The 947162-nt window shown below is 39.0% G+C and overlaps 5 protein-coding genes and 1 non-coding gene across 7 annotated transcripts; 2 read left to right on the top strand and 4 right to left on the bottom strand.

The window, feature by feature from the left end:
* Positions 1 to 5144: 5144 nt before the first annotated feature.
* Positions 5145 to 5216, top strand: TRNAE-CUC (transfer RNA glutamic acid (anticodon CUC)). The gene has a single exon. It is a non-coding gene; the product is annotated as a tRNA-Glu (tRNA).
* Positions 5217 to 15776: 10560 nt separating this feature from the next.
* Positions 15777 to 27472, bottom strand: HEY2 (hes related family bHLH transcription factor with YRPW motif 2). The gene is made up of 5 exons (XM_059842174.1): positions 27233 to 27472; positions 25980 to 26058; positions 25793 to 25876; positions 23154 to 23235; positions 15777 to 18359 (listed from the first exon to the last, which is right to left on the bottom strand). Exons 1-5 carry the CDS (start codon positions 27313 to 27315, stop codon positions 17677 to 17679), a joined length of 1011 nt encoding a protein of 336 aa, XP_059698157.1. The 5' UTR covers positions 27316 to 27472; the 3' UTR covers positions 15777 to 17676.
* Positions 27473 to 209690: 182218 nt separating this feature from the next.
* On the top strand, positions 209691 to 219124 carry HDDC2 (HD domain containing 2). Its single transcript, XM_059842175.1, has 6 exons — positions 209691 to 210021; positions 210612 to 210733; positions 211623 to 211725; positions 213940 to 214008; positions 217660 to 217798; positions 218986 to 219124. Exons 1-6 carry the CDS (start codon positions 209812 to 209814, stop codon positions 219078 to 219080), a joined length of 738 nt encoding a protein of 245 aa, XP_059698158.1. The 5' UTR covers positions 209691 to 209811; the 3' UTR covers positions 219081 to 219124.
* Positions 219125 to 221852: 2728 nt separating this feature from the next.
* Positions 221853 to 271274, bottom strand: TPD52L1 (TPD52 like 1). Of its 2 annotated transcripts, XM_059842176.1 has the most exons (8): positions 271162 to 271274; positions 252008 to 252123; positions 246822 to 246970; positions 235925 to 236026; positions 229460 to 229474; positions 226887 to 226925; positions 225181 to 225241; positions 221853 to 222759 (listed from the first exon to the last, which is right to left on the bottom strand). In XM_059842176.1, exons 1-8 carry the CDS (start codon positions 271178 to 271180, stop codon positions 222628 to 222630), a joined length of 633 nt encoding a protein of 210 aa, XP_059698159.1. In that variant the 5' UTR covers positions 271181 to 271274; the 3' UTR covers positions 221853 to 222627. The 2 variants fall into 2 exon arrangements, with proteins under 2 accessions (XP_059698159.1, XP_059698160.1); XM_059842177.1 differs by lacking the exon at positions 229460 to 229474.
* A 22216-nt stretch (positions 271275 to 293490) lies between these two features.
* On the bottom strand, positions 293491 to 357556 carry RNF217 (ring finger protein 217). The gene is made up of 6 exons (XM_059842178.1): positions 356659 to 357556; positions 325698 to 325931; positions 318922 to 319086; positions 311508 to 311709; positions 305119 to 305190; positions 293491 to 303004 (listed from the first exon to the last, which is right to left on the bottom strand). The coding sequence occupies exons 1-6, from the start codon at positions 357292 to 357294 to the stop codon at positions 302931 to 302933; spliced, it is 1383 nt and encodes a 460-aa protein (XP_059698161.1). The 5' UTR covers positions 357295 to 357556; the 3' UTR covers positions 293491 to 302930.
* Positions 357557 to 406690: 49134 nt separating this feature from the next.
* NKAIN2 (sodium/potassium transporting ATPase interacting 2) lies at positions 406691 to 923512 on the bottom strand. The gene is made up of 7 exons (XM_059842179.1): positions 923388 to 923512; positions 688162 to 688299; positions 648209 to 648289; positions 480969 to 481169; positions 431992 to 432052; positions 416510 to 416591; positions 406691 to 411463 (listed from the first exon to the last, which is right to left on the bottom strand). The coding sequence occupies exons 1-7, from the start codon at positions 923439 to 923441 to the stop codon at positions 411454 to 411456; spliced, it is 627 nt and encodes a 208-aa protein (XP_059698162.1). The 5' UTR covers positions 923442 to 923512; the 3' UTR covers positions 406691 to 411453.
* Positions 923513 to 947162: the final 23650 nt, after the last annotated feature.

The raw sequence follows: 947162 nt of genomic DNA on the forward strand, positions 1-947162 counted from the left end.
TGTAGTTATGGCACCGTGGGTTATTGCTTGTGGCTCAACCCACAGACTTCATGTCATTGGAAGAAGTCATTGTGTGAGTGGCACGTCACACACCCTTTTGATTTACTGAGTACTTCATACTCAGTAACGCCTGCCTCTCTGTTGCAATGATGAACATGAGATAGGCAGATAACAGGTAGATTAGACACACACACATCACCTTTGAAATAAAATTTAGTCTCACTGCAGTATAGAGGATAGCAGACAGTCTGATTAGTTTGCTCTTTCCCATGCAATACGTTCCTTGCCAATTCGTTTGAATACAAATGCTCTAACATCATTTAATTCACTGTCTTCGTGGTATCAATGCTTAGAATATCTTTACCAGAGAAAATCTTAAATTCATGTTGCTCATTGTTTTCAGTATTGGGCAAATTTGTTTTATCACCGTTTGCATTATTTTGATGGAGACAAAATGTAAATTTGCTATTTTCATCACTTCCAAATTGTGATTTTCTTATCCTAGAAAAATATTTCTCACACAAACACACATGTATAACCACACATGAAAGACAGAACAGACTTGGGATACTGAAATACTACATTTGTATGGGTTTTGATCTTCTGCTTCAGTGTACATTAACAGAGTTACATACATTCAAGAGAAAAAATTCCTAGAGGTACTGTAAACATACTGTATGTGGCCTACACTCAGATCAGCTTACACTAATAGCAATAGTATTGCTCATGTAGTTCATGTAGTTTTTGTTTCTTTTTTTACATCTGTAATTGTTAGCTTACAGCTCATTTAAGAAAGACCTGCCATAAAAAATTACACTGACAACCTTGACTGTTACAAGTCCAGTTTTGAAAAGATATAAAAATAAAGGTGACACCAATCTTTTTTTTCCATTATCAGCCCTTCTGTTTTTGTCTATTACTCCTACCATTATTCACCATGAAGTAGTCACAAAATAGGTTTCATACAGACAGACTTTTATGCATACATAATTGTGGCTCTGCTTGATCCTTCTGCACTGAGGGCTATTCTTAGCCTGGCTTCTTTGGTTTATGTAATGATGAATTTTCAGAGTGTCCCCAACTCACCCTTTAACTTTGAATTGATTGTCTAGATATAACTCAATGTGACTGAGGTATTGAAATTTTCCACAAGTTTTACAAAAAATGAGAAAGAGACCACAGCTTGAAACTTTTATAAGTTCCCCCCTAACAGCTGATTCTGTGCACCTATTTCTCTGTCTTGAAGAGCAAACCAGAACTGTCCTCCAAAACGTTCAACTGAAGAAAGACTATAAAAAGAATTTTCTGCAATACAAGAGGAGATGACAAAAAAGTCCTATTTGTTTCAACTAAGGTAGCTCAGTGGACACTGCATGAAGCACCTCACCGCCACGCTTTATCCCAAACCTCAGAATCACGTGCATTTTAAAATGGGCTAAAAGGGAAAACAAGCTGGCCCAGGCTTTACTATACCAAATGTAGCGCCAGTGGAAGAATGGAAGCTGAAGAAAAATACAAGACCGTGTGAAAATACTTCTGTAAAGTAAGTACTGTAAAATATTGCTGGCTGCTCCCCGTCTCGTTCTTCAGGATCATTAAAATATCCCCCAGGAGTGGGACTGCCGCGCCCGGCCGGCCCCGAGCCGTGGCTCTGCCCATCCCCGCGTCGCGTCCCCTGGCGCGGCGAGCGCCACACTGCAGGCACAGGGAGCCAGTCACCGCACGCCTGGAATCTGCTCTTGGAGCTGGGAGTACCACAGCAGCTGCGACGACTGGGCAACGCCTCTTCAGGTTTTCCTCACTTTATTTCCATCAAAACACTACTGCGGCTAAAACAGATATAATAAGTACAAAGTACAATAGCATTTTTACCCAGAAAATTGTTCTAATCCAACAGTTAGGTCACCAGTCTGACCATACGTGGAAATTAAACATAAAATAGCAAAAGACTGTGCCTCATCTCTTCCTTCCTTCTCCTTTCCATTTCCTTGAAACTGGCATGATGTACAATTACAAGTCAGGCGAACTTACAGAAGAAAATCTGATACCAAGAATTTCCACATGAAACACACAGTTGAGGAAAGAGAGGACTGATAAATGCAGTTTCTGTGCAGATCAAGGGTTTTCACTAGAGCTGAAGCATGTACCCCAGGTACTAAAGAAAATTTGTACTTACCATTATATAGTACATACATACTCAAATTATATACTCTCCATAACTTAGCATATTACTTTGATGTTATTCTTACTCATTTTTACATCGTAAGCCTACTGTCGCACATCAATCAGAGTGTCAAATTAAAGTAATAATAATATGTAATGTATTCATATGGAACAGACAAGTTAATTGCATGCTGCTGTACAGCTTGCATTTAAAGGAATCACTCTGATTTTTCCAAAATTCAGCCTTACATACCAAACTGTGACAGCCATGCTCCAGTACCTCTAACACTGAATGCTGCTCACTCGGTTTCACAGGCACACCAGCGTTAAGTGAACAGAAACATCGGCCTCTGACATTCCTTTCCTGGTGCCTTTGGGAAGATCATTCTTCTCCAGCTACCATCTCAGGGATGGAGGCACAGGCACTGGCTGCTTCTGTGCTGGCAGGAGGCTGAATCACTGACAGTTTCACTGATGCACTTCTCTATTGGATACAGGAAGCCAGAGGAGAGGCACAATCTTTTGTCAGTGCACATGACTTGCACAGCAAAAAAAGCCATTTCTAAAAATAACTAGGCAGCATATGACTCTCAATGCTATTTTCCTGTTGGTCTAGTGGTCAGCCCTCACCTCTGAGGTTAACATCAAGGAAAAGATTTGCTATTTCAGTAAATTTCTCTTCTACATGTCTTAGTTTTCATTTTCACTGCTCCTGTGGCTGTAATTAACAACCCTTCCACTGCTCAAGAGAAATTTAGTAAGATATATTACTCATTTGGAAAATGATTTGCTAGCTGTGAAGCACAACAGAGCAGGATTGCTTTGCTTCTACATCTAACAGCCACCTAGGGCATGGAAAAAACACATTTGCCCACCCTGCCATCAGCATAAGGTCACATTTTTCATAGGCTCAGCTACTTTTCTGAAATTGTCAGGGGGAGTATTTTATCTCCATCACTGAGGCAGCTTAAGAACCAAGGGGCTCACCCCTGCCTTCCTCTGTGGTGTCACATAACAGAGGGTGGCAATGACCATTCTATAACATGTATCTTCAATCCTACCAATGCAGCTGCTGTGGGCCTAGAAGTGTTCTAACCTAGTTGTCTGCAGTGCTGCTAACATCACAGCCACAGAAGTAAGTAAGCTCCAAAACTCATCTGAGACACACCCAGAGTGGAGAAGCCTATGCTTTTAAACACAACGCTGTAGACCTACTGGAGTATACAAACTCTTAAGGCTGGATGAGTTTCTGCAGTATAAACACCTCAATATCTGGCTGGTGTTCCTTGCAGGTTCCACTCAGTAGGAAACTAGGTCTCACTTTGTCTTTCTCTTCAGCAATGGGCACAGATTACCTGCTGGGACCAGCTGACCTGTCACCTAAGCAGACCCACCTCTCTGAAGTGGCCTCAGACCACAGTGATACCTCAGTCTCCAGCCCTACACAGCTTCGGCTCCTCAAGTCCTGAAATGCCTTCGTCTTGCCAAAGGGGATGCTGTCAATCCTACACATGCGAAAAGCTGTTTCTGCACATATAAGACATTAGATCATATCTAAGAGGGCCTGATTTTTACCTCATACTTTGTAATCTTTCTCACTGCATAGTAAAATTGCTGAATTTAGACCGAAGAAAGCTTCATCACAATCAAAACACACATTTTGTTCTAGACTGCTACAGTAAATGTTTTGTGATTAAATGAACCATCGGCTTAATAGGGATGCTGATGAGATGGAAACCAAACACCTTCAACCTGCTTCGCTCCTCCCAGAAGAAAATTATCCCCTAAGTTTGTTTTCAGACTCTAAAGCTTTTGAAGATCAGCTAATGCATATTTGCACAGTCCACAAGCACACAGTCTGAAGCTTATTTATCTTAACACAGAAAGGTTTTTGCATTTTAGAGGCAAATGGCTTGAGAACTAGCAAAATTTGTTCGGGCGGAGCCAACCCTCCTGTATCGTTGGACACTGCCTGAATACGGAATATTATTTTTGCTAGTAGAGCTCCCAGATCTTCTATGCTCATGAAAACAACATGCCAGAGGAAAGAGCTTTTACACAGAGGTCATCCGCAGCACTGGCCGCTTTCATTCCACTCACACACAAACCTTAAAAAAAAAAAACAAACAAGGTCACAAATTAATAACTAACGTGTGAGGAGGCCGCGGCAGAGCAAGGCCAGCAAACACCGACCTCGATCCCCTCTGTGGAGCCACTGGCTCCCACCTGAGAGAGGCCTTTGGAGCCGCTTTCCCCTGCAGGCCTAGCACCGGAACCCGGACAAGCTGAGGTGTTTCCACAGCCTGCCCATGCAGCGAGCAGGCCGGCGCGGAGAGAAGAGCCACGTCCCTCCCCTCCCGGCTGCCGCCGCCGGGATGTGCGGTGCGGAGCGCTCGGCTGACGGGGCGCCGCCTGCAGCCGTGAGAGCGACAGCCCGTACCGAGACGATGGTGTCACGACCGGCTTGTCAAGGCAACACGAAATGAGGGAAAACAACCGCGCGAAGCCCGCGCCTGTTGGGGGCGGCGGGAAGAGCGCTAGCGGAAGACGAGAGGGAGACGCTGAGCGGCTGCCGGCGCCCTCCTGCGAGCCCCCCGCCCCAGCCGTGGCCGCGCAGCTCTTGCCTGTGGCGCTGTGGGAGCAACCCGCGCTCCCGCTGCGGCGCCGCCGGGCTGCCCGCTCATTCCCGCCGGAGGATCCGTCCTGCCCGCTCCCCCTCCACCATCCCGCCTCCCTCCCAAGGCGAGGGCCCTCCACTAGCCTCGCCTGGGCGGCCCCTCTCCTCCCCAGCCTGCCGCCGCTATTCTCTTCCGTGGGATGGAATACAATGTCCTTCTCCAGACGTAGCTGCTTCCAGGACTTGGTAATGCCTGGAAAGTGGGAGCACAAGGAGAGAACAGCCGCACAGCGTGGTTGAAGGAAGGATGGCGAGTGCCTTGTGATTGCTTCTTTATAAAAAAGTGAAAAAGATACACCAAGGATCCCTGGTGGTCTAGTGGTTAGGATTCGGCGCTCTCACCGCCGCGGCCCGGGTTCGATTCCCGGTCAGGGAAGACTTTTTTTTTTTTTTTTACCTTTACCGCCTTCATTTCTGTTTTGGTTTAGGATTCTCTCCGGCCCCCTCCTTTTGCTCTGACAATTCTGGGACCAACGGCCGGCTGCTGTGCGAGCCCGACACGAGGGGACTGTAAGGACACACCTGACAGCTTGGAGAAATCGGGCACGAAGGCAAAAAGTGCAAAAAGTGTCAGCGCCCTGTGCTGGTGGGGAGGGGAAGGTGTAGCATTAGCAGGTGCCTGGAAATCTTTCAGTCACAGCACTGCCTTTAGACATCCCATGCCCACCTACAGGGATTCTAGAAGTCTGCAGAGGCCTGCCTAGAGGGCTACATGCAGTTAGAAATAACATAACTTCTTTCCTTTTTTTTTCTTTTTTTTTTTTTTTTGGCCTCTCTAATAGCTTAGGGTGCTCCCACACCTTCCCCCCCACAGGTGAATGGTCACTTAGTGCTATCATGAATCTTTGAACCGCGCAGCAGTGACCCTAGGGGCTGAAGCATCTCTCTTATAAGGAAAGGATGAGGAAACTGGGGTTGTTCAGCCTTGACTGAGACAGCTGAGCCAGGACCTCATCAGTGTCTACAAGTACCTGAAGTGAGTTGCCAAGGGGATAGAGCCACGCCCTCCTTGGTGGTGCCTGATGCAAAAGCACCACTGGAAGTAATGGCTTTGGCTGCCTTTCCCAGGGTGTGCTGGAGCTTAGGCTGCCCTCCACTGCAGACAGGAGTGTCTTTTGGGAAGGGCCACCACTATATTTTTTATGAAAAAGAAGCTTCAAGGACGTTCAAAGGGAAGGGATCACCTTTGCTCCAAGGCAGAAAGCAAACAGACAAAAGGGCTGTTGTCACCCTTTAGATATAAAGAAAATGTGCCACCAAATTATACTTAAACACCTGGTCCACAGGTTGCCACCCAAGGAATTACTGCATTCCTATGGCTGGAGGTTCTTAAGAGTGGGCTGGACAAGTTATCAAGTCTCTCAGAGTGGGCAAGGGGAATGGCTCAGTGGATGTCCTAAGATCCTGAAAGTCACAATTATATGATTTCATCCTGCACTTTCCCCTATAATTAACACTTTACCTGTTAATTAGAACTGTGTAGGGCTCTGAGATTCTTCTCTTCCTCTTTGATCTCAGTGAACTGCCTTACCAAGTTGGTGGAAGAAGTTGCTGCTTTCTATGTCAGAAAATAATGGGCAATTTTAGAAGCAGCTACAATGAATTTCAGGTGTTGACTACCTTCCCAGAAAAGGCATATATATGGTTTTACAGAATAGGAACAAAATAAGCATTTCCTTTTGCTTTAACTCATTTTGTAGTAGGACATTTGCACACTCTTAGCAGTGTAAGTCTGGCTGTAGTCACCTGAGAAAAATAATCACATGTAAAATTTTAGAAACATGTAAAAAATGCTAGAATAGCTCTTGCACACAAAGAAAGAGTAGATTCAAATATTTTGTTAGGATTGCTGCATAATCCCTGAAGAAGCTATCAAATGGCCTACCAAATGCCTTTTCAGTCCAATGCCAGACTTGAAACTTGCCCTTGTATAGACAGCAGATATTCACCCAGCAAGGAGTAGGCACCAATCCTCTTGGCTTGGTGTCCTTACACTTCAGGTCCCACTGTGAGTAAAGGTGTCCTGGTCTGGGATGTAAAGAGCCCAGATCAATGTTCACCTTGATCATGTGTTGAACACTGTTACAGCAGCTTCTGACTCCTTGCTCCTGGATCTTAGTGATGGAGGGAAGGAACTGGGTACTTGTTTTTCTCTGGTAGAAGAACCATCCTTCCTAGAGCTTTTGTTGATATTTTTGATTTACATAAAAGGTAACTCATGATGCTGGCATGCTGAAGCCCCAGAAAAGGTGGGCTGTTTTACCCAGGACTGGCAGTGCAATCAAAAGCACATGACAAAAGTGATCTGGCAAGAGCAGAGGTATTTCAAACAAATATAAGATTATTAATAACACATTTTCAAAGTGTAGCTTAATTTGCTTCTCACTGTGGTAGATTTTGAGATACTGGCTCACAAATATTTTCACTTTCTTTTCTGTTTTTCGTCAAAAGGGTGACCAAGTGCTTTCCATGTCACAGCAAAGGTGTATGAAAATGAAATGCAGAAGAAATAAGAATTATAAGGATTATAATTACAATACCTTAACTGTAGATCAACTTAAACCAGCAGCTGAGTCAACTTTTCTTTCTTGCTACCTCTTTTAAGTTACAGCCCTACATTAGTTCCACTTTGCAAGTTTTTTTCCAATCTTACATGAAGTATCTTGGCTGTGAGTGAACATTAAATTTTGCATGAGTTTTATACCTAGCAATTCTTTAGAAAATTAAAGTTTCCACTCTTTTTTTATAGGCGTATTTTCTACTTGCCATCATATTTAACTTCTGCTTGGAGGGCATAGAGTCATGCAATCGTTAGATTTATTCTGTTCTCAGGACATTCTCTTGGCCCCTTATCGCCTTTTTGTCTGTTTTATTGTGGATATAAACGAGTGCAACTCCGTGGTATCCTCCCCAAAGCAACGAGCCTTTGCCTAGTGATATAAATATTGTGAGAACACGCCACGAGGTGGCATCCCGGTCCTGTGTCTGCCGCCACCCACCCGCGGTTCCCAGAGCAGCCCCTCCTCTGGAGGTTTCAGACTCAGTTCCCTCCCTAAGCTAACGTTGTGCCCGCTTCATTCCAATGAGGTATATAGAGCAATGAAGGACTTGTATTTGCTGATAAAGCAAATTTCAGGTACAAATGAAGCTTTTATTAAGGCAAATCACTGCATAGTTTCTGACTTGAAATCTGTATATGGAAACTTTACAAGATGTCTTTAAACAGTCTTAATATAACATTAAAAAAAAAAAAAGTCACAAAGTATAATCAGGAGTGTGACTCGGACTCTATCACCTCATCCTGCCTGTGGTATTAATACTATGAGGACACATACCATTAGTGACAAAGAACCTTGTGCCCCTGACACCCCCACAGCCACTCTGTTGGGGTCAGCAACACCTCTGCTTTACACCTGCAGGTTTTGAACTGAAGGTCATGCACAAAGTTTGTGCCAAGGTGAAGAAGGGAACCACAATTTCTGCATCCCAGGTCAGGTTACTGGAGCATCAGCTGCTCAAGGACACAAGATAAGGTCTGGTTTCATTCCCTTCCCTTCTGCACGGATTCACAAGGTTGGTGAGCCATGGGAGCAGTCTGTGCTATAAAATTAGTGCTGTCACCATGGCAGTCAAAGGACACAAACAAGGCAAAGTGTTTATTAAACTGGTGGGGTGGAAGGAAAAACAAACCCAGAAGATGCTTTCAGACACACAATCCTTTTTCCAGGCCTTTTTTTTCCCCCCATCCTATTATCTATTCCAATATTCTTTCTATATAATATTGATGTCATAAAACATAACTGTAAATTTCTTCCCAAGCTACAGATGTAGTTTGTCACAGAAGGTGTTTCACTATGAAACACCTTCTGGACAATAAAAAAAAATATGACAACCTCACTGCACATCCTGCCAAGACTGTTCCTTGGGAACTACAGTTGGAAAATTTACTCTGAATTGTGTTTAGAGAGAAACTATTTTATGCAAGCCAAGGCAGTTTATTTAAGGTAATGTTATTGAAAGGCCAATACAGATTTAATTACCACTCCCAGCTCTTGATAATACTGTCTAACGACCATTTTCCAGCAAGTCCTTTTGTAGGAGCAGTTGCCATGTCTTATTAAGAAGTACTCTGATCATGAAATTATGAAAGCTCTGATCCTTTTAAAAGTCTGAGTTTTTCTCTTGCATGCTGCAAATCTGCTTTCTAGATCCTTGTTATACTGTCTTGTGGCTACAGTCAATCATTACCTTCTGCCTTTCCATGCTTTGTTTCCCATGTGCTCTTTTGAATAATCACACTTCAGTAAACTATATTGACAATGTTATTATGCTGTGCCTAATTTTTGTCTTGCTAGCAGGAAAACAGAGCTGGGAGATTCCAGTTTTCCCCCCAAAGCAGGAAAATAATAACAGACTATAAATTGGTATTACAACACAGGCTCTGGCTGGTGGTGCTGTCTGCTGCATGGAGCTGGGAATAGCAACAACCCAGACAAAGACAAGGCAGCTGGGCTGATGGAGGGTGCCTTTGTGGCTGTCCACCCAAACTGCCCCTGCACCCTTTGCAAGCGATTTTTTACAGAAATTACAACTTTGCATTCCATAACTGGGATAATTTGTATTCTGTAAGCTGCAGTTCTGCACAAGAGATCCAGCAAAATAAATGAAAAAACAGGAATGATCTCCCTGTCTGCTCAGATAAGAAGCCACCTGCCTAATTCTATCAGGATGACGTTTTGCAGTTTGTTCTTTCTCTACTCCAAACCAGGTAGTAACTCTCAGTTTCAGATTTGTTGGGACTGTGGCCCTGGTTCAATCAAAATGGAGCTCCTTGCTGTAGCCTGCAAGGGCTTTCATCCCTCCTACCATACTGCACTCATCTTCCCTTAAGTAACCAGGCTGAAGCGGAGTGTGAAGCACATGAGAAGACAAATATGAGCTCCTCAGCTTCTGTCACCATGACTCCCCTGGCTGCTGCAAGGCTCACAGGGAGCCTCTGTGCACATGGCCCACCCAGTTCTGAAGCGGTCTCTCTTGGGTTTACCATCATGATCCCCCTAAGTGTGTCTTTGGTGAGAAAGGAGTGGCTGGTGGTTCTGCTGTGGATGAAGGCAAAATCCAGGTATCTTAAAGATAAACCAGATATCTTAAAATCTCTTGTACCTACTGTTTATTACAGTTTGCTGATCCTCAAAAAAAAAAAAAAAAAAGCCAAATGTTTAAATGCAATTTAATGATGTCTACTTCTCTTCTGGAAGAGAAGAGATACATTCAAAGGGGCTTTCCTTCCATGTCATCCATTATGCCGTCAGAAATTTAACTCCCTCAGTAGCACCTGGGCTCCAGGAGAGCTACTATCTTCTATTAACCAAAGGCTTATGGTAAAGGATAGAAACTTGAGTTAAAAGCGCTCCCAAGATGATGACTTAGGAACTAGTTTTTCCCCTGGGGTCTGTGGCCTAATTAGACAAGAACAAGGACAAGTATTAATTAACACTATTCCCACTTTACAGGTGAGTTGCCAAGAAGTGATTAACAAATACGTTGTATTTCTCGTGTATTTAAACACTCAAAAAGTAGCTTGACACCCAAAACTTTTAAAAATCAGACAAAAATGCATCCTCTAAAGTTTTGGTCCTGTAGGGGACTTAAAATTGTAAAGAATTTTGTTTATACAAATAATCACACTGAAGAGGAATAGTTCCTCTGTTTACCTCAGAAGTACATCCTTAGTTCCTTTGCAGGACAAGTGCTAAGTCATATTGGTGATGAACTGTAATACTGATTTTGAAAAGCAACAGGGACTGAAAAAGTCACGCATGTCAACAATAGCTAAAAAACTATCTCTAACATGCCTAGTTCTTCTTCACTTTAAAGGAGGAAAAGAGCTTTACAGGAGAAAAAGAGCTTTATTTCCCCTTTTTTTTTCCTCCAGTTTGAACCCCAGGCACAGAAACACTCCACTGCAAAAGCTGGGCATATGGGCAAGCAGGTCTTACATATTTATATTGAATTATTACTTCTCTTTTGTTTTGTTGGTGGCTACTGCTATTGGGCATCCTTGGGTTTTGACGGTCACATCAAAGGAGTGGCTCCGGCGTGAGAACCGGTCAAAGTGAGCCAGATAATTAATGGATTTATTACTGAGGTCGGTTCCCATGATTGTCGGTGGGCAGCAACCACTGCTGTGTCGTAATCCTCATTCTCTTGGTAAGGCACACACTGCCTTAAAAAGGTTTAATGATCCAATAGTGATTTACTAATGGGAATCTTTCTTGTCGGTTTAGCAGGCCTTGAAGGAAGACAGGGTGGCACATGAAGGTCAGTTTTCTGCAGTATCAAGAAATGGCTTTATTTGTTTTGTTTTGAGATTCCTGTTTGGAGCATTTTAATTCACTAAATGCAATAATAAATTGAAGGGTCAAAGTCATTGTAGCAGGGCAGGTATCGGATTCTTGATTACATGAGGAGGGAAGCAGACAGACATTGGCAACAGTAGATTGAGGCTGAAGGTCTGACATAATTATCAGAAAACATTCACTTCAGTTTCTGTGATCAAAAAAATGAAAAAGTGTGGTAAGAGGGACTGAAACAGCCTCATGAAACCTCAGGCTGGCAGCTGATGCTCGCCACCAGCCTCTGCTGGGGTGGCTGCCTGGTTTGCAAAGGTTGCATCCCCTTTCTGCTGGGAAAGGAGGGAGGGGGACAACCAGTGGGACAGCTGCCCAAAAAGAGGGCAGGGGAAGGGAGAGGCAGCAGCTTCGCCTACGCAGAGGGAAGGAGATGCTGTTGGTGCCCAAGGAACCAGAGTCCCCACCACTGCTCCCCCTTGCCACCCCGGTGCCTCTTCAGAAAAACAAACCCCAGAAAAGCCAAGAAAAATAAACTTTCTTCTCCTCCACCAAAATACATTTAGAAAGCAACAGAGAGAGAGAGGGTGGGGAGAAAAACAATGTTATTTTATTTTAGGGCTTGTATAATAAAACCAAGGGCTGTGCTGGCAAGTGACATTAAGAGCTATGTGAACAATCCACACACAACAGACACAACCTTGTCCTGTTAGTCAAGTTGTGAAAGTGTACCTTAAATGTTTAGCTTTTGTTTTAAACTCGTTGAGGGAGGAAGTCCTTTTTCTCAAGAAAATTAAAGTTACTTTTCTCTCTGAGATATGAAAAAAACACAGCACTCTGAGTAAAATGTAAGGGGGAAAAGTGGATGTAGGCCTTTACATAACTACTGTTTTATCTCCTTGGGTTTATATATTGCCTTGTATTCATTTGTTAGATTTTCACTTACCACATAGTAATATCTGTGGGTATTCTTTACAGGTAAAACAGTTTCCTTTACATCTTCCATTGGGACACTGTTTCCTGGAGTGGGTGCAGAGGTCTTGCAGTTCACATAGGCAGTGTTAGAAATTTCCTTGCAACCACAATTTCAGTGTTGCATCAAGGTATTTTTCATCCTGAAAACTTTCTTTGTAGAAGAGAAAAATCCTGAAAATGAACTGAGTGGGAAGCAAAATTCAGGCACTAACTCAGAAGACTTTCCTGTAGAATAAGTAATAGCACTGTTAAAACATTGTCTAAAACAATTAGCTTTTCTTGAATTCAATATTGGCAGTTGTACATCTGTAGAAAAGGAATCTGCCTCTTCAGACCTTGAAAGTAATTCAACCAGACATATTTCATTTTATTTCCCATAATCACTTCCTTTTGCTTCTGGTATTTGAGTATCTAGGGTACAACACTAATTCATGTGTCCCAGATTTACATTGCTACTATGAATGCAGAAAAATATGCCTTTAAAAACAGATTATATTGATGTTATCTTATAATCACCACCACTGCTGAAGTCAGAGCATTAGGAGAACTTCTAAAATTAATGCTAATTGAGGTGTTGACTGGTCTTACTTCTATGGGAGTGATAGATGATAATGCACTATCACCAAATGATTTTGATGCTGTTCTATTGTTTCTTCTGGTGAGACGTCTGATTCTTTGAAAAAATTAGATCAAATGAGAAAATATTATTAAGCTTCAAGTCCTGTATGTACAAAGATGATGCAAGATGGAGAGAAATTCAGTTGCCTGGCCTGACATATACCATGCCTCTTAAGCAACTTGGATTTCCCAGGCATCTGCACAGGACTGGCAGTGGTGACACAGGACACAAGGGAGACCTAACCCCTCCAAAGTGATAGCTGGAGCCAAACTTAGGACACGGCAATCATTTAGACAACTGAATGATGACTAAGTGATTGTGTTTGCACATTCATAGCATTTTACAACTTCCAGTAAAAGCAATTACCAGGATAAAAAAAAAATCAAAACCAAACACACCTTTTCCCAAAAAAGAAAATCATGTGTATTTTACGGAAATTATCTGTCAATTATCTGTGAAAATGTTATTTCATTTATAAATCAGGAAAGGTTTGGTTTACCCTTGAGCGGAGATCTCAACATTTCTAGCACCTGCCTAGTGCTCCTCTGCTTATAATTTCTAGTTATGATCAGATGTGTTGCTGCACTCATTCCTTTGAGATTTGTACACACTAGAGTCTAAGTATTTGCTGTGTAAAATGATGAAGCAGAGAAATAGAGCACAAGTAGAAAGTTCATGGTTGAGTAAAATTAACTTGGGTTCATGCAGTGGCCTCACAGAAATGAAGCTTGGACACATGAAGTTTGCAAACAAAGCTATATCAATTCCTTCATTTTTTCTCGAAGTTGAGCAAAACTACCAGTTCAATCCCTCAGGTCCTCAGTTGTGTGATCTCAGGCTATCTGTGCCCACAGAAGCAGATGAAAAATGAGGCTGGTGACTACAGAGATGGAAAAATCCACCTCACATATCAGTGTTTTCTTATGTTGTATCTTTTGACTTAAAGGGGCTTGTGACCTTTTCCTGTTGTAAAGAAGAGATTCCTCGTTTACAATAGCTCTAAGAATTTGCCAAAATCCATGTTCCAGGTTTATCTCATGGCATCCTGATTGAAGTACCATCTTTCAAAACAGCTGCAAACATTTTGAAGGTTCACAGTAAGGAGGCAGCAGCATAAACTGGCACCTCCTGGCAGTTATTCAGGCCGAGGTAGTCACAGATGATTATTTTACTTTAAATATATGCATTCAGCCCTTGGCCACAATAGCCGGCTTTTCTTCTAGGCAATACCTAATGCCAGATTTCCTCCACCTGCAATCACAGCAAAGGGAGGACAGGCAGCACTGCCTCTCAGTTGCCTGTCTCCTCTCTAGGGTAATAATCTTCTCTCAGCAGCCTAAGTGCTTTTTATTTGCATTGCTGAGGGCTAAGGTTTCAAGCCTGCTAATGCTGAGTGACAGAATTGGTTTTTAGTTTTTTCCTTTTAAGAAAAACATTCTAGGAAATTGCATAACCTACTTTGATCCTCCTGATAATTGGAATTTAAAGTTGTAAACCCACCCATTGAAAAGTTAGTCAAAGCCAACTGCTAACTGTTGAACAAGCAGGCTGACTTGTGTTCTTGTAGTATGTGCCATGATCTACTCTTAAATTATATAAATTACTATTACTATTCTTCATCCATTCCTCATTGAATGCACAATAAAGATAGAAAGGGCTGAAGTAAGGTTGCACGTGCACAGCCTAACTTTTGCAGCTTGGTGATGCCAAGGAAACAGCTTTCCCTTACTCTTTTAAAAACTGCATAGATGCCTTCAGCTCTGACCTGTTAGCACAGCTACAGCCAAAGCCACCAGAAGCTATTACCCTCTCATGCCTTTCCAACAGCACATGTGAAATACGTGTCTTTGTCGTTAAAATCTCACTTGGAAAATCTTCATCCACTCTCAGAGAGGTAACATTCCCAACAGCCTAGGAATAAGCAGGCATGAAGGATGAGCTCCTCATGTCCTCTAGGTGATTTGATTCAAACCAAACCAAATCAGAAGACAACACAACAAGAAATAGTGGAGAACAAAAGCCAACACAACAAGCAATAGAGGACGCATCAGTCACTCATGGATTTGGCCTGTTTTTTGAAAGTGAAAATGGGATAGGCACAAACAAGCTGCACAAATCTATCAGTGTTGTGTACCTAATCAGTGTCTTTTCAAACTGCCTTTTTTTAGAACAAGGCAGAATATTGCATTTTGGGAAAAAAAATGATGTTTTGAGGTACATCAATTAGATTGAAGTGGTGGATTAGGTGGGACCAAGTCAGTGGGTGCCTATTTTTAAGGTGATACATGCCTCAGAGACCTCCTACTAGGCTCTTTGGGGGCAAGTTAATGGTTAATAGCTTACTGTGAAGTAGGGCTGCAACCTGCTCTTTCATGCAAATAAACCCCACTTTTTATCTACCAGCCATTAATGCCCTCTTTTTTCTTGAAAATACACATTTAGAAAGTGAATGATCCCTCATCCGTACGCTGCTAAATATGCCGGAACAGCAGCACAGTATTTCTGTCCTTAACAAAAAAACAAGTCGTATTCTCCCCAAACAACACTATTTCAAAGAATATCAAGGTTGATTAACAGTGTAGGGGTTACAAGACTTCTTCCCGCCCTTTTGCCCATTTTTTCAGGTGAATGACAACCCCTCCTCGCTAAAGTGCCAGAGACCAGCTAATTGAGGCAAGGATGAGTTCCAGGTTTAATATTTGGGAGAAAGGATGATACGGGAGTGAGCCACTGAGGCTGCTAAGGCTTTTGATGACAGGTGAAGTGTCTGTCTGGCTGTGGTGTCATCCCCTTTTTCTGTGCCTCAGTCTTGCCGGCTGTTATTTCAGCATTCAGATATGGAAGACTGTGTCCTCATCCTTATAAAGAGAGCTTTCCATACTTTCCACAGAGGGGCTTCGCAGGTCTGATGGAACAATAGCAAACTCTTACCTCAGTGAGAACTGTCAAATTAGAAGACCAGAACTTGTAAAAACGACCTCCTCTCATTCCATATATTTATGGATTTTTTTATTATGTCATTGGGTTAACACTTTCACCTTCTAAACCCTATGGAAAGCTGAACCTAAAAACCTCAATGATTTTTGGGGCTCTCCAGGACGAACAGATATGCTTGCATCATTAAGCATACCATCAATGCAGAGCCAGTGAAAACCAATGCTGCTTTGCTGTTTTTCCCTGCCTATTCCAGAGCACGCTGGAGAAGGTGGGTTTCCTGGCTGAGCAAGGGGAGCAGAAGAGTACAGAGCAGCCAACAGGCTTGTTATCAGGGGCAGAAAACAACTCTGAGTCCACAAGTATTCTTCAAAAGCAAACAAATACTGCAACAGATCATCCATAAAACGCAGTCAAAAAGGACTTCATTTAATTAGTGATATGTAAAGACTTTTGCATAGAAAAAAGGTTAACAAAGTAATGCATAAAAGACCGACTAGGTACAGTATTTTTAAAACAAATATTTTAAAGTATATTTTGCATAATGTTTAACATTTTCAATGCTTATTGCTTTCTCCACACAGCAGAGAAATCAAGTGCATAATAATACATGCTGTGTTTTATTTTTATTTTCTTTTTTTTTTTACATAAAATCTCTAGTTCTTGACCGGTTGTATTAAAATACTTAGGTTATTTTAAGTCACTGTAATAAAAAATGAAAGCAAACCATTTTATGCAGCACTAGTTATCTGGGTATTGACAAAATAATTTACTCACATCCCATTAATACATTCATTTTGGTTTGGAATCAAACCCACATTACAATGTTGGCATGTTAATAGCCAATTTAAAAGTCGTCCCTACCATAACTTCATTCATACCCAGAGTGATCATTCTCCCAGAAGTTGATAGTGAAAAGAAGAGGGATTTTGCACTGAATTGGCTTTGGACAGTGAATGTCCAAATACAGCTAAATAAGTTAAGTTGAACTCTTACAACACTGAATCTCTTGTATTGGTATGAATCAACTCCATCCAAGTGTGCACACTTTCAATATGTGGCTACTTCTGGGTGCATGACAAATTCACTGTTTGTGCAGATAGAAGCTAGCACCAAGTTTAAGCCATAAAAATGGGTGCCTCAGGGCTCACAGGCAATGCTGAAACATTCATTAATCCCAGCACTGATAAGATAATTGCTTTTGCCAATGCTATGCTAGACGTCACAATCTGGCAAGTCTGTACAAAGAAAGTGAACTAAGCGAGAACTAGGCCTGTCAAACTAAACATTCTTCCTCGGCAATCTTTTGGCTAAAAAAACCTCTCTCCTTCAAGAGCATGATCTGCCCCGGAAAAGTATCCTAGTTCTGGAGCTGAACGCAGAATTTCACCTCTCTCCCATACCATATCCATACCTGTGCAATGTTATTTGTTTTAGCAGAACACACACACACATATATATATTTATTTATTATTTTTTCAATGTCAGGCACTTATGGAACTGGAACTCCTTTTCTAGCCTGGGGAGACTTGGTAGATGCAATCCCTCACCCCTCTGCCAAACAAGGATGCATAGCTGGAGAACTATTAGTTCTAATGTCTACGTATTTCTACGTATGTTGCAGGGAACCTCTACATGCCGATATGGTCACACTGATATGAAAGCCATTGCTGTTCCCTCAGGGTGCCTCCAGCAAGACAAAACGGAGAAGAACAAGGTGCCTCCCCATGTCGGACACCGGCAGTGAGGATGGATAATAGCGCCGTTCCTCGCTGGGCTGGCCGGCACCGCTCAGGCCCTTCGGGTGAGGGCGGAGCAGGGAGGTCACGGCGAGTGCCGAGGCTGGGGCTGGGTGCGGGGATGGCGGGCTCGTGGGTGTGAGCACATGCACGTGTGCTGACAGGGAGAGGAGGGAGCTGCAGTGGGAAGAGGTGTGTGTGGCCAGGGCAGGGGGGGACTTAAAAGGCTCCAACTTCAGTCCCCCAGGGTCGGTAGGGTTTCGTGCCGCCGCCGGTGCCAGCCTGCTGAGGGCTGGCAGTGGCTGACACGGCCAGCGGAGGGGTGATGGCGGTGGCCGCGGCCACGGCGGCGGCGGCCGCGCTGGGGGGGAGCATGGGGAAGGTGCCGGTGAAGGAGAGGGGGAAGCTCTGGGCTGCAGCTGTGGCCGCTGCTGCCGCGGCGTGAACAGTGGCCGACAGGGACAAGAGGGAGGTAGAGAGAGGAGGGACACAGGGAGCGATGCTGCCAGCCGAGGGGACTCTGAGGGCGGCATCGGCGTGGGCGAAGGTGGCCGTGAGCAGGGCGGAGCCGTGAGGGGGCACGTCCGAGGAGAGTCTGCAAGGGGCGGCGTCGGAGGCGTGGAGTCCATTCGGCTGCAGCAGAGCGGCCGGCAGGTGGTGGAAGGCGGCTGCCCAGTGGTGAGGGTGCAAGGGGTGGTGGTGGTGGTGGACCATGGAGGAGGTCATGGCAGCAGCTTCCCTCTGAGAGGCGCAGGTGCTCAGGTGGGACACGAGTCTAACGCGCAGCGGGTCGGATGTGTCGAGACCTTCCACCGAAGTCAGGTACCTCGCGACTTCTGTCAAGCACTCCCGGAAGCCGATGCTCATGAAATCCATGGCCAGGGAATGGGCGTCAAAATAACCTGCAAGGGGAGGGCAAAATACGTGTTGAATGTGGAACTGGCCAACCCAGTCCTGGCTCAGCCACCGCATTTCCCGTTTGCCATTTGTGGGTTAAGATGTGCAACAGAAGTTTGTTCTCTGGTCTGTAAATGATCTCTGTGACCATCCCTGTAATGTAATAGGCTGCAGTTGTTTATGCAGACAATATACGAATGAAAAGAAGTATGTCCATAAGACACTTAAAACATGATGCCTCTCCTGAAATTCCTCAGCAAGCTGCTGCAGTGCAGTGTTGATCCCGTACGTGTGAATGAGATGGCTATCCACACAAAGAAACAGGCTGGAGATCAGAGAGCTTGCATGTACTACCCTGCCTTTTCTTCCCTACACTGGCATTCATCCTAATGCTTTCAAACTATTTCTTGACATTGTGAGATAGTTGTCGTAGCTGCTGCCGGGGTCCCATCTACTTCACAGAGTCATTAAGACAATATGACATACGGTGTTGCTTAACTACAAACAAAAAACATCTTGTGATGACTCTGCACACACACAATAAAAAGCTTTACTGAGAAAACGTTTTATGTAATGCCATCGCTAATTTGGAGATGGAAGACTGACAGTCATATGGCCCATGAGGTATTTCAACAAACAGCAACTGGAGCTACATAGGCTTGGGACAAAAAAGCATTTGAAAAAAAAAGTTTTATTAAATGCACATGAAAAGATACTCCCTTTCTAAAAGGGTTGAGCATAAAATCTTGCGTTTAACTTGCAGCTCTTCAACCACAAAAACCCATTCCACTTTTTGGAATTTTCCTATTTTAGTTTAAATGTTGTCTCCTTGGGGGAATAATATCCTATCCACACCCAAGTTGGCACAGTGTTTTTCCTCTCACTTTCAATGAAAATTTTTAGGTATGCACGACTGTGATGTGTGTCAGTATATAAAGATCAAGTGCCCCTCTTATGGTGGAACGTGACATCAATGCCTTGTACTCTGTCATGAAATAATCTTGGCCTTTCTGAAAAATGCTGGCACTTCAGATGGCTTTTTTCATTTTAATCAGTTTTCAGGCTAGAAAGAAGTGCTTCCAACACTGCATGCCCACATTATAGAATTAACTCAGGCACATTTATCCATGTTGCTCCAAATCCCCTGCCCACTATACACTCCATCTTGCCAAATCACGACGATGCTTTTGCTGCAAGTCTACTTGCTCATCTGAACCTGAGTGAAACTCTGGCTCAGCCAGCAGATCAACGAGCATGAGGAGTTGCGGACTCCTGTCCACAAGTGCTGACTCCTCACAGCTCTCTTCCTGCCGGGTTCACTGCAAACCAAAGGTTTGAGTGAACTCCTGAGAAACAAAGGCCAGGCATGCCAGCAGCAGTGAGATAGCAGGGCACCTTCTCGGGTGCCAGTCAGCCTGGCATGGGGACTGCTTCTGTGCCGGAGGCTCCAGGACCTCCAGCAGCTTCAGAGGGGCTGACGCACAGCCAGAACCACTTCCCAGCCCTGGCCACGAGTCAGCCAGCTTGGGAGTCCTGAGAGCACTCAGCTCAAGCCAGGGCTTCCCAGCCTCCCTCTCTCCAAACTGGAAGAGATGTGGGGGATGTGGTTGTCACCAGCTTCCCCTGAGTCTGAGCTGCTGGCTCTGTGACAAGCCATCCCAAAGCCCTGGTGATCCTGGCTCCCTTTCAGTCTCCTATGGTGGCCGAGGCATGAAAACAGAGGCTAGATGAGATCTGGGACTCCCAGGCTCCATTATATTTTGATGGTTATCTTTTCCCGGTTTCTCCTTCTCCAGCTTCCCCCTTCTGAGAGAGACTTTAAAATGTTGTTTCTCATTTCTTTCCCAACCCACAAATATCCTCCACCATGTGCACAGGCCAGTGTTTTGTAGTGAACAGGAACTCTTGGTTTTACCTCATCTGTCCTGGTAACCCACCTGTGCTGCACACAGGTCACTTAAACTACATGAACCCATGCACTGACCCAGGTGTCACTCAAGATAAATTTGAAGTGAAGCTTCAATAATACACACTGAGTTCTCTGCAAGCAACTCACTGTTGACTTGCACCATCAGCAAAAAAGCTCTGGCCTTAGGCCAAAATAATAGCTCAATGTGAACAGGAGACTGTCCACAGAACTGTCCACACCTGCATCAGGGTGGCGGAAACACAGAGTCTGCACAGGACCTGAGAGGCATCTGCCTGCCTGCCCAGGCAGCTCTGAAAAGCAGAGAAGGGGCAGAAGCAGTGCTGGGTTTCTTTCCTGCAGTGCCCATCTCAGGATCAGTGTGCTGAGCAGTGGCCAAGCCCATCCTGACTTGCCAAGTCCCACCTATTCCCCATCATGGATGTCCTCCTTTCTGTGTGAGGAAGAGGACAGTCCTCAATGCAGGGCAGCATATGGGTATCAGGACCCATTTCTCCTTTCTGTAGTAATAAGCGTTTGCCCCTGGTAAAAATTATAAACTCATTTTTTTTCTGGTACAGAAAAACTCCTCTGGCTTACAAGATGAATTACAAAGAGCGAAATAAATGCAAATAAAACAAATATCTACTTTAAAAATTCTCTAAGAAATTATATTTAAAACTGTTAGTTAGATTGCAAAGTAAAGCATTAAGCAAGCAGGAAATGCAGGCTTAAACTTTGCCCAGTACTCATTCTCAAACCTCTTTTTCTTTCAGTTTCTTAATCTGTGCAGTGAGATTACTCTTATCTCTAGGACAGAAGGAGCAGATAAAGTTGTAGTATTTGTGAAGCAATCAGGTATTATTGTGATGGGCCACCCATTATGGATCATGGTGTGAAAGGCAGTTGCAGAAATAAGCCTGCATTGCCTCTCCCCGCACAACACTTCATCCTTTCCCGCACTGCCACAGCTATGCTGGTGTCAGCTGGGGCAGGAGAGACATGGAGCAGAGACCAACCAAGTAAGAGAAAGACTGCAAGACCTGGGACTGCTAGCAACATCCAGTTTGTCCAGTTGGAGCCAGAGGCTGGGCTCCACCAATATGTCTCTCTGCCCCACAGCTCCCATCCCAGGCATTTCATCCCCTGCCCCACTTGGCCACCTGACCTGACCCATTTATAAAAAAATCCCCTGCATACTTTTTTGGGGCGGGTAAGCCAGGGAAGGAAGCGTCCTGATAAATGAGGTCTCCATTTGTGTTCACCTCCTGTTGGTGCAAACATTGGAGGGGTGGGAGCTGCTGCAGCTCTTCAGAGGAACAATATGCAGTGTGACGTGGGGGTCAGGCTGAAATAGCTGAGCCACATGTCGTGTGGGGAGGATGAAGCGAAACAGCCACCACTCCCCTCCGCAGCCAAGCACTGTGTGCTCCATGCACCGAGGGAGAAAGAGCTTGTGGAACACCAGCACACAGCCACACACTCAGAGAAGGCACCATCACTCGGACACGCAGAGGATCCAAATCACCTGAATACAGACTGCACGACCGTGATCAATTCTGGAGTTCCATAACTTTCAAGAGAGTATCTTTAGCAACTACAGTGCTTTCTCAAAGAATTTTTACATATATATATGTTAAACTTCTTTTAACATTTTGTACATTTTCTGAGGAATCAAGAGACATGTCTGTTACCTGATGGGCAATAAAACTCCTTTCATCTCTTTATCAAAGAAGTTACCCAGAAATTTCAAGCTTAAATGGACTACTAGAAAAAACTCCTTAATGCCTAGAAAAAAGGTGTGTCAGCTTGGTGTTAATTTTCACAAACAACAGAACACCAGCCTTTAACGTGCTTTTCTATAGCCATCTGCTGTTAGGCATGCACTTATTCTGAGCTGAGTTTTTAATTGCTGCAAGGTACGGAGAGGAGCATAATTCAGTCATGCACTAAAAACTTTGGTCAAAAAAAATGTAAGAGAGAGAAGGCAGCAGTTTCTTTTCTAGCCTTTACCTATATGGCACAGTGGGTGAGTGAAGAATCAGCTGGTTTCCATTACAACAATTCAAAGCATGATCACGGTTGATGGCACAGGACGTGGGACCATGCTTATGGAATGCCAGCAAGTTTTTCACTCCAAATAAGTTCCAAAATCATGACTACACAGAACACCTCGTGGGTGGCTGAAACCATTTGGCCTCCAGCCTTGGGACTGTCAGCTTGCACAAGCGAGGTACGCTTGACTCCCAGCGCTCAGCTGATCTAATGGGTCAGCGAGTGCAGCCACTGCGTCATGCCAGCACCCATTAACAGGGAGCTATGCCAGCCTCTGACACACAAATATAGCATAGAAATGTGAGTGCAGAGAGCATTGCCTGCCTACCCACTTTATCAGATACCTGGAGCTGCACAGAGCAAGACTGGGTTTTGTTCTGGTGAATGAGATGGTCTAACCTGGAACTCAAAAGTCTTTCCAGAACAAAGAAAATATTTAAACATAAAGTTCTTCTCTGTTCGCTTCCTTCGGTATAGCAGCTCAATAATGAGGTTTAGCATCAGGTTTTATGCTCCACAATTGTTGCCACAAACCTCCTGTTTATGTTTGGTGTTTGTGTATTTGTTTTGTCTCCCTGCACAGATTTCAGTGCTCTTTGGAAACCCCAAACAAATCTCTGACTGGGCTGCCTGTGAATGAAGCCTTTACTCCCACAGTGTTATGAAAGCAAACACAAGCCCAGGGTCAAGTGCTTCTTTTGTCCCAGTAGCTCTTTCCCACGAGTTCAGCCCTGCCATTAGCATTGATTTCCACTCCTTTAATCTGGAAACGCCTATCACAGCTCCTCAAAGCACTTTTTTGATGAGATTTTCCTCAAAAAAATTGTTGGCTCCTTACCTTTCCCTCCTGTTGCCTGCAGCATCTTCAGATGATCCACTGTCATTTGCAGTATTTCCGCTTTTTCTAATTTGGCAGATCCCTTTGAGATAAGAGACACATATAAATAAAGGCTTACGAGTACTAGAAACTTCAATTTGATATACTTTCCACTGAGCTCAGCTTTATGGTTTCAATTTCCCCTATCATTAGGACATTCTCTGCTTAATTCTTTCATAAGCATCTGCTTCCCAGACTTGGTCCAAGGACTAATACCATCTCCCTAATTTCCCTTTATTAGTGCTATACCTCAGCACAGCTCTGGCCTTAAAGGTAGTGTAGAGATGACATCTTCAAGAAATGAGAGAAATACGTAACTTTCTGGACTTCCTTTTGATCAATAAATGCAAGTGGAGAGCTGGCAGGAGGGGTGTGTGGCCACAGATGAGGACCTTGCTGCAATGTTACTTTTTGTGCTATTACCGGTAGGTGTCCCTGCGGACACACACCCAGCACTGTCCCTCTCTTCGTGGCCTGTTAATTTGCAATGTGTCATTTGGTTGTTGAATATTCCATTCTCATTTTTTGACTGAAAAAACTGCTACACAGCCCACAGAATTTTAAGTTAGTGAGAGGCCTACTTTGCAAAGACTAAATACTGTGAAAGAGTGTAGCTCCTCTGTCAGTAAAAACCTTTTCTGACACTAAGAGTATCTCACAAGAGATACTGGAAAAGTACAAAATAGAACTCAAAAGGTAGTATTGATATATCAATGTATAAACAAAACTATTTTGCATGGTAGCATTCTCTTGGATATCTGGAACACACCCAGACAACACAAATGTTATTCCAGTTCAAGAGATCATCCCTTGGCATCAGTTAAAATCAGGGCCATGCAAGCTGCAGCCACCAGCAGATCACATCCTGCCAGCCAATTTTTTTCTCTTATTTATCATCTGGGCCACCTCACTGTCTCGGCCAGCTTCACCCAGGTTGCACATTTTTGAGTTGGGCAAAGCTTACCCGGCGCTATGCAGCCGTGCTTCAGAGCACTCATCTCTGCCACACTCGGGAGTAGCACAGTGACTTGGGAGGGAGGGAGGCGGAAGCGAAACTAAACCTCCAGCTTGGAAACTCCAGTGAGCTGAATGTCAAGGAGCTGGGCAAGGACTGATGACTTTGTCCTTGGCATATTGCGGGGAAATGGTGGGACTTTCTGATTCAAATACAGCACATGCTCATTTTTATGGCAGTGCCTTTTTTTCAATCGGCTTATTGCTTTCAAAGTAGCAAGGCTGATGTGCGTGTGAATTTTTGGTCAGAATTCCCCGTTTTACATGCAGCTACATCCTGTAGCTTTCTCAGACTTCATCTTTTCCACAGACACAGTACAAGCCGTCTCAGTGAGAGTGACTAATAGCTAAAAACTGCATGGTGCTGGGTAATTTCCAAAGGCTCTGTAGGACTTGTTTTATAATGTTTGTGGTTTTCAAGAAATAAACAATAAAATGGGACAAACAACTGTTGTCTCTTGCCCCTGTTTATCTAGCTGAAAATATCCCTGTCACTGTTTTGCCAGAACCAACGGAAGGGCACAGTGACAACTACCAGTTACTAAAAATCATATTGCAGGTGACACAAGTGATGCTCTCAACCAATACTTCAAATTTATTTTTTCCAGTCAGCTTTTGCTCAGGCCAGGGATGAAATAGGCCTAACAGAGTGCGGTGTTTGCCACGTAGTTACCACTTACATTCAACACCTCCTAATCTTGCGCTCAGATTTTACTTTCTTTACTTTATTACAAAGAAGTCAGGTTATTTATTTTCAGATGTTTCATTTTTATTGAAACATAGTGTCAGTTGCACACATCCATCAGTCTTCAGACACTTCTAGCAGTCCAAAAAATAAAATTCAAGATATGGAAAAAAATTATTTGAATGGAAAACCAAAATGCATTTTTTTTCTTTTTAATGAAACATTGTATTCTAATCTCTTGGTCTGTAATTTCATGACCAAGGAGCTGAGCCAAAGTTAACTGGATTCTTTCAGACTTCCTACTAAATACTTTCTCACCAAAAGTCTGACTATATCACTGACTTCACTAGCTGAAAAACACGGGCCTATTCCAACTCCTAATGCACTGGTTCTAAAGAGTAATCTTAAAACATGAATAATCCAGACTGTCTGCTCCCTTTTCAGGAAACTGGACTGATTTCGCTTGCAACAGAAAGTATAGATTTGAAAAAAAAAAGGTCTGTTAAAATAGCAGCAAAGTAAATTATATATAAAGATTTAGACAGAAAGCTAATTTACATACAGGTTTGGGGAGTTGTGTTGGATTTGTGTATTTTTATTTTTTTTTTTAATCTGGAGTAAAGCACATTTTTAACAAAACCACTACTGGAATTCATCGAAAGAACAGAGGCAACATGAACACAGTTACCCTTAAGGGAAAAACAAGCCAAAGAATGGAAATGTTTTTCAGCCTTATAATGAATTATGTTTCTAATAGTTTTGCCACAACAAAGCATTTTATTGAAATGCCTGCTTTGTGCCAGATCAGGACACATACAGTATTATTTTAATGAGATTTACAAGAGAACTAACATTGCCAGATGAGATACCGAATTTATATTAAAAAAAAAAAAAAGCTTACTTGTTTTTCAAAAGCAGTTGGCACAAGCCGCCTCAGCTCTGATAAACTGTTATTTATACGATCACGGCGCCTTTTCTCTATAATCTATTCTCAAAAAAACAAAACACATTAAGTTTATAAAAATGAAGGGCAAAATCACAGCATATATGCAAATTGTCAAATGCAAAAATAATTAAATGAAACATACCCCTCTTCTTTTCTTTCTGGCCATGATCTGAGATGTTGTTGTTGGGGAATTTGATCGAATGACAGAACTATTACTTTGCCTGTTAAACAATAAAAGTACATCAGGTATTGCACAACTTGACACGGCTCTTTGAAGACACGTTAGGTCACTATATTATGTATGCATAGTCCCTCTAATGCCATTTTCAATGCTTTTGCGATGTGCCTTGCATTGCACAGTGTTTTTGAAGACAGCAATGCATTTCAGTTTTGACTGCCCCAGCATACATTTTGAATTGATATTTTGAATTTTCCAGCACTCTGTAGGAAATAAAGTCCTTTTCTGTAGACAGTTCACTATCCAGCGCAGATTTCATTTTCTTTGCATATAAAGTCCTGCCTACCAAGCAGAGGCTGAAAAACCAGGCCCAAATCCACATGAACCATCTCTATATGGCAACAGCAGTGGTGAGTGGACATAGCCAATGACACAACCTCTGTCAGGCCTGCCGGGTTTTGACGTTGCTGCCCATTGCTACACAGTCAGTAGATAGTCAAGTACGATGCCAGGTGCCCAGCCTGGCTCTGTTGCATTGTCCAGAAGCAGAATATAAAATCTGCTTTTAAAACTATACTACCCACGAGTACAAAGTTGCTCTTATTTCATCATGAGCATGCGGGGGGGAAAAAAAACCCAAACAAACAGTATCCTTTAATACTCATTTAGCCACGGATGAGGACGAGATAGATCTCTGGTGCATGAACTTCTAAACTGGCAGGAGGAGCCCTGAAGCCCCTCAGCGTCCCCGCAGCGCGCCCAGCCCGACCCTCCCTGGGCAAACACCACTTGCTCGCCCTCGGCTCGCACGGCGGGTTTGCTGAAGTTCAGCTGCTGAAGATCCCTGCTTACTTTCCACGGCTCATTTCCCACTGGCGCCGGTTCCCTTAGGTTGTTCGGCATGATCAGGAGCGATTTTGGAAAAGGTCTGATTGCAAATGGCAAATTAAGCGGAGCTAATGAACCGTAGCCCTGTGGCTCACACAGCTACTGGAGTGCTGCGAGTAATTTCGAGGCTCGCGCAGTCCAAGCGCGGGGCTAATTTTTGGTGGGCTATGTGCGAGCTGCCAGCTGACCTGGAGGGGGACATAACACCTCTGACCTCGGGAGGCCGCCGCCCCCCCACCCCCATCCCAAGGGGGTGTCCGGGTCTCCCCCTCGCCCTGCACCATCTCGGGGCGCACCCCGGCCCGCGCCCCCGACGGTGCCCCACTTACCCCGAGTAATTGTTCTCGCTACCCACGTCTATAGTCTCATCCATATCGCTGTCTGAGGTAGTTTCCTCGCAAGGTCGCTTCATCGTGTGCACGGCGCAAAGATAAATAAATCCGGGGTAGGGGGTGGGGGTGCTCCGGGCACGGTACAGCTCGGAACACCACGACTCGGCGCCGCCAGCAGAGCAAACCCTCTCTGAGGCGCTTTCCCACGCCGCGGCACAGCCTCAAGCCCGACGGCCCGCCCCCGGCAAGGCCCGCCCTGCCGAGGGTGACGGGCGGGGGCCGCCCACCGCCGGGGCGCGGAGGCGTGCGGAGGAGCGGGCGGTCCCCCGCCTGCCTCCGCTCTCGGCTCACGGCAGGCGGGGAGCGGAGCCGGCACGGGGCCGGGGAGGGAGGGGTACGGGGTTCCGAGCATCCTCAGAGCTCGCCCGGCGGGGAGAAGGAGCAGTACTGGATTCCCAGCCCTCCGATGCTGCCGGAAAAAGAAGGGTGGCCGGTGTCGCCCCGCTGTCCATCTCTCACCGGGCATTTGGGACGATCTTGCTCCCCTCCACCAGTAGCACACGAGCCGGATCAGCCCCCTGCCCAGTGCTCGAGAGTCCCGGGCGGTGGCAGCAGCCCCAGTCGCCTTTCTTGCGGTGCCGCGAGTTGTGTTATCGGGCACACGAGAGTGCGTTGGAGAGTTGTGTATGTCCCGGGAAATGTACTAATTTCTCGGCCGGGCGCGCGTCCCTGGCCGCCCCGTCCCGCTGGGCTCCACGGGCGCGCCGAGGGCTAAGCGGGCGCTTGCAGGGCCGGGAGCCAAGCACTGCGATAATCCCTGCTGGGAACGACTTGGGAGGAAGTTTAGCGTCTCGCTTACCGGAGGATCTGCAGCAGGCGGGTTTTATTTTGCTTTTGTTTGGGATTTCCCCACCCCGTTTGTTTGTGTTTTCAAATTCCGGATTCCTGACAAAATACATTCGGAGTGGTATGTTCTCCGCAGAAATTTAATCTTTTAACTGCGGTGACTGCCCCTGTCTGCCTGTTCCCCCCTCCATCCCCTTTGCCACCTTCCTAGGAACGTTTTTCTCCCGCCCCTGCTGTCGGATGCTGGCCGAGAGAGGCCGGGACGGGGAGGGGAGGGTTCGACACCAGCTTGCACACCTCTGCCGTATCCTGGCTCTCGGCGGCACACGGACCCGCGGTCGCTCAGCAGCCCGGAGGACTTGAAGGCTACTGGGGAGGGGGCTGCCCTTGCTACGACTCGGTGCCTTGTCGGGACAGGCGGGGCAGCCCCCTCGCCGCCCCGCCTGGCCGCCCGGGGCTGCGGCTGCCCGACCGGGGCTCCGGCAAGCAGCACCTGCCGGAGAGTGAGGCGGGAAGGAGCTGCCGGCGTCGCCGCAAAATGACAGAGCGGCGAAGAGTCTCCCGTTCAGCCCGGCGTGGCCCTGCGACCCTCACCGTGGCCGCACTGCTCTCGCCTTTCCGGGTTTCCAGGCGGCGACAGCATGATGCTGCTCCGGACAGAGGGAGGGAGGGAAGAAGGGCCAGAGGGGCCGATGACTCCGGCTTTCCTTTCGGGGCAGGCTGCGAGCTCTCTGGGCCGGACGGAGCGGGCACCTTCCCAGCACGGCTCCGCGCGGCAGCGCCGGTGCCGCTTCTGCCTGCGGGCGGAGTTTGCCCCGGCTGCTTTATATTTAGCAGCCGACGGTACCAATGACTCAGTTTTCCACTTGGTTAAATCCCGTGGAAGGTACAGGTGGTTTGGTTCGTTCGCGGGTGTGCGTGCGGCAAAGTGCCGTTGCGAATGAGAAACCGGCGCCAGCTCTTTTGTACGCCGACATCCGCCATCTCTGCAATTATATTTGGTGGCACGTCGGGTGTTTGTCCTTTCATGTGGATGTTGCTACTATGTAAAGGAACAGCGGGATTTCATGCCTCATTGCTCTACCGGGACATCCTTTTCATGCCCGTATTTGCAGAGTCACTAAAAGCTCCGCTGCTGCTCACTCACAACAGAAGCGAGCGTCCGCGGGAATGGCGAAGACAGCTCCAGGGAACTTGGGACGCATTCCCCACAATGGCCCCTTTGATGGGATCTGAACAAAAAAACAAACCAAAGCAAACCAAAATACAAACCCCCCCTCAAAGAAAAAAAAAAAAAGGAAAATAAAGACCAAACCAAAACCCACGAAATAAATCCCCAAGAACAAACAACCCTAAAAAGTATCGGGATCTCTCGGGAGAAGTGGACTAGCAGGAGCAGCCTGTGGCGCCCGACTGCAGTTTGAAGCACAAACGCTTTAGGAATCTAGGATTAGGCTCAGCAGTTTCAGTGCTCGACGGGGGCGGGGGGGTTTCTAGAATATTTAAAAAATCCCAATAAACAAAAAAAAATACCACCCGAAATTATTTTTCGTTGTCTGTGCTGTAACGACACGGGGAGACCTGAGATAGCCGGGCCTGCTCCCGTCCGGGAACCCTCGTGCTGGGGGACCCGGGAGCGGCCGGGAAACGCTGCCCTGCCTCAGACATCGCCTTTCAGTGCGAGGCGAGGTTTGGTAGGTCTGAGTTTGAGCCCGGTTACGCGGGCAGGGCTGCAGCTGCTCGAGAGACGCCTGCACACACGGGGAGGGGGGGACACAGGCTCGAGCGTGGGTGTCCGAATCCCCGCTAAAGCACGCGAATCACCCGGGGATGTTGGTGCGTTTCCGAGCTGTCTCGGGGTTTTGCACAGAAATCTTTCATGTCACGCGTCGGTGCCGCTGGATTTTTAATTTCTGCTCACTCTGGAAATAGCTCCTGTTGCTTTATGGTATTTTTTTTCCCCCTGGGGCACAACTGCCGCATGCTGTTTTCCTACAGAAACCTGAGCTATCCTATGGTTACCTCCCCGAGTAGAGCTTATGTCAGCGTCGTTTGTCGTCGATCCGGCTACTAAATCCTCCTGGCAGCCTCGCTAAAGGCCCTCCTCCGGGAAACTTCTGTTTTCATCTTGCCCAGATTACAGTGGGGTTTTTTTTTTGTTTTGTTTTTAAATATTTTTGAGACATCTACCTGCTCCTTGGGTGAGAAATTACGGTCTTATCCGGGTCGCACTGAGGAAGGCACGCCCTTGCACCTCTGCCAGGTCTCAGGCTCTCCCCTGCGGCAGGTGCGCTGCGACAGGCAGGGGCTCCGTGGCGCGGCACCAGCACCGCGACCCACGGGCCAAGCCTCTTGTTGTGATTTCGTCCTGGCTGTACGGCACACGTGTCTCTTTCTCCAGTGGCCCCATAAAGCGTGGATGCGGGGAATCCTTGCTGCGGCGGGATTGCTCGCTGAGCTGGCAGCACGCAGCGCTGACAGCCGCGCAGTCGAAGCCCCGAGAAACGCATCTTTCGCCGCTCCCCGTTGCTTTTCCCTCCGAAGGGAAAAAGCCGGGCGGACTCGCCCCTTTCCGCCAGCCTGGAGGTCCCAGGACAGCCCCCGCCCTCACCCACCACCCACGCCAGGCAGCTCTCCGTGCAGGCCGCCCTCGCCCTCCGGAGTCCCCCGAGCAGCGTTTTCCCTGGAGACGAGGCCCCGGCCGGCGGCTCCGCGGTGGAGGCTCCGCGGCCCGCAGGCTTCCTGTCCAGGCCGGGGGGCGTCCGGGGGAGGCCAGGCAGCTCCCTCTCCCTCCCTCCCTCCCTGCTTTCTTGTGGGTTTGTTGTTTGGGGGTTTTGTTTGTTTGTTTTTGCTCTCGTGGTGCTCGCGGTGACTGCGGGGCCTGGTGGGTCACACGAGGCCAGCCCGGCGCTCCGGCCCCGACAGGCGCTGAGCCGTGGGGGCGCTTCCAGAACCGGCTTGCCAAATAAGCAAAGCAGTACATTTCGTGCTACGTCCAGAGAGCTGGCTCCCGTAGAGAAGTGACTCTCTTCTGCTCCGTTCCCGAAAAGGAAATTTTCTATCCCCCCGAGATTTCAGGATTTTACACGTCGCTGCGAGCCGTTTAGGATTAAATAGTTAGGGACTTTAAAGGCTGTTTTTAAAATGTTCACGGCCTTCTGAAGGAGCTGAAGTTTTGCTCAGCAGCTCTCTTCAAGGGGACTCAAGATTGTCCCGAGTTTCTTTACTGAACACGGTAGGTACTCAGACACTTAGGTCATCGAGCAGTATTTTTTTTTTTTTTTACTTTCCTCTCTCCTTCTTAAAAAGCCATAAGCATCCCATATCCTTCTCTCAGTAAGCAGACTCTTGGGTATAGCTGTTCTACTACTTTCAAGTTACTTTCTCTATTAGGAAACTCTTAAGAACAGGAGAGAAATGCAATTCCTATTCATGGACTGTGGACCATGACGCTGGTTTTGTTTCCCTTCTTGATTTCTTTTTTTCCCCTGATGTGATTGTAAATAGGTGGTTAAAATGATTTCTGGCTGCATTCATACCAAGGTGGGATGGACAGACTGAAGAAAGAGCAGAGAGCTGAGGAAGCCACGTGTGACAGGTGAAGGAAATAATGCTGACAAAAAAAAAAAAAGTCCTTAAAACGTGGCTTTGCCTAGACAGTGGCTACACACGGGTGGAAGTGGGTGCATGCCATTCCATGCAGGTCTGTATTGTGGAGGAGTATTTGAATATTAGCTGGGGTGTAGGATTTTTGCCAATGGATCACAGCAGGGCCTGATCCACAGTGGTTCCTGTGGTAGTACAATAACCCCACAGATACTGATAAAATTGCAATTCTCTGAGATGGATGCAATCACTCCAGTAGATCACTTAAGTTTTGGGAAGGATAAAAAGTGCACAAAGACTTGCTACAAAAAATTTCAAGCTAAAGATTATGGAGGAAAAAAAAGTGGGAAGGAAGATGCAGTGAATATTTATAGATCTTTCTAAGTAACAACTTTTAATGTTTATCACTGAGCTACACCTCCACAAATCTGATCTTGGTCAAGTAGTGAAACTGACTATTGGGATTTTAGACTGATGACAGAAAATGTAACTCTGCATCTCCTGCAGTGTGTCACACTGCTTCTCTGTTTTCGGTGCCTACAGGGGTCAATGAATGCACCCTTCTGGGTCGAGTGCTTCCTCCTGGCCCCTAGTCAGTAGGTGCTGTATGTTTGTCCAGACCATGAAATGCTCTCCCTGAGAGCTGTCACTACATTGTAGGTGACACAGAAAGACAGGAACATCTCCTCTGGCTCCCACTGTCTGGTGATAGCGAGTGTGATTGAACAGCACCCCAAGGAAGGGCAGCTGGAAAGGACAAACCCTGCAGCCGAGAGCCTCATCCTTAACTCTTTGCACCTTGGCACACTTCCTATGTGAGCTCAGGCACTCAGGACAATTAATTAAATTAACAAAAGGTGTAAATTAAAAGTGTCTGGGAACTGTATTGAAACTCTGTTTGCATGCTCTTATTCACAAGAGAACTGGCTGCAATTTGATTTAAATTAACTCACTTTCAGAATAAAACAACATTGACTAGAATAAAAGCAGCTTTAATTTTGAATGGATGTCTACATAGAATTGTTTGTGGTTTAACTAATCCACTCTAAATATTAAGTCTGTTGATTTTCCCCGGCACTTCCATCTAGGCTAGTTTGTTGTGTGCCTCTATTTTAGGCTCCTGTCGCTAAAATGGAAATAGTAATTGCCTGCTAAAGTTTAAAGTCATTGTGTGAAGGATCTTGGTAATGACAGCATTTTGCCTGATACTCAGTATACACATTCTGCAAAAGCCAAGTCTTGATTTTCTATACATGTGCAAAGTTTTTGCCAGGTAATATTTTACAACGACTGTACCCAGCTGTACATGACCAGGGGAGACATGCAGCAGTGGAGAATTAGGGCATCACTGTGGATTTTAGATTTTCACTTATCATCTCCTGGGATTTGGCTCTCTGTTTTCTTCGAAGACTATGGGCCAAGATTTAAGAACTCTCTAACTTCAGTCATCCTAATGAACAGCCTCAATAGTGTTAAAGGGAACTAGGGCACTTCCTTTTCTAGTGGAAATCAGGCCACTTAATTACCTCACAATAATATACAGAACCTAATCTCACAGTTTTTTGCACAACATGAATTATGAACTTTAATCTATTTTAGCAGTACTGCTATTAAAATCCATAGATCTGTATCAAGAATAAAACTATCCTATTATAATGGAAATGGAGTACTTGTAAAAATGAGCACATAATCACTTTCTCATTGAAACTCATTTCTATTGAAATAAATTTTTACAGTGGTGAGGCATGCTTTAATTCACTAGTGACTGTGGCAAGTCTAGATAAACACATCCTGTGTCAGAAATGGGGACCTTCTTGAATTTTTGTAATAAAAACTTGGTGGGTTTTGAACTAAAGCAATTCCATCTTCTTTTTTTTTTTTTCTTTTTCAGTTCCTTCTTCCTTGTCAGCTTTTTACAGCATGTTCCTTTATTTCTTTTATGTTTTTCACGCTGAATGGACCTTTTTTTTTTTTGTTTTTGTTTTTTGGATGACAGAAACTGGAGAATTGTCATTATTTGAGGTTTTTTTGTTGGTTGCTCTAAGATAAAAAACCACATGCTCCCCAGAGAGTTAAGAAGGAACAATTTTCAGGGAGTGCTAAGGTTTTATCCAATATTCATTTATGAAAGAAAATAGTGTATCATCTCCAGGCTTCAAATCTAGCTGTTAGAGCATTTCACCTAATGCTCTAAAAATACTCCTTTATATAAACTATGCATGTGATACAAATAAAAAACCTCAGATATTCTGGATAGATCCATGGTATTTTTGCAAACTTTCTCAGTAACAGTAGTCCTATTGGCACTCAGAATGGACTTTGAAACTACAGATCCTGCACAGCTAGGTAAGTAAAACCACACACTGAGCATCTACTTGTCAGTAGAAAAAGTTATGATCTCTGGAAATAAAAAATTATTAATGGAAACTTCTTCCAAGTCTCTGAAATAAAGCATGTGGGTCAACATGAATACTCAGCTGGTAAAATTTGTACACAAATTAAACAGGCATACATTCAATCAAGAGCCAGGGTCTTACACCACAGAAGTTTGGATCAGGATTTTCAGCCAAAGAGACAGTTTTTCCCCAGACTGGAAGTTTCATGCTTCCATGAATATATGTCCATGTAGAGAACAGTTCATCTAAACTACAGGAAGTTCCCTTTTGTCACCCGCTGTCCAAGGGAGAGAAGTTGTCTCTGTTCCATGCTCATGAGTCTTGTGTCTTACGACTGCCTGTGCCTAAACAAGTATTTTCAGTATTCTTTAGTTACTATCAGGTTTGATCCTGCTGAGCCTAATCAGGAAAACCTGTGTTGACTGGGTATGACTTTTGCTTCAAGAAGGAAATTGAAAAGCTCTCTCTGCAGGAACTGGGCCTAATTCCAATTTTCTTCTTACTTCTAAAAGAAAACAATTTTGTGAAGGTATTTTTGATTTGTAGTGATAAACATTTTTCTCTCCTTCAAAACATTATATTACTTTGGTAGTATTTTATTTTAACATCTTTCTAATTAATTTTATTCAGTGTATCTTTTTTGTTACACATAGTTGAAAATAAATATGTCTTATTATAGCAAAGGTAGATCAGACTTTTAGAGGAAAGCTCTGCAGCTCTGAGGTTGCATCAGACTTTAAAAAGTTTTCATTGTCAGTGACTTAAAAAGTGTTCACTGTTCTTTCTGGTAAAAAAGATAAAAAATTCTGTGCAGACTAAAGGCTTTCCAAAATGCTAAATGCTTTCCTTTGCTTGGTAGGTTGTTTTCTTGTGTTTCATTTTATATGGCAGATGTTAACCAAAGTACACAAAATTACTATGAGAGCAGTTTGCTTTTAGTGCTTGCTGGTTCTGTGTGAGTGCTGGTGCTCACCTTTGCAAGGGGCAGAGGTACCATTTTTGATCCTATGCTCTTCCTTTTCTGGGCTCCTTCACAGGGCCTGAGGTGGCTGGCAGCACTTCCTCAGGCCTTCAGCCTGGGAGTCTCCTTCCCTGGATATATTCAAAAGCTGACACAATCCTAAGTAATGTGCCCTAGGGGACCCTGCCTGTGCCAGGGGGTTGGAATAGATGCCATGCAGTGGTCCCACCTGACCTGATCCTTTCTGTGGTTTTGTAACCCTTCCGGAATTACAGAAAATGGACATTCCCCCCACCAAAACACCATGAGATGTCCAGGTGTTTTTATCCTGGTGTAAAGGTTAAAATCAGATGCTGCTGTTTCATGTTTCCTCCCTTCAGCCCCCAGCTTAGCCACTGTTGTATTGGTTTTGACCATGGAACACTTCTTTAACTGAAGACTTTAGCTTTATTTTCTGAGCCAAATCTCAGGTCTTTGAAACTTTCTCTTCTTTGAGGCCATTGCTCCTACTTGGAAAGCTGCCCTGGCCTTCTGCAAACCTTTCTCCTTAGCTTTGTTTCTGACTGGTGCTTTATTTTCTACTGCTCTTTATGAGGCATCCTCCCTTTTTTCTAGCTCCTTTTCTGGGAACAACCTGATGATGTCTTCTGGATTGTAGCTCACAGAACTTTCTAGCAATGACTTCCCAGTCCCAGAATGTCTTTTATGTGAGGTCTCTTTTGATAGACTCCCCCTCTTCATATGTCCTTTTCCCATCTTTCTCCTTTGCACAGTCAATATTGATCTTCTATCTTAAAGCTCGTTTTCTCTGCTTTCTTGAACAAGGCTGAGGACATCAGTTCTCTCAGTCTTGGAGAGAAAGGCTTATAATGCTGGTGTCTTCTCTGCTTTCTTGTTTGCTTAGATGTGAAAGTTGTCTCCAAGTGCAGCTATCAGATCTTTCTACAAAAGCAGAGAATAATGTGACTTTTCTGCTAGGTAGGCTAAACTTCGTTCAGGCTCCTGCCTGGCTTCCCAAGCACATCTCTTCTCTGTGTTTCTGGGCTTTTAGAAAGCAATTCAGTTCATCCTTCTGGTAATAGCTCTGGCCATATTGATCCTGTCACTGCCTCTGGACCACTTATTCCTACTCTGCCTGAGACACCCTGCCTTTAGCATCTTGGCCCTTCTCCAGCCCTCCCTCACCCCTGCCTTTTGTCTTACCATACTCTCTACTCCCTTCTTCTGGTAGTCTGCTCAATCCAGACTTACCTGCCTTCCCCATTTTGTGTGTGCAGTCTCTGAAACTTTTTGATGGATTTTCCAAACACTCAGAGGATTAGCAGTGGCTGTGCAGGGCTCCCACCATGAGGGCTGTGGTGATTGTTTGTGACATCTGCTCAGATTCACCATACTGATTTTCCAGGCTCAGCAGATGCACCCCAGTGCAGACTAGGTCCATTTTTTTCCAAGTTATATTACAATAGCACTGCTTGTTTATCTCCTGCATTACCTTTAAATTGTCTCTGGGCCTAAACATAGGTGCTGTAAACCCCGAGTGCACCCAGGATTACTAGGTATGGCCATGTCCCTAAGATGTCAAAATGTTCCCCTCAGCCTTGGAGCTCATTCTGTCTGGAAACTGCACACTAAGGTACTTCAGCATGCATGAAGTTTTTTTTGGTGAGGTGACATGTCAGAGCAGTGGCACTTAAACTCCATCACCCATCCATCTCTGTGAGAGGTTTGGGTTCCTGCAATCAGAGGGGATTTTTCTTCCCTGATAGGGGAATTCCAAGCTGGCACAGCAGCGCACTGGCTCTGTCAGGGAAGAGAGAGGTGAGAGGGATGAGCTACAGAAACCTCCCTGTTGCTCTCTTCCTGCCAGAGGGGACAAACCTTCCTGCTGTGAGAGGGAGTCTGACAGTAAGGAAAACAAGGAGAAATATTCTTGCTGGCTTTGAGTAAGGAGAAGGAATTGTCATGCAGAGCAATTGTCCTGCCGGAGGCAGTTACCGAGCACCTGCCTGTTTGAATTTGGTTAGTACCCACACAGTGGGTGTGTGTCACTTGTGTCACTTATATGCTCTGCTTCCAAAACCAGGTACCCTGCAGAGCTTAGGGGCTCAGGGCACAGTTTCACATAGAGTGAGATTTTTGCTGTGGTTACAGAAAGGCCAGAGTCCTTGTGTTCTCTAAGTCTATGGCATCATCTAAAGTCCATCACGTGTTATTAACTAAACAGCCTCTCGTTTGTTTCATACAGTAAAACATACCACAAGTAACGCATATTTAGATTTCCAGGACTACTCTGTCATGCAGAGTTTTTCCAGGAATTTTAACTTTCTTCTAATTAAAATAATCTCAGATAAAAGCTCTGCAGTAAAGAGAGAAAGACAGCTAACAGACCAGCTATAAAGAGGAGGTGCCAGCAGTGCATTATGGTCTGGAGAGGAGTGTCTGAGGTAGTTGTTGTGTAGTCCATTGATTTCTTCTATATTGATCTTAAATGGGAAGTAAGGAGACTACAGGACTGGTGCTAAGTAGAGCATATAAATTTATTTAAAATGTAGAAGATCTGGCAACAGCAGATAGGGCATGAGAATGAGAAAAAGCAACCTGAGGAGCTCAGGAAACACAGCCCGAGCAAGGTGAATCGTGAGAAAGAGGGGTACATTTCAGTGAACGGGAGGGCACAGAGTGTTTTTAGCATAGCAAGTCTATAAAGTGGCCGCTGTAGCTCAGCTGGTGAAATGGCTGTGCACTTGTGGAGCAGGTCTGCATAGGGGAATAAATCCTCCTGTGCCAGCCAGATGCTGTCATGTCAGAGACAGGCCATTTAGCCCAGTCAGAAGGCTCAGGAAGAAGTAGCTTGGCGCTGGTTGCCCTCCTTTGTGTGCCCTTCATGCTGTCCTTGCCTTCTTGTTCAAGTCACAGTTTTTCAATTCAGAACATTGCTTTGTGCAGGTATCAGTCAATACAGGAAATATTTAGAGGGATGATAATTCTGTGTAGAAAGACAACAGAATTTCATTGCTAGGGTCCGGGGTAGTCCAAAGTACACATGTCCACAACACACCTTAGTCCACACAGCTGTTTCTCACCTTCCCTTCCCTGTGGGCATAGAGAGCATTTTCTTTCCTATCACACCCATCTCCTTTTTCATGTGTGCCTGCAAAGGTTAAGACTCTTGAGTTGGGAAAAATTCAAGCCCTTCAAAAGCAATGGGAGAACCTGTTGAGTTAATTTTCAGTGTAGCCAGTTTTTCAATCTTGGGTTGGCTAGACTTGTGATATTTTGCTGGTGTTTCGTGGTTGTTGGCAAAATGACTAGGCAAGTATTTCACAGAGTCATCTGAGGAAGAAAACATCCTAACAGAACACATTCCAGCCGATGACGAACTTTTAAAAACACATTTTGGTACTTGCTCATACAACCCTACATCACATACAAAATTGTAATGGATGAGAAAATGCACCAACATCTCTTTTCCTACATCAATAAACATGTTCTTCAGTCAAGACATGTTCAAATACCTCTTGTGAGAAATATTATGAGCCTTAGAGCACAGGGTATGGTAAACTCTTGTTCTAAAGTAACGGTGTAACCAATCTGCTGGTATTATATACTTCAGTAGGTTTGAGAAGACACATTATGCCTTATACAAAAACTTCTGGTATTTTGGTAATAGGAACATTTTAATTGATTTCTATATTAGCATATTACATGGTCTGGTTATAAATCACTTCATCAGTCATTAATTAACTGAATAACTGGTGCTTTAAAATCTGCATCTTCTCAATATACAGTAAGTCAGTTTTAAAGTATGGTGGCAATTAATGTTGAACTTTCCCTTGTACTTTTAAACAGATTGAGTGCTCTTCCTAGACTCAAAATATCCAGACTTAATGGCTCCCACATAATAAATAAAATTGTTCAAATGGCAATGCTGCTAAACTCCAGTTCAAAGGGTGACAATTTTGCAAAATGTTGCAATAATAATAAATGTAAATTTTGCTGTGACCACTTGGTGTCATCTAGTTAGAGCTAGTTAGTTTCTTGTTCTAGACTTAGCTTTAGTGTTAAAAAAAACCCCACATTTAATTTTGTTTAATCTGAGACCCAGAGGCCTGATACCAGCTCTTATTCTCTCCAGGTGAGTTCCTCAGAGACAGTATTGCAGTATCACCAGAAGACTACCAGTCCTAAGAACAGTATTCCTTCCTGGAAAGGCTACTTTGGAGGGAGACTGAGGCACATGACTGAGGCTTTTTGCCCTGATTACAAAGATGTTTTGCTGCTATTGCTGCTGGAGGGCAGACAGGTGAGTACGTCCTGCTTACTATAGCTGAGATGATACACAAGGTCCGGTGTCCAGCAGACAGCACTATTAGGTGGCACAGGTGCAGCCTTCAGGAGTTCTCATGAAATTCTGGTGTCAGCTCAGGACAGCTCTTCATTCACCCTGCATCTTGAGCCCTCTACTTTTTTTGCCAGTCTACTAGCAACAGGAAGATACTCAGCCCTCAAATGAGACAAACAACCCCCAATCTCTGGGGAGAAGCACATTTTTCAAGAATTCTGTGTGAGGTGGAACACTTGGAATAATTTTTTTTTCTTCGTAAATAGCCTTCTCTGTTCTGCTCTCCAGTTGGGTGATCCTGCATTGAGTTACACCCAGCCAATGTGTAATTGCTTGAAACTGGATCCAAGGCTTGGAAAATCTTTTTGTGTTTAAATCTGTACCTAATAAAATATCTACTCACTCTGTGAGGAACAAGAATGTAGAGCAGAGAGGGGGAATATTTCCCATTGGTAGAAATGAAAAGCAATGTTTTTGTTTGGTTGCTTTGCAGCCACTTAAATTCAGTTTACCCGGAGACTAGGTTAGAGAGAGGATGCTTCTGAAAGGGTTTTAATTGTTTCATATATCACAGTTTGATGAGTTTTAAATATTTATGTCAATTGCCTTTGCTGCTGACAGACTAAAGAATCCAATTTTGTCTTGTGCTGCTTACCACAACCTTGTAATATGGAGAGTATAATGAAACTGGGAAAAAACAGAGGTGGAATTAAGTGCAATTAGTAACATGCAACAAATGAGCAGTTGATTAGTTATAAAAAAGAACCTTGTCAGCACTGCGACAATCCAGTGATTCAAAGATCAGAATGTTGCAGATTGCTGTTGACAAACAGGAGGGAGTTCACATAAAATAACTCAACCCACTGTTGGACTTAAAAGACTGGTTTATGGGAAAGATTAGGACAGCTAGATAAAACCTGTCTAAATACTTTCATAACAGTAATGAATGTGTTATACAGCAGTGTATGTTGAAGGGCTTAGTGGAAGTTGAGGGATCCAGTAACCCCTTACAAAGTTGTAGCCTGTAAGCATGAAGAAAGGATAGAAGTGGGTAAGGATTGCTGAAGGAGCACAAGTGCTTAGATGAAAAGGAGAATAGCTCATGCCAAGCACTAGGAAATATTACCTCCTGTGAGAACTGTTAGGCTGTGGTCAGAAGTTGTACAAAACCCCTTAGCTGAGTCATTTAAACTGAATTGTAAAACACACTAGAAAATATGCTGTATTGGCAGAGAGCACGCCTAGATCAGGAACAACCAGCCTACTCCCTGGTTTCCTTTTTCCCAAGGGCCCTTTACTGCTGGTGTGGTAGATATCAATTAACTTAGCAGGAGGCAGAACAGGGATGGCTGGAGGCAAAGAGGGAAAATTCAGTCCATGAGTTTTGTGCAGGGCAGGGCTCAGCATTGCTGCTCTTACGTACATGCAGCATCCCCGTGGACGTGGGATGTCACAGCACCGACCGGCAGGAACCAGTGTGCCTCATCCCACAATCAGCTCAGATCTAATCTTCCCTGTAGTGCTGATCAAAGGGGTCTGCATCAACAAGAACCACCAGGAGATATAACGGAGTGAGCTGGGGAATCTGCAACAGCTGCTGCTATTGCATCCATGTTGATGGATGGTTGTGCCCATGGAAGGGGGTGAGGAGTGAGAGGCAGGAGGCTTGCAAAGACACATCACTGTGCCATTCTGATGTGTTTTCACCTCTTTCTACTACTCCACCACAGACTTCACACATTTTTAGTTAAGAAGAAAAAGGGTTGAACGTGTCAGTCTGTACATTTCGTTTCCTTCCTTTTTTTTGTATTGATAAAGCCAGAGTTGCAGGATTTTGGGGCAGTTGCAAGCAGCCTGGAAAAAAGAATTGCTCTCTTGGGAGCCTCAGAAGAAAGCTACAGACTGAAAAATATTGTTCTCTGCTTCATGGAAAATGCTGGATGAACTTACTCATCCTGCTGAGGTCACCATGAAAGCTTGGTGGTGCCCAGCTGCACCCATCATGCACATTTAGTTATTTGCTTCTCCAGGAGATTTCTTTCCATGGCTTTACTCCTTTGTGACCAGCACTATGTTCACCTGGCTAAAATTAATTTTAAACACAGTTTTAGCACCAACACTGTCTTTATCGTGAGAGATTATTTGTTATTTCAGTGATTGAGAGTTTGTGAAGTCTCAATTCTCAGTCTATTTGTTGGAGAATTTGTTTTTAATTTCATTTATGAAGGCCGCCTGAGAGTGACCACACTTCACCACACTGTGAAGGTGATCAGCTGGGAGTATCATTTCTGTATAGCACCTATGACTCCATCATAGCAAAATGACCCTAAAGACACAAAGAGTTAAGCACATTAAGTATTTTAATGTGTTTTCTATTTACTGTATGCCTCCAAGATGCAGAAATGTTTTCTGTGGTGAAAAATGTTATTTGTATTACACAGCTGGGCATGTGTTGGCCTAAGGAATAGATTTACAATGGGACACTGGAGTTTTGACTCTCAGCATTGGCTGGCAAAGCCCATGCCTTTGAGTTGGGCTCCCAAGGATATGCAGGCATGTTATGGGGAGAGCACAGCACCTCTGAACAGCAGTCCCACTCTGGCATGTGCAGTGCCACATGTTGTGGATGTAAATGATGTGTATGTGTTGCTTAGCACGCTAGTAGGACACACCATGGGGATGTCCAAGCTCCAGGCCTTTCTGGATCTCTGTTGCTGATGCTGGGCTGCCATGGGACATATACTGAAACTCTTCCCTCAAGGCAGAGCCCAAAGCATCCCTTGCTCGAAGTTTTCAACAGCACAGCCAACCTGGTCTGAGGGGAGTGATGGAGAGACTGGGCTTGCCCTGGAGAGAGATGAGGGAGGAGGAAAGTGCAAATAGGAGGCAGAGAACTGTGGGAGAGTCCAGCCTGCTCTTCTTGCTCAGGGGTGGATACCTGGTGTATGGGCAAGGACTCCAGCAGCAGGTGCTGGTCATGCAAGGCAAAGGAGCAAACCCAGTTTCTCAGGCCCATGCCACCAGCAGAGCAGAACAAGGTGCTGCCATCCTATGCAGGCCATGGCCCTTCTCAGCTGCTTCTGGCCAGTCCCAACCTTGTGCAACAGCCAGTCCTTTGGAAAACAGCAAAGCTTATCTCTTTCTCTACAAATCTACTTGGAGATGAAGTGCTTGTTCCTTCCATGCTTCAGAATTGATGGATGTGGGAGAGAATGTTCACTTTCACTTCCACTGAAGTCATGGCCTTTTGGAATGACCATAAAAAAAAAAAAAAAAAAAAAAAGAGCAGACCTCTTCTTGCATGGACAGCACTCTGAATGAGACCTGCTGCCAGCCTGCCATGGAGGAGGAAAGTTTCATGACTTAATGTCATGTGACCTTGAGCCCAACCAGCGCAATTCTTCCTCTACAGGTATTTAGAAAGTAATACTAATAACTTTTAATTAGAATACTTAATACTTCTCAAGTGTTTACATTTTAGGGAATTTTGACCTAGGGATCTCTTTTCTTTTGATATATTACAGCAGGGAAGAGCAGACACAGACAGAGACTTTTTGTACATCTGAATATGGGAGTTGCAAGATGGTGGGATGTTCTGCAGAAGATGTCCTCTGGCAGAGCCTTTGGCTGAGTGTGTTAAATTCTCACTGAATTGTAAAGGACCCTTTCCTCTCTGTCAGGCTTACAGGATGGGTAGCAAAAAGCCGACCTGGAAAGTTTTAAAGTTCAACAGGGTCTGTGGGCTGTTCATTTGATGATGTATTTTTTGCAGAATATGATCGATATCCTGTTCTGGGAGAAAAATTCAGTGAATAAATACAAGTTTTTGCTTTCAACACTCTCCTCCTGGACTCCTGCTGTCAAGTGGCTGCAGAATTCAAAGAGATTATTTTGGTGGTTCCAAAAATCTGTCATACAGATCTGAGTTTTTTCCCTTGTATTTGTCAATGTGTGACTAAGCACAAGTATTACAGGAAACATGGAAATGTTTCGGCTTTAAAGAATGGCTGTGGAAAAAGACCTCCTACTGATTAACAACTGTTGTTTAATAAAATAATTTTCGGATGTCCAAATTGCTGATTGTTCCAGTGAGGGTTACATTCTGACCAGAAGGGATCCCACCAGTCCCATGTCATCAGCCTGTGTGCTCTGAGAAGAGGCTTTTCTGTGGCCATTTCCTGCTTCAAAACAATGGAGCATGAGAGATGCCCATCTTTGCTCCCCAAACTGCTTAGCCCAGTCCCTAGGGTGGCATTAAAACCATGGGAGAATGAACTAGGAGAGGAGCTGGAGTATGAAGATGTGTCTTTGTTTCAGAGATGCAACCCACGGGATGAAAGTCCAGCTAGGATGGGAACAGAGAAGATCCCTCATGTTTGGGGCATTGAGGGTCAGTGTGGGTGTATCAGGTGCTGGCTGGAAGGAGAGCAGAGGGCCAGGGACCCACAAGAAGTTCACCAGAAGCTTTTCTGTTCTGAATTCCTCCCTCCATAGCAGGGACCAAGCCCAGGTGCTCTTAACGCTGTCCTCTGTAGGGCTGGTACTGAGGGCCTGCTGCCCACATCCCAAAGTCATGGGTGGCACTGGGGGTAATTGTGCTCATTCAAGGGCTCACACAGACACACACAGAGAAACTTTTATTTCTGTTACATTTTGTGGCTGTTCTGCTGTGCTGTGAAGCTTTCATCTAGTTTGTCTGTCTTGTGAAGTAGCTGCTGCGTGGCCTTTCACAGGTGATGTGGGCAGTGAAATTTCCACCTTGAACCAGGGCCTCCTTGAGAGTGTCATTCAGGTCTGACATTTTCCTAGCAATACATGTTCCCCCTGCCAGTTTCTTTATGGAGACAATACTTCAGTTCCATGCAGCTGGGTATTCTTAGTCTAAACGTGGCTGAAGGCAACAAATTAATGTCACTGCCCATTTTTAATGTTGGTTTGTTTGTTTTGGGTATTTTAATAGGCAGCCAGCAGATGTGCTCAAGGGTTGCTTATTGGCATTAATCATTACCCTGTTGATAGCCCTGGGCAGGCAGCTTTAATTGACCAGAACTGAATCCAGTAATCATATAATGGAAAATATACATCACATTTATTTCAGTAGCACATCTGAATTACAGTAATATGAGTTCATGGCAAAATTCTCAGTGACTGCATTAGAAGTGGGAGCAGAGCCATTGCCTGATAGCACAGATGTAACTGAGCTGTGCCACACAATCTGCTGTGCTTGGGCAGGACAGTGAAGCCATGTCCAAAAAGTCGTAAAATTACCCTCCAGGATCTTGCAGACCAAGCCCTATTCAGACAAATAAAGAGAAGTCCGTACATGGTGGTTGTAGAATTGTGTCTTTCATTGTTTTCTTTGAGTACAGCCCTTCAATAGAAGGGATGGTCACAGCCTCTTCAAACAGCAGAAATGCTCCAGTAAGAATACATAAAAGAGACCATCCAAACAAAAAAAATACAAAACCAAAACAATTACAGACGTCTTTCCTTTAACCCAATTACCTACAGAAAATTATAGTTTAAAAAATCTCTGAGAAAGTAAAGCAATGGAAAAACCCTGCTGAGATTTAGTTTGATCATTTTATAACTGGGGTAAAATCCCAAGAAGTTAATCAACAAACAATATTGATTTATTGACTAATGTGTTAATGCATTCAATTTTTGTTAAATATATCAACATGTTAGATATTACATAGAAAAGAAACAAGGATGAATAGATAGCCAACACAGTCAATTGAGCCTGTTTTTTCCATGGTGAATACAAAGTCTGTGACCTTTGTTCAACAGAATGGTTGAGAGATGAGGTTTGGGACTGTGTTAAGTTACCACGAATGGCAGAATCCAGGCAGAGCAGATGTGATTAGTTGCCTAAACTTGACTATGGATATATTCCTGTAAACCTTTTCTCATCCTGTTCCATGCAGCAACATTCTAATAGCTAAATATTTACTATATTTATATATAAAATGTAGATGAAGGTGCTGATTTGTAAAAACAGGTATCTCGAGGATGAGCAGAGCCCTTGGGTTCAATGAGTATGAATATGTTATATATGCTTCACTTTGTGCATTAACTACATGTATTTGTAGTTGTTAAGGTGGTTTGCTGAAATTAAAGCTCCAAATAGCCAAAATATCTCTTTTGAAATGGTAGAATTATAAACCAGTAGGATTGTGTACAGTATGCAAATTAAATTACACTTTAGTGTAACTCTTGTTCAAGGATTTTGTATAAAACTAAGACCTTATTTACATGGGAAAAATAAAATCACCGAAGGCCAGTGAGAGTTGTACAGTTGTTCTGGACATTAAAGTAGTTTATTAATATAGGTTTTTAAAGCAATGCTGATGTAATTTCAAATGTAATTTTAGGTAACACCCACCCCCTTAAACTTTGCTGTCTCTGAGAAAGGAGGTAGACTGCACTGAAAATCAGAGGGCACGCATGCAGTAAGATGAACAATGTACATGTGTGCATGTGCTCAAAGGGTAGGTAGTCTTTAGTAAGATCATTGCCTCCTCTTTTGCAGAAAAAGTGTTTAAATATCAGGAGACATCTGCAAGGGTGTCAAATGGGAAATTGGTGAGGATATTGGTTAGATGGATTGGAATATTTTGCTAGTACTAGTCCAGGGAGGTTTGAAGGGGAGAGGTAGAATTGAGATAGAGTTACAGGTTTATTTATTTATTTATTCTTTAATTTATTTTTTTTACTTATTCTGAGACTAGAATTAGTTTACTTTTCTTCATATTGAAGTGATTTTGTACAAAATACTTTAATTATAGACTACTTAGTAGGAAGAACAGCCTCTTCATAGCAGCGAGTAAACTTCTGGAGACAAATTGATGTTTGTAATCTTAATTCAGGAGGAGGTGCATTTTTGAGATTCTTCAAAATTCACATTTTCATTGATGTTTTTATTTTTCTTTTAGGCCATTATGATAATGCATAAAAATTAGACAATACTGAGATTTTAACTTTCTTATTTCAGTCCCCTAATAATAGAAATATTGCAGCATGTAAGACAAAACAATTCTCAGAAGATACAAATTCAATTGACTGCTACCCCTTATTAAGCTGTGTACTAATTCAGATTTTGGAATTCATGCAGATTTTAATGGGGAATTTCAGTTTTCAAACCTTTTTTTAAGTAGCCAGAGAGGAATGGTAATAATGATTTAAATTATTATCTAACTTGATCTATGGGGGATCTCCTTAGAAAAACTCACTGTGTGTAGTTTAGACACATTCTTGAGTGATTTGTTGTCCCAGGGCCTCTCAGCCCATGCTGAATGTTCTAGTGGATCATGGGATTTCCTTGTTGCAAACCTTGAATAATGAAATAAGGAACACAGTAAAGTTGGAACCATCTTTCCATGGCTTTGTCCTCAACTCTCTTTTCTGAATAAACTTATTCTTTAAAGTACTGGTGAGAAAATTTGTGGTTCTGTTGACTTCCTTGCATTCTAGAAATGACTGTCAGGTTGGTAAGTTATACATCCAGGGGAAATATTAAAATAATTAAGCTATCAAGACTGAATTTAACTTTCTCGTACTTCCAGAAAGGATTGAATTACATTAGTGATGGTTTCATGTTTGACTTTGCAAAGTTGTAGGGAAGAGTTTGTAGAGTTGTAGGGCAACATGTGAAGGACTTTATGTCAGTGAAATGCTCACCTAACTGTCTCTGTTTCCAGCCTTTCCTCCCTTAGTCCTCATTAAATGCACAGACTGGTTAAAATCCACCTCCTTCTGTTTAGATATTTGGCCCCATGTTGACTGTTTTTCTACCTGTAAGAACTTTTACAAGGAAACAAGGAAGACCCTGAAGAATGTGATGCCACTTTATGGAGGACAAATCTTCTATTTCTACCCTGACATGAAACTCTTAAAGGTGAACAAAGAAGGAGACATGTCTAGAAATGCACAAAGAAGCTGAGCTAATTAAGAGAGCTCCCACTGCCTCCCTTCATGAAAGCTGCTATGCTTTTGAAACCCTGGAGATGGTTTGACTGTGGATTTGTGAGGTTAGGAATACAGCTGGGATGCTGAGACTGTGGGCTGGGTGGTATGTATAGAATGTGTTTGATCAGTTTCCCTGGTTGTATTAGAAAGAGATGGCATAAAACAAATGGGGTGGAAATAGGCAGAAAGGATGAGGAGCTCCCTCTGGGATAGGTCTGAATTGATTTAGATTGTGGGAATTTTGTGTGTGTACTAAATGTATTTTTCCTGGAGATTTCAGTGACAATTTTTTTTCTTCTGATCTTTATCAATGTTACAGAAAATGGATCTGAGCCTTCAGCAACATGAGGTTCAAACCTTGCAGTTCATTCCGGCAGATGTTTGCATGGCATGCTACAGCCCTGCTTTCTGTATGCTGACATGCAAATAGCATGTCAGTCTCATCCTGCACCATTTGTGATTTGGTTCCTGTCACTTCCAGGTATTCAACACTGTAAAAATACATTTCTTGGCTGAAGCATCATCATAGACAGTGTGCTTGAATAATGCTATCTCTGAGATAAATATATGTGATTGTGGCATTTTGGATAAACAGAAGCTGGCTGATGCAGGGCACGCTGCCTCTTCTCACAAGCCATTGAGGATCAATAATGAATATTCAGTGCACCACATTAAATCTGCCAATGTTTAGGCTACCCAGGAGATCACAACATACTGGTGGGGAGATTCATACAGCAATCAGTCCTTTTGGTCATATTCACAGGCAACAGCTTCTTCACTCTTATACTTTGATAAGAAGAATATCAACAAGACCTTTACACAGTCTTGAAATGCATCAAAAATCCTTGTGTCTCCTCTTCCCTGGTGAGCCTAACTCTGATCATCTGATTCCTATATCAGCAGAAGGATTTCCTCACTTGACAGAAGCATGGATAAACTTGGCAGAAAGTAAAGAGCATTAATAATAACAGATGTTGTAATGTTTTTCTGTGTTTACAATACGCCTGTATGCTCCATGTATCATTTGAAATTATATTGAAATTATTGATTTTTATTTAATTACTACAAGATAAAACATTTTCAGAACAGCTCTAGGGTTTTGGAAAATTAAATAAAAATTCAGAGTCTGTCTAAGAAATTCTGTGCTTGGACCTGATTCCACCCATTAAAAACAGGTACTCAGTTAAATGGAAAAGTATAATTTTGCTTTAGTTTTGTTTCTTTTCTATTGTAAAGATGAGAGCTGCACTGAAATTGTATGGAAAAAGCAGTACCAATAAAACATCAGAATTAAGAGGGAAAAAATTTTAAAGTTTGCTTGAAAATTTTATGCAATCATATATGTCTGCCTAATCTTTCAATCTGTCTTCCTTTTGGCTTTTATTCAGCAAGCTGTGTAAGCCTGTGTCTCACCTTAAGCAGGCAGCAGGTTAAAACCCTTGTAGAACTGGAGTAGGCACAGTTACATGTTAGTTCAGCTCAGAATGATAAATATTTGCTCATATTAGTGCTATGCAAAACCTGATTTTTAGCCTCATGGGAACTCTGTGACATGAGCAAATTACTTGGGGACTTGCACAAGCCTCTTGAGGAGAAATCCCCCACGCACACAATGCACGAAGGGCACCTTTATTCAGAAGCAGCCATGGATCTGTAGATCTGTGATGATTCATTGAGCAATTTCTAGTGATCCTGGAAACCTGAGTTTCCTGGGACAGCAGAAGGACTACTAACATATTTGACAAAGGAAATGGACAAACTTTGCTTTTTCTGCCAACCAGGGGACACCACAATCTCCCTTAGGGGGTCAGCAGAGGGTCTAGCAATCAGCCTTTGAGTCTAAGTTCCTTCCTGCTTTCCCACATGATGCTTGGCAGGACATGAGTGAGGGGGCACTAGGGCAAGGCATATCCACTACAAGCAAATATTGATTGAGTTTGCAGTTTTCATGAAGTGCATCAACTAATTTCATTTGAGCTGTAAAACTTTGGTTGTAAAAGACAGAAAACCCTCCCCAGCCCAAAGCCAAAATTCTGACCAGAATGCCGTGATCAGGAGCACTCCATGGCGTTGCTGGTTTTGCAGATTTGGCCCTGGTGAGCCATTTCCCCCAAGAGGAAGAGCCTCCCATTGCCTACCCTGTGAGAAGCTGGAGTCACAGAGCCTCCTGAGAAGTGTCACCCCTGAGAAGCCTGGGCAGTGGCAGCACTGGCCCTGCATTGGGATGATGTTTGCCACAGCTACTGGGATGCCACTTTTAGCAAAAGACCCTTTTGAAATTCAGCATAGTGAGGGATTAAAACCTGTGCTCTGCAGTCCCACTTAGGCAAATACTCTCTTCAAGCTGGAGAACAATCTGTGTACCCCTTTTTTACTCCTTTTTAAGTGCACCCTTCCAAGAGGCAGAAATATTCTCTTTCCTTTTTAGCAACTGGAAGATTTTTAAAAATGCTTTCCTGACATCAGGCTCTGAGCAGACTCAAAGTAGTTGAACCATACTTCTCACAGGGCAATAAAAGTTTGCTCTGATTCAACTGTTCTGCTGTTCAGCTTATATCAAAGCCCCTTTTATTTGTTTTTTTTTTTTTGTCCTCCCTGTCCTGGACACATTCTACCACCATTTCCAAAACTGGTTCCTGCCTATGCTGCTGAGAAGCCTTGATCTGGCTTTACATTTAAAAAAATACTGAAGTCAGATGAGTACTTGGGAATGTGGAGGCTGTGGAAAATTTGAATCATAAGCAACAATATTGTTTGAATGAGACTCTGACTTTGAAAGAAATACTCTGACATTTTAGGTATGGGATAATTTAATTTTTTTTTTCCACTGTTCTCTCCCAAGGTTGCAATTTTATAGCTTAGTCTTTGTATGTGCCCAAATCCATATGCCAGTTTGTCACCCATAGCTCACTGTTGCCTCCTTTGCAAGTGGCTGGGTGCTCCGTGTATGGATGGTGCCTCAGTCTTGAGGTGCCTTAATCCAAATCTCAGCTACAGCAACAACACTGAGGTGAAGCTGTGTTGACAGATTTGGGATCTGTTGTGTTGCTACTCTGAGCTTTGTGGGGATTCAAGACACATTGTGGTATTTTGGAGCAAACATTTCAAAGAGAAGGGACAATTTTTGGTAAACTGTAGGGAGTGTGGGAGAACAGTTTTGCTGTTAGAATAGGAAACTGGAAATAAAAGTTTTTGTTTATTCCTTCATGGAGAGGTCGCTCAGCGTCTGAACTCCCAGTTACCTCCTATAAAAAATATTACAGCTGTTAATGTGAGCCATTGTAGTGCCCAAGCACAAACCAGACAAACTGAATGGCAGAGCTGGGCTTTGGGGTTTTTTTCTGTTTGTTTGGAGGGTGGATTTTTTTGGGGCTTTTTTGTTGTTGTTGATTTGTTTTGTTTGGGGTTTTGTTTGGTTTAGTTTTGATTTTGGGGGTTGTTTGTTGGGGGTTTTGTTGTTTTTCATTGGTTTTCTTTTTGTTTGGGTTTTTTTTTTTTTTTTTTTTTTTGGTTCATCTGTATGGAAGAAAGAAAGAGGAATAAAATAGGTGCAAATTGTAATGCCTTTTCTCTCAGTTTTAAATTGGTGTAATAAAAAAGGCCAATATATAACAGCCACGTGGAGAAAAACACAGAGGGAGAAAGGAATTGTAAAGTTTAGAAGCAGAGCTCATTAGGCTGGGTGCATTATGGCATTAATCATAGGATGATAGAATCATTTAGGCTGGAAAAGAAAGACCTCTAAGATCTTTGAGTCAAGCCATTTACCCAGCACTGCCAAATCCATCACTAAACCACGTCCGCAAGTGCCATATCTACATGTCTTTTAAGTACCTCTGGGGATGCTGACTCAAACCCTTCCCTGGGCAGCCTGTTCCAGTGCCTGACAACCCTTTCCATGAAGAAATTTTTCCTAATATCCAGTCTGAACCTCCCCTGCAGGATTAAATGTCCCTCCCTGCAGTAGCTCATTTGTAAGTGATTTGAGGATCTCTGCAGGCTGTTAGCAGTCCTGTGCCTTGGGATACCTGTTTCCTGGGTCTGTACCCTGCTCCTGGGAAGTGCTCAGCTGTGAGCAGCTCCTTTCCCATCACAGTTCTGCAGCTAGGGGCAGAACTAGCTCAGGCAACTTGGCACTGCCCCACAGATCCCTTGGCTGGGAAGATGATGGCCAAGGAAATGTATGCACTCCTGGAACAGTTCTGGCCATCTGTTCCTGATTAGCCTCTGTTTTCAAGGGACTGCTGGCTTCAGGCATGGGTCTGTCTATTCCCCAACTCAGGTGACAAACCCAGCTGTGGGGTTAGAGGGAAGAGAAGGAGGCAGCAGGGTGAAACTGCTTCTCCTGGACAGCCCAGCTGGGTTATATATGCTCCTAACTGCCTCCTGAAAAGGCGGGAAATAGAGGATATAACTTGTTTCCTGCACACCCAATGACTCTGCACAAGCACCTTGGTCAGTCATTATATTTTCTCTGGAGTCCTCTATTTTTCTGGCAGAGAGTTTGGCATTGTCACGGCATTTGCTGACAGCCAGCTGTCCTACTTGGAAAGCAGCACTTTGCTTCTGCTTCCTGGTTTGCCAGTCTGCCCCAGCCACAGAGAAATCCTGTGGAAAAAAGTTGAATATCAAGTTTTTATCAGAATAAATGTATATGAGGATCTCAAATTAACATTGTGTGGGGAATCATAGTTTTATGCTTCTTAAATTTTAAGTGCCTGACTTTGCACCTTATCAATATTCATAGCATTTTTCTTCTTTTACATTTTGTTGTCATGGGGAGCTCTTGGCTGGTGATTAAGTACTATGAGCAGTCCTGAAGAAACCCGCAGATTATTGGGAAATATATTAATTTGTTCCAGATCTCACTTTACTTATCATCATTTGTTTTGGAAGCCAATAACTTTAAAGCAGACTTGCAAATCATTTCAACATGTTAAAACCTACAGTGATATGTATGTTCATGTGTGCATGCCATGTCTTAAACACAGATGTACGTTTTATGTCAAACACTCAAATGACCACTTAAGAAAATGGGAATTTATTTAAATTTTGGCTGCCTATTAAGTGTTTGACTACATTTTCACTATATAATAATGACATCAAGACCTTTGTTAAATTAACCACAAGACCAATATATATTTCCTGTGGCTTTCTCAGGGGACATCCAGTACCCGAATCCTTCCTAAAGGCAACATGCTAAAATATTGCAGAGACTGAGTACATGCAGAGCAAGACTGCAGCTGAAAAGAGACTGTCAGGTGCTAAAGTCCAGTGTAGATCTACATAATTTTGGATTATTGCTGCTGTTCTGGAATGTAAAATAAATCTATCACCAGTTTGATGTCAGCCCTTTGGGGTGAATTGATCACTAGAATGTGTGGCTGAGGATGCTCTGCTCACACTGGGAACTTCATGGCACATCTGTTTTCCTGTCTCTTGTGTCCTGTCTCATTGGGTTTCAGTACTGAAAACTGCTGCCCCAGGCCATGCACACAGGCAAACATTGGCTGCTGTTTTTTGTATGTGTGAGTAAGTCTGTCTTTTCTCAAAGATTCACTTAGAAATGACTGCTTCACTTCCACTGCCTGTTGATGAATGCTTTCAGTTTCTGGTTGTAGAAATAATATCCTATGACTTAGGTAGAAAAGAAATAGCATATTCCTCAGTTAATTGTTGCAGTGAATTTCTTGCAAGTGAAAAAAAAAATAGAAACAATGCAGAGTTGAAACACAAATAATGAATAGGAAAAATGGCTGGAATTGTTATGTTGTTGGCTACAAACAGTTTGCTTAACTCTGGTGCTGAATCAGGCAGGTAGTTTCTGTAGTGTCCAAATTCTGTTTGGCTCCAGGATCTTTAGCAGCTTTGCTAAACATAATGGAGGACTGGGTAGACCACAGCATTTCCTGTGGTCTGATCCTCTCCTGTCTAATCTCTTCCCTTTGTGTGCAGCTTCATAGCAGTGATCTCCGGGAAGCACAATAACTAAATGTCACTAGAAAAATGCTGTTTACAGTTTTTTATTCCTAACAGCCAGGAATACTGCAGACATACAATGACAGTGATTACACCTGGAAACACCCATAGCATGTGTGCAGAATGTGGGAAGGACAGGTTTTTGTATTGTACCTGCATCATTTATTGGTAATAATGGTAGGGGTTCATTATTGGTAATAGTGACTAGGGTTCAATTAAGTTTTGTGGCAATACCTAAAAAATATATATGAAATGACTACACCTCCAACAAGTCATTCCTTCAGGGTCCCTAGACATATGTATCAGTGGTACAGCATCAAGCTTTTTGGTGAGTTCCTAGCAAACAAAATGGAATAGTCATGCCTTGCCCTAAAGTATCAGCATTTTAAAAGATGACTTATCATAGAATCAGAGAGTCAGCTGGGTTGTAAAAGACCTTTGAGACTGAGCCCAGCCTATGACTTAATATCACCTTATCAACTAGACTGTGGCACACCACTCTTTTCTTAAACACCTCCAGGGGTGGTGGCTCCACCACCTTCCTGTGCAGCCCATTTCAATGCCCAATCCTCCTTTCCGTGAAAAAAATTCTTCCTTAAGTCTCACACTTCAAAAGGCAGATGTGGTTGGATTGCCATTACCTAGCTGACTCAGCTAATTGGGCTTGCAAAAGTGGTAATTGTCTATGTAGCCTCCTTGGTGAAGGCAAACATTTACAGCCAGGAGAATAAGCAGCTGCTGATGTTCCCCTTGTCAGAGTCATCAATACATCAGTCAGGCAGTGTAGCACAGGCTGGGAATCTCTGCTGTAGGTTAAGGCCTCGACACACGAAAAGCTGCCTCCACACTCACTTGTCAGGGATCCAAGTGAGTCAGTGGTGTGTGCCCTGTAGAAAGCATTCTGGTTATGTGTTCATTAGCATGGTCAGCCTATGGTAATTAGTAAAGTAATCATTTTTTTTAGGTATTGGAAATGCTAGAGAGTAAATCTGTATGCCCAAGTGACTATCACATTCTGTGGTAGCAAGGTGTGCTCGTTCCTAAGGTCTTAGCAGAGTGGTCAGGACAACTGCACTGTAATACAAGCTCATAATAAAGTAATTTTGGAACACTTGCTTTGTATTTCCTGTTTAACCATGAAACACCAAATACCAGTCCACTCAGTGAACAGTTGCAAGCAAGGGAAGACCACATTTGTACTGACAGGGGACTGTTTCTGGTATTTGTCCACTAGATGGCTGCAATTGTTGAAGGTAAGTACCTTACATGCTTGAAAGGGGCCTCAGATGCCAAAATCTGCATTCCATTCTCTCCTCAGCTGTTGTCCTTACTTTTATTGCTTAGAGAACACAAAGAACTGAGGGGCAGCAGAGGGCCGGAATTTCTCAATTCAGAGGTGTAATATTTATATCTATGTGTAAAACATATACAGTCTACCTGAAAGATGTAAAACCTATTTCATCTTTTCCAAGGGGCACCTTGCAGAAAGGGTCCCACTTGTGGCCTAATGATTAGTTGTGTCAAACAAGAACTTATGAATGAAACTTGAGGGCTAAAATAAATGGAAAAAAGAATGATAATGAAATAAACCTTTTACTGAGCTTGGAAAATGTAGGAACAAAGTGAGAATTTCCAGAAATCAAGCTCTTAAGAAAAGAAATTACGAAAAATGACAGGAGGTAAAGCAAGAAATGTAAAGCAAAAAAAAAAAAGAAAGAGAATGTTTATCTAATGCACCCTGAGGACATTACAAGGTTTACAATAATCTGTATATCCTGTAAAAGCTAAACAAATACTTTGTCTCAGCTTTCAATAGTGATGATATTGACCATGAGGTAAAAAGTGGGGAAGTGAATGGGAGCAGTTATCATAGAATGAGTGTGATGGAAATAAGACCGAGTCAGGAAATAAGGAAATGAGGAAGTGTCAGGAAATAAGACAGTCAAATAAGATATAGTAGATTACATAAATATATGAGTCAATTTACTGGTTTTGTTTGACAATCCATCTCCCCATGCTTCCCAACACAATATTAGTTTCTGAGCCTCCTGCAGTTTGTGGCCCAGGGACTCAGGTACCCAGTGCAAACGTGGGGAGGGTCATAGGTGTTGTCCTTCAGTCGTTTCCTCTTTCATTAACTCGTTCATGTACCCCCTCCCCTGTTTTTATCTTTAACCATTCACAGCATCTCATGACAAGGAATTCCTGAGGTTACCTGCAGCTTGATTGATACAACCTTCTTGTGTTTGCTTCAAATGTGTCTCCTGCTCCTCAGATTGGAAGAGACAGTGAGGAACATGTGGTCTCCAAAGCCTCTCCGTGTACATGTCCAGTTAAGGCACTAGACAATCTTCACCCGTGAGACCAGCTGGAGAAATGTTAGTACTATTAGCAAGGATTTGTAGCCCAGCTTACTGCTGACATACAGAATAATTAATCAAATGGAGATAAATAGAAAGCATGATTAAAAATTACCTTGGTTGAATAAAGCATCACAAAATGTCTCTTTGAGATAAAGGAGTGATTTTCTAACTGAAGAAAATGTAGTGAAATCATGGAATCATTTTGGTTGGAGAAGATCTTTAAATCATTGAGTTCAATGTTAACCCTGTGCTGCCAAGTCCATCACTAAATCATGTCCCCACATGTTTTAAATACCTCCAGGGTTAGTGACTCCCAGCACTTTCCTGCGCAGACAGTTTGAATATTCCTGGTCTCTCCTGAAATATTTTATATTGAACCAGCTGAGAAGCTGTCACATTGGAAACAATGGAGGTTAATATGAGAAACCTGAGTTGCACATAAAAGGGATGGGATGACATGCTGTGCTGAAAAGAAAGCTGTCAGGCTGCAAGGAGGTGTCTTGAGACCCTGTCTTGGCACTGGTGTCATTCAATATGTTTGTTTCATGAGTTTGGAATAAAATACAGGAATAAGTTGAAGAAAATTTCCAGTGATAAATAAAAAGAAGAGCATGTCTATACAGATGAAAATCAGACCTTTGCATGAAGATTACTCTGAAGACTACTTTGTTGATGACTTGAGCAGAAATGAGAGAGAATTTAATAGTACAAACAGACAATCATTGCATTTAGGATGTCATTGAAACCTCTGTTATAAGCTGGATCTCTGTAAGAGGTAATAGAAATGAGAAACACGAGTGTGATTTGGAAGGGAAAAAGGCTTCTGCTCAGAGGTTTTATCAGGTCTGGCAGCTCCAGTGGAGGTAGAGAGGTATTATTTTGCAAGGTGCTTGTGAGCTAGTATTTGAAGTTTCATTCTCCTCTGTTTACCCTACTTCAAGAGAAACTAGATTAGACCAGAGTAGAGTCAGAAGTGTAAAAGGAGAATGATCACAAAATAAAAGATCTTGCATACAATAAGAAAATAGCAGAGGCTGGTGTATTAGCTTAGTGGGGGGGGGGGGGATATGGTTACTCTCTGTAAACACTGGAGAGGAGAAGATAAACTAAGTAAAGCTAATTTAGAAAGAAACTAAATACCAATGTAAGCATAAGAACAAATGGCTATAAACTTACTGTAAGTAGGTAGCAAAAAAAGACAAACTTTTTTTTCTGGAGTTAGATAAATACATAAAAATATGCTTCTGTCAATTCCTCTGGTGATAAGGGAGAGTTCAGGAAAGTCTTTGTTTTATCATTTTTCTGTCACTGGCTGATGAGCCATTTGCCTCTGATCTCTGAGAAGTTTGAACTGGCAAAACATGCCCCAGAGAAGGGCACTGACTACTTGGTGATACCTTTCCTGGTATGGATTATGAGCCAGCCTTGAGCAAAATGCCAACAAAATGTACAAGAGCCTTGGCACATTTGTTTGTGGTTGGTCACACTAGTTTCCAGAACACAGTGTCCTTCCCACTCTCTTTCGGAGAGTCCTGTCTCATGCTGCCTATTTTTAGATCCCTTTTTGCCCATTGTCTGTGGTGAGGGGTTTGCCTTCAACCTCTTAAAATGCTCTTCGTGTTCTCCTTCCATTTCCTTAATTTTTTTTTTTTTCCCCGCAATCCTCCTTTTCCCTCACTAATTGTGAAGCCTGCACAAAGGTGTCTTTGAGATATTTCAAAAGGACACAACCCTCCCTAAACAGAAGGTTTTCAAATGCCTTCCTCCTTTCTCTCCAGGGCCATATGATCAGGTGCATCTACATTTTGTCAGATCAGCTTGATTGCTTGCTGGTCCTTCTTTCAAGATTCTGAGAATTTTTTTTTTTTTAATGGGATTATAGGGCTGTTTTTGTGGTTTCTTTTAAATGACCATTGAAGAGAGGGATGCCTGTGTACAGAGTAATCTCTCTTCCCTTTCTGTCCTGGTCTGCTAGTTCATTAAACATGGGATCTGTTGGAAAATGCTGGAGCTGTCTTCAGCAAATGCATGTGCCTTTCCTTACCTTGGGACTTGGGGCATGAGGGAGGAAGGGAAGCTCCACTTCTCAGTCTTGTTTTGGCTGTCCCCACAGTCAGAGTGAGGATTGTGGGCATGCCTCAGGTGTGGAGGTGGTACTGGGAACTGGTCAAATAGCACAGCCTGGGGCTATGTAGGCTCTCACCTGTGATTAGTGTCAGTTCCTCTTGTGGTCGTTTAGGTTTGTTCAGTTCATTTTAAGGGAGGAGCATCAGAAGCACAGAGAAAACAGCTGTTTTGCCCAAAGCTGTAGCAGGTCTGGTGAAAGACTTAAGGAAACTTTAACCCCAGATCTAGAATTAAAGTCAGATAAGCAATGAACTCATCAACGTCACATTTGATTTGAAATTTTTTTCCCCATATTTTTCCCTTTGTATGACCAAGCATGCAATCTCCCCACTCTTAATTTTTGTACATTGCATACCACATGATGAAAACCCACACATGGATTTCAGAAAAAGAAAGGCTTACCATGATGAGGGAGGAATACTAAAAGATGCCCTTGATTGTTGTGCTGTTTCTTATTGTATCACATAGATTGGCTAATGTGATGTTTTAGCAGGGCTAGCGAGGAAGAATACCTACGTAAAGTAATAGGTGACAAGCTGGCCCATAGTCAATGTTATGTCACTCTTCTGTGACTTGCTTTGCACATCACACTTTCAATGACAAATGGTGACTCTGTACCAAATGATTCCATTTTCCATGCAAGAGATACAAATATAAATCAAAGAGGTCTATTGGAAGCTGGGTCTTATTTTCCGCATTTCTTGCAACAAAGGACCTGTCTCAAATGTCTGTGGGACATCTATTCCAACACAAATACACCACGGTTAATGCTTGATTTGAAATCCATTATAGACATCTGAGACTAGAAAACATTCATCGTTTCTTTCTTAGTTTTTGTGCCAGTTTGCTAAAAGCCCTCCCAACATTTTCTATAATCCTCTTCTTTTCTATCTCTGTGGAAGAGAGCATTCTGAGAAAAAGATTTTTTTCCCAAGCTCCCAAGTGTGTCAGTGCTGCAGGCTGCAGGATGTAGGGAGATACTTTGGAGTGTTTCTGTTTAACTGATTTTTGTTAGGTAATTTTAGTGGAAATGGAGAAACTATGCTGATGTTACAAATAACAGCAACATCTGTGAGCTGGGAAAGATGTGGAAGGAACTGACTTAAACTACCAACTTGGTATCTCCAAAATGCACAGAGATTAGGGAAATATTTGTTGAACTATTTAAAGGAATGTATGGACATTTTGAACATATGCCACCAATCACTAGTGAGCAGATGACCCTGGGTCACAATGACCATCAGAGGGACACCAGAGAGATACTGTTAAGGAGGACTGTTCTGCTTTGGCATAGCTGATACTTTTTCAACATAATGAGAATATTACTTTGAACAACCTTCCTGAAACTCTGTGTTGATACTTGATATTTTCCGAAATAGGGCAATGGCTGTTCTGAGATTCATTTCTTGGATTTAACTTCCTGCATGACTTCTCCCAACAAAGCTCCCCCCAGTGACTCAGAGTGCTGGCTAGCTCAATACTGGGCTCATGGCAAGGAAAATACCACTCCCTTTTTGTGACTGAGTCCTTGCAGGCTCCCCTTAGTGCATCTCCTGGCAATGATTAGGAACATCTACTTATTTTTTTAAAGGCTACTCCCCCTCCCATAGACTTCAGTCCTGTGAAGTCCTTAGGAAACATACCAGATCTGAAAAGCTATTGTTTGGTATTTCAAATCCTGGTCCCTTTATGTCCAGCTGGTGGGAAAAGAGGAGAGAGAGACAGAAAGAAAATAGGAAGGCAGCAGCGGGGAATGCGGGGGAGAGTTAGAAGTGTAACACAAAATGGGAAGAACTAGGGATAAATGGATCCAAGGGACAGAGAAAAGTGGGACAAAAGTAGAGGGAAGTATGCTTAGTCCTGGTCCCTCTGGATGTTCCAGTAGAGACTTTATGCAGCCAGGGGGAGGTTTTCTCTTATGAAATAACCTGTAGGAAGAGGTAATTAAAAATACAAGCACCTCAATAAACGACATGAAGATTAAAAAAAAGAAAATCAAACAGAATACTAGCAAGAAAAAGAAAGCAAAAATATCTAAGAAGTATCTGGATTATAAAGGCAGGAGTAAAAAAATGAACAAAAAGCAAGTATTCTGTAGGTGGCTTCCTGCCAAGGACAGATGATTTTATCTCTCTGTGCCGCGGTTCTTCCCACTGCAGAATGGAGCTATGAATGCTCTTCCAATTTTTCAGAAATATTTGAAGTTGTTTGGATTGCTACTAACACCGGATAATGTAGAGTGGGAGAGGCTTGCTACAGAGATGGAGTCATTTTGGGACTATCAAGACAAAGGAAACACCAGTATGTAATAAAGCTACTGAGCTTTAGGAAAGAAAATTAGGACAATTTTAATGAAGATGAAGAAAGCATTAACAACATATATTAATAAGAATCATATTTGTATGCAAAGGCTTGATTTGACATGTAACTTAATTTAGCATTTTCCCCTCCCATATGTAGAGATTTTTGTTTTTAACACTTTGAAGTTTAATACGTACTTTTTTTTTTTGCTTTGACTTTTCCCTCCCATTCGCAACTCCAAGCTGGAGGTCATCAGCTTTGTTTACCATCTATGACAGAAAAATCTTCAGAATAAAATATTGTCTTTGGCTGTCTGAGCCAAACACACACAGTACATTTAGGGAGTCTGCTATTCTGTGGCAAAGGCAATCACCATCTGTCTGGTAATCTTGCATTGTGCTTCTGGTAGACACGTATAGAGATGTACAGACTACATGGGAAGCTTTGTATGGAATCATTTGGCACATGTTTGTGTCCTTTCCTGGGCTGAAATAAGTTTGTGAAATGGCTTCCACTACTAACAGCTGAAAATCATAATAATTTCTTTCATCTCTGACACCACTGGAAACCACATGACTATTCTCCATTGCAAAACTCTGATGGTCTCTGTCAGTTTCTCGAAACTTTGGCTATGGTTGTAACTTTCTTACCCATCCCTGCACTATCTAATTTCATATTTACCTCATGTATTCATATTTACCTCAAACTCTTGGATGATGCCTTATTTTTTGTTCAGCACCAGTTTGTCTGAAACTTCACTTGAGTCATGGCAAAGTTTGGGACATGCTTGGAAAAACAATGTCAAAAGAAGTTTGGATGCGCTTCAGATCTCTCATATTTCAAACAGTATTTGGCTGCAATAAAGACAACAAATTGTGACCAAAGGATTTTATTTTCAATGCTTAGGAAACTAAAAAAGATACAACAGATTAGAAGAAGTATAAAAATATAAGGTTATAGTTGCATTTGTACATGAGCAGCAAAGCACTGAAATACCCATATTTTTGGAGGAATGCAGATCCGTTTCTTTGTTTCACAGATAAGTATGTGCAGAACTGTAATTAAGGATGGAATTTCTTCTGAACTCCACTCTTCTGGCGGCATGGGGAGACCTGCTGGTGGTTTTGTTTAATGAGAATAGTCCCACAGAGTTTCTGTCTTCAAAACTCTGGGATTAAAAAATAAAGAATGCAAAAGCTATGAATACTGAGGAGGCTAATGTTTTTCTTATTCCACTGATTTACTAACCAAGTGTGACTACTTGTTGTCTGGAGCTGGCCTATGGAGCTGTCTTGCCAGAATGAGGTTTTGAATTAAGTGTGTGACAGTGTTTCCTGATGGCCTGCATGGCTGCCTGGCTTCGGGATCTACTCATTGGTCTGACATTGATTTTTATGCATCAGTCATGGTGAGAAACACCTGGGTGTCTTCTAGAGATGCTTAAGTGTGTCTGTACAGCGGCAGCATGGGGCTTATTGCATTCTTTAACAGAGCTCCATCTTAGTATGACTGAATTCAGGATGCTGCATAATTCTAATCTATGAAGATAAAGACAGTTTTCCTTTCCTCTGGAAGTATAAAGAGTTGATGGAAATGAACGTAGTACTCCTTTCTACAGGATGACAAGATAGCTACTAAGTGCTTTTAAATACTCTTGCTCCATAATGAAGAAATTAGGTCGTGCTTCTTGAGCTATGCTGTGAAGGACTGAGCAAAAATGATGGCTTTTATGAACATTGGATTCCCTCCACAAGTTTTACCTCTGGCTTTGTGATCCTTGTGATCATTGTACTGGTACGGCTTATGGTTAAGCCAGGAATAAAAGGATTGCCAAGATGCACAGCATAGATTATTTCAGGTTTTATTGACATATCAGAATTTATCTTTATATTGTGGTGTCAGTGATTGCTATAGTGTTACTTTCAGTAAATGAACTACGACCCCATGGCCAGAGATTTTAGGGTGGAAAAAGATGTCTATTCCTCTATTTATGAAAAGTGCAAAGTGCTATTATGCACAGCTTCAGTGGCAGGACAGAAATCTGAGAGGTAACTGCTCATAGTTGTACAAGTGCTTGGAATTTAACAGAAGTGTATTCTTGTAGCAAAGATTTCATTTCCATGCTCCAAGACATTCTGCTCAAGGTTGCTGCAGAGATTCCATTTCTGGGGTCCCTGTTACAAGGGACTGAACTGTGGGTGGGTGATGGTAAGAACCACCTTGCAGTGGGATGTAGCACACAGGCCAGTGGTACCTTCCTCACCTCTCCCACCACTCAGGGAAGCTAGAGCACCAAGTAAAGAAGTAATAATCACAAAGTAGTCTAAGCGAGATGGTCTTGCAAGGACTAGAGACAGACCTGCCCAGAGAAACCTGGGCTGCTGCCCTGCCTTGACATGATCTGTGAGAGGTGGTGAACCTGGTAGGGCTGTGGGACAATATTCAACTCAAGGGAAATGAGAGTCAGAGAAGTCTTTACTAAGGGCATTAGAAAGGTAAGAAAAGTATGAGAGTGATATGTTTTTTAACCTTACTTGCTGTATTTCAGTAGGGTGTCTGTTTTTTTACTTGGCCTGAGTTCATGATTATATTCCCCATTATCTTCTTAGGACTTTGTTTCTAAGTCTTTGTGTACTGGAATGTGAGAATTGATGTGGGGAGGGGTCCTAGGGGAGGAACACTGAATTTCCCCATATTTATGAATTAGTCCAAGCCTACAATCTATCAGGAGAAACCCCCATGGGTGCCAACATCTAAAGGGCTCATGGGAGCCCAAGGGTGGCCAGCTGCAGACTGGTAGCAGGGCAGCTGGGGGACAGCTCTTTCCCTTCCCAGGCTGCTCAGTGTGGCACGGTCTCCAGACAGCTTCCCAGGGCTTATCTCAGGGACTGGCGACACCAGGCTTAGTGCAGCCCTTCTAAATCATTGTCTTCTTTTGGGGTGAAACTTCACAAACTAACTAAAGGCCAGACGTGGAAAGGGAGAGCACTTCAGGAAATATTCTGATTCTGTTTTTTCCTCTCCTGGCATTCCTACCAGCAGCTCAGATGGGACCTGATGACTCCTTTCTGCTGCCTCCATGGAGGGAGGGTGCTCTCTGTGCCACAGCAAATTTTGTCTCTGTTAAATCAACCTTAGAGGCTTAAAATACCCTTCTAAAGGATCTTTTGTCTCACTGGTGCAATGTCCTGTATCCCTGGTGCCAATCACATTATGTTGGTTTTGCTTGCCACTTTTGGGCTAGCTTTACAGCATTTTATTTCTGAAGTCCTTTGCCAACAATCCAATCACACTGTTACCTCCCTGTTGGAACTGTGAAAAAAATATTTAAAAAGTGTTATTATTCTCTCTTTAAACCCAGGATGTTCTGCAGTACTTTCAAGAATGGGAGAAACTAGTGAACTGATAAGATCTAGTTGTTTTAGATGAGAAGCTTTCTCCTAAAGTTCAAGTGGGCAGGTAACTCAGCTTGTGGGATATAAACAAGCATATCTCCATAAGTTCTGGCTTTCTCCATCAAAGTACAAGAGAGAATGTTGGGAGGGATTTAGTTGGAATACATGAGTACAGAGTACCTTTCCAATGATGGCAAGGTACTAAAGTAGAACTTCACACATAAAGTATATATAATGTATATGTATATATTATATTGATTTTTAATATAAAATTATTCACACATCTGTATTTGCTCTTCTATTTATTTTTTTAACTTGACCACTTTCTGGGAAAGAAAAGGAAAAGCTCAGTTTCTAGCAGAAGAAAACCCACAGCTAATAGAAAAAGTTATCTATCCCATTCTTCAGTACAATGAGATATAACTATGCTTCTCTACCACCTATAAGTGTACAAAAACTTCCTTTGGGTCATGTGGGGGAAACACTGATGGCTCTGTACATAAAAACTGGAAAAGTGAATGCTGAATTTCAGTGCCCTCTACCCTGTACATTCTTTTAACTCTTGTAATGATCTTATCTTTGAAGTTCAAGTTGTTGCATATTCAAAATGAATGCTGGAGGTATATATATATGTATAGGTCAGCATGTGCCTTTCATAGATTTAAATATAATCTATGCCCTGTTTTCTCCGGGGAATATTTGACCTGACACTGCACAAAATTTAAGAGATTGAAATCCCTTCATAAAGGCAAGTGCTGAAAATTTATTACATCTGTTTCACCTTGTGGGAAAATTATGTGGTTTACAGAAAATCTAAAAAATTAAATTAAAACACACAACATGCTGGAAGCAGGTTGCTTCTGAAGTACTTGGAGTGTTTTCTTCTGCAACTGCACAGCAGCATGCCTGGCCAAAATATGACTGAAAATAAAAGAATCTGGAAAGCACCAGCAAAAGGAACAGAAAAGTGATTTAAGTTCCAAAGTTAGTGCTGGAAAAAAGAGTCAAACAAAGTCAGCCACTAATTTTATCACTGTCAGAGCAATTTTAACACAGCTATGACAGTATTAGGTGGCTTGCATAGCTATCATATCAAAACATAGGATGAAGTGAACAATCAGGGACATTTAATGTAGCTGCTGCTCTAGAAATGTCTGAATAAGAGACACTATAGTTGCTGTATAGAAATTTTTTCCTGTGACACCACTCATACTCTTCCCTGGCAGAAGCATCACTCCTTTTACTCCCCCTGTTTCAGCTCTCAGGGTCTTTGCCCCATCCACTGCTGTGCCTGAGCTCTTTCTCATGCAGCCAAAGAGCAAGATCAGTTTCTGTAGCCAAAAGCCAGGGAGGGGTGAAATAGAGCTGGTTGCCTGACAGGAGGTGTTACAGCAGCACCACCAGCACTGTCCTCCCTCCAGCTGGTCGCTGCTCCTTCTTCCCTTCACCTCTGATGTCTGGCACTGGGGACAGAGGAGACTGCTCTAGCAGGAACCAGGGAGTCCCTGGGTACCAAAAGGGCTCTCTGCACATCCAGCTGCCACTGCTACCCATTCACCAATTGCTCTTAGTTAGAGCATGTGGAAAATAATAATTCTTAGCCTGTTACTACAGATGGAAAGTGAAATACCAGGATGGGCTCAGAAAACCTGTCCCACAGCAGCCTGTACCCAGCAGCCACGGTGCTCTCCACAAAGGTTTGAAATCCAAATTGACTGTGTGTCTTTCCTCACAACCCAGCAGTGACTCACAAATCATTTATTTGGTTCTTCATTCTAGTGGTTTTGCTACAATGAAGATAATGTGATTTCCCTACTATCCTATAACTTCTCAATTTCCTGAAGGTATAAAGACAATTCAGGTTACATGGTGTGAGACACTGGAGCACTGGACGCTATCCAATTTAAAAATGTCCAGTTTAAAATAGTTGTCAAGGATTCCTCTGTAATTGTGGGAGAGACGGGTGCCTCAATTGACTCATTTTAGGAACCATTTTAAGATGAGGAAATTGCATTCTGGAGAAGATGCTTGTCTCCAATGACTGTGCAATGTAGGTTGTTAATGATGTGTGACTTTTGGATGATCCTCACTGGGTGGCATGAATGTCCATTCTGTGTTTGCCCATCTGAGTCCTGTGAATGCTCAAGGTTAGTTTCAGCTAATTCTTTAAATATCAGAGGGTAAAATAATTAGGAGGCTGATTTGGAAAACAACAAAACTAAACAGCTAGCTTTTCTAAATATTCTCTACCCAGTTTCAGGCTGTGCTCTTAGTCTCAGAGTTGGGTTCTGATGTGGGATTTGTTATTTGCCTGATTGCACCCAATATTTGAATTGAAGGCTGATGCAAAGGTTCAGTATTTTGCCTTTGTGTGGTCAAGTGGTGTAGTTCCTTCCACACAACATGGTGGTCCAGCTCTTTTCCTGTCTTCTTACTACTAATGTAACTGGAGTATGTATTTTTGTTGTCTTTTATGTCCGTTGGTGTGTGTGTATGCTGTAGAATTGTAATTTCAGCCATGTAAAAATCTTTTGTATGATCATTGCATCGCTGCCTCGTAAATTCTGACATGACGAATGTTTTAAGAACAACAGAGTGGGATTAATTCACATCATAGACTAATCTGCTGCCAATGTCCTTTTAAAAAGTCTTTTATATCACTCATCAAAGAAAGCATCAAGCAATAGAAGAAGAAAAACAACAGAGACAAAACTGAGAAGAAATGGGGTTCTTCTTAACATTAAATGGTGTCAACAGATTTTTTCCCATATTTCTAGACTGACACTGCTTGGCATATATGCTCCAGAACAAATTTGTGTTGTTATCATGCAAGCAGGTTGTTTTGAGCCAAAGATCTCAGACAAGAATTTTTTGACTGCAATATGGTGACAGTTAACAAAGTGAATTAAAGAAATAACATGAATGGTCCGATTGAGGATCTACTGCACATATATCTAAGGAGTATAAAGGCAACTGACATCATTATATCCTAGCCTTGTAGGAGAGAGTTCTACTGCCAAAAATACTTCTCTTGCTAATGGAGTTGTACCTGGAGGTTTTACCATACCACAACAGCTTAAGTACTGGAGCTTGTGTGTGCATGAAGGCAGCGTGTGTCCTTCCTTCTGTCAGTGCCCCTTGCATTTCCAGGAGCCTCTCTTGTGCATCAGGCTGTGTGTCTGTGCAGCTGCTGCATGTGCTGCTGAAAGCAAATGACACAGATGCTGTGTGTGAGGCTAAGCACATAGCTGTGAAACATATCGTGCTATCAATTTTAAAGCACTCTGGAAGAAGTGATGGTGCAGAATGGCTTTTAAAAATAAGTGCAAAGGATTAAGTGTCCTAAGTGGAGGGCAACAACAGGAGTAAATAACAGTGCCAAAACTTTCTATGACATTTTCTAACTGCTAGGCAGCCTTTTCCCTGTGTCCAAGATAGCCAAGCTGTGTCATTCTTGCAAGCTAAGCATGGCTTTTGGCATGGGACACCTTGCAGGAAGACTAAGTGCTGTACAAGGAATAATGCTCTCCTGGTAGTTAATTAGGGAAGAGGTCCTTCTTCCCTAGAAGTGAGGAATGCCAGTGTCCCAGCATGAAGCTCAGGGTTCCAGATTTCCATGCTCATTGACAGAGCTTCAGTGCAGCTTTTTGTAACGCTTAGTTTCTCCTCCAAATTTCAAACTGAGAAATTATGCTCTGGTTGTCTGGTTGTCTGTTTTGCTGCACTGGTTTTATTTGGGCACGATATAATCATTGTCTGTAGCTGTTACAGCATTGCTGTTTGTTCTCATAGCACACAAAATGTTCCACCTCAGAAGCAGCTGCTTTTCAGGGTAAATATTGCCAGCATATGCAGCACATAAAGTCCTTTAAAATTCCACACAATGAAATGTCCTGTATTTTGAAATGCTGTGTTCTTGTTCTTTTAGGCTCAAACAGGAAATATTTAAGCACATTTTTAATTAAGTTGCAATGAAGTTAGTGTAATTGATGTCCATGTTTTTAGCATGTGTTTCTAATTAAATGCATCCATAGATGCTGTCCTGATCTGAGGTCTTTAAGCCTGCAAAGCGTGAAAGCTGAAGCATTCATGTTTGGCTGCTCTGGGTGTTGGAGTACACACATTTGAAAGCAATCATCATATTCCCTCCTTCCTTAGCACTAGGTCTTAGTTCCCTGAACTGGGAACTACAGTTGTACCTACAGAATTCCAGTCTCAAGGCCATGGGGTTGCTCAAAGCAGTACTGGAAGATATGGTTCTTGTATGTTACACAGACAATAGTCAAGCACACACATAAAAAAACAACTGAAGAAGCACTGGAGTGGAAGGTTTCACAAATTAATTTAATGTTCCTGATATGCTGGATTGAAAGGACACACCACACTCTACAGGACAGAGAGCTGGTTTAAGCCATCACTAGTTTGCTCTGGCTTTCACAATAAAAAAAAAAAACAAACCAAAAAAAACCCAAAAACCTTTCACAATAAAGCACTGATTTGGGCTGAGCAATGGTAAAATGTTTTTGCAGCATAAAGCAGAGGTACTTTAGACAAGTCATTCAACACTACACCAGGAGGAAAGAGAGCAGGGTGCTCACACATTAGGCACTGGTTTCAGTTGCCTGTTCATTACAATGTTGGGTCTCTATGGTAGTCATTCCGCATGAAGGAGATTGTTGAACTTTTACAGCTTGAGATCACTAAAAGAAAAGTTGAATCAAGGACTAGATCCATCTAGATATATATTCTGAGGTACCTGGCTGGTTGGATAAACATGTTTGTAAGTGCAAGCTGCATGTTTGAATTGAATTTTATTATTTAGTTTTTTATGTCAAGTAAGGAATATGACACTTTTTCTAACCTTTTTCACAGGCTTGCTGAGGAACAGATTTTCTTCATCATCTATAGCTAATGATAGAAGAAATTATTTTTCAAAAAAGAAAGGCAGGATCTGGTTGTGTTTTTGTGAAAATAACCTGACACTCATTTCCTGGCTTCTTTTACTGTGCTATTCATCTCAAGTTTTGAAGAGCTCATCAACTTGTAAAAAAATTCCCCAAGAACAGAAGGAGATTTCAGCATCTTTCTCCTTCTCTGTTTTTTAGATTTTTTTAAGTTTTTTTTTTTTAATTTTCTCTTGTGTTTTTAATTCTGAGCTCTGAATAGCTGGAGGATTAAGCGTTCACCATATTTCTACATTTTCTTCTCAAAAGGTGTGAAGGTTGATGTTTGAGCCATTCTGCAGTTGCTGACAATCATGTCCTGCAGCTGAAGTCTGGATGTTGCAGAGTGCTGCCAAACAGGCACAAGGCTTGAACTTGAGGATCTTGACAACTCCACTGTCCCCAGGAAAGAAGGTGCCATAAGAAGCTGCTGCCCTCTAGCTTGGCCCACAGGTGGCCTTGGTAGGTCTTACAGAGGGTTTTGACACAGAGGACAAAACAGAGGGGCTGTTGAAGGATGTGCCTGTAAAATGTCAAAGAACAGACAGTAAAATATGACAATAGCACTGCTGAGGACATTCAGGCAAATGTTTGTACAATGATTAAGCAAACCAAACACTAACTCGCTGATTTTGTCTTAACAAAGTAGAATGTGATGTTTGTCACTTTACTGGAGAATGAGCACACTGCAGGAATCCAAAATGTTTTGGCTTCTGACCATACAAAGAGCACCATGTTTGTTACCCTTGTGAAAAATCTTGCTCTGGTTTCTCAGGGCAGTGGCAGCCTTATGCACCTACTGTAGTTCCAAGCACACTGCTACTGGAGCTCCAACTTGTCCCTCTGCATAATTTTCGTAACAGGGCTGAGTTATCAATACTCCTTCACTGACACTTGACACTTCCTCGTGACATCCTTTGCCACCTTTTGCCTTCCATCCTCAATTCTTTTGAGACCAGTTCTGTGATATTTTCCTTTCATTTTCTTTGCTATCAGCTGTAAACTTCAGCTTTTCTTCCTTTTCTTCATGGCTCCAAATAGCCAAGCTAAAGCATCATATAGGCAGTTAACCATAAACACAGTCTTGGGAATACTCCAGGGTTTGTGATCTTGCTTGCAGCAGGAGGAACATATTTGCAATGCCTCCATTTCTGAAAAGATGAACAAGCTTCCATCAATTATTACACGACCCTAAACCTTATAGGAGTTATTTAATATTGTAATTATTTTGCTAACACATGCCACAATGCTGTAGTTCTTATTTAAAAAAAAATTCTGCTAAAAAACTTCATTGTTTATGAATTAATTTGATAATACTTGTATAAACAGAGTCGTGGCTTTGCTTGTCAATTATTTGGTCTTTTTCTTGGGAGATCTTAATGTTAAAGGCTCCTACCCACCACATAAATCAATTTCAGTAGTTCCTCACCAGGGAAGATGCCCCCAGGGAATATCAGCTTGTTGTATAAGGTCATATCAAGTATTTGTACTTTTTGAACATGTGAACTGGCAAATTCTTTGCAAGCAAGGATATCATTATTGTTAATTTTTGCCCTCTATCTCCTCCACTCAAAGCTTCTGACATTAATCTCAAGTCTGTAAATCCCAGATTATCTACTGAGTGGTTGTATATATGTGCTCCATAAAATTTTACACTTCCAAGAGGTGATATTACATATCTACCTTTAATTGGCTAAATATTCCACATTAGACATGGAAGGATGCCATGGCTGGCTCTGTAGAAGTCTTCTTTGACAGAATATGTGGAGCTCTTTCTCCTGGCTTGAGATGGTCAGGTTTCCTTATCTCCTGTATAAAAACATGTACTGTAATTTTATCATCTCGATGGTCTTGATGAGACTCCTGTACACCTCAGTGTCTTGAGTTACATCTCTTAGACATGTTTTATAGTGCCTAAGTAATGTGAGTCTTTCAATAACTTTCAGAGCTCCACTGTGTGCCCTTTTGTTTGCTGGCTAACATCAGTGTGCAGAGCTGGCTCCTGAAGGTGGATGAGCTGAGGGGTGAAGGGGACCCCAGCGAGGGTCATGTCCTCACCAGTGGGTGCTGTCCCAGTGTCTGGTCACTGTGGACAGGTCTGGAGGCTGTGACAGCACCCATCAACAGACCCTGACATGGCAAGTGACAAAACAGGGCCAGGGACCATCCAGGTGCTTCTGTCAGAAGCAAGAGGAGATGGAACTGGCCTAATGCATGGCTCCAAAATCCACCCAGAGCCAGAGGCAGGACTGAAGACAAGCTGCCATGCCCATCCAGGAGACAGGCTATTTATGGCATAGGTCTGGTGCTTTCAGGAGATGGGGCTGGAAGCCAGCATTGCTGTGCCACCACTGGGGCAGGGACTGACCACCCCAGGCTGAACTGAAATGGGGTCCTGGCCCGTGTGCAGGGTAGGGGCAGTCCTAAGAGAGGCTGGTTGGGACAGTAAGTCCTGTGGGTGACCTTAGCACCATGACAGGTATGGGGGCAGCTGTCACTACTGCCAACAACATTACTTGTGATTTTGCTTTATTTACTAGCTGGGTTTTCTAGGAAATAAGGCTCCCACCATACCACTCAATGTGGCATGCATGTGTTTGTTCATATTCACACCCCCTGATAATTTTCAAACCAGCTGGCAACTGGCCAGCTAAAGGTGGTAGGAATCACAAGGTGTTAATGACATTCCTGCGAGCTTCATGAAATCACACAAGCCTGTTGCATAACGCCAGCTGAGAGAAACACTGCTGGGGGAGCACAGCTCTAGTAGACACTTGAGAATCCGCTGGAGACAGCGTTTTCCAAAGAAGAAACTTTACTCCTCTCAGGACACTGGCTTTGAAATAGAATTCTGTGGGAAACCATGCGCCCTTTGAGCTGGCACCTGGAGTGACGCACTTGGTGGGCACTTTGGTTTTCTCCCCTTGCCCCTGCTTTGGCAGCCGCTGGCTGGGAGCAGCCGACTGGTCTGGTCAGCCCACATTGTTCTTGCTTTTCCCTCCAACATAAAGGTGCATTCATTACTCATTAGTGCTTGCAGCTCGTACTTTTTGTACATTTCTTGTTAGGAAAGGAGTAAGTGGCAGCAACAGGTTTTATTGAGAAATCAGGAAGAGGAAGCAATCTGTGGGAGTAATGCTGGATGCCAAAGGAGCAGCTACAAACCTTCACATTCAAACTCGTGCTTGACAAGGAAAGCAGCTCTTACACAGCACAGTTCCTCTTCTGAAGGGGGGCAAAAATTCTCTGTCCTCTCACCACAGGAGGGTAAGCAGCATTATTGAAAGTTTAAAAAAAAAAATCCATAAGGCATCAGGACAATACATGCAGAAAGACACACAAGAAGTAGCAGTGCCCCAGTGTACAGGAGGAATGAAAAAGAAATGCTGCCCTCTTTTTTTTGTGGGCTCCCATGAGGCTGGGCTTGTATCATGGAGAAGAACAATCCATCCGGTGTCCAGCTGGAATCTCAAATAACCATCTCATTTTTCTTTTCCAGTAACAGGGCCAGATTTGTGGCAAAAAAGTAGACACAGAGGTCCAGAGAGAGAAGAATTGTTAAACCCATGTGTAAGTGCAATTGCATTTGGCTGAAAGAAATTAGAATTAATTTTCTTGAAGTAGGAGAATACTTGAATATATTAAGTTGAAGGCTGAAGATGTTTCCAGGGACAACTCCTGTACCTCATTCCCACTGGTACCTTTATATTTTTATGAATATGTCTCATAGTGGACAAACATAATATTTGCAGAGTGCAGAAAAATATTTTGCAAGTGTGCCTAAAAGGTTTTTGACCGATGCGGTACAATTTGGTTTGTCCTCAAAATGAGATTTTATGCACTCTGCCATCAGCTTAAATTTGAGATGATTTGCACCTCTGAGGACATCTTCTCTATGGTTTTTAATACCCAATAATAAGCCAAAAAATCATAACTAGCCCTGGTACAGTGGCCTTCTCTGTTCCTTGTCACTCAACCGCTGAGCTTTGGGAAGCCTGCCAAGTCCCTGACAGCAGCTTCTTCTTGTGGGAGCAGAACTGCACAATTTGATGAAGGAGAAGAGACAGAGTTTTCATATTTTACTCTGATGTCAGCAGCAGAAACCTTCAAAGTGGAGGGCTACTCCCCAGCTGTGGGCTGAGCTGCTCAGGAGGTACCACTCCTGTTGCATTGTCAAGTTGATCAGGGTAGGACAGGGCTCTTTTCTTAGGCTGGGTGCGCTGAAGAGGCGCCAGGGCCTCCCACCCACAGCCCTCATTAAAGAAAAATAACAACAGCACAAAGCCCAAGGATTGTTTACTTATTTGTAGTATCTCAGCAACGGCTACTCTCTATCATCTGTTTTTGCTTTGGTGATTTCTTTTTTTATTAAAAAGAAATGCCACATGTTGCCACACAAGTAGCTAACCTCCTGCAGCCGGTCAGAGGCTGCCCGCCGTGCCCAGAGCAGGGGCTCTGCTCCCCAGCTGCTCGACCTGCCTCAGAAGGAACTGCCACAGAGCAGGACTTTGCAATTGTCCTCTTTGCCCCAATAAATCCAGCATTGCCCAAAAGTTCAGCCTTGTGACACTGGGTCAAGTGGGACAGCTACTTTTAGCCAAGCAAAAAGTAACAAAGTTAGTTCTGGAAATGCCCAACTGGTTCTTTTCCACATTTTCAGAAGGAAACATTGAATTGTGGAAGGCTCCATCCTTGGGGCAACTTAGCAACTTTCACAATGCAGAGAAGAGGGAGAAGGTTGCACATCCCTCCCGTGCAACTATATTCTGGTGTTTACAGCACTCGTCTGAGTGGGTAATTAATTACTTTCTATAATTTGGTATGAAGCTCCAGTTAGGAATACTGGGTGAGCTGCACTCCAGTTCACCTCTTCTGAGTGTTGAGACAAGTTCCTAAGAGGTAAACTGCCCAAATTCAATGTTGCTCTCTGCAGTAGAGTCACAAGGAGGAGTGTTGAAATTTTTTTCTCCTTGGTAAATACTGCAACAAGCAAGCTTTGCTGATTAGGGATATAGGCTCAGGGAACATGTTCTCAAGATTTTTAAAGTAGTTTGGTAAATCCAGCCTTAAATTTCCTATTTTTTTTTTTTTCTGTTAAAGTCCTTAAAAATCAAATAATGCTTCTGGGGAAAACAAAAAGTCAAAATAGCTCTGAGTCAAACATTGAATTTAAAATAATTTCCAAGAAAGCTGAGCAGAGGCAAGGGTTAGCACTGTATGAAGGATGAGCTAGCAGGTTCTTTTGAGATGAAAATCATGTTATTGCATTTCTGTCTGCAACAGATGGCACCTCACTGGAGTAGAGCTCTGCGTGAGTTCTGGGCAACTCTTTTGCAGTAAAACAGTTGTAAAACCTTAATGAGTTGTGGAGGATGTTTCTGGCCTATGGAAAAAGCTGTGCTTCTGCTTGTGATGGTGAGTCTGCCAAACTCCTGTGGAGGAAACCAAAGGAAACCAAACCAAACAACAAGAAGCAGGAGAGCTCTGGCTCACAGCTAGCAATTGTCCAGAGAGGACGGCAGCACAGTGTGATAATGCTAAGCTCGGTAGCAGTCGTTGTTAAAAGACAAAAAATGTAAGCTGTATGTGGGCATCTCTCTGGCTGTTGTTTTCCACTCCCATGCAGCCCTCAGAGACGTTGCTGTCCCTGTGGAAGGCACTGCATAAACATAGGGAAAGAGGCACTCCTGGCCTGGAGACCCACAGCTATGACCCACAATAGCACAGATACTGCGTGGTTTCATTCCTCTTGTGTCACCGACGTGTATTATGAAAAATCCTTTCCTTAGGATTTTTTTCCTCCTGAGTTGCTGAGTAGCCTCAGGAACAAAATGTAAACAATTCTTATCTGCTGCTGTGGAATGCAACAGGTGGATCTGTGACTGCTCTCATTTGGCTGTTTCTAATTAATGGCCAATCACAGTCCAGCTGTACAGACTGTCTCGGTCAGAGACAAGCCTTTGTTATTCATTCCTTTTCTATTCTTAGCTAGCTTTCTGCAGAATTCCTTTCTTCTCTTCTTTTAATATAGTTTTTAATATAATATATATCATAAAATAAAAAATCAAGTCTTCTCAAACATGGAGTCAACTTTCTCGTCTCTTCCCTCATCCTGGGACCCCTGCGAACATTGTCACACTCTTGTGTTAGATTTCTTGTCTCACCAGCATTTCACTTGGCCTCTAGCTGAGGCAGAGACTGAGTTAAAAGCACCTGGGCATCAGTGCCGTGACCTGCAGCCGAGTGTCAGAGGAAGACCACAGCAGCAAGAATGACTGAATGAAAAGTCTCTCCACAGGCAATTTCTGTTCCAACCACCAGGGCACAGGGGATTATTCCTTTCCCTCCCACACTCCACCACACAGCTTGCTCACAGGCTCCTTTGTACTTGCTCCCTTTGGTTAAGGGACTGCCCTGATCAGGCTGGTGGGACAAGCTCTGCATGTACTGGTGTAATTGAAAAGGGTAAGGAGCACAGCATGAATCGTTCCTGAGTACTGGAAACAATACTTACAAAATCACTTCACAGTAGTTGTAGCTCCACTTGCTGGAACTCAAACAGCTTTGAAGACCAATGGCTACTTAAAAACCACTCTGAACAAAGAAGTGCTCGTGCTCTGCTACATTCAAGTCTACCTGTATTTCTGATCTGCAGCAAAGATAGTTTTAAGAGAAAAGGAAGATGTCAGTGCTTTCCCTACGAAGATACATGAGTGCCTCTCCCAAAGGAGATGGTGTGAATATATGTTTTGATTTTGCAAAGGCTGAGGAAAAGGAGGGCTCAATTTTCTATTATCAGCCTACTTTAAGGAGCATCATGGAGGAAAATTATTTAGTAACACATTTAACCCTCTGGCGACTGATTTTCTCATGCAATATAGATATTCAAGCTAAGTGTACAATCTCAGGTGGCCTCCAGGGCTGAAAATCCTCAGGATATTCACACCATCCCTTTACACTAGCAGTCTGGAAATGATGCTGAACGCTTTTCTGTATTTTCCAAGCAAACTTGGGGGAAAAATAACTAAACAACAACTGAAAACCAAAACAAAAACGTTTGGTGCCCTTGCAGCCCCAAGTGCTGAACTTGTCTTTTTGAAATGCTGTGTCAACAGCTCTTCACTCACAAGGCCATTATTTTTATTGGCCACGGCTCTTAGGCTGGTGTTGACAGGTTAATTTACAGTAACAGTGAGAGTCACCTTTACTCACTACACCCAAAAGCACAGCCCACACCGTACTTGAGTGCCACACTCTCGAGAGCAGGAATGTTGGGGGAAGAGAGAGAGAAAGAGCCTTGAAGCCTCGTGCAGGCACTTGGGGAGTTGTACAAAAGAATGCTCTTTTGGTGAAATAATTTTTGCCAGCATACGCAACTTGAGCAGGAATGGTTGCAATTATTTCTTACCGTGCTTGTTAGAGAGGACATATGGGAAGATTAGCCTCAAGAATGTCACTCTTGGACATGGTCTTCTCGTGGGGATTACACCACATGGGGGTTTTTTTCTATTCCTTTTCCTCTTTTCTTTTTTGCCCTCTTTTCAATACATCAAAGTTCACTGAGAGAAATTTCCCTCAGTAACTTGTACAGATAAGCAGATAAGCAGATAAGAAGATATGTTTCATGGGGTATACTTTAAGGACTTGTTTCCCTTTTGCTCTTCTATCTTATCTCCCCTCCTCACACGTCTTCTCTTCTTTTTTTTCCCTTTTATTTTCTTGTCTTCCTAAATGAGCCTTAAAAGAACAATCCTAGCAATAGTAAGGAAGTTTTAGGCTGGGAGAAAGGCCTTTTCTCTAGTTTGTAAGGTTGTGGTGCTGCTGATGTGGTACAGAGGGTGAAGACTCCATGACAAAGCCAATGGAGAACACATACATTGAAGAAGTAGGAGGAATTCAGAGCAGCTAAGTGAGAGGGGTAAGTGCTGCCAAGAGGCAAATTATGCCAGGTTGCAAGCTGACAGACCTTTCATCACAGGGGAACAGGAAAAAAAAAATAACAGCGTCTTTCTAAGTGGTTTGTTTTTTCATAGTACTGTTTCTTTTTGTTAGTTTGTTTTTTTTTTTAAATAAGACTGCCATGTAAAACCTTGTGAATTAATAGTTTTTTGACTGTAGAACTACCAGATACCAAAACTCTTGCAGTATTTTTCAGTCTAACCCTAAAAACTCACCATGTTCTGGGACTACTTACCCAGCACAAGGCACCACCAAGGCTGGACCAGAGACAGTCTTTCTCTACTCTCAGCACTGGTGGACAGAGTGCTGCTGCATCTACAGCCCTCAGGCTCATGTTCTGTTTTGGCTACATGACCATTATAGAATCAAGAAGACACGCCTCTGAGGTTGTGACCATAATGGAATTGAGGGTGTTTACACTCTGCTGAAGTGGTCCTGTGAGTTTGGAATACACTCTTTCCAGACTAGCCATCAGCCTGGCTTTTACGGTCTCCTGACACACTGAGTACAAGTGTAAAAGCAATTAATGTATTTAGTCTGCAAATCACAGAATCACAGAATGGGTCAGGTTGAAAGGACCACAGTGGGTCAGCTGGTCCAGCCTCCTTGCTCAAGCACACTTGTGCTAGAGCTCATGGCACAGGATTGCACCCGGACAAGTATCTCCGGTGAGGGAGACTCCACAACCTCTCTGGGCAGTCTGTTCCAGGGCTGAGTAGAGGGGCAGGATCACATCCCTCAACCTGCTGGGAATGCGCTTTTAGTGCATGCCAGGATATCTCCAGCCTTCTTGGCCTCAAGGGCATAGTGCTGACTCAGAGATGCTTGTTGTCTCCCGGGACCCACAGGTCCTTCTCTGCAGAGCTGTTTTGCAGCAGATCATCCCCCAGCCTCTACAGGTGCCCAGGATTATTCATCCTAAGGGGCAGGACCCCACATTTACCTTTGTTGAATTTCAGGCAGCTCCTCTCTGCTCATCTCTCTGACCAGTTGTGGTCCTTCTGAAGGGCTGCATAGCCCCTGGGATTGGCCACCCCTTACAATTTAGTGTCATCAGCAAACTTGCTGAGGAAGCATCTGCCCCTTCATCCAAGCCATTGATGAATAAATTAAATAATACTGGGCCCAGTATTGAACCTTAAGGAACACCACTAGTGACAGGCCTCAGTAAAACCTCCTCCTTGGAAATCAGGCTGCTTTAATATATTTCGACATAGACACCAGCAAACTGAGGGCCACTTGAAGCCATGCCACAGATAGAAGTGATATGTGAGAAACCAGATTAGGAAGAAAAGACAAAATTTTTGTCTCCTGGGGTAGTGTCATGAAGGCAAGAAGGCCAGGACTAATGGCATGGCATGCCATGTATAACAGCTGCTGCAGAGCCTGTCTGGGCTTGTAAAGGCAGAAGGCTCCTTTGCTGATCTGTATCACTTCTGTAGCTCTGGTTGGAGAGGCCTCTCTGTTTCCATGGCCAGGGGATGGAGATGTTCTCACAGCCTCCTTTGCACTGCTGTAACTCAATCTCTGTGTGATGACAGACAAAGGCAGACACAGAGACACTGAATCAGAAAACCCCTTCTCCTTTGAGCCCCAGTCTCTGCTACACCATCTCTCTTGCTCTCAGCAAGAATGCCAGGGAGACAGAGTTAAACGCACGCCAGCACATCAGCACAGGAGGATTCTCCCCTGCTGTTGAGACTGTCCAAACTAAAGGCAAAGGCAGCAACAGAGCTCTCTTATGCAAGGCAATAGCCCTTATAGTTTTGGGATGAAAATTTCCACTCCACATGGCCATGACCTACTATGGCAAAAGGGTGTAATAAAAGTAGACAAGCTTTGTCTGCTCTCAGACTGACAGTGAGCCAAGCAGGATCTGTCACTGTCCCTGCTGTCATTGCTGCTTCCATGTAAGAATGTGGGGAGGGACAGATTACATACTTCAAGCAGAAAAGCCCATCATGCTGCTGCTGGGATGTTCCTGTGCTGCTGTAGATGCTGCTGTCACCTTCCACATGAAAGGCCATGGGGGGTGATCAGTTCCACAGCAGCCTGGGATCATTCCAATAGCCCCTTGAGCAGAAGGAGGCACCTCTAGCCTTGCAGAGAGGGCTTCAGCCTGGCTGAGTCCTCCCAGAGCTTCCAGGTATGGTTGCAAGGGGTTTAGCAGCTGCCTTGAAATGGAAACATGCAGCTAGTGGGAAACCCATGTTTGAGCAAAGTGTGTTGGGCCCAAAATGTTTTTGTCACTGATCTCATGACCAGCCTTGGGTTGGAGGGCTGAGATATTTAGCATTCTGTAATTCTGACACACATCCAAATGATCAGTTCAAATTCAGAGCAGAAGTCTCTGGTGGAGTTGAAAATGGTTATAATTTTCAGTTTGGTCTCCCCATGTTCACAGCTAAACCCCTGTTATGCACTTTTCCTGAGGAGAGGAGCAATAGGCTGATTAGTGTTAGACTAGATAACTAATTTATTTCTGTGAACTGAAAAATAGACTTCATAGCCAAGTCCCTAGTTTAGCAATCTCTAGCATCTGTGACAGATTGTTAAAATTAACATCTCTGCCCTGGTGGCTTTCCAGCAGCAAGAATGTTACACATTTTGCCTTGCACTTTGGATTAATCACCTTCTGGAACCCCAAAAAACATCCCTGCCTCACACCATGCTGGAATCTGTAGCTGCTGCCCAGTGGAAAAGGAAAAATGTGATTCCCTTCTTGGACTACGGCTGGGGCTCTTCCACAGCAGTAGTTTCATCTACAGGTAAGTTGAGGCCCAAAGTTTTGTTACGAGGTCATGTTGGAAAGTACTGTGGCAGTCTCTTTGTACCTGCTCAGGAATCTCTCATTCCCACAGTCAACAAGCCCAAAGAGCCAAAAGAAAATTTTCCATCATCTAGAAACCTGGTGTTACTCAGTGCCCCTCTCAGTAACGCTGGGGCACATGTAGGGAACTCTTTGATGCCAGTTTCAAGAAACCTTTCAGTATCCTTGCTGCTTATTGCTGCTGGAAAAGGGCTTGCTCTGGTCTCTTGCACCACTATTCCACCTCTATGACACCTGTGTTGTGACTCAGGGGCAAGAGAAGCCCTTTTCTCTTTAATAAATCTCTTACTTTCTCCAGAATAACACAGTGGTTTTGGTAGGAGCTTCAGAAAAGAAGAGTAGCATGACAGAAATCATCACAGCCTTCATTTAGCTAAGGACTGCAGCTGACATAGCAGGTCTAACTAAACAGCACAAGAAAAGTACAAGAAGAGAGAAGTTTCAGTGAGTGAAAGCAGATGGGAAAGACAGCAAGGACCTGACCTCTTGACCAAATCGGTGGCACTGCCTTTTTTCCTTCTGACCTGTTCCACATTGCTCCCTGCCCCTGCTTGCTGCCATTCTTGCTGTGATGGAGGTAAAATCCCCCCAGCACAGAGGCTGAGCTACCCTGCTTTCCAAGCTTCTCTCTGCTCCTGGCAGAATCAGAAGATAGTGCAGGCATTACTTTGAAATATGTCTGCACTTAGTTGACTGAGAGATTCAAATGTCAATGGCAATGGAAGCTCTCCTCTCAGATGTCATTACAGTCCTTAAAAAAACTATTGCAATCTTCTTTATTATTCCAGGAGTGTAAAAGCCCCAAACTCCCAAATTCTTGTAAGAGGCTATTACTTGTCACAGTCATATATCTCATATGTCTTTGCTCTTAACACAATTATTTTAAGGGCTAGTTTGTTTGTAAGGGACACAAAAGAAAACCAGAAATGTATGACTTATGCTCTTCAAAAGCAGTTATTTATAACTATACTAATTGTTTTGTTTCCTTAAAAGCTGTGGGTCGTGGCAACACAGCTGCTTTGGTCTGGCTATAAGCCTTAGTTTGGGACTAATGTCAGGGTAGCAAGTTTTCAAGCCTGTTACACACACAGCCCACCAGTAGTGACACAAAACCTTAATCTGCCTGCTGTGATCTGCTGAGAGACTGCAAAGGTAGAGATTTATTTTTGCTATGAAACACACCTACTGCTTTTCTTTCAAGCATTTCATGACACATTTTCCCTTGATTATACCAGTCACACACAGGAGAGGATGAGTTTGTTAACCAATACCAAGATTCTTCTGCAACCTTTCAAAAAGGCTCTGCCCTATCATGCAGGAGTCAGGAATTCACACGGGCTTGCTGCCTGTCAAAGGCATTTGTAAGCATTGAAAAATCAACCTAGTATCTCAGTATCATTTAATGAAAAATATTTAATTATTTAATGCAAAAAAAAAGTCTTCAAGTGATATTTTCCTGTTAGACACTCAATCATGTATTCATTAATAAGAGTGATCCCCACAGAACAGGTGTGCAGGCTGTGTCTGGCTCCTGACTTGGAGCAGAGACAAAAAAACATTTGCTGGATACTAAATGTAGCTCACAGTTCACTGACAGAACAAATGGTGTTTTAGGCCAAACAAACTAGACAAAACCCAAGGATTCAGGGAAATTGTGGTTGCTGTAACTGTGGGACAGTATAGTGGCTTGCACTAGAAGTTGTAAAGGCAGGGATACTGCTCTTTTTTTTTTTTAAGAGAACCTGCACACAGAGTCTCATGGAGTCAGAGACATGGCCAGGAAAATCTTCTCATGGCTGGGGAGCACACAGGTGTAGTGGGAGTTGGGTACTGTAATTAAAATCTAAAGCCAGAAATGTAGTGCTGAAGTGTTGCAGTTCAGCTGGTAAAAAGAATAAATTAATGAATGAGATTAGCAGTGACCAGCCCTGCTAAATATTTTTGTTCCAGATGTGATGGTGAAAAGGGAAAAGATGTTACCTTGAGGCTGATTTTAGAATTATTCCAATATCTCTTCCTTTTAGGGTCATGGTAGTTCTCAGACCAGTATGTGGCTCATCCTGTTCAATAGTCTACCCTGAAAAACACAGTCAGCAGTAGACACTTGGTGACAAAACCTTGCCTTACACAAGCAGACACATTTGTGTTCCCCCTCTTCAAGTTTATTCCTTCCCAATATTCAAAGCCATCTAAATCCTAAAGTAAAGAGTTTAATTTCTCCCTTGGATTTTTTTCAGCATTATCTCTTATATTTTTATTCTTCACATAGCTGTCCAAGCTCTTTTTCACAGCACTAACTGTTCATTAAGTTGAACTTTCTGTCTCTGAGGAACATCAAATAGGTACTTTTACTGTAGCCCTCCAAAACTTACTCGAATCTTCTTTCTGGTCATTAAAATAAGTGTTGCATTTCTTGGACGCTAGGTAAGAATTAAAATTTTCTCTGCCTTTCCTGTGTCACTGCTTTGCAATTATCTCAAGGAAACATCTAATCCACTGATTTGAGAAGAGAGAATTTTGAATAACATTGTTAATATCACCACATTGAAAAATAACTCTTTATGGATCCTAGATTTTTCAACACTCCACAGTCTTTGCTTTGTAGCTGGATTCTTTGTAGTACTAGGAGAATAATATACAGATTTGTTATTTTTGATTATTTTTATTTTTCAGTTAAAATTACTTTTTTTTCATTATTATTATTGACCTGTAAATTCAGACTGAGAGAGATCCATGTGGTTGTCTGATATGCAAAGTTCATTGCCCAATGTCTTGGTACCCAGTTACTGCAATTGATTTAAATGTTGCATGTTTCCTTTTCCTTCCCTGCTTGCACTTCTGAAAGGGCCAGTGCTTTTAAAACAATGGTGATAGGAAGTGTATCACAGCACTCACAAAAGGGAGTCCTACAATTAGAATTTGGCTAGGCAAAATGGTGCAAGTAATGGAGCATATTCCAGCTTTAATCTCACCATCCTGGAACCATTAGGAGGGAAGCTGGACCCGACTGGACACATCCATGATAAGGATAAAGGCAGCCCAAAGGAAAATGCTAAAGTGTAATGCATTTCGCCTTCCAGAAGAATGTGATGCATGCATACTAAACAGTAATAAAGGAGATTGGGGTAGATCTTAGGAATGATTTTTAATGTGCAGTCAGCTACTCACTGAATTATGTTACCTGGGGAAACTGATGAATCTCCATCATTTGAGATCTTAAAGACAAGATTCCATAAACGTGCCTGGAATAGTTTAGGCATAACTGGTCCTTCCTTGGAGCCAAGTCAGAAAATCTTTTCAAGTCCTATAGTCTGTCTGTTGTTTAAAGATCTCCTCATGATTCTCTTGTGATGCCACCGTCACAAAATCCTGTTTGCTTCTTGCTTGGAAACTGCTTAGTTTGTAACAAGTCCCCTCTGTTACTGCTGTGACAAGGAATTCTTTCAATGGCTGTGCTGTTTCCTAACATGGGCCCTGGATTGTCCATATACAAAACATATTGCTATAAAATTATTTTTCTGTGTAACAGGTCATGATAGCACCTATTTTGTGATTCTTTTGTTTCTCTATGAATCTTTGATATGGAACCAGCCCCATCCCTCTGAGAAGCTGGCTTGCTGCTCTCTATTCTCCAGAAAACTTGGCTTACTTTGTACACCACTATATTTGGCCTTTGAAAGTTGGCTTGCAGTTAGCAGACAGAAGCAGGGTCAGAATTAGTTCAAAATAAATTAATAGTCAGAAGTTCTAACTTGCTAAGCTGCATGCAATCCACCCTTCAAAGGATATTCACCAATTGCTGTAATTGCTCTCTTCAAGGGCTTCCAAAAAATCTTTGGACATGCTAATTAATGCTGTTTTAGATATATGTTGAGGCATTTGACCTGAGAGTTTAATTCTACAGTTTAATTCCATAATGATTGTAAATGGTAGGACTGCTGCATATTTAAAAGAACATTAGTGTGAATTTAGCTAGCTGTAGGCAGTTTAATAGTGGCTAACAGATATTAAATAAGCATGAAATTTTGGTGGTGAATGACACTTTTATAGGGGCAAGGGCTGGGAGCTGAAGGCAGGAGAAAATATTGCAACCATCCATGGTGACCTTCCCTTTTCCCCGGATTTTACGGAGTCTTTGCACAACTTTCCCATCATCAGGACAAGCCTGAGTTGGTGGAAGGGCCTTGTCCTTGCAGGCTTGGACAGCACATGATGAACTTGGTGGGATTGGAACTTGTTGATATGCTGAAGTCATTGACAATCCCTTGCTGATGTCACTGACACCAGGATTTCCCCAAATTTCAGCCACTCACAGATAATCACATCTTCCAGTGTCAAGAAAGAAGTCTGTAAATTCTATCCCTTCTTCTGCCAAAATTTTTCTTTCTTTTCTTTTTTCAAAGTGGATGTCAGAAGAAATCAATTGCTGGAGAAAAGAAAAGAAAACAAGTTGATCCTTTTATTGTTACTGTTCAAAGGCGTCTCTTTGTTTTAGAAACAAAAATGGTAGCAAGTGACTTTTTTCCACCCCTCAGTGGCTACATAAATTTCTGCTACTAAGGGACAAACATCATTGATTTGACCGACTTATTCAAAACAGGTCACGGAGCTACAGCTTGTTGTGTCAGTTCTCATCATATACTGATGAGGCAGGTTTTATGAATAAAATATGGCCAGTTGCTGGCTGGGAGGATGCCACATCTTAGCTACCCAAAACCCTCTGTCCTTGAAGAGCAAAGCTTTGAAAAATTAGGACCATGTTTCAATCCAAGCTGTACAATATGCTTTTCAATGAAGTGTAATATATTGTTTTTAGCTGAATAACTTTCTTCTCCTCTTCTCCCCTCCCCCTGTCCCTCCCCTACTTAGGAAAAAGAAAAAAAAAAATCTGTGCCATCTTAAACTAAAGCACACTTCAGTCAGTCTCCCTGTGTGTGCTCTGTGCCAGCAGCCACAGCAATTCTTTCATCTTGGCTTCAAAGTGGTGCTGAGAGGGGGAGGGGGGCATCTAATGAAAGAAGAGAAAACAAACAAACAAACAAACAAGCACAAAACGGGGGAGGAAATGAAAAATAGCAGTCTACCTTTCAAATCTGAGTGTTGCCTGCAGGCATGCTCTGCAGTGGATGTTGCACTCAGCTTCAGCCCCTTGTATATTTTTTTTTGTTATTGCCACTTCCCATGCTGGGAAGATTCTTGTCATCCCTCACATATTTTATGTGCAGAAAAGGCTGCCCTGCCCTGTGCTTGGTGATTGAGGCTGTGCCCCTGGTGTGCCACACTATCAGTGGTTCCCAAGGCTGCCTAGCCTGGGAAAAGCTGCATGGAAACGGTCCAAAATCAGCATTACATGCATTATTGTTCTTACTCTCTCTGATTAGAGTGCACACAATGAAAACAACAGCAACAGCCTCGTTTTCCAGCTCTCCTCCCGACACAGGGCTGTTCTTAGGCTGTTTTTTTTCTCAGAGTCTTCATAGAAGTTAACTGCTTCTGTGCTGGTAGGTCCCAGGCATCCCAGCAGCTTCTCTGGGGGGAAGCCCAAAGAGCTCAGTCTGACTGGGAGTAACAGTCTCAAAAGTGCCTAGCAGACTTGTGAAATCCCATTTTTTAAAAACAGGTCTAGTGGTAGGCTGCCTTGTGGACCACTGGAAACACACTGCTTGGAGGCTGTGGTAAAATGCAAGGCACAGTAATCCCCATAACACAAAACAGAATAGGCTGAATGATATTTAGGCATTAGTCCCTTGAATACTCATGCTTTGTGTTGAATGCTAGAGGCAACACACACAACGTTCTAGCAGCGTGTCACAGCACCTGGGTGTCCCCCAGCCCAGCCACCTCCACTGTTTTTCTTACTCCCAGGTCAAAGAAGTTTTGCAGTCCTGGCTGAGGAGTGCCAGCATGGACTAGCACTGCTCTAGTGGCTAAGCAGTCATTTAGCACAAAATAGTTTAAATTTCATGAGGCCTCTTCCACATCCTGGTGTAGCCAGTTTGGGATGGGATAAATCTCAGCTTGCTCTATGAAGTAAAGGTATCTGGTGCTTATCCCAAGCACAGGGAAATGCCACTTAGGAGTCACTGGGTGAGACATGGCATTTCAGGCTTCATCCGATTTCATATTTCCTGAAATATATTAGGTGATATATCAAACAAAGGAGGCAAAGAATTTTCTTCCCATTTAACAGATTAGGTATATTCTAGAGTGTCAAGTACCTGCACCTTGGATGTGCACAAGTATTTGAGAGGAGATGAACTCTTAAAGCTGCTCCAGAAGAGAGCAGTAGATAGACTTGGGTGCTAAAGATGAGAGGGAAAGACTGTGCTTTTAGACATGAAAATCCCATAGAGTACATTTTTGTTCAGTTGTAATAGGTGCTAGTCTTCCTAGTTTTTTTTTTTTTTTTTAAAAAGCAGGTTAATGTTGAAGACACTATTGGGAACACAAGTAGGAACAGACATATAGTGTAAGTAATGTTTTGTTTTAGGAGCTTTTTATGACTTTTTTTATATGCTCCAGCTGTATTGCAGAAAGGGATCCCTGATGCTGTATTCTCTTCTCCACAGAAAGAGATATAGATGCTCTGGGTTACTCTGCAGCCAAGGACCACCAAGAGCCCCAAGCATCTCTTGCTAGGAGGGACCTCAGATCTTGAGAGGTGCCTGGGGGGTTAATGGTCGATGTTCTTAAATTGCCATCCAGCAGAAGAAAGACAGATGTTTACTTTTAAGACATTTTCAGACCAGGAAAAAAAGCACTTTGAAATTTGAAGAAAAAGAAACAGCTCTCTAGTCAATGCCTTGTATAGTCTTCTGCTTGTGGAAAGGATTAGACTTAATCATGGAAAACAAAAATGTAAAGTTGCAGAGTTCTGGTCTGCCACTTGTCTCAGTGTCACAGTGGTTAAATCTAAAACTTTTTTCCAAGTTTTTTAGGTTCAGCTTGAAATTTCATAATCTATTGAGAAGGTTTTTTTCTGCCTTGTGCATCACTCATGGTAAAAAGTGTGAGAAGAAAGTCAGTTCACTGTTTTTCTAAGATTGTAATACACAATGAAGGAAAAGATTTTGTTTATTCTTCAAGAGCTCTACTGACATCATATTTCTCTGAAAAATAATGTCTCTTTTTATGCTAACAAAGTCCTTATGGTCCAAAGGCAAAGCTGGGCAAAAAACTGCTCTTGTCTTAGCTGACTAATATATTTTTGGGCAGGATTGACCCTTTGGTTATCTTACATGTCATAACTCTTTTAACTTTCAGGGGCTGCATAAAGAAAAAGGTGACTAGAAGGCTGTAAGAAATAATTTTAATGAGCTTTTCTGAACTTTTCCATGTTTGAAAAACAACTTGTGTTACTACGTATGTGAACTTAAATACAACTGGGATGGGACTTCTGTATCAAAAAGATTTCCTCTATTAAAAACCTGGAAACTGGCTGTCATTACTCTTGCTTCTCTTTCTTCCCAAATCAAATAGTTGTGCCAACTGCTTGTTTGGCTTAACAGTCCCAGTCAGAGAGATATCATGGCTAATCACAGTATCATTTTCTAATGTTCACTGGGAGGAAATCTCAAATTGTTCTTGAGAACCTAAATATTAGGCTTATTATAAATCTGATTAAGCAGGGGCACCAGTCCTTGAAGGCAGGATGAATACGACTCCTAGGAAATTGTGGGAAAGAAAACCAAGCATTTCTGAACCATACTGTTCACAGATTGTTGCTGGAGACTGGTCTTCCAAAATGTGTGTATTTTCTTTGCTTTGATTAATTAATTTATTTATAGATATCTTTTTCATTAGTTGTAAAATATCTAAATTTAAAGAGTACTGGCAAAACTGGTCCCTGCACTCTTTGCTAACATGTCCAGCATGAACTGAAGCTCTTATTTTCTCCTGTGTGCCAGGAGTGACATAGGACTCGGGCATGCAGTACCCCTGACCTTGTGTTCCTGTCCCCATTGCCATATGCCAAACAGGAGGGATATCCATGGATCGAGATGTGCAAAGCCCTCCACATGTGAAGTGATCCAATTGCCAGCTTGGAGAAGCTGTTAGCCTGACCAAGAGCTAGAGGGAGGCAGGCCCTAAGGTCACTTTGAAAAACGGTGTTTAGATTATGACTCCAACAGGTTCTTGAGAAAAAAAATGCCACTTGAAATATAGCAAGCCCAAAGCTATTTCTACATCTACATGAGATTCACATGGGGCGTCATATCTGCTTGTGGTTTTGTTTGTGCCATGTTACCATGTGGGAAAAAAGTCTGACTGACTCATGAACATGCATTATGGCCCAAAAGAAGCTCCCTTGGCATTGATTTGGAGTCCTGCTGAGGTACACAGGAGCCGGATGTGACAGAGATGCCACCTGGGTTAAGCTGTTAGGTAACTCTGTTATGTGGCCCCCTTTTAGCAGCAGGGGAGGCTGAGAGGGCTGTTTCCACCCCCAGGACCAGCAGGACTGATGTGGCCAACAGCTCCCTGCTGTGGGGGGACAGCAGGTCTGAGAGGACGTGCTGAAGTGTGCCTGCATGTCAGCCAGGGCCCTGACCCTTGCCTTGCTGCAGGGCCATCCCATCGTCACAGTGCCCTTCACCTGACCACTGTCTGGGCTCATTTGTCATCTTTTCTTGTTTCTGCAACAGCCAAGGAGCTTGTCCCAGTCTCCCTGCTTGAGTACCACAAGATGGGAGAAATCCTGGCAGTAAACAGGCTAGCAGACAGTTTTCTTTCTTTCTTAATATTTTATTTATGGGGAAGAGGCCACACGAATAATTGAAGATGCCTGTTTGTACCCACTGCAATCTGTGAGTGGTTTGCAATGTAAACATGTCAGCTCACAACTGGAGCTTGAGAAACACATGTGCCAGAGAGCCTGGGGCCCTTTGTCTGTCAGTCACACTCACCTTCCCAGCAGTGCCCTCCTCTCACGAAGAAGGACAAGCCCAAGTGTGGGGGAGTTCCTGCCCTGGATGACGCTGGTGCAAGTTTCCATGGAAAAATTGATGCGGAGGAGAATGGGAACACGCATATGGCATGAGGTGAACTTATGGTGTATTTTACGCAGTAAAAAGCAAGTGGTATTTCAGACCGGTTTTATTTTATTTTTTTTCTTTCTTGTGTAACGTACAAATTGAGATCAGCTGAGGCACCAGTAGGGTTGCCTTTAAAGAAACTGAAATGCTGTGCAGAAATACTCAACAGAAACAGCGGACAAATGGCCAAGAGGGAGAAGGAAAGAGGTGGAGAGGCCTGGAACATTGCAGGGGGATGCTAACAATCCTGCTTGCATAGAATTAGAAAGGGGTAACAGGAGATAGAAGTATTGCTTAATAAAGCACTCTAGGAAAACAGAAATAATGCAAAAGACCAGAATTCTGTAAGAAGTGGCAAGGTCTCCAAGGTCTTCTAAATCTGATTTTGCTACATAAAATCCAGAGGCTGAATGGATGAGGTCCTCAATACAGTTCTTGATCTGGAGTGATTTATGAATACAAGTGTAAACTCGGCAGTGAGGGTGTAGTGTAATGAATCAATTCCTATAAATATTAAAGAAAGATTGACATTTAAAGCTTCTGCCATCCTAACACCCTAGAGCACACAGGAGACAGCATTTAATTCCCTCCAAGTACTCAGGGGAAACAGAGTTGTTTTTTAGGTGCATTGGATTAAAACGGAAGAATTTGGAAAAAGTCAGGACAATATTTTCCATACACATGATGGTGGATTAAAAGAAAACAAGTGAGCATATCAGACCCTAGAAAACTTATGCAGGAGACAGTTCTCAATGTACAGAAAAAATGTTAGAAAAGTCCCTGTGACAGAAATATTCAGGCAGTCATGATTGCTTTTTTCCTCTTTGCAAAAAGTGGAATGTGAGCGAATAGGATTTTGTAGAAATTTCTGTTATAGTTTACTGAATTGAGTCAAGTTGAGAAATGTATTCTACCAGAAGCTTCAAAAATGTGTATTTATTTTTAAAAAATGAGGTGTAAGGGAGCAACAGCACTATGTTAGGAACAAAGTTGATGCAAAAAAAGAGCTCTGGTGTGGAGCTCTCACTTCTCACCAACTTTGCACTGACGTCACATTGTTGGCTGCAGTGGACCCAGCCCTGATTAATTGCCCTTGTCAGTCAGATCCTGGGAAAGAGTCTTGAAGGCAGGCTGATACTCTAAGGGCATGTCAGATGTGAGGTTATTTGATTAGTGTCTTAGCTGAGAGCAGACTTAAAGTGTTTTGAGTTGCTGGCTTGTGTAGTGGAGCTGACAATTAAGAATTGCCATGTGTACAGGTTTAGCCTCCTATTTCTCCATGAAGTTGAAGGCCTCCCTCCAAAATGTGTGCGGAGCTCCTGCCAAAATCAGTGGGAATTCTGTGAAAGTGTTGGAGGATGGTACTATTGAGGATTGTTTTCTGCAACTTAAAGCTTTTATATTAGAGATAATAATGCTCACCATCTTTTCTTGCACTTTCCTAAATTAGGACATGCCTCACTTGTATCTAAATTTAGTTTGGATATGACTTCTGTAATATTTTTTCTTATTTTATATTCAGCTCTCTTCTGTCTGCTGGCTTAAATTCAGACAAAGAAAGTCAATATTTTCCCTGCGAGTTATTTCATTTTGTTGGTCTATGATATCATAGCAAATGTCAGCTGATCTTATGTAATATAAAGTTGAAGACTGTTATCCTTCCTTTTACAAATAAACAGATCTAAATAACATAGGTTCGTGGTCAAATAGAGTATTTTTAGAGCTATTAAAAGAGTAAAATAGTTTTCTCTGCTGATGAGAAAGTCTGTGTCTTATCCTGGTGGTCTCTTGTTTCTCCCCCGCTTGCATTTGATCTCTAACACTGTGACACTGTACCATTTTGCCTGTAACAAAGTCATCATTCACTCATTACTTAGCAAGTCTGGGCACATTTTATGGTTGATAGCTGGATTGCCAGCATGGCCCAAAATTAACCTCTCTCTGCTTATTTTTGCTGAGCTCTAGGGCCAAGGCAGTATGAAACTCCACATGTGGCAGGAGGCAGCATGTAATAGCTGCCTCCCTGCATAGGGAAATGTAGATTTCCCTACACTGAAGGGGCAAAGTCCTCCACTCTTTAGAGTGCAAGTATGTCTGTGGTCAGCAGAAGAAATTCTGGCCCACCATCACTGAGAATGTCACCATTCCTTCAGCCTGTGATTTGGGTAGGAGCTGGATGTCTCTCTGAGTTTACAACTGATGGGCAGCCTTAAAATGTCCACGATACATAGGCACAGCAGCTTCTTGCCTGCCCAGGCAGTGGAAATAAGTGAGGAGGACCCGTAGGAGGATCAGTGTTTGCACTGTGTTGCCCTTTTCCTTGGTGGGCCACAGTTGTGGGGAGGAAGAGCCGAGAGGGGTCCTCGGTCAGATGTGAACTGCCGGGAGATGCTGGAGAACCCCAGCCATCAGCACATGGAGCTTTTTCTCTCCCAGCACATTGGATTAATTTCTGCTGTTGGCAAAAGGGCAACACAAACGTATTTTAAAATCCCTTCCTCTGCATAATCAAAAGGGAAGGAACACGACACGAAAGCTGCCGAACAAAGAGCAGACAAGCGCTCCCACCCCTCGAGCCTCCCTTTCAGCCACCCGTGCGCCGGCTGGCTCTCAAGGCCTGTCTAGGTCGTATTATGACTCCTTTATTAGTGTTTAAGGTCACCGGGAGACATGCAAGTGCATCCTATATCAGGAAGTGTAGTATGTCTCTGGAGTGAAATATTTGGCTATTAGCAGGAGCTGCGGCCGCGGCTCGGAGATCCCGGGACGCGCCGGCAGGGCGGGCGGGCTCCCGGCGCCGCGCTGCCTCCCGGCAGACAGAGCCGCCGGGAAGCGGGGCGGCTTTCCTGCCATTCTCCGCACGGGGCTGCCTTCCTCCCAGGCTTCCCCACCGAGACCCGACAGCTCCCTTGCCACTCTGGCCAGCTGCCTGTGGGCTGCAATCCCGAGGAAAAGGCCTCCGCTAAGGCAGGTACCCGGCGCAAAAATGTGCCGCCGTCTGCCCCGGCGCTGTCGCTCCTGCAGGAAGACTGATTAGGAGCACGCCGGGCGGGCAGGGAGGCGCTGGGTGCCAGCCCTTGGTGCTGTGTGTGCCCGCACAGATTTACTGCCGTGCCTGTGAGCGCGGGCACGGCGCGGACGGGGCTGGTGCGCCCTGCGGCACGCAGCGCAGCCCGGCGGGCACCACCGCCCGGACAGAGCGGGACAGAACGGGGCAGAGCGGGAGCTCCGGGGCTGGCACCTGCCCCACGACCTGCTCACAGCCAAAGCTGAGGCCTTCTGGGGCTGCCGGTCCGCGGCCAAGGTCAGATGGCAAGTGTGAAGATCCTTGAAGCGCGTTGGGTGATGTGAAAAGCGCCAATCACTTGTTTTTAAACTTTTAAAAGTTTAATAGTAATAAAATGGTTATAAAAATAGTAATGCTATTAGAGTAATAATAATTGGGACAATTTGAATTAGGACAATAGGAGACAATAGAAACAAAGAGTTACAGACGGCCGGGTACCTTTATCTGGGCAGCACAAGCCCGAAAAAGGACACACATTAACAAAGGATTAACCCTTAAAAACAATAACTTGTTGCATATTCATACACCTCATACATGATACATAAATTCCATTAAAATACAAGATTCTGTCTAGTCATCATCAACTTCTTCCTCTGAATCCTAACGGCGCCATCGAGGCAGGAAGAAGTTCGTTTCTTCTGATAAGAGGGCAATAAATTCTTTTTCTCTGAATGATTTAGGTGTCCTGTGGCTGCTATCTTGCTGTGAGTCCTTTCTTTAGAAAAAATATCCTACATAGCATAGTTTCTATTTTAACAATTTTTTATAACCTAAAACTATATTTAACACACTGCTCAAGAGAATACAGCATTACTTCCTAACACAACACATATAATATCTATTTTAATATTTGCAAAATCCAGTCATAAAATATGCATTTTTCACAGGTGATGGAGAGAGTCACAGCTTCCTCCACTGCACCCAGACCTGCTCTGCCAGGCTCTTGTTCCAACGTCACTCAAGCACAAACTCTGCTCAGAGCATTTTTTTATGCATCATGCCTTACAATAGCTAAATGAAGCTGCCATTCTGCATCCCTGGTGCAGAAAGGGAGGCAGAAACAGGAACATTTTTTTCTTATCTCTGCAAGTAACTTCAAATATTGATGTTGTATCAGTATGTGCAAGGATAATGTCCCCTTTCTTTTCGTTGTCCAAATGTAAAAGAGACATGCAGACAAGGTTGTGTGTCAAGAAAAAAATTTCAGACATTGAAGTGCTTTTCATTAGCTTTAGCTATGGTCTCATAATGGGGTGGAGGATCCTCTCAAAAATACATCCAACTGCAAACAAATAAATAAATAAATAAATACTAAAAAAGTGATTATGTTTCCCCCAACAGAAGGGAGAGACTATCAAGAAATCATTGTCTCAGTCTAATAAATTACAATTACAACAACATCTCTGGGCCCTGTTAGAATGCTAATTGCAATTAGATGGAGAAAGCAAACTCCTAGTAGCATTGATGCCTATTGCAGCTACAGAGTTATTCCACCAGAGATCACCATTTTCAGGCTTTTCTGACTTTTTGTTTATCCAAATTAGCCTTGGACAAGTGGTATACACGTGAGTGTATTTGTATATGTTTTTATATGTATATCTGTGTGCAGACACAGCAAAAATATCTTGCTGTCTGATTTTTGAGCTTCAATGAAATGGACAGTCAGCCATAAATAAGAGAGTGCAGCATAGAACGTGTTGAGGCTGATTTGGAATTGCAAGGTTTCTGTTCTGAAATACTTTTCATTTCCCAAAAATGTATTTGACATTTTAAAGGGATATTGTTATTGAAATTTCATTAAAAATCACACATGAAACACAGTTTCAAAGGAAACAAACCAAATAACCATCTTAAAAAGAAGCTTAGTAAGGGAAAAAATTGGCAAATTATTTAAGTGTTAATAGTACTTAGATGAAATGTCTGACCTTAAAGGAAAAAATCCAATAACATCACCAATGTGTGGCCAACAGTCATCTTCCAAAAATGCCAGTTTTTTATGATGCATGTGTTTTGAAGTGTGTTTTGGTCAGCTGCAGATTAATTTCCTTTTTACAATTATTTTTTTTTTTAGCACAATAAAAAGAAGAGAAAGGTCACATTTTAAAAATGCTCAAGCCTCACTGTTAAGGGTGTAGTTTTAACTTCTTGGCTCTGAGTAAATCTCCACACAACCAGAGACATATTATTAATACAGTTCATGTAGGTAAAAAAGTGTTGTGTGTACATGCAAGAAAAAGATTTTACTGGAGGGTCAGTTTTCCCTGAAGTTTTTTATCCTATTTCAAAGAGAAAAAGAATAAAACTCCGGTGCTAGGCTGTGTGTATGACATATGGTGACTTGCAGTAGCAATTAAGCACTGTCCTTCACACTCCTCTGTCCTATGGGACACCCACCTGCCCCCACAGGGCACCTTTGAGCATCCTCTTTGCTCTGGGTAGCTGAGACAGGCATGCACGACAGGCCCCCTGAGCACCTTGGGCCCTCAGCTCACAAATGGAGATTTTCTTGTGTGCTGATTTTGGCAGTCAGATCAGATTAGTCAGTCTAACTCTATGCCAGCTGTTTTTGACAGGTTCATTTATTACATTGTTTTAAATTATTTATGTCTGTGCTGCAATAGAGCCCATCCATGCCTCATATCGCTGCCTTTAGAAGATCATCTACATTGACATGACTGAGCACCCAGAGGGTGGGATGGAGACTTTTTGGAAAAGTGAATCTCAACAGGTCTCACGTGTGGTTTTCTCTGCTTTTTCCTCACCTCTCCCTGGAAGGATGTCTCCATGTCTCTCCTGCTCTGGTGGAGGGAGTAGCAATTCCTACATGAGAAGGTGATGGTGATGGGCTGAGGGTTGTCTCCTTCCCTCTTCCACTGGAGGAATGCTGTTCTCCAGCGCAGGACGTGCAAGCCTTCACAGGCCTGGAGGAGCTATAAGGGGTTGTGTGCAATCTGTTTTTCTCACACAGATCTGAGATCCACAGCGTGACAAACCTGGCTGTGTCATGCATGGCAGGCTCAGGGCATTAATAAGCATTTTTCTTAGCTGTTGCTGTAAGACAAGTCTCTGCTCTGTGAATCTTTTGGAAGATATTTACTGCTTGAATTAAAAAAAAAGGAAAAAAAAGACCAAATGTTGGACAGATGAAACTAATTAAAGACTTCATTTTACTAACTAAAATTTCATATTTCCCTCCACATAAGCTATTGTAAATTGCATGATGACTAACCTAAACATTATCACACGGCATGCTGTCATCTTTCATGAATAATAAAAGGATTGCTGTAATCCTGCATAAACCCAGCTTTGGATGTTGAGAAATATTACACAAGTGTCCAACATGAAAAGAATCATGTTTCTTATTCCACCACTCTGGCCAAATATCATGTTGTCTTTACTGGAAAACTGTGTTCATCAAACAAGTTTAAAGCTGAGAGTGGGAGAGGGTGGGACATTGCATTCTTGAGGAATGACATTATAAACAATACGGTACTGCTTTGTGCTGTCAGTAAATTGGGGATATTCTAGAGTAAACAGGGAGAGCACGCCATGGTGTGCTTGGGCTCCATCTTCGCTGTTTTCTTCACAGAACTCACAGACTGCAGAAGATGATCTGCTCTCACTGGGGCTTCCCACTCCCTTCTTCACTTCCCTTCTGCTTCATTCTCTTTAAGCTTAAAGCTTAAAACTTTCTTCTTCAATGTTTTAGCCCATAATTGAAAACGAGAAAGATGGGGATGGGGGCTGGAATAGGAAAGACAATCCAGCATGTTGTTGAGGAAGGACAGAGGTTGATTTTGAGAGGCTGTGCCATACAAATATTGATGTATAAGCCTTTTTTTTCTGCATGTTAGTGGCTTGCTGTGGGCTACAGGTCCTCAAATCATAAGCATTGAAGTATTTTAAAGGTGCCATTTTTAATCCATAACTCACGACTTTCTTGATGTAGGGTTTCATGCATGGGAAATGAGTAGACTTCTCTTTTCAAAAAAAGGACTTTTACACGTAATTAATATAACAGAGAGTATTGCATTGTGGGTTTACTGTTCACTGTATAAAATTAACTTTCACTCTGCAGTCTTGGAGGCCTGCAGTACCAGCCAGTGGTGCACTGTGCCTGCTTTGGGAGTTTTATATATCAGGAATATATCAGTCTCATGTTGACAGTCTCCTCATATGTGCTCTCATACACAGGAACTGGGTGGAAGCTGTTCAGCTGAAAGATGCTAATGGCCTCCTTTATCAGAGGAAGCAAGAGGAAAAACAGCAAGTGTTTTATTAATTTCTTATGTATGCTTCTTGTTTTAATAATTTCTTACATGGTTTTCTATGTCTCCCATGGAAACTGGATTCCAGAAACACTGGAAATTATCAGGGTATAACGGGGTATATCAGGGTAAAATAAGAGTTTTTTAAGAAGTTTAAATCCCTTTCTTGTGGGAGCATTTTCTGAATGGTCTAGCAAGCTGTTGAAGCTTGGAAGTGAAAAAGTGTGACTAGGCTGCACCAAGTTTATGCAAGGCCCTTCTCCCCCTTCCATATTTTATCTCTTGCCATTTAGCTCTCTGCTCCCCCCTTTCCACTTCATCTTCCCTCCCTCTCCTGTTTCTCCCATGAGGACACAGCTTTTGGGAAGGAAAGAACAAGACAGGTGTCTCCTGCCTTGGTAGGCACAGGCAGAACAGTGAGAAGGACCTTTCCTCATCATGTCTTTAATACACCGTCCTGCTGCAACCTCTGCACCTCAAAACCTGGTGCATCATTGGAGCACCACAGATGACACAGAAACAACAGCTAACCACGACTGTAATGGAGACAAAGGGCAAACAGTTTTTCTCCTTCCTTTCTACTCCACAGTGAGGAGGGGAACTGAGTAGGTGAGCTGGAGACAGGGAACTGGTAGAGAATCAAAGTGCTCTTGAGCCAGTGCTGGCTGGCAAAGGATGCACCCTCATCCTGCAGAGTGAGGGACACGTGCAGGGCATGGTGCTGGCCCCAGCCCCAGCTGCTCTCTTGGTAGCTCTGTAAATGCTGTTGATATATGAGACAGGTTTGAGTGAGCACAAATAGTTTAAAAAAGCAGAGTATAGAGCTTTGTGTTTCTCTCTAGGGAAATTCCTGGTCAGGTTCTAGCAACAGTGGGCAGAAGAGAACACAGAGATGTGTTTGGGAGAGATTGCTAAAAGAGCTTGGAATTGGGCTGGGCATTTGCTTATGAGCTTTTCTTTATTTTGTGGGCATGCACTATAGGGATATTAATGAGAAGACAATAGGCTGTGGTTTCTATTCCCTGAGAAGCACAAGGTAGACAAGTCCTATTCATCTGCATATTTGTTAGGCTCATGTAAGGCAGCGAACGACTCAATTCTGACTAATAAATATCTGCTAATGAATACTGCTCCCAAACACTAATATATCAGTAGTGACTATCAAAAGCTCAGACCAGCTTTCCTATGCTGGTCCAGCCTACCATTCAAAAAGTTCTTGAAATCCTTTCCTGAGTCTAAAACCTTGTATCTAAACTCTCACTGAAAAGACTTTTCTGTGGAGCTGTGCTGTACTTTCATCACGGATCTAAGTGAGTTTGTGGTCTCAGTCAACAAAACTGCAGCTGCAATTCTACTTACCTTGCAACTGCATGACAGAAACCCTCATCTAATTGTGGATAAAAAAGCTGTATGCCAACAAAGTATAGGATTAGAAAATTATTGAAGATCAATAGCTATTTTGTATATGTATAGGCAAACCTGTGAAAGAAAAAAAGGTATTATCTTAGAATAAATAATAAGTTTTAAGCCTGGGAGCAATTTCATGCTTCATCTAATCTCATATGTTCTTGAACATATTGATTTTTTTAGCTCTTGATGCTAAACATAAGCATTAGAGTCAAATTTGTAGTGAAAGTACAATCTAAATATCAAAAGTTGAAGGACGTGGCTTCTCTTGACAGCTGCTCATGAACAGAAACAGTTTAAATGTGATCAGAAACAATTTAAATGTAAACAGATCAGTAGGTAAAGTGTTCTGGTTTAATTTATAAACTTGCTTTTTCCCCCGTCTACAATAGCCCTGAATAAAACTATTTTGTCTCCAATCTCCTCCCAGCTACCCCTCTGGCAAACCCAGAAGTGAAAGCTTTGGGTCACTTTTGCAATACTCTTGGATCACTGTGGCATACCAGGAGAAGAACAAAGTTTTCTTCCTTCAGCTGTCTCATCCAATCTGGCACAGGAAGTTTTGAGAAAAAAAATTCCAAAAGGCTTTCTGATATCTTACCAGTGTTTTGTGCAGCAAAATTTATGCAATAAATCCTAATTTTTTTCCTGGGAATTAATAAATATAATGTGGAATAATAAATGTATTGATGAATTCTGGAATTCAATAATAATAATAACAATAATAATAATAACAATCATCATCATCATCATCATCATCATCATCATCATCATCATCATCATCACCATCTCTTATTTGGAAAGCTTCATTAAGTAATTTGGGTTAATATTAATGATATTAATTCTTTCAAGCTGAGCATTTTTTCATGACAGATCATGAAGAAAGACTACAGAACTACAGACCAACTACAGAAAGAAGGGGATGCCCGACCTGCATCAGACAGAATTTTGGCCTCACTTTCTCAGGGTCCCAAGTTGTTAGCAGGGCAATACTGATAATATTCCCACTAATAACTGCAGGGTGCTATTTCCCTACTTGACAATCTGGGGGCTTGTAATGGGTGTGCCTCACAGCCTGTCCATTGCCAGGACAGCCTCTTGCTTGTCACTTGAGCTTTTTAAGTCATGATGGGTCAGCTTTCCAATAGATTTGCTGGAAATTAGTGGCACCCTGGTGGAAGAGATGAAATTCTGATGTCATTAACAAAGGGTAAATTCCTATCTTAAAAACATTAAACCGGAAATATATAGAAATCTAAAATGAATAGTACAGAACTATGCATCAACCTTCAAAAACTATGCTGTTTTCTTACTCTGTGGTAGTTGTAAATATGGTTTAAAATGCATTTTATTTATTTCCACATTGTATGTTTGCAGCTTCCACGGTTGGTAAATTTGTTAACAGCCTGGTATAGTTGCTTAATTAAGACTATAGATGTAGTTTCAACTTCATATTTGAGATAAACTCTTGTTTTTCAAATCATGGGGACAGACAAAACAGTCCTTGGTCTGTGCTTTTGCTTTGTTTTCATTTGTGTGCAACAAATTGTTTTCTCTGAAGTGTGTGTATGGAGATTTACATGAATAGGACTGCAGCAGAGAATTTTAGCAGAAGTCTATGAATAAAAAAAAACCCAGAGCAGCACAATGAAAAGCATTGCAAATACTTGCTGTTCTGCAGAGAACTTAGGTATTAAGCTGCAGGAGAAAGGGACCTTTATGCACAAATACAGTCAAATGCTCACTTCTCCTCTGCATCTCTTTATGCTAATGTGACTTCAGTGAAATGTTTCTTTAAAATAGTGGAGTTATCCTGCAGGAGAAAACCTGTTCCAGAAAGCACCACAGCACATTGTGTGCTCTCTCTAACTTATTGACCATAGAAAATATCTGTGACCATTTGTATTTTGTGTCTCCATGCAAACTGAAAATTCAAGGCAGAGATAAAGCACTAAGCATTCTGGGAGATGAAACCTGTTGCACATTATGCCAAAAGTGAAGCAGTGGAAGTAACTAAAAAGCATTCTCTGAGGCGAACCCAGATTTAGTGCAAAGAAAAGCTGCACCCGTGATGGTATCAGAATTTGTTCTCCCCCCTGGGGCCAGTAGCATGGCTTCCATGAGCTAATGATATTCAGGTTTCTGTCCTTCAATTTGTAGTGGGTGGCTTTGAAGTATTACCTCCAGTGCCACAAAATGAGAGAAATTTTCTCTGCAAGAGAGATGAAAGAGATACATCTTCTGGCGAAGACCTAAAAGTAGGTAGTCGAGGGTCTAGAGGGCCTTAATCTTTTCCCCTCTAAGGCAAACTAATTAAAAAAATATACTATCAGGCTTACAGCAGATCATAGAAACTCTTGAGGGCAAATTTGGGCAGTAGATCAGGAACATTAGTGGTGTAAAATTGATTAACAGAGCTGTGCAATCAGAAACATAGAGAAAGCTTATGGGGAAGGTCCTGCCAGAAGTAACTTGTTATTAACCCATTTGAAAATGCCATACTAGTATATAAAAATTTAGAAAGCACCTTTTTCTGTGAGATACTGACTCTTGCACTCTAAAAACTGATGTCAGTTGTAAACTCCAGCAAAGAATGCTCCGAGCTACCCTGCTGGAGAGTGACTTCCCTGTTTTTCCCCAGCTGCACAACACAAAGGCAGGGTAACTGGACTGTGTTGCAAATCAGCTCTGCTCCCATCCAAATTTAGGGACAGGATGCTGAAGGCTCCTCTGCATATAAGGGTCAATGTTATGTTACTGGCCTAGCTTACTAAAACCATAAGACACAAAAGGGAAGGGTGAAAAAGAAAGCTAGATAGTGATAAAATACAAATTTTAAATATTTAGTAACGTTTTGTCAATATGTTGTGGATCATCTCTGAGGAACTTTTATTGTAGGATGCTAAAGTTGCTAAATCATGTGGAATGAGTCATGTAATATGTCTCTGCATTTGAAAAATGTTTTGGAAATTGATCTCTGAACAGATGAGGGCCTGTAATTTAATTAATAAGGTCTGTGAAGATGGATTCCATCCCAAAATGACACATGCTGCTGTGATAACTGTGATCTCCTGCTTGAATACACCAGAGGAGTAGGAGTCAGAATGTGTCAGAACACGTTGAAATAGACAAAAAACTCCTATAGATTGAGATGGATTCCTGAAGAGTTAAAGAGCAAACATGGATGCAGGATGCCTTGCAGAAACTTACTGCTTCTTCCCTAAGCCTACAGGCTCCAGCTTCTGATGTCATTTAAAGCAGCCAAGAGTCAATCTGGTCTGATAGAACAATAGCATAAGTATCACTGTGTTGGTTAGGTGTTGGCCAAAGCTGTCTACGCTCTAGGCAAAAATCCATTTATTCTTAACATGCGGTTTCCAACCCTCCTAGCTCAGCCCCACCTCTTCTTTTCCACAGAGAACAGCAGCTAAGGCACCTGTGTAGTTTCCCCTCATAAACAGAGAAACCCTCACCTGGGTTTTGTTTCTTTACTCTTGCTTCATTTCTTTCAGTTGAGATCTAGTGTCTGTGTCAGCTCTCCACAGTGTCACTCACTGTGACCTTGCATCCTCGCAACTGGGGGAGCTTTGTATTTTGCTGGGAATGGAATTGCCTTGAGGTAACTGGCATTTCCTTCCAGGAGCAGGATTCAGGCTTTGACTGTTGCTTGGTTATATGATACCACTCATGATGAGTGAAATCAGTCGAGTTGCTAACTCTCTGTTGGATTTCATTCATATTTCAAAGTGGTTCAAGAACATTAGGTGTTATGTTATCTACTGCCAGACATACTGCCAAATTGTCTGAGTCCTCTAGAGCTTGTGCCTTTAAAAGAATACATTTTTCTCAACTGATATCTACTTCCAATCTGCAGAGTAACAACACTGAATATAAAATTAGGGAATTTCTTAATTAACACAAAGGTAAGAGTCGTGTTATCATATTCATTGACAAGCAGATTGAATAGTTTCAAAAAAAAAAAAAAAAGAAAAAAAGTTTAGGAAAAGAAAAAGTATTTTCTTTTCCTAAACTAGAATGAAGCATCAAGAAATGCAACTAACTGGGCCGTTCTGTGCAACACATACTTTTCATACTTTTCATCACATGCTTTTAAACTGTGATCTAGTTTAAAAGCATGTGATAACTTTAAAATACTCAGTAGATAGAGATTTATAGCATGATATTACATTCCTGAGAAAATTCAGACAAGAGAATGTAAGTAAATATAGAAATACAGAAAATGCTCCTATTTTGCCAGCTGTGCTGTACATTTATGTGGTGAGAAATCAGGTGACTAAAGATGATGGAGAACTAATGGATTTGCCTACAAGGATCAGAAATATGCAGTCTCAAGAATCGCTCCGGGATAAAGATGGTTACACTGAGGGTGTCATTCTCCTTCCACAGGTAGAAATCAATAGGTCAAAGGAAAACAACCTCAAGTTGTGCCAAGAAAGTTTAGAGTGGCTGTTAGGAAATATTTCTTCATTAAAAGGGTGTTCAAGCATTGGGAGAGACTTCTCAGGGAAGTTTTTGGGTTGCCAGCCCTGGAGGTATTTAAAAGATGTGTAGAGGAGGCATTTAGGTTCTGAGTTCAGTGGTAGACCTGGCAGTGCTGGGTTCATGATCTTATAGATCTTTTCCAGCTTAAATGATTATATGATACTGTGATAGTAAGCTTTAGTTATAAAAATTCTTACACAACAGAAAATAAATTTACATGACAAATTTCTATTATTAAACCGAAAAGAAAGGCTTGCATTGAAGCCGGTAAATTGAAAGGTACCTTAGTAGAAAGTGATATAAAATGTTACAGGAGTTGCTGTTAGATTGGAGAATTTGTTACACTGGATTGTTCATTACTACTTTTCTTGCTAGCAGGAAACAAGAACATAGCTAGTTATTGCCTCTTCCTTTCTCAGGTTTGTAGTTTTCTGCAGAAGTAGAAAATGAGGCAAATATCTCCTAGAACAACTTCTTTGGAGACCATATGGTCCATGGGATCTCAGAGGAAAGTGTTTACACATTGCAGACAATCATTGCATCATTTGAGCAGAGCTAACAAAATAACCAAAATAAAAAATAAAACAGTTTCTTCTTTCCAAATAGAAGAGGAGCATAGCCTAGAAGGATGCATGAGGAGCAATGTTGCTGCTTCTGCTGCTGTCATCTGCTCTTCACCATCTATCTCGCAAATTGTGGGTTATAACAATTGTTCTCTGAGCAGTAATAGAGAAATGGAAGTGTGAAAGAAGATTGAATGATTTGCAATTTCTCCAAAGAATAGAATTACAGGCCTGAAGTTTGTGTGTTACTAGATACAAAAAGAATGCAAAATATTAAGGGTTTCCTGCAACAAGCCATTCTAAGAACAAACATTGCAAGGGTAATAAATCCAAAGGCTTCCAGAGACAAACTTGTTAAAAAGTTTGTTTTAGCAAGGAGCCACAGTCAAACCACTAAGAGTAGAGAGATCCAAGTCTCTTCCCATTGCAGTTAGGAGCTGCACATCATGCTCCTGATTTGGGGTCAAGCTTTCACAGTAATGATTTAGGAGCCATGAACATTCCCTGTGGCCACCCTTGGGTTAGAAGCAACAAGCGACTGCTCTTCTTTCAGGGGTGTGAGGAAAGATGGAGAATCCTCTCTTCAACTGCTCCCAGCCCACCCTGTTAACCTGAACTGGTTTGGGCTGGGAGGCAGATGGCAGCTGAGTCTGAGTGCAGGGGTAGAGAAATCCTGGGGACAATAACCTGTTAGGGGTTTTCATCCCACAATTCCCAGAGCTTCTGAAAGGACAGTTGGAGAGGGATAAGCAAGCAACAGAAAATCCTAAACATCTCAGAGAACTGATAGAAATATCTTAGACAGAAATGCTAGACAAAATTGTATTCTCTATGTGTGCTCTTTTATTTCCTTTCATTTTCTGTTTTAAGGAGAGATTTGTGATTATTCAGATGTGATTAAAGAAGGCTGTAAATTGGCATCTGGATATTTATTTTGTAGTAAGCTGTAATTACATTGGTATATAGATACAATTTGGTAACTATTATCTCTCTGTGCCTGTGGGCAGGCATCCAGGGGCATCTCTCACAGGGATCTTCTTCTCCCTAATGTCCCCTACACCCAGGGTGGGTAAGGGAGCCTGGGGGCCCTGCACCTCTCCCAGAGCTCTATAACCACACCAGATGGAAGTTGTTGCTAAAGGTAGCTGGGAAAATGGGAGTTTTTCTGAGTACTCCTCCTCTGCCACTTAAACAGGTTAGAAATAGTCTCATTGGTATAAAATGGCTTGAAGGGGACTGTACTTGGGAAGCAACTTTGACTAGACACAGACACTGTAGTCTTTTAATCTGAAACAAGTTTTTGTGGTGAAATAGTGCCCCCATTGACATCAACCATCATTCAGGCTTTAGGACTGAATATGATAATACTAAGGAACTAATTAGTTAGCTCTGTGTTGGCTTGTAAGTGATCATGAGATACTGTACAGCAGTTCCATTTTTGTTTGGTCCTAGGGGGATTCTTGCAGACATCTTGGGACTTCAAGCAGGATTTTCCATGTTGGGCAAAAGAATATTCACTTAATAGGGTGCAGTTTTGCATTGAATTTTCATATACCCATGGGCATATACAGCAAATAGGTCTCAGAAGACTTTACTTCAATTAGTACTGCTGTGAATAAACATTTCAGCTTTTGTTTCACACAGTTACAGTTCTCCTTTCTGAGTGCCGAAGGGGATTGCACAGGGGTGTGCAAAGGTCAGGAAGAACAATGTTACCAAGCCTGTTTGTGAAAAAAATGCGTGTAAAAACACTTGGAGTACTTAAGAGCAATTTATGGAGCCATCTAGATAATGTTGCAGGAGTTACTGTTATGCCAAGAGCATAATACTGTGTTAGTCCTGCTTATCTCATTTCATTTACTTGACAGACAGTTCTTGTACCAGACCAATTCATGCTTGTGTGAAATAAGCAGAGTTGCAAAGTTGGTCTTATTTAATGTTTTTACCACCTGGAGACAGCAATGGGATTTCAGTGCAAGAAACTAAGAAACTCCTTTCCTAACATTCTTATCCCCTGTTCGACATCATGCTGCACACAGCATGTTTTTCAACAGATGTTGTAGAGGCTATTGATAAGCATCTGCTTTTTTCTTAAAGCTGAGGAGTTGTTCTGCTGCCCAGAAGTGCAAATACAGATGAGAAGTGAACTCTCTGTAAGTAAGGATGTGCATAATACCCTTTATTCCCTTTCTTGGACATGAGTTTATCTCCTGGAGTCCTGTTCTCTGATAATATTGGTGACACACTTTAAACACTGAAAAAATTCCACCCAAAACTTACTGTGGGAGGCTAATGTAAGAAGCAGCCATTGGGTATTATGGACGGTGTATCAGCAGGGTTGGGTGAGCAGCAGAGGGACCAGCAGGGCAGTGAATGCTCTGGAAGACCAATATGACCCATAATTCAGGAAAGGTAAAGAGCACAACTGGATGAAACTAATAGTGCCCCCCTCACAACATTGTGCAAGTGCTCTTCATCCCTGAGACCATGGCAGTGGCAGCTTTTGGAAGTAAACTGATGTGCTGGCTTTCAAATTTACCTTGTCTTGAAGTAAATGCATGTTCAGAGATTGTGAAATGGAATAATAATACAAACTGTATACCAGATTGAAAATGGTGATTAAGGATCTATGATAACACCACAGAGATTTCCCATTTTGTCTACAGGTAAAAGTGTTAAAAGTTTTCCTTTTGATTTGGGACATCATCCATAAGACATTTGAAACCTCTCATTCACACAGAATATCAGAAAAAGAAATATCATATTAGACTATTTTGCATTAAATCATAGAAAGGAAGATAATATATTCCTAAGCATGTAGAACTTCAATCATTCTTTTTATATAAGTTGCAGTGAAATGATCAAATCCCCCACACAACTGAAAATCAAGCATTAAAATGGAACTTGCATCACAACCCTAGTTAAAATAGTTATTGAGTTTATAATTCTGTATGTTTTAATCCTGTCATTCTCTTTCGAACAATTACTATCAGGGTGTCTTTCTCACTCTTTATGGATAATATATTGATTTTCTTGACAAGAAAAAATCCACCACTATGGTCACATGACATAAAATTCTGATTGAGAAGAAATTCACATCATCAGCATAAGCGTGCCAAAACCCGTTGACCGCCCAACTGTGCACCAGGAGGATTTATGCCAGATCTTGTATTATCTTCCTGTGCTGCTCTAACTTTGTGCTTGCTCAGCTATTTGAAGTCCTCCTAAAGTCAGAACAAAACAGGCAGAAAAAGGCCTAGAACTGGCACAGACTCTGTAGTGAGCTCTGGTTAATTGGACAGAGATGGGGATGGAGCTTGGGCTTTGCAGGTGACCTGATGGGGTGCATGTCTCTGAGTGCTGCTGACCACAAAATGAAGAACATTTGAAGCTGGGATTGAGAAGAAAACTTCCATGGGCCAAACCATATCCCTGGGCTGGAGCTCCTGTCAAACACTCAAAGTGCCTTGGCCAGGTTCCAAAAGTCATTGCACAAACCTGCTCCTCACAGGGATGACAGAAACAGGCAGCTAACCCCTAGTGCTGGCACTGCAGAATAAAAGGATGCACCAGAGATAACAGAACAAGATTCCTCAGATGATCAGATTAGCCCTGATAATTTCCTGTATAGCCACAGCTCTTCTGAAAGAGTCGATCCCATTTGAAATAATTTTATCAGAGATCTTCTTCTTTTAGCAGAGAAGGGGTGGTTCCTTGCCCCTGTGAACTCTCAGTAATTTTATTTATTACTTTATTTAAGGTCCCTTCAAAGGGACTACATACAGGGATCTGGCTGTCTCTGTTGGAAATACATTTGAACGGGTTCTGTAAGAATAAGAGAAAACTCTGTTAGCAACTTAATAACAATTTTTTTTTAAGGAGGGAGTAAAGGTATGAAAATACTTTCAATCTGGTCTCAGGAGTGTCTTCTATGGCCTTTGGTGGGGAGATAAAAGAGTCTGTGTGATGTTTACACAGCCTCCCGCAGAGTAATTGCCATAGCAGCTCGTATAAAAGCAACAGTAGAAAGGTGTAAAAGTCATTTGCTGGGAAGAAATAGGAAGCAATCAGCAACACTTTAAACAAATTATTGCCATGAAATCACTCTCTCAGCTTGAGATAAGCACTCGGGGTCTGTTAAAGCTATAAGAGCCCTGTGGCTTCTTCTCCTGAGACATTTCACTGTTAAGCTTTTTCACCAAATGAGGGGATGCAGTGGAGTTATGCTTTAAGCCAGAGGGGATGCAGGGGAGTTATGCTTTAAGGCAGTGTTGAATGTTCTTGTCCCCAGGCAGCAGCTGTGAACCTCGCCGTTTGTGAATGCGTGTGCGAGTGCCCGTGTGTGTGCAAGGACTTTCCAAATGCACAGCTAAGCGCGATGTCCTTTTCCAGCAAAGCAGAAATCTGTGTGGGTTCAGCTGTGTGGAAGGAGCTCTTTGCAGAGGAGCCTCTGCAGATGTCTGTGGCAGGCAGCAGGGCTCTGAGCTGCCCCGAGAGGGAAGCACTTGGCACAGGTGAGCTGGGAAAGGAATATCCTTTCTGTAGAAGCATAAAGGACTGGAGGATTTTTGAGGCTGCCTATGAATCTGGGCCAGCTCTGTGGCCACCCTGGCTCCCAGGGAGGGAGATGTTCTTTCCTGGTGCTCTGCCCTCAGAGAGAAAGTGTGGCTCTTGTGAATCTCCTACCCTGCCCTTGGCGAGAGGCCACATCCGCGCTGAGCGTTTGGCTGCTTGCTCCAGCTCCTGGTTACCACATCCAAAGGGTACTTGAACTGTGAATCCAGTTTGTTGTTACAGGAAATTCAGAAGGGTTTGCTTTTAGATTCTGCTATATTTCTGTGTGTGCATGTCTTTTTGCTATTGTTTCCACTTATTCTCTTATTTTTAAAACTTATTTTTCTGGTTTTTGTTTGTTTGTTTGTTTTTGGTTTGGTTTTGTTTTGTTTTTTTTTTTTTTTTTAACAGATGGGTGTGGGTGGAGACAATGAATATAAGACCACTCACTTTTGCCTTTTACTGAAAATTCAAATGTCTGCCCATTCCCGCTGATGTCACTGGTAGGATTAAGAGTGCAGGTGGGGACTAAACAGATGAGCTCTTGAGAAGGAAATTCTCATTTTGTAAATCTTCTTTCTGAAAGAAACTTGGCTGCCTAGAGCTGCAGGGCTCCAGGGTTATGATTCAAAGGAAAAAAAAACAGGAATAGCAGTGGACTGTGGTATTACACTGTGTGAATACGTGTTAACATGAAAGTAATCATGAATGAGGCGTGGTGGTCCTTGAATATGGGGAAGGGGCAGTGACTGAGAGGGATGGGAGGTTACAGGGCTACCTTTAGTGTGAGAAAATGGTTCTTGGCATTTGTTAGCCATGCCCAAGAGATGCAAGCAGGCTCAGACGCGGCTGTGGGCAGGGCTCCCAGGAGCCTGCTGACAGCCAAATGTCAGAGGCAGTCATGGGCTGGTGCTTAAGGCTTTTGCCTTGTCTTGCTGAATTCACCAGAGCAGGCACAGCCAGAGCAAAACTGGCATGCAGGAGCTAGTTTGGAAAAGAGAGGTCTCTGTCATGAAGGGGAGAAATAATCCCAGTTTTCCCAGTAGGAACTCTGATGAAGAGAAGTGTTACAGATAAGTCTTAAATCAATGAGAAGAAAATGGTAATGGAAAGGAAAAGAGCCAATCAATCCACAGCTGTCTGGTTATAGGTATCAGTTTTTAAATTTAGGTGCCCAGGTGTGGATGCAGGGATAGCCCCTTCAAAACAGTTCTGTTGGAAGAGATTTGTAGGTGTTACAGAGCCAGGGTTCATAGACTTCAGTACAAACAAGCTGTGGTGACTCTGGTTATTATTCTGTGCCTTTCTGACCGGCTCAGCACCACCTACATTGCAGCACTCATAAACTTTCCGGGAGGTAAATTGACCCAGAGCGGAATTGTGAAAGAAGGATGCTGCTGGTCTTTGTTGCTGCTTTGCCACCAGCCTGGGAACTTTCTCAGTCATACTGAAAGGTGCTGCTACTTGTGTTACTGTAATGCTCATTTTCCTTTTCTTAACCACTGAAAAGTTACTGAATGTCTTACTTCCATCTAAGTTTGTGACATATCAGGCTCATTTTTAGTTTTGAAACATTAGTGAAGTTGTATTTATTTGACATTTTCTTATCAGTCATTGGTTGTGTTCTGCATTTTCTTTCAAGCTACTGTGTATTCCTTGCTAAGGATTTGCCTTCTGTTAATACTAAGTGAAGGTGAATCCAGATCACAAAAATTGAATCCATCTCTGGATTCACACTTCTCCAAAAGTCAGGAACAGTGTAAGATAGAGTTTGTTCAGGCTCATGTCTGAATGGCAAATATTCAAACCTGACTCAAGGTTTGTTTACATGGTTTTTGATTTCAATATTACATGAAACAACTGCTGTTTAATTAGTGAGACATTGTAGAAATTCTTCTTACGGGTGTAATTTCCTTTGATCTCTTGCCTGAGGAAGGAGTTCAGTAATGGAATCACTGCTCCTTCCTATTACAAGCACACGTAATTGTAGCTGCTTTGTCCTGGTTGTGGACTAGATTATTTCTTGACTGCTTTTTAAATATTGCTTTGTCCTCTCAGGAGCTAGCCATGCATCTCTTGCTTCTTTATTAGTCCATGCTGGTTTAGTTTTCATGCTTCGTGCTGCCTCTGCTTTTTTTATTACGGTCTTTTGACTAGAAAAGTGATTAGTGAACATCCTTTGTAGGCTGTATGCATGACCTCATGGGTTCCTTCACTTTTACTTTACAGTTTTTTACATCTGTGTGGAGAACAAGCAACATCCAACAATTCTTACCTATGCAATCAGCAAACTTAGAAGAGTTGCACATGTGCAGTTATTTACTTGTTATGATGGCACGGCCACTTTAGGGCTTTCTGGGGCACCTCTCCTGTTGACCTCTTTGGTATTTCGTGGCCTGAACCCTGTGCATGATGCTCTGTAATTGTGTTTACCCTGGCAGGAAGCAGTCTGCCTGGACACGCTGTCAAGCAGAGTGCAGGAGGTGAGTCTGGCCCCTTTCCTTCAGGAGAAACAGCTGGGCTGGAGCCAGGCAGGGAGGGGAGGTCAGCAGGTCACCCTCGGGTCAGGGATGCAAAAACCTGAGTTTGAGTAAAGTCCTAGTTTCCTCAGACACAGCAAATCTTCCCTCCCACCTTTTCATCTTTCATCTCTTCCCGCTCCTCCCCAGCCTCGGCATCTGTGGGGCCATGTAGCTCATCTTTCAGCAGCAATCAGAGGAGCTGCTGACATCCTCACTCTGGGTGCCTTTTGCAAGCTTGGCAGGAAAAATAATCTCCATAGGTAGACCGGACTACAGCATAAGGTGACCCAAAAGTGAGGGTTGAACCAGCAGCTGGGAGGGCAGAGCAGGCTCTAACCCTTTAGCAAGGTGTACCTAGTTACATAAAAAGGGAATAGAAGGCTGCAAGAGATAGAGAGAGGCAAAAGAGTTCCTCCTGCCCCACCATCCCTGCTGAAAGAAACTTGGCTGCCTAGAGCTGCAGGGCTCTTATATTCATCTGAGTGAGTGGTCTCATATTCATCTGCTGAAGGGATGTATGTGTGGGAAAATTTCTCTTGCACCCATTTATAGTACAAATTTTGGGGGATATGGAGTGGACCATATGTGTTCATTTGGGGTGATTTCACCACTGACCTTCTGACCAAGATTTTTCCCCCTGTGGATTATCATGCATTCTTCTCCACCACTTTCTGACAGCCTGGACTGGGACCTTCAGCTGCTCCCTCTAAATAAATGTTTAGATACAGCAGAGCATGGCAAGAAATCGCCATTCAGTCAATGCCAGAGCTTCCTTTTTTCTCCTCTTTACTTGTTTCCCCCTGTGCCCACTGCCTCTGAAGTTTAGCATCCCCTCTTGCTTTTAAGAAGAGCAAACTAACAGGTGGAAGAGAGCTGGTGAAACAGAAGAAAGCTCCTTGCATGGTGCTGTCTTTCAGCACACTCTGTGCCTCACATTCACACCTGTAAAATGGGATTGAAACTTCCTTGCCAAACAGAGCTACTGTAGAAATTACACTGTGTCAAGTAACCAGAAAGACAGCTGGGTATCACGTCTGAGGAAGAAAACAGGGCTGAGCTGGTCTTCTTGGCAAAAGCAAGATGGAAGCCTTGATTTAATAAAGCAGGATGATGTCATGTACCTCCATGAGCTGGCAGCTGGGAGAAAGAGGGTAACCCCCACTTGGTGTGCATTTATGAGCAGAGCTTTTGCAGCACCCTGCTCTCACACGTTGCTGTGTCCTTCTTAGCTTCTTGCTGAGCTCAGACTTCAGCCAGGCCCTCCTGACATCTGGACAGGGACCTCACTCTGCTCATCACACAAAGAGCTAAGCAAGCTGCCCAACTCATCATTCGAAGAAATATAACATTTTCTGCAGGTCCAGTGTTCTCATTCTGCATGTAGATATATTTTAAAAAGCCCATACAGACTTTGGTATGGTTATTATTATGGTCTGGACCTCTTGGTTGGCAGACACTCTGTGAACGTGTGGCAGGAGTTTGCAAACTATGTATCTGTGCTGCAACACCATATTGTAAAGCTTCCTGCTTTTTGATGGAACAGAAAATATACAAAAGGCAGCTCCCTTCCTTGTGTCCCAGGTGTATTTTGGCCCCAAGTCAGGGATGACCACTCAAACCCCTGTCAGGCTGTCAGCAAAGAGATGGGTAGGCAGGTGTTTAAGACCTGGTAAAGGGCAGAATGGGGATGAAATGAGGGTATGCTGAAGGCAGCTGTCCTCCTCTGCCTGTGCCTGCAATACAAATGTGCCCAGGATTATCTGAGGGCAAGTGCTTGTGGTGAAGGGAAATAGGAGAGTAAAAGAAGGTATGAGGACTTGAAGAAGGAGATAAAAAAGATATATTTCTCAAATGGCTAAGGTATAACATTGGGGGAGACAGGAACCAGGGGGAAAGGATTTCTTTTTATTTTTGTCCCTATTTTGCCCTTTTTCTTCCTACAACCTCTTGCCTGATACAGTGAGTCACAATATGTGTCAGAGGGATGAGAAACTTCGAGCCATAGATCCTCTCTGTCACAGCCACACTTCCAACCAAAATTCCTGCTGAACTCAACTCCACAGAGCACTCCTGCAGCTGCTTCCAAAGCAGTGCTCACCGCCTGGCTGCCTCCAGACATGCATTTTTTGGGACACCCACACCAGCAATTTACATTGTGGTAAAACCTCAGTCTCATCACGGTTCCTCTTGAGCTGTAAAAGTGAGGTAAAAGGGAGAGCCCCAACTTTAATCTTTCCCAGACTATGGATCTTTTTCTGTTCATTATAATCACCACGGGACATTACTTAGGCACATGCAGCCCTGATAAAGGCTAGCATTTAAAATGGCTATTCAGCCACATCAGGAAAAGACAACAGCATGCTGAGACTGTCACAGCAGAGCTGCTGCCCCTGCTCAGCTGGTGTCCCCTGCAAGGTCTTTCTGGCCCTGGGCTATTCTCAGATTACTCTTCAACTTCAGGGGCAGCCAGGCATAGCAGACTTGTGCTCTATCAGGCCTATTTTGAACATGGGGAGCCAGACCAGATAGGTCTTATAGTCCAGTTTAGACCAAATCCTCCCTGACACTCACACCCTCAGTCAGGATTTCAACAAATAAATAAAAAGCTGGGGAATAATTTGTAGACACCATGTCACATCCAGAAGTGGAACAAACCCAGGCTATATGTGATAGGTATTGAGGCTGGAGAGAAGTGTGTCACCTGGTTAATAAGGAGACTGCCAGGTTTTCCTTTAGACTAGAAAATCTGCACTTTTCCTTGTATTTGCACAACAACTTGTTTTATCAACACATACAATAATGCTTATTTGCAAACAATGCATATTTACAAATATATACATACATAAAAATGCATAGTGATAACATATTAAATCCTGGAGTCCTTGCCTCAAGGCCTTCATGTTTGATAAAAATGGAGGATAATTATACTAAGAATATGAAATTTATATTAATTTATATTATTTATTAATATTAAGAATGTGAAATTTATGAATCAATATATTTTCTTAGAAGCAAATATACAAACATTTTCTGGAAGTTTAGAGAGCATTCCAATTTTAAGTCTCTTAATTCTATTACATATATAAGGCTTTAAAGCTTTAATTAATTCAATCATGCAAGGAAAAAGTAACTCCTGAAATAACCCAGGTTTATCAAAAATGGCCTTTAGCATTGTCCTGCTCTTTATTAAAGACAAGCCTTTTTTTAAAATAATCAGCAGCTTGTGAAGATATAAATGCAAATTATAGTAGATCTGACTGGGGGAAATTTACTGCAGCATCACATCTATCCCACAGAGCAGAAGAAGCTCTGATATCTGACCAGTTTTAGGCATCTATAAAAATTTCTGTCTTGGCTTTTGCTCTTTGCTGAAAAAGCATCTCCCCCTCTTGTGGCTGCATTTCACCCCAGGTTTCCCCCTTCCACTTCCAGGTTGTGCAATAAGTCACAGCAAGGGCATCCAATCACGTCTAGAATGTGACAACATTTGGTTCAGATTCCCTTATCAGCATCACCTTTCCTTCTGTCCCTGCCCCATCCTTAAAGAAGACCAGGCAGTGGGCCTTGGAGATCAGTCACACGTCGACTGCTTCTTCAAACACTTCATGTGGGAAACCATGCAGGGGCAGGGCTGCTGAGCTGCAGACCTGGAAAATAACTGTCATCAAGACCTTTGCATCTGTCAAAGGAATTTCAGCTCAGTGACACAGCTTTGCCTCTATTTTGTTGTTTGATTTATTTTTTTTAACTTCAGAAAGCCCTTGGATTCTCTACAACTTAAAACTACCACTGTGGGGCATTACTAGGGGAAGAACTCTACTTCACACACAGATATTGGCCAAGAATTACTTACACCCCTTTTAGATGAGAGAGGTCTTTGTGGCATATTTTGCTCTGACTCAGATAAAACCCCATGCTTTGTTTCCATTGGTCCTGTCGATCTGTGGAAAACCCTGTGCTCCTGTAGCCCTTTAAAGCCAATTGCAGCTGGCTCTGAGCTGGAGGGGCTGCATGAGGGGCAGGGCAACCTCCCCTGCCTTGCTGCCCCATGGCCCCAGACAGCCTCTCTAGAGGGCATGGGCTGCCCTGTGCTCTTGGCTGCCTTCCATGGTGAGCCAAAGGAGGTCCCAGCCCTTTGCCTGAGGCCCAACATCAGCCAGCAGAGCTGGGTCGGGCAGGCAGGGAGGTAGTTCCAACCCCAGCCACACAAGGTGAAGAAGAGTGGCTCTGATCCAGAATATATCACCTTAGCCTGAGCCTGACTCTAAACATGTGATGGAGACCTACTGAGTGGGACTCAGTGGTGGGACTGAAGTTTGACTTGTGTTGGTGGGTTCTGCTGGACACCAAAATTTGGGTATGTTATCACAGATTTTGTTGAACCAGGACCTGATTGTGCTGAAACGTGTCTCACTGCAGAAATGTGAAGTGCTGCTGCTTATACCAATATGTGCATTATAAAGTACAAAACCTGTTGCAAACCTGACCTCTATTTCATTTTGTTATGTCTTAAAAGATGCCAGCTGCTTCCTATATGAGTGTTTTTACATGCAATGTCTTTGGAATATAATGGCACTTAGAGCCTTACAGCCAGTTTGGAAATTTGTGCATAATATTTTTTTAGTTCTTCGACCGTGCTCATTTAGGAGAGGCTTTTGTGAGTCCTACTAAAATCTCAGTTCAAAAGCTCCTGTTGAAAGCTGTGTACATATATTCTAAAACTTTGAAGAAAAATGTAAATTATATGTTTTGATTACATTTAAACACGTCAGTATTGGCCTGCTGCTATCACTATACATGGAAGGCAGGAAATATTTTGCCGTCTTACATAATTTGCATTTAAATTCTGTTGAATGTTTTTATCAAGCAATCTTTTATTTTTGCTTTGGTTGAATAAAAAGTCACATCCAAATATTGGAAGTGATGTGCTCTGAAAGCGGATGATATCTTGCCATTTCTTCCCTGGCTGATAATAGCAACCTTAAGACTTGTTAACTTTTATGGGGCTATGTCCTTTTCTTTGTAGAATACAAGGCAGAATGTCTAGTAAGACTTAATAAAAACATAAAACCTAAATCAAGTTTCAGCTTTGACCTTAATATCCTCCTCACTGTATGAACCTTTGTACACTAGTTAATGAGCTATACTTTGAATTCACATGACTCCTTTTTCCTGAAGATCACACAGAACTTGAAATAATTATCCACCAGAAAGAACTGCAACTATTTACACATGTCTCTTAGCTTAATTTACATATTATTTCCCTGACACTGTAGATGTTGTTGTGATATTTTTGCCTTCATGTAGACCAGAACAGTAGCCAAGCTTAGCTGGAGAGGGTCAACACCATCAGTCTTCCTGTGAGGCACTCTGGCAAGAGGAGGATGGTTCTGTATGTGATTACACCTCTTCACCTCTTCAAGCAGACAATGCACACAGGAAGAACATTATTAAAAATAGTATTTTCTCCTTCCTTCCTTCCTTCCTTCCTTCCTTCCTTCCTTCCTTCCTTCCTTCCTTCCTTCCTTCCTTCCTTCCTTCCTTCCTTCCTTCCTTCCTTCCTTCCTTCCTTCCTTCCTTCCTTCCTTCCTTTCTTCCTTCCTTCCTTCCTTCCTTTCCTTCCTCCCTCCTTTTCAGATAAAGTATATTAATTCCTTTTCCTAAAAGATTTCAGTGATGTATCACTGCCAGATATCCAACCCTGTCATAACTTTAATGCAAAAAGTTCGTTTGCTACTCATAAATTATTCCTTTATAGCTTGCATGGGGAGATATGGCTTTTCTGGGAAGGTCATTCCAGGCTGTTGGGGTTACAGTCAGGGTGTGATGAGGAAATGCAGAAGATGGGTCAGATCCAGAGGAAAGCCCCTGCCTTCTGGATTGAATTCCAGGGAAGTGGATCAGGAGAAGATGAGCCTCTAGTGGAATAAAAAGTCAGCTGCTCATAGTTGGCCCAGCCAGCAGCTGTGGCATGGGGTTATCAGTCTGTGTTTCTGCTGAAGATGAGGAGATAGTTGCTTATTCCCAAGACACCTTTAGCTGGCTTTAGTCTGGTAGCACGGAGCGCTGATAAGTTATCAAGCCTTTCTAATCAGACACTGGTTCTGCTCTCCAACACACCAGCCAGACCCATTTAGGTAGTGGTCATATGCCTATATGTGGAAGTAGCTGCTGCAGCAAGAAGTTATGTTTAAAAGTATGTCAGTGAGCAGCTGAAAAACTGTCCTCCACCAAATTAAAATATTTCACATCAGAGGAAAGAAAACACATTCCCAAAGGGGATGTGCTTTGTTTGTGCACACTGCAATGTGGCAGCCTTTCTAATTATCACCTAGTCAAAGAGGATGTTTTCTGCTTTGTGCGTATGGCCGCGTGTTACTCATTCCTGGCTGAATTCTCACCCCTGTAATTTCAGCACTCATCTGTAGCCCTGGAATGCGTGCCCAAAGAAGAAGGCCCATGAGAAACAGATTCATGAGAAAAAAGAAAGCAAATCCCTCCTCCTTGAAATCTATAACAACACCCACCCTTGTATGGATGTGAGACACTTCAAAAAGATGGGTGTAGTGGAAAATTAAAAGCATGCTTTGGCTTCATGTTTCGGAAGTGCTGGTTCAAGTAGCAGCAGGTATCTTGCTTTTTCTGCTCTCAGTTTCCCCACATCAGATTTATAATCTATTCCCAAACACGCACTAGGAGTGCATACCAAGCAGATATTTTACTTTCAACACAGATGCATCCCATCTCCTTTGTACAAGACTGTGACCACAGACAGAAGTCTCTTGCAGGGACTCTATTATTAGCAGTATTTTCATTAGTTTCCTCTTTGTTCCTCCATTTTTTTTCTCTTTCAGTTGAAACACTGACAGAATAGTGAATATATTTCATCATCCAAGGAATATATTTGTTGTAGATATCTCCTATAGAAATTTGGAGCATAAATTATGCAAAAGCTCTCTCTGCTTCTTCATTTCACTGCAGACATATGACAGGGTCTTCTCTGTTTGCATAGTTCTGAATTCAGGTGTTAACAGGCAACTTCAGGAAAGAAAAACTGCCTCATATACACTGTGTTTTAAAATTAAGGTATCATGTTTAAAAGCATGGAGTTATTGAAATCTGAGATAATCTATTGATGTATTTCTTTAGTGTGAGCTGCACATTCCTGCTCACTATGATACATTGCAAAGCCCCAGTTCACCCATCATTCAGAAGCCATCTCAGCTTGAAATTGGGTGATTAAAACATGCTGCACATCCTGGCCCACTTGTAGACCTGGTTTTCCTCAGCTCAGGAACCACAGTACACACAGAGGTGGGGAGCAGGTCTCTATTAAGAATCCCCAAGTACCCACCTATTCTCTTTTGCCTGCCTGCATAGAGAAAAGGGGATGCTGCAACAGCACATATGTAGCCCCAGCATCTGAGCACCTTGGTCATTCAGGAGACTTGTGTGACTTGAATTTTCAGATAGATGGATTTGTCCCAGCCTCACACAGAACCCTCTTCTTCTTCGGGAGATTGGACAGAGAATTGCACTGCCTATGCTTCTGACTCATTCCTGCATTAGCAACTTGCTTTTCTTCCCATCTCTTTAGGAGATAACTGTTAGAACTGCAGGTTCAACCCATCCCCTGTCGGTCTGGAGCGGCTCATTCCTGAGCATTTGCTTGTCTTTTCCCCAGGCTTGTTTGCAACGTGTCAGTGATGGTGATAAAAGTCAGCTGAACTGAAGGCAATGTTAACAGCCAAGTACTGTCTTCACGCTGTCCCTCTGAAGTGCCTCCTAGAAAGTCTGGAAAAAGGACGTGAACAGTCTATTAAAGACAGTTTGTTAAGGACATAACTACCTTTTTGGTAGCCTCTCTGGAGACTTGTAACAAGGTTGCTCATTCCTTCCACGACAACAAATCATCTGAGTGTCCCTTGTGTGAGAAGTGGAACATGGCTAAATTAAACACAAGGCATAGCTTAGTCTTCCGACAGCAAGGCTTCAGCTGCAGCTTGAGAGGGCCAAGCTCCATCCATGCTGGAGGAAGGAGCTGCTCAGTGCCCCAGGAGTCTGGGCAGCCCCTGTGGCCCCAGGATGCTCAGACTCCTATCAGATGGGCTCCTTTAAATCTGCAGCTCTACTTTCAATTGATTCTTGAGAAACAACAGGCACTGCAGGAAAAAAAAAAAGAAAACCAAAAAACCTAAAAAGAAAAAAGGCTTTCAATTCAAAGCACATAGCTGTGAAAAAGCCATGCTTGAACCAGGGTGAGAGAAAGCAGCTCAAGGCATATATTCTACCCATGCCTGTATTTAATTATGTGTTTTGAATTGAAAACAAACATATTTAAAATGGCTACTGAGACGCACTTCTCGAATGAATCCAAGATGGTGGCAGATGTTACGGCTTCTGTGATAAATGATTTCAAAGGCACCCAGGCCAATCACCCCTCTAAAGTGACAGCACTTGGGTCTCTCCAGCCGCTTTCCAGCTCTCCAGCAGTTTCTTCACTTGATGGTTTTTGGGAAGCTTTTCCACCCTGTTTCACAACATTGCCACATCATTCGAGTGGGATGAAACCGAGCCGTTTCTGTGACATTCGTGCAGAAGGACGGCCACTGTGATCCTAAAGAATGTGGCACCCACAAGCAGACACATGGCTTTGATATTTTTTATTTTATTCAGAGCCCTCTAATTTAGAAAGCCATGTGTCACCAGGCAAAACCGAATGCTTGCTCGCAATGATCACAGCCTTCTGCCTCTCTGGCCTGCAGCAGTTAATGGCTCAAGAAGTTGCTAGAGAAGCTCCTCTGGAAAGTCCTCCATTTTTAAGAAATGTTGTTCAAATGTTGTCTGCTAGTTATCCAAGAGGCTGGAAGATACAACTGGTCCAGCACAAGCCTTAAGAAATAGTAGGCTCCATAAAAAGCCCAAAAGGCCATAACCAAAACTAAACTTTCCCTTAGAATAATGGAATAATGGGTAGTGGGGCAGTGGGAAGAATCCATATGTTCAAGTACAACAAAAGAGTTATGAAAAATAAATATATCCTAAGCACCAAGCTGGGACTGCCACATTTAGAATACATGGAAAATTACTAATATACCAGCATGGGAGAGGAAGAAGAAGAAATAATTTTGGACCAAAATATAGTGTATTGGACAAAAAAAAAATTGTCACCTAGCTCATGGGTGGAAGACAAGTCTCGTCTCAAACAACTTGTAATTTTACACTATGCCCCTTCTCTCTTCTTCTGCAACTTGCCAGTGTTTTGGGAGAAGGCTTTTCTTCCTGGTTTCCCTAGCCCAAGCAGTCTTGCTGGCTGTAGGATGCCCTGGGAAGGAGTATTCCATTACCTGTATAAAATTATCTTGAAAAGATCAAATTTGGGAAAGAGAGCAGGAAGACAAAATTACTTACATTTAACACAATAAGTAATTATTTAGCTACTAAATTTTCTTTTGGTGATCCACTTACGCTGATAATACCTAGAGCCTCTGTGGGTGGGGTGAGCTATGAAAATGCTGAGCCTCACCCAGTTAGTTCTGCTTGACCTCCCACTTGACTCTGTTACACCTCGCCTGTGATGGAGACCATGACCTGCTCTCAGGTTTCCCACTTGTGAGTGTTGAAGTGTTAGTCCCATAATCCACTTTGTAAGTGGGCTGTAAGATGGGAGCATGAGGCACAGGCAAATTCCTCCTGCGAGAGATACGTCTCCAGCAGTCGTAGGCATGTGGGTCAAATGGTGCAGGCGGGGTCAAGGATCCAGATAAGCAGGTGAGGTCCAGGAGCATCCAGCCCTCTTGTCATGAGGAGAGCCTCGTAGCCCGCTTTCCTTGTTATTTCAACTTGTAGCAACACAGAAATGTCTTCAAATATCAGCTCCATCTTGGAGTTTCTCAACATCAGTTCCCATGATAGGAATACTGTGATTGGTTAACACAGGTGCTTTTTGTATCAAACTGTTAATTCTTTGGATACAGAACCTACCTGGAATCTATGGACTAAGCAGTAGTGATTCTTAAGAAATCTAGAAAAGATTGGTCCCAGCATAGCCATCAACCAGGATGAAATTTAACTTCATCAGTACTGCGTGTTATTCAGAAACATTTATTTACTGTTAAAAAAAAAGAGAGAGAGCTATGGAGCTCTTGTACGCCTTACTATTCTCTGCCATTCTTCCAGGAAGAACCTTTAGGAGGATGAAACACACAGGTACATATATGTAATGGCTTTTGGCTTATGCTGAGGTCCTGAATGATGTTTAAGAAAACAATAATAATTAAAAAAACCCTTAAAAATTTGTTGAATAGAAAATACACCCAAACATCATTTCTCTGAAGGCGGACTTTGCAGTGTTCTGACACCTCTTGCCTCCTGCAGAGCGTGTGTGTGGGTGTGTGTGTGTGTGTGTGTGTGTGTGTGTGAGTGTGTGTGTATGTGTGTTCTCATGCCTGTACTTCCCACTTGTGCATACATGTTCAGCCACACACACAATGGTCACCTGTCTTCCAAAATATCTTGGTGTTACTGCTTGACTGAGCTGTGTTATACACACACATTTTTCTTGTTGGTTTCTTGACCTGGGCTAGCTGCGGAGACAGCAGTCATAAGGCAGCAATTCCATTAATATCTGTGTTATTTCTTTCCTTCTGTGACTTTTAGCTCCCTGAATTCTATTTCACAGTTAGTAGCTGTTTGGAGCTAGATCCAAGAAAAAGACAACACAACTACAAACTGTGTGCTTGGCCCCCAGAATGCAATTTGAAGGTTGGAGTTGCATCCTTTTATCGCTTTAGCAAAGTGCCCTGACTGTAAAGCCATCCATGGTCAGCTAATAGAAAACAAAAAAAGTAGAATTGCACTGGAAATCCTGTCCAGTTCCACCTGTCAGAAACAAGGTTAAGGTTCCAAAGATGTCTTCTCCCAGAGAGGAGACAATCTGTCCCCCTGCGGAACATTTCTTATGACCAAAATGAGATGGGCACATTGTGGCTACTGCTACTTTACTGCTTAAATGATCCTCTTACTTAAACTGCTCAGAGAAAAGAAAACAGGGGATTCATTCCACAGTGGGAAGGGATTCAAGGCATTTGAAACTGGACATGCCATCCTGGCAGCCTGTTGTTTTTGTGCCCAGGGGATATTTTGCATCCTGCTGATGCTGTGACTGTGCAGATGAGCACAGGACAGAGACACGCTTCTTGCCTTACAGAGACTTTGGATGAAAAAATAGAAAGCCAGAAAAAGGCTGACAGCAGACATCAAAACCCATACCATTTTAAGTGTGGCAGCAGCATGGGACAGTCCCTGCACAGGAGAGGGACCAACACCAAACACCAGGCAGAGCTGCCTTCCTTCCTCCCCATTCCCACTTGCGGGGCTGCAGTCAGCCCTTATGGGCTGTGATGAGGAGAAAGGAAAGCCCCTCCCACAGATGCCACAGCATAAAATGATGGTGGGAGAGGAAACACCAGAGACAGAGGAAGTAGTAAAGGACTATTTGTGCAACTTGCACAAACTGACAGATAGGAAAGCACAACTGGGAAAACAAATAAGCTGTCAGGGAAAATAACAAATTAATAGAGAGAAAACACCCAGGAAAGAGACAGCCTGATCTAGGATTTGTAAGCAAGGAGTTTCCCTCTGCAGTATTATTTCAGGGAAAGGTTAATCAGGAAAACACTGAGAGGCTTTTTTAAAGCCATTGGCTGCATCTGTATCAGTAAACTAAACAGCCCTTTGTCTGGCTCCAAAGCTGGAGATACAGCCTGGCCACATCTGTAGCTATTGAACTCTGCTGACCTCCAAAGCACGGTGTCCATGGGTAGGCTGACTGTTGGGACAGGCTCCATGAGAGCTGTGACCAGGAATGCCTTGGGAGAATTGCTAACTGGCATGACTAAAGGGTGCCAGGGACATTTCAGAAAGTTAAAAATATTAACAATTGAGAATACATTCCCAGATCTCAGCATGTTTTATCATTGCAGATACAGTTGTGGGTGCCTGTGCATTTTGCACTCCCATTAGAAGCATCATCTAATGATGGTGTTTGATGGTGGGTTGTAAGGACAGAAGCTGAATTGGGAAAAGTATGATGCAAAGATACTGGGGACATGGGAAATGGCAAAAGCTCTCTCTGTGATCCAACATCCTGTATTGGAGAGAGTGGGCAAGGACCAGAACTTTGAGGGGAGGTTGGACAGGCGGATAAGAGAATAGGTGACCAACAGGGTTCTGAGAGGGCACAAGTGTCTGTCACTTTCTGCTGTAATTCTGAATGAGTTACCTTGCAAATCAGGTTTTCAAAGAGTAGTTCACATCTCCTCTTCCTTAAAGAGATCCTAAAATGCAAAACATTTTTAATATTTATCAGCCCATTGGATTTTTATCATTATTTTGTCTCTTCCCTCACTGGCTTGGTCACTTGGAGCATCCTATTATTCTCATCTTTGATGCGAGGTAATGCAATCAACTTTTTTGTCATCAATGTAGCAGCTGCTTTCATTCCACCTTTATGATGTAGTAAGACAGCAAACAAAGATGTCTCAAGAAGTTAAGTTAGTGGGCAATCTAATATTTTTGGTATAATCACAGAATTACAAAATAGTTAGATTTGGAAGGAGATCATCTAGTCCACCACCCATGCCAAGGCAGGGTTATCGAGAGCCAGGTTACACAGGAGCGAGTCCAGGTGGGTTTTGAATTTCTCCAGAGAGGGAGATTCCATGGCCTCCCTGGGCAGGCTGTTCCAGTGCTCTGCCACCCTCAATGTAAAGTTCCTCCCTATGTTAAGGTGGGACTTCCTGTGTTTAATTTATGGCCATTACTCCTCATCATGTTGCTTTGCACCACTGAAGAGACTGATACCACCCTCCTGGCACCTACCTTTGAGATATTTTTATGCATTGATAAGATCCCCCTTTCAGTCTTCTCCAGACTGTACAGGCCCATTTTCCTCAGCGTTTCCTTGTAAGAGACAAGGTCCAGAGCCCTAATCATCTTTATGGATCTCTGTTTTGTGACCCTCCACTGGATCCTCTCTGGTAGCTCCTTATCTTTCTTGAACTGTTGAGACCAGAATTTAATCAAATACTCCAAATGTGGCCCCACTATGGCTCCGTAGAGGGGACAGATCGTATTTGTTCTGAGAGAAATTGCTTTAGATTATATCCAGGTGTATCAGATTTGCTGTTGAAGTTGCAATCACCACGGAAAAATAAACCACAAATAGTACCTGCTAGCAGTGTATTTAAATTGGTCTTTTGAAGATGATGACTCTTCTGAACTAATTAGGCTTCACTGGAAGCAAGATAGGAACTGTTTTACCTGTTGGAATATTTGTGTGTCTACTTGACGATGCCAGACCAAATCCCACAGAGGATTTCTGTCTTTTCTACAGATGCAAATCAGAAGGCATTTTAAAATTCAAATTCCATCGATTAGTCCCAGTCATACCTTTGGCAAATATTCCTAATTTTCACAAGTGAAAATCAGAGTCAAGTCTGCTGTTTTACAGGTTGAACCCATCACAAACTAATGGATGGATCAGAGGTTATTGGACAGCCAGGATGAAAAGGGACATGCTTCCCTCTTGCCCAGGTCCTCTTGGTGAACCTCTGTTTTCCAGTCGCCTCCTTTTACTGTGAGTGCAGTTCTCTCCACCCTACCGAAGAAAGATCACACTACTGTTGCTCACAGTAGGGTTATTTTGGTTAAGCCAAACTTCATATAAATGTCTTAGACAACAGTCAAGTCTTTGCAGGGCAGTAAGGAAATAGAGTTTTCCTTGCATGCAGAGCTGGAATGCAGTCTCCAGTGCACTTGCAAGGAAGCATGGTAACATCACTCACTGCAATACTCCAGTCCAGTAAAAGATACAGTCTGGCCACACTGACCTTTTCTTTTTTTCCAGTCTGGACAGGCTCAAGCTCCTTAATTGAAAGAAAATAATGGGCCCTGAGGTCAGTTTTGTTATTTTGGGTAGAGTTCCTTCATTCAAGCGAGCTTCTGTGTAAAACATGAGAACAATTTCCAGAGCCTTATCAGAGCACCAGCCAAGGAGTGTCTAGCCCACTATCTGCACCTTCCTAGAGAAACAATGAGAACCCGAAGGCAGACAGCAAGGCGAGCGCCAGTGCACCCTCCCTGGAGAGTGGCAGCAGGGGTGGGAAGGAGGGGCAATCATCGCCCTGTTGGGAACATAATAGCCCCTGGGTAGGCCACTGCAAGCAGGAAGGGTGTGGACAGGATCTGAGTGCAGCTGCTGCTCTGCTAACAGCATCTGTTCCCACCAGCTTTGATCCGGGGGCATGCGGCGTTCTGTGCCGAGAGATAAACACTCCTGGAGAGGGTTTGTTTGCCTTACACGTATCTTCCTGACGAGGTGTGTGCCCAGGCAGCCACACACTCTGCATCCAGCAGCAACGAGACCGAGCCTTTCTGGGACAATTGCTGCAGGTCCTTGCAACCTTTTCACAAGTCCGGGAGAGGTGACATCATGTGAATACTGCTTGCCAGCCCCAGGTTTCTCACAGCCCAGCACAATCACAGCCCTTAGTGTTGCTCCTGCCAAACCAGCCTGACTGCTTCTCTTGCTCTCGTCTCTGTGATTGAATCCCTCAGAGCAGAGCACCCAATTTCACCTAATTAGTTCTCGTGAAGAAAATTATTCTAGTTGGCTTCTTGGCATGGATCAAGCACTTTGTCTGCAATAGCTGGAGCCCTTAGGTTTGGAAAAAAAGCAGGGGCCAAATTACCAATTTACAGGGGCCAGAAACACTGCCTCACTGGGAATAGATTTGGAGTTGTACCTGCAAACTCAATCCAGCACCCACTGAAGCCAACGGGAAGCTGTTCAGAAACTTCAAGGTGTGTTTGTGAGTCCCTGGCAAATGAAGAGGGAAACTGAGTAAGTGTCACAATGTCAGAAATCTTCAAGATCTCTTACCTTCCCAGTAGTCCAAAGGCTTGCCCTGAGGAGAAGGGAGAGCAGCTGAAGTTAGCTGCCTCATTCCCATTTTTAGATGTGAAAGATACCATTGCACATAGGGATGTTTGCATTTGTGCAAGGCATTTTAGAAATATGGGAGTTCCTCTTCACCAGGAGTGAAGGTGAGACAGCCACAAACTACCTTCAGATTCTTTGCTGGAAGAAATGGCAGGGAAAAATTAATAGGTCAACATTTTCTAATGAATCATACTCAGGTCAGCTGAAAAGTTGTCTGTAGCCAAAGGGCAGCGAGTCCTGCCTGTTCTCTTTAGGAGCTGCCCCAAACCCCTGAATTCTCTGTAGAGAGCAGCCTGGTGCAGAAATCCATCTGGAATTGTCTTCCTGCAATCGATAAGAAGCACTGATACGGATGTATGATGTGAAGATGCCGTATATGGGTAGGAGAGCAGCTGTGAAAGGCTGGAATTTGGGGGCAAAACAAGGAACTTTTATATTCCTTCTATTGATATTCAAGGCAGGCATGTCATGGTATCATAAGATGATATCCTGTTTAGTTGCACTCCTGGGAGTAATCGTCCAACTCCTCTGTGTACAGTAGCACTTGCTGAAAGCATGGTTGAATTGAGAAGAAAGACTTTCCAGATGTGACTTTCCAGATGTGAAAGATGAGTCAGGTGGACACTAAGGGCCTTGATTATGGTGCCTTTTGCAAATAATTTGTATCCCTGGGATTTTTAATGAGATTTTCATTAAGGAGAACAAACCAGCAAAACTCTAATTTGCAGCTGCCCAAACCCATTTGGCCAGAGAATTATGTGGCAGAGGCCTGCTTGTAAGCTACAATAGACCAAGTCCTTCAGTTTCTACCTTTAATTTCACGGCAGTTTTCCAGAGTTAAAAGTGAGCTACAGCCTATATACTAATAAGGTTCAATATAATTAGCACCCTGCCATTATTTTGTGGGGTGTGTACACCAATGACTAAATTGATCATGAGCTGTCAGTGCTCACAAGTTTGTGGTTGTTTCCAGTGAACAGCTGCAGGCAAATAATTGTTCCTGTCTGCATCAGAGATTAAACTGTTATTTGTTTGACCATGGACTTTAAGCTTTCCTTCCATTCTCTGTCATTTGTTCTGTGAACAGCAACAGTGCCCCACCTTATTAGATTTTGTGCCTTCTTTGCCAGCCATTATGGCTATTCCAAAATACTCTTCCTCTATCTGACTTTACTCACATTCACTGAAATCAGGGGAAAGATAGCCTCTTTTGTCCTTATGGAAGAAGTTTAACATGAGGTGCACAGGACTGTCAGGACCCAATGCACTGTGCTAATCAATGCCTTGCAAACACCAAGGGCAGCCACTCTGCATGGGCAGCCATGGTGGGCTGCTAAACCTGGAGCACCAGGAGCACCCAGAGGGTTCAGACAAAACCTCCACAGCACATTTCCTCTTCATCTTCAAAGAGGTTTGGATCAAGATCCTCAGGCACTTATTTCTGAAACACAAGGTTGTGGGAAATAGAAGAAAAAGCATTGGAACAACTTTTTGCTTTGCTTTGTATTGTTTTGTCTTGTCACTTTTTAAAGTTCCTTTTATCTCTGACTGGCCTAGCGCACTTTCAAAAGATTATTCCTTCAATATGTGGACTGAATTCAATATTAATAATTTTACAATAACCATATTTTCTGATTAATAGCAACATTATTAAACATAGTATGTTTTAGATAACAATTTAGAAAAACTTATTAGATAAGCATTAAAGAACCCCCTTGCCTATTTTATATCTATCTATCTATATATATATAGTATATATATCTCAAAGTTTATAACAAAAAATCTCACCAAACCCACTGACTAAACATTATAAAAATCATTGTAAAAAATCTCTGTGTTTTTAAAGAGAGGTCAGAGTTCACATATTGTGATCACAGCAGAAGGCTATTTTTTAACTCTGTTCTGTGGTGGAAAGTGTCTGGATCCTCTACACCAAAGAGAAAAGAGCACAGAGAGAGTTTCAACATCTTGGAAGATAAAAACAATGATTTGGTGAAGTTTTATTAGGCGTAGGATGTTTTAGACATTATCAGGAATAAATATAAGTTCCTGCACACATTTAACCCAGTGGATGGGGTACTCAAATATCAGAAAAATATTAATTTATTTCATATTTCCAGAGGCATGCCATTTATTTGACTTTTTTTGACTTATTAAGTATTTGTGGAAACTTCATTTTATGCAGGAAAGAGCTATAATCACCAGCAAATGTGACTTTAATAACTAAGATGCTGGGAGCCATTTTTGGTTGGCTCAAAACCTCACACACACTAAAACCTTGTGATAAAATGGCCTATTTTCTTATCTAAAGTTGAAAGTCAGGACAAATCTGACTGATTAGGAAAATCTTCCAGCGTGATACCATATTTCCTTTCTAAAATTAAACTCTGGCTGAAGATGCTCTTACTTCTGCTAGATGTTCTCAAAATGCAAGTTTTGGCAAAAAAATCTGTAGAATATTTTTGTTTAAAAATAATAGTCTTTATATGACAAGCAAAATAACATAAAACAGCGTGGAAAAATAAGTTTGTGAATCAGTACAAGCAGTTGATTACCAATTGATTTCACTTCGTAACTTAAATACCAGAAAAATGGTTTTGACATTTTTGTTCTTCCAGCCTCAGCAGGGCTCGTGTGAAAATATGTGTGCATGTGCAGGTTAGGACACACGCTGACCGTACTTCCATGGACATAAACAGAGAGACTTCCATCACTGGAGTATTAAACTTTAAATAGGATAATGGAAATGTTATGGAAAAGACTCAGCCCCCTTGCGAATAGCAGCCTTGGTGGATTTATTTCTCACCCATCCCCACTGCCTGTGGGACACATGACCTCCGGCTCCCTGAGCAGACAGACACACAGTAAATGTAGTGCTGGTCCTGGGAATTGTAAGGGGGTAAAGGACACATCCATAAACAGGGACAAACATCTTTCCCTAAGCAAAGCTGTCAGGTCCATTTAAACAGAGACCTGCTCAGTCTTTTCCTCTGGGGCCACTTTTTCCTGTCTGGCAACGTCTGTGGCATTGCCTGTCTGCTCCCGAGTGACCATCACTGAGGGGTTTAGATAAGGCAAGAAATCGCACTCAACAGTCTGCTGATCCCAGGCTCCAAGGAAAAATGGGAAGGCTGTACTTTTGCTACCACTCTTTCAGAGGAAAAAAAACACTCAACAAAACCCAAGCACGTATCAACTGAACAAAGGCTGTATTGTTTGCTGGGAAACACAGATCCTCAGCAATTGTCCTCATTTGGATTTGTGTAAGAGAAGTGCTTTTAGGTGGTCTAGCTCAAGTATTAGTCTGGGGGTGGCAGCTACAGGCTTTAGCTATGTTGCTGACTCTAGAATAAATTAGATGAGGCAAAGAAAAAAAAAAAGAGAAATTTTACTACCTGTGGCAACATTAAGTTGTAAATACCTTGGAGCAAATCTCATGTCCTGTGTTAGAATACAGGGCAGAACACCATAACTGCAGACTGCAAATATTATTAATTATACTTTCTGGAACATAAAATTTGGTGGTTTACCTTTAAGCGAGGAAAACAACATTCAATTATCTTAATAAATACACAGTCAAATTCATCAAACATTTACATATGAAATTGTAATAATAACTGTATAAATATAAACATGCCCTATGCCCAAGCAGTTGTCTTCAAGTGCAGCTCAGATGTAGGTAGGAGATTCCTGTGTCTTTTGTGTGCAGTACAATGGTCAGAACCCCCCATGTACCAAATGGCAGTGCATGTGGAACTGAAGGGAGCAGCTCTCTGCACCTTTTAGAGTTTAGAAAGATACCAGATCACTTGGACCAAACCACCTTTGACATGCAAAAACACCGCATGGATCTAATGTTTTTTTTTTTTTATTTGCACTGGGAAAGGGCCCAGAAACCTTAATCACATATGGTGTCTTTTTCTCAAAAACCCTGTAAAATAGTTGTAATTAGAAAACTGCCTGTGCTCCACAGACCTTGAGGGACAGCACTTTCTGGTTTTGGAATGTGTAGCAGCTCTTGATAAAGGAATGCAGCACAAAGATGCTGATGTAGAGAACTACCAGCCTTTAGCTGGTATATATTGGCACAGCTCCAGAACATCACATCATGTGCCATTCCTTCAACTGGTATATACTGGCACAGCTCCAGTGACTTCGCAGAGTGCTGCTAATTTACACCAAACTTATCTGGCTTTATAGCCATAATTATTGCCAGAAACAATACATAATTAAAAGGAGAATTATTGCTTGAAACCTTGAATGAGGGGCAGACAAGATGCTTTCCGTCTCCCAGGAGAAGACACATGCTTTTCTTTCCCTTTTTCATCATTCAGGAAAATAGCCAAATAAAGGCTCAGGCCAGCACAGGATGAAGTCAGTAGAAAGTTTCCCTATAATACCCTGAGATTTTTGCTCTTGGATGTGACAGCACTTCAGTGGTGGGATGAATTTGGCTTGGTGTAGGTTCAGATAAACAAGTACTTTTGACAGACACATAAAATAATATTGGAAATATGTATCAGAGGCAGGCAATTTTTGCTCTTCAGATAAGATCACACTAGACATTAAATCAAAATCAACATCCAGGTCTGAGCCCTACCTGTTCTCTTTAAACTCTTAAATTCTAATGTGAGGTACTCCTGGAAGAGGTTTTCTCACCTTTAAAGTGTGGCATGAATGGAAAGAAAGACATGGGAGTCATGGAGGGGGGTGTATTTGCCAAACCACAAAAGCCTAGAGGGACTTCTTTCCTTCACATGGTTTCTTTTCAGGATCACCAGGACAACCACAAGCACCCCACTTTCAAGAGAAGGTTTTCAGCCTAGAGCTCCCAACAATATGTTGTGTGGCCTTGCCCATGCTGCAGGAAGTGGATCTGTTGGCATGAAGAATTGGTGCCATATGTGAGTGCATTTAGATGTGCTCTGGTGGGAATCTGGGACCAGCACCAGTGGATGGGTATGGTGTGTTTCTGACTGCGCTTCAGCAGCCAGCACTGGCTGGCATTCCCAGAGGGCTGACTGATTTCCCACCCAGATAATCTGCTGTAAACATGGAGCTTGACAAGTTAATGGAAGAGGTTGTATGGCACGGCACCAAGGGGAGCAGTAGGACAAGCTTTACTTGGAATGTCCTTTCCTGTCCTGTGCTCCTGGTGGTTACTCTGGCCCTGTTAAGAAGTGACAAAGATAGGGGTAGCTGCACATCACATCTCACCATAATGAGACAGAGTTCCTGAGCTAACTGGAGAAAGCAAATAGCATCATTTGAATGCTATTTTTGACTGGTTGAATGAGATAGTTTGTAGCAGTTAGAAGAGCAAGCACATTAAACACTGACTGAAAATACTTGCTATTTGGTAAAATGCAAAGGATGTGATTGCACTGCTAATAAGAACGGATTTTATACTTGTTTAGTGGAAGGAAGCGTGAAACTTAATCTTTTAATAGCATGAAATTGAGCCAGAGGTTTAAATTTCCTCTGAATCATGAACAGTGCAGTGGAGCTGAGCAATGCACATAGCTGACCACTACTAAATAGGCTAAATTTCCTAGTTAACTTGATCTAACATCACTGTTGTGGCTCCATGTAAATCAAGAGATGATTGCACTCAGTTATTCTACCCTAAAAAAAATATGCTGTTTTCGGAGTTATCCGTGGAGACTACTGAAATAAATCTGAAATAAACATCAGTATGGACGTGGACAATGCTCTCTGAATAAAACAAAAGTTCATTCAGGTTACTCAAAGTCTTTAATGAATTATTATTTATGTTGTCAGCTTGTTGCAGTATTAATCTTCCCTCTCTGATTCTATAAAGTTCATCTGTTTTGTTCAGATAGCTTCAATCTGGGTATGTGTTTTAGACTGATTAAACTGTCTACAAATTTTTTGTAAAGGAAAGATCTCAACTTCCTTTAAAAATATTATATCAAGACAAAAAGGATGCTTTGAACGTAGTTGATTGCTGGAAATTTTTAAAGCCATTTTAAGCTGCTCTTTCTAGAATTATCTCAAAATATTATAAAAAAAAGTTTGCTGTGAGCTGTAGCAGTATACCTCACTGAGTCACAAAGGACATTCTGAATGAATTTCCAGTATAAGTGATTGTAATTAATTCTCCTTTTCATTTTGACCTTGGCTTCACAGCACAACATTATTGTCAATGAGTGATAATAAAAGAAAACAAACTTGTGTCAAGATTGTCTTTGATCCATGCTAACAAAAGTCAAAAAGGAAGAAAGGACTTCAGAGCTACAGTACCTATATCCCACCTACAGTGAGCTCATAAGATTATAGAAACTAGGATCTCTAGCTAAATATCATGCTGTCTTGGGAGTTTTTCCACTGACTAACTCTGTCCAAGATTTCACCCAGGACTGTGATGTTCTGTCTAAAGTGGCTTTGAAACAGAAAAATAATTCACAGGAATTTCTTCATTCATGCGGCGGAAGTAAAAATGAAGGAAAGCATTAAAGTGCTGATATTACAGGATGAAGATCCTTACTATTTTTAATGGTAGTTACTCCTTTAAGCAAGAGTTATATAATCTGCTTTATAGATGTGATACACCAATATCAGCCTTTGGAAACCCAGATGTGTTGAGCCTGTTGTTGGGACTGTGAAATTTTAGAAATTGCAGGAGAATAACTTTCCACTTTTCATGTTTATCAGCATTAGTAGGAAGGATTTAAATGAGTTTTTTCAGAAAAGAGAAACTGTCCTTCATCGTCATGCTCTAGGGCAAAACAGGTGCAGTCAGCAGGCTGCGGTCACTTGGGAGGGAACTGCTCACAAGAAACACCATTTGGCTTCTATAGTCCAACAGGAATATTCTTGAAGAGCATGAAAAAGACTTTATTTTTTTTCCACAGATTTAAGTCAACCTTTTCAGATTCCTCTGCTGAATAGGAGTCTTTCAAATGCATGCTGCTGCAAGACATGCTGTGCTAACTGATGGTCTGTCTGCCCTGGGAGGGTTTTTCTGACTCTGGCAATTAAGTGGGCAGGTTCTGATGTGGGTACATTTTTGAATATATTCTCCTTTTGCTGCAGTTTCCTAATTCTGAGGTATAATGGGAAAAGACAGAGCACCTTCATGTCATTAATCTCACGGCCACCAACCTGAATGGAAGAGTATGAACACCAGGGAGCAACTTGAGTTTATTATGTCTGGAGAAGCTGCTAGATTTCCAGTAGATATTTGAGAGCATTATTTCAGAGAAAATTGTTGTATAGAATGCTTATAATTAGCACTAATTTCTTTCTTATTGTCTTATTGTCAAGGTGGTTATTTTTTAAATGACCCACCACTTTCTAATTTGATCTTTGGAAAGCATACCATGCTATATAATTTAGATTTTTCTCCCTGTTGTTTTAAAATATGCAGGAAAGAGTTGTCAAAGGTACTTTTAAGTTAATTAAGGAATCAGTGGGGTTACAAAAAAACCAAAAACAAAACCAAAACCAAAAACCAAAGCAGATTACGTTGTCAAGCAAGTTATGTTTTTGGTAGAAGTAGTCCCTAGTGTTTTCCACAGTGATGATTCTCAGATCTCCAAGCTCTCCAAGATCTTTGTCCTAATAGGACTGATGTTACTCACATTGGCACGGAGGAAGACAGTAAAATCTACCACCAGTACATTCACTTTGGTAGGGGAATGCAGTGGCTGCTTCCCCTCAAGCACATGAGTTGAAGCTTCCAAGCAATACCTAAAGTAAGAGAATTGAATTTCAAGTAACACAGTAGCCAGTCTACTAACTGAAAGGTGCATCATGTAGTGATGCTGGTTATTCCTACAGAGAGCGTGAATGATTTGGGGAGAACCCTAATCACAGCCCTGGAGCTGATTGATGAAAGCAAACAAGGGCTGACTGCTGCCTCCCAGGCTCTGGTGTCTCCTGTGATTCTGTGCACAATAGCAGCCCCCATGCCAAGCTTCACAGGAAGCTGAAGGGCGAACTTCATCCACAGATTTCACAGGATCAGGTTACTTGCATTCATCAAAAACCCGTAGGTACAATTAACTTCTCAGCTATCCTTCATTAAAAGGCAAACAATCCCACATTGCAGGCTGCTTTCCCTCCTTCCCACACAGGTCTGGTGTCATCCTAGCTTCCAGAAATGACACATTGCTAGCATTACAGGCACTGAGACCAGCATCTTAAATTTCAAAGCAGCTCACTGGATTTGGGGTTTCCTGCTTTACCCAGGCATGTTGCTGCACTGCTGCTGGCTCCCTATCCCAAATTTCAGCACACAGTGCTTCTCATTTTATAAACTTCACTTCTTTTGGTTTAGGGTCTTTTGATTGGTTTTCTTTTCTCTTCTTTAATTTAATGTCCAGAATGGTTGTCATATAATTATTAAAGGCTATATACTTATTTCTCTTTTATTTCACCAAAAATGCAGAGTTAATACACTGAGAGATAAATCACAAATTATTTGTGTGGGATTCAGCTAGACTTAATTAAGTTTCCAAGGAAAATGTTTTCAAGAATAAGAACTCCCTGCTTTCTTCCCACTTATTTTAATTGTCACACTCCCTTATGCCATTCTTTTTTCATTTATTATTTCTCTTCTTGTATAAGGTACAAATTAAGGCTGTAAGAGCAGGCTTATAAGCCTGATCAACTCTAAGCATGTCCTTTGCATATAATTTATGTCAGTAAAATGAACCATTTGCACTTATATTACAGGGAGGAAACTATAAATTATAGCCTGCCAATGAAGTGATTCATGTAGAAACAGAAAAGGAAAGGAAGAAGTGAATGACAAAAAGCTGACCTTTTTTACAGCAGAATGTAAGAGAACAGGCTTGGCCCCACACATATATCCTAAATTTAGTCAGGAGCACATAATGTATCTTGGGGTCTTAGAAACGTGGGAAGGCTTGAAGAAAAAAATTATGGAACTGGAAGTAGCTTTAGAAATGAAAGAAAGCCCACCAAACAAAGAGTAGTTGATCCCAGAACAAAAAACCAGGCAAGTACTAGGCCACACTCCAAAACATCCCAAACTCTGAAAAGTCAAGATCCTTGTTGTACAACATATTTTTAAGTCTCATATGACAACAGTTTCCAGATCTCTGTCATGTTCCTTAACAAAAATGAGCCTCTTTCAGACTTGAAAACATATCACAGAACTATAAAGTTCTTTTGCATTTAATATTGCATTAGCTGGGACAAGGGTATTTGTACGAGTGGCTCTGTAACAGAGTGTTCCTGGCTTGCTGGAAGTGTTTGACTGACCAGTAGTGACAAATGGTCTAAAAAAGGAAAATACTCAAAACAAGAAACACTTGCTAAACAATTCCTTAAAGCCAGATTTTCATTGACATGAGAGGAACTTCACCCATTTATCCACAGCGAGAAGCTTGCTTGCTTTCATGGGAAAGCTGTGGAGACTCTTACCATGAGAAAAGTTACTTGTTCTTAAACTACAGAACACTGGCTCCAACCTTGCTCAGTATCTAGCATTTAGCAAAAACAGATACCCTACCCCACCCCCATTCCTCAAGTTATATATTCCCAGCCTGGGTATCTTATAGTTACAGGCAAAAGAAGCCACCCTAAACCTTGGATATTAACTGTAATGACTGAAATTTTATTTACAAAGCACTAACATTAATAAAAAATAATAAAAGAAAATCATCCCAACCCTTGAAGCATTAACATTTTCAGAGTTTGGTGGTGGTATGCACAGTATTCAAGACACTTGCAGACCTCTGGCCACGCTTCTGTCTGAGAGCCAGCCCAGGTAGGAATGTGACAGCCTGGCAGTCCTGGCACTTAGGCACTCCTGCTACAGCACTTCAACTCTTGAGTCTCTTAGCAGAGAGAGAACTCCTGAAGCACGAAGTAAGAGATAATAAGCCTCACTTTATCTGTTCAGTATTTGTAGCTCTTTCATGCATCAAACACAGTCCTCTGCTGCTTGTTGTTCATTTTTTTTCATGTGGGAATGTCTTGTTCTTCTGTGTTAGCAGCTTTCTCTATCAACCGCTGCAGTCCAGATATAGGAAAAAATGTGAAGGATTTTAACAATTCAGCTTATTACAATACCTGAAGAACATAATTCAGACTCTTGCACTACATGATTGAAATATCATGTTAGAACTGTAGCCAAAATGTAACAAACTATTTATATAAATTAAATCACTACTGCTCGTATATTATTATTACTTGATTTTAGCGGTAGATCTCACTAAGATGGTTTGATCAGGTGGTTAGACAACTGTTCTTCCAAGCCTGTTCATCACCAGTAAAGCAGTCACTAATCAAGGGCTGCTGAAGACAGCCACAAAGTTTATAGGGCTGCAGTTGTAAAAAAGATCAGTGTAGGGATAGATCCTTTTTTCATATCTCTGCAATAGCACTGAGAGCTCAAAGAAGGTTTAAGGAAACTTTTGGCCCAGGATTACCATGTGGACACACAACAAAACATCTCCCATAACTATTACACACTAAACCAGTTCATTTTCTTTGGAGGCTCATTTGCTTCATTCAATGGTGTGTTGGTTTCCTCAATTAAATCCCAGACATCATGTCAGTGTGGTCTAGGAGAAGATATTTGCAGTTAGTACCCCTACCATTTTCCTCTTTTGGCACAGTCTAATTAGATCTGTCCTGCTGCTTTCTTCTAAAAAGAGTTTCCAAGCTCAAAACCTTCATTCTGTTGTATTATTATTATTACTACCCCATATACAAACTGCTGACAATTGATAATGTTTTATTAGTGATTTTGAACTCCTGAGCATAACAAGTGGTGCCAAAGAGATGAAGAAATGAAACAGGAAATGTCACAAATAGCTTGGTGATCTGGGCAGTCAACTCCATCTTGCTAACAGGCAAAGTAAGTGACTAAAGGCTTATTAACTAAATAGCTGAGCAATTCTATTAATCATAAATTGCAGTAATAGCATTATTACTGTGAGTAGGATAATATTTTAAAGCTCCAATGAATCTCTGGACCACGGGCAGTTTTTTAAAAAGTCATCAGAAGAGGGCTGTGGCACTTAAGCCAGTTTAGAAGCTCAGATCAGGCACTGCTGTTGCATGTATATTAAAAGCTCACTTGCTTTCTCCTTGCATACTTTCTCCAAAGCTGTCCCGATGTGAAGAAATTTAGGAATATACAGGAAGTTTATATAGGAGTTTATACTCCTAAATTTCCTTTATAAAGGAAATTTAGGAGTATAAAGGAAAACAAACAACAAGTATAAAGCAACTCAGAAAAAGGAAAAATATTTTGAGTATCAAAAGAAATCGTACTCCTTGAACTCTGTATGGGACAATCAGGAGCTGGCTTCATCTGCTCATGGGGAATGAAGGGGGAAACAAGGTAAGAGGCAGGGAAGGAAGAGCTACAGAATGGGCTCAGTCTGAGATGCCATTAGGAATCAGGGATGGTTTTGCTTCTGTGGTGTCTATGCAGCAATTATTGGCCTCTCTGTTAAATCTGACAGCCTGTATCTTAGTGATGTAAAAAAGATCAAGAAAAATGAAACTTTTAGACAATCCTAACATTTTCATAGTTCTTTTTTTGTATGGTGACCTCAACTTACGCTTGTGGTCCATAGGCATCCTATGGGCATAAAATTATTCAGAATATTCACTGTGCACTTGTGGCACAGTTGTTAAAGAAGGCATTGCAGAGCTTAGAGCAAATCTAATATCTCACTGCATGCAAAGCTAATCAACAGAATTTACAATTGCTCTTGTGTTACTGGAATGAAGGACTGATTTTTTTGTGGGTTGGAAGATGGCTTCTCTAATCCTTATTGCCTTGAAAGGCTGTATTGTTGTTTTCATCACTTGACCCATTAGTCTTTTCATAATTTAATTAAATTATAAACTCTCTTGCTGATGCTGATTGCTTGGATATTTTCCCAAACTTCTTTGTATGAACTCCTGTTCACCTACTGCTTTTTCAATTTTCTAATCTGCTTTGTCACTAACATCAATGCTGAAAGTTAAAAGCTGACACACAAATCCATTTAAAGTAAGGTCTGGGTCTATTTTTTGATCTGATACATATTAAAAAAAAAAACCCAAAACCTTATGAATTTGTACCATTTCCTCTACTTCAAGCAAGTGTTAGAAGAATAAATACTTGTCTGTTCTCCCATGATGTGTAGGAGTTGACCTGGGCTGCATTGTGAATGAGTAGAGTAGATAGGCTTTTGGAGGTATGCTGTAAAACAGTCGCAGCTCTCTACAACAGGAACACACTTTTCTCCTGCTTTCAGAAAAATCAGAATAATTTTTGCAGATTAAAACCAGCTCAACAACTTTCCACAGACATGTCAAGGAAAATGTTTGCAATATTTTTATTTTCATTTTTAAGCCTGTTCAATATGTTACGCCCCCAAGCTCCCCTCAAAAGAAGAGAGAAATCTATTCCCAAAGCCTTGGCTGTACTCTTTCTGAAGAATGAGAACTTTAGTGAAGCTGATATTTGGCAATGCAGCAGAAAGCTTTGCTTCTTGCAGAGCTCTGGGTGCACACACAAGGCAAATCAATAATTTGGGTTGTGTTTGTCTCTTCCAGTGCTACCACACTGACAACATGCATGCTCAGTGTGCTATGCAGTGCTCACTACAAATTATCTAAAAAGGAAAAGGGTTGTAAAGGGAAGTGCTTTGTCCATCACAGAATCAGCTTCCTGCTGTCTTTAGACCTAAGCAGTTCCAGAGTCTCCTCTGTGTTTATTTCACTGTATTGCTGAAGGGGAAGCAGGTTCTCTGTTTCTCACACGTACATCTAAGAATTGCCAAGCTGGCAGGCATGTGCAGATGCATCAAAATAATGTCCTGCAGTTAGAACCATTAGACATGATCCACTTGCATCACCACTATTTGTGCAGGTAGAAAGTTTCTTCCCTTAAAACTTTGGTTGAAGCTGAATGCTTTCATCATTAGCTGTGATCACCCAGGCTGTACTTCTGTACCATTACCCTTTCATCTGGTTTTACCTTTGCCTGCTGAGAACAGCACCTTCTGTACCATTTGTGTTATATATAGCAGAAGCCTTTTGTAACTGAGCTGATTACTGCAATCAAGGCCAATCTGTTAACACTGAATGTCAGAGAATTTTAAATGAGGGTGTTTGCAAATCAGGTAAGGTAATATTACTTTTTCCTATAAACACTACTCGGGTTGAAATGTCTTCATTGGCTGCCTATCCCACTTGTGAATTCCTTGAATGATAAAGTAATAGGTGTTTTTCTTCTAACAGGCAATTACTTTTCAAGCCTGGAATCAGACCCTATAAGTGTTCAGTATAAGATTTTCAGTATCTTTGCAGCACTGTCCCCTTTCCATCATTACCTCATTTAACATACAGTACTGTATTCCCAAGATGACATTTTCTCATAAAGATTGATCACTACAGAATGCATTGAGATAATTATTTAATTTAAAAAGTAGTTTATAATTAATTTTTCTACCTATAGCTGTATTATTACTTGTGCTGCTGTGTCCCCATAATCCTAGAAGATGCATACCCATGTAACAGAATGTCTGTACCAATAATCTGCTGAAGGAAGTTTAGCCTTGAATAATGGTAAGACACAGTAATTGAAAGGTACAGGTTGCAGAAGGAATAGAAGAAAATACAACAAATTTTATACAATAATCCAAAATGTCAGCCTAACATTTGCTCTTCAGGATGTTAGTGCACAAAATACAGCAGCACAAAACACAATCTCTGCTCTTTTGTTGTGGACAGTTATTTTGTTTTCTATGTTTTTGGTGTCATGATGCATCTACATTCAGTATTTCTTACCTGTTTCAAGCCTGCTGACTGTTAGGAAATACATCAGTCACCGGAGGGTTTCCTACAGTGGGATTCTTCTATCCACCCTCCTGTCCAGTTCAGAAAGGTTTCCTGAGGTCCCCACCTCTGGCAGATCTCTTTTTGGCTGTAAATGAAAATAACGTCTTTGTGAGAAAAGCAACACAAGTGAAAACATTATTAATTCCCTTGGATTAGAAATTTGCATCTGACCTATCAGTATTAAGCTACTCAAGGCCATCCTTTCTCTGTGTCTGCCTCTCTGGCCTTTCAGATTGCACTTTCCTCCCTCATGCTTGCCCTAGCCCAGGTTCTGGCACCCATCAGGGCTGGGTCTTGTGTTTTGGTTTAGTGTAACAGCCAGCTTTCCAGTTTGGTCTGAATGAAAATCTGACAGGCTGAGTAACTGACTGCAGCCAACCTGTCTCTTTCTCACCTGAGTGGAAAAAAAAGCACTTTTAGAAAAATCCTGTGACAGTCTGCTGTGGAAACTCAGGTATCACAACAGACTGAAAAAACACATGTATTCTGTACATTCTGAAAAAACACCTGTATTCACAGGCCTCCCTTAAAAGGTTTTTAAACATAAAAAAAATAAATTTATGAAAATCTAACTGTTTTGAGTCATAAAACACTAGTTGTGCTTACACTGTAGGGACTGCTAGGTCAACATTATATCACCATCTCTGTGAGCTTTCTACATCTCCAGGGTAACACAGTTCCATTCATCTTGGTCTCTCTATTAAGCAATTGAAAAATGAATGCCCCCTTCCTCGTGCTGTTTGTCTTCAAGTCTCCTCCCTGACACAGGTGTGCCATGTCAAACAGCAGCAGGGCAGAGGTGGGGAGGGAGGGCTCACCCTCCTGGGCTGTGTTTAGGCTCCAGCCTCTTGTCAACAGGCAAAGGAAATCCTTCAGTATGAGCACTGAGGGGAGACAGCCTTGAAAACCACTTGCAGCAACTAAAGTGCTGTCCCAGCAGTGGCTCAGGGGGGAGATCTCCTATGCACACAGACTGTCTAGAAAAGCAATAAGAAAGTAAGGATCAAATCAAACCAAATCAAAGGCCTGCCTTGCCCAGCCTTTGACAGCCATCAGTAGAAAATGTGTAGGGAAAGTATAAGAAGAAAATGAGAGTGCAGTGGTACATCACCTGATGTTCTCCTAGCTTCCAGTGATTTGTTCCCAAAGGAAAGGTTGCATTTTTACATTTAAGAAACCCTGACAGAATTATCTGAACTTTGTCCAATTGGTTTTGACCTATATAAACTTTGATTGCCCACAGCATCCTTTGTCAAGGAAACCCAGAGCTCAGATATGTAGAATAAGAAACAAAATACCCTTTATGTTTTGTTTTGGAAACTCTGCCTTTACTTGACACTTTCCAGTTCCTGCACTGGAAGAACCTTCCCAACCATCGTCCTGAGCTCTGTGTCCTTTGTGATGTCTGTTGTAAGCATTCCTTTTTCAGCTGTAAGAGTGCTTCTAGACTATTTGGGTCTTGTCTTGAAGACACTCTGCACTGCTAATCATCTTTGTTCCTCCTCTCTGTATCTTTTCTGATATGAAAAGGCCAGAACAAAGAAAAAGGCCTTAGCAGAACAGTACTGAGCACTAAGATAATCATTTCACATATCTATTTGTTATGAGATAAATACTTGATTCCTCAGCATTAGCAGCAACATGGAGCCTATCCTAGTAGGTGTAAGGAATGGAGTTTGCATTATATGTGTTGAATTCCACCTGCCAGTGGCTATGACAAGGTATTCCTGGAATTAAGTTTCACATAATTTTTAGCACCAATTTGAAGCAAATAATTTGCAGCATCCTGTGCAAAGAAGAATCATAGTGTAGTAATATTCCCAAGGTGCTGCAGTGGAAATGTAATTTTGCCCTTCTTAAAGAGGATGTTGTTTGGCCCTTATGACTAAATAATCTCTTGCCCTACAGATTCTCTGTCAAGGTGCCTTTTCCTAATGTTTGAAAAATAATTTATTATGCAAGTCCATGTCGTTTGCAAATAGTTTCTCAAAATTCCTGCTGTTGGGTGAATTCTGTTCAACCTTCCAGATCTAATGATGTTTTCTTAGAGAGATCTGATCTCTGAGATCTTCCTCAATCAGTTGCCATCATACCTGCTTTCTTCTGCTCTTTTTATGATTTTTAAAGGATTTGGTATGTATTTTCTTTGTTCCTCTGATACACAATTATTGTGGTATAACCCAGCAGGCAGCTAAGCACCACACAGCCATTCACTCACTCCCTTCACTGGGCTGGGGGACAGAACTGGAAAAAAGAGGTAGAACCCCAGGCATAATAATAATAATAATAGTAAAAGGATATGCAAAACAAGTGATGCACAACACAATTGCTGTTCACCAGCTGATCAATGCCCAGCTGGTCTCTGAGCAGGAGCAGCCACTCCCTGGCCAGCACCCCCAAGGTCTGTGTGCTGAGCATGATGCCAGGCAGTATGGAATGTCCCTTTGGCCAGTGAGGGTCAGCTGTCCTGGTTGTGCCCCCTCCCATCTTCCTCTCTGTCAGTGTGAGAAGCTGAAATTTCCTTGACTCTGTGCAAGCACTGCTCAGCAACAACTAAAACATCAGTGTGTTGTCAATGTAATTCTCATCTTAAATCCAAAGTACAGCACTGCACCAGCTATTAGGAAGACAATTATCCCAGTCAAAAACAAGGACATTTGAATGCAATATTTGAATTATCTGCATGCCATCTCTAAAGACTTTACTTTTCAAAAGTTGGAGGTTCCATTTTTTATGTAATCCTACATGTTTTTAAACACATTTTTACATTATTACCTTTTGAAATTAGGCATGATGGCATAGATTTTGGGTGGTTTTATTGGTTCTGTTAGTATGTTGGATGTGAGCATAATTTGGTCCCTGTTACGGAGTGCTCACAACAGCATGTCTGAATCAAGCCCAGGGATGCTCAGGGCAAAGTAAAGAGCTGATCATTCCATCTAAGATTCTCTGAGTCCTTGTTCCAGGAGGAAGTCATTAAGAATAACTAAATGCTTTACTCTGATGCCCCATCCCAGCAGAGCATTAGCCAATGCACCAGGAGTGTTTGCAGTGTCCTGCCAAAGCTGTGTCTCCTGTTCTGGGGTTCTCATCTCCACCAGCATGTCACAGGCACTGCTGCATTCCAGGGCTGTATAGGTATCCTGTGGGAGATAGAGGAAGGGCAGGCACACTAACCACTGCCAAAAGTAATGCAAATTACAAGAGGACAAAAATATTGCTAATTTGCTTAGAAAAGTCAATGAAATTTCAAGGTTTGAAAGAGGCAGACTTTGATGAATATAGAAATAGAGAGTTTGTGCTTGAACTAACACTAAAGAAGTTCAAATACCTATGAGGGTTTTGCCCACTGTAAGTAGCTTTGAATATGACACCCAAGGGACTGTATCCATGTCTTTGCAGTGCATTACCCTGCAAAGAGATGCAAGCAGACATCTGTTCACTAAGGTGGTCTTATTACAGTAGTGGCACCCTCAGATATTCTTTAGTAAAACTAAAATAATTCATGCACCAGTCAGGCTATCTACAGCAGCTAGTGAAGGTAAGGATAGCTCAATGAAATGAAAGGGTATTTAAAGAAAAGGTACAACAAAAAGAGGGATAAACATAAATAAGTCACTTGTCCTGTTAATCTTGAAACATTCATGCCCTTGTTCAGAATGAAAAAGTTGCCCAAGACAAGTAGGCTATTGTACCGAAAAATATTGGCTGCCTGATGATTTTGGAAAAAAATATGCCGTGTTCTCAAATACCTCCCCTGACCTGTTTATTAAAAAGGACAATAAATGACTGAGCAGTAAATATTCAAAGCCTGGGAGATTTTATCAGCATAATGTTTCTGAAAAAAATTGTATGATAGAGCTGGCTGTGGGAAGAACTACAAGTTCAGATCTTTCTCAGGTCAGCTGATTCTGTTCATTTTCTAATTCCATGTACAGTTGCTATTTAACATTTTGCCAATCTTCTGGGAAAGTTTGTCAAACAAAGGTTTTGAACGTGACTTGCACAGATTGCTGACTGCCTTTCACAGCCTGGACATTTTATGAAGTCCTTCACGGGTGACTGTGTTTTGTTTTATTTTTAAATGTATTCCATAAAGGAAGAATTCTGAACTAAGCCACTGTGATTGCACTTAATCAGCTTGCAAACAAAACACAGAAAAGAATTCATTATATTGCTATAGTGCTTTCCTGCTATTTAAGGACAGCGCCATTATGAATAGAGCTTATTGGAACAAAAATGCCTGAATTTATTTATAGATCTTATGTACAAATGAAAGAAGCAAAGTAGTTTTAAAACAGCCAATGCACTTGCTGTGATATTGGCTTTCCTAAAAGTTAGCGGTGATAGGGGCAAGTCACCAAGGGCGGGACGTGGTGCTCAGCATTAGCTTCTACCTGCTGCTGTTGAGGTTTGCAGGAAATCTTCATTTACATCACAGGAAACAGAATCATGCCAAGGCTAAGCTCTTCTGAAAATATGTAGTTCTAAGAAATGTAGAAGGCTGCAGCCAATGTGACTCCAGTGTTTCACCAGCACTAGGAAGTAGCATATGAAAAAGCTAGGAATTTCATCCTTGAAACTCCAGAAATGTTTTAGAAACCATTACCAGGAGTTCAGGGAGGTTGATTCCAGAATAAATGACCTCCAAATAACATCTTCTCCCTGTGCCATGTTCCTTAAAGGCACTTCTCAAAAAAACCCAATATCATAACAAATTATGTTATTTAGCTAAGATTCTTTATATCTGCCTGGCAAAAAGTAGCAGCCTAAATAAATTGCCAAGAGAATTTTTTACACCATATTTAATCCAATGGAAGAAAGATGAGTCACTTAGTGATTTCAAATATTTTATACCACTGTGGTAATATCTGGAGCCACCATCCTACCAACATCTGTACTGTTTCTCAAAAAGGAATGCTACAGGCACTGCATATTGCTACCAAACATTCACAGCTTACAAATGAAGTAAGCTTGCTCCACTGCACTGATGTTAGTCAAGAAGAGCCCCACAGGAGCCAGGTGAGTTATCCCAGCAGATGGGAAGCGTTAGATCAGAATCAGACCTTGTATCACAATGTGTAATTCATTAATCCCTTGAAAATAGCTAGTACCCTAAGTCCACCTCTTTCATAATCAGGGAATTAGGCATTTCCTGGCTCTGGTGCCAGATATATAGCCAAATGTCAATTTATGGGAAGAACTGTACATATTGACTTCTGACATCTTTTGATGATGTTGTTGTTTACTTATGATAATCAGCACACAGAGTCTGCTAGTCACTGTCCCAAAGAGCTGACCAAAAGAGCTTTGTCCCTTGTCCATGGGCTTCCAAGGGACATGAACTGAAGCCAAGCAGAATTGCAAGATGTTTTCACTTGAGGGTCATATCCTAGCATGGAATCTATTTCAAGCAGAGCTGACTAGGAATTTGGCTCACTTGCACTTTGGCTGACGATGGTGTTGTCCATCAGGTTCACGATGACAAGTGAACAGGAAATTTCAGCACTGCGCCATCAGGATGTTTCAGATTGCTCCAGGTGCAGCATGGAGCCGACCACTCTCAGTGGAAACCCAGAGATGTGAGGCACAATGCAATCACTGTCTCTTGCTCTCCAAACAGTGTGCCTGAACAGGCTGTGGTGAAACCTTCCCAGAGAGACAACGGAAGCCTGATCCCTTTGGTCATTTAGAGCTGCATAGGAGGAAACACTTATGAATGTACTGTAGGGAGCAATTCTTCTTGGCAGAGTCTGTGCTAAGTGATGTAAGAGATGGCTGTTCAGCTCTTATTTCTATGCCTTTGAGGGTATAGTGTTGCTATTTGCCTTCTTAAGCAGAGGCCTGAGCCTCAGAAGGAATGATATAAAAGAGGAGATAATCAAATAACTGATTTCCCTGCATGCTTTCTTTGAAGTGTTCAAAAGTGAGATGCTGGGCTAGAGGCAAACATTGATAGAGTTACAACAAGCTGAGAAGCGAAGTGTTTATTAGTGTCCTTTTGGGTCTACTTTCCATGTTGCCACCTCCATATTTTCTGCTATCCCACCATGTGCAGATACTGTCCCTGAATAACACTGGAGGTTTTCAAATCCATGTCCAAGACTTTTATGTGCTGGGACATCGAAAAGGAATTGGCAGACAATCATGGCTTTGTAGATTCAAAATGGGAATAGTGCAATTAAAAAAGCTGGAAACAAAATATTTGCTACTAATCAGATGGTGTTCAATGATAGATATACAAATGCTGTACTCATGTTCATGCTAGTTCTTGCTAATCTTCTATCAGTCTTTTTTTTTTAGACTATTTTTTTCCTCTTCAACAAGTTTTTCATTAAGTAGATGGAGCTCTGCCAGAGTCAGTTTCATTCATGTTATTATAAATCATGGTTGAAACCTGTGGTATTATTCCTGTTTTCTCCACGTACAGCTTAGATGAGCTTTTAGGCTGTTGCCTTAGGGCTCAATACATCTTGATACTTTTTGAAAAACATTTGAAAAGTGAAAGAACAGTTCTGAGGCTTCTTTCTTTTTCTTTCTTTCTTTCATTCTCTTTCTCGCTGTCTCCACACCCCCTTCCCATCTGTCTCTTTCCCCTCTTTCTTGCCTACTGCCCCAGGCTCTTGTCATCTTCCCCAACTTTTTAAAAATGCAATTGTGATGAGCTAGTGAGGTAATTTGGAACATCTCCCAGCACTTCAGCAATGTTGTGGCAAAAATCTGAAATACTCACAGTTCACAATTGCTACAATGGCATACCTGCCATCTGCTTGTTCTCTCACCTGCATGCCTGTTCAGATATTAAAATCCTCTCATGTCTAAAATCATGCAGACTGTTAAGCTTCACAAAGGCATGAAATGTGAGACACAAGTAATAGTAACCTACTTATATAACAGCATTTGCACTAAGATTTTCTTGTTGCCTTTGGTGGAGCCCAAGTATTTGTTTTTGTGTCTCTGTCTTTAGGGAAAAATTATTGAATTGTTACCTTTTTGGTTGACTCAGAATCTGAAGTTAGTGCTGTTCAAGCATCCTATCATTTTAAAGTGTCCCAGACCTGTGATAGCTGGGCAATCTTGTGCTAAAGTTGTGTTATATTGAAAGAATTCAGGAGCATGGTCAGTGCAGCACTAGGCTACTCAGTGAATCATGAAGACAGATGTGCTGTGGAAATACCTAAGTGATTGCATAGAATAGATATGGTAGGTGGCACAACATCCCCTGACTGACACTGGCTTCCAGTCCTAATTAAGCTGCAAGTGAATCATTCCAAATTTCCAATTCAGTGCATCAAAAGTGCACTAAATAATTGCTATAGATGGCAATTTCTGCTCTCTAGCTGCTGAAAGTGCAGTCACTGGACTCAGAACAATGATGTTCTCTAGCACTCCAATTGGGCTTACCAAGGTGAAGCACCTCCAGAATGTACAGGTGCTCAGTATTTAGCCTGGTACAAATTTGCACCGTTTATCAGGCACGGTGCTAACAGGATGCCCCAGAATATTTTGTTCCTAAGAAATTATTTCTTCCTCTTTCCTTTCTCCTCTCTTCATGTCACCCTGCTAAACCCAGCTCCACTACACCCCTCCAAATAGTTGCTACAAATCTTGCTTGTAACAGGGCAGTAAAACTTTAGATAGAGCCTTGGAAAGCCAGGAGGAAGATGGTGCTGAAGAGCAAGGCAGTTTCTGCCTTCAGTTCTAGCATCCCTTGGAAGCTGTACCTATCTTGCTCCTCCTGGTCTCTTCCTGCACCTCTGTTCTTTCTCTAACCACGGATGGAAAAGTCCAACCCTGCCTAGCACAAACCCTCATGTCTGGGGAAGCAGACACCAATTTTGTCTACACAACAGGTAAGTTTTGAACTCATTCTTGTCACTTAGTCATGAGCTTCAAGTTTTAGCTCAAAAAGTATGATTCATTTTAGGTGTCTCTGACAGCAGATAGCGCTGTCCCTTAGCTCACCACTCTTCCATAAACCAAATTCTGGATTGAGATGGGAGATCACACAGTGAGTCTATGCATTCCTTAAGGACTAATTATTTAAAGTTGGTTTCCAGCATTTTTTGTACATATAATCTGGGGCCAAAAGATATATCTCTCCTAAGTGTTTAGAAGATGCTAGATAAGGAAAAGCTCAAAAAAGCGTGCTATGTTGAGTGCTCTAATTGCTGACACATTTCTGTGGTATACTTGATCATTAGAACAGCTCACTTGAAACAATATTTTCTTTATAGAAAGGAAGTTGGTAATAGAATTGTTGTGCTTCTCTGCTTTGCATTTTCAGTTTAAGTGTTCAGCTGGCATTCAGTGTAAGGTTACTGGTTACCAGAGCGTGTTGTTTCAAATTTTCATTACCAAACTGCAAGCTGATTTTGTTGAATGATGCTTAAGCACATGGTTGCTGCAGATTTTCATGTATGGGCCTTTTGGATTTTAGTTGTGAATATGGGCCATTTAAAAATGCTGCAATCTATAATTACACTGTGATTAAAATGGCTGTGACACAGATTTGGATTTGGTCAAGTCTATCTTCAAACCACAGTGACCAAAATGAACTGGTTGTAGAAACCATGCAAGGAAACACATTATGTAAAGTACAAATCCAGCAAAATACAAATCCAAATTATATCAGGCTGAGTGGAGTCTTGCCAAAACATACAATTTTACTGTCTGGGGATGAGCTAAACCTGTGCTATTGGTGAGTTTCATGTGTTTGTGGCCAGAGTGTAAAGTGGTGTGGGGAAACAGTAGTCCAACACAAGTCCTACTCCAAGTCCTACAAGTCCTTTCCCTCTAAGCTGATAACCCAAGTTGTTCCCATTATGGTCTTGTCACTCCCCATCACTCAGTGTCATTCTGGTGTCCCAGTCATTCTCAGTCTCAGCTGTGAAATGCCATCACCCCTCTGTTGCCCTTGCTGCACAACAGCATGTGAGCTTCACCTGAACCCCAGGCTCTTCTCACTGAGCTAGTCTCTCTGCTCAGGCTGCCTGTGCCCCTACCACCCTTCCTCAGCTCTTTTTGGGCTCTTTGGTAACCATCAGAATGCATTCAGAGGGGTTTATGAGATGGAAACAAAATGAAGAGTAAGGGGAAAAGATCATCTCTATTCTGTGAAATTGCACTCTATTCAGTGCTGTTCCGGTAGAAAGGGCTTTTCTCAAAAAAACCTAGAGATGGTTACCATCTTCCATGAAACTTCTTTGAACAAGATTCTGCTCCAGGAAAATATAGAATATGGACTTCGTTGTGCTGGAGTTCATTTGATCCCTCTTCAAGTTAGGCGTCTTGTCCACATTTGCCACCTTTGGTCCTTCGGAAGAGGAAAGTAATTCAGAGCACCTATCTGAAACATCTGCTTTAAGATGGGATTACCTGTGTCTCTAGAAGTTACATAGACAATTAACGAAGGCAAGGTGCTAACCTTTTATGTCTTGGGTTAGGTCAGCTGAATCTTGCACAAAAGAGTAATTAGAGAAGCTATAGAGTGTGTTGGACAGGAAAGGGTTGCATTTCTAAGCAGGAATTTACAAAACTATTTATTATGAGATTAATATTTTTCAACACATACAATAAAAAATTTAAGAATTTCACCCTGAATGAAGTCCTACTGGATGAGTTAAACCTATGTGCTTTATTTCATAAAAATCACTGCCTTTTCTATTACAGAAATAGAAAATGAATACCACAAGACACTGCTGGAAAATCCCGAAATATTTAATGCAGATGTAAGTTGCCTGGGCACGTCAGTTAAAACTTTAAACCCTGTATACTTTATTTAAAAGACAAGTTAAATCTCACAAAACTACTCAGATCCATTAAAAGAGATGTGTGCTCATAAAAGTCATCTGGCCTGTGGACTAGAACTTTTGTCAGCAGTGACTCTATGACTCCCTGTTCTCCCTGGTGTTGTTGAATGAAATGCATATCCCTGCCATGAAACACTGAGTTCACACCATACCCAGATTTTTTGGTGAGGTCTGTACTTTTTTAATATTACTTGAGAGCACTTTTTAAGCACTGTTCCAAGTCCCAAGAGATCTGATGCAGTACAAGTCTTCCATGAATTAACATTGAAATAATAGGTATGTTTGGACTGATCACCTAACTTCCTTTGCATGTCAATAGAAAGAAAAATTCACAGTGTGAGTCATCTTATCCAGAAAAAGCACAAAAACAACTGCCAAGTCCTTTCTACAAAGGACATGTGGGTACATATTTAGGTTAATAACATTTTTGTTAGTCTAATGTCAGGGAAGATGAACAGAATACTCTTCAGGTTAGTAGAACACAACACTTGTAAAGCAAAATCAGTCAGCTGTAAATTGAGCAGCAGCACCATGTCTGACTCCTTACTTCAAGTTTTAGCAAGTGAAATTATTTCTAAGAAGTCAAATTAAAAGAAGATTAAAAATTTCAGCTGATATTTACAGATGTTACCGTATTGCCCTACTTCCACAGACATACATCTCTGCTTGCAGCACCTTTTGTTGTTTGAAATCTATTTTTAATCCAATTGCCCTTAGAAATTCTTCATACTGTGGAACATTTAACTGCACTGGCAGCTGAGGAAGAGCAACAGTGAAAAATGTCCAACACAGGTTTTTGAAGCTCCAGTTTTCTTTTAGACACTGTTATAGGACTATTGGATTGGTTTTCAAGCCAGGCTTTGGAAGAGTAATCCAGTAACAAAAGTGCTTAAGATTTAATTGTTAAGTGGAGCAATTATTACATAGTGTGAAAGTCTCAAGTTCAGCCTTCCAGTACTTTTTGAGCTTGAAATGCGTTGCACCAACAAATGGCCTCACAATTTAATGTAAGCGAAACCTTTTACTGGCATAAATTTTTCTGTAGTCACCGCGAGGGAAAGAAAAAGGGAAGGATGGTGTTGATTCTCCCTCTGCTATGTCTCAGATATTGTTTATTCTGCAATGCATTATTTATTTTAGCTTGGTATTTCTTTTTAAAATGTCTACACTAGACTAGACCGCTATGATTTTAAGCCTCACAGGGAAACTTTAGCAAGTTATGAATAACCAGGGAGTGGGATTTCAATGTAATTCAGGAATGAGAACTAAGCAAAGAAGAATATTCAACCTTTTCATGGAAGGATTGAGTATTCTTTTCAAAGTCATATATCAAAAAGCCACATACAATGGAAACATTCTCTCTCCCTAGAACATAAAAGAAGAGGGAACTGCCTGTTATGTGTTCTGAAATGATCCCTTTTCATTACAACTTCAGAATTTTTCTCTCTGGGGATCGCTGACTTCAAACCATGAAGAAAGGGAGAAACGACATCATACCATTTCCATTAAAAGCAGCCATGTGTAACCTATATTTTTTCCTTTCCTTTACCCCCCCCCCCCCATTTCACAATAATATTTGCATTCCAAAAAACTTCATCTCTTTTTTTTAATGTGCTGAGGTTAAGCAAATGAGGTTGCTGCTGACAGTGTTGTTCATACCACTTGCGTGCTCCTTGTTTTAAGCCAGCACGAGAGAAACTGCTACGTCTGTGTGAAATTAATTAGAAAACAAAACATTCCATCTTTCTTAATTTGGCCTGCTCCTTCTTGTTTACCATAATTGAGTTATGAGAAAATCATCTTACACACAAGGAATACAAAATTCTCTGACTCTTGTAAAAGCATAAGCTAGAACTGACTTGATTTTTTTGAGCGGTCCCACATAGTGCATATTCAGAAAACTCTTGCATATGAAGAGTCAGAAAAGAAATAAGAATAAATGATTCAGAGAAAAGAGAAGAAATCTGAAGAAAAGGGAATAAGTATTATAAGGCAAAAGTTTCATCTGATTTTTAATAGTGTGAAGAAATATAAAATTAACAAAGAATAGACAGTATAACACAAGGAATATAAAAGAAAATGCAACATGGTCCCATAGAAGGATTTTTCCAGGTTCAATAAGACTGACTCAAGAAGCTGACTTTGGATTTATCAATAGTAGAAATATAAAATAACTAGGAAAAGTTTAGAGAAGAGAAGTAAAATGTGAGTGTGAGACACAGAATAAAAAATGAAAGAAATGAAAGAAAAAACAGCTCTTACCATTCACATATTGTTCTTTAGATGCTCAAAGCAGTGTACAGACATTATCAATTAACTCCCATATAATGCCTGTTTAACACAAATAGGTTTTTAATGCTCTTTTCACGAATCAGGATACTGAAGCAAAAATGTAAAAATAGCTTGTCTAGGGACCCCCTAATATGATGAGACCACTTGAGCCTCATTCTGCTATTCATCCCCCCAGATGATAAGACTACTAATCAAAAGACCTGGGTAAAGCATACTGCATAATGCAGGTTTTCTATTTTCCACAGTCAAATCACAGCAATTACAGGGGCCATGCTTCATGAATTCCTGAAATGTGAGCTATCAGAAGAAAAAAAACCATAATGAGATAATGGCATAAAAATATTAAAAAGTTATATTAAAGATTATATATTTTGTAAATCAAAGGAAATATGCAAACATTCAGATGGATTTGTCTGGAGGCCTGAGATGGTTTCTCAAAGCATGTTTTACCAATCCTGTTGCTGTGCTTAAGCCTGGACTCTCCAACTCTAAGCATTCTGACAAGATGGTGCTAATACAATCTAAAGCAATGCACAGATTACAAGAAAAATTAGCAAGTGTATTTAATATCTGCATGTTGATGAAAATCCACGATGTTTGATGCAACTTGCTGGAAGCTTCAAATTACTGATCTTTGCAACATACACAGGGCAACTGCCTTTCTGCAGTCACACAGAGATTTGTATGCACAGCTGGAATTGCAAGTGAATATAAGGAAAAACTGCTTTGAGCTCATTAGAGAAAAATCCTCTTCTCTGAGGGTGAAGACTAAATCTTGCTATGGGGGTTGATAGTAAAAGGCACTCTACAGATGTTCATAGTTGCCATCAGTGGCACTTACAATACAGTGTGTTTGAACAGGATCTCAGATTGCTATAATCACACCCTGTTTGCTAGAATAACAACACAGTACCACGGCACTGATTTTGCTAAAGACTAGTATTATCCTTTCTGGAGTTTAGGAGAATAAGATTTGATACTGCAAATACTTCTGTTTCTTCCTGATGCTTCCAATAGTTAAAGCATGAGTGTAATTCTCAATTGTCATTGATTCATTCTCTCATGTGTATTGGTTTTCAAAATGTTTTCAAAAATGCTTGCTGAGTAGCTGTGGGAAGCAATCTGAATGTCCACTATGCTCCAAGTGATGTTAGATTTTTCCTTTGTTTTATGAAAACTGTGTTCTGTATTATCCCCAGCCTTTAAGTGGTTTATGATATTTTCCCACTGCAAATCATCTGCAAAATTGATTAATATGCTTTCTTCCAATCATTCCTGAAACTATTGCACACAGAAAACCCCCAGAAGGCACCTTCTCTCAATTAGCACTGGGATTCTTTTGAAGGCATTTCTCTGCATTCCCATACTACAGATTATGACATCAAACAATTGAGATTAGGATCAGAGTCTGAACAAGCAGGAAGGACATATGTTCTTAGGGGAAAAGATCTCACACACAGAGATATTTTCAGTAAATAGCAGATTATAAAAGCTCAGCAAAAGCCCAGGCTTTAAATTGGCTTATTTTAAATGCTGTTCGTTCCTCTGCCACTTTTAAAGCAACATTTGGTCCTCATGAACACAGAAAACCAATAGCATGTGACCCAGTCAGCCCTGCTGGAGTAGGCACCTCTCACTCATATGGAAGCTTTTGCCAGAAACCCACGCACACTGCTGCCAGCTTTTACCATGTTTTCCTGAGGAACTGAGGTGACTTGCTCTTGATTTAGACCTCAAATAATTCTAAGATGGCCAAGAACAGCCCTTTGTTAGGGTTCATCTCTTTTATTTCTGCCACCAGAGGAAGAACAAACCAGGCACAGGCAGAGAGGCAGGAGATGACAAAACTGTAGCCATTATGCTTCTGTCCATTCAAGTCTTTTCTTCTTGGGTGAGTAAGGATGGGAGGGGAAGAGACATTTGGGAGTCCCATCTAGTCACAGACCTCTTTGTCCCAGGGCTGGTGAGGAAGTAAGGAGGTGAAATATAGGTTAAATTCCCACAAACTGAATTGTGATTTTTTGATCCTTTTTAATCTACTAAGACACTTAGTGTAGGAGATTTGTCACTGTTCTGGAGTTCCTGCTTTATTGAAATCTCCATATTTTCTTGGGTTTGGAGCACTGTGGTAGAGGAAAAGTAACCCCAGTTCTTGTCACTGGGATGGTTCTTTTACTTTCTGTGGGGTTTTGCATAGTGCCATGGTCAAAGACAGGCTTCCAGACAGAGGCCAAGCTACTCATGCCAAAAGTTAGGTGGCAAAAGTTTATTTTTTAATAAAAAATGGATCAATATGGGTCATGATTAATAAGTGATGAGATCTAAAGTGTAGTTCTGTAGGTAATTTTTAACATTATATGATTTTTAGGTTGATGGCAACATAAAAGTATGTTTGATGATACAGAGCAGCACAAATTAGTAGATCTAAATGCCTCACCATTTAGATCTCAAAAATGAGATGAGTTCAGATACCTTGATTTTGGGGACTCACTTGCCTTATTGTTATCTACTTAAATCAGGCACAAACTCATTGAAACACAAGTGTGATGATATTAGAAATTAGGGCCTGTATTTTGAGAATGAATTATATTAAACAAGGCTTTTTTAGAAATGAAAAATTCTAACATTTAGGGATCCCTTTGGTCTCCCCAAGCCAGTACCTCCTGGGCATTTTCCTCAGGGATGCATCTTTGTCCAATAAAAAAAAAACCAGTAGGTAAGCAAGTGGTGAGATGCGTTTGAGCATTCATTATTTCTGTGGCAAATAACACAAGAGTGGCATGACAATGAAAACATCAAAGCAATTTAACTTGCCCACATTATTAGGAAAGCACTGTTTGTCCAGTCCCAGTACATTGAAATGTAGATGTAATAAATCACAGCTATCCCTGACTGAAGCTGTAAGAGAGTGGAACCACCCAGGAGAAAGTAGTGACAAGTGTATTTTAACCTTTTCTTCTTGTCACTTGAACAATTTTCTGTTTTCTACATAAAATTTTAGATACTCTGTATTTTTAGTGGTTTTTTTTTTTTAATTACAGCATTTGCACTGCCTACATAAAAGGACATTATATTAGTTCACTTGACATTTTGCACAAAACTCCAAGCACATTGTGACCTTCCTTATAAGCGCTAATTTTTAGAATGTGTTTTAATCAATATTAAAGCTTAATGAGTGATCAGATGAAAATATTTGTCTCTTAATACCAGTAAACTGTATGCTTAACCACTTAATTCTCTTTTACTATAATTCAAAGGAAACAATTGATCTGATCCAAACGTTTATTCATACTTAGAGAAGAAAGCTATCTTAAGACAAAGAAAATACTTTAATTCTGTGGTCTGGTCTTATATTGTCTGTATATCTGAAAATATCATTCTAACATTTCCCCTGAAAGGGATTCTTTCATACAGAAAACCAAAAGAAAAGGAAGTGGGAAGTTTGTTGGCCAATGCTTATGTTTTGTGAACCTTCAAACCCAGGCTAGAGTTGGTTTATTGGGTCAGATGATACTTCATCACATGAAAAAAACATCTTTAAGAAATTAAGCACATCTTAGTGGCTTAGTATGTGCATTCCATTTGTATTTGAAAGAATTAAACAATGCGTTTTCTTGAGAGGCAAAAGGAAACTTTCTTTCCCTTACTCTTCTGATGTTCAATTTTAAAGTTTTCCAGCCACATATGGTTGATGTGCTGGAGCAATGAAACCAAGAATAAGAATTTAGTGCTATAATTTCATGAACGCTAGCAGACATAAGAGCCCACTGTTAAGTGGTTCACCCAGAAATCAATCTCTTGATCACAGATGCTTACTTGTTAAAAAGAATATGATTTGATTGATTACAGCAGCCTTCATTATGTCATGGATTAGAAGCTAAGATAGTAATTATTGTGCAAGAATAGGTGTGATATAAATGATAGAGTTTAGATAGCATATGGAAAAACAAATGACAAATTTAATTGTATCCAGGTTTACTACCGCCTGGAAAAAGAGTAACACAGTTTTGATAAGATAGGGAAGAACAAAAAATGGACAGCACTTTTGAGGACAACCTTAAACTAAGTATCCTGATGTCTAAGAGGCTTGGGAGTGTTAAAATAAAAGGAAGAAATAAAAGGAAGATGAAAATAAGATCGAATTCCCATGCTTCTACAAGGCAATGGCTCAGTGAAAGAAAGGGAAAGACATAGGCATAGGAGTGCTTGAGTTCAAACAGATGTGTTTATCTGATTTTTATTTTTTTTTTTTTTACTCCTGGGACTTACAGAAAATTCAGGAAAGAATTAAAAAAGGTAGGCTATTTTGGTAGCTGCCTTTTCAAAATGAAAGTGTTTCTTCAAAGGCCAAATGCTAACTTCTGCCTCTTTGGTTGGGAAAGTTCACAGAAAACTCTTGAAAAGTTCCACTGTACTAACTTTAGCTCTTAGGTATTTCTTAGAAATTGATCTGTAGGAATGGTAATAAAGGCAAAATTTGGAAGAAGATAATTGAATTGTGCTTAAGCCAAGGGCTGAATACGGAGTGAGGCAAAAGTGAATTAAAAGAATTAGCAGTCGATTTGAGTTCTGTGGGCAGAGAGATAGTAGGTGAATAAAGTTAAGGGAGATGAAGCTTCTTAGCAAACACTGTGTGGTCTGACTGCAGTTTTCTCACCACTTTGAAGTTCAGTGAGTATGGCTTCAGGAGTCCATTAAAATGAGAGTTACAGTAGCTGATGCAGGAAATAATTATGATGTGACCAAGAAGGATTTTTTGCAGAGATGGAACCTGGTAACATTTCAGAAAAAGTATCAGAAATTCAGATAAATTTTTTTTATAATATTTTAAGATAAGGATTTTAAAACAAGGATTTTCTACTATATTTTAAAATAATTTGTAGTTTCAGGAGTTCAAAACTGAGATACGGAGAGTAGAATTGGTGTCTCAGTGATTGAAAATTTTACAGAGAAAATAGCTTCATTCAGGAAAATAAAGTACACAGAGAAGCTGAAAATCCAGGCAGCATTTCTGTTCCTAGTTAAGGCTTTACTTCTCGTTGTCTTTTCCTTGAGAGAGTGTGCAAGGTGCTTCTTTATCTTTCTCATGAGTTGTCATGGCTGGTGTCAGCCCTAGTCCTCCTTTGCACACAGAAAACAAACCTTTAATCATCTGGTTATTTTCTTACAATGCTTAACTCATAGAAGCAAAGCTCCTAAAGCACACGCCAACTCATCCAAAAGTGTGATTTTTACTTGCACCTTGTCTGTGGAAAAACATTTAGACAAAGCAAGAAGTGCAGATGTAGTCAGTTTACATACGCCACTGACAAATACCACTAAAAGCAAGACTGACACATGATGGCTTTTTCATGATTGTCACCTCCTTCTACATAGCCTAGAATTTTATACAAGATCTAATAAAATCTAGTGGCTGCTTGGCAGTACATTCACCAAGTTTTGAAACTTTAAAATTTAAAGAAAACATTATTTCTGTGAAATAGCACTTTTGTCTTAAGAGTATTCAAGTATTGATTAGCAAATATTGTTGTCCCAACCATAACAAAGCTTGCGGGTTTTTAATTTTTTTTTTTTTAAAAGTTCACATTTTTAGGATAATGTACTTTTTATGTGCAACCATGTACTTATCATTCAATTTTTCCTTTAAAAGATAATGATGGAAAATTTCCAGTTGCTCTATCACCTCTGGATTGCCCACTCATATGAAGGGTAAAATATTTTTGAAACTGCTCTTTCTCCACACCTTGACAGCACTTTATTTTTCAGCCTAAATAAACTGGATGCATCAAAAGACTTCGTGTTACTCTTCCTGTTTCATCCTATGTCAATCTCATCACTTCAAGATCCACAGCTCCTCCTGCCTTCAACAGTTCCCTTCAACATTTGTACAGTACTTTCTGACTGTCTTGGTTTTGTTTTTCTACAGTACTTTCAGGTCCCTGGTTTTGAGATGTGTTTATATAATTTGGTGGCCCTAAAAACCTGTCCTTTTGTACTCGTGTTTACAGAAATCCCATTTTTAATGCCTCTTTTGACATTACTTCTACCAAACCACATGGGAGAACACTAAATATGCTTCATAAATTCCCATGCTTAAGCATCAAAGAATCTACACCAGCCCTACTGGAACTGCAAGCCATGTTACATCTTTTGTAGATTGATACACATCTGCAGAGTGCAAGGTCTTTCACATATATCTTTAAAACTGTGGCTTAAAACTTAAAAAAGAACTAACACTTTAATACAAACACAAGAACATCGTTTGCTTGTGAAAATGCACTGAAGTCATCCAGAACAGCATACTCCAAAAAGAAGTACACCACATAAAACATTCCTCCCTCTGTGGCTGCAGCTCTTTCTGTTTCATGTACACAGATGTTAGTGTGGACACTATGGGGAACATCTCATGTTGCACTCTGATGACTGCAGAGAAATTCTACTGACAGTCTCTTCTTCTGACCTCTCTCCTCTGCATTCATCTCAGCTCTCTGCTCCACTGCAGGGAGTTTACAGTATAAACTACAGGGACACTAGAGACTTCTGGAGGAGTGTTTAGAGGGCCCACAGAGGCTCGGGGCTCTTTGCAGAAAAGGAGGTGTTTATGCACAAAATTCTCAGTGACTTCAGTGGGAGCCACAGGGCTGTATCTGTCTGGAAGGTGAGGGATGAAGGCTCTGTGGCTGAGTGATAAAACCACAGAGTACACCAGGCAATGCTGGTGGGTCACCCACCCTCACAGGAGATATTAAACTGCCCTTTGGGTTAGGTCATTGTAACTGAGTCCTGCCCCTACGTACATAAAAATCTGAGCCTCACAATGCCTATATTTTCAACAACACAGAGGAATTTCAGAATCCCTGTGTGGCCCCTCAGACTCCCTGTACAGTACATATTCAGCATTAGCCTTGGAGCAAGATACTTTGGAGTAGCACCTTGGCTTCCCCACCCCGTGGCACCCAAAGAAAGGATCAGCCTAAAGTTTAGCATGCTAACCTTGCCTGCAACTGCAGCTAGAGGAGAGAGGGCCTGCCTTGGAAGATCCATTCCATAAAATATAATTTTTGAAGCAGCAACCAGCATCTGTTCCCCAATTGTTCTTTGTTTTTTTCCTGCCTTCTGAATCCAGCACCAACATGAAGGCAGAGAGAGCTCCTTTCACACTAAGATATTGTCTGGCAGTTGGAACAGCCTCACAGATGGGGGGATTTGAAAGGAAAAAGCCAAGCTCAGGTCCTCCACTGCCTAGCTGTGCAATCTAATGGTGAAGTTATTATTTAAAGGGGTTGAGACAAACCAAACCAAAGCAAACAAACCCCAAAAATCAGTGATGTTGTCTTAAAGCAGTTTGTTCACAGCAGATATTTGAGACTGTTCCAATACAACTTTTTGATTTAACATCTCTGAGGATCTAAATGTCTAGACCTTGATCACGTTTAGACGTCCATTGGAACCTGGCTGCCTGCTTTTAAGATATAAAGTTTCTCTAAGTTTAGGAGCCTCCTGGATTAAGTTGAAAGTGCAAAACCACATTTTTTATCTTTCCATTTGTTTGATCCATTTTCTCTCAACTTTTATTTTCTTCCTCTAGATCTGTCAACTTTAGATTTGTTCACTGAATGAGGAAGGACTGTGATATGCCTTGCAGAAGGTATGAATTTTTGCAGACTTTATCCATTGTGCCATTTTTCTTCCAGGTAATTGAAAGGTTTCATGTATTTGTACCTTTTTGGTGAACAGTTTTTCTGCAATCTCTTTTAAGGAGAGTAACTGCACTGTTAGTTGAAGAGACGTGCATCAAGAAGAATTGATCATGGGAAAACATGCACTTTGATATGAACCAGAGCAGGAAAAGGAGAGAAGAAGAGGAAAGTGTCATAAGGGATAGCAGTATGGAATTTGATTTTTTTTTTTTTTTTCCTGAGAACATGAGGGCATGAAAAGTAAGCTGTGTTGTTCATTAAAAGAACACAACATTGTTCAGGCATGACCCTGCTCCTTCCCAATAAAGACTGTATTGACATCTGATCTGGGGGAAAATGGCTGATGAGAAAAAGGATTTCAGTGAATAGATTTTCGTTTAAACCTACTGACAGAAGCACAATAGGGAGATATAAGCAGTTTCCTTCGACCTAATTCAGTAAAGGTTGAAGGAAATAGGCTCTCAGAAGGCTAATGCAGTCCGGTGGCAGGTCATAGCTGGCCTCCAGCACTTCTGCAGTAGATCTGTTACTACATAAAAATAGCAGACACTTGTTAAAATGTAGCTATTTCTCATCAGCTTTAGACTGGTACTATTTATTAGTTCAGACGCCACTGATTCCAAAAGGCCAAGCCAGCTCCTACACAATTAGAAGGAAAATATGCTTTTGACTCCCAGGAAAGTTCCCCTCCCAGCTCCCAGTTTCCTGCTCAGGCTCTTTTGTGAGGCGAGTGGTGAGACTGGCTTTTGTGAAGGAGAGCCACACATGCAACCCAGACTCCTCGGACAAGGCGCCATCATTCATGCTGCTCGCATGCTGACAAACACTTTGGTTGTGTTGCTAAGGCAATGGTGCTGGTGTAGCAAACACATCACTGCTAAATACCCCCCGAGGGCAACGGGGACGGAGGGCAGCAGAACCAGATGGTTCCACTCATTCCCAGCAGTTGGCCACCGCTCTGTGCGGGGCTGACTGGGAGCTGCTTTCCAGAAGGACAGCCAGTTCAGAAGGCTTGTGGGCTGCTTTTCTTTAATTACCTCTTTTCGAGAAACATATCAAAGGACGTTTTCTTCTTCTAAGCAACACATTCAGTCACTCGAAACATTTCCAGGCAGCGCGGGCTGCAGCAGCAGTGCGAGAGATCACTGCGGTGTTGAAACACAGATGTGCAGGGGGCAGGAGCAAGAGGCAGACACTGGCTGGGGCTTGCAGCCATAAAGGATTGCTGCCCTACCCTCCTTGGTGTTTGCCAGTGGCTTTCTATATGGGACACCTCTCCAAAAAACCCTCGGTGTTTGGCCAGTCTCACGTGTCTGTGGTGAGGGTACAGGAGCTGGAGCAGGAATGGGAGCAGGAGAGCCATGCTGATGCCACAAAAAAATATGCGGTTAGATGCTTTCCTTTCTTTTCCTTTTTTTTTTTTCCCAGACAAAGGTTATAAAAAAATAGTGATGTGTACCTGCTTTTATTCCATTCCTTTTATTTTCATTTCTCATCGCTTGGAGGCAGGAGAGGGAGGTGGAGCGCTCTGATTGAGGGGGGTTGTCACAAAACATGAGTTTCTCATCTCGCCTGCGTGTGCGGATCCAGTTTCCTGTCCTTGATCCCAGATTATTTTCTCCCGTCAGGAGACAGCTGGTTTGGCAGAGCCGAGCGAGGAGCGGCTCTGCCGGCAGGGCTGGGGTGCGGGGCAGGGGAGGGCCGCCATGGCCGGGCAGCAGAGCCGCGCTCGAGGCCACGTGCGGGTGACCGATGGCAGCCAGAGGTCCTGTGAAAGCCGGCGGGACAGCCTCCCCTGGCCGCCCTCCAACCCACGCTGCTCACAGGCTGTTCTCAGCCTGGCCTCGTCCACAGGATCCAGCCAGGAACAGAACGTGAATCCCCTCTTTATTGGCCTCAAAAGGCTCCTTTGATGGGCAGGCCCACGCCTGCCATCGCCGTTTGATCCCCCGCTGCTGAGCCAACTCTTTGCCGGGAGCAGGTGACATTCCCTCATCCCACAGGTGCCCTGAGGAGGTCTGAGCCCCGAGAAGGGGCACAGCCAGGTCACGGCACCTCCTCTGGGACCTGTGCTCAGGGCTGAGCTCTGCCTCCTGCACAGGAGCAGCTTATCAGACCTTGCCTGGTGTTCACAATGGGCTTGCCAGGCTGGCTTTTTGTCTCTCACCCCTCAACTGCCCTATGAGAGGCTTTTGGAGAGTGCCTTCCTCTCCAGAAGGCACAGTAGCTGATTTCCCAGGCAATCATGGCCATTTTGGGCCTCTGGAGCAACCATCAGGGGGGCAGGCATCCCCCCAGTGCCACAGCACAGGCGAGCCCACACAGAAGTGATGCAAAGAGGATCTTTGGCATCATGCGGTGTCTGGGTTCCATGGCTGGGCTTTGGAGAACATATATCCCAGCTTTTGTGCATCTCAGCAAAGGAGCAGGAATTGACTCAAGGAAAATAAATACGGACTTTTAAAGTTTATTTATGGACAAGCTTTCATGCATGCATCTTACAGCACTCGGCATAGAATATAATTAAAAAAAGCATCACACTGAATATGATTCAGAAAATAAAAATGTCTTTAAATACAATTTAGCTGCCAGCAGCTCAACATTCTTCATTCCTCTGGGGAAGGAGTAAGGGAGACATGAAGTTATGTGTCTACAGAAGCCATAAGACATGGGTATTTTTAGAGGAAGTACAACTGGGAGAAGTAACTGACCTGTGACAAGGGTTTAATACAAGAAGTGCTCCCAAAGCCACCCAGCTCCTGAGGGCAGTCAGGCAGCCTTGCTCAGGCCCTTGGGAGAAGGATGGAGAGGGAGGTGGAGACCCACCAGCTCAGCTCCCAGAGCCTGTCTCAGGCACCCCATGGAGGCACACCCCCACCAAAACCGATCTTCAAATGCTTCCATTGACAGTCCTGGCTGAAGGCTGGCTAACATCAGTAGAACAGTGTGAGATCCTGAATGCCTGCCACCAGTTTTCTGAGATTTCTGCCTTTTTCTTCTCTGTTCTAATTCAGGTCTTCAGGCAGAGAGGCAAGTAAAGCTGTCTTGGGGGCACCCTGCAGTGTCATGCAACCAGAGACGCAGGCTGTGCTTCCTCAGTTCCACACCACATTTTCCAGCGCCTGCTCCCAACCCGAGACAGTCAGAGCTTGGTCACAACCCTGAAAAAATGGAGATGCTTTTTGCATTTGTCACCTTTTTTGCCACCAGCATTGAGATGAGCCAGCAAGTTTTCTCTCAGTCTCTATTGAGCAATCAAGGATGAACACACTCAGAAGCTGAAGAAAACTCAACCTGCAGATGGAACTCTTTTCTTTCCTGCTCATGCTCATATTTACCAAGTCAGAAGAGCACTTTTCTGAAAGTAAATACCGGTCATGCTGCAGAGCTGGGAAGGAGGGTATTTATTGGGACTCACCCAATTTTTTTACCTATGGATATTTTACCACTTGGATGACTTTTCAAAGATTTTTGCCAGCATTCTTTCCACTAAACATACAAGGACAAGGGTGTTTCTCAAGGGATTCAAAGAGGACTTTATTTTAAATACCTGTGGAAAATAATATGTCGGTCTAAACGTGTCCATGATTTTCCCACATTCTTCACAGCAAAGTAGGGAAACTTCAACCGTTCTTCCTCGTTAGTTTCATATTTTATGTTTATTATCTGAACATTTTCTAGTGGAAGACCCTCAAATTCAGTTTCATAGAAATCTTGTTCTAAACCTTATGCAAGAGTATGCAAATATTGTGAGGCAGGTTGTTTCATGAACAAATTAATTAATAACTGTAGACTTAGGTTTTTTTCTTCCTTATGTGTTAAAAGTCATCTCAATATAAGAAGCATAATCGGTACCTGTACCTGTTTTGAATTTCCCCCTTCTGCCTGCAAAAGGAAATGCAATTATGCTACAGTTCTCGTGGCAAATGAAGGCAACATCAAAAACCCAAAAGAACATGAAGAGTGAGCAAGAAACTTGTTTAACTGCAGAATCTATAGGGTAAAATTACTCTTAAGAAAATCCAGTTTGAAATCACAGATTAATGAAATCAAAGATCTGAAGTGATAGATTTATGCCTATAATTAAAAATTCTTGAAAATCATACATTCTTATTTTTTCTCAGAAAGACTAGATACTTTACCTGCATAATTGCAATGTTACTGCTGTAGCTCATTGTCTTCTAAAAAATGAAAACTGCATGTTAGAAGATCAATGTATGTTCTCACTATTTCATTTTAAATGTGTTTTCCAAGAGGTTAGATTCTACTCTGAGCTGCTTTTTCTTAAATGGAGTGTTGAAATTTATTTCTAAATGTATATGGTGTATGGGTCCTCTACTTTGATGGATATCCTTTTTACTCTGAGTGCATGTAATTGGACAAAAAATGATGCAGACATCAGAAAATGAAGCCAACTCAAAGCTGTGTATTAGTGTGTTATACAAATACAGGTGCTTTAAATTCAGTATTTTTAGTCTTGAACTTCATCTTCCCTTTGCATCCTGAGAGAATGGTGACAGGTAAGGAATTGAAGAGTCAGCCTTGGAGCAAGGATTTCTCTGCTGAATTGACTGGAACTTTGCCCCTGATTTTGCAAGCAACCTGTCTGAACCCTCCTACTGCACAGGTTTAGCTCTGCCACATATTCCAAAATCCACAATCCAGTGGTTTCCATCATGGGGCAATGAATAGTGACTAGGCCAATGCATTTGATGTAGGCAATGCATCTACTAACCTCAGTTTTCACAAATATACAGAAAGATACATAAACCACAAGAAGACAAACAGACAAACCCATAAAGCTCATAAACAGACTGTGTGTGGTCATATATTTAGGTACACAAATATGTACCAGTAGTCAGGGCACCAGGGCCCTGCCCAGGTGTTGGCTTCTTGGAGTGCATCTGCAGGTTTGGAAGAGGAAAGGAGTCAAACAGTGCAGCAGGATGGGGAATCTGAAAGGTGCTACAGTGATGCAGGAAAGTATTCAGATTATTGTGCATAATAGATGTTTTCTTTCAACTTGCTACATTTGAAGAACTTCCCTGATGTTTCCTTTTTTTTCCTTTCTGTCCATTTATCTGCAGTTTGGTGGTCTGAACAGAGAAGAGAAGAGGAAAAAATGGCACTTGCAAATAAAACTGCAATGTTGAACATCCTTTATAACATTTGCAGATATAACTTTGCCTCCTTGGAGACCTTAGACTCTGCCACATATTAAGCTTAACTTAATCTTTGGAACAGAATCTTATGACCAGTGTAAAACGTACAGGCATAAAAAAACCTCAAAGTGCTGTAAATGGGCTCTGATATTATCCAACTGCTTTTTTCAGGTATCTAAATGCAAGTTTGTTAAAATTACATCTTGGCTCTCAAGGTTTAAAAATGTATTTGGTGTTCCTTACTGATCACCAGACATCTCAGTTCTGTCCAAATGCATGGTTGTGTTTTCCCATGCACCGGGAGGAAATGGAGCGTCTCATTGCCCTACAGCTGTGACTCCACCAGCAGTGAATAGGCGATGACAGATGGGACGTTGGGTTTGGAATTCACATGATTTCTGAAATCCCATGTGCTTGCTGGTGGGCATGGCAGTGTTTCTTTCCATCATTTTGCACCCGAAATTCCCCTCTGCTGGTTTATTTTAGAACAGATAAAGACAATTACTATATGTGTATGTATATACTACTATTATTTGAAAAAAACCCTCAGATATTTCCTGCTCTTTTTCCACTCCTGCCTCCCACCATAGTGCAGCCCAGCCCACCCTGGGGAAACACTCTTCATGCTGAGGGCATGCATTGTGTGGGTGCTGGCAAGTGCTCAGGGGTTACGCCAGGAGGGAGGCAGCAGCTGAGTCAGAAGCGCTGCGGTAGCGCTGGGCTGGGGGCAGTCAGCAAAGAAAGAGCAGAGAGACAATTCTTCTGTTTCTGGCTGCTAATGAGCTTTCGGGTGGCAGTGCTGTTCTCATCAGGACTATTTGTTTTTACAGGCTGCTCTTTGTTGACTTTAGGCTTGTTTTCCTTGCCATGCAATACAAATACTCTCAGGCGTTAAGCTTTCCTTGCCCCTACTGCCTTCTTTTCATGTGGGACCATGTAGGACCTAAATTTAAACTTGATTGATAGCATTTAATCCAGGGAGGGTCAGAGTGCTATTTTCCTGTTAAACATTCTCTGGTTTGCTTCTTCTGTTTACAATCATGTCTTTAAAGTACTGTAGTCAGTCCTCCTTCCCAATGAAATCTTTTCTGCTTTCCTTGCCTCTGTGGGATAGTTGCTCTTAATTATGTGGAGCCTCATGCCGCTTTGTCTGATCCTAGATGGAAAAGAACAACAGCTATGGGCCTTTAAACCAGATGATGCCATGACTTACATACTCACTCCCACTATAATAGATCGCAGGCCCTGAATTCCACTGCTGTAAACCACTAAACATGGAAATACGAACACAGTCCTGGTTGTGTTTTCCCTTTCCTGACAGTCTTTGAGAAACATCTTCCTTGAGCAACCACATGCCCAGCATAACCATATGAGTGCATTTTTATAGCTCTGAAGACAGCAATCTTAGTGTCTGTGTCAGTACTGGATTGAAGCAAAAATTTTCTCTCTACCAGATGTCTGTGCAATCTTATACATGTTATTTGCACATATTTTGAGCATGATAGCTCTTGCTATCATGTCAACTGACTGATGTCAACTAACTGCATGCATAGGCTTTTACTGACTCTACCTAGTTCATACTGCCATTGCCTTTGTGGCAAAACTCTGGCATTCTGAGTAAGGTGGAGGGGTTTAGCACTAGATAAGGAAAGGGAGGCCATCCTCATTTAATGCTCTACATGTTTTCCCTTTTTCCTGGAAAATACATGTTATTTTAATGACAACTTGAAGGACTCTGTTTTCAAAAAAAACTCCTCCAGCACTGATGAAATATGCATACATGCAAGCACACAAGAGCAAAGGAAAGAAAAGCACCTGAACCACTATGTGAAGTTGGAATACTTTTAAATTTTTTTAAAAGCCCTTTCCATCTGTTTGCCACTATAGTCATGTCGCATTCTTCATGACCTACCTGCAGTGTTCCCTAAAGTACATTGACAGAACTCTGCCTACACATGTGTACAAAGTAAACTCGTTCGTGCTTTTCCATGGTATAGTTCATCAGGGTTAGGAATTACATTTTATGGGCTGTTGACAAATCTAGCCTATAAAACACATGTCCTGACTGACACCATTTGAGCAGCTGGCATTTTCTGTTCAGATAAACTGTGAAAAAAAATTCTTTAATACACAGTATTAAATTTTGAGTATAAATTATTTTTAAAATATATAATGGCAGTGAGCTATCTCACAGTCTACAACCTTGACATTTTGTACAGATAGTTCTGCATTAACCAGCTGCTACTGCAAAAGCAGATGTGTATATTCTCCTGAGGAGCTACACAGTCATGTGTGCACACACTCAAACCCTCATTGAGAGGAGGAACATATTCAGAGAAGTAAGTACACCTCTTGAACTATGCTGTTAGGATCTTTAGGGCTTAACTGCTGGGAAACTAACAACACTAGACTGGCTTATGTGTAAAAAAGATACTGGATGAAATATCATTTGTCAGTTGGAAGTGGAAAATTTGGAAACAGAAAATTGCTCTCCTGAGAAATCCAAAAACAATGCACCACACCCACCCCCCACCCCAATCCCTCCAAAAGCCTGACAAGAAAACATGAGGAAAGTACTTAGGAAGAACTAGACACCAGTATTTGTCCAAGACCTTGTGACCCCATGAACTGCTTGAAAATGGAAGAAGGGTCAACTCATTTTTCAAGAAAGAATCACATGAAAAAAAGCTAAGCAGATCTCTGCATCTTATGAATCCAAGAAGAGATACTGTACCTAGAGTAGTAAAATAAAAATTAAAAATAAAAAATTCTTTGTCTCTCTGGAGTACTTTCATCTGACTCTACAAGCATGAGAGGCAGGAGCAGCCACAGGAATGTCTGTACTAGTTCAGAGCAAATGTCCCTTTTACCTGGTCTACCTTCTCCCTAAATGTCCATTTATGGATGATAAAGGGTAAATAAGGACAGGACAAGACTGCATGGTTCTTCCCTCTGTAGGTCCTCTGCCATGTCCAACTCTTTTTGAGTGAGTAGAACTTTTGGAGACCTGATGCAGTTTGTTTGTTCAACAGCCTTCAAATCCTTGATCCTACTGTTTCTCCAGGCTGTCTTTGTGCCCATATGAACTCTTTCCTCAGACATAAAAAGCTGCATATCTTTGTCCCATGAAGAAACATCCTCTTTTGTTTACTCCAACCCTGGATATTACAACCTTTGTGTGATGGTTCCTACTTCATATGTGGGAGTAGACAATGCAAAGGTAAATCCTCCTTTAGACCACTCATGATTTTGTAGAGATCTATCATATCTCACTCAAGTTGTCTCTTTTTGAGTCTGAGGGCTACTATTGCTACATAGTTATTCTTCTTGGAGAAGATGTTTTGCCTCTCATTCTCATCTTTATTGCACTTTTAATAGATCCCTTTCAAAAGGAGACCAGTACATCACACACTGATATGGCATTTAGCTTCTGGACTGTCTAGAGGGCATTTTGCACCTTCCTAATGGGCTAAAATAATTTAGACATGGTTTTGAGTACTTCAGCATTTGCTTCTTGTTCTTGCCTTACTTAAGTTTTTGTTTTTGATCTGATAGAATGTGTATTGCAGTGTATGTTCCTTGCCTGGATAAACTTCATCTTTTCAGAAGAATATCCTGTGTCTATAATAAAGAGCCCAATTTTGCTATTTAATCACATAAGCTTCCCTTTAACCTTTTCCAAGGCTTACCTAATAGATAACAAATAAGGAACCAATAGCAAGATTTCAGCACTCAATTCTGCACTGTTATCCCTATCACATTCTCAGCAGCATCTTCTAGCTTCTTTTTAACGAGCCTTTTTAAAAACCAAACAAAGCAACACCCAAAATCAAAACCAAAGCCACAAAACCAACCAACCAACTGAAAAAAAACCCCAAACTTCCTTGCAAAACACAAAAAAGACCCCAGAAACCCACTGATATCCTTTGGAAGCCAAACACAATGTTTTGGAATTTCTGATCTTGATGTTCTGAAGGACATCCAGAATAAGCACACCAGAATCATAATACATGGAGAAGATTGGAAGCTCCAAAGAGACTTTATAGAATCATCGAATGTTAAGGGATTGGAATGGACCTTAAAGATCATCAAGTCCCAAGCCCCTTGCCATGGGCAGGGACACTTCCCATGAACCCATTTTGTTCAAGGCCTTATCCAACCCGGTTTTGAACACTTTCAGGATTGAGGCATCCACAACCTCCCCAGGCAACTTGTTCCAGTGCATCACCACCCTCACAGCAAAAAATTTCTTCCTAATTTCTAACCTAAATTCCCCCTCTTTCAGTTTCTGCCCATTACTCCTTGTTCTATCACTACAGATCCCAATGAAGGGTCCCTCTCTGCTTTCCCTGTAGGCCCCCTTCAGACACTGGACTATTGCTATGAGGTCTCCACACAACTTTCTCTTCTCCAAGGCTGAACAGCCCTAGAGCAGCCCAACAGAAGGTTGCCAGGTTTGCTGACAGACCGGGCACAGCCAGTCATGAAACCGCACCCTTGATTTATAAACACTAATTATCTTTTAATGCTACCATTGTAATTAATACTCAAGTCCAATTTCTTTGTTTATATCTCTCCCCGGGGGAATAATTTATATTTTCATTGTGTTTCTTCATAGAGAAAAGGCTGAGAACTGCATTTTAAAAATGCATGAAAGCCTAGTAGTCCCTTCATACCCTATTTTAAATCAGTTGGTGTTAAATGTCTCTAAATAACACTACCTTAAATCTCAGTAACTGTATTATGTCTGTGGCTAACACAGAATTGCCTAAGTCTGAACACCAGTGTTTCCTTTGTGCAAACTTAATGAGTGTAGAAGGAAACCTGAGCATAGCATTGGAACTCAGGTCCACACCTTTGCTATCCTACATGGAAATGTGAATTTCTGATAAAACAGTGATGATGTACATGTGGGGTTCTAGCAAAAAGCAGCTGAATTTACTGGGCCTCTTTAGGAGAGCATCAGGGGGAAACTTGTCTACTAATAAGTAGCATTTATGAAAAACATCATGCTAACACATATAAAAGGCTAACATAAAAAAATGTGGGAAATGTCTTTGACTTTGGAATGAAGACTCAGCTGATGACACTGCATGAGTTTTGCTTTCACAGAGCTACTTATACAGAGGACAAAACTATACAACCTCCTTTGAATGCCTTATCTTTAGTCTCTCAACTCTCACGTCTTTTAAATGAAGGCCTTTATGTAGTAGGTCACAAATGCCTGAGTTTCCAGGAAGTGCTTCTAATAAAAAGCAATTGTGCAGGATTAGATAGCACTCAATAATTTACAGCTTTCAGATCGTCCTCTTTCCATCCTGTTTAATGTACCTATTACACAGAGGCTTTGCCCAAGTTCAGAACTATGGAATAATCATTCTCCCCCTCTCTTATATACTGATGGCAATAACAAAGCTATTACTGGTTTCAGTGTTGTAGAGGTAAAACCAAAATTACTGAAGGTTCTCAAAGCAGCTAATCATGAACAAGATGTAAATCCCCCTATTCCTCCATCAGTGTGTTGCTAGGGTTAGTTAGTTCACGTTGTTTGAAATTTTGTAGGTCACACATGAAGTAAAATCTGTGTCTGTGTGCTCAGGACAAGACCCAGTATCAACTGCAGTAAGTCATCCTATACATTTTAATATGTTTCTTTTGAAACAGGCTTTCCTGGCATTTCCGGGGTACTTTCCTGCTACTTTAAGATACTCTGCTTAGAGTATTTCTCTCCTCTCCCTCCCTCCCTCCCTCCCTCTTTCTCATATTCATTGAATCAAAATGTCCAAAATTAAAAAAAACAGCTATGGACACTACACAGATGCCAGGGCAGAATGTCAAACACATCCTGTTTTTACATCAAGACCTAAAAAGAGTTTCTTCTCTCTTCCTCTTCTTCTCTGTCTACCAGCTGCTTCAGGGTCATCATTTTGCTAGACTTTGACAGCCAGTAACTGAGCAACCAACTTGAATTGTGACAGCAAGGCCACAGGTAAGGTAACTTCTGTAATACTTGTGATGGTCTGAAACAAATTACTTGGCAAAAAAAAAAAAAAATCTTTAATTAAATGGGAAGACAAGGTGTTTTTTGAGGTCTCAAAAAGTCCAAAATGTACAACTTTTGTCTTGGATCTCTCAGTTTCATCCTGGATAATAAAGGAACAGAATAGTACAAAAATAACCCACCCAAAACTTCTGAGTTTCTTTCAATCCACAGCAAGTGCCTGAGGGGCAGTTTTGTGTACTATGTGCTTTTCTCATAGGCTGTTTCTGGTAAACAATGTGCCTTAAAAATGTCTGTCATTACTATTCCTGCACTTACAGGGAATGCTTTTATTCTAAATGCACAAAGTACACTGCTGAGACAGCCATATAATCGATATAAAACTGCCTGATGATGTTCTGAAAAATATTCCTTGTGGTTCTTTCTGTGTAGCTATATCTTGAACTTGCTTCCTGTGGTAGAGTGCTATTGCCTGAATTTTTCCAATAGAGAAACCTTTATAAAAAAGTCCTGGAAAAGTAGCCTGGTGAGCTGCATAAAGACTACAATCTTTGTATGGGGTTTTCTTTGTGGAAATCCTTTTCCTTTTTTTATGGTGCACTTAGTTACTCTGAAAGATAAGTGGCCATTTCTTACTCTTTGACACCTGAGCTTTCTGAAAATTGAAGTCCATCCTGCATGTCATTCCTGTCTTAACTGACAGACAGATTGCATTTTTCTTTGCTAAATTTACTGATAGACAGAATAGGGAAAAAATAAAAATCATTGCAAATCCAGGTACATGATAGTGGTGTATAGGACAGGATGGTATAAAAACAACCATGGAAACAGGCTTCCCTAGGAAGTGGTGGAGTCAGCCTTTCGGGAAGTGTTAAAAAACCAAGCAGAGGTGTTACTGTATGATATGGTTCAGTGGGCACAGTGCTATTTGTTCAGAGATTGGCTCTGATGATTTTGGAGATATTTTCCATCCTTATTGATTCTATGATTCTAAGTAGTATAAGACTGACTGACTTTGTCAAAGTACTACAAGTCTATCTCTATTCTTCTACTATCTTGTCCCATCTGGAGACAAAAAATATTTTTACAGTACAGTTCTGTTCGTCAACCAAAACTGAAGATCAGTCATAAAAAATAATTAATTTGACCAATATATATTATACAGTTACAGTTCAGTTTGAGAAGAGTCAATCAAGATCTTTACAACCACCAGCAAGGTGAAGGAAGACCTTGGAATTCCCACCTACATTTTATTTTTAGATAAACAGTGTTACAGAAAAGAAGAAAGACTTCTGGAGTGCAGATTCAGAACTTTCATTTGTAAAATGTAGGAGGTTATTACTCTTTCTCTGAAGCAAAGTAGTCCAAGCCTTACCTAGGGAAGTGAAGTGACCTTGGGACCCCAGGACACTACCCCATGTGAAGTATGTACTAAGAAGAATAGAAGGAAGAAGGAGCTAAGAGTAGGGAAATTTGACCGATGAGAACGGTCAGAGGAAGTGAGTTTGTTTAGTCTAGAAGGCTTGAAAATGAGGGAGGACATGGTGGCAGTTTTCTAATATGTAAACAGTTATAAAAAAGATTAATTTGTTGTTCATTGTGTTCACTAGTCTTAGGACAAGAAATAATCAGACTAAGTGAAAGGTATTTAGGTCATGTATTAGGAAAAAGCAATTCCAATTAAAGAAACATAGAAACAGGTGGTACAGGCAGCCTAGGGTGAATAAGAAGTCTTCCTTCACTGCAGATTTTTGGAAGAAGATAATCCTCCCATTCAGATTGTCTTGGCAAATATCATCCTACCTCTGAGTAAAAGGAGGGCATAGATGATCCCCTGTGGTACGTTGGTGCTTTGTACTTCTGTGATTCTAGGATCCATTTTTGGAAATGTGTAAAGTTTCTAGCAGCACCCTACTCTTTCCAAAGCTGCTCAGCAGCCTTCTCACCTCTCTGGAAACCCCATGGCACATTGGTGCTGGATCAAAGACCATTTTCCATCTCAGCCACTGCCCAGAACCTTGCTATGCTTACTGGATGCAGGGAGAAAGTGTTAATAGGTAACCAGTATACTCTATCTCACCCTGGAAGAGCCTGGTATTGTCTTATGTTCAACCACCTACAAAAGGCTGTATACAAAAAATCCACAGACTGCATGGGGATAGAAGAGCCAGACAATCATCCAGAACCTTACAGTTTTAATATACAAATGTCATGTCTGAACACAAGGTAAGAACAAAGTTATCTTCCTGTTTTCCATCTTGGAAACCTTAGCAATAACTCTTGAGGCCTTGACCAGATTTGTCCAACTAGAAGAAAAAGATTTCCCTGCTGTTTTTTCCCAAGTTTCTGCCTAAAATTACAGCTTCTTTTTTTTTTCTGCTGTCTTATCAATCCTTGTCTTCTTGCCAAAGAATATCAGAAGTGCCCTGTAGAAAGAAGGAATCTTATATGTCTCTGCTTACTGCACAGCTAGAAACATCTGAATTGGGAGCCAAAGAAATTGTCTATTAAATTCTGAGGGTTGAACACAAGGATGGTTCTTAAAAATTGTGCCTTTTCTTGATAGGAATTCGTTGGTTCTATTAGCCTCTCAAATCAGACCTGTTCTGTACTTAGCAAAATCTGAAGCAATTGTAATGCTGTTCAAAAAGAGAAAGGCAAAAGTGGAAAAGAAATGGTTTGTCACTAGTGCATCTCACTTAAAATCCTTCAGCTGTCTTCCATGCTTAGAAATCCCTGCTGAGTTGCCTGATCAGAGAAGTTCCTCATATTCCTTGTGAATGTGACTGATTCCAGCTATCTTATTCAAAATTAAGCCCTTTCTCGCCTTTCCATCACCATCTTTGAGAGCCACCACGGATGGGTCTGTGAGGATGCCTCAAAAGTCTCTTCAGTCCCACACTGTAAAAGAGCATATATGAATGCCCTGTGAGAAGGAATGAAAGCTCTGCTTCATCAGTTTTCACCATCCCATTGGGGAGAATAAAGTTCTTAATTTTTTTCTTGTTCCATAGAGTTGTCTTTACTCTTCTAATTACAGCTGCATTGTTGAGCAATCAAGTACGTGATTTCTAACAACCCCAGACAAGAGCGATTGCTCCAGCCTCTTAAATCTGGCTTGGAGCAAGCTCTTTATGTTGCTCAACTCCTCATCTGATCATGATATACACAGGCAGTTCCATGAAATACCTGCTTCTCCTCTCAAATGCAAAATTCATTGCTTTTCTTCAAAACTGGCATCCCAGTGCATTTTGTTGCTCTTTGTCATGGCATGCTACATTTAAGACATTTCATTTTTCAAAATTCTTATTGTGTTGCTGTTTTACTGCCATCTCACTGTAGCTAAAAAATTATTCCCAGTAACTGCAAGTCATGTTCTCCTTGATTTTCTTTCTTTGTTTTTTTCCTTGGGGTGTGTTGTCATCTATGAAAACGGGCATGTCAAGCTGAAAAATTGCCTGTAATCCACCCATTCATCTTTAGTGCTTCAGATTTCTGCACACTTTCCCTGTGGAAGTTTCTTCCCATATTACTCTTTGTTTTCTTGATCAACAACTTGTAAATCTTCTCCACTTTAGCGCTGTTCAGGGCTCTTCATTGCATCCTTGCTCTCTGTCCCATACTCTCTCCTTCAGCAGCATTCACAGTTTATTGTATCTGCAAAAGTCCTCTCCTCCAAGGCTGATGCATCTCATTCAAAATGGGACTGTGATCAAGAGTTGCAGTTTGCTCATTAATTGGTCACCTGGAACTATGGCAATGATCCTTATGCAGTCAATGATGAAAATTATTATCTGGTTTTGTTTGCATGTATGCCACTCATCTCCATTTCAATATTTATTATCAAAGGCATTAGGTGCATTTGCTTATTCCAGAAACAAGAAATCCAACTCATATTCTAAAAGGCACCTGCTCTAGGGCACTGCTGGCTCTTGTAACCTCTGGAAAGCAGCACCCAAACTGTAGTAAGACCCCCTATTGTGCTGATGGCTCCTTTTACAGGGGAAGAAAGCCGCACAGAGAGACAGAAAGAAGCCACAAAGGTAGCTATTATGCCATATTTTTCTGGCATATAATAATGCTGGTGGAGATCACAGCTCAATTTCTAAAGAGGGAAATGGAGTTTTCCAGGAAGATCAGATCATCCAAATCACTTCCCATTTACCAGACGCTCTGCCTGGTCTCCACTTGCTGGCAACAAAACAAGTACCCTTTGCCCTAGCTCATCCTTTCCCTTCTCCTCAGTCCTCCTGGTTCCCTTGCTCCTTGGTCCCCCTGAGCTCCTACTCACCATAGGGTACAAACACTTGCCTGTTGCAGCAACAGTGCTCATAGCTTTGGGTAAATCTTTGAGTTTGGCTGTCTTTGGGTAGCAATTTTAGCCTCCAGCTGCAAGGAAGGAGCACCAGATTACCAAGATGCTTAGAACAGAACCTCTCTGCTCTCCCCCATGGGAGGCTGTATCCATCTCGATAGGAACGTGAGGGAAAAGTGGGATCTTTTCCCTCCCTCTAGTTTAAATATCCTCAAAATCAGACACTGCCTTCCTCAGAGAGTAGGGATGTGCAGCCCACTCTGGTGGTTGCTAGCAATGAAAGTCAAATAAATTTTTTGAATTTTCAGACATCAGCCAAGCCCAAATCCTCTAAGTGTGGAGCTGGCATGTACATGAGTGGCTGATGAGCTGCATCAGCCCAGAAAAGCTTGACCAGGACACAGAGATGTGGCTGTGGGTATGTCTGATGCAGTGATATGATGAGACCAGACCACTGGCAAAGGAAATGCAATGGGAGTGAAAGTCTGTAGTGTCAGGGGAGGTGTCTTATCCCTTCCACCAAGGTATGAGCTCACAGGGAATAAGGAGCATTGCTGCTGCCCTCAGCATAGACATGCTGAGTTACAGTGGTCTGATTTAGACATCTGTGGAACAGAAGATTCAAGAGAAAAAGCTGTGAGTGGATCACTCATATAAAATGAATTTGTTACAGAATACAGACTTACTAAAATTGTAGCTGAAATTCAAAACACAAGGTGTCTGAGTCTGCATCCCAGTTAAGTTTATCATCCACGCCTTTAAAAGATGCAAACTAGTAAAAATCTGAAGGCAGAGTGACAGAATTTACTCTGCACATATAGAAATTTAAAGAAAGAAACTATCCATTGTGAATATTACAATACAGCATTTACCAACATGGTGGGCATATCCTCTTTGCACTTAGAGTAACCAAAAAAATGAGAAAAACCCTACACTAAACTTCCATTCTGAGTGTTTAATTACATTGAATATTTGAATTTATTTTGTCCTGCTTTGAATTCCTTGACCCAGATGAAAATTCCAGTAACTGGTTTCACAAAGGCCTGAGTAAGGCATGGAGAATGGGAACCATTGTTTTATATGATAGTTTCACAAACAGATGGGCTTGCCTTTGAGTGGGAAACTAATGGGAATAATAAGCATTGCCTTCTGGGGATATTTAACACAGAGATTTTAAGCTGATCTCCAGGAACACAGCTATGTGTCAGGTACTATTTTCTCTGTTTCTACACATAATTCTGCATATGTGTGCTGGGCTATGGTGGAGTAATTTACTCTCATACTCTCTTATCTGAAATGGTACTTAATAGTTTAGATCAGGACCAGTTCTGTAATCTCATCATTCTTTTTATCTTGGGATTCAGTTTGAATAAAGGGTTTGCAGAGGTGGAGGTACCTGGGGTGTGTAAAGCAATGTGGGAGAGGAAGCTGGAAGGGAGCAGTTTTGGTTCCTCCCAGGAGCAGAGATGACAGCTGGGATTTGTGTGCCTAAGCAGCATCTAATGTGGGAATGCTCGCCAGCAAAGTGCCATGCCACTGGCTATGGCATAAGACATTGAGAAATGAAAGGAATAAAACCATGTAAAATCTGCAAGTTACTTTAAATTTAAGGAAAGAAAACTTTGCCTGTCTTACACAAAATACTTACAAAAACAAGCCTTAAACAAAAGGATTTTTGGAAGTATTCTCAATAGATTCGAATGGCATGTTTCCAAAGTGTCTTTTGAAAATAAGGAAGGGCAGATTTATTGAAAGGTGCCTGTAGGGGGAGATGGTTGCCCGGGAGATTGGCAGTAAACCTTTCATCTCCAGGTCACCAGCCCAAGCCAGCTCGGCTCACTAGTGGTCAAAAGCCCACTGTATTATTGTCATTAGGAAAGGACATGAATCATTCCCGAGTCTGTGGAGACACAAAAATGTCTGGTTCAATAACATACATAAATTATTTTCTTAGAATGCTTCTGGGGATGAACAAGCAGGGACAGGACTTGGACTTGATGATCCTTGTGGGTTCCTTCCCACAGAATCCAGTATATTCAGTGATTCTGTGACTTTCTGAATGTTTATAAAAATACTAGTCTAGAAAATGCTAGTAATTTTTATTTAAAACAAATCAACCCATTAAATACATCAAATATACATAAGTTTTCCCCATCCCTTCCCTTCCCTTCCCTTCCCTTCCCTTCCCTTCCCTTCCCTTCCCTTCCCTTCCCTTCCCTTCCCTTCCCTTCCCTTCCCTTCCCTTCCCTTCCCTTCCCTTCCCTTCCCTTCCCTTCCCTTCCCTTCCCTTCCCTTCCCTTCCCTTCCCTTCCCTTCCCTTCCCTTCCCTTCCCTTCCCTTCCCTTCCCTTCCCTTCCCTTCCCTTCCCTTCCCTTCCCTTCCCTTCCCTTCCCTTCCCTTCCCTTCCCTTCCCTTCCCTTCCCTTCCCTTCCCGAAACCTAACCTTCCCTTCCCTTCCCTTCCCTTCCCTTCCCTTCCCTTCCCTTCCCTTCCCTTCCCTTCCCTTCCCTTCCCTTCCCTTCCCTTCCCTTCCCTTCCCTTCCCTTCCCTTCCCTTCCCTTCCCTTCCCTTCCCTTCCCTTCCCTTCCCTTCCCTTCCCTTCCCTTCCCTTCCCTTCCCTTCCCTTCCCTTCCCTTCCCTTCCCTTCCCTTCCCTTCCCTTCCCTTCCCTTCCCTTCCCTTCCCTTCCCTTCCCTTCCCTTCCCTTCCCTTCCCTTCCCTTCCCTTCCCTTCCCTTCCCTTCCCTTCCCTTCCCTTCCCTTCCCTTCCCTTCCCTTCCCTTCCCTTCCCTTCCCTTCCCTTCCCTTCCCTTCCCTTCCCTTCCCTTCCCGAAACCTTCCCTTCCCGAAACCTTCCCTTCCCGAAACCTTCCCGAAACCTTCCCTTCCCTTCCCTTCCCTTCCCGAAACCTTCCCTTCCCGAAACCTTCCCTTCCCTTCCCTTCCCGAAACCTTCCCTTCCCGAAACCTTCCCTTCCCGAAACCTTCCCTTCCCGAAACCTTCCCTTCCCTTCCCTTCCCGAAACCTTCCCTTCCCTTCCCGAAACCTTCCCGAAACCTTCCCTTCCCTTCCCTTCCCGAAACCTTCCCTTCCCTTCCCGAAACCTTCCCTTCCCTTCCCGAAACCTTCCCTTCCCGAAACCTTCCCTTCCCTTCCCGAAACCTTCCCTTCCCGAAACCTTCCCTTCCCGAAACCTTCCCGAAACCTTCCCGAAACCTTCCCTTCCCTTCCCGAAACCTTCCCTTCCCTTCCCTTCCCGAAACCTTCCCTTCCCTTCCCAAAACCTTCCCTTCCCGAAACCTTCCCTTCCCTTCCCTTCCCGAAACCTTCCCGAAACCTTCCCGAAACCTTCCCTTCCCCCTTCCCTTCCCGAAACCTTCCCGAAACCTTCCCGAAACCTTCCCTTCCCTTCCCACATTCTTTCATTTGCTCATCCTTTCTCTTATTCTCTCTTTCCTCCTGTCTTCTCTCTTTCTTTCCTTTTACAGAATAATTTCAATTTACTTATGAAGTCACTAAAAAAAGACATAAAATTTTAAAGTAAGCTTTTATCATCTGTTTTCTTTCAAAGTATAGTGGACCATTGGAATTTTAGGAAAAAAATTACATTTGGGACCATTTGTCTACTAGAAAAACAATAATAAACAAGGCACTAAACAAAATGTTTTGCAGCAGCCACTGTCTGAAGTGTATTGCAGCAAGGCATGATATGCTAAAAGGAAACTTGATCACATTTGATTCAGGGTGATGTCTTTCATTAATCCACTGGAGAAGAGAACAAAGCTTGAATGATTTTTATTTAATAACAAACAGACAATAATATCAACAGTGCTTCCCATTTAACTTTTGGCAACCATTAATATGTGCTGCACACATACCCGAGAAAAAGAGACATTTTCCCCATTTGGTTGGTTTCATCTTTTGAAGCATGTCTCCACCAAAAAGCAGATTTCAATTTCCTTTGGGGACCACAAAATACCCAGCTCTTTTCCTCTCCCTCACTGTGGTTAGAAGTTTATTTTTCAGTTGTGGTAAATGCTTTGCACCATATTTATCTGCATGTTGTTTGTTTTAGGAGTGGAGCACAGAACATACAGACTTCTACCAGGGGAAAGACTAACAAGCAAAAGACTGTACAGAAATAGTTTAATGAAATTGTTATGGGTAACCATACTGGTTGAATCAGAAAGTCTGCAAGAGTCTCTAGACCATAGCTGAGGAGCTGCTTCGGCAAGAAATATGTGTCTGGGGCTTGCACACAGGCCCAACCAGCAGAGAAGCTGGGCTGCCCTTGTTTTTTTTACCTAACCCCAGGCAAGTCACTTCCCTTCACAGAAGCTTTGTCCTCATAAGGAATATTTGCTGCATAATTTCTGACCTTCCTTCTCCCGGTGGCCTTACACATACACAGCATTCTTGCAGTTTCATACTGCTGCAATGGCAAATAATTGACACTGACAGTTGGTTAAAGTGTTAAATCTCATGGAAAGAAGGCAAGCTGTCCAAGGAGAACTCTCAGCTTCTGTAATTTGTAGGGTGATTCTACCAGCAATTTCAATAATTCCAATACATTTCTAATTGGTTTGCAGTTATGTAAACCTTAATAGGATTTGGCCTTCTTTTGGAGGACATCAGAGAGATAGTTGTGGAAGTGATCACTGTGTTGTGAGATGGAGAGGTTTGTCATCTTACTTTACATAGTCTGAGGCAAAGAGAGAAAATAATTATTAAATCAACATTAAATTGTTTGTTAAGTATGTTTGCTTGCATATGCCCATTTTTCACATTACTATATCTTTCTTCCTCGAGATTTATCTGCATGAATGGAGAATAAATATTGTAAGGTTTCTCTAAGTAAAGGCTCAGCAGTCTGAGAAAGAGGATTTTAATCCACTGTGTGTATTTATTTATTATGAACATTTCTTTAGTGCAAACACTCCATAAACAGTTGAATGGAATTACCCAGATGACATTTTTATATAAAAGTAGGAAAGAAGCGGGGAAAAAAATGCATCCATGTAAAACTCACAAGGAAAGATGTGCATGTTTGTGTTTGCATATAGAAAATATATTTTTCTTATTCCTTGATTTGTCAGGTTTGCTTTATACATTTTTGCCCAGAATTTGCTCCCTCAGTTGCTGGCCTTTATTTTCCACGTAAACACTGGCAAATTTTGCAGCTGTAGTAATTGTCATCCCAGCTTCCTTAGAGTATCACTCTCCCATCTCCTGTAATATCACACTGAATCAGAATAAAATCAGTGTGCCTCAGTCTTGTCACAGCATCCCTCTTTTATACATCACTACTCTTTTTCTGAAGTACTGTATTCCAAATGCATTTTTTATGAAAATGAATTTTTGCATCTTTTTCCAGAAATCCTGTCCTGTCTTCTTGTTGAAGTCATCTTTCATCCTTTCATCTTTACCTTTTCTGCCCTTCCTGAGTTATTTCACCTGTCTTGCAAACAGTACAAGATTCTTTGCCTTCTATAGTTGCCCATAAAGGTGATGTCCTCATGCAGACCTGCTTTAGGCAGCATCACCTGCAGGTCAAGGGAGGTGATCCTTCATCTCTGCTCAGCACTGATGAGTGCTGGCTCCAGTTCCACACTCCCCTCTATATGAGAGACAGGGGCAACCTGCAGCCAGCCCAGGAAAGGGCATCAAACTGGCTGTGGACTGTAGCAAAGGACTTTGGAGGAGAGGCTGAGGGAGGTTGGACAGCCCCATGCTTCACCACTCTCACAGGAAGGAATTTCCTCCTAATATCTAATTGATTTCTATCCTCATTCAGCTTAAAGACATTGCCCCTCATCTTTCCCCTACACTCCCTGACAGAGAGTCTCTTCCCATCTTTCCTGCAGCTCCCCTTTAAGTACTGGAAGGCTGCTGTAATGGTTTTCCAACAAAAGGTGAATTTGTTCCATTGAAAATGGGGTCTTTTTGTCCATAGCTGAGAAATCTTTGGCTTTCATTAGTTTTTGGCACATGGAACATTTTGGAAGAAAATATTCTATTTAATTAAATAAAATAGTGGATAGAGAGCCTGAACAACAAATAAAATACATGAATGAAAATGGATGGGAAAATAAATGGACATTAACTGACAGGGCTACTCTGTGGCATTTCTCAAATCTCCAATCCAGTTCATTTTCCCTGCATTGTTTTTTAGTTTGAGTTTTGGGGTTTGTTTCATTTTTTTTCCCACGTACTTGCATGCATGCATTGGTACTTTGTATAAGCCTGCAGAGAAATGTCATTTTTAAAATGGAAAGACTGGAATTTTAACAGCTCTACTAACCCTGACAAAAGCCATATTCCACAAAGCACTTTCATCTAGATCCCTGTTTAAGCAGCTTTGAGAAGTACAAAGGGTTTATGGAGGCAAAGATGAAATTAACTGATTTTTTAGAGGGGAGGGAGTAACTAAAAATGAATCACATAAAACAGCCTTTACAGGCTTTGCAAAATCACTTTTCAGGAAAATTCCCACTGATATCAGTGAAAATCTCGACTGAGTGTAGACTGAATTAATAATAAGAAATGCCTGCAGTAATGGCAGAAGCTTTTTACTGCAAGCCTATAACACACTCTAGAACATACTGGTTTAGAACCATTTCCAAATTTTAAAAACCTCCACTTAAAATAGTGATTATTTTGCAATACCTAGTTTCATGTCAGAGGGAGTTTAGGAAAGTTTTGTGCTAAATTGTGACAGATCACTATTAACGCTAAAAGTGAACCCCTTTTTTTTCTCTCACATTGTTATGCAAACTCGAACCACCGTACTTCTTAGTCATAATACAAAAAAAGGTTCCCTGTCAACGTGAAGCTTAACTGAACCATTCAGCACAGTGACTCTTGCACGATTCCAGCTGGGCTTCCCCCCACCTTCCCCAGCTGCTGATGCCGGGGTACCCACGAGCCAAGAGCTGCCCTCTGCTGCGGGATCAGCTTCAGCTCCTCGGGTTCTTGTGTGGGAGGCTTGGCAGGAGCACGGCGCTTCCCTCCAGGAGTGTTTAGCAGGAGGAGGCAGCAGAAGCACTGCTGACCTGCCCCGAGATGAGAGCACTTCCCCCCGGGCAGAGGCATCTACAGAGAGCAGCGGCCGATGCCCTGCACAATGAGGCTGTCCCGTGCTAGGCTGTAACTCTGCATGAAATGGCAACTTGGGTTTCAAATAGCACGGCTTTGGGTTTTCATCCAGGGTGTGTTTACACACAACCCCCCAGCTCGTTACAACACCAGCTGGGACATAACCTGGGGCTTTCCTGCTCAGGAAAATGGTACATGGATTCCAGCAGGGAACCCGTCAGCTGCTATCAACTCTGCATTAAGCACAGATGCTGAATAATAGAAGTGCTGTCAATGTTGACAGGCCAACAAAAGCAAGTGGTCTACAACCTAGCCAGCCCAAAGAGACCTGTAACTTTAGCTGGAAATGCCTGCAAGCAGGAAGAGCTTCAATAGCAGTGATGGAGGTATTTTGGTCGTCAGCTATTTTTGCAGCATAGTGGTTACTACATACACATCTAAACTGCTTACACCATTTACATAACATTTTAACAAACACATTATGCTATATCTTAGAAGTATTTTTGCATAGAGAAATTGACTAGTGAGTTCTGGATCTTAGCTGCAGGGTGCTATACCCCATTGCTTGATGTTTGGCCAGTATTCTGCTGCCTGCCACACTGCCTGAATGAAGAAAGCTTGAGTAATGAGTCTGATATCAAGTCAAATTTGTAGCAAGGAGGAGGTCTCATGTCTCCAGTTAATGGGAATGTTAGCCCTGGGAGAAAAAGTCATTTCCATCTCCTAGGAATCCTAACTCCATGCCAATGCCTTCTCTGCAAGACCAGCATTGTCTCAAGCCCTGATTCTAATCAGAGACCAACGCAGAGTCTCCCTTGTTCATGCCCAGCTCCCTTTTTCCAGCAGCTCTCTTAAAGCAGCTCACAGTGTCAATAGCATGTGCTGTTAGCACAGAGCCTTTGCCTACACAAAGGCCATGTGTAGGGTGTACATTGGGAACAGACCTTTTGCCTGAAGGACCCCAGATCTCTCTTGTGGACATCTAGGGCTTTCTACCATGACAATAACAGTCCCTTATTGCCAGTCAAAGCTATTTAGCTCTTTTTGACATTAGTTTGACATTGCTTCAGGACTCACCCTGCAATGAGAAGATAGGATGCCATGTGCTTCCCAACAGAGCCAAGGAAAATTTAAATGGAGACCACTGATCGAGTAAAGTGTGTTATAAAGTTGTGACTTTCGGTACATTCCACATTACTTCTCTGACTTAATGGTCTTGGGAGAAACCTTTTCTGAGACCCTTTCAGCAAAGGAAGCAGACAATTCACTGAAGCCAAAAGAAAGTATTACAGATTGAAACCTGCTGAGGGTATGGGGATATTCCCCTCATCTGAGAGGAAGCAGCTATTAAGCAGCACTAGGAAAGAGTTAGAAGAGCCAAGTAAAGATGTGATTGTCTCGTATGATGTCTTTTCTACTTCTGGAGTGCTGGGGTAACCGTGATGTCAAGAGGGCAATATTCTATATTCTCCCCTGTATAAAGAGCAACTACCTAAAATATAAAGCAGCAGCATCACATTCAGTATTTTCTGCTAAAATTGAGAGAAAATTCGGTTTATCCAACTTTTGTTACTTATTCTGGAATTTGGCCAAGTTAAGGTTAATCTCATTCTTGCCAAATCTATGTCACAGGGTATTCATGTGGTCAGCACCTTGGCAGCTACAATGTACACAGCCCCTGTTTAGATAATTCTTTTCATACACATACTGTAAAAGGGCCTGGCTTTTACATATAAAGTAATTGTGAACTGGAATGTACTTATTGCACGAGTGCAGCAAAATATTTCTGGAAAATTATTCTCTTCCTCCCTGCTAATCGGTTAAAATCACATGGGATAGCCAGGGTGCAGTGCAGATGGAAATAATCAGGAAAATATTCAGTTTCCATAGGAGATTTATTTTTTTTCCTCAAAGCTTAGAGTTTGACTACTCTTATTTTCATGTTCTCCAATCTGTTACAGCAAAAGATTATCCTCTTCTCCTAAGAGCATCTTGATTACAAATTTTGGACTTTGGGTTTGAATTCAATAGAACTGTTGACTTCTTTGGAGAGAAAACCCATGTCTTGCCCATGGTGAACTCTCCACAGACTTCCACCTACAATCAGTGGAATGAAAGTTGCTCTGCCAGCCAATGATTCACAGCTCCCACTGCAGGCTCCTACTTTGAATCTCAGCTGTGTAAGGTGAGGCAAAGTGATTTCTTTCCTTTGGTTCTTTCTGATGACTAATGGGTCAGCTTGTGGGAGATTTGCTGAGTAATCTGCTTGTTTTCAGAGATAACAGTTAATATCCAGATAAATGGTTTAGACATGTACAAATAAAGCAGGAAAGTACCATTCCTCATTGCCACTTTATGCCTGACTGACCCCTGCCTTTTGGCAAGAAAGAAATAAATAAAACCACAAATTTCCCTGACTATTCCTCGTACCAAAAGGTTGTCCTCATGCTAACCCCCACACAGAGTGTTCCAGAAAGAAGGCATTTTGGGGCAAGCTGAGGAAGAGAGACAAAATGCCTAAAGGAATTTCATACACTGGTGGTTTTGTAGGGGGTCATTCCAAAAGGGAAGCTGATTGGGATTACTGGTACTGTACCAAGTTGATGTCTATCAGCCCTTAAAAAAATTAATGTCATTATAATTGGCACAAGGATATATTTCCCTCTTATCTTTAACATAAGCCAGTATAGAGGAAAATGTACAGAAGGGAGGGCATGGCAGATGTGAATCACCTCTATTAACTTGCAAAAGTCATGTACATGTGTCAAAACAGCATATTAAAATGGATTAGCCATTCATACAAATAAGAACAACATGTGCATTTGTTTCAGCTAGGATAAAAATCACAAAGGCAATCAATTCTTGTACAGCACATGTGAAAAAAATTCTTGGCAAAAAGGACAGTGTACCCCAAGTGTTCAGACACATGTTTCAAGTATGCAGATTTTTTTTTTTAATTTTAGCTTTCAGGTTACTAGTTTGCTCCAGAAGGCCATGAGAAACCACAGCTTGAAGGGAGACATAATGACTTTACACTCTGAATGTATTTTCTAAAGTCACTATTTTTTGTCTTGAACATTTTTCCATGTGGATTTGAATCCTACTCGCAGAGCCATGCCAAATTGACTTTAAACTGCAGTACAGTAAATACAGTTCTTTGGATAATAAAATTTGTATTGGGGCATGTTTTTTCTCCCTGACTCTTTTTACCTAAACTTTCACCATATACAGAGCTGCCACTTAGCATGCACAGAGCACATTTTCTACCAGTTGGACTCCCACTGTCAACCATGCATGGCAACTATATTGACAGATGGACTATATTCATTTGGCAGGTTTTGGACCAAAGGAGGAAGTTACAGCTTAGATGAGCATAAGTATTTTGTTATTAGCACATAATATTCCCAATAATTTTCCCCCTTATTGGTATTTTGTTTCAGAGGTGACGAGAAGCATTGTTTGCTCATTGGTTTTCATATGCAGCAGAAATTTTCGGTTGTCCAAGAGTGTGCAGCAATGTCACATGAAAAAATCCTGAAATACCAGGGTAGAAGAGCAAAGACATAAGCTCCAAAATCACTTCCACAAACTTAGCCCCCTCCCCTTGCCTTACAGCCTTCTGAAAAGTCATCAGATAAAAAATGGGTAGACAAAATCACAGCGGTCAGTTCTCCCTCAGTTCCTCTGGCAGCTCAGCACATCCACACGTTGCCCACTCTTAAATTAGACCCCAGTGATCTGCTTATTTCAATGTCAATGACAGCCTTACAGAACTACACTGTTGCTCTGGAAAGCAATTCAAAAAGCCTGAGATATTATTTTGGTCACACTTTGGTAGGTGTTCTTGTATCTGCAAAGATGCTGCCACAGTTGTCCCATGTTTTCAAGCATAGAAGTGTCCCAGTTTCTCTTCTGAAGTAGGAGCATTATGCTTTGTGCACATTCCATTGACAACAGCTCAAGCTGGCTGCTGGTGGAGACAGGCTGCGTGGCAAGGCGAGAGGAAAGTCTCAGGGGTCACTGGTGGTTTTTGTTGAAAGTTGGCTCTATTTAGCCCAGGGTAAACCATGGGAATGAGATGTAACCACAGAGGCAGCTGTCAGGTTATGGTCATATGCAGAGATTGCTGCCCACTGCTGTTGAGCCAAATCAGTTTTGCCACTGGTATCAACAGCAAAGTACTTGATTCTCAGGCACCTGCTGGTAATTCACTTGAAATATTTGACTTGTTTTCAAATAATGTCTCTTTTCAAATATACTTAAGTCGATTGCTTTCATGTTTCCCCTTAAATGCCAGAAATTAGGTGAAATAAAAACAACCTCAGCTATCCCTGAGCTTCTTTGCTTTCACATCATTCAAGGGTGGAAAGAGTTTTCTATTTTAATTAATTGAAGAATAAAAATCAGCATCCAGCTGAGATGTAGGGTCTCTTTTTTCTTCTGGAATCAGGTCTCCCAGAAAAAGTAGACGTTTGTGCTGGAAATGCCTATCCACATGAAATCAGAAGACAGGGATCAGGGATGTCAAGACCACCAGAGATTAATGTTGCATTAAATCCTTGAGGTTGAAAAGAAGCCACAACAGTCAAGCCCCTTCTCCCTGGACACGTGCTACACTTCCCTGCTCCCCAGTTTCTCCCTTCTTTCTCATATTTCACTATGTGAGTGTATATGCGTGTGTGCATACATATGTGGGGGGGTGCTAAACTGTGCTCCCATTGTGCTCTGTTTCCTCTGGTAGTTCTGCCTTCTTCCCTGCTGCCTGCTCCGCTGTGTGTGCCAGCAGCATCCATGCACACTCAGTGAATTATGTGGAGCCGCCTCCAAAGCCAAAGGAGGAGGTGACAATTGCTGGACATCTTTCTCTGCCTGACAGCATATGTAGAAACAGTCCAGCTGAACAGATTTCTGTCTGTGCTAAGGGGACCAGCAGATTATTTTTGCCATTTACTGGCTTGAAAGCTCAGCATTTCAATGCCTCCCTGACTAGAAAGCTATTGGGCAGAAAATCCTGAGAACAGAAGCACCAATCTTGGAAAGTGGTGTTTGTGCCTCCTCCTATTTTTCCATCTTTCTCTTCAGCAGGCAAAGAGTATGGGCAATGTTGAAAGTAGAGGTCCAATACAAGTACAAGTACAATGCTGATAATTTATAAGCTGGCAATGGGATACAATTTATAAATCAAGCAACTGCTCTTGAAATTTCTGGAAATCCCTGTAACAAGTACAATTCTAGCTGAAGTTTTGTCTTCCTCCTGTCTCCTCAGAGAAAACTCAGCTGGTAATAAACAGAAGTGGGCTGTAGTTCACAGAGGTGTCCCTTCATTTCAGGTGGAACCACAAGGGCAAGAAATGGGGAAAAAGGAAATACTGCTGCTTCAGTAGTCACAGTTACAATTCTCTGGTGTCAGTATCAGATAATGTCACATCTTTCAGGATCTGGATTTTTTTAAAAAATCTTACAAGAGTTTAAAGGTTACAGGTATTTTGCCTGAAGCAGCATGTGCAGGGGGTAGGAGGAAGGGGCTGTCCTTCTGCCAGTACCTGGTGTGGGAGCAGACTGCTTGTTCAGGTACTTGCCAGCGAGTTTCCTGTCAAAGGCACTCATTTTGCTCTAAAGATCTCTCGGTTTTCAGGGGAATAATGTTCTTGGGATGGACTTCTACATGTGGTAGCCTGCACTGTGCCTCTGAGGACCTGCCTTCTCTAGGAAAAAAATAATTAGTCCTCTGGGCTCCCTGCCTTAGCTGAAGCATCCCTAGGGGAGTAACCATGCTGGCTATAGTGTCTTCACTGAATCACAACAAGCACCATCAGTAATGCTGTTTAAGATGTGCATTGCCAAAAGGCCTTCATCACTAATCCTAATGCCAACCCCCAAAGCAGCAGAGATGCTACAAACCTCTCCTGGGCTGCTCTTGCAGAATTTTGAGCACCCCTAGGTGGTGTGAAAAGACCAGCAGACAGGTTTTCACTTCAACTGCCTTAGCAGGGCAATTGTGTTAGTAAGCAATTGTTCTCCCCAAACCTTGGGGAAGAGTCTTTTTCCATTACAATCATTGTAAAGGCACTGACCTAAATGCAGTGATGCTTGCACAGTGAATGCACAAGCAGCTCTCCAGTATCTCCTTGTTTTGAAAAAGAAGCTGCATTTTGAACCAGCATGTCTGGATACAGGCCTTTTGGGCAATCAAAGGATATGTGATATACAAATGATATTTCCTTTGATAAAATAAGTCCTGGTGCTGTTAGAAGAGCCAGGAGAAGTTATTTTTAATTTATGCATTTGGCCAAACACAAAATCTTATGAGTCTGACAGCTCCATATGAACGTTTGACTTGCCATGTGATTACCCAAGGTCTTCAGCTGGGACACGCTTCACAATTTTCCTGAGTTTGGTGTCATCCAGGCAGTTACTACGTCCCCTCCTGCCATGGAAAAGAAAAACTCCATGCTGCCCTGATCAGACTGGAGTCTCTCAAGTGTGGGATGGCACAGATCTGAATTCCTCTTTGCCTGATCTGTGAGTGAGCTGTAATCACAGGGGGTCTTCATGTGCCATTAGTGTGCATTTTGTAGGGCAAAGAGCACACTTTTGGTTATCTCTTACCCTGAAACATCACATCTCCCCACTGTTGTGATGCTATAATCGCTCATCACATCTATCCCAGAAATGTTTGTATGTAGAAATTTAGTCTTGATGTTTTTCTCATTAGTAGGCAGTTTCATGTCTGCAATATGCAGATTTTTTATAGAATGGGAAATCTTGAAAAAAATCCCATACCAGAAAGTGAAAAACAGAGAGATAAAAAATATAAGAAAGCTTGGTGCTGTAAAATAAAGTGGTTCTTGAGGTAATCATGCTCCCCGTAGTAAAATAAAAGCTACAGTTCTTTACCTCTGACAAGCTGAAAGACACATTTTTTTTGTATGATTCAATTTTCTCTTTTATCATTCTTCTTTCAAAAGGAGCCACACTAAAAAACGGAATTTGCACAGAAAAAAAAAGACATGGATATAAATAAAGATGAGGTACTACAGATCGGGGACACATTAACTTCCAAACGCAGAAAAGAAACAACCACAAAAAACTCAAAATATTTTCTGTTAACATACCAATGAAAGGAAGTTCTAGACTATGATCTTTTTCAAGATGCTTCTTAAACCCTGCCTGGAGCTCAAATTAAGTCACATTGTGTACTTGCTTGGAATTTTTAAATCCAGGTAACTAAGAGGGCTTCAAAATGCCTTTTTATACATGTCTTTTTAGTGTTAATTTAGAAATAAAAGGCATTACTTTTCCAAGACAACAAAAATTTTCTAAAGCAAGCAAAGTTTTACTGCTCCAAAATTTACTTATTAATTATCCTACAGGAATCAAAAACAATAAGTAGGTGTAGTAAGAAATCCTGCTTGTTTTTCCTATTCCCTTGAGGTTATTTGGGTATATAACTGCAAAGCCATCTCATAAATCTAGCCTGGGTAGGATGTACATGCCAGACAATTCTCAGAGCAGGAGGCATGTGCAGCTACGCTGGTGGATCTCTGCCACCCTCAGGGAGAGGCGATTTCTGCTTCTTGCTGCCATTGCCACTTTCATGGAACATCCCCTGCAGCACTCACACACACGTGCTTCACACCTTCCAGACACACAGTCACAGCCACACACAGATACAGATGTGGGCAATGTACAGCCCACTGTTCATTGCCAATACCCAGCCCATTCTGACTGGAAAAGTCACTACTACATATGGAAGGCTCCACTAGAATGAGCAAGAAGTGATTTATTAGCCCCATATTTAAATTTCATCATCATAATCTAGGAAATGAATGTTGTCATTCTTTTTGACAGGGTTGCTCTGGATTTTTGACAACAATTTTAGCTTGCAACATACCTGCCTGCAGAGAAACTCCTGTTGTAACTTCTGAAAGTACAGAGACTGGCATTTTGAACCCTGGCATAATTTCTTTTGTCATAGATTATCCAGCAATTGTAATTATTTATTGCTGGTCATATTATTCCTGCACTCCCCGTGGATCCTACAAACAACATATGGTTTTTTTAGGCACCAGTGGTTCAGCTGACATTAACTGAAGTCAGATGAAATTAAGTTTATTGTTAAAAAGTATCCAGAATACTCTCTGGGCTTTTTCTGAAATTTAGTGCAACAGCTAGAAAGACAGGTCAGCTCTTGATATTTCAGAAAACCTCAGAAATAAATTCTGCAGAGCTTTCTGCAAGTCTTCTCAGTTTTGAAGACAATGGAAATTTGAATGCTTGATATTTTTGAGCAAATGGAGACAGGTCAGCTCAGTGAAACCTTTCCAAGTAAGTTAAATGCCTTCAAAAACATTCAGGCAAAGTCAGGGTAGGACACAGACCACAGTCCCATCCTCAGTCTCTAGGACTGGGGCCCACGTCCCATGGTGCAGGAGCATGTGCCCCCACCAGTAAAAGAAGGGAAGGAGCCAAGCTCTCATAATCTGCCTGTAGTAAATTTCCTCTTGTCTCAGACACATCTGTTATGTTTTGATCACAACCTCTATCTTCCTCTGCCATGTTTCTGTATTTTCCAGCAGCCTAGCTAAAAGTAACCAATCCATATGAAAATGTTTCCTAGCCCTTACACGGTGAGAAGGCAGGAAAAGTATTCGTACCAGCCACTGCAACAGTGATTTTTTTGTCCATCCAAGCCCTCCACAAGCCTCTTTCTGCTCTAGCCCATGCCCCTAACTGCACCCAGAAGGCTCTGGAGGGTCTCCAGGATGGCTTTCAGCAGTGCCCACACAGCTCAGCTGGGTTCAGCATTGCTCATTTCCGACTCACTTTGACCTGAGTGTCCTCCTGCCCTTTCTGGACTGTGACCCCAGCTTCATGTGTTGTCCCATGGCGATTGCTTACGATGGATGGAGGCAGGTGAAGGAAGTCCAGAGACCAAAGGAAAGAAAACAGATGAAAAAGCCTTCTCTTTTATCTATTTCAGTAAAATTTTTAACTGCCAAATGCATCTTCTCTTTCCTGAAGTGATAATCCTGCCCTCCTTCCTGCATGACCTGGCTGCAACCCTGGGAGGAGGAAGTAATTTATTTCTAGCCCTGTCGTTTTAAATGTGTCTCAGCTGTCATCTGAGGCCACCTGAGATCATGTTTTTCACCTGCCTGCCTGCTCATTGGTCTCCAGTCACCCGGCAAGAGGAGCCAGGGATGGGGCAGCCACAGCGGTGGCTCCGCACGAAGGGCTGACATGGGAGCACAAGTGAGGCTTATTCGTTTCACACCACCTCCCCACTGCCTGTGCTGACAGACAGACAGACAGCCTCCCACCAGTCCCTGTGGGGCACTGAGCAGCCCTGGCTGTGGAGTGCCAGGGCTCTGCAGCTCCTACCTGTTGCATTAGAAACAAAGAGACACGGACCTGTACTCTTTCTTCCTTTCTTTTTCTTTCTTCTTTCTCCTTCATTTTGCTACTCAGATAGTGCACTGTGCGCCAAGTCCCAAGGTGGGAGTGAAGAACGAGGAGAAAAGAGAAAGGAAAGGAGAGAGAAGAGTGAGTATATAAATTCCAGGAAACATTTTGAGACTAAATATGAAAGCAAGACACGCTGGGGCAGCTACTGGGCTCGTCTCTGCCTGCTGCCCTTGTGTGGCGTGTGGCAGGAGGTCATGCTGCCACACCGAGAGCAGTTGTAGGAACCAGCTGTGACATCTGGCTTCCATTGAGGAATCTGAACACTGGAACCAGACAATGTTTGTTTTCTCTTGCTTGAGCACGAATCAAAGTTTTAATTAAAGAAATCTCAGAGATGCTTTCAGCAAGACTGCCCAGGGTCAGTGTGCAGAGGGTGCTTTTTCTGGGATATGAGCTGGTCGTGGTCCAACCCACTCCCTGAGGTGATGGGTGTGTATTGGGGTGAGGGAGGAGTTGCAGAGCCTAAAGCAGCAGGGATCAATGACACTCAGAAAGACCCTTTCATTGTCTTTGTGTACATGGAGGCCCAGACTCCAAGGAACAGCCATTGCCTCTTCTGTGCCTCTTGTTTTGCCAGCAGCTATTCCTATGGCTGATCAGCCTCACTGCCCTTCTCTTTGCAAAATCATTCAATCCTTCCTGTGGTTCTTCCTTCGTTTAAAGCCAGTCTTAGGACATCCTCTCTCCATTCCCAACAAAGCCCACCAAAGCTATGCCCTCTGACACTGCTGGCTGCAGCTCTACTGCTGCTTAGCTACCACTGTAAGCTATTAGTTCTCCAGCTTTTGTATTAGGCAATAATTTTTTTTTCATATAATTGTTTTTCAGACTGTTAGTAACCCTTTAGGATAATTTCTGAAATAGAACAATCGTATTCCCACTTCTGAGTAGTTGCTACCAACATAATACAATATTTCAAACACATCAGATCTCTAGAAACCCCTTAAACTGGTTTCCAATCCCCATTAAAATTGCAGCAGCAGTTCATCTCTCCAGGGCTACACTGGTTTGGAAAAACACCTAGCACACGTCCTATTCCTTCAGTGCAAAGCACAGCCTGTACAGCTGCAGTTTAGGCAACACATCTGAGAGCCACAGTCACTCTCTAGCAACAACTGAGAAACAGGAACCCAAAGTAGAGGAGGAGTAGGTTCATGGGATCCCTTTCTACAAAGAATGGTATTAAAGGGCATTAGTCTGTTGGATATAGCTGAGACTTCTGGATTGGTTGCTGGCTCACAGCCACCCATGTGCCCTATAAATCTATTTTTTGTTTTTATGTGTAAATGATGTAATGCCCACAAACTTCCTCAGTCAGGGTTCATTATTTAATTTCTCAGGTGGCTGAAGTCATAGGCTTTGTGGCGTCTGTGACCACCCACAATGTGCTCTCATTGCCCAGAAATGAACTTCCTCTTAGACCTTGGATTCTAATTGGTATCTGCAGAATTAAAACTCCACTGACCACTTCATGTCATGGGAACATTTTGGAAAGCATCTCTGGAATGATAAAACCATTTTGATCCCGAAATAATGTGTGTGCTTAAACTAAGACCTTTTCTGATAGAAAGAAGACAATTAAAGCCAAGTCTCAATATGATACAATGTTAAGATAAACCCTGCTTTCATGAGCAAATATTTTCTTGGAAAATTAAATTCAGCAAGCAAAATAAAGTCCTTGCTTCACCAAATCTAATATTCCAGATGGTCAGAATTTTATCCCAAATTTTCTTTACTAAATGGGAGTGCATCTTTACTAATATCACTGTGCTCCTAAATAATTCCAGGGGGTGGTTATCACCAGTGGAGTAATGAGGATTTAACTGCATCCTATGCCTTACCTATTAGTAATAAACATATCTCATGCTTTCTTTTAATACTGTTAAATTCACATCCCTGGTGTTGTTTTACCTAAATGTTTATAAATCCATGCATGAAAAAGGTTCCTGGGCACAGAGACTTCCCTACCTTGGTCCAGTTGAGCCTGAGAAATTAGTCTTCTCCATAATACTGCCCAGTGTCATGGTACTAAACCCTGTGGTACTCTGATATCTGCAATCATTCACTTTTTGTGAAACTGAAATACTCTGCCTTATTAGCAGTTAAAATAAATTGAATGGAGTGGTGTAGAGGACAAATTATTACTGTATAAACATTGATCAGCATTCCCTAAACTGTGTAAATCCTTAAAGTCTGAAAGGCTAATCATCACAAATTACAGGTATTTTCATGAGTCTAGAATCAGCATTAAAAAAAAAAAAAAAAAAAAAAAAAAAAAAAAAAAAAAGGATGGGTGTGGTCCAAACACTGAAATCTGTAAAAATTAACGGCATCTCAAAGACATAACTTCTTCACTGCTAGAGCTCAGATTCTTACTGAAGAAAAAGAATACAAACAACAGTAGGTAAAAGTATGTATTTATATAGGAACACAAATATATTTGCAAATATATTACATGTTTGCAGGCAAGTACATCAATTATGGCCATCTCTAAGAAGGGTCAGAAGGAAGATGTGGGGAACTACAGGTCTGTTAGTCTGAAGTGAGTGCCAGAGAAGCTCATGGAGCAGATCAGATTGAGGGCATTCCTGTGGCATGTGCAGGCCAGCCAGGAGATCAGGCCCAACCAGGCTGGATTTGTAAAAGTCAGGTCCTGCTTGACCAACCTGATCTCATTCTATGACAAAGTGGCCCAGTAAGGTGGTGCAGGAAAGGTTGGCTTGTATCAGGAATCCTGTGGCCAGAAGGACCGGGGCCACGACCATTCCCATGTTCCTCAGTTCTGGTGAGGCCCCACCTTGAATTCTGTGTTCAGTTTTCAACACTTTGCTGCTGGAGGGACATTGAGGCACCGAAGTGAGCCCAGAGAAGGACAATGAAGCTGGTGAAGGGTCTGGAGCACAAGTCCTATGAGGAGTGGCTGAGGAAGCTGGAGTTGTTTAGCCTGGAGAAAAGGAGAGTCAGGGAGACCTTATCCCTCCCTGCAGCTGCCTGAAAGGAGGTTGTAGCCAGGTGGGGGTTGGCCTCTTCTCCCCAGTAATGAGCAATACAAGTAGAAATGGCCTCAAGTTGCACCAGGGGAGGTTTGTATTGGATATTGGAAGAAACTTCTCCATCAAAGGAGTTGTCAAGCATCGGAACAGGCTGCCCAGGGAGCTGCTGGAGTAACCATCCCAGGAGGATTTTAAAAGATGTGTAGATGTGGCACTTAGGGACATGATTTAGTGGTGGACTTGGCAGTGCTGGGTTAGGGGTTGGACTCTATGATCTTAGAGGTCTTTTACAACCTACATAGTTCTATGATTCTATGATTCATTCTTCAACAGCAGTAGAGTCATATAAGAGAATCTTCAGATAGTGGTTATTTAATTTAAGCTTATATGCATCATAAATATTAAAAGAAGAAGAAACAAACCATTTTCTCACAGGAGAAAATCTGATTAAGTGACTCTTTAATTTACAAGGTTCTGAGTGACTAAAACATAATTTTTATTTTCTTCAAGAATTTCAGTGAAATAGAGAAAAATGGATGTTCATGCTGTAGACAATAAAAGTGGCTCCTGTCTTTTCTCAGGGTGGAAATGCTCAAAGAATGGTTTTGGACAGAATGTTTCCAGCAAAGAGTCTCAAACCAACCTTTTATTTTTCCTCTGTTGAATATAAAAAAAGAAATTAGCAATGAGAAAAAAACAAAACTCCTAAGGAAACTTTTTGTCCTCAGCAACACCTTTTCACTCAGAATTTTAGCTGTGGAAGAAGAGAAAAGATCAAAGGTTAATTTGGCATATGAAAGCAGATAAAATTATTTGTTCCCAAACATTTCTTCATGTATTTTTACTCAGTCTTTTCTACACCGGATGGATATTTTACAGGGTTTCATCACTGTAAACCTGTTCCAAATATTACAAAAACCATTTCCACAGAGGGCATGAACAGGGACTTTGAAGAGAGACACGGGCTCTGCAGGAGGGCAGGTACCCAGCAAGGTCATCCCTGTGCCCAGCCCCCAGATTCAATGGCAACACCTGGCCAGCCGGACAAGTCACCTCACTCTGGAGACCTGCAGCTGCCATTCAGAAAGCTGCCCTCTGATGACAGCCAGGCTCAAACCCTCCCCTGCACACACACAAGGTCTGCTGCTTCCCAAGTCTTGAGATGTGAGCCTGGGCCCCAAGGGCTGCATTGTGCAGGCCAAAACCTCAACAGCCGGGCACCCTGCATTCCCATGAGAAACTCGCCAAGTCGGATGAACTGCGTCACAGCAGCCTGCAAAGCGGAGGCCTGGTTTAAAAATACTGCCTGGTGCCGATTTCCCAGGCCATATATAGTTCACACATCTCAGGGCAGCAGGAAGGAGCTGCAAAGACACACAGAGACACAGAGAAGGAAGAAAGCAATGAGAGACGCGGCTGCCAGCGTGCAACAAAAACAGGTTAAAAATAGCCTGGGCTGCCACAGCTCCCTCCTGTCCCGGGAGTGTGTGGGCCACTGGTCATCCCTGGCCTCTCTGGCCTGTCTCTCAGCTGCTTATTTTCTGCCAGGAGGAAAGGGCAGGAAGGAAATTTTCGGTTCCTGTAGGCAGAAGAAGAGAAAATGATGGCCCTGCTTGTTTTGACACTGGGCAGGCTCCCCTGGGCTCGCACAGACACCTGGCCGGTGCTGTAAGACCCCCTCCCTGAGGGCATGTGGAGAGCACAGGCTTGGAATGCCTCTCTCACATCCCCCAGCAGCAGCAGGCATAACCCCACGGGTGCCATGCTGCTGAGGTGAGGTGCCAGCAGAGAAACACAGCCTGCACTTTGATAAGGGCTTTGAAGCAAGTCTCATCTTCCCCCCACCATCCTCTGCACACTGAGTCCTGCTATGGAGTCAAAGCCAAGCTGACCAAGCCTACTTTGGTAAAATAAATAAAAAAGCCAAAAAACCATTTGTTCTGTCCATTGCCTCTTCTCCCCTGAAGCCATTGTAAAGGAAAAGTGGCCATGTGCCAAATGGAGTAATCCATCTGCAGAGATCTTCCCCATCACTTCTCCTAGCCCAGCCCCTTAAAAGGAAAGCAAGAATATGAAAGTGTGTGCCATCCAGGCCAGGATGTGTGGCCCTAGACTTGTGGAATGTCCTTGCTTGTTGAGATTTCCAGTAGCCAGGTGAGCACTGCCTGACCTGTGGCTTGTGTGGGAAGAAAGTTATGTTGGTATGTCTCCAGAGGCAATTCCTCACGGGGCCAGCTTTAATTAGAGGGTTAGAATTTCCTTCTTTTATTCCTGGTCATTTGCATCTTGTAGATCTGGCTGCCTCAGCTGCAAACAACTTCTGTCAACTCCTAGATGCTGACACGAGGCACTGAGAGGGGTCCAAGCCAGAAGTCCAGATTCCAAACATCCCTGAACTTTGGTGAAGTTCAAATCAGAGCACACATCTTTAGTGAGAAGAGGAAAGCTGTAACATGATCCTAGCCCTGGGCAATAGAGGTAACACTCCAGTGTGGTCTGAAGGTGACTTCCAGAATATGCGTATGTGGAGCAGAGCAGAGGAGGAGAAGGAAAAGCAAGAAGGAATTTTTCATATGCTAAAAAAAAAAAAAAAAAAAGTTCTAAGGGGGAGCTAGATGTCTGTCATCTGTGGGAGGGTGAGGAAGGTTGCTGACAGAGTAAAGGGGGTTAAGAGAGGTGGATGAACTCTGAATGGAATAAGGAGTGATACCAAAGAGCTCTGCAGGCTGTCAGAGAGGTGTCTGTGAAGGAGCAGAAAGACCAAGAATGCCAGCATTCAGGGAGAAGCCCATCATAGTGCATCTGCATATCTATGAGATCTTGAGACTACGGATGCATTCAGGCTCATACACATCTCTGCAGCAGTGCTCTCTGCCTGCCTTTCATGTGGATCAAAATCCTCCTAACGCCTCACCTCCAGCTCTGTTCGCAGGGGAAAAATGCCTTCTGTGAGAAGGGTAGGGCTGGGCACTGCTTGTGCCCTTGTAGGGGACTGAGAGCAGCATCAGCCTCCCCTCTTGCTGCCAGCAGCATCCACACCAGCATTTCCAGCTTGCGGGGCAGTGTGGACCTTTCCCTCTGGAGCACAAGGAGCTGTGTTCTGCTCCTCCAGCTCTCCATGGCCTTGTGCCTTAATTTAGCACTTGGGCTTGCAAGAATCAAAGTTGGACACTAACCACACCAGGGTGCAGAAGCAGAGATGCCCTTTTCACTCCATGTCCAAATATGGACTCTTTGATCCTTACTCCCAGAAAGGCTCCCTGGATGGCCACAGAGAAGCAGCAAGCAGCCTAAGTGGGTTCCCCTCATTCCATATCAGTGTGCTGTCTGTGATTAGATACACCAGTCTCTGGACATCAGAGAAACAAATTTTTACCTGAATTTAGAGGGCACCAGTCAGCAGGATTGGGAAGCCACCCCCATCAGATTACCCAGGGTTAAGGTTTAAGGTCAGAGCAGTGCACAGCTTAAGGCAATAGCAGCTCAGGCCTTGCTTGCAGGAAGGTGGATAACAACTCCAGATGTGACCATGGATGGGGTGTGCATGCAAGGGTGACTCTGTGTGTGCCATGCCTCTCCCAGGGGCCAGAGGAACAAACTCCTTGTCAATATCTAACCTCCCTTCAGCCAGCTCATGGTGGCTGGTTAGATGTCTTCTGTGCCATGCTGTGACACCAGCCATAAATGGTAAAGGGTTGCTTCCTGACTCTCATTTCCTCAGTTAATGAATGACACCACTAATTACCTGACAGTAACATGGAGCTATTCTTGGCCATAGGTAGATCTTACTGAGGTCATACTAGTTGCGGGTAATGTAATTTATTACCCCTGTGAAACACTTTGGGATACAGAGTGAGAAGGCCACTTGGAAAGTGCCAAAGCAATAATCCAAGTCAGAATTTTCCCAGCAAGGTAATATGTTCCATACTTGCTCTGCCTCTGAGAAATTATGCATCAAAGTTGCATTGGCTCTGGCGGAATGCTGTAAAGATTTCCGAATACATTGGTGGAAACAGAGGACTGCTGTGCTCAAGAGGTAGGTCCCACTTTGGAGCAAAAGAAGTGCAAGGCATTTTGCTTTTCTTAAAGCAGCTCTGAAGACAGAAATCCCACATGGTGGAAAGGCAGCTGTCTGCCAAAGGGAAGTGCTGTGCTTTGGACAGGCGGGCAGCACAGCACGGGGTCATGCCATCTGGCCCCTGCTAGGGCTGGAGCTGTACTCTAGCTGAACTCTACCAAATTAGCTGTACATGATGCTGCATTCCCTCCTTTCTCAGAGGATCAAAGTAGCTGGATCCAGTCCCAGCTTTCTGCAGATAAGCAGGTCACAGGACTAGTTTGCACCTCTATGCTACTTGTAATACACCATGTTACAGATTCCTCTGGATTTCCTAGTTTGTGCCCATATACACTACATACTACTGGTCACATTTTTTTCCCTTTAGTCCTGAGCTAATCTAGGGACCTGGGATAATTCTAGAGCCTCTTCCCAGTACAGCCCTCTGGCAGTCCTACATCTGGTTATAAACAACTACCCTTGTTCTTGCCCAAATGTTTTTTATGTTTTCTTGTTTTACCTAAAATTTTCATTCTTTCTTTCAAAAGGCTTCTCCCACCAGGAGAAGCAGTGTGAGGGCAGGCACAACAGCTCAGCAGCCTGGCTTGGACTAAACCCTGGCTGAATGGTGGAGACAGAAAGGGAGAAAGACAAGACTGTCTGGTTTGGTAAGCCATGAGGCATCCCTCATGCCTAAGAAAAATGCATGCAAAGAAGAGGGGGGAGGGGAGAGATAGCAGTAACTGGAAATCCATTTCACTTGTATAAAAGTGCTAATTAGTTGTTTATCTGCAGCCACACTGCTGGATTCACAAAGGCACACACAAGTTACAGCGATTAATTACCAGCAGGGCCTGGAGGATTGTCTCCATAATTTAAACTTGTCATCAAGCAACAGCCATGGGTGATGCAAACGCAAACAGCAGAACATATATATAAATATATATAGAGAGATTTATATATATATATATATTCTTTAAAAAGATAATGTGGTTTTGTTTCATAGGACTGGATGATAAATTCATTGTCATTTTAACCATTGCTGTTGTTTAAACAACAGATACTTGTCCAATATGCAAGTAATTTTTTTTAACCTCTGTAGCTTATCTGTCAGTAGAAGGAGACACAGGTTGAAACTATGCAATAATTTATGTCAAATTTGAAAAGAGTTTTGGATGAAGAAATAGAACTAAAATGAAGAAAAAATATTTTGAGAAATATTTATTTAAATTTTGAATGATAGTTTGTGACCTGGTATTCCTACTTTAATTTAAGAAATAAAAAAAAAAATGACTGATTTGTCCAGATTACTCTGTTGATTTGAAGATAAGTAGTTTTACCCCATTCTCACACTCAGTATAACAAGCAGTTGATAGCACATGATTGCCTTGTCCATCCTCCCCTGAACATAAAAAGGTTTTAAGGACTGAACGAGGGAGAAATTTAAACAGAGGCATCCTATGAGGAAATAAAAATACATGGAAGTGCATTGGATAAAGAATTTACTTATTTATCAAAATACTTTGGATAAAACATTTAAATATTTTTATGTCAGTTGTCAAAAATACATTATGATAATAGAACAGCACTGAATTAAACTCACACAACTCCAGTGGGATTGGAAGAATCCCAAAGATTTTGGCATGGGATCATTTTTTACAACATGTTTCTGAGAAGATCTGATCCTGGAGCAGTAAATATAATTCCCTGAATAAAAATGTTTTTCATAATTATTTTGGTAGGCTATTTTTGACACATTTGCTTATTTGCAAATGATTTCCAATGAGTGTATGCTAAAAGCGACACACTTGTATTTTCTTGTTGTGAAAAGTTCAAGTAATGAAAATATTTAGAATTAAAAATTACCCATGACATCTTTAGCAGAATATTTTTTGTTTAGGAAGCTGTTTAAGAGAAGCTTAGAGTGTTGTCCAGCCTGCATCTCAGCTGTGTTCCTCACAGACAGTGTCACTGTGGCATTTTCTGTGCTCTGCTGGGTGGCCACAAAACACCTGCAAACAAGATTTTTTTCTTCCAATTGCTCATTAAAACTCCCATTTCCATGTTTTGTAGGTCACAAAAGATTTCCTTTTTTTTTTTTTTCCTCCAGGGATACTGCAGCCAAGAAGCCAACAGAAAGGTTTACTGAAATGTTTAAATGCAGAAAAGAGAAAAAAAAACACCCCAGCAGAATAAAGTTCAAGCCGACGCCAACAAACTGTATTTGGTACAGTTCAGCCTGTTGCTCACAGCTGCTTTCAGAGGTGAACAAAAAATTTTGCTGGGTCCAAGGACTCCCTGCTCAGGAATGGGCTCCCCGCTGGGCCGATGTGTAGCGCTGCGCGAGCGCTTCACTGCTGGCAAGTGAAATAGGGGATTGGGTGGCAGCTGCTCGCTGTTGGTCTTCCCTTTTAATGTGCGTGTGGTAAGTCACAAATTCAAAGCAAAAAGTTGCACAAAATGGAGCTGTAACTTTATATCTAAATCTGTAATTGAGCATCTTGGCCATCAGCCACAAAACGTCCGATTAATCTGTCTAAAAAAAAAGAGCTCATATTTCAAAAATGAGAAGTTAAAATCCAAGACCAGCCCTTAATTACCAAGCAATGACCACAAAAAACCTCACAAATCCCAAATTCAATTACCTGAAATATTATTACTTAATAGTTCTTTAGTCTTCTAATTTGGACATTAAAACATTCCTTAGTAAGAACAGGGAAGGGCGAGACCAACACTTTTTCCTCTGCCAACAAACCGAGTCTTGCAGCTTTTGTTGAGCAAAACACTTTTTTATTTCAGATTAATATCTACTTAGACTACTTAACCTTATAACATTGCTGCCAGGAGCTAACTTATGAAGGAACAGGAAATTGAAAAAAAAAAAATTGAAAAGAAAAAAAATTGAAGAAAAAAAGAAAAAACTGAAATAAAAAACAAATCAAACAATTATTCAGTCATGGAAAATAAGCTTTGTGGCTTTGTGAGAAAGGAAGAATTTTTCTTTCACCTTTCTGCACATGCTTATTATTTTAAAAATTTATACCAAAATGTCCACCAGAGAAAGTCAAGTAACAGTGATGAATAACGAACACATTCCAGTGTAAAAAAAAAAAAAAGAAATCCAAAATATTTATGAAAAATGCTTACCATTAGTAGAATCACGATCCATATCAGAAAAGATAAAAACCTTTAAGATATGAACAAGCGCTGAGGAAAAAGTGATGACTAAGTTAACAGAGCCAAATTTCAGTCAACCAAGTAGAAGACACCCTTTCTACCAGTTTAGACAACCAGTTCTCTCCAGCTCAAAAGCCATCTGCACGTCTTTAAGTTGTCATACTTGGTTTGAATAAAATGCTCACATAGAAAAAGAAAATACAGAACTTTGAGCGATCAAGAATCTTACTAACAAGCTGTGTAAAAATCAAACATTTTAACAAAAAAAACCCAAAACAAAATAAAACAAAACAAAAAAAACCAGCCAGACAAAGAAGCCAGCAGACAAACATTTTATTGGGGTAGCTTTTGTTGTGAATCAGGAATTGCTCAGTTTACAAGTCTACAAGTTACTGGTTTACAAAGGGCAGCCAGATACCTTATCCAAGACAATCACAAATTTCGCCCCCACAATTGTATAATGCACTTCTTTTGTGTCACTAATTTGAATGACCCACTGAAGAATCAAAAAGTAGGGAGTATTTTTCATGTGGAATCATCATTCCAGCATTGCTGTCATCCTTCTAATGTCGCTGCACCGACCTGTCAGCACACTGGAACACTTTTGCACAGCAGCTTGTCAGGGTGCCCTGCACAGGGGTATTGCAACTTAGAGGTCTTGAAATGCTTTCTTCAGTCTTCATATGTGTGCTGTGCTACTCTGACACTCAGAGAGCTCTCTGGCAGGGATCTCGCTCCTCTGCTTGTAAAAACATTCGGTAATTTTACTCTTAGCAAAACAATTAAAAACTAAATACTCAATTCTCACCAAGCAGATATGCAACTCCACCTAGGAAGGCATGTATGGATGATGTCTGCCAAAGCACTTGGCCAAAAAGCCAAACTGAGATACCCACTTCATTAAAAAAGTGTGTTTTCTGTTTAGATATGTCCACACAACCCACAAACTGATTAAAAATTTGCATTTAAACATAAAATATATTCAAGATCAAGTGTCCAAATGAAGTTTTTCTGCAAAAACAAAAACAAAACCAAAACCAACTCAAGAACCAAAATCAAATCAAAAACGGAACAAAAAAAAAATGTTCTAGATATTTGACACATCTAAAGAAACATGACTAAAAGGCAGGTAAATTAAAATCAGTGTTTTTCAGCACAGAAGAAATTCAGGTTGATATTGCTGTATTACATTTCCCATATGAAAACCACAGGATATGAAAAGCTGTGGTACCTCAGAAGACGATTTGGAATACTGAAAAATCCGTCAGAACCTCAATGGCATATGGCTGCAGGCTTTAGCTTTAAAAATTTTTGGGGTTTTATGATCCACTTTCAAAGAAACAGTAAAGTTGTGGGTGTAAAGAATCGCTTAATAAAATCCTTGTGTAAATTTTTACATATAAGTAAAGATTGTGGAGTCAGCAAAGCAAAACCTGGAAATGTTAACATCTTTTTAATTCTCATGTTAGTGTGTCTTTTTTTTTTTTTTTTTTTTTTTCCACTTGAACAGCTGCTGATGGGGAGTTCCTCTCCTTTTAAGGCTGGCACAAAGGGATGATATTTTGTCACTGAAGATGACAAATAGATGTTCCAGAGTCTTCCCCCTTGGAGACAGTCAAAAGCTGTATGGACACGGTCCTGGATCACCTGTCCTCGCTGACCTGGCTTGGGCAGGGCGGTTGGACCAGGTGATCTGCAGACATCCCTTCCAACCTCAACCATTCTGTCATTCTGTGATCTTCACTAAAAAGAATGATTTGTGATGTTGCAAGAATGTACTATTAATCACTTACAAATGAATGCTGTGAATGTGATGTAAAATAAAAAAGGAAGCTAAGTATTTTTAACAAGGGAAAAAACTCTCAAAGAGGTAGTTGTAATTGTTTATATAATATTTACTTATTAAATTTTGATTTCCTTTGAAAATGTCTTCCAGCTGAACGCCTGAATGTACTTTAAATGTTGTAAGACTGAAGAATTCTCTTGCCTGAGTTCTCTAAGTCTTTATTTGATGATGAGCAGACAAAACAAAAGATGGCAGCTTACATCTTTAAACATTGCATTTAAGTGATGGTTCATCACAGCATCCATGATCTCACATGTAATGGTAACAAAACTGCCTTTGCCCACCCCTACTCTGCTCTGTGTGTTTAACGAGGAAGAACTCAACAACACAAGGATGTAAACTCATATTCAGAAAGTTGCTATCTCAGTCATCAGTGGGGCCTTTCCTTTTCCCTGGCTAGTGAATCTGTGTAAGATCCCAAATCACAGCATTGGTTTTTCAGTGCATGCCATTTTTTCTGCTTTCTCAGGAACGCTCACTCACTCCTGGCTCCTCTAGTTCCATTTCATTCTTTGTACTGGCAAAGAGTATAAAACAGGGACAAGTGGCTGGACTTCGAGAGTGTGATCATTCTCACTAAATTTACTGCACACTGTATATATTCCATCCCTCTGTTTCTTCCTTGCCCATCTCTTGGCCAGAAGGAACTCTCCAAAAGCCCCAGAGTGACTCCCCACAGCTTGCATGCAATGGAAACCAGTCATCCTCCCACTGGTGGTTGAGCACAGTCATTCCCAGCAAACTGTGCCTGTAAGAAAAAGGGTTGCTGATACAAATTTGAGGTGTGACAAAAGTCACATCTGGGTTAAGGAATGTTGGATGGTTGTAAACAAAAGGTTAACTTTTCCTACCTCTTGGAAACTGTAGTGTTTTATTCAACACCCCCTTCATAGTGACCCATAGTTTGCAACTATATTTGGCAAAAGCTTACCTTCCACAGCCTGAATGTGGAAGAGATTTGCTTTTCTATCATTTTCTATCTATTGTGGGATCAAACAGTAGCAACCACCTGCTGTAACTATGATGTGAAATGAGGAATTTGCTTTTCAATTAAAAAGTACAGCATACAGCTTGCTTCGGGATAGAGGAAAATCAACATAGCAGGAAATCCCCATGTTGACACACTCAGGTTGGTGCCACTGTTCTGACCTAATCAGGAAAGGAAATTACTTACAACAGCCCTACAAGCAGGGGTCAGCAGCCTCTGTGAAGCCACAGCCAGGGGTGTTCAAGGCTTGGGCTCAGTTCTCATGGTGACATTTAGTCACATCTATAGCACCTTCTCAGACTGCCACTTGGTTAGAAATAATAGAGCCAGAGATCAAATTAGATGAAAAAGGATACAGTGGAAGCCAAGAAAGGCTGGCTTCCTCCTTCCTGCTAAACTGCTGATGACAAACTGCTTTATTCCCTCATGGGTTTCTGTTCTTCCCAAAAAATCATGCACTCTTATTCCCCTTTGTAGATCTCTTATGCGTTGCCTTCTACAAGTGCTTCACGATCCACTGATCCACCTTCTGATTACAGCTGTGCTTTGCCACAAAAGAAACTGCTGATAATCCCAGGAGAGCTTGTGGGGCAAAGACAGAACTACAGGTGGGCAGCATTGCATTCACAGATGATTTTGGGACAGTGGGTCTGAGTGGTGGGATGCAAGTATTCCCTTCAGCCCTATTTGAGGTGGAGGGTAAAGACATAAACACTTCAGCCTCATCACAGTGTGCTCTGATCCAGCTCCTGTCTGTGTTAGTGGGGGAGAGGACCTGAGGAGTACTGCAGTGCTCTCTGGCAAGCCTTGCTGAGCCCCATGGTGATGCTAGCTCTTGCTTAGGGTAGGGCAGGATGCCAGAGTCTCAGTGAAACCATATGAAGGTCTTTTCCAACCTAAATGATTCTGTGATTCTATATGGACACAGTAACACACAAACGGAGGTGTATGAGAGAGGAAGCAAGTCAGGCATGGCTTCCCTGTGGTCCATGTCCTTCACAGGCTGGCTCAGAGGCAGAGACAAATTTAAGGAGTGGTATCAGGGAATATGAAAACCCTCAGCTTTTCTGCTGTCAGAGATCATTAGGATTTTACCTACATGCCTTCTCGCAGCAATAGAATCTCAGCGGCATAGTGCCTCAATACACAGTATCAGCCCCAAAACTGATGAGGGCTGGGTGCCCCCTGGGCCACCCAACCCCCTCACAGCTACATCAAAGCTGTGAGTTCTCCCCAGAATTTATCTGTGAGTTTTCTTTAGAGTCTGTCCAGTTGAAAAGTACAGTGGCATTAAATTGTATACGCAATTTTTTTTTTTTTTAAACAAACAAAGCCTCCAAGCCTGACAGGCAAGGGCAGGGATGGGATTAGGCAAACATCCTATACAGACGGTTCCCCTTTCTGCCTGTCAGCTTGTAAGTGCTTTCTCTTCTGGAACTATACAGTACTAACTGAGCCGGAAACAGCTATTTAAAAAGTGATTAGAGTGTGACATTTTTGTTGGACCTAACATCAAGCCATGCACAGCTTAAATGTCAGCAAAGCTATTTACTACAGGGACAGACAGGCCCTAGCATGCTTAAATCTACCCAGTGTCTTAAAAGTGGTTGCTGTCTCCACTCAGTGCACATGAATGACACCGAAGCCAAGATGTGAAGTATAGCGCTCCGTAAGCTGCGATGATTGACTAATATGCTGGGTGGCACAATGCATTCAGCAAGAGGCTTACAGGGAGGAAGGTAAAATAATGGATAATTAAAGTCAATCTCAGGTTAGAAGGCAGAGGCCCATGCAAGAGGTTCCCTTGGATCAGCAAGAGCATGCCTATGGCTGGTGTGTTTTGTTCAGGGGTGTCTGAAAGGCTCAAAGATTTGGACGAAAATAGGAAAGCAGAGGTTTTTTTATTCATGTAGGTGCTGTATTGGTCGCATGAGAGAGGAGGGAGAGCCACCCCCAGCTGTGGCCAGTGACCCTGCCCTAAGAAGACCCCCTGAAGCCCCTCCAGGGGAGCGTGGTGGGCTCAGGGAGTTCTCCCCTGCTCCCCCTCCCTCCGCGGCTGGCAGGGCACAAATCAGGCCGCCCAGCTGCGGCTGCCAGCCCGGGTGACAGAGGGGAAGGGAGGCTCCAGAGCCCTGTCACCAGCCGTCAAAATAATAGCCGAGCAGTGTGCGAGGGGGGCAGGAAGCTAAGGCAGCTAATTACGGGCATCTGTCCCTGTGTGAGAAGCCACAGGAGCGCAGCGGCTCCAGGCCACGCCAGGCTGCACGAGCACGCACAGCCAGAGAGGATGGACAGAGCTGGGCAGTGCCAGGAGCCCCCTCTGGAAGACAGTGCCCTGGTGTGCAACAGATGGAGATATAAGTACCTTCATAGGGCCTTAATGGGACTAGAGGCATATATTTGGACAGGGTTCCAGCACAACCTGCTTCTCAGAGCCTAAAATAACAAACAAATCAGTGTGCCTTTATTTTGAGAAAACGTTGCTCACGGTAATAAGGGAGGGTGGGGGCACCCAAAAGGAAGCACAGTTGTGATAAAACTTCCATTTTGTTCTTTCTTGCATGTCAGGGAAAAAAAATGTACATTATAATTCAGAGTGCCTTTCAGGGTTTATTTTTCTTTACATTGTTACATGCCTGATCACATCTGATTTTGGAAGCTAAGCAGGGCCTGACTTGGCTGACATTTGGGAGATGGCTGAAAAGCAAGAGTCTGAGCAGGATCTGTGGGCTCATTATATGAACGTGCAATGCTTAAAAGCATGACTGGGGGAATAACAAGGATATTCACAGCTTTTCTGTATCTTAAAATACTGCTTTTCTCCATCTCTAACAACTGAAATAACACTATGAGGAAACAGAATATAATGAATATTAAATGAACATTTTTAAAAATAATAAAAATACACTGCTTGTGAATACTGCTTAGTACTTCACAAAAAGCACAGAAAAATCCTTTGAGCAAACTGATCATCAGCTCATTAGAGACAGGAAATAAATTCTTTGATTTCTGTCTACTTGCTGTTTACTAAGTGCTGTTTACTACAGTGGCACTTAGTGGCAGGTGATTGTTAGAATCCCTTCAAAATTAATTTAAGTACAATTAAGTGAAAACAGTATAAGCTTTTTAACAGGAAAGATATCAGAAGTAGCAGAGGATTTTTTTTACATGGGATTTATTCTTGTTCTTGGTGTTTCCAGTGGCAAAAGGCTTAATTATATCATAGAATGGTTCCTTATTCTTGCTTTACTTTAGAAAATTTCAGATGACCAAGGCTGATCTGTTACAATTTTACTTTGAGGCTCACAAGAAAGAGGTATAATTTTAAGGAAAGCTTCTTTGTTTAAACATGTTCCTTAGTTAAAACAAATTCAGTTTAAAAAAAAATAAAAGCTGTAACTAGAATTCCCTCTCTTGCTCTCTTATCAAATGTCATCAGCAGGTACCTCTCAGACTCTGAGTGGGCTCTTTGGGCCAAGGTGAGCTGCTTTTTTTATTTTTGGTTACCTCCTACCCCAGCAAAATTAAGAAGGCAAAACCAACTACCAACATCAGGAATGTGCAATAAAGAAAACGAACATCAAACAGATATTTAAGTATCTGTCTTCCACCTTTAAACGGGAAATAAATATGATATGGCAAAGTGAGGCAAGATTCACATGCTGTGAGCCTCTCCCACATAGTGCCCAAGATGCCCTCATTCAGTTTTCCAATCCTTCTTTGTTATAGCAAAATGTGAGGGATTTCTAAATCCTTATTTGGATGCATCCCCCCACAGCAGAGACAAACCAACAATTACTGAAGCAAGGCAAGTTGTTTTCAGTTTAGCAGGTTTTTCTCTAAGCCAGGCTTGTGGTGTCATTTAAAGTTTGAATGCTTCCATTCTCTGAGAAGACCAGTGGCTTCTCAATAGCAAAAGATCAAATGATGTTAATCAGGCAGTGTGACCTAATCCTCTAATTCAGTTGCCTTTTTACATTATAAATGTTCTGCTCATGTAAGATTGATTTTCTCTTAAATTGACTTTATTTTTTCCCCAAAATGTGCTAGTCTAAAGTGCTACTCTTGGCCCTGCAGATCCATTACACATATAAGATAAAACAACTTTTTTTTCATTTTGAAGGTTTAGATAGGCTAATCCTAAGGGTTCTGATAGAAAAATCTCTAATTAATCACAGCAAGCCTAAGACATTATGCAACAGCAGCAAGAACATTTTTCTTTTGGGTAGGGATGCCACTGGTTAGCTACACTGAACAGGGACAGTTATTGCTGACTACCGGAATGCTGCCATAAGTGTATGTTCTCCTCAGCCCTCTGATATGGAGAGAGATTCTTTACAAGGGCATGGAGTGATGGGACAAGCTGGAACAGCTTTAAACTGAAAGAGACTAAGTTTAGGTTAGTTACTAGGAGGAAATGCTCTCCTGTGAGTGTGACACTGGAACAGGGTGCCCAGAGAAGCTGGGGATATCCCATCCCTGAAAGTGTTCCAGGCCAGAGTGGATGGGGCTTTGAGCAAACTGCTAAAATGGAAGGAGTCCCCACCCATGGCAGTGGGGTGGAAGAAGATGATCTTTAAGGTCTTTTCCAACCCAAGACATTCTGTGATTCTATGAAGTCTCAGCAGGAGATGTCCAGCCCTTGGCACAGATATCAGTGCACGGTGCCTCTCTCAGGTGCCTGTCACCAGCTTTGACACACGGGAGAGTGGGGCTCCCTGGGGACAAGGACACACAGTCCAGCATTGTGAGGTGCATGGCAGAGTGAAGGGAGCCACAGGGCACACATGTACTCTTACCCTAGAGGTTTGCACTTCTGTACCCTTACTGAAGAATTCTTGCAACAGATTTTCACTAGCTAACTCTATATAGTTGCAAAGATTGCCTCAGACAAAGGAAGATATTATAGTCTGGAGAACTAAAATGACCATTGATAGTGTCTGGCAGGTGCTCACCAATCGTTTTGCTATTAGGAAGGGCATCAAGGCTGCTATTCCTTCCTGATGGGTCTGTGATACACAACCATTTTGCCCTGTCCACTGAAATACACAATATTTTCTTCTCTTTTTTTTCTTTTCCTGCCAGATGGTAATGAATGAATCCCATCAATTAATTACTTTTGCTGAAGATACTCAGCCAATATAAGGTTTACGGTGCCCATGCTGGCAGAACACATAAGGGTTTTCAAAACCCGATGTGTTTTCATTGGTGTTACATTATATAAACCATAAATTGTTTATGAACCGCCTTAGGAGTAATTACCGGGTCTGCTCCCAGGCACCTGGCATTTGGGGAGATGATTTTCACATGACTGCATCAAGTGTGCAAAGCAACTCCTCTTCCCCAGCTCTAATTCTTAAAGAAATGGAAGCACAATTTCAGTCAGGCATTGGGCAGCAGCAAATGCGGTTGAAGCAGAAATCTGTGGGCAGAGAGCGCCATCTCCAGCTTATAAATCATAATTACTCTGCGGTAATTCCCAGTTTATTCGAGATTTCTCGTTTGAAATTGCCATCTGTTCTGGCAAAAGATGGTGAAGAAAGCCAGCTGAGACTGATGAAAGATTGAGACTTAAGCCTTAGCACTACCTTAATATCCTGTAGGGAGACTTTGCTAATCCTTGCTGAAATTTCCGAATTACAAAAAAAAGCTGCTTAAAATTATGTGGAGCTGATTTGTTTCTGTTTTCAGGCTACTTATTGAAGAGTAAAATCCTGCCAGAGCTAATATTTGTACTATGCTGAGGCCCTTCAGCCTACTGAGAGACCATGCTTTCAACACTACACATGATGCATCTGAGAGCTACTTGGAAATGCACGTAAATGATACCTGTAAGTACTGTCCAAGAATGACTGGGTGGAAAACCCGTGTCAATAAGCAATATGCAAAAAACCAGCACACAAAGTGCATGCAGAGGAATTATATACATATAAATGCTACAAAATTGACAAATATTACAGAAATTGCACTGAGGCCAATGCCTGTGAGTCCAGCCTCGAGATTATCACTCAAGTGTTCATTCTAAAGGAGGTCCAAAGAGGACATTATGAAACAAATTACTCACATAGAAGGCAGACAGCCTAGACAAAGTATGAAGTTCTTATTATAGATGGTTTCAAGAGCTGTCAAGACAAATCTGCAACAGATGTGTGATTCACTTCAACCAGGAAAGCTGTACTGCAACACCCAAGGCATCTATCATTGTGTACACAGATGTAAAGGTGATGACTTTCCTGGTCCTTATTGTTTCTTATTGTGGGAAAACAGCCTTGAAATGGTCACTAAAATGTTGTCTAGGCTTTATTTATAATTTAGGAGTTTAAATATTTGCACAAACGAAAGTAAAATACTCTGCCATCTGCTGATAGCTGGCAAAACTAACTGCAGATGTTCTTTCCTGAAACAGACTACTACACCACCACATTGAAACCATTATCCGCTATTTCAGTTGGCAAGATAAAAGTAGCAAAGAAATCTAATGTGTTTTGAAAATCCACCAATTGTCAGGTAAGTCACCGTGTTATTTATTTAACTCATAAAATTGAGGGATGTGCTTGCAGCAAGATGCGGGGAGTCCACAGAACAAAGCTCATCAGCAACCCTGATAACTATTCGTTCTTCTCTGAACAAAAAAATGAGTTTGCGCTACACTTTTTTTTTTTTTTTTTTTTTTTTTTTCCCCAGGGTAAAGGTCACCGAGATGCTCAGTTTTGACAGAAGTATGAGCCATTCCTGCCTCGGAGGCTGTCTTTTCCTCTTTCCCTGCTGGCCTCCAGCGGAAGAGAGGAGAGGACACGCCTGCCACCTTCCCTTCCCCTCTCCACAGCGTTCAAGCCCGTGAGCAGCCCGGCTTCTTTTGCAGTCGCAGCCCGTGTCGTTCTTTTTTGTGGTGAATGAACCCCGAGGAGCCAGAGCTTTGGGGACGCGGCTCCCCCGCCGCCACTCTCCACACACGCCTGCGCCCGGGCCCCCCTGCGGACGCGTCCCGGCAGGAGGAGGAGGAGGAGGAGGAGCCGCGGTCGAGGCCGTGCTGCCCGCGGCCGATGGCGGCCGGTGGCGGGGTCGGGCTGCTGCCCTTCCTGCGGCTGCTTGGGCAGCTCAAGGTGGGCGCGGGGCAAGGGCCAGGTGCGGGGGCTGGGGCCAGGTTCCCCCGGCAGTGCCCGGGCTGGCAGCGGGGCCGGGGCTGGCAGAGGGCAGCGGATGGCGGGGGCCGGCGTGAGCCGGGGCTTCCGCCCGCGTTGTGCCGGCGCCGCGGGCCCGGCCGGGCTGCGGCTGCGGCGGGGACTCGTGGGTGCCTCCGTGTCCCGGCCCTTCGCCTGCGGCGGGGACTCGTGGGTGCCTCCGTGTCCCGGCCCTTCGCCTGCGGCGGGGACTCGTGGGTGCCTCCGTGTCCCGGCGGCGGCGCCTGCTGCGGCTGGGCCAGGCTCCTGGCCGGGGACAGCCTTGGGGCGCCCGGCTGGGCCTTGGGGCAGGTGTTCACTGCGAGCATCAGAGCTCTCCGGAGCGTGGAGGCCGTGGTGGGGTGGAATTTCTGCCGGTGTCTCTGAAACGAGGGCCCGCAAAGGCGAGGGGTTTAACCTTTAGAGTGCCATGGTCTGGCGGATACGGTGGTGTCCGCCCAGAGGTTGGACTCGATGATCTCTGCGGCCTTTTCCAGCTTAACTGATTCTGTGATTCTGTGATACGAGCGCAGAGAGTACCGCGGACGGGATGGGTGTACAGGAACGTGGCAAAGCCAGAGAGCGTCTCCGACCATATGTACAGGATGGCGATGATGGCTTTGGTGACTGAAGACAAAAACCTTAACAAGGACAGGTGAGACTCTGCTTATCACGACCATATGTTAATATTGTGGGAGAGCTACAAACAAAATGTTTAAAGAAGCTGTCGTCCCAAGTAAGAGCTTTTAAATCACACTGAAGGAATTTGAAATCCTTTCCCCTCTTCCCTCTGTCCTTTGAACAGGGTCCTGTTTCCCTGGTCATTTGAAAGGGGCTAAAAACTTTATTGCTTAACTGTGAGTGTTGAGGCAAGTCCTTAGTGCAGAGGCTCAAAGCTGGTCTTCTTTCAAGCAGTAAATAAACAGGCTGAAGACCCTTGTTAAAAAACAATGTCAAGCAACAGACAGCCATGTCCGAGCCATAGACTGTATCAGTTTTGACAGGCTGAAGGAGCACCCAGCAGCAGTAAGGATCCACAGAAAGCCTCTAGGATAGCAGAGAAAGCTCTAGCAGCTGACATGAAGGCTGTTTTGACTATTCTGCTGCAGACTGGCATAGCTGCAGAGCTGTGAGTGACAGATTATATACTGAATTTGGGTTTGCTCCAGATTACCTTCTACCTGTTGCAGGAATAATGTGAAGTGTATGTGAATGTTTTAGAGATGTTGTGGTAGTTAATTACCACAACATCTCTAAAAGCCAAGTATGCAAAAGCTAAGTACATTACGTTTGAATATTATGCTCTGGTACACAGTGTATACTTAAATCTACATTTACAAACAGTAGATACTAGAAATCATGTCTAGGTGGAAAATAATTCAATTAACAAAAAAGTGAAAAATCTTATATAAAGTTTAAGAAAGGCTACAACCAATCTTTAGAGTATATGAAGGGGGATAAATTCTGCAGTCTTTTAGCCTTTTGGGTAAGTTTTCAACTTAAAATGCTGAAAAACTAATTATTCTGTCCCTCCTTCTTGTCAGATGCATACGATTAGCTTTGGTTCATGATATGGCTGAATGCATTGTTGGAGATATTGCTCCTGCAGATAATATCCCAAAAGAGGAGAAACACAGGAGAGAAGAGGTATGAACGTAAGGTGTGAAGCCACAGCTACAGGGCATTCTGTGTGTTTTTATGTTCTGGTGGTGGTGAAGGAACACCCCAAGCAATATAACACTGTTGTTGGCATTGGACAAGCCTGCCACAGCCAAGTAGAGTTTTCAGCTCCTTGAGATTTTCATACCTGTAACATTACCAAGTACAAAGTTACGGAAGAATCTTTGAAGTAATCTTCACCTTGGACATTTATTCCTGAACTAGCTGCAGTTTTAGTAAGCCTGAATGAGTCATGTTCAGCCTCCTTACTGAGAGGTGAGGAGCAGGGAGTAGGTGCACTGAATAGGATGCATGACAGTTCATGTCAGATTGTGTGTGTGGTGCCAGATCACGAGGTTGACAGAGACTTGATTTAAACCTTCTGCACAGAACCTCAGATGCAGGTGTCTCTTTTGTTGTTGTTTTGATTCTTGGAGTGCAGCGTGCTTAGAGTCACTTTATTTTTGGCCGTGCACTTATCCAAAGTGCTGGTTTGTTGTTTCTGGTTTGTGGCATTATTTGAAGAAAATGTAAACCATTTCTGTAGCCACAGCTAGAGGGCAATGTCATGCCTCAGAAACTCTTCAGAGGCTTTCTTCATTCAGTGTGAGAACACACAAGGACGTATATTAAAAAAAGAAACACCAAAATTACAGTCAGTAAAGATAGTACTTCAGGAATGCCAAATGCACCTTACATCTTTAATTTCCACTTTCTTAGCAAAGAGCTTACTCCTAGAGTTGGTCATGTTCCCCCAGCCCCTAGTTTTAACCAGATAAGCATAAAACAGGCCCCCTTTTATAGGTGATGAATAATCACTGGAGTGTTTGTTACACTCTTCAAAGAGCTTCAAAACACTGAACAGAAGAAACCTCTTTACTGAATGCCTCTAGAGGTTGTTGTGTCACTGAGGATCAGCCTTCAACTTTGGTCTCATTTGAATTTAGGCAAGGAAAAAGAGATTTTGATGCCTAGGTATGTTTAAGAAGTTTTCTTAAGTATTTGCAGCTCCTTCTGCTCCCATTTCAGTCAGTGAGGACGTTCTGTTGACTTTGTGAGAAGAAGAGTAAAGCATTAAATATTTAGGATGACTCTGAAATACTTTGTTGTAAAAACAGACCATGGGTAGCCACTTCAGGAGGTGGCTTGAGGTGAGTTATCAATACTCTGCTTCCACTGCACAATTCTCCTTTTTTCTGTTTGCTCTACAGCTGACATTGAGCTGGCTCCAGAGTTTGCTGCTTGTGCAGTAACTTTAACCAGTGAGTCTCACCAACACTAAGGCAGCAGAAAATGAACCTGATTAATAAAAGAAGTTTTGGGTGTTTTTGGAGGAGGAAGGGTGTTGTTTGGAGTAGGGGTTTTTGACAGATAAGTCATTTTAGCCACCTGACCTTGAAATCTGGTGAGTTCCAGAGCTGGAAAGAGGTGAGAAGGAATGAGACCTTGATTCTGCTGTGGTGGCAAGCCATTTGGAACCTTATTGTGACACTGTATCCTGTATATGAAGTGGAGAAACAATCATGGCATGAAATCTTTGTCTTGCCTGTGATGTTGGTTGTTCTAGAAGCAGTCCTTCATGTCACTGGGCAGACAATAGAGACGGCACAGAAATGAGACTGATCAACTGGGGAACACAAAGAACGTGCAGAACAGTTTCTGGAGTCACAAGTTCTGCTCTGAGCCTGCTCCAGTGCAGGCTTCCTACAGGGTCACAGCCTCCTCTGAGTATCCCCCTGCTTCAAATCCTCCATGGGCCCCAGGTGGATATCTGCTCCACCATGGACCTCCAGGGGCTGCAGGTGGATCTCTGCTCCTCTGTAGGGCTGCAGGGGCACAGCTGCCTCACCATGATCTTCCTCACGGGCTGCAGGGGAATCTGCTCTGGCATCTAAAGCATCTCTTACTCCTCCTTCACTAACCCTGGTATCTGCTCACTTCTTCCTCTCACTTCTCATTCCTCCTCCTGGGTGAAGTTGCACAGGGCTTTCCCTTCCTCTTAAATATGTTTTCCCAGAGGTGCTACCACCTTGGCCTTGGCCAGAGCTGTAGCCAAACATTGCCATGCCAAAACAATACAGTAATTTGCTGTGTAGTGGATGTTTCTGCTAGCTTGGTAACAACTAGATAATTATTCAGAAAATAAAACTATAAAAATGTTGCTCAGAAAATTGATAAATGGAAATGGCTTCTTTGTTTCAGACAGCTATGCAACAACTGACCCACCTTCTATCAGAGGACCTCAGAAAAGAAATCTATGAACTCTGGGAAGTAAGTTTGCATTCTTTTAATCCTATGTTAAAATTCAGAGTGACCCATTCCCTTCTTCCCATGTACCTGTGAAATTGTGCCATCTCCTAAATGGCACAAGAAATTGAGATTTATTTGCTTAGAAGATAAAGCCTGACAGTATGAATCAAGGTCAATTTTGGATCCTTTTCAAACAGAAAGCCTGGACTTTGATAAAATAACCATCTTCTGCCCCTGGCATCTCAGAGTTCCTGATCAACCTGTCTAGGGCTTGGTTTACAGCTAAAGGAAGGGTTTGTCCTCTACATCCACCCCTCTGGATATAAATCTGATTTTTCATTACTTTGTCACGTTCATTCATGTCTGGCCATATGCAGCTTTTAATACAGGAAAAAAAATAATGGTAGGTGATGGTGCTGTGGGTTTATCTTCTGCTTTTATGCAAGTAATTTCTGTAGCTCTCATTTCTTTCTCATAAAGTCCATTAGACCAACTTATTTAGTAGTAACCTAAAATGATTAAGTAAACTAACGTTTAAACTAAATTGTGACCAAAAAAAATGCACTTTTCTACAAACACCAGAGATTTCTGGTCCTGGGTTCTTTAAAAGTTGTATTAGAAAGTATCTTTTGTGTTTGAAGGTGATTTAACCATTTTTATGCAAACTCACGCTGTTAATTGATAAGATCTTTTATACTTGCAAATGAGGGATGATTAAATTATTTCCAAACAATTCAAGTTTATAATTACTGTGCTTTATCTCCTTGTGACATACAGTCACATGGGGGGAAATTGAATCCACAGCCTCTTGTCCAAGCTTTCTGTGTTTCTTGGAGGATATGACCTGAATATCTTACATTCATATTCTTTTCTACTTAGACTGTATTTAAATTCCAAATATTTGCATCCAATTTCTGCCTTTTGCTACAACACCCTGTTTGTGGTTTTGTTTTAGATTTAGAGTTGTTTTGGTTTTTTTTTTCCTGTTGCAGTTGTGTGGTTGAGCAGGCAGTGGGAATGGGCACTCAGAGCTGTATTTTAAGATAAAGGGGGTAAACCAGCATGATCAGATATAGGAAATAATATGTGTGTATTTTTTTAGGGAGCACTGGTTCGTTCTCCCTTGTGAAACTGTTATAATTGAGGAAAATGAGGTTTTGATAGATAAGGTTAGTTCTGTATAATTGGGTTTTTTCTTTGGTGGTCTCAGTCTTCTCCAGTGACATTGTAAGAGCTGGTTCAGTGTGGAGTTAGTTCTTTAGCATGGTAGCTTTTCATCATTCTCATTAACCATAATATGTGCACACTTTTGATAATTTGGTCTTTGTTTCTACCTTCAGGATTATTTATTGGCACTGTGTCTGCAATTCATTAGCATGAGTGCAACCCACCTGGCAGAGAGGGTACCCTAAAAATCTACTATTCATATGTAGTCCCTCTAGTGTTAAGTGGAACAACTAGTTGCTCTTTAAGAAGAAGAAAAAAAAAGAGATAAAGAAAATAAGACTCTGATAACTTAGTGTGCTGCTCTGCTCTCAGCTAGCCAGAGACATTTCCCTTTAATTTTTTTTTGTGAGTGAAGGTGGTCATGGACCAGAGCTGAACAGTGCTGAGCAGTACAAGATTTCTTGACACTCTTAGCAAGTCCTTCCTGCTCTGCCCTGCCCTTGTCTCTGTCTCTCTACGTTTTTCAGCTTTACAAGGACTGCTGCCTTCAGTGGTCTTGGTGGGTACCTGGCGAGTGTTGTGTAGGGGAGAGGCAGCAGAAGGATGCCTCAGATATATCTTCACTTTGTAACTTAATCCCAAACATGTTTGAAAAAACAGTAAAGTAAATGAGTCAGCATGTTTCAGCTCTGTCCTGCTTTTTTATTCTCAAGTGCAAAAGCATGGGAATGATTTTTAAAAGACAACCTGTGGTGTTGGAAAGACCAGTTAGTGTTTTTCCAAAGTACACTGTTATTTCAGAGTCTTAACCACCTGTGGGGAGGTAACAGTAAGTGTTTGTTTCAGCACTGTGCACAGTTGCACATCTAATAGCTGATGTTTCTTGAGGGCAATGTGAGCTGAGGTGTGAATAACATCAGGTGTATAGCACAGAGGTTGGCAACAGATTGATACTCCCACCTAATTGTTGGAGGTGAAACTGACTTTTACAGGTGAACAGCCCTACTTCTTATTTTCTTGAAGTTCTCCTTTGTAACACTGCCAAGAGTTTGTTGTCTTTGAGGGACCCTCCCCCCCCGCAAAAGAGATTATAAAAAAATGGAGTAGAAATAAATAGATTTAAGAAAATAAGTGGTACTTAAACAAATTAAAAATGAGGCAAAGCTCAGGATAAATAGAGATAAACAAGATAAAAACACTGAAATGAAATTTATTATTAAAATAATGATGAAGATGTAACTGAAAATTCAAAGTACCATTGAAATTTATGTGGAATAATAAACCAATCAATCATGGCCATCGAAATCTGGATTTCGACTTCAAAGGTAAAGTAATAAGGCTAAGAACAGGCTCCTAATAGTATGCAAGACAAGGAAATGACTGTCACACTTACCTGAGCATCAGTGTGCTGGAATTACAAAGCCAGGGTCTTTCCACTGTGAGTGACACATCACACTTGTTATCAAAAGATACAGAAAGGAATGCCAAGTTCTGTGGTCAGTAGGCAAACCTCTTCCTGCACTGATGTTGCTCTTCCCTGTGGAAATGCTGTGATTCACAGGTGCTGTGGATCTGGGAGTTTAGATGGTCCCAGTGTGCACTTAGGTGTGATTAATGCTGGTGGGGATAACAAATAGGGTCAGACCTGCCAGTGGTATCAAGGTAACCTGCAGAGAAGAACACCCCTTTCTGTGGGCTTGGTTTTGGAAGTCAGGAGAGTTAGGAAGACATGCTTGTGAGACATCTCATACAATGCAGTAGATTTGGAAAAGAGAAAATGCAATGCCAAACCTGTCTGCAGCCATCACTGGAAGCAAATGACAGCAAAATTGTTCAAGTTGAGTAGAAATGTGAATCACTCATAAATATATACTGATGATGTTTGTAGAGAGGGAAAATACAGCAGAGAGATTAAAGGACTTAAATTTTGAAGGGGAGGAAACCCCTTAACCACTCCCTATCTCCGAGGAGAGACATAAGGACTTAAGCAGCTCAGACAGATTAGAGCAAAAAGATTAGGCGGGAATGACAGGAGGAATATAAAGAACAACTCCATATAGAAACAGTAAGTGGTGAGAAAAGTGCAAAATAGGTCTTAAAAATAGGTGGTGACAGTGCATAGGCAGACACTGTGGTAATTAATAGCCTTAGCCAGGCCTGAAATGATCTTTCTACATAAAATACAGTTAAATCAAACCTATTGTTTAACTTGTGTGTCATGCAGAGTTGCCTCCATATCATCCCTGATTCAGCCAAAACAATTGGTATATTTAGAGTTAGACTGTGCAAAAGGCTGTATTTTACATCCCACTGCATTTAATATAAAATTGGCACATTTCAAGTGTTTTGCTGACCACTGTGTGTTTGTAAAAACAAAGACATAATTGTACTGAATATTTCTGAATTGGCTTGTACTAATGAAGAAAGTTCTAGATATATAAATAGATTTTGGTGTTTGTTTTCAGAGTAACAAAAATATTTTCTTATAACTGCAAATCTTTTCAGGAATATGAAAACCAGTCTACTGCAGAAGCCAAATTTGTAAAGCAGTTGGATCAGTGTGAGATGATACTGCAAGCATTTGAGTATGAAGAGTTAGAAAAGACACCTGGCAGACTGCAGGATTTTTTTGATTCAACTGCTGGTATGACATTTGGGTATTTTTTTTTTCCTCTTTCATAAATGAAATATATAAATTTCCTTTTTTTTCTTCTGACGGACATTCAGAGCAAGTGAGAACTAGTTATTTTACTCATTACTCAAGTCCCCTAATATTTCTGGGGAAACTTGATGCATTGTGAACATACTTGACATTTATCTGTAGGTATTAAACCTGAATTTAATTTATGACAAATTCCTTTTACATTGCTTTTCACCTTAGAGAGAGGCTGAGCTTTCATTACACTTGCATGTGTGTAAGGATGTCCCTGAAACATCAGTCTTCATAAAGGAGTCTTCAGTGTTCACCCATGCTCTGACAGCAGCTTTTTTGTACTCTGTCAATGTTTCAGGAACCAGTGAGGTAGGGTTTGTTATCCCCAAGTGAGCTGAGTGACCAGCCCAAGGTTCCTGTGAAAGCCACCTCAGTGAAATGATTAAGTTCCAACTGTGTTACTTTTTATTCTATCCACTGCTTTTCATCCTTTGCAAAATACACTGGTAGTTTAAAGCAGAGATAGCTAAAATAATAATCTTTATCATTTTGGCAAGGTAGTTGAACACCAGAGGAGGACTGTAAGTAACTCATCCTGTCCTGGAAAAAAAACTAAAGATAGAAAAACTCTAGGGATAGGAGGACCAGCAGTCACTCAACAGAGTCCCTGACAAGTCCCATTTACACTTTGGTGATTCCCCAGGGAAATAATCATCTCTCTCTGTAAGACTTTGCTTAGCAAAGGAAAAAAAAGGACAACATGAACAAAGCCGGTACTGCTTTATTTTCTAACCATTCGTCTTTGCTCCCCTACCAGAATTCAACAGCTTAAATTGAACTGGTGTGTGAGTAGAGCCTGCAGCATATACCCTAAGTGCACCTGGAACTGGAGTGGTTTCCTGTAGCATGATACATCGTATAGATTATCTTGGTCAGGGTGCCTTTCAGCTCTTAAATGTTTTAATAGAGCACAAAATACAAGTTTTTTATGAAGAAGGCGTGTAGCTACACTTACTCCATTGCTGGATTGAACTGGGAGCATTCACTTTCTTAAAAGAATAATTTGACATTTATTCTAAGCCTAAAGTGGTATTTCTGCTATTATTCCAATTCCAGCCTTTCATACATGGCAAAATGAGAGCAGTTTTCTTTAACCTTCCCTTTCTTTTGTTTTGCAGGGAAGTTTGTTCACCCAGAAATACTCCAGCTTGTATCTCTGATTAACACAGAAAGGAAAAAAAGAATAGCTGCCACACCTCATCCACATTCCTGATGTGTTCCTAAATGCTGTAGCCATAATAAATACTTTGATTTATATTCTGGTCATTATTTTTTCTCCTCTAACATTACTATCTGCTAGCAGAAATTTTTTTCCTATGCATTCACTGCTGAGAATCCCAGGAACACTTAGAGAGGAGCAGGTAATGTAGTTGCCTCCCAGATCAGAGGTTGTGTCAGGGAACAAAGTATATTTGGGGTTTTCCTTCTTTTTAATCAGCCTCTGATTAATGCAGTCTCAGTTACAAATAGATTCTCCACTGGGGAGGTCCGTGTACATCTAAAAATTAGTTGATTGCAATCTAATCTGTTTATGTAATGCACTGTGTGGGGCAGGTGGTCTTGTTCTGTGAATTTCCTAAATATGTATGGATTTAAGTACCTTCAGAATGGGTTAATATCCACTCAGTGCTACACAGAAAGGAGACCAATGAGCATGTGTCTGTAGAAGCTCTTGACTGAGCTTAGAGATGAGATTTCTTTGGAGTGCATTAGCCTTAAGTGATGGTGCATAAAACTCGTAATCTCATTCATTACATTTTCTTGGTATCTTTGTTTCATACAACTTTTCCCCTGTTCATGTGCTGTATCAGGGAATGGTGCCAATATTTCAGTAAGGTCTATATTTCTCACTCTCCCTCACCCCAGACTGGCCGTTTTACAGACTCCTTCACAGGTAATTAATAATCACAGAATACCTGAGGTTGGGAGGGACCTTTGGAGTTCGTGCAATCTAATGCAGAAGCCTTTACATCCAGGTAGAGCTGGCTCTCTTCTCCAGGCTGTGGCACGCTGGTAGCAGTTCTACCATAAATGAGTTTCTGGCAGAAGTAGACACTAATGTAGAAGTACAGAGTAATTGTGAAGTAAAGCTGTAGTGGTGGTAAATGCCATAATGAGGCCAGTGGCTGCACAGCCAAATGCTGAATTGTGTGCAGCTGGAGATGAGGACAATGCCATGATTACCAAGTAAGCAAAATTTGCACTTGTAAAAATTACGTGGTAGAGACTTGGAGTTCTCTATCTTCCACCTCATGTCAAATGAAGCAGCATAAAACTAAATTCAGTTGTCATATCCTTTAAAGGCAGGTAATGTATCTGAACACACATTGTGAGGCACCGTGACTCAGGAAATGCTTTCTTTACACGAACCTCAGGGGCCTGACTGAAGCTCCCCAAGTGTTCTGTGGCTGGTGCCTTTCCTAGAGCACAGAGTGCTGTGCAGAGATGCTGGGAACTTCTTGCCTCTATGGCTGGCACAGTGCTCAAAATCTGCAGAGTGCATTGGTCTGGTTCAGAGGAGATGGGAGGTGCCTGCTCTGCTCAGGAGCCCCCTGGGGCAGCAGTCATGCCCTGTGGCAACCCTGGAAGAACAGGTTGCACTTTGCTGAGCTGATGAGTGGTTCTTGGCAACAGATTGCCATACTGCAGAGGGGGATGGAGTGGGGCCCACTGAGCTTTTGTCTGCATTATTATTCCCCCTAGATGCACACGAATGATAGTGTCCATTAGTTTGCATTGAATGTTGAGCGTGAAAGCTACAGATGCGTGGAAGGGCAGAACTGAGAACATTCTTGACAAACCAGCAAAGTGGCCTCGAAGAGATGTTTGGTAGAAACACATCCAGCACAAATACTACCCTAAGCAAGAACAGTCCATTCAATTCATGCAGCATAGCAGGAGGTTTCCCCATTCTGCAGGGGACCAAGGGGACAGCGTGGAACCCCATGCACAGTAATCACAGAGTGGTTTGAGTTGGAAGGGACCTTAAAGATCACCTAGTTCCAACTCCCTTGCCAGTGGCAGGGACACCTTCCATTAGATTGCTCAGTACTACTGGTAAACAGAATTAAAACATCACAAAGGGTAAAAGAGAGAGAAATTTATTTTTAATAAGAATATCAAGAACTTCATTTACACAAACTATAAGTTGTCAGTTAATATATTCCATTTTAAATAAATTCACAATTATGCACAAAACCACATAAAATAAGCTAGAAAATTGTCACAAGAATACTAGAAAAACAATTAGATTTGCTTTCATGCTAAAAATCACACTAAAGAGGCATGTGATATAAATGTCCATAGTTAGCCTATGTCCAGTAGAACATTACAAAAAGACTTTCAACTTCGTAAAAACTAACAAAAGCCACACAAGAAAAAACAAAAATCACTAAAAGCCACATTTTCTCACAAAATTTTAAGCAGTCTGTAATTCAAACTCACGAACACTGATTTGAAGCTTTTGGCGTATGCTCAAAAAACACATCCATTCTCAAAGTAGCCAGGCTCTTTTCCATCCTGTTTATGGATAACGTTGTGCCCACCTCAGTGTGTGGTGAGCTGAGCAACGCAACATGTGGACTGACATGTGCTCACTACACAGCAAGATAGTGTCACAAATGTGCTGCTCTTTCCTTAGAAAACATGTTAAAAGAATGCAGTTCAGAAAACATGCTGAATCAAAGCTGAGAGACGTCTGGCTCTTGGTGATTGAGCAGAGATAATGCGGTTGGTGGAATTAACATCTTGGAGCGAAGCAGAGCAAAATTTGACACCAGAAGTGAAGTTCTTACTCATCCTGTGCATTGTCAGGTGACAGGGCCTACGCTAGCAGCTCTGAAGGCATGGGCTCTCTAACCTATGGCACATCTGAAGCCAAATGTTTGGTTTGTATTCTTTCACTTAAGGCTGTATCTTGACAGAGGCTCATAAACATACTTTCCCTTGGTTTTGAGGGGAAAATAGGGAGGCAGAAATATTAAGGTTCCCTTCACTCCACTTTATTTTCTAATTAAGTTCACTGCCAAGTCTTACAAAACCAAAGAGAGCAAGCAATGATGCACATTTTGAAACTGAAACCTTTCCAGCCAAAATGACAATCTGAAATCAGCAGCTGTGATAGGTTGTTTCTGTATGAATAACCACGTGTCTCTTCCTGCTCTCCTTAACTCTGCTGCCTAACGGGCGTAGGGCAATGCCAGACTGTACCACTGAAGGAGAAACAGCTTTTTGTGACAGTAAGTGATTTTAATTCTGTTAGGAAATAGATGATGTACAGACACTTCTGAGCAAAGGGCACCTGGTATGGACGGTAGACAGCTGGTGTATGGGCTACTGCTGGCAGCTGAATGCTTTGCACAGCTCTAGGTCCATCTGTCTGATGTGGCACTGAGAGGGAAGCCAGAAACCAACAGATAGAAAAAAGGTAAACCAAAATAAATAAGAAACAGAGACTGGGAGATTGTTAGAGGGAAGTTACATGTAACTGAAAACTATTTAGCCACTTAACACAGAATTTAGTGCGTTACAGCCAATGACTTGCATGTGGTTTTGATGATGTACAAAGTACCTGGTGATAAAATGGCCCATCTAAAATAGAAATAGGGAGAGGAAACATTTCTCCAACACAAGGCCAGGATGGCAATTTTCCAAAGCTGACAAAACCTTGTTGCGCACGTTGTGTGGTGAGGGAGAGCTGAAAATCATTGTCTGGGCAAGTCTCTGAAGAGAGGCATGTGGGGCTCAGGAGGGCGTGCTGTTTAGCACTGAAGCTCTTCTTCACTTTCAGGGAGCCTGGTGCCAGCAAGGGAGCTCTGAGCACTAGCGTGGGCTGTAGAGCTGAGAACTTCTTCAAAACTGCCTCCCGTGTGGCTTGTCCCACCAACCTTGGTCTGAAATAAGGAAAACAGAACAGCAAGATTCTCTGCTCACACTGAAGCAAATCCCATTTCCAATCCACCCCATGGCCAAGGAAAGCAGGGAACTGTTCAGGCAGAGAATGCATAGGGATGGTTCCTTAGAACAACAGCTATAAGTCCAGTCAAATAAAGCAACTTCTTTACTCCGTAATTTCTAAACTAGGCTGCCATCATAAAATCTGACAGTGAAAATCTGACTGTCTCATATGCTTAAAGGAGACAGTCCTTAAGTGGATCCCAGGTAGGATCCTGGACCCTAGCAGTAAACCCAATGTGGTTGTTTACCTGAGTAGCTCACACTGGTTTCACTGCTTTTTTTCCAATTCTATGCAGGCTGGAAAAGAGATGTACTCTAAAATGAACTAGTTCTTTTGCTTCCACATGCCAGCTACAGCAACAGAGCCGCTCACCAAATTCATAAACCACACTGGGATTTTGGACAGCAGAAGGAAGTAGTAACCAAAGGACCTGAATCCCTTCAGGCACTTATATCTGCCTAGATACTGGAATATAAAACTGCCAGTGGCATTTTCATGGGAGAAGGCAGAGAAGAGATACCAAAATACATTAATCAAACATATCCAATGTGCTTGCACATCTACTTCCAGAGTGCTTCAGGTCACTGAATTTATAATAAGTATTAAAAATAAAATTCAGTAAGACTGAATCTTTGAAAAAGAAGTTTCCTAACAAAGATAGAGCTGTATCTAAAGATTTGGAAATGATCAAGACCAAGTGATGAAGAGACAAAGCTGTTGTGACTAGGTTATCTTGGTAAGAGAACATTCTATTGTGGCTTTGCTTGCTGATATGCCCACTCCAAGTTGATTTAAGCCTGAAAATAGGGCAAAACCTTTTACTCCATCCTAGAATTGCAACAGAACTCAAAGACAAGCTGATATTTTTTCAACCTCTCAGCCACTGAATGCTTAGGAAGATTATTTTAATTAAATGAACCTTGTGTTCTAAGTTTCCAAAGGGTTAATCCTATGTAATCCTGTTTCTTTAGCTAGCACAGCAGCTTACCTAGCCTGAAAGTTCAATAAAACATTTAATTCATCAGAGTTCAGACTTTCAGAAAAGTTGAGAAGAATGAGGCACCCTGGTCCTGTTTGATTTCCAGGGGAAAATGAAGTAGTATACTCTCCCAAGAAAGCTGCAACCCAAAGTCCAGACTCCAAGAGAAAATAAAATCTAATTTGAAATTTGACTTCTAAATGTTATGAAACCTGAACATCAGTTTTGGCAAACTGCAGAACACTGTAGGATCACTGAAGATTTGTAGCTGATACAGGGATTGGAAAGATTATAACACTACTGCTGTTCTTTTTTCAGGGGCCTCTCTCTGGGTAGTTCTTCACTTTTTGAGACCACAACAAAACCCTAGAATTGAAGGGTAACTCCATGATTTCTCCCCCATCCCCTGGTCTTCCGAATCTTGCAAGCCTTGGAACAGAGGTAGGAAAAAGGAAGAGCAATGCTGAAACATTCCCATTTGTCTGCAGTCTATCCTGGTGGCACCCTAGATCCATGACTCCAGCTTCCCTTTCCCATTCACATAAGGAAAAAAAGAAAAAAAAAAAGAAAAAGAAAAAGAAAAAGAAAAAGAAAAAGAAAAAAGAAAAAGAAAAAGAAAAAGAAAAAGAAAAAGAAAAAAGAAAAAAGAAAAAAGAAAAAGAAAAAGAAAAAGAAAAAGAAAAAGAAAAAGAAAAAGAAAAAGAAAAAGAAAAAGAAAAAGAAAAAGAAAAAGAAAAAAAGAGAAAGAGAAAAGAAAGAGAAAGAGAAAAGAAAGAGAAAGAGAAAAGAAAGAGAAAGAAAGAAAATATTTTGAGAAAATGTCAGTGAGTTTGTCAATAAAGATAGACAATTAAGGTTCCATGAGATATGGAGGATTATTTCAGACTCAGAACTTACTGTATTGTCCTGCTTAATTACAGATTTCTTAAAGGATGATCTAAGAGCACTCTGAACACAACAGGCTGAGCTGGCACGACAAATACTCTCCTCTAGAACACCTTTGCTTAATCACCAAAATAAGATCAAGCTTCTCAAGCAGATCACTGTGAGCGGAAATTCAGAGCTGTGCAGTTTGAATTACCTTTTTCTATTTCTGAATGACACATTGAGATGACTGGGAACAGGCACTCCTTACCACCACTATTTTTGGCATTTCCAAGACCACCTGCTTACTTTGGCAGGCATCAGAAATAATTTCTTAGCAACAAAGCAAAGGAAAACAATTTCTTTGCATATTGCCTTCATTTTCCATTAGTGATCAATTAAATTCTTGATGGAACAACAAACTAAATCAGTCTCCTGTACAAGTGATAAGGACAGCTAAGCTGTCACACTTTAACACATATAGGCATGCACACACTCTGCCTCCAGCTTTACCTTAAGGCTTGTGACAGTGGTTTCAACCTTCTCCTCAAAGGATTTGAAAGTTGGAGAATTCCTAGGAGAAAAAAAGTTGAAGGGAGGAAAGAGTCAATTGCCAGCATCATGGGATAATTCCACAATTTGATCAGGTCTTGCCAGGCAACACTGCCAGCACAGAATGAAGGCTGGCTGGCAGCACAAGGCTATAAACACTCACTTGTGCTCTGTCAGTCAAATCCAATTATGGTAATCGGATGAGTACTTTTTAGCTACAAATTTTCAAAAGTAGAACCTGCATAGTAATTGAAACCAAATTATAAGTGGCCTGCCTACTCTATGATACATTTGTCATGTTCTCAGAAGAACAACCAGACAATGCTGCCTGTAATGCTGCTTTTCTATGGCTTTATCCATTTGTATTGTTGCTGTAAAGAAATAAACATTCTTTTCAGCTGATGAGCAAGTTCATAACCTACATTATTAAAAAGATGCCAAGTTTAATGTCCTAAGGTTGGGAAGAAGGAGATTAGAACCTCGTGGGAAGTGGTCCCAAATGCCTTTGAGGAATCCTGCCCCGTCCCCCCCTTCCCTGTGATTTTGTCACTGCTGTTTCAAAGACAAAGACTTTAGAGAGATTGTGTTCCTAAGGTGCCTCTCTGACTAAGCTAAGCTTTTCTCTGCGTGCACCCAACACAGTGGAGATTTGGACAAGTCTACAGTGGGTGAAAGGGATCTTCTTCTGGTTCTCTGCTCCTTGCTTGGCACCTGAGAGCTCATTTAAAGCATATGTTGTGTTTCATTATTAGTGAATACTCTGAAGCTCAGGCACTGTTGTCCAGCACAGTTCCTCGTTGTGCAAATACATTTATATCATATCCCCCATCAGGCTGAATTAAAATTACCCCAATTTAAGGGAAGGGCAAACAGAAGCCAGTTGAAAAAAATAATGCAAATTTAATTTCTGTTATTTAGGTGGTAAGATTTTTTTCAAAGGGCAAGAAGGGTCAAAAGGAGACAGAAACTGAGTTTTATAACTTATATTTGATCCATAGGTCACCTTGATTAATGCTTGCCTTAAACTACCCACCTGCTGAAGTTGAATGAATCCATCATTTATTTTTGAGTTTGTTTTTCATGCATGCTTGGCATGGAGTAGGGACAGTCATGTATTTAGAGGCCAAGGGAGTAAAAAGAAAGCTGGATACTAATTTTATTGAAAACAGTCAGAGCTTTACTTGAACAGACGTCAATATTTGGCTGCAGTCAAGTAAAGCGTGATTATAGCCATTAAAATATGAAAGCACTCATGTAAAATCCCTCCACAGGAGCATGATCCAAAGCCTGTTGGAGTGGAAAGCATCTCTGACGTTAATGGGCTTTGGATGATGTTCTAGAGACAGCAAAACAACTGAATTTCAGATTCAGTAATACAAACCTGATAACAATCAGTTACCCAAATATATCTCAGAACTGCTTCATCTACTCAAAGGCTTGTACAAGAGATTAAGCAGTTAATACAATTAAAATAAAAAAAACCCAAAACAAAACAAAACCACAGCTAGCCTGTCCTGCAGCCCTCATCTACATGAATAACATTAATTGATTGAAGTGAGACTTCTCATCCAACTAAAAACTGCAGGATCAGGATCAAAGTATGCAAATCCCCCCTCATCACTCTGTTGAACATCACCATAGCAAATAGAATGTGGGTAGCACATTACCTCATTGCAGGCATGCTTATGGAATGGCGAATAGAATAGCTGTGGGATGAAAGCAAAACGTAAGAAAAAAACAGCTGTAAAATCCAATTTCCAATATGATCATCATGTATTTTTTTAACTTAGCTTTGAATGTACATATACATATAGTCAAGAGAGCTAGTATTCTTCCTCTTTGGATGGCAAAGGCTTGTCAAACTCACCACTAAAGATCTTACCACCACATTCTCATGTCAACTGACCAGCAGTGGGGCTCAAAAGAATGATGCAAAACAGCTCCTGGCAAAATCCATTTAAATGGTGCAGACCCTGGCTCTCTACAGAGACACATGAGAGGGGTAAAGCGAGCCACCTGCATGTCCTGCAGTGACCGAGGACGAGCTCTGTGTTGGGCAGGAGGGATACACCCAGGTTTGTGCACATCAGCAGAGCTGGTTCAGCTGACTCCCAATCTCAAAAGGTTCCTGCACAACTGCTTACCTAAACAAGAGGTTTCTTCAGCCAGAGAGGCAGCACTCCCACATATCTGCACCTGTCCAGGACATTTCACTTCCTCCTTCACTCCTCAACTTTACCAAAGGTATGGAGCTATCTTCCACAGCTCTTATCCAGCTCTCTTTGTGACACCTCCCTCCTCAGACTTCCCAGCAGCAGGAGTATTGAAAAGTTGTAAGCAGAGGATGGCGCCTCTGCATTACTCAAAGATCCCCAAATCATGCTGCACACCTTTAGACCTCCAGATGCCACCCACGCTGACTGCTTGACTTACATGAGCCAAATTCTCCCATTTGAGACACCAACTCTGTTTTCACAGCGTCACCTGTTCCCTGCTGCTGGGAAGCATCATGCCGGGTCAAAAATAAGAATCTTTATTTGAAGCTTAAGAACTTTCCATAAGCACATTTAGATCTGAGCACTTTAGGTAAAGTGTGTGATCCAAGAGTGTGTCTTTTTCCAAAAATCCCTGCATTGCTACTTTCAATGTTGACTGACAGCTGCAGCCTGGTCTGACTGAGAACAGGGAGAGCTTTACTGTAAGCATCATCAACACTTGGCTGCAAGCAAAGCATGATTATAGCATTAAAAAATGAAAGCTCTCATACAAACAGCACACATGTTTGTTATAAACTACACAAAATCAGAGCAGCACTGAGTCTATGTACAGATTTGTTTTTCCAGATTAAAGATTCAGAAATAGGGGTAGTGAAGGGAGGGAAGAGCTATTTGGCAAGCAGGTAGAATAGTGAGATCTAATACAAACTGTTTGTTGTATATATTTTAAGGCTTCTGCTAAGATCAGATAGACAAGACCTGACAGCAGACAATGCTAATGTTTCATATTCAATTTTTCACATAATTTTTAAGACTTAGGAAAGATTAGCCCAAACATTTCACAAGTGCAGCAAATCTTTAACAGTCCTCATTAAATTAAGCGAGCATCCTTGCCATTTTAGTTTTGCAACCCACAAACAGGCAAATATAGACTTTGGAAGTATTTCAGCATAGACTGCTCCTCTTTTAATAGCAAAACATTCCAAATATAAAGGTTTAAATCAGAAGATTAAATTCACACAGCTAAGAGATGGCACATGACATACAATCAAAATATTAAATGCTTATTTGAGTTCATATTTTAATTCCTCTAAAGAGGTAATAATGCAAGTTATAGAAACAGTGCAAAATCTTCTTTTAGTACAAGGCTAAAATATTAAGCTTTTTTTAAAGACATGCATGACTGTGATAGTGATCATGTCAGAGAACAGGGATCCTTCATGACAGAGGTCAGTAAATACTACATTTCAGTTTCATGTCAGAGTGAGTTTAGAAGGTCAATCTATGCTGTACTTTGAAGTTTACTCAGTGAATTAGATTCCTTGTTAGGATAACTTAGCTGAATGGAAAAAATGCTGCCCTTGAGCTTTTCAGTGCACTGAAGATACTACAAGGCCAGAGGGAGTGGCAAGGCCTTCAGTGCTGTTCAGCCTCTCTTCAGGGTGAACTGACGTAAAGCCAGACTGCTTATAGAATCTTTGAGAACACATAAAATTGTTTTCTAACAATTTTTTTCATCATATATTCAAGCGCTTTACAGAATCAATAAACTCAAACTCTAATTATAAAGAACTCCTTTATCATCTTCAGAACTTGGAAATTTCCCCAGGACTCAAGACTTTTAAAGAATCATGACCAAGATACTTTTGCTCTATTGAAGATAATTAAATACTTCAAATAATCTTTACAAAACTCTGCTGAATAGAACTTTTTACTGTTTGTTGCTCATGTTCAAACCTCTGACAGAAAGAATATGGTTGAGAGAATGGGATTATATATAAGTAGGTTTTCTCAAGACCAACGTCTTTTGAATGTGTCCATTATTTGAATTTAAGACTAATCTGCTCAAGGCAATCACTTAGTCCAATCCTTTTCTTGTTACACTCACCATGCTGTAAAAATGAGGCATAACAGTTTAAGTAGCATATAATGATGCTGAAAGGAAAGAGGTTACTGCATTACAGCCCATAAAACAAATCTTGTCAAATACAGAGGCAGTATTCAAGGAAAGTAATGTGTCTTACCCAATTGAATGCGATCTGGGGTGGATGCACAAGGAAAGAAAAGCAAGAGTTAAAAGTATTAGGAAAAGGTAACAATAATAGACATACACATCTGTGTCAAACTGCCCAAGGAGAAAAATAAAATAATTTGCATTCAAATCTTGATGCTAGAATTCACAGTAGAATGTGGATCAGTTCAGAGCCCTCCAAAGCAAAAATTTTCACACAGTCCTTCACTATGCAGTTGCCTATTCTGTATGCATTGAAAAACAGAAGTTTTATCTTTAAAAATGCAATTTTGTGTTCTCTTCATTGGAACAGATTTAAACAATGCTAACTGTTTTCTTTTCTCATAGCCTCCCTTAATATCATTAAAGAGAAAGTACAGGTGAACTGGAATTGTACAGGTACATAAGAGCAAATGATGCTCTGAATCCCTTAATCATCTCTCAGTTAAAAAAGGGTATGGAAAAAATAAGTTTTTAACTCCTAAAAAAATATTTTCCAAAATACTTGTTCCTTGTTGAAAATAATACTTGAAACACTTTGACACTGTGTTCCACCTCACAGAAAACTTAATTAAGGCGGAACTGGGAGAGACACACTGATATACAATATTCAAAGGATGTCATTAATGTTCCAAAGTTGAAAAATGATGAGGCAGACAAGCCTCTCCTTCATCTGTGTTACTGATGTAGTCTTTAATTACAGACCACTTCAAGGGAACACCTGCCTCATGCAGTGAGCCAGAGAGGTGGTGCACATTTAATGAACATCTCTTCAAACACTTATTTTTCACATCCTTTCTCAATGTGTAGTGTGATGCATTATTTACTGTGCAATGTTCATACTTTGCTCCAAAGGAAAAAAAAAAGCATTGATTTCTTCAGGTTTATTTACAAGGTTATACACATGATCATGTATACTGCTTCTTCTCAAACATTCAAGGGTTTTGTCTTCACAACACATTTCTGCTTAGACCCGTTAAAGGAATACTGTTGCCCTCCTTTTACTACCTGCTGGCTCCCAGTAACAGCCACCCCCTTCTCCATGCCAGTACAGATACTTGCACAGTCTCTCTTCCTGCAGACCTCTAAAAACCAGCACAAATTAAGGGGCAAATGTCCATGGACATGAGAGAAAACAACCTCCTCTTCCATCAGCAAAAGAAATGCTTATGAAATTATGCTCTGAAGCAAGGTAATATTGCTATTTCCTTTATAGGGGTATCAAAAGACAGAAGGGTTTGAGAATGGTACTTTCAGGCACGACAGCTACAGCATTTGAAGGAATTCAGATCTGACAGCAGTTTTAAGTGCCCAGAACATCCCTACATCACAGAAATTCTAAAAGGTTGTGCAAAAACTCTGTCACCACAAAAAACAACAACAAAAACCCCAAAAAGCACAACAATAAAGGCACAACAAAAGTCAACTCCCAAAGCGGTAAAGCAGATTAATCACACCTGAACCAAAATCATCAAAAGATTTAGGCCCCACAAGCTCCTAAAAACTTTAAATGACAAAGATTTCACAGCCTTCAGAAATAACCCCTGTTCAGATGTACTTGTGAACCACAAGGCTAGACTTGCTAGCCCTTCTCTGCAGAGCTGCCTGGTCAGTGCTCCCCATCTCTGCTTTTGAACTTTTTCCCCATTTGGCAATAAAGCACATTACACTTTTCTACACAGAATTTTATTTTATAATTTAAAATAATGTGGATTTCTAATCCTGGTGCCTAAAGTGCTTGCATACCCTGCCACTGCAGTCATATGGGAATTCTAAGCAATGCCATCCTGGCACTTTCATCTAACCCAGCAATGAAAATGCTGATGAGCAACAGACTCAGGACAGATGCCTGCAAAATCCTGTATTATGGTCAGCTACTGAGACCTATTCTTTGGATACAATTTTCAATTCCCTATGCTCTCTTTCTGCTAAAGCAGTAACACCTAAGCTGTATTTCTCTACTTCTACAATAAAAATACAGACAGCCTTATCAAAGTCAAGCTCTATCACATCTCCTCCCTTCCATCTATCCTCTATGACAGGTGCTGTCAGTTCAAGGTAATTGTTCTTGACAAACCTTTTTATGTTTTTGCTATCACGCTATCTTCCAGATGCTTAGAAAATAACAGGTTAATGCATTCCTCCAGTATCTGCTTTGTAGTTCCCAGAATCCCCCTTGCAGCTCCGGAGAGGAATTAACTCTGCCTTCCTCCACCCCTCTGGTGCCTCCTATTCTCCCAGGGGCACATTCAACTGCCACAGTCATGGCCCCAGGCCGTCCCTCCCTGCAGTCTTTTGTGTCTTTCCACCTGTGCCTTCCAACTCCTGGCAGGAATGAGGCATTATATTACCTTCATTCATCTTCAGAGCTGGCTCATCCCAGGCACTGAATTTGAAAGGGGTCTGTGTGATCATATAATTAAAGAAAACGTACCAGACAGCTGAATGAAGGAGCTATACAAAATGTAACTGCTGACATCCTAATTTGCATGCATGCCTTTGTTAGCCTAATCTTTAAATACCTTTACTTGAGTAGCAGCAACGTATGTGGTAGTGTGCATACAGTAGTGTAGTGTGCATAGTTTATTTTTTCTTTCCTCTTTTTTTTTTTTTTTAAAGCAACCCAAAACCCAGGAAATCTCTCACTTGGTATCACTACTTGTTTATAAAAAGGTCATCAGCAGGGATGAGACATAGATTCATACAGACAACTGCAGATTAGTCCAGCAGTATAGCTTAAAAATATTCAAACTTTAGCAGAAAGCAAAGAAAAGGATAAAGACCCTCAACTCTATCACATCTGTGCTGTTCTTAGCAAGAGCCATGTTAAAATTTCAGTGCAATCTCTAATACTGAGAGATCTGAGCCTCTGATCAATGCCCTGTGAGTGACCTGGGACCACCCCCTTCCTCTGAACTTTCCACACCAGATAAATATTAAAAGAGACAATGTGAGCTGGAGATGGAGGAGAAAAAAAAAAAAAACTTGATGGCATATAATTAATCACAAGCCCTGTTAATGAAGAATTTATTATCTTAGCTATATGGCTAGTGTCTGATTTGTATCCTAAAGCAGAAGTATCTGTACACTGGTTTTATATGCATTTCTTGTATTTCTAGAAACACAATATTAAATAGGACGCATTATGACTGTAAAGATCCCTTTCAAGCTTATTAATACAAAATTCAGAAAATGTAAAATGCTAGTGATTATTCATGCACAAAATGAATTAGAGAGTTGTGACACTGTGAAGATGGGGTGGGGATGAAAGAGAAGCACAGCAGCTGCAGGAAAAGCACTTGGTCCCCAAAGGGTGGCATCTGTTCTTTCAGACACACAGAATTTTTTCATTTTTCTTACAGATTTTATCTTCTTGAATTTTAACATGGCAAAATAGCACGTTTGGGGGAGTATATCTGGCCTGTTTTTATATGATATTTTAGTAATATTTTTAGAGATAAAACAAAATGAAAATTAGGACCCAATAACTTCAGAACAGAAATATGTTTTTTTATGTAGTGCTCTGTACAGTTGACATAGCAGGTAACATAGAAAACAGAATCTTGTTTCATAAAGAAGGCAGGTTTCAGTATTTAGTCAGTCTGTCTATAAACCCTTTCAAAATCACCATCACCAGGGGGTAAGGCTGCTGAACATAGTGGGAATTATGATGACATCTGGATTTTAGAAATCAGTTTCAAATGTCTGCTCTGAGTGAAAGCAGAACAGGGATTTGCATCTGGATGTCATTGGTGACTATCAGCCTTAATGCCTAACCAAGAGAATTAAGCTAGAGTCTGATGTTTGTTTAAAACGGCAGTATGGGAGGGGGTGGTGATAATCCATACACTAAATTACTGAAATAAAATTATTTGGATTAGCAAAAAAAGCAAGCCAACAATGACACAGAAAATTCCTGCCTCTTTACAGTTTAGTCCTCCAAACACAAGTGAGATTGGAAAGGGAGGGGGAAGACTTTTAATAATCAGGTTATTTAAATGATAAGGTTTGTAATGTGACCCCACACAGAACTACACCTGGCCAAGCTGAGCCAAGAATTTAGGCCAGCTTTGCTGCTAAGGGAAGCATACTGTCCATCATTCCAGATGTGCAGCAGATGTAGAAGGTCCAAGTCACGCCACTCTATAACTATGGGAACCTGGTTAGACCACTTGCTGCTTCATCATCAAGCATCAAGAAAATTCTCCTAACAGAACTGAAACCAGCAAGTATCCACAAAAACGACAGCACTGATACTTCATATTTTCCTGAAAAATTCCCAACCAGGTTCAAGGTAATGATTTCAATCAAAGAAAGCTACTAGAAATCCTCTTTTTGATTAATCAAAATGCTTTTGGACTCAGCCTCTGCTTTGAGCCCTTGGCTAAAGGGCTAATGGGATAAACACCTCCCATCTGCCATGTCAGAAGCATGACTGCCATGGGCATGAGGGCTGATGCTGATAGGTAAGACAAAGGCATTTGGCAACAGTGATTAATTAAGGGAAATATTAAAGGCTGAACATGCTGTATTTCAGTGAAGACATTTCTGCATTTGCAGTTAATCTCACACCATGTGTGAAGCACAAGGATCTGAGAAATCCTGAACTAAGGATCCTTCCCTCTATAATCCAGAGCCAGTGCTCAACGAACTCACACAGAAACTCTTTGGTCACTGCTGTATGATACAAACCATGGAAGCAGCAACTGAGCTGTGGGCTTGTCTTTTTTGCAAGAGGAAGTGTTAAAAAACATAAAATGAAACAGGGAATATGTTGGTGCCACATGCATCACAGGTATCTTATACATTTCTCAAAAATACAGAATACAACTAAATGCAGGGAAGGCAGAAAGAACTAACAAAGGTAACAAAAAGGCCTGTGAAAGTGACTCATCCAACTGGAGCCCGGAAAGAGGGAACTGAAGTGAAATACAATAAACCCACAAGAAATAATGAGAGAAATGAAGGTCAGAAGAAGAACTCACTCACTGTTTCTCATAATGGAAGAGCCAGAAGGCACCAAAGGAAAGACCAGGGAGACTCCAAATAGGGAATGAATGAATGAACAAATAAACCACAGACTTTACCACATAAATTTCTATTCCTCTGGGGAAACATGAGGTTTTATGAATTTCAAAAGCTCATATAAGTTAAAATAAATTCTAAATAATGATAAATTTATGAAGAAAAACCTCCAAGAAACTTTTAAATGAAGGCTTTAAATTTATGTTTTAGAAAGTTTTCAGCTCTTAGATTTCTGAACACTAAAAAAAAATTACACTAAGAAAATATAATTGCATGCCTGCTTATTCTTCTATCCTATGGTAGGCATATACTCATGAATGTTTAACTGTATCAAGTAAAAAATTCTTAGTTATGTTCATACATACTAAGTTATGTATGAAGGTTGCAAGTCATTCACTAAATCTCCATTTTGAACTGCAGTGTGGAAAAAGACACTGTAAAGCAGATGATACAGTAATGAAGATTTTCCTTTTCTAGTTTCACCTAGAAAAACATTAGTACTTCTTTAGAGGATTTATTAAGCTGTATATAAAAGGGGGGACTCTAAAGATTTAAGATCCAGAATAAAAATAAAAAGGGGAAAAAAGGTTTTATTGCCATGAACTAAGCTTCAGTCATTTGCAGCACACACAGATCTTAGGATATGGTTACCTCATACATTACAAAATAACAAAAAAGTGAGTACATACCAATGGGATAATATGCACTATTAATAAATGAGACCCTAATTACACAATTGTAGAGTTATCCATGTCCACTTTTAACAAAAAAATCAACTCCTTCAAATACTCAGGAAGTTCTGTAATTCTACTACCGAATGAAAACTGGAATGCTGGTTTACAGTATACAATTTTTGCTCTCATACTGAGGAACTTTAAAGCCAACACTTTAAAAGATACATCAACATATAAAGCCTGACACTGAAGTTGCCTTTAAGTGGCAGTTCTACTGACCTCAACTCCTCTTATTTCTATCATATCTATTTTTATACAACTGCAGAACAAAACTTTGCAGTATATCTTGAAAAAAAAAAAAAGATTAAAAATAGCCTGAAATATTTTTTGTATTATCACAAGCAGCTCCAAGGTAGGCTTCTTTTCTTCAGATGATATTTTTCTCTAGCATCCACATAAGAATAAAACTGGGTTAATGAAGATCTAACAGCAATTTTTTGTTCCATTTTACTTATACGATTCCTTGAGTTTTCAAAATTATTACAAAAGGATTTCTGACTGTACTTTTTAAAAAAAACCAAAACAGGACTCATATAAAAATTCTATCTTTGGTCATTTTTATGCCTTCTTTCCAGTTAAAAACATGAATGTTATTAAATACTCTAACTACACACTACTTGAACCTTTGAAACACTAATGTAGAAGGAAATGAAAAGCTGATAAATGATTTATACATTTAGTCCTCTAAATAAGACCAGAGAAGCAGCAGATGCCAATACCTCATATCTCCAAACTTCTTGCTGATTGCAGTTCCTACATTGCTGATAGCTGCTGTTGCTTTTTGTCCCGCATGGCTCAGGGTCTCATGTGTTTTCTTGTAACTGGAAACAAAAAATAGAACAGAAATAGTGATAAGTATTGACAAAGAGAGACTAGAATCCCTGCAACTAATTTCCCTCAAAGTCCCATCCACTGAAATGTTAATCAACATAGTAACTGTGGCTCAAAACAAACATGGGTGAGGATGCCCCTTTCTGCACAGCTTCCTATTTGCAGGATTCTCCAGAGCAATCCTTAACTTGGCAATCCTCTCCTTCTCTCTTGCAGATATCATCCCCCAGATGGGCCAGCGCATGCCAGTTAAAAGCAGAATGCAGTGATTTGTTGAATACCTGCTTGACACAACTTCCGTTTACAGAAAATCGTATTTGCATCAAGCAAGTATTCTTTCAGCAGACACTGACCTTCTGGCAAAATCTGCTGTCTGAAGCACAGAAGAGAATCAGGACAAATACAATTCTGCTCTTTCAAGCATATACATATTAGGTACATTTAACAGATACACTTCAAAATGATTCTGTGGTATTTAAAACAAAAAAAGTCATCGCAATTTTCTTTTCTTTTCACTTTTAAAAATTTCTTTAAAGGAAGAAGGTTTGGGGAAGGACAGAGAAAGAAAGATGAAGAAACCTAGAGAGTGAATGCATATTCTTAGTAGGACTGAATTCTTTTAAAAAATGTCACTAATTTAACTAATAGCATGCAGATTCAAACACAGAATCGTCTTAATTTACTGATTCAGAATACATGTTCTGACCCATACAGACCCTTCAGTACAGGTAACTTGCACTCTCAGAGTAATCAGTAAGCTTTTCCACAAAGATGATTTTCTGCTGACTAAACTAATTCTGAGCATGTCAGAGGCTTCCTTCTGAGTAAATTATCTGATACTCCCAGTGACGCAGACAAGCTCAGAATTAGAAGTACTGACCTAGTAACAAAAGGAGAGCACACTATAATCAGCCTTCTATCCTGTGGTGTGTTCTGGCAGACAAGAAGAAATTATCATAAAAAATTCAGAAATAAAACTCCACTGGTTCTCATTCTCTTTTGAACAAAAACTATGGGATTGCGAGCATGTACCAAAATATACTGGCAATTGATTAAAAAAAAATAAATCCTACTGCCTAAGTCCTTACAACAGAGTATTTTCTCCTTATTATTATGTATATGAAAGTAATAACTTTGTGGAGGAAGGAGGGGAAATAAAACTAACATTTGCAGTATGGCACACCACATTTTCTGTCACATAGTTTTAGCCCCTGCAGGACCTATTGCTCAAAGTCCTCTGTTCAGGACTGTGTTTTACAAACCACCGCTTTGATGGCAGAGGCCTCATAATGCTCTGTCTTTTCAGACAATATATTTTGATTTTATGTTCCTAAGCTACAACATCCTACTGACCTAACAAGTTCTTAAACTTCTATGAAGGTGCTTGTCTCTGTTTTCCCTAACAAGGCAGGGAGCTACTAAAGACTAGGCTACGGAATCTCTAGGAGTCTCCAGTTAGATAAGCTGAACCAAACACATTGGCAATGTTGAATGACAAGGGCTAAAACATTGCAACACTGACAGAAGGAACACAAATTATGATTAGGAAGGAAGAAGCAATGGTTATCCTTGTTTTATTTATTCTAGTACAAAAGAGAGAAGATGGAAAAGATTGTCCTTTACGGAATCTCCTTTCTTCTTAGGCAGTCGTCCTTGGACATAGAAAGAATGCAATACTCTTATTTCACTGAGGCCTCATTCTCTAGCTTAACTAGTTTAATAGCTGTATCATTCCCTTGCTGACAGTAGATATACTCTCATAAACTAGAATGGGATGAGACCTTAAAATAAGGATTCTATTGTCAAACTATAAGCACATAGCTTTTTGGTAAGAGTTGCCTATGAAAAAGAAAAAAAAAATCAAATATTCTGTTGCCTGTGGCATACAAGTCTTAAAGAGTTTGCTAACAGAAAAGCTTCCTAAACTACTCAGCACAAGTGGAATTTTGCCTATGACAACATGAAGACCAAGATTTAACTTCCAAGTCTAAAAGGTCCTTTGTAGCGCAACCTATTTATGTACAAGTTGAATGTACACAGTAAAAATACTTTTCAGATATCCCTCTAAACTGATTTTTTGAAATGACACCTTGGAGTTAATTTTATTTATAGGCACATTTAACTTTATGATAAAATATCTCTATGTCTTACCTTTTCACTGCAAGTTCGTCACATCGTGTAAAACTATTTAGAGAACAGTCCAAAATGCGCCACAGGAGAGACCCAAATTTCACTGAGAAACATTAGAGTCCCCTACATATTTCTGAACATTACATTGGTCAGAACACATCTTCAGAGAATTGGCTGGAACATCACTGATTCTGCCATTCCAGCAATATTGTGTGTTTTCTGTAAATCCCATAAACCAAAGATCCTGCAGTATTTCCACTAGCGAGGAAGACATGGAGACTGCATTTGTGTTCCTAATACTTGTGACATTACATAAGAGCACAAATCCAGCTAAAACTGTTACACAACTAGTCTTTTTTCAGCACCAACTTCAGCAAAAATGACCTATTGCATGTCCCCTCCTCCCTTCAGCAATGCTGAAGAAGAGCTTTAAGGAACAACAAAATAACAAAGGTGAAAATGGAGCACAACATGCAATACCTGTCAGCAGAGACAAGAAAAAATAATTTGCATCTCAGCAGAGCTCTCTGATAGCTTAAAAATCAACCCTCCTGCCCATTACCACCTCTCCACCATTACATGTATCACTATGCCTTCCTCATAAATAATCTTTCCACAGAACTCATTGTCTCCCTCTAGTTAGTTATGTGCTGTGTTGGTATTTGGATGTATGATGCATTGTATTTTGGCTCAGATATATTTATCCTCATAGTTATTTTATATTTACAGCATCCATTTGATATCTTGCCAAGCACTCTGGTAACAATAATCTCTTCAACATATTCTCTTTGTCATCTGTGTATCTGCTCAGTTGTATTGCACGTTAATCATTTGACCAAGCAGTTTTCATCCTCTCATGTAACTCACAGCAGTTTGTACTTCTGTTTTAATGCACTGAACAGCTCATATAATTTTCAGAAACCTTTACCTGCAGAAATAAAGTTAGATATTCCAGGTAAGAGCTACAAACATTTATTAACTGGAAAAAGTGCTCTACATATGGTTTAAGTCCTCCGTGGGCCACCAAGTGCTCTGCATGCTAAGTCGTCTACAACACCTGGGTACTCTCATCCTTTCAGCAGCCACTGCTGGCAATCCTTAGGTGAGTGCTGACCACCAGCTCATTGAGACAGCTGACAGCACCTTAGGAGTCAGCCAGCAGCTCAGGTCAACCAGCGATCCCAAAACTTATAGGGAGAAATACTCCAGCAAAAAAAACTGAGATAATTTAGGATACAAGGGATTCAAGAAAGACCACCTTCCATCCAAGCCACTGAGTGCATTTTTAGACAAATACGTCTTTACACTCAGACAGAGGCACCATCAGCAAAGTGCATCAGCAAAAGTAGAAACAGCCTACTTGATTTATTCAGTTAGAGTAGGAATTCCTGCTCTGATTTTCTGGCATCTGAGCTGTAGCACTTGGAAGCACAGAAGAATTGCTGGTAATGGTTAACAAGGGTCATATTCTGTGCTTTCACTCAGCACTTAGGGATTAAATAAATAAGTTATATCAACTGCGGTCTCAATTTTAAACTTGTAAATAACACTCACCTGTGAACATTTGAGCATTACCTTTATATAATAACATTAACCTAAGAATTTAATCCATCAACTTCTGATGATAATTTTGTTTATAAATAGGGTATTTCTTTAACAGAAGCAATTATTTATAGTAATTATAAGAGGTTATCACAAAACATGCTGATATTGCAGTTATATTCCAATAACATGCCCAACATAATTAAAAGGAGCTTTAAAGATAACTCACGTCTCCAGTGCTGTAACATACTATTTAGACAAAGTAGATCTGCAGCATATTTTGACTGCACTTTCACTTGACAGTGTCACATACTACATTTAGGTAATGCTATCCTGTGACAACCAGATCTCACTATATATATCTCACTGTGATTTTTACAGACAGTGAAAGGAAATATAAGGAGATACTGTTTCATAAAACACAACCTTTAAAGGAATGAGTGCTTTATAGAGAGAACAGCCAAGCAGCAGCCATATATAGAGAACTAGACATTTAAATGGCCAACATTGTCTGCAGGATATGACAGGACAATCATTCTCATCTCATCTCAGTAAAGACTTGCCCTTTACATGGCAGAGTTAAATGTACCCTTCATTCACAGGTGCAATACAGAGTGTGCTGACAGAAGTAGGCTACACATATAATATTTATATTTTGCATGTCAAGCTGCACGTTTGATGTACTGCAGTAAATGATAAAGAATTTTAATTCAGCTTCTGTAAAATTAGTACATTTGCTAATTAGTACATCTTCATTCAGCATTATGCCTCTCATTCAATGCTTGCTGGCAAAATTAATCCATTTGAGAAAGCCTCGCCTGTGATAAGGCTCACAGAAAATGCAACAGAACGCAAACAATTAACAACAAAACCATACAGTAGAGCAGAGCCTGGTAGCACAAGCTGTGCCCCTATGGAGCTTACTTCTTTTCAGTTTTCAAACCATTAGTCATCTTAAGAATGACTTTTCTGCAATTGATCTAAAGCATCTGGATCCCTGAGAAACTCTCAGCTACAAAACTCTTTTCCTGTTGATTTTCTGGGAGAAACAGAGCTCAGCATTAACCAAATTATGCTAATAGTCAAGTGAGATAGATGCAAATATGACAGATAAAAGGTACATAAAACATTCTCTAAGAGCATTCTTATTGTATTTTTTTTTCCCACAAATTAACTCTAAGCTGTCGTGCATTATTTTGGGTTTTTGTTTTGGTAGGGTTTTTTTAGTACACTGCTGAAATTCATTCCAACTTCAAAACCAAATGACAGACGTATTTTTTTGTCATCCTTCCCATTTCCAGGGATGTTAAGAATTAACTGAAACAGTGCTGGCATTTGGATGGGTACATATGCCTAAACCTAAGGAAGTAAGCCCCAGGTAGTTCCTCTCCCACAAAGAGAGAAAGGAGAGAACTGAGGGAACTGAACCTCTGCAGGCTGCAGCAGAACCTCTGCTCTGTGCAGCACTTAGAAGGTGACTTGACTGCTCAATAGGCTGGGGAGAGTCACAGGTCAGTGCCAGACAAAGGTGACAAATATTCTGGGCTGTACTGCCCGGTAAACTTCAAACACATGGGAAAAGTATGGGATACAGTTGTTTGAAATGCATTATTTGTGCAATGCAGCATAGAATAGGGGGGAAATATGTGTGCTACGGTTACACTCCAGGTAGAAAAGCCAAAAAGCTAAAATATCTTTGCTAAAGCACAGATGATCTTAAGACATTAGAGGCAGTTCAACACACCTTAAACTGTATCAGTAACACTGTCTGTGGGCTATGTACTGCACATTAGATTAAAAAAATTCTGCAAGATTAAATACATCCCAGTCTCTCTTTTTCTTTCTTCCCCTCCCCTTCTACCCTTTCATTTCCTTTCCCTTCCCTTTCCCCTTCCCCTTTTTTGACTAACTCTTTCCTTGATATTTTTAATCTTTGTAATTTCAGAGATCTCAATTTACATTTAGGCCTCCCTTCCCATCCTTACAGTTAGATATACACATATAAAGATCATTATAATACACATGTTTATATTTTCTGGTGCCCCATGATAATTACATTGGGTTTTTCCCTCAGAAACGAACATCTGGAACAGATCACCTGACTTTGCTGTGGAATTTCCATTAGCTGAAGGCTCTTGTGCAAACAAATGGACATACATCTTTTGGACAAGGAACAATGAGAACTGACTAAGCTAACTTCTAGAAGTCCTTTCTCCTTATTACTCTACCCTTCAAAATTCAAGGCCAGAGACACATATGGAAAAGCAGCAAAATAATTCTCTTTGAAGACAGCATGAAGGTTGCCTGATCTGACCCAAAGGAAGCAAAGGAAGTGGAAGAGAAAGTCTCCTTTTACTTCCATATAGCATAGACCCACACACAGGTAATGTACTTGCTAAAGCCAACACACAATTTCTTCACTTACACAACTGTTACATTTACTTGCAAATTTAGAGAAGAAAATATCAAAAGGTGATTACACATTGCAATGAACAGAAACACCCACATTTATTTTACTACCACTCACAAGAATTATGTGTGTGGGAACACAGTTTACTTAATTCCTAGAAGTCACAGTAGGACTGTGGCTGTCCACAAATTATATCTGATTTACAGAAAAAAGTTCTGAAACTTTGAAACACATTACTATATATTTAAAGCTATATTAAAAAAGACTGCCTGTACCATGGATTGTAAGGCTAAAACACATGCAGTGCAACTATTACCTTCTATTTTCCTATGTCCTGGCAGAAATTTGAACTATGAAACAGTAAGTTCCCAATGACTGTTGAAACCTATGCAGTTGTCCTCAAGTTTCCTATCAGCAGAACTAAGCTTGCTCACATAGTTCAGTCAATATTCAATGAACTGATCTTTATTCCACCTCTGGAGGAAAAGGCCAAGTCCATGTTGAATATTCTTGTCCCAAATCTTAATTAAATATCACATGCAAGAACAGAGCAACACTGAAACCTTCCTAAAAAGGCTTGAAAAGACAGTCACCATCTAAAAATAGCTCAGGGCCTTGTCTAGGAAACATGCTGGTGGGAGCCAGCACTTACAGTTCTCTTGACTTTGGCCTATAATTCATGAGCTTTTCCCTTTCGACAATTGAAAATTTCTGTCTGAGGTCAAAAAGATGAAAAGCCATTTTGAAAACAGCTTTTTCAGATTCCTGTCCTGAGTGTTAGCCTTGTGTGGGTCCATTCTCCATCACATCAAAGGCTTGAAGCCCCCCTGTCGGAATCTCTAAGCATACTGACTTTGAAACATTTTACATCATTTCACTACTGCAGCCCTTGAAGACTGAATGGGTTTCCTCTAATTTTCTAGCTCTTCTAATAGTTTATTTGCCATGGCAGTACTGATGCTTACAGTGCTCTGAATGTCTGGAGTATTTCTTTTTTTGGAGAGGTTTAGTAGCAAACCAAGGATTTTCATCTCCCTAGAAGCTCTGTCCATAGTTATTATTCCATCCATGGGTTGAAAGGTTAACCATTTAAAACAGGAGGTTTGTGTTTTATAACAGTTGATAGCATTTTGAGAAAGAATGGCAAAGAAGTTTGTGGGAACTATTAGACTGGAGTGAGTTTATTGGTGGGTAATTTTACAAGTAAAACTGCTCCTTAGAAACTCAATAGAATTGAAATATCTCACAAGAAGACAGGACTCCAATGTCTTATGTGTTTTTTTTTCCAAAGAACTAGAGAAAAGCACCAAATGAAAAGCTGAGGGACAAAGCTGAGTGTGGTTACAACATAAATGCTCAGCAAAGGGCAAGGTATCTTGTGGATCTATAGTCTTTAGTGCTTAATATGAGGGACTAGTGAAAGGCTAAAGTAACCCTTGTAACCTTCTCCATATATAATGAAATGCAATTCTGTAATTGCATTTAAGAATACAATTACCTGGGACTTGGTCTGAAAAAAAAAAGGCAAGAGGAGTCTCAGTAAGTTCAACAAAGGGCAATGCAGAGTCCTGCAGGCTGGGATTAATAACCCAGTAGAGGATGGGGATCAACCAGCTGAAAGCAGCCTTGCAGAAAAAGGCCTGGAGTCCTGGTAGAGAACAAACTGACATGAGTCTGCAATGCCTTTGCAGCAAAGGTTGTGTGAAGGGATCCTTCCCCTGTCAGCCCTGGTTATGGCCATAGCTGGGTCCTGTTCTGTGCTTCCCAGTACAAGGCTGACATGGACAAACTGGGACAATCCAGCAAAGGTGCATAAGGATGGTAAAGGAGTGGAGCACCTCTCATATGAGGAGGCTGGGAAAGCTGGGGCTGGTCACCTTAGAGAAGGCTCATGGAAGGATCTCATCAATGTGTATAAACAACCTAAGGAGGAAAGAAGGCAGAGGCAAGCCCTTTTGGGTGGTGTTTAGTGTAAGTGCAAGAGGCAACCAGCACAAATTCAATGCAAGAAATATTAAAATATATTGATATTTTAGTATTTAAGAAAAATGTTTTTCACAGTGAAGGCAATTGAATATGGAACAGGTAGCCCAGAGAGGCTGTAGAATCTCCATCCTTGGAGATATTCAAAACCTGACTGAACGTAGTCCTGAGCACTTTGCTGTAGCTGGTCCTGACTGAAAGAGTCAGCTGGACCAGACAGTCTCCTGATATTGCTGTCAACACCTCAAATATTCTGTAATTCTGTATAAAACCAGCTTAATTGTCATAAATACTACATTCTACCTTAATCCACTATATATATATGGTGAAAATCTGAAGTATGGAAGGTAAGGAGACCTGTGGGAACTTTACAGAAGCACTACCAAGAAGCTTCAACTGATTCAATGCATTCAGATTATATAAAACCTTTCTTTTGTAGCAGAACAATAATTAGAAAAGCTCAGTTATGGTCTTTACAAATATCCATGTAAAGACATTTGTAATTATTTCTTAAGCTAAAATAAATAACCTCAAAATCTACCAAATTGACCCTGCTTCTGGCATCTAAATAAGAATGAATTATCTATTTTTAAAATATAAAAAACCTGCATTGCTAGAAGTTGAATATCCACCCACCTCTATTCACTGAAAACCCAATCATTAAAAAGGTGTGTGTGGGAAGTCATTCCAGTTGAATGCCTTACCACCACGAAACCAAACCAAACCCAAGGCAATCATTTGCTCTGTAGTTACTGATGTCCTCTATAGCAGAACCCTTTGCCTCCTCCAACACATTATATTAAAATATAATAGATTATACTAAACATCAGTGCACTGAATAATATAGGAAATTAACAAGGAAGTTGGGGCCAACAATTTAAAATGTAAATGCTTTAAAATAGTCAAAATCTCAAGTTTAAATTTAGTCAGTAGAGGTGGCAAGCATCCTGTAAGTTAGGTCATGACTCTTAACTAGTGGTCAAACACACTTTACAGGACTGCTTCTGAAAGAAGTCCACCTCTCTTCCATTAAGGCCACTCTAAACCTAAGAATGCGTCCCTAAATGGAGAGCTTAAAAATATTAACAATATGTAGAAAAAAACTTTGGTGCTCTGTGGCTTTAAAAAGTTCCCTGCTAAAGAAAAATAGTTTTAACTTACATGAAAGCCCATCAGCTAAGTGAAACAAAATTTCTCTTAAAACCAGATAATTTTAAAACTTAAATGAGTAATTGTGGATTTAGGAACCTAAACCACAGGCATGTGAATATTTAGAACTTTTTTCTTTAAAAACCCAAGCTTTTCATCCTTCCAAAATCAGAGAATCTTGGTGAATAATGCTGTCCCACTGCTATTTTGGTACAGCAACAATGAATCACCTCTATTACTCAACACATCCATTCTTAAGAATGCTGTATTACCATGATTTGTATCAGCACTGGTGTTCTGGCATGAGGGTCTAGCAGAATTATACAGCAGTTGGACCATAAACATGAGAATTTTCTGGGGCACAAATGGGACTCCTGCTGCTCAGTTCCACATAACAATTTCTGGACACTTGCCACCTAATGGACTGTTGTCTCTGAAACTCATCTTAAATTAAAAGTAGCAGCTACCACACTGAAAAAGTCTCCTAAGTCTATCTTTGTGGCAAATGTCAATGTGGAGTAAAAATGAAAACCTATCTGGGAACTTGTTATCAAATTTCAAGTAAAAATGAAAGCTTTTGCTTCAAAATTTTGCTAGTCTCGTCCAGTAATTCTAGTTCACATGTCTTGTGCCCCCTCCTCTCTTCTAAAGCTTAGTGTCTCTAGACTGTTCTCTCCTAGCACATGGCAGACATCCTCACCAAGGCAACAGTGATACCCCTGCTAATGACATGTCATGAGAAACAGGACCTAGATGAGAAACTGTCCAACAGCGAGAGACAGGAGACATACAAACTGTATATTTATTAAGGGGTTTATGCCTTATTGGACTTCTCATGAAAATACAAAGAATAGTTCTTTTAATGTCAATGTGTACATTTTAACATCTTTTACCAAGTCTCTGTCAGCACCTTGAATGCACCAAGAGGAACTGCTAATGCTTTCCCCCCTACTCCTCTGAACTTGGCAGCTCAAGGTGAGATCTGGCACTGCACAGCTGTGAAACCTCAGGTAAGACTGATGAAAATGTTGTGCAAGAGTTGAGAGAACACTTGTTAAGCACCTTTTCCCTTCATTTGGGACCTATACTAAAGCTTAGACTGAATTTAATGTCAAGTCATATTACTGATATGCCTGTATCTGTCCAGGTACACAGATCATGAACTCACAGATTTGACTCCCTGGCTTGATCTAGGACCTGGCTCATCAGTACAGAGGCACGGAAGATCTGAAATCTTGGCTTGACCCTCTTTGCTGTCACTGGACCTGCTCTGCTCTCTTTGTTCAGTTATTGTGAGACTGCTCCTTCTTGGATGATGCATGCCACTGCCCCCTGCCTTCCTTGCTGTCAACTTCCAGCTCAGCTCAGTTGTGGAGAAGCTCACTTTTCCTTCTCCTTAAGTGTCAAATTCAGTTGTCAAATGAAGAGGGGAAAAAAAAGCAAATGACTTTTCAGACAGCACTTGATGAAGGTGGGTGGTTCTTTCTACCAATGTTGCTATTAATTCAGCCCAAAAAGTTTTGGAAAAACATGGTATGTTCATATGTGTAAGTATAAAGATCAGTACTCACGCAGAAGTTGTCTGCATATCATGCCAGCTTTTGCTAAAGTTCTGCTTCAGTTCATTCATCAGACTTATGCCAAGTTTTTGTTTAATTTCAACCAGGTGCTTCTCTTTGGCTGCTAGCACTTGCCGCAAAGTTGAAATTTCATCCTCTAGCTGAGGGAAACAAGGAGAAAGGAGTTAGCCTGTTCCCACAGAATGATAAACACATACAATGCTAAAGGCTAAATGAATCTTACAAACTCATGCTTTTCGTAGGTACCTAGAGAGACTGAGTCAAGTGCTTGTAGAGGTCACAAAGGCATGCTCAGAACAGAGCTGACACTATGTTAAATTAATGCGTCTGTGTCACCTATGTTCACCATCACACACATGCATCTGATGAGAGAATTATCCAGTAAGGAAGCAACTTCACCCAAATCTGCCTTAGAGCATTAGGAGTCTCAAATACCAGCTTTTCATTCACTAGTAAAATGGGAATGGACAGGACAAGAGAAGACTGGAAAATTCAAGCAAATATCTTTCTTTGAACTACATACTTTCAGGTTTTTAGTCTTCTGGTCCTGAAAAAACTATATGCAAATTCTTAGGAGCAGGAAAAAAAAAAATAGAAAAAGCTGCATGATAACATATGACTTGAGAGTACCATCAAATGTTATATCCTTGTCGTATGAGTTTTATTTATGTATTTTAGGCCCTACATATTTCAAAATTGTAACATAAAAATTTATAGTTGAACTATTAACATGAGTGATCAGTACCTAAAGCATAAAAGCACTCAGAAGACAGAGCAGATTAGTCTTTCCAGAGATCCTAGTATTTAACTGAACTCTGCATTTTGAAGCTGTAAAGATGCCATCCAGCCCAAACAGAGCAATATAATTCTCTCTGCAGTAGACATTTTTTTGAAACATTTAATCAAAGCCAGTGTTTTACCAAGGCAAGAACCAGAAGACAGGACTGTAAGAAGAGGAACTCCAGAATGGTCCTGCCACTGGCTCAGAATCCTGCTCCTTGGGCAGCACTCCTGCAAGTGAGCAGGGATTTGCATTCTTCACCTGGAAGCCTCCCAAGCCAATCTATACAAGCAGCACACCGAGATACTGAAGCTAACAAGGGCAAGTGACACCAGATCAGCTGCCTTACACGTCAGGTTTAGAAATTCCCCTACCAACTGTGTTCCTTCCTCCATATGTTAGTAAGGTAACATATGGCAACTTATCTGATTACCATATGCTAAATTCCCTGGAGCCACAGTCTCCCTCTGATTTAACTCCATTGGCTGCAGGGAATGATGCAAGCACCAGCTGAAGCAGTACTGACCTCCAAGGCTATATTTAGGATATCGGCACCAGAATTACTTTATTGTACACATTTATGCATTCTGCCTCACTGTAAAACTGGCTGCAAGCTCACTGTTCATGGAAAAGTCTCATCCTTGAATCCCCCAGCTAGCAGTTTCTTTTGTCATTACCTGCTATTTCAATTTACAAGCAGCTCAGGAATTAAGCAGCAAGGCTATGAACACAGAGCAAAATCATGACCTGAGTGAAGCAGATATTAGTATTCACCAATGCCTGTGATGCCAACACCTCACCAGTACTGTTTTTAGATCAACAGCAACCCAAATTGCTTTGATCCTGCCCATGTCCCTGATGCTCCATTATATTCCCAACCTGCAAATGGAATACTGTCAAGAGGCAGGAGTCAAGAGGCTCTCTTCTGAGTAAGTAGCTGGTAATATGCTTATAGAAAGAAAGCACAAATGTCAGCATTCCTCAAGCAGCAGTTCAGAGCTCCTTTTTGTTGCTTCTCACCAAGAGCAAACCCCTTAGTGCACGACTACCTGAGAAACACTGCTAAAGAACTTTACCTAAACTGATGCCAGGACGCTTATGGGTCAGCTCTACATTGATCATCAGCTACTTGGATACATAAACATTTCAGGTTTTCTATTAAAATTACTTTCCATCTGCTCCATTGAATAGACATCTCAAAGCTGTGATAACCTAAGCAAGCATTAGCCATGTGCTCAATGGCAGAAGTATGAGCAACATTTTTGATTAAAGAAATTTATTATTTATAACACAGCAATCAGTTTTGAATTGACAAAATCCTCCTCAACTTCCATCATTTTGAAATAATGACAGATACAAAGCCGCCCTCAAGTGCTCAAATATCAGCGATGACTCTGAAGTAGGTAGAAAGGATTAGGGACTTACAGTAGGATCTTGAAAAGCATTTAAGCATGTAACATACCTAATTCTCATGAAGTCAGGCATCACCTGTTTAGGAATTTTTTAAGTCCACTTTTGTAAATGTTTATAACTCCATTATAAAACTAGGGCTTCAGTCAACAGAAATACAAGCTTCTAATTCTCATGGTTCCCTTCTTTCAAAGTGCAACAGAGTCAGAAGAATATAGGCACATCATACAGAGGCAAAGTTCTCTTCTCCCATAAGTTTGCAGGAAAAGGTATTATTATAATCTTTCCTCAAACTGGGAACAAACATGCAGTAACACACACTGCTGATGCTGTGCATCAGCTAGATCAAACCAGATAGCTCCTTCTGGGAAGGTGTGGGAGGGGGAAGACACCAAAGAGTAAATGAGTACTTTGATGAGTGTAATGGAAGGACAACTGACAGCAGAGAGCAAGGTAGCTCAAAATCTCAGCCCCCAGCATGACTCAAGAGTCATTGTACAATGCTCCTCACAGCGAGGGGGGTGGGGGGAATTTGTTCTGCTAACAATCTTCTGGCCTTATGTAAAGCTTTTGGGCTACAATTTTCTGCTGTTATTCTGAAAAGTCAGACTGACCTCTGTAAATTCAAATGACTGTTAGAAGTTTCTGTAAGAGTTACTCATTTTAGTTTCATTTAGTAGAAATCCTAAGGCTTGATTAGAGTCAGAGCCCTGCTGTGTTAGCTAGGCTACAAATACAAGAAAAGAGCAAGTCCATGTTCTGAGAAGTTTCCAGTAAAAAGAGATTATTAGCAGGAGAATAGGAATAGAGGATACAAAAAATCCTGCCAGAAAAACAGTAATGCTTGTTCCTCTCCTAATGTCAGAGTGAGAAGAAAGAAGAAAACAAAGAATATATACATTAGATACACAATACAGAGATGAAGCACATATTTTCTGCTTAAATAAATGCACAACAGGTGCTCACAAACAGATCCCTACTTTATCAACTATTGATAGAAGAATTAAGGATGATTTTTACCCCTCAGAACAGTAAGAGAGGTGCTTGTTCCTACAGCCTCAAACAGGTATTACTTAGCACATAAGGACATAGAAGAAAACAAAACTATCATTGGTGGAGCAGAAAGGGCTTGTAAGTAAAGACTAACAGATTTTCAAAAGGAAGCATTACCCAATTCCCACATTAGCAATTTTTTCTTTCTGAAGGAGGCAATGTCACACTTTTTTTTTTGCAGTCTTTTATAAGAGTCATAAGCCTCATTTAACTTTAGACTTTGTTCAGACTTTTTCCAAAGTCAGACAAGTTTTCCAAACCTTTCTTAGCATAATTATCAGTTTTATTTTGCTTTTAAGCATCAGCTGCATGCCAGTAAACTGCTGTGAGGAATTCAGAAAATAATTCCTAGGTCAGTGAAGATCATAATATTTGACAGGCAATCTCTCACTTGCATGTTAGTACAGGAATTAAAGCATTTCCAGCACGAGCTAATGAGAATTTTCTCTCCTTTGGCAATCAGGAAGCAGAAGGGACATCCAGAAACATTTGAGATTATTTTGAGAAAGGCATATAATTCTCAGATGATTGCAGGAAGTTCTGGCCTTTTTTCCTTCCTTGTTTCTACCTGCCTGTGAAGTCCCCTTCACCAGAGAAGAGAATCACAGAATGACTAAGGCTGGAAGGGACCACTGTAGGACATCTGATTCAAGCCCTACCTAGAGCATGTTTCCCAGGACTGTACCCAGACAGCTTTTAAATATCTTCAAGGATGGAGACACCAAAACATCTTGGGGTACACTGCTCAGTTACACACACATTAAAAACACGCTTCCTGATGTTCAGGGGGAACCTACTATGTTTCAGTGTGTGCCCACTGCCTCTGGTCCTCATAAAAAGCCAGTAATGAATATGCCAACTCCTAACTAATTTGATAAACTGAACACTTGATAAATTTTTGATAAATTTGATAAACTTTCAGCTTTCTTCTGAATATTTAGAGATGTGACAGGATCAGCAAAGAAGTAGAAGTTAACTAGTAACTCAGAAACACAAAGATTGATAAAATATTAAACTGATGAAACAGTCTTCTGTTTCACTTGAAAATCCTGAATCAGCATTAGGGGGAAATTACTTGAAGGTCATTGCAGATGTTACTTCTTAGAGTACTTTGTAAGTACTTTGTAAGTACTCTAAGGAGTACACATTAATATCAGTTTAAGTATTCCAGTTCCATAACCAACTCCTCACATTCATATGGCTGTGATTTCTGTTATTTGACTCATATTTCAAAAAATTAAACCCACAGTTTTCCTCGTTCTCTCATTTTCCATTTTGGAAATTCACTTTTCTGCAGTATTCAGCAGCAATAATTAAAAGTGAATCCATCCTTCCATGGTAGACCCAATTTAGACAATTTCTTTAATTGTTGTAATAAAGAGATCATGTGGTTCACACCTTTTTCCTCCCATTTCCTTATTATTTTTAAGCCTCTTCACAGTGTCCTGAGTTCCAGACTCCTGAAAAAAGATACTACCTTCTCAAAACACATCACTGCCAAAGGAAACAAAAATGTGATAAAATTACTGTGCTTGTTATCATCAGCCTCTTCTGTAACCATCATCATTACCTTTTCCTCTGAGCACCACAAAAAGAAATTTTTCTATCAGGTGGCACAACCATATTGTAACAACAATACCACAGATCTAATGAGAACACCTTTCATTCTTTTTCAAGGAACATTTATAAATAAAAACACGTCTTGCCTAAGATGGGAATGTGCATTTGACTTTCAGAGTACAATCATCAAGTAGAAGATATTTAACCTTCAAAAAATAGGTATATAAGAAAATTATAAACTACATTATTGTTGCCTAGAATAATTTCAAAAAGGAAAGGCATGCCTTTATGATGTATACTTCATCCTAAAATTAATAGTTTCCAGTTTAAAGAAGTAGAAACAGTAACACTCACAGAAATTCAAATTCATTACCTTGGCTAGCTCAGTCTTTAACTCTTCTTTTTCTTCTTCAGAAATCATAGTGGTGAAATCAACATCAGTGACCACATCTTCATCTGCTTCATGGAATGACTGAGTTTCCAACAGGCCTTAAAAAGTTAAAAGGTCAAGACAACCATTATTCTTTATTTCAACTATTGTATTGGCCTCCCCTAAAATCTAAGTATGATATAGTAGTTACCCACTAGGATAAAAACAACAAACCCAAACAAAGAAAAACCAGCCTTCTCCTGCTATAATCATTTGCATTCAGCTTCACTTCTGAAAAGCTATTGGAACTATCAGAGGGTAGTGTCTGCACAGGAGCAATTTAATATGTATAAACACCACTCATTCCCAGAAATTAATCACCTTGGACCATACTAATCCCTGATAAGGCATTTTCTTGCTTCCAACAATACAGAAGGAAAAAAAAAGAAAGCTTTTTCTTCAAAATAAGAAAGCTGGCTAATGTGGATCACTGATGCAAAGAGCAGCAATAGTACACTGAATAATAAAGGAAGTATATTACAGAGCCACGTTTTCTCTAAAAGTACCTCTGATTGCAGCAACTTGAAACCTTACAGATGCACACAGTTTGCAGAAGCAAATGCCACATCTATTGTTTGAATTTTCTGAATATTAGTGAGAAGATTTCCTTGATTGCTCAATCTAAGCCTGTGAAGGGGGGACAAATACACTGGACCTTGTTACTTTCTTCTGCACGCCCAAGATCAGGGTCAGTATCTATAACAAGCAAAGTAAGTGCACACATAAATGCTTGCAAGACCAGGGCCTGTCTGGCATAATAGGTACTGATGAAACAAAATACCTCCTATCTCGCAATCATTCAGTGAAGAGAAGATTGCCAGGGCTCCAGGACCACTAAGAGCCTCTCATTCTTTATGGTCTGCAGAGAAAACAATGCAAACCACGAGATAACAGAAAACATTCTAGTCACTTTGGAACTTGTTTTAAATTCTAGATCTTCCTCTGTTGTGGAACAAAAATCTCCTCCAGGTTACACCTGCGACAGCACTTTTCCCTTTATTTCAGTTCCCTAGCAGGGTAATGAGCCACCTCTGCTGACTCCTGAGACCTGTATACTGCTTAATATGGAAGAGAACAATTTCTTTCCTAGCTCCACAGAGGCCTGTAAACTCTATTATACAGAGATTAAAATACAGCTTAGTTAAGTTTGGGCATTAAAGAACAGAGGAAGGAACAAGTCTGTTGAAATTGAGTACTTTACATTTTCATGAAGAAAACTAAATTCCCTCCAGCCTTCTGCCATTTCCTTCACCTAGAGTTCCCCATTGTACCTGGATTTCTTTCTATTTAACAGAACAGAAGTGATTCGATTCATACTGTCAACTTCCCTGCAGAACATGATAGAGTGAGTTCAGCCTCGTTAATTACAATCTTCCCTGAGTGGGAAGATAAAGAGCAGCAACACAGGTGCTGAACCCCTGCTTGGCACCATATGCAGAAATAGATCACACCACCCTCAAGCACAAAACCTTTTAAAAAACGTGATGGCATACAGAAGTAGTTGAAATCTTAGCTATTACCCAAAAAGCAGCTTGCCAGGAAAACCTAGATTGCTGAAGTCAGGACAAAGGAAAGCATATTTGTTCAGTAGGAACACTCCCAAATCACCTTTATTAACACCCCTACATCTCTAAACACAATTGCTATTTGGTATTTGTTTGAGGATTAATAGTGTTGCTATGGGACTCAAGCTAAACTTAGTCTGCATAGTCTTGAAAGCAGTGGTTTATTTTTTCATGGATGGAGGAGCAGTGGTACAGGGCAGCTGCTGGAAATGCTGGGAAGGATCTAAGGGGAAACAGGGTTGCAAACTCTTAAGGGAAGCCTTGGGATAGATGTTGAGATGAGGTGATCTCAGAGCAACTGATCCTTAAGCCAAAAAGAAGGCAGATCCATGCTCAAGGGACAACAATAGTTTTGGAACGGCTAGGTAAGTGATGAAAGCCAACATGGACAAAATCACCAGAAACAACTGAATAACACCTAACACTTGGCCCAATGGCCAAGTGTTAAACTTTAAACTTCAAGACTGGACTGAAATTACAATCCATTCCAAAACAACAAATACATGTCAATCTTCTCTATGATACTTTGCAAACTCATCCAGTTTCTCCCCCAATTTTTGTCCTTTGCTTCTTGTTTAAGTCCTCTAAAATCTAGTCTGATCCTTCAGTCTCTACCTTCTTGTTCAAGCTATAAGAGTCCTCCATAATGGTCACTGTCCCTCTGCAAATGCTTCACTTTGATCATCTCACAGCTCCAGTCTGAACATTTCTTTAGCACACTGCAGGTCACAGCCTCCTTTAGGCCAGTCTGAGTTCTGAAACTTCTTCATGTGAGAATACTTAGATTCTAGCAACAACAATGGCAGAGTGGTTACAATTAGGACATTATAGTTGTAATGGAGCACAGTGGAGGTCAGCATCCACCAGCTCAGACTTGTACTGTACGAGTTCTCCACTGAAGCTACAGAGCTCATCAGCCCAGGTGTGCTGATAACCTAATACAGTGCTTTGGAGCCTTGAGTTAGGACTCAAGGATGTTTTGGATCACAGGTGTACCTATTGGTCAGGATTTGTGGGTGTCTCTGCACTGTGTGGCACTGCAAGGCCAGCAGAACATTTCTTTCAGTTACTGGTTTCTCTTTCTAGATACTGTCATCTCTCACACTTTGGTCTCCTGACTGCAAGAAGTTCTGTGATTCCCTGACCATGCAGGAGACAGCAGCCTAGCACCCTCCAGTACAACTGAAGGGATGTAAGCCCACCTACAAGTTCTGATCTCGTGCAGCCTCAAAATCCTGGGTGGGCATGGAATAGAAGCATAGAATCACAGAATATTCTGAGTTGGAAGAGACCCACGGGGATCATCAGAGCCCAGCTTCTGACCCTGCACAGGCCAAGCCCTAGAATCATACCATGTGTTTCTGAGTGCCCAAGCACTTAATGAACTCTGTCAGGCTTAGCTGTGACCACCTTCCTGGGAAATCTCTTCAGAGTCCAACCACCCTCTGGGTGAAAAACCTATCCTTAATATCCAAGTTAAACATCCCTGAAACAGCTTCAGGCTGTTCTCTCAGGTCCTGCCCACTGGTCATGAGAGAAGGGATCAGCGTCAGCCTCTACACTTCCACTCACGAAAAAGTTGTAGACTGCTATGAGGTCTCCTCTCAGTATTGAAGAAGACTGAGGCATTTTCCTCTCCTGCCCAGCTACATAACCTGACAACACACAGGAATTGCTCTGGGGAAAGACAGTATTTTTGATTAAAGATGCATAGATATTAGTTATGAGCCATAAAGGCTTGATCACTCTGGGAAGGGAGTTGTACAAGTAGCTGAGTTATTTTCAAGATTAACAAAAGGTCATTGGTAGCTGGAAAAAAGAATTGCCTTCAAGTTGCATTTCCTTTCCTCTTACCTACTCCTCCCAGAAATACTGAAGATCATGCCTTGCTTCCAGCTGTGGTCAGATCTGGAAAATCTGGAATTGTGATTATATTGTTATTAATTATTCAGATGAAGAGCTGCTATTATTTCACTAATATCCAAGTGTGGAATTGGAAATTATCTTTCCACCCTTTTAGAAGAGCAATTCAGTTGTTGGGTGGTTAAGTAACTTTTGCTTTACCTTGTAGTATAGGTGTTTCAAGCTTCCCTGAATGAATTAGGAGCTTATCCAGTAGTTTACCAGCCATTTACAAGAACCTGTGGCATTGGTGATGATCTGTATCTCTTATACCCTTTACTAACAGCACAGTATTTTAGGCATTGACCTCCACATATAGATCTAAAGCACAGGTTTTCCAAGTTTCATTCAAGCAGGCCACTAATAGGTAAGGCATGAGGATAGAGCCTAGACACTACCACTAACATCTGTTTTCTTCTCCTACTATGTCTTATACAGATTAACTTAATTCTGTTGCTCCTGAATTTAATTTCAGTTGCTGTGCCTGCCCAGCAGTTCTATTACACTAAAAAAAAAAAATCACACAAGAGGCATCAATTGAACAGAAGCTGTCTTAGAACCTGTTCCTTGAACTTTCCCTCGCTCATTCTCCATGGTCAGCTGAGTTCTCACCTATTCCCTTCTCTCCACTTCTCCATTTGCAATTAAGCTCAATCCAGAGCTTAATCAATTAATCAACAATTAGCTCTGGGATATACTGTCACAAGACTCTGCCCAGAGACAGATGCAAGACCCAGTCCACCTCCCTCATTATCTTTTTCAGACAGCCTTGTCTTGTGGTGTAGGATCGCTGGAGACAAGACTGCAGGTCCTATGGTCTCATACAACCTCCTGTTACTACAGCAAATTACACTAATAATATACTCGTGTGTAACTCATTTATCCTCCACAAACAGGCAAACTAGTGATTTTCTGCACATATGGTACTTCAAAATAACAAAAACCCCGCCCCCATAAAGTGTGGGAAATCATAAAATAGGTTTGAATCAATGCAAAACACTGTTTGGCTTCTAGTTTAAAGAAGGTTTTAGTACTTACTGTCACATATATCATTAGATAAAATATGAATGAAACATTAAAAGTATGGGATTATCAGTAACTAGGAACTGCAAGTCATACAGAAGGACCCAAGTTGAAACAAATGAGCAGAAAACCCTTTGTATTAGGAGATTTATGCAGAAAGAAGTAGGAGGAGCTGGGGAAGCACATTTATTGTGTTCTTCTGAAAGATTCATACGACAAAATATTACAACAACCATGCAAGTAGTTCCAGTGTGCTGAAATGGGCATTTCTGATTTCCCCCCAAAGTTCATGGTAGTTGTGGCTAAGACTAGTGACCCTAATTCTACAGTCTGCTGTTAAATCTGATTTAATGCAAGAAACTGTTTCAGCATTGGTCAATACCTGTGCATATGTTTGCCACTAGAATTGTAGGGGTGACAAATTTAACAAGCCACTAAGAATCTAGAAGATCTGTAACTATTCTACAAAATTTAAAATAACCAAACAATACAATGACAGATTTCTTTTTACTTACTAAGGTATCTAAAGATTACCTGCATAAAGATGTTTTAGTTAGTGCTTTTTGTGTTTTTTCTCTGTATTCATCTCAGACCCATGCTCTAGAGTAGTACGTATCAGACTATTTTTTGTATTGACTGTTTAAAAAAGAAAAATAACCCCAAAAGCCCCCCCCAAAAAACCAACAAAAGGAAAAGCTTACACTATAGGCACTGATGTTTGTTGAATTAACCATAATGACAGCAAAATTAAGGTAAAAAAACATCAAATTTCTGTTTGTGTACATTTTTTAACATTCATTCAAGGAAATACATAGATGAACCTTTGTGTTAACAAAGCATTAAGAATTGAAGTGCTTTTACTGCTCTGCTTTTTTGTTTTCCAACCAATTAAAAATACCATATCTACCTTGTTATCTAGCATTCACATCAAATAGTGAGAAAACAAATTACATAACCCTTCTAGTAAGCAAAATGTCTTGCTACAGCTTCTTTTGCCATGTCATTAGAGTTCCTTATTTAAATTTGGAAAACACTTGTTCACAAATTTAAATTGCAATTAAGTCTTCAAAGGGATGAAATAGTAAGTAGAACAAAGGAACTGTCCAGACACTGCATTAGTGTCTTTGATCTTCTTTATAATGTAGTCTTAATGCCAGATACAGAGATTAAGGGGGAGACAAGGGGGACTAGAAGCATGTACTAAATAACTAAATTGATCAGAAAAAGCTATCAGAAGTTGCAAGGATTTCCATACCATTTTTTCCACTACAAAGTTATTATTGGAAGATCAAAATATGAAAATATGTTATCATTTAATTTATCTAGAAAACAAACTACTGAAGGAAGATCTTCCCTTCTGTGTCTGGTTCTAACTGTGGACAAGTCCAAACTTGTCTTGAGCTTGCTTAGGCTTGGGCCTAACAATTACATACAGCCTGCCACTCTCCTAAAGGACTTAGAACTGAAAACATAAGGTTGATTTTGAAGTTATGATTGAAAAACAAACTCAGAGGCTGGATTCACCTTGGCTAAGAGAAGGAAATACTCAAGATGCACAGGTGATAGACTAAAAATGTAAACATAACAGAAAAATGTAGGTTCTACTTTCTGCAACCATGTGGGCTCAGTCTTCTTTTTGCTCTGAGTATGTTCCTTCAAAGAGAGAGATGGATGCGCAAGTGTCTTCATTCCCTCTCTCCCTGAGCTTTAGGCTGGCAGTAGTGTCAAGGATAGGGAGAGAGTACAGCTTTTGGGTATTCAAGGGTTCTAAGATGTAGTCTAAAATCTCAGAGTAGGTGTCCCTGGTCATCCTGGAGCAGCTAATTACTGACTTTGTTAAAGCTTTGCCTTCCATCTCTTAACCCTTGCAAACCTGAGCAGTAAGAAAATCTATCCATAGCTATGAGATAGATTGGCAGATTTCCAAACAAAGGAAAACTTTTATTTGGAAGCCCGGGATAAACAGCCAGTTGTACTGAGCTGATTCTTTTCTCTGTTTTAGTATAAAAAAAAAAATTAATCATACCTTGAGGATGTCTCTACCTTCTTTTTCCCCCAGAAGCCACTGACACAGCTGCCAATCTATGCCAGTGAAAAGAGACAATCTACACACAAAAAACTGGCAGAAAAGAGACTCAACAGCTTGACCACTGCACCAAAAAACCATATGCACTGATAAGGAGTTTGATAATCCTGCCAAACAGGGAAACACAATGGATAAAAGTGAGAATAGCAATAACGGTTAAAAAAATACGTATCACTTACTTCAACCTTAGATTTCAACCTGGGAACCGATCTTCCAAGCAAAATAATTATCTAAAATGTCCAAGAATGAAAGGATGATCTTGCACATTTTACCCTATAGCAAGTTCTCTTTGTATAGAATAACAATCCTGAATGCCTAGACAAGACAAGGGTAACATTTTCAAGCTGTAGCTATGGAAAAACAAAGCAATTGTTGTGAAATGTAACAGCTTTAAGACAGTAGAAGGTTCCTTCTGTTATGTCAAACTGAAAGTAATGACAGCACTGTATCACTTTCTGTGCTTTCTATTGATCATGCTGCACAACTTTCTGTGAAGTCAATGGTAAGAAAAAAAAAGCCTCAAGTAGAAGAGTTGTCATCTCTTTTTCTTTAAGAAGAACAGGGGGAAAGAAGGAAAAAGATGAAGTCACAATGGAATAATAGGGAATGAGAAAGTGGATAACACTGCATCACAAAAGGGACTTGTTCTCTACAAATAAGGTACTCTAGAAACTGTAACACACAGCACAAAGCAAATGAAGGAATAATGCATATATAATCAAACTAGAGAAAAAGCAATGTAGGGGAAAATAAGAACTCTGACATGGAAATGCTGGCAGTCAGAGGTGGAAGTTGTCACTCACATTTCTTAAACCCACCCTTTCATACTAAAAATACATGACAGTACGTTTTTCTCATCTCTGAACAGAGAGGCACCTGGGGTCCCATCCTCAGCTGGTAGAAGTGACGGCTATACCATCAATTGTATAATTAAGATCATGCATCTGCTTCACTGAATCAAAATCACTGAAACTTAATGGCAGGATTTAATAACCTTTCTCTCCTAAGAATGAATCAGTTTATTGTACTTTTCTAAAGCCAGGTGCAAAAGAATATAATTAGATAGCAATCTAACTGCAGTATAATTAAACTCAAAAGCCTCCTCAATTAACTTTCAACAATGGATCTGTACTGCAAGAAGTAATAAAATTATATTTTTAATTGCAAAATAAATTCTTCATGTAGGCATATTTTGTGTCCTTTAAATCACAAAACACATAACTAACAAGATCTTTAAAAGTGTAATTTAAAAATGAGCAAAATCGTGCTGCAGCCAGCAGGTTGCCTACTTTTCTCACAACCCTTTCAGCTATTTCAACATGTAAGACAGATATGTCACTTTTGATCCTGTAAACGTACTAGGAAAAATACACAGGAAACAATTATACTTGGGTGCATGATAGATTCTGTATCCTCTTCAGGCTCAAATTCATGATTTCCATTGTTTTAATACAGAATAAATGTCTCTATATTTATAGTTACATATACTAAAGTTAAGATTTAGGAATGCTGGGAGAAAAGGGACAAACTATCTTTCCCCTCTGTGATCAGTCTCTCATACTGGGAGAGTAAAGATCACAGTTTTAAAGGACTAGGAACACCTTATTGCATACTGTTTGGCACAAAATATCTGTGACTAAGCTTTGCGGGCAGAAAAATTACAAATTGGCAACACTAAATTGTAGAATAGTTTGCGTGGGAAGGGACCTAAAAGATCACCTAGTTCCAACCACCCTGCCATGGGCAGGGACACCTTCCATTAGACCAGGCTGCTCAAATCCCCATCCAACCAGGCCTTGAGCACTTCCAAGGATGGGGCATCCATAACTTCTCTGGGCAGCCTGTTCTTTTGTCTCACCATCCTCACTGTAAATAATTTCTTTGTGGTATTAAATCTAAACCTACTCTGTCAGTTTACAGCACTTTCCCCTTTGTCCTGCCACTACACGCCCTTGAAAGAAGTCCCTCCAGCTCTCTTGTAGACCTTCAGGTATTGGAGGGTGCTGTAAGGTCTCCTCAAAGCCTTTTCTTCTCCAAGCTGAACAACACTAACTCTCTCCACCTGTTTTCTTAGAACAGGTTCTTCAGCTCTGTCATGAGCTCTATGGCCCTCCATGCCTTTTTTAAGTTGGAGGCCCCAGAGCTGACTCACTCCCTAAGCTGGGAGAAAGGTACAGTTCCTTTTCCCAGAGTTTTTCTTAATTTTTTATGTTACATTATGTAAAAGCTCATGGCCACCAAAATGAGGCACTGAATCAAACACTTCTCAGAGCAGACATGTCTTGTGTGCTGCGTCTTCCACCCTCCCAGCCCTCCATTTTTTAAGAACCACCTGCTTCACCCCTTAATCCCTTCATAATTAAGACTAGCTACTTTGCACCAGTGCACTTTTGCCTTCCTAACAGGGTGGGGGGAGTGGGGAGGGGGGCTGTGTCATATGACAGTGGAAAACTTCTAGTCTTCCCTAAATAAACTTGACCTACTCTTGGATGCATCTACCTGCAACACCATTTATTTAAAACCAATAAAAACAAAGCTCATTTATATGAATATTATTTGAAAACAACACATTTTGATAAAGACAATGGCCATGTTCTGTTGCACAGGCCCTCTATTCAAGATGAAACTATTTTTTATTTTTTAAAGGAAATACTCCAAATATATTGACAAACAGCTCACTTGAGTGCCACGCCACCTCCTGCAGATACACTGCTTTTCAGCCAGGATATCTTGCTGCAGTAGTTTGCTCTGATAAACCTGGAATTTGGAATTAGTGTAACAGTAATTCCCTGCACACAGGCCACACAAAACACTTCTCAGTCAGAACAGCACCATCTATCTGGGCCTGTCCACCACTAAGTTTTACTTGTTTTTCCCACAAGCTTTTTTGCCAGCATCCTGAGGTGTGAAATGAAGCACTTACTATTCTACTCCTAGTGTTAAGCTCCATGTTAAGGCCTTCAGAGTTCCTGGCATCGTTAACTTTGTGGCTTTGCCCACTCAGTGTTACGTAAAACGCCACTAAAAAGAAATGTGTTTGTTTAGTGGGGCTCTGAGTGGAGGCCCCTGGGGTTTAGGGCCCTGGCCATCTGTGTAGAAACAGGTGGCATGCCCCATGCAGCCATCCTAGTGACACAAAGACCTTGCTTCAGGAAGAGGGGATATTTATTGGACCAGGAGACAGAGACTGGCACATCCAGCTGCACCATACAGCCTCAATATTTGAGGTCCCCAATTCACCCTCAAATACCAGCAGAAAATGGCAGCTGACACAGGCAGAATGTGGGCTTTTTTTTTTTTCGTTGAAGATCAGCTGGGAAGATAAGTCCTGAACCAAAGAGGGTGAGCTTCTATGACAGCTGCTGTGGGCACAGGCAATAGCAAGCCCATGGGCAAGAGAAGGATGGGGTTTAGCTAAGTGTATGGCATGAGTTGCCATGCTGCTGAGGTTGCATTAGACCACACTCAAGTGGAAGAATATAATTCAAACTTCCAATCTAGAATCTTTACAGATCACCCAGTGTGAAATAATGCCTATTTTAACTTCAGTACCTTAAGAAAGTCTACAAAATGAGCAGAAGACAGTCCTTGTCTTTTCTTCACTCTTCTACTACCTTAAGTAGTAATATTTTACTGAGGAACTTCTTGCAAGAGGGACATAGCACATTGTACTTTTCTGAAATAAAGCAGAACTACAATACTTGCATCTCTGCTAATAGCTTTCATTCATATCTTTATTCCTACTCAACCTAATTGTTAATTTTTTTCTCTCTTCTTACCCTCCCCATCCTTGACTCCCAAGCACAGCACATAACCATGACCAATATGCTGCCTCTCCCTTTTCAGGACATGTCCATGATCCATATTTCTGTGCAGAACAGGGCACAACTGAGAAACCTTCTAATTCTGGATCTAGGTCTAAATCTGGTTCCTATCTTTGAGCCTCTCCTAAATGGGTATCACTATTATCATTACATACTCTTCCTTATTCCTTGTGCTTACTGCAGGCTTCATCTATATTGCTGATTATCTATGCTTCTCTGTTTTCTGAAGCAAATTAAAACCAAGAGGACACATTTTTCCTCCCCCTGTAGTATTTGATTTCCACTTTCCTGATAAAATCTGTTATTTAGCTCTGCAAAGACCTTATTTAAGTCTTCAAAGTCTTTAAGTCTGCATTGTGATTCAGTTTATATGAATGTCTGAATGACATTATTCAGCTTTTTTTTTTTTTAATCAGTCAGGCTATTCAAGTAATTGCTCTTTCTTCACCGTCATCTTTTCTTTGCTATCAAGAGTTCTGAACCACCTATCTCACTACATGACTAAAGGATTTTCTCTTGCAAGAGCACATGGCTTAACGGGTTCTTCATATGCACACAGTAGTGCACAGCACTGGGTAGGTAATGACATGGCAAACATCATTCTGTCTGATTATGACTTTGATTCCTTCCTCCCACAATAATAAGTTAATAGCTGCCATCTACCTAAAATACTTTGAGCACAAAGTAATCTTCTGTTCCTGGCATAATTGCCCTTCTAACTCTGTAATGTACATATATTTTACTCATCTCTAAGAAAAAACTGGATGTGTTTAAATACAACTATCTCTGATCACTTTAAAATGAAATTTTAGCCTGCAACAGCCCAGCATGCACCAGAGAAAGAACATAAATTATCTAAGGCCTTCAGAAGACCCTCTAACTAGACACATTTTCTCCATATCATCCTCTAAAAACCTTAGAGTGACCTGAAGTCTACTCTGTGCATTTAAGAACATTTTAATTCAAATGAGAAACATAGAAAGAGGCATTTAAGCACCTAAAATGCCTTAGCCAGTATCAGCATGACAAGTTACTACTAAATTCTTCTAAAGCACAATGAAAGCAGTTATTTTGAGGCAGCTATGCAGAAGAATTTTAAAACTTTTGGAGGGTGATGAGCCACTTTTTTGTAACCACAAACCTGCATCACCTTAGTCCCACCCAGGCGGCAAGGCAATTTCCTGGTGAGGAAACTGGTGAAAAGACAGTTGAACAAACAGGTGGAAGGAGAAAAACCTAACTCTTTACTGAAGAAGCAAACATAGAAAGCCTTACCTCCCTTCAACTACCATTTATAAATATTTCCAGGACATAAATCATACAGCCTTTTAAATTCATATCATATGTAGTTTAGTTTAGTTTAGCATAGTTTAAACTATGCTTTATTTATGATTTCTATGTTAGTGACTTTAATTATTAGGCAATCATAAAATACAATTTGAAAGCATGGCACAGGTACAAAATAGAGACAACTTATGTATTTGGATGACAAGGAGAAAGGGTGTTTCACAAATTAATGCAAGACTCAGAGAAAAATCAGACTGTATAAATGCAAAAAAAAAAAAAATCCCAGAAAGAATGATTTGTAATATAGGAAGAAATAGATTGGAGAGGATCTGGTCCTAACAACTTCATTGATCAGCCAACAAAAGTAGCCCTTTCAGCAAGAAAGCACATGAAAATAAACTGCGCTGCCAGCTACGTAAACACTTTGTGCAAACACTTTTCACTGGGAAAATCAACACCATATCTATAGGCACTTCACACTTTGATGAATATCAAAAGTATTTTCCAAATGTAGCTTTAGGTCTCTCTCTGCCAAAAGCACCACTGCTATTCTAGTTTCTATGTACTTTTATTATGTTCTTGGTGGACAGCAAGGATAATTGCTGGCTAAAGTACATTAGTGGTGAGAGCAGGACAACTTTACAGAAACGAAACCCTAGAAGACCAACAAAAAAAGCCCCAGAAATATTCTTCCTGACAGCCCTTCTTGCTTCAGAAAGAACTGACTGCTTAAGACATATCATTGCCTTCCATTTCTGGAAATGACACAAGTCATTAGACCTTCTTCTGTTCTTTATACCCCCAGCCTGGTTCTCTGAGCTCCCTGGATTCTCCTTCAGTGACTAGAAATGCAAAGAGGTAAAAAAAAAAAATCCAAGAACTGGTTCCCTGACTATATAGCTCCTAAGCATCTGAAAGCCCATTAGCTGGAGAGCAGACTAAATGAGAGAAGCTATTTTATTGGGATACACACACATAACCATGACTTTTCCTTTTCTCTGTAAACATGTCTTTATAAATTTTACTGCTGTATTATTATTTGGTTGCTGTAAAAGACTGGGACTTTACCTACAAGCATGAGACATTTTTCAACAATCAGCTTACATAAAAAACATGACAGATAATGTGAAGAGAATACAGAAATTCCTAGTATTTTATGCAGCTATTTGCAGTGGAATCTTTCCTGTCTGATTGGGATCCAATAGTGGGTCCTTCACTTCATCATGCCATTAACCACATGCCATTAATATATGCACAATAACATTTTGCTGGAATAAGTAAAAAAAGAATCAAAAAGCTCAAGAAATCTTACACAGAAGTAATTGATTAACCAGAGCAGCCTTTTAGGAGCCCTTTTTATCATCATATGAGATTTTAAATCCTAAAAGCACAGAAAAGGTAAAATGTACCCAAGCAGGAGAGGGAAAATTGAAGACACTGCAAGTGCTTTATCATCATGGTAGAATGGCACTCCAGGAAGTAACACTTTGTAGTTGTTGCAGTCTTGCATTGCTTTACACTTTTCAATAAGAACATTTGCAACAAGATCCTCACTGCTGCCATTCTATTTCTATGTACGACGTGAAAGAGGGACTGAGAGACAGCACAAGAGAAAGAAAATGGAGATTCACTGCTAAATTACAATACAAGCACTTGCTAAATATGTGGTTTGCAATTACTCACCTGCAACACTTAACCACGTCATGGATGCAGAAGTATAATCATGATAGATATGATTTTGATCCATGGACCTAAAAGATGGCTACGTAATATTACCTCTGTCATAAAGAATGAACAAATCCACTTATATAATTTTGAAGTGTTTTGAAGAAGGTCAGTGTGACATGATACTAAAATCCATATTTGTCATATTTCCCTTCTCACCATTTCTCACACAAGATGGGTTTAGAGCATGCAGCAGCCAAAAGGCTCAGTTTAGACAGCAGTGATATGACTATAGCATACTACATATATAAAATTTGGCATTGCAACTGTGCATTTCTATGAGGTACAAATAAAATCAGATAAAACTAGCCTGCCTAGATCTCATTTTTATTTATTACCTCAGGAGGTATTTTCTAATTAGAAAGCAAGAATTCATTCTACCCTGAAAACACTTTCTGAGTCAAGGATTGAGTATATTCTTTCTAAATCCGAATTCCAGGATTGTGCTAAAACAAGCTACTAATTGATACATAAATTTTTAAATATGGCAACATTCCTTCAAACCCTCTGCAATCTTCAGTCAAGGTTGTGCCACATTCTTCAAGCAGCACATGGCTTAAGCAAAGCACCTTCAAAGTTCCATGCATTTCTCTACTGTACTAGTCAGTGAGGCATGTCAGGACAGCATCAGCATACTCATCTTTCCACTAATGCACTTTAGCACAGAGAGCAGACAGATTATACTTGTGCTGCTTTCTAGGGCTCATACCATCAGACCTGTGAAAATAAGACACAGGAATAAAAAATAGAGCAAGACTTTTAAAACATGGTTTTGGGTCTGATGTCTTTGTTTTAGCATGTTCTGCATTTTATGTTCTCATGGCTGCAAAACTGTCAAAGTTAAAAATACTTGTAAGATCGGCCCTAGATTAGATGAGGTCTCTTTTTTATACCTCATTTCTGAATCCCACAGTACACTATTTTCACTTCTCAGGTGTAGCATGAAGCCACTCAAATTTTCTCAGCCTCAGCAAACTGAATTTCAACCTGTGACAAGAGTAATGAAGCTGAAAAAAATACAGGCACGAAAATGTAAGAGAAGCACTGCACTTGATTTCATTTACTTACGTAAAGTCTGATATACCAAATAACTCATTCCACACATGCATTTTCTCTCCTTGTAGTATAAAAAGCATGAAAGAGCTATTATTCTGAGTTTTGTTGTTAAGTATTCGGAGCACTGTTGTTAAGTATTTAAGAATCCTATAATAAATAACAACCCTGCCTTTTTCACTTGACCTCCTCTACATGTGCTCTTATTAATACAGCAGCTGAAACTTCCATCGCACAGTGAAATAAGCAGGTTTATCACTGGCTGGTTCGATTACTCCAAATGCCCCTTGGCAAAGTCCTCTCTCCTGCTTTCCATAGTGGGGCATTGCTGAGCTCTAGAAGGCACTACAGAGACAGCACAAACCCCTGAATAACTAGAGTGAATCCTGATGCCTCAAAAAGCACAGGTGGACAGGCACTTCTCATAAAACAGTTACACTAAATCAGCTCCAAACTGGTAGTTGTACTCCATCCTTAAGGAAAAGGTGAACAACATAGATCAAAACAGTCAGCGCTCCTTGGTAAAGCACCAGACTCAAACATGAGGATAGGGAAGGTGCTGCCCTCTCCAGCATGACACTGCTTTGGTTGATGGCTACAGCACTGCTGCTGCAGTGAGGTAGCATCACCGTGTGTTCTCTATCCCCACTTTCCCACTGCAAGACTGACTCTATCCAGATTCCTATCTGGATTAGTAACCACATTAGCAAGGAGAGAGAATGCTGACCAAGCTGCCAATGCCATTTTGGCAAGTCTTGTACACTGTATCAAGGTAACATAAGTCCTCCTCACCACTGCCTCCCACCATGGAGACTTCAGACCACCTGAGTGGCAGGTGCCACAGATGGCAGGTGCCACTGTGGCAGGGAGAGGGCACTGGGCTAATGCTGTGATTTCCGATGATATTCCTCTGATCACAAGCTCCACTCAAATGCACATGCCAAGGTGCTGCCTCTCTGCTCCGTTACACAGGACAGATGCAGCTGGCTTGAAGATCCCAGAAGGAGTGTGCCAGCTGCCCACAGCAGAGGGAAGAAGTGAGGTGCTGCAAGACTACAAGATAAGGCCTCGAGAAGGAGTCATCTAACATCTGAACTAACCACAGCTCTCTCCACAATACCTGCAAGCTATTAGGGCTACAAGGAATAACTGACTGAGGATGCAGAACATCTGCCAGGAACAGCTCTACGGAGAATTGCCAGGACAGAGTCATGCCTCAAAAACCTCTTCAGAGGCCAGGAGTGCAAGCAGCTGGCTGAGCTACCTGTGTAGGTAAAAAGGGAGCAGAAAGCTGCACATCAAAGCTTTTTATCAAAGTAAGAATTAAGAGCGGATGTGACAAGGAAAGAGGGTACAACTATATGTGGATGCATGCAGATATGGAGAATTATTGCAGAAGGAGAGAAATGGGTAATGAGCAAAGCTCCAGTGTTAAAAAGTCACATGGGATTCTCAGATGAGAGACAGAGCAAGACATCCATGGTACTATCATTATTACAGGACATTCACAGTTTTAAACTGGAAAGCAGGACTACATGTGATAGTCAGTTACTCATTCTACTCCTGATCCAGATTATGATGAGAGGCAAATACACAGCTTGGATCTTCCTCACTTTCAAAGAGAAACATTGTTCAGATTTCCAAACTTTTCACTTGAGAAATGACTGGCAGGCATAGGAAGGAAAACAAATATGCTCTTAAGAAATTTTTAGCAGCTAGTACAAGCCTAGCTGGTGTGTTCCCAGATCCCCTCTTCCATTAAGAATAAAAAGTAATCAAAGAGAAAAACACCCAGAGGCTTAAAGTTTAGATAAAGTATTTTTTTAATTATATGAATTTGTTTACATGGAACATGTGGCTATTTCTTTTGAAAATAATTTTAACATTAATTGCTATTACCCTCTGTCTGATTGACTGTCTTATCTAGTTCATGCAAATGAATGGCACCAGACACATTCAATATGTTTAAGTATAACAGTAATTCTGTTTCACTCCACGAACTCTCTCTACTACTTTAAAGTAAGTATCAGAGCAGCTAATTTTCACAGTCCTCAGGGCATGGACAGATACTACCTTGTGCCTTGAACCACCCAAAACCTCATGGAATGCAGCTGTAACCCCTACCCAGCACCATGATACATTACACCTAATACTTTTCTTTTGTCCACAGTTGCATTAATACTCATGAAGTTAACTCATCCTGCTATGTAAAAATGCTGACAAAAATTATTTTTCTGCTCTGAAGAAATCTGGTTTTTATACTTGCATGCTTTTCTTGAACATAAAATTGCTCTACTCAGGCATAGCCTGCCTTAAGGACAATATAAAATAGCACAAACAACACAATTTTGCTTTTAAACACATAGCTTTTTCTTTATCTTTTCAGTTGGAATACAATCCCCCAGCAGAGCACACTGGAACAAACCATTCAGGATTCATTTCTCTGTGGGCACCTGAAAGTTCTTTAGAAGCAATTAATAAACTCATTCAAATGCATACACATTTCTCCTGCTGCTTAAGGAGATATTGGAAGTAAAGCAGTCTTTCAAGGAAATTGCTACTGTTTTGTTAGTAAAGTGCTATAACTGTTCTCTGCAAAATGTGTAACCGGGATTGAAAAATTCAGATTTCTGGCCAGTGCTTAGATGTACGTAACTGAATCTGACAGCATTAGACATACAGGTTGAATTCTTTTTGCCAGCAAGGCTCCATAACTGCAGTAGCATACACTAAATTAAGTCTAGAAAGAAAGGGAGGGTAAAAACAAGGTTTGCTGGTGTGCAAATACCGACCACAAAAATCTTGGATTGTACTGCTAGTTTATCAAAGCAATACTCTTTTTTTTTTTTTTTTCTTAGTAATGGGAGACTGTTCTAAGAGACTGTAGAAATAAAACATGCAGGTGAGAAACCAAAGGAAAAAAAGTAACTCAAGAATTGAATATAGGTAAAATTTAACATTCTCTCACTAGCCAATAATCATCCAGAAGAAGAATTCATTCAAGACCTGGGGAAGTAACAGACCTGCTGACTCAAATATACATTAGCAAAACACACTTATTGACCTAAATTTTTAACACACACACTGAGAACATGTGTGTTTACTCATCTTACTAGTCAGAGAAGGCAAAAGATTCATATATACATACATCACTATCCAGCTAACCAGAATCTGATACTGTTTTCCATCAGCTCTGCAAAACAAGAAATTATCCAAATTCTGTATAATATGGAGGTCCTGTTTAATGAACAGGACCTCCCATCAGAGTAGCTATACAGATGTATTCAGAAAATTAGTTTAAATAACAGTCTTATGCTGTAGACTTAATACTGACTTCTAAAAATCCCAAGAACTGAGCCACAGATCTACTTATTTCAGCAGGCAGCTTCAGCCATGCATCCATTGGGACAGCACCTGAACAACACTTGCCAGAAAGGCTCTCATTCACAAGCATCATGAACTCAAATTTCCCACTGTACTCCTTTATATAAAAACACATTTGCAGCCAACATTGCCTCTTTTAAGTGTATTTGTTTAAGGCAGATGTTAACTATCTTATTAGGAATTAGGAAGCCTATTTTTTCAGTTAGTTTCAATGAGCATATGTCTCCCGCTTATTTCATCTCCATGTTTTATAGATGACATTAAATGTTTCCTAAACGTTCTGATTTTGCAGAAATATTTGTACCACCTGCTTAGTCCTGTGTCACAAAGCCATGGGGTTCTTTAGAAAACAGAAGGAAGATTATAAAGGTGAGCAAGACCTGTCTGCGCTAAATCTCTTTGGCTGACCCAAACATCATTTGTAACTCGCACGAAAAGTTTCATCTCTTCCTTGGACTCCAATTAACTTTATCCAGAGAGAGATATGAACAGCTAAGTAAGCCATAACTGTTGCAATAGAAAATGCTCACTTTAAGTGCAAGACTGCCGTGTTTGCAAAGCTGCACAAATATTTTAGCTGATCCAATTTTAAGCGGCTCTCGGTGGACCCAGAGCTCTGCTGGAAGCCGAGTCCGAGGGTCTCTGATGCTGGAGGCGGCTCCCACCCTCCGGCTGCCTCCAGGACAGGGGTGGCGATGCCGGCTCCGGCTCGCACCGTCCCGCTTGTCCCCGGGAGCCAGCGGCTGCAGCGCGACCGGGGGAAGGGGACAGCCAGCGGAGCAGGACACACAGAAATACCTCAACCAACCAACAAACTTCGATGGCACTAACTTAACACAGTTGTCAGCCAGCTACCTGACTGACCGCGAAACGTCTAAAGCCAGCAGCAGGAAAAAGCGGCCGCCAACATCCCAGCCATAAGGAAAGCCAAGGGGATGCCGACTCGGGATGGAGGACGGGGCGCAGGGCGAGGACGCTCCGTGGGCCGGTCCGGGTCACGCCGCGCTCCTCGGCCGAGCCCGGGGCTGCCACAGGCGGCGGGCACCGGGCAGCGCTCCCGGGCACCGCTCACCGGCCCCTGCCCCGGCCTGCGGCTCCCCTCGGGCTCTCCCCACCCCGGGCGCCCCCCACCCCAGTTCGCGCTGTCCCCGCGCCGGCTCGGCCCTCCCCGAGGGCTGAGCGCAGCTCCGGGCGGCAGGGACGGGACCCCCGCGCCACCTCGGAGGGCCCTGTCCCGATGACACTCACCGCGTGCCTGCGGCTCCATGGCAGCGCAGGGCTTAGCCGTGCGTGCTGAGGCGCGGAGCCCGCTCGGAGCCCGCTCGGAGCCCGGCTCGGGCGGCGCTGACAGTCGGGGCCGCGCCGCCCCCGCCCCCCGCCCCCGCCGCTCCCGCCCCCGCGCCGCCGCCGCCCCGCGGCGCCCCCTCGCGGCCAGGCCCGGGCGGCGCCGCTCCCGGCCCAGCCGTGCGCCCCTCTGGCCCCACACAGGCCCCGTCCCGGGCCAGTCCGGCCGCGCCTCCGCTGTTTCTCGCCTTCTCCACCGCACAACACCTCCGGCTGTCACGGCTGTGCCCCGCTGAGGGGAGGCACTCGTCACCGCCCCCAGGGGAAGCCAGGAGGCGCAAGGCACCGGCGGCACGGGCTCCCCCTGAGCGAATGCGTACCCGGTGTATCAGCGGCACAGTGGAGTGGTAGGGGGCCTGACTTGAACGAGTTCATGGCTTATCTCAGTACCTGTGCATGTCAAGTTCTACTACCTCCTATGGTAGAAGCATGGGAACACATGCAAAATAATGACAGAACCTGTGCTATCATGTATACTTAGCAGCTTAAGTAAAATTTTTTTTTTTTTTTCCCAGCACATATCCTGTGCTGATACCCTGCTATTACTGTGTGGCGTGACCACAGACCGTTCACGCTGCAGCATTGATTTACTCTAGGGTTGCTCATGCCAACATAACTTCCACACTTTGTTACCAGTCCACGTTAACTTCACTCCTGGAAGAGTCCAGAATATTGTTTTAGCAAGGCTGCCTTCTCCATGGCTGATTATCCACATATTTATCAGTCAGACACTGTATCTAATTTGAATGTATGATACTACTTATTGCCTTCAGGACACACTGAGGACACATAGCTTCCCAAGGCCTGTGCTACTAAAAATTACAAAGCTAGGCAGTAAAGGCAGATGAAAGAAGTATTGGGCATTTGTTTGTGAAATTGTACGAATGGGTCATACTTTGGTTGAAGAAAATTATCTGAAAGAAAATGATGTGGTTTGGTTGAAGAAAAAAGACCATTTATAGCTAGAAAATAAGAGCTCCTTTTTTTCCTTAAAATTCTGTAGCAAAGCATCAAAATTACTTATTTCTCACCTTTTTTTACCAAAAAATTAGAAAACAAAGGCCAAAGCGGCTTTAATTTGTACATATCTAATGAGGTTTTCCTTTAATACACACATGCTTGTGGGTTTGAATTTTAATTTCCATAAGGTGTGAATTATCATTATTTTTTCCTAGGCAAACCTCCCTTCATTGTGATTTGACATCTCCTTGAGCTGGAATTTACCACTGACAAAAGCAGAACAGAGGTTGTCAGAAGAATGAATTCCTGCACTCATGTAATTTCAAATGCAGAGACATCTTACCGTGACAAGATTTGAGCTCAGAAATGCTAGCAACTTTTACATGAAAAAACACAAAGCCAAGTCCAGTCACGAACGCATGAAATCCCTGAGAAATTTCTCTCAACATGTGAAATTATCAGCATAATTAGAAAATGTACTTTTCTGCAAATATAGGCAGGGCTTTCTAAAGCAGCCTAAGCAGCTCCTATGAAGCATGATGAAAACTCAGCACCCAATCTGCTTACAGGGCTACAACATTATTAACAATACTGTTTATGTACAAACCTAATTACAAATCTTACAGCAGCATATGCTATTCAAATTACTGAACAACAGGAAATTTTACCAGATGCTTATATGCTGAGTTTGATTTATCCTTTACATTTAGATACATTACTTCTTTTTCTACACCAGGAATGCCCTCTACTGTAAGGAAAATCCAACCAGTGTTTTACCTAACAAGTTATGGTGAGCAACAAAACTAGTTCTGCATTTAAGAGAGCTATAAACAGGAAAACAAAACAGTAAGTCTTGAGTTCCACAGTAATATGTTCATCTCGTGGCATGTTTGACAGGAAAAAGAAACCATCATTAACAATATCCTCCTGCAACATGCAGCTAGGAAATCAGCATTTTAAAGGTGGATTTTATTAGAAAATTACTATCCCATTGAAATGATGCAATTTAATTGTTAAATAGCTGATTAATTTTCTACCTACAGTACAACAGGATGCATTTTCATATTTTCCCACATATATCACTGATTTAGTGAGATTCCTCATCAAATTTGCCTTGCAAGAGATATTGTTTAACTTCTGTGTCTGAAGAGACTGGCATAATTCAGACTTTGTTTTCTGTCTTGAAAGGGCTCAATCAAGTTGTAGGAGCTTAGTTGTTGCTTGAGAAAGGTCATTGTCTCTCCCATCATGCTGAAATTAAAAACAGTTGGGTTTTGTTTGGTTTTTAAGAGGTCAGACAGAATAAAACAAAAGCCAGATTATTTTATTTTCGAAACAATTATGTATTACCACACACTTCAGATTACACCATTTTCACAGCCATAGGTTTCAAATAAATGTATCGTGTTTATGTCATTGCACTGACTGGTTCTTGTCCTCTAACAGAAAAGTGACAACATCGAATCTTGTGCAGCCCTGGTGCCAGTGGGTGTCTCTCTTCTTGGAGGGAGTAACTACATGCATTTTGCAGTTGGGAATTAAGGCAGGATTCTGCATGATAATAAGTATCCTAAACTCTTACTCACTTTCCATGAAAGGTAATGGGGAAAAACTGCTCAATAATTCACAGAAATGCAAACGATCTAAAGACTGTGAAATAGCAGTGGGATTTGTTGGTGCTAAAGGCCAATGATTGTTTAACAGGATGTTCTGTGGCATGTGCATACATGCACTTTGGAGAAAAGATGGCAGGCTGCAGTGAAGCACAGCATTCCAGTTGTGATACAAAGCTAGATCTCCAGCAGCAGGTTAAATCTTTGTAGGAATATGCCATGGATAGAAAAGCCAAGGATATGCTCTGTGCCTTCTTGTACAAGGTTCAAAAACTACACAAGACATAACAATTTATTTCCTTCCATTCAGATGTCTTTGCCAAATGTGCTATGCTAAATGTTCAGTTCTCAGAATATTTTGGGTTCTGATATTTGAAAGAAATACTGAAAATTAAAATGGAATATGCTCAATCTTCTTTCAGAGTTTTTCTTTAACCTTTAGTAAGTTCTTTTGATTTTCATCTCTTATTATTTGTATAATTAATGCTTAGGGCAATGTTGCAATTTAGAACATGAAGTGTGAAATGAAGTGTTACTACAGTGTACAACAGTGTACAACAGTGAGATGTTACTTGCATTGTGTATTTTACAGACAGGGATTGTAGTTTAGCCTCAGTTTCATACAGTGGGATTCTGGCTCCATGGGTCAAAAAGTAATAAAACAATACTAGAAAGACTCTAGAAACACTATAAAAAATAGCACTGAGCTAAATTTTATAAATACATTATTAGAGAACAATATTAGACACACTAGACCTTACCTCTTAACAGTAGCTAAAACTTTTAACTACATTTTCCACTGGTGCTGGAGTGAGAGGGAATGTGCCTAAAGCATCCCGTAAGCTCATGAAGGTGAGCTCTGATGGGGACTCAACCACATTCCTCAGGATTGTTCCAGTGATTAATTACTCTCATTGTAAAAAAGTCTTTCTTATAGCAAGATGAAACAGCTCCTGGAATCTCCTCCGAAATCTCTCTCCTTTACCTTCTTTGATAAACCTTGGTAAAAAAATAATGTGTAGCAGAGGACAGGGCTGGGTCTGAAGACATAATGGAAATAAGAAGCATTATATTGGTTTTATCACATATGTGTCTACCATAGGACAATATTTTCCTTTACACATGTATCTGATCCATAAGATTATATGACGAGATGACAGTTCAGCAAAACAGAATTTTGATATTGGTTTAGGAGACATTCTTTTCTTACAGGCTGTAAGGACACATTTACTAGGAACATGCAGAATTATTTGGAATACAATCTAACCATGTATTTATTTTGCCATCATATATGTCATACTACCTGTAACTGGATGTCAGGCCAGGCCTGCAGCAGAAGAGAATTCTAACAAAAAAAAAAAAAAAAAGACTGAACAGATTGCTCTTTAGTAATTTACTTTGAACTTGAAATTTTAAATTTACATTTTTAGCAGCAGATTTTTATGATTGTCTTAATGGTTCTGAAACTAATTTCCCAATGATCTTAATGGTCTAATTATAAAGTAGTTTCATTTTTTTCTTTTCCTATCATGAAATGTTTTTTTTTTTCTCTAGCTGCTACTAACAGAATGTAAGAATGAACATACAAGCCTTGTGTGGTACTTTTGAGTGTGCTTTTTTGTGTTTTGTATGAAACATGCTCTGTGATAGAATCATGAGCAGAAAATTATTTTGTTATTATTGATATGAATTAAAAATATCTGCCTGATTCTCAGACAGCTGTTTTCCTTCAAACATCCTGACTTCTCATGACTGGGATTAGTGGAACTGAGCTTCGCATCAGCAATCCAGCTTGAGCACTATGCTCCCAATATCAGAGAATCTGAATCAAGATCCTTTTCTGATGCCAACATCTCTATTAAAATAATAAAGTTCTGATCACTCATTGCAGTTGTCTTTGATAAATATGTAACAGGACTACCAGTGACAGTATTACTCTGTGTTTTTACAATTCACAGAGGTTATTTAGAATATTTTTGAGAAGTTAAATACTTTTTCCCCCATTGCTCAACAGATTTCAGGCTGTCCTATCAATTGAGTCTTTTCCCCTCTCTCAAATGTTCTTCCAGTTTGCCTGGGATGAAAATGGATACTGTGAGGTGAAAAATGGAGGATGAGCATGTGGGAAGGCACATCAAACTCTTCACCAATAAACAGAGAGAGAGAGAGAGAGGGAGAGAGGGAGAGACTGAAAATGAAGGTTGGTTCAGACTAGAATTTATACATGAAGTGATTACAAACTGCTGACACATATCCTGGGGCTTGTGGATACCACTGTGTGAGCATGTGTTGTCATTAGGCTTTCAGGACTTTCCAAAATATATATGTATATATATACTGCCATAAAAAATTCAGCATGCATACCTAAAACTTGTGAGATGAAGTGCTCTGTTTGTCAATGTAAAGGTTCATCTCTCATGTAAAAATACAAAAGAAACCCAGCATTTCTAGGAGTGGGTTCATGCCACCTTGACACACAGCTTTAGAGTGATTCAGATGAACTGCAACTGCAAGAGCTCAGAGCTGATTCTCTCGTGGCATCTTTCAACACCAGATGGCACACGACTAAACTTAGCTTCCTGAATGAAGGAAGGCAATTAAATGTCTAAACATACCTACATAGAACCATTTTAGATGTTCAAAAGACCCAAGATACCCACATGAGCTGGCATGTATCTCACAAGATCTGTGGGAGTTCTGTGAAATGTCATATTGGGACAGGCAGGATATCCTAGGATTTCTAAAATACTAGTGGATATTTAATTTTAAGTGCTTGAAATATTCAGTACAGAAGGCATTCCGTTACCTACAGACAAACATCCAATGCCACTTGGGAGTTCCTGGAGAGTCTGGGATGCCTCAATGGAGCAGAGATGTGCAGCCCAACCCCAATGTGAACACTGAACTCTCTGGAGCAGCAGCAGATCCAGACCAGGTGAGACTCCTTGTGATATCCGAAGTGCTTTTCATAAAACTGAATCTTGCTTTGTGCAGCTAGGTGTGGGCTAAATGTCTGTAGAGGTTGAGTCCCTGTTAAGGTGTACTTAATGTCATGCTGTGTTTGTAGAATTGTTGCATGTTCAGCAAGTCTGCCTGACAATGTGCATCCCCCCCCTGCCAGAATCACCTCATTCCTTTCAAAGAACATCCTTGTCACTTTATGTAAGCTGTAAGTATCCTGGTTTGTAAGTCAGGTTGCCACTAGGCTTTTGTTCAGATCAGTCATTAACCTTGAACAAATTCATTGGTGGTGTATGGAATGAAAAACTCACTTTTATACTCCTAAAGCAATTTAACTGTAAAAGAAATTGTAAAATATTAATTGTAAAATAGCTGGCCTCCCCCACCTCCCCAAGAGCATAGCCCATAGCTCTCCTTCAGAAGTAGGGCATGGACATTGCTACTACACATGTCAGAAACTAAACACCAGGCAATCAGTTTAACTCACACAGATGAAAACATTGTACAAAGCCATTAACCTGAGGAAAAGGAAACCCACATTGCCCCAGACTGCACCCTGGAATAGACTCACAGGCAGCTAGCTGTTAAGTTCCCCCATGGCTGTGGGAGAGGGAGGTCCTTCCCCCAGTCACCCTCTGTGAAACTTAGAGTGCAATTTCTAATTCAGAGGCTCATCACCTGATTCTTCTGGCTCATACAGGTTGTTTTTGGAGACTTTTTTGGAGCTCCTCTTTATTGTACCCATGCACATATTCGTTGGTGAAATTTTGTTCAGGTTTTCCATTTTTTCTGACAGCATTGGGTGTGCTCCCCAGCACAACACAAAGCCCAGGGGCTGCCCCAGTGATGCTGGAAGCATCAACTATTTATACCCAGTGATGAGATTCTTCCTGAGCCTTCAAGCTGAACAATCCCAGCCTTCTCAGCCTTTCCTCAAATAAGTATCTCTCAATCATCTTCATCATCCATTGCTGGACTTGCATGTCCAACACATGCCCCCGTTTGCCCAGAACTGGACTCAGTACTCTACACATGACCTCACCTGTGCTAAGCAGAGGGAAGGATCAACCCACTGGGCTTGCTGGCACCACTCTACCTGTTGCAGATCAGTACAACCCAAGTAACTGGGTTGTACTGATCTGGGCTGTACTGCCTCCAGCTGGGCTTGGGCTACTCTCTTTGAACCCTGTCTTTCAGTCAGTTTTGGATCCACCTCTCTGTCCATTGATCTAGTGATGTGCCAATCCTGCTGCACAATAAACTGTACAATAAAATTCCAGGTTTGGCAAATGCTGCAAATTGATGCTGTATTAAGAAAGATGACTTGGTGAATCCATATTATGACAATTACATTTTTAATAGGTAAAAATCAGTCTTTGATACAGGTAAAATAATCATGAGAGATGTGATTTAGTTTTCACTTAGAATTGATGTGGCTTCTTCTGTCTTCTTAGAATGTTTTCTTTATACCCAAAAGATAAGAAACCATTCTAAAAGCAAGGACTGAATTTTTTTTTCACATGTAGCTCAGAAGTAGATTTCTTTATTGGTTTAGAAAGCATTCATTTCTGTATATGTGCATTGGGAGTCTGGTACAAAAGCTATTGCTGAAAAGCATTTAATTCAAGTTCTTAAAGGAGGTTCTTCTTTGAAGTGCTATTGATACTGACGGAATGTCTAGCAGATGGAATTATTGCTGCATTGCTGGATGCAATACCCATTTCTGGGGTTAAATCCTACATCTCCAGACTGAAGTGGAAGTGCATCCTGCCATGTGACTGGGAGTGACTGAACCAACCTATTATCTATATCACCAAGAGAAAAACATAACAACTCTTTTAAAAATAGCAGAAAGAAACAGGTAAGTACTCTATTGTAATGTCCTTACATAGGTATCCATTTAGCATCACGATGCAAAGATCTGAATCACACTTCACTGAAAAGTTAGGTTTTTTAAAATTTTCCAATTTATGCAAAACCCTTGGGATGGATCCTTCTAAGAATGGAACCCCCCCCCTAAGATTTCTTTAAAAGGAGTTCACAGTAAAAAGGATGCCTCTTAATGATCAATCATAGAATCAGCAAACATGAGAATAAAGTTTCATTTCCTTTTCTCTTAAAGAAGAAAACTGAATAGGGAAGAACTCCCAGCAATCTATCACAATGAGCAAAGTGTATTCAGAGAATTGGATGCCCAGTTAGAGTGACTTCAGCCTCCATAAGAACACAACTGATTCCCAAAAGTAGAATGCATTTAAAATTGAGTCCTGTGCCTTTAAAATCCCAACTACCATAAGACAAATCACTTGGTATCGCATGTTATCTACTCTTGTGCCATCACTATTTAAAAAAATTTCCTCCTCCATGTCATGTACAGCCATTGCAATTTCAGAATCTCTCTCCTCTTTTTAGAAAGTGGCTGCACTACAGCTGTTTGTTGTTCTGCATTTTGCTTTAGCTTGGTAAACATACACATATAAGAAAGCAGAACAACATCAACATGAAGATTCAAATTTTGGTTAGCTGACAGCTTACCTGTAAGCCATACCAACTATTTGGCATGCCAGTATTCTGGGATAAGAGGTAGCTTATCTGCAACACATTCTGACTTCAACTTTTGCTAAGTAATGGGTGGTGGGAAACAGAGCAAATACTGAATAGCTCCTCAGTTTGTACCTAATTTATTAAAACAATTAAATCATAGACTGCATATTCTCTTTTGATGTGTCTTTGTACTTTGCAGGGGTTTTTTAAAAGCCCTTGTTAAGCCATGGCTTTATCCATGTGATAAAGTGGCATCACTGCATGCTCTTTTGGTTTGGTAAATTCTAAATTCAGGGAGAGTCAAGATGACGCGAGGATCGAGATGAAGGATGTGTGATCTGTAGAACAGATTCCTCTCTAAGATGTGAAATGAAACACCCTGTTACTCAGACTATGCCTACGAAAGCTTCCTGAGGCTCACTCAAGTAGCAGTTTTCAGTGCAGCCTGCCTGTGCTCCAGCTCAGAGGTACTCGAGCCAGTCCTGCACTGAGCCCCAGCCAGACAGCTGAGCTGGAGGCAAGGTACATTAGCTTGGATTCAGGGCTGTGCCAGAGTGGGGATCCATGGCTCCTGCTTGGGAGTTGTCTGGCATTTGGGTGGAGCTGAGACACCACTGTTGGCAGAGCAGCGCTGCCATTCCCCAGATCATCTTCCCTGCTGATAACAAAGCCTGCAGCAACCCTTCCTCTTCCCTGGCAAACGTGGGGTTTGGGAGGATGACAGCAGAGTGCTGCTATCAGTCACTCTCTTACGAGTAGTGGCAAGGCCTCTACAAGGGAATGACACCAAAATATTATTGAAGACTTCATGAAACTCAGTGCATCTCCCTTGTCTCTCTCCCCATTGTTCCCTCATAAACGTCTTTTTTTCTTCTATGATACTCTGACACAGCACTCATGCATTTTGGTCCTGATTAATCATTAAGGAGTAATATTTTGTTAACTACTGCACATTTCTCTGCATTTGTACTTCGGATTCTAGGACCTAACACTGGGGCAAACAGTGAGAGGGTTTTGTGCACTTCTGCATACTGCTAGAATCACTGTCCTTTTCTCTTTGAGCACATTATTTCCTGAAGCTGGGCAAGCTCCAACAATCAAGTGCATCCAGTACGTTAAAAAAAAAAAAAAAAAAAAAAAAAAAAAAAAAAAAAAGGACAATTTGAAAAACTTTTTTCAGCATGTAACGTCCTAAAATTTGCTCAAGATGTTACAAAAGACCCTTCAAATTTCCCTTCTCCTTTTTTGGAAGTCCAAGAAATATATAAAAAGCATAATGCTACAAGCTACGGATACAGGAAGATGCTTCGCATCCTGATTTTCAAGGAGTCTGCTGCAGTCTGCAAATTCTCTCCCCTTCCCATTATGACAATCCCAGGTTCAGTTAACACTGATTTCAACTAACAGTAGAGAATGAAGTCTTCACTTCTTACTAAAATATTGAGCTTATGTGTCTGAAGAGTAGATTGGAAGAAATTAATTTAACATTTATAATTTCCTTTTCTGATAAACTGAATTCCATCTTCTGTATCCATAGCAAAATGGAGAAATATTTTCTACATCAGATATTTTTCCACCCATAAACATGAAGATTCAATCCATATAAATGCTTTGTGTTATTCAGTGATATCAGGAAAAATACCTTTGACTGTAACACAAGGATTTTCTGTTCACTGTTATTGAGGTTGGTTTGCTGCCTGGCACAAATTACCTGTTTTTCCTTCTCAGAGGTCAGCTCATCTGCCTGTCTCTTCTATCTCTTCAGTTGTGTGACCTCATTCACTGGAGTTTGCATCTTATTAAAATAATTTTTTGAGTAATAAAGAAGGTTATTTTAATGGGAGTAGGTTTGGGCTTTTGGTTTGTTTGTGGGTTCTTTGATTGGTTGTTTGGTTTGGTTTGATTTGGGTTTTTTTAAGAAGAAGGTCTTTTAATCCCTATTTGATAAGCACACACTGGCAAAATTAAAAACATTTATGTATCAACCAGTATAATTATTGATCATTTTACCCCACAGGTAGGTCTATTGTTTCTTTGATCAAGTTATGCATATATTAAGTGTTATCCATACCAAAGCAGGTACTAATTGAAATGATGCATGATTACAGTATAATTTAAAATCTCTTCAGATTTCAGAATTGGGTTTGGCCTAGAAAAAGACTTTGTTGCTGTTATTATTTTAAAACCAAATTAATTGTGCTCTTTTAAATTCTGTATTTGGTTTCTACTCATTTTATCTAGGCCTACACAAGCCTCTTTTGCAGACTGACTTTACCACTGGCTGGCCCCATTCAAGCCTATTCAATGGCCAGCAAGGAAAAGTTAAGCAAGTCTCTTAACAATGCAGGTCACTACTTCTGCTTCCATTTTATAGAACTATTGTTTTAAGACATCACCAAGGAGAATAATAAAAAAGCTCATACAAGCTTCTCTGCTAAAGTGAACATTATTTCTATGCTAATCACATGTAAATAGACTCAACTTCAGTAATTTAGACTGAAAGATACTGAAACTGATTCCCATGATATATCCAAGTGGAAACAATGACAGATCCAACTTGATTTGCTGGAAACAAAAACATTTAATACTGTACTTATCCTGAGAAAACCTTGTAAACTTTTTCAAATAACCCTGATAAAATATATTCAAAAGTTTCTTTAGGCTCCTTTCTAATACACAATTACATCATTGTTCCCTTTTTTATTACTGAGACTGCTATGCAGGAGCAGTCCACCGTTTTACCACTTGATGGTGCCAAGTGTTTTACACAATCAAAGCTAAAAACACTTAAAAAAAAAATCTTCTGAAAAGGAGTTTAAGTAGAAGCTTGAATTGTATTTGCTGTTCATGGAAAACATACATTTATCATTTGATATCAGAGCTATTTGAAGATTAGGCATTATCATTCACTTAGTGTAACTTCAGGACTGAAAATTGTTTTTAAATGTGTATATCTTGTATGTGTGTGTGTGTGTGTGTGTGTATCTTAAACATCAGCACAATCTGCCAGCGATTCCTCTGGCCTCTGTCTCTGTGATGCTGAGCTACTTGGTGTTTACATCCTCTAGGTGAGGACAACCAGGCATGTACAGATCTCCAGTGTGCTCCTTTTTCCCATACACATCCCTGACAGTGTGTCTACGCCACAGTCACCTCCTTTCACAAATCACCCTCATGTCCTCGCCATTTGCAACGCTCTCATTTATATTTGAGTCCAGGATAAAATTAGCTGAGCAGGTTGACTCAGCAGTGAAATGTGACTGACTCATAGTGCTTGGCATAGCATCACCATGAACAGAATTTGGCAAGAGCAAGCACAAGATTGTTCAGGGGGCTCTTAGCTTTGGTTAGAACAGAGAATTTAGGTAGGATTGATTTGATATTTAGGACAGTGAGCTATGATAATGCTTAGCAGCAATTCAGCATCAGAAGAGGAAAAATAATTAGAAAGAATTTGGGTGGAGATCTGTGTTTGTTCCTTAGGACTTGGGTGTAGTGAAAGATAGTGGGGTGGGAGAAGGCACTTGTACATACTTGTGCCAAGGAGGCTGCAGGCAGAATTTTCAGGCAAGTTGACATGTTGTTGTAGTGTGGCTGACTTTGGAGGAATTGCAGGAAGGAGACTGCCCAGGTGCTGCTACTGATAACCTTTTGCATATAGCATTATTTAGGACAGAGAGGAAAGATCTCCACTGGCTTACTCTGCTTCAGGATGGACATGAACAACATGCTGTACATTTACAAACTCCTCTTCATTTCCCCTTCAGAGAAATGAAGTTAATTATGAAGTTGCAGCAAGCATTCTGTGCCAGTCTCCTTTACAGCCCACAGGGATGGGCTGTATGCTTATGGGGGCTATATGCTTAAGAAGGTCTGTGGGTTCCTTCAGAGAGTATGAAAGAGGGAGAAAATTGTGCATCAAGATAGATTTGCAAAGGAAAACTGAAAAGAATGATAAATGCAGAATGAAAAAGTGTAAGGAGGGAAACTGCAGAAGGCAGCTGTCTCAAGGACACCTTGAAGATGTTAGGAAGCCATTTAGCTGCAAGAGAGTTACACCCAGGGGCAAGCTGAGGTGTTGAGTGGGCACCATGCACTTGGGCAATTACTACCAGTCCTGTGAAAGATGCCATGTGACTTACTGCAGTCGGGCAAAGGGATTTAGCTACACTTTCTGACATCTGTGCTATAGTGGAAGTGTCTCAGCCATGTCTCTGCAATCATCTTCACTCCTGCCTAATTTCTGATCTCCTGATTAGCTTCTGATCAGAGGGAGATGCTGGTGTCAGGAGCTATGTTAAAAAATGCTAAAAACTTCTACAATTTTTAGAGTATTTGCAAAAGGAATTTGCATAATAATCTCATTACTATTATGCCTGGCATCTATCTGCTACTTTTGTATTTTTAAATTGGTTCGCAAAAGTCTAATTGAATCACATTAAACAGCACCCATCCTCAGCCAGTGCTCCAGCCTAAGAACTTGAATATACAAGCTTGTTAGAGCACAATTAGAATCGAATTGTGAAATCACACGTCTGCCTCTCCAGCTCCAACATGCTCACAAAGCACTTTTCAAGGCAGGTTTTTCCTGGAAAACAGTTAATGCTTCCAGCTGTTCAGTTCCAGTTTTTCATCTGTTGTGCTGAAAGGAGCACATAGTAATTAAAAGTTCAATTCACACTATTCTATTGAAAGAACATTTCTGTCTGTTCTGTGGCAAGATCTCAACTGTTATTGCTCCTCTTTCCAATTCTCACTTTTAGCACCCACCTGTTCAGCTGGGATGGGCTCCTGGTTTCAGCCTAGCACTCCTGACACGCCCTGACATGAAAACGTGCATTCCCAGCTAATAAACAGATATGTCCTAACCTTAGGTCCCCTATGGTGGGAAGGATTTATTAGCACACATTGCCACACCACAGTTGCACATACAGTTCAATACAGTACTGTCGCCAGTGCTGCTGCTTAAGGGTGTGTGAGAATCAATGCATGAGCCTACTGCAATCAGATGAACATGATTGAAAATTGGTAATACTTAACAGGATTCAAATTATACATATATAAAATGTACATAGCAACATATACTTTAATATGATTACTAATAATGAACACATGTTCCTGTATATGTACATATATATATATATATATATATATATATATGTATTTATGTATATATAAGCTAGAGGGAAAAAGAACAGTATTTGATTTTTTTACTGTTTTACATAACCATCCAAGTGAAACAAACCACTCAATTTAAAAGCTTGGCTATACATGTATGTCCACAATGTCAAGAAGCAGGCTGAATTTTTTTCTGATGAGTTAACTTACTAGCGTGGGTGGAGAAAATGACAGGCAAGGAATTTTCCTTGTGGAAAGAAGTCTGCCCTTTAGTTCTCAAGGTGCATAAGAAGTCAGTGGATTGGTGAAAGTGGAACATTTTGAGTCATTTAACAAGTGGGGTTTGAAAATTGATTGAATAGAGAAGAATGCCAGAACTGTGAAAAAGGCCTGGGAAGGACCCAATCCCTTTCCCAGCTGGGCTTATATTAGCAATTTACTTCTTGGTATTTAGAGGGAAGATTCTCTTAGCAGAATATTTAGCTTCTGCCTGGTGCATAGTTTCTTGCAACTCTTTTGGAAGCAATAATCAAGAGGGCTCTTCACTGCTGGAGATGGTAGACTAAAATAGAAAGAGTAACTGCTATAATTAGAGCTATTCCTCAGATTATTATATTGAGGAGACAGGACATGTCTATATATAGGCTTATAAAGTGAAAGAAAATCTATATTTGAGGAAACATGGAGTCATAAATAATCTAAAAAAAAGAAGACAGTAAATTGCATCAGAACTAAATTTATTTTCCAGAAGGAAGAAAAAAGTTCATCAGGAAGAAATCGAAACAATCTCCTAGATTCTAGAGTCTCTTTACCCTGTCTGGCAACCTATCCAGATCTCAATTCAGTACAGACTAACTAGGACTCAGGAATGAGACCTTGGTGTTTGAGTGGGACTTTCAAAGAACTTTCACTTCCTTACTCAGCAGTCAAAAAAGCCAATCATGCATGAAAAATGAGAAAGCCATTATAAGAGTCCATAATTTCCCAGCTATTCAGGGCCTTGTGTGTGCCTCATCTACGTTCTGTTCTGTACCACCTATCTCAAAAAAAAAGGAGAATTGGAAAAGGACCAGAGAATAGCAATAAGAACAGTCAAAGTATTGGGAGCATTTCTGCTGTGTGAGCAGCTCACAGGCTAAGGCTCTTTAGCTTGGAAAAGAGATGTTGGGTGATGGAGAACAGGGAGAATTTTACATAATGTTATATAGAGCAGGGGAACACAAGTCTTACAACATGGAGGCACTGGGCAGGGGCTGACAGTTCACTGGCTCTTCTATACAGTGCATATTGGATTCTAGTGGCAATTCCAAATTAAAAAAAAATTCTGATTCAGGTAATGTGTGCTAACTTAGTACCTCCCTTGCTGTGGAATATTGTGATTAATAAAAATCTGCATCTGTTTAAAAGTTATTGGGAAATTTCATTTAAAAATACCTGTAAGGCCAACAAAACACAAAAAATACCACTTCTTCCCCAGCAGATCCTGCAGAGTCTCCAAGAGTGCTTAAAAAGCCCTGACACTATTCAAGTTGTGTGTTACCAGATTTTGTCTGATCTAGCACAGCTGCTGTCACAAGTTCCCAAGGACCAGGTATTGATTCAGGAACACTGTTGTGAGCTACTAGGAGAACATTACAGTGCCTGGGGGACCAGAAATCTGCCTCAGAGTGGCTGTTCCCACACTGTTCTCTTTGTGCTGTCCTAACATTCACAGTCTGGTGTGAAATATTTGACACTTCCAACTGAAAGGTAGAAAGGGACTGAAAATCTGTTAGAAAAATTACATGCTAGAGACCAAAAATTGGAAGCAATTATGTTGCCCTCTGGTAGCAAAACAGAGGATATTTATGATCAGTGGAGAGATCAGTTTACTAAAATGTAAGTGGTCTGTCAAATTGTGAGTGTGGGAGAGAGAGAGATAATGAAAAAATGCATTTGTGAGACTGTAAAAAGCATTTATCATCTACAATCTCAGTCTGGCTATTAACACACTCTTTTTTTTTTTTTTGTGCTGAATACTTTTCTGCTGAAAACCACACTCCTTTTGCTTTAGTTCCAAATGGAAGTTGCCAGCTTGAGATCATAGTGCCTAGAAGAAAATATTTAGTTTTATGGTGAAAGTTTCATTTACCTCATTAACTGAATGTTTCCATGCAAGAAGTCAGCCATCTGCCTTACTGTTTCTCAGGTCAATCTAGTAATGATCCTAAAAATTATATGAAAGTGATTAAAAATGCATTTAGATAGAAATTTGCACACTCAGTGTCTGATAGCATTCCACAAAGTCAGCATCAAACTGCTGTCTCCTTCTGAAAGCAGTATGTCCAGACATGCTAAAACTTCAAATTGTGAGTATGGAATATTGGTCTCAGCCTCTGCAATACCTACAGTAATGTTTCAACTAAATTAATTCTAACTAGTTAGATTGATAAAGCACGACACAGAAAGATTGCTCTTTGTGAGGAGTATCATTTACCTAAAAATATAATTTTAAACATAGCATCTGAACATATCAGTCTAAAAAAAAAAACCTGTCTGCCAAGACAATTTTTTAGAATAGATTGCTATGTAATTTGCTTTCTTACCTTTTAAAAATGCTGGGCCATTTTCAGCTGGTCTTGACTCTTATGCTTGTTTATTCCTAGTTGGTGCTACACAACTCCTGTCTTAAAACCTTCCTGGCTCCTAGTAGTCCTTCTAGAAAGGTCCTGACTATTCAGGGTGAATTGGACTGGGACTCATTTATATTCCATGGCAGGTAATGCTAACTTCAACTACCTTTGAACTCATGAACTATAAAATGGAGAGTATGCATCAAGCTAAACTCTATTTTGAAAATGTAAGTATAGCCCATTATTTTGCAAAAATCTTTCAAAGATGTGTGCTTCTACCATCCACTTTCAAGCAGTTCCTTGCCCTTTAATACAGAAGTTTGGGCAGCATTCTTCAAACACATAAGGCTGATGCTAGGCTCCCGAGTACATGGCATTTTTCCAGAAATACCTTGCATCCATCAAGGTATTTCTGGAAATCCACTGAGGTCAGTCATATTGTGACCCTACCCCATTTCAATGGCTTTCTGAACAACATTGTAGCCACCATGTGTAGTCCAGCTCAGTTCAACAGTATTCTTCAGTGAAATCACTGCATGTTTTCCTTTTCCTTACATGAAAGACGTCTCATAAAAATGCCTTAATGTGATTTATAATAATGAATATGCTTGATGTGCTCTTCTTCTCCAAGGTAATTTTTAACTTTTGTTAACTCCTGCCCAAATTCCTTAAATGCCTGGTCACAGAAGAGCATGTCCTACAATACTTCTTAAATGTGATGTAAACCCCTAACAGACAAAAAAATGTAATGCCACGTCTCTTAACCCAGTTGAGAAAGTCCCTTTTCTGGCATGGTGGGCTGTCAATAAATAAGTAGGTATGAATGTGAGAGATTTACCAAAATGAAGTACTTTGTCTCCTAAGGCTTCATATATTTGCCAGTATAACCAGACTGAATAAGAAAGCTTTTCCTGCATTTAGTTTATATTGAACTAATATATGGAGTATATAATACAAGTATATTTATATGGAATATATAGAATAATGTACCTAGGTACAGAAAAGGTACAGAAAATGAACTCTTCCCCTACTGGCTTTATCTGTCTAGGTAAGGAGACAGACTTTGGTGAATTGCATGGCCTAAACAAATTGAAAGACTGAATGATAAAAACACACAGTTAAGCTTAGCAAACATGCAGTAACTTGAAACTATTTTAACAATTTCTTAGAATCTGACATCCTTTTAAAACAGCTTTTTTACTATTAAAAAATATCCAAACCATCACAACTCTGAAATATTTTAGGCTAGACCATTTACAGAATAAATCTAACCAATAAAAGAGTAGATCCATGGCTTTTTTATTCTGCACAACTCTGATGATTTAAAGTTAAGTTTGCTAAGTAATTTTTCACTTGTTATATAAATGCCATATTTTTTAAAATGTAAAATAAAGAAAATTTATTTCATTGAATAAAAGATGAAAACAAATATTATTTATTTTTATTAGCAGTTTTCAATATCCTTCCCTAGCAATTGTTTGGCTGGTGGCACAGACAGCACCAGAAGGAGATTTGAAAATTCCAGTTACAGGAAGTTTGTGCTGGAGATTCATTGTAGATTCAGACTCAAAACTTGAAGAAATAAATAGTCTCCATACCCAGGAAATATCTGGTCAAAATATCAGTATCAGTATCTCTATCAGTACTTTTTAATTTCTATTCCTATCTCCAGAATTTGTTCTGTGTTTGTCCATGTACCTCTTGTCATCTTTTTCATACCCACTGCAAGTAGTGTTATCCAACACACAGCTCACTCACTTTCCATGATTTAATTACCTTTGCTGTGCTTTAATACTAATGTTCAAAAAATGAAACCTCACATTGATAAAGGGAAAATCTTACATCTGCATATATAAAAAAATCTCAATTTTTTCCTGGGATTCTAAAGAAATGAGGCTTAGAACACTACATTGTGTGATGGCCTAGAGTAACCACGCTCAAATAGGATTTTTGAAAATCAGTACCTGGACAAAGGCTACTGAAGTAGGAGTGCTTCAATTGAGAAAAAGAGTGAAGCACCCAGTCACCACTTCCTGATGGGCAGTCAGCCTGCCTGACAGCTCCTGAAAATTGGTCTGGCAACCATCACAGTTCTAGTAGATGATCAACTGGCTGCTATGTGCTTTGGGAAAAGGTAGAATATGTGATAATTCTTGCTTAGATAGAGATGGGGAGAAGGCACTGTGTGAGATTTTAGAGAACACTGGGCAGAACCAGTGACATTTAACTGGGAGAGGTAGGTTCACACAGGCTGTACCAGGTGAAGACAGGTTGTAATAGAGGAGCACAGAAAATAAATTCACAAGGAAACAGACTTTGAATTTTCCCATTCATGGAACAGCTAATTTTAAATATGGTATGCCTAACAAGCTCAGTAGCCAGCAGAAACAATGACAGGACTCTGCTTTTAATCACTGAGTTGTAGAAAAGTTTTTGGGAACATCAGTCTAATGTGGTCAGTCTCTAACCTAAGCAATGCACATTTCTCATCAGATGTGCCTTCATGTCAGCAGTTTTCCTTTATCTGGTAATCCTATTTTGCTATCCTCTTTATAACTGAGAAAACTTTTTTTAGTTCTCATTTCACTTTTTAATACACACAAATTCAAATCAACAACCATTTTCCAGGACCTTGTTCTTATCTTAAAGGAGGTAGACAACCATTACATAAAAAAGCAATTACTAAAGCAAACAAATACATTTGCACATTGGAATGTAGATAACTCAGTGCCAAAGAATGCCATCGAGATAAGCAAATTAGCAAAAGAGTAATAATAAAAAAGCCCTAGAGGTGTACATGAACAATAAAACAGGCAGGTAAATTATTTTACTGCAATTCTTCTGTTATGCAGCATGACAAACCAGCAAGGAATGAACAATGCTGTTGGTTTGCTGTTATTATCCTCCCATAGATGAGAAGATACCACAGAATAACAGAATGGGTCAGACTGGAAGGGACCACAAGGGATCATCTGGTCCAACCTCTCTCCTAAAGCAGGGACATCCTAGCACACACAGCACAGGATCGTGTCCTGTTGGTTCTTGAACATCTCCAGTGGGGGAGGCTCCACAACCTCTTTGGCCAACCTGTTCCAGTGCACAGCCACCTGCACAGCAAAGAAATTCTTCCTCATATTCAAGTGGAAGTTCTACGAATCTGTCTTTGCCCATTACCTCTTGTCCCATTGCTTGGCACCACTAAGAGCTTGGTTCCATTCTCTTGGCACGCTCCCGTCAGATACTGACAGACATTGACAAGGTCCCCTCTTCTCAGTTGTCCCTTCTTGAGGCTGAGCAGGCCCAGTTCCCTCAGCCTGTCCTTGTAAGAGAGATGCTCCAGTCCCTTATTCCCCTTTGTAGCCCCGCGCCTTACCTGCTGCAGGAGCTCCAGCTCCTCAGCTTGTGCTGAGGAGGCCAGAACTGCACACAGTGGCTCCACCAGGGCTGAATAGAGGGGGAGTATCATCTCCCTCAGCCTGCTGGGAATGCTCTGTTTGATGCACCCCAGGACACCACTGACCACATGGGAACGGTGCTGGCTCATGGGCAGCTTATTGTCCACCAGGATCCCCAGGTCCTTCCTTGCAGAGCTGCTTTCCCATCAAATCAGCCCCCAGCCTATACTGATGTCTGGGGTTATTCCTCCCCAGGTGCAGGACCCTGCATTCACCGAATTTCAGATGGTTAAATATATATATATATATATATATATATATATATATATATATATATATATATAAAATTTTATAATTATTACATTACAATATAAATTGTTACATATTACATACATACTTTAAAAAAAGTTAGAAAGCAAAAGCTTTCATACCATTTGCATACACACAATAAACTGAAACATGTAAATGTATTTTTCTAAATTCTGTGTCTTAACATAGGAAATATTTGTTGCCTGAATTTACAGTAGGCAGAGAAACTCTGTGCTGAAGGATGTTGACAGGTGTATGAAAAGATGATAGTTAAAAAAATTATACTTAGTAACATGTTACCTTTATGCACATTGACAGGACAGGGTCCTGTAATGCCTTCCAGTAGCAGGACTGGGATGTGCAGGGCTCTGTTATGACTTGGCCGGACCTGTGGCTCAGGAGAGCCAGCACCCTACACAGCAAATCCAGGGTCCTAGGACCTGCTGAAGTTTCCCATGCACACACCCCACACGCAAAGAGCTGGAGGAAATGGCAGCTCAGGACAGGCTGCCACCAAAGCAACAACCACAGCTCCCATTCAGCTACTTTTTTCTGAGGAGAACTCATCTGTCAGGTGAATGAACAGAGACAGCTGCTCCACTTATCCACCATCAGGCTGACAAGGGGTGCCCACAAAGGTTGAATTTTATGAAGTACAATTCTGACAGCCATGTTTAGTCCTTGAATGCTCTTTTGTGGAAAAGTCAGCCTTGGTCTGTCTTGTCTCCTTTTACTGCTACGGGGGAGATAACATCGCTACAATCATCTCTAAGGTTCAAAGCCATAAAAGAGCTAACTCAAGATTACAATACATTAAAAAATGATAGCTAAATGGAGGTTCAATTTTGCCTGAAATCTAAGCAATCTGTTAAAAATAGCATCAAAAGGGGAGTGGTGACATAGAGTGCTTGTTGTAAAGGAATTTGGAAAAAAGGCAAAAACAGACACAGAAGGTCTGAAACACTGAAGATGTTATTGGAAAGCTCTGTTGAATTAAAATTTGTTTGATTTGGCAAAGGTTTGTCACTAAGCCATTTATTATTAGCTCTGACTTGTCCATCACCTCATAAAAGTCAAATTAAATTAAAATGAAGCCATGTATTAGAAAGTATTTTTTAATAAATGGCAAACATATGACCAAATTAAAGGTAAAAATAGACATGGTTTGAAAATAAAAAAGTTAAAATTAAGAAGCAGGGAGAGCTGTGGAGAGATGCCTGGAGCAGGATGGGGCAGAAGGAGACAGGTGCCCCACTATACTCCTGCTGCCGACATGTGTCCTTCCCACCACTCCTCCCACACACCATCTCCTGCTCCCTGCAGGGTTCTGGGGTGATGTACCAATGACTGGAGCCTGCCATTACTGTTACTCGACAAGGTATGAGTTAAAAGAAGAGAATCTACAAGGCAGTTCTTAGGCAGGAAAGGGCTGGAGGTCAGGGACATGAACTGCCCCAGGGGATGAAGGCAGCAAAGGGAGCCAGGCCCAGGCACTGGAATGATGCTTTATCCATCAGACTCTGCTATTGGGAGCCTGACTTGGGAAGCTGTCATCACAGGGATCATCAGAACTCTGTCAGCTGGCTTCAGCCTCAGGGAACTCAAGATTTTTTATTTCCTCATTGCTTAACTTTTTTTTTAGATAATTTGCAAATATGGTTAAGAGCAAAGCCAAACAAAAATCTCTGCGGAATTCAATTGGCATCCTCCCTTCATGGCACAAGCTATTTACTACAATCAATTTCTGTGTTCTGACCATACTACTCCCACCTTGTCCATGCGAGATCCTCCTTCTCAGCCCATGTCTAGGTTTAATTTGAGACTATTGCAAGGAATTACAGAACTTGCTGACCTGTTGGGGTTGGTAAGACAGGACTCCTTCATAAAAGCTACACTGATCTTTTAGAAGCGTAACAGGTTTACATGGTTGCTAATTCTAATTCAGTATTTCTCATACCCCACAGTGATTCATTTCACTGCTCAAGCCAAACTACTAAGCAAATCATGAAAACCCTCAAAAGCACCAAATGTCAATCAGTTGAAGGGGAGCACCTAGAGATTACAATTCTGTATCTGTAATCTCTGTGGAGCTCATTAGTCCTATTTACTTGGGGAAATACCATGCTTATAATCAAAGTCTGCTGTCTGTCTTTTGTCAAACAGTTTGAGATTGCCAGTGAGAAGTGAGTTAAACTTCAGTTTCAGCTCTAGGGCTATCGATTTCTTTGGCCTGCGAACTATCCTTCTTCCATTGCTGTACACTGCACGCTAGAATTCCTGCAGATAAGGAGCCTCTGCTATGATGTCCTTGACATTTTGTTGCAAATCCTGACTGTTTGGCAGGGGCCTGGGGAGAGGGATGAAAGGCTTTTTCTCCCCCAGTGGGACGAAGCATAGGCCTCAAGATTTTTCCTGAGTATTTCTCAGCAGGGAATTGGTTTTCAGCTTTATTTCCTACAGAAACAAACTGTAGGTAGTGGTGATATCTTTGTGTGCCTGTTCATGAATGTGCAAAAATCCCCAACACATCAGAAAACACATTCCATCACCCAGTAAGGAAACACATTTCATCACCTAGTAAGGAAACTGAACACAGTTCCTTTTCAGAGAAAAGAGGCAACATAAAAAGGCATCATAAAAAGTATTACAAATTTAAGCAAGACTCCTTGGAGACTGTCAATGCATAGAGTTGCTTAAAGAAAGAGTTAAACATTCAGGCAATTTAATTTTTCTTTTTCAAAACTTTATTAGGTAGACATTACTAGATGACATTGTAAAACCCCTTGTGTGCAAGTGAACGAACTCTACAATGTATGTCTCCCCACAATTAATCAAATCCACTGCCCCCCGCCCCCATTTCTGAATAGTGATTCTAAGATGGGTGGAATGCATTCAAATGCTACTTCACATTCTTCCATTTCATCATGGGGAAGCACCTTTTCAGTCTGCTGCTAACAGGGGCTTGGGATGTCAGTGTAAGTAAAAGGAATGCCTTCAAAGGAAACAAAGTACCGTAAGTTTTGTCTTACGAAATTCAGTCTCATACGAACACCAGATTCATCGCAGAGTCTTTTAAAAATTAAACTGCCTACCGTGATTGTATTTAGCAAAGTGAAGCAATACAGAGACATATCTACTACTGAATACTAGTGAGGTAACATTTTGAAAATAAAACTGTTAAAAAATTCACTTACTTTCGAAAGGTCCTGTCCAGCAGGACAAACATTGGCAGAATACCTTCCCTTGTATCCATGCATGTACGTGTGCATATACAACCTGTGTCTACTATAGCTTTTTAAAGAACAAGATTTTAGTTATACATTCATCAGGACAAGTTTAAAGATCAGACATTACTATGGTAGATTCAACAGAAGACTTCAATGAACCATCTTTCTAGACCTCTTAAATGAAAAGGCACTCTGAAGTGGGTAGGAAGAGGGTAAATAATCTTTACAAAACACTGACATGAACTAAAGCAGCCACATAGGTAGCACACTGAACCATGATTATTGGTATACATTTAAAATACCAACTTGAAGATGAATTATTTGTAAAATATTGCCCAACACTACTGAATATTTTACCAAGTTATTACAGCATGAAGACCATTGTTGCAATACTAGGCAACAGAAAATATAGTTTTAGATAAAGGCAAGACAAAGATAACAGGGAAATCTTATCAGCGTTTTGGTTGTGTGAATGCTGGTTCTAGGAGAGAAAAAAATTCATTTAAGGAAATAACTACTACAAATAAACAGTAACTCGTAAGGTTGAAGGAGTATTTTGACACATGGCATCTTCTACTTAATAGATTATAGAGGATCAAATATTAAAATTCTGAGATAATGCTGAAATGGAAGTCATTAAGATATGTAATAATTCACTTATAATTTTATTGCAGTATGGCTCTAAATCAAATTCCCTATCACCAAAACCTTTAGATATGCAAGCTGAATCCTGACTAAACACTCACAGTAGTGTTCACAGTATGTGAAAGCAATATTACAAATTAGTAACTCCAGGATGGGAAAAAAGCCCCTCCTACAGTTCTGAAGAACTCATGAGTTTCAGGAAAATAAAAGGTTCAAAGGGATACTCATCTTAATTTCTCCTGCTTTCCTTAACAAATTCTCAGTGAAGGAAATTGAACATATTAAAACCATCTTGTGATCATGAATCTATAAAAAATAAGACCTTCTAAGCATCATTTTTCTTCTTACCCCCCATTAACTCAATTTCCTTCTGAAAATTACCTTTTATACTTCATTTTTTTGGGCAGATAATTGCTACCATAAGCTCATGAAATTCAAGGCAGTTTTAGAAAAGTAGCTTATTCCTGACTTCAATAGTAGATGGACAACAGTGGCATCAATGTTAATAAGAACAAACAGGTCCTTTAGTAGGTTTAGAACCTAAAATTCCACTGTCTTCTGGAAAACAAAGCAAGAAGAAATAAACCCCACAACACCCATTTTGAAGCTATCAGAAGATGGCAAAATGAGTAATACTTTTCCAGATCACACCTCCCACCCTGCAGTGAAGGGCTGGGCAGAGATCCCAGAGCTTTGCCACCACCTTCATTGATGGTTTTGTCCACCAAGATATCCACCCCACAGGAGTTACCAACTTGTATTGACAGGATATATTAGCTCCAGTTGGATAACATTGAAACGTTCTCAACCTGCTGTAAGTCCCAGCCTAGTGGCAGTGCACCTCCATGTGCCATATTCCTTGGTGCTTCCACCTCCAACAATTAGGGCAAACAAGGCACGAGTGAGCCCCCGAGCTGGCAGGCGCAGCCACAACAGGCTGTGCTCAATTCCCCTCTCCAACAAGCTGTGTTTCTTTCAGTGGTTGAAAACTCTTGGCTTCTTATGTTGGAGGAGCCAGACTTACTCTACCAACTTAAGATGCATTTCTGCAGAAGTCTGAAGGAAGATGGGAGGGATGGGGGCAAAGAGCAAGTTTAAAAAACCTACAAAAAAATAAGCATGCCAGATTAATGATAGGTTTTTATGATTAATGATAGGCTTTTATGATAGGCTAACTTCTTCCCTAATATAACATTTGTCAACTTTCTCGGCAAACCAAAACTCATTACTTTAGCTTAATGTAACTGTAGGATTCCACAGAACAGGAATTCCCACATTGCTCCTCTGAGGGGTATGAACACCTTTCATTTGTTGTACGCAATAAGGCACTTACACATTTATAATCCCTCATTATACAAAACACTAAATACTGGAATTCAAGTGTTGCTTTCATGGGCATTGCCTTCCTCCAGTTTTTACAAGTTCTTAGTCAGCCCATAAATATACTACAAAAAGTTCCCATCACTGATGCATCTAGCTTGTATGCTGCCCAAATGTAGAACTAGAAATTGCTTTCTTCATGAATCCACAGTGTCTGGCCAGCACCCTAGTTGTGCCAGAAGCCTGTACACTAAAAAGGGTGTGATTTATTATCTCACTACCCTCACCCTTTGCCATTCAAATTAAACCTATTTTAAAGAGAACCCTTCACCCTAAAATACATAAAACAAGAGATGGGGGCAAGGTAAGACTTCTCATTGAACTGTCATGGAATTAAATTCAGCTTGTACTCCTCAGAGATAATTTTTTCTTTTTTTCAACACTATTCTCATCTCTACCACAGTGACAAGAACTAACAAAGACCTGAAAATGTTATTTTGTACTCAGATGGTTAGTTATGTAACAAAGATGACTGTGCTGTTTAAGCAACTTTTAAAAAATTCAAAATTAAAAGCCCTAAAGAAAAATAGATTTCAGCATCTTGCTTTTAAGTAATGTAAATACAACAAAATTAATATTTTGCTTATAACTCAGCAAGGCATTAATGAAGGAACTTCTTATGAGATCACATTTTACAGGGTGCAATTTGATCATCAGCCATTTTCACGAGTCAGTTTCAAATTATGAGATTCAGAATGAGAAGGAGTGCATACAAACAAAGTGTATAAGAATGGAAACACAGTAAACAATTTATTATGAGATGGTAAACAGTGAAATGTAAATCTATCCCTGTCCTTGCAATTTCTGGACACAAAGCAGTAGGATGCAAATTGATATGAAAAACTCTTAAGAGTGCGTTTTTTATGCAAAAACATAGTCCATGACTGAAGACTGAATCCATCTGCTCACCCAGAGCTTGCATAAGGCATGAAGATGTTTTCTGACTGCATCATAATTTTACAGGATGGCTTTAAAACACCTGAACAGCTTCTCTGAATTCTGTAAATATATTTCCTTTTAAAAATGAGGTAAATGTGGCATTGTGTTAGTAACATCATGCTTTGTGACAGTAAGTTAAAAATTTCAAAAATACTGTCTTCCGTCTGACAAATTTTCAACACGGTGAACAGTGAATGGTGTTGGCATGCAATTGTGTTTAGGATATGTGCAAAATTCACATTAATGCTAAACAGATATTTTTACAGAATAGGCTTCTCTTCTGCCTTTAATCTATCCAAACACTTCAGATTAATTTTTCATGTTTTGATAAGCCAAATAAGCACCAAAAAAGGTTTTCTTTTGCACAATCTGCATATTTTAATAAATGCATCACTATTATAACTACTATGTTATACAGACAGATTTATAAATTAACAGCTGGAATTATGTTTCAAAATGTATGTAATTTTTGCTATGGAGTAATTAAAACTTATTACACATTTTTAACTTTGACACATTTTTAACTTTGAATTCAGAGCATGCACTCTAAGATCAGTTTTCATTTCCCTACTTTATGGCATTTCATTATTAGGCCAAGAGAAGAGAAGCATCAGTAATTAATTGCCTAATATGTGCAGTCTGTTCCTTACTGCAGAGAGAACATATGGTTTCTGAACTCTTATGAACAGAAAGGAAAGGAAGAATCAGCAAGGAAGCTTCAGTCTGCAAGCAACTGCATTTGTTACAAAAATGTTTTGGAGTGTTAAATACTCAAGCTGTAACAACAGTGAAAACACTGTCTTCAATCGAATCAAGGCTCAGCTAGTTTTTCATGTAACAGTAGCAAGATAAACTACCAAATAGATCAGCAACATAACTTTTTAGATGTTGTGCACCCTCAAGTTTGTGTGTTAAGTCCTAAAAATACTAAACAGCTGCAATTCCATTTCTTACAGTGTGCTGCTATTTGTTACATTGAACAAAGCAGAATTTGAAGAAATGTTACTTAACACTGTCTTTGGGTGTTGTTTCTAATTTTACTAGTGACTCAAAGCATTAAGGTTTCTTTATTATATTAAAAGCTAGTATCCCCTCTCCTGACAATCTCCAATGAGAATGCTTGGAAATTCTTCCCAACTCCTTCCCTCTCCTGTGCTTACTAAACACATTGGCATCAATCTGCAAGGAGAGCGTGGCTCCATAATAGTTTTTACTTCTTAAGAAGTGAACCAGGTTTTCCATGGCTATCAACATGCTTCCAGATATTTTTATAAAAGTATTTGTGACCAAATTCCACACTGGCATAAAAATAGCTTTCTCTTGTTTAATGGGGCTGTGACTGATGTCAGGAATGAGGCTGACTCACTGCAACTATAAGGCTTAAAAATTAAAATAAAGTAAGAAATTTTTGAATAGTTTCCTCATGTAGGATTCTTTCCATCAGCAGAGATCTAATATAGATTATAAGAGTAACAGCAATCTGTGGTTCTTATCCACAACTTCAACCAGCACAATTAGCATACCAAAAATTATGATGTAAAGTTTGCTCAAGAAACAAAATAACACAACTGAATTAAAAAAAAAAAAAAAAACAAAAAAAAACCCAAAAACTAACAAACCAACCAAGAATTTGCATGGCAATCTGTTTGGCCACTGAATATTAAACAGTTTCTCGACTCCAACTGGCGTAAGAAACCGTTCCATCACTGCTGAATTTGTATCCTCTGGGAGAATTACTGCCTCACCTACACACCATTTAACATCACACAAACTGGGACAGTCTTTGGAAGAGCAAAAAGCCTCTTGGCTAAAAAGAATACCTGACGGTGATCCAAAACGCTTTCTCGTTAAAATTGGCAGTAGTCCCTACAAATTAATATTTTTAATAAAGTAAAACTTTTATAATGAATAAATAGGTGTAAATTACAAAAACCCTTAACACACCAGGAAGAGTTAAGAAGTCAGCATTAGGAGCATCAAAACCAAACAAAATCTTCCCTTACACATTTGCACTGCCTCAAAGGAAGATAATAGATCACTCAAAGTGCACTGTACTTTAATGACACTGAACAGGTAGGAATATGCTGTTTATTACAGAGGTGGTGAGAACTGACGACTCACTGACTTTTTTTGTACAGAACTAAGCCTGATGGGTCAGCTCAATACAAAGCTACTTGGAATTGTTTTTCTGCTTCTTGCTTGTATTCCTACTCAGCTTATTACTCTCACTGGCTAATAGACTTACATAAGGAAAAGCACAATTATTTTTTAGTCACAAGCTGCTGGATAAACTCTCTACATATACCTAACTATGCTCTGAGATGCCACGGGACAGAAAATGATCCTGCTGCCGATATGGCTGAGTAGCCCTGGGACTTGACCCCACTACTGAAATACAACTAAATTCCGCATAGTGGAGAAAGGGAGAGCAGCTCCTGCGGAGTGGTGTGTCCAGCCAGCCCTCCCAGCAGGAGCAGGATGGGAAACACAGCCACGGCACGGGATGGGGAACACACAGCCACAGCACGGGATGGGGAACACACAGCCATGGCACCACGGGCAGAGCCCCAGCTCTGACTGCGCGCCTGCACGCAGGGCTGAGTGCACGGGCAAATCCGGCCCCAGCAAGCTTGGAACAGAAGGCTAGTGTAGCATGGATTTAAGCATTTCCTAGTCTGAACACAGGCACTGATGAGCAACATCCTTGCACAAAGATAAATAATCTTAAATATCAACTGTTGCAAAAGCAAACACAATGACCATGACGATCAGCATACAGTAGTGTGGAATCTGCCTTAGCAGGTTAATATAGCTGCCTGAGGAAGCTTTCTGCTAATAAACATGGAGAAGAACAGCTCGATGGTTTCTTTAGAGTAGCTACAAAAAACACAATACACTTCCATAATTTCCTTATAAAGTTCATTCAGTTTCTTTCAAAAGAATAAATTAATGTTTTTAAAACAAATGACATGGCTTTGATGCATATAAAGTTTGCTGTGATGAGTTGCTTAAAAGCTAATGTTTAATCAAATGAAGCTTTGTACTGAGCTACTTCTCATGCTTTGGTAGATTATGTAATATTGATAAAAATTGTATTCATGTACTTTTCAAGTGGGAGTATTTTTATACAGAAGGGAAAAGACTTCCATACCCCTACTCTGCCTGGTTCTTGAACATTTATCCTGTTCTACAGAACAAATTATTGTAATTCCTTGCAATTGCAAAATTATTAACTGCAAAAATTATTGTAATTCCTTTTTTTTCTCTGCAGAAAAAGCACAATCAGACTCATCTTTACAAGGTCAAAGATGTCTCTTTCCACTCTGTATAGAAAATGAAGAACCATTTCCCCTTGATTTAATCTGTTCTGATAAAATCAAAATGGCCTAGATGAAATGATAATGTAGGAGCTGAGTTGTAGGTTCCTTTTCTCCATCCGCAAGGACATACTTTCTGAAAAGAAGTGCAGATCTATTATCTTCCCTTTTATGTTCTTTATTCTAATATCTTAGTTTCAGATATTACTGAACTCTAGTTAAAAACTGAAAAAGGCAAACATGGCAGAGTGAAAACAGCTACAAAGACTGTAAGAATATCTCTCATATTTATACAGAACCAGGAAAAGAAAGGAAATTAATCCACTGTGTAGTTAAGTACAGATAATCTCAAGTACTAAAATACTCTAATATTATCAAGTGGAATAGTTTGACACCAAGTTATAGACTGCATTGCAAACCCAACTCTATCTATATATATCTCGCTCTGAGGTCTGAAGGTTTTTCTAAATAATATAAAAATATCTTCATTATTTGACATTTAAAGAGAGGAATAAAAATCCCTGAGTAAGCCAAAGACAACTGATATGTACAGCCTCAGAAAACACACTCAAAACCAAGACCAATTTTAAGGCAGCTTCCAACTTCAGACAGAACACAAATAGAAAACTGATGTGTCTCAGAAAAAGTAAGTCTAAATAACAGGTGAATTTGCATTGACAATAGGCTTTGAATTTTATTTCTAAATATCATTGCTTCCCTTCTTGATTTGCAAATCTTTGAAAGGTACTATTTCTACTGTTAGGATAACAGAGTAAACATGCCCTTAAATTCAAATGGAAATGATGAAATAGTTATTGACTACTATGGTGAGCTTGAAGAAAAGAAACCACAAGAAAACAAAACCAGAAGCTGACAGAAAACAGGCATACTAGCCAACTATGGTAAACTGATATTTGTGTTTCCAGGTAAACAAAAGTTATCAGCTTCTTCCACAGAGGCTTCAAAGTATCTTGTAACAATATTATGTTGGTGGGGCAGAACATTATTTGCTTAAAAATTACAACTGGATTCAGATTTAACAACAATTTTCAAAGAAAGTGGTACAAAGTACATCCTCTTAAATTATACTTTTTTTTGCAAGGCTAAATTTTGAAGTCAGTAGACTCTTAAGGACATTTCCCTTCTTCCTGCTTCCCCTTTCCCCATATATACACAAACATATATATATAAATATATGTGTATCTTCAAACACAAACTGAAAAGAAGTACCTTCACAGTACAAATCCAATCTTATTTTCTTTAAGATTAGCTTGTATTTTTACAGTATGAAGTAGATATTTTTTATTCAGTTCCTTTCTTTATTGTTTCGGTGTTCTGTCTACACAAATTTATCCTAGTTTTTTAAGTTATATTTGTATGATAGATTTGGATTAAAATTAAAAGTGTAAAAATTCTCAGTAATTGACTCCTTATGCTGAATTACATTGCTTTTGGATTTGGTAGCAAACATTAGAACTTAAGGAAAAAAGAGCAAAGAGAGCTGTTCTCTTCAGAACTGTCATGTGCCAGGAAGAGAAACACTGGAAGCAGAAAGTCAAAATGAAGTGGTCTCCTAAGAATTTATGATTGCTTCCCTTACTCTGGATTCACAGACTTTCCTCATAAGACATCAGTGGATACTCCAAGACTTATGTAGTAGTAGCCTACTCAAGGGAACAAACAAACAAAATGTGCTATTTAGGCTATAACACTTCATCAAGTCAATCCTCACAAAGGTAGTGTGTAGCATGTGTATCATATTCCAAGTCAGAATAAAAAGAGCAGGTTTCCAGCTTCCCTGAAGACACATTTCAGGGATATCTTGGGACAGATTAGGCCACTGACACATCTTGTTATCTAAACCCTTCAGATTTTTTCTGTACTGTCAGAATTTAAAAAGGAAGTCCTGCTGTAAGAAATCTTGTCACACCCTCTGCCATTAACATTAACAGACTGTGATAAATAAATTACTGAAGAGAAACCAATCACCATATTCTTAAGTATCACGGCGCTCCAGTACTAAGGGTATTTCCCTCTGAGGCACTGCAGTTTGGCGGTGGCAATGTGCACTCCACTGGCAGGAGGGCTCAGAAGATAACCAGCTGTCGTGCTCTGGCATGTGATGGGGTTTCGGTATGCTGAACAGAATGCTGTGTGATGGAAGTTATTTACAGAAGTCGTTTCTAATACCAAAAGTAGTATGCTCAGTACACAGTAAGAGTCCAAACACTTCTAAGCATTTCCACCTTAAAGGCCGACACTGAAGTTAAACGAGTACATGTTAGCAGTTAAATGCTTTCTTCACAGGCCGAATCGGTAGGAGAGTTGTGGCTACAATACAGACTTGGATTGTCTGGTTCAAAAACTTAGACTCAAAAAAACCCCTCCAAAGTAATAACTAAAAAAAAAACAAAAACAAAAAACATTTAAAAAGCAGCAGTCAGGGGGGGCCCATCTTGTTGAGAGTGCACCAGAGCAAAGAGGCTTTCTGGTCTGCAGTAGTGTTTTCAGCTGAGGGAAGATGGCAGGAGAGCCCCCATCCTTCTTCCAGGGCGGTGGCTTTGATGCTGTAACCAGCACTGTATTGCTCTGTTGCACAAAACACGGATAGCCCTTGCAGGACCAGCTCAGTTCAGGCGAGTAATGTCCGTCCTCACCAGGGCATACCTGTCCGTGACCTTTTCCTCTGCTTTTTACAAAGGCAATAGATAGGAAACACAAATAAACCTGCCAAAAGAAGGAAACATGAAAAAAACACATAATTAAATGCAATCCTTTGTGCATGTGTTATGTTTTTTAGACATATGAATTCAGATGGAGCTTTTCATGTCTCAGAAGAATTTAGACCAGGCATTTGGACAAGCAGGAAAAAAAAACCTCACCTGCAACAACCAGTGTCTTTGATAATGAGTTAAGCTACTCTTACTTTTTTTTGTTACAACAAATTCCTGCTAACCCTACACTCACCTCTGACAAATTAATTTCTGAATCACGGTGTTTGGTAAATAGTACAAACAAAACTTTTAAAAGCACTCTGGAAATTCTTAGATCTAAATTCAAAGCTGATGTAACTAAGCTAGTTTTCAATTAGATTCACATGCAATAGAGACAGAACGTTATAGTTTTACTTTTTATTTATTTTTACAAGCATCCTCATCTACTATGAAGTAATACCAAATGTTTATCTTTAATAATATCAAGTGTTTATGCTTGCCTGGACAGGGAACTATTTATTCTTAAGTCTTTTGAGAGAAAGAAAGCTGTAAAAACAAAAATAAATGAATACATCACAATCATTCAGGCGAAAAATAATTTGTCAAATAGTCTGTACTCTTTCAAACCCAAATGAGAAGCAACTTCCTCTTTTTTTTGCCACCAGCTGACTGAAATGACCCAGGATTTTCTTTTCAAATACCACTACAATAACAACACAGAACAAAAGACTACTACAATCACAGGGTTGTTGTTTTGCTCAATAGCCTTGTAAATGGTGCAGTATGATTTTCAGCTATGTAACTGAAATTATTCTAATAGCAGTTGGCAGCAAATATTGCTCTAATTACCTCAAAACCAAAATTTTTCTATAAATAATCAATGGTCTTGGAACTGCTCATACTGCTGGCCTTGATCATATCTTATCCAGCCAAGCCTAGGATGAGACTTCAATGGTATTCTGATTATTATTGCAAATATTGTTACTATATTACTGCAAAACTCTCTTGATTTTTAGTATATAAAAAATAATCTATGGTGGGGGGGGTTTCCCCACCATAGATTATACCAGATTGCAGACCAAAATAAGATTTACTGGCACTAAGAAGCCTTTATTGTTTAAAATTTTGGCATAAAAATGCTATTAAATAGCATAAATATTGAAGATAAGCACCACTCACTCTCTTCATTGAAGATGGTTGGTCTAAATACATAAATTACAGCAATATTCCTTATTTGGCCAGATGTAGTCTAGAAAAGCTGTAACAGTATTTTGGGTATAGATTGACTGGTTACTTCCAACCTTATTAATATAGCTATGCTGGTGCATTTTGGCTTTATTATATCAAAATAAAGGAGCCACACCCCAATATACCTCAGGGCTGGGCATGCACTGCAAATTCTCAGTGGAATAAGCAGTTTGATGAAAAGCTGTGAAGCAGCATGGTCCCTCAATGACATATTGTTGCCAATATAAAGAGTGGATATGCACTCACATGAGCAAAATTATACCTTGTTGTCACAGCTCATCTCCTTTCTGTGGGAAAACTCAGCTAAGCCAGGCAAAGAGCAGCTTTGCTAAAATATCTGTCCACCCTAATGCAACCACATTAACAGAGCTTTGATACTGTAATCAAGTGAGTTCAGAGTACCAGTTTTTGTGATGGAATACAATTTGGCAGCCTTTGCACTGGATCATGTTTTGAGACTGACTCATCCCAATTTGCTGCTTTGTTGCTGTTGCATCTTCAAGCTGGTGAGCTCTTAGTTCCCTAAAAATCTTGTCATACAAATGACCAAGATTATAAAATTGTAATTCAATGGGGTGATTATAAGGTTGGGTCCAAGTCAGTCAGCACACCAGGATTGTTTAAATTACTCTGAACTTTTTGCTAGTTAATCTACAGGAGTTAAAGATGTTTATTTGGAAAATGAAATTAATGGGAACAAAAATAAAGCTAGTAAGCATAAATTTAAAAAAACATTTTTTTTAGAAAAAAGTAATGTGCTTAATACTAAAACAGCATCTGTGAAATCTGTACTTTGTCTCCATGTCTTTGAGATGTCACGTAGAGTAAGTAAATCACTGCATAATCAGGATTAGTTCCATTCACATATGTAACTCTTACCTATTACAACAGCTACGGCTCCCAGTGCCAGTCCCAGAACCAGTATTAGGGGTGTTATGAGTAGTTTTCCAGCTGAAATGCAAAATTCATTAAACAGTTCAAAGAAGGTTTTAGTTTTTCCTTTCCAACAATTCATAAATATTTCAATATCAGAAAATATTTTAATCTATTATTTTAAAAATATTCTTTACCTCAAACACAGGATTCCTATTTGTAATTTCATCCTACAAATTCAGCCAGGAACTACCACCACGCAGTCAGTTCCCTATACACATTTCTCTTTGCCCTCTTCACCCACCACAACTCTCTGAGCACAGCTTATTTCATACATTAACAGCTTGCACTTATTTCTGTTTCCATTCTGAAGTCCCTCAAGCATCGACAGGAACGTGACAGCTATAAAGCTACTATAATTTGGCTTCTCTGGAATTCTACTGCACAGCAACCAGCCTGGAGAGATGCCAAGCAAACTAGCATCTTGGAAGGTTTAGGTTAGCTCAAGGTGATGAGACCATCACCTTTAAATACATTTCTGCTCGCTTTAAAAGGCTACAGTGAAGTGCTCATGTACAGCTGTGATTTAGGTCTAAGTCAAACCACAGCCAAGTCTATTTTGGATCTACATTTATAAGGATATATTGTGGCTCTCACATGAGCAGGGCAGTGATGTTGAGCAGCATACTTGCTACAGCATAAGACCAAGAACAAATAAAGCATGTTCACGTTCTTTACTTTCTGACGAGTTCATGATTTGTAGAAGTTCACACAGTGAAGGCAGGGGTCTTGCTGAAAAAGTGAACTTGAAACTGAACCAGAACCCAAGCTATCTTCCTTGCACTGCATGCTTTCAATGGAAAAACCTCCCTGGCTCTGGTGACTGAGCAGCTGGGTCAAAGACATCCCTTAACTGAGCTGTCTGAAAACACAGGAGGGCAGGCATTTTTACTGATACACCAGCAGTCTGAGCAGGGACTTGAAATTCTGCAATTCTCGAAGTTAGGTATGTGTTTGAAAGGTCACCTCTAGAATGGGAGAAAAATTGAGTTTGTTACCCCTCTCTTCCCTCCATCAAGTCACTCATATCAGATTTCAGTAAGTGGATTACTACATTCAATAATGATGTAAACCTTTCCATAACCTGAGACACTAATTTGAAAAGTCTGAAGGGAAAAATGAGATATTTTGGAAATATTTACAGCAGTTAAATGAACTGGTCTTTTTCCTGCTCTGTTTTGATAGCTTTTAAATTTCACAGGAGTGCAGTGGGTGGGAAACTTAATTCCTAGAAGAAAAAAAATTGGCAAATATTTGTATAACTCTAGTTGCTAGGCATCCTAATGGCACACCTTCCTGGGACTCCACTGAGCTGTGTTCTATACACACAGAACTTGTCAAGTACATTATTCAAGTGTAGACAGAAGAATGAATGTAAAGTGATGGAAAACCTCAAGAAAGGTCCAAAAACAAGAAATTAAAAGCATTTTAAAACAACACCAGAGTCTTCAAGAATTTCAAGTAAAACTTGTTAAAGATCAGAAGTTTAAGGTATGAACTCCTTACTTCATCAATAGCCATGTAATTAGAATGCTAGAAAATTATGATATTTGGTACCAAAAATTATTAAAAACTTAAATCACTGAGCTGGTGACTAAGTATGTAGAAACAGAGTCTATGGGAAGGGCTAAGCCAGCCTTCAATTGGAATAACTTCTTTTCAGACACGAAGAACAGTTCCTGAGCTAATTCAAGAACTTGTTCACTTATATTTGACAAACTCAGAGCTGAAATAAAGCATGAGTAGTTTCTCCTTCTGCCTGTGAATATGAAGTTATGAGTACTGTGTAGTTATCTTTTATAATTTACCTTATAGAATAAAATGACATCATTGTGAGATCGTATCTTCCTTTGGTTAGCAATGCATTACTTCTAAAGACCAAATTTCAAAACAAATACTATTTCTACTTCTATATGTCACACTGAAATCCTTAATATTTCTCTACCTTTGTAAACTAAAATTAACAAACAACACAAGGTGAACAAGGCTTGCAAATGTTGTTATCAGGAAGAGTACAAACAGCAGCAATCACTGGCAAAGCAGAGAGTATGTACTATTTGCTCCAATGGTTTTTATCTGCATTCTATGAAACAATTATAAAATGCTCAGTTTTACATGTCAGAATTTAAAATTACTTTATATTCAATTCCAGCTTAATAGACATTGTTTGTCACAGTGCAAAAGATTATGAGGCTCTTTATCATAGAGGGAATCATGACACACCAAGAAATGTCACTGAGACTAAGGCTGTTTGCTGCAGGCACTAAACTGTCCTGCATCTGTTAGCTCAGAGACTGAGAGCACAGAGAGCAAATGCAATGCCTGTCTCAGAGCTGAATAAAATCTTGGGTCATTAGCCCATGTGGTCATATCAGCAGTAGGCTATGACAGCCAGTCTGCTGTTGTCCAAAGTTCGTTTTTAAAGGTACCTTCACAAAAAGCAATTGAAACAGAACCTTTTTACAGTTGCACTCAAATTAATCATAAGTTTCTCTACTGGGTGGCCCAGCATGAAGATGCAGGCATTTGTGGTAATACAACAACTGTATTTGCAGGTGTCTCAGAGGGGTTGCCTTATTTGTGATAGAGAACCACATTCTTCTGCAAAATAACAAAGTATTTCAGGAAACATGAGGGAATACTTTTCCCTTGCATAACTTTGGGTTTAGTTACAGGTTTTAGGGTAATATTTCAACTGTACTGTCATAGGACATTTCTCTAAAAACCATGCTGGCTAAAGAAGGGAAAGAAACATCAGAGATCACTTCTGCTCTCAGGTTTTCTTTTCCCTGTGATTACTATCACCTTTACATAACAGCTGGTTGATGAAGAAAAGTATGTTTAAAATTATGCTGCCATAAATCCTTTTCCCTTATTTCTACTGCAGAGCAGTTTGTGACTGTACACACTTGCTCCTCAACAGAAATCATGCCAGCATGCCAGCCTGCCATGTGGTGATCTTCTACACACTCCACCCAGCCAGATTTTAGGAACAACCCAAAAAACCTTCACTCCACATGGCTTCAAAACCACATTTATTAAAGTACTTCTTCTCCATAGCAATAATGTAAAAAGTCATACAATCCCCCCACATATCTAGCAACACCTCACCAGTCTCCCAGGTAGCCAAGATAACATTCCTTTAGTTTCCACTACTTAGCTAACTAGCAGAGGCATTTTTCTACAGGAAATCCACCCTCTGTTTTGCAGCAGGGGTTACTAAAATGTAGAGCCTACGCTTTTAATGGCATCTCTGCTACCATCGCTTCTTCTGCTGACTTTCAGAACAGAACCAAAACCCAGGCTTCTGCAGTAACATCTACTGATGATAATGCTCCTCTTTTGCCTGATAAAGTATTTATATATTTATATTTTCAGTTCTAGCTACTGGGACCTCTCTGAGACTGGGTGTGATCCCTAACAGGAATTCCACATTTTTATGTTTTAAATTTGATCCTAAGTGATTAAGACTAGTAAGCTTCAGCTCAACATTAAACACAAACAAAACAAAACAAAAAAATTCAATATCATGACAAAGTAGAATCTAATGGAAAGTCCATAAAAAATGACATGAAAAGGCCAGCAAACTATTATTATTTACTCAATTTCATGATAACAAAACTAGCCAATGAAATTATCAGGAACCAATAAAAAACCCCAGGACTTTCTCCACCTAACACATAGTGAAATTCTAGAGCCTCTACCAGAAATGTTGTGGAAGCCCAAATTTAAGAACTGTTAAAACTAGTGAAGGATCCATCCACTGAGGGTTACAAAGCAAAAGTTCAGATACAAACCTTAACCAAGAAAGTGTCTAAAGCAATGATTACAGGAAACAAACAGGGAGTGAGATCTTATTTCTAATTGACCACTGCTGGGGACGGACTCATTAGGCAGACTTTTATACAAGCCCAATTAACAGCCACAGATAGATTCTCTTGAATTCTGTTTTACAAAGAGAGATGATCCTAGCAAATATTTCCAGCACTGAAAATGGCATAATCCACAAAGCGTATCACAGTTTGGGATTATACCGTCTTCAAGAAGTCAGGAGGTACAATCTTACAGCAATATAACACATTTTTAAAAATCAATGTGAAAACCCACACGTACACTCATGTGGAAAACAGTATAAAAACCTATACTGGCTCACACATGCAAGTCACAGCCAAAATCTACTGCAAAGGAAGAAGAGCTGTGAGCTCAATTCCCAAATTCAAATCAGATGCAAATTTCTGAAGATTTTAATTTTTTATTTTCATGTATGAGTTCTGTTAGGTCTCTGGAGTATTTTGGTAGTTATTCAAAAAGTGTATCAGGATCAATATTCAAATCTAGAGCTGTAGAAATGACAGAGATCTAAGGTCATAAGTACCAATCAAGAATTTTCTCAATTCTTGTCAGCTTGAGTGTTAACAAGCTATTGTAAAAATGGGGGCACTTAACTACATGCGCTGACAGATTCAGGTACCTCTGTCTCTATTCAGATCACGACCATTCTTGTGAGAAATCACATCATATGACAGAGGAAGTTTTGGAGAGAAATTTTGAACAGAAAACCCTATGTGAAATGTAACCTGAGGCTTTGAGATTTGCTAATTGTTCTTGGTTTATTAATTAATGCAAACCACAAGTACACTTGCAAATAGGAGATGAAAATAAAAGTATCTTATAACTTATTTATGTGTGATCCTGTAAATATGAGCATATTTACCATGGAGCTTTAATATCCAAGACCAGGCTGAATAGGGCTCTGAGCAACCTGATTTAGTTGAAGATGCCCCTGCTCATTGCAGGTGGCCTTTAAAGGTCTCTCTCAGCCCTAAATATTCTATGATTCTAATAAGGTTACCCATGATTCTGCATGTGAGCAGCACTGACTTGGTAATGTCTCCGAGTACAATCTATTGCTACAGCAGTCTAATGACACCAAAATAACAAGACCTATTTAAAAAAAGCTTACATTGTTTGCCATTGTGGCTATTACTGAAAGCTCTTCTGAAATCTTACTAAGTGCTTTGAAACAGTTCTTGAAGTTTAAGCCTAAATTTTGAATGTTCATACTCATGTGCCCTAATGCCAGCACTGTCCTTCATGCAGACTAGATCTTTTGGTGTATTGCAACTCATGTCTACAAAATGTTTCAGAGTAGGCACCTCCAATCACCTTCAATTCTTATCTCCTTTATAGTTATTTCTTTAAATCACTTCTCTCAAAGTTTGTTACCAAAGCCTTGCAAGCTCCTAAGGTCAAACTAATGGGCTTGGATGCCATATTGCCACTTTTCTAAAACAAGCATTCCAGGTTTGCAAATGCCCTACAATGCAGAGCAGCAAGACTGGCATTTTCATTAACAGGTCTACGAGTTTGTGAGTCAATTCTTATGTTGCTCCTCTGGAAAACACCAAGTTTTCTTACTGGAACATGTCTGGCTCAGGAGTAATGCTTTCACCTCAGATTTGCTTTTTCCCACATGTTCTGTCTCTTGCCTTGACCTGTACAATCAAGCTCAAAGCATTTCCTCATCCTAGGCGAACTACAAGTCATCTCCAAATTTTATGCCTTAGTTCAAAGTATGGAAAGTTCTATTTTCCTTGTCAAGTATCCATTTTTTTGGCATTTAATACATCCATTTCTTGTAACATTATAGGTCGCCTTACATGCTGTAAACTCACTACAACTGATCTTCACATATATGAAAGACAACACATAATATAAGTCTACTTTATCATCTTGTGCTTCTATAGGTTGAGACATATCTATCTGGCTCAAAAGCAAATGATGAGTGCCTTTTGGTTTAATAAAAAGACATTTTCAGCATCAAACTTTTGTGAGCAAAATTAATGAATAGAAATATTATTTTGCTTCAAGCTGATTTTATCTGAACTAAAGCTAACAGTTAAAAAAGTGTCCTCCTATTTAAATGGGAAAACCCTGAGTTCTTCTACTCAGATAAGGCTCAAATCCAAAGAGCACTATATTCAAACAGACTTACACCAAGGATAATTTAAATAAGGTTTCTCCTCTGACCCATTTCTCCAATAGGCCTTGATAATAATGAACACAGCCAGTGACATGCATATTGACAGCACTTTTACAGTTTGCTTAAGTATTATTTTAAAAAATTAGGAAACAAGCTATCAGAAGAGGACAAAATACTTACTCATACACAGTCCATCTAAAAAGGGAGGGCAAGTGCCATATATTTAAATATACTTAAGAAGCCACCTTTTGAATGACTGAAAAACAAGTTGTCCATCCAATCCTTTAAAACACTAGTTTTAATTTAACTATAACATTGTGCAGCTCTCCACAAGGAGCCTTAATGCACTCACCACAGACAGAGCCTCGCACTAATCTCCTTAGATGTGGTCTCTCGGGGAGGTAGCGGTATTTGCATCCAAAGATACTGAGGTTTGACGTGTGGTCTCCAAAGAAGCGGAGCTGGCGGTATCTCTCCCCACAACGGTAACAGAAATTAGTGTTACACTGTGAACAGGTCATGTGGTCACACCCTTCGGTTCTCTGGATGTGGATCTGTATGAGCAGAAGGAAAGAAGAAATATTTTTCCCCCTTCCTAAGCACAGGAAAGCGGGCACTACCCGGAGCAGTTCACGTGCCAAATGAAAAGAAGCTGCAAGCAACCCCCTGCAAAGTCAGTACTTGCATTAATTAATACTGCACCTGGCTTAAGACAATAATGGTTTTCTGAGGCGTGTTTCAGAGCACTAAATGTGAGTTCTATTGTTTCCAGATTCCCACTTCCTACATAATCCTCCTTTTTTGTTTAAATGCTCTTCATATCAGATGAGAATTCTTGCCCTTACTGAAATTTTAGTTTTATTGCTGAAGTAGGTATGCTAGCACCAAACTTTATTAAAAATAAAAGCAACACAGAGAATATAGTTATGAACTCTGTTTGACCCCTCCCCGGATAGGTTTCTCTCTTAGGCCACCTGTGGCTCCACTCCCTTTTCCATCACAAATTAATTTGGCATTGTGTAATAAACACCAGAAAGACACTGCTGTTACAATACATTATTTGAGAAGTATGGATGCTTCTTCCTTCTTAAAAAAACAAACAAAAAAATTTCCACAAACTATATGTGGAATAAAAACTTACACCAAGCTTTCATGATACCCACAGCACAGCATGAAACAGGGTTGCCCTTGTTCTACAGCCATCTTTCTAACGATTGCCTGCTAAATAGCTCCCCATCCTGCATTCCAAGACCACGTTCCACAGTGGAATTGGAGATAGCCTAATAATTGAGGTTGAAAGTGATGCTCAGGGGTCATCTATTTTAACCCCAACTCCAAGCGGGAATACCTTCAGACAGATCACATTGCTCTAGATCTCATCCCATTAGTTTAAAAAATTTCCAAGCATGGGTATGTCACAGCCTCTTTGAGCAATCTATATCATGCTTCACCATCCTCCCTGGGAATACTTTTTTCCATTACATCCAATTTGAATTTCACCTGCTGAAACTTGCAACAGATCCATCAATGCCTCCTGAAACCTTCTATACTTACGTACATGCATTTATTTTGCAGGGAGGTACAGGCAAAGACATGGCATGACCACTCAGTGGCTCTGCAAGCACCAGAGACAATGAAAGCTCAGCAAGCTCAAGAGAAGCTTGTGACTCCTGGGGTATCTGACGTTCTTGAGGGTCAAATGCATTTGTTCTTTGGTGTTAATCAGGGGTGATGTGGGCTCTCACCTTGCTTGCCCAAACATCTACTGAAACTGGCACTCTATCCATGTAACAAAGATTACAAAGGTAGCAGTAGCTCCAGATACCTCTGCCAGCCTCCCTGTGCCACAGCAGCAATCTCAGGATTTGCTTTTCTATACTTTCAAATGCTGCTTTTATACAAAAGAGGGGAAAATATTCACAAAAGAGAGAAGTGGGCTATTAAAAAAAAAAAAAGCTTTCTAGTGGGCAAGTATTCTAGTACACTTAAAATTTGTCAGACCAAGCAATCATCCCCTTTTACCCCAAGGAATTCTGCTGTATTACAGGTGCCCTGTTTTCCAGAAGCATCTGAAAAAACACCATTGCTGATGAGCTTTATAAGCCACTTGACTTCAAAACTTTGACAGTTAAGCACTGACAGCAGACAAAGCAGAAGAAGAACTCTACCCAATATTACATCAACTTAAGCGAAACTTAAGAAGATACACACTTTTTTTTTTTTCCCTAAAAGGGACACTACACTGTCAGTTCAAATTCTTACTTCTCAGGTTACATGTGAAAAAAGATGTTGACTCCAGTTCTGGGAGCCACAGTTTCTTTACCATAATTCCTCAGATTAGCTTGAACTGAAATGAAGGTATTTTAATAGTGACTTAAAGTATTTTGACAAATTAACTTTAAAATTTAATTAGAATTATTTTTTCAGGGGACCAACTCAGACAGCAACTATAGAGACTTTTGTAATTTAAAGGATTATTTTCCTCATCTGCTGATTCTATCTTAAAAATGTAAATGAGGGAACAAGATTTTGTGACTAATGAGAATTAACTGGTTGCTTTATTTTCTTTTTGAATCAAGACTGTTGAATTGTCCTCTCTCTTCTCCAATTGACCAACCCAATTAAGTTATCATTCATCCTCATTCTTATTCTGCAGAATCGTGGAACCTATAAAAATCCTAGATGCAAATCAAAATTACTTCACATTCCAAAAATAAGGTAATTTTTATTGGTAGTAAGATCTTCAAGGAGATGCTAGCAATAGCCTTTTATGTTTTACCATTCATATCAGAAATACCCACCTTTTAGAAACTGCTTGCCATTCTTCTACCCATGCTTTCCTAGAAGCCTCCCAGCTCCAGTTAGTCATGCATTTCTCCTGAATCATTTGTCCATCTACTTGTTCCTGCCCTAAATTCTCCAGACATACTGTCCTCTTGAAACATGAAATAAGTTGATAAGAATTTATTATCTTACAGATAAGTACTGCAACTACATGCACTTCATATTTGCTTCTCCAAAAAGCAAACCATAAAAATATTTTAGTCAATACTCATCTGCACATGTAACGGTCTTCAAATACTGCTAATCTGGAACAACCAGCTGTACTTGCCTATAGCTTTTTATTGCAAAAACTTTCCTTTTTTCCAGTGAGTAAAGACTTGATTAGAAAAAATGAAGTTAAAAATCCCATGAACCTCAGATGCAGGGCTTGAACTCCCTATCACATGCTTCCCAGACTGACAATGCCAGGTGAACTTTGTATCATTTGGTCAGGCTGCTTTCAAGCCTACGACATACATGACATCTCACCAGATCAACTTCATCTCCTGTTCACACGGGCATGCCTCCAGACAATCCACTGACAGAGATGGATTACAAACCTATAGGGTGGGAAAGCCACCACCGATGGCTCGGGCACCACAAGTGCTCCTGCCCCACTGGCAGCACCACGGCACAGGAGGCAGCCGGGGGAACGCGTGGGGCCGGGAATGCCGCTGGCTGCGGGAAGCTGCGGCCGTGCGGGGCTCGGTGCTGGGTGACTGCAGGCTCCCCTGCAGCACGGCCACTGCAAGCCCAGTTTCTGCCTCCATGCGTTCAGTCAAAGCTACAGGCTTCATCCTGCACCCACGGCCTGTTCAAAACCAAAGACGTACACTCACAGGGGAAGGTTAGCCATTCAGAAACCCAAGAACAGCTTCCAGAAAAACAGGGGTGAAAGCTACACACCAAGGGCAAACACATCAGTTGTCTGCTTAAGACTCCGAACTGGAAGTAGCACAGTGGCTATTTCAGACCTCATTTTACCCCCTCTGCATGTTACACGCCCTCTCAAAGTAATCTTCTAGGGAAATCACTGCCAAGACTTCTGAGGATGAGTGGCCATGTCTCCTCCACCTCTGAAGAAAACCTGCACAGCTTTATCACTTTGTACACAAATAAGGACTCTCCTCCCTCCAGAAGATGAGAATTAATTTGCAGAGTGCTTCCAAAAACTATGCCCTGAATTATTTGATAATGCTTATATGAATCAGAACAGATAAGAAGTACACACTCCTTTATGTGCATTGACATGCTTGTTCTTAAATTTCCACTGCTGTTCAAAGCCTTTTAAGCTAGAGCTGCTATGTGGTGTTTTCTCAGATAGTGCTGCTTTTGAAATCTGTGGTAAGATAACACCAACATGGAGTATTTCCTTGGTTTGCTGTACTGTAAAAACACTTATGTAAACAAAAGCATTTTGTTGCAAACATACCAAGAAATCATAAAAAATAACCCCTTAAAACTGGGGAAAGACAATGTTATAGATTTGGGCAAATGACATTCAATAATGTAGCAAATTTGCACTTATTAGCCAACTTATTCTAGAACAAGAACAGCACTTTTTGGACAAGCCTTGTTGAGAAAAATGGTCTATACTGACTCTCAAAATAGTGTATAGTAAATTTGGAAAAGGCTGCATTAAGAAAAAACAGTCAAAATAAATTTATGATACAGTTAAAAGAAGTAGCATTTTCCCATATTTCCATACTGACACACAGTGACAACATGACTCTACAATTAAGCATTTGGATTGTGTGTAACATTTTTATTATCTTATGTAAACACATCTTGGAGAGACCAGGTAAATATAAGCAATTCCTATTAGATGTGTTAAAAGCTGTATCCTACTACAGGAAAAAGTAATCAAGTTTAAGCTTATCTAACAGTCCCTGCTATACTGACATTACAAAGGATTATGTTCTTTCAAATCACCCAAACCACTGAAATACTCATATTTGCCTGAGGATCTGCCTCTGTATACACATATCCCCAAATGTGCTTTGATTTTCTCACCTGCATGCCCAGAGAAGATAATGCATTCGATTTCTCCATGGTACAGCTAAAAAAAGTCAGTGTGTATATGTATCTGTAGGTATAAATAATTATCTCCAGAAGCTATCTGCAAAATATGGTCAGTTTACACTGTCATCAGTATCACACTGTGGAACTTACATTTTACATATTACTTCAGTAAAGAAACCTCCCCTACTTAAGTTTCTACCTTTAATTTCCATTAATTTCAGTTTAAGTGTAGAGATGAAATACTAATATCTTTAGACACAATTTAATACTGACTTTCCCTCAATCTGTTTGCCAATTTCGGCTGCTGCAAATTTTCAACCAAAATATGAAAGAGGTTAAAAATAAAGTACATTTTCACCAGAAACATGGCCTCTGTGGACCTAGAACATGGATAAATCAAATTGTGTGTCACAAGCTATTTTCTTTGTCACTCTTTATTTTATTTGGAAATAGGATTCTCATCTGAATCAATGTTATTTTATATACAGGTTTTGGAGGGAGGGATGGATGGGAGAGAGAGGCAGAGAAGTATTAGATTTAATCCCCCTGACTGCAAATTGTTAACTGTCAGAATACTTATCCCTGTGTGCCCAAACACCTACTAAAGATTTGATGAAGAATAGTGCTTAAGATGTATTTTTTTAACTACCCAAAGATGTATTTTTTAAACTAACTTCCAGCTAAGTGGTACTTTTGATTACTTGCACATTATAGATTTGATTTAAAGATAAACAATATGTTGAGAGAAACATTTTGGACATTGTAGGCAAGAAGAACTTTTTTCTGAAGAAAAAAGTATCAAGAGTTGGGGTAGCAACACAGTTTAATAAAAGGTTGAATTCCCTCTTCAATATTCACTTACAGTGCCACATTACCAGGAAGGGCTTAACAGAGGTTCTTTTTCTGTGCTAGTTTCATAAGTTTCCATACTGCCTTCCACCATGTAGGAGGTTTTATTTTCCTTTGATTAAGAAAAGAAACCTCAAGTATTTTTTAAATTAGCAGCCAAACTCATGCAACTTCATGCTTCAGAATTAGTAACAAGCCATGTAAGTTTAAAGTGTCCAACCTTTTCTTTTGAAGATGGTGAAAAGAGTTGAATATTTAAACACAGCATTTTAAATTTTAACTTATTCATGCTGAATGCTAGACTTAGCAGTTTTGGTTCCTTTCTCTTTCCAGCTATCAGCCTTCTTACGACCCCTGGTTTTTCACATTCTTTTTTTTTTTTTTCGCTTGGTCCACTTTCTTAATCTTTTGGACAATTTATTTAAGTTACATCATTCCCATTGTCATAAAATCTGACACAAATAAAACAATTACAATCAAAACAGATACTTCTTCCCACTCTGAAAGGAAGAAAGTATTTAAGACTTCCCAGAAAGTGAACATTTTTGGAACTGAGTCAAATTTATCAACTCTTACCAAAAACAAGCTGCAGAAGCTCTGTTAAAAGGTCACACGTGTGCAGGATGAAGGGTAAAAAAGCAGCTGCTGATTTCAGAGCTTTACAATTTTGCAGTGTTTTGAAATCGTTCAATTTCAAGCTATGATATCACAGGCATTTCTTTCTCAAAGACCAAAATATGATACTTAGTAAAATGATGAACATTTTCTTATTTGCACAGTGTAAGGCTCAAAGTGTTACATATACTTTGTATGCTTATAAGTAAATCTTCCCATTCAATATTAATTTTCTACAAAACAGTCCAGCTTTGACTTTCTACTCTGTTGGGAGCTCCGAAAAAGAGTGAAAAATTTTAAGAGTGGCCTTCATTAAGGGCAACTGGAGCAGGGGTGTGCAGGGCTGTTGCACTTCATCTGAGTAGTGGGAAATACATCTCATCCCTGAAGGGATCGATGACATTTTTAGGGTGTGGAACTGCATTTCAGTGTTGAAAATTAATAATGAGAAAGACTTCAGAGAAGCATCCACGTTGGAAAAGACCTCTGAGATCATCAACTCCAACCTTCAATCACCACCTTGTCACCTGACCATGGCACTGTTGCATCCAGCAATTTCTTGAACACCTCCAGGGCTGGTGACTCCACCATCTCCCTGACAGCCCATTCCAATGTTTAACAATCCTTTCTGAAAGGAAATTCCTCCTACTGTGTAGTCGGAACCTCCCCTGCAGTTTGACGCTATGCCCTCCTGTCCTGTCACACAGGAGAAGAGGCCAAGCCCCACCTGCCTACATCCTCCTTTCAGGCAGTTGTAGATAATCAAGAGGTGCCCCCTGAGCTTCCTTTTCTCCAGGATAAAAAGGAGGCTCAGGGGGACCTCAGCCACTCCTCACAGGACTTGTGCTCCAGACTCTTCACCAGCTCTGTTGCCCTCCTCTGGATTCACTCCAGAATTTCCAATGTCCTTCTTGAAGTGAAGGGCCCAGAACTGGACACAGCACTCGAGGTGTGGGCTGTTCAGTCCCACCTCGAGGTACAGCTTGTGAAGTAGTAACATTCAATCCTACAAAACTTACAGTTTTGCCAAGTCTTACTTTCCCTTAGTTAGCTTGTTGACAGAGTATTTCCAGCCTTACTCAGACATTGAATACACTCAAACACTCTGGAAAACCTGACAAAGGGCACTGAATTTCCCTAAAGCTTTCCACTTCTTTAAAGCTTTATTTTAGGATTAATTTATTTTGTAATTGATTGACCCAAACATTTCTATGATTCATCAAAGTCCCCTCTTAATAATTTCCATAATGTTTCTTTACATGCAGACATTCTGCAGAATCAGTGCAGGAACCAGCAAAAAAATCTGACCTGTTTTTCTCAATGGGTCATTAATAAGAAACTGCACAGCAAGTGTGAATTTCATCTCCAGTGCTGAGCAGAAGCTACAAGTATTTATTTTAAGTGTGTATTTGAGCAGTTTGAAGCCACTACCTGCAAGCCAAGGGAGAGCAGCTCACCTTGCATTTTGGACACTTCTGGGCATTCCTCTGCCCGTGTTCGATTTCGTTGGCCCAGTGACGTAACAGCTTGTCTCCCTTCTTGTATTCTTTGCAGTTAACGCCTTCATGCCAGGGAGAGTGGCACTTGAAACACCAGACAAGTTGGCAAGATGGACACTGGATCTGTATAAATGAGAAAACACCACACATTTGCAAGCTGGGTGCTGATACAACTAGAAAGCCTGTTTTAAAACACTGCTCCTCAATTACGAGAGCAGCTGTCCAGCAAAGACCTAACATCTTTTGGAGGCTCTGTTTTAAAAACACAAGAGGTTGTGGAAGCTAGATTGTTCTTTTCCTTTTCAAAAAAGAGAAAATACAGAAGTAATTGCTAAAGCTGGGAAAGGCCTCAATCAAATGAAGCACAAGTAGCTTGGCTTAATCACAGGCACTATTTCCCAAAGTGACCGTGTGGGTCAACTGACAAAAGGCAGAATCCAGAAAGCTTATTCAATTGCCTCCAATACATTTGTGAGAACACCTGAAAATTAGCTGACAGTTTTCAGTACAGTGGACCTGTCTTTCTCTAGGAATAAAGTGCACTGCCAAGGCTATTACAGAAAGTACTTGGTCTTCTGAAGGGGCATAAAGGAGCTCAGCATCATACGGGTTCTGAAGGTTATATTAGAAATGGTCCTGGGAAAAGGAGCCATGAGCAAGGCTCTCGTCCAAGAGCCACAACTACCAACAGGAAGTCAGGCACCTCCTTTTGCTCTTGACTGCGTCAAGGCAAGCTGAGCCTGTGCCAAACAGCCCACTTCTACAGACCACACCTAATGGCAAAACCCACAAGCCATACTCAAATTGAGAAAAGATCTATTCTTTCTACTCCCTCAGTTTTAAATCATTGTGTCAAACAGGTACCATCGTCATCTTCCACAGCCTGCTTTTTTTTTTTTTTTTTTTTTTTTTTTTTTTTTTTTTTTTTTTTATGAAAAGCTAAGGCAGCTGCTGTGTTTGCAGGAGTAATAAACACAGGCACATTGCAGCTGCTTCTATGACCAAAGACAGGCCTCCAACCCGGATCATGACTAAGGACAGCACGACCTAGAAGACACCTTAGGCTCAGGCACATCCTGCAACATGTTAACTTCTGCTGTGTTCAGCAGCAAAACATCTCAGCTGCTCAAGCGACTGCTGAGCCCTGTCCACCATCTCCAGCTACTGTCCATGTCTGGCACTGCCCTGGCTTTGTACTCAGCTGATGGATGGGACTGAGGAATTCAACCAGCCAAACCAAGCGGTTTTGGTTATATCTGTGTCCAGACTTGGTTCACCACCAAACCACAGAAACATCTGTGCTGACTATGCATGGTGTGGGGGTGCTTCTCAGGAAACTACATCCTAGAGTGAAGTCCCCAAAACATATTTCTCAAGTTCTCACTCCCACCAGCTGCTGTGCGCTCCTGTTGAGTCATGACAACTTATGCTACGCTTCTTTGACTACAATTAAGAGCCCAAAGCAGATGCTCTGATCTCCCTTACATGTTTTGCTGGGGCTAGCCAAAATTATTTACACATGCAATCACTACATCTTGTTTAAAGAGAAACAACACATTAGGACTGAAACATGTGGATTACAAACATTGTTAGTTTTTACCTGAAAACCTGTCCAAGGCCATGATAACGAATTAAACAAAAGTAACACAAAGAAGTGCCCTTTCTCAAAACCTAATGAGCCAGTGGCCAATATGCTGAATCAATGAAAATATACTAACTTGCATCTCTGCTTCCCAGATGAATTCTCCTGATAAAACCAGCTTAACAAAAAGGAAATTTCCTGCTCTGAGGAACCTAAAGAATGATACACATCTATTTCTACTAACCAAACTAACACAGAGCACTGATAAATGTTTACTGTTTACACAATACATTTAAATCCAATATGCACAAGAAAGTCATCTAACCTATCCTAACCCATATCTCTCTATCTTTCTTTTTTCCTTTTTGTCCCCCACTCCCTCCCTGCATTGAATTTGTCTTTCAATAGCACAAGTCAATGTCCTACTGCTGGGAAGACAGATTATAGCAAGCATCATATTGAAGGGCTCAGTATTTGTTATGCCTCAGCCAAAGCTTGAGCTTGTAGCCACAAGTCAAAGTTCTACAACCTGAAAACTTTTATCAGTTGCAGTATTCAGACATTTGAGAGAGAACACGGCTGTTAACAAGTACAACCCAAATCAACAGGTCAGGAAGTTAAAGCTTCTTCCTTAAAAAAAAAGGCAACACAATTTAAACCACAAGTTCTGTCGGGGTTTTTTTTTGTTTGTTTTTTGATGAATATGTGACAAATTAATTGCACACTCTATCTTTCTATTATAGCATGTACATAAGTGAAAGCAATGCAGCAGCCACCAAGATATGTATTTAAACTTACACACGCACACTGACATCAGGTGTTTCCAAATACATTAATCAGAAAGTCCTGAAATACAGGATGAGGTTATAACCACAGGAACTCAAAATAACATTTCTTACCACAAATGGCCCTAACTGAACTAGTGAGAACTCTGTGTTTCATTACCAGTTTCCTCTTCCACCTGTCACCCTGACAGCACCTTCCTCAAAACTGAACTTGTAAATAGTTTTTATATTTTGAATGGGCTATTTCATTTCTCTGTGGGTTCAATGCTTCCTGAGCAAAACTGAAGCAGGCAAAGAAAACTATGTACCTTAAATACTTATGAACCTTATTTTTCTTGGAACTAGTAGCTGCAAAAAAACCCCTAAAACCATTCAAACTTGGATGCAATGTGATGCCCCTGTGCTTAAGAAACAAACAGAACAGGGCAATTAAAGCAGTCTTTCACATTCTTATTCCACTTTTTCTCTGCTCTTCTGAAAGGAAAGTCAAATGTTATTTGATTCATGCTTTAGTAGTTATGCATGACATCACCATAGCAAGGATGCAGAAATGCTATCTACATATGATTTTTAAACCAGTAAAATATAATATAGCCCAGCAAAGCAGAACTATATCTGCAAAAGAAAACATTAACCTTGTGTTTTTTCAATTATGTTTTTTCTCACACAAACAAACGTTTTCCCACTTATTTTATGATTTCTATTTCTGTTGATTGAAATTGAGAGAATGGATACATACACAAACTTCTATGCCACCTGGAGATCAGTCTCCCTTGAAACAGAAAAGATTACATAATTTTGTGTTCTAACTCTTGATTCTCAGCTTTCTGAAACACTGACCTTTGAGGCTAACATTTTCCATTTTCTTAGCAAGCCTCTTTACTACAAGCTACTTTATCTACCAGTTTCCTCACCTCGCAGGAAAAGACTTTTCAAAACCGATATATAATTTCAACACAAAACACAATGTGACCTGATGACAGCAAAACTGACTGCTCATAAAAATATTCCTATAACCTGAAAAGTACAGAAAGCTTAGTGGGATTTTCTGCTGCTTGGTGGAGCAGTAGTTATATAACAGGATGGCCAAATTAATCATGCAATTAACTGATTACATGAATTACAGTCTCTAGCTGCAGTCACTGTCACTTTATTTGAAAATAAATATGGGCTCCAGCCAAAACATCTTCCTTCTCCTCATCATCAACCCACCCCCTCCCCTCTCCTTAAACAGCTGAAAATAAGCAACAACAAAACAAACAAATTTTGTACCCCATTAGGGCTGGTCTTTGATCCAGCTCCCAGTGTGACACCAAAATATCAACATAAGCAAAAGCAGGCTGGCAGGAATGAACCGCTCAGAGAAGAAGGGAGAGCACAGCAAAATCACCACACCTGCAGCAGCTGAGGCCCAAGGCAGATTGAAGTGATGTATAGCCATGAAGATATCTGCCACTTAAAGTTAAAAACTGACCCAAAAGTGGGGAGCTAACACATCAAAGCATCTCTGCTGGTACAAATTTCTGCTAGTTCTAGAACAACTTTCAGAAACTCTTCAGTAGTTCAAAAAAAAAAGACAGTTTGTGTAACAACTGCATTGAGAAACCATTTACATTTCCAAACCCAAGCACTCAAGTCCTCTTTTTATGTGACATGTATTTCTTGACAGAAGTGAACAAGAAAACTTCATTATGAATATCACAGAGCAGAGTATTGCTTCTCCATGGCAAGTGGCAGGTCAAAAAACTAACTCTAACAGGCAAAAGTCAGAGCTTCCTCACTCTTACTCACTCTTGTGAAACCTTTACCTGTTCCATGCACAGGAACTCAATCAGCAATTTTTCCATTTTTGCCCATTTCCATTGCTCTTTTGCATAACAGCTCTGAACAAAGGTTTGTTAGGGTCTTGTCTGCAACCACATTGCACTCTCAATTCAGGACATATGAGACGGGGCAAGGAAATTTTCAGAGTTAATGCTAGATCCATTTGTGATAAAAATATTTTATATAGAAAATTCAATAGTTCTCTTGTTCTGTGTGGCCCTAAGTGGCACTAATAGTAGAAGAAAGGTTTGGATAAGCAAGCTCTCCTTTTCTTCTCCTCCTCCTTCCTCAACATACATGTTAACTTTCTAGGCTTAGTACACTAAGACTTGAATCTCAGCCAATAGAACTGCTGGACCTACATCAGCTTAGCTGACACAAATCAGCTATAATAAGAAAAACTAATTTATAACTTTCTTTAAATTTCCATGTTACTTATTATTATTTTAAATGCCATATAAAATTTTAGAAATGGCATTAACATTTTTAAAGCATCAGTTCAAATAAAGTCTTGGATTTTAGAGTGCTTTCCCCTTGCAGTGTATAAAAGAGTGAGTGTACTGGCTGTGCTATGACCCTACCAGCAGGCTTGTGCATACGTGCTCCCCACACGACTCAGTTCTCTTGAAGCCAACACTTGCAGTGCTGGTGCAGAATTCATCTGGTGCAACTGTTGTTTATATTACTTGCACATGAACAGGGCAGCCTCAAAAGCCTCCAGTCAGATGTCTTCTATGCTATAGGCAAAAGAAAATGCGTCTTTGCCTCCAAACAGCCTAAATACAAGACACAATGTGTACTTGTAATCACATGAGAACCTAAGAAAACAGGTAAGTTTGGTCCACAGCTACGTGTGTATGTAAATTACTCACATATACTCCATGTCATATACAGTCATCTTTTTAAGCCTTCTCCCTGCAACAAAACTTCTCTTTGTGCTAAGCTTAAAACAAATCACTAAAACTGTACCTATATCAGAAAGCAGTTGAGGTTCAAGGAGTATGCTGAAGCTCTGTGGACCATGATCATCCATACTGCTTGCCAGCATTTTCCCAATTATATTTCTGATTAGCATCAAGCAGACATTCTTGCACACAACACCTGGGCTCAGCTCAAAGGACACATTTTGCCTGAGTCTGTTGCCAGATTCCAGCTCTGCAGATCACAGGTATACACACTGAACCACCACATGACCAGTGAACTGCTCCTGGCTTGCACTACGCATCACACAGTCTCCCATTCTTTCCCACTGTGGTTTGTAGAGCAGTTGGGAACATTTTAACTCATAAAAGAGCACTGGTTGCACCCTGAGGAATGTTCTCCGATCTGGCAGGCCTGTGATACAACAGCTGCACCACGAATGACCCATACTTGTGGGACACTAACAGCCTCTGACACCTTAAGAGAGGAGGTTGCCAAAGCACCACAAGCTCTGATCTACCCTGGGTTACGTCTGATGTGTGCTGATGATGAAGCAGATGGGTGAAGGAGAATAGCTTTGGGCAGAAGGAATTTTACGTGCAGTTTCAGATTTTTTTCACCTCAATGTAAGATGACAAAAATTTGAAAACACTGACTCCAACAGAATGTGGCATGTAATTCATGCCCTAGACAGATATGCACAAGTAGCTCATAACTTAGAATTAGCTTTACCAACTTTTCAACTCCAATGAATACACAACCTTCCACCTTTTAATCTTCATACTGGGCTGAATCTTATGCTGTGTAATTAGGGCTATCTAAACAGTCATCTAAACTCCTACTGAGGAGAACTGGTTTGTCCAGGAAAGGTCAGCTCAATCATGAAATTAACCACAACAAATCTAGTAACTGGATGGAAACCTATCACAGAACATGGTGCTGCAGACCACTGTTGTCTGCTGGAACTCAGATGGACTTTAAGCAGCTCAAAGTTTATTCCAAATTCTTGCTTTTTATCTTTGATTGAAATCACAGTATAAGCAACTCTTCTATGAAAAGAAATGTGGCAGAAATGGCTTTTCCCACCACCCTATTTCTCCAAATTCTGCATTGTGAATGATGAGACTACAGTAATGTATAATCTCTGGTAAGGGAGTGAAAAAATCAGAATCAACAAGGAGGACAAACAACAGCTCTATTATTAAGGAAGAAGCAAAGCCAACAGCCTAACATCATAGATGCCCAGAATTCACCCAGAGTTTCATGGAAAACTTAAAAGTTGTGTGTCTAAAATTATCAGTTGTAGTGGTAACTCCCCATTCCCAGCCTCTTCTGACTGTGACCATATTGTTTGCATGTCAAAAAGAAAACACCCCTAAAATTACCATGTATGTCAAGACAAAATTATGCCACCTACCAAAAAAAGTATAAGCTGAAGAGTTCAGCTGCTTGAATTGTTAAAAGTCAATTTAGTACCTAATCAGTGATGTACTACAGGTTCACATTCCTAATCACAGCTTGCACATAGCTCCAGTGAAACAAAAAAGTTCATTTAATGCTCACCAAATGCTGTCCTACTTTTGCAGTGCCATCTAACCCACAGCCCCGGCAAGCATGCTCACTTTGTATTTGTTCTCCAACTTGGCAGGGGTAGGAATGTGGCCTCTCCTCCGGAAGGTTGTAAAGTGCTTGCACTGAGGGCATGGCTTGGTGCTGGAGTCAATGCGGCTGAGTTCCAGGAAGTATTTATACTTGATGATGTCGTCATGGGGCAGGTTATAGAGGACAGTTGTTTCATCCAGGTGTTCGCTGCACTCTGTGATGGGGCATTTTATATCCGCTTGTCCCAGCTGCACCTACATATTAAAAAAAAAAAAAAAAAAAAGAGCTGTATGACCTTTTGCCTGGAAAAGTTAAGCATTGGTGAATTTTGTGAGGAAAACTAACTTCAAATACTGTAACGATTCAGAGATTACCCAGCATACAGTCTTCAAATTATTTAATTTGTGCTTGGTGGAGTTACACCAAGCACACTACAATTTTTCTAGAGAGTATTTTCAAATCCAAACAGAAAAGCTAATTACCCTGACAAGTACAATTATTAAACATATTCTCTCAGTGTATGCACCATGGCTACATACACCACAAAACCAAACACAGGTCCTAACTAATGATGCCTACTCCATACTTTGGGTGTAATGGTGAGTGCACCAGAGTCATGGCTCACAAAGGCAGTGAGAAAGCAGACAGTGGAAACATTTGCATACTGTTTCACTGACAAAACCACCTGGGAATCACAGCACAGAGAAATTAAAAGTCAATTTGGGATCAGCATCTCTGACTCCAGAACCCTGAGCTAGTTCCTGTTCAGTACACTCAGTGCATCTGCAGTCTGCTTTCAAGAAGCTCCTTACATGCCACACTGCCCATGCAGGAAGTTTTAGTTGACCTTGGGGCTGATCAAGCTAATACATTTCCCCAGAACTCATGAGTTGAAAGTTTTAAAAAACATGCACCCCAACAGCATTAAAAACCTTAATAAAACTAAACTAAAACCAGACAAACAAGCTTGAGGTTAACAGGGCAGAAACTGCTGCTGATCTAATGAGTCCTGATGGTCCCAAGCTGATCCATATGTTCAGAAATCCGCAACGTGTTTCTAGACCTCCTGGATCCAAGAACCACGCTGGACTCAGATCTGCACCCTTCACGCTTGGCAGGCTTTGACTGCTCGGACTCTATGCCAAAACAGCAGATCCTACTTGGTCTGGGAGAACCACAGTTGCATTTGCTTGGCAGCAAGCCCAAGTTAATAAACCCTGCTGGATCCTGAGAGTCTGCAATGACCCAGCTAGAGCATGTTTGTGTCTGCCCCGAGTGATCTCGAATGAGTGAGTTTTGACTGCACAAGTGCAGCTGAGCACCTTCCTTATTGACTATCTCCATGAAGAGACAAAGGGTGCAACCAGCATCTCTTTCCAGGAATTACTATTTGAAGGTTGGCAAGTTTGATTTCCCCACACTGCTTATTCTTTAACATCCTCAATTAGAGAAACCTGCTGAACAACACACTAAATAAGATAGAAATGCCTCAGATTTGGATGGAGATCTCGTTGCTGCGTAGTGGTACCAGAAAACACAAGGACTCCACTAATGCAGTATTTAAGCTAAAAAAGAAGGGCAAAACTCTAAAAAGCAACACAACACAACCCTGTCATTGTTGCTTCAGCAACTGAGCCACATGAACTCTACTGAATGACAATTCAGTCAGGAACCAAAGGATTAGAAGTCATAACAACATGGTATCAAACCCAAGGTTTATACTGATTAAAAAAAAATAATCCTACTGTACCACCTCTGTTCTCTCAGCAACGTAGCTAAAATTCAGGAGAGCAAAGAAATTAGGTACATGTTAGAAATAGAAATGCAGGGTGTGGATGGTGGCAGCGAGCCTCAGACCAGAGCAAGGTGGAGAACATCTCAGCAAGCCTTGGTGCCCTGAGCAGCCTTGGCTCATGGCACAGGCAGATCAGGATGAAGGCAAATCTGCCTGCACTATGGAGGAGAGGCAGCTCCCCAGTAAAGTGCCCATTTTAGCAGGGAAATTCCCCACATTTCATTTCCAGCTCTAAAAGGTGAGCAGAGCTCAGCCACATGCAAACAATGCCAGGCTCAGTTTGGCTTTTACACACACGTCTACAGGAAGAGTATGTACTCAAAGACATTAAAAAAACCCAACAAAAAAATCCCCCAAACCTCACATACTACATGCTGGGGAATGCCAGCATTTTATACCTGTAGGACAATGATTCACCTGCAGCAGCATGTAAAACTGAAACCAATCATGGACCACTGGACTGTTCTCAGGAGAAGCACCCAGTGCATCAAGGAGATGTACTTAAAAAGCAGATGACAATCAGTACAGCACTACAGAACGCAGGCATGCTGAACTAAGAGAACAATTTGCTACAGAACCACAAAAAGTTATTGTACTAGGATTAGCATCAGCTTTTGTTTAGACAAGTGTAAGTACACTTTAGAATCGAAGAGTCAAATTAATCCTACCTATGACTGCATCATTTAAAAAAAAAAAAAAAGTTAAGCATTAGGGAGGTATTAAAAGAGCCATATCTTTTTGCCAGGAGTAAACGAAGCTACAATGGAGTAGCACTACATAATGAGAAGGTGCACTGTATCTGACAGTACTAAGGCATTGCTTATATTAAATGCTAGTTAGAACAAACCTGCATTTATAAAACCAAGGAATACAAAGCTCAACATTTTCTGTACTTCATGCCCACACAGAATATGATTAATATATGTGGTAAGAGTCAGGTGTGGTTTCCATGTTTATTTTGAAAATATGTTTTACACCCACTTGAAATAAATAATTTTTAACCTCTGTAATAGTTTCAAGTTCGGCTAAGACTGAGCCTTTTCCTGTGTTTTGAATGGTACTGAAGTGAACAGAGCTGGCTTGCTTATTAGCAGTAACTTCAATGGAGCCTTGTCCTACCAAAACAGTCCATCTTTGTGCACTAATATCAGCAATTGATGGAAGCATAGTTTTAGAGGTAGCCTGTCAGGCTACCTGCTGCCATGGACTCAGGACATGCTACAGAATGAGAAAGGAAAAACTAAATAAAACAATTTGTTATGACACTGGTAAAAATAATTAGTTTTATTCTTTTCCTAATTTTCTTTTTGTTTTGCAGAGCCTTATCCCTTCACTATCAGCTTTTCGCAATGTCAAACCCCCAAGTTTTAAGAAAACCACTGTGTATTAAGAACTTTAGAACCCTCAGTATACAGAACAGCATGGTGTACTTTCACAGCATGAGGAAGGACTCATATGTCTAAGAGAAGCTGAGCTGCAGCAGTGTTAAATGTCAGGCAGCATCCAGCTCTTATACTTGCTGTACTTCACTTCTGTAAAGCATCTCGGGAGGGGATACTCTGCTTACAATTCAGAAGGAGAAAGCAGACTCCAGCTCCTTTCATCCTACAGAAAGGCAACATTTAAATTATCAGGAGAACAGTATGTGCCTCCTCCTGCCAATTCCTGACATTCTATTTTAAAAGTGTTTTTATTGGCGGGTTGTAGGGAGGAGAAAAGGCAGGGGGAACAGAGACAGGACACACACATGGACTCTACACTGATTTACTTACTGCCCAAGAAAGCAGTGATACCACCAGCAGAAAACAGAAACAGATGGCATGATACTTTAAATCAGAAAATCATTTCCACACCCTGAGCCTTCTTTTAAAGGAAATCTTTGTTTCAGATTTTGCACAGAAAGCAAAGTTCAAACTAGACCAGAAAGCACTGATTTATACCTGTCATTTGGCCTGCCCCGGGCTGGATGTAATGTGACATTTGCAGGCTGTACTTGTACTGCAGTATTGCAGTTATATTCCTTAAATAAGGGGCCATTCCATTTTATAACATATATCTACAAACAAGCATTTTCTAACTGAAACTTCACTCTTAGTTCAGAGATGCACATGCTTAATTGCTCTTACTTCTTAAAGCAGAAAGTGAACATGGCCATGCTAAATACACACTTTTGTAAAGAAATTTAACTTCTACCAGTGCGGCACATTGCTTCTTGTAAATTACCAAGGAAGTTATGCATAAAAAAAAAATATTCTGGAAATCTGCAGATGCAAGGGAAGGGACAGTATAGTCTAGAGAACTTTAGAGGACTTCATACTCTAGGTAAAGAAACAGCTGATTAAAATTCCCTTTACTTACAGGCAAAATCCTATTCCTTTCTAGTTCACTGGAAACATTTCTTTAATTTTCATTGGTAAGTTACAAAGCAGTGAAGAATTACTTTTCTTGTACATTTGGAAAGTATGACATCAATTTATTTTCTTTAACAGTAGTAGTTTGTGGAAAATACTTGAAGGAATCACCACGACTCAGAACTCCATAGCGGCAGGTGCTAACCAAATGAAATCCAAGTAGAAAAGATTCAAGACGTACAAGCCAAAGACTATTCAAATCAGTCTGGATCCCTGTGAAATACATTCTCTTTTTCAGTTCATTCATCCTCCCTCCTTGCTCTCAAATGGTACAGATCCCCAATGGTGCTGCAAGACAAGCAAGAATAAACAGCTAGAACTTAGATCAGCAGCTTAGACTTAGGGTCTATCACTACCAAACAGTAAAAACATCTTGTGTTCTGTGTGTATCACCTCCTCCACAGAACATTTTCACACAACTTCTTGCCTGTTGCTCATTACTTCACAAACCATTCCCCATAGGGTGTTTCACTTTCACTCCCTCTTAAATTCATTTCTCAACAGACTTGCAATAAATTACTTCCTGAATGTCTGTCTCATTCAGTTGCTCCACCATCTTCTCTGATGACCATCTGTAACATCACTCAAGAGTCATCACTCCTCTCCTCAGGAGGGAAAGGCTTCACTAGCCTTTATCAGTGCACATATCACTGTCCTCAAAAGAATCCAGAAGGCATTCAAAATAATATATTTCATCTGTCATTAAGATCATCTAAAGGCTATTTACTATTAATAAAAGTTGAACCAGAGTCTTTTCTATTGTGTCACCAGGTCGGGTTCGTGAGGATGCTCCCCTTCACACATCCTCAGAATCTTTGTTCTCCTTTCACAAGTACGGCACTGGCGGATGCAGCCATGACAATGACACGGTGACTCCTGCTCCACGTAACACTCAGAGACAGTCACCAAGACACAAACATTCCAGGCTTAAGCAGACACCACCTCTTCTAGTTTTGACAAGAAATTGGTCTCAATGAGTTTTGCATTAATTACTACACTGTCAACACAAAAAGAGACACAAAAAGAAGCAAAGTCTCAGGGCCTTTGAAGTCCCTCATCCTTCAGGTGAAAGAGTCAAAAGCAAGAAAGCTGGGAGAGAATCTAAGTGTACATAACAGCATCCAATCACCACCAGCACATCAAAGGTTTGGCCTTTCTGCTCCAAAAGCAAGTCTTCTGAATGCTTTACAAAGCATATTTAAATACAGCATCAACTTTAATTCTCAAAGGTCATCTGGTTTTTACAACTTTAACCAGAGGCTGAGATTGCAGCTTCATTCATAACTCTGAGGACCACTGTCAGGAGCACACTTACACACATCCATGTCCCCAGGAGCACTGTGGAATGGTGCAGCTACACACCAGCGAGGGTCACAGCCAGCACCACCTGTGTGGGAAGAGACCAGAGTGGCTTTAGCCCCAGAAACGACCCAAAACTTTAACTGGCAAAACTGTCCTAGGCTGCCTGGAGCAAAACCCCACACCATTTTGTTTGTTTCCCATTCAAACTTCTTTTTGACTCCACAGTCACATCTACAACTCTCCTAAAAAACCTCTGAGGATAAACTAGAAAGATATTAATCAGAATGCACCTAAATGCCACTAAACCTTCTTAAGTGCCTCTTAATTTGCCTTCTCATTTGATGACATGGTGACACATAGTTCTACTCCTTTTTTCTTCCACAGAACTAGACGTTACATGCTCACATGGATGTGCTATCAAGAGAAACATTCAGATTTTACTTGTCCTCACCACACAGCAACAGGATTTACAGAAAATTACTTATAGAAAAGCAAACTAATACTGAAATTCTCCTCTGCAAGAAGTGAGCAATTATCAACATGGAGAGCTCTCCCTTTTTGTCTTTTCATGTCCTGTTACTTCACTGAGTGAATTAAAAAAGAAAACAATTTTATCTCAGCAATGCATTCAGAAAAACTGCATTGCATTAAATCATGCCCCTGCCTGCTACTACTCATCAATCCTAGTGCACATCACCAGCAAACATGGAGGTTTATCTGCTTTCTGTTCTGGTGTTCTGAAATCCACAACGAGCTGAAACCCAGAGCAGAGGTAAAGCTTAGTCCCATGCCTGGACAAAACTAAGGCTGGTACACCTGGAATGGCTGCTCATTGAGCTGGGTCACTCTCTGGCAAAGAGACATGCCAGACTGATTGACTAGTTAGAGACTGACTAGCAGAATGCTTCACCCTGCACTCTCCAGGACTCCCAGAGGTTGCGAAAGTTATCTTTTACCTTTCCTCCCCACACACGTGTGAGGCCAGAGGGAGGGGGAAATCCCAGTGAAGGAAGTTAACCTGGGAACAATAAATGGCAGAAACTGCAAACCTTGGAGGAATCTAACCCAAACCCACAGCCCTCTCAGCATTCATTAAGGGAAGAATGAAAAGCACAGAAGCTTTCTGATTTTGCCCAGGTGTGCATATTACCAATGTAAGTATGCTTATGCTAATTTTTCTACTACTTAGAACAAAAATTCACTTCTATTTAAGATCCAAAGATGCTCTTGAAAGAAGAGCTTTGAGGACAGCAGAACAAGCCAGATACCTGCCCTTTCTCAGCTGGAAAAGAGAGGCAGTTGCTCCTGCCTGAGAGAACAAAAGACCCCATATTAAAACTGAGCAGGTGCAGGAAGGGAATTCAGAAAAGAAGCAAGGCCCAGGAGACCATCCATGTACCATGATAAATTTAAACAACCTGGGCATCTCAGAAGTAAGCCCTGCTTGGAGAGTCTCAGTAGCATTAGGAAATACTACTGCAAAGTATCAAAGAAGCAACACCTTCGTTGTAATGGTGGTGGTTTGTCAGGCTTTCAGTATGGATATAAAAACGTTTCCCATGCCTTTCTTAAAGGTGGACAGAAAGTTAACATCCATAAGATGATCAGAAGGCTGGAGCATCTCTCTGATAAAGACAGGCTGAGGAAGTTGTTCAGCCTGCAGAAAAGAAGGCTCCAGGGAAACTCTAGGGCAGCCTTACAGTTCCTAAGAAGGGCCTATAAGAGAGCTGGAGATTTCCTACAACTGCATGGAGTTACAGAAAAAGGGGTAATTGGCCTTAAAACAGAAAGAAGGTAGGTTTAGTTCAGATATTAGGAGGAAATTCTTTCCTGAGAGGGTGGGGAGATACTGGCCCAGCTTGCCCAGAGAAGTTTTTGATGCTCCATCCCAGGAAGTGTTGAAGGCTAAGCTGGACCAGGTCCTGGGCAAACTGATCTAGTGGGTGGCATCCTTGCTCACAGCAGAGGGATTGGATGATCTTTAATGTCCCTCTCAATCCAAACCATTCTATTATAAGCTGTCAGGTTCCCCACCAGACACGAAACCTGGAATAGGCTCCTGAGCTCCTATTTGCCAAGCAGTATTTTATTTATTTCAAATAAAATAGGGCAAATCACTGCATATTTGCACAACCTATTCACTAGCCTGTATTACTGAACTTCTAATACAGAGAAGCCCAACTGATATCATCAGCAATAATCAATCAAGCCTTGGTTTCTCCAACAACAGCTGTTATGTTTTACTGTTGTACCTACAGAAACACTTCATGATGCTTGATATTCTTCCAACAGAAAGTGGTACTTAGCATAAAATAAGAAAAGCTCTCATAATCAAGCAAAGGAGGTAAGAGAAGTACACTCTTGCTTATCTCACTATTACATCCTAAAAGACAACTACAAAACCTGACAGAGTTGGCATGGATGTGGGAAAATACTTAAAAATAGCAAGAACTTTTAACACAAATGTCTCAACTATTCTCTTCACCAACCTGATCATCTACACTCCCCTGCCCATAGAAAAAAGGACATGCATTTCATAGCTGTTCCTAAACTGTCCTGCTTTCCTTCAGAAAGATACCTACAACTAGTTTCCATGCCTTTGCTAGTTTTGACGTTTTGAGTTTCCCTGTTAATAATCAGTATTTTCATGCTTGACTATCAGACATGAAGCCAAATTGTGCCCTCCTTACATGATGAATTTAATAAAGAAACAGCGGAGTTACATAGGTACAAGCAAAAGCAGAAGAAAGACTGAAAAGTATTTTCTAACTGGCAGGCCATTGTCAGGAGTAATAGTAGCCATTTGTTAGATTCAAGGTATAATGTGTGATGTTAAAATACCATCACTTGTCTTCCCTTACAAACAAGGTAACCTGAATAAATTACTTTATATGATCAAGTTGTTACAAAAGAGCTAAGTTTTGATTTATAAATAATTATTTTGCTCTGCCTTTTTGAAAAGTAACCCATCTCTCATTGTACCAGTACCAATCCACAACACAGCCGGTTTTGATGAAAAGCTGGGTTAATAAAAGGTACCATGAAGTGACAGAAATTGGTAACTTTTACATGGCTTCAGTGATGGATGTGTATGCTGACCCATTTTCAGGAATAAATCTAGGAAAGGCTAATGCAGAACAAACTTTTAAGCTTCTCCCCATAAGCCATCACTTGGACAAACTGTAGATACTGCGCTGTAACTTCAGTGTCACGCTACTTCATCAAGTTATTTCTCACAGTGCATTTTAAGTTGAAACCACATTTTGATTACATTTAGTGCAACGATGGATAGAGCCACCACAGGGAGCAAACAGGCAAGATAAACAAGTGCAAACACTACAGCCCTTCTCCAGGGAGTTGCGGCAAAAGCTTCAACAGTGATTCTGATCCATACTTGGAGAAGCAGAACCAAAGCGTCTGTCACCCCAGCTGGGAGCAAATTACACATCACCAAAGAGTGAAACTGTTACCTAAGATACCTCAGCAGAAACCCACAGCACAGAAGAAAAAAATCATCTTATGAAAGTTGAAAGTCCCACAATTCTGTCCCATAATTGATCTAATCCTGTAGAGTGCTGCACTCATCTGGTGCACAGTAATTTTTAAACAGCTTAAAAAACCAGCGAAACTGTAAGAGTTAATTCTCCTGATAATCAAACTCTGGCTGTAATTCTGGGATTGTTACTGGGTCAGGTCAGTCTACCCAAGAATCTGACAGAATAGGGTCCCCACTGAAGCTGGAACTTCAGATGGATTAAAGGACAGTTTGTGTATTGATTGCTGCAGACCTTGTTTGTCAAAAGCAGCTAGAATCTTTATATCATAAACCCATTAGAAACAACAAAACAAGGGGGAAGCAGGCAATACAGGTGTGGTATACTAGGAAAATCAAACTGTAACCGTGTTTAGAACAATATATTACACTTACACTTTCTCCTAAAGCAGAGAAAACATGAAGCAAGTTCATTTAAATTCCTAAAGGCAGTACTATCAGCTGACAAGGCTATTAGCATACTCATTTTTGCATCAGGTTTACAGCAGGAGGAGAAACTGCAGCTGCCTATTTTTTACAAATTCTCTTTATAAAGACAAAACAAACCAAAGCCACTACTAGTTATCTCATCTGCTGTTTATATATGCAAATCTATGTTTAACAGAAAAGTATAACATACCATGACCTTTACTACAAACCTTTCACTATTTCAAAACATTGATATGTATTTGACAAAGATGTTGCAAGGTAGTGTCTTGCTCGGACAGCGTGCCTTTGTGATGAGGCAAAAATAAACAAAGGTACACTGAGTGAAGTGCCCTGGGAGACTCAGGGCTAAAATCTCAGTGTTAACAGAGAGGAAGAGATTTGATTTGTGCAAAAGAACCATTGTGATCAGATAAGGCTGTGGAAATACTTGCATGCAGGAAAAAAAACCAAAACAACAAAACAACAGAAATACTGCAAAAAGAAGTTTCCTTTCCCTGCCTTAAGTGTTTAATCACTTTGAGAATAACAGCAGTCCCAGACAGAGAATGAATATGGAAAGGTGGATAACTGTTGATATCACTGAATTCAGATCTCTGCAATCATCCTTTTTGGCTGGTTAGAGACAATGACCTGGGATAGAAAGGAAAAAAGAGGACTCCAACCCACACAGACTTCTCTTTCTGGATGGTATGCCAGTTTAACCCAATGGCTCCAGTTAAGTGATCAAACACCTATATGGACCTGAAAGGTTTGGGGTGCAGGTGAAGACAGACCGCTCCCATACCAGCTGTTCCCAGTATCCCTCCCCTGGTCTCAGACCCCTTCAGCCACTCCATCAGGTCACAGTCAGCCAAAACTGACCTTATCTCAGACACCACCATGACTAATGGATAAAAACTTATGGAAGAAGTCAATGTAGCTTTCCCTTCTTCCTCTCTCCTTCAGAGAGCAATTGCAAGGCTGCAAGGAGAGAAGTTTCAGTTGGCTAACACAGGAGACTCAAGTGTTTTTAAATTAAGTTTTCTAATTGATGAAGCAGCTGAATTAATTCCCCCGTGACACATGATCACTAGTTCACAACCCAAGAGAAAAATGGGAAGCACACAGACAAGGAGAGACTCCTGCAGGTGTAGCAGGTTACCAGTTGTCTTACCTGTCATGTCAATCTACACCTTCAGATCAAGTACCAAGCCCATCTCATGTTAACTGTGTTTACTTTTAGGAAGCTACAAGCCCAAAACATGTTCAGCAGCTCCTCCCAGCAAAAAAGAAATGCTTAATGCCAACTATAACAGCAGGGTTGGAGGAGTGCACTTGATCACTGCTTCCATGCGAGTCTAAGCAGCAGTGTTTTCTGCACAAATGTCAGAATTTCCCTTCTTCAGAAAACAGCTAGCTATAACAAGGTACCAGCTGCTATTAGGTTTATGAGTACTAAAGCATATTTTCCCATTTTGCACGAGTACTTAAAATGCTCAGCACCACGCACAAAAATCCTTCACTGAGCTTCAGGTCTCAGCCCAGCATCTGCCCTAACACCCACCCCACAGCCCTTCAGATGGTCTTCATGCTTTCCACTTCTGTAGGCACAATTCCTGCTCTCCTCTCAACTGTCTCCCTGAAAGATACAAGAGTCTTATCTGTAAAGCCAGAGCAAGAGGAATTGTTACGAAATAAGTAGGTTTTTTAAGATGAAGAAATACATGACTTGTAATGAAACAACTAAAGTTAACAGGTAACCTCAGCAACTTTGGACCAAGAAGCAGGGAGGAACTCTACCAACAACTGTCACATATGGTACAAAACACTGTGAAACAGCTGACCGTAGGAAGAACACAATGATTATTAAAAGATATACTATGAAAAGAACATCTCATTAACTTGACATATATTGCAAAATGTTTTTACTAAATATGTTTCATTTTTCTATTCCAACAGTAAATATGTTACCTTTGGAGACTCCAAGTTAAAAATGGTTATGGTAGGAGAAACTCCTTACAATCAGAAGAAAACCAGTACTCTTTATTTCTGTAGGTACTGCCTATCTCTTTACAAACAAAAGTAAAATTCAAACTTGTCTCAACATCACCCCCAGCAATAAACCAAAACCCAAAAACGGAATAATCAAGGATGATTGAGTGCAAAGGTTTAAAAAATGATGAACAGGTTGTTAAGACACCTGGATACTCCACTTCTCTCAGCGTTGAAGTTTTGTGGGGCTGCAGAAACTGGTTTGTCATACTGAATTTTTATAGAAGCATTTTTGCAGTACCAGAAGGTAACAGTTTTCAAATCACCACCAGAAAGGACTGGGGACCAGGAGATGGGCAGGTGAAGTGAGGTGAAGAAGGTAACAAGTCAACTATATGCATCTCCACTTCTGAAGCCACAGACTCTAGTAGTAATTGAATTCAATACCAGTTGAGGAAATTCTAGTTTCATTAATTATTTCCAAAGAATTTATATAGTCCTCAGTGGGAGAAAAGCTACTAAGTAGGAACTGAAGCAGCACAGGAGCAGAAGTTACAAAGCACAGTTACAGAATACAAGAGGGCTTGTACACATGGATATACATCTCCAATTCCAGATTTTGCCAGACCAAAAAGAAAGGACCAACAGATTTCGTGACAAAGAAACAAGCAGATAAACAGAATGATTGCTAGCAAGGATGAGAAAAGGAGAAAACTTTTCAAAATCATCTAATTTACATTGCCTTGATATTGTCACTGAAATGGAAACATCCCACATGATGTCCAAACACTGACCTGTCTAGCCAAAATACTAGTTTTGTTTCAGATTTTTAACGGGATAAGAACTATTGTTTTTTAGAAAAATGACCCAATAGTTTGTCTAGATCTGCCCACTGTGATTATTCCCTACGGTTAAGCAATCATTGACCACCATTTACCACCAAACAAGCTTCTCTAGAGTCCTGGTTAGCTGCAGTGATTCCCCTCAGAAAGGGGAAAGAAGTTGCAGCTTTGATAACTTGTTTGGGGAGAGGAAGAAGAGAAGAACAGAAAATTCAGGAAAAAGAAGAGGGACCCATTTAAGCCTTTCCTAGGAAATCCTGCCTTTCCCGTAACTTGCATCTTTTCTCTCCTGCAGTTTTCCCCTGGAAAATAACATCCTCTTGCCTGACATTCATGGGAGAAAAAAGTCTAGTCTTTGAAATTTTCTGAATCCACCTACTTTTCCTGAATTTAATAATACACACACAGGCTGGCTCACCTCTGAACTGTTCCAGTTGCTCCACATTTTCATCCAGTGATGACTCTGCACTTGTCGAGTCTCTTTTTAGCCAGCATCAAACAGCAGAAGCTGCCACTAAAAGCTGCTGCTGTTGCTATGCAGGAAACTGCTGCCCCAAAGCACACTGACTTTCTGTGCAAAATAAAGGCAAGAATATTTGTATTTGTGACTAAAGTAATAATCAGCTGCATTCTTATGCATAGGGTAACCTAATTATAAAGCCATTTTAAATAATGAGGTCTTTGGAGTCTTCTTTCAACCTGTACTGAAATACCTGTCTAGTAAAATATTTTAATGTAACCATGGTAAGAATTAAAGAATACCGAAGAAAACACTCACATATAGATCAAGGGGAAGAAAAAAGTACCTGAGCCTTTCAACTGATCAATGATTCCTCCAAATGATCACTTACATATCATGTTTTCATATGCAGAATAATTATGCAAATTTTGCACAATAAACAACTTCATACATATGAGAAAGTTTAACAAAACTATGTAACTCAAGAAAGCAATAAACATTATTAAAATTAGGAAAAAAATGAAACTCCATACCAGTGCTAATTTCCATACACTTGCAACATTTTGTCTCTCTAAAGTACAAACCGTTATGCTTAAAAGTGCAAATTACAGTTCTGTTTGATTTCTCATTTGCAAAACTGTAATCAGTAATAAAGAACAGGCTAGCAAGTCTACACAAAGAAAGATAAAACAAATCATGAAAGCATTTTTTAATGTGCCCCTTCAGCAATTTCTGCACACAAAACCTCTAAAGAAAATTACTCATTTCTCATAATAGAACATAAATGTCTTGCAAGTAAGAATGTATTTTTCCTAACACCAGCTTGATTAACCTCAAAGCACAGCTCCTAGTGATTTTGAGTGCCAAAGGTGAGTTCACAAATTGAGTCACTGCACTAAGTGGCCATCTGTGAGAAGGCCCCAGGAACTTAGCTGGGATCATCCTGGAGGGCTCTAATAGTACCAGGAAGGGGAAAAACTGACAACACAGTTCTTCTACCTTCACTATTACATTATTCTCTCTCATCTCATTGCTCCTACACTCATAAAAGTTGTAACAATCCTCTACACCTCAAAAACATTTCTATGTGAGACTGTCAGCTTCTACACACTTTTTTCAGCAACATGGAAATCAATCCATCACATACAGAGGGAAAAAGCCATAACCCTTGATCAAAGGGAATAGCTACTAGGAGTAGCAGGCAGTTACCTCATGCTAATCAGCTGCTAGGAAGATATGTGCCAGGAGAGAGCACATCCCAGGCAGAGCAAATGTAGGGAGCAGGCAGAGCCCTGCAGCCTCAGCTGCAGCCTGCAAGCAAGCACCCAGCCTCTCCTCTGCCCTGCTCTGCTGCCTCTGCTCCCTGCATCTCTTCTGGATTCCCACATACCACACTGGTCTCACTCTTCACCAAGACAGACAGTCAGCCCTCATCCCCTGCATCAGAAGCCTTACTGCATGTCCACTGGAATGCAGGCTGCCCTCAGGACCCTGCTGAGGCACAGCATCCAGAAACAAGGAGCCCTGTCCCATGCAATTTAATCCACCACAGCATACTACAGGGGTCTAGAATTGCCAGCAGAACAAAAAGAGCACGTAGTCTAAGTCCCACAGGACTAGGACACCTCAGTGCTGTAAGAATTAGTGAGTTAAAACACCTAAATGAAAAAATCTGCAGCTAATACATGGCGAAAAGCTGCAGTTACATATTTCATTCCCTGTGTACAGTATTTGTAAATATGAAGACAGACATCCTGCAATACTGAGTTTCTCACTCAGTCACTGAAACACTAAAGATTTTCAGTGAAATAACCTAAATGTGATTTCTTGGGGTGAGGTTGAGTGGGGCTTTTTCCTTTTTTTTTTGTGGGTTTTTTTTTTTGGGTTGGGTTTTGTTTGTTTATTTCGTTGGTTTGTTATTTCATCCAGAAGAGCAACCAAGTAAGTGGGTTTCTCCAAAGTTCATGCTCAGAATTCTTCAAACTAACTGTTCACTCAGATTTCCCCCATAGATTCAAATAGGATGGAACATTTCCATCTGGAAGAAACCAAGAAAATCTAGAAGTTTGTGTGAGGACTCTTGAATTCTAACAGCAGACAATAAATTGCACCCGCAATGCAAAAACTCTAATTTTAGTAAATTAAAAATACACTTGCTGAATTCTCAAGGGACTTCACATTATTTTCCTCCTTAGCTACGACAGCAGACAAATATCTTAGGATGGAAGATCTTGGATTCACATCCTACATGAGACTAGACAAACTGCATATATGCAGTACTGAATACCACACAACAAGTACTTTTAAGAGACCCTTGGAAAGACCCATTAAACTGTAAATTTGAATGAAATACAGCAAAGAAAATCTGGCCAACCTGCAGAAACTGCTTGAGCTAGAACAAGAAAAGTGGAACAAAAAGCAACAAAAAAAGTCCACAAGAGTAGACTAGAACTTTTATTGAGACCCCACTAAAGATGGGGGCACCCCCAATTCTGCCTGTATTCCAGGAACTTTACATTTACTGAGGTGTGCAAATTCAGAGAGCAGAAAGGACCTAACAGCAGGAGTTCAAACACAAAAATACAAAAGAGAACATGAAAGGAGAAAGGAAGTAATGCAAAATGTATATATTTCCACTTTCATTAGATGAGCTGTAATTTAACTTTAGTATGAGAGTTTAATTATCATCATGTTCATATACTGTTCATAATCAGTGTAATTCAATACACTGTTTACAGGCTCAAAGAAATTTCAACAATCAGGTACCAGTTCTCCAAATTTACAGCCTTTATGGGGGAAAAAAAGAAAGATTTGAATTTTACAAATTGGCAGCTAGTTTCACATGAAACAATACCAAAAGGCAACATGTTTTTCCCAAAGAGTTACAGCAAAACTGGTTTTTAAAGTAGTTTGAACTGGCTCCACAATTAGGCACGATTCCAAGGATTTTTCACTGTGGTCACCATAGGACAAGTAGGACTGAACTGCACTCCTAATTCTGTTTTTCCAGTTTAAAAAAATCCCAGAAAACTAGGAGCCATTACTTGTTTGCTTGGGTTTGCACGATGTAGTATAAGAACAACTAATTTATCTGTTACACAACTCAAGGCATAAAATATGCAGATAATTTCTCTAAAACGTACACCACCCCCCCCCCCCAAAAAAATTCTAAAATGTGAATAAGTAATGAAAACAACAGTATGCCAAAACAACACTAAATTTCTTGATGCCATGTGATGTGTTCTGTAAGTTGGACAGTGAGAGCTTCTCTGTTATTAAAAAAAGCCCTTTTTTTTCCTGGTCTCATTAGTGCCTCCCTACCTGCCCAGCTGTATTAGTCACTTCCTGCACAAGGACATTTGGACACCTACATGGCATCAAAACACCTCTTAGTCCATCTGACACAGTATAACACAGGTTTAACTGAAACATTAAAGCTGCAATTGGAGTAAACCTGTCTCTTGTGACATCACACACAGGAACTCTACTGCTCCAGAAAGATTAGATCTTTTTTCCAATGCCCTCCCACCACAACCAAATTCTGTTCAAAGAGAAAGAGAGGAGGAGGAAAAAAAGAAGGAAAAGCAGATAAATGAAGTCTTAATCTCACAGTTATTCCGTTCTCTTATAGAATGGAATAGAGCTTGACAGGTAAGAAAAGGGAGAACAAAATCCATCTCTTCTAGGAGATAGATATGACTTCAAGGAGATGGGTGGGTGCCTTCCAAAACCTTTGGTAAAAACCAGTGCAACAGTAAGATAACACTACATGCTTTTTTATACTTCCAAATTTCACAATCGTTACACTTGGCAACCAAAACTATTCGTATAAGAGAAGCACAAAGCTATCGAGCTCTGTCTTCAAAACCAGAGTGCTGGAATCACAGCTGAGTAACAGAGTAACACAGGCTAGCCCAGAACTTCTGCAAGCCACAAGGAACAACACTTCCCATGACTGCTTTGAACATAGTTCAGTCCCCTCTGCAGCAGTGTATACCATAGCAAGGAATAGAGAAGCCAGCTGTACATGATGTGTCATGAAGGTTCAACCTTGTCTTAGCTGAACACAACAGAGTGACAACAGCAGTGCAAAGCATGGACAGCTCTCACAGAAATCCACTACCTGCTCTAAAGCTTTCATCAGACAAAAAGGATGTGACATATAATTACCAAGATCCTCCTGCAAGGAAGTCTCTCTCCTGGGCAATTAAACATTGCCAGGAAGAAAAACAAGACGAACACTTCAAGACAACAGAAATAAGAAAAGTTCACAATTGAGTAATTTTCACTTGAATGGCACTGATGAACTATCTATAATGCGACCAGGTTTTTCTTCAATTCTGTAAACCTTTTCAGAGTGCTACTACAAACACCGTATGCAAAAGGATTGCTGTGAAAAGGAAACAGCATTTCAAAACACTCCTGACAGGGGAAAGGAAACTTATCCAGGAAAGGGGAGAGGAAAGAGAGTAAAAGTTGGAAGCTGGTGAGAACAGAGGTCACTCTCCAGGATGTTTACAGCACTCACTAGATAAGCACGTATCTTTTGAAGAAGCTCAACTTCCTGCCATAAATAAAGGTTTTATCACCCACTCAAAATATGTACCAGCAGTCATTTATTTATTTTAATCCATCTCATTACTTGGGCAGTAGCGTTGCATTTTTCAGGTGTTTCAATAGATCATTACACATGATATACTATTATCTGATATATTCCAGAGAGAGTTCCCATCAGTTTTCCACCATGGTTTACATATATGAAGAAATCCATTAAAATTATACAACTGTCAGAAATATTTTCAATGTTTCAACATCTGAATGGTGGTGGCAGCATACGTCAGTTTTCATGCTTGTGCAACGTTTGCTCAAATCCAGAAGAAGGCTTGCTGTGATCCACCTGGTGCTTGTACTGACTGCAGAGCCAAAATTTGCATCTATCAGTGCTTCCATTAAATTTGTCTTTCCAGACAGACTTCACTGATGAACTCTGAGACGTGAAGTGATATAACCCTCCAGGAGACCAGTTTAGTCTCATATAAACCTAACTTAACAAGAACTGAATAAAAAAAAATTCTTTCATGTTGCACAGTCTTCAAAGCTGCAAACACATACAGAACATTAAAAACATAAGGCATGTATGCACGGCTACCAAGCCTCTAACTCAATGCAATATTTATTATTTTCCCTGTGGATCTAGCTTCTACATAAAGCAGCTATAAACAGCACAACAGCTTCAACAAGCTCATCTAGACAGTTTGCAGATGTACTTCATGACAAGTACAGAAACTCAATATTTACTGCATCTCAGCAGCAAAGCCCTCCCTATGCACACACCAGGTCAGGCACGCAGCCAGGACGGACGTCACCATAATCCCCAATAAACTACTTTGCAAGCACCCTGAGCTTCCAAAGGACTACCTGGCACCCAAGATAAGTACTCTAAGAATGCCAAAATCTTTCCACCAAACTTGACAGATATTGGTATATAAAACTAGAAGGTGAAAAAAAGAGTAAAAGAGAAAGCAACAACTTAAGAGTGAGATATCAGGAGATAAATCCAGAATAATGTTGCAGCCTGTCAACTGAAGCACAGAGCTAACTAACAGACAAGGACATTGAACAGCCAGCTACTTCCTTCCAGTAATTTACAGCAAATTTGCCCAGGTGGTAACAGTTAGTTTCACCAAAAAAAAAGTCTTTTTCAAAACAGACCCCACGCCCAAGTCACATGATTTCAGAGATTGTTTTTCAATGTTACATAGCTCCTCCACCTTAACCATCTGTTCTGTTCATTGTTTTAAAGTAAAAGCAATCAGTGGAAACTAAAACAATCACTGGTCTTTGCTAAATGCTCTCTCTCACAAGTTTCTTTATACAACAGCCTGCATGCATTCCCTTGGAGAGTTATTTCACAAAGGCATCCTCTATAACCTAGGTCAACTCGGGTAACACCAGCGCAGTCTCTCCTTTGCCAGCAGAGGGAAGGAACTGCTTAAAAATTGCTCTGATTCAGTCAGAACAGTCTAATCAGAAACTGCCTCAAAAACTCAGGTCTGAAATTTATTCGAGAGCTATTTCTCCTAAACCCAGTGTGAGATGCTTGACTTCACCTTCCATACAAACAAAACAATGCCAGATACAGAGCACTGTTTGAAGCGTGCTGCAAGCAGGTACCCAGTGGGCACTACAAAGTATTTTACTGTTTTCAATGGTCAAGAAAAAAGTAACCCCAGACAATAAAGCTCTTCTACCGTTTCCTCACTGGACTCCAGCTTCTCAACAAAAAGCACTGAGAAGCCCAGGCAGCCTTAACATCTAACTGGGCCAAATTCAGCACACAGCAGGGCCACACGGAAAGCCTTCTTTTGAGAGTACTGAGGGTGCTGGCTTTGTGAACTGCTCTGATATCGCACCTTTCTTCCCAATTTCAGAGACTGGAAAGATGTTCCCAAATCCCTCTCTCCAACAGAGGCTCATACTGATTTCCAGCAATTTATTGCAATTTTTTAAGTTTTGTGTTGTGCCAAAAATTCTTTACAAGTGCCTACCCAAATGACAACCTCTTGCATTTAGACAGAACAGTTATTTCTTCTCCCAGTTCTGCTTATGCTCAAGTAAAGAGTTGTGCATCTGCACGAGAGCTCTTTTCTCCTTGCAGTCCTCCTTGGTTCCATTTTTCTTAAACCTGATTTGTTTCGTTTACATCGCCTGGTTTGTGGGGGGTAGTGAGGGGGGGGGAGGGCAGGGAGGGATTACAAGGGTGGCCTCTGTAAGAAGTTGCCAGAAGCTTCCTCCATGTCCGGCAGAGCCAGTCCCTGGTGGCTCTAAAGACGGATGTGCCGCTTGCCAAGGCTGGGCCCATCAGAAATGGTGGTAACATCTATGGGGTAACAGATTTAAACAAGAGGAAAAGAATTTGTTGTGCAGATGTAATTGTGGCCAGAGAAGAGCAGAGTGAGAATATGTGGGAGGAACAGCCCTGCAGACACCAAGGTCAGTGCAGAAGGAGGGGCAGGAGGTGCTCCAGGCACCAGAGCAGGGATTTCTCTGCAGCCCACGGTGCAGACCATGGTGGGGCAGCTGTGCCCCTGCAGCCCATGGAGCTCCACAGCAATGCAGGGATCCACCTGCAGCCCATGGAGGAGATCCACGCTGGAGCAGGGAGATGCCTGAGCAGAGGCTGTAACCTGGTGGGAGTCCCATGGAGAGAGGGGCCCACGCTGCAGCAGCTTGTCCTTGGGGAACTGCACCCTGTGGAAGTGTGAGCCATGCTGCAGCAGTTTGAGGAGGACTGTTGCGTGTGAGATGGACTCAGGTTGAAGAAGTTTGCAGAGAACTGTCTCCTGTGGGAGGGAGACCACCGTGCACCAAAGGGAAGGGCTCCTCTCCCTGAGCAGGGGGAGAAACTCCTGATGTGATGAACTGACCATAATCCCCATTTTCAGTCTCCTAGCTCCCTGGAGTAGGAGGTGGAGCTGGGAAGGAGGGAAGTGTGGGGAGATGGTGTTTTAAGGGTTTATTTTACCTATTATCCTGCTCTGATTTTGTTAGCAATAAATTTAATTAATCTCTCTAATTTGATTCAGTTTTTCCCATGATGGTATTTGGTGAGTGATCTCTCTCCTTATCTCAACCCCAAGTATTTTCTCTCTCCTGTCCAGCTGCAGAGGAGAGACAGAGAGAGGCTTTGGTGGGTGTCTGGCATCTGGCCAGCATTAGCTGACTACACCCAAGACTCCAAACAAGCCTCACCTGATACAAGTGCCTCCTGCTCTCTTCTCTGTACTAGAGCCTCAAATTGCATTCAGGTTTTAGTGGTTTCATCATTATCAGCCGTTTACATCATCTGCCATCATTCACCCAGATCTGCTGTCTCCTACTAACATTCCAACAGCTGGACAAGCTCGTACTTGAAAAATAAAAATAATCAAAGACCTCTTCCTTGCTCCTTTTCACCATAAGGATAGGTAAAATTCTCCTCCATGGAAACTTGATACAGAACCAAAATGATAAGCTAGTATCATAAAACTTATTGTCTGGTGTCAGTTCGTTACTGATGCAATGACATGGGACTCTTCTCCTGCTCTCCTTTCTCCAAACATCTCAAAGCTGTTCACTAAAAAACATGCTTCTAGCCTGTGAAAGCAGTAGTCACAGCCCAGTGCACATGCTAGAACTTTTCTAAAAGTCTAGATTTTAAAAAGAGGCTTAAAATTTTTACAGGTCAAAAGCAGTACACCTACAGAAATGTAAAAAATCAATTAGAATGGAAAAGAATATGCTGGGATAGTCATTATTTTGGTTGTCTTCTCCAACAGAAATGTTAGGTTTTCTACTTATACCAAGAGACTGTGTGACCAAGCTCAAAAGAACCTTCACTATCAAAATCTAATCACACATACCAGTTCTTCCATGACAGTGCCATACCTTGCTCTGTTGTATGTTTTTAAATGTCATATTTGATACCAATGTGCATTTTGTGTTTTTCAGAAAAAAAATAACCCAAATAAAACAAAACACCAAAAAACCTAACACTCCTATCCCCATCCCCCCAAAAAAACCCCAACAAAACACAACATAACCCACACAATAAAACCCCCACATTCTTCTATAATTTTAAGTTCTGCATCTTTTCACTGGTTATTCAAACGGATTAGGAACAACAAGAAACTTCCTTTGAGAGCTCTGTGGTGCAGAAAAAAATTTCTCTCAAGAAAATAACAACCACACTTGGCATTGTTTGGCAGCAGCAAACTAAAGCTGTTGAAATGTGCAAGATCAAGAGAGAGGTTCCTCATTTGCAGCAATATTCACATAAAAACTTCACTTGTAAGACTATCTTCAGAGTAATCTAAGTTACAAAACACATGAGGATGCTTTAGAATTCTGCTAGTTGAAAGCTCATATGTAATGATGCCACAGGCAGTGGAGACAGGAGCAGTGGGTACCAGCCTGGGCTTGACTGGGCACCTCAGAGCTGTGAGCAGCTTGAGTAACTCCCTGGACCCTGCCTGTCCAAGAGCTGTGGGTGCAAATGCACCTTCAGGCACTGGATAAGCTGTAACTTCCCTCTGTATTGTGAAAGAGGAAATGATGCAGCAAAAGGACCAAACTGCAGTTTTGATTTCATGGAGCTCAAATGAAAACCCCCATCTGCCACCTTTGTGAACATGTCATTTTCAAATGTTTTGGTTTGACAGGCAGCCACACTTGCCAAAATAAACTGCCCGGCTTAGCACTTTATTCAGTACCACCTCATGGTGAAATAAACATTTGTATATTGTGCATAACACAATTAGAAACTAGGTAAGAATAAAAGAAGCAAAAAATGACTGTGAAAGGTTACTTTTCAAACCAGATCTTTTTTTCTGATGATGGATCAAATGATGCACAAATAGTAGGGAACAAGTAGCAGACTGGGGTAAGCAGCACTGCTAGCTAAAATCACTGTATAGAATCAGCTTTAAACAAGTTTCCTTTTCTTGACATGGAGAGAAAATAGAATGAGATCCAGAATTCATTTTAGATCCTTAATTTACCAGAAGTGATAGCCTGGCCTTGTCCGACTACCTGTCATGGCTTGGGTGAGGTTCTCATGAAGCATTACACTCTGGGATAATTCAGGCAGGATTTGATGAGTTGCTTTCACTGAAAGAACAACAAATCAAGCCTTGACATGAAATACCTACTTTGCTGAGACAAAAGCACTCAGTGATGTCCATCAGTAACAGCTGCACCTCACTGCAAGGAAGATTTATATCTTACTGACTGGGAAGATGCTGGTAAAATAAAGTGAGAACTCCAAATAATGTCTTGAAAGAATCTTCAGAAGTTTGAAAACTACTCTTTAAATGTTACTGAGAAATACAACAAAAGCAAGGCTACATTTACTTTCCATTATACAAATTAATGAAATTTAAGTCTCCTTGATTTCCACTTCCCTTATGTAAGACAAATGGGGATCCCCAGATATGTGCATATCCAGATTTTAATACTGTATTTCATTTTGGCCACTTTGAGGTCTAGGTGCACCTGTATATGTCAATATGTATAAATGTCTAACAGAAACAACACTTAGACTGAACTCCAGCGTTTCACAACTCCTTTTCTAACCTCCATATAGATCTGTTCATCACAAAAAAAACCATACTAATATGTACATTTTGTAGTTGGTATGCAACACTAGACATCTAAATACTGTGGGCCATCATTGCTCTTTTGCAGATCCATCCATTCCAAAAAAGTCCACAGTTGCACATTCTTTCCCATTTTTAACCTGCATGCTAATGCCATAAAGTTAACTAAAGAGTTTCCAAGCTACTGCACAACTGAACTGCACATGCATGTCAAAAAGCACTGAGCAATTTATATGCTTGCTCCTGTGAGGCTTCTAAGAGGACAGATTTTACCCAGCACTGCACAGGTGCACTGCAATGGAAAGGCATAAGATGTCCTCTCCCCACTTAACACTCTCATAGTGAGCAACATTAAAATGGCTGAAAGGTTAAGAAGTCCTTGTCCACATTTCTTTGCCCCCCTACAGCAGCAATAATACTGACTATAGTGAAGGACACTATATTCTTTCTGCTTCTGCAGGGAAGTGGCACCTCACAGGCCCTCTGTAATCACGTCACGGATGGGATGCTTTACCTACCTACTCCACCCACCCTGGTGCCAGTGGGGTATAGAAGTCTTCCAGCAGCTCAGTAAAACACTAGCCCATTATTTTCCTGGAAGTTCTATACTTTAAACTGTGTTTAGAATCCTTACTATTTTTTTTTTCTTTTTTAAGGCTAGATTTATTTCCTGCCTACCTCCATCCAACAGGAAACCAGAAAAAGAGCAAGACCCATTTCACTTTCTGGCCACCATTTACCAGAATAACTGGCCAGTATTCAGCTGCAGCTTTAAATAGAGGCCAAGGATCCACCCTACATGGAGGCCACCAACCTTCACAATTCCCTTTTGTTTTATGAAAGCTTACCCTGAGCAAGTTCACCTTCTGGAACAAACCAATTCCTACACGATCATCATGCCCTTCCCATCCCAGCAATCTTCTTTTCCTGTTTCTTCCTTCCTTGTATTGTGTGAGCAACCCCACAGAGCCACATCACAGCTGAAACAGTTTGGATAGGACTTCCCTTTCCTACAAGCTAAAGGGACAGAGTCACACAGATCCCCATCCCACACCCCCAAGCTGATACACCACCATTCCTACAAGATCAGGAAGCCAAACCAAGTAAATCAGAGGTACCTGTCTTTGCTGCCATCCATATCATGTTAGTGGTAGAAAACAATACACAGTGGCATCAGGATGACTAAGCTCGAGAAAATAAAACTTTGCCCCTTCTATTTTCCAGTACAAAATCTTACATTGTGTGTGCTGTACTTAATAAAAACATCACTGGGGAAAATGAGTGCTCTGTGGTCTACTTAGCAAGCTCGTAAGGAAATGGAAGTGTGATAGACTTGGAAATTTCTTTACCTTTTCATGGACTCCTAATCTAGAAACTGCACAGCTTTTCTCACAATTAAATAAGTAAATGAGAGCAACAGCACACCTCAACAATGCTGTCAATGAAAGTATACACCAATGTCAAATCGAAGCAGTGAGGCAGCATCTAAGGTAAATGTGGACTTCTGATCTTCCCAACTGAAATCCATAAAATTTTCTTCTGAGTAAAGTCTTGATTTTTTCACCCTAGTTTTTAACTTCCAAGTAAAATTAATTTCTTTGCCTTACCAAAAATTTTTCAAGTACTTAAAAAGGGATTAAAAAATTAAATAGCCTTTTCCTGACAAGGCAAATTTGTCACTTTTTCTAGTACAGAAAAAGTAGTATTTGGCTAACAAAATCCTATAGAGAAGGACTTTTTTACTTTTAAAATATAATTCATCAAGAAAGTACTTTAAAAAAAGGAGCAAGAGAAATGTAAGTACAAGCAGATAAAGCATACAGAAAGACAGATAAACCTGGCTGGGTAAGTAACGTACTTCTTCAGGGGGAAGCCTCCAGTTTGAATTCTTTTAAAGAAATTACATCCCTTACACCTCTTAATCATTTTGACAATGTACTGACATCCTGGCCATTTAAAATACATGCTTTCCTCGAGCCTGGCTGGTTTAGACAGCAGGAAGCAAGATATTTGTACAAGAAGAAAAGAGGAATGAAGGGCCAAGAGGCCCCAGAGCAGTTTGGAAGAACAGTTGCTCTGGGTGGAGAAGCAGTTATGGGGCAGAGGTGAGCTGTAGGCCTTCCCAAACCTCATTTAACTCCTCCATTTCTTTTTGTTTGGGCAACAGAACACCAACAATTTGGTTTTCAACTAATTTAATTTTACATTCCCTGGACTGATTCCATACCTGTGCCTGGTAGCTCCTGTGAACAGCTGGTGGGAGCAGGGAGGGAGGGCATGCAGAAGAAGATCTGACGGCTCAGCCTGTCTGCGGTCCCCAAAGCCAACACCACCCACAGACCAGCTAGGTGCAACACACTGGCTGTGAGAGACAGCTGACAAGGAGGGCTTCTGCTTCATAGAAATAACACATTTTCATAATTAGGTCTCAGCCCCAACTAAAACAAAACTGATTCTCCATCTCCCACTGCAATTTCCCATTCATAGGAAAATTTTACACCCCAATCAACTTTACTGTCATCATCAGCCAACTTATGGTATCATGGTAGCACCCCCATTTACCCTTACCACTCGGTAACAACACCAACAATTTCATGATGCCATTTATCCTCCCCTCAGGAACTCAGGCCTTTTTCCATCAGCAAAACCCTGCCTGCAACTGTTCAAACATGACACCATCTTTTCTATTCTCAGTATCTCAGATCCCAGAGTTTTACTGAAAATGTTCTTAGCTGTAAGAACAGCCACTCTCTTCCGCTTCACTTCGTAACAAGTGTGGCTAAGAAATGACAGTCACAATTCCAGCTCTACATCTGCCAAAGACTTATCCAAACAAGAGGAAGTCACAGCTAGCCACATAGAGTAAGCCTGAAGCTACATCTGCACAGGGAACAAACATACCATGTGCAGTGCTCATATGCTGACAGAGTACCTAGGCTTACACACAGTGGGATAACTAGGCAGTATTATCACTCAAGAACATTGCTCAAAACTAGTTTTCTTTAAAATTAATTTTAAAGCATTTTCATCAATGCTGGATTTTGTAAACTGTTCCAAATTTAAGTTTTGGCACAAACTGGATTCACCAAGAAGCATTCAAGATGCTTCAGATTCAGATTCAAAGTCTGCCATGTATCTTGTCAACTTGAAAGACTAACTATCACAATCTTAGAGGTATCTGGGTAGCATCCTGAACTGTGACATCTGCCTAGGCAGCAGCATTTTGACACTGGTACTGTATACAACACATCAGGAGAACACGACAGACTTTCAGAAGCTGCTTGCTGAAAATGACAGAGTAGTTTAGGCGCTCCTGCAGCTCATAGGCTGCTTACATCTGATGGACCAAGTCTATCTGCCTTCTTCTCCTTAGGGGCACAGCTGGCTTACAGTGGCTGAGGCTGTTGATTTGGTTTAGAAAGCCTGTAAACCAGCACCTTCTTTTCTCCTCCTCCTCTGGAAACTTCTGCATTCTTGCAATGTCAGCTGGAGGGGTGGTCGCTCACTCTGCCATCACCTCCTGGAAGGCAGTGTGCAGCCGTCCCAGCAACTCGGTAGCTGGTGTTAGAGCAAGGTTTTAGATTAATTACCCTTGCAAACACAGAGCTGCTTCTGCACTGAATGACAGTGGCCCTTCTGAGCTCTGGTTTGACTCAGGGCACAAGCAGCTCATTAACCATCAGATGATTCAGCACTTGGTGCCTACACTTCTGCTGGCTGGTTTTCATCAGCAGACTACAGCTTTGAAGATGTATCATTTATATGATACCATCAGACACCTGACGAGACACAGGTGTCAAGGCCCTCCAGCTCCAAGCCAGTGCTAGTTTTATGTGATGTAGACTGCTCTTCAATTTTCCTCTTCATGATGCAGCCTTATAATCACATTCCCCACAAAAATCCTGACTGTTACAGTCAGCAGCTTTTTTTCTCCAGCTCTTTCAGAAAGAAATCAAGCACAGAAAAGAAAGGGATCAAAAAAAAAGATCTCAGGTCACAGAGAGAGAAAGACTGAGATCCTGAGAGGGAGGATGATCTCCACATTTCATGCTCAGAAGAAAGAAGGATCCCTGTCCCACCAAAGCTAACCATGCACAAAACACTGTCAGCTGCAGTCCCTCCCCACCCCCAACCATCCCTTCTGATTTACTCATGGCTACTAATCTCATTAGAGTTCCTATAATTAAAGCACCATAAAATCTGATGAAGAATACAGTGTGGTGTTTAAATTAACTCACCCAAAGTCTTTTACTATAAGAATGACTACTCCAACAGAGTTACAAGATTTACAAAATAAAGCTTCACTAATGAGCACAGCATCAAAACTGGATTATCAAGTTTCCCTATTTGCATGTAGAAAAAGCAGGCACTGAGGTTTCTATAAAACTTTTGCAACCATTTTATAGGAAAAGTGAAATGCTCCCTTGCACATAAAAATACAAGCAGCCCAGAGTGGTTAGGCAGTGAATAACTTTTTTAGCAAACCTTGGTATGCACAGTTTCTGAAATAATCTGGGTTTGGTGCCATGTTTAATGAAGAGAAATATGGGAAGTGAATGAGGTGAAGGAGATACAGATGTAATATTACACCTGTGAGATTAAGTGTCCTGGGTCTTGCTTCCCTATCCCAAGTTTGTATCCTGGATGACAGAGTGCAGAAACCCACAGCTTCCAGCTGAATGGGAAATGGTTCTTCTACACTTTTGATCCCAAACTCACTCAACACATACCTCAGAGTCCATGGAGGGAGAATACTGGCCTTTCAGACAATCACACTCATCAATCTCACCCATTAAGCATAACAAACAACAGCTCTGGGCTGCATCAGTTCCTGGGGACAGGGCTTGCTGGGACCTGACTCAGCCTCTGTGGCATCCACAACAAATCCTGAGCTCCACACAACCTCTTCCACAACAACCCATTACCCATTCCCATGAATTACCACATCATCAATTTCTTTGAGTCCAAACAAATGGTCACAGATTTTTTTTTGTCAACTGTAGATCAACTGGTTATACTCAGACCCCAAAGAGCCCCGCTCTGTGACTATCAGGATGTGAGACAGAATAGCTAAATTGAGGCAGAAGTAACATCACATGATTTCCTAAAGTCAGGCTCCAGATCAGCCTGGGCATTCCAGGCTTGCCTGCTACGCTTCTGCTCCAGCCACTAAATCTTCGAAAGGGATTATGCAGCAAGGTGCCAGCAATAAGACTGGACTTCACCTCTAAGGACCTTCAGATGTTACCCTCATTTTCCAGCATGATGAGCAACAACTCTGCATTTGGAGTATTTTCATCTGGCATTCCTTTTAAGAATGCCTAAAACTTTGGTTGATTTTCTTATCTATAAAGGGCTTGAAGGTAGAAGTTCTGATGCTGTTATATATTTGCATAGAAGAAAGCAGAGTGCATTAACAGAGTTTTTACTTTGCTACTCCATTAAACATCATTTTAGGAATCACAATGAAGCTATCACGAAGAATACAGCTTTCTTCAGTGAGAGAACACACACAGACATCAAAGGCCACACAAATTATTTTAAGTGCTATACTTCTGCCAACATATTCCACATTTTCAGCATGAGAGACCACTCCTCTGGAGATGTAGAGTCAGCCAGGGCATATATTACTATTTCTCTGACAAGAAAACCAGATTCAAACTATTCACAACGCTGCTTGGCTTTTTTTTTTTTTCCATTGTATTTTGTTTGTTTTCAATTTTAGGTACATTCTTAAATCATGCTGATCATATCCAAAAGTAAGATCTTTTAAAATTTTCAAACAAAAACAACTTTTCAGCTTTTATACCTTTTGAGCGCCTCATAAATTTTCTTTTTCATTTCCTACAAAAAATGCAAAGTCTCAAAGATGAAAGGTAACTTGATTTCTAACCTATACTGGCTTTTCACTCATCCTTTCCAGAAATTCTTCTAACATAACTGACACCGGAGATGCCTTTCTCTCTCCCCAGGATGACTCACAGGGTCCTTCCACAGCACAAAGAAAAGAGAGATCACTTCTTGTTCTTCTTGAAGAAATAACGCTTTCTTGTCCTTTTCAAAAAGGAAGATAAGGGAAGAACACATTGGACTGTTATTTGTTGCATTTTGTTTCACTTTTCCCTAAAAATTTAATCAAGCAGCTAAAATTCTGCCTGTTCACAAAAGCATCTGTAACAACATGTCCACAGAAGTGGTCTGTGAATCTCACTCCTCAAGATCAGTATCCCTGCCCCACCTTTAAAGGCTATGTGCCATATGGGTACCTTCCTTTCACCAGCTGCTGGGACCAGCTTTTCAGGAGCTTAGCAATAGTAGTGGCTACCTTGTATCCCTGCATACACATCCAATATCTGACCAATGCTAAACCCACTCCATAGCACATATACCTGCTTCCTAGGCCAGCCAGCTATTTCAGCCACCAAGCTGCGGCTTCCTTCTCCAAGAGTTCAGCCTAAACCAGGCAAAAGAGTTCTTCAGTATGGCTTTAGTTAGATACCAGATCATGTAAGTTCCATTATATTACTGTAAACTGCAGGCACCTGCAGGACATGGGGAAGATCACCCTGACATCACAACACTTGTCAATTTCCAGCTTAAATAAAAGTCAGTACTCTGACATATGACCTCAGTGGCAGAGATCAAAGCAGCACAAATGTGCACTAACAATATAATCTAAAACTTAGTGAGAGTTTGCAGTCTACCACTTATCTACAAATCAAATAATTCTGTGCATGAAGTCTCAAGAAGGCTTATTAAATGTTCCTGAGTTTCAGTGTTACAGGAAACACACAAAACATTAACTCTGACCATCCAATCCATCAGTTCCCAAGCAAAGCCCTTTGCTATTATCTAAACATATTCAAACAAGATCATAAAAATGCTACTGAGTTTACGATTAGCCAAAACAAATGCTACCAGCACCAGCAAATGCTACATAAGCTACCAGGGCCCAGAATTGCACTTCACGTGCAATTTCCAAGCAGTGAAATGTACTCTGGCCAGAAGAGGCCTGTCAACTATTTATGGATTGCAGGGGTAGCTGTAATCATCCATTTCTTCCCTATACGTACAGCCCAGCAGGAGCACAAACTGCCCCAGCACAGCACCAAGCCCCAAATAAGTGAAAAAATTCATTCCACTAACAACCTAGCACATTTCCACCAGGCACATCCTAAAAGCTTCTGCGGAATAAACACATAAAGGTGGTAAGCAAAGGGTTTAGTTGATTTTGTTTTTCCCACATACACCATACTTCTCCCATTGTTGTTCCTTTTTAGGGTATGGCTACACTAGCAGTAGAAACCCACAAATATTCAGTAGTGCTAAACTAACTACAGAAAACATTAGCCAAGACAGAGCTTAGTTATCAAGCCGCTGATTTTGGTTTGAAACAGCACTTCTGACTCACAAAACAGTAATAAGCATGTAAGCACCCTATATGCCAGCTATCTACCAGGATGAGCAGTTGCCTGACTAGGATGGAAAAGTGGCGTTTTCAAATTTTTTCCTCCAAAGAAGTTATTGTTCACTGTTGTTAACTGCAATTGTCCACCAACAGTTACACACACACACATACTATTTTAAGCTAGCGTAACTGGCGCAACACCAAACGCGATGCGTCCTGCGAGGAGCAGGCCGAGCGGCTGCACCAAGGGCCCGAACATCAAGCGGCAGCGGGGAAAACCCCCGGCTTCAGGAGCCGCTTCGGAGGCGGCTGCCAATGTTCCCAAACTCCGCTCCTTATGACTCCTTGGCCGCCTCTCTAAAGAAAACTGGTGCCGCCGGTCAGGTAACAGCAAGAGTTTGAGATTTCAAAGCGAAAATTCTTATAAAGACGGCAAGAGCTTGAAAACGCATTAGCAACCAGCCGCGTACGAACGCGCAGACCAGCGCTCTGGGAAGGGGAGGTCGCTGAACCCGCAGCTCGCACGCAGGTGGCGGCCGAACGCGCTCCGTCCGGGACGGGAAAGGCTCCCTCTCCCTCCACACCTCACGGCCCAGCCCCGCTCGCCGGGCCGCCCGAGCATGCTGCGGCCACAGCACCCCCAACACACTCCGGCTGCGCCCGCTGGGAAGTACCTGGGAGCTGAGGTACCGCCGGAGGCACTCCTCGCACACCGCCTTCTTGCAGCAGGACAGGGGCTTGATGGGCTTCTCCTCCAGGCACACGCGACAGCTCAGCACTAGCAGCGGCCCGAACTCGCCCGCGATCAGCCCGGAGAAGGGCTCGGGCAGCAGGTACAAGTCCACCACCTCGATGCTACCGCCGGACGACAGCGGGTCGTCGCCCGACACCACCCCGCGCCGCGCGGGGGGCTGCCCCACGCCCGGGCCGCCGCGGGGGGAACCGGGGGCCGCCACCGGCCGGTCATTCTCCACGCAGTAGACGGTGCAGTACACGTGCCGCCGGGGGGGGCGGCGGCGGCCGCTGCCTCCCTCCGGCCCCTCCTCCGCCGGGGCCGCCGGCTCCCCCGAGCCCGGCGGCTGCTCCGGCCCGGCCGCCGCCTCCGCCTCCTCTTCGGCTCCTCGCCGCTCCGGCCCGGCGGCGGCCGGCGGCAGCTCTCCGCCTCGCCCCGGCCCGGCCGCCCCGCCGCCCGGCACCGCCTCTCGCGGCGAAGGCGGCTCGTCCGGGCCAGGATCTCGCGGGTCCCCGACTGGGCTCGGCGGCGCGGCGGCCGCCCGCGGGGTACTCAGCGAGCTCTGCTGCTCCCCCATCGCCGCCCGCCGCCGCTCCTTCCCATCCAGCCGCCTCCCGGCCCCGCTTCTGCTTCCGGGTCCCGAGCCCCGCTGCGCCGAACCCCGCGCTGCCCGCCTGCGGGAGCTGGCCGCCGCCGCCCGGTCTCCCCGCCGAGGGGCTGCGGGCACGGGGGAGGGAGCGGCGGCAGCGGCGGGCGCCGCCCTGGTCAACGCCGCCCGCGGGGTGCCGGCCCGAGCCCGACCCCCATGCCGGGGAGGACGCGGGCAGCCTCCCCTGGTGTCGCGGGGCAGCGCGCCCGGCCGCGCCCCGCAGCCGCCCCGGCCCGCCCCGCGCGTCACCGCCCCCCGCCCGCGGCGGCCGCCCCGCCGGGCGCGCCCGCCTCCCCCGCCCGGCCCGCCCCCGCCCGCGCTGACGCAGCTCTCGGCTGCGCCCCTCATTCAGCCGTAAACACTGCGTGGCTGCTAGCGCGGCAGCGCCGGCATCGGCACCGCGAGGCGTTGTCCGGGCCCCAGGTTCCCTCCGATGTGAGCCGTACCTGCGGCCCGGCCGCTGAATAATGTCCTCTGAGTAAATGGTGAGCGTCCGATTAAAAATCAGCCCCGAAGGACAAAAATTGTGGTGAGCATCATCGACTCCATGTGAGAGCCACACACTAACATCAAGGCAATAGAGTCACATTCATAAAAATAATTGCAAGTGTTAGCAACAGGAGTATCCTCAGAGGTCCAAAACAGTATTTGCTTCTTCAAGTACTGATGGGGATTAGGGGGATGTATGGACATTCTGCTCCAGAGTTGGTGAAGATGGTATCTCCAGGCCTTGATGTCATCATTTACATCATCCCATAGGGAAGATGTCATGGAACTGATGCTGCAGCAGCTGAGTACCTTAACATGGATTGTGCAGTTTCCATCCCGAACTTTGTGTTCCTCAGAGGTTAATTAGATGCTCTGCTTGAGAGGACATGGTGTTTGGCTCAACTAGAGTGAGAGGAGGAGGTCTGCAAGTCAGGACATGACAGTCAGGGACCTCATGGCTGTCTGCATGTTGCACCCTCAACCCCAGTGAGCTCATGATCTCAGGCTCATGCAGCGAGCAGCTCCATGCATTTCCCTGGCTCTGTGTTTGTGTTCAGCAGTGCAGCTGCTCAGCTGTAGTGTTCCAGAGTGCAGGGCATTGAGGACACTGTATGCAGCCAGTCCAGCTTTTGGTTCCTGTGTGGCACTGAAGTACATATGCACTCTGGGAAGAAGCTGAGCCTCCCAGAAAGCCACACAGGGTGGCTGCAAAAGGCTGGCAATGGAGGCACTGCAGGCTCTGTGTAGCAGCTGGCAACAGCTGCTGGCTTGGTGGGGCCTCTTTGCCTTGAAAATGCTGTATTTCTTGCAGATCCAATTAGATGTGAAAGTCAGTGGGTATGAATTTGTGCAATGTCAGACTATAGTTACCCTTTTAGGAAAATAATGTAGGGGAATTATTTCTTTTAAACAACAGGTATAACTTTTCTTAGTTGAGCCTTTAGGGATTATGATCCCAAAGCCTACTTTAAAAATACTCACTGTAGAACTTCTAATGATTGGATAAACATGAGAATTTCCTACAGGCCTACCACTTAAGAACTTGAAGATTCAAGTAACAACTAGAAAGATAGCATCATTGCAAGAGCCAGAATGTTGCTTTGCTGTTAATTCAGAAATGTGTGTACTAAAGCACAGCAGGGGAAAAGGGTCCTTCAGGAATTCAGGATGGTAATGATAATCATACTTAGCTGAGGGGAAGCATGAAGCAAATAGGAGCTACAGAATTGCCTGTGCCCTACCAGCCAGTGGTCCAAGGATGCGTAGTTCAGTGGCCTGTGCCCAGCCATGGGTCCTGCTGGTCCTGGCTGTGAAGAGTGAGCAGATGTGCCAGCCCGCCTGTTCCCAGGGTCCCCCGTTCTGTCTGTGATTGTGGGATTTGCCCTGGCCTTGGCTGGTGAGCAGCCCCCAAGGGGACTCTCCCACTCTTTGACAAACATATCAACCAAGTCTTTGCAACAAGTCTTTGCCAAATTGTGTACATATTCTCTCAGGCATATTGAAAAAGTATGAAATTATACAGTAGTAGGCAGAAAAAAATACAGGCTTGAGGTAAATATAACATGACCTGCTAGTACGTACTGCTGGCCTTTTCCACTGTGCCTTTACACAGACTCATATTGAATGACATTAAGGGAGAATTTTCACAAAACGACCACCCCAGCCTCCCACCAGCCCCCAACAATCTGACAACACAGGATTTTGTGTTGCATGGCCCTTGCTTATTGTGCAAGAGAGCTGGTGAGAGAAGGAGCTAGGGGTGCTATTTCTGTTGCACTGCTGGTGGTGCACGAAGCACGAGTCCATACAGGGATGAGTGCGTGGATCCCAAAGAGGCTGCACTGCTGCTGACAGGCTGCATGATGTGTCTTAGGCTGGCTGTTGCCCAGCTTTTGATAAACCACGAGTCAGATTTGCATCCAGAATGAGGCTGTTGCTAAAACTTTCTTGGTTTAAAATCTGATTTTTGATCCACACATTTTACACTCTCTATAGAGCACATCTAGCCTTACGGAAGATATTAGAAAGATAGCAGCACTGCTGGATTTGCATAAAATAACAGTTTAAAATAAATTATCCTACAGAAATAAACCTTTTTATCACCAAACTGTTTGGTTTACAAGAACTTCATTATGTTTGAGCACAGTTGTGTAGAACTGAGCCTAGTTGCTCGAAAAATCACTTTTCTCCCTGTGATGTACTGCCAAGTCAAACTCCACAGAGATTCACACATTTGAACTCTGCAAATGAAGTATGAAGAAGCAGCTGGCAGGGCATTAATTATTTGTGAGACATCCCTGGTTTTGGAAAGCTCTATCCAGTGTGGTCCACCAAAACCTAGATTTGCTTATCTTTGGGAATGTAGCAAATTCCATAATACTTTTCTTCTCTGTTGAATAAAATTGGAGGGTTTGGTTTGAATATGTATGTTTATGGCTGGTCCTTTTACTCATGCCTGATTTTAAAGTTCCACAGCTTAGAACCAAGGTTCTAGTAATGCCCAAATTTGGGATTGTTTTGGAGTTTTTTATTATTATTGTTATTAATTATTCACACTGAACAAAGAGGTTGTGATGGCTATTGCATCAATTAATTGCATTTTTACAAATTTGTAAAATTTTCTGGAGTAATGCCTGAGAATCTCCACCCTTGTTTTCTCTCTGTTTTCTCTCCTTCTTTCCTACCTTCCTTTCTTTCCTTTAATCAAAGAGCACAAACTTATGTAATATTTCAGCAATAGAAAGTACTGGGCTATGCAGCATATAGGCAAATTGCAGAACTCATTGCTACACACAGTCACGAAAGCAGTTCTATAATGAATTACAAAACTGGTTAGATACTTTCAGCAATGCAACAGAGCTAAAGCAGTCTGAGTTCTTTGTGTCATACATCTATCTGTGTGTATACTTATATGTGAAAGGAGGATTTAATTTCCCAGAGCTGTGATTCCTGAGACTTCTTGAAAATTACTTTTACTAAAAATAATTAATGTTTTTAGGATAAGTAATTAACGTTAATTCTTCTGGGCTTATGCTGATAGCCTCTGAGGAAATGTGAAGCCTTCTCTTTCTATGTAGTGTGTTAGTAACTGGCAGTATGGTACTGAGTCACAGGGTGCAGAACTTACTTTTTGAGGGGGATTCTTGGGCTTCTGTTCATCTTGTGATGTGGAACATTCACATATATTTTACAGAAAGTGTAGGTTAGAAAAAGGCATACACTAGAATAATTTCTTACGAGCATCCTAATTAGATCAGGAAGAATGACTGTGTGCCTAGTTTAATTGTTACAGTATTTGTTTGGAAAACAGTCTGTGCCATTATTTTTATCTAGCACTATGGAAACAACCTTCAAAACATAACTGTGTATCTTACACATTGCTTGAACAGATCCAACCCTTTGTGCTACCTATGGTACTTACTGCCCACATCTGGGCTAAGGAGAGAAAACGCTTTTCTAGAATTTATGGATCTTTCCAAACAGATCTTATTAATGTGTCAAGTCAAATTTTAAAGGGCACTTAGAACCTTAATTGCTGCTCTTGTTTTGGAGTTATTAATTCTACACACTTTTTCAAAGTCCTTTTTTACACTTGCAACACTGTTTTTATTTTCTTGTTTTTCTGCCTGCATCACTAAGTTTTAGTATGTTCATCCTTTTTCCTATCACATCTTCACTTCCTAAAATTGTCACAAAGATCTGTATGTAGCCTACAGCTTTGTAGAGAGACTCATGCCTGCCTTTGTGTTCTGGATATTGCTGAATCCAATTTCCCACTGAAAGCTAGACCAACCAGAAACTTAAGCTGATGGAAGTTACTTTCCTCTCCTCATCACTCAAATCTTTTATTCTTCCAAGATTTTCTGACCACATTATGTCCATTATGTCACCCGGGTTCTTAAATCAGGAATCACTTTCATCTTCAACAAATGCAAAGAACCACTTGAGTGAAGTAGGAAACTTACTTTTCATAGAGCAGGAGTATATATTTTCAAGTTCTTGAGGTTAAAACTGAGGAACTGAGCTAGGAATCTCATGACCATGGCTTGCTTCCCCAGGTGGACTTTTTCACTGTTAGTTCCAGAAGCACACCAGACTCAAGGTACACTCCATGTACCCCACAATCACTGTTTTTTTCCTTAACAACAGGCAACACCCAGATCATTTATCAGCATTAATCTGGAATGAAATGCCTCAATGCACAGCCTGGGTGCAATGCAGTCATTTTGGGGAAGCAGGAGTTATTTACCACCATCAGCAGCAGTACAGCCATGAGACCATGCTAAATTACATCAGCATTTTAAGACTCTCCCAAAGAAAGAATCCTTCATCACTGCATTATTTTTATTAGTATTTCTTTGAATTTATTTTTGTAGTAATAGTTGGCCACAGGATTACCTGACAATACCACAGTGAGAGGAAAATTCTGCTGAAGGGCAAGTATATTTTATAGCTATTATTGCATTGATTAACTATGCAGAATGACACACAAATAGAATGTTTTGTAAAACAAAGACTTAGCAGCTACGTTTTTGAAAATATTGTGAGTCATTCTCTGATGTGCAAATTGCTATCTTTTCCTTCTTAGCTTCAGGCCTGAAAAGCAGTTGAACATTTGTTAAAACAATTGTCTACCCTTATTACTGGATTATCAAATTGAGCTTCTCTCATTTTTTACTAGAGGGTTTTTTGCAATGCAAATAATTTAAAAGGATTTCTGGAAAAAAAAAAAGTGAAATTAAGCAATTAACCTGATCAGACACTGGGGATACATAGAGCTATTCAAATTAGCTATTTTTTAATTATTCTGCTTTGCTTCTTAAAGCCAAATTTCAGAATGCTTTTGAAGACTTCCTTAAGTTCTTCTCTGTAATTCAACCACCCCCACTGTTATCAGCAGAGACTCCCTCCCATTACACGCTTTGTGACTCCATGGAGACTCACCACGTCTGCACAGGAAGCTGCTGTAACTAGTGGAGCTGCTTTCGCCAGCCAGGCAGGGATGGCAGTGAGGTCTTGTAGTGAGGGCACTGGGGGTGGGGACCTGGGGGGCCCCTTGTCTAATCTCAGCTCTGTTACTGACCAGTCGTGTGACCTTGGATGAGATACTCCTGCATCTCTGTTTCCCCTTTTACCCTTTGCCTGTCTCCATTATTTAGACTGTAAGCCGTGTGTGACAAGGAGCGTTGGCAGCTGCCGCACTGCGTGACCCAGTGAATCCCCTGGTCTTGGCTGATGCTCGAGGCACTACTACTGTATCACAGACAAAACACAGTCATTTCCTCAGGCAGAGTGCCACGTGAAATTAGCTCATTAATAGCACATTTTATAGTTAAAAGTAAAATTACATATGCTCAGATACTTCTTTCTAAATTTAATTCATTTGACTGCGGAACACCACATTCACAAGAATATTTCTGCTGGGCTGTAGTCATTACTGAATAGCACTGTGTGTGCTGTGAGGGTTTTATTTGCATAAGCTAACACCAGGAACTTAACCCACCTTCAGCCTCATGCACTCCTTATGTAAGAACACAGGGATCTAAACATTTTTCCCTTACTCAGATCATGTGTCCAGATTTCCAGTGGGATTTTATCTAGTATACCAAAACAGGTATTTAGTAGGGTATACGTGACAATTACACCAAGGAAAGAAAGGCCAGAATAAAACCTAATTCACTAGCAGGATCAAAATACTGTAATTTTTCTCTACAAATTCATTTTTGTTACTGACACAAGAAGTAATGTCTGACTACACTCAGTAAGTCATTCTGCAGGGTGAGATGATGCTAGTTTCATAACATCACAGGTCAAAATACAGATTTATTTTATGGCTTTGTCCCTAATTTGCAAGTCCCTGTGCTTTCCAGCCTGTAAAGCTGGCTTCACTGTAGAGGTGCCATGATAAGAAAATCTTCTCAGCTAGATGGAAAATAGGAGTCTGAGTTATGACTCTGCAAAATTAAAGTGGTGATATATTGATTATACGCTCAATTGATTAGTCTATAGATAGCCTGACTGCAGTGGGGATTGAGAAGCATCAGAAATGGAAACAGGAAAGACAGCAAATTGCCTTAACAAAACTTAATACTGAACTTGCTGCTACACAGATCCTGTGTGTGACACAACACAATGTCAGGAGCCACGTCTTTTCTGAATTGCTGCTCAGACACAGCAATTAACAGGGAGTCAGTTAAATTATTTCCTTGAAAGGTAATTTCAATATTTTTGCTATGGACTGTTTGTTTTCATGTAGCATTCTTGGCTTGTCCACACTTTAATCTAAAGGTTGGTTCTTAAAGCCTTCATTGCATACATTGAAAAAGTTGTTGGTAAAAGGCATGTATTTTACCTTAGGAATTGCTGTATACAGCTGAAGACCACACTCTTGTACATGCATGAGTAATGAGTCTATACACAACTTCATGAATCTTTTTGCACACAGTACTCAGCAACGTTGAAAAAACTGTTCCTAGAAGTCTTTTCCTATATTCTCTTACCTAACATGTCTTGTTTTAAAACAGGCACCAATGATACTATTAGAAAGTGCTGACCAGCTAGAACAATCTACAGACTGCAATGGAAAGCTGTTCTAAAAGAAAAGTTCAGCTAGGAACCTGATAAATAGAAGTGAAAAATGGTTTGTACTCTCCCTTCAGATGTTGTTTCTTAGTAGCCATTTTAGACACAACGTTGGTACATCCTGCCCTAACAACAAGGTCAGTTGTGTGGTTTTCAGATTAAGTCCTGGATGGAAATGTCAGAACAATCCCTGGTGTAATAAAAGGGCATCAGTAAATTTCTTATCCTAGGGAAGCCTGACTTGGGGGAAAAAATGTAACGTTTGAAGATACTGTCTGGGCAGAAAACAAAATCCTTGTATTGTCAGAGTGGAATCTGAGACTGCTGGCAAGCCAAAGCTGCGGTGGAAGCCTTGCACTTTGTTTTGTGGTTCTGGTATGCTTATCAGCAACATTAAAAGTCAGAAATGTCAAGCTATCACAGGAGCCTTCCCAAGGAGCCACTCACGTGGCTGTCTGCTGGGAAATCAGCTGCTGTGATGGGTTCTTGTTACATGAGTTTGTGAGGATGAGAACCAAGCCTAACTTATTTGATGCAGCTGCAAACCACTAAGATAAAAAGCGTTGATTTCACTTTAAACCTCAGACAAACTTGAAGCAGATTAGTGGAGAAAATTCTCACCATCATGTTCTTCAGTGCCAGTCATAAGTTTCACTTTCATATGAACACTGGCAGGTTTTATAAAGAAATAGTAAATAGAATTGCAGCAGTGCTCTTCTATTAATTAGATCAGGAGGTATCTGGCTACTTATGATTGCTTGATGTAGTGTGATCTCACCGGCTACTTGGAGTGATTTGATCTGCTTATAAGAGAGAGCCTAAAAATAAAGAAGAGGGCAACTGTGTAGTTGCAATCAGATTTGTCTTTAAAGTTTTTGCTGCCTATAAACTTTTTAGCATGTGAAAAAGTCTAATGCTAGAAGACTACTGCTTAAGCAATAATATGTGAAACAGCTGTAGGCTTGCTTTATTCTATGGATACTAATGAAGTGCATCTATTGACTCCTTCTTATTTTCCACTGAAAACATTTATCTGTTGTTCCTTTGGGACGCAACTATAAAGTAAATGGAATATTTTTTTCATCTAAGAGTTGATCTGAACATAGCACTAACAGCATGATTTTAGATCAGTGACATTAAAAGGGTGCAATTCAGAACTAGTCAAGGTAAACTGGTTTAGCTTGCACCAATGCGGATGAAAAAATATCCGAAACAAGATGTGTTTATTTAAATAAATCAGTTAGCAGTGTATGTTAACATTATGTACTTCTAGATATCGTCTTCTCAGTTTCTTTAGTCACATCAACAGGACAATAAATTGGTCTAAAATGTCTAAAATTGACTAAGAATGCACATATTGAAAAATGGGTTAAGCATTTATCCTAATGTTGCATAATATTATTGTTTAAAGCACATTAAATTGCAACAGAAGTAGTATACATGTAAAATATAGATGAAAAAAGTGGTAAATTAATTCAAGAAGTAACTGTCAGTAGGGAAGGATCATCAAGTGGGGCTGTTTCCAGTAGAGTTCAATGGGATTTGTGTGAATCTTGGCATTGCTCAATTATTTCATAAGCAGGGAGAAAATATATAGCATGACTAAAAGCTAGTGAGTAACAGTAAAAAAAAGAAAAATCACAGTTGTACAAAGGGGTTTGACTTGACTGTGTTAGTCTTGTTTCAATAAAATTTCTTAATATAATTAAAAATAAACTAGTATGTTTCAACATACAAATCTAGTTTGTAACAGACTTTATAGCACCCAAACTCTTCAAGAATAGATGCTTTTCTAGAAATTATCTTTCCATCAAAGATATATTAACTGCACCCTGTATATACTGAATAAGTAGAAAATGAGACTAAAATCCACCAGAAAAGTCCTTTTTTATTAGTTTTTATGAATCTGTTTGTTCATAGCAAAACTCCTGCACATTGATCAGAGCGTGTAAAAGCAGCTGTCTATTGTCACCTGAGTGTTTAGGCATAGTGCTGCTGTGGGAGCCTGGGCTTTTTCTGTGCAGCTGTGTTAAGCATGAGTTAAGGTCCCAGTTCTGCTGGAGCACTAGAACACACAGAAGGCTGACTGGGAACAATCACAACAATTCCTGCAAACAAACAATTAAGGAAGCTTTTTCCTGGTTAATAACTTCACTTGCAGTGCAATTTTTTTTTTTTTTTCCGTGGGAGTTATACCAGGGAAAAATGTTTGCTTTCACATTTGTGGATGCTAGTAAAATTTCAGTTTATGAGTTTCTTCTAGGAAATTTTGAAATCTTTATACCTTCATTAAATAGCAATGAAGAATTGAAAGTGCAGAATAGTAAGGCCTAATTTTTTCCACATATTTTTTATTATTAATATATATAGTGTGTGCAACAGAAAAGGATTACAGATGAATAGCACTACTTCCCCTGTAATCTTTATCCTTTTCCTGACTAAGTGCTTTCTGCTAATACAAATCCCCAAGATCCTGACCTTTCTTTTTTGCTTTCCTTCCCTGCAAGCAGGATGGAGGAAATGATTCCTGTCACGTAGCCAAAGGGGGCATATTTACATGGCTCCACACGATGTGATGAGGAAATCCTGTTGCAGAGAATTCAGGAGGGGAAACAAGTGGGTTGCCAGGGTTTTTTGTTTGATTTTTTTTTTGGTGATTTTTTTTAGTTTGTTTTGTTGTTGTTTTTGTTTTTTAAGTCCTGCCTCCACTCCTCTACAGGTTTGCTTCCTGAAAAGCCACTTCTGTGACTTTATCAGTACAGATCTCTGTTTTCTCAGTTTGCTTTCTCCATTTTTGTATGTGGATGTTTCCAGGACATTATTCTTCTGCCTGATATCTTGCCATATATTAAATGATTGTAGTGTTATCTGCTATGGATTATTGCTTTGCAGATTTTGCTTTTAGTACTTGAATTTTTATTGCTCTTCCACTAATTATCTCTAAAGCTCTGCACAAAGTAAGGGACCACTGTAAGTGCTTTAATTCTGGTCTCTTCTGGGTTAGGGGAAAAAAGGCTTCACTACATAGAGGAGGATATTGTAATTTCAAATCCTAAAGCATTTAAACAGCTTTAGCTGTATCCTAGAGGAAATCAAGCATTAAGAGTTTTTATTTTAAAATGCATTTAGTACATATGGCATTCTATAGTTAATATTTTCTGGATTATATTATAAACAATATATGAAAACTTGGTGTGAGAGCTTTCCTTTAGCCAGGCTAAATTCACCAAGGCTGAATTCCATTTCATACTGACTTTGAGATCTGCAATCAAAAAACCAGTGAAGTGCATCAGTTGACTAGAAAATAAACCTTTCATGAATGTAGAACCTGGTGTAAAATCAACATGGAGCATATGCAAAAGAGCAATTTTATTAGATGCACGAGGCACTAAAGGCTAAAGAGTGATTGTTAAGGGAGCATGATGTCTGTGAGTGTCATTCTGCCATTTCAGACCAGGAACATGCTCCTTCAAGGGCTAACCATGCTTTCAGCTGGCAGCCAGGTCATGTGTGTGTGCTGGATCCGATCAGAGATTAAGAACAAAAACACTTTCTCGTGGTAGCATTAGTTTTGATCCACAGTACTGTCCATTAAATGCTTTAATGGAACTTTAAAAAAAAAAAAAAAAAGCTTTGGGAACATTTGGATCTGGACCCAGATGTTCCCTGCTTCATACCTCAGAACGACTGCTACTTTTGTTCAACAGACTGTAGACTATTTTAAAAAATATCTGATTTCAAAGAGGAGATTTCCTATACAGAAAGACTTTTATGTTTTATTTCAACCCCATAATTCTGCATACTTATTTTGGTCTGTCTCCTGTCTTTCAGAAGGACATAGAAGAGTAGGCCTTCAGTGATCAAATAAAATTTACCAAGATCAAATGATGGTACTGTTTTGCCTTTTGCCAGTCTCATAATATGGAGTGTGAGATTCAATTTCCTAGTCTGGCATCTCCAGCATGGCACTGATTTAGATACACAAGGACCTAATGGTCTTGTCATACCAGTTAAAGCGACTGTGCAACTGTTGCTTATTTTTTATAGTGGTTTTCTTCTTTCCAGTGATACTGGAATTTATCCAATGCCAAGAACATTTTTTATTCGCTTAGAGATATTTGAGTTGAAAACCTGACATCTTGTGTTTAAGGGAAGAACTACTAGGACAATACTGTTAAGCAACAACCAAGTCAGACTTCCACAGTACAGAGGCGTACAACTCTTGGATTAGAAAACTGTAGAATATAATAAACACTTTAGGAGAAAAAGCAATATTTTCCATAAAAATAATAAAAGCTTTGCACTACTCAGATTAGGAAGAGCAAAAATATAAAGATCTCTCATTCTGAAGTCCACCTATTTCACCTTTCTTCTTCAGAGTGCAATGTAAAAAAATTTAGAACTGGAATACAAGGACGAAGGCAAGAAATATTAAATGTAAAAATATTCTTTGGGTTTTCCCTACTTTATTGGGGAAAAAACCACAACAAAACACTCAATAAATTGAAATTCCTGTTGCAATTCTTTATTAACAGATCTCTTTATCTCAGAAGGTGAAGGAACCCTGGAGACGACAAGACAATTTAAAAAGACAAAGATGCTGCCTTAGATTTTTAAAGGGGATAAAACACCAGTATAATGATAGAATGTCAAGTTTCAACTTTTATAAGATCAGGGTTTTCCCCCTTGCAATTTTCTTTCAACAAGTGTGTAGGGAATGGTGACCACCCCTAAAAGACTTGAGTCGAATGAGAAGGTGGCACTATGAAAAAGTTGACCAAGGCTGCTCATAAAGACCAAAAGTTCACCAAGGCTGCTCATAAAGACCAAAAGTTCACCAAGGCTGCTCATAAAGACCAAAAGTTCACCAAGGCTGCTCATAAAGACCAAAAGTACCTCAGCCATTAGGCCTGTGATTTGGAGAGGCTTTCCACATGCCCTGGGACACGGGACCAGGGCTGAGCAGCCACATTGTCTGGGTGGCACCTGCCCCACATGTGGCCCTCAGCTGGCTCAGCAATGCTGTGGGACAGCAGTGTCTGCACTGGCCCTGCTCTGGGCACGGGGCACTGCAGGATACATCACCTACAGGCAGTGGGATGGGAGCTGGCAGCGGGTGCTGCTGACGTTTTAAAGTGAAGTAGGATTTCTTGTACAGATTTGCTCAAATGCAACTTCAGCAGGTTTGACTGCTACTTTATGAGGCCATCAATATTTAAGATGGTTTTATGAAGTCTTGATCTGGGCAAGCATAGTTTTTAGATTGCTCCTGTCTAGTTTTTAGAAGAAAATAAAAACTACAAAAAAAAATAATAAAGATGGGCAATAATAAAAAACCCGTAAGAATTTTGTGTATGTGAGGTGAAGATTTAGGTTTGAAGTTGACTGACAGAAAGAAAGGGAACTGTAGATTTCTAAGATGAATCATTGTGCCTTGTTCTTCATAAAGTTTAATTTTCAAGTAGTTTAGCAATAATAAAAACCCTTTAGGATTTTGAGTGTAAGGAGAAGATTTAGATTTGGTTTTGACTGACAAAAAGAGAGGGAATTTAGGTTTCTAACATGACTCATTGTTCCTTGCTCATCATAAAATTTCATTTTCAAGTAATTTAGCCTCAGATTACCGGAAACAATTTCTGGTTCCACTCTAGATAATGTCAATGAGACAGCTGTAGCTTATAAGGGTCATTAAAGAATTCTTATTCATAAAAGTACGCACTTACCTTTAATCACATATTTAAGTCTTATTGAAGCTAATGGGGTTTAAAAATCTTCTTCATTCCTTTCCTTTTGCTTCCAATGGGACTTCAACATTTTCTTCAACTCTGGATTCCCTTTAATATTTTTCTTAACTGGGGACTTTTCCATCTTCCTGCTTTGAAGAGTCAGCCTCTAGGTCATTCCTCTTGGCAGGCACCAGCCTCCCCAGTACAGGGAGGGGAAAAGAGAGCCAGAATCTAAATGGGAAGCAGGGCAAGGCTCTACCAGCTCCCTCAACTATCTAATAGAAGATATTCTATGGGCACCACAGGCTCTACTGTGTGCCTGTATAGTGGACAGTCTCGAGCCTCCCTGGTAAACCCACTCCTGAATTCCTACTCATGTGACACAGGCAACAAGTACTGCACCTTATTTTTCCTGCTGCAGGAAGAATTAAAGAGGGTTTTCCCTGAGTTTCTACCGATCTGGAAAGAGGGGGGTGGTTTCCATTTTTTAAGTGCATTTTAGGATGAAGTTAGGTGGATGATTTTCAGTCATTTATCCTCATAATTCCTTTAGCCCTGATATGTTTTCTGCTCTGTGGGGAATTTCCCACTTCATACATCCACCAAAACATCCCCAAAAGTACACAAGAGAGTAAAACCTTAATATTTCATTTTAGAAGATTTTATACAGAACCATAATGATGATTATTGTTTACTGTTTTGTTTAAAGGAGAAGTTCCATTCAGGGACAAAGAAAACAACCAGTTTAACAGAGCTAGTCAAATGACTTTCCAGAAATGTTAACATCAGTGGAGGCCCTGAGTGACTGATATTTCAAAACATTTTTCTTCTGTGTTCATTTGGTGACAGAATTGTTGAACACTTGCAAAATTATTTGGAAGAGACTTAGCAGTGAATAATATGTGTTTTCTGTCAATTTTTCCATTCCCTGTGAAATTCAGTGAAGATCTTTAACACAGGCATGGTGTAGTTCTACCCACAGAATAAGAAAAAAAAAATGATAGCAATTGCCTGATTTTTTTTTTAATATAAGGCCAAGATAGAGACCCATGGGGTTATCAAGGAGAAACATGGGCAAATGGATTTTATCTACTCTGCAGAACAATAGAGAAATTATTTCTTTCTTGCTATCCATCAAACAAGAATGTTTGCCTAAGTTTTGATTTACCAAATAACTAGTGTGTCTTTTAAATTAATTTTTAATTTATCACTACATCACTGGAAGGAAAGAATATAGTTTAATTTCATTTTTCTTTGCCAGCGAGTAGATATGTCCTGATTTGTTGTCTTAACACCTGGAAAGGAAGAGATATAAGAGTACAGTTCTTTATTATGTTACTTAAGCATTTGAAAGAGCTTAACTTACTGACTGAGTCCAAGAGGTAGTTATGCCATGTTTCAATTTGTACCAGTAGTACAAATATCTGAATTACACTAGTTCCAATGCCCCAGATAATTTTTGCTAAGCTATGCTACTACTTTATTTAAAAATTAATAAAAAATGGCTTTGTAATTAAAAGTTTTGCCAAGACTTTGAATGTGATCACTCTCAATAAATCCCAAACTGTTTTATGAATTTAGGCAAATGGAGTAATCCATGCCACGTGTCTGTCTGGGCACAAGCATCCATATCTGTCCTACAATCTTTATGTTGCCTTAAAACATCCAGTTGGAATCGCAGTGCTGTTGTGGCTACCTGGTTAAAAATATCCCTGCTGGCACCTGGAGACACTTGTCTGCACTGAAAGCAGCCCATACCTGAATGTGCCACTTACAGAGCTGGCTCTGCTTGTCCTCTCTCAGTACTTGCCTGTCTTGGCACTGGTAGAAGAAACTTGGGGTCTCAGGATTTTTCCCAGGACTTGTTTGTGCTCCCACGTGGTGAGTGCTTGCTTTGCATGCCAAGCTGTCCCCATCAAAACCCAAGGATAAGAGAACCATGGTGTCCTTCTCCTGTTTCCCAGGGACCCCACCTTGTGCCACACCTAAAAGTATATAATTTCCTGGACCAGCAGAATTGACCAGAGCCAGGAACATGGCTGTGAACACCTCCCTTGGGTTTATGGGCAGGGTAAGCATAGCATGGCTGGGATTCTGAGCACAAGTCCTCAAGAAGCCTGTCAGGGGGCAAATGCTGTGCACTATTTCTGGCAAGAGACTGTCGTGGTTTAACCCCAGCCAGAAACTAAGCACTACACATCTACTCACTCCCTGTTGTTGTTAATCAGTTCCCAAAATGAACTTTTTCTTTTCTCCCACCTGAGGCTGAGGTGAAGAAGATGTCTCCAGTGCTGCAGAGGGGAGCCTCCCTGCAGGCTCTGTGCCCCAGAGCAGTGCAGAAGTCATAGCAGCTGCTTTTGACAAAAGAGCTCCCGGGTAAGTCTTTAATAGCCTGAAGCAGGTCATTTCACAAGAAAATAGAGCAGGCCTTAGGCTTAGCACTGTTTCTGGGGTTGGGCCCCTGGAGAAGCCTCATTCAGCTGCAGGGACAGTGCGATCCTCTTCTCAACTCACCCAGCCACACCAAGGTGTGGGTGAGCTCTGCCTTGGCATCTGCCCCCCTCAGCTGCCTCCAGCAGCACCACAGGGTCTGCTAAGAAAACCAGCACTGGTTACGCCTCCTTAAGGACCTCCTCAACCTGCTGTGTCTTTATTCTGGTCCAGAAGGAGTTTTAAACCCTCAGTTGCATAGAGTGTTTAGAGGGATACCAAGTCAAGAGTTCTGCTTTCTGTTTCAGCAGTGGCTATGGAAGCAAAAAAAAAAGCTAAGTAAGTTTGCTGATGACACAGTTTGAAATTGGGAGGAGCTGTTGAGTCCCTCAGGGGCAGAATGGCTTTGTGGAGAGATCCCAACAAATTAGAGAGATGGACAGTCACCAACTGCATGAAGTTTAACATGGGCTAGTGCTGGATTCTGCACAGGGCAACCTGGGGTATGTTTATAGACACTGGGGAATGGGAGGCTGCAGAGCAGCCCCATAGAAAGGGGCCTATTGGTCCTGGTCGATTGTGGGGTGCAGAGGTTCAGGGACATCACACCATAACCAATATGATCAAGTGAAGCCAAATTTATTATCCCTAAAAGGGCTATATTTATAATAATTCTCTACTGTCCACGCATCTCTAGCTAATACGTGATTAGTTAATCCTAGCTGTTCACACGTCTAAAACAGAATGCTGATTGGATCATCTAATTTTTCACGTGTCATGCTGCGGTTGTCTGGCCCACCCATGGCTTCTCTTTTTTCTCACTTTCTCGAGCTTGCTGACAAGCCTGCTGAGTCTTGATGACTCTTCTTCTTATATCTTTCTCAAGGATATACCGACCCCATTTCTGAATATGTCTATTATCCATTGTTTGTGAACATGTCCATTGTCCATTATTACAAGCAGGCTGGGTTGTGCATTGGCTGAATGTGGCCATTGTCTTGCAAAAACTCCTCAACCTGCAAAAAATCCTCAACAGTCGAGGATTTTGGCAAGTTAAACATGAGTCAGCAGTGCCCTGGCAAGTTAAACATGAGTCAGCAGTGCCCTGGAAGCCAGGGACCAAACTTTTCCTGGAGGGCATCAGGCACAGCATTGCAGCTGGGTGAGGGAGGGGATTGTCCTGCTCTGCTCTGCACTGGGGCTCTGCACTTAACAACCTTAAGTGTTGTTTGCAGTTTTGGGAGCCACAACATAAAAAAGACATTAAGCTATTAGAGAGTGTCCAAAGGAGGGCCATGAGGATGGTGAAGGGCCTTGAGGGGAAGCCTTATGAAGACTGAATTTCATCTGTTCAGCCTGGAGAACAGGACACTGGGGGGTGACCTCATTATGGTCTTCAACATTCTCATGAGGGGAAGCAGATGGGCAAGTGCCAATCTCTTCGCTCTCATGACCAGTGACAGGACTTGAGGAAATGGCATGAATCTGAGTTAGGGGAGGCTTAGATTGGATATCAGGAAAAGGTTTTGCACTGGAATAGACCCTCCAGGGAAATCACAGCACCAAGCCTGACAGAATTCAAGAAGTGCATGAACAGTGATCTCAAGCATATGGTATGATTCTTGGGGTGTCCTGTGCAGGGCCAGGAGTTGGCCTTGATGATCCTGATAGGTCCCTTCCGACTGAGCGTATTCCAAATGCTCCCCTGCAATCCCCATATTCTCTATATATCTTCTTAACGTCCTTGCATTCCAGATTTCTTGAGAGGACTCCCTTCTCCAGTCCAATGGTTGGCCCAGAAAAAGAGGACTTTACCATGACTAGGATCCACACCAAAGTCCAATGGAGGAAGAGGAACATGGTGAGGATGAGGAGAGAGCACTTGATAGTAGGTGGCACTTATCCCTGGTTGCAGTAGACTGGAGCAGTGGGGCAGATAGAACACAGTATTTTCTATCCAGAGAAAATACAAGGATGTTAGGCTTGTCCATGTGTAAGTATTCGTGCATCTGGGCTATGTGCAGAGCTGGTGTCTGTTTACAGTGGCCAGCTGGCCTAGAGTAAGTTTCAATGACTTTTGTTTTCTCTCAGACTGGGGGTGGGAAGGAAAAGGAAACAAGGAGCTGCCTGGGAACAAAATTAGAGTCAGACACACACACTTGTGGGATGCCAGCCAGTGAGGCATGATGTTATTATCTAGAGCTTTTCCAGTTCTGCTAAAACTGGCTGCCCGAGAGATTTTGTCAGCTGATAATCACCAGTAACAGAGAAGAGCTCTGGATGGAGAATGGAGGGGAGATGCTGTAAGTGTGAGGCAAGAAGCCATGGCAGAGTCCAGCCATTGCAACCACGCTACCCAGGAAGGTCACTGCCAGGGTGGTGTGGGAGAGGCACCTTTTGATTCTGGCCATAGCCCGTCCCTGGTGAGAAGAGCATGTTGGCTCAGCAGGGCATCTCTGCACAGCTATCCTCCTGCAGCTGCATGGGGCAGGGAGCTGGGACTCTGCTGGGTGCACCGAGAGTGTCAGCAGCTCAGAACAAGTGTGAGCAGTGTAAGTGTTGGTCTGGCTGTGTTGTTTTGTGGATCCTTCAACAGACCTGGGCTTTCTACATCTCCTTAAACCTAGAGAGTGTGCAGAGCACCTCAGTAGGTGGGCATCTAGGTGCCCCATGGGTTTTTTTTCCCCCAGAGTTCTTTCTCTGACTCTGGTTAGATGCAGTCAGAAGTTGCAAAAGTTACTCTTCTGCAGAAAGCAGTGGGAGAGACAGCCTAGGAAATCATATTAACCTTGTCATCACATCTTGCTCTCATGCTTCCAAACCTGGTTGCATACTATTTGCTTTTACTTTGACCACCATATGTATTCTAGTTAGCAGCAGTCCAAACATCTAAAAAGCAGTAATTAAGTAGCAACCATAGGAATGAAGATGTAGAAACCTTGTTTAGGAGTAGGAAACATAAATTAAATTTCCAGTCAGTCCTTAAGGCAAAAAGACTTGACCAATGTAGTTCAGATCCATCCAGATATCTGTTCTGTTTAAAATACTCATAAACAACCATCATTAAGACAATGTCAAAGATTGAAGATGACCCTAATTTGTTTAAGGAAGTAAGACTAATTGTAGGTTGCAGGAAGAATTCATAGGGGCAGCTGAGCTGGCAGCAAAAAGGCAGATGAAATTCAGACTAGGTATGTGTAAACTAAGAAGGTGAGTCTTCCCACTGTGAGACATGAACCCAACTTCTCAATCAAAGGAGGTAGATGTTAAAAGAGGAGCTGGAGCAAGTTGATAGAAGATTGCAAAGAAAGTATATCTAGCCCTGAAAGTTCCCAGGCTGGAAATAATTGATGTCTGGAAGAGCTTTAAATGTGTGCATTGCATATACTTGTTCTGTTCTTATTCTTTGAGAAGCAATTTTTTATGGCTACTTTTGGCAAGAGCACAATGGGCTAGATGGACTCTTACACAGCATACATTATACAAAATAAACCATGAGCATGTGTAGTGTAGTGCTTACTGTTCCTTCCTGCCTTCCTACCTCCCTACTATCCTCCTCCCCCTAATGCAGGAATTATGTAAAAATGCTGGTGGTTAAACAGACCTTTAAAATTTTCAGCAGCTGCTCTTTGCAGGAGGGAGGAAAACAAACCCAGGAGTTTCCAAAAGAAAACTTTCTAATTTCTCATGATGCTCTCTTAGCATCCATTGGATGCAGATGCAGGCAGGGAACAGGGTTACCCTCACTGAGAGACAAAAGATGCCCAAGACAGAGAACAAATTTCTCCCTGTTAGTGGAATCATTTAAGGTTTTGTTCTATACAAATGGAAGCACTGATGTAATTGTGATGGTTTAAGGATGTTGATGCAGCAATATTTGAAGAAGAAATAATGGCTGTAGTTAGGCTGGCTGACACATCAGCAAAAGCCATTGGGCAGTGCTGGTGCACAGGCGCTGTGGCCTTGGGCACACAGCCCTTGCCCCGGGCAGGGACAGATGCCTCTGACTGGGACACGCAGGCCTTTCTGTACCCTGAATTGGGAGCTGAGATGGGAAGGAAGGCTTCTGTGCTCCCTTGTTTTCTGTAGCACTACCAGCTGGCCTGATATAGGAGCTCATGCCTCACTTAACTTGCTGCTATCTGTTAGGGATCTCACAGATGAGGTGCCAGAGATTTCTGCACCATTTTTGGATACTGCAAGGCTATTTAGATTTTTTTGGAAACATCTTCTGTGCACAGTTGACATTGGGACTTTTTGATAGGGACTTCATTAAAATAAAGAACAGGGAACCCAAGATGAGCAACTGGCAACAAAAATGCTGGTACATACAGTAGCTGGTCATAGATTATGAAGACTTCCCTTCAGACAGAGACCTGTCCAGCTCAGGCTCAGGACAGCAAGGATGTGCCTTTAGGAGCCCCCTGGGATGAGCAGTGCTGCTGGCTGTCTTAGGAAGTAATGATGAAATGTGGCAAGAGCCAAAGCTTGTCATGTCTTCAGCTGTCTGAAGTTTGCTCTTTCAAGTGGCGTAAGTGTAGCCAGGATGGTGCCATACTTGCAAAACCACTTTGCAAACAGAGGAATGCAGACAGGGAAGAATCAAGGGATTTACTTACCATGATGTAGAAAGACACAGCTCACGATGGCACCTAAGTCCTCAGTTATGTTCAAGACCAAACAATGATAAAAGATTTGTATCTTTGTGTGTGTATCCTATTGTGCTGTGGTCAATTGTCTCGATAATGCTCTGTGATCACTCGGCCTCATTGAAACTGCAGCAAAAGAGAGCTGTACTCACAGTCATCACACTGTCAGGGGTGGCAGCTTTGGCTGCCTGCTTTTCTACTGAATTGCTTTGATGTGGATCTCCCACATCCCGAGTGAGCTATCTAATAAGTCACCTGCTGTGTAAAACCTGGATATAGTTCCTCCTCCCACTGTATTTTTTAATGAAAATAACCATGACATCTGCTTTAGTCAGGCTTTCAGGGGCATAGCTTGTCTCATTTTATAATGGGGCCTGGGAAGAAAATAAGAGCCAAAATGTACCTAGGTTACTGAAACAATATGTAGGGAATTTTTCAATCCAAACAAGGTTTGATTTAGCCTTGACCAGGGATTTAATTTCATCTAGCATTTGTCACCTAAAAAAGAGGTGTCTGCTCTGATTCTGACCTTCTTTCAAGCAATGGAGAAAGTACCTTGCAACAGAAAAGCAAGTAATTCCCTCTCATCTAAGTCCAGTTTTAGGGGTGGGGTATGAGGAGCCCACTTTTCTTCACTTCTGTGGGTCTTCTGCAGCAAGTCCAGGTTTACCTTGCTATGCACAGAATATCACTGGTGCTAAATATCCATTACTCACGCTCTCACAATTATGCATTTTGTGTTATAAGTATGCACAGGCTGAAAAACGTATTGGTCAGCTAAAGAGCAACCATAAGTCATTACTGTTCTCTAAGAAAAAAGGTAAGAAAACCCCATCAAGTATTCCCTCTGAGGTAGAACAAAAATCTGAAATATTTCCATGAATTAGCTGTTGGCCAGCTGCTTCAATCTAAAGCACCAGTTTCTCATTACCATATAAGATAAAGTGATAAAACCTGCAAAAAAAATACAATTCTGTGGGGTTGGTTTCCTGGGGAAAAAGACATATATATATTTCTTTCTTTTCTGATTTAAAAGACAGAGTGTCTTTGCTCGGAGTGTGCTGGTCCAAACACATCATAAGTATTGACAAAAGGGATCTATAGTATGGGTTTTAACTCTGGTAGTGGCATCAGAGATAGCTGAAATGCTCTATCATAGCTGCATTAGTCTCTAAGTTGTGCACTGCAGAAGACATAGGCTCCCAAAACTCAGTTTAAGAAAACAAGCTGTCTGAGCTAGATGAAGTACCCTGCATGTGGGAAACAAAACATCAGCACATATGTTACAGTTCTGGAAAACTGTAAAGACATGATAAGTACTCCAGGTAAACATTGTTGAGAACTTTCTTTTATACTCAGGAAGACTTTATAGTGGATTCTTGTGTTTAAATCTGCTGAAGTAATCTTTTTGGTTCAGTTTTTCAAATATCCTTCAGAAATTTATCTCATGGTGCAAAGTTTGAGACACTGTAATCAGATGGGGGTAATAACTTCTGAGGGATGCAGCCATTACTGCTACCCCACTTGCAAATAAAGTTGTAAAAAGTCTAAAGAGAAGCAACCTGGAAAAGACCTTGTGCACACAATAAAGGGACAAGGACATACTAAGGCAGGACTCTATTTTTCTTTATTTATCTCTAAGCTCCGTGCTTCTACTGAACAAACGTAAAATTATCCCGATTGCTTTCCAGTTCCCGTTTTTCAAGCTGACCTATCTCAGTAGGTCCAGGAGCCTGTTTTCCACCTCTTCCTCTTCTGCATGGACTAACACTTATGCCACTCTGATCTCATAATCCTAGAAGGTGTTTATGTTACACAAAGCAGTCAAGAATCTTTGCAATACATATTTCTACAGTTGGTATATACAGGTTAGATTAAGAGCATCCATTGATGTTGGAGGGCTATAGGGCTAGCTACAAAACTAGAGACATTTAAAAAAAAGCTGACATTAAAAGTATTTTTTCATCATTCCTATAATCCTTTAGTCATCATCCTGTGTTCAGCTTTGCTAGTCTCCTTTAGTGAAAATCAGTCTAGTCCTACAGCCCCCTCTCCTGTGCATTTGTCATCAGTGCAAGAAATTCAGCAATTTGGTCAGCTCTATAACATTTGTTTCTTGCATATTTATGCAGGGACTTAAAAGTTTCCTTAGTATTTCAAGCTTGAACAGTTCATAGCTAGTAGTGAATGTATAGTTGTTGCACTTCAGTGTGTTAGGGGAGCACTATTAAAGAGAGCAGCTAAAAAGGAGGCAGAAGTAGCTACATTTATTAAAATACTTACAAAGATATAGATAATCACCTGCTGTGTTATTCCCAAATGCCTGAGCAAGTTAAGTACTTAATTTTCAAAGAGAGTTTATTAGAACCTGTTTATGCTTATTTGTCTGTCTACCAAATGCCAGCATTCACCCTGAGGCTTCTAAACACCTTTGAAATTCTGCTTGGAGAAGAGCTGAATGTCTATGCTGTGGTGGCAATATTAAAATAGCTGAGATCAGGGTTTAATTTCTCAGTGTCACTCCAAGGTTGTTCAGAACTTTCCTAGTAGAACTAGATATTAAACCAGGGATTTAATACTGAAGCTATCATTCCTTAGGTAAAAACTGAAACTGAAATGGTTGCATTTACTATACTGATGGCTCTTCCTCAAAATCCACCTCTGCCCTCTCTGTCACATATGGACACTGTGTCTTCCTTCACCCAGGCCGTGCAATAAGCAGCACAACCATGGCAAACTCCTGGCCAGCCAATAACCAGTGGAGTCTTCTGTTCCCTGGATGAAGCTTTTCTTATGTGCACATTTCATCCCAGTATGCTACACTACTGATTGTGCCATTGCTTTTATGAGGTATGTGTGTGTGACATACAGATACATACCCCAGAGCTGGTGCCATGTGCCTTCTCAGGTCTGGAGCTGTCTCAGCTTGCAAACAACTGTTAGAACTAACAATATTTGCTACTACTACAGCATTACCTTATCTCTTAGCTTGGTGACATCAGCTTTGCTTAGCACTGTTCAGTACCACTCAGCCCAAAACAGACTGATAGGCTTCCAACCTATTGTTACATACGCCCCTCATAGCAAGGGTGCCACTGCCCTTCACAGCACCGTCCCTTACCCTGAACTCTGAGGAAATAAAAGAGTGGAAGAACAAATGTATAAGAAAGTATATGGAAAACAGAGGTGAAATAACATTTTTTCTTATGTATCACAAAATCCTTGCAGAGGGACTGCAAAGAAACTGCAGAGAAAATATAATTCCATTGCCATAGCCCAAAATGGAAAAGAGGTTTTCCATTCCGACATAGCATATAAAATATGGTAAGTAGGGAGAAGCCACAAGAAGATAGGACATAACTGCTGCAGGTAGAATATTCAAATTATTTGGTTAAAAATAGTCTTTGCTGTACTTGTGAGTTTGTGATGGTCTTATAATTTAACCAAGTTTAAAGGAAATTTTCACACAAATTATCAAAGATACTATGTTGAGATCTGTCTTCACCTGAGCTGTAAGCATCATTACTGTCTCGATAGTTATAAAGACATTTTTAATAGCCATAAACTAATTGTCACTACCAACTGCTTGCTATCATGTTTGTTTGTTTGTTTTTCCTTTCTTCTTCCTGAGGATGCTGGAGATATCAAGCAGAATTTTGCAGATCCTGGTCAGGGCCCAGCACACTGTCATCAATTGTGCCACTGTGGAATAGCCACAACAGTTGTTTTTCAAAATTCTGTCAATTCATCAGCATTCTGTCATTGTTTGGGAGTGAAGTTCCAGACCACTGGGGGTGAGAAGTTCTCTAGATACTTGCCTATATTCTTCCACATGCTTCACACCCCATGATCATACTCTCATGGAGTCTGAGTCATGCTCCTAAACTGCTCATTAATCTTAAACAAAACCAAAACAATATTCTCAGGAAATACCAGTAGAACTATTTTAACTATCCAATGATTTCAAGACACTGGCAATTTGTTGTAATGGAGAAGAAAACACCACAGAAGAAGGTAGGGAAGGTGCCACTCTGTATTCCCTTCACAAAAGCCTCTTAGAGGAAGAAATAAAATTGTTAATTGTCTCCAGGAGATGGTACCCCAAGTACAGTAATGACTTCATTACAGGGCCCAAAATAACAGATTAAGCTCAAGGTCAGTGTTTTAATTAAAAAAACCTCCCAGTCAAAATATCACTACTCACTACAGAGCCCAGCAAACTGAAAAAGCCAACTCCAAGCTTTAATATCTACAGCAAAAAATTGCATGGCACAAATCTGATAAACTAATATTGAGAACATATGAATCAATGTTGTGACCTGCAATTGCTAATAGACAGAAATCCTTTCTAAAACACTCTGGTAATCTGCTATTATCTCAAACTCTTTGAGCCTTATTTTGGGCACCAAAAGAACTGTCATGGTTTAATTTCAGCCACCACCCAGCTGCTCATTCACTCCCCTGCTCCAGCCCCAGCAAGCTGGGGGTAAAGAAGAGGTAAAAGGGGGAAAATCTGTGAGTTTATCTAAAATGAGGTTAATAATGGCAAAATAATAATACTGAAAAGAAACCCAAGAAAGATAAGTGGTGCAAACAAAAACAATTTCTCACCACCAACCAGCTAATGCCTAGCAAGTCCCCAGGGAGTGACCCCCTGCCCAACCTTCCCAGTAGCTTTTTGCTGAGCATGATTCCAGATGGTGTGGAGTATCCCTTTGGTCAGCTGGTGTCAGCTATCCTGGCTGTGTCCCTTCCCATCTTGCCCACATCCTTCATGGTGGGATGGGGTGAGAGGCAGAAAAGGCCTTGTCTCTGGGAATGCCCTCCTCAGCAGTGACTAGAGCATCACATGTATTACCACTGTTTCCAGCACAAGTCCAAATCATAGCCCCATAGTAGCCACTATGAAGAAAATGAACTCCAGCCAGAATCAGCACCTTGTCTGCCCCTGCTGTCACAGTTTCCCTTCTTTTTTTCAGTTCCTGGAGCAGAGCAGTGCCATTCTGCTGGGGCTGCAGCATCACATGTGACTGCAAAGAAGGGAATGTCATGCTTTGAATGAGGGAGGTCTTAACCTACATCACGCCTGAGGGTAGGACACCCCAACAGTGACTCCATGATTAGCACATGTGGATCTATATGAAAAGCTGCAAAGAGACCTTTCAGGAAGACCTGAGGTAGAGGTCAGGAAGAAGTCATGTACTGCCTGTTGCTGGTAACTGGTTTATCACTGCTGCTGACCCATGCATTGTCCTGAATGCCAATGGTGACAATCAAATCAAATGGTTGATTTGAAATGAAAGTTAATTTGATCCCAACAGCCAGTGCTGGCAGCCAGGAGCAAGCTGCTGTGACTGGAAGATGTTGCTGTGATAGGTGACCTGACACTTCTGCTGCCCACTTGCCACAGTGGAAGTGTCCCTAAACTCAGTTTTGCTGAGTAGCTGGCCAGTCTGCCAGCCACAAGGCTGCCAGACAGGGGATCCTCCTACTGCTCCCTGCCAGGACCCAGCCCTATTCTGTACCATTGCCCCTGAGAATCCTGTCTGGAGCTTGGAGATATTCTGGTTAGTATTTGGAGCAAAAAACTGTTTTGGAGAACGTGATTTAAATGAATAGCTGTTAAGCAAAAACTTGGCATGAACTCTTGAGTTTCCTGGAAAGGAGTTTTTAATTTCCCATCTCATCTATCAACATCTGGCCCAGGTTGTGGAGTGGTGACATAATGGTGATAACAATCTAAACACCTCCTGCTGAAATTACTCTGTTTCCCATGAAATAAAAAGTGCTTCACAAGAATCAGAAAATAAAGAGACCACTCTGGTAGCTGAAAAGCTGGGATAACTCTATGTTTTCCCTTCTTGGCTCCAAGGGCTGCTCACTGACTTCATACTGTGCAACATACAGGCATGAATGACATGAATAGAGATGGCTGAGAGGAAGGATTGGAACTCAGGGATTCCTCTGTCAATATCAATTCCTATAATATTTCTTATGGTTTTCCTTCCCCTCTTTCCCCAATGTTTTCTTCTCATTTTCTATGCCATAACTGAAGAAAAAGTAGATAGGAGACAAATTTCAGTTTTAGTGAAGGAACAGGACTTTGGGAGGCTGGAGGTGTTCACACATTGCTTTTAAATATCCCTTATTGGGAGAAAAAACATTGTAAATTCAAAAATTGCAGTATCATTTAAATGTTTCTAACCATTTTAACTACTAATTCAGGTATATAAAGAAAATTATATTTTTATACATGATACTTTTTTTATTTAATGGAATTAAATAAAATCATCATATTCAAAAAAGTGCATAACAATGAAATGTAGCATTAGGAACATCTTAAAGACTATTTCATTTGCCAAATAAGTACTGCAGGGTTTTTGTGGAGGGTAAAAATTCTAGTACCTCCTCCTGATATTTATAAGATTGGGATGAGGGGGAAGGGTAGAGCAAATATGTCTTTTTATCCTTCTTGTTTTTTTATTTTCTTATGAGTCATTACTCTCTTCTTAGTGCTCCTTATGAGAGTCCACAAGACTCTACACATTATCTTAGCTAATTTATGGATGCATTAAGTATTTTTCAAAGTTCAATGTATTCTCTACCCTCCAAGCTACTCAAGTCCTTTTATTACTTTGTTTTTCTGAATCACTAACAATATTTTACCCTACTCCAATCATTACACAAAAGTAGCTATTATATGGGAAGGGAGATATGAGGAATCACTTTCACTTATTTTCCTGGAATGAAAGCCTCATTAGCAAGACTAATTTTGCTTTGGCAACTGCTCGTTTTGACCCTGGCCTGGGAAAATATATAATGTTGTGTGCAGCACATCCCTATACCTTGGAGACAGGGTTTTGTTATGTATGGTCCCAGTGGGGTGTCTGTCTCAATGGGACTCCCATACCTGCTGAGAGTCTAATGTGATTCAAAGTCAGGAGCAGGGTTAAAAGCTCAGAAAAGAAGTATCAGTTGTATTTTATCGCTGCACACAATCAGATTGTGTGGGAATAAGGTAGCCATGAATAGATTGCGGTTTTCAATTTGTAGAAAAGGTCTAACTATGTGAGAGAAAAGGTTCATAGACAGCATGTTTTGGCAGCAGCACAATCTGACCAAGCTTTTTTTATCACTTGGGTTATTGAAGGACGAGGAGAGCTCATCTGATACGCTGTTTCTGCTCTGAGGATGTTTGGTTTAGCTGTTGCAGAGTTTTATCTGACTGTGCCCTTGCCTTGTTTCTCCTGCCTCCATGCTGATTTTCTACATGGATTTAGATACTGCAGTGGGAAGGTTAAGCTGTTCTTCTGATCTTTCTTGGTCTCTCAGACTGCATTCCCTGTTCAGTGTCTATCACTATCTTTCTCTCACAGGAGGCTTGCACTGCTCTCTCAGATCCTGCCCCGAGCTGCTGCCTCCTGTGCCTCTGTGGTTACCTGAGAGGTCTAACTTACTTGTCATGCCTACAACACTCTGGGAGCAATAGCTTTGCTTCAGAAAGAAAAGTTATGCACAAAAGCAGAGACATTAGAGCAACGGAGTCATGCACATTCACTCCCAGTTTACAACTTACACTTTCCAAAGCATTGAGTCCCTGAATGCTGCCGTACATAATGGAAAAACTGTCTCTTGCTCTGAAATGTATAATTTAAAATCCAGAGCAGTTCCTTGAGCTCTTCACTTAGATCAAACCATGACTGCTTGCCTGTCTATAGCCTTCTGATGCCAATGACTACCTCCAGCAACAGTAAACTGGTCCTGCAATATGATGGAGACAGAATAGAAGGGCTGTGAATTGAGTAGCTCCTTACACTGTAATGTAAACCAGAAATCCTACAGCTTTTATGTTTATTTTTGCAAACCTTTTATTTTCTCTCTTGTTACGAGGTAAATAAAACCTTTCATATGGGAAGATTTAACAATTTCATGGAGGTTTTCATTGTTTCTGATCAGAGACAGATCAGCAATCACATTGAGGTGTCAAGGAAAGAACTAAATGGAAGTGTTGGACAGGTGGCATTACACTGAGTGACTGGCTGGTATTCAGAGATGTGAGCTAAGGCTCAGCTCCTGAAGGAGGCATCTAAATTCAATATCACATGAGCTTGGTGCCTAGACATTCACTGTTGTCAGAGTTATTTTGGATGTCATTGAACGGAACAAAGACAGGTGTCTTGTTTGGGGAAATAAGCCAACCAAAATCTCCATGCATGATGTTATTTAGTGCCTTGATTCAGCTGTCTGATCAGAGGAATCTAATGTCACTTGAGATGCCCTCAATGGTTTGGCAAATATGACATATGAGCTGCAGAAGCCCATGCCCTTCTGGAAGAACAGCCAGAGGCCAGTGAGACATCTCTGGCTGTATTCCTTGGCTCTTGTGCTTGAGCATTTCGACAAAAATACTGAACCCTTAAATTCCACTGAAAGCCAGCTCACATGCAGAGGTTTAAATCAGTTCCTGTTTTCAGGAACTGATTCATACCCATAAGTGGCTTTTCTGGCTGTGAGAATACTGGGAGAGAAATTAGGCATAGCTAAGTGGCTACAGGCCTTTCCTGTGTTTGGTGAGGAAAGCCTCCTGCCATTTGATGTGGATCCGGGGGACCCCCTCCATTCCCTATTGACATTGAGTATGAGGGAGAACTGCTACCAGGAATCGAGTGGAGAATGAGCCTAAGCAAAGGCATACATGGAGCACAAGGACAGCTCCAACCTCTTGCAGCTCCCAAGAAATCTTCAGGGCCCAGGAAGAGGGACAGACATAAAGTCCAAGCTCAGCAGAAGTACCACAGAGGCTCTGCCATGGTTTGTCTCTCCTGTGCTGGCCAGCTGAAGGTCATTGCAAGTGTACATTTTGCAAGAAATGCCTTCAGCTTCTGCTCTCTCGGCAGTAGATGGCACTCAGCTGTTAGCAAGAACCACAGCTGTTTATGGCATTTTTGATCAGTAAGTAGACTGTTTCTGTACTCAGTGCTATGTACTTTTTATGTCTTAAGATCACATTTTCACAGATCTACCACTCTTTCGAAATTTTCTTAGTTATAAAGAATGAATGATATAACAAGAAGCTGGCAGATCTGACAAAGAGCCTCAGTAATAGTCGGCATTAAGATTTTTTAATTAAAATTATAAATATGGCCTGAAATGCCAATTTTCTCTGTGAAAACTCTGATCCAATCATGATTTGCCTTGATTTTGTTTATAACCATAATTTCAGATCAAGCTCTTAAGCACTATTCGGAGCTGAAAAGGACAGGATAGATTTTCTAGTTTAATAGTGTATATGGGAATATACCTTGTGAAGAATGAGATGGGGAAAGGAAAAGGTGATAGTGGGAGAATCCCAGGAATTACTGATCCCACGAATAATGTGAAGCTATCACATGCAATCAGGAAGGTGAGCAGGCATGATATCTCTTTTGAAAAGAGACAGGTATTACAATCTCACCTGTAATGCTACAGCTTTTTCCCTCAGGTCAAAGTAGTTAATCCCTCTGCAGCATGTCTCATTCCCTTTGTAACTGTGTGATTGTTAGAGAAAAGCAAAGGGAGAGCTGATAAGGTACTTTTAGCTTTTGTAAAAAAAACCCCAAAAAAACGTTAGGGACCAGGATTAGGATTCTTTGATGGAGTCGAGATAAAATATATCAAAACCCCCAAAGAAGGTATACGAAGACCAACAGGAGCAGATCCTTCTATTTGTGCCCAATACACAAGGTACAAAGGGCTGATAGACTATTTTGCAGGGCACTCTTAATGTCTTTTGCTTATACTTGCTGGGTCTGGCTCCTCCCTTCTTCTTTTATAAAAAGGAGATAAGCTACAAGCAACCTTAGTTTGGAAGGAATACACTCTGCCCCAATCATTAACTGCTTTTAAAAATAGAATTTCGGCATTCATGAGTGAAGGAAAATCTGTAGATGTCTGTGTTTGGATTGCACTCACACCTTTAATTACAGTGTCGCACAAAATTGTAATCTCAAAATTAATTCAAATTGAGTTGGAAAGGGAAACTTGTCATGCAGATTGAAAGCTGACTGTGATGCCATAATCAAAGGGTGATAGTAAATATGGATGTACCTCGTTCAGACCCAAAGACTCCTGGTGATTCTGCAGACTGATATAATTTAACAACTTAGTGAATAATTTAAAGTGAGAAGCAAAGGTTGTAATTGTCTCTTGGCTGAAACTCAGGACTGGAACAGAGTCCCTAAAAAATGAGGTTGATACACAGCCTGAACTGTTGATTTGGGTTGGAAAACAACTTTTGTGCTCCACAAATTGAAGCACCAGGGGAGTTTTTTATCTTTCATGCAGCAAAGAGTAACATTGATGGTATAAATACTGTTGAGATATGTAGGTACTGGGAATAAATGTAAATACCTAGGAAGACAAAGGAAAACGACAAACAATAATAACAACCCGACCTCAAATCTCAGAAAAATAAAGGAGATACCCATGGGGAGTATGTACAATTGTTTAGGTTTTTTCTTTTTCTTTTTTCTAATATCCTTTGTTGGATCAGGTTAGGCAAACAACAGAATAAAATTCAGAATTAGACACTGAGGAAGTGGCTGGGTACAATTAAAAGAGTATGTTCAGTGGAACAGAGGAATGTAGAAAGGCTACAGCTGAAAGAGAACAATGGATGATGGCAGACAGCGAAACTGTATTTTCTGAGGGCTTCTGTAAGCATTTTGTCATGCTATTGCTGTGAGGAATCAAATCATCACTGGGAAACAATGTCCTCAATAATATTTTATTGAAATAAACGTGCAAACTTTGGAAATATAAAAAACTTACGAAATGTATTTTGCAACGAGTGCTTGTCACTCTTGTGCTTATCACAGCACAGTGTCCAGATACAGAGATCTGCCACAGAGTCTCCAGCTCTATCTTTTAGGCTCTACATAATGTCTAGTGTCTCAGACACCCAGGGAGTTGATCATTGCTCTATTAGTGTCTGTCTTTACTGCAGATGCCAAATTGAAGGGTGGTGTTAGCCACTCCCTCAATTTCTTTTCAAGCCTACTCAGCTGTCTATCTAGAAATGCCTCCCGCCCAAACTCTGCCTATCTGCTTGACAGGAATCAAGTAGAACTGTGATCTCTTCCCACTGGACAGTTTATTTCAAATACATTCAGAAGTTTTCATGAGAAGGGACAAGTAGAAGTAGATCACAACTACGTAGTCTTTGTTCAGTTTGCAGCATGGACAGAGTTTGTGAATACCTTCAAAATGCACTAAAAATTCAGAACTCATGCAGAGCCAAGGAGTATGACAGAGGTCTGCTTGGTCACAGACCCAACTGATTAGTGTTACTTAACCTGATCTGCAGCATGACATGGCAGCTCTTTCCTACTGAGGGATGCCTAAGCCCTTTAAAAACTGAGTTCTCCTGAAGATCTATAAACTGTAGAATAATAGTGTATAAAATAGTGACAAGCCATTGTTTGAAAATGTGTTAAAGGGCAGAATATCAGGAGATACTAATTTCAGAACATTTGAACATGATGCATTTGTAAGAAGGCTCTTAGATTACTTCTAAAATAACAATTATATTCTTCCAATTGTATTGCAACTTGCAGATGCACAGGCCAGAGTAAATGTGGCATTGCACTGTAAATCCAGCAGACTAAGTCTGAACTTGCCTCTGTACTCTTGCCCAAAGTATCTTCCCTTTCAGCAAGGGAAGAGGGGAGACTGGGTGATTAAGGATGGTTGTGAGGTGACACTGGGCACAATGGAGGCTGTAGATGTTCCTCACTGCAGCTGAGCTCAGGACTGTGGGCTGCTGCAGAGATTATGGGCGAGCAGAGATTATGGGAGCTGCTTCTCCAGAGGCTGATGGTGTGGTGGCATTGAGCCAGCATGTCCCCACATTCACCTGTGCTTGCCATGTGGATGGATGATTCAGAAAAGCCCAAGAAAGCTCTCTTCTCCCTGCCACAATATCCCAAGTGGTTAAATAAATCTGATAGCAAACCATTGAGCAAGTCTTGAAATGGCAGCCTGCCTTCTCCCGCTAAACAGATTTACAGATAAGTACCAACTGTTTCCTTTGCAAATCAAACTCCTTGACACTAAGCAAAGTAATTGTAGTGGGTCTTCTGGGAATTAAATGTATTTACTGCTGACGTTGTTTTTAAAAGAGTTGTTTACAGGGCGTCAGGTGGTATGGCTGTGCATGACTCATGGCAAATGACCACATGCAGGAACTTTAAACTCTCCTTGCATGGTGACTTGCCTAGTAGCTGGGTTGGACGGAAAGAGAATATTTAGTGTTCTGCTGTAAATATACTTTACAATTAGCACTCTTAAAATGGAAAATGCGAAATGCAGCATAGCAAGCTCTGTTAACATTCATATAAAACCATTTATCAAGAGCCTTCTGTATTGTATTCTTCTTGCACTTATGTTCCAAATTGACCGTTCTTTTCATCTCAAAAAACGTTTTCTGTTATGACATCTTCCCTATTTTTTAAGGTTTGAAATTTAAAAAAATTGTTTTAATTCCATTTTGATTACACTGATAGACATCTGGAACATTTTGAAATATGTACAACCAGTTGCTTCATTGTTCATTACACTGTAACTGCCTTGAAATGAATGGAGAATTCCCCTGTACTTGCCATTGTACAGTTGCTGTAGAACCTGATTAAACCTGCTAATGTGGTGCATACATGGCTGGACAGCTGCTCTGATTTTTTTGGGTCCTTCTAGAAACTGCTTAGGCACAGGGTGGCAGCTCTTTAGAGCAGTTAGACAAAAGGCAAAACTAATTTTTTGTAGGCCATTTATTTTACCAATTGGAATGAAAGATGTCTTCTGCATGTGTAAAATAATGCCACATATTCTTTGTAGAACTACTCAGCTGCTTCTAAGAATGCTTTCTATCTTCAAATCAAATCTGCAATGGTAGAGGTAGTGTAGGAAGGTCTGAGAGAAGCTATCTGTCCCTGCTACCTGGTCAGTGGCATCGTCAAGGGACCAAGGAAGCAGGTGTGGATAAACTGGTGTAGATATCCTAAGCTTTACTGTAGACAAAATCTACTTTACTTATTATTCCAGGAACTTGAAAAGAGACACCGGATCTATATTCATGCTTGGGATAAATTTTTTCATATTCCAGCCTTCAAAAGATCTGTACACTTGAATGGCTATTGGACAGCACTGAGGTGAGGCATAAGTTGTACTCTTGATAGACAGGTCATCTGCAATACTTTCATGAATTATCTCTCTCCCACAGCATACATACACACGTACAAACAAGCACACGTTCAATTTCTGCAGCTATTTCCAAAATCTTTGTGTGTAGATGTTCTTTGAATCCTGCACTGAACTTCTTTATTCAGTCTTCTGAGATGAAAATACTTCCATGAAACAGAAACAGGTTTAAGTAAATTTTGTTTTAAAATTTCTATTGCAAATCAGCGCTGAGATTTGTGCTTGGATGATGATAATTTCTGACCTCAAGACAGACTTGTAGATCTCCAAGGCATACATCATTCCCACAAAATGAGCATATTATGGGCTATGCTGGAACCCAGAATAATGACATTTATCCAAAATGCATTCGGTGAAATGTTTGCTATGTCATTCTGTTTAGCACTTATAATTAGCAGAAGTTCATTTCTTGGCTTCTTTTTATTTCCTAATGAAAAAAAATGCAGAAAGACAGCTTTAAAACTGGTACATAAAACACTAAGGGGAATACATCATGGGCTACTTTTTCTGTTATTGTACTTACAATTCTTAGAGTAATGAAAATTATTTTTTTCATTACATTAATTTATTTCCATGTTTTTTCTCTTTTCACCTCTCATCCCAATTATTATTTTCTTTTGTAATGCTCTTGTTAAGTACTTACAATCCTGCTGTAATCTGTTGCTGCAGCATTTGCACAGCTGAAAAGAAAACATTGCTGAATTGTCAGCATGTTTTCAACTTCATTAAAGTTGACAACCTGGAAATCAGCTGTACAGACTGTACTACTACAGCTACAGGGAAATCTAAGCTGTTTTCCTGCCATTACATCATCTTAACAACAAGCATCATATACTCAAAAATGAAGTTGCTCAGTTCACATTTTCATGTTTCCTAAATAAGCTACATTGAGAGGATTTGGAATTTGTCTCATCCATCTCTCTGGAAAAAAAGCTGCTCCTTAATCACTGTTTGAACTAGTGATAGATTGTCAGTGTAGCTGTGATAAGTTTACTGGGGACAACTGGTTTTCAGATTAAGTTTGAGCTGCATTTACAGTTATTTTAATAACTGAAAATTTTAAGGAACCAAGAGTCCTGTTAAAAGAGAACTGACTTGCTTAATGCTGCTTAAACTACATCTTCGTTTCACTAAATTGTATTCTTTTGGAAATGTTGTGTGCACAAGTAGGTTGTTTTTATTTTTTCATAATTTGCCAATTCAAACCATACTGCTTTCTTACAGGCATGTTTTGAAAGGGTGCAAACACTAAACTTGGCACAAACAAAATGCAGTACAGCCAAGGAGAATTCTTTTCCCTAAAATAGGAAGAAGAAGCTAATTAGTGATGCATGACTAGTCCTTCAGGATTAGGACAAAAGTATTTCAGGATTTGGTAGAAGAAAATAAATTACTTGATGCTAAGTTTGCAGCTGTCCATGCAAAGCTTGAAGGTTAGTATGGAAGAAAGTAGAGAGATGCTACTTAGAGAAAAGTCTAATTAGAGTTCATCAAGATGAGCAGAATTGAACTGTGGGAAAAGAGACAAAATGTTTCTCAGACACAGGCAAGGTGATGTTTTCTATAGGAAATAGGAAACAATCTGAAAGTGATGCAAAGGGACTAAATAGAACAATTTTAGAGACAGACACAAATAAATATGCAAAATAAATGGTTCTTGGGCATCAGATGAAGTTAAATCAAGAAATATAAATAGAAGGAACAAAATGACAGCAGCTGCAGTAGTCAGATGAAACCTCTAAGAGAAAAATGAGAGCAATTTCAGACAGGGGAGGACACAATAAGGGTGAACAAAGACAGGAAAGGAGCCAAAAATTACTTCCTGAGTCAAAAGAATCATTCATGATATATATGTGATGGAAAGCCATATAGCCAGAAATAAATGAAAAGTAAGAAAAAAAAAAAGTATGGAAGCAACAGCAAGGTACAAAAAGCAGTTGAAGGAAAGCATGTGGCAGAGCACAATCACAGGAAGCATGTAGTGTCTGGTGTTGGATAAGGATATTAATGAATATAGCAGGAGCAAGGGCTTCTGCATGGAATAGGCAGAGACAAAAACACAGTTCAGGTCCTTGCAGGAGGGGATGGAAGATTTAGCAACAGTGCAGCCACTTTCACTTTTGCTGCAATGCAGTATGAGAAAATGTACATAAGCCTCATGGTTGTTACCTGAACTGCCCTTCCAGAATGGGCAGAATAACTCAGAATGTTGAATCTAAGCCACAACATCCATATAGCTTTTGTCAGCACTGCTGATAATGTCATAAAGGCCTACTGAGGAATGCAGGTTTAGATGTAAGCATTTGGACAAGTCTTGATGCCTGTGTAATAGCTGTGACAACAGAGCCATTCCTAAGAATATTTGTCTTGGTTTCTGGAAGAATGATAACAATTTTATAGTCTATGGGATGCCTGAGACTTTGCCTTCCAGCAGAAAAGATTGAGGAACCTTTTCTTGGCATGTTTAAGGGATGCCTGATGCCTCCAAGACTCCAGGGATTCAGATACTTCTAAATGCAGTGCGACAGGGGACAGCAGCAGCCTATGGCTGAGCATAAGTGAAAAAGGGGGAACCTCAGCAGTCGGGATATCCAACACTGGTATGAGATAAGGGAATACAAGCCTTCTGTAGCTACCAAAATCAAGTATCAGAACTAAGGGTCTCTGCTGAGCCTGAGCTACTGTGCAGACCCCAGACTTCTCCCTTTTTCAGCTAGATTGTGTGATTATACAGGACCTCATGCTTGGGGCAAAGTCTCACTTCTCCTTTCTTCTTCCTTACAGCCCAAGTACAGTCTAACCAGCCTAAAGGACATCACTTACGTGCCCACTTCAGCAATTAAAGTCTGCTCTGGGACACCATGTCAGATTGGACAATCTGAAGAAGAAGGAATTGAAGCACACACTTTTGTCTGTCTGGAAGACAACTCTTCTAGAATATACCTTCTCCTACGCTCACAAGTTCAGAAAAGGTACAGTGAAATATTAAGTGGACTAGAAGTCCTTGCTGTTGACAACCTAGTATACAGAGACACTCAACAAAAACCTAATGGCCCAACTCATACGATGGAGTGCCATCTAAAACTGAATCACAGCAGAATAAAAGTAGGTGTTCTGTGAGTTACTTTGGCAAAACTTAGGAAAAAATACCTCTGGACCTGTTCAAACAACATGAAGACAATAAAGCATTCTCAAATCTCTAACGTCTTGCTTGAAAATTAAAATCCATAATACACATGATGGTTTACCCGTTAACAGATTTATACAGATCCTTATTATGAAGCCCAAAATAGAAAGTACATCTTACTGGGAAAATCTGATGAGAACTTTGAGAACACGGAGGCTGCATCATTTTTAAACTACAAAAAATGGCAGAAACAAACTCACTGGATGTGTTCCAGGGTATGTTCCTAGAAATTCAGGTCACAACTCTGAAAAGGTAGATAAGCCGTAAATAATGGACAAAACAGCATTTTACAGGAGACTCTTAGGGGGCATAAGGATTGAGAGTGTAGAGCTATCACAGGAAAATTATACTCAAATAGAAAAGAATTTACCACTGTCACTGGATGTCAGTACATACTGTGCAGTGTAGCTAAAATAGATTACAAACCTTAGGGGATATTTTTGACAAATCTTAAGCTTCTGAACCATCTAGACTTCGCACATGATCATAAACCTACAAAGGCATGACTTCAAAGTGAAGCACAAGCCCAGAAGAGAAATTCCTGTAGCAACATGAGCTGGTGTCTGAAAAAAAAAAACCCAACAAAACAAACCAAAAACCAAAAACCTCAAAACCAAAAAGAAAAAAAACCCTGCAGAAATGCTAAAGAAAAATAGAGAACATTAATATGATGAATCTTTTAAAGGAATAGGTCAGGATTGCTTGTTCAAAACCAAGTTCTCCTGTCCTATCAGGACCTCAGGAGTGTGAAAAAACAAAGTTAAGCTTGAAAATAATTGTAAAGAAAGCAGTGACACTGAAGAAAGGTCCTTCCGGGCATCTGCAAAGATTTATGGATCAGACAATGATGTTATGGAAAGTCTGAGGATCAGACATACTTCACCAGTTTCAAATGTGCATGAAAGACAAGGATGTGCATGAAAGTTAGGACTGCTGATGATTTGTAGATTTTTTTTTCATGTGGCAATAATATGTGTATAACAGCATCTGAAACATTTGAATAAGTTGATCTGCATTAGTGAATTAATAGATACTTCCATTATGAAAACTGCTAGAGGCAGAAGCAGAGGCTCTTATTCTAATAGATGATGTACATTAGAGAGCCCAGGAGCAATGGATAACTGATTTAGAGGATATCCTTAGCCTGATTATTATGACAAAAATATGTTTGAGGCAGCTCCAATAGACAATATACTGATGATCTCTGGACTGGGTGACACAAAGGCGATGTTAATGAGCTAAAGCAGCAATAACAACCTCTCTGCACACAATGAACCACAGGGTATATTTGAAAAATTTCCAAGCAGTAGTGTTTGGTTTACATGCAGGCGCACACAGACCAAGAAGGGCAGAGGCAGCCACTGGCTCTGCTCACCCTCCCTGGGGCTGGCTGAAGGGCACACAACTCTGCCAGCAGATTCTGATACTGTTCAAGGTGGTCAAGAGTGCTACCTCTTTTGTTTTATTAAGCTGCTAAAGTAAACTTCTGGAGTCAAACATTTCATTTTCACAGGAAGCAGAAAGTGCAAAGCTGTAACCCTGTGAAAAGCTTGTGTTTTCCTTCACAAAACCTCACACCAGGGTGAAATAAAACAGCTGAGTGAACAGAGGGAAAAGAATAGGAATACTGCTGGTGATAAAAGTGCCAGTTATACAAAAGTCCTTCCAAAAGAGGATTATTAGAAACAGTGCCACTCCAGTGAGATAACTGAACACCATGGGCTGGGTGTTTCTGTGTGAAATAACAGATGCTTAAGACCCACTTGTGTCTCTTTGAGTATGGTGGGTGTTGAGCACACAGGCTCTGATATGTGTGGAAGGTGACTCCCATTGAGCCATCTCCCTCTGGGAGAAGACAAGCACACAGCTCACAGCCTTGTTTATCCTAGTGACTATATATAACAATGTGCAGAACAGGCCATGATACAGTTGTGGGAAAAATCCAAATTTAAAAATTAGGGGACTTTTACAGTATCTGCTGAGGTGTCTCCCCCCTTGACCATATTAATTCCTAGAATCCTTATCCTGATTCAGACCCTGTGGTTTCATTGAGCTTCATCTTCCCTATGGAAACATGTATACAGAGCTTCTGGTCAGAGACCCCCAGAGATGCATTCGCTCACAACATGAGACATTTACTCTACACAGCAAACTTCCTAAATGTATGTCCCATGCCTGGGCTTGTATTCCCCATGGAAGGAGTGAACTGCATTGTTACACAGACTCAAATGGGAGCTGCGTCCACCTGCATCTGGGTAAGAAGTTGGGGAACTATCTTGTGGTTTGGTCTTGTAAAAACTGACCAGGATTGTTTTAAATATGAAATATTCTCACCTGTGTCTCCACCTGATCTAAAGCTCCCTGACTCTTTAGGGCTCTTCCTCTGCCATGCATACGTCTCGTTCCTAGTGCTTGCCTTCCTGTCTAAGATCTTGTGCTACCCTTTGTAAGAAAGAAGTAGAACAGCACCAACCACCTCCTCAGGGTGTCTAGGAGAAGTCATCCTACACAGGAGCTCAACACCTAGCAATTCACTGTGATAAGGTCCTCCAGCTCTCACAGGCAGCACTTGGGGTACTCTCTATTCCAGACACCTTGCTGTCCTACATCTTGAATTGTTTCCTATTGCCATTTATGCACTCAAAGCAGGTGCTGAGCAGCATGCTGATTTAAGTATTCTACAAGCAGTGATTCTGGAACAATGTGTTTTTCAATTTTGTATGCTTAATCTTATGTAACAGAGAAGTATAGACACACTGAGACACTGAGTTTGCAAGAAGGGCCATGCTTGCCTTAAGTGAAAAGTTCTGTTCACTGGCTGACAAGGATGGCTCCTGCATCTCAGCAAGAGGCCACATTTGCCTGAATTACAGAATGGCTGAGGTAGGAAGGCATCTCTGGAGATGGGCTACTCCAACGCATGTCTGACCAGGGACACTGAGCAGGTTGCCCAGGGCTGTTTCTCATTTGGTTTCTGAAATGCCTTTACATATCAGAGGCCAATATTGTGACAAACAGCCTTTCACTGACAAGAAACTTCAGGGCTGCTATCACTATTTTAGATTAAGTACCAAAATTGCAAATGATGGGATGAAAGAATGATTCACTTCCAGTCCAAGGGATCCTTTGCAAATAAAAAGGCACGGTAGCAGATTTTTTTACATCAGCTTACAGTCTTATTTGGAAAGACAACACCCAAGAGAGGTGATCTGCCTAAGGAATTAGGCCCTAATTCTGATGAGTGTGGAACTGTCATGTCAGCTTTGCCAGCTGAGCAAACCAATCAGCACAGCCTAGACTCAGTCAGCACATGAAGCAGTTTTAAGGTGTGCTATCATTTCATTTCTTTGTACTGAGTTTCAAAGCCAATAAATAGTTCCCTGACTTTTTTCCGTCAATTTAGGGAAAATGTCTCCTCGTGAAGTTTTCTTCCATTTCAGAAGCTATTTCAGGCTGGCCTCATAAATATTAACCATTTTCTTCTTGAGGTTTTGAAAGGTTCCTGGAAGATGCTGATTGTAGCTAGGACATTTCTCTGCTGACCAATCAAAACAGGTAACAAGGGCTACCAAGCTGGTGGCTCGAAATAGCCCCTGCTCTCAGCCAAACACAGGGGTCAAGCAGTGGGGGCAGGCATAGATGGCCTGGAAGCTGAGTGCTGTACTGACTCTGACGCCTGATTACCAGCTGACAGCATGACTCACTGGTGTGACTCAGACATGCAAACCCCTCATGGATGTGTGAAGACTAAATTCCTCAGGGATAGAATGCCCCAAAGTCCCATGTGCTGCATTAAGACTCTCCAACTGCCCAACTAATATGTGCCACTGGAGTTCACCCACAGCAATGTGAGGGCTGGCATCTGCAGACCTCGTGTGACAGAATGCAGTTGTATTGCAGCAATGCCGGACATTTCATATCTGTAGCACTACTTTTTCAAGAAAGGAATTGTGAGTAACCCTCAAGTAATGCTTCTTGGTCACCATCAGCATGTGCCAAGCCTGCGTTCCTACTAAAAGAAGGTTTCTTAAGTTTTCATTAATTTGAAATCCTGTTACACTTCTTTCAGGATAATCTGATCCTAGATCACTTGTTCCAGATGCCAGTGCAGTAGGACAGCACTGTCAGCTGTCACAGACAAGAGAAATAGGAAGAGGACCTTTGTTCTGAGTCTGTCATTGCATGGGTGAGTAATTTGCTCCTATGCAACACTGTTGATTTTCATTACATTCAGAGCAGTTAAGACCAAAGCCTGACACTAATCTGGATGGAAGTAAAAATGAAGTTAGGCTGTTCAAGATGAGAAATAAAAGCAAGAAGACTCTGGAATTTTCACTCAGACAGCTATTAAATGACTTGGTACCCAATATTAAATGATACCTGCTGCTTGGGAAAAAAAATACTAAAAATGCTGTAAAAAAATGTTGAAGGATTCAACATTTGCTTGTTCAAATTTTGACTCTGCAAAAGCTTCTTTGAGAAAGAAAAATAATCCTATTTTTGTAAAATCAGTTTAGGCTCCCTATCTTAAATTTTAACTCCCCATACCATGCTACAGCTGCAATACATACTACCAGATACCTTGAAACCATCTTCTCCAGGTCACCAGAGTACCATGTACACACTATGCCCCCAGATTTAGGTCCTATTGCCAAGCCTGTGGGTAATCCAGACCTCCTCACTGATTTTTCCCTCTTTTTCAGAAAGTGTCAGCAGCAAACAAGCCGTGTGCTGGTAGCATTTCTGCAGATAGCTGTGCACAAAAGCCAGAACCTGACGGTTACCATGGGATTATCTCATTAAGCTTTTAGTGAATATACTGCATTCTTCATTGTCTGGTAATCTTTTCTATTCTCCCTCTCCTCCTCTTCTCTTGCCCTCTGTGCAGGAATATGAATTGTATCGAACCCCAGAAAGGGTAAGGGAGCTGCTGTGCTCTGTCACCCAGCAGAGTGGTTCCATGGTTGCTTTTGGCTTGAAAAATCCCATCTTTCAAACCCTCTCCAAAAAGGCATTGCTGTGTATTTTGGAAAAAAGAAATCAGCTACTGCACCTGTTGTTACTTATGAATAATAATAAAAAGCCCTGAAGAAGGAGGATACTTAACCTGCTCTCCTACTGAGAATTGGATCAGGTTCTTGTTTTCCCTAAGCTGCCTTTGTGCTCCTTTAGCAAGTGCAGGAATCTTCAGATGGGTGTGTTTTACAGTTGCTCCTGTGAAGGGCTATTTACATTTCAGAGAGGCACAAGAGGGTCCCAGTAGCAAAGGTGGTTATTATTTAACGAGAACCAGTCCTTTCTGGTTTGTGCATGTGTCCTGTGTGCCCAGGGTTGCAGGAATGGTCCCTTGGGAAGACTTGGCTCTATGGAAATATTAACAGCATCTGGTGTTTCAGCAGAAAGATTTCTGTTCTTTTGGATTCAACAAAGAACGTGGCATAACCCAGTATGCCCAGACTGCCAGGGAGGCTGGTGGTGCCACATTTTAATGCACACCCTTTTTTACTTAAGGGGTTTTCTTCCCCTTTAGCTCCTCAGGTAAAAAAGCCTGAGTGACAGATTTTCCCCACTGTTGTCCAAATCTCCAGTATATTCCAGACCTGCCAAGAAGATTGTCAGCTATTGCATTGCTCTCCTGCTATGGATGTGCCTGTTTGGAGACAGCTGCTAGCCTGGGTCAGGCTGCCTGCGCTGGCCCCAGGTGTTCCGTGGGCTGTGGTACAGAGCTGCTGCTGCTGCCGTAAGCCCGCAGTAGGTTTTAGAGAGCTGGGAAGGGAATTATGGTGACTTGCTGCTGGCACATTCCTGTTAATGTGTTTACTCACTTTCTTCAGGATCTTATGAGAATTGCCAGTGAATTCAGACAACTGACAGGATCTTAGTTATAATTAGTAGCAGCTTCCATTCTGACACACGGGAAGGACTAACAGCATTTTTCTTAAGGCAGAGTTGTTATGCTCTCCTCCAGAGAGGTACTTAAAAAAGTACATTTTCTAGCAAAAAGCCTCTCCCACTTGTTTAGGACAGATGGGAGAGGAAGGGATTCTGAAGTGATGGAGTTTGAGGGTAAAAAATTATTGTACAAACTGTCACAGAGCGTGGGCTTTCAAAGTTCAGCTATTTTTGTTATTACTGACATGCATCCTTTATATCAGGAACTCAGTATTAGAGCAGATATGGATGAAATTTATATTTCTTTGTTCTAAAAGCTGTGAAAAATCACAGGGAAATTAGCAGAGTGTAAAACATGTGGAGACCTGAAACTCAAGGGCTGAATCAAAATACTGAATTTATTTAGCCTGATGAGCAAAGTGTACCTGTCCACAGAGTCTAATCACAAGACACTGATTTTCAAAGGTCCTTTTGTTCCACTTCAGAGGAATTTGAAAATAAAAATAAACATTAGTGAGCATTCAAAAAGTCCCAAGAAGCTAAATACCCAAGAAGAGTTTAAGATCTGCTGACTTTCAGTGAAACTGGGGGTCTGGTTTGAGGGTAGCTCTCCTCACAAACACCACAGAAATGAAGTGGCTGATGGAATGGCTTGGGCTCCAGTTCTTTACAACTGCAAGCAGCCCCAAAATGTTTGAGAAGGCCCAGCCTGACGAGACCTTTGCCATCTATATTTCCTCTGAAAGTTTCTTTGTTATACATGCCTGCAAGTCCTTCCAGAAATCTGCCTGGTCTCTTTCTCCAGGTTCTGTTATGGACTATACAAATGAAAAGCAAATAATTCAGCTACAAAAATTGAGCTATGAACTTCCATTTCACAAACCTGGAGCCCTTATGAGTGCAAATGAGAGTAAAGGGGATAGGACTGGGAGATGATCTGGGGCAGTGATCAGTCAGTCATGTAAGTATAATTTAACAGCCTGAGATTAACAGAGCTTCTGGCCATAACTCTATGACTTCCAGGACTGAGGACCTTTTTTTGCAGTTTAAGTGGTTTATAGGCCTGAGCTTGGGGAGAGTTTTTGAGATTGATCCTGATGGTTAACTTAACGGTCTGCTGGTGTTGTAGAATACTTTCATGTCAGTTTTTCCTGCTATTTCCTTTGATTTTTCTGCATGTAATGTGTATTAATTTTAATATAATCAATAAGCATTCATAAAAGTAATGACACTAAATAACCATGCACATGACTCAGGATGTCTTCACATTGATAAAGGAGGCTTGAATATGTTCAAGTTCAAACAGTGAATTATCCTTTTTTTACCTGTGGTTTATTTTTCAGAAGTATACATGAACTATAGCTTTCCTAATTGAAAAGAACTGAGCATTGTCCCTGCTTGCCAAAACTACCTCCTCTATTTGAACTTGCTCTTTACCAAGTGCAAAGTGAAGCAAGGTAGGACTTTGCCACCTCAAATGTAAAAAGCAGTAGCCAGACAAAAGTCTGATTTCTTCTCTTACAAGAAAGACATGATCTGAGTTAAAACAGAGGTTTTGGAAGTGATTCCTACAGATGCAGACTTGCTCTTCCTGCTGGTGCCAGGAGGATGGGGCCTCTTGGATGATACCACTGGTCAACTCTGGGTGCTACTGGTGATGGAGCCAACACAGGGAGTGGGAGTTTTTGGGGCTCTGGCAGAAGCTGGGAGCAGGGACATAGATGTTGCTGCCCTTCCTGGTTGCCTCTGCTTGAAGGATTCTCTACTCCATTTTTGCCTAGATCTGTCCCTGCTCCGGTGGCACAGCACCACTGGAGCATTGGATGCTTTTCCACTAAGGATGTAGAGACCCTGCTTAATTTTAATTGGCACTCAGCAGGGGTTCAGCTCAATAACTCAACGTGCCCATGACAACTGAGACTGTTGGGGGGCAACAGCCTCAGGTGCTCAGGTGTGAGAAGGACAAGCTCAAGGGAACAGGCCTGAAGGAGCAGTGCTAGCTTCTCATCTATATCCTTTCACAGAGCAGAATATGGGCTGTACACATCAGTGATTGTCAGGGTGGGAGTCTCACCTAGACAGAGTTTTGTCAGGAGCTGCATTTCAGGCTGTAAGTTAATGAACAAGAAGCATTTTTGCACAGGAGAAACTCTAGACTGAGAAATACCTTTGGCAAAAGTATTTGATTTCTAGAAGCACTGGATATTATTAGACCGTCTTTTGAGGTGGTGCTTTATCTTTCTGTTTGTGTGCAAAAATTTCCCTGCTGATGAATTAGTTTGCTCAATGGAAATCTTATCAAGTGTGAGAAGCTCTGTGCAACTGAGCAAGAAGCTAGAAGAATGTGAAATACTTACACTGAGAATTCTGGGTTACCACTAATATTTAACTTGTATTTATAAAAGGAAAAGAGGCTATGTAGCAGATTCCTACTATCACATTGGCCAAATAGCTATGCAAATGTGTTTTGATTTCTTCCTAATGCTCATGTTTTGCAGAAAGCCTCCCAGGGTGTTGATACCCTGGGTGATATTCATTCGTATGAAATGAAATACACAGAGGAGGGGGAATGATGGAAAGATTTTACTGGCATGAATGCGGCAATGAGCAATTTATATGGGTCAGCACAAATGGGTACAGATAAAATTTTTATAACACCAGACCATGTATTTCACAAATGCTGGGCATGAAAAGGGAAGAAAAACCAATTTTTGTAGAGCATTTAAAAATTATTGAGAATAATGGTGGTGGGTTTTTGTTTTTCAAGGAAAGCAAATATTCAGGCATCTTAATCACAAAGTATGAGATCTTGAAATCTCATTGAAGCAATCAGCAAGATTTGCACTGGCCTTAATGGAGCTGGGATTCCATCCAACTGGCCAACTATAGGAGACTCAAATAAGGGAAAAATAATAATCAAAGCATTTTAGAAACTGATGGGTTTTTTTTCTCTCTTATTGTGTAGACCTGTTATTTTCACTCCAAAGGTTAATTCTGAGGCTACCTCAGACCAAAAAGGAAGATTTTTGTATCCTTTTGAGATGCTAGGAGTATTTCCAATGGGGAAAACACATAGCTTGAAAGAGAGGTGAATCACAGAATCAGAGATTGGTTGAGGCTGGAAGGTGCATCTGGTAACTGTTGAGTCCAACAACCCTACTCATGCAAGGCCACCTACAGAATGTTGCCCAGGACCAAGTCCAGTCAAGATTTGACAGTCTCCAAGAATGGAGGCTCCACAACCTCCTTGGGCAATCTGTGCCAGTGCTCGGTGACTCTGACAGTAAAAAAGAGTTTGCTGATGTTTAGAGGGAACATCCTGTGTTTCTGTGTGTGTCACCTGCTATCACTGAGAGGTGTCTGTCTCAATCTGTCTGTTATAGTAGGTTTAATAGGTAGGGTGGAGTTTTCTAAATCCACTGGGGAAGGCTGTCACATGATGCAGACTGCCAGGGCTCTTGTCACTGGGTCTGTGGTCTTTCACTTTTCCTGAGTTGTTCGTAGACACCTAAAAGTGAAGTAAGAATTTGACCACTGCTGAAGAGGCCTGAAAATCTGTTCCAGATTGCAAGGCAAGATGTATTCCATTACCATCTGCATGGCAGTTGTCTTGTGTCAAGTGGGCAATTCTCCTTATCTCTCTCTCTGAGTGATCATAATCACTCCTCCCTTGGCAGAGGACCTCTGCTGATAACAGGCTATTGAATGTCACTGCATGACTGATAAGAACTATAACATCCCATTGTGAGATGCTCTGCCCAGAGGGAGGAGCCCAGCATTGCTACCCAGATATAATCTGGAGATTCTGAAACACCAGCACGGCTTCCCACTGGATTCCCCAGAGGAACAGCAGATGCTTCTTCTTCCACGGATCTACGGAGGAAGAATCACCCTTTTTCTACAGGACCCCCTGCTCCAACAGAACCACACCTGACACTTTAGGAGGACTGCAGCCACTTTTCCAACTGGACTGCTACCAACACCCTGACCAACAGGGTGTCAGGTTGAGTCCTGACTCTGTCAGTGTTGTTCTAGTGTATTGCAATTTTTTAGTTTATCCTTTTATTTTTTTTCCTTCCCTATTAAAGAACTGTTATTTCCTGCTCCCATATTTTTTTGCCTGAGAGCCCCTTAATTTAAAATTCATAGCAATTCAGAGGGGTGGGGAGGGTTTGCATTCTCCATTTCAGAGGAGGCTCCTACCCTCCTTAGCAGGCACCCGTCTTTCCAAACCAAGACAGAATCACACGCATGCTGCATGTATGCATGCAATGAATACATTAATTAAAAAAAAAAAAGCTGTTCAGCGTTCCTGAGAGTTTAAAATAAAAATATTTGCCCAAATAAGACTCAACCTTTTCAAAGAATGGCTTCCTTTCAGTTTCAGTTCTTCATCTTTCACAGACCTCTGTCGTGCCCAGTATCTGCCATTTTGAAATCTGTGACTTGTCCTAATTTGGCCATTTCTATGTATTGACTTTGAAGCACATACTGTGACAGTATTAAAACAGAAAATCATAGAATCATGGAATTATTTCAGTTTGAAAGGACCTTAAAGATCATCCAGTTCCAAAACCCCTGCCATGAATAGGGAGACTTTTCACTAGAATGGATTGCTGCTACCTGCTGGGATGAACTAAGATGGAGCCTGTGTCCCTGTGTGTCTCTGCTGCTTGGCATTGTAAGCAAGACAATGAAATAAATGCAGTCTTTGCATTTCAGCTCTGGTTTGATGGTTGCCTTTGGTTTCCTGTATGTGCCGATTCGCTCACCATTCAACTTGGCCTTGAACACTTTCAGGAATGGGGAATCCATCACTTTTCCAGGCAACTTGTTCCAGTGCCTCACCATCCTCAGAGGAATGCATTTTTTTTCTTAATAAAACTGAAAGAGTGAACCTAGGCTTCTCTCTTTCAGTTTTAAAGCCATTCCCCCTGGTTCTATCACTTCTTGCTCTTGAAAAACCTTAATCTAAATTTATGGAAAGCATAATGAAACAGCTGACCTCCTTAAAACATTCTTGCATTTTTTTCCTGGATTTGAACTGCAAAATATAAGGAAAAACCAAAGAGGGAACAGTTATTCTATTTACTGTCAAGAGTGTTCAAAATGTTTTTCCTAGTAAGTTTCTGTCTAAAGTTTAAGCAGGAGGTTACGCTAGAGAGGAACTTACATCTTTGCCATGTTGAGCAGACACTAAAAGCAAAGATTATATGGAAAACACATCTTTATATTAATTATAGATGGCTAGTGTTTCTCAGGACCTGAGGGAAATAAACAAAAGTTCTCAGCTCCTGAGAGTTTGGAGTGTACTGCTTTAAATCAGTAAATGTGGACAATTTACATGCCTAACATGCCACATATCAGCATGAAAACATTTGTCAGAAACTGATGAATGAAACAAGAAGAATAATGAAGAAAAATGACAGTATACAAACTGTCCAGAGAGAAAAATAAACAATGAAAGTGTTTGGTAAATAAATCCCTGCAGAACTCTTAGAAATGAGTCACTGATTAATTGAATCAATCCATCAACCTTTTGTGATTACATCAATATGCAATTCCTTTGATGTTTGTTCTTCCTCCATAGCTACTGTTTTAAATGTATTTAAAATGTAAGATAAGATATAATATGTCCATATGGAGCTACCATAAATTAATTGGATATCCTAGTAAGATATAATTGGCTGATTCTTTTACTTAATTCTCATATGTAATGCTGTAAATAACCATATCACCGTCTCCTTTTTCTGAATTTTTTTTGTCACCCACTTCTTCGACTAACTGAAATTTAACAGCAGGGTGGGACTGTGAGATCATATTTTTCTTTTTTTTTTCTAATTGAAATGTTCTCATTAACTTACTTTATTTATCACACAAACCCTTTGTAGAAAGGACTGTCTTATTTACTCTATTCATAGATTGCATCATGCTTGTGCATCCAGCAACTATCAGAAATAATAATTTTTGTGTACCAAATGTCTGTCTAGAAAATAAACACTTAGGACTTTGAATGTTCTGAGAGGAGGGATAGGAAAAGCTAAGCAGAGAAGGTGAGAGATTGTGTGTGGTTATGTATCTCCACCATAAAATATAGTCACATAGCAGGTGTGTGGATGTGTGCATGTATGTGTGACTGAGTGAACTGAGCCAACATTTAGCACAAATGCACACAGATGCATCAATATGGAGAATCCTATGCAAATTAAAGCAATTGCACATACTTGCATGCTCTCCTAGGAACAAAATATTCACCTGCATGCATAGAAATCAACTATCTAAATGTTTGCAAGGGGAAAAAACACAATCCTGAGAAAATTCTTGAAGAAAATGAAATGTGAATCTAATTCAGTAAATGTGTTCACAAACATTTTTTATTAATTTCTTCTGATTCACCTGTGCCTTTTGTAGCTCTGGATATTTATGACTTTCTGTGTACTCAGTGAGCTATAACTTTAGCAAATGGAATTGCTCATGTGCTAATGATTCCTACCAGGGCTTGCTGTGTCTCGTGGCTTCTGTAATGCTGCCAACCTTTACCATTCTGTTAAATGTCTTCCTGTCTGGGGCTTTTTGAGAATGTACATAACCTTGTGCTTCCTCTTGTCGTTTTGCACACATCCTCAGTGACACTCCTCCACAACTGCCATCGCCACCTTTGTGTGAGTTGGAAACATGGGCGTGACAAAGAGCAGTATGTAATTTTTAGAGGGTATTTGGGGTGGTGCTCAGGAAGAGAGACAGTGAGAATGGCACAAGAAGATGGTGACAGAGAGAGAGAAATTAACTAGATGTGAAACATCTATGTGGCAGAACTGGGGGCTGTTGGAGAGCACATGCTGGATGTGAACATGCTTCTTCACCTTAAGCTCCCCATAACCTATTTCCCATCAGGACAAAGGCAAAGCTGGGAAAATGATAAGGTGCTAGATGGCAATAAAGACCCTTTTCCATTGGTGGATGGAGAAGCATGGCTTTTGTAGAGATTTAATTTTGAATCAGAGGTGACCACAAGCATTATTTATTTTTTAATTCTCATGTTTCATAGTGCTTCTATCTATCCAAAATAATAATCCCAAGGCATTTGGAAGTCCCAAGAGCTAAGTCTTCTACTCAACAGAGAGCAGAAAAATTGGTGGTTTTATTGGATTTTTTATTAAAAAACATCTTTCATGATCTTGGCAAGATTTTGGAAGACACTTGCAAAAGACATAATCTGTTTCAATTGGTTTCTGAGAGATAAAGGAAAAATGCATTTTTAAAAGACACTTCTTTTGAACATATGGAGAGAGATGTGCAACAAATGTATGTATGGTGCTACTTAGAACTTCACATTTGGTACAGTATCTTCCTAGACCACTCAGCTATGCCAAGGTCTCAACTTTAACTAGCTGTAACTGCTTCTCATGTTGAAGGTCTGAACAGAGGGACTTGTCAGGACATGAGATCAAACAGAGCTGATTTCTCCAATCCATGTCAGGAGATGAAGCATAGTGGTGACTACAGGAGGAAAATCCCTTTTACTGATTGATTCTGTGCTGTGCCACTTCTGTATGTGAATGAGTAATTGCAGCCTAAAGGGCAGTTTCTTTTATGCATTGTAATTGCATTTAATACTGCACATAGCTTGAAGCAGACCAATTAGCTTAACAACTGTCTTCATCTTTCTCCAAGGAGCAGTGGACACAGTGCTGTCTGCAGCATTGCTGTGTATTGGTTCTTCAACAACACCTGGCTTACCTTTAGTGTCTGCTGTCAATCCACATATACTGTGGAGAAGCCAGATTTGGAATAGCTAGAAAACAAACTCAAGAAGTCCATCACTTTCATCTCAGCTACTCATCAGTAGACAGCAAGCAATACATACACATAGACTATTAATGGGGCTTTCCATTTTCCTCTTAGTATTTGCCTTTAAAAATAAAACAGAGGACTGGAAATGAAAATATTGCAAGGTGGAGTGATTCACGGAGTGTGGAGTTTTGCTTTGTCTACTATCAATGTGCTCAAATGGAAGGTGAGCATGCAAGTGATGAAAGGCTTCAGACACTGAGTTAATGGCCATTCCTATCTGGAGACATCCAGCAATCAATACAGGACTGTGCCAGACTTTGTCAAAATGCTGTGCAGCAGTGGAGTATTGTAAACGGTACTTAGATTAAGTAAGTGGAGCACAAACCATTTCTCCTTACCTGACTGAAAATATCACTTGCGCTATTATGAAGACTTAAAAAATCCTAGTGAAAGAACTCTCTTTCTAAGGAGTCATCCTAAGAGAGCATGACCGAGTATCTCAAAATGTATATCATTCTGCTCCATCTTTATTAAATGACCTCAGGCAAGCTGTCAATATATGTGAGCTCTATAAACATTTTGCCTAAGACAGGATTCCATCATTTCAGTGTAGGGAAAATAAATAGCATATAAAAGAATAAGAATGCAGAGGAAATATCCATGTTACACAGCTCCTTCTTAACAAGTATTATTTTTGCAATGCTTAACACTGTAGGCAACTCTATACCTATCATGAGCTTAAAATTCCTGATGAGTGGGCAAAACCAGCCCTGTTTTCTAAGTAGAGTGCGTTGCAGTCAGCCTTGTAAAAGAAACCTTTTAGTGTCAGTGATAATGAAAATACCTGGTATATATGACAGCGTTAAAATGGTGTCATGACCCGGCAATTTCTATTCAGTGCTGTCACATCCATGCACTGCACAGATCGGGATTGTCATCATGTAAATGTAATAGGATTCTTTATCCTGCATTGTTGTTCAGCTGGGAAGAGTAATTCTGAGTTTCCTGTAAGTTCTGAATAGCAGCAGGGGGCCATGAATAGCTTGGAAACCTATATTTTTTCCATTTATTTTTTTTTTTAAATGCAAATTACACTAGTAAGTCAAAAAAATCACTTTTGTTAAAAATACATTCAGAATTAACAAATGCCAAAAAAGAAAAGAAAAAAAGACACATTTGGATTGTATCTCTTGCCTTCTGAATATTTTAGTTTATAACAAAAGCCCAGCCTAGAAAAATAACATTCTTTACTGGATTTTGAGGAGGATACAGCTGTACAAATCAAAAATGCCGTCCAGATATTCTCACATTACTGTGCTCTAAACTGCTTCCAGAAGAGATCTCTCCACTAATCATTTAGTTGAGTAGTCAACAGTCCTATTTTTTTTAATGGTGGTGCTTTAGCTGCAACTTAAGCAGAGTTATGAATACCGACTCCATATAGGTATGCATGTGTATATATATACTGTGTGTATGTGAGTGTGTGTATCTACTCTATATGTAATATATGAATACACATTTATATTGCAATCCATAGTAGTTAGATGTGCTTCCTATTTCCTAAGCATTTTACAAGCATTAACAATTCAGACCTCACAAAAAGCCTGTGAGGCACATATTATTCCTGTATTATGGGTGGGAAGACTAAGACACAAAGAAATTAAGGCCAAAATTTTCTAATTTAAAATCAGGCCTATTAGCTACGTGTAGACACTTCATTAAATTATCTGACTTCTAAAATTGCTAACTACCAGTAGCCGCTGTTCCATGGGAAATCACTGAAAGGTATGAAAAATTATCTTCTGAAAATTGGATTGCTGCTTAGGTGCCTAAACTGGTTTCTTTTCATGTTAAAAAATGATTTTTATAGAAATATCATTTTGATTTACTGGTATACAGGGATAGATAAAATAACCTGCTATGACATTTTCATCCCATTTAAACCTCTTCATTGTGTTTAATACTGTACATCTGCTATATTTAATACTACATAAAAGTAGAAATTTTTTTAGTTTTGCAAGTTATAGGAAATTTCAGCCTGTCACTGGGAAGTTGCATGGGGTTTCCAGGGGGTGAAAAGCATCTCTAGCCAGCAGGAACTCATATTTTCAGGTACTCAAGTATGAAAATTTAAATTTGAGATCCAAATCAGCAATGAATGCTTTACAGGATCAGGCCTAGGGGACATTCATATTTCATACATGAAATTCCCAGCAGTATCTGAGATGGGAACCCTTGATCCACTGCATCAGAATCTTCCTGTGTGATGCAGCCCCCAAAAATAGCTAGTCCTGTGTATTTTATATATATAGACATACACACACCTTCACACACTTACATATATATATATCTATCTATATCTATATAAATCTCACTGAATCAATGTAGGTATAGCTCCTGAATGTGTCCCGTATCTTGTTTTCACTGGTGAATGCCTGTTCCTCTGTCATTGTCCAGAGTTGCTGCTTGTGACACTGTACATCCATGCAGACACAGCAAAGGGCACTGGCTTGTACAGGGATGGGTGAGTGGTGTGAGCTCACAGGCCTCTGGAGCAAGGGTTTGGCCAGCAGGGAAAGGGGAGTTGCTCAGGGGTGCCTCCAGCATTTCCAAGAGCTGACCTTCCCTCTTGCCCTCAAAAGCTACGTGGTCACCTCAGGTGTGGTAGGTGCGTGCGTTTGTCTATGCAAGGTCTGAGCAAATAAACAATGACAATCCAAGTTTCCGAAAAACCTGAGCAAAATATTGGGTTTTCCTAGTGAAAGCCATCTACGTTCTTGAAAATACAGATCAGATGTAGAATAAAACATATGTTCCTAGGAGTTCAGAGTATTTCATATACACATTGACCTACTAGCAAAATTCCCAAAGGCATCTTGTTGCCAACTACGTAACAGCACAGAGGGTTTTTTTTCAGCCACAATAATACAGGAAGATAAAATACACGTTCTAACACACAACAGATCCCCCAAATATACCACAAAAAGGTCTTCAGTATTTCTTCAACTCAACTAGTCCCTCCCTGCCCTCTCCAACCAAAATCGAGAAATAAAATATGTGGATCCCTTATGGTGCAATTAGAAAAAAAAAAAGCTCACTTACAGAGAATTTTTAGTTGAAATCAGATATAAAAGAGTAAACATAGCTAGTACATATTCAGTTGGCCTTTGTTCATAGAAATCTGCAGATGTCTCTGTAGTTAGTAAAAGATGTTTAGAGATAGCTATAAAAGCACCTACAGTGCGATAAATATAACCAGCGGGATTAAGAAGCACTGTTTCTGCTGCTTATTTCCAGTAGGTTCAATTATTAGTTTCTGTTACCCCTTTCCCCATCCTGACCCCCAAAAGGTCTCAGTTATTTCTTTATTTATTTTTCTTTTTAATCATTATAAACTATTTCTTGACCACTGTGGAGCCCCAAAAGTAAAGCACTTATCAGACAGCTGGCAGTTTTCTACTTGGTTGCTCTGGAGCCATGGAGCAACAGAGCCTTATTCCCTGACATGAAAACAAAGCAAAACCAAACAGAAGAAAACCACTGACTTAGAAATCGTTCAGAATTAACAGCAGCATGTTAACTTCAGAAAGCTTGCACGTAGTTTCTCTAATGTGCAACGCAGTTGGGTTAAGGCAAGTATGAACTGTACAGCCTTCAGGGCAAACAATGCGCTGTCTATTGACTTCTGCTGCAAGGTCATCCTGGTATTTCAGTGTTGTGTTGACTGAGGAGACTCAATGCGGCCCGGAGTGTGGAGGAGGCTCCCACAGCACTGAGTGGGCTGGGTTCATGTCTTAATCCAGATGGGCCGTGCCGGCGGTGGCCAGGGGAGAAAAGGGACAAAAGGTGGCACCGATGCCTCTGCTGCGTCCCTCTGGTGCTGAGAGGCAGGAGGTTCAAGGAGGGGGTCTGGAGCATCTCCTTTAGTACCTGTTAGAAAGAGAGGCTGCAGGTCTCTGTTGTTTTCTGTCTCACTGTTCAATCAGCTTTTATACATAATTTTTAGCACAAAAATTGGATTTCTTTTCTCTTTGAAGAACCAGGAGGCCATCCTGAAAGAGATATTTGAACAGGTCCTCTAGCCCACCTTGAGTAGTCCCCATGTTTACTTTGACCTAGAAGAAAGACAGAGAAAGAACAATATTTATAATCCAGCGTATACTTTTCTGATCCCTGCCCTGCTGCTCTGGTGCCCTTTTGCAAGCAAGTGTAATCCACAAACCAGTAACAGTTCAGATACACATGGGAGGAAGAGGACAGAAAAAGTGTTTACTCACGTAACTGCCTGGCTCTCTCTGGAACATTGTCAGAGAAGTTACCACAGGTTTGCTAAACAATCTTAGGCAGGAGTTATATTTAATTATAATCTTAACTCTGTGTCCATGGGTCAACTGGAATATGACCTGATTTATATAATCCATCAGATACGTAGCTGTCTTTGTAAAACCAAGAAGTGACATGGTATGAGGACAGAAGGGCTGGATTGCAGGTGCAGGGGAAAGCTGCCCACGGCTCACTCACAAAGCAGAGACCCTGTGCAAGTGCCACAGCCTGACCACCTTAACAGTACTGTCCCAAACCTATGTTTTGTAACTAAAACTTTCAGTCTAAAATGGACAAGATGTTGTTAGTTGATAGTGAAAGCTTAGGTGGTAGGTTATTTAAATGTGTCTGAATCCCAAAACATGAGGACGTAATTACACAGAAGATTTGTACTGCATGAACTTGTGGAGTGTCATGGTGGTTATACTCAAGGTGCTAGTTTAGGTGTCTTTTTTTTGTGTTTCATTTATACTTTAAGTGAATGGTGAAGTAGGTAGCACTTTCAGTATGTGCCACATTTCTAGACAAATGCCTGTGTGTGTGTGTGTGTGTGTGTGTGTGTGTGTGTGTGTGTGCACGGGAGTACAGATACTGCAAATATTCTTAGGCTTCACAATAGAAGGAAAGCATGCTTCACTTCAGGGCTGCACTGCTTTTGAGCAATTTCTCCAGTGCATTAGGCATCTACATCAGACATGCATAGGTTTTTTTGCTTCACTTCTTCTTTTCTCGAACAAACAAGTTCAGTGTGAAGAACATAAAGAAAGATCTCTCTCCCCTCCCTCCTTCCTACTGTTTTTAGAACAGTGATCATGCAGTGCAGTCTTGTTCCACAACTACAACTGGATTTTTTCATGTGCAGCAGAATCAGTGTCAGGGAGTGTTTAGTCACCTTCCTCCGTCACCTCCCAAGAGGAGAATTTTGTCTTGACAATTGATTTCCGCCATCTTATTGTGTCCTTCTCCCATGGTCTGGAAATGAGCACTGGCATCTCCGGCACAGAATGCCAGGAAGCTGCTTTTGAGTACATCAGCTGTGGCCACACTGCAAGGAGGTACATGAGCATCGGTTCTGTCCCGTTCTGTTCAAAAAGCGTATTCGTTTTGAAGGGACTGTCTAGGCTTCTTGGCTTGTACAGCATAGAGCACACTGTTGGCACTTAAATAATAAAAAAATCCCATTTATAACAGGTAGAGAAATGGCACCATAAGAATTCTTCCCCAAAACATTGTTTTAAATTGCATATATTTTTCACTTTAAAAAGTAAACTGATTTAAATTGAATACTAAATTGGAAGAGGTGATAAGGAAAACTGTGATTGGAATTTAAAGCCTAAAACATAGAGAAAAAAACTTCAATGTGAGTCTGAATCTAATGATTCTAGACTATTAAAGGTAACAGTAGCCAGAGATAGTAATTCAATTAACTACCTAAAGATAATATTTTTTTTTTCAGAAACCAAGGTTTTTTTTTTTTCCTTAGATATCCTGTTCATTTAGGTTAGTTTTGCATAACTGATGAAACACCACAAAAAGCGACTATGTGTGTTTAAACTGTATTAGAATGTTCTTAAAAGTAGAGCTTGATTGATGAAAATCACAAATAAAAAGTAATACATCTTTAGATGAAATAGTCCTGACGACAGAATAAAAATGTAAATATGAGAAGCCTGAATAAATCAATATAATCTGCACATGTTAAGTTGGTGTAAGTTCAATACAACCTCCACATTAACAAAATGAAGTCCTAACTTTAGCACACAGGAAGAAACTGGTTACAAAACAGTATGTCTTAATAGCTAGCAATTAGTAAACCCAGCATTCCTTCAGAAGAATAGTTAAGTAGTGCACATATAAAGGAGTTAAAATTGGTTTCAATCACTTGGATGAAAAACTGTCTGACTTCCAAAGAAATAAGTTTCTGTTGATGGACTTCTGCCATTGCAATCCACTAAATTAATTCACATCAGCAAGCAGTACGTGGGTAATGACGGAGACCTAACACAAAATTCTGTATGTCTTTAAGATTTGTGCTAGTTCTGTAAATGAATCAATCTGGTAAATATATAGGGGCTTCTCTGTTCTGTGTTAGTGAATTGTGTGTTGAAATTTGTGTTTTGAAAGAATCTGAACAACCATTAGAAGCTGATATTGTTTTGGTGAGCTCTTCAAAGAGGAGGCCGCATGCTCTCCTTCCAATTTGCAGCATGCCCAGCACACCACAGCACAGAGAACAAACTGCTGCTGTGCCTCTGCATATAGTTAGCAACCAGATGATTTAAAGGCACCTATCTCCTGTTCAATTTCTCTAATAAATCCAGAGCTCCGTATGAGATGTGCCCAGAGTGAATCTGAATAGGACAGGATGCAGTGGTGGCAAAAAGTGATCTCTGTATTTTCTTGATCATCTGCAGGAATTAGAGGAATTACAGCTTGGAAAGTGGTGAGAGCATGGCAAGGGACTCTGTAAAACAGAACGCCTCTCCTCTCCTCTCCTCTCCTCTCCTCTCCTCTCCTCTCCTCTCCTCTCCTCTCCTCTCCTCTCCTCTCCTCTCCTCTCCTCTCCTCTCCTCTCCTCTCCTCTCCTCTCCTCTCCTCTCCTCTCCTCTCCTCTCCTCTCCTCTCCTCTCCTCTCCTCTCCTCTCCTCTCCTCTCCTCTCCTCTCCTCTCCTCTCCTCTCCTCTCCTCTCCTCTCCTCTCCTCTCCTCTCCTCTCCTCTCCTCTCCTCTCCTCTCCTCTCCTCTCCTCTCCTCTCCTCTCCTCTCCTCTCCTCTCCTCTCCTCTCCTCTCCTCTCCTCTCCTCTCCTCTCCTCTCCTCTCCTCTCCTCTCCTCTCCTCTCCTCTCCCTCTCCTCAACAAATAAAGCTTTAAAATACCAAGTATTTTAAAGGCCTGCTGTTATCATATCAGCATGTTTTGATTTCTAATACATAATATTGCTGTAAACAGTGCTACAAGCAGATCAAACCTTGACTTGATTAACTTGACATTCGAATTTGTCACTCCACTACCTAATGGACTGCCTACATTTACAGAGCAACTGCAATGTGAATACATATGCATGTGTTCCCAGTGTGTAAATAAAGAAAGGTATTACTAAATGCCATAAAAGCTTCTTAAGGACAGATTGTAGCAATCCTAGAGAGCCCTGTCAAACACTGTACAGTCAGAGGGAAACATGGAGTGTCTTTATTTGACTGTGGCTGGGACATGGCAATACTTTGTGGGTTGATTAGACAAATTGTCCACTCACATTCTGATTTCTGTCTCTCAGTCAAGACAGCTAAATCACCTATACTCCAGTGAGCATGCAGCACTGAAATAGGAGAGAACACAATTTGCATGGATTAATCATCTATCTCTTCATCTAAGCTACAGGCTTTAAACTATTGCCTTCTTTTTTTTTTCACAGGTCTAGGTTTCTTTCCAGTCAGTTTGAAGATGCATAGTAAATGCAATCTGCTGTTCTGGAAGAAACAGCAAGAGCATAAAGAGAATGGGATAATAGCTAGAGGGCTCCATATGTTGATGACAAGGTATGGTATACTGAGAAAGAGATAGGATTAGAATTGTTCTAAGTACCTATGTACCTCATATAATACTATGAAGGAAATAACATTTTCTAAATGTGCAGCACTCTGCCAAAAGTGCAGGTGAAAAATATTTACTTGAGCACAGACAGATGGGAAGCTGAAGCTGAGACGACATTGGAGATATGCACTATTGTAATTTGAGATTATTAAAAAGCTCCTAGCAAAGCTCCTGGAGGGCCCAGTTCCAAACACCAACACAGAACAGATTGTACCACTAATAAAGGAGTAAATGCAAGATTCCGTGCAAAAATACACTAATCCATTAGTAGACTTGCTTCCACTGATCCGAAGAAATGAAATTACATTCAAAGGTGAGCGGAATTGCTTGTTGGGATGGGTAAAGTTTGCTTGAACTTAGTTCTTTTCCACAAAAGAAATGTTCAGATGAGAAACAAAGGAAAAAACATAACTGTTGCCCCTTTATGAGTTGTGTGGTGATGTGCTTTTAGTGTGTAGGGCATTGATGGCAAATAAAAAATATTTCCAAAGGCTGCAGCAGTGAGGTAAGATTTATCTGGGCAGTCAGGACTGTTCTGCATTTCAGTTGACATCAGTACAAGAAATATTTGGAGACAATTGTTCCTGGGCTATGGTTGTGCATCATCTCCAGTGTGAATATACTCCAGTTGTGTGTATGAGCTGAGATTTGTTTATCCATTTAATTCCCACATATATCAGACTGCACTCTAAGATGGAGTTGTCACTCAATGGTTAGGTAAAATACTGTCTTCTATTCAAACTAGTTTTAAATGCCATATGTTGTTACATTTGTTTCGGCTTTTTTAAATCTGGAAACTGGAAATGAGGTACAGAGGTGCCTTGGTGAACAGATGCTCTGGTAAGACAAATGCTAAATGCATCCACTAAATTAGCAAGTTGCTGAACTTTTGATAAAACTTCATAAAAATCCACTTTTTTTTGCAGCCAAGGTTTGTCACATGTGATTAGTGTTTTTCTACACCAAATTGTCACTGTCTCTGAGTGGAACCTGCTTGAATGAAAGTAGGGAAAAATCAGGGGAGAGTTGGATGCTCTTTGAACGACTGCGACACATGATATCCTGCCCTAAGAATTCATTATAATTCAATACAAGAGTAATGTTGGTTCCCAAGTGTAACTTTAATTCAGTCCATCAAAAAAGGCTTCTGACTATTCTGAATTTTTAAGTCACGCTATCTTTCAGCTTAATGATCCTTTAATATCAGGCTGCCACTCTGCTGAATATCCTAGAAGTTAAGTACTTACATATACATGGGCTGAAGCTGTAAATGAGATGTCTTCTGTGGACCTTGATAGCCGTAAGAGTCAAATCCACCTATGAAATCAACTGAAATGAGAGAAATTGCTTTCATTAGAAACATCTTTTCAGAACTGATAGACACTATCATTCAAGAAACACCCAGTACACAGATTATTTTTGACAGGTCCTCTAATAATCTGTTAATATTTAACCAGCTAATTGGGAAGATACAGAAAAACAGTAAAAAAAGTAAAGAAAGGCAAAGTACCCCTTTTTTCCCCCCTTTATTTTTAAAATTATTCCATTTCAAAACCACATAAAAACAGTAAAGGATTTATAACAGCCGTCTTTCCACCAGAAATAACCACACATCCCTCTTTTTCAAGAAGACAACCTCACTAATACAAAACAACATGCTATTTAGACATTACAAATGCTGAAAACCATTTATTTATTGGCATGAATGCATTGCTTCTGACTGTGATTACTGTGGCTGGCTTGCTGTCATACCATGGCTCAGCAGAGGATGTAGAGGAGGGAGTACATTGATCCAACTCCATCTGAGAGACAGAAGTTTCTCTGATTCCCTGTTTTGACATTTGGGTTGAAATGCATGAACAGAGAGTTGGAACAATTTATCTGAGCTTCAGAGATGAAACTTCACAGACGTAAAGAAACCTACATCTCTCTCAAGATGCTGAAGGTCTGCAAGAAGGTTGTAGGGTGGGAATTATTTATTAATTCACACAATTGCCAGCTCCTGATGGCCTTCTCATGTTCGCTTTAAACAATTTCCAGGAAAATTCAATCTCATCTGAGCCCAAGACCCCTATATCTCTGCTAAAACACTTTCTTTGCACAGGTAAAAGGGTGCCATTTGCTTCCTTTGTCCCAGGATACTCAACTATCAGCTTATAGGGGTTATTGGGGGGCAGTTCTTGTCCCTGAAATATTGTCTCTTGCATCACAGATCTGAATTGGGCTATACTTTGATAGAAAAGGGCCAAAGAGTTCAGATATGGAAGTACATTTTTCTCATGTCTGGTCACTGCTACTGACAGACTGGCTCTGTGTACATTAAAAGCAAAAACAAAAAAAGAAAAAGAAAATAAAAAGGCTATTTGATAGACAACAACTTCTTGTAGATCTAAAATGCAGTTACAGTCACAAACAACAACAAAGTAAATTTACATGCTTTGAGAAATTCCACAGTGGTTGGACTCCTTAACACTTGCACTTATAAATTTGTTTTAATACTAAGGTACCCCCCAATTTGTGCCACACTTCGTGATACTTATCAATACAGCTTCAGCCATTCCAGACATTTACCAAAAAATCAAATTCTTGTAGGCCTCCCTTCACCACTTACTCTGCAAGCAAAAAGCTACCAAAACCACTGGACTGCCTGGGTACAGTATGTTTCCATTGCAACTGCACACATGTGAAATCTGTCATAAAATCATTCTTTGCAGGCAAGAATGGCCCCTGCAGAAATAATTTAGCCAATTCTGTGCCCTGTAGCAGCATTATGTGTATTCCTATCCCAGAAAGATGTGTTACTAAATTAATCCCTGACATCTCTAATGAAGGAGGTTCTATAGCCTCTCTGTGTTGCTTTTCCCTGTGCTTAATTTCCTAATGTCTAATTTAAATGTAATTTCCTGCAAATTAGCTACTTATCTATATTTTGGCTATTTCTCCCTATGGATATGAGGAAAAATGAGCCATTTTTTTCTCTTATAACTGGTTTTAAGCCTTTTAAAAAAATATTTCATGCCATCCATTGCTTTCAGGTTTAAGCAAACCTAGTTATTTCAAACTTTTTTCACAGCTCATGTTGTCCAAGCATCTACATTTTGAAACCTGAAGATCCTTCCTCAGTTTACTTATGTTTTTCTTACAGTGGGGTGCACAAATCAGGACTGACTGGGACAACTGCCATACAGTCTTCTGTTCATTACCTGAAATGATCCAGTAGGTTTTGGGGTTTTGTATGTTTGGTTGGTTTTTTTTTCTTGTTTTTGTTGTTCTTGTTTTGGGCCATTTGGGTTTGCTTTCCAATTTCTTGTTTCAACAGCATCACACAAATGCTTAATAATCAGCTCTTTATTTTTTGTTTTGACACTAACTGTAGCCTAGCCTAGTCCATATTTTATTTGAAGATTGATTCTTACCCACAGGAGTTCCTTTGCACTTGTCTGTACTGAATTTCGCCTTCTTGATTTGAAGGCACTTCTCAAGATTTTTTTGACCTCTAATCCTATATTCACAAGTGCTTGTACCCTTCCCAGTCTAGTTTAATCTTAAATTTTTTACACATGTTCTCTCTTTTATCCTCATTGTTGTTAATAAAAATAATGAAGAGAATTATTTCCCTAGCTGACGTTCCAGTGGGATCCCATCTGAAATGTCCCATCTGCTTTATAACTACATTTCAAAGAGAATTTTAAACAGTTCTGCACTCCACCTATGCTGACTGCATCTGGACAGTACTTTCCTGAACGTCTTACAAACCTTTTATAATGTCAAAATCTTGCTAAAATAAAGACAAATGCTATTTGTTGCATTCCACTTAATCAATGTCTGTAACCATCAGAATACCTTTATCAAAATGTTATCATGTCTTTGGGAACATACTAAGTTTACAGGTAGAAAATGAAGGATATTGTTTAGCGAAGTGCTAGGCTGGGAGGAAAATCCCCCCCTCCATTCAAATACAAAGATTGTGGAAAAAAGGATGGATGTATGGTTTGCTGCAGGTATGGTTTGTTGTTTGCTTGCCCAATTTTCTTTTTTTGTTACTCTTGGTCTCTGATAACAGAAAATGCCCGTGTTGGATCAAGTGCCTCACTGTTGTCAACCCATGTCACTTAAGGGACTTTGCTCATACTCATTTGTCCTGCTTTGCATTTGTCCAGCTTTGCTTCTGTACTTTCCTAGAACATTTTTTTTCAAGCAACCTGTGAAACATTATTAGTAGGCTGCAGGCATGGGCACTCTGCTTTGCAGATGTGGGGCAAAAGCTTGTCTTCAGGGCTGTTTTCAGAGAGCTAAACCAATGTGCTAAGAAAAAGATTTCTTTGACAGAAATGATTGTGTGTGAGCACGAGGGAAAGATGTGTGCTGAATACCTCTGTGCACGGTGGCTTTGCCCTGCTGTACAGAGCAAGCACAGAGTGTTAGTAAGCCAGATTGCCAAGTTACAAACAAAGAAAGGTCATAGAGACATTTCTGTGTTCAGCTCACTATAGAAGGTCCCATGTGTGTAACCAAATGATGGCAGGGCAGCGAGTACGACCATGACCTCACTGGAGACATACAATGGCTTCTTACAGGCAACAACAAGCTTTGCAAGGTAGGTGGAGGGAGGTAATAGAAAGTGAACTCCAATACAAAAGGATTTCATCAATTTGTTTGCAGCAAGGTTTCTTCATGGCAGCTGCTTCTCAGCACTGCAAACCCTGTGGTGTCCAGACTGTGCTGAAAGCTCCCTGTGGACTCTGAGCTAGTTTCTTAAAGCATGCAGCAGGCTGCCCTTTCTGCAGGCATTTTATACTGGCTGTGCCTGAAAGGTCACTAAAATGTCATACAACTGATACATTCCTGGCAGCCATAACATCAGATGAATAAAACAAGGCTCATTAGCTGAATCAGTACAGAGGTGTCCATCCTTGGCCTCATACATCAAACCCTTTTTTTGACTACTCTATCATATATTCATCTTACATGTCCCTGTTATCACAAGAGGCTCATGTTGTGTTTCACTTTAGTAAAAGCACACATGAACATACAAACATAATACAATTCCTTTTGTGGTGGGTTGACCCTGGATGAACACCAGTTGTCCACCAAAGCCACCCTGCTGCTCCCCTCCTCAGCTGAACATGAGAGAGAAAACGTAACAAAAGGTTCATGGGTCCACGTAGAGACAGGGAGAGATCACTCAGCAATTACCATCACAGGCAAGATAGCGTTGAATTATTACCAAAGAAAAGCAGTATAATGAGAAATAGAGGCAAATATTAAACTTTCTTCCCAGGTTTAACTCCTGATTCTCTGCCTTCTCCACCCCAGTGACATCGGGGAATGAGGAATGGAGGTTGTGGTCAGTTCATCACAAGTCTCTCTGCAGCTCCTTCCTCCACAGGGGGAGATCTCCTTATTTGCTTCCTCTGCTCCAATGTGGGGTCCCTCCTATAGGAGACAGTCCTCCACAAACTTCTCCAATGTGAATTCTTCCCATGGGCTATAATTCTTCATTAACTGCTCCAATGGGTCCCTTCCTTGGGGTGCAGTCCTTCAGCAACAGCCTGCTCCAGTGGGGGTCTCCTGTGGGGTCACGAGTCCTGCCAGCAAACCTGCTCTGGTGTGGGGTCCTCTCTCCACGGGGCCACAGATCCTTGCAGGAGCCTGCTCCAGCACAGGCTTCCCACAGGATCACAGCCTCCTTTGGGCACCCACCTGCTCTGCCCTGCGGTCCTCCATGGCTGGGGTGGATCTCTGCTGCCCCATGGACCTCCCTGGGCTGCAGGGGCACAGCTGCCTCACCACGCTCTGCACCAGGGGCTGCAGGGGGATCTCTGCTCCAGCACCCCCTGGAGCAGCTCCTCCTCCTCCTTTGTTGGTCTTGGGGTCTGCAGAGCTGTTGCTCTCACTCCCATCCCACTCTTCAGCTGAAGCTGTTGTGCAGTTTTTTTCCCTTTTTTTTAATATGGAATTCCACAGGCACTACCCCTGTCACTGATAGGCTGAGCCTTGGCCAGCAGTGGGTCCCTCTTGGATCTGGCTGGCATTGGCTCTATCAGAAGCCATAGGTTAAACTTCTAGTAGCTCTTCAACAAACAGACCCCTGTGGCCCCTCAAAACCTGGCCATGCAAACTCACCTTTGAAATATTGTGAGCTGAAATTTTTATTTTCCTAGCTGGACTTGAATAGGATAATAGCAGTGCTACTTATCTGTAAAATGGGTTATAAACAATTCAGATTATTTTCTTCTTTTACTTGTGTTAAGGGTCTTGTCAGACATTTGATTGTTACAAGTGTAACACAGGACATATGGCTCAAAGTAGGGACATATTTTTTATCAATAATTACCCACAGGAATGTGAAGTTTTAACCTCTGCTCATGGTCAGAGTCCCCACTGTTTCTGCAGTACATCAGGACAGGATGAGAGCCATAAATGGGTTTCTCATTTTCCATTTCTGGAAGTCTGTGGTATATAGAAGGACCACTAAAATGCGATGCACAAAAAAGACCCCAGTGCCTGGCATTATGATAGTCCTTAAATACATCTACTAAAATAATATAAAAAAACCAAGAATTGCCCATGATAAAGATGATACAGTTTAAAAAAAATGTTAATGACCATGGATGTGCATGTGCATGCCATGACTGGACATATTTCCTGTGTGGTATAGCAGAGAGACAACACGTGGTGCTCATATCCTACACCTGACCTGCGAGGTCTTAAATTTATCTGCAATTTCTCCAGAGGCCAAAGACTTGGCTCCCTGGACTCAGGCTTTCAAAGTGCCACAATTGAGCTCCACTGCCACAGCAAGGCACATCACTGCAGGTGTAGTTGGAAGGAAGGAGAAATGGCAAACACGCTTCAGCTAATAACATTACTGAAAGCAGTGCTGGTGCAGAAGTGAGCATGTGAGGCAAAATAGAGCTGTGCACAAATAGCAGTAGCTAAAAACTGGCCAAATTGAGTAAAAAAAAAATAAATGGAGGGGAGTAAAATTAAGTTTCATTTTAATACCTTGGAAATGACATGTGGGGCAAAAAATATAAAAAACCATATGGGGACACCTTTGCTCTTGCAGTTTTGCCAGTATTCTGCTACCCAACTCTCCTTTTGGTGAAGACACTTCCAAACAATTCAGTGCTGCTGCCTTTTTATGCTGTGAGCATGGTCTGGTGGCTGTTCCACAAAATAGCACACAGGAGGAGATTTGCTTGAATGTGATCTCCATAAAGTTTGTTTACAATTATAATCAAACATTATTGGTCTTTGTGCTGAGTACACGGTGATTTAGGCTCTCAAACCACAGTAGAGCCAAACACCAGGGAAACATGGGGAAGGAGACATCTGCCAGCACATGAGGCTGTGCCCTTTCTGCTGTCACAGGAGGATTCAGAAATGGCATAAGGACTTGGACATGAGGTCCAGTTCTTGTGGTGCAATGAGCAGCATTTCTGCCAAGCAGTCAGTAATGAAGGGCCTGTGAGTGCTCTCAGCTCAGCCATTTGCAAGGTGAATATAAAACCTCAGATTTTGAAACTGTAACCTCATGGCATTTGTGAGCTCTACAATGGCCACTGGAGCTGCAAAGAGAAGCCCTTACACAAATTTTGATGGAGTTTCTCAGCTCAGAGTTTGTTCCACTGCCACTATTTTCATGCTGTTTACTTGTATAATAATCAAAATTATTCAGTAATTTTTTGCTTCACAGGGCCTTGTCCTCCACTTTTTTCCCCTCTTATTGTGCTTCATGTAAGGCAGCATGTGCTGTCTCTCTTTCTGCTGATCCCCTGGCTGAGTCTTTTATCAGCTCTTCTGAGATAAGAGGTTAGGGTGGGGAGGTACTCAGGTTTGTGAAGTCTAATAAACACAATCTGGTGTTTCTGCCCTCACAGAAATACAAGCAGAGATCTCTGCCTCTTGCTCCCTATAATTATGGAGCAACAGGTATGCAGATATTGCTTTCCAGGTGAATTCAGCTCATCGTTGTACCCAGCAGAAAAATACCAAGATGAATGGTGCTGTGGGTCCAGAAATTAGACAAGTCACAATTTCTCTCAGATTCCCAGGTGGAGAAGGCATCTGCTCGGTGGCAGGTTCTTGGATCATGACATGAGGAAGACCAAGCTCTGCAGGGCAGGGCTGGCCAACAGGGGGAACCATGCTGAGAGGATGGGAACCAAGGTGCTTGCTGAGCAGAAAGGAGCCAGGATGAAAGTAGTCAAGAATAACCAAGCAAGGGCTGGGAGGCATGAGCAAGTCTTCTGTAGCTGAAGGCAGAAACTGGAACCAGGGATAAGGCAGGCAGGAATAAGGACCAAAGGGCAGGCAGAAACAACTGGAGCATAGCTGCAGCAATGAGAAGTACTGGACTGAAATGGCCAGCACTGCCTTTTATACCTGACAAATACAGCAAGCCACCTGTCAGCCTGTACAACTGGAAATAGGGCTGCTGCCTGACCTCTGCAAGGCTTTGCAAGGATTGTCTCCAGACTTGCAGTGGGGCTTGTCTGATGCTTAGTAAAGAAAGAATCAGTAAAAGACCTCCACTCGGCTAGGAGAGAAAGAGAACAACAATAAGCTAAGAGAACAATAATAGTCTGAACAATATATTATTTTTCTAAACTGGATAGACCTGAGCGTTGCTGGATAATAGTCATTTGCTTTCAAATTTTCACCCCTAAGTGGTGAGCAAAAAAAAAATATAGCCCAGCAATATAGATTTTGACAGACAAATCATTCTAAGAATTAAATGTGTGGTAGACTGAATTATTGTAGAAGTTATCAAATGAGTCGTTAGGAAAAATTGTTCTTAGCCAGATCACTGCTAGGGGTGAGCAATAAAGAGAAGAAAAAGGAAAAAAGAAGGAAAAAGAAAATGCCTGGGGCAGTGGCCTCCAAGTGTGACTGCCACACTAATAAATTAGAAAAAGAGTCATTAGTAGGTGCAACAAAGGGGAGAATTAAGGCCCAAATCTATGAAAGTTAACAATCCAATGCTAATGAAGACCTATCTAGAAATTTGAAAGGAGAAGCAATAAGGAAAACTTTAACAGGAGTCATGCTGATAAAAATAATTTTGTACAAAGCTATGTTCATGGCATGTAGGAAACTGCAAGGAGCTCACACTGACTGTCTCAGCAGGAAGGACACTAAGGCTGTGGGCAGGTGTCCTTCTCAGGGCCACTGGAAATAATTAATTAGTCTGGTCAACCCACAGCAGCCCATCACCATTCCTCTCAAAGACTCTGCTATCTGTCAGCCTGGAGTGAGCTTGGATGGCCAGGACCTGCCGTTCCCCCACTAATCTTGGCTGAAACCCGAAGAAGGCCAGGGTCCCTAAGCCAGCTGCCCTCAAAGGGTGGGACACCAGGGTGGGAAAGGGGGCCAGCAGCCTCACATGGCCACTTGCAGGCTGTTCCTCTTCAGAATGCAAGCTGCCTCTCCTCCTCCTCAGGGGATGAGGGAGGAGATGCTCCCCATTGGAGGGTGTCCTTTCAAAGACAGCCCTCCACGTTTGGTGCAAAGTTTCTGCAGGAAAGGACTGATGCTGAAATGGAGTCTTTCACCAGCACCAGAACAAAACAGGCCTGAAAGCATTTTGCAAGCAATTTTCAGTTTGTGGAGAGTTTCAGATTTTGCTAATTTTTTCTTGATTTTGAATATGGGCTTTGTCTATTTTTCAATGTCTAAACATTTCCATGTCCAGGAAGACCACGCCCTATTCAGCTGCATCAACATCCTGATCATTGCTTCAAACAATCTGTAGTCTTTGTTATCAGAATCATCAGTAGTTACTACCTCATTTCTGCTACTGGCTCGACACAACTGCCTGGGACAATGTTTCGTGGTCTGAATGCCTCTGTGTTCCTCCCCTGAAATAAATAAATAACGACGAGTAATATTTTCCCAATGGTTTGGTATGAAACGTATCTTCCTTCAAAAAAACAGATGTTAGCAGTTCATTCACTGTTGACATGGGCAGATCTTTTCCAACACTTCTGCAATGTCATTCTTGAATAGGTAAAAATTGTGTGGTCTATAGTTAAAAACAAAATTATGTAAGGTAAGTATATTTCCCTGGCTGTTACAATGCATTGGTTTTATTAAACAGTATTGCATTGTGATGAGCTGCTGGAATGGCAATGTTACTTCCTTCAAGCTTTACGTTGTGCTATTTAGACATTTTTAAACTTGGGGTTGACAATCCCCACAGGAGGTGGTGATGGATGCAAGGGGAGTGGCAGGGAAGACAAGAGAGGGAGAAAAGAAATTATCAAAGATGAAGCCAGCAACACCACCATTTTCCCTTGCGTGATTTTATTCATATATTTGTCTCATACCACAACCATGTCTCCTAGGGATTCCTTGAACATCAACTTCATTAGTTACGAAGGCAGCAATCCATAACCAATTTTCTTTTCATGTCAAGCTTGTTCATGTATAAACCCAGCCCTTTTGTTGGAAACATTTGCGATTAATCCCACAAACAAAGAAAATGCAAATCATACAGACTACCCTAAGCAACCCTTCTGACTCAAGGCCCTGACCACCATCTATTATACACTAAAATGAATTGAAATTCCCACTTTGAGTCTAACCTAATTTTCTAGTGATAATAGGCATGGATTCCCAGAAGCATTCTATGCATCTAGATAGTAACATCCTAATTTCCCTTCCTGGTAAATGTTTTAAATAAGACTTTAGCACCAAAGGAAATTAACCTTTAAATTAATTGTAATTATAAAATGCCATCACTGATTTTGTCTTCAGACTAATTACTTGCCATTATTTAAACAAACTGCACCTCCTCAGAGCTTTTAAGTTTGTTTCTCTCTGCAGTGCTGTGCCAAATGATCACAGAGCAGGCTGTGTAATGTCTGCCAAGCCCTGTGACACCTTGGACTGCTCAGCTCCATTTGCATCTCAAACGCAGCCTCTTTCACTTGTCATATCTCCCTGCCATAAACTTGCTCCCCTGTGCTTCAGCCTCGCACTCTGCAGCTCAGACGTTTTCAGCCTGCGCCTCGGAAGCAGCGAGCGCACCTTAGGGGACAACGATTGCCTGTGCTCTGTGCCGAGGAGAACACCAGCCTTCTGCTCCGTGAGGGGCCCCCTCCCAGACAGGACATGACTGGAAATAACAACACAGGAACCAGCTATTGATATGTGCAAAAGATTGATGTTGTACAGGCATGTCAGGGAATTTCCTAAATGTTCCTGGTGGCACCATGGCTCTCCAAGGCAGCTGTCCTTAGGATGACAAACATGAAGTAGCACCTTAGGATTTCAAAGGCTTCTCTCCCTCCACACTTCTATCAGCATCCTGACAGCCAAGGCATCCCATTTTCCTCCCTCTGGTTTACTTAGATCATGTAGCAGTCACCACACTAAATGAAACAAGTAAATGGAAAAAGCTTCTAATTGAGCTGCAGGCTGTAAATTGAAGAGCACAGCTGAGCAAAAACAAGCTGAAGTCTCAAAATTGTAGCGTATTCCTTGCATTCCCATTCACAATGACCTGTTCAACAATTTGGAGAACAACTGTGTTTTAAAAATTGGCTTTTATTTGTTCCTGTTATTATTTGTTGCTGGGCTGCCTCTGCTGGCTGTCTAGCCTGTCCCTAGCACCAACCAAACAAGATAGACCAGAGACTCCCCCTGGCATAAGAGAGGTGTCTACCACAGATAGGGCAGGTTGCTCTTTGGGGTTACATCCCTGCCTCCACTGACTGTGGTGGAAATCTTGATTGCTAATTTAAGCTGCAGGCCTGCTTATATGTGGCTGTAGGAGTGTGAGATGGAGGCCACCTGTGACAGCATGGAAAAGGTGAAGGTGCGTTCTGGTGTTTTCCAGAAAAAGACTCAGGACACACTACACTAACAAAGTGTATAGCTGAGTTATCGGATCTCGTTTTCTCAGGAGGCTGTGTTATAAAACCTTTCTCGGTTCAAACATAGTTGGACACTTTCAGGAAGAAAAGACCACTGTGGGAAACTAAATACAGCTAGACCTCTTGTGGTTAAGGAAGCCCATGAACAGCAAATTACTGTCAAGGATTTCTGGGAACCACAAACTTGGGATGGGAAACAAAGAAGCAGAATTAATACTCGAATGTTTGTTACCAGTTTCTCTTTCTCTTTGTTTTAGAGATTTTTTTAAGCAGGAATGGAAGCTGAGGTATTATTTCTCTGTAATGTCTCGCTAAGCAGATTGTGACAAGCATTTGGCACAGAAAAAAAGCAAAACCTGAGCATATTCTGCACTTCAATAGTGCCTTTCATCCCAGAAACTCAAAGTTAGGAAACGACATGCCTGTGAGTTTGTCCCTGTAATTATTTCCCATTTTAAATATGGGAAACAGAAGTATGGAGACATTAAACAATCTGCCCAAAGGTGGAAGGTTGCCTATAACATGGATAAAAAGAAAATGTTCTTCTGTCTATCCCATGTGCATGTCAAAATTTCACATCTCTCACATATAATGAATTTAATACTGTCTTTCAAAAGAAAATCTTTGTCATTGCATTTTGTACTTCCCAGGTCAGAGTGGATCCCAGAGTGGAATATTGTTTGGCACCAAGTTGATTGGCACATAATGCTGTATTGCTCACCAGAAGATATTTCCTGTCTAGGGTATTGCTGTCTTGCTGAACATTTTCAGTAATTCAAATGCAGTCTTTAATCCAAATTTTTATTGGAGAGGGGATGAGTGAAAGAATTTTAAAGGGTTATATAGAGCTTCACTTCTGTGCCAGGACATCCCCAATAGCAGGGTTCCCGGGAATATGCAGCAAAAATCTTCTAGAAAAAAGTTGTCATTTCTTTTGCTTTGCAGTTGAACTGGAAACAATGCCAGGAGAAAAGAAGAAAGTGTATGTGCAGGTTGGATCCCTGCTAGCATCAGATGGTGCAAAGGTTGTACCTCATGGTACACAAGGGAACATTCAGAGGGGCCATGTTTGTTCTCTGATTGCCTTGCCATTGCCTAATAGTAGGTAAACGCTATTTCTGCTCCCTCTCTGGGTCAGCAAGAGAGCCTTCTAGGTTAGGATTTTACACTGAGACACAGACTAAATTAGAGATTTTCTCTTAGCTGGGGTTATTCCTAGCCAAAGCTGTCCCTCTAATAACAAGCAAGTCTCCTTACTCTCAACGGAACCTGTGAGTGCAGAATTCCCATTTCAGTAACCTAGGTTTCTTTCTTAATTGCTAGAGACAAAAAGCCCTGGGAGGATGCTGCTTAACTGCTTATATTCCAGTGTTCCCCACAAAATGTCTATACAGTTAATGAAGTTTTCAGAAATACGTTGAATTTTCTTTTAGTAAGGCAGTAGCAGCTTATAGCAGGGAGCCAAATTGCTAGTGAGCAAATGCACATTAAAGGAACATTTCGATGTTATTAAAAATAATGTGCATCCTCTGAAAAATGCAGGCCTAACATGATTTTGGGAGGCAAATGAGGAGCTCCAATAACTTTACAGTCATTGAATGCCTCCAAGTAATGGTTGTTGCTGACATTTTCATGTTTTATTTTTAATTGCTGCAGCTAATAATGCTGATGAGCTAAGAATGGCTTAGGCATTCCAATGGCAGTGGTGAAGAGGAGAGTGTGGAGTTGGCAGCAATGCTGCTGGGGACTCTCACTCCCCTGTCTTTCCCAGAAAAAGACCTGAGGCACTCCAACCTTCAGAGTTCCACCTTCCTCTGCAGTCACAGGGAAAATGTTTGGGAGTGGTAAACCTCCACTGAGGGACACAGCCATGGAAAAGCTGCTCTTGTCTGCCCCTTGGGAAGACACAAGTGCTGCAGTTTGACTCTGGTGTACCCGGTGGGTACCAGAGCACTTCTGGGGTCGTACCAGGAGACAAAGCAACTTCGCCTTTAATCCTTGGTGCAGGATTAACCCAAAGTAGATTGTTCTCATGAAAGGTAGCACAGACTTGAGCTTTGATTTAGGGGGCCTGTGGCTGGATTTATTTGGTGTGTGAGTAATTAAAACCTCTAGACTTGCTGATTCGGTCCTAGTTATGACCATGATTTTATCACTGTATTGTTCCATTCCTAATCCTTTAGTGAAATTAGAGCAGGTTAATCTTAGTGAAATGTTTGCTTAATTCTACCCCAATTCATTTTTTCTCTTAATAAAATCTGCATAAAGAATGGAGAAATAGTAATTCTTTCGGCTTGTTCCAATTACTTTGAGAGCAAAGCTAATTCAGCTGAAGCAGCTTAAGAGCAACTTGACTGTGTTTTTGCAGTTGAGGCTCTGTGCCAACAGGAGATGAGAAATGTTCCATACTCCAGAGCAGTGTCAATATCTTCATCTGGTTAAAATCTGGAACATGCCCAGGTTTGGTTCTTGGACGTTGCATGGCTTTTTCTCCAGTCTTATGCCTTGCTGCTCAGTTCTGCCAGGTTCAGTGTTTCTGCCTCTTTTGCTTCTCTGTTGGACTGCTGTTGTTCCCATGGCCCATTAGCAAAGCAGAAGGAATGGAATTGAGTGTATGGGTGCTCACTTTGTCCATCATGAAAAGCAAAAGACTTTTTCTGTTGGTTCTGCCTCATCAGAAAGGACTTGTGGCTAAATGACTCTTTGGTATCACCCAACACGTTTGTCCTTACAAATACTAAATAACATGACATCCATAGGGGATACACTTCTCAGACAAGCCTGATAGATGCATGTGTTGCCAAAAGGGATGGAAAAAGCGAGAAAATGTATCTAAGAAAATAAAAGAATTTTAAATTAAACCTGAGCAGGAAGTATTTGTATAGACTGCAGGCCCTGGCTGTCACAGTGAACACTTGGTACATGGCAGCATGGATGTCTGAGCAAGGAGAGAACTAGAATCATTCTTACTTGCTACTTCATGAGGCCTCTCCATAGAAACTAAAGCTGTCTTCATTTTATGATACTTTGAGGGGCCAGATCCAATCTGAGCAATATTGCACTGTTGGCACAACTCAGCCACAGAAGTTCCCTTTCCCTTTTTGGCCAGCTAAGCTTCCAAACCTCAGCAGAGGGGAAGCTGCAGCACCTGAGCTTGTGCTGGCTTCATTGAACAGGGTGGGGATTCACCCTGGTGCCTCAGAGAGGTGCTGGCAGATGGGTGAGGTGCTCTTTGACTGGATGAGGAGACCTGGCTGGGGTGTACAAAGTAATAATGAAATCTAAGTGACAAAAGTAATGACAAAATAGTCAAGGTGATGGCAAGAAAATGTTCAAAGAAACATGACAATCTGTGGTTGCTGAACAACAGGGAGCTCTTGGTGCAGAGAGAAGAAAACAATACCATATTGGCCGTGGCATTCCTGCCAGGAATGCTGCTTTATGAACCATGGGAGAAATCCCCCAAACGTGCTCTGACTTCTGTGCTTGATTGGTGAGCCAAGTCTCAAGTCTTCTTCTTGCTTTTTACCTATATCATGCCCTAAAGCACTACAGAACAGTGAAAAAAATATTTAAGCCCTTAGAAGAGAGGGCAGGACAGTATTGAATGGGATTTCATTTTGGGGGACAAGGAATAACTCTCCTACTCTGTGGATAATGAATGCACTTAATGGGAAAGCAGGAGAAAATACATATGACTGGGTACTTCTTTAAACAGAAAACTCTATTTGTGACATACTCCTGCTCCACACAGCTTCCCAAAGCCTTTGTACTCTTTATACTTTCCTCACTTCCACAGAAACACAAAGACAACCGAATTGAGCATAGTCGAAACGACCTCCAAAGTGTGGTGGTTTGATTTCAGCATTAAATCTCCCCTTGATGGTTCGCAGTGACACTGTATTGCCAATAGATTACAGGGTTGTAGCTATTTTCCAAGCAGGAGAACACACAGAGGAACCCCCGCCAGCCCTAGCAGCGCTCTCAATCAAATAAAAACCCTTTAGCTTCCTGTTGCAGAGCTCTCCCTAGGATTCATGTATATTTTATCAAAGTTACGTGCAGTTCTGATACTTGTTTCTAAAGTGCTTTAGTATGAATCCCGATATACTGAAATGCTGCAGTGGACCTTTTTAAAAAAAATCCAGGTTAAAGTAGAGAAAAAAAATGAAATGGCTTGACTCTACAAAATGCAACAAGAGCAAATTTTGCTCAACAGGCTTCTATTGATATAAATAAGCAGAAGAAACACAAATCTACATCTATATGAAATCATTTCACTTCATGTAAGCCACCCTGGGAGCAGCAGGAACAAAGAGGAACAAAGAGGAGCTCTACTGTTTAACCTCTCATAAATTAAAGTCCTGTGATGATCTAAAGCTATTTTTTTTGGCCAGAATTGCTTTTCCAGGACAACATACATGCCAACACAAAAGAGCTATAACTTCAGTTGTAACCAATTACTCTGAAAATAGTTAATAACAGCCTGGAGCAAGGAAAAAACCCCCTTGTTTTTACTAATTGGGATTTTTTTCTTTCTTTTTATTAAAAAAAAACAACAAAAAACCCCAAAAAACCCCCTTGTTTTATGTCTTAAGCTAAGTAGTGAGACAAAGAGTTGCAATGATCTTTCCAGAAGAAAGGTGTATGTAAATTTAAACCAGTATTTCATTCCTCCTTTGTCTCAGAATTTAGAGATTTTAGACCAAGAAGGATGGACAAAAACACGATCTGGCTATAGTATAATAAGGTATTTAGGTTGAAGTCAGCAAGAGCCAGCGTAGTGGAGAGGTGATTAAAAAAAAAAAAATTCATTTTGTATGTAATAAAGCTTTAGTACTTACAGCTGTCCTCTTCTTCAGTAATACACTTCACAACATAACAGGCATAGATGAAGCCTGCCAGCTGAAACAAAATGTAATAGTGTTAGATGTAAGACTGATACTGCAGAGAAACAAGAGATGGCTTTAGAAAAGCGACTACAGAAACAACAAAATTCAGCAGACTTTCTTTGAGGAGGTAAAGATATTTCTCCACAACAGTTTAATAATTTTAATTAGAAATAAGGGAATTCTGCATCTTTCTTGAAAAACACATCCTTCAATAAAACTCCAAAAAATTGATCAAAATTTTTCCAATACCTAGTTAACTTCTTTTCAATCACTGAAAAAATACAAAAATGGATGAATTTTTGGATGGATGAGCTTTTAGGTACTGAAAATGTAAATATTTCTGTCAAAATCAGATTTGCTACCCAACAAAACCTGGTCCTCTAGCAGAACTTTTTTTAAAATCAGAACCGTGCCAACTAAATCAAGAACAAATTCAGTGCACTTGTAAACCAGCTTTATAATGATATTTTATCAGTTGAAATTATGGCTGTGGATTAATAGAACTTGTTCCAATATCTGCAGTAGTCCCCAGGCCTCATTACAAGTCACTTTGGATCTTCCTGGATGTGTTTATATCAGCATCTCACACAGCAGCTGGCAAATTTGTATCTTGTTCCCTTCAATCCTCTCTGCAGAGCATGCCCAGAATTGAATTGTAAACAGGAGCAATGGGATTTAAAGAAAATGAAAATCTGGAGTACTTATTGAAGTACCACCTGAAAAAAATGATAATAAAAAAGGAATAAATGGCCAATATCAAACATGCAACAGGCCAAGTATCACGTGAGTCAGCTGCTGGTCCCTCCAGCAACTTCTGTTGTTGCTAAGTTAGACCAGAAGTAAAAGAACAAATACTGGAGCAGCAACACGTGTCACATGTGGCCTGCTTTACCCAGCTTCCTTTTGTGTAGGTCTGGAGAGTTTTCTCTGCTCCAATAAAAGAAATCGTTTTTCATCCTTTAGCTCATCACTGAAGTTTGCATGGTAGGATGTCTAAAGAATTCCAGTTATTTGATCTCTGTGTAGTGAAAAGTGAGCTGTGCTGCCAAAATGTGTTATTCTGCACAGGCCACCTCACAGAGATTATTTTCATGAGCTGTAAAACCATCTGTACACTTTGGGAATTTGTTATTTATATGGATAACAAAAATGCCTAGAGGCTTCAGCCAGGAGTGAGCTCTATGTGAATGGTGCAAAACCCATAATCTCCGGCTGAAGGAGATGATGATCTTAACTTCAGTTTGAGTAATCAGTGGGTTGGACAGTAAAAGAAGTGAAATTTGAGAGACCATGTATTATGAATGCTGGTTAGTGAAAATGGATTTTTTTCTTGTTAATCCAAGGCATATGTACAATCACTGCAATATTGTGGGTTCATAGAGCTCTTAATATTACCCATATATAAATTAAATGCAAACAAATCCATTCTCTTTTGTAGTGCCTTTATACCTGAGGCAGTGACTACGCCTAGTTTTTTCCAGCTCCTACACAGATATTCCTGGAATTTCTGTCAATTTTCCATGTAGAAAGCTACCTATACCCACAAATACAACCTTCTAATATCTGTATATGCTGGAGATGGCAAAAGGGGAAAAAAAAAGGTCAGCCTGAAGGCTTTCCTTAAAAAAAAAAAAACCAAGACTTGATTTGGAGATCACACTGAAGCCAGCATATGTGTTGTCTGCTCACAGTTTAAATTCTTGTTGGAAGCCCAGAAGCTGCATTACAACAGAACCAAACCATTAATTTTGTCATTTATTATAAATCTGCCTTACAGTGCTGCTGGGAAGATTTTACACCTGGGAAGGATGAAATATTCACTGCTGGACACAAAGAAGGCGCTGTACCAAGAAGCGGCATTCAGCTAATATCAGCATTTCATCTCTCCTTTATTGGATCCCTCCTCCCTTTTGTTTCTTGGCTTCAAGACAGAGGGCTAATTTGCTCCACTGACTTATGCCCTGCATAACCCCATTGACTTAAATGACATTACTTGAGGTTTAATTCAGCAACGAATTAGGCCCAGAAAGGTTGTTCATAAATGATTCCATTCTTGGATGTGAACCTTGGCTTAATAGTTTCTCTGTTCTCTTTTTACAGACCATCAGATCCAAGATAGCTGAATAGTTTCATCTCTAGCAGGCTCCTATGCTAATCCTTTTCTTGCAGTTCAATACTTTACTGTCTTGTCAACCACCACAAGTTCATGTGTTATTAACTGAACTTATCTTACAAAGAACAGCAAACAAAATGTATCACAAATGGTGTTTACAACTGATCTTTTAATTGTGTTCAGTTACATTGCTTAAATCTCTAGGGAACTCCTTTGATATATAAGCAAATCCTACCGCATTTCATCAGATGAGCTGGTTGATTAAAAGAATGCCTTAAAGCTCAAATTGTTCTGATCTAAGCATGAATGTCAGGGTTTCTTCCCATGAGATAATCAGAGTTCATAAAAGAAACCTCCCCTACTCCCCTTCTCCCCTTCTCTCACATTTAACCAACTCTTTGCTTGGTAAACATAATCATTTTGTTCTTATTTGAATCTCACATTAGTTTTTTCTTCTGTGTCTCTCTCTTTTTTTTTTCTTAACCAAGTAATTTATCAGTTCTCAAACAGTGACAGTCATTCAAGTTTACCCTCTAATTGCATCAGCAGCAGTGGGCACACACCGCAAGCTGAGGCTCAGAACCAAAAGTGGCAGTTTTCACTTTGATGATACTCAATGACCTGAGCCCATGGTAACTGTAGAGATCTCCAAGATAGAGGTCAGGAACATGTCTCCTTCCCTGTGGACTTGGACTTATAAGAAGGGTACAGCTCATCTATGCAGATAGCCAAGATTTCTTGGGGTCTTTGGTCAACTAAAATTTTTATTGAATTCCCACGTGGATTGATGGGTCTCCCTAAATTTACTACCTTTGTTGCAGTACAAGGCTTTAACCTTTTCTCTCTAACAAAAACAAACCACAATATACCTTATATCACAAAAAATACCCCCAAACCCCCCAAAAATCCGAACAAAACAGTGAATCACTCCTCATCCTGGAGAAGAATATGGGAGAAGAAACAAAACCCAAACCAAAGCAAATAATTGAAGTTAGTCACATCACTTAAAGGGAAGTCCTCAAACACAGCACTGCTCAATGCAGTATGAGAATTACACAGAGCAGAGTCTTCCTGATTCAGTATCTCCAAAAGATTTTTGTCATACATGAGAAGGAAGGAAATGAGTCCTCAGAGATTAAGAGGAGAAGGAGCCTGACTGTCTCAGAAAATCAGTTTAAAACTGGGAAAGTTAGCTTGAAAAATCTTGTTGCTTTGCATTCCCTACCTATTTTTTTTTAATTAACTGAGCTTTGTTTTTTTGTAAACCATGCAGTGATAAAAATAAATAGGTGCAATAAGTGGAAGATCATTTCTGGGTCCCAGACCCATCAAGCTTAGGTGTCTACATCTGTCCCACTCACATTTTAATTCTGTAGTATGGGCCTCTAGAGAAGGAGCCATTAGCAACATTCCTGCTCATTTATACATAGAGTGATTAGTGAATGCATGTTTTTATGAACCTCATTTTCTGCACCTTGAAAAAATCTGCTCTTTACAACTTTCCCTGATATGTCCATATGAGAGTATAAATGAATACTGCTCTTTCTAAGAGTGACACATTTTCCAGCCTGCACCAGCTCCCTGGGTGTACTTTGACGGCATCTGATGACCTTAATTTTAGAAACAATGATGTCAAACACTTAATAATTTTGTGGGGTGTTTTTAGTTTTTTGGGTTTTTTTTTGTTTGTTTTTAATATATAAGCATGTTGATAGAACCATTTTCCTTCTGCCAAGAAAAAAAAAAAGAAGACAGGCAAAGCCTAAAATAAATCACCAATAAAACAGCATTACTAAAGCTTTGGTAATAAGATTATCTACAAAATGAAGTTAATGCACTTTATTGCCTTATCATAACTGTATAAGGAAAACAGAAAACTAGAATATTCCCACCTAAGTCAATGATGTCCCCTTACACCTCTAAAGACTCTTGGCAGAGCCTGAGTCACTGTGAGTGTACTCCCAGACTTGCTCAAAATGTCAAGTGCTCTGATCAAACTCAATCAGGATCAGTATTGATTAAAATTCTGTCTTGCTATTTTTTCCCACTTCTTTCATGGAGATGAATGTTTTTATGCACTGCAAAGAGCATCAGATTTGGAAAAAAGGCTATCATATAAAAAACCATAATTTTTGGTCAAGGTTCCCACACTTCCCTCTTCTAAAGCAATATCTATATAGGTAATTACTACAAGTTATGTTTATTAAGCTGGGAAATTGAAACAAAAGAAGGATGGCAAGGAGGAAACAAAAACTAAAAGCGGATCTAATTGGGATAGGGTGGTGAGGAGCAGGCTTGAGATGAGGATTAATGAATTAAGGGTTGTGGAAATAATACATAGTCTTTGTTTCATTGAATGAATATGTTTTTAACCTAGAACCATACTTGGTCTAGTGAAATGGACCTTAGACTTAAAACCCACATGCTTATTGTGTTTTCCTATGGAAAAATGTTTCAGTATCTCTGAAACAGCTAAGGCTTGTGCATTTACTTTTCATTATTAGGTTTTTGCAGGTGTCTGTGAACACTGCTTTGAAGACCTAAGGAGAATATGGGCTAGTTCAATCAATAATATGGCAGAAATACATGGATGTAATTCTGGCCCTGGGAATGCTATATTGCAAAGCTGTGATGTTACACATCCAGCCATGTGCAAATTAATTGCATTTCTTAAGCTTGCACTGGTCTGCACACATAAAACCTTTGTAGTGATGTGCATTTAAGGGGCAATGTTTCTTTAAAATGGATTTTTGGAGTCTGGAGATATATTGCTATATATATATACACACACACACACACACATTATGAGCAACTGAAGAACTGGAGAATTACTGTCTAGAAAGCTTCCAGTGTATTGATTCTCAGAAGAATCATACTCATTATTTAGCAGGAAAGGTGAGGCAGAGACCTTTCTCTCAATATCTGTAGATTTAAGTCAGTGTCACGGGGGTTCTAAAGCTGCCCCCCTGCAAAAACCCTTTCAAGCTTGATTTCACTGCCTTCAGCAGTGCTGCATCAGTGAGTGAACATCATTGCTGGGGTTTGATATAAAACTCAAGCTGCGTTCCATGGAAACTACTCTGTTGAGGTATGCTTTTATTTGTGCTTACATTTAACATTATGAGAACCCTGTCATGCCTCCAAATTTAAATCTCTTTCATCATAGAAGGAGAGAACAGGAAAACTATTGGTATAAGGACAGACTCCTGATAGGGAAGGTAGACTGTGTGGCCTTGCTGTCATTTTTTACAGAATTAACTATCTATGTACTGTCCAGAAAAAAGATTTCATTACTACGGCCAAGTAGCTTTATTCTGTACAACAAAATAATGACTTAAAAGAGCTAATGTCAAACTGACATGTCCATAAAAATATCTAGTGGGCACTTATGAAATTTAAAAGCAAGCCGAAATTATAATTTCTTAGCCTGTGTAGTCATCAAATTATTTTTATTTCCTCTCTTGAGAAAACTCAGCCCCACAAGTTTTTGTTTTTTTCTTTTTAGTAGACACAGTAAAACCATGAATCACAAATTCAGATAAGTCTAGGCACATTGGAAAAGAGAAGTGTGATAAAAATTGCATTCATTTCAACTAGTGCATCATAATCTTTTTTTTATATCAGCTGTCTAGAAGGTGCTTAGCATAAAATCTTCCTTTATTTCTCAGTGGACTCTTCAGTTTTCTGGAGATTTCATTTTTGTATAATCATTTGAAGATCCCCATGGAGACCTGCTGGAAAGCTTTAGTTTGAAATGCTGCTGGGTGCTTGAGAGCAGTTTTATCTTGTTCAGGGTTCCCTGAGCATCTTCCCTGGCAAGCTTCTGCACCTGATGAATTGAAGAGACTACAGGGGCACTGAAAACCACAGCACTGTGGCTTGTCACAAAAAAAGCAGTGCAAACCTTTAACAACAGTAGAAAGCAAGAGATACTTACCTGTTTTGTAGCTGTATTACAGACATTTAGCTTGACCCAAATTTCCAGAAAGTTTAAACTTTAGCGAGAGTTTTCTGCAATTTTGACCTAAAACTTTCTACAAGTCTTCACTCTTCCTAGGATTTCAGAGTGATTTATGCTTTTGATAGCCACATGTTATTTGGCACTTTTCCATGATTTCATCTCACAGCTAAAGAGTAGCGTGTCCTTCTTTTCCTGCCTCAGACTTGAAAGGTAACCTAAAATACAGGGGCTACCAGCTCACATGAGGCAGATGTGGGGATCAACTCCTGCTGACCTCTGTGTTAGCTGAACTGTGGAGTATCCTGTAGATTCAGGCTTAACACTGAACTTCATATTCTTGCTCCCACAGGTGAAATGCCCAAGCCAGGATTCTGCTGTACTCCCTCAAGCAGCTGAGACAGGCTCATCTCATTGGACAGAGGGTGGGCTCACCTGTGCAGATCCTCAGGTGAAGCTTAGAGTAAGGATGAGGCTGAGAGGCCAGGAACAAATTCCCCACCTGCATTCAGCAGGTACTAGGTGCAACTCAAATGTGCATTGCTCAGTGCAGGCTGAAGGCATTAGTGATGCCAAAAATATGTTAAACCTGGACAAATTTCAATTTTATATTTTCTGCTTTTGTGAATTTTTTCCACTTTACATCTTCATTAAGGTCAGAGGAGATTTTTGTTTACATATTTTTGTCAATTCCATCCAATCCAAGCGTATGGGAAGTCCTGAAGATGGAAAAGTCTATTGCTCCGTTTCCTCTTATGGTGTAGCTCTGTAGCCCAACTTGTCATTGTGAGAATAGAGTTTTGATTGTACAGGGGTCAAGTGTGTGTTGTGTGTGGTGCCTGCTCTTCACATAAAAATTATTTAGCCATTAAAGCTGTGTAGATTGCACAAAAAAATATCATTTATCTTTAAACAAAACTGCCTCTGTCCTCTTGGCAGGAAAAAAACCCCAACAAAGAATGAATTAAACAAACAAAAAAACAAAGTTAAAGGTTTTAAAATACTCATCAACCAGTTTTTTCTGTAAATAGTAATAATGGGTTATTAAAGCAAAAGTGTATACGTGTCTTTATGGGGCCTTTGTTCTGAAGGTTTTATAGCATGATAACTTCTATGAAAAAAAACTTTGGACCTTTGCCTCCTCTTGTCTTCTGGGAAAGCTTTGGAATGGTTTAATCATCTGGCTTTGGTATCTTACTGCCTTTGGCAGCAGTAGCTTTTCTTATCATTATGTGTAACTCTGTGTCACCTTTTTCAGACAGCCACAGGATTAGGATAAGAAAAATTGGTTCTTTATGCTGCAGATCTAACAAAGCCACAGACTCCTTGCAGCCCATTGAATGAATGTCTAGCATTTTAAATTGAACTCTGCTAGAAGAGACAGTTGATTATCAATGCTACTCACTCTTTTGAGGAGCTGTTGAAAAAAAAATAATTGTGCAGATTGTGTAGGGGAAAATATTTTGAAGGTAAAAGAGAGCTTTGAATTTCTGATAAACAAACACATATGAGGGTTTCTGTTCAGTGAAAATTCATCCCTCCATGTTGAAGCACCCATATGGCAAATAAACTTCATTGCTTTGAGTGTGAACACCGGGCCTTTGGATCTGGGAAACAGAAATATTCACAAGACAGTGAGTAGAAGATGAGAAGGATGTGTTGTGTCTGCCAGTTTCTCAGGACTGTGGCCAACCACGAAAGCTGTATAGAGTAAAAGTTCAGAAAGAAAGCACAGGTAATTTTCTCTTCTCCAACATCACATGTTAGATTAAATTAGATCATTGCTGTCACACAAATGACAAGAACCAGAACATTTCATCAGGGGTAAGAGACTTTTCAGTAACAGCCAACTCTTTCTCTGGGATGATACTTATTTTCCCTGTGATGAATTGCTGTTTATTTGAAGGCTCTGATGATGGTCCCAGGGTCAGCAAACTTCGTGGAACGTGACAGCTTTTTGCACTGCACTGACTTCATGGTGGTGGTTATGTTGTAGCAGCCTAATAATGCTGTGATCAAAGTGTTCCTACAACAGCTGGTGATGGTGGTGCTGACAAGGCAGACGGATGCACGGTATGCAAAGTGCACAGCTCAGCTGAAGCAGCTCTTCAGCAGCCTGAATAGTCAGGCTCATTACTTTAACATACAGAGAGAAAAACAAATAAGGCATGCACAGGAACAGCTCTAAAGAGTGTGATCAAGATGAATAGGGCTTGAACTTATGAAACCTGAATGCTGATGGATTATCAAAATACAGTAATACGTATTCAGCAGCTCAGTGGAAATTATGGACTAACAGCAGAGGAATTGACAGATCTCTTTGACAGTGCCAGCAGCAGCAGAGCTGCCAGGAAGGTGACTGTCAGGTGGAGGCTCTGCCTGAGCCCCCTGGCTGTTCATGCCTGTGTGCAATATGGAAAAGTGGGATACCTGACAGGACAGCCTCTGTCTCTGGCAATGCATATAAGGAAGATGAGGATGAATGAACTTATCCTAACTGAATAACTCCCTTAAGCCTCCCTTAACTCATGCTCTGGAGTAAAGAAATAGAGGTATCTCAGGAAAGCACAAAGCATAGGGTGCTCCACATCATTCCATCTCCTTAGAGTCCATACATTTAGCAAATGCACTGCTCAGCACAAACATTTTGCTCCAGGTGCACAATATAACAGCAGCAAGTGTCAGGAGGGGTTTCAAAGTCAAAAAAACCTCTTCCTGTGGTGTCTAATGTTTAAAGTAACTGAACTCAGCTAATATTTCAATGCTATTTTTCCTCTCAGCATTAGCCTACTGCAGGCTTTTTCCACCTTTGAAAACTACAATAAAATATATGTTTTAGGGCTACCTTTTCCATTCAGCAAAATCAGCTAAGCAGGCTTCAAAAAGCAAATGCCAAAGCGCTTTGTGAAAACCCTTCCTGCAGAAGGAGAACCACTGGAGAGTTTAAATGAATATCACACCATGCAGCCTAGGCTGGTACAAAGAGAGATTATGCTCTAGAGGCTCCAAGCAGAACAACAGATTGAATTCCGTGGTCAAAGGCACCTTTCCCCTTACAGAGTTTCTGCTTAAGGGCAGGGGATCACTCTCTTGTTTATTCAGCATGAAAAATAGTGATCTCCTTGCTCCGAACGGAAATAGTTTGAAGGCAGACACCCCAGTCACCACCTGGGGTGGCAGAATACATATGAATACATTCTGCAAGACGTGTGACCAAAAAAAAAATTGATCCTTTTGGCTGAAGATTCCAGTAACATCATATCACATGAGGCATTTCGGGGGAATGACGAATTACAAAGAGAGAACATTCTCGGAAAGGCCATGTCCTCAGAGTCTGTGCCTCATTGCAGAGAGTTAAGTGGATGAGTTATATCTCTGACAGTTTATGGACCTTGTTAATATAATGCAGTACCTGGGACTGTGCCAGCCATGGTGATCAAGGAAGTCTGAATTAGACTTCTGCCATCATCAGACATCAGATGCCCATTTGAAAATAAATGTTTCATCTGAACTGGGCACGTTTCTCTCTAAAGCAGTGGTCACCAGCTTGAAGCTCTGAAGACCTGTGTGGCTCTCAGCAACACGGCACACATCTCTTCCCTAGGTTTCAGTAACAGGCTGTTTAACGTGCTGAAGCAGAAGCTGCTTGGAAGGAAGAGCACAAGTGGCAGCAGTACTTTGACATGTTAGTCTTTATGAAAAATGTGAGGTTTGTGTTTTCTTTAACCCACATGTGGCGCAGGCTGCAGCTCTGTCACCTGTTCCAGGCATGGGTCACTCAGGGCAGCCCATCTAGTGGCAGATTAGGTTGCCTTGTCCCCAGCAGGAGAGGTGAAGGAAAGCTTCTGCACTAACAGAGAAGGCCATTCCTCATCAAGCCTCCACACTGGCAATGGACTGCATGGTGTGAGAGGAAAAGCCACAGACCTTTTCCTTCTACTCTGACAACTGCACACAAGCAGCCACCATGCTGGTACAGCAGCTGTGTTTCTTCTTTGTCCCTGAAAATACTCTGCTATTCTTGCCTCCAGAAAGTCCCAGTTCTGTGATGCAGACCCCTAACATGAATATCAAAACAACACAATCAATCATGTTTTAGTCTTTTTTTTTTTTTTTCTCACAAGATCTATAACATAGAGATAAAGGTGCCTGTTTTTCCAGGGCACTGCAAAGTTCCAGTAAATGTTATGACTTTTGGTTGCAGTTTTTGCATTGAAGGCATGAAAAGTGCTACAGCTACATATACTATTCTATGTTGTTATTTGTCTATAATAATACTCTGTGCAGAATATAAGCAATGTGTTAATGCTTTATTTTTAATGTTGTTTTTATTTAATTTGTGTATTACAGCTGTTCATTGCATCACTTCTTTTGCAATTTCCTGTCAAAAATACATATTTAGTAGACAGAAATTTGGTGTTGACTTGAACAGATGCACCAAGTCTTTGAAAAATGAAACACAATGTTATTTTCTACTGAAGGTTAGAGAAAAAAAATATTTTTAGATGTTTGGTTCCTCTACTTCACCAGTTCATTGCCAGAATGGTAAAATATTTCATCTGGCTGTATTGACATGGCAGAATAAAGGGTAGAAGGATAATTTAATTGAAGAGCCGTGAGAGAACACAGCACAGCACTGTGCAATGAGATCCATAGCCATCTTTGCTGACCACTGAGCTGTGCAGCTGCATGGCAGCAATAAATATAGGGTAAAGTTTTAGTGAGGGGTTTTCTGCCCCCTGGTTTCTTATATACCCAAAATAAGTGGAAAAATTTAAATTGAAATCTTTAGAAGTTAATTTCAATGGAAATCTTTAGAAGAGTTTTAGGGAAAGTGTGCATAAAGTTGAGTCAGTCTCCTCAAAAGAAGGAAAAGAAATTCTGCTGTCAGAGGTCAATTCTAGTCCTGTTTCCAATTCAAAAGCTTTGATCTGAGATGTTTTGTATGATCAAAACATTTTCAAATATTTTCAAATATCAAGATACTTGATGCGAGTCAGCAGCAAAGTTGTATGTACTAGGAAACATCAGGAGAATATTCCAAAGGAAGAAGAAAAACATTATTTGCAGTATAATGTACTGGAGGGCTGCTTAGAGTGCGTTGTCAGAGGGGAAAGAAGAGTGCCAGCACAGATGAAAAGAGGACCAGGTACTCAAGTGCACGCAGGCATGCTGACCTACCTTTCATTGGTATTTTTCCCTGGTGCCCTAATAAATTTCATAAACACAGATTTATTTGGTTTTTCACATTTAGGGCAGTAAAATACTAGTACTACCTTTTGAATAGAAGATACTTGGAAGTTCTTGGAAAATGAATAACAGTATTAGTGAGCAAAAAATCATGAATCTGTTGGAGCATAAGATTGCAGCATGAACCCAGAAATGTACAGGTATAACACAGAAGGTATGAAAGTCCATTGGAAGGCCAGAGACATTGCAGAATAAATTCAGATCTATAGAAAATGGAGGAAAACCCCCCAGATATTTTATGCCAAGACAAAAGAAACAGCAGCCAATAGTCCAGTGAACAGGAACTGGAGTGGCAGCAGTTTTTAGAGATAAAAGATTTGCAAGGTTTGACATATGAATGTGCTACCCAAATAAAATAGATCCTTTGCTTGGTTGTCTGTGAACCAGAGTAGATACAGGTCCAATAAGCAGGTCTCTGTTTCCCAAAAACCTGAACCATATCAAAAACATTAATAATACTAAAGAAATAGGTTAAAATTATGTTGAAAATGCCAAAAGCCTTCACACACAAAATTCATTAGGGCAAAAAAACCCACCAATTTCCAAAAGTATTGCAAGTAGTGTCTAAATCACAACTTTAGCTAAAGAGCTCTAATCTGATGGTCTTGGTCCCTTTGCTTGAATTACTGGGGGCTTGGATGGGACAAGCACAGCTCCTGCTTAGCATGTGTATCCAGATATTTTTTCCTGTGGAAACTTTGGGATCACAAAGCAGAAGATAAGTGAGCTCAGTCTGGGCATATGAGAGTGGAGATCTTTCTTTTACAAACTTCACAGTCCTTTGTTCAGATTTGCAGAGGCCTGCTGTTCCTCTGCAATGAAAACGAAATTTGCAGAGGCAGGTGGCTGCTTATGTGCCCAGAAAGTCTGTGTGCTCACAATTTTTTTCTGAAAACTCTGCAAAATTGTCAGTGAAGACATAATTCCACAACAAGGTGTTAGACTTCATGCTTAATATATGCCTAATTAGTAAGTGCTTGCCTCTGAATTTCACAGAGGTCTTCAGCATGCAGCAATGTAGACATGAAGAAAGATTTTATAGGAGTGGGCAGCAAACAGATGTGAAGCCCTACTGGTATTCAGAGACAAGTTAGTTGCACAATTCATGAAGATGTCTATTTTATCTGGAGGATGGCATGTAGAACAAAAGCCTGCCTTGAGATCCTTTAGCTTCTCATACTGATCAATCAGCCAAGCCACCTCATTCAACTCCAACACAGAATGGCTCCTGGATAGTCAGACAGGAATGTTCCCTTAGCAAAGTAGCTAAACAGATTGTGTGGTTATTTAAAAGGAAACTCTGAGTCCAAACAAGAGTTGTCTTCTTAACAGTGGTACAATACATCCTGATTTTCAAATTATTATTTTAAGTCAACACTCGAGGAAGGATTTTGAAACAATGGAGAAGGTTCAAAGAAGAGGTCTGAGAGTGATTAGAGGGCTAGGAGGAGGAGATAAAGCAGCTTGGCTACTCAAAGGAAATTAACTGTCATCATAAACACAGCTAGTAAAATATTCCCAGTGACAGGATGATGTACTTTTGCAAATAACTGCATTGTAAGCACCTAGACAGAAAGCTAGATATTTAGACAAGTTAAAGGTAAATTTTAACAAGAATTGAGGTGAGCTTTCAATTGTGGGACACTTTAAGATCAATAATAAATGTTTTATAACTTGAGACAGGAATTAATTCAGGGAATCTCTATGCCCTGTCTTATGTAGGACGTCAGACTAGGTAATTTCAGCATTTTCCTCTGTCTTCATGTTTCTCTACTATAATATGGTGTACAGAATATTGGTATGTAAGGATTTTAGTATATAGGAGTCTTTGTGAAAAAAAATTAATTCTGAAAATTGGGAAAAGTGACCACTGCTTTAGTGGAAGAATAACAGAGAAACTTGTAGTGATAGTAAAATATTTGTAATTAGTATCTAGCTCGCTCTGGTACAGTGGAGTACAATTACCCTCAACTGTATTATGATTTCTTTTACTTTTTTCTTCTTGAGTAAATTAACTTCAATTTGCAGACCCAGTAATAAGTAGCACTGTGAATATTACACCATTATTACAACATCTAATTCATTAGATATGTAATTTACATTGCTATTTATATAAGTGCTGAATTAAATCCAAAGAATCTCAGGAGAGGGGTAGCCAGCTTGTTCCAGATCTCAGCTTGATATTTAATATGGAAATATGGGGAAAAAAGGCACACCTCAAAAGCTTCAACCCTTATGTCAGGAGCTGCATGTGAGTTTCCAAAAAGGAAGAAAGTAATATCTTAAAATATACATCCAAAAAAAAAAAAAAAAAGCAGAGGATTTTAAGAAGGTAAGGAGCTCTTGGAAATATGCCAAAGAGAAAACTGAGGAAATATGTCACCTTGACTCACTCTTTCACTTCCCTTTTTTTTTAATTTTTCATTTTTTTTTGGAGCATATTATTTCTGACTAGTCTATTCTACAGAGGGCTGTGGATTAGTATGAAATGTGCAGAGGAACAAAATTTCAGTATAGACATTGTACCACTGGCAGGAGGTTGCCTGAGGCAAACACAGCTCTTCTCTGCTGATCACCACAAAACCACAGTGTCAGACATTTCCTCTTTTGAAATGATCAGGTGCAGAAACTTCAAGGCTACAAGAAACTGGGGCAGCCCATGGCTGGTGGAGCTCTCCCTTGCCAGCAAGTAGCCCTCATGAAACGTATTAAGGGAAGTGAACTGTAGAGCCAGCAATGACAGGAAGCTCTACAGTTGAGTAAATCAAGTGTATTATGGAATAGGGCTGCACTCATGTCCCAGAGTGACACTGCAGATCTGGAAATATTTTATCCTCATAAAGCAGAGTGGGACCTGGACAATTAATGATACAGGGAAAGATACTCTGGATATGGCTATGCTGCTAAATAAGAAAGGACCAAGAGCCAATCTCTGGCTTCCAGGCTGAATTTTGTAGACCAGCTTTTGACAGCACTGCTTTGGTGCAGCTCTAGCTAAAGCACAGGGGCCATGCACAGACTGCACAGCACAACTGGGACTGCTGTGAGTCCAGAGTGGTAGGGACTGACAGCTCTGAGGCAATGCCATCTTCTCTGAGGTGTTACTTTTCCCATTCAAAGTGTCTGAAGCAATGAGGGCTGAGTCACAGCCCAGCAGAGCGAGGTTTTGCACTTAGTTTACTGTTGCTGTACCATAAAATGGGTGTCTCATATCAGTCCATCCAAATTTTTCTCATAGTGAAAGTGGCAAGGCAGAGGAGAGAGAGCAGAAAGTATTCTTGTTCATTATTGATGTCTATATTGAGATGGTTCCTCAATTTTGTCTTTAACTCCGTAAACTACTCTTGGATGCAAGACTGAGGATTTTGTCATGCCTCTTGGGTGTAACAGGAGAGTATGTAGGGGAGCTTGGTGTTTCAAAGCATCTGGGATAACACTGGGAAAATGTGTAAGCTTGAAGGAACAAAGGATGGTCCTGTCTTATCCATCCTGCCTTCTGGGAGAGTTCTCTGAAAGGAGCTATCTCCAGAAATGTATTCATGTACTGTCATAGAAAATGTTCATGGGAGTACTCCAAACAGAGAGAGGGTGTAAGCTGAAAAATAAGTAATGTCATTTATCAGGAGGTCAGTGCTTGAGTTCTCTCTCTGGCCCTGTCTCACAACCAACACAGATACTCCCTTTGAGGACACTTGCATTTTCAGCATTTCAACATCTATGATCCTAAGGGTTGCCAAAATACTTGAAAGACATATTGCTAATGTGATTATTATTATTCTGTAAATCTTCACAGTCACAGTAGTATTTACTTCCCTCAGACAGCCTCGCTGAGATTAATGGTCTCCTGAATATTAATGCAAACTAGTGCAAGTAAGAGCTTCACAACTGGAACCAGACAGACTGATTAAGAATCAAGTTTCCCTTCACATTTTTCCACTGACCACATTTAGGATCTTCCTTGTGTCTGTGTGGAGATGTATCACATCCCTCAGTTGGAAGTTAGGTCTCCAGCATTTCCATTCACCTTACTCTGTGAGCTGTTTGCTCATTTGTACAGTGCATAAAATGGTGCACCTTATTAGTTATAATTTTTTTTTCTGGGATGCTTAGATTTACTTTCAGACATGACTTTTCTTCCTCCTCTCTGACATCTTTTAATAAGGGATATAAAAATGATGAAAGTAATTGCTAGACACTAGCTGACTTAAAATATTTTTCTGCAATGGGTATGTGCTTATGCTTCTGTGCACACATGCATATGAGGACATGCATGACAAAGAGGGAGGAAAGATTTTGGTGCAAAGGGACAGGCTGTACTTGTTGCTCCATTCTAGCTACATATTACAGTTTATGAGTTTCTAAATGCAGGGAATATATTTTGTTCCTCAGACTAACCATAGTGAAAAAGATGTCATGTGAAACACAGTCTGGCAGCCTCCCAACATCACTCTTCAAAGGCTTGAATATCATAGCACACTGACATCAAGTATTAATGTCATCTAGCCTTTAAGTCCAGCTTTAGTTTAGTAACTGCTTAAGTAAATATTAAAGCACAGGGTCAAGGAAAGCTTAGAGTTGACAATAGCATAAAAAGTATTTTTTATGAGAAAAATACATATGAATGTGACACAGTATTTTATGGCAATGAAAGAGTGCACCAGCAGAAATCAGAACACTCAAAATAATACTGCAGCTTCTTGAGCCATTTTTGATATTTAGATTAAATACAGTAAAACCTGCCCAGCAGAAGCTTTCAGCCTGTAGCACCACTTGTCCATTTCTTCACCAGAACTGATGAATCTGAATAGTCTTTCCTACATACACCTTAAAGCCAGCAAAAACAAGTAATTCCAATAAAGTTCTTTTGTCCCCCTCCACATAAGCCAAGGAATTGACAATGTTATAGCAAAGTAACAGGCAACTTATTACCTCTGTTTTCAAGTGCAGAATGGGAGATAACAATGAAATGGTTTACCAGGAGGTCACTTGTATTTATACTCTGAGCAGAATTGAAGAACACAGGCTTCAATCTTGACTCAAAGGCTGAATTTCTGTGCAATTTCAGGTACAGATAAAACTTCTCTACAAGCAGAATAGGAACTCCTTAAGACTTGACTCCTGGCCAATATTTAGTTCATCAGACCTGAAGGAAAAGAAGGTTTTCCTAGGGAAAACTTGGAATATTTTAGAAATAACTTGGCAGCTGATGCCTCTACCGGGCCAAGTTTTCCACCACACATGTGCACACAGAGTTTGCAGCAGCCTTTTCTCATTCTGGTTTGAGCTCCATGTGCTCACCACCACCACCTGTGTTTTACCACCTTTAACAGCCAGTTCTGCCCATAGCATCATAAGGCATCATACCTCTTGTGACTCTGTGTTCCTTGTATTCTGTCATAGCCATTTCCAGAAGGAATGAGGAATGAAAAAGCAAGTCACTTTTCTGGCCTGTTAACCACTGCCTTTTACAGTCCCTATCCTTCCCACATTCTGATATTATTTCCTGATAAATCTTTTATCGTTTCATCATTTTTGCTCTCACTTTAATGGTTTTACATCAGATCTATGCACTAAAAGGAAAGCATTTTGAAAACACTTGACCTATTTTCATAACACCTACACAGCAGCCTGCTGTAACACCTAAATTTTTCTTTCACCTTGTCTCAAAGCATCACAGTTTTTTTTTTTTTTTTTTTTTTTTTTTATTCGCAGTCTTGCATATTTTGGTTTCTTACTTACTTTGTGCTAAGCTTTTTCTTGATAAGGTTCAGCTGGAAAAACTCATCTCTCTGAGGACCCAATCAGGGTTTTACATCAATTAGTCTAATTGACCGAAGGCTTAACATATTTCTTCATTACGACAGCAAACACCTTCTTGGAGGAAACCCCAAAGCACAGTAGTCAAAAAATAATAATGTAAAAGACACCAACCTCTTTTCTAGTAAGATAATTTTGGAAATATTTTAGAGGTAAAAGACCAGGAAGGAAGTTTCCTAAGGGAGGGTTATTTCACCATGGTTAAAACTGCTTTCAGCCAGAAAGTTTTGGAGTGGCATAAACTATCACCCTATGCCTCACTGGGAAAATGTAAATAATCACATAAATAATTACAAAGAGAGAGTAAGATGCATATAAGGGAAATACATGAAGACAGAAAATACATAACTAGCCACCAATCTACCAAAAAGCCTTCAAAATGAAACAAAACTTCAAATTCTTCAAAAATCTATTTTTTTTCTGAATTTATAACAGGACACCTGAAATAATTTGCGTTTATTTACATTAGCTGTCTTGATTTCTTTTTAGCTTTTGCTAAACTTCATTTAGCTGAACCTCATAACTGAGACATTGAGCTTAAGAGACAATTTACATTATAATTCAATATTGTGTGTTAAACTAATCTTTACCTTCTATTTCAGATTCTAGTCTTTTATATTATGGTGTTTATGAAAGATAAAGACCTGCACTTTCTCCATATTTCTGTTACTGTGTTTGTCATTCTGCCTGCTACCCTGTGCTCTGTGTGAAGATGCGGGAGGGCAACAGAAAAAGGCAATTCAAAGTTTTCAGAATAACTTACAGTCATAAAACATTTTCAGAAAAGGAACCCCTGAGGGAGGTATTTAACCTTAGTCTTTGCTGGTGTTTTTGAACATCTGACCACCCTACTTGATAAACATGCCAGCAGTGTTGGGGTTTTTGGAATGTCTGTGCTGCACAAACCCCAAACAAGCAGTTCAGAGAAGAAGAGCCTTAAGAGAGGAGTATTTAAAGGAGTACAGAGGAGTTCTCTACATAAATCCCGTGGACATATTTTCTCTGTAGCACACTCCAACCCAGCACTCTATTACTTAACATTGCTTCCCTGCAGTTGGAGTCAGTGTCAGCTGCAGCAGTGTTTTGGAATAAATGGGCCATGTGGCAGTTCTTGTGCGTACGTGTGAACACGGAGGAAGAAGGTCATGACGTCTCTAAGTGCATATGCTCCACACTGAATCCAATTGCCAAAATGCCATTTCCTATTCTAGCTACCCTGCAGCACCACCTCTTTTCTCTTTAGCATGGGACATGTCCCATACTCTTGAAAGCTTTTTTCCTAGAACTTCCCTCAAAAGTATCACAGCAAGCAATTCTTCCCTTTCCAGCCCCTAATTTTGAATAATGGAAAAGATGAAATTTTCCCTTCAGAAAGTGCCCTCAACACAGCAATAACTATGCTAGAATATAATAATATAATTTTTCTCATATGTTTTCTATCTCTCAGGTGGGAATTCACTAGCCCTGGGGAAGGGAAGGACAGAAAGGTGTCATGGTGCCTTATTTCCTTTTAGCTGTTTTGGATCTTGTCAGGACTGGAGCTGGTGGTTGAGGCATGTGGAAAGAGCTTGGGGTCCTAGGCTTTTCACCACAGGCACTGATTCATGTAGGATTTGCTCTGGATTAATTCAGTGCAATTTAAAATGTAGGAAGCTTCAGCCCTCCTTTTAATATATATGAGGGCTACTCCCTCCCTGTGGAAATAGGCAGGCTGCTCTGTGAAAATCCTGGTGTATGACAACATATTCCATTGAAAGGTGAGGACTCCTCTTCCCTTCTTTCGTTCCAGCCTAGATACTTATCTCATTTTCCCTTAACAGCTCTAAACATTTCTGCTCCTTACTCTACATCGTCCTCAGCAGAAAGGCAGTATTTTTTTCTAGAACAGGTTTGTGAACTCATGGGGTTTGGCAACATGGAAGTATGGAGAGGTGTTAGTAGCAAATCTGTCTCTTTTGTGACTTCCAATGTTTTTCTTTATGTTTTTTTTAATGCAAGTCAACACTGCAGGTCAAAGGGGAATGCTGCAAAGTGGATTAAGCTCCATTCAGTAGCCTTCACTGCTACTCACATTCTACTTCTGTCTCTTCAACTCAAGTTAGTTTCTGTTCACTAAATGAGTACAGCCATGGTGCATAATCTGTCTAGCAAGCGGCTTCTTTCCAAACCCACCCTGTGAATCCCCTCTGTTGTCTTAGTCTCCCTTGGTCTCTTATCCCACATCCCAACCCCTGATTAATAGTGAATTAATGGGGGACAGAAACCAGGCAAAAAAGGACGGAATGTTTATGCTCCGCTGTGTGTCTTCACTATGCACTGCCCAGATCCCAGTGCTGACTGTCCTGAAGGTAACAGGCTGTGTCCAAAAATGCTGTGGAAGGGAAGCCCATCATAAGCTTGGGGAAAGTGTCCAGTGAAGCAATAATAGGAATGCAGGGCCTGTCTTAGAAAAAGGATGGAAGCCACTGTATTAAACCCTTTTCTGTCCCCTGTGTGTACGTGTGTGTGTGTGTGTGTGTGTGTGTGTGTGTGTGTGTGTGCAGAATTACTTCCTGGATCACACTGCTCAAGATTATAATCTATTTTTAAGGAACACTTGGGATCATATGAAAGAAGGGAGAAAAGCACACCTACGCATCTCTGACTTTTCCAACCTCAAGGCAGAGTTAGCTCTACCTATACTGTTCCTGACAGATGTTTTGCTGGATGAGTGAAAAGTGCTTCAGAAACCTCTCCTGGAAAAAAATTCTTTGATTAGCTCACTTGATCCATATCAGTAACTCCCCACTTCCATGCTCAGCACAGAACTATGCTGCTTCTGAATTTTTTTCATTGCAATTTAAACCCAAGGTTTGCTACCCTAGTAAATCTAGATGATGAGAAGTGTATTCCTGTTTTCCTTTCCAGTGTTCATTTCTGCAGCAAGAATTTTCTAAGCAGATGGGACAGGGGATAAGTCCAGGGTTCTGGTTTCTTCAAGCAGCTGCTTCCAAGGACCCTAGTGCAGGGTCTGGTCCTGGCCTCTAGCTAGGTCTGGGCTCACATCCTCTGCCTCTAGCACGACTGCCATCAAGCAGCCTTCTTGCCTCCAGCTTAGCAAGCATTGAAATTATGAAGTCAGAAACAAACACACCACTATTTTCTCTTTGCAGGATCAGTTTTCAGCCCTTGTCTTTGTTTCTCAGCTGAATAGCTCTTAAGTGCCCATCATGGGCACTGTGGGGTCAGTAGATCATCAGAGCCATGTTTCACATCCAGGCATCACCTGCAGTTAACTGTAAAATCAGAGCAACTGCAAAATCAGAGACTGGGGGCACAGACTAAATGCAGTTACCTAATGTTCAGTGACAAGGAAGACTGATACTTCTGAGCCAGTCCAAAACATTAGATGTTAAAAGATGACTACTGGTGAAAACTCAGTAGGCTCCAGGCACTGACAGGGTGAAATGTCTTTGCACCTCAGCAGAGCAAATGCAGCAAAGAGTTAATAGTGCTGTCTAGCAATGGGCATCTGACTGATGCTCTGAATCACCTCTGAGCCTTCTCTACAATACAGAGAGGATTTTACGTTTTATTTGACATAGCCTGAATCTCACTAATCAAACGTGAATAGCCCTACTCTGCCAGAGCCCTCTTTTAGATGATTAGGCTCTTTGTAGATATAACTGCCAGAGCTGGTCCTATGAAAATGGCAGTAATAGTGAAAGCAGCAAAACAGAAATTCATGTTTCTTTTTGTTGTTGTTTGCTTGCTGTTGACTGCAGAATTCATATTTGTATTTCAAAATGGTTTCATGGAATACCTTGCATAATAATTCATTGAGTAGATGATTGTTGTAGTTTATCAGACTTGCTGATGGCAACTACAAATCTACTCTGTTAGGCAAAAAGAAAACTGATTGGTTTAGAGGTTTTTACAGACTTACTGAAATGCTTCATCTCTAATGCATACTGCTCCCCAGCACAGAAAAGCATGTACAACATTACCTTTACAGCAGGATTTGAGCCTGGCACGACAGAATATCGTTATTTGAATCTGTTTACTGGAAAACAGTATTCTGTAATATGTGGCTCGAGAGCATGCAATTCTTTTTTTTTTTCCTATTACTTGCCCCTGGTGCCCAAGAGCTGGTGTCAATTAAATTGTAGATGAGGGAGCCTGCAATCATCCTGATTTGCTCCAGCAGTTGTAATTTGGTTAAGGCTCAAATCAATGTTCTGGTTCTTAACATTTCTTGAATGTGTTGAAAATCTAACTTAATTGTGAGAAGCAGTTGTCCTGTCTCTGGGAAGTAAACAAAAGGCTTCATTTAGGCTTGAATGATAATGGACCCAAACGAATTTTACTATCTTTCAGATTTCAACTTTTATATTTTTTTCTTAAATATGTTTTGCAAATAATCATCTCATTTTTTCACTGTATCTGTAATTAGATAGTGCATATGCCTTTTTTTCTGTTTTTAGCTATACATGATAATTATATAAAAAAGAAAATGTTAAACAACTGAGGATGAAGACATAAAGTTAAGCTCAGAGGGAAGAAACTGTGACTAGAAAAATGTACCACATATTGATATCACCCTACAATATCCTCTAAGACATTGAATTAAATTTATAGAGTACTCAAGAACCCTTGTGAACACAAGATTTTACAAAGGCAATATGCCTTTCTGCCCCAATATTTGGCATGTTTTCTCTTGTTTTCCTCCACTATAAACCAGCTATCACTGATTTAAGTGCTGATATAATGACTTGTTTCCTTGATCAACAGCTGTTCACAATTAGTTATTGCAGATTATTTCCTCTCTGAACTTCTACTGAGGGTCTAGAGTACCTTAGACCTTTCTGCTTGGAATGTTAAAAATAATAATTTATCCACATGATTCATATTCATTTATCTCTGAGACTGTGCCATTCTAACACACTGAAAAAAGAGGTGTGAAGTCTGACAGTGATTTTTCTGAGTGTTAGATTTGCAGGCTGTAAATGAAAAATTGTGGCAGGCACCACTACTGAAAGCCTATTAGAAAATGTGAAAGAAGGAATTTTTTAGCCGTGATAATCATATTATATTTAAAACCACAAGAACTAGAATAAAATGAGGGATAGCAGTCAAACTTTTGTGCAATTATTTTTCAATTTTCAGATAAATTTCCTTATGAGGTAACAAAAATCAAGGCCAAGTGCAAATGATAGAGAAACATTAAAGAGTATCTCACAAAGCTGTTGGATTTCTAAGCTGTTGGATGCTAAGCAATTTATTCATATCACAAAAACATTTCTTAGAGGAATAAATGAAAAATATAAACTATGATGTCATGAGGCCACTTGCTGGACCAGATAAATATTCGTTGTTCTTTCCAGTCATCACAAAAGGTGACTGTATGCATACTCAAGATAAAAACTGAGTAGAAAAATCCTCTTTATGCTACTTACTCTGCTTCCTTTTTTCCCTTCTTTTTTTTTTTTTTTTTGAATTATGCTAGAGGACAGCTAACCTGGGAATAAGTGCAATTGATGTACATCCTGATTCTACTTGATAGTTTAGAAACAGAAAAATGCAGCTGTTCCAGGAGGATAGCTTATTCAAAGATCAAAAGAACTACTCCTTTAAACTGAGCCCAGCTACAGAAGTACAGAGAATCACAACCAATGGTGTGTGTGTGCTATTAAAAATCCCCTCTTATACCAGAAAATAAGATTTCAGTTTCGTACTTCGTAAACTAAGTGTAAATGAAAGAAGTAAAACTTTTTTTGAAGATCATGAGGAATTACAAGGCCTCCAACAGAAGGCTCTTACATAGTGCCCAGATGATTTATCAGCTCATTGAGAAATTCTTTAATATAACACAGACATTTCTGTTTTTTGTTTTTGTTGGTTGTGGTGTTTTTTGTTTGTTTTTTTTTTTGTTGTTGTTTGGTTGGTTGTTTTTTTTTTCCACTGTGGGCGAAATGGGAGCAACTAACAGTGGTTTATTGGCAATTGGAAAGCAGATATAATTTTATTTAATATTACTAAAAGGTGGCATATTTGCAGAATACATTAGCTACCATTTGTTTTCTTGAAATAAGAGTAGGCATTAATGACAGGGGAATTTCCCTATATTGTTTTTCTGTGCTCCAAAAGACAGCCTTCCTTAAAGAGAGCAATTTTTCAAGACTCAATTTCCCATGTTTAGAAAAGCATTTTAAATCCAGGGACAAAAACCCCACAAATGGCAGCTTCTGGAAGCTGTTTTGTCAAGGGCCTTGGTTTATCAGCACATTAGGAAGAGTCTCTAACTTCTTTAAAGATTTAAATTTCCAAGCCATGTGACTGGATATGCAGACACTAATGACCTACACCAGACACCAGGTCTCCACACATGGGCTGGACAAAGCTGTCGAAAAATGAATGACTTTGACTTGAAATAAATTAACAGTAGTTTACTACAAATTGCATAAGCCAATAATAAAATTAGTTCAGGAACTGTTTGCTCCCACCAGATCTGTGCCTGGCATCCTTTGTATTCATATGGATTTCAGTATAATTTTTCAGACTCTTTTCCTTCCTAACTTACAGAAATGCATCAACTCACATGGATGGCACTTATTTTCTGGTCTGATCTTGCAAGTGCCTTTCAGAGTAGATGCAACCGAGGAAGAACATCCTCTACTGCAGGATGTGACAAATTATTATATTCCAGTCAGACCTATGGAGAATTACTAAACAGTGGCAATACAAAAGCAAGTCAGGGCAAATCAGACCAGTGGTTTTTTTTCTAAACCTGAATAAAACCTGGAAAACAATACCAATACACAGCTTACCACTGAGTGGTATATGTCTCATTAAAAAGGAAACACAGAAATAAGACACAATATATTACCTGTGGTAAAGTGAAAATTGGCATCAGACAGAAATCACACCATTGTGAATTCAGATTTAAATGAACAAAGCAAATTGACTCGTTTGGAACTGTAATTCCATGTGTATCTCATCACTGCATAAAAGGAATTGTGAACATCAAGAATGGAAGTAGATGCCATCCTATAGAAGCATTGCATGTAGGGCTTATTGTAGCACTCCCAGCATCCCCTGATGCACTTCCATTCTTGTAATTCCAATTATTTACCTTTCATTTAAGACTCTCCATAGTTCATACTGTCATGTGTTGTAGCATGTTATGCCACTGTGATACCATAAGGATTTGATCAGTGACTGAGTTGCTTTAACTCAATTAAGTACACTTGACAAACTGGGTGATACTCTAAGTTTTACAGAATTATTTCTAACCATGACAAGATGACACATCATTGTCTCTTGATTGCTAACCTAGATTGGATGATACCAGCTGATAGTGGAGGCTATCTCGGATGACATGTGTACACAGCAGTAATCGAGAATTCATCATGCTATTAAGCTCCTGCAATTGCTTTACTGCTGTTATAAATGTCAGTTCCAACCTATGATAACAAAATTTTCACAGCAGGGCTCTTACTCACACTTCTTTGGACATCGAGACTCATTTTTCTAGCAGCCTGAGTATTATGAAAATCCACAGAGAGGAGAGAGTTTGAGTTTCTTCTAAGTCTTATCCAACAAGTTTAGAAACAAACCGAGATCCATCTTGCAGTCCTGAAAAGTGCACATTTACATTGTTTCTTTAGAAATTGCATTTAGGTGTTGCCTGTACAACTCAATGAACATAAACACCTGGTTTGTTCTTCGGGTGGTTTTTTTTTTTTGGGTTTTTTTTTGGGTTTAGGGTTTTTGTTGTTTTGTTTTTTAATGAAGACTAGAATGTAAGTATCTTGTAACCCAGCCTGTAATGCAGATGTTTTAGTGAGGGCAAACCTAAGGAGAGATTTGATATGTGAACAACCTACATCTTTGATAACTCTCTATGGTATTTGATTACTGTGTTTTGATACAGTTTGCAATTTTGGATGTCTTTCCTAGTACCAGACCCGTATTTGCTAATGGTAGAGATGAATGGGAGTGTAAACATCTTTGTTTAATTTTAAAGAATGTAAAATTTTCTTCATATATATTTTCACATAAATAACATATTTTACTCATAAGCTTTTTTCCTCAGCTTTCTTCATTTTTACCTTTTCTACCTTTTCATTAATCAGAGGAAAATAGGATAAGAGGAAATCTTTTCCCTCTAGTAGGCTGTGAAAAAGGCTGTGAGAAATGGGTATCTCTGAAAAAAAAAGAAAGTGTATTGGGAATAAGCATAATTCTTTCTATAATTGTTCAGTATTTCCAAGGTATTTAATTATAAAACCTCTTTTCAACATCAGGGTAGCCTAGGAGAAGGCATGCTGCATTTCAGTTACCTGTCTTTCAGACTGTGACACCATAGAAGTAAAACTGACATCACAGCCATGAGCCTAGAAGAAGACTGAAGGGATGAATGTAACACCAGAGAAAGGGGTGCATACTGGAAAGTTTTTCATGACAATTTTAACTGCATAGCTGTTCAGACCTTCCTCTGATAATTGGATAGACTAGACTATTAGTATCATTGTAATTTGGCCAGTAACAATTGTTGTGTTTTGATAGGATTGTTAAATCTTTAATTGGTCTCAATAAACTCTTAGCTGCACATATCAAGCATGTAATACTTTGAGTTTGACAACTGTGCAATTTAAAGTGCATTGTAACTGAGCTAAAAAAAAAGGTTGTCTCACAAGCAGAAAAATTCAGACAGAGAAAAGTGTTTCTAGCCTGTAACCCAGCTGCTCAAGGTGTTTTCTGGGTATTTTTGGGTGGTTTCTCTTGTGTGAGGTAAATGTACTTTTTCTCTAAATTTCCTCACATCCTTACAGCTCCCTTAACACTGGTCAGATGACCACTATATTATTATAAAGGAGAATAAAAAGAGATGCAGGTACATTAATCTAACTTAAGCAACATTAGTTGTTTTTTGTTCACCCTGTTGAAAAGTCTTTTGAGGTTCAATACAAATAAGAAATACTCTGATGATGAAGAAAGAATCATTGTCATCTTCCAAATTCTCAACCGATGCTGTAATACACCAGGAGTCAGAGAATCAAAGAATCACATAATAAGCTGAGTTAGACGGGATCCTCAAGGATCAGCGAGTCCAACCCCTGGCCTTGCACAGGACCATCCCCAAGAGTCACACCACGTGCCTGAAAGTATTGTATAGACACTTGAACTCTGTCAGGCTTGGTGCTATGACCACTTCCCTGGGGAAGCTGTTCCAGTGCCCAACCACTCTTTGGATGAAGAACCTTTCCCTGATGTCCAGCCTAAAGCACCCCTAACACAACTTCAGGCCATTCCCTCGGGTCCTTTCACTGGTCACACAGAGATCAGTGCCTGCCCACTCCCTTTCCCCCCCCGCCCCCACCCTTCGCCCCAAGAAGTTCCACAGAGAGGAATGAAACAATGATTTTAAGGAAAATGGGCACAATATTCATTTTTTCACATCTGGTGCATGTATTGGGACTGCTGGAGCAGGGTAGAATGGCTGTCAAACCCTACCAGTCCAACCAGAAGGATAAATCCTTTGGTTGAGGGATAGCCAGCTGACCCTGTCCTCAGTTGCTGCTACAGCAACATTGGTGGCCAGGCTCTCCAGTCTCGTCTGGGGCTGGGAACACACTGCTTCTGAACCACAGAGGAGTTACACAGGTACTTGTGTACATGGGATAACTTCGCTCTCAGATGCATTTGATCAATCATTCTTCTTTTCTGTGTCCAATGAAAATTTTTCTTCCTTAGCAGATATTCTGACATGGGGACAAGTTTGAAATGTATCTCTTCAAGGCTTACTGACAGCAGCTAAAATTTGAAGTTGATATCCGCTCCAGCCAGTTAGAGATACCAGCTATTTCCCAGAGGATTTGGAGTGGCAGTGGAGAGCAGTGGAAGTTTGGTTGGAGATGGTCATTATAAAGTTTGGTTTGTTGGGACACAATAGTCTGTATTAATACACTGCTCTGTTAGTGAGGGTGTGTGGGCAGATGAATGTGGGAACAACTTGAGATTCGCAACATGTCATTCTGCAAAATAAAAATAAATGAAATTTTAGTCTCTGTTGTGGTCATGTAATCTCAGCTGTGGGGCTCCCTCCACTGCCCTTTTAGCCCATGTAAAGCTAGGTGTGTCATCAGTCAGATGGCTGATAAACCCATTTCCAACCCACCTGCAGCATTTGCCTGTCTAAATTCCTGCCTTGACCTGGCACGAGGTGAGCGTATCTCAGCTAAAACAAAAGGGATGCATTCTGTACAGCTGGCCCTGCTGGTCTGCACCCACAGCTCAGTAAGCAGTGCCAGTGCAATGTGAAAGACTGTCACAAATAGGCTTATGCTATTTCAAAGCTACAAGTGAAGAGAAATTGAGTTCACATGCTGCAGTGAAGCAAATCAAACCCCATAACGTTTGTATTAATTGCCAAAAGCAGATAGTGCCTGGGAAGCAGGATAGTGGGTGGAAATGCAATAAATCTTCAAGCTTAAATCTGGAAATGAGCCCAGGTCTTGGGGAGTTAGAGTCTAGTCAAACTTGCTTTTAAAAGTATAAATCTATTAGAAAAAAAAAAAAAATATGAGAAGTATATTTTAGATCTTTGGTTTTCTTTGGCTTTTAGCCAAATATTAATCAAAATTGTAAGAAAGAAATGGTCTCTTTTAGAACAACCAAATGCTCTCAGACCCTTTATTATACCTAATATACAAGCTTTATATTCTATTTATGATAAAAATATGCATAAACCATTATATTAATAGTACAGTGATGTGGAACCATTCTAGGCTTTTACTAATGAAAAAAGTGTGGAAATAAAATGTATAGCATTGCTGTGCAGTGATGCAGTAATAATTTCCTTTTCTGCAGAGGAAGCAGCATCAGAATTCCTGAGTTCATGACAATTCTGAGGCAGGTGAGGAAGCCCACAAACAGAAACACAAGCCTTGAGGAGACAGCCTTGGCCAGGAATTGTTTATCTGTACAATACAGGTGATGCACTCCAGAATCAAATGTATATTGGAGACCTGAGACAAGTTCATGCTCTGAGAGGTAATCTTACAGCTCTGAAGTTGATGAAAGGTTGAATGTTTTCTCACATAAATGTGGTGAAGATTTGATTGCACATGTTAGGCAGCTCTTGTATTCTTCTGTTAAACTGGCAACAAGAGGAAAGTGAAGAGGAACTGATAAGATTTGGGTGATGCTAACGGCAAAGGGATAAAGCAAAGAAAGAGAACTAAGAGTAGTGGAAAGAAATTTTGCTCATTTCACTGGCAGTACTTGACCTTTCCTTTTCCAGTTCTTTTTTCCTGACTTCTAGGGCTCACTGCATATTGTCTTAACTAGCACCCTGCTGCCTACAGGTCATTATGGCTTTATTGGCCGTCCAGAAAAGCTTCTAAGAAAGGAATTTAAAGAGTTAATAATAATGATATCATTGAAGCCAAAAAATATAATTTGTGGGACATTCTAGTGCTGCTAAAATTTATTTATTTTATGCTCTAAAAATAATGCTTCTTTTTTGAGTGGAAAGGGAAAGGATTATGTTGCTTGCACTGAAGCATTTACTCAACATTTTTTGCCTGCAAGTCAACGAAGTAAGGAAAAAGCAGAGGTATAACATTAAAAGGGAAACATAGATCTGCTCTGAGGATCAATACAGCCACACAAGCAAAGGTTTCTAAAAGAGATGTAGAATATATTGGCAAAACTAGTTTTCTGCTGCTATAGCTTAAGAAATTTCCACTACTGGATTTCATATTTATTTTAATACAGTAACATAAACATCTATGTTTTTGCTGGTAAAGCTATAGAGCTGGGGGCAGGAAAATAAATTAATACCATGGATATTCATAATGGCATTCCATGAATTTTCATATCCTGATTCCATTGAAATCCACATATTCTTTTCTCCTACTTTACACCCCCCATCCTTGGAAACGTTTCATCTATATAGATGAAATATAATTTTCTTGCCATATTTTTCAAATAATTTCTGTCACAAATCCATGCACTTCTAATGGAATTCAAACATATCAGGGCTTAAAACAAAGCAACTTTCTGATATAGTTAGTCACTAATTTTGATAGCTGTCAGTCCTGCCCAATTTACTTAGGTTCCTTTGTGGTAGCTTATGCACAGCTTTGTTAGCCCTAGAGAGAGACAGAATGGGGGAATAAAAAGGATTGTCTGGGTGACAGCACACATAAACAGAGACTTGTCAAATGCTAGACCAGGTGAGATGTCCCTGGTGAGCCCACAGCACTCTAGTAAGGAGAAGCAGTTGTGCTGGTGTTTTCACTGAGATACTGTTGGGATTTTCTTTTCCTGCCTCTTTCTGTGAAGGCATTTGACATATGGTTCTATGCTGTTCAATTACACATTTCTTTTCCACACCCAGATAGGATTTTTCATTTATTTGTCATTTCCCATTCTTAACTAGAATTATACTTTATTCATCCTTCCACATAGTCTTATGTTATTAATTTTTATCAGATATTGGAAAAATTTAGTCTGGAGAAGAAGTTTAATCAGCACAGAGCCTGGCTTAGAATAAGTTTCCCATTTTTAATGGGCTGGGGGTTAGTCACTAACACAGTTTTTCCCATGCACTGAAAATGTGTTTAAAACGATGTCATTTGATTAACTTGTAAAGTCTGAGAGTAGCTAGCAGATTCAATTATGGATTCAAATTATGCAACTAAATTGGTCTAATTTTTAAAAGTGATGAATGGAGTGCATTAAAAGAAAGGGATAATAAAGGTCTAAAGAGGAATTGGCAAGGATTCCATTAATTAAAACTCAATGAACAAATGCATACCCTTACATGAATGGGTGCACAGCTATAAATACATTGATTTGCATCAAAAATCCAACTTGACATAATGTTTACATTACATTGGGTTTAATTTCCTACATATCTGAAATCCATTTAAATATGTGTTAATGATGACAGGAGATATTAGAAATCTGCTACTAATATTGCAGAAAGCAATAACTCTATTAACTATATTAGGGTGAAGTGCCTTTCATGGAAGACAGAAAGCTGTTTAAAAACATATTGAAATCTGTACAAGATATAATATTGTCTGACAAGACATAAAACTGTCTGACCCTAATTACAGCTTTTGGTGGTGTCAGGAATAGCTCAAGGATAAAGTTGCTTTCTAAGAATCCTGAAGAGAGGATGGGTCACAGAGTTGTAAGTGCTGCACCCACAGACCAGCTCTCAGAGGCATCCATGACATCAGCAGTGTTTCCATGGGGGTCATGTCAGACCCTGCCACAGCCCAGGAACACGAAGACAGGAGGACACTTAAAGCTGCAGAATCACCTCATGGCCTCTGCTGTAACTTTCATTTTTTGGGATCAGGCCATGTTTTGATCCACCCGTGTTGGTGAAGTTTTAATTCCATCTCCCTTTTTTCGAGGATGGAAAACACCTACTCCAAGACAATGGTTTGAAATGACCACCTGTTCCAATGTGGATTTTCACACTTCCTTTGTAGACAAGACCTGAATCTCTGCAGGTCCTTTTCTGCACTGAGAAAGAGTCCAAACACATTGTCTTGCAGGTGAGACATAGGCCAAACCTATCTATATCTGCATTTTCAGCACATTTCTGTTTTAAACAGGAGTATCTAAGAACTGAGTGACCCTCTGAAGTATCCTTCTTTCAACCTTTCTCCAATAACACTATTGTTCAGTAAACTAGATCAGGAACTGCATATCAACCCTTTTTATCCAGCCTTCTTGGTTTTTTAAAGTTTTTAACTCATGAGCTTATTCTTATCAGTTAAAAAAACTTTTTTAAAGTTTTTAGCTGTTGAGCTTATTCTTATCAGTTGCTAAAAACCTGGCACACTTTCCTGCAGCTGGTGAAGAGAAGTACCTGCTTGCAGGCCTGCAAAGCACAGAGCTAGCTCCTCAGGGACAGCCTTTCTCTGACAGATGCAATGTGCTTCTGCAAACACTCAATTACGTTTTGAGGATGAGAGAATTTCAAAGGTTCTCACAAGTAAATCTCCAACCATTTAAATTTAAAGTATTTTCAGAAAATAATTTCTTTTGTATTTAAAGAATTTGTAGGAAATAAGAAAAAGTGGGATGTTTCAAGTCCTTTGTGGGTGAAACTTAAATGGCAGCTCAAAATGAGGAGGTTATGATGTGATCGGTGAGGTGGGGCTGGAGGCTGAGGGAGGTGCATCCACTGACAAGTCAAAACAAATGGTTCTTGTCAAAATCATGGAGAGACAGCTTGCGTTGCACAGGTCAAACGTTACCCTAACCAAATCATTTGCAGCTCATAGCGCAACCTCTGACTGGTAAGACTGTCACATAACAAAGAGTACAGTTGGTGCCTGGGAACGGAGGCTGCCTCCTGTCAAAAGAGTCCTTGATTCACCCAGTTTAAAAGCAGCTTTCCCCACAGTCTTTCAGGCATCCCTGCTTCCTGCTTCAGAGACTCCATCTCTTGGAAATAGCCTGTCAGGTCCCATCTGTTTTTTTGTGAAGCTGCCAGCCCCTTGAGAGGGGGTCCACCATTCCAATCTCCTGTCTGATGCTGGAAAACCAAAGGGGAATAACCTCTGCAATCTGCCAGAAATTGGTTTTTTGAAAGCAAGGACTCTGCTTCAGAGAGCTGCAATCTACCATACTTAAAGGAAAATTAGTTTTCTAAGTACAGTGCTTTCTTCTGTTGACTGCTTCAGCCCTCTGAGTCTTCCTGTGCTTCTTCTCCTCACACTGTGGCTTGTGGGAGCTTAAACCTAAATAACTCATTAACAAGCAAAATCCAGTACACTATATTTCTTATTCCAGCAGGTATTGTGAAGGGAAGGAAACAATGACAAAGTAACTTTCAGAAAACTCTTGCTATTTTTTAATGATAGTAAAACTGTCTGAGCACTAAGCAGGCTACAGCTGGTATAATTAACAGCTGTTACATTTGTCAGTACTTCAAAAATGATTAGCAGGTGTCCTAGTTGATTCGACAAGTTCATTAATCATTGGAGGCTTTCCTTCCAATTGGCTTATCAGTCTTAATGTGCTTTCACTGCTGCTTTACAGAGGGCAATAGTATTACACGGAGTATTATAAACATAAACAAACTGACATCATGTACCCCAACGGGCTTAGCATCTAAATAACAAGACAAACAAGCACAGTAAAGACAGCATGGAGCAAAACCTGAGAAAAAGTATTTGCCATGAGAACAAGACATCAGAGAGTTTCAAAGGGGATTTGGGAACACAGAGCCGTTTCTAAATGGAGTGGAATGGTTTGAAAACATTTGTTTGGATATTCTAAGTGGCACCCTAGACTGCAGAATGGAAGTTGTATGACAAAGAAAAAGATTAAGGTGGTCATGGTCATAATCCTTTACATGAATTTGAATTTTTCAAAAGCTTTAAGATCAAACATAAGGTTTTAGGGTGATTCAGCTAAGATAGTGAAAGGTGAAAGAAAAACTCCATCATTTTGCATAAAGGACAAGGAAGACAAGGGAAAGGCTAAAGAAATAAAGTTATGGAAGTGCAAAACTGAGTTCTTGGGACATGATAGAAAGAGGATACACAATTTAATGAGCGAGAGCATCCCCAGTGAGTAAAGGGAAAAAGAGAAGTAGCCTAGTGTGCCTGGAAAAGTTTCAGAGGTGAGAAGAGGACTTTCAAGTGATTAAAGGGTACAGGATGGGTGGATTTTCTTGTGGCTTTCAGTTGCTTTGCTTATTTTTGTTTTGTTTCCTTTTTTCTGGAAAATGAAACAATATGATACTTTCTTAAAGGATGGCCCATCCTCCAGCAAAAATTTCTCATGCATCATCATTCAGAGCAGAGCACAGAACTGACCCAGGGAATTCATTAGGGAACTGAGGTGACTTCCAGCTCATTCTGACACATTGTTCATTGGCAGTGTCAGAGATTGGGTTTTGAAGTTGATGGAACCCTGAATTATTCTGAGATGTCTGTACCATGTCTATAGAACAAAGTCTTTGCTGATTTTTTACAACTTCTCATCCAGACAGCAGACACTGGGTCTGAAGCTGAATGCAGGCAAACGAGTGACACAAGGCATAAATCTTGACATGTTAATGATGACAGGAGATATTAGAAATCAATAGAAATTTCTTTGCATGTTATAAGAATGCTCTACTGTACATTGGCTAAAGATCTCCTTTGACTGGACTGCAGTGAGTTCTGCTTCATTCATTCCATACACACACACGCAGATGTGTATGTGTGTTGCATAGCTGCCTATTCTTGCTTCCTACATTTGCTCTTCTCTGCACTGTCTCTACCTTGGTACAACAGAGGATCATTTTTGTAGGGGTCTTGCATACTAGTTCATAAGTAAGAATAGATGTCAGCTTCAAGAATCCTAGCTGACCTCATGCTGCTTCCAAGCAGGGCTCAAGCTGCTGTCATGTCCTCTTTCTGTCTAAACCGTAGAGATGTGAGTGAAAAGTGCTACTAACTTCTAGAGCAAAATACTGAAGTACTTTTCTAAAACTGTTCTGGCTTCTGCCAGATATTCCTAAAGCTTAACATCTATTTGTACCTTACATCTTGAGTACTCTTGAGCTATTGAAACCCTCTGACTTGGTAGATCCCAGAGGCTGAGAGAAGATGTTACTGCTGCTGGCAATAGTTTTACTCAAGTTGTCTGGGCAAAAGAGGTATTTCTTTGCCTATCCTAAATGTCAATGCCAATTGAAAGGCTCCATCACAAGAAAATGGTGAAAAATTCTTTCAAAAAGTGAATTACCAAGACAGGTACTGCTACTAAAAAAGCAGAACAAACTCTGAAACGTTGGGATAATTTGTGCACAGTTATTCAAAGGTATCAGCAAGCAGACACTATTTGTATGGAAAAGCAATTATTACAGGAAAAATGCGAGCCTGTAAATGTAGCACATATTGCTTTCCTATGCTTTTTGTGTAATTGGTATCATTATGCTACATAATGACACCAATTACTTAAAAATTAAGCACACAATAATGCATACTTCATATTTATTATATTCAGATGGAGTTCCTATCTGCAGCACTTCAGGGCCAGACATCCTTTAATAAATTCTACATGTGCCTTCAGTATTTTCTCTAGGGTTGTATTTTTTAATGCTTACTCTTTTAGTGGGGAATCTCAGGCATAAAAAATTAAAAAGGTCAATTTTATGATGAAACACATGAGCCTGGATATTCTAAGTGGCACCCTAGACTGCAGAAGCTAATTGCTTTTTGACTGAAGAACTCTCTTAAGTGCTCACACTGGAAACAGGTTCATGTGAAAAGCAGGATGCATCTCTACTCTGCTTCCCAGCCTGCTGGGATTTGTTGAGATGAGTGACGCTGTGAAAAATAGAAATCACCTGGAGCCTGTTAATATCATAATCAAGTGAAAGCACAATTACTGCTGTCTTAATCCATCTGTCTGTGTGCATCCGCTCCACTTCCAATCACCTGCTTTAGTCACTGGTGTATTATTATTGAGATGGCATTCAAAAATCCAAGGCATGCGTGTTCCAAATTGCTATATGCTCTTCCACATCAGTCTGTCTGTGTCTGTCTCTTCAGTGAGGCCATTTGTCAAGAAGGAGAGCAAACAAAGGTCGCAGATTGCATGAAGTAAAGCCAAAGTACCTTTGTGTGTGGAGGCTGGCTGAATGATGCCCAAATTTAAGTTAGCAGATTGCAATTTTGACAAGTGCCATTTATGTTAAATGAAGGGAAAAAAAAGTCAAACAAATGTTCTGAATTCTAACAACTCCTGTAAAGCTCAGTAATGCTCAATAGGTGCCACATCACGTCTATGGAACACTAAGGTAGTTTTGGTAAACAAACATAAATTTGTAGAGTATGATGGCAGTTCTGCAAAAACAATCTGACATGATAATATACTTAGTTTTTTATTTCACCCTGAACGATGTTTGATAGTGTAAGTGATCAAACTGAGTGACAAGAATTCTACATGATAAAATCAAATGACAACAACAACGGCATCAACAATCAAGCAAAAACAACTGCAAAAACAAGTAGTAATTTTTAATTTAGAATAAGAAAAGGCTAACTGACCTAAGGGTATATTTTCACATTTTGGTAGACAAGCTATAGGGAGGAATGTTGGATAGTTTAACAATTGAGATGTTCACCATTTCTAGCTAATAGGTCTTTTTCATGTAGAACTTAATCAGACGTTCTTTTGAAAAAGCTGAATATTACCATGTGAGTCTCTGACTTACTAAATGCTTTGTATAGAAAAATATTAGATCCTGGGATTCATATTAAAAATTCTACATCTATAATCAAAGAGACTCAGAAACCATTTTGAAGAGCATAAGGAGAATGGGTTTTGAAGGTAATTGTAGATATTGGAAATGAATGGTACATTCTTGTACACCCCCTTAAGATATTAAAAATAAAATTTTAAAAACAGCAATCTTTCCAGAAGTGATGATAAACACACTTTTGTGTTTGTGTGTACTAACCAGGAGTTAACTTAATCTCTCAGCAGTTCAAAATTCCTTGCTCTTTTCCAGTTGACAGTCTGTTTGGGAGAGAAAAAAATTCTTCAAACAGTCTTTCAGAAGAAAGTTACTTTTTAATTTCAGTGAAGTTTTGTTTAAACACCTGAAGTTAGAGGAAGAATTATAAACCTCCTGAATGGTCTATGCAGCTGCATATGCTGACTCCAAAATGCCACCAGATCTCTCCATGAGGCAGCTAATGGCATTAATGCTCTTCACACTGCCTTCAAAATTCCCCCTGAGACTTGTTCAAAGCTCTGTGCACTGAGTCAAGCTCTCTAAGGAGCTATGGATCAAAAAGAGCCTGTTGCTCCTAAATGTGTTAGAGCTGAGGAAGACACCTTTGCAAAGTTCAGCTCCAAGTTCAGACCTGTTCCAAGATCAAAATCTCCGAATCAAACCTCGCTCGAGTGCACAGTGCTTGTCCAGTCCACTGAAGTCAGCAGACATCTGTGGCTGCCCTTGTCTAGAAATCCCTTGTCTGGAAATAGGTGGGATTACTTTTGTTTTCTGGAAATTCATGAATTCATGTTAGTTATGGATCTCACTATCCAAGGCAATTCCCAGTAAGGGCACAAAAGGCACACCTTCATGTGACTTTGGAAACAAACCTGTTGGACCTGTTGGATTTTTTTGTTTGTGGCCTTTTTTAAATTTTTTTTTTTGTTTGTTTGTTTGGTTTGATATGGTTTACATAGAATTATAGGAAACAAACCAGGAAAAAAAAAAAACAACAACCAACCAAAAAACCCCGCCCTCATTCCTTTTTCTTTCTCAGGTTCTTTCTGACTGCTTTAATGTAAATAAATCACAGCGTTTAAGGAAGCTAAACTTTTGTGTAGACAAAAGGTGTATTTCAGGATAGAAAATAAAATGTACTGTGGAGGGATTTGGTTCATCCACATATTTAAAAATCATAGCATTAAAATGACTACTACTTTTGGTAACTTTTAGGATCTTCATAGTGAACCTCTCATAGCAGTATTATTTCCAGAATAGAAAAGAGACTGGAAATGCAGCATGTATTGCTTACCTATGTCTCAGATATAATCAGTATAATAATTTTTAATGTGACTAACCTCTTCCACTCAGTCAGAGCTTCATAACTCATGTGCAGAAGACATTTGGAAAGACTTGATGCTTTAAAAATGACAATTTGTTTTTTCATGCAATTCACATTTCTGTAAAATTTGCTGCATCGTTATATTCTGATGGTTGCAGCAGGAAGCAATAATCATGGCAAAAAGAGCTAACAGCCCAGGGAAAAATCCTTTTCTTATGATACACAGTCATTTTAGAACGCTCTTTACAAGCCACAAAGCCACTGAAACCTAAAATGTAGGTTCAGCCAGAGTACAAAACAATGATTTAGCAGATTAACGTTTTTGAAGATGAGATCAATTCTTGCAGTTTGTAACAGAAAATGTTTGCGAAAGTCTGCCTCAACCTTTGAAATGTATCTGGGTTATGTATTTTGTACCATTGCTACTGAGACACAGCAAATTTTCTGCAGGCATCTCTAATGGAGAATCAGGAGGCTGCCATCTGAAAATGAGGCAAGCGCCACCAGCTGATACAGCAAATGCCAAGTGGCCATTTAGCAGTGCCAGCTCATGATAGACTCACACAGAAAAACTACCTGCCCCCCCTTCTCCCTTTTATACCTAAATCTTCAGGAAACTAAATCACTTCCTAAAAGCAGGGATGGAGAAAGCAGTCTATTATTCCCTGGCAGACCACAAAGGACTGCCCATATTGACAATCTGTTTTGTGTAGGCAGGCTGCAGAAGCAATAAATCCTATTAACCTGTTCAAAGTCAAATGAAGACATTTAGAAAACAGACCTGCTATTACATGCAGTGGTGAAAGAAGAGCATATCAAAGAAAGGTTAAATGGCTGCACCAGTATTAGATGATGCAGTTACAACTGTAAAATTCCCCAAACCTTTCTATCACCAGCTCTTGCCCTTCAGGATATTAATTATATTCCCTACAGGCTAACTAGCTGACCATTCAAATATTATCTTCTGTTCTGTCAATGATAATTTTCAAGACAAAAAATCAATTTCAAGCTAACAGGGCTTCTGTGGAAAATGCTTATGTTATACTATGGTTTTGCTAGTGCACACTTCCTCTGTCCAAAACATATGCCATTTTGTGTGTCCAGGTCATTCTGGAGATTTACTGTAATGATGCCATGATGTGCTCGTTGTTATGGATTCGGCAGCCTTTCTGCCTCTCTACCTGTTTTGTTCGAGAGCAGCTGCTAGCTTCAAGCTGTTGCCTGCTTCCAGTGGCAGAAGCTGAATGAAGGAGTGCTTTCCAGGGAAGACATGTTTTGAAACAGACATACTGACAATAAACTGGTTCACTAGGGAGGTATAACATTGACTGGATAAAAGTTGAGTAATCATTCTATGATAATTTACTGAAACTGGGTGCAATTTGCTTTAAAACAGAAATTCCCTCTGCTGCTGATGTTGGACTTGGAGGACTTTTACTGATAAAAGGGTGGCATTTGCTTTTATGAAATAGCTGATCTTTGGAGATTCATTAAACCTCATTATTTTTTCTTATGCATAAGTGACTGTTAATACTTATTCACTGAATGAGAGGAATGGGGATAATGGAGTTGTCTAAAGCAAGGCTTGACAGTGCTTCTCTTCCTCCAGCTCTCTCTGCTCATCATGACCAAATACACTGAATTGAATTACTAAGGAAAGCCTTGATAATTTCTTGGGAAAATGGTGAGCTCTTCAGGTGAGGCTGCCCAGTATTGCCTTGATTTCTGTGCCTGGTTTCAGTCGTGAATCAGATGTGTGCAGTCAGTCCAGCTCCTTCCAGAGCTGTTCTTCTCTGGGAGTGGGGCGGATGTGCTGAGGATCCAGCCCCTTGTCAGTAGCCACTTCCCAGAGCACTTCCAGGAAACAGGGCTATCTGAACAGCAGTTCACCTAAATAGAAGGTAGGGAATTGCATCCTAGTCCCAGATCTATTTTTCCTGATCTTTAGGCAAAGAGTATGTGGAAGAGGAAACAGTTAAATAATTAGGTGCAAAACAATAGTGCAAAAATGTCAGAGATTTTTCTGCCGTGTTCTTGTTACAACCTTCTCCCTGGAAATGGCAGACATTAATATTTTATTGACTTGAACCTCTGGGGTAAGTTCCAGATGTCACTACTTGATCACTGTGAACATATAAGGAAAAATAAAGTCTGTCATGGCAATGTTGAATTCCCAGCTATGGAAACAATTGTTGCAAGAAGACAAATGCTCCTGTGGCATAGTAGATGCCTTTTTTTCCTCTGTTTGTGATTATGCACACACATCTGATCTGTCTGCAGAAAAAATGGACATACAGAAGGAAAATAAAGCAGAGGAAAAGTCACAACATTTCAATATTAAATTGTATACATTAGGAAATAGCTATTTCCTTTACAGTGCTCAGACCAGAATAGAGGCTGACAAAGCTCAAATGTAGAGTTAAAAGAATGCTGCCTGCTGGGAAAAAACCTGCTCCAATGGTTTTGAAAACATGAATCACTTTATGCCAGTCTATTTCAAGCAGTTGGGTACTGCAAAACTGATGTCCCAATAGAGCTGCAGATTAGGTGAAAGGTGCTGCTCAGGGGCACACCTTGAAAGCCCCCCAAACACATCAGAAGTGCATGTAGGTGCTCTCTACCTGCCCAGCTGGTGCTGAAGATAACATCTATTAAAGAAGTGGTGAGAACTGGCTGATGTCTACTGAGAATATGAGCGAAAGAACAGATAACCTCTGATTTCAAGGGAAAGCAACTTTCTTCAGTTAGATGGAACAATGACTTTTTCACTAATGAATATTACCTGCCACTTAAAATCTAGGCTTCAGGTGGAAATTTCAGAAAATTTACAACAAAAAGACTCAGTTTTCAATCTCAGACTCTAGTTTCCTTAGAACTGCAGAAGTCAGAGAGCCAAGAATCCCTAGGGCATGTCTGCAGAGGATCTTTATTGCATGCATTGTTTCGTGTGCTACATAAGCACTAAAAAATTAGGACATATGATGAACTTTTCTCTCCCAGTACTAGGATGCCAATTCATGTTTCCTTCCTGAGCTCCAAGGTCAGAGTCCACTGCATGACTCAAGCACTAGCTGGAGATCTAGATACCATTACTATTGCTAAATGTCCAGGGAACACTGACTCTAAGTGTGCAATTGCCATGATGTTGTGAACATACAGGAGTGTATATAGACGTAGTATCAACTGAAAAAACCTACAGACTGTCTTCTGACCTAGAGGCCAAATGGTATAGCACAGCTTACGTTCACACAAATAAGCTCTTTTTCTGCCTCAGAACAAGATGAGCAGATCCAAACTGGCTATCAGAGATGCTCCCTGGTTTGTGCTACCTCTGTACCCATGGCCCAACAGAGTCTGGGACAGTGATGCTGGTCTGGGCTGAATGCAAGACAGGACCTTTAGCAGAAGTCAAGCATTATGAATAATCATGCTGCATTTTTAGGATGACCTCTGTCCAAGTATAAATGTACTATGAAATTCCAGAGCCCAAGAAGCTAGCCAAAAAGTCTACCAGAAAACCAGGTGCTATGTTAAAGATCACTTGCCTGCACTTTAAATTAAGATCCTGACACTGTTATACTAAGACAAAACATTTCAGGGCTGATGCATTTTCAAAAGAATCATGTTCTTTCAGAAAATTCCCAATTAGCTCTGATCCTGAGATTTCAAGAGAAACTTAAGTTATCAAAAATATTGTGAGCAGTTTTCTGACCCCAATACCTTGGTCTGATTCAGACACTTATTCCAAGGTTCTAGGGTACACAGTTGCATGAAAGCAAGGTACTTTTAATTTTTCTTTTTTTCCTGGAAGGCAAAAGCCTTGTTATGCTGCCTGTGCTAGAAAATTGGTAAAAATTGCAGAATTCATAATGTCATATAATTGTTTTATCATACAAGCACTAAAGATCAGGGACACCTAAATACTTCCTAGATTTTTTTTCCTTAGACACACTTATTCTTTTTAGTGAGGTAGTTAGCTCTACCAGAAGCACTCAAGTTGTTTTATAGAATTTCAAGAATCTATCATTGATCTGTGCCTTCAATACAGGTTCAGTTACAGCTGCTGACATTGTTTATTTTTGGTGAATTTTGCAGATCAGATTTTCAGAACCATGGTATTGTGACCAGAATAGTCATGACTAAGGCTGCAATACAGTTCATTCTATGTTTTTGTAACACTATATTTCAATGTGCTCAGTTCATCTTCTGCTTAGGAAGCTGTGCTAACAGCACACAAAAATGAAACATGAAGCATGCTACCTAAAGTATACCAATGAAGTTTCACCACAAATTCAATAAACAGTCATAGTTCTGTCTTTTTCTATTTTTTCTGGGGTTTTTTTTTGTCTTTCTTTTTTTTTCTTTTTTTTTTTTTTAATATGTTTGTCTCTATAATAAAGTGAGGAAGTTGGCTGTATGTTTTATGACTCTCTATATTATATTCAGGAAAAAAGTCATCTTAACTCATGAACTGAGTCCTTGTACTTCCAGAACTAGAGGGGCTTTTTCTGGGATATGAAACAAAATGGCAAATGTCACTTTTATATCAAGCAGAACAAGACAATACCAAACATGGAGACACTGAGGAATAGCTGTACTGTGAATGGGGTTTTCAATATTTCCAAGCAGCAGCCCTCATTTTTATTGTGCCTTCAGAAGCAGCTCAGGAATGGGGTTGGTGAACCTGGCACTCGACTGTGAGTTTTCAGTATGAAGAGGTATTGCTTTTTGTTTAACTACATGTTGTAAAGGAATACTTATTGTTATAGAAGCTTGTCCTACTTATTGTTCTTGCTGTCCTTCTCAGCACTATTTTTACATCTCAAACAAGTGTAGTAAGCTTTTTCTACCCTGTAAATTCCTTTGAATAGAGAGAGAATCAAATGGACCAGGCTTTTTATCCAGAATCTCTTCAAAGACAGTGGCTCACCAAGACTAGGTAAATAGACCTCAGTCGAAGTCATCTGACCCGTGTTTAGCTGGAACATGTTCAGGTGCAGCTCTCATGCTATGACAGTGAAATAAAACCAGGACTATGCCAGTACCAGAACTCAGGAATAATTTACATGCCAGCTGTGGGAGGCAGCAAGTCAGAAAGCATCACCAGTCAGCACAGCATCCCCCAGATCACACATCCCCAGGACAGCTGTGAGGCGCTGAACCCGGGGATCTGTAATCTCGTTGCTCTATCATATCCCTACAGGGTCAGCCGGAATTCAAAGTCCCCTGTGTCAAGGAATACATATGAAGTGGTCAAAACAAATTCTCAGGAAAATTCCTCAGGCCTCAAAGTAATGAGTCTGATGTTCAGTTCCTTTTTTCTTAATTCCAGTCCCACTCAAAAAAAAAAAAAAAAAAAAAAAGAAAAGAATCACATTTGCTATTTGCCTTTGCTAGTGCAAGAATATCTGTGAGAAGCAGAGCTGCTTCTTCCAGTCTCAGCTCATGCTGGTGCTGTTGTCTTTCTCCCCACCAGGGAAATAAACCTTTCAGAGACAATCCTGTTTGCCTTGATTAGGTAGGACTGTTTAAAGCTGACTTCTCTCTTCTGAGTTGGAGAAAACTTGTTTTCAGACAATTACATAGCTTAGCTTTATACAAACACAGCTCATTAAGAAGGGAAGTTTTTAGGGAGATAAATGAGTACAATTCTACTGACAAAGCAACCTACTCATTATGAAAAACGTTTATGCTTTGATGTGTAAAATACAGTTTTTTGCAAAAAGTAGTGAAGAAAGGCAGGTAAAATTTGATAGAAGCAATAATAGATAATACATACAGACATAAAAAAAAATCTCTTATAGCATTCCTTCAAAATACTAATGACATATACTTTAGCATTATTGTCAAACACAGAAGCAGCAATATGCTGTGCTCTGAGCCAATGTCAAAGATGCCTGAACCTGATGCCTGTCTGCTAACATGGCAAGACAGTGTTATTAACATTTTATAATGATTCATACCCTCTTCACATTGTGCTGATTTTGCCCAGTCCCACAGTTTAAAAAAGACTTTCTTAAGTACCAATCTATATCATTAAGAATCAATTTTCTTTCGACCGCTGTATTGCCCTAGAAAAGAACTTTGCCTTAATTAAATAATGTTATTTTTCTCCATTAGGTTCAAAGAGTCACAACTTAATTACATGAGCTCTCACCTCCTTACTCACATATAAATATTCTCACCACTCTAGAAGCACAGGAAGAGACAGCTGATGTGCAAAGTACATGTATGTGTATAAGCATGAAGAAGAGGTGGAGGCTGCTGACAGAAGAGCGGTGCAGGAACAAAGTTATCAAGGACAAATCTAAGAATGGGCTTATATGTGCAAGATGTACTTCCTGCACAATTGAAAACCTTTATATTGGATAAGAAGGACTGGAAAATTAGGAACACAGCATTAGGTTTACTGCTGCATTTGATGTTTTGCAAGAGCTTTGCTGCACTTTGTTTTTTCCCAGCATATCACACTGTATGCATTTTGAGCAGAGGAATGGAATATGATGGTTTATTGGCAGAACACAAGGGCTACATTAATGGTCACTCTTCCTAAAAGATGAGTATTATGCATCTGAGCACAGTGAAGGCTGTTAATACAGTACAAGTTTTCAGAATACTCCTTTGCAGCTCTGTCAAAGGGACCTGCCTGTTTAATTTTAGAATTTCAGTTTGGACTAGCCAGGGCAAACCTCTGTGGTGTTTCCACTCATTAATATTTTGGGACATACAGAAACACTCTTTGGCTGTTTGCCTCATTCCTAATGAAATTATTAGTTAGCTTTTATTTTCCATGCATTCCTGTGACTACTTTCCACATCTCCCCTGCCTTTGCTGTTTTGCCTCTCCTTGTATCATGCAGTCTGTCCTGCTGATATATCTGCTGCCTGAGTCTTTCAGTCTTGCTCTATAATTTGCTGGTGTATCTGGAAGATGTTCTGCCTTTTTTCTCTGCTCAGGTATTATCAATATCTTCCCAAATAAAAATAAAATTAATACCACAAGGGGAAAAAAAGAGATTGAATGTACTTCCCTAGCAGAAGGCTTGTTTTCTCTTTCTGCTCTAAATACCAGAGCTTTACAAGCTCTCTCTTTAACCTTTGGTGTCCTGCTTATATCCTCTTAATGTCTCACTCTGTGAGTCTCAGCTTCTGAGGAGCATCCTGCCTCTTCTCCTTGCTCCTGAAAATGCCCACTGCTGGGATTCTTTTCCATCGCTTGCTTTAAAACCTTCACTTCTTCTCCTTAGTTTCATCCAGTGAAATTCAACTACTTCATTCTCTTGCAAGACTCTCTGTGGCCTGTCACATCTGGCTTGTCCCCTCCTGTCAGTATGAGAGTGCGCTGCTAATGAGACACCAGCTTCTTGTCAGCTAATTCCTAAATTTCAGACTTCCACACACTTCTGTCTTTTTCTGCTTTTTAGGATAATTTTCCAGCAGATAAAAATTTAGCAGAAGTTTACTCATTCTGAATCATAGGACTTTTTTATCATGCCTACAGGAAAGCTGACAATTGTCAAAGAGGAGGTCCAATGAAACTTCAAACTCATATTCCCTCTCTGTCTTCCTATCTTTTCCTGTCCTTTCTATATGGGCTGGCTGGCTTGTTTTATACTTCAAAGTTTAGTTCTTTTGGATGGGAACCACTGCTTTTTTTCCCAATCATATTTCCTCAGCAAAATTAAGAGCCTTTAAGTGTTAGACTCTGAGTAATGTATTTGAGCATGGAGGTCTAAAACATAGGTAGATAGTACAGTAAATATATTCTTGGAAAAGTACACTTTTACTGAGTACTCCTATCTCTCCACCCGGGCATGAAAGTATTTAATGCCACCTGTGCTTTGCAAATATTAAAGATTTTAAGACTATCCTATTCTAATTATTAATCCTTTAGAGAAGCAGGGAACATTAATGCTATTCTACTGTTCTAAGTGCTTAGATACATACACAGACCACCTTTCCATAATATTGGATTACCTGCAATGTTTAATGGAATTGTCCTGGCAGCATCTTTCTGAAATATTTAAGAACCACTGTTTGTATAGTACAGACAATAATTGGCATGAATTAAGCACCTTGCCAAAGGTCTTATGGTAAGTCTGCAGCAGAGCAGAGATTTTGATGCTGGTTCCCTAACTTCAGAGCTGTACTAGTGCATCTTAATAACACAGTTATGCTTCATGATGTTTTAAATCAATCTGACAGCATCAGGGCTTGAAAGGTATTGTGCATGATGCAGACTTTGCAGAAATCCAAACAGTATACATTTACTGTAAATACTACAGATGGGTAATTACATATTACAGATTTTGAAGCATGAAATAATAATTTTAATGGTTGCATGAAACATATACTCAAGCACAAATACAGGAAGGAACAAAAAGAAATTCAGAATAATATATAGCACATAAAAGTCAGTGGACAGGATCACTTTGAAAATGGTCAATACTTTTATGTAAGAGTTTACTTATGGTTTTATTTATTCGGTATGTAAATTACCATCAATAATGCAGATGCAGTACATAAGAACTGCCTTTCTTCCACTTCTTTTACTGGAATAATATCACACAGTTAATCTTTTCAGGGGCTATATAACTAAAACCCAAACTGGCTAAGACAGTGCCTTCACATTTGTCTTATTCCCATAACTCAGGCACTTATCTCCACTAAAATCAATAGATTTTTGAGTGTGCGAGAAGTAAAAGACAAGCATACTAAATACTTTTAATCCTGTGTTGGCGAATAGATTTGTAATTCTGTTACACTTATCTCCAAGGCTGATCTCTAATTTGCATCTTTTCAGAGTTTTGATCTACAAATGGGTTTTAATTTGTTGACTTTTGCAAGAACAGACTTGTGGGAGTGAGGGCAGGTCATGCATAATCAAAGAGTAAAACAAAGACAAAAGAAAGATGCAGGGAATCTGAGCTCAATTTCTGTATGAAATGCAGTTAACATTATAATTTCTTTGTACCACACAGGGACCTTCCTGTACTGGGTGTCCTGCATATCTAGGGGCTTTTTGAAAGATTTAAAAGATCTCTATCTAGGCAAATGGTACAGAGTCTTATGAAATGAACATAAAAAATTTAGGCATGCTTTTTCTCTCTCTTCCGCACCTTGAAAGAGGCACAGAGAGATGAAATGATTTCAAAAGAACATTGTGATAGATCTGGAAGTAGAGCCCTCTGACCTGAACGGCAGCTCAGGGCCTGAACTGAAAAACTTTTCACCTTCTCTTAGAAGACAAGAGTTCAACAAACTGTGGAAATGAAGAAATTGTACGTAGTCTCTGTAGGTAGAATTAGACATTGATATATGTAAGTGCTTGAGAAACTGTGAGTGCCAGGAGAAACTTTCAGCTATGTGGCAGAAGGCTGGGATGCAAATGCTCTTTACATGCAGAGCCAATGACTACCTTAAGCCCTGACACGATGTGCCAAGATTAACAGTGGTGTGTGACCTGAACTGTGTCCCTCCCAAACACTGCCCTTCCCATGGTGAAGTGGCAGCTATACCTCCTATAGTTTAGAGGTAGGAAGTTTCAGTCAGGCTCCACTCTGCAGATACTATACAGGATGCAGCTCAAATAGCAGCAAATCAAATCCCCATTAGTACTACTGACCTCATTCTTTACCTGGAATAATTCTCTCCAGAGATCAGTCATTTAAGTATATCTATCCTTGATAACCCAGTAGGCCTGAAAATGAAATAGCTTCTCTAATGCAAGCAACAAGAATCAATAACCTTTAAACACACAAGGACACTTTATTGTCTGAAGCATATGAGTATATGAGTCATGCCATCACTAGACCAGTTCATTTTGGTAATTTGTAGACATAAGGACAGGCAGAGTTGTGGTCCGTGCAGAGCATATTGGATGGATCAGATGCTCAAGGCTTGGGAGCTCTATAAATGAGACTTCCCTGGGAGAGAAGTGCCTGGTGGAGAGTATATAAGTACAGGCTACATTAAAGGTTAGTTCTTTCCAACAAGAACATTGAATTAGTCGTGGCCAAAATTATGCATTTTTCCTACATTTATCAGCAAACCCTTAAATAGCTGTTGCTGTCAAAGTGTGATGAAGCTAAGATCTCACCTTTGAAGATTCAGCTATGATATTGACCAGGAACTGGGGAGGGAAGGAAATGAGGGAGCTGTTCCATGGAAATACAGAATCACAGATTCACAGAATTGTTAGAACAGGAAGGGACCTCTGGAAATCATTTAGTCCAACTCCACTGACAATGCAATTCCATAGGAATTCCATTGATTGACACAAGGAAAAGAAAAGGGGGGAGGTATATATTAGAAAGGGGTCTTAGATATTAGGAGATTCAAAAAGTCTGTACCTCTCAAGTACCTCAGCCAGTGGGGAAAGATAGAGGGAAATGTGGCTGGGAAACTAAGATAAAAAGGAGGCTGAGTTCTCTAACAATTTGAGAGACCAAATGGGAAATGCCCATGACGTCTCCCTTTCTTCAAATAAAGTAACAGGACTTCTCTGTCTCCATTTTGGATATAAACCTCTGTATTTGTGGATTAATTTTACTGACACAAACAGTATCTGCTCTTCTTTCTTTCTGCTATATGTCACTGAACTTTACCAGTTAATTCCTCTGTTTCACATTTAATATGGGAGTGAATTTACACTAGCATTTCTATTGGAAAAAAAATAGCCACGATGGGAAATGTGAAAGTGATGTAAACAGTTGTCAAGCACAAACTTTGTAAACTGACCCATACTTATGCTGTGCAGCTCTTTACCTGTGATAACCACATTTAGAGTAACATGACTGGGAATATGACACAGATGTAGTTAGATACAGCTAGCAGATTACTAATGGCTTGTTATTTTGAACCATTACTCTGACTTGAAAAGAATGAGCTTATTCAAAACCACAGCTCTATTTCAATGTGGGCACACAAGTAACAGAACTGAGCTTGAACTACATATACCTCGGGTTTCTTGTTCATCATTCATTAAATTAAAAAAAAAAAGGCAGAAAAAATAGCCTGGTTATCTGTTTTTGAAGGCTTGAGGGTAGGAGGGCTCTGCAGAGGGATCTGGGCAGGCTGAATCAATGGGCCAAAGCCAATTGTATGAAGTTCAACAAGGCCAAGTTCCAGGTCCTGCACTTGGGTCACAACCACCATAGGCACTGCCACAGGCTGGGGGCAGAGTGTCTGGAAAGCCGCCTGTTGAAAAAGGACCTGGGGGTGCTGGTCAACACTGACTGAACATGAGCCAGTGTGTGCCCACATGGCCAAGAAGGCCAATGGCATCCTTGTCTGGTTGAAGGGAAATCAAACTTGCACCAGGGAAACTTTATGTTGGATATTAAGAAAAAATTCTTCACCAAAAGGTTTGTTGAGCACTTGAACAGGCTGCCCAGGGCAATGGTGGAGTTTCCTTCCCTGTAGATATTTAAAATATGTGTAGATGAGTTGCTTAAGTGCAGGCTTTAGTGTTGGGCTTGGCAGTCCTGGGTTAAAGGTTGGGCTTGATGATCTTAGAGGTCTTTTCCAACCAAAATTATTCTATGAAGCTATAATTCCATGAGTCAAGCATGAGCGATGTAAAATGCTGGGGAATAGACAGATGGAAAAGCTGACCACTTTTTGGATAGCTGTGAGCTCCATTATGCATTTTGTCCCCCAGGCAAACAGTTTTCATCCCTTATAAATTTTCTGCAGTGCAACAATGGATTCTAGAACTCCTAAAAAAGGTTTAATTTCTTGTGTTTTGATTTTCATATAAGTGTAACTTTTTTAGGAGGGCAGGGGAGGGAAAACCTCTCCCATTGTAGTCTAGTGTCAATTAATACAGCTAAAGACAAATTGATGAGTTTGAGTCCTGTGAAATGATCAATGAATCTATTTTTTATTGTTGGTTTGTCTTTTGTATTCAATTTCATATTGAATTTGGCTTTCACAACAATAGCTGTAACTCACTATTACGTCAAAACTTATATATTGTAGTATCAGGAAAACAGAGTGTGCCACGTCAGTTGTTCTTAGTTCAATAATAAATATGTATGTTGGAAATTTTTGCATGCAGCTATTTTGAACTGGCTGAATGACAACTGAGTTTCATAACTAAACTAAGACCTAAACCCAGGGTTTGTGAGTGAATGCCACAACCATCCACTGTTCCAGTAAAGACAAGAAGAAATCCTGAAAAGGTGGTGGAATTGAAGTTATTTGTAAACACTTACTGCAAGGAAGATCTGAAGAGAGCTGTGAGCCACTTCTATGTACTGATACTCAAGGAAACACCCCGAGACAGTGATATAACGATGATCCTCTGGTGCCCAGTCCGGTGCTGGGGTTACTGAGGTCACGGTGCAGCCTGGCCCATTCTCCATCCACCAGGAACGGTGCATTGAGATGTTAAAGGTCAGAATGAGATCTGTTTCCTGCAGAAGAGCAAGAGAAGAATAAATGTGTGGGGATGGTACTCTGGTATCCAATGCCTCAGCAAGGGATTTCACAGCATGCATAAAGAAGAAAATAGCTGCAATAAAACTGTGCTGTCACATGAAAGTTAGTGGAGCTTGCCTGCTGCAAGCAGAAGTAGCTGTACCTTGTCAGGCAGAAATGCTTTGGAGCAGAAAAATAATCCTGCAAGCCAGGATCTATTCCTAGAGATCATGGCAGCCTAGACCATAGCACCCATTTCTGTTGATTGCCCATTTTCCAGTGGATACCATAAGGATTGATGGCCCATGTTTTGTTGGTCTGACGTACCAAACTATACAAGAATCCCCCAGAATCAACACTTCATACACTTCAATATACACACATCATCTGCAAGAAGATTTTTCTCATGGACATAGCAAAGGAGACCTATGGTAGCTCTACTGAAATATTGGAGAAGATTGAAGAATCCTGTGCATTTGCTTGCAGGCAAATCTCTTTTCCAACCAAAATTATTCTGTGAAGGTATAATTCCACGAGTCAAGCTTCAGTGATATAAAATGCTGCGGAATAGAGAGATGGAAAAGCTGCAATGCCTCTCTCTGATTTCTAATTTCCTAGGATCCTGTAAGGAAAGAGTGAGTGTTGCCTTGTCTAAAGCCTACTGGACTAGGTAAGAAGAAGGGGCAGAGGTGTGCAACCTTTGACTCCCATACAGCTAGTGTGATAGAGTAACTAGTCAGCCATGCCTTCCATTAGAATTGTATTTATAAATAGTTCATAAAGGATTAATAAATTATTAATACACATCATAAACAATACTACGGATATTACTTTCATAAATTATATGTGGTTGCACATTACTTGAGGGTGTTACACAAAGCTATAACAAAACTATGGACTCTGTGGATTCGGTAATAGCCTACAGTGTTTACCAACATTTTATAAATAATTTATAGATGTAACCTCGTTGTAAAGTGTGACTATCTAGTCTGTGTGCACATGTGCTCAGTCATGCAAAAAAAATTGCTTTTAAGTAATGTCTTTGCAGAGCCAAACTCTCCCCACACCTAACCTACATTTTTCCAGCCTGTTGATGTCATTAATAATTAAGATTCTCATAAAGATTTTAAAATGCAACTATTTAATTAGGCTTACCGTGCCCAAAATAATAGAATGCTATTCTGTAGAAGATAAGTTGTATTCACATTTCCCTCCCCTCAAAAAAGCAATTTTTCAGTCCCACTTATTTCACCTTTTTTCACTAACTTATGAAGAGGTAACTCTATCCAGCAAGGTTTTGGATAGTGTCATGTGTCAATTGATCTGTGACTGCACTTGACACTGCAGTGTAGCTTAATGTTTTTTCTCAGATTTGCAGTTTGTACCAAAAGTATGGAATTTTTTACATTTAAAAAAAAATCAATCCCTGCCCTGCATAAGCACACACAGCTATCATATGTCAGGAAGGACTTTAAATATGTTTGCAATGAATAATCACTCTTCATTCCCACAACAGTCCAATCCAGCAAATAGTGAGCTGCAGGAGAAAATTTAAAATGCTTCATCATACAACTAACTTCAAGCATTTGTTAGTTTTGATCAAAGCTACAGCAAACATTTCTATAAACCATGCAAATTGTGCCCAAATATACACATTGATGTATGGGTAAAGTCTTCATCCCCAAGAACCATCTCCTTTCTCTGGATCCTTCCCTACTAAAGCCATAGACACTGGAAAGTGTCTGCCATGTTTTTCCTGGAAATGGGAATTTTTACCTTTCACCCAAGCCTGAAGATTATTTTTCTTTCTGAAGGCTGCTACATCCCCTCAAGTAGAACACTGGTCTTCTCACTTGGTGTAAGAAGTTGTAGAATAGACATCTTTGGAGTAACTTTGCTTAAAGTAATAGATTTATTCCTAAATGACTGAAACTGGAATTCATCATGTTATTGTCAAAAGAAAAATTCAGCCATTCTAGTTACCATGGAAAATTCAAAACCTCTAATCTCTTATCAGAGATGCAGCACAAATGAATAGGACTCATTGTCTATTTATATTTTAGCATTTGCAATACCTTGAGAAGAATCGTGATGGACTAAATATATTTTACAAAATGCAGACTAGGGATGAAAAATGTATTCCTTGAAAAAGAAAGGGATAAACTGGCTTGCAGGAACTGAGTATGTTATGCATCTGCCTGATGAAACGAAAATGGATCAAAACTGAGCTCTGTGTGTAGAGTATAACTTCTCTAGGGGCAGATAATTTTGCTTACCACAGATTCAATAATCAAAAACTTTATTAGTTAAAAGCACAAGTAAATTTCCAACTTACATAGGAAATATAATTACACATTAAAATATTTAAGATTACATATGTAAATAGAAACTTCACAAAATCTAGCCTTCTTCTATCCCTGAATTTATCCTCAGATGATTTTTTTACAAATTTACACTACTCCTTTGCATTCAAATAATCTTTTGGCAGTTAAGTTGAATGCTTTGATTAGGATTTGTTTTGTTCAGGAATAGTTTTTGAGTGCTTACCAGTGAAAAAGTTATAGATATTTAGCAGACTTATATTCTATTTCTTTCTTTGAATAATCAGTAAATTACAATTCTGGTATTTTTTGGTCTTAAAATAGATCTGATCCCTAGCATAGGAATGTTGTATTCCTTAATAAATAATAACAATAACAAAAATAATAACAATAATAATGAAATATTATCAATAATCCTACTGCAAAACACAGCTTCAAATCTTAAAGAACTTTGAATCATGTCATTGAGAAGGCTTTTGAAAAGCAGTTGTTACTTTTGTTATGTACTGAGCCAGTTAAGAAAAAAGATCAACTTCAGAAAGCAAAACAATAAAACATGAAATCTGGTTGTGTAAGATTAGACACCATTCATGTCTCAGGTCCAACTTGGCTGGATTAAGAATGACAATGAAATAAAATCTTGAGAAGTCAACATGTAAGTCAAACCTTGCAAACTTCTATCCCCAAGATATCTGGGATCAGAATAAGCATAGAAGGAGCCTATTAACTAAAAAGCTGCTGCACAGCTAAATCTCGGGTATAAATTGTTATGGTATGCTTTGAACTTGCCTATAACCTTCAAGCCATGTCCCCTTTCATGCAACCATATTAGCAGAGCAGTTCCTGTTGCTCAGTATTAAAGGTCACCCAGCTTATGAAAAAAGATTTTCTTAGTGAGAAAACACTTAAGGAATTGAATCCCGTTTTAGAAGTGTGGAATCCAAGAAGGGGATGATGTATCTATCATTAACATCTCTTCTACTGACAGCATTCAGAGCTATTTTTGGGCAAACTCTGCTAGCTATTTACTTTGTTCACTGTTTGAATACAGTTTTAGTGGACACAGACAAAGTCTACAATGGAAGCTGGGGATTTATTATGCTCTCTGGTGTATTTGCTGTCTGTTTCCCTTCCAACATCTGTGGCTCAAACTTTGTTCAGGGAAATGCAGAGAAATGGTCTGATAAGCCTTGAAGCTATGAAAACTAACAAGAATTGTTGATACACATTGGGCAAGCCAATATGTTGTTGTTCAAAGTCTGTATGTCAAGGAAGATTTCATTATCCTAAATTCAACAAACAGCTGCTTCCTTTGTGGACACAGAAATACATCTGTAAGGGCTTTATTGCCAATCACTGGGCTGCTTTTGCAAATTCTGCTGGTATTTGTAAAGCTTTTTAGTGAAAATTGGTGCATTAAAGTAGATTTTGATACTCATCAAGAAAAAAGCCCAAAGGAAAGCATTTTGTAGGACATCTTTGCTGACATTCTGAAGATGTCTTGATATTTGTAGTGGTCAGGAAAAGTATTGCTAGATTAGACAACTCTTGAAGTTTGGAGGTCTCAGAGACTCAGATTTCTGAGATTAGGATATGAGACATCTTCAAATTACATCTGTAATTTTATTTCAGCTTAGTTGGTAAAAAATTGAGCTGTGATGGTTTGGTGCCTATGTTTAATACAGTAGATGGCAACCTTTTTGGAGGTCAACTGCACAGTACACAGCATTTTCTGGCTGAGGACAGCTGATAACAGACCATAGCAACATAAAGCTTTGTAAAAGCTGCCAGAAAAAGAATAAAAGCTTCTTTGTAATCAGACACAGCAGGAGGAGAGCAGTGCTTAAAAGGAAGACAGCTCTTTGTGTATTGTATTAGCACTAGCACAAACTAGTAAGTGCACTGTCTCTTTGCAGAAATTACAATATATTACTGTTTCAATGATTTTTGTTGGTTGCACCTCAGAGAAGATAATTCCAAACAGTGCCATGAGAAAAAAGAGGCAGGAGTGGTTCAGGGTGATTCTCCTTGGAAGTCCAGGAGATCTCCCAGACTCAGGGAAGTTGAATTGTACTGATTTCAATGGTTGTGGCTTGCTGTGTCATGGGAAATGATTTCTTCTATTTTTCTAATTAGGAATTGCTGAAATCTGTGCAAACCTGCCAAGCTTCTGTACATCTTTTGTCGAGTACAAACGTGTAACCACTTGCTCCATTTATCAAACTCAAACTAGCAAGAACCGGCTGCTTGGAGAGTGAACAATCACACGAAGTTTCAGTGATAAAAGATCAGGGTCTGAAAGCATTTGTAGTTCTGGATGCCTAGGATGCACTGAGGCCTCTACAGGCGTTTTTTTTCCCTCTGTTATCTCACTTTTCCACTAAAACTAACTCCCACCAGGCAGTACCAATTTCTCATGCAAGCAGACTTTTTCCTGTCTAAAGAAAAAACTCTCCTCACTGAAATACCAAAATAGAGCTTGTCAGCTGTGTGGGTTTTTTTTTCCTTTGCTTTTAAATTCAAAGTTTATATATAGAAAATAATTATTGTATAAATCTGTAAGGAAAATGGATATTTAAAGATTATTTTTTTCTATTTCATTGCATCTGAATTGGGTTTTTCCTCCTTAATTTTTTGTATATGTGTGATGTTTTCCCTTTCATTTGATTTTTTTTTCAGTAAGCTGGAATTCTCTTCTTTAATTTCCTTTTGTAAAACCAGTTTGTACTAGTATAATTGAAAATTGGTTACAGAATCTGATGTACCTATGTGTCATTAATCAGATAAGGTTTAACCAGTTTGAATACACCTGACTGATATACTTCTGAAGCTCACCAATTAAAAATGGCAAAAATTGTCCCCCTGATAGCTTTTCTCAGTATTCTATTTCTCAGTTTAAAATGCTACAAATGTATTTTAAGTGATTTCCAGTGTACCAACGTACTTCTGAAGGATTTAATTATAAAGTTCCCAGCATGAAAGAGATGACTCAGATGTCCTGATTTTCTTCTCTAAAATTAAACTAGAATATTATATTGATAAAATACTATAAATAATCCTCAAAAAGCATAGGCACTGCTATACAGAGCTTGACATTGTCAATTATTATTCTGTTATATCATACATGTCAATTATCTTCTGAAATTAGTAAAGCTACAATTAATGTTATATTAATTTAGAGCTCCATATTTTTCTAGTAGTTTAATATGTACATTGAAAAATCTAAAAATTTTAATCTGCTCTGTTTCTACTCATTAAAAAAAAAAACCTACACCTGCAAGGCTCCAGAATATTAATTTAATTACTTCAGTGGCATAAACATTTTTTATTAACATCATGCTTCAAAAAATTTCTATCTAATTAGTTCTTCAATGTACATACAATCAAAAAGGAAGTAAAAACTTCAGTTTATATTGCTAGGATAACATGATTATTCTGCTCCATGAATATAACTCTTCCATGAATATTTTTTCATATTTAAACCAAATAATTTTAGAATGATCTGGACTAAGATCTGTTGATTTTTTCCTTGTGCAGAACATGCGAATTTAGCCTTTCACAGCAGCCCAATGTCATTTATCACGAGGACTAGGAAGTTGCAGTCAAATATAAATTTTAATTTAGCTATTATACATATTTACTGAAGATCCTGAGAAGCATAATTTTTGTAATTTCTTGGAAAATGACTTTCTGGAGGATAAAACACACTGAAATAGAAAGCTAACTATAGGTACTCACATCCCACAGTAGGAGCTAACTCTGTCGAATCTTATTTATTTCACACTGTGCAGTAATCAAGGATATCATTCTGGAATTGAGAAAATTTGTTTAAGGAAATTGAGTTAAATATAATACATTGTTTTGACAAATTGCCATTCTCTGACAAAGACATACCCAAGTTCTGATAATGTGAGTGTACAATGGACAGTTTTCCAGGTGATCTATATGGTTCTGTCCTTGGGATAACCAGATCTCATCTATGTCCCATGAAACAAAACTGGCAAAGAATTTTATGATTGAACTAAGATCAGTATGGTTCTGGCTTGCTTTTAGAAGTGAAGGGAATGTTCTGATAGGTTTCCAAACCCTGGTTATTAGTACTGAACTGAAAATGATTACACAATTTTCACAATATATTAGTACCAGTTTTTTATGAGTAAGGCATAATGCTTCTAAAGATGTTTAGTTCATTACTCTCTTGGGACTGTTTTTTCCCCCTTTTTTTTTTTTTAAACAGTTAAGGAAGTATGCCTCTCTCTTGGTTTACCCAGGCAAATAAACAGATCAATAGTGCTTAGAATTTTCAGACACAAATATACATAACCTCTTAATTCTAAATAAAACCCCTCTAAGGACAAGTGTTGCCTATAAAAGACAAAAACTTTCCAAACAATATTAAGAGTGATAATGTGAAAAGCAGATCTTTAATGCAAGATTTCAGGAGCACAAGTATGGCTCTGCACGTGCATACATTTGATTTACTACAAATTTTATAAGACTAATTGGTACATCCAATAACAGAATAGTTGCCCCAGCAACCCACCCTTGAGTCTGTCCTTTGGAGTTGTTCCAGGGGCTTTTTTGCCCTATTTCTTGCTATGTCTTCTAAGTTCTAGTGCAAAACAGAGTGTCCTTGTTAGAATTTGTCTTCTTGAGAATAAGACTAAACAGAATTTCAGGAATGTCTTAGAAAGTGATAGCTTATTGCTCTAAAATGTGAGAGAAAGAGCAGGAAAACTACTGCAAGATATATAAACATCTATTAACAGTCTACAAAGCTACAAGTATATGAAAAAATTTATAAAAATCAAAAATCTTTAGGCATTGAAAAGACATCTTATACTTGGATTGCATCCAAAAGACTGTGCAAATCTTTCACTGAGCTGGAGTCACCATTCTGAAGGCTGAAAACAGAAAGGTCTAGGACTTGATTAAAATTGCAGCATGAAATTAATTTCTTTAAAATTCTTTTCTTTTTTAGGATAAGTGGCTTACCAAGTTACCAAACCATCCCCAAAATACTTCGCTTGATCATCTCTGTCCACGGAAAAAAATTTAGCATGGCCCAACATTTAGTAAGGAAGGATGCAGAAGTGTATGATGTGGAATGTAAACATCAGAAAATTTATAGAATGTATGCAGAATTCCAGCTGATGCAGTTTGTTCAGTGTCTTCTGGTGTTGGTTATTATTTAGTGTTAGGTTCTGTAAAACAAAATGCATGTGTACAGTGATAAATTTATGTTTTCTGTTTCCTTTTTTTAAATTAATTTTTAAAATGAAATAATTTTCTAGTGCCTGTAGTGTGTTCAGGAAACAGTAAGATGCCTTTGGTCAGAGCTCTAAAACCCCAAAAATGGTGTTGCTATCCCAAAAATGCTATTGCTGTACCAAAAGCAGTGTTAGGAAACCTGAGAATATTGTAACACAGGTGGGGTTCATGAAACATGAGGCTGAGGAGAAATATGTGTTGTGTACCTTGTGCTCTAAAGCCCAAGCATTTCTAGTCAGTGATTATTTTATAAGCATTAACATCTCAGAGTGATTAAAATGAAGCCTAGATAAGTCAGAAAATGACTAAAAATTAATGTGGAGTAATCTTAGTTTGATTCACATCTATTCCAAAGTGAATATTTTCTAAAGGATTTACTTCTGTGGGGAGGTTGCAAGGAGCTAAAGCATCAACTTAAAAAGCATAGCTTGTTCTCACAACCCATTTGCATTCTCAGAGCAAATTAAAATATCCAATGGTTTAAATTCCTCTGAAGTCAGTAAAAAGGACCCAGTTGTAACAGAGTGGTAAATATTCCTGAGGGACTCTGAAAAGCTTGTTTTGAAACCTAGATGCTGAGCAGCACAAGTGATTATCAGGAAGCACAGAAGGAGAAGTGTGGGCTCTCTCCACATAGCCCTTGGGCATTGTTTGAGAAATGATGTGGAATAACTGTACAGCACCAGCTACTTCAGGCTCTTTCACTATAACTTATTCCACTACTGACCAGGCTGACAGATGTCATCACCTACAGCATCAGGTTTAGATCTGAAGCTGTGCAACATTCATTGTAACTTGCAAATTTGGGCCAGTAAAACAAAAGTCAGATCTCTGCAGAAACACTGATACATGCCCAGCATGAAGTGCACAAAGCCTGCATGTAACAGTCTCTATTGCAATACTGCTGAATATCTAAGGTTTCTGACCATCAGTTTAGCACGTTTTACTGCTCAGTACGACTTTCACCAGTTTTAAGGAATTGCACAGCTGCAATCCATCACATGACATAGGAAAACCTGTGTCACAGTTTTCAATGCTTTCAATGGATGGCAAGAGTTCCTTTTGCCAGAGCTAAACTTTTGCCTAACCCTATACCTATCCAACAGACTTTAAAAGCCACCTTCAGCTCCTGTCTGAAAGATCTTATTTGTTTTTTTAAATGAAAGTGTATCTGTCACAGGAACACGTTACACGACTCTGATAAACTTCAGTTCATAAAGTGTTTATTCATGTCCTTGTAGGTGATGATGGTTATTATTAGAATACCTAAAGGCTATATCAGATTTTATAAATCAGCCTCTTTTCAATTTACATGAACTAATTAATTTAGCAGTAGGTGAAATTGCTCTCTCTCTTTGTGGTGTGATATCATGTCACTCACCATGGACCACAGATTAGTTTTATTAAAAATAATTTGACTATCCAATACTGTCATTTAAGGACAGAAATAAGAAGATCTAAATTATCTCGAACACAGAGAGAATTATAGATATTTTGTACATTGGCTGCTTCCTCTGTTTGAAAATTATTTTAACTAATTTTAAGAAACAAAGAACACAGTTTCTTCTATCCTAAAGCTGATAATTATTTTTCAGGGTTTTTTTTTGGTTTTTTTTTGTTTTTTTTTTTTTTTTTTGTGTTGTTTTGTTATTAATCTGTGTGTTGGAAAAAATTTTGAATAATGAGACTACAATGGATGAAATCCATTTTTAGCTAGTTTTTGTTTTCAAAATGAAAAGGACAAGAAAACTAACTACACTGTGGAAAATGTGTTTCAACGTTTTCATTGTAAAATGTTACAGTTTTCCATACCTGAGGTGCTTAGTCTGCATTTGCAAACTGGAAAATATTAGCAGTCCCATGTATCCAGTGGAGGGGACATGGTTCAAATCCTTGAATCAGAAATTAAAAATAAGCCATTAATAAACTTCTATTCTGACATTAAAAATCTAATGGAAACAGATGAAAAGAAACTTAATCATCTGCATGATTTTAATAAACAAACTATAATCTCCAACAAGCTGACATTAGCAAAACTTTTCCAGTGGGTGTCCTTTCCTCTTGTGAGCTGCTGCTATGATGTGACAATTCCACCACTGCAGTAAACCACAGCCTCCTAAGGACAATTCAAAGCCATTTAAAAAGACTCAGTGAAAAACTCTGGATAAATTTATGGGTTTTATTACATTTTTAAAAGCACCCCCTGAGGAATAATCTTATGATACCATGCTGCATATTTTTGCTAGTATGCAGGAAAGCATCTCATGTAGTGCAAAAGAAACTGCAGCCATTTAAACCAGCTAAGTACTAATCCACAGATGGATAGCACATCTCTTTTTTGCCTGTTGTGGCATGTAATGCTGCTAAAGCCTAAGAGGACTACCTGCTTATATAAGAATATTTGTGTTCTTACATATAATGCAAGAACACCTAAATGAAGATGGCAAAGTCACCTCAACAAAAAGATCCATTATTTTTCTAATCTCATACTTAGCACCAGTTTGCACACCACATATAACTATATATATCGTATACATAAGATGCAGGAAAAATATGCAGATTAGGTGTGTGGGGTTACAGTTTTGAACTGATGGTATTATTAGGTGGTAAAAAGTAATTTTCCAGATATCAAACTCTTTCTTTCTAAAACTCTTTACATCTGCTTTTGTTTCCCATTATTTTAGACTCTTCTCTCTTAGATTCAAATATTTTCATCTGATAGTTTGTAGAAGATATAGAAGGTAGAGTGTAGAAGATATGTTACTTAATGACAAAGCAAATGCAGTTTGGTCTTATATTTTTCAGGGCGGTCTTGCAAAAACTTTATTCTATTTTAAAGAGATAAATTAAAATTTATATAAAGAGAAATTATATGGACTGATTAAAATCTAATCAAACTGCTTTTTTCTTCACATGTTAAACAAAGGTATAAGAGATATTTTAGAAAAGACAACACAGTAAGCCCTGTTAATTGAAGAGTAGGATCTAGTACCTGGCAGGCATCCTTAAATATTAATTCCTAGATCAGCTGTGTTTTAATGACAGTTCACTGACTGTTCATGTCAGCTGTCAGCTGCACTGGTACGGAACTTATGTTTGGATGATTCCCTAACGTTTGGATGCTTTGCTCCATCTCCCAGGGCTGTGGAAAAGGGAAGATTGGCTTTCAGCTAATATAACACTGAGTGCCCAAGAGTGTTTGAATGACTGTGAGGGGTCCCTGGCTCTGCTCTCAGACAGGACCATCAGCAGTTTGCTCCCTTTTCAGAGAGAATGGAGCTTTCTCTGTGGCTGAACACTGACTGCCAGGGGAGCAGCTCTGCAGAAAGAAACCTGAGAGTGCTGGTGGGCAAAGACTTCTGGGCAGTGTTGCGGGAGTGTCACCAGCAGGCTCAGGAATGTGGTTCTTCATCTCTGCTCAGCACTGGTGAGAAAACACCTGGAGGGCTGCTCCGGTTCTGGGCTTCCCAGTCTGAGAGAGACACACACAGAGTGGAACCAATCCAGCAAAGGCTTCCAAACTGGTTATGGGCCAGAGCACAGGACATTCTAGGAGAGGGGGAAGGAGTGAGGCCAGTTCAGGATGAATAGCTGAAGGCTTGTGAGGATGCTACACCTGCCCATAATCACAGAAAGTGAGAGCTTAGGGGAGGCAGAGGCAGCCTCCTCTCCTAGGTCCACAGCAGAAAGACAGGAGAAAACAAACATGAGCTGAAACACAGAAAATTCTTATTGTTTTTAATTTTTTTTTTAACCATGAGAATTTCCAAAGACTGGAATGAATGCCCAGAAATGAGGTAAAAGCTTCATCCTTTTTAATATCCAAAATATGACCAAAACAGCACCTGAACAATGTCATTTAGTTGGCCCTCCTTTGAGAAGAGGGTTACACAAGGTGACCTTCCAACATAAATAATTTTGTGATTCAACATGTCTTTCCTTGAAGGCTTTAGAAGGGTTGTTGCAGTTCTTTGAAAAACAAATAAAACTCAGACAATCAATGAATCAACCAACCAAATCAACAAAAATTCCCAACCCCCCTGGTTATAGAATGGATTGTTTTCCTGCAGCATGAATATCTATGGGGTATCTCTCAAAATCCTACTGTAAGATACTGGGGACCATGGTAGTAGTGAAAGCACTGTATTTGGGAACAAAAAGAAATGTAAGTGTGCAAAAATTCAGGAAGTTTATTTCAAGATATTTTCTCCCTCTTGCCTCCATTCCTTTTGAATCATATCACAGTTCTTCAGTGTTCATATTTTACTTGCAAGCATTTCCTACTGGCTAGCTAAAATATACTTAAGAAAATCTCTTCAATATCCAGCTCTGTACTCAAAGACCCTCCAACTTCCAGCCAGGATTAAGATGAAACATTGGGAATAATGACCTTTAATGAGTATAGATTGAGAGGAGTACCTAGACCAGAGCTCTTTCTCTGCAGACCAAATCAGTGATTGAAAACTTTATTTAAGAAACTGATGGGGAGTAGATTTACCATTCTAACTCTAGTGTCTGTGTCAGTTTCTTAAATTGAGTTTTGAGGAGCTGATTTAGCCCAGGGAAATGGAGGAATCTGGTTGAAGCATCTCTTGGGGCTGCTTATACTAAATTTTTTGTTTGTGTTTAGTGCTAATGCAGAATTAGATGAACTCCACTGCCAAGATGTTAGAAGATCAATGCTTTTATTACTTGGAATTGGAAAGTTGGTACTACAATAGAACAGTCACAGGCAGAAGAGTAATACAAGGAGCTCTTTGGTTTCCTGGCGCTTAGGAATATTGAAAAATGCTGTGAATTCAAAGAAGCAGAGTTCATTCTTTTTAGTCAAGGAATAAACATATCATGTCTGATTTATTAAATTTAGCCTAGGTAAAAAATATTTTCAAGGAACTGTATATCTGCCCAATGGAAAAATATATAAAATTCAATAAATAATTCATTTTTTCAGAATCTACAGAATCACTTCACTGTGAAATGCCAGTAGTACACCACATGTGCTTTCTCTTTTTCTTTGGAGTAAAACTCTCATAAAATAACTGTGAGAGGTGTCTTTTGTTTACACAAGGACACGTAATTTTTACATCAACATCACTGATTTTTTTCTTTCCTGAAGAAAAGCATTAGAAGTATTAATGCTACTCTGAATTCCCAGGATCACAGCAGTTTTCTACCATGTGTTTTAGTGCAATTCTGACTTCACTGGGAGTTGAATTTGCCCAGAGAATGTAGCAATCTAAACCAAATGCTTTAATTTAATCTGAGAGGTGAATCTATGAAGTATTATTACATTAAAGGCATACATCTCTTAAATCCAAAAAATAACCTAATATCAAAAACGAATGGCAGAGTAAAGAATGAAAATAAAAATTACATGCTTAAGTCCTCAAAGGTTAGGAAATGACAAAATCCTTGGTTCTGCCTTAGTATGCCTCAGCACTACAATAGAGTGTTAATTATATACAATTTTTTATTGCCTGGGCTGAGCACACAGCATCCTGTAAAACTCCATCATTAAGCTCTCCTGTATTTTTTAGTCGTTTAACCTGCAGAGACTAACAGCTTAATCCAAGATAACTTCATGTTTTTTAAATTATTTTTTTAAACTGGAAACAATTCCATTAAATTAATGAAACTTTCACAGGATGTGTGATTATATTTGTTAAACTGGGACTTGGCATTCAGATAAACACTTCCCAAGGCATTACTATGTTTTATATATATTTGGACCCATTAATATATCTTTCCTTATTGATGGTGATATGGGTATTCTTTCATTTTGGGTATGATTTTCCTTCTGATTTTGATAAATATACTGTGATTCCTTAGCACACTGAAGTGAATGTCATATGAGACTAACAATTCAAACAATTCAACAATGTCAAAAAATTTTTATTCTGACTTACCCATTAGATAGTCTGCAAAAAAGGGGAAACTATGTCCAGAAGGAAATTTCAGTAGTTTACAGTCATAATGGAAAGAAATATGAAATGATGATATACTGTGATCTGTTCTGGGCCCAATATTTTAATTATTATGTGAATGATTGAAAAGAGGAAAGGCTTGTATATGATACTGAGAGATTGCAAGAACATTTGAGGAAAGGACTGGCATTCAAAATCATCTTGAGAAACCTCAGACTTTTCCTATAAAGTGCTATTCAGGAAGGACAAGTTGAAAAGTACATTTGTATTGAAATAACTAAACATACAAACACGGTATGGGTAGCAAAATTCTGGATGTCACTCTCTTACAAGGAAGAGGAAAGCTATCACAGCACAAACTCTCTCTAGTATTGGCAGGGTTTCAACTTAAAGGACTTCAAGAAAAACTGTGGACTAGAATGAGCAGTTGTCTGAAAACTATATCTGTGAAGAAAGGTAAGAGAAATTGGGGTTTCCTGGCTCAGAAGCCTGGGAGCAGGACTGGCTGTTGGAATGAAGTGAGTAGCCTCTTTCCCTGCCTGTAATGGGGGTAGTTTGTCACTGGCCCAGGAACTCGACTGCCTGGCAAGGACATGCAAAGAAAATACAAGTTAGATCGTTGGGGAGAAAGTTTCTGAAGCCAAGGGAGAGGTAAAGAGAGACCTGAGACTGGAGAGACCTGACTTGGGAGTCTGTGTGATCTATTGTTACTGGCTTTTAAGAACAAAACAGACTGAATTCTATCATGTATTCATGCATATTTAGGCTGATGACATGTACTAATTGACCTACTGAGCCATTCATCAGCATGAATCTATGATTCTAATAACCCAAAACACGGTTCTGGGAATACATAATATTTATAAATATGTAACACTTATCACCAGTCATCCCACTGAGATTTGATATATTTAATGTAATAATTGGAAGTACCCAACATGTAACGCATAAACATAACTGAATTTAAATATAAGACTTTTCCCTGGAGCTTTCTAAGAGATATGAGCAGTTTTAATGCAAGAAAAAACCCCTTGTTTATAGAAGTAATTTTTAGGGAATGGCTATAAAAATTTTCTTCTTTCTTAGGTTCCCAGCTCTTGATAGGATATAACAAAATACAATATGCACAGTCCATGCAGTGGCACTCTTGAAACAGCGTATGACCTGTAAAAGCTGGAATGCATTTCCCTAGCTTTGGCTGTCTACTTCTGAGCTAGTTGCCTATGGAGCAATGGAGCAGAAAGAGCTTTGTGAGGGTATGAGTAATCTCAAAAGGTGTGGAGGTTTTCCTCAGCATGAGGTGAATCATGCCTTACAGTCCTTTGGCTTTAGAGCAGCTCAAGTCACTAATCCAAAGGTACATATCTGCATTCATTTCAACTCCATGTACTTAAGAAAAAAAACCAGAAATATGGCTACTCTAAAATAAAAAGAAATCAGATTAAAAATAAATAATTATATGTGTATGCATATACATAAGACCTGTGAGCCAGATGCATATTTTCTGCAGATAGATGTGCTAAAACAGCACTTCAACTAGAAATAAGAGGTATTAGAGCAAATATTTGATCTGTTGGAAATTCTTTCATGAATAACAAAAAATAATTGGTTTAGTTAAATATATAATGTGGCGTTTCCTTTGGAAGAATACTGAAGTTCTACTTGAAAATTAAGAAGATTATTCACTTTGACACTTACCTATGATTCCAAAACTCCTGAAGGTTTTTGGGAACTTGACCTTAAACGGCTACAAACTCATGCAGCATGAGAAATTTGAGGACTCTGAGAAAAAGTTCCTGGGGGTCTGCAGTACTAGAAAATTGATTCCTGAATTAATCAACTAAATAGTTGATTTATGGGTGTCTGTGAGCTCCAGGAACTGTGGCAGTGCTGTAGGCAGTCCCCAGGATTCTGCCATCATTTTGCCATAAATGTACTGCTTTGGATTCAATATCCAAATTTCAAAACTTCCCGATTGGAACACTGAGCTCTCTGAATGATATTTTATATCCCACCCTAAAACCGGAAATAAGAGATACTCTGTGCGTAATATCAAAACTTTCTATGGAATTTTTGTTTGGCATCACAGAGTTGATAAAGGAGCAAAAAAAAAAAAAATTACAGGCAGCTAACTTTTACCTAGTTCTTTAAAGAGAAATTGGTTTGCAAACTGAAATTACAAACTGAATAAAAGGAGACAATATGGAAATTTAATGCACCTGATTTTTGTTGTGTTTTTTGACAGCATTATCTTGAACACAAATGTTAAATTGCTGCAAAGAAAGCAAATTATCAGTTATTTAAAGTCTCAGAAACAGGAAAAAAAGCAACACAAATGAAAAATGTTGCAGTAGCTTGCAGTATTATGGAGTATATTTGGTTCATGCATTATTCAGTATATTAAAACATGATATCACTTGATTTTAGATCTTTAAATTAAAATCTGCTTGCGAATGAAATGGTCCTTGATACAGCCTAGATTTTGCAAAGGTGAGCTAACCTGTAATTAATTTAGTCTGTACTAAGTGAGACAGGTAACCATGTGTAGAAGCTCAGCTTTCCTTGTATGAATCTGACAGTTATTTTCCTGTTTTCAAATTTGAGATGAAAATTTCCATAACTTTTAAGTCCTGATTTCCTACTCAGTATTATTTCTCTTCTTATCTGCTGTCATACCAGTTGCCTTTATTTTTAATAAGTCCAGTTTCAACTTCCTTCACTACGAGCTGTAATTGTCAGCCTATATTCATGTAATATACAAAGGATTGCATTAGATCCAGTGGTTCTTGATCCCTGCACAGAGTTAATATGCTTTGGAAATATCAGCTATTTCTCAGTACAAATTAGATATTAATCATTAGACTCACATGCAATATGTCCTCCTGACAACAAGCAGATTAAAGTTTATGATTCCTGTTCTGTGTGCAAGTGTCATGTTCTGTTCAATAATGCAACTCCCTAAATCAGTCTTTAGTGGCAGTGTTTGCTCAGTAGTGATGAACACTTTCATGGGATCTCTGGACATAATTCTGTGTAATGGAGTTTCTGATATTGCCACTGAATGATGAACTGAACCATCATACTTTGTATTTTCTAGTGAAATTCTGCTATAACTTTCTTAGAAGTGTATTATTCCTCTGATTAATACAGAGCAATGTATATTCATTTGCCTTTAGTAAAAACTTAACAATATTTTCTTTATCAAGAGCATATCTGAAACATTTTTATTCATTAAATGAAGGTTTTTTGAAAAATGGATAGAAAAAATATGATCAGTATGGAATCTGAGAAAAGTGTTCCTTATTGTATTATTGTTGGCAAACCACAGTTTATTTAGCTGATCTCAGAGTTAGAAACCTATTTTTAATTGATTTATCAAGATAATGAACCTGTTTCCTTAGTTTAGGATGCAGGAAAAGTGTTAAGCTTACTAAATATACTAATTAGCAAACTCCCTGATGTTAATGTGCTGCTCAAATCATCACTATTGGATCACTGAAAAGAAAACTACAATTTAATGGGAAATCTCTTAAAAATGGGATTTCTGATTTTGCTTCATTCACTTTAGTTACATTTGAGTATAGGAGTATATGTGTGCCTGGAAACTACAGGTCTGGTAAAACTGCAATCTGAGACTTGGGAAACTTTGCAACCACAGAGTATTCTGAGGAGGAGGGGACCCACAAGGATCATTGAGTCCAGCTCTTAGGGGAATGGGCCCCATAGGGATCGGCCTTGGCATTATTAGCACTGTGTTCTAAACAACTGAGCTGTCATAACTCAAAGAAGAGGAAAGTTACAGATCATATGGGTAAGTATCTTGCATAAGCAATATGCACACTGGAAAAAAAAAAGTAGAAGAACCAGCCACCTCTATGGAAAAATACAACCCAACAGTGGTATATAAAGTCAGTCTCCTTTATCACATCTAAATTCAGTGCAGAACCTTTACCTTTCAACCCTCCTTCCAACACCATTACAGTCATACTGACTATGCAATATTTTGTCAGAAAGCTACAGTACAACTTATAAATCCCTCTGTAATCAGGAAATTGTATATTAAAACCAAGAAAATTCTAATTCTATTTTAACTGATCCCACTCTGAGATTTCCTAGATAACCATGCTGCTGTTGCTCCAATGAATATTTAGTTTTATAATAGCTACTGAAATTCCATCTATCTTCTAGTCATTATGATAATTATGTTGCAAACTGACATGTGAGTTATTCCAGCATGTTGGCTCACATTAACTAAACTACCCAAAGAGGAAAAATTTGTCTTGTGACATTGAAATTCAGCATGCACTTGCAGCTTAGATGTATATCTCTTGCTTAGCTTTAATTTAACTAATTTTACTTAGCAATATTCATTAAGAAGATGCACAGAATAATTCAGCCACTTGCTTAGACACCCTAGATGGGCTTTGGACAGTAAGATCCATATTTCTGTGAGTATATGATATGGCTATCTAGATTTAACCTAAAAAAAAAAGAAAGCTGTCATGGTTCTGACTACATCAAATTACATAAAATGCCATCTCACATGTTACTTGCAATGGAAATGCTATTTTTAGGTCATACCTAATTTTCTACTTCCTTTACTCTGGCATGTAGTGTAATACTACTCTTTTCCTGGGAGAAAGGGCATCTGAAACAACTTTATGTATTTGAGCCAATATGCTTGGCAGGGAACAAACAAAAGGCCTCATGTTTTGTCATTTCTCTTTCATTGTCCTTCTTTTTGGTAGCCATCCACTGAGGCAGAAGTAGCAGATTTGGAATAGCATAAAGTAACCTCCTTAACCAGTCAACAAAGAGGGAAAAGAAAAAAGAAAGAGAGAGGGGAACACTAAGTTGTCATCATAATGCTTATGTACAACAAAGCATGCATTACAGGTGTGTAATTTCAGGGTTTTAATGTATGGAACACTTAAACTTCCCAAGTATTTTTGCAATGGACAAAGGTTGTGAATAGCCTTATGTGTTTACCATATAAACTTCTGCAAACATATCCTAGACTTTCCAGGTTGATTGTCAACTACCGGGAATAAAGTGACACTACAGATAATGTTGCAGAAAAGTCCTTTGCAGTCCTGTGCAGTTTCACACAGGTCAACTATATTTTTCCATTTTGTTTACAGGTATGGATTCCAAACTTGTCTTCTCTGTTATATCAAGATCTTAAAATGCATTGCTATTGTCAATGTTATTTTTTAACATTTTTTGATCCTTCTGACAGATTATTTCTAGTGTTCTTTTATGGGATTTCAACTAGATCTTTCTGGCTTTAGATGCTGTGTTAATTTGCTTTTACTTGCTAGAAAACCCTCCAAGCCTTTCAGCTATTTTTCTTTAGATAATAATAAATTTGACTTGAACACAGACATGCTAAAAAGTTTGGTTTGCAGAGTCTTGACCTAGCATACTTTGTCATCTAAACCCCTAAGCTTTATTGTTAATGGCACAACAATATTCAGTTCAGAATTGCATTTAATACTTCTTTCTTTGGGCACAATTGTATGAAACATGTGAAATTAACCTGAGATAATGTAACTCACAATAGCAGTTGTGAGTTCCCTTATATATCAGTATCGAGAAAAACAGGAGGTGACTCATAAATGGGACAAAATGAACTATTTTCTTTCTGTCCATCCTTTTGTATTTTACAGTGTGCACATTAGAGACAGAATGATGCAGTGCAAGAGGACTGAGCTGGCATGGGTTGCTGTGACTTTATGCTTTCAGCCAGCATGTTTGATCATTCATTTGTGTAACATTAGTTTTCTTGATGTTATTGTGCTTCTTGAAGCTGAACTGTAATTTGTCCCAAAGCTTTTCAGGAGTTGCCTGTCAAGATGGAAGCTTAATAAAGAATTTTAATTGTACTTGCATTAACATTTCTTGGTTTTAGGTAGGGTTTTTTGGGAGGTTTGGTTTGTTCTTTTTTTGTTTTTTGATTTTTTTTTACCAGATGAAAATGAAAAATGCTTATCTTCATGCATCTGAAAACATTAAAAAATATAATATAATTCAATCAATTGAATTCAGTCAGTTATATCAAGTCTAGTAACAAAACAGACAAGAAAATTATAGGTTTCAGAAACACCTTTTCCCCACTGTTTCTGGACTAGATGAAGACCTCCTCACTTCCACAGTGTATTAGAAGTTATCACTTTCTTGGATGAGTCATTTAGTCGAAACCAATGCTACCATTATTAGTCAGTTTAACAGAGAATAACTACTTACATTATTTAAACTTATCTGCCTCACTTGAGCAACAAAGAGATTAGGTGCTCCACAAGGATTCGATAAACTTTGACAGATGTTTGGATGATGGAACATATTTGGGCAGCTGAAATCCATGTGGTGCAATCATATCTGAAAAGTCTGATTAAGCAAAGCTGGTCAACACCATTAAGCCTGGCAGTCAAATAATAAAAGGATGCAGCCTTGACCAGAATCTCTTTTGATTGTTCAGAAAATAAGCATGTCTAGAGTGCTGTAACCAGTTACCAGCTTCTACCAACCAGCAGTGACAATTAGTTTCTTGGTGGCCTGGCTTGGCCATTGAGCAGCCTATTCCTACTTCCAGGTCTTGCTTTTCCTTGTGCTACCTCACTCAGGACTGCATGCCCTCCTCAGATATATCTCAGATCCCAGCTCTTTGCAGGTCTGCTGAGTTACCTTTTCACCTGGATGCCAGCACAGCAGTTACAGTTTTAGGCCTGCCCTGCACCTGGTTTTGATTATCTCCCTTGGGCAGTGTGCTGAGATCTGCTCCACTGGCTGGAGCTCTCTGCCTCATCACTTCACTGGTGTGCTCACTGGTCCTCACCAGCCAAGCTGGTGCCATCTGATGTCTGCACGGTGTTAAACACTCTGAAAGAGTGAGGGAACTCATCTGTGTGTGTTTTCCTCTAGTCTCTAGAGCAACTAGTGAATTGCTCAAAATTGACACTTCATATGACAGTTATTCAGCTAAGATTTCTTATTAAATCAGGTGCTTTTCTGATTAAAAACCACTAACATTCCTTCTTGGTTTTCTGGGATTCATGGGAAATTAGCACATTTGTGCTAATATCTAAACATTCTTTTAATCTTCTCTTAGATTCTGCAGGTTGTTTAATTAAATGATCAAGAAAACTTTTATTAGAGCAACTCAGAGAAAGTGTTTAGACAAATTACATAGCTTGTGAAATTGGACTCCTGTCAGCAGATCACGCAAGTGTTTCAGTGAAATTACCCCAGTTTTTTATAAGCCTTCAACTAGTTAGTCCTATGATGGCAACTAAGATAAGTTAAAATGTTATGCTTTAAAAATTCCATCAAGTTTTGTTCTGTATAATATTTTAATTCTAATCTCATGCTGGTGATCAATCACATTTGGTGATTATTCACCAAATATTTTCCTTTTCAATATTTTTAAAGGTGCCCTATATGAAAACATGGTCTATAGATTTCCTGCTGTATTGCCTCCATTACCTACTGTACTTAGAGGAAGAAAAATATTTTTTATTGGTTGTTTTCATGTCTTTAATGATGACACAACAATCTGAAAAACCTTCTGAAAAAGAAAACACATTGCTGATTGAATGCTTCCTCCACTTTCCTAATTTTTGGCGAGAAGTCAGCAGATTGGTGCCTGTATAAAGTGACTAATTTGAATTTCCTGTTGCCTGATTCTACATGCAAATTATGAAGTACTTGCATCTCTTTATTGATACTGCAGCTCTCTGATATGTCTAGTGTTTGGGGCAGCACAAGAAACAGTGGTGTTTCACATTTACTGCAGAAAAGAGCCTGTGATTCTGAAACTTCGCATATGTTAGGTAGTGCTGTTTTGTCTGAATTAATCAAGATATTGTACTTATGTTCATGGTCTCCTGTTTCAGTAGAATAATATTATTTTGAAATTTTTACTTTGTGGGGAAGTAAGAATTGTGCAGGATTTCCATGACATAGAAAAGTCTACTCTATTTTGATGGGCATTTAAATACTATAAAAAAATCTGTATCAAAAAGGCTTTGAGTGGTTAGGTTTGTGACAAAGAATAGATCTGAACCATCCTCCCAGAATCCAGCTTGCTGATTTAACCATTTGATGGGTTTTACTCTCAAATGGGACTTCGCAGGAATAATCTCAGATTGTACAAACTGATTTGTAATTGCTTTCCTCCTACCTTTAGATTTAAATAGGTCACCACACCTGTGCAGAAAATCACACACATTGTTTATTGAAACAGAGTTAATTTTTGCATTTTAATGGAATAATGACCAAGACTGTTGCTGGGGTTTCTTTCAGAGTGCAGGTCATATCTTTGGGGTTTTCATTCCTCTGCCAATACAACCATTGCAATGACATGGTCTTTGACAACCTACCTGCCACTTACAGAATTTCAAAGCACATATTTCTAAAATAAAATCATGTTATGCCCAGAGATGCCACATACAATTACCAGTGACTTCCACTGAGATCTGAACACACGTAGCTAAAGGGAATATTTGGGTTTAATAACACACAGATTAAGGATATGTTACAGATCTGGTACTACCTCTATTTTTAAAACTAGCTGTAGTTGACATTGATGAGATTTCTGGAGGCTTGCATTTCATTGATACTTTCAGAAAGGAGATTCTGCTAGATTGTGTAGAGCTGCAGTTGAATAACAAAATTAATTTGTAAATAGAAGGGAAAATTATTTTCAAAGTCTGAGATCTGATCATTTAATAGACTAAAATATTTGGAAGTCATTTAGGTGCATTTTAATGAACTCAAACTTAAATAAATTTTCACTGTTGCTTATTTCTTCTGTATTCAGATAGGTTCTGATTGTCTTAGTTTTGCTCTCATCATCACTCTGCACAGATAATAGCATCCTGTTTAATTGCTAATTATTCTTTGCAATTCTGTTTAGACAGTTTAATTTTTTTGTTCATTGATTTAATAACAACATTTGACTCCTTATATTTTCAAAGAACTTTAGAATTAATGAATAGCATGGGATATATAGTGGGTGTAATAAAATCATAATAAGTGGAGAAATCCAGACAGCAAAGTGACTTGATTCTAACAAATTAGGACTGAGGAGTTATTCTTTTCCAAATTTGCTTTTAGGCCATTAGACTTAATCCTATCTTCCTTATTTTGCTTAATGAGGATTCAAGATTACAATTTGCTTTAGTTAACAGTAGTCTAGACGTTCCCTTCAAAAGACAAAGATGAGAATAACTTATTCATTCCATATATTAACAATATATACAAATGAAAAAGGAGCAGATCCAAAATGTATTTTAGACAATTAGAAGCCTTTTTTCCCATGAGTCTGATTGAGTTGGAAATTAAACTCTTAATGGAATTTTGATCACTTTTTGTGATGTTGTAAGTGAAATGCTTTTAGAAAAGTACATTTTGTACAGGATGTTTTGACCTATTTTTAAATTCTCACCTCCAAGAATTTCAATGAATGCGTAATTACTTAATATTGGACATTTCTAGATTATTGTCACTAATGAATAGACAGGCATAAAAGTAAATAAGTTGTTCTATCTGCTAATCATAGAGGAACTAGCTTCGTTCCAAAAGGGAAAACACAGTTAGAATTTATTACAATATTTTTGGACAAAATATTTTCCACAGAAAATCCTTCTTAAGAAAATCCCACAAAACCTCAAACCACATCCTAATTTAGTATCATTTACATATTTGTGAGTTACCACATTTAGATCCATGTCAGAAAACCACATTGCATTTTAAGCTGTCTAATAACTTGAAAAACATATCATTGCAGGTATACACAAATTTTGTAAACTCTTCTATATGCAGAAGGATGTTCCTTCAATAGAACCTACATTTCAGAAGAAGAGAAGTCTGTTAGATCAAGACTATTTTATACTCCACGTTGCTTTTAATCAAGTTAATATATTATCAGCCTGTGGCTATGAAGGCCAGTTGTCAGCCCACAGGCTTCTAGACCCCAGATTCTTCTTCCTCCAAGTAAACCACAACACCAAATGCTGCAAAGAGATAGATACTCAGAGCTTATAAAAACTTCCTCCTCTGGTGGTAGCATCAGCACCAGAAGCAATTCCCTCCCCTCCTTCCTAGTGAGCAGTTCAGCTCCATCTATAGCACCAAATATCAAATAAATTGTGTTTGTTCCCAGTTCTAACCGGATGTATGAAAACCCTTGCTATGGAGGAAATGAAAATAATAAACAATATTTTCTCATTCTGGATCAGTTACTATTTACAAGGCAAATTTAACAACCCACTCAAAATGTAAACTATTAAAGTAACCTCCATGTGGCACAAAGTTATCTCAATTGCACACCACCATAGCAACCTAAAAACTTCCTCTATTTTTCTTTTTTAAACTGTCTTCTATTATTAGATAATTCCCTATAAAGACACGGATTTTTTTTTTCTTTTTTTTTTATTTTTTTCTTTCTTTTTTTTTTTTTTAAATAGAAATACACCTCATGGTTCTTGTTTTGATATGCATAGATATTGCCAGACATCTGCTGTTGAATTTTCATCTGCTAAAAAAATCTTATGCATTTCTCAGAATTATATGAATTTTGGTGACAAAACTAAAGCGAGAAAAAAATTAAATGAAATGCAGCTTCTGACAACTTTCATCGTTTTTCCAAGTTACAGAGATGAATTAATGAGATCTAAGGGAAAAGTTCTAAACTCATAAAGCTGGATGCTTTTGTTTTGATATTTTACAAGATGTGTTCTGCAATGAGTCAGCAATCTGGTTTTGTTTGTCTGTTCTGTAGTTTTTTTTGTTTGCTATAAAATCCCAGACTTAGGAAGGGATTAATGGAATCATGGTTACATGCCACCTTTTCCAGAATTTACAGAAAGTGAGGAAGACTTGTGTTGCCCAGTCCAGGAAGTTGTATCCCACCTAGGCACAGTTTGCTTCCTTCCATGGCTCTACCCCTTGCTGGTCCCAGCTCCATCTTGAACACCATTGTGGAGTCCAGACTTTTGCTGTATGGCAGCTAGGCACGTCATCAGTTGTATAACATGAGTAAAACATAGGAACTCACTGTTGCAGACTTTAGAAAGAGGGATAATTTAGATTTTTTTCAATGTTTCTTTCCATTCTAATTGCCCTTCCACCTACCAAAGAAGAACATCTGTTAGCCCTGCCTAAAGAATAAACATGGTTAGATTTGGAGTTTTGCTCTTCACCTCCAAAAGGAAAGGGACTATAAAATCCATTTCTATGGGTCTTAGACTCTCTTGAGGATTGATTGGAGATCTTTAAGAATCAGATTTTAAGTAAGTTTTTATGAGGGCTATTTGTAGCCTGGGATGTGCATGGGAACAAAACCTTTGCAGCCGATGGGAATATGCATGAAATCTACTGGAGCAAATGATATTTCCTCTTGTTAAGTATAAGTACCACTCTTTAGGCTCCCACAAGTGTCAACATATATTATAAAACAAGGAACATAAGTGCATTTGTAAGGATACAAGAGGTCTGACTTTTTAAGGATTTACAGTTATGTTTTGTTCACTAAGGAGGTTTTGTTCTGTTGGAGCCAGAAGCCTTGTGCTGCAGCTGACAAATTCCCTCTCTCTGACCAAATATAATAAAAAGCAGATCACCTTTTTGAGACAAGGGTTTAGCACTAGCAGCAGGCAGAGACCAGATGCAGGTGCTTCAACTTCAGTGATCATTTGGGGAATGCTACTGTGCTACTCCTAAGATTAATGCTGCTTCATTCTGCAAGGTGACAGCATTAGCAAATTACTGACACAAAAGTGCACTTGCCTGACAAAACCTGCTGGAATGGTGCTTTCTGCACAAACCTCACAGGCAGAACCAGGATGTGAGGTGCAATAAAATGCTTCATGGCACATTTGTAACTGGTCTGATGTAAAAATTATGTTAAGTGACCCAGTGCTCCCTTAGTTCTAATTTTTTAATTGTTGCTTTTCTCATACTCATTTTTTTGTCAATACAGTTGCATGCATTCAGATAATAGACTCAGCCTTCACAGTCTATTTTGCAAGAGGTTCAAGATTCCAAACTCACCTTCTGAACTGGGGGTTGTCTGTACCCTTACTATGAGGATGAACAGCAATGTGGCATAAGCACACTAAATACAGAGAAAAATTATTATGCTTATTAACATACTTTCTGGATTAGTCTTCAGAGAGCTGAAATTAATTGCTCTTCTGTCCTACCACTCCCTGAAAAAACCCACAACAGTTACCAGGTTATATTATTAAAATTTTTAACTAATTATATCTTTGTATTTTTTTCCATCACATAACTCATTTGATGCCAATACTTTACTAAGGAAAAAACACTGCCATTATATCAAGCTTAATTATATGTCTTCTACAGGAATGAAAGCAAAAAAGACTGGAATAATGAAACAATAAAAACCTACATATCATCCTTCTGTGTAAAAAGGAAGTAGAACTACTACATAGTTTAAGAAGCATCTCTCCTTACTTAGGAGAGATTTGCAGAGATTTAACAGTAGTGGGGAAATAAGGATGAAGTTAAGACTGTGAGTATTACAAAAAATTTTCAAAAGCTTTTCCACTGTTGCTTAAAGCCAGGGAAAAAGCATGCACAAATGAGTTGAGGGGAAAAAAATGTTCCCCAGGATTTATAACTTGAAAATTTGTCACACAATATTGATTACTTCCAAAGAAATGCCTAGAATGTAACCTTATTTTACTCTTTATTCACTGAATTTAGAAAATTACTTTTTTTCAAATCTTTCTCATGATTTTTTGAGTTTAACAAAACCTAACAAGCAAAAGTTCTTGATTTTTTTAGATCTCAAAAATGAATTTTATTTTCCAGATCCCAGATGCCTGGTATCTCCATGAAGTATATCAATGTATTAATAAGATACAGTAACACAGAACCTTCTCCAAAATGTGTGACAGTTACTCATCACCTGAGAACTGCCTGAAGACATGTTCTACCACAAGGATTTAAGCCACTTTTTACAGCTTCAGCTTGTTAGTGTAAATTCAAAATTAATTAGGTCAATCCTTTAGTATACAATCTACCTCTAAATTAACCTAAATACAATGTTAACTTTTTCCATTCTAGGATAAAACATCTTGAAATAATTAAATTATTATCTTAAAATTTTCAGTACTAAAATGTGCTCTATATTTGTACAAGGTTTTGCATAGTGAGGTGTTTATCCATTCACAGGGCTCCGTTTTCTATCCAAAGCCAAATATAAAATGTACCACTTTATTATTTGATATAAGAGTACTTCATAAATGATGCTATTAGAATGTCTTTAAAAGTAATGAACTGGACCTTGTCTTGTCAGAAATTAATTACATCATTTGCTCCATATTTCATATGTGTCTGTTCTCTGAGTATAGTACTGTGACATTTTTTACCCCAGCTGACTTTGCCCCACACAAAAATTAAAAGAATGAACCACATAAATTTCAGTGGCACTCAGCTTAATAAATAATATGAAATTTTCAATACTATCTTACACAGAAGTGGTTTGAAACCCAGTAGGAATATATTCTAGGCACATGGTTTAGTATTGTCTTTTTATCATTTTGGAGATGCTTGATTCTGTATGAGTCCAGTATCATACACCAATAAACAAACTCTAGATATCTGCAAAGGCAACTCTCTCATGGAAATGGTTTAACAAAGGCCACTGTAATTTCTTAGAAAAGTAGAGGATTAGAGAATAAGAACAAGCTGCAAAGAGAATTCAAAGAATTAGCCATTATATGCAAATTCAGACATTCACTGTGAATGAAAATCTATCAAGCATTATAAAACCAGTAAATAATTTAATGCTAGCCCAGGAGACTTGGTGAGGCTGTCCTGGTGTTTTAACAGCTTCTTTCTTCTCTCTGTAACATGTTCTGTAACATTAGGGAATCTGTCTGTGTCTTGCATTTCAGTACACAGTAAAAATATGTTTTCATTTTCTAAGTTCAGGAGCTTTGCTTTATGGACTTCTGCTAAGCCCTCCATTTATAGATTGATGCTTTCACTCAGCTTCACGAAGTTTTTAAGAATCATGATGTGTTTAACCCAAAACAAAGCAGTCATTAGCCACTGATATAAACTATGGAGCTAAAACATGACTGTGGGTGCTTTTGTGACCATTTTGTTCTACCTTGCTCTGTGCTCCAGAACTGCTGTCACAAATCCAGCCTCTCTGCTCTCTCCAAGCAATTCCATTTCATCTGAAACAGCAGCCTTATACTGATCTCATCACTGTCATCTCCAGCTGCTTTCCAGTAGGGACTAAAACAAAATTACCCATGTCTGTGATGTGTTGTTTCCTTTCCTATTGTTTGGAGGGGGAAAAGGTGGGTGCAAAGTAAGTTTTTGATTTCTATTTGTGTATATAAATCACTTATATTGCATATTATAGGACATACTGTGTATTTACTGCTTTTAGGATGCCTGACTGAAGCTGTACAACTTTTTTGACCTTGGCATTTACAACCCACTATACTGATTTTTCCAAGGGAAAACTGTCCTGCTTTCACATATTTTGAAATAACCTGCATTTTTTTTTTCCTAGGTTTTGTTCAGTGCAATGGTGAAAATCCTGCTCCCTTAATTACTTAGAGTAACTCTGCTAAAAAAAACCTTAAAAAGATATTATGGACAAACAGGACAAAGCAGAGGGCTTTGCCCAGTTTTATAGTGGGTGCAGAAAACTGCATCCCTACTCAAACTCGCAGTCAGCAGTTCTGAAATTACAGGCATATACTTTTTAAAGCACACTTATACACATTATTGCTGATATTCTGCTTGTTTCCCTGAGAATGGCAGTTTTACAAAAACCTGAGGAGTTTTGCAATAATTTAGGCCAGTACAGAACAGATTCAAAATGCAGCTTTTTTCTTGAAAGGATCTTAAAAGGGTGTACATTTTCTTACAGTTCATTGTCTAAATGGAGAGAAAATTTGGCATGGGATGCTGGAGTCACAGCCTTGAATCATCCAGGAGAGAGTTTGAGAAATTTTTCAGGGGTTTTTTGGTGAGATATAGAAAAATATTTGCTGTCTGTTTACAACATAGTAGTTGGCAGAAATTAATAGAAAATTGTGAAGATAGTGGAAAGTATAGATCTACAATCAATTATTCCTGGAAGAACTAGATTATCATTCAAGTGAGAGTTCTGTCTCAACTCATTCTTGCCCCAAGCCACATGGGAAGGATCTGCTGATCCTGTGCCTCTCTACTTCTGGGATGTGTTCTCTGCTCCTGGGGGAGTTCTGGTGGGTTCAGCGCAGCTTGCACACTGTGAGACTAGAGCAGGAGTAAGGTGCCAGGATTAAGCACAGGGGATTTGTGGCAAACCTTGTCAGCACTTTCTCAAGAGGTGCAGCAGGAGATTTTTAGACTCTTCTAATTTGGCCAAATCTGACTTTCAAATGGGGCAGATGTGTATCTCCAACAGCAGTCTTCACTACTACTGCCAGAATGCTGTTCTAAGGTATAAATAGTCCAGAATGCATCAAATACCAGAGAATTTGTTTTGTAAAACTATCTACTCTCATTCTTTGAAGTACTCAAACCTCTGCTGAAATTTAACACCCATCTCCCTAAAAGAAAATGTCTGAAGTATGGAGCAAGTATAGAAAATTTCAGCGTGAAAAGTTGACCTAAAGCAAAGTCATAAGCTACTGAAAACTGGGATATCTTAGTGGAAAGTATTATGCAGCCTCAAATACAGATTTCTTATAGTATCCAGTGCCAGAGGAAGACACTTTAATTTACTTTTAGTAGCTTACTAATGATACAGATTTTTTATTAGAATTTCCTGCAGAGGTAGCAATACAGAAAGACAGCACTTTATTATACAACCTGTGCTACAACAGATAAATACAACTTATAATCTAATGTTGACAGTTTGATAGCAAAATTCCATAGCACTATTATTCTTGACAGGTGGCAACCAATGGGCAAAAACATTAGCTGCTTCACAAAGTTCCCCACTTAACTATTGTTTATAGAACTTTCTTTGACCTCAGTGCAGAAACATCAGTTAACTTAGCTGCTGATAGGAAATGGATACTGGAGCATCTTCCAGAATTCAGGAAGTTTGTAAAAAGGCTTTTATAAAGTGGGGGTTTATCCTGAAACTTTTGTTTAGTAGTAAGACTATTAAGCTTGCAGTTAGATGTTTTGCAGCAGGAAAGGAATGACTGCTTGACAGGTTTAAAAAGTCACGCTTGACAGAATAGTTAAAGCTGTTTTATAGTCAGACTTAAATTTTCAGCTTTATTGGATGACATACTGAAGAACAGAGAGACTATCAAAATAAACCTTTTTTTAATATATACTCCTTTTTTTTCCCTACTTAATAATCCAAGGTTAAACATGCATTTTAATCACAAACCCTCTGAACTTTCCTGCTCGGTCAGGGAAACTAGAACAAATTTAATGCTCTTTTCAATGCCTTTGCCAGTCTACATACTGAAAGTGCATTACATAGCTGTGTGAGCAAAGGCAAAGCTTTTTCTTGATTATCTAGGGATATTGTCCTTGGACAAAAGCTTTTTGAATGGAAATTTTAGACTTTGTAAAATAATCAGAGTTGTGAATTTCAATAATATCCCAAAGCTTTTGCTGACATTTATATTTATTACAAAATTTGGGGACAATTTAAAATTATTTCAAATTCTTTTTTTTGGTCTGATATTTCTACATATTCAGTAATATAATAAAGCACATTTTCATCCACTTTTGTCAACATGTCTGATTCTTTATATGAGTTCTTTTTTTTGTCGTATGTTATTGGAGAGCTCAGTCTTGATCAGCTTGACAAACAGGTAATGTTGCACAAATTTCTTTCAAAAGGTAATGTTGTTGAGGATGAAGCTATAACATTAAACTCTGTTTACTGGCAATGACATGATATTCCTCAGGAAATTTTCATTCTTTAAAGCTTTTGCTGTAGTACTCTCATATCAATCAATAAACATGGCAGGTTCCTTGAATTGCAGCTGAGGGGTTCAAAAGAAGTGGCTTTTTTCTGTATATTTTAGTACCTTTCATATTGATATTGATATTAATTTTAGTATGATTATTATAACTATATTTCAAATCTTTTTTTTTGTTTGCCCTTCAGTACCAATCACTAATTCACAGTGAGGGGAAAAAAATTGCTGTGATGTTATATTTAGAAAAATAAATTTTCATCTCCGCTTTTTCTCAGCTATATGAGGATGTTTTTGTCAGTGATAATGTTTCTGCCTTAGTGTTTATTCCTATATATTGATTACAATGCACCATTTACATATTTAGGACTATTGATTGTACATAAAAATGTCATTCATTTGTTGCTAAAATTCTCCTTAAAATGAAGAGAGAAAAGAAATTATTTTTTGAACTTGTAAAACAGTTTTAAAAATGCAGTCTTTCACATCCATATCCCATGTTGCTCCTAAGGTTTGTTATAAAAGCCTCTGAGACTTTATTTTTTTTTTCTCCTTTAATTTTCCCAGTCACTTGGCAGTAGGGGAGAAATATTCCCCTTTGCAACTCCCATTATTCTTCATTTATGCTGAAACTAGAGCCCTAGTTCAGGAAATAGCTGAACACATCCTTTTTTCCTATATATTTTCACATCCTCTCTTAAATGTAGGTCAAATTTTCTATCTATTTATATACTGAAATATATATAACCCTTAGAATACATTGAATTGCAAAACTCTATGACTGTTTGATACAATGAAATAATTAGAAGAAAACCTCTACATAAGGAATCACTTGGTCTATATAGAAAAAAAAGAAATTAAAACAGTGTTAAAGATTTATTTCAATGGTCTATGTAGAGTGCCTGATATCCCAGAAGATTCCACTGAGTTCACTATACTTTCAGAATAAACCAATTCCAGACATAATTATGGACTGAGTCCATAAGTCTTCCCTTCAGCTGGATTTATAATTAGCTTGTTAGTCCTCCTACAGCCTAAAAGAAATGACCTTTTTAGAGTCAAGATATTCTTTCTCATGATAGCATCAGAGTTATGAGAGTAAAAAATGACATTAATTTGTTTATTGGACTTGCAGTCAATTACAGCTTTGCCTCGTAATATGATAAGAATATTTCTTAAAGTCAAATTATTAAAGAGTTAGAGACCATTTTTGTGAGAATATTATCACCCATGAGAAAAAGTATAATGTAAATCACATCTGCTATCCTAGGCAGATATTCATCCTGCTTTGTGTTTTTGTGACTGTGCAAATGCTTCACCTAAAGATCAAAAGGAACTGTATCACTGGAGAAAAAAGGATTAGCTGCATCAGAAAAAAAATACTAATTTGTCAGTGATTTTGCTAACATATTAAATGTTGTAAGGAACTCTCTGGCAACTTTCTCCAGCGTCTTTGCCAATGGTCAGTGGTGATTCCACAGAAATGGAGATCAAAACCATAAATAAGAACCTGGCCTACCTTGAACTCTATTATAAAAACTATTATGTTATAAAAGTATTTGCAGTTCAGAGGCTCAGATAAGCAAGGTACTCAGGATTCCAACCAACCTCAGCTTGGCCTGTGGCCTAATGCTTTTAAATGGCACAAGCTAGTCATAAGCCTAAACATCCCACTGAATAAGTGTCAGAGGAATGACATTCTCCATTTTTTTCTTTTTTTGAAACACACTGATGTTTTTTCTTCCCAGTGTGATATTTTTGTTTCTGAAACTGCAGACAAAAGCAAGAGCAACAACTAGGAGGATGAGGTGATACAGGATGCAATTTTCCTTGTACTTAGAGAACTAGCTCTTGAGATTTTCTCAAAGGTCTTATATATTTCAGAAGTCAATCCATCTGAAATTCTGTCTATTTTTCTGCTTTTGCTTTCTTTTTTTGGTGAACTTTAGCAGTCAAACCCTGTTCAATAGAATTCAAAAGAATCAGTTTTTATAAATCCTCCTATCAAGTTGTATCCAAAATACAGAAAAGAAAGGTACAATCACTATACCTTTGTAAAAAAAAAAAACCAAACAGAAGTAAAAAGGCATGCAGAACATTGTTTAACATAATGGCAAAGTATTTAATAAAAATTCTTTGTATTAGTGCAAAATAATTTTTTTCTTTTAGCTTCATAAGAGTGGCTGGATGTTGAACAACACTTCTGTCAAGAAATGAAATGTTTTTCCAGTGGCTGCACAAACAGAATAAACCAGAAAAAGAACATTATTTTATATAAGTGATCAATCTCTTCATGGTCCTTGAGGCTCATTTCATAACAGATTTCACTGAGTCTGTGATGCATGTAATGGAATCAGAGAGCTCCAATACAATTCCGGACTGGGAGGATCCTTGTTTCTCTCCAAGCTCACATTTCTAGCATCAGGTCTAGATTTAATGGCTTTGGTTACTTTCAAAAGACCAATAAGCTGACCTCTGAAAACAGGTTTTATCTGTAGCTCTATCTGGTAGCTAATATAGGTGGTATTTTACTTAGGAAACTGAGGGAAATGACAAAGCTCTGTTACATATATAGCTTCCTCACATATAAGCAGATTTGACTATTCCTGCTGCAATATTTTCTCACAAGTTCAAGTGCAGGAGAGTTTATGCTCTAAAAGGAAACACACTGAATTGCATTCACTTGCCTTGAGCTGTAATAAAGAAGGTCTTTCTGGATACCTCTGTGGAAGCTAAGGAGTGCTCTGCAGCTCCACAAATCAATGTAGGAAGACATAAAAGGTTTCTTTAGGCAGAGAATTCAGCTCCACTCCACTGCTCCTTCTTACCCTTTCCCATACAGACACCTTCAGTATTCACAGAAATTTCATAGTACATGTAGACACTCACAGTCATAAAAACCAAATCCTCTATAAAGGAAAAGCTTTTTTTCATCTAGCTCCTGCCCAATATACTGAAAGAAATTAATAAGTCCTGGAAATTAAAAATGCTTCCCTTTGTTCTGAAATCAGCTTTTTTAAACCTTAACCTTGGAGTGCTAGTATTGCAAGTATTCAAACGGCTGAATTATGCAACCTACATAATAAAGTGAAAAATAAAAGAGACTGTTCTGACCTGCCTGCATTCACAGCACACTTTTAAGTTTGTGGAAAAGAAATCACATAGACAGATCCTTGGTGAAGAACAGACAGAAAAATTAATCAACTACCAATAGCAAGAACATCAACTTGTATTGCTAATAGAATATGTACTCCTGTATCTTCAATTTTCACCATTGAAAGCTCTTACCATTTGTCTGATTTAGAAAAGCTGCAAAACATCAGTATCAATAAAAATGATCAAAAATAATTTCACAATTAAAAATATCCACTTTTATGCTAGATATTTTTAGTTTAATTAAAACATGTAATTTTTCTACACCTGCTTGAAAACAAATTTGAGTTTTCAGAAAAATTACAGAATTAATTTTATGATTTGCTTCACGTTCTCACACCCTTTTTGATCCTGGAATGCAAGTGAGGAAAAGGAGTGTAATGAAAATAGATTGAAAATCTTAGGGGATTCGATTTCAGATCTGTATCCAAAGCCAATATTTTTCCTAGGGATCATTTGAGAAAAGTCTATTTGAAATGTAAAACTACCCATGAACCTTGGACATTTACACCAGTTAATTTATTCACCTGCACTTCCAAGACGAATGATACAAATGGAATTTACTCTTATCAACACACTGTAATTAATGGCAGAGCTCAACTTTTTGCTCCAAATCTTGCCAGGCAATGTAGTACATATAGCAGGACAGAGCAGGATAAAAGCTGGCTTAATTTTGCTGATAATTGTTCAACATGGTTTTGACACATGTTGAGGGAAAATTCCAGAGCAAAGAAGTAAGGCAGAGCTGGTGTCAAAGATTGATGATGGATAAAAAACCTATCTTGCATGCTTTTTTTTTTTTTTCATTGCTGGGGGATATTATGTACAAAACTGAGCAGAGAAATCACTACTATATATCTATATTTCAAGATCCATACTCAAAAGACAAAAATTTATGGATGTACAAACTTTGTCTGGGCTCCTTAGCACAATCTGCACAAGGACTTTCTCCCAAATCAGAAGAGGAGCAACTTGTAGGAAAAACTTTGACTGCCAGGAGCCTAATTTATAACTCTTTTAAAGATGATCACTGATAATCCAATTTAACAATGGTAACAATGTTCATCTAAGAAGACCCTGAACTTGCAGTTCTTCAGCAGTAAAATACTAAAATACCCCACAGAAATACTAAAATAAATAAATATTAAAATACCCCATAGAAAGATCATGAAAATAATGGATGGGATGGGATGGGATGGGATGGGATGGGATGGGATGAAATGGAACGGAACGGAACGGAACGGAACGGAACGGAACAGAACAGAACAGAATAGAATAGAATAGAATAGAATAGAATAGAATAGAATAGAATAGAATAGAATAGAATAGAATAAATATTTTGGATGGAAGGGACATACTATGAAGGAACATACTAGCTCTGCTGCCTGACCAGTTTAGGGCTGACCAAATGTTTAAGCATAACATTAAAGGCATTGTTCAAATATCTTAACACTGATAGGCTTGGAGCATCCCCTTCCCCTCTAGGAAGCTTATTCCAATTGTTAGCCACCCTCTTGGGAAAGAAATGCTCCCTTAATGCCCAAATCTAACCCACCCCTGGCACCACTTTGAACCACTATTGCTCTGAAGCACTCTTGCACCTATTTCAGTGAAAGGTACCCTCTGGCATCTGTCATCTTATGGCACTCTGTGACTAAGGACAACTTTGTAATAGGAGCAATTTTATGTGCAGAGGTTAAGATTCATCTCACTTATCTTTGGCTGACTAATCAAACTTAGTCAAGTTTCTAGACAGAACTAGCTGTTTAGGCTCCTTTTTCAGGATTAAAGAGTGAGGGCCACCTCCAGTGGATGATTCATCCCACCTACCCAGATGAATACCTCATCTGGGATTAGGCAATTAGGATATCCAGGTGATTAGCTTTGCTTTAGACAACTCACTGTCAGACAGCTTCCTGTGACAGACAGTGACCTTTGAGTAGATCACTCCTACTCAAAATAAAGCCAGGCTTTCATACCTTTAGACTGAAAAAAGAGACAAGATTACATGGATTTAAGGCAATAATTACACATCTGGGAAATCCCAGAGACAGATATTACAAGGAACGCTGAGGTTTCCCTCTTTGCCACATGTTTGACGTCCCTGTGCCACAAGTGATCAGACTCTGTTTGGAGATCCCACTGCCAATATTGTGGCCAGCTCCCCTGTCCCTGTTGCCTCATTCTCATCCTTTCAGAATGATCAGAAACCTCCAATAGGGAAAACTTCTTTCAGGAGCAGCTTTTCCAGACTATGAACAAAGGACAGTTGGAAAATGTTTCAATACCAGTTACAAAATGATCAGTGGAGCTTCCTCAGTACTCCACTGCTTATTCCTCACCAATTTCATTATCTCTGTGCCTTTCCAGGCTTCTAATGCCTTTTTGTGTTGTTTAAACACAATCCAAATATATTAAATTATTAGACCTTACCTGTCCTTAATAAAGTTTCATTTTATTGGTAGGAAATAGTTGTTTTCACCTCATAGTTTTGAATATAATTAATTCAGTATGGACTAAAACAGTATTTAGTGCTCTTACACATTGTACTGTTACATTAAACTATATGTCTTTCCTATTAAGTATCTGAGTCTGCCCTGCAAATTCAGTCAAAAAGAAAAAAATTTTCCTAAATCTGTACAGAACCTGGCATAAAGGGGCCTACTGAACCTCGTTGCTTAATTATAGGCACACAAGGTAATCAACAGCAACACTGAAATTTTTGGGACATTTTTTGAAAGCAGATCTTTTGATTCCGAGAATTTGAAGCTTCCTTCAGACATTTCCTTCCTTCCCACAGCTTTCAGGCCTGTCACTATGTGGAACAGTCTGCTGTACAGGTTGTTCTCTGTGAATATGGGCTTTGTATGCCCTGGGTCATAGTTTCTGCAGTCAGCAGCCTTGCCCAGAAGCTTTTACTAAAAGAGCGAAAGATAAAATGGAAAAAAAGGCCATAAATCAAATGAAAAAGTTGTATTGACTTTTTTCTTCTTTTTCACTTTTGCATTCTCTGGATGTTTATTATCTTTCAGATTATAGACTGTGTTGCTGAGGGATGTGTACTCCTCCCCTATTCTATTGTATATAGCACTGTCTCTGAGCAAGACTATACTTATAAAATGCACAATGTTTTTGTGTTCAGTAAGACCTGAATAAACAGCACTTGCTTTGTGGCCAGACAGGTATACAGATGCCCGATGAGGAAGAAATAAACTTTTTTTTTTCCTGAAGTTGAGAGCTAGACAAGTCTTTATTTTCCTTTCTTTGGCAGCAGCAGACTTTGATGACTAAATAAATCATTATATAATAACCAAGAAATGAACCATGCTGCAGGTTTCTTCAAGGAGATGAGTCATCACATCTTACATGAGGATCTGTCCTGGAGGATGGCATGATCTCAGTTGAAGCTGAATTAATGGTACTGACCTTTCCTTCATTTTCTGAATACTACAGACATTAACACTAATTTTGATAAGGTTCAGTGAGAAATGAGAGATTTACAGACTAAAATGTCTGAATTTAAACCCAGGCAACACAGATTCAGAAGCTGTCATAAGACAAAGTTGTGCTCTGGATGAACATTCTCAGACAAGGTTTAGGCTACAGTAAAATCTGAACTGGTAGCAGTTTCTATAATTTGTTCTGCCAAGTATATAAAAGAAGGGGAGAAACAAGTTCCCAACTCTAACCATGAAGCAGAAAAAAAAAAATCCAACCCATTTTAAAGAATACCATCCTTAAATCCAAGGGAGAAATAGTTAAGTTTTTATTTTGTTCTTCCTATTATTAATCTCTTTGAAAATAAAAAGGCAAAGAAAGATATTCTGAATTATTTCTGTGGTTAAAACTGACCCCCAAAGATTAATCAAAACTGTGCCATGCCCATCCTCCTAGCAGAGGCCACATGAAAAAGAAAACAAAGCCAGAAAGTCAAATAGTGGATTCACTCTCTCTTTTGTCTAAACTCTATTGAAAAATGATCTTAGGGCCTTTCTGTTGCACAAAAGCAAATATAAAGATGTAGACATGCCTATCCCTACTGTTACATAACTGGAGTTGTATCATCAGTTAAATATCATATTTTCCATTGATATAAATTTAGAAAATTAATTTGTAACTCTCTCTGTGTTGGAGGGCTTTGGATGGCATTAGTTGGCATTACATGACAGAAAAATCATATGTTAAAATACAGGCTATGCTTGATTAACAGCTATAATAATGACTCCACTTTTTTCAGTATAAAAACTGTTCAATCACTGCTAGTGGTTGGATTTCTCCTGACTGCTAGAGGAATTAGATCAGATCCATCAGTAAAATAAAATTCTACAACAGGGAAGCCACAGCAATTAAAATCTCTTGGTTCGACAACTTGACAAGTAAGATCTGTTAAAATATCAGAATATCTTTTAATAGTAGATTAGGCTTGTATTAATCTACTTAAGGATGAACATTTCAAAAAACATCTGCTTATTGATCTCTCCAACATGATGTCATTGGCAGTTTTTCCCTCTGAAAATTCCTGCATATAGAATGTGGATGGAGCACCATAAACTCTAATCAATTCTTGTTCAGATGAGCTGAATTGCATGGAAAAATATAAGTGGATCTGGGAGGAATAAAAGTAGTATTACATGGTACTTTAGAGCTGTCCAAACTGCTCTTCTGCTGTCTTCAAATGAGAAGTCTGGTATGTCTCTTTGAGGGTCTGCAAGGAGTCAGTGGGAAACTAACAAAACCCCAACATGCCCTCCCTCACAAACATGAAGCTCAAAAAACCCCAAAATACTTTGTGTATGTGTGTAACAGCTAAAAATCTTTTTAACAATTGTGGGGCTCATTCCAGTGCCGTGTGTAGCTCTATGGTGCCTGGATTCTGACAGCATGAGCATGGTGGTAGAGAGTCCCATTGCCCAGCATCAGAAAATCAGGCTGAAGAATTTAATTGAGAGGTCTGCTGTCCCCACACTACTTCTGCAGTTACTCAAGTGTGGCTGAAACTTCTACATGGATGATCAGAGAAGGAGATTAACTTAAGTGATACAACTACACTATGGAAAAGTTTATGGAGGTGTTTACAGGGCAGCCAAGCCAGGGGTCTGAGTGGTTGAAATCCTGGGCACTCACAAGACCAGTGATTTTGCACCTGCATTTTTGTGCAGGCAGCCTTGGAGAAGGCTGTGCTTCAGCAATAAAAAAGAGAGAACAAGGTCTGGCACCTTTGGGCCATTTGATATCGGATACATAAAAGCCCTGTAAGAGCAGATGAGATGGATGAGGTCTGGTGCTGACTCACATGGGAGGTAAATACAACAAGGTGTTTTGTAAGACATCAAGCATTACCTCAATTTTCCCCAGGTGTGCCAAAGCATTTACAGAACTGCTTCTGCAGTTGCTGAATCTGGTCACAAAATATGGCTGCGGAGCTGTTTCTGTGCAGCAGAGCATCTTCAGTCCTCCTCCATTTCTCAAGTCCATTGGATGCTTAAGAGGCTTCTAACTGATTTATTTTGCCTAAAGATACATGAGGTGTCTATGATGTGTTTTGGTCTTTCATCAATGAATGGTTTTAATTTATTGGATTAACTTTATAGCTCCTGATTGGTCATTTAAGTGAAATATCCATTCATACTCTCACACAGCTTACAGAAGCATTCATAATCAGCGCCAGGACTCGCTGTACTAGCACAATAAATCCAGTTCAGTTGGTCATTTCTGGATTTGGGAACCCAAGTCTGAGTTGATCTGCCTTGGTATAAGTCAGTCTAATGATTCATTTCTGTGGGAGCTCAGCACATCACTCCTGATGTCCAGAGCTACCGAGAGAACCCCTGGGGGGCTCGGGAGTCCTGGAATGTTGCCAAAAGCACTTGGTGGCTTGATTTTGATCCATCTAGAGATGTGCCACCGATGTATGAGGAAATGGAACATGCGAGAACCACTCAGGTGTAAATAGTGAAGGGAAGATATTATTATAGGGTGAATTACAAATTTTGGGGTTTTGGTACAGGGGGGTTGTAGAGACAAGATGGAGGAATCAGGGTGTGTCACCAGGCTTTTCCTTCTTCTTCCTGTCTTCCATCTTCTGGGGTGGTGTTGGCACTTGTGGATTGGTCTGGGATGAGGGTGTACTTAGTGACGAAGATGATAGGTATTGGGGACAAAATGTAAATATGATATACGTAGTTTTTGTTATAAAAGATGCGGCCGCCTTAGGGGTGGGCAGAGTGCCTTTGGCTGCCGTGCTGGTCAGATCCTTCAGGCAGAGAAAGGACTTTTTAGATAAGAGACAATAAACAAACTGAAGACCGAAAAAAACCTAGCGTCCAGTCTCATCCTTTGAAGCCCAGCGTGCAAGAACCATCCTAAGCGTGTCTGGGGGCAGAGACAGACAGCCGACCCCAGACATTTCCACAGAGATAAAAAGAACAGGCTACTGCCTTTTGAACGGAGCTTTTACATTATGCTCCCAGTTAATTTTCTCTTTCTTCAAGAATGTTGTCACAGTGTATCTCTTTGGTGTGCTTTACCATGATTTCTACTGATATTTGCCCTAAATGACACAAACCCATGGTCAAGATTAAAAAAAAAACACCATAAAATTGCTTCTTTATTTCTATTATATTTAGAAGTAATTAATCAGCTATGAGTACCATTATAACAACAAACTTGGCATTATTAATTTTGGCGGATAAACCTGGGCTTGTGGGATGTATCTGAATTTGAAACAAACAAACAAGCAAAATATACATATTGTTAAAAAAGCACTCTGGAGCAGGCTTTGGGCACGTTAAAATGCATTAGGAGGGATTCCAGTGACAGATGCACTAAAGCTAGTGAGATTTGCTAATTAGAACTTTTCAGGAGAGATAAAAGAATAGGCAAGAGATTACATGAAAATCATAAACCAAATGTAAATTTAGAAATAAAATATGTGGAAAAAAAGCTACCAAAAGAGTCAAGCTTTTCTTTTGCTACATTATGTTAACTACCACTTGCAATTGTTATAAATGTCACTTGCAGGCTTCCAGCTGTTCTGGAATGGGTTTGTTTTTAAAGCACTGACTGAATAGAATAATTGTTTTGTAATGTTGAACTGTATGGTGTGTTGGTTTTGCTTCTGCTTTTTAATGTATTTAACTGAATAAACAAATAATGTTCATGCCTCACATACCTGCAATGTGAAAGGAAATACTCATTCTGAGTTTCTAAAAATTAATATTCACTTCAGTGATTTGTCTAAGCTGCATTATGTGCTGCATTGTGCAGCACATAACTCCTGTGCCTCTGATCAAAGTACTCATGATTCAAGACTTCTGTATGTTTTAGCTATTGTTCAGCAGCTAAATTTCCATTAAATTCTTTATGGTTTTGTACAATGCTATCTACATTACAGTCTCCAACTTCGGCAACACTCTTAATTAGTAGAGCACTTTCAAGCTGTAAGTTTGGTTTTATGACCTGCTTTGATGATGTCATCCATAAATTCCCCTTCTCCTTTTATTGTTGTATAAACTGGGTGGCCTAAGGTCCTGATTGTCTTCTCATGTTGGTTTTATTCTATGAAATAAATCTAATGTCTTCAGGGAAGTCACTTGTGATTTAAACTCACAGCAGAGGAAAGCCAAAGCTTCAGGTTACAGTAGTACAATCAAACACAATTGAATTGCAATGACTTAACAAGCTGCCTCCTGTCAGCTGAGCAACTGCAAGGATCCAGGAGCGTGTTTTTTGTCCAATTAATTATGAGAGAGTATAACTTAGCTTAAATGAATGAATGAGGGTGAAGACAACAGAAGACATCAGGACAAATAAAAATAACTTTCTAGGCTATTTAGTGCTTGACCCTAAGCTGTAGCTTTGGTCTGTAACCAAAATCTGTGAACTGTACTCTGGGAGCCAGGCTTTTACAAGCCTGTTGCTCTCATCCTGACACCAGGCTCCTCCATCGCCACGTTACAGGCTCCCATTTTACAGCCAGGGGAGGCAAACATCCAATTTTAACTGTGATTTATATGACCTGTGTTATAGATGATTTTTTAGATGAGGAGAATTGCATCCTAGAGCATATTAACTCTGTTAAAAATAATTCTGGTAACTGTCAAAGGAGAGAAAGCTGGCTGATTTAAACACAGAGTTATGCATTGCCACCTGTTGAATCCCACCTGAGTCTCATATAATCAGATTTTATTTACTCAATGTAGTAATTGAGACTGAAGTAAGGAGCAGGTTTGCTTTGATCTTTTTTCTGGGCATGGAGGGAGGTATTTGTGGTACCTAGTTTTAAATATGTAAAATGTAATAACTAGCAAAGACAAGCTAAGCAAGATGTGTGGAATCCCTTTAGAATCAAAAAGTCCCTTTTAGAGGTAAAAAAATGTTGTTCCTTTATACATCTATATATATAGATCTCTTTCCTATATAATGTAGGGCATCATACTTTAGAGGTATGTATTTTTCTACATTGACTTAAAATGTTAACCTGGATAATAGTGTCAGATGGAGATACTAAGGAAGAGGAATGTTCCAGCATGATGTAACTGAGAAACAGCACACTCCACTTTTGTGTTATGTGTCCTGTCTTTTCCTCTTCTCTCACGCAGATTTTTCTCTCTCCACAGTTTGAGTGGAGGACCAAAGCATTTTCTCATTTCATATAAAAATGAAAAAGTACATACAGTTAGCAAAGTTTTTTCAGGTCAGAATAATTGTGATTGTAGCGATCACACATGGCACTGTGTGGGTGACCAAAGACAGTGGTATCTTTGTGTGCCTCTTCTCCCAACAACCTCTTTCCTTTTCCAGCTGTCTGATGGATGATGCCGTTTGTCCAAATGCAAGAACACCAGATGGGTATTTCAGGAGGAGCTGTCTGGATGTTCACATAATCAATGCATTCCAGAAATGGAGGAGCTGAGATTTTGGGATTGACTTTGATGCACATCAACTTGCAAAAGGGTATAAAATGCTGCTAGAGACTGGGTCATCTAGTCTAACAGGGTTTCAGGCAGCTTCCAGGTAGATCCTCTTCCTAGGTCCATCTTGAAGATGGGAAATACTCACTTTTGGATGGGACAGTATAAAACACTAAGGTCCAGTCAAATAAGGTTGTCCAGACATAAAGTTATGTTCACCTAGGTGCTTTGTTCTTTGTAATTGTGAATTCTTCAAAGCCAGAGGCTGCAAACCTGTGCATTTCTGGCTGAACCTGCTTATATTACTACCCTTTAGACACAGCCTGTTGCCCAAATCTGAAACTCAGTGGACTAAGCCACGCCTAGACTTCTCTGAGAAGTTTAGGGAGCATGTGGGCCTCACTAAAGCTCATGATGCAAGAGGAGGGACTATGACTGGATTAAACTAAGATCCGTTGCAGCAGATGATGAGCTGTTTAGATGCTGCATTGCCAATATTTAGATACTTTATTGGCTACAAAGCTAATCATAATCATCCACATGATCACTGAAACCTTCTTGTGCCTGGTCAGGAACCTTCCCTTGACCACTCTGCTACAGGTACACAACATTGACCTGGAAAGCTCTGTTAAATCTGGTGAGCTTCTCACCCTGGTCAACAAATCTTTCTACTACATCCAGCTAGAAATTACAGGAAAAGTAACAGCAAACTGGTAACAGATAAAGTCAAATTAAGAACCGACTGTGCAGACTATAAAAGACATTACAGACAGCAAAAGTTCAAAATCAGTGGAAAAAAAATAGTGTGCAAACCTGCATCCTTTACACAAGGAGTTTGCAAAGAACTACAAGACCAGGGCTTTTAAAACTAATGACAATTCTTCAAATGTAAGTTCTACAGACTTGTTAAATCAGTAAACAAGAACCATATGATGTGAAAAGTGAATTTGAATTTTAACTTCACTTTGTAGTTTAATCCATCACAAATAGCTTTAGACACAGCAGTAAAACATCATAATCTCATCTTTTCCCCATTTTAGTTGTCTGCATTCCGTAATCCAGAAAATTGCTTTTCTAGAGTATGTGGTATGGCGTAAAAACATGAATTTCCATTCCCCAGTTTGACTGTGGCCTCAGCTTCAAGGGGAAATAGAGACTAGAGAGAAAAAAAAACCTCAGCTAAAATATACTGTGCAGTTTTGTTTACCTACCACAGCATAAGCATTATATCTTAGGGTTTTGTTCTCTCTAATTTATTACTTGGAAATATTTGAATAGACTCTAAGGAAAAACATGGGAAGCTCACAGTGACAAAAGCTATAATTAAAAATAAAACATTTTTAAAGGTTTGTTTTATTTTAAGCAGTGAGATAAAGTCATGATGTATTTGTGTGGATTTGCATTTTATGTGTGTTTTGTAAAGCACACAGGAAAAATGAAGCCTTCATGTTGATAGAGATTGATAGGATATTACTACAACACTTGGGACATGAATAGTAGGAAAGGATTATCAGCAAACAACAGTCTAGCAGAAGCAATCTTGAATAAAATGGCATGCAAATCTCTGAAATAGACTATGAATATAGAAGGCAATCATTAAAGATGAGAAACTCTTTAACGGAGAGGCTCACAGGAGAAGTTTCCTCATATATCTTCTAACTTTCTGGTTTTAAATGTTCATCTGTGGTAAATAAAGCTTTCTCTCTCCTTCATAAAATTTCAGTGTTGTATTGTTCTCTTATCAGTAACAGTTAAGTATAAAAACACATTGAAAGAAACCATAAACACTTGTGAAGAACTATGGTTCCCACAGCATACCTGTGTGTGCATGATTCCTCTTAGAAACCTTGTTCAGAGGTTTACACTTCTTATGCCATTACGATTTCATTTGAATTTTATATTTTCAATGACTGTAACATTTCAGGATGCTTCTTTCAGATAACAGCCACTCTGTGCCTTGACTCAAGGACTTCACAGTTGCACATATAAACCTCTTGCACTTTCATCAGGTAGTTCAGCTCAGAGAGGCCTTTCTGCCTTGCTGCACATCACACTGGGTCATAGGCTTGAGTTGTACTTGCCTAGGGTTAGGCTAAGTCTAGGAGGTTCTTTGTCCTGTTGTGATTGAGTGTGTTTCTTAAACAACTCTTTAGACATGGGAATGTCTGCTCCAGTAGATGTTATGATGCTCTTCTTCTCCAAGGACATTCCACAGTAAAGATTACACTAATACTCTAATTTTTCTCTGTAGAAGCTAGCAACTTACTACTGGTCTACATTTACAGAAGTTTATTGTTCCCACTGTTCCTGTCACCAAGTTAACAGGTATAGGCAAAACTCCCGAAAAAGCTATTCCCTTTTTCTTTTTACATTGTGGCTTGACAGAAAACAATTCTGCTTAGGGAAGACATAAGAAATTAATAACCTACATAAAATGCCTTAAATGATAGACAATCTACATTTGCATTTTCTTTACTAGACTTAAAAGTAATAAAGGAGAATCTTGTGAGATTTTAATGACTACTATTGTTTGGGTTCACTTATTGCAGGTACAAGTCTTACAAGGATTTATTGCCATGATAAATTTCCAGTTTTATTGGCAGAAGCCATCTTGCCCAAGAGCTATAATGTTTCAAAGTGTCCAATGGAATCTGAAAAGTTATGGTGCATTTTTTGTGGTGATGAGCTCTCTAAGCTTTCTACTGAGTGGTGTATAATCATGGATCTGCCAATTTATTATTTTCAGCTTTCTCCTACTCACATAAATAATACATGTGAGGAGAGGAAGAGTTCTCAACTCTCCAGAACTACACAGAAGGTGTGCCTGTCTCAAAAAGGGATTTGGGAGTGCAATATTTGAAAAGGGATTACAGACTACGCAAAAGAAAAAAATAAATAATAAAAAGGCCTGATATAACTTTTGGAAAAGGGCTCTGAGACTTAGAAAAACACTGATATAAACTGATAAAGGTAGAGAAAAGAGAAGCCAGGAGTTCTGATTATCTTGCTGCCTTAATCCTGACAGCATCTTTTCCATTTTATCTAATAAAGACCTGGATTTTCTGCCAACTTCACTCTTCTATCTTCAGTAAAATTACAGAACTAGAATATTTGAACACAAATATTCTAGCTTTTCTTGGGTTAAGCTTTTCTCACAAAAAAAGGGATCATCATGATCATAAATGGAAACAAATGCACTCAAGAAACAATAAAATCCAATTTTAATTTTCACAAAAAGAAATATTAAAGACTTAAGTAACTAGTAGCAGCACCAGAGAAAATCGTTACAGGTTGAGATACCTTACTGTAAGGTGCACTCCCTTCCTTGTAGGTTTTGGTTACTTATTTTAAACACACATACCCAACCACACAGACAATGCTCCTACATGAAACTGCAGTGGAAGGAGCCTAAAAACATCAAGGAAAGTATAAGTCAGGCCCATGAATCCAATTAGTATTTGGCAACAGCTGACAGTGTTTAGAACTGAAAGCAAAATTCAGAATCTCCCAGATACCATGGAGGTTCAAAATTCAGATTTTTTCCCTGGATTGTGGAAGGCATTTGAAAGGCTTGAACAGCTATTTAATATTTTACTGAGAAAAAACAATTTGCCTTACAAAGGTCAGAATTATATAAAGTTTATGATTTTAATGTACGGTAATTTCTAATTGCAACTCATCCTAGGTGTTTAAATTATTTTTTCCTGATAATTTTCCATTTTTCTTCAGGGAGATCCAGAATCCTTCTCACTTTCAGATCTCAATGCTTTTTATCTTCTATATTAGAAAAAGACACTCTGCTGGTGAGTATAACTGCTCATCAACTTTCTTTCCTGTTTCCTCTCTTAAGTTGAAATATTTTCCCACAAGTTGTTCAAAAGGTAGTTTTTATTTTCTTCTTGCCTACACTAATTGAACAAACAGAGAAGTCATCCTTGACAGGTAAAACAATTTTAAAAGGCTTTGAATTATAACCATTTTCTCTAGTCAGAGATAAGCCAAAATATGGCTACCACTGATTAAGTGTTTCATTTTTACCAGAATCTAAAGGAGAGCTTCCTCAAAATTTCTCTTAGGAAGTGTAATTGCATTGTGTAAGGCACCAGTCAAAACGGTTTCTCTGTCCCATCAAGACCTTCCCATTCAACCAACACCTTCCAGCAACTGCACACTAAATATGGCCCATTTTTTTTCACAATCTGAAGATTTCAAAATCCTCCCTCTTTAAAGATATCTATTTTATTTTATATTTTTTTTTAAGTTGGCTATTAAAGCCTAGGTTTGTTTCTGTGGACATGCATTGCATAAGTGGGTCAGTTGGAGTTTGCCAATTTACTTATTTTGACTATGCATCCCCTGAGTTTTGGAGTATGTCAATGGACTATTTTCACTTGTCTTTAAACTATTCAACTTAATGAATGGCTAAAAAATCCTTCAGATCCCAGGATGCCAAACTGCACATATGAAAATTTTGTTACAAAAAAACTAAACCAGGTTTCAAAACCAAATAGGATGTTATTCCACAAATATTATTTAAACAGTAATGAAAGCAGTAGACTGTGTTAAGACCACGACAAAGTAAAACTTTAGCCAACTAATCTGAAATTATAGGAATAGTGAAAACAATCAGTGATGTTGACCCTCCCCCAAAGTTCACATCTGACCAAGCAGCGCCAGTTGCAAGTTAAACAATTGAGCCCTACCTTGAATTCCTCTTTTTTTTTTGAAAAACAAGCTCCCCTCTCACAACAACCATGCTTGCACTCTGCAAAATCCCTTAATAGCAACAAGTTGTTAAGTGGAATTGGCCCTAAATTGTGCTGCTTGAATGGCAAGACCAAGCTGGGAATGAAGCTATGGACATAAATTGACCATGACAGCTGACTTGGCAGGTGAGAGCCTGGAGTTCTGACCCCAGGTCACCTATGCAGTGTTAACACAGCTTTAGTAGAGCAGAGAAAGGCAAGGTTTTTATATTTTTCAGTAGATGTTTATTATTAGATGTTTCAAATCTACATGTAAGACACAGCTGCTAATTTTTTTCAGAAGCATGGATTTTAGCTGACATACATCTAATCACCAGCATGTCTGAATAGTCTGAAGAAGTCACCTAAATGTCCCTCGTGACTTTTAATTTTGAAAAGACATTCTTTCCCAGAGTTTTAGGTACCCCCACATCAGCCTAAAATCCAGCAAAAAGAAGTAAAAAAATTGCATTTCCTTCGAATCTGGATCTCTGTAATGCACTAAATTATTGAGAAGATCCCACAAAATGCTTTGTTTTATCTGTGGTCTGATATACAGTTCTTACAGACAGGCTTGAAAAGCAAAACAATACAGAAGAAGAAAGGAGAGATAACAAAGGTCACTATGTCAACAGATGTATTTTAATACTATTTCGTGTAGCTATTTATAAGATCAAGCATTTTTTTGTTAAGGAAGAGGGGTCAATTTTAGTGCACCAAGAAATAAATTTTTGTTTAAGGTGTGATAGAGCAGAATATCACTGCTGAAGAACCAAAATTTAATTTCAGTCCTAACTTTATATAACTTTTATTGAAATTGGTTTCCTCAGTTGCTTTGGCAGTATCCCTGCATGTACTGTTGTCATTTTGTTCTTCTCCCATAAGCAGTAGCATTACTGTCATCTAGCTGAATTCTTCAGCAGGTGTGCAATGCATGAGCAAACCCCAAACATGCCTTAGGTGGAGATGCCCTGTTGTGAAGACTGTGCAGTTTTGTTTTGATCAAATTCATCAAAAGAAATGGTTTATTTTTCATTTAAATACTCAAGACAGTGGGAAAACTGTTAAGAATTGTGAATCTATGATAAATGCCATGTTAAGATGGAAATGCATCAAAATGCATCAAAATCAAAATGTTTTTTTTTGACACAAGGTGTTATAGGCAGTCCTGGGCTCACCCTCAGCCCAGATGTGGCACAAGCCAGGTGCTGATGAAGTACAACATGGACATGCACCTTGTTTTATGAGGGGTTCATAAGCCACGTTCCCAGGACAAATCATACAGGTGGTCTGGCCCATGGGGCAGCTTGTGTTCCAATGACTGGCAAGAGGTGTCCTTGCTCAAGGGGACACATCCGATCAAGGGACCTCTGGATGTCATCTGCTGCAAAGGGAGACAGCGGGGAGCTGAAATAGTGTGATCCACTTTCACTGAAGTGGGCACACTCTGTCACATTTCCCCCTTTCAAATTTGAGCGTTTTCTGGATGAAAGATTTCATTTTTCTAAAAGCTAGGACAGGTTTTGCTCCACTTTTCTTCTTGTATGATTCCTAGGGACATTTTTGTATGTTTTTTGTCTTAATTGGAAGGCAACCATTTTTTAAACTTAAAAATATTTTGTAAAATAAATTCACTAAATTTTCCTCCTAAATATTTTACTTCAGCTGTAGTGGCTTATTTTATTCTAATGCATGACTAAATACTCTCATTGAATATTTACATGAGAGGATACTTTATAGATCTCTATGAAGCTGTTATTTTCTAGGCAACTGTGTGGTTGGATTTTGTTTTCTTCTTTTTTTTTTTTTTTTTGGTTTTGATTCTTTTAGGATCTTTAATATGATTGGACAGTGTGGGATTTTCCTTCTCTCCCATCTTTTCAACCCACTTGATTACCCTCAGCTTTAAGTAGACAGAGAAGAAGAAAAAAAATCTTAATTTTACTCTGCTGGAAGTCCATGGAGGTGAAGTTTCCCTGGGTGCAAGAAATGCACCTGTCACACTCTACCTCTGGGAAGCAGGTGTTCTGCTGAGCTGTTGCAAAGATGCAGTTTGGCTCCTACCAGAAGTTCCTGTTAGAGTCCACTTTTGGAGAGGACAGAGAATGTTTCTACTTTAATTTTTATTTTCATTTTCTAATATAAAATACAGACAACTTCAGAAGTACTATGCAATTTATAAATATTTCAGAAGTTAAATATGTGGAGGTTGTGATAAATATGCAGAGGTGTTAATGCTTTATTAATGTAGATGTTAGCTTGCTTATTGGCATAGTATTGGGGTTTAAGTATTTCTCTGTAGGGATCTTTCAAATAGGAGGATGGGGAATGTTCAATAGAGTCACCTGGCAGTGAACATTTGCAATTCCTTTGTGCATGGGACAGCACATAACTAGTAACTCTGGGTCTTTGGTCTGATCCCTGCTGAGACCAGAAATGAACTTTGAAGAGAAGGACTAAAGGTCTCTAGAGCTGTTAAGAAACAGCCCTGACAGATTTTCATGAATTTTCAGGTGGAGAAGGCAAAATCAGACTCAAGTGTGTTTAGGACAAAAAATTCCTTTGGACCACTGGAGGCACCTGTCCTCAGGTGGTAGGACTGCCAAGTAATGTATCTGTGTCTTTCTAAAAAAGTTAAAAATATATTTCCCTGTATAAATTTTGCTGCCCTGGCCAGTTCGGGTGGCTGTGATAGCTGTTTCCCTGGCTCTCTGCAGCAGAGCGGGATAAACTCAGGTAGCTGGTAAGACCAAGCCAGTTCCTACAGCATGTTGTACAGGTTATATGGCCAAACTGTGGGACAAGAGGCTGTAGAGACGCCCTGTGGAAAGAGATCTGGGGGCTTGGGTGGATGGCAAGTTGAACAATGTGCCCTGTAGTGTGCCCAGTGTGTCTTCCCAGTGCAGCAGCCAGGGGACAAGTGTGGGGAGCATCAGGCACAGCATCACCAGCCAGGCAAGGCAGGGGACTGTCCCTCTCTGCTCTGCACCGGGGCAGCCTCACCTCAGGAGCTGGGGGCAGTTCTGGGTGCCCAATATAAGGAGGCTATAAAATTATTAGAGTGTACTCAGGGGAGAGTGAGAAGATGGTGGAAGGACTCAAGGACAAGATTTATGAGGAAAAGCTGAGGTAATTTGGCTTGCTGAGCTTGGAGAAGGCAGAGAGAGGGTTTGCCTTCCTTGCTTTCTCAGGGGGGACAGAGGAGGGGGAGGCGCTATCTCTGTCCCTGATGATCAGTGATAGGACATGAGGAAATGAATGGAAATACACTGTGTTCAGCTAAGTTCTGATGGACATCAGAGAGGGAGAGGGTGACTGGTCACTGGAACAGGCTTTGTAAGGAATTGGTCATGGGATCAAACCTGACAGACTTCAAGGAATGTCTGGACAATATTTGTAGTCATATGGTTTAGTTTTAGATAGTCCTGTGGGACGAGGGGAATTAGACTCAGTCATTTTTTTGGATCCCCTAGAATTTAAGATATTCTACTGTCATGGTGCGTGGGAGGTGAAGAGATGACACACATCGAGGCTTTCAAGCAGCAGAGAGACTATTTGGGTGCCCAGCTTTTTTATAGGCTATTCAAAAGACTCCACATTTAACTCTTGATTGGTCACAACCAGCCCACGGGCCAATAGCCACCTGCTATAGCCACAGATATGTGGTTCTCTGTAACCAAACCTCTCCCCCTCCTCAGAGGCACACAGTGCATCCCATGCCACGATATTCTATAATTCTGTGCTTCTAGGTAAGTGTCAGCAGGCTGCAGCTGAGAGAGATGAAGAAAGAGAGAAAGGGAGGGACACTAGTGCATTCCTCTGTGAAAAAGCAACAAGGGTGAAAAAGAAAAATTTCAGTCTGGGCACATGGATCTTGCTAAAAGTGTGTCAACCCTGAACTGCTAAGTAGTTAAAGCTCCTATGCAATATTAACTTACTTTGCTGAGAAAAGAAAGTCAGAATATTTCACTGAGATAAAGCTAGGGACTTAATCCTGAACTTTAGTTTAAGCCCCTGGTTTTAAATGAAATACCTACATTTCCTTTAACTCAGCTATACCTGAGCTGACTGAAAACCAAAAGTGTCCCCTGCAAAGATAGCAACATAATTCCTTTGTATAATAATGTGTACAGAAACTGATTTGCCTTAAGAGGGCATATCAATCAGACATCTAATCTCAGGACAGATCTTTGAGTTTTTTAATTGTTATTTACCATTCATATAAACTTTGGGTTTAAAAGGATACTTTAAAAGCTACAGCATTTTGGAGGAAATGTTCTAAGAATGTTTTAAATGGCCATATTTATTCAGATCATCAGCACAACAACTTTTACTTCTCCTCATAGAGTGTCTGGCAGTATAATGCCATGTTTATAATTCCTCCAAGAATATTACATAAAGTTATTTCAAATAAAAATAAAACATAGTTTAAAAAGTAATGTAAATTATTTATCAATATAATTAAGCTGTATTAATGCCCTTTATTATCCATATTAAAAATTCACAAGGGTTTTCATCCCTTTCATCTTTATTAGATGTGTCATAACTTGTTACGTATTTTCATGAACTATTGATGAATGTGAAATGCTCAAAAGCAATTTTTCCCTTTTAGTTATAATGACTATATGGGGAGTTTATTAATATTTGAACAAGTAGCTATATTTCTAGTTAGTATAATTTCTAGTACTTTTCCTTAGCACGCAGTACAAAGGAAACGTCCTTAATGCAAAAAACCTGCAACTACTTGGAGCTGAAAAATAATTTTATGTAGTATATAGCATAATTACCTATGCCTCCTTATCTCAGAAAAGTAATAGTATTAAGACAACATAAATTGAACAGAAGACATTGAAACACTATGATGAAATAGGCATCAGTTTCAGTGTTAGAGGCAAGTTCATGAGAAAGTTGATTTTATGTATGAAAACCTTAGGAGTCTTCTCCCCTAAATTAAAATTTTTTCTCTTTTAAGTTAAACTCATCTTTTGGAGAGTTGATTACTTACCTGCAATAGAAGGATGGCAGCATAACAATGAAGTAAACAATTAAAAAAGACTTAGGAATTTGAAATAGGCCAATTTAGGACTTAAGGAATTTGAAATATAGGTCAGCCTGTATAAGGTTGTAATTTTAATTTTATTTTATGGGTTTTTTTTTGGTTTTTTTCATTTTTTTACTTTCAGTTCTTTGTCTCTTTTTATTTTATAACCTGGATATTGAGAAAGTGTTTCTAGCCCATAGACATCGTCTGATACATTTGGCAGCTAGTTTATCAAGAACTCTAAATCATTTATGCTATCTTATGCTGACCAGTGCATAAAACTAGTAGCACATAACTTCCTAAATTGCTTAATGCTTTGAGAAAACCCATCCTTTAACAGTAAAATGAAAGGTATGAATATAATCTATTCCAAATGAAAACTGTGAATGTAGTCTATTCCTAAGTGTTTTGAACTAAAAATTTGAAAATAGAAAGAAAATACTTATTGCTTAGAAAGTGGAAGTAATAATGCCTCATTAACTGCAAGGCAATTCGGGTTTTAAGCTACAAGAACATTAGACAACTTAGCGAAAAAAGCACAACAAAACTGGAATTGGAGTTGGAATTTGAGCCCTCAGACAGCAATATTCTTCACTTCCTAACTCAAATTTATTTGCAGATCAGTTGCATGGTGTAGGGGCAGATTCTGAATTGTGTTATACGTTTGCACAAATTGAAACATAGGACTAGTAACTGCTCATGTGTAAAGGAACGAAGGAGTTGCCTAACTACTTGCAGTAAAACACATTGCTTTTAAAGGGTCATTTTATTTCTTTGCCTCTAGATGTGCTGTAACATTCAAAAGCAATATCCTCACATTGATGACATTAAAATCTGCATTCATAATTTCTTCATTAAACACAGCAATGGAACGCAGGAATGCACAAGGTTTTGAAGTTATTTTTTATAAAAGATCATGCTGATTGGAATTTAAACAAATAATTTTAACAATTAATTAAGTCTCTTTGACATGAAATACTCCATATTTCCATACGGAAAGCCAGGCGAAAATAAGATGTGAAAAAACTGGAAAATTTTGTCAGTGAGAACTTGGAGGTAAAGCAGTATGGGCTAGCTTCTGGATATAATAATAGAATTAATTAAATAATAAAAAGATAGATTTCATCTCCCATCTTTTAAATTTTTAAAATAGCATTCAATTTGTTCTTTTTCTTGGAAAGAGATCTCTGTGCAAAATTAATGCAAAAAAAAAAAAAAGAAAAAGAAAAAAAATGAACAAGAAAAACTCAGCTATTAGACAAAAGTTATTCTAGCAGTGGACAGTAACACCACTCAGAAACTCAGGCAGAGTTTCTGAGGGTTAGAACCTATTCCTCCAGAGCAGCAATTGCTGTCTTAATTTTTTTCTCTTTTTCAGGTTCTTGCCTTACTATTCCAGCTCAGCAAAGGAATTCCCTCAGACAGTAGTCTCTTCCATTCCTTGCAGGTGATTTATCTATTCCACTCTGCAATGAACAAGGCAGAGATATTGAGGAAAAATAGTAAATCATAGTATAATTAAAGATGGTATCATAAGCCTCAGGCAACAGAGGCAAATAAAGACTTCACAAAAAGTATTACTATTTAGATATTTTGGAAGAATGAAGAGATTAATTTCTGTGAGGGTGGTTAGGCACTGGCACAGGTTGCCCAGAGAAGTTGTGGATGCCCCATCCCTGAAAGTCTTCAAGGCCAGGTTGTATGGGGCTCTGAGCAACCTGGTCTAGTGGGAGCTGTCCCTGCCCATGCCAGGGGACTTGGAACTAGATGATCATAAAGGTCCCTTCCAAACCAAGCCATTTTATGATTCTATGATTCTATTTTACCAACCGAAAGATTTCTCAGGCCAGAGAAAACCAGTAAGTAAATACACTCTTTAGTCTGTGGGCTATTCCACATTACAGTAAGTATTCAAAATAATATTCACTTCTGGGAAAAATATGACACATTATAACATGCTCTTTAGATTCCCAAAGAAGAGATGCTGCTGCAAGTGTTTTATCCGAAACATAAAATAGAGTGGGTACACCTCCCAGAAGACAGCATTTAAAAGAAGGAAATACTTGAAACTTTAAAATCAAAAGTACATCAAAAAGCAAATGGCAACCTATTTGTCATGGCAGCTCATCCATAACCTAATTGCATGACAGATTCATCCAGAGGAAACTTGAAAGATGCTTACAGATGTGTCTGATGGAAATCTTTTGGGAGACAGATGCCACATTTGGAAAAAGAGACTTTATGGCTGAAAATTGGATTTGCTGTGATTGTTGTCCAGTGATAAGATGGCTGAAAATATGGTTGGGTGTTCTGCAAACAGAATCCAATTTCTTCAGTAGTAGCAGCAATTTAACAATATGTTGACTGGTAGGGTATAATGACAATATAAAGCCTCCCACAGTCTTTTTGAGAAAGAATCATAAAAGGTCTTTGCTGAGTCATTTAATTTTTACAAGTACTATCTAGAACTTTCTGCTTATTTTTATGAATACACTGAAAACAGTGTGTGCAGTCTGTAAAGGGCTTTAGAATCCTCTAACCTAAAGATGTAAATGCATTATCATTAAGGAATTGTACTTGTTCAATAAAATTATCTTGCCTTAGACATTTGATTCTCTTCAAGCTTGTGTTTGTTTATGTTATGCATACAGTTATTTGAAATACTTTCCAGTTAAATGCAGGCAGTTACTTTATGGACTTATCTTTATCATAAGCATTTTTCTCAACAGACGAGTTCTAAGAATTCTCAGCTGGATGATGAATCAATGTTTGGAATGTTCTTAGAATCTTTTTTAAGCACAGTAAGTACCATAAGAAGTTTTACATGATGATGTGTCTCTGGCTGTTCATTAGAGCACTTTTAAGGAGGGAAAAGTTGGTGTTTGAAAACTTGATTTCAAGTGTAGTTTAGTAATTACCTTGTAAAAAAATCCCAAGCCATGAGACACTGGATAGACAGGATTTTTCCTCCTCTTTTTTATAACACAGGGATTAAGGAAAACCATTTGATGAGGTAGATTGACTGGTATGAACTAATGTACACTCAATCTCCTTATGCAGCCTTCAAAGGCTGGGAAAAAAGCATCCCTAAGTGCCTGTGAACTGAAATGAGAAAGGAGGGATACCTGGAGGTTACGTGGAGTCTGACTACGTTCAGACAGAAGAAGGCTAGGGATGAGTGGGCTGGTCTCAATTCCCTGATCAATCCCTAATGTGTACATGGCAAGATGTAGACAGTTGCTGCTAAGTCATAGACACTGTCTCTCACTGCATAATAATTTTTTTTTGTGCCTTCTGTGCAGCCACCACAACCCTTTCAACTCCTTTGCATGGAGTGTAAAAGTATTGTCCTAAACCTGTGATCAGAAAAAGAGATGAGGATTCTTCCTACTCTTGCAAGAGGGACCTCAGCTTGTCACTGAGGATTTATCTGAAATCCAATTCGCCCAAGTGATATGCAGTAGCATAAATTGTTTAAATTGGTTTCCACAGAGCCCACTGTATCCTGCTGCAGTGTACTTACTGACAGCAGGTTTAATTTACTTGGAAATTGAAAGTACAATCCACATCCTTCATGCAATGCAAAACATTGTGCATATTTAATAAGCTAACTTTTTATACCCTTACTGTGTAAACGGAACCTTTAAGGTTGATTGAAATATGATTTAAATGTAAATCTGTCTGCCTACATTTTTATCTTTTAAAATAGCATTAAATACTTTTTACAGCTATTCAGCCTAGTACGTTCCCTTGTAGAGGGTAGATAATTATATATAATTTTTGTGTGAAATTTCATATGAACTACCTCATTTTCTGAGCAGGTACAGCAGCATATATTAAAGCACATCAGAAATTATTCCTTTGTTGCAACATAAGATAAAACCCTGATGTGAAATTTGATACAAAGTTTTGGTTGGGGTTGATTTTCAGGTATCCTGATGTAATTTGGGAGGGCAAAACAGTTGAAAAAGAAACAAAACCCCCACAAATGAGCAATCCCAAAGTAATTCTGAGTGCAGAAAGAGAAGCTTTGAAATGTGTTTGCTCAGCAGTGGGTGCAGTTCAGCACAGCTGTTTTTCTGCAAGTGGTCTTCATGGGAGGTAGGGTACAATGTTTGTATTCATCCTCTGAAGGTTGTGTCTGATATTTCACCTTTCCAAAAGTCTTCCTTGGAGTATTGTGAAGGTAACCATTTGCATGTAAATGAAATAAAAATTCTCCCTCCATGTTACTTAGAATATCAGTAATAATCTATACCTAGGAGTTGAAAATAGATTAGAATAGATTGGAGAGTGACTTTTGTATGCAGGCTGCCTGAAGGAGTAAATTCCATCCATCCTGAAAACAAAAAATCAGCCCTGTCATGACTGAATCTCTGGAAATCCAGCATCTTGAATTCAGAATCCTCTTTTCCTCCTGCTATGCCTCTACAGATTGGTCTTAGTGGAGAAGGCACACCATTTCTTCAGAAGAAGTCCACAATCTCCTCAGTGGGAAATAAAACATGTCTTAGAGGTAGTCTTGAAAACCCTTTGCTACCTCAGATATGGATGTTTGTTGTTTCAGCATTTCTCTTCTGTTTAGATACTTCATATTACTTTAAAAATTCCTTAGAAATAAATGACCATTCAAAAATAATCCTAAGGGAAAAAATTTGAATCTTAACAGTAATTTCTGTACCTTTTCTTATTGAGCTGGTCAGCCTCTTAAAAATTTTTCTTTTTATAAAGTAAGCAGTCAGAAGATATGTCTGGCTATAAAATAATTTCTCATTAGTTTTAGGTGTGGAGAAGTGTAAAATATCAGCCACAGACCTCACTAATGACTGCACACTGTATGTAAGCCTGAGGAATACAAAAACAGATGCATTGATTATTTTGGAACAGGTTGAACTACTTAGGAGAAAGAACATATATCAAAACACACAGAAGTGGCATGGACTTGCAATAAAATAATCAGAACCAGACAACCCTCTTCAAAGACTACTTTTTTAAGATCTTTCCTGTCAGTTGTAAGAGACAAACAATAAAAGCATCATCTTTTTTCCTATTCTGCTTGTTCTTTTTCAGCTCAATCAGCCTTTCCAGAAGATTCTCAGTGTGCCTATAAGCCTTTCCAGAATACTTTGTCCTAAATACTGTACCTATAGGCTTCTTTTTCCTACCTCTACTAGCAGACAGCCAGAGTTTTCACTCCCTCTGCAAAGAGTAATTTGCAACACTGTTGGATTACTGTCTCCAAGTTAATGTGCAATAGAGGGCAATAAAATGGTTCTGGTCACACTGAACATGATAAATATGATTTGAATAACACAAGATACTCAAGTAACAAATGCAGAAGAAATAAGATCCAAATGTCCCTTGAAACAATGCTGCAAATCTCTGGCTAAATATGAGTAGGAGTATTAAGAGACCTTATCTAGATGATTGGAAGTCAAAAGGAAAAAAAAACCTGCACAGCAACATAGGTGTAGATGCCTACCCAGGCAGGGAGGAGCTCTCTGGCATTACTTGGGACTCTGGGCTCCACCTCGCTCCGAGAGCCTTAACCCTCAGTGGGTGCTCCTGCTTCCTGCTCTGCTTCCCAGCAGAGACCTGACATCCACCAGTGAGAAATGTATCATGCTGAGGAGGGCATCTCTAGGCCTCCTAACAGCAGCTAACCACCACACATAACCATTTTACTGTGACTGTGTAAAAAGCAAAATGCAATCTGTGCAGGACACAAGCGTGGGACACCAAGAGAAAAGTAGTCTGGCTAGGTATGAGTGTCCCTCCAAGGACATCACCATGGGATTTTCCATGGGATGCAGTGCTATTGGATGCTCTCCTAGGCCCTCCAAGGCTCCATCAGAGAGACAGCTGCAGTGCCTGCACAGATTTGAGCAGGTCTCAGCTAGCTTGGCTAACTACTGAGCTGCAGCTCACAGCTCACAGTACTTGGTGGGAGTCATTTAGCAAACGAGGCTGTGGGGGAGGCATACACCCTTCCCAGTACATCTCTACTGCTGTGGACACATCCATCCTTTTTTTCTGGAAGTACAAACACTGTTTAAATTGTTTAAATTACAAGAGTCAGGATTAAGGTTTGTGAAGACCCACACACTCCTAATTTTGAGTTCAGATCCCCAAGTTGCAAATTACAAACCTTTTATTTTTGGCAAGATATTTGGACAAAATAATGGATGTTACTTCCCCTGCCCCTCTTCCCTCACCCCACAAATGTTCTGAAAACATGTTCCTTATCAGGTTTAACTGGGTAGGATTCTGACCTAATCTAAAGGCAAACTTCTAGAAGAACTTAATCAAATATTAGCATTTGATCCAATTCTCTACTGACTATTTGGCCAGAGCTCTAGTACACTCATCAGGAATTATCAAAATCCACATGGTTATTTCAGCTGTTGGGTGCTTTAAAAAATGTACCTGGAAATTTTTTAATACCTCTTCTACACAAACTTGTTCTTGTTTGATAAAAATAAATTAACTCATCTCAAAAAGACTTTTAAATTTCCAAGTGTTGCAGATGATTTGAACAGAAAATAAATGAGACCTCATAGGCCACATTTGCTCTGTCTTTCCGAAAGATAACCAAACATCTTATTTTTCACTCTATTAAAAAATCCCTTGAAAATATCTTCTTGCATTATTTGTTAATGTATATGATAATTGCATACAGAACACCATCCCCATCTTCCTAACTGAGAGCAAGGATTACAGTGCTACATAATGCATTTTTTCAGATGAATTTTGAATGCAAAAACATATTTTTCTGTTTGAAAGGCTGGGATTTATGCAGATAGCTATCAATACCATTAATAGAATTACCTGCATAAATCCTTTTATTTGAACAGAACTCTACAATTTATAAAGATTTAATGTAATTTTTGGCTCCGTATCTTATTTGTCATATAAAGAACTTTTTACAAAAAGTCTTTACTCAGCTAAGAGAATTTAGTACATTTTGTTTGCTACATAAATCTGATATATCTATTTAAGTAACTTTTGTGGTCTCTTCTGCTATTAATGCCATACCACAGCATGTTCAAAAACCATGTTGGAGCAAAAAGTGGAATTTAAAGAGCTTTTTGTTGAGTTACTTGTAACACAGTAAATCCCACCCAAGTGAGAAAGCTTGTGCTTCACCTTGGGTGCTGCTCAGCTCCCCACTGCAGGGCCAGAGTTCTTAGAGGTCTGATTTTTTATTATAGTTGGAAGCAGTGAATAGGATTTTACCATAGCATTTTAAAAAGGTGCCCTATAGATCAGGTCTTTTAGGTGTCATAGTGAGAAAGATGCATTGCTGCCCTCGGTCTGAGGCCATTGATTCATGTCCTGGGAAGCCCAAAGTCTGCAGGTATGGCGCAGGCAGAGAGGAAGAGAACATCCTGGGTCCTGGGGTGTGTTTTTTTACACCTGCTCCTGCTCCTTCTTTTGATCCAAGCAACAACAACAAAATTTAAGGCGGCAACAGTAGTATGTCAATGCTGCAGTAAGACACTAGGCACCCATAATCAATAAAATGAATTGTCATCCCAGAATCATAGAACACCAGGATGGAAGGGGACCTTAAGGATCAGCTGGTCCAACATTTCTTGGCAAACAGTGGTCTAGACAACATGACTTAGCACCCTGCACGGCTGAATTTCAAAAGTGCCCAACACTGGGCAATCCATCACTTCCCTGGGGTGATTATTCCAATTCCTTCTGGTCCCTTTCCACAGAGGTACCCCCCAGCTGGGTAGATCCCAGCCTGTGCTACACTCATGGACTATATTTTTCCAGATGCAAGATCTTGTTGGGCTTGATAAGATTTTATCCTACTCTTTCAGCCTGTCCAGGTTTTCCTGCAGGGTGGCCTCCCTTCCAAAATCTTCAGTTTGGTCTCAATGGCAAAAGTCATCAGAGTAGACTTGATTCTATTTTCCACGTCATTTATGCATGCAGCAAGCAGCATTGAGCCCAATATTTCTCCCTGGGGATCCCTTGTGACAGGCTGCCAGTTTGGAACAGAGTTATTTCCCAGCACATATGCTGTTCTGGGTGACCTGGTCAGCCTCTTCCCCACCCACTGCACAGGCCACTTGCCTAGACCATAAACCACCAGTTTCTCCAGGAGGAGGCTGTGGGAAACTGTAGTGAAAGCTTTGAAGAAATCCAGGCAGACCATGACCACCACTCGCCCTACATGAGCTGAGCACATTACTTTGTCAGAGAGGGCGGTCAGGCTTGTCAGACCTGGTTTGCCCTTGCTGAATCATACTCATACTTAAATGACAGCTATTGCAAATTGCTGATGGTATCACTGTGTTTTTCCTGTAGATAGACAAATGCAGGTTACAGGGGGATTGATTAAATTACCTGTCTTGAGTGCAGTAAGTGCCAAAACCATATCCTTTTTCCGTGGGTAACCTATGAATCCAGTAAACACTGCACTCTTTTTTAATTAATTCAAAAATTAAACCTCAAAAATCTAGATAAGGGCCACAAATGAAACATTTTTGTCTTTTGACATGAAATGCTGACTTGGTCTGAAAGCAGTGAGTAAATTCCTTTTTTTAATTTTAAATTTTATCTACCCCTCCTGCTTTGTTCCTCCCTGTAGTCAGTTCTCTTCATACAAGACCTGAACAACATGAAAAGTTTTTAATAGGTCTCCTATCAAGCCCAAAGACATGAGTGTAGGAATTTTCATGTGGGCGGTCTGCAAATGGTGCTTTACCTCTACCGTTTTCTCAAATAAATAATTTTATGGTAGTACCTAAAGCCTAGGCTTTGAAGTATATCATGCAATGTCATGTTCATTAAACAGGGGTTTAATAGTTGGACAGTATATGACTGAATAAAAATCCAGGAAAATCTACTGAGTTTCTGGAGGGTTCTAATATAATTGTGCTTCTTGTTTTGGAAGATTTGGGGAGATACAATTTAATAAGGTCATCTCTTTCTCTGCATTATTATCAAAATGCAGCTGTTCTCGTATCTCATGTTCCGAACACATTTGATCTGTTTTTTGGCACCCCCCCCCCCAAAAAAGTATAAAATTAATGCAAGATATCTCTTCCATCATTCAATATTCAACCTTACAGAAAATGGCTTCTTAGCTGTAGTGAATAAAACATGTGCCTGATATGCTCAAATTCTGTCACTGGCCTGGGTGCTCACAAAGGAAGCATAGCATCTGCTCCCACTCTGTTGCACAACACTCAACCCAATAAAGAGCTGCAAAATGCAGAGCAGAAAGCAAGTAACACGTAACTAATTAACATCTCTTTTATGTCTCTGACTGTATCTGGCATAACAACAACACAATTTTTATTTGGTTTTAGTGTTGTGGTTTGTTTTCATTTTGTATTTTCTTTTACTATGGCCATTGCTCTGCTGGTTTTAAACTGCATACACCTGCAGAAAGAGAAGAAAAATATATTCCTATACCATCTTATCCATTTCAGACTCTGGTCCTACTAAAAAGGCAAAAAATTGCTTCCTCATTACTGTCAGCCTCCTACTTCTCCCCAGAGAGCTGGGAAACCTCTCCACATAGCTGCTATTTTGCATTTATCTGTGTACTGTGAACAGAAGGGACATGAAGAGACTGGGATGAGAAAGACTTATTCTGCTGCTCTTTGTCATGTCTGTTTGCACCATGCTGCTCTGCCGGAGCAGTCATGCTGCTTTGAGGAGGGATAAAACTCAGGTCTTTTTTTTTCTCAGAGACTGTGGCAATACAGGAAGAGCATCCAGACTGATGGGGCAAGACTACAGCCTGCAGTAGGACACTGCAGGGCTCCCAGGGCAAAGGCAAGAGAAGGGTAGCTGGATGAAGGACCTAGATGCCAGCAAAGGACTGGCCCAGGACTTGCTCTGACCAGTGGAGAAGAGAGGGAGCTTTTTCCATTGGAACTTCAGGACTGCACTAATGTGGATCTTCCTTGACCCAAGCCCAGTGCGATTTTGCACAAATACTACATGGAGCCAACACAGATGCTGCTGACAGTGAACAAGGAAACTGTGGAGGAGAGGCAGGAGTTTCAAACAAGACTGCCCTAAGCCAGGTCTGAAGACTTGCTGTAGTCACAAAAGGTGGGTCTTTATATCAGGCAATCCCATCTGAGTGATGAGATCACATTGCCTCCAGGCTGCTCAACCAGGAGTGCAGCAACACTGCTGTCCATCAGAAACACCAGGACAGCCAACCCTGTCCTCTGCTAGACTTTGAAAGAGATGGAAAGGGAACATTTTCCTTCATTTGCCCAAGGACCAACTAAAATAGTTACAGAATGACAATACCTTATTTATACATAAAACTTGAGTACACTAGGCTACATATCATAGTAAATAATTTTCTATCCTGCTATCATACAATATAAAATCCATATTATACAGCTGAGTAAAAAGGCACTAGAAACTATGCAGAAAAGAAAGTAGAGCATTTGTCCCAAGTAATTTAAAAAGAAGTGCAATTAAAATAAAGGAATATGTTTCCCTTTTAAAGCATTTTTTTTACTGAATGAGTGAAATGTAAAAGCCCTGATACAAAATTTATGCCCAAGATTTTTTTTCTTTTTTTAGATTCAGCTGTCAAAACTTGTGGGATCATAAAAAAGCCAAAACATGTACTTCTGCAACTATTCACATATAACTTTTTTTCCAGTTTGAAATTCATATTCTTAAGTCACAGACACCTGTACACACAGTCATTCCTGCAGAACAGGTACAATTTTTACCTGATTTTTCCTTTTTTTTATTTCTATCACATAGACTGTGAAAAACATTTCTATTCTATGCATTTAAGTTTTCTACAGTTCTGAATTATTTCTGAAAAATAATGCGTCTGAGTCATTCTGAAGAGGAAGAAAAAAGAGCAGGAAGCACAGAAGCAGCAGCTGTACAGCTCTGTGAGTCAGACAGAGGTATTGGGCTGGCATTTGCCGGCTGCTCCTCCCTCACCCCAAGGAGGTCCAGCAGTGGGAGCCAAACAGATGGTGCAAGGCTGTTCATCAGCAAGACTCCCACAGCCACATTTAGCCACAGAGAAGGTCGGGGGGGTGTGGCACCCCAAGAGTGCAGCGAGAGGCATTTTAGCATGACTTGTCTCAGATACACTACTCTGAGCTGGGCTTGCAGTAAGGATGTACCCAATGTCTACAAACTGGAGCGGCACAGAGAAAATAATGTTTTCCTGACATTTTTCAGAGGTCATACAGTGCTTTTTTTTTTGGCTGAAAACTTTAAAAAAAAGAGTAATGATCAAAAAGAGAAAAGAGGCTGGAAGAAGCCTGCTTTGCACAGTTTGTTCTCATCCCTCACAGAAAAGTGCTGTATTGACTGTCTATCAGGCTACTTTGTAAATACAAGAAGTAGGACTGATCTGGCCACTTGTTCTAATCACAGGGAAATACAGATAACATAATAAATGACATGGGGTGTAGTCCTTGTTTATAGACTGAGTTCTGCTGCTATAAATAAATATTGCAGAACCGTAGTCCATGTGTTCAGTTGGCAAGATCTGCATTTTGGGGAAATTCAAAGAAATTTTCACAGGAATCTCAAGGAAGTCATCTCAACAGACAAAAGGTGACTTGGCTTAACTCCTCTGGCAGGGGATTTCATTTCTAAAGCTAGCTTTATCCAATACACTTTTGGATGTGTCTTTATTTAGGGTTTTGTACAACATCCAACATGTTGTTCTCTTTTGGCATAGAGACTCTCACTGTTGATGGCCTCTGTAATACTCAGTCATTAGGAAAGAGTATTCATGTTGTTTTAAATTTTCTTAAGAGTATATTCTCCTTTACTGGAGTACAAGGAGGCAAGAAGAACTAAGCAAGCAAACATGATATTACCTGGATTTTTGTACAGCACTCACACCAAGATCCAAAAGATCTGTGCAGATTTCTAATATTTGGAAAAGAATATTATAATTGAGGAAGAAAGACGCTAAGCCTGTTGTCTTGGACTTTCTGAATAGGAGATAGTACTACTTTCATATTTCACAGCAACACAGGAAAGATAAGGTTTTTTTTTTAAGGATGCAGTGTTCCAGAGAGAAAGCTGCAGGTAGGTAGCAGGAAAAACTTCCTGATCTGTCCTTCTTCAGGGAGTAGTGGGAAATGCAGGAATAAACACAGGAAAAGAGGACTAATTTTGTGCTGATGTAGAGTACCTGCAAATCCTATTTCTAAAAGAAACAACATTTTCTAGAAAGCAGATGCTATCTTCTAGAAGGTCTAGTTGTTGGGATTTTGGTGGGTGTTTTTCTGTTTGTTTGTTTTGTTAGTTTGTTTTTGTGTTTGTTTTTGTTTTTAATATAAGATTATTAGTCAGGGTGAGATGGGAAGGTGGTAATTTAAAACATAAAGTCAGTAGCATGTGCCATTTTTATTGCTACACCCTAAAATTCAGATTTCGATGAAAACACACATGCTTGTTCCTCACTTCTTGATCTGTGCAAAATGTTTAGACATGAACATTGAACACCTCAAAGTTCCAAGACATCATACACATTTCTGCAGCAGGGAACAGCCTTTCTTAAAGTATCCTTATGCTTTCATATTATGGTGCTTCATTCTTCACTTACATTTGCTACAGAAAGGAAGATGATTTCTTTCTTTAGTCCCTTATGAATGTTTTTTACCAGTACACACAGACTTGTTTTATGGAATCTCTCAGAGATAAGAGGAAGGAAGAAATATTTTGTTGCCTTTAACATCTGATGCAAGGTCAGAGACTGGATCAGTACAGGGAATGAATTACTTCCCTGGTCTCCAGAATCTGTACCTTCATAAAACCCAGAGGAGGAAATTTGTAGACTGGTGAAGAGATACAACCTGCATTATGCTGAAGAGTAGATACTACCTGTATTATTCTGTAGATTAGAAACATGGAACATTTTCTAAGTGCTACACTCACTTTAATTCATAAAGAATGATACAGTAAGAAAACGTAAAAAAGATTAAAATGTGGCATTGATTCCACTGCAAGAGCCAAACATTCAATTATTTTCAAGAAAAAATATTGTGCAACAAGGTCTATCTTTAAATGCAAAAATGAGAACTAAAGTAGTGTTAAATTTTGGGAGTTATAGGTGCAAAAATCATCAATCAATCAATCAATCAATCACTAATGGGATTATTACATCAGCCATATTGCATATTCTGCAGCACACGTTAGTGCTGCAGAATAATACATTAGGATTTAAGATAATAAAGAGAGAAGAATAGCAAATCCTGCATTTATGCAATGAAAAACACTTAAAGAAAGAGGAAAGCTTTTGTGATATATCTATATCATCTGTATCTATCAATCTATCTATATCCATATCTATCTATATATATATCATCTATATCTATATATATCTATATCATCTATATCTATACCTATGTCATCTATATCTATCTATATAATCTATATCTATGTCTATATCTCCTGTGGGGGTTGTTGAACATGGTGCCATGATTACACTGCTGTCAATCCCTGCAGCAGTCTGGCTCCCTGGGATTGTGCAATGGTGTGGTTTTCTCAGTGCCTCAAGGTCATCTCTGTTACCTCAAAGAGTATATCCAAATATCTTTTAAATAATGAACTTTGTGCTTCATAAACCTTCTTCAGGCACTGGTATGAGAATTCTCTAACTGGAGGAAAAACGAAAAACAGTGTGTAAGGTAACTGAACCTGCGTATCAGGATGCTGGGTTCTCAGAGAAAATGAATACATACTTAAAAAGTAGAAGAAAATTTATCCCATATCACTAAAAAGTAATTAACATAACAGGAGCAATAACCCATAAATTTTGGGAGCAAATATTAAAGGTATAATGCTGTCTATTTGTTGCTGGATGCAGAATAATTCCTCATTTCTCCACAGTTTTCCTAGTAGAGGTGCAGAAACTGGTGGTATGCACCAATCTAGCTAGACATGAGCAAGCTGAAAAGGGGAACTAAAAGCCTAGTGTGCCTTTGAAAGTGAAAGGTTTGTCTTATTCACTTAAGAAGACCAAGAGCATACAGGCTCTCATAAAGCTCCTCTCCCAGATGTAGAAGAGGTTGGAGAAGAGGAGGAAGGCAACAGATCAGCTTTTGAGATATCATGCTTTTGAATTGGTGGGGCTTGAAATATCAGGGGTCAGCTGCACCCACTGTGAGGGAAAGGAAATAAAAGGGTCTCCCATCAGCACATTGCAGCACTTGTGCTCCATCTGTTCCACTTGCAGGAAGGACTGGTCAATGCTGCACATGCTGCCAGCACTGAACTCCTCTGCTTAACACAGGATGACCCATGCAGGCTGACACTGTACAGGCCCTGTGCTTCTCCACTCCCCTGTTTAGTCCTCAACTCCTTTTCATACCACCCTTGTACCACTTGACTTTCTAGGCTGCATTATCATAAGTTTTGGAATTGATTAGCCTAATATTTTTAACCTTTTTTCTCTTAAGCTTTGTGGTCATTTATTGATTAGTTCTCTGCCCTGGCATTTCCCTGTAAATATGTTCAGGCAGCTGATAGGTTTCAACTCATCATACAGTGAGAATCTGAGACAGACCTGTGCAGCAGTGATTTGTATTGATTTGGCTTCCAAAATTTACCTTATAGAAATTGAATTTCTAGACAGATTTGCATTAAAAATGGCCTCATGAAAAATATTAGCATAAGGATTATTTTGTCCTTGAGGTCTTTTTCCTAACATCTCTTTCCTTTGTGCCACAGTGGCAGCCTCTGTACTTTCTCCTCTTCCCAAAACCTCATCCACATTTCTCTGCCTCTATCCACTTTCTTTCAATTCTCCCAGCTGTTTTCATGTGATTATCTGTGAGTTGGCATTCACCAAGTAAGGCAAAGGCACATAAACAGGCAGCCAGATGCTTTTGATTATTGCTATTTACAAAAGAGACCAGAGCTGTGCATATCACAGTTTAGAAACCTCTTTCCTGAGGTAATACTGAATTCTGTGTATTTCTCCACCACAATCCCTCTTTATTTTGCTTAAAGATGAGCAGGTGTATTTTCATACCTTGTCATTCCTCGGTCAACAAGAAGTGCAAGGTGTGCTTTGGAGGGGCAAATTCCCATATAGGGAATCTATGGCTACCTTGGTGTATTTTTATTGTTGAGGACACAAGGGCTTAAATCCCTGTGGTCTGGTGCTTTGTGACAATTTTGCTCTGCACCAACCTCTGTGAGATTTATACTTCTTTTTTCCTTCTAAACACATAAGTTCTTCACAGCAGATTGTGAGGTTTTCCAGAGGAAACAAAGCAAAGCAAAACAAAGCAAAGCAAAGCAAAGCCAACCAACAAACTATTGAGCAATAGCAACACAGTGCTTTCAGCTGTCACTTCTTTATTTCAAAATACACATGATGTGCAAATGCAAAAATCAGGTTTGCCTGTAGCATAAACCACAAGAGGTAGCAGCATGTTTGCTATACCTGAACAAAAAAGTCAGCTGGAGAAAGAAAACTGTTTTTTTTTTTCTTAGTAAGAAAACTAACAGTTATGTTGAAACAGGAGAGAAAGAAGTTACTTATTTGTACACACACAGGCACATAGCTTTTATGTTGGGTTGTGGTAATGTAAAATAGATTCTTAATTTAAAAGAGAGCTTAGACAAAGAGCACTCTGAAAGAAACCACTTTATCATGATCTCTGATCAATAAATGAAATTTATATGATTAGAAAAGGTCTCTCTGTGTTTGCAAATGAACAATAAGCCATGACATGTGTACATTTTTTTTCTACCCATCATGTGAAATAATGGTTATTTGCAAGCAGGATAGTTCCTAATTTATTTTTCTAATAATCTAGTCACTGAGTAGCTATAATACTTATTGATTGTGATTCTTCCAGTTCAATAACATATTGTCAAAACAATCCTTTAGTTGTTCCAAAAAACAAAAGAAAAAATGATAAAGCAGTATTTGCTGCACAGAAATAGCACCAAATGCTTCTTAATTATGCCATCATTATGTAATGTTACCAAAGAAGACTGAAGTGTAGTCCACCTAATTTTAGTCATCCAAAGGACAGATTTCAGTCTATCCTCCAAACTCCCTTCTTATCCAGAGGGTAAGATGAAATAAACAACTTTCTGAAATCACAGCATCATCAAGGTTGGAAGAGACCTTCAAGGCCATCTAGTGTAACCATCAACCCAGTACCACTGTAACCACCCCAAACCACATCCCCAAGTGCCACATCCTGAGCATTTTCAGACAGGTGACTCCATCACCTCCCTGGGCAACTTATTCCAATGCCTAACCACTCTTTCAGTGAAAAAGAGACCATGTCCACCTCACTACAACTTCCTTTCACGTTGTTGATAGATGCCAATATCTCTCCAATAACTGTGGAAGTTGGTGTTTTGATGGTTGCTACCAGCTCATGGTACCCCAGGTAGCCCAAAATGCGACAGAGCTATTAACCTGTATATGACTAGATTTCTTGTGGTAGAGGATGGAAAGGCTTGCTAGAGAGCACTTCCACTCATGCACTCTAATACAGAAGATTTATGAGAGGAGTCCAATCCAAATTTCTCCCCATATATTTGGGTTGGTTTATAACCTCAAACATATAAAAATCTTGAACCTGTCTCTGAGAATCCTGACATTAAGTTTAAAAATGTGACCATTTAAAAACGAATTGTTTCCCTTTGTTGGTTTCTGAACCTTTTTTGTTACTGCGCCAAGACTTCAAATATTTCTTAATGAATGTGAGGGTTGATTTTAAAACATTTTTACTTAATATTTTTTGATACTTCATTAGGATATTCCTATAATAGAAGGGTATTTGCATGGTGAATTTTATCTACAGGAATGGGAATTCAAGCAAAACACAAAATATTACAGCCATAACTGCTAAAACTGCAAACTTTTTGCAGTTTTTAGGAATCTGAGCCACTGTACACTGATATTTGAAAGAGGCTGAAGGTATTGCTATGAAGCAGCACACTTAACTTCTTTCCGTGGGTTCTGGTCCTGAACTCCCTTGCCCTGTGTCAGTCAATCTTTCCAGTCATTGCCCTGTGTTTTTGATGAGGACCATGACAGAAAAAACTGCACTCAGACTAATGCCTTAAACTTCTCTCACCTTCTTATGCACACTATGTAGAAAAAAATAGGAATATATCTTCCTTAACAAGGAATTAACAACAGAAATATATTTTGACCAAAACCAATTAATATTTAATTCTGAAACAGAAAAGAGTGCCTATTTGTGATAGAGGAAATTCTTGCGTGCTCTCAGAAAAAATATTTCATGTAAGCAGGATAGCAATGGGGTCTCTTGCAATATCTAGAAGTTTCATTTTCTTGAGATCAGGATAATTACACACTTCTGTTCTGTGAGGTTTTGTGAGCAATAGCAAATAAAGCAAACTCAAATATTTTCTGTCACCTAGAAAGGTGTTACTGTAAGCTAACAAAATAAATACCAAAAAAACCATCCAGAGAATAAACACAAGCCTTGCTCACTAAATAGTCATTTGACACCCCTTTTCACAGAGTTTGCCCCTTGAGCAAAGATCTCTGTGATAAGGATAACTCACATTGTAAATGCTACTTTATAGCCAGCTATATTGAGCTGAGCTAAAGGCAATATTTGTAGCTAACATTACTGTGCAAATTTCTTGCTCTTTTTGAGCGAGCTAGAAAGACAATGCTGCTGATGTTTCTATCAGAGCAAGATTTCTCTCCAAACTTCTGCCTGTGTTTTTCAAAGCTACTGGAATTGGAATTTTTAAAATTATTTTTCTTAATTTTTTTTGCTGATTTTGCTTTGCTTGAAGACAAAGCTTTTGCTTTACCTATTAAATTGTCTTTATACCAGGAACTTTCTCACTTTTAGTCAAAATTATCTTCCCCATGCCCATGGGAAGAGGAGATGAGTAAGTGTCTGTGTGGACCTGAGTTGCCTACTGGGGTCAATCCATAACATAATTGTTTTATAGTCAGCCAAAATGAAGGATAATGCCTTAAATTCATTCCAGCTTTGGCTGTTACTTAAAATATAAAGTTCATATGAAGTGAAGCTCAACAGCAGGTCCAGCCTATTCTCTACCCTCTGGTTATAGAAACAAGAATGTGCATGCAAATAAAATTATATTGATTTCCATTGCGATTTACACAAACCAAGGGTATTCTTACAATTGGCCTCACTGAAATTGCCCAATAAAAAAGTGTAAGTCATAGGCAAGTTAGAAGAACTGACATGTGTAGAGGATCCTGTTTAAGTGATAGTATGTGATGATTCAATAAAATACTTAATCACTACCCTCCTTCTGTGTTTTAAGATTTTAATGTTTCTGTGTTCCTGTTCTTGACATTTCTTCTAGAAATGCTATGGCCAAAATTTCAAAGGGAAAATCTAAAGCCTACTACCAAATCTGTGCAGTCTGCGTTTTCAGAGATGATCATGTATTTTTACTCACTTGTGGCCACAAACAGTTTAGGCATCTCATAATCCAATTTTGACTTTTGAACACACTGCACGCTTTCAGAAATGTGCTTGCATGTGTTTGATAGATATGGGGTAATGCTTACAGCTCCTGCCAAAGCATTCACCAGAGAGCACCCTGGAGAAGGAGATGAAAGCAACCAGAGCAGCAGCCAGACAAATTGGAATATGGGGCAAAAGCAGCAGGAGCGCAGAGCAAATGAAAAGTTAATGCAACATTCCTGGGAACAAGATGGGGACTGTATCCCCAACAGGGCTTAGAACAGGTCCTGAGATTGGCATGAAACAAACTGGCAATTGTGAATTACCAAGATACCGTTCTATCCTGGGATTCGTGGCAACTCTGTAAATCACGTTTGCTTTTCTGTCATGGTTTATGATGTCATTGAAAACCCTTGATGGATATATAACCTCATAAACAAGATTTCCTCCGTTTAATCTCTGTCTTGTATTTCCAATCAACAAATATTTGTTTACAGCAAGTCTGACTTATGTCTAATACATTTGAACTCAAGGACCTCCAGAGATGAAAAACAAAGCAGTAATCTACATCTTTCCAGGCCCACCAGAATACCTTGTCACAGTGATGGAGGGTGGGAAGGAGGGCATTTCTGCCTGTGTGTCAACAAAAGAAAAGGAAGGTGGACAAGTGCAAGGCTAGGTTAAGCATATGTGAAGCAAGGAAAATACATTTTGAAAGGTTTGCAGTCATACAACTCCTTAAAGTCTGTGTGAGATATTTTGCTAAATTCCCCACAACACTGAAATTTGAGGGGCAAGCCTTTATCCATTAGCTGTGATATAATTTAGTTTGAAAACTTAATGAGAGAGGGAAAATAGCATTCTGGGGGCAAGGCATTTGCATAGCCCACTTCTTCTGCAGGTGTCTAATTGGTAGTGATACTGGTTTCATTAGAATACGCAGCAGGTTGTGCAGCTATCTACAATGTCACTGAAGATAAATGCATTTTGTTATCAGCAAATGTAACTGCTTGCACTGGGAACCATACAGAATGTACTGTATGACAATTAAAGTGCATCCACCCTTTCTTCCAGCTCTGTAGAAAAGAAATGGAACACACAAACAGTTATTAACACCTTGTATGCTGCCGACAAACTAGCTTAAAAGACACAAGCAAAGAAATCTAAAGTTGGGGTGAGTAAAACCAGTGTAGAAGCTTTAGCAGTGCTGTGTTTGCTGCAGTCCTTGCTGGAGCAAAAAAAAGCAACAGAATCACTATATGAAGTTAATGGGCTTCTGTACTTTCAAGACACCATGTAAGAAGTTAAAGGGGTTTTATACTAAATCCTGTGTGCAGGATATTAATTCTTAGATCTGCTCTTCTCTTGCAGGTGTGCAGTATTTTTGCATAGCAGATATTAAGGATTGTTGCCTGAGGAGAAAATTGTCTTGGGCTGGGAGTGGGTGAGAAATAAAAGTCACAAACCAGAAGGAAATACTACTTTTGGACCACTTCTGTCTCTCTACTCTTTGCAAAAATTGAGTGTGATAGCAAATACATATCTATAAAGCAAGTGGTATCAAATACAGTACTGGCCTTAAACCCACAAGCATTGGCAAAAGTAGTCAAAAGCAACCAGCCAAAGTGTAATATGGAATGAACAGGTAGCACAGAGTTGCAGAGTTAAAGTATATTGAACAAAGTAAATGCTCCACACTTGTAGCATTATGTTATCTTATGTTCCCTTGCCTTTTAGTTTTGTCTTATACTTGAAACTGTGAACACTTTTGCATGGGACTATCTTTCTGTAGAGCACTTGGCCGAGAAAGACTTGTCTGATGGCTGATAGTCCTGGGTAATCTGCTTACACACAGAAGAGGTGTCATTAATAGGAAAGCATCTGGCTGTCTTATTATTCATAAGAGGTGATTTCTTGGGTATTTTGGAGGGGACCAAAGAGGAACTTGGTTTGTATTTTTGTTCTTCTAACAGCAAGAAACTTAAAAAGTGTTATCACAGGTGGAAAAAAATCTCTGAATTCTCAGCATGCTAGGTGTGAACACTGGGAGGCATTTCCATCAGTCAGAAGGTGATTTCTTTTAAGAATCATAACAGTTTACTTGCAGTTACAGTAATAGAATATATTGGTGTGGAGGTTTTTTTAGTTTTGGTTCTGGCTTTTTTTTTTTTTTTACCTTCAGGAAATGCACAGAAATTTATAACACAGAGACAGACAGGCACCTCACTGACTGGTGCAAAGGACATCTTAGTACAGAGATGGAGAACCTGATAGATTTATTGTGCCCACGTTTGCTTTCAATAGCCAGGGCTGCTCAGGTCTTCCTGGGCTTCTTGGCTGCCAAGCAGTGAAAAACCACCAGAGCTAAATGTGCTAAATGTCCCTTTGAGTTCCCTCCAGTCTGAAGATTACATGAGTTCCTCAGGCCACTAGTACTAACTTTTCTTCAGGCTTTTCATGCTTTATGCCTACAACTTTCCTGCTGTGCCTGCCAGGATCCTACACTGCATTATCTGTCTTTGAAAAACTGCTATTTTCAAGTACAGCTGGTGTTTTATAGAAACTCTGAGGGTGTTCTGAATCCCATTTTTTGTGTAATAATTAGCCAGTAAATAAATATTTAAAGCCCTGTACTTAACTATGTATTACAGGAACTTTAGATTAGTTTTATAAGGAAAAAAAAGGCTTACAGCATTCTACAACCTGACTTGATAGATTCTCTTTCCGTATAACTCCTTCTTTCCTTCTCCTATGCAATTTTTGGAGTCTGCTGGCAGATTTTAATCAAATTTAACAGAAACATCTAGATATTAAAATCATATAAATTTCATGAAGAGAGAAAACAGAGAAGAGGAGAAACAACCTATTACAGAGGTACATCCTACATCCACAGAGGGGAAGTTAAAATGTGTTTAAAGCTTTTTTTCTGTGGGCTGGCTTGGTGTTCCACCAAGCAGCCCATGTACCTGGACCACAGAAGCAGCACAAACAGAGCTTGCAACTCAGCAGAACCAGCTTTTCTCATCTGGCCAGGTAGGTAGCAAATGTGACAAGGTGTTAAGCATTGTGTAAGTGCTTTTCTTTTGGGGTGTTGTTGAGTGGTTTTTATTTGTTTGTTTGGTTTTTGTTGACAAATAAAGTATTGCTGCAGTAGAGAAGTGAGGGTAGGGATGGTGTGGGGAAGAGCCAGAGTTATTCCTGGAGGCCACTAAAGGAAAAAAAATGAGAGTATTGAGGAAAAATAAGTCTTCTGGGCAGAGGGCAGGCACAGTAATAACTGTAAGAGAACCAAAATCACAGGAAGTAAAATCTTACTAATTACTCTGCCTATGTAGCAAGTTGTTTTTCATGTTCTCATCTATATTCCATCCCTTTTTGGATTCTGCATTTGCACTTTGTTTTTCTACATATAAGATTATATGCTAAACAGTCAAACTAACCTGTTCCCCTTTTTAGCTATCAGCAGAAAAAAAAGCTTTCCCAACTTCATGGAGGACTGTTTACGAACATATTTTTCTTGTCCAAGCAACGAATAAAAAGTGGATATTTATTGTGGATACTAACTATGGAGAACAACTTTTCTCAATGAATGCAGTCATTCTGCCAACTATTCCAGAACTATTCCAGGCTGTTAATTAAATCTCTGTATTTGTGTATTTGTCGTAGTTTATATGCACAGTTTTAAACCTCCTGTAGGATTTATTCATAACTGGTCAGTATGATTATTTTCTGTTTAGTCTGTGCACTTTGATTAATCACCAAATCAGATTGTATTATTTCTGTTCCAAGAATGAGTGACCTATGCATTATAAGCAGGAAAATTGCCTTGTTTGTTAATGAATTATACATGAATATCCACTGGTTTTGATGGCACTTGTGATAAAGACAAAAAAGAGGCTTTAATAAATGGCTATGATGCTTTTCACTAGCTGTGAATACTCTATAAATCTATTCTTTCTAATATTCACAATTCATTGCCTTTCTTGGACTATTCACAGGAATAAGGTCTTCCTTGTACAAACGTTTGTGAATAAAAACTCTGTGAGTATGACTGAAATCAATCAGCAGATACAGTCACAAAACACAGGCAAATATCTTGTTACTTGGTGCACCTCCAGTTCCAACACAGTGGGAGATTAATCCTGCTGGCTGTTTTAGACAAACTGAAGTTCCTAAAAGTAGGAAAGCAGAATGATTGTATAGCCCTTGAAGACAGAGAGAATTGGAATTTTTCACAGCTGAAGTTGCACAGGAAGCCCAGCCCTGCATTGTTCATTAGCACACAGTGTATCTTACAGTGCCCATTGCGTTTGGAAAAGGTATAGCGTGTATGACGCTACTTGTTAGAGTAGAACAGATTTCTGTTCCTATTGTCTGCATAAAGCAAGAGATAAACAAGAATCTGAGGGGTATTTTTTGAAAAAAAATGGCCTATATTAAATTCTGAGCAATAACAGTGGGTGCACCAGAGTGTACAAAAAAGGTTTCAATTTGAAAAAAATATTATACTTGTCATGAAATATGTGCTCTATGAGACTCAGGAGGAATACTGTTTGGAAAGGGAGCAATAAATTAGAATAAAAATGCTTTAAATGCATAATTATCATGCATTAAGCTGAAAAAACAGGGGATAGAAATATCCATGCTCCTCAAAATGTCAAGTTGAACACCTTGCTGTGAGCCTGACTGCTTAATGTAAGTGTGGCTTTCAGTTCTGAACTTCTAGCGCATGGAGGACAGCATGACAGCATGCTATAACTTTATAAAAAGGACATGAAAACTGTAACATTTCATTAACATTAAATCAGTTATTAGCATGTCTGAAGAATTACATTTTTGAAGTCTGATACTTTATTAAATGAACAAAAGTTAAAATGTCACATGCCTTAGATCACTGCTGTGCTCAATGTGTTAGTTAAGGATGCAAAGTCAAGGGTCTCTGTGTTCAAGAATATCAAACAAAGCCTCTTTTTTATTTTTCCTAATAAAATAAATAAATAAATATTGCTAATCTGTGAAGTATTTTAAAAATGAGTATATTTTGTTCCTTTCCTTTCTGTTCCTGACTCATAGTAAAATCTGGCAAGCAGATTTTTTTATGACCCCTTTTATGATCAAAACTACTGCCTGAAATTCCGGACCTTTAATTTTTTTTTAATGTTCAGATAGGTGTTTAAAAAAGGCAGGTTTTTTTTCACTCTGGGCCATGGGTAATTCTCCTTGCTGACTCTGCTGTTGAAAGGCTTTATTGTGGCACTATTATTTGTGATGGGTGATGTCTCACTTCATGAAAATAATCCCCAAAGACAGTAAAAGCAATTAGAATCAGACTCCACAACCAAGCACGTTAAAACAGCCAAACTTTTTGATCCCTGCTTCTAAATATATATAGCACTTATTGAAGTGCTATGGAAGCCCAGATCCCATACAAGTCTGTGTAAGTCTGCTGTCTTTCTCTCTTTCTTTTTTTTTTTTTAATAAGGATAGTTTGATAAAAGTAATCAGTTTAATACAATGACCTTGCTTCTAAGACCTAGGTTACAGAAGATGATTTTGTTTGCATATGTAAATGTAATTATTTCCTGTCTGAATGCAGATAGCTGCAGACCAAACCTCAATATGCAGAATGAACAATGAATCAGGGGTTTAGGTAAGGTATCAAAACAGCTGTACATCCTAATTTGTCATACACATCCATAGAAAAGCCCCCCTATGAATGTACGTACAATCAAGGTTTCTCCTTTGGAACTTGGTTATTTTTCTATTCACTAGGCAACAGAATATAAGGGAAATAAGAGATGCTAAATGCCACCATGATTTCAGGAAGTTGCAGAGTGTTTGCTCCTTGGAGAAATATCTTAATATTACCAGGAATGTAGTTTTTAAAGTCAGAGGGGAGTGTTTATGGGATTTTTTGCATAACAGGACAAAGAACTTCAGACTGTTCCACCAAGTACAAAGATACTGCTCAGTGACATTCTGCACAGAATTCAAAATAACGTACAAGTGGTTTAACCACTTCAAGTGATGAAGGTCCCTCCAGCTCTTTAGGGAAGTTTAATGGCTTCTATTTCATAAACAAGCCCTTTGAATTTATCCACCTAAAATTTTCAATCATAGATTTTATTGCAACTTTAGTTTCTCCTAGATTAAAAATTATCTGCTAGGATTTTTCTGGTCATTACACTAAAGTGAACATGCTGAATAAATTGAGTTTCCTATACTTCTTGCTATGTTTTATTAATCACTCTTTCCCCATTGCTCTCCTGTTGTTTGCTACCCTTCTAAAAATGTCAACAGCAGAACTGCATCCAGGAGAGCAACAGCCATTTCCAGCTGCAGTTCTCTATATCCACAGGTTGTCTTTATCCTCAGAGCTACAGTATCTAACTGAGACTTTCCTTTATCTCTTGTGCCTCCCAATTTTGTCAAACATCAGTGCAATCCAAAATATTCTCTCATCTCACAGTAACAACTTATATCTTTTTCTCTTGGATGCATGATCTTGGATTTTATGTTGTTTGCATTTTTCAGATGAGTCTTCACCAAGCAATCAAGATTAATCTGTAAAGCTCACTCGACTCTGGGAATTTTTTTTTTTTGCTTATGATTTTGTTTCAGTCCTAATCAGATCCCAATTTGTGCCCAAATTAGACATGGAACTGGAAGGTCTGCTCCAGGGCACTGAACCCACAAATGACCCATTATGGCTTTTAAATAAAACAGACATTTTTCATACATTTGTTTGTAGTAGAAGTTTCTTGAGTGTACACCTATTTGTCATCCTTACAATTTTAAAATATAAAAATAGTTGCTCTATTAACTTCAGGGAAAGTTTAACAATATTACATTTTTGTGAAATCATATCTAAATCCCAAAGTCAAAATTTATACATTTCAGCATTTAAAATAGGAAGCAATGTCCAAATCCTCAGAGAAGAAAGCTTGCATAAGTACTTGCCCTTGGCTGTCTGTGGAATAGGTAAACCTCCCTGCAAACAAATTCTTGGGCACTAAACACTGTCCAGACCCCATTATCAGAACCACAGAATGGAGTTAAAAATGAAAAGCTAATCTTGAGGATCTTGTGCTAATTCTTTTTAGGAAGCTGACTTGGGGCATGAAGTGTTCCCAGGTGCTTGCAGCAATGATCAGGCACAGACTATGATGTTTAGACTCTGTCTTACAGAAGGCAGAGAGGGAAGGGAACACAAACACTGGCTGTTGTTGAACCAGGGCAGTGGCTTGCCTGGGGTCTCTCCAGAAAGGCTGTCTCCTCCCAGCAGCTCAAACAGAAAATTAAGTTCCCCAAACCATGAGATTTCTGTATATGCACCTGTCTGACAGACAGGCACACATCAGGAGGGGGTTTGCTATTCCAGGGATCATGTTTTCCAGCTTTTCCAAGTGAGCTGCCACTCAGTGCTGAAATGTGCAGCAATATTATACAGTAACAAGGTCATGCATATAGATTTTTTTTTTCTGTTTTCTAAATTAGTGATTTGAAATCAGTAATTTCAGATGCTGTTGTCAGTTCAGTTCAAAAATAATGATATGACTGACTGGAATAAATACTTTATATTAACCTTTAATTTACTCCTGGGATAAGAGCTTTATCTAAGACATATCAAAGCAATCCAGATCTGACTGCTACTATGAGGAAAAATGCTTTCTCCAATTTTACCAGATAATAAAGAGCAACAAACAGGTAATTTTGGTTTCACCTTGACAAGAGCCAGTTTTCCTGTTCTCTTGAAAATATTTTCTCTTCCCAGAGTTATGATTAAAGTAAAATCTTTCCAGGCACAGAGACTTAAGAATAGTATATGTGTATTCTACATGAATTTATGTGCATGTCCTGGTCTGTATTTGGGATGTGGCACTGCAAATGGTTTTAAATGATGTTGTGAATTAAAAATTTCATAGGATTGTGACAAAAATTGTCCAAGGAGTTCTGGCTCTAAAGGCATCTTTTATGTTTTTTATCTAACTAGCAGTTGACAAGGTTGTTAACCTAAAAGGAGATGCTGCATCTCACTGAATCCAGCTGTATAAATATTTTAACATCATAAATGTTTTCCCTAGTGCTGCAACACATGGTGGCTTCAACTTCTAAGCACATAAGTATAATTCTTCTTTTGACTGGCAGGGGAGGTAAGAGAGAGAGAACAAACATTTCCATTGGTGAAGGGAAGGCAGGTGAGGCTCAGTAAGGTAAGAAACCAAATGATTCTTTAACAAATGACCAGCTTGGTGCTAATTTTGTATTCCATTTTTAAGTCCCACTGGGATGCTAAGGTGCATCTCTGGAATCTATTCTTATTTTTAGTGACTGCAAGTATGTTTCTTCTAGAGTAATTTATACAATTACTAGTAATTTCTTTGAAAAGAATTTAATGCAGTCAGAGAATCTTGCTTTCTAAAGTAAGAAATTGCTGTTAGGTGTTCCTAATTTTTCAATGAGATGTTAAATACAGCCTTCAAGCATTATTCAGAACGTGCTTTAGAAAGAAGAAATAAAAATCTTAAGAAGATATTATCAGCTTCTGTGTAAACTTTGGTAAGGAAATATGCTGCTCCAGTTTGCAGCATCAGAAAAATACTTTTTTTGAGACAATATTTTTGTAGCCAAATATAGAGGGTCTGTTATATAGCTTTCAGGGCTGCTATGCAACAAGCTAGAATTAAATTTTCTGTGATAAATGCAAAGCTTTATAACAGCAAATCCTTACATCCTCTCAGCTTCCTATTCCTTGTTCCAGGAATGGCAACTGTACCACCCCATGCCATAGTCCTTCCCTCTTCTGGGAAAGTCTGAGATTTCCACTGACTCAACAGAAGCGCCACAAACCCCCAGGAGGGCTCTTTGGCTGTGTTTTCTGCCTACACAAATGAATGAGTTTATGAAGTGGAAACCTATCTGATTTTCACTTCACTAATCCGTACCAACCATAAAAAACTATAAAATCTGTGCTTTTACACAGTTTTCAAATTATTCATTTTGTTGAATTAAAGTGTCACAGAACTGAAAAACCATTGTTTTAACATTACAAACTGCAGAATTCATTTAGGACCCTTACCCTGTGTGTCTGATGCTGTTACACTTTGTGAATAAAAACTCCATCTAGCCAGTCACAGAACAGTCCTTAAATATTGATAAAACACACTTTTCGTGTACTTTAACACAGGGAAAGCAAAGCTTTCTGGGGCACTATTGCAACACTGGCCTATTAATACCACATGACTTGTGATAAATTATTGACTACATTTTTCTAAATAATGTATCTTCATCAGTTCAAGAAACCCAGTAAAGCATGGTAGAACCATCTGCCACTCGCTTGAATCTGAAATGTGTGGTCCTGAGCACGGCTAGCATTTACCTAAACATTTATGGAATGAACATAACCCTACTGCAAAATACCGTAAGTTGCAAGAAGCTGGATCCACACACAGGAGCAGGGCAGACCACATCTAAACCTTTGGCTTGCAGGATTACAAACTGGTTATCCTTGCCTTTAACCCTGATTGAGGCCATGTTCTTCTGTTCACCTGGAGAGACCTTGGACATAAGCCACTACCTTTTACCTGTCAACAAGACCTTTCACTGGTGCCATGTGGACCTTGCTTGGAGCTGTGCCCAGGTCCTTGAGGGCACTGCTTGTATTGTGGTCACCCAGATCCCCCCAGCTCACCCTCCCATTCTAGGGCAGCCCTGCTTTTGCTTCTCCAGCCTGTACCAGAGGACAGTTTGGACAGCTCAGCCTGCCTAAGGGAAAGCAAGGGATTGACAGAAGTTGTGAATGTTTTCCATGTTCAAATTTTGAAAGCTTTCAGCTCCATCTTGATGTTTCTTGCTTGCATTGTACAGGAATGCACTGGACTAAAATACAAGTTTCATAAAATAAAACCTGTCTACAAGGACACTGCAGTTGCCTACCATTACAGCTGTTTACACATGTAATCTGTTTTCCAGGTACCAGCTTCAATGGTTTTCCCTACTTTCCCCTTCTCTTCCCTCCTGAAAATGAGTTCTGCTCTGAAACTTCACGACAAACCCGCTGGTACCAGATATACAGCCATAGGGGGAAGTTAGCAAGATGATCTTCATCCTCAACTTTTTTCCTTTAATAGCCAAAACCATTCTTCTGCTGCATTGACCAAAATAACATCCTTTTTCTTGTGTTGTTGCCACTGAGGAGAGACAACTCCCAGTCTAGGACACTTTTTACTATTTTAATGTTTTAATGTGCGGTGGTATAACACAATCAGGAGCCTTTGAGGCTCAGCCTGTTGTCTTTCATGTGTTTTAGCTCAATCAGGATTCCTCAGTCTCAGAACCTCAGCTCCTTTGTCTTTAAAGGGTGCCTGCTTAGCCTGACATTATCTCGACAGCTTCTTTGCAGTGTTTGAGATTCCTCTAATGGACATTGCATAATTCTCGTTGGCATGAGAAAATGTTTTGCCCTTTTGGTCATTCCTGACAGCCATTGTTGAACTTTTCCCATATTCCTTTTGCAGTGTTTATGGGGTGCTCTCCTCCCTCTTGGAGCACTCTACTTACCCACCTAAGCTTGTTTGTTCACATATAGAAACCACTTTCTCCTGTTGGGGCTTACAGGTGTGAACAGGACCACCGGATTCACATTGATATCTTCTACACATTTTGAGAAACTTTATGTGCAGGGCAGAACCCCACTTCATGTAAGTCCTTTACTGTTTCCTAGAAGGTATTTGAAGTTCCAGCACAGCCAGCATTGCCTTTTCTTCACTGATTTACCATTTTTTTTTTCTCTGAGGTGCATTAAAACCAATACAGTACTGCACATTGTATTTTATGCTGCACTGTGGCATCTATTTCATATTTTTCTTACTGTCCTAGTGGTTATTTCCTAGTACTATGCTGTTGTTTTCTATTTGCAAACTCTACAAGGCCCTTATAACTCTGTTTCAGCTTGGCAATATCTTGGTGCCACAGTGAAATTAAATAAATGGATTTCTCTTTCCAGCTTCCTAGTGCTTGGTGCCACTGATGTTTGCAAACATCTATAAACCTTGACTTTCTCAGGAATTTCTTATCAAATTACTGCATGTTGCCACTGGCATCATAATGTTTTCTTATTCTAAAACACTATAACTTGGTCATGCTCCCTCAACATGGTACTTCTGCTTTTCAATGTGGCAGGGGTTACGATGCATCTGCCTCCACAAATCAGCTGAAATGCAATTTTTCACTGATCTAATAGCATAGATGCAAAATGCAGCAGTTGAAAGGATTTCATCCTTTGTAACAGATGAGATGTTTTGAAAGAATCAAATAATAAATAGTCTATTGACATAGATGCAGGGCACATGACGAAATATCCAAAAGCTGTTGCATCAGTGTACTACAAGAGTTATATGTATTTCTGGGCAGACACAGAAGGCAGGAGCACATGGGTGTTACCTGCTCCTATATCCATAACTTCCACAAAGGGAAGGATAGGATAGGATAGGATAGGATAGGATAGGATAGGATAGGATAGGATAGGATAGGATAGGATAGGATAGGATAGGATAGGATAGGATAGGGGACATTAAATCAGAACAAAAAAATCACAGACTAAGGAAAATTAGTTCCTAGAGGGGCAATAGGCAGTGTTAGGAAGGCAAGGTGTGACTGTAAAATGCTTATTGCTCTGTGATCTATTTCCACTCTTCTTTCATTCTGAAAAATATATGCTGTGCTCTAAAAGCCTGGCCAAGTTTGACACTGCCTGGAGGGAGCACCGTTGTTGGTGCTGGTCTCACACAGCCCTGCTGGGATAATCAGAATACAGGAAGCCTTGAAGAGATAGCTTGGATTATTTCTCACTCTCTTCCCACCACTGGATAGCAAGTGAATGTTTTCCTTCCAGACATGCTGATCTTAGTGATAACTGTAGTGGACATTGTATGACTAAACACTCAGTGTTTCTGTCCTGCTGCTAGAGCTCTTGAAGCTTAGCCACAAGTTCTTGTTCTCCAACAGGGATCATCACCTTTTAACTTTTACCCTTTGTAGCTTGGCCACTCTTGTTTGGGAGTCACTTTAGTGTAGCTAAACTCATTGCTTTGAAAAATACCTCCTAGAAATTGTTGTTACAAATCTCACATCTGATCCTGACTTTTTGAAAACCGTGTATTCTTCTGCAGTGACTGGTGCAGCGCATCCCAACTAAGAAAAGAATATTAAGGAGCAATATTAGAAAGATAGAATGGCTGTAATGAGTAAGACAAAAAGTGCATCCTGACTTGTGTCCTGTCTCTGTCAATGGCCAGAATCAGGTGCCTTGGGAGGCAGATAAGAAGGGGCAAACATATTGCCTTTAATTTCTAAAATGCTCTTACAGCACAGTGTTCAATAATCCTTACAAAATTTATTCTCCATGAAAATAATTTATTTGCATTCAAAGTGATGAAAATTAGGAGAAAAATCTAGAGCTATTGAGGTACTTGAAAAACTAATAAACAGCTATGACAAACATGTTAGAAACTTCCTAGGTACAGCCTTGTGGCATCTGTCGGGATCAGTAATTTCCTAAGACCCATTTCTGGTTTCAAAGAAGGACAATTTTGTTTTACTTTTTTAAATGTTATCAGTTTGGCCTTTATTGATAAAATCCCTTCCACCCGATCTTTTAGTTTCACTAACAATGAACTAAATGTAGATTTCTATAAGAAATAAATAATCTTTGACTTTTTTTTTAAATTATGGAATAAATTGCTTCTGGAGAGAAGTTTGTTTCTCTCTAGTCACTACAGAGGGAGTCTGCAGGGATTTACGTTTAGACAGGGCACCTGATATCAGTAGCAGAACAATTTTCCTTGGAAAACAGCTCATATCCAATTTATTCTCTCCTGTGTGGCAACACTCCAGTGTTTGCCAGCCATTTGATGGAAAGTTATGTCTAGCCACACTGTCTCATTGACTTCCTAATTTGTCCTTTAAAAGGGGGAGTAATGAACTTCATCTTCATTTTCTCAGTTTTTACTCTCATCCCCCATAATCGCTTCAAACACAATAATTAATTTTTGTTACCACTACTTTCCTGTTTATGCAAGAGTGCTTTATTTTCCTGGAAAAAAGGATTAGAGGTAGTCTGAGTCTTTCCTGTATGCCTCCTGCTCTGTTCCAGTATGTTGCTTTCTTTTCCTATTAATCACCCTCTCTTCCTTGCTGTGAGAGGTTCTACTTTTCTTCATGCATTGTGCACTATGTAATTATATTAGAGGACCTATTCTTTATAAGTCTGAATTGTTTCTTTATTTCTAAGAGCTATTTACAAAACTGGTAAAAATAGATGAAGAATTCCAGTCTGTGCACACAGACAGGTGTCCTGCCTCTTTTTCCAAAACTCTTTCTATTTTTGCAATTAGTGTTTCTTCACCCAGATTTCAAGCATACCACTCATGTACATTTCTGGCACTGGCCTAGATGTCAGGAATAACAAGCTGAGGAACCTTACAGCTGATGAATCTGTTTTTGAAATACATTTATTGGCGCTCATAAAACTAGACTGATGTCAAAATGGGATTGATTAAGCCACCATAGCTGGATCACTACTTGCACTAGAATATGAAATCCTGAGGAGCATGACAGTTCTATTTAGACACAAACACTTCCATAGGGGCAGGGGAACCTTTCTGCTTCAATGACTACCCTGTTTGTCATCATTTCAAGAACTGCAGTTTGATCCTTGATTTTCACTGCTACAGACAAGTCAATTTATTATTGCATTTAATAAAAGAGACAGTTAAAAATAACAATAAAAAAGTAGCAGCAGATATTCTTTGTTTCCCTGAATTCTTAATCAGCCAAAAGGAGGCAGCCATAAAACTATACGGTACCTGAAAAGCTCAAAAACTTTCAGTGGTTCAGTTTTCTGTATTTTGACAACTGAGATCAGAATAAGAAAAACACCAGTTTTTACTTTGCAACAAGGGTTCACTGGTATTCACCAGAGTAGTTGTAATTTAACACATTTGGAAAGTTGCAATTATATAAGACTGAGTGCTGTAACTTGAGAATAATTATATTTTGTATATATGGTTAAGAAAAGGGCTGATCAGAAACCTGATGAAGTTTAACAAGGTGAAGGGCAAAGCCTCACACCTCTGGAAGAACAAACCAAAGCACCAGTGCAGGCTGGAGGATGACCATGTGGAAGGAACCTTTGCAGAAGAGGACCTGAGGCCCTGCCAAGAATACTCTCTCACACCAAAAAAGGCCAGTGGAATCCTGGGCTGCATTAGGCAGGGACTGCCAGCCATTCCAGGAAGGTGATCCTTTCCCAGCCATTCCAGGAAGGTGATCCTTTCCCAGCTACTCAGCAGTGATGGAGTCACACCTGGAGGTCTGGGCCCAGTTTTGGGCGTCCTTATACAAGACAGGCATGGACATGTGGACACTATGAAGATGGAAGGATTGTAGCATCTGTCATATGAGGAGAGACCGAGAGAGCTGGGATTGGTCAGGCTGGATAAGAATAGGCTCAAGGGGAAAAGGGTCACAAATGCCTGCAGGGAAGGTGCAGTAGGACTGAGACTAGCTTTATTCAGTGGTGCTTAACTAAGCAGAGGCAATGAGTACAAACTGAAATGTGGAGGTTCTCTCTGAATATCAAGAAACACTTTTAATGTGCTGTTTACAGAGTACTGGCACAGACCATCCAGAGAGTTTGTAGGACCTCCATCCTTGGAGGTATTCAAAACTCATTAGGCATGGTTCTGGGCATTGTGCTATAGCTGATTCTGCTTTGAGCCAGGGGAATGGACTAGATCATCTCCAAAAAGTCCCTTTCAGACTAAGTTATTCTGTACTTAGGCCATTCAAACTTTCTGCATGTGTAACTTTCAGGTAAACCCCAAACAATGCTTGTCCAAAGGACACCTATCTTTGAAATACAGTATGGGTAGAGCTCAAGTGCATCATCAACACTGATGTCATGCCATCCTGCAATGCCAATCTAATGAACAATCATATATTCTCCCTTCCTTAAAAAAAAAACCCCAAAAACCAAAGCATAACAAAACTGAAAATAGCAGGGATTTTTCAAAGTACCTTATCTATCTTGAAGTGATTTATGCACCTTGGGTTTTTTTCTCCATGAAATAATTCTCTGGTGAGAATACATAAAACAGCCAGGGTACAAGGGCTTGAATTGGTCTTCTTCCTTCAAAGGGAAGCTAACCTTTTGACTAAAGAGTTTGATGCTTTCGTGCTCCTTTTCTTACTCATGTATACTTTGCTGCTCTGTTTCCCAGCCTTGGTTTACCCATTTATTTCTCAGCTTTTCTGTACCCCATCTACTAAAGACATCTTCAATGAAAGTAACAGATGAGGATTTGAAACCTTGAAATCTGATTAGAGACCTTTTACTCAGATTCAAGAAGGAAAATACTTTCATTATTACATTATTTGTAAAAGATAAGGACTATATCATCATTATCCAAATATCTTTTTCCAGCAGCTGATTTTTTAAATAAATGAAGCATGGTTTGTTGGGCATTTACCCAAATTCTGTACAATTTAGCTTGAAAAAATGTTTTGGGCCTGAATAAGAAACTTAAATTCCAACAGATTTTTTTTACTTGCTACCATGATTTTTGGTATAAGATTTTGCTTGGTCTTTTAGCATCTAAAATAACTTGAAACATTTAGGCTTCCTTTTATTGTTTGTTTAATTTTCCTTTCACAATTGAAGGGTATAATATGAAAAAAAATCTCAAAAGAAAAAACTCAAGTTTTTTCTTTTCAAAACATAAAATATACACTTTAAAATTTAGGACTTGTTTTTAAATCGATACAGTTTTGTAAACAAAGGGATGTATCAGAAATACTAGTGCTGTAATTTTGTCTTTTGCTCAAAAAGAACATGTCTTGGGATGAAATGTTTCAATCAACATTTCTTTTCCTATATTCTTTTTTTCTCTATTTTCTTTTCTTCCTTTAATTATCAAAATGTATGCCACAATAAGAGATAAAGAGGAAAAAATAAAAAAAGCAAAACATTAGTCTTCCCAAGTATTCTGAAACTTATGTCATTAACAAAAAAGCAAACAAAAGAAGAAACCAAAAATACTGTGATTTCAATGGAAAAATAGGGACATTTAGCAAGGCTGCATGTTAAAATTTTTATCAAAAAACCTTTCAGCTGCTGTCCATAGTTTCTCTCTGATATGTGAGGATTTGCTACTTATGCAGCAATCTTCCTTCAGCAATTTTAGACTGAGGGGAAAGTAGTGAAAAGGAGTCAGTTCCCCCCATTTGAAGCATGTTTAGCTGAGGCTCTCCTAATTCACACCCAATTGAAATATGTCTATTGATCACACATGTATGACAATAATGAATTTTGTCTCCTGGAGGCTAAAAGCACTCATTCTTAATTTTATGCACAGGACAGTCTCATGAAAGTGAATGTTTCTGCTCAAGTTTTTTGTGTTAGGCACATAACTGCACAGAACAGGTCTGAAGTCAGAAGGTCTCTCTTCAGTGTTTTTTAGGCCAATAGAGGATCTTAAAGCAGAAAATGGCTTGTGGATGCAAAAACTACATCCACAAGATTTTTCAATATCTGACTACCAGGTCTTTCCCAATACTTGTCCATGACTTTGAGGTGCAGTTCCATTCAATCATTGTGCCTGTGTACAGGTAATGGTCTTACAAAAATGTTTCACTCCAAATATTTCAGAACTTTTTTTGATCTCCATGAGATAAAGCTTCGATCTTGCAGAAAAAACTGAGTTATCATTTTTATGCTTTAGGCAGGCAAGGAGTTCCCTCCCAGCTGACTTGAAAAATCTTGCAAAAAATGTCAAAAGAGCAACTGCTATTAGATCAGCTCTACCAATAATTCCAGTGACCTTATATGCTTAGCACAGCCAAGTGTTTTTTAACCCCCTGATCTCTACCTTTTTCTCTCAGTTATTGAATTCCAGAAAGAAGTGCAAGACATTAATATCTCAGCTGGAACAACCGAGACTGAATATTATTGAGCTTTCTTATTAAAAGTGGCATTTTCATTACATTTCCTTTCTTTGTGTCCTGAAAAATCGTGATGTTGTATTGTCTGTTCTGATACAAGAGTGTTGCAGCAAGTGCCTAGGAGGCAATACAGTTTAGGAAAAAAAATACATGTGATGGCTGGCCCAGAGGTAATTTATGCATTTGTTTCCTTGTTGGCAGGCTGTATTTTTAACAAGAAGTTATTCACCTGAAGCACCAGTGCATTGATTTCTTAGTGACATAATAGACAGAAAGGTTGTTTTCATAATCTGATCTACAAGGACATGTAAGTCTGTCAAGAATGACAGGAGTTGGAGGTTTCTGTTAAATTCAATGGACTGTCATGAGAGAGTAAAAATCACTTCAGCAAAAAAAAAAAAAAAAAAAACAAACCAAACCATAGAATAATCAAAGGGAAGTGAATGACATACTGTAAATTTGGTTTATGGTTTGATGTAGAATTACAGATACCATCTTCCTTTGAATCCCTCGCCCGTCTGAAAACTTTGTGCTCTGTGCAGACACAAGCTGGTTTTCTTTCACCATAGATGCTCACTCTAAGCTTCCCTTCTCTGGAGGAAAAAAAAGTCAATTAAATAATTTGATTTCCCTAATCACACATGGACACCATTTCTCTGTTTCATAAGAAAGCACCTTGCTGTCCCTGGCCCTGCCTGTCAGTGAGTGGTACATGAGGGAAACTGGGGAAAGGCTGCCCAATGTGTGAGTTGAGGAATTGTTTCCAATGTCTTAGCTAAACAGGTCTATGTGAACTGTGCAGTAGTGAATGACGTTTTTAACCACTTTGTTTTCCTTGTGACTGAGATACGGCTGCTTAATGCAGAGGCATGGACATCTCTGTTGCCAGGGCCTCTCTTTGTCCTCTATCCCAGCCCCAAATCTATCATCACAGCTGTGCAATGGGGTACCATGGCCACCAGCAGCAGCCACAGTGGCTGCCCAAGGAATAGTCTAACAGTATCCTTCCAGGTTTGACACAAGGCTCAGGCTTTGAGACAGCACGTGAGAGGCCAGTTTGCACTGGGGATGAGGCTTGCTTGAGTTACCTGTAGGTAACTACAGAGACATCCAGCTTCTGGTCCTGCCAATATTCAGACATGTACTTAATGTTGACCTTTTATTTGCACGAGCTGCCCTGCTGGAATCAATGAGATGACGACTGGTGTGCTATGAGACATCGAGCTGGCAGGGCCAGTGCAAGGTGGGCCCTGTTCAAGCAGGCACTCAAGCCTGGGTCTGCCTTTGCCCATTCAACAAGTCCCTCTAATGGAGCTCAAGTGTGTGCCTAAGTGCTTTCTTAAGCCTGAGCAGTGATAGTTCCTATAATTGGGGTCAATGAACAGAAACTGTGTTAGCAGCCACATAATGAATGACATTTTCTCCATGTCAAGCACAGATGAAGTGTTTGAAAGCAAGGAATGGAATTAGCCATTCCTATTATGTATGCAAAGAGCAAAAATGATACCTTGAAGTAATTGCACTCTGGAAAAGAAACTTTTTTCTTTTCCAGTGAAACCATTCTATTATTCTTTGTCTATATTTTTCTGGAGAAATAAAGATGTGAATTTCTACATAGATATCAGTTGGAAAAAAGCAATTGAAAAGTACTTCTCAAATTGGTGGCAAAATGTTAACATCCAAGAAGTGTGTAAAAGTAGTTGAAATTGTACAAAAGTAATATATCTGATTTTCATCACCAAAAATGGAATTAAGAATTAAACCTTAGTTAGTATAATACTTACTAATGGGATTCAAATCAAAAGCATTTGTTTCATATTGAAAGGTTGATTAAAACTTCTGAAAAGATACTTCAGAATCTTTTTTACAAAATAAAAAGTAAAAACAGAAAAAACCCTTAAAATATAAATTCAAAAGCTATGATTTGATGAAAACAATTTGTTTTTTTGATCTAGCTCTTATTATGGACCATAGAATGCAGTTTTAAACTAAATTATATAAATTAATGAAACATACCAAATTAGTCAGCTACAGTCTCAGTACTAAAGTTAATTTAGTTCAGTTATCAGAACAACTTGAACATAAAATTGTCTTAGATATTTCTAGTTTTAAATTTGCTAGAAATCGAATTCTGGATCACCAGGAATGGGAAAGAGAGAAGATCCTTGCTCTCTAACTCTTGTGCTGTGACCTGCCATGGGTTATGATTTGCATAATTTATAAATACAGCAGAGGAAAAAAAAAAAGACAAATCCACTTTTCAGTTGCAACATTACTCTTTGTGTTAAAAATGCAAAGACCCCAATGGCACTGCAATGAGTTCTCATCATTCCAGCAATACAAATTTTCCATACAAAGTAGAAGTGATTTCTGGGTATCAGATCATAGAACATATCAAGGCTTGACTAGAAGACAACCAAAATTTTTGAAAGATATTCAGCCTGTCTTCAAGTGTTAAGGTAGTAATTTGGGTAAAATTTATTCTTCAAAATACTTTTACTTCCTGGTTTGAAAGTGGTTCAGGGAGCACCTCTGCTGGATCCCTCAGTACTCTTGGATGAATCCCATCCGGCCACCCAGACTTGTGTGTGTGTCTAAGTGGTCTTGCAGACCACTGACCATTTCCCCTTGGATTATGGGAGCTTCATTCTGCTCCCCATCCCTGCCTTCTGGCTCAGAGGGCTGAGTACATTTATGTTGATGTTCAATTCACCTAAATTTAACTTCTTTGTTAAAACACAGATGTGCCTGCTAATGATCTTCCAGCCTTTCTGCCTTTTCCCATCTGTATCTTTAAATTTTTGCTTTGCCTGTCACAGAGGGACTCTTGTCACTGTAAAGCAGGTAGATCTTGTCCTTCAGTTTCCATAAGTGATGCAGAAAGAAGTAAAAGAAAGTGAATGGAGTAAAATGAGGGTTGTAAAGCTAACAGAAGTGATTTAAGTATGGCAGGATGACCCCAGCCCTCAGCTGTGAGGCACTGTCTGTGTCTGTGCATGAGAAGAGGAAAAATCTGTCCCTCAAGCACATGGAGAAATGAGTTACTGCTCTTCTGCAAGAGAGGAATTAATAACAACAGGCAAAGAAAGAGGAGAATTATTCATTGGCTGCAAGATTTCCCTGCAAATTGATAATTTCTAAAATTTACTATATTACAAGATAGTTCCTGTGGAACTCAAAATCCTAAATTTACTCAATAAACATATTTATTCCAAAACCAAAAATAAATTTATGTTGTAAATTAAAAATTCACCATTCTGCCAGTAACACACAGTGTTAAGTAATCTGGTTTTCTTGCAAAGGGAAGGCAGATTTTTGGTCTATTCTGAGACCCTGACATTCTCTTGCTGAAATCACTTGCCCTTTCAAAATATACTCCCTTTTAAAAGATCAGTGTATAAAGATTTACATTGATCTGAATAATCCTAATGTGAATGATTTGAACAAGAATACTCTGCTGGTACTTATAAAGCCCTTTGAGAGATTCATCATGGCCAGGTTCTGATTTCAGGAAACAAATCCAGTGCAAGATTAAGGCACCTAATGTTGTGTCTCATGTATGTGTCTGCTTGTGTGAAAAACATCCACATTCCCACTCTATGGGCCTATAAGGCTCTGCTACAGTGGATGGAGACAGAGACAGTGGAGCCCAAGGAATTATTTAGATGTCTAGGTGATGGAGATCTGCTTTTGGAGGAAAAGCCTTGCTCCAATCCCATGGTGGGCTCCACACTATTGACAATATCACCGGCATAGGTGCATGACGTGGCACACAAGACACCTCTTTATAAAAGGTGCCTAAATCCTGGTGCCATGATATTGAACTAAATGCCTTGTCCAGGGGATGGCAGGGTTTCCCTGGCCCAGCTGGGGGTATGCTGCTTGTGTGCAGCTGCTCCCAGCCTGTGTCAGAGCTGCCCAGCCAGCACAGGGTACCCAGATGCCACAGGGCACTTCTAAGGGTGTGTGATTTCATGTAGCTTTCTCAAAATCCGAGAATCCTTTTAGATTTGAAATCCCTCAGTTTCCCAGGTTTTTCACATCACAAGGGTGAGACTAATTTAGCAAATTTTTTTGGGGACAGGACGGCAGGTCACCTCACTTTTGGCCTCAGTTTACACTGCAGAGCAGGCCCAGAAATACTGCAGGGGAGCCCTTTTGGGCAAAAGACCCCAGATGTACTCTAGAAGTATTCCAATGACTTCTCAGTGCTGCAGGCATTGAAGCCATAGGGTCTGACCCTGAACCCTCCATACTGTTTGAGTCAGGTCCTCAGCACCAAAAACTTTCTTCTGAAAATCTCCTACTGGGCTGCATTTGTGGCTAATGGAGCTGTCGGGTCAAATTAGCAATGAGCTCATTTTGCTGCCCCTGTGTAACAAAATATGTCCTAGGAAACCTGGATACTGAGTTCTGCATGGGGTATTTCAGGAGTGAGAGCAGCTAACTCCATGGATCACAGTATGGATTTTTAGTTCACATGTCATGCCTGATTAACCATCTGGCATTACTTTAGTTGTTGAGTTATGTGATTATAGGTCTAATGAACAACTTGGCTAACTATAAGTTGTTGGAAGTGTTTGAATTTTAAGCACATTTATCACAAATAAAAGCTGGACTTACTGGGTTAAGTACTAGAACTGTAACCTAAAAATCTCACACAATGAACAAGCATAGTTAGGTCATATGTAAAAAAAAAGACTGTATATAAAAAAGCACCTTGTGTTAATCTTATTAATCTTATATTCACTCCTATGTTAAGCATTTCTTTTCCTTTGATATCCACCTCCTTCTGTCAGGTCTTCAATGTAAAAGTGAGAGTGAGTCCAACCTTAAATTTGCATTTCCATAAAAAGCACCAGGTATTATGCTATTTGCTATTCATGTTAGAGATAAGTTCCTCTATCTTTCTGAAGTTGTATCACTTCAGGAAAGGGCATGGATCCACAGGGCTTTGGGAAGTTCATTAATAAGATGATCATCTGGAGAGATCAGGGTTTGGATATGTTCTCTGAAAGGTGCTGTTCAATATTTTAGCAGTGGCTTTGAAACACAAAAGGCGCAAACAGAAGAGAATTAGTATATTTTTCTTGTAAAAGGAGTGCATCATTTGCAAGGCAAATGTTCATCCTCCTCTACATATTTCCTCTGTTGAGTTCTTCATTGTAGAACCAATCCTTCAAAATGGTAGAGAATTTTTAGCTTGTTGATGAAGGCACCATCTAGGAGTTGGGAGAAGTTTTGGTTTTGAATGCTGTTACAGGAAGGAAAGAACTGAATCCAGATGACCTGCTTTCTAGGTAGGATACAGGCACACAAAACAGAGCTCAGGTTTGAAGCAGGATCCTCAAAAAACAGCAGCTCTGCACATGTGCAGGATCACTGAGTGCTAAAGAGTTTTTAAGTCAGTGATGTGTCTGACGATTTCTATGTGGTCAGATGAACCTGAATAATAATTATTTTGTTTATACCATAATTTGCACTTTTGTTGCTCAATACATATTGTGGATCAGCACAATCTTCACAAGACCTAAGCTGTAGTTTTTCTGTTATCACTGCCTATATTTTTTCTGCTTGCCAAATTTGTTAGCAAATCTGTGAATGTAAGCCTTCCAGTCACTGTTTTTAATGTTGATTTTGTTCACTTGAAGGCAATTTCATTAATATAAAAGGAAATTTTAACTTTTTGATCAAGTTGAAGATTTTGCCTTCTAGTTGTTTTTATATCATACAGCACAGATTGATCTCTGCAGTGTTTTGGATGCAGAAATGAATAAAAAACTACTACTGAATACAGCAGATGTGAAAATCTTGCTGAAAGGTCTGAGAAGAAACATTAATTAACATGTGACTATGTTTCAATAAAGACAATGAAATAAGAAGTGTCATGCAAGATCATCAGACCCATAAATCTTCTGCTCATCACTAGACAAAATTTCAGTCAGTGGCATATTTGATCTTGTGGAATTCAAAGAAACCAATTTTCTGGGCTTTTTGAGTTCGACACAAATTCAGTGAGTCTCATGAAGGATCAGTGTTTCTTAGTTTAGCTCTTCTTCAAAACAATCCCTTAATTCTTTCTCCTTCTTTCAAACTCAGTAATGCAGAATTGAATAAATGAAAAAATTATTTTTTATATAATCACTGAAAAAAAATCACATTTATAATATTGATTATTGCTTTTACAGTTAGAAATGTTACATACCTACATATAAAATCTGAAAAATAACATAGCATGCATTACATAGAGACAGGTGGTGTGACATAAACTGCTTATTTTTCAGATGACCATTCTGAGTTCACTAGACTTAATTCCCCAAAAATTTTACAAGTCTCCCCTCTCTCACCTTTTAATTTCCTTCTCTTTTAGTCAGGACAGTTACATTCATTTCCTTAATCAAATCCCAGTTTTACAATTGCTTTTATAACAATAAAAATGCTGCTCTCATTACTTTCATAGTTTTAATTGGTGAATTTTTTTTAATAGATTTAAAACTGATTAAGTCTTATATTTGCCTTTTCTGGGATGCCCAAGGGCTAGAATACTTCTTTCCTACCACTGTTTTAGATTAATCATGCTCACAATTTAAATATGTATTCTATAAAGAGCTATTCCCAAATTTAACATGGGTTTAATGCCAGCAATTACACACACACAGAGAAAAATAAAAAGCAAAAAAACTCCAAAAACCAAACAAAATCAAAACAAAAAAACCAAACCAAAACAAAACAAAAAAAACCACACAAAAAAACACCCCAAAAGAAAAATCCATAAAGAAGCATGTGATTTGAATTGTACAAGGGAATTTCTTGGGTCTTTAGGATAATCTGTTTCAAAGGTAAAGTGAGAACTGTTGACTGACCTTAAAATAAATAATTTTGCTTGTGAGATGATATTTAAAACTTAAAAACTTGGAACCCATGCTCAGTATTCTGAATATCTACGATTTCAGGTACTGACTGCAATCAGGAACCATGATTATAAGTTGAAGTCCATAAGATCAATTTTCATTTTCTCTTTGACTTGTTATTTTAAACTTATATCATTATTCTTTTGACAGCAAGAAATAGATATAAATTGTTCTGCTGAAGAGCATCAGACATCAGTTTTGATGATATTTATATGATCTCAACAATGTTAAAGTGGCCTGCACAGTGCAAGTGATAGCTACCATACTACCAATGAGAAAAGCAAATCTGCTCTCAGTGGTCATAAAACTGTGAGGGTAAAAATGTCAGCAAAGCCTCCTAATATTATTTCAACGTGGGAGTTTACTTTTATAGATACTTATGATACTCTAGGAAAATATATTGATAACAGGGAAAGAAGGAAGTAGCAGGTAAGGTAATTATGCTGCCATGGTTACTCCGAGAAGAGAAAGCTCACAGCAAATTTTAATAAAATTCAAAAAAGATAAAACCAATAGCATTCAACCAACACATACAATGTCTATGTAGAATATTTTTACAAAAACATTGCAAAGTTTGCCTAAATTTGTGGGCAATAGATATGAATCAGAGTAAAGTTGTGGCCTGATAGGAAATGCCCCTAAAAATAAGAAAAGAGGCATATTAGTGTATTCACTGGCTTCATATAGGTTAATCCCCGGATAGAAACTCTTTCTAAACCCTGTGCAGAGGATGGTGCTGAAACGGGGGCAGCATCTAAGAGACCCCACCATGGAGGTGAGCCACAAACCCTGGAGCTTTCTGAATGCTCTTGGGCATTGAGGTAGTTCAGAGGAGGAAGGCACAAGAACATTTTTGCAGCTGCCTATTCTATTTTGAAGCTGTAGAGGAAAGGCTGGAGAAGTGAAGGGACAGCACCAAAAACTCACAAAAGCAGGCTTGTCTTAAGAAAAAGGAATTCAGAACCAAGGTTCTCCTACATAAAAACAAAACCAAAGAATAACTCTTTCCCCCTTCAACTTCCTGCTTGCATGACATGAGATTTGCAGAATTACTTTGTTAGAGAGAGACTCAGCAAAGAAAGGTAAGGTCCCTTGGTTCTTCCACTGATATGGTTTGAACATTTATGTGTTTCTGAAAACAGACTGATCCCATCAAGTCTTAGGGAAATAACCTCCTTGGAGATGGATTAAGGTACATTTATACACTCTAGCAGCAGTAGAATACATTAAAATGTTTCTGTGAAGAGACAAGTGCACCTGTCCACTCATTGTAAAACAAAATAAAGGCATTTTAGGGTAAGCAGCTCTTTAAGGAACACAGCTTTTGGCTCATGCATCATTTCCATAGAAGAGATGCCTACATTAGCCTTTGTTAAACCTAAGTAAGTTTCCTAGCAACCCAGTCTTTATCTCTGTGGGGTGTAAAAAAACACCAGCATCATAAGGAAGTTGAGTCTTTGACAGCATTGTGTTTTTTGACCACAGTTAATCACCAAACCTGCTGGCATCAGTCTGAAGTCCTCTTCTTCAATAAGTATCAACAAAGCACTTTGTTAATGTTAAAGCATTTTATTTTTATTTTCTGTTACAAGATAAAGTCATATTCTGTATGTCTAGTATACTATGCAAAGTACAGAGCATCCTAAACAAAACATCTTCAAATTAACTTCCTGTTTTGCATCTCCAGTGTCAAGGATAGCCAAACACCACATCACAAAGATGACTTCTTAAGATTTATTTTATGAGGTATTTAATGGCCTAAATAGAAAACCTTTCTAGAAAAAAAACTCTGCTTTTTTTTATTCCCCCCACCTTTGGGTTGTTTGTTTTGCTTAACTTGCAAATTTTGCAATTGCAAAATTTAATTGTTTTTAAAGCAATTTTTCCAGCTCTGTAGTGTTAAATAATACCCAACAATTTCAACTAACTCAGGACTGGCTGTTAGTTCCAGGACTGGAGCAGTGAAGAATACTGCAACTGAAATATTAGGATCATTCATTTATGTTGCCCTGTGTGTATGGTTATGGTATCAACAGATGAAAGATATCTCAGAAATACTAAAAGCAAGACACAAATGACAAGTGGAAAAAGATTCCCCATTATTACTTCATGACCTGTGTTGAAATATATTTATCTTTGTACAGAAGAAACTCGCCTGACAGTTCTCAAATTTATGGAATGTATAAAGAAAGTATGTCATTAAAATTTACAGATCCTTTACTTTTAGAGTAGATTATTTGTGTTTGAGCAAACATGTTCTTGAATAAACCTTGACTTCCTCTCCTTATAAAATTTCATTAACAGTTCAAAACATCAGGGTTTTGCAGTAGTTGTTTTCCTTCACACTAGAGGTAGGAACAAACCAAACTGAAATAACATGTCACTGCAGACTATAGTAAAAAATTATATTCATTTATTGGTAGTCCACCACTTTAGGGAAAAAGAAAAAGAATTTTAAAAAAGAAGAGAGAGAGGAATTTCTTTCAGATATATATAAGCATGGAAAAGAAGCAGCTGATTCATAACACTCTTTCTTCAGAAGCCATGCTACTCCAGAAAAAAGGAAAAAGAAAACCCTGTGATTTGTGAGGAACCTATGACAGCACTTCCTGTGTAATTCCTTCCCTTACAAGCATAACAAAAAAGTGTTGCTGACTCCTGACCTTTCTTAAAAGGTAAATCTCCTACCTATATTTATTTGAGTATCTGGACTCAGCCATATTTGAAGCAGTGTTTTTTGGGTTTTTTTTTTAGGTTGTCCCTATCACCCACAGTGATAAAATAAGGATTTTTTATCTATAAGGCAGTCTATTAGAGATATTTGTTTTCATTACAATGATTCCCATAATATGCAGGCAACATGACTACAAAACAGAAACTGCAGACACCTTGTATTACCTCACTGAGGTTATGGACTAATGTTATGATAATCTATAGCTCCATTGCATGTGGTTTTCTAATAGAATTTAAAAGAAAGAAAAAGAACCAAGCACATACAGCCCTGGTCTGTAGCTTAAAACAAACTAAGAATACACTTTTTGACTAAATGACCTCATTAAATTTTAGGAGTCTGTTATTTCTTGCCTGCTTATTACTCTGAATATAATACTATGGTTTCTGTGACTCATGCATAGTGCCTTAGGACAGATTTCTTTTTGATGTACGCTGCATTAGTCATACTTATCTATGAACACAGATTATATATGGTGCAACCTCTTCACCTACTGCGGTATTCTAGAAAGGAAATATTAATATTTTACTTGGTTCTGTAATTAACGCTAGTACATAAACCCATGCAAGTCCAAAATAGCTTTTAAGATTCAGGACTGGATGATTAAAAACAAAAAATCTTCTCCTCGAAGTTTTTTCATGGATATTGTTAGACATAATTTATTATGGTAATAACAATTCCTCTAGTTCTTTTAAGAAGTATGATGTTAAAGAAGAAAAATATGAAAGCTAATGAAGAGTCTCTTCTGCAAGACACAAAATTAGCAGTCATAAAGAAAGTTAATAGTCTTTGCATGCTAAGAATCCAAAGACCTTCAGTTATCATCTTTCTCTGAAGAAATTAAAAATCACACCAAATGAAACGATTCCTGATTGGCTCACAGATGTTGTCTGCATATTTTCTAGTCCAAATTGGCAGGTTCCATGCTAAGATTTGAATGGGTGTATGCTACGAGACCAATTGTGAAAAGAGAACTTCTTTGTTAATAGTGCATGACCAAACTTCAAGTGTAAACTGAGGAAAGGATGTCTGAAAAAGGAGCAAAAGTATCTGTCCTTTAAAAATTGAGCATCATTCCTCTGACCTCTTCATAGTTAAACAAGGTGTAATGTCCTGAACCTGGGGAAGAATAACTCCAGGCACCAGTGTATATGCTGGAGGATGACTATGTGGAAGGCATCTTATAAGAAAAGAGGGACCATGGTGGACATCAAGCTGAAAATGAAGCAGTGCTACACTCATGGCAAAGCTGGCTGGCAGTAAGTAGCAGTATTAGACTACACTAGGAAGAGCACTGTCAGCAGTGGAGTGCTGTCCACTCAGCACTCTGCTCAATACTGTGAGAACACTCCTGGGCTGTGGAGCCCAGTTTTCAGTTTCCCTGAACAAGGCAAATATGGACATATTGGAGAGCTTCCAGAGAAGGGCCACAAAGTTGATCAAGAGTGAGCTGTCAAATTAGGAAAGGCTGAGAAACTGTGACTCTTCAGCCTAGGGAAGAGAAGGCTCAGGAAGATCTTATCAGGGTATAAAAATACATAAACAGGGGGTGCAAAAAGTCAGGGTCTTTTCAGTGATGCCCAGTGGCAGGACCCGAGGCAATGGGCCTACACAAAACACAAGAGGTCCTTTCTGAGCATCAGGAAACACTTTTTCACTAAGAGGTTGACCAAGCACTGGCACAGGTTGCCTAGGAAGGTCGTAGAGTCTCCATCCCTGTAGATATTCTTAAGCTGCCTAGATAGAGTCCTGGGCAATTGGCTGTGGATGGACCTGCTTGAGCAGGGTTGGTAGATCAGGTGACCTTTAATGTCCTCTTTCAACCTTAGCTACTCTGTGTTTCTGCAATTCTGTTTCATATCCTTTTACAGATGCACCATCCTGTACCATTCCTTCACCTCCTGAGGGATGCATCTTATCAAGGACCTGAAATGGAACTACATTTTTGAATCATTACAAATCCAGCAGGATGTTCTAATAGAGAAATTAGGCTTTAAAATGTCAGTGTAGGGGAAACACAGTCACTAATCCTTGTCTTTCGAACTCCACATAGTAATTACAAGATAATGCTAGATCTTCTAAAAAGTTGAGAGCAACTTCCCTGGCATTCAAAGTCCTCCTCTCCTGCTTGTCTCACTATTATTCTCGTGAGATATTTTGTGGTTGTCTTTCTCTCCCTAATCTTAGGGCTGTGAATGCTTTTAAGTCATCTAGCTTTGCAGGTAGATGGATATTTGGGTTTCAAAATTAATTAAAGCATATTTTCCCATGATAGGCAGCTGTCAGAATATTTTTTTTAGGAGCTGAACTGACAAATTTAATGAAATTTCAAATGAAAGTGAATAAATTTTTTGTGCAAAACAGAAAATAAAATGTCATTGGGAATGAATGAAACTTTATCTTTCTCTCTGCTCGTTTTACATCTATGGAATTGTGCACCTCAAAAACTTCATAGTCTTTATGTCTCAGTGTGGGTGATAAGGTACATTTTTTCAAACATCCATAAGTAAAGGATGGAACCAAGGACTGAGATTTCCTGATCTCTGTAACTATACTGCAAGGCAAAGCATTTCTTTCTTACTTTTGTGATACAAACTGAAGCATTGAAGAATAAAGTTGTGATTTATGTCATAATTTGTAAAGACCTGTGTCTATATTGATTTTGCTCCCTAACGCTCGTCACCTGACCAAAAAAGGTGTCCCAAGGTGTTAAGTACTGGCAGCAGAACACCTTGAAATATGTGTAAAGAAGGAATTCCTATAGTCTGGCCAATTCAGAGACTGTTTTTTTAAAGTGCCCTGATGGTGCACTTGATCCAGTCAAGTGGCAGCACTTCTTTAAGCACCCCCAGGAGATTGTTTCTTGTTGCGTGCAGTTTTACTGTTAGAAAAATATGGCTATAAAAGAAAATGTGCCTAAATCCTTCCTTTCTATTCAGTCACTCCTGGATACTTCTCTTTGAGCCACCCTACCTGATTCCTCTCTCATTTACCCCCTCAAAACACTTACAGATATTTAGCATGCCATTCATGAATCATTATTTAGACAGGCACTCCATATTTAGCTCTTCTCCTTTCCTCATAAATCAGTCCCTTCCAGACCCTCAATCATTTTTATTGCTCTTTCATAACTGCTGATAGTACTCATAAATGAAATGTCTGAAATGGCACTAAGCAAGAAAAAGAGAACAAGAGACCAAGGCTAGAGTTAATAAAATAAAAATAAAGCATAACCTAACTTGGGCATCATCTTTATTTTGGCAATCAAATAGGCATAAATGATAGCACAACATGGCAAATGAATTACCAGACGCCCAAGCACACCTGCTGACACTTCTATTTTCCCTTGTATTTTTTCCATTGTAGAGAGAGAAGTAGAAAAATAGTTAATGTGGACATCTATTTCTGTTTCTTCAAATCAATATTCTAACATTCTGTGGACATGAAAGGCTGCTGAAGCCATCAAACTTCAAACATCTCAAAGAAGGACTCGTGTCAAGTTCAACATTTAAGAGCAGTATTTGTTGTCACAGGGAAACTTTCTGGACACTTTTTTCATAACTGCTGGAAGATGGGATACTATACAGTAGTTTAGATACTATTACACAATACACAGAAATTACAATTTTACAGGAGTTATAATTTTAATCAAGACAGCTTAAAGGCTTAGCATGGAAATAGTCATGCTTTTGGCAGTCTGATATTTGCAAAGCTGCACCCTTGCAGTTTTAGTTTAAAAGGGAACCTCAGTTTTGCCTGTGAGGCCAAAGAATGCTGGGATCTTGGATTTTTAAAACTAAATAGTAAGAAGCAAGCTTTAGGCAGTGTTTCAATTTTAATTCCTAAATTATTTTTTATAGAAGAGGTGAAAGCCTCATGGAAGTTCAAATAAACTGCCTTTGGCTAGTGAGCTGCTCTCTCTGTCCTGTGTGTAACAGTGTACACATCACAAATTTCTAAATGTATGGAAAACAGGACATGCAAAGATGAATCCAGTTGCATTTTTTTTTAAATATTTTACTGTGCATTTGAAAAGAAAAACAACTGGACATATAAAATTTATTAAAAAATTACTTTCTATGGGAAACAGAAAAAATAACTCTTGAAAATGATAACTCTCAGTATGTGTTTAGTTATAGTGTGTTGGTGCTCATATAGCTTTTACAGCCTTTCTTATGGATCCTTTATCTTGCTTGCCTTAAAATCTAATTTTAATTGCCTGTATCTAGACTGGTTTAGGTTTGTTTTGCTCTTAAACAATGATCAAGATGTTAGCTCTTAAGACTTATTCTAAATTTAAAAAAATATTAAGTGTTAAAATGTTTAGGCACTGCAGGTATGTAAAAGCATATAACACTTAGAGTGAAATGTGATACTGGTAATAAAAAAAAAAACCAACCCAGATATAAATAAATCAAAAAGAAACAACTGCCAATGCTCTCTATACAGGCTAGAGCCTATATCAGACCAGGTCATGCCTTGTCAGCAGATGAAGATTTAAACATGTTTATTTTTTCAAGCAGGAGAACATCAAATACCAAAAAGAAAGATTAAAACACTGTAGAAAAGTTATTTTAATAATAACAAAATATCTACTCACTTATATTTGGAAGATTTAGAAGATTAGGGGTCATAGTTATAAGGCTGCGAATTTATAGAGGTGTTGCTTATTTTACAAAGAACTCAGTTCCTCTTTTATGCACACACTCTCCTCTCTATTTTTCTCAATGATTTAGACAAAAGGAAAGAAAATGTGCAGAAGTCCCTCAGACCAAAACTCTCCTTTTTTTATTTAGGTGAAAAATAGGCTGAAAATAAGGTATCACAATGCAAAAGGCTCCTACACCTGCCCTCAGCACTTCTATCAGAAAGTTTTCAAACTTTTATCTGTTGCCTGACTTAATGGAATACTTTCCTAGTTTGAAGGCTCTAAACTTGTCTAATGAAACATTTATGACTTCAGTCCTTTAAGTTTAAATGGTTAAAAGAAATAATCTAGAGTGAGTATTAAAAGCTGAAGCTTTAATCATTACCTCTGATGGAACAACTCCATTCATCAATCATTCTCTTTCAAAGTCCATGAATAAAGAAGGAATATCTATACACTGCAATGAAATACTGGCATCTGATAAGATACTCAAAATAAATTATAGTCCTGGCACCCAGAAAATCTGCTTTAAATGGCTGGGATATTTAAAGGAGGCAAACAAAACATATGTTACCTTTGCTGGAGGACTCAGAACCATAAGAGCAATAGAAAGATTTTCCTTTAACAGCTGTAGAAGTAGCAAATACCATACTAAGAAGGAAAAAGACATGCAAGGTGATCCTTTTCTCAACCCAGCACTGGAAATGACACAGCTGGCGAACTCCAAACACTCATCCTGTGCACCAGATTTCAAAAAAGATGCACATGACAGAGCAAAGATGAAGAGCTGCAGTCATGAAAATCTGAGGAGAAAGTTCAAGGCTTTTGGCAACATAAAGGCAAATCTGAGTGGGGGCATAGCAAAAGTTGCTGCTAAGCAAATGGACTATTGCATCTATGTAAAAATAGGACAAACCTAGCAGATTTAAGTAGAATATTTCCCTTTAATATAATAAATATCTTCTCATTATAAAGGTAAGCTATACAGTCATGATTTGAACAATAAACTTTATTTAATAAACTTTGAACAATAAGCATCATTTCCTACCTTACAGCTGCATTTAGAAAGGCCTGTTTTGAGGGCCAAAAGGATGCCTTTAAATTGTCTAGGCAATGATTTGATGGCATAGGACAAAAATATGTCAGGGACCTGGCTATACAATGCAAGAATATGGACTTGAACCAGTGATTCAGTCCCTGCCTGAGTTCTTTTAGGTCAAGTAATATAGACATAGGCTGCATACCAGGACCAGACCCAGTTACATCTTTGAATAAATAATATGTGAGAGAAATTTAGGGCTAACTGTTGCAAAGTAGCTTTACTTTGAAAACTTTAAAAGAAAAATAAAAGAAAACTTTACAAAGAAAAATATAAATCCATGCTTATATAAACTTATTGATGACTGAGTTATGTGTAACTAGTCAGAAAAGAGCCTTTGGAATGATTGTAGACCTAAAAAAAGTCAACAACAATGGAAAGACAGACAGAAAATATTAATTATTTTCTATAGAGAGTGTAGGAAACCAAAAAAAAAAAAGAGGAAAAATTAAAAAAAAATAATGATGCCACCATACAAATATATAATGCATGGAAATCTCAATTACTGTGTGCACACTTCAGGCCACTTATCTCAGACACGAGGTTGTGATACTCCTCACAGTACACATAAAGTGGCAAGGATGGCTGGTAGTATGGAATAGCTTTCTGTATCTCAGAAGGTTTCTAATACTGTGAGTCACAGAGGCAGAAAGAGATATCAGGAAAATGACTCCCTCCTCTTGCCATCTTTCTTACAATTTTCTGTATTCAACAGAATTATTTGGATCCTTGCAGGAATTTCTTGCAAGCTCTCCAAATCTCTGATCATACCAAAAGCTTCTTTTTACATCTTTTATTTTCAAATACTTGGTTCTTGGCTGCAAACACTGGGACTATACTCTGCATTTGGTATGAAAATTCCGCCATGCCTTATAAAACAGCTTCTCTACTTCTAGTGGAGATACCTTACCTGACATAACCCAGTGATACATCTGTCTTTTTTATGATCCCATTACATTCTTAATAGTCATTCTATGGTCAAATAATGAAAGCTACTGAATCAAGGAGCACAGAAGATGCTTTATGACTTTGAAAAATCAATCTATTTTCATTTAGGTACATGTTAAAGTGTCTAACAGTCAGACATCAATTAAAAACAAACAAACAAAACCACTGAAAACAAAGCAGAAAAAATATGAAATGTGAATAACTGGAAAAAGTTAAAGTAAAAATTGAAAAGAAGCTTAAATTATGTTTTGTCTTCTGTTTTCTTCATTCTTTGCATAACTGATTATTTCATCCATGGTATTTGTGTTTTAACACAAAACATCACTAACATACTGATTGCTAGAGTCCACATTCTAATTTTAATTAAAATCAAACATATCTGGTGGTGTACATTTTTCTTCAGAGGAATAATTGCACATTTATGCAGTTTTAAATGAGAAAAGAATTTAGCTCACTACATTTTTACACACTTCACTGGCTTGGTACTGAGAATGTCTTACTGGATTGGCTAGACTTTTTCCTCATAAGAAACAGACGTGATTATTTTTATTTGGCAGTTAAACACCTGGTCACTAAATATTTAAAATTCTGAAACGAAATGCCTCTCAATAAGCTGTGGAGCAATAATATGCAAATACTTACTTACACTCAATTGGCATATAACAAGGTATGAACAATGTGTGTGCATTGTAATGAAGTAATGCAAATGACCTCAGAAGCTGGAAGACACTGCCAAAAGTTTGAATTGTATCCAAAATAAGAATGTCTGTTTTCCCTACAAGCTGCTGAATGCAGAACACATTAGTATCTCAGCACTGAACAGCTGTGTTTTTCTATCAAAGAAGGATAATGCCTGCTTTCAGACTTGCAGAAAAAAATCCTTCCTAATGGAGTTGGGTACCTTTATCTGCATTCAAGCTGCTGCTTACTTATTTTTAAATAACTGAATTCTGGCAACATTTTATCCTGAAGAAAACACACAGTTAAAAAAGAGTTTGACATTCCCTGTCAGCCCTCTGCTATGAAAGCACAGTACTTATTGAAGATGGATCTTGACCCTTTTTTTAAATGTTTTCTCATCACTAATCAACCAAAATTTCTTGGTGATCTAACTTATGGCCTCAGGCCCTTTCCTCCCTAATGTCTGATACAGTCTTACAGGGAAATCATAACATACAACTACAGTCCTGCCTTCCCCTGCCCTGGTATAATCTCCAGCTCCATGCTTCTTCAGGGACAGGCTCCTCTTTTAGAAGGGGAGAGCTCGTCCTCCTGAGAAGCTGTCCACCACTTTCTTCCCCAGGCTTTTCTCATGTAAACAAGTCCAGAAGATCTGGATTGCTTGGCAAGACAATATCAAAGACAGGGCTTCTCAAGTAAAGGCTTCAATATAAATCCAGGTAACGAATGGTGCCTGAACATCTCCATGGCCCCAGACATGAAGTGTTTGTGATATTTTTGTGAAGCACCTGTTCTTCCTTTATCATTTCCTGGTGTCACATTGAGGACACCTATCCTGCTGCATTTGGCACATATGAGAGTGCTGTTGAGCTGCCTACAATAAACGTGTTTACTGTTTGCTGGGGAAGAATTCGGGGAAGTCAGATATAAAAAAATATTTCAAAGCCTGATGAACGTGATCTTCAATAAAATTTCCCATTAAGTATGACCCATGAATGATATCTATACCAGTAGAAAATATTCTTCTTTTGCAGCAGAGCTATACTACTCCAAATGCCTCTTGTCCACAAAGAGGCCTCAAGTACCTGCAATAAAAGTATTTCCAAGGTACTCTGTTATTCTGAAGTCAAAAGCAGTTTCTTTTTTCAGTCATACTCCACTAGAGCACAGGAGAACCTGTACTTACATGGTTAGAGATAATAATGGTACAGAGTCCCAGTGGGAGGAAGTCCCTAAGTATGTGTTTAAGTCTCTCTTTACTCAGGAGTTTGATAGAAGTGAGGCACATGCCTGAAGAATATGAATGGTTTATCTTTAAGGCTTTTCTTTGAAATTTTGTTGGTCTGCATTTACGTTTGTGTATGAAAGAATCACATTTCAGCAGTACGTTCGAAGAAGGTAGATCATTAGATCATTTGTCATTGCAGTTCCACCATCTTCATTATTGTGAAGAACCTATCGCCTGAACCAAGATATTTTGTACATTTTATTCTTACATCTCCCTAATGACACAAGGACTTGCTTTTCAGAGACCTGATTAATTAATTTATATTTTCTAACAAAATAGATTTTCAGTGTTTACACTTGCTCTTGTATTCTAGCAAAACCAAATTTTTATTTCATAACCTTACTTTCTATCTGATATATATCAGTGAAGTACAGATGTGCCCAGATTACCGTGTGTCAAATGTGACTTGTTCTGTATGTTTCTAGTAAGACGTGGAAACCATATTTAATAATCTTTTATCAGTTTTGTATAGGAAGAATAAAGTTTTGTTCACACAAGAGATTTATGGATAATAAGTTTTTTTCATAAAGTGAATTAGCTAAACTCCACTGTGTATGTATAACTCAGTTTAAAAGCAGTTTGTTTCTATTTAGCTTAAACAGATCCCAATTTATGTTACATTGAAAAATGCCTCATTTAAACTGCAATAAAAGTAGCTACACAACTTCATTTAGTGGTTTAGTTAAACTAGTTGGATTTATTGTGTTTGGTTGAACCAAGATAACAGTATTGTAGAATCAAGGCTGAAATTTTAGGCTAACATGCATCATGTCATCTGACAATTTTTGCAATTTCCACAGCAAATATCTGCCAGTATTGCTTTGACAGTAAATCTGCTGGCTGCTTTGGGCAGTAAGTAAAAAAGCCCAAGTCTGAAAATAATTACTGTGCAAAGCAATTGCACTATGCATGTGAGACCTAACAGCATGTTACAAAAATCTACCAAATAATTCATATGAAGTTGAAATACTCAACAATCCTCAACAATCAAATGCTATGAGGTGTTTTAAAGAAAAAACTGAGTCTTATGGAGATCATATTTATGATAAGGAATTGATTTGGTAAATACATCTTTGTTTTCTGAATCATTTTTTCATTGGTCTCAGTGAGCTCACATTGAAAAGGGTGAACATTACTTTGATCTTTCTAAGGATTTTCTGAAATTATGGTTATGCATAACCCTAGCCCAGGTGATAAAAATTCACTACTGATGTGACTCATTGGTGCTTAAACTGCATTTTCAACCAGACTGAAAGCTTACTGAAAGTATGGGTGAGGATTCAGCTGAGCAAAACAGTTAGCAAAGAAAGATGATTACAAACAGGAGACAGAAACCCCTGATCTTAGGGCTTCCTGGGATCTGGGCTCCCATGGAATTTGCCACCAGCTTTCCTTCAGGTTCTTGATGACCAAAATGAATTCAAGCACATGCTGAGGCAGCACCTTGTTATTACTCTCATGTATTTTCAGAGGTACAAACTTTTGCAGCAGAACATCAGATACCAGAATCAAACTGCATAAAATTTTAGCTTTACCAGGCAGAATAAATAAACATTCACAGAAGTTATAATTATTCAAACTCTATGAGTGGTTACATGGTCAATTGCCACTGTTCTTTATAGTGTTTTTCCCAAGCATTCTTTTGAAATGATCAAATAATACCTGTAGCTACCATTTTTTCAACTACTGAAGCCTTGTAATCCAGATGTCATTCAAGACAAATTTGTGACTAGACTCAATGCATTTTTTTGCTTTATTTATATTTGCAGTTTGAAAACATACTTAGCTTTTCATAAAATGAAACTTTTCATCACAAAGAAATGACAGAAAACATGAGTTCTCTATTTAATATTTCACTAATATGTATTTTCATTCAGCTGAATAGGGCTGCTATAAATATTAACCCTTCCCCAAAGCATTTCTTTGCCTACTTAAGTTATAAACTAAGCACCATAGTGCTTTGCTTTGCTACTACATAGAGTTAAACAACTCTAGAAACTTCCAACTTATGCAGTCATTTGCATATATCTGCATACATTCATATGCATCAATACACATAACACAGAAGGTGAAACTCAAAGAATGTGAGTAAGAAACTGAAATTCTCTTCAAGGGCTGTGCTAGCTTTGAAGGTAGCTCACTGACCTGTGAGGAAAACCAAGCACCACATAAATGTATACACTTACTCTCTTCTTAAAAAGAGAATCTGCCTTGCAAGCAGATTGCAATTAACACACTACCTTGTCAGCTTGCAAGGTCTAAACTATGCACAGAGCTCTTTTTTGTTCTCCACCTAGTTTGTGATCCTTTTTTCAGAAGGAGGGAATCTGCTTTTTGGAAATTCCATTTACAAGCATTTTCATATCAAAATAGATATCTTCACGTGAAAGTCAGAAGAATCTTTTTCTTTGAAATATGTCCTTTTTAAGTTTTTCAAAGAATTCTTTTCAGAAAAGGCAAGAACCTCATCAGCTCCCACACACACAAATCTTCAAATGTTGTTTTTGAAGAATTGCATTTAAAAGTATGTTCACTCATATACCAAGCATGAGAAGCTGAAAAAAAAGTCTTTGAATTTGAGCTACAGCTCATCATAATCTGGTTAAAATTATCTTCAACACCACCTGTCATTATTAATGCAGGAAGAGAGGCGGAAAAATACCTTCAGCCCAGCTACATTATTGCAAATAAGGTCCATCTGCTTTTCACTGTTCCATCATACAATAATAGCAGTTATATTTATGATGGATTTAGGATTTTGCCTGTAGTAGGTGAATGTGAAACTGATTTTATTAAAAATTTTTTGCTTTGAAGATGTTCTACCATTTTAGAAGACTTTATACCCAATTTTTAACGTGGAGTCCTCAGTCTTTGATATATTCCATTGCTAGGTAAATTTTTTTTTCCAATTAATTATATTCTTATTATATATATAAGACTACATATACATAAATACTCTATTAAGCTTTTTGTGGTAAATGGTACAGCTGTGAAGAATCTGATTTAAGGCGTAATGGCTATAAGAGCCATTTTATAATAGTCATGGTAAAATATTCATTATCTGCATCCTTGAAGGAACACATTAGAAACATAAAACCAACCGGGTAAGAATTTCTAAAAGAGAAAGCAAGGATGTTTTATGAAAGCAAATGAAAAGGTAAAGCCTAAGACAGAAAATCCTTGCTGCTATCATGGGAAGTGCTCAAATCATAGGAAGGAGATTCAAAGTAAACAATGGGTATGTCTATATTAGCCATTAAATTGTGGTGTGGTGCATCAATCCAGGGCCTGTGGTGTGATTTATTCTTGGCTTGCTCTCTGCTGTCCACAAATTTGAGTGACTTTGCATGGCCTCAAAGAGTATTATTGTACTATGAACACTCATCATTAAGATTTTTAACAGAACAAAAAACCAAAAAAAACCCCCAAAATAAAAAAGAAGACGCTATCTTCAATAAAAGATATCTTACAATCAAGAAATTGTGATTTGTGTTCAGACTAGAAGAACACAAAAAAAGAATATAATATCTGAGAATTTAAATACAAAAGTATGACAACACAGGCCAAAAAGAAAGTGTGAGGCATTAATGGCATTAAAGTCTGAAAAAGCCTTTTTTTTCCTAGGCTCATTGGAAGAGCTCAACCAGACAAATAGTTTTCAGTGGCTATAGATGTCAGTACGTTGTATGAGCACTCAGAGATGGCAGGAAATGAGATGTTATACAGTTAGGATTATGTACAAACACCTTGAATTTTCCCTGAGGTTAACTGGTACTTGTTGGAAAAGAAAAGAAACAGCACCACTGAAGTATATGGCTGACATTCCAGAGCCTGTGGAGGCCAGCAATCTAGTTTATGTTATCTGTTGCTACCATGGGAATAACTCATTGTGGTAATGAGTTTCTTAAATTCCTGAAGCAAGGTCAGCTCATGAGGAGAGAATCAACAGGATTAAGTGTCTTGCAAAAACCTGCCAGATTTTATGACTAAGGGAACTACATTGAAGGGATATTCTTTTATCAGTACTTTTGTTTTGACTAACAATTTGCATTTCATTACATTCAAGTGCAGCAGATATAAGCTACAAATATGCAACAGCTAGTTTATTTTGGCTTTATGTCTGATGTATGAATTTGCTTTAGTAGGATTGACTTTTTTCTGCTATTCTTGAAAAGAGCAGCAGCATCTTGTGCAAGGGTGGATAGAGTTAACTGCAATGATGCAAACAATTTTAAGCAGTAAAAGAAAGGAACTATCAACAACCTAAAAAATGTTAAAGAGACCCTTCTTAATCAAAAAGTTAATAAATTATAAATAATCGTGTTTAATTAAATTAATTTATATCAGAGAATGCTGAGTTAAAATCTTATTCCATAAAGATTACGCACTGAAACCACATGGTACTGTTAATTGAAGCCATTTGAAATAAAAACTCCTTCCATCCAAAGCCCTGAACAATTATTCCCTTTTATACCTTCATACTGCAAACTCAAAACACAGTTTATATTCTAATAATTTAATAAATATCTCCTGAAAGTTTTTTCTCCTCTGCAGTGATGCCAAAAGAGTACTGAGAGAGGATAAAGCATACAGAAAAAGCTGAGTTCTCTACTGTTAAAGCCTCCAGGGATTTCTCCCCTGATTTTTGAAAGCTTTTCAGTAGAAACAAGACAGCAACTTAGCAGAATGTAGTGGGTTTTTTGATTTTGTCAGGCTAAGGATACTTTGTTGAATGCTACAACTACAAGTCACATATCAAACCAGTTTCACATGAATTAGAAGGTGTTTTTTGTTTATTTTCATATTTTTTGAGGTTTAAGGAATAAAATCTACTTTTTTAAAATTGACTGAGAGATAGGAAGGATTCTGAATTAATTTAACCTCATGGATTTGAAAAATTGTCAAGTCAATTTAAGAACTGTTGGAAGAAATAATTATTCTAAACTTAAACTTCAGTGAATGATTTCTGTGACTATGCATACATGAGTGACAGAGTAGAGATTTGCTCTTATGTGTTCTAGAGAGTACAGCCCAGTCATCCAGAGAGTATAGCCAAGCCAATGCTGTAAAATGCAGGCCTCTTTTCATATTAAGGAAGTAGAAAGATTTACTATAGTGTTTTGCTGAATGTCACTTAAACGTGTGTCAAATTCCTGACAAGACCCCAATTTTGGATAATTCCTTTAGTCTGTTTGGGCATTTTCAACATACCTGATATTTACAAGTCCTGGCCTGCCATGACTAATGTATTTAATAATGTTATTATATGATTTTTTTTATGGCAAAAATACTGTCTTCATTGTAATGAAAGCAGACCAGGAAAATGTAACTTTTGAAATAACTTCCACGAATTATCTATTTGAAATTGAGAAGTCCCTACTCAGGTTGCTGGGAAGACCTACCCACAAGCACCTAGTGACTGTGTCTGTAGGAGCTGTGACTGAAATGTGGGAGACCCAGATGAAGTACTCAGCTCTGAGTCAGGACAAAAACTCCCTGTAAATGCCTCCTCCTTGGCAGTCATCTGTGCCTCAGGAGTATTCCAGGGCTGATGTCTCTGGCTTTGATTAGTTAATCTGCTCACAAGCTGTGAAATACTATAAGGATGAAGGTTTAATAAAAATTGCCCTCTTCTCACAAAAAAAAAAAAAAGAAACAAAATAAAATTAAACCAAAACAAAACAAAACGACCCCCCCCCCAAAAAAAAAAATCCAAAGAACTCTAAAAAATCAACCCAAAAAGTTATAGCATAAAGAAAACTACAAAGTTCAAAATCCTGAAAAAATTTTGAAATCTCTGGGTTTATTTTTTTGGTTTTTTTTTTTTTAATTTATTTTTATTTTTTATCATGAAAAAGGATTGTTTTGTGTCACAATTGGGATGAAATACTAGTATCCATTTGGATCAGGAGAGACCAAAGTGTGTTGAAATCTGTGATATTTTCAAAGTTCAGCTTCATCTTCAAATGAGGCTAAAGTGAAGTATGTTTTATGCAAACTGGATGAACTCAGGATAGAAGCTAACCAGTAAGGTAGAACTATATTTGGAAAGTTTAGCTGCGTTGTAGGTTTTGCCTAATCTGATTGCTCACATGTTCTATAACCCAATGTATTTACTGGAAGAAATGTACATGATATATATTTCTTCCTGTAAACCATCTAATATAACCCAGTTGAAGGAAAAAAAAAAAAAAAAAGAAATCAGTTCCTTACTTCAGAGTCCTACTGGATTACTGATGAAAAACAACTTTTTATTGTGCTCATCTCCACCATGGCTTCTGTGAAGGTTTCAATTCACCTGAATAGTAACAGTCTTTAATCAATGCAGTGAAGATAGTGGATTCAATGCTTTCGTCTGTGGATTCTATCATCACTCCACTAGCTGGTTTTCTTTTCTGACAGGCTTCAGTCACTTCATTTTCTCACATTTCTGGCTCAACAGCTCAGAATGAAACTCGGCTGATGTTGCAGTAGGAATTGTTCAAGGTTTTCTGTATAAATTTATTTTACTTATGCTCTGCAGGCTTCATATTTATAAGCATCAATGGTTATTTTTCTCCCTGCTTTTCTGAAGCCATAGGATTAATACACAGGATTTTCCTTTTGAGGCTTCAAGGCAAGCATATTGAAGTGACTGCTGTACAGTAAATATAACATCAATTTACACTGGATTTTCAGATGCTTACCATTTAAACTAGCAGGAAGGTACCTCTCAGAAAACTGAAAATTCTATATTGCAATTCAAATTCCTACTGTTCCCTTTAATAAATCATTTTTCAATATCATATCAAAGGCCTGAAGGCCACTTTTTATTTACTATAGTAAGAACATACGTAGATACCTCAATCATTCCTCATTCTTTTAGGACTCCACTGCAGATGTCAATCAAATGGCAAAACCAGAATATTTACTTGCCAGAAATTAGCATTTGGCCTAGTTATGAAAAGGAAGGATAATATATTTAATAAATATGTGATAATGACTGCTATTATTAATAGGCTTTGTTTTCATGGTGGTTTTTTTTTTTTTTTTGTTACAGGTTATGTAATTATTATACATTTCAACAGAATGAGCTACCCAAAATGAAGCACTGATATGACAGATCTCTTGATGAGGAGTAAATGTGATACTGGAAAAGATGCATTTTGTTCTGTCACTGTGTGAGTTATCTCAAATTAAAACTTCCCACCATCCAAGGCATATTTTACACTAAACACTTCTAGTTCTGTGTATAGAAATTAATATGCATTTAGCATGTATTTTTAGAAGGAAAATAAGATTAAGTTATACAGATGCATTCTATACATACTGAGGATATTCAGGTGACAAACAGCAGAGATATGTGATGAATCCCATCCGCCTTCCAGTTTATGTATTGATTTTTTTATAGCACCCACCACACTAAGTGTGAATTACACATGCAGCTCTGAACACTCCACCTGCACTCTGCCCACTACTGCATTTCTTCCAAGATTACTTGTAACATATCACACCTCTACACAGTGTGAAATGTTTGCCATTTTTATTTCTAAAACCCATCTTCTAAGGAGTTGTTTCTCTCTTCACTGAAAAGTTACAGTTGTTTAAGAGGCAACATGGGCTACGTAGAGAGTGAGAAAAGGGAGGAGTTTTAGCTTTGACACTGTACAACCCTATGCAGAAACAGAAGCTACACAAATTCCTGTAAGGAGAGTGATTTTGCTTCCAGTGGACAGCCATCATTTCACTTTGTGGGGGCCTAAGGATACCATCATCTTTTTGCTCCAACAGCTGTCTCTGCAGTGTCATTTGAAGTGCCTCATGGCTACATAGCACTGCCTGGCACACGCTATCCAATAACTCCTAGCAGATGGCATGCCAGCTTCAAGGACTTCCATGGAAACTGTACCTACATTGCGTTATAACTTTTCAGCTATTATCAGTCACATTACTCTCATTCATGCAAAGCAGCTCATTAATAATCTGAAAACATACTACAGCATTTAAAGTACAATGGCCTGAAGAACTCAGGTGCTGCTTCACTGTCTGTGTGCTGCAGGAGCTCTCGGCTGTTTAGATCCCCCAACCCTGTGTGTTTCATAAACTGACACCTGCAGAGCTTTCTTGGGCCACCTGCTTGGTGTGCCAAGCATTACAGTTACATACACATGTCACACCCAAATTTAGCACTGAGAAAAGATAGCTTTCACTTGGTGGATGATATTTATGAGGTCTACATATTATGGCCTCTTTTATTTAGAGGCAGGAACACCTGTGACACAAGTTCATTCATTTTACTGAATCCATTTGAATCCTTATTTGAATCCATTTACTTTCTTTAGTAATAAACTCAGGTTTGACATGATTTAAGCTCATTCTTATGCAGAGATGAGATCTTGAGTTTTGTTGTTTTAGAGATCCACACTAGACTCTCCAGCACTGTCTAAATGTCTGCATTCTGGAGAATGACATTTGGCAGTTAGTCACTTATTCATGTGTGATGCTGATGGGAGAGAATTGATGCCATAAGTATGCAGGGGATCACTGCATCTGCCTCCTGTCAACATCTTTCCTAAATGGCAAGGGCAGTCTGCTTTTATAGTTCTTTGCTGGAAAGAAGAGGCAGTTGGCAGAAATGCAGCCGTTATAAGAGAAGTAGTTCAGACAGGGCAGGGAAGCATAAAAGACGATGCTCTCTCCATCTTTTACTGGTATAGAGATTTGATTCTCCATTAATATTCTAGCTATTTGCAATGGCATTTTGAGATCCCACAGCAGCATCTGTGGCCAAATGTCAGTACTTAAACCATGTGTACTCTCAAGTTTTTCCAACAGTCTGTCATTAAGTATGACCTGACAAAATTTTAGTCATGCCAATATGAGATGAAGACTATGCTAGTGCAAAGCCTCTTACCTTGAAAAAACCTTTAATAGCATTTGGGCAACTAAATATACATTATAGCTCTGAGCTCTCAGTTTCCAGAGAGTAAAACCAAATTCTTTCCATCCATACAACACTCAACCATAAGAACGTCCGGTGTCTTGTTTTATGACATAGAGCAGTTTCAGGAGCTTCAGAAGAGAACATGTGCACACATGTATACAGTCATTCTCTGGTGCATTCTTCCAGCTTTGATCACTGAGTAGGTTACAGACTGATCTGCTCCTGTGCATCAACACCCTCTGTCACACAACTGTGAAACCTGAAAACCAGAGAAGAATGCAGAGCATTTTTACAGTCCAGGTCAAGCGACACCATGGGATGGTGTAAGGATTTGATGCAGTTGCCTGTCTCAAAGAATAGTCATGGCCACAGAAGGAAGTACAAGATAAACCACAACAGCAGAAACTTGAGATAAGCTCAGATAGCAACATCAGGAAGGTTCTAATTCCTGGCCTAATGGGGGTGAAGATTTGGTTAACACACGGGACCAAAATTCCCACTGTGCAGACTGTGAGAAAAGAAACAAATGCTTACACCCACGTGAGCCCATGTTGTAGGAACATCTGCAACCACCCTGAGGATACCCAGAAGATGAACTGTATAAAGGTAGTACTGCCAGAAGAACAGCTCTGAGACCCCCACCACTGAGAAGAACAGGGTGGAGGAGGACCAGCAGGATGCCACTGCATCCATGTGAGGTAATAATCTTCCACTTGATCTCTCCATTTCTTTCTCCCCCACCCCTCCAGCCTCCTTCTTTTTCCTCTTTCTTTCTGTTTCTCTACCTCAAATTTGCTGTTAAATAAAATCTATACTATTGACTTCAGCCTATGATCTTGTTTCCACCTTAATTCAGGCAGAGGGATCTTTTAATAATTGGATCATAACAGCTGGGGGCAACTGTCAGTGACTTGACAGTCTGTCACCCCTGCAATCCTTAACTCACTGGGATCTCCTTACCTAGACACTGATCCCATATCTTGCCCTTCCCCACCCCTTCCTGCACAAATGCAGTCCCATATCAGAATGCCAGGAGAGACTCCCACTGAAATTATCTGTGTTTTCTTTTCATCATGTCAGGCGTTTATGGAGCAGAAGCTTGAGATATGCTTTTATAAAAATCCTTAAAATACTACAGAATTACACTACTATTTAAACCAGCATGAGGGAAGAAAAAATGTCCATTTTACATGTACATCCCAAAGCAATCTCATTTAAAAATTACTAGCAATTTATAGATGCAAGATTACTGGACCTAAATTTTATCTCTAATTCTGACTTTATCTTTTAATTTCTCATCTTAAAGTACACATACTTTTCAATTAAAATTATACAAGCCAAATAATTTACATTTATTTCCTATGGATAACTGCAGTGCAGTTAACATTGAGATGAAACTGCTGAAAAAACTTTCAAACTATTTTCAGCAGTGAAAAGATTCTTGCAAACACTTCTTAACAGGGAAAAGCTACATGGCTGATTTTGACAGCCAAACAGCTGCTCCAGAAAGATGTATCAAATCTTTTAACAAGAGAAAAAAGATACCTGTTAATTACAATTATCTTATTATTTTCTATCAGGATTGTCTCAGACATGTAAATATGGCAAGTATCAGTTTCTGAAAATAAGAACTGGCAGTAAAAAGAGGTCTGTTTTCTATTCAGTTTACTTGCTAAAATGTCTATTTGTGTTATATTTTAATTTACAAAACTGCATATCTACTTCTATATTCACATATGGTGCTTTAAATTAAAGATTACTTGGCGAGCCCATCTAATTTTATAAAGGTATAATTTAAATTTTATGGATTCCTCAATTAACATTCCTAAACTTTTGAGGTAGTGGTTATGACAAATTTTAAAAGCAATGAATGAATTCAGAAGCAAACTCATTATTTTTCCTGATAGAGAAAAAAGAAATATTACTTGGGAGGCAAATTATAAAATGTTTTTCTTAATCCAGGAGACCTCAAATATTAATTTTCAGAGAAATTATTTTTTTATGTTACTTTAGCATTATTTAATAGGTGGAACGGAGACTCTGAATGTGTTTCCAATGCCAAAATTCAACAATTCACGTAGAAAATTTATGTCTTTAGGATAATACACTATTAAAAGATTGTTCACATTGTTTATAATTCAAAGCATTTTAATTCTTTTTTTTTTTTCCTTTCTTCAAGAAAACCCTAGAAAAAAGTTAAGCTAAATTTGCCTCAGCTACTTTGATTTTCACCTGAAATCTGATGTGGCTGAAAATTACTTCATTTTGTTGTTTAATCCATGTGGTTTTATTCAAATCAACACTGCAAAACAATGTTTATATATGATAATATATATGTGAGAAATAATACTGAGATTTTTTCATAATTGTGGTTTTAAAGATGTCATCATCAGTAGATATGAAAGAACTGCTGATTTAATTTTTTTTTTTAATTTCTGTAAAGAATATTCCCCTTTCTCTAGACAGTTAAAAAAATTTCAGTCTAATTCATTTTACTTTGTTGCCTGAGTTGGCAACTGAGGATAGCAGACATTTATTGTTAAGGTAAACTATTCATAATGGGAAATATAGGTCTGAAAATGGAATAATATTTTTTAGAAAATAATATTTAAAGAGCCACAAATAAATACATTACTAGTTGTTGGTTTATAGTAAGATTTTGTCCATTTGGAAAATATAATTTACACAAAGAAAAATCATTGTCATAAGAAAGATCAATACACTAAAATCAATGGAATTATTTTTTCTATAAGGAAAATGGAGGAGAATATCTATCAAACAAAAAAAAAAACAAACCAAAAAAACTAGAAGCAAACCAAACAAACAAGCAAACAAAACCCCCACAAACTGAACAACATTTGAACTGAACAGTTCTGAAGCCTGGCTGACTTTTATTTGTCCATCTGAAGCAGCCCAGTAAAACAATGCCAGATGGTCATGTTATTTCACTCCTAAATTGAATTTTAGATTTGAGTCAGATAAATACCTATTACATAGTTTGCCTTTGAAGCATAGTCTGTTGTCTAGGAGACCTAAACAACATCCCTTTTTCCTTTCAGCACATAAGAAATTATTTAGATCCAGTATGCTTGACATGTTGAAAGATCACAGATAGGCCCCTTGTGACTCGGGGAAGATGTTGTATAAATGCATTGCATTGTTACTGCGCTGAAGAGGCTGTTTAAATTCTCCATTGCTCCTAGGTCACAACCAACACATTTTGAGACACAGATCTTATATCTCAAGTGAAAGAGCAAAGTCTTGATTCTTCATTACATACATTTCTTGAGATAATGCACTACGTTACTTTGAGGGAGATTATTCCTTTCCCATTACATAAATTTACAAAACAATCCATTCTGGCATAAATGATGCTTATCAAAATATGTGGCTACATACATTCACCACATCTGCATCTATTTTTACTTTTCCTAGAGTCTGAGTATAATCTTCTGGTGTTGAACAAGTGTCCTTACAGAGGCTGAGGAGGTGATGTTGGTGTAATGGAAAGGGATTGTTGGTGAGAACAGCATCTGCAAGTGAACACTGTGTTTAACCCTGAGAAGAAATGATTACTTCTCTATGTGTCCTTAAAGAGCAAAATGCCCCATGAACGCTTCAGCTCGGTTCTGTTCATTCATTGTTTTTGAAAAAAAACCCCAACAAACTAACACCATACAATTTGAACAAAAAACCTCCTGAGATTTAATATTGCCCTTGCTAAAGAGGGAACACCATGAGGGAAGGCTGACAGATTTTTTTTTTCTCATTCCATATTATCACTATGGTATCTTAAACACCAAATTCAGTAAGGAAGCCCTGTATACCTTAAAGTCACTTCACATCAGTTTTCCCAGAAGAGAGTACTTCCCATATTTCCAGTAAGAGAAAAGTAATTGTCTACATTTAGTGTCATATTCCTAGGAATATAATTGGCTTTTAGATCAGTTCAACCTGAACAAATCACAGACTAGGCTGAGATTTTTTTATTTAATTACTTGTGAAATAGAGCCATCCTTTCATACTTCACCCTAGCACTGATCTCGAACTACAGCACTTGGTAGGATTTTGCAAAACAAAAACTACATATATAAAAGGAAGAAAACCTAGATTTGTTAATTTTCCCATATTTCTCCTTATTCCCACAAAGCCACTGGACAAACAGCAGATGTGTGCCAGAACTTTTTTTTTGGCCTATGTACATTTTGCATTTGGCAGTGCTGGTCATAGAGATTGTTGCAAAAAAAACCAAAAAAAAAAACCAACAAAAAAAACCCAAAACCAAAACAAGCCAATAAGGAAGGATGAAACAATCAAATCTAAGCATAAGTTGCAGTTTTGTAACACTTAGCAGCAGCAGAATGGAATATCAAACCTTACAGAAGAGAGGAAAAAGCTTGAATGGGGGTACAGCTTTTCAAAAAATATAGTTTGAGTGGGGGACAAGTGAGCTTGCAGAGGTGTTAGGTTTTATTCATTCTCTCTAAATATATAAGGATTTGTCAACATAGTATTTAGCAGCACTTGCCAATATAATGAGTGCAGGTAATGTAAAGCATGTTTTTTCAATTTCTGAATATTTCATGTAATATAATTTGAGGTATCTTCTAAGTGTCATGTCTCCTAAGTGAACTGCCTAGAATGTCTAACTTGAAGAAGAAGGAAATGTGTGACAGATTCTGAATTTATAATTCTTATTTTTTAAAAATGAGATGCTCATACTGTTTATCACTGAGCTGAGGAAAATCACCTTCAAGTATGAAAGGAATAAAGTAATTGCCCATGCTGTTTTAGCCTGATACTCTGCTGAACACAGACTGAGAATTGCCAATTAAGCCTAATTGTGATAAATTATATTCTCTTTATTAAGGATAATGGGGGACTACTGTCTAACAGGTAATAACCCTAAACCACTCTTCTAATTGTGGTTAAAACCTCAGGCTGGATTTAAATGACCATAGATGTAACATGCCAGTGCTCCATGTACTAGACCATTATTACAGTATTCTCATTTACATACACAATTAATTTTGGCACAGTGTTAGACATTATTTGCCACAAGTATGGCTGACTAGGCTTTCTACTAGTGTGAGTTTTCATTTGAACTCTACCTGAATCTGTGTTAAGAAAGACAGAGACAGGAAATGCTTTTGCATCTCTGCATTATATCCTCCTTTTCTTTCCTTAAAACAGCCCCTGAAGCAAATAGCATTCTGAAATATGTAAGAAGTTTGAAAAAATGCAAGTATAAACTTTCCTCTATATGAGAGAAAAAACTAGCCAAGAAAGACCAATCATTCCTGGACTGATCAATACACAGAGATGGCAAAAAAAAGCTTCAAACCCTTCTAGTTGGAAAAATAATTTCCTTTAGGCTAACATATATATTAAGTGTATCCATAAAATTACTCCTTGGAAATACTTCCCAATTTTTAACCAAAACCAGTGTTTGTAAAAGCCATATTTCCGGTCTTTCACTGTGAAGATGAAACATTCCTCTATGAATTTTAGAAAATAGATTGTTTATGTGAAAATTATCCATTGAGATAAAAATGATACTATGATAACCAGATGTATTCAGTAGCTCAAAAAACATGTCACCACCACTTTAATCTGCAGGAGCCAAACTTCAGAGAATTTTTCCTCAAAATTTTCTTCCAAAGTTTTAACTGATTTTTCCAAAATCAAGAACCAGCAAAATGGGAAAAAAGAACAATAATAATAGTTAGAGAGTTTTGTTCCCCAACATCTTTAGATGGCATAGGTGTTAATGAAAATAATTTGTCTACATAAAGGAAGATGCATACTATAATTTGTGGAGAACTCTAAATGTTCTAATTTTGACCATACCTAGATCATATTTCAATGATTATACATGTGGAGAGGGAACTTGAAAAATCCCAGTAAAACTACTACACAGGACAATTCAGGTTGTATTGTGGTTATCATGATCTTAACTGGCTTTTTCACTGACAGTTTTGCTGACATGTATTTTAGAGGCCTTCTCTATTGCTTCACAGCTGGGTTACATCTATTTTTCATGCATCACTATGAACTCCTACATTGAGCTCCTTAGTGGTAGATTTCCAACCCTTAAGCAATTTGAAACACACACACCTGAAGTTCTCAAACACCATAAAGCCATTTAAGAAGTGTAGCGATTTTGCTAAAAAGTACAAGAAGATTAAATGGAAAAAAACCTTTTGCTATAAATACCTTTACATTATGGAAAAGGCTGAATGAAATTCTGGAAATTGGCAAATTATCACATAAATAGCATACTTTTTTTTTTTCTCTAACAATCTATACTATATAAAAAACCTTTTCATTATTTCTTCATCCCACTATGCATTCCCCATTCCCTTCTTACTTGTTAACAAACCTTCAATGTTTTCTCAAAAGAATTTTGCATCACAAAACCTGTGTTCTATCTGTATTAATATATCCCTCAGCTTATTTTACCATCCAGATGAACATTTTCTGATAAAATGCTTTATCCTAAATATGCATCAGAATATTCAGCATCTGAAGTATTGGACTCAGTGACATAAAATAAATTGATATTTCTATTCTCCTTTAATATTTGTGTGACAGTTCTATAAGTCTATGTATGCATTGAGTGTGGAATATGATTGGGATTGAGAGATGAGTTATCAAAGATTCATATATTTTTGCTGACAGATTTTTTTTTTTATTGTTTACTCCAAATATGAAAGATATTTTCAGTTAACTAAAATTCAGCTTCAGGTTTCAGCGCTTAAAAGTCTGGAACAGTACATAATAAGATTCTGACTTTTCTCTTCTGATATGGATCGCATCATTTAATGATTCAGATCCTTTTTTCTGTGACCTACTTTTGGGACAAATTCCAGTCTCTTAAGCTCAGGGCATGTTTTTGAGTTTATGATTTGAAACTAAATTTAAAGAACAGGAACTTAGTACTGGTGGTTTAGAAGGAGTCAAGTACAAGCAGGCAATATCGCAGCTTTAAATCTACTTTCTACTAATGTTTATAATTTCTGAGTTACAGAGCAGGGGCACACTAAGAATACTTATAACCTGCTTATATTTCAGAAAAAAGGATTCATTACTTTTTCCCTTCCAGTTTCTTTCCAAAAGACACTGCCTTTGTTACAAGACTGGAGCTTCCTAATTACCCACAATGCATTAACAATTGCCCAAAATCTGATTCATGGTGTGAGATGAGCTCAAGCACTTGTAGAGACCAATCCTCTCCACAGCAGCTCTAAGAAAGGACAGAGGAGGAAAAGACTTCTCATCAATGAAACAAGGAAAGGAAATTACCTGATGGAAAAGAAATGAAGATGAGAGAGGCAGAATCTTTTCTGTAGGACCAAGTGAAAGACCAAGAGGTAATGGACCTGAATGACAATTTTCAACAACGGAAAGTGCCAGATTCTTCACCTGGGAAGGACTAACCCTGAATGCACAGACAGACTGGGGAGCGAGACACTGGGAAGCAGTGCCACAGAAAGGGATGTGGGGGTCCTGGTTGATGCAAAGTTGGATATGTGTCAGTAGGGTTCTGGGAGCCAGGAGGGCCACCTGTGTCCTGGGGCACATCAGGAACAGAACCATCCTGGACATCCTGCTACAGCTGACCCTGCCTGAGTGGGGAGGGTGAGTGTGGTGCTTGGGATGTGTGGACTAGATGATTTCCAGAGTTCCCTCCCAGCTTCACCTCCTCTGAGGTACTGTGATTGTGTAAGCTGAAGTCTCCCAGTTCTAAAAAAACAGCATAATACAGATTCTGATTTCAAGGGCACTGAAGTAAATCTTAAGAAATCTGATGCCTTTCCCTGAAGTCAAATCAAAACAGGAAAATAGGTTTCTCAGAACAAGATTCACAGTCCCAAACAAGCTTGGGCATTCATGGAGATCTTCATTTCCAATTGGGAAATCAAAACAATTTTCTCCCTTAAAGAAAGGAACAAAATTAATTATTCCATCCCACTGGGAAGAAAGTAACGTGAATCAAGAAAATAAAAACCGACAAGTTTTATTTGAGCTTGTGTTTGATTCTTGCGCGGAAAAAATAATTCTTGGGTCTTCTCTGAGCAGACAAGCCATTTTATACCACTGTTGAAGTAGTCTATAAGTACTGGGATGAAAATTCATAACATTTCAGTCAATCACCTGCTATGTGAGTCAGAGAACAGTAAGCTGAGCAGCTAGACCACCTACGTTGATAGCTTAAATCACACTAAAAGGCAAAAGCGTAAACCTTCAAAATTTACCACAGTCCAAAAAACGTGCACTTCACTGAGGTTTTTTTTTTTCTTATATAAGGGGCAGAGCAAGATACAGATCATAAAAAGATAAGTAAAATCTGACATTACATTGAAGACTTAATACTCGCTTTTTTCCACTGCCAATGTAATCAGAGAAATAAAATTCCAACTACTACAAGCCAAGCATATTAAAGAAGCAGAGTTTATCTTCCCAAAAACACTGCATTAATTGTCTTGTCAAGTATTAGTAGTCAAGTTTTATCCCTTAATGAGGAAAGTGTCATGAATTAAGAAAAGTGAAATGACTAGAATAATAATCATAAAGTTAAAGAAAATGAAAGAATGAAAGAATATGTACAATTTTTTTAAAAGTATGATGATTTGAGATAGAAAAACAAAACTAAAGAAAGAGAAACTAGTAAAAGTAGCAAAGCATAGTAAAGCCATTATGAAAATAAAATACAAAAGCAAAATACATATCACAAAGAAACTACGTAAGTTTAGTATAATGACACAAATTATCCGCTGCAAACTCAGCAGGTAAATATCAGTAGAAAGTGCACAGAATTAACTCAGCATAAGTAAGAGTGTAATTCTACCTTACTCATTTCTTCACACTGTAGGATAATGAAGCCTAAAAAGAATATAAAGGGATCATCAAAAGCTCAGAGAAAGGCAGAGGAACTTCACAAAATTCCATAATGCAGTCAGAAATACACAAAGGCAATTAAAATATACCGAGATTTTGGAAACATTTTATGTTACAAATATACTCATTTGCTATGATATATGTGTATCACGAGAACATTGGCAGACTTATGCAAGCTTGCTTTAGACAGAAATAAAAATATATTTATTTTTAGTTGATTTGAAATGCAGCTGTCATTTTCTACTGCAAATCATTAACACAAAATTTAAAATGAATTATTGAATTAGGAAACAAAATTTTCAACTGAAAAAAAAAGATTCTCAGTGTTCTTATTCAGTGTCAAGGGAAACAAACTATTAATAATGTAGTATTTATGAAAGCAGTGAAAATCTGTGTCCTTCATAGCTCTGGTAATATACACAATGTGTAGCAAGCTTTCTAAGAAAGAACAGACATAACTACTAAAGAATCCATGATCCCATTAATAAAGACCAAAAGGGTCTTGCTTTGTTTTGGTTTTTTAATAGTTAGGAGCTATAAGCAAGAACAGTTATGAGTTTTTCAGGTATGACCTCCAATAAACCTGGTAGTTTATGTTAATATGGCCAAGCATGTGCAGAGGCACTATGGTACTGTTGAAATCAAAGTGATTAAGACAGCCTACTCCTAAAAAAGAGTAGTTTTGTTAGGGTTAAACACTTATTTTTGATACAAGTGGGAAGGAAATCAGTCATGCTAAATACCAACCAGTCAGTGAATAATTAAAAGATGTGGCTGGAGACTGTCATTTTGTGGAACAAGGGGGACCCTCAATCCCTCTTTATTTTAAATGCATATTTTGGACAAATCAAAGTAATGGTATAAAATGTGCATCATTGATTTCTAGATGTATCTGTATGTTTAGGGAGAGAAAGAATTCTTGCATGTCAGTGAATTTTCCAGCTTGTTGGAACTGGATTGCTACAAATTCTATGTGACAATCAAATCATTAGTTCTTGTTGCCAACAGAAGTGACAGATTTTCATTTACAAAAGAAGTTTGACACGAATTTGGTCTCTTGTCAGATTTTTCTCAGCATCTTGCAAAAGGGAGCTGGATGCAAATTCACCTAATGAAAAGTTTGCCACTGGCAAACATCAATTTAAAGAAATCAAGATATTTCATACAAAACCACCAATTTCTACTAAGACTTTTGAAAATAAGGAAGGAGACGATGCTCCTCAGATCCCTGTGGGCATCTGACACTCTTGGTACCCAGGTTCTTATTCACAGGGCCTAATCTTCAATCCCTTAAGTAGAAATGATCAAGAATTTTATGGCATATAACAGGTTATGCTTGAAGGGTAAAGAGTACTACTACTTCAAAAGAGAATATTGCTGCCAAATCACTTTCTAGTACGGCTGGAGGTTACAGGTTGACTTTCCCAAGGGAGAAGGAAAATCTGAAATATCCCCCATGGCAGGTGACTGTAACCCCAGTGCCAGTGTGCCAAATGAAGAGCCAATGTTCCTGTGGACTGGCTCTCTGCCTGACCCAGTGAGAACTGCCCAGGGTAGCATATGCTTCAAATCAGCAAATGACATCAAAGCTGTAGTGACATTTTGGCTCCCCTCCAGAAAGCCATCAGTAATACAGGAGTTATCCTCCTCCCTTCTGCCCTTGAAGGTGTCTGGGTCATGCTCTGAGAACCCTACTGATAGGAATTGCAGAGGACTGCAAGGAAATTCACATATTTTCCCCAAGAAGACCATTGATGTTCATGGAGTCAACCCAAATGTTTGAATGAGCTGAAGTTCTTGCGGACAAGAAAGCAGAAGACATGGTGGAGCCATGCCATGGGGACCATGAGCCAGTTCCACAGGGTACTCTGGGCTGTGGGTTTGGAGACAGGGCAGGATGGAGGCAATGCTGTTACATCTGCACCTGTTATACCTGCGTCTCTGAAACTAGCTAAAACAAACCCACAGCTGGAACTGTCCCTTGCCTCCTGCTGATGATCAGCATCCTTTATTTCATCTCCAGAAACATGTTAGCCTAAGCAGCAAATGTAGCTGAGAGATGTGGACTCCACTTTGGCCCTGACTCTTATTCATTAGGCTTTGTAGCACGCATGGCATTGCAATGTTCAAGTGAATTGCACTCACAGATAGGTACTTCATAATGGTTTGCACCATCCAGTTATTGCCAGAACTGTGTCTGAGGAGAGGGTTATATGTACAATCTCATATCATATAGATTCAATAAATCTAGCCCTGTGCAATTTCCTAAGTTTATTTTTCAGGTGATATGAAAAAGATATGAATAAGGCAGCCTTAAAGAAATCTTCCATGTCAAGACATGTCTTTGCCTTTAATGTTTTTGTTAATTGAGGCCTTTTTTTTTTTTTTTTTGCTTAATTATGGATTAAAAGAAAGTAACTCTCATAGGCTCCTTTTAAGTTTTAAGAGAATAAACATAGTATCATTAGATAGTTAACATTCAAAGCTTCTGCTGGTATCAGATTGGTATGCTGTAAAGACTTCCTCAACTTTATTATAAACTTTCCAGTTTTTCCTCTCTGTTGATACTACTCTAATTCTTGAACACTGTTTGAAAATCTAGATTATTAAGGCTCAAATAAATAAAGCAACAGCATCCCTACTGCGGTTCTCATCTAGCTAGACCATGTATTGAGTCCAATTTTCTTCTTTAGATAATATCCATTAGGATTTTACTTCAAGAAATGGAGAAGTTGTCATGTTACACCTTGAATTGCTGTACAGAAACAGCACTCTATTACTGAAAAACAGAGAATATAATAAAGAAATCTGAGCAGTGATTCAACTACTCAGAAAGTAGTTGTAGAAAGTAGAAAGTAAATTATTTGATCCCTGAGCAAGATACACAATTCCTCACCCTGTAAGGGATTTTCATGTCAGTCCATGTGAGAAAAACGGAGTGATGCAATTTGGTGACAGATTCACCTATTATGAGCTGCACAACTGCATAGAGATTGAAAATGGCTCAGCTGCATTCTTACAAGCTCAGTTTTACAGCAGAATTTATATAATTAATCCATGAATAACTTTGACAGCAATTAATACCTTCTAGTAAGTTCTTATCGTTTTCATACAGGCTCTCATCCTGTAACAGCTCTTAAGGTTTTACTAGAAAATAAAATGGAGATAATGTTATATAATCATGCACATATTCACCTGAAATTCTGTAACTGAGAGACTCACAAGATACTTTCTTCTTTCTGAAGATAATTTTCATATGTAATATTTTTACAGAAGGGCTGATTCAAGAACAGAAGTCAGGGCATTGTTGCACTGACTTCAAATCCTTTGGTTCTCCACAGACTTTGGTTAAAACCCCACATATTTGTGGTTTTTTTCCTTGCAAGTACAAAATTAGAGGCAAAGAATAAGACTCTCATTCAACAGGATGTTAAAAAAAATACTAGAACCAGTGCCAGAAATCGTGGGAAGGCACTCAGGCAGGCAATGTGGAAATGCCCATGTGATACTCCTCAGCTAGGCATTCATCCTGCCTGATTATCTCAGTTCTGGTTTGCCTCTGCTGTTGGTATTGCCAGCTTTCAGAGAGGTTCTGGGACACAAATATCTTTCAAATGTGAAATGTGGACCAAAACTGAAAATTCATTTTGTTTTGCATTGCTGATCTGGAATCTCATTTGAGATCCAGAATGTCAAAAGGATATGGTTCACTTGGGAAATATGACAAAAGACTAAAGGTGTACCAGCTACCACCAGAGCTTTATAAAGAATGTTTCAGAACATTCTTCAATTCAAATGCTGATTCAGAACATTTCAGAATAATGTGTCTGATAGTCAGTTATAGCTACGCAAGATGGGAAAATACTTTCCTAGCACTCTCAGTCAAGATGGACACATCTTTGGTGAAATGGAAAACAGGATAAAATTAGATAAAATCTTGGCTCAAATGAGAAGTTATTGCCACCTCAAATTTTGGAAGTCTTCATAAACTTATGACTTGTAGTTCATGCTTCATAGCTGAGACTACAAGAAACACAAACCAACTTTAAATTTGAATTCAATTCAAAGAGAAATCACTCCTGAACAATTACCTCAACTCCAGTTGTAATTAACTTCCTGGAGTATCTGCTCGCTGGGAAACCTGACATATATGGTTTTCTCTTTCCATTTCCCTTTCTCTTTCCACCTTTCTTCCTTCAGTTCTCTCCTCTGGCTTTTTCCATTTTTGCCTTCTTTCCTCATCCTCTTCTCCATTTCCTTGATTTGCCTTTCTGCCTTAATATTCCCATATAGAGATACAGGATCTTCAAGAATGTGAAAAATAATTTGAAAAAATCCAGTTCCAGTTCATGCTCCATGCTTTAGTCACTGGAGAGAGCAGGAAACATTTGCAGTGAGATAATACTCATGAAGCCTTGGTATGCTAGGTTACTATCCCTTTTTACGGTCAGATAAAAAAGACAAAAATTGGAGTGATGCAGGAATCCCTATGAGTTCCTGCTCCTCGCATAGAGAATTTTAAGGCTCTGCCATAGGATCACTATCTCCTGTGTTCAGCTAAGTGAAAAACCAAAAGGAGTGGAAAAACATGTGGTGATAGGTTTGTTAGGATTTCTCAAGACTAGATTAATGTGTAGTTCCCTCTCTTCTTTAGAGTTTAAGAGGACAGATGACTGATGTGAAACACAGGACTCTATGACTGTAATCGTCCTGTACTTTCCTTACTCTGTCTACACAGAGTTTGATCCATTTATGACACGCTTTGCTTTTCAGCCCTCTCTGGCTCCAGGAGAGAGGAATACAAATCAGAAATTGTGTCTTTGTATTTATTATTCCTAGATGAAAAATGGTCTATTAAATGACAAACCTGTTAATCTGATCTGACTTTGAAATTTTTTTTTTCTATTTTTGTAAGTGCATTTACTGAGATTCTCAAAGCTTAAGAGAAAAAGATTAAAGATAGAACTGGTACACAGCTTTCAGTCATTTAAGCAAATGAAAGCAGCGCAGTATTTGAAAAAATAAATGGTACCTATTAGTAATGACAGGAATGGCTCAAGCACATGGGAAAACAGCCTAAGCAAAACAAAACAGCTAGCAGTGGTTTAAAAATTCAGGTAAGAAACCATCATTTTGATATTAGCAATATTTGTCTTATCTGTACTTTTCCACAAATGTAGAAGGTTATTGTTATTCTAAATATTCATAGCAAGGTAAAAAGAAATCAAATAAAGTCTGTCATCATTAACTCTTTTGGCACTAGGTTAGTCATACCTGCAATGCTTGTATATCTTTGTTCTTCTTAGATTGTAAAATGAAACACCATCTCAGCCAGACCCAATGCATAATGAAAGACATATTTGATAATAATTTGAATTCTTTTTTTTTCCTTGTGAACTCTTTAACTTTTATTTTCAGTGGGCATATAATGAAGGGAATTTCTGCAACTGAATAGATATTTAAATTTGTTTTGTCCAATCTATGGACACAAGCAAAGACTTGAAGTCTGTCTCATTTCTGCAGATAAATAAGGGACAGAGATATAGTTGTGCTGACACAGGTGCAGTAGTGTTTGATTCACAACATAGATTTGCAAGTAGAATCAGGTAAACAAGACATATCAGGGAGAGTGAGAACATCACAGACTTGTTTCTAACTGTCATATAAAATTCTCCTTTGGGAGTATATCTCTATCTTAAAAAGCAGCCTGGCAATAACACCTGTGAGTTTTGGGCACCACAACTACAGAAGACATTAAACTATTAGAAAGCATCCAAAGGAGGGCCAGGAGGATGGGGAAGGGCCTTGAGGTGAAGCTGTATGTGGAACACCTGAGGTCACTTGGTCTGTTCAACCTGGAGGAGAGACCTCATTGGGGTTACAACTTCCTCTTGAGGGGAAGAGAAGGGGCAGACACTGATCTATACTCTGTGCTGACCAGAGACAGGACCAAAGGGAATGGCCTGAAGTTGTGTCAGGGGATGTTATGGTTGAATATCATGAAAAGGTTCTCCACCCAGAAGTTGGTTGGGCACTGGAACAGGCTCCCCAGGGAAGTGGTCACATTCTGACAGAGCTCAAGAAGCATTTGGGCAATGCTCTCAGGCACATGGTGTAACTCTTGGGGATGGTGCTGTGCAGAGCTAAGAGCTGGATTCAATGATCTTGATTGGTCCCTTGCAACTCAGGATATTTTATGATTCTATAATTCTATTATCTCACCCTTGTAACATAACAGTCCAGCCTAAGAGAATGTTTAATGCTGACATCTAGGGATGAAATTCATTACTGAAAATAAAGATTAAAGAAAAGGTAAATATTTTAGCATGAATCAGTAAAGCAAATCTGGATTTTTGCTAAGAAATTTAGCTGTGCAAACATCCTCATCGTAGCTTTTTGTACAGACACCAAAAACTGCCAGGGAAGTTCTGTGCAAGAGAAACACAGCATAATATAGAAGTCATTTATGCTGATCTGTTTTAACATGAGCACATACACAACAAGTACTTCAGCTTTGTCCTGAATATTTTTCTTCCTGGAACTGGAACATAGATATTTCTAACAATTTGTAATTGTGGCAGATGAAAGTCCTCTTTCCTCTGGGCATGCACAGGTGGCTCTGAGGCTGTGTTTGTATTGCAGTCTTGTGAGATGGATAGTGACAAATGCATTGTATACAAAATCCCAGCAGATTGAGGATTCTTTTGTTTTTCGGCAAGGGCTATAAATAAGGCATGTGGCACAAAACAGACTGCTGAGGGAAACAAATGCACACCCACAAAATAAATCACAAAAACCTTAGCAGTTTACAAATGGACATTTTCAACTGGATCCAAACAGAGAGATGAAGGGCTGTATTTATACAAAAGAAAGAACAGCTTTACTACTTTCTACAGGCACTTATGGGAAGAAGCTACTATCAAATATTCATGGTAGCCTCTTGTCTACACAAGTCTGGCTGATGGAGTAATAGTGTCGACTCACCTTGCACAAAAACTCAGCCATTTTCTCTTTCCCCATCCAGTAAATCTGTGGCTGTCAGTGATAGGAGCTGATGGGAAATGATAGCCTTATTGAGCTGCCTCATGAACTGTAACTCATTTGTTCTGAAGACCCAGAATGACAGCCTCTGCATTTCTCCCTTCCAGCGAAATTGAGTATAAATCACTTTATCATTTTTCCCTATGACAGTTTATCAGAATTCTGGAGTTTTATATGAAGTCATAGAGGCTGGTGGTAGAAATAAGACTTACAATCGATCTTGCTGTTGGAGGGCATTGCATCTTGCAAGGTTTAGCAATCCCATGAAAAATTGCAATTTGACTTGCACTAACCATACACATGAATAGACATACACACACATACTTGACATGCGACAGAAAGGGAAAGCTAATCAGGCTCACTTCTACTGGGCAAATAACCTAAGCTTATGACTCATGGGAACTTAAAATTTGCAATCACTTTCAGTTCTTGGTAACTTAGTTCCTTATTTTGACTTGTAAGTCTCCTAATAGATTTCGTAACCAACAAAATAATAAAATCCTTCTCAACATAATACTACTTCACTGGAAAAGTGACCCTCTCTTCTAGTTTGCTTTCATTCTTAGTAAGGCACAAAATAGAAGAATAGGATGGATATACTTAAGATAAATGTAGATAGTTCCTTCAACCTAGAAACTATTTTTAGGAATTTGTTATTTAGAAAAAATGAAAGACGATCACCGTGGATCAGAATTACATAAAGTCAAAGATATTAGCTAGCACAAGAAAACCAGTTAAGTTAATGATTTCTCTTCCTTCAAAAATCCTCTGTGAGTTGATATGTACTATTCTCCTGAGGTGACCCAAACCAAGACAACTGTGTAAATACTATTAATTAATTCTAGCACTAAAGAACTCGCTGTACTTAAGCAAATAGTTATCTCTGTTAAAAAGGTAAAAGATGTCAAGCTAGGCCCACAGACCCTCTACAGGAAGCAACAAAAGATGAAGACACTTAGAAATATATATAAACATGTGAAATACAATGACTTAAACTTATGACTTTGATCATTATAACTTCAAGGAAACTGGGATTTGATGCTCAAAGGAACACAAATCATAATTATAAATAAATTCTATGAACACATGCAAATATTTGGAGTCAGATTTTTTGTGTTTGATTACATTGAACTAAAATATGTTTCCTTGCACCCCTGGAAGTAGTGCACAAATGATGACCTAAGCTGAAATAACTGAATTTTGGGTTCTTTTGGGCTCCAGGACACACAAATTCCTCCAACTGATTATTTTTAGCTTTAGATGTAATACATAAAATTTTATTTTCTTGATGCATGTGCATAGGTATTTTAGAAGGTAAACTGTTCTCTAAAAGTGACAGGACAGGAGGCAATATTTTCTACAGGTGGGTGACATTATGAAGCTATGTGATCTAACACGTTCCCTGTTCTCTGCATTTGTTTTGCCAAAATGCAGCCCTTCCTGCTTATCAACTACATTTACTGTGGAAAATTCACAGCAGAACGCGTTATACTAAATAATAAAAGTCACCACAGTAAGGGACATGGCTGAAAACTGAAACCATTTTGTCATTAATGATTAGGCCACAGTGTAATGCATTCCTAAGATGAGCTTGAAATTGGTTCAACAAGAGCAAAAACCTCACGCAACACCAACCCTTCCCCCTTAGAAGGCATGTTAATACCAGAAAGTTGCAAGGGAAAAGGTATTTTAGTTTGATGGACTTGTCAGTGTCAGGTTAATGGCTGGACTCAATGATCTTAGGGGTCTTTTCCCACCTAAAGGATTCTCTGATTCTATGATACTTGTATCACAGTAGGTAATGAGCATGAGTCTTAATGATTATAAATGGTTGAATATTGGCATCAGCTGCCTGTTTTCTACCCCCTTAGCACTGACTACTGTCATTCTTGACACTCACTTGTGCAGCAGAATCCTCCCCCACCTTTCTTTATTAAACTCCACTAAATGTTATAATGTTATTTCATTTGCTTTTGTATCAGATTGCATCTATCATTAGACAATGAACACTTGCTTGCCCCATTAACTCCACTAATGACATGGAATTTTGCACAGCTGATGGATCAGTAAGGTAGAAAACATGTGCACACAGTATTCAGCAAAACATCTGAGATGAATCTGAATTAAATGTAAACTAAAAATAAAGTATGGGGGGGTCCCTGGGAGATCAAGCTTAGGACCATAAATAGAACATTGTGAAATGTTTCAAAAGTTTCTCATTAAACCCAATGCCAAAGGAATTGAGAAGGCAATTTATATCCACAACATGAAGATAAACCATGAGTGAGTGAAATATGAATGCAACTGGATCCTCAATTGTGCAGGTGTAGGAGAAGAAGAAGAGTAGATATAAAATTTTTGAGTGTTTGGGGGTGTTCTTTGTTTGTTTTACATTGTGAAAATCAAAACACAGTGAGCCCCAGTGGTCAAATGCTTTCATTTTCTGATCTTACTCTTGAAACACAAATTGTCAAAATAATCCTGATAGAACTTCTCTTCTTAGATAAAATAACTTCTAAAGTTCACAGCCTCATGTAGACTTCACAGAAACAACTTTAGAAAGTTAACAGAACAAATATGTATAAGAAATAATATTGTGGGGCATAAAAAGGGACTTAAAAACTGAAATAGATTTTTTTTTTCTGTTTATAAAAATCCAGGCTATCCACAGAAAATACTGTGCAAATGCAAATTTAGTGTATTTATATAGGTGTATCTTTTTTAAAAATATTGTAAGGCTCTTATGAAAAATTATTACAGTTTTGAATTCTGTTTTTGTCTTCAACTTCTGCAAATATACTGATACTGAACATTACCCTTAGGTTAAAAAAAGCCAAGAAAGTAAATGTTCAGACAACACACTGCCCTGCAAATGTCATAATGCTATTGCTGTTTTCATGTGGAGAGTTTTAAAGGCTGTTGAGATGAAAAGGAATTATAGCCAAGTCATTTAAGTGTCATGAATTTTCCACTGTGCTTCAGGCATGTTTTTTGTGAGCTTGTGTGTGTGTCTTGCTAATAGCTTGACCTTCATGGATTATTAAGACGAAATTTTATGCAATGAAAATGCTGATAAATTTGAGCTGAACAGTGTACTTTGAAATGACTATGTTTAAATATGCTAATTGCAGCAGTTTTGTAAAGCAAAATGTTATCATAATTGCAGACAGGATTGAGATGCTGGCTATCACACAATGGTATGCAAGCAAGCCTGTCTTAGCATTTTATGGGAGTGTTTTCTTCCTTTGGGTAGCTTATATGCTCTTCTGTATTTATTTATGTATTGGAGAACACACAGGAGAAACAAAAAGCATCCTTCCTTCTTCAGACATTTGTTTGCTCCCACCCAAAGTGAGTCAGAAAGATAACATTTCTTAGCATATTAATCAGACTGATATTCTTTCATCTACATTCCAGACAGAAATATGCATATTATAAGCAAAGCTGCACTGCTGTTGAAATGATAGCCCTGAAACACAACAAAGGCACTGAAAAAGGAGGCAGGTAAATGGTATCAAGGCAGACTCATTTTTATTGCTGTAGATGAATTGCAGGTGTTCCATGAGGGTCATGGGCTGTGATCAGTGAAAAGGATTGTAACATTTCTGAGCCAAAGCACTGCAATTCAACTCTATGAGAAAAGCATTTGGATATAGAGGGAGACAAGAATCACAGAATGAATTCGGTGAAAGAAAAAATAGATCTTTCAAAAAAAGAAAAATCAAGAGAGATTTTGGAAAGATTATGAGACTGCAAAGCAACAACTGGCAGAAAAGATGGGAATTTCTGGAGTTCAAAAAAACAGAGGAGGCAGATGGTACAAATCCTTGACTTTATGTATATGCATTTTGGACAGTAACATTTCATTTGTAGCATGTTTTATTTCTTCAGGTTTGTTAATTCACTCTTTTTTGGTTGTCACATTTTATCTTTGCTGCAGGATCCAAGAATCCATATTTGAGGACATCAAAGGAGAAGCATATTTAAACAACTGATTCCAGCATTGCCTGAAAGGAGTATTCTTATGATATATCACTTAAAAAAATGAGGAGATTGTTTTTGCCTCTTTTTCTTTATTTCATAGTATGATTAGAAGATTTAAAATTAATGTGAAATCTCTTCGAACTGTTTTAGACTCTCCCATCACCTGCATGAATACAGACTGTCATCATCTATAATGTGTGCTGAAACACAAGTGCCTCAGACTTGATGGCTGAAATTTCAGGTAGATCTAATAGCAATACCTCCTTCTAAGTTCATAGTTGGAAACTATTCCAGTTGGGAGCTATTCCAGTTTGTAAACTGATAAGGTATTCACAGAGTCAGAAAGTGGGAATAACTGCTATGACCCTGTGATTAGGTTTCCCCTATTATCCTAGGGTGTCTCTACTCTTATTTCTCCTCTGCCTTTTGAGTGGAATCACTCCTCTGGACTTCACTCTTAGTTCAGTTGTCTCAGAGGGGAGATTTAAGGTTTCTTTTTTCCTGATAGCGAGATCTGTATCTCTCCCATGATTCTCTCAGGTCCGCACTGCAGCCTTTGATTTCATACATTTTATATGCATAGACATATATATATATATATACACACATAATATATGCTCTTTCCATATTTCCAAAAGTATAAAAGTATGGAAATTCTCCCACAAACGAAAGGTAGCTTGGTTTTTATTTTCATTTAGTAGGACTCTGGTGTTTTGGGGTTTTTTTCTTTATTTGGTTTGCTCTTTTTTTTCCATATAATCAATGGCCAAACATATAATGAGTTATAGTGTTCTTATACATCCCTCTGCTGTTTACACAAATTTTGATATTAGGACTGCCATGTGTTCATAACTGAGATTTATTATCCATGCACTACAAATATAGTTCCATATCTAGTCCTGGATTCTGGTTCACTTAACCTAATTATATCCATCAAATATTAAGTTTCCTTGGAAGCAGATCTAAAGAAAAAAGTTCATTTGCTTGTGGATGCTGGTAATGATGGGAATGCCTCACCATCTGTGTCTCCTCAGGTTGTGAGCTCATCAGTTCTCATAAGGTAAGCAGATTCTGACCTGCATAATAACTGGTTGGGACCTTTCCAAAGAAAATCCCAGGTGCTAAGGAAAATAGCACTGATGATTTGATATTTGGCACTCCTCCCTCTGTTCAGTAGCAGACCACTCTCTCAGCATAATATTGAGAAACCATTTGGTAAGAGTATGCCAGCTACCAGGGGGACACAATCAGTGCAGACAAGACTTGCAGTTAGAAAATAACTAGGGTATTTCTTGCAATATGAGCCGACAAAATAGCATTTTTGGATATAAACCAAAGATTTGCTTGTGCAGTAAAGTGCTAAACTGGCTGGGAGGATTTGGTACATGCCATTGCAAAACCTGTTTTAGTGCACTGAATGAACAACATTAACACACAAACTTCCATGAAATATTTAGGGATAATTTGTGAAAACTGCTTTCGACTATTGTTAGCATTAATTCCTAGTTACTACTGCTGGCAATTTTCCTAGAAAGATAGGCCAGAGTTTTTAGATTCAGTGTAATTGGATTATTAGGCACCCTTAAAATAAGTAATTTCGATAAAAGAAACAGTTCCCATCAGTTCAAGGAGTAGCCAGGGAGCTGAAATGACTGATTTGTCTTCTGGTTCTGTTAATACTATGCCTCTGGCAAACCGTTTGTGTGTTGCAAAGAAAACTGGACTACCTTATCAGGATGCAGTTTGCATAACTATTTTTAATCTATTCATATGATGTTTCAGTGGGTACCTTTGCATGCATTAGTTTCTGACATACAATTAGCTTTAATTAATAGTTACTATATTGCTTGCAAATAAAAGTTTATCGTGGGAAAAAAGGTGTCCTTATTATGGCTAAGCACAGCACATACTCTTCTTATCAAAGGGCTGACTATTCTGTAAGAAAAGTTTGTGTTTATAAAGGCAGCCTTCAAGAGGACATTGCTATTACTCTATGCAGAGACTGGAAAACCTCAGAATCAGTTAGGTTGGAAAAGATCTCCAAGATCACCAAGTCCAACTTTTGACTGACACCACCACCATGCCAATCAAACCATAACATCATATTCAGTGATTTATTGGGAAACTTCTGGGAATGGTGACTCCACCACCTCCCTTGGTCAGCCCATTCCAATGTCAAGTGTGCAATATGCAAATGCATATTAAACCCAAATCCAATGCAAAATGTGTAACAAATAAGTTATGTCACAAACAGAAATAACATGCTTCTGTTTTAGACAGCAAAGTGCACTTTGTTCACTTAATGTAACCATGGTCCTGATGTAAAAGTGGTGTATAAACATTTAATCACATTCCATGCAGTATTGCCTTCCCAAAAGGACAATATATTAGGGCTTCCCTTTTCAACTGCCTGAATAATAGTCTTCATAATTCAATAACATGGATTGCAATATGGTAGGGTTGGCCATATATTTTTTTCTGGATATACACAAACCTACATGGAATTGAAAATTTTGACTGTTATTGGGAATTATAATCTATCCTGGATTTAACATTCAGTGGACCATTTACTTGTTAGCAGCACAGTGAGAACAACACATAAGAACAGACTGAAAACAAAGAGAACATGTTTTCTCTATGAAAAGGTGATCCATAGAAAAGACAGGTATTTAAAATATGAATTATCATTAGCCTCATAATTTCCCTACTTCTCTGGATTTTATTTTCTTAAGAGAAAATTATATGCATGCATTATAGAAATAAATGTTTAGGGGGAAGAAAATTAAACATAATTTTAGCCTTTCCATGCTTTTTGATTCTTTCACTGAGTATACTCTATGTCATGCAACTAACAGCTACCCCATGTGTTTCTCTAATCACCTTGATCAAAGGGAGAGAGAAATGAGAGATAAATGTGCAATGGGGTATCATTTTTTGGCAGTATTATTGCTGTTATATTTGAAAAGTATTATTATATGTGCACATCCTCAAAATAGATGTTGCTCTGTATTGATGTTAAGAAAGAACAATGTGAGACATACAGTCATAGAAAGAGTTGTTGAAGTTTGTGACTGTTCCTCAAGAAGCTCATTCTAATCCTTCAATTTTTTCTTGTTAAAAAAAGCAATATTCTTGTCTCTCAGAAAAAGAAATCAAAATTAGGCTTTGTCATCTTATTAAAAGAAAATAAAAAAGGCAGAGAAAAAATTACACTTTCCTTGGTCCCAAAACAATTTGGAACTGTATCATTTCAAGTCATTAATTGCATATGCATCGTGGAATTTCATATTGGAGCAATTACATCCCAAAAGCTAAAAAAAGGCAAGACACCTTGTAAAAGAGGAGTTCTGTCCTGACATAGCTGTCTTTTCTCTGCCCCTGATTTCCAGTGAAGATAAAAAATTTGAGGCAGCTGAAGTTCTTCTCTGTTCTACACAAGACTCAGTAAAATTAACAGTCTCCATCTACCCCTGGAAATTTTCTTCAGAAACTGGATCCTAGATGAGCACAGGAATAAAGACCTCTCACTGAAAATGAGCACTGAGACTGTTTCTCCTGCTTTCCTTGTACTTCCCCCATCTACCTCCCAAAAATGAAAATAATTGAGTCTATGACACAAAAATATAGAGAAACATGATAAACCACATTCCAACAGTTAGAAACTGACCCAAAACAATAAAATGTGGGAAGGAATAAAAGGAAAAAATTAATCAAACTTTTATCAGTGAAAAACTGCCTGTTCATCTACCATTTTCTTCAACTATTTACAATCTATTAATTTAATTTAATTTAATTTAATTTAATTTAATTTTATTTTATTTTATTTTATTTTATTTTATTTTATTTAATTTAATTTTATTTTATTTTATTTATCAGTGTTTTTACCCTACTCATCCCTCAAAACTGTCTGATATGCTTTCCTATCCTTAGATACGAAGCCAAGGGACATGATTAGTCTTCACCTTTCCTCTGAAATTTATAAGCAGATATGACTGAAATATGAATAAAAAAACCACATTATATTAACTAATTAAGTTTTCTCCATACCTAGTATGTCATAATGCTGTCAAGTCTCTAAAATACCTTCTAAACACTGGATTTCTACAGAAGGAAAATAGGGAGGAAAAGCATCCCTAGTTTTTATCAGTAAATAAGCAAACACAAATATTTTTTCTCTTCAAAAAGTATAACTATAAAAACTGGACTAATAATTCAAAAATATATGACCAAAACGGCTTATGGAAACTAGTCCACTTTTAGGCCTTCTTTATTATCTTTTGTGTGCATTTTTTATACCATTAGTTTTGTTAATGAAACTTTCCATCAGTTTTTCCAGCTACCATTAATGAAAATAAATGAGACTTAAGAAAAACAAGTCTACTTAAAAGAAACTAGTCTTACAGAAAAGAATGGAAAATATACAAGAGTCTTCTATCTCTTTTCTGCACAGAGATACAACACAATGTGGTGAATTTTCCATAGCACTGGGGGAAGATAACTGGGAGGTGCTAAATGCTTGGGGCTGGGCTGGACATCAGTCAGTAGGTGGTGAGAAATTGCACTGTACCTCACTTTTTTTTTGGGGGGTTTATTCTCTTCCTCCTCTCTTATTTTCATTATTATTATTATCACTAATAGTAGTAGCCATGCCAGTACTACATTTTTGTTTCAATTATTAGACTGTCCTTATCTCAAACAATTAATTTTACTTTTTTTCTGACTCTCCTCCTCATTGTGCTGGAGAGAGTAAGTGACTGCCAGCTGAGGTTAAGCCACAACAGTCCTACCTGCCCTACCCTCATCTTATATCCTGGGCATGATATTCTATGATTTAGAATAACCCTTTGGACAGTTTGGGTCAGCTGCCTGGCAGTTCACTGGCAGAGCTTGGGGAACTAAAAAGGCCTCAGTTCAGAGTAAGGACTACACAGCAACAACCACAACACCAGTGTGGTATTAACATCATTCTCATGATAAATCCAAAAAACAGCACTGTGTCAGCTGTTAAGTAGAAAATTAGCTCTGTCCTAGCCGAAACCAGGAAAATAACCTGCAGAGTTTGCAGCATAATCAAATGAAGGAAATTGTAAAAGAAAGCTGAGTAAAACTAAAGTTCAAAAAAAAACAAAAAAGTCTCCCAAAATTCATATATCACCTCATCACCATATGAACATAGGTTTTTTGGTGCTATTTGCAGATAAAATTCTATCATCTTCATAAGATAATAATTAAAAAATAATATGTTAATAGTATTGCCATAAAATCAGATTTTTGTGGCATACAGTTTCCACGGAGAACAGAGAGGTACAGTTTCAGGTGATGAAACCAGGATGAGACTTTGTTTGCCTTTCCAGATTAAATAGCTGTCTTTAAAACATGAAACTGTCCATTGAAATACAAAGCACACATACAGGAAGTCAGACACCACACTGAGGTCTACTGCTAAGGACTCCCAACAGCCTCTGGCCACAAATAAGCACTACTAAGTACAGACTAATTCTAGGTGGAAGTAGGCAAACATCACTTATAAACAGAGTAACTGCAATTAGGTCTCAGCCAAGGGTGGGAGTTAATTAGAACTTCTCTAAAGACTGATCAGTATAATACACTTACTTTTAAAAAGGTGAAATTCAAGGACTTTTAGGCATATTATAATTTAGCAACTGAATTTCTCCATCATATGTGTCTCAGACTTGGGAAACTGAGCAGGATTTTTCAATAACAAATTTTAATACCTTGGAAGGAGAGTCATTATGATTCAAATTTATCAGTCTTAATTAATCCTCAAGTAACTTTGGCCCAGATCACAGATAACACATATACTTTTCACAGATACTACTATAACACACTGATAATAACTATGTTCTTTACAGACAAGTCAATGGTGTTCAAGACCAGAAAATTATATGCATATCAAAACAATATATATAAAAATAAATATATTATTTATCCATTATAAATTAAAATTTAGTGAAATCACTTAAAAAGTAAATACCTCAAACCTATTTTGAGGAATTTGCAAACCAATTCATGTACCATTTTTGAAAGCACAATATCTGAGCCTTTCCCAGGTCATGGAATCAAACCTAAATATATTGCCTCCAGAATAAGTGAGAAGTTTTGTTTGGTTGGTTTTGGTTTTGTTTTGGGTTTTTTTGTTTGTTTTTTTGGTTTGGGTTTTTTTTTTTCTTCTTTGAAGCAAACTTACATAAACATCCAAAGAAAGTAATTTGCTTGATTCCTAAAATCAATTGGCATTAGAAATTTCCTAAGACAAAATCTCCTTAGGAGAATTCTGTATCAGAGACGTTTTGTAGACTCCTTGCAGAGCAATGTAAACTATATTAAAAAAATATAATTCTCTGCTATTTCATATAATTCCAAAGAAAAAATTTAGTTAGCAGTATTTTTGTCTGCAGAAATATCTTGATTAAGCTTTTTACATGTACATGTGCATGAGCATTTGATAGTAGTTGGTCAAGGTGACATCTGCTATGAATCCTCAACTGTGGCATAGTATGCAGATCATATTTTACTTTCTCTAAAATTTATTTATGCTTCTTATACATTTTAATACACTTTTTATAAATATGTATAATCAAATAGATTTTGTTTACACTTTTTTTCTTCCACACAGAAACCAGGGTTATTGCACTGTATTTTCAATCCCTCTAGAGTTTTGCTGATGTTTGATGTATTGAAGTGCCATCTCAAAATAAAAGGACTTCCAGCATACTATTTTTTGCTAGCACGTTTCAAAAACACTCAGTCCTCCAATTATTTTCCAAGATCAAAATGGCAACAAAATGTGTATCTGATTTGCTAGTAAAATTACATTTCAAATCATAGCTGCTTCCTTTGTACATGCCAACCTCATCTGTTGCACAAGAGAAGACTGGGTTTGTAAAGTGGAAAAAATAAGCTTTTTTTCCTAAAAGTGCACCTCTGAAAGGGCAAGAGCAGGCATGAAAATATTGGATTTTTTTTTCCCCAAAGTGTTCTTTTTCTGATTGTGCTACTTTTCTGGGTTTTATTCTTTGGTATAAAAGAGGGCTCAGAGGGAACGTTTTGATGTATTAAGCTGAAAAACATTGGAAATAGTCCAAATGCATACTAAATATTTAAAGACATCAGAAAGGTTTTTGGTAATGCCATGCAAATCTGGTAACTCTTCTTCAGGAGTAAAAGTAAAATATTAATGCCATTCCAGAATGATTATGGCTGCTCAGCTGCTGTAGAAATCATAAGAACAATCACGTAATTTAAAAGAGCATTGCCTGTTGACACTGCTTTACCCTGGCTGAGCATCTGGCCCTGTGATTATAACTACAAAAAAGATCATGAGATTCAGAACTACAGATCCATAATAGATAAATATTCTATTTTCTAAATACAATTAAGTCTGTCTGAACCATCATCGCTGAAAGCAACACGTGCTGTGTAGTGATCTTGATCCATCTTCGTGGTGTCTCTGGGACATGCTTTCTGTGATGTCCCAGACATCACAGAGGATAACAGACAAGACAGTGATACTGAGCTGTGACAAAGGCTTTGAAAATGTACCACTGAAAGATATTATTTGAGATATGGAACAACTTAATGGAGCAGAGAAGAGTTAAAGCAGGTTGTAACTTTTCCAGTAGCATCATCAGTATGCACTCTGTCATGAGAAAAGTAAGTGATATTCAGCCTCTGCATATAGATTGCAGATATTCTGCCCTGTGTCAGACAAGCTGTCCCACAGCCTGCAGCCCGAGTCCTTTTCAAGGACAGAGTACACAAAACTGTACTTTCCATTCTGTATGGAGATCTTAGGCTATATTTGTAAAACATAATGGAAAGGAAAAGGAGCTGTAATTGTCTATTGTAGCATATTTTGTAAAGGGTAGATGAGATGACCCAAATAATTATGGTCTGCTTTAGTTGAACTTCTGTTCTCGGCAAAGTCGCAGAAAAGCTGATGCAACATAAAAGTACTAAAGAAATAAAGGATGGTGGCATAATTAGTGCCAATCAGCACAGTTTTATGGAAAACAGATCTCATCAGAACTTTTGATGAGGCTACAAGTTCAGTTCACAGAGGAAAGGGTGTTGACATAATATGGCTTCTCTAAGGGCACTTGTCTGCACAACATTCAGATTAAAAATTAGCACTACGCAAGATTCCCTGTAGCACATAATAAAAAAACTTGTTCACTGTCTAATCTCAGAAAACAGCTGTTAATTGGGAACCATTATGCAAGAAGAAATTTTTAGTGGGCTAGTGCAAAGATCTTGATCTATAGATTATTCATAGCAAAAATTTGTTACCATGAATGTGCATGCTGACAAAAAAAAAGGTGGAATGATGAACACTCATGAGAAGCAGATATTTTTACACATATACCTACATTACAGACCAAGGCAGATTTTCAAAATAATACATTTTGAAATATCTTAGAACAAGGACGAAGGAACACACATCACATGTTTTCTGATGGATGCCTGAATTTTGGAATCATAGAACCATAAATCATTAAATGGTTGGAGTTGGAAGGGACCTAAAAGATCATCCAGTTCCAGTACCTCTCCCATGGGCAGGGACACCTTCCAGTAGACCTGATTGCTCAGAGCTCTATACAATGTGACCTTGAACACTTCCAGGGAGGAGGCATCCACAACCTTTCTGGACAACCTGTTCCAGTGTCTCGTCACCATCACACAAGACTTTCTTCCTAAAATTGAATTTAACCTACTCTCTTTCAGTTTGAAAAAATTCCGTTTTTCTGTCACTACATGTTCTTGTGAAGTCTATCTCTTCTCTCTTGTAGGCTCTCTTCAGGTGCTGGAAGGCTCCAATCAGGTCACACCAAAGCCGTCTCTTCTCCAGGCTGAACAAACCCAATTCTCTCAGCTTTTCCTCTTAGGAGAGCTGCTCCATCCCTCTAATCGTTTTGGTGGCCCCCTCTGGCCTTACTCCAACAGTTCCACACCCTTCCTTCCTGTGCTGGGACCCCAGAGCTGGATGCAGGGTTCCAGGTGGGGTCTCACCAGAGCAGAGGGGCAGAATCACCCCAGCAGAGGGGCTGCTCACACTGCTTTGGATGCAGCCCAGGACAAGTTTGGCTTTCTGGGCTGGGAGTGCCCATGGCTGGGTCATGTCCAGCCTCTCATCCACCACCACCCCGAAGTCCTCAGGAGGACTGCTCTCAATCTGTTCATCCCCCAGCCTGTGTTGATACCTGGGGTTGCCTCAACCCAGGTACATCACCTTGCACTTGGTCTCGTTAAACCATGAGATTCCCATGGACCCAATTTTCCAGAGCGCCCAGGTCCCTCTGGATGGCATCATGTTCTTCAGGTGTGTTGACAATACTGCTCTTCTTGGTGTCACCTGCAAATTTGTTGAGGGTGCACTCAATCCCTTCATCTATGTCATTAATGAAGATATTAATTAGCACAGGTCCCATTATAGCCCTTTGAGGGACACCAATTGTCAGTGATGTCCATCAGTACTCTGAGCCATTGATCACTACTCTCTGGATCCAAACATCCAACCATTTTTTTATTCATTTAAGAGTCCACTCACAAAATCTTTTTCCAACATAAAGAGTAGGAAAATCATTCTCAGGAAGGATTTTGAGATCTATAGTGATCAATGAACTAGAATTCACAGAATGAAAACGTGAAGAATAAAAATACAAATCCCTGAAAATATATGTAGTATGTGTATGTTTGAAGTCGACTTTTTATTTACCCTGTTCTTTACATTACTGAGATCATTACTGAGAAACAGCTCTAATATCTCACATTTGAATGGAAATTGAAAAAGAAAATAGTTTTGTGAAGAGCTAAAAAAGTTATTCTGGATCTAGGAATTCTGAATCACAGAGAGAAATTTAAGAATTTTAATCTATATCACTTAGTCATTTAATAGTAGTAATTTTATAGCTGAAACTTGGTAAAGAAGATACAGGACAAGTGGTACAAGAAGGAAGACAATATAAAGATGAACAGAACATTTCTGACAAGACACTGAGTTTAGCAGACAAAGGTATAACAAGATGCACAGGATGAAAGTAGAACCTAAATAAATTCAGATGAGATAGGAGCACTGTTTTAGTCCCAGAGATACCTACTCAGTAAAACAGAGAACAATGGATTTTCCATAATTTTAAATCTTTTTAGACTACAAGGAGTTTCTTTCCATAAGACAAGCTCCATCAGAATCTGAAAAATTACTCAGTGAAATTCAAAGGACTGTGTTATTCAAAAGATCAAACGAGAGGACCATAACAGGCTCTCACAGTCTTAAAACAGTTTACTTACATCTCTGCTTACAAGTATGTAATTTTTAACAGAAGAGTAAATAGCAAGTGTAAAAGCAAAATTGCCCTAACATTTCAAGAAATACCCTTGACCCTTTTACTCTATCCCCACAAAATATGGGTCTATTTACTTCCTCAGTATGAGTTACCATTCTAATGACTTTTTCTGACAGACAATATATATGATGAGGGAAAGCAGGGCCAAATTAAAAGATTTTCCCATTAAAAAGAACCATGAATCCATTAATATTATATATTTGTTAAGACAAGTCCCATTATTTTTAAACAGGGTTACTTAAATATGTTATCTTTACAGTAACAATAAAAATAGATTCCCCTCTCACGTAAAATAATTTTATAGCTCTTCTTGTGCAGCATCAAAGATCTCTTGTAATACTTACTAACTCTCTTTTTTCCTTAACTTCCTTTCTTTTCATATATTAAAATTTTCAACAGCAGGTGACTGCTTGCAGTATTGTTATGCTTATTACATTATAATTACTGAGAATATTCTAAATTTAAATTTATGTCTGCAACCTTTGAAAAGAATAAGAAAAACAAGGCGTTTCTTAATGAATCTTCTCAATAATCACAATTTATGTCCTCAGAAGTAAAAACTTTACCTCATATTCTGACACAACATCGTTGTTTTATATGATCTTTAATTTAAAAAGAGAACCGTAATGTATTTCAACGAAAAGATGTGCTACAACAGATCTATACATATCTACTGCAACTCTCAAGATGTGATACAAGAATTACAGAAGACTAAATACATGGCTCCAATTATAATTTTTCTAAATGTTTTCTAGATAAAAGAATAAAAGAACACAAAATTCAGTCTAGAATCTGAAGAGAACTAGTGTCTTCTTTTATCATGCCACTACCTAGGCAAAGATTTGTTGAGATTATTTATGGCCTTTAAATCTCAGACCTGTCAGTAAATGTGTCTCCAAAATGTGTCTAATAATGTTCAAGAATTTTAAAAGTATAATTCACTAAATAATGCCAATGATTAGACAAGGGAAAGACTTACCCCTCTACCTGTTCATCTAATTGTACCAACACTGTAATGAGGCAACAAAAGAGGAACATACACAAATTTTGTCAATAAAACAGGAATATCCTAAAATATCAGACCTATTGAGGAAAACTATTTTTTATTTTTCTGCATAGAATATTTTATACACCAGTTTTTATTATTTTACACCTGCCCCCTACATACTTCTTGGGCTAGTATGTACACCACCCGAGTCACCCCATTCACAACCACCATCAATCTCACTTAAATAACCCATAACCAGAATCCATTATTTGAACTACATGGAAATGTGTCTTAAGCAAAGATGAAACATGAAAACTTCTTTATTACATGACTTGTTCAAGAAGATTTTGACTAATTCCACGAAACATTCCTCCCATCTTGAGGCAGATGATTAAGAGTTCTACTTTTGGCTGTGAGATATCCAATGTTAGAAAAAAAAATATTGCAATTTCAGAAGCAGAAATCTGAAAGTAAAAATTCACAAAATATTTCATCTACATGAAAATATATTCAATGGACTTGCCAATACTGTGCATTTTTACTGCCACAAGTGTTATTTATGTCTAAAGTGCTAAAACCTTACATTCCATGAAAAATAAAAGTTTTGGTGTTAACCACCAAATCAGTTCTCTGAAAATATTTAGATATTTTTAGTGTTGCACCATTAGCATAGAAAAATTTTATTCTTCTATTTTGCATATGACAAAAAGATTTTTAGCAGTCCAAAAAATTACTAACAATTACCACTAAGATGCAATAGTTTTTCCAGTTACTGCAGCAGTTAAATGTTACAGCCTAAATCAGCAGAGGAGGCATCATTTTATCTTCTGCTATCATAAGTGCATTGCATATTTGAAAGCCTAAACAAAGCCATAAAATGACCTATTATAAACCAAGCACTGTAAATGCAATTTTTGATGGCTTTTTATATATGATGACTTAAAAAATGACAATATTTCAGCATTAAATTCAAGATCTAAGTAGTCATCACTGGTACCTTTTTTCAAATAGCAAAAATGACATTTTATTCAGAAAAATACCATAGTGTGACTTATTAGGATTTTTTCTCTTAGCTTAATAGTTACTTTAATGCATTGCCTACAATTTAAGCCGTGCAATTAATGTCAAGGTACTGAAAACAGAAAAGACTCTTAATTCAGTGTTTTCAGAATTGTACCTTCATTAGTTTGTTTTTGAATATTTTTAACATTTTCATGGAATTATAAATATAAATTGAGATTTCTCCTAAACAAGCCTACAGTGTATTTATAGTCTGAGTGCTTTGCACACTCTAAGACATTAGGCACAAAACCTGCAAAAGGAGCTGGTGAAGGGGAGGTATCTCAATATTGAAGGGGAGATGTATTAAGATCTCCACTAATCATTTCACATTCACAAGCTGATGCTCTCTATCACTCTGGCCTAGCATTCCTTCATCTTCTCTTCTACACCACATTATCAGCAAGGTGGCTCCATTTCCTTAGCCTGCAATCCTATGTTGTTGCAGGCAGAATTGCATAAACTAAAGGGAGGGAGATAAAATACAGTTATTTCAATCCCCCCTTCCCCCAACACTTTCAATACTGAGATCATGAATGGCAATAACCTGTATAAAGTCTACCAAGACAAGCAATCTTCAAGCAGGAGCAAGCATGGCTCAGTCTGTTGGCACGAATTCACTGGACACTCACAGTGGTGCTTCAAAGTAAAGATAATTGTGCTCAAAGCACGGCTTTTTTAAAGGTAAAGCATTCAGTGTCTAGTAGGGAAATGGACTGAAAGCAGCATTTCCAACTTGGGGAGCTAATCTGTCACAGATGGAGCACTCAGCTCTAGCAGAAAGCTCACAATTTAAAAACATCCATGTGATACCATCTGGTAGTAGAAATATCTAGCATTAGATAGGTTAATGGGTTCTTTTTTTTCCTGGTGTTTCACTGCAGCCTTCTGATTGCACATTAGGACATAACTACGGATAGTACATGACAGAACAGGAAAAACAAAGTAAAATATAAAATATCCATAAATTACATTTTTATAAGAATTTTTATTACATTCTGTGCTTCAAAATCAATAAATCAGAAAACAATTCCACTTTACTCTTTTAATACCGTCCTTTAAATCTCATATTGTTTAGATTCAATGTTATTATAGGTTATTTGCCTTGTTATTCCATGCAGACTGAAGAAATTCCAAGCAACAGAACTTTTTAGGCATAAATTTGACATATCTGGAAGAAGGGAGTTAAAACAGTTTATAATCATCAAATTGCTTTCTAATTTTGTGCTTGCAGTTCTTTTTACATTATTTTCATTAATGTAAGAAAAAATCTGAATGTTCTCAACAGTATTTTAGCATGTGCATTGATTTGGAAAAGAAATACAGAATGCTCTTACAGTTGCCTTTCTTGAAAATGAAGTGTGTTCTCTCAGTGACAGGCTTAAATGAAACTGTAATAATTTAGAAATTATAGGAATCCACAAAAAGTAGACATGTTTCATTTGCAATATTATACCCTTTCCATGCATTAGGATATACATTTATTAACATTTTATGGTGGTTGTAATGCTGCTCATTACAAATGCTTCTTCTGGCTTAAAACATTAAGTTTCCTAAAATTGCCTTAGTTTCCTGAGAAAATGAAGTATTTGTAGCTAACTCCACGAAGATTTTAGTGAAAAGATTAGTGTGAACAAGTGAAAGAAGAATCCCCACAACAATTAAACAAGTTCAAAACACAGTAGCTGCAGGAGAATATTAAAATAAAAAAAAAAATTAAAGTGGTTGCTGCTCCTGTATTAGCTGTTCCTACAGAAAAAGTATTATTACTGTTGTTTCAACAAGGCTCTGATTGTTTAGTGTGCATGCAGAAGCACTCACTCCTTCAGTGAGTCTTCGCTGTGCTAATCCCCTTGGAATGAAGCATTTATCACCTTCCAAACAAGTGTAAAATATTTCCATCCAGAAGGATTATCACCACTGTCTTCCACTTTGCTTTACTGGAGCAGAAGAGGAGAGGGAGGGTAGGCAGGCAGAGTGATTCATCAGCTACAAACAAAAATCCAATTACTAGTAAATTCCTAAATAATTTGGTTCAGTTGTCTTTATCCTTCAGTTTTTTATGATGGTTTTTTTTTTTTTGTTGCTATTTTAAGAGGACAATATTTACTAGCAACAAATCAGAACACATTCTTTCCTGAAAATCAAAACACATGAGAATCCTAGCCTAAGCTGAAACTATAGCCCCGACAATGTAAGTGTAAAAACAATACTCCAGGAAAATATTCCTTACTACAAGAAGTTGTGACAGTCATCCATCCATCATGAAACCAATCTAGCCTCCCTGTTCCTTCTCAGACAATTTCAACGAGCAGAACTGGTCGCATTCCCGAACTCTGGAGTTCGCTGCGGTTTATGCAAGTAGTACAACATTACTTGCCTGGTGATCTGTTCCTTTCTTAGCAAGTTTTAAGATTGTTTTTTCAGTGTTGAATTGATGATTTCAAAGAACTAGTCACATGATAGACCTACTTCATAAGTGGTAACGGGTAATTTAGAGGCATTTATCAATCATCAGGGCCAGCTTGTCCTATCAGCTACTTTGCAAAATACAAAGATTTTGAGATTGTTCTGCAATTCTACCTAGACTCAACTTTGGCAAGCCTGAAGTTCTTGATATATTCAGCTATTTCTGTAACCTTATTTTATTCATCATTTTTGCTTGAGCAGCACTGAATGTTCTGCTGGAGAAAAGGTTAGCACAGATCTTGCTAGGATACACTGGCCAATTCTACACTTGTGGAAATTTGTTTTCTAATTTTTGAGTCCTATCTGATATTTGATTACCAATTAATATTTTAATTAAAAAATAAGTTAAAAGGGAAATAAACAGCATTTTACTTGGAGAGTATTATACAGCAAAGTCCTGGCTTTCTATCTGATAACATTTGCATGACTGAAATGACATTACTCTCTAGGTTTTCTTTCCCATGGAAAAGCCTCAGGTCTCCTGGAGGGCTAGCTGTAGGTGGACGCCACACTGGGCTGAAAAATAATCAGTTTTCTGATAGATTTCTGTTTACTGATGGTTCTGATAAATTGTCTCATGCTTAAACGTTTGTGATTGCTGAAGATCTCATCATATTTTTGTAGAGAGGCACTGGCCTCGCAGTAAGGTAGATGACCAGAAACATTTAATCATATCTAATATGGCTAAATCATAATCTGCATAGCTAAATTCTTTTTCTGATGATATCCCTCTTCTTCTCTAATCTAAAAAGGATTGTTCATACCTCTGCCTTCAGATACTGCTATGGTTCAACTACAAATTGTGTGATTTCTATATCTGTTTACAATACTTCAAAATAAAAAGTTATGCCTAAACATAAATCAGATTTTCTTTTTCCCCCTTGAGATTCTTGTTTAAAAAGCCAGCTGTACTTAATTTCATGCCACAGGAATGAATATTAAACTTCATTTTCTCAAAGTGATTTTCCATATTATTTATCAGGGGAAATCACCTTTTCCATAGGAAAATATGATGCCTTAAAAAATGAAAAGCAGAAACTTTCAATGAATCAGTATGCATTTAAATTGATTGTTGTTGATCTTCATGATTTAAGACAGAATATTTGTTTTAAGAACTTAGAATACTGTACAAATGTTCAGCTTGCATAATCCCTAAAGTAAATATAATTTAATAGCTCTATGCAACTGTCACTGAAATTCTAAAAGAATCTTGTTCAGTTTATCATCCTCTTTTTTCCTCTGTGCCACAAAAAATGAAATGAAACATAGACAGAAGGATTCATTTAACCTAGAAGACTGAACCATGAACCAGTTTCTTATCTTTACTTAAGTAAATATACTGTTTCCAGAAAAATATTTTTCATATCATTCTATAACATAAAAGACAAATGTAACAAGAAAAGTTGCAGTTACAGATGCATACACTTAATAAAAAACAGACTGAAATGTTGGTCTGTTCTCTGAGTTGATGTTGACCAGTTCTCTTTTCCAGAACTCATCACCCAAAACCTTTGCCCAGGCAAAAGCTTCCCAGGCAAAAGATTAAAGACCATTACAAGGACATATTTACTACCTGTATTGTTTCATTGACTGTCATTCTTGTAAACCCAATATGCCAAACAGACTCATGTAATCCAATTATAATAATTAAATCAGTAAAAACAAAAAATATTTTGGACCAAACTCCAAAATGTCAGTCATTCGGTGAACAGCTTCTAAAAAATATATATTTTTTCCCCATAAAGTTCAAAAAATAATTTGAATATACAAGTATGATAAAGTCATCACAAACATTAGCACAAGAGAGATTATTATATTGTTGACTAGTTGTCTTATTAGCAGTAGGCTGAAGATGCATTGAGGAAGGGAAAATTTCATACATGAGCAAACTTAAAGGGAACTGATTCTGTGATCAATTCCACTTTCATCAAGAGGACTAGACATGGTGAGCCAGCAGACTGGGGTGTCTCCATTAATACTGTGAGGCACTGGGAACTTACAGATTTAACCTCACTATGATGGTTTCCTTTTCACACAGGCAGCTGCAAGCATCTTGTTTTACAGTAGCAGGAACTGACAGCAAAAGCTGAGGTAAAAGCTGTGATTTGCAGGAAGTCTGAGTCAGAGATGAAAACTGGACTTAAATCTCCCAAGGTTCAGTAAAGCGATTTGAACTACAAAGTCATGCTCCTGTTCCACAGTTAAATAACTGGCTTATTTGGTGAGCAGATTATATTTAATAGATTAATACATGTTTTCTTCATGTACATTTTCAGATCCTCTAAGATTTGCACATCTTTTATATTCCAGTTGCATAGAAATATGAAAGCAAAAAACCAAAACAGAACTCATACTATTACTCATATGTCTATCTGTGTTTTGTGATGATTACAAGTACATCTTTTTCACTAAATCAAAATTAACAACATTTTGGTGAGGATGGAAATTATCTATGAATGCCTTACATGGTGTCAGTTTAGACAATGAATGCTTTCATGATGCATGCTCCATAACATGATTTCCATATCAATGAAACTAAAATATTCTCTTCCATTATGAAATGATGTTTTTGATGTGCTGAATTCTTGAGACATCATCGTGCTTTTAGGGATGAAACTTGGCACTTTGAGAAGCCCTTGAAGAGTTTGTGTTAGCTACTGGCCTCATTGTACTAAATGGAATAAAAGTTCTCCATGCATTGACTTCAACAGGGACATGATCTCACCTGAAGTTTCTGACAAAAAAAAAACAGGAAAAAAAAAGCAGAACTGATAAAAAAAAAAAAGCTGATGAAGCAACTGTAGAGTATCAGAAAGACAGCCATTGTTTTCACAGCTTTAGAAAAGTGAATTAGTAATTGATCTTGTGGTTCTGTAACAAAATTTTTAATCCATCAATCCCTGCGCACCTATGAAATAGTAAAATAAATATGAGCAATATTTCTTCCTGAAATCACTGTCCTTCTTCTGTGGCAGGTGATTTGAATGTGGTGGTTTTGGAGAGGCAGAACAATAGACAGGACCTAATTTATTCCATTTTATGACACTGAGCTATGTGATGTCCCTTATATACAAAGAAAGGGACATCACATAGTGTGTGTAAATCACCAGAACAACTTCCACAGCTGGTTTAAAAACTGTTCACAAAAAAGAATTCATCAGTGCTTGGGTGTTAAGCTGAGAAAACGTTTGAAGAGGAAGGTGGGAGTCCACTCAATTCAACTCAATTTATTTTTTCAGTAATTATTGGATTATAGGGTTTAACAGTGTTTATATAGTGCAGAAAAAGGATAGCAAATGCTGCAGAGGACAGATCTCAGCAAATGAAGAACAACAAGGTGAATTAAAGAAAGAGCAAAATGCTTCCTGTAGACAGGAGAAATCAGACAGAATGGGAGCAAGTAACATTTGTCAAGGTAGTAAAATATGGCAGAGAACTGAAGGAGATTGTAAGAGTGACACAGAAATGAACACCAACACTGTAGCATTGGGCAAAATCAAGAAAATCACATTCAGTAACACTTAATGGAAGTTCAATAATAAAATACTAAAGGTCCTGTGGGTCAGCTTTACTTGGTGCTGGGGAAGTCAACTGAAAGACTGAAGACTGCAGAGTATATGGGAAGAATACACAGGATTACAATAAAAAGAAAATGCATAGAAAATATGAATAATTAGAAAATGTGAAAAAAAATCAACCTTGTCAACAGCAACAAAGAAAAATGAAGAATCAACATAATAAAAATATTTTAACATGTATATGGTAAAATAATGATAAAGTAAATAATCCCAAAGGAGTTTTTACTTAACATAGTTCCATGTGATTTTCCATGTATAAAATACAAGAGATCTAAATTTTTTAAGTTTTATATTTAATTTTAAAAAAGTAAAATAAAATATTTATTTTCTTAATGGCTTACATATTCAAAAGTTTGCCTCTTTCTCCTTTTTACCTGATCTAACATGTACCATGCAGCCCATCACAAAAGAAATACTACAGAAAAGAAACAGCCATTAATAAAAATTTAATCTTAATTTTTTCAGTATGCTGAATATATGTCTCTTCCTCAGTACTGGGAATCTTCATATCAGATCTTTTGCTTTGAATTTTTCATGCAGTCTTTCAATTTTTCTCGTTATAAGTGTCTTCTATAGTACCAATCAATACAGAGCCACAAATTCTTGACACTGCTTTTTGCTTTGAAGCATGTACTTTACTTCATTTGCCTTTTTAAGGATTTCAGGTTTTGAGATTCAGCTGTTTTATGTTCTGACCCAAAAGCTTATTATTCATATGCAGGTCAGTATGATGGTTTTTTATTAGGCATTCAAAACTGACTCCCACTGTTTCATGGGTATGGTAGGCAGGTTTTAAATTTATTTCACGTGCAGCATCACTGCCTTACTCTGAAACAAAATTATAATCAATGAAGGAAGAGAATCAAATAATATGAACTGAAAACAAGAAGCAGTTTTTCAGTATGTCTATAAATGAAATCTCCACCATTGCCATTCTTTCTCCTTTTCTTGAAGGCAAATCAATAAATGCAGGATTTTCAAGAAAGAATAAGGATTTTTCTGCTAGAACTCAAGCCTAATTTTCAGAAATTACTAACAGACAAAACACTTAAATTTCTAATTAAATGCAATTTAGGCTCCATGCCACCAGATTTTTAAATATATTAGGAGCTTATTGCTAAAGGAAGGTATCCTGTTAGTGCCTAAATACCAAGAATTCAGTAGGTGATAAGCACTTAGGGTTGGATTCAGCTGATTTAACTTCAGCTGCCTAGAAATCAGGTATACCCTACGTGCTATATTGGCAGTCTAGGAAGAGAAGTAGAGATCTCCAAAGGATGTTTCAGCCCAGCACCACCTGCATCAGGCAGGTGTCCAGGAAAAGAGGGGAAACGTAAAAAGAAGGAGTAAGAAAGCACGAAGGATTCCACACAGGAAAGGGGCATGTCCTATGGATATGGGAGGCTAGCAACACACCAGGACATGTTCTGCTGAGAAGGAAGATTATTTGAGTATTTGAAAATAACTTTTAGACTTAGGATTATCAAAGATCTAAGTTACACGTGAAACAACACTCTACTTATTACCAATTTGCCACAAGTTCTCTTAGAATTTTGCACTGCCTCTATGAGATGGTACTTGACACTTACCAGCTTTGAAAGCATGACTCTTTATGAAAGGAAACAAAAGAGTACTGTCTTATACAGCACACAGGGATTTCAGTGTAAAAAAGATATTATTTTTATAAATTCTTTTTAACAGAGACATTACTGCACTAATGAAAAAATAAAAACATTGCCTAAAGCTAAACAAAATGTGTACAGGAATCAAGGAAATTTCCCATGTAAGCTTTTTCAATAAACTTTAGTCTCCAGTGATTTTTCATATAGCAGCAACTTTTCTCTGCAGAATCTATCATTAATGCTACATGCTGTGACACAGACAAACATCCTTTAATGGGAAGTTAAAGAATGAGTGCTACACTCATCTTCAGTTTGAGATCAGAATGAGAATAAATGCCATTATCTCCTGGAGAAGTTTTGCCAGAAATTTAACATCAAAATTAAATCTCCAGTCTGCTACAAGCTCCTGCTTTCACTATGCAGACAGAAACATTTCTTGAAGTAATCCCTATTACTTTAGAGTTGTACTTTACACTATTTCCAAGTGTGAAAACCCAAGAGTCTGGCAATTATCATTATATTCTCATTCCTGTAGCAGGTTTTATATGCTAATGAAGAGAAAAAAATATAATTATATAGTATCATAATCTGTTGTTACTGAGTTCTCCTGTAGCCTCTTCTTCCAAACAGCTGTCTGAGCTCACGACTTTTTCCTTTATTAAAAATTAAAACCATAGAACTCATGAAGGAAAACACAACATCCAGGAGTAGTAGTATTAGGAAACATCTCATGATTTTAACCCCATCATTGTTTGTCAACCATGAGAAACGCACATTTAGAAGCTGCAAAGATTTCTAATTCTGTGCAAATTATGCTATGTTGGATATCCTTCTGCTGAGTTGGATGTAGTTTTGTGATTGAAATACTTTAATGGAAGTGGAACACACTGATCTAATATGTATGTATGTATGTATGTATGTATGTATGTATGTATGTATGTTTAAGTCTGTTTTTCAATAAAAGCAAGTGGTTAGTTCTCTAGGCTTAAGAAGAAGCTTTTCCAGTGGAGGAACCTCTTAGTATTGCCCTTGGCAGAGCTTCAATGGCCATTTGAACCTCTAGGACTGCATACAACTGGGTAGATGATAATCATGGATAAGCTTTGCACAACCCTCAGTATCAATTTTTTACATAATTCTTATGTGAATACTTGTGCAAGTATTTTTTATGCTGTATATTATTTCAATTATATCAGCAATATATTTAACAATTTTTCATTACAATTTCTATTATTATGTCATACACAATATGACATAAACTTCGTATTGGCATTCCAATGAGGAAAAAATGATGTCTTTAAGTCAAACTTTAAGATAAATATGTTCCAACTGCTTAACTTCTCCACCTAAGGCAAATCCATCTCCATCATTGCAGCTGCAGGACAAATGTCTTGGACTTGTGATTTAAAAGCATTTGTGGGACACTTTGAATCAAGTGCATTTGGTTACAATGAGCAGTCAAGAGCAACAACAGTTAGTGTGTTCTGTAAACGGCGTTCAAGAGAAATACAGAAATGAGCATACACTCAAATACAGTGTTTCCTTGTGCTCCCAAATAACAAGCACCCTGGCCAGTTTAGCCAAATCAAGATGGAATACCTCTGAATGTGCTAAGTGTCAGAGGAATGTGCCAGAGGTGAGAAAAGGCAAGATAAAAAGTGATCAACTTTAATAAGCTGATGGAGGAAAAGAGAGAAGTGACAAGTATAAATTGCCAAGAAAAGAGAGAAAGAGAGGATGTGCTCTGTGCATCTGATTGGAAGTCACAAAAGAACCCCTTCTATAAGGCTGCCCTATGAAAAGAGAGCCCTTCACTTTTGTGATATGATAAAAAGCTTGGAAAATCTAACCCCTTTTATTTTTTCATTTGAGTAGTTAGGTATATCTCAAATTATCCATAGATGAGGTTCTTCAGATATTTTTTACCACTCTGATCTTATTATCCTTCTGCATTGCAAACAGCAGTTTTTCTATAAAAGGATTCATTGGCTGTTTAAAGATACCAGTGAGATACTTAGATACAGCACATTACTGATCACCTCATTATTGCTGAATTACCCACCTGTTGTAGGGTGGAAGAAAAATAGCCTGAGTTACACTTGTGGCCTGCTGAAGAACAGGCTCTTAGTGTGAAACCCACAATAAACCACACTTCAGTTCAATTCCTAAGGTTATTCAATCAATCAAATCCTGCCCTCAAAACAGGGAATCCAATTTCTTAACAAACAGGTATTTGTGGCAGTTTGATAAGAGGGATGTGGCACCATACTACAGCACTCCTGAACAGATAGGATGCCTCTTAAAATTACCGTAATTGAAGTAGCAGCAGCAAGTTTTGAAAACAACACTAGAGTAAATTTATCCTCTGGGGATAAATTCACTAAGGTAATCATTGAGTTTAATGGGTTATTAGAAAAGGACATCCAATATTTTCATATATAGTGCTTCATTCTGAGCAGAGAGAATCAACAAAATGAAACCAATTGTGAGTGTGCTGTCAACTGCAGTGTGACAGCACTGAAGTCAATGGGAGATAATATTTTTTCTGTTCATTGCAGACAATTATCAAAAACTTATCATCTAACCTTACACTGTTATTGAAGTTGACATTTGTTAATTCACTTATCCATATACAACACATCACTGCCTTTCAGTACCACTTTTGGAGACATTCTTTTCATGGGAATGAGGAAGGAAGAAAATGACATGAAAAATATTACTAATATTTAAAATATTTCTACGGTTTTGCATAAAGAAAAATTAATTTCTGTTTTCTCTTGAATAGCTACATTCCAACATGCTTCTTGAAATTTGAAATTCCTGTTTAAATGTTCAAGGAAATTTATCTAGTGAGTATAAATTCTCTTGCAGAAAGAGTAGCATGGCTCCGTGACTAGGGTAAACATTCACTTTGAAATATCTATGACAGTTTGAACCCATTACCCTCTCCTTAGCTTTCTAGTAGAGCCTTTTGCAGGAGCTACTCCCATGCTCTAGTGCAAAGTTATGTCTATGTAAGAATGGATTTTATGTGGCTGCCCAAAGTGCCTTAAGGCACACCTCTGTTTTCAGCCCAGAGACAGATCATGAGTGTTCAAGTGGCAGGACCATGGGAGTGGGGGCCTCCAGCAGAAGAGGAACTGCAAATATAGAGGTCTATAAGATGATGAATTGCTGTAACAGGTGATTAGACACCATAGGCATTTTCAGTGCATGGCCTGTGAGCCCGTTGCTACCATTGCAGTGGTGAGAAAGGAGTATGGGCTTTCTATATTAAACAGGATCAAAACCAGAGAGTAAGCACTTCACAGCTCACACTGCTTTCCCAGGTTCAATGAATGCTTATCCATATGTAAAAAGATGCTGAAGGCAATACAGAATTTCATTTTCATACTGCATTAAAACTGGGATAATTTTTAGTGGCATAAGGATCAGAACGGCTTCCTTCAGAAATTCCAAATAACACAAATCTCCTCAGAAAATGCATGGGTTTAGGGCTGCCTTGAAATTTTTGGTAGACCCCTGGTTCACAAGATGGAGTTTATTTGACAGATTCTAATTAGAAGGTCAGTGATATATTTAGAGGAAGTGTAGACGTAGGGAAAGTATATTCTAGCCATTGCGTATTTAGAACAAAATATTTAGAGCAAAAAATTGCTAGTGTCTCTGTTAACGTATTGGACCCATACCCCAAAAGAATAAATAATATCACAAGGCTGACACCATGAGACAGGGAAAATTAAAAAGCAGAGCATATTTTGTATGCTTTTATACTTTCACAAAAGATGAATAGTTGCTCTGGCAGATTGCCCTGCTTTCAAGTATGGTAAATCCCCTCCAGCCCTTGTCCATAGCTGACTCACAGAGCCATAGTAAAGGTACTGTGTATGAGAGGCAGGGACAACGCCCAGATGAGCTGTCACAGAAAACATGCATTCTGTAGCTATGATCTTCTGAGCATCTGCCTAACTAGAAATAAATTTAGCTTCTGATCTTTCATTTTGAGCAAAATCTACAGTTTTTCCCCCAGTGCCTTAAACAACTGGTGAAGTGCTAGCAATGGTGCGCTGCAGCATACAGAAGTGTTTTCCTCACCAAAGTGGACCATAAAATGCTATAAGAGTAGGGCTTTGTGTCACTCAACTATCAGTCCTCACAGACATGAGAAACATGGGGAAAAACAAAACAAGTGAAAATCCAGACTTCATGAAGAATTCCAAAGATATAACACTGTTTTGGATTTTCGCAGCAATCTACTATTTTTGGTTTCCATCTCCCATTCTCACAGAATCACATAGTAAGAGTATGTACCATTTAGTTCATTCATGTATGTCTAGGGTTCACAGTATAATGGCACCCTGATATTAAAACGGGGCCACTAGATGGTACTGCAATATAATTAATAAATATTAAAAAGTACTCTCATAAATATATATTTGGATATTTTTCTGCAATGTCTTGGCTGTAACGTCTGAAAGACTTGCAGAAATATTCATGGCACTGCCTTTAGATAAGTAGGAAAGCCTTCATGTGACTATTATATCTGCAGCTTTAAAGTACATGCTGAAGTGCATGCTTAACAACCTTAACAGTATAACTAAGGTACTCAATATATATGTAAACACACACATAAGTAAATCATCATATGGAATTACCATCTAACCAGTCACTACACTTATTTTCATGTGTTCTATATTTGGTGCAAAGCTATTGAATTGTGGGAAAAGTGAGCATATAGAAATCAACGGGAAGTTGTATGTTTATTCATAAACTCAATGTAAAATATGTCCCAGGATTTTAAAAGATAAAGCTGTTACAATTAGCAAAATATATACAATCATATTTCATATTTTTCTATACTTTGAATGATTTGCTATCACAATTTACTTCACCATTAAAAACATGAAAAATTCCACTTTTATCTAAATGCATTCCACCATATGCTATGTCTACAGTATTAAACAGATTACATTTTATAATCAGTTATTTTCCAGCTGGTAAAGATCTTGAGGTTTAAAAATTGTTGCAGAACTAAATTTTCTGAAACTATAAGCATGCTTAATAGTATCTACCCATGAAACTACCCCCTGAATAACCTAACACTGCTGGTTGCCAGCACTATTTTCAATTTTCATCTGTTAGATATATGATCAAGCATGTTAAATGTGCCCTAAGTAATAGAACTGAAAAAATAAAGTCATTTACTTAAAACATTCTGATAACTATTTGTCTGAAAACCCTGGTCAGATTTACTGCTCCAAGGCATTTACCTACAAAGTTAACCAGATGCTTTGAGTTGAAAACTAATTTAATTTCTCTTTTATCTTAACAGGACATCTGTTAAAACAACATCCAAGGAAGGTAATATGTTCAAAATTAACCATCCTGCAGGTTGTTTTATTAGAGTATATATGACATTGACATTTAACTGCTAATGACCACTGCTTTACAAAAATAATTAGCAAATATGGAATCAAGCAGTATAATAATACTACCAATGGACAGAAAGTAATGTAGAATGAATGCAGAACTGGTGTAAGTTCAATCTTTTTTGCCAAGTTCATTGCTTTGTTACAATTGAGTTATGCTGAAGATGAATTACCCATTTCTTTTGTTTTGTTCTCTCCTCAGCTTCATCTATGTATGACACCCTCCCTTTAAAATCAGAGCATATTAGCTGCATAAAGAGTTCAGCACTCATAGCCAGCATGTTTTTTAAGCAGCATGAGTGACAAGCTATGAAAATCATATCCCGAAGTAATTTGCATTATTGCAGTTAATTTGCATATGGATATTAGCTGGATTTCAGAGCAACTAGGTATCAATCCAGGCAGTGGTATATGAAAGTCAGACACATAGGTGGATGTGTACTTGCCAAGGTTGGGATATTCAAATGGAAAAATACTACTTACTGCAAGGTGTATTTCTGGCTGGTCCTTATAATTTTGTGCAATAAGATGGTAGGGACAAATGGGGACAGTTGGAAGAAAAATAGGCTCCATATTTCCTCCCACCCTCCCCTATTTCCTCCCATCCTCTCCATTTATTTCCACCAGCAATCTCTACTGGTGCTAATCTGTTGACAGGAGATGCTATGACCATTGCTGCCTCTTCCTCTTCTCATTAGAGTAACCCAATGGAAAAGGAAAAGAATGGGCTGCCCTGCAGCAACTAAAAGTCAGCTATATCTGTCTAATCCTGGACTAACATCTCAGATCAACAAGGGAAACGAGGATTTCTCAGTGATGGAAAGTTGCTAATGGATGAGCATCATTTGCAGGTGGATTTCCAAACTGCTCATTTCCTCCTTGAGATCATCTGCATCAGCTGCTGTCCCACAGTGCAGGTTGTTGACTGGGTCTGGCTGGAGGCAGCAGAACTGATGGCTGTATCCCGAAGTCCCTTCTGGCTTTATTTTACTATGAACCATGACCATGAGTATGTAAACACTGACTTTAAACAGATTGCACGTTGGCAGCTGGACATGATTTCTTACATTTGTCTTTATTTCTGTGAATTCAAGATGTGGAACACAGACTAGCTTGCACTCCAGCTACAGAGTGGGCAGTCCTTGCAGATAACAAAACAGCAGAAAACTCCTTAAGTCTTCAATCCTCCAGCTTTGCAGAGCTGACTCTCCCCAAGGTATTACCCAACAATGCCATGACACTGACTTCCTACTGCTCTCTAGCAGTTATGTGGGAGCCTTAAACAGGTTTTGGTTAACCCTCCTGATTCGCTTACCTCAGCAGGAATAGGGAAGAGTTACATATTTGCACCATTTTACTACACTGCAGGGTTTATGCACAAGATTGTCAGTAGTTTGTTAAATGCAATATAAGGAAACATATATTAGCATAAGTGGAATTCTCTTTGAACTCAAGGACTCTAATTCTTTTTGAATGTGTTACTACTTTTTCCAAACATAGACAACCTATATACACAAGATACTATATAGCTTTACATATGTGTGAAGACCCTTCATTTTTCTCCCTTAGTAAAGCAAAAGTGTGAAAAGTGAACTGATTATTTATTACAAGATCATTAGGAATTTTCTTGTTAGGTGCAACAAACTATCTGTGGTTTGGAAGATAATAAGAAGTCAACTACAGAAAGAACAAATAGAAAACCAAAGTACTCAGCTTCACTTAAAAGCCTAAAGGGAATGTTAGAAAACGTAGACTCTTCTCAGAGGCACACAGTGAAAGAACAAGAGACAATGCCACAAATTGCAGCAATGGAAATTTCAGCTGCATATCAGGAGAAAATTTTTTACAATGAGAATGTTTAAGAAATAGAGAAGTTGTGAAACTTCCATTCTCAAAGCCTTCTAAAATTCGACTGGCTAAAACTCTGGGCAACATGATAGAACTTTTAAGTTGGTGCTGCTGTGAGCGGGAGACTGGATTAAGTGACCTTGAGAGGACTCTTCCAGCATGAATAAGTGATTTTGTAAGTCCAAGTTATCTTATATTTCCAGTTATTTTTGGTGGGTAGGAGAGAAATTGTTCAGAAACCTTTAATTTCCCTTAAAACTTCTGGCAATAAACAACCTGATTACACATTTTCCTTTATGTTTACATTTTAATAACTACAGAAAATTCAGTTCTTTGCATTATACTTAACAATTTCAATTTTAAATTAGTGCATATTTTAAATTTGTTCTTTCAAGTTCACCCTTTTGCAGTACAGGGCAATATAGGAAAGGAAGTAACATGATTTGAATGCAAATAGAAACTCCTTTTTATTTTTTTTTTCATTAAGAACAGTTGCTCAGACCTGTGTAATAAATGATGAGGAACCACAGTTTGGCTACACCCAGTGATCTCTGTACACAATATCACTTCTCTGCTTAGAGATCTAAGGTGCCAGAGGTCTGTACCTAACCTTTCCTATTCTTACTCTACATGTTTTCAGATCAGAACTGAACTACAGGATTTACCTTTATGTTGTTAATAAATTTTTTCTGACTGCTGCAGTATATGGAGTAAGATCCAGTATGTCAGCCTCCCTCAACTGCCAAAACATCATCTCTGAAATAGGCTAAGTGGTACAGAGATTAAAGAAAAATACACAGTTGTGACTTCATCATTAAAAAGCATGTAAAAATGAATGTAGAAGAGAGCTAAATAATGCTTAGTCAAGCAGTCTTAATTCTGGCATTTCTTGATATCAGACTGACTTTCAACCATCTAATTTTTGTGTAAAAGATATAAAAGTACAACCTTATAATTTAATATAGTAAGCATAAATTTTTTTCTGTAAATAAGGAAGACATCAGGAATGCCATAGAAATAGAAACTAAGTCAATTGTCACAGTTAAAAGGAGCTTTTCAGATGTGTGCTCTTGGTCATATTCACATAGTACTCTGGGAACTATGGTAAAGTGATTACAGCGCTCAGCTGGGGGACAGTGAGAGGAGAATTCTTGGATCTGGTCACAAAAATTGAAGAATGAGAGTTGAATGCAGAGAGAACCAGAAGTACTGAGTCAAGGATGGGACCCTGTGCAGCAAGGGCTGCCTTGGACCCTGAGGCCAAGCTGGTTCCCTTTGTCCAGCACCCCAAACCCAGCCTCTGCCTTGAGTTCCAGCAGCTGACAGCAACAGTCTCCACTCCCACGCTTGCAATGGGACCAGTGCAACCTCAGGAAAGGGCTCTTTTTTGGCAAAAAGTGTTTACTCATTCCAAAACTAAAAATGGGAATATGACAGTTCTTATTCTGCTTATTTTCTTCTTGTGGTATCATTAGACATCATTAGGGGAAGCTTTCAAATGCCTTGAATCGAGAGTGCTGTTCTTAATCACATGAGTATTTTCTGCAGTTGTTCTGAGATAGCTGAATTTATATCCTCTACTTTCCTGGGTTTAAAAAAAATCACAGAAATATTACACTTTCTCAGAAATGCTTTCTATTATGTTCTCTTGTTTTTGTGTGTGTGTTTTTTTTGTTTCACTAGTGTACTTCAGATGTGCCTCATTCAGGATAAGAGGTTATGCTTTTCAGGTGGTACATTTGGTTAGCCACAGGCCAAAATAAATAATATTACCAGTCCGGACACCTTAAAGCCCTACTTATAGAGAGTACGGCAGTCACCATTAAGCAAAACAACACACAAACTAATTAAATATTTTTGAAGAATAATACTGAAAAGCAAGTCTGTGAAGTGGGTTTTCTAGGCATTTATTCACAGATCCACATAAAAAATCAAGGTTAAGAACAAGTGATTATACTTCCTCTTTGTTACAAACCATTCTTACAAAGCCATAAATATTCCATTTTGCTGTGATAGAGTTTCAACAAAGATAACTGTGCCTCAAGGACAGAAAATACTTGGTGTGACACCATTTTCCACAAGATATCTATGATTGTAAGGGTGTATAATGCAAAGAGATTTACATGGATGTTCACAAACAGTCCTTGAATCTCCTCAGTTTCTTTAGAGATGCTTATCTCATTGTTCTGAAAATTTCTGAGTCTTTACAGACCTGTTTCAGTATAATAGGAGAAGCTGTAAAAATGTTATGACCTCCACCCCCACAAGTAAAATAAGTATATTAACAATTGAAATATGTCCTCTCCATTTTCTCAGCAGGTGATGATGGAAAAATTGTTGTACACATAGAACAAAAGCTTTCTAAAAATTTGGAAAAAACCCCTGCCTTCTCTTTATTTTATTTTGTAGCAAGCTATAAATAATACATATAAAAATAAACTATACCAATCTGAACTATTATTAGGCTGTAATTTTAACCTATCAATTCTTAAAGCCATGCTGCACAGGATCCTCTCTCATGGTTTGCAACCTCAGAGGCATCCCCCTGGTACTTGCCTAAAGGTTGTTCTTTTATTCTCTGCTTAGAACGAGTTCAGACCCAGAGCTTTTCTCAAGGTTCTACCCACCATTTCAAAAAAAGAAAATACCCAGGTTTATCACCACAGATTTAAAAGTGCAGTTATTCCCAGATGAAAATATAAATAATGAAGAAGATTCAGTGCAAGATTTATGAGTAGGCCTGAGAAACATTACACTTGAAATTATCTATTCTGTAAGATGCCTATCTGTGTAAGCCAGAGCCTCTGAAGGATCTAGAACGGGGGAGGGTGGGGGGAATATGTTATATCAACCTGAATAGTGGGGTGTCTTTGCATTAGATGTATATTTCCAAGCACTAGATCTTCTAGAATATTTCCCGTGTGGGGAAGTCTTGAAGTAGCATTTGAATTGAAAGGGAGAGGAGAATGATGCCCCACATCTGAATTAGATCTTTTGTAGATAATGAGTTGATCTCTACCATTTTTTAAAATTCATTTTTGTCTGAACTTTTCCTTTTCTCCATCTCTTTACCAACTCTGGTTTTCTGAAAGCAAATTGAAGTGGAAAGAATATACTCTACTGGGTATTTCAAGGCTAGATCATATCACTGGAGCAAATAATACCTCTAGAGACCAAATAAAAGATTAAACTGCATTCAAATATAGACCTGAACCCTATGACTGTTTGGGAAACATTCTAGATGATGGTTTCTAGACTTCAGAAAAAAAAATAATTTCAAGGTTTAGGTACCATTTGTGGCCCATTTTATTTTCAACTAGCACTTAGGTTCTCACCCTGTTTTTATGCCCAGTGCTCAAACAGCTACTTCTCCTTCCTCCATTTTTCCCACCCCCATTCACTTCCCGAGGCAAGGTAAGCATCCCAACATTTACAAGTTTAGGAATGCAGGTGGCTGAAACAAGCAGGTGGAAAGAGGGTGGATTGGGTTGAGTATAACTGTACAACAGGTGTTGTGTTTGTTGTATGTCTTCGTTCTCTTGGCAACAAAGAAAGAATTTTGACCAAATTAAGGATAATATGTGCAAGTTCTTTTATTTGCTATGTTTTTGCCAAGCTTTTAATGAGATTTGGTTTTTCTGAAAATATAAAACCAGGAAAGGGTAACGTTTTACCGGCAGAAAATTACTTTACACCCTCAGGAAATGAAATTCTGATCCTTTTGAACTGAACATCTTTGAAGAGGCAGAATACATGGGGATGAAATACCTTGTCTCTAGTAGTTTTTGTACTTTGGGGGTGATTTGAAAGAAACAGCACACAAGGAAGTATCTTTGCCTCATTTATTCTTCCTATAATTGTGTTTAACCTTCTGCACAAAAAGGTATCAGTATCTCACAAAGGATCAGAGGATTACATCTGTAACCTACAGTTGGGCTAAACTCCCTATAATCAGGTAAAAAATTAAAATCTGAGTCAAGAAGACACTGTGATGTGTTTGACACGAGGGATTCTCCTTGATGGTCAGTTCACAGCACTGGGAGCATAATTCAGCAATAAATAGACTCAGTGGAAGCATATTACCTTAAAAAAATTGTTACCACTGCTAATCTTTTATCCCACAAATTGCCAGCGTTCTGGGAACACCTTGGAAGGTAGGAGTGTTAGTGTGAGGCCATTACCAACCTCCACTTTATGCATTATCACACTGTCAAAAAAACTCTATAAATACATCATTCTTAGGAAAATATATTTTTGCTATATATTTTTACTATGTATAAGTGTTCAAGGAAAAATTCATACCAGAAGCATAAACTTTAAAAACCCTGATGAAGCCAAAAGGCAATCTGTTCTGGTGCCTCAATTTACATCTTAATTTAATGAAAAACCCCTTGTTTTACAACTATTATACCATGTATAAGACCCCTGAAAGGAATCCAGCTAAGTAACAGCAAGCTAAAAGGAACAATAAATATTTGTTTGCCTCAGAGATGGCAATGTTTTGTATTCATGAAACCATTAATTAATGTCTCTCACATGGGTGGAATTTGCATTGCAGGGCTACTGAGGGGGACAAAAAGAGGTAATTTTCTTTTAAAGAATATATACAATTATTGTTGTGGGCAACAGAATGTATATGCTCATTACTGTCTGGTTTAAAAGTTTCTAACATAGCCAGAATGTTCCAAATTTACATCATGCTATGACATTCATTTAGGTAACACTAAAAAAATGAGTAAAACAGAGCACAACCTGGGGCATGTTAACAAAGAGTTGATGGCTTAAACGTATCCAACTACCTTTGAAAGGTCTCCAGCCTCCAAATAGAAGCAGATAACAAACACGTTCCATGTAACCCAAAGGACCAGCCAGACAGCATACTGTAGGGAGGAAGAAAGAATCACAGAATTAACAATTCCACTCTCAACTGAGTTAAACTTAGTTCATTAGATCAATCCAAGGCAAAACCAGATTATAAGTATGGTGCTTGTGAATAAAAATGTTACACATATGAGAGAATTACAAATAAATTCTTCCCTTTCCCTGACACAGGGTCTAGTGACCTAGTGAGTGCTCAGTCCCAGCAGAAAACCTGCATCTCAGCAAACAGTGATAAATTTGACATTTAATTTGAGACTAATTTCTATCTCTTTCTTTGTTCAAGTGGGTAATTCAGCTATAACTTACTAAATAACAGCCTAATTGAATTAGCCCTGGATTTTTTCAACACTTCAGATTTAGTCTCAAGAAACCAAGCATACATAACCTAAAGAAAATCTGCCTGCCTATCTATCTATCTATCTATCTATCTATCTATCTATCTATCTATCTATCATCTATCTATCTCTTTTTTGCAGTATTTCTACAAAATATGGGGTAATTTTGTGACCTTCCAAAGCAAGGTTCATAATTATTCAACACCTTCAGGAGGAAGACTGCATTTTAAATTGCCACTTTCTTTGGGCTTTTTTTTTTTTTTTTTTTTTTTTTTTTTTTTTTTTCCTTAGAATGTAGAGGAGAAGCATTAATATTTAAGCAATATCTGTTCATTGGTAGTTGCCAAATGTCTCATTAATATATCTGATGTGAGTAATGGAATACATTTTTTCTCTCCTTCTGTCCATTATTCTGCTTCTGTTTTGTATTCAGAAGACCTTCTATTCTAGGACTGGAAAGTAAATTCCCCTGTTGTAATGCTGGAGGATCCTGTACAATAAAAGGCTGACCTGCAGTTGCTAATCTTATCTGATGTTTGCATTTAAGAATTTCCCTTGACAAATTATTCCATCACCTAATAAACATGAGGATCCTCAAATGTTTTTCTGATGGCTGTTGTAGCTAACCTCTAGTCCACAATTCAATTCTGCATGTTTATTTCCTTCCACAAGGCCTTGCATACATGTGAAATACAAGAGTGACAGGACACCATTCCCTACCTGCTATGGCTGAGAGCTGCTTTCTCCTTTTTTATCACCACCCCACTTCTCACAAGTATCTACAGACTTTCCATGTTTTGTAGCCTTTTCTCCAAACCATACTGATTACATGTTGATAGCTTCTTTTCCAAATCAGGAAGGATTATTTTCTGCACACTTCCAAGTGTTCACATTCAGAATAAGCAGACTATATTTTAGACTGTATAGTATCCATTCCATACAAAAAAACCCCAAACACACAATAAACTATTGTTTGTCATGAATGACAATCTCTTTCTCTTCTTTCAGTAACAGCATATGCAGGATTCTTCTTGCATTCCTCTTGCAAGTGATGTTCTGCATTACATTGTCTATTATTCAACATGCCATTTTCAACCTAATCTACTAGCTACTGTGAAAATAAAACAATTCTACCTTTTCCCAAAATTTAAAGTGAGAATATATTCAATATGACCAAAAATTTAGACCTTTTCAAATTTCTTATTTTTATAGATAACAAAATAATTTCCGGCCAGCCTAGCTCTTAGTTGGATGCTGTTCAGATTTTAAAAAGTTATGATAAAAATAGTTTTGATTTAATGGAAGCTAACACAGCTATAAATGCTTGAATTTCTTTATACAGAAGTAATTTCAGGTAATTTAAAGCATACAGATTACTTATACTTTATAGGTCAGCTCTTTCTGGTCACAGATGACAGATTTATTTAGTTCAGGAGAACTCTCTGGAGGTCACCTGGTTCAATCTCTGCTCAAAGCACAACCAGCATGGATCAAGTTTTGCAGGGATTTATCCAGCTGAGGTCAGAATATCTCCAGAGATGACCCAACTAATCCACATCTACACTTTGAATCCACATCTACACTTTGAATGTGGGCTGCTAATAAAACTTTGGAAAATAGGAACATAGTTCAGCAGTAGAGTGTAGAGTTTTACAAACTCATTTTATTTAAACAAAACTTTGAAACATTAAACATATTAAGCATTTCATTTTCCTGTAACTTTCTCACAGTACACCTCTCTTCACACATAACATGGAGCATTATAATTATAAAAAAAAGAAGAAAACATCAATTTAGATTCAAAAACCCTAATTTGGCTTTGTTAACCAACTTTGCAGCGTTTTAACTTGTTGGATTTTGACAATTATTGTAATAGTGTAATGTTATATATTCTTATGCAGATCATAAAAACACTCCTTCTGACATATGAAGATAACTGGATTCCTTATCTAAAAATGCGAAAGTTAAGTGAAAATTCTAAATACTGCATTTAAATTGGTTTCTCAAAGATACGAAATGTGCAATTTCTGATCCCTTGAAAAAGTTTTTGTGTTCTAGAACAATTTTAAGAAAATTGGACAAAAGAATAGAAGAAGATTGGAAGATACTTTTTCCACAAAAGTTTCAGGAAAATAGGCATACAAATGGGAATAGAAACTATGAAGTCCTTATACAGAGAAAGACTTACAAAGTCTTCATTTATCAGTCAACATGAAGGGGGGAAAATACGGGAGAGAGACACTGGAAACCAGGTTTCATTAGGTTGGCTGTTCATAGCACAGCATCTCCCTTTGGATGTAAGCAACAGTGATTAAAAGCCTCAGCATGCATAGGACATTCAACAGAACACTCCAAGGAACTTTGGAACTGCTTGTGCCAGCAGAGAACCTTTTTACATGGAGAAACAAACCTTTTCTTTTTTACTGCTAATTTATCACCAAAAAATGGACACATTTTTCTGCCATTTAGAAACACTCATTTAACAAGGATGTCTCATTATTGGACTACACATAAGGCTAAAAGTGTCTTTTAAAAGTATGTTTTAAACTTCTTCCTTTTGAAATGTTGTATTTAGTGCTTGTTTCCTGAATTTGATGGATAAACACTGAGTTTAATTTTCTTGAAATAAAAGGATGTTTCTGCTTCCCATTGCTTCTTATTTCAGAGGCTTTAGGTGTAGCTCATCTCTTATCTCTGCATCACATGAAGTCATAAATGCCTCTTGTTTTCTATGTGCTTCAGCAAATTGCTGAAGAAATTCAGCACTGAAGGTCTGTGACAGTGAACAAATCCTCCTGACACTCTCTATATATCTAATTAGAAGCACATTTTATAAGAGTTCTTCAAAGGGCTATAGCTGTATTTTTTTCTTATACGTGGGAGTTCAAGACAGCTGCATTATCTGACAGTAGCCACCACAATGCTACAGCAATCACATAACAGCAAGACAAGAATTTTGATGAATACACACTTGACCAAGCAGGAGATACTAAGGGGCACAGCAGTGACAATGAGGCTTATTATTTTTATGGAGATCCACACTGGAAAGAGGTATAACTGGGTTAAGACTGAAGACTTGAATAGTAAACATGAATTCATAACCCTCTGCAAAGAATTTTGAGAAGAATTAGGAATTTCATGATTTATTGATACTGTGTAGTTACACTCACTATGAACCATCTTAAATGAATATAGGATGTATTTTTTTTTCTTGGGGAATGGAAAACTGAGATATTAAAATACCTGTACCAGTACTGAGAACCTATACGTTTCTCTTCACACTTCTGTCGAAGTTGGCTAAGTCACATTATCTCCAATTTACTAATAGGGAAACTGGAGGTCAAAGAAATTAAATCATTTAATACCTAAGCCAAATGGAAAAGTGATCACAAGGGCATAAGAAGCAAATGTTCAGGTAGGCCACAACTGCCTTTGATATAAACATGGTCAGCAGAGCTCACAGCTAATACTCTTGTCACACTCTGCCTGAAGGAGAAATATGTCCCATACCTTTCAAGTATAAATTGTTAGGAACTCTGTAAGCTATGAGTATTTTAAATTAAATAATTAATTTTTCTTTTCCAAAGAACTTTACATGGCATTTCTCTTGTTTCCAATTTCTTTTCTGATAAGTGTGCCAGTTACAAACACATTTGTCTGGGGGATACAAGAGCTGAGACCTACATCGTGTTATTCAAAGCAATTGAATTGTTCTTGTCATTAACTATTTGCTATTTATTTTATTTTTAGAAATCGATACAATTTTAGTTTCAGATTCTTCCAAATCTGAAAATAAACCCCAATATCCTTCTGTGCTACATTTAGGAAAAAGAAACTGAAGGACTTTCTAAATTTATAATTAGTACATTTACCACAGTCACTAAATAAGTGATTATTAATGCTATCTGGACAACAGTACTTGAGCTCTTCAAAGATTATCTAGACCCAGCATGTCTTGGAAGAGCATGCAATTTTTTCCAGTAATGTAGTAAGAACTGTCCACCCTATAATTATCTTTGTTTCGAAAGTTATTTTCCCCTAATTTCCCCAGTCTATGAAGATATATCTCAGAAATACAATTATTAAACCTATCTCTTCCCTATCAAATATGACAAAAAGTGAAAATCTGAATCAATATACTTGACATAAATATACTATCTCTGCCTCTTGTTTCCGTATGGCTGGAATTGATAGAATCCCCTGAATTCCCCTGTGAGAAGTCCATCTGAAGCAGACAGAGCATGAGTCTACAGTGGGACTTCACATGGCCACTTAGTAGGCACCATGTCTGGTTTCATCTGTCCTGTGCATTTTGCTCTTTCCTTCCTATTCCCATTGCCTGAGGCTTTTCCTGGAGACCTGATGAAGCTTTGGGCAGCACAACATGGTGGAAAGTCCAGTCCTAGAACCCAGCAGGAGCCACACATCACTGCTTCCAGTGCAGAGCAGGATCAGAAACCACAGCCTGACTCCAAAGAGGAATCTGAAGTCAAATTCTCACCCAGCAGAAATTCAGTGATTGAATGCATGAGGACCAAAGACAGATACCATGTTCTGCTTTTAATAATTGAAATGAAAGTCTTCCCTGCTCAGCAGTTATCTACAGGCCTCACTTGAAGAGAGCTCAGGGCCAAAACCAGCAGTCTTGAAAACAAATAGCATTCCTGGCAGCAGAGGATTTTGTGCAACCAGTTCAACTTCAATAAATGTTCATTGACATTCCTGAACATACTGGGAAGCTCTTGCAAAATGACATAATTCTCTGGATTTTTTTCATTGCTTGTTGTTTGTCACAGCATGCAGCTTCCACTAGTTTTGCTTGGCTGAATTCTTCCTATCATTAAGACTTAGATATTTCTTGTTAGGCTTTTTTTAAAAATTTCTTTTTAATCATGGTTATGGTATCAGAGCACTGTCCATCCTTTTGAGCATCTGCTTCTAAGCAAATATGAATTGATTCTGTAGCATCCATTTTGAGTTGCTGTAGTTTTCTGTCTCAAATTGCAATGACAGTCTAGTTTTCTGCTTGTGTTTGTCAGGGAATTTTTTAACCCATTGGCAATGTGATTCCTTGACTCTTCAGTGTTTCATCTGTCACACATTTATGTATTTTTCCTATTTTCCTTTGTTCCCTCCAATAAAAAAATCTGCCTGATATTTTATTTCCTTGTCATTATACTTTAATAATTAGTGTACTGTGCCAAGACTGACTAAAAGATGCTGAACTGTCATGTGTATCAGAACTGGTCACTACCAAACAGAAAATTGCTGTTGGAATGGGTTTTTTTCCTCTTGAGCAATCAGTGCTTGCAGATATAGAGGAAATGCTGCTTAAAATTTCTTTCCAGAGGCTTCTATGCACCCCATGGCTATGTACAAACTTTCAAGTTCCTTGAACTCAGTTATAAGCTCTGATTTTATGTTATTTATTAACTCTACTTTTCCCTTGATGCGCATAAGAAGGATTCATAAGCAAAAAAGACAGGAGGAAAGTTGAGGCACGTTCTGGTCAGGTCATAAAAGGATAAAGGCACAGCCCAGAGCCCAATACATGGATATGATGTGCAGTCAGCCCTCAATCTGCTAATGGCCAAGGGGTTCTAGCTTGAGTGGGACTCACTGGGCTTCTTTCTTTTGGCTGCTTCTGTTTCGTTCCCTCTTCTTTGTGCCAGAATTATGCTGGGAACAGAAAGCGCAGCAGAGATTTGCTTTTTGTTCTGAAGACATGGCTCCAACTCCTTTTGCATAAAATAAGTTGAATTTCTACAGAGCATATTACTGTCAGAGTACCATCCATCTGCCCACATTTAGATGTCTGCAATGCAGATGTCCTCCTCTGAGCAGCATCTAGATTCCATTACACTCAACTCAGAGGAAAGGCACTTTCAGGGCTCGGGTCATTTCCCAGTGTCTGACACAGATCTCTCTACCCTTGTTGTTTGGAAAGCTAAACTTTTCAGAAATGAAACTCCCAGTGTCACAGAGCCCATTAAAAATCTTGCACTGGTGACATAAAGAATAAAATAGTAACACTGCACTATGCAGATATATACTCCTTTCCCCCCCCCATAAACAAAAATGCCAAAGTAATTTAAACATCACAAGGGTAAAATATCATTGATGGACTGCTGAAGATACATGTTCTGAGAACTACTGTTGTTTATATCCTACATTTCCTGATGGCCCATTAATGCTTAAGTTTGAATAATTCATTTGTTAATTTCCTGTTAATTTGTTAATTTCCTGTTTCTTGAATTCACAGCTCTTTAGGTTTCAGTGCAAAAGACTGAGAAAAGTGTTTTTTGGTATTGCATCACATTGATTTGTTCTTCAGCTTCTAAATCGGTGTCCAACTACACCACTGAAGATATAACCCTCAACACTAAATGACAAACTTCCATTCCAAGAAACCACAAACAGCTCTGGAGATACATCAGCTCACTCATACAGCTTTCCTAAGGAAGATATATGGATATTTTCTCAGTATAGTCACTCTATTCTTACAAATGATAATAATTTCTTTCAATATGATGCTAGAAGGGTGAATGGCCAAAATGTAGAAGAAAGTTTATATTGAAGCACTGTAGCACTGTTCAGTCAGTTACAATAGGGAGTTACAAATAGTCTGGATCCCCAAATGAAAATATACTGGAACTAACAAGTTACTTTTAAAAATGAGTTTTCTTTAAAAAACAGTATTTCTGCCATTCTTCTTCCAAATGAGGAGCAAAGAAATTTTCTTCTTTTCATCTCAAAGATTTTCTTATTGTCTTGGTTGGGTTTTTGTTGTTTCTGTTGTTTGTTGTTTTGGTTTTTGTTTGTTTCTTTGTTTTGTTTTGGGGGGCAGTTTCTTCTGCATCAGTATGTTACAATTCTTGAGCTTTTTAACAAAAATGTATTTAATGTATAAAGAAAGTAAAGCAAGGCAGATTTTTTAACAGGACATATTTATTTTACCTTTTGACATAGAAGTAGAAATTTAATTGGTTTGGCTTCACTCATCTATCAATTCCTGTATATCTTTTGATCACATCTTTGCTGTGAAACATTTATCAGCAGGAAGTAACTTCAAATATCGGAATACTCAGTGTACTACAACACAGTACATATCCAACCAGCTGCACACACATGAATACATACATTCACAGACGGACTGATATTTTTCCTCTTATTATTTCCATACTTTTTCAGTAGTCTTTCTTTTGTTTGTAGAACAGATTATAAAGTCTCTCAAATAAGAAATTACTAATTAAATGTAAGTAACGTGAAAATGATAGTTCTCATTTAAATAGAACTCAAAACACTTTCTTTATAACAGAATTCTTGTTATATCTCTGTATTTCAAGACATAACTTGAGCTGGTTACACAACAGTCAACCTTAAAATAGCAATGCTTTAAACCTTTTTTAACCTTTCTGCTTCAATTCCAATATTAATCTACCAGGATCTACTTCAAGAGCTACTAGCAGTAGAAATCAATGTTGTTCAAGATATAAAAACATGAAATAGTGATTTTGAAATGACATTATTTTTGACCAGTTCTAATCAGCTGTTAAATTTATAATTAAGTTGGCATAAGAAAAAAATATAGAAACCAAAATGATGTGATTTTGCCATTTGAATCTTCAATTAATGCTAGAAATATTTTGAAAGAAATTTTTCAAACCCTACCTTCTAGAACACTCCTAAAATACTAAGAATTTCAAGACCTGGACTTTCTCAGAGATAATACATTATCCAAATGTATTAGTTATCAGTGCAGAAATTACATTCAGGAATCCAAACTGCCTCTGATGGATATAGTTTTTGTAAGAAATCTTAGGAGAAAGTTGCAGAAATTGTTGTGGTAAAATTCCTCTATAACTTGTGGCTCCCCGGAGCATTTTACCAATTAATTACCAGTGAAAAAGAAACATTAACAAGATCATTGGATATTATAAACTGCTTTGTCAAAGGCTTCATCTAAGAGCCAATAGTGCTAAGGAATTACCACATCGCAAAATAGAAGAAAAAATAGAAGAAAAAATTAATAAAAAAATTTCTACAAATTTAGTATGAAAAGGATAGGTGGCAGAATGGTTTTATATGTACAAGTTTGCCTCAGGTGTTAGGAAATATTTGAAAATGTGCTCAAGAGGATTATGTAATTGCTTTTCTGCAGAATAAGTGAATACTCCCATGCCAAGAAGTGGGGTTGCTCACTACTTCCCATTGCCCAGTCCAGGGATCACTCTCCTAAAAGGCTCTGCTGATGGTGCCAGTTCAGGAGGCCATGCTGATGGCCCTACTCCCGGCAGGGCACAGTGCTCCTCCATGTGGGCTCTGTGCTGCACTCACCTTGCCACAGGTCTGCATTCCACCCAGGGTAAGCCAGGCTCACCAGCTGGGGACCACTTCTCCCAGCCCTTTTCAGCCTGGGGCAGTCCTAGGTGGAATCTGCCTATCCTGCTGAGCGGCCAGCTCTCAGTAGGAATACTTTCATTTCCTCCAGTTGGAACTGGAAAATGTGCAGTGAGGAAGGAAAGGTGTTCTTGTCAGCTAAAATAAACATGAGACACATAACCTCACTGTAATCTAACGAGAAGGGCTTCTCACTGGAAAAGTGGGAAGCAATAATTTGCTTCAGACGTTAGCAATTGATGGAGCTAGACATGTATTGACTGTTCCCATGGTGTCTCTGGGCATTTCAGAAACACCCAAAAAGAAAAATCTTGATTATAATTCAGTCATTGAGCAGTTTATTTTAATGGAACGTTTAGCAGCTGTTCCCATTACAATTCTCTATTAAAAATACAAATCAGGACAATCAGAATTCTTTCAGTGTTCATTTTTAACAGAGTGCAAAAAATAAAATCAATAGCTACTGTTGCTAGGAACAGAAGTCTACTGACATTTATTTAGATTCTTTTATTGATGCCTCAGTATTTGAGTGCCAACTACAACTATTTATAAAGGGAATCCACCCTCCTCAGAGAATATACTGAAATGCTTGCTAAAACTAAAACTAAGCCATTTATAATAACATCTTTTTGATAAATTGAGATGGTTTTATTCAGCTTCCCAGGTATTGTTTTCCTCCTTCAGTTTTCTTTGTCTTAATGCTTTAACAGTAGAAGTCATGAGGATTCTGGTGGCTGAGTCCACAGAGCTTTGAGTGTGGTCTTTAATGTTCATATTCCAAAGCAGATATAATTTTAACTAAAGATTTAGGATAGGAAAAATAAATGAAGACCATCAAATTCTTTCTTGCCTCTCTCCAAACTGTTTTTTGCAGCCCAGTTTTTAAGAAATTCCTTAGACCACTCCAAAATTTTGGAAAAAAATTGGGATGTGGCTAAGATACTAAGAGACTTTGTGTTTCTGAGTTGCAGAATGGAGCACACAGACCTTCAAAGTCACTGGCAGGCAACTCTGTTTTGGGAGGTTAGCAGCTGCTTTGAGAGTAGCAGTCAATAGCAAAGGTCACTTCCCATTCTTTGGAGATAACACACAGGAACTGGATCTGCAGAGTGTTTCCAGCCAGCCATACCATGGAGCCAGACCGAATTTTGTTCAGGAGGTTAAGGTAGCTGGAGGGGAGGGAGCCAAATTCAGGAGGCACAAAACTGACACATTTTCCTTGTGTAGGGGGTGCCTACCTGTGAGAGCATCACTGCCCCACTTCTGTATGGACTCTGGGAATGAGTCTAATGAGCCCCAGCTAAGGGAGAGAAGACAAAGAATGCACTTCCAATTCCCTTATTCCCTTCTAGTTAATCTGATGGGCAAGACTGCCTGATTGACAAGATCAGTATGTTTTAATACAACATGGCTTTTTTCAGTCTTTTTCAATCCTGAAGGTATTGAATTAAACAAAAGAGAAATCTGAAGTTTTAACAATGAATGTAGATACACAAACACCACTTGCAAAAAGGGGATAAAATACAAAATGGATTTAATTTTATAGTTTCTTCAGGGAGATTTATGACTGTGCTTGTATAAAAACAATTATTTTGTGTTGAAACTGTAGTATTCAAATTAAGCACTATTTTAAAAGCATTTTTCTTTATCAATCAATCAATCTCTGATTTTTCTCAAATCACCAAAACACATTACACTTTGTTTGCACATTGCATGCATTAGGGCCTTCCTCAAGGAGGTTTATACTTGACTCTGCGTGCAAGTTTGCTCTGTATCACTCAGGAAATAAAGAAAGTTCCTTGTCTTAGATGGTACTAGGGAAACCGCCTTTCCCTTCTCTTTCAACTGGCATTAAAAAAAAATTAGCTAAAAATATTCCATGCCCTAGGTTTTTGCAATTCTGAGAAGAAACTAGAAATGAAATCAGATCATGTTGTGGCCCAGCCCTCTTAATATACATAGACTGGTCAAATTCTATTTCCCTAAACGTGATATGATCAAAGAATAGCATATTGTTCTTTATTCATGCCTTTGAGAGTGTTTCTTTCATGGCATCACCTCCAAATTCTTTTATTGGTAATATTCTGGTAAATGTATATCTCTGATTGTATTTGATTTTCTTTCTCTTAAAGTACCTGTTACTTCTCTCCTCTGCATATCTCTAATACCCTGAAAAATAGTATTATTTTCTGGAATTTCTGTTTGATTAGTTTTGGGAGAGAACATGCAGCTGTTTAGGGCTGGGGAAAGTTATTCCTACTATTTCCTTTACTGCTAACCCTCTTGTTCCAAGTATCTTCTAGGTCAAGCATTCCCAAAAAGTTCCCTATAATTTATAAACAAACCAGGAGAAAATTTCAAACACCATTCAGAAGTAAGGCTGGCATCTCTGTAACTACAGATACAAAAAACTCGAGACATTTAATCGTTAAGACATCACTGGCTGGGAAGCCTGCCACCAACATCCACACTTGATGCACATACATTGTCTTTTGGCTCTCTGCAGCTATGCCCATCTGCTTTGGTGGCATGGTGCCTGCTTATCAGCTAGTTGGATGATTTCAGTACACAGAGGTGCCAAAAAAAGGTTTTACATGGGTAGCTTGTATAGCCACAAAAGTGCCATTTCTTTTGTAGGAAGAAATGCTAGAGCTGAGATGCTAATAGACTGTCTTTGTGCTTTTTTTGCTTTTTTTTTTCACTGCTGAAAACGGGTGTTGCAATCACCATTTTTGTATCTCATTTACAAAGAAAAATACGGTACTGGGAGGGAAACAGAATAAAAGCAGATAAGACACTGATGAACAAAGCCACTATGAAACAAAATGAGGGTAGGGTAGGTTATGAGTATAGTTTAAGTATTGTGCACCATATGCCTCTAATTCAAAGGAAAAAATAAGGCAAAAATACATACTCATCCCATTCTACAAAATTTGAAACTAGGAAAGCTTTGCAAATGGAATTGGATTTGATCAAGAGGAAGGCAAACAAATTATTATATGAAATCATAGAGCTGAGATAGAAAAATAATCTTTGTTTGTCCTAAAGATATGGCATACAATTCTGACAGAAATTTAAAGATCATTTGTTGGTTTTGTTTTCAGGACCATTGTTCAGAGTAGATATTATTTCAGTCTAAGGCTAGACCTCTTATTCTTATAACACTCCTAACTCAGCAAATTGGAATCTAAGGAGATTATTTAAGCTTTAAATTAAACAAGTCTTAAAAAAAATTATTGAGAAAAGCACGATGAGGGAATTAAATTGACTTTCAGTGTACAAGATGCATATGAACTTGTTATGTGTCATAAATACAATCAATTGCAGCATAATTTCTGATGTAAGAACATGAGGCGATACAGCAAATATAGTCAAGAAAACTAACAGTGCAGCTGTGGGTTGTCTTGAAACATCAGATTGCCGAACTTTGCTTCACTTTTAGAGGGATATTTGGTAAAATGATTATCAGGGTTTTTTTCCAACCCAGTTTTTCTTCCAATTCTTTTATTCTTACATATCTTTCTTGTCATTATGACCTATGCACAGCTCAGATAAAAAAAGTATACACATTATTTTGGTAAACACTCAGTGCTACACAGATCCTTTCCCAGCACTTTCCAGAAACAGTAAAAAAAGCAGGTTGTTGAAAGGATGATAGCTATAAGAAGGTAAGAAAGGTCAACAGTGAGGGGGAATAAAGATCTGATACTTCAAATGGGGTGGGAATATATCCAGATGTCAAGATGGCATTCGATGACATTGGCAAAGAAAGGCATGGAGCTTCCACATTGAGGCAGAAGAGCCATGTGACTTCCACTGGAGCAGCCCAACTTGCCATGCAAAATCTGAGCATGGCTGAGCCAAGAACCTTTGCCAGTGCCCCCAGCACTGCCACATCAGAGACTGTGATGACAGTTTTATGACAGGAGACAACAGCATGACAAACTGATAAATGTGCTTGGAAAAGCGTTGGGTTTTTAAGCAACCAGACTGAATTATTCCAAATTCTGCAAGTTATAATGAAAATTGAATGGGTTTCTCCTGCTCTGCAATTTCACTTCAGAGTGCCAGAAAGAGTGAAGACTCTACCAGGTACATGGAAATAAGTACTGAAACACCCAGGAGGAAAATAATGCCATTTTCTAATTGCTGCTGTCTCAAAATCAGCAAGATAATTTTGTGGCCATTGAAAAATCTTGTATTTATGCAAGCTAAAGTTCAGGCTTATATTTCAGGCTTGAATTAAATTACAATATTCTGCTGGCCTGATTCCTTGGATATTTAAAAATATATTTCTGTCCAAGCACAAAATGTATTCCATCCAAAGACAAAAATAAAGAAAAAGGAAAAGGAAGATGATATTTCCAAGCATCCAAATGCAAGTTGAAGAAAAGTCCTGGAAAAATTAGAAAAAAATGAAAAGTGACCCATGATAATTTACATCAACATCCAATTTTTTTTTCATGTATCATAGTAGAGGTTCACTGAATGTTGCTGTTCAACATTTCTTTTTGCCTTTGTCACCCAGTCCATACCTGTGCTTTATTTACTGAATATCATCCAAATTCACCTGTTTGTTGGATTTCCTTAGGCTAGCTGACTTACTGTAGCTTCTGAGCGCATCTTAAGCATGGATTACCTTCCTAAAGCACAGCTGGGCAGGATAATAGTTATTAGTCCCATGTTAGAGATGAGAAATTTCTGCTGCAAATGAGTCTGGGGTGCTGAAGGCAACCATTTTATTCATTACCAGTGCCAGAAAACCATGTTGTCCACTAATAAGGAGATGCTTACTTTGATCACACAATTAAGGACTGTGGCATAATTCAAAAACTCAGGTGGCTAAATAAAGGTCACAGAGGCAGCGTCAGTTTGGGAAGTTTCTAGGTCTCAGATGCCACATTTGCAGCTTTAATAGATTCTTGTTCCAGGGCTTGAAAAAGTATGTGTGTAAGCATTTTCTCAACTGCACTTGTACTGTGGATAGTGGGTGTTTTGCAGTCAAGTAGCCACAGTTAATAACGGGTGATGAGCAGTGTCTTCCACATGAGCAGATAACAGCTCCCAGGTGAGTCTTCTGTTAATACATAGATAGAAATACTTCTATGCTGTCAAAAGGACACATTGAAAACAAAAAACATCCCAAACCCAATGTTACACAGAGATGTTGTTCAACATGTGAGACAGTAGAGATTCTCAGCCTCTCAAAACAAAATTGTGCCAATCAAGGCAGCAAAATGACAGAAGGCAACACCCCACCACCCACAATGATATGGACTACAGGCTTCTGTGCTCTGCCCTCCCCTCTCTCCCCAAACTGAAAGACGGCTTCCTGCCTCTCCCCTTCACTACTGGCAGGAAGAAACATGGTCCTCTTTGTTCTCCCTTCTACAAAGGTGCCCGTTGCCTGAGCCAGGAGAGGCATGGGTTGAGTAAGGGCCTGAGTAGCCCCCAGGGTTCATCCCTTTGTTCAGCAGAAGCAAAGCCTGCTCCCTCAGCACTGTGGCTCAGTTGCAGGATGGATGGCTGCATTCTGGCTCTCCTGCCTAGAGTTTGTTGCCATCCCCTGATTTGAAATCACTGCCCATTCTAACAAATCTAGCTGAAGAGACAGCCTGAAATGATGCCCTGTGGCATCTCTTCCCTCTTTCTTTCTATGTCAAATGTCACACTGACTTTGCAAGAAAGAAGTACTAGAACATATTTATGTTCAAAACAAAAAAAAACACCCTTTTAATTTTTTTTGTTTTGTTTGCTTTTAGTTCCTTCCATCTAGATAATCAGACAGACTGAGTCACTTTAATGGAAAAAATAATAAATAGATCAGGGCAAAACTTTAGTTTGAAGGGTCTAAGTGCAGTCTGCTCATAAAAGGGGTTGAATATCAAGGTTCTGTAATGATACTACTGAATAACTTTACATACAAACACTTATTGCCAAACCTGACTATCACTCTGGAAATCATTAAATAGATGCAGTAATTTATTTTTCCCCAGCCTTGTTCAGAACTTCACGTGTTGAGCGAATGCTCTGCTGGAACTTCAGTAATTAGCTGATATGTCCCCATTCATTGATGATACTTAAGAGAAACAGTCCCATCTAAAAGATCTGCTGTCCTTTTTCTACAAGAAATTTCAATAGGTTGCCCAAATCTTGCTGCTCTTTTCTGTTAATCTCTCCACATTTTAAAATATTCCTTTGCCCTTATTTCTACTTTAAATGTATCCCATAGTCTTAGTAATACAGAGAACAAACAAAGCAAAGGAGAACTTCCAAAGCAAAGAGGGTAAGGAAGATAGAAGTATTAATACTGCAAAGAGATATAAAGTCTCAAAACAGAAAGAAGCATGTGAAAGGTTAAGCAAATAAGATAATGTTCAACCATATAAGCCACAAGAGGTTATTGGAGAGTATGATTGCATTTTAAAGAACAAAAGCATAAAAAGTGCAATTTTACTTTCAGAAGAAAAAGATAATTCTAAAATACAGACAGGATCTGTGTCTCACATAAGCACTGGGGAACAAAAGCCCAGAAAGATAAAAATTACAATACAAACCCCTAAGGGGTAAAAAGAAAGAGAAAAAAAAAAAAAAAAAAAAAAAAAAAGAATTGTTAGAGTAGCACTATCAGGTCAGTAGTGATCAGCAAGAAATTAGAACAAAATTATTAAGAAAACTCCCATAGCAGCTGGATTCTGTCCCAGAACACTAATGAAATGGCAAGAAAGAGAAAAGAACAGAAAGGTTCTGTTTACAATCTCAGCTGCAGGACCACCCTTCCAACAGAAATGCAATGAAATCATCAGCAAAGAAGCTTGGCATTAAAATGAAAAGAAAGAAATCTAGAACAACCATAGACTTGTCACATACATCTAGTTATAAAATTAGAAAACTCTCCTCTACCAGACAGAATTGGTCCAAAGGAATCAGAAAGTCTTGGCTGAGCAGTATAAATATGGATTCACCTGGGGACTTACATAAATGCTCACTGTGTTAACTGATTTTTTTAGCAGACCTAGAAAGAGGGAAATACTTGGAATCTCTGTCCTTTCCCTTACTAAACACTTTTTGTCTCACCCAGCCTTAGATTGCACTTGCCTGGAGGTGCTCGGATGGGGAGAAAAGGATGATTAGAGCACCCTGGTACTCTGCTGATCTCTCACACTTGCAGTGTCTTTGGCTGAATTAGTTCTGTAGCCACTTTGTCTACTCCCACTTTAAGTGAGAACCTGCTTTCGTGGTGACATTCCCATGGCACTCATTTTTGAACAAAATTCTGCAGAAAGCAGATGAAGCAGCATAAGAGGCTGCTGTGTAGCCTCAAATTCTAACTTACATTCCCTATTTTTCTCAGCGCTGCTCTAAGTGTCTTGAAGTTTTTGCCTACTGATCATGTCTTAGGAAGCAATGAAGAGGATCTTTTTCTCATTATCCCATGGGATATACTTGCAGAACATTCAAACTAATAGATGGCAAGGCTTAGAGAAAGTGTCAAGTGCAGATTGCAGATGTGATCCCCTAACTTTCAGTGAAAAGAATACTGGTCTGTACAATTGTTTTGATTCAGTAGGGATTTTTGTCTTAATATCTTATTTTGCTGTGGAAAATATATGACTGCTATATATATAAATCTGCAGAAATTAGGTCTTAAAAAGCCTCCAATGCAACATTTTTATTGATGAAAGAAAGGTATGGGAACATCTACCGAAACAGAGAAAAGTCCTGAATCCTTAACTTAAAGAAACATGTTGGTCCCCTAAATTCTTGATTCTGGCATGAATAGCAATGCTAAGAATACTTCCTCAAAATAATATGTAGCCAGCATGTATAAATCACTGATATGACAGATCAAGTGAGAAGACCTGTTTGGTGTGGCAAGCTCCTTTCCATATGTTTTTTGACACCCAACCTTGTGGATCAAATATAGCAATAAAGAAATTGCAGGAATTAAATGGAAAGAGACAATATATTGTCCAGGAAATTTGAAAATTTTTATATAATTCATTTGCTACTTTTGTTTTCTACATGGTAGAAGGCAATTAATAAATGGATGCTAAAGTGGATAGGTAAAATAAAGAATTATGGCCAAGTTTCTCATTTTATATTAATTCTAAGCAGAAGGCTTGCGTTCACTTAGTTTCACAACTGGAAGACACCAAGACTATTAGCTACATAGCTATATTTTGAAAAATTTATCACAAGGGTTGGGGCATTTTCATAGATTAACACTTATTAAAGAACAATTTTATGAAAACCAAACTTGATTATATATAAATATATATATAAATGCTGCTTCATTACAATGCTAGCCCCCTTTCCATTAATGTGATTAAAAAAAAAAGGATTAAAAAATTATATAAATTATATATACGAAGCTCCTAGTTCCTTGTTATTTATAAGGACATTTTTGGTTTAGTTCAGTATCATTTTAAATGATATGACAAAAACAGTGCAAATATAAAGACCAAGGACTCCAAACATCACCTGTGCAGACAGTAACATTCAAATATCAGCCTAACACCTTTTCTTTCCAACACTGAGTTTACAACTGGTTTTTAATTTTTTTTATTCTGTAGTCAGATATGATGCTGAAATATTTTTTAGTTTGTTTTTAGCTTTGCTGTACTCCAAGAATAATTTTACACTTGTCAGTTGCTTCTGGCATATTTAGAGATTTCCCAGCAGTATGAAATTTCCTGCTTTGTGTTGCTTCCTAAGAAAGATCAGGTAAACAGTCTTCAATTTTTTCCCTGTCTTAGTAACTACTTATTTTCATTTTTATATTTTTTTATTCTCATAATGATGCCTTCTTATTTTCTTCTTGTAATTTCCTTATCAAAAATCCCAACAATTGCCTACCCCAAAAGCCTACAGTTTTATCTATTAACTTCTGTTTCTTTGTGACAAAGTGTGTGAGGAGCTTTGATGGCTTTTTTGTCTCACTTTCAAGCACAAGAACTAGAAAAAAAAATGTTACTGTATTTCCGAAGAGCCTCCATAAATTAAAAAGGAAAAAAAGCAAGCAACCAAATAACAACCTCAGCATCATCTTATTATGATTCCTGGCAGAAATTCTTCAAGCCTTGTCTAAAGACAGCTAAGGTTCAAATGATGATGGTGTTTCTACCTTCATAACAGGACCCTTGTGTTTCTCACCACCCATACAAGCATTCATTAGTTTTGTTTTAATTTCTTGTCACCCAGTATTTTTCCTTTTGCCACCCAAATGCATTAATGATAAAGCCTGACTCACAGTTGACTGGTTTCAAGGGCTAAGAATCAGAGACACAATGCTGCAATTTATGGTGGTTTCTCTGCAAAGTTCTCTTTCCTGAATGACCCATAGTGGAGTGGCTGTGGAACTGTTCACTTGTATTTACACTCTCTCTCTCTGGGTGTGCCATACATCACTCCCGAATGTCCATTTGTGTTTCCCCTTCAGCAAACTCCACACAGTGCAAAATTTAACAGTACATTTTTCTATGTGATAAGAAAAGTGGAAAAAATATTAAGCTGGCACTGAAAACATTTACACAACATGCTCAGGAATTTCACACTGGATCCAAAATGTAGGTCCAAGCCTTTATAGATTTAAAGAGGACAAATCAAAGATTTCTTAACCATTTCTCTTATATGTCAGGATCAAACAGCTTCAGTTAACAGCAAAAGGAATTCTGGGGTCATCATCAGGTAATATCTACTGCATGGGCAAAGATCCTCTACACTTTTTTGTTATTGAATGCTTTAAACTAGCATGATAAATGTAATCCCTACTTGAAAATACATGTAAATGTAAATTATTAACTTCAAGCGAAGTCCATTGGAATCATTGGAACTTAAGTACTCACTAAGCATGAGGTAGGTGGCGGAACAAAATGCAATGATAAATGTTAAACTATCGAAGAATGAACTTTGGATTTTGGTTTTATTAAATTCAGTGGCTGTCTAACAGACACTACATATCAAAACGTAATTATTCTACCAGTGTTTGTAATGATGCTATGAAACCTCCTCTATTAAAATAACAATCAGAAACAAAAAAACAAGAACTAAGAAAAATATATTTTTAAAATCTTCCTAAAGCAGCAGATTATGCTGGAAGAAAGATGTTATGTTTCTATCTATATATTTCTTTTTCAGAAATATGACCTAATTTTCTCAGTTTTAAAATGCTGATAATGTGAAATATTCGTGAAGCACTTAGCAACTACAGTATTGAGTGCTGTAAAATACCTATTTTGATCAGATTATATGTGGCAGACAGGCCAAAGATTCCGTCACAGAAAATTTACATACATTACTATTGGAACTAATCCACTCTTCCACCTATTGGCCTAGGATGAGCTACCTGTCAGGTTATAATGCAGATGCTAACACAGATGTCAATTACAGTATGCTCATGGCTGTTCAGAGTACCAGAAAAAAAACATTACTTAATTTTTAATGCTATCAAGTTGCCTCTTTCCATGATAATTAAATTCATGTAACAAAAATAAAAAGCAAATCCTAAACTAAATTCTGCACCTGCAATATCATGAGATTTTTGAAAGGGAGGAAGGTGTTGACAAAATGGATACTAGTTTTTTTCAGGCTCTAAAACAAGTACTCCTCCAGTTATGCTGCTAATTTGGTGGTGGTGTTATTTCTTTTCATTTACCAAGGGGAAAAAAAAATCCCTTCTTATCAGCATTACTTTTAGCCCGTAACCACAAATTCTTAGCTAGTACATTCAGTTAAGTTCCACTGAAAGCAATAGCTTCCCATGTATTTACACCAGGCTATAATCCAGACAAGGATTTTAAATCCTCATGTCTGCTGGCCTGTGATAACTGTGTCATCTCTTTGTGACATCCTGTATCTGATACAGGCTAGACATTTAATAAGGTGTATGGCATCTAACATATCATCTTGTTAGAAAAGGAGACAAAGCTGCAAAGACGCTTATCTTCTAGCTCCTATTTTTAAGATAATCAATAAACTCTTCCATAATAATTGTACCCCTGCAGGTTTCACACAGCAGACACTGGACAGAGTCACAGTGATCCCTCTCTGTTCCCCAGGCAAATGAGGTAAAACATCAGAGGGACTCTCTTGCCTTTACAAAGACAGAAAGAAGCCAGACAGGGAACATCAGAGTCTGAGACCTTTCTGCAGGAATGACTAGAATCCCCTGTGCTGAGCCTCTGCATGCCCATGCTTTTCTCTTCTGCTCCAGCAGCATCTTCCAGTACGCTGAGAGTGTGCATGGGGTGATGCTCCCACTTCCAGAGTCTCCAGGGAGTTTGACAGTCACAGGAAACCATAACAAAAATCCACTGTCACCTAGTGCATGGTCATTAGGTGTTAGGATCTAAATGGGGGATCCCTTTGCACAAAGGCAGCCTGGTATACACCTGCCATAAAACACAGGGGTCTCCTCATTCAGGTTTACTCTTGCCTTTCTCTCTGTGATTGCTAGATTCTCTCACTTTTAACTTCTCTCTCCAAGTGACAATGTTGTCCCACCATTGCTCTATTTATACACTGCTTAGCACAACAGAGCACCTTCTTGGTTAGCACTCAGAATTTACTGCAAGAGAAATGATTAATAATGATATTAACTTTACAGACCATGCATTTTACTGTGTGATAATTCAAATCCCAGCATTCTGACAAGAAAGCTTAGTTAAACTAAAAGGTGTGAAATTAGTCTTCAATTTTCCATAGAACGTATAATTTATTACTCATATAAGTAGGTGATAATGCTCAGAAATGCCTTTTCAAAATTGAAAATGCACAGAAACAAAATTTTGTACGCTGGACATTTTTATATCCAATTAATCAAACATTACTTTTGTAAATATATTCTACAAACTCATATAAGACAATTTCTTGATATATTGGCTGCTAGATACCAACTTAACAGTAATACTTTATTCCTCTCTGCAATTTTGGTGAAGACAATACCTTGTTCTGTTGTTCAGGTTATTTCAGAATTCACATGAAAGCAAAGCTGCTTTACATAAGTGAAAAATCAAAACAATGAACTAAGAATATTCCACATGAATGTAGGATTTGCTTTCAACTTCAACTAAAATTGAAATGTTCAGGATTATAATCATCAGATTGTTTTCTCCCTCAGTTTTGAAGTTTCATGCTTATTAAGGTCATTTAAAGGAATACTCCCAGGAAGGGAAGACATGCAGAGCAATGTAAATTATTTGATATGTTGCATAAATATTATCAAAAGTGTTTTTGCAAGATTGACCAGATATATTAGTTTGGTAAGATATCTTCAAAATCCCTGCTACAAGTGCACATCCTCCATATATTTGAAATGCAAAGTCATCATTCTGTTTATGAGGGTTAGAAAGCTCAGTATGCAAAAAATCCTCTCACATTGTAGATTTGCATTTAAATTTGATTTTATTTAAAAAGAGAAGTTGTTTTTTTCTGTTCTGTGTTAGTTTTATATTAAATTCCAGCAGAAATTCTCTTTTCAGTAAATCATATTGTAGATCAGAATTTATAACTACAATTCTCCAAAGGTGGTCATGCTTGTCTTCATACCTAAGTAATCCTGCTAAGTTCAGTGTTTTGCTGATAAATAAAAAGTTAAAATGTGCATGTAGGTGTATGTAGGATTGATTACTTAGTTGTCTGAATATCTTTGTTCACTTCAGCAAGCATCTCATGACTCCACACAGCTGTCTATTCATAGAAAATTAAAGAACAGGTAGTTCTACTTCAGGTAGAAATGAAATTAAAAACCTCTAATTAGATCCTGCGTTTGCATCAACACTAACTATTTTTTACTTTTAATATTCTTAGTAGCTTATTACAATACTCGTGATACTTGATAAAGGCTGTGGAAACTAGTAAAAAATTGATATTCTGTACCCATTTTATTCTTCCAAATAAAGGAAAGGAACTTTTAAAGGAAAAGGTAGAAGTTAATATTCAAGTAATGCCTGGTATTTTGAGGACTGCAATTTTTACTAGAATCAAATTGAGATCACATATAATTTAGTTACAGCAAAATTCTCCTCATTTGGCAAAAGTAGAGGCAAATTTTTTGGATTAGTGTTTATTCTTGAAGGACATACAGAGAGAGAAAACTTACAATTGGAGAAGCATTTTAAAATAAGTAGCTAGCCAATGTGCAGCTATTTGTTGCTTAAGATTTTGTTCACTGGATTAGTGAAAGGAAAGAAAGAGAATTTCTATTACAAGTGTTATCTGTTATGTATATTAAAAGCTTTCCATTTTCACTGGTGACAACCACAGCATACACAAAACTATTGACTAAAAGCCTTTCATAAGGAGTGGATTAATAGCATTTCTCCTTCTGGTAGGTATAAATATTTCATCTATAGCTCAGGAAAACTTCAAATGGTTAAACCGTTAACGATGTCATTCTCCATTCTCTTACCATGTAACTTCTCACAGAAGCTTTACTGCAGGGAAGCCTTAGACAGGTGAGAAGCAGATTTCACTGCAGCATTGCACATTCATATGCTTTTCTAAATGTCCCCTTGTCATGTGGTTTTCTTGGGTTTGGTAATTAGAAGTATAACTGAAAGCAGCGCACTCTAGCTTCAAAGGGAGACATAGTAAGAGAGAACTCAGCATGGCTCTCTCATAAGAGACACACAGAATCATTTATGTGGGAAAAAACCCCCAAGATCTTTTAGTATAACCTTTTACTAGTCACCATTTTATCAACACGACCATGGTACTAAGTACCACTCCCAGTTGTTTCTTGAATGCCTCCAGGGATGCTGATTCCTTGACCTCCCTGGGCAGTCTATTCCAATGTTTAACAACCCTTTCAGTGAAGGAATTCCTCCTGACATCCTACTTTAGCTAGTGGCCATGTCCTCTTGTCATGTCACTAATTTCCTGGGAGAAAACATCAACCCCCATCCTGCTACAACCTCTTTTCAGGCAGCTGTAGTGAGCAACAAGGTCACCCCATAGCTTCCTTTTCTGCAGGATGAACAACCCCAGTTCTCCCAGCTGCTCCTCATAAGACTTGTGATCCAGACCCTTCATCAGCTCCATTGCCCTTCTCTGGACACACTTTGACACCTCAATGTCTTCCTGGAAGTGAGGGCCCCAGAACTGGAGATGGTACTGGAGGTGTGGGCTCTCCAGTGCTGAGTACAGAGAATCCATCTCTTCCCTGGTCCTGCTAACCACACTGTTCTTGATACAAGCCAGGATGTCACTGGCCTTCTTGGCAAATCTCTTATCCAGATCTTACCAAGGTCTTTACCCATCCTGCCATAATCCTGTCCTTAAAGGTATGGGAGTAACCCTCTTTTCACAAGAGCTGGTGCAAACCTCAACCACTTTGAATAATTTGAAAAGGGTTTTTACTTTTGGTATAAAAGATCAAAAAAAAAAGTAATGTAATTTCCCGTCTATACTATACAGATCAGCTAACAAGTCCTAACAGGCAGTAGATCTTTGAAGAATATAAATAAATATATTCTACTAAGCCATTACTTTCCATATATAAGTTCTCAAAAAAAAACCCCATTGATAAGTGAAAATGCTTTCTAATAAGTGAGAAGAAATTGTTCCAAGTATCAGTGAAATGAAACAGCAAACTATGCACAAGCATATTATTGAATATTTCTAGCTGCTTTAACACAGTTGTCATTGACATTCAGCACTCAGCACTCACCATGCAGCCTCAAACAGATTACATAAAAACGATGGAGAGACAGATGATAGATTATTTATTGAGAGTCAAGCCCTACAGGAAGAGGCTAACATGTCTCTGATTTTTGTAGTCCCTCAGGATAAAGGTTACACTGTAAAGAAATGGAAACTCTCCTCCCATTCAACTAACGGCAGGATCCAACTGTGACCAGCTTGATAGATTTAGATAAAATAGGAAGCAACAAATGCTACAGTTTCTTAGTCTAAAACCTCACTCAAAAATCCAAACTCAAACTAGCAAACAATTCTCCACAGGAAATTGTTTGCTAGTTAACACCACTTAACACCAAAGCTGCCCTCCCACCCCCCAAAAAAAGAAAAACAACAAAACCAACCCTTTCCAATTAGACAAAATGAGATTTCACATTTGCGTTTTATTTTCAAAGTGTATTGAAGAAAAAAAACTAACCCAACAAACTAAACCCAAAAAGCGTAAAAAGATAACTAAACAGAAGTCATCAAGAAGCTGGCCTTATAATACAGCCCAGGATGTGTAGGAGAAATTTAAAGCCTACAGAGCCTTAGATCTTTTTCCCTCATATCTCAGTGGAACAGTCATTATTGTATTGAGTAATTCTACTTTCCCCTACTAGCTTCCCCACATAGGTCGATTTGAATTGTCTTGGTAGAAAGTAATTCATTGTCAAAACAAATATGTTACCATGCCAAATTTAAATTGTACTAAAATTAGGCTTCAAGCAATAACAAAACCAAATGAAAAATGCTAGTGAATGAGAGCTATTTTGCTTCTGTCATGAGGTAAACTCATGGTTCAATTAGCAAACAAATGCAGCTTGAAGCATTCCTATCTCCACCCAGATTTCATAGACTGATGAAAGCAAATCCTAACCATTAACAGCAATACATGCCATTTTCTGTGAAAATGTATGCTACTTGTAGTAAAAGCAAATTGCAGTATTTGTTGGCCTAAACCTGTACAGTTGCTAGATGTCAAAGTTGATATGGGATATCTGAGGTAGTGTTTGGAAAGCACATAAACATGCTGAAATATTTTGCCATTCAAATAATGTCAAAATACTTGGGTACTATTAGGCAACTAATTTAAAAATACTGTCTGTCCAACCTACTGTCCTCTAATGTACCCCAAACTCCCTGGGAATATGAGACTGGAGCACTCTACAATATTTTGTAGCTCATCTCATCAGAATTGTTTTAATGACCTGAAGAATAAAAAAACGTGGAACTCAAGGAGTCTAACACTTTGTCTGGAACATATAGAAGTCAAAATTCAGATGTGGAACTGAAGTCAGTTATGTTCAACATGTACAATATGTAATTGAACCAGACTCAAAGGAAATTAGTGGTGAATAACCCAGTCATAAGAAGTAGTAATTATGCCAAGGAGGCAGTCAAACAAACAAACAAACAAAACCAAAACCAACCAAACAAAAAATTTGCTATCCCATTGGTTTGTAGAGATAGGAAGGAAAATTTGAATTTCCAAAACACAACTGATGCTAAAAGATGATGAAAAACTACAATACTTTATCATAGGAACTTGTAAGAAAGTTCAATGGAGACACAAAGGCTGATAAGAGGATTAAAAGAAATTAAAAAAGAGAAGGCACAAAAAACTCACAGAGTTGAACCTTGAAATAATCATTTTTACAGATAGGTTAACTACAGCATGGGTCCATAGGCAGCAGAAGTGTGCAGACTCCATTTTTGAGAATGGGAAGTGAGCGGAGAATTTGCACCACAGCAAAGTGCAGGAGAGCAGAGATGGCAGAGTATCTCATTACTGCCTACATTAAGGAGCACGAGATCTAACACAGGGACCTAAGCTATCGACCAGTGAGGAGAGAACATCCATTAAATTTGGAAACTACTAAATGAAGGGTTTCTATAGAAAAACAGGGCCAAAAGTAACACAGTGTAATTAAGTCCATATTCTATTTATTTGATTTTACTCTCAGGATCACTCTGGTGATACACACTCCTTTAAGGCAATAAAAAGTAAAAAATCCTCATGTATTTCAATGTGTTTCATTCCTCATGATTTTTAATGCCAGAACTTGGCAGTTGTTTCCCAGATGACAGAAAGGGATAAATCTGAGAGTCTCATCCTCTCTCCTACTAGTAGAATGAAGACTAGTTTTATGGGAAAGGCAACATTGTATTTAAAATTCCCAGTCATTATCATGCATGAACATTCACAACACTTCCCTGACTTTACCATAGCTTTTTAGTTTCTGCAGACTTTATGTGATGTGATTTGTGCAGGAATCCTCTTACTATGCACATGTTTTAAAGCACAATTGAGTGGAAATCACAGCAAATAAGGATCAAAAATTTTTACCCCATTCCATGGTCAGTGCCTGAATAAGTTTTGTGACCATAAATAAAACTGGCCATTTTTAGAATCTGTTATCCTAGAACTAAAAAATCAAGTGGTAAAATTCAGTGTCAATAAAGTTGTCAAGAGACTTCTCACACAGAAACGGCAATGTATTTTATAAACAGACACCTCACAAAAGGCTGTTTATTCACACCATGTCTACACCTATGTGAATTTAACAATGACATCTTTATCAGAGAAAAGCACTGTCAATCACCCTAAGACATTTAGACAAATGCATTAATATTGGTAGTAATTAAATTTATTACAAGGGTAAGTCTCTAGAGACAGAAATAGGATCTAATTTTGCTACAGAATTCAGAGCATCAACATGAAATAAAAAATTGGCTTAACAAGACAACTAAGAGCTGTAGAACCCAAAACCTTTGTACCATTTATGTCACTAAAAATATTTCAAATCTATGAATAGGTATTTCAACAAGACTAAAGACAGGAGAGTGCTTATTGTTTCACAGAAAGTAGAAGTAGTACCTAGGTAAAACAAAACTCATAAATAAAATCAGTGACAAGCTTGTTTCAACATTAAATTTCAAACAGGAATTTGCTCTTCAGGGAGATGCAAAATTAAATATGTAGAGTGCTCAGTGCCATAGGCTATGAATAACTTCTTGGTTTTTACTCACAACAGAAACATTTTGAGGATTACTTTAGATCCAGACTAAAAAAGCCAAACTGATTAGCAGTGAGCTGATAAAACAAATTATGTCAACTAAAAATTCATTATTTTGTTTTGAAATTTATCACCTATTCAAACTATTTAGCAAAGGACACATGGCTTGTTTATGCATTACTTACATTTTGCTATCCTTTAACAAAATTTTTATCCAAGGAACAACATATATTCTCTTCCAAAAGATGGTGATTTAACAAACTTGAAAGCTTCTGTAGTTAATTCTAATGAGTTCTGCCTATTTCCAGTTGGACAGTAAACTCACAAGCTAAATGTTTTATTTTGTGAGCCATAAATGAAAGGAAAAACATACACTGGTTTCAGAGCACAATCAGCACAGAATCTTTAACTGGCCTACTAGCTGATAAAAAACAACATGAAACCCAAAAGTATTTATGTCTCATTCACCCAAAATTGATACTGAAATCAATAAAAACAGCTTCAGAGCTTAATATAATAAATAAATAAATAGAAATCTAACAAACAGGATGATTGAAAATAGTTAAGAAATTACAGCTAGGAACCAAACTGAGCAGCAGCATTATTGCTTGCTTGAACTGGTATAGGGGGAATCACACCATTTAATTGTAGAACTAAAATGTTACTTTACTAGACTTGTATAGAAGAAAAATTTATATTGATATGCAAAATTCTGTCCTTAGAGGCATTTATAATTCAAATCTTACCTGCTGAGTTCATAGCACGTAAAATGCTGCTTCACTATGATCTAACCAATATGACTGTATGTAGCATTAACATCTATGCCTAATATACATAATAAGCCATAAAACAAAATGCAAATAAATAGCGCCCTTGACAGCTAAATTATAGAGGTAGGGAGCATTGGAAATTTTGGAACATGCTTAATAGTGCATTTTGCAACTCTACTCATTGTTTATCCTGCCTTTCAGTGTCATTCAGAAAATGTATCTCTGTTGGTAATGTTCTCACAGCAACAGGCAAAACTTGAAGGAACTACCATGCCCAGTTTCTTGTGGAGCTTTGGGAGTTGAAAACAATAATGAAAACATCAAAAATTTTAAAAGGTAAGTACAGATGGGAAGAGAAAAACATCTCTGAAGTTCTGAAATGAAGATATGTGACAAGATTTACAAATGATTTTTAAGTAGGTTCTTGCTCAGATCGAGAAAAAAAAAGGCCACATTTGGAATATAACGGAAGAAAAGCATCTCCATCTTCTCTCAGAATTGGAAATGGGGATTTGCAAATGAATAGGGTAGTACCACACTTTGTGTGATTGTCAATGCACCTTTCTAGTAGCATCACCTCAGGGTGACAATGAAGCTCACAAAAAAGAATCAGCCACATTTCCTAGGAAAAAACCTCTTGAAAAAAATATGAGGGTGGACTCCAGGTACTGTCAGGTCATCCTGTGCAGAGATATAAGACAACTATGACTAAAGTCAGCTTCACTCAGATGACTAAGATTACATAAATCTTAATCAGTTGGCCAGAAGAACTTGGTTTCAGTACAGTAATGGTGAGCAGGGCTGCTCAGACTTCATTTAATTTAAAGCTAAAACTTCATTTTAGCTACACACAGTACAATGCGTTTTCAAATACACATGTAGAGATTAGCAACTGAATTAAGGTGAAGAGATAAAAGTACTGAAGGAGCTGGAATAGAAAGAAGAGCAGCAGCAGTGTTTTTGTTCTGTGAGGGTATTCCACTACAAGCCCAGAGCCAGGAGCCAGTTACAAAGGAGAGGCAGCACAACAGAGGAATGTGAGATTTGAGCAGTTAGTTTGGACTACAGGCAAGGTTTCCTGTTTTTTCTAATGTATATTTCACTGTGCTGTAAGATGTTAATTAAAATATATTCATCCCTCGGAAGAAGCACAACAAGGGATACCAGTAGCCATTGCAACAGCCACGGAGCCTGACAAAAGAGTGATCACAAAGCCAGGTTCAGGCATCAGCAAGTTTTCCCTTGCTGAAAGAATGTACCAGCTTTGTCTGGGATAGCTTGCTTCAGAGTAGCTGGTACGAAGCCTTGTTTTGGGTTGGTGCTGAAAACAGTGTTTATTACATAAAGATACTTTTGTTGTTGCTGAGCAGAGCTTGCAGCCTGTCAAGGCCTTTTCTGCCTCTCACCCCAGCCCACCAGCAGGGAGGCTGGGAATGCACAAGCTGGGAGGGGACACAGCCAGGACAGCCAGCTCCAGCTGACCCTGGCAACACTCCATACCATATGACATCATGCTCAGTATATAAAGTGGGGGAAGAGAGGAAGAGGGGCATCTCTGGAGTGATGGCATTTGTCTTCCCAAATAATTTTTAGGCATGATGGACCCTTGCTTTCCTGGGAATGGCTGAGCTTCCTGCCTGTCCATGGGAAGCAGTAAATGAATTAGTTTGCTTTGCTTGCATGTGCAGATTTTGTTTAATCTTTTAAACTGCCTTCATCACAATCTGTGAGTTTTCTCACTTTTACCCTTTCAATTCTCTTCCCCATCCCAGCAGAGGGGGGTGGTTGTATGGAGCATAGCTGACAGCTGGGACAGAGAGTTATTGTCCAAAGTCTGTTTTTTGCTTTTCTTAGGTTTTTTTTTTTCCTCGCAGAAGTATTCCGCATTGTTAGGTAGCTGTGATTCCAATCTTTATTTCAAGACTTTATAGACAGTTCACAGCATCCCAGTTTGCTGGATGTACTGGGTAAAACACAGGCTTGTAACTTGAGGAAAATGGATTCACATGATTATCTGTCACAGCCTTTCATCTGATAATGAGAAAATGTCTCAGACCTTTAATGTGTCAGCTCCCACGTTTTAAAGCAGCTTGGGGGAATACTTCCCTACTCCAGTAGTGTGACACAAGGCCAGAGACATTAAAAGCTCTGAGGTGGACAGACATCTCCATGAATGCCTGCTATAAACACATAAAAGATAAAGAGATAGAGCTATAACCTTTTAGACAAGCAAATGTCAGCATAATTGATATACAGCAAGTAGAAAAAAATGCTAAATAAACAATGTGAAAATCCACAGTAACAAATACAGGTGTAAGTCTGGAAAACACAAGGAAACCTGATTATGCTAGATAAAGAGAAATATTCAGCACTGAACTACAAAGGTCATCTCAGAGCAGTGGAAACATTACTTTATCCTTGCTTGGTTTTTAATTATGTCTAACTGGCCAGGGCTATTGGATGCTTAAGAGAATTCTAATGCTTTCCACTGCAGTTTAGGTAGAGGTAGCAAACCCCATGGATTTCATCTCTAATCTCTTCCTTTACATATCTGTTTAAGGACTTCATCAGCTAAGTCATTAATTCTTCATGCTCTTTATAGTATTTCAGCCACGTGCCAATTAGATATTATTTTAACATAAAGGGTTGCTAGATCTTCTAAAGAGAAAAAAAAAAACAATCACAAAATGAAGTACAAACCCCACTGCAGGAAAAAAACCCACTCATTATTAGAGTGACAAAACAGAGGATCTATTCTAAAGAAACAAAACTAAATGCAGAGGAACTTCATGTTTTCAGCTTTCCATAGTGAGCTCTCTGGTTTGAATGCAAATAAAATGCAACATTCATTATACATTGTTTTCTGTTCAACATGGAACTTTACTCCTCAGTGGCAAATCCCTGGAAAACCATCTTCCTTTGCTGTGGAATGGGAGAGGGAGAGCTGTTTGGAATGGCTACTTTTTAAATATGAATACAAATCATTGCAAGGGAATAAAAGCTCTGGGAAAGAATGAATGTAGCTGAATTCTACACCAGTCAAAACTGTCATGAGACTAATAAGTGTGGATTTAAATTAAAAGTATCAGTCACTGAACAGGTTCTGCATAAAATTTCCTGGGAACCAAAGATGCACTTAATTATATGATGCAAATTATAATCTTTCATCTTAAATTAATCAGCATTTTAATCACTTTAAAAAACAGTATTAGCTAAGTGTATTTAAAAGGACTTTTTTATAATTTAAAACTTAGAAAACACTCTGAAAATTAGTGAAAATCCATCTCAGTCTGAAGGAAAACAAAACCCCATGTAGAACTGTTCAAGTAAATTCTGTACTGGAGTCTTGTCCAGAGTGTCTTTAATAATATTTTCTGAAAATATATCCAATAATTTTCAGGAATCAGTGGCTCTAAGAATCAAATAGATTTCATGTTCAAAAAAGAGAGAAGAGCATATTGTGTTTTTAAAATAATTGCTTTTTAAAAAGCCTCTTGGACTCCGGCCATTTCTCTTTTGCTCTTCAGGACTGTTTTCTGACAGCAGGAAACTTCTGAGAAAGTAATGTCATACACAGATCTTAAAGGAATTGGAGACTAAGGAGCTCTTATGTGGGACCACTTCCTTTTTATGTCTTGACTAGTTCTCTGATCAGCAGGGGGTTTGTGATTTTTTTTTTCCCATTGTGCTTTCCTAGGGCTGGCAGATTAACTGTCTGAGTACTCTTTAATCTTCAAAGAATATTTTACACTTTTTAAAGAAGAGCCATCCTTTAAATAATTTCCTTTAGATTAATTATTTGTATCCTCAATGCCTCACACCTAAATAAGTCCAAGTGAAGAGAGCAGATGAAAGTAGTCAAACTTCACCCAGACAATTATAGGGGAAAAAAAAACCCTTTATCCTAAATAATAAGAAAAGTTTAAAATAAAGAGCCAAAAAATGACAGAAAAGGCAGAGAAATTTACTATAGACTATCTGCTTTCATCAGGTTCCATACAGTCAAGACAGATGCACTCTGTATAATATTATACTGGAAGTGATTCTTGAATGTATTTATTCAAGGCTTAGCCAAATGTGCAGGGCTTAAGAATTTGAAATCCACTGACATTTCTTGCAAGTTATCAAAATATATCTAAATGAAGAGGTCAAAAGCCCAAGGTCATCAAATCCTAGACCAACTTTCTGGACTGATTATCAGGGAAAAAACAACATCTTTTTTTTTTAAACATGTATTTAATACTCCACCAATAAGCTAACAGATAAGCATACAGAAGGAATTACTTTTTGAACACTGGAATAGTTAAGCTTTTGTTTGATCAAGTTCTGTAGTGTTAGCCATTAGACACGAAATTTGTATTAGGGCTATGACACTGACCAGCCAGCCATTCACAAACTTCTACTCCCTTCACATTCTCATCCCTACCCTAAAGCAGGCTAGACTCAGTTACAAAAGTAAACTGCTGAGCCTGTCCTTTTAAATATAAATTAAAGTACATTTGAATCCACAGCCTCCTAAAATCTAGTCTTTTAACACAACTGCAGCAAAGCACTCTATTAAACAGCATACCTCCCTGTGAATCAAATCCCTTTCAGCATATGTTGTTCAAAGTCCAAAGGGCAATCTTCTACTTACATCCCTACTGATTTTTCACAGCATCTCCCAGACGTGAGCCAAACCCTCCAATAAAATACCAGTCAGCCAAGTTTACAAAGGTCATTTGTATGGAGGTAGCATCACAAAAAGAATCATAAAAAGAATCCCAAACTCTACTCTTCCTTGGCATCCAAATTATCACTAATCTTTTATGAGAATTTTTAAGAGAAAAAAGTTGCAACAGCGTGCTCTTGTTCCCGGTATTTCTGAACATGGAAATATTTCAGAAAACACTGACAAGACTTGAGTAAAGACTACTGAAAAGGTGACCAGAATAAAAGATATTTTTTAAGAAGAAGAGCCTTGACAAACATTTTTATTGGGCAAACATATTAATGAGCAAGCATTCCTCAACCAAAATATTAAGTATAAATTCTGGAATGAAAAAAATGCTAACATATTGAATACCTAACACGGAAAATGCCAAGGAGAATTTATGCTGCTATTCATGGCATGGAAAGCATTTCAAGAAAATGCCCCTGTGCAGAAACTAGTACACCATAAAATACCAGTGCTTCATTAGCATCAGTTTATCTGGCATAACAAAAATTAGGCCGTGAATGAAACAAAGCTAATTCAGGGTTGAGGTGAATTCTCCAGCACTATAAGAGTCTTAATTCTTGCTATGGAGTTTTACCAGTGTCCCAAGCATGTTTCTGCAGGGTTTGCTAGTGCTCTTTTAAGTTTTCTAGTTTAAGTTTGTATTTTTTCTTTGTCCTCATCCTCTTGGTCACACATTTTGCCCTTCAAAGCTTTTATTTACTTCAATGCAATCCTATGCTGCATTATAGTTTTAGCAACTTTACATCTCCATTTACTTAATCAGACAGAATCTTTCACAGAAATGTTTATTATAGTTAACTGTCTCTATTATTAGATATACTAGTGTGCTGTTTCTCCCTTGCTTTTTCTCCTCTTTAATTTGGGAGTTTACAGGGATCCTAAAGCAATATTCTACTGAAAGTATTCAAAGAAAACATGTAAATTTGGTGCTTAGGGAGATGGTTCAGTGGTGGATTTGGCCATGTTAGGTTAATGGTTGAACTCAATAATAATACAGGTAATTTCCAATCTTAATGATTCTATCATTCATTGGTTTTTCATGAAGATGAGGATTAGCAAAAAATGTTGGTTTCTTGATATTTCCTGAGGCACAGTGACCACTAATATTTTAGTCACTGTTAGTTGATGAATAGATATAATTCTGTTTTTAAAAACTCGTCTGGTTTTCTTTCAACTGAAGAAAAACTATTTACATACCTAATTTTTAATCAACAGCCCCAAGAATAAAACAAGTAAGCATTGTGGAACTATTTTGTTAAAATTTCACCTGAGCATTTGTTCCATTTAGATGTAGGCAGAGCTTTCCATAATGGCCACTCTGGGGGTTGCTAGCACCTCCTCGATCTTGCACAGTTTGTATTTTCTGAATGTTTTTGATTTTTCTGATTGAAAAGGTAATGGTAGTGTGCTTATGATGCAGCCACTTGAAACTAATGGATGACAACCTTTACTTTTCCTTCCCAAGTGTAAGAACATCTTAATATACATGCAGTTCTCAAATGAAAAGCTGGTTTGTCCTCCCTGTTTAAGGCACACATGAAATTTAATTCCTGGAATTCTATGAAATCTGGGGAAATTACTATTCTGTCATTCTTATCTTTCATTGTTTATCCCTGAGATACCTCTCTTGTTTGGTTGGTTTTAACTTTTTCATTGGGTAGGTGTTTATTTTTGTAATTACTTAAGTTTTCACTGGCACAGATTTTCTTACTAACATGGAAATATAACTGTGGTCACACACATCCTGGTTGATCTGGCTTGTAAGCACTAAAATATAAATCACCTTGCATCACACTGTTTTCTACCTGAGTGAAACAAATAAATCCTGACAATTTTTATACTGAGAAGATCATGGACACTGAAAATGTTTCATACAAGTAACATTTCCAGTTTTAAGTGGATTGATTCCTGTCTTGTTCAGCTTGATTTCTAGCTCACATTCAGCAAAGATTTTAGCAAATAGAGTGACAGAATATCCTAAAATTTAATAATTTTGTGGCTGGAATTAGTGATAGTTCCAGGAAATTATTTTTTTCAAGCCAATTTGTGTCAGAAATGCAATTCTAAGGGGCTGGTCTTCTCTGAATTATAGTAGATATAATAGCTAACTTTTTTTTTATTCACATTAAAAATAGAATTATCAGAAATCTATGTGAGCAATATAAATAATTTATTCACTAAATACATTGAAATACAGAAATGAATACATAGGTATGAACACATAAGGGACAAAGACAAGACAGGGGTATTTAATGCATTCATTCCCTCTGTCTTCAACATGGAGGATGGGCCAAGAGGGTCTCAGTGCTGAGCTGGAGGACTATGACTGTGAGAATGATCAGCTTCCAGCTGATCCTGAACTTTTGTGGGATCTGCTGCTCCAGCTGGATCCCTACAAATCTGTGGGGCCTGATGAGATTAATCCAGATTCCTCAAAGAGCTAGCTGATGACACTGCAAAGCCTCTCTGAAAGATTTTTGAGTGGTCTTGGGAATCCAAAGATGTTGACTTCCAGCTGACTGGAAGCTAGCTAACATTGTCCCAGTTTTCAAAATGGCAAGAAGGAGGACCCTGGAAACTACATGTCTGTCAGTCTCACTTCAGTGTCTGGTAAAGTCATGGAAAATATTGTCCTGGGAGATATTGAAAAATGCTTGGAGGACAACACAGACATCAGTAACAGGCAGCATGGCTTCATGAAGGGAAAATCCTGCTTATCAAACCTGGATATAGGCTTCCTTCTACAACAGGGTAACCCACCTCATTGATCTAGAAATGCAAGGAAATGTATTCTTTTTGGACTTCAACAAAGCTTTTGATACTGTCTCCAACAGCAACCTTCTGGACAAAGCATCCAGTTCACAGCTAGATAACTGTGTTATGTGAAGGGTGAGCCACAACCTCATGAGCTGGGCACAAGGGATTATAGTGAATGGGGGGACGTCAGGCTGGTGTCCTGCCACTGGGGTTCCATAGGGCTCCATCCTCAGCTCTGCTCTTCAGCATCTTCATTTATGACTTAGATGAAGGACTCAATGGAATACTAAGTAAGTTTGGCAAGGACAGCAAACTGGGAGGAGCTGTCAACTCCCTCAAGAGCAGAGAAGTCCTGCAGAGAGACTTTGACAAATTAGGGAGATGAGCAATCACCAGCCATATGAAATTTAACAAGGGCAAGTGCCAAGTTCTGCACTTGGAATAGGCCAACCCTGGTTGTGTGCACAGACTGGGGAATGAGAGGCTGAAGAGCAGCCCCTGGAAAGGGACCTGGGGGTCCTGGTCAGTGGCAAGTTGAGCATGAGTCAGCAGTGCCCTGGGAGCCAGGAGAGCCAAGCGTGTCCCGGGAGGCATCAGGCACAGCATGGCCAGCCGGGCAAAAGGGAGGGGATTGTCCTGCCCTGCTCTGAGCTGGGGTGGCCTCACCTTGAACCCTGTGTGCCGTTTTGGGCACCACACTATAAAAGAGACATTGAGTTGTTAAAGAACATCCAAGGGAGTGATAGAAGGATGGGACAGGGTCTGGAGCCTCTTGTGAAGAGGAGCTGAGGTTACTTGGTTTGTTCAGCCTAGAAAAGAGGCACCTGAGGGGAGACCCCATTTTGGTTTTCAACATCCTCACAAGGGGATGTGGAGGCACTGATTTCTTCTCTCTGGTGACCTGTGACAGGACTTAGTGAAATGGCATAAAGCTGAGACAGGGGAAGTTCAGGCTGGATATCAGAAAAAGATTTTTCACCCACAGGGTGGTTGAGCACAGTAACAGGCTCCCCAGGGAAGTGGTCACAGCACCAGCCTATCTGAGTTCAGGAAGCATGTGGACAATGCTCTCAGGCACTTGGTGTGAATCTTGGGGTGTACTGTGCAGGGCCAGAAATAGAACTCAATGATCATGATGAGCTCATTCTGACTTAGCACATTCTATGGTTCAATGATTCTAAGAACACCAGAAAAAATATTCCCATTCATTTTTATATATGACAAACTACTGAATCAAGGAAGAAACTGAAGAATATTATTATGTGTGCTTGAACAAACTTGAACAACATCTTTTCCAATGGCACAGCTTGAAACAGAAGCAGAATCTTGATTCACAGCCTCCTGTGACAGCTATCAGACAGAGCTACTACTGAAATGTTCAAGGTCATTTACTTAATTGTACTTATTATTGGGCATTAGCTCAAAATGATTATGCAGAAAATTATTGCTTATGTTTCCATATTATCATTTGCTCTGAAAAGTTGTGTAGAGCAGAGAAGTAATATCTTTGTACCTCTTTCTATAAATAAATGTCTACATTTCAGTTGCAACACAGTAAGTACAATTAGCTGAAGCACTGAATTGTTTGTCTCAGAATGGAAAAGTACTTCCTAAGAAAACCTTTTACAGAGAGCAGATTCAGGTAGGAGTCTGACTTCATAGACTTCAAAATTTTGTGTCTTGCAGGCTGACAAGAATGCACAATGACCATTCTATTTAATTTCATCATCCTTTTTGTTTAATGGTTTTACACATAGTTTTTTTTTCCCTAAGTGTTATAAAGAAAGCAGAAGTAAAAGAAGAGGATAAACTTGTTTACTGCGCAGATGAATGAGCAGTAGAACAAGTTGCTCTGAGAGGTTGCAGAGTCTTCCTTAGTGGAGGTATTAAAAAATCATCTGGATGCAATCCTGTCCCATGAGATCTAGGATGACCCTGCTTGAGCAGGGAAGTTGGACCAGATGATCCACTGTGGTCCCTTCTAACCTTACCCATTATGGGATTCTGTGAAAATATATTTTTTACCAATTTCTGCGCTGAGCTTGAGTACACACACTTTCTTATTATAAATAAAACCATTATCTGGAAGATAAATCTAATTATGTTAATAAGGTGTATTAATGCCAGAACTCACTTATTAAAAATGTTAAGCATAAGAATTCTTTTATTATAAATAACTGTTTTATCTGAAAATTGGTTCTCTTAACAAGATGTAGCAAAACAGTCTTCTGAAATGTTTTCTCACCAAAAATCCTGGCCAAATCATTCACCATATGGAGACTGCCTTACTGTCTTTAAAATTCAGAAAGGTAGCTCAGAGGCTTTACAATTTCCCATGGCATGATTACAGTCATTGGATAGTATCCTGGTACGTACATATGGGAGATGAACTGCTGCACATTTTCATGTGCAACTTTAAGCATTTTTTTAAGAGAGGAAGATAATAAATTTCAATTTAAAACAGAGATATCCCAAACCTGAATTGGTAGGGTCAGGGCTACTTGTCATATACGGCATTAAGTAGACCCCACTAGGTGTGTTGAGCAATTGATCATTCCTAGTCTTTAAAAAGACATAGATTAACTCAACAGTACTCTCTGGGGCCTAATGGTTTGGCAGATGGACGACACTGCAAAAAGCACAGATATAAGTAATTCCCTCTTTCTCTTTCTCTCTTTTTTTTTTTTTTTTTCACATGTATATCAGCAATTACATGTTAAGTAATGTACTAATAATCTATCCTTTTCTCACAGACTTAATGTGACCAGGTACAAGCTTGGAAGGGACCTTTAAAAATCCTTTAGTCCCCAGCCATTTGCATGCATATTTTTCTCTAGGTTGGGTTTTTTCAAAGTCCTATCCAACATGGCCTTGAACACTTAAAGGATGGGGTACACACAAATTCTCTGGCTGATCTGTTTCAGTGTCTTGCAATCCTCATTGTAAACATTTTCTTCCTTATGTTCAATCTAACACTGCCTTCTTTCAGTACAGACCTATTGTTCCTTCTTCTGTCACTACCAGCCCTGGCGAAAAAAGCTTCTCTGTCTTTCTTATAAGGCTCCATTATATATTGAAAGGCTAAAATAAGGTTTGCCCAGAGCTTTCCCTTCTCCAGGCTGAACAATTCCAACTCTCTCAGCCTGCCTCCTGAGGACAGATGTTCTACCCCATTGACTGTTTTCATGGTCCTCCTCGGACTTGCTCTAACAGGTCCATGTCTTTCTTTTACTGTGGGCCACAGAGCTCCTCTGTTGATCCAACTAAATAAAGGATGAAATTGTTATCACTATGTTCTTATTCAAACAGTCTGTGGTAACTGCCACGTTCAGGTGTGCTTTATAAACTCTGAACAAGACAGTTTGATCTTAGATTGGTTCTATCCAAATCAATGAGATGATGCAGAGAGGCAAACTCACAAAGCCAGATGGGCTCCACAGTTGGGGTGAGCTCTAGGAAAGATGTGTGTGAAAATTAGTTGGAACAGTGTTGCACCAACCATATCATTCAGAAACTCATGTGAATTAACTCAATTTATAAAGCTGGTGTTCTTCCCCATTCACAGTGCACTTATCATAGTAGCAGGCTATTTCAATATAAATTTTGTTTAGCTCAGTAATCCAGTTTATGCTCATGCTTCGTTTTATGCCACAGAATAGTCTTGGGATGGAACATTTAACCCTTTTTCTTTAACAGATGCTGGAATTTTGCATTTTCATTTTCAAGTCTCTTGTACTGGTCAAAGTACCAGAAATGAAAGGAAACTCCAGTTCTAATGACTCCCAGTGTTGTATCTTGAAGGAAAACTAAATATTTAAGGCTTTCAACATACTTTTCAATGTTGACAGAAAATTTTTTGGAATATATGAAAATGTTTGCATGCATATGTGAATACACATGTTGCATCACACATGTGAATACAAATTTTCTGCATGCAGGAGATCACAGAGAAAGAAACACAGACAGTAATGCAATGTGGATGGTAGCACAGGGGTAAAAGCAAAATCTTTTTATATTCTGAGCGACTGCTGGTATATGAGGGAGCAATTAACAGAGGGACTTTGCAGAAGATGGTACACATTCGGTGGAGTTAACACAGACAAGGGGTAAAGGCTTTAAACTGAAAGAGTAAACTGAGAATAGGTTTAGATTAGATATTAAGAAACCTTCACTATGAGGCTGGTGAGACACTAGAACATGTTGTCCAGAGAAATTGTGGATTCCCCATTTCTTGAAAGGGCTCAAGAGCATGTTGGAGTGGAGTTTAAAGCAATCTGGCTTACTGAAAGGTGCTCCTGCCAGTCTGGAACCAGGTGATCTTTAAGCTTGTTTCCAATGCAAACCATTCTATCATTCTAAGATTCCCTTGTTTTAACCTGACCTGAAAATATGATTGTGTATGGGCAAAGTTTTCAACTCCTATCTCTCAAATGTATACAAGCTTTACATGAATTAATAGTCAGTTTTGACTGTAATATTGTTTTGAAAATTTAACAAAAGGTATTCAGAGTTGTTTTTATTCTTTCTTTGTAGAAGTACAAATGGCAAAACCCCCACAAACCCAGAGTATGAAAAGAGGATTTAATTAATACTGCATTGTGCCAGAGAGCACAGACATACTAAGTCTAAGGCATAGCTGAATAAGGAAAGAATGGATTAAAAATATTAATTGAGGTTCAAATCCTTATTTTCATACTGGAACCCTCAGTCCATTATTTCTTACCATGACATCATACCTCACTTTCAGGTAGGATTATAAATTCTAGTAGGCATGTACATAACAGATAAGCACTCTAGCAACAGAAGTTAATAACAATAATGAGTAACCATAATGAATCATGCCTCTGTTGGGGAGGTCCAACGTATCTAGGAAAGTTACAGCTAACATTTAGACTAGCTATAAATTCCCCTAACACTGAAGACGTTGTAATTCCTTAAGCTGACTCCACTTGAAAGTTCATATTGTCATGCACTTAATGACCATATTGACTTTTAAATTTCAGAGACTGTTACCAGTTGATTATTGCATGTGTCCCAAAAGCAAAGTAAGTAAATGTCAAAATGTTACAGAAGAAAATTAAACTGAGATAAGGTTTCTATTTGCTTTAAGAATGATGCAGGTTGGAGTGTTTTTCTGTTTGTTTTTTTTCACATGCACATCAAAGTAAGTAAATGAAATGAAATACTCACTCCTGTTATGTAACGAGGTCTATACTGGATGGTTCCAAATAAGCCAAGTATGACTATAATAATGTGTATAAAATTTGCGAGGATGGGTGCCCACTGATAACCAAGGAAGTCAAATATCTGCCTCTCGAGCACAGAAACCTATGATTAAAAAGCAAAAGCATAAATAGATTAGAACAAACCAGAAATCATATATAAAGGTATTTCCCCTTCCCATATCCAAGACAATTGCTCTGAGTTAAAAAAATACTTGTCAGCAGTAAAATAAGATGAGTTTGAAATGCTTCAACTTCTTGTTTTAATGAAAGCTTCACTTCCCACTGGTTACTGAGTTATATTCTACCAAGATACAAAACTGTTCACCTAGAGTGGTATGTTTGCAGGAGGAGAAACATAAATCACTCTATGTACAACAGCAAATGTTTTAGGGTATCAGTGCTTTTATCAGTGCTTTTTATTACAATGTTTTAGGGTGTCAGTGCTGAAAACGTGATAGGTTTATGACATCTTGTCAGCTACATTGTTTCCATTTACAACACAATCTTTTAGCCTGTTCCTTCTCTTCCACAATTTCACTTCATTTTGATTTTTATCTCTTCTCTCTACCCCAGCTATTCTTTCACTGGATTTTTACCTGTAACCAAATACATGCAACTTTTTGACCTGGTTCTACTGATAATGACTCTAGTTTACTTTCTTCCATCGTCAGAAACATCAGCTGAAGTATAAATTTCCCCAAGACTCTAGATAAATAATATTAAAAATCAATTGAGAAACAATCCCAGGCTGATGCTTACTGTTTATAAGCACTACCATTCCAAACAGACAGATCAGATATTAGAAAAAATGGCTTCCTAACAGTACCAGTAGAAATAATTTCACAATTCCAATAGCAGGTGTCCCTTAAATGATGTTCAAACATTATGTAAAAATACAGTACTGTAGCCCAACCCAAAGGTAGTATGACATGTTTTGACAAAAATAATATTTATATTAATATTAGAAGGCAATGTAACAGTGAAGTGAATTTAGACAGAGAGATCAGGGAGTTTCTTTGACTGCCTTCCAACAATTTCACTAACTGGAATGGTGAATTGATGAACTTCATGAAAATGTGAATGATGAAAATGAAAAATTAAATTATCATTAATAATTAAAATAACAGCGATGTAGACACCACAAATATAAAAAAAAAGAGAAGGAGAAAAAGAGAAAGAAAGAAAGAAAGAAAGAAAGAAAGAAAGAAAGAAAGAAAGAAAGAAAGAAAGAAAGAAAGAAAGAAAGAAAGAAAAAGAAAGAAAGAAAGAGAGAGAAAGAGAGAGAAAGAGAAAAGAGCAGGTGGTTGTTTCTTGATTAAGTTTCATTAAATAGCAGGTGACTATTTACTGAGTTTATGTTATGCTGTGTATGAACTGAATTAGGTTTATGTGCCAACGACTGTTCATTTAAATAATAACACCTTTTGAGATCAAGTACTGAGTAATTAACTACTGCTTTTGTATGGTACAGCTATGGGAGAATTCTTCAATTTTCATGCCACAGTCCACTATAACATGAACACTTCCTTTTTGAAATTAAATAAGAAAACTTTTCATTAAAAGACAGCCTACATTCGCATCAGCATTGCAAATGTGAAAAAGCTGTTAAATATATGCTATGTACTGACACTTGTTGAACTTTGAGATGGAGACTGCCAAAATAATCCTGGGGAAGTTTGCCAGCCATGTAATTTCAAATTTGAGTGTTCAGGTTTCATGTTAAACACCAAATTTCTCTTTTCAACAAAGACGCCTTTCACGCAATGCATCCTTCCTATAACCAGTGTTGGTATTTTGACTACCATTTTATTTTACATATTTATTGAAAGAAATTATGTTCCTACATTATCCAAAATCTTTCTGAACTATTTGTGCTATTCTACAACTCTCCCTAGCAGAGGAAAACCACAGAAGAGTTCCCAGAATCCCAAGACATGTCTAATGGTGACAATGGGATGAAGAAACAAAAGGAAGATCAAGCTCTAGTAGGAACTTCATGAAAACTCAGATTGTCTGTGCTTCTAAGTTTATCATTAAGAAATATTTCCTTGACTACAGACACAGTAATTTATATTAAAAAAGGCCAACCTGTGGCATGAAGCAGTATTACATAGGTCAGTGTGAAGTCTATCAGGTGTATCAGCAAAAGACCTGTTACACCTAAGTGCTGTTAAACAAGTAACAAAGGGAAAATCTTCCCTCTGAGCACAGAGCTCTTATTAATCAGATAAACAAAGGGAAAATGAGAAGAGCAAAGCAGTAGCAAAAAGAATATAGACTGTACACTAGACTGCTTCTAGTATAGTACCAGTAGAGATTCAGCAAGCAAAAAACAACACATGGGAAGATGCAAATCATTCAAACAGCAGGAGATCATCCAGTTAAGTATGCCAATTATAGAGGGAAATTGCAGCATGCTAGTTAATTGTATAAAAAGTAGAAAACCTTATATTCCTGACACGACTTCTAGTCAAAAACGAAACTGTGCTACTCTGCATAAACATGTTTTGTTTTGCTTGTCTTGGTGAAAGATGCAGCTCCACCAAAACTTCCTTGTGGGACTGCATAGGATAAATGGTTATTCTGTGAGAATTTTTCCTTTTCAAACACCAGTGTACTTTTTTTTTTTCCCGTTACTAGCAATTTCTTCAGTACCAAGCAACCACTCAGATTTTGTGGTCATGTTGAACTTGGGGTGAGTAAATACTAGACAGCAGGGCACACAAGGGAGGGGTTAAATACAGAAGAAAAGGACAAGTCTGCACTGCTTCTGTCCACGTATATCTACTTCTCATTTGCCACAGGCAGAGTTGCTATTAGATTTTCTCACGTCACTTAAAGGAATCAGCTGTGTGCAGGAGCTGCTGGATATATGAAATGGCAGCACTCTGGTCAGGTATGCACAGATGAAATGCCGTGGAAATGCAACTCTTCCTTAGAAGATCCCACTAACATGGCAAGGTGCATTGTGGATTTATGAAATGGGAATTCCAGGACAGAAGTAGATCTTTATACTCACTTCCTGAAGAGATGAAGGTGAAGAGAAACTAAAACTTATCCACAAACAAACATAAATATAATACAGACTTTCTACATGAGTTACTTTTAAAAAAAATCTCACTGTCTGTGTTTCTAAAAGGAGAAAAGTGGAAAGTAGGACAAAGTAGTAACAAAGACTATTAAAAATAGTATTATGCAGCTTCCTCTTCTTCCACAGATGTCAGAATCATAAGGGATTTCCTTACATAGCAAGAGAAAATATAGATCTTATTTTGAAAGCATTTTATCCATTTACTTCAAAATTTTTGGTTAAACAACTGCACTTCTTCAAATCATACCTGCTATCATCAAATGTTCAGTGATGCTTCGAGGATATTACAGAGAGAAAGGAAAGAACTAACAAAGAAATATTAATCTTTAAAGTCAAGGAATTTTCTTTCTTCCTCCTCAGGGGCTGGCATTGGCACTTTCTACATTTTTGTTTTGACGTGGGCAGTGCGGCTTTGCGCACCTTCAGTGAGTTTGCTGATGACAACAAGCTGTATGGTGCAAGTGGCACACTGGAGGGAATGGATGTCATCCAGAGGGACCTTGACAGGCTTCAGAGAGCCATTTGTGTGAACCTCGTAAAGTACAGCAAGGCCAAGTGCAAGGTCGTCCACCTGGATTAGGGCAATTCCAAGCCCAAATACAAGCTGTGCAGAGAACGGATTGAGAGCAGCCCTGGGTAGACAGACTTGGGGCTGTTTGTGGACAAGAAGCAAAACACCAGCTGGCAAAGTGCACTTGCAGCCCAGAAAGCCAACGCTCTCTCAAGCTGAATCAAAAACCAGTATGGCCTGCAGGGCGAGGGAAGGGATCTTGTCCTTCTATTCTGCTCTGGTGAGACTCCAGCTGGAGTGCTGCATCCAGCTCTGGGGTCCTCAATACAAGAAAGATCTTGACTGGTTGGAACAAGTCCACTAAGGCCACTAAGCTGGTCACAGGGCTGGAGCACGTCTCCTATGAAGACAGTCTGAGAGAGTTGGGACTCTTCAGCCTGGAGAAGGGAAGGCTTCCGGGAGGCCTTACAGTAGCCTCCCAGAAGCAAAGAGGGGCTTACAAGAAACCTGGAGAGGGATTTTTTAACAAGGGTATGTAATGGCATGACAAGTGGAAATGGCTTTAAGCTGAAAGAGGGTAGATTTAGATTAGATATTAGGAACTCTAAGAAAGTCTTTCTTGTGAGTGTGGAAAGGTATTGGAACAGGTTGCCCAGAGCAATTGTGGACTCCTCAGTCTCTGGAGGTATTCAAGACCAGGTTGGATGGGGCTTTGAGAAACATGTCTAGTGGAAGGTGTCCCTGCCCACAATAAGGGTTTTGGAACTAGATATTCTTTAAGGTCCTTTCCAACCTAAACCATCCTGTGATTCTATGATTCTGGGAAAGAGTTTAAATTTAGAAAAGCAAAAAGGAAAAATGGATGCTTTGGATGAAAAAGTATAATATTGTTGGAAAAGAAAAATATGCTTTAATTCAATTCCACTCTAATAATGCAGTGAACTCAGAATGTAGGGTTATGGACAGTCAGTTTCTAATGTCAGAAAATAATCACTCACCAAATTGTCTTCTTAGGCAGATTATTTGATGTATTCACTGATAAAATTACAGAAGACTTTATTTAAAGGGAGCTATTTTACTAATGCATTATTTTTTCCAGACCCCGGCAAGCAGTTGTAAAAATAAATAGAAAATAAAATGAACCCATATAAATTGGCATAGCTCAAAAACATTTCTAGATTCTTGTCAGAGGCTGGTTGTTGTTAATAGATTAAGAGTGTTTCAGACCTTGAGGGATCTATGAATTGAATTTCCAGAGGAAAATGAAAAACATTTGGAAATGATTCCTGAAGGATATGATTGGACTAGAATTTCAGACAGGAACCACAAAGAAGAAACCAGTCAAAAGATGATTTATAACACAAACTCCAAAATGGAAAATGACTGAGTGCCTTTGCTCAGAAAGCTCCTTGAGAAGAAACTCAACCACGACTACTTTACAATGATACAGAATCTAAACTTTGCACTGATATAAATTAAAGTTCACCTAGACAGAGACACACAAGAGGATATGTACAGCCTCTGCCAGCCAAGGTCCTTGGACAGCAAACACAGCACACAGGCACTCAGCACGCCAGGGCTGGGGCAGGGTCACACAACTGGCTGAATGGTGGTGACAGGCTCTCAGCAAACTCCAAAGGAAGAAGAGTATTAGCTTAAATTACAGTGCAGGAGAATTAAACAACCATGGTTTATAATCATTGAATGGGTCACACTATGAATGAGCTAAGGAAATTAAGCTCTAATCACTAACTCATTAAGTCCCCTCAGCAAAACTGTGTTTTATCAGATGACCACACCATATATAAATCCCCTTCTGTTTTTATGTTAGCTTTTAAGTTTTTTAAAAACTTTCAGTTCTTGCTCTATAGCATAGAAAATTAAAAAGAGTCAAAGAAATACAAGTATTTTTGGCCCTTTACCTTATGAACAATTTCTTCTGCTAAAGCCTGCCTGCATGAGTATAATATCCCCAGCTAACACTCCTCCAGCACTTCCATCATTTTGAGGCAGAATGCATTTATTTGTGCAATTCCTTAGAGAGGTTAATTTAATTTTTCATCAAAATTTCAGATGGTATACTGAGATAGAGGGCCCAGTTACTCAGAAAATTCTCCACAGTCACCCAGCAGAAAAACAGATTAATATTTTGAAAGTCAAATCTATGTGAAATACACATACACATCTGCAAGCATGCATGCGCACGTGAGTAAATTCCTTTACTGTGAGACAGCAGGGTAGATAAAAGCAATTTTTTTTTTTTTTGGTAAGAAGAAAGACAAAAAAGGCAACACTGAAATACTGAAATCAAATACTGTTAAGAGCGGTGGACACAATGGAGTTCTTGGTGCATCTCATATAAACCATAAAGACCACAGCAAGAACAGGTAATTCAAGTTAAAATCAAGAAGGAATTAGTTTCCACTTGTCCATTCGTTCCTCAGAGGAATCACATATATAATACTAAGTCACCATCCTTAATCCGTTTGATGTTGCTGAGAAAAGGAATAGGCCTCCACCACTCTTGATAAGAAGCTAATCATAGTTTTTAAAAATCCTGTGTAGGACCACATTCCTCCATCATATTGTGTATAAGTGGATTTCTGCTGTGACCTACTAAGGACAACAAACCTCTCCTCAGGTACAGAGTGCATTCTTAGTCTCAGCTGCTGCCTTCCCTAACTGAGCACAGAGATAATAAAATAATGGCAAGTCCAAGTTTTTTACAGTAGGTTTGCTGTTATGGAGTAGTGAGAAGCATATCTGCACAGCATTGTAGAGATAATTGTGCCTCAAAAGGCTATAGTTTTTCCTGTACAAGACCAAGTTCACTTCTACTATTTAAAACAACAACAAAAATCCCGAATTTGTGGGTCATAATACATTTCAATACTCTTGAAACCAGCAGAGCATTTCAGTTAATTTCTTTGTTCCTAAGTTTTGTATTCAATTGCACACTCCATCCCAAAGACTTGCTTAGATGGGTTAGAGCCTTAAGTTCATGACACAATTTAGATCACAAATATTAAAATCAGGGTCCAGCAAATTTTGTGTGTCTGTGCGTATGTGTATGCTTTAAGACAACAGAGTTTCTTGTTTCTGGCTGGCCACCAGTAGCAAGACTTAGAGACGGGTCAGAACACATTCTTTTGTGTGTCTGAAAGGAAACTTAAAAAATCCATCTCATGTAAACTTCTCTACCCATGAGACTATCAATAAGTTAGTAGTTTGGCTACAGGATGACCTTTAGGAACAGGAGCCAAAAGTTTTAATCCCTTTAGTGTATTTTATTTCCCGCTCGTGATCACTTGTAATAGCAATTTGCGAATTATTTAATATGACTTATTTGCATGCCACCACACACAGGGAGAGGTGCATAAAAGTGGTTTGCTCTCAAACTGATAAACTGGGTCAAGTTATGAGGTTCTGTTTTACCTTAAAATCAAAATAATGTTGTAGCACAAAACACTCAGCTGCCAAATCCCAGCAAGGGGGTGTAACAAGAGGGTTAGCTGTGACTGTGGCCAAAGGAGGGATCATGATAGATGGGTTAGTGACCACCAGTGGGAATTACTTTAAACACTGTCAACATATGAGTTTCCTTCCATCTCTTTGGCTGACCTTTGTTTCTCCCTCTATCTCTCTCAATCTTTTTCTCTCCCTTCCCTGTTCACATCCTTCTAGAAAGAAAATCGAAGAACTGGCACCCACACTCTGCTTTAAGGTGGCAAAGTTCAGTTTCACTGACACTGCTGACAAAGCTTGAACCAATTCTAAATGTAAAATTGTTTTTGAATTAAGATTTAATAATAATTTATAATTGAATAATCTGAATTGGCCTACAGTAAAGCCTGAAGGCAAAATCAAGCATGCAGAGATCATTCAGAAAGATTAGCCTGATCAAATACTTTCAAATTGTTTCTGTCCTTATGGAGATATTTATCAATAAAATAGGTCTTGGTTTCATTAAAAAAATGCAACTAGTTTCACACACTGGTTAATATTATGCTATATTAAATTTATAAACTTGAAAATGATGTGATAATGCTGTGATGGAATTTACAGAAGGAAATATCTCAGGTTAGCTCAGGTAGTGAACTTATCTTTTGTGTATGATTCTCAGTCCAGAAGAAACTCTGGCTTAATACCCCCCCAAAATAAAATTACCCTATAACAACAGCAAAAAATTAGTCTCTAGTTCTCAGCAGGAAAGGCACACCTGTAAGAAACCTCATTAGCCAAATTATTTTGAGTGGAGTTGGCAGGGATCACTCATTATCTCATCAGATCTGAGTCTCATCATAATAATAAGAACCAGGCATTTAGTATCAGAGTGAAAATCAAGTGAAAATAGCCAATCTAGAGTCACCAGTTGTTGTGTCCTGGTGGTTTTATTTGTATGCAGGCATATAAGTGTCCACAAAGCAAGAGAGAGAATGACATGGTGAGAGAATGTCAAGTAGCCCATGTCAGAACTGTAAGGCAGAGAGGGCTCCTTTTAATCTCTCATTCCACAAGTAAGCCTGGATAAGCAGAATGCTGACTTTACTGTCCTTATAGAAATCTCTCTCTTAAGATGCTTCTACATTAGTCATGGAGTCATCATTATTACTACACAGAATATTTGAAGCCCCCGCTACATTTTCATGCCTTGGCATCACCTGAAAACTGAGATTTAAACAATGCAGATCACTTCATGGAAGAAAGATAATTGACATCAGTTATAGACAGAAAAGTTTCTACCTGCTGAACTTTGCTTATTACCTGTGTATAAAGCCATCCATCCTTAGAGAGCTTCAAGTACTGGGGAAGGAAGGAAGGCATTTTCTCTGCAACATGGCTGCCTTAGAGTCAGACTTCTCATCTGGTCTCTACACAGATCCCAAGGGAGAAGCACAAGGTCTCAGATCTCATCTTCCACATGCCCAGTGTTCCCAATTCCCAGGTCCAGCACCTTTAAATTCAATGGCATCTGGGGAACATTGATTATTGCCAACAACCCAGTTCTACAAGAATACATTTATATCCAAAGCATCAAGGTTTTTTGTTTTTGGCTCTTTTTTTTGATTAAAAAAGAAAATGTGGTATTTAGAAGCTAGTTCAATACTTAATTCAACTCAAGAATTTTTGATTGGAACTGGCTAATTTGCATCATATTTCAATATTTAATCATTTTTATTCAATATTTTTTGGAGCACGATTATAAGAGGAAAAAAAGGCAGCACATTAAGAACTCTGTGCTGTCATTGTCACTATAAGAAAACTCTAGATCATTCCAGCTCCCATGGACAGCTAGAGTGACTCAGTCAGACACTGCTCCCATTGAATATTTCAAGGAAAGCACAAAGAGGTGGGTTTTTCCTGATGTTATGAAAAAATTTGTTTTAATGAGTGGGACTCTAAGCTTTCTGTTTTGAAAAAATACAAAACCTATCACCTGCCCCTGGAAACACAGCCTCTGTAATATGAGTAAGCAGTACAGATTATAGTCTCATTCTCTAGCCTTTTCCAAAATTAACACTTCAGTAAAATTATGAAACACTCTGATCAGTCCTTTTCCCTAGCCCCTATTACAAATGCAATGAATATAAAGCTAGTCTGTAATGAGTAATGTATTAATTAGGTGTGCTGAACTCCTTTTCAGTAGTCAATTCATGTATGGATACAAATATTTCCTTCTCTTCATACATTCTTTCTGAAATACTGTCTATTTGCATCCAAGCTTTATCAACTTAAAAACTAAAAATACAGAAAAAGGGAAAACTTTATTAAAGTTCCAGTGTGGTGAGATGCAAAGCTCTCCTCCTAGTCTGTTATACAGAGAAGTTAAAATGTGAGTGACATGGAAAAGGATAGATGCAAAGCTCTGACAAAAGAACAAACACACAAGATGAATGCTTGATATATTATATAGAGCTACTAGGTATTAGTAGTGATGAGAATGGTGTAAAAAATATACACTTCCATGCAAGTAGATTGTCCAGAAAAAATGTATTTGGAATAAAATTAAAAGTTTCAAAAGAAAGGGAGGTCAAAAACAGTCAAAGCAGTAAAAAAAAAAACAGTCACAGCAGTCAAAAGCACTTATCTGAGAATAATTTACATCAACTAATTTGAGACTAAAGTCAGATTTTTACTGGGTGTTTAGTCTGTGTTTTGAAGGCTAGTGTTGTGTCCTAGATTAAACTCATTTGCTTACCCAAACTATACACTCAAGCACAGCAGCACTTTCTCAGAAGATGTGTTAATGATGAAAATATTGTTAAGTAACTAAAACAAGGCTTTTTAAACTTTCCTTCTGTTCTTCGTATGGTAAAAACCTGACAAAAATATTATAAATCTCTGTATTGAAAGAAGAATAGCATCCATTTGCTGACACCAGTTGGTACCTTAACATTGTGAGGAAGGCTGGAGAGGGCTGCCTAACAAACCTGCATGGGTGACATGACATTGTTTGTGGCAGGTTTTCTCTTCACAAGGAGAGCCAATCACATACAGTAAACAAAGAATTGGCTCCTTGTCAGATTTTATCCTCTACTCCTCTGCATTTGCCTTCGAATCTTTGTTTTCCACACCTCCCAATTTGCTTTCTTTAATTCAGTGCCCACAGCAGTTCCTCTTGGAAGCAGCAAAAGCTATAATCTAGCACTGCTGCAAGCTCTCCCCCAGCAGAGGCCTATCCCTGCCAATAGCTGTCATCATTCAAGTGGCACTTGCTGGCAAGATAGCACAGAGTTGCAGCAATTTCTTTCCACTTTTCCATACCTCTTATCCCCAGCTGTTCCAAGGGGGTGATCACCTTGCTGGTTTCATGAGGTCTAGAAAACGCAGCAATAATTATTGTGCTGGCAGTGCTGAAGGCAGCCGACATCACTAAGGCAGGAATTGGAATGCAGCCCAACCAACACAGCAGAATCTACTAATTTGTTGCACTGAATATTCTGTTGTAAGAAATAATCATGAGCCTTGTGATAGACTATGAAAGGCAAATTACATTGCCTGAGCCAGAGCCTTCTACAGTGCCTAGCAAAAATTAAAAAAAAACAACCAACAAAACCCCCAAAAAAAAACAAAACAACAACAGCAAATCCCAGAAGCAAAACCAAACCTGACAATTTTGGGCTTGCTGCTTAAATCTAGCCTTTTATATTCCCTGGCTTGTCAGTAAATTACTGCCTTGAATTTACAAAAAAACCCCCCAATCTTCTATCTAGTCATGACCTGTCAAAGAAAGAGAGGTGTTTATAATTGATTTTGACCAATTTTGTATCTATTACTCTAGGAGGGTAAGGCTAACAGTGTTCACTTTAATTTCATATCGCATGATACCTTACACAAAATTGTAAAAAATCTGACAGTTTACCTTTCTTCCTGTAAATGCATTAGTCAATGTTTGAAATGATGCATGTCTATGACTTTCTAATCCCTGCTGGACAGCAGATTTTAATACAATTATTTGAGGGTAACTACAGCATCTTTTCCAAAGCAAATTCCTACTATTAATGGAAAAATAGGAAAAAAATAACATTTACATGACACCAAATGCCGGAGCGCTTCTTAGTGGTATAGGTGACCTCTCTGGAGAGAGAGTATTTTCAACTCAAAGAAAAGATAATCTGATAATATTGTGATTGCTGCTTCTCTGCTAAGGCAACAACCAGTTTTTTTCAATGAATGCAGCACCTGCTGGCTCCTGCTTTGTGCTGCATGGCACTGCTTTGACTGTGGTAATGGTTTACCCAGTGGTTTGCCTCTAGCATGATGACATTCTGATTGGAATTCCATTTACAGTGAAGATACAGGAAACTGCTGTCCCTGGCAAACAATGCAGTTATGTGGAAAAGGAACTTTGGTCAGAGAGAGCTGCCTTCTTTCTAAGCAGGAAAAGTAAAAAAAAGTAACTGAAGCAGAATCAACCTCTCTCACCCCTGCTGCTCATTTACCTCAGCCAAAAAAAAAGGATCAATGTCCATTCAAGATTCCCTGGTATTGACAGGTAATTCTACATTGGAGAGAAGAAGGAATAGATAAAACTTGTGCACATCTGAGAATATAGGAGGAAAAAACAGGAGCCATCAAATTTTCCAGTAACATATCTCATTATACAAAGTAAATTATGGTGAAAAGTAAAACCTTGGGGTAAAGACAACCTTTTACTCTGGGAAGCTAATCAAAGATTTCTTAGATTTCTGTTGAGAACTGGCAATGGTTGTCAGAACCAATAATATTTTTCGGGATATTCATGTCTTTTCTTTGTGAGAAGCTCAGGTAGGAACCATTGATTCCTGCATAGCTGCTCAACTCTAGCTAGAACTGTCTTCCCTGCTGTGGGGAGTGCTGCTAAACTGCAAGTCTCTTCCTTCATCCCCTGCCTGGCAGGTTTCACCCCACCCATGGCTGTAAAACCCTTTGAGCTAAGCAAATGCACCTTCCTCTTGTAAGGATATTATTTTAGAGCCACTGGCCCACCCCAATCATACCTTCTATTTAGAAAGCAGAGGTGAAGTCCAGTCTACCCAATGTAGGACTCTAACTCCTATCCACACTTTAGTTATTGAATGTCCACCAAGATTCTGGTATACTAAATTAAAGCGTGTGTCACTGTCAGTCTCCAGAGGAAAATCCATTCTGAGTGCAGGTAGCTAAGCAAGAAAAAATGAATATGATCCATCCCTTTAATCTAAAAGAACCATAATTATGACTAAATTAATCAATACGTGTGATTGTCCAGGAAGAGACTACTGGGGTCTATGCTGTTTCAGGGACTGACACAGATACCCTATGGGATTCAGACAAAATCTTTTAGCTTCAAGGTAACACAGTTAGGCAGTATTTAAATCCGGATCTCAAAATAGATCCTCATGGAACTGTAGATTTAATTGAGTTTCTCTAATAATTAAATTCCTATCTTAGTTAAGAAACTGTGAATATTTTATTTTGTTTCATCTGTAAGGCGAAAGCTGTTCAAAGGCAAGAATTAACTTTCAGCATTATGATACACTGGACTTTCTCTTCTACTCTTGTAGAAGTATGCCAGGAGTCAGAGGTGAGACCAAGAAATGTCCACAATCAGTGTGATGGAGTAAAAATTTGCTCAAATACTATTTGACCAGTTTCTTTTCTTCCTGTATGGAAGATTACAAGTTAGATTGGGGAAAAAAATTGATTAATGAAATTTTTTTATGGGAGAATTAACACTATTTTTGCTAAAAGATGTTAAGAATAAGTGACTGAATCTTCCTAGTATAACTTCTTTCATTAAGCTTCAGCAATACTGAACACTTGAAGGAAGTATGTTTTAATAGGAAGTTATGTGGGAAGGTACAGAAACTTTATGTCTATCCAAATCTGCAAGGTAGACAACAGTAAAATTGCCAGAATATTTTTGGAAAGGATATTACAACAGTGAATGAGTAGGCATCAAAATGACAAATGAAATGAAGTCCTGATAAATGCAAAATTATGTACCTCCACGGGAAAGAATATTTACCATACACAGTGGATGATTCTAAATTAACAATCACTACTCAGGAAATTGTAAAATTATTTCAGAAAATTAGCATAAAATGTCAGCTTGATGATAAACAACCCCCAAATTTCAGAAATCATTAAGAAAGAGTGGGCAATGAAACAGAAAACTGCACTATTGAAGGGAGCACTACACTTGCAACAGTAAAGCTGGAAAAGGACAAAGAAATATAACAGGGATTGTCAGAATAGTGGAAGATTTCTACTGAGGACAGATGAAACCAATTAGGACTCTTGAAGTCAGAAAAGACAGAGCTGTAGGAGAATATGACAAACTCTTAAAAATCAAGGATTACATAAAGTAAATAGGTAAGGAGCAAGTTTTATTACTTTTTCTAGCACTAGCCATAGAGGCAGTTGGCTGCAATGAAGTGAGAAAAACTGAAAAGAAAAAAGAAATCTATTTTTACAGGGTTAATAATGAACCTGGGAAATATATTTCCACAGGCTTTTGTGTTTTAGACAGAAAAAATGCAGATAATTTCATGGAAAATTAGTCCATTGATAGCAGATAAAAATGATGGTCTTGCTACAGCCTTTGGTTTAAGAAGTCTCATAATTACCAACTGCTGAAAGCTGAGAGGGTAAATTGAAGGAATGACCATGCTCTACAGGGTCCTGCAATGTTCACTAGGCAACTGCAACTGGCTGCTGCTTGAGGCAGACTTCCTCAAATGCCTAGGTGATCATTTTTTCTCATCTAATACGGCTTTTTGTTTTCAATTGGAAATACCTTACAGCTTTGGGTTTGATTGGGGTTTTCTTGGGGTTTTTTTTTGGTTTTTATTTCAATTTAAACTGCAAGGACGTGACTGCAAAATCACAAACCTTATTAAAATTATGCCCATTGATGGCATATGAGAATATGTATACTTATGCTTAAATCACAGAACATTATGCCTTCAGACACATGAAGTCAGAAGTGTTAAGACTTAAATTGGGTCAGGAACAAACTGAATATGATCTACAATCATACTGCCTGAACTTATTTATAAAATGACTTTCAAACATATAATTTTGGAGACATTCCCTGTTTACATTTCAGGAACTCTGCAGGTCAGTATCTCTTTCAGGTCCTGTAGAAAGCTGCTCTCTAGTGGCTAATGCGAAAGACCAAGAATTAGGAGAGTATAAAATGAAATCACTACTTACAAATGCTCATCCATTTGTTTTCGTTTTCAGCTTATTGCACACATACATAGCCATGACATTGAACAGCACTATTTCAAAACTTTTGAATTATACTGTAAAAGGCTCCATTTACTTACACATCAAGATACAGGGAGGCAAAGAGGGAGGACAAAGCTAAGGAACAACTCATTTTATTTGTGGATAAAATGAGACTACAAGAAATCTACCTCAAGCTTGGATTTAGTAATCCTCTGTGACGGGTAACTCTTGTCTATCCTGGGATAGGTATTGCAGTGCTGATCCTACTCAGTTATTCCTCTTCAATTGTTTACATCCTCTGGGGTCGTTAGCAAGCCTACATGTCTAAATAAATAAATTTGGAATTCTGCAACTGTGCCTTTTATCTGAAGACTCTTGTAAAAGGACATGAAACACCGTTATCTTAATTTTAAAAATAAGGACTTGAAGAACAAGTAGGCTACAGATCTAAATTCACCCAGTTGAATACACCATCATGGAGCTGACAGTGAAGTATGCAGTCTCTGCTTGCACTGAAGACGACTGTTAAGTGGCACTTTTCTTCTGTTATCACAAACCTGAGGACAGCCATCTATCCATTTATAATAAACATCTGTTACCAATATTATTATCTGGCTCTAATAATGTACATCAAGAAAAAATACAAGACTGTCAGGTACATTAACAATAAACTGATGGTGTTCCTGAAGCTTTAAAAGCATACAAAACATGAGGAATTCCTTATTTTAATGAGCCCCTTCATATCAGCATAGCTAGCAGGGCACCAAGAGGTGACACATCTGGTAGCTGCTACAGGACACACCCCCACTCAATACTGACACTGCAATAAGAACAAACCCATCAGTGTATTTTGAAATGAAAAAATATTGCTCAGATATGGCAGATTAGTGCCACATCATGCAAGCTGGAGCACAAGACAGAAAAAGTCTTTTTCAAGCTTAAAGTGAAATATTTTGAAGAGAAAATATATACTCTATTAAGTCTGGATAGGAAGAAAAGAATGGCAGATGGAAAATTCCACTGCATGCTTCATGAGCCACTCACCAACCACTGAATGTTGGCCAGTAAAAAAGCTACACCCTATTAAGTTATAAAGGGGAAGGTGAATTTGGCACTAGTGGGAAAGTGCAGTAATTTTGGTTACTGATGAATAGTTGCCTCTATATAAAAGAAATTCAAGTTCTACTTTGAAAAGGGCAGACATAACTGAAATAATGACTTTGGGGCAAGGCACACAAGACATTGGAGATAACCATCCTTTTAAGTCTTTCTATACAACTAATCTTAAACTTGAAACTTTTCATACCTAAGCTAGCAATCCATTTGCTTTGGACCAGAGAACATGAATGAACATTCAATGAATGAACACAAACTCAAAAGTAGGTTGGATAAAGGAGTTTCCTAGGACTTTGCACAGTTTCCTTGAGATTCAGGTAGCTAAGAGGTCTAGACTCCCTGGCATTATAAAATTACATTTCGTTATACTACACAATACATATCTTCTTAGAAGAACAAAAACTTTAAAATGAAAAAGATTATTTTAAGAGACCTCCAAAACAGCTCTTTCTTCTTGTGAGTCCACAAACAGAAGTGGCTAAAGATAACAGAAAATGCAGTTGGTATCAAAAATCGAAAGAAAAACTGCCCTATTTTGGCAATAATACAACAATTTAATTGCCTTGGAAAGCAGCAGTGATATCAATGGCAAACAGGTAATGATTAATAACAACATAAATCTGGACACTGAAGGTACTAAGGTAAAGAATCAAACTTCTTTTCCTGCTATTTAAAGGCAGCAAACATGAATTTAAGCTGAACCAGGCTGACACATAGCATTTGCAAAAAAAGTGACTTATGTACATGTATAATATGGGCTTACAAATCCATGCTTATGACTGTGGTTTTTTACCCATTCAGTTCATTAATCCAGGCAATGGAAAATATAATTCCACTTGTATCTAGATATTATGACTACCATAACAGGCAAGCTATTAATATTTTCTGAGGGAGAACATCATCAGATATCTCAACAGAATCAAAATAATATGAAACAATACACTACACTGTTGAAAAAATCACTTTTTTTTCATGAATACTTGAGAAAGTGTTAAGACACAGAGAGATTTATGATTTTATGGTATATGTTAACCTGATATTTTTCATTTCCAGTAGGTTTCTTAACTTGTGCTGTTCCACCATGTCACTGTGCTCTTCGTTCTGTCCTTCTCTGGCAAAACTATGTAGAGTTGAGGAACCCCAACTTTTATGGGATATTGCCTAACACAAGTTTGTGTGACTCTGCAATACTTCTAGGGCAGCTTTTCATCACTAAATTTGAATAAACTATTGTAATCCCATTGTCGCAAAAACAGACATTGTCACAAGAAACAGAAGTCATATTAAACTGGTACTATATACTCTCTATACACTTTCTTCCTGAGAATTTTTATGAGGAATTACTCAGGTTTTGGTGCTTACATTTTATTTTATTTAACTTCCTACTATAAATTAAGAAATATCTCATTAGTGAACAAAATTAAAAGCCTCATAGTTATGAGAAGTATGAAGCCTAGCCATGAAAAAAAAAAACAGATGAAAGAAATTGTCTATAACTCATACTATTTTCATTCTAGTATAGTTAATTAATTCACATTTTTTATAAACCTGTGCTGGGTGCAGTAGGGGACCTGCCCTATGTCAGACATGGCCAGTTTAAGTGGGCTCCCACTCACCCTTCCTAGGGAAAGGCTGAGCCCCCCCAGACACGATGGCAGTGTCTTGGGGAAGGGAGTGCAGGGATGGGCAGTACACAGCCCATGAGCATTTAATGAGGGAAAAAAGGTGTGAGAAACAGCCCTTTGAGGCCCAGGATGGAGGTGGGGAGGAGGAGGTGTTCCATGTGCCTGGACAGAGTTCCCTGCAGTCCCTGGAGAGGCCAGGCTGGAGCAGGAAAACAGTATAAGGCAGGAGACAGGAGAGGATGGTCATGGGCTTATCCTATCCCCCTATTCCCCATCCCTATGCACCAGTCAGGGTGGGGAGGTAGAGGGGAATGACAGAGTGAATTTGAGGCTGGGAAAAAAAGCCAGGCAGAGGGTAAAGTGTTTAGTTTTTATTTCCCACCATCCAAATCAACTTTAATTGGCAATAAATTTAGATATTTTTTTTTCCAAATTGCATCTGTTTTCTCTTTGACAATAATTGGTGAGTGATCTCCTTGCCTTTATCCTGGCCCATGAGCTTTTTCATCTAATATTTTTGTCCCAGTTCTGTTGAGGAAGGGGAGTGAGAACAACAGGGTGGGCATACGGCAGCTGGCCAAGGTCAGCCCACCACATGGCTGTGACAAACTTAAAACCATGACAAAAAATACTGCTCTTAATATCTATGATTTTGACTAAAGGTATCTAAGGATTTTTATAATGGTTCACTATTTCTGCAGAAGTCCTTAAAAACTGCAGCTGGCGGTTCAGCACCTCCGCAGCTCTCAATTTAAAAAAAAAATCTTTGTTCAGAAATGGTTTATACCAATTACATGTATACATAGCCCAACAGCTTGTATTAGTAAAAGTAATATCATTGATCAAAATGTCTTTGAAAGATAATTTCTGTGGCTTTTCAAAATTTGAGCTGTTTTACCAACCTGCATGACAAACACGTTTTTTAAATCAGGAGCTATAGTGCTGCTGGAGCTACAGTGAATCTATTCTACCCTGACTTACCTGACTTACTCCATGAAGCCTTCAATTATTTTGGTTGAGCTTGCCTTGTCTTGCTGGCCTTTATAGAAAACAGAAGGCACAAAAGATAACTGATGTTTCCCCATCTGTTTCCTTAATAAATGCCCTTTGCTACAAAGGTGTGCAGACAAGAAAATAGGACTCACTTATCAAACGATACACTCAGTGCCACCAGAGATCCAAGCTGTGTTTTGATAAGGATTTCCTGGTTGATGTGACAAATTTCTGCCTGGATCTCAGAGGTATGTTAGGCATCTGGCAAAAACACTTCATCCAGATCATGAAAACAAATCACTTTTAATTAGTTAAGACCTAAGCCCATCTCTCCCCACCCCCAGAAAAAACAAAACAAAACAAAGCAAAACAAAAATCTCCAACTTAAATAAAATACCTCTGGCTCTGACATTTGGAAACATGATGCCATGCTATTTCCTAAAGGCCCACATGACAAGACTAAATAACAGAAAACAAAAAGACAAAATCAAAACCTGACTTGTATGTAAACATGAAACCTTCAATTTGCAATCAGAAAAATCTATAAGTGATTACTCCAGTCAACGCTCACAAATTATTAGTCTGGTTTTGAATATATTTTTAAATGCAGCTGTATGAAATCATGAAATGTTTTTAAATACAAACAGCTAACAGAATTTTTTTCCGGTCAGATATTTTATTACAGATAAAGCCCTGTATCTTTAAACAAAAAGAGAGAAGAATCTGAATGCCCCCTTTATTTAAATTTCCCTTCTGTTACTAATTTCAACATACCAGATCTTTCCAATGTAATTGGCCATAAGTGCTTTTTATGCCAATACTGTGATTGCAAAGCACTCTGTCAAGGATGGTGAAGTCCCTGCACCTTGCATGGAGGACAGGTTCTGTTGGAATCTATCCTCTCTCGTGTATCTGGCTTTCTCCACAGTACCCTAAGCTACCACATATCACCAACTCTTCATCTCTTTTACTTCAGACAAAGGAAATACAGACAACGGGCTCTCAGACCTGCTGCAGTCATAGGTGCACCAGTCACAAAAATAATTTTAAAAAATATTCACAATCAGGTTGAAAGAATCAATTTATCCTGCTTCACTCAGAATAACCCAATTGTTCAGGTGCCATGCGTATGATGTCTTTTTTGGCACTGTGTGTTATAAGCCACTGCCAGAGGCAGAACTTTGAGATAAATCAATGATCATTCCCACATGCCAAACCAAGAAACTGTCAATAGGGTGAGGCATGCTCCACTTTAAATGCCTGAAGCACCTTCCCTATGTCTTAGTAAGGAGTGGGGGTCTCTGACTGGATTAGTCCTGATAGCTTGGGAAGGAAGCAACACATTTCCCAGAGATCTATCACTCTGGAGAAAGCAGGAAGGAGAGAAAAGGGTTTATGGACTACAAAGCTCTTTGGCAAAAGGTCAAACAGTAGATGAGTATAATTCTTCAAGGAGAAAAGACAAGAAGAGATTGAAAATGTTACTTTACAAAGCAAAAGAAAAAGCAAACTCACAAACTGATGAAAGAGCTGAGATGAAAGGAAATCTGTGGCACAACAATTAGACAATTTTGAGGGGCTTTTCTTGACAGACTGAAGTTTCTGGGTTTGAAATAGTTCTTTTGGAAAAGATTCCCTGAATGGGTTTTATAGGTTACTTTTCTGGATACAGATCACTCTAACAACTTGCAGAACTGCAAGAGTAAGGATAATTGTATTTGTAATTCTCATACAGTGGATATTATTGTCTCTGCTATCCCTGAAAATGGATCAAAAAATTAACCTAACATCTGAAATGGGAACAAAAAAGGCCTGTTCTCTTGCTCTTCTTGTGAAGACAAGACATTTTTGGACTTTTTTCCCCTTTACTGGGAAAGAAAATACCTTACAGTAAAAAAAGTGTTAATACCTTGGAGTGACACAGCATGAAAACAGTTTTCAATTCTGAATTCTTCCTGAGATCAACATATAGAGGATTGTGTTTTTCTTTGGTATGTACTTCGTATTATGTAAAAATGGCAACTTTTTAATAATCTTTGTTGAAATAAGTTCATTGTGTAATTATGCTTTGCTGTCAATGAATCTTTGGTAAGCCCTCAGCCAAGCATTTCACAAACTGCCTTTCAATCCATAAAATCAATCTCTCTCTTCCTTTTTTTTTTTTTTTTTTTAATTCATAGGGTTGAAAAAGGGTAACCAAAACATGCCCATCTCAGAGTTTTCTAAAGCAGGCCTAACTCACACCTTTAGCAAGCACAGAAGATAAATTGAAACATCCTTGAAACCATTGCTGCATTGACATTTACAGCACAGATTTCTTTGTGACACATTGCTACCTCGGTTTCAATACGACTTCTCTGACCTGAAGAAAAAGGATTGATATATAGACATTAAACCTGACCAACTGTAGTGATGGGCAGACCATCTAAATCACTGTCCTTAAACCACCACTGTCACAATAGCCTTGATCCTTGTTCTGCCCTTTATGACCTCCTGATTGTCGAGCAATAAGTCCAGGTACTAATGTCAACCAGAGTCTTCAAAAGCACTCTGTATCCCCTTTCCCAGGGGTCCCAGCAATGACCTGAGTAAAAGACAAGATTATTCTGTGGTGGTTCTGAGTCATACTGGCACTGAAAGGTGCACATGAAGGTACACTGAATGAGTATTGCTGAATTAGAGCCACCAAGCAGGCAGGAAGCAACACTTAGGAGATCAAAACAAGATATGCACCTTAAACAGAATTCAAAATTTCATGTGCAATGTAATTTATATCCTTTAAAAGATGCTCTGTCATTTGAATGAGCTTGTTCTAAACAGCAGGGATTAATAAATTGCTCTTAGATTAGTTGTCTTGTGCTTTCCCTCCTCTTACCTCCTCAGTAACAAAATCAGAATACATTCCTGATTCTGTAAAAGTTCAGTCTTAAACTTCATTTTACATCTACTCCAACACAAAACCTGAGTAAAACCAAGCTTTGCTGAGAAGAATGGCAGCTTGGGCTACTTTGACCTATACTTACTGATGTACACTTTTCAATAAAATATTCAGTCAAACATAACCAAAACAGCAAAAAGCGTACTGATTTAAGAAAATTATACTGGATGGAATTTATTCTAGAACAGATGGCTGGAATAATGCCAGTGCCCTTAGTGAAGAACTCTTATGTTTATCGACCATTCTGACATCCAGAGATCCCTGCTGCTTAAAAACTGTACAAGAATGTAACACATAAAACAATGTCTCCATTTGCCAAACAACATGTGATGCAAATGACTTTCTAAAGAAAATAAAATAGAGCAGAGCAGCCTTAACATCAGGCTCAGGACATTGATCAATGTTTCCAGATTTTTGAAGCACTTGTCACAGTACACCTTCACACAGTCATAAATATTTTTTTTTTCTAAATTAAGAAGACTTTGCTTAATATTTCAAGGATTTCAGAACAATAATATTGGTATTCTTTTACTGTGTTTACACAGTTGTTTGAAGACTGTGGGAGACAATGAAGCTTTCTGAAAACTGTGGGGTGGTCCTTGCATTGCTCTTTTACTTTCTCAGTGTGTAGAGAAAGTAAAACCTTTGCATTTAGAAACGTTTGAGGAGTTACCAGGTAAAAATGTTTAGGATGACTCTTTGCTGCCTGGGCAGCAAAGGCTTGGTTATTTTGCCTAAACTCAAATGTTGTCCCCAAACCAAGTTCCAACAACTCCTTTTTCCAGCAGACTAATTCTGACAGTGGTTGAAGTAACCAGGTTGGCTTATCCTGATTATTCATCTGTGCATGCTCAAAACTGCCTCAAAAGGTATGGGAGATGACATTTCTTACCAAAGACCACATTATGGTCTGGAATCCAGCTACTAGACAGTATTTAAATTCAATCAAAATTGAGCTTATCACCTGTTTAACAGCATGATGGTTAAGCACAGCTCCAGAAAGCAGCTGGCACTCATTCTAAGCTGCACACAGCCCCTGGTGCTCCCCAAAAGTGCATTACATGGAGCAGGACCATGTAAGAACTCCTAGTTAGGTGCAGAACCAAAACACCCACACTTAGGTTGGCTAAAGCATCCATAACAACACTGCAGGTCTTCAGTTGCCTGTTGCCACTTCCTTTTCAAGAATTTTAGGTAGTCAGTCTGGCAGCTAGAGATGCTAGTCAGCTTTAGAGTATACTGACATTTATGGTAAAAAAAAAGGAGGAATAATAAAATAACTAGATTTGGAGGCAGCCCTCACCTCAAGATGTAACAGCTCTGGATTAATCACTAATCCAGGAAATGGGGCACGTGATGATAAGGCAGAAAAGGTGGGAAGAACATGCTTGTATCCCAGCCATGTAAAGGATTTGATTTCTAATGCAGAGCAGATAGGTAATGATATGGCTTTTATAAAAAGAATTAAGTTTTAGGGCCTCACTGACAGAGGGTGTGTCTTCATAACACAGCTGCGTCTACTTTTCCTTGTTCACTCTCCCTTCATAAATCTAGTATTCTTGGCTTTTTGGCATAAGGAAGACAGAAAAAAATGAGAAAATATGAAGAGAAACAGGGAAGAAAAGTTATGGAGTGAAGAGAACAAGAAAAAGGAGCTAAGGGTAAAAAGCTTAAATTTATAATCCACAAAAAGAAAAATCATTATTTCAGTCTATAAATACATTCAAGCTAACAATATAAGAATATATGTGAACACAGAAAGGAGGAGTAACAGCCTGTTGTCATAGAAAAAAAATATAAGCAGAACAGAGGATTATATCTTCCCAATAACAAGAATACTATGGAAAAGAAATAGATTACACGAGGAAAACAGGCATGACAAAAAAATCTGTACATGTTCAACAGCTTTTCAAACCTTTCCACTGAACTACTAACAACAATATCAAATGGAATAAAAGTGGCTTTCAAAGAATGACCATAATTAATAAATATTTATGTGATAAAAGAGCTAAGACTGATGTGGTGCCAGAGTTGAGAATTTATGGAGTTATTCATAAAAAAAGAAAAAAAATTAAGACTTAGAGCACCTTAAGCTTAGACATACTGAATCAGATTAAAATCCATATGGCAAAATAGAAATTATTATGATATTTTAATAGGGAACAGAGGAGTTCTAAATAAAAACCAAGACATGAAATATAAAAGAAAAACCCCCACATCTCATAATAATTAAATCCATAAAAAGTTCTAAATACTAACATTTAAAAAATGAGGATCTATTGAAATCAATAAATTAACACACAATTATTATTGTTTATTTTTTCCTAGACTGTTGTTAGAACATATTGATGGCAGAAAATTAATCTTATCTCTTAAACAGGACATGAATATGTATACATAGATAGACAGACAGTTAAATACTAAAGAGAACTTGATAAGAAATTTAATGTAGTATTACAAATGCAGATAAATTATTTATAATTTATTATTAGACTATACATTAGTAAAACAGAAAAACTGAAGCCATGATAACATACGTGATTACACTGAACCTCAGTTGAGGATATGTTTTCTGATTGTCTTAATTGTGCAAGTCTAAACTTGGAACTGAGCCACGGAGCAGCACGATTGTGTTTTGATTTACAAATTGCTCTTATTCTATTCCGTTGGAGAAAAATGTATTTCAAAGGTAAAACAGTAAGAGAGTATTTCAGACATACTTGGTATTTCAGACACACTCTATAAGAACAAGTTCCACGTTCTGTACGATTTATCTTTTTAGCCCTAAAATGATAATTACATTTAAATTACTCTCCAATTCCATTGCATTAACATAATTGTGTGTCAACTAACAAGATGTACTTATTAAATGGAGAATTTCTGGCCAATTTACACATGTAATAACACGTTATTGTTAAATTTATTGTACACCTAACAATACTTTGCCTAGCAACTCGGTCTCACTGAAAATGGTGTCACTAAATAACAGCAGCTCTATTTCCTGTTGACCTCAACAAGCTCTTTAGTGCTCTGTAAAGAATGTAAAACTTTGCATTGTGCTACTGCACTTCTCTGAAGAAAAACATACACTTTAAACACAAGTCTAGAGTAAGCATTGTCTTAAACCTGCAACACTCTCTTCATCCTCTCTTCATGCCTTTGTATCAGATGCAGTGAAAGAAAGAGTTAAGTTTTACTTTCATTTTGTGCCAGATTAGTATAATATTAAAATTCTTTAAATTAAACTAGGCAATTTCAGTGGTTTGGTGCAGGAAACAAAATTTTCTTCTCACTCCTACTTGTGCTATCAAAAATTCACAATTAATTTATTTTCTCTTTCAAAATTGGGCCTTCAAAGTGAGAATTTAATCATCCTAGTGCAAACTGTTAATTTGGTTAATCTATACACACATACACACACACACACATGTATATACATATATAAGTCACAATTGTAAAACTTTCAACCAAAGGAGTGGTGTAAATTCAGAAAAAAATGTCTGATGCTAAGAAATAGTACCAGGTTACCATATACTTGCTTTTCCATCCCAGTGGAGAATTGCTCACAACAGCATGTATGTTTCTAAAAGCTAAAATGTGCATATGTAATGCTTGGCTTCTGTGAAACACTGCTAAATCTAAAAAGTCCTGTGAATGTTGAATGGTCTGCTTGCAAGTTATCTCTTGCAAAACTCTATCCTTACCTAAAAGACAATAAATCCAAAAGTCTAGAGTCCTGGTATATTTTATTGTTTAAATACTGATTTCTCCATGAGAACAAATGCACATATTTATGATGAGACAGTCTGAAGATTTTTCTGCTCTACCCCCAAAGCAACACTGACTCTGTACATTCAGAAAAGTCACAGAAGATGCCTTGATTTTATTTGCAAGTAAAGTTTATCACAGAAAATTTAATGTACTCATTTTTCACAGACAAGTTTGTCTATTTTTTGGGATTGTACCAAAAAAGGAAAATGCTTCTCTAGTTCTATATTTTCCTCAAAAGTTCTTGGATATATGCTTCTAGTTTCCAGAAACTGCTAATTTCTTTGAGTCAAATATTCAATCAGAATGAATATTCAAGAGAATGTTCAACCAGAAAATTAAATCTCCCATTAACAATCAAAGGGTATGCACAATTTACGGGTGAGCAGTTGTTGTAATTAAAAGAAAAAAGTGAAATAGAAAGTGACTTAAATCTGAAAATAGCTACTGAACATTTTCACGAGCTACTTTGCTAATCCATGCATTCAGAAGGGCAGCCACACTTTGTGTAGACCTGGAGATGCCATACCAGAGAGAACAGCAGAAGGGCTGGCACTCCAAGAAGCACGGAGGGGAAAAATGCTTATTAAGGCTCATCCTTTCACTGTCAGTATGTTGAGTACAGTATTTTTCTTCAGCAGCACATTGCATCTGGTTTTAAGTGTCTCAAGATCTGAGGCTACCACCTTTCTTCCTAAAGAGCTACCTCTAAGTCAAAAGGAAGAAATTAATTTTATCCTTTTTGATATTGTACACCTGCACTCTTACAGTAGTGTTATTAGTATGCACAACATTAAAAACAATAATGGAAAAGAAAAATTAAATGTCTTTCAGATACTTATACCATGTTTCCCTTTGGTTATGAAAGGAATATTGTAAGAATTTATGGCTCACTGACTTTAATATAGTGCTAGTTCAGGTAATTTATTTTGTGAACTAAATATGTATAATTATTATTATCTTCAAAGCAGTTAGTTTCTGGCTTTTCTATTTCTGATAGAAAGCTTTAAACACAAACCTGTCATGGTTAGAAATTTATTAATTTCCAGGTTGAAATAATTAACTGACAGTTTGTATTCAACTAATTCTCTTGGTAAAACTAATTTCAAACTTTGTAATTTTCTTCTGTCCTGTATTTATCTTTTTTGTGGGTTTAGAGAAAAAAATCATGTATGCTTTTGGCTTGAGGTTTTCTCCAGTTTCTTGGTATCTTCTACTTTGTTGCCTTTTTCCCCATATTGATTTTTTTGGGATGCTTTCATTCATCGATTGCACTGCAAACTCATTTTTTCTTCGATTTAGTGACCTCAATTTTATAAAGCTTTTCAGAGGAGGCCTTAATACTTCCTTACACAATGACATTAGCATTTTTTAATTTTCAGAATCAACCCCTCAACTAAATTTGCTTTCTTCTCATCTGAATGATTTTGAAGATTCAATCATCTAATACATCTAATTATTTCCCCCTTCACCTACTGAACATCTCCTACTGTAAAAACTTGTAAGAGTCTCCAAATATATTACTATCCATTGCACTGATGAATTTAGTTCCATGTACCTATTTTTATTATTTAAGCCTTCAAGTTTTTAGAATTATTTCTTTTCCCTATTGTAGTTTTTTTTTAAAATTGACCATACATACAGTAGACAAAACCAATGACATACTTTTACCTTTTAGACCGAGGTCATTAAGGAAAATACTAAATAAGAACACAACAAAAATGCTAAAAATCACCTCCAATAACCCCCTTCCCCCTCAGTGTATCTTATCTGTTTTAATATCACACATGATTTTCTCCTCTTTAGTCATTTTCTTGCAGGACATTAAAATTCTTGTAACAATCCTATTTTTAATTTACTCTTTGGCACTGAATCAAATATTTAACAGAAGTCCAAACAGGTGAGTTTTACTACATGTCATTTGCTTAGAAAATTATTTATCAGAGAAAAATTGCAGTTAAAAAGATGTCCTATTTTGTCCTATTTCTAATTGCCTTCATACATTTCATTATAATTGCCATTGAAATTTGTTGTAAAACTTTGCATGTGATAAGGGCCAGATGAATCCACTACCCCAAATCTCTTAATTCAATGCAAAACCCTCACTAAATTTAAAGTGTAGGCTTTAGCATTGTTCTCTGAGTATACATCTGCTGGGAAAGGTTGACTAAGAATAGATTCATTGAATAGATCCATGGTTTTAAACTGTTTTTTTCAAAATTCTGAAATGAAGACTTTCTAATCTTCCCCATCTAGACTACATGGAATTTTTAAAGATTTTTTTTCCTCTGTGAAAGAGTAAGTCACGTTTCCATGTCCTCATTTTCAGAATTTTTTCAATATTAAGAACCTTTGTCTTTATAGAGAGCTTTGATAAGATTTTAATTTAGAATTTGGGGCAAAAAATGAGGAGTTCTTTATTTATCTGTCTATGAACTTAAACTATTCCTAATGAAATAGGAATAGTTTCCCTTATGTATTTTTTGCTTTCATGCTTAAGGAAATTCTAACTCTTCCTAATTTTTAAATTCTGGAACTGTTTGGTCCACTTAGTTTTACTAGAGAAGCTACATAATTATTCAGATTTCCTCTTCTAAAACTAAGTACATTGTATACATTCTGTACATAATCCAGGAAATTGATTCATTTTAGGAACACTCACATGCAGGGTTATTTTAAAGCAACAGGTTTTATAGTATGACTGGTCAATGTAAGATATAAAGTACTCTTTTGTTGGTAAATTGATTATGTGGTGTAAAAATACACAAAACCTGCTATAATTTACAGCAGTTGTTCTTTAATCAGGCAACTTCAAATATCCCAAAGGAAATTTATTCCTGTAATACTAACAATATTGCATCAAACCTTTTACAACCTAACACTGGCAATCTGTAACAACTCTCAAATTAGACCTCTGAGTGTTTTTCCACACTTCTGTCACAAATCTTGACCTACAGATATTCAATTTTTAATGATCACTGCCTTTATTAGCCCAGCGCTTTGTAAGTAGTCCTGCTTTAGTATGCTTGCATTTACATATTTTCTCACTAACCAGTTCTTCCAGTTTTTGGATGCCTTCTCTTTGCTAAATGTGTTTTCATTTCCTGTCAATTTTGGCTATCTATGAATTTCACTTACATGTCATCTAGTTCTTTGAAATCATTAATTTGGATGTTAAATCAGAGAGTGCCCTGTAAAGACCTAAGCACTTATTTATCTTTAACCTTGAAGATTCTCACGGCATAGTAGATATCTTGTACCTTTTCACCTGCACATGCATATATAGAAAGTATAAAAGTCTCTGGCATCTGAAGTTTCAATCACAGTATCCAGTGAGCTGCTGAGGGGCATCCTTTTCACTCCATCCCACTTGTCTTCCTTCACTATTGACTAAACTACCAGCCTCAATTATCAAGAACATTTCTCTCATCAGCCACAAAGTCTGAGTTCTGCCACTGCTTAGCTCATGATCCAAGCTTTCATCCAGTTACTATGTTTAAAAAAATCTGTTTCTCTTCTCCCTGTTTTGCTTTTCAGATTTTGGAAGATTTCCTTGTAAACATGGGCAGAACTACATCATTATTCTCCTTCATGCCCTTTTATAATTTTTTTTCTTTTCCTTGAAGCCATCATAAAGTTAGATTGTTAACACACTACCTATCATACTCATCATCTTTTTCCTCTTTCATCTCTGATAGGGCAGTTTCCTGACATGAGATCAGACCTTTAAGGCACCAAGTGTCATTTTGTTTGGTATTCGCACATAGAAGCCTCAGCCATTATAGAGTTTTCTACAAAATATTAAAAGCAATAAACAAATAAACCTAACAAAATAGACGCAAACACACACACACAAGAAACCTCAAGAGTTTCCTTCACCCTGATTTTTATTGCCATTATATTTTTTAAGTCTTCCAGCTAGTAGTGAACCAGCCTACTAGTATTCCTCTTCCAGCCAATAAGCATTGCAACATGTTTTTTCCAGTGAACAGATGCTTTGTCCAATCTTTTGCTTTCACAAAAATCTAAATTACAGGAAATTATCATATGCCTTAGCATGGTAGTCATGGACTGCAAATAGCAGATACTGGAGGCAGAATATTTATCACAAACTGATAAATAGTGATGCTTCTGTAAATAATTTGCCAGAAAGAGAAATTTTGCCTTCACCATGTGAACCTTTCTATGAGAATATTTCTCATGGTATTTCTGTGAATAGCCCTTTTTACCTTTACAAAGTGCATTTTTGAGGTGAAACAATGGAATAACTCTGCATCCTATTGCAACCTGACAAATTTTAAGTTTTGTGGCATTGGTTGCTATGATGCAAAATCTACAGTCCAAATTTCACTGGGAAATTGTTGAAGGAACTGATTATAAAGCTATCACATTAAACACATAGTATTTTAAAAACTAAATTTTGCATGGTGCATTTAGCTAAGCCAGTGATAGATAAGCAAGATAAATTTCAATGCAGCCAGTGATTCAAAGCTGGATATCTTGAAAGCACAAATACCTGTGCAGCTCCTGGATGAATAACTGGCGACACTGGGTCCAGAAGATGGCTATTTATCCCCAAATAGCCCATTCAAATTATGTTTGGTTCAAATTCATAGACAGTAATGGTCTCAAACTAACACAGACCTTTTTCAGGTACAGAGACAATTTTCTAGGACGAATGAAACCAAGCAAAGATTTTCTGAATCATTCTGTTGACGTCTCTGCCTTTGGATCTTTCCTGCCCCCTTCCATTCTGGGCTCACTGAAGATTAGCCAATAAACCATGGTAAGAAGACCAACTCCTTACTGGTTATTGGGTTTAGTGGTCTGAAGAGTGTAATGCAAACATTCTTATACAAGGGATGTACAAAGGAATCTAGTAATCCAGCAATTACCATTTCTGACATTTCTTACTCTCTTCTTATCTTTACCTCCCTATTTGATATTGAATTTCAATGTAAAGTCAGTCGCAGATTCTGGGAAAAGAAGAAAAAGGGCCCCCTAGGTTTTTAACCCATTGAAAAGAAGAACTTCAGAACCACTGTATATGAACAGTCTTCTAATAATTTATAATCATTTTCATTACTGATACATGTAGTTGAACTTCATGCAATTTTTTCTAGATATAATTTTAAATTTAGAAGAAATACAGAACTAAATCATCATAAGAGAGTAAAAAATACTCTAAAACATGCAGCCAACTTGATTTGAAAACTTCTTTCTTCACATGTTCTCATTTCTTCATTTTTCTTCAGACCATAAAAAGAAGAAATTTAAAGGTCAGTTACAACATTTCTGACTAAATCACTTGGTTCTTGGATTACACCACTGTCATAGTCATACTGTCATCTGAAACACAGAAATACTTTAGCCTTAAATTACTTAACCATTTTTTTTTCTTTGAACTGTCCCTTCACATCATTTTAGCAAAGATTTTGATATTTAAACAGGCCTATTTTTTCTTTCTCTGTACACACAGGGATTCTCACTGATTCATGTCAGATTATATTTTGTATTTATGCAGTCAATAGAATTTTACAGATGTCGAAATTGTTCTAGAAAGGCAGAAAAGCTGGTACTTCTGCTTCAAACATGAAAAGGCCTTGCAAGCCAAGAAAACTCCATAATTCACAGAAGGACATATGCTGCAGAGGCCCAGTGATGGGTGAGTATATGGTAGAGAATTCTGGTGTAAACATCAGGATGTAGGAGGATTTTGACAGCTGGGAGGAAGGGAGAGGATGCCAGGTCCTCTCTCCTACTGCTGCGCAGCCACACAGCACAGTGAGGAGCACCCGAGAAGCTGGTTTACAATAAATGCTGTTTCCCTCAACTATGCAATATTCAGGGGCCTTCTCTGAATAACTCTAAGGCTTTTCCCTCTGCGTGTCCTTCCACTCCCTGACTTTAAGACACCAGACTGCATGACTCTAGGTGTTAAATGTGAGCAAAATTATTGCCTTCTTTCAAAACAAGAGACATGTAAGTCTCAGCCTTGTAAATTTCCACACCCCACAGAAGCAGAATATCTGATGGCAATCAAGGCTGTAAGACTTTAGCTCAGAGCTTGGACATTCTGAATCTTCAAAAATAAGCATATTAAAAAATGGTGCATCTTCCACAACATTAGAATAAAGGTGCCTGTAAGTTTATGTCTGTTAAAACAGAATAAACATAGAGTATCCGTTTAGCCTTAAGAGATGTATTTAAAATTTCTCCCTCTCAGTCCCCTGATAATTGATGCTGCCAATTACAGGACTGCTTCTTTAACATCGAGTTAAAGTAATGAAAGAACGTCCCTACTAGCAAAGCAGAATGAATCAGAGCTTACAGTAGCTACTTGAGAGCTGTCAGAGCTACTAAGCTCCCAAATTTCTATCCTGGCCCACAGCCCCACTACCACAAAGCCAGAGTCAAAACACAATTTCACCCAAAGTTTCCTTTAATTAAGAGATGTCTAATCCTTTTTCTGGTGAATTCTCAAAGACATTATTTCAAACAATTGTGTTTGGATTGTTCAGGAAATTACTCACATGGGGTTTTTTCTGTTTTCAAACAGGGGAAAATTGCTTTAAGTACGTCAAAATATTTCTAAGTGACAAAGATACATGCAAAGTTGAATACCCTATTTTGCTTGGCATATCTGAGGTCAGATTCTCTTAAGTTCATGCCTGCATGTTTTTCTCTTATATTCTGGTTCTATTCGTATCAGCTACTACTGTCATCTAAATCTCTTTGGTTTAGATCTACTGTAAAAATTTCCCTAGCACTGTCATCCTTTCCTTGCAAAGTGCACTTGCATTTGACCACAAAAGAAAGCACATCAACTACAGCTTAAATCCCATCCTGACTAGGTCTTATACATAGCATTTTTAAAGTAACACTTACTTGCTTTAATTAAGATCTTTGTGTCATGGCGAGCTCAATCCCCATTTCAGAGACCCCTCAGAAAAGGACTGTTGGAATGGAATTCAGTTTATCCAGGAAAGAGATTTTACTACAGTTTTGGACTGTAAATCATAGCAAGAAAACCTATTTAAATAGAAGATAAAACTGTGGGGTTTATTTTTAAAAGAATACATACCATTCTTTATTTGGGGTTACTATAAAAAAAGAGTGTACATCAGCAGGCCTAAATGGTCTCATGGTCTCACTGAAATCAAGGCATTTGTCCTCATCTTCTTCTCCATTATTTATTTTTCATTACACCTTTCACCTTTTTGAAGTGAAGAGCTGAACTGCATGGATAATCTCTTTATTAGTGTATCTATTAGAGTACAAACTGAACAAGCACAAGCTATAAAATGGTCCATAAGAGAAACATGTGTCTTCAGAAGATAATAAATCCATCTGCTGGAGTTCTGCAGAGCATTTGCTGAGTTCAGCAGAGGGGAAGGAGCACATGGGTTGATCAGTTCCTGCCACACAAGCCATCCTTAACAGCAAAGCATGGGAAATATGGATGAATGCTAATTCTGCTGGGTAGCACGCAAAAGAATACTTTAAAACAAAGCAACTATGTTCACTACAATACATTTAAAAGAATTTCTTTATCATCTGAGAAGCCTGTTTTACCAAATAATTCAAATAAATTGCCCATTCAGCTATAAGCAGTATGGAAATGTCCCAGTCAGGAAGAAAGTATTGCCACCTTCTGACAATAAGAATGTGGTTTAGATGGTATCTGCTTGAGGTTGCTTGCACTGCTATTCATTCGATGTTTATTAGAGTAAGCAGTCACTCAGGTACTTAGCACTAAAAAGGAAAGATTTATTGCAAACACTAACCAAGCTTTCTTTTTGATATTAAGTATCAGAAAATAGCTCTTTTATGAGTTGTTTTTTTTTTTTTGAAAGACAGGTATTAGTTCATTCCTCAAAGTATTTGTGGTAACAACTATCTCATTCTCAACTTAGATCACTATTTGCTATTTGTTTCTGGCATGTTGACCATTGGCAAGAAAAATAAAAAAAGTTGTCCTGCTGATTTGGCAACTGCACACATGCTTTGAAGCATAAAGGCCATAAGCTGCCCTGACTAATCTGCAACAGCTCAGCTTCTTTCCCTACCTCATCAACACCATGGCACTAAAATGACATGTCCTATTAGAGACCTATTCAAGCTTGAATTAAACAGGATCTTCCATGACCTAATGGCTTTTAGATTATGTCCTAGAGCTCCTGTTCTCAAATACGGAAATGATTGGGTATTTTGGTAAAGAACTATCAGATCTACCAAGTGACTGAAGAACTGATGCAAAAGCAACACAATTAAGCGCTGCTTGACCTATTGTAACACACACCAAAAGTACAAGGTCAACTTTTAACCATGCAAGCCGTCACGGTTTAACCCCAGCCAGCAATCAAACCCCACAGAGCCACTCGCTCACTCCCCCACCAGTAAGACTGGGAATAGAATTAGAAGGGTAAAAAAAAAAAGGGCATTGAGACAAAGGCAGTTTAATAGAGAAAGGAAAAGATGCACACACAAGCAAAGCACAACATGGATTTGATTCACTGCTTCCCATGGCCTGGTAGAGGTTCATCTTTCTGCAGGAGAGAAGGGTCCCATCACTTGTAATGATGACAAATGCCATCACTCCAAATGTTCCCCCCTTCCTCCTTTTCCTTCACACTTAATATACTGCGTATGATGTCATATAGCCTGGAATATCCCTTTGGACTGCTGGGGTCACCTGTCCTTGCTGTGTCTCCTCCCAGCTGCTGCTGAACTTCCCAGCTCCAACTTCCCTTGTCAGCCATGGCAGTATGAGAAACAGAAAAGTCTGTGGCTCTGTGCAAGCCCTGCTCAGCAATAACAAAAACATCTCCATATTATCAACATTGTGTCCAGCAAAAATCCAGAACACAGCCCCATACCAGCCACTGTGAAGAAAATTAATTCTACCCCAGCCAAAACCAGCACACATGCAAAGGAACACTGTGATCATCAAGGTGTGCTTGATGTTACATGGTGCCTAGAGCTGAAAGGGATTATAGGGATAAAGGCCAAAATGCCCTTTGTCACAAACACAGCACAGCATGGATTCGTGGATCTAAGTCTATAAGTTGTTGTTCTTCAATTGGCCAGATGGCTGAGTTCAGTGTGGCCTTAGAGTTAATGCTGTCTCTTCTTGATAGAAATGGGTTAGAGAGCAGTGACCTATGCTGTTATGCTGTCAGATATAAAAGCAAGTGAGATGTAGGGTCAAGAATTATTCCACATCCAGATATAGCTGCTAAAATCAGGAAAAGCAAAACTGACTTTTTGACTTAACACCTTTCAGTGAGGTTGACACTATGACTTTTGATAGGGTGATAAAGAATTCCAGGGCAGTTTTGACCTTCCACAGATTTGGTAATATAATGGATCCTTTCTGTCATGCCTTTAACAACAGTTTTACTGATATATCACAAACTCAGAAAGACAAGTTAAAATCAAGTAGATAAAAATTCACCGTGTAAAATTTGCTATACTGTATCCTTTGAGACGTGCTAGGGAAAGAACAATAGAGGAAAAATACTTTGTATAAGACAAAACAAAAAGGGGGAAAATTTTTGATCTTTATTTCCTATCAAAATGGAAATCAAACTAGTACATCAAACACAGATGAAGACAAAAATCATGAGAGCTTCATTGTGGTTAATGCGGCATAAGCGCTTAAAGATTACAAGGAAAAAATACATCAAGACATTCAAAATTTGAAGCATCAGGTCTGCAGTTAATCCCACTGCCTATTTTCTGGCTACTCAGGACAAAATTAGTATCATTCAGATATGTTTTTCCAAGAAATAAATTCTTTGTAGCCTAGGGGAAGCACACTGATCTGTGAGCCAGATGAATGTATTCTCTTCCTACTTTTCTTGGAAGCCTTTTATACTTCTATGAAGAGTTTTGTTGAGGGTAAGCTGGGGTTAAAAGGCTGATCACCAGAGCCTTATATTAGTACTAGCTTGTAGTGTAGCATGAGGAAACTAATATCCAATCTGAACTGAGAATTTTTCTCAACTCTGCTGAATGTGACCTCAATCCAGCAGTCTCATGCAGTGCCTCACACAGCAAATGTATGAAGTTTGTATGGGGTTTCTATTAGACTACTTGTATTATTTCTTAGCTAGCTAGGAGTTATGCCATTATTATGAAATATAGCCACAGCCTTTACTTTGACTGACAGATACTTGCAATGATAAATAGCTTTTAAATTATTGACTGTATACAGCTTTCTTTGGATTATACATAAAGTAGCTCAGATTCATAGACTTTTTAAAAATTATTCTTGCAGCCTAGGTTATTTTACAAGCTAAGAAAATATTCAAAATAAAATATAATATATTAGAAACTGTAAAAAAAGTTAGCTTAACTCTACGCAACCAATTATGGTAACTGATAATCTTGACAAGCAATATTTCATTTTAGGGAGCAAACAGGAAAGACTCACCTGGGAAAAGCAGCTAGTAATAGCTGAATGAGAGTTTTGGGATGGTTCAATTTCCTCAAAACTTTGCTCTAGGTAATTTGAAATTACTTATGCATGATGAGGAGAAACAGCTGTAGAATTTCCTGCTCTCTTTCATGTTGTGGCTTAAGGTACAGACTGACAGAAAAAACATGACCTGTTTGGGTGCTCAAACAGGGATTTAGCACAGAGATGTCTGACAAGGGAAACTATTTCTAGAAGAATGGGGTGAGAAGAGGAATATGGCACACTGGTGAGGTAAAAATGATGCCAGCTCTCACAGTAATTCTATAATACATTAGCTGCTGTAAAAATATGTTGGCTTAAACTTTGTAAGAGACCTCAACCCTTTTTAAAAATTATTTTGATAAAATAAGCAGTACCCTGAAAAGTCCTGGCAGAGTTTAATACCACTGGTATTAGACACATGATACTTGTTTAGAACCATCTATTCATCATCTGTTTATAATTCTTACATTTTCCTATTGAAGTGGCACATTGGTGAACCTTTATTAGAGAAAATTATTGATGTTTACTATCCTTTCATAAAAAGGGCACCATCACTGTTACACTTTCTCCTGCTAGTAAGAACTAGCAGATATCTATTTTTCAAAACTGCCTACAGTTCATCAATATACATTACAACTGAAAATTTATAATTGTATAAATATAAGAGTTACAAGAGGCACTTCATATAGAATGTTCAAGTTCATGTCACACAAGGGTTTCTATTTGTGTTCACATTTGTGTGCGTTCTATCTTTAAGGAAACTACGCCTTACTTGCTTAACTGGTCTAGGATAAATCACAGAGTAGTGTGGGGTTTTTGAGCATTCAATAAATCAATGGGAAAATCTCTTTATTAAGACATGCAATTTGAAAAAAAAAAAAACACTTTATGTCATGCAGTCCCCTTCAGCAAAAATTAGTATCATGTGTGGGAGTATTTTAAGGTGTATTATATGGAATGCATGCTACAATTTAGGCAGAATGAATAACATGGTTTAGAACATTTGTGAAACTTTTTCAACTCAACTTTTTGAATACATCATTTAAAAAACCTTTATGCTCAGCTTAAAAAGAACTGGCATAGTACATACTTAGGAAGTGCAATTTGGGATCTCAAAACATTCAGCAATTCCTTCACGGCAACGACGGTTTTTATAATGATTCTTGCTGCTGAGGCTTACTGGACAAGTTTGGGATTTTTTTTTCCCATCCTGCAGTACAAAGGACTGATTAACTTGAAATAAAAAGCATGGATATTTAATCCACTGAAAATAACAGCATGAATGTTCTTAAGCCATTCATTTTATCCGGTAATTTTATGAGCAGTTCTTTGTACAGCAATGCATCTTGCAGGAGTTGTAAGCCATTTTTACACTTCATTTATGTAACACAGGAGATGTGATTTGAGGATATAACAATGCAGAGAATCTCTCTATATTCAAGCAGAATTCTAATTGAGGGTATGAAGTTGCTGCATCATTAAATGGCTTAGAGTATATGATACCAAGGCAATGCCGTGGGTGTCCTGGACCAGGAATAATAAAACCTTAATAGCTCCCATTCAAATGGCATCATTCTAGGAAAACAGACTACCAAAGTCTAGGGAAAACATTAGATATGAGGAAGAAATTTTTACTGTGAGGGTGGTGAGGGTGAACAGGTTGCCCAGAGAAATTGTAGATGTCCCATCCCTGCAGATGTTCAAGGCCTGGATGGCCTTGATGGCCTGTTGAAGGGCTGGATGGAGCTATAAGCAAACCAGGTCTCGTGAAAAGTGTCCCTGCCCATGGCAGGGTGGTTGATACTAGATGATCTTTCAGGTCTCTCCTAACCACAATATTTCTATGATTTTATGATCCCATGCATGACTTCCTGCTCCAAGGAGGTAATGGCTTGGTTCAGTAGAAAACAAATATGGTACTTCTGAGAATGTGAGTAAATCAGAAATACTTGCACAGTACTAAATGAGCAATAATTTAGCACATATTTAAAAAAATTAAACAAAATTCTGAAATAGTTGGCTTTAATAAAAGTCATAATTTTACTGTAGATACTCCACACTATGAACAAACTCACTCTTATCAGCTTGCCTGGCTGTCAGAGTCAGTGATGTGTGTATCCTACTGCAACCTGAGAATCTGATACACAGTCATTACTTGCCTGGTGGAAGTTCATTTCTATAAATATTTTTGTCTGGTATGTTATAAAGTAGAGAAAAAAATATGATTTTTTAAAGAAAATTTCTTGTACGCCAAAAAACTGAGATGTCCATGATATACCTATCTGAAACACAGTGCCACCTGTGCAGTGTCAGAACACCAGATTGCCAACTACAGCCAAGTAGCAGGATTTATTGTGCATGGCCACTGTGCCCTTGGCAAAGTATAATTTCAGCAGCTAAATACTTCAGGCAAGAAGTACTAAAACACATTATCACAGAAATGTAGAATAGTTTCAGCCCTTCCATAGCAGCTTTCTAAAACAATCAGGTTTTTCAATAACTTCTTTTTAGCATGTGTAGAGACTGAACTCTTAACATTTGACTTGACAGAGATATGGAATTTTTGTACGTATGGAGTTACAGCGTGCAATCACAATTGATAAAAAGAAACAAGAAAACCCCCAAAACTTTCTCTCTTTTTTTTCTTTTCTTTCTTTTTTTTTTTTTTTTTAAAGACATGCTATCTTTCTGTCTTTCTGCACCCTCTGGAATTTACATTTCTCCTGACACCAGTCCTCTTCTCAAGTTCACATGCTCCATGCAATCTGGCATTTCCTTTCCTATATGCCTCGTCCACAACTACAAAAAACAGTGTTGCTATAAAACCTTCCTTTCATACTACCCATATTTATCTCACCTGAATTATTTCTGATATTTACCCCATGGTAACATATCCTAGATTTTGTGTGGGTATTGGCACCTGAAAACTGGAAGGGAGGGAGGAAGGGAGGGAAAAAAGAAGGGGTAGAATCAGGAAGGGAGAGAGGATGGTGGTTTGGTTTAAATACACAGGAGCAAAGACAGCACCCTGTGGAGATACAATTAGCTTTTCAAACACAATACACTCATGCAGACTTTGATAAAAAGTGTTAATTGGTTGACAGAACATTAAATTTATAATCATTCATGAAATTAATTATGGTAAAGCCTTGTATTCTCCAGTTGGATTTTGTTTCAGATGCAATACCATCTGCACCAAGTCAAATTCTAGCTATGACTAGATATCCCCTTTGGTTGTAGACAAATCAGTACTTTCAGCAGTTTGTGAAGTTTCTGGTTGTTGCTGCTTCAAATTATGTGTTTGTATGAAGCCAGACCCACTCACACTCAGTAATGTAAAGTTTTCTTCCAGAGAAAGCTTATGTGCAACAAAGAGGCTGCATCACAACAGACAAAAGGAGGGTGATTTGACTTTAAATTAGAACAATTTAATTACGCAGTCAGAAAGGAGATAAGAATAGCATAAAAGTAGAATATAATGGTTAAAATAAAAAAAGCAAACAAACAAAAAAAATCCCAAAAGCACCCCCAAAAGCCTCCAAGACACCCCAAACCTGGAACTCCAGCTATTATTGTAAGAAATACAATGGAGATTATTTTTCTTCCTTTTTAAGGGTCAAGTAAGAGATTACATTCATGCAAAATTAATTTTCCTTCATCAAAAATCAGAGATTTGAAAGTTAAATTTGAACTTCTGAAGTCTTATCTCTTGAGCATATGAATATTTTATGTACCTTTTAATTACATAATGATATACTACCCTTTGACTCAGGTCTCTCTTTATTAAAAGAATGTTATTTTTAAACCAATTCAATATTTTGAGCTGTCTCAATATTATAGTTCCCATAGAAGAAAGCCTATTCCCTAGAAATAATATAATAAAACAGAAACTCCATGTGGAACTCCAAGAAGAGCTAACACTTAGTAAAATGGTAGATATGCACCTGCAGGAGAAAGCCTGCTAGCATTTTCAGTGGCAAACATACTGATTTTCAAAAGATATTTATTGACAAAATGTCATATATGAGATTCAAAGATCATTTGTAAGGAGATCCCACATGAAACTGTGTTGGAGAAAGTGCTAAATTTTGAAGAGTAGAAATATGGGCAGAAGATATTCTTAGCTCTTCTTGCTTCAGGCTGATTGATTTGCACTAATTGCATCACTTTGTTTTCTTCCATTATGACTCTTTCATAAAATTTAGATGCATTTTACAGAAACTGATCTTCGTGAGTTTAAATCATATATTCACTCTTGATAGAAAGAAAGATGCTTCAAAGCACATAAATTCTATAAAAAAACAGCTTGCCTTTTGGGTGATTCTTCAAATAGATAGGCTTCAACATAGAAACTATTTAATCTATTTTTATATTCCAATTTTGATTGATATTGCAAACTCCAGTTCATTTGTGATATTCTGTTAACGGCAGCTTCTGAAACTGCCATCAATAACTGGTGCAGACATGACAAATAGTGATATGAGGTTCACCCTTTTTTAACTCAGCATATTTAAAAGCTTTTCCTGCTAAATTTGCAAATATTCAAATTGTAGGATGTGTACATGCTGTTTAAACCCACCTGTCAGCTTTCAATACCTATAAAGGCTATTGTTTCACAACTGATGTAGAAGAGACATCTTAGAAAGAATGTCAGAGAAAGGAGTAGCAAAAGAAGAGACTGTAATCTGTCTTTTCCTCAAGAATTAACAGTAAATGTCATTCTAGCTTGGAATTATGAGCAAAATAGAAAGATGTCTTTACTTGAACAAGGCAATTACCATAGCTGAAAGGTATATGGAAAATACGTGTTTCGTTCAGAAAGCACTGAAAGCCAAAGCATTTGACAGAAGTAATTTTCTTTTGGTATCTGGGCCTTAATTCTTAGACATAGGACTTGGAGAATCTCTGTAGAAAGACACCACAGGTCTTAATCAGCTCATGCAGGAATCCCCTTGAGTTACAGTTTCCCACAAAAAGGGCCTTTACTTCCAAAAACAAAACCTTGATAATCCTCAGAGGTCATAGAAACATAAAACAAAGCCAAAAACTCAACTTCATGGGACTTATTTTCTCTCTGAGGGGCTAATTAGCTATTTTATTTTAATCTCAAAGTAGGAAGGTTGTTAATCCTTGACTTCAAAGACCCCCAAATCTAAAATGTAATTAAAGGGAGCAACTCATTCTTCCAGCCTGGGAAGCGTTGACTTAACATTTCTGTTTCCTTTCTTTCCCTGCTTCCAAAAGAGACTTGATTTGCAGGAATCCCTCCCTGCCATTTAGCTCCTTTAACAGTGCTTGGGGAGGTAGGACTACATGAGTGTTAGATTTACTTTTCACCCTTTCTAGCTGTCTTGGATTTCTATCTGTGGATTTCAGATACTGGTGCAAAACAACTACACAAAGTGGAAATGCAGTGATGACACGGAAGAATAGAGCACTGCCAAAGGTGGAAGGAGAACATACAAGCACATACACTCAGATCTGTCATAAAAGCATTACTAAAATTGCCCTACAAATATATTTCATAGAAAATTATAAGGAAGAAGACCTATATAATGTAACTTAACTTCATAGGTAGTATCAACATGTTACAATCTTTTGACTTTCAACTGAAATCAAAGACTTATTTAAATTGCAGATTATTTTCCCCAAATATGTTTTTAGTGAATTTCAACCGTACATAGAAGGACGACACTTATTTGTATGGATTCTTTATTGGAGAATCCATTACATTTTGTGAAGTAAAAAGTAAATCGGTGTTAGATCTTTTAACTCACAACAAATTATAGCAAGTTGGATCTCTAGTTACCATGGTTACAGGTCCCAACAGACCATTCTTTAAGAATTTTCTCCTCCACCCAAGATAGCAACAGTCTTTTAAAAATATTATCTAGACTACAGCAAAAGGCGATTCATAGTATATTTATGCTGATATGCAAATTAACAGAGCATTTGTTAATGAGACTTCCACTTGGGCAAAAGCATGGGCATCCTTATACTGAGACTGACAGCTGCTGGAAATTATAGACCTTAATTCTAAATAAACCATGAACGCTCTAAAAAAAAACTCCACAGAATTTTAGCTAGACAAATCTGAAAAATATTTCTTGCAACTATCAGACTAACCGATGAGAAAATCCAACAGAGTGACTTTTTCTCACCCACTAGTGTTCATCTCTGCTAGTGCCTCTGTTCTAATTTGCACCAATCTATAATTCTGGTAACTGTCACCATAATTAGTAATCACCTTTACTCACAGCTTTTTACTAAGCAATTTTACTTGTTTGTTGCAAGGGATTTTTCTGTATATTTTTCTTAATTATCTGGAACTTTCATACAAGCTCAAAGGAAAGGAATTTAGTACAATTTACAAACAAAAAATCCCAATTAATTTAAATGAAAGGTTGTTCATTATCTTTTCAAGATAATCACAAGGAATAATATAAAAAACGGATTTGTAAGCAATCTCTTTCAACAGGTGTGAGGCTTCACTACAATACCCAATTGCACTGACTGAGCTGTCAGGTCACCCAGATTTTCTTTTCAGTTGTAACCATCAGACATACACCGAGGAGACACAATTCTCAGATTTCTAGGAACACAGGCTTGAAATGACAGCAATATTAATAAATAATAATGCCTAGGCCAAAACTGACATTTGCTGGTCTTTTACAGAAAAAATGATAAAAGTCTAATGCAAATATTATTAGCTACAAATTTAAGAATGTCAAAGAAACCGGACGGGTTTTAGCTACTGATGGCTTTGTCTGGCACACATGGAGTCACATGTTTGATTCCCTATTATGTTATCCTGGCAACTGTCTAAGGAAATAAAATAAAGAAAAAAAAAGTGCAATATTTATCTAGAATGGATTAAAATGAAGCAACAGACATAAAAGTATATGTGAAATTTACAATATTTACTTTGTGTCTTCTGTTTCGCAAAGGTTGTTTCATATATACAGATAACTAAAAAAAGTGTTGCAAAATCTATCCATGCATTACATTTCCTCTAACTATTGTGTTTTCTGCTTTCCTTCTTATCAAGATTTTTGCAGTCTATCACTAACACTCTTTATCGTATCTTACAGTTACTATGAATTCCTGATAAATTTCTATAAACAAATCCTTCCTCTACTAATCTAATCTTAACGTGCCAATATGTCCATTTTGTTTCTAATATAGGACACAATATAAAACATCGATGATGTTAAAAAAGCAGTTAAATATTCAGGGAAATATTAATTCATCAATTCATCAAGGTGTTCTACCATCTGCTCATGACTAAAGAGTTCCTTATCATTGACAATGGTGGGAGAGAATGTGGGCAGCACCTGCTTGCTGTAATGCCATTAAGGTAGATGCATTTACAGGTGTAGGAGAGAAGTCATCATCCCATGCTCATTTAACAAACCAGATCTGCTATCTAAATTGCAGTTTAACTACCTCAGATCCATCTTAGGTCAACACCAATATACTCCACTTTCTAACTTAGGGTAAATGTGTTTCTCACTCTCCCTCTTTGAGCCAGACTGTGGGCAGCCAGGCATGGACAAGTCAAGAGCCAAACAATCAGAAGTATCAAGAAAAAACATAATTATAGAAATGTGCTTGGCACTGAACTGGCTCCTGGATGCTGCTGGAGTACTATTTCTTTGTCTAAAGCATTCCCAGTGGAGAATGTTCCTGTTCATGGGACTGACCAGAAAAACAGTAGCGTCTGTGGTCATAAGGAGAGAATCTCCCCTCTCCAATAAGCTGTCAATCATTTCTTCTGTTCTTCTGTGGCATAAAAAGGAAAGAGAAGAACATCTTCATTCAGAATAGGGATTAGGACATAAGGTCACGAGTTCAATCTTTCTTGAAATGAATAGTGCCAAGAGCCCAGATTGCTACTCCAGACAAGTGGGGATTCTCTTGCCAGAGAGTGAAGGTGGTCAGAAGTAGCAGCAGTAAGGTAGTACCACATCCCAATGGATGTACATTCTGCCAAATAAAGCTCAAGGAGACAGGAACCAAACACTGACTCCTGGCTCTCTATACTTGAGATAGGCATCTGACTTAAAAAAGATTGGACTGCCTCTTCCTATTGCTTGAACTGCATGTCTCCAGGTGTAGGAACATTTTTATGATTCAACTCACAGGGTTCTTAATGCGGTTTATTTTCTCCCTTCTTCTCTTGGCTATTTCTCAAGAGCTAAACAATATTTATATGACATGTAACCTGCACCTGTAACACTTCTGTGCTTATCATTTTATAGCTTAGCTAGCTAGAATTCCCATAACAATTATAAACTTTACTCAAAGATAATAATGGAGTCATCGTGCTTCCACTGTAAATTGATGGAGAATTTTAATCACTGATTAACACTAATGTCTATGGCCATTCCATCATTTTTGTTTTGAGCAGAGAAGTATTTTTAAAGGTAACGAATACAACAACAGGAGAAGATTCTCCAAGGCTGTATCTAAAGATTCAGATGTATGTTCTGAAACTGATTCTCTCCTCTGGTCCCTTCATTGTTGGAGCTGTAAACTACATCATAGCTCCTTTATGGCTGATGAACCCAAATTTTCTGTCTGTGGCTGACAGTCATGTTGGTCCAACCTTGGCTGGAAGCCAAGTTACAAGAAGGACACATTGCACAGATCTTTTTGCTGTGGACACAGTTATACTAACTCATATACCAGCTGTACAGAGCCAGGGCAGGGTAAAACAGGAGTAAATACCAATACAACAAGCATTGAAATCCATTGTAAAAGATAAAAGATTCTGATATTTAATTGTGACAACAATTAAAGAGAGAGAGGTCGTAGGAAGAGAACGTGCTACTTTACACTGCAGGCATAGTTAGTGAATAATTTTCCTACTGCTGAAAATTTTCCCCATACTGCTACACAAATAAATATCATCCTAGACCTAAGCACATTTATCCGTTCCCTATGAAGATTAAAATGTTACACTTTGTCAAAGACTCTTTTTAGGTGTTCATTGATTACTGAACACAAATTCACCTCAACCAAACCCACTGGGCTGGAAGGAGCTGCCCAACAGTACATCCCACTGCCCTAACATGAGCAGAGATTCATGTGGTATAGTTGTTCTGTAAGGAACCATGAGTTTCTGACTGGGTGGCCCAGGCATTACACTGACAATAACTGAATTATAATTCTAAAAGAAAAGGCTTGTTTTTATTGTCATGGGAAAACTTGAAAACAATAAATCTTATTTATTTCATTGCTTGAGGCATCCATACCCTTTACATAAAAAACCAACAATTTTTCTAGAAAATATTATTACAATCTGCCTCCTCATGGGGTAAATTACTATCATTTCTAATAATTTTTAATTTTCAAAACAGAATAATTATTTATATCTTCCACAAGTAGAAGCATATTATATTATTTAATTTTCAATTATTAAGCTTATCAGCTGGTTGAGGTAGAAACTGGGAAATAGAGTTGTATGTACTGAGACTTATAATACAGACAACTGCAGCACTCCCAAATTAATGCCACCAACAATAGATAGCTAATTTCCTTTAACATCTATGATTTTTATTAAAAGCTCTTATAATAGCTGGCTTTTTAAACTCTAAGGTTTGCTTCACAGTAGACTTCCAATATCAATTATCTTAGTGTGGCACTTCTGAAAAGCATAAGTTCAGTAGCTTCAATTATTTATTAAAACAGGCGTTCACACACAAATGTGTTATTAGAGGCAGCAAAGAAAATGAGGCTGTCTGAGAGAATTGTATTACATTTGTCTGATTTTAGGCTGAGGATGTTCTTATAAAAAAAAAAAACAAGAGAGAACTATCACAACTGATCATAAACCTCTAATTTCTAACAATTCCCAAACTTATTTTCACTGTTGCATGTAAATAGATGCATTTTAAGAGAAGGGAGAAACAAAAGTTATTGCAAGCATTGGAAGCATTAAATAAGGTACTGGAAGAATTGATTACATAGAATAAAGCTAATGAAACTTGGCAGCACTGTCTGGTTAATCTCTCTTTTTTTCTGCTTCATTTTTCCATTGTCCATTCAGTTTAGGGCTACTAGTTAAAAAAAAAACCTGAAAGTCTAGTAATTTTATAGTGGAATGAAAAAGCATCTTTGGTACCTAACAGTCTTCTGTGAGTTGCTTTCCTTTTGTTCCAGTGGCATCCAGCCTGCTTCTGTATTCATCTTCTGGTCTAGGCAGCAAAATCATTTGCTTCCTAGTTGTACAGGAGATGACTGCTCTCTCATGACAAGGTTATTTTCAGTGCTGGTTAATTAGCAAGCACATGGTCGCAGAGATGTCCATCTTGTCTTTTACCACATAAACCTGGCATTTTTATGCAGCACATGAGGCAGTCCTAATATCAGGACAAATCTTGCAGGGGTAATCAAGTTCTTACACTTGATTTTTTTTTTTTTAAGTAATAATTCATTTCTGAAGTTCCACCTATCTATTCATTAAGTGATGAAGTGTCAGGGCACAGAGGGGAGTAATCTTTTATGTTGTCTAAGCATAATTTAACTCTTAATTCAGAAGCTGGAAAATCATAAATACAGCCAATTATTCTCATGTGCATTAGGGTTTTTTACCTCCTCTATGATCTGTGCTGTTAGGTATGTGTAATAGAAGCCTAGCAGCTTTTCAATTTGTACTCTAGACAGCGAAGTCAATGACTGAGAAGTCTACAACACTAGCCTTTGCACAGAGGAGTCCTAGGGTATGCAAAGTGTGAAAATATTACAAGAAGCTACAAAAAATGCAGTGGTCTGAGTGTCTATTCTAAAATTATTCTAGGACAGTATTCATCACACTTGCTGTCACTCTTATATAAAATCTGTGCAAACCTGTCCTAGAATATAATAATCAAAATCCTGGATTTTGTTCAACAAATGATAGTAAAAACATCCAAAACACTGCTCAAAAAAGTTTCAAATATTAGGCTACTTCTTTTAAGAAAATGAGCTTCATAAATTTATTTATGTGATTAATATGATGAAGGTTGCATAGTATACAATGAATTCTACATGTATTTTCTAATGTATGGAATACCAATGTTTCATTTTATACATTAGAGAAATATTACCACATTTTATCAAATAAATTTAAGATATTTCAAATAAACATGTCAAGTTAGACTTTTAAGAAATAGTTCTCATTTTAAAATGTCTCAAGACAGAAGGTTTATAGTTAACACTTTTTCTTCCCTGTCAATCTTCACATAAGTTTTGAGTGGGCCAACTTTAGGTAGATTTAGCAAACAGGAAAAGGCTCAAAAAGAATTTGACTTTCTTAAAAATGTCCAAAAGATGTTATAAATTTGCAAACTAGAAAACAGGGAGGTAGATAGATAACTGTGGACACAGCTACATCCTGAGATACAATATCCTGAGAGGAAGGTAGGCAGGCAGAATGTAACAGCCACACACCCCATCTGAAGGCAGCTGGGCCAGGCAATCTGGACATATCTAGTTGCAGACTAATGACAAAATGCTTTATCTGCAGGGGTGTCACAGACAGATTCAGGAAGGAACAGATGTTATTTCCATGGAAGACAGATCTGAGCGATTAAAGGACAAAAGCCAGTAGGAAACCAGGCACTGTCATTAGCTCTACAGCTGATACAACAACTAGTAAGAACACTCAGTAGCATATTCAGTAGCATGCTTAAACACCTTCCTAGGTGTCTGACTAGAAACCTTTTAATGGCCTGTCATACGTGATGTGTGTACACTGACAGATAATCACAGGATTTCTTGTGGTGTGGCTGCCATGGAAGAAGGACACATGGTGTTCCCTCAAACTGAGAGGTATTCCTACAGCTCTCATTTGAAGACCACATCGGACAACAGAAAGGAGTCAAAGAAGCACAAGGGGTTTGCTGTCCCCTGCAAGATTTACTAAACAACAATATCCATACTCCAGTTACCTATGGCTTGACTGACACCATGGTGCAGATCCTACTACAGGAATGATGACTGGTCACTAAATTTAATTTCTCTTCAAGGCACAAACATGAAGATCCCCAGCTGTTAAAACTGTACAAAATACTGAGGCCTGGTTTCACTGGAGACTGTCTGCCATGGATAACTTGTGCTTCACCTTTAGATACACTGGGAGTCCATACAGATAACTGCTGTGCTCACAAATCACTGCAACAAACAATAAACAGCTAACTTCCCTCAGGCAGGTCATAAGGACATGCTTGCCGTGAGACAGGTGGGCAACCCTTTTCAATATATTCTTCTTGTTCCTAAAAGAGAAACAATACTTGCATAATAATAGGTAAATTATACTTTTTTATCTCAGAATCGAAAATATTTAGAATTATTTTCTTGGTGACCACAAGACTAATTATGTTCGATTATGTTTAAATTTGCAAGGCTTTCCAAGGCACTAAGGTTTCCTTTTACAAAGGATAGCAAAGTCAATAGCATTAGTAGGTAGACAGCAAATAGGTAGTATCAGTCAAAGTATAGGAGCTATGAACATGCTTTCCCTTTCCAGTACAAATTTGATATGAACTGCTGAAAAATACTAGTGTGTGTATATATATACATTTTTTTTTATTTCCAATACAACTGCTTTAGGAGCACTGAAATGATCGGTATTCTATTTTATTGTATTTAACAATGTTCCTGACATCCTAATAGCTGATGTACTTTCCTGTTCTTGGTGGAGAATTTTAATTATTCAAAGAGTAGCTGTACTATATTAATATCTTGAAGGATTATTTCCAGCTTGTAGAAGAAGTTCTGGATCTTCTGATCAATATCCTGAACAAGAAGAAAAGTGTTTTTCTCTCAAATCTTTTCCTGACACTTTTTTAATCTCCTACAGACTCTGAACTAAATTTACTGCTGATCTTCAATAATAAGTTTTGTTGCCTGTGTTGAGAAAAGTGACTGATTTTACATGAAGCCTCAATTTGCTTTTTCATCGTTTGCTAAAAGTTTCTGAAAATTTTCCTGGCTTTGGGGAAGATTGGCCAGCTTTTGTAATTAGAACTGTATGAAAAAAGAGACTGAGGCCCAGCATTGGTTGGAATTTCTCAATCTTACATCAATTATTGTCCACTTAAGAGACAAGCAGCAGTTGCCAGTTTAATCGTTTTATGAGACTCCATTTATCATTCATGTTAAAATGGCCCTGGGTAGGTTCTTTTTATCCATTATAAATCAAAATAAATAATGAATAATGATAAGTAATTGCAACTAATGAATCAGAGATGGCATTCCTTATTCCCACTACATCAACTCTACTCCTGTGCGCTGCTCAGAAGAGGCAGAACTATCTTCACAGATAGCAAAAAATAGCTAAGAAGGCAACGCTGTTACTTCAAAGAGCTTTTGCAACAATACAGTATTTGGAACAACAAGACAACTTGGAATTAATGTGGATGCTTTAAAAGAAAGAGAACAATTCTTCTTCTGATTTTGTTGTTGCAGAACTCTGAGTTGGACTTTTTATAACGAGTGAATAGTTTTTAACACAGATATTACTGTTTAGGCTACAACATGAGAAATAGTACTCAGATCTACACTGCTTAAAATTTTTCATACCATTTACAAAAGCCCTTAGTTCTATAAAAATAGATTTTTGGATCCATGTCAGATATTATTAAATACATTTCTTGCTTACAAAAGCAGTCCTGTAATAAATTAACACTTTTTCCATTGACAGTTTAGGATAGTATACATCCCATATGATGGTGAATGAAGTTTAAAAACTATGAAGCACTCTCACCATTGGGAGCAACAAAGGAATTCCAATGATAGAAAGACAAGAAAATAAAAATAAATATGATGTAAAAATAAGTAGTTGATATACAAGTGCTTTTCCTTTCTTTATAAAACTTCTAGGTCACCCAAAATACAGTATGTACAAAGACCTAAATTAAAGGAGCATATGAATATTAAAGAAACATTATACACATCTTCCTTAAAGTGTAGTATCCAAAGATATTTGATACAGTAGGAATCTAGATAGTAGCCATAGCAATTCTGCCTCCAATGTAAATTTGAGCCATGATGACACTGTTTGGCAGATCAATACTCTGTTTTACAATAAATTTTGAAAAGAAAAAAACTTAACAGACAAACCAGGAAAAAAATTAGAGTTAAAAAAAGGTCAAAAAATATTTCAATTGATTTAATCTGAAACTCACTACTTTTTGTCAAAAACTTGAGAAATAATGATTTTTTAGAAATAAGTATTTTGAGATGAGAAATGGGAATAGCCTATTTCAAGAGATATAGTTTTTATGTTTTCATTTTTTCAAATCCCGAGAAACTAATTTGTTAAATTCAATAAAATTTTTTTACCTTAATAAAATGGAGCACCACGCCTCAATGGAAAGTGGTATGTCAGAAATTTACTTCTATAAAATATGTCAAAAGGATCTTTATGAAAGTATTTATGCTGATCTTGGAGGAACAGCTGAATGATAAGGATGTCTCTTTTATAGCCTTAGTCATAATGGAGTACTATTATGAGGGGAAAATATAGATACATTAATTTGACATTTTAAAGTAACACAGGAAAATAACTGATGTTTGATTTGAAAGAAAACAGAAATAAGAACAATTATTTGAATGGTACTTTTAATAAAAAATGGTATGCAGATTTTTTCCGACATTTCACCCATGATTTTTCAGAGACCCTTTTCACAACAATGAAGAGCTATCCAGCAAGGAACTAAAGGCTTGCTTGAACAAAGTCAATTGCACCCTGCAAATATCTACTGGTTTTGCAATGATTATTTTCCCAAGGCACTGCATTGATCACTGCTGGGTTGATCACTATGCAGCCCATTCAAGCATAAACTCCATTTGACTTGGCTTCATTCAATTTTCAAAGCACTATCCATACAATTCTTTTCATATGTATTGCTTTATTTTTGTCACAGTTTCTATCCCTGACCAAATAATAACACTGGTATTGCTACTAGATATATTTTCAAACATACAAAGTGTTCACAGCTGTCTCTAATGTCCAATAGGAGTTCACTGTAAGCATCCACAAAGACTTTTCTTAAACCTTACTTTAAGTTCCTCCTTGAAACGCACTGGTGCCAGACAGTGATTAAGTTGCTGGATGTTTGGTAATGCCACCCCTCCATCTAAGCAGGTCCACCTCATTGTTTCGACATCCTTGCCCACGGTCTGCACCAACCTGCCATCTCTTGTCTTATAAACCTATTGAGCAAGAATGACATTTTCATGCCACGTTGATATACTACCTGGTGCAATGGGATTCTGATGCATGCATGAGAATGCAAGTTTGATCAAATACTGACAGAACATTCATAAAAAATATGCATAAATAAAAAGTGATGTTGCTTTGAGTTAAGCTTCTGTTTTCTAATTAAAGCAAAATGTTCAGCACCACAGAGCAAATGGAAGCAAGTCTTGCTGTAAAACATCACTGTTCTCTGAGGGCAGTAGGCTTTGCATAAAGCTGTGGTTATACTCAGTGTAAAACTGGGAAGAGGAGAGGAATTTTTCTCAGGTAGGTCTTACAGAACTCATTATCAGCAGGCTCACAGAAAATGCAAAGGACTTTAACCAATGGTACATTAATATGCTTTCCTTGCCTCAAGAGTTGCTAACCAGGACCCACAAGAGCCTTCTGTCACCAAACTGAAATGGGTTCACTCCATTGCCACTGTGGAAAAGAATTTCCTTAGTACAGGAGGGAAAAATTACCTTGTTCATTCTGACACAGAGGTATACTAAGTTTGTATGAGGATCTGCCCTTCAAAACTGGAAGAGAAACAAAATATTTGTCCATCCTGCTTTATCAAAATAAGTTACTTAGAAGGCAAAGTGTAAAAATCCCTTTGTAATAGGTAGGCAAGACACAGCTGTTGCCAGTACCTTGTTTGGAGGCTCTGCTCTCATAAGTCAGTATTAATAAGCACAAGTGATAGAACTGAAAGGATATGCCCAAAGTAATTCATTTATGCTGGCTAGAAAATTAGACAGAAGCACTGAGTCTTTCATCGTTCCAGGATGAAGAAATATCTTGCAGCAGGAATGCAATTGTTGAAGCATAACAAACAAAAGGCAGACATCTGAAATGACATCTGTATTTACAGGATAGAAGCCAGAGTTTCCAATTCATAGATTATATATATATATATATGAACTACTTACTTGTTATATTTACAAAAAAATATCTGAATACATCTTCTTTTTCGGTCTGTAATAGGAAACAGCAGTGGTGCCTTTGTAAATCAGGCCTGAGCTATTAAACTAGGGAACTTGACATGCAATGGGAAACAAAGGAGCTAATGTGATTCTAATTCTTCTTCACCATGATAACTTGCAAGTGTTTTCAGAAACCAAGAAAAGTGTGCTCTCAAAATTAAAAAAAAAAGTAAAAAACCCAAACCATGTCATAGCCTTCCAGTCTTCTCTCAACTAATAAAAAACCAAGATACATGACACAATTTTTCAGTGAGCTATAAAAAGATTTTAAAAGCAGCAATTTTCCACATCCTACAGATAAACCAGTTATTTATCACAATTTAATGAATGCCTTAAATGACAGTGGCTTGTTATTTGAAGGTACTTAAAGAAGCACATCACTATTTCAGCTGGCAAAAGTTCATGATAAATACTTCACGTCAGTTTTGCAGTTACTCTCTATTTACCAGTTCAAAAAAAAAAAATCATTAATTACTATCATTTATTTTTCCTTTTTAGTACATGGGTCCGTCAAGAAAATACTTGTTACTATGGTCTATGCAAGTATTGGCATTGATTAAGAGAAACTATTTAAGTAAAAATCAAGCAGTTATTGATTGTTCATGAGTCTACATCATTATTGGTGCTGACAACTTAGATACATTTCTGACACCTTAGGTATTCTTACCTAATTAAAAAAGCTATTCAATAATCCTGCATTAAACTACTAAAATATATTTACATACAAAAAAGGTATAAGTGCTTCACCCTCTTATTTTAATGATAGTTTTGCAAAGAAGAATCCAAGAATTCAGTAGTGTTAAATTATTATTAATAATTATAATTCTCTGGGAAGTGATTAACAATCTTAATAAAGGCCTTACTATACAGACAAGTCTTTTTTTATGGAGCATCTATATATGTAAATAACTCACTGCTGTAATGATAAAGATTCACCCAGGCAAAAAAAAAAACAAAAAACCAAAAAAATCAAAAACTATGCAAGATAGAATAGGTAGAACAGATGAGTCCTTCCTCTCTTTAAATGCTCGAATTTTCCCTTGTAGCAAAATTGCTGAAGAGGAAACAACATATTAAATGTCAAATTGACCAGGGACAGATAATATTACTGGATTTTAGCCATCAAAATTTCCTTTTATCTTAATTGGCTATTAGTCTCTATGAACACAAAATTCTCAGGAGAAAATAAAGCTTTTATCTTTGTTTTCCTCTTGCAGATTTGGTCATAAAGAGTGCACAAAACCCAGTAAACCTTCACACAATGTACACCAGGTTCTTTGTGGAGTATGAGACTTTGAGGATTTATTCTTCTTCTGAAAACAAAGGATCAGAACACAAAGAACAGCAAGGCTAGCTAAAACAATTGCTTGAGCTACCCAAGTGAGCTGCTCCCATGTTTTCACTTCCAAGTAATTACCCTTTATAACTAGCAGTTAGTGCACGTAAAGAAGCTCAAATCAAATGATGGTCATAGCATCTAATCAGATACCCAGATGGTTAGTAAGCAATATACAACTGTAATTAAACAGGACACAGGAATGAATGTGTCCATTCCATTCTTTTTGTAAAAATAACTCTAAAAATTGATTCCAGCTACAGTTAATAACTACCTATGGAAAGTTAAAGTCAATGGAAATTATTACTTTAAACTGAATAAACAATGTATGAACTCCTGTTTACTCAGGATCTATGTCTTGCAAATTTAATAATGAGGAAGACTTGAACCACTGCTGTGTTCTTCAAGTTTTATGTTTCTGTCACCCCAAAAAATTGCACCATTGTAAAACTAGAAATTATTAGGCTTCTAGCACTTGAATTCCTCTAACAAACAGAATGAGGCTATGCATTTTAGAAGAGCTTTGGAGCTTCTCTAAAACAGAATCAAGTAAAAGCTCAACCAGAGCATTTAGACTAATACACTGGCATGCCATGACAGAAAGAAAAAAACAATGGAATAGAAATTGTACAATTCTGCCAGCTGAAGGCTTTCCAGATATGGCAAAAAGTCTAAAAGCTCTGACCAATATGAGTTGAACACAGAATGAGCCAGACATCTTGTCCCAACATTATAAATCAACTAGCAGAAGTAATTTCTATTCCAAAATCCTTATTATAAAAAAAAAAAAAAAAAAAAAGACAGAATAACAGAATCACCATTACTGTCTTAAGTTGCTGCTAGCTGGCTGATACTTTTGGATCAACTTAAGACCAGCAAAATCAAAGAAAAACCTTTAATTTTACTGACAATTATAAATTGCTCTATCATATTATGTGGTATTTTTAATTTAAAGCTATAAAGAGCTCATTTCTCCTCTTTAATTTTTAAATAATAGCTTTGCTTGTGAAAGAATACATTACAACTGCAAATGTGCCTATTTGAATAATTACAGATACTGTATTCCATTGTTTAGTTACAACAGAGATGAATGCAGGCAGCATAGAAACAGGCACTAAACAACACCCAACACCTCCCCCCACTTAGTTTTACAAAGCTTATCCCCTCTGACATCTCTTACCAGGTCAAAATAAACCTGACATAAAATCCAGCATATACTTTTTTTGGGAAGTAAGGACTGGGTGTGGTATCATTTGTATTTTGGTTTTGGAACATGCTTCCTCTTGAACTTCTTAGAGAATATTTAATTCTGTCAAAATAATATTAACCATTTCATGATACATTAGGGTACTAGAAAAGAGTTCTAAGGAAGACTTGGTTGAATGGAAATGGTGATAATAAACACAGCATGTTAGTAAAAAATGTAACGAAACTAATGTCTGCTACTTTCATATTATTGTTTTGATTAGATTTTATGGTGCCTGCATGCTACTTAGTCCTGACAATGTATGATTCAATACAATCTCAATTCTCTAAGGTACTTACACATGTACTGGGTACCTCTGAAATCAACCACGTGTGCTGGAAAACTAGGCTTGTTCTTAACTACTTGATGAATAGCAGTCTCATTTACTTTTCATTAAAGTTGATGGAAGGACTCCCACTCAATTCTGACAATATCCAAGTCTTAAACTCCACACCATGTTGTGAATTACGCATGGATAGACACCTGTATCCCATTCTTATTTGTCAGCCATAATATGACAGCATTGCACCTTTAGCTATTTCTCACACACTGGAGAGCTGGCAGGGCATCTGCATTTTGTCCCTTACCTGTCCCTTCTCCACTGTCCCACCACCCTCTGCCATGGTCCCTCAGCTGGTGATCTGACTATGCCAGTGGAAGGTATACACTGACTACAATTGCCTTGATGTTAAAGGTGCTGATCTAAAGTACTTCAATGGTTAAATTTATTCCCTTGCCCACCCAAATGAAATGTTAAAGGCAGCATTAGCTCCTTCTTTGGCCTTTGCAACACTAAGAAAAATTGAAATCTTCCAGGTAAGTAATCAGGAAGAACCAGCAGGGTGACAGAGGAGGTACCCACAGTAAACCAATAACAAGTGCTAAGGGTGCAGCAGAACTCCTGCACAGGCTCAAATGCAATTCAATAAATGTACTTTCCATTCTATAATTTCCCCCTAAAGAAAAGCCCTGCATTATAAAGTACTTTTGAGACTTTAAGACCTAATCTTTTAAATAAAAGGAAGTTACAGGGCCCTATCACATCACTAACAGTCTGTTGCAGTGATAATTTCAGATTAAAACTAGTGAAGTAATTTGCACCTTTCCATTAAGAACTATCCCTTTCATCAGAAAAAAAACCAAGAGTGAGGTGGTTTGCATAATAAATCATAATTTGCTTTATTCCTCACCATAGCAGGAAGCATTATGTCATTCACTCTCTTTTCAAATGCAGGAGCTAGGGAGTAACAAATGAAACCTAAGAAGTAGCAAGCCAGGAGAAATTCTGATGAAATGCGTAGTTAGTCCATGGAAATACTTTTTCAGAAGTAAATAGATGATAAATAGTTAGATGAAAATAAAGGGACGCTATACAAGCTAAGAGAAAAAGAACTTTCAGATCCAGTAAATAGAAAGGTAGCCCCTAAAACATAATGGCTGATTTTCTGAAGAACTGGTTTGACCTGCTAATTCTGACTCGGTCCATTTACATTTGAAAACCACTAAAGGTTAGAGTCCAATAAGTTAAAGTACCTCTTCTCTGATCTTGATTTCATGGAAGTAACCAAAATACCTGACACTCAATTTAATTCAGGAAGCCAGGATAACCTTCCAAATTTTCTGTTATATCTAGTATTGGAGCATGAACAAAATTGAGACCTTATTTTCCTGAGTACTGAAGTAACATGAGAAATCATTCCTGTAAGGGGCCACAGACCACCAGAGTTTCTGCTCTTGTGCAGCAGCCCACATGAACAGTTGCAGAATTCAATAAGCAAAGTGCAACAAGTTTGTAAAGCTTTGATTTCAAATTCTGAAATAATGCTGAGGAAAGAAGGGATCATAAAAACTATTAATTAAACACACTTCAAATATTTCTGACTGCTCTTCAGTCTCTCATCAATAGATTGGCTAATTAATTGCAAGTGCCTTAAATGCTTCATTATGTTTTTGAATATTTTGGTTGTCTCCATGTTTCAAGTGAATAATATTTTTATTTTCCCAGCCAATTCTTAAAGGAAAAGAAGTGCTAAAACAACAATCTTTTAAAAATGACCTTTTCATTTGTGAAACATTTGAGAGCCTCTTTTTGAATTCAAAAATAATTTGATTTGAAGAAGATTCAAAAATGGGAAATCAATCCAGTCATTTTATTGTATATTGAGTTGCATTTCCTTTAGCTGTTGAATCTTTTTCTTGCTTTCTGTATTGCTTCTTGTCTCCATTCTCCATTATTTGTATCACTGATATACAGCAAGTGAACTAGAGATGGAGTTCTGACTCCATCTTTGATAGGAGGCAAGGCAAGAATTTATAGGAATGCCTGTCTCAAAGCTTAAGTTACAGTGTCTGAAAAGTGCTTTAACATAGTCAGCCCTAATGTTATTGGAAATGTTACATTCAAAACACTGCACAGTGTACCTTTATTAAAAAGTTGCAACACTGGCTAATTCCAGAAACCTGACTCAAAGAGAGAACATAACAAGATGCCTTATGGAAAGAATATGCCTTATTATAGAATAATCTGCCCATTGAGAATGTTTCTTCTTAACTCTTAAGCCTGAAGGCATATTGCTCGCAAAATCTTTATTTGATATAATACAAAGTCAAAAGAAGCATGCAAACGTCTAATTCATTTACAAACCATATGAAGATCTTGGCCTCAATTCTACTCAGCCTGTGAAAATGAGATTTACACATAGTTTGTGTTTACAAATTTTTTATTTTAGAAAAATACGTTTTTGTTCTTTATTTTCTTTTATTAATCCATTCTTTTTTATACCATAACAAATTTGGGTATGAGAGAGTACTTTATTTTCCTTGCGTGTATCTACATTATATCATTTATTTTCTTTAATCCTTTCTAAATAAAAATAACATGTTGAGTCTTTGTATGGAAGTCTTTATACTCAGCCTCCCTTCAAAAACCAACCAGCCTTCTATGATGGAGTAACTACATCAGTAGACAAGGGAAGGACCACAAGATCTTCCTCTTTGAATTGGAGAGAAATGGGCTCAGTTGACGGACTGTATATGGATAAGAAATCAGTCGGATGGTTGCATCCAGAGAGTAGTGGTCAATGGCTCAGAGTCACAATGGACATCAGTGACAAGTGGTGTCCCTCAGGGGTCTGTACTGGGACCACTGACCACTGTTATTTACTATCTTCATTATTAACATAAATGAAGGGATAACGTGCACTCAGCAAACCTGCAGATGACAACAAGCAGAGTGCTGCCATTGACACACCTGAAGGATTGGGTACCCTCCAGAAGGAGCTGGGCAAAGCCAAGAAGAGGGCCCATGGGAACCTCGTGTGGTTTAAATAGACCAGGTGTAAAGTGCTGCACCTGGGTTAGGGCAACCCCAGTATCAACACTGGGGATGAAGAGATGAAGAACAGCACTGCCCAGAAGCACTTGGGGATGCTGGTGGAGGTGGATGAGAGACTGGACACGAGCTGGCAATACATGCTTGCAGCTCAGAAAACCAACCATATCCCAGGCTGCATCAACAGAAGAATGGCCAGCAGGCTGAACAAGGTGATTTTTCCCTTCTGCTCTGCTCTGGTGAGATCACACCTGGAGGATTTAATTCAGTTTTGGGGTTCCCAGAACACAAAGGACATTGATATGTTGGAGAGAGTCCAGAGGAGGGCCACCAAGATGATTAGAGGTATGGAGCACCTCCCATATGAGGAAAGGCTGAGAGAATTTAAATTGTTCAACCTGGAAAAAGAAGACTTCAGTGTGACCCAACTGTGGTCCTACAGTTCCCAAAGGAAGCCTACAAGAAAGAAGGAGAGAGACTATTTCCAAGAGCATGTAGTGACAGACAAGAGGAAATGGATTCAAACTGAGAGTAGAGGTTTAGATTAGGTATTAAGAAAAAAAAAAAATACTGAGAGGCACAGGAACAGATCGCCCAGAGAAGTTCTGCAGGCTCATCCATGGAAGTGTTCAAAACCATGTTGGATGAGGCTCTAAGCAAGTTGGTTTAGTGGAAGGCATCCATGCCCATGGCAGAGGGGTTGGAACTAGATGGTCTTTAATGTCCCTTCCAATCCAAGCCGTTCTATGATTCTACTATATACCTACTCTCTTTTCTGAATTAGCTTTTTTGACCAGAACTGTCTTATTCCAGCTGAGTTATAATTGATTCATGTGTAACATAGCACTATTTTCTGTCTGTTTGAACACCCTGTTTGCTTTTTCACTTCCTGCTGCAGTCATTGAACAATCTTTGACAACTCTTCACCGCTCAGTTAGAACCCAGCAATGTATGGCTAGCTCAAATTATGCCTCTCAATGAGCCCTAACTTTCACTTGTCAACTATGAGGATGCAAACACTGAGATAATCACTCAACTGGCTCTGACAGGCCTCTCCATAGTCTATTCCAGCCAGCACTGGCTTGCAATCTTATGAGTTATAAAACTGGTCCTATTTTTGTCTAGTCAGCCACATCTGAGAGAGCCAAGGAGATACAGTTAGAGCACTGAGAGATTTAGCTGGTTATAGCTCACCTGCTGTAAAAGGGCTTCAGGAGACAGCTTTGTCAAAACATCTGTGCCATAAAAGAGGTTCTACTGTCTGTGGTCTCTTGTAGAAGAATTCTGGTTCACTGAAACTGCTTCATGGGGATTATTCAGTTTTTGCCAATTTACTGGAACACCCATGTTATTCAATTCCACCTGCCAGCTTCCGATACTCAACTGAATATCTTGATCTTCCAGGTCTTACACCGTATTAGGCAGAAAACAAGACAAGAACTGAGACACTAAGAGTTGTCTCAAAAGCTCTAACCTATCCTATAGCCTAGGTAAAATCCAAGGATTAGTTTTGGAGAATGCAGAAGCTCTGGAGAGGTGCTTCTGAACAAGCTCAAGACTTCAAGCCTGGGTGGAAACCACCACTTTTGCATTTTCTGTGTCTTGTGAATCTGAAATGTATAATTCTGCTTTCAGGCATCCAGATTTTTTTTTTTTTTTAATATTTCATTCCACATTGGAATGAACTTTATCTTTAAAACCCAAAATCTTTACCGTACATTTCTATTTCACTTCAAATTTACAAGAAAATTGAATATTTCTGATGAAAAGAGGGCTTCCTATACATTTTTTATCTCATAATCTTGTCATAAAATTTGACAGGACTGAGAAAACTGTTCTCAAATACATCACCAGTACAACTGCTAAACCTGCATAACTTTTGATGAAAGTTTATATGCTCAGGAAGAGACTTCCTCTTCCTTGTTATAAATTGCTTTCTGTATCAAATAAATTCTTTTATTCTATGGCTGGTACAACTTGAACAGATAAGAAAATTTTTGACAGAAAAATTTCCCATCAGAAAATAAATATGATTGCGTAAAAACTACATACAAAGGTGTACTGTCAATAACAAAACCTATTACACCAGTGTACACTTTCAGATCAAATTCCATTTTGGGAATGGAACACCTATTTTTAAGTTCACAGTAAGCTTCCTGTTTCAGCACATTCCTATGTTACAGAAAAATGTCTTTTTAAAGGTTAATTATGTTTTGAATTTTTTATTGCAATTTTAGTTTCAATTTTCTGCCTTTGAAGCTTGCCAATTTAGACTTTCCAGAATACTAAACTAAACAGAAATTTTAGTTTGTTGCAATTCTAGTCAGGGTAGATTTTCAGGTTCTTCAGTACCTGTTTCAAGAGGAGATAGTCACTGCAAGCAATCTTGTCAGTTTCTAAGCATCAAAACATGGTACTGCTCTTATACATTTTTACAAGCTGTATTGGCTGGGAGTCCTGATACACTGGAAATAAAAATGGGTGGAAATACTGATTGCTAACCTTTCTCTGACTTAGATGAAAAGCCTTCATGCATTTCTGGCAGGCTCTGCAACAAATGGCAGTTATGACTACTTGGCAAAAGACAGGATTGCAATGTTTTCAAAATAAGGGCAGGATGTGCCCTTCCTCTGGCAAAGCCCACCTCCAGCAGCAGCCATTTAAAATTTTTAGTCCAGCTCTGAATTAATTTTTGTAACAGTGGTGCCCAAACTTTCTTCTGCATCATCTGCACAAATTAAGCTCTTTCTAACTCTACTGCACTTAGAAAAGACAGACTAACACCCTGGAGACAGAGAGAGAGAGAGAAGAGCAACTTTCAGTTTCCTTTCTTTGACACTATTTCAAACTGCAGAGAGCTGCTGTGCTGCTGCAAGCCAATCTATATTCAAATCCTGTGTGAGCTTTTAGTGTGGCTTTTAAAACCATTCAGCACTTTGTGAGAATCGCTCTTTGGGCAGAATCCACAGATAAACATGGCAATAGTATTGAATCTACACTTACCTTGACAATTCACAGCTCGTTTTTTTAACTTGTACATGTCGAAGGGGGGGGAATAATAATAATAACCTGAAAACTAGAGAATTCAGGATGTCCAGAAAAGGTCATCGGGCATACATAATATTATCTCCAGTGGCAGGACAAAACCTTAACAGTCAAAACACTAAGAAGGCCAACTCAGTTCATTAAGAAACTTAATGCAAAATGCGTTGAAAGATAGCCCCAAATAATTTATAATGGTATTAACACTTGTGGTGAAAAGGCTGTTATAATCATGCTCAACTAGTAAAATTCAAGCCTGGATTAAGCCCCAGGGGTCTACTAAAACTAAAGCTTGAATAGGAAAAAATCTAGTTTGTTACTGAAACAGAATGTAATCACCCAATTAGAATCTGTGTAATAAACGTTTGTGCAGAAATGTACACAGATTTATGTGCACATGAGTTTTGTGAAACAAAATTGTAATCAAAGGACATTAAAGTAGTTGCAAGGTTGAGTACTCAAATGAAAGGCAATTCCAAAGGCTGACTTTTCCATAGACCCTTCTGCATATCAACATGATGATGTCTTTGATTCCATGCTGGTTTTTTTCTACATAATCTCCCCTTTATCTGGAGCTCCTGATGGACAATACACACCTGAATAAGTAATAATTCAATGTTTTGCTTTCTTTTTGGTGTTCAACAGATGTTCTCCATTCCTTACCTACAGCACACTATTCACATCCTGTTCTAAAAATATAGTTTTTAATTTCTTCTAAGAGCTATTAATTTCTCATAGCTATTTTTCTGGTGCTTTTTTCCACATGATGTTTTTCAAAAATATCATAAAAATCATTATTTTTTTTTTCATAGTAGCCTTTACACTACTGGCTACTACAATTGTAGCACAGAGAGATCAAGGTCAAGGCTTCCCTTATTTGCTGAGGGTCAGGATGAGATACTTAAGACTTGATTTTCAAGGTCTCAGCACATACAGCATTTCATACATTGAAGCCCATTTTCCACATCTGCAAATCTGTATCTTAGGTTAGGAATCTTAAAATGAAGAACATACAATCATATCTAAGAAAATCTGCCTTCATCTCTTGTCAGACATAAGGTAGGAACTTGGTGTTGGTGGCAGGCTTAGAATACAATTTCTCAGAGCGAGTGCCATCGCCTTCTATCCTGAAGTGAACCCCATTATTCTGCAATCCTTTGTCTACTTAGGCTAGGCTTTCCAACTTTTGCAACAAGTGATGCAGAAGTCAGTTTAAAAATATATACTTTGGTTTGATTACCCAGTATTTATGAATTCCCAGAGCAGACCCATCCTTCTCTTTGCCTGAAGTGTGAACAAGAAAAAACCTTGCAGGTGCGTTAGAAGGGCAGGACATGGACATTGCAGAAGCATGTAGAGCACTGTAATTTCTAAATGCTAAGCTCTGCTTTCATCACTTTGTTGTATTCTTATTCCTGCAGCTGATTTCTCATTGTCTAGTTTGATTTTAAAAGCACAGTACAAAACAATAGCCCATTACCTGATATTTAACTCAAATTTATGTTCCAGTATCAGCTATTTGGAGAACTTTTACATTTCCCACATAGTTTTTGTACTTAAGGTAGCAGAGCAGTAGTGGACAGGTGACTGCTGGTCACCACCAACTGAAACATCAGCCAAGAATCTGCTGGAGATTTTCAGAAACATTTACAGCTACCAGAACAACTGTGCTCAGTCTTTGTAGGCCATCTCAAGGCACTGACCATCTGGGAAACAGACTCTTCTGCCTGATCCTCACAGGCCTGATCTTTCCTTACGTTCTTTTTACAACCAGCTCTTCTCCAGCTCCTGGAAAAGATGCCAGCTCATGACTTGCACAGGTGCGCTGCTCACTGGATCAAGAACTGTCTGGGTGGCCAGGCTGAGAGAGAGGTGGTGAATGGTGAAGACACTTTGTGCCTGCTCAGTAGTGGTGTCCCCCAGGGATCTGTGTGAGGCCAGAGATGTTCAATAACTTTACAGACAATCTGGATAAGGAGATTGAGTGAAGCCTTAGTTAACTTGCAGACTGCACCAAGCTGGTGAGAGTGTTGGTCTGCTGAAGGATAGGGGAGCTCTGCAGAGGGATGTGGACAGGCTGGACTGATGGGCTGAGACCAATAGCATGAGGTTCGACAAGACCAAGTGATGGGGTCTGCACTTTGGCCACAATAACCCCCTTTGGTGCTACAGCCTGGTGTGGAGTGGTTGAAAAGCAGCCCAGAGAAAAAGGACCTGGGGATGTTAGTTGACAGAAGCTGAATTCTCTCTAACTATCTGCAAGGAGACAGTAGACAGGTAGGGGACAAGTTCAATTGACTTGTAATGAGATTTTCTTTGAGGTAAGGTCTAAAAGTGCCAGGCATCTAATGGTAAATGCTTACTGGTCATGTATTTAATACGGTAAAACCTGTGTAAAAACAATTCAATGACATAAGTTTGGATTTGGGCATGCCTGCCAAGTGTGACAATCCGGAAGTTCGAGCTAAATTTTGCAGCTACATCTAAAAGTTGTGATATCATGCATCACATGGGCTTTGTACTGTTCGAGAGCTTGTTATGATATTAAGGCAACCCTGCTGTGAAAAGAATCTATGAGTGGAGAGAAGCCATACAAATATTTAGGGAATAAAGCACATCACAGCAAATGACTTTCTACAGTACATTTATTAATTTATACTGCTGAGATCAAAATCTTATCCTTCAGTTCCATTGTATCACATCTTACATTAAAAACATAATAAATCTCTACTTGAGCCACAAGACATTATACTAAAAAATATTCCTACTGCTTTCAAGGAGCATATCTCCTAGCCATTAGAAAAGAAACAGGACATGAATTTCTCATGACCTTTACCTCAACAGGCCAATAACAGCCACAGCCCCTAAAAAAGGTTGCAACTGAGTTTATTATAAGTCTAAATTAGTCCTTTCTAAAAATACATTATTTTTTCACCAGTAAATTAAATTTAGGACCTAAGTAAATTTTTGTACAAAACTTGAAGTGACTAGAAGAGGTTTCTGAAATATTGTTTTATACTTTACTGCAGAGTAGTAAGTAGATAGAGAAAAAGAGTAAATAGAATAAGTTTAAAAGGCAGGCTAACTGTATTTGTCTATACAAAATGCAGACACTATGTTAAAAAGCATTTTTATTAAAATAAGTATATTAAATAGGGTTAACAGTTACAGAATGTGTTAAACACTAGAGATCTGAACTTGCATTTGTCAATATATGAAATCATTCCTTTGTTTCATCTGCTCAGGGATTTGGTAGTGTAAACATCCCTGCAGATATTTAAAAGATATTTAGATGTGGCACATGGTTTAGTGGTGGAGTAGTCAGTGCTGGGTTAACAGTTGAACTTGATGATCTTACTGAATGCCGCTATGATCACCAAAGATAAAATATTAATTTCTCAAACTCAGATAATCTATATGAGGTGCAGGTCACCAGAGTGGTTATCTAGGACACACCCACAAGAGAATGCTCTGCTGGAACAAAGTAAACCAAGAGGCTGCCATCTTCTACCATTCTCTCTGAGAAATGTGCACACGGTCAGTAGTTCACAGTTATTTGCTAACATAAAGGGTTTGAGATAGCATGTGCTTTGCTTAACCCTCCTGATCTATTTCTCACTTTTTATTTCCAGCATCCTTTTCTGGGACCCTAACTTTGAAATCCTCCCACTGCCATTCCCTCCATCAGAGGCACAGATGTAAACTTAGATTCTTCTTAATCTGAATTCATTACTTCAGAGCAGGTTTATAACCACAATCCGGTATATCCTGCAATATCCTATTAAAGTTGTTTCCTGATGTATGCAGACTGAAAGCTTGCAGAGAATACTAAGGGACACGAATCCCAAAGTTTCAGTTCCTATGCCCCTAGCACTCCTGCACATGACAAGAGTTGCAGTTGTAGGGAGTGCACAGCTGTGGCAGATTTTTGTGAAGGTGCTTTCAACACCTATCAAAATGCCAAAGAATCTGACACACGTAAATTCACGTTTCTGAAGACTTGAGTGCTTGTTCTGCTAGTCTTGGCCCATGAACTGAATACCTGCTTCTCAATCTCCCTCCCTCCTCTCATGGCCTCTATCTTCACATAGACAGGGGGCATTAATCTCTTTCTCCCTGCCCTTTCTTTCCTCTTGTCTCCAAGTCTATTCCACTAGAGGATTGTGAAGCTACTCAGAGTAGATGAGGGTATGAGAAGTAATACAAACATAAAGGAGACAGGGTTCCTGATCTTTCCCTTTGAGTCAGGCCACCAGGTTGTCCAGCTTTGCATAGTCATAAAATTATGTAGAAGTCTTAACAGTTCTTAAGTATCAACTTTCTAAATCTTTCCTTAAAGTTTGTGTTTGCAGTGGTCACTATGACAAAGGTACTTTGGGAAGAAATAAATTTAAAATCTGTGGTTTTTAACATAAATGACATATACAAGGGTAGATAAGTTTTATAATTCCTACTCATACATATATACATGTGCAGAATTTTTCCTTGTCTTACTCAGGCTTTGAACTCAGCTGTTCTTTTGTACTAACTCACCTTTTAGGGGGAAGGAAGTCAGAATCGCAAGGGTAGCGAATTAATCCTAAACAAACCAGATTATTCATCATAAATTGCATACCCTTATGTGGTCTGATCACTTGTTTATCTTAGATCAAAAGTCTCCAAGTGACTTTAAACACTGATCCTCCAGATAACACCAGGATGAGCAAACCCAGCAGCTTCAGATGTTTTATTCTAATGTGAGATGTGTATCTCATTAATAAAATCCCATGAAGCTTCTCAAGGCATTTCTGCCTTGGCACTTCCAATTGCAAGGAAAGCAATAATTCCCAATCTATGCTTCTTTAAAGCAGTTAAAGGTCATGAATAAATTACTGAAAACTTCAGCATGGAAAGAATATGGACTGGTGCCAGAATGAAAACATAAAGAGGTATTATAATTAAAATCCTCATCACACAGAAAAATTTCTTTACAACATTTACCATTTTAATACCAAGGAGGCCAAGGTTATAATGGCATAGCAAAAGATGACCTTTACTTGTCTCTGTGAACAATAAATAAGCAGGCAAAATGCAAAACACCACTTTCTTCATTTATCTATATTAGGCATTTCATTAGTATAGTTTTCTCTTAGGCCTTCAAATTCTTTGTATTACCATATATCTGCATAGAAAGCACTCAATAAAGTGTCTAAAGTCAAGCTATCTTCATTAGGTGGGAATTAAAAAGGCAAAATGATAATATTAAGTAAATTTAAAAAATCTCCCAAATAACTTCATATTCACTATCAAATGTATTTAAAAGATGACTTCAGGTAGCCATTTTTACTTGAATTACTGTGATCTATTTTCTTCCAGAAAGAGAGTGTAGATTTCCTCATGGAACCTCCCTGAAACCCCCCAGTTGCCATTCAGCATCTCAGTTTCTACTGTTGGCCTCTGCAGCCATCAATCTCAGGGAGCTTCAGCAATTAAACATGAACATGAAAGCTCTAGAATTTGTGAGGCTTCCTCTCAAAGCTTTGTGACAAGCCACATCTTCCTTACAGAGCAAGAATTCTATCAGATGTAGTAACACAACACTCTGTTTTGTGCTTCTACGACAATATTTTTAGAATTTCTTTCTCTTACAACTTAATGCAGGCCTGTGAAAATCTCAAACGTTCTGGAGACTGACATCTCCTAATTTCAGTTAGACATTACAACACTAAAGGAAGATAAAAGATATTTGGCTGCTATAATTATAGTGAAAGAAAAAGAACAAATAAGGGTGTAATAGCAGAGGATGAACTGAGCAGAGAAAAAATGGGATTCTCACCACAACAGGAAAACCCAGCCTGACTCTTTGAGTTTCAATGCTGACGAGAGGCTGCCCTTACCTTCCATCTGCAGTCCACATTCCTAAATGTTTTTCAAGGCAGGTAATGAAAGCTATGATTAGATTAACTAAACAAACAAGATTAAAATCAGATCTTAAGTATCATGTTAGTGCAGACATTTTTCCTCACTCTGAAGTCCTCCTGGGCATCTCTAAGGAAGCCAAGAATCTGTCTAACTCTGCTGTGGAGAAGCAACTAATCAGATGCAAGGAGACAGTATTTGCTGCTTCATTTTCAGGGAGTGCAATGCAAAGTTTATAGCTGTGCTCAGAAACTGGCCTAGGATCCCACTGATGACAGAGCCTTTGCAGATGCTGAAGCTGGGCTCCCAGCTGCTCCTCCCTTCCTTGCCCTTTGCCCCTTACAGTCCCAGCTGTATGGTTACCAATTCCAAACACGGGTGGACTCCATTCCTGTCCTGCCCACAACTGCATGGCCACCAGGGCAGCTGAGGCAAAGATTCAAGCCCATGAGGGCTGAAGAAAGTGGAGGTCTTCCAACGGAGACAAATCTCCCTTATCTCACTGATGTAACTGAGGCTCTCATTTTCTGCCAAACTGCACTTAATCTGAGGTAGGAATAGTAGGGCTATAGACAAGCAAGAATGCATTTTTGACTATGACTTGTGAGGAGTTCTGAATTCATCCTAAGTTCTTTCTAGAATTCCCACCTTACAATTTTAAATCTCATGCATGTTGCTTGAATGGGAAATGGACCCTGTCCCAAAACATAAAGCATATTTACAGGTCTAAAGTGAGGGACATGCAGTAATATCCTATCTCACTATCAATAAAAGTAAAACTCCATTTAAGACAGAATGTATTGTTATACTTGATACTTCTCTGTCCCCTGTTTTTCAGAATGATATTGTTAATAGAAATTTATATGTGAAAAAAATAGTTTTTGAGAAGCATTTGAGAACTGTTTAAAAAAAAATTCTGTCTTAGGTCCTCTTTCAGAACATAAATCAAATATGTATTAACAAAGCCCAGCTCCAAACATGTCCAGATAAAGATACATATTAAAAGAACACCATATGATCATCTGCTGCTTAACCAAAATCCCAATATATAGGTCAGCAGTCTTGGCACCACCAGCCCCTACACTGCAGCAAACCACTGTGCTGTGCCAGTGCTAAAAGAACTTATTGATTTTTTTTTTTTCTTCTAAGAAAAGGATGTGAAAGTAGTAAGAAAAATTTAGGCAACAGAAAGCTGAGGAAACTAGTCTGACCAAAGGAGAAAAAAAGAGTAATTCATAGTGGAACACCAACAAAGTGAAAACATCAAGTGTGTTTTCACCAGTCTGGAAAAACACAAGTAGGCTTTCTACAACTCTTTCAAGTTTTCAGGTGACCACATATAATTGCCAAAAAAAAGAAGTCATAAATCTATGAAGCAAATATAGTAATACACACATGTGTGTCCCATTCTTCCCTTTCTTGCTGCTTGCTGCTCCTGCTGATTTCTGTGAGTTGTGAGTACATGAGAATATTTGGTCTCTGCTGCTCATAAGAAAAGACAGGATGACAGAATTGCTGAACTGAGACCTAGTATGGTCTGTAAATCTGATTCTCAATCCAGTGTGAATAAAGCACTGGAATTGCTGAAGCTTCACCTAGACACATCAACTTTTGCTTTCCCCTCCTCCCCCCTTGCAAGGATGTGGATGTTGTTATATGTGTTAGTGTTAGAGGGTCCCACAGCATTAAAAAGCTAATTTTGTGTTAGCAAATGATGCTGGATTTACAGCTCTGGAGGATAAAATGCTTTAAAATGGGTAAATAATTTGACGTTTATACAGTGACTTTGGTCCTGAAGATTTGCTACAACGTGCTTATCAAACTGTACACATTTGGTGGCACTGAAATACAGCCAATTTGGTGTGCAGCCCAGAGCACAACAAAGCAAGATCAGAAGGAAGGTGTTTAACTAGGTACACCAGGGAAAACCTACTCACAAAACCTTTTTTTTAGAAAATGCACTGTTCATATTGACCAGAGGGAGCTGTGGATTTCAAAGTTACAACCCCAAGGCAGTCACAAAGACAACTACAAAACAGCTTTGCATTTTCTCTCTCTCATTCAGACAGATTCAACTGTCTATATACAATGAGACTCTTTTAACTTTAAGTGTGAACCATTAAGAGTTCAATTTATACTAAGATGGTGTGCAAACTGAAGAACAGCCTTTACATGCCTTCTTGCTGCCAATCAGCTCACATTTGTTCACCAGTACAAAATATCTCAAAACTTAAATTGGAATTTCTAGTAGGCAGAGGTAATTTCTGTTCTGCATCCTACTTGATTAGCAATTTCTCAGCCAAGACTACAAGCAAAAAAAGATGGAAACTGAGAGTGGGTTTTGTGACTCTGGTCCTGAACTAGCAAAATTCAAAAGATCAAATACCCTAATGTCATACAAATACAAAAGATCAACTTTATTTGACCTACTCTGAATTTGCTGCAATCCATCCAAAATTCCCAGTAGTCTGTACTTGCACAGAAATGTGAATGTATACACATGCACATGTGAATGCACACACATATTTAATATGCTTAGTAAGATTTTCAAGAAAGCATGAACATATAAATAAAACAAAGTGGGAGTAATTCAGTCATGGACTGCCACAAATGTGATAAGAACAATGCATAATCTAACAGGACCGAGCTGCAGTCTGTCAGAATGATCCAAGATAAAGGCTATAGAAACTAGGAGCAAAATTATTCAAATGGTTGTTTAGAATGTGTAGGACCTAGGACTGAGTGATTCCCGCTCCTGGAGAGCTTTCACGCTGGTTTTTTGGGGTTTTTTCATTAATTTGGAAAACCGAATGAACTTCTTGGTTTCAAAATGCAAACTGCAACTGCAGTGATTTGCAGTACCTTTATCTAGGTGTTTTGCTGAAAAAACGAATGACAGTACTGATAAAGTTTAAAAAAGAAAAGAGTTTGGAGTTGGTGTAAAGGGGCTCATAACCATTTTCAGCAACATTCACTTGAAGAAAGAAGTCTCCTAGTCCACGTACTTCTGATTTGCTTTTGAAATATCCCACCTTTTGTTTCATTCCATTTGAATCCCTGTGATAGTTGTATGAAAATGTCTTTATTTTTGCTCATGGAGAAAGCACAAAGCAGGCCTCTGGGTGAGGTCACACACTTTTTTCCCTCAGTCTTCCTTCCATGACCAAGAGATACTGAAGTGGATCCATGAATGCCAATCTAAATAAAATGACTTTTCACTGCCAAATGCACACAGAGCAAAGATTTTACATACTACACATTAGTTACACCCTCCACTGAGAGGTATTCTTTTGGGGGGCAGGGTGGGGGAAGGATTTATGTTCATGACCTTTACCAGCATCTGAAAGCAAACCTCTGCAGGTGTCAGTTCTTTAACATCTTGGATAATGATGAGAGAAATCATCTAGGAATAGAGCCTTAGACTATCAAAGGTTATTTATAGCAATTTGATTAACCAGTGAGGCTTCAGAGACACTACTTTACCTCCCTCCAATAAACCTCCCAGTCATTCATTAAAATTAATACACATTAAAAAATCCATTTAAATTACAAGGTTGTATTTGAGATATTAAGAATGAATCCAATTACATATTTTACAAGTAAAAGATATTAATGTGGCTTTCAGGAGCTCAAGCAAGATAGTAGCTATTTAATATTACCAAGAATATTCTGTTTTTATTTGCATACTTATTTATGTTTTACAAGCTAAAGTGTCATCACTTGGCAGCTGACTATTTGGTGTTCACGCAAAATATGCTCAGCTAGAAAATTTTCTTAGCTCCTTGAAAACAGTGAGGTCCAGCCATAGTCCTCTCCAGAAATATGTTGTCCTAATGCAAAAGCACACATAAACAGGTTATCATGTCTACTCATCACTAACGTCGCTGTTGATGAAACCATCTGTGATCACAACACACTCTACAAATCTTCTGATGTAGCCCAGTTACAAGCAAAAAAAACTCAAATTGAATTCAGCTTGGAAGCTCCAGCGTGTACATCCTGCAGAATGCACCACCAGCAGAATTTTCTGACTGCCATACTCAAGAGAGGATTTTCAAGGGAAAATCAGCATCTCAGCTACTGACCTCTGAAAAAGCTTGGTCAACAGTGTCACCATGGGCCACACTTTTGATAAATTGAAAACAGGCATTTAGCTTTTTCAAGCTCTGTGACCCACAAATGGACATTAAGAGCCTAGAAATGTAGCCCTGGACTCTTTTGAATGCATAATTTCAAATGTCAATGAAAAGAATTTTCTTTTGGCCGGAGAGGAGTCAAGAATCAAAAAAAAATCAAAAACACCTGTCTGAATCTTGAAGTACCCTAAACTCCACTGTATACTTTTGATTCTCCCAAATATTTAAGACTACCAGCATGATCAGAAAAGACTCTAATGATCTGAGATTTTTTTTGTTTCAATTACACACCACGGTATGGGAGAGTTGCATCAAGCACTCCAGGAATGTCAGTCAACCAGATACATAAAAATAAAGAGCACATGATTTCAGCTCTTATCTGGTCAACATATAGATCACTTGATTAGGGTCTTTGATCTCCAGATTTGAGGATTGGATGGAATTTGTCATGTCAGTGGCTGTCTCCAAAGTCCAAGTATGATGAGGACAGCATACTTGCAGGCACACAGGGAGGTGTTTATGACACTAGCAATGCCCTTTATTCTCTTCTTTACCTCTGGGGCACACTAGTTGAGGCTGTTTGTTTGTTTGGGTGGGTTTTTTTTTTTTTTTTTTTTTTTGTTTGGTTTTGGTTTAATTTCTATCTTCAATCCTTTAACTGTTGGAATTTATGTAAGATAGTGGAAAATGCTTTGTGGCCAGTTTTGTAGAGGCAGATGTTTATGGACCATCATGATCTGTGTAGCCGCTAGATGCCTGTCTGCTGTTGTAAAGTACTCAATGTAAAGATCTCCTTAGCAATCTCCTACAGCCTTCTATTCCTACAAATTTTCATAATTATTTTATAACTACTGTTCAAATGCATTCTTAAATGTCAGCGTTTCTTCCATGAACACCATAGTCAATGAAATATAATTCTATTCTAGTGATATTGTTTTGATTGAGTAGGTCTAAAAGGAGGAGGAAATTTTTTTACATCAATTTGAAATAATTGTGCTTGTTCAAGCAACCAGTTTTTATCAAACAAAATTTGCCTACTTAGGAACCAAATATTGTATTCAGATTAGAATAGGTTTCTGAGAATAAATTTGATAATTTTAAAAGTGCATTTTGAAAACATTTACTTCATTGTATGAAAGCTACCTACTATCTCAATTAATTCTTTTAAATTAGAAATGCATTACAAATTTGTAAATAGTTTCAGTTGTGCTTATTCTTCAAAAGAAACCAAATTTTCAATAAAAACAAAGTGGTCCAATACAGCACCCTCTTCATATTTTCATATGTGGTAACTACAACACCACCTAATAAGTTTCATGAAAGCTATTTCAAGCAATTAGCTCTCTAGCTATTTTTTCAGCCAGTCTGTCAGTACCAGAGTTTATGACACCAGCAGAGACGGCAATAATAAGCAAAATTAACAAAGATGTATTTTGATCTTCTGCATTGCTATTAAAAAATGTAAATTTACAATTTACACAAAGAATATAAACAGCAATAGATTATAATTAGTTCTGCCCCCAACTGTTCACCTTTTACTCAAAGATAATGACAACTAATTTGACATTAAGGCAGCATAAACACTTTTCTTTTTGGACAGCACCATATGGATTTTGTATTCTCAGAAGACAAGACAATGGCTAGAAGTAAATCTCCAAGGTCACATGCACTTCCATAAACCTTGCGTTGTACTGATTCAGGGGTATGAATACAAGAGCATAGGTAAATAAATAAAACAAATTAATCCATAAATGAAACATTAAGTGCATACAAGCACATCAACTTTGTCAGATGCCAAGCAATCTTCATCCTCAACAATATGATCAGTTTAAAAAATCATATCATTTTTCATCTTAGACTTTAAAATGAGAATTCAGAAGACTACAGCAAGGATTTTCTCTTCACTCCTGATTTTCTTTTGCCTTGTAGCAAAAAAAGTATCTAGCACTTTAAGCAACTACCGTATTGATTGTGCATTATCAAAAGAACTCTCTAGATGGCAGAAACCATTCCTCAAACCCTCTTCACCAAAATATAGACACCAACTCAGAGAAGACAGGACAGACAATATCTGGACTCACTTGCTTTCTTGTTCTTGTTTTGTGTTCTTTCTCCCAGAACTCCAGTTTCGGTAAAAATTACAACAGGGACAACATTCAGAGGAGAATTTCAGTATCAGATGAGACAAATCATTTAAACCAAAAGCAGAAGTAATAGAAATGACAATCTGAATAAGATCAACTAATAAGTAACAAAATTTATGCGACAAATACAAAATCTTAGAAAAATACAAGATGATAACATTTGGTGGATTAGTAAATTATAAGTGATAAATGTAAAGTGGGCGCAAAGATAGGAAATTAAACCCTACTCTGGCTCTGATAAAGGAAATATTAAAAGTAGTCAACAAGGCACTGGCTGGACTAAACTATGAATATTGCATTCAGTCCTGATCAATTATTCTCACAAAAGTCAAATTGAAAGCTACTCCTACTTTTGTTATATATATTATAAATTAAAAGAGAGAGAGAGAGAAAGAATGATATAGTCCAGTACTATGTTTACAGGTAGCTGTCAAATGTTTTTTACAGAATAGTATACACAGCAAACAGGGATTTTTTTAAATTATACTGATTTTTTTTTCCCTGTTCTAATTCCTGCCATGAATGAAGTTAGAAGAAAGATTTCTAGTCTTTACTGCTCTGAAGAACTTACGCTATGATACAAAAAGAACATGAAGAGTACTTCTGCCAGGATGTGTAGTCTCTTAAGTCAAAGGAGCACAATTTGCCATGGAAACTTATCTGGTATTTAAAAGTTAAGAAAAGCAAACCTTGTTTCTCCACAAATTTTTCTCTGAATCAACTAAGGACAAAAACCACAAAAAAACCCCCAACAACAAAAAGAAACAAATAAACAAAATCCAAAACAACAACAACAAAACCCATAAAAAACAAAAAACCAAACAAAAACAGCCAAACAAAAAACAAAAACAAACAAACCCCAAGAAAAAGACAGAAAACCCAATGACCACCATTGTGGCATCTGTGAAGCTCAAAAATTCAACCATTGGACAGGTTCAGCCCCTCAAGCAAAGACAGAGAATATCTCCATGGTTAATGATTTATTAATAGAGACATTATTCCTGCTACGTGCAACTACAATTGTTTTCAACCTTTTATTCTACTTATTTGAAGAAAGACAACTATCTTCAAACCTACTAGAACTGTAAATTAAAGCCTCTGGGAAGATGATCAACAGCATTAACCTGCACAGACATCAGTGCAAGTATCTCTCTGTGTCAGAGAGATCTCCTTGGTGTGGATACTCTTAACTGTTCTCAAAGACACTGACTGGAATCCTTCAATGAAACAAATCATCTCATGATGCTCTGTGCTGTCAAACATAGGAATATCATCGGCAGTGTTATGTTACACTGTTTAAGAAAAAGGCTGTGAAGGCCTAAATATTAAAAAAAAAAAAAATCTTCATATTAAAACCATAAAATATCAGATCAAGAATAATTTTTGCTTCACAGAGCAAAAAAACTCCAAAGACTCTGATAGAAAGGACACATGAATAAGGCATAATCCATAGAGGGGTAATTACAACCAGCACTTACTGGTTCTTTTGTCTTAAGGAACATTACTCAGTCGAGGAGAAAGCCATCAAGCTTCTAATGTGTAGAAGAAGTCAAACTCCCCTTAAAATGCATATTCAGGAAAAATATCTATGACTGAAAAGAACACTGAACACCTTGGTACAACTATCTCATTCAGAATTACACTGAGATTTCCAGTGGCAGCTAAAGACATTAAAATATTTAAGAACTCTAATCCTGTGAGATTTGTAAGCAACAGCTAAAATGCATTCATTAAACAAGTCACTGATAGTGGATAGACACCATGGGGAAAAATAAACCTGATACAAATGAACTTGTTCCCCAGATTAAATACATCTATGCCTATGAGATTCTCCCTCTGACCAGTGCTACTTTTAAAATATGAATTATGCCCTGGAAAAGGTGGAACAGTCACCATAAGTAGACACACTTTAAAAGATTTCATCCAAGAAATGAATGAGGACAGTCACATACTTAAGACTTGGTATGATGTACTGCTTTTTTTGAAAACTGTGCCATGCCATAGATGGAAATGATCATAGATAAGATGTTTATATGCTCAAGTTGCCATTCATAGCTATCCTGATCTAAATATTGCATGTGCCAAAGAGAATCCACCACTTATCCACATATCTCTGTAGATACAATCTGGTTTAGTGTACCAAGAATAAATCTGTCCTTCATCTTGTGTTGACACTTCACTGGATGGACTTTTATGGTAAAATGTAGAAAAAGTAGAATATGGGATATTACAGATAAACTGTGTAAAACTGGGAATCGGCCTGTCAGAAAAATAATACAACTTGCATTCTGTAGGCAATCATAACATTTTCTAAAGCCAAAATTTAATCAGAGCTTAATTTCTCTGGCAGGTCTGGAAAAAGACAAAGAAAGTGGTAGTGCAGGAGGGAGGTACAGGGCGCATCTACATGACCCACTTAGAGCACTAGAACCATCCTTTCACTCGCTCAGTGACAGAAATGCATTGCATTATGTCTGGATTTCAGTCCTGTGCTATGGACCTAACTGCATCTTGAAATGCACTTGAAACATTTTCTCCTGGGGTGCAAACAAGGCTGAGGTAAAGTGCCAGGGCAGAGTGATTCCCACAGGCTAAGAAACAAGATGATGCCTTCCTCAGGAGAAAAACACATCCTCTCAGAGGGTTTCCAGCAGTGTACTCAATCCATATGCATGAATTCTTTTAGTAACAGCAAGTGCAATGGGGACAGTCATCTGGGAGGGTTGTATAAAATCTACTTTGCGTCATCTGCTGGATGCAGGTTCCTCTTCTGTACCTAAGACCAGCAACTAGCACCAGGTCCATTGCCAGCAAACAGAAAATATAGATATATGGTCCTAGAACAGTATCAGAACACGATAAATCAACATTGTCCTTCTTTCTCCAGGTTGTGCCAGGCACTATTAGAGACACAATGTAAGGAAGTTGGCATGCTGGGATATAGGACACACAAGGCTGCATCAAGAGGGACATTGCATAATTTATGGCAATCATTTCCTAAAGGTAAACATTACTTCTGTTAACTACAATTTTGATCACTAAACATAACTGCTCAGAGATTTGCTGCTGCAATAAATCAGATCTCATGACAATAGTTTAATTATCACTACTCTTTCTGAGTGACAGGTGATCAATTTCATTAACTCCTCTTCATTTGCACTTGTACTCTTCTTCATCCAGGTATCCTTGACTGATTGTCTTTTTCATCTCATCACAAATCTCAGTTTACTGACTTGCATTCTAGTTGATAGTTTTCTGTCACACAATTCTCTTTATGAAGCTGACCCAGCCAGTAGACTTTCTCAATGGCCATACACCTCTAAACAATTCTCTCTAAGACCTAGTTGCAAGCGCCTATTAAAATAATAAAATGAAATTTTAAAAAAATCTAGTGGTGCTACACTCTGATTCCAAAAGATAAATTTTGCATTGAAGTTGAACACTCCTTAATAAACCTGCCAGGGCTTTCTTTACTGTATTGGGTAATAACTTAGCCTATATACCAAACTTTCAATCTGAATAGAACACTCTCCCTCTCCATCAGATTCCTGCTCTTTTCTCTTTTGTCTGCTTTGTTTTGGCTATTGAGTGCAAATCTATACCCTTTTCCTATGATATGCATCCTTTTGTTCAACTACAATCTTTCATTCATCATCTTATGAAGTATATGAATTTTTTATAATTCATGTACCTCCAATTACTGGAAAATCTATTGTTCATCTTGAAAGATTTCTAAATCCTTCCAGCACCTCTTTTCCTTTCTCTCTGTGTGTTGAATAAATGAGATGGCATTGAACATCCTCATTTTAGCCTTTTACTGACAGCAACCCCTTTATTAATATTGCTTCCACTTCTTTGATAACTTAAGTTTCTATGGCTCTTGAAGGACACATTTTAAGCCCTAAGTACTATTGTTAATCTATATACATAAAAAAACCCAACTTCTAAATAAAACATGATCTTTTTTTATTTTTTGTAATGCTGCTTTTTCCCTCATAACTATAGATCTCTTTTAAAATTTTAAACACTTTCTTATTTTTGCTGTAAAAAATCACCTAGTCAAAGAAGGTTTAAATGGAAACAGAACAGGTATTTAGATTACCAGCAAGGAAAATATTTAATTATTATGTATCAAGGACTCCATGACACAAGGACATGTAGGTGATGTAGCAAAATATGTTGACTGTGCAACTAGTTATATCTCTAATGGATGCTGAAAGTTACAAACAATCAGAAAACCTTGTACAGGCACTTTGAAGGGCTTAATCCTACTGTCACATGTATGGGTGACCATCACTGACGACAAAATCAGCTAAAGATGCTTTCAAATGCATTTTTTATTCAAAGCAGGTGAAACTATCAGTATTGGAAAAGGGTTTAGAATGTATGTAGAACTTGTCACCACAGGTAGATTCACGTACTTTGAAGTTTGAACTTGCAGTGATGTAGGAAAAAAACAAATCTGTTAAGTATATGGACAAGATAGAGATTTTTTTTTTGGAAGTCACTCAAGATGTTAATGAAAACAGACAGAAACACCAATTCACATGAATAAACCAATGCTGAGTCCTAAGAGAGAGATTTGCCTATAATCTGAAACCTTTGATATCTGATTACATTTGCTTTTCGCTTGCTATTTAGTGTAAATGTTGGAATTTCCTGTGCTAATCCATCCCACTCTGGACCGTACCACACCTTTAAAAAAAAAAGCCTTCCAAAACAAAACCAACATCAGGATCAGCATCAGCATAAATCCAGTTTCAAATAACTCTTCTACTTCTATGCCTGAAAAACATATTTCTCTCAGGAAATTTTTCTTTACTAAAAGAAAAGGTAGAAAATACATCAGATATCAATTATATCAGCCATTCCCATGAGAAATGCAACCTGTCAACACTGGTCTATAACATTTGATCTGGCATGTGACACCATATGAAGATAACTAGTTTAATTTGCTTGATAGCTTAGTGGTTTCCTCTTTGAAGTGAAGGCATGTGCTGGTTTTTAGCTGGATTATACGCTGTCCTGCATGGAAGAGATATATCAAAACCAGAATTTATTATTAGCTTTAGTGTCCATGGCTATTTCATATAATGTGGGTGTATTAGATGACCCTATTGCCCTCCATCTTAATGGGCCACCTCTGGTCAAACACAGACGGTTGTGTGTAAATAAAATATTAATGTTTTATAATATTAAAGAAAAGGACCATTGAAGCCAATGTCATCACTTATCTGCTGGAAAGCTGACCTGAAAGATCACACACTTCAGCATTCTTCCAACAGAGTAGCTACAGTGATGTAATCAGACAGCTAGTGTCAGAAAAGGGAAAAGATCACCATCAACACATTAAATTTTTCATAACTTTGCTTAAGTCTCCCACAGGAATCAATAACTTGAGAGAGGTGGGGGAAGGAGGCTTGGGTTTTGTGTTTTTCAAAATTATTCTGTTCAGTTTTTTCTTCACTGTTTTTGATTTAGGCCATTTTTGAATAGAATGCAAATAAAGCAACATTCAAGTTTAAACCATAGTAGTGCTTTTCAATACAGAGTAGCTGAGATGATTTTAAACTAGACAAAAATCAGCAAGAATAGAAAGTGCTTAACACATTTCTGCCAAGTGACTTTCCATGGCACAATTATTTCGGTCTTTTCTAAAAATCTGAAACATTGGAGTTTTTGCTAGCTGCCTAATGCTATACATCTTTAGAAAGTTTAATTCCTTCCAAAATACACATACCATTTCCCAGCTTCAAGTGTCTCTGAATTGCTACAAGTTTCAAAAGGCGACAGAAAGCCTTTGCTAACAGAACTATAGCTCTCTTTCCTTTGTGGTATTATTCAGCTCTCCCAATGGTTTGCAGTTGGAGAGAGCTAAAGAGAACCCTCTGACCCCATCTGTAGCTATGGACCAGGAAACGCTGCTGCCATTAAAGCTCATTGTGTGGGAGGTGAAATTTTCTGTATGCAAGTAAAATGTACGGCTCTTTCCGGCTTCCCTTTCTGAAGCTTGCATTGAAGCTAAATTTTCCCACTTTTAACTCAATTGCCATTCAGCAAACGCAGCCTTACTAGTTTTGCAGCACGTGGGAGTCAGAATGTGTACCTTATCTTGTCTCTCCATCGCATTCAAGGAGAATATTTTTAGCCTTCAGCACCTAATTAACAAAGGTGAAGCTGACATCTTCTTCCACGCCTGTGCTAGTTGACACAGAGCTTTGCAAATGACTCTGCTGGGCAGAGGGAAGGTGAGCTTTGTCCAGCTTTGTGCTTCAAGTACAGGCCCACACTGGCAGGCAATTTATTCCCCTTGCCAAAGCCCTTGTTTTCCCACATCCCCCTCCCCTGGTTACAGAGACCATGAGCTCTGCTGGTCTTTGCCTACCAGCAACATGAAGGAGCATCTTGTCTTTGCTGGAATGAAAGAGGAATTAATGGTTAGACCTCAGAGGGATAGAAGGCAACTTTAATTACTGCCCTGATCCGCATGGAATTTAAGAGATTGTTTGAACTCTCACGCTGCTGCTAAGCCACCTCAAAATTTTGGGATTAACCAACATTGCTTTTGTTCCATAAATAAGAAGCATCAATTTACATTAATTTCACTCCCAATTGCACGTTTAGAGCTTTTGCTTGATAATTTCTACAAAATGTACTATGCAGCTATCTTTGTTGCTATACTTAATTGTCTTTTTTCATATTATTATTATCTTGTTTTATCTTGCACTTTCTTAATATACCCAAAGATTTTAAATAATGGAAATAACAGATTAATAATGATTACTTTTGTTACAGTATTTTGGAAATTATTTGAAATATTATAGATCTAAATTTAAGAATAGAAAGTCATATACAATGATTTTAAAAATGGAATTGGATTTTCTTTGTTAACAGCAATATAAGAAAAACATGCTAGAAAATGTAGATTTTATTATCCCTGCATATTGTAATTTCAAAGTGCTTTCTGGAGAACTGCTTTAAAGGAGTTGCTCATCAGCACCATGTTGCTACCCAACCTGAAGTATATAATTTGCTTGCTTTAGAAAAAGCGCCCTTGTTCCTCTGGGTCAAGGAGGTATAATACCAATTAAAGTACTAAGAGAAGGCAACATAGTCTATTAGACAGCTGCATTTATCTTTAAAAAGCAAGAAAATAATACATTAAAAGAACCAGAGAATCAAGTGGCAAAAAAGAAAAAAAAAGTCTTATGCAAGAGAAGAAAGATATTATGGTTTATTTTTTTTCACATTTATGTTTAAGACCCTTTAATGTTACTTTTTTAATGCAAGTGCATTAAAAAAAAACAACAAAAAAAGACAAAATATTGTGGCCATGTTTAAAACAGATGTAAGGAAACAAGGAGTATAAAAGGCCAGTTGTGGTGAGAAGAAAGAGATTCATGAATAAGAGAGGCAAGTAATTAACAATTAAATGTTAAAAAGTAACTAGAGTGATGTTACAGCAGTAGCGGCACTTGGGGACCATAGGTAAAAGAACAATTAGATTTCTGCTGTTGAAAATAACAACAAAAGTAAGTGTGAAAGACACAGTCTAAAGGAAAGGATGGAGTTCTTCAAACAGTTGCCTTACTGAGAGCTCAAATGTAGGAGAGAAGCCTGATTCCTAAGAGCACCTCTATGGATAAAAATGAGCTGCCCTTACCCTACATGTCCATATTTTACATTACAAGTCAGATTCATCAGGAAAGAGTGAGTACTGAAGAAAAATAAGAGATTGATCTTCAATTCAGCTCTCCTAGAGAGGCATCTCTTTTAATCCTGACCTCTGGACTCTCTCTGTACCCTAAAAGGACAATATGTTGCTGCCTAGAGGACTAGGTTGGGGTACTTGATAAAGATCAGATAAGTGAATCCTATTTGTAATATTTTCAGAGAAGACACAGGGCAGTGACTCTTGTTTCATGATCCTGAAATATGTTTGCTGAACCACCTTGGAGAAATCAAGGACCTAGACTTAAACATTAACAAAACAAAGACAGACATAAAATCTAAAAAGTGCTGCTTTCCACATTAGCAAAATTTTGGTACAATGCATAGAGGAGCAACAGAGCAGGAGAGATGAACAAAGAAACATGCTTTTATTGGCAGGAGAAGCTCAGTGATCACTTCTTTCATTGCATAATACCTTCCTCATAAAACCTGCCTGAAGCTTGTATTGGAAATTTTTGTGTCTCAAATTAACGAACAAGTCTTTTAGCTACTCTGAATATAAAGAAATTTTTGCTTTTCTAAAATAGGATTCCATTGTACTAGTTTTTTTGTTTATTATATTTGGCAGAAATATTTAAGTTGATTCTAGGTAAATTGTGTCAACCTAACAGTAAAAGAAAATTCAAGTAGATGTCACATCAGCCAATAGCCCAATCCGGCCAGCAGCAGCAAGGATTTTTCACAAAACTAACTCATCACATTTACTTTTGTACATATCCAGGGCTTTTGCTCAGCTTGTGCACTAAGTACTCTGAACTGGTAGTTGCAGAGAAGGTTTCTGCTTGAGGCTTACAAAGTGCTGGGTCAAATGAGACAGAGACAGGAGGACTCTTAACGAATGTCCTACAAGCACCCCAACTTCCCAAGCTGAGAAAGGAGCACTTTGCTTGGGAAAGGGATATTGGAAGAGTGCAGTCACCACAGGAGCTGCCAAGCCAGCTGTTAGGTGGGCATCTATCCCCACACTCTCTAGTTTCCTCTTATCACTGTCAGCAGAAATGTGCAACAGAATGTTAAGGAGCATTACAGCCCAAACTCAACCCAAGTAACAATAAAATTGCTCCTCCTCAGTGAACCATTTGTGAGAATTCAGACACAGGCATCTCTGGCGATAATCTCATTCACAAGATTTAATGGACAAGAAACAAAGCAAAAAAACCTTGTGTCCTTCCCTAAAGAAAAAAAACAACAAAACATCCCAAACACTTAAAGTTACTGTAGTGCTTCATTCTGCAGTCATTGGAGCAAAAAGGAATGTGCTTAAGTCACTGGAAGCTAAAAATCCAACCATAAGTTTTCTCCAAACTCTCCTTTAAAATAAGTACTGAGAAGGAGAGAAATTTTTACATTTTAAGTGTGGTGTGCATGGTTATCATTGAAAGGATTTTGAAAGTAAGTTGCATTTTCCATTAGTTCAGGTTTGTTTGATCTGAAAGCATCTACAGGAACTACATTCAAGTTGAATTTGTAGCGCATTACTAGAACCCGAAGCAGTCAGAACACCCATAAGAACCTAATTGCTTTATTCAGATTTTCGAGATCCATTTTTCTTTGCAATGTTTGATTTTTTGTTTACAAATTGACAGTTTAAATTGTTCCTAAATGGCTTTCTATACTACTTTGGAATGGGAGAACCATACAGGTAGTTCCTTTTATTTTTATTTGTGACTACACTTCAAAACATTCATCTGCTTTCAGTTTATGGTCCCAGAGATCATCTCCCACTCAGTCTTGAATATTTGCATTTAGGGCCTGTTAAGGTACAAAAATCTATGTAACTCCTCTTTATGATATAAACTATGACGCAGCTTGAAGCATAATAGAGACCATGATGAATAAAAATTTTATAAAAAACAAGTTTAAAGCTTTTCAGGAAATATCTGTGTTCTTTCTGTTTATGCGTTTCTAGACTACTTTTCTATATTCACCTTTTAATTAGACAGCTCACAGCCATAGTCCTGCTCAGAAAAGATGTAAAAACAGAAGTTTTGTTCAGAGGTTTATCTTCTACTAGAAGTGCCTCTTTCACTGTTATTTGGAGAACACAGATATGCATTATACTCCTACTGCAGTTCATCTGCTTATTTAAATATTTATTTATGGGAACTGTACTTCTTTCACAATAATCAGATATAAGACATATTAGATATCATGAATATTCATAGGTTTTCAACCCCACTATAAATAGCAAAACTGCAACCTGCCTTCATGAAGGAGATCTTAAATATAGATTATTAAAAAGAATATATGCATTCCTCATTACTTAGTTGGATTTGCATCTACATCCATTTAGCATACCCTATATAAATAATAACTTAAAAACCTGGAACCAATTAAAAAAAAAAAAGGAACCTGTCAACCTGAGCTCTTAACCAGTGCAACAGGTCACATTGTAACAGGAAAAATATCTGCAGAACAGAGATCTTGTTTTGCATCCTAATCAAGTCCTAGTACAACACATTCAGCATAAAAATTATTGAATATATCCTTGTTAAATACAGTACTATGATGACAAATGGGAAAAATTTCTTGTACTGTTGAAAAATTTAATCCTTTACTTAAATGAGTTAATTCTTTTTATTTTTTCATTAGCTAAAACTACAGAAAAACATTGCAAATTCTTCTCAGAGACTGCTACAAATAAAACACAGTGAGCTTGAGGAGGTGTAGGTTTTATTCCAATGACTTTTTCCCTTAGCATCCATGTGCAGTCTCTCCACTGTGTCTGCCTTTAGACTGATATCTCTACCTGTTTAACTGTGACTTCTTTGTCCTCAGATTTTGTCATAAAACAGGCAAAACAAATTAAGCATTACCAGTTCTCTGAAATAATGCAGTTATGAGAAAATTGTTGCCTATTTCCCCACTATATTTGTTTTCATGAAACAATGGCCTAGAAGTTGAAACAGCTTTGCTGAGATACCATGAGTTTGGTGATTTTTTTCTTCCATTCATTTATTATGTATTTGATTAGCATATGAGGCTAGGGGGTCAGGGAAAAATTTAAATCTCATATAGAAGAGTTATCTCAAATTATAGCAGTCCTGGCAACATATTTTTCATTCTTTTCTGTAATAATGCTCTGCAAAATATCTGTTTTGCTTGTCGTCTGCTAAAACACAGCATCAGTCTTAAAAATCAGACAGAAAATATACTTAAAATCATTAAACCAGAAATACGTTTGGTGTATTTCTATTTCTGTACCTCAGAAATATTTTAATTTTCTTTTCATGGTTGTTTTTTTTCTTTAACCCTCTCTATTAAAGCATGCAAAACATACTCTGATGTAAGTTCAAAGCTTCATCTCCTTCCAAAAACTCCTCTGTTGATGAGATGAAACCCCAGCAGCTCTTTATCACATTCAGCTTATGCCATGCAACATGCAGATGTACATACTGCATTAACTCTAAGCCTGCAGGTCCTGCATTATGTTTAGAGTCTTATCTCCAAGTGATGTAGGTGTTTGCTCTTTATAACTGCCAGTAATATTAGTGAAAATAATCACACATTTTATGCAAACCTCAAAGCAACAGGTACACAACTTCTATGTTTCTATGAAAATGGCAACAGGAATTTTCTAGAACCATATCTGGGTATTCAGTGATTTTCCTTATGAGTATGCTGCAAATAATTAATATTAATTTTTATTTCTAGAAAACAGAAAAATGTTTTTGAAAATGTATACCAAATTCAACACTATACCCTGTTCTTATCTGTATAAAGTGCCTTTTATAAATGTGCTCTAGTTACTTCTGCAAAAGGACTTCATGTCAGCCCCAAAAATGCCATAGCAACAATGATGCAAAGGGCATTTTAGGACATAGTAGTCTTGAGAAAAATGCCTCAGAATCTACTCAAATTTTCAGTTAGATGAAGGATAAATTCAGGATTCCACCAGAAGAAAAACCGAGAACATGAATTTAAATTAATGTTTGACTATATCTTTTTAAAAACATAAATTGAACCAAAATTGACGCTACTTGTCTTTTTAATTGATTTGTTGTTGTAGATTCAGCTAAAGTATTTCAGCATTTTCCCTCCCACAATCTACAATGAATTCGTTTTGAGATTGTTACTAAGTTGAATTCCAAAAGTGAATACAACAAAACACTAAGAATTCAGTTTCAATGAAAAGTGAATCTGGAATAGGATTTTTGTAGGTAGAGCATTTACTGTAGAAGGCCATAATAATCTTTAGCTCAACTAAAATAAAGTTTCTTGATTATGACAGGAGGCAAAAAGAGACACTTTGTTTTAATTTCATTTTCTTGTTGTAGCCTTTTTTTAATATGTGGTAATTATATGGTGAATCTTAACCAGCTTTTAAGTAAAATGTCTGTAACTGAACAGGGAGAAAAACAAACTTCACCACTGATAATTTCAGCAGGTATTAGGGATTCAGCTAGCTCAGATAGGGCCAAACCTCAAATGCTCTTCCATGCAAGTGACCATAGGCAATGGGCAAAGCTGCAAGGCAAGGAGATTTGTTCCCACTCCACTCACACTGCCACTGTTGAGATTGTGGAGGGTGATAATTAAATGGGAGTAAAATTTCTGTGACCATACACAGTCTTGAATGGGATTAGGGCACTTGACAAAGATGAAGGGAAAAGATAAAAATTGGAAGAACTGAGGGCAGTCAGAATAACTTATGGAAAAAACCTCACTGTTTTTTGCTTTGGTTTAAGCATCTGTAAATGCCCCTAATTATTAAGGATCTGTAGTGATTGAAGGAGTCTTATTCAAGGAATAAAAAAGATTTGAGAAAGGTGGAATTAAAGGAAATTTTCTTTCTAATAAGCTACAAAAATGTAGAGGAGAAAAGGAAAAAAAGCACGGGGGGAAGATGGTAGCACAAAGGTGCCAATGACATTGCAGTTTAGTGTTTGGTCAGTGGTTTATATACATCTGTATAAAGTAAGCAGAGATGGTTTATTCAGTGTCAAAATAATGCAGACTATCTTCAAAATATCATATTTATTTTTGAGGTCAGATTGGCATTTGTATAAAAAAAGTGAAGTTTAGATATCAGGGATGTGCAAAAAGACAAGAGCAAATGAGGCCTCACATGACATTAAAACGATGGTGTATGCATTTCCTGAACAGCAAAAATGCCTTCTCTTTTACAAGAATTCCAGAAATATATTGAGGTGTAGATAGTATTTGAGATGCCAAACATCCAGAACAGATGGGCATCAAAATCCAGACTGATTTAGCTTCAACTTTGCTGAGTTAAAATGTCAAAAAAATTTCTGACACATAAAATTCCCTAATCTTCCATTCATTGATTGGTTTGTCCAGAATGAATGAGAACTAATTCAAATTGACCATATGTGCTCACAGTAAATTCTCTCTGTAAATGTTCTAGTGAACAGAAATGCTAAATAACTTAAATATCATGCTTGGCTACTATCAATAATAATCTTTCTAGGACTGAATAATCACTAACTAATTAATCCAGACAATACCTTTGATGCAACAATTAAGCATTTCCCCACTGCAAAGGAAAAAAAAGAGAAAAAATATAGAATTCTAATTGTCTAATGCCATTTTCCATTTATAATATTGGAAGTGTGGACAACTAGATACACTTAACATCACCTATAATTAGTTGTTCATATTCTTTTGGTATTTATTCTGATTTTTTATCTATCAACCTACTAGGGAGACTCTAGTGTAGTGATTTCATTGGTCCTAAGATGCCATCCAGAGACATCAGAATTATCTCTGAGTTATACTAAGGCAAAAATGCTTATCTCTTTCTCATAGACCTGTTCCAGTGCAGTACCAGCGAGACTGTCTGGAAAAACATATTCAAGAAATACTACTCCATGAACAGGGGCTCCAGAATAATTGCACAAGTGCAGTATATATATTTTTAAAATAACATTTACTAGTCATTTTGATAAGGCAAAATATGAAATAAATTCTTTTAAGACTGAAAAGGTGTTTTATACTTTGATTGTCTTCAGAAGTTGAAATAGTTTTAAAATCTAGAGAAATTAAATTTAAAGAAAAACTATAACCATTTTGGCAAAGATATATGGCATATTTTTTAGTCTCTGAACCACACTTCTGAGTGACAGAAGAAACATATGTAGGAAAAAGGGTTTGTGTGCCAGACATCTTGTCTGACTCCCTCCTCCAACTATATCAGCTGCTCTAATGAAATATGGATTCCTTATAGGCATTTCCCTACTTACATCATTAAACAATCACAGCTATACAATCATTACTCACTCCCCCCAAAAAATTAACACATACACAATCCACATTTCCTTAAAATGTTTGTCAGATGTTTAATTATTGCTTTCACTATGAACAATAAACATTTTTTAGAAAGAAAATACTTATTTTGGACTTCTGAAGAAAAAAATTTAAAAATAAAATATTTCGCAAACACAACTTTTTTTTTAATGAAACATAATAGCTTGGTGTGAATTCTCTGGTTTAACCTGCTTCCTCCATTTGAAAACTGTTTCTTCATTCCTTTTTGGGTTTGGCTTTGACAAAATGACTGCATTATATTTTGTAGCAGTTTCAGTATTTATGACTTGTCATACTGGTAGATGAACATCCATAATTTGCTAACAGTACAACTTAAGGATCATGAAACTTCAGGAAGCATCTAGGTTGGCTGCAAAAATATGCAATAAAAACACAACAAACAATTACACTTGGTTGCCTCAAAGCAAAATACAGATTAATTCTTTCATCAGGATGTGTCCTGCTGTGTTCTCCTTGGTACAGAGATAGGAGTGGGAGCTTTGACTGTGTAAGGAAGGGGGTACTGTGCACACATTAAGGAAATACCCTTCTGTTGCACCAGCAAATGGGAAATTAAATGATTGCATCTGTATCTATCAAGCAGTGTCATAGAAATGAAATCATGGTAATGGGACTGTTATCACGGGATCAATGCTGCCTGTTTTGAAATTTCTTCTGATTCACCTTGTGGCCTCAGCCTTTATGCAGCAGCAAAAAGCCATTATCTGTTCTATTGCAGTGACATTTACTCTTTCTCCTCATCTGTTCAGATGTCCATTTCTTTGATGGTTCTAGTATATCATGCTTTTTGTCCTCTAGCAGTTATTTATGCCAACATTTTCAACTACTTGAATGCTTTGGGTGAGAGAGGCACCCTTTTTCCTTTTTCTCAAAACTTCATCACAGCTGAAATTCTGTTGGTCTAATTAATTGATTGCATTTTCTTTATCCAGTTAGAGGCTCCATGAAATCATATAAGTGCAGTACAATCTCTGGATCAGGTAGAAAAGCTTTCTCATCCCTAAAACATTGCCCAAATAAACTATGAACCATCACTTAAATAAGTTAAAAAACACTAGTCTAGTTGTAAAAGTAGTTCCTGGAAAGTACAAATGAACTCACTCAGGGTTTCCAGTTGCTCACAGATTTCACTGCATCTCTGTTACTTCACAAAGATCATAGGTTTGTACTATGAAAAAAAATAAAACCAAAGTACAGCTATCACAGTCAGGGAGCAGCTCTACACAGAAATCAGGGTGTTTCTGCATTATTTATGAAGGATGTAGGACATCTTGGAAAAGTTGTATAGGCCAGCTGAAAATTAGCCTTTCACTATAATCTTCAAGGATAATGTAGTAAGGATTAGGATAATGTAAATATAGGTTTGGAGTTCCTCAGATTATTTTTGTTCCTTTTTGAAACAGGTGGAGCATAGGTTTTTCATTGAAACTTGAAAGTACACTGATGCCTTCTTCTAACCTAATCTCTGAAATGGCAGAGAAACTGGCTGTGAATCTATAGTAATTATTATAGGTACTACTTTTTAAGTATAGCATTATTATCCCCCCAAAGAGTGAACTTGAAAGACAAGACAACTCTCAAATATTCAAAATAGTAATTTAACTATAGCAAAATGACTGTTTTACTAGTACAACTACCAGTAGTTATGCTCATTTTAATTTATGCAATTAAAGGTGACATATACAGAATACAGATATTCTGTAGAGTTTACAATTTTTTTCTGACACTGGCAAATTGGTTCTATGATTTTTATTATTCAAATTCAAAAGGCTAAGCCTTTGGAGGAAAAAAAAAAAAAATGACATAGTAAAAACAGGTTGCAATTTACACAGTGGAAGTCTTAAAACACCAGGTGCAGAAGAGAGACAAACAGCTTTCAGATTTTCAGTGCATTTTCTTTGCAGAAACAGGTCTTCAATCAGCACAAAAAACATGCCCCCTCATTGAGGATGACAGCAGCAGCACAGCTGTTGCTCCAGGGAAAGAACCGAGCAAGGCAGGCTGTCAGGCGCTGTTACAGCCACTTCAGCCGCCAGAGACACCTCAAAGGCAGCCCTGTTACCTGAAAATGAAAACTCCCTTCAATGATACAATGTTTATAATTTCAAATTCAGTTCACTAATTACACTAATCAGACAGTTGCCATACCAAGAAAACATGAGTGAGACTAAGATGTGCAGTGCAGAATATATATGCTAGAACTGGAGTTATCAGCACTGAGATTTGGTTTGCCTGCTGCTTGTAGATTCTGCTCTACAGCCACTGCTGGTGCAATCCCAGCATGGTGCACGAGAACACCAAATCAGCACAGCTGAGAGGGGGGATCGTGGAGTGATACCACACCTTGTCTGCAGCTGGTGCAGATTAAGAGAAGAAGCACCATGTTTATCTACTTTTTAAAGAAATGTTTCAGCTTTCTTTTCCAGTTGTGGATGTCCCACCCTGGAAGTATTCGAGATCTTAGAGCAAACTGGACGAGTGGAAATTTGGAATTAGATTATCTTTAAGATCCCTTTTCAATGCAAACTGTTCAGTGGTCCTGTGATTATGAATTACATCTAGGAGAAACCAGCATGAAAACCTCAGATACTCTGAGGAAAAAATCAGTTATAGGTTAACTATTCAATTATTGATTACAATAAGATAATGTTACATTTTTAAAGCATATGAAGGTAAACAAATTCAACTGCAGATGGGAAAAAAAATGACAAATTAGGTGGCATACAAAATGATCATTAAATATAAATAGGAAATAAAACAAAAACTGCTGACTCTTTCCAGAAGCCCTGCACCAAACAGTACACTGCAATGATTGTGATGGTCTCTGTTTGAAGAAGATATGCATGGCATAGAAAAATGGAACAAGATCACACTACCACTGTAAAACATGCTGTTCTCAGAACACAGCAGGCTAAGGAAGTTGTCAAAGGATTTTGAACACCACTATCAAGAACAGTAGATGAATGATAAAGACAGCCAGGTAAGAAACAATAACATGTTTTCCACATTTAGCTAAAATTTGTTGCAATATAAATCTGTTTCATATCCAGTGCAAAATTTACAAGTGCTTGATTAACTCTATACTATTTAAAACAATGCAACAAGGCAGTGCAGCCGTCATTTTACCTTGTTCCCATCTCTCTTTGCTAGGCTGACATTCCTAGTGGGAGAAAGAAAACACCTCTTTTCTGAAGGAAACTGAGCATATCAGACTGGGAGAAACTTCTTTAGAGCCTATGGGGCTGTTGATAAGAAGGGAAAAGGAGGCAGGCAACGTGCTGTTTTGTCAGTGTTGGGACACTGCTCTGAGAAGTAAAAGGTTTCCTGCAGTAGCGAGATGGCCCTGAGAATGGACAGAAAGCAAGGGAGCCTGGATCAACTAGAAAACGAGCTGGAAGCAGAAAGGATCTGCAAGGCTTTATTTTCAACAGGTCTCAATCAGCAAGTCAGTATGACAAATTATTTATGATCTACCTACAAGTTTATTTCTCTTTTATGGAACAGTATTGAAGACTTGGGAGCCTTTTGGTATCTTTCAACTTGTTCTCTGTGAAACCAAGCCTGGTGCTTCCATTCTCAGCCTGGAGCCAATTCAGGAATTTTTTGCAAAATCCAAAAGAATTCTTTATATATAGGCAAAGTTGTCTTGAAATGCGACATGATAAAGTTGTCTAGAAACAACCTCGTCTTTCTAAACACTCAGAATACTTAGACAAATATCTGACAGATTTAAATGGATTGATGCCCTTTCATTTTATACTTAACAAGTATGAAAATTTATGTCTGATTATCATAAAAGCCTTTGATAAACTTCACACACTGCTGGTCAGTATCCACTTATTAAAAGGTCAGACATTTTTCCTTCAGTGAAAGGCTTTATAGAACTGCAAAAAATACATATGCAGTAGAAATTGGGTAGGAAAACGGTCCTTTATCTAGGCCAATGGAATTATGCTTTAAACCTATGCTTTCCTTTCAATTTTCTCCCATCTTTAAGGGGGCATCTGAAGATGAACGTTTAATCTCTTTCCATGTCAGAAAGCATGCCCAAGCCACTTAGGAAAAGCGTTTCTCTGGATCTTAAAGACTTGCTATTTTTGCTACAGTTTAGGAGCTCAAAGAAATGTTGAGCAAAAGTATCACTGGTGGGACATTCTTCTTAATTCAATGGTGCAATCCTGGATGACAAAGAAAACATACACATAAGTTCATAGAACGAGAAATGGTATGTTCTACAGTAAAACAAACAACTGGCTTGGCCTATCATGTAACAGAACAATTAGCATAAAGTAATTTTCCATTTAAAAAATAGCTGTGAATGTATGCTAGCATGAGCTGTTTTCCTAGTCATCAAGATTTTTTTTAAATTGAAAAAACTGACAGGTGGTGCTACATAGTTGCATATCACTTTCTGTGTCCTAAATTGTTTAAGTCCAGACAACAACCTCTGCAACTTCGCAAAGAGTTACGGAGTTTCCAAAGACAGCATTACAGTCCATCATGATCTAATGCAAGGCAGAGTACTGTAAGGCATCAGAGGTAGGAGGAAAGCTGCAACTCTAGTATATCACTTTCATTTCCTCTGTCAATCAGTTTAAAAAATTGACAGAGCAATGACTTATTCATGCAAACATCTTTGTTTACTTCATTAGCTAATCATCTACTTGTTTCATGGAGGTTTTGTTTTGGTTTGCATTTGAGTTGATTTTTTTGGGGCGGAGGGTGAGAGTGGCACAGGTGATGGTGTTCCTTTTTCTTTTGCGTTTTCTAAACTAAGCCTTTCCAGCTCCTACAAATGATCTTGTGTGGTTCACAAGCTACCTGTGAAAGCGATACGATCAAAGGACAAGCAGAGATTTGAAAAATGCTCAAGCACGGGTATGGATGTGCAGCAGTCACACCAAGAGGAACGCTCACATTGCCGCGTACACGCGGCAGCTCCACCGACTGCTATTTGCAATGGCACAGCAGCCATTATCACAGTACATCTAACAGCACCCCTGGGAACTCCTGAATTTGATGTTTAATACAAAGCAGATTGCTGAAGAATCTGATCACTTCCTACACCTTTTCCAAAAGGAAGAGGATAAAACTGGAGTTCTTAACAGCTGTTTCCTGTATACTGACAGACTAAACACTTCTCAGAACTCTTGCAGAAGAAGGAATGTTCAGTAAAATATGCAGATATTCTTAAAGCAGATATTCAGTAAAATATGCAGATTTTCTTAAAGCAGATATTCTTAAACAATAAAGTGCAAATTTACAAGAAGAGGCAATAACAAGATAGTAGATGCTTGAGGATATGGGTGCATTTAGAACAATTAACCACATCTGTACAATTTTTGTCTCCTACCTGCCCGATAAAATCAACTGCTCATTCATTCACTCATTCCCATGAGAGATATTTTAACATTTCAAGTCACTAAACAGCTTCATAGCACATTTTGCATGCAAAAAAGCACATGTTAAACCTTTTCTTTTAAAGCCCATGTATTCTTTCTCCTGGGAAAAAAGATTTTTTTTTTTTAAATATTATCAACAACAAATAAAACCCAAATCAACAACAGCAAAAACCCAATCAGGAAACAAAATAAAAAATTAAAAACCCTCAAATCAACCCCAGAACACCCAAACACAATTTTAATATTACAGAAAAAAACCTAATCAAAACCAAAAGCCAAACACCATTCAAGTGGTATGATATTATACTCTTGAAGAAGTAGATTATTTTTAATGAAGTAGAAAAACCCAAAGGAACCAGAATTTTCTATTTTGTAATTAAGGTAGAAATTATTTTTTTAAGCTATGTAGAAGCTAAAGAATGTGGACTTTAAAGCATGTTTTGCAGTTTTTGCAGTGATCAATCTTATTGTATATTGGATGATATGGATATTTTTGTATTACCGAAATTCATGTGATATTCATGTTACATATTCATATTACTCAGACAAGAACAACTAAGGCATGTGTCTTTTCAGTCATTAAGATATGAAATACAGCTCAAACTGGTACTGAAGCAGTAACCCTTACACTAAACAAAAGTAAACCCTAAAACCTTTGAAGTTGTGAAAAGCTTTTGAGATATAAAAAACCTCTAGCAGAAACAAACAAAACCCCCAACCCAATACAAATTGAGAATTAAGCATATTATCAGGTTCAAATACAACAATTCGATTATATTGGCCTGTTCATTATTTTATTTTTATTAGGAACTTTTACCCCGGTAACCTTAAGAAAAACAGTACTGTGCCAAAGAGGATCTCAGTCATCCTTGTTCTTAATGACACTCAATCCTAAACCGTCTGAAACTGCACATCCTATTCACATGTTTATACTACTGCATCTTTCCATACTCATGGATAATTCATTGACAAATCAAGCAAAGATTCAGCTTTTTTCAGGAAAGGGGTAGCTAACAGTGATTTCATTGGTTTATATAAAAATAAAAGTATTCAATGATGTCTCAATGCAACTCAATTCCTAAAAGAATTCCTCAATTTCTTGGAGCACACTTTGACTCTCCTTCCACGTCCTCTGCAGACACCTAATGTGTGAAGACTGAATACAGTTGCAGGATTCTGCTATGCCACTGCCTCCCCTTCATGTCTGTGCAATATTGTTCTAGCATTTCTGTTTACTTTAACATTCCTTAAGAGATTTCCACCTGTTCTATGATCCTTTAGGAGGTGGCAATTCAGGTGTGTAACCTTCTCTTTTGGGTAATGGGGGTTGTGATCAGTTCATCATGTGTTTTCTTTGCTGCTCCTTCCTCCACAGAGGGAGGAGGACTCTTCAGACTCTTTCCCTGCTTCTGCATGGTATCCCTCCTGCAGGAGACAGTCCCCCGCCAACTTCTTAAATGTAAGTCCTTCCTAGAGGCTTCATCCACTGCTCCAGATTGTATGAACTGCTCCAGATTGTATCCTTTCCACAGGGCCAATCCTCCAGGAACAGCCTGCTCCAGCAGGTGCCCCCTCAGGGCAAACCTGCTCTGCTGTGGGCTCCTCTCTCCACGGGGCCACAGATCCTTGCAGGAGCCTGCTCCAGCACAGGCTTCCCACAGGGTCACAGCCTCCTTTGGGCACCCACCTGCTCTGCCCTGGGGTCCTCCATGGCTGGGGTGGATCTCTGCTGCCCCATGGACCTCCCTGGGCTGCAGGGGCACAGCTGCCTCACCACGCTCTGCACCAGGGGCTGCAGGGGGATCTCTGCTCCAGCACCTGGTACACTTCTCGTCCTTTTTCACTGACCTAAGGGTGTGGGGGAGTTGCTCCTCTCATGTATTATCAGTCCTCTCTCCTACTGCCAATGCAGTATAATAACTTTTCCCCCTTCTGTAATGTGTTTTCCATGAGGCACAACCACTGATGTTGGGGTTGGCACTGGCAGGTCAACCTTGGAACCAACTGGCACAGGCTCTGTCAGACAGAGAAGTTCCTGGGAGATTCTAACAGAAGCCACCCTTGTAGCCCCCTGGCTACTAAAACCTGGCTTTGCAAACCAAATATACTTTCAAAGTTGCAGACAAAGCAATTCTTCTACCCAGTAAGATTTTAGAAGCAAATCCTCTACCCACTAGGATTCTTCTATTCACTATAAATGTCTTTGTATATTTCATCAAATCCAACTTTTCTAGCTGCAATCTTTTCTTAAAACACCCAAACTCACTGGCCTGTTTTGAGCAATTAGATTGAATGAAAATCTTCCTGCTTCCCCATTAAATACCTCTGTTCTGGTAACTGCCTGTATAACAGCCTTCCCTGGCTTGAGCAGGAACTATTTGGCAGAGAGGGGTAAGACTCTCCACAATGCATTCTTTCCTCTGAGTAATTTTCAATGATTTTAAAACCAGAGTCAAAATGAAATCAAAACACTGCAAAGAGCTTGCCTTGTCTCAGAACAGACTTACTTTCTTAAAAGGACACCACAAGCTGTCACCCTTTAACCTCTAGTAAACATCCTTAAAAGGATCAAAACCCAAAAAAAGTCAAAATTATCCATGTGCACAATGATTCAAGAGCATGGGGTGGGTGGAAGGAAAGTGACACTAGACCTCATAAGTGAGGATGCCTGCCTCACATGCAAGTGGGAAGGCATTTTATAAGCTCCTGGAGTCATTTAAATTCTACAATGAAGGATCTCCTGTTTCCTGCTTACCTGCCATACTCCCTGCCATATGGTTACACTCTTGCCTCTGTGTGAAACAAAGGCTCTGGGCTTCCACTGATAACTGACTTCCTTCAAGACAGCCAGAGGTCCCATAACATCAGCAAGCCTGCTTACAGTGCCACAGACCGGCCTCTGCCCCAGTGAGAAGGCTCTGTGTGAAGCCACAAGTCCCATCCTTTCATGGAACATGAACTGTTGCCTTCACAGAGACAAGACAACAGTAATCAAATAATCAATATCACAACAAACAGTGGCTCCTATCCCCTGTGGCGCGCTGGTTCCTGGGAAGTCAGTTAACAGGAACCAGGAGGCATTGATCCCACAGGAGCAGAGTAACTTCAACAGCTGCCTGGAACACTTGCCACAACATGTCACTGCTTATAGAATAGATAAAAACAGGGGCATAGCATCTCCCCTAATCTGGAAATGGGGTAGATATCACCCAGCACTAAGCTACCAGTGTTACACACAGCACAGCCCCAGCAGTTTCTTGCTCAAACACTGAATTCTGCTAAAGCCCAGGAAATACTTGTGTTCCAGAAGAATGGCAGATGAATATTGACAGAATTTAGATGAATATATTTAAAAGTACCAGACCAGCCTAACAAACACAAAACAGCACTTAAGAACAACATTTTGCCCCATACTGGAGAAAGCCACCATCTGCTTTTAGCCTTAGCACTCTCTGGATGGGCAACCAAGGGTACAGCAATGCAACCTGAAGAAAACTGCAATACAGAGGAGGAGAGGCATAAAGAGGTTAACTTTAGAAGTTAATATATAAAGGATACAAATCTCCCTCCTTAGGAAAGCTATAATAATTATATTATTAAGAACATATCCAGCCTTCAAACTCAGCAATACTAAGCCTCTGGTACTTCAGCCAGAGAAACAGAAAATTTATTTTTTATTATTTCTAGAAAATTATAATACTTCTGTTCATACAGTCAAAATTTCATCTCATTCCTTGCATCCTGCATTTCATATTGGTCAATTTAGGTCTTCATAAAAATAACGGAAAACTTGAGGCTGTATCAAAGTAGCAAAAGTATCCAGTCTTTTTCCTCAAGGACAAAATGTGAGACTATGAAGTATTTAACTGATCATTGATACTAAATGAAAGGGCAGCAGAGTAAAATCTGAGGGAAGTGGACACTGCATTGCTACCCCAGTGAAGGGTGGAAATGCAGTGCTTTGCTTATTACCAGCACAAGATGTGTCCCAAAACCTCCAGGCTCTCCCTAAATCTGCATGCCAGTGCACAGCATGAGCACAGTAGTGAATGTGGATAAATGGGGACAACAACTTTTTTCTTAAGCAAAGTAGTGACAGGGCACACAGACAATTCCAACTCTACTGAAATATTAATGCCAACCTCAGTTAAAAATGCCATTTTACCCATTAAAATTGAAGGAAGTTTTCAGTGGAAAAAAAGAAATGACTGGGTCTAGCATTTTATTATATGTATAAAGACATAACAGGAACAGGAACAAAGGAGTTTCTCCTTTCTTTCAAGGTTTTCATTTAAAAAGAAATAAAAAATCCTTAGAAAGCTCAGAAGATAATGTCCCACTGGTAAAGCTAATATAGTCCTCAGGAATTCAGTAGCAATTCTTTCTAGACAGAAATTAAGGTATACAAGATGCAATAGACAATGGGACCTTGCAAGACCTCTAAGGTCAAACACATAAGAGAGAAACTCCTCCTAAAATGGTTATGGTGCACTATATACAATTACAGGAAGAATACTTTAGATAGTGTTAAAAATAAGTGTGTTTTTAAAGCAACAGACACTCCCAGATATATTTCTGTAGAAATAATTCCCTATGTTTGCCTTTGAGGTAGAATAGCAACCCTTAGTCCATAACATATAGAAACCATTAAAAAGCAAGTTAGAGATCATATTTGCTATAGTATGCATGTGTCAACATCAAGAGGATGCTTACTACCCCTTTCAGCACACATCCATTTTTCATTTATACCCTCTCCATGTCAGCTGGGATTGATTTCTCTTGAAGCACTGAAAATCATTCACTTACATGTCCATACAGAAAATCCAAATTGGGAATCAACACATTTGAGTGTTTTGTTTTTTTTAAATCTCCTATACTTTGCGAGATGTAAAACTAATTAAATTTACACCGATTTAGAGTGCAGATAGAACAGTGTGTCATACTGAGCAGTTGCATGCATGCACATTTCTTATTGGCAATCTAAATGTTTGTGTAAAGTTGTTACTTTTAGCGCTATTGTTACTCTGCCATCATACACAGGTCTTATTCTTTCAGGACACTGCTTTACTTATTTAATCTTTGTACTTCAAGCTTAATGTATACATTAATAAAATTATTTTAAGATTGATAATATATTACTATTTAGAAGCCAATTTTTTTCCAAGACATGTATTTCTTCTTATAAAAACTCTGAAAAACTAATTCCTCACCAATGCACAGCCTTACAAATGAAAGGAAGCTTTGTAAGAAGTGACTCATGGACAGAAAATGTATAGATTTTTCAATTCAGAGCCAGCATAAAAAAAATCCCCATGGTAATGCGATTGCAAATGCTAATTGCATTCCAGTAAATTGCTTTACATTCATCAAACAACAATCAATGGGAGACACTGCTATCTTCTTTTATTGCAGTGATGCTGTTCTCAGCTATACGTACAAGGTAGTGTCAGATAGCTATAATCTTTCCCCTTGCTATTTTTGGGAGCTTATAATTTCAGAATAAAAATTTATGCTGAAATTTAGTTACTGAGCCCAAGAGTCTTCGTTTTTAATTGAAAAATGTGCTAGTATATAGCTTGTAGAGATAAAGGAAGACTAAGACAAATATTCCAATTCAAATACCTAAACTAAACTAATTCAAATGTATCATTAGAAAAGCATAAATTAATCCAGTCTCTAAATTTCAGAGGTACTGCTCCTTTGAAAACACCACCAGCCTTCTATTCTAAACATGATTTTCTTTGTTTCAGTTTTAGAAGAGCAAGGTCTGAAAGTAAGCCTGTGTGATTAGGAGGTTATATTCACAGCTGCTGACCATGCCAGATCATTAAGGTTTGTTACAAATTAGCAGCCCTGTGTCGACATGTATGGTGCTCATGTCTATACTTTTTAAAAAGCTGTGTAGATGTGTAAACACACATGTACATTCACACAGAAATGTATGTATATGCATGTAAAATAAAATTGCCAACTCTGTTTTTATTTCTTAATGTCACCTCTATTTCAAGGGTCTCTGTTGGCAGTATTGCATTACCTAAATTTCCAAACATCTTGTGCTCCATTGTCTCCCAAGATAGAACAATGGACATGATTCAACAGATGGTCACACTTTCAGGTAAGAAAAATACTAACAGTGGGTGAGCAAAATCCATATAAATCTTGGCTATGGGAATGAGCTTAAAGCAGTAGATGATCATCAAAACTTTTTTAAAAAAGAGGAAAAAGAGATAGTTGAGAGGAATGGAAAATGAGGACACAAATACTCCCAGCTGTTTCCTCATACTTTCACTAAAATAAGTCCCCATAGCTAGTGAGATATTCAGATAAGACAGTAACCAAAAGGAATGTCTTTTTACCACTTGAAGTACACATTCAACACAGAGAGCATTTTACAGACAGGGCATGTGAGGTATGAATAAGAAGACGGGAGAGTATCTGCAAACGCTGAAAAAATATTATTGTGAATGCATCAGAGTGGTAAACATAGAGGAAATACTTAATTTGCAGGTTTTTCTTTCTTTTTGCTGCTTCTTGGATTGCTTTGCATCCTGCTACAGTGAGCACTCTACCTTGCAAAATGTTGCTTTGGAGATGCAAGAGCACAGACATTCTTTTCAGCTGTAGTGTCTCCTGAAGTTGAACTAATGGCTCTGTATCATGGAAAACTACCTTGCCTGGTTTTCACCTGCCCTCTCTACTCCTTTTACCCTTGTACCTCAACAAATTTGCTTGCTAACTGACACTTGCTTTTATCTATTATTTTTTAACAAAGTGCTTGAATTTTGTGTATCCATCTACCCCCAAAATTTGCCACAATCCCTGGGGTGAATTTGTTTTGCTTTTCTTTCGGGACTTGCACAGCCCACTGGGTAGGACAGCTCTGACAGGAGCGGGAAGAGAAATTTCTTCCTTCTGCTGGCAGCCAGTCATTCAGGCGGCTGAGCAATGTGTGAGCTAGTGTCAGGTCAGTGTCTCATGAAACCTTTCCATGAAAGGGGTATTACATGGAGCCTATGTTCCTCAGGAAGGAGTCTCAAAACTCAGAGATGCTCTTTCAAATGCTGCTTATGCTCATCAGATTAAAATACAGCAGCTCAAGTGACAGAACAGCCACAGTAGGTCAAAGAAGCCTACAGAAGGAATATAGCTTGGTGCCTCAAACTCAGAGATGCTTCGAAGACCAAGCACTTAACAGTAAGGCACCTATATGGTAGTAGAAAAGATAGGGTAGAAGAATAAAGAAGGGTAGAGGGAACAAGTTAGGGCAACCCCCTAAAATACAGCTTCTTAAACTTCAGAATTTCATAGGATCACAGAATTGTTTGCGTTGAAACAAAACTTTAAAGCTCCTCTAGTAATAATATTGAACACAAAAACAGAAAAATGATAGTGAATTTGCATCCAGTAAGGCCAATGACAAGTTCCAGAGAAAGCAAGGGGGAAATCTACAAGGTGTAAGATTGATGCAGTGGGAGAGAGAAGCTTTGCCTGCCCCTTAAGCAGGTTTAAATTGTTATATTAAATCAGTTTCAAGGGTTAGCATTCACTCTGGAGGAGATTTGTTGGTTTTGCCTGCATAAGCAAAATGGTAAGTTAAAAGTTCTGATTTAACACAACCTTTAGAGAATATGATTAAAAAGCACTTTTAAAAATGTAGTTTCGTTCTAATAATTTCTTTTAAAACTGGGATGCTTTTGGATGGTGAATATTTAGTATTTTATTATTAGTTTGTGGAAACAGAATGTAAAACTGATAAAAAAATGGCATTAACAGGCAACTCTTACAAGACATACTCTCTATATTAGTTCCTGTAGTAAACAATTTTGTTTCCATGTATATTAATTTTTCTTCAGAATTTATAGTTCAGTGTTTTGAAACCGAAGTTTCTGCTGTTGGTTGTCAATTAGATTTCTGTTTTGAATTTCATGACATTTAAAAATGTTATAATTTGCTTTTTATCAGCACATACAATTAGTGATTTCTGTCAATACACTTCAGTACAACTGATGTTTCCAGTAAAATTAGTTATGAAACACAATATATTCACATTTGTCATCTTATCAGATTTTCAGATTTTATATAAAACCATAGGAAGTATTTTCCTTTACAATGGAAAAGAATGTTTCAGCTTTTGGTCCTGAGGTTTCTGCCAGGAAGCATCACTGTATACTTATAAGATCAGTTGTGTGTTGGCATAATTAACTTCCAGGTCTAGGTGAACTAGCTAAAATGAGAACTAATACAGTAACTTTTAAAGCCCATTCAGTGCATGAAAATAGTAGCCTCCCCCACACTCACAGTCTCTAATGGAGAATATGGCTGATAATTTGTTCTATTTGGATTGCCATCTGAAAGAAAGAAAATAGTAATAATAATGTTTCTACTTCAATTCTCTAAGAGCATTTATAAGATGACCAGCATTAGCAATTTAGTTATAAAATAAGATGCTGCAAAACTACAGTCTAATATACCCTCTGATGCACATCTTTCAATAGAAATTCTTACCTGGTCATCTGAGAATTAACTGGTTTTTAACTAAATGCTTGCACCATAAAACATCACTTTAATTAAGAAAATACTCTGACTTCCCCCATCAGTTTACTTACCTATTTCCAAGTGAAAATACACCTCAGCACTCATTAAAACAAATCCACTGTTCCCAAAATATAGGCTGAAAACTACTTCCTGTTCATAACCTCAAAGAAATAGTCTGGAACTCAAAATACTCAAACCAAACAAAAGGATTTGTGTACGATTAGTACTGATCCAAGATTTGAAACTACTACATGCTGAGCATATGACACTTTTTCTCTTGCAAGATATTTAAGTCCTGTACTTAAAGCAGGCAAATGTTCTCACAGAGGTCAACATCATTCTAAAAATACTACTAGTTACAGGTTGCAATACTTAAACCTCCTGGAAAACCCCTGCTGTCCACTGCAGGTCATTCTTTTCCTATTATGATGCTACAGGGACCCATCTAGAAAAGCACAGTGCACTGTTGCAAAGCTCTCTTCCTGCAGTACATATCTAGGCTTAAAACTCCCACAGAATCCACTGCTTCATTTTCCAGAGCATTACTTATGTATTTTGCTCTTGTTGATGGGAAAAGAGAATAGTTATTAAAGTACAGCTGCAAAGTAGGCTCCTGTAACGAATATACCACAGAAATTCATTTTCATAGAACTGATTCAGTGACAGTAGTACCAGTAAGTCTCAGCATCAAGATGATCCCCATTTTACTGCTTTTCCCAAAAGCTTCTGCACACCTTCTAGGCAGTCCAAAAAAGACCAGTTTCAGAACCACATGATACAAATGTGTAGCATCCCTCAGCTACACAATAAGAATTCCTTGCTTACCAAGAGCCACATCTGAGTGGGAGATCATAAGGGCATGTGGACTCAAGAGGGAGAAGGTGTTGTTGCATGTTTATCTCATTTCTAGAGGTCCTTTATGCAGCTCACAACTCTGCAGGGAGAAATCTTACCAGCACGCCTCATCTCCTTTATCAGCAGACACAAATGAACCAGATCAGCTAATTTTAAACTGTAGAGCTCCAAGGGTGGTAAAAGTTAGGCACTCACATCAACCAGCAGTTGGGGAGTATTGTTGCAGTGAGCACAGCTGAATTTTGAAGACTGCACCTGTCCCTGTATTAATTTCTAAGCTTATTTAGAGATCAAATGTTGCAAATCCAAGTAATTTAAAAATTAGCTTTAACTGCTACAGAGCATGGCCCTGGCCATCCCTCACCATCACCCACGTAAAAGTTTAGGACAGGAAAAATTGTTTAGGATACAGCTTGGAAAACTGGATAGGCATTGGTAGCCTGGATTCTGGCACGCTGCCAAGAGACTACCCCAAAGCAAATACAATAATTAAAACTCATTTTGGCATAGACCTAAAGGTGGGAAGAAGGAACCAGATTGCGACAGTGATCACCAGCATGAGTAACACCAGAGCTGTTATCATGCATTTTCATGTTTCAAGGTTGCAGTTTGACTACACAGCATGTGCTCACACAGGGGTGTGGGGCTGGCAGACATCTCCCTGCCTCCAGCACCCAGCTGCTGCCAGAACCAGGACCCAGTCTAAGAAAGCTGCCAAAAGGGCACAGGTTCCTGGCATTTTCTCTAAAAGTGGCAGGCAAGTCTTTGATCTTTTGCACAAGGCCACACATCCATCCAGATATAAGCATACTGCATGTGCTGAGGCTGATGATTATTTCTGCTGTATCTTTCTTAATGTCTTCTGGGGTTTGTGTGAAATCCAGGTGGAAAACAGCTTCAATCCACCTATCCTCCTTACACATGCAAGCTATATATTTGTAATTTTATTCCATATGTTACAGTACTGTGGTGGGTTGACTCCAGCTGGATGCCACATGAACACCAAAGCTGCTCTCTCAGCTGGACAACGAAGAGAAAAGTATAAGGAAAGGTTCACAGGACAAGGTGAGAATAGGGAAAGACCACTCAGCAGTTACCATAATGGGCAAAACAGACTCAGCTTGGGGAAATGAATTTATTACCAATCAAACCTGAGCAGAAAAATGAGAAATAAAAACTAAATCATGAAACACCTTGCCTCCACCTCTTCCTTCTTCCTAGGCTCAACCTCACAGCTGATTCAATACCTCCTCCCCACCAGCCGTGCAGGGCAATGGGAAGGGGGGTTGCATTCAGTTTATCACGTGTTGGCTCTGGCGCTCCTTCCTCCTCAGCAGCAGGACTCCTCACATGCTTCTCTCACGCCAGCACGGGGCCCCTAATAGATGAGATAATCCTCCACCAGCTTGTTCAGTGTGATTCATTTCCACAGGCTGCAGTTTTCCACAGGCTGCAGTTTTCCACAGACTGCCCCAGTGCAGGTTTCTCAGGGGGTCACAAGTCCTGCCAGCAAACCTGCTCCCATGTGCAGTCCTCTCTCCATGGACCCACAGATCCTGACCCACAGACATCTCCTGGTCACAGCCTTCTTTGAACATCATTTGATCTGGTGTGGAGTCCTTCATGGGCTGCAGGGGGATCTCTGCTCCACCATGGACCTCTATGGGCTGCAGGGGAACAGGTAACACACCACGGGCTGCACCAGGGGCTGCAGGGGATTCTCTGCTCCAGAGTCTGGAGCAGCTCCTCCCCCTCCTTCTTCCCTGACCCTGAAGAACTCTAGCTGTTGGTGACAGGCTCAGCCTTAGCGAGCAGTGGGTCCATCTTTGAGCTTGTTGGTATTGTCTCTGTCAATCACTGGAGAAGCTTCTGGCAGCTTCTCACAGAATCCAACCCTGTAGCCCCCCCACTACTAAAACCTTGCCATACAAACCCAGTACAAGGAAATTTGCTTGCAATTTTGTAGTTCTTCTACCTGCTCTTAACAAATATTTTCAGTAGCCATTCCTATTACAGTGCTCCTTGGCTTATACCTTAACCACAGCCTTGGTAGCACTCACATGTTGTCCCTTCCACACGTGTTCATTACACATTACTTATCTCAGAAAATTACTCATCTGGTCTTCTATTATTTGATGGTCTAAGAACATGTGCTAATTTCTTCCCCCCACCTCTCAGTTCCACTGAGCAAACCCACAGGCAGTTTTAATACCCTATAAAAATATTCCAATGACTGTCTCCTGGCCACCACTCCCCAGCCTTCCACTCCAAAAGCAACACTGAGGAGATTATCTGATCTAGGCAAAACACACTGATAGTCATAACCCAGTCTCCTAGAAAGAAAAAAGCATCAGTGTAAGAACTAGAAGAGGTATTGACTTTTCCAGCAGCAAAGCCACAAACTGTGCAGGGTCTGGGAAAGGCAGACCTTGTCTTTCAGATGGTCCCTGCAGAACAAGGCTGCTGTAAGAGATTGGAATAGTTGGCACTATTTCTGACTAAACAGGTCTGTTGTTTTCTGGCCATGCTGAGTGGATAGAGGCCAGAGCTCCTCATACTTCACTTTCAATGAATAGTAAATTTAAAATGATTTATAAATTAATGTGCTTCCTCCCTCCTCCTCTCACTCTGTAAATAATTGCAGCTTTCGATTTATCTGTGTGAGAGAAGAATTAAAGCTGGAGAGAGTTTGATGCTAGAGGAAAAAAAGCTAAGCAGATGATGATAAAAGCAAAATGGGGAGAATATAACATCAGCTCTGTTGATTAGCATAAGAAAGGCAAGCCTCTAAAGAATAATTCTTCCTACAGTGAAAGGTTGTCATCTGGGGAGAGGTGGGTGCTGAGGTGTACAAACACAGCAGTGATGTACCTGTGCTCTGTTCCTCCACCTCCCAGACACTGTTCCCCAGCACCACTGACACCCCCCCTCTCTGCTGCTGTTGGCTCCCAGACACAGGGGAGCTGGGAAGCCCAGAAGGAGAAGGGGCATGATGAGGAAACCAGATGCTTTAAATGAGCTCAGAAACCCCATGTCCATAAAGTGCCTGGTGCCTCATCTGCTGCTCTCACCCAAGACACCACTGGAACAAGGAGACAGCATTTAATAATATAAATTACTTTTGGAGAAAGGAGCACATAGGTTATGCTTCTCCCTTTTCAGACTCACTAATTGTCAAACTCAATGTGAACCATATTGTATGTATGTGTGTATGCATAAATAAATGCCACAAAGCACATAATTATTCTCTGTGCTAAAATTCTAATTTTTGCAAATATAATTACAATAACCAAGTAAAGCAGAATGTCTTAAAGAAACCCCAAGATCTTTGATCAATGAGATTAACCTCTATATTGTTACTTCTGAAGTTAAATTTTACAATTGCTTGTCAATGTTTTAATAATAAACAAATTATTATAACATAGAACTGTTTTTAAAGCAGCACTAAAATAATCACAGAATGGGTCAGGTTAGAAGGAACCACAGTAGATCATCTGGTCCAACCCCCCTGCTCAGGCAGGGTCATCCTAGAGCACATTGCACAGGACTGTGTCCAGGCAGCTCCTGAATATCTCCAGTTGGGGAGACAGATTGTGGACACAATCTCTCTGGGCAACCTGTTCCAGGGCTGAGTAGAGGGGCAGGATCAACTCCCCTGACCTGCTGGGAATGCTCTTTTAGTGCAGCCCAGGACACCTTTTTGGCCACATGGGCACACTGCTGCCACATGGACAGCTTGTTGCCATAAGACCCCCAGGTCCTTCCTTGCAGAATTGCTTTCCAGCAGATCAGACCCCAGCCTGTATTGGTGCTTGGGATTACTCACCCTAAGGTGCAGGACCCTGCATTTGTCTTTACTGAATTTCAAACAGTTATTCTCTGCTCATCTCTCTGACCTGCCCTGGTCCTTCTGAAGGACTGCATAGCCCCTGGGGGATTGGCCACTCCCCCCAGCTTTGTGAAAATAATGATTAAAACACAAACAAATCTCACAATCTGAAACCTAATATGCCCTGGTGTTTTCATCTTTGTGATAAAATTACATGAAGGACAGGGGCTGGCCAGTTCATAAGATGTCAAGGGGAAATATAACAACAGTTTTAAACATGTAAAAAGGCTGCATCACTCAGGAGAATTAACTGCTCTCTCAATCCACCATGGACAAGTAGCAAAGGGGCCTGTAAATCCTGTGAAGGAGTTTTAAGTTGCCTGGATAAATGATGATCATTTTCAGATATAAATAGATACATGTGTGTATGTCCTGCTGACAAACACACTGAAGTACTGAAGCAGATAACATGGAAATTATTGCCTCCAACAACAGAGGCTTTCAAGATCTTGCAAGTAAGATGGATGAAGATATGATGCTTTCCAGGGACAGAATGTCTGACTTGATGAGTGTCAATCATGCCCTTTTCTATGACTTTACACGTCTAAATAAAGTTTTTTTCCATCTGTATGGTACATCTTTTCTATTTGTAGTATCTGCTATAACAGATGACAAAGGAAACAACAAAGAATAAAGACCTAGTACAAAGCACAAAGGGATGCAGATATCCCAACACATTTGCAATTCTCTATTCACTGCATCTATGAGCAGAAAAAGTTAATGGCATAAAACTTTAGCTTCCATTGCAAGGGAAGCCCTAGCTTTCTTTCTGGAGCAGCACAACTGTGCTAGGAGGCAGGCTCTCAGTAAACCTCTGGGCATAAGGAAAAGATGGGTTGGGAGAAGAGACAGAAGGAGTAGGAGAGAATCAACCCAACAGTCATTCATAAAACTATCAAAAGCAAATGGAAAAGCTAATATGGAAATTACTTCATGTCACTTGGATAATACATGATCAAGTGAGAAGCAGCTGCTTCCAAGCAAGCCCATGAATGATTAAAATCCTGGAAGCACATTCATACCAAAGTTCTTTTATGCAGCTAACATGAAGAAAAAGTACATGGAGAAAAATTCTGAATAAAACCTTTAATTCCATCTCCAAACTGATAGCACTATTTTAAATAGGAATACAATTTTTGGTAGTTTAAGTATCACATAATCAACAGGAAAGAAAACAGCATAAAAAAACTACCATGACTTTATCACTTGGGTGTGACTAGTAATTAATAGAATCAGTAGATTCCCAGTAGATTATCACTAAAACCTGAAATATCTCAGGCAATGCCAAGAGCTTGTCCATGTTTTTTTTTTTTTTTTAAGACTGCTGCATTCCTCAATTTTTTACTAAAAGCAGTTTCTTCAGTGCACTGTCAGCAGACTCTTCCCCATGGAAAAAAAAAAAAAAAAACATGCCAGAAGCTGTTCTTTTTTCTTTTAGTAGGGTTTGAAACTGATATATAAAAAACCCAAAAACAAACCAACAAAAAACAACAATAAACAAATCACTTTTAAATGAGTGAAAACACTCTGCACTGGAGAATTGAAAGGCAATAAACTTTAGCTCCTCTTGCAATTACCACTGCAATCTATACACCTAAAAACTGTCTATTCCAAACAAAGTACCAAAATGCTCCTTGAAACATTCTTTCTAAATAAAAGCTTATTAAGAATTTTGTCCAAAGACTTCTTCTTGGTGCAAACAGAATCACTACAGCTTTTACTGTACATTACAGATTTAGACTCCTCTGTTTTAATAAAGAGATCCACAGTTTATAATGGTGATTCTCTAACAGAGTAAAGTCTATTAATCAAAATGCTGTTTTGATGGACTGTGCAAATAAATAGCAGTAAAGTTATGCTTAGGGTGGCTATGGTGCATGAAAACCTGCTCCCAGAACAGCTGGAATGAAGAATTGTTCATTTACAGTTTCTAATCACATTCAGCATCTAGAATAAAAATTTGATGTTTGTTAATTGCTTTGAGTATATGATTTCATTTTTCAAAACCCTATAACACAATACTAACATTATTGGCACTGTTTCACATCTATAGCATTCATTCTTTGAAAATAAAATGTTTATTGCCCCTTGCTTTGTACAGGAAAAGTCTACCTTAGGAAAAGGATACCAGAATGACTTTAAAATATCTTCCGTAACAAGTTTTCTGAAAAGTAAAAAAGCAAACCCTATGAGTAAAATTTGCCATATTTCTCATGCATCAAAGCTAACAGGCAAAAAAAGCAGTGTAGTTCCTCTATGTGGGAAGGGAGGATTAGTCTCTCAGGGCTCCTGCAGATCAACAACATTTAAAAGGATTTGGGGGTAAACTCAGGTCTGGATCACCAGATCTCAACAGGGATGTTGCAAGGAGAAAATCAACTCAGATGAGGTCTCAGTTGTAAATGTGAGAAACTAATTACTTTAAGAGGTGGCTAGAAGGAGCCTGAGCCCTGGTGGGAATAGCAGGGGCATCCGCTTTTGTTAACCAAGCAGCCAAGTTTAACACCTCCAAAGGAAAAATTTGATTTCTATGTTCTCTAACAAATACAAATATTGTGCTCGTAAACCAAGCTCTGTTTATTTTAATATCTGTGAACAACAGCTGTGGAGACTAGACCTGATCTTTCTCACAGGAAGTTATGCACTTGTGTTTTCAGCTTTAAGGGCAGAATTGTTTTGCTTCTGCTCTCCTTGACAGAAATTATTGCAGTGAGTATTGGTCATACTTAAATCATAATTTTTTTTTCTTTTTAGTGTAACTGGGTAAATATACTTGCCTTAAATTTATCTGACCAGGGCAATTTTATACATCATAGTTCCATTACTCAAGAATTTTACTCTCCTACTCTCCTCTTATGAAAATCATGTTTTGGCTTTTTTTTTTTTTTTTTTTTTTTTTTTTTTTTTTTTTTTTGCTAATACCTTCAGAAATACAGAAGTAAACTTCAAAAAAACCTGGTTCCTAGGTTAAGTGTTTGTTGGAATGTTGGGGGACACATGACATATGATGGACTTTCGACCCGGGTAACAAAGAGATTTGATAACAGGATGCCTTGGCAAAAGCAAATAGAACTTTGAAAATTAGACCTGGATTGCAAGTACATTAAATCAAAGGGGTTTACCAGGAAAAGAAAGTCCCAATCAACTCTGCAAGCGAGAAATGTTGTTATATGTGTAAGTTTGTGTCTGTGATTTTAACCTAATCATTGCAGTACACATTTCTAGTCTCCCTGAAATGGTATATAAGTGTTTGTATCCCATAATTAAATTGGATTCTGATCACTGAGTCAGTCTCCCCATCTCTCTCCATCACCAACATGTGTTAATGTCTAAAAAAAAAAAAATTAAAAGATATGTGCAACTTGTAGCTCCTTCTGACCATTTAAGTAATACACAAAACTGTCATTGGGGTGGATTTTTATAGGATTTTATTTTCTTCATTCCTTGTAAGCCATTTCTTTTGACATACTGGTGAATCATCACCAGTAAGGTACAGCCTTGGCTACTCCAAAATATAATGATGAAGCACAAAAAGTAAGGACACTGCAGAGCTGTTAACCAGAGCCCTTTGCCTTGCCCTCCTGCTTCTAATGTCCTTAAAATATACATGTTCTTTCGTCTGTGCATTTATGACCTCTTACTTTCTACTTGTCTGCTAAGCATTGTCATTTCTCCTGTGACTTTTTCTTAAAATGAGCTAACCATTCTATATCAGCTTGGACTGATTTGAAAATAACCTCCATTGCCTAAAAGGGGATGAAATTACAGCTACAAAACTTGTCCCACCATGTCATTTTAACATCTACTACAAAGGTAGCCAGGGCTTGTCTACCTGACAAAGCTGTATCAGCAAAATGTGAATTTCAGGTTCTATACTTACATATGTTCACATATCCTTTTGTGAGCACTTGCACTTAAACCCAAAAGTAGACATATGTAGGAATGTAACAGCTCCTAATTCCATTACTGACCTGGTTTATTAAGTCATATTCATAGTATCAGGGTTACTATTATGTCTAAAGTACTTTTTTTTATTCCTTTACAAGTCCTCTCTACTTTGGATTTTGTTTTCCAGATGTATGAATATCAACCTGCATGGAGACACAAAGCACTACAAAAGACTACAAAGATGTGGCCCTTTACAGATTTTCTTCCATCTTGCAATGCCTATATTTCTAGAACCTTATCTGATGCCTGAATTTTTCCCTAAATCTCCTAAAAGTCACACTTTCTACATATCTACATCTTTTTACAAAATTTTCAAAGATTTTCTTCAGTAAACAAAACTTTAATATATTTATTGTCTTTTTCACTAGATTGCCTCAGTTTCCTGCAAATATGCTGTGGACCATGGCTCTCCAGTGTCTCTTGACAGTCCACACTTGGGTAAAGCATTTTACAATTACCATCACTAAAAAGGAGAAAATAATCAGATTCCATGTTCATAGAATAATCTATTTTTTCCATGTAAGCCTTTCTCCGACAGGTTAATATTTTCCATTTCCAAGAAACAAACTTGAAAAGAAAGAAACAGTCGCTGAGGATGGTGGTAAATCCATTTTTTCTTAATATACTATGATATTATCTGAAACAGATCTGAGTATTATTCATAAAAAATTATGCTCTTTTTTTCACTTTTAATTTTAAAATACTTTCTTTCTTGACAATTCACAGTTCATCACACATTGAATACCACATCTAATCTTCTAGTTTAAATCTTCTAGATTAATCTCCTATTAATCATGCAACAGTGGATAGATATTGCTTAAGGATCATTCATGACACATTTTAAGGTATCCTTTAGAGCAACTAATTAAACTATAAAAAGATCAAACTAAAATAAAAACAGCAGGTACATCCATAAATCAATTTTTTAACAGTTGATCTGTTTTTTCCTACAGAAATTCTTTCTGTAGCATCCACAGAAAATTTCTATTTCATTCTGAAGACTAATGATCAATATGTGGTCATATCCTCCTTCCAAAGTGGAGAACTCTCTCCCTAAAGAAAGCACTTTTTTGGGCTTGGTGCCTAAAATTTATCACAATCTAGCAAGCAAGCACGTTAAGTTAATAAAATTAAGTTCCAAGTAGTCCTCCTGATGCAAGTGATTTCATGCCTAAAACACCAGGTGAGGAAACTGCAAGGTGTATGAAGCAGTAAAAGTGTCTTAGTGCTCTGTGGCCAGGCAGCTTATCTCCTGCACAGTTTGAAGAGTCCACATTCTGTTTGAAAACCTTTCTTTTACACATTTCCTTGCTGAAGTTTATCAGCCATAGCACTCAAATATGAAACATTTGAAGCACTTGAGGGAAAAAAAAGCCAACAAACAAAAACCCACAGCATAACATTACAGTATTGGGAGACACCAAGCTATTCCAGTTGATCACAGTTTGCCTTCTTTTGGAAAGCCTGTGACATGTATTAAAATTCTCTGCAAAGCTTTTACCATAATAATCTTGCAGAAACAAGCATTGGTTCCTCAAATTAATGCACTTCTCTCCTTAGAGAACCCTTATACAAATACTGTGCTTTTACATACTGTCTCTAGGCAGCAGTGAAGCACTTCTGCCCTATTGAGCACTATTTCTTTAAATTATCTTGAATTACAAAGAAACCACAAACAAATCAAACCAAATACTCTTTTCTTTCTGGCAATATATATCTAGTGCTTGTGATTTTACATTCCAAAAGTAGATGCATGGAAGTTTAGTCAGACTCTTGAGCAGTGGATATAAAATATGTTGTGTAAAATTTCATCAAGTGCCATAAACCCTTTAATATCTTGGCAACCAGTCAGTTCAGAGTAACTCAAGAAAAAATTGTTGTCCTTACTTGATGGCTCATGGTCTGAAGTGAACTATAAATAGTAAGAGAATTGAATTGTTAAACACTCTGGCTTTAAAAAGGCTGGCCATATGAAACAGATTTATCTTATAGAAATATCCCGTAGCCAAATTCTTATTTCACCAGGTCCTATTCTAAGCCTTTACAAAAGGTAATCTGTACTCCAGGAAAGTATAAATTCATGTATCTTCCGCAGGCTTCAGTAAAATTCTTTGAGTAATTTCAGCTAAGAATTGGGTCTTAAAATCTTTTTCCTTTAAACAAGATTTTTAATTAGATTTACCTAATTTGGCTGAAGTTCTTTATACAAGCAAAAGAATCCCATCAATATTTACTTTCTAGCTTTCATTTTATGAGAACTCACACATTATATAAAATTTATACAAGCAAGTTCAGTAAATTACATCCCCCCCATTCGACACTGAAATGCTAGGACCCAAGTCCTTGGATGCTCCAAACGTATTGCTTGAGAACATACCTTTCCACAGCAGTCTTAGTGAGCTTTATAGCCTTTTGTCAGTCTAGAGTATTCATGCACTTTGTGTTACTGGCAACCTTTACCCGGGGAGATATCACAAAAACACAATAGCAAAGAATGTTAAAATCCTCTGTGGCACATTACGTACATTGCAATTTACGTACGGCAGATGGAACAGGGAAGTTCCATGTGCACATCAATGTCATCAAACGCTTCCAGCCCTACTAATATAAGTGTGATCCTAGTGGAAAGGATTTTGTATGGATGGGCTTTAAAGGAACTGTGCTGAAATTCAGATTGGATGAACCACACTGGGTTCCAGGAATGTTTTAGCAGCTTTATTTATAAAAACTTGCTCGGAGAAAAAGGCAGAGTGACAGTAGTGACCAATGAATTAATAAATGATAGAAGTTAAAACCTCAATCTGACTGGACCAAAAAAAGCCAAGAATGCAGAGAAATGGAGAACTTTTCATAAATCAGATTGTCAATAACATATTCATGACTAATAGATGTTTTGTGCTGTAGAGGGTTGTTGGTTTTGGTTTTTTGGGGGTTTGTTTTTGTTTCGGTTTTTTTTTTTTTTTTATTTTTGGTTGTAATTCTTTTTAAATGTAGATCATTAGAAAGCATTAAATTGAACAGTTCTGTGCCAATTTATACTAGCTAAGTATATGTGGCTGCCCAATGTAAGGAGAGAAATAACAGAAGAGTACCAGATCAGATATTCTTTCCTTAAAGATGCACCAATTCCAACAGTTGAGGCCAGGACCAGTTAGACACATAATCTCTTAGTGAACCTGGGCTCATTTCTGAATTATTATCATGCTGATGATGGCTTGTGGCACAAAGAACAATCCTGATCAGCGTAGCTGAACACATCCATTTTTAAGAAAGATGAATCTACAATTTTTCCCAGGTTATACATCTGCCTTTCTAATTCACACTTATTCAAAAAGTACAGACTTCTCTCTATGACGTATTTGTGGGTGAGCTCAGAGCAGCTTGACAAAAACACTAGTTAAGATGCTGACTGTGTGTTAGATATTGAATATGCAACTATAATTGGGAGCACATTGATTCATCTGCACAAAATGTCATCTAACAATTGTTTAACTTAGGGCAGCTAAAAATTGCTTTGATTTAGACAGAAATACATAGAAAGACATTTTCTTCTTGGCTTTCTTTGTTTCTCACATTATTTTTCTTTTGCCACAAGTGTTCTGAAGCCTTTTAACCCCTTCTTTCACAACAGATTCCTCTTTTTTTTCAAAAAGGAAGAAAGTTCTTTCCTAGTTTGATTTTACTATATTTGAAAGAGGCTAATGGCAATGATACAGTGCTTAAGCCATTCATACAAAACTATTCATAGTCAGCAAGGCACGTTCCCAAGATCTGAAGCATAACTCCTTTTCTAGCTTTTCTAAACTAAAAATTTCCTCAGGCATAGTCTCAGAAGGATGACTCTACTGTTGTGAGTCATCTTCATTGTTCCAGGCTTTTAGGCGCGAAAAAATTGGCACCTTGGAGCTGATTTCCTCAGTTGTTTTCTGAGTGTGTATGCTTGTGTGGTGGTAGACAAATCAGTGTTTCTGTCTAGTTGGCTGCTTAGGTTTTTTTGATGTGCCATCTGTGTCCTGATAAGCTGCACTCACATGTTTTACACGTGGAATTGCACATAAACTCCTTAAAGGAAATTAATAACATCCAATTTCAAGCACCTCTTAATGACACAAATGGAAACACTGTAAACACAAAAACAAAGTCCCTAAACAGAGCAATGTTCTGAAAAAAACCCAAAACCAAAAATACACTGACTGAAACAATACAATTACCACATCAGTGGCCAAAAGGAGTACACAGCTCGGCCATCATGTGGTACAGCCAATCCCACAGCTTTTGAAAATCGCTGTGCAGAGAGAGTAGGAGCCATCTAAGAGAGGGAAATACAGCTACGACAAATAAATTACTACAATGTGGTGAGAAGCCACTCCAACTTCAAGGACCAGAGCTATGCATTTTTGAGGAATCTCTACATTTAATGCAAACCTACTATATCCTGAAATGACTCACTACTGCATATTTTGATTGAAATGCATTATTTTTTTGCCATGAAAAGGTTTTTTATGGACTGTAAGTTATGAACATAACAGAAGATACAGAGTTTAGATTGGATGGTATGATTTTATAGTACACTATGTTGTTACGTTCAGGCACTTCAAAAGGATTGATTTTTTTTTTTTTTTCAAGTCTCCTGTTTAGCTGGAGGGCATGCAGATATATTTTGCTAGCAAAACGGTTAATAGATTCAACCTTTTGAGAAATGCAGTCTTTACATGCATATAATACGATGGATAGTTAACTGCATGCACATTGGTAAACAGAGGTGAGAAACAAATTAATTGGAAGGTATAGAGTTTATTGTTTGTTCTCTGCTTGATAGATGGATCTCATTATTTTCATTGGAAAGAAAAAGCCATAACAGTTTCCAGAGAAAGGAGAAGTGGCAGCTCCAGGAAACTGCTTACAGATGGACACCCAGCAGGCTAAAAATATTACTTCTGTCCACCTCATCAATAAACTGCCTCCATGCAGAATGGCAATTATTCTTTTCCTGCTCATGTTGCCCTTTGTGAGGCATGAGGACTATTATTGATAACAGGGTATGGAGTGCAAAATATATACAGTAACTCAAACTCATTTACTGTGGTAAATCCATACTGGGTAGTAATGATGCCTTTTATGCCATTATTTAAAGTGGCAGTGTGCACTCATCAATGTCCAAAAGGATTAAGTTGATCCTGTGTTTTGCTACTGGCCTATTAATGATTAATGATACAGTTATTATTTGCCTGTGTTAGACATAGCACATTCTGAGCTGAAAGAAAAAGAAAACTCTGCAATATGTCTTTAATGGATTAAAATTTTGCAAGCAGCAGGATTTCCTGATCTTTCTTTCACCCAGGGATAGATCCTAACTGTACATAACCTGGAGAAGACAAGTTCCCTCAGATGAAGGCACCAGGACTACAAATGTGCTTTTCTGGGGTGTCAGCAGTGCTGTCACCCAGCCCTGATCACAGGGTGGAACAAGCCTCACACAATGCAAGAAGCCATGAGACCCTGGGAGCAAAAGGTGTTTGAGAAAGTGACCAGAAATATTTTCTGTACGAATTGCCGACATGCACAAATGGCTTATATACATTTACAGTCCTCTACCTTTTAACCAAATACACTTTCTGAATGCACAACAAACTGACCTTATTCTATATAAAGAACTATGATCAGTGTTCCTTATAGGGTTCCCTATGGATCTGCTGACTACCAACTGAACTTCATGTGGGAGTGGCTATGCAAAGTTTTCAATACTTAAATGTCAATTTCTATGTGGCACATACATTTTAAACTGAGAAATACTAAAGGCATGTTTCTTAAATATACCATACCCATACAAAGGGAAATAATTAAGGTCCAGAGATATTGTAGGAACAGAAATGTGCCGGAGGATAGGCGATTTCTGCCTATAAAGTTGGTTAGATGGACACTTTATCTTATTCATCCTAGAAGATCTTTTCCTTTTTCAGCAAATGAGCTATGTGACAGGAAATGTTAATTTGATCCATAACAAAATCATCACTTCATGAGGTCCAAGGTGAACTGCCCTTCTGAAATGAAGAAAGTTAAGATAATTAGAAAAATTGGAAATTAATTCAATACAGAGATTTGGGTAGATATAGAAGGCTGTATCCTGAAACCACTAAAGACAGTGAAAATACTGCCATTGAATGAAGTACAGTCATGTATTTGCTCACTGTTTCAGAGAGAATTCCCCTGCAGACACAGAGTTACACCTATGTTACTGGTGTTGCTATTACTATTGACATCTACCCATTAGAAAGATCCTTACACCTGTGCAGTTTATAGAAATTTTCAAATATTCTGTATTTCAGATTTTTTAAAAATGTATGAAATTACCTGTTTTTATTTCTGGTCTCAGCAGCCCTTTTGTTTTGTACCACACAGTCAGGGGTCCTACACCCTCACTAGATAAGTCATATTTAAATTTGCTTATCTATGTTAGTACCTGAGAATCCCACCTCAGCAGCTGTTTGGTATATGCACACAAACCTCCTTTATCACATTCATTGTGTAGAACAAAAACTTTGGTTCTTCATTGTCACCTGAATATTACAAATATTCCGAGCCCAAAGCCTGATGGCAGCTATGTTTGTGGAACAGTCAAGGTGACACCATTCAAGAGTGATTTGCTTGGAAAATGAGAACAGAATGGCACATACTTGTTAATTTACTTAGTATTCTCCATTTAATGACCTGGAAGTCATTGCTGTCTTTCCATTTCATCCAGTAGATTCAATTTATTAGTAGAAAGTAAAAACCCAAAGTTTCACAACATATACATGCCAAAAAAAAAAAAAAAAATTTTATGCTTTAGAACTTTCATGAAACTAACCAGCATCATGCCTTCTGAACACAATTCAAATATGACCAAAAAAAAAAAAAACTTGACAGAAAACACTTTTTTTTGTGTTGTCCTCTTAATGATTAATATTTAAGATTCCCTCTCAGAAATAATCTCACATACTCAGAAGAGGTGCCTCTCAAAAAGAGACACTATATGCTCTGTTTTCCTAGACTCAAACAGAAATTACAATTACTCAAACATGTTAGTCACTGTCATTGTCCCAAATTTCCAAGAATTAGTAAATTTAAAAATGCATAGACAGAACTATGGAATCATTAAAAATACATTAAAAAGCTCAACCCCTACCAAAACCTTTAAAATATTCATGATTCCCAGCTATTTGCCAGAATTTGTTTTGGACTCACAGCTCTACAGGACCTGGAAAGTAAGGCTACTTCTTCACTTTTTAAAATTTTACAGTAGGTCTTCATTCAAAAGTATTTTTACTGCCCAGAATGACATTCAATCTATAGTGAGGTGATATGTCTAATTTTTATTGGAGAATGAAGATATAAATTTCTAGTAAAAGACTCTCAAAACTATAATTTTTAAAGGGTTTTAGATTTGTCTGTGTTTTTGTTCTGTGGTGTTTTTTAATTGTCTTTGGTTTATTTTTAATGCTACAAAGGCTGGCTAATAGGCATCATCTATTTTCCTTCCCTGTTGTCTGGACTATCATCAAACCAATAAGCAAAATGTGGATAATTTCAGTAAAATCTAAAGTTACTGGAAAATTTACTAGCTTGTATCATATATAGAACAAAAAAAAAAGAAGTCTCTCTCTTTTAGAACTACTGTTTGATCACTAGGTCTGTCTTGTAGTAATTCACATTACCATTGTTCAGTGTTGGATTATTTTACCAAAATATTGTTTCATCAAGATTTCACAGTTTTGCTCTAGTAGGAGAAAAAAGCCGCTAAATTTTGAAGGGTTTGTTTCCTCCATAAATGAAAAATCTCACACTGCTTTTAACTCAATATTTCTCATGTCTATGCACTTAATGCTCTGCTAGTTTTTATGACACTACTTGTCTCACAAGTAAAATCAGGCTACTGGTCTTAGCATTCTTACTGTTCTCCACATATGGTTATCTCCTTTATGACCTAGATGAATTACTTTTGCTCCTTATTTCCCATGTGTTAATGAACATCTTTGTTTAATTTTATTCACAGTCACAGCAGCTTCTGTTATTCATTCAAGCCTAGAAAGGCAAGTTATTTACCTATAAGCAGAGACTTTTCCCAGCACATTTATAAGCACACGTATAAATTAGAGTTATTATTTTGACCATGAAATAAAGTTTCCTTAGAGTTCTCTAATCACTTTTAGAATTATACTATAATGAAAATCTATTACTCTTATGGTGCTTTACACACTACAAAAGTAGCGTTTCTAATGCAACTTATAGATCAGGGCAGGAAGGTGTGGAAAATTAACCTTTCGCCATTTCTAAATAAGATAGGACAATGAAAGAGTGCCAAAATTTCTTTTGAAAAGTTATTTTCTTGTCTTTTAGAAGTAATTCTTTGGTTTATCTGTGTGCCAGTTCTGGCCAGGACTGGGTTTGCTTTTGGAGCAGCCAGGGTTCATGGCTTGGATGTTATTCTAACCCACCTCACTGTCAGGTGTGGAGAGAAGGGGTTCCTTCTGGTCCAGTGAGCCTGGCAGGCAAAGCCATGCAGTGTTGTTGGTTTTTGGGGTGTTTTGGTATAAATTGTTCCTTCCTTCTACCCTTCATCAATACTGTTGCTGTTCCAGTAAATTGTTCTTTTCTTAATCCATTTTGTTTTTCATTTGTGCCTCCAATTCTCTTCTCCAACCCCCTGCAGAGGTAGGGGAAAGTGGAGGAACAAGGAAGTGGCATGCTCTGGTGGTTTGGAGAATCTTAGTGGGACCACCAAACTAGGGAGCAGCATTCCTAAATCATGACAATCTGTTGGGAAGTACAACATGATCTCTACTCGCATGTCTTCACTCATGAATAAAACAAGGTACGAGCTCCAAAACAAAGATGAGTGGCTGTACTTCGACAGTCCTCCTGTTTAGTACTATTAATTCATTCCTAGATGATGTTAATTTACTCATGTAAATAAGAAAAAAACATTTAATTTTTATGAAGAAATTTTGATGTCTAAGAAGCAACGGGCAAAGGGGAAAAAATACCTAAAATCAAGTATTCAAAAAGGTTTTTCTCTTCTTCTTTCCCTTCGCATCTCTCCAAAAGTGCTTCCAACATGAAGCAGTTAGGTGAAGGTGACTGTTGGAAGATTTTATTCTTTTCCTAGAAATGGTTGTCTCAATAAAGTATGTTAAGATGCATTTTTTCTAAATCAAAGGTTTTGCCTTACTGTAGGACACCACATTCGGCAAAACATTTTTAAAGACAGGACACAGCCAGAAATTGTAGTTCAAATTTTTGTACTGAAAATTTTGTTAGCAATAAAATCTGGATGCTTCTTCCAAAATGTAATACTGATTAAAGACTGTGTAGCTATTGAAATCCATTAAAGTCATGCTGTTGTCTTGAATGAGATTTTTTAAAGACTCCAACTCTTGCAAAAAAGAAGAAAAAAGAAAAAAAAAAACAAGAAATCCATTAATTAATTATACAAGTAAGAGAATTACATATCTGAGGAATTAGCAACAAAACCATTCCATATTCCTTGTGTATATCTACATATCTATAGAAAAGAGAGCATTCACTGGCCAAGTATTGTCTTCTATTGCATTTGCAATGAGATAAACAGAACATAGGCACATGCTGGATTTTCATGACAATGCTAACATGTTTTACATACTATTTTCATATTGGGTGGGGAGAAACAGGCAAAAAAGGAAAGGAATTTGTGTAGCAACTCTGATCTTGTTTTAGTTATTTTGAGTATTGCATTACATAAATTCTGATTCCTTAAAAATTAGTTAAATGTAATTTAATAAGAATAAGCTGAAACACTATAATCACTACTACCATAAAAGAACTACTGAGCCTCATTTTTAAGCCTCTGAGACAAAAGTCTCAGGCTACCATCCCTGTTTTTTATCAGTAAAGAATTAAGCTCTTGTGCCTGAGGTTTGCAGTAGTTGTTCAGACAAGAACAAACATATATGATAACAAAAAGTAGAAATTGATTAATTTTGTCCAAACAGATACAACCCAAAGTATGAATTTCATTGCCAATATTATTTAATTTTTCTGACAAGACTGCAATAAACAATTAGCATTGTGGTATATTTCCATGGTTCCATATCTCACTGCTATCAACCACCACCATGAACCAAGCCTGGTTTTCTGATGAACAGAGAAAGTTCATGGGCCAGAGCCTTACCTTTTAATGTGTGCCCATGGAATATGGCTCTAGCCCCTAAAAGAGTATTTTCGTTATGTAAATTGCCATTCAGTGTTGCCATTCTGGCATGGCAAAACAAGTATGCTAATTTTTTTACTCCACCTTATCATTATTTACTTAATTACAGATATAAGAAGCTTCCTGAAGGGGCATCTATAGAGGAAAAGGGAGATTAGGAGGCAAACTGTATCCTACAGAGGTGTTGTTAGATATCCTGAGGCTGCTCCTCTCAGATGCTAAAGAGCTTGGCTGTATGGACCAGAGCCAAACTGAAGGCCAACTGAAGCTTTTGTAAATACAGCAGAATGTAACTATGAATTTCACCCCCTAGGGGAAAAAGCAAACAAATAAACAAAAAAAAAACCCTCAACTGTTGAAATTTAAAAGCAAGTACAATTGCCCAGTAGGATACATCCTTGGAGTCTGATGGTTGCTAAGCTCTCTTAGAACTTCAAAAAGAAAATTAAAAAAGAAAAAAGAAAAAAAAAAGAAGAAAGTAAAGACACACACAGGACCAGGAAATGCCTCTTTAGTCAAAAGTAAAAATATTTTTTCTCATTGGAAGTCAAAAAATTTTCCCAAAGTCTTAACAAATACACAATAGTATTTTCTATACAAGAAAATGAGAAAAAAAAAAGTAGAAAAGAAACAGCAAAGTTTGTTACAGGCCAAAAACTTCTTACTATTGGCCTAGATGTGTATTGCAGTTGAGGAACTCCAGCAGATAAAGAAAAACTTCCAAACTTGACAGAAGAAAAGAACATGTCACTTTCATAGCGGTCTGAATTGAAAACTACCAGAGCACAATTTTATCCAGTAATTTATCCTTTAATACAGTAGAACAAATGATGGCAAAGATCCTGATCCTTTTAACCCTCCAAATTAGTTCCAGGAAGAGAAGCAGTCATTCAGTGAGTGCCAAGGATCAGAGAGTATATGGACTATAAACTGGGATGTCTCCTGACTGCCCAAAAGGAGCTGCAAGAACAGCAGTGTAACATGTTATTAATATGATGTAATATGTAATTTGAAAGGATTATAAAATGAAGAAACAGCCTCCTCAACTACCCATATTAATGATAAATGAGCATTTTGCCATAATGCCACTTCCCTGCATAAAACTGAAATAAGTGAATATTGTCACTTTGATAATTAGTCATAAGTAAAAGATACTAAACATGCCAAGCTTGAACATTTTACCATGCTAGGCAGACAAAAAATAATTCCTGATGATGATATAAATACATAATTATTGAGTTCAATCTGTAAATATGGAAATTATAACTCATAAAACTGGTAAAACTCCTATTTCTCTATTTTGCCTAAGCAGTATGATATAGAAATAAAAGTATTTTCACCAGTTTTGTAATTTCAAAAAAAAAAGCTCTTGGGAGCCTTTTCTGGAGTAAGCACACATGGATCAAGGCACCAATGGTCCCTCTAATCCAAATATTTGCCAGACACCACTGCTTTCCCTTTAAATCTTCCAGCTGCTGATGACTCAGCTTTTGAGCTTTGAACTAATAGCACCATTCACTTTTTCAGTATTAGAAAAGTGATACTGCCTGTTCTTAAAAAGTTTGCAGGATTGTAAGCACTTGTAACTATTAAGTAGTATTCTGTACTATGCTGGTACAGAAAACATTCCTTCCTCGTGTTATTGATCTTCATCTGTGCAGCTTCTCAGTCTTTGCCACACAAAATTCAGACATTGATGTTTGTGCCTTATGTAAAGCAGTCTTGTGCTAATTACACACCATGATTTTCATGCAGACCTTACAAGACCTACAATCATCAGTTTGTACTCCACAGCATATTTTCCTTCTTTTGCAGCAAATGTCTAAACAGAAACAAAGGAGAAAATTCTTCCCTAATCATCATCCACCAAGGTCCACTAATGCATATAAAAGGACTCTTTAAATTACTGTTTATAGATTTCCTTTATTTAAGGATCATTTTCTATCATCTTGTTTTTCTATCACTCAAGTTACTCATGAGTAGTTGGTGTCAGTTGAAACAACCAAAACTTCTTTGCAAAGGGATATAAGCCACCACTGATGAAGAATAAGCCACACTGGTTTTGGGCACACATCCCAACCAACCAAAACCACCAAGAGGTTCAGAGACACTAGCAATTGACACAAAAGCACTTATTGTTGACTGTATATAAGTGAGTATATTAATGGTATTAAGTTGCCTGAAGACCTCTGCAGTTCCTGACCCTTAGTAGGTGTTTATTAGCTTTGAAAATCACTAATTCTAATTAGACACTGAGTTCTCTTTCCAATAAGGTGCCGTTCTTCAGTAACAGAGATTGAGTGATGGAAACAAAGCATGAAGGGTAGTGAAGCCATGCATGTTGTTACTTTACATAGGGCAAAAACATTTCACCATTTAGACTGGAGCTACTGGAGGAAGATGAAGTAACAATTGACATTGTGTGTGTATTAAAATAAATCATTGTTATCGTTACCCAGTCACACTAGGTTATCCCCTGAGTCACACTAGGTGCTGAGGAATACCTCTGCAGGGCATAGAAAGCTTGAGGGAGTAGACAATCATGAAGATTTCAGAAAAAATCAGAAGTTGATGACCCGTTGTTCATATATACATCGTACATATGCACTGCTCTCACATACATACATAGTCTAGCTCCTCTTTAATCCACAATTTTATAGTGAAGGTTACCAGTGTTACGGGCTGGTATGAATGGTATGTGTTATATTTCAGTGATAGTACTACTGTGAAAAAATAAAAGAAATCAAAGTCCATTTGATAATCTGATCTTCATTTACCAAAAGAGGCCCCATTAAAAGCCACTAATAAATATATTTGCGTTCTTCTTTGAGTCCCCATTGTATGCAAGGCTTTTGTAGATTCCTCTAACTGCATACAATATTAAAGCAGTTCCTCAGTTCTGAAAGCTCCAGTGCCCCAAGTTTAAGTGATCACTACGGAGAATAAAAAATTGAAGCTTTTGACTAGATAAAAAGAGGGAAAACAATCAACCTACAGGGAAATAATACTTTAATACATGGTAGGAAGGGAAAAAAGATAATCACCTACAAGAAGAAACTGAGTAATTTAATCTGCAGTTTTGTAGCTCAGTATTTTCAAGCTGTCCATGAAATGCAAGCAGATCAGTATTCTCACTTCAATACCATATTTTAGGGCAAGAATGAGACTTTGATAATTTGAATGCACTGTGATAGTGCATCAAATTAATTTAGTTCTGAAGAGCAAAATGGTTGTGTTTCTGAACCATAAACTGATGGCAAAGAATTTGAGTGGAAAAAATGAAAGCTTTATTCCCCCTTCAGAAGCCAGTCTTTATAATGCTTCCATGAGCAGTTAAAAACCACTACTTTGAAATAGAGAAAAAATTAATTTGAAGTTCCTGAATACTATGGGGTATAGCTTTGCTTCCCCATTTTACTAACAAGCAACGTAGAGGGTTTATTTTATTGGTGCTACATTTGTAAAAGGTTTGCTTGTAAACAAACAAACAAACAAAAAAATATAACCAAAAGGAGCTGCAGATTTTTTTTGTTTTTTTTAAATCTTCTAATAAATGTAACAGGAAATTTGTTCCTACACTTAAAAAATATGAGGAAGTACACTTTTCCTAGAAGAAGAGGATTTGACAAGTCTAGGGAAGAAAGTGAAATTTTTTCTAGTGACCATGGGTGGGATAAGGTTGTTTAAACAAGCAAACAAAAAAAACCCCAAATATTAACAGAAAAGAAGTCCAGTTGAAGGAGGATCCACTAATGTACATATCACAATATATAATAAAGGAAATTTCTGTTATGTGAAATAGTAGATTTCTACCTGGAATATTTTATTCAAGATTTCTAACCCACAAGAAAATTCTTTGGGACCTGAGAAAGTCTGATTGAATAATGCCTTATTTTCCTATCCAAATAAAAGACATCATTTTACCTACACTTCGTCATTTTGGTGCATTTAATCTGCCCAGACACAGATTTAAATACTTCAGTTATCAGAATTGATAGAAGGAAATGTGCATTTCCATGAAGTCAGCAGACTTGCTCCAAAAGCAGATATTTACATTGTGGGAAAGAAAAAACATCCTCCTTGTGCTTGTTTTCCTCCAGTAAGTATAGAGGGGCTCTAGACAACCAGTTGAGTGAAATAAGTCAAGTTGTTCTCCATTGTTAGGGCTACACTAAGACATAGAAATACAGCAGAATCATGCTGATGGAAGCTCAGCCATTCAAGAACTGTAAAGGAAGTACATAAAGGGATGAGAAAAGGGAAGCAGTGGCTCGGAATAGTCACTCCGACAATGTATTCTTTTCTCTGTTGTACATTTGAGTGGTAAAGATCAGCACTAAGGACATAGTTTTCACATGTATTTTAATCTGTCCACTCCAAGAATATCAGACTGGTGCAAAATTTTATATAAGAATAAGGAAAAAAAAAATTGGTAAGTATTCTATCTGCAATAATGACAACTTAGGAAAACCTGGCTTCAGGTGCCATAAGGGCCTACTGTGTAAATGTAACATGGTTAAATCTGAAATTCTGAAGACAGCTAAAACTTTAAAACCTCATCTTTGATATTTTGCCAGTCAAAGGTTATTGCATGCCCTCTGATTCCAGGCTTACCATCAGTTGTATTTCTTGCAAACTGTCACAGAAAATCTAGATTACACTATTTGAGATTTGAGAACTATACCAGTATTAATAAATGTTCAGTGGCACGATGGCTCTTATTTAACACAAAAAACTTCAAGAGATTGGTTGCTAAATAACAGATCCTTTAATATTTGGTGAGTACTAATTTAGAGTCACTGATGGTCATATACTGTCTTACTCTCTACCTGTCCAGTCACGGGCCAAATGAGTGAAAAAAGAGTGAGTGAAAAACTTCTTTTGCCCCATCTTCCTAACTAGTGCTAGCATACACACTAAGAACCAGGAAAAAAACCAGATGAAGAGTGACCAGTTATCCTAGCAGATAAAGTTTTGCTTTTGTAGCTTTTGCAACAATTGTTTTAGCCCTTTTCCAGAAGGATGGTTTCCAGATAAGCAAATACTCAGACGAGCAGGTAAGCTTTATGGACCAGCAATCATTCTAATGAGCCTGTCAATGAGAGTTTTGAGAGCTTCAGAGCTTCACAGCTTTCTATAGCCTAAGTGCTAATGCAGGCAGGAAAGTCATCCTGCCAATCACAACCCCATCTCTCCAAATCCTAGACTGAATCCTACTTAGAGTCAAACATAGCATTTTATTTTACTGCCTATGATTCTCAACTTACCCTTCCAGGTGGTTGTTTTATGACCCAGAACAAAAGGAAACTGCCTCAGCCATTGGAAGTACCAATTACTGGTCCTAAAGGGCATATGGCTAGCAAAGGAGGCAGACTAAATAAAAGTCTAAGCAGAAATGATGACACCTGAATCACCTTGAATCTTGGCTCACCATACTTGAAGCTAAAGAGAGCTTCATAACACTATTAGTTGTCTTCAAATTGCCAAGATATCAAAAGAATATTTTAACAGGAAAAAACAGGAACAGGAAAAAAGATGAGGGAGGAGGGAGAATGATGAAAATCCAAGGAGTTTCTCATTAATCAAACCAGAACCTATAGATCAAGATTCTAAATTAAAACCTAAATTGTCCAAGGCTGCAAAGAGTGGTTGTGGAGTCTCCTTTTCTGGACATACTCAAAACTTTCCTGGATGTGATCCTGTTCAACCTGCTCTAGGTGAACCTGCTTGTGCAGGGATTTGGACTAGATGCTCTCCAGAGGTTACTTCCAACCTCAACCATTCTGTGATTCTTCAATTTGCCTGTATTGAATAAAAAAAAACATTACTATGTTTTTCACTTGCAAATGCAGCTCAGCTAATAGACACCAAAACCATGTAAAAAGATTTCATCTTCCAACCTAGGCAGTTGTTTAAGTTATTCCTGTTTCCCTGACAACCTGTCAGCATTCATGACCCAGTGAAATTCCCAACTGAGTTGCTGATCAGGCAGTTAATAATTTAGAAGTTTCTTTCTTCTGTGGGCTTGTGTTTGTCATTAATGATAGAGCCACTAGCAAACAGTTCTTCATCTAGTCTATAAATGGAACAAGTGTGAGGTAACACCAGTCACTAAATTAGCCAAATCTTTTCAGATGTCTTTGCCTGGAACAATAGTAAAAACAAAGGACAAGAGCTCTGCTCTTATCAAGAATATACCATGAACATACCTAGAGTTATCATCTAGTTAGTAGCTTCACCCTTTTTAAGTGCTGCTCTATATCAAACTAGGATGTGAAAATACTCAGAATAGAGTTATCAGCTAATTGCCTCGGTTACTGGGCTTTGTCTAATACAGACATGTATTCCAATGAGTATAAGGCTTCACTTTTTTTGTGTGTGTAATCTCTCCATTGAGCAGAACAGATGAAAAAACATATAAGGGTAGATAGCACTCATAAACAAGAGCACAGAAGTCACTGTGCATCCAACTTTTCCTACTTATTTTCCTCGTTCTTGTTCTTCTCTTTTTCTAACCATGTTTGGCAAAGATGAGACATTTGCCACAGTGTTGCTTATTCCTGCACATCCAACCCCAAATACCAGTGCAGCTGTGTGTGGGAGTCAAGGCTATGAAATAGTTGAAATAATGATGTCTTTGGCTCATGGAAAAAAAAAAAAAAAATACCCAATAGGACCAAATGTGTTTCACTGCAATATGAATAAGTGGCAATTTCCTGGGTGCTTTGAGTCTTGAAGTTTCTTCATAACTGAGTCCTTCATTAGCATTTTTTAAGCATCTCTTCTCATTTTCATTGCTTCACTGAAAGAAAATTATGCTTCAGCCTTTCTTTATTTCCAACATTAATGCAAGTCAATATTCATTCCGCCAGCACTCTCCCTTCAAGACTGGGATCTTCTTTTATGAAAAAAGGACATCCTCTGAAAGCCTGGATTCTACAAAAAATACTTCCATAATTTCAAGAAAGTGAAACCTGAAATTTCAAAGTGTCTATATTTTGGTACTATCAGGATAATTAAAATGGTTTAGCAGTACAAAGACCAGAAAATTAAATTCTCTAATAATAGTACAGTGCTATTTAACTCCTCTGGCTGAAGACAGCTTAAAGAGAAGTAAAGCTTAAAGTGCATGACTGTGTCTATTTTAATGTTTCCTTACCTCTCTCCAGTGCAGGACCACGGCATATTCAGAAAGAATGACTGCATTAAAAGTTTTTCTTCCATGTTAACTAGAACCAACGGGCTCTTTTGTGACATTCTGTGCCTTAAATTCTTTTGCCATACCTCAAATATTTCTTGTGGTTTTCCAGAAGACCTAACCATTCACAGACACATTTTGTCAAGTTTATACATTGCAATTAGAATAGACATTGCAACTATGACCATTAAAATAACTGAATTAGAAACAAAATCAAATGTGTATTTTGGACTGAGTGGTTTTAGTTTCATTTAATTGCAATAACACTTTCTTTCAGAGCAGGAATTATGCAATCATTTGAGAGCCTAAAACCATGTATCTAGTGCTTTAAAGTATCCTGATTGTTCTCCATCTGCCAGTCCTGAAGTGTCTCCCATTAATCACAGAGCCTAGCTGCCCAGCCTTTGTTATAACCTAGATTATATGTTGTGTCTTCCTCTGATGGAGGAAGTTAGTTTGCCTGTATAATAATAAGACAGGTAGGAAGGTCTGCTGCTCCATAAAGCCAAAAAGAGGTTTCAAGAGTCACTGATCAGCCTAAGAAATGCAAAGAGGTGGCCAAAATTGGCTTCAGTAATTTGGTACATTAGGAAAGTAGGGGATTTGTTCAGGAAGGTGCTATACTGTGCTGCTGATGAATGGGAATCAACCTGCATCACTGAACCAGAATACACAGCCCAAGTAGAAATGAAGTGTTGAAGCACCCCAGGTGGTGTGGTACCATTAGGAAAAGAGTTAATAAGAAAAATTGTGATCTGGAGAAACATCAGGAAAAATTAAGTTGAGAAATTGTAAGAAATGAGGTCTGGCTGCAGTCTATTGGAAACTGACTTTGAGCCTAAGGAAATGCACTTTATCTCCCAGGCAGCTGGCTCCAACGGAGCTCTAGAAGAAAAACTCCTAAGTGCAGACAGACAATTTTAAGAGCATATGAAAAGACAGAATAACCCCAGGAAGAGCTTTAGGTTTTCTGTATTGACAGTGAACTATGAGATGCAGTTCAATGAATCAGGATGGAATCATGAAAACCTACTTTTCTTTTAACATTCAATATAGCAATAAAATTAAATTAATTAAAGTGGGAGTAGCAAACTATAGAATAAAAATTTAACAGGGTAACAATTTTTGGAGGGATTTTTTTTCCTAAGTTCTTCATTTAAAGGAATGTATGCTAATGCCTGTTAAATACTGAAGTTAAAAAAAAAAGGGAACCAAAACAACTGAAGCTTAAACAAAAAATATCAGGTTTTTAAAAATATTTTATTACTTTTTAAAAATAAAAAATATGTGTTTGACTGATTTTATAGATATTTTTCCAAGTTTATTTACTGTGAGCCTGATCCAGCATACACTGAAGCAACAGGGAATTACATAAGACAATTGCAGTCCATGAAAAGGTGTTACAACAAGACATTTTATCCCCTATCACAAAATCCACATACTTCAGTACAGCATTTTAAATACAAACATGAACACAAAATCTCAAATTCTACCTAGGCTTTTGAAACAGTGGCCGTGATATTCCTGGAGACTTTAAAAAGTATTTTCTTATCTAAACTGAAAAAATCAAGTTCATTATATGCAACAGTAGAAAGAGACACAAAAAAAACCAGCCCAAGAACATCTAAGAAACAGCACATTACCCATATTTTTTTAACTATTTAACCATTATAACCATGCATTGTGTGCCAATTACTTACAGAATCTCCATGCTGTTTTATCTTTTCTAAGCAATAAAAGTTATGGCAGTTTGCTGTTTCATTTTTGTGATATGATGTTCTGGTTGGATGATGGCTTCCTTCTGGCTTATCTTTCAGATATCACAAGAGCACCCTGATCTTGCCACTACCCCAAGCACCCAGCTGCAATCCTTGCTAGGCTGGGTTTTATACATTTTAAAGAGTTGTTTAATCTTAAAAAAAATTACAGGCTCAAAAAAAAAAAATTACAGTCTCATTACACTTCTATGTCCAGCCTTGACTCACACAGTAAAGGTTTGCCTCACAGAATCTGTCCATAACACTGTAAACACTGGGGAAAAAAAAAACCAAAAAACCCAAACAAACAAAACCAACCAACCAAAAAGAATGGCTGAAGTTACCCTGCTGCTAATACAATTCATTCTCCAATAGAACTCTCTCATGCTTCAGTCTTGTGCCTGCTTTTACATTCATTTAGGAAATGTGCTTCAACTCCTACCTTAAGTATATTTTTAATTCCTGCAGAAATTTTTTCATTGGTTGTCGCTGTGCTTTACCCAGAAAAATCTGATAAACTGCTCACAGACCAACCTGTTGTAAAGCATATTGCACCATATTTCCATAATCTTTCTAATGGGCTGCATTTAAAAATCTGCAATCCATAGACGGCAAGGTTGTTGTGTCAATCTCACTTTTTTGCCCCTATGGAAGTTTGTGGAGTACAAACTATTAAGCATACCAATGCTAAGGAAGCAAAAGCAAAGAGATCAAGCAGGTTTTTTTGGCTCTTAATCATTATTCCTGCCCATGCCCGTACAGATAACTTGGTCCTAAAACACACCCAGCCCCTACTGCATGAAATCTCCCTGGCACCTGGCAGCTTAGCAGGCTGCCTTATTTTTATGGCAGTCACATTCACAGTGGAAGGGCTGGTGCCTCTGAGAATGAATGACCCACTAAAATGTACCCAGTGTCATGACAGCTTGTATTTCTAGTCAAGATGTTTCTTTACTCTTTGAAAAACAAAACAACAGCCAAAAAAAAATAAAAAAAAAGAAAAGGAAAAATATGGGGAAAAAGGGAAAAAGGGTTTCAGGGGTGTCCGCTTCTTTCTTCTCTTCCTATTAGACCTCAAAATTAATATCTTAATTTTTATCTGTTAAGTGGATTTTTGTTTGGTTAGCAGGTTGGGGTTTTTTAGGTGTTTTGGTTTGGTTTTTTGTTTGGTTTTCTTGGGGGGGTTTGTTTTGTTTGGGGCGGGGTTTTTTCATTTGTTTGCTTTTTGTTGCTTTGTTTGCTTGGTTTTGTTTTGTTTTTTTCAAGGAGGGTGGCTGTTGGGAGTAGGAAGGCAGTGGAATTACCACAACATTTTCTGCCACTACGCCCTAACCTGCTAGCAATGTTTTCCTCATTTCATGTATACCTGATTCCACCAAATTTTGTTTGTTTAGTGTAAAAGGAAGAAGTTCAGAAAGGAGGGTAGCCCTAGGACATAACAAACTAATTCCCTAAGAATGTGTAAAAAACTCAAACCTTGCTGTATTCAGAATCACACTATAGCTTGTGTGCCTTGCACAACCTCCAGGGATGGTCAATGGCTTGTTCTTGACAACAGACACCAAGATCCTTGATATTTGCAGAAGAATTGTTCAAAACCTTAAAGTGAATCATTTACTACAGGCATGGTTCACTGTCACTATTCTTCTGATTAATCTTTCATAAGTGCTAGATGGAGAAGTAAAATTATTAAAAACAAGAAAAAAACCTGCTATATAATTCTGCAAATTTATACCAGCAAAACTTCTTTTTATGATCTCTGGAGGCCATTTTAGGAGGTGTTTTTCCAAGGACAACAGAAAATAAAAAAAAATCCCCCTTATTCTTTTGAAAAAACATACCCAAAAGGCCTACTTTAGACTTATTTGAGCTTTCAGGTTTTTGAAAAAGCATTGAATAATTTTAGTCAACATCATGAAGCCAACATTTTGCTTATACCATTTGAGTTTAGCCCTAAACCTTTCCGGGGAAAAAAAAGGAAATTATATTTTCTTCATAAGTCTCACACTACTTTGATTAAAATGCATTTTGAAGGTGTTAGCCAAGGAAGTGATTATAAAAAATGAAAAGACTAAAGATAGGTTTAACACTAAATCACTTCACTGGTTATTATCTAAACCTATTTGAAATGAAATCTTATTGTATCTCCAAAAATTAAACAGCTCCTGCAGCCTCTGATACAGGGCTCAATACAGTAGGGAATTCTAAGGTATCTCTATTTTGAGCTACAAATACTAGCAACACATTTTGAAATGTGTGGTAAATTGCTGTTAATCAAGGTAAATCAAGCCTTGCATAAGAATCCCTTTCAGAAACAAGTAAATAATTCAGTTTTATCTTCCATCTACATTTTGAGAACATAATTCTTGGAAGACAGAGCATCAAACTTTTCATAAGGAAATGAACTAAATCCATTCCTTTTTCTTTTTTAGGGAATAATTTAAAACAATGTTAAATAATAGGCAAAGGAAAAAGCAGTTCAATTCAAGGAACGTGGATACGAGATGAATGAGACGTTACTAATAATGGTGCTGTCACAGTTAACAATTTTACTGCTTACTTAGAGGCATGGCCAGTTAGGCTAGAATTACTTAGTAGCACAGTCTCTGCAACCCAGTGGTATTTCTATTTGCCACTCAGCTGTTGGAGGAAAATACAAGTCTTTTAATGAACTATGAAATCAACCAGTAAAACGCTTCAGCTTACGAGACAGGCTGACTAGCATCAAGGTGATATATCACACGTGCGGGGTGCTGCTCAGTCTGCTGCGCTACAGTGAACCCAGCCTGCAAAACTACAGGATCCGCCAGCAGGCACTTACCAATAAAAGCTTTCCAAGGCAAATGAGGATGTCTGAGGACAGCTTTAAAATATTTTATTGCTCTTAACTTCGCAGAAAGCACAGCAGGGGTTGGAGAAAGGGAAGGGGTTTTCATTTCTCTTCTTTAGCGACTCCACACAAAATTGGGTTCCCAACATAAATCAGATCCTGCTTCTAACTACCAGCCATTTCTGTGTGAGGAAGTTCTGGCTGGGCTCTTTCGAGCAGAAGCATCCTTATTACTTAAAAAATAGAAGGAACATTCCTATTACTTGAAAATAAAAAGAACATTCCTGAACACTTCCTTAATGCTTTGATAATGCATTTCTATCATAGTCTCAGATAACTCAATGTTTACAATATACAAGAATTAGGGTTAAAAATACCATAATTGTTTTTTCAGTAAGTACAGTCAAATTAAATGCACATTAATATAGGACAAAATTATCCTTCAATATCAGAGCACAAGAAAGAGACATTGGATAAATTGGATCACCTAGTTTTTTTCCTTATACATGAATCCTGCCGGATAAAATACAAAGCAAGCAAAGGAAGTTAAAACCCTCAGTGTTTACAAACTCATAAACCATGTAATAATATTCAAGGAAGTCATACCTTCATGGGCTAGTCATATTAATGATAGGAATCACAACAGGTTATGAGGCAAAGGCAGAGGACAGAGATACAATAAACAGTATAAAATTGACAAATTTCAGAAATGGCCTTCTTGACAGCAAACATCACTTTAAGCAACTTACACGTTTAAAGATAAGCATGCTCAGGAGTAGATAAGCATACGAAGACTTAAAATTTCTATCAACAGGTACTTCAGGAGAGCTTCAGTTTCCGTTGAAGCTGTTACAATTTTCTTAAGCCAAAGAAAAGGTAACCAATGTTCTGGAGAGCATGTTTGTGTCAATTAATTGAGAGAATGGAAAAAAACCCAACCAGATTCCAGCCCTTTTATCAAGGGCTGTTGATGATGCCTTGACTACCCAGTAGGAAACGACGCTGTCAAATCATGCAACACTGCTAAGCAAAATCAGTGCAGCACTACTCTGCATTTTTCCCTGATGACCAACCAGCTTAACCTTTCTCCATATTTCAGTTTTCCTTCTTTAAAATAGGGGAAACAGGACAGAAAAGAAGCCCTAATCTATGAGAAGCATTCACGAGCCTTGCATATGCTGGATTTGCTTGGTTGGGGGCTGGACTAGGTGGAAAAGTGTGAGCAGAGGTGTAAAATAAAGAACAGAAACTTCTCCAAAGAGATGCCTCTCAGTTCTAAAAAGAGATATTTTGAGAAGTAGCACCACTAAAATAAAACTAAGTATAGGACCTAAGTAAGAAATATGCATTTATACACAAATAATAGAAAATAGCTCATGATAGATGCTAAGTAGAGTCAATGCATCTATAAGCCAGCCTTTAATTTAAATTCTATTTCTGATATAGCATAATAAAACAAGTTACTCCACACTTATAATTTTGGTTTGGCTTTCCTCAGTTTTACAGACTCCTTCGTGAAGTTTCTCTGCAGATGTGATGAAAGATTGTTTGCTTGAAAAAGCCAAAAAAAAGTGCATGAGTGGACTCAAGTCAGCTTTGCTTAACTTGTACAAGCAAAAAGAAAATTCATGCAGGGGAGAGGAAATTATAGGAAATACAATATATTCTTTAAAAGTCACACACTGAGAAGAGAAATACTCCAAGTAGCCAAAGCAGTTGGATTTCCCACCGTCCGGTGTTTGGATAATATAGAAAGTGTCTAAGGTCCATTAGTAAAAGCCCTAAGATGACAGTAAAAAAATCTCACTACTGAAACTCTTGACTCTCATTCCCACCCTGGACATCCATTTCCTTTTAAATATCTTGCTGTGCATGCTATCAAAGAAAGACCACCAAAGCAGAGGATCTTTTTCCTAGAAGGAGAGAAGGTTTTCTGAAGCTAAGCAAACATTTTTACAGAGAAAATATGTATCATCATGACATGTTAGCTATTGCAATGTAAATATATGAATTCATTACTTGTTTTGAGTGACAACTGTGCTCCTTGCAAACTGCACAATAGAATTCTTTGATACCCCACAGCAATTAATTATTGCAACAGTGGAAAAAAAAATCTCAAAGCTCCAGTCCTCCTTGCCGAATTGCTACTATTTTCCTTGTTTAATGGAACAAGATTCTTAGGTCTCTGGTTTAAAAAAAACCCAACTTTACATGTGGCACTATAGAATCTCATTTACTGGCTAACATTTATTTTGAGCATTAGAACAAAGGGATCAAAGAGATGAAGTGTACTTGTGCTTTAAAATGTGGCCATAAAAGTGGTATCATTATGGTCTATGCTCATTGTATCTCAATGACCAAATGTGTATGATTTACATATAATTTTTTTTTGGTCTAGCTTCCAAAGTAAACTCTACCAGGAAGGCTGTTACATAAACGTGCACTACACTCAGCAATGGCACAATGGCATTAGAACAGTCACATTGGAAGATTGGTATATAAAAGAAAATGTTAATTTGGGGAAATAATTACAAGATACATGCTCTCAAGCTAATATGACCTTTTGTACAGACTGGTAGAATATCTTGCAATAACAGTATGTTTTTGTTTTCAGTGTTTTGAGATAAGAAAACTGAAGACCACATTCTTGCTTTAGTATGTGAGACCTGATATTGCCCATTTCATCAACTACAATGGCTGCAGTTGCCTTAAAAAATTCACAGCCCTGGCATCTGCTATGAGCAAGACAGAGGGACAGGCCTCAGAACAGAGGCTGATAAACACCCAGCAAGAATGGAGTCTTGGAGAAAAAACAGTGCCTGGAAGCTTGAGGAAAAGCAAGAAAATTGCTTAGAATGCAATGTGAGGTGAAAGACAATTATTGCTTGGTTTTGTTTGTTATTAGTTTTGTAATGTTTCATGTTATTTGTTTCTAACAATGTTGACAATTGGATTCATATAGTGATGTGAGATTTTATGACCCAGAGAATTGCAAATTTTGCAGTTTTCTCTGGACAAACAAAAAGGAACATGAACACAAAAGAATTTATAGCAAATTAAATGGGTTTTTTAGCTAATTCATGATGGAAACCCTCAGCAGCACAGAAGCTATAAAAATGATCATGTCAAGGGGTGAATAGCTCTCATGGTATCAGTTAAACAGTGTGTATGTTCTTAGAAGGAATACCACTAGTCTCTCCTTTTTACAGATTGAACTCAGCTGTTTTTTCTTTATGTCTAAGTGGTTATATCAGTGCCGCAGAAAGCCCACAAGATTCAGGGTTTATCAGGCAGTGTCTACCTAGGAATACACTAGCTCACCTGCTACCTGAGAGTCCTCCACACGCTGAAGGAACTTGGCTGACCACCAGACTGGCACAAACTGATCCTTTCTCTGTTCCACTGCAAACTATCTGCAACACCAGACTGTATATAGTGTCCATTTTCTCTCCTAACTTTACAAAGACAAATCCCAGAGTGTGCAAGCAGTCATGTATCGATGTTGAGGAAACCCATCATGCTGGGTAGAAAATAAATTGTGCAAATGCTGAAGACCTCTGCACTCCATGCAAAGGTGGTAATTGCACTGCCTTGCATCCTTATGCTCTCTCTAAAAATAGTTCATGGTTAGATAGAGTCCAAAACTGGAGACCAACATGCTGCTGACACAAGCTGAAGACTCTCAGCTCTCCACTGGTTTATCATTGCCATCTGTCTTCTGATGCAACATGAAATTACTTGGAGAATCACCAGTGCTGTGCTCTGATTTTGTTTAGTAGCAAAACACACACATTACCATTTCTCATGTTTGGTGATGGGACTGTTTCAGTCACATCCAAAAAGCTAAAAATGACCACCCGAATTCGAAACTTCCCACGTCTGAGATATGTATTAGGAGAACAGACTCTTTAATCAGTCAGTAAAATATGTACTTAAAAGTAGGCAGAAGAAATGTTTGTCTGCTCCAGGTGGCAATCAGGGGAGATTACAAAGAATTATTATTTAATACACAAAGATTAACATGCCTTAATTTGATACACTTCTGCTCTACCTAGGACAGGGATACACTGTTCAATATTCTTTTGATAGCAACTCACAGGTACCCTAACAGACTCTGACCCTTGGATCCAAGTCATCCTAATCATCCCCTACAAGACAAAATTTACTTATTCGGGCTGGGCAGCACATAGCACTGCCTTTACTGCTGGCATCACAAAGTGCTGCATTGACAGTGTGTTCAGGTGAGTATCACCTCGAGGTACTTCAGGGCTCTTCTGACAAAAGCAAAAGCGTAGGTCTTGCCATTCCACCTCCCTTAGACCACAAGAAAGAACAGACCTGGCTTCTTCTGGATTATATTGGGATTGCTGCATTTGAGCACAAGAAAGGAAGAGTGAAAGACCCAAGAACTGTATACATTTCCAGTCACACCGAGCACATTCCTCTGGGAACAAAGATCTGTTTTCTGAGAATGGAAATTTTTTTAGTCTACTCATTCACTGCTTGTGGGGGGGGGTGGGGAAGGCGCCACAACAACATATGGATTTCTTTTTCTTCTACAGCTGTCAGAAGACTCCAAATAAAACTCCTGTCATTTTCTCTTTATTACCAACATTAGAGCTCTCACTGTAGCTACATATCAGTAGGACTTTTCTGGAAGCTCAGAATAAAATGGATGCATTTCAAAGCTAACTACAGTCTATTTATAATCCAACTGAATGCACCTTCTCATCTGCAGTGAGTTTGTGAATTCATACTCAGTATAAAACTGCAGGGGCTGTCAACCCTTTCCAAGACATATCCTCAGTGTTATTCCTCTGTTCTCTCACAACAGTTGTGCTGTGCTTCTTGCAAAAGCAAAACCCTAAGTAATAACAAAAGTTTCAACACTACATGTCCAACTCATCACACCCAAGTACACTTTATACTGTGGAAGTTTCCACAATTACTCAGATATTTGGAACAGAAACTTAAAGCAAAGATTCTTTATTGGTTTAAGTATGATGCTACTTTGTGATGACGGTATAAAATTACACGTATGCTCATAGTTACTTTGACAGCACCAAAGGCTAGAGAGAAATTGACTTCCTACCAAAAATCCTGTCAACAGAACCTGAATAAAATATATATAAAAGATATTTTTAGACACCTCATGATGTTGAAACTCACGATTCATTAATATTTTAACTTTCCAGCCTGGAATATTTTATGTTCCCCTTTTCATTTAGTACCTGGGTAACCAGTGGAGTCATTTGGGTGAACATACAGTTATTCATACATGTTTAGGTTTCATTGATTCAACCTTCAAGAGCATGTAATTTTCTGGAAAAAAAAGCTGTTATTGGAATAGATCAAAAACAATTTTATATTGTGTCTTTCAGACAACTTTGATTTTGCTTTATCTTACACATTCCAGGACATAAAAGCTTTAAAAAAACAAACAAAAAAACCCACCAAGCACTCTCCTCCCTATGATTTTTCAACAAAGTCCAAGATGAAGACAGAAATCCAAACACCCCAGTACCCTACAAAACCTTAATGAGATTCCCTTTCACTTCATCAGGATGGGATTTTGCATCTCTCACCTTTATTAAAATAAGAATATTATTAAACTAAATGCTAGATATAGAAAATTGTGAAGAATTTTTCTATGTTCTTAATATTAACTTCAAGCGGAAAAAAAATTATTTTTAAGTAAAACCATTTAATTGGGCAGTAGAGATATTTTTGCTTCTTACTGAATGTTTCATTTCATTAGTTTCCAAAAATCATTCCTCTCACTTGGTAGTCTTCTCACCTGAACAATTCACAGGACAGTTTGCAACTCAAACCTGGGCCAAGATTCTCAGATATGTTCAGCTTCATTTCAACACCAAAAATTAACATGATTATCACACTGGGTTCTGATCCCTTTTAAAAATCAGACCTGACAGCATAAGTGAAATCCTTGGCAGCACTGGTCTGCTTCTATAAAAGAGTTCATCACATTTCAGCTGCTCTAGGGAACTCCTCTCTCCTAGATATAATTGAACAAAGACTTTTGAGGCAGCAAGCAATTACTAATCTATACAGGGAAAGCATTGTGTGAACAAACTATAAGTACTGATAATTAAAAATCAAATCCTGATACTACTGTAATCTTTATAAATTTCCATTTACTTCAGCAGGGTGGAGATTCTGTCATACTACAGTTAATATATTCGGAAACTGCTCTTTTCTCATTTCTAATGATGTATGAAGATGGTAAAAAATGGGCTGCACTTATGCCCCTACCCAGCCCCACCACCTCAAAGTCTTATAAAATAATATTTTGTCAATGACACAGGCATTCAGCAAAAAAAACCCAGAATGTTTACGTCTGCATACACATAAGCATCTGCAAACTGCATCATGAAAGAATATTTTCCAGGTAATGTTCAAGCAGAGGTATCTGCATACTTTTTGAAAATTCCAGTTTAGACTCCTTCCATTATTTGCAACATGTTAAAAAGATCTGAACAACATTCCCATTCTATTCAGTGGCTTCTCTCCAAACAGAAATAATGCTCTTAAACAAAATACCATAATAGCTTTACAAAGTGTTTTCAAGGAGGCACAAACACTGGTCAGGATATGAAGGATCCAAATGAGGCACATTAAAAATGCATGCAGTTGTCCTTTCAGCTAATAGCTTGCTAGAGCTCAGATGTACTAGATGGCTTTCAAAAGCTGTTGCAGACACAGTGTTCAGAGGACATTTATGTTCCCACCTCAGTTAGGCCTTTTCTGTGAGTCTATCCTTAATGCCTTGTAGAAACTGTCTGTTCTGCTTTTTTCCCCAGTTTATACTTTCTGATTTCTCAGGGAGTGTATTATTGAATATCTTGACATTTGGGGAGGAGAACAAATGCCAGCATCAATTCTACTGTTATTTCCTTGGAAGTCTTTGTTGTTTATTTTGGTTTTTTTAAGCACATTGAAGAACACTTCAATTCTTACCCAAACGTGGATAAGAATACAAAAACCAAACCAGGAAGCTGCTACCTTCTAAATAAGTGTGAAGGAAATGTAGATGTAGTAGTATTTCCCAAATGAATTCCACTACCATCAGAAAAGGTTGTTGTTTTGTTTTGCAGGCTTTCCAACTTTGTGCCTACAAGATTTTGCATTAACTTCGAATGGAATTTCTACATGATGGAGATTTTCAATCTGGTTAACTCTTAATGGCTCAGACGACAGCTAGCAATTTCTGTGAACAGTCCAGCCTCAAGTTACTTCAGCACTGGTTTTCCCCTTTTTTGAAGCTTTGCTTCATTTGTTATTTTAAAAGAAAAGATCAAACTAAGACAACTCATCTTCATGTCTCTCTTTTGGTTTATGTTAATAAATCCTGTGAGGTGCCAAGTCCTGCACTAACTCTGATGACAGGAAAATTTAGTTTAACATACCAAAAAAAATGCTCAAACCACACATCTTCTGTCTTAAGGGAAAAAAAAAGACTTCAGAATGCAGAATCAGATGATAAACAAAGATAATGCAGAATCAGATGATAAACAAAGGTAATTTTTTATCTGAGAATTGAAAAAAACCTCATCTTATGTGGAGACTCATTATTAAGTATCTGCAGTTTCGATAGTGTGGCTGTTAAATCTATTTAAATGTAGCGGGTGTGAAAATACTAACATGATTTACATCTCACAAACTGAAATGCTTTCAAGCCTTAAAAGTGACTAAACTCTCAATCCCAGCAGTAAAACATAAACAAGAAACCCATCTTACTCTGCAGATTTTAAGATGTGATGTAAATATATAGCCATAAATTAAACCTATTTTTCCTGTAAAGAAAAAAACTATTAAAAGCCATTCTATAAAGCATTTTTTAATAACAGTTTGCGGAGACCACTTATGAAAACAAAATTCTCTCTACTTCTCTACTTCATTGTGCTCAGAACACACACTGTGACTAAAGCTATAACAATCTAAAGAAACCTGTTAACAGAAATATTTAAAATTATTTCAAACTCGTAAAGCAGTCAGGTGCCATGCCATATAAATTGACACAGAAATAACAGACACTCTAAGTTTTACCTAAAGGGTCAAGAGGACTTCCCACATGGCTGACTACATGCTGTACTTAATTTCATGTCTGCTTGAAATATTTTAAGTAAGTATTTTACTTCTCAGAAAATTTTCCATCAATATATGCAATGATTAATATTCATTACAACAAAGTGTTCTTTATGCATCTGAATTCTTTACAATGAATACTGGATACAACACAAGTAGGACCTTCCTCCCACCAAATCACACTACTCAGTAGATATTACGATGCAAGCCTTGAGGGTTTTTAGGGTTTGTTTTGGCTTTTTGGTGTTTTGTTTGTTTGTTAGTTTTTTTGGTTTGGTTTTGGTGCTTTGTTTTGTTTGGGGGTTTTTTGTGGGTTTTTTTTTGTGGGCGGTTTTTTTTGTCAGTTTTTGTTTGTTTTTTTTGTTTGTTTTTTGTTTTGTTTTTTTCTGGGTTTTTTTGTAACTCAACTTATTGTCAATTGACCTTCAAAGCTGCTGCTTTGCAGTTGCAATGTATGATGGTAATGCCAGCAAAGTATGAAAGGTAGCTCCCAGGACATCATGAAGAAATAATTTGTTTCTGCACAAAATGTGTTTGTTACCCACTGTCTGTCAGAGGCCCTGACTGAAGATCTTTTAAGAGTTTTGATGCCCAAGCAGCAGCACTGGAAGCTATCCATGTTAATGCAGTTTAGCATTATCTCCTTTCTTGGTTTCTCTGTGTTATCTGTTAAAGACTTCTCAGACAAGTTGGAAGATAATCACAGAAGGCTGCTTTTTGCCTAGTAATATATATTGCATCAAATGGTCAATCTAGAGAGATTCAGCTCACTAGGCTGAACTTACTACTTCTGACCATGCCCCTGAGCATCTCCAGCACAACACTGGTATTTCAGTAATAATAGGTTACTGTCTTCTAGGTTGTATTTTATTTATAACCAAGATGACAGTCATATGCATCCTGTAAGGCTCAGTTTCACTGAATGGGATGCTTTTCTACATTTCTTCAAAGGAAATAGCAGAGTTGTTATCCCCCCACAAGTGCAAACTCTAGTAGCGCTGTCCACTGCAGGATGAAATGATGAGCTCTGACAGCTAAGTGCAGTTTGACATTCCCCACAAACCATTACTGCATTCTAAGCAGTCTCTCCATGCTCATCCATACCCTCCTTCCAAGGCTCTCATTTAAGAGAGCACGATTAGTTTCTAGAATTGTGTGCATATTTTTATGGCTGGGATATCTAGTCCAAGCAGACTCAGTCCATCCTCACCTTTCTCTTTTCATTTTGATTTGAGGTTCTGTTGCCAGCTGGAATTGATTTGCTATGAAAAATTGTTATGAAAAGATGTACATACCCTAGGATCACCATGATTCTATTCATGTCTACTACTGACATTAAAGAGGTCAGCTCATAAGCAGAAAAATGAATCTAAGAGAATGACATTTGACCATATAAAAAATCCACATAAATTGTACATGGATACCAGTGAATCACATGCCAGCTTCAAAGCTTCCAGTAAAGTGGGTTTATATGGAATCATTAAGGTTGGAAAAGAGCTCCAAGACCATTGAGTCCAATCTTTGAATGAACACTGCCATGTCAACCAACAAAAGTGCTAAGTGCCACATCCAGTTGTTTCTTGAAAACATTTGAGGATGGTGACTTCTCCACTTTGCTGGGCAGCCTGTTTCAATGCTTGACAACACTTTCAGTGAAGAAATTCTTCACAGTGTTGAACCTGAACCTTCCCTGTCACACCTCAAAATCATATCTTTTTGTCCTGTCAAGCTGCCTAGTTGTCTGGGCGAAGAGATTGGTCCCCATCTGGTTACAACCTCCTTTCAGGGAGTTGTAGAAAGCAAGAAGGTCACCCCTGAGCTTCCTTTTCTCCAGGCTAGGCCAGTCCAGCTCCCTCAGCTGCTCCTTTTAAAACTCACTCTCTAGAGTCCTCACCAGCTCTGTTGCCCGTCTCTGGGCTCACTCCAGCATCTCAATGTCTTTCTTGTACTAAGGAGCCCAGAACAGGGCACAATACTCAAGGTGCAGCCTCACCAGTGCCAGTCCTGGCACTCCTCTAGTCCTGATGACTACACAATTTTTGATAAAGACCAGAATGCCATATTCAACATTTCATGCAAGCTACTTGCTTGAAGCTAGTAAACTGGGTTAGGAGCTCTGTTATACATCATTTTCTGATAGCAAACGCATGCTTTTTCATACACTTGCCTAGGACAGAGAAGTCTCTGTACCCATAGCTCCAAAAACAAGAAGTAAATTTCCAATTATTCCAATGGTCTGGTCGAGAATACTTCAAGACAGTAATGAGCATGCAGTTAGAGCTCAGACAGACATGCCAGCTCTCATGCAGCCAAGCAGATGCTGCCAGTGTTGCAAACACAGCAATGAAAAGGGCTACCGGGGCTCGCAAGAAAACTTTTCAAGAGGCATCTCCCTTTAAAAGACTTTTTTTCCTGAGGAAAAATATTCCTCAGGTGATGATAGGAGTGGTAATAGAGCCATTATGAAGAATTCTAGTTGGTTTTTCAGTTTCTACATACCAATCTCTTCACTCTTCTCAGTATTAAGTCTTACTCAGCATTATGTCTCACACAAAGAAAAGCAAACTCTCTAAAAAACAGTGACAAAAGGGAGTAATATACTGCTAAGGCAAAACAGCTTCAAGATATGCAGTACCATAAAGCATGTTTCCACACTTTTATTTCTGTTCTTTCCAAAAACTAATTTAACAGTGTAGCATGTAAATGAATTTTTATTAATGAATCAAGCATACAACAGACTTGGAAAACAAAACAAAATATGTAAATCCATTGAATTTCCATATTAGCTCCCCAGATTACAGGAGAAGCTGGGTTTGTGTTAACACTTGATTTCACAGGTAAATGTCACCTATTACTCAGAAAGAGCTGATGAAAAAAGCTAAAAAGAAAGTGTAAGGAACAGCCCAGCCTATACTCAGGATAAAAATTAATTTCCCTAGCTAGAACAAGTTATCCAAAGGAGCTTCTCCTGTACAGCCTCATGGTAACACAGAAGCTGACAAGCGACTGAATATTTCAAGGTTCAGGATAATCAGATAGTCTGTTGTTGGTGTTAAACACAGGCACAGAAATTCTTTGCTAGGTAAATGTAGACAGTCTGCTGTCAATTTCCATCCTGGTTGTAAATATTCAAGGAATTATAAGCACAGAGGAGCCTATCCAAAAAAACTCTTTGTTTACTTGAACAGGTGACTGCAAGAAAACAGTTTATTGGGAATATTCATCCAAGCACCTCATCTCCTATACACATAAACACACATACTTGAGAATTCTAGCTGTTACAGGCAAAAAGAGCACCTGAAAATGTGTAAACATTTTAATGAAATACATGTTCTTATTCCAAAGACCAATAAATTATTTTGAATATAGACACAATCATAGCATCCATCCTAGAAAAACGACCTGATTGGCTACAAACAAGCTTAGTACAGCTTACAGGTTTTATACTTGCAGAGAGAGAATGGGCTGAAATTGAGACATACTTATTTGAAAAAAGGTACTTAAGAGTATGACTTACACGTGCACAGACCACAGCCCGTGCTGGTCCAAGAAATTAAAACCTGCACATCATCAATTTTATAAGGACTGAACTTAAAAAAAAATAAAAAAAAGTGAAGGATGACAATAGTTAGCACTATCTGTAGCAGTGACAAATTGCATCTAGTGCTAAAGAGCAATGAATGGAAGGCATTATTCTGCAGCTGACTTTCCTGCATAATGACATTGGTACATTCATCATTTTTCTAGAATTCAGAGTGTAACCATCTCACTGTAGACAAAAAGTTTTAATTGTGGGTGGCAGAAGATACTTATAGCAGTCAAATGTATCAAAATGCAATTTACAGAAAAAGGATACCATGTCAAGGCAAATCAACAAATGTTTATCTCCATTGTGACTCAGCTAAGGAAATTTGCTGAGATGCAATTGCAATTTCATTGTGACTTTAAATTAAAAGACAGCTAATGAATTGTAATAGACATTATTCTACAGAAATCACAGAAGCGAAAATGTCAAAAAAATTGCATCACTTATAAAATTAAAGTAACATTCAAATAACACAAGAATGAGACAATGCTCATATTTCTTTCAATTGCAATTTTCTGTCTCTAACGTGTTGAGCATCCCTGTAAACAGTAACTTCATTTGGAAGAAGAGCTTTCCCCCTTACAGTCAAAGAATTTTCTTGGATGTATGCAAGAGAAGAAAGCTCTTTGCATTCAAACTATTTCCTATACCCAACAGATTCCAATTTCGAATGCAAGGCAGAAGGAAGATGCTCTGCTAACAAAACTGCTTGGGTTTGCCTCTTCCTTGGAGAGCACCACCAGGATTAGGGATGTAACCCCTCGGCCATCCCCAGCCCTTCCAATGCCACCAGAGGGAGAGCAGAGCGCCGAGAGCTCCTGACGCTCAGGTCTCCAGCAGCAGCCTTGGCACCACACCTGCACTAAAGCTGATCTGGACATGTCAGAGGGATAAGAGCAACAAGTTGGATATAAATGTAGCTTTAGGCTGATTGGATAGGAAATATTATTAAGGCTTTTGTTCATGGAATTATTATTGTTGTTGTTATTATTATTACCAATTTTTTACTGTAATAAAGTACAACACAAACAATTACACACAGAAGAGGAAATCTAAAACCGTAACTATTTAAGCTTTGAATCTAGTGGAACATAGTTGAATATAATAATCACCTGTGTATTATTAATAATAGCTGCACTGAAGACAAAGGACATGAGAGTACAATTATATTTTAAATTATCACATTCCTTCTTCTGTTCTGCAGGTACAAGATTGATACTTGTGCTAACACTCATTCAAGTTCAGAGTTTTGATTTCTGGGACACGTCTAATCTGGCTTGTAGCACCTCAGGTGCCCTGAGGGATGTTCTTAGGCTACTTGTAAAATGCTGCTTTTGCTTCTATCTGTCTTGCCACAATAGAAGGCTAGAGAGATTTAACTGACATTTTGGCATCTCTCTTCCAAAGGTTTGAAACCTTACTGGATAGTATGCCCTCATTTAACTACCATACCTCTATTAAAAACAGTGCAAGTAAAGGAAAGGGAAAAAATAAAAGAAGAAAATTTTAATTATTTTTAATCTTCAGTCTTCTCCTTTTTCAAGCATTTAAGCCAGGCCACTCTTGCATAAGATATCATGAGGAAGAAGTTTAAGAGTTTTTCTTTCTCCTTCAACATCTAAAGCATTTATACTGGGAAACTTCAAGTTTTCACTCTGCCAGTATAATATAAAGTTTCACTTTCCAAAAGTTAACCTATAGTCATCCTTGCTGGTATGCCTCCTTTTCTTCTGCATCAAAAATCTATTAGGGAGAGAGAGAATTGGGTACTGTTAATGTAGGTATTTCCAGCTTTCCTTTGGGAAAGGTATTTGTCACATCACAAACAGGAATGAGCTGGAAGATGTTAAAACCCTGTTGGCTTTTCAACATAATGAGAGTTGTCACATCCTATAGCTGCCCTTGTGTTGAGATAGTAGCACATTCAATTATGGTGCTACCTCTTGGCCATCCAAAAATGAGTATTTTTTGCTAGCTTCTTTATCAGTTTTGGCTTGAAAAAACAGTACTGGGGTTCCTTTCTTATCACAAAGACTGTTTTAATCTCTCAGTAATTAGTGGCTGCACAGCTGCTTTCCCATCCTTCTTGGGGAAGATGAAAAGAGACAAAAATTTGTATAGAGAATATAGATCTTCATTAGAGCTGCAAACTGCTCAGGTAAGAAGAGAATTTTAAAAGATGAAGAATCATCTTCACAGTGTATTCAAACATATTTGAGAATAGCTTAAAATGGATGAGGACAAGAGTTCTCACCAAGAAAAAAGGATTAGTGGCCTTCCTCTAGGATATCATAGTCCTTGATGGAAAAGATGCTGTACTTCTGGCCTGCCCAACTAATCTTGCTGGTACAGCCCTACCTCTGAAAAGCATTCTTATTCTCCACAGCCTTTGCACAGGCAATGTTACAGCAAAAAAAGAGCTGATTGATGTGTGGGGGTTTTTTATTTAAAAAGGAATGTTGAATGGAACTTCAGTGATTTCTAGATACACACCTTACTTTGGAACAATAGTTCCAACAGGTAAAGATTTTATAATTTTTATCTATCCCAATAATCTCTAAGTGTGCATCCATACACCCCTCCTACACAGCTGCACTGACCCTGTTCTAAACTTGGGTATATGGACATTCATCTAATTTTCTAAACCACTAAACTGTATTCTATAATGTGGCTTTCAAGAGCTGAGTCAAAAACCCCAACTTTCACTGCACCTAAAGAAAGGGCTTAGGTGGGGGAGCAGAATAAACTTTAGGATTAAAAAGAAATAAATAAAAAAGCAAAGAAACCTCCATTTTTCACTGAAGTGAACCAAAGAGGCAAAACATAGCCAATGTTAAGAGACAAACCAAAAAAAACCCACCCAAACACAGCCTTTCCCAGAAAATTAAAAGAAACAATATGGCAAGATTGCCATGTAATTTCTGAAAGCAATCATTTCCCTTTATCAACCTTTATCAACCTTTATCAACCTGTTAGCCTTTATCAACCTTTCCTGTAGCAGAATCTTGACCTCAGTCCAGTAAAAAGGCTTGCACTAGTAACAATGAGCTAAATATATTTCCACTTCATTTTTTTGTTCTTTTTTTCTTCCCTGTACCTATATAGAAATAATAGACACAAGATGACTATCCTTCCGTTCCACTCAAGCTGTGATAAAGGACTTTTTACACAGTCAAGGCTCACTGCAGATCAAGAGAACTCAGACAGCAACACCACTGTTTCTGCTAGGACAGGGATTCCTGTGGAACCTGACAGATATCTTCCTGCTCTGGCTGGAGTTTGCAGGAAGATAGTCTGCCTGCACTGGTGGAACACTCCTCAGGATACAATCCACCAAACATTTTCAGCATCAATGAACAGTGCTGGGGTTTTTCTCCCACTTCACAGTTTTTTTCCATTTTGGGTGCAAAACCAGTTTTGTGAGCTCCTAATGGAGGAACATGTCCTCTTTTCTGCACAGACATATATAAAAAAATTACAAGCATAAAACCTCCTCAAAAATATGACAAAAAAATAAAGATATTTTTTCAAATTACTCTGCATGGAGCTTTCTGTTATTTGGGGGATTCTATTAAGAAATACCATTCAAAACACTTTTTTTTTTAAACTTCATAATTTCTTTAATATTACTAATATTTTTTTAATGCAGTGACTAATACTGGCCAGGCCTAACACAGCTTGCAGATCCACAAAAATGATGACTGTAACTGGGGGCAGGGGGAAAGGAGCAAAGTCTAAATTCAGAGTGTCTTTGGAGCACCCCCTCCAAACAGGTGCCTGGATCAACAAACAGGTATAAACTCTGGGACAGCCTGACCAGCAGGGAATTGCTACCTAAAGAAAATCCTCAAACTAATTGAGTCTCAACCTAAGTGAATCACAACTCTTCTATTCTCTTTCCAGCATATCTATGAAATATCACTATACCACTTAAACCTTAGGGATGCTAAAAGTGCTCCCAGAGTTCAAGACCAAGGTAGAACTAGTTGTGCTTCTCTGATCCCTAAGGTATTTTCTGTGCTATACATTTAACACTTGCATGACTCTAAGGGTTTTGGTGACACACATAAGCTGGCTGTATTTAAGCAGTACTTAACAGCAATGACAATAAATCAAAAGTGAAATTTCAGCAGAGCTGAATGCAGAAGCGTCCACATCTCCAGACATGTGTCTTAACTATTAATAATGCTCATTGAAAGCTTAATTCCCCCAGACTGAAGTAGAGTCAAGCGAACACAGGAAACAATAATGCTATCTGACATGCATGACCTTTCTGATTAAAGCAACTTGTCTTTCTTGGAAAAGGGAGCCACACCAGCTCATTAACAGCTTTGCACTCTATTCTTCAAAATACTGTATCAACCAATTCATATTCTTTATTTCTGGTGGCATTTGGAAATGTTTCAATTTCCTCTTGAAGTTAATGAGAGACAAGGGGTACTCAATTGTAGGTCAATAAAGATGGATGTTGCCACATGATACACCCATCTCTTTCTACAGAATATTTTGGGCTTCCTCCACTTCCATTGCCTTCCCTCCTCCCATTCTTGAAAAATGAACAAACTTATTAAAAGATCTGGGTAATAGACAAAGTATTTAACAATTTTATTTTTACATTGAACACAATTATCACTGTGGTTTATAGAAATATATTGCATTTTTTAAAAGAACCAATCATGTTACTGTTATAGGTACTATCAGAAACCCCAGGACATAATCAGAAGCCCAAAAGAGAAGTGATAAATAATGCTTCTTTCACTAATTTGGCTTTCATATCTCAGTTCCAAAACCACACCATTGATCACAGACCAGGAATCTCAAACACAGAACTTTAACCATGTTGTACAAAACTCACTTTGAAACTCTAACTTTTCAGAACACAGATTCTTAAGTACCTAAAAAATAAATCTTTTATCAATGTACTGCACAAAAGAAAACGCCAACTGTCAGAACATCAGTGTGTATCTTCTAAGAGCACCATATTCATTTCAACAACTGACTAACCTTTCCACTATAATTCCTGTGACACCAAAGAGCTAAAATTGTAAGAACATTAGCACAGGGATTGAACTCCCATCAATCATGTGAATTTCTACCACCTTGGTGCCATCAGCATCCTGGGTTGCATCAAGAGCAGCACGACCAGCAGGTTGTGATTCTGCCCCTCCACTGTGCTCTCATGAAACTCTAACCCGAGTGCTGTGTCCAGCTCTGGGGTTCTCAGCACAGGAAAGATATGGATCCGTTGGAGATTTCAGAAAGGGCCACCAAGTTGATCAGAGGGATGGAGCACCTTTCCAATGAAGAAAGAGGCTTCTGTGTCTGGAAAAGGCTACGGAGTGACTTAATTCCTTAAAGTACCTGAAGGAAGGCTAAAATAGAGATGGATGGAGAGAGAGTTTTACAAGAGCATTTAGTGACAAGACAAGGAGGAATGGGTTTAAACTAAGTGTAGGTTTAGATTAGGTGTTAGGAAGAAATCCTTTACTGTGAGGGTGGTAAAACACTGGAACAGGTTGCCCAGACAAGCTGAAGATTTCTCATCCCTGAGTGTTTAAGGCCAGGTTGGATAGAGCTCCAAGAAACACGATCTAGTGAAAGGTGTCCCTGCCCATAGCACGGGAGTGGTACTGTGGTACTGGATAATCTCCAAGGTCCCGTCCAACCCAAGCTACTCTACAATTTAGAGATGCTGTGAAACCTGCAATATTTGTCAGGGGAAAATCTAACAAAAAGTTGCATTTGAAGCTTACAAAAATGAAATAAAGATTTTTTTCTAGCACAAGAAGAACTACGTACATGTAAACTCACATGAAAGTTAGATATGTTGTAATGGATATTAGCTTTCCCTCTAGTACAAAGTTTAGCTGCCTGATTACATCCAGGGTTAACGTGGAACAGCTACATATTGAAAATGTAGTGACCTATTTGACACTGATAAAATAAGAGCTGTGGAAACACTCTAAGCAAAAAGCTATTGCTCAATATTTGTGTGTGCTATTTGGCTATTTGGGATATAAAACTGACAGCTTTTCCACTGCAAAATCCTTGGTTAATACCCACAGTTATTTGAGTATATTCTGCGATAAAAATCACATTTAAATGGTTATTTAAAATACACAAAAACTGCATGTGTGGATTTTTGCAGTTTCCTCCTCATTTGCTCCAACTAAATCCAGTTTTCACGAGAAAAAAAAAAATTTGCTTTTCCACAGTAGGGGCTATTTCAGCTTTCTATCCCCCACCTCACTGACTACAGGAACATTTAAGCACAAATCCAAAGAGTCACTGAAGAGGAAAGGCCATTTCCCTCAGCTTTCATACACTAAAAATGGTAGAACTGTAATGTTGCTAAAAATCCACAATAAACAGCACCAGAACCACATTCAGGCAAGAAAGATGACTGGAAAAAGTCAGAACAAGGAGGAAAATATTACAGAAGTTTATGAGCAGCAAAGCAGAAATTTGGAATGGAACCCTAGTTCACATAAACCTAATTTCAACTAGTAAACCTAGAGGCTGTTTTAATTGCTGTAGCACTTTAATAAGCTTTCAAAAATACTTTTAGGAAGAATTATGAATCATGCAGTAACTTTTATTCCTATAACTTCTAGGATGTATTGTACAGATCACAATCAAGCATTGGACCTGACCCAAAGGCTGCAAGTGCCAAATAATGCAGTATTACTGCTGCTGAGGATTTCACACTACATGTGGAAACTGTTCTTCAAGTTCTTCAACCCAAATGTTGACTAATTTCCTGCAACAGCCACAGTTGTACCCAATACTCTGTGGAGGATAAGTGATTTGATAATCAATTTAAATTAGTACTTCCAGCATACAAACACCTGCTTGAGAAACGTGGCCATGATATCAAGAGGCCAGCAAAAGCATTACTGAATGTTCCTCAGAATGAAACAGGCTCAGAAAATGTTTATGGAGATTCAGAACATTTATGGAGATTCACATCAACTTGGAAAAAAGATCTTAAGAAAAGTTTTGCTGACCAAACCAGTAAAACAGCCACGAAATGCCAAAAATATAAAATACCAAGCTGGGGATGCATTGATAGGACTGCTGTCTAACACTGCAAGTACTTCAGGGCACAGATTTTTAATTTTACCTATGCTGAACCTTGAATGTCTGTCCTTAAGGTGCCCAAAATGAAAGTTAATGTTCCTCAAAACAAACTTGGGAGCAGCTTTTACTCTGCATCAATAAGGAACATAACTGACTTCAATCTCAGAAACACATCAATTTAACAAGTCTGTAGGTTATTGTAGCTGACTACATTTAAGATGCTCATTGTAGGTTTTGAGTTGGTTTGCTGTTTTGTGTTTGGGGTTTTTTGAGATCAGAGAGAGTAATAGGTACTATCTGGTAACAATTTGTTTTATCAAATTACAATAAAATATACAATAATCAAATATATCAAATTGCATTCCAATTAATTATTTTTATTGTGTAATCTTTTAATAAATCGGGTGTAGCAGACACACTTCCACAATGTAGGTATCTAGATTAGCTATAGGTATCTAGATAGTTAAGGTTAATCCTCCTATGAGGCCTCTGGTCAGAGACTTGGGTGCTCTCTATATGTGATCTAGAAATTTTACTGCCAGATCTGATTCAATTGACAATGTCAGGTCATTTCACTGTTGAAGTCTCCTTTCCATACCACGTTAAAATAAAGCTCATTAATTTCTATGTTGGCAATCTCATTCTAGTTTTGGGCATGCTTTCCTTTTGCTGAGTAAAAATGACATCTCATGTTGACTTAAAGCAAGCCAATTTCTACTCCTGGGGAGCCTCTCCATAAAACAGAAAGGGGGAAAAAAGATTACTGAATTTCCTAGTCTCTGTCCCCTTGGGGCTAATATCTGCCTGGTGTTTTAGTAATCACGCCTTACATGATTTGGCTGAAAGAAAGAAAATATCATGTTTTAGATATTATTTTATTGCTACATAAAACTTCTTGGTTTTTTTCTGACATATATATTTCCCCATGGACCTTGACTTTCTAGAGCTGCAGGAACCAGATCACTGTGGGTCAGGGTTAATACTTCACTGCCAAGGCCACTGCTAATGTCTTATCTCCAGAAGAATATTGAATAGGGAGTTGCTGCTAGGGAGAGATAGAATATACTGTCAATTGAATCCTTACTTTTAAAATTTTTTTTTAAGATATTACACCAGAAGAGCAATGCTTTAGTAAAATCAGTGGATTTGGTTCGGTGGGGTTTTTTTCCAATGTCACACCATTGACATTGCAAAGTTTTTCTTCAAGGACCTCTGAATTTATCTACATGTCTTGTCCTAAGGAGAAAGAATCAGACTCCTTTTTACTATTAGCATTTCTCCTTTTTCAGCTTATTTCCTACCCTCCCCCCCCACTTTTCCAGCAGTAGGTCTGGAATTTTTATGACTATTTGACTAAAGTATCAAAGAAGTCCTTTGGGAACAATCTGTCATGAGTTTCTCCTATAAAGTCCTGTGGGTCAAAAGCCAATACCTCAGCCTCCAACAAAGGAAAAAGCCTTTGAAGAGGGAGATGACCAAATGAGTTCTTAAGCCTCAGTGTACTTCTGAATTATTTTTTTTTCCTTCTCCCACCCTTTCCCATGAATTAACTTCTTCTCTATTCCTAATTCTGAAAAGAAAAGGCTACTCTTTTGCATTAATCAGTTTTTCAGGGTCACTGTGACATCTGAGCCAGATTCCACATGCTAGTGCTTTCCGCTCAGAAAATCTTAAGTAAAGCTGCACTGGAAAGGAACCCTGTGTCTTGCAAGGTCATAGTGATGTGCCTCGACATTTTTTGGTGGAAAAAATTTAAAAACTACCTATGTGTTTGCTAACACAAGGCACGTGCTGAGTAAGAAAGCACAGTAAAACTTCTTGTGTATAAGTCTTCCAATTTTCACATTCCCTATCCAGATTGAAGGCAGGACGTTTAAAAGTCTTGACCCACTTTTTTTCCTTTTTTTTTTTTTTTTGTATCAGCCTTGTTTGCAGAGGGCACAAAGCTGATAATCTAGAGACAGATCCAGACAGTGCTCTACAAACTAAGGGCTCCCTTTGTGTCATTTTGGCCTCCTGTGTGCTGTCCATCTGCTCAGCTGCAAATTTTGCAAAAGCTCAAAATTCCCCTGTCAAGTCAAAGGGCTGGCAAACATTCCTCTGTTGATGAGAGACAATACCCTCTTTTTCTCAGCCAGTAAGAGGCTTGCAGGCAACAAATACAAGAAATTAAGATTGATGTTAGGGATGTTGAGGAAACTTCAATGATGTTTTTTCCACAGTTCTTTCAGACTGTTTTATCTGATGTTGTTGGTGCCCACAATGGGCCATAACTTCCTCCCAACTGCAACTGAAAATTGCCATATAGCCAGGCAATAGGCTGAGTATAGTGTGATAGCAGCAGAAGACAAAGGGATATTTGTGTTTTTAACTATCAAGTAGGAAACAGGGCAAAAATTTCTGAGGGATCTCATTGATGCATTCTTTTGCAAGCATCTCTCCAAGCAGAAACAGTAAGAAAATCACAGATTTAATAGTTTGGTAAATAGAAATAGTCCAAGAAAACACAAACATTATGGCTGAAATTAATTCTAGTTCCCCAAAACCTTAATCACACAAACACTGATGTTCCCATTTTTCATCCTGACTGCCAGTTCTTCTCACAACTGTCTCCGAAAATGCAGCTGAAGTAGGAATTCTTAAAACAGTATGTAGCTTCATGTGATATGGGATATACAGCAGCACTGGAACTAGCATAATTTTCTGTTTTGTTTTTCACTTCCAATGATTTGAATGAAACAATCTACACTGTCTAAATTTTTATTCCTGAGAGCTAATTTGCTTTTGGGTGTCTCTTGCCCTCAAGCAATTAACTAGAGGAGGGAGTTGGAACAAGACAATACATAGAATTCCAGCTGATGCTGGAATTCAAGCTTTAAACATCAAGTGCTAGAGCCTGCAGCTTTGCTTTCTTGTCCTCTTCTGCTGGCTGCCACCTCCCTAATTCTACTTCCATCTGTTGATGGATGGCCTCTTCAATTCACCATGTTGTTATCAGAGAGGATCCCATTCTGTCAATTTCCCTATTCATATCAAGCAGGATACCTCCTCTTCCATCACAAAAACAAAGTGTTTGGGAGAGAAGAACATGTCTCAAATCACAAGGCTGAGATTTTCACAAAGAGCTTAAGCACTTGTAATCATATTTACTAGGTTTTAACTTCCTAAATACATTTGAGTATCAGTTCTCTGGTATTTCTGGCACCTCCAATCAGCTCGAAAATGCACAAGGGTTTTCTCTTTTCAGACATCAGAAAGTACATCCTCCCTGCCTGCACTGAAGTGCTGACAACTGTTATTCAACTGGTCCTATACAGAAAGCAAAGAGAAAAAAATAATAATAATATAAAAAAAGCCCCATGAGAATATGTTACCTGTTTGCCTCTTTTTATGTGCAATCACTTTATGACTACAGCAAAGTACAAAAATTGGAGCAAAGAGCAGGATGAAGCAATCAGATGGAAAACAGAAAGCCACAACACCCACAGTGCTAGGGGAACTGCCCACACTGCTACCTAGCATGGTCCAGCACTGAAGGGTAGATGCTTTTCCCTTCGTTTGAATGGAGTCACAATTAAAATGAATGGGACTCAGTTATAGCTAATCTTGCATTATTGTCAGATTACAAATACTAATGTGTATGATTATGGGCTGAGCAACACTCTGAAGCGCATGTATCTTAAGGCTGATTAAAGACTGCACACACTTAAAGAAGGGTAGCTCTGTTAATCATCCTCATTTTCCAAGAACTTTATTCTTCCTTTCTCTTATAGTTCTTCAGCTACAGTAATAATTTGGAGAGTTAGGCAGCTCCCACTCTGGGAATTTAGCTATAAAAGTAGTTTTATCTTAGAAAATGTGTTGCTATAAAGCCTCCTGAAACTTTGGTCTCCAGAAGCACAAAAAACCCTAAAGATTTTTATTTTATATTGTAAACACTGTTACAGATTCAAATGGTGCTTTAGTAATTTAGTTGGCCAAAATAAAACCTTTTAATCTAAAATGTTTCTTATGTGAAATATATCTTTTAAATTGAACACTAACTCCAGAGTTCTGCAAAATGTTCTCCAGCTGTAACCAGTACATTCTCAAAAATATTGCAATACACATAAAACAAAATAAAAAAAAAAAAAAAGAAGCATTCACGTCCCAGTCAGAAAAACTAACAGGAGACTGATTTTCACTAGTTGACTTTAGCAGAGCCACGTTACAACAACTGATCAACAGATGAGCCACCTCATATTTTAATTTTGTCTTCCAGCACACAAAAATAAGTTCTCAAAATGCAGCACTCCCCATTTTACCCTAGCTCATGCTGTAAATTTGTATTTTGCAGACCTGCCTCTATTTCATGAAGCTAAGCAAGACAGAAAGAAAAAAGTTCTTAACCAAGACCTTCTTTCCAGCCACAACTGATCCCATTTTCTTTGTTCCACAGCTCTTCTTCATTGGCTGACTGCTAACTTTTTCTAACACTAAATTGCATTTTGGAGAGATCATAATTTTCCTTTAATCAGTGAGCTAATTTAGGGAAAAAAACCCCAACTATTTTTCTTGATTGAGAGCATCAAGTCAAGGACTAAGTGTACAGGATGAAAAATTTTAATTGATCTTTTCTGCTGTCAAAGAAAGAAAATCCATTGTTTCTAAAACTGATCAGAAGCATTTATTTTTTTTTCTCCTGAACATGTAGAGGTTTGTCATAAAGCTGGAAATTTTTCCTTTATTTAGCTTTCTACATAAGTATTTCTTTAGATCGCCTTTTAGACCTCCAGCAATGAAGGTATTAGGTCAATACACTTCAATAATGCAAAATCCAGTGCTTCTATTTCTCTGCTTTAAGTAAAAACAATCATAGCTTCAATAAATCTGTATACCATTATTCACTTGCTAAATATTCAGCAAGGATATTTTTACTAGCTTGGACCCAAGGAAGAAAAATTGTCTCTGGTTCTGCAGGCCCTAAGTGTGATTAACTAGAGTTACCTGCTCCAGAACACTGGCCAAAGAATTTCACCCAGTGATTCCTCATTAAAAGAAGAGTTTTTAATACACTAGCCTTTGAGCAATTTCTTAAAAAGGAAAAAAAATTATCATCATCTTACATCAAGTTACTAACATCATGGTCACATCTTCCCAAGTTAGAATTCCCTTGCTGGAATTCTATATTGCTCTCTTCTTGCTCTCACTATTAAATCTCAGGTCAAACTATGTATGTTTCCTTTCTTCTCTGCCACTTAAACCTACTCTGTGGTTCCTTGAAGGTAGAACCAACCAGTAATAGAGAACAAGATTTCGTCTGATGCAAAGAAAGTCCTTTGCCCCTCTTCAGTTCATTTGCAGAAAAAAACCCACAATGTATAGCATATTCACAAACGCACATTGAAAGCAAGAAATTTTTTACCGTAGAATCAACAAAATACACCTTATTGTTTAAGCACACTCAAACTAGCAGGTGTTAAAACAACTGCTGGATTTGGCACCTGGGATGGGGCAACTCTGGATGTACATACAGGCTGGGGAACAAAAGACCGGAGAGCAGCCACACTGAAAGGGGTCCTGGTCGATATCAAGTGGAACATGAGTCAGCAGTGCCCTGGCAGCCAGGGGCCAAGTGTGTCCTGGGGGCATCAGGCACAGCATTGCAGCTGGGAAAGGGAGGGGATTGTCCTGCTCTGCTCTGCACTGGGGCAGCCTCACCTCCAGTGCTGGGGGCAGTTTTGGGTACCACAATATGAAATATTATGTAAAGCTATTAGAGATCATCCAGAGGAGGCTACAAAGGTGGTGCAGAGTCTAGAGGGAAAACAATACAAGGAGCAGCTGAGATCACTTTGTTTGTTCAAGAGGAGAACAGGACCCTGAGGGGAAGGCTCACAGCTATCCACAACCTTCTCGTGAGGGGAAGTATAGAAACAGAAACTGATCTCTTCTCTCTGGTGACCTGAGAGAATGGTCTGAAGCTGTGTCTGGAGAGATTTAGATTGGATATCAGAAAAAAGTTCTTCAGCCAAAGTGTGGCTGGGCACTGGAACAGGATCCCCAGGGAAATGGTCACAGCATCAAGCTTGACAGAGTTCAAGAAGCATTCGGACAATACTCACAGGCACATGGTGTAACTCTCAGGGTCATCTTTGAAGAGCCAGGAGTTGGACTATGATGATCCTAGCTGGTCCATTCCAACTCAAGATATTCTATGATTTCCTACATATTTTTCTGTATGCAGAAATTGTTTGGGTCACCCAACAAATGTGGTCTATGCTTATCCAAAGCCTAGTCTGACTTCTCCCAATAGGTAAACTCTGACTATTAAGAGTCAAGACACTTGCAAAAACAATTTACAACTTAATTCATCAATGTAGTATAATTTTAAGTATGCAACAGACTATTTGAAAGTAACCCTCAAAATATATCACCCCTATATTAAAAACCACACAGAAACCTTCATGCAAAAGTGTTTAAATATTTGAGTGTGCACAGACCATGCAATATGACAAAGGTTTAATTCTATTAGTGAGAGAAATTTCTTCCCTTGACTTCAGAGGAGACAGTTTTCAAGCCTATGTAAGCAAACCAGCCACCGTTATGCTATGTGTGCATACACAGAGAGAGAGATATTTAAAAAGACTGCATTTCAAGAGGAAAAGATCACTAATCTTGCACATTTGCATAGATTATAATTTTCTTTAGGACATATTACTTCACTGCTACTTCCTGTTGCCCTATATTCATCTGTTTCCTACCACTCTACTGAGAAACAAATTTATTTCAACTGAGACTCTAAGAACCATTACCTGGGATTTCCCACTACAGTGTGGGCTACGAGCTGCTGTATCTCCATGCCTCAAGAGATCAGAGTGCTAGTTTGGCTCACGGGATCAGAGTACTAGTCCAGTCTTTATCACTAAGAGCAAATTCCATAACAAGATAAAACCCCAGCAACCATTACTACTCTGGCTTATCACTCACATCCAGATTTCTTTTACCCCAGGCTATTTAACACAGTCTCCCTGTAGCAAATCAGCCCTACAAGTCTATAGGAGAGCTAGCACTGCACAGTAACACCTGCTGAAGTCCTTCACTCTCTATTTACTTTAAGATTCAACAGGTTTCTTTTTGTTCCCATGCATCAACTTTCTACCATTAAAAAAGTAATATAAAATAACCACATGCAGTGGTAAACCTCCTACATCCAGATAAAAAAAGGGCAATTTTATTCCAGCCATCATCCCACACACTGAGTAACAGGCCTGAGATAATAAGAGAGACTTTCCAAAGAGGGATAGAAGAAAACTCTCAATGGAATTTAATTTAATTCACCCACCCACACAAACCACTCACCCTTACCAGAGGTGAAGAACTAACTGAACTTGTTTAAACCTTTGGCCACTAAAACGTCTTTATAAAGTTATGACATTACAACCATTGTAGTGCTAGCCTTCCATACAAGCAGAATCTCACCTTTCTCATTCCCTCATAGAAAATCACTAACCTGAGTTTGCTGAAGCTTTTAGTCATGGCCATCTGGAAGCATCTCATAGCCTTTAGGCTCTGTTTTCATTCAGATTGGTAACTAGTCTAGGTTCTGTGATGATGATGAAACAAAATCACCAAAGGATTGAAAATGTTTGAATATCTCTCCGCAACACTTCTTTGTTCACCAGATTCAGGAGCGTGAACTAGCTCTTCTTCAAATCTTCAAGTGATTCTCCTCAAAACACCTGAACTTACAGCTGTACAAAATAACCCAAGCAACAACTCTCCACACAATCAGTTCACCTATCTACAATAACTCCTACATAACCCCGGCTGGCACTGAACAAAGGTCAGTTAAAACCTTCACATTTGGCTACTAATTACTTAGGCTAATATGGAGAGAAGACACACCAAAACCAAAGGAAAATTAATCCTAAATCAAAGTAGAAGAAAAGCTACTAAGCACTTACTTGCTTCAGCTACTATAATCGGAGGTTCTTCTCATGGAAAAGCATAAGGTTACAGTTTGTATTTATGGGCTTACTGACTCAAAGAATAATGTCTCTCTCCTGATACTAAAGCAACCACTGCACAAATCCACAAGTCTGAGTTTAGCAAGAAAGTGTTTAGTGAATCAGGAACAATAGCAATATACAGCAAGAGAGCTTTATGTAAAAGGTTTAAGACTTATTTCCTTTTGTTGCTGAAAATAAGACTGAAGGCAAGTCAGTGGATTTATGGCACTAAGCTTTTCCAGCTTTGTCTTTCTTCACGATAATATCACTTATGGATTTACAATTACCAACATGCATTTTCCACTGAGGAAAGAGATAGCTGCAATTGAAGACAACAGAACTGTGAAAGTGAAGATGTCTGGCTCTAGGTTTCTTAAGACATCAGACTCAATCTTTTAACACAACTTTATTGTTCCAAATATTTTCAACAAGATTATCTCAACCCAGACTTCTGCCCCACCTTGTTTTTTAAATATTTACCTCCCGTGAAAGTTGATAAATCTTAGTTCCAAATTATCTTGTCTTCACATCCCTGTGGAAGTATTTTATCCCACTTGTCTTGGATGGTTAGTTCCAAAATACCAGCTGCTGAATGTGATAGACAGCTGCACCATTCTTCCCTTCTAAGGAAAATCTTGGAATGACTTGGAGTTCCTGATTACCTATGTCCACACTCAAAAGAGTTTTCTGTCTCCAGTGACCTTTGGCTTACCTTATCTGGTATGACTAGAAGTTCTGAAATGCATCAGAATAAGATAGGAAAATTATGATATTAACCAAAAACACAATGATTTAGGGAAGCATAACTTCTCATTAATTTTTAAGTGTCTGAATGCTTTTCCAGTGTGATACTTTATCTAGATAAAGTAAATCACTTAGTAGGTGAAATTGAGTAGTAAGTTTCACTCTATTACAGGGTATTTTATGCTGAAATCCAATACAATAGTTTAATTTTTTCAAAAAATTCTAGCTAGTGTACTTCCATGTAAGAGCTCCTTATACCTTGACAATGGCTGTTATAATCACCAGGCTCCTCTTCTAAAATTTTTGTATTAAGGAACACACACATGTTGACAATTTCTTTAGAAAAATGTTTTATTAAGTGTTTTTTTAATAAGTTCATATATTGGATGAATTGTATTTGATTGATGGGATCAAATATTCTCTTGCAAACTTACTTTTTATCATTTCAGTGGGGTAAAGATACTGGAGACTATCTACATCTTACCAGTAGATTATCCCTCTCATATTAATGAACTGCAAGCAGAAAGTTATCATCTTGTACATGTAGCATTTACCTAGCCCATCATTGCGTATCATCGGGGTTTTTCCCCCCATGTGAATAATTTGTTTTCTTGTACCCTCTGTCATTAGTATTGCTGCTGTTACCTTTGTTTCCTTATCTCACTGCTGTTTCCAGTGAGTGGTGTGGTGGCTTTGAAGTGGGGAGTACCATTCCTAGGTACTCTCAAATTCAGGACACTCCTAGTAAAGGGACAATACCCTCACTTGTAGAGACACTTCATTTGACTGCTCTGACTTGAGTAGATGCTGGTGCTTGTAAGAACAAGCAGCGTGACCTTCTCTTCCACATTGTGCAGACTCTTGGTGCAGCTGGTCCACACGCTGCCATTTTGATAGTTCTACTCCTACAGCTTACAGTTAAAAAGCTGTAAAACCAGATCTTTTGGATCCAGAGAAATCAAATCCTGCTTTGATAGGAGGCTGAAGGAAGTGCCAGTGAACCCAGCCCCAAAACATCAATGTCTTGGCATGAATTGCCCTGGATGTAGAAGCTAGCTTGAAAAGCTACCGCCACACCTCCACAGGATTTAATGAGATATTTAAATTTTGCTATTAATGATGGGAAAGCTAGTTCTATATACCCCAGTCAGTCTGAAATCAGGACCTAGCTAGACAGAGAAACATATTTGCACAGGAATACTTTAGAGCCATTCTTCATACAGATGTTCTATATAGCCTATTTAGAAAGAAAAGCTGTAAATATTTTTTACAAAAAATGTAGTTGGTGCAGTGTCAGATTTGTTTTAATGTGGTAGCTGGTACTTTGCTCACCTGTTCAGTACCATATATTATGTTCAGAGGGTTAGAATTCTCAAAAATTGCATGCATTAACCAATCAAAACTTGTTTTTCTTTGCAAGGTTTCTGGCAGTCACTGATTGATAAGCCATAAAATGTTCATTCCTTGCCTGGAGCTTCTGATGAGTACTGAAGATTATACCATTTAACTCTCCCAACCACTGAAGCAGAGCATTAAGCAAAATTAGAATACTTGGAATTACATTTCATCCAAATATGGTTTATTTGGGGTAAAACAAGCAGTTAATTTACATATCGTGCGTTTTGTGTACTCCTCTGTATGTGAAACTATAAGTGATTCCCAGGACTGAGAAAACAATCACACTTTTCTCAAGGTCGAGCCAAGTGTAAACACATTCAAAAGAATCACAAAAGTAGCTGAACTGGTAAGCACTAAAGAAATGCTGAGAACAGAAAGCAAAATAGACTTTAGTGATTAAAAGAAAAGATTAATACAGCTTCTTGACATGTTTGCTCTTCAACCAAAGGATTAAATAGTCCATGAAGTACTACCAGGTTTCAAAGTAAGGGAATATGCTGCAGTACCTGGCAAAGGTGGCATTGTGATCTCTGTGCCTGGAAGAGGAAAAGTTAAGCTACATTCAGGTCTTTCCCCATTGCAGAACACAAATCTTCACCATGGTTTGTAATACAGGGAGAGAAAAGTTAGCCACAATACGGTACACATTATTATAAAGCCACGGACAACAAATGCAGAAGAACTCCTGGTGCTGTATGAGCAAGTAGATTTTCTTTCTCATTGAGAGTTTGTAATGCTTGCTTAATGACTTAAATGCAGAGACTTCAGCTAAACACTGTAGGGATTTGGAGCTACCCTAAAAATAGACTGCAAAATACTACTCTTACAGAATGAATATGTATCGTGGAAGACTCCTCTAATTAATAGTCCATAAAACTTTAAATAAATCTGCCAGTGAGTGAGATGCTTCTCAAAGAAAGAGGAAAAGCTCTTGCTCCAACTTGATGGAACCATATCACCTTGAGGCTCTATCCTGGTTACCTTAACATATAGCTTTATAATCTCTGAAAACTTTATAGGTAATCTTTAGAAAAACTTCCTAACAAAAAAAATAGGAGTCTGATGGAAATTCTAGAAGGGTTGTTTTGTTTTTGTGGTTTTTTAACATTAAAAGACTGAAACATCTAAACACTATGATTAGGGTCTCCCTAAACAGATTATTAGTGAAATTATGCAAACAAATGAGATCTATAGAGATGCATTTTTTAGCAAGAACTCAGGACCTGGATAAGAAAACCAGAATGAATGACAAAAGCTCCAGGAATTCCTTTACCAGTTTAAGAAACCCCTGTAGACATATCAACTTCAAAGATGCCGTCTCTGATTTATAACCGAGACCACAGAATATTCTCAGCTGGAGGAGACTCACTAGGATCATCAAGTCCAACTGTTAACTGAATGCCTGTACAGGGATTGAACTCACACCCCTCGTGTTGTTGTCACCATGCTCTAAACAACTGAGGTAGTCTCAGGGTCAACTCCTGGAAGCTGAGAATATTCTGGGGAAGTATCACTACATGGGTGGCCTTTAACTGTTGTCATCTTATTGCCAACATTCCACACCTACTCAGTGATTTCTCATGGGCAGCTCCTCACTGCACTGACCCCTTCTTCCTCACAGACCAACCAACAAACTCCAGCCCTCTTCTCAACCAACCAACCCACTCTTTTATAGCACACTCATCCTCATTGGACACAGCTGTGGCCTGCTAAGGGCAGGCCTGTTCCTAATCTTTGGTGATTAGTACAGCTGCAGCTCCTCAGGGGTGAGACTACCTTCTGCGCTTTATTTTCTTTATTTTCTTCTTTCTTTATTATCTTTATTTTCTTACATTCTATCCCCCCACATTTAGCTGCACTGTTCCCACTGTAAAGGTGTTGGAAAGGGCATTATAGGCTACTTAGAGTTTAGGTCTTTCTTTCTATAGACATTATGTTCTTATATCAATCATATAAAAAGACAATATCATAAAGGCTTACATTTCATAAAACACAGCTCATCTGGTCTTTGTTAAAAAAAAGGATCCTCTTTGTCTTTACTTTGCCAGGACATTTGTATCAGAAATAAATAAGAAGAGAACTGCCAACTCTCTTGATTTTGTCTGTAAGATGTTTTCAGGTAATGTTGCCTATCTAGCATAGAAGCAGTTAGGAAGACCTGCCATATAAAAAAAAAAAAATGCAAATGGATCTTTAGGTGTTTATCATCAAGTATTGACCATCATCTGAAAATATAACAAAATATTGGAGGTCTTTCTGAATTAGAACATCACAATGAAGGTAGGGAGGTTTCTCAAACCCTCCTTTTGTGGGAAAATCATGAAACAGTGTGAACATAAACTCTTTCATATTCCTGAGTAAATTCCTCCCCTCCTGAAGATCATAGAGATGATCCACTTCCTTTAGAAACAAATTCTGGGAAAAGTGGATTCTAAGGGGAAGATAAAACAGTGGGGGACAGGCATGAGGCAACCTACAACATTCTTTGACCTTGAAGTCTATGTTTTCGAGTATGTCAATACCAAGAATGAGAAAAGGTAGCTTGTAATGCAAGGAAAAGTGACTCAAATCCAAAAACATGGCAAAATGGCAACTGAAAAGAGACTTGTTAGGATTGTTACTAGATTAAATCAATAAGAAATGCAGTATTTCATTATACCTTGAGCAGGTACTAGGATCTTCTGCTATCCTAAAGCAGAAATTTCTCTATTTTTTTTCCTACCCTGTACATGGACCAGATCTCAAAAAATTCTGTTTTCTTTTTCTGCAGTCATATACAGATTGAAAGGGAAAAAAATAGCAAATAAATCCTCCGAAGTGTGAAGGACATTGCCCTTTTTCATGCAGAACTAATCTGCATCATCCAAACAAAAGATCCTTCTCTGATGACTACACTGCTCCTGGGATCTCAGAACTCCAGAGCCAAGAAGACAGTGGCTCATTACCACACAGATTTCCACTGACTGTAAGAGAGAAACTGCAGCATCCAGAGCTGTTTCTAAAGGTGCTCTTGCTGCTCACTGTCCCTCAGCAATTAGGGATTTCAATTCTTTTCTATGCTCCTGTGGTGACCTCATCAACATAATCTATAAACTTATTATAATTAAGAAAATCATAACATGCCAGAAGGACCTAATAATTTGACATTCTAAACTGCAAGCTTGCCAATGAATAAATGTTATGACCAAGCAGTTCTGATCATCTTGGCTCCCTCTCAGCAGGAGTCTGCATCAGTCTGTTCAGTCCCTACAAATGGCACACAGTTACATGTATATATTTTCTTGTTTCCTGCCTTTGAATCTGCAATGACAACTCAAGGTCCTTGCCAGATATTTTTACAGGTTGCAAAATGAGGCCTCATTAATGAAAGCGCTTTTCTCCACAGCAGAGAAATGTGCAGCATGTTCAACAATCCACAGGTTTGGTGCACATTCTTATGGAAAAATTTTGAAAAATATGGTTTGCTTTCTGGAAAATTTCTGGAAACTCCAATAATTATCTTGGATTCAAGTGTACTAGAGGGATCACCTTGTATTCTAAAATAAGGTTTGAATGTTTTTTGTTCTTAAGTCTCAAGGACTGCCCTAACTAAATTCTTTCTTCTGTTTATAGATGACTTGGTGATATCCTGGAGATCAATTAATCGGATATGAGGCAGGAAGCAAGAAGATTACTTAAAGTATGTTGAAAATTCTTTTTGATAGACTGAAATTCCTTTTCATCTTTTGCTATCCATTTTCTAGAAGTACTAGTCAGGAATCCTTAAAATATAAGAAAATGTTACAGTATGAGGAATGCCTGACTTGGGGAAAATAGTCAAAGTTTAAAACTAGAAGACATTAATCTTACATTCCTTGTACTTGGGACACCTAGTGGAGAGTGTTTTTACAGAAGAAAATATAGGAAAAAAAAAAAAAAAGCAGCTAAAGTCCTATGTGTAACCTGCTGCAGGAAAGTTTCCCATGAGGCATATCTACTCACCTCTGGTGCACTAGTCACTACTTTAATAGGACTCTAAGTTCTGCTGCTACTACTGAAGCTAGGAAAAGAGTAAACAACAGAAAAAATATAATATTTACCAGTGTTATTACAGTTTATTATTTGTACTACCATGCTGCCTAGAAGCCCAAGTTATAGACCTAAAATAATTGTGATAAAAATTTGAAATTTGGGAGAAGTTTCACTTTTGTTTTCCTGCAAAGGTCATAAGCTGCTCATCTAAAATGCTGCATCCATCCTGTATTCTACATTATTTACTAACCCTGAACTTTCATTAGCTTGAGCAGAACTTTGAATCATGTTTCTTTTAAAAAGGTACAAAGAATAATTTTCTCCAATAAAAAACAGGCTGATAACTTTGCATGTTAAAGTTGTGCATTCTAAAATCAACACAATGTTTGTCAGTTTTCACAGAATGTTTCTCAGTCTAGTGCATACATGTTAGAAGTGCTCTTATTGGCAAGACACAAGCAGAAATCATCATTTCCCCACAATAACAGCCATTGTCATAGTGATTCAGACCAATTCACCTCATCCAATACCCTTTCTGACAGCGACCAGCATCAGAGAAAAGGGCAAGAAACCATGAAATTGGCAATTATGGAATTATCTCTCAATAGGTAAAGTTGCTCCCTATATCTGAATTTAGATGTGAAGTGCCCCGAAGCTTGAGTATCCATAGAAATTGTGCTAAACTTCTGACTCATATTGTTTCTTATGGCAGCAAGTTCTAGGCTGCTCAAATGTATTACTGTACTATTATTGTATAAGCTTAATTTCAACAGCATTTCCTTCTGCTTTTAATTTTCTTGCACTTTTGCTCTGGAAATGTAAAAGGTAAAAAGAAGTTTTTGTGGCTACAATTTAAGCAGCTCCTGTATTTGCACTCAAAGCAAACAAAAACCACGTTTCTGTGCTCCTAGAAGAAGAAGTGAAGCACCTAAGATAAAAGCTTTAAAAAAATACTTTACATCTAGCTACATCCCTTTTCTATTCACAATTTTATGGTATACGTGCATTCATATACATGCAAATATTCATTTCTAACAACTAGCCAATACCACAAGTGCATAAACTCACACAGACATAAATGTTAAGCCCTCTCTATTGCTGAATTCAGTTTTAAACACAGAAAAGCAGTTTCATTAGCCCTTGAAGAGAATAATGAAGGAGAAAATGGCAAAATAAAAAAAGTAATGTACAATGCTGAAACAGCCAAGCAAATTTAGCCATGTATTTAGTCATTAAATGCAACTGAAGAAATGTGGACTCTACAACTTCAAAACCACCAGCTCAGTTGTTTGGAAGCTCACTAACAGAGGATCCATTGACTGCAGAGCAAAGCAAATTGAAAACCTCCAAGACAATCAAAAAGTCATATATACAGTGCAAGTACCTAGAAGACAACATCAAAAATCAAAACCTACCCAAGTAACAAAGGAAAAAAACCTAGAAACTGTTAAGGGAATGATCCTTCCATATGATAGAGGGACTGAATGGATCAATCAGTACTGAATGGATCTTTTACAAAGGTTGATGCGTCGGGTAAAGTTGTCTTAATGAATTTGCTTATTGAGCTGCCCTTGTGGAATACACACTAAAAATACAAGTACTGAAGTCAGCGCACCTGATTTATAGGAAAACTAATATAAATTGTATAGATACATGTACATGCTCATAAAACAGAGTAATGTGCAATAACTATTGTATCTTACAAGGAAAGAAAAAAATAGTAGATGGAACAGCTACTGATACCTAATAACAATTTAGTAAGAGAACCCTACTCAATTACTACATAAATCTGTAACTTTATCCCCAAGAGTTCAGTTGTTCTCACCAGACACTTTCAAGCAAAACAAAATGTTCCTGAGAGCCATATCAAACACTGGCTGAAATTCCAGGAAAGACTCCCATTGACTTGAGTAGCTTTTGAATGGAGAACAGAAATTATTAGATATGTTATCTTTGAAGACACTTCAAAACTTCGTATTTATGGTTAGTCCTATGAAGAACCAGTATTTAAGAAACCAGTCCTCCTTAATGACAAATCACACCTCCAAATTGCTTTCACAGTGTGATACCCTGGAGCTATGCAAGACCCTGAGCTGTCCTTCAGTGTTTCGCCACCAAAAATATTGCCAGTAAGTACTGTTCTGTTTCCACCTGCATCATACTCTAAATGAAGGTAAATAAGGCATTCATGCAGGAAATTAACACATGGCATAAAATAATACTGAGCTTCAGGGTGAAAGCTAGCATCATGCCAGAGAGAAAATCAGAGTATAACAATATGTGTGCAGTCCCAAGCAGGGGCTTTGTAAGGCAGCTCAAACCCCTAATAAATGTATTGACAGATCAGGCACACAAACCAAAACTAACATGTTGTCCTTTGTGCTGAAAAACCACTGATGATTTTTCTTAATTTTACCTGATTTTTGTAGTATTGATGTGTTCTTATCATGCATTTTGTTAGATTGTTTGCAAAATTCACATTCAAGTTTTTAACTTAACTAAACTATCTTAATATATCCTTCACCATCCATGTAGGTTTATAAGCAATGCAATGCAATTCCCACTTCCAGTACCAGTCTGTGTGGGTTTTATTATTTGGGGTAGGGAGGGAGAACCAAGGTAAATCCAAAAGTCTATGGGAGTCTCTCTCAAAAGCGAGGCACAGAAACTAGCTAAAGAGTTGAAGTAATCTAAAACACTGCGCCCTGCATCCTCAAGGGGTAACAAAAAGGTGACAAGTGAACCTTCTCTCTTTCAGACTCCATCAGATGCCAAAAAATCCTCTAACCTTTATATTTTAGTTAACCTCGAAAATTTCCATGGTCCATTTGCAGCAGATTAGCTGGGATTCCACCACCAGAGTGCTTGAGGTATTTCCTATTTCACAAGATTTCCTGCTTTCAGATTCAGTTCCAGTATATCATCAGCCTTGGCTCTTCCTTGGATGGCAACTTCTTACACAGCAAATAAAGTGATTTTAAACTGTGTCTGTGCCAGTGGCACAACAGCCTGGTCACCCATGGGTATCAATGATACCCACACAAGACTATGGTAATATTCAGTGCACTAATAATTCATAAGGATTTTTTAAACTTCCTGCAATGTACATTCACAAACTAGTCTGCAGTCAGACTGCAGCACAGGAGTCACATGGGAGACAGCTGAATTTTTATAGCAACATTCACACAAAAACCTGAGATACAATTTGTGAATTAGTTCAGAGTTTAACTTAAAAAAAAAAAATCTATGGACAGATTTTTGCCATTAATGCAGATGAGAAAAGATGTAAGAGCAGTAACATCTTTCGAGAAGCTGCAAAGAAGTTGCAGCTCAAAAAGGTGAAAATTTCAGGAGAAATGCTTAAGAATGGAGAAAAAAGAGCTGCTGTGAACAGGACTAAATTTGCTATTCCTGCCACAAGAGAAGGAAGCAAAGGTCAGGGCGAACAGGGGGGTCACTTAACCCAGCCAAAAATGCAGAGTAGGTGTTTTGGAAGATGCAACACTGTAAACCAACCACTAGGCAAGGAAGCAAACACAAAGAATCTTGTGTTTGCTGATACTGATGCATGGGGGCCAAAAGCAACAGGAAGCAACAGAAAGAATATTTCTTCTCCACAGGTGGCTCAAACTGTAGAGGAGATGCCTGGGGCTGGGGTGGGGGGAAGTGGGACACCGCATCCCTCAGCCAACTGACCTCTCCAGTATGCTGCATAAGGGAGCTTAGGAGACAGAAAGTTTGGGGCCAGGCCAGAGCATCATTGTACAAAATGGTTTCACTGAGCCAAAACTCTCCAAGGAACAGCTGGTCATATTTGCTGCATCCCCATACTGTGAAGCAGAAAATACAAGTCTACTGCCTGCTGTTTTCTAAGGAAAGCTCTCTGTAAGCCATTGGCACTGCATTTGTGCTTTGCTCTATCAATTTGCTTAGGTTTTCAGCAGGACAAAAAGGGGCAAAGCAAAATAAAACAAAGATCCTGAAAACTAAATGGAAGATGTCTGAGAGTTTACAATGAAGAGAAACCTGCGGGTAGAGGAGAGGATGGAAAGGGGGAAGAGGTGAGAAAGAATCCTTTTGTGGAATCTGATTCATCATACTATTTTCCTGTTAAGGTTATAAGAGTCTCCTTTATTTTAATATATTCAGGAAATTACTTTATTTCAATCAGAATTGTCTCGAGCTGAAATGACAACTGCTAATGGCAGTCTATAAAACCCAGACATTCTCTCTGACTCATTATATATATTTCTAGGGGAAAGCAGAAAATCATCCATCTATTGGAAATCATTGCTGTCTCTTGGCCAGGCAAACATTCACCAGCAAGCAGCATGGAAACATCCTCCAGGAGCCCCAGCTTTCCTGGTCTGAGCAAGGAATTACTCCATGGGTCCAATATCTCAATCCTCTGTTTTTTAATTAGCAAGTTATAGCCTTTGCACTTTAGCATTTGCCTTCAGGAAATACTCTAATAAAACAGTTTATTAGGAAGATTTTCCCAAAGCCAGTATCTTTCAATGAAGGGAAAACCTTGAGTTTTAGGGGGTATCTGTTAATAAAGGCTAGGAAGACAATTTTCCATCCAAAAAATCTGATACTCGTTCTAGGAATACTGTCCAGTCTGGGACAGAGATGTGGACTGGACTTGATATGGTTTTTCTATTCTTCTAATAAAGCAATTCTGAAAAAGAGTGAGTATAAATTTTCCTAGAGGATATGAACAAAGTGCTCTGTGAAGAAAATTACTTGTTGCCCTTAGTATCTTACATTTTTGTCAACTTAGCCCTTTTCGTTAAAGTAACACTATGAATATTTCCAGGCTACCAATTACAGAAAAAAATGTAAGGTTGTTGTCTCTAAACACAGCTAAACATAGATCAGTGTTTGACTGCAGTAAATACAAACAAAAAATGACAAAATCACAGAATCAGCTGAGTTGGAAAAGACCTTTGAGATCATTGAGTCCAACCTATGACCCAATACCACTAGACCATGACACTAAGTGCCACATCCACTTCCAGGAACAGTGACTCCACTGTCAATAATTACAGGTAAATGATTTTGCTGTTGCCCTGTACTGAAGTACAGCTCTGAACAGCATAAAACACTCGGTGGATACTAAATCCTCCATTCGAATATTTTTTAAGATAGGGATTTATTTATTTTAGTTCTTCTTGAAATTATCTTTAAAACATAGTATGTAATTTTAAAGGCTTGTTGTTATAATTTTTTGAGGCTTTAACAGGGTCTTGTGGCTGAAAATGTTAACACACTAGATAGATTATGCAATTCTTGTTCTTAGTAATGCTACCCAGTGTTGTGTCTCAAAGCAACAGAGAGAATATCCCTTAGAAAACACAATTTCTGTAGATGTCTAAGAGACCAGAAAAAAAGCAAATAAATAATATAAGTTGAAAATGAAGTTGACATAAGAGCATGTTGACTAAGTGTTTGTGCCTCACACCATTAGGTCACAGCAATTCCTTTAGACAGTTACAATGTACCTTTATTTGTTTTACATTATTTTATTAACTAACCATATTAGTGCTATACTTTGGGTCATTTATAAAATGTTACTTTCCTCCAGTGCACCTTTTGTCACACAAACAAGATATTTTTCATTTCAAATGCAACAACTATTCAGTGATTTTTTTTAAATTTTTTTTTCCCTCCTTCTCTTGCTTTGGCTTACTACCCAAGATGTGTAGGTTGTTGGGTCCCCCCCCCCCCTTTTATCTCAATATCCAAATGCAATAATAGAAGTAATTAATGTTTAGCTGTTTAACTTTGATTTTATGCAGAGTAGACATCTGATGATCAAATCCACCCAAGGTCTGCAATTAGAGCAACTTGTGCAGCTGCGCTTCCTCTTGCTAGCTGGAAAGCTCTTCCCTTTTGCTCTGAACCGATTTGTGATGCACTTGATGTACAATGTTCCATGTACAGCTTTGAAATAAATGTGGGATATTATTCTATCTTCAAGGCCAAAACAGAGAAAGGCTGCATTAAGCATTTAGGTGGGAGAAGGAGAGAGGGAGGGAGAGGAAAATAAAATGAAAAGGCTATGACTGCAGATGCCCAGGCTGTATGTGGCACTGGGAAATCATTGTCAGCTTTGCTGTCACTGTCACACTAAACTTCCCAGATGTTCATATCTGGAAATGTCACAAAATGTCATGGCATAAGTTGCTGTATTTTGTTTTCTGTAGAAAGAGTGAACAATAATAAAACAGCCTCGGGAGTGTATGGCTAGCCAACAACAGCTTGTAAAGGTCTCAGTAAAACAGCATGTGTGCACATTCTGGAAAAGAAGCAAACATCAGCTTCTTTTCTTCTTCCTTTTTTCTTTTTTTTTCTTTTTTTTTTAAGCTAATAACAGTGCTCGAGCTGATAGGAATCTAACATTTAAATTAAACACAAAGAAAAGGCTCTTACAGAATTTTCTCCTGATCTCAAAGCTGCCTTTGTCCATGAGCTAAAATGCTGATGTCAGATTAGTTATTGACAGAGCCAGTACAAATTCATTCCATGTTCGTTTATCTTCTGGAATTTGATGTAGTGCTCTACAATTAAAAGCAGAAACGTCTGTGAAATAATCTCTTCATTGCTGACATCAATGTGGGAGTAAGATTTGTATTTTAATGCAAGATCTTTCAAATCACAGATTTTTCATCTCCACAAGGTTTGTGGTTTTGAGTGAAGTCCAGGTCAGGTTCTCTCTGTAATCTTCTTTCTCTCAAATTACTTTCATTTGCTTTTCAGAAAGCAAAACCAACTATACATGCATAAACTCAACAAGACACCCGCCACTTAACCATTAAGATTAAGCATTATAAAATGGTATCTGCAGTCTATACATCCAAGAAAAAAAAACTTTGGATAAAATGATTTTGGCTCCTTTACAAAAGAAAATAAGAAAGGAAATCAATCATCTGTTTTTCTGCTCATAGAACTCGATGTAGATCCAGAAGCTACAGTTAAAATCCTTTCCTTACAATCCTGCTCTTGCATGTAATTAAGTTAATTGTAATACGTTAATATTACAATGCTGTGACCTACTTACAAAGTCAGAACTGTCAAATGGCTAAAAGTGACCCACTCACTTTCACATCGATTTTTACTAAGTCACTAAGTCCCTTTGCTCTTTTGTGAATCATGTGCCTCTGCTTTATCTACACAGCATGTGTGGGGCACACACACTCGTGCCTTTTTATAACATATAGCATGACACCTACAGAACAGAGGTGGGCACAAGGAACTAATCAAGAATAAATGCTGAGCCAGAATCATTTGTTTTCAAAGATATATTTGCTCCAACACAGTGACTTATTTCAATGTTTATTTTATATATGCCAAATGACTCAGATGTCATCATTTAGTCTTGCAATCCTTGGTGCATTAGTCTAATGTAACATCACTGAGAAGATGTATTCTCCTTTATTTGAAGGACAGATGGCAGTCATACTATGGTAAACTGTAAATTTGTTCACTCCAAATCTTTTTCATCACACTTTGCTTTAATCTATAATGGTTGGCTCTACTCTTTTGCAGTGTTTTATTCTTTTTTTTATCCCAAGATTTTATCAATGTTAATAGCAATCAAGCTTAGAAACATTTAGATGCTTTTCAGTTATTTTATTAGATGTTATGTTTCAAAAGAGAGGTGAACTATTCTGTTTATTTAATAGAAGCATACCACCAAGTGATGGATTGTGCACATAATTCTGGTCCTTTCTGCTGTCATCTGAGGACTGAAGATTTTACCTGGAAGTAGCCATTTATCATCCACCATTTCCTGAAACATCAGGCCTTGCCTCCCACAGTCAATAAATCCACAGGAACGACTGCCAAACCCCTTTAAAATAAACGATATTATATTTGTATTACAAAGGGGAAACAGACTTTCACAAGGTCAGATTGATTTCCTTAATTTTTTCTTATTATTATCTCCATCTTTCCACCTCTTCTTAAATTCTGGGCTGAACAAGTGGCTGTAATTCCACTTAAGAGTTCTCCTCACAACCATTCTGCCTCCTGGTACCACCTGGCTTCTCAAGCCCACAGTGCAGCTGCCTGCAGTGTTGTCATGTTAACCCATTGCTGAGGTGGCCACTGGGAGGCTGAATAAAGGCCCCCATCCTGATTTCTGCATTTGCCAGTTGCAGCATGTACACTGCACATTCTCTGCTGAGAAGGGGTGTGGGGCCTCTCAGATGGGAGTAGATGATCATCCTGAAGTGGATGTGTTTGTCTGCAGCATAGAGAAGGCAGAATACAGAGTAAGATTGTAGCATCCAGCAAAACAACGATTAAGAGGCTCCTAAAACAAGGGTACAGGCTCAAAGCCAAACCTCAGAGCTGATGGCAAAAAAGATACACAGAGGTTTCACAGAGGTTCAGAAGAGGCAATGCAGAATTTGCTGCTCCTCAGAGAGGTGATGAAAATTGCTGAAATCACAGCAGGACAGAATTCACTCAAGAATCACAGCAGGCTGCAAGGGGTAAGAGATATCTGCTGTCAAACTTTTTTTTTTAATTCATCTTGACCAATAAGCTTTGAAATTTCTCTATTTCAAGAGCTTTTTACCTTTAGTGGTTTGGGGTTGTTCACTTGAAAGAACAGATGTGGCCAGATCTCCATGAAAGAATCAACCCAGACTAAGTTGTCAGAAAACAGAGGAAATGTGCATATCACTTCAGACTGTTCATCAGAAACTTCTTCCTCTGCTTGGGCTCAGTTACTTTCCCATTTAGCAGCTTTCACAAACACGCTTCTTGCAAAAAGGTATGTAGTAGCCACTGTCAATTCTACATCATGGAATGGCATCATTCTACTCTCCTTTTTTCACATAGGTACCTCTCTGGACTACTTGCAGATGTCTGTTATACAGACTGTTTTAGGGACCTAAAGAGCTAGGTTTTCAGGAAGGGATTAGCTTACATCTTCTACATCTAAAGAGTGTACAATGTGACTCCTTGAAAACATGCATAATTCCCACCATAAGAACTTCCAAGAGCAGAAAATGTCAGCAGGAAAGTGATGCAGCATTACAAGAGTACTTAAAATACTGTCGGAAAAAAAACGCAAAACAGAAAAACAGAACCAACCAGAGGAAGAAAAAGAGTAAAAAATAATGCAAGCAGAAACACTGCTAAGAAATGGTTTTCTGTAAATATACCCCATGTGGCAATAAGTGTTGACATAAGCACGAAACTTCTAAGTCAACCTCTCACTTTGTTCCAGCTTCTACTATGCTATTTAGTACTCTGCCTTACAATTAAGATGTTACTTCTATTTTATGTTCTAACGGATGTGTAGGCAATAGCTTATTTCATTAAATGAACAATGGAAGTGCAGTGCCTGGAGTCTCCTCAACTTTTCAAGGTATTTAAAAAACTGCAGGCTTTTCTTCTTGCTTGTCAATATCTTCTTTAAGGAGGAGAATGACTTTCAGGCTTTCAGTGTACTTGAATACAGTTGTCTTCATTTATTAATATCAATACTATTGAAGCTGCATCTGTCTATATTTATTGAACTGAAAAAGCCTGGAGATACAAAATTTCTGGTACAAGAATTCTTATCTCCCTAATTCATTTTCAGAATTTGTTTCTTGGTATACAGTATTTACTTCTCTGCATTTCAGATTCTTTGCTTGAGTTGCTACCTGTTCCCTTAAGCTTTCTAACAAATTAAAGTCTTGTACCAATACCTGAGGCAGAGTTTCCTGATAAAGCCAGCCTACTGTGTCCTTTAAGATGAAGGTAGAAAAAGCTTTATTCCAAAATGCTAAAGTTTGCAAAGCTAGCTCAGGTGCTACACAGTAAAATTATAAAACATTTTATTTCAAAGAAAAGGGCTGTTTTTTGAAGACAGCTTTTGACATTCAAGACTCCAGAAAGTAACTAACAATCTCATTTCTAATTTCTTAGACTGAAAAGTTCCCTTTTTTGATTTAAAATACCATTTGGCAGGTGGGGGAATTAATCTATAGCAATGCAATAACACACAAAACTGAAACAATATTACAGAATTATTTCATTCTATTTCAAACCAAGAACACTCTAATATTGTGGAAAAGACTAAAAAAAATTTGAATTTTTATCCCAATTTGGGACATTATTATTTTTAATGCACTTCTGTTTTTTAAAAAGTTGAATAATTATTTTTCATTCATATTTTTCTCTAGCTATAGAATCTTTGAAGGGATCCCAGTCCTATTTCTTAAATTTTTTTCTTATATTACATATTTTGGATGAGTAGATGATGACCAACCTCAATATTATCTGTGGCTGTCCCTTATCAAAATCTTTGTTCTAAGAAAGCATTGAAGATAATATAGTTCTTTTAATTTCTCATTTTATTGTTTCCAATACTTAATAATATATCTTTCTTTCCCACCATGACTATATACCCTTATTGTCTGCTTCAGTCCGTAGTGGCACACGCTATGTTAATTCCTAAGAAACACTCCTGGCACTGTGACAGATCAACACAAACTACTTGCACTATCATTTTAGAGGTATTGGTTACTTCCATTTTAATGAACTCCTAGGAATCATGCTGGAATTTCAATATCCATTTGTGTTTCTGCACACATGTAGGATGGGTAGAATTACACAACAGGAACTGATCAGCTCTGACGCAATCTTCAGTCATGAAATTCCCACAGAAAATAATATTAAGGATCCCTGATAGGCACTTCTTTCTTTTGGTTCTTCTTTCTTTTGCAAGATGTTATAAACTGAGGATAGTCTGCACTATCTCCTCCTCCTTGAAAGGGCTAAAGCTGAATATATTATTGAAAGCCTGTAAAACTTTGTACTAAAAACATGCCTTCAAAAAGATACAAAATTGAAAAGGGTTCCTTTCTGTCAAGGAGGACTACAGTTCCACTGCACGATTCTGTGACCTAAAAATTTCTCAACAAAATGAGAACATAATCCTATAGTCTTTTTCTTTTCCCTTCTTTAATTGTAAAGCTATTTATTTTTCTACAGAGACTGGTTAGAGGCACAAAACCAAATGTCAGCCTCCCACATGGATGCATATTTATCTGTAGTCTTGGGGTCACTGCGACACATCCTGTGCTTAGCTCACTTATTCAGCAGAAGCCATCTGCTTCAGTCCTAACCTCCCCTAGACTAAAAGTGGTCAGAGCTGGGACCCATCACCTGCTTGGACAGCATACGCTGGGAGACTTCATTACCTTACAAGTGTGAGACTAATCTGTGGTTTCCTCACTTTCAGATGACAGGATTTTATTTAGTGATTGTTAATGACAATTCAGACATGTGCTTTTCATAATCTAAAGCTTGAAATGAATACAGAGCTGCTAGTTTTAAGCACTTCAGGTCACTGTTTTAAACTGCAACCTAAAACAGTGCTACTTGTGTTTTTCTCCCTAAAAATTGTAATTTAGGTGATCCTACACCTCACTTTAATCTCTTACACAGCTGCAACATGACATTTAGTACATTTACTCTTTTGTTTCTTCTTTAGGAGGAGGCCTGAATTCCCATGTTTATATATATAATAAAAGCATGAAGTAGTGGAAAAACATTTGTAGGTCACTAAGAAAATCCAAGTTCTACAGGGAATATTACTGAGAAATTTTTTCCTCCCCTTTTTTTATTGGACCATTCATCTAAGTAAGACTACTGGAACAAAGGCTGTTGAAGCAGTAAAATGGTCTCAAGAATCCATCAATTTAACTGGGGTGCAGAGTCTCTTCCCAATAAATCAAACAGAAAAAAAAAAAAAAAAAAAGTGAAACACATTTTCTTACCTTTGAATACTCTAACTCTTCATTTGTTTGAGAAATGTTTAAGTAAAGATAAAGATAGCCTTTGCCACACCCTGATCAGGGTCATCTTCTTAGCTCTCACAAATCACATTAGGTCTTCTCTTCCTCTTTCTATTCTTTCATTTTCCCCAGACACCACAGTGTCCCAGGATGTGCTGCAGGCTGATGTGTTTCTGCCATCATGTGTTTCTGTCTCTTCACATCTCTCCGGGGGAGTTCTAAGGGAGTTAAGGAAAATCTGGCTCTGCTAGCCCCACATTTACATAGCAAAATGTATCCAATTTCTGGTGTCTTTGTCCAGGCAGATTGACTCAAACAGAGAAAAGACCATGACCTTTCCATTTCATTCTTCCTCACTGCCATGACATAGCTGAGCTGGCCTATTCATCAGAGCATTTAAGTGTGTGGTTTTAGTTATATGCATGCTTTGCTGAGTCCTAGCCTCTATAATTATGGAAAAAATTAACAATTGCCTAGAATACAGTTGTATTTTCCATAAATGTCAAAGGCATTTCCAACCCCAGATGGGTGCTCTTTAAAGTGTCAAATAAATCTAAAATAAATACACACTACTAGGATCCACCAAAAATAGGGGAAAAAAATCAAATACATTTGTCTTCAACCAGAACAGTTACTCCAAAAAAATCAACATTCTGGTCTCTTCACTTGTCCTCAGAAAGAGATTTTTTTCATCTGTGCAAACTTGGGAAATTAGCACAAAAGGAAACATTCTAATGTAAATCTTACATTGTAGCTTCTTTCCTCACATTCTTAGTCCACATAGGTAACACAAAATAGGTCATTGAGCGGACAATAAGGGCCATGCAGGACAGGGAAGGAGCTCCTCTTTACAAAATAAATAATACTCTTTTACATCTATTACCTATTCCTACAGGGGGAAAAAACCCAACTCTCCCCACCCAGACTCCCCCAATATACTCAAGAAACCCAAAACAAAATGAAACAGAAACCAACACCCAAATGAATTAGCAAACAGCTTTTATTTACATCTTAAAGGAAAAAAAATAAACCAGTAAGTTTTCACCCTTTTGAGCCCTTAAATGCACTCTATATAAAGTCAGTACAGTCAATTTTGTGCTAGTTTCACTGACCTAGTGAAAGCTCATGCTTTTAGATTTAAAATATCTTTCATTTCCATATTTTCTTTTTTCCACCCAAGGACACTGTATTACACAAAAGATGGAAAGTATCCCATCGCTTTCAACAGTTGAAAACTTGCAGAAATGAAGCTGTTGGTTACACTTATCCATGGTTGTTAAGAAGTCATACAGTGGCTATGTATTACTTGCCTTTTAGAAGCACTTAATCCTCATTAGATTCATAATCAGATTTGTTTTCTTGCATAAGCGCTGTATTCATCCTACAGTTCAAAAGATCACTGAAGTAAACAAACACTTTCAAATATTTTAATTATCTCCGACTTCCAGAGGAATCAGAGGAATTGATCAGGATTGATAAATGAATCAATAAATGTAAAAAGTATGCAAAAGTGCTGAAAATCCTATCGGCAAAAATAAGTTATTAAAGAGAGAAGCTAGCTTATATAAATTACATATAATTTTAATACACCTAATAGAAATAGCCTTCAGGAAAAAATATTCTCATGTTATTCCTTAGAGGGTACTTACACTGAAGGTAGGGATCATTAGGTGAAAACTAAAAATATTTTTTTCTTAAAAATGATATCTCATTATGCCTAGACACAGTAATATATTACACCTGCAACTTTACTTTCAAAGAAACTTCTTGAAAAGGAAAAATGTGCAATAGTGCCACATTAATAAAGGTCATTCACTTCTCCATAAAGATAAATTTAGCAAATCAAGGGAAGCCTTATATTCTCTTACATGCACAACCACAATTAAGTTAATGACAGCTAAGAGGAAATACATAGACTAAACCATGTTTAGTTTATTCAACAGAACAGCATTACATGATTCTAGAGGTACCAGAAACCAGGAGCCCAAGAAATCTTAGAGGGTGCTGGGAACATGAAAATATATTCATTCTGCTGCAAAACCTTATTGATGAAAAAAGACTAGAGCTTCCCAGTAAAAATTCCAAATCTTGTTGTAATAGAGATATACCACCACATAAATTAACTGAGATTAAGCAGTAATCAAATGGTATTTCCCCCTTATGAGAGCAGGGAAGAAATGGTCTTCAGTCAAGGCAGAATCAGTAAATAAGCAGACTTTCAAGTTTACCAATCAATACAGCAACAACATATCTGCAGTGGGGTTACTTTAAGTGCCAGACCACCCCTGAAGCATACTGGACAAGGCAGGTATCTTTAACATGCACAAAAGCCATGAGATAACCAGAAGCCAAGCTCTTCTACCAGCCTAAAATGTATCAGGCTCTCACCCACTGGGGGAATCAGCTGCAGCCCGATGCTGGCCTGTTAGAACTTGATGTGATATAGGGAATCAGCCATAAAACGGGATTAATCTTTACACACACTGAGAACTGTGTGTCTGAGTCATTTTGTGGAATGTCTCATTTCCCACGAGTACCTCAAGCACAGTAAAATAAAAATTACAGAGGGAACCATTTCATTTGATCCTTCAGTAAGAGCTTGGGAGGGGCCCATCTGCTGCCACAACAGGTGAATGACAGCTTTGCCTTCATGTTTCACTTTGGTTCTCACCAGTCAAAGTGACTCAGGTGAAAAAAAAAAGGAATAAGGGTAATGATAGTCATCCACCAATCTAAATCCAGATGCACCAGGTTGGAAATGATAAACCTTTGCTTATCATGTCAACAGCAATGACAAGGCTGTTTGCACCACAGAAAGGTAGGTGGTGGGCTGGTGGGGAAACAGAAGAAAGCTAACTAAAGGTAGTCACACTCCACTTACCTCAGTGCTCTTCTCAGCTGTAGCTTTTAATCTTAGGTTTTATGCTATAATCTAGGTTGGTTTGGTTTTGTTTTTTTTTTCCACCTGAATATAGCAAAACATGCAGCAAATAATCTGCAGATCAAATCACTTCTGTAGGGTTGCACAGTGGCTAAGGATACTTAAATCCTGACTGTAATGGATCTAGTGCCAGAAGAATAACCTAAATAGTCAATATGGCATCTTTAGCCAGTAGCAAAGAAGACTTTACCAAAGAATGCTCCAGAATCACTTAGGTTTGTCATGTGGTGCACTAATGGCCTGATTACCACTTGTGACTTAAAATTTAGTGAATAATTGCAAAAAAAAAGTTCCTTTTTATCACAAAATACTAAAAAAACAAACAAACAAAAAAAAGAAACAGAAACACAAACAGAAGACTACCTTAAAATCATGGGAACATTACAATATACATGGGAACATTTAAAATAATGTGAAACAAGTTATTTAGTTCTATAGTGAATACCATTCTTCAGGACAATACATTTGTCAGACTGGCAAAAGATAAAAACAAAGGGTGTAAGCATTCCCCTCAGTAATGTTTTCAGAAGAGCTTCTATAAACTAGGATATTTAACTATATTCACTCTTATTTATTTCCATTTCCATTTCCAAAACAACATCCGTTGCCTCACCTACCAAGGCTTCTGCATTAACTTCAGAAAGAGTATAAAAATTTTCAGAATACAGATCTGAAGAGATTAAAACCTAGTAGTTGCACATGTCTCAAAGAAACCCCATTCTGGCAGAAGGGAGTAATTTTCAGGAAGGTTTGGAGACTGTTTTCTGAAAGGCACATTGAATTGCTAACTAATTGCAGTCACATTATTTGCCATATCATCAGTGGTGAGCATTTTATGGCTGGATGCAACTAGATTAATATCAATTAAAAAGATGAGGGCTTCCTTATCATGTATTTTTATTTAGTCTGACAGCTGCTTTCTGAATGGCACAGAAGGGTGTCTATGAAATAATAAACCAAGTGAATAAATAATAATAATAATCAGTACCCTCTCATATATTCTTTAGCTCTTTTATAGGTGATATACTTCATAAAGGAGGCAGTTCACTGATAGAGTTTAAATTCTGCCAGTTGTCATGCTTGAAGTTGCATCCCAAAACTAAGCAATCTGTACTGTCTGTAATGAAACAGGGCATATTGAAAGCAAAAGAATGAGGAAATACTGCTAGAAATTACCAGGTATGAATATGGAAATATCACTGTAAAGCTGAAAAGAGGCTGAAAAAAGAAAGCAACAGAGAATCGAAAGAAAGGATACGAAATACTAGAGAAAGGTGGGAAATGCCTCTGCGTTTTTCATCTAGCATTTTCTTTTTTTTTTTGCTTTCCTTTGATTGCTGTACCTTTTGAGACCTTTGGGATAAATAATAGACACTTACACAGCTTCTTTGTGTGTCCTGAAAAGTAAATAAACGTTTAATCAAATCCAAATTTGTCACAAAACATTGATATTGCTTTTATGATTAAGGCTGCACTTCAAAACACTTTCAGCAACTGAGACGATAAAGCCCGACTGCCACTCACCAAACGAGACATACTTCAGCCTTGCATGAAGCTGCATCCCAACTCATGTCATGCAGAGTTTGCCAATATCCTTATGCTGGATCGTTTTGCTAGGCAGGAATTCTTATGCTTTTGTTCCCACATTTTTCTGTTGGACTTTCAGTTCAGGTTGATCTTGCTACTGACACCAACAATGCAACACTGGCAAGACAAGAAAGATGAACTACAAAGTATTTGCGTGGTGGATAACAAACAAGGGAAGTGGTAGAATTCCCTAAACTTCCACAGACATCTTCTATATCAACTCCTTCTAAAAACACAAATGAAGCTGACAAGATTGATTCTTTGGCTGTCAATTAAATTCTTGGTTGTAGCTGCCTACTGAAATCCCCAGTAGAACATGCCAGTCTCTTGACAAGCAATCCAGAAGATACGACACAAAAACCTTTTAAACATCAATGGTTTTCTATGGTTTTGCTCAGTTGATGTTTTAGGTTTGTTCTTTTTGTGTTGTTTGTTTTGGGGTCCGGGTTTGTTGTTTTGTTTTGTTTTTATTTTTCTTGGAATTGAAGGTAAGAACATTGTTTGCAGTTGGGTTTCTGGTAATATTAAAAGTATTTTTTACATGGAAAAAAGCTGAAGCAGGAACTCCAATATGACAGAAGTATGAAAGCTTCCTTGTGTTAATGCTAGAAAGGCGATGCTAGAAAGGCACCTTTCAGGACAGGTGGAATATCAAATGAAATTATGGCTACTCAAGATATTAAAGAAACAAAGATGTTCCTCTCCATATAACTAAGTGATGTGGTATGCAATTACTGAGAGAAAAGAGCTATGGAATGTGGGAAAAAAGCCATTGCAAAACTTTGGTGCTGCTGTTGCCATATTTTAACGTGACTTTGCTTGTTTATTTATAGAAAGCAACTGTGAAAATGCACTACCCATTTATCAATGTGCAGATTGTTTTATGACTCCCAAGTAAAAGAACATCCTAAGCTTAGCTAGTCAACAAATAAGCAAGCCTGGATTTCTTAGAGTCCATCATTTTTAACTGTCAGAATAATTTAGGAAAGATACTGTGACCTTCACACTTATCATACCTCTACCTTTTCAAAAATATGTACAAGTCTACAACAAGCTGCTTAATTTCTTTCTTAGTATATAGGCTTCATCTGTAGAGAGTTTCAGAGCCTCCACCCGCAACTGTTAAGTGGTGTACTTCACTTTATTAATGACAAATATTTTGGAGACCATCACATGAGCAAAACTATTTGGTGACGAATCTTTTGACAAAGCTCTCTATCTTCACATGCTTTGACAGTTAGCTCCCTGAAAGAATAAAAGAAGTACAAAAATCTCTTTCACAATCTTTTATTAAAGGATAATTAATAAGTGAGATATTGGCCATCATGCATTACCATTATGTCATACATGAAGGTTCTCATCCTTCTTTCTTATTGGGTGTGTTTCCAGCCTATGCAGGATCCCTATATCTCTTTTGAATCTAAGGTGTTCCAACAGCTAACCCACATTAAGTGTTTTGGTTTTCCTTTAACCCTTCCTTTTAGTTCTCTCACTTTAGTAACATGATCTTACAGTAATATGGTGCAGTTCTTGCAATTCCAAGACTGGTCAAACACTTATTTTAATAAACATTCCTGCAATTTCATTCAACTCTTCTAAAAACCTTCAGTGACAAATTATGAACTTGGAAGTAGGGATCAAGAATACAATGATTCTGCCTAAATTAAACAGTGATAGATTAGGTAAGACTAGCTGAGCTCTAGTCTAGTTAATCTTCTCTACTCAATGAGAGAAATAGGCACATATGAAATGCGTTTCATTTCATCATAAGGACATGAGATGCTTGCCATTACTTGCTGTAGCTGCTTCTCTCCATTGAGTGAGTGAACCTCTTGGGTTGATTAGCTTTAGAACTTGGTGGGTGAAAAGAATCTCCATTTACATGAAAAGATGGAAAGTGTGAACCCAGCTGATAGAAATATGGTGCAGAAAAACCTGAATCTAAAATATGAGCTTCTTTCTCAATACTGTTTAGTGCTATCAGGGGTGAGAGCTTGAAACACAGATTACATTGACTAAAAAATTAATTTATAACTTGTAACTGTACAGATTAAGTTGCTCTTTTTGAACATCAAAGAATTACTGAACAAAATCTCCTAATGTCACTTGCGGTACTGGCACATCTAAGTCTGCTGTGTATGAACTCCATATTGAACAATCCACCCCAAGCTGTAATTCAGACTGGTACCTTTAGTGGTTTCTCCTGCCAGCTAGATCTCTTGCCAGTTAGCTCTCTTCCACAAATTTGCCATTCATTTAGCTCTACTTCAGAATTGCTATAACATGATACAAATTTATTACTAAGTCTTCTAAAAGACTGTACAATAACAGCAATTAATTCAAATCTGTGATCTGAACACTGAAAAAGGCAATGATTACTTTTGGCATGATCCCACAGTGTGTTGAAAATCTAACATTTGGAAAAGACACCAACATATTAAAACCAGGCAAGAGCTACAACATTTCTTTAGCAAATTTGAACATCAGAGAAAATAAAACCATTGTGAAACATAGTCATAGAATATTGCATATGAGAAGACAAGTAAAAATAAAAAAATATTTTTAAATAGTATTAATTCTCTTCTCTTTGTGTTTCCAGGAAACTGGATTATCTAAAAGGAAAGGCTCTTCAGGTGAAAAGACTTATAAAATACCTAACTTCATGGATGTCATTATAGTCACAAAAACCTACACCACTAAAGAACAAACCTCTTACCTTAAGGTCTGCAATTTATATTATGCCTTTCCTGTAATCTTTTTGAACTCTCTTTCAATTTCAACACTTTTTAGTGTTCAGTAACCTCCACTGAAATCTCCCCTCCTTCTCTTTAGAAATCCACAAAATCATGCAAAATCACCATGTAAATATAAAGCAATACACATTCAGCTGAAGGTTTGGCACAATATGGAGGTAGAGCTCAGCTACATTTTTAGTAAAAGAAATCCTTCCAAAATCACAAAAGATGGAATTTTGACAGGAACTGACAGAAACTGGTACTTAAGGCTGTAGGATGATTTGAACTGCCTGCATCATGTTTCCTATACATAAGTCTATTTGACAGAAGATAGCAAACTGGGTCCAAAACCCAGTTAGGAAAACACCACAAGAAAAATCCCATCTCTAAAATTTCATACAATCACAACAGGCACAGCAAAATTGCACAGGACAAAAAAAAAAAAATCTTTGAGAAAGTGCTATTCACCAAATTGAATAGGGGTCCTTGAGATGGTAGGTAAGTATACTGAGAAAGTAATGCAAGGAAAGGAAAGCAGTTGTTCATGTTGTATCTCTTCTCCTATAAGGACATGCAGCCTGAAAGGCTACTCCTCTTTTAGGGTTAAACTCAGTAACAGCAAGAACACATAAATACATAGCAAGCCTGCTCTAAAGTATGAAATCCAGCAAAAAAAAATGAAATCACAACACATTCCTTTCCTTTAGTTGAAAAGTCAGGAAAAGTAATGGTGAAATAATATTATCAAAGCCAGATCTAATGTGAAACAGAATCTGACAGATCTGAAATGATACATCAAGGTAAAGCAGAAACTAAATGGAATTTCTTTGAAAACTGATGAAAATGTACAGTAGTTTTTAGTGGTAGTGGTTGATCCTCAAAGGTATCACCAGCAGCTACTGAGAAATTCTGGTATTTTTCCATTTCCTGGTCCCAGCTCTCAGATGTGTGATTTTTGCGACAGAGGAAGAGCTGACAAGACAAGATGAGCATTGAATCACCAATTCTTTGTACTCCAGCACTCTCACACTGGCTGAGATCATGTCCTCAGCAGCAAAAGTCAGCGGGGGTTGTGCTGGCTCTGCCTGAAGCTATACTTCCTGTGGTCCTCAACAACTGACCTCTCCTGGCCAAAGGCTGCCAAAGTGGTGCTCAGTACAGCCCTTGATTCATTCTCTCTAATTGCCTCGGCTTCCCTAAGCTAAGCCTTTGATGTAGATCACACTTCAGGGGCTGTAAGCAGATCCACACAGTACTGCACTGTGCTCTGGCTCAAGGCTACTTCTGCACACAGAGATTGTTTCTGTGACCATCAGGTTCCCTTATGCTAGGAGGGAAACCTAAAGAAACCTTAGTGTAACTGAATCATGATCGCTTCTTGCTACCTGCCTTTTTCAGAAGTAGATTTATTTAGTTATTTGTCCCTCAGCTCCCCAAAGCGGGACATTAACCACTGTAGATGTTCCCAAAACCTTTCCTGACTCATGACAAAAAGGGGTGGGTTGTACTTGAACAGGTTTCAGTTCAGAAATGAGGCATCACAGCACCTAAAGGGGAGGAAATCTCTATTTTGCATGACTCGGACCAATCAAACCAACTTAGAAAAGTTCATAATTGCATTTGGTACTTTCAAATGTCCCAGCAGATGATTTGAGAGAATATTTCCAGCAGCCTCATCTACAGTCCTAGCATGCTTCGTGAATGGCTTTTCCTATTCTTGCTCATATCCTTCAAGGTTGTGGGATTCAGTATCTACCAAAGGGACAGTTGATAAAGTTAGGACATTTTCAAAAAGCAACAAGGAATGTTCTTACAGCCTTGGTAATGGCAGGGAACCATAACATTGAAGATTTGAATTTAGATCTTGGGAAAGGGAATCTTGCCTCTACCTGAGATAATATCTCTTGATCTTTGAAAAGAACAACATGAATAATATTCTAATTTACAACAAAAATAAAAGCACAGCACCTCACTGTTCTCTTTAAGAAAACTATCCAGCAGCAATAGTGCAAATAGTAGAAACAGACTTGGTTAATAATTTATTGAGCTTTCAGAAAAAAGTCTGAAAACCTCCTGCTAATATCCTTATGATCTCAAGTTTTGGTAAGAGAGACGTTGTACCAACTACCCTGCTGCTTGACACTGTAATTCAAAGAGTTTTAGTACTTGTGCTCAGTTGACAGAAAGTCTAGTTTTAATGTGAAACTTGCAGCAAATCAATATAATCTGCATTACAATACGTGGTCTGATTCAAGTGACAGGATACTTTTTAATGATCTCCCACTGCGTATCACTTTTATGTTTTATTGCTGAAATGTTATTTCAGTACCAGTAATTTCACATGGAAAAATAATAAAAAAAGAAAAGATTGCTTTTGTTTCTACCAGCATCAGCTGCTTTATTTCGGCATTGCCTGCGTAACATTTCCAGTGAGTTCCAACTTCTCCACAGAGATAAAGGCAAGGATGTATGTTAAATTGTGCTATTAATTTGATGTATGTTAGATTATGCTATTAATGTCATTAAGTATGCATCGAAAAAACCCAAAGAGTGAACGATATCCAAATGCAAACACACCCAGAGCAACCCACAGATAGATGACAAAGTTTCTATTGTTGTGACCTACATAGTACTCTCTCCCTTGGAACTAAAGCCTAATGACCAAGAAGCATCTACTTTTACTTCTTCTAGCAAAGTAGCAATCCCTTTCCAGACATTTTTATCATCATGCTAATGTTTGGTATTACTCTTTGAAGCCATACCAGAACTGACTACACAATTTCCCTCATCTATCCTCACTGAAGAGTAAAACTAAAAATTAGAGAAGGGAGATAAATAAAACCATGTAGTAAGTTGCCTACATTTCCCGATTTTTTTTTTAATATTTTGTATTTGCTCAGGATTCTATAAAATGTCATTTTCTTATATGGCATGTTTCTTCTTACACAGAGAATAATACATTCAACAAAGTGGCTGAAAACTACTAGTTAAGACATCAAGGTTTTTTCTGCAGTTTAATTTATACATCTCAAAATTAACTAAATTTGGGCAAAAATTATTTCATTCACTCAGGGATTCATAAACAGCCACACAGGGCATTAGATTGCATGATCAATCACGAGGCCCATGGCATACCCAAGCATTGAGTGCAATTTTCTTGACTCTTAGTTGTAGCCTACAGTAGAGATGTTAAGAACATTAATGAAAGCCAAATGAGAGAAAAAATTAGAATGACTTAAAGGAGGGCAAAACACTAACACTAGTACCAGTAGACCCTTGACAATTTCATGTTACAGCCCTGCAATCTTTCTCCTTACAAATAGCCTGCAATATCATGGAGAGTTATAACCTGCACAGAAAAGATAACAGTAATAAGAATACAGAGAGGAAACTTAAAATACTTAAGAAATTAAAGGGAAAAAAAGCACTGTCTGAGCATGAAAAGGCAAAAAATATCCAAGCCCTTTGAAAGACTGGTAAATTCTTCTCTTACAGGAAATTTCTGATTCACCTTCAACCATCATAACTTGGTGATAAACTATGAAATAATTTAGAGAATTAAACTAGTGGCTGATGTGTTACTAATAACGCCCTCATGTCATGAATATCTCCGAAAAATCATTTTGGAATCAAAGAATGAGACACCTATAGAGTCCTGTAGGAAAACAACATGAGTAGTCTGCAATCCTAACTTTTTTAATGACCAGCTGGCTGATCAGAGAGATGTACAGATCATGAAAGAATTCATCTCTCTGAATCTTTCCTTTTCAGTCTTTCATGAGCAAATCATTTTTCCATTTTAGTTTCCATAAGGGTGCTAATGGAAACCCATATTGGGCTAAACAGATGATTAAGGCTAATGGATTGCTAATGCACATTACTAGCAGAATTTTATGAAAGTCAAACTCTCAAATTCACATATGCACAAACAGTTGAATGTAGATGTAGAAAGAACATTAACAGTAGAGATTGATTTCTGAGCATGAATCTAAAGGAAGTTACTGGGGAGAGGAAAAAGGAAGAGAGTGACAGCGATGAAAACAGTCAAGATGGGCATGGCAAAAATGCAGCTTTGTTGCATACTTATAGCAGTGTACTGCTGTGGAGTGACTTTTGTTTCTACATCTGCATTCATCTACTTCCAGTGTAATGGTGAGCAAAAAACTAGTTATATCCTGCTGCAAACCATGCAGCATGGTTAGAAAACCATGAGATGATCTCAGGTGTCTGTATGGAGCTGCAGAGATATTCTGCTGATTTGTCTTGAAAACCAGAATATATCATTCCTGTTCGCTTCACAAGGAGAAAAGTTAAGGAATCTGTAGGGATTTCAAGCATAGCATTTTGCAGAGAAAATACAGACTCACGGACAGCTCTGAGAGCTTTCAAATGAACAAGTTCAGCTTAGTAGTTAAAGTTGTGTTTAAATCAGTCCTGAGAAAGATTTCCAAAAATTTAAAGAAGGGCATTTCTAGAAAGGCCATAGAAATTATTTATCACAGTAGCTTTTGAAAGATACTTATTGTTCTGTCACTGGAAAAAAAAATCACATTTATTGCTAAATCACCTCTCTGTATCGAGCACATGTTTTATGCTAACCACTTGCCCATTCTGTAGCAGTAATTAACCAAGAAGCATAACTGACACCCTGTGTTAGTGTAATGGACAGAATAATTGAACAAAACAAATTACTACAAAACTGGAAAAAAATAATTAGTATCTCTGTATTATTTTTTCCTGAAAAGAAGATAGCAGGAAGAGTTACTGACTACACAGGTGCTCTTTAATAGTTTGGTTGCATGCTTGATGCTTTATGCCTGTTTCATTAGCAACTGCTGAAATACCAGCTGGACATCCTGGTTTGTTGGTTCTTTTTGGTTTTTTTTTAATGTAACAAAATTCCCAGGGAAAAGTCCACACAGTAAAGTTTTCAATCTGCAAAAGTATATTGGAACTTTTAGAAATGTTTCAACAGCATGCACAAAAATATATATATCACAAACAGTGAAGAATATATGTTCTCTTGGCATATGCATGCAATATCTGTTGAACCATTCAATGTTTAACACACCCTAAATTTATCTTTTATATTGCTGCTGCTTTTAGACAATATGATGAGATACATTAACAAGATGAATTTCTACTATGTTATTATGTTTCTGTCATATGTTTATATCATTAATGTGTAGGTGGGTTATATTTAATTTACTGAGCTCTTAAAAAAATAAATTCAAAGCAATTATTTGAAATATGTAAAGAGAAAAAAATACAGTCTTAAAAAATAACATCATTTTAGTGTTCTCTGTATGGTTCATGGATTTGACCTTTTTTTAATTCCTTGGTGGCATAAAATCACTCTGAAAAAGCAGGGTACAATCTCTTAAGAGAAGAACCACTATTTTTGGGAATCAGAAGCAGCTCACTATATATGTAAAAATCACCTCTACCATCTTCACGAGGTGAGATTTTTCATTATCTTATTTTCCTAGTGCAAACGCCGTCGTGGCCTATTTTCAAATTAATAACTCATTCTGGTTAGAATCACAGATACACAGAACCATAGAAAGGTTTGGTTTGGTTTAGAAGGGACTTCTAATTTCAACCCCCCTGAGATGGGCAGGGAGACCTTCTACTTGTCCAGGATGCTGAGTCCCACCCAGCCTGGCCTTGAACACTTCCAGGATGGGCATTCACTACTTCTCTAAGCAACTTTTTGCAGTGTCTCACCCCACTCACAGAATTTCTTCCTAAAATCTAATTTAAACCTACCCTCTTTCTGCTTAAAGGCATTAGTCCCTCTTATGCTTAGAGCAATTCACAAATACTAGTCGGGTTTTACCCAGAACAGATGAAAATCTCTGAAATGTGAGCTAGAAAGGCATTCCTTTGTTTTCTTAGGTGTAACTGTTCTAAGTATATGACATATAACCTCCCTCTCGTAACAGTCTATTAAGGTATGCTGCACAGCTCCTGAATGTATCCTGCATTTATTTCAATTTTATTTTTTAATAATGATTAGAGGATAATCTTTCCTTCCATTTGGGAAAAATTCTCTTGCCAAGTTACACAAATTTTTATGAAATTTTTATTAAACTCCTTGCATAATATATATGATATCTCACTAGATCATTTTAGCTCTGAGTAATACAGCAGCTTAAAGTGTTTGCTCCCAATTATCTTTTAACAGAGCAGCATTTTCTTATAGGATATTCAGTATCAGTAATAAGGTACAGGTTTTGCTCCAGCTGTGTCTTCTATAATAGCCATCATCTGTTTGGACACATAATCCTGTGTTTTTTCAGAAGTCTGTATTTGTTCCACAGAGATCCTTTATTAACACATCTGTCCGCCTCTGACCCAGAGGCTGCCAGACTAGTGTCCATCTGACCCTCTTGCTGAGGTTTGCGCCATAACTCCCACAGCAGTGTTAAACTCAGCAGCCATCAGATGTGATTTTATGTGCCTCAAGAATGTCACCTGAATACCCATCAGAACAGTCTTACTAGCACTTGGATGGCTGTCTACTGGTTTTGATATGATGTTTTCCCGGGAGGATAAAGTTATTTGACCTTATAGCTCCTGTGATTTGACACAAATGTCAAACTCAATCACTTGGTTTTAAAACCCAGTCCTAATTACAGAGATGGATAGTTGAGGAAGAGGGTTAAATCCTATTATGACTACTGGCAGCATGTTCAGATTATGAGTTTTTAAAACATGATGCTTTTCTTTCAATAGAAAATGCCTAATGATTGGTTCAACAACATTCCCAAAAGCAGAAGATGGTTTTTCCAGACGCTGGGCACACTAATGTCTTTTGTATAGGGTGGATTAACTGAAGCCTATTAAAGAAGAGCTTGGGTGATGTTAATTGAACCTTCTGTAAAGTTCTATTGAAGTTTCAGGAACTTGGGTTTTTTCCTTTCTTTGTACGTAAATGTTTTATTGTCAGATTCTGAAAGATTTGAAAGGATAAGAGATCTAGGAAGCAAAAGGAATGTAAACTTTAAAACTGAAGATCAGAATAGAAATTTTCAGCTTTTACTGGAATTATATAATTTGTTTTTATTTTAAAAAGATTCAGGATTAAATGTGCTACATATAAAATGAGGGGGGAAAAAAAGAAAAAATAGTTGACTTCTTCATAAATTCCATTGCAGATATAACAAAGATAGAGAAAATAGATGAGATAAAACTGAGTAAAGGGTCTTAAAGAAATACATTCTAGCATGATCAGTCAGAAATCAACTAGATCCTTCCCTAGATGTCTTGCATATATGATAATCTGTTCTCTGCCAATCTGAAGACTAAGGACCCAACAAAAAACTTACAAAATAGCATTTCCAGATGTTCCTGTTTAGGTTATCTATCCATCTATCTATCCATCTATCCATCTATCTATCTATCTATCTATCTATCTATCTATCTATCTATCTATCTCTCTATCTTGTGCTTGGTTCTCTGCTGGAGGCAAAAGCAAATCTTGCAGAGAATCACTGCAAAGCTTATGAATCACTCAAGTCCTACTTGAAACAGTGTAAGGACAAAACTCATTCCAGTTTAATGACAGGAATTTTGGTAAGATAATGGAGACCAGAATGCACATTAGTGGTAAATTTATGCGGCTTGTTAATTGTAATAGTTCCATTTCTACATATTGCTAGTGGAAGATTAAGGCCACAACATTCAACTTTTCTATCCGGTTTTCACAGATCACTTTTAGAAAAGAACTGAAAAACAAACCTCAACAAAAACACCACTACATGGCAACTCTTCCCTACTTCAAGCTCTGGAGCTTCCTGACAAGCTTGTTGAAGCATACCAATAAATTAAGCAACTTTTTCAAATGTGCCCATGCCCCAGTACACCGTGTATAGAACTGAACTGTCACCTCCCTGAGCCAAAATGCTACAATCATTCTAGGTACATTGCTCAAAAGCAAATTGCTGTTCCACTGTCAAATTGAATTATATCACCACCCCTTGATCTTCTTTTTAATAATCATTTTCTTCACTTCAGTAGTATTTACAACTTCTTTCAGTCTCATACAATCTCAAAACACAATTAACAAAATTGTATGCCTCTTCAAGAGCATTAACACAAGTGTTGGCAGACACTGTGCAGTCCCTTGGTTCCAGGTGGCACAGGAGAAGGGAAGGACTGCTGAAATGTGTCTTTTCAACTGGCAAATTGCATGTACAGCTTTGGGATCACTCTGCTGTACACCAGCTGGCAAATATAGAATGAGAAAGAAGCAGAGCTTTACTACACAAAAATACCAAGGTTTCAAAACCTTTTTACCAGCATGGGAACTAACCCAAAATCTTAAAATAAACTTAGGCAAAAATGCTGAGCAGAAAATAATCTTGAGACCTGCACACCTTCTTGTCACCTGTGAGTCCAAGTTTTAAATTAAGCACCACAGAGATACTAACCTGAGTTCCATCTCCTATGGAAGTGTTTCAGCACAAGCTATCCCAGGAAGATGCATCTTGGTAAGACAGTATGGGTGCTTGTATATGGTTCACCATACAAATTTCACCAAAACCGAAATTATGACAAAGTTTTTTTGTCAGGAAAAAAAATTTCTTTTCTGAAAAACCATTTTGACAGAAAAGGTCTGTACAGATTTATTTCTGATACTCCCAAGCCACAACTTATTACCTAGTCAGTGCTGCTGGACACATTCCAGGAATTCACAACCATTCACTCATGTAGTCTGGGTTATAAAGTAACATTTTGCAAATCTCTCCCTTTTTCATTCCTAGCCAAGCACTCAGAGAAGTGACTAACTCTTTCTACAATAGTCTTCATCATTATTTTTTCTCCAGTGTAGAAAATTGCATTGCTAGTTTTGCAGGTGACCCTGAAACACACTGATACCATTAATGGCAATTCCAAAATGCCTTCCAAATGTGACTGGAAGCCCAGTTCTTCCTCCTTTTTAACCAATCCATACTTCATGTCTTTTCCCTCAAGACTCTCAAAGCATGTGAAGATGCTGATTAATTTTTGGGGTTTTTTTTAATCTACTGGGGACTGGGTTTAATCTCAGTATTTTGTGAGCAGGTTCAGATTTCTTTGTCTTGCATTTTAAGAAAGTTTATAAAACTGCCAATATGTGCTGATGAGAATTATACTCCAGAAGCTAATGGTGACTTGATTCAATTATCTTCTTGGCAGCTCTGGGTGAGTCATACGATTGTAATTCATGAACAGGGAGAAACAAATCTGATGTATGGCTGGAGCTCAGCTGCATGCTGCCATTTTCAAAATCAATAGGCCTGAAAAGGCAAGGATGAATCAGAGAAAGAATAAAGTAATGATCAGTAATTCTTAAAGTAAAATAAGAATGAACACAAACTACTCTGTATTATACTAAGTCCACAAGTTTGGGCTCGTGGCAGAATGAAAACAGAATCACCTCAGAAAATCCTAATGCAGAGCCCAAAGAAGAAAATTTCTTCAGACTTCACTTGTATAAAAGGTAGTGACTCATTGTGATGCTGAGTCTCAACTCTGTGAAGTTAATGACCCTCCTCAATGCTTCTTCCAATCCATTCTCCACTTGACTACAGTAGGAGAGGAATGGATGAAGAGACACAGAGTGGAGGCAGGAGCATGTATGAACAGCAAGCAGGAATGTCAATAATGTCTCTAGCTCACACAGCTCTGACCATTTGGCATGCTTAATGACAATCCCTCTCCCCACCATGTCAGTCTGTCTGACTGGATCACCCACACTCTCAACATATGCAGCTCTACCTACACATCTCCAGCATTTTCCTGTGGTTGCCTGTGGCCTGGGATGGCCACCTGTTCCAAGAAGAGCTCCAGCCCCAGCTCTCCTTTGGGTGCTGCTCAATGACCTGGCACTTTCCAGGCCACCTGCCTTCCCTGATCGATGAACCTTCCCCATGACATTATTTTACGAAGTGCACTGCAAAGGGTGTTTAATCTCTCTGCTTCTAAGCTGTAGATAGCAAAGATTATTTCTAAGAGAAGTTTTTTCCCTCTGTTAAAAAAAAATATTCATTTAGTAAAATGACACAAAACTTCATAGCTGAAGAGTTTAGAGGTATTTTTGGTGTTTTCATATGCTACAGGAGTACACAAACAAAAGTATTTTGAAACTAGGTGTAGCCTGAGGACTTTGAATGTGAGCTTCCTGCACAGATTATTTTTTTTTGTTGTATTTTTTAACAGAGAATCCTCAAACAGCCATTTAAAAGCAGGATTGATTTAAGTGATATTGGAAATACAACTTCATCTCTTTTATTGGAGGAGTTTACAAAACAATAGGGGATTAACAGAGTTGGTACATGGGGTACAGAGTATGATTTTATCCATGCAGCTGAAAGAAGAATCAGTGTTGGAATGAACACCAGATTAACAAAATGTACGTTGCTAGGATGAAAGGTTTTCCATGCACTTTCTACTGATGTGTGTTTGACTGAGAGGCATTTTGAAATGTTGCTTACTTTGACACAGTAGGCTTCATACTGAACACACAATGACTTTCTTTGTTTGCCTTACAAAGAGCAATAGAATTAACTTCTAAAAGTTGCTGTGCACAAGATTACGGAGATTTCTGAGCAATACATTCAATATGCAATGAATGAAAGTGACGCAGAAGGGCTTTTATAGTTAACAAAGTCATGGTGAACACTGTGTCATCTGACTTCAAAACTCTGTAAATAATTTGGTTACATCTGAACTAGAAATTCCATGCTGCCCATGGTGAGTGGAAACAAATAAGTCTATCCTGTGGACAATTCATTTCAACATAAGACAGAAGCCTGAACTGGACAGACACTTCCTTTTTCATCCTCCATTGCACCTGTAAGCAATTTTATTTTGATGGGTCATCTTTAAATATGCAGCCCTATTTCACATGCCACTTCCTAGGAAAAGGGATATTTTGTTTTTTTCTCTATCCTCTCTTCACAAAATCTTTGTAACAATGCTCTTCCGAATGAAGGTTTCATCTTGAAAGATATGAATTTGTCTACCCACCTGTCCCTACGAGATATAGAGTTAGAATTCTGATAACTAAAATGTCATTTTTGTTTACCTCTTTCACTTTCAGTGACTTTCATTTCATTTTAAGGGGGGAAACCCCCAAGCTGAATATAGGAGGATCTGTCTTTTTCATTTCTTTTCTTTTTATTTTTTGCATAGATGATCATGTTACATATTTTTAAAGAGGCTAATTCTGTAAAGCTCTAGACTGTAAGGGCCTGATGTAATGCAACAGTTTCAATAAAGGTAAAATCAGTGCAGCCTGTGGCTGATTTGATGGTTCTGGAAAAGGCCTGTTCAAGGGCTGAGAAGAGACAGAAGATTATTCATCTCTACCAAGTCAATGCCCATTAGTGCCACTAGTAACAAACTACAAACTGGATCAGGAACCAATCAGATATTTACAATGTTGCCTTTTAATAAACTCTTCTGCGAATGACTGAGAGAAAAGGTTTTTATGTTGGTGCATCTAATGATCCTTCTGTATACAATGGAACATCAACAAATTAGTCAGCTAACAAAACATCATTACACTACATCGTAAAAACAAAATGAAAGGCATACATAAAGTCTGACAGTGTTGTTATTCCCAATTGATGGTGCTGTATATAACTTTGACATCCATGCTGAAATTACAGCAAACTCTTCATATGCAACTCACTCATCTCAAATATCTTAACAGATTGTTGCAGTTCAAGAACTCTTAATTAAATTCTCCTACTTGAATGCTAGCTTTCTTATTTAGCCACAGTAACTCTCCAAATTCATCCATTCCTCACTTGTAAGAAACATTTTTCTTTGAACTTGCACATGAAATTTAGATATTTGCAATATGCCCATTGAAATGACCTATCTGTTCTCCCTTGCAAAAAGATTTGGTTTGTGATGGAGTTTGATTCTGCTTTCAGGCACTTGGTAGACATAAGCTCTTATAAAAGAACTGAACAATACCCTCTTCTCAGTCACCAGAATAGATGCTGTTTTTTAGCTCATTAGTCTTGTAAGACTCAGAATTTTTATCACTTTTACTCTTCAGACATAATTTATTGTACATCTGGATGTAGCTAATTAAATATAAGAGAAGTTTAATGAAACTATGAAAATGGAAGCTTTGATCTTCTGCTCCCACACTGCTCAGAAGCACTACTGAGGTCTTCAGAATATTGTGCATTTTCTCCCCTTTTCACTGGAGAAATAACTTCTTTAAATTAACTTCTATTTGCTGCCAGCTTTTAGAACACAGAAATCATACTGTGACTTCTGAAGACCTAACAAAACATTTCTCCCATTCCTGTCTCCACACCACCTACCAGATGATTTTCTTCCCCAGCACGGACTACCAGCTAGATTCACCCTTCGCTTTGGCAAGTGCTTCAAACGTGGTCCTTCTTCTTGATGCTCGGCTTTTTCTGCACCTCTACATAGCATTTCTCTCCCCCATTAATGCAGAAAATTGGTCCTGCCATCCCCCTGTTCACCTCTGGCCTAGAAAGAGGCGAAAGAGGCTTATTAAGAACACAGTCCTAGTGGTTTGCATGTCAGGCACCTGAGTGATCAGGTCCAGGACTGAAACTGGGAAGTTCAACAAAAGACAAACAGTGTTGACTATTACCAGTAACTGCAGGCAAAACAGACTCCCTCCCAATACCATTCCTGCTCTTTCTGATCCACAGCTTGGCAAATTTCCTCTACAAGCACTTGAAAGCCTAATAGCACCAGATTCCTAAAGCTTATAGCAAAATCATAGAATATGCTGAGTTTGAAGGGACCCAGAAGGATCATCATAGTCCAACTCTTGGCTCTGCACAGGACATCCCAAAAGTGCCTGAGAGCGCTGTGCAAAAGCTTGTTGAACTCTGTCAGGCTTGGTGCTGTGACCACTTCCCTGAGGATTCTGTTCCAGTGCCCAACCACCCTCTGGCTGAAGAACCTTTCCCTGACATCCAACCTAAACTTTCCCCACCTCAGCCTCATGCCATTTCCTCAAGTCCTGTCACTGGTCATGGGACTGAAGAAATTGGCACCTGCCCCTCTGCTTCCCCTCATGAGAATGTTGAAGAGCGTAATGAGGTCTCCCCTCAGCCTCCTCTTCACCAAGATGAAGAGTGTCCTCAGACAGATTTCATAAGGCTTCCCCTCCAGACCCTTCAACAGCTTCATGACCCTCCTTTGGACACTCTCCAATAGCTTAATGTCTTTTTTTCATATTGTAGCACCCAAAACTGCACACAAAACTTAAGAGGAGGCTGCCCCAGTGCAGAGCAGAGCAGGACAATCCCCTCCCTTGCCCAGCTGCAATGCTGTGCCTGATGCCCCCCCAGGACACTCTTGGCTCTCCTGGCTGCCTGGGCACTGCTGACTCATGCTCAACTTGCCACTGACCAGGACCCCAGGTCCCTTTCCAGGGGCTGCTCTTCAACCTCTCATTTCCCAGTCTATGAACACAACCAGGGCTGTGCCATCCCGAGGGCAGAATCCAGCACTTTACCCCTGTTAAACTTAATATGGTTGGTGATTGCCCAGCCCTCTATTTTGTCAAGGTCTCTCTGCAGAGAGAACATTCTTATTACAAATGTTAAATCATGTAAATCTTTTCTTTCATGAAGCTATACATTCTGTTAGTCATATTTACCTGCAAAATGTTGAACTGCATCATACAGCCTGAAAAAAAATCACAAAATACCTAAAAAACCCCGAAACCCTATCTGCCTAAATCAGTAAGGGTTTCTGTAATCCAAAACAACATTTGAAGCCACCCATAGTGTGAAGCAACTGCTTTTTCTATTAAGAGAAAAGCATTTTACTATTCTTTCTTTAAAATGAGATGTGGGCATGTGGACTCCACACAGCACCCACATTAAAACAGCACATGTTGGCTTCAAAAGAAGCCATTATGTAGTCTATAAGTTCAATGATCTGCAAAGCAATAAAGAGCTTCTTCTGTAGCCCTCACGGCCTATTGAGTAAATAGTAAGCATTTAAGAAAACTCCATAATTACATGTTTACACACTGCAGCCATTATGGGCAATCTAAAAAAGTGCATGTAGTTTTAAAAAAAAATCCTTAATCAAATTTTTTACATGATTATTACTCCTTTACAGCCACTAAAGACTACCAGCTACAGAACAGACAGACTTAAAAAATCACAGTTACAGTCTGTGTTTATACGCAGTGATGACATAGCAGGATGTCAGCTGAATATTTTAGATATTGAAGTCTAATATTTTAAATTAAATACATTCTGCATTTCAGATGTACCAAATGGTAAAGAATTGGTAAAGAATTAAATAGCTTGATGCTTTTAGCTAAGTCAACTGGGAACCCCAGTGTTTGTATTCTTGGAGACCTGTGTCTTGGAGTCATTTCCCTGTCTGTGAATCACAGTTCCATGTCCAGAGCTACAGCTGCTCTACCTTGGTCAAACAGAAACTTTGGCTGCAAAATCAGCCTGCTTAATCCCTGCCTTATGTAGAAATTTAGATCTGAGGATTTAGGAGACTGTATCATATAGATGGAATATGCCCTGAAACTGAATTTGTATCAGCACGACACAGTGGTCCATGGGTAAAACACAGAGTAAAAAAAGAACAGCATCCATTAAGAATGGGACAGACCATGTATTTTTCATATGTAGAAGATACATAGGGCAGACAAGCAATTTAGAGTTGATACTCGTCACTCATGTGCCTTCAAATCAGCATTTGCAAAAAATTTGCATCAGACAAAATGTTTCTTATACATGCTTGTACACTGCATGCTGTAAAAGTTACAGACTTTTCAGTTAAGAATAGTTTAATTCATAATAAATATAAATAAAATAAATAGCATTTCTGTTCCTTTCTTCATATTTTGTATTCTAATTAAACAATCATTTTTCATAGTTGTAAAACAATGAAAGCCTGTTTACCAGCTGAAGAGAACATTTCATGTTTTATAGGAACACAATAAAATCCTGAAGAAAACATGAGTGAAAGGCTCCTTGAACAACTGTGTTTTGGGATCAAAGATGTCCTTTTAACTCACAAAGACTACCACACATACTGGGGAGAACTCAGTTTATTCTTCATATGAGTAAAAACCATATTTCTCCACTTTTCTCTTTCCAACAGTTAATGATTAAATGATGGGTCATTTGGCATTACAATAATTCAGGTACTTTGGTGATCATAGTATACTTCTACCTAAACTTCCAACATGATACATCTTTGGAAATTGCTTCGGAACACATTCACAGTCACAGGTTACAAGCACTGCATTCAACCTACTGCTCCTCTGCAACATTACAATAGCCTTAATAACTTTGACAGAAGTCTATGCAGACCAATTAAAGTAATGACATCCAAATGAACACCTACTTAGGATAGCTTCACATTAATTTAAGACATTGAATAGCAACATTTGCATTCCAGATGCTGAGAGACCTAAAATGTCAGGCAGTAGTGATTGTTTAATGCACACCGCAAATGCATGTGCCTACTGTCACATCAGATATTGTGTCATAATTACCATACGCCATTAAATAACAGAACCCTGTAACAACCACAGATAATCTATAATAACCTGAAAACAAAGATTGATGGAGAACATGAAATTCTAGCCAGGACACTGATGCTTAACAACAAAATTCTCTGCCATTGAGTAGTACTGTCAGTCGTACATCCCTGCTTGACAAATACACAGGAGAAGTAGGAATAAAATTCATGCTGATATTAAAATGGAATTGAACCAGAACTTCTGTTTAAATTGGTGTTTACCATGGGTGTAGTAGGTCATATTACCTGGACAACAATTTTTTTAATACATCATGTATTTTCCAAAGGTCATTTTTATAATGAATGAGAATATTCTCTTTCAGTGTATCTTTATTTGCACAGCTCTTCCTACCATATAGATGCTTTTGCAGAAAACAGTAGCACAAAAGACAGCAAAGATATCAATGTGTGTTAAATAATAGATATGTGCTATTTAGGTATTTAACTCAGTGAAATCAGTAGTAGGTCAGCATTTAAATACCTTTAAAAACTGATTGTGAGAAAGTTGTCTTTACTCAACAGGTCCATTATGCTTAAGTAGTCAGCATCATGACTGCTCTCTCTCGCAAAAACTGCAGTCTGCACCACAGATCAGCACCATGAATTCTGGAAAGACATCTGTCTTTGCACTGTCTTTCTCATCATCCTACCATTATCCACAGTCTCTTTACTGCACTTGTGATTGTGCTTCTCCAGCACAATCATTCTACCAATAGCTTCATGCTCCTTGATGCCTGTTTCAGGTAGGAATCAGTTGCGATGACCCCAGCCCAGTTTTCGGCAGCAAACTGGCCATAAGGCAGGCCACAGCTCTCCACTGGGGATTGTTAAAGAAATACCACTGCAGAACCAAGGTGAAGCATAGTATTACAGATCACATGCACTAGTGCAGCATATAGTCAACCAATATGAAAATGAAAACTGCACTTTGTTCCCATGAAACCTCCCAAGCTAACACACACAGCACAAAGTGGAGCTTTTCATTCTCGAGTCAATAGGACAGCTTTCTAGCTCTGATCTGATGCAAATATAAAGGCCCTGAACATGATTCACCTGGAAAACCTTCTAGTAATATAAACTAGTGGTCTGAATCTCAGCCCTCAGTCCCAGATATACTGGTAGATATTTAAAGATTAAAAAAATAATACTGCTTTACTTGTAAAGTGTGCACTTATGAGAGGCAAAAAGATAATACAAAATGGAATCTTGTTATGTAATTTTCAGAGAATTGCTTTTCAAGTCAGAACAACATAAAATTCAACACTCACAGCACAGGAAAGCTAGAAGTAGCACACAAAAGAGGTTTTATACTTTGACTTATTATAGTTATTTCAGAAAGTAGTTTAACTGTCAATAAGGTGATGCTCTTATTCATAGAATCATAGAATCATAGAATCATCGAATGTTTTGAGTTGGAAGGGATCCACAAGGATCATCAAGTCCAACTCTTAGCCCTGCACAGCACCATCCCCAATAATCACACTATGTGCCTGAGAGTGCTGTCCAAACACTTGAACTCTGTCAGGTTTCACGCTGTGATCACTTCCCGGGAGAGCCTGCTCCAGTGCTCAACCACCTTTTGGGTGAAAAATATTTTTCTAATATTCAATCTAAACTTTCCCTGACACATCTTCAAGCCATTTCCTCGGGTCCTGTCACTGATCACTACAGAGGAGAGATCAGTGCCTGCCCCACCTATTTCCCTCACAAGGAAGTTGTAACTGCAATGAGGTCTCCCCTCAGCCTCCTCTTCTCCAGGCTGAACACACCAAGTGACCTCTGCCAGTCCTCATACAGCTTCCCCTTTGTTGCTCTCCTTTGGATGCTCTCTAATAGGTTTATATGCTTCTTATATTGTGGTGCCAAAAATAAAATATTCAAGCTGAGGCCACACCAGAGGAGAGCAGGACAATCCCCTCCCTTTTGTCTGGCTGGCCATGCTGTGCCTGATGCCTCCCAGGACACGCTTGGCTCTCCTGGATGCCAGGGCACTGCTGATTCATGCTCAACTTGCCACTGACCAGGATCTCCAGGTCCCTTTCCAGCATCTCATTCCCCAGTCTATACACACAACCAGGGTTACCACATCCCAGGTGCAATTCATGCTATTAAGCAATGAGTTTTATGTACATTCTTCCACCCATGTGTCTAGATTAGCTCACATATTAGATGAGGAATCATGCTTTTAGGTGGCCAACACAGACTATTTCCACCACTTTATGCTGGATCCAAAGTTCAGTGAAAACTCAAACACAGTATTCGACAAATGCGCACACAACAAAAAACAGACCAAGCATTTATACTCTTCATACTAAACAGAACCAGAATCCCTATGGGCCATTTGCAAGAGACTATGGTCTTTTCAGAAAATTGGCTTTTCTGTGTTATCCACTTTAACCAAGTTACTTTCCTTTGGAAAAGAAAATTATTCCTCTCATACAAAGATTTTATGTTTTCTTTTTCTCTCTGGAATACCAAGCCAAAGGAAACAGAGACATAGACATTTATATAAACTGTAAATATATGTATAAAGAAAGTGACAAGGCAAAATTGAAGAGCAAGTAACTTCAGGCTATCAACTCAATTGACCTTGTATACCTTGTCCTTGCTTTCTTATACTACATAATATAGGACGATGATCGCATGTTCACAATTAGTCCCAAATAGCAAGCTGACATTAAAACAGCCTGGAGGGAGATTATTTTCACAGATGTTAGGAGTAGCTAGTAACTTCATCAGTTAAATGCGTTTAGCTGTATTTTAGATAAAGTCCTCTGTATTTCAGACATATCTATAGGTGATCTCACTGAGAAGTAAGAAAGCACCATCCATCCATCCATCCATCCATCCATCCATCCATCCATCCATCCATCCATTCATCCATCCAAGTTTAATTAAGAATAATATTATTCTTAGTGGATTATCTCATGGATTATCATAGAGCAGATAAAATAAAAATTACCACAATCAAAAGTTGAAAGCAAAACATAACAAAAGTTTAATTAAACCTAAAACACATGAGCTCAATAGAGAATTCTCTGTGATAGCCATTTACTTTGGAATGACAAATAATTTAAGTATGGAAACTAGCATTATAAATTTGATGTTATAGTTACACCTTTGCTTTCTAAAACATAATCCCTCAAGAGGAAAATATAACAGGGAGAAAGTGCCAAACTTCACATTTTCATATTTCAAATTTATTCTGGATCAGAACTTTTATATGTATATGTTTAAATTATCAATCACATTACACTGAGGTGCTACCATTTTGTAACTTGTCAGATACCTTTTCCCTAGATCTCAGTCTAAAAAAGCCAGTGAAAAAATCCAAACTTCCCTTTTCCTCACTCATCCTATCAGCTACTAAACTTATCTTAGCCTCTTTATTACCTCCATTAGGGAGAAAAAAAAAAACCGACCAAAAACTAATACATACACACACACACAACCTGTCTCCTGTCTTACTCTATGCATGCCCTTCTTGGTAATTAACTTTTGTGACTCCTTTGTTATTGATGTTTGAAATTACTCAGGGTCTGAGGATTTTATTTTAATTAAGGAAGAAAACTAAGGTGTTGATCTGGTTTATTTCTGGCAATTGGTTGGTATGATCAAAAAGTCATGCCTTTTGTAAAGTTGCAGTTAGGGGAAAATGGCACAATCAAATGGCACTAGCTATGATACACGTTTAAGAAGGGGCCCCAAGCCCCCTGCCTTCAAGACTCATACCAAAATAGCTATCCAGGCAGGAGATAACAGTCAGACCTCACACCTCAGGGAACCAAAGGAAATAGTTTGTAAGATGTGGATAACCCTTATCGCCGCTGCCACATCTCTGCTTTTCTGTGAGGTACAAATGGCACCTTGGGGTAAGTCAGCTTCTTTGTGCAGCTCTGCTTTCGGGTGAGCAGGTCACACATAAGGGCCTGGACCAGGGGACTGCATCACGGAGCAGCTTCTGAGCCCCTGCAAATCACAACTCACGGGAGTCATGCACGTGATCCTGTGCCATGGCACTGAAGGGGTAAACAACCAAAATGAAAGTGAAATACTCCATCAGTGAAACACTGAGTGGCAGAACAATTTCCTACACCATAAATTTCATATCATGGGAAAAATCATTTGCCTTTGGTCTTCTTCGTGGGGGAGCTCTCCAAAAGTCAACAACTTCACAATACTGGTCACCAGTTTGCTGTTCTGCTCAACCACTGCTCTCCATGTTATGTTCTTTTCCACTAATGGTGGGTATGAGACAGTCATTAGTTGAAGTAGGTAGATTGCCCTTCCCCCACCCCTTCCCTTAATCTTGTTACAAAATACCCAGGAAATTGATATTACCCTGAATGTAATCCTTCATTCCAATGCCTCTTTGCAAAGAGAAAACAGAACAACTCATAATATCTCTTCTTGTCTGTAGTACATGAGGACAGATGACAACAAAAATGCTTTCACTGTAAGCCTGCTTAATGATTTTATTTTAGTCCAGTGACAGGAGTATCATCACAAACAGCAGTAAGAGCACAAGAGCCAATAATCTGACCTGCCCCCAAAACCAACCAAACAAATCAGCAAAACCCCCAAACAGCCCCAAATCATGCTATCTGGCTTCAGGTAAGACAATGTGAAATTCTACTGGAATAAGAGTTTAAACAAATATCTAGAAAAGACAATATAAAAATACAGTTTTAAAATAATTTATAAGGACAAGCGCCTGAAAACTACATGAAAATCAAACATTTACACAACAGATTCAGGAACCAAAGGAAGAATATATAAAGAATAAGAGAGACTGGAAAACAGAGATATTTGCAGTTATTTTAGCAGAAGCTAATAAAACAGATGACATTCTACTCCTGAGCTAAAAGCTTCCATAAAAACAAACAAACAAACAAACAAACAAAAATGAAAAAAACCCCAACATATTAGTAATGTCAGCTTCCTCGTTTAGAAATTTCACAAAATGTCTCTGAAATTGGAAACACATAAGTAGAACAAATAACTGTGTTGGCCAGCCCAAAGGCTTTAAGTGTATTAATGAAGAGATCACCAACTTTCTGATGATTTCACTTGGTCCTTGTTATAGTTTCCACTCTGAAAAATAGTAAACAAATCTGTAAAAGGTTGATGCCCAGAAGGATGATGTGATGGTTTCCCAGGATTGTGCATTGAACAGATTTCTGAAATCATCAGAACCCACAGGGCTACAGATTTTAATATAAGTACTATTTGCTTCAGTCATTTGCAGACAACAGAGAATTAATTTAAAAGGGCGATGAAGGACAGGATTGGATTTTTTTCCCCAGCAAGCCTGTCTGTCCCACAAACAAGATTGGGAATGCAAGGGGAGGGAGGGAAGGAAGCAAAAGGCTGTGGAAGTAAATCAGCTATGGAAGGAAATCTTTTATAAAACAGAAAGCTAGAGCTTGATGTAATATTAATCCAGTTTGTACAGAGAAGTTCTGCATACTTTTGATTGCCTCTATTTTGGCAGATAAGGAACTAATCTGCTAGAAACAAGCTGGCTAGGCTAGTCAGGGGTGGTAATTAAAAAAAAACCAAAAAGCCAAAAAGGGGGCAAAACCATTAATTCTTGCAACATAAAAAACAAACTGTCAATGTGAAAATGCTCAAATGTCAAATTTAAAAGAAAAATATTACAGACTCACTGATATCCAGAACCATAAGGGTAGGTGGGGAGGAGGAAAATATCATCATAAGCTGATCAAAGAGCCTGGGTTGAAGGTCTGACATATGCAATCTGGCAAGGAGTTATCACTAACCAGTCAGAGCAGAAATAATAAGCCAGGTTCTGCAAAGCCAAAGAAAGCAATGTGCAATGGTTTCATGTCAAAATTTATTCTGTCCCTTTTCGTTTGCTTTGATATTGGAACTTCCCAGATCCATGTGCCCACAGATGCATGTTTCAATGCACCTATACATCAATACGTGTGCATTACATTATTGATTACACTCTTGTTTTACAGAGCAAAAATTTTTCCCCAGCTGGTTTTCTTACTGTTCAAGTGCTACTTGAAAAGCATTAAAGTGAATTCTGAGTCCCTTTGAACCATTGATGCTGTGTCTCCAAAATTCTGGTGACCAGTAGCAGTTGATCTGCACTTAGCTTAACATCTTTTTTCTTGCTATAAATCATGCATCTTCAGTAGTACTGATGAACATGTGGGCCTCATTATGTTTCCCAATTATGAGCTTTCTGGAGGCAGGTGAAAATATAGGGAAAATGAAATACCAATAAAAAAAATACATTAAATGAATACTCATATTGCCCACATTATAAAGCTAGGAGATGCACATGCAACATCTTGCTCTTTACTCCTCATGATATTCCTTTTAGTTAATTAATTGCATTATAGTCCTTCCAGCAGGCCTCTGGAGTGTTCAAGATAAACCATGCCTACTACTCAAAACAGGTCAGTAGAAAATAGTGTGGCACAGCACTTGTGTATTTTTGAACAACATAATGTATTTTGGAAAAGAATGCATGTGTTCAGAAGACTGCAGGTGCCACTGAGATCCTGAGAGCATCAGCCAGTAGGCTGAGGACAAAGCAGGCTCCAATTCTTACATCATCAAAGCATTTTGACTGGTAATGTCTTACTCTTGGAAAAGTGTGTTTTCCTGCTTGAATTAGCCCCATGTCTGAATTTCTGAAGGATCTAAGAATTGCTATTGTACTTGAAAACCAAGAGAAGTGATGAGCTAGGAGAATCCATATCCCGATAAAGATACCTGAAATATTTTCCTTCCCATTTTTAGTGCTAGCAATGCTTCAGGATTAGTGATTGTATGACATAAGAGCTTTGAAAGCAGCCTAATTTCAAAGCTTTAAATACTACAGTGTTGCTTTGAAAGTTTAGTTTTAGACAGAGAGATGATTACATCATGAACTCCAATATAAGGAAGAGCATAGTAATAGCAGTGTTTTTGTAGTGTGTAAAATCCATGTTAGATCTCAGGACTCAGCATAATGAAAACACAATATATGATAGTAAATGAAGCAAAGAGCATATGGCATGTAAGGAAGGTAGCAGAAGGGTACAGACAGTCAAGATACCTCAGTGAATCAGACAGCTTTAACCCTGGTCAGCACAGCAGACTGCAGCCTCAGCCTACCTACTGGCACACTAGCAACAGCCTCGATGGTTTTATGGAAATATATGGAAAAAGCCAAATTAAATAAAAATTATGGCAGTGAAATAACTTCTTTCCTGTGCATGTGAGCTGTAAGAGCTTGTGTGGTTTTTTTTGCAGAGGCAGGGCAAGAGCAGAATCTGCAACAGGGCAGGCGAGCACACAGGTCAGCAACACAGACACTGACCGTTCACTTGCAACACTTTATCGCCTGAGAAGCAGGCTGACTCCTTGATAAAGCATCCCTCTTTCTAGGTCACTTGGCTGAAGTTTGCTTTGCCATACTCTGCTGAGAACAGCGGACAGCCTAATAGCTGTGCTTCTCCAGCTATTGATTCCCTGATTATTTTTTTTCCCTGCAGACTCACTGTATATCTACTTTATTCTGCACATCTAATGAATACATACAGCATTGTAAATAAATGGTACAGCGTTTCACTGATGTTCCATCAGAGCAGCGAAAAGAAGGTAACAAAGTAAAAAACACATGGTGTAGTAAAGGGTCCTTCCGCCCCCTACTCTGGATCACACACAGCAAGGCACAAAGACATATATTCCAGAGCTGTGGCACTCTGGGCTCGGGGCACCACAGACCTTTAGCTGTGGCTCCCTGAGGAGATCATGCTCAGCACGTTTTCAGGTCAAAAGCAGCAACATTCTGCTCTGTGGCCCACCCACCCTCAGCAGTGGCAGCAGTCAGCCCCAATTTATCTCTGAGCGCTTATGCTTGCAGCAAAAATCAGGCACTTTAAACAGACATATGAAGGATGGCAACAGCAAGCTACATAAAATGCACATTATCATAAAATTATAACCAGGTCCTTGTCAGGATTGCCACATGTTGCCAATAATATTCACTGTAAATGATCAGAGGTAGCATTGGAGAACAGCAGCAAAACAGACCCCTAATGGAATAGCAAGCCCTCTGCGCTAGAAATTACCTAGTGTAAATCCATGAGCTCCAGTATTTGATCCCTCATCCAATCTATCTGTCTACAAATACCTACCTTTTAGATATAAAATCATCAACAGACTTGTTCTTTGAATGCTTTCTGATTGTTGCTCTAAGGTCCATTCTAAACTCGCTTCCGTGTTTTTAAATTCTTAATTCAACACATCCTGTACCACCCATTGCCTTCCTTTTCATCCCTGCTGAGAGGGGGAAAAAAGCCTGAATTACATAGACATTCAGTGAAGAGTAAATTTCTACTCTTGTTATTATCAATGACTCTCAATGAAAACTGCAAAGCTGTTATTCTTAACTTACTTCATAAGTAAGCTACAAAATGCTTTTTAATTTCTATAAACTACAGTATCATAATCAACTTGTAAATTCCACTAGAATAAACTTTTCAGTGATGCAATTTACCATCATATGCTATTCTTGCAGTATATTTCTTTTACTTTCTTTCAGAATTTAATAAAATCCACATATTTCATTCAAAAACTAGTGGTTTTTCCTAGTTCCATCATACGGGGACTGGAAGTTCATTTTTGAAGGCCAGTATTTTTGCAAGGGAACAACAACTTCATGGATCCCTACCAAGTAAATCTGTGGTTTAAAATCAACTGTTGCATCGAAAATGTACAACAAACAGAAACTGTGGCTATAAAACCCAGTGAAATTACATCCTTGGTATATTTCAAGTTGTACATTTAAAACTGAGCTATCAGAAAGCAATGACAACTTCTGAAAACACGGTCATTCATCCTCCTAAAACATTTTTCTAATGCTTACAAGTTTATGTACCAAAAAAGGGTACCAGAAAGACAAAGTGTTATGTTTTTAAATATACAGAGCATACTATAATACATCAGCTGACACCAGAACTTGCTTATGCTTTTGAACCACTTGAAATCTTCAGTTGCTCCCAGCTACTTGTGAAAGACCTATTAATCACCTCCAGCTGACCCAAATACTCTCCTGTTCCCACTTTCCCCTTTCCCCCATGCTAAGGACACTCATTCTGCTCTGTTTCTCCTGCATCTTCCCTGCTCCCACAGTTCTCTTTCCTTTCCTTCCTACCTGGGAAGTCCTTCAAAGGATTAATGATATTTAATTATTCTAGGAAGACTCAGAGGAAGAGCATTGCCCTGAAGGGCTGCCAGAAAACCAGCATCAAACTTAATGTCAGGCCTTGTATTATTCAGCTGTTTAACCTAGCAATTAATTATACAGTAAATAAAAACTATTTCCATGGGGAGTCAGAGTGCAGTCCTGACAATCTTGCAGGCAACTACACATCCCCAGATCAGGGACAATCACATTACCACAAACTTTGTGATTAATGCATTCATGATATTCAGGTAGCATGACAGCTGCGGTATTGCCTGTGGCCATTGCTCTGTAATTCCATAGCTGCTTAAACCCCTGAGTGACTCATGGAAAGGACCATGACTAGAGACCTTAGGCCTGCTGATGAAATTTTGGACTTAGGATCTTCTTCACCCAGAATTCAAACCAATCACTTTAACAAAGACTGAACTTCCTTTGTGTATCAGTGTTCCAGATTGCAAGGCAAGATGTATTCTATTACCATCTCTATGGCAGCTGTCTTGTGTCAAGTGGGCAATTCTCCTTATCTCTCTCCCTGAGTGATCATAATCACTCCTCCCTCAGGAGGGGACATCTGCTGATAACAGGCTATTGAATGTCACTGCATGAAGGATAAGAACTATAACATCCCATTGCGAGATGCTCCCCCCAAAGGGAGGAGCCAAGCATTGCTACCCAGATATAATCTGGAGGTTCTGACACACCAGCACAGCTTTCCACTGGATTCCCCAGAGGAACAGCAGCTGCATCTACTTTCACAGATCTGCGGAGGAAGAATACATCCTTTTTTTCTACAGGATCCCCCTGCTCCAACAGAACCACACCTGACACTTCAGGAGGACTGCAGCCACTTTTCCTACTGGACTGCTACCAACACCCTGACCAAGAGGGTGTTAGGTTGAGTTCTGACTCTGTCAGTGTTGTCCTAGTGTATTGCATTGCTTTATTTTATCCTTTTTGGTTTTTTTTCTTTTCCCTTCCCTATTAAAGAACTATTATTTCCTGCTCCCATATTTTTTGCCTGAGAGCCCCTTAATTTAAAATTCATAGCAATTCGGAGAGGTAGGGAGGGTTTGCATTCTCCATTTCAGGGGAGGCTCCTGCCTTCTTTAGCAGGTACCTGTCTTTCCAAACCAAGAAAATCTGCTATGCTACTGGGGGGGTACCTCAGGCAATGTCAGGAATGTTTCAGCAACAGCACCCTCAGGAACTCAGTAACTGCTTCATGAGTCAACCTTAATTCCACCAATATCAGAGAAGCACCAGCCAGATGGGGACCCCACAGCATTTGGCTCACCCCCACTATGGACACATCTCTTGTGACTTCCCTCGGCCTCAGGAGCATTTAAGCACTTCCCCCCTCTGACTTGGAAACTGCCAGGGACCATGACAAATACTTGCTATGTCTATCACTTCCATTCATTAACAGATCCTGTTGGCTTGACTGCCAGTATCTTAGAAAGTCCAGTGTTATTCCCATTTCTTTAGTGTAACCAGAGGTTTTTGCAGTCAAGAATGAATAGAACAAACAGTATGAGGTTCTCTGAATAAGGTGTACATCAAGGCACACAGAGGTATTTTCAATTTGAGTAAGAATGAAGTACTCTTCCAAAAGATGTCATCCCAGACTGTGTGATGTAACATCACACAGTGATTTTATTAATCACTCTGTCAGGAACACAGGAACTACTAGAATTTGATACACACTCTTTAAAAATTTACCTTTGTCTTATTTAGAAAGTGACAAAGTAATCTTAATTTCAAAATGTGGACTGGAATGTGGCCTAACAGTTTGCAAAGTTAGATGAAAATACATTCCAACAATTACATTTTTCTCCAAAAATTAATTATGCAATTAGAAGTTTAACAGCTTAGGTTCATGTTTGTTTCATATTTTATAGAACCACATCACATATACTGAACAAAATCACATGCCAGAGATTACAAGTACACATGAGAAATTACTCTTGCTTCCAAATCACCACTGGTCTCACCAGTCAAACCTTCTTCATTTACAACAGCATTATCAGGTTAGACATCAGGCATTTTTCACTCCAAGGCTGTTGATTTATGAGGAAAAGCTGGACTCCTGACATGGTTTCTGCTCCACTAGCCACATCTTTCTTCCATACATGAGCTGGTAATCTAGGGAGGATGTCAGACCTCACTTGAAACAGTACCAGAATCTTTACAACACACATCCCACCTGATGTGCCTACATACAATGAATACCAGGAACTGCTTCAAATGTGTCTCTGAGGTGGAAGAGCAATATCCAGAAGAGGCTGACAGATGACAGCACCACCTGACTTCAATCCACTTGGGCTTTTTTCTGTGTCAATGCAATAAAATGTTGTTTTAACTTGCTTTCAGTCATGCCAAATGATACCAAATGAAGGAAGAGGCAGCCTGACACCCACAAAGCAGAACAAGGAACAGGGAAGAAAAAAGGTTGTAAGAAGAAAAATGAGGCAGGACTGCAATGAAGAAGGAGGCCTGGAAAAATGGGAAGAATCATGGTGGGTGGGAATGAGGAAAGTAGAAAAAGAAGAACAGATACAGCGAGGTAGGAAAAAGGGCTCAGATGATGTGGTCCGGATAGACTACATTGATACCAGGAGGGAGAGACATCATAGTTTATCACTTCTAATACTGAGCCATATACTGGAGCAGAGCTCTTTGCCTCTTTAAGGGGGCCAAATTAGGAAAGCGAGCGAGTTAAGAGTAGGTGGGTTGCAAGGATACAACAGATGGGACGTGGACAAACCTAGTACAGAAGTGGGAAGGGGAAAATGACACCCTGTGCAGCACAGAGAGATGAAGGAGGGAGACATTTGGTGCAGTATGAGGCAGGATACATGGTATGGATACTGCAACTCTCATGATGTCACAGGAGATGCTGGGATGCTGGTGCTGAAGTCCTGCTGTCCTCCAAAGTGTTTCCAATACACTAAGCACTGTTCTAGACCCTGAAGATGCTGAAAAGTCAGGAAATTGAAATTATAACTAATATTAAAGCCTATCCAGGAAACAGAAGCTTTCTTTCCCATTCCAAGTTTCCACTAAACCCCTCAGTTCCTATGAGAGGTTATAAGGTTACTAATAGCAGATCATATCACAGCCAGAAGAATGAACAGAGAATGCCATCAGTGGCAAGAACTTGCTATTTTGAGCAGCTATTTCTGGAGGTAGGACATTTTGACAAAAAGATTCTTAACTGCCTGCTGAGAGCAGGTAATACTGAAGACTTGCAGCTCCATAGTCAAGCTCCATGTTTCACAGGAAGCATCGTTTGGCTTGGGGTGGACATCTCTGCCTGACCCAGAATCAATGAAACCGTACATCTTGCATGTTTCAGTGCTCCTCAGCTGCTGGCACACAGCTGTGAAACCCAACCACAGAGTGCTCTGCAGGCACTGCACACTACTAATGACTGACGAGAGGCAGGACAAACAGCACACAACAGACTCTGCACACCCCCCTAACAGCTAACAGCGGCTGAAATGGAGGAATTTCAGGTCAGTGGTCAGTGCATAACATGTAGTGTGCACTTCCTAATAATAATTAAAGAAAGCTAAAATTTTGATAAGAAAGTCTGAAGAAAATGCACATGCAAATTTTAGAAAAATGTCAAGAGGCAGCCTCTGCAGATTTAATTTTCGGAGATTATGATACACCATTAAGATATGCATGATGATATTGCCATTAATCATATGATACACAGTTCTCAGCACATATTTAAAACATACTAAAAGTAGGCTGATAAAAATTACCTTTAAAAAAAATGAGAGCCAAAATAATTGGACAGAATTCTGGATTATTGTTTCAGAAGTCTGTTACCCTGTGTATCAAAAGCTCTGGCTACCTTTTCAAGTCAGAATCTTATTAGGGAAAATAAAAGTAATTTTAAAAATCTAGGGGGTTTTGCATAATTGAGAAATTTTTAATGATAAATTTGAAAGCTACCTTCAATAGAAGAGCAAACTTGAGCAATCACTTTTTTCTTCTTTTTGTCCTCTGTGTTCTGCCATTTTTAAAGTCAGTAATTTATAAGTAAATTTTTCCTGAATATCACTTCAACCATTGAGAATAAGTAAATATTTTAAGAACAGTATATAACAATTTGGCAAGAATATCTATTTAAAGAAGAGTTGTAGTTGAAAAGAATACAATATTAATCAATTATAACTTTTATAGTATGTGCTACAATTTCTAGGTCAAAGTCAAGGAATAAATGAAACACCAAAAATATTTGAAGCTAAGCATACATTTAGGTGAAGCAAACATATATATTAGGTGGTGAAATATAAAGTACATATTAAAATTAATTCTACCAACTGTAATTTTTATCTTTATTTAAAATCTGAACACTACCCTCTGAGAGATTTCTTGAAATAGACAGATGATTAGCCCAAAATAAAGGTGTTAACCCAGACTGTGTTTCACTACCAGAATAGCTATAGATTTGATTGCTGTTGCTCTAGATTAAACATGCCTGTATATTTTTTTAAAATTAATACACCAGACCAAATTCACTATAGCTTAGTAATGAGCATTTCAAAATACTTGTTTGAATTGGAAAACATGGGTGACTCACTTTGATAGTTCCAACAATATTTATTTCTGCGCCTTGAAAATAATGTTGAAAAAAAAATTCTCAGACGAGTATTTTGCATTTAGAAATCAATTGACACCATACTTCAGTACAATTATTTATTACAGCTTAATCAATGTGGCAACTTCAGATTTTCAGTTCATATGAAATGCAGAGAGATGGCTGTCCTTTAAATATTGTAATGAGTTAGATTAGCATTGTAAAAGAGACTGAAGATGCAATGCACTGTAAGAATATACATATATAACAAGAGCAAGAGTACATGTCAGTTACAACATCACAGAGATGGTAGTAAAACAAAATCATTTTACACTATCATAGAGTTTAGAGATAACAAGCTGGCCCTTGTGAGCAGATTTCTAAAATGAATTGGCATGGTGACTTGTTTCCTCAACCTTCAGTTAAAGGATGACCACTTCAAAGCCAAGTCACCTTCTCAACTCTGTTTTCAAGACTGCTAGCATCTGAACTTCCATCTCAGCAGGCATCATCACTGGCAGCAAACTACAGTGCTTAAGAAAATTTTCAAATCTACAAAAACAGGTCCTTAATACTTTATTGTTTGCCACAAACCTTTCATGTAGTAGGCTGAAAAAGATAAGGCAACATGAAGGGCAAAGGATACTTTTGCTTTCCAACCAGTTATCAGTAACAGGGGTAGTGCCTCTGAGATACTATACTTAAGAAGGGGGAAAAATAAAAAAAAAAAAAACAAAACCTGAGCAACTTTGACTAGAGAGAGAGAGAGAGAGAATATGTGAGGCCAACAACTCTGCAGACCCCAAGATCCATGAAGAAGAGGAAGAAGGTGCTCTAAGCACCAGAGCAGAGATTCCTCTGCAGCCCATGGTGCAAACCATGGTGAAGCAGCTGCGCCCTTGCAGCCCATGGAGGTCCACGGGGCAGCAGAGCAGGGCAGTCCCTAGAGTGCAGCAGTCCCTGGAGGACTCCAGCAGTGCCCAAAGGAGGCTGTGACTGTGGGAACCCAGAACAGGCTCTTGGCAGGCCTCGTGGACCCATGGAGAGAGGAGCCCACAACAGAGCAGGCTTGCTGGAAGGACTTGTGAGCCCACAGGACATCCCCACTGGAACAGGGGGCCTGAGGCCCTGAAGGACTGTACCCCACAGAAGGGACCCACTGGCACAGCTTGTGAGGAACAGCAGCCTATGGGAAGGACTCATGCTGGAGAAGCTGGTGGAGGACTGTCTCCCATGGGAGGGACCCCAGGCTGGAGCAGGAGAAAAGTGAGGAGTCCTCTCCCTGTAGAGGAAGGAGCAGCAGAGACAATGTGTGATGAACCACATGAAGCCACCATTCCCTGTCCCACTGTGCCACAATAGGGAGGGAAAAAGTAGAGAATCTGTGAGTCTTGGAAGAAGGAACAGGTGGGAAAAAAAAGTGGTTTTAGGATTTGCTTTTTATTTCTCATTATCCTACTCTGATTTGATTGATAATAAATTGAACTAATTTCCCCAAGCCAGTCTGTTTTGCCCATGACAGTAACTGGTGACTGATTTCATCCTGTCCTGATCTCAACTGACAAGCCTTTTGTTATATTTTCTCTCCCCTGTCCAGGGAAGGAGGGAAAGTCATAGAGATACTTTGGTGGGCAACTGGAATCAACATATTATTACTTATCAGTGTTCCTTAAAGCGAGAATAACTTGTACATGAGTAAATAATTCTATAAGGATATATTTTAAAGATACTGAGATAGCACCTATCATGCATATAATTACCCATCTGTTTCTACAAATTACATTTAACATAATATTTAATCCCTTCATATAGAAAAGGAAGTCAGATAGGGACGTATGCTTCAAAATTTTATTGGGAGACAGGATAGGAAAAAAAAAGGAAGAAATTAAAAGTAGTCAGGAAACTGTTTTCTGCCACATTTCTTCCTTTTTTGACAATATTTACAAATGCTAATATAGGTGAGCAATGGGAAGTAAAAAAAAAAAAAAAAAAAAAAAACTGGAAGAGATCCCTGATTGAGGTGTTTGCCAAAGTCATAAGCAGCCTAAATTTTACAAATGGTAAACATCATCTTCTGATAAATTTTTATTTGTATAAGAAGAGAAATAAAACTAAGATAAGGAAAAGAAAGTAAAACAGATGTGATTACAGGAATTATAGCAAGCAGCACATTTCCAATGAAGTAATCATACTTTTTATTACTGGTAGTTTGGATGAAAAACTGAATCAAGACAGCAAAGCTACTACACTAATGTTTTTGCCAACGAAAACAAAACCATAATGGTTGCTACCAATAATTTCCTTTAATCACTTGTCAGGCTTCATGGACTGGCAATTGCAATAGAGACTCCATAAACTAAGACTTTCAAAGCTGCCAGAAGGGCATTCAGGTGTCCATTTTGTATTTAAATTTGAGCAGATCTGAGTGACTGAAAACAGAGGCAGCTTTCAAAAACTTGAGTCTCGCTTTCACAAACTCAGAACTGGTCTGCTGAAAGCACACTTGCCTGGATTAAGACACAGGAAACATGAAGATCACTGACCATTGATAAGACCAGAAAGCACAACACCCATCTGACATACCAGAACTGTACTTAGGAAGACTGTAGGTCATAAAGAGATACATTTCAACTGTAAAGGGTTTGGGGCTTTTCTTGTGGTGTTGGTGGTGTTTTGGGTTTTTCACTTTTCTGTCTGGCTGACAGCAGTAAGATTAAAACAAAGCAATCAGATGGACAGGCAAGTAATAAACCACGTCCTTTTTCGAACTCAGATTCAAAGAAAAGTTCAGCTAAAGAGCAGGATGGGTCAGCAAATGAACTGCTCAGCTCTGTCTGTGGGACACCAGGGATAGAATCATAGAATGCCTGAAGTTGGAAGGAACCCACAAGAATCACGTAAAATATGGGACAATGGTCAATAAAAACACCATCCTGTGCAAAACATTGCCTAAAATGTTAAAGGAACACCTAGGAAAGATGACTCTAAAAAGAAATCTTAATTCCAACATCAGAGAATTTAATCATGTCTGGGCATTGTTGTAAGGAGAAATAAAACATCCATAGAGGGATACTCAAAGGCAAAAGGCCATATTCTGGCAAGGAGTGACACCTCTCTAGGTGCTGCCACCAGCCCCTCCCGTGTGGCATTCCACATCTGAAGGACTCTCACACAGTCTGTGGCAGACGACACGCTCACGGCACTGCCCTGCATGGGGGTGCAAAGCTAAGAGCATGAGCAGAAAGGAGTAATATTAAGACAATTATCACCCTGTCCATATGAATAACTTATTCAGTATTTCTCCTAAGCACACAGAACTCCAAGTATACTGATTTTTTGTTATTGTTGAAGCTGACTTAATGTCTCACTGAATAAAATCAGACCATGAGCAGTAACCGAGCAGAAGAAAGCAAGCTTAAGACATCTCCCCCTTGTGAAGCTTATTTTAGATAACTACTGATTATGATAGAAAAACCATAATTTAGAGTGTAAGGGGAAAAAAAAAAAACCAAAACAAAAAAAAAAAGTTAAGCTTGATCTTTTTACCATAATCTTGCTTTCCCTGTCAAAGTAACTTGGTGTTGTAGCAACAGTAGTCTTTATAAGGGATCTTCCAGGGACTTTAGCTGATATTTTAGTAAGACTTTTCGCTTCATAAAGAGGCTTTTGTCCTGGAGCTTGAATCTACTCTTTTGGTAACAGAGATGATTAATGTAGCTAATCTTTGAACCACTTTACTGAAGAAAAAATTAAATAAGATCAGTCCTGAAAGGGAAAGCATCAAGGGTTAAGGACTGAGCTCCAGTTCTCATTCCTTGACTTCATGACTCTGGGTGAATGACTAAGATTACTTCTACTTGATTCTATACCACACTAAACAAATTCCCAGAAGAGATCTGCTTCTAATACTGTTTATGCATCTTATAATTCTATCACAGAAAATTAGTAGAGTGGTCCAAAGAGCTGAGTCCAGGTACATTTCTTTAGGGAACTCTTCTATTTTACATAGAGAGAGCTCAGGCATCTTCTTTCTCTGTCTTGTTCTTAGTCTGGGCTGATAGGAGCTGGATAGTTCCCATTGGTCCTGGACTGCTGGCAAGGGTACTCTGAAAAGGGCTGAGAAATTAAGGCTTCAGCTTCTCAAGAGGGGAAACAAATGTTTTTTTCTTGTGCACACAAACTAACAAGTAATTTACTATGTGAAAACTGGGCAGCACTACAGCTGCCACTACTCCTTCTCCAGACACACCGCGTAGTGGACCAAGCCTCATCTCAGGGATGGCAGAGCAACCTCAGCTCCTGACTCAAGCACGCCTTGCAAGTGTGGATCTTAACCCCGTGTAGACATCTAATGTGTGCAGTGGGTGGTCAGTTAAACCCAGCCAGGAAGGGGAATGAGAAGCCTTCCACACCCTCAGCATGACCCAGGAGTTCTGCCTGCTCTGCATGCCCTGTTCACAGCAGACAAACCAGCAAGCAGCCCATGTTAGGACCTAAGGAACATCCATGGAACTGATCTAAACAGCTTCCACTATACTGACTGTTTCTTAGCTTACCAAGCAGCTAAAGCAGGAAAGTATATCCGATCTTTAGGTCTGAGTAGCAGCTAAAATAAGTAAGGACAAGTACAAGAAAGAGAATTAAGGGGGAATGATCTAGCCTAGATGCATCAGTATGATACCAGTAAAGCTTCAAGGGAGTTTAGTACATACTTAAATTTTGATCAAATTTTTTCAGAGATGACTGATAAACTCCAGGAAACAAACACAAAGATATTTAAAGGACTACTGAAATCAAGTTAGGAAAAAGCAACATTAAAAGCTTGTATTAGCCAGGATTAATCCCCCACAAAATCAAAATAACATTAATTATTATACATTCAGCAACTATAAAGCATGTACTGCTTGACGAAAAGTGAAAGGAAAAATGAAAAAGGACATTTATTTTATGTTTTGTAAGCTAAGTGAGTGAAACAGCAAAAAAGAGCAGGTTTCTTAAGTAGAAGAAACCTGCAAACTATTACCTTGTCATAGCCAAGTGCTCCATCACTGTGGGTAGTCTTAAAAATACCATAGTTGTCCAACTGCAATGCATTCTTTCCTCCATCATGTGTCTTGTTTGTGTGGGCTTTAAAAATCAACATTTATAGAATTTTTGAATAAAAGTGTCTAATTGACCTTACACAGGGTGCCTAACTTATGTTGATTCCTTTATTGTAAAATCTGAGCTGAAGCTTAAATTTTAGTAGAGTTTTTAAATATATTCAATATAACCCAGAGACTTTATCACAACTTTTATACTACTGCACTAAGTACTTTTAAGGTTGCTTTTTTTTTTTTTTTTTACAAAATGAAGTTTAAATATGTCTGCTTCCTGACAGGGCATATAAGCTAAAAGTATGGGGTCCTTCAACACCCATTGCTCAAATACCTGAACTGATTCCTCTGTTAGATGAATAAGGCATGGGTGATTGGAATTAACAGAAATGCAGGGTATTTGTCCACCAAAAGAACATAATTTCTGATGGACAGCAATACTGGTTACTAGCATAATAAAGCCAGCTCTTTGGGCATGCAACATCTTGTCCATCCCTCTAGCAACAAAGCTCTCCTTTCCCTGGACTGCAGTCCTAATGCCTCTAAGGAATGTCCAGAGATCCCTGGTCAGCAAGATGCAGCAGCAGAAGCCAGCACAGATCCATCTGTGTTTGCTCCTGGAGATTATATCACCTCTGAAGAGCAGTTGTATATTTCTGTGTTCCCAGAATGACCCTGAGTCTTGACACCTTCACTCATCACTCAGGTTATTTTTTTCTTTTACTCTCCTTCCTTTCCCTTTAATTTTCCTGCCAAATTAGCAGTCCAACACTGATAATAATAGTAGGAAGTAGCTGAATGAAGGACCTTTCTCATCTAATTCAATGACATAAATAGGAAACATTTATCATTTACCCAACTTGTAGGTCTGCTAAAGACAAATTTGCTCATGACACATGCAAGATAAATTCATATCTCTTTCTAATAGACTTCCATTAGTATCAGACTTATCATCCATTCCCCTAAAGTCTTGAGTACCACCCATGCAGCGTAGGAGATTATGATTCTATTCAATTCAACAGGATTCTATTTTAAAAATGCACAGCACACACATTCAGAGCTGTGACTTCATTCAGGCATATTTTCTTAAGCTGCTGTCTCCTTTGTTGCAACACTCAGCTGAAAATGGGTATGTAATCCACTGCTTATATGCACCCTCTATTCAACATATTAAGACTCTGCCTGTGCCTAAGCTTCATCTACTTTTCCCCAGAAGCCAAATTTCCCAGCTCAAGTGGTAAAGTTACGTGAGTTTTTCTTTGTAAGTCCCCAGTTCTATGACACATTCAGTGTCATCATGTAGGCACTGCAGTACACCTGCAGTACCTGACACATCACTGCCTAAAGCATTAATTCAATGTCAAATATGACATCTTCCCACATCACTGGGATATACACATTTTCTCCTGTTAGATAAACATATAAACATACATTTCCTGTATATATATACATACATTAAATAAATATTTCAAACTGACTTGCTTCCTTCAAACTCTTTATCTCATCTGAACCACGAATCCCTGAAAAACTGTTGTCCTTTTTGATTTCAGACCAGTATAAAAGGAGGTTAGTCTAGTGGAAAGAAATACCTCTGAGAACAAATTCCCCAAATTAAAAAACTAGTTCCATCAATGATGTTATTTTCTTTCTTTTCCCTTCCCTCTATCTCTTCTCCCCATTCCTTCACTCCTACATCTCATGGAAGCTGTTACTACAGCAGAGACCAGTTCTTATTTTCCTACCTGCACTTTTTGAACTCAATAAGCCTTAGTGTCATTTCATTCACTTATTATCAGGGGATTTTCTTTCACTAAAGGTGCATTTCTCTAAGATGTGCAATATTTGGGGGAAACAGCTCTGCCTCTTTTTCTCCTGTCACGCTGCAAAAGAACTGATATTCCCTCACATTGGGAATGGGAATACCTATGGGAATGAAGATGATAGTCCAGTGAAATACAGACAGGTGTATTTGGCTACACATTGCCTTGTCACCAAATAGATCACTGACTGACTGCAACGAAGGAAATTAATGCAGACTCAGTAACCTCTGAAAGAACCAGAAAGAGTGATTCCATCCAGAAATATTTTATATTTATTAGCAGCTACTAAGTAAGCAATCCTCGCTGTTTGTATAGCTTAGTTTATAGCTCATGGCAGCAGCAGAAGGCAAGCTAATATAAAAAAATACCAACTAAGAACTGGCTCCATGTAACTTTTCTTCTTTCCAAGACATTTCAAGGAAGTAAAACAAGTAGGACTTGAGTAGTGAAAATATATGAACAGTGACAAAAAGAAGATATGAAAAAAAACCCACAGTCACATAATCCATTAGTGCATGCCAGCTCTTGGAATGCAGAGACTCAGACACCATTATGAGGAGATGAACTTTATTAACTCTACTTTACGGCTTTCCTGTTTGCAATTAATTTACATCCATCTTATTTCATGAGTAAACTTCAAGAAACAGTGAATAGCCTCTTTTTTGTTTGTTTTTTCCTTGCTGAATTTTGCAGATCCTTAAGGAGATAATATAACTTTAAAAAAATCTGGTTATGGCAGAGCATGTGCTTGTCGAGAAGATGGGGCCTGACTCTTTTCAGTGGTGCCCAGTGACAGGGACAACATGAACAAACTGAAATACACGAAGTTCCACCTGAACATGAAGAAAAACTTCTTTACTTTGAGGGTGTCAGAGCACTGGAACAGGCAGCCGAGAGAGATTATGAAACCCCGCCTGAATATGATCCTGTGCAAGCTGCTCTAGGTGAGGCTGCTCTAGCAGAAGGGTTGGACTATGCAGATGGAGAGATCATCTCCAGAGATCCCTTCAACCCCAACCATTCTGTGATTCTGTGGAATATAAAAAGGGGGTAAAGAGAAAGGGGGTAAAAAATTATCCATATTTTAACTTATTTTATATTTAGCACCAAGCATACATCAAATGTGCAGGGGAGCAGAAAAAGCACAAGTATTCTGTGGATTCCAGACACCTACTTTATGACTCAATATTCTGTACCAAGTTCATGGAGACACTTGTCCTTTCAGAGCGTGATTCAAAGCACTTAAGTAAAGTTTCAAAATGCTAAGAAAGAGTAGTGAATTCCCCCCCTAGAGACCCCTGCCTGCCTCCATCTTCCTGACAGGCAGCCCAGGCACTGAGGTAAGTACCTGGAGGGAATTCCTCTCAGATGCTCGCATGCATGGGAGAGTATGGCAGAAAATGAAGCAAGAGTACAGAAAATGACATAGATCTCCAATAAGGTGCACTAGAAATACTTACTTTAAGGTTATATTAGCTGACTAGTGAAAGACTGTGGTGACCTGCCCTTAACAGGAAGGAAGCACCTTGTATTACTTCTACAAGCATAGGGAGACAGTGTAGACACAAGAAGAAAGGTTTTAGAAAATACCTGTATGATATATTTCAAGTATAAGTATTCTCCTTAGAAGGACCCCACAGATGCATCTTCCTACTGATCATTTTGAAAATGCTTCCCTTTCCAAGGCCAACTTCCTTACAGTAGCAGAATTCAGTCTGTGGGGCACCCAGTAAAACCACTACAGTGTAAAACATTCTTCTTCAAGAAATTAGTAAGCTCATAATGTCCATGCAAATATTTATTTTCTTACACTACAGGAACATTAACCAAAATACAGAATTTTTTAACATGTTTTTAATCAAAAATAAGGATGGTCTAACATTCCTAAAGCATTAATGTAGAGACAAAGTGTGGAACAAAAATCCAGGGTAAAGCTATGTATAACTATGGGCAAGATGTGCCAATGAGAAAAATCTACGTAAATTTGTAAAGAAATTTTCAGCTCACCATCAGCTCCTGCTGAGACAATTATTGATCAATATTCTGTCAAGTATAACCTAATTCTAGAGATTTATTTTCCTTATCCCTCACTTTAACCTAAGACCTGCTGAATTTCAATTGCAGTAAATACACGATCTTTACCTTTTTGACCTTTAAAAAAAAAATCACTAAGCACATTTTATCTCTATCAAATTTGATGTTCTAAAGAGATTTTGGTGGCTGTGTTTTTATAGTGACCTTATATAAGCCATCCTAGGATGGCTATGATGTAGAGGTTCCTCACAAATGTAATTTGACTCTTTATATGGAAACACCCCTGGAAGATTAGTCATTCCTTCGCTCAGCAAGCATGTCTCAGCACACTCCTTAACAAATTTCACATCTTCAAGATAAGTGGGATAAAAGCTCTAAGTTACAACGCACCACTAAAGAACACCAAAGACAATCCAGTGCAATAGTCTCGGGGTCTCTGCACGAGCACAGACTTTCTCCTTCACCTTCCTGCTGGATTATCTGGGTACAAAATGGATGTAACTCACTGTGAAATAATTTTACACTGTAAGAATGCAATTCACTGGCTATCCTTGCACCGAGGTACGAGGACCAGCATGGCTCTGTCTCCTGGATGCCAACATTCACAGCTCACATGGAGGACATGGAGTGTGTCCGCACCACAGGGCACAACCAACACAGGGGCAGGTCTACAAGAGCAGAAAAAAATCTTGTCCTAAATTGTGCAGGTGGGCTTAGCGTGCAGACATTAAAGTCATGTTCTCATGAAATTCATAGAGGCAAAAAAATGAGGTGGGCATCTTGTTGTAAGAGACATACCTTCAAAACTGCTTCTGAGAGGGCTGTCATGAAGTGCTCCTCTGGCATCTATTGGTATCACCAGCTTTCACTCTTTAATATAGCCCATACAAAAAAAAAAAAGTTAATAAAGTTTTTAAAGTTTACTACTGACACACAGTTTCATGCCTTTTCCTTTGGTCCTATCATTGCTCACCACAGGGGAGAGATCAGTGGCTGCTTCTCCTCCTCCCGCCACAAGGAAGCTGCCATGAGGTCTCCCCTCAGTCTCCTCCAGGCTGAACGGACCAAGTCACCTCAGCTGCTTTTCACACAGCCTCATCTCAAGAGCCTTCACCGTCTTTGTTGTCCTCCTTTGGATGCTCTCTAAGTGACTTACATCCTTCTTATACTGTGGTGCCAAAAATACAATATTCAAGGTCAGGCCACCCCAGTGCAGAGCAGAATGGGACAACCTGCTCCTGGGCACACTGGCCATGCTGTGCCTGATGCACCCCAGGACACGCTTGGCCCTCTTGGATGCCAGGGCACTGCTGACTCATGCTCAACTTGCCACTGACCAGAACCCCAGGTCCCTTTCTGTGGGGCTGCTCTTCAGTTTCTCATTCCCCACCCTGTACAAATATCCAGGGCTGCCCCATCCCAGGTTCAGAATCCGGCACTTGTACTTGTTAAACTTCATACGGTTGGCGATTGCCCAGCCCTCTAATTCGTCAAGGTCTCTCTGCAGGGCCTCTGCTTTCAAGGGAGTCAACAGCTTCACCCAATTTAGTATCATTGTGCTCATGCTGAACATCAAAGCAGCTGGAACCTTTAGCACAGCCATTTTCCAGAGAGCTTAAAATGAAAGGTAGTAGTGAACTTACTGTAAGTCTAGGTTTTTTAATTCATATAAAAACGTACTAGCAGTTTGTCAAAAGTCAGCTATTTTTAAATGACATAAGCATAAAAGGAAATGTCAAATATTAACTGCTCAATCCATTCATCATTGTAGCTTTGTATCTTGTCTGAAATTAGTAAGGAAACTGTCTGGAATAGATGCTGCAGTTTCAAGATGAATAATTTTCACCTTCCAAAAAAAGTCAGGGCTTGTGCTCACCAAGAAATCTAATTTGTCACCCCAAGCAGTGCAGAATTTCCAATTTACTCAAATTTTGAAAAGTAAACAAAAAACAAAAGAGAAACTTGAATGAACATAGAGGCATGTGTTTATATTCCCTAGGCCAGTCTGGGTTGCCTACCAGGCAGCTCTGAGCCGAGAGAAGCAAGTGCTTACAGATTTGCATGTGCAGCACATTACAACAGCTAAAATGCCAAGAGGTGGTTCTTGAGAATAAGTTCTTGGGCTTGCCATGGTCAATAAACCTTGCTGTTCACTGCAAATGGTTTTCTCCAGCTGAGTTTACATTAGTTCTTAACAACATTATGATGGCACAGTGCCATTGCTATGTTCTTTGTTCCAATTCAGTCCATTTCTCAGCAGAAGTGACAGCAGCCAAAGCATCATTACAGCATCTGAGTAACTTTGGAAAAACCTTCTGGTCACTCCTTTTATTTTAATCCTGATGGGAATAAAGAGAGACTGAGGAGATACCACAAAATCCTTGGTTGGAAAAAAGTTGGAAATATCTTCTTGCACACCAGGCTTCCTTGGACTGCTCTTGGGCTGATGGGGTCCTGAATATCTGGCTTTCTAGTGAAGACACTCAGCATGCACTGAAAGGCTCAGATGTCATGCATTTTGACAGTGCCTTTTTTACTCACCTTGTTAAAAAGGCCAGATAATAATTGCTGGAAGTTCAAAACCTCCTTACAGACAATGAACTCTGAACAAGCAAAGGAATAGTTGCAGACCTGTCACTATTTCATTCCTGTTCAAATTCCTGTTTCAAATTCAAATTTTTAGTTTTTATACCTAAGTTGTTTAACTGAAACCATGAGAACTCCAGCATCCCCTGTTGGTAAAATGAAGAGGAGGGTTATACTCACAACTTATATTATCATCAGTGGTGATTACATACATGTGCTGGGCAGAGAAGAGCAGCTGTCCTCTAATAAGGTGCTAGTCATGACAAATATAATACTGATATGGAACCCACATAATTTTCTTTAAAAGCACACTGCAAAGCAAGAATGATTGCAAATGACAGGAAGCAGGAAAAAACCCCCAACATTCTCCCATGGTTTTTTAATTTGAGTTCACAAAGAACAGCACATTTCTGCAGCAAATAGAGCTTACTAAACCAGCTGCCTTTTGTTATTATCCTTATGCCTATCTGTGATATTATACAACAGATACCACTTTATTGGTGTCCATAAATAACTTTTATTATGCATCTGAAACAGCACAGTTTAGCACGTTGCACAACAGACATTTCTTCCAGTCACTGAAGCCAATAACTTTACTTCTGTACCTGCCATTACGACCCCCACCACTGGGTTATGGCTTTCATTTACAAAAAAGACAAAAAAAACCAAATAAATATTGTACCAGACAGTAGGCCCTCTAAGCAGTCTGAAACATTGCCAGGACTAGAAATAGGCATTATTAGGAATATTGCTGAACTCTGCATCCAACTCCAATTTGTTGTGAGCTTCCTTCTAGAAGTACAAAATTTCCTGCCAGCTCCCCACTCAGAAACACCCGTCTGATAAAATCCAAGACAGTGAACTCTGTTTTCAGGATACACTGAAGCCCATATCTTATGTTAACACAACCAGTGCCATCATCTGGCTTGTTACCAAGCTGCTGTCACTGCCTGCAACTGCTGCAAGTGTCAAAGAAAATAAAAGCTAACTGACCTCAAGGGCATGAAACGGGCATGGACAATAACTTAAATGTAAATTAAAAAGAAAAGACAGGGAAAAGGTAAAATCAATTTTATAACTCATGACAAAATAATATCTAAATTCTATATTGTATTTTATCAAGTGAAGCTTCTTACTGTTTTGCATTCCTTTAGCCACTAATGTTTTAATTTGTTTTAATGCTATTTGCTCTGCCAATTTGAACAGTGATGTAATGACATATGACTCCCTCATATCCAGTGGTACTCACAGCACCTTTGTCGCTGGTGGCTCAAGAGCACAATGAACAGTATCTTGAGTTTAATGTATTTGTGGCTTTGTGAAGGCAGCAATGACACACAACAGGGTTTATTCTCCTTTTGTTTCTGTGCTCTGTAATAGAACACCCTGCCACAAAGACTGTGACCAGAGTATAATGAAAAATGCTAAGCCATTGTCAGTCATGGCAAAAATTTGCAAACTTTACATTTTGTTTAATTATTGAAGAACGGCTTTTCAAAAAGACATGCATTGTTCTAAAGAGGCATTGCAGCATCTATCTTCTTCTCCTCACAAAAGCTTTTTATCTTCAAACAGGAAGAATATACTTGTTGAGGGCCAATTACTAGTCTGTCTATGAAGAAGTTTAAAGGAATTTTTAATTGGTAAATTGACCCATACTATGAGTCACCTGGAGAAGAAGGACATCATTTCCTAAGACAGTTAAGCTTTCTTACACAAATATTAGTCAGTACCTTAGATTCAAGACCCTCTAGCTCTTAATACTATCTTGTTCTTGTACACCAATTTAATTCACTATTGCAGCATCACTCACAGTGACAGTAAATGCTATTCAAGGTGAACAGGGGCAACCCTCTGACCCTTGTTCTAGGCCTCTAGAACAACTTCCATTCATCCAGAAGAAATGTTATGCATCACTCAATTATGTTCTGCTTGAATTCTAAAAAAAAGAGTTTGACAGTCTATCTTATCTTCTTTAGTACAAAGATATCATCAAAAATAAGCAGGCTTAACTGCATAATGTGGTTAATAAAGGTGCATGCAGAAGAGAGGCCTATACAGTCAATGAAAAGAGGCAGCCACTTCCAGAAGCTGGTTCAGAGCCTATTCATTACGTATTTGAACAAGATAGCATGAGTCTCTCTCCCACTATCCACAAATGGTGCCGCATGTTTTGCCTTCTGAAAGGTGATGTATGTATAAACATGACAGGCATCATCATTTAAACATACCTCTTAGAAATAATAGAATTAACCTCAAATGCTGCTTTCTGTAACAAACTCCACTAATGAGAATTCCCTCATAAGAAAAGAAGAGTGAGGAGAAAACCAGAACTCAATCTGTTATGGTATGAATATAGAATATGACAGACTTTTCTTATTCCCATTCACACAACTGGTAACTTGCCAGTTACATGTAACTGGTGACTTTCCACCAGAGATACTGCCTAACATTCCAAATACAAAAAAAAAAGAATTATACCCACCCACACACACTGCTGCCCCAAACCCTAATCTTAGAAACCTATTTGTTCAAACAGCATAGGAAAATATGAGATCCATTTATGTCAAATAATGGGGTTTTTTAATGTTTTCAGCAATCAGTATAATAATCAGCATTTCCTACATACTTTACGTCATTACATAGGCAGCAGAGAAGCAAGTTGTCTATAAAGATTCACCTTAATCCAAGCATCAGTGAGAGATATTTTCAGAGTATCCATATACATGTAAACGTTTAAGTAGGAATCAGATCCCCAAACTGATAAACATTTCTCATAAGTTATGTATGAATTAAAATCAAGTTTTTATTAAAAATGCATAAGTATGATCTGTGGTGAATAGAACCATTAGCTATGCATATTTACTCTTTAGTGAACACAGAAATCAGTAATATTTCTTCTAAATGTCATTTCCATTGGAGGGTTATAGAATGATAAAATGCTTAAACGATTCTCAGATGCCATCCAGCTGGTACATGAACAACTAGGGAGAGGACATAAAATAATGAACTGTGAAATGTTTATTTGCCACAGGGGCAAGAAAATGTCATTTCAACTATTGCACCCATTCTACTTTACAAGTCAGGTGTCACTTAACAGTCCCTCACTTTCACTCACTGTGATAAAACAAATAAATGAAGGCTAATCTGGATGATAATAAACTATCAGATTCTTTAAAGTTATTACTTTTTCAGCACACTCTTTTTGATCACACATTATTTACAATGCTCCATGTTTTCTTCACTCCTGTTGGAAGCTACAGAAAAATCATCCAAACCCCAAAGTGAGCATAAATTGGTTTTAACCATGTGATTTTAGCATCATAATTTAGGGGATCATAAGGGAGTATGCACAAAGGCTGACATTGTTCTAATGAAAGCAGGCTCCTTAGTTTCTCATGATAGTCAGTGGAGACACAAATACCTTTCCAAAACAGCATTGCTCAATCTGTAGATCACAGTTGTCCTTAAAATCAAACATTCCTCACCAAAATAAAAAGTGAAAAGGCACGAGTAAGGAAAATATAAATAATATGTACTTTGAATGACTAACATCATACAATGGGGCTGTGATTTTTCTTCTCTCTCCCACTCCCAAAAAGCCTACATTAGCTGAAAGACTTTACTTAAGGCACAACTCTTGATGGTCACTTTAAGCCAAGAAACAACATTAGGAAATCTGACCTACCCCCTGATGGACTCCCTCTTCTGATTGCAGGGAAGTCTAGAGAGATTATTCTGATTTAGTCAGATCATCAATAGTCTTGTCCTCATCCAAATTTGAAAATACTCACCATTATTATTCTCCATAAAATATCATTTGAATTCAGAACCTTAAATGAAATCCTGTAAAAATTCAAAAATTTTTGACACACCTTTTACAAAAGACCACTGGAATCTGCTGTCTCTTTTGGCATTTTACACCTGGGATAATCTCTTGAGCTTAGTGGGACCATGGGACCAAAACTGAAGTCTGGAGTGTACTGGGATACACAAATAGCTCACTGACATCAGCCTCCAGAGCAAACACTGAATCTCACCAGTCCCTAAGCTCAGGGGAGTTTCTAAAAATGTCATGCGAAATGAAACTGGATGTTGACATCTGTGTCATTAAATGCACCAAAATACTGAGAAGACCCCGTATGGATTTAGATTCATTTCTGGAACAACTCATCAAGTACTTGTTTTCACATCTTATCTGCTGCACTTTGCAATGCAGCATACATTCTCATGGCCCAGCCTGGGAGAGTAATCACTACCAACTTAAAATGTTTCTGTTTTCAACCACAGAACCTGTTCCTTTCTGTTAACTACAAAATGAGATATTTCCCTTCACTACAGACTGACTAGAAGGAACCTTTGGTGTATTTTTAAAATGCTCACTTAGTGCTTTTTTTAAAGCAACAGAAAAACAAAACAAAACAAAACCAGACAAACCCCAAAAATAAAACCACATCACCACTCAAGTGTTCAAGATGCTAGCTCAAGTCTCTGTCAATATGAAATTAATTCCTAATGTCACAAATTTTCCCCATGGCTATACAAAAAGAGTAACTTTGCTAGATATTCTAGGTAGCTATAACCAGGTAGTTCAATCAACTTCTCTCTATCTATTTAAACCTTTCCTTCTTACCAAACACTACAGTATCAGAATTTTGAGTCTGCTAACTGAACTCTAAAGGAGCTTCAAAATGCAGTGAATTAAAACTTTTATCCAGCTGGTTTTAAATCTTTTAACCCTGTAACTTAACACAACACACTGCACTTGTCTTAAAGTGCATAAGCAGTTACTCATTATTATTATTCATTTGCAGTTCTACAAAAAATAACACTGTCCCATTCATAGCAAATGTCAAGTCACTAAAATTAAATTATATAATGGACTGTTACCTCAGGCATCCATTTTTTTGCATGCATCACCCCTTTTGAGCTCAAGTTTTAAGGAACAAAAAAGTTCGGTTCTGAATCCTTAGTATTTTATCTCAAAAACAGAATCTTTAAAAAGTGCTTATTTTTCCACAAAGGTCTCACAGACTTAAAACCATTGCTTTCTCATGACAAGAGATGTTAGCTCTCTGAATTCATAACCGAGTTTCTGGTTTATCTATTTCCAGCAACACCTCAAAATCTACTCCTTACTGTTATACAATAGCTCTCAAACACACATCTGCTGAAAGTCTGCTATTCACAGACTGTTTCCTTTTCATTGCAAGTAGGATCACATGTTTTTGGATACAATAAAACTTTCACTTTCCTATCAAATTTGAAACAAAGCAACTTTAAAGGAAGAAAACAAAGCAGGACTTTAAAGAAGGGACAGATGCAAGTTGTTGACATAGTCAGAATTTCAACAGTCACACTTAAGTATTATCCAAAACTGAAACCAATTCTTTCTATTCTTTGCAGATTGATAAAACTACAGATCCACAGGCCAAGTGCAGTAACATCACTTCCCATTCCACGTGAAAAGCCCACATATTTCATTTCCCTTTTGCTAGCAGAAAATGTAGGAACATGTACATGTCATCAGAATTTTCCACTGCAGACACTTCTCTCCAAAAGCTTCTATAGAAAACCATTGGCAGCAATGACAATGAAACACAATCAAAACACACATGCAAAAAGAAAAAACCCTCTCCCTCAAACCCAGCAATTAAAAGCAAAGTCCCAAAATTTCAATACGCCTTACCTTTAATAAAAATGAAAAAAAAGACATTCTACGTTCACTAGTTATGTAGTCTGGGGCGCTATGGCAAAGTACCTGACACTATGCATGGTGTAAGACCCTATATTAACAAAAAATATGTACTTTATTGCATAATACTTCAGGATAGCTAATTCTAAAGAATATCCACTGTGATTGCCTTTGCTTTGCTCTCAATGGGAACTGAGCTCGAATCCAGCAAACTTCATTCTCTTGAAGTCCTGAGAATTAAACCTCAAAACTGTTAAACATTAGGTTTTCTCCAAGTAAGGATATTCATGGTATTAAAGTATATTAAACCTTGTAGCTAGATTTGTGATATAGACTAGAACCTGTCATGATCACCATTCCTGAAGTGTTTGAATGAGCATAAGAATGTTTGCTATTCATATTTAAAAAAGGCAAACCTAAACTTTGCTTCCTCCTTGCCCCCCTCCCTGCCCTCTTCCTAATTGCTGTCTGTCAAGTTCCACATTCCAGCTAGAGCATCGTGTGATTGGCAGAAGTTCAAAAGATGCTTTTCAGACCTGGAGTCATTGGCCTGTCCAGGTGTCATTGTCCCCTGAGACTCTCCCCCACCCACCTGGTTGGTGGCTCACCTATCCTCTCCCTCCCACCTCCCTGTGAGTTTAAAAGGTGCTGGAACCATGAGGTCAGGGTCTATCGGAGCTGTACTGAGATTCAGAACTGTGTCACCTTGGAATAAACTCTGGATTTAACTCTCCGGCAGAACCCGCTCTTTTTCTCTTCACCATCGCCTGAACTTTTTCCACTAGAGGTAAACTGAGTTTCTACTTCGTATGGGTCTATTCCAAGTGCCTGCCAGCAACTGCCTGCGAGCTAAAGGTGTCTCTGAGGAGAAATATCCCCAGCAGTCATCTCTAGCTCAGTGCAATCAATACTAAACTTTACAGGACCTATCACTAGGGCAGACTTTTTCCCCAAGTATCACACTCTGTTCTCTTTAGTTACATGTGCTGATTCTAAATAATGCAAGCGGGAATTGGAAGAGTACAAGGAACTCTTCAGTGCTATATTAAGTGTGCAATATTGATTATGGACATCTCTCGTGACACCTCTTGTCATAGAAGAAATATGGTAAATACTTCTTTCCATACTAGTTTGTATGCAATTAATTTCCTGGGTTCCACCACTCTACCTGCTGCAGTTCAAATATGTATCCTTATGTCTAACAAGCAATTAAGTAAGTGTTTATGGACACCAGCATCACAGTTAAGTATAGAAATTACCTCAGCTGAAACAGTTTTTGAAACAAAGTATTTTAATTTTCTCTTAACTAGAATTGTTTGTGGAAAAGCACAGAACGAGGACATTCTATACAAACCATTTGCATTTTGATAATTTTGTTCATTAGCTCAAAAGAGTTGGCCTCTTAGCAGGCCAACCAAATCTGGGTATCTTTTTCGTTCTGCTTGGCCAGCACAACAGACTTGGACAGTGGCTTCAGCCAGACCTGTAACAGGGTGAGTTCAGAAAGAGTCACCACAAGCTTGTGTGCTCATAGCCCCAACTGTGAAGTGCCAGCAAGAGGAAGGAGAGACTACTAACATCATATACTGATGCTTGTGAAAAATACCAGTTTTCAGAGATTCAGATAATGTATGTACATTTCAATACATACTTCTTTAGAGCATCAGATCGAGTACCTCACAATCACTAACTGACCCTTTGCAGAGATATATATATATATATATATATGTGTGTGTGTGTATATATGGCTTGTTTACAAATTTTGTATTGTTTGGTTTTTAATACTTAGTTGGAATATCTGAACTGCAAAGCAGTTTACTTAAAAGAAAAAGAGGAAGAAAAGAAAACAACAGGCAGAACAGGCAAATTTTACAGAAATATTTATATAAATTAGTTCAGTAAATTCAGATGGAAACTGAGAGAAGGGAGTGTAAAAGTTGAATTATCTAATTTGCCTTGGGAGTATGGCAATCTTAGTCTGATGGTGAGAAACAATAAGGCAATGATTACTAGGGACTTGAGTTTCCTATGAAATACTGTCTTTCCTCATCACTGCACTTGGAGGGGAGACCTTCTAAGTTGAAAACATGCTGTACTTTTTCTTGTTTTGTCATACTCAAAGTTTTCCCAAGCAGCAACAGTGGGAAAGAATAAAGTTTTAAATGGTTTCTGTGGAGCTCTTGAAAACTTCCAGAAAGCAAAATAATCTTGGCAGTTCACCTTTTCAGCTCTTTCTATTAAAAAGACTAGGCAACAAGACATTAGTGCTACTGATGCAAGCTATTAATAGAAAAGGAAACACCCAAAAATAAAGAGATTTAAAGGACAAAATGAAGTGGCGGCGAAGTCTTTTATTGCAACCAGTATAGTTACCATACAACAAAAAACACCAGAGCCCCTGTGCTGAAGGTTCTCTTCAGAAGGGAAATGAGCAAAAGAGACCAAAATTAGTATCTATGTATATCTATATGGAGAGAGAGAGAGAGAGATAAGAGATAACAAATTTTGTATACAGAAGGCAATTCCTTGCTCCTAACATGAGCAAAATTAGCTTTTACTTGCTGCTAATTTTTCTCATTGGCTACAAATGCAGAGGAAAATGAGCTGTCAAAGGTTGTTTTCCATAGTACAAATGAGAGCACAAACAGTGAGGTATATGTATGTTAATAAGCACAGAGCAATGATCAGTATGCCCTTGAGAGCAGAAGCATTCCTTGAGGTTTCTGGATAATCTGATGGTATACAGTATGTTGCCTTAACTATGAGCACTTAAAATGCATTTATGAAAATAATTCTGCTTCTGCAGGGTCTCTCAAGCTAATGCAGCTCTACTCCTGCACCAGTATTTGACACCACCTCCTTTTTTTACCTATTTGTGACATCTACATCATTTATGTATGTACAATATGCAACAGCTTCTCTAATGAACTGTAGTATCCCACAATACTGTTTGTGCAGTGCCTACAAAGACCAATTAGATCACCACACCCAAGCTTTGTAGAGATGAAAGAACTTATTTACATTAAAAAAAAAAAAAACAGAAAGAAACCTTTCTTTTTACCAACTTTTTTCCCCAAAACAAAAGTATACTTTCTATTCAAATATGACCATTTTAAAACTGAATCCCAGGTACCAGTAACACAAAGTCTTCACACTTAAAGTTTTACACTTTTTTTTTAAAGTATGGTTATCAGCGTGGAAATCCTTCCCACACTCATCTCCTCAGGCCAGATAACTACTAGATCCTTTATTTTTGATTTGCATCTTCATTAACGTGGCTGATAATTCCAGGATGAATCTTGACAGCATTTGCTCCTTTAAGTAGTCTTTACCTAAAAAAGTACTGACAACCAACTAATCACCCATGGGCCTACTGAGGAGAGTTAAATCTCCTTGACTTAAAACTCATAACCTATTCCCATCTGATGGTATATGGCACATTAAGGAATATGACACGTGATTTTAATAAAATGTGGGGTTTTTTTCCATTCTGTCTCCTTTTTCTCATTTAAATGATTACTCCTGCTTTTAACCTATCTAAATGTCATGACACAAGTGCAATTCAGTTTTCATTTTCTTATTTTTATTTTCTTGTTTATTTTATTTTTTCCTGTAGTTTTACAATTAGTTGTAGGAAGCTTCATGTAGAAAGTAATGCTACAACTCTGCACTAGCTTACCTGCTGATCCACCTGCTGATACATTCCTACAAGGCATTTCTGTTGATGTTTTTATGAGTTCTGCAAGTATTTTTTGTCACCATGAGTTAGCAAATATGCTTCGCTTCACAGACTTTCAAAAAAATAACAATTTAACATCTTAGCACATTCTATAGTCATCATGACCACCTGGTTGTAAAATGCATTAAAAAAATAAAAAAAAAAAGCTCTGCAAGAGGCACAATTTAAACTATTTTTCTCCCCTTTGGAGGAAAAAAAGAAGAAAAAAAAAAAAGTACGCCTCTGAAACTTAAATGGATCTGCAGAACTTAAGACATTATTTTTATGTTTCCAAATTGCTGGAAAAGGCTACATTCCTACCATTCCACTCAAGATTCACTCTATTGGTACTATTCAAGATTCCTTTTTAGACAATATACATGAATAAATCATGTCTGATAAGATACATCCAGTTACAAAGAATTAAATAACTTAGGTCAGGAACAGCATATACAAATAAAATGTGTTCCAGAATACAAAATGATTAAGGATTGATGACAACTGATGAAAAGATCACAGGCATTTCGAATTTCTGATCTGCTAACACATCTTTCTTTCTTATGTACTGTTTTACCGATTTGGTTCCTGAAATCTATTATTTTTCTTCTTTTGTAGTTCTCTTAGTACCTGCCTCCAGGAAAGAAATTGGCAACAATGCTGGTTGCTATTGACACTGGCTTACACTTTCTCAACAAAACTATTCACTAAGAGGTAGAGGGATGGAGTAACATGAAATATTTCATTTCTGCCATAAGGTTAACTGCTTAATAAAGGTGCTTCCAGCACCTGTTCTGCCAGCACATGAACATTCAATATAATGAGAATAAGAAATGGGGCATATTACATTGATAAGTCTTTATCTGTATGTCACTGCATCCAAATCCACAGGAATTCTAACATCATGTATCTGATTCCACAACAATGAAACAACCCATTGTATACATTACAGAAAGGGATATGAGTTTCTTAACTTTAACCCCAGCTCTTTCAAAGTGCCACAATACAATTGCACAGCCTAACCATCGTGCTAAGCAGATCTATTTTTAGGCAGCTTCTTTGTTATTGTATCTCAGTGCCTACTTTTTAAACTCAATCTAGTTTCGCTGGTAGCTGAGCTTACAAGTGCTGCCACATGTCTCCAAAGGTAAATATAAATATGTGGCTGAGTTCTGTAGCAACATAATGATACAGTGTTTAAATACACTGGACAACAAGTCTGAAAGAAAACAAACAAACAAAAAAACCCACATCTGCAGAACAGCTCAGGCGTGACAACTTCACACAGAAACACACCTGTATGGCAAACTGCGTGCAAGCTGCGCATCACCCCTGACACGCGTCTCTGCCTTACACAGGGCCAGTCAAAGGAAACCAGGTACCAACTTGACTCAACGCTTGGGAGAACTGCCCGAGTTTATTAACTCCGCCGTGCGCCCACCGCAGCCTCCCCGGCAGAGTCCCCGCCAAACTACCTGTAACACAGCTCCAATTTCCCACCCTGCCGCCTCGCTCGCATCCCCATGCCGGCCCCCCGGGCCCCTCCTCGCCCAAAGCGCGGGCGCTGCCTTCCCACCCTGCCCCTCCCCGAGCCCCCACTCCGGGCAGCGGGGGAGCCGCCCCGCCGCCCCCTCCTTCCCTCCCGCCTTGCTTCCCCCCCTCCTCCGCGGGCCGCCCCCGCCGCCACTCACCAGCTGCGCGCCGCACACGGCCACCAGCGTGCACCGGCCGCTGCAATAGCCCATGGCTCCCGGCACCCCGCGCCGCCGTCCCGCGCCGCGCCCACTCAGGCGGCGGGAGAGCACCGCCCGGCCGCCGCCCGGCTCCCGCCTGCCGCCGGCGCTCCCCAGCCCGGGACCCGCATGGGGGCGCGCCCGCCGCCCGCCCGCCCGCCCTCAGCCGCGGCCGCAGCGCCCGCCGCCTCGGCGGTCGCGGGCAGCGGGGCCGGCCGCCCCCGCGGAGGGCGGCAGCGCCGGGGGGAGGGCGGCGGCAGGTGCCTGCAGGAGCAGCCGCGCTCTGCCGCGCAGCCCCAGAGGCATCTGGGCTTCAAAGTTTGCCCCCTTAACTCCGCTCGCAAACCATCCGGGCTCGCAGCCGTCTGCGGCGGGGGGGAGGCGGGGGGAGGAGGGGAGAAGGGAGGGAGGGACGGACGGACGGACGGGAAGGCGAGGCAGGCGGCGGCGCTAAGCTCGGTTCACGCTCGCAGAGCGGCTTCTCTCCTGCCCACGGCATACTGCTCCCCCGCCCGCCTTCCTCCTCCTCCTCCTCCTCCCGGTAGGGCTCAGGCAGCCCCAGCTGTGGGAACCCCGCTCCCGGGTGCTCCACCGCGGGAGGGCGCGGAGAGGCGGCGCAGGGGCGAAGGGCGCCTCCGCTTTGTCTGCGCGGGCGCGGCAAGCGCGTTGCACCTTCCTGGGCGCCTTTGTCTCGGCGGGACACCTCTCCGCGCCCACCCCGCGCGGAGCTCACCCGCACCGCACTGCGCCCGCCGCAGCCCCGCCGCCGCACCGGCACAGCCCCTCCGGCAGGGCGCGGCGGCGGGGCCCGGCCCGGCCCGCGGTCACGGCAGGGCACCGGAGCGGGGCCCGGCCGCGGGCGCGGAGCGGAGCCGGCGCGGCCGCAGCCCCGCGGTGGCGCGCGCTGCTGCCGCCTGGCGGGCCGCGGGCGGCGGTGCAGGGGAAGCCGCCCCAGCCGCGCTTGCTCCGCTGCAGCCGGCACCGGGGAGAGCTCCCCGGGAGCGCCGGGAACACGGCGGCCCCCGCCTGCCCGCCGCACCGGTGTCACTCCACCCTGAGCAGAGCTCACAGGCGGAGGCTGATCTAAAGAGTCTGACCTGGAACACTGGGACAGGTCCGAGACAGAGGCTAGGAGCTGGAGAGTGAGAGAAGGAAAAGAAGGACAAGACTGGTCCTATCTCAAAAAGAAATATTAATTAGTGTCAGGGAACTGGTTTTGCCCACCATTATGATGAGGAACGTTTGCACTTAGTGACTTGATCCGGCCTTCCTTTGCTGTTAAAAGCATTCAGAATACATCGAGTTGGTGGTAAATTATGTGTCACGATCTGGTGTGTCAGTCAGCCTCCAAAGGTTGTTAATTGCTGTGTCATCACCAACCGCCTTGACATTGCATTTGGACCAGGTCGCTCTTACTGAGCTGCCCATTAACAGAAGTAGTTTTGTCTGGGACGTTCAATTATACTGGAGGAATGTCACTGGGTTTCCTGAGCACATATTTGTTTGCAGCACAAATTCCCTGTAAAACTGGAAGCTCTCTGGGAGCTTATAAACCCATGTAGTTTTCTCTCACTCTATAAGCAAGTTTGTCAAAATCGTTGGCAAACTGTCAGATGAGCAGTTATGACTCCTAAAATTCTTATAATGTAATGATCGCTCCACAGGGAAGCAAAACACGCACAAAAGTGACAATGTTTGTCCTCTGGTCCAAAAGTACATTCTTCTGATTGTCAGCCTCTGTGCTGTCAGACACAGTATGGACCGGTCAAATCTCTGGGCACCAAACACGATGAACATAGTCACTTGAGGATCTAAGGAGGCAAGTACTAGGGATAGCCATAGCTGAGAACAAATAAAGCTGTGGAACAGCTGAGGCTTAGAAAGCAGAGCTGTCCAGCAAGTGGCAGAGAATAGTTCAGGTACCTCTGCACTCTAACTGTTTCTTATGACTTCTTCAGCATATCATGCTTACACTTACAGGATCACGGAATGGGTAGAGTTGGAAGGGACTACAGTGGGTCATCCGGTTGAAATTCCCTGCTCAAACAGGGTCATCCTATAGCACGTGGCAGTGGCAAGAACAGTGTGTCTCATTATCTGAGACTGGGAGCTGGGAAGCTAACAGAAAGGGCAGTTTGTACTCATTTGGACTCTTGTGAGGAAGCAAAGAGTTTTCTCTCTGTGCTCATAACTGATCTGGTTGTTCATTACAGTGCCATGTTTCCTAAGGGAAACATGGGCTGTAGTGAAAGAGTCCAAAATTACAATCTCCATGGACTCTAACAGCTTTCCAAAGCTCCCTGATCCTTTTTCTTCTCAACACCTTCTCCTATACTTTTGCATTGTAGTAAGAATCTCAACTTGTTTGCCTTCTCCTAAGTATGTTTAAAGTAAATGTGTCTGTTTCTGTGCTGTTATCCACTTCCCCCTTGTCAGTGGCTTATCTGTCCACACAAACTTCCTTTCTTCTTGTCACTTTTATCTGTTTAATCTCTTTTATCAAGAGGACTCGAAGTGAGCCACAGGATTGAGCTCTCGTTGGGTCAAATGCTCAGGTCGGGGTCTTTTTGAGTCCAGTCTAAGCCTGTTCTTGGGGCCCTGCAGCAGCTTCAGCATGCAGCAAAATCAGCTGTGTACACACAGCAATGCTGTTTTTTTTGGTTCCTAGTTAGACTTACCAAAAGGCCTGTTATATGTGCTCAGTGAGTAATTTCCAAACGTTCATAACTTTGTCAAAACAAAACCAATTTTCTTCAAAGGCAGGCTGTGCAGTGCTCTTCACTGAAGGTTATTCCATGCAAAACATTAACTTGTAGGTTACAGTGCTTTCGCCAGTTGCTTTGTAACCATAAAGAGGTAAAAAACCAAAAAAAAACCAAAAAAAAAAAACCCAAAAACCCCTAAACCGAACAAAACAAAAAACCCAGATAAAAATAGTTTTCCCTGTTTCCCTCCAGTGTTCTCAATCAAGTGTAATTTTATTCCTATTTCTATAACTCATATCTGGGAGGAGATCAGTTCAAAACTCTGTGACTGTCACTAATGACTGGAAACAGGAGGTTACAGATTCATTTTACATTTCCAGTTATAGGAGCTCATTGCCAGTGCCTGTACCCAGGATGTCTGCTCTTTGGGCACGAGAGGGGAACCCACTTTTTGGCAGCATAATGGTGAAACCTGTGTCCCCTGGAGTGCCTTCCCTGTGATTTGACAGGACTTACTAACTAGTTTTAAGCCTAACCCTAGTCTGCTCCTTCCCTGAGCCTGGGGGAGCACCTGGGCAAAAGGACAGCCCAAGGAGAGCTGCAGCTGCCAGCCTGCTGCATCAAACCAGCGGCCACAGAGGAGAGCAAGGAAAGCTGCAGGCCAGAGAGAGCAGCAGGAAAGGCCACTAGTGGCTTATGGACCGTATCCCTTTCTTTTAATAAACCTTTCATGTGAAATCCGTTTAGCCAGCACAGTGTGGGTTCAGCAGCACGTCATCCCAAGCATTCCAGCCATGTAGGAGCTTGCTGCCGCCAGCACCACCTCCCCAGGCTGTCCCAGGTGCCTGTAAATCAGCATGGGCTCTTACCTACTGCATCCATTCTTGTATCCAACCAGTCTGAAAATTCTTTGTAATTGATAATGTTGTCATCAACAGTAAAGGGAAAATATTGTTTCAATTTAACCAACACCTTGTTAACAGAGCAGAAGTTGCTGTGTGACGTGCATGGGGAAAGAATCAATTAGGGGGAAAAAATAAGTGATTAAAGCATAATACAAAATTATTGCAGGCTTAAGAACACTGCAATAAAAATTCTATTCAAACCTCTAAGACTGTAGCAGTATTAAACGATTTTTTCTGAACATCATCTCTACCATAAAGATTGAGTGTCAGGTACTTTTTTTACCTCCTGCAGGATTTCAAGAGTTGATTGCCCAAATGACAGTTTACTTATTTTACTGTCACATACTTTTGTGAAATGCCATAACAAGTTGATTACAGGTTTCACATTTTGCATAGTGACAAAGTCATCTGTCATATAATAGTCTGATGCCTGAAAAACCATTTAACTAAGAAGCAGTTGCTACTGAAAATAATGATATTTGAAACATTAAGTGGGTTTAAATGTGTACATTTTCTAAGTAAGTCTTTGTTTTAACTGAATGAGAAGAACAGTGTTATCCTTTTCAGGCATGAATTTAAGACTTGTAAAAGTCACCAGACAACAACTAGCTAGAGGGTGAGATGAATTAGGAGGGACATCATTTCATGAATGAAATGAAAAATAGAAATTGAAAGCCTAGTGATACATCATAGCTTCTACAAAGATGAAGTCCCTGGCTCCTGTTTCAAAAACCTGTTATTCCTACCAACCTGTGCTGGAGATCTGAGGCCATGTCATGCTCTCTGGCTCCTGAAACAGAAACAGTCTCCCTTCCCTTATGGTGAGACATATTGGGTCTCTGTAACTGGTGTGAAGAAAAGAATAACATTTTACTTTCTTATTCAACAATATCCATACCTTAGATGAGATATAAGTAACAACAGTAAGAAGGATAATCCATTCATTTAATGTATTCAGTTTCTTGACTGATTCTAAGTGACTAGATTTTCAAATAATGTGGTGTGTCATTTCTACTTAGCAATACTAACCAGTAAGGGAATTTTCTGGGCATTTTATTTCTGGTAATGAGTGGATGAAGTAATGGTAGTAGCAATCTTCCCTTCTCATGTGCAGGCAAAAGAAAAGCCAGTTTTCAAAATGAGAAGAGAATGGGATGGGGAAGCTCAGCAAGCTGTTAGATTGAAGAAGAGAATGATGAGTCTCTGGCACTCTGTCATATACTGACTTCATAGACAATGCAGCCATCACATATCTGCCATTGTGAATGCTGGTAGAAAATCATAGTGAATTATACATGAGGTTGAATGCTGAACCTCTCTTGAGGGGTGCTGCACCCAGGTGCTCAGCTGACCTCCTGCAGTGGGCTGCAGCACAGGGTAAGAGCAGATTTCAGCAGTGTCCAAGGGTGTCTGACCTTCCTGGGCCACCAACTGCAGCGCACCACAAGTGATAAAAGCCCTGCTCTGGGGCCACAGATCAGTGACAGCCAAGTGCTGTCACTGCATCCTTGCTGCTGAGTTTGTTTTCCACCCAGGCTGGAGAGACATTAAGTATGCAATAGCTTTGGCCTTTTTCAAACTGTTCCACCTTCTGTGAGAAAATGGGAAAAATAGGAATCAGAGGGGAGGAGGATTTCCTTGCCATGTTGTCTTCTTCACAAAGGAGCATGGTTAACAAAATTGTCAACCTGAAGGCTATCATTGCCCTCTGTGGACACAGTTTGTACAATGTTTTTGTCAACTAACCTGTATTTTTCTGTGCACTTATTAGTCTTTCTGGGGAAAAAAAAAAAAAGAGTCTAATAATGCTATCAGTGCTTTATTTTTAGTCAATGTTTTCTCACTTGTGGACCTTAAAACATTGTATAGGTAATTTAATATGATTGATCCTACATTTCAGTAGATCTGTGTATGGAGATTTCAAACACTTCATATGTTAGGTACGTTGGACATCCACACAGTAGATTTTTCTTATCTGTCTCCTATAAACTTGTGTAACCTTTAGCAAGTCGATTAAACATTCTGCTTCTTATATACCTCATCTGGAAAATAAATGTGTTCTCATTTTGCCTAGGGCAAGGTAACACAAGGGAGAAATCATTTTCATAGCATTGGAATTTCTTCTCACATTTAAAATTGGCCAATGAGGAGGTCAGATTATTCTCTGTGACCATTGTTTTTACTGTTTGTTTCCTTTATCCCATTAAATAATGGATGCATATCCATTAAAATTATATTTTTAAGCATTCTGCTATTAATATTTTTGAAAGTTTTTTTTTCTTTAAGTCACTGTCAAATCTAATTTGTCAAGTCTGTATTTAATGTTACCTATTTAACAAATTATTTTAACATATTTTAATTCTGAAATAAACAGGTTCTGTTTTCAGCAAATATTTTGATTGCCAGTGAAAAAAAAAATCCTGAGGTTTGAGAACATAAGGGTGCTTTCTTCTGTGACACAAGTGTGACTATGGTCTTAAAAATGGAGAGAGGGGTAAAATTATGGCTTGTATTCAAGGAGGAGATTTTATGGGCAAATAGAAGAAGTAGAATGAAACGTCGTACTTCCAGTCTCCAAAGCTCTGAGCAGTTGGAAGAGCTCTGGTAGCGCCCAGCTGCAGCTGAACCTTGATATTGTCCGTGAACTGAAACCCGTCAAGAGAGGGCACTGCGTTCATGCACAGACACGGCGCCCGTCGCCGGCCGCTCTTGCGGGTACCTGAGGATGTGCAGATTCCCACCCGCAGCGCTCCCGCCTGCCCTGCCCAGCCCTGCCCTGCCCAGCCGTGCTCTGCCTTGCCCAGCCGTGCTCTGCCTTGCCCTGCCCAGCCCAGCCCAGCCCAGCCCTGCCCTGCCCAGCCCTGCCCAGCCCAGCCTAGTTCTGCTCTGCCTTGCCCTGCCCAGCCCAGCCCAGCCCAGCCCAGCCCTGCCCTGCCCAGCCCTGCCCAGCCCAGCCTAGTTCTGCTCTGCCTTGCCCTTCCCAGCCCAGCCCAGCCCAGCCCAGCCCAGCCCTGCCCTGCCCAGCCCTGCCCAGCCCAGCCCAGCCCTGCCCTGCCCTGCCCAGCCCAGCCTAGCTCTGCTCTGCCTTGCCCTGACCAGCCCAGCCCATCCCAGCTCTGCCCAGACCAGCCCAGCCGTGCCCAGCCGTGCCCTGCCCAGCCCAGCCCAGCCGTGCCCGTGCCGCCGAGGCACAGAGGAAGCCGCCGTGGATACCCCGGTAGAGGAGGCAGCCGTGGTCTCCCTTTGGCACACAGGGAAGCAATGGGCTTCATGAGGAGTGAACTGCAAGAAGAAGTAAAAGGCGTGCAGCAAGTCTAATGATCTCTTCTGGACTCTGATCTTGGAAAATACGGTTTTTTTTCCTGAGGTCATGGGTGGCCTTGCAGCTCGCAGGACACATCATAGAGAAGAATAACCTATGTTTGTTTATAACGTTTTAATAACTTTCTAGGTGAAGTGGAGTCCCTTTGTTTATCCAGGCTGGCCTTCTGCAACAGGTGATAGGACTTCCTTGGGCTGATTTCTGATTGAACTGGATTTGGGAAATACTGTTCGAGACATTATTTAGAATTTACTAAAAACGAGGACTACATAAAGCATTCTGTAATAAATCCTAGAGATCCAGTAGAAGAATTAATATCAAAATATTACATTTTATCTCTAGTCTAAAACTTAAAGAACTGCTTCTTGCTCAACTTCTAACAGTAACACTGAAAAGTGGCTTTTAGAAATCAAAAAGGTTGTTTTCATCTCTCTCTAAGCTTGTCTTGACTCTTGCCATTTTAAGATATAATCTTTTTTCTGATAAGATGAAGACCTTGGTCTCCCTGTGCGTTATACTACTAGGTAGATTTTTCAGTCCTTCAATCACTGTCCCAGATTTTTTTTTTTTTTTAATCCTCCCTAAAAGTTCAATATTTTCTAGAAATTCAGGCTGTGGAAGTAAACAGAGTATGTTATTAAGGAATGCGGCATTTTCAAATGCAAAAAGCCTCATATCAGATTTGCTTTCATCATCCTCATGAAATGTCCTGTCCATCTTGTTCATCTCCTGTGCCCTCTAGAGCTCCTTCTCTGGTTCTGTTTCCTGAGATAGGCTTCTCCATGGATTCCCACTGATTGCCTTGTCTTTTCCTGGCTACAGGACTTTGCATTATTCCCTGCTCACATAAATGTTTCTTTACGTTTGGCTTGCCAAGTTACCCAAGTTACATAAAACAACCAGTCCTCTTCACAACATTCCACTGAAACTATCTTTTCACCTTCAAACTATATTGATAGCAATTTCCTTTGTTTTTCCTTTTCTGTAGAAAAATTTTAAATGGTAGATAGTACAAGGTGCTCTTGATATGTTCAGAAGTTGTTTTCCATTTAAAGTTCCTAATTTGAGATGTATCATTAGCTACCTTTTTTACTAACTTAATAACTTGCTTAACTTATGCTCTGTGTTTAATTTTCACACTTCTAGTTTTCCTTGTTAAATGGTCATCAATATGAGTTCAAAAAAATCAAGTTTACAGTTACCATCATCATCCAAACTTGTAATCTCTTCAATAAAAGCCATCAAGTTAGCTTGATAAGGTCTGTTTTCCATAAACTCATGTGGATCAGCAATAATTATTATTAATGATCAGCATTAATTATCCACCTATAATTCTTTATTAATTGAGTCTATATCAGCTGTTATATCATATGACTCTTATATAATTTTGCCTCTAATCAGTGTTAGACTGACAGGTCTTCTCATTTACCCTTTTAAATATTGGTGCAATATTAGCTTTTCTCCTTTTCACTGGGGCTTTTCTGGTGTTCCAGTTCTTATTGACAATCAACATTAATGGTTCAGAGAATTTCTTTACCAGATTTTTCTAAAGCTTCTCAATGAAAATTACCTGGATCTTTTTATTTGGAAATGTGTGCTGTTGTTAACTACCTTTTGATTCACTGGAGTGACCACTGGAATGGAAAGTGCTTCAGCCTTACCTCATGATAAAATTTCTACTTTCTCCCCTCCTAAACAGAGAATGGGGATATGCACTGAGCCCACATGGTTTGTCTGCATTATTATTCTTTATTCTGTATTTCCCACCTGCTAGTACAAAACCAATATTGCTCTTTCTTTAATTCGCTTTTAATATCCTTTTTAAAAAGCCCAGATAGTCTCTCTTCTTATTGGCCTTAGCAGCCATGGCAGGTCTTTTTGGCTTTTCAATTTTGTAATTGATTAATCTTGATTTACTTGAATCTGATGAGGTCCATTATTAATTGATTGTGTATTCTTTTACCTTTGTTTCCTTTATTTCCTCTGGTTCCTACTTCTATGTCAGCTCATTATGTTGTGATACTATTTCCCTCCCCTTCCATTTAATTTGGTTCTTAATTGCTATCAATTCACTGAAATCAACCCTTAAAAGCAATACAGGATCACTGCAGACTGGGTTTTGTTTTCTGTCAAACAGCAAATCTAAAAATTTTTACTAATATAAGTATGATTTTTACCTAGTAATATGTTAGTAATTTTTACCTGTAACTTTGAATTCTAGGAGAATGCTAACATTAGCATCAGAATTTCTTCAGCATATGTCACTCAGGCTGAAGTTCCTGTGATTACACAGGCATTTAGTTTTCCTTCACTGTAGACAGGTGCTCACCTGTGCCCTGGGCTTCCTACTGTGATATGGTAACTTGCAGTCAATCCCAGCTGGTACTTTGTACTTTGCCAGTTAGATATTCACCCCCAAACTTCCAATATTTTTCACTTCTCCACTGTCGGCACTTAGTTAGAGCCATTTTTTGACATGAAGTGTCTTTTTGCACTCTTTCTCCCAACTTATTTCCTAAATAGATTGCAGCCAGTGATTTCAGTATTCTAGTCAAGCAGATTACCCAATCAAGTCTCAGTAATGCCAATGAAGAAAAATTCATGCTCTTAAATGAGCCATTCCAGCTCTTGTTTACTAAAAAGGCTCCAAGCCTTGCAATATAGGCAATTAAAGTTTTTTTCTTCCTCGTATTCTTTGGATTTTTGATTAATTTTGTCCTTAATGTCTTCATTTTTTTGCTAAATTTGATGGTTCTCTGCCCCTCATCCCTGCATCATTCCCTCTTGTTATTAGTTTGTCATCCTCAGACACCACTTGCAAAAGGGCTCTGGTGCCTTGCTGTTTGGTAAAACACGCAGTGGAAGTTCCCAATGCAATGTGTGTCAAGAGGTGAAAAGTGAATTTACAACAAGTGCAGAGTGCTGCCAAAGATAGGCAGTATGAATTTTTCCAGAGTCTGGCATCTTCTTTGGCCATGGTTCACATTCACTCACAAGTCTTAGGATATAATTTCTCATTATATTTCTACTAGTAGTAAGATCAGTGGAAGGAGTTCCTGGTTTTCCCTCTCAATAAGGCGTCCCCCATGAGGGACCACCTTCCCAGAGAAACTGTACAATTCTTCATGGAATCAGGCTGTAACTCAGAGATGAGAAGAAATTCAGGTTTCCAAAAGCCCTCCTCCGTGCAGGCTGAGGTGTTGGGGAAGTGTGCTGGAGAGCCACACAGCAAGCTTGCAGGTGGGACTGGGGCCCTTGATAGTCCTTGCCCCAGGGCAGGGGCAGGGCTGTGACGGGGCTGGCTGCTGGTCAGAGGCACAGAGGCAGGAGAAATACCTTTACTTCTACACACTTCCCTTCTGTGCTGGGGGAAAGTAGGGGTGGCCATCTGAATTTTCAGGTCCTTCTGGCTCTTAGGCAGAAATCCTCAGCATTGTTGATGGGGAAGACATAAGCAAGGAGGTCTCTCTTGTGGTGCTCCTCTCCTGTGACTGGAAAAACAGCACAGGAACAGCTTCCAGCTCTGTGGTTAACATGATTCACAGAGTTGGGAAAGGGCTTTAATGGATCAAGGGATGCTGACTGGCTTAAAATGTTTATCAAATAGCAATGCCACATTTTGTGTCTCAGCATTCAGATAACAGCAAACTGGTTTATATTTACCTGAAGATGATCCTTTCTATTTATTTTTCATAAACTGTGATTTTCTTCAATTATACAGCTGATACAGAGATTTGTAATTGATTTAAAATGTGGAGATGATAGTATAAGATATCATTGTGCAAAAAGAAGATACATGTTGGAAAATTATTAACCTTTCAGACTATGTATAATGTATATTATAGGACCAGATAATGTATATTCTTCTAGTCATAATAATAACTCCCAAACAGTTTCAGCTTAGTTTAAGGTTTTGGTTTGTTTTGGTGGGGTTGGTTTTGGTCTTTGTCTAGTTTGTTTTTTATATTTATTTTCTCTTTCTGCTGAAGTGAAAGAAAATAAATTTAGGTCAAACACCTCCTCGGGACAAGAATTAGATCTTTTGGTGGAAGAAGCTGTAACAAACTTATCATCATATCATATCATAAAAACTGTGAAATAAACTTCTTCCCTGCTGTCACCCAACTTCACAGGCCTGTGGAGCTAGCTTATGCCTCAGGTATAATTATGGTGTTTTTTTTCTTTTCAGTAACAGGCTCCTGAAGTGTCCAGCAATCTGATTAAGTAGAAGTAATAATATCTGATTATTTTTAGAAATTTAGGTTTTATTTTGTTCTCTCTCACACATTTTATTATCTTCTCCTTCTTTAAATCTTTATTTAAAATTAATCTCTGATATGTTTTTTCCAACATGAAATATAGGTTTCACATACTACTGAGACACCTGTAAGCTCAACAAGCAACCAGCTGAACAGTGTAGCCTGAAACTACCAATTTCAATTCTTTTCATAAAATGCTATTTTTTTTTTCCTAAGCTGTGCTTTAAATATAAATTGAATTCTTGAGGACAGAGATTGGGCCTTTAACTGTATCATAAAATGTTTAATACATTTGGACATTTAAGAAATGACATGAAATAGGCTAGGCCATTAAAAACTGTGTTCTTTAAGCTCCTATTTTGTGTATCCTGTTAAGATTTATTGCAGAGTTTTTCAGTTTCTCTTAAATTCACTGCGTATTTCAAAGGGAATTAATTTTGTTTTTTCTTTAGCTGTGGCAGATGTCAGCTCTCTCAGTTTTCTTCCAATTAATGCTCTTACCAATTTTTCATGTTCTGCCTTGAGGTTAGATTTGAACGAGAAGGGTTTGTCAGTTCCTGCAGCCACCAAATCTGGGGTTTTATTGTTGTTGTTCCTATACTTTTCTGTATATTTGGTATCTTTTTATTTAAGATTTGTTGTTGTTCCCTTCTCCAGGTATCTTTTACTGGTGGTCCAGAGTGTTTCTTTATCTCTGGGAAAAGCCTTCCTGCTTGAGAGACCTATTGTATTTGCTATGTGGATGCAAAACACTCATCTCTATTTTTGCATTTAGGAAAAGATGTGTATTGTTTCTTCTTTGGCATTGAAGTTCATGCAGTCCATTTCCATTTATGCCTTCACCTAACAATACACAAATGCCCCCCATGTGTTTCCCATCCATCCCTCCAGCCAGCTACTGGGTATTACTACCCATGCACCTATTCTGGAAGCACACAAAGGTTGACTAAATTTGACTTGATGACTTCTGAGAAAATGCTAATTTTGCTAGATTTTTTCTACAGTTCCTTGGAAATAATGCAAAAGCATTCTCATTTTTACTGACCAACAAGAAATAGAGCAGTATATGGCAGTGAATAAGAGGGTAAATAATGTAAAAAACTTTATTTCTGAGGGCAAGAGTTCAGCACCATTTCTACCATTATATTCAATAAAAGGCCAAAATAAATCTCCCCTTCAGTCTATTTCTCAGGATTATTTTGCCTAAGAAGGTTTAACCAGCCTGGAGTAATCTTTCAATACATGTTAGGAAGATTTCACATAAATAAATCTTCCAGAATAAAACTGTAGTCTCCAATTACATTGAATTCCTGTTCCTCTTCTTTCTTTCTACATCACTTTTCCTTTGGTTGTTTTACTCCCTGATACTCTTGAATGTGTTCTTTGCTCACATATTGACTCACTTTCTCTTTGGTCTCACTGCCTCTTGGTCTTGCTTCTGTCACTGAGCTTTCTTTGCTTCACTGAAGTTCTTCACTTGCTAAAATCCCTTTCACACCCCAAAGTTTCTTAAGAACTCTGAGGTTCATTTGCAGATAATTCCAGCAGGAAACTCTCAAATTGATCTTTCTTTTTCTAGTCCTGGGGCTTTCTTTCCCAGTTATTTGTTTTTCTTGATTCTCAAAACATTAGTCAGAGTAGACTGATTATTGCTCAAACAGCGCTGTGGGGAAAAACTACATAAGCTGCACATTCAACATCTGTCCACAGGGTAAAAGAGAGGAAGACTCAGAGATACTGGATATTCTTCCCACTTCTGCTGTTTCTTGATTATATCAATTTGATCAAAAGATATTGAAAACTATTGAGAAATGAAGATACTTCAGTCATGCACATTTTGACATTGCCAAAGTTCCCTTTACATGTGAATTTTCAACTTGTTTCTATTTGTAGCTTTCTTTTTTAATTATCTAAGAATGAGATGGGAAATGAAATCTAAGTGAAAAAAAACCCAAATATCAGAAGTGAATACCCAAGCTATAAACCTTCATTTTTCTTCTTACAGTAAGCAACTTCTCCTGTAAATATGCAGAGTAATAAAGTTATAACATAGGAATAAACAATCTTGTTCTCCATGCCCTCTGCAAACTATATTACAAAAGCGATTTTCATTTCATCAAACAAGATTCTAGGAGTGGATAGAGCTGACTGGGATAATGCAAATCATCACAAATAAAGGAATATGATCAGTGTTACTTTTTTTTTTTTTTTAAACGCCAGCCTGTAGGAGTTGAATTTATTTTCCCCTGCATTTGTCTGCTTTATCTCTTCTTGATGCATTTATTTTGGATGATTCATTCAGGGTGATCTTTTTAGAGCATACATGTGGCAGTAGCCATCTCAGTCAGCATTGTGGGACAGTTTTACTGCTCCTCACCAGAGGCACAGTCAGCCTGTAAAACCACAGGCTTTCTTCCCTTCCCTCCCTCCCTCCCTCCCTCCCTCCCTCCCTCCCTCATATCTCTGCACATCCACCCCACACACCATGCAATCGGCTTATGGATACATCAATTGCACAGCAATAATCTTCTCCCCTGTGGGCTGTGGCTTTTGCAAAGGAGAAAGGCCTTCTTTTTTACACTTTACAGTTGTGTGGAGCTCAGCCTCACAACTTTTTCCAGTCTTGATTATTCTTTTCATGCAGATCCACACAATTTCTAACAAAATTGCAGCCAACTGAAACTTCTGATTCAGAGTTTTGCCTTCATGTGCTGGGAAGCAGAAAGTAACTCTGCACTGGTGAGCTCAGTTTCTGGGCTAACCCATCTGCAGCTGCACAGAGATAGCAGCTAGCATCTGGTTTTCCTTGGTTCATGGGCTGTTTTATGAGATCAGATGAGCAACCAGCAGAGGGGAAAAGAGCCTTCTTGGTTGTATAGGCTAACATTTGCTGTCAGCCTGTTCCACATATGGATTCTAGGGCTGCAGAGAGAAACAAGTATAAAACTGGGTCTCAGAGAAGCTGTCTTTGGGAGCTATTCAAGGGAAGTGTGGGCTTCAAAGGGTGTACCTCACCTGCATTGAAAACAATCCTGCCTGTGATAATAGCCTGTGTATGAATAGCCTGGGTGTGATTCTTTTCTTCCTTCTTGTCCATGCAAATTGGAGTAAATAGATGCAGGTGAGAGAACAGAATGACAGAACAATCAAGGTGTAAGTATTAGAAAGCTACCTAGATTTCTTCAGTTGGACAAGCTGAGATTCATAGACATTTGAGATTGACTGCATCCATTTTCCTATATTCAGCTGGTATATCTTAAATCTGGGTGGTCAACAGAGCATAAATATGTTGTGCATGTGCATTCTGACAGCACATGTATCAGAAGAAAATCTTGCTAAAAAGCACATAAAACAATTGTCACAAAAACATTTTTTTACATCACAGCTACTCATCTGCCAGCAAGATGCCAGAAAAAGTGTTAAAAATACTGTAAATATTCAGCTCAAAGTGTGTTTACATTTGCAATATGTTCTTTTATGTGAAAGAACAGAGACAGAATGAAAGGAGAATCCTCCCCTTGGTAATGACTATTTTAATGTCTGCTCAAAGCTTTGTAAATAATGCAGCGCTATAAAATTTAGTCATAAGAAGTAATCATTATCTCTCAATGAAAGAGAATAATTTTTCCATTTGACCTGACATATAAATGTCTATAAACATTATATTTATCTTTAAGAGTTTTCCCTCTATTCATATGGTAATACAGGCAATGTGAAGATTTCTAACATCTCAGAAAATTACCCCACACCCTGTATTTTCCAAAAGCTGCAGTCTTGAACAGGGATTTTTATGCTTCCAACAGACTGGGTCAAAGAACATACAGGTGCTGGAATCTTCTTTTGATTGCTTCTAAACTTCCTTCGTCAGTGGCTACTAAGAGGTATCTTAGTGAAACATGCTCCTGTTCAAATGGGCCAAAACCTCTTTTCACAAGATTCTTGGATGTTTCCTTGAGTCATGATGAGAAAGTTTTGGAGGATTACATTGTATCTTAAAACAGAACTTTGAAGAATGGCTTATTAATTGGAAGGAAAAAAAAAAAAAACAGGAAAAGAAGCAGGTGATTATTAAGAAATTTTATGTTACGCTGTCTTGAGAAAGGTGGTACTTGATGACTGATACATTGCCAAGGGATTTTATTTTCTTGTTTATATGTAGAGTGCTGCTGTTATATGGTCACAAGTTGTGACACATGCTCTGTGTGCCAAACGGGGAAGTATTTTTATTGTATTTGTTGGCATAGTGAATAAAAGTGCATTTTGTGGGATGCATTGCTTACAGTTAGACAAGATTAAAAGATTTAATGTATGAAAGGAAAACGGTAGCAAACAGCATGATACAATACACAGCACAAATGTAACAAAGGATGCATCTGGGGCTTCCAAGTTTTTAATTCTCAGGTCAGTCTTGAAGTACATATTTAAAAGCTTTAAGGTTTCCATTTGCAGAAAGAAATGAAAGATGAGGTATGAGTCACGAATGCTGCATTATGACTCAGGCTTGGAGTCCTGATTTGTAGAAAGAAAAGCCTAAGCATAGATGCATCAGGTTATCCTGATGAGACAAGAGAAGGCTATGCACCACCTCTTCTCCAAACTTTTCTTCTCCCCACACTTCCACACGTGCTCCAGTTTCTCTGCAAAAGAAATGAGTGCACTTTCCGGATGGGATCTCTGATGCATTCCAAGCAATACCAACCAGCAGGCTGCAGGCCTCGGGGCTCCACATGCTGTGCAGCAGGAGACAGCAGAGGAGCACCCCAGAGAAGTCCCTCGGTCATGCCTGCGTATTTACGAGTGCTTCAGGGAGTTGCAAGTTTTGGTGAGACAGCACACTGAAAAGTCTTGCTTTACTCTTATTATCTGAAGATTTCACAGGTCTGTTTTGTGTAAATGTTGGTAACCAGAGGGAATAACCTCAGCTGCTAATCAAGATTTTTCCTTTTCAATGCCATACCTCCAGAATAGAGCACTGATTGTCTCAAAAAGAGGCTCAATATAATGTCTCAAAGAGGCAGTTTCTTTACAAATCACAAAATACAGGTATAAGCAACAGTTTCTTTGATCTTTCATATGAATAAAAAATCAACAGGAAATACTACAAAGAGTGGATTATCTGAAATCTTGCTAATAGCCATTTCCTCATAGTCTTCAATCTTCATGAAAATGCAAGCAAGCAATCAAAAAATGTCCTTGAGCAATTAGTCTTTTATGAATTTCATTTAGGAAGATATAGCTGGTCATCGATCTCTTACAAAGTGCGAGCCAATGAGGAAAATGTGATTGCATGTCTCTTGTATATAGCCTGGCTAAATAAACTTTTTCACCTCTGTTAATTACATAATTTCATATTTTGCTTGTAGCAGCTGGGTCTTGTGAGACTAATCTGGAGAAGCAGCTATGCCCTGCTCTGTTGTCAAGGAAACTCTCGTAATCACCAGTTAAACCACAGTAGTAAGATGTCTCTCGTGTTCATGATAAAAATGGGACATTCTGCAAAGATATGGGATAAAGGAGAAAACCAGATGCAACAAACCACTGACAAGAGGCCTTACCTGGGAGAGAAGATACTTCCACCCTCTGGTTCCTGCTCCAAATAATTTTGGTTTATTTTATCATAGGATTATTAAATATACAGTCTTGGAAGCAGAGAGGTTTAAATTTCCGACTCTGTTGTAGAACTGTGCTGGATTTCAACTAGAATTTTATGTAAGGGCCCACAAACCCTACCTAAATAATGTGAAAATAACTTGAATATAACCACAGTTCTGGGGGTTTTTTCCTAAATAGCTATTATATAATTACTTTTAAAACAAAGAAAGGTATAAAATTATATTATGATTATATAAGAGAAAAGTCATATAGCCATTAAATGAAAATGTTACCTATACACAGCTAAGATTACTGAGATGGCTCTTACTGAATCAGTGATAAATTTTTTGGTTTTGTTCCTAAAATAAAGTCTAAGAACAAGGGGAATAAATGGCATATTTGTGATCTAGGAGACAGTGCACTGCATTTTGAGGGGGAAGAAATATTTGCTTGACATATGTAAAGAGCATGCATTAACATGGGACATAATTACTCCTCTTCTGGTATTACTTCAAATGACTAATTCCAGAAATCTCTATACTAGGACTATATTGAAAAAAAAAATTAAGGCAGGTCTGAGAAGAATCTTTTAACTATTTTAGCAGCTTTGAAAAAAGTCACCAAGAGAAGTGACAGATCACATGCAGTATGCGTGTAGAAAGCACGGACACCTAGATCATTCAGCAGCACTGAAAAATCTGACCAGTATAAATGCCCAATTTAATTCAGAATTCTTCTTTTTCTCCCCAAAATTGTAAAAGAATCTAAATCTGGAACCTAATCCAGTGAGTGTGCACACAGATGCCAATCTTTCAACAGATAGCAGTAGACTCAGCCTAAAACTCAAAGATGAAATTGAGTCTAATATTCCAGTTGTGGTTATTGCTGAGTTTCATTGATTAGAACTTCACCTCCTCACTTGTGTATACTCTTATTTTGTAAATGAAGATCAAAATGAAATCTGAGAGTCACTTGGATATGTAAGAGTAAAAGGTCTGGTGCTTGAAAGAAACAACTCTTCAGAGAAAATTCAGAGGAATAAGATATGTTTTCAATTTTTTTCCAGGTGTGACTACACTGAGCAATGATGACATTATTAAAACTGAAGTAATTTTAGAAATCATCTGAAAAATCATCATGCAGTATCTCTGTAGTCAACAGACATCTGGCACTAACAATGAAGAGAAACTATAGATGCATTTACCTTCTCAAGTAAACTCTTGTGTTGACTACACAGCTTTGTTTCCTTTGACAATAAAGCCAGTTTGTTTAAAACAATAGTTTCATGTATAGACATTTACATTGTGGGCAATTAAAGTTTGGGTCATGGAGAGATGCCTGAATTTGGGAAAACAATATTTCTGAATTAGGGTTATGTACATGGAATAACGATGGCAACCTTTTTCATGTTCTCTGCTTTAAACTAGGAAAATAAAATGTCTGGAGAAAAAGCACAGGGAAATTATCACAAATATAAATGCCTTTCAGTCTGTAGAGCATCAATGGAACTAATATGGGAGCTTAGATGTTTTCCTTTCAGGTCAATTGGCTGCAATCTGGCCTCACTCAGCTTCTCCCTGTGCACTGAGATCAGATATTTTCTCTCTGAACAGGCTCAGATCAGTCTTGTTTCACTCCTGTATGCAAGGATATACTATGACGAAGGAGTCTTTGCCTTACACTGGTGTTGCACTAAGGGTGATGAGTTCAGTAAAAAACCACCTATACAGGTCACATTTCCTCAGATGTATTGCCAAGTCCTGTGGCATACACGCTCCTGTAATATAGCCCAGAAGAAAGAGAAAGGAGTAGCCAAATTGTAAAAACCCTATGGGGATTCTGAATCCAAAATATAGAGAAACTGATTTTAAGCTGGAACAGATGACTGAACAAGTTATGCCATAGTGGCCCAGTAGAGTTTAACAATATGTTGCCTTTTAGATAACTTTCAGTTTGCTAATTTGAAAATTGCAACCATATGAAAGCTTTCAGAGTGACAGCACATTTGTTTGTAGTCTGGTATTTGAATATGCCAAATATTGGTTCTATTAAACTATTGTAAATCTAAACATCTACATCAGACACATTTTCTTTCTGCATGAACACAAAGGCATAATGTTCTATGTTTTGCTGATATCTGCATGATTAACTACATTTGTTTTCTATTTACTACAGAAAACTGTGCTCTGGAAAATCTACTTGAAGCATTTAAGCTTTCACACAGGGACATTTCTCCCTGTATAATGACCAAAGAGCAATAGAGGTCAGTAATCAGAAATCTCTAAGGACACCAATTTTTACAGCCTCATTAGTAGGGTCTTAATTAGTTGTCACCTAGGTTAGCCTTGACTTGTTAAACTGATACAGAAAGCACTGAGGGGCAGCTGATGTGTCCTCAAAATGTCACATCTTGTGTCCAGGCTCCATTTTATGATACTTCTGTTTGAAAAGGTGGCTTTAAGTAAAAGACAAGAGGTTTTCTGACCCCTTTTATATCTCTTAGTATGATCTGTGGATTTGCCCTTATTTCATGAGGAAAAGAGTATTATTTTAGAACATTTAATATAAGAATATTCTTTTTACAAATGCAATTTCTATTCATATATTTATACATATGAATATTTATACATTCTTTTTTTTTCTCTTTCCAACTTCCATCTTCTATCATTATAGGAGGGATGTGTGTGTATATACATCTGTGTAAAGAGAAATGTATACATTAGATATATAGAAAGATAATTAGATATATAGAAAAATAGATATGAGAAAGGTAACTGAGATATGGTGTTCTTTAAAGTACTAGATACTTACTAGTACTAGATTATTTTCTCATGGAAGTGCTTCTTTCCCATAGCTGTCCTCATGCTAATAGAAATAAATAACTTGCTATTTCCAGCCTAATTAGTGAATGTATGTCTGCCTTGAGCAAGGAGGTCTGGACAACCTGACCTCCAGAAACCTCTCCCAGTCTAAAGTTATTCTGTGACCTTATTTATACACACAAAAAAACCCAGAAGTGTGTGCACACACACATTTCCCAAGTAAAAATGGATTTCAAATATGCCTTGATGATGAGTAATTGTCTGTTTAAATATCTCCAGATTCTCGGTAATATGCAGATTTAAAAACTCAAGTAAAGAAAAGATGCATACAAGTTGTGGATATGGTGATGATAGGTGATCAGACAGGTGCTGCCTTTTGTGGCTCTTAACCTTTGATTCCATGTTTTGGAACAAGAAACTTCTGTACAGAGAGTAAGCTCTTCAAAAACCTGCATAACAGTTGGAACAAACAGTTTTACTTCATATTAATATTACACACAAGCTTAATTAATATTATAATGGTATTATTATTGTTAATATTACTATTACCTCCTGATAGACTTCTGAATGACTTTGCATCCTGATTGATGTATGTCAGCAGTGATCTTTACATCTCTGTGGATGAATGACAAATTTGGAAGGTAAAATATATAATACTTATGTTTAGATTATGTGGATTCATATAAAAGAGTTATGGGTGACACAAACTGTGTTTAATTTTATCTTATAAATGTAATCCTCAACAACTAAAATGATGAAATCCAAAAGATTTTCTAAAGAATGCTACCAAATTGACCTTATAGGTCACAAGCTATAGAGATACATTAAAAAAAAGCTACATTTGAGATCACAGCGTTGTGGTGAAAGGATTTTTTTTACTTGCTGTTTGTAAATAACATTTGAACCTCACTGGACAAAAATTTCCCCAATGTATTTTCTGACTGTGTGTCAGCTGCCCCTAAAATAGACTGGTCATATACTCCTTTAAACCTTTAACCAGCAGTAGTAAAACTACCTGTGGGATGAAAGAGCTGTGCTACTTTAGACAGTAAAATAGCTCAGACTATTACCAGCATATGACTCACACAAAACTCTGTTACCTTCTCTCCTCTTCACTGACTTGCCAGACACCCTAATGGAGTGGGTTATAAAGGCAAGGGAGAGAAGTTCTCAGTGAAAGAATAGGTGGAGAATAAATTAAATCTCACTTGAAATAAATGAATATAAGAGCCCTCCACCTGCCCCATCATCATCTGCTGGAGTGAAACATTGGACACTTACATTCAGTGATGAAAAGTAGTCCCCTGGGTAGCTGAGTTTTAGGTGGAGTAGTAGTTGGTGCAATAATATGTATTTCTAGTAAAAAAGACTTTTTCTTTCCTGGGGAACCCAGTGATGTGTTGCCAATATCTTGGATTCCACTCAAAAAATAGGCTCCTAACACTATGATAAATTATTTCAGCAAGGATTTTGACTACTGAGTAAAGGCAAGGTAGCAGGAGGTATTTTCATTTGCTTGCTTAGGCAGAAATACTTTATTAGAAAAAAAATAGTTTTCTAAAATTATTAAAAGAAAGAAAGAAGGGACTCAGTAGTTAATAAACAACTTAGAAACATTAAATTGAATTTTTTGCCATATGACTTGTTCCTGAAAATATCTCTCATACATCTCTCATTTGTCTCATATAACAATTGACAGATGGTACGGTTCAAAAGGTTGGATATGTTAAGACAATTTTTAAAACAATATATCAAGATCTATTTGGTCTATAAGAGCCAAAATAAAAGTATTAATTTGTCCCATGATAGTGATCTGAATCTAGGGAGTGAAACAGGTTCCTTTCTTCCTGCATCATATCATGGCACTATCAAGTGATTTTATGTATTGCGCTCTGCAAGAGAAAACACCCAGTTGTTGCTTCCCTGTCAATCAGACATTTCAGTGGGAAATTATCTGACTTTTCTTTAAGAGCTGGCTGAACTGCTGTTTTGTGGATCCTGCTAATGAATTTAGAGATAAAACTTTTCTTGTCCTTTCAGATCACAGAAGGGCCACCAGCTATTGGAATGGTGTTTGCAGCCGTGCACACTCACACCCATTCCCACTGCTGAACAACCATCTGCTGCACATGCTGCTGCTACTGGTCAGTCAACAATTATTCTGACAGATTTTTAAAATTTAGTTGATTTCTGAGGCTGGATGAACTCTTTAACTCCTGCATACTGTTCTTTTAGCCTTGCTTTACAGCATGAATTAATTCAGTTAAGCAGCAAATTGTAGTCATATACTTACTGTGAGTTATTGTTTTTTTATAGCTTAATTAGTGTAGTTAATTATATTTTGTAATTATACCCTGTTTTGTTTCTATAAACATGGAGGTCATATTATGTGTAGTCAGATCAGCTGTAGAGTTTAAGCCAATGTTTATTTAATTATGAGAACTGGTTTTTTTCAGTTTTAAGGCTACAGACTGATAATAGAAACTGGGGATAATGTCCTGTATTGACCCACTTTTTCATCCATTTTCTATACAGCCTCTGTAGTTTAAAAATCATTGTTTTGTTGCTCTTTTGCTGAAGATGATTACATTTAATGTTTAGGTTTTCTCTGTGATCTCTAAAATCCCATATGGGATACCAAAGGTATGAAATAATTGGATAATATGAGGAATTTTATTTACTCACCTGCTTACAGAGGAAAGAATAAATAAAAGAATTTGTGAGCACGTACATGGGGTTATTTTACTGTGTTAATGCTCTATTAAAGGAGTCTTTTATTACATTATGTAGTGAGGGTTTTTAATGCTCAGATGTTGAAGTTATATGCATGGTAGTTTGATAAAAGATGTAGCAAAAACTAATCAACTTTTAAAGTTATCTTTTATTTTATTAGTATAACAAATCGTGCTTTTGCATCCAAATGCATGCTGATAAATACACCAGCATAAAAAAATCCACCTCCCTGAAAGAATCTTAGCATACAAATGTGACTTTGATTCAGTTTGGGGAGTAAGATTTTAATTATGCAGTTCTTCAAATTCAGCTGACATTTTTGATTGCTATTTCTGTTCTATTCTCTTGATGATTTTGATCGTGATAAGGTTTTTAATTTCATGACTATATAGCACTGGTGAATATGACACTTTATTCTTTTATGAGAAGAATTTAACAAAAAAGAAATGTACTCCGTGAAATCTCATAACACTGAATTCATCATATATGCTATGTAATCTTTTAAGAGAAGTTGTTATGATAATGTATGCTGATATAATCACATGAATGGGTGAATCATTCAGAGAGGGTCTATCAGCATAATAGGTATAATATATTTTAAGAATTGACAAAAAACTTTGAGCAAATTCAGAGCTAGGATTGCTTTGCACTGCAGTTCAGTGCACAGGTTTGCTGTAACAATGCTTGCCTCATAGCTTGCTTCTCTAATGCCAGACCATCTCACATGGTTTGTAACATTTAAACTTCTTGCATTTTCATGCTTCTGAAGATGATAACCTTTACATATAAGAGCAAAAAGAAAAAAAAAATCTCATGAAAGATAAGCAATTAAATCATTACAAAGTTCTAAGTATCTTGAATTTTTTTGATGCTGTTATGCCAGCACAGCTGAATAACTACTACAGAGAAAGTTCCAGAAGATATAGTCGATAATTCCCATGTTCTTTTCAGCCATTATGGGGTAATTTTAGCTGTTTTTCAAATGCAAAGAAATGATTAATGTATATTTTGTATTTTATGTATATAATGTTTGTATTTAGTATTACCCAGGTTAATAAAATCTCTTTGCAGACTGTGAAACATAGATTTTTTTAATGTAGAATACAGCCAACTTTATTTTTCAGTCACACATTTTGGTTTCAGTCAACTGAAAATTTTGTGAGTTGAGCTTATGACTCATATATGAACAACAGTGACCTCATGTGGCTATTGCTTCAGGGATGCATGTGTCAGGCAGTTCAAAAGGAACACATATCTTCATGGCAGGAATATAAAAACATTAAATGATGTCTATTGTGTTCATTATAGTTATTTTTCTTTTTGTCTTAAAACAATTTTAACTACAATATGTTCTTTAAAGTACTTCTTGAGAAATGAGCTTGATGAATACAGCCA

The sequence above is a fragment of the Haemorhous mexicanus genome, chromosome 3 (genome assembly GCF_027477595.1).
Source record: "Haemorhous mexicanus isolate bHaeMex1 chromosome 3, bHaeMex1.pri, whole genome shotgun sequence".
Lineage (NCBI taxonomy): Eukaryota > Metazoa > Chordata > Aves > Passeriformes > Fringillidae > Haemorhous > Haemorhous mexicanus.

Excerpts from the sequence above, each read along its gene's own strand:
- RNF217 (XM_059842178.1), bottom strand. The coding sequence starts at position 357,294 with ATGGGGGAGCAGCAGAGCTCGCTGAGTACCCCGCGGGCGGCCGCCGCG. Across the intron at positions 311,710-318,921 it reads AGAAGTGTCCAAAATGCAAG|ATCCACATCCAGAGAACCGA; the intron begins GTGAGCTGCTCT and ends CTGCTCATACAG. Across the intron at positions 303,005-305,118 it reads AGCCGTAGCTGTTGTAATAG|GTTTATTTGTGTTTCCTATC; the intron begins GTAAGAGTTACA and ends TTCTTTTGGCAG.
- HDDC2 (XM_059842175.1), top strand. The coding sequence starts at position 209,812 with ATGAACCCCGAGGAGCCAGAGCTTTGGGGACGCGGCTCCCCCGCCGCC. Across the intron at positions 211,726-213,939 it reads AGAAACACAGGAGAGAAGAG|ACAGCTATGCAACAACTGAC; the intron begins GTATGAACGTAA and ends TCTTTGTTTCAG. Across the intron at positions 214,009-217,659 it reads AAATCTATGAACTCTGGGAA|GAATATGAAAACCAGTCTAC; the intron begins GTAAGTTTGCAT and ends AAATCTTTTCAG.
- HEY2 (XM_059842174.1), bottom strand. The coding sequence starts at position 27,315 with ATGAAGCGACCTTGCGAGGAAACTACCTCAGACAGCGATATGGATGAG. Across the intron at positions 26,059-27,232 it reads AGCGAGAACAATTACTCGGG|GCAAAGTAATAGTTCTGTCA; the intron begins GTAAGTGGGGCA and ends ATTGTTTAACAG. Across the intron at positions 23,236-25,792 it reads CAACTGCTTTTGAAAAACAA|GGATCTGCCAAATTAGAAAA; the intron begins GTAAGCTTTTTT and ends CTTATCTCAAAG.
- TPD52L1 (XM_059842176.1), bottom strand. Across the intron at positions 236,027-246,821 it reads GATATGCAGACAACTTCTGC|TTACAAGAAAACACATGAGA; the intron begins GTGAGTACTGAT and ends TTTTGTTTCCAG. Across the intron at positions 222,760-225,180 it reads CCACTGTCACAAGCCTTAAG|ACCAAGGTTGGTGGGACAAG; the intron begins GTAAAGCTGGAG and ends TCCTTATTTCAG.
- NKAIN2 (XM_059842179.1), bottom strand. The coding sequence starts at position 923,441 with ATGGGCTATTGCAGCGGCCGGTGCACGCTGGTGGCCGTGTGCGGCGCG. Across the intron at positions 688,300-923,387 it reads CCGTGTGCGGCGCGCAGCTG|GTTTCTGTGCTCGAGAGGCA; the intron begins GTGAGTGGCGGC and ends TTTTAATCATAG. Across the intron at positions 432,053-480,968 it reads CTCTTCAGATCTTCCTTGCA|CTGGCAGGCTTCATCTATGC; the intron begins GTAAGTGTTTAC and ends ATTTTGTTTCAG.